General features: G+C 42.5%; 42 protein-coding genes across 72 annotated transcripts; 19 read left to right on the top strand and 23 right to left on the bottom strand.

Moving 5' to 3' along the window:
• Window positions 1-5,969: 5,969 nt before the first annotated feature.
• On the top strand, window positions 5,970-9,666 carry LOC142932600 (uncharacterized). Its single transcript, XM_076076530.1, has 7 exons — window positions 5,970-6,244; window positions 8,129-8,200; window positions 8,286-8,389; window positions 8,602-8,662; window positions 8,939-9,078; window positions 9,185-9,287; window positions 9,378-9,666. Exons 1-7 carry the CDS (start codon window positions 6,155-6,157, stop codon window positions 9,432-9,434), a joined length of 627 nt encoding a protein of 208 aa, XP_075932645.1. The 5' UTR covers window positions 5,970-6,154; the 3' UTR covers window positions 9,435-9,666.
• Window positions 9,667-10,452: 786 nt separating this feature from the next.
• tbxtb (T-box transcription factor Tb) lies at window positions 10,453-13,315 on the top strand. 3 transcript variants are annotated; one of them, XM_076077151.1, is made up of 8 exons: window positions 10,453-10,717; window positions 10,800-11,064; window positions 11,244-11,378; window positions 11,568-11,629; window positions 11,736-11,797; window positions 11,899-12,072; window positions 12,428-12,560; window positions 13,042-13,315. In XM_076077151.1, the coding sequence occupies exons 1-8, from the start codon at window positions 10,512-10,514 to the stop codon at window positions 13,313-13,315; spliced, it is 1,311 nt and encodes a 436-aa protein (XP_075933266.1). In that variant the 5' UTR covers window positions 10,453-10,511. The 3 variants fall into 3 exon arrangements, with proteins under 3 accessions (XP_075933266.1, XP_075933265.1, XP_075933267.1); XM_076077150.1 differs by having other exon boundaries at window positions 11,896-12,072; XM_076077152.1 differs by lacking the exon at window positions 11,899-12,072.
• A 5,194-nt stretch (window positions 13,316-18,509) lies between these two features.
• pde10a (phosphodiesterase 10A) lies at window positions 18,510-69,121 on the top strand. 2 transcript variants are annotated; one of them, XM_076077167.1, is made up of 23 exons: window positions 18,510-19,125; window positions 19,228-19,401; window positions 45,959-46,090; window positions 53,847-53,875; window positions 55,056-55,179; window positions 55,814-55,863; window positions 55,990-56,130; window positions 56,416-56,571; window positions 57,670-57,720; window positions 58,231-58,289; window positions 58,580-58,631; window positions 59,282-59,424; window positions 59,986-60,078; window positions 60,362-60,548; window positions 61,516-61,658; window positions 62,282-62,365; window positions 62,459-62,609; window positions 62,735-62,890; window positions 63,673-63,845; window positions 63,961-64,072; window positions 64,257-64,337; window positions 64,950-65,038; window positions 66,540-69,121. In XM_076077167.1, exons 2-23 carry the CDS (start codon window positions 19,329-19,331, stop codon window positions 66,637-66,639), a joined length of 2,379 nt encoding a protein of 792 aa, XP_075933282.1. In that variant the 5' UTR covers window positions 18,510-19,125; window positions 19,228-19,328; the 3' UTR covers window positions 66,640-69,121. The 2 variants fall into 2 exon arrangements, with proteins under 2 accessions (XP_075933282.1, XP_075933283.1); XM_076077168.1 differs by lacking the exons at window positions 18,510-19,125; window positions 19,228-19,401 and adding an exon at window positions 36,649-36,954 and having other exon boundaries at window positions 55,059-55,179.
• A 769-nt stretch (window positions 69,122-69,890) lies between these two features.
• LOC142933176 (uncharacterized) lies at window positions 69,891-74,861 on the top strand. Its single transcript, XM_076077309.1, has 11 exons — window positions 69,891-69,897; window positions 71,162-71,169; window positions 71,401-72,006; window positions 72,185-72,307; window positions 72,904-72,963; window positions 73,556-73,680; window positions 73,772-73,854; window positions 74,091-74,275; window positions 74,508-74,561; window positions 74,658-74,719; window positions 74,813-74,861. Exons 1-11 carry the CDS (start codon window positions 69,891-69,893, stop codon window positions 74,859-74,861), a joined length of 1,362 nt encoding a protein of 453 aa, XP_075933424.1.
• A 3,774-nt stretch (window positions 74,862-78,635) lies between these two features.
• Window positions 78,636-80,164, top strand: pla2g12b (phospholipase A2, group XIIB). The gene is made up of 3 exons (XM_076077086.1): window positions 78,636-78,665; window positions 79,399-79,564; window positions 79,700-80,164. The coding sequence occupies exons 1-3, from the start codon at window positions 78,636-78,638 to the stop codon at window positions 79,816-79,818; spliced, it is 315 nt and encodes a 104-aa protein (XP_075933201.1). The 3' UTR covers window positions 79,819-80,164.
• A 404-nt stretch (window positions 80,165-80,568) lies between these two features.
• oit3 (oncoprotein induced transcript 3) lies at window positions 80,569-88,213 on the bottom strand. Of its 3 annotated transcripts, none has more exons than XM_076076868.1 (9): window positions 87,704-88,213; window positions 84,347-84,721; window positions 84,139-84,249; window positions 83,374-83,496; window positions 83,150-83,272; window positions 82,398-82,558; window positions 81,821-82,233; window positions 81,401-81,500; window positions 80,569-81,233 (listed from the first exon to the last, which is right to left on the bottom strand). In XM_076076868.1, the coding sequence occupies exons 1-9, from the start codon at window positions 87,723-87,725 to the stop codon at window positions 81,069-81,071; spliced, it is 1,593 nt and encodes a 530-aa protein (XP_075932983.1). In that variant the 5' UTR covers window positions 87,726-88,213; the 3' UTR covers window positions 80,569-81,068. The 3 variants fall into 3 exon arrangements, with proteins under 3 accessions (XP_075932983.1, XP_075932984.1, XP_075932982.1); XM_076076869.1 differs by lacking the exon at window positions 87,704-88,213 and adding an exon at window positions 87,509-87,603; XM_076076867.1 differs by lacking the exon at window positions 87,704-88,213 and having other exon boundaries at window positions 84,347-84,900.
• Window positions 88,214-89,105: 892 nt separating this feature from the next.
• Window positions 89,106-142,323, bottom strand: mcu (mitochondrial calcium uniporter). Of its 8 annotated transcripts, none has more exons than XM_076076871.1 (10): window positions 141,608-142,323; window positions 117,970-118,080; window positions 100,120-100,206; window positions 97,579-97,642; window positions 95,484-95,654; window positions 94,977-95,081; window positions 94,644-94,804; window positions 93,965-94,168; window positions 93,176-93,292; window positions 89,106-92,975 (listed from the first exon to the last, which is right to left on the bottom strand). In XM_076076871.1, the coding sequence occupies exons 1-10, from the start codon at window positions 141,722-141,724 to the stop codon at window positions 92,895-92,897; spliced, it is 1,218 nt and encodes a 405-aa protein (XP_075932986.1). In that variant the 5' UTR covers window positions 141,725-142,323; the 3' UTR covers window positions 89,106-92,894. The 8 variants fall into 8 exon arrangements, with proteins under 8 accessions (XP_075932986.1, XP_075932985.1, XP_075932987.1 ...); XM_076076870.1 differs by having other exon boundaries at window positions 117,970-118,083; window positions 141,608-142,317; XM_076076872.1 differs by lacking the exon at window positions 141,608-142,323 and adding an exon at window positions 141,419-141,543 and having other exon boundaries at window positions 117,970-118,083.
• A 4,618-nt stretch (window positions 142,324-146,941) lies between these two features.
• Window positions 146,942-175,707, top strand: micu1 (mitochondrial calcium uptake 1). The gene is made up of 12 exons (XM_076076529.1): window positions 146,942-147,078; window positions 150,503-150,667; window positions 151,540-151,732; window positions 153,579-153,741; window positions 156,103-156,146; window positions 166,217-166,331; window positions 167,989-168,071; window positions 168,639-168,839; window positions 170,250-170,387; window positions 171,756-171,864; window positions 174,634-174,723; window positions 174,899-175,707. The coding sequence occupies exons 2-12, from the start codon at window positions 150,504-150,506 to the stop codon at window positions 175,060-175,062; spliced, it is 1,464 nt and encodes a 487-aa protein (XP_075932644.1). The 5' UTR covers window positions 146,942-147,078; window position 150,503; the 3' UTR covers window positions 175,063-175,707.
• Window positions 175,708-178,031: 2,324 nt separating this feature from the next.
• Window positions 178,032-185,906, bottom strand: nolc1 (nucleolar and coiled-body phosphoprotein 1). 2 transcript variants are annotated; one of them, XM_076076903.1, is made up of 14 exons: window positions 185,757-185,906; window positions 185,390-185,445; window positions 184,548-184,696; window positions 184,318-184,433; window positions 184,123-184,225; window positions 183,889-184,010; window positions 183,591-183,693; window positions 182,840-182,956; window positions 182,680-182,763; window positions 182,238-182,588; window positions 179,948-181,795; window positions 179,587-179,714; window positions 179,415-179,498; window positions 178,032-179,299 (listed from the first exon to the last, which is right to left on the bottom strand). In XM_076076903.1, the coding sequence occupies exons 1-14, from the start codon at window positions 185,865-185,867 to the stop codon at window positions 179,141-179,143; spliced, it is 3,531 nt and encodes a 1,176-aa protein (XP_075933018.1). In that variant the 5' UTR covers window positions 185,868-185,906; the 3' UTR covers window positions 178,032-179,140. The 2 variants fall into 2 exon arrangements, with proteins under 2 accessions (XP_075933018.1, XP_075933019.1); XM_076076904.1 differs by having other exon boundaries at window positions 184,318-184,430.
• A 387-nt stretch (window positions 185,907-186,293) lies between these two features.
• On the top strand, window positions 186,294-188,779 carry mrps6 (mitochondrial ribosomal protein S6). The gene is made up of 2 exons (XM_076076905.1): window positions 186,294-186,759; window positions 188,664-188,779. The coding sequence occupies exon 1, from the start codon at window positions 186,421-186,423 to the stop codon at window positions 186,751-186,753; it is 333 nt and encodes a 110-aa protein (XP_075933020.1). The 5' UTR covers window positions 186,294-186,420; the 3' UTR covers window positions 186,754-186,759; window positions 188,664-188,779.
• A 1,043-nt stretch (window positions 188,780-189,822) lies between these two features.
• Window positions 189,823-197,764, top strand: psap (prosaposin). Its single transcript, XM_076076500.1, has 14 exons — window positions 189,823-189,961; window positions 192,464-192,597; window positions 192,745-192,819; window positions 192,945-193,070; window positions 193,829-194,044; window positions 194,129-194,272; window positions 194,358-194,414; window positions 195,268-195,435; window positions 195,545-195,637; window positions 195,745-195,928; window positions 196,281-196,444; window positions 196,532-196,612; window positions 196,793-196,900; window positions 197,012-197,764. Exons 1-14 carry the CDS (start codon window positions 189,928-189,930, stop codon window positions 197,045-197,047), a joined length of 1,620 nt encoding a protein of 539 aa, XP_075932615.1. The 5' UTR covers window positions 189,823-189,927; the 3' UTR covers window positions 197,048-197,764.
• A 492-nt stretch (window positions 197,765-198,256) lies between these two features.
• Window positions 198,257-203,483, bottom strand: slc29a3 (solute carrier family 29 member 3). 2 transcript variants are annotated; one of them, XM_076076501.1, is made up of 7 exons: window positions 203,368-203,483; window positions 202,480-202,597; window positions 201,977-202,387; window positions 201,480-201,562; window positions 200,907-201,133; window positions 200,575-200,737; window positions 198,257-199,344 (listed from the first exon to the last, which is right to left on the bottom strand). In XM_076076501.1, the coding sequence occupies exons 3-7, from the start codon at window positions 202,298-202,300 to the stop codon at window positions 198,717-198,719; spliced, it is 1,425 nt and encodes a 474-aa protein (XP_075932616.1). In that variant the 5' UTR covers window positions 202,301-202,387; window positions 202,480-202,597; window positions 203,368-203,483; the 3' UTR covers window positions 198,257-198,716. The 2 variants fall into 2 exon arrangements, with proteins under 2 accessions (XP_075932616.1, XP_075932617.1); XM_076076502.1 differs by lacking the exon at window positions 201,480-201,562 and having other exon boundaries at window positions 198,753-199,344.
• A 6,925-nt stretch (window positions 203,484-210,408) lies between these two features.
• unc5b (unc-5 netrin receptor B) lies at window positions 210,409-224,558 on the bottom strand. Its single transcript, XM_076077308.1, has 17 exons — window positions 224,528-224,558; window positions 223,778-224,008; window positions 223,294-223,437; window positions 222,764-222,867; window positions 221,590-221,770; window positions 221,042-221,209; window positions 220,344-220,508; window positions 218,299-218,331; window positions 215,299-215,493; window positions 214,494-214,862; window positions 214,310-214,397; window positions 213,690-213,864; window positions 213,364-213,603; window positions 212,398-212,547; window positions 211,727-211,891; window positions 211,427-211,605; window positions 210,409-210,903 (listed from the first exon to the last, which is right to left on the bottom strand). Exons 1-17 carry the CDS (start codon window positions 224,556-224,558, stop codon window positions 210,738-210,740), a joined length of 2,784 nt encoding a protein of 927 aa, XP_075933423.1. The 3' UTR covers window positions 210,409-210,737.
• A 108,484-nt stretch (window positions 224,559-333,042) lies between these two features.
• ly6pge (lymphocyte antigen 6 family member pge) lies at window positions 333,043-335,576 on the bottom strand. Its single transcript, XM_076076970.1, has 3 exons — window positions 335,516-335,576; window positions 333,791-333,907; window positions 333,043-333,236 (listed from the first exon to the last, which is right to left on the bottom strand). Exons 1-3 carry the CDS (start codon window positions 335,574-335,576, stop codon window positions 333,043-333,045), a joined length of 372 nt encoding a protein of 123 aa, XP_075933085.1.
• Window positions 335,577-336,778: 1,202 nt separating this feature from the next.
• tacc2 (transforming, acidic coiled-coil containing protein 2) lies at window positions 336,779-372,092 on the bottom strand. Of its 3 annotated transcripts, none has more exons than XM_076076821.1 (18): window positions 368,295-372,092; window positions 366,422-367,465; window positions 362,138-362,440; window positions 351,191-351,297; window positions 349,335-350,745; window positions 347,502-347,559; window positions 347,173-347,338; window positions 346,697-346,746; window positions 346,471-346,580; window positions 346,030-346,183; window positions 345,489-345,635; window positions 341,231-341,371; window positions 341,056-341,132; window positions 339,851-339,894; window positions 338,392-338,552; window positions 338,161-338,267; window positions 337,841-337,961; window positions 336,779-337,730 (listed from the first exon to the last, which is right to left on the bottom strand). In XM_076076821.1, the coding sequence occupies exons 1-18, from the start codon at window positions 371,657-371,659 to the stop codon at window positions 337,665-337,667; spliced, it is 7,632 nt and encodes a 2,543-aa protein (XP_075932936.1). In that variant the 5' UTR covers window positions 371,660-372,092; the 3' UTR covers window positions 336,779-337,664. The 3 variants fall into 3 exon arrangements, with proteins under 3 accessions (XP_075932936.1, XP_075932937.1, XP_075932938.1); XM_076076822.1 differs by having other exon boundaries at window positions 349,335-350,742; XM_076076823.1 differs by lacking the exon at window positions 345,489-345,635.
• A 14,347-nt stretch (window positions 372,093-386,439) lies between these two features.
• Window positions 386,440-390,623, bottom strand: nsmce4a (NSE4A component of SMC5/6 complex). Of its 2 annotated transcripts, none has more exons than XM_076077147.1 (11): window positions 390,488-390,623; window positions 389,428-389,672; window positions 389,252-389,332; window positions 388,881-389,011; window positions 388,058-388,209; window positions 387,822-387,921; window positions 387,378-387,468; window positions 387,186-387,280; window positions 387,045-387,093; window positions 386,854-386,939; window positions 386,440-386,742 (listed from the first exon to the last, which is right to left on the bottom strand). In XM_076077147.1, the coding sequence occupies exons 2-11, from the start codon at window positions 389,642-389,644 to the stop codon at window positions 386,683-386,685; spliced, it is 1,062 nt and encodes a 353-aa protein (XP_075933262.1). In that variant the 5' UTR covers window positions 389,645-389,672; window positions 390,488-390,623; the 3' UTR covers window positions 386,440-386,682. The 2 variants fall into 2 exon arrangements, with proteins under 2 accessions (XP_075933262.1, XP_075933263.1); XM_076077148.1 differs by lacking the exon at window positions 390,488-390,623 and adding an exon at window positions 390,198-390,422.
• A 1,100-nt stretch (window positions 390,624-391,723) lies between these two features.
• On the top strand, window positions 391,724-393,582 carry LOC142932677 (coiled-coil domain-containing protein 177). Its single transcript, XM_076076674.1, has one exon. The coding sequence runs from the start codon at window positions 391,882-391,884 to the stop codon at window positions 393,580-393,582; it is 1,701 nt and encodes a 566-aa protein (XP_075932789.1). The 5' UTR covers window positions 391,724-391,881.
• Window positions 393,583-395,210: 1,628 nt separating this feature from the next.
• LOC142932679 (zinc transporter ZIP9) lies at window positions 395,211-397,947 on the bottom strand. Its single transcript, XM_076076675.1, has 7 exons — window positions 397,360-397,947; window positions 397,081-397,186; window positions 396,621-396,797; window positions 396,469-396,537; window positions 396,056-396,141; window positions 395,803-395,937; window positions 395,211-395,710 (listed from the first exon to the last, which is right to left on the bottom strand). The coding sequence occupies exons 1-7, from the start codon at window positions 397,453-397,455 to the stop codon at window positions 395,459-395,461; spliced, it is 921 nt and encodes a 306-aa protein (XP_075932790.1). The 5' UTR covers window positions 397,456-397,947; the 3' UTR covers window positions 395,211-395,458.
• Window positions 397,948-398,781: 834 nt separating this feature from the next.
• Window positions 398,782-417,895, bottom strand: LOC142932676 (mechanosensitive cation channel TMEM63B-like). 3 transcript variants are annotated; one of them, XM_076076671.1, is made up of 24 exons: window positions 417,440-417,894; window positions 412,139-412,360; window positions 411,886-411,965; window positions 410,322-410,363; window positions 408,947-409,037; window positions 408,804-408,841; window positions 408,540-408,682; window positions 407,969-408,020; window positions 407,774-407,882; window positions 407,600-407,670; window positions 406,991-407,071; window positions 406,741-406,864; window positions 404,850-404,983; window positions 404,598-404,735; window positions 404,157-404,310; window positions 403,923-404,029; window positions 403,736-403,822; window positions 403,552-403,617; window positions 403,228-403,390; window positions 402,823-402,928; window positions 402,480-402,647; window positions 402,231-402,346; window positions 402,046-402,117; window positions 398,782-401,828 (listed from the first exon to the last, which is right to left on the bottom strand). In XM_076076671.1, the coding sequence occupies exons 2-24, from the start codon at window positions 412,334-412,336 to the stop codon at window positions 401,652-401,654; spliced, it is 2,517 nt and encodes an 838-aa protein (XP_075932786.1). In that variant the 5' UTR covers window positions 412,337-412,360; window positions 417,440-417,894; the 3' UTR covers window positions 398,782-401,651. The 3 variants fall into 3 exon arrangements, with proteins under 3 accessions (XP_075932786.1, XP_075932787.1, XP_075932788.1); XM_076076672.1 differs by having other exon boundaries at window positions 417,655-417,894; XM_076076673.1 differs by lacking the exon at window positions 410,322-410,363 and having other exon boundaries at window positions 417,440-417,895.
• A 38-nt stretch (window positions 417,896-417,933) lies between these two features.
• mrpl14 (mitochondrial ribosomal protein L14) lies at window positions 417,934-419,864 on the top strand. 4 transcript variants are annotated; one of them, XM_076076677.1, is made up of 3 exons: window positions 417,934-417,989; window positions 418,413-418,515; window positions 419,394-419,864. In XM_076076677.1, exons 2-3 carry the CDS (start codon window positions 418,436-418,438, stop codon window positions 419,758-419,760), a joined length of 447 nt encoding a protein of 148 aa, XP_075932792.1. In that variant the 5' UTR covers window positions 417,934-417,989; window positions 418,413-418,435; the 3' UTR covers window positions 419,761-419,864. The 4 variants fall into 4 exon arrangements, with proteins under 4 accessions (XP_075932792.1, XP_075932794.1, XP_075932793.1 ...); XM_076076679.1 differs by lacking the exon at window positions 417,934-417,989 and adding an exon at window positions 418,034-418,052; XM_076076678.1 differs by lacking the exon at window positions 417,934-417,989 and adding an exon at window positions 418,056-418,078.
• A 245-nt stretch (window positions 419,865-420,109) lies between these two features.
• LOC142932762 (calpain-1 catalytic subunit-like) lies at window positions 420,110-426,182 on the bottom strand. The gene is made up of 21 exons (XM_076076808.1): window positions 425,937-426,182; window positions 425,336-425,405; window positions 425,131-425,249; window positions 424,908-425,041; window positions 424,640-424,808; window positions 424,416-424,499; window positions 424,235-424,320; window positions 424,029-424,103; window positions 423,607-423,767; window positions 423,333-423,502; window positions 423,208-423,219; window positions 422,754-422,965; window positions 422,630-422,669; window positions 422,447-422,512; window positions 422,165-422,222; window positions 421,631-421,695; window positions 421,425-421,493; window positions 421,262-421,340; window positions 421,045-421,158; window positions 420,892-420,950; window positions 420,110-420,806 (listed from the first exon to the last, which is right to left on the bottom strand). Exons 1-21 carry the CDS (start codon window positions 426,180-426,182, stop codon window positions 420,780-420,782), a joined length of 2,115 nt encoding a protein of 704 aa, XP_075932923.1. The 3' UTR covers window positions 420,110-420,779.
• A 4,606-nt stretch (window positions 426,183-430,788) lies between these two features.
• LOC142932994 (calpain-2 catalytic subunit-like) lies at window positions 430,789-437,006 on the top strand. Its single transcript, XM_076077127.1, has 21 exons — window positions 430,789-431,025; window positions 431,355-431,424; window positions 431,687-431,805; window positions 432,769-432,902; window positions 433,011-433,179; window positions 433,276-433,359; window positions 433,446-433,531; window positions 433,620-433,694; window positions 433,868-434,028; window positions 434,113-434,282; window positions 434,380-434,391; window positions 434,544-434,755; window positions 434,850-434,886; window positions 435,147-435,212; window positions 435,305-435,362; window positions 435,451-435,515; window positions 435,644-435,712; window positions 435,810-435,888; window positions 436,634-436,750; window positions 436,838-436,896; window positions 436,983-437,006. The coding sequence occupies exons 1-21, from the start codon at window positions 430,789-430,791 to the stop codon at window positions 437,004-437,006; spliced, it is 2,103 nt and encodes a 700-aa protein (XP_075933242.1).
• A 736-nt stretch (window positions 437,007-437,742) lies between these two features.
• On the top strand, window positions 437,743-445,260 carry LOC142932993 (calpain-2 catalytic subunit-like). Its single transcript, XM_076077126.1, has 21 exons — window positions 437,743-437,979; window positions 438,308-438,377; window positions 439,327-439,445; window positions 439,565-439,698; window positions 439,792-439,960; window positions 440,046-440,129; window positions 440,316-440,401; window positions 441,562-441,636; window positions 441,801-441,961; window positions 442,605-442,774; window positions 442,885-442,896; window positions 443,086-443,297; window positions 443,396-443,432; window positions 443,520-443,585; window positions 443,673-443,730; window positions 443,829-443,893; window positions 444,389-444,457; window positions 444,549-444,627; window positions 444,888-445,004; window positions 445,095-445,153; window positions 445,237-445,260. Exons 1-21 carry the CDS (start codon window positions 437,743-437,745, stop codon window positions 445,258-445,260), a joined length of 2,103 nt encoding a protein of 700 aa, XP_075933241.1.
• Window positions 445,261-450,232: 4,972 nt separating this feature from the next.
• Window positions 450,233-451,197, top strand: cfl1l (cofilin 1 (non-muscle), like). The gene is made up of 3 exons (XM_076077133.1): window positions 450,233-450,520; window positions 450,650-450,726; window positions 450,850-451,197. The coding sequence occupies exons 1-3, from the start codon at window positions 450,273-450,275 to the stop codon at window positions 450,969-450,971; spliced, it is 447 nt and encodes a 148-aa protein (XP_075933248.1). The 5' UTR covers window positions 450,233-450,272; the 3' UTR covers window positions 450,972-451,197.
• A 1,982-nt stretch (window positions 451,198-453,179) lies between these two features.
• Window positions 453,180-466,832, bottom strand: rrbp1a (ribosome binding protein 1a). Of its 3 annotated transcripts, none has more exons than XM_076077206.1 (27): window positions 466,428-466,830; window positions 463,472-464,609; window positions 462,484-462,638; window positions 462,215-462,337; window positions 461,497-461,649; window positions 461,142-461,260; window positions 460,787-460,940; window positions 459,406-459,544; window positions 459,073-459,254; window positions 458,957-458,991; window positions 458,794-458,869; window positions 458,634-458,671; window positions 458,458-458,539; window positions 458,330-458,367; window positions 458,154-458,232; window positions 457,973-458,062; window positions 457,759-457,854; window positions 457,589-457,678; window positions 457,410-457,502; window positions 457,240-457,290; window positions 457,064-457,144; window positions 456,537-456,620; window positions 456,238-456,315; window positions 455,538-455,621; window positions 454,474-454,572; window positions 453,805-453,948; window positions 453,180-453,697 (listed from the first exon to the last, which is right to left on the bottom strand). In XM_076077206.1, exons 2-27 carry the CDS (start codon window positions 464,589-464,591, stop codon window positions 453,659-453,661), a joined length of 3,522 nt encoding a protein of 1,173 aa, XP_075933321.1. In that variant the 5' UTR covers window positions 464,592-464,609; window positions 466,428-466,830; the 3' UTR covers window positions 453,180-453,658. The 3 variants fall into 3 exon arrangements, with proteins under 3 accessions (XP_075933321.1, XP_075933320.1, XP_075933322.1); XM_076077205.1 differs by having other exon boundaries at window positions 458,330-458,370; window positions 466,428-466,829; XM_076077207.1 differs by lacking the exon at window positions 456,238-456,315 and having other exon boundaries at window positions 458,330-458,370; window positions 466,428-466,832.
• Window positions 466,833-470,485: 3,653 nt separating this feature from the next.
• Window positions 470,486-476,805, bottom strand: snx5 (sorting nexin 5). Its single transcript, XM_076077357.1, has 13 exons — window positions 476,645-476,805; window positions 475,493-475,597; window positions 475,256-475,366; window positions 475,056-475,177; window positions 474,821-474,944; window positions 474,341-474,436; window positions 474,132-474,237; window positions 473,944-474,019; window positions 473,814-473,853; window positions 473,639-473,725; window positions 473,006-473,165; window positions 472,827-472,912; window positions 470,486-471,884 (listed from the first exon to the last, which is right to left on the bottom strand). The coding sequence occupies exons 1-13, from the start codon at window positions 476,678-476,680 to the stop codon at window positions 471,834-471,836; spliced, it is 1,200 nt and encodes a 399-aa protein (XP_075933472.1). The 5' UTR covers window positions 476,681-476,805; the 3' UTR covers window positions 470,486-471,833.
• Window positions 476,806-477,137: 332 nt separating this feature from the next.
• Window positions 477,138-480,352, top strand: mgme1 (mitochondrial genome maintenance exonuclease 1). Its single transcript, XM_076077358.1, has 5 exons — window positions 477,138-477,865; window positions 477,987-478,224; window positions 478,302-478,434; window positions 478,626-478,756; window positions 479,385-480,352. The coding sequence occupies exons 1-5, from the start codon at window positions 477,352-477,354 to the stop codon at window positions 479,422-479,424; spliced, it is 1,056 nt and encodes a 351-aa protein (XP_075933473.1). The 5' UTR covers window positions 477,138-477,351; the 3' UTR covers window positions 479,425-480,352.
• Window positions 478,451-481,915, bottom strand: LOC142933174 (glycine N-acyltransferase-like protein 3; the record flags this gene model as incomplete). Its single annotated transcript, XM_076077307.1, is given in 6 exon segments — window positions 478,451-480,013; window positions 480,108-480,164; window positions 480,166-480,229; window positions 481,309-481,417; window positions 481,506-481,616; window positions 481,790-481,915. Coding segments are annotated over 6 exon segments (867 nt in total), but the record flags the coding sequence as incomplete, so codon positions are not given.
• Window positions 481,523-485,243, bottom strand: LOC142933224 (glycine N-acyltransferase-like protein 3). 3 transcript variants are annotated; one of them, XM_076077361.1, is made up of 6 exons: window positions 484,268-485,243; window positions 484,075-484,182; window positions 483,868-483,988; window positions 483,529-483,661; window positions 482,964-483,407; window positions 481,523-481,616 (listed from the first exon to the last, which is right to left on the bottom strand). In XM_076077361.1, exons 1-5 carry the CDS (start codon window positions 484,340-484,342, stop codon window positions 483,008-483,010), a joined length of 837 nt encoding a protein of 278 aa, XP_075933476.1. In that variant the 5' UTR covers window positions 484,343-485,243; the 3' UTR covers window positions 481,523-481,616; window positions 482,964-483,007. The 3 variants fall into 3 exon arrangements, with proteins under 3 accessions (XP_075933476.1, XP_075933475.1, XP_075933474.1); XM_076077360.1 differs by lacking the exon at window positions 481,523-481,616 and adding an exon at window positions 481,913-482,054; XM_076077359.1 differs by lacking the exon at window positions 481,523-481,616 and having other exon boundaries at window positions 482,214-483,407.
• Window positions 485,244-485,391: 148 nt separating this feature from the next.
• Window positions 485,392-487,343, bottom strand: LOC142933228 (cystatin-like). Its single transcript, XM_076077366.1, has 3 exons — window positions 487,062-487,343; window positions 486,312-486,422; window positions 485,392-485,857 (listed from the first exon to the last, which is right to left on the bottom strand). Exons 1-3 carry the CDS (start codon window positions 487,263-487,265, stop codon window positions 485,783-485,785), a joined length of 390 nt encoding a protein of 129 aa, XP_075933481.1. The 5' UTR covers window positions 487,266-487,343; the 3' UTR covers window positions 485,392-485,782.
• Window positions 487,344-487,412: 69 nt separating this feature from the next.
• On the top strand, window positions 487,413-490,193 carry LOC142933227 (epoxide hydrolase 1-like). Its single transcript, XM_076077365.1, has 3 exons — window positions 487,413-487,619; window positions 487,720-487,900; window positions 488,028-490,193. The coding sequence occupies exons 1-3, from the start codon at window positions 487,488-487,490 to the stop codon at window positions 488,123-488,125; spliced, it is 411 nt and encodes a 136-aa protein (XP_075933480.1). The 5' UTR covers window positions 487,413-487,487; the 3' UTR covers window positions 488,126-490,193.
• On the bottom strand, window positions 488,569-490,902 carry LOC142933225 (glycine N-acyltransferase-like protein 3). The gene is made up of 5 exons (XM_076077363.1): window positions 490,574-490,902; window positions 490,381-490,488; window positions 490,174-490,294; window positions 489,487-489,619; window positions 488,569-489,365 (listed from the first exon to the last, which is right to left on the bottom strand). Exons 1-5 carry the CDS (start codon window positions 490,646-490,648, stop codon window positions 488,966-488,968), a joined length of 837 nt encoding a protein of 278 aa, XP_075933478.1. The 5' UTR covers window positions 490,649-490,902; the 3' UTR covers window positions 488,569-488,965.
• An 814-nt stretch (window positions 490,903-491,716) lies between these two features.
• On the bottom strand, window positions 491,717-494,789 carry LOC142933226 (glycine N-acyltransferase-like protein 3). The gene is made up of 5 exons (XM_076077364.1): window positions 493,447-494,789; window positions 493,254-493,361; window positions 493,047-493,167; window positions 492,708-492,840; window positions 491,717-492,586 (listed from the first exon to the last, which is right to left on the bottom strand). Exons 1-5 carry the CDS (start codon window positions 493,519-493,521, stop codon window positions 492,187-492,189), a joined length of 837 nt encoding a protein of 278 aa, XP_075933479.1. The 5' UTR covers window positions 493,522-494,789; the 3' UTR covers window positions 491,717-492,186.
• Window positions 494,790-496,884: 2,095 nt separating this feature from the next.
• On the bottom strand, window positions 496,885-500,708 carry cst3 (cystatin C (amyloid angiopathy and cerebral hemorrhage)). The gene is made up of 3 exons (XM_076076932.1): window positions 500,434-500,708; window positions 497,749-497,859; window positions 496,885-497,310 (listed from the first exon to the last, which is right to left on the bottom strand). The coding sequence occupies exons 1-3, from the start codon at window positions 500,635-500,637 to the stop codon at window positions 497,236-497,238; spliced, it is 390 nt and encodes a 129-aa protein (XP_075933047.1). The 5' UTR covers window positions 500,638-500,708; the 3' UTR covers window positions 496,885-497,235.
• Window positions 500,438-503,775, top strand: ephx5 (epoxide hydrolase 5). Its single transcript, XM_076076930.1, has 10 exons — window positions 500,438-500,917; window positions 501,011-501,084; window positions 501,194-501,407; window positions 501,508-501,688; window positions 501,816-502,025; window positions 502,102-502,231; window positions 502,542-502,753; window positions 502,884-502,992; window positions 503,121-503,246; window positions 503,353-503,775. Exons 2-10 carry the CDS (start codon window positions 501,062-501,064, stop codon window positions 503,552-503,554), a joined length of 1,407 nt encoding a protein of 468 aa, XP_075933045.1. The 5' UTR covers window positions 500,438-500,917; window positions 501,011-501,061; the 3' UTR covers window positions 503,555-503,775.
• mad2l1bp (MAD2L1 binding protein) lies at window positions 503,745-506,596 on the bottom strand. Its single transcript, XM_076076931.1, has 3 exons — window positions 505,929-506,596; window positions 504,840-505,114; window positions 503,745-504,730 (listed from the first exon to the last, which is right to left on the bottom strand). The coding sequence occupies exons 1-3, from the start codon at window positions 506,413-506,415 to the stop codon at window positions 504,203-504,205; spliced, it is 1,290 nt and encodes a 429-aa protein (XP_075933046.1). The 5' UTR covers window positions 506,416-506,596; the 3' UTR covers window positions 503,745-504,202.
• A 441-nt stretch (window positions 506,597-507,037) lies between these two features.
• Window positions 507,038-528,648, top strand: kif16bb (kinesin family member 16Bb). The gene is given in 19 exon segments (XM_076077306.1): window positions 507,038-507,284; window positions 507,357-507,420; window positions 507,487-507,621; window positions 507,742-507,858; window positions 508,561-508,658; window positions 510,158-510,270; window positions 510,356-510,498; window positions 510,797-510,965; window positions 511,314-511,442; window positions 511,652-511,827; window positions 511,928-511,993; window positions 512,081-512,140; window positions 517,725-517,844; window positions 517,989-518,040; window positions 518,139-518,276; window positions 519,567-519,649; window positions 521,452-521,540; window positions 524,138-524,311; window positions 525,967-528,648. Coding segments are annotated over 19 exon segments (4,191 nt in total). The 5' UTR covers window positions 507,038-507,237; the 3' UTR covers window positions 528,185-528,648.
• An 18,620-nt stretch (window positions 528,649-547,268) lies between these two features.
• On the bottom strand, window positions 547,269-924,429 carry macrod2 (mono-ADP ribosylhydrolase 2). 3 transcript variants are annotated; one of them, XM_076077082.1, is made up of 18 exons: window positions 924,215-924,429; window positions 919,775-919,876; window positions 915,480-915,602; window positions 813,712-813,741; window positions 767,877-767,993; window positions 664,818-664,939; window positions 640,680-640,710; window positions 629,460-629,533; window positions 578,482-578,560; window positions 572,862-572,900; window positions 571,108-571,167; window positions 566,406-566,444; window positions 565,982-566,026; window positions 564,082-564,228; window positions 563,351-563,419; window positions 550,698-550,736; window positions 550,120-550,191; window positions 547,269-548,513 (listed from the first exon to the last, which is right to left on the bottom strand). In XM_076077082.1, exons 1-18 carry the CDS (start codon window positions 924,249-924,251, stop codon window positions 548,491-548,493), a joined length of 1,248 nt encoding a protein of 415 aa, XP_075933197.1. In that variant the 5' UTR covers window positions 924,252-924,429; the 3' UTR covers window positions 547,269-548,490. The 3 variants fall into 3 exon arrangements, with proteins under 3 accessions (XP_075933197.1, XP_075933198.1, XP_075933199.1); XM_076077083.1 differs by having other exon boundaries at window positions 563,351-563,416; XM_076077084.1 differs by having other exon boundaries at window positions 571,117-571,167.
• Window positions 854,317-856,388, top strand: flrt3 (fibronectin leucine rich transmembrane 3). The gene has a single exon (XM_076077081.1). The coding sequence runs from the start codon at window positions 854,356-854,358 to the stop codon at window positions 856,303-856,305; it is 1,950 nt and encodes a 649-aa protein (XP_075933196.1). The 5' UTR covers window positions 854,317-854,355; the 3' UTR covers window positions 856,306-856,388.
• A 6,850-nt stretch (window positions 924,430-931,279) lies between the features above and the next one.
• On the top strand, window positions 931,280-952,076 carry tasp1 (taspase, threonine aspartase, 1). Of its 2 annotated transcripts, XM_076076815.1 has the most exons (14): window positions 931,282-931,467; window positions 932,186-932,395; window positions 932,623-932,690; window positions 933,988-934,056; window positions 934,198-934,318; window positions 934,999-935,083; window positions 935,159-935,238; window positions 935,395-935,501; window positions 937,558-937,677; window positions 939,247-939,325; window positions 942,896-943,006; window positions 944,680-944,787; window positions 945,923-945,996; window positions 950,764-952,076. In XM_076076815.1, exons 2-14 carry the CDS (start codon window positions 932,227-932,229, stop codon window positions 950,854-950,856), a joined length of 1,284 nt encoding a protein of 427 aa, XP_075932930.1. In that variant the 5' UTR covers window positions 931,282-931,467; window positions 932,186-932,226; the 3' UTR covers window positions 950,857-952,076. The 2 variants fall into 2 exon arrangements, with proteins under 2 accessions (XP_075932931.1, XP_075932930.1); XM_076076816.1 differs by lacking the exon at window positions 944,680-944,787 and having other exon boundaries at window positions 931,280-931,467.
• Window positions 952,077-956,884: 4,808 nt separating this feature from the next.
• On the bottom strand, window positions 956,885-966,244 carry ism1 (isthmin 1). Of its 2 annotated transcripts, XM_076077227.1 has the most exons (7): window positions 966,107-966,244; window positions 966,073-966,075; window positions 960,790-961,002; window positions 959,632-959,902; window positions 957,912-958,055; window positions 957,727-957,816; window positions 956,885-957,402 (listed from the first exon to the last, which is right to left on the bottom strand). In XM_076077227.1, the coding sequence occupies exons 1-7, from the start codon at window positions 966,242-966,244 to the stop codon at window positions 956,885-956,887; spliced, it is 1,377 nt and encodes a 458-aa protein (XP_075933342.1). The 2 variants fall into 2 exon arrangements, with proteins under 2 accessions (XP_075933342.1, XP_075933343.1); XM_076077228.1 differs by lacking the exon at window positions 966,073-966,075.
• A 5,047-nt stretch (window positions 966,245-971,291) lies between these two features.
• Window positions 971,292-993,707, bottom strand: sptlc3 (serine palmitoyltransferase, long chain base subunit 3). The gene is made up of 12 exons (XM_076077174.1): window positions 993,609-993,707; window positions 991,888-992,079; window positions 990,575-990,729; window positions 989,450-989,598; window positions 982,684-982,808; window positions 981,192-981,285; window positions 979,036-979,141; window positions 977,488-977,707; window positions 975,123-975,249; window positions 972,861-972,996; window positions 971,515-971,644; window positions 971,292-971,405 (listed from the first exon to the last, which is right to left on the bottom strand). The coding sequence occupies exons 1-12, from the start codon at window positions 993,705-993,707 to the stop codon at window positions 971,292-971,294; spliced, it is 1,647 nt and encodes a 548-aa protein (XP_075933289.1).
• Between the last annotated feature and the right edge of the window lie 20,998 nt (window positions 993,708-1,014,705).

The raw sequence follows: 1,014,705 nt of genomic DNA, 5'->3' as shown, positions 1-1,014,705 counted from the left end.
TTACGGGTTATAAAAGGGAGCATGTAGCCCCATGTTTTTCCTATAGTTAATCTGCTCTGACATGCATGCTGTTACTCCCATTAGCCTTGCATTCTTTGGTAACATGCTTTGCATTTTGCATTCTTTTCCATCTTATATTTTCTCTTTATACTCTGGGGCAAGACAACATTTGCTTCAAGATGTAGTAGTTGAAATCTGCCTCTAAAACCTCCCTCTGCAACATCTGTTGGGTATCAGTCTTTATCAGGATGAAATAAGGACACTGTAGCCCAATGATATACTTAGGGCAGATCACAGCCTTACAAAATTGGTTCCTGCATACATGCAGGAAATGAGGTGAGGGCTTTGTGGGAGAGGAGGTGGGCATATTCCTCCTGCGTATTTTATTTTATTTTTTTGTCTTGCAAGAACACAATGTGAAGCTGTTGTGTGGGAGGTTGCTTTTGGCAGATGAGAGGGATTACCAGAAATGCATTCTTTTTTTAATCTTCAGGCAAGCTGACTCACTCCCACAGCATCTAAATTGGGTTTTTACTGTTGATAGGCAGGGGGTGAAGTCAAAGCTGAGCCTCGGAGGAGGAAGGCAATGCATGACAGCTGTCCAGACCTGGACCAAGAGGCCAAGGCCCGGCGTCAGGCTCAGCTCGATCAGGTTGATAAATACTGAACATTGATTTTTAAAAAAGACACATTCATTGTCACAAAGGCACAATGATGCAATGAGAGATCATTGTATTAATAAATACATTTCATTCATCAGTACCTGTATACTCAGGTAGTGCTTAGTTTTCGGTCATTTCCTCACAGTAAGTGTCCTTCCGTTACTTTGATGGTCCTCCAGCGCCATCTAGAGGCCTACAGGAGCATCCACCGTCTCCGAGACGCTCTCCGTCGCCGCTAAGCCGCCCTGCTCACGGACAAGGTTCACTCACAGAGTGTTTCTGCAGCAGAGAGACGAGACAGCCAGAGCAAAGCCAGAGCATGAAACTAAGCAGGTGAATCATTGAATCGTAACGTTGTCAACACTGAGGGCTTTATCTGAGTCATGTGCGTGAATTGCAGAGGTCAAAATCTGTCTGACGTTCACTTTAAATGGTTTTCAATTATTGCAGATTATATTCTTTGATATATTAAACTCATAATATGCAATACATTAATCATGCTGTGTCATGTTGAACTTTTTTTCCATTTCAGTGTTTCTATTACCAGCAGAGTGTCGACACACCATTACTGCATGCTACAACTTGTGGGGGCAAACATATATTAAATTAATTAGTTTTCCAGTCTCGACTATATTCTTTCTCTTTAACATACACTACAACCGGAGTTAAGCGATTACCTTCATCCATGGGCCAGTTTGTTTCAGGGTTTTTTTCATTGTGGGATCTAAGGGCACAGTGGATTATTTTGTTTGTTTATTTTTTAATTCCTTTAAGAATAAAATAGTTTTATAAAAATGTTTGTTTTGGGACTTTATCTCAGGGCATGCTGTGTTCACATGGGCAGTTGGTTTGCATGCCCTATACACAGGGGGCATTGCGGGCAGTATTAGATCTAACAATGTCATATTTATTGGGATTTATATGAAACTTGTATTTACATTTGTAACCACAGGAGGATCAGTTTTGAAGTAAACTATGCAGCTTTAGTCTGCAGGCCAAGTATTTTGCTGGTGGGCCTGATTTGGCCTTCAGGCAACTATTTGCCTACCACTGTGCTACACATTGTCCGGGCTCAAATACACAACCCTGCAAATCAAAGCCTCTCTGTTTTCACTACAACACCGCCACTTTCTCTTTTACTCCTTAAGTGACATGCATATCATTGGAAACAATTGCAGCTGCTGTTTACAACTTAATCCTGTGAGTCTTTAAGTCCTGCACACTATAGCCTGCCAACACTGTTGATGAATGGGACGAACCCGCATTAATTAAATGTTAAATAATTTGCAAGTGATGTTTGAGCAGTTAATCCATTCTATGGAAGCAAAGACTGTCGTAACATTTTGAATGTGGAATTTAATCACTAATGAATTATTCATGTCAACATTTTGACACCAATGAGTTTATAGCGTTGAAATGTAAATATTTTATTTTGAAAAATATCTTATCTGAAATTTAGGTTTGACATTCTCAATCAGTATTGAGTGACCTCTTTCATATTGTCACATTCTGCTCACGTCATTTGAGACATTCTCATTCTAAAAATATAAATTACAGTCACTTTAATTTTCTGTCTGAATTGGTGAACCCTTGAGAACACTTCAAATCAGGTTTTGAAAATGCACCACTTGAGAGATTTGGGGAATTCAAACCACAAATTCAGATAGATGATTTTCAAAGTAAAATATGTCAATGCTGTGAATTCAGTTGTATTTAAATCAACAATAAGGTTTTAGTAAGGGTGACATTTCACACTTAGGTATTAAGTTGTTTATAAGACTCAAATGATTATGGCCTTTATTCACTCCCATACATCCTGTCACTTCTTTTTTTCTTTTGTTTGTTTGTTTTTAGCAAATGTAGTTACCTGTTCTTGCGTATAATTCTCCTTCTGCCGTTTCAGCTGCTGTGGTTGGCTTTGATTTTGACTGTCTCGTCTTTATGCTGACGGGGTGTGAATAGAGCAATAAGCTTTAGAGAGCGGCTGCATAGAGGGGGTCTAACATGAGAGACATCCTGTCTTATCTGCCCCTCCTGTAAAAGCAGAGCTTCGTCAGGAGGATGTAAATGTCCTCTCTAATGACTTGCACTTGGTGGGGGGACAATAAAGGACTATAGAGGCCTTCCAGTAAGAATCCTTTGCTTCAAATTGCTGAGCAGATGAAACTACCCGTTGTTCCCTCAGCTCAGATCGAGAGGCTCTGTCACAGACACAGAGGTGAGGCAGGACCAAAGCAGGCAAAGGCAAGGACACCTGCTGGGGCCTAATTGGTCCTTGCTGCTGTTAATGGCTTCCTGTGGCTGCGTGTTTACTTCTCATTTGTTCTGTGCACTCTGTTTCCCAGCCCCTTAAACAAGGGTGGGTTGCTTCAAATCTCTATTCCCACAACTCTCTGTCTCTCCGTGTGTCTGCGTCCTTCTCTTTTATTCTTCAGAAACAAAAGAAGTTGGCCTCCTCCAAGCTGCAGCACAATGACTCACACCTGAAGTCCCTTCCCAAGTCCAGCTACTACCTGGTAGTTTTTGTCCCAGCACTGACACACAATGATACCTGACTTTAATCTGTCATTGATGTTTCATGTCTCCCTGTGGAGTTCATTAAAATGTTAATTTTTTTCCTGAGATCTTTGACCTCCAGAAACAATTAGCTGAGCGTGGACATCTGAAGACCCACCACGACTTGGAGGACTTTTATAGGTGCATCAGATATAACAGTCAGCCATCTCAACTACACAAGAGTCTGGAGGATGTCAGGAAAAAGAGTTGAGTAACAGTTTGATATAGAAAAAAAACCCTCTTCCTAGATCTATGATGGAAAAACAGTAGATGTGACTTTGCATGTGTTGATGTAACCTGAACAGTGCTGGAAAGCAGGCCTGCAGATGATTTGATGACTCAACACAAGATCTCAGAGACACATCCCTGCACTGCTGAAGATAAAGGAGATGAGGACCACTCCAGGTGCAGACAAAATACACTGTAATAAGTCTGCATTTGTTTTAGAGTATTGACCCCTGACCAATATTTATTTTCAAATAATCATCATCTCAGCTGCCTTCATTTTCAAGCCTGCAGCATCCCGTACTTTTAAAGCAATAGTTTGACATTTCCCCCCCAAATTTTGCACTTCTGCTTTAAAGTGACACATAGAAGTCTTGAGATTTCTTTGAACATAATATTCTGCAGCAGCAAAAATAGTTTGTTCCAAATATTTTTCAAATAAATGTGGAAAATTACACTGAAGACAGTATATTCTGTATATTTGAGAATCTACATGTCTGAGGTTTTATGTGTTGAAGATGCCGCTGGTGTTGGTGGAGGGCTGGCAGGGACATGGTACTCGGCTGTAGAGGCCTCTGGTCTACTGGATCTCTGTTTGCACTGCCTTTAAATCAAACACAGACTCCACTGCAGGCTTGTTCAGCACTGACCCTCCTGGGGGAGAGAGCTGATTACTCACGTAGAAGTGAGATGACCAAACACAAGCTGACCCCTCTTGTTGTGGAGACTCCCCTCCTCGGACGGTTGCTTTGACTCTGACAAACATCATCCGGGGGGAAAATGTCGTAATTATGTCCGCTACAAAAGAGACATAGCAATTGGGCCAGTGGTGTCACTTCATGCCAGCACTGCGAGCAGATGTTGAACTGTTTGGAGAGTTCCTTCTCATTCAAAGCTTTATGGGATTCTAGGCAAACAGCGCTCCATTTACCAAAAAGTGGAAGAGATAATCTGAGAGCCAACTTTATTGAAGAGTTTGCTTACTGTTCAGCTGACACTTTAACTGACACCGTCTTTTAGTTTATACACTTCAACTGCCGCTAATTTCTTTCAGGACTTTCGCTTCAGCTGACTTGTCCAGCTTGATTTGTCACCTAAAATCAACTGAAATTAAAATTTCTTCCAGTTTTAGCATTTTCACTTAAATTGACACTTGACTCTGCACTTACAGCTGATTTGACTATTCAACTTCGTTCAGTGCTTTCATTTAAACTGTAACTTACGCTTCTTTCAGCACATCCATTTTAACTGCTATTTTCAGTAGGCCCAAGTCCAACTGCCACTTCAACTGTTTCAGTGTTTTAAAACTACTTCTAGTGTGTCAAGTTATAGATTTCAAGTACAGGCAAAGTTACTTCAGAAAATGTTTCCTTTTTCTGTTTGAAGTAATTGTAAATGATGATCAGAAAAAAATATTACCTTGAAAGCCCTTTGAAGTATTTTACACATAAGAAAACTCTCAAAAGCTTGACTTTTACCCTGGCTGTTGGGGCTTTCTGCAATTGTCTCTTTATATCATAACACTGGCGATTAACATAAGTGCTGTTAGTATCAAATACAAATTACACAATTCATACTGTACTGCTGTTAATCTACAGAAAATGATCTCCAAGGCCTGTAGTTCAGATCCACTTTACACTTTTGCACCTGCTCATATCACCCTCAGTGTCCTTTGTGTTTACATGTTGTGAATGTATAACAGAACAGTGTCGGCCACTGCCACCCTTTTTGTTAATTAGGGCCGAACTCTGTTTAGTAGGAGCATGTATGATGTTAGCACACGGCTGCCACCGTGAAACAGCACATTGGCTTGGGGACATTAGGAGCTAAGTAAGAAGGCATGTGACCTCCATCAGTGTGAAATCTCACCGCTCCACAGACAAACATGGCGAGTATAAGCGGCCCCCCCCAACCCCAGCACTGTGCCACAAGCACATTCCCCACATCCGTAAGAAAAACCCAAAATAAAGGCAATTAGAGCAGAAGCCAAAAATATGGAGTCGGCAAAGTCCTTGTTTATGCTTTTTAGTAATGAGCCAATTCATCCAATCTGTTCTGCTTTGTGGCTATTTATATGCTTATTATTAGCTGCTGTGATTTATTGGACAGTTGAGGCAGTAATTTGCCATCGTTGTGGCCATCTGGTCATGGTCTCTTCAACATGTTGAATTTCACGAGTATGCATTACAGGTCTGCAAAATTAGATTCAGCAGACCATATTACTATTACTATAAATTGACTTCAATGAGTGGAACTTGCACATAAGACAGGGCTGGTCTAGTTGCCTCTTATTTTGTAGGATCTCGCTAGGCAACAATTTAATGAGTTACCAGAGTTTTTCACAATCAAGCTTCTGCGGTGTCATCTATCATCTGAGCACTAGCACTGTACATATATGGCTGCACAGGTACACATCCTCATTCCTCCACCTGCCTCCAGTGCAGCTACTGGTGTCTGTATGGATCTGTTACCTGCTGCACTGTCTTGTGAGTAAACGCTGCCTTGCTCAGGGGTCCTCCATGGAGCCAGTTTGCACCCAGCAGACAAAGTGTGTTGTCACCTGAGTGCGCAATGTTATTGGGTGTGAGCTGCACCACACTATGGCTACTCTTGAGAAGTAGCACACCATCAGGAATATATTAACAACCCGACATTTTGTGTGCAGGTCAGACATCACAGCAGTGTGTGTGTGTGCGTGTGCGTGCGTACGTATGTGTAGGTTATTAAAGCAAGGGTCTGGTCCAGAGGAGATCTTCGGTGGCAGCCAGGAGAAGGATGAAATTGAGCAAATGTTTCCCAAGGTTAGTGTAATGTCACTCAACAAAGGCAGTGAGAGGCAAATACACCTGGAGCAGTGATCCCCCACTGCCTCCTCAAACCAACACACATTACTGAGGACCTGATCATATATTTTCCTTCTCTTTGCTTCCATCTTACCTATTGTCTTTTCAGTTCCTTTATTTTCTCCCGCCACGTGTACGTTTCATAGTACACTTAAAGGTGCAGTGTGTAAGATCTGGTCAGCGTTCTAGTTTAAAAGGTTTAAAAGGTTTAAAAAAATGAACCAACATGATTACCAGAATGTGAAAAGGTTACAGTGTTGTTACTGTATGTCAAAGATGTCTGTGTTGCAGAAATGTCTACTTAAATGAGCATGCTAACCAGCTAGCCCAGGCCTGTCCAGTCTCGTGATACCACTTGTACCTCGACAGGCGATTGTGAGTCACTGTGGCATCCACTTTGCCTTCAGACAAACGTGAGAGAGAATTAGAGGCAATAGGCATAGAGAGCATTATTTCAAATCCTTACAGTGATATCAGAGAAGAGGAGAGAGACTGGTAACACTGGAGGGGAGGTTATGCTCAGGTGCTGAGATGAGCATATACGGACAAGCACGAAGGACTCATTTCTCTCTCACCCCTGTGTCAAAACGGGTCTGAGCAAACAGAGTATGAGCCTGGCTGGAGGGAGAGCAGGGGAAGGCAAACAGCGGTCAGACAAGACCGGTGAAAGCCAGGAGCATTACTCACCACAGCTCCGTGCTGACATCTCAGGCCTGTCTCACCTATTGACATCCTTAAGGTGTCAGTCCAGGGTTCAGGCTTTGAGTGTTTGTGAGGCACCTATACAGTACGCATGTGTGGGAACAAGCACCACTTTACTTTACCTCAGAATAATATAAGATATTCATAATATATGAACTTTATAATACAGCGTCAGGGAGCCGGTGATCAACCCTGCGGTAATTTTGAGGTCATATTTTGTTTTGTTTGAATGATATTACATTATACTGTCATGTTCTCTAAATACTTAATCCACTATATTTATGTGATGAATTAATGAGAACGTATTAACAATACCAGCGTTTCACCATCTTTTAACCTATTTACTATGATATAGTTTATATGACTGCCAACTGTTTTTCAAAGTGCTTTGGATATTTTAATGTGTTTTTCACAACACAAAGTTTTCCATGTGCACTTCCTTTCATTTTATTATGATAATCAGCAGCGAAACTTATAAAATACAATTTTACATTTTTTCAATGAATCTACACAGATAAACTGCATTACCACGCAGCAATGCCAAACTAAGTAAAATCAAAGCAGATGTTGACAGTAACATCATAACTTTAGCAAGTTTGTGTGTCTTAAAGTTGATTTTCATAACTGGGTGAAATGGAAATCAGTGGTGGCCTGGAAGGAGAATGCCAGCATTTTAAAATCCACTACACAACATGTTATAAAAATAACAATAACATTAGCAGTAACATTAAGTGATTTGAAGTAAATGGGTTAAAAGATGGAAAAACACTCGTATGGTCCTTTTAAGCTTTCCCAAAGCAAAGCAAATGTATTTGAGTTGCACCTGCTTTTTATCCTTTGAGGAATGAATAGGCTGGGGGACCTATATAGCACCATATAGATCAATAACTTTAATTCACAATGCTGCAGGCCCACATCAGGAAGTGGCCTAGTGTGACAGTTAGCGCTGGGACGGGTGTTGGCGGGGGAGAGAGAGAGGCGCCAAAAGGGACACTAGGACTGTGGGAAATGACACTGGCTATGACACCTATGACTTTTGCACCATGGTTACCTCGTATACAAGGAGACTTCTCTTTTTAAACTACAAAATGAGTAATGGACAAGGATATGATAGATAAATGTAATATGTGCCACCCACAGATGAAAGCCCCCACATTTGCAACCCTACAGCCTCACTTTATGAAGAGCTTCCAGAGCAAGATGCCTGATTTGGTACGTCAGCCGTCTTCTATTTACCCTGTGTGGTAGCCCAGCACAGAGGGAAACGCTCATGTTTACTACTTTGTCTCAATCACAGATTATCCCTGAGATTCCTCAGAAGAGCAGGAAAGCGGAGATTTACTTGAGACGGTTGAGACGAATGCATGATCTTTGTTTGGCAAACATGGCTTGCTCTAAAAGGTTGGTAACTCAGCAAACGGGCAGAAACATAAAGGAAATGAGGCACTGACATAGATAATTGAACCTTTTTTTTTTCCTATAAGTTTAGTTTTTAGTAACATTCAGATCCAATGGGGCGACAGGAGATCAGAAGCGCATTGAGGGAGTCTTTCAACTGCTCTTTAAACTGAGTGAGGTTTGTTTTTCTCTGCTTGCTGTGAACTCTGGTCCAGACTGCTGGACAGGGAGACAGACTCGCTGAGCTGGCAGGAGGAACGAGGCGACCAAGATTTGGTTAGTAACACAAACCAGCCACAACGCAACACAACACAACACCACAGAGGTCTATGGAAGCTAACACGTAGCTGCCACACACTATCTCCCTTTAACGTTTGTTTGTCTTTCCTTTGGAAGCCACCATGGCAACAGGTCACACCGAATAAAATTACCAGAATACAGTAGTTATTTGCGGGCATGACACTGTGGTACTACACGTCTGGATATAAATTATGTGTTTCACGAATTGAGTTATCAGCGAGATACTTTTTTTCCATCCTTGCTCTTCCACAGATGCTTCCCGGCATTGACTCCACACAACGGAAGACGAGCCAAACCAACCTGCCGCCTCTCTGCTCTCCGAAACAGCCAAGAAGTGTCTGGAATGACGGGCCTTCATGTCCCCAGCAGCCGAGCAGAATGACCTCGACCAGGTGCATGGAGACATACAGTACATGAATCATATTTATTTGTTTTTTGGAGACAAAAGTCTGATTGTCACTTTGGCATTGTGCATGTTTGTGGGTGTTTTCTTGGCAGCCACCAATTTGTTGAGACTCTGGTTTGGGACACAGCAGTGTGCTGCCCTACAACACCTGATCCTTTATCCATTGAAGATGTGTGTCGACAAAAGCATGTTACGGTATAAATATTTCTCAAAATGATTTCATTTTTTTGTAAAGATTGCATTGTTTGTTTTAAGATGTCATTTTTTTGTTTGTTCCATATTTAGATAATTGACCGCGGGTTCAAGCTATGGAGAAACTATACAGAAAACACATCTGAGTGAAGACATCCCCACCATAGCATCTCTTAGTGTCTGCAATATAATGTTTGTCTCACATATGAGAAATATACATTTGACATATTTTTTTTAACATTACAAACGTGTTTATTCCATGTCACACTGGTTAATGACTATTTTACTTTTATAGTGTCAGACAACAATATTTTTATACTTTATCAAATTAGTTTGATATGTCCGTCAACTGTTCATTTGAGTCATATACCTGTAAACGGTAGTCCTTATACATGTGTAGGTTTTCTGAAATAAAAGTTTTATTATAATAACATTTAACTGTTTGAGCTGTGATCAGAATTGGTGATGATGCAGATATAAAGCCAGCATTTTGTTCTATTAAGTGACACTTCAAATCTGTGATACAATTGTTAAGGATGTGGTTGTTGAGTGTAATTTTCATCTATTTGCTGTCTATTTATAGAGTAATTCATGTATTAATTCATTCATTTTAGAGAGCTTCTTCTTTCACCTAATTGACTAAATGTTAACCCACAAAGACAGAACTGAAAACCTCCCATGTTTCTTGAAAGTGACCTAAACTAGCCAGTAACAACAATGTGTCAACATATAAAGCAATTTTGAGTTTTTATCATAAAAGTAAGCAATATTCCTCATAAAAAGTTTAAGAAACCATACTGGATCTAAATCCGAGACTTCAGGGACGAAAGACCAACCATGCTCAGCCGCCCACAGGGGTTTGGTTTCTGCAGGTGTGGCTTTGATCTAAGTGTCAATGTTGACAGGCTGATGTAATAAAGTGGGTTAAACTGCGTTATTCAAAAAGCTGTCGTCCTGTGGACCTCAATGATTATGGCTGCTCTGAGCCAATCGGTGGCAAGCCCGTAAAGATCAAAGAGGAGATGAGCCAACCATCTCTGCTCCAAACACCCATCCCGAGACGGAGCTTCTTTTCCTCCTATATATTTGGGGGCTGTTCGTGACGTCCAGCGTCCTGAGAGAACTGCTTGTCTTTGTGGAGACACAAGAAGAGGAAAGAGGTCTAGTTTGTTTTGTTTTTTTCAATACGTACTGTGATTACATTCAGCCCTGGAGCTGCTGGACAGGATGGCCACAGGCGCTTCTGAATGTCCCGGGAAGGCCAGTCAGAGCCGGGTGGACCACCTCCTCAGTGCCGTGGAGAGTGAGCTGCAGGCCGGCAGCGAGAAGGGTGACCCCACGGAGAAGGAATTGAAATTATCCCTGGATGAGAACGAGCTTTGGCAGAAATTTAAGGATCTTACAAATGAAATGATAGTTACAAAGAATGGCAGGTGAGCTTAAGTACAAACACACAGTATACAATACCAGATCAAATGAAATATAAAGGGTAAATATTCTTCTTTTTTTATCAAGGCGCATGTTTCCGGTGCTGAAAGTGAACGTGTCTGGATTGGACCCGAACGCCATGTATTCTTTTTTGCTGGACTTCGTATCTGGGGACAATCACAGGTGGAAATACGTGAACGGGGAGTGGGTCCCTGGTGGCAAACCTGAACCTCAAACCCCCAGCTGCGTGTACATCCACCCGGACTCTCCGAACTTTGGGGCGCATTGGATGAAAGCTCCGGTCTCCTTTAGTAAAGTCAAGCTCACAAATAAACTCAACGGAGGAGGTCAGGTAAGTAGAAGAGAGAATGCGCGATATTGTACTTTCCTTGTTTTTCTTCGGGAAAAAAAAGTTCAGTCTTTTCCATTTTCTTTCTAAAATACCCTAATTTCAAAACAAAATACACGTGAATATTCTAAATCTAGCATATTAAATAACCATCTTCGTGTTGAACTGTTTGTTTTCTTCAGATAATGTTAAATTCCTTGCACAAGTACGAGCCACGCATTCATATAGTCCGGGTTGGAGGCCCGAGGAGGATGATCACCAGCCACTCTTTCCCAGAGACACAGTTCATAGCAGTAACAGCATACCAAAACGAAGAGGTTGGCAATACTCTATATATATAATATTACTTAAACCAAAGCATCAATAATGTTTCTTTTATGTGCGCACAATGTGTGCGTAATTTACGCACAACATTTACGCACAGCATTTTGTATATCTTTTATGATTTTTATTGGCGGAAAAACACAATCCTAATTCTTTTTTTGTCATTTATGTTTGGATTTTAGATAACTGCTCTTAAAATAAAGCATAACCCTTTTGCCAAGGCCTTCTTAGATGCAAAAGAGAGGTAAGAATCCACATTGTTTTCACAACATATTATTTGTCTTTAAGATGTGTAAAAGTTTAGTTTAACATTATTTAAAGTATGTCATCAATCTTTTACATTTTTTCAGAAGCGATCACAAAGACATAAGAGAAGATGCCATTGAAAATCAGCAGTCGACTTATTCTCAATGTGGGTATTGTGTTATTTTTTCTGATTTCATGTCACGTTTTGGAGGCTATGTGGTGCTCATATGGTTTCATCATGTCTCTTCTCCTCTGTGGAACCAGTAGGTGGTTGGTTTATTCCAGGCACAGGCTCTCTCTGCCCTCCTGCCAGTCCTCACAGCCAGTTTGGGAGTCCCATCTCCCTCTCGCCGTCCCACGGCTGTGAGCGCTACTCCAACCTAAGAAACCACCGCTCTTCCCCCTACACCAGTCCGTACGCCCATCGGACCAACTCGCCCAGTGAGTGTTCCCTTCCAGCCTTTACCGTCACACATCCAGGAATTACACCACTTCCTCCCCGGCTATTAACAAGAAACGCAAACAAATGTTGCTGAGCACAGAATGTCTTGCATTCCTCTGGCTTTTGTGTGAGTGGAGCCACAAAGCTGTAAATGGTTGGGCTTCAGACGGGGAATGTATGGAGAGAATATTCACACCTTCAACTGTCATACTGATATCAGGGGCACAGGAAGTCTTGAAGTGTACTGGGAAAGCAACAGGTTTAGTGCTAATATGATTTCTGACAAATATATATTTGAAATCACACGTGACTTGTGAACATGCTAAGCCCCAGTGCTTCTGTCTTGTGTTACAGTCAGCTACTCCGATAACTCGCCAGCCTGTCTGTCGATGCTCTCAAGCCACGATAACTGGTCCAGTCTACAGATGCCAACACACTCCAGCATGATGCCCATGACCCACAATTCCACCTCTGATAGCAACTCCAGGTTTGTGTTGTGTTTCTTTTTATTGCACCAAATGAAATCATAACCATACATCTAACAACCACAAAGAAGATGACATAGACAGAAAAAAAAAATTGGGATATTCAAGTAAGATAGACACAGATAACACGATTAAAATATAAACAGTAAAGTTTATAGTTATGGTGATAAAAGAAAAGACAAAATATTAAATAAAGCTTGCCTATCGTATATAAGACATTGGTGGAGAAAAAGAACTACATGAGTACAGTCATTTTATGCATTTCTTGTTTTTAGGCAGAGTTGGGTAAGAAATCAATTTGAGGGATATTCTGTGCATGTAGCCTCTTCACATTCTGTTTAAAATGTTTAATTTTTTGAATGTTTTAACCGAAATTCTTCCCAGATTTTACACATTGCACCTTTAACCTTTTGCATGAGTTGCACTTCTAAAACACCCTAAGAAGAGCTGAGTAAGACGTCTTCTGTCCATGTCTCTGTACAGTCAGTACACCAGCCTGTGGTCTGTGAGTAACTCGCCCCTGACTCCCGTGTCCCAGAATGGGGGGATTAACAACAGCCTGAGCTCCCAGTTCCTTCGAGGGTCCAGCAGCCACTACCCGAGCCTGTCTCACTCAGTCACAGTGCCCTCTTCTGGCTCTCCCATGTACGACAGCGGCACAGCAACAGAAGTGCATGACACAGCTCAGTATGACACTACCACACCACACGGGCGACTGCCTTTAGCCTGGAGTCCTGTGACACCTCCGTCCCTCTGATGGAAGCGCCTCTGCAAGTTTGGAGAGAATGCCATGAAATAATGTCTGCAGGCTGTTTGATATGCTGTGATTTAAAGGAAGAATCAATCCCAAATTAAGTAGGTTATATTATATTTCCAAATCAAAGTTCACAGGCAAAAGACTGTTTTCGGTTTTTGGGCGCTTGAATTAATCCTGAGTTATTTAACAAAGAATTCTTCATCTCTTAATTGATAATAAGAAGTTACAGAGGCTTTGACCTCAATAAATCGTGTGTGTTATATGTGTTTCAAGAAACAAAATGAACATGTTTGCCCTAATTGTTGGTAGATTTTCTCTTAAATTCAGCTAATGTTTTTGTTCAGCATAGCAGGATAAACTGGTATTTTAATGTTTGTAAACCAAAATCCATTCAACCTGCTTATATTAAGCATAGCTTCATGAAAACACTGCAGTAGGCAAAACACATGTACAGTTGAAAAATGTAAAAACATTGCTTATAGTGTAAATGAGAAAGTAATTGAGGTTTACCATGTAAATAGACAATCGCTTTGTACCACAATGATGCCGCTGGAGATATTGTGTTTCAGATTGTTTTAAAAATGAAATGAAAAGGGGGATCTAATGTCAATATTCTGCCATGCAGACGATACACAACTTTACATATCATTATAAAACACGTCAAGGTCTCTCAAGTGGCTGTTTTTGAGGCCAGCTACATGACAATAAAAACTTGAATGTGCTTTGCTACACTGCGTTTTACGTTGTTGTTTACATTGTCCAAATTCATCCAACTTGGTCACTGTGTCCTTTTCGTTTTTTTGTGTGCCATTGTGATGCCACACCACACCATGAGATTTCTGGCCCATTTATTTCATCCTTTTATACAGTATCTGGCTAACTATCCTCCAGTGAGCATCTTTCAAATTATAATCTACATGGGTGGTTCACAAAGTCAGGTCCAGGGACCTCCAGGGTTGCTTTAGATTAATGGAGGTCCCCAGCAACGTAAGGGACAGTTTGATTTGAGTGTTCTTCGGTTCCTTGGGAGATAAAATTAGGTCAGTGATCTAATTCAAATCTCATTAGCAGTTCTTGATAAGATTTTCATCATTTCTACAGAAATCACAGGAGCACCGGTTTAATCGAATAATGACCCTACCTCCCTAAATATATTAAGCCCCACTCCAAAACACCAGATCTTCCAAAACACATCACACAAACCCAATCCCTTAAACTTCCAATAGCCTTCCTATGCGTGTTTGTTAGTTTTGTCTCTGTTCGTGATTAACATTCAGGCAGCTGTTTATGATCAAATGAGCTGTACTGGTGCAGCAGCTGTTGAAAAAGAACAAAACAATAGTAAATGCAACATAAACTAAAATGAACTTGATTTTCCCAAAACAACATACTGCTGTCATCCTGAATGATCATAATATTATGCATACTTGAATATGACAAGGAAACATTTTATTGGGGTTCTTTGGTGTTTTTATTTGTCATTTCAGCATTGGTTATTACAATTTCTTTATAGTGTTAAATCTTGTGATGTTAGCTTGAAAACTCAAACCCTCCTGCTCCCTTATTGTGAGGAGAGAAGGAGTATTTTTCACACATGGGTGAGGAATTACATCCATGTATATCTGAAGGAGGGGGTTTGACGGCTGCATGGATGGTCCATGGATGCTTGAGAAACCCCAGAGATCAACACTCAGCTTTAGCCCTCTCGTTTCCATTAATATCTCCCTGACATGAGGGCAGAAATCTCCGAAAAGATATTGGTGACACATCATCATCTCCTGGATCTGGTCACGGTTGTGAAAGTGTATTTTTCTCAGAAAGGGACCAACTTATGTCATACTCTGTTTAACCACTTGGTTAAACACAAGTTCTTTATACTTCAAACTGCAAAGTTGGATAATGCATGGTTTGTCACATTTAATTAAGTAGGCACAGATCCATCATCCCCTCATAGTGCGAGCCCAGACATGCATTTTGTTAATTAGGTGAGAAAATGTATAACGTCTTGTCAGAACTGGCATATCATGAAAATGATCTTGCCACATACTACAGTGTGTGTTTTTTTTATGTTTGACCCACATTATTGAACTGAAACCTTCTAAATGAAAATAGTTTCACATGAATATCTAACATAATTTGACTAAAAACTGTAGTAACTTCTAACAATTGTTGACCAATAGCATATTCTAACTCAAAATGGAATGACATCTTCTTCATCCTGCGACCATATCTTTAACTGTGAGGGTGGACTGCACATTATGTAAAACCGCTGTCAGCAAGATAACAGTTCTCACTTAACTGGATTACTAAAAACTAACAAGATACACCTGAAGAAAACTAACCTTTTTCCTTTAGGATCACCCGCAACCACCACTTTGGATCTGGGCCTCCACATCTGCAAAATTGAATGAGAAGCTTCAGAAGTAAAGAAAAGAATCGGACCACCTTCACTACAATTGACGACACTAAACACAACCGTAGCCCTCATGCTAAGCTTAACCACCTATAAACTACATCCATACTCATCATTCTTCTGTTTCACAAGTATTCTCCTTATAGAGATTTCTATGGTAAACTGGATGAAATTCACAAAATAATAACTTATACATTGTGGGCAATTCCTAATTTGCTGTATTGTCTCCACAGACAACTCATATTGCCAAAGGAAGGGCATCATGCATACCGGAGATATTCATGTGTCATAGTGTTGCTGACAGTGGATCTTCAAGGGGTGATGATCAAGTGCAGTAAGTTTGTAGAGAAGTGACTCCATGATCTCAGTTACTTACAAGTAATCCGGCTCCAGATTGTTGGCAGCACACAAGGTAGTCTCCTTTCTGTTTGTAGACGCAATTGTATTAACAATGAAGCCCACCAGAATGCTGTCATACTGATAATAAACAGCTTGATTGGCAGGTAGGAGGGGCAGAGCATGGGGTTGGGTTTGTTTTCACAACTATAGGGGAACAAGACACCAGAGCTTCTTCTGCATGACAGGAAGCAGGATCTACAGAGCAGCTGTTGATTGCATCATACTTCAGTTGATGTAAGATGTAAGAATGAAACTTAAATGAAATACATTTAAATTACTGTATGTATTTCATCAGACCTTGCTGATGTTTCGCTACTAAACATGTGTTGGCTGTGGATGAACCCCATATGCAAAATAGCATTCATGCTATTAAAGTGTTGCTCTCAAGGTAAGCGTGACAATTTGAGTATTGTTTGAAGTCTGAGTTATGAAGTACAGAACAATATTTGTCCTTTAAAATGTCCTTAAAAAATCTTTCAGTGTATATGCAAGATTTCATTCACCTCTATATGTGCAACAGGATATTTTATTGTGGCATCATGACCTTTGGTGTCATCTTTTTTTTGTCCTTTTTTTTGTTTGCATTTGCACTTAATTAAGCTGCATATAGGTGAATCGTACAGCAGCGCACAGTTACTTAGAGAGAACACTCAACGACATTAATATGTTCAGAGTATAGTGTAAGGTGTTTGACTATTAAGACCCAGAGTGGCTTTGAGAAAGCTTAAAGACAGGCATTATGGCTGAAGTGAGACAAGGCCAGTCAACAGGCACAAGAGCCCATTCAGCCCAGAAGATCAAGGTCAGCGTATACGGACATCATGACATCCTTCCCCCACGTACAAGTAGCAACCACAGACTGACAGGAAGGAACAGACATCTAATCCGCTAAATCGAATACACAACTGCATCTCACTGGTGGATGAAATGGTCTGTCTGTATAGTTAACATGTCACCATGTGCTTATACTATTGTGTGTGTCCTATGGCCGTCTGTCTGTGTACAGAGATATTTAAACTGAGTCGTCATACATATTAAATCAATCAGCAGACGAGATAATAGCAAGCAATAAAGGGGACTCATTTCTTCATTTTTGTGCACTATTTTATAAATAAATGCACTGCGGTTATTTAAAGGTTTTTATAAATTGCTGTTATAAACTATTGCAAAATCAATAGAATAACTGAAGTAAAAAGCATATTGTAGAATAATAACAATCATTTAATTCTTGTGATTTGCTTTAAGAGCCAATTATGTCCTTATACGGAATAATGTTTAAAGCGAGAGAAGATAATGGGACATCTATCAAAAAATCTAAAAAGCCATGAAGGCAGGGTATTTCTCTAAGCCTAATAATCCCATTATGATCCCAATGAAAAAAAAAAGCTCTCTGTCAAAGCAGGGAGCATTGACGCAAGCATGTCTTGACGTCAGTAGCTGCAGTGAATGAGGGATGGGAGGGGGGAGAGCCAGAGAGAGAGAGAGGGAGAGAGAGAGAGAGGCGTAGTTGCCTTCAGAAAATACCACGAAATACCAGCGTCATTGGCATGAATGCAACTGTAGCTCTTTGCAAGAAACCCGCCGCGAATGTGCGCATATGGTGGTGCGTATATACACCACCAACATCGCAACAACAAACAACACCCAGCTTTTTATTTTCAAAACTATTTGCCCTGACATCCAAGTGACACATTTTGGAGAAACAGTATAGTCGCTGCTCTGGAAATCTAAACCAGATGTAGTGAATGGAATATGATCCCCTGACCCGCGAGTGTTCATAAATAAATCAGCATATGAGAAAATTAAGAGAGGAGGAAGAGTGTTACTGAACTGGTGTCTGGCACCCATCTGTGAGTCTCCTGAAAGGGAAAAATAATGTGTGAAAAGTAGAAGTCAGTGATAATCTGACAAGGTCTGTGCAGTTTTATCCAAGTGGATATTTGAGTGCACGCACAGTCCATTGTTGCGTTGGTAAAGGAGGAGCGCTGATTCTTTTTCTTTTTCTCTAGTCTACCGGAGGGGAAAACTACCATCAAGCAATTTGTAAAAGCCAGACCGGTTGCGTCACTGCCTCCTCCATATTATAGTCTATACGCGCAACACCACGACTCTCCAGCTGCATTAATCACAGCGTTATTCTTGCTCTGTGGCTCACTGACGTGAAAGCAAACCTGTTCGTCCAACACTTACACAATGCGTGTTAGTTCGATTTATGTTACTCTGGCACGTGGATTAGGAGGTTTTGCGAAAGAATCGTCACAGACAAATAGAGTGTGTTCTTCTCTCCGCCGGACTGATGGTGTTGTAAAAAAGAAAGGTAGGCTGCTGTACTGCGCGCTCCCCCCCCCCCCCCCCCCCCCCCCCCCCCCCCCACATCACCACTTCTGTTGTACAGTGTCTCCATTTTCTTCACAGGGGAGGAATCCTCTCCTCCGTCACAGATGTTGCCCGGAGAGCCTTTTCTACCAGCAACTTAGTGCGCAACTCAAATGCTGTCAAAGGGACACGCGCTTTGGCGTGCTTCAGCGGGCAGAACATGCACTTCCAGATAATCTCCGTTTACATTCGCCTATACTCTGCAAGATACCCAAGAGTTCCCGTTGTGCCGGCTGTGCGTCATCTATGCCTGATTAGACTTGCAGTCTGACGTCGCCGAGCACCATTTAAGATAAACACCTCACACAACGTTGAAAATCTAAATTGATATTCAAAAAGACAGGAAACGAAATGACGGAAACCACAACCTCGCAACCCACCTTAAGACGCGGATCAACAAGTTGCCTCCAGTGCGTAACTAACATCTGAGCGGGGTTCGAGCATAATCCGCGACGCACATGATCGACAAATCACCTTTATCTGCAAATAGTTCTCATTTGTCAAGAGAAACAAGCCCCGGGCTGTCCCCGGAGTCGCATCTTGTCCGATAGCGGCGGGATTCAGGAGCTGACCCGGCTCCATGCCTCGCTGCGTCTCCAGGTGCTTGGCTGGCCACCACATGGTAACTTTGCGCACACAGCACACTGAAAAGAGGACATACAGAGAAGGGATCTGAATGAATGGGACTGAGATTTATTCACGTTTCTCTTTTCGCCTCCCCCAGACTGTTTGTGTTGTATATCCTGCCGGTTGAAGGTGTCTCACATTATCAGCAGCTATCGATTCAGCGGTGGATAGAGCCATCACTCGAATCGGGAGCAGCAAATGTCGAAGAAACGGAAAAGTCCTGACGACCAGGACTGTGAGGAATCTCCGCCAGCTGGATGCAGCGACCAAGGTAGGAGTCATGGTCAGAGATGAGTGAACGTTGAGCCTGTTGCAAGAGTGCAGGCATGTGATATCTTCAGGGACTGTTTGATGAAACTACAGAGCATTTCTTATAGGAAATATAGGTTTACTGCAAAGTCAGAGGCACCAGCAGTTGGTCAAACCCTCATGATGCACAGCCACTACAGCTGCTGAACTCCATACAGTATTAAACCTGGCTGTACAGAGACATGATGCAATGCCTCTCCACTAAAATAAGTATTTTATCCCTAGAAAACAATCTTGTGTGTTGCTGCAGATTACTTTCTGTAATCTCTCATCAATCCTCAGTGGAGTCACATTGTGTTTAGTCAGGTTTGGTTGCAGAACAGACTTTCATCGTCAGCCACAGCAGAAAGTGTAGGCAACTGTGGCATCCGAGTTGTTGCCACTATCACTCAGGCAAAGAAGGACCTGTTGATTCAGAAACGGCATTGTATGGATGGTTCACCTATATCACTATTTCCAGTTCCGTTGTAAACGTGGGGTTGATTTATCGTGTTGCAGCATGTGAGTTCTGAGGGATAATCACAGCCAGATCTACCATCATGGCGTCCCTGTTGTGTGCACCCAGAGGCCCGGCATGCTAGCACACCCTTTTATGTGCACAGAGAAAATAGAAATAAACAGTTGTGGATGCAAATAATAACCAGCAGCACAGTAATAAATAAACTGTACATGATCAATAGTAACATTGTTTAGTCAGTGTGATAAATAAATGCCAGATTAACAATTTTGAATATTCTAATATCAATAAATAGTAAAAATGTAAAAGACACCCAGACTGAAAGTGATGCAAAACTGTTTGTGTCTCATTTAGGTCATTGTGTGTCTCTTTGTAATCGTATGACTGACTTTTCACCAAGAAATGAAAAATAGCACTTCATACAATGGCTGTAGTCCAGGGGCATTGGGCATCGGTAGGCCTGGTCAGTAATCCATGGTAACAAGTCACAACTGGTAGGGGGTTAACCAGAGGGGGCATGCACTATCCCTCTGGCTCCGCCACTGATAAGCTCTCATTGATTGATGTGGATCCTGCATTGAGAAGACGGTTATTTTCCACTGCTGCTTACTTACTTACTGCTCTCTGCATTTACCAACAGACACAAAACAAGGTCTCTACACACACTGTAACAAACTGTGTTGTTACATGTCAGGCCCCTCTGAAATTGAATCCCTGTTTGTGAAAGTCTTAATCTAGTCATTGGGATGATCACATTGCCTGAGTGTAAAATATCAATCAGGTGGTAAACAAAGGCCAGAATAAACAGAATCCCGTCCTGTTCCTATGCTTTACTTATAGTGCCTGTGATCTGTGCCCTGTGTAGTTGAAAACATTGGTTCAGCACATCATTTACTTTCAAATTCAAACATTCCTCATTTACAAGAGGCAGCTCTTGAAATGCTTTGATGGGCAGTGTGGCTGCTATTATGCTGGCAAACACATGACACGAGTTGTAAGTTGAAGGCCAAGAACAGCATCACCTTCAAGCAGAGAGTCGTGCCTGCCTGCATGAATAGTGCTGTAGCAATGGAAACGGCTTGTGCGTGTGTTGGACGTGTTTGCTGTTTCCTTTGCATCACATTGTTGAAGTTTAATGCTACGTTTGTCATGTTTAGATTTGGGAAATATGTATCCCTAATTAAACATGTATACATCCTTTCATCTCAGCTTGTCTTTTACTTTTTATTTATTTTTAAAGACTAGATCAGTCATATTACCTCTGAAACCTCTGGGAATTTACTCTTGTTTTGTGTCACGTAACATCATAAAGTTTGACACTTTAAAGGATCTGTTCACCCTCTTTACAAAGAAATGTGCCTGTAGTAATGCCGAGGCTAGAGATGTTATCAGCAGCATGTATTTCCAGAAACAGTTTTCATAAGAACTAGTTCTTTGGTAGAAAGTATAGGTTCAATACAAACTGTAGCAGTGAGGTCTGTGGATTCTCTTTCGAAACATTTATTCTAGAAAGAGATATTGCAGTTTTTTTTCATCGCTGTGAGCACCACAAACAGAATTTCGTTTACCTCCATTGTATTAGCGTGGAGGCAGAACTCTCGAAACCTGGACAAATTAAAGCACATTCATCTGCATGGTTGGATAGACGTTTTTGGTAAGTTGAGTAAATTGACCCTTTAAGACTTCAATATAAACTCAAAGATGCAGTGCAAGAATTACAGTCAATATTATGGCTTCCTCTGGCCTACAGACTTGTTTGTTTGCACTGAAGACGTGACCTGTTTGCATCACAGTCTTTGGCTCTGTATCTTTTTGGGTCCATGCCCAAATGAGAGTTTCCCTTGGCTAACATGGAAGGAGAGCCGTGCGCTTCCTTCCCCGACTGCGCCTGGCATCTGTGACTACTTAGGGGGTACACACCCACTGAACCCCTCCTGCTCAAGATTCTGCATGCTTTGATGCAGGTTGGCAGCACTACATTGTACACAGAACACTGTCGTAGCAAATGTAGATTTTGAACAGAACACTTGGCTTTTCATTTATGAAGAATGGAGAACTTCTTAATTAAAAAACATCAGGCAGTCGCGCATAATCATTGCTTTAAACAAAACCTCTTAAAATGAAATAAAATGTGTTGAACAGTTTTGTGATACAACTGTTTGTCCAAACGAAATGGCTGCTGGTACAAAAAGCAGACAAATATAATAAAGATATGGTATATTTGTGCATCGTGAACTGAAGCTGAAAACTAGCACCGGTCATTTGTGCTGCTTCTGTCGCTGCTCCATTCACAGCCTCTGAGGGCTCACGCTCATATTTTCTCATGGAGATCGTTTTTGTTCGCTCAGATATCCCCGGTGAGGCCAGGAGGGGAGGCGTAGAAGCGGGGGCATTGAGATTCATATCAGGACCACCACAATGCTTTTTTGTCTTGCCTCTCGGTGTGCAGCCTGGACCTGTCCATTACAGGCCCCTGGCCACCAACCACCACCACAGCTGGTCAGCAGGCCTTCAGCTGTGCAAATGACCAGCTATCTTCCTTCATAGTAAGATACCAGTGCAAAGCTCGGCATGAACCTTGATGTCTGAAAACATTGCTAATTGAAATCGTTTTGTTTTTTTCGTCGTTCCTGGTGAATGGCAAAGTGAGATAATAGAGCTGTAACGAGCATTCATTCATAATGATTGTACATAGAATATGGACTGGACGCTCTGCCTCTATGCACAGCAATACACCAATAATATTAAGATTTTTTTTTTTAAAGCCATCCTGCAAATAATAAAATAAGAGGTAACTTGTGTATTTGTTCTTAGCTAAACGGCTTTACTAATTAAATGTAGAGAATAGATTTAAAAAAGTGTGGGTCTGTACAGAAATAAGAATGTCTCATACTCATAAAGGCATCTGTGTTTTGGGCCATTGGTGATAACAGTTTACTGCAAAAGGCCATCTGCAGGTTCACATCCGGAGTACATATCACAGAGAGTCCACCTCTGCCAAGACCAACTTATCTCGTTATAACGTGAAACATTGTACGTTATAACAATAATTTATCAATTTATTGTGCATGATACAAGTTTCAACAAAACAAACAAAAACTCCATGAAACAGCTTAAGTATTGCCTCAAAATCTTGAAACTTTATACATCGCTTTTTTGATCTAGGTCAATAAAATATGGGGAATTTTAAAAAAAAGGGAGTTTATGGGTAGACGGATAACAATTTGACTGTCATCTTTGTTTTCCTGTAACGGACCCATTGGAGCAAATAGCTGCCATACATCTTCTCCATTGTAACAATGATGGTGCTCACACATTATTGACAGTAGGTCAAGAACAACATTACAAAATGGCCTCCGCTTACAGGAACAAAAAAAGGCCCTGTTCCTATGAGACAGAAGGCCAGTGCGGTTGTGGCCAGTTAGAATGTCTCTTTCTCTTTGAATTCGAGTGTTGAGAGAATAGTTCCAGATCCTGTGGATTGGTTTGTCCTCATAGATTAAACTGTGGAACAGCTCGGCGTCATACACTGTCCAAGCTTTCCAGCGGTGTACCATGTGTGTCTCTTTAGCTTGGCTTTGTGCCCCCGATGTTGAAAGTGCAAGCAGGGCTGTTCGCCACCATCATGACGCCACAGAGCACTTAGTGTACAAAACCACACGCAAACTCGCATACATCCAAACGCTCACACATCTTCGTGAATATTCTTATCCATGTCCGTCTCTGAATTGAGCAGCCGCTCACAGCTTCAGTCTATGAGGGCCGTAGCTGCAGACGGTTAGGAACAAGCTCAACTTGTGCAAGAATACCACTTGGTGGTCGTAATGTGTATTGCAGGTCACAAAGATTATCATAAGGATAGAATCAAAACGTCTTTAATTTCATCCAATTTGTTACATTTGTACATTTATACTAAATGTTGACCTTTACCCTCGCAGTTGGTAGATGTCTACATCAGTGTCCTCAGACAGTTGGACACTAGGTGGGGCTAAAGTATTGAGGTGAAATGGAGGGAGCGGTGCCGGAGATATTCAGCATGGAGCACACAACCAGTAACTCTGGATTAACATATTTCTTTTCTTTCAAATTATTTTTACTTTTTACAGACTTGGTAATCACTGCTAAAAGGTTCCACAAAATAGATTCATATGGTCCTTTCATGTCAAAAGAGGTTTCACTGGCACCGTTTTTATGTCAACAAGCATAAAGAACTAAATACAGCTTATTGTTTATCAATCATTGTACACTGAGGTGATTGGTTTTTAATTACAGTTTAATTTTGACAGCAGTGCTGAACAAGGTTAAGTCTTTTTATTACAAGTTTGTATTCTAAAATACAATAAATCAGAAAAACAATGCTGTAGTTTCAAAATCGAGTATAAGGGCTAGATAAGGCTAGAGTGTGTGCGTGCGGTTTAGTTCATGAATGGATTGTATCCATGTGTTATCAGTAAAAAGGCAGACCTGGCGTCTGGTTGCTTGGCCGTCTTGGCCTGTTCTGATGTCCGCTGTGCAGAGAGATTGACAGGCCTGTACGTCAGCACCCATACCTATGATCACACTGACTTTGTTTGGCTTCTGATGAGGGCTGCAGGCAGCTGGCTAGGGCTCGTCCCTCCAGCCACTCCCCAGATTATTTTTTCGCTCAATACCGACCTCTCTTTCGTTCTCTCTTTTTGAAGCATTTCTTTTCGAAGGCACACAATTAGTTTGTCCACTCATTCAAATTAACAATAGTCAAATTAACTTTCATACTTGCGTCAGTCACTGTGCTTTTCTTCCCACCTAGCTTCTGTTAACATTGAATAAAACTGAACACAAAAATACAATTTAAGCATTTGATCATTATTATTACATGATCATCACAATGTTTTTACATTTTGTACAACAATGCAGTATAGGGTGATAATTCTTCTTCTTTGTCCTGGTGACATAAAGGCTCATCAGGCAGGTTGTGGGTAAATTAAACAGGGTGAGTACAAAATTATAAAATGTAAAGTATATATTTATATATTTTCATTTCATTTGTAAATGTTGTGAGCTGTGTTGTTGTGTTTACAGATAATTTCCTCTTGGTGTGTGTTAATGTGTAATGCTTGTACAAGAAGCAGAATCAAAGTCAGTCAGCAGCTCCTCACTGTATACACACCGTACAGCGTCACACACTCTGACAGGCTGTGTGACATCACTCAGCTGTAAGTAATGATCCGATCTGTGTGTTTGGTGGTTAAAAGGCTTACACTTGACCAGGACATTGTTGGCTTCTCAGCTCAGAGATCAACACACGTGTGGCAGCATCGTATAGCACCAAGGGAGGGTGTTTGCCATTTGTAAAGCCAGTATTAACTCATCTCTGTGTGAGTGTGTGTGGGGGGGGGGGGCGTGAGGGAGGGAGCAGAGAGCCGGTTTGATGCAGTGGTGAGAAGTATTCAGATCCTTTACTTAAGTAAAAGTAGTAATACCACAGTATAAAAAGCTTCCTTCCTTTTAAATATACTTTGTTATAAGTAAAAGTCTAGCATTTAAAATCTTATTAGATAAAATGCACAAGTATTAGTACTCATCATGCAGAATGGCTCATTATATATAATATACAGATTATTATTAGTGATGCATGTGTAACTAATGTTGCAGCTGGTAAAGGTGGGGCAATTTCAACTTTAATACTGCTGGGGAGCTAAACAAGATATTAATAGATTATATTTAGTTTTAACAATCTAAATCGGCAAAGTAACTAGTAACTAAAGTTTTCAAATAAATGTAGTGGAGTGAAAATACAATATTTTCCACCAAACTGTTGTTGAGCAGAAGTGTAATGTAGCATAAAATGGAAAACCCCCAGTGAAGGACCTCAAAATTGTACACAAGTACTTGAAGAAGTGTCTTTAGCTCCACTGGTTTGATGGGGAGCTGATGAGGTCATGGCTCATGTCTCCTGCTTGTGTCATCACCTATAGGATGTAACTCCCGCCAGCAGAGCTGCAGCTGCTGCTCTCACTGTTCCAACAGTGTCAGAGGCACAAAAAAAAACACCTAAATCTGAATAATGTTTTACCTTTTATGTTGATAAAAATCCTCACGCCAGTCAGCAGACCTGCGGTGGAAAGCAACATTTGAATGAAGAAAATGGACCATAAGCTGAAACAATAGCATTTCAATTTTGACTTTCTCATTTTATTATAGGACAACATTTGCAGCTGTCTGTCTGTTTTTATATACATGAGTGAGCTCAACACGTCATCGCACGTGCCCGCTCTCATGTGCACATCCGAGGAGACACATTTGACCCTGTTTTGCATGTTTTACAAGATTGCACAGTGAAGCGTTTCACACGGCTGAGTGACGTCAGCAAAGCGAACGAGCACTGTTTGTTTTGCTGTTGTTTTTTTTCTGTTCCCAGCACAGACCTATGACCACATGCTCATTATCATAACCATTCGCTAGAATTACAGATGTGATAATCTAGGTCAAATGTGGTGCCAGCAGAATAACCAGGATATGCATGTGAGAGATGCATGCGAGGTTGTGTGTGTGAATGTTGTGTGTATCAGAGAGAAAACAATTATTTGTTTTTATGAATCTATTTCTGAATTTGTGAAAGAAATAAGGTTGTTTATTTTCTCAAAACTGCACCTTTTTAGGATTTTTTTTACCCCCCCCCCCCCCACACACACAAAAAAAAGAGAAAAATCCCTAATTAATCAGTAAATGTTTAAGCACACTGCAGAGCCAATCCTGAGAAATACTATTTAATGCTATACAACAATATAGCATAAATAGAACGTATAATTTAATTCTGGACTGGTTGCTTGATTAGCGTTGCATCCTTTGATACTGATGTAAGAAAGCCATTTGGTTACTCTGGTCTCAGTTGCGTCAGCTATCTTGCCATATGTTGCATTTACTTTACATAAACATTAGCTTGATGGTGAACAGCTTGATGTTAGAATAATGTATGTTACTCTGTCGCATTATGAGAAAAATGTAAAAAGCGTCCTTCAATGTCAGCGCTGTATTTTTTTTGAAGGGAATAAAATACACGACTGCTGGTCCGCTAATTTAAATGTCCTAGAATTATTAATAGAATATACCGTATGTGTTAAATGCACATGAAGTGTGTGTGTGTGTGTGTGTGTGTGTGTGTGTGTGTGTGTGTGTGTGTGTGTGTGTGTGTGTGTGACGTAGAGGACATGAGGCCCAGGTGGATGCTGTGAGTGGCACTAACAGCATCTCCTGCTCGAGCCTGCCCCATCTCTGACTTCATTGGCTGCAGCTCTGACGCAGATACACGCACCACCATCCTCCCTCCTCTCCCTGCACATTTCTTTTATCACGTTTTTTTTTTGGTTTTTTTTACACCCATTTAAACGTTTTTTTCTTTTTCTTTTTTGATTCATGTGCTTTCTGCAGTTCCCTCTACTGCAGCGCTCCACACAGCTCCACATTACAAATCTGCACCACCTGTCCGTTGTGCATCTCTCTGAACGTGCTTTTTCTTCGTATTCTCTCATGCATTGATGGAAACCTTATCAACATGTCTTTGATTTCTAATCCTCTTTCCTTTTGAATTTAATTGTGCAGTGCGAGCTCTAAATCACGGTGAGCCACTGAGAGCTGTAGAGGTGTTATATGGTCACATTAGATTTGTCAGCATGTGGCACGCGAGCAAACGACGGCAGCCACTTTTTCAGTCAACTGCTGCATTAAAACTGTTAAAATGTGCAATGAAATATGTCCATCATGGTTTCAGTCATTATATTTTGTCCACCAACTGCACAGTGTAGTTTCAAAGCGTATTTTTGTCAAACGCAATCATGTAGTGAACAAGCTTTAAATAAACAGACTATTGGAGAAAGATAATTTATATTTTCTTTGGGACTGCCTCTTTTCATTTGGCCAGGGAAAACAAACACATCAAATCTATCCCTCTTGGTCTCATTTACAGTAATTATGTTGGCAAATTTACAAATAAAAGAAAATTCGATAAATTAAAGGCATATAATCTAATCTCAAAGGGAATTTGGGAAGGAAAACTGAAAAACACATTTTACATTTTGAATCAGTCTCTCCCTAATAATAATAATAAGAAACCCCTTAGCTGTAAATGAAAAGGTCATAGCAAGTTTAGGTCTAAATATTTGTACTTTAATACTGTACAAGCCATTTAGCATGATACCATTTAGCCACAGTGGTCCACGATGTCTGCCAACAGCGTGTCTGATGCTGTGGGAGTGCTCTGATGCTACAAACGCTTCATTTTGTGGTCAGGGTCAGTTTTGCTGCACATCGAGTGTTACCTTACGAACCTATACATTGCTAATGTTTGGATGTTTGTTTTTTTACGGACTAAAGTGACCTTGTTCAGGCTGCAGTGATATATGCATCAGCCTCCAGGGGTGCTACAGTTTGCACTGACCTTTGACCTTCATTTAAAGGCCTGCTGTCAAGGACATGCTTGAAGAGCCCTGAAGCTCCGCCGGTAGACCAAACCGGTAAGAGTTGCTAGAGCAGTGATGATTCACCATCATTGACCAGATTCATTTACTAGAGATTATATTGAGTGTCGACTCTACCGGACTTGTGCTTAAATACTTGATGCAGCATTGTGGTCCTTTTAAACCGAGTTAAGTGGGATGTAGGCATGTGGTCATTTTGCAAATGAGATATTGCTGCTGTCGTTTTTTGCTTGGTCTTGACCGAATTATTATCAGTTTTTGGCGTTTGACTATGAATTGACCAGATAATTGTCACACTTGACTTCAAACTGAATATCTCAATACAGTATAGCCTTTCAGAAAGATTGGTTTAACAATCTTTCTCTAGAAGGGAGTCTAATGAAGTGTCTAGCCTGAATTAGACTCTGGTATTTACTCTACATGGCCTGCACCAAATTGGGTTGGATTATCCAGTCACGCAGTTTCATCATTCCTTGTGCTTAAACTCTGGAGCACCATTGGCAGGTAGAGATGGAGAGTATCCAGTTCTGTCATTCTGGTGACCCTGAAAGCCAGTCTTCAGGCTTCCAAGTAGCCTGTGCTGTTAGAGCAACACAGGCATCTAAGATATCTGCAGAGGAAACGGAGCAGACAGCATAATCCTATATCACAAAACGCATCATAATGGAGGGAACACGACTGTGTTTTAATTATGATCAGTCATTTGAATCAGCTCCACTCCAAATGAAAGTTAGGCCCGTCATCCTCCTCAGGTTCCCTGAACATGCTGTTACTGTCAGGGGAGTCCATAAAAGGCAACTTTTACCAGATCAGCCTGTTTCCTGTTGACAAGCCAGTGCTACACCTCTTCTGGACATGCAGGCAACTGAAGAGCAAAGGTTTTTTTAGTGGACACTTACCCTTGGTCACTTGGGGACACAAAATGCTGTATAATCTACACAGTGCTTTCACCGATGAGACAATGCTGACAAAATAATCATCCTGTTTTTAACGGTTCTATTGCACTGGACTCCTAATTTCCCGTCACCATGTGGAAGGAAGTCCTCCAAGATACAGCTGAGTCAGTACAAGTAACAGGCCACAAACTGTGTGCTCAGGCCTACATGTCCACTGAGAAGATGCCCATGTACCAAGCTCAGATGGACTCCTGCCACCTACCAAACTCAAAGCAGCCACTACAGAATGGGTTATTTTGGCCAATTTCTGCAGCACTGTAAAGAGGTTGAGCATCACTTGTAAATGCCTGAGTGTTTAACGTGTACATTTGGATCTCATTGAGAGCTTGGATCCAGATTTGAATAAATTGCAACAAGGAGGAAAGGAGGAAACAAAGATTTTGTTGGGCAAGAGCAACATTCCAAGTATCATCTGGTTTAACATAAAATCAATCTGGTTCAACCCAACAATTGTACCACTTTAAAAGGCCATAAGAAACACAGGTAATGTCAACTGAGACCAACCTTTAGTTGCTCTACTTACCGTCCTCTCTCCTCTTGTACATTCACAGTGGACCCACTATATCCCATTGACCAGGCATTGTCACCAATTTCAACTGAAGTGGGTGGCTGTATTTGAAAGCCAAGACTTTGTTGCATTGTGGGGACACCACATCAATTCATATAATGCACCCCAGGCCGGCTGAGTGAAGAATAAGCTTGTGTAATGCAGATAAAAGCTTCTCCTCTATTGCATTCGTGCCTTCTTGTATTCTCCCTTTTGGTCTTGGTTGCCATTTTGTTGCAAACAGCAGCGACAAGCTAATGACAGAATTACTTAAGAGCACTGGCAATATAAAAATAGTGAGCACTAGATAGATTTGACAAGTGCGAATAAGTGAAGTAAGACGAGATGCACTTTTTCTGTTTACCATATTTCACGCACATATACAATTCAGCATGAGTTATGTCTGGTGTTTATGTTTGTTGGTTATTATTGTTTGATATGATGTATTTTATGTCAGTGATGTGATGACCATGCGGATCATTTTTTATATAATTCAATTGGTTAGTTGCTGCAACCATTATAGGGCCAATTGTATTTTATTAATCAGAGTGGTGATGCAGTGAGAACATTTTAGAATTTTTGGATTATCTCATGTGCAAAATGTATTTACTTTGGAATAAAAAATAAAAATGAAATAAAAGATGCAGATTTACAGTATAAAACCTGTAACTAAGTATGTTCAATGGATGACCTCAGTGTGTTTTGCAACATTAACTAATTTGTGCACTTTTATTTATGACTTTATTCAAAATGTAACAATATAAAATGGATATCCGTCCCATGTTAAACACACACCTAAAGATACATGCACCTTTAATGTAGTGACCCTCTTCTGAATCACTAACATTGCCTTAAATAATCTATACGGCTTTCTATCTATGCAGACCAAGATTAAATTAGACATAAGCATTTTTATTTTAACATGTCGAAGACCACAGTAACACATACTGTATGTAGTTACAGACAAAAATACATAAACTATGTGATATAATGTGACGGAGTCAATCTCGGAAAAGGTGCGAGAAGGAGAACAATGAGATTAATGGCTCTGAAGTCCTAATGATGTCTTAGAAGAAGAACAAAAAAACAGAAAGATGTTCAGAACATTGAGCGGTAAACAAGATGTCATCTTCTCTCCTGGGACTGTGAGGACATTTGAGGGAGCAACAAACCTTCCCTCTGGGAACGTCTAATATACGACAATCTGACAGCAGTTATTCAAAATGGCAATTATTAAGACGACAGAGGGCAGGCAATGATGTGCGGTGATTTGTGTTTCCATTAACCTAAATTATGCACCTATCTCACATTTGTCCTAATGGATCACAGTGCAATGACGTCCATTGACGTCACATTTCAGATGAGCCGCATTGCAGTCGCATGCAAATGTGTGCATGCCAGGCTTTGTGTAAATGTGGAACTCCTTTTTTTTTTTTAATGATTTTCATTTTTCAACAAATAAGATATATGCTCATTTGTTGTTGAGCTAGTTGCGGGCCAAGCTGTGAAGATGTGCATAACTCCCTCAGCCCCCCAGGGACCCTGTATTTTCATGGGCCTGCCTCTGACGTCAATGCTCCGGCTGTCCTGTGGATTGTCAGAACAGACTATTCAGCTGGGGGAGGGGACTGGAAGTCTCTGTGGTGTGTGCCTGCCGCATGTGATGTGTGATGTGTGTGATGTGTGTGTGTTCGTGCCTACGTGAATGTAACTATGCTCCTGTCTGTGTTCATGTTGGTGTGTGCTTGCATGTGATCTGTAAATGTTTCACTTACATCTGGGGCGTGTGTGTGTGCGTGTGCGTGTGCGTGTGCGTGCGTGCGTGCGTGCGTGTGCAGAGTGCAAAAAGCGTGTACAGTGCTTTGAATCAGAAATGTGCTTAAGTGGATGAGGTCTGTAATGTGGGGGTAGGGGGGTAAGGCTGTATGTGAACAAGCACACACACGTCTGAAGATGTGCAGCTCTTATGTAGGGAGACTGAGGCCGTATAGTCATCAGGAGGATGTTAGCTAAAAACAGCCGAGAGGGGGGAACAGTTTAAGCACGGCTGCCGACCACTTCTCTCTTCAGTCAGCTGTTGATCCCCCAGCGGACGACAGTAAAGCTGCGTTTTCACCAACAGCTATAGGAACCTTCTGCACGTGACACACACATTAAGACACATGAGATTTCACCTTCTTTCATCGTCGCCTTTTTTATTTCCATAAATTTCACTTTAACTCGTATGATTCACAGAAAAATATGGGATTTGATGGCAGGATAATGTTGTCGGAGATAAGAGTGCGCACTGCCTTTCCAAATTGATACAGATCAACCCGGAGAGAGCCCTGGCGGACATTTTGAGGTTTTTTTGGGTCTGTGGTTGCTTAGTTTAGCCGCAAAATCCATATGTCTGCCTATGATCGATGCTCTTCTGTAAATATATGATTTTTTACATTATCCTTAATGAAGCACATCCAACAAGGACCATTAGTGGACTGTTACAAAGTACATTTAATCAAGTACAATGCATAAATACAAATGTATGGTAATCTACTTCTGCTCAAGTACATGTCAGAGGGAAATATTGTATAACTTTGTGATGAGCTTATAAAATGTGATGACTGGTATATATGAAATTACCCAACAGTAAATTAGACCTGAAATGGTTCCAGCTTCTCAAATTTGAGGATTACACTGCTTTTCCTCGTCTAAAACTGAATAGTTTTGGCGATTGGACTGTTGGTTGGAGAAAACGATATGCTCTCATCGAGAAAATGAGGAAGAAAATGATCTAGGTATAATATGCAGGAACTTTCTAAAAAACCACAACAATATATCATGTAAAGGACGTATTGTTCCATCCTGTGTGTTTGTATGTGCATGTGTTCTCTGCTGTGTGCAGAGTGCTGATATCTGTTTGTCCGTTGACAGAAAGCAGCACTGAGCCCTTTTATAAATCTCAAAAATTAGCTCAACTTTAAGCAACTAAAACAGTAAATAGTTACTTTAATGCATGAATAATAATAATAAAGCTTTTGATATTTTACATACTTTTGGATAATAACACAAACTTTTACTTGGGTAACAATGCAGGACTTTTAACTTTTAATGCAGGAGTAACATACTAAATTGTGTTACTGTCAATGGAGAGACTATACAACTGAATGTGCTACTGTGACTGCATTATTACCACAATTTTTAAATTTTTAAAATGAACAGTAATTGGATATACAGTATATGAATCAAAATCTTAAAATGTCAGGGTCACTTCCCCGCCAGAGATGCCAGGCAGCTCCCTAGCAACCAACAATGTGTCCCTTACAAAATGCTGTTTGCTTTGTACTCGTACTTAAAATAGTACAGGAAACAAATGACCGCTCAAACTTTGCTGGGGTCATTCTGTTGCATCTGTATCATTTTCCAACATGAGACTTATGTGTCTTAAAACAGAATCTACCATTTTATGCCACTATTTGCAAGGGCAAAAATACAGCTGTCTGTGTAGATAAAACCATTACTTTAGTGCAATTTATATTTCATGCCAATTGGGCTAAATTGTAATTTTGGTTTGGCAGGTCACGCTGGTCAGTTCACTTCCTGTTATGTAATAATCTTTCAAACTTTACAGCGGTTGCTCTGCCTCTTCGTGGAGCCGTGGATCAGAAGGGTTCACTGGTGGGTCACAAACAGAGTTGTGGCATCCCTTGTGATCTACCGCATTTCCCTATAAGTTCTTCAGTCATAACTGTCCCACATAAGCTCATAAACTTCCAGTGCTGGGAATGTTTTGAAGCAATTTTCTTCGATCTAAATTCCCGTGCATAAGCTACTTGAAGTGCAGGGAGGACGCACTGAGGTGAGCCCCGAGGGAGCTAACAGAGCTCTCTGAGCTTCTTCGACTCAGAGCTTCTCTTTTTGTGTGTGTGTTACATTTGACATTTGTAACAATCTAACAATCTCCTTTATTTATTGTCATTAGTTTCATAATCCAGAGAAAAATACTATTAATGTTAATAGAATAAAAGTCATGAATATGTATGTGAATTTTCAGATCAAAATCTAAAGTATCTATCCTCAAATAAAAGGCGAACAATATGCTGCATGCTAATGGTTCTATTTCACCTGAATGGCTGAATTTATTTGGCTTTCCCTTCAGCTCAACCTCCCGAATTCCTGGGCGTTAGAAAATGTTATTAGATTCGTATTTCAAACGAACAGATGCATGCTTTATTGCATTACTATTACAGTTCAAATAATCAAAGGGCAGCATCGTACTGGTGAAATAAACTGATGTGTCACCGTAAGATGCATCCCTCATTTTAAGAGCTTTTCTCATCAGGCTGAAATTGGAGAGAATCCATTATGTTATACCTCTGAATGGACCAGCTGCTTGAAAGCGTAGGAATGCCAGTGATTGATAGCACGCATGCTGACGCAACCCGCCACAGCTCTCTCTCTCTCTCTCTCTCTCTCTCTCTCTCTCTCTCTCTCTCTCTCTCTCTCTCTCTCTCTCCCCCCCGATATGATCAGTATATGCTGCGGCCGTGAGGGAGTCTGGCACGCTGTATGCTGTATCATGTTGCCGACTCAGAGCTGTTGATGTGCAGTGTGAGCACTGATAACACGAGCACACATCTACAAAGGTTGCAGGGATAGGGAGCTCATTTCATTAGGAACTTGATGTGGGATCCTCACGTCAACTATACAGATTTTATATTTTGTTACAGATTAAAACAGGAATCATACCCCGTGTTGATGTGAAGTGATGTATTGATCTAAGATCTTCATGTATGCTGTAAATGATGTGTAGTTTTAGCTGTTCACGGCACAAAATTAGTTCTGCAGCAGGATTGTTCTGCTCTGTAAATGAATTATGTTTCTCTTTTCTACATGGATATTAATAGCGGAAATATAAAGATCGGTGGTGATGCATTGCTTGGTTAGCTTCAAGGCAATAACTGTACAGTTAACAGGAACTAAGTGTGGTCTTAAAGACATCAGAGACAGCTAAAGTGGTACAGGAAATCCTCTGACTCAGACTTGAATCTGACAATGACAAAAAGAAAACTTGCATTGGGGTAATTCTATCACAGTCTTGCCACAGTCTAATCCTAACTTTGTATAATCCAAACCATTGTTCAGCATTCTTATTTATCTGTGTATATAGCTTCTATTGTTTTTTTTCCTCCAGATTGTCTTCAGTCAGTGCAGATCATCTACTTGACCTCAATTTGAGGTTAATTAGGTTTTTCTTTGATCATTATCTTTATTATGGGATTGGATATTATTAGTATAGGATTATAACTGTAGTCCAAATATTTAGTTGCACTGCAGATGTGATGTTTTTGCATTCAAGCTTTCTGCACTGCTTTTGCTAAAGGAATGGACTACATTGATTTATTTCATTGGGCAAATTCAAGGCAATATTTACAATTGTAATTTATGTAAATGTACGCCTAGTGAAAGAAATCAATTGAATGCATTCCTTTGGTAAATGTAAGTCTCTGCAGAAACTTCAAGTCAGGAACTAAAATATCAACAGTGACCCAGAAAAAGGCAGAAAGACAAATCTTGAGACAAAAGAACGTTATGGGAAATCTGAAATGGATAGATACACAAATTAGACCTCGGTGTGATCAGTGTTTAGAGTCTAAACTTTAGACTGCCCCTGCTTGCTCGCTCACTCTCACACACATTGTTTGTACATGCTTTCCTAATGCTGCACCATAGTGAATGTGTTTTCAAACGTTTATTAAATATATTAATATATTGTTTTACAGAAAAATCACTTTTTGACTGCTGTATAAGAGGGACTGTTCTGAATGCTCATTGAACACAAGCCATTCATAACATTTGGCTTGGAAGTACCCAATAATATAACTCTGCAGATTGATCCCTGTTTTTACCTCTCTCTATCTGCGGAGGAGGTCAGGGGTCAGGGTCGGCACCTGGAAGGAATTCAGTGCCTTGGTAAATAGCGACAGCAAAATGCTTAAACACTGGGCTGGACCTTTTTCAATCCTCGTATGCAAAAGTTGACGCTCCATTAAATGTGTCCTGCCATGCTGTAAATGTGGAGCTTGGCGTCTCCTCCTTGACCACTGAGCTGTGGATCAGGAAACAGCAGCGTGTCTCTGGAGAGCACTGGGGTTATATGGCTCGGCCCCTTTACGCAGCCACATTCAGAAAACGGGAACAGCAGTTCGGCAGCGTCAATTGTGCGCTTCTCAGACGCGTCAAATATACTAAAATACCGGAAACGACGACGAGTCACCCTTCAAAATAACCGTTAGATGTGTAGAAAAAAAAAAGCTTAATGAATGAATCTTTGAACATCGGTGTTTTTTAGGCAATGACTCACATTTTTAAGCGCTCTGTCATGGCATTTGTGAATGTTTCCAGTAAGCCAAATATCTTAAATCAATGTATTTTAAAGGCTAATTTAGCCATAGGCAATACAACTGCACGTTTAAAAGAAATTCCTGAAAATGATTGGCTGACCTACTTAAATTCTTGACAAAATGTCATTACGTTCATTGCAGTATTCCTGACAGGACACCCTACACACAATCATCATGCAGTGCTTTGGCTTTTACTTTGAAAACTAAAGCGGAAGTTGTGCTAGATATTTGTAGCTGACTTGACACTGGCGCGCACCCGTCTTTCCCTCTCTGTGCATGCGTGTGCGTGCGTGTGTGTGTGTGTGCGCGCGTGCGTGTCTTATTTACTCCCGTCCCTCTGTGTCTATGCGTCGTCGTCTCCGCTCCCCCAGTCTGCTGCTGCACATCCACAGCGGAGCCACCACGCCGAGGAGGCGGGCCGACTGTAGCTACACCTCGGCCAGCGGTGCTGGGTCATAGCGCTGGTGGAGGGGGGGCAGCACACTGCTCTTCTTGCCCTTCCAAAAATCGTGCACAGCCTGAAGCATTGAGGACACCATCAGACTAACGCGTACTGGAATAGTTTTGGTTTTTGCTGAGACGCGCCAAGTTGCAGCTGCAGAGGCGCACTTTCCTCCGTGGCTCCTCTCTCCTCCTGCGCTCACAATCCGACATGGAAGATGGTCCGTCTTCAACAAGCTGTTTCAGAAGGTTAACGGACTGTTTCCCGGGTGCAAGTAGGTCTTCTTTTTTTACAAACACTGTAAAAGAGTGAAACAAAAAACAAACTGAAATTTACGCGAAATACAAAAAGCTTTGCTTGTCGGTAACCGTGCCAAAACATTTTGGTCGTGCAGGCGTTCGTTATTTGCCCATGCGTCTACCCAACTTTATGAATGACAGCTTGAGAGCTGATTGAGATGGGTGGGGAGTTCATTCGAGGGGGACCAGACAGGACTGCAATACGGAAAATGTAGCGTGTGTCTCTTCAGTCCTTTCTGATAAAAATAAAGAGCGGGTTTATGAATCCCATCTCGAATATGAGCTGGTCCGGTCTACCAAGGAGGGGACAGTCAGCGGTGCTGCAATAAGACATGGCATCAAGAAGTCTTCAGCTCGCGCAGGAGTGAGGATAGACTGTAAATGCTGTTCAGCTCACTCCCTAACGAGAATTACATTTAAAAATATTCCTGTAGAAATAAGAGTTCAAGGCAATGGTTCCGGATTCATATTCCTACAGACATTACTTTGTTATAACAACTATATTAACACATGTTTGTATTATTTATTGCAATACTACGAGTTGTATATGTATACACCATTAGATATATAGGTTTCTCGTTCCATAGCTGGGATAAATGTGTCCTAATAAAACTCAGTTTGGCTTTTACGTCAGCTGTTTTGCTTAATTGCTTTTCTTTTTTTAAAGCTTTTTTCTTATTGTCAGGCTGCTACACTCCGCAATTTAGCATTGTTTTAATTATAAAATAGTAGAATATATTGAGAAATTGGTGCCATAATAAGAAATAATACGCAAAAAGTTTAGTGAATGTATTTGTAATTTACAGTAAATATTCACTTATAATGTGCTTTCCCACTCAGTGGTGAATTTACAGGCCTTATTGCATATTTTTGCAATTTTCTCTGGTTTTGTATCTTTGTAATGTTGCTGTGGGAACTTGTACTTTGGGAGTTATTTTAATTTATTTCTGTGATTGTAAATTACACTGTCTGTGTGCCACATGAATAACACTGTCCATGGTTCCATTTGTATAAGTGGCACCTCGAGTGACCTTTAGTGGCAACGCTGTAATAACCAGTTAGCAGTTTGGGTCCTGGGATACTGAGTGATGCCAAAATACACACATAGCAGTAAACTGCAGTCATGGAATGTATTATTGAGGTACGGTTCGTAGGTATCCCGCCTTCATACTGACCAAAAAAGGACAAGAATTTGAGATTACACAATGCTTCCACACTTTTTTGAATTAACTAAACAACTGTAGCTGCAGCTGACTAAATATTCAAATTGCAAATGTGTGTTTCCGTGGGACTAAAAAAGGATTATTTTATCTTGTGCTCAACTGTCTCGTACTATTTTCTAACACTATAAAGAAGTCGTTCACAATACACATTGACCAGAGTAAAAGTTAATCATTGACTGCCGGCTTCCACTTTTGTTGTAATTGTCATAGCTCACATTTATGCTGTAATGTTATATCGTACGGCTGTCAATTAATCTAGATTAAATGTAGGATTTGACACACTGTTTGCATTCTCATTGCATGTTTCCCTGTGATTGGTTTAGGATCGGGGAATAATTTGATTATAACTTATCCAAGGCCTTCTCACTGTCACAGAACACACATGTGTGTTTTTATAGCACTGTTTACAAAGGCTTTTTGTGTTTTATTTTACTGCTGTCATGTTTAACCATCGTTGTCTGTCCTTTCTGAAATGGGACATGGTTAAAGACGACGTGTTGGCTCATTCACTTTCTGGATGCTCATGTGATTCTAAGCAGCGGGTTAGTCCTGGGATATTATAAATAGCTGTTTGTAGCCTCACATTGCGGGAAAATATACAAGGGTGTGCATGTTTTTGTGCATCGTTTGTGGATAGTTGTGTAGTCAGATTCGGAGGTCAGTCTGGGTCAGCCCTAATGTAATCTCTCAGGCATTTTCAAACCCAATTGGTTGTCGAAGAATTGCTTAACTCCGTGAAGAAGGCTGTATTATCAGACAGGAAGTGCTCACGCTGGACATTTCCTGCCTCACCGCGTGCCTTCTCTCACAGTGAGGAGTCCTCTCAGCATAGAATATATAAATAGTGATTGATATGATTAAATGTGAAAATGAATGCACCATTGAAATTTGAATGGCTAAACAACTCCAGACCAGGCTGAACACATGCCAAATAGTCTCTTTGTGATTTGTCTTCAGTGTTTAGCTGTCAGGAAGTTCAAGCCAAAGAAAATTAGCTTGTTCTGCAGTTTGAACCCTTTTTTTTTTTTTTCATCTCAAGATCCATGCAGGACCGGATCAGTGCCAGGGCACAGTGCACGATCTGAGCGGTGAGACGGGTGACATTCTCCTCAAGGCGTCCGTTGACCCCTCGTCAGCTTGCCGTGGTTTGGTATCTGAGGGGACGGGAAAAGGCCACATGCGTGTAGATTTCTTTACAACTTGTCCTCGTGTCAAGGCTCATAAAAGAACAGGGCGCTGGAGAAGACGCACAGATCTGTGGTTCTCATTACCGGGTCCCCATTGGCCCCTTCTGCAGAGCGGCTGCAGAGTTCAGCATCAGTCCAGATGTTCAGCGGGGAACATGACCCCTTGTCACTGATGTGGCTCTGGGTGGGGGGTAGGGGGGGGAGGCACAGAGGCAGCGCTACATCAAACCACCAGTTTGGGTGAGATGTGACCTCCGAGGCAGCAACCGCAGCTTTAGTTTGAAGGCTCGCTGTCGTAGGCTGTGTGATCTACCGCCTCTGGCTGTCTTTCTGGGAATGCACACGAAACGTTTGAGTTAATAACGTAAGTTGAAGGTGAAGGTTGACCTGCTATGTGTCTATAGCTGCAGCTGGAGTGTTGCTGCTTGCCTGTGACCACACTATTAGGCTGTGGATCAAGGGACATGCCTTATCTACATCTCAGCTTGCCATTTATAGCCTTTACCCTTTACATCTAATGACCTGGACCATGGAAGTGGAAATAATGCAAATTACATTTCCATGGAAATGTCCACCTCTCTGTCTGTCTTGAGTGTTAGGTGTGCATGTTTGTGCAGCGGTGTTTGTTTTCACCATGCGGGGGCGTGTCTCTGGAAGTGATCGGACTGCAGTTAAAAGTCCAGGGGGAAACAACGTTTTCTTAATTTGACACCTTTTCAGTGGCTGACTATTGATTGAGCCGCACCAGTCGCCTCACCCTTGGCTGCCGTGGAATGTGGTGTGTGTGTGTGTGTGTGTGTTCACCTGCATTTGCACACACACATACCCAGGTTCACCGGCACAGGCTCAATGAATAAATTAGTTGAGCGGTGGGAGAGGAGTCAAAGCGTTTTCATCTTCAGTCTTTTTGTCCTCTTTGCCGCTCACTGAATGTGCGTGTTGGACGCTGTGCTCCAGCCCTCCCAGAGATAAGATAAGAACCACATGCTCTTCCCACCTCCTGGCAAGGGAGTCCCAGGCGGACCTGCTGACGCACGCACTCCCCCTCCCCTCCCTCCCCTTTCCTGCCTCAGCCTCATGTCAGGAAAGTGAAAAGTAGTACCTTGGCAGCTTGCCCGTGACTCTCTGCCAGGAGGAGTGCGCTTCGAGAGAAGTGGTCTTTTCCCTTTTTCTCTCATGTGCCTTTTTCATCTATGTGTTGCAGCAGAGGAGTTACATCTTGCTCACTAAACAGCAGCACCGCCGGGGTCGGCCTCCTCTGTTGACATTGCCGCCCGACATCGTTTGACAGGAGCGCTGAAGACACGTTCCCTTCTATTCAGGCACTGTCACACAGATGGCCAACTGCTTCATGGCAAATAGAGATGAGTGATGGCGATCGGGTGGAGCTGGCCGTTGTTTAAAAACAAGTTATTTGTTTAAATGAAACAAGCAGTACCTCCAGGAATTTGCTACTTTACATTGCACGTTTCTCTAAATCTTGCAATATTTCAGCAAAAAAAAAAAAAAATCCATTTATGTCCCTTTTCTACATAAAATACTGGTAACCCAAATAACTCAGGTCAAATTAAGTTACACCTCACTCACAACTACAGTAACCACTTTCCTTTCAACTGCCTTGTTGTTAAACAGCCCTTTCCCCCAACGTGCATATTGCACGCAACAACCTTCACCTTCCAGTTCTGACCTCAAACGAACCATTTTATTTATGGTACTTGTTATTTCCGCCAGAGAATCATGCTATCGGTTGCGCGTACGTACATTGTGTGCATGCGTACGTACATATGTGTGTGTGACCATGAGTGAGTGTGCACCTCTGTGTCTGTCCACTGCCAATTTGGCATTCTGCTGCAGTAAACTGCGTAGTATTTTTGGTGGCCAGTTATGGCTGCATGCTCAAGGACCTCTTGTGGTTGCGGTGACTCTCAAAACACCTTTTAGTGCCTGGTATATACTGCCATATAGACTGCCTGTTGACTCCCCTCTCCCTACTCTTACTTGGTAGAGGCCGCTAGTGATAACACAGCCGAGTGCATCGCCGACCACCTATCTGGTACTCTGCACTCAGAGGGAGGCAATAACAGTTTGCAGTGCGTTTGGCTAACAGCCAACAAAACTACCAGTACCATTCACTGCTGTACCTCTCTGCAACTCGGCCGCTGCTAAGCGGGCAGACGGGTTGGTTAGTTTAATTTTGTTTTTGGCAAGACCGTATGACGTGTCTCATATTAAGACTTCGAGGCGATTCCCTGCATACATTTTGAGTTTGAATGAAGTGTGTTTTACGATTTGGGCCTTACAGCTTATTGGTGTCTAGACCTGCAGTGAGCCAATTGTGGGTTGTATTCATTCAATCACGCAATACAGCAATGGTCGTTGCAGACACACCTGGCGGAGATATGCACTCTAAAAAATGTTTGATCATCCATCATCATAACTTCAAAGACAAACTCGTGAAGTGATGAACCTAAATTACAGTGCAATCCTGATGGGATTTACAAAGCATACCTTGTGATATGTGGATGAGTTTTTTCTCATCACAGACTCTTGTATTCAGAAATTCAGATTTTAAAGTAGAAACAAAGAAAGCGAGAACGAGGTAGTTGATCAGCAGCTGAAGGCGTCCAGTGCAAACCCCTCGTCTCTGTTCGTCAGCTCTCAGATGAAGACTGAAGTGTTGTGGAGGCTTAAATCAAACATGATGTAAATTGTAGAATAAGGACAGACTTGTGGATACAGAGAGAGCAACGAGGCCTCGCTTCACTGGGGTTTCTTTTCTTTCAGGAGCTTCCTATAAAGAGATAGAAATGAAGCATCCGGAATACTCGGGGACTTTCCATTTTTATTATGACTTTTTGTGACTCATATGAAATCTCACCATTACTGACTCAGTATCAGGTTTCAAAAGCTGATGTTCATCTCAATACTTTAAAGTTGCCACGTATACTAATAATGCATGAAAGAATATTTATTGAAAGCACATTTCAGACCATGCTCGATGCTTGACATTCCATATTAATACCACAACCTGGTGCCACAACACAATGAAGGTGCCCAGTCCAGGCTGTCTTGTAAACGCATTCCCCGTCAAACAGGAGCGTGTTCATACTGAAACTTGGATGCGAGAGCGCAGAGACCCAGACTGGTTTGGCCTTCCCTTCCCAGTCCCAGGGTGTGGTGTGGTGCGCTGCAGTCAAGATAAGTGTTATGCAACAATACCTCACTGAACATGAACTCGGGCTTCACTTTTTGCACAGGAAGTCCAAGTCTGAGTCAGGCACCAAAATCTCTGCTAACTGGGCTTCAGCTGCTCACAAGCATGCTGCAGAACAAGCAGCTTCCCAGCGCCTTCATTTAGACTCAAACTCATTTAAGCACCGAGGTGGGAAGTATACTTGCATTTAAGTACAATTTAAAAAAACTTCTACTTTGCATAAATATTTCTATTTTATGCTATACTTCTACTCCACTACATTTTAGAGGGAAATATTATATACTACATGTATCTGACAGCAAATAAAGACTGTCTATAAAAAAACAAGAACATGATAAATGTTTAAAATACAACACTTTGTGAAAGACTAAACCAGTGGTTCCCATCCCTTTTGGCTTATGACGGATGGTTTCATTTACATAACAGTTCAAGGCCCAATATTTCACAAAAAAATGATTTAAGAAAAGTCCAAATTATGTTGTGGCAAAACTTTGTTCCTATCAATAATCCTGCAACCACAGAGATTTATCTTGTGACCATTGGAGGAGGCCTGCACATCCTACAGACATCTATATGTTGTAATCATGGGAAGACTTGGGATGATGAGGATTTGGACACATTTGTTAATGTTTGCCGTGTCATACATTGTGTTATTCTTTCTTGATGGCACCATTGTCTTCAGCAGCGTTGGTGCCAGTGGGAAGGAAATTTCCCCTGAGGTAAAAGAAAAAGAAGAACTCTGGCCAAACCAGTCGCCAAGCGTTTGCTTCTACCGCAGCAGTCTCTCTCCCTCCTGATTGAGAGAGCACATGTGGGTCCCAGTGGGGTTAACCATTGTGGACCACAGCATGTGGGACAGATCTGGCTGCACCTTTGCTTAGTTGTAGTCAGAGGCCCAGGACACTGACGCATATCCCACAGCTCTGAGTGTCACTGCGGTCACATTAGGTTGAGCTGTGGCTCGAGAGGCTTAGGAAGGAATCAGAAGGAAAGTCCGTCAGGTCGACAGAAAGCATCAAGAATGTTCAGGAAAAAAAACGTCATTATCTCGTCAGTGCTCTTACATTTTGCTGGTATTACATTGAATCATCGTAACATAGTTTAATAGGATATGTCTGGAGATGGTCTATAATATTTTTCTTAATGTCAAGTACAGTGAAAAGAGCAAAACCAACCAATGGTTTTGCCTTCTGAAATAATCATAGGAGCACCAATAATGTATTAATCCGTTGCTGAAAATAGTCAGCAACACTATTTACTCCTGTTTGAATTATGTTTGATTAATACTACAATGCCCACCTGTTTTAATGAATCTTTAGATTTATGTCTTCAGTGGGGACAAATGGGCTTGGAGGTGACGGCCACAGACGTGTTGTGGAAGTCGGAAAGTACTGTGAGGTGAACTAACACGTTGTTGGTTTTGGTCATTTTACAGAATGTTGACGATAACAAAAATAATAAATATGGCCAACCTTAACCTTTACGCAATAATGAGCCTTGTTGTGATTATTTTTTTACCTACTCCTGATATTAGTAAAAACACAAATTTGGTTGCACTTTCAATCCACATTCTTGTACTTTTCAAACGTTCAAGGGTTGAGTTAGGGGTCAGAAATAAATAGTGTCTGTTCTCGAGGGCCATGGTGTGCTCTTTCTTTGGTGCAGGCTGGTCATTGTAAGCACAGGGATGTACCCAGAACTCCATTTATAAGCCCACTGTAGAATTCTAAGCACTGCCGTTTGTTTTTGCCCCATGGAAATAGGACATTTGACTATTTCTGTTCATGTGCACACATATGATAGCTAAATCACTTTCCACACAAAACCTGTATTCATAAAGATACAGCCTCCTTGTGTTTTATTTTTGGTAGTGTCACTAATCACAGTGCCGTCTTTGTTTCAAATAGGACAAAGTTGTGAGGGTATTTTGCAGCGCTTCCATTTTACTCCTTTCCGTGTGTCTTTCTGTCCCTTGCAGCTCCACCCACCCCCCCTTAACTCTCTCTGATTTATTAAGCCATATTCTGCCGATGTGCGTCAGAGCTGGCCACGAGTCTCGTGAGGCGTTCCGTTCCTGAAGATCTGTGTCTCGTGTCTGGACAGCGTCAGACTGCAGCGTCCACCCCTCAAACTTACCCCCACCTCTGTTTGCCTTATTTGCCTGCAACCACAAGCCTGCTCGACCTACACACACACACACACTCACACACTGAGCAGGTGATCAATCGTAGCTGAAGATCAAATTATTTGTTCACTTTGATTCTGAAATTCTATTCAAATAATTGCTATTCCTCAAGTGCAATTTCAAACACTTTGTAAAGACACATAAGAGTTACCTGCAGCTGAAGTGGATGCTTCTAACTCCTGCATCTGGTTTTATTTGTGTCATCTGACACAACAGTCAGGTCTGTGCCACACAGTCTGCAGCCATTAATTACCCTGATGTCATACAGGACTTTAGACAAACACACACCACTTAGTAATATTTACATGCTGTGTGTATGTGTGTTTGTGTGTCTGACGGCTGATAACCAGATATTCTGTGAGAAAACGAAACAAAAAATGATCTGTGCTGTCTGAATACAATGGCCTGCTTTCTACCCTTATCTGCTAACAGATATAACTACTGTGTGCCATACCATAAAATGGAAATATAGCCTGGTCGTAGGATTTTGTTTTTCTGTTCCAGGAATTATTATATTCGGTTGCATTTCATGTCAGCATCGAGTTCACGGTTTCCATGACGTGGTGACGTCTCACGGCTGAATTTATACAGAAGTCTTTGTTTTAGAAGCACACTGCATTTGCGCGAGTGACCTCAACATGATGGCTTCCTAGTGCATCACAACGGCCTCTCAGACGCCAGCGGGTGTATTAAAAACAACTTTCCCTCAAGGATGGTCTGGCAAATGGCTTTTTTGACAACAAAGACAGTAAACAGCAGCACTTAGCGAGCTTTCGAGGACCTAATTGCCTATTAAGCACATTCGAGTCCTCCTTTATCCTGCTGCCTCTGTTGGGGGCTCCTATCTCTGGAGACACAGCTTTACAGTAAACATAAGCGAGCCAGCCCGGCTATCTGACGGCTTTAGCTGGAACATAGGCGCTGTGCTGCCGCTCTCACCTCACAGTAAAGAGAAAGAGATGACCTTCGGCTGTTTCTAGTCTGTGCCTTTGTTTGGGGGAATGTCTGGAACACTGTGGGCCTTTGGCATATGACGTTTCCACCCTCTTATATCTCATGTTTCTCTCCTCCACACTCTTCTATTTTTGTATTTTTTACGCTTTGCTTAGTCATAAATAAAGCTGTGTTGTGCCTGAGCTAAAATATGTTTTTATTTCTTGTGCTTTTCAGGCTTGACAGATGAGAAAGTGAAGGCCTACCTCTCGCTTCACCCGCAGATGCTGGATGACTTTGTGTTGGAGAGTGTGAGCGCAGAGACGTTGGACAGATGGCTGAAGAGGAAGACCAGCAGCAGGCCTGCAGGTATACCCACTCCCACACACACACACACGCAGCAGGGACAAACATGGAAACACACACACGCTGCAGCTCTCTGGATCACTGTGACATAATAATTGGATCAGTGAATTCCAGGATATTGACGCAGAGTTGTAATTTCTGCGATATTTTGCTTCGGTTAAATGTTTATACTTTTTAGCTACATAATCTCACATGAGTTCCCGACTAGTCAACCACAAATACAGGCTGCAGCCACGTCGGTCGTTTGCTTTTATTGCACTGAAAAGCTAAAACCTTTTTTCTTAAAGACCCAGAGTAACCAGAGTGTGCCTCTGCGGGTTGTATTTATTATCCCGGCCATTTGCAGTACAAATCACTCACCTTCACATTTGTCTCCTTCAATCATCAGCGTGTGTGATAGACAGAAGAAAGGCAGAGGGAACGGGCCTGTCGGGTGTTTACGGGTCATTAGATGTGTTTGAGCGGGCCGAGTTAAGTCTGTTCCGTGCGCTCCACGCACACAGTGGACTGTTTCTCAGACCGTCCGCATCCATCAAGGGCCCACAGGGCTGGCACTCTGCCCAGTCGAGCTGCTGACGTCAGAGGCGACCTCCAGAGACATGCAGCCGGCTGAAGGGGGCCCAGGGGAGGGGTAGGGATGATGATGATGGTGGTGGTGGTGGGGGCAGGGGGGGGGGGTTGCGCTGGCTCAGGGTGTGGATGTGTTGAAGTGGAGCGGGAAACTGGCGGAGGACGGATTTGTTTCATTTTGAAGCTGTTTTTTTTTTTACACATGATGTCTACAGACGGTTGCGTTCATTGCTGCCATGCAGAGACGTTGATTTCTCAAGGCTGAGCTTGAAACAGTTTCCTGTATATAGTGTGTGTGTGTGTGTGTGCGCGTGTGTGTGTGTGTAGGTTGACAGGTTGGAGGCCGTCATGTTAATCATTCTTGCCGGCGCCAACTAGGAACTCATTTCCCTCATGTAGATCAGGTCAGAGCAGGTGCAGCTCATGCAAAGCAAAACGCAGATTCACAAAACCTCACCGCAGCGCAGACATGCAAAATACTTTGGCTTATGTCGCTGTGTTTTTCAGCCGTTTTCAGTTGTGATATGAGTCAGAAAACTAAAATTCCCTCAATGCAAAGGTCAAGTTCAGCTCTTAATTGCCCTTAAATCAACAATTTAAAGAACCATATGAACCGTTTTGTTTGCTATAAATTACATATACTTAAAATGACAGCTGCCTTTTATTCAAAGCATGTTTTAGCGTTTCAGTGTGGCAGGAAAATCAGCTTACTGGGACTTGGAACTCGCTTGAATAAAGTCACAGTTAACAGTGTGCAGAATTAATGTCACGCTTTCCTTGATTTTTACGTTATCTTTTCGGAACAACTGTCCATTGTGAGTCCGACAATGTTAAAGGAGTGCCATGCTAAATTGGTGGAGTAAACAATGTTTGTATCCGTGAGGTGTTCAGGGGCTGCTGAGTTGGTCTTAACCAAGTTGTTAGATTACGTAACAAAATGCAGTGACGATATTTAGCCACTAGCTCCGTGCAGTTGGGCTCTTGAGCCGTACGAGAAGCGGCCAGACTCGGAGTGAAAACATCAGCAATCAGCCTGACAGCTCTCTCGTTATGTTGCACGTGTTTCTCTTGGTTGATCTTAACATCACATCGGTAATATCACTCCACAAGTCCACCTCTGTTAGCGGACACTCTGGAGCCTCTCAGTGGCTGTATCCACTCACATGGCAACAAGCCTTGTTTCATTTCTGGTTCATCGCACTGGCTGAATGGTCACTGTGTTGATGTTATAGATTGTAGATTTATTTGACACATTTCTCTGCTTGTTTTAAAGAAACCTCTCCTCTATATGTATTTTTTGCTGATAAAAGTAGCTCATTTATTCTAAAAGTGACACTTTTTAGAGATCAGATTGATCTTATATTCTTTATGTGTGCAGCAGCAGCAGCAGCAGGACCTGTCCTCATGTGATCGTCACTGAGATAACCACTGCTTCCTGGAAGCAGTCCCTGCAGCCTGTCCCGTTCTCACTTATCATGTGATGGGCTACATTGGATGACATAAATCTGTTTGTTTGTACACATGGACGCAAGTGTGTGTTTGTGCAAAGACTGTGTTACAGACTGAATCCAGAAAAAAAGAAGCCTTCACATTTGCACACTTGAGCTAATATTACAAATGTGCCGTGTCATAACATTTAAATCCCAATTTTCTTGTGACATTCTCTTGTCTTTTTGTCTTATTGTTTATTACTTTATTGCTTCATACAGTTGAACCTATGAATCACGATTAGGCTTTTAAGGTTGGTGTGTCATTATGTGTTACAGAGCAGATTGCTCTTATAGCAGTCTGTTACTAAACACAATTTCCCACAATCCCCACTGATGTCATTTGACCATCACACCTCTCTTGACCAATGTCCCACTGGCAATGTTTACTTCACACCACATGCTGTCATGGGGTAATTAATAAATCCCAAACCGTCTGCTGATCCCATCGAGAGGCCCCTCGCTACTGACTTGTGCCTTATGCAATGCACGCACACACACACACACACGGTGTACATCTTCTGTGTCTTTTTGTCAGACTGTGAAAGGCTTAATCAACTATTAAACATTTCAGTTCAGCACCGATCTGATCAAACTCTGTATATCGTACGCTGAATATCCCTGACATGGCGGACCCCCTTGTCTTATTGATAATGGAGGTCAATGTTGGAAGGTGTGTGTGTGTGTGTGTGTGTGTGTGTGTGAGAGAGTGAGAGAGAGTCTCCGGCCTTTCAGGCCCGAGGGCAAGAGCTACGCCGAGCTGTTAAGCAGCTGATGCTGTTTCTCAGATGTGTTTGGACGGCAGTCGCAAGCAGACAAAGATGTGCTTGTGTAGCAGAACCTCACACCCCGCCACTGTGATAAGAGCTGTCTCACCTGCAGGGCTTTACATCAGGAGGGAGGAAGGGGCCTTCTGCACAGCCCTCACTGGAAGCTGTTTAAAATCACGGGGGGGGAAAACATTAACCAAAGTGTTTTGCCAAAGATATCTTTCTGAAAGTTGATAATTGTCACAATTTTACAACAACTACCTGTTTTTAAACAGAAAGTCTCATTATCATATCTGTTTAAAGAGAGACCTTTGTACAGCTTAACATAAAAAGTAAAAAACAATTGGAGGACTATAGGTTGACAGCTGCTTTTGGCAGCTGCACGTCCGCCATGGGGCAGGTTGATGCAGACGGCTGCTAGGTCGACACATGTTGGCAGCTGATTCTCTGCCGGCTGACTGCCCTGTGGGCGGCTGTGTATCTGCGGCAGATCAATAAAGCACCCATCAAGTATTGTGCACATTAGACCCAAGCTGACTGAGGGATTGTTTTTAAAGGCCAGGCTGCTGATATGTTCTGGGTGCTTCTCCAAATCATTTCTCACCATGTCTCATCAAACAGTGTATCAGAGACCTTTGTGCTTATGTGAACTGAGGGATAAACCTTCAGAGTTAAATGTGCTTCTTTTTGTGTGCTTTGTTGACCCAGGCGGGCCGTGCTTTTAGTGCACGTTAGTGCATGTGAGTGTACCCCACTGGCTAGCTCATGGCCGCCGCTCTGCTGTTGGGAGGCAATAGAAATGCTCCCAATCTCGTATTTAGCACTTTTAAGTCAGACAGCTCTCTTCTTTCACTGTGGTTTCCAAAAATCCTCAGAAAAAGTTTTATAAGACTGCATGATTATGCCACAAATTATAATTAATCAGATTAATCATTTAACCAAATTCCAGTATTTATTTGGTACCGTAAATAATTTGCACAGTTTTTAGGAAATTGATTCATGAAATGACTTATTAAATTTATTAAATGATCAAGTATTTATCAAGGTGACAGTAGTAGTTTTTTTGTCTTACAACCATACCACGCACCACTGTGTTGTAGCAGATAATACTCCACAGCAGTAAATACCCAAAATCAACTGTGAGCATCAAGTGGATGTTTTCATATAATCTTTCATTAAATTATCAGCAGACCATAACACAAGTTTAATTTGAATAAACATTATAGACCTACAGTCTGTGCATGCTGTGCTTTGTTTAGATTAGGAGATTTTATTTGGTTGTACAAAAGGATTTACAGTGGAAACAATGTGTCCGACTGATTTTGCTTTGATTGAAAGCAATTTGCTAAGAGATGACGGAGTATAAATACTTACGAAAGAAAATTCTTTATGACAGTAAGAATCTAAGATGTTTTGTCCTGGATGTATAAACCATGTCTGCTTGACTCCTTGTTGCAGACTCTGATGATTTTATTGGTTGAACCGTCACAGAAATCTGCAACAACTGACGGAGTTGCTGTGTTTGTTCGTTTTGTTGTCTGCAGCACAAATATCACACATAATATCACACACCATAAAATCAATATGTGCAATATTTGAGAACAACCAAAGTATTACAAATGAATATAACTTCATATAACAAACTTGATATTAACACAAAAACCCAAATAGTATGCAATAAAACATTAAATTATGAATTGTGATTAACTACAGTAACCAGCCCCTCTCACTCTGCTAACAAAATATGTTAAAGTTGTTATTCCTAAAGTTGTATGTATGATTGTAGGCAATAAACAGAATCAGGACGTACGGTACAGTATGTGTTGCCCTTAAAGGAGCCTTACCCGCTAAGCGTTGGTTTACAAGGCAGACTAGCACATATCTACAACTGATACATGCTTAAAGCTGCACATTCCACCTGACAAACATTTAGACCTTTCCGGATCAGGAACAGTTTCAATGGAGCGATAAAGTTACAAGTAGAGGTCTGTTCAGCCTCTGCTGCTTTCAGGACAGTGGTGTTTAGTTTTCACTGCTTACTGAGCTGGCAGTATATTTTCTAAGAACCTGTCGGCCCTGTCCTCCTGTGTTTACTAAAAGCAACAGTAGGTTCCTGAAAATATGGGATGGCATTGGAACAGGCTGCTGGTCTGTGTCCCTGTGCTGATGGCTGACCACTTGGTATGGTGATAAAACACACAGACATGCACACACACACACACCTGTACAGATACTTTGCCTCTTGGCCCCAGGGGCAGCTGTATCATTAGGGTGAATCCCCACGACGCGCATCTGATGAAACTAAGATGTTATTGTTGCAAAACTGGACAGACAAGTTGTCCGTTTTTTATATTTGGAGTTTATTTTATGTTATATGTGCTGGCCGTACAGAACGGTACAGTCCACACGCATTTTCTCAACCACTTTTCTTCAGCAAGAAACAAGAGTACAGCCCGAATGCAGTGTATTCAAGCTATTTCTGGTTTCTAGGAAAACCAGGAGAGCCATGCTGGACCTGAAGCTGCTAAATGTGTGTACGGCCCTCCTGCATGCTTACTTTAAAGAAGCTGCTGGAACTGGTCCATCCAGGCAACTGGTTCAGCACAACAGTTTTAAAGTGCACTTGCTTTTGTATTTCTGTGATTCCCGGGCACAGGAAGAGTCTGCATCTTACCTGACAGGGTGAACAGTCTGCAAGTGCAAACGCTTCCTGTTACGTTTTGGCTCCTTGAACCTTTTTTTAATGTGTGTACACAGTGCTCAGTGCTCACCCTACGGTTCCACTGGGACTGCTACACATGAGATGCCTTACAGAGGTGGTTTGCCAGACTGTAACTGTACCTGCAACACCTCAAATCAGTCCTCCGGGCGGGACCTTCAAATATGGGGGCAACCCACACACCCTGAAATACCTACGGGAATGGAAAGGCTCTTATGTAGGACTGGGTGGTATGATTGAAATATTGCTAATAATATATGTCTGATATATGGGTTTTTGGAATTGAATGCAAACTCACTTATTAAACGAATAAAAAAACAATGTTTAGTGCAATGGATTATGTTCCTCGCTTATGCATTCATTTCTTTTGCACAACAGAATTCTATTTTTAAGATGTCATCATATGATCATATCATCAGCATACTAATTGACTGATATGATGTACCGTATCAGTGTTGCTGAAGTCATTGGCACTGCAACACCTTACAGCAATGTTAAGTGGCAATGGTGTGTTGGTGAGAAGAAGCAACAACCTTATCATGGCAGCCTACATCAACAGGCTTTTCAACATACAAGAGTCAACGTCATGTAATTATCAGTTTTTCATATTCACTGTACAGGGCTCCTGTTACATTCACTTCATGTGTTGAGTTATGGGAGAGTACGATTAGGTTGTTTTCTCTCATTTGTTAGCAACGTTCTCAGTGAATGCCTTCTGCTCTCTGGTATATAGAACATGTAGACTTCTACATCTAACAGGTCTCTAACAGACCTACTGCATTTGTAAAAATGTGTCCTTCAAAGGGGTTCATGTCGAAATATTCTTGGCCTCATCAAGTCATTAAAAAAAGAAAGGTCCCGTCTGTTCTTCTCTTTTTTTAAAGGGGTTTGAAGTCTTTTCAAGTGTAGCTCTCTGTCCTCTGATTGACGTCACGGCCGGCCGGGGGTTCACTCTAAAATAGCTCTCATGGCTAAGTTAGGAAGCTCATAGCATAGTGGAGGAATGTTTAAAACAACAAACAATGTAGCTGGCTGTAATTTCTTCCTTCACATCTTTGCTGGTTTGTTTCAACAAGAGGGCCAGCTCAAGTCAGCACTTCAGTAGATGTTTCTAAAAGATTTTTTGCATGGTTTGATCACATGGAGCGTTACCAAAGAGATCAGAGCAGTTACTGTTCTCGTGTGCTGTTGACCCCGTGTGTAATGAAGAACCGCTTGTAGCTGTGTGAATGGTTTTATTTTCATCCCAAGTAGCACTCCCAGACTATAAATCCAGAGACTGTTGGGATTGGCTGAGGCTTTCATTATTATCACATACTTCAGTGTCCAAAGACAATAGTCATATGTCTACTGTCTCTCCAACAGCCTGAAATCACACCAGGAATTTGTACTCGAGGCCACAAAATGTTACACTTGTCAAGTTAGATTGATAACTCTCTTAATTCTGTTTTAAAAGGAACATCATTTAAGCAAACGTCTCCCTGCATCAAAGGCACAGAAAGCATTCATCCATAATGTATATTTGTGCTTTATATACGGCTACCTTCTATGTATTTGCTCCTTTACCATTCACCTGACTACTGTTGTGAGGACAACCGATGGTTTTGCTTATTTGCTGCTCTTGCTGGTGTGCCTTCATGCAGAGCGCCCAGCCAACTTTTAAACAGCCGGGTCAGATTTCTGTCTTGCTTTTCAGCTTTTTAATTCAGACAGTGTTGCTTGTGCATGCATGCCCTTTTTCAATGACTGCCTTTACATTTGCATAGTTACACAGACTTGGCGTCTCCCGTTTTCACAGACAGTCGCAGCAACTCACTTCCTTTTCTAATTTCTCCACCAGCTTATTAACACAAACGGCACTTAAATCAAATCCCATCCACTAACCAATATTAGTTAAAGCAAAACTACGGCATGTGTTTTGCCAAACAGCCACAGTAATAATTCATTGTAAATGAACATAGAAACATAGTGTAACAAAAGGTAGAAGAGTCCTAAGGTCTACAAACAGACTCAGTTAGGCTGCGATTACTATCTAAAGTATGCTCACATCGGCCAACATAAGCTACTGATCATAGACCAAGTAAGCTAGTGGCGTATGTAGTGAGTATATTAAAAACGTGCAAGGATGCATTTTATTGATTTTCAATTCATGCTTTGATTTACAGAATGTTGTTTCAAGCTGTATTTTAACGTTGTGATTTTTCTCTTTACAGATGACACATCAGCTAAAGAAGCCAGCAGGGTAGGTTTCAGTTTCATTTCATGTGTACACATTTATGTGACAAGGCACATGAAGCTTCTCCTCATAGCTTCATACACTGTAGATATTATATTACTTTATTTGCTCCTTCATTCCTAAAGCTAACCAAAGTGACTTAATGAGTTCGTATTCAAGAATAGAAACTATGGCTGAACAGACTGCTCCCCTTCACTTACACCAAAAATATCCTGGTGTACTCATTCAAGATGCAGATTACTTATGGTCTTTGACAACAGTTTTGTTTGTCCATGTGCTTACTTTCTATAGAACAGTGACGCTGTCTCGTATAAAAATAATGCCATAGTTTACAAATTGGGTCGGATGGAGCACAGTAGTGATGCTTGTGATGTTAACATTAGAGTTAAAGGCCAGGCTCTGTGAGCTTTCAGGTCGGCATCAAATAGATGATTCACAAGAATAATAGGAAACAACATTAATCTGTGCTGCATTACACACGCGTCATGTGTGAGACAGTGACAGGAAGTGTATGTTCACACCTGTGTCATCTTTACACCATCAACCCCTAAGATGCCTGGTGTCAGTGCCCACAGCAGGCCCTGGAGCTGGGTAGAAGCAACTTTGCACACGGGGGGGGGGGGGAGAAAAAAACGAGGGCCACTCGACCCCTCAGTGCGTCATCCATACGTCTGTGCAAACAGGATGTGGGAGGATAGAAGGCATCCCGTGGGGGAGGCTTTCTAGTACGCCACTCTCCCTGCCGTCCTGCCCTCACCCTCTCTGCAGGCGCAGAAATAGACGGCTCTCTGGCCCCGTACAAGGCAGGAGGTCTGCCTCTTACGTAACCACACTTTTAAGCTGAGGCTGAGCAGCAGAGCTTGCCAGGGCTTTCATCAGAGCTGTGGGGCACCGGTGGCCTCCTCCTCTCGGGGACCGCGGGGGGATCCCTGGGCTAGAATGCAGCAGTGAAGGGGAGTGTAAGGGTGGGATGGTGGGTAATGTTGTGATGAATGGCTCCGTCTTTGTGAATGGCAAGAAGATCTTTCATTCAAAAAAGAGTCCGTAACATTAGACTGGGTGCAGTACAGATTGCAGGCTGTTGTCACGTGTTTCGGTGTCGTACGTCTTGCTGAATTTTCAAATTTAATCTCAGTGTTTTTGCAAAGCTGTGTGGAGTTGCAATTTCTGTGTGTCTTGTGTCCAGCAGTACCAGGACACAAATGTGCAGGGTGTGGTGTATGAACTCAACAGCTACATGGAGCAGCGCCTGGACACTGGAGGAGACAACAAACTCCTGCTCTATGAGTTGTGCAGCATCATCAAAACAGGTAGAAGTAGACATGATCCAGTTCATTGATCCTCACAGCTTCAGTCCGCGTCACAATGGGGAACCTCACCTCTATTCTGCTCCAATAAAAAGGATAAATATATATAATGAGCAGCAAATATTATTCTTAATTCAGCTTCGTAAACCAAAATCAAAATAGGGAAATTTACATGTCTTTTTAAATGATCAAAAGTTCAAAGTCACAAACTCTAATATGTTGCATTTTCTAAATACGTTAGAGTGTAAAGCATTCATTTCACCCAAACCACCCGACTCATTAACTTCTTGATCGTCGGCGTGTTCACTGATGCTCCTCCAGTCTCCCTGTTGTCACGTTGTTTGATAACATGACCTATATGTCAGTGTGAAATGGGACTGGAGAGGAGGACTGGGAATGAGATGAACTGGATGGCAGTCAAAGCCCTCGGTCAGAGTGCCCTTGTCGTTATGTGGGACATCGCTAATAGATTGTTATTAGATTGTACCTGGGCTATGTCCCTTTTACGCTTTTACTCTCAGGTATACCTTCCATTTATTGTTGGACACATCTATATGAGGGAACTTAACACACTAACGGCTAATGTCAGTTGTTAATGGACTGTCTAACCTGACATGTGTGTCTCTTTTTGCAACAGCAACAAAAGCTGATGGATTTGCACTTTACTTCTTGGGAGAATGCAACAATGTAAGTGCAGAGGACATTTGGTGAATACATTTCATACACTAATGCAGTTGTGGTCATGTGATTTACATTCTTTCTTTTTCCGCCATTTCTGTCTCCCTCTCTGTTCTCGTCCATGCTTCTCATTAGAGTTTATGTTTGTTCAATCCAACGGGGGCCAAGGATGGCCCTCCAAGCCTCATCCCCTCTGGCCCCATCGCATTTGGGACAACCGTTGCCGCTCATGTTGCCAAGACTCACACAACACTGCTAGTAGAGGACATCATGGGGGTGAGGCTGTTTTCCTACAACCAGCACAGATTTACTCATCATAGGAATCTAACATTTCACTGCATAGCTGTGATGTTATGTTATATGTTCCCTTTAATGATCCTTTCTCATCACCACCTGGTTCGATGCACTCAGCACCTTCGAGCTAAAAAAAACAAAAAAACACTGTAAATATACTTTGAATCTTCAGCTACGTCAGCTGATGTACCAGCTACACTGACCCCTCTCTGCTAAACTTCTTTGCACTTCAGGTGATAATGACCTTGCCTGGTCTGTGTGTTGCAGGACGAGCGCTTCCCCGACGGCACAGGGCAGGACTCAGGGATCCATGTTCACTCTGTCCTGTGCCTCCCCATCATCACTGCCATCGGGGACCTCATTGCCATCCTGGAGCTGCATCGGCAGTGGGGCACGGAGCCCTTCAACCTCAGCCACCAGGAGGTCAGTCTGACCCAGACAAAACACACCAAGAGTGGGAGGCTGGAGCAAGGCTCACAGAACTACAGTTAGCCTGGTATTCACCTTAATCTGGATCTGTTTAAGATCTCTATTCGATTTCTGGGGTTCAGTTGATTGTGTAAAACACTGAATAATTCTGTTTTTCTGTCTCCAAGCACTTTCTATTAGTTGCTAATGAAATACATTCAGTAGAATGGCAACGGAAATAAGTGCAATGAGCAAGAAAATCACTAAAAAAAACAGGTTGCTCAAGCAAGTATAGTCACAGTGAATACGCTTTGAAAATTCACACTTAACATTCAGAACTTTACATTAAAAAAAACATCTACCAATGTATTTGTAAATGTATCACATACTAGGGACGTGAGAATTATTTGTGACATTTTATTTCATTTTATTCAAATGTGCGTCAGTAGATTTTTTGGCACAATAAAAACACTGATACATCATCCTCTTTTAAGGTGATATGGGTCACGTGTTGCTTACACATCCAGCAGACACAGAGCAACATAAGTATTCATTTAAAGTAGTGTCCGATAGTTCAATATTCACTCTGCTTCTAGCTCTGATTTGGTCTACACTAACGAATGAGAGGAATGTCTGGTTCTTTAGATAATAAATGTTCCACTGTGTTCACCAGCTAGGTTTTTTAACTTTCAGTGTACAGTGTGTTTATGAGCTGTTTAAACAGCTGCTGGAAAAGAGGTTGATAAAAGCAAAAAGGTGTTAAAACCAAAACAATGAACTGAAAGACTTTAAAGTTCTGTAGAGTTGAGGGGAACGTAATAACTTTCTGTGCAACCCTGTTGCATTACACATAGTCACTTGACCCCTTTTTCATATAAAAACATCTATTAGTGCAGCTTAAATTTTAATCTGCAAATGAATCTAGAAATGGAAATGTAGCAGTGATACAGGTGTCTGTGTCCCCAGAGTGGCTCTGGATCTGTAGACTAACTGGCTCTTCTATGAGTATGAGACTGCCTGATGTGCAGAACAGATAATTGTGTTGTTTTTAAATTATGTTTGATTTTTTGTTTTCTGCATTTCTTTGGAGCTAATCTTCACTTTCTTTTCCAGGTTGCGACAGCTAATTTAGCGTGGGCGTCAATTGCCATTCATCAAGTACAGGTGAGCAAACTGTACTGTAACATTTCACCAAGGACTTGTCTGAGAGCAAGGAGAAACCTACTCTTCCCATTTATTATGATCTCGGATGACTGTTTGTTCTGGTTCTGCACTGGTGTTTTTAATGGGGAAATCCACTATGTACAGGAACCGGGTTGTCACTCAGCCCAGTCCAATCAACTAAGTCATAGATTCAACAAACAACTCCCCGAGGACGTCAATACGCCTTAGTGCTGTCTTTATACGAACATATAGCTTAACACCTCAGAGAAGCAGCGGCCACAGTGGACCTCTGAGCCTCAGTGAGCGGTGCAGCACGCTGCGCTTCTGGGTTAGCCGCTCGCTGCAAAACACGCTTTGTTGTTGCTGAAACTCTTGGCGGAGGCCAACAGCCAACTGTGTAGACATCAAGTTGGTTTGTTGACAGTATACGCAGGGTGCTGTTTCTGCTCTGTAAGAAATGTGTTATACGTCTGGGTGCCAGGTCACGACTCATTTCTCTTTTGTTTCTAGGTGTGCAGGGGCCTCGCCAAACAGACTGAGCTCAATGACTTCCTACTAGATGTGTCAAAGTAAGAGCTGCTGTTAATACTAAATGAATACTGATGAAAACATATCTAAAGTGTTTTTTACACAATGTTCTTATTTCAGTCTTAAGTTTGACAAAAATAATATGGGCTCCAAAGTGAGTTAGTGTCTTTACAGTTAGAATCAGGTCAAACATTAAATAAAAAGTTTTGCTCACCCAATAGAAAGAAATTACTGCATTTTAGGCAACTTAGCTTTCATGTCTTGAATGTGAACGTCATCAGAGCTTCCCATTTGTCAACATCTCAATGCGCCATTTCTTCTTTTCGCACAGAACATACTTTGATAACATTGTGGCAATAGATTCTCTACTTGAACATATTATGGTGAGTGTGATTTCTGCAAGTATGTGTTCATTCACATTGTCTTCAAGGCTACACATCCTGGGAGTGTGTGTTACTTTATGTGTGTTAAAAAGAGTAGTAATGCTGCCGTGATACAGATACACACAGGCTGTCTTGATACCTGAGGGGCACTGCTAATATTTCCTATTGTTGGCATTAAAGATATATGATAATAATAATAATAATACTTCTCATAATGATAATCATTTGTTACCAATATAATATACATACTAAGTACATGTTTAGACTTGGCTCAAGTTTTTCAGCTTGCAATATTTTAAAACACATTTGATCTGGTTGAGTGTAAAACATGATTTTCCTGTTTTTCTACTAAAAGCCACCTCTCTGTTTGTATGTATTTGTTACCTTGTGACTGTGGTGTCATCTCAGGTCATTCAAGTCATCTGGTTCAAACACTGAAATGAATTGGAATGACCTGTAGTTAGTTATACTCTGCGTCTCTACATTTAACTGTTCCATCCAAAAGAGAAAAGATTTAAACTGCAGTGATCTGGTTTACGATGATTTCAGTTAAATGTGCGAGATGTAATCTTCCATGTTTTTTTTTTTTTTCAGTTCTTTCAAACCCTCAGTGTTGCTAATAACGTTTTGTCCCTGGTGTTGTTTTGCAGATATATGCAAAAAACCTGGTGAATGCGGACAGGTGCGCACTCTTCCAGGTAGATCACAACAACAAAGAACTGTACTCTGACCTGTTCGATATCGGGGAAGAGAAAGAAGGCAAACCTGTCTTTAGGAAAACCAAAGAAATTAGGTGTGTAAGATTTACCCTTTTCTCCTTCAGTGTGTTAAACAGTATCCTCATTTGATTTTGAAAGTGTCCTGGTTCTATTTTTATCTATATGTATTTATACATCATTATATATTTGTTTTATACAGAATTCCATTGAAAAGTTTATTTTGAATTAGCAGAACAGTGATGTGAACACTAATGTTCAAATGTGTTTTTGTCTCCACACATCCAAAAGTGTGTTTCCCGCCCCTAGAAGACATTGTCAACCATAGTGTACAGTAAACAAGGTTCATCTTGTGACAAAGAAAGCTCCGACAGAAATGATTCCACCAATAGAAAAGCAGGGGGAAAATCTTTAACTAGATATTGTACCATTACAATGGAACATCATCAATTGTACCCTCTAAAAAAATAGTTAATCTACACACTATCTGTGCTCTAAATTGCATTTTTAAAATCGGGTTTTCACATGGATTATCATATTGTTGATTTTCACCCATGCACTCAGAACCGACAGACTGAGAAAGCCTTGACGGGCATCCACAAAGCTAACTCTTCCTCTTCTCTCCTCTTTCTCCGCAGGTTTTCTATTGACAAGGGAATAGCTGGCCAAGTGGCTCAGACAGGGGAAGTCTTAAATATCCCAGATGCCTATGCAGACCCCCGGTTCAACCGGTAAAAGCCATCTTTTCCATTAACTATGATGAGTTGTTTATCTAATTAGCTGAAGTTGAAGTTGTGCTATGATTTGTCCCAGACAATTCTTTCTTCAGTTGACTTTGCTTATTCTCCTGTATTTAGAATAAAACACTGTAGTCATACTTCTACTCATCACAGAGGCCAGAGTTAAGACCTGAACATGCTGCCCTTCTACTCTACATTTCACATTATAAACTCACTGAAAGAAAATCTATGATGAATTGACAGTAACATATTTTTTGTATGTCTTCCTTAACAGAGAGGTGGACCTCAAAACCGGCTACACCACGCGGAACATCCTGTGCATGCCCATCGTGAGCAGGGGGACCGTTATAGGTGTGGTGCAGATGGTGAACAAGCTAAGCGGAAGTGCCTTCACCAAAACGGATGAGAACAACTTTAAGATGTTTGCTGTCTTTTGTGCTCTGGCCTTACACTGTGCTAATGTGAGTAAAGTCAATACGTCTTAAAATGCTCAAACGACTAGCTGATTTACTCCAACAGCAAAAACATAATCTAGTAATTTCATATCTGTCTGCACAAGCCTGCTCTTTAGTGCATTGTAGATTATATAATACTTCTTCACCATGAATACTTGATTGTTATTTTGAGAAAGCTGCACCTTTGACGTAGTGGCCTCATCACTGCCCTAAATTCGTTCTGTAGCTGAAAGGCGTGTTTCAGCTGTTACTAGGCTGTGGGTTTCCCTATTTGTCAGAGAAGAAATTTCATTTATTTTCCAAGTTTTGACAAAGATAGTGCCAAAAGCTTCTATTTAAAGTGTGCATTGCCCCAAAATGTGAATAAAAGCGTATTTTCTCCGGGCAATGATTATTCCTTACAAGGAACACACAGACGTTTCACAAATCAAATCTCAAAGACTGCGTTGTGCGGTCTGTCTGTCGAAGCCTTCTCCTCTCTGTGGGGCCTGACTCACCATCTCGTGCGACAAACTTACGCAGGAACAGCGTCACCAAGTTGGTTTTAAAATTGATGAGGCCTGTTAATATTTTAAGACAAGCAGTCTGCATCCGTCCGCTGACAGGATTTATGTTTTGGTGTAATTTATGCCCCCACGTCTCCGGGAAACTTGCTCGGGCTGGCTCCTCATCTTCGCTGATTTATGGTGAAAGGTGTGAGGCTTGGCGCCTGTAGCTGTCTTATTCCTGTCTGTCTGGATAGGGGACAGGGATACAAACCAGATGCGGAGACTCTTTTTGAGACAGATAAAATATGATACAGGACTGTTGCAAATAACTTAACTTGGTCCGACCCTTTTGGAAATTCCAATAGTGATACTTAAAGAATTCAACAAAGATATGAGATATCTTCTCTGGGTGTTTGTAGCGCTGGAGTATTCAGTTTCTCTCTCGACATTTTAAAGACTTATTCCTGGTCCGTGTGTCTCTGCAGATGTACCACAGGATCCGGCACTCTGAATGCATTTACAGAGTGACGATGGAAAAGCTGTCTTATCACAGCATCTGCACATCAGAAGAATGGAAGACCCTTACCCAGCTCAACCTCCCTACACCCATTTATAAAGAGATCGAAATGTGAGTGCCCTTTCAGGTTTTGGTCATTATCTCTGCTGTGTCCCTGCTGTGAGTGTGGTTGAGCCACGTGTCTGTAAAGTGACGATGACAGAGTCCAGAAGCTCTGCATAAACAGTACAGGAAGGCAAGGCAAGTTTATTTATACAGCACATGTCCGCAGCAAGGCAATTGAAAGGGCTTTACATAAAACATCAAAAGACAAAGTGCCAAAGAAACACATTAAAGACATTTAATTACAATTAAAAAATAATAAGAGCCAAGAAATTAAAAAAATAATAGGACAGGTAGAAAATAATACATTAAAAATGACAGTGCAGTGTAAGAGATACATTAATAAAATTCAGCGGCAAACAAGAAAGTATTCAGCCTTGATTTAAAAGAAGTGAGAGTCGCAGCTGACCTGAAGTCTTCTGGGAGTTTGTTCCAGATATATGGTGCATAAAAACTCAACGCTGCATGGCCACGTTTTTCCAAATCCTGCTGAGACATAAGTCGGGAAGGGGAAGGTCTTCTGGAGGACAACTTGACAGTTTAACACACCTCAGAAGTCCCCTTATATGTCCTACTGTGTGCTGTACATGCTAATTTAGGTCTCTCCTTTCACTTCGTCGTCCCTCCTCCAGGTTCCACTTTGACATTAGTCCCTTTGAGGAGATCTGGCCTGCTGTGTTTATCTACATGGTTCATAACTCCTGTGGAAAGACCAGGTAAGGTTTCACTGACCGCCACAATGTCAGTGTCAGCTTTTCGTCTAAGTGCCGGTTGATCAGTTGCTAATCAGCCGTTCTTTCCATGTGTAGCTTTGAGCTGGAGAAGCTGTGTCGGTTCACCATGTCCGTACGAAAGAACTACCGGCGTGTTCCCTACCACAACTGGAAGCACGCAGTGACAGTGGCACACTGTATGTTCGCCATCCTACAGAAAACCTCTGGGATGTTCACAGAGCTCGAGGTTTGCTCCTCATTGGGTCTGGGTTTTACTGCTCCAAGATAGAAATACATAAAAGCAAGATCAGAAACTGGGGTCCTTTGTGATTTCAAGGTTTGTCTTTCTTGTCTTTCCACTCTGGTCTACAGAAGAAGGGTCTGCTGATCGCCTGCCTGTGCCATGATCTGGACCATCGGGGGTACAGCAACTCATACCTGCAGAAGTTTGACCACCCGCTGGCTGCTTTGTACTCCAGCTCCACCATGGAACAACACCACTTCTCTCAGACTGTCTCCATCCTACAGGTAGAGCTCTATTATGAAGAACTTACTTTAAGTAATCAGCATTTTTTCATTGATTTATCATCTTTTAAATTCTCTTGTTTATTATGAAATGATGTGCTTTGCATAACGTTTTTCACCTTTTCATTATAAGCACATCGGCATGTCTAAAGACTTGCAGATGGTGGGGAAAGACATGGGAATACCACATGCGAAAGAATTGCAGATATAACAAAACAAATTACAACGTACAGTAGCAAGGGGAGGGTGTCAAAAGTGATGCCATATGTGGTCGAATGTCATTACCAAAGCAGAAAGCAGGTCATCATTTGAAGCCCACTAATAAAGAAAGATTGAAACAGTAAAACTTTGCAAAAACACATAACTTCAAAAACTCATATTTACATTAGAACTGACTTTTAGAGAGTAAAACCACATGATCAAAATCAACGTGAATTTCATTTATTTTTTGTATTTAATTTATTCAATTGCAGTTCGTTTGATCAGATCAGACAGAACATTTTCACATTGTTCTTACACTTAAATTAACATATCATTTCTCAAAAACGAATGCTGACACACACACATTGTGAACTACAGACACAAAGAAAGGATCATATATATATATATATATATATATATATATATATATATTTAGTTCTGACTGCCCTCTTTACATCCAGGATCTACGTCAACCCAAGATGGCCTGAGATGGACGTGAGATTACAATCTGTTGTGGTCTAGCTGAGCTGAACGCCTCATAAGTGGAGCTTTTGCTTTTTTATTGATCTCTTTGTTTCTCATAGCTGGAAGGGCACAATATTTTCTCCAACCTGAATTCCAGCGAGTACGAGCAGGTGCTAGAGATCATCCGGAAGGCCATCATCGCCACGGACCTCGCCCTGTACTTCAACAACCACCAGCAGCTGTCGGAGCTGCTCACCTCGAGTGCGCTGGACTTGAGCAACCACACACACAGGTGAGGTCACGTCAAGATCACACCAGGTCTCGTAGCTTCAAACGCAGACCTGGTGCACATCAACGGCTCATTGAGTTTCTCCTCATGGCTATAACAAGGCTTTGCTCGCCTCCAGGGACCGTGTGATTGGTCTGATGATGACGGCATGTGACCTGTGTTCTGTTACCAAGCAATGGCAAATCACACGACTCACAGCCAACGACATCTATGCCGAGTTCTGGTCTGAGGTACAGTGGGATGCTGCTGGAGTTTAAACCGTTTTAGTGTCATTTAGTCAGTCAGACCTGTATGGTTACTTGAAAATGCTGTCCTACAATTTGTAAAGCGCAAAATAGTGTTGTCTATTGGTCAGAAGATTTGCGACGTTGTACAAAAATAAAAGGCAATTTCTCTCTTTATGTTCCTCCACAGGGAGATGAGATGAAGAAGATCGGGTTGCAGCCGATCCCTATGATGGACAGAGATAAGAAGGACGAGGTTCCCCAAGGCCAAGTAAGACCAGAACCTTTACTCATGTGTCTCTAATGAGGCTCACTCTCTACTTTACACTCACGCTCAGAAAGTTTCACACAAGTAGGAGTACTAGTAGTTGACTTAAATAGAGAAAATATGAAAAATATTACAATAACTAGTATCAGTTATATACAGATAACAAAATAACAACTTTAAGCATTGATTTATTTGTTGCCGCTCTTAAAGAAACAGGATGTAGTGTAAGAAGCCCCGACAGAATGCTATGAGTATATGTAGTATAATAAACTTAGCATATTGATAAATGATAAGGGTTAAACTATTATACAATAATAGCCTGATAATATAGAAAGGTCATAAGGTCATAATTGTTAAGAGTATAACAATGTCATAATTATTTTTGTATTAAGCATAATGACCTTAAAAATATGTTTCAGATGGTAATACAGGTAAGACAGCAAAGAAATGTAAAAGATACTTAATGTCATGCCCCTACACACCCATAGTCCACCCACACAACAATTAATATACACTCGAACTACATACACAGGCCTCAAATAATACTAACTGGTAAGTATTAAACTGCCATTTTACTTGCTTGTTTGTGTTTTTTTTATTTGTCCTTTTCTTAAGGTGGGATTCTATAATGCTGTTGCAATTCCATGTTACACGACACTGTCGAAGCTTTTCCCTCCATCCAATCCTCTTCTAAATGCCTGCAAGTAAGTATTCAAAGCTACAGTTTGAAAGTATGAGGGAAAGTCTTGTTCTTCGCCGTGTGCTTTGACAGAAAGCCATGCCAGAATGTGAGGTGACAGAGAATGTGTCTAGCGTATGTATTAAGCAATAAAAGATGATTTAACTATCTAATTGTAGGTGTTTTCATTTCTATTTTTTGTGAAATAGGTCAAAAACGTAAAACAGTCAAAACTATACAATACTTCACACAATATTGTCGTGGTGATTTCACATCTGATATGGCCAATAAATGCGCTGACAACAGCCTGAAGAGCAAAAAGTGGCGTGTGTGCTGGCCTCGTCTGACTAGCAGCAGTTAGCCAGACAAATAGAGGTGATAAGACGTACGTGTATAGGCGCACATTCCAAGAGTTCCACGGAAAATACAAACAAAACACACAAGTACTGCACTGATATTGGATTAAACAAACCTGTGCTCGAAACTTTCTGAAAAACATATTCAGATACATACATCTCAATATAGAAAGCAGTGAACTAACAGTGTTTATGTGTCGGTTTCACAATCAATACAGAGTGTAAGAATTATATTTGTACTGTACAGGATCATATGGCACATGTGCCTGCCCTCCTGTGGTAACCCGCTGGTCTTTTAAAACGTTGTGACCTTGATCCGCGGGGAATGCAAACAAAGTGAGCAGTGTAATATTTAAGCCCCGGCTGTACGTCAGCAGCGGGCCTTGGGTGGGCAGCGAGCCTAGACCCCGCGGAGCCCGGCTGCTTGTTGTGGGATCTGCCACAGACGTGTAAACTGCATCAGCCTGGCTGAGTGAACGCAGCAAAGGGCAGCACTTTCTGCACTTGTGTGTGTCAGGCTTAATTATAGCACAAAGGGGAGAGGTTACCTTCATGACAATAAGGCCCGATAGTGCCGCTACTGCAGATGACGAATGAATTACACTCGCTGCGGTGACATGTGTTCGACCATTGTTAATTACGTTTAGTTGTTTAATACAGTTTGGTGTGGTTTAATGCAGCTTTTGTATTGTTGTTGCAATGTGTTGACATTTAATTTGGATCTCTTCAAGACCATAATTGACATGGTGATTATGTTGATATTCTGAAATTTCTGTTCTAATATCATTGCGAAAGTTGCATAACCTCACCTCTGTTGTCCATGCCATTTTTAACATCAGATGCACACCCTTGTGGCAGCAAAGTGCTATACTTTTGTGAGCTAACTAGCTAGTTACCCATCAGTAGCTACAGGAATACATTTCATTTTCACCACTTGAGATTGTCAGCTGTGAATAAGTAACAAATATAGTTAGTATATACATGTAGTAATAATAGCTTTTTCAAAACAAAATGTCATCATGAGGTAATTTGAAAGAAAAATAACATTTCATTCACAGTGTGTTTTGTTTGAAATTGTCCTTTTATTGATGAAGTTTGCATGTCTTTGATTGACGCTGACATGGTTGTAAACCGACAACATCCTGAGTCTGAGGCGTTTTGTGTTTGCAGGGAGAACCTGGGCCAGTGGGAGAAGATATCGCGGGGAGAGGTGCAGGACGTAGTGCCCAACCGGCCTTGTGATTCGGGCCCTGTCAAGGTTGACAACTGACTACCAAAGGGGTTGCTGGCCCACCAAAGGAATACAACTAGAATCCTGCCACGGACCTGGTACTTTGTAGGGGGAAGAACCCACATCCTGTGTTAGCAGGAGACGGATCAGCTAAAGGCGACTTGACTTTGAAAACACACAGTTACCTCATTAGGTGATGAAGGTGTCGACACTGACGGTTTCACCGATCCCAGAGACTGACAGACAGCCGGTGGGGAGGGACTTCAACCCATCGCTCTACATCCACTCAGCTTGGGAATTAATTTGTTAGAATGGACATGTGCCGTTTTGGTTGTTTTAATTTTTGGCAGTTTTAGGTTATGTTATGATTCTTTTTTTATATGAGCTGATTCTTTAACGGTCTTGTATTTGCAGGGGCCTTACTCTGAACCTTTCACAGGCTAGAAATATGTGAAATCTTGTTGTTGGTTCAGGCTTTTTTGAAATGGTACTGTTTGCCTTCTGTGGTAGGTTTATCGTACGCACACTACTTCACCAAGGTATTTCCAGAGACAGAAGGAATGTGTAGAGCAAATGTATGGTTTAAAGCCACCTTACTGAGGAGGTGGATGCCGGAATGTTTTTTTTATTACTTTTTGAGCAAAAATCCTTTTGCAGTACTTGAATAAAAACATACAGCCTATTCTACGTGGAGAAATCCCCCACAGCATATTCTTCAAAACCTGAATGAACTGTGGCGAGAGGATTTAGATAATGTCGACTCTTGTGAACACAGTCACAAGAGAGTCACAATGTTTCTCCCTGAAGTGGACCCCACAGCACTGCCCACGGCCCCTCCTGGCATTTAGGAACCTGCTGCATAGTGGATCCACTTTCTTCTGATTGACAGAACCTGAGCCCAGGTCAGCAGAAATATTGCGCGCAGGAAGGAAGGAAGGAAGGAAGAAGATGATGCATGAATAGCATCAGTTATAGCATAGTTGTGTGCAGGCTTATAGCAGCATAGTAAGCCCATTGAATTTTCATTGTCACATTTTTCACACCACTATCACATCATTAATTATTTCACACAACAATCTGGTTTCTCCTCATTAATCAGTAATCATTTCTACAACCATGAATAAAACACAATACTGCACAAGTCGGTTAAGAGTCCCAGCAGATTCTAAAGATTTCTTTGTTTGCTGTGACACAACAAACTTTTTACGTGTTGACTACTTTATGTAATGACTAGATAGCACCCTGATTCATTACACAAGGTTAGGTGTTTGAGTTATTGAGGTGTAAATTTAAAAAAGGGTGAGGGGGTGGGATAAATCGTAGACTATACAGTGACAGTGAGTTTGACATTAGGTGTCCTTGCAGGTTCAAAGCCGTAGTGTGAAACATTTATGATACTTTTTTGCTGATGATGCCGGGCACAGCAGCTCACCAGAAGTCTCAACAGGGGTCAGCTTCATATTTTCGCATAATCTCAAACCCCTTAAGCTAAAGTGCATCATATGTCTATCTCTGGGATTGCAACTCAAGAATGTTTGGTTGACTTTCTGCAAGTGTGTAACAGAAGTCCCCCTCATTTCCATAGCCTGTCGAAGGAAATAAATCCTCCTCCTTTACGCTTACTCTCCAACGCCATGCAAGGGGGTACATTTGGACTCTTTCAAATGAGTTTCCGAGATCTTCCAAAAGACTATTTTTTTCTTCTGAAACTGTCATTCCAGTGGACATTGTCCCTCCAAGACTGAAATTACCGCTCAAATGATTTGTTTTACAACTGGTACTGTGGCTCCCAAATGGTGTGAATGAGCATTTTGATGAATGTTTTGTTGATCCTCGGTGGTGGCATGTGGGTCAGTGCGCCATCAGTTTTCCTGATGTGCTCTGTCTTACTTTTCAGAATTACTTCCAGTAAGCATCAACCAAGAGCAACAATTAGCATGCACCTCAACTAAACTTTATATATCATTTTTCAGGATACGGTAATAGCTGTATATTGTGTGCAATCTAGGAATTAGTTTGTACAGACTGAGATGTATGCTCTGATGGCGCTAAACTGAATGGCAGTTGTGCACTTTCAGACTGCGTGTGTACACTGTGTGTGTGTGTGTGTGTGTGTGAGGGAGAGAGAGAGCTTCTGACTGTCTCTTTCCCTGCTCCAACCCCACCTGAGAACATGGATAAGTCCATAACACTGCACTGTCCCTTCTACTTTTCAGCACCAGTTATATTTCATTGTCTGCACTATGTTTAGCTTATGGTCTTTATCATTATTATTATTGATAATTATTATTATTGCTGTTATTACTATTGTTATTTTCTTAATTAGAGTTAAATTTAAATTAACTTATATTTTTTTATACAGAGAAAAATAATGTTGGCCTTTTTGTTTTGTACAAATTAAACATTAAGATAAACAAAACGGTCCAGACATGTTACTGTTACCCAGAATAATTGCGGAATGTCTCAACTGTAAACGTAAGAGCAGTAGCCCAAATGACTTTTATTAAATACCTGGAAAATACATGTCAGCGGCTGATCATTCTTCATTTCCTGTTTGAATTACCTACCGGTTTGCATTTATTTTACTGTTAATGCAGAATATTTTATTAACGTATTGCACTTAATCAAGTCCATTTATTTAATTATCCGAGAGATAAGTCGGGGTTAAATATTTGTACATTTTTGTTAAAAGTTAAAGTATAAATAAGAATTGGGGATCTTCAAAATAACTGGCAATGGTGAGAATACCCTCCCTTAATTTCTTGTTGGCCTAGCAGAGATACTAACATCTGTGCTGAACGTTGTGCAGTTGATGAAAGTCAGCACCACCCCATTTTAAAACAAAATTTGTTTAAAAACATGACCTGGTCCCCATTTTTAGCCTGCTAATATATGGTCATACATTTCACCCTTCTAACCTCTCAAATCAGAGTTTCTGGTAGGTCCACCAGCCCTAGAGCAGCAATAGCTACTGTATGTCCATCCGTCCCATTCATGTGAACTTTGGCACAAACGCCCACTTGGACTGAAGGATGAAGGGATTAGAATTTTGTTGTCAAAGTTCATAGGTCACTGTGGTCTGTGGACGTAAACTGCAACATGTTTGGTGGAGGCATGCAACCACGAGGCAGTAATTTGAGGTTTTGTTTTTTATTCATTACTGCAGGTAATACAGCAACGTTGTCGACGTGTTTTATGATCAACAGAAAAACAGAACTCCCTGCCACACTGTAGCCAACTGTATGTCTGAATTTCATATTTTTATTTGATGGCATGCTTCGATCTGGATCATGGAAGGTGTGTTCATGAAACATACCTTAGAATTGTTTAGCAGTGGTGGATATTATTGTCTTATATATCATCAATGAAAAGCAGCACAGTGTCAGCAACAGTTATTGTAAGTTGATCTCCCTCAGTTGTTATCTCTTAGACCAACAATGAGGGTTTCATTTTCTCAAGATGGCTGCCCACCACTACATATCCACCACTGTGTAACACGGCTGCAAACAGACACTGAGGTTGTGGAAGGCATCCGTTGGCTTTCTCCAAATCTAAACTTGTCTTGAGAAAAGTAAAAAGCCTAACACTCCTCTTCAAGGTATTTTATAGGGTAGCAAAATAAAGTGGAATGGGGTTACGGAAAGAATGGGCTCACAAGAGTTTGGGTTTGAGATACAGGGAAGCCCTTGCCTGCCCTTTTTCATGGCCTGCAAATATTCAAATCCGCCCTTGCTTTGCTATGATTCTTTACACATGGTCAGCTGTCTGAACTCCATACCTGCTATCGCACACACATATGTTCTTTGCTCTGATGGATAAATGTATTTTTCTTTTTAATGTTTGTTCCTTTGTTTTCTGTTTGTTGAGAGTTTGCAACAAAAAAAAACAGAGAAAGGAAAACATGGAAACTAGAGGAATAACATATCAGTTTGTTAAACTCTCCGACTTGAAAACTCTGGATTTTGAAATTGACTTCTCTGATTGGTTGAATTCTCTCAAATAACTAAAAGACAAAATGTTATTTTCACAATAATTTCAGAGGCCACAACTGTTATATATGACTTAGCAAGCTAATTCTTGTATTTTTAATTCTTATCAACCTAATGCTTGCTTTCTGCACACATGAACTTAAACCTACAGTGCACAATGTATCAGGTGTAAAAGTTTGATTATGGTCTGCACCGTAAACTACACTTCCACTTCATTTTTTTTGCCTCGCGGTGTTCCAAAGCACCTAAAAGTTCACAAGTACGATTATTATCAAGACATTGAATGCAACGCAGACATTACGCGCTTCGGTGTCCTTGGCGACTGAGCAAAGAACAGACTGTTGTGTTCTTGAAGCACGTTTGTTGTGACTCTGCACAGAACTACAGTCAGCTGACAGGTGAGGTTATTGTTTTAGGGTTTCTGAATGTCTGCAAACATTTTGGTTATGATAGGGGAACTCAGGATTGTGGAAAACCAATTTGATTTAGAATTTACAAAAGTATTAACGCTGGTTAGATAGCTTAATTGATTAGCTCTACCTCCATTTGTTTTCACAATTTTGTGTTTTTAGGAGTGAGAGTACTTTTTTTAGACACACAACATTGCTGAGTTCATTGTTAGTCACCTATTTCAAGCAATTTAGGCCTAATTGTGAATTGCCTTGGATAAAAGCGCAAACTAAGTAAATGCATTTGTGTTAAATATATTTGGCGGAATCATTGTACTTCTGCTGCTTAATATTGGGACGTTTACTGTCACCTTGTGTGCCTTTCAACAAACTTTACAATACTGTGTTTTGTCCCTTCATAGCCAAAGCCTGTGTGCTTTAGGAGCGACATCCACAGACGGCTGCTGGCTGCTGATGCTGGTCAGAAGGCTGATACCCTGACCTACTCCTCGGGTCATCTTGGGCCCCGCAGCATGAACCAGAGTCAGCCTCACAGGGAGACAAAGCAGTCTTTCTGGAGGATGTCTCGGGGCCTAGAAGAAACCCCAAACCCTCTGACACGCCAGCCGACACGGACAAAGGCGCTGACCTATATAAAGAAGAAAGAGATGAAAAAGTTCCCCTTTGAGTTCTCCACTGACACTGCTTTAGTAGAGTCTGATGTCTCGGGGTCAAGACAAGGCCAGGCTTCTGATTGCTCATCACATGCAGACAAAACGGAAGATACATGTCTACCTAAGATGGCTTCCTGTTCCTCAAACTCTCTGCCGCTCCAGCCGAGAGCCCTGTCCCGGAAAAAGTCGAACTCTTCATCTGATCTGGTGGGGAAACAGCGTTCTGACCTCACGGGCCCGAGTAATAAAGGCCAGTTAAAGACAAAACAACTTGTTGGCAGGCAAGTCATAGCCAAGCAGGACCTCTGGGCTGGAATAAATGTTGCTGAAATGCACGAGAGGAAACTACAAAAGGTGAGAATGGTCACACAGACCAAGACATCCCGCAACTAATTTTGTAATTGCACCGTTGTGCAATTTCCAGGCCAATTTTACATGAGATGGCAGTTTGAAATGTCCTCTCAAACTCTTGCACAAGGTGCACTCACGTCTTAACTTGGTAACGTTTTGCGTGTGTTCCTGTCATTCCCAGGAGCTGAGGAGGTTGTCAGCGCAAAGCTGGCCCGACAGAGACCGCCTTGCGGTGTTCAGTGACGTCTTTGATGATGTATGTGAGGGCTCGCCAGTATTTGGACGCATCCTGAGGGAAATTAAGGTTTTTCCATTTCCTCTGTACCCACTAGCACATTTTTAGCATGTGCCGTCAGATGCATTTCAGTTCTATCAGAGCCAAGGGAGATTGAGTCCCTGGTGTAGCAAGCGGAAGTGGAGCAACCACTGGTCATGGTGCGTCTGGAAGCAGGTCATCAGTGGGCAACGGTTGCATTACTGCTCATTCATAAAAAAAAATAAAAATAACTCAGGGTCATGCAAGTGTCTTTTTTTGCACACAATGGCTTTGCTCACACTGTCAGTAGAACTGCTTTGCATGCTTATAATTTAGCATTGCGCTAATGTGTGCATTTTGCTCATGAACTAAATTTAAATTGAACTGGTCATTGCTTGACAGTCATTTGTTGTAATGAGTAGATAGTGAGGTTGCCTTGCAGCTAAAACCTATATTAACAGAGAATTTAACAGTAGCTAAAATGTTACAGTAACTCGGAAAATGTGTAATATTTTATTAACACACATGATCTGTACCTGGCAGTTTGTATTATGATAGATGTCTACATTTTTCAGTAAAGTTTTGATTTCTTCTACAAAGACGCATCATTTAAAAAATAAATAATGTTTTCTCTTTTCTTCCAGACAGATTATGATTTGTATGTCAACCACTTGATGGCTTCCCAATCATTGCTACACGACATGGTAAAGCACACTGCTCTTAATCGATTCAAATAAATACAGAAGACATACGAGAAGAAGAAGAAGGCCTGAGAAATGTATGTCACTTTCTGGCCTAATTTCCTGTCAGAAACCTTGACTCCCTTCTGTGGGTGTCAGCTGATTGACAACAAGCATATCATACAGTAATGGCTTTATGTTTACAGTAATGTATTATAAATTGCCTTTCATACTGTGTTAGAATCCTCTAAAAGAGGAAACATTAGTGCAAAGTTGAAGTATTTTCAATGTAACAAAACCGCACCTATAGTTCAGCAACAGTTCATGTCAAAGGTCACTCTTCACGGGGCCTGTCACCATTTTCATGGTAATATGTCCATTAGAAACTGATCTCAGGGCTGCTGGCACTGTGATATTTTTTCAGTGGAGCGAGTATAAGCTCATGTCATTTTTGAAACAGCAAAATATGTTTATGAGGTCATGACAGATTTTGCAATGTCTTGGAGCCTTGAATCTTTTTGCAAAAAGCCACAGAACAAGAATTTCTCTCAAGCATGTTTTGAGTTTTTTTTTGGAATGCAAGTGTTCATATGTTTTTTTTGTTGCTCTGTTACAGTCGCTGGAGACTTCACTCAAAGATCTTGGCAATGACAAAGTAAGGCAAATGGAGTTGGAGGATGCTGAAAAAGAGGTTTTAAGGCTGGAGCAGGAGGCCAAGAGAGCTCTAGAGGAGAATAAACGGTACTGCACGGATCTGTCTACCAAAATCAAAGTAGATATGATTATATACTGTCTCATCATTTTAAGCATGTTTGTTCCTGTTTGATCTCAGAGTCCGAAATGAATCACGGAATGTTCCAGCTATCATGGGCCCAGAGGACAGTGACATGACGAGTAAGTCTCAAGACTACGCTGGTAGATAATCATTGGTGAACCACTTCTAAGCATTTGCTGTATATTACCCTGCAGGCCACGACACATGCTAACTTTTAAATGGCGTGTGTCTCTGATTTGGACAGACTGAACAAATAATTACTTTGTCAGCAGGCATAAAGAAAGTGTTTTAGTTTAAGTGAGCCAGCTGTGACTTTATAATGCCTGCAGGGGGTGTGTGTGTACAGATACAGATTCATTCTTCTGTGCTTGGACAGATACACCTCTGTCAGGGCTGCATGACAGAGGAACTGCCATTGGCCACACCAGCAGTGTCCAATCCAAGAGGCTTCAGGTGTCGAACACGTGGCGGGAGAACCAACAGCTGGAGGAGGAGCTTAAGGAGAAGCCAGTGTCCTCTGTTATAACCGCGGCCACGGGACGATGCATCAAAGACCTAAAGGTGCTGGGAGAAAAAATAAAATGTCTGTTAATACTAATATACTGTATTCTGCCCTGTTTCTCACAAGTTCATGAACAGCACGAACTTGACTGTTGCATCCCATTGAGCATCAATTTTGCCTTTGCACTCTTTCAGAAATAAACTTAAAGCAGGACTTGTACAGTAATTGGTGTGCACTAAAAATGCATATGGCTGCATGTTTTATTTAGCTTCTTATTCTGTTTGCTCCCAGACAGAGATAATGAGACTGATCGCCTCAAATGACCGTCTGAAGACCACCAACAAGGCAAGGGAGTTTCACCTTTGACAATCTTTTTTTTACTTAAAAAAAAGATTTTAAATGCATGTCCTGTGATGTAACACTTTGTATTTCCCCCTAAAGGATTTGGAAAACAACACCAACATGGTGCTGAACAGAGAGAAAGCAAGCAAGGCCATGAGACGGTACATGTTATATTGCACATACTGGGACACTTGACTCAGAGACGTTTGACTCTTTTTTTTATCTGCTGGTGTTTTCTTGTGTTTTACCACTAGGACGTTGTGGGACGAAATATATTGTGATCTACAAACAGAGAGTGGATAGCGTCACCAGCAAGTGAACCAGATGATCATTTATTGAGATTGACGTTCCAAAGTGCAATAAAATGAAGGATGACATATTCCATAGAGTCACATCTGTCACCAGCAAGCAACTTAATTCGATTACAATATCTTGTCGCAGCCCTTCAGTTTAGTAAAAATAGTTTTTGTCCAGAAATAACACCCCAGATCATAGCACACAACTACCACCAGTATCAAGCAAGAAATGACACAATGTACAAATACACAATGTACAACTACTACAAAAACAGTAAAATGTACATAGGATTCAAAAGTACTCATTTTGCAGAATGGCCCCTTTAAAAGTTGTAATCTATAATATATTTTTACTATGTTATTGTTACTTATGCAACATTATAGGAATATTTTGATGTCGTAGGTGAAGCTAATATTAGCTACTTTATATACTGTTAGTTTAATATATAATAATACATCATATTTTAAAAGATGTGTTTTGTATGTAAAAACATAATTGACATTAACTAGTATTATGCTAATATTATTCTACTAGTACTATATATATCAAATTACTTTCGTGGAGTAAAACGTACAATGTTTGCCTCTGAAATATGGTAAAGTTGAAGTATATATAAAGTATACACTTTTCAATACAGCTTTGAGTAATTGAATGTAGAGGAAAGTCATGTTTCATAGTTTCCAGCAATCCATCCTCGAAAGTGAATTTGACACTTCACATGGGTTGTTTTTGTGGCCCAGAGCAGTGCAATTAGTATTTTGTTAATATGAACAACTTCCACCTTAATGTAGAAATCAAATAATATATGTACAGCCTGGAGCAACTTGAATGTTAATGAGTTGAAAGGAGAACTGTTTCAAAGCAGAAACAAAACCTGGATATTGTCACATCCATCTTTTTCTGATGTATCCTGTATGGAGCTGCTTATGAACCGTAGGTATGAACACGGTACCACAGACGATTAGACAGATATTAAGTCATTCCCTCATTGCTGGCAACAGGAGACGATGGTAAGTATTCATTTGTACAGGCTGAATGAGGCGTTGGAAGGAAAATCCTGACACTCCATGAGATCATTCACAACTGGTATCCTTAAAACAGACATCTGATGTGGGACAGGTTCACTAAAAAGTTCAAAATGATCCGGAGCATTGGGAGCATATTATTCTTCAAACACCAGAGGGCAGCAGAGACATGCTAAATGAATACAATTATTTGTGATGTTGAATATCATCTTTTCCTAAACTTAACTAAGTCGATTTGTTTGTTTTTGTTTTTGTACAAAAAAACAAATATATTTGTAGCAGTTTTAAGGTAAAACTGGAGTTTCTTTTCCCACAGTTTACCCAATATGAAAAACAACCCTTCTTGGTTGAAAGTGGCAGAAATATCACGATATTACTGTCAAAATAACTATAATTGTCAGTTAAATAACCCAACAGAAATATAAAAAAAATATTGTACTTTATTAAAGTAACCACCATTAAAGTTTTGATTTATGACCCAATATGAAGATCATAACAGTGTTTGGCTGTGATTAAAAGGAAGGCGAGTCCCCGCAATGTGGCTGTGTCAACAGATTTATGTCCCAACAACATGAGCAATACATGGACTCACACACCTCTTCTAACCTCGAGGGCCCGAGTAGTGGGGCATTGCCCGGCTCTGGAGGAGTGTCTGGACTTGGAGGAAGAGCAGTCCTGGCTCTGGCACTCTTCCTAAGCTTTTTCTTCCTTTCTTGCCATTTCTTTCTCTGTGCTCTCTTCTCTCTTTCACTGAGGTCTGACACTTTCTTCTTTCTTCCTTTTACTCTGTCCTTTCTCCACCTATCCTTCTCTTTTTTGAGGTATCGTTGCCTTCTTTCAGTGTCTGCATCCCGACGTGCCCTGCAGCAGACAGGGGCGCCATTCCCTGACAAATACAAGCATGCCATTTTTAACAAATGTTTTAAAAGTATATAACAAATACATTCATAATAAATTAATAATGAATACCAACACATGCTGGAAACACTATTCCAACACTTAACGTCCCCCCTGTTACTGTGTAACAGGGGGGACATTTTATGCTAAAGTTAGCCATTACTACTCATGAGATGAAAAACAAGCCAGCGCTTTGTGACTACAGAGGAATATCTTTAGTACATTTATTAACCTTGTTTCAAAATGACCAAAAATGATTGGTTTCCACTATGAATAAGCTTAACAATGTGGATATGTTATGGTTTACAACATCATTCAAGCATTCTTAAACATTGGAAAAAAGGTTAATTAAAGAGTGATTCTTACTCTGCTTCTTGTAGAGTATTTTTCCCGCCACAAATATATGCTACTTCCTGAGTCACATGACTTGTCAGGGGGAGTGAGCAGGGGGATTTGCTTCATTTTAAGCATTAAAAGCGCATTAATAACAAAAAATAACAAAAAATAACATTTGGTGAGGAATATTATAAACAACGCTATACAACAATAATGAAAAATATAGAATTTCTTTGATTTATATTACTTATATTTGTATGTTGATTTGACCAAACATGATTGGGGACATGGCAGTTTAGCCTACTAGTGCTAAAATTGGAATAATTATTTTTAATTGAATTAATCCTGTGTACATATCATTGTGTTCTATGGTAGAGGGGGTTTAACCTCGTCTTTGTCTCCAAACACCTTCACCTGGAATCAGTGTTGGTTGCTGTTTCCATGTGTCTTTTGAATTGCTTTCAATAACCATGGCAATCAGAAGCAATCACCTTCCAATAACTTCCTGGCTAAAATAAATGGCAAAAGTGATTGTAACCTATAGGGCAGATATCAGGGCACTATTAGTGCAAACTTGAACTAAATCGAGGTGAAAAATGACATAAGATTAGGGCTGAAGGCTCATGTTCCATGTGACTTCTGAGTAATAAAACAACAATTAAAGCTTTGTGGATAAAACAGTGATGAAATTACTCATTTAATGTGTTCAAGAATCACAGAGAATTAGAGGAATTATAGAAGCTTTCATTGGATTGATATGAGGGGACCTTTGCCCCGAACATGAGAACATGCTTTGCTGTCTGCTAGAACCTAATCATAGGTCAAAGTCTGCTCACTGGCTTGCACAGGGCCAGTAGGAGCAGTGTGTTTTTGTCACTGTCTAAGCTCTTCTCCCCCTGTTAACAACACCTTGCCTTGTGGGCTCCTGCTTGGATTGTCATCATGCTGCTTCGGACTGTAGTTCTGCTCTTCGTCTGTGTGTCCACGGGCATGTGTGCCACTTTAGGCCACTACCAGACTAAGCCAGAGGAGGACGAGGCACCTCTTGTGGACTCAGCTGCTGTTACTGATCGTGTTGTAGCAGCTGAAGAAGCTGCAGCTCCAGCAGATACCAAACTAAGCGATTCACCGGCAGTTGAGGAACCTGCAGCCCCTTCCATTTTTGGGGACAATCTGTTGGCTGAAACACTGGCAGAGGATAACCCTTCAGATGACAAACCAAAAGTGGATGTCCCAGTAGCAGATAGTGCAACAGCCGAAGAGCCAGAGCCAGACAGTGAAAGGCCCGCTGGAGATCTCCCTGCCATGGAAGCTCTTACTGGTGAAGCTGTGACCCAGGAGCAACCTTCATCTACTGAGGCGGAGGAGGACAATGACATCAGACCAGTCCAGACAGACCAGTTCCTAAACGAACCCTTGGCACAGGAAGAAGATAGCAGCTGGAGCTTCAACTCAATTAGAAATAGTTTCCAGAGTATGCACGGATACTTTGGGTCCTTGGTGGAGCTGGCAGGGGGACAGGATGGTGTGTGTCAGTACCGCTGCAGATATGGTAAGAACGAATCTCTTGAATTAATATACTGTTATTTTACTGAGAATCACAAGTCTTTTAGTGTCCTGGAAGTGGGACTCAGAAATAGCAAGATTAGTTGGGTTCTTGTTAATCACAAGACCCCAAAAGATATTGATTATTATGTTGTCCACATCCCATATTCCTTCTGTTATTATGTATCCGTTTTCTTTTTACGTGTCAAATCAATCCCTCTGCTGTCAGTTTATCAGCTTCTTATTTACATCACGGTAGGTTGCTGATAACGAAACCTGAATACATTCTGGTTATCAGTCTGAGAGGTAGATGTACATGCAGTTACACAACCAACACAGATGTACTCAAACTGAAGTTACATGTTATCTGTGAAACGACACACACCCAAGAACAGAGATATGATGTCGATCCTTGACTAGGAGTACATGATGACGTTAGTTTGTTGATGGGCTTTCACTTCAGTTTTAAAATCAAATGGAGCTGCTACTTCTCTGTTTTCTTAGGAGAACTTCCTCAACCTCGTCCCGGCTACCAGCTCCCAGAACCCAACGGCTGCAGCTCCTCTCTGGTGGGATTCCAGGTGAATGCAGTTGTAGGTGGCTTGTCCATAACACCAACAGTCCAGAACCACATCATTAAGCCCATATAATGGAGCTGAACATAACCATAATGTCTGGAAATGCTATAGGTTCTGTATTAGTAAACTGCACTGACACAATACAGGTCTTTCTGTTAACAGCTTGACCTGGGGATCCCTGCTATGACAACGTGCTGTAACCAGCTCGACGTGTGCTATGACACTTGTGGCACAAGCAAGAACGACTGTGACTCAGAGTTCCGCTTGTGTCTGCGTGGCATCTGCTCCGACATTAAGAAGAGTCTGGGCTTTGTGTCGAAGGTGCAAGGTGAGATATTTGCAGATATCTATCGATATATATAGGGTGGAACCAGGAGCATCTCACATACATTGTGAGTTATCAAAAAATAATAACAAACTCTGCCTCATTCCTCTCTCTTATTTCTCCGTCTTTTCTTCTTAGCCTGTGAGTCAATGGCAGACGCTCTCCACAGCACAGTGGGGACTCTTGGCTGCAGGCCTTACATGAACAGCCAGAGGGCAGCGTGTGTCTGCGAGGGAGAGGAGAGGGATGAACTGTGACACAGAACACTCTGGACAAATTCCCTGGAAGTTTTCGCAGACAAATAACTGAGTCTCGTGCATTTCTACAGATTATGGTGTATATTTATAGGCTTTCGTCAAAGAGGATGTACTTAACGAGAGCCCACTCAAGATTCCCAGACTGGGAGTAAAAAAAAAAAAAAAAAGATATAAATGGAGAATGCAAATGAACAGTTTCTCAGGTTTTATTCAGAGGCAGTACTGATATATATTAAGTATCTGAATATGACTTTCAAAATGTTAATTAACTGCTAATGCATGTTGTACTCTTCATACTCCATTTCATTTTAGGCAATTTTTAGGCCTCTATAACTCCATTACCACAAATTACTTTGATGACTCCAAATGCAGTGCCTGATGGGAAGGATATTGTCGTTGGATTAATTTCCTCTAGATAGAATGACATAATTTAATTACTGTGGTACACATGGTTTGTTGTGTGCAGCTATTTATCAAGATAGTATGCTCAAAGTCAGTGTCATGTAAATGTGATGCCTATTACAGCTACAACGTCAATGTTTGAAGTCAGTTATTTGGCAGTAATTTGATATTTGTTTTATGAATAAATACATGACTAATTGCAGTTTAACTGACATGATTAATTCTAGATTAATTGTCAATGATGAATCGTTGGCATCATTTCCAGGCACGCCCCACCGCTATCTCTTTTCCACCATATTGGGATGTGTGACGTGATCCCCCCCCCCCCCCCCCCCCCCAGCCATCGATTAAACTGAGTAAATTAGTCGGAATACGTCTATGGGTGTTCCACATGTATTTTTCCAAGCCAGTGATGGTGTGAAATATAAACCACTTCTATAAATCCACTAAGTCTTTAAGCTGTAATCAAGCCTGAGAAATGCCTGAAAGTGTGACCGAGAAAAAAACATCCTTCACGCCGAAGTTGTTACAAATGAACTGTGGCCCTCCGAATGATTTCTAATAGAAATGTCACTTGCTTTAATGTCAGCAAATTTGGCTGCCAGGCAAAGACACACACACACATTGATGTATTAAGCAGAATTCAACTTACATCACTGTGACTGACACTGGAACTTACATAGGAGTAAAGAAGAGTGTATATACTGTACATCTGCATGTATATGTGTATATGAAGGACGTTCAAATACCAAATAAACTGAAATGGTCGGTTCATCTCCTTTAATCTAAATTATACTCTGCAATTGTAATTTAGCTGCTGCTGTTGCCCTGCTCTCGTGATGCTTAAGTTAACGTTCCGGCTCAGGCAAGATGAAGATGGGGCCTCCGCTCAGTGTGTGCTGCTCCCGAGGTTCACCGGTCCGAAGCTCTCGGCGGACACGTCCTTGGCAACGCTTAGCACAGTGGGAGTCTCCTGCCCCGCACACTAACACCTGGCAGTGGAGGAACACTTGCTGTAAACGGAGGAGACAAGCTTGTTTTGAGTAGATAGAGAAGAACACAATGCAAGGACACTGCTACTTCAGACAGTGTAGGCATACAGTCCTTACAGTATAGTGCTACACAGACACGAGCCCACACACTCTTGCCAGCTGTCTCCCAGCATGCTTTTTTGACTCACTCGGTTGTCCTTGCCAATGAACTTGAAGACAGGGACCTGGTAGTGCTTAGAGAGCTGGTCCTTTGATGAGTACTGTGTCACTGTTTCATCAGAGATACACCTGGAAAATAAGTCCAAGAGGAAAATGGAGTCACACATGCGGTTGATATCTTAACACAATCTTAAGTGATCCATGTTTCTCTAACAAGCCACTTCATCAAGGTTAGCAGCCCTAAGGCCCTGAAACACTGTTGTATTTTTAAAAGGATTCATGAAAGTAGATTAGAGCCCTGCTCTGTTGATTCGGATTCTGTCGTTTTAATGTAATGTAGTGATGTAGAATTTTTTCCAGCAGCGCTGTCTTCTGGTTTAAGGCATTTGCAATAGGTCTGCTATGTCACGCAGCACAAGATGTGGCATTTAAACTTCCACACTATTCACCCGTCTTTGATGAGATAATACTTGAGGGCCTCGTCAGCTTTGGGCCCTGGTGTGGCGAAGCAGTTCTCTACCAGTGCAGAGAGGCCCTCCACCCTCTCCTTTGGCTCCACCCCGAAGAACAGGGAGTCGTGCAGGCGGAGCTGGGGCGGGGTGCGGTAGGGCTCCGAGAACTCGGCGCTCTTGAAGAGCTCCAGGGAGAAGGGGAAGACTCCCACACTGTGGCCTGCCAGCTCGAGGGCTGAGCTGCGCTGACTTGCCTGGTATCCGTCCGACACTTGGTATTCCCTGGGGAACTCACAGGTGACCGGCAGCACTAACTTGCTGGTGCGGACTATCAAGTCGCTGCTGCTGCCTGGGCTGCTCCGAGGGAGGCCTGTCACCAGGTTGGTCCCCACAATCTTGTCATCTGTCACCTGGGGGACAACATTCAGTTTACGGCAACCTCACACAATCCACGATTAAGGCACAGGTCTTTAATAAAGATATAAGATAATCAAAAAATGTCTTCTAGCCCAAACTGTAGAGACTAAACCCTAAGCATATTCAGTCTAAAAAGTTTCCACTCAATGCTTCTGACCTCCACCACTGTGCCGCAGGTCTTGAGGCTGAAGCTGAGGTTGATGTGTGTGCCATTGGAGACACCCCGACAAGATGAGTTGGACAGAGAGAGCTCCAGTCCTCCTACAAGGTCCTTAGGAACTGACACAATAATAGAGCTGGAATCACACTGGACGGGCACTGCAGGAAACAGAGACAAAGATATGACATATTATTACGGTCCCATAAAATGGCACAAATCGTAACACAGTGCATGGATACAACGACGGAGATGAAAACATAGCACACTCTTTGTTGGCTAAGTACGTAGTGAAAGCTGGATCATTGAGGTAGTAAAAAACATGAATTAATAATGATAATAATCAATGGTTGCAGCCCTAAACTTGAATAATCTCAGAGTTTTTGATTTGACTGGATGTAACATGTGATTTGACGATGTCACCTTGGACTCACACTGTTGGAAATGGTCTGCAAGCAACATATCTGTTTGCCCCCATTGTCTCATTTCTCAAACAAAAGGTCGTTAGATTATTATCCACTGCTGAAATAGTTAGGATCCTCCCCGACATATAAATAATCCCGCACTGAAAGGTTGGGAATTCCGTCATGGCCAGATAAAATCTTTCAACGTCTTTCAAATGAATGCAATCATGCATTTCTGTGTCGGCTTGCCTTGCAGTCTCATTGATTATCTGACTTTCTCAATCACACACACACACACACACACACACACACACACACACACACACACACACACACACTGATACACACCCTGGCATGTGCATTTATCCTGTCCCAGCTCCAGCCCTCTGGGACAGTGGCACTGATAGGAGTCCAGCAGCGAGGAGCAGCCATGGCTACAGCCTCCATTGTTAATATGACAGCCTGCTATCTCTGCATGAGGTCACACAGAGAAAATAAAAAGATGAAGAGGGTTACCTATCTCTGTACAACGTTGACTGGTGTGTCATATGAACATCACAGCATGGATGTACCTCTGCAGTTGCGTCCATCGTCGTCCAGCACACGACCCAACCCACACTCACAGCGCCTGGAGCCTTTGGTGTTCACACACACCTCTGCACAGCCACCGTTGCCCTTTCCACATTCGTTCACATCTGAACACAGGACGCACACCACAGCTGGGTCAGATATTATTATCAGATGAGCCCTGGTTTAATCGACTGAGTACCAGATGGGTGGAGTTCATCACCTTGAGGCTAATCACTTAAATGTTCTTGGGAGGAAGATGATGAATGGACTTTAAAGGACTTTAAAACTGCGTTGATAACACTGAGAGGAGTGGTAAAGAAATAAAAGGAGGGACTAAAGTGAGAGTGCAAGGGAGTGAGGAAAGAGAGTGAGCGATGATTGAGAAATGAAGAAGTAATTTCTGAGACAGTGGAGTGCAGATTTGGTTGATGGGTGAATAATGAGATAATGGGAGTTTTCAGGCTAGGTTCCCACTGCAAGCTTGTCACCCATCATTAGGTGTAGCATCCAGTGTACCGCGCACACACACACACACGGGAATGCCTCATATCGTGAATATCATGTGCATGTAAATAGGAATAGCCAAGAAACAGCCTATCCATATTTATGAATGTGTTTGTCAAAACAATGGGTGAAGATACTGTAAAGCCAGACGGATTGATTTCTCTTGTTATTGTCTTTCAGAAACCATTTCCAGCCTATCTGTCTTCCACTTCTGTAACACAACTTATCTGTCCTCTCTCTTCCTCCCTCTCTGTCCGTCTCACCCAGGCATGTTTGTCTGTCTGGTCCCAGGACAGTTCCAGGTGCACAGCGACAGTCAGACTCGGGACATCTGGGACCTGCGCAGTCCACCTCATCACAGATGTCGTAGAAATCTACGTAACACACACACAAAAACATAATAACACAACAATAGACAAGAAAAGGAAAGTAAAAAAATTGACTTTTTACATATCACACACGAACACTCACGGCCACAGTACACGTGGAAGCAGACTGAGGGTCTGGGCAGGCGATAGACAAAATATCCACCAGTACAGGCCTTCACATCGATACTGGCGTTCCACTGGCAGCAGTTGTCATTGAAGCTGGCACACACAGGCAGTGTGACGATGCCTTCGTGGGGTTGAGGGTGGCTGCCGTTGAGCCAGATGGGAGCATGCGTGCCACAGTGGTCCTCAGAGACGCAGAAGGTGGGCATGGCATCCCCGGCCATGCCCGTGAAGCGGTACCATTCTCCAGACACGTGGCTGTCACAATGGGGCACGCCGGATGACTGGTTGACGTGGTAGTCTGTGTTCCTCCAAGGTTCATTCAGGCTGATGTATGCAGAGCATGGGTCCAGGGCTGAGGAGGCAAAGACGAACAAGATTTGGTTACACATGCTTTGGAAAAAAGTAGGAACATGATATGTGTTTAAGATAAGCAGGGTGAGCTAGAGAGGTTGGTTGGACAATGTATGGAGTCTGAAAGGTGGGAAGTAACTACTCAAGTGAGTACTAAGTACTAAAGTAAGTACAGTACTTGAGTTTTTTAATTTTGAGCTACTTTGTACTTAGTATTTATAGTCCACTAGATTTCTTATCAAAGTTTTTACTTTGCTACATAAATCTTTAAGCTCAGTTTAAGACTATACATAAAAAGCAAAGCTAGGTTTACAAAGTATGACACTTTGATATGGGTTGGATTAAATTACCCAACAGTATGGAGTTGTTAAAAACAGTGCTAACATATTAGCTATATCTGGTAATATACCTATGTGTACACTGTGTTAAATATATACTACTGTTTTGACTTTTGATACTGTATCTATATTACTATTCTATAAGAATATTGTATACTGTGGTATTGCTACTTTTGCTGATTGCTTTAAATACATCTTCCATCACTGCTAAAAGAACCAGTTCCCCTAAATTATGAAAAGAAAACATATTAGCTCCCTTTCTTCTAGATTTCTGAACTACACATCAATTTCATGGAGTTAAAATAAATTTTGTTTCTGGTGCTTACAAGAGTAAAAAAAAATAAAAAAATAGACATTCAAAACAGGGGCACCCCTTTAAACATGGGTTTAAGTTGCTAACAACACCTTTGACGCAAGTCCTCCCCCATATCTCTCTCCCCTCATTTCCTCAAGGGTCAACTCTTTACGAAAGGCACACAATGCTGCCAACAGCTTTCAGTAGGAAGTAATTCCAATTAAAAACAGAAATCTCAGAAACCCAAACTACCTGCATGGCTAGATGTGAGATTATCTTCTTTTTCTAGTTTTGGTAAAGTGATCCTTTAAAAGAGTTAGATGTTCTGCTCAGTCCAGAGAAAACCAGTACAACCCATGTCTAAACTGTTCACTTGAGCAAAGTTGTTGCAATGAAGCAAACCTTTGGACCTTCGTGATAAACTTTAACACAGAGTCTATTCTAATTGAACTAAAAGCTAATAAACCACGTACAAAGAACTCTTTATCCAGTCCTCTCAGTGGTGACTATTTTCACTACTGCAAGCATTGCAGAATCAGGAGAACAACTGAATGAGCAGAGTAAACAAAGTGCAGCAAAAACAATCAACAGTCTCTCCCTCTCTTCGTGCCCCCTCAACAGTGTAATTAGGAGGCAGACATAAAACAAAAGGAAAAGAAGTAGAAGTGAGCGTTGATGGGAGCCGGCAAAGTGGGCAAGGGTGAGAGTAAGTGTTATTCACTGAGAAGCAGCGGGGATGAGGAAACAGCGGGAGGCTGATAAGCCCGGCAGTAAAGCATCTTCAGGGATAGGCCAGGAAACGTGACAGCTGACGAACCATTCATAACTCTGTACTGGAGCAGTGACCTCCACTAAAGCCAAACTCCAGGCTTTCCATTAAGTTGGATTGCGCAACATAAAAAAAAATCTGTTTACACTTTCCCGTACCTTGTGCGAAAAGGGCTTTTGACATCTAATGGAGGCCAAGGTTGACCAGAAGTTCACAGCAACTGTTCCTTTCCTCATATCCGCTTTCACAAGTAAACACCAAAACACCCAAATACATATCCCAAACCATGTTGAGAAAAAATAAACTGACTGGCATCTTAGTTCCTGAAAACTGTCAAGAAATATTCGAGTGAGATGGAACTAATTTTGTGACCATAAATGACATCACACACACCTCATTTTCCCCCTTCATCCTCTAATGGACAGTCCATCTTGTCACTAGCTGCTGCTCCAATAAAAGCAGAAGGATAAATTCACGGCCTGGGCCCACTGACAGCATAAACGACCAGTTTTGGAGACGTACGACTGACCAACATTATTCAAGCTCTAGCAGCACAGAAGGGGCAGAGGACAAAGCTGACTCATGCGGGTGAATGCTAATGTAGACATTAAATCTTCCAGATGGGTCTTGAATAACTTACTACGGCTATTAAAGGATTGTGGAGCCAAGCCTGACCCGAGTCAGACTCCAGCCTCTTATTTGCACAGATGAAGATGAAGACTTAGAGTATACATACGTCCAACCTAATTGTTCTTCATAATGAATGTGTTTTTGTTAAAGGTTAAAGCTGGTTGAAAAAAAATGTGTGATCAAAACCAACCATGAATTGATTGAACACCTGTACACCCTCAGCGCCGTAGACACGGAGTATCGTCCAAAAGCCATTAAAACACATTAATGAGCCACACAGGTGCATTGGACAACATCTGTGTTCATTCAAAATTCCATGTTCACCAACCTGCTGCTGACAGATACTCGCTTCAGCACCAAATGCGTGTGAATCCGCTGCTGAAAATAGTCCATGCGGAATGCGTTATTTATCTAAATTTAGAAACATTTGCTGAAAGCTTTAATGTTCAGCTGCTGTCGGAACTTATTAAGCTTAAATAGATGAAATGTATTTGTGACCTTTTTAAAGACCAACATCTTCAGCGGCGGAAATAAATAGGCTTGGGGCTGTTGAGGGAAGTCCAAAAGTACTGGATTCACTGTTTGTTCTGGTCTTTTCAAAGGGTTTTGTGGACAATATCAAATATAGAGAACAATGTCAACGTTTCTTTAATCTAAAGGAAAGACCACTGCAACTGCTGTTATTGCTGTAGAATATCTTAATAAAGGAAATACCTGCTTTTTTGAAAGTGAAAACATAACAAATGTTGTACTCACCAACACCTGAAACTGCAACACCCTCCAGCAGCAGATTTGTAACCACCCAAAAAAACATGATACGTTTTCTCTGTGTTGGCTAAATGACAGTCCGAGCTCAGGCCTGAGCTGTGCATGTGTCTCTTCTTGTTCAGCCTGTCTTTAATAGGCGCCTCTTATCGGCATGTGTCATTTTGTCGTGTCTGTCTGTCTCACCTTGACCCCTTGCTCCCCACATCCAGTGACAGGATCATCCTCCCATTGTTTCAGACGGTGCGGTCTGCACACTCTCCTCCCTCAATCCTCGCACACATGACCTTAAACTACAACAAACATAATATATTTCTTTTTCTTGCCGTCATTGCTGTGAAAAAGTGTGATTGTGGCCTTTTTTACATGTCTTAATGTATGTTCTGCTCATTCCTTCTTGATTTAAAGGGCGTGGAACACTGAGCGATGATCTAATCTGCAGCAGCATTAAACCAATCTGATTAATCGGTTTAGTGTCGTGCTGACGCAACTTTCACTTCAAGGCAACGCTGAGGCAGAGTGTCTGACAGCAGAGCGATCTAGCTAATAACTTGGCCCCTGTTATTTGCCAGAGAACATCTAAAGCTTGGCCCTTTTCATTAAGAAAGCACCCAAACTAACCTGATGTTTGCAGTTTTTGTTTCTCGTAATGTAATTAAATCAAGAGAGACATTAATGCACCAGGCTGGTGGAAGAAATGAGGTGGAACATGGCATTCTTCTTCTGCGATTACTCCTGGAAATAAGACACCGTTAGCCAGTAAACCTTCCAATTATATTGACAGTGTTTAGGTTTGTTTTAGTGCTTTCACTGCACTGAAGTGTGTTGCAGCACTGGGTTAAAAGTTGTTGGTTTTTTTTTTTCAGCCACGCTAGAGGCGAGGCATATGGATGGCAAATCAATGTGATGGTCGAAGACAGATTGGACTGTACCGAAATATCTTAAACACTGGATGGATTTTGTCCACATTTTGCATAAGTTTCATGGTCCCAAAGGGTTTAAGCCTAGTAACTTTGGTGTTCCCTGTACTTTTCCTCTTGCACCACCTGGGGTTTGACCGTTTGGGCTTTCATTGAAAGGTGAAAAGTTTATCATCAAATTAGGTAGACATTCATACAGCCCGTAGGATGAATTTGACCACCTTGGTGATCCCCTGACTTTTCATCAGGTTAAAATCTGTCTTATATTTTGGTTTATAACAAATACCTGCAAAACAAATGACCTTCCCATCAGCCCCAGCTGTACGTTGTGTTTAGTGCTGCTAGCGTAGGACACTCGTACATATGGGAGAAAAAGGATTTCTCCCTGTTCAATGATTACACTTTTCAAAATGTAAATGTTTCTTTTGCCATTTCGTTTTTAAATAAACTTTTAGATTTCCTAACCATGCTTCATGTACCTATTGTATACAAACAGTTCCCCTCAGGTCTATCTCATAGGATGTCCTGTACAGGAAGAGCTGGAGGCCAAGGAGAGCAGGAGGAGGTGGTCCGACCTTGAAATGTTGCTTCTTGTAAATTTCTGTAGTATGTCCATTAATCTCTTCACTTCCAGTGAGAACAACAGGAGCTTCAACTGGACCACTGGCTCCAAAACCTGGATACGGATTTTATTGATAATTGAATTACATTTCTCTTTTATACATATTTCATAAATGATACAGGATTTTACATTTTTCTTTTTCGCCAACATTACAGCATCATGTCAACAGAAGAAAAACGGACAAGAAAAACAAAATTAAAAAAAAAAGAGGTCAGATTGGAGTACAAGATCATTTTCAATCCTATATTCTGCTTCACTCTTTAGGCATTTTAAACATCTTATTGTAAGTGCTCACAAACAAGATATTCAAAACATAACACACATTCAAAAAATAGAATAATAATGTCGCTTTGGAGAAAAAAGGCTGAGAGTGGATGAAAATGCCAGGAGAGAGGGGCGAGAATTGGAGGTGTTCCCCGATAAGCTGACAGAGTGCGCCTGACACTTTTCCTTTGGACTCAGATCCAGGACGTTAGTAACTGAGGTCAAGAGAACTACTCCCTTATAAGTGCACCGAGGATGGAGGTTTTTTTTCCATTATTGGGGAGTAAAAATGCAGCGCCGATGGAGGGGTTTATGGGAGTAAGAAGGTGAAGATGGGAGTGGGGTTTGATGGGGGGGGGGGGGGGGGGGGGGGGGGGGTTGAGCAGTTGGTTGGCTGGGATTTAAGTCAGATTTGGCAGGGCAAATTCTAAAGACGCAGCCCTGTCCACTGCCCTTTATAACTAGGAATCTCTACAAACAACGTTCTTAAATTATCTTTGCAGTTTTTTTTTTTTTTTGATAAATCATCTTTTGTTATTTTCACATAATTTCCCATGTAGACATACATTCATGCAACACCCTCTTTATAATAAAGTTTCCCTATATTTGATATATTTCATTTTTAAAAAGTAAACAAGAAAAAAAAAAGGACAAAAACAAAGGCAATAAACGGTGGATGGCGTGATAAAAAGGAGGAGGTGATGATGGAGAGAAGTGTTGTGTAGAAACAGCAGAGGGGAGGATCTCTCACCTGCCACAGTACATCTCCAAGGAAACACCATCGCCACATTGTGTGTGTGTGTGTGTGTGTGTGTGTGTTCGGGAAAAAACGCATGACTGTTATGAAGTGGGGTGAGGGCGGAATTGATTTCTACCACTATTGACAGTCAGTAAATGAGGGAAAAGGATTCATGAATATAGCGATCTGAACTTTGTCCCCAGTGTACTCACTTGCCAACACGTGGATTCGACAATCACACACGTCCACAGACACGCAGCAAGATTTATTCTCACTTCCAAACATTCAATTTGAACCCTTCTCAATACGAAGGGTGTCATTCCAAATAGGAGATTAACTTTCTCAATGATCTCATCATTGCCGTTTACCAATTTGCTACAGTATTGATACTTTTTAAATCATTAATCAATCAAAAGGCACAATTTCCCTTGGAGACAACACACACACACACACACACACACACACACACCCACTGACACACAGTAAAAGATTCGACCAAATCCTGCCTTGAGATCTGCATGGCTAACCTTTGATTTGACCTAAAATCATGCACTGTAATGGAAAATCTGCAGTTAAACACATCGATCTCTTCAGTGGGATTCCGTCAACTTTCCACACACAAGCAGGATGTTGAACTAGAGTCTGTGTTCAGCGGCGTCATGTGATTGTGCAGAGGTGATCTACAGCAGTAGCAGTTCAAAGTGAAAACAACTTACTTTCAGAGCTTTTTTTTTTTTTTTTTTTTTAAGACATAAATGGGGCCGGAGAGAGGGGCTCCAGTCCTGAACCTGAACAGAGAACGAAGTAAAGCTGACAAATGTTCTTTCAGTGACCATCCCAAAAAAAAACCATAAACATATGGCTTCTACATTTAACGTATCAAGGAGATAAGATGTCATAGATGTGGCAAAGAAAAGTGTCCAGTTAAGTACAAAATTGCAATAATGCTCCTACACATTCACAGATTTCTACTAAGGGCATACCACAGCATGCAGTCTACCCTGCCTGGCCATCGAGGGAGCAGGGGGGCATTACAGCAACAGTGGGAGGAGAAAACTCAACAAAAAAAAGATGGAGTCTTCTGTGATTTTGTCTGTAAGCTTCGTGAGGGAGAATCGTAAAAGAAATTGTTGAAATGCACATTGCATGCTGTTAAGATCATGGCCAGGTCACTGAAAACATGAACTTTACATCTCCAAGAACAATACTTTTCATTGGACAAAGAGGAAATATATGATGTTTGAAAAAAAAAATAAAAAAAGGGACATTGCAGGCAATTTGCTCAAATGCTGCTCCTGTTGTATTGACTCTTCTTTAAAGCCACTCAGTATATCGATATAGTAAGCGATAACACGGCTGTGGGTTTGTCTCAGACCATGGTCACTGCACATTTCAAACCCTTCATATTCATATTCATGTATTCATGAGGTGATCATAGAGGTCGAAGATGACATTATGCTGCACTGTTCAAAATGAATTCCAATCAAAGCCATCTTCACCCTGAATTGGCTTCAACATTGTTTCCCCCCCTTTAGTGACCATGCACAGGAGCCTCACGTCCTACCTGGACGTGGTTACTGTGAAATACATTGTGTGTTTGACAAGATATGTAATAGTTAGTTCAAGGTATGAATGCATTCGCTGTAATGCTCTTTGCGTGTGCGCACATTGGACTGTTAGCGGGGGTCCTCCATGGCAGAGATCTTCAGAGGATGTTAATTGATGAAAGGATGCTTGAAAGAGAGCTCCTCCCCCCACTGAAAAAAACTAGCCTCTGGTCATCTGTTTATTTGATTGTATACATATATATATATTTATATTCTTCTCATAACAAATATACTATGGCTTTCAAAATAAAAAGTGCCAAAATATTTTTTTTTTGGAATAAAAGAACACACAGTGATGTTGTTGTCGGTAGTACTCTCATACTTGCGCAGACCGGGCCGCTACAGGACGTCAACAGGAAGAGGAAGCGAGGCGTCGTCATGCCTCTATCCTGCGAGTCGAGACAGGCTCCTGACAAAGGTCACACTGGGAGGGACATGTGTCCGTCACCTGGTGAAGGCGTGGCCCAGGGAGGGAGAGGCAGCAGGGTTCAGCCACAGGTAGACGAAAGTCCCCCTGATGGTGCGACTGCAGTCAGGACTTTCTTGTAAACTTTGGGATAGAGACTCTTTCTGGAGCCTGTCCCAACCAAAAGTAGGTGTGTGTGTTGACAGTTTTACTGCTAGAGGAAGCAGGACTACACTGCTGTGTCGACCTGCAGGCCAGAGTGGCCAGGGCCGGTGTCCCAGTATACCCTGAAAGTCCCATACACACACACACACACACACACACACACACACACTCAACAGTGACTGTCCCTCTGCATGTCCTCTGCTCTGGAGTGTCTAGAGGTGTGATGATTCCTGTTTTCCCCCTGAAGTTCCCTGCAGGCTGTCCCTCCGGAGACTTGAGGCATATCCATAGTAGCCCAGCTTAATTCCTCATCATCATTGTCCTTTTCATCATACTCACCATCCTTCGGCTGTGAGAGTTTTTCAGTTCCCGGTACTCTCGCCATCCTTCTTCGTCTTTTAGCGGTTTTCAATTGCAATTCCAACTGGAGTTTTCAGTCAGGAAAGTAAAAAGAAAAAAGAAAAAAAAAAGAAAAAAGGAGAAAAAACTAACTCCCACAGTCGAGAAAGGGATGGGATTATTGGGTGTGGGAGGAATGGGGGAGGGAAGAGTCTTAGGAAAGAGTTGGGGGTAAAAGGGGAGGGGAAAAGGTGTTGGATGGAAGCGGGAAAGGGGGGTTGCAGGAGTTGAGAGAGGAGGGAGTCACTCTTCCCATCAATTTTTACTGGTTGTGAGCTGCTGAACCGGGAGCTGGAGCTGGAGCGGGTCCCGAAGACGCTTCAGATCCAACTCCACCTGGAGAGGGTTCACGAGGAGAGGGAGGCAGGGTAGAGTTTCAAATACGAGAAGAAAGCATGCAGGGATCGGTATGAAAGTCGGTCTTTGTACGGCCGTTACAAATCAAAGTATTGAACTGTAAAATGTGACAATCCCCAGTGTGATTGCAGTGCTTATTTTACATCACAAAACATCCAGTTTTCACCAAGCGACTGTACCTCAGTGATATCATCCTTCAGCTTGTTGTACTTCTCAATGTCGAAGCGTGTCCTTTTCACCCCCTTGTGGAAGAACAGCAGATACTGTCTGTCTCTAGCGTCGGGGTAAACATACTCCTGCAGGTTATAGAGAGACACAGACATGTTTATCAGATATCGTCCGCATTCTGCTTTCTATTCATTGGGTCAAATCACACCAGCGAGAAATTCAACATCAAATGCACTCACGTCCTTGGAGCTAAACGCTGGTGGTAATTTATGAATGCTGAACCCTGTGACTAGACTCAACTTGTAAATAGCTAAAAATATTAGAATTGAATGCAGAGTGTCGCAAAGACAGGAGCGCTATTGGATTTCATTACTGTAATGCTTTGTTCCCCGAGTTTAATGTTATTGAAGAGGACAATTTCCCTCAAAGAATCAATGGTGTTTCACATTTTTTGGCACAAAAAAATCAATTAATAAGATAACTTTTACTATCAATCAGCTAATCCTTTGGTATACATAATGTCCAACAATGCAAAAAAGATAATCAATTTAAAATAATACAAAAAGCAAATCCTCGTATTTGAGAAGCTTGAGCCACAGAAAGTTTGCGCTCGCTTTAATAAATGACTTAAATGATTGATTGACTATCTAAATTGTTGTTTTCAGATTTTTGTCGATCAACTAATCATTTCAGCACAAACCCAAACGGCAGCAGAAGATGCTTATTACACTCAAACTTGACTTCAAACATTAATTCATGCATGTGTATTTGCATGCTTGTTGTGTTTCGTTGCGTCTTACCTGGCGCGTGAGAACAAAGTAGGCGTACATGCCCATGGCCGTGCCATAAGTGATAAAGTATGTGACGGGCTCCATGATATCCCAGGAGTACTCCCACCAGGTGAGCCTGGCCAGGATGCCAAACTGGGTGGCCATGTACGCCATGCCGCCCCACAGCACCCAGGTGGTACGCCGCTCTGCCTTCTTATTCAGTTCCTCCTTCACCTACCCATCCGGAAGTCAAGAAGAAGAAGCAGCCAGTTTAAATAGAACAAAATAAGCAGATGTGTATTGAGAATGTATCGAGGATGAAGGTCATTATTGATTTTCAGCGCAAAAAAAAAAAAAAAAAAAAAGAATATAGGCCGAGAGCTGCTACGTGTTTCAGACCCTTGAATGCCCCAAACCCATAATAAGACGGCTTAACTGATCAGACCATCTTTAATCAGTAATCCTTGATGGCTGAGAGGAAACAAGGCCTGATGATACAATTTTAAAAAATATCTGCAGATAAGAGGATTAAAAACATCAAAATTCTGAGCAGCTACAGCTCCCCTTGGCTTCCATTTTATTGTTCAATTATCTGTCAAACACTTTATTGGCTGGTTAAAAACCTTGCAATGATTTGTGGGTCTAGCTAAGAGCAGCAACGAACTATAACCAACCACCAAAATATCAGTAGAGGCAAAGGAAGTTAGACCTTCTCTAAGGGGCGGAGTTCAGAGTTGAGGTCCTCCAGCCGTCCAATCAGCTCACGTTCCTTGCCGAGTTGGTGCTCCTCTATGCGCAGGGTGGTGTAGAGCTGCTGCACCAGAAACTTGACGTCATTCAGCCTTTCTGCCTCCTCGTGGGGCAGCAGCTCTGAAGCACGCACAAATGCAAACACACAAAAAAAAAAAAAAAGACAGGCTTTAACACCCTCCACTTGCTGTCGATAAAACCATTTCTTCACCTTATTGGTAGTGACCCCAACTGTGAGGAAGTGACTCAGAGCAAACAGTATAGGCTCAGCCTTTTCTTTGCCAGCCCTCACCTCTCCTTGGTGGCCGCACGAGGTGCGTGGTGTCATTGATGACGAGCTTGAAATCATCCAGCAGCAGGATGTCTATGCCTGTGGAGGAGGCGACCCTCGCTCCATCTGGAGAGAGAGAGAGAGAGAGAGAGAGGCAAATGTGAAGTGAGTGAGATGGAGCACTGATGGGCAGCCACCTCAAATATCCTTGAAGTCTCTTGCTAATCAGGCTTGTTGATGTCTGATTACCATGAGAGCTAAAGCTGCACTAGCACACCAAGAGTAAGATTTCAAGTACCAGTTGTTCCTGTATAATCAACCCTCTGTGCAGAGCAGCAGGTTTAAAATTGAATCATTTCATGATGCATGCAGTGATATTAAATTCTGATATAAAGCCACCGCTGCGGGAAGACATAACAGCATCGCGACACAAGAACACTTGAAAGCATGTATATGTATGACCTGCTTGTGTAAATGGATACAGTTGGAGTGTGTGTGCACACAGTACTCTTGCGCTTGTTAACATACCCGTGGAGTAGATGGCTACCCGGTCGATGCCTCTGTCCTCCGCCTGGAGCTGTTGCAGGAAAACTCCCACACAGTCACTGAGCGGCTTGAGGGTGAACTGGCAGCGCTCTCGCCGGGACGGCAAACTGACTGAGATCACCGGCAGCCCGTTCTGATACACCACCGTCACCTCTGTGAGGGGGTTGCAGGCAAGAAAACGACAAATGTCACACAAGCAGAAAATGTAAAATGACACCCCAAGGTCTTAACTGAACCATGGAAGTGAGCTTTCATGTGGATGCTACTTCTGATTGAAGAACATTGAAGAAAGAGGCATAGGCAACAGTATATATATTGCTTATTTTGTTCAGCACTAGTTGGTCTAGGCATTGTCTGTACACACATGTGAATTACTCACTAGCGCTAAAACAATAATTATGTCTTTAATTCCTGTAACTTCACCATATAATCTACCACAAACTAACTGAAACACTGCAGAGTCGAATACTCTGATGGTGCTATGTTTGCGCTACTTATGTAGATTGATGACACATAGGAGTGTGGTTTGAGACCCAGCAGGGGGCAGTACAATGAAAGAGCTCCACCTACCAGAGGAGTTCAACATCAAAGCTGCCAAACGACAGGCGAAATAGGATTCTGGAATCACTGTGTTGAGCTTTATGACGATTTAAAGTTAGTGTACTCTTCTGTGACTGAAAACATTTAATAGGATCTCGCTGCTGTAAACACTGCAGACAGTATCTGCAAAAAGGAACAAACTCAAGAGCCATTTGTAAATCCTTCAGGAATTCTGATTCAACAGATGACTAAACCTTATTCATCAGTGTGTTCACACACACACACACACACACACACACACACACACACACACGCAAGTACAGGCTTATACACGTAGACACGGAAATACACCGACGGCGGTTGACTGCAAAAATAAGCCCACTCCTGACTGTAAGACCAATACAGTACAATAGTGCTCAACTTCTCCTCACAGAATTGTTATGTCAATTTGTTGATGGCAACTATTGATATTTCTTATTCCCATAGAAAGGCTAAAAGGATGGTTGCGTGGTGGGGCTTGAGCTATACATTGCGAGTTCATGGTGTTTCAGTGTTTAGTGCTTGTTTCCGTCTGTACTTGCTGGTTTTAGGCACTACCATAAGAACTGTAGTTTGTGTCCCAAACAGCTGAGCCACTGCTCTGCTTGGTGGCGCTTTATTATTATTTTTGCATACTAGTAATAGTCTGTAATCCAGCTCTATTGGTCTGAAATCAGACTCTGGTTATAATGAGCCTGCACAGCTTACACCATTAGCATGCCGAGTGGCCCCTAATGACAGAGCCATGGATCAACGCAGAGGGCTGAGCGCCGGCGGCGGTCCAAGGTGATTTAAGCTGCCTTGTTGCTGCTGCTGCTGCACCAAACAACCTGTGCCTCCCGCTCGGGACCACTGCAGTGAATCAGCAGATCTCGGCTTGGGCTCGCACCCAGAAATGAAGGATCGTCGGCTGGCACAGGCAGTACCGGCTGGGCTCCGTCTCTAGTGTCTCTTGACCACGTTCGAAAATGCAGAGGTGCAGACATTTTATTTCACACCCACATCTTCATTATGGCGACAACTTGAAACCTTGCCCCGAGCATCATGGCTGTTTCTGCACCTGTTCCCCTTGTCCTCCACCATCCTGTCATCACAGGCACACTGGTGAATGTGTGAGGACGCTGTGCTCATCTCCGCTCGTATCCTACAGCTATCAAGGGCCACTTTCAAATCCCATCAGTATGTTCTGCAACGCTGCTGCCTTCTCCTCTCAGCCCCCTTCACCGCTCTCTTCCTCCCTCTGTTCAGTTCACACTCTCCATCTCTCCCGCCTCTCACACAGACGAGCAGATGCTTCCCCGAGACAGATTCCATATTAATGACTACCGACTGTTAATTTCAAATGAGCCTCCGCTGTCTGATCAATGCAGCATTCCCTTAAGCGCAGAACTCGTTTTTGTCTCAGACAAGGAGCAGAGGCTGGATTTGAGGGAACCCTTGATGCGCTGGCATATGGACAGAAATAAACTGAATGACGTGAGAGGTGGCAGGGACTTACCCTCTGGAGCAGTGGCGGAACACAACAGTCTCTGGCCATGCCATGAGGGGGCGCCCCTCCAAACCTGCAGACAGGAGGACAAAAGTGCAACAACCTGGTTATTACATTTGAACACAGCTTTTTTATGACTAATGTTTCCGTTATTTTAAGTGGGCTGTGAGCCAATGTGTGTCACTCATTGTTCATTTCCAAGACTGACTACAGGGTTATGTTACAAAATGGCTTCCTCTGTTCCAGTTTCTAGAAATGTTCCAATACCCAGGCTGGAGCCACACCCATGAAGCACAGTTTCAACTGCAGCTTCCTGGTCACGGAGAGATTTTACAATAGGATGACGCATAAAAAAAACAACTCACACACACACACACACACACACACACACACACACACACACACACACACACACACACACACACACACACACACACACACACACACACACACACACACACACACACACACACACACACACACACACACACACACACACACACACACCAGTACTGAGAGATAGAAACCACTACTTGGAAGAAACCACCACAGAGGGAGACACAGAAAGAAGGCAGCCAAATGCAGCCAGTATAACAACAGAATAGTTCAGTATGAATTCTCCACTTGTGTAACAGCCTGGAGTGAGGGAGGGAGTGAGTGAGTGAGTGAGTGAGTGAGGAGGGGAGGAGGGGAGGAAGACGAGCAGAGGAGCAGAGCTTGGGAAAACCCTCCTTTTTTTCCCCCTATTGCTATTGTAACCCAGCAGCAGGAATGTCTGCACGTGTTTCGAATTACAGAGCTCGTCGTGTTTTCTGCCGAGTGGCGATGGAGCCTTTTAAGGCATGAGACGGGCCGTCAGAACTCCTCACACTTACACGTAATGATATGGAGCGAGGATGAGAGAGTACCAGGGGGCGAAAACAGAACTTTGTTGAATTCCTTTTCACTTATGAGCGCATTGCTTAAACAAAATCTGCTTCTACCGCACGTCGAAAAAACGTTTCTCTGCCGACTGGTCCTGGTTTGTGACATTGTGGTGCTGTACATATACACATATACAGCACATTCTCCCATGAGTGTAAAGCATCACCACTGATTCACACATTCATTCGTCCTTCGATTTCCCGAGGCACAGGGCATCTTTTACACCGTTGATGCTTTCAACCAGGCCTGTACCACTGTGGTAATATCAGATTTACGATATGCACACAATCAGATAGCGAGCAAATAGTCGACGTCAAGAGAGTCAAGATCGAGGCTTTGTACAGGCAGCCAGTGTCTTACTCCATCGACCTGACAAGCACAGTCGCCAATCAAGCGCTCTCGATAAAAGTCAAGGCTGTCAATCAGGGAACGCGGCTGCCAATCACACCTCCACAGACCGTAGTGGCGATGCGGAAGGGATAAAAGTTTAGACTAACTCAAACAATGACAGATACCGACCACTGTCACTCACTTGGCCCCATGGAAGCTGTTGTAAAATGTCAATAGTTGTCAGCTCTCCATTGCAATGCTACACTGACTATCCTCCATGCAGAGGCTCAATGGGGGTCCACAGATGGAGGCCTTGCTGAGTCTTTACTATTTTGGTGTTGCCTTCTTGTTAGACCCCCCCCCCCCCCCCCCAAGATAAAATAAGAAACTTCTTCAAATGCGGGGAATGGTGAAAAACAAGTTGAAGAAGTCTAAAAGCGTTTATGAAAAGTATCTGCTGCCACTGCAGCAGTGATGCAGTTCCACCGTAAACCGAGCACCACCACAGGGATCCAAGGGGTGTATGCTCTTGTTTCTGACACCACCAGGCAAAAGATGACAGACGAGTGTGTGTGTGTGTGTGTGTGTCCTAAATGAGAATGCCGATTGCCGTCCCTCGGCACCAACTGGAGCCCAAACAGTGATCAGGCTGCTGATCAGATGACATGCTGAGGAAGGCGTTTTGGCCGGTCTGGAATAACTGCACAGTCTGCAGACAGCAATCCAGCACTGCTTTGCTCATTCATTAACTTTTCAGCTGCTTGAAACTCGGGAGGAAAGATTTCACCGAGAACACGACTCACAACGTCCGCGACGCCGACCCAAGCTCCCCGAATCAGGGCAGTGTAACGCACATAAGGCGTACATGTACATCCATCTGTGGAGTGACATGTATGTGTGAATGTACCTCTGTGTGTTTGCAGGTGGTGTGTGTGAGTGTGTGTGTGTCCACCCGTCTGTTTGTCAGCGGTAGTTGCAGAGCGACTGAGCAAAGCCCCCCCTCCTCTCCCTCGGCACACAGCCACTGAAATGCTGCCTGAAATATTTAACAGCGTAGCAGCAGTCAATAGCACAGCAACCTTGGAATCAATGTCATACGGGTACGAGAGGGAGTGGAAGAAAGAAACGGGGCATCGACGACGGCTGGGAAGATGGACAGATGAGCCGGAGGAGAGAAAGAGGTGGGGAGGAGGAGAGAGAATGCGAGGATAAATGGAGCAGCAGCAGGGGAGCGATAGAGATAAATGAAGGCTGGAGTAAAGCGGTGTGAGTCACGAGTGCGCTTGCATTTCTTACCATGCGCTGCATATACTGTACCCTGCAGCAGACAATCCCTCCCCACTGAAACGTGACTGTACTGTGCGTTTGAAGCGGGCATGGTGGCTAGAGAGAGAGAGAGAGAGAGAGAGAAAGAGAGAGAGATGGAGGGGATGAAGGGAAACAGAGGAAGGAGAAAGAGTGAGTGGGAGATAAAAAAAGAGAAAGCCGCGAGTGTGGGGAGAAGTGGCGGGAGGGAGGAGAGGAGCAGTAGACTTGCTGGGAGGGGAGGAGGGTGGGATGGAGGGAGAGGAGGAGAGGAGCAGTAGACTTGCTGGGAGGGGAGGAGGGTGGGATGGAGGGAGAGGAGGGGGGGGGGGGGGGGGGACTGCTGATCACTGCAGTAAAGGAATCCCTCATCTAGAAAGGGGGGTTGCCCCTTCGCCTTCCCTCCCTCCATATCTGTCCTACTCACACTGAATCCTGATGTGCTAGTTTTGATCTTCTATCAATTCTCATCTGCATTGCGCTTTAACATCCGCTGCATTTCTTTATATCCCACGTGTGCGTTTTCCTTCAATTAAAAATACAAATCTACAATTTAAAACCCCGCTTTCAGCGTGGTAAACGCACATCAAGCAGGGACACAATAGATCACACAGTATATACTGTGGGATGTGAAAATACATTTGATACACGGCTTCTTAGCAGCAGCGCCGGGCTGTGTGCCACATAACGGGTCCCTCCCTGCCCTCAGCGTAACGCAGTAACACATACAAGAGGTACGATATCGATCCACAGTTAAGATGAATCATCCTCATACAGTACGGCCGTAACGATCTCACAAAGACGTGCACACATTCACAGTGTATAAAGCTCTTCCTACTATCAGTATCTCCCCTATGTGCAAACGTTTCCCTTCGCTGTGGTGGAGTTCAGCAACATAATGAAATTCTTGCCTTCATTTCAGTCAAGATTATGCACGCGGAGAAATTTGCAAATTTGCAAGCCCCTCCTCCTGTTAGCAGAGCCGCTTTGAGTGTGGAATGAAACTAGTGCCAGAAAAATAAAAACTAGATAATCTTAGCAGCTCAGTGACACAATGAATGAAGTCATTATACAATTTTCTATTTGGCAACACGAACACCCACTGTTCATACAGTATCCCCACCCTTTTTACTCAGACATCGGCCCTGTTAGATTAACTCTTGTACCCATTCACTCACACCGCCTGTCATGTTACCAATGTGTCCATTTGAACTGATCCTAACCTGGATGTTACATATAAAAGTGGATATCTTGGATAAGCTTATAACGTTTTCATACATATGAACTGCCAATGTTTGGGCTGTCTGGTCCAAATTTGCACTTGTACTCCTGCAACTTGGAGTGGCTGAAGCACGAAGCTTCAACCACTATTCTATCCATTTGCTAATTATTCACTCATTTATTACTTTTAAGTAACTATTTGAATTGTTAATTAAGTACTTTAAGCTTTCACTCACTCACACAGCACCACAGAACTTGCTGACTCAATATATGGATATATATACGTTGTTTCAGTCAAATCATAATTTAAATTTTTTTCAAATTAGTTGAGTCTCAATTCAATTCAATTCAATTTTCAATAAAATGTTGAAATTTGTGTAGCTCAATATCACAAATCACAAATTTGCCTCAAAGGGCTCTACAAAATACGACATGCTCCGTCCTCGCATCTGATAAGGAACCCCCCCCCCCCCCCCCCCCCCCCCCCACCCCACCCCACACACACACACGTTTTTAACAATCTTTTTACGCATCACCTGGCAATGGCAGAATTGCCCCCTCGGGTATAAGTAGCCTCTATGGTTGTCTTTTAGCTTTGTTGTTACGGCTGGATCTGAACACAAAATGACACAAAGATCTCTTCTTCCTCAGAACACATCCGTTTATCTCCAAACACACCACACGGCAAATCCAGATGCCGAGCATGGCATAAAATGTGTCCGAGTGGGTGAGTGTGCGACGGACACCAGCGCTGAGGAATATTGTCGTTGACATAATTCCCATTTCATGGTGCCCTTCTGGGGGAGAGAAAACCTCCGCCATTTATCTACACAATGGCTGCTTCAATCTATGTGGTAATGTGCTGTCCTGAGCCGCGCCTACGGGCCCGATAACGCGGGTAGTCATACAAAGTCATTCGGGAAATCCTTCATGGATACTCATATACACCTCACCTCATGTAAATAGAGCGCATGCTGTACACCCATTCTAGGCATCACTGCCCACATTGATCTATATCATCTTTTAATGTCCACAATCTTCTCTTTTATTCAATTCCTTTCACTGGTAGAAGTCGTAACGTCGGCACAGATTTACAATCAAAGGAGCTGGGATCAATTTCCCAGTGGCCCAGTCGTTTGATAAAGGCAAGGGTCAAGCAGAGATGTGGTGCTCCATCGTGCTACCGTGACAGCTGGGAAAGGATTGCACGTTCAAGGTGGGGTCAGTGAGGGCTCACTGTATGTAGAATATGAATATGAATCCAGTGTAGAGGACAGGCCAGACAGGGGCAGTGACGTACGTCACCAATAATAAGCTGTGAAAACATTCTCAACTCTAAGGACTATTTCATGTTGATTGTCAGAGTACGCAAAAGTGGTTTATGAACTATTAAATTGGAAGTACACCGCGTCTGCTGTCTCAGCTGTCGGGAGGAATGTGTGTGGAAAACGCTCTCATTTATTAAGCGAGGGAGATGTTTCTTTTGTGTTTCGATCTTCATTACTCTTTTATAGCACAAGAGGCTGCTGACTGTGACCATTAAAACAATTATTTCGCAGTATAACTTTATTTTCCAGAAATAATTAAATACCACTTAAATTATATCAAAGTACCATTTGTTGGTTAGTATTTAACTTAAGGAAGCGGCTCAAAAATGACACATTCAGAATTTTTTCAAATATCCGTCTATCTTAACAATTGAACAGGGTCTTGAGTCGACGAATCTGAATAATTAGATAATTATTAAAGTTATCTATTTTCTGTCGACTTACAAACTGATTAATAGACTACTGGCCTGAATTCCTGAAAAAAAAAAAAAAAAAGGCATGAAACATGTGGAAAAACCCGCTGGCTCACGTCTTCTAAGGTCTATATTATATGTAAAGGTCATATTGTGGCAGTGCAGGCTGATGTGTTCAGTTTTCTATCTCGCTGCTTTGCCGCATGCCACCTCCTCCCCCTGCCCTGCTCCGGAGGCGAGGTCCTGCCCACTCAGCTCCTTGCAGTCCACACTTCCCCACTGTGGGGTTATTAACAAGTTGAAAATCACAGCTGCGCCCGTTCAAAGGCGCTCACAATACCTTGCACGCACACACACACACACCCACACTCTCCGTACCCTCAGAAATACAGACAAAAGCACATATACACCTACATGAGGCAGGCACTCAGCAATTGCTACAGAAGAAAGTGGATTTGAGTAGTGTGACAGTAATCTCTCAGTCATTTCTTCCGCCTCAGCACCGTCAAGCTTATGTAACAAATAAAACATTAAAAAACTCTGCCTTTTCTGTCGGCTGTGTTCCTCGTCTGGTAAAAGCCATCAACAGATATGAAATCTGCAGTCACCTCCTCGAACGGCACGGCATTAAGTAATCTCCGCTCACACACAGAGAGGTGACAAAGCGCAGCGCGCCTGTACCAATACGACCTCCCCACTGCAATGCAGAGTTGAAAGTGAAAACAACCTTCCCCTAATCTGGCCATTTCAAACATCAAAACCCCCCCACACCAGCTCCAGCGAGACATACATAATTCCAACTTAATCTTTCCTTCCATTTCAATAAATTGCCGTTCGGACCCCCAGACATGCTTTGATTAATTGATACCAGCTCATGGCTCGCTTAATCCGTGGGATAACATCTCAGCTGTGGAGACATTCCGTCATTTGACACGTGGGCTACTTCAGCCAGTTGGACCCTCATAGTCACACCACCACTAAACCCCTCCCTGGGACCAACAACACTGGAACCTGATGCATTATTAAACAGCAGTGCAGGCTTTCACGCCCAGAGCGTAGAAGACTGCCGGCGCTCTCGGCCATTGTGCTTCACAGCTCTGCTACTCGAAGGACTCAATCCGGCCGAGGGCCTCGGTCTGGAATTTTCTGACTTCCTCGGGTCGCTTTTGAGATGAAAGATGGTGCACAATTTCAAAACGGTGTTTGCGTGCATAATGCGTATACATATAGTATGTGTGCCGTGTGTGTGGTCAGTCTGCAGACCCTCTTTGATTGCTCATACACCAGATGGCACAAGCTGCTTGTGTCGGCTCAGCCCCTCAAGATGAAGGAACTTCTCCTTGCTCTCCTTTTTTTCAAACTCCCGTTATCAGATCTTCCCTTTGAACATAACCGGGACCCTTACTGACACTCATGAACATGCAAATCCAGCCTTTTGCACGATGCCTATCTCACTCACTCTACACTGGCTGGTGATCCTAACAACCCTGATTAAGCCTCAAGAGTGTTAAAAGGTTGCTGCAGCTCCATTGCATCACACACCAATCACTGCTGCTGAGTGCTGAATAAGCACTGTTCACCTCTCATCATCCTCACTTTCATTCGTTCTCCTCCCACCACCACTAGTGTCCTCGCTATCAACCTATACTTCCCACCATTACAGCTATCCTCTTTGCAATCGCACCTCTGAGACCTGAGCTCCATTTCGCACCATCCCCCATTGTTTTTTGCTTGCTTTAAATCGCAGTGGATGCTGCAACGCTTGTTTTGGATTGCGGAATATATAATACCGCCCATTTGTGCTCTCTAATGCAGCACAGTGGTCCTCTGTGACCACTGTGCTGCTAGTTCCTGCTGAAGCTGCTTTAGGCCACGGAGAATCGGCGATAATCTACAGAGCTTTATAGAAATGTTTGGCCTCAGGATAGTCTGTCAAATCGCCATGATATCTAGGTGTGAGGCCTAACCGGTCTATTAAAGACGAACAAAGCAACAACTTTTCAAAGGATTCCTGTGGCAAAAACATTCGCCTTCAGGATTCAAAGCTCAAGAGTTCAGAGCAGACGCATTAGTACTAGGTCATCACCGATTTATCTCTCATCTGGGACGCTGAAGGGTGAAAGATGCTCCACTTTTCCCTCTGCTGCTTCATCTCTTGCCATGCTTTCATAATCCGACTCCCAAGTTATGTTTTGGCAAAAGAGCCACACACACAAACCTTCTACCTTCATCTGATCTTTGTAAATCAATATAATTATTCTGTCTCTAAACAAGTTTTTAACATCTTGCTGTTGAGGTCACAAGTCAGCTACGTAAAACTGTATATTCCAGGTTATTAAGCATTTTTCGGTATTCTGCACTCAATAATTTTGAGTTGTTTGATTGATTGATTGATTGATTGATTAGTCAATCGAGAGAAAATCTATTGACAAGTAGTTTGATAATTGCCTAATTGTCTTAAATAATTTATTATGGGTTTTGGGACGTTGGTCAAAGAAAACCAGCACTTTAAAGATGTCTCCATTACTTTGAGATTACTTTGATACGCAAGAAAACTAAAAACATGGGAATTCACAAGTTATGAAGTTATGAAAAGTGTCTTTTTTCTTTAAATTCTAAGCAGATTTATGAATGTGCACTGTGACAGATATAACTTTATACATAACACATTGAATCTGACTGAGATATGACTCAAAAATAGATAACATTTTTGATCCACATTACAGCAATTGGGCCCTAGAGGCTTTTAAGTACCTTAATAACCTTCATGAGCCGGGTATGACAACCACTGCTGCAACTCAATCTGTTGACTGCAGTGATAGACGGGTAAAACTAAATCCATAATAAAAATAGCAATAATAATACAGTTTTCTGTACTACATCCTTTCCATACTGCTTTATATAAAGTTTTTAAGAGTTCTAAGAATGTCAATCAATGTGTTCACCTTTCAGTTAATCTTAAATCTTGAGTATTTGAAAAGAGACAAGCTTTTCAGTTGAGGGACTGGCTAATTAAATGTCAGCTGAGATAAAACATGCGGCTCAACAGTGAAAATGTCAAATTAAAATTTCAAGGCAGCCAGGTGGCTATTAATCTCCACAGAGGGTACTTTTTTTTGGTCATTATTCTAAGTTTTGTAGTGAGCGATGAGGTGAAGTCAATTTTTTTGTATTGTTTGACTAATAGGCCGAATCAGTGGTGACTGCTTTAGCCGGTATAGGCACTGAAACGACTCACACCTACAGGATGGATGGAGGCAAAGGGCAAAATGTATTTGGGAAATTGCCAAATCAGGCGATCTTCTTGTGTCTGCGTTAACAATTAAAGCAATGGCACAGTTGTTTGTAAAAACCTCCGTTCATATAAAGACTCATTCATTCCCTCCCTGCACGCTGAGAACCACGAGAGGATCTGGGGTAGTTGTGATCATTTGACAGTAGCTACCATAAATGGTCACAAAGCAGCTAGTAGAGTGCTTGTTTTACCAATATTCCCATGATGCAGAGCTGACCTTGGATGTTTGTGAGAGCATGTGAGGTGACATTTAGGGCAGCGTACATTGTCTCACAGACCACTGTGATTTCCTCCTGTAGCTGTTATTTATGGAGCGGGGCCTGGGAATGCCCCCTGTGAGGAACTTTGACAGTGCTCTCCCTACGTCTGCGTCAGTGTCCAACTATCTGCAGCATTAGCCGCGTGGTCTCATCAGTGAATCCATGGAGAGGACAAGAGCGCCTTGAACACTGAACCCACAGAATTAAAACTCGCCGCCCCCTTGACCGTGTCAGCGAGTCTGTCCGAGTTTTACTGTGCTGTGGTCCACATGGACATATGGCATGTGGACATGCCAGATCTAAAACTAGGTTAGTGAATGCCACTTAGACCCAGACTGGACCAGGAACTGCTGAAGGGGCTGAGGGGAGGCTGCAGCACATCTACTGACTCATAGAGAGCAAAGTAACACACAGCTCTCCGCATGTGGACATTTGCTGGAACAAGAGCTACAATGATTTATACCTTTTCAAACTTAAATGTTGATTTCCAAGGTTAGAGCTACAAAGTAAACGCGACAGACAAAAATATTTCCCTGCTCAACCCTCTGCTAAGCCTGTAGACCACCATTGCCTCCTTCATGCAGTCTGCAGCTGCTCCTTTGACCTGAACTGAGCACTGTTTCTGTAGTGGTCAGTCTGTATTTTACATCTGTGCCTCCTCTGTAACCCAACAAAAACGGTGCCTTCACAGAGAGAATATAATAAGTACAATTGAACCAGTGGCTGCTAGTTTGAAAATGGAGTGGAAAGCGTAGGAGTGTTTCACATTTAGAGCCAAGTGTGCAGCAGTAAATCAATATTTACAGATCAGTGTCACACAGAAGTAGTAAAATGTATTCATAGTACCTGGCTTACAGAGTACAGTAACTCATCTTGACTTCAACTGCAAATACTGACAAATGGATATAAGATAAGAAGATAAGAAACAGATAAAAGATACACTTACTAGAGATATACTACATGTACTGAAACTTTTACTTGATAGAGGAGGGTCGCACTCAGGTGTTACTTTATTTCCAAAAATTAAACATTATTATTTTACATCCGTGCCACAAGTTATAAGACAGAAGTCGGAGATTAAAATATGTCTCTTGAATAATCTGCGTCTACTTTTTGTCCCATTAGCAACCAAGCTAGCTCAAAGAGCAATTGTGAGTGACTAGCGTTAGCGTGATTAGGCTAGCTGGTTGGCAGCTAACTTGCCAGCTACAGGGGTTCACCAGCTAGCCCTAGCAAGCGTCAACCAGCTTCCAGCACCACCTATTTCACCTGGTCGCACTGATGGGCTTTGCTGTACCACTTTTTGAAAAGACTGAGACTTTACTCCTCAGCCCTACTTGACATAAAATCATGTTGGTCATGACATGACTGTAAATAATGCTGATTAATGGTGGAAGACTGTTCAGAGTACAATCTTCAGAGTATTCTTAGAAAGACAGCAAGTGTAGCATATGTTTCTGTTGGGTCCAGCCCGGTCTCACACAGACTGTGAACAGTTTGCAGAAAGTGGGGCAAGGTCTGTAAACCGTCTCTCAGTCGGCCCACCTGGAGGGCCGGGGAATGGAAGTCACAGCAGTCAAATAGGCAGACAGCCTGTCTTTCAAATCTCAAAGGGTCCTGGGTCAGCATCTCCCCCGCTGCTGCCTGCCTGTGATGTGACTTCCCTTCCTCCACGAGCTCTGGGAGCCGCAGTGGACACAGCACCCTGACTCACAGACCACACAAGGGGCGGGAGAAAAAAGAACCAAAAGAATGTAGCAGTGTCTAATTAAGTCAGCCGATATTAATGCCGGATCAGACCGCATGGCTGACGACGATGTTAGAGATCGTCCCCATCCGCTCTCCTCTCGCCTCTAGCTCTTCCTCTCATCTCTGCCCTGTCATCTCCCCTAAATGACATCGTGACCTTAAATTGAAGTGTGCTAGCAGTGGTGTATAAAGTACCCAAAAGCCATACTTGAGTAAAAGTAAAGATACCTTACTGGAAAATTACTCCAGTAAAAGTAAAAGTCACCTATTAGAATACTACTTGAGTAAAAGTCTTAAAGTATCTGATATTTATTGTACTTAAGTATCAAAAGTAATTTTCTGATATTAAATGTACTTAAGTATTGAAAGTAAAAGTACAAGTAAATGCTGTTAATAAAAAAGCAAAGGGTCAGAATTATGAATTATGAAGTTTATTCTTTTAAGTGCTGTGGCACCATGACCAAGGACATGGAGCTGTGTTGAAAATAATTGGGTTGGCTGTGATCCATCCAGGAGCAACAATGTTCAACATAATATATTGTACATAAGTATACTTTTGCATCTACTATGAACTTATCATCATAATTCTCCGAAAAGCAATATGACACTATGAAGGAGTTGTAACAGTGCATTTATAAGTATGCTCATTCCGACTAGAGGATGTAGAGGGCAAATGCATCATATTGTGTTCAGCAAAAAATATCCACTTGATGCATCAGGTCAGTGTTTTGAGAAAGGACACCTGCCTTGTAAACTCCTATGGGCCTGATTTGAACACAATAGGCAAAGGTTTTGCTGAAGCTGAATCTGCAATTGGGCGACTGCTACCATCATAACTCCATCTGATCATCCACAAAATGACTCTAATATCAAAACATGATCAATACTAAAGCAGCACCGAAAGTAACAACCCAGGCATTACTGGAAACTGAAAAATGTCCTGTTCATCTTCAAAAGACAATTCTAATACAATGTAGCTTCTTTACATTCTATGTACAGAAGCTACATTATATTAGAATGTAAAGAAGCTACAGTGTATAGAATGATTCTATTGAAGTTATTCCTTTTTTAAATGTTTTAGACGATCACTAATCACTTTAAAAGAGTGATTATAGCTGATTTAACTTACAGACATGAGATTGATCTTCTCATGTCACTCTCTTTATACAATGATATAAATTCATCCCCGTTTTATTGATATCTTACGAAAAGTTACTCCTCACTTTTCGTGCGTTTTTCCTGCAAAAGTCCAGCAACATGAGTCTGTTTTCGCTTGTTACACGCATACTGTCCTTTCAAAATAAACTTCCATCTTCACAGGAAACAACTAAGGTTTAGGCGATGAAACTACTTAGTTAGGTTTAGGAAAAGATCGTGGTTTGCGTTAAAATATCTACGGAAGTGGCGTTGCTTAAGTACGGAAGTCACGTCACAAATAAATCAACATTGGCTTCTCGTTTCACGCACGGCACAAACTGCGGCCTCCTGGAGGAAACACCAGTGTTTGTTTGACCCATCCACCTCTCCTCATCCCACCCGTCCTGTGTGGAATTCTACTCGTGTTGTCGCTCGCTAGCTATAGCATGTAGCATCCTGGGAATCAAAACACCGCGGCTTTGAGGGCACTTGTTTGCAATTGCGCATTAACGTGATTAACCAATGATTTAACTTGCAAGCTAGGACCACTGATTCACCAAACCTGCTTGCTTGCAGTCTCTGTTCCACCACAGTCCCCGACGTTGGTCTCATGATTCATTTTGTTTCTAAAGATAGATTTGATTTTGTAGCGAGTAACGAAGGTTTCAGGGGAAATGTATCGGAGTAAAAGTATCAGTTTTCTTTGCAAAATGTAGTGAAGTAAAAGTAAAAGTCAACAGAAATATAAATAGTAAAGTAAAGTACAGATATCCAAAAAAACGACTTAAGTACAGTAACGAAGTATTTCTACTTCGTTACTATACACCACTGTGTGCTAGTCAGCCTCCCTAATGCTCAGACAAAAACACTGTCACCATATCTCTCCGTCCTTGCGCTCACATTCACAATATCTTAATCCTCATAACCAGAATGATCTCCGCTGCGCCGCCTTTCCTCCTCAAACCTCGAATGAGATTTAATTTATCCATCTTTCTCAAGGGCCTGACCCCCACCACTGCTCCTGCCCGTTTCCCTCCCCCTCACTGCAGGAGTCAGTCTAGCTGGATTGCTGGTTGAATGAGCTCAGGCAAGGGCACCAAAGCATCCCCATCACGGCGCCTTCCACAACGAACTAACTCGCTTCCCATGGCTCCGAGATAATTCAAGTGATTCAGGTACCTTGAAGCGAAACATCTTCCTTTTCTGTACCAGATGTTAATATGCATGCTAAGTTACCCTCCAATGGCTACTATTACGACAAATTAGAGGTTGAACGGCTTCAGTGTGATCACTGCGTTTCTTAGAGCGGTGCCTTACGGCGTCACCCCTGGCAAGCTGCCAGACGCAGCATAGCTCCCCCATTGATCACTGGTGTTAACTGGAACGTAGAAAGTCCTTTGATGTCAGCCCAATACACCTTTAAACCCATTGACGCTCAAAAAACATATTATTTTTTCACCATTTGGTGATACGGATTATATTTGGGGTGTTATTTTGTTGTTCGTTTCATCTTGAATTGCAGGCGACATGATGTCACCCTTTGGCAAATATCTTTTGCCGTCGAAAATATCAGGTGCAAATGTCATCTTGTCTCGTCAGCTTCTCAAATTCAAAAGGCCAAGGCTTTTCTGTTGACTCATCATCTTGCAGCTATTCAGCAGTGTCTTTACTTACACACACACACACACACACAAATAGTCTGGTCATAGTGTGATTAAAGCATTAATGCGGGTAAAAGAAGACCCCCATAAATACCATATTCTGACGATGGGATTATACTTATGAGACTACTTACAATTTACTTTATTGTACTATATAGTGTCGTGGATACAACCTGTATCTCCATCTCTGCTGAGACATCACAGATATCCAAGGAAGACAAAGTCAGCCCAGTTTTTCAGGAATTCCTGTTCTTTTAAGACCAACATAAACTTTTACACAGTGATGACGACTCGCCGAGCACAATCAATGAAACTTTAAGGTGTGAACACTAATGGGTTTGCTCAAACAGATAACGGAAGAAGATGTCTGAAAGGACATCTGCTTTCTTCTTTAAATTCTTAATATTGATTTTGTGATCAAGTCCAGATCAGACAATTGTTATAAACTCTTTAAACCGCCGTTTTTCATAAAAGATTGTAGTGATCGAAATTAAAAGTTCTAATCAAGATTCTCCTTTCATAACGTCTTCATGTCTGTGTTCTGAAACGTCACGAGTGGTGATTATTTCATTTGGGATCCACAAAACACTTGAAATCCTCATCACACCGCCATCTTTTATATCACAACTCCACTGGCTCCCTTTGCTGTGATTTTAATTGTGCAATATCTGTGAAAGGCACCAACACACAGACACACACACACAAATAGATCAATAATGTTATTAGACGCAGTGGTGGTATCTCGGCCCTGCAGGTAGTTTTTATCCTCACAAAGCCTATCGAGTGTGCCTATCTGTGTGTCGTGGTGGTATAATCTATTTGATTTGAAAGCAACAAACTAAATGACAAGTATTTCTTATTGTGCATATTTCACACGGCATCACCACACTGACAAAGAGCAGCTTGGATACATCGAGACCGGGTCGAGCTTTTTGTTTCATCTCTTATCAAATCGGCACTTCATCCAAATCTGATAAAAGTCTGCGGTGACTCATCTCACTTTGCATCGCCACTCAAAACAGATAAGTATATATTAATGTTCTTAGCAACATCCTAATTAACTGCTGAGTTAATTCAAGCCGAACAACTCTGCAAGTGCCTTTCAGATGTTCAGGTGGAATGGAGGGTTATACATATTTGTAGTGGGCGAACTTTAGAAAATCCATCCGTTAAAAGCCGTGGTGCAATTTTGTAAACCAGGAGATGCAGATAAAGACACTGCCTTTTATCTTCCCCTGCCAACCATGAAAGATAAAGAAAATAAAAGCTCCCTCCTGCCTCTCTGGGAGAGTCAGGGCTGTACAGAACAATCAGAGGAGGAAGCAGCAAAGTCCAATCAATCTTTTGTTCGTTTAACAGCTTCCATTGTAAGCCCCTGCTTGAGCCTTTGGGATAAGTTGTACACACCTTTACACACCTTTACATATGGGCTCTCTACTATATATTCATTGGACACAACACTGCCGGTGAGGACCAGAGGGCTGTGGGTAAGTCTTATGAGGGATTGGTAGAGTTCTCTTCTTTCAAATTGTAATTGTAAATTGAATGAACAAAATGTAAGTATGACTAGTCTCTGAAGAAAACATTTCTGGGATTAGGAAGGCAAAGAAAGTGTTTTGCAACTCAGATGTGGTGACTTTATGAGAGCGCGTTTGTGTGTGATAAGGCATGATTATAATAACAGCCATTTAGGTCTACTCTACAGTCTCCTTCAAAAGGTGCAGCTAAGCCTGGGGAAACTAGAACAGCCAGTTTACATCAGGGGATTTCAAAGTCTGAATTACAAAATTCAAACATCGGTGCCCCCTGTACGGTGTATGAATGGATGGATGAGGAGGGTTTTGATATTCCAGGAATATAAGAAGAAAGTAGATTAGACATTGCAATTTACCCATTGATACAAAGACAGCTATCAATGGGCTACTAAAATAAAAACGTGTTTTTTTTCCTACGATTTCAAAGCGTATTTATTTGTGCCAGAAGGAAATAATGATATTCTTTCAAAGTGTGAGTCACACTGTATCTAAAAAATGTGTATCATGTCTATGTGTTGATATGTGACAGAGCCATGACTCAGAGAAGGAATACGTTTTTGACTTAAATTGCACACAGTATCTTCCACCCATGTGTCTCACTCCAATCCACTCACAGCAGAGTGAAATGAAACCTCTGGTTCATTTAGTCTAAATGAATGAAAACTGGGAAATGGCATGGCGTTGTAGGACCCTATAAAAGAAGAATGATTGTTTAGAGTGGATATATCAACCACTGCATGGAACAACTGGAGCAAAGCCTTTATTACTTTTCTACATTGTTTTCCTCCCAATCGCCTTGCTGGCAAAAATACAACCAGAAATAACTCAGGTAGGTATTAAAATGAGCGTTGACGGAAAATACTTTGTGACAACGTTCAAATTGGACTGGCTGGGTGACGAGCAAGTTTGGACGAGCAACTCCACACAGTTTATAGTCAGAGTAAATGGACGGTATGGCACAAACTCCTGCTGACTTGATGCCATAAAAGGAGGAGGCGATGGAGATGTGCACGCACACACACACACACACACACACACACACACACACGCACAGAAAGAGAGATGCACTCTAAAAAGAGTTGAAGGGGACTTTAAGGAAACAGAAAGGAGTGTCAGCTACTTCTGCTCGGGCAGTTCAATGCGTCATTTTAATAGAGCAACATGGCTCTCTTCATCGCACACCTACCCCCTGGGGAAAACAGCAGCCCTTGTTTTCAGTAAAGTGTCCATTTCCCCAACTGCTTATCACACCGATGCAAGTCTGCATAATGAGCTCGCTGTGTGGAACAGCTCACTCTGCCTTTGAACTACACCCACCTGACAGAGATTGGAAGAGTCCCCAAGTTGGTTTAGATAACTTTAAATAAAAGAATCTCCCTACAAAGAGACAGGAAAGAGCAATAAACACTTACTGACAGAACATTGTTATTTCTTTTGACTGATCAATGTCTTTGCTGCCTTCAGGAGGAACATTACAAGACAGGGCTGATGCTTTCTCAGGAAAAAAAGAAGACATGAGGCAGGGAACAGGTTCAAAGTGCCTGTCAAGTGTGACTTGCTCAAGAGCTCTGCAGACTGCAGTCGCACCACCGCCTCCTCCCCCACGCCCTACGCTTATGCCGTGTTAATAGTCACACTACGAGCCACGCGGCGGCAGGCTATTTTCAATGGAAGCCCGTCACATGAAGCAACGGACTGACTCACAAAACTTGTCGCTGTGCGGCGGATGCGACGCCCAACAATTCAAAGTTGCTGGTCGTGTGAACACAACACCATGCTACTCCTTTTCCGTCTATCTTACCTTCAGTCCATCCACCAATGCACCCTGCGACGTTGTCTTGCGTTCTATTACACATTGAGTAACATAAACTGTATAAACTGGCAAGTTTCCAGAAAGGAACCAACAACCCGTTTCCTCCTTGTTTGAGATTTCTCCATTCGTGCGTCAGTGTGACATTTGTCAACTTCTCCAAATTGCCGCGGCTCCCATCTGTAGGAGCGGAGTCGCAGATGGGTCGAGAGGTCCATGCATGAATAGTGCTGCCGAGAACGGCTGTGTGTGTGTGTGTATGTGTGTGTGTGTGTGTATAGCTGTGACCCATCAGGCCTCATGGGAAGCTGTAGCTAAACTGATGGATGCCAAGGAGCAATAGGGAGGAGGGGGGGAGGGAGGGGGGGATTGCTTAGCCAAGTAAGAGACAAGCGTCTGTACTGCAGCAATGCAGGAGCAAGAAAGAGGGATGTCAATGAAATGGAAAAAGGGGAAAAATGTGGAGAAAATAAAAAGTGTTGGCTGAAAACAATGCAGTACACAAATGGCAGACGGCACAGCATTCATGGTTAGAGACAATGTTTGCAAGACAAACAAGTTTATGCATCCGGATTTTCATTCCACGTGCTGATGTAACCTCCTTCTACCGCAGTTCTGAGTGGTATCATCCTCAGCCCTACCTAGCGGAGGCAACAAGCCCTGGCAAGGCAAACACTCCCTGCTGAGCCTCCCGTGTCTCCTCCCTCCCGGCTCCTCTGAACAAACAGCTCTCCCCTCTGGAGGCCAGGAGGCAGGGAGAGGGGCACTCGGAACACTCGGGACTATCGACTAGCTCCCTCTCAGCTAGCTCTGTTGTTTCACCCCGCTGTGAACAAGGCCTTGCTAGGATAACCCACAGCTGATGTTTTGACTTCCCGGCAGCGTAAGTAATGTATACATTTCCTCTGTTCTCATTCGCCGACCTTCCCCCCCAATGACTCGCCAGCGGCCTGCTGCAGTAAAACGTAAACACAGTCCGAGGAAAACTCATTTTTCATTGTACAACCACCCCCACCCTGTGCAAACCCGTGCCTGCCTTCTCCATTTCATGCAGCCCAATGACACATAAAAGCACATACACCAACACAGACAAAGCACACTGAACATACACTCGCCTCCCAGGAACGTAACCACACATACATACACATCAGTGCGAGCACAGAAAGAAAAAGGAGATGAGCTAATGCACTGCGATCCATAGCCGAAGGACTGCAAGCACTCAAGGAACAAAGATCCTGTTCCCATCATAAAAGTTTCATCCCGTGCGAGCTTGTTGGTGGGCCGAGAGCATTAAATGGCGAAAACATATACACGCTTAACCTTGAGCTGATCTTTTTAACATAATGCGTCTGCTTTATTGGATTCTAGCCGGACTCACAGGAATACCAAGCACAAAGAGTTGTGCTCTGAACAAGCAGAGACAGAGAAGCACCGAGACGTCCTTCTGCCAGATCTTATGACTGGTCGTCATGTTCTATTGGAAGGTCGCTGATATGACACCTTGTGCTGAGAACAGTCGTTGTACTAATCCTCAAGTAATACCATGTAGGAGCCACGTTAATTCACAAGTAACCATAACCAGAAACTCTGACGTGCACGCTCACTTTAAAAACAAGCTTCACTTAGTGGCTGTTGTGAGGCTCTCAATCCTATCACATGATCATCTTCAGCAGGTTTCACAGTCATGAAATCGTAGATGTTTGAATTTCCATCTTTTTCTGAGCATTTCATGTTCGTGTTGGCTTAAAACTCGAGTTTCAACGATCATTCTTGTTTAAAAACTGACCTTCAACGTACATTTAAAAAGATCCTTGAAACTCAACGGCAGCATGGATGACAGATCCTTCAAGTGCTCGGAAAAAAGTGAAAATTGGATCCGCAAATAAGTGAATATGAATATTTTTATCTACCACTTTGTGCCACACAAGCCTTCAAACTACATTGACACGAGCTACAGTATGTTGAAAACAGCACATTAGAGTACTCGGTCAACAATTTGTTGCAAATCCGTTTCTGCAACACAACACTGCAGAGAGGCAAATCAAACGCTTTCTGCATCGCACCGTCATGTGATCCAAAAACAGATGGCAAGAGTCAAACAAATTTATAACTGAGGAAGAAATAAATTTAGCATTGCTGTCACGCTACTGGGCTCAGAAAGAGACCAGCGCACAATAACACAAACTCATCCATTATTTTGTCAGACAACAAATTTCTATTTGAAAGCGTCACGTGTACCAGGCAGAGGCAGATGTATTAAACATCTGCACATACTTCTGTGAATCTAATTTGACTGAGCTGATTTAAGAAAAACTCCCTCATGCTGCACTAATCATTAGTAATATGTTTTTGCATGCACCCACAAATATTAAGTTTCTGCCTCACACACACACACACACACACACACAGCAGCGCTGTGGTTAAATGACCTGGTGGTTTGCTTTCGCACCGAAGCCACACGTCACCGAAACAGCTCGTTCTCAAGTGGTACATGCCACGTTTCATTTGCAAAACTTGCTGGTGTTTATAATCCAAATACGTATTTGCCAGAGTGTTGATTTGCAGGCCGTATTAAGGTGTGATGGGAAGCCAGCTTTATATGGCGGCACACGCTGCTTCGTGTCAACACTGAATCAGGGTAACGACACCCCAGTGGAGAGGCTGCTTTGAACAGTGGGATTTTTGAATACATTTGAATAGATTTCTTCTGGTAACGGCTTTATTAAAAGGCTGCCAATCCCGCGACCTCACCAACCTTCAAAGGATTCTCTCCGAAATAGGCCTCGCGTGCTAATCACTGGTAAACGGAAATAGAAACAACAACAGATTAGTTCTAGTCAAAACAGGGACACGTGGTGGAGGATTAATCAGATATAGATGACGGGTTTTTTTAGTCGTTGATATCGATCCAATAACCCGTCTAAACTGAGGCTGCCGACAGAATATATTTGTGCTGAATGTGGGGTTTAGCACACAGTTTCGGTCTTTCAGCACTTAAAAAGGTCACAGGGGAATAAACCTATCCGTTGCTACTGAAACGTGCTGCGTAGCTGGCAGCTTCTTAATTAAGCCGGAATGACGCAGGTTACACCAACTGCCAATACCCAATAGGCCGATATTGTTCAGATATCTAAAACAATCGGAAATGATGACACAGCAATATTCTGACTTTACAAGTGACTTTAAAAACTGCAATACAGTGATGACGGCGTCCGATAGTGCTGACGATGAAGGGCCTCGCTGGCTGTCAATATATTAAAAAGCCTCGGATTGATGTGTTGTCCACCTCACTGAGCCACACACATACATCCAAACTAGCTCTAATCAATATGGATTTGCTCTCGAGGATGTATGGTACAATAATGTCCAAAAACTAAAATGACAATTCAATTCCTTTACAATACACTTATACATGCATGCAGACACACTAACCTGTGGAGACAGGGCAGCGGGAGGCTGGGTGAAGAGTGTGGAGTGGGCTGCAGGCCGGAGGCTATGTGCTCTCCTGACAGTCTGACGGGTGAAAGGAGCAGACAGTACCTCCTGCTGAAGAAAAGACACAACCAGTTAATATATAACAATTTGGGGAGCATCATGGTTAGCGCCAAGTGGAAACAAGGTGTTTGGGAGAGTCACAATAAAGTAGAACACGGCAAACCTCGTGCTATTTCTATAACAGCCACCATCAGGACCTACAGTACGTCACAATGAGCTAAAAAGAGGCTTAAAATAATGAGGCGTGAAAGTGGTAGTGTTATTTTCTATTCCCGACACAGGCCAGGGCAATTTCCTTTTTTCGCAGCAATTCCAACACACCGTGTGGTCGGAGCTGTGCGTGCGAAACAGTCGAGCTATCATGTGAAGCTTTTCGTGTACGCTGGGAGAGGCGGCCTCTGCCGCTGTGACCGTCAATCAGAGATGAAAGAGCCGACCAGCCTGCAGCTGCTCCTCAGCCCACATCTAAAGCAGGATACGCAGGGAGGTATTTATTCACCATCCATCAGGTAGGCTGATTGCAAGGTGACCGGTGTCATATGAGAGGAAAAGCACAAAATACAGTTGCTTCGATGTGTCTGGATGTGAGCATGTGTGAGGTTGTTTTGGTAGAAAGTGAGATTTCAAACTGTGTGTGTGTGTGTGTGTGTGTGTGTGTGTGTGTGTGTGTGTAACAGAGGGTCACGGTAGACTAGAATGACTGAAATACTTTCACCTTCAAGTTAGTGAATACACTATGTTCCCATAGCCTCCCAGCTCTCACTGAGGAAAGATAAGACAGAGATAAAGTGAGATACTCTCCCGTTATAAAACACGGAGAGCACCTTGACTGCGCCCGCTGAACAACAACTAGTGCAACCCATAAACCACTCATATTAGACGCATGTATTTGGGTTTGTTTAGCCTCTGGGGGGGGTCTGACCACAGACGCTTTTAGAAATACAAGCCGCTCAGTACCTTAACACTCCACAGACCTGCTCCCGGCTTTCTACGGTGAGCAATAGCAACCAGAAAGGTCAGACATGATTACATTTTCAAAATCATCCACCGTCACCAGTGCAGTTAAGAGGCAACGCTGTCAGAGATGAAACAGTTAGTTACCGGATTTACTCAGATCCGTGAAAATACGTGGAAGACAGCAGGCGCCACCAGAAAACATGCAAATATTGATTTATTCTCACCTACATTAAAATAACATGTTTACAAGTTTTTCTGATCACATTTTTCTCAAAAGGTTGACATTTTCTCAATCGTGTTTTGCGTAAAATTGTGATTAAATGTATAATAGAAAGGATCAGTTTCACATCTCTCATTTGCTTTCTTGCTGAGAGTTAAATGCCAGGATAGATCACTCTTATGTCTGTGCGCTGTAACATGAAGCGACAGCCAGCAGCCAGTTAGCTTAGCTTAGCACAAAGGCTGAGAACATAGGGAAACAGCTAGCCTGTCTGTCCACAAGCCAAAAGAAGCTCACCAATAAACATGATAGTGTCATTCATCGTCTCACCTTAATCTTCGCAAGAAAGCGAATAAGGCTTATTTCCTAAAATGTCAAATTATTCCTTTAAATTAGGTGAATACACTTAATAGATTGCTTCATAAATTGTTTATAATACAAGCTATCCTTCCATCAGTCCATTCCCTTTCTCAGGGCTGCAGGAGGCTGAAGTCTTTCCCATCATGCATTGGCTTAAAGAGGCGTTGTACATCCAGGACAGGCTGCTGGACTAACACACTGGATTCCAGCTGTGAAGTGCACAGCTAACCATTAAGCCAGCGTGCTGACGGTAAATGTAAGCTATATGTTAATTAATCAATAGTAATCACTGGTGGCACGAGGAGCCTTGGTTTAGCAGTAATTGTCTAATTACATATTTGCGGTGTGTCCTTTCCGCAAGCAGAGCTCCAATCTAGATAAATGGATGTGTGCTTAATACCTCCTCGTTGTACACGTTATAACACACACAATTACCTTTCTTTTGACGACTTTCAGCCTTGGTTAATTATGATTGAAACGACAGGACAACAATATAATGCCCATTTAATTTTTTTGCCAGTAGTAACAGTTATGAATGTATCTTTACACAAGGAACACTTGGCCAACTAGCTCTGTAGTTTCTCTCACATTAATAGGCTTTTCTCAGCATACAGGCCTGTGAAGGATCAGCACCGGTCAACCTCGGACATGAGCTTCCCTGCAGAGGTGCTGTGATAACTAGCATTGACGACGGGGGGTTTTTTTTCCTCCAGCTCCGCACACAAGCAGAAGCAACTCTTGAACTGTTGAGGACAGTTAATGAGACGCACTTCCCACTGTTCGTGAGTGTGTTTGACATGGCCTTTTCAACACAAACTGGAGCTTTTACACATAGAGTGTAGAGCGTCTTCAGCATTAGATAAGCAGTGGACCTTGTGTCTAAGATAGCACGATGCAGCAGGATTACTGCCTCCTCCTTATCTTTGCCAAGTCAGACATACAGCATCCACTCCTAGGAGTGGCCTGTATTCAAGGGACTCGAGGGACTATAAAAAGTGTCCATGAACTGCCAAGAGATTCTCCTCCGGTCTGCTACTGTGGAGGAGGAACTAGCATTGTTGACTCTGTGATGTGGGATATTTACTGATGCTAGGTCTCTGCCAAACAACCAAACTGACTCATTTTCATTCTGGCAGCAAATTCAAGCTGCGGCAGTACGGTTACAAAATAATATGGCTGTATGTGTCAATAAGCTCCCATTCAAAAAACACTGCAGGTTTTACTTATTGTGCAGTAACTGTGGGTGAGCAAAATAAACACCAAATACAATAGAATTATGTCGTACATCAAATCCTGTTTTTTTGCAGGATCACATATATATAAAATCCATATTCAAATAGAATTCAGTAATACGTTTAAGATTTCTTTTTTGAAATTTCACAATAGTTCAATATTATTAATGCGAGAACACAAAAATAACGACATCTCCACAGACTGTGGTATAAACACAGAACAAACATGTGCTACCGGTTCTGGGCAATTAGGTCCCTTTTGTGAGTGGGAGAGGCGAGCAGATCCTACTCTCATCCATTCTCTCAATGCTTCAGACGCACATATGCACTAATGTGCAACTGGACTGAAATGTGTGTAACAATATAAAACGTTACAAAACACAACAAAGGTTTCAAAGTCAAAGCTCGGGGTTAAACAGTAGGCTTTACAAGCAATGATAGAAGCTTTAATGTTACTCAAGATGTGACAAACATACCACCGTGTGTGTGCTCCAGCTTACATACAGGAGTTGTTTCTCCTCTGCACCACCAGCAAGGGAAGCCCCCGTCTATTTCTGTTGATTAGATTGCCACAGAGGAATACAACTGCTCTCTCTAGATACCAACCACAACACACAGTGTAGAATCCTACAGAATGTATGCAACACTCAAGACACCCCACCCAATTATCCTGATACAAGAGGCACCAGCTGACAACACCTTCTCTTTGTGGATAGACACAACAGGCAACAAACAGGTGAGCAGACAGGCCGATATGTTCTGCTTGCAAAAGTGGCAACTCAAATGTAACAAGCAGGAAAACATCCCACATGGTGGACAGGGTGAGATATGTTCAGTTCTTTATAGGTCACAGAAGGGCTGGGCAATAAAACTGGTAAATAGATCAAATAGACAATAACAAATAATGGATTTTAAGCTTGATTTTTAGAGCGTTAACGGCATGAAGAGCTATGTTTTGTTAATCAGTGTTAACGGCTACACACGACAGAGGACTGTAAAGCCGTAGTGTAGGATGAAGGCCTCTCATCAGTCCCTGCAGGTCAATACCCTGATGATCACAGCGAACAGCCATCGTCAGTTTCACTTCATTCAAATCAGTGAAAAACATCTCCGCAAAGATTCACAGACCTGGAACCAGGTTAGCATGTCAACAAAGACACGTCTTGAGAAGAAATGTCTTGAAATAAAATATTAATTTTGTTATTGAAAGATGACAATTTTTCAATGGGAAATTCTGTCTTTATCAATTACAAAAAGTAAGAAATGAACAGATATATTGTTACTCGATGATTTGGCAACATCTTATTTATGATTATGGATTAAAGTCAAACTGTCTGACCAGTCTGACTCTGACAACAATTGAATTCTTTTTTGGAGTAGCACTACTCCTAAATTATTATTATTATTATCATGAGGACATTCTCAGTCGTATTTTCCAACAGTAGCGCAAGAGAAGAGCTTGTTGAAGACACTGCTAAGGAAAATGTATGTTTCAGAAACAAGTCACCGAGTGGCATTTTGTTTTTACTTTGAGATGAAATGGTATGCATCAATCAGCCACATCGCGTGTGTGACAGTCTGAGAACGGGCTTCCTACTCCTCGTCACGGTGAGGAAATTAGCGACCACTGCCCCCATATTGATGTACTGATTGACTTATGGCACAGTGTGTTATGAGCTCGCTGCTGCTCGGAGACCGATCTCCACGGATCACAGACTCGTCAAACCTAAACCTAAGGTCTTCTCAGGTAACTCCGATCACACCAACTCTTTTCATCCGTCACGCTTCACATGTTGAGAGTCTGATGGGTTTGACACCCGAGTGCCGCCTGATCTACAGCAACACATACTGGAGTGTTGACATGAGCTCGGAGTCAGGGCCAGACTCCAGTATTTTGTCACCTCTGCACATTCCCCTCCCCTGCACTGACATGATCCCCCCCCCCCCAGCAGCTATAATCACTGGAAAGGACTAATCAGCAAGCAGCCAGAACACTTGGATGTCTCCTGATGCAACAGCTCAGATTGGCTAATGGTTCATCTTAGACGTCACAGATGCTATGTTAAGTGGGCCTCCGTGCAGTCGAATAGGCCTGTGGGTGAGCTCTGTAAAAGGATGCGTCAGTCCAGAGAGCAAATTAGCATGAACAACTTCATTTGGAATATAATCTTTAAAAAATGTATTAAAATGAATTAATTAATTCCAACACTTTAATCCAGATGGGGAAATTTGTATAAAAACAATTATCCACTATTTTGAACTTTCCTCGTCACCTTACACCTAAACCTGACACTTGAGCTGAACGGCCCAAAAAACTGCTTCTGAGGCGAAATAATAAAACACTGGATCCTCGGCAGGGCTTCAACAAACCTCTCAGTTATAGAAATATTATGACAAAAGGGTCAAGCAGGTGTCCCAATGTGGTGTGAAACATGGTTCACACCATATTGGCTGACCTCAATATTGCCCGTTGTGTTTACACGCATGTTTGTTCAAATAAGACTGTCACCAACATTTCAGCCAACATGACACCAGAATAAACATCAGGGTTTTCTTCACCGTTATAAGACTTGGGCATTGCGCAAGACACTGCTTGCTGGCTTGTGTGGCTTCATTTCATTTATGTTTTCTTTTTATTTAGAATTTAGACAATTCCATGCGTCTGTTTATTCTTAAGAAAAAGGCTCTACATGCATTATTATGCTATTATATTATCAATATATCAGGGGCATTAAATGGTCTTGAAATCGTTTATCGCAATTATCTAACAAAACATGGGAATGCTATTTATTCTATGTTAAGTGGGTTAACAAGAACAGCAGAAGGTGAATAGAATAGAAAAGCGATGCATGACGGCTATTTTTACCGACACCATATCCTCTTGCCCTCAAATATACAGAGCTATTTAATATTGCATGTATAGTACATGTACAGTATGATATGTATCTTATGTTTTCTCTGTGAAGTGCTGTAGTCAGCAGGCTCTGCAAAGCTGCAACTTTTCAATGACTCTGCACCAAAGTAGCCAAAATGTATTGTACAATTTAAGTGATTCACATTCTGATCTGGCTATCTCTGCCCATTCCCTTATCTTTCTTTCTCAGTTTCTCTTCCTGCCTTGCTCATTGGCCCTCTCTGCATCTCCCTCACTGGAAGGAGAAAGGCAGTCAACCCCCAGGGAGATGGGGGAGAGAGAAGGAGGGGGTAAGGGATGGAGAAAGTGGGGAGGCTGCGAGCAATCACTGGCCACCGAGAGCAGAGATGGAGAGAGTGAGATAGGAGAGGGGAAGAGGAGAGTTAAATGAAATTTCCAACACATTAAGCACACCCTGTTACCCAGTGCATGCACACGCAGGTTGAAGAGGGGTGGGGGGGGGGGGGGGGGGTGGGGGGCTGCCGAGTGACCGCTATCCAATGAAAGTGTTTTACAGCTAAGGAGAACTGATCCATTTACAGGGATTCCCCAGATGTTCCCTGATGACAGGCAGACATATAAAGACAGGAGCTCAAGGATAGATAGCAATAACCTGTCCAGGTAAGCCAAGGGGATGGGAAGGACTCAAACTAACGACATCCTAAACACATGCAGACTCCCAGTGAACCCGACAGTTAACCTCTTTCCTCAAGGACATTGGCAGGCATTTGTGTGTATGCCTGCGGATGTACAAGTGAGTTGTGTGAGCTTTGCTGCCAGGCTGGACAAAGAAATTTCCGGAGCCACGCTGCAGGGTTCCTGCAAAGCGATATAAACCAGACAGAAGGGGGAGAGGGCGGCACAGTCAGTGACCGCCTTCGCCATTTATCACTGGAGAGACGTGACGCAACCACGTCCTACCCACGCCCTACCATGTATTCACGGATACACACACACACACACACATGTACGCAAACAGGGTCATTGAGGCAGGCGGGGTGTGCGGAGAGTGAGGTTGACAGCTCGGCGGCTCCTGCTGCAGCAGAGATGAATGGGCGGGCTGAAAACTGCCTTCATTCATAATGGAATACGGAAACAAAGCAGCTTCATCCCAAGGTGTCTCAGGGACTCTGAGAGGAGGAGAACAGACAAAGAAAGGAAAGCAGGGGGAGCCTAGGACACAACAAGAGAGCTGTGCAGCCAGCACACAGGCGGACACATGCTAGAAAGAAGTCATACACCAACCATAAACAATATTCCTCTGATTCATTGCCCCAGGTGTTACCTATATAAAGCTGAGAAGGGCGGAGAGAGCCACACTATTACATTGCAGGTATTGCTGGGCCAGAATGGCTTGGAAATGTCAGAACAAACGTCGCTGATTTGATCCCACTTTTAAAGACCCTGTTCCCGAGAGCATTTAAAGGGAGGCGCTAAGGTCCAGCAAACAAGAAAGAACGGAATATGAAGACAAAAAGGATTTAAAGTAAGCACAGTACGCTTTAATGTAAATACAGATGGACAGGGCGGGGAAACAAAACAGGTTGTACGGAATGGGCTCTTTTGCTTTATGTCATATAAAAGACACGTCCTGGCAAGCTGTGGAGATAAAGCTGATGATCAGCGGTACTGAGAGTAGAAGCGTAGGCGTGAGGGGGAGGAAGCACAGGCACATGAGAGAGAGACGGAGTGAGCGAGCATCAGAGAGAGGACAGGAGGGACTGTGCATGAAAAAATACCGGCTGAGAGTGTGTGTGTGTAAGAGGGTGTGTGTATGTCTGCAGGTCTCTCTCTGTGTGTGTGTGTGTGTGTGTGTGTGTGTGTGTGTGTGTGTGTGTGTGTGAAGTCATTACAAAGCAAGCACTCCTTCTTAGCATCAGTGAAAGCCACAAATAGCAAGAACCACCTACTTACCCAATGCTATATAAATAAATAGCTGTGATAAATTGTCATATTGGAACAGAAAATGGTACATTTTATCTTCAGTCAATACCAACATTCTGTGTTTAAAGAAGTACCGGTATGTACAAAGACTCCGACACAGCCAACTGTTGTATATATTAGGCAAAACATGGCTTACACTCAGTATTGCCCGGTTCCCAAACTAAGTGGCCTTAATTCTACATTGCCAGCAGAAAAGCAATGAGTCCTGTATTCACACATTGTGGGTCTCACAATAGGAAGCTTTTTGCTTACAAGAGTCAGCCGCTGCATGAGCACAAAGGACAACCGCACCTTGTCTGCACACCGTGTCTCTGCAGTTAAGTCCAACTCAGGCTGTGCAACCATCAGCACATCTCCAGTAACTTCTTTTGGCCTCCCGATGAATGAGTCTGGAGATTGGCTTCCTAAAACTGCAGCTCAGTACTGTAACTGTAGTCCAGTGGTTCTCAACCATTGTCTCTAGCTCGATCGCCAGCTGATGTTGTAGTTCTTTCTTTACACTGTGATCTGTAGGCTTTAGCTTCTAACTTTATCTTCTTCTTCTGAACCCGTTTTCACTGTTGAGGCAGTTTGACATTCTGGATATATCCTTCAAACGCATATTGTAGACCCTCATGTCTGCTTCTCTATGAAATCGTATTATCGTTTCTTAAACATATTAGATCATATTTCTTCAGGGAGTGCAGTTAGTGACAGTGTGTGCTCCATGGTAGCTCTGACAGCTCGACGGAGTAGCAGCGAAGAGTCAATTCCATTCCCCCGGCAGGGAAGTGAAAAGGTCAGTCAACAAGATAGAGTGAGAGACAGAGAGTGAGAGACAGAGACAGAGAGACAGACAGACAGAGAGAGAGATGCAAATCGGCATAAATAAAGCAGTTTCTTATTTGCCTCCACCTGCTGTGTTTGAGTGATTATTGTGAATACTGTGATAAATAAATGTAAATAAATAATGCATAGATTGTTGATGCGTTCCGTGACTTTTTCTCTACCACCGACCCGATGGAAATCCCCCGTCAGAAACCCATGTGCACACTTTCACTCTCACAAATACATACTATAAAATCTATTCTGAGGCGAATATCATCACTGGTGCAGGGAATGTAATGCAAAAACCAATCCCCAGTCTAAAATATTTATTATTTTCTAAACAACACATCTGGTGAGCCCCAGAAATGATCACGCGAACACCCTGAGAGGTGAGAACCACTGCTGTAGTCCACCACACCAATAAAATGTGTATGGGCCTGTCATTTGTCTCTGGTTGGAACTGAGGATAGGGTTAGCCGTTTCCCATAAGGACAGGTTTATATGTTCGTAAGAGGACGTATGTAAGATGTGTATATAGGAGGCAGCAGGTAGTCAGTAGTCTGAAAGCAGGCAGTGATTTTGCCCATCTATATCAACAGCAACACATCATGTGAGAGTGTTTTTGACGACCCCGGCCCTTTTCTGCCAATCTGTCCGCCATGTTTTTTCAGGGGGTCGTTAAGCCCCGACTGCTACTGCTGTCTCCTAATTGATGGGGCCTAAGAGCTGGGTCATAACAACACACAGACAGATCAATTTTAATACAACTGTAGAATGTTTATCAGCCGGTTAAGAATCGCATTTACATTTCAAAGATTCAGCGTGATTGTAGGAGTCGAGGGCTACAGGATAACCCACCACTTCTTCCACCCACAACACTTGACTGAAGGGCTTGTCCTTTCACCTGCAGTGTGTCCTTCTTAAACCGGCTCATAATACTGCACACTTGATTTGTGGGCATTGTGAGGTTGTATATCATTTCCACTGCACATATCAGGAAGTAACTGGGCTGACCTGCAGTGTCATGGCCCTGCTTCTGAGCTGCTGTATGTTCGATATTATTAATGCAAATGGAACGCACTGTGCTGCTCCTTCACATCAAACATTTCCCATCAGCAAGGCACCTATAGTGAAGCATCACTGAGGGCTTCGACCAATCGCTATAGCCTTTGATGACTTTTTTTTTTTTACTGCAGTTTCATCGAAGTAAACCTTCCTGTCAAACGCTTAAATGCGATGCTTACATCACAGGTGCTGATCACGGTTCATCATAATGGTACCAAGGTTTTGACACATGACCCTCCCATCTTGCTCTGTTTTTCATTACAGCAGTGGTCTCGTATAGCTTTTGCTCCACCAGAATCTAAGAGAGCACAGTAGCCATTAATCCGATCAATGAATTCCAGTCTGTTTGCATGAGGCTATGTGAAAGAACAGACTGCTCCTACTCTGACACTCCCTCAGACATCCTAACTGGATTTTGGCGTGGAGGAAGATGTCAGTTGAACGCAGGGTTCGGAGAGTTATGGGGGTAAAGGACAATAGAGCGACAGACAGACTGCAGAAACGAGACCGTATGCATTTTTCCCCTCTGGGTTTTTGTGACAATTGCAAAATAAGCGAACTCTCTTCAATTCATATTTGACAAAATAACGATTTATATTCAATTTTGCATGAGAGGAAGTATAACTTTGAAGGAAAGCCTCAAAGACAATTCAATAATTCAAGACTTGAATGAACGGTGCCTGTGCACCGCAGCGTTACATTTATTCCAAAGAGGCGACTGGACGGGGGGGAGGTGAAGAGTGCAGGACGGTAACCCTATAGCCGAGTTGTGAGGAAGGCTTTCTACTGAGTGCAGGTCTGCACAGGGAACTGTACCGTATCCTGCCAGAAGAGATGATGTCAAGAAAGACATTTTTGCATAAGAAGCAGAGAACAGGAGACAATGAGATGAACAACCTTCAATTCTCTGTTGGAAAAAAAAAGAAGGAGATTTTCAGTGTGCAAAGTGTTACCCAGGCAACAGCAGCACCAGGACTTTTGAAAGGCTCCAGAAACCAGTACGTTTACTTATCTTCTCACCTTAACATCAAACTCCACCTGCACTTTGTTGCCTTGGTTTCTGGCAAGGAGAATTTCTCACGTCTCCCTAATGTCGGTGTAAAATATCTGGATTTACAAGACAGCTTAATACATTGTAACCTTAGAAACGTTGCCTCAGGCAGCAAACAAAAGAAAGCCTCGTCATTGTGTTGCTATTACCTGTCGAAAAAAGGAGATACTCTTAACCTACTCTACAACTCCCCCCTCTCACCTCTCACCTCCCTGCTTTTTTCTCCCCCCCACATCGCCTTCCTTCCCATCCAGTTCATGTCCAGGTTAGGCTTTCCCCAGGGTTCCCCTCAGGACCTGGGTTGATAAAGGCTCTGGCAGTGCGAGTTGAAAGCTCAGCTGGAGGTACTTCACTGATCTGCTCTGCTGCTGAGCTCAGCCCCTTCTGCCTCCTCGCTGCTCAACTATTTTCCCTGGGAAAACAACAACCAGGCTGATACCTGCTAACTGAATGACAAGCATTTGCTTTCCATGCGGCGGGTGTATGGAGGAATAAGTCGGACAGTAACCTTTCTCTGACAAGCAGATAATTGTCTTCTGTCTGCGAATAACAGAGAAGTTATTGGGCTCTGGTGCAGATGAGCAAGACACCACAGAAGATACACAAATAACTGGGTCAGAGAGAAGTGCATCAGCTCTTCATTTGCACAGTTTCATCCAAAGCCACTGGAACGGCAAAACCAGCCCCGCCCAGATCAATACCCCGGAGACCACATTCGCAGAACAGGGTAACAACTGAAGTGAAAACATTCAAATAATTAAATATAGCTGCCACATGCTGGCCATGTGGCCACTTTCACATACTTTAAGAGCAACCTAATGGAGCACATTTATAGTGAGGCACGTGACTCATACAGGCTGCCAGTCGGTCATGAGATTCCAGTGCAATACAAAAGCCTCAGATGCTCCTACTCTCAGAGAATCAATCTGCGTTTGTGAGTCTGGCTGTCTGTGCATGTGGGTGGTATTAAGCGAGACCGAATGATGTAAACTTCACAAACAATGGTTTGCAGCAGCCTATTTCATGTCGTTTCCCAAGCAAACCGGGGAAGCTGCTGCTGCTGCTGCTGCTGCTGCTGCTGCAATAGTATTTGGAGTCGACTCAGACATCTGCAACCAGAAGAGAGGAACAAAGTTGTTGTAATTTGGCTTCCCCATACTGCTGTGGCAACACTGTCCCGACAATACGGAATGTAAATACATACTTTTTGCCAAACTCGCCCAGAATCCTCTGCTCCTCAGCGGCTCGGCTCTCTGATCACACAGCCCGCAGCCCACAGACGACCGTCTCCATGGAAATGCATTTTCCAACAAAGTCTCCTCTCCACCATCTCCTCCGTTCCTATTTATAGAACGTTGGGGCACTAGCTGGCTGGCAAAGGATGAGTAACCGTGTAGTGAGAATGTAAATGTCTAGTATCTCCACACTGCTCGTCTTTCTGCTCACAGCTTCGTTTCAAATCAAAGGCTTTGAACAGGCGTTCACACAAACAGCTGACAAACAATCCCCAGTCGCACATGAGAAAGCAGCTTTTATGTGTGTGAAGTAGTGAGGAGCTTGCGTGAGTTTCAAGCTGATGCAAGGCCCGCAGGTTATGCACACATATCCGATGCCAGACAGCAGCGTGAAGACAGCGGGGTCTCTGTGGCCCATTGCTTTTTGACCTCCCCGTGTGGAATGAGGACAAGAGAACCACGGGCGTTTGAGGTCAACGGCTTCTTCCTCCGTCTCAAGCAGGAAAAGGGTGTAAGGCAAGTGTGTGTACGGTACATGCAAAAGCACATGAAGGGAAATGAATAAATAAAGATCTGAGCTGGACTAGTACAGCTATAGCACACATGCAGTCTCAGCCTGTTAAGAGAGCAACAAAGAGGCCTCCATCTCAGTGCCTTTAAAGAAACAGTCACAGTCTGAAAACACTCAATAACGCAGATAGCGCTAATTAGCATGAGCCTATACGAGTGTCAGGCTTATTACTACCACACTGCAGTCGCACCGTAAAAGGAGGAGCTCCGGCAAACAGCATGGCGTTAACTCAATGACCGAGAAGAACAGTTATGGCTGTCGGCTTTCATTAACAAAAACAGTCACTCTCAATGACTGCTAACGAGACCACGGGTCACCATCACCATCATTTTAATCAAACGTTACCATATCTGTAGTGCTGCCGCTGCTGTTATTGTTACTGGATATCTCCCTTTGATGGATGCTGTGAGTCAAGAGTTAAATGCTCTTTTAATCCAAAAGAAGCATTTCGAAAATCTTCCATGTCAGGCTGTCACATCAACGAAAGATTACAGGAGCAGAGCTATTTACATAAGCAATTTACTTACTGCCCTGCTTCCCAGAGGTGAAATGAGCAGAGACAAGACGTTATCTCACACACACACATCTTCCCCTCGAAGTGCTTTCTGACTTTCAAATACAAGAAGGCAGAACACCGCTCTATAAGGCGAGGCACAGTGTTTTAGAATAGCACGTGATGGACTGGTCATTGTGAAGTTGGGTGAAATGACAATATATTTGTGAGACAATATATTTAGGAAGTTAAAAAGATTTTTTTGTACATTTTATAATGGAGGTAGCAATTCCTTTACTGCAGTATCTCTGATTGCATTCGGTCAATGTGGTTCAACTCGACATGATCAGCAGTGAGTAAACTCATTGTACAGACACGTCACAGCATTTAGAGTAGAACTAGAAACCGAATGCCGCTATGAATCATTTCTCTCATGACGTACAGCTGTTGTGTGACAAAAAAGCAACTGAGATTAAATCACTCAGTGTGGGTGAATGGACAGTTGAGAATATACAGCAGCACATTCAGTCAACTGCAATACTACATCAATATATCGGACATATAACGCAGGCCTGGCAAAAAAAATAAAGTATAGGATCTAATAGGATTATCTGGTCAATACCTCCAGTCCACAAAGAAATATAGAATACCATTAAAATGACAGAGGATCCAGAGTGCTGAGGCAGCAAAAGGCAGCCTTATCCACCATCACCCCCACTATACCGCATATCTGACCCCTCCCCACCTCTCCCAGACAACCTCAGCTGAGCTCTCTGAAACAGGCATGCTTATTCCACGTGTGTCTCCGGGCCACTGATCCACTACTGATATAGTAGTTAATTAAAAGAGACAAGGCTCAAAGCTCAGACCCCTGATTCATTTAAAACTAGCAGTTAAGTAGTCAGAGGAGACCGGCCACCTATCAAGAGGAAAGCTATTAGTATCTTCGCCTTGCAGGAGCAGCAAAAAGCTGTACATGCACACCAAAAAGCACTCAGCTCGGGTCGCGATCGAGCTTGTTGTAGAGTGTTTGGCTCGTCTCCCTGGTCCAGCGAATCATTACAAATAACACAATGGGACTTGAGGGCTTAGAGTCCATTGTTTGGTGGAGATGTGCATATTTGTTTGTTTTCTCCATGGTGAATCCCCCGTGTGCTTGTGTCTATGTTGGCACTGCTACAACTTGGGTAATTACAGCGCAAACAAACTTGGCGCCAGGCCGAACAGAGAGTCTTGCTTTCTGCGGCTCTTTGACTCCCAAGCATGTGCTCGGAGTCTGATCAATCTCACGTCCCTTCTGGTTGCGTAATGAGGTAATGTCACAAGCATCATTCAGAAAACACAGACGGCTCATTTCAGGCAGAGAGCATGGCTGGAAAGGCAATTTGGAAAATTGAAGAGGGACAATACAGGAACAGTTTTGTGAGTCAGCAAAAAAGGGGACTCGAAGTGACATCAGAGCCGGTTTCTCTCCAGCAAACTATGTTGGCTGTGAGCGGCTGTTTCCTGCCACGACCTTTCAGACCACGTGTCGTCTTTGAGCAGCTGCCAAGCAACCACTTATTTCTGTGTGCCTACTGCAATACACAGTTATTTCACATTTCAAAGACCCCTCCACCTGTTCTTTTGTTATGAGCGTGCTGAATTCTCATGATCGAGGGCATGTCAACCCATAGTCAAAGCACCACCTACAGCCATTTTAATGCCTGGATATTGGTCAGTCTCAATTCATAGAACTGTGGTTATATACACAACTTTAGTTTTATCGTCTAGCCATAACAGCTTGACCGTCATTCACACGACCGCCCAGCCAACAATTGATGGAGGGGGTGAGCGTTGCCTCGTAGGTGCATGATGAACCAGGGAACATCATCAATAGTTCAGAATTACTGGATTTGTTTTTGTAATGAACACTAGCCTGGGATCAGGATCATTTGATAGTGTTCAAGCCTTATGCCTTGAATGTGTTCCCTTCCTCATAAAACAATTGAAAAGTAGCTAGCAGGCTACTTTTCCCGAGCTTCACTGGTGCAATACTACATTACTTGGCATGTTTTTGCCACCAGCGTGAAAATAGCATAAAACTATAGCAAAGAAGTTTAGCATGTGCGTCCTCAAGTGTGTGCACAAATTAATCCTACCCAATTAATCATTGGGGGTTAAATGATCCAGAGTGACTTTAAACCATATTTCTAGAAATTGTGGAGAAGGTAGTACAAGATTATGCCACTATAACTTTTTTTAGTCATTGTACATCTTTTGAATTTGCTTTGATCGAGAGAATGTGTGATTTCCACTAAAATACCCTTTTACCCTTTAAGGAGACATGAGACAAAGCTGCCTGCTTCATTGATTTGCTCTTGGCACAAAGCGGGGAGTATATATTTTTACACAAACCCTAATATGACGGCTGTAACGAATGCCTGCCAACCACCAAAGATAGCAAAGTGAGCCGATGCTAAAAAGAAACAACAAACGGCAGCCGGCTTGGCAACAGGCCTCACTAAGCCGCCGTGGAGAGAGATTTCCTCTCAAGTCAACACACACACACACGTCTCCTGCTAGCCACAGTGACCTCAACACAAGGATGATGTCACAGCCCTCCACACATCCTGTTTAACCATGACCAGCAGAGCCCTCATCTCCCTTGTAAACTTACACCAGTATGTCTCACAAAGTAGATGAAGTCTGAAACGCATGCAGATTTCCCCCCAGCAGAGCAGCCTCATCCGTCCACAGAGATCCACTAGCTTTATCAGAGGAGACACCGGCCCGTACTCTCTAATCAGCGGGCCTAAAAAGGTGTCACGCCCTCCTTCCATTAACCCAATACGTCGATCCAGCAGGAACAAAAGGACTACTTACGAGCTTGTTTATGTTTGTATGTGTGTGTGTGTGTGTGTGTCTGAAAGCGACCTGTTTAGTGGTTTGTGCACTATATTTGGCTTTCAAGGTTCCTCTGTTATTTTGGTTAAACGTTAACCTAATGGTAAAGAAATATATTACTTATTCCTCCAGCTGGGTGACTTATATGCGTGCGCAAATAATTTACAGAGTAATTATACTCAAATGTGTTGTCAGAGATCCTAAATGCTCCTTCTTCACCATCATATACGATAGATCTCATTAGATGTATTCTTCTAAAAACCGGTGGCCATTATACTCAGAAATTGGCAGTTCTTGATCAAGCATTTTTCACCTACGCATCTACGAATGTAAAACAGGGTAAATGTCTTTCAGAGTAAAACTCCAAATTTCCAAGTGAATTGTGCTCTATAGTTAGACATATACAATACTCCTTTCGGTTGTGCCGGCGGTGAGATGTGGTAGAGCTGTAATGAGAAGCAGCCCAGTGAAAGGTGAGACTGAGGCCGAGGGAATCCTCATATCACACAATCCCAACATTCCTCTCCACAACAACACAGCCATTATTACTCCAGCAGCAGTCATTCATACGTAATGTTACCAATTACAATTAAGAGCTGTCTCGCTGTTGACAGCTGAGCCAGTTTCTCTTCTCTTGCCGCCATGATTCTCCTCTTGCTGCACTTCCCTGATATGATCGTTTCCTACTTTAAACTAGGGATGCACCCATACTGATATCGGCCGATACTGACTCAAATCGAGCATTTGTGTCAAAGGAGCCAATCTATTTAATTAAATTCTACGTATGTATACTAGTATATACAATATATGAACGGGGTTTTAAATCCTGTTTAAGTTTTGACCATTTTGTTGCTGCTTGAAAAAGGTTTACACTTGAATTGTATTCCTGTTCATTTTGAATATGTTTTACCAAGTTGCTGGTGTACAATTTATTATCTTAATAATAAATAACAATTCAAAAAATGGATATCTATGTATTTATTCGTTCCATTTTGTTAGGAGAGCAATATTCACACATCAACGAATGATCCGAGTCACTTCCACACAGTGAGGCGTATAGCTTATTAATTAAACACTGGTAACTGCATCAGCTGATCCAGGTGTCACTATCGGTATCGGGACAGAAAAAGTCAGATTGGTGCATTCCTAATCTAAACAGCACAATTGTAATTTACGGGTCCGTCAGATATACTGTGCCATACCGTTTTCAATTCAATAAAGCAGCGCAATGTAGAGAAGTGGGAGCCGATTATGGGTTCATAGAATAAAGCTCTATAGTGGGGCTGATATGAGAAGCTCACCACACAATCATCAGATTACGTTTTTTACTTTCATTAGTACATAAAGTCTATCTAATCTTGACTCAACGTATCGGCTTTCTCCGAGACTGTATATCTGCAGCTTAGAGAAGTTTCAATGGCTTAATTGTCACAACCCACTGTGTCAATGTCCCTGCACTCAGCCAGCATCCGCCCTACTCTGCCGCTTGTATTAATTCACCATGAACTTGAATAAACAAGGGTATAAACAATCAATACTTCCTGGAGGAGAGGTCGACCCCCTCTCTTGCTAATTAGCTGCGTATTGGAGTCTTGATATTTTGCAGGGCGAAGTTCTGTCAAACTGAACTCTGCAAAGAAAGCAAGGGAGGCAAATGCTTCTCGTCCCTTTTCTCGCTGAAATGAACGAGGAGAGACTTTTTGGTGTGTCGGTAGGAGTATACCTGTAGAAATGTAGAAAAACCACACAATTACTCTCATGTAAGATATTACCATACTCGCTTAATGGTTGTTTTGAATTCAAGATCATCGTTCTTTTAAGGTTCTCTGGCCTGCAGATATAACTGACTCCCTGCACCTCATGTTCTTTTTTGACCAAGGTTTTATGCAAACTACATGTTACAATACAATAAATGAATAAAACATGCTCTACAAGTCCATAGAAGCCCACAACACAAGTAGTACATACAGTATATAAACTGCAAAATGAATACCGTATGGCATACAGCACTACACAAAACTGTTCTGTCAGCAGAAATGCAATACTTATAGTACGGCATTACTTAATAGATGCGGTGCTTGTCACAGTGTGGCGGAGACTAACTGCTCTGGACCCACTGGACCCACAAAAAAGGGCCGCAGAACCACCTCAATCAGGAAATGCTTTCACATACGTAGCTGTCACACATTCTTTGACAGATCATCTGGGACAAGCTGACCTTCATGCAAGCCAAATCTGCCCCGGCATTGCCACAGACTAGTTTCGTTGTCACAATAATGAACCACGATCTCGCATCTAAATGGCGTGAAAGGCTGTGCTGCTGGTGGCCTTCGGGTACTACTCACCTGCCCTCCCTGGCGGAGGACGCCACCAGCGAAACATCCCAGAGATGAGAGGTGGGTAACCAAGCGTTGCCTCCATCCATCATCACATTACACACGTTGGCCTAGTTTAATGTCCTTTTCAGACTGGAGACACGCTGGGCCACACAGAAAACACGGGAAGCAGCTAATTAGTATACGCCAACGGCAGAAGTTCGCCAGTCATTTGCCACTTCAAGGGTGAAATCCCTTCCAGAGCACTAACGAGGACTTTGTCCATCACAATAGTCTTGTCCATTTACAGTGCTACAGCATCTCTATAATGAACAGCAGATTACAAACAGCTGGTGAGCGTGAGACAGGTTACCGTGTCGAGCAGGTGCTGCAATGTGATGGACTCGGAGAGCACGGGGAAATCAGAAGAAGAAAGCGCAGGGGAAACCGGACACGCTCTTGCATATGTCTGGAGATCGAGCAGAGCCTACAAAAAGCAAGCAGCACAGAGAGTTTTTCTCCCTATGGCCATGAATCAGCTGAAAAGATGCAGTCAAAGAGCAACAAAATCCACAGCTGTCCGTGGGGCATGTGTGAAAATACCTGCAGCAGAAGCTGTTTCGCCATGAGATGTAATGTGATTATCGTCACTATACAATAACAACAAAGTTGTCTTAAATTTGAACTACTTATTTCCCCAAGAACCACTCTATGTCAACACTGAACGCTCAACCATCTCTCAGACCTGGCAACCTAATTGCATTGGAAACAGTGAGAAAGATGATGAAAACTGTAGCAAAATGTAAAAAAATTAATACATTTAAAAAAAGGCTGCAGCAGAACAAACGCACCCGTCTCGGTTTCCTGCCAGGTCAGCCGTACAACACCCAGACACTGGAAATGACTCGAGCTGACAGGTTCTCTGTCAGAAACACAGAAACTAAAGCCGTCAGCATTTCACCACTGTAAGATGACAAAACACACTCGTCATTCTGTACGATGGTCAAACTATTGGTGGCATTTTCACGACACTGCCATGAGATGTCATGACTTACCCTGTTTCATTAAGGCCAAGTAGCCAGTTACACAGGACGGACTAGTTCCAGACAACTTCCAAACGTGTTGCAAATTAATTGTCAGAATATAAAATGTCGACAGCGTCGTGTTACCGCCCTGCTTTGAGGTCGCGTGCTTAACGCACCAGCCAAGTTGTTCCAGGACCGTTATCTAAAAGAGCAGAGTTTTGCTTCAACTATAGCTAATGTTCATTTTGAAACGTTTTCTGTATCATTGTTCCTCACAATAATACTTCTTTTAATTAGGAACGACAAGAATGGTGGGTTACACAGCAGGCTTGTGATGATGATCAAATGATTAATTTCTGCATGTAGTCCATATAAGTCCACCTTTCACCTTACCTTCTTTCCTCATCCCGCCGCCCACGCACAAACAAATGAGAGCAAACAGCAGTACTGTAAAGGACACGCAGCTTTACTAACAAAATGAAGGATCTGAGGCTGTAGCAACACGGCCTCATTTCATGGGAAAGCGTTGCCCATACAAAAAAAAAAAAAAACACAAAACGTATAGGGGTCACAGCTTGTGACGAATTCCAGATTTTACTGGCCACCGAAGTCCTCCAGAAGGGCAAAAGCATCAAGGGAAATGCACTCGTTCTGTATCTGGACATTGGTCCAATATGCCTGGCTGGCGTTACAAGATTGGTTGTTTCTCCTCTATTTCCTGTTCATTGCTCTGCAGCCCACTATCTAAAACTAATTCAAACACTGAGGAGGAGGGCAGTCACTTGTGGACTGAACCACTGAGTTGTTGGTGGGGATAGATATGAAACTGGCTAAAAGCAGAGTTACACTGTGATGTTTCTGAATGAATATCTGCACGACCAGACTCAGCTTAACCAATGTGCAAAATAGTGATGTCTCATTCAACCTTTTCAACAACAATAATCTATACTATTTCTGTTGTATAGTATTATATTCCTGATCTTATTTAGTCATGCTGATAGCGCTCTCTTTTATATATGATCCTTACCTAAATTTCATATTCTTTTCCTTGTCCATAAGTCTAAAGATGACCACACTGGTTTGGTTCTTCACGTCTTTTACTGTAAAGTGAAAAAGCACTTCCTAAAGCAGTTAATTCAGACTGTACAGTCATAGGTAGAGGTGTCACTTTACCCAAGCCAGTTCATACTGTATGCTAATGTGGAACATGTTAGCATGTAAAGACCAGTAGGAGGAACATGGCATATGGCCAGAATGTATAATCCAGTAACGAATCAATCGTTTTCGTAATCATACCTTTGACGGACTGAAATTCTATCGTCTCACTTCGCCTAAGCAGGAGTGCATGAAACCCCGCAGGAAAACGATCAATTTTCTCACCCACAACAGAAAACCCTCTAAGTTGCACTTCATGTCCATTAAAAATTCCTCCGAGTACAGATAGTAATCCAACATCAATGAAAAGATGGAACAGTGAGCTTCTCAAGGTTCCTTTCCATTAAGGTACCAGACATGAAATGATAAGATACGCGATCATCATAAACCTTGATTATTATAAATGTATATATTGGGAGCCTATCTCAGGTTGACCACGGGTGGCAGTGGGTATTAGTGTGGCAGGTAATTGATATATGGGGCACAGACAGGTAATGATGCATGGGTGACAGGGAGATCACACGGTTTTTACCCAGACACAGAGGGAGACCAGGAAGATAAGTTCTATCATATTGTATTATCATCTGCAAACTCTAATTAAACGGGAACCTCACCCAAAAGTGAAAGAGCCTGGAATCTCTTTGTTGAAGTGAGTAAGGAACAGGATCTTCTCCCGCACCCAGCCGAGTGGCTAGTTGCTGGAATCAGTCACTATACATCCTTTCATGTCAAAACCTTCAGTCCTCCATTCAATATGCATTACACATTCATGAAAGTGCCTGTACGGACAGGTTTATCAATCATTCAGCCATATTATCACAGTTCCAACAGACAACAGCCACATGCCGACAGTCAGTCTCTTATCGCACTAAGCCGGATCATTTCAGTACTGAGCCTGTGAAGGCAGCGGGGATAAATTAGTTTACTCCTACACTGATTGGATTAAAAGCCAGGAGCGGGCCTCGACCCCCTGGCCTCTAACACAACAGCCACCAACTGCTCAGCTTCAATGAACAAGTCGCCTTAAAAAGAAAGAAATAACTTGATGAATTGATTGCACTTTTACTTTTAGCTCAACCTATATTTTAGACACAACATATTGAAATATTAACTCAGCGGGCTTATCCCATAGAAAACCCAACTTCAACCTTTGATTTATAGCCTTTTTACAAGCACTGTTGATTCGCAATGACTCAACTCGCCTGCCGCACTTCAAGACAGCAGCATTTTATACGACAGCTGACTCAATAGTAATCTGGTGCAGGTTAAATGTGAGCCTTGAAGCCCACGGACTGCGTTGCAACCCTGGAGAGTTGACCCATCTCTGCCGCAGCACGTTATTGAAGCGGCAGTCGGAGCCGTTAAGTCTGCTCGCTGCCCGAAATGAAGCTCTAGACATCATATTTGTGTCTTACATGTCCCGCTAACAGACACTACACGCTTAATGGAAACTCATAAGGACGTGTCCCACTGCAGCTTTATAGACACAAGTCTAGAAAACAGAGCGTTCCCACTCTGCGGTGAAGGACAGTGAATACAGAAGCTTGGCTGTCACACGGTGACAGGCCCACGTTAGGAGCTGCAGCAGCAACGCTTCGATGGACAAAGACACAATATGACAGGCAAACGAAACTACAACCTGTGCAGGCTGAAATAAAATGAAAATGTATTTGGGCCAAGTCTGCTGAGACACAGTGAGCCGCAACTCACCCTGTTCAATCATTTAAGGTTTAAATAGGCCCACGTATTGTAGAAGAGGGGAGAATATTACCTCTCCACGGGGGGTAAATGTGTTCGATTGTAATAGTTCACAGTGGCCGACAGCACCATGGGGACAGTGTGGAGACGTGGACCAAGTGAGTCTATTCTGACAGCTACTTAACCTCCAGGCTGGCCTGGATCACAGGATGGGGAGCCTCATTTAATTTCACATGGCCTGTGAAGTGTGTGGAGGGGAAGAGAGGAAAAACACGACAACGAGTGAAAGGATATCTCAAGACAAATAGAGAGTAAGAAAAAGGAGGGAGAAAAAATAGAGGTAAAAGAAAACTCACAAAACATCACAGCAGTATTTGACAGCGTAGGAGACGTCCTGCCATGTACCGCAACGACTTCCTCATTCTTGTGTATTCAAGTCCATCCAGTACCTCACACCTCCCTCCTCAGGCAGCTGCCGTAAAGGCTCAGCCTTTGAGGCAGTGGGTCACAGGGGCAGGAACAAGATGTGCAACCACATTTTTTGCAAACGCATTCATGCTCTGGTTATTGTGAGCTTTTTTGTTTCAAGGTTTCGTGCTCTGCTACAGTGGCCTGGAGGACCCTGCGTGGGTCTGCAGGAAAACCCAGGATCTCCCAGCAAAATGGGGAAACACCCACAGGGAGGGGAGAAACAGCAGGCTGGCTGGAGAGTCTGACATCATCCAAGTGTGGGCTTTCAATGTTTCTGCAAAGTCTCATGTGTGTTTGAGTGCATGAACAAACAGTGAGTATCTCTATCACCCCCCCTCGCTCGGCACAACTGTAGTTTTCCTCTGTAGCTATGGACAGACCTTCATTATCTTGAGTTTCTGCTGCTGCTGCACCACACACACACACACACACACACACACACACACAAAACGCTGCAGCTCACACACCATGTAGAAGCAGAGAGATGAGGGGGAAGCATCGGTCATGGGCTGTCATCCAACCAGACCTTCCCGAAGCTGCAGCCTTCTGCTGCTTCACGTCAAACACGCTTATAGCAACAAGCGCACACAAAAAATAAGACACCCATCCCCTTTCCGTCGTTAATCAGGCCGATCCCAACATCTACTGCAGAAACAATCCCACATCTTCAATGGGATCGCATTCAAATCCACACACAACAACCAGAACAGCACTGGCTGGAGAGAGACAAATATATATATATATATATATATGCCTGCAAAGTTGAAGGACACGAGAGATATGAGGCATTGTGTGAACGCGGGGCAGAGTGTCTGAAGGCTAGTTACAGTAAACGGCGGGGCAGCGCCAGTGGGGTGTTGATGGGCTTCAAAAAAAAAAAAAAAAACCTGCATTGCCTCTGTCAAAGCTCTGTAGGTCCCACCGTGGATTAAAACAACCACACCACACCGGGTCATGATACATATCATGACTCATCTAGTGCCTCACCTCTTCGTGAAGCGCAACCGGAAGAAAAGACATGAACGGAAAATCTTGAGGCTAGTTAGCTTTACTTCCTTAGCCAGACCAGCCGCCACCACCGCCGCTTTCTCTCTCCGGTCCAGCCCGCCTGCCCCGGTCCTACACCTCTCTCTCTCTCTCTCTCCCCCCCGTGCTCACAGACGTCCTGGGACTTACCGGTCTTATGTGCTGATGGTGTCGCTGTGAAGAGACAACAAGTGCAGGGAGGCTGCCGGCCCCCGCTCCGCTGCTCCGGGACAACAGGAGCACCGATCTGCACACTTTTGCAGCCATCTCTGTAGTGAAAATCTCGCCGGGAAGGAGACTGCTGCGGGCGGACCGAGACGCACCGAAGGGAAGAGGGAGGGTGGTGGGCGGGTTTGCGGGGCTGGACTACGGCTTCGTACACATGCCCAGTGTTGCACCAGTATGCAAAGACACACCACTTTCGTGCCGACTAAATCCAAACAAGCATGCACAGACTGCATGTCATTTTGTCGCACCGACAAAAAAAAAAAAAAACACCCATAACTCAGCCTCTGTATTGCAGGTCACGAAAGTGTGATTGTCATCCAAGATTGTACATTAATCACAAGTGTGCACACATGTGGCAGTGAGCATAAGGACAGTGACCTAAAGTGGTGTATTTGAAAGTACAATGAGTAAACGTGTATTTTCACCGCATTTCAGGTCACTAAATATGATATGTGGAAGAAATGAAATCAGGGCTTCCTGTTTCAACACCGTATCTACAATCTCTATGTCAGTGGGAGAATTGGAAGATACATGAGGTGAACCCAACAGTTATGTGATATTATGTGGTATTGTTATATGAAACAGCTGGAGAAAAAAAAGCAGGCCTTTCCTCAGTATTAGTTACCACAGTACCACAGGCACAGCTGTCACTCCCAGTAGTAAAATAAATACAGATCAAAACACACCGCTGCAAACTCAGTATTGAGTTACTTTTTCAGTTTACTTTTTTTAAAACCCTACTAAATTATTACAGGGATTGCTACAAAAAAAACGTACAAACTTAAACTCCCGAGCAATATCTGTCTATTTAAAAAAAGTTATCAGGTGCATACCCACATGCTCAACCGCATCCACAACACAACTTGGCACTTACAGAGCTGACTTCCACTTAAAAGGTTTACAACTATCTTGAAAGACACCGGCAATATAACTTCTAAATATGTTAGGCGACATCTTGTCAGACATTGTTGTCACTGTCCCCACCACCTATTCCTCTATGACCATGTCTAATATTAGCTCGTCCTTCAGTCACTCTTGTGTATATGTCCCAAAAGAGCAGCATACAGGATCACATCTAATTGCAATGATCTTCAGTGACTTTTAAACAGCACGGGCGACTGCCTGATGTACAAGCATTTTTCGGTGCGTCCGTCCCAAAATGGCAGATCATGAGGGTGAGCAGTCAAGTATGATGCATTTTGTTTTCTCCAGAATCAGTCAACCACTGCAAATGTAGGTAATAGGAGTGTTAATGGGTCCGTTGGGTCAATGAATGTCAAGGAGGCCCCTAAGTGGAATGTTCTCCTTAATCTTTGACCCAGCCTGTCGTATCATACCGCCTGCCACACCTGTATTGGTCAAGGGAGAAACCAGATATTATATCCAACAGTAACTCTTGAATTGTTGATATACAAGAGCAAACACATTTTGTAACTTTTACTGTATGATTCATACGATAACATGCCTTCATATCATGGCTCAAGCTTTAGAGACTAAGAAATGCACAAATAAGAAATAAGATTAAATCAATTTGGTTGTTTTGTTGTTGTTTGTGCTTGTCTTCTGTTTGTTTGTGAAACGCAGTAGTAATATGTCACTGCTCCAGAACTCATCCCAGTTCCTTCTGTACTTCTTCAGGTGCAGTGCATCGAGCTGTGTGGGCGATGCAATTTAAATGCAAATTCACAGCCATGGACACAGCCTCGAGGTGGCATCGATTCTCAAAGCGAATCTTTGTGTGGTGCCAAATACTACCAGGCACTGGTTTACATAAACTTTTACTGTATACTGCTGTAACTGTACTATGACAGTGTGCCTGTGCATGTGGTATGCCAGCACTGCAAACAAGAGAAGCTGCAGTAAGGTGAAAAGATTCCATCAAGTCATTTAAGATATGTGAGGTTTTGCATGATTTACAACGTTAAATCAGTGTAATCAGCTCACAAAAAGAAGCTATGCAAAGGGCAATTACTTATATCAGACCTCAATATCAGATGATTACAGCAGTTGGATTCTGTTCAATTCTCCTCTTACTACTTTTCATGGGCAAAAAAGTCATGAAAAACACAAACAATCCGTCTAAATACAGTCCTAACTGCATGACTATTGTTATATAAAATATAAAAATAAAATCAGCAATTTCCCAGCATAAGGATAGACAGTAACAGTGCAGATACACAACAATAAGATTAAACACTGGTGGCGCCAATATTCAACTACTATAGTAAAATAACGAGAGCAATTCCCAATTATATTCCAGTTAATTGTAGACAGACACTGATTTTAAATTCAAATTGTGTCTCATGAATTATAGTTCAAATGTATTAATGTTCTAAATTATGCAATCATGCCAATATGAGCATGGCAAATTTACATGAATCTACATTTATGTCATTCAAATGTAACCTTTGCTGACACTAATCCTTTTTCACACTTGTCTACAGACTGTGAAAACAGAACTGCACCCGCTTCTCAGAAATCGATGAATTGAGCACGAAAAGTGGTGTGCACATGTGTGTGTGTGCGTGCATGTCTGTGCATGCATGCCTGAAATGTCTCCTAGCAGCATAAAATAGCCCCTCCCATGGGTCTATGAAAAAGGCAATGCCCAAAGCAAGCATGCGTGGGTGTGTAACTATTTCATCACACCACCAATCATATACTACGTCTTGTAAACACAGGCCTAATCAGGCAGTGTATGCTGCCTTTCTTTTTTCTTGCTTACTCTTACACATATGACGGCTCACAGACACCACACAGCAATACGACGACTGAAACTTGAGCCTGCTTTTGTCTGCACGTCTCAACTTGAGCCATCTTTCACCATTATATAGTGGTACAGCTTGTGGATCAAGTTTCACTGTAGTTTTCATTCTACAAAGCAGCTCAGCTGTGGAAAGATATTGGGTGCACAGAAACACAGAAGCTAGCACTCCCATATGGATTAACAAGTGTGTTCTTAATGTAGCACTCAAGAGTGAGACACCCTCTTCGAGTAAACACAAGTCACTGTAGCAACACTGTCATTATGTACTAAAACGGTTGAGGAGAAGAGGCTCTTCCGCATGCCTGTCTTATCACCTGTGCCACCTTTGCACCGCCACAATAGCAGGATGGATGTAATCGGAATGTAATGCTATTGTTAGGATTACCGTTGCAATGCAACACGAAGACTGCAGGGTAAGCAGTTACCTTATATGCATAACCTTCAACCCCAAATAAAGTCAGACAAATGGGAAGCACCGAGTGGAAACTTCATTATGAGAAATGGTCTCATTTAAGGTTTACACGACTCAGTTAGTTGATGCCTAACTTCTAATAAGCCAGGACACTGAACCCGACACCATGAAATGACACCCTGGCCTTGGTGACAGATTTCAAAACACTGGTCATGAATACTTTAGCAGCTATTATTTTCCAACTTGTTCAGACTGATTATCAGAGTATGTATTTTGCATTTGTGCCAGAGTGATGGCCGTTGAGGTGCTGATTAGTTCCAATTTCCAAACCGCTATGTCTTCAGGACAATTTAAAGAACTGATCTGCATTGTGTTATGCATATTTATGAGAAAAATAAAAGACTGACATAGCGATTATGAACGAGATGAATGGCTTTGAACTAGATATGCACTGCCATTACCCTAGACCGTGCTGAGGTTATTTACTGATGTTAAGCTATTCAAATTCAATATGAAATTTCAATAGTTGACAATAACATATTGTGTGGCCCTTTTGATAAATTGCTTGCATTAATGAACCCTGCACTGGAGGGCTCCAGGCACAGTTAAGTATTCTCCCTTATTAAAAAAGGAGGACGAGAGAGAAAGAGAGAGAGAGAGAGAGAGACAGAGAGAGAGAAAGAGAGAGAGAGCGATATTCAAATTTCTTTAATAGAAGATGGTGGAAAAAGACAAAGAGATTAGTAAAGACAATAATTTGTAACAAGGTAAGCAGAGATATTCGTTGTGATTTATGTATTTTATATATTTGTGCTGTTCTATCAAGATCAATAATTGCCTAAACTTCACTGACACTTTACTGAAAACAGTAACATACGAAGCAGCTATAAAAATAGCAAACAACCTCACAGAAAACTGCAGATGCATCCTGACCTTTTTGACCACAGGTCCATTTGTTATTGTGACAGCCAGGTGTATAGATTGAGCAATATATAGACAGAATCCTTAGATTCTGGTCCCATTCATCAGCACATGTTATGCCTAAATGTAAAAAAAAAAATCATATTCTCTTTGAATTTCATGTTTATAAACATTCTGTAGTTTAAGAGAAGTTAATCTACCAAAGTGGGATGACGTTAACAGAATTCTGTTGTTATAAACAGCATGCTAAATGAGGAGTCAGACACACTGAGCAAAGAAGGTGCATGGCTGTTTCTAATGTGCCTCCTGCTTTTAAAACTCAAGAAATGTGCAGTCACTGCTGAAAAGCATTGTATTATATCTTTACTTTATTCATAACCTCATTAACATTAATATGGTTACATTAAGTAAATGAAATTTGACCTGCACTTACACTGGATGTGACAAGTCACTGCAACTTGCAGTCTTCTATGACACATCCCCAGTCGACTCAGCAGCTCCCCAGCTTTTCCTTTCACATTATGCATTCAGACCAGCAAATATGTATTCAAGGCAGTAATTAGTGGCACACAGCGAAGAGGCAAGTCATTTCATTTTGATGCATTTGTATACTGGAGCTCTTTCAAGGCATGCATGACTGACAGCAAAGACCCCTTTTCTCCCAGTTCAATTTAGTTATGTTATTGAAATGAATATTTTTTTAAATCAGAAATAGAACTGCCAAAGCTGTATAAATCCAAAACTTACTGTCTATTCATTCAAAACAAATGCTAAATATTCTATAATAGCTTCATTATAGTTATCCTATTTCATTTATTTAAAAAATCCCATACCATGCTATACAATGGCATGGCAATTAGTCAATAATAACAGATTGGATTTATATAGTTCAATGTGCTTTTAGAGAACACTTTTATTCATATCGGTAGCTGTTTTGCCTTTTGTTGATGACCAACATTTGAGACATATTAAGTATTCAGCTGTGGGGAGAGACTGTGCTGAATAGGAGCATGTAATTGCAGCTAATTCATACAATGCGTTTTCGACATTTGATTTTGGGCTAGTCACACAGTAATCGTATGCACCCCAAGCAGTGGTGGGACGGAGCCCGTCTCAGCTGCATGGGGCGGGGTGTGTGTGTGTTGCCCCACCCATCTGTCTGCACGGTTGTTGGTTAACACGGAACTGCTGTTTACGCTGCGCTCCATCTCTGCAGACTCAAGAAGGTGAAGACGAAACGCAAGAAGAAATCGTATAATTTGGAACTGACTGGCGTTTTGCGTTATCACTAACGTGAGTAACCGTGCCGCGTCTACGCCAAGTTGTGTGTAACGGAGGAAATAGCATCTCCCTGAGCTAACAGTAGACATTATGCTAATGGGAAATGTTAGCTTGCTAGCTAGCGTTAGCTGCCCTACGGAACAATTATCCGGACTAGCTGGACTCTATAGCTAAGCACTGTCACATTATCATTAACATGTGATACACAATTACGACTGGCGTTGAAAGCATGTAACGTTATTGCTGGTCAGCAGACAGCTAAACGCCAACGTTATATTACTGCAAGCTGATGGCTACGTGGTCAACTTACGGCTAAAAACAAAACATTGGGGTCTCCTTGTCAATCATGGGGACAACTTTTGGGGGTTCGGGTTTCCGCTCTGACATGTTGACACCATAGACATCATGTTTTTGACCCTCATGCATTTGCCACGTTAATGATATATCTATCTGGTTAGCGGTTAGCCGTTGACAACTGTGTGTTGTGGTAAATGTTGGTGTCAACAGGAGCAATTGACCAAACTGAGTTGCCAGGTCTGTTCAGGCCATTGCACAATGCTTGTCAATTTGTGACACCTTTGCTAAGTTGTTTGCAACCTCTTTGACCAATTCACCTGCAGTGCACACAGTCTTAACACTTGGTATCACAGTTGGGCAGTGAGAAGTGGCGAACTTATCTTGTGAGACACCCTCCTGTCAAAATGAGTGTTATTACCTGTTTTCTGTATGTCAAGTGTACTTGGTACATCTCCGGTAATAATTCCAAAACGAATAAATGAGGGTTGCTCACATTTTTAAAAGGTACTTTCGTCAACTTCTAATCTAAGCAATTTAAAAGTGTCCAAATAAGAAAGGTAGAAGGTAGACATGCTTCTCTTTGTCTGTGCGTCTTGTACTCCTGACAGTAATCTCCTCTTTCTCTTTTTATTTACCACTCTGAGGCTGAAAACATCCCCAAGCAACAGAGGAACTGCAAAGTTTAGCATCTTGGAGAGGATTGGATCACTAGTTTCAAATGAGGGCATAGGACATCCTTTTTAGAGCCGCAGGCTGTTGAGGAGACACTGCCCACTTCCTTTCTCTGTCCCTTTTTGTTTTTATAGCATGCAATCGACCCGAGTACAGAGAAGTGTTCACACAACATTAACACTTATGTTTCTCTTGTGGACCTCTCGGCACATAACTGTCAGGAGGTGGACAATGTTGATGACCAACAGCGATATTGGTTTACCAGGTCCCCGGTGAAATAGTATACAAGAATAAATACTTTGCTGGGGGTTGATGTTGAAGGTAATATTTAAAGTGTTCAGTGATCAATTTTGGACAATAATTTATCTTGATGACAATGACTAAAGCAATCTATCTCTCAAGAGACCCTGACAACTACAAGTCATTATATAAACGGTTGGATTATGTTATAAATATGGCAAACTCTTATACTTCTAACGTTGTACCTTGCTTTATGGATGTGGAACAAAGGCAAGAAATGGCGGATGCCAGTGACTTGATGATATTTGGATGCTGTTCTTGAGGCCACTAGCTCAGCTTGCGCTTGATTGAGTTTGGTTGTAACGTTGATTATATCCAGCAGCAAAGGTGAATGTGTCAGTGAGCTGTGGCCTGTCAACACAGCGTGAGAAAGCTTTTACCAAACATACCAAAAGTAACAAAATCATGTCCATCAGTTTTTTCTGTCCAGCTGTTACAAAATGCGTAATGTGCAATAATATACTGTTCCTGTATTTGCAAGTTTTGTAAGTTTTTGAATGTACGGTCTTCAAAAGAGATTTATCCACCAAAGGTAGTAGGTCGTTGCCATATTGTATTACCACAGTCCCCTTCAGTGCTCTGTGAGATACGGGAGTTGTAGCTGTAGTACGGCTCACATTCCCAGTGTCCCCTTCTTCAAAAAGTTCTGCCAGGCTAATGAGAAAAAAGAGAGCATTGGTGTGTCTCAGCTGTAAAAATCTATTTTCTTTACAAGCGCCAAGCCCCCAGCTGGGCATTTCACAAATCATGGGTAACTTTCACTTTGAAAATTATGAATTTATGCTCCGCTGACATATTTCAAAGACCCAGGAAGACATCAATTATAGGAGCCTAAATGGGCGGTCCTCAGCTGGCAGCTCGGAGTCAAAACGGACCAAGAAAAATAACTGTTGTTTTGTCCCTTTGCCTCTTGTGTATTCAGGCTTGTCTGATGTGTGTGTACATATCCGTGGCGGAGATGAAAAACTGTTCCAGTTGAACATAAAACCTCTAAATGGATTTGGAGCAGATCTAATATGGGCATCAATGAATTCTCCCAAGTCGACATTTGAGAAATGATTCAGAAATAATTGTCTCGATTCATCATTTCACTTTGTTATTGACAGATATGGCTAATTGTTCATGGTTTTTGGCACTTCATTACATTATAAGACACGCTCATTTGGTGGAGGCTTTTGTCCAAAGAGACTTTACAATGAGTGCATTCAAACCACATGGGAGCCAGAGCTCGAGATCATCCAGAATTGAAAGTGTATCCCCAACAAATATGCATGTTCAGAACCACAACACAAGTGCTTACAGATTTTTCCGCTTTCATGAAAGTGGTTCTGTTTCACTGAATAGGTTTTTCGTCTCACTGATGTCAATAATATGTTTGGCACTAGTCGTTAAGCGTCTCTCTCCAGCCTCATGGATCCTCATGGATTCACCTCAGTCCCAATAGAAATGGGCATTAGCATATGCCATGCCTTCTTCGGTCTTTCTACTGAGTCCGTTTGACAATCGATGTCTCAGTAGTTGATAGGATATCGACGCGTGGCAGCTGCAGGCCTCAGTGGAATGAAGTCGTCTGTCCCAGCCTTGGTACACACAGGGGAGCTACAGATACACACCAGTGGCCCCTCTGCTTAATTGTTAATCATCTTTCCATGACATAGCTGAATGAAGAACGGTCCAAGTTGAAAATGGAGTTCTGGAGCTTAGCTGCGTGTGAGGATTCCAGCACATTTATGCATTGACTTTTGAAGGTACAGTTGAGCCTGCAGCTCTGTGTGAAGACGGATCCCATGGGTGCCCTGCTATTGTTCTAAGCTTCGCCTCTTGAGATGAGTTTTAATTAGTTTTTTTTTGTCAAATTCTCCAAATCCTTGCCTAAGACTTCAGTGGCTTATGACTGCAGAAGGACGGAAAGGTGGTGTCAGCGCTTCTATGTGATATTCAGCTGTGTAGTTTGAAACGGCTTCATCCACCTATTTGTCGATGTTTGCAATAACAGATGCAGATCTTTGCCATCTATCATTACTTTTTTTTTTCTGTCATGACATGCAAGAGAAAATATCCTAAAACAAAATTGTAGAATGTCTTAATTGTTGAGCAGTACAGTCCTGTGGAGGCCCCGTTATGAGTGTCAGCTGTTTCACCGCGCCCGTTGTTCTTTTCTCTGCAGAATGTTCCGCTTGCGGGCGTTGTCCGCCGTTTCTCTGGGGCTAGCACAGTTGTCCCGGCGCTACCACAGCGGGGCAGTGCGAGGCTCTGGCCAGAGGAGGCTGATGCTGGCAGCCCTGGCTGGGGTAACCGGCGTGTCTGCTGGTGCTGGGCTGCTCTGGAAAAGGTAAGTCTGAGAAAATGATCATGGCCTTCTGATACTTCGATTCAATTCCGTTTAAAAATACTTCATTTGTCCCTCAAGGGGCAATTCGGGGCAGTTTGTCTTTTATCTTCTACTATCATACAAACTTGTTCACCAACGCCAAAGACGGTGTTGCTTGCAACAATGTCGTATAACTGGGATTTGTTTGCGGTGCAGTACTAATTTGTCGGCAGTTTGACTTTTGAGCACATGCCAAATTGGATTCCCCAGCATTACACTACTGTGAGGGAAACCAACCCATAAAGCTGCTTACCTGCATTCTTGTTGTGTCACAATTAAAAAATTTTTATGGCTATCCATTACAAAGGAGACTGGTGTTTAGTTAAAGCAAAGCAGTGGAAAGGGTGTTGACGCGAGAGCTCTACGGTGACAGAATGACTGTGCTGCAGGAGGCAGAGTGATGGATGGCGCCTCGGGGCGTTTGTGTCTGATGGGATGAGACTGTTCCAGGCCTTCACCCCGGGCTTCATTCTCCTTGTGTCTCGTTAAACTGAATTATTCAGCCTACCCCCGACAGACTCGGTTATTCATTATTATCGTTATTATTTCCAATATTCAATTTAGTCGGAAAAATGGTCAAGTGGGAGTTTGCCTCGGTAGACTCCTCTGCAAGCAGAACACAGCGCAGAACGCTTACTCATCGTTCCCGCTCTCTGTTTTAACTGTTAAGCATCATAGATATAGTACATAGTCACTACACATGTCCTGGATTCTACTTGGTACCAGAGCAAAACACAACTTAACCGTCTTTGTAAATGACATAGAAATGTCTCTCACGTGTTTCTAATCTTTTTTTTATTTTTTTTTTATTTTTTTAAATTTTTTTTAACTAGAGCATATGCGGAGGCCGGGTCCTCCGTCCGACACTCTGAGCAACCAGGCGGAGAGGGGGCTGATTTTGTGAGGGATGCCGCCTCTGAGACAGAGTCGGAGAAATCGGTGGAGGCCAGCAGCGGAGACGAAGAAGGAAGTGAAGGCGGCGAGGGGAAAAAAAAGAAGCCGCGCTCCGGATTCCGTGACCGCAAGGTAATCAATAAACAATAAACATTCAGTTAGTCCGGTATTTAATTCACCTCTAGAATGGTGCTTTGAAAGCCCTCCCCAATCAATGGCCAATATGCAAACGCCAGTATATATTTTTGACAGAATATTTTACGGAGACATACAAAGGTAATCAGCATGCAGTGCTGCTGTCGTAAACAACAGGAATGCACCACCCGTAACATTTTATTGCTGTTAATTAGGCACCAGATGACAAATGACAGAATAAAGGCTCTCTGATACGACGCCGAATAAACACAGACTGCAGCTCTGTCGTTGGAGGAGTAGGGAGAAGGAAAGAGGAAGACCATCGAACGTTCAGTGCAATCTTTTCAAAGGAAATGTGATGCAATAGTACATCCGACTTAAGGATGTATGTACAAATTGCCTCAGTCTGCCGAAAGCACACAGGCTTCTAGGGAGCAAACCGTTTTAGTAAATCACAGCATCGCAGGACTCACTAGTGTGTTGGTAAAGATAGGTTATTTGTGCCAGCTCACTCACTCTGTCAAATAAAGAGTCTAGGTCTGATAAAGTCAATTCTGTGTGTAAATGTCCGAGCACGTGCATCAGGGCTTCAAATGTCGATGGTCGAATGTTGCTGGAGTTGTACAGTATGCGTGGTGGGAAGTGCTTCCTCGTGTCTTTAAAACATTTTTGAGATTTTAGTCCTTCCATATGTTTTGTCTTTTATTTATTCTGTCTGAATAATGCTCAAATAACTCAAATGCAAAATAATGCAGCAAGAGGTAATTATCATTCTAATGTGCGTTTTAAAATTCAGTGCTTTTACCCTCTTGCTTTTAAAGTGGTTCGCCGCGCTTGTCTCAGATGTTGCGCAACACTCTGTGAAAACCCGAGGAGACAAAAAATAAATGACTGCTGTGACTGAATTTTACTCGCCTGGTTGTAAATGTGCAATTTGTGTAATGGAAAGTGAGGGCATAAATGTCTGAAAGCTAAAAAAAAAAAGAAGGCGCATTGGGTCTCCATCAGTGAGGGTGATGCCGAGATCAGTAGCCTGTAAATCTCATTTACCTCTCATCCACACACTGATGGCTGTCTCCTCTGGGGGGGGCATGCATGCTCTCTGTGATTTCCCTATAGACCAATAAGGTCTGCTAAAGAGCGAGAACCAACACGAAAGCACGCAATCATCGCTACAGAGAATTTAGCTTGATCAAAGTCTGTGCATCTCTCTCACTCTTTCTGTTATCAAACTGAAGCTGTAAAATGTATTTTACTTTGTGTACACAAGCATTCAATGTCACATGAAATAACAGTCTGTGTGGATTTACATGGCTGAGCTCGGCTCCCAAACAGACAGTCAGTGTCACAGTTATGCCGCATCTGTTTTGAAACTTTCTTCTGAAAAGCAAATGGCAGCGTCGAGGCAAACATTGACGCGGCTCGTAGCAGAGCTGAACACATTTGTTTTTTGTATTTTCCGAAATGTCGGACTTTGGTATGTCGGTGATGCCATGCGGTTGGCCTCACCTGCTGGGCACCGCTTTGTGTTTGCTGTGCTATATCTGCAGTCAGTCCGACTGATGCTGATAGAACTATTTCCTGTTTTGATTGTGTGATCGTTGAGTCAGGAGGTTAATACACTTCCCCATCAGGACTGTCCTCTTGTTTTCCTGCCGCCACCTGCTTCTTTGTTCTGGTCTCTCCTTCACCCTCTCCACACTCTGTTAGCTTTACTTCAGACCATTTAGCTTACTCCACACAGGATTGGAATACTGTTGGGTCTTTGATTTGGTTGAGGCTTAGGTGCTCGTGCCTAATGTGTGAAATGCAGTGTCATTAATTGCTCCTGTCTGGTTGGCAGGTGATGGAGTATGAGAACCGGATTAGAGCCTACTCCACCCCAGACAAGATCTTTCGCTATTTTGCGACGCTGAAGGTCATCGGCGAGCATGGAGACGCTGAGGTTTACATGACGCCCCAGGACTTCATACGCTCCATCACGCCGAACGAGAAGCAGCCTGAGAGTGAGTCTCCTCTCCTTCTTTCAGAACCTTTGCGTCGTCTTCATCAGTGACTGCTTTGCTCCCACCGGCACGCTGCGTTTCTATTTATTCCTTCAGTCTGGTTCTGTAAGGTAAGTAAATGTTCAGTCTGGTTCTGCCGCTCATCCAGGTTCTTGACCCCAAATATACCCTGGCAACCTTGCTGAGATCCTACAACCCCCCCCCCCCCCCCCCCATGCTCCATCCAGCTACAGGGACACTTGGCACATGCTTGGCAGTTCCAGACTAATGACAAGTTCATGCTATAACTACCCCGCTGACTGTGTTCACAAATATGAAAGGAGGGGGGAGTGACGGGGCTGTCCGATCACGCTGAGTTGAGGGACTCGCGACACAGCAGTTGGTGTTTCAATTAACAGGTTGAGACCAGAGCAGATCTCAGGCGTCACACACGGAGCCAGAGAGAGATATGTGATCCAAAGCCAGGGGAGGGTTGGCAAGGCGGGGAGCTTCATTTTTCATAGATATGTTTCGGCACTTGTCTTTAACTGTCCATATCTGGTTATTCAACACTGAAATTAATTTAGATGTACATGACATGGGAGTATATTAGCCTCTCATCTCAGACCTGTGGTTGAAAGTAGAGCTTGTTAATTAAATCCTGCACATTCATCCACAGTAACGGAGGCAAGCCTGCAGTTAGAGCTTAATAAGGACTTAGCCGAGCCTGTTACGTCCGCGCTGCCATTCCTGCTCACCTCAACACTTCGCATGTTAACCAATCAGACTCGGCCTAGCTCGGACCCCATTTGCCTTCCGTTCTTAGACCCAGTAACTTGCCTCCTCACCTTGTGATTCCCCAGCTCTTCCTTTATTTATCCTGCTTCCAAGCTGGAATTTAAGTAATGATGAGCCGAGCTCTGTTGGGTAAGAGAAGGTTCAGCAAAGCCGATGAAAAAATCCATTAGAAGCTGTAGTTTTACTTCAAAGGCAGCCACTTCAAGTGAAGTTAACCAACAGACTCCCCGCTCAATTAAAAAGAAAATAATGATTAAGTCTCAGATGCTGATTAGTCTGCTTTTGTTGTTTTTAATGTTCTGCAGATTTCCCGGGCCCTTAGATGATGAATAAACCATGAACCTGATTTAAAAACAAAAACTACTTATAATAGAACCGTCTGTGTGGACAGAGCCTGTAAATATATTGCATATGTATAAGGCCACGGTACACATAAGGGGTCCTTAACAAGTTGCAATTTTAATTTCATGACTAGGTTGTTCCCTCTGCCCTTAGCAGAATAGATCGTGGAATAGTGAGGAATGCTGGGAAGACCAGTCGTGTCCTATTGAATTTGAGCAGAACAAGGCGGCCTCTTTAAGTGCATTTAACGGCCCTTGTTTGCCTGTCATGTGGTCTGGAAATGTGTCCCTAAGCTTAGTGATCCTGCCCCTCATTTGATAAATGTATTGATCGTGTTCACTGACCTGAAGTTAAAGGAGTATTGACTCGGCATGGGGAAGGTGATAGGCTATTTTCAGAGGTCTTAAGGTGATGAGGTTTTCTGTAATGCTGATGAATGCGAAGTTCCGTTGAATGAGATTATACTCTCACCGTTGCCCTCGCAAGTAAATCTGATTTGAAGAGACTTGTTTCAGCAGGTCACTGTGCTACTAGTCCATCGGCCCGCGTGACTCCTTGAATATTTGATAGAATGTTTTAATACTTTATGCTTCATTTAACAGATTAGAAGTGCTGCCTCACACGGGAGCTTAGACATTTATCACCTCAACTGTTTTTAGTTTGAATTACCTTCATTTGGAGGTAGGGTTTCCTGTTTCACGCTCAACTAATGTTTGAGGTGTATTTGGTTAAGAATCACATTCCAAGTCATTCTTGCAGGGAGAGGAATTCTATTCAGCCACAGAATGAAATAAGACTCATTTATGAACTGATCCGTGTGTGTGTGTGTGTTTCGTTGAAGTCATTATTCATTGAGTTAGCAGTGAACCCAGACACCTTTGAAATACTCATTTGAAGCATTGACGTATATACATATACATGAAAACACTGTTGTTCTCGGTGTGCTGGAAGAGAACTTTGTTCTAACTGATGATCAGAAGAGTCGGAAGCTGGATGCTGATGATTGTTTGTTTGAAAGAATTAGCAAAATGGAAATGGGTTGATAATGACTGTTATTAATCTCGAGCACGTGTCAGTGATTACGAAATGTTCGGTAATGACGGCGTGTAAATACATTTGCTCTGCTTCATGCGAGGCATAAATCCTGATGCTCCGGCTGTGTAACTGCTCCGCCTCACATCGTGTCGTCTATTTGTCTAATCTGAACATCTGTTTGTATTCTCTCTTGTCTTCTTTTATTAGATCTAGGCCTGGATCAGTTCCATGTGAAGCGATATGATGGAAAGGTAAGAAGTGGGGAGAGGGTCAATCATCAGCAGCAGGGAGTTACGTCTCAGAAACATTGCAGCCCTAGTTCATGAATTCAGTTTAAAGTAACTTGTTGGATTTGATAAATATAGTGTAAACTCAATGAGTATTGCATTTCCTAGCTGTGCTAATAACATATTATTACAGCTTGTTTCTTTTCCCGGTCTGCCAGAAGGGTTTATTTCCCACAATGGCCGATGGCAATAATTGCTTAGGAAATCCATTCATGCAAAATACAGAAAAACAGATTTTCTTTTCTCACTTACCCCAGCTACCCATGGTGGCATCCGGCGTTAAGATAATTTCAGTTTTATGTGCTGAAGTTTTGAGATATTTTTCTCTGCCACCAACCCGATACAACCGAGGTAATTAGACATTTGTTTTGCGCCTTAAAGCTCTGAAACTGCACTGAACTTTGCAGAAACAATATTCCAGTTATTAATTACTCTTCCACAGTTTACATTCAGACTTTTGTAGTTCCAAGTAAAAGCTCAACATTCAACAATAATGTTAAAGTCAATATATCCTTTTTTTAAATTAAGTTATCTTTTCAGAGTTTTCTCAGAAATTTGTCCCTCAACTCTTAAAAGTTCATCCTAACTTCCAGCGATGTCTGCTCTTAATAATTAGGCCTCATAATCCCCAGAATACACTGAGGGCTTTATCAGTTCATGGCTTGGATTTTAAATATGCATAAACAGAGAAGGAATTATAAGTGAGGCCTTAATTCAGTGCAGTAGTGAGGGAACTTTCTGAAGTTAAGTTAAAATAAAAGTCCACGTTAACTGATTCATAAGTGGGCCTGACTTTCTGTGTATACCTCTAAAGTTGTTGATCAAATATTATGCAGCATCTGCTTCAGTTTAATTTGAATGTTTGCTGAACTGAATAATATCTGTAGAATAAATCTCTGAAATGTAATATAAGTCAAACAACTGCCACATTCATTCATGCTTTAGGCTGGAATGACATTGACGAACACTGTGTGTGTATTGTGGCGTTTACTCAATGTCATAGAAATAAACTACTGCTCATGAGGGCCAGGGGGATTACATCATCGTAAAAAATGACATATGCAAAGAGATAGTGGAGCAAAGAGTGCATAAATTCATAAATAATATTCAAATGATACCATAAGAAACACAGCTGTGAAAGCCGGCATTTCTGGGTCCACTTTGTTGTTTGTTGGATGCATTTCTGTTTATCTTTGTGCACAAGCTGAGATACGTCTATTGTTTTACAGGAGATAAACATCCACGGTGTATGTTTTGAAAATGTGGTTTCCCTTCCCTCTAAATTGAAGTTAAAGGATGTTGTTTGTCACAGACCATACCCTTCATACTCCGTTTGTCTTTTTTCACGTCTTTGCTTTCGCTCCTGCTTTGCTGTCTCCTTCTCAACCGTCGCCTCGTGCTGTTTTCCAGTCACATTAATTGTGACGAGAGCAGATTAGCAGAATATCTTGCCTTCCAAATGTTGCTTGAGCTCTTTAAAGTTCAGAAAGGGAATTAAATTAAAGGGAAGGGTAATGATGAAGTATATTGTTTTCAGTCCACACCTGGATCTTATCTGCCTTCAGTTGGTTAAGCCTGGCTCAGAGAACGGATCAGCTCCACACTTAGACATTACGAGGGATATGTACAAAGTGGGTCTGTCCAGTGCATAATGACCCATTTAAAGACAATAACAGCCCCCCCCCCCCCACCCCACCATGGCCTATGGCCACAGACTGGCTTTGAAAAGATCTCTTCCCTGTTCTCTAAATGCTAGCGTCTCTCTGTTCAGTCAGGAGAACGGAGGCCATCAATATAAATCTGCAGACATCGTTTCTTTCATGACTGCTTTCCTTGATATTGATTTGTGACCATTACTGCCCTCTCACTGATCCCGAGGTGCATCCCTCACACCCAGAAGCCAGCCATCCTCATTCATTTTTAGCATTAGCTAATCTGCAGTGTGATGATTGTAGTTTCTAAACCTCATTAGACAATCCATCAGCCCCCAGGCTGGTATGATGATGAGTCTGTGCCTCATCTCCATATTGTAGTCGGATGAACCGCAGCGAGTCAGTAAGGCTAAAGACGGAACTCTTTGTCACAACTTCCTCCTTTCGCTTCCTTCTGTAACTCGGTAGGGATTCTACTGCGCCTCGTGTTTAGAGAAAGTCCCCAAAACTTAACTTTGTCTCACCCATATTTTAAAAGCAGATTAACCTAAGAGCTTGAACTATTCATTATTCAAAAGTAAAAGTGAAAGCGTCCTAAAATCAAAATGGCCCCTTTCTGCTTATGTAAATGTCGTCCCTATCTCCGGGCCTCCTCTATTTGCCTGGCAAATCTCTGGACACATGCTTTTCTCTGATACTGTATTTAGCTTGTATTGTCCCCTGAGATTTTCCTGCCAAGGCAACAGCGACCCAAGAGCTCCACTCCCTCCCCGGCTCTGCCCAACCCTGTTTTGCCCAAAGACACGTGCCTCCTCCTCATTGGCTTAAAGGGCCCCCCCTAGCTAGTTGGCGAATGAATAAACTATTACGGTTTCCTGCCATGAAACTTAAACCTGCATATAATTAAATCGAGATGAAATGGCCACGGCAAGTATGTGTAGTGTGTAACTCATGGAGCTGAAGGAAGGTGTGGTGAAGTACAAGGGGAAGATTTCATCTGGGGGTTGGGTGGTAAACAGCAATGAAGGCTATAGGTCAATAGCAGAGAGGTGTGCAGTATTGTAACATGAGAGCTCTTTTAAAGGACCTCTGTGTCTAACTCCCCATAGTTTTATTTAGAAATAGCCGAGCCAACTGAGAGATGTGTCACGTACATACAGTTTGGCTGCAGCTGAGTGGAAGAGCGTTTAACGGTGTACGTGTTATAAACCTCTCACTTCCAGGTTCAGTCTGTATGTAAACACAACATGTCCGATAGAGTTGTTCAAAACCTGTTGTTCATATTGACCCACCATGTTTGTTTTATTTTTTTATGTTCCTGTCCATGAAAACACAGTTATTAGAGAAGTCGTGAAATGTCATTGTTGTCTGAACCGGTTGTTTTATGACACCTTCCTCCCTCTCTGCGTTGTCTTCTGCTACCCTAATCATGCGGTCATGCTTTCTGCTGCCGCAACCGTACGTTGATGTGACCTGACGTTGTGAACTGTTGATTATTCTCTCGTGCTCTTATCAGCCATCCTCTCTCATTCACGTAACGAGTAATCCCTCCATTTTTTCTCTCTTCCCTGCCTCGCGAATAACCATCATCCTCAAACTCCCCTTCTCCCAAAATCCCCTACTTTTTCGCTGTCCCCCCCCTCCCCCCCAATCATTCCATCTACTGATTCCCCATTCTCCACCCACAACTCCCCCCCCCCCCCCCACATCCCTCCTCTGCTCTTCTGTCCCCCTCCCTCTCTCCTTCCCGTTCTGCCCCTCCCTCTCTGCAGGACTTCTGGCAGGTATGGGGATGTGTGCCGAGCAGCATGTGTGCACCTGAATGAAAAACTGCACTTTGTATTCTCTACCTACTCCCTCTTCTTCTGTCTCTGAACAGTTTTCTATCTTCGTATTATTCACTCTATCACTCCTCTGTAGTAATACGGAGGGCGTGGCTTCGTGGTTAGTCCAGGGGAACAGCTCAATTGGCTGGTTAGCAGTAGTAGTTTTTCTGTGGTTCCCACATCTCAGCTTCAGCAAGTGTGAAACCGGAGTCACAGCCTCGGTTAACTTTGTGACCACGACGGCAGCCAAGCTGTGCGTTTTTCCGTGAATCATTTCTGACAAGAAATCAGTAGACTGCTAATAAAATGTTGAATTTACATCTAGCTTTCCTCTCACAGGGTATACGTGCTGTAGGGGTTGAACACAGCTCGATGGTGGGAAGGACAGAAGTAGAATTTAGCACCACCACTGTATCTTCTCTTATGATAAGGCTGATTATATCATGGCAGTGGAAAGAAGTGTTTCTGATTAGCTGTCCAACAGTTTGACTAAAATACCATTAAACCCCAGATAACCTCACATTGCTTCTGTTGATAACAGGAGTTGGGTCTGTTTCAGTGTCCACCGTTTTTAAAACAACATTTAAAGACGGTTGATGAATGAGTACAGCTCGTCTTATTGCCTGTGGGAAGTGGCCATAAGTGCAATAATACACTCCGATGTCCTTATATGGAAAATAACAGATTAGGATGAGGAAACACCACTCTGCCTTATCTGTTAAATTCATATACCAGAACTCTTAAACCGCTTATATCTCTCACATAAATGTGTATGAGCTAGTTCATTTGAGCATTTACTTGCTACTAGTTTCCAGAAATGCTTCAAAATGTTTCACCAAAGTGCGCTGGAGAAACCTTTTTGTGATTCAAATGCTTCTGATCTACACATTTACATTAAATAAATGAGCCTTGACCTATGAGCTTTATCTGCTAAATGATTTGGCCTTTGAGCAGGTCTGGATGCGTCTGTCAGTCAGGATGCCGCGAAGATAAGCCAAGCGCAGCAAAAGGGCAGGTTACAACCTGAGCTCCGTGTAGTGACGGGGAGTGTCATGAGCAGAACTAGGCACACCCCATTGTGTGTGCACTTCTATGCAAACTCCCACCCTGTATTGTTATTAGATGGTGCCCTTTGTACAGCTTGTTGGAGGCAGCTGCGTGCTATATCTTCTTGAATTATTGAAAGTGAAGACTTTATACATTGCCTCTATAGGGATTATTAAACACTGCAGCGCTGCTGCATAATTTACACTCAAGCCAGTGCCCCAAACTAAAATTCACATACATTTATAGTCAAATTCAAAGAGGAACATCAAGTCTTGCAAAGCTGAGATGTGAAGAGCAGCTAAAATGAGTCATTCATTAGGAACCTGTATTGGTCAATGCCCAATCATAGCAGTGCTGTTCCCCTGCACTCCCTCTGTCTTGCTTTATGAACACACCTTTTCTCCTTCATCCCTTCTGAGAAATATCAGCTCTAGCTTTTCACACGCTTTGGCACTCTAGCCGTTTTCCCAGCATGCACTGCTCTATTGCCTGTGCCTCACAGAGAAAGTAGCTGGTGGTGGCGCCCCGTCTCTCTGCGCATGGTGGCCTCACGGGGTTGTTATTGGGAAACCCAGGAAATGGCTCGTGTTAGCTAAACGTGGAGGCTGTATTGATGTGCTTGATGGCCCTCACAAATCCATCCTCTGGATGTCAGTGCTGCATGATTTCTGTAGAGCATGGTTTAGAGTCACTGAAGGCAGGCGATCTGAAATGTGTCCAAAGTTGTTCCTACATGCTGTGGCCTCTAAAGCCACGCCCGTCTGCCGTGTGACCAGCTGCGACCGAGAGGGGACACCTGTCACTCAGAGGGAGTGTGTGGGGGGGGGGGGGCTGCTCCAACGGAAACGAGCCTCTTGTCACACCAACTGTTATGTCATGTTCACTCTTTCTGATTTCACAGGAAGCTCCCAGGGGCCGCTGTTTGGACCGTCGCCGCTCTATTTCTGCAACTTTTCACACTGTCTTCTATTCTCACATGCTTCCTTTGCCCTCTCTGTCAATGTTCGTCTTTATAAAGGCTAACACACACACACACACCTAGTCTTTCTCTCTCTCTTCCTGCTCTCCTAATCTACAGTAATAGAGGTTGGGTTGTCTGTACACATGGTCAGCTAATGCGGTTCCCCCTCTCCCCCCCCCCCCGTGAGACAGCTGCCACTCCTCAGTGACTGTTTATTGAGCGTTCCACATCAGAGTACATTATTCTGATGGTGTTCCCAGAATAATTACGAGTTATTAACAGTACACCTGCTCTGCAGTGGCCCCTGGGACTAGAGGTGGAAAGCTAATTCATCAGTGTTCTCTCCACCCACACAGCCGCCCGCCCACCTACAGACTGCGGTGTTTTGGTCCTGAGGTACATCATCACGAACAAGGAGAGAATATTAACTCTGGACCACTCTGATGGTCAAGGATACATTTTTGGTTATGGGTGTTTTGTTGTTCAAGGCAGAGTAGGACGTAGTATAGAATAATGTAGTGTGTGTGTGTGTGTGTGTGTGTGTGTGTGTGGGGTTTTTCTTTTTTTGGGAGTTGGATGGAGACGGTGCCCTAGTTGTAGGCGGTGTAGCACAGAACAAGTGCACTTACACACGGGGAGAGCTTACAGCCACCGCTCACAAATGTCAGGCGCAGGCTCGGGCTGACTTTTCCCTCGAGCAGGTCACTCCGATTTCCCTTTTCCCTTGAAACACTTGTTTCATTGAACCTGTCAAAGTGACAGTAACCCCGGAGCTACCCCATCACACAAAGGTACTGATCCATTTTTAATGCATTTGTCTCGCAGGTCTTGGCAGGACTCAGCCTAGACCCATAAATTCATCTCTTTGTTGCGGTGCTCAGTGGAGACCACGCAGACAACGGAGTCTTCTGACACTATCTGAGAAACGTCATTGCGTCTGTTGTGCGATCATTAATATGGCAACACAAACTGTGTCCATATCCAGTTCTTTCATCATCTACTCTGCTGTTATCGGGGTGTCTGCAGCTGCGGTGTCCGACGGGGTCACAGATGTAATCAATAGTGAAGCACAGTGGCCAAGTCTAGAGCTGCCATCAGCTCCTAAAGCCAAGCGCACGGCCACACAAATTGATGGCGGAGCAGCATAAATAACAAGAGTGAAGCGAGCAGAGAATGGATGGGTGGCATGTGATGTAAATCTAGTAAGTGTCCACGCTAGAAGTCTGCAGTATAGTGTGTTGAATGATGTCAATCACAGTCACTTCACCAACTGCCTGTTTTCCTTTATTACGAGAGGAGGATGCTGGATGTCAGAGGTGCGCGCCTCCTCGTCAGCACAGCTGTGATGTAACTGAGCCCATCAGTGTCATGTGGTTGATTTGATCATGTAAAGTTGTTTATATTTGTAATATATAGTCGGTAGAAACTAAGGCTATATAACAATGTAGAATCATATAATTCTTCAGTTTTGGATTTAACAATGAAATGTTCGAATCCTAGAAGATCTTTTTAATGCAGTCCAAGTTTTCAAGTGTGTCACTTCTTAATGGTGTGCTTAGAAAGTGTCTCTTAGGCACTCGTGTGAAATGAGCAGAAAGAGATGAAGCCCCTTTGCATGCACGCCTCTGGCTGTGCTCCACTTGTATGGGCCTCATTTGTTGTACTCTTTAAGTTCGGGTTAGTTTAATTGTGGCCAGGGCTGCTCTGTCGCCTGGTGCACTGGAGAGATTAGCTCCGGCCAAAGCCGTAACCCGGGTGTATGTGAGAGCAGTTCATTTGACCGCCCAGCCAGCAGCTCTGTCAGAACAGTGTTTCTGCCTCAGCTCACAGGCTAGTTGGGTTGTTCAGTCCATCATCTGCACACAGCCCGGGAAACTTGGCCATAACAGAGCTGACACATGCAGACACGTATGAACACATGAGGCGGGCTCAAGGCAGAGATTTCAAAAGAAATCACGCTCACCTACGTCGCAGACAGCTGTGAAGTTGACGCTGATCAACAGACGCGGCGGTGGCTGTTAATTAACTTGAGTGCTGCAGCAATTAGATTTACAGTCATTTGAAGATCAGTGCTTTGGGGGGAAATCTAAGATGGGTGTTAAATACAGACTCCGATGAAGTTGAGATCCTTTTAGTGATTGCAGCCGCATATTTGAAAGGCATTATGTCCTCTGGGTAGATGAATCAAAACTGATGAAAGACTCGACTGATAAGACGCAGAGTCTGGGGAATCAAGTAACCTAATGGGGATCTCTTGTAGGTAAAACGTGTTTTACCAGTTATCTGAATTATAAATGCATTTTTATAACAACTTCAGTGGGAATTGGAGGTGAAGGAAAGATGGAGGATGAAGAGAAGGATAGGACGTGGTTTTTGAAAGCCACAGCGCAGCTTGATATACACACTGCCATCGCTCTCTGTCTGCCGGAGAGAGTGCAGTGTTACGTCATACAATTGTTGGAGAGATTTACAGTATGATAGAACATTGTGTATGTGAGCGAGAGCAAGAGAGTGAAAGCTATACTGTGCGCTCAGCACAGTGAAGTCTGTGGCTGTAGAGTGGGATCCTAAAAAGAGAGACTCGTGTTCTCCTCTGACAGGAACACCGGCTGCATCAGAAGACTACGGGCTCCATGTTTGTGTGTTTATTGGTTAGTATTTCCACACACACGCTGAGATCTCCTCTTTTATCAGCTGAATATGCTATTTGGCTCCTCTTTGGCCAATTATATTCGGATGCTTTTTCGCTGAACGTCATTTTGGCTCTTCTGCGGGGGTGTTCTCGTCCTTGACTCGGGACGCTGAAAAAACCGAGTTATTATGCCTAATGTGCTCTGTGCCTCCGTTCTGATCATTATAACAAGGCCCAGTGTGTTCATGTGCGTAGTTGTGTAGCCGTCTGTGCCGTTAAAATACACACTTTTCTGTTTTTTGGACTGGTGCTAGGACTCTGGCTCACCTCAGGCCTAGAAGGCTGTCTCTGTGTGTCGAGTAGCCAACACCAACCTCTATTACTCTCACTTTCCCTCTTTACTCTTTAATTACGTGTTACATACCTGTCCCTCTCTAAGCATTCTCTTACACTTGCACTCACCTGAATGTTTATGGCACAAAGAATGAAACGTTTGCCTTTTGTTATTTCTCTGTGTCTGCCTCTCAACCAGTAGCACTGCTCCAAAAATAACTTTTCTCTCTCTCACCTCCCCCTCTCTCTCCCACTCCCTTCTCCCTTTGTACTGTAAAATGTACAGTAGATAGCATCAATAATAAATGATGCAATAGAAACCACTATTTTCTATATTTGCGTCATCGACTTGTAAGAGTCAAGACACCAATTGGGGACAGTGATGTATTTGATAGATAGAAGCTCATACCAGTTGTCTTTAGCAGCGATTTCTGTTCATCACGAGGAGGGAGTCGGTTCATGGGGAACGAATTTGAAAGAATTTGATGTTATGCTGTTAAGGGGGTGCCACCACATTTTAGTATTCAGTGTATGCTTTTCCCAATTAATTTAAGAGAGAACATGGGACTAGCTTTCATTTGCAATTTCCACTCAGCGTACAGCTCCATTGACAATGCAGATAATGAGTTTAATTGACTGTTCACAGCTGCAGAGACAGCGAGACATCAAATTCAATTTGAGTGGTGTCCCCCAATTATCTCGTTTTGAGCAAGATGCTATCTCTGTATGTATGTGTGTGTGTGTGCGCGTGCGTGCGCACTATAAATGCACATGCGTGTCTTTGTCTTTCAAGGCCCTGCTAAAGACAGCAGAGGCCACGCTGCTCTCTAACAGTTGTTTCTCCTCCTTCCTCCTCTGAATTGGACCTCTTACAGACGGAGGTAACTCCACATGGGCTCAGCGTGGCCCAGCCCCCCCACCCCCTCCCCCAGGCATGCTCTGTCCGTCTGTCCACTCTGTTTGGTGGACGCTGTCTTTTCAAGTCTCTTATCACCGAGTGTGTAGTGTGCATGTGGTTAAGTCACTCTTTCATGCAATGCTGTGAATATACACATGCTGACAGAAAAACGTGTGTGAAAGAGAGGGCTAAAGTCACTTTGTTTTTAATGATTAATACATTGGGGTTGTGTCTTCTATATGGTTAATCAATAGTGTGTGTTTGTGTCACAGTCGCTCGTGATGTTTTTCCTCTCTTTATGTCAGTGTCACACTGTGAGTACAGCCTCTGGTGGATAAAGTGTTTGGAACTGACCACAAACTAATTGCTTGTCACTACAACCCTCACTTGCCTGTACGGCTTCATGTGTATGCAGCATTTGCATGACTGTTATTGTGAAAAACTGTCTATCCATCACCCTCCTTGTGTACCAGGAATATTGTTTGTGTGTGTGGAAGTATAGTAGGTGTGTACAATCCTGTGTTTTGAACAGTCTCTGATTGACTCTCAGACACACACACTTGCTTGCGCACACACACACAAAGCCACACCTGGGACAACTGTAACAGCTGTAAGGCTTGTGCTGAATTAAAAAATCCTATGTTTTTAATCGACCTTTTCCTTTGGTTGTGACCTAAATGAGCAGAAGATCGCCCAGGAGAGGGAGAAGTTTGCAGACGAGGACAGCATATTTTACACATTGGGAGAATGTGGCCTTATCTCCTTCTCTGACTACATCTTCCTCACCACTGTGCTGTCCAGTAAGTACATTGTTGACTGCACAGAGATCTAATGGTGCTGATATGACCCATCCCATTCAATCCCACATCCTTCAAATCCTACACACTGATCACAAATCAAACCCAAAGAAGATCTTTTCATTTCCTTCTCTGCTCTGGGCTTTTTCTTTTTCTTTTTTTACTGCATCAGTCTAAGACAGAGATTGAAACACAGCGATATTTTCCAATATGATATTATTAGCCGGGTTACGGAGCTGTCTGTCTGATCTCCAGCTCTCTCAAGGTAAATAATGTGTTTCACATAATCCGTTAGCTTGAGCTGCATTGGTGGTGAATACAGAGAGTAACTTTCACGTGAAAAAAAACCTCCTTTTCTAAATGTGTCACAGTTCATAATAATGAAAATAAGGCTCTGACTCCTTACTCTCCAATGCCTGGTAAAGTCATATCCCCGGCTTAGCTTGACCGTTTAATATAATCCGTTCATATGGAGGAAGTCTCTGGGGACGTTTTCAAGGACAAGTCATGTTTAAGCAGACGCGACAGCGTGCCTTATGGTTGCTTTCAATCCATTTAACACGGCAGCAAAAATAGTGCAACGGAGGATTTCGCCTATTGGTTCAGGCCTCATAGTCGTACACATTTACTGCTTTTATACGGAATCATTCGTAAGATATGACTCTATTCATCTTTCATATATCCCTTGAAGGCGTTGGTTTGCCAGGGCAGGAATTGTTTATAGTTGTATACAGTAGTAAAAAGTGAAGCAATAAAAACAATTTATCAAATAGATGTTGTATAATAGAATGAGTGTAAATATTATTGCGTTAAATCAGATGAACAGTGTTGTTATGATGGGAAAATGTACCAAAGAAAGCTTCAAAATAATAGCCTAAATGGTTACATGATTTCTATTGAAGTGAAATGCTTACATACATTATGTAACAGCTGTAAACTTTAAAACAACTTTTTTTTTTTTTTTTTTTTTAAATACTTAAATACTTTTTTTTTTTAAATAGTTATAGCATCAAATCATAACAGAAGTTCTCTCAAGACACTTCATATAGAGCAGGTGTATATCTTACAGAGAGCCAACATTCCTTCATGATCAAGCACAGTGGCGAGAATAAACCTCCCTGTAACGGTAGAGACCTTGGGCTGAACTGGGCTCTGGGTGGGCGGCCATCTGCCTCGACTGGTTGGGTTGGAAGAGAGAGAAAGAGAAAGGAGCTAAAAGAGTCTCTGTAAACAACTCTAAATGGAAGCGCTGTTTGTTTAACCATTCCCTTTTTTGTTTGTTCTGTCATTACCAGACTGTGGGTGCTAACATTGTGAACTCAGCCTTGTTATGCTGCTGGCCTGAAAACTCATTTCACTGTCTCTGGCCGCGTGGTCGTTAATGTGACGTGGGTGTTTAGCAGCAGAAGTACAGCAAATGCCATTTGCAGAAAGTGTACACAGATTGAAAACCAGTGCAGCGAATTGAAATGTCATTAATGCAAATTTTATATTCCAGATTAGCTCTGTGAAGCAGTCATTGTGCAGTCTGACGGCCCCTCTAAAGTGCCCCATGTTGCACCACTGGGGGGGGTTTATGATGAAAGCTCGGTGGATCCACTGTGACGTGCCATTTTCATATTGTGTTGTATTGATTTCAGAATTGTGTTTTTGTGTCCAGCTCCTCAAAGGAACTTTGAGATTGCTTTCAAGATGTTTGACCTGAACGGCGATGGAGAGGTGGATCTTGAGGAGTTTGAACAGGTGCGTAGCCACACACACACACACACAAAACACACACACAAAACACGCACACACTCAGTATATTGAAAGGAGACATTCGGTTCAAACAGCGAGCCCACCCGTTAGGACCGTGCTGTACCCACAGCAGCGACTGATTGCATTACAGTAACCAGTAACTCACGCTGACAGGCACTAAAGGAAGGTTGATGTGCAACACTGACATTTTCTCAGAGGGAAAAGATAAGTGCTGTGCTGCGCACTTAGTCCAGATATCATGATCTCTACCACTGGATGTGATGGAGAGTTCATGATATACAGTATTGTTTGTATAGAGATTTTTTGAGCTAAACCTCATTATGTCAGAGAATGAATGAAAGATGCTTTCAACTGCTTTTTAATATGATGCAACCAAGTGGTTTTTAAATCAAGCTAATCTTATACAAACCTCACAAGCATCCTCACAACATCATTTTTTTATGAGAATATTAGTGGATTAATATAAGTAAATAGTCACAAGTACCTCTGAAACCTAGTCTACACCATCGTCCTGGTTGACATGGGACCCCCCCCCCCCCTCTCAATCCCTAGGTCCAGAGCATCATTCGTTCCCAGACCAGCATGGGCATGCGGCATCGCGACCGCTCTACCACAGGAAACACCCTGAAGACGGCCGGCTGCAGCTCGGCTCTCACCACCTACTTCTTTGGAGAAGACCTGAAGGGGAAACTCACCATCGGCAGCTTTCTGGAGTTTCAGAGGGAACTGCAGCATGACGTGCTCAAACTAGAGGTAATGAACGAGTGGAGGAATATAGCATGATGCTACTCTACTATTGCTTACAATTCTAATCAATATCTTGTAATCTTAAATCTTAGTCTCTGCTGCACCTATTCAGGGACTAGCCTATGCTAATTGACAGTGGACAGCAGTAAATATTGCTGTTCCTGTTATGACGTTGTATATAAAACACATGAGAAGCAGGCCAGAGGATGACAGAAGCACTGTGTGGATGGTCTGTCAGCACTATGCCAGTGTCACTCTCTCAAAGCTGTGTCGTTTGGTTATAGAAGCCATCTTCTGTTTCCTCAGCGTGACACCAGACCCCTCCTCGTGCCTCTACAGTTACAGCAACCGATCAGTGTTGCTGAGCATATGGTTATTCTAATCCATTTAATTAGCGTGGGGAGTGCCTCGCTGATCACTGAACCGTAATGGGTGCCGTCATCTGAAGCTCCAAGAATAGGACTGGAGTCGGCGCATCTGCCAGAAAGAAAGCGCTATCTGTCAGTTCTTAATGGTACCACGATGCTGTGAGAGGGAAATCATAACGCCACAGATGAGAATGACACCAGCATGAATAATACAATCCAATTCCTCCAATTCACTCGTCTCTTTCTTTATGTGCTGACCCTGCAGCTCACCCGAGGCCATTGTTCACCAGCTGTAGCAGTTGTTTCTTATTCTTGTCTCTATAACGTTCATGAATCCTCTTGTTCTTTAATTCCCAATGAAGCTGGAATTACAAAAAGGTTTCAGAGCATCATGTATACATTTTAAAATACCGCAGGAATTCATTGTCGCTGTCTCCATCAAGCCTGTATGTCGATGCACAACAACCGAAATGTCAGAATAACCAGAGCTGCTGTCGTTAAGCGCGTCCTGCCATCATCTTTACTGTTGTGGTTCACTCTCACCGCTCTAATAGTGTCGTTTTCAGCAGACAAAGCTAAAACATACAAAAACTCATTTCATTTTGACCTCCCCTCATAACGGGTAGATCCTCTGCGGGTCAGGTCACCCCTGAAATCTTTACTGCAGGCTTATTTCAGCTCAGTCATGAGCTGCCTCTCTCAAGTGCGACAAATTAACATTTTGAGAGGTCGGCGTGCTCAAGAGAGAAAGAAGGGAGGGAGCCGCATAGACTCAGACATAAATCCACTGGATTGACCTGACACAGCGACGTCCCACAGCTGTTAAGCCATACCCCAGTGGGACATTGTAAAAAAATAATAATAAAGAAATAAAAGCCTGCACATTCAGATTTAGTGTCGCCAATGCCGGCTCCAAGCATGATTCAACCGGAAGCCTGACACCAGTATTTACTGTTCCCCATCTCACCATGCCCTCCTCCTTCCTATTCATTTGTTTTGTCCCTCTGCACAGCACTCAGTCTTCATCTGTGTCTCTCTCACGCTACAGTTCGAGAGGAACGATCCTGTGGACGGCAGAATCAGCGAGAGACAGTTTGGGGGTATGCTGCTGACCTACAGCGGCGTCCAGTCCCGTAAACTCAAGCAGATGCAGAAGGGCTTGAAGAAGATGTTCAAGGACGCACAGGTGATGTTATTGTGGAACTCCTGAGATAAGTGATTGGTACTTTGCGGTTTTATGTGGTGCTACGTTTGGTGGCGTGGACTGTTTCGATAAAGCGGCCTACATGTGAGGATGCGTGACAGACGGTGGGTGCCTGAGGGAAAAGGAGATTGTGCCGGGACATTGCGAGTGTGTGAGACAGACTGGGACGTAACGTGATACATCACCCGGAGAGGACAGCGCACTCGGAGCCTGACGTTATCCACTTGACTGACACTTACTCTTCTACCTTCCGCTATCTCCGTTTGTGGTGACCAAACACAGAGAAGCCAGTGCTCAGCAGCAGGGCACAATTACTCCATCTCTGTTAGAGCTTCCTAATAAAGCCTTCAGGCTTTGTCCTCCTTGGTTGCTCTTCTATAGGTAAACAACTTAAGGAGTCAGTCTACTTATTATACTCGGGATGCTTATTTTGTTTAGTTCAGATGCACGCTTTCTTGCAAACAAGAGTTTTGACTTTCCTTCCCCTACACGTACTTTCACAAAACACCACCGCCTTGCTCTAAGCAAGTCAGATGACTCCGCTGGGACACACCAAACAAGAGAGATGTAAAAATATTCCAGATGCAGAGGGCTCAGAGTTTATACACCTATCCCTCTCCCATTTCCAGTGCTTTGCATCAACTTTGGCTTCATGCCTCAGCGTAATGAGCCCCATCAGTCAATTGACTGAAGATACACCCATGCATATCGTATCCCCAGAAGTGTTGCAGCAAAGATCCATCCCTGTTATTTCTTTTACCCAAAGATAGTAAGCATCACATGAGCCATGATACGGCACATTTGATGGTTAAATGCAGTGTTTAGCAGAGAAAAGAAAGCAGGGAAGCTGCCGTGTCCAAGGCACGAGAAAGAGATGAGGCTGGTGCTGCCAGAGTTGTGTCTCTCTAAGGAATTAAACTGCAGTAAGCCCCCCCCCCCCCCCATTCCCCTCTTTTTCCATGCCGGTGTGTCTCTCAGCATTGGCATAACCTGTAATGTAAATGAGAAAAATAGTTATTTACAGCCTGAGACCAGCTGCTCAATTTTCTTTTGCAAATGAGCTCATCAGCAGCGTGGCAGCTGTGTGACTGTGCGTCCGTGTTTCTATGTGCACGTCTGTTCCCCTGTCCTCTTCCACGCCACACACACTGTTCATCCACGTGTGTCCACTGCCTCTGCCCACTTCCTCTTGTCGTTTGTGTCACACTGCTGAGCCGCTCCCGGAATGTTACTGTGCGGTCCCAGCTCGTGTAATGACGATGTTTTTGTAACGATCTGGGAGCTCTAATGCCCCCGGTAAGACGGCAGTTTTCTCACCAGACTCATTTTTGTTTATTTCATCTCATGCAGGGCATCACATTTGAGGAGGTGGAGAACTTCTTTACCTTCCTAAAGAACGTGAACGACGTGGACACAGCCCTGAGTTTCTACCACATGGCTGGAGCCTCCATAGACAAAGGTACTCCCACATGTGCCCGTTCTCTCTTTTCTCCAGAATTACTCCCCTTCAGCCCCAACTGTTGTCACTTTCACCCTCGGTCTCTCCGAGCTGTTAGCACTCCAGATTGGCTTCCCCCACCTTCTTCTGCCTGGCTTTGCTCTCAATCCTTGCTCAGCCATTTGTCATCGGTTTGTCCATCCATCCTTTTTATCTACCTTCCTCCAGGCTGGCAGGAGAGCGCATGCATTGAATCCAAGAGCCACGAACGTGCACACATGACGGTTCTCTTTGCAGGCTACCGATGCCCACTGACACATGCCAGCGTCGTCATCACCGGGGGAGGAGGGAGAGTAGGGTTGGGACTGGGCGGACCCGTCATTACATGGTTGCTCCAGGATGGTGTATGTCACCTGTAAGCTGCTGACTGGAGCGTAACAAAAGCTCTAACAACACTTCTAAAGTACCGTCAAGCAAGACGCTAACATTGTACTTCTAAAGATTTCAGTCCTCGTTTGTTTTGGCAACACCTGTGGTTACGTGGCGCTCCAGCTAGCAGTTTTCAATACAGCAGCAGGACGCTGTAAAATGTGGGTTACCTCGTTGAGGAGCTGGAGGGGTGCAAGCGGGTCACCTGCAACTCTTCATCTACCTAAGATCTTCCTCATTGCTTCCTCAAAAGAAAAAAGGTTTAATGAATTCTTAAGGAAACAAGTGAAAAGTACGGTTTACATTTCTTACTACTTAGTCATTTGCAAGTGTCTGTATCATTTCAAGTGTTGATTGTAAGAAGACTTGTTATTTAGCTCACTCTGGTTGCTTCTGCTTCCATGACTCCCGTGCAACATTTAAAACTGATCTGCTGTCAGAAACAAAAATCTTGTTTAGTAGAAACATTTTTGATAACCGCTCGTATAACCCGCTCATTGCGTTTCCTCTGGTACTTCACATAAAGACGTTACCTCTGGTTTGGCCGGTTGAGAATGCTCTTAATGTGAAGCAGCTGCTGTTGGATGTTTAGTTTGCATCGGCAGTAACTTCATCCAGCTCAACAAAATATGAAGAGAGTGAAGAGTAAACCGTTAAAAGGCTGTTTCCTTGTGTGTGTGAAGGACATTTGAACCGGTGTGGAAATACGTAAAATATGATAAAAAATACATTTATAAAGAGGTGATAACTGATCGTAAATGCATTGTATTGTAGAAAGATGCTGAGCATTAATAGCATCACATATGGGGTTTGATTCCATGAAGAAGGATCATGATGTTGACCGTGTTGACTGTTGTTGACTCGGCATTCTTACTCCTGAAGAATGTGTCCACAATGATTATTCAAAAACACAATTGCTAAGTGTCAAATTGCTCATTAAATGAGTCTTATTTCCTTTATCTTCCACAACATGAACCTCTACTGAAGTCATTCGTCTGTCAGATCCCAACAATGAAAGTGGATTAAATGCGAGAGCAGCACGGGCCTGTAGCTTTGACAGTATGGCAAGTTGTTCGATGACTCAATGTTTTCTTAGTTTATTACAGTGATTCAGTCCTCCAATGGGCCTCCATATGTCTTCTGTCAGCACAGCCATTAGTTCTGATTCACTGATGAAACAGCTTCTGCTGTAAGAGAGTGCAGGGTCTACCCCGAGGTGCTCGTCTGCAGCGTATGGTTCCAGCAGCAGCAACAGTAACAAGCTGTGTGTGTGTGTGTGTGTGTGTGTGTGTGTGTTGTAGAGGGGTATTGAAAACATCAGGCTTCTGTAGGTTTGCTGAGAGCTGCCAGGCATGCGTCTGCATATTATCTCCGTGCTCCCGTTGTCCGTGCAGTTAAACCGTCTCCATACTCGTCGAGCCTTAAAGGAATACTTCGCCCACAACGTGATCATTTCTACATCAATTACTCACCTCTTGTTGCCTTGAATCCTCAAAGGAAACGTTGCTTCCATGCCTCCACGGTGGATCAAAAAACTCACAACTCGTGCAGTATAATCCAAGTCTCATTCATCCAGTCACAGGCGTGAGACTGTTCACGTGGATGTGTTTTAAATCGTACGCTGTGTTTTCTTCATGAATTGAAGGCAACACGAGGTGAGTAATTGTCATGAAATGGTCATTTTGTGGGTGAAGTATTCTTTAAGGAGCTCTTCTATTGCTCTCTTCTCTTTTACATCTTGTGTTTCTCTCTTTTTCTCTCTTTCATCTCACTCTCTGATGATTTCACACCCTTTTAGAACAGTTTCTCATATGTGGGTGTTATCTGGAACTGCTCATTATTAAAGGTAGAAAAGAAGGCCACTAATGAGATTCTCTGTGGAGTGATTCAGCTGTTTTTTTGTCTTGCCATTTGCAGGGAGATTTTGTCAGATATTCTTTTCATCCCCAACCTCTCCTCTTCCTCATGCTCCTCTATTTCTCTTAAACCTTGTGAGCCTTTTCAAGTCTGAGGCTATGTAGGTTTTCATCATTTTATTATCTATTTGTTTTTCTGAAATGACCCCAGAGGCTTTTTTTTTTTTCATTCCCCTTTTTCATTTTCAGCTAGATGTCCTGATGCTGCCTGTCCCTCCTCCTCCTCCTCCTCCTCTCAGCCCCTTTCGTTCTCTCTCTCTATCAGATAAAGTCTACCGGTGAATGGGAGTCCTGCCTGCTATCGATCCCAAGCAGTTTGTCTGGCACACAATGTCCTCCACATGAGTCATTTATGAGCTGGCTTGTGTGACACGCACCTCTATTATTCTCCTCCACAAGATGGTGACTCTCTCTCTCTCTGTGGTTTCCTCCCTCCTTCTCTCAGTCACCATGAAGCAGGTGGCCCGCACCGTGGCCAAAGTGGAGCTGTCGGACCACGTGTGTGACGTGGTGTTCGCTCTGTTCGACTGCGATGGTAAGTACCTGGCTGACTACATTCATGGAAAGCAAATAAAGCCTCAACTGACGGGTGGAAATCATCAATAAATGGACGTCGTCTCCTCCCCTCGCTCTTCTTCATTTCATCATCTCTCCCCTGTCCATCACCCTTTCTCTCCCTCCTCCTGTCTCTCCCTGTCTGTCTTCCTCAGGTAATGGAGAGCTTAGCAATCGGGAGTTCATAGCAATTATGAAGCAGCGGCTCATGCGTGGGCTGGAGAAACCCAAGGACATGGGCTTCACTCGGCTGGTGCGGGCCATGTGTAAGTGTGCCCAGGACACGGCCTGGGACTTCGCCGTACCAAAGACGCAGTAGAGACTGCGTGTGAGTCAAGCAGCATCAAACACCGTTTACCTGCAACAGGTCTCAACCATTCAGACAGACCGTTAATGCAATGGACTCATTCGGACCGCAGCTGTGAGAGACATCTTCAACCATCAACGCATGTTGCTGTAGTTCAAACTATCAATATAGTGAGTGGAGCATGCTGACGCAGCGCATTCTGTCCCTGAAAGGCTTCTCTAGCATGCCTCTCCAAGGCATCGTGGGTATTTGTATATAATAAAATGATTATTATTATTTCTGCCGTATTCTATTCTTTTATATCTGCGTTTAACACGTTTTACCGCAAAAGGCCGGAAGAGGAATCCATGTTATTTGAGCTTCGGCTGTATACATGCTGCAGTAAGTCTGTTCTCTACGGACAACAGACCCTTTATTTTGCTATTTCTTTGGTGGGACAGAGAGCAGACGTCTGTAATCTTGTTGGCGCCTCTTCATCCAGTCTTCTCGCTCCAACAGCGTCTTCATTTTGTCCCATAAAAGATCAATGATGCTCGTCTTGCTTTACAATGTACTGTTCAAAGTGTGTATTCTTCTAATTATTGCCCACTGAAACACTTTATATAAGACGGATGTCAAAAGAAATGCTCTATTAAAGATGTTTTTAATAACGTAAAACCGATTACGCTTTATTCATGAGCGACTGTGTTCTGCTCGACTCGTAAGTTTGATTGTTGTCCTGCCATGTGCTCGTTTTCACTCTTTGACTCTGAGGGGAAAGAACAGTGGGGGATTAGTGAGACTAATCTACGGCGCACCGAGGAAGCCATTTGTTATGTGAAAATGAAATTGGGTGGAACATTTCGGAGCAAAACTGCTCAGCTGATTGTATGACGTGCCTTTGAATGTGTGCCAGGGGAAGATGCTAATGTGTGTGTGTGTGTGTGCAAGAGTGGTCAGCAGTTTTGTCTAATTGAAATGGGCAGTCCTCGGCCTCTGCTGCCCATTAAAGATTGTCCTGCAGCCCCTTTGGTACACACTGTGCTGCATCGGCCTGAAACGAGCTGGCTTGCTCTCTTGCACACACTGCGACTGACAGACGGACGTGGTACTCTGCAGCGATTGCTGGGCTGGAGATTAGGTTGAAGGGCCTCTCATCGGTACTCCTCACCCGTGTTCTTGACAGAGCTTAAGTCTGGCGTTGCAATCAAACGGATCGTAAAATTATTTTTTCTGACAAATTTAAACTCTCCAAAATAGGAGATACATGGTGTTCTTTGGACACCGACAGCGACTCAATACTCAATTCATTTATCTGCTGTACAGCCTTCCTTGCCCACCAGCACTTCCTTCACCATAACCAGTGCTGCTGATAACAGTGATGTTCATGGGAGATTAATCTACATATACTTTGTTTGTTTTATGAACCACTTTAGTCTGTTTGGAAATTGTGAAAAATGCAGTCAACTTGTTGTATTCAACCAACAGTCAAAAAAAACAACCAAAATCTATTTATCATGATATGAAACAGAAAATCATCTAAAACCAGTGGTAGTGCTTGATAAATGACTTTAACAACTAATTGACTCTAAAAAGAAATGTTAAATTAGTTTTCTCTCAGTTAATTAATTAACTCATTTATTTCAGCACTAACGGCAGCAAAGCAACACTCTGCTTTAAAATCCTAAAGGTCCAGCAACTGGTAGTGTGCTCGTGGATTCCAACATGCTGCCAGCAAAAAATCGCCCAACGGCATCGAGTCTCTCAACATCAGTTCCATCTGGACTGCGAAATTGCCCAGTAACGGCTCCACAGTGGCTGTAAGGCAGCCCCCCCCCCCCCTCTCCTCACCAGCTCAGCTGTGTAAACCCCCGAGCAAGCCTGCTCTGTCAGCTTCCCCTGCTTGGTGAGCACTGAAGCAACGCCCAGTGGTTGTCAGACTTTGGTAAGGGGGGGGCTGTTGTATTTGGAGTGACTGCAGACCTCCCTCCAAAGTCAACAGCCCTTTGTGTGTGTAGGCACAGAAATGTACACACCGTCTCCTCAGAGCGCGGATTCATAAACAGTATGGACAATGCACATGCTGTTTGTCAAGTGTGCTAAGGAATTAAGCTTTTTCTTCTCACTGAATGCAGCGAGTGTATACGCTCCATTAGGCCATATGTCATGTATTAGAAGTTAATGCAAAAATAATAAATGATATATTAGTATTATTGCAGAAATGTGAGCGAGATTAGATAGTCACACCAGGGCTTAGTTAATTAAAAGTGATTGACAGTATCGAAGCTGTGAAAAGAAGTTGGTTACTGAAGTTTTATCTCTAAAGTCAGATTATTATACTGCTGCTGGTTTTTACATGAAGATAATTTGGCCAAAAAACTCAAAAGATAAGCCTGAACATTGGAGGAATTAATGTTAGTTATTTTTCCAGTGAATGTTGGAAGAAAAGTAGCCTTTGCCACGCTGCTGAAAAGGAGCTTTTCATATTTCATAAAATACAACTGTATGAAAGACCTAAATGAGTTACTTGAAAGGGACAGCATTGAAAGGAATACAAGGTCATCAATTCTTTAGATCTGGTTTACAAAGCGGTGACAGGCGGAGCTATTTTATGTCTGATGCTCTAATTGCTTGGTAAAACAATAACAGACATCTTGCATTTCTCCACACTGAACACTGGGCAGATAAACTGAACGGACAATTCAGACCCGAGAGCATGTCGGGGCTATTGGCCTTTGTTTGGGTTAAACGGGTAAGTCAAAGGGGCACTACCCTGGTGATGTCATCAGGGTTACCTCTCCTTGGGCTTGGTTAATGGGAAGTGTGAGGTCCAGCCTCTGGGGAGCATGACCCATATTAGCAGCCACTCTCAAAACTGTCCCAAGGCAAGTAATGAGAAGTGACACCGCAGTGCAAAGAGCTACATGACTGCCATCTAGTGGCTTTGATGAAAGTGTAAGGAGCATCCCCTCCAGAGAAAGAACCGGCTACTACAGACGGACTGATTCCCTAATACTCTTTAATGAAGAAGAAAAACAGATACATGATGGATTTGATATCTTTTGTAGACTATCATTCCATAACAGAGTTTATGATTGTATGCATGTTTGTAACTATAGGACATTTGGAGATGCATACTGAAAACATTGAAGTCTTCCCCATTTCGATGTTTGTAAAACGGCAAAAAAAGTCTCCCAACCACACCATTTAATCTTTTCCGTTTTAATTACAGCTACAAGAATTATTAAAATATAACAGTTCATACAGGAAATTCAAATAAATGAAACACAAGGCTCTCGATTATGTTGGTGAAGAATAAATTTGATACCACTGATGAACAGATTAGGGAGGGCTTGAAAGAGGTATCTTAACATCAAAAGAAACGATAGTTTCAAAGCAAAATGGCTTGAGGAAAAGACCACCCGAGGTCCTAAACACTGAAATGGAATAAAACGTAATAAATACACAGTATAAAACTCAGTTCTACTCCTTTAAATGTTGGTGTAATGTAAAGAGGAAACAAAACGGAGCACAGAACCCTCTCCACTCACATCTGGCCAAATAAAAAATTGACAAACCAAACAAACCTGAAGAACATCTTATCCATTTAAAATCAATATCAGCCTTTTGTTACCGCATAATAAAGAACCAGGTGGGATGCATGGCTGTCATTCATACGTAGATAAATGGGAAAGAAACGAGAAGACATTCAGCATTTGAGAATAAAGTACAGGTTAACAAAGTCAAAAGAGGCAAAAGAAAAAAAAGAAAAAGGGGCCCAACACACATTGGCATTCTTGCCATTAACAGGTGGCCTGCAGCCACCTAGTGGCTATAAGTAGTAATGTCACACGGACGTCAACCTTTACCAGTACAGTCTGAAATCACAGATCGCTCTCTTGCTTCAGATCATAGACAAAACCAATGCCCTCCACGATGACCAGAGGGCAGCTAACTAAACGTAAGTGCCAGCTCAGCTCTACGGGTCACATTCCTGTCAGCGTGCTGCTGGATAGTGATGATAGACGACTGTTTACGGGGGGGAGGAAGCAGACAACGGATAGTCCTGATCACAGGTACAGTAGAGTTCAGGTCCAGACTGAGACGGTCCTTAGTCACTGTCAAACTTAATGGAGTTGATTGTGGTGGAGATGGCTCCGCCGCGGTAGCTCCCCCTCTTCTTCTTCGTCTTTTCATGGCGGAATGACTTGCCTTTTGTGAACCTGAGCGCATCGTTGGCTTTCTGGCCCCAGTCCCCATTGGCTCCGTACTGGAATAGCAAGAGACAAATGAACATGTTGTTTGAGAGTCAATTATCAGATGACATCAGCAATCCTGGTGTGTAGTGCGGTTGTAAGAATGCTCACAGCGGTTACTGAGCTCACCTTTGCATCAAAAGAGTTGTCCTGCAGACGGGGATCCACCGCTACTTCTTCTTCTCTTATTCTACGGAATGGTACGTTGGAGGTCTGAAAGACAAGTCAATTCTGTCAAATTATGGCTCCTCCCCTTCAGGAAACTCAGGCTAAGACTAAGTTCAAGCGTAGCAGGCTTTACCTTCTTATTGGCTTTAGGAAACGTTTGTGGGGTAGTTGTTATTTTCTTGTTTTTCGGCGTCTTAACTTCCGTCTCTTCCTCTTCCCCTTCTGAGGATTCTTCATCTCTTTTTCTCTTTCCATTGGTACCTGCATACATCAGAGGAAAAAGGTTACTTGTGCTGCTCATTGAGTGGAGAACAATCGTGAATCAGTCAACAATAGAAGTGTTCTATAAAGCTAAGCTGCATGAAATTGTGCAACATTCAAAAGACCAGGAAAACATTTCTTGTAATGGCTATTTGAGGGATCCAGTGTGCCGGTAACCTTTTGATTTCCCTGTTAAGTGGCCACATCATGTTCTGTATTTGTTTGGGACTCACATTTTGCTGCCGGGGTGTTGGGTGCTGTGGCTGCTTTTTTTGGTGCTTCCTCCTCTGATGAACTGTCAGAGGAGCTGCTGCTCTCCTGAGGTTTAGAAGCTGGGGTTGTCTTGGGTGTGGCGGCAGGTGTAGCGGGTTTTACGGTACTTTTGCCGGCCTCTTCTTCCTCGTCAGAGCTGCCGTCACTGGCTGACGACTCTGCTGGCTTTTTTGGGGTCTTTGGTGTTGTTGCCTTGGGTGTTGCCGTCTTTCCGTTGGCGACCGCAGGCTTAGCAGGGGTGGACTTGGTCTCCGTCTCCGAGTCAGAGCTGTCCGAGCTGCTATCCTCAGCCTTCTTGGGTGGAGCTGCAGCTGCCTTTGTGGCTTTGGGCGTGCCAGCAGGGGCCACTGCTGCTGCTGGTTTCTTGACTGCAGGTTTGGCTGCCTCATTCTCAGATTCTGAGCTGTCAGAGTCAGAGCTGCCCTCTGCTGCTGCCCCAGGCTTTGCAGCAGGCTTTGCAGCAGGCTTTGTGACTGGGGTAGCAGATTTAGCTGCTGGCTTGGCTTTCACTGGTTCTTCCTCGTCCTCAGAGGAGTCAGAGTCTGAGCTGCTTTCTGCTGCAGCAGGCTTTGCCGCAGGAGTAGCAGGCTTTGATGCAGGCTTTGATGCAGGGGTAGCTGGTTTAGCTGCTGCAGGCTTAGCTGCAGGCTTAGCTTTGACTGCTGCTTCATCTTCAGAAGAGGAGTCTGAGCTGCTCTCTGCTGCAGCAGCAGGCTTTGCTGCAGGAGTGGCAGGCTTTGATGCAGGCGTAGCTGGTTTAGCTGCTGAAGGCTTAGCTACAGGCTTAGCTTTGACTGCCGTTTCATCTTCAGAAGAGGAGTCAGAGTCTGAGCTGCTTTCTGCAGCAGCAGACTTTGCTGCAGGAGTAGCAGGCTTTGATGCAGGCTTTGATGCAGGGGTAGCTGGTTTAGCTGCAGGCTTAGCTTTGACTGCTGCTTCATCTTCAGAAGAGGAGTCTGAGCTGCTCTCTGCTGCAGCAGCAGGCTTTGCTGCAGGAGTAGCAGGCTTTGCCGCAGGAGTAGCAGGCTTTGCTGTAGGCTTAGCTACAGCAGGTTTAGCCTTGACTGCTGGTTCTTCCTCGTCCTCAGAAGAGTCAGAGTCCGAGCTGCTTTCTGCTGCTGCAGCAGCAGCAGCCTTTGCTGTAGGAGTGGCAGGCTTTGCAGCCTTTGATGTCGGTGTAGCTGGTTTAGCTACAGCAGGTTTAGCCTTGACTGCTGCTTCATCTTCAGAAGAGGAGTCAGAGTCCGAGCTGCTTTCTGCTGCAGCAGGCTTTGCTGCAGGAGTAGCAGGCTTTGCGGCCTTTGATGTCGGTGTAGCTGGTTTAGCTACTGCAGGTTTAGCCTTGACTGCTGGTTCTTCCTCGTCCTCAGAAGAGTCAGAGTCCGAGCTGCTTTCTGCTGCTGCAGCAGCAGCAGCCTTTGCCGCAGGAGTAGCAGGCTTTGCTGTAGGAGTAGCAGGCTTTGCTGTAGGAGTAGTAGGCTTTGATGTAGGCTTAGCTACAGCAGATTTAGCCTTGACTGCTGGTTCTTCCTCGTCCTCAGAAGAGTCAGAGTCCGAGCTGCTTTCTGCTGCTGCAGCAGCCTTTGCTGTAGGAGTGGCAGGCTTTGCAGCCTTTGATGTCGGTGTAGCTGGTTTAGCTACTGCAGGTTTAGCCTTGACTGCTGGTTCTTCGTCTTCAGAAGAGGAGTCAGAGTCTGAGCTGCTCTCTGCTGCAGGAGTAGCAGGCTTTGATGCCGGGGTAGATGGTTTAGATGCTGGCTTAGCTACGGGCTTGGCTTTCACAGGAGCCTCATCTTCAGAACTGCCATCTGAATAGACAATATACATTTTTTTATTTTGTAAATAGACAGTAATGTACACTAAGTTGCCAGTTTATTGGGTACACCCAGCTAAATCTAATACTGTGTTAAACAGCCCTGCAACAAATCCTACCACCATGTTCAGCCAAACAGTTACAACAAAACATTTGATCCTTCATGATGGTAGAATTTATTACTGGACTGTTGTAGTTAGTTTTAGCTAGCTAAGCTACTAAACTGGCAACTGAGTGTGTGTAACAGCGCAGGGGAAAGAATGGAAATCATTTCATAACCGACAGTTCTCATGATGAACTTTCATGTTGAATACTAGCCTTGATCCCTCCACAAAATGGTTAAACAAAGCGAAGAGTTTCACATAAATTTAAGGTATTACAAGTAATATAATCACTTTTACAGAAATGCCGAGCTCACATGCTCAAAAGTCTGTTACCTGAGCTCGAGGACTCGTCTTTTTTAGCTGGGGTAGTCTTGGCCGGGGCAGGCTTAGCTGCAGGTTCAGCTGCAAGCTTTTTTGCCGTCGTCTCCTCCTCTGAACTGGAATCGTCCTCCGAGGAGGATTCTTTAGCCGGTGTGACTTTAGCTGCAACAGGTTTAGCTGGAGCAGCTTTAGCAGGAGTCACCTTCGCAGCAGGCTTCTTCACCTCCTCTTCGTCCTCTGAACTTGAGGAGTCTTCCTCTTCAGCAGGTGCAGCCTTGGCTGCGGCAGGTTTCGCTGGGACAGCTTTAGCTGGGGTGACTTTGGCTGGAGGCTTCTTTGCCACCTCTTCATCGGAGCTTGAATCTGGAAAGACACGAGCATGAGGAATGATATTTGTCACGTTTGCCATCGAACAACAAAAATGTGCAGATGATTTGATGGTACCGATTATTACCTGAGCTCTCAGACTCCTGCTTCTTTGCAGCGGGTTTGGGCACCACCGCTTTGGCAGCCGGGGTTTTTGCCGGTGCAGGTTTTGCTGAAGATTACAATGCTGTCAGACATGCCATTAAAAACACAGATACTTCAAGTTGGAAAAGGTGGGCCCCTCTTACCCGCTACTTTTTTCTCTTCTTCCTCGTCACTGCTGTCTGACGAGTCGCTGTCCTTGGCCTTCCTGGCTGCTGGTGCCTTCTGGACTGAAGCAGGAGGTGGGACTGCACTGTATACTCCTATCAAGACAAAGGAAACATGGACCTCAGGGCCTCTGTACAGTATTTTAGGCACTTAGGATTAGCTTTTGACATCGTCTGGTCTTCATATAGGACAAACATGGTGGGCGGTCTTGGCCATGGATGTGAAGGAGGCAATGGGCATAGGGAGGAATGAGCAGTGTTGGGGAGGAGGGACTATGGTGTGTCAGCATCATAATTATGGACTCCAAAAAAGGTGCTGGCAAGTTTAAATGTTTCAACTTTTTTGAAAAGGAAACGCTAAGACTACTTCCCATCAGGGGGAAAGATAACAGCACAGACTCCTACTCTATATCCTGTATGAAATGTTTCCATGTAGCGCTGTTTAACAGGAGCATGTCAGTAACGTGTTAACTAATGAAAGCTGTGCTCTCATTGCAAGTGCAATCAAACCTACTCTAATGTTCAAAAAGCAGACGGATGAATAGAACAGCAACGTGTGTGTGTGTGTGTGAGTTAAACTCCGCTACAACAGAAATAAAGGATATGCCGCGGCAACAATCTAACAGTATACTTTATCTCAACAACAAATTGAACTTGTCCTCTTTGGCTCCTACACATTGTGTGTGGAAGCCATCGAGGATATAAGGGTATTTAAAAAAAAAAAACATACCTGCTTTGGTTTTTTTGCTGGGCGGAGCCTCGTCTTCAGATGAAGAGTCTTCACTGCTTGATTTAGCAGCAGCAGTCTTTACTGGGGCAGGTTTGGCTGGAGCCTGTCAGGGCAGGTGGAGTAAGTATAGTGTCATTTATATATATATATATATATATATATATATATATATATATATATATATATATATATATATTTATTTACCTCGTACAATCACTGTTTAATGAGGTTGCTCCACATTTAACTATTAAAATCCATGCAGTGACATTTAGATATGGCCAGACTCTTCTTTGCATACCTTGGCTGGTTCTTCATCTTCAGAATCTGAGGAACTATCTTCGCTGCTCGCCGGCTTTTTCTGAGCTGCAACTTTAGCAGGAACGGCTGGTTTGGGTGTTGTGACGGCACCAGCCTTGGGTTCTAATAATCAGAGGGAAATTAGATGAAACACATTTCATTATCAGCTCAATTTTAGTTCACAATTCAAAGCGGTTGATTACACAATATTAATGACGTCTGGCTCTAAACTCACTCGGTGTAGAGGGTTTGGCGGGCTGCTCAACCTCAGAATCGGATTCTTCACTGCTAGAGCTGCTGTCTTTCTTCCTTACTGCAGCAGGCGACTTCACAGGAGCCTTTGTGCAGAAACAAAATTCTTTAGCATAAATGCACAAGCATAGCCTTGCACCAATGACTAGGTCACTATAATTTGGATGTTTCCTCCTACTTTTGCAGGTGTCTTTGCAGGAGCCTTCTCTTCAGAGTCACTGGAGTCTTCACTGCTGCTGGATGCAGCTTTACTAGCTTTACTAGCTGCTGCTTTAGCAGGCACGGCCTTGGCTGCTAAAACAAACAGAAATGTAATCTGATAATGCGGTACAAAATTCCAGAATGGCACATTACTGACACAATTCGACCAGATTTATCAGTTCTCCATGTCAAACAGATCGACATTACCTGGAGGGGCTGCCTTGGTTGGTTTCGCAACAGCTTCTTCATCCTCGCTGCTGGAGCTCTCTGCCCTGGTTTTTGCTTTCTTGGCTGACGGACCGCTTGCAGCTTTACCCTTGTTAGGAGGCGCCTTTCGTTTCCTGGCTTCTGGCGACCTAGGAAGACCCATTGTTACATTAAAGCTCACATTGTGTTTTTGCCCGGTTTCCCCTCAACAACAGAAGAGAAGAGCGACAGAGTGTATCGATGGCAACTAGAGACAGATCCTGGAGCTGCTGCTAAGGGAGCAAATAAAGACTAGGATAGTGGGACAGCAGCAGTGGGGATTCTATATATTAATTAATAAATACAGCAAAAATGGGTAATGACTGGCATCATCATAAATGTACTCGTGTTAACCAAATGACAAACTGTTGTCCATACGTCAGATGTTAAATTAGCCATTAACGTGTTTTTAAATTATATACACAAGGCTATTCTCTACTTAATTGTAAGCTTGATGAGCGAACAGAGTTGATCACAAATTCAAGGGTTTGCAGATCATTTAAGTTTCACCTCGTAATGTGACCAGTTTAAGCACCAATCTGTGAGGGAAACCTGTGCTTATGTTTGCACATGTTCACTTTAAAACACAAAACAGTGTTCAGTATGCTTTGAGGTAGATTTGTGCTCTGGAGGGATTCTGAGAGTAGACAACAAATCTGGTCAGCCCTGAGAGCATTTTGATAGGGGGGAGGGGAGATACGCACAACGCTGGTAGGCCATATTTTCAAAGTATATTGATATTAGTAAAAACGTAATAAGCTTTGGCATTGGCTGAGGGACGAAAATGACAATAAGCAACTCACTTCACCCAGAAGTCGTAGATGTTGAGGAGGCTCTCGTCATTTTGATCTTGATGAGTCTGTAGAGAAAACACGTGAAGCACCAACGTAGCCCATCAGTTTCAAGGTTTACATAATGTAACAATCAGTTGCAATTTCCCACAATGCAAACCCCCCACTGTATGATTCGCATTTACAATGTAACAGATGCGAACGTTAATATTTGCGTTAATAAGTGGTAGATGAAACACAACTTGTGCACGTGCCCCTACACGTGTTCATTTAACCAGTGGCTGCACGGTCACTGTACGTTACATAGCTATTGTTGTAGTTTTACTCCTCGTGCAGCAACTTCACGTCAAAGCTATACACAACACGACAGGCCACTCACCACTTTAGTCTGTTTCAGAAACTGCTGAGCCGCCTTTGTGAACTTGTTCTCCAGCAGGAATGAATATACACATTTGTAAAGATCACTCGGCTTCGCGTTTTGTTCCGCCATCTTCAACACGCTCCTGGAAGGAAAGGAAGTGAACGGAACACGTGAGCATGTGCGTAGGCGCCTATTGATGACGTTACCATGGTCTTCAAAAGCGTACACGACTTTGGTTTTTGAATAAGAGTTTGAGGCATTTTAATGTTTTGAAGCATTTGTCCATGGTTTGGACACAATTCATTCATGTTGTGCATTTATAAAAGTTACAGCTCTGTTTAAAAAAAAATATCTCGGTCTGGTAGCACCAGGAAGTCTCGTGACACCTCATTGGGAATCTCAATTTCCTCCCAGGATTTGTTATTCATTTTTAATTTTTAAATAAAAATATATTCGTTTAGTGGGAGTTTATTAGTAGCACCACATTGATACTCTCCTATTTTCCAGATTTGATTTGTCATTTTGTTATCAACATAGACGCAGACTTTATACGTCATCACCAAAGACCTTCCCCGTCCCTCGTGTCATAACATGGTCGCCTTTAGCTGGGTAATCTGGCAATGACACAGACCCACAGCCATCTGAATTAAACGTGCGAATCGAGGATTTCTTCGCCGAAGCCATGCCTCGCTACGAACTAGCCCTGATCCTGAAGGCGATGCAGCGGCCGGGGACGTCGGCTGCTCTCCGGCGGACAGTGGAGACTTTGATGGAGCGGGGCGCGGTGGTGAGGCACCTGGAGCACCTGGGGGAAAGACTGTTGCCCTACACGATAACCAAACACAATGAGAGGCACAGCCGAGGGGGATACTTTCTGGTCGATTTCTACGCAGCCCCCAGCATCCTCACGGGCTTACTGGATCATCTGCACCGCGATGTGGACGTGGTGAGGCCCACTGTGCTGAAGAAGGACGACCAGGTTCCCAGCAGTAACTGCTGTGGCCCCCAACAGTGATCGAATGTAAGGAGTGGTTGATGTGTGGCCAAGTGCACCGGTGCTAACCATGTGTCTGTTTAAAAAGTAAACCCACAGCTGGTGCAAGAATGTCGTTTTCACTCACACTAGTTTGCACAAGTTGCTAAAAGGTTGGGACTCTTGTGTCATAACTGTTCCATGCATGGATGTAGTGCTGCAATTAAATCATATTTCCATCATTTATTAACCTTCTTAATCAGTGATTAAATAATTTCTTCAGTAAAATGTCAAACACAATGATACATGCCTATCACAGGTTAAGATGGAGCTCAATGTGATAAAGTAAAAAGCTGCAGTTTTCATTCTGTATTATAAAACCAAGAAGGTCAAACGAGTCATTGCAGTTATGAAGCTGTGCCATCCAATGTTTTGCTGTTTGCACGAGGGGTTTAAGAAAATATCGATACGCTTGAGTGTCGCAATATTTTTTGTGATATGGTATTGATTCTCAAAATGGTGTCGTTTCCATGCAAAAAACCACAGCAGACAGTGGCTCCGAGTGCACTCAAAGGAGTGCTGTGGCATTGAATGTTACAGGCACTGTGATCAATATAAATGCAGATCTCACTGTTCTGAGAGCATAGAAAGCTCAACTTTTTTAAACTCAGATTTTGCATTATGAATGTGTGTTCTATAATCGATGACAGTTTTCTTAAAATTGGACCGTGAGGATTTCTGGGAATCCCTGATGAGGTCTTCAAACTAGCTTTTGTCAGGTCGGTCCCATCTTCAAACAGTTCACACATCGCGCTTGAACGTGGATTTGCGAGTGCCGAGCCAAAGCAGACTTGCCTTTGATCGATGAGCTCCAAAAAACAGTGTGTGAAGAGAAAGTCAGAGCTTATATTTGTGTAGTGTGGTCAAAGTATTACAGTATCACTATATTGAATATTAACCCATGTATCGTGATACTTATCGTATCGCGAGATTATTGCCAATAAACAGCCCTAGTCTGCATATATTAGTTGACAAACACAAGGTCATGGATTTTCTGTCAATGGACTAGCCAATTAATTTACTCATCATTTCAGTACAACCTGGTTAACAAGGAACAATGGATAGAAAGGGCCCAAAACCATGCATACACACATTTATTTTCTCGGCAGCTATAAGGCAGCAGGTCCGTCCCTAAAATAGATGGATATATATGGATAGCCATGCTGTTTTTATCAACTAATAGTTTAGTGGAATTAATCTAAAAATCTGTAAAAAAAAAAAAAGTTTAAGTATTGACATCAAGCTGTTGGTTAAAAATGCTATCAGCAATAAGAGTGATGTCCAAAGTGACCACTTAGGCAACTATCAGATACGTGTGTTGCTATTATTGATTTGAGGACTCTGTGCCCTGCCTCATATGTGTTCTGTCTTCTTGTATGTGAAAGTACGCTTAGACTTAGGACATGAAAGACACATGCTTGTCTCTGCTCAAGGGTACCTTCGGGAATAAGTCACATGCTTATGTAAATAGAACATGCACTACAGTGAAAGACGTAATGCAGTTGGCCTCCTTGTAGCTAACAATCGTGAATGAAGAAGAACTCCCCAGATAAAGTAGATCAGTGTAGGCCAATTAACAAGAAGTTGCCGTACAGAAATGCTAAAAATATGTGAATTACGAAATGTTGTCGCCTTTGCATAGTTTGTCAAATGTACATTTTCATTCAACTGTGAAATGTCATGCTCCACATATCTTTGTTACAATTCTTCATGAATCAACTGTAGTGGATTTGTATCAAAATGTTATTGGGATGTTTCAGAGCAATCTTACAATGACTTCATTGAATGTGTTCATGCAGTCAATGTCCTTTACCTTCTGTTTATGGAGCTCATGCTGTGCTGACCGTGCTGTAACTTAACCCGATGTAATATTTGTTCCCTTTGTTTTACAGGTTTCCACCGCTCATATCCAGACCGTGTACCGTGTGATGCTTCCCTATTTGATCTTTTCCATTGGTGTTGACCAACATTTTGAAGTTATGTCATAATAAACTACTTGTCTTTCTCATTTGCAAGTTTTCGTGACTATTTGTTAAAACATGTTCGGCATGTGCACCACATAGTGTTAAATAATGTGATAGCAGTTTCAGTTCTTTTTTTTCATTTGCCTAGACAGTGCAGTTCTGAATTCTTGTGGTTGAGTAGCATTTCGGACTTGGAGAACACACTGTACGTAATAAACAACTGCCACTGAGCATCCAAGCCTGGGTATTTTCTCCTCATTGGATCAAATTAAACAAACCCCCATTTATTTCAAGAGACCAAGGCTACCAGTGTTCTCCCGGGACTTTCCGGGGCGCGTTTATCTTAGTTAGCTGGAATGGCAATTGTGTAAATCCACCTTTGCTTGGCCGTGTCTAACCCCACTACAGTCATCGCACACCATGCATTTATGGAGTGGGGACAATTTACATTAACGATTTTAATTCAGTAGGTAGAAATTAGCATTGACTTGTGTTGTCTTATAAATGCCTTTCTATGTAGATACCGCAGGAAAACATTTTTTTAATCAACTATACAGCCACCACTGGAAAAACTGCCAGTAAAAACCCTAATGTTTAGTGTAGTAACACAAGCTATCTGATAATAACCCCTGTGTTTCTATTAAACATCTATCAAACATGCACTATTAAACATCTCACTTGTTTTACGCACCTGGCTGCAGGAGGCAATACTTTTCAAACTGTTTTAAGAAATCTTATGTATAAATGTATTTGCCGGCTTAATGACTGAAAATGTCTTGGTTTTATCCAACATAAGGTTCAGTAGCACACAGCTGTGGAGACATTGGTACAGCTGTCTCTTTGTAAGGCACTGCTAGGCCTGTGCACTTTTATTGTTAATATTTGTCTTATATGGGCCCTGAGTCTGAAATAAAGTTTGATTGATTGATATATATATATAAGTATATATATGTATATTTAAACACATTTATATTCAAATTAATTCAAATGTCTTTAAATACGTTTTGATCTTTAGAAGCTTGTGTGATCACATCAGGCAAAGGCCGAGGCAGTCACATGTCTGGTTGAGTAGTCAGCTGACGGTGAGACGTCATAAAAGCAGATCCACGGGCCTCCGTCTGCATTGCAGTGTTCACAGCTCACCGGAGAGCTTCATCCGCAACACACAGACGAGCCAGAAAACAGCGGAGTCATGCTGCTCCTAACTCTACTTTTCGTGTCCTCAGGTAACGTTAACACGCAGGGAAATGTTGTCTCGTACAAAGTCGGTGATACTGCTCAGACAGCGGTCAATGCACTAATACAGTGTGTGTGTGGTTGTGTAACTACGTAGCTCACGCGAAGTGCGTTACAACACGAGAACGCGGAAGCCTTTCAAGCAGCTCTTGTAAACACTAACAAATCTGACAACGTTAACTTCAACAGAAAGCGCTGCTTTGTACCGAAGATATGTTGTTTTAGATGCAGACGGCGGGTGTTTGTCCTCATTAAATGAATATGCAACATTAAATCTATAACCGAGGTCTGTGCTGTGACGCTCGGCGGTTTCCTTTTGAGGCGTAATTGTTGGCCCGCTCGCTAACGTTAGCCACATATCGCTAGTTATTAACACTTATTCCACGCTAGTCTATAGTTAGAACTTGTCTTAAATACTTGTTGTTTATAGGAACATCCCCATAAATCTAGCTACATCAGCAGCTACCGTTAGCTACATTCGGGTGCGTGTGTGTGTTAATATTTTAATCAATAAAACGTATCTTTGTTAGGGCTGCTGCGTCCCAACTTGCCTGCTTTGACCAGACAATGAATGTACCTTTTTATTTGTTGACCCTATGTCTGGTTGAACGAGGAAGTTCAGATAGGATCCTCTAAACCAGCCACTTTCATTTGCATAACACGGCTTCATGGCTTTTAATAAGCTTAAATGATGACTTGACCCTGCGTTATTTGAAGTATGGATCTGAAATGATTCACCAATGACCTGTTTCTTCTTATCAAAACACAAGCTGTGGTTCTTGCAGTATTGATTCCATCAAGTCTGTGCTTTGTGTATTTTGTGCTTATCTTCAATCTGACTTCTGGTTAAAGAATAGTTTTCATTTAATGTCGTTGCTCTTACACATTCTTTCATGTGACTGTAATAGGATTAGGGTTCACTTATGATGCTGAACCAGTGTTATGTTGACTTCCTTTAGCTGATGTCTCTGCTACACAGAAACTCTTTCTCAGGCCACCAGCTGTTGAACAAAGCAGTCTGAATCTTGCTCTGTGCTTCAATGTGACATGTGATGCTGATTCACTGTCGTTTTGATGAGATCTGTTTCAGAATCATGGTCACAGGAAGTGAGTCAAACATAGGCCTGGACATGTGTACTAGTACCTTTTCTCTAACGAATGACTTGTTTTTCTGCAGAGTATCGTAACACGAAGCCAAGAAGTATACAAGATGCACTTCTCTCGCCGTGTATTGCCTTGTTAACAGTTTATTGGTGTGCAGAGATGTCCTCCTTGTAGCCCGTCTGCTTGGGGACAGTTTGTTATTTAGTCAGACTGCTCATGTGACTCTAGGGGAGGGGGGGGGCCCTGCCTGTCTGTCTCCTAGTGGTGTAACTGGGTTATATGAAGGTGTGTTGACCTCCGTTGCCAAATCATGGTTGTTATCACCAAAGGCTATTCTCTGGACTCGGCAACTTTTGCATTTTAACGGTATTCTAGTTATAATTTCAATTTCTGTTTTTCTGATTTATGAGACGTGGAGATTATCTGATTCTAGCTCTCTTTGTCAAGCAGGTTGTGAAACCAGGAAATGATGCTGCAAGCTATTGGGTTCTTTCCCATATCACTATTCCACTTCAGTAAAATGGAGAACTGAGAAGATTACCTCCCTATTATATATATTTTTTTTGCGTTGGCCCACTAATGCCCCTTTCAGCACACGTGGTGTTTATGTAAATAATTGGGTGCTCTTGTGGTATTTCTTCTTGGTCTGTTGCTTTCTTACTGGCTGGCTGTTGCTGGGAGATAGTGTCAGATTGAGATGTATATGCTAATGCCACTTAACGGTCATAGCTAATAGGATTTACTGTGTTTTTCCGTGATTGCAGTTATAAAACCTTTTCAAGAGTATTTACCCACAATCCTCAGTGTTGGAACTACTTCAATCTTCACAGAGCAAACGCCACTGATATGTGACCTGAGTGATGCCGAGTCGGTTTCAATGCATTTGAGCTCCTAAATGCAGTAGTTCATGCTCAGGTGCTCAAGTCCTCAGAGCTTAAAGTGAACTATAATATAAGTTCCCCTTTTAAATACAACACTGCTTGTTCTCGTCTGCAACATATTGTAAAACTCAGCGGACCAGGGTTTGGTTGACATTTTTGTCTTCCCTTTCTACAGGTTTGTTCTTCAAATCAAACCTGCCGTTACAAAGTTGAAAGTGAATTCTTAATAAGTTCCTCTTTTGTTTTAATGTTATGAGGAATTATGCCACCCTTGAATTACCCCATGTGGGTCCCACTGGCATCCCCAGGAAGATCAATTTAATAACCTCAAACCAATGCAGGCAGTGGTTTCTAAAGAAAGAAACCGAATTTGAAGTCTGCAGCATAAATTACTATTTTGGCTTGTGCCTCGTTTACCTCCTTTAAGCAGTAATATGATATCAGGAATAAGGTTTTGTCTGCTTCTTCTGAAAGGTATGAAATTTGACTCTTTTGTCTATCTTGCAGTTGTAGCGACCCCTCTGCTGGGCACTGAGCAGTGTGCTCGTGGCCCCCCCTACTGGTGTCAGAATGTAAAGACGGCGTCTCTGTGCGGCGCGGTGACTCACTGCCAGCAGAATGTCTGGAACAAGCCTCAGATGGTGAGTGACGATGCCGTTCATATTCTTTTGTTTACTCTAAATTGATATTTCACCAACAGAAGGCACATGCTAGTCTTAAACCTCCACACATTCATTATTTGTGTTTGATATTATTTACACTTGACAAACCCACTCGTCTGCTTTCAGAAAACCGTGCCATGTGACTTGTGTAAAGAGGTGTTGATGGTGGTGGAGCAGATACTGAAGGACAATGGCACTGAGGTAAGATTAAAAACCCAATCACATGTGTGTTGAGAAAACATTTGATAAGAAAATGAGTGTTTAGCTAATTTTACCAAGACTTTCGCTCCTTTGGAAGACTGATGTGGGAATTGATGTCATTGCAGGCTGAGGTTCTTGGGTACCTGGAGAAGGCCTGCCAGCTCATCCCTGATAAAGGTTTCTCTGCCGAGTGCAAGGAGATGGTGGACGACTACTACCCCATCATTATCGGGATCATTAAAGGAGAACTGGTGAGCACAGTCGACCCGTTTGTCCGAGTCTTGGCCTGTTTTCAGTTTGAATAGACGGGGAAAGCCTGCGGGTGAAGGTCCAGGGTTGTAACAATTAACCAAAATGACTGTTTAGGCACATCACAAGGTGCGTGTTGATAAGGTTTGAATTTACAACTGTATTGGATGCTTTAGATAAGACTTGTTGATGCTTATTGGAGATCAGATCAGACCTCTTTTATGACTCTGAGTAAATGGTCCATCTGCCCCTCGGTGTCGAAACGGAAAAGAGAAGTGGCTGTTAGCAAAGCGCAGTGAGCTGAATAAGGGCTATTGATGGGGAAGCGAGTCAAAGTCTAAATGGGAACAGAGTAGTCATTGTGTAATACTCAACCTCATGACTGGGAGCATTTGGTGTTGCTTTCTTTGTGTCAACTCTCACCTGCTGCAACTGTGGGAATCAAAGAGATGGTTCTTTACAGATCGCATTAAAAGCGTAATTTTGGTATATTGCTAAGTTTTTGTAATGTACAGTTTTGTTTTTTTACACATCGTCTTTGTTTCGTTTGCCAAGTTGGGAAATTAAGAGTGTTGATCAATCTCAACAGAACATGCCATTTCTAGAGATCTTCAAGTGTCATCCATAGTTTAGGCTCAGGTTAGATTATTTACTTCTGCTAACATGTATACAAGACTTTTGAAATGAATCGCTTGATGACGTGACCATAAAAATATTCCAGTTGTTGAAGTAACTTAAAGTTGTGTGTGTGTGTTTTCAGGAGGACCCCAGCGTGGTGTGTGGCGCCATGGGGCTGTGTCAGTCCCAGCAGGCAGCCCTGGCTAAGGCTCACGCCCAGGAGCAGCTCGTGTCCAATGAAATCCCTCAGTTGGGCCTCGCCATGCAAGTGTCCCCCTTCCTCCTCAATGTGCCCGGGCTCCTCTATCCTCAGGAGAGCCTAAAGCAAAAGGCCCCCAAACAAGAGAGTCCAAAGCAGGTACACAGTTTACCTGTTCTCAACTATCGCCACCTGTTGATGAGTATTGTCTTAATTTGGCCCTGAATCTTGCCTTCCCTGCAGGGAAGTGATGACGTGTGCCAGGACTGCGTCAAGTTCCTGACTGATGCTCAAGCCGAAGCCAAGGCCAACACCTCATTTGTCAACTCGCTCATTGAGAATATTGAGAACCAGTGTGACCTGCTCGGACCAGGCATGTCTGCCCTGGTGAGAGCCCTTTATGAGTGAAGGAGGTTTGATTCAATGCGCGCTTTTCTTTAAAATCCCATAACTTGTTTTTTCCTCATTGCAGTGCAAGCAGTATGTCAGCCAGTATGGCGTCCTCGTTATTCAGCAGCTCATGTCCATGGTGAGTGTCCTCCTAATGCAACGAGCTGATTTCAAAAGAAAGGAAAACCTTTTTGTGTTTATGTTTAATCCACAGTTTAACATGACTGGTCAATATATTTAATGACACGCTTAATCATCAATACTAACGAGTCTGATAACTTGTCGGTTTGCTAGTGCGAAGTCCATATTCAGTCTTGCAGCACCACCTGGCCTGCTGACCTCAATTGATCCACATCTTTAAAATCTCTTTCTGATTTCTGTTTTTTTTTTTTTTTTGTTGTTTTTTGCCCCGTGTTCCTCCTCCTACCTTTCTCCTCTCCATTAATGTTGTCCTGCTCTGTTTTTCTCCTGCTCTGGCTTTTGTGTGCTGCTCCCCAGGAACAGGTATGTCTTTCCGTGTTTTCCGCCTGTGGCCTCTTAACCCTTTTAGCTTGTGCTGTCCACTCCTAGCGCTACTCCCCTGACCCTGTAGCGATGCATGTAAATGATGACCCTCATTAGAAGGGAGACCACTTTATTTAACCCGAACACTGTGCTTGTGTGGCTAATGTCTTGACCCTTGCATCAAATGAGCATACGGCGCTGTTGTATGTGAAAACCAAGTCATGACTTCCAAGCAGAGTGATTCACTAGTCTTCACTAACATTGAAGTAGCTAGCCCCATTTTGCCAGTATGGGTGTGTGGCTTTGTTTGGTGCTGGCTAAAGTAAGCGGAGTTAGATTTATTTTTTGTGAAATAGAAACCTGTGGATATTGCATGTGGTGGCAATGTTGTGGAATGGTATGCAGAGTACAGACGCATGGCGTGCAGTATGGCACTTTATCTAGACCTTTCTCTGTATTCATAAGTAACCATCTCTTTGTGATCTTAGGAACCCAAGGACATCTGTGCCCACGCTGGCTTCTGTACCTCTGTGAAGAAGTCTATTCCCATGCTGATGCTGCACGCCGCCAAGACTGTACCTGCCGCCAAGCCTGTACTTGCTGCCAAGCTTTTCCCCGCCACCAAGATCGAGTCTGCCACTGACGAGTCTGCTAAGGTAAGTCATGGTGGGCGCCCGGCTGCTGACTCCTGCCAGTGCTTCATAATGATACAAGATGGACCAGTATTGTACATGCACATGAGACGGTGCCTTCTCTGTGTTCCAGCCCATGGTGCGAGTCCGTGAGTCCCCCAAGTGTGCCATCTGTGAGTTTGTGATGAAGGAGTTGGAGTCTCAATTGGAGGATCAGAAAACAGAGGTGGGGATTTGCGCTACTAGATGTATCCAATATGGCATTAAAACGACTGTAAACATACTGTTGGACTCTGCTCCAGTGTCGAGCTGATCCATTTGTCTCTGTCTCAGGAGGAGTTGGTTCATGCTGTGGAGAAGGTGTGCACATACCTGCCCGCCTCTCTGAGTGCCCAGTGTAAGGACCTGATTGAGACCTACGGCCAGGCCATCATTGAGCTTCTGGTGCAGCAGGCTGACCCAAAGGCCATCTGCGCAGTGTTGGCACTCTGCAATGACGCTAGCCGTGCATTTGTCCGTAAGTTTGCAGTAGATGTTTGGTTCAAACTGCGCAGAAAGCTCAGGATGCGTTTGTTGAATTTTCTATAAAGAATATAAACAATCATCCTAATTTGAGGCAGTTTCATCCTAGAATCTGGCAACATAATGTGCTCTATTTAAAACTGTAACCAGACCGGTGTTTTGCTGATGTTGTATAAAATGTCAAAGTTAAGCTGGCCCCATGTGAGGCTGTGTCTGTGTGATCTGTAAAATCAAACTGCTCCGTTAGGTGCGACATCTTATTGGAATGTTTTTATTTACATCGGAGGGCCAAAGATGTACTTCCCCGTACGGATATTAACAGTGATTTCTGTTCTAATTCTCTCCAGCTGCACTCGACCAGAAGGTCTTTAAGACTGGTGGCTACTGCGACGTATGCAAGATGGCCGTTAGATACATCGATGGCATTCTGGAGAAGAACGCAACAGAGACACAGATTGAGGAGGCTGTGAGGAAAGTTTGCAGCTTCCTGCCCAAATCTTTCCAGACCGAGGTGATTAGTCGTAGTAGTTTGATCTCCTTACCTTGTGTACCTTTTTACCTTTCCTCCTTGTAAACCCTCGTGTGTCTTTGTCAACAGTGTGACCAGATGATTCAACAGTATGAACCAATGATGATCCAACTGCTTCTCCAGATGCTCGACCCAGACTTTGTGTGCATGGTAAACTACATTCACTCATAACTAAATAACCGTAATAAGAACACTTTATCGTTAAGAAGTTTCTTGGTTGTGCCAAGGAAACATGAGTACTCGCGTCTGTCATAAGTTGTTGGTATATTTAGCGTGCATGTAGCCAAGTCTATTATCTGAGCAGTTTGTGTGTGTGTGTGTACGTAACAGAAAATGGGAGCCTGTCCTGAAGCTGTGCGCAGGCTGCTGGGAACAGAGCAGTGCAGCTGGGGACCTGCATTCTGGTGCAAGAACATGGAGACAGCATCTCGATGCAATGTGAGTAGTTCAGTTGTCTTTTGACACCTAAAGAGAGGCATTCTTGAGCCTGTTGTAACTATCGCCTACCAATACTGACCACTTGTCTAACCACTTGCTTCTGTCTTCTAGGCTGTGGATCACTGCAGTCGGCACGTGTGGGTATAGAGGAAGCACAAACTGACCTGTAGGGAATTAAAAGAGAAATTACTGTCGTGCTGCGTCCCACTTTTAATTTTTGTCCCACTTGTTGTTTTTAATGACTGCAGTTTGTTTAAATTAACTTTGATATTTTGAACGATGTCATGGTGGAAAGGGACTGGGCTTCTGTTTTCCTGGGGGGTGTGGCGAGGGAGGAGTGATGTCCTCAGCTCAGCCTTTTACTGCTTCGCTAAGCAAAAGTCCCAAAGCTTCACTGTCGGGATTTGCATCATTTAGGTTGTACTTAACAATGTTGCTTGCAGAGTGGTGTATGTAAGGACACAGGTTGTATCATTTTAAATCGGCTGCAGAGTGCTGCTTTCCTGATTGGTCTTTAGTGCTTACCCCCCCCCCCACCCTTTTTTTTTTTTTGATTCCTTCTCACTGGAGTAACTGAACGTAAATGGGAGGAACTGCTCTGTGTTAAGAATATCCAGCAGTACATACTAGCAGTATGTCTGATCCCTAAACAAATTATTTTGTAGCGCAAAAATGTGTTTCTGTATTAAGAGGATCTGGAGATAATCGATCCGAGAGTACCTCCCATTGTTTGCACTGTTCCTACTGTTTGTAAATCACTGTTTCTAACGTACAGAGCACCTCTAATTCAATTGTCTGCCTCAAACCGCGAGCCAGCTGTCAGTCGATCTGTACATTTTTAACAATTAAAGTGATCCCAATCCACTTGGTTTCATTTCTTTTGTTGTAACCTGACCATAACTCTGCATTCTTATCAAGCTTGTTATTTTACTCTTTCCAAAAGTACACGTTACTCTTTATATACAACAATGTTCTTGGCCTATAATCTGCAACTTGCCTATATACAGCTGACCATTTTGTAAATGACAGTCCCGCTCTAGATTCATTTGTCAGAGACATCTGCGTTAATCCATTTAGGGGAATACAGAAGGATGTCTTGAGAATTAAAACCATGTCAAAGATATGTAATATACTACATTAGTGCTAGCCATTCAAGGAATATATATTCCTAAGTATAAAAATGTGTATTTTGATCTCAAGTTACAGATGAAATGAACTACAAGGCCATTGAAAAAGCTAAATATTTAATGTAGCCGAAGGTTGTGTTTAAGATGGAACATCGAATATTTAAAAAGGCGGCTACTTTCCTTCACTTCTACTGGACTGCAGTCTTTAAGAAATTATGACAAAACCAACTTGTTACTGGAAATGTTCAGTTTATAAAGTCTGCTCAAGTTACAAGGTTTACAAACGACACACATCATGTTCAACAACAACCGGCTTGTATCGCGTAGCAGAATGTCTCATGTAGCGGCTGTATCCCTCACTCGGCTGTGATGCTTCTTTGCCATCTGCATATTTTATTACAGTGGACCTGAAACGGCACCTTCTGCATAACAACTGATGTCCCACAAATTGAACCCCTTTGAACCAAATATTTTTTGGTTCAGTTTTGCAATATGAAAATGTGGTTGCTTAATATCAGTGTAACCAATGCATATTAATGAGAGGCTTATCGGTCCTTTCCCTTCATGGCAGACAATTGGCTTTACTGGTGCATTTAGCATCAGTGCTTTGACGCCGCTGTCCAGCGACTGTCTGCCGTATAGCTCAACTACACCACAGGAAATGACTAGGTTATTGCTCAACAGCCTGGTCAGATGTAGTGCACAATAAGCACGGAGAAAGCCGATCCCACAGCCAGTCCCAGAGTGAGAAAGAAGGACATGACCACTCCTGTGGCCTCTGCCAGCTCCCGGGGTACGACCTTAGGGCCGTAGATCATTGGCAGAGTGCCGAGGTAGCCATTGGTGAGGCCCAGCAGGCAGTTAAAGACCACGGGGTACACGTCGTTGGCGAAAAGCACAGTGTGGAGGTGGTCCCTTGGCTGGTAGTTGCAGAACATCAGAAGTGGCACCATGACGGAGCGACACAGCACCAGCACAGGCAGGACTCGACTGGTGGGACCAGGGACCTGCAGCCAGGCTGTGGCCTGCCTGCCACAGAAGTCCGCTACATTGTACAGGAGGAAGCTGGTGAGGGGCACAAAATAAGTGGTCGCCCAGGGGCTGCTGCTGTCTTTGTTGACGGACTGGATTCCCGAAGACACTGCGGGGAACACCATGATGGAGACGCAGAAGACGTAGAAGACGCTCATGCAGAGCACCCACGTCTTCCTGAGGATGGGCTGCAGTGGTGGGACGGAGACTCTGCTGCCTGTGCCTGCTGCTTCCCCCTCGCTCATCACCCCTGAACTGGTGCGCGCTGCTGCCTGCATGTAGTATCTAGAGAAAAGGAGCGGAATGCAGCAAGTGACTCGTACAACTAAAATCTTTCACTATTAAAACTAAAATGATTGAACCTGTCCCCTAATCACTAGTTGTATCATTGGATTGTAATAATGCTGTCCTAAAGGGTATTTTTCAACCCTATTTTCCCTATTTTTTTGTTTGACTATTTCTGAGGCGAGAGCGCGGCATATGGCAGATGCCACACGGGCTGCGTGGCATATGGCAGATGCCACACGCCACACGGGCTGCAGTGTAATAATTTTGGGGTAATTTGGCACCATCAGTGTACGTCCACTGGCGGGCTCTGATTCTGGAAGGAGTCTCACTCACAGCGATGTCTTGACCTGAAATCTCGTGAGGTGACGTGTTGCCGGAAGAAACCAGTGGAAAGGCGAGTTGACAGCCAGGCAGAGTTTGTTGGGGTACAGAGATCGTAGCTCAGTGTTTTTAAGATATTCAATGTCAGAGCTGCGTATTTAGATGATTTTGACAATGTTTGAATTTGCTGTGATGCTATGCCCACAGAGGGAAAATAAGTGCTATAAAGAGTGGGACCTTTTGCTGCCTCAAAGATAAAGAAAAACCTTTTATTTCTCTGCAGCGTCCTTTCCATAATATAAACGTATAATAACAGAGCCTGTCGGTGGCAAAACGAGCACTTTCAGTGAATGAAACATTACATTGACGCTGCACATTTAACCTTGCAGCTTGTTTTCACGGCTGACGATTACAGCGTTAGCCCTCAATACTGGACCCACTTAAAGAAAATGAATCACTTAGACACAAAAACATGAGAAATAACTTATTTACCTTTTAATCTTTAAAACGGCTTTTTAATGTCAGTCCAACTGTTAAATGCATCATTAAATAAAGACAAAAAAAAAAGTGTTTATTGCTAGTGACCTTCATCAAACAGTATCTGCAAAATCAAAATGCACAAACCAATAACTGGAATAGGTAAGATTATTTATTACAATGAATATTAAATAATTCGACCCCACTTTGTGTAGGATCTGAACACTTCTAATGTTGGCACCATCTGGTGGTGGTGGGAGGAATGACACTGTGGCAGATAGAACGCACACTGCTTAACTGTGATCTATAGTAGTGTAAATTTTACATGACAAGGGAAAGGTGTAATCATAACCTATATTTGTAATATTAGAATGCAGGGTGATGTATGTATCTGTATTGGAACCATAACCATCTTTGGCTGCTACCGACCTTGAATATGCCAGCTTTGGCAGCAGCAGATATGCGATGATGCAGAGCAGGATGAAGACGTCGGCTGTCAGGAAATAGGCCAGAGCGCTGTCTGTCACATCCTTCGCCACTGCCAGGTCCACTATCGATGCCACTGCACTCAGCGTGCCTCCCATGCCCTGGCCTGAGACAAGAAAGGACCTCCGCTAATGTATTGTGCAGTCAGTTCAAAAGAGACATACATCACATTATTTCATCAGTAAACCCTTAATGAAGCTGCTAAATAGTGCTTATTTAGGATATTTGTACAATGGTAATGTATAAAGACAATATGACCTGAATGAGAGCCGTACCTGATATGAGAGCCTGAGAAATCCTCATGGGGAAATACCCACTGATCCCGAACATGCTGCCAGAGAAGAGGTTGGATGCTCCGCTGACCACGGCCACACTGGCCAGCGTGCCGATAAAGAAATCCGTCCTGCAGTCCGACACGTCCACCTTCACCAGCACCGTGGTCACCACAAACACCAGCAGGATGACGAAGAGAGAGGACAGGATCCGCACGTTTGAAGATAACCTACCAGGCGCCACATACAGGGACAAGGCAGGAGTTCATCAAAGATCGGTCGATCGACTTAAACACAAACAGAAGCACATGTTTGGTGCTGTGGGACAAATGTGAGACAGTAAGCCATTAATTATCCACACGTGTTCTGCTGCAGGGGTGCTGTTCAAAATGACAATCTACAAGGGCCTTGACAGGACAAATGTGACACTGTTAACAACCAAACACCCCGAGACAAAGAACCATGTGTGTGTGTGTGTGTGTGTGTGTGTGTGTGTGTGTGTGTGTGTGTGTGTGTGTGTGTGTGTGTGTGTGTGTGTATATGTATATGTGTGTGTGTGTGTGTGTGATAATTAACCTGTTAACTAGGACATAGTTGAGTATCAGACACAGCACAGAGGGAACCGTGGAGGCAATGGCCAGATAGCTTTCAAAGTATTCCTGTAAATAGTTAGTGAAAAGACAAAACATTTAAATTCGCTTGAATAGAAGACCACGCACTCTCACACAACATGTAACAATCCTTATCTCTGCCCTGGTCCCTGTCAAATAAAATCAAGCATTAATCTCCCAATAGCAGAAATCTATAGAATTCCTCCATTCTTGAAACAAAGGAAGCAGATCTCCCCCCCCCCCCCGACTGTACCCCTCTAGGCCTTCATCTTAGTTACCCTCAACGAGCGTCTTGGCATTTCTAATTGTGTGGCGATGGATTCCTTTCAGACATGTGATAGGACACTCAGTCCTCACGTCTGTCACAGGACCGTGACGGTTCTATAAAAAGCATGCAGAATTGTGCAAATGCGCACACTTCCTGTGTGCGCACATGCACATAATAGTCGTAGTCGTACTCACGCCGAGGTTTGAAGGTTGCTCCTCATTGCCACCTTGTTGAGTGTTGTTGCTCAGTTTGTAGAGCCAGTAGTGTTTGGCTGTTATGAAGAAGTTCCAGGGCAGCAGGGAGCCGATGCCCATCAGAAAGAAGATGATATACACCAAGCAGTACGAGTCATCTGGACTGTAGCGCATGGCCAGGGGCACTGAGGAATGTTTGGGCGGGAGTGATACAGAGGAACTCTGGTCCTCGCTCTCCTCATCCTCAGACACATGGTGGTTGCCCAGAGCAGTCGGAACATAGGAGGAGTTCAGATTGGGCTGCAAGGGCTCTGTGTCGTCCATTGTCACGGATACTCTCAAAGTAAAGACGAGAGAGAGAATAGGGAAGATTGTGGTTGAACACGAAGACAGGACGTGTTAAAAATGAAGCTGTGAAGAAGAGGAAGAAAGAAAAAACAAGTTTAAAAAAAAAATCACAAATAATAACGGTATTGTAATAAGTGGGCTTGTATGACGCTTACGTTTACTTGTGCTTGTCCAGAAAGGAAAAGACACACTACTTGTTGCGGAGCCATATGCTGGAGAGATCTCTGTGTTGCAGCTGGAAGAGACCATTCCAATTGTCCAGATCCTGACATGCTGCAATGCAAATAGTCACGTTTCATTGGAATCAGTTGGCAGCAGTGTGTGAATGTGAACCCACTGCTCTCCTGCAGCAGGAATCTGTCCTGGGCTTGCATGACTGGAGTCAGGGCTTGGCAATTCCCACGAACGGAGGCATTCTTCAAAGTTAAATGCTTCATCGCATACATCAACTAATTCAGCATTTACCACGAATAATTTCTTACATGTGATTGTGAGAACTACAGTTTCATCTCACCCCTGCACGTGTCCCGTTTCTGCCACAGACACAGAAACAGAAATAACAGACTTCCACCAGCACCACTTGCTTCCACAATGGGATGTTGTTAGTCAAACTATTTAAGGAGGTTAAAGGAAGGCTGACATGACAAAAACAAAGCTGACCTTGCATCCTAAAAGCATCACGTGTGCCACTAATAAGGAACCAATAATCACATGACGAAAACCAATTTCACGGACGTCAGGCTACACTGGGCTGTTCATTCAGAAGCATGCCTCGGGCCACTGCGGCCAAAATGTTATCATTATTTATTGCGAAATTATTCTGCCCATTTTGCCGCGGTCTTCGTTGTTGAGGTCTTCAGGCGAATAGACAGCAGATCAAGTTTTATTTGTTACGTGCGGACACGGCTGTAAACAAACAAACTGTATTTTAGCTAAATCTGAATCCCAGCCATGTACAAGTTATCTACAAACGGAGCAGTTGGCTAACCAACTGCTCCGACCCGTGCGTGATGTTGGGCTCATTAAATAAAAGATAAACATACCTCACAGTTGCACCTCCCTGACTGCTGCTCCTGTGTTTTCTACACAAAGTGTTAGACTGACACAAACATCCATATCATAGCAAACTTCATTTCTGGTCAGCTGACAGCAGCAACCACAACACCCTCTCCGGCACGAATCCTTCAGACTAAAAGCTGGACCAGTTTGATTTAAAAACGTATATTCTACCCAATAACAACACAACTTGCATTTACGCGATACTGATTATAGCCCAGGCCTGAGCTTTGTTTTTAAAAAGTATTTTAAAATAAACACAAATCTTAAAAATAATTCACGCTATTATTCGGAAAGCCAACCCACATACCGGAAGTTTGGTTCTTTTCCGGTTGTAAAATAAAAGCACCTATTTACAAATGTACCTTATTTCTATGTTCTTATGTTAGACCCGAGGTATACTTTTTGACAAAAAGTATACCTCTGTGGTCAACTCTGGGGTCAGCATGCAAAGTTATTTTGGATATGACAAAAAGTTTTTGTCATATCCAAAATAACTTTGCATGCTTTATTCTATCATCCAATTTTTTCATTACTTTGTCAGTCAATTTGTCCTTAGTTACTTTATAACATTGATGCTGCCTATGCAGTTTTAATAAATGGAACTATTTATTGAGCTCGAGTTCGCCATGGGTCCCAATTTTAAGTATCAGCTTTTTACCCGGTTTTTACCACCCAAACTTGGTTAAAGCCAAATGAATACTGCCAGCTGGTTGAACTATGCCCTCCTGAATATGCTAGTTTTGATTTGCCAAGGCCATGTGGCCAAGGTGTCTTGCAATTTTTAACATCATTTTAAATGCAGTCCAGTATCTATTGACTATTTCTTCAGCTTTGAGGTACAAAGTGGTCAACATTTGTGATACAGATCCAGTCGTCTTTGCTGTTATTTAATAACCTCCCAAAACCAATCCATGCTTTAATTTGTGAATTTTCTGAATTTACAGCCTCCATTGTACTGACCTTTGATAGGATTGTCATTACTGCCGATTTAAATATTCTTTCTAATTACATGACAGTTGAATTCAAAGCCATGCTTGAAAACATAGAGTCATAGAGTATGCCATGAAAGTCTTGAGAGTAGTATATCACAATAAAAGTCATAGTATAGTATGACTATAAAAGTCTTTAAAAAGTAATTTTTTAGCATGTCGAAATAGGTCATACTACAGTATTTCAATAAAGTCATAAAAAGTCATAGTGTAGCATGTCGAAAAAAGTTATTAAAAACTTTTTAATTAGCCTACTTTTTTCGACATGCTGTACTATGACTTTTTATTAAAGTCATAGTATGTCGAAAAACTTCATAAAACACAATCATTTATGTACTTTGTGTTTAAACTCACCTGAAAATCCTGTTAGTTTTAGTCAGAACCTGAGGTAGAGGTGCTTCAGCCTCTTGTGGCCAAAAGTAGTATTACAACAACAAACATGTGCACAAAAATGACCTGCCACAAATTCAAGTTAAAATGTTATTTTTCCAACTGGGGATCAAAGTACCACTACTACTACTACTTTTACTACTATTCCTTTGACAGTAAAATCGATTTAGCTTCCAGCTTTTCCTGCATTGTAATTCAGCTTTTAACTTATTTAGATAATACAGTCTAGCTTCCAAGTCTGCCAGTTACACATTTCAACTAGAAGAGTTTTCAGCAGTGCAGTTTAATGCTTTTGGCCTTCAACATTTTTCAGACAGGTAGTCTCCCATTTCTATATTTTCCGCAATTGTTTTGTGATTCATTTCAGCTTTCAGCATTCCAACGTATTTTCTGCAGGAAATGTATTTTCTAGTTTACTATATCATCAAATATTCATTGTGTAGTATACCAAATATAATTCATTTAAAAAGTCATAGTATACTATGTAAAAAAAGTCAAAGTAAATTATGCCATCAAAAAATCATGGTAAGGTCACAGTATAGTATATAGTGTAGTATATCATAAACATCATAGACATTTTTGTCACAAGAAAAGTTATAGTATTGTATGCCATCCAAAAGTTATAGTACAATATGGCATAAATAAGTCTTAGCGTAGAATGTAATAAAAAGTCATACAAAATGTAAATGTATTGTAACTCATAAAAAGTCATGCCATTAAAATGAATAGCAACAACTTCTTGAAACTAAACAAAGATAAAACTGAAATACTCGTATTTGGTCCCTATTGTCACTACCTACCTCAAAAGTATGTGACTAAAGAGTCTAAATGTAGATAATGCAAACTACTTAATTGAGTATCTTAAGTAAAGAATAAAACGGGGTATGTCTGTCATTAAGTCAGTCTGTAGACAAATGTCTGTGTTAATGTGAGTGATGAGGAGGGTGTGTATGAGTATCAAACGATGCACAAAACAAACGACATTCTCGGTAGGCAGGCCAGGGGAAGAGATCGGGAAGATCTTGCAGGTTTACTTTATAGACTCATAAATCCAGCCTGCTCAGGTGTGCTGCATGGGGCGATGAGGTCTCAGCTCCACCCACCAATCGCCTGAAGCAAAGAGGAAAACACAGCCAACAACAAGGACAAGATAGGGCAAATCCTAAAGGCCGTCACCCTAAGCTGAAGAATAAGAAGAAGGCCCACGAAATTAAATCAGAAGAAACATTCTGGGGCTTTGTTCTTAGTTGAGAGTTAAATTTGCCCAAACACATCAAGAACATGACCAAAACTGCTTTTTTCACTCACAAAAACATTGCCTTCCTATCATATAAAGATGCTGAAAAGAAACATTTATGCTTTTATTTTAAAATTGAATTATTCCAATGTTCTTTTTACTGGCCTTCAAAAACAGTGAATTTAAATAATTAAACTCATTCAGAACTGCGCTGCTAGACATTAAAGTTTCAGGTTAATTTATTTATTAATGGTTTGGGAGCAGCCTCGTTGCAGAGTCTCTTTTGTTTTATAATCCTTCACAAGCATGTTTTTGGAGATAAATTGATATTTCCGAGTAATTTCCAGTGATTAAATCAATCAATGATGATAAAACTAGTGCAGTGTAGTGTAAGAAATATCATCTCTAATTGCAATAAATTATTATTTGTAGCATGTCCTTAATCAATCTTTAAATACAATACTATCATACAATTTGAAGTGCTTAATACAGCGAAACTAACCTTCAGATATCACATGAAAATCATTACACCATCAATCACCATCATACTGTGTGGCTTCGAAGTATTAATACTCTATGTTGTTGTGGACACATTATTACATGATTATTAGCCATTACTACAATAGTACTACTGTTAACGTAATATAATTGTTTGTTAATAGGTAATGAATCCATTCATTTCAAATACATTTTTATTATTCTGGGCAGTGTAAAACCAACAGGATGGCATGGTCAGGAGCATTGACATTACAATCACCCGTGCCCTTTACGATCCTTAACCCACCCTTCCTTGAGTGACAGTACATAGTAATATTTCTATGTCATAGAATAAGAGAAAGAACTTGAATACTAAAATAAACATCAATAAAAAAAGACAATATAATAACAATAAGAACAATAATTATATTCAAATGAATATGTGTGTACTAGCTTTTGTTGAGAAGTGTGGGTTACCCATCATATCTACCAGGTGAGGGCACCATAGGACAGCATATAGCGTGTTACTGCACCTCTCTGGAATGTGAAAACAATTACAATACCAAGAAGAAAAAAGACGTTAGGTTCTCTCCAGTCAAACATGATACCAGGTGGTTTTGTGTCATTGACTGGAGTAAAAACCTGCAGACTCTTGGCTGTCAGTGACACATGAGTGGACACCACTATACTAAACTAATCATCATCAAATGAATCACTGCCTGAATGTAAAGGGTTCTCCAACTCACAGCTGTTGAACTGCCGTTTTCCCCTGGCAACAACAGATCTAATTGTGCAGACTCAAAAAATACTATTATCATTTCATAATGCAGAATAATATCTGTTGTAAATGCTGTACGTCACGCAGGTGTGTGCATTTACTGGCATCACATGTTCTCAAAATAGTTTTTACACACCTTCAAAATAATAATATTCTTACTGACGATATATTCCCTCAAAAGTAACAAAAAGGTCCTGTTTAGATGTGAAGGGGTGGGTTGAAGCTGCAGTCCGGTTTTTACTGTCCTATCATTGTATGCATTGCAAAAGGTTCAATTAGGTCACGCACTGAAGGGTGGCATGTCAGTCCTTAATTAGCAGTGCATCTAATGAAACAGGTGCAAAGTGTTGCCTGCCATTAAGACAATACTGCAGTGCACTCTCACTAGAGATGACTCATTTGGATATTTGCTCGCAGTATAAGAGTCTAATCTGACAAATCCCTACACATCCTGCAGTCATAAAGAAAATAAATAAAAAAACACAAGGTTAGAATGCTCGGTCCAAGCGCCCAGAGTCAATCCTTAAAGGACATGATTAGCCTCTAAAACCTTGTTCATTTGAAGGCTGGACAGCCTGCTTGTTAAAAGCTTTCAAAGCTAAATGGACCTAAAGGGAATTTTCCAATGAGGTGTGAGGAAAAGAGGGACAGGCTGAGTAGCTCTCTATGTGCTGTGAAAATGGGGTGTAATTAATAAAAACACATGACATTCTTTTTCCTGCCAAGAAATTCCAAAGAAGCCTGCAGTTTGCTCGATGGATTTTATGAAAGTCGCTCGTATTAACTTTGATTTTGCATGTTTTAATTCAATAACAACAACACACAGACTATTGTTAAACTAAGAAATATAATTTATTGCATAAAAATTATATTTAGTTACAGGTAAGAAGGCTAGACGTATATTTACAATTGATACTTTACAGAGTTAAAATAAAGTCACTGAATCCATTTAGGTTTTTTTCATAAAAATGTCTGACTTCGTGAACAAAGGCTAAATATTTCTCTTTTATTGGAGCAAGGAAGAATCCAGTCCGGCTCCAGCATAAATGATCCAGAGCTATAGCCAAAGATCCAACAGATACTCGAGAAATCTGGACGAATAAACACTGTAGTCTACAGCTAGCCAGTCTCTGTAACAAGATTTGAGGAACGAAAAAAAAATAGTCCTGCAATGTTCAGGGATCCAAAGTTCTGAACCGGTTGCATTCAGTTATTTCCTCACAGACAAAGACCTGCAGGGCACGAGTTCATGGTATTAGTCACAACTTGTTTTGTAGCCATTGTACCGCACTTTGTTGTCTTCTACTATATGGGCTTTTTCAATAGTAACTCTCTTGGTCAGTGATCCAATCCTTCCGATCCAGTTGAAGAATTCCCACACATACCACTGGAACCAAAAATGTTAAACCACTCAAGAATACAAAATCAAAACCCTGTCAATGCCCTGATCTGAAAAAATAGAATTACTCTTCCAGGAAACAAAAGAAGTCAAAATGCTTCACTTTTCTTTTGTACTTGCATAGCACTTACAAAGAGAAATGACAGCTCTTAAGCGTGTGCACACACTGTACGTGCACACCCACCTGCCCACACGTACCCACACACTCACTCACTCACACTCACACACACACACACACGTGTGTTTTCAGTTCATTCACACAAAACAGTGACATGACTCACTGCTGTAGAGGGGGATACTGCCTGTGTTTTGGTTTTTGTGGTTTCAATGATACGAACACTTGTTTTGCTTTGAGGGAGAAAAAGACTCAAAAACACACAGAACTTAAGTATTAACAAAGTTAAACGATGAAGGTATTTCAATTTCCGTCTAACAATAACTGACAGAACAATATCGACAATGCAAAAAGCTTGAGGACCCTGACCACAAAGCAGGCGGCTTAGTAAAAAGGTTAACAATATGTTATAAAAATGAGACAAGGGAGACATAATGAGTTACAGGGCGGTGGATAGACAGATGGACACATAGATAAGTGGTGGACAGAGAATAGATTGAAACATAATGTATGAGTGTTGAGGTCAATTTTATGGTCCCTTGGTGCCTAGTTGATTCAAGGAAAGGCTAATCTACTCTGTAATATTCATCTCTGAACAATGGAAAACTGCCCTCAGTTACAGCAAAGCACAATGCCTAAGAAATACAGCATACAATATTTTCACCTGGACATTTGACCGCCTCTAATCGTGTTTTACAGAATACATTTTACATTTTGAAATAGATGCACCGTATTAAAAATAACAAACACACATGGTTTTGTTATTCACGACCGAGACATCCACTAAGCACATAGCTCTCCCATTTGGCCTGCTCTATTAGAGTTTAAAAAAACACAGCAGCTCAGCAGCCTAAATAAGCACCGATGATAGAACAGGTTCTGTATGATCGTAACAGCAATGACAATGAAATTAAAAAAAAATCCACAAATATGGATAATAACTTAAAGAGCGTTCCCCAAAGGAAACTTTTAAGGGATGACCAGAAAGCTCTTCTGCAGTTTATTCTCAACAGATCGGAGGAGTGTGGCAGAGCGATAGAAGAAAGAGGAACCCCCCCCCCCCCCTGTGAGGTGGAATGGTATGCCAAGGCTTTGAGGCATTTGTTGGTACAATATAAAGAGTCCGTCGGTCAAGGTATCCGTAAATTCTTAAATGAACGTCACAATTCACCCTCCTACCACAACTAAGAGGCAGCTCTTTTTCAAGCGCAAAGCGACACGCTCAAGCCCTCAGACCTTGAGGGTTCGGACCTCATGGGATTTGTTGACGGTCCAAGTGGTTGGACAAGAAATCCGAGTCTGATTCAGAGCCTGTTAATGACCAGTTTGTCTGTGTGTGTTGGAGTGTGTCTATAGCCTGAGGAGGTTTTAGACAGGTTGGCGCTGCCTGTCATTCACTGCACACACAGAATGACAATGCAGAAAACAAAAGCCCCTGCCATGAGGTGAGATGGTGTTAAATCATGCACTTTCATGCTGCAACTGAAACATGGCTAATCCCGTGTTAGCATTTGTCTGTTTGTGTTATTGTGCGTGCTTTAGTATTGAATACATGAATTTTGTTTGTTTGTCCCAAAGCTTTTGTTATTTATATACAAAAATAGCGTAATTTTCAATCTTTGAAGACGACAGTCAACACAACATATGACATTACTTTGCACCCATTTTACGCTTTCGTACCCTCAAATTGGTTTCACATCTTGCAGATGCAACATTGCTTTGGAGGATTCAGGCAGCATCAGAATAGCAGTTATCATAGGAATGGGTTACGGTGGGTATGTCGCTACAGTGGCTGATCGGGGGTCAGTGAAAAGGAAGATGAGGCAGAGGTAATACATTGCATGTGACGGAACCAAAATGCTCTGTGGGCTTATGGTTTGTGCATATTCATCGGCAGGTATTCTTATTTTCATCACGGTGGAGAGAAAAAAAAAAAAAAGTCTGGCTTGCTCTCTTGTTCCTTGACCAATCAACAATCCCCATCTGTTGTCATGACAACTAGCACCTCGCTTTTGCCCATTTCTTCCAGCGCAGTTGCCAGAGAGACCAGGTCTGCGTCAGCTTGGTGACAAGCTTCCCATAAGTCCAGTAGAACACCTGTGGGGCTGGGCTTTGTTGCAAAGTAGTTCAAGTACCTGAGGGAAAGAAAGACAAGTCTTAAGAAGAGTAAAGGAAGCTCTCCGTTATTGATTATAGACATTTTTAAGTCATTAAAACTGTATGTGGCAAATACTGCTGGTACTACTTCTTTTTGACAGTCCAAAATAAAGGCCCCAGTGACCATATTATATACCATATTTTACAAATCAGGATTAGCTAATTAGCAATGTGAAATATCTTCTCAATGTATTTGTATTAAGCAATGTATAACATGCACGGCTAAATCATATCCCTGAAGTTAATATTCAAGTCTTGTTTTCCAGATTTTTATCAGTATGACAAGGATATGACCCAATGTTTTTCACAGTTGCCTGTCTACATACATTTTTTTTTAAACATAACCCCATACATCTAACCTCAGACAGAGAATGGCTTCAAGCCTTCTTATACACAAATCTGAGTTATCACTTGACAGTAGGAACTAGGACCCCGAGTATCAACACTGGACTCGTGCATGACCAAGCTGCCTTTCACACATACATGTGAGGCAGATCTGACCTGTCAAAGCCCAGACTGCGTGCCAGGAGTCTCCAGTCACATCCTCGAGCACTGGGTGCATCCAAACTGGCACAGATCTTCTGGCGGATTGAGTCAGGCAAGCGAAAGGCATAGGGTCCCACTTGAGAGGAAGGCAGGCAGGTGCCTCCTGAGGGGAGCGGTGAGTGCGGGGGTAGAGTCTGGATCGACAGAGAAGGTGGGAAGCATTGAGACCAACCTCTGTATTTTGTTTTTGGCAAAACGGTGTGGCTTTCATTGCAATTGTATCTGCGTTTGCATTATCTAAGCTGTGACCATTACCTCCTGAATATCCGTATGAAGCTGGAATATCTGTCCCTCCCCTTCCACCTGTCGGACACAGATCTTACAGGTGAGCTGCGACACAGCCAGGCTTCCTCTCTCTAGGCTGAAGGTGCAGTGCAGGGGTCTCTGACTGCCGCTCCAGATGTGATAGAATGGGATCTCCTGTTAACACAGACAAATGTCAAGAAGGAAAGCTGAAAAAACATGGTCTCTCCAATGTGATACAAGTTATTTTGTCCTAAACAGCACAATCAGGAAAGATCAAGAAGACAGTTTCAATTCGAGGAAATCGCAATATGCTTTATATCGATATCGGGTGTTTCCACCAACTAGGTCTGGTTGCCAGAAGACAATTTATTACCTCAGCGAACTGTCCATAAATTAGGACCAGTATCAGATTTCTCCATTTCTTTTTTTCAGAGGAGGTTCAGACTGCAATCCCGTTGCAGCTGTGAATGCAGCGTAGCGCTTGTTTACAACAGAAGTGACTAGTCGACTAGCTGTGCTTCTTAAGAAGCACATTCACTAGTGAATCTTAGGCGTGAAGTGATACTGACAATTCATTAATAGTTTTAAGGATCGACATCATTCAAGCTGCTGCTGACTTGTGCTCTGTAGGCATGAACATAATCTATAGACACTATGCATATCAACAGGCTGTTATCTACCTGATACTTTGCCAGAAGTTTGCTTCTCCAGTGAGTGTGAGGGATGTCGTGGATGGACAGGCGCAGGTTGTGATAGCTGTCTTTGAACAGCAGAGGCTTGGGATCCTCCAGCAAAACTCCTCCCAGACTCCTCTCCAAATCCAGCACCTCCTGCAGAGAGGCAGAGAGAAGAAGGGCTTCGGAACACATTTATGTCATCATGGGTTCATCAGTCTAACACATTTCAAAACAGGTTTTCAAAAATACTTAATTAAAATGCATTGTGCATTCTCTTAGTTGAGGTCTCCAAATGGAAATGTGTGAGAGCTAACAGTCTGAAAGCTGTTTGAACTTTATCAGCCAGAAATCATGTAGTGTGATGCCAGTAAAATGCACACAGCATGCTCATGTTTACTACCCCGGCTGGTGTGTGAACACTTTATACATAAGGGACTGAGAGAGGGAAAAAAATCTAGCGTTAGCGAGTCCAAATTTCTCTGGATGGAGTGCGCACTTGCTGTTTACTTGGGGGTTTGTATTGTGCTGTACTATTTAGAGTTGTTGTTTCTAGTGGGTAAGGAAGATTCAATGTAATACCAGAATTTGATTTGGGCAAATAGGATGGGTAATTTTGTTTTGATTTTTATTTTGTGAATATTTGGAAAAGTGTGTTAAATGTTCTTTACGACCAAACAAAGCTCTATTTTAGCTGTACGCTACAACTAAAGCTGACTTGATAGATGTATTTACATTTTTTAAAACATCTAGTCTATTGTAGCTTGAAATAAATGACCAGTAAAGCACTTAATAATACTCACACCAAAAGTACAGTAATGCCAAATTGACTCGCACGTCAAAGAAATTAACAATCAGAAATGCAATGTGACAAAAGGAAAAAAGCAAGAAGAAGAAAAGTGGACAATAAAGGAGAGAGGTGACCAGACAAATGCAGACATTTTAACAGAATGACAAACACACAAGCAGCACCTTGAATGCATGTGGGGTGTCATGGATGCAGTAGATACGAAGGCTGAAGTCCAGGGAGAGGCAGGGTGCTCGAGGGGCGAACAGTGCCAACTGCAGGCGTTTGCAGGCGGGCTGCGGAGGGCAGGACTGGCCCACAAGACCGTATGTTCCCAGCTGCTCCATGAGAACATGACAACACTCCTCCTCCAGCTGCAAGTAGCACGGAGACGACAAAGTCTCCTCTCCTACTGTCAGCACCTCCTGAAAACAGATGCAAGTAGGGTTCAATGATGTAACATCGTCCAACGAGCTGCCCGTTATATTGTTCCAGTCGGAGGATGTCTCACCTCCCATGCCCCCTGGTGAGTCTGTGTCTTGAGTGTGAGGGACCAGTCAGGTGTAGGTGTGTCTAGCTGGGCACAGTGCGGCAAAGTAAGAACCACAGGACGATTCAGCAGCATACCGGATGGGCCACAGCTCACCACGGGACTTAGTACAGTCTGACTTCCCTCAGAGGGTAGCCTGTAAATGTAAATGTCACACGCACACACACACACACACACACACACACACACACACACACACACACACATACACATACACAGAGGGAGAACATCAGGTGTTTGCAACAGTTGCCAAAACATCACACTACATCTATAAAAGAACATCACGGCCACGACACGGTTTGGAACATGCTGGTATTGACGTACATGAGAAAAACTGAATGTGGAACTTCCAGAAAATTGGCAAAAAAATGAATATACTCCACTTTCAGTGTAGAAGTTGATACATTTTTTATCCTCAGAAAAAAAATGATAGAACTTTCAAACAAACTTCAAGTGATTCGCAGTAGGTGAGCCGTGCATGGGAAACACAAATTCTGATTGAGGTGAGCATGAGGTCTGTTCTGCCTTGTGGTTGTGAAGGAGATGAATGAAATAGAGGATTGGAGATGAAGGGCACTCACGTCGTTTTGTCCCACTTGTTGATAATAAGGTACATCTCATAGAACTTCCCCTGGGGTATTGTGCCAGGGGGGATCAGCAGACTCACACCTAAGGGAGAAGATGTCATGACTTATCTTATCCTATGGGTCATACACACTGGGTGTGAACCAGTGACATGTGATAGCTACAGGCAATATATATTACCTGTGTTGGGGATGGTAAGGCGTCCTCCCAGATTACCCAGGGTGGCGCTGGTGCTCAGCCCAGGCTCTCTGGAGAGGGTGTGGCTGTGGTAATCTCGCTCTCTACCCATAGTGCCCACTGACTTCAGGCTGAGGATCTCCCCATCACCTAAACACATGTCCGTGGGGAGCTTCAGCGAGGAAAGGGTGGAGCCATTATACACCTTGATTTTGAGACTTGGCAATGGGTCCAGCAAGGGAGAGGTGGTCATGGGGATTTTGTGGGGGCTGTCATTGACCCCCTGCTGCAGGGAGAAGAGCGGCCCACGGAAAGCCCCCGCTGTGGCTGTCAGATCCGGTGGAGCTGAGGGATGCAGAGGGTGAGGGTTATCTGCGGACGCGGGAGAGGAGAGCAGCTGTTCTCTTATCAACAGAAATGACACAGGCTGGGTGGAAAGTGCTAAAAGTGAGTGAAATGGATTAATGTTTCTAATTAATATTTAATGGCAAGAACAAGGGAAGGGATACCGTGACAAGTGCTTGAAATGTAAAAAAAAAAAAAATGTAATGCAGTAAAAGAATAGAGAATTGACTAAGCGAGAGGAGATAATGGTATAAAGAGAATTCATTTATGGGATGATATAAATAGCGGTGTGTTAATGAACTGAATTGTGAACAAGTGCTTCAATGAAGATGAGTAAAAACAAGAAAAGTTGGGGAAACAAACATAATGATAGGAAGGAAATTGTTTGTGAACGTGTACTGGATGGCGTATGTGCGAGAGAGTGTGTGTGTGTGTGTGTGTGTGTGTGTGTGTTTGAACCCACCCTGTCTGGGAGGCTTGTAGTTGCCAGGGTGGAAGGCGGCAGTGAGAGCAGACGACGAATCGGTGATGTCTCCATGGAGATGGCGGCATCTGCGGCGATATGCGAGCACTCCCACGCATAACACCAGAATCACACACAGCAGCAGGGCCCCCACCAGACCAGCATAGACTGCGACACCCATACCTGGGGGCAGCGCTGAAGGAGGGATAGAGAGGCAGACGGTCAAGACACCATACAGGGACACGTGGAAACAAACGGATACAAATGAAAGGGAAACACAAGAGGGAAGAAAACACAATTTACACAGAATATATCATCTGATTTACTACATATCAGTTGGAGCAGAAAGAAGTGTAAGTAAGTTATCGTAGTCTAAGTAAGTGCTGAAACGACTGGAATTTTGAGTTGGTCTTTGGGAAACTGTGACACCACTTCTGAATACACCAATACTGACTTTTTTTTTTTTTTTTACATGATTACTTGAAATATAACAATTAGATTGTTCGCTGATTACAATCAATGGTTGCAGCCCATTTATTTTACATGGGCAGTCTTAGTAGAAATTTTATTTTTAAGAGTCAACAATACTGACATTCTCACATATGTACATTGAAGTAGTTATTGGTCACTGGGCTTAAAGAGATCCTCCTTAGTATGATTCCAGTATAAGTGAAGGGGGGACAAAATCCACTGTCCTCGTTCTGTATGAAATAAGAATTAGATGACGCTAATGTGACGCTTCAGCAGTCCGACGTCAAATCAATGTATATCTTAAGTTACACTATTTTTAGTGCTTAATTCCTTTTCTGTGTTGCTTTCAAACTATCACGGCTCAGCAAGGAAACACTGTCCGGGAAATAAAAAGGAGATAATTAAGCCCTAAAACTGTAACTGTAGAAAATAATAGGAATCCTTTTTAGGTATATCAGGTATCATTAGGGCCATGATGTGACCGATCCACATTAAATACAGTTACTTTGTCAATGTCATTATAAAATTCACTGTTTCTACAAGTCATTGACTGATTTAGGCTTGCATCGCGTTACCTTATGCAAATGAAGCCAATGAGTTCCATGCAGTCGGGTATATGAATTTAAAAGTTGGGAGAAAGAGACCATTGGTATCAGGAGAGAAAAAGTTGGATTGGTACATCCTTGGAAAATATTCACTGACTAAGTCAGATTGTTGAAGCCTCATTTTAGCTTCAGTTGAACTTTAAAATGCATTTTTACACAGACACAGGACTTTGAATTTTGTCCGTCATCTGTTTCATAGGGAGGGGATAACTTCACAGCCAGTATGGACAGGAGAAATAATCACAGTGACTGATAACTCTTTCAGTATACTTGTGTGTGTGTGTGTGTGTGTTGCTTTAAGATAGACTTGAAAAAAACAACTATTCTATAAGTCTGGCAGTATGCCTGCTAGGATATACCCGGTGCTCAATTTGATTCTAGCTAAAGCTACTTTTTTTTTTGCTAAAGGAATCACTGAGGAAAGCAACAATAATAAACAGCTCCTCCTAGCCTGCAGGGGGGTGCATCTGACAACTAAAGTCTGCATGGATCGAACTGGTGGGGGATGGGTGGTTGGCCACAACTTCACCTGCTCCCTGTTGGGCTCCCTATCTTTTCTCCTGCTGAGTGATTGGCTGTGACTGGTCAGCAGGCCCACCACAGCCCAACACTAGCAGAGTCATACCCAACTCAGACACATGAGCCATTCACACCCCAGCAGAAAAGAGGAGCAGACAATGACCAAGGTTGGCGGGAGACAAAAAAAAAGAAGAGTGAACAAGAAGAGGAGGCAGAATAAACAGAGGAGGAGAGAGCTAGAGGAAAGGCAATTTGCCAAAAAAGATAGGAAGGAGTAAGATAAGGTTGTGATTTGTTGAGGGGACAGACGGATTATAAGTGTGGTGATGAGGAGAGGGGAGATAAGGATGGCGGTGCTTTAGGAAAAGGCCCATGTTAAAAGAGCAGGAGAGAGGGAGGAAGAAGTTGGAGGAAACAGACACTACAGAGCAGCAGTGAGAGTAGAAGAGAGGGTGGAGGAGAGGAAAGCCGGAGGCAGACGGGCTGGCAGAAGAGAGCTCCCGTGCTCACGTGGCGCGATGGAACCGAATCCGACAGCCATCTCCCCTAAGCCCACATCACATTGAGCTAGAGGAATTACCATCAGTTCGAAATGTAAACTATATCACAGATTAACTGAAAGTCAGACATAAATCAACTGTTTTTCTCCAGCAAGTGCTATGCTCCTACCTCATAGCCTACAGATTAATGGCGTTCAGTTTAGAGGCATGTCAGTTTGCTCCCTTCAGAACAGAGCTTGTAGATTTTTTTTTAACATGTTGGGTTAGAGACAGATTAACTGTTTTGGGGGCAATTTGTTGAATTACACCAACAACTATTAATCTTTGCTGTAATTGTATCTTTGTTTCCCGTTCAGTTTCAGTGAACTGCTATCAGAATCAAAATCAGGATCAGAAGCAGCTTTAGAAACTGTTTATTGCCAAGTACGTTACACATACAAGGAATTTGGCTAGGTGAATAGTGCATAGCAGTAAACACAGTGCAAGAGTATAAGACATCATTTAAAAATAGAAAATATGCAGTAAAATATAGTAAACAAACAAACAAGAGTAAGTTAAAACAAAAATGTAAAAAAAAAAGAAAAAGTTATGTAACCATGATAACATGGAGTCAGCTAAGAAACCTATGTTACACTTAGTCAACATAAAAGACAAGACGGGGTTACAACACTCATAAGAAGGCTTGACAAGAAGGTAAGGTGTGTCTTCACTGAACTCAATCTGAGATGACAAGGTGTGGATAGACAAAACGCTGCACACACTCCGCTTCACGTGCTAACACAGATGTTAGGACTCCTCATCTGTATTAGCACACGGACAGACAGACACACACACACACATGGTACAAACACAAACAATATGGTATGAAACAGTGAAAGAATGAAGTCATGGGAAGGTGAACTTACGATGGCTTGCATGTTCAATAGAAATCTTTTTATCTGTTTGAACAGGAGAAATAAAAACAAGTGAAGAAGAAAAGAAAAAAAACACAAGAACATAAAAATGGATGGACTAGTTGCTATGCAAATGAAAGATACAATAACATAATACAAAGCAGGAACGTGAAAGTAAACAATAGCTCATCAATATGAAAATAGAAATGTAAACATAAAAGGCGTACTGCAAGAAAGAAAACATATTTTGTATCTAAAAAACAATAACCTTTTCCTGAAATGCATGACAATATGCGGCATTGTGGAATGAAGTTCAATATAATTGTTTATATAATATAGAAAAAGAGAATAAAAGCCAATTCGAAATGACTGTGAAAGAGATTAGGATCATTTGGATGAGTGACAAAGTTAAAGACAGGCTTCAAAATGAACAAGGACGCTGGTGTTGTATGGTACATGAGGGAGGAAATGCAGATTAAAACAGTCTCTTTATACACCCCACAGGGTATGTTATCACCTTCATCATATGAAAAAAAAAAATCAACTATCCTGACAGGAACAATCTTTTCTGAAATAACCACCAATTTGAATCATCCCTGAGTGGTTTGATGAATGTCAAAACCGTCTTTCGCCACTTACTAGATCTCAAACCAAATAACTTTCTCTCCCAAGGATCATCAAAACACCAAATGGTTCCCTCCGACTTTTACATTCATTCAGCAGCAATTAAAACCTACCAGGAAGCAGCAGAGACGATGGTTTGTGGCGTCTCTGAGCATTTTACATTTATGACTGGGGTACTTCGCTGGTCCTCAAAGGGATCGACTACGAGTGAGTCATTAGAAGCAGCCATTGTTTGATTGACTAAAGCAAGGTCAGAGCGCAAAGAGTCATGATGTCATGAGGACAATTCGTGACCGCAAAATAATGATATTAATGTGCTGGGAAAGTAAATAAGTCAGTAACCTGCAGTGAGCCAAGTGACGCATTTACAGATTTCCAACAGCTTCCCAATTCCCCCCCTCTTCCAGAGCCACTTGAGTGCATGTTTTCCTGACAGCCTCCTGAGAATGCTCAGCTCTGACAAATCAGACAGTGTATTTGTCTAATCTGGCTGCTCCATAGAAGCCTGTTTATGTCAAGGCTTGCATGCATGTCTGATAGAGTTGAAGCACTGTGTGCAAATGATCCCCCCCCCCCCCCCCCCTCCTCTCATTACACATGCTTTTAAAAGGGTTGTCTGCATGCTTTTTTTTTTTTTTTGCATGTATATGTTTTTAAGCGTGTACTTGAATGTATTTCACTGCCTCTGTCGATGTGCGTCTCAGAGACTCTAATGCGCTGTCAGCTGGATTCCTCTCAGCTCCTCACGGGCTGCACATTGGGTGTCAGTGTGAGTCTAACTCACTCTCATATGCTCTTCCCTGTGCTAATTCTTCGACTTGGTCGTGTCATGCTCGCATCCCACTCCATGTGCTCCGTTAGCCTCCGCTTGCTTCTTCTCTCTTTCTCTCTCTCTCTCTCCATCTGTGCTCTTTAGATGTGGATCACTTGACTTCTCTCTTTGTGAACCAAAATTTATGAAACTCATAAACATCTGTCTGGATTTAGCTGTTTTGTTTTTTCATTTCTCTCTCTCTCTCTCTCTCTCTCTCTCTCGACATCATTGGCGCTTTCACCATGCTGCAGTGCCAAATCACCTAGAGAATGCAGTTCTACACAAAATAGTTTTGAAATGCAATACACCTTATGAAACTGTGAGCTATGACAAAAAATATCACCGCCTGCAACACTCACGATTATCAATAAAACAACCACCTGAAGCAACAAATTTGCCATTAGGGAGTTGAGCCTTATAGATACCGGTTTCTTTTAGATATTAGACAGTTGAACTATGTGCACTAATTAACTAAGTTCCTAGTTAATCAGTGGCAGATTTGCATAAACTGAAGAATTAGGATATATCACAAATGAATATATGTATATATGTCAAATATTTACTAACTTTTGACATTTAACAACCACCCCAGTTCAAACATATTGCTCAGGTGACTTACTGCGTGCACACAACCCCTCAGTGCAGTTTTTGCTTTCCATCATGCTGCCACTGCAGTGCTTTCCTCCGTTTCTAGGTGGGGGGGCTTGGCACTCGCGACTGCGCCAGTGGGTGCACTCTGTCCCACAGGCGGACCACTTTGCCCACTCTGTCCATCCTCCATCCACTGGAATGAGACAGCAGAGATGCGAGTCATTTTACAGCTAACCAACGGCTAAATACTTCCATCACTGCAGGTAGAGGGGAATCGGGCATGACTGTATAATGTGGCGCGATGCATATGTAGTGGTTGGAAGTGCATCATTTTGTAATTTGCAAAATGTATTCGATGGTATGTTTTTAAATCACTTTGGGGTCATGGTGGTCTGACGCACGGGTTGCAGCAATAAGTGGCAGAATGGTGTGTGACAGTAAATTGGATAACAGAAATCAGATGTTCCTGATTTCTTTCACGATGAAATCAAAGCAGCTACATGACCAAATGTTATTCTGTCCTTGTTGGAAAAAATAGTTTTTACGTTGAAAAAATGTGGGGGTCAACAGCCTGGTTTTTCCAGCATCTTATGTTCTAAAAGTTTGAAAATTCATCCCGGCACTTACTCGCAAAATACCCCATTTTGGAAATTCCCTGATATTTCAGTGCTTGACTACTTTGCCTGAAGATGTTATCAATAATACTGATGAGTATGTCATCGTCACCTGGGCAAAGTGTGGTGCAGGTCACTCTCTGGAAGGGCGGGCCTTCACAGAAGGCTCCTCCATTCAGAGGGGCCGGATTGGTGCAGCTGCGTGTTCGTCGCTGCCAGCCCCGCCCACACCGAGCGTTACACTCTGACCATTCGGTCCAGGAAGACCAGCCTCCGCTTACTGACAGAGACAGACAGGCAAGTGTGGCCGTTAATACCTTGGTCATCTTTAACATAATAATCAGGATATAAACCCATCAATCCATTATCCAACTACCAACCACTTTTATAGGCTTTGTATATACAGAAAATAGTTCCTGTTGATAGAGTATGGTGGTTTTCAAATTATATTTCATTTTTTTCATGTAAAAGTGCAAGATCCATAAAGTTAATTCAGTTATTTAATGTTTACATTTTGAGCTACTAAAGTATCTCATTTTGCAAGTCACTTATTTTCACTTAACACAGTGCATCGTGGATGATTTTGATTACTATGTTGAGCCATGATTCATAAACCAATCCCCCCAAAATGGAAGAGAAGGAAAAACGTGCGTGCGTTACCATAAACAATAAGAGTAGCCGTGCTGCTGCGTCTTTTGGCCACCACGTTACGAGCCACACAGGTGTAGTTGGCTGTGTCTGAGAGTCTGGCCTGTTTGATGATCAGATCATGATCGATGGTGATCAGGAAGTTGGAGTCCTGCGATGGATCAATGACATCCTCGTTCTTCAACCAGTCCACCTGTAGAGAGGCAGGCACGCACACAAATACTCAGGCTATTGAGACAAAGTGATCAAATTAATGAAAATAGAAAAAGTAACCACAGCAGCCCACATTTTAGTTGAAAAACTTAAAAAATCAATAATGTCTGCACTCTCGAACCTCCGTGTTAAAGCAATTTTGAATGATGGATTCTTTTAATTCTTTTGGCAGATAACTCTCCATATAAATGATTGTACAAATCAACACGGTGTGTATGCATAAACATGAGTCAGCACACCACACACAGAAGCATTCAGACAACTCTATACAGTATTTAGCCTTCACAACACGCTTCAATGCTGCAAAACACTGTCAATATATGATCATTTTTGGTTTGTTGATGAAAAATATAATTTGAGGCTTCTTTTGTCCAAACTCACATATATTTCTGAGACATCCTCTTTACTAATGGACATAATATCCTAGCGAACAAACACACGCAATAACTTTGTCATAAAACACATGGTAAAATTATTTTTACGTCACACAATAACAAGTTATTTAGCTACTGTAATGAACAATTCAGCCTGGCAGAACATAAATGTTTACTCGAATAATAAAAATCTAAATTTATAACTTGTTTTCTCTTTTTAATATATTGTTGCACTACTGTTTTATGAGAGAAATAAAACGTTTTGATATAGCGGCAGTTAAAGCAGCTTAATGTTAAAACATGACACAATGTGAATTTAAGCACAGCCTTTTTACCATCATATTATTACTGATCCACGTCGCTGGATAGACTTAAATCTCCCAAACTCAAATGCCCTTTACTATACTGCCTTTTGTATCATGTTTATGTTGCTCTCTAACTTATTATTTAGAGCTCAGCTTTCTTGCCTCCCTGGAGATACAGAGCTATTCAAAATACAAATGATCTCGCACTATTACCCTTCAGTATCATAAACACAAATGTAACCTCTGAAGTGATAGAAAAGCAATGGGAGTGGGGGGGAGGAGGTAGAGTTATACCTCGGCGGTGGGCATGCCTTCCGGGGGGCGACACTGAAGCAACACCTCCTGTTCGAGTCGCACCTCCCTCCCCAGTGGCTCCTGCTCAAAGTTCTTCCTCAGGTCTACAGGGGGCGACACAGATGTAGTCAGCAGTTAGTGAAGGCTGCCCTGTGACAGCAGTGAAACCCTGTGACATAGGCTGTCACACAAAAACACACACACACACACACACACGCACACACACACACACACACACCAGGCAAATCCCTCAAAAAGCCTCTGTCACTGTGTCTTGTTTTTTTCCCTTCATACCCTCATAAACATGCACACTGTCAATCACGCTATGCCACCCATTTCCACGAGGGACTAAGATGGGTAGCTACAGCAAATTTATTTGCATATATACTTAAGCTGACACATTTGACAAGCAAAAAGTCGGAAACACTTGGCCTTCTACTAGCTCCCTTCTTCACACACACACACACACACACACACACACACACACACACACACACACACACACACACACACACACACACGGTACTGACATGCAATGCGAACGTAGGCACGGTTGCTCTTGGTGGTTCCGGCGGAGCTCCAGGCCACACACTGGCACCAGTAGTCATCCAACCCAAACAGCTCCTCCACCTGAGTCCTCGACACCGAGATGTCCACCTCCCGCACCACCAGACCTGAGCAGGCAGAGACAGAGAGACAGAGAGAGAGAGAGAGAGAGAGAGAGAGACAGAGAGAGACAGAGAGAGAGAGAGATATTAGTGGGGCATATTTTTCACGGCGCATATAAATAATGCATTGGCTGCAGGCCAAATGCAATTAACGTGCACATAAAGTCCTATGGGAACTAATAGATTATGTAGTTGAAAATGAAGTTTGTATTGAGTATGATGTTTATGTCTGTGAAATACAAGGGGACATTACTATGTGTGTTTGTGTAGTTGTGTTTACAGTACACTTATCTGTATGGGTGTGTGTGTGTGTGTGTGTGTGTGTGTGTGTGTGTGTGTGAATTACCCGTGATCTGGTCCAGGCTCTCTCTGGTGACGTGATCGTTTTGATTGACCCATTCTCCGTTACATTTGAAGTAGATCTGGGTGGCCGGTGATGCCCGGCACCGTAGCTGGACTGGCCGGTTCTTTACGATGAAAGCGTCCTCCGGTTCCAGCAGGAATTCTGGGAGAGGTTCTGCTGGTGCCGACGGGAAAGAGTCGGGGAGAACCTCGGCCTCGCTGTAGTCGCTGCTCTCTGAAAACACAGAACACAGAAATGATTTAGATGCATTGCAATGGTAAGGCCTGACTTATAGTGTCCGCCTGCTGGAGGCGTACTCGAGCAGTGCAGCCTCATGAGTATTTTGATGGCTGCTCTGTGGCTGACCCTGTGCTTTGACCTAACTGTTGAGGGGGGTAAGAAATAAACAAAATGACAAATGTATCCCTCAGGGATCAATAACACCAAACACCTGAAGAGAATATATTATATGTGTGTATGACACCTTGTCTCAATCCAGCTTTCAACAACAAATCTGTCACCAGTGTTTCATGGCATACATTAAGGCAACGATTTTAGTGTATTTCAAGGTGTTGACAGTTTGCACTGTAAATGGACAGTTTGCACTGTAAATGGACAGTTTGCACTGTAAATGGAATGGCACGGTGACATTTTCGCCTCCTTGTATTTCCAGTAATCAGGTCAATGCAGGCCTCCTGCTCCGGTCTCTCTGGGAGAGTCCATGCCTCTCAGCTGGGGATGAGAGCTGCTGACCTTCCGCAGACCGGTCCTGTTGATCGCACATTATCCCCCGACATCCTCAATGTGACAAATTCCTCCTAGCACATGCTGCCAAGAGCTTCTCCTGGCAGGAAGGACACAATATTGCCGACCTCTTCGCTCTGACATGTTTCTTGAATAATCATGGGTAGAGATCCCAGGCAGTATATCAATGCTGGAATGTCATCGGCTACGATACTAGTTTGCACAACAGTAGATGGATTTAAGTATGTGTACTGATAACGTTGCTATGTACTACCTTGTTTTTGGCATGAATTGTCAAACAAATCACATCTCCAGCTGTTAACCCTTATATAGGGCTGCAGGATGGCAGACGATATGACGCAAGCTTACTCCGTGCCATAACTCCATTTGTCCATCCACTGAATTCTATCCTTGTGTGTTTGAGCAAAACACTGAAGCACTGGCAGACTGGCGAAGATCGTGTCACGTGACAGGATTACAGTATAGCCTCTGGCATGAACAATAATAACCTGACCACTGTATAGCTATAATGGTCTGCCTGGAACCTGATATGTATAGCACACAAACTATACTATACACTTCATTAAAGTATGTTTCAAAAACAGATGCCAGAAAAGTTCCATTATTTTAATGTCTAAACATCATCTACTATCAAAATCTCATCATCACTTTCTGACTTTGCCTTTCGGGGAATACAAGTTCTTACTAATTGTTAATGGATCCCACCTTCCAATACAAAACTTTGCTCCGCTTACGAAAATGAGCTGAATTCAATAAGCATTGAATGGAAGACAGAAGCAGAGTGCAGAAGATTGACAGGCTCGGCTCCAGTCAGTAGATGCCCTAAAGGTATGGGGATGTACAGCCCAGTGCACTTTCCTCCCCTGACTTACACACACACACTCGAGGGCATGACTTGTGGTGCTACAGTTTTTAAATCGTATTCTCTACATTCAGACAATCCAGACAGAAGTGGGAGGGCAAATGCGGCTACTTTTCCACAATGAGACTTAAAGCAGATACATTTGCAGTGTTCAGTTTTCAAAATGTATCAAGCCCAACTTGATCAGTTATTCCACAACCATGGAACAAGAGAAACTACTTAGAAAGATACCATCTCCTATTTTAAGAAAGGGAGCGCGTCCCCACCCCCATCCCACTGTTTCCCCTTGACAGACTGTCTGAAACATTAAGGGAAAGCAAAGAGGAACACTGAGCATGAAGGAAGTGGGAGAGAAAGTTGTGGCGTGATTCAAACCAAAGCCAACAGGGAGTTGTGGGATTCAAGAGGCTGTACCATCTTCAGACAAACGGACGGGACCATCTTTTGACCCAAATATTCTCCACCGCAAAAGGGCCGGTCTGAACAAAAAAAGCCGAAGCAGCACAGCTCATTGCCGGGTAGTGCTCTGGCCACAGGACAGGCAGAAAGGGCAACAGCTGCTCCAGGCCCAACAGCCATCCAGGATGGACCAGTCATCCTTAATCTGTCTCTCTCCATCCCGTCTCTACCGCAAACACATCCTTGTTCTTCTCCAGTGACTTCTTCTGGAAGGACCTGGCTTGCACCAACTACATTTGTTCCTGAACCGCTGACCCCAAACTGAACCCTCCCCACTCCAAGGTTTTACCCCACCTAGACCCCAGTGCTGTATCGTAAAAGAGGGAATACTTCTGGGGATGGGTGGGTAAGTGTGATCAGAAATATAAAAAAACATGATTACTGGTACATATATTAATAAGTAATGATATAATATAACCAATCAAAATGACAGATGATGTTTGCACTATTTTCATCTACCTAATCTGCTTATTTTTACTCGCAAATGTACTTCTCCATAGTTATAACTTGCATCGCTTAAACCTGCATATTTGCAGACGAGGCCAACCAGACTAATTTAAAACCTAATTATAAATGTTATCATATCGAAGGTATTTTCATGTCTGGCTTGCTGTAGTGTTATCCTGATCTCACCACTTAACCCTCTTCCCACAAAAACAATACCAGGGCTGGGAACCTGGCCATGGTAGACGCATCGGCAGACAGAGGAGTAGGAGGACATCTGCGAAGGGAGGGGGGGGGGGGGGGGGGGGGGACGACGAAATAATGTGCATTATCCTCTGTTGCTCTCCCACAGGTCTCTTCCTCTTTTCTCCCTGTTAAGGGAGTTTTTGGGGGAGTTTTTCCTGTTCCGATGCGAGGGTTCCGGGACAGAGGAAGTCACATGTGCACAGATTGTAAAGCCCTCTGAGGCAAATTTGTAATTTGTGATTTTGGGCAATACAAAAATTAATTGAATTGAATATATACTCCGTTAAACTATTCCTTGTTGTTAGACCTCCGAACCATCTGTGGGGAAAGAGCTCTATCCATTCAGCTGAATTATTATTCGTGTCTGTTCAATAAATATGTTTTTTTATATTTAAGAGTTTTCTCATCTCGTTTATTTCAAAAGATTATTTTCCACCACACAAGTCACGGTAGTACTGGATACACACAACAATTTTGTCGACTGATCGTTTTAATCTGTAAATGAGTTACTACACAAAGAATCATGCAAAAGAAGTTTCATGGAAATAATTCATTCAGCATGAAAAAGCTTTCAAAAATTACTAATTGACAAAAAAAAATATCTTAGTCAACCAAGATAGAGTCCACTAATCAAATAAAAGGGGACAGCCCTAATTCAAATGTACTTACTTAATATCTCTCTCACACACACACACACACACACACACACACACACACACACACACACACACACACACACACACACACACACACACACACACACACACACACACACACACACACACACACACACACACACACACACACACACACACACACACACACACACACACACACACACACACACACGTTGCTGCTCCTACAGGTTACACCCTGGGAGGTGTCCACACATACAAATAAGCATGTACAATACTATAACTTAACATGCAGGTAAAGACAAACAAATGTGGATAGAGAAAACTAACACATCTCAAAGTGATACTTATCCCTGAACATAAATCACATACATCACTGTGCGTCTCTCACAGTCCTCTCCTCTCTGTTTTCTCTCCCCACATCTCCTTGCTCTCCTCTTACTAAGCTGTCGCCTCCAGTATTTCAGACTTTGAATTCACAGTCAATAACCAATTGTGTTGCCCCTCCCCGCCCCTCACCCCCGCTCTTTCCCTTTGTCCGGCATTGATCGTTCGGTGTTCAAACATCGGCTGAAAAACACAGCCTGTCACTCTTCAGGCACGATGAGAGGGGGGACGGAGAGAGAGAGAGAGAGAGAGAGAGAGAGAGAGAGAGAGAGAGAGAGAGAGAGAGAGAGAGAGGAAGGCAGAGGAATAACGGCAGCAGAGACAGACAAACATAGAGAGACAGTGGTTCAGATGGAGACAGAATGGGAGGAGAGCCCTGCACACTATGCAGTGTGTGTGTGTGTGTCCTAGGGCCTGCAGTGAGGCACAGTTTAATTAAAACACTTTTGTATGACAGAGATAGGAGACAGACAGACAGCTTCTTTCTGTCCCCCTGTCTCTCTCTTGGATAATGGAGCTGGGGGTTTAAAGTGGAACCTGTGTTTTTGGGCCAGCATACAAACATCCATCAGAGCTCAGCAGCCGGCAATTTGTGCAGAATGGAGGAAGACAAGAACTCCTCGCCGTGCATCACAGCAAGTCTTTTATTACTCTAATGACAGACAGCAGACGGCTAGAAAGCAAACACAGGCTTCTGGGTCTTATTTTCCAGAGCACAAGATCGCAGGAACACACGCACGTAGACCCAGACACCAGATGACAACCTATGCTTATACAGTACATTCTCACCCACTCTTATTCATGTATGCTAAACTCATATATAGTATAGCTGAAGGAGTCCCCTCCTTCGGTGACTGTGTGTCGGAGTGCAGAGCTGCAGTTCAATGTAAATGAGAGTCGGAGTGACAGTGGAGGTGCGAGGCCACACGAGAAGGCAGGAGAGCGTAGGAGAGAGGTAGAGGGAATCTGGATAGAGGTGACAAGATGGGAAAACAGGAAGGCTGGCCAAAGACGGGTCAAGAGACACTAAGAGACAAGTGGAGACGATGGAGACAACAGAGCACACAATACTGGACTGCCATAATAAGTGGCAAGAAAAATGAATCACAGCAATGTCTGTCTTTGTCTCAACCTGACGTGGAAACTTGTTCTTTCTGCCCTCTGTCTTTCTCCACCCTCTCTTTTTTCTCACACACACACACACACACACACACACACACACACACACACACACACACACACACACACACACACACACACACACACACACACACACACACACACACACACACACACACACACACACACACACACACACACACACACACACACACACACACACACACACACATAATTTTCTTGGCCCCAGCGCCTCTAGCCAAAGTGGAATCTAGAGTGTCAGTACTTTATCATTACCTTTACAGAGTTAGTCATTACTGTCCTCTCCAGTGCCTTCGCTATCCCAACACTGCACTCAGTGGGGGAAAAGAGAGAATAAAGCATCGGAAGAAGAATACTTCGAAGCAGCCTAACAACAGAACAACACTATAAGAGACATTGGGTCAGGTTGTGTTTGGAAAGATCAGGAATCTTTCTTTTCTTAGGTGTCCTATAAGGTCAAAAACAAAACAAACAACAGCACAATGTCACACCACCTCCCTTCTGCTTTTCAGTTTGGTGTCTGACATTGGAGTGCTTTTATTCTGGCCCTCCCCTGACTCCAGTCCTCCTTCCCTCCTCCCTGCTGGATTCAAAGCACTTTGTGCAGCTCCACTAAACTTCGAATGACATCCTACAGCCTTAAACACAAACACACACACATAGAGAAAGACTATAGCCCACAGTGATGAGGCTCAACCAGTTCGCTGAGCCCATTAAGGACAAACAGCTGTGAGGACAGATAGTCAAATATGATAACACTGCTGGTGATGGAGGAAACAAGGCCAATAAATAGAGTGATCAGCAGACATTATGTAGCATTGATGGGCTGAGCATATCCATCATCCTCACCCTATCAACCTCATTATCATCATTCTTGCAAGGAAGCCCTAAGGTGGAGTCACACATGGCACGCAGAGGCAGGTCGAAAGAGACAGGGATGGATGGGGGGAGACAGTCTCTCCTTGCCTTCCTTAAAGGACAATTACATTGAGTGATTGATATTCAGACTGACCTCATCCTCATCAGCCTGAAAACTACTCGCTCCAGGAGGATAGAGAAAAGAAAAAAACATCGGGGAGGGAAATGATGAAGTGAGGCGACGTGGAGACTGGAAAAAAGCAAGTGTCTGGATTTGGAGGATGGGTTGGATGGAAAAATCACTGAATGTGTGAGTGGGCCAGTCTCGGTGTGTGTGTGTGTGCGCATGTGTTGGCATCAGGCATTGCATGAGGCAACATGAGTGCAGGTTGGAGCGACACAGCATCACTTCTCACATCAACAAAGGCGGACGAGGTGTGAGAACTCATGCAGTTAACCCATCTGACTGAACACACACACACACACACACTCGTACAAACACTTACTGTATAACCAGCCCTTTTGAGCAAGACGGGGGGGGGATTGGTCATCTTTTAATAGGAAATGTTGTTGATTCACTATCGACTAAAAGACGCCATCATTTTCATTTCATCACGGTTGCTGTGAGGCAACAGGAGGCAGGAAGCAGAAGTTGACGTCCCGCTAAGAGTGACACAGATCCAACTCCGTGTGCTCGCTCATAAAGCCCTCCACACGTTGGCTTTGAAAGTTCTTGTTTGGATATTTTAATACTACCACCAAGTTGTGCACCTGCGGCGGCTCCACGCTGCTCTGCAGCCTGTTTCTTTGTAGACTCACCATGGTGACTCCAACTAACAGACTTCATGTCTCACACATTCAGGCACACACATTCCTCTTCATGTCCTCCTTGATGCTTACCTTATTTTTCTGCCAGTAGCTCTTTGTGTTATTTAACCCCTCTAACAAGTAAAATCACAAGGTATTATTTTTTATTTCTTTTAGAAGATCAAAAGCAAGGGCTGATATTAGAGGAATACACTGACTTGCCATTTTGCCAAGAGTCAGATCAAAAAAAACAATGCTATTTTTGTCTTGTGTGTCTTGCATAGCAAAAGGTCCAAGATGTGTTAGCATAGCCTAGCTTAAAACAAACACTGGAAACAAGAGAAAGCAGCTTGGCTACCTCCATCATAAGACTTTCTCAGAACTTACACATTATATATTGTGTAATTTACAGCTAGTTACACATTTGAATCTTTTTCTTGAAGAACCACTGCTGCATTTCAAAAATCCCACATTTATTTTGTTATTTAAAAGAGTGATTAGCTAGCAAGCACCCCTGGTGGTGCTGTGCAAATGAATACTTTGTCAATACACAACCCAATATAAATAGATCCTTATAAGGCATGAAGTCATATTCTAAAAATATTTGCTATATACAACATGAAAAATAAATCAGCTTTTTGGGGTCTTGTTTTGACTTCACTATGTTTCTTAAGTGTGTGCTATGAGAGGCTTGTTTTGTTGGACAATCAGGGGAAATTGTTGACTTGTTAACTCAACACTAACTTTGGACACAACAGAACAAAATTTGTTTAATATATATATATTAACCACATTCTGTCAACTTAGAATCACATAACATTCGTAAATAATCATGATTGTTACAGGAGCTTGTGAGCAGCAATTTGTTGGAAGTTCATCATAGATGAGGAAATGTCACGACTTTGATTGGTTACAACATGCGATTGAAGGTGTCTGCAGGGTGGTTATTTCTGTGTAGTGTAAAACCTCCCCTTTTCCTCAGGATACAAGGGTGAGCATGTCATTTAAAGATCAAGGCGCAAGTGCAAGCAAATGCAAGTAAGAAAGATGGAAGATCTGTGTGAGCCAGAGAAAGAAAGAGGGATAGAAAAGGTGTATATTTATGTGTGTGTGTAAGTGTGAGACAGAGACAGAGACAGAGAGAGAGACAGAGAGAGAGAGAGAGAGAGAGGGGTGACAGGAGGCTGGAAAGCAGATTGGCAGAGGGAGAAGACCGAGCAGGTGATGGAGATGCAGAGTGACAGAAATGCTTCGCTTGTCCATCCAGCATGTCCGGGTGGCAGGAGTAGAGCAAGCATGAGGACATGATAATGCACGTATATGCGCACATCTGCTCACACAGCAAATGCACTGGTTTGCAAGACCTCATTTACAGATGTGCTTGTATCACACACTCTTAGCTGCAAGGTGTGTTGACCTACAACCCACTAATTGTAAATGAAGTGTGACCTCCCCTTTCTTAAAGGGACTCACCTTCTGTCATAAGCCCTTGGTGGTTGGTTATATAATGACACTTAATCAGCCCTGTTGGAGGGTACCCCAGGGGGGAAACCGACAGACCGACTCACATACTCACACACAAACACACGCGCACACACACGCAAACACGTTATCTAACTATGTGGTAAATAAGGCAGTAAATGACGCCCAATGACAGTCAGCAGTGTTTTTTTTACTGATAACTGGCTGTTTCACATGGACCCACACTACATTCAAAGTGTGTGTTTGTGTGTGTGAGAGGAAGAGCGGGCGTGTTTGTAACATTGTAATAGACTATGGATTAAATATATCCCACTGTGTCAGCCTCCTCTAAGTGAGATTCTGTGACTGTATTTTTGAATGTGTGGGAGAGTGTGACTGCGAGAGTGGGAACGCTAAGAGGATTTGCGCTTGTGTTGTAGCTGTGATCCCACTGCTGCTACTGGTGCTTTTGAATAGACGGGGGGGGGGGGGTCTATGTCGTGGCTGAAAGTGTGCTCTATCACAGCTAGGGGCGCCACCCCCCATAGAGCTCATTAATCATAGTCCATCAAAAAGTGGCCCTGTGCTGTTTGTGTGTGCCCTGACGACCACCTACTGCATGGGAACACAGACGTACACAAGCGGCACTATCAATCACTATCAGGGGGGGGGGGGGGGGGGGGGGGGGGGAAGAGAGGGGTGAGGAGACAGGGAGACAGAGGAAGGGTGGGAGGGAGAGGAGACAGAGTGGGTGAGACAACGTTGTTTTCCTATTATCCTCTCGAAATTACAGACCAATGTCACAACTATTACTTGGAGGTCAAACGCATATGGTAGAATGAGACTCTGTGTGCGTGTGTGTAGACATAAGTGTATGTGTTGAGTGCAAGGCGCCACTGCTTGTCTGTTCCACCACTGCTCAGCTGCTTGATGAGAGTTGCGCAGATCTACCCAGAGTGGCTGGTTGCCATGGTGGGTATTCACATGGAGCCGGCTCCTCTAGAGGCCCGTATTCTGCACAGCCATTAACTATGGTGCACACACTGCAGCTACACACACACACACACACACACACCTATTGTCTGTAGTCTGCTTCTCCATCGCTCTTTATTTTGACACCTCAATTCCTCCATTTGGAAGTCTTGTTGAAAATGTGTCCTCTGTCACCGATTGTCTCACACACACAGTCAGTGTGTGTGGGAGTCTGTGCGTGTGCGCAAGTACATATAGTGAATAGGTGAGCAGTACAGTGGGATGAGTGTTTGGAAGCTGGGGCTGTTTAAATGGCAGTAATTACATGAGAAGATGAGCTGCATTCCTTCCTGAGGGCAGGCTGATTACAGGCCTCTCCTCTCTGGGCCCCTGTAATTACCCACTCTACCCCCCACCCCCCCCCCCCCCCCCCCCCACCCCACACCCCACTGTACTTGCATCGGCTCTGCCTCGGCGGGGCTACAGGCGAGTTCACCGCACCCCCCTCTGTCCTCTGATCCACCTCTCTCCAAACTTCCGCAACACTCCTCCTCCCTGTCCCCTCAACAGGTCACTCTTCTGTCCTCTCTCATTGCTCCTCGAACTGATTGCTAGTCACACAAGCATACACAGACTGTTAGACACTTAGAGACCACTCAGAGGACAAATAGCAGACGTGGCATCATGCACATAGTGCCTTCATTTTTGCCTTATTAAGAGACATTGAATTCTATCATGAATCTTTTCTTTGAATTTCCAAAAAAGAGACAGGATTCTGCATTATGCATATAGAGCATATCTATCTCTATATATGTATAGATATATATGTATGTGTAAACGGCGGGGGGCGGGGTTGTCAAATGCCATTCAATCTGGATTGATGGCCACTCCTTGAGACAAGACTTGACAGTTTCTGCCTTACAGGTGAATTCCTGGTCACTCTCACCCTATTTTTTGTCTCCCACAGAAAGACACAAACAAAGTAAGGGTGGGGTTGCGCACATGACCTCAAACATACACAAACCTCAACAAAACCAGTCGGTCCACACAAGTCAGTTAGGGATTCGGGTAAAACTGGAGACACTCAGACAGTCAAATTACACATCCTTCACCCAAACACAAAACAATTGTTGCACCAACCAACATTCTGAGTGCCGCCTACCCTTTCATTTGTGCTAAAGCACATATTCAGCAGGGAACTTAGTTACAGTTTGTCAGTCAAGCTCACAGAATTTCAAGATGCTCCGTTGCTTGAATAAATTTAGTTTATATATTAATATATAATATATATAATATAATATGCATTGTGGTACCGTCACATGTCAATATGTTAAGTCTGGCATGAACTGTGATGTGAGAAGAATCAGCAAAAGGTGTCACAACATTTTATTACTTCATATGACAACTCGGTCCTTGGTGACAGGAAGATGGCCAGATCCAACTTCCTGAACAAATCACATCAGACACCCTGAGTGGGTGATAATGAAGATGGAGGAGAGTGCTGGGGGTGGGTTTAAAGAGCAGGAGAACAAAAGAACAAAAACATCACGGTGGAGATGGATGGATAAGGAATGAGAAGCGTTGATCTCTTCGAGCATTATAAAGACATAGAGCAGGAGGCAGGGAGACAGAAACAGCGATAGTCTGGGAGAGAACTTCAGGGAAAGGTCAAGAAAATGGGAGAGAAGGAGAGCCAAGTACAGGTGACCTCGCTAATGTAAGGTGATGATGGAGGGAGAGGGGGAGGAGGAGGGAGGAAAAGAGGGAGATTAATGACAAGGCTGTAAGTGGGTAGCCAAGCTAGATGGGAAGGAAGGAAGGAAGGAGGGAGAATATGTGGATGGAAGGAGCAGGGGAGAAAGAGATGGAGAGAGACACAGAAACACCCCCTGGGTGCAGATCAAGTGCAACCCTCGATTGGTCCAAGTGTGTGTGAGTGTGTGTGTGTGTGTGTGCGTACTGTGGGCATTGGCTATGGTTGCCACGACTGCCAGTGCTATTAGAGATGCCTGCTGCTGTAATGTGTTGTGACAGGGGCTGATTCTTGTGACTAACTGCTTTGGCAGGAGAGCTCCTCTGTCATGCTAATGACCAGATGAGGAGATGAGCCGGATTGACAGCGGATCGACGGGCCACGCACAGGACTTCTCATACAACTCACACATAGAAACAGAGGGTTGGATGGTATATATACCAAGACATGAGCAGACCTCCCTGTCATCAAAGTGTACAGCGCACGACACGCTGATGCAGACATCCCTGCTCACAAGTAACTAGTTACCAAGTCAGTGTGACAGAGGTGACAACACACGGACAAACAAAGTGAGAAAAAAATAAATACGATCACACCCCACACAAACACAGCTGGGTTGGCGTCACTCTGTTCCTACATTGCGTCCCCTTGCATCAGAGAAATCCCTAGATATGCAGTACACAACAAGCAACATGCTGAAGACTAGCCTCTGTGTGTGGGTGTGTGTGTGTGAGGGAGAGAGAGAGAGAGAGAGAGAGATATGGTTTGTGAGCTTTATAAATTTGACCAAAACAAATTGCGAAATGTGCCGTTCAGTACGTTTGAAATGATGCAAGCGCTTTACTATTTAAAGAAAATGCTACGAGCAAAAAGATTAGCAAAACTTACCTCAGGATTGCCAATGATTAAATATTGCCAATAATATCAAATTGTGGGTTAAATTAATAAACAAGTTTCGGATAACATTGTAAACAGGGACTCTTTAAAAACAGATGATTTTAACAGGATATTATTAAATAAAAATGAGAATAATAGACATAGAAAGAGACGGATAGCGAGGAGAGACAGCGGTAGACAAGGAACAGAAAAGATTAGGGCACTAATAGGCTGAAAATCCATGTTGGAGCAGATGGATGACGAGAGGTGATGTGGCGATAGCAGAGGAGGACAAATGGAGAGGTAGAAGATAGAGGTGAGATTCAATCTCCTCACCATGCAGAATGTCGGGGTCTTGTAAGCAAAAGTAGTCCTGTGCAGAAGCTAATGGTTGTTTTATCGCTTTGATCTTTTCCCCTCACTCCCTTTATACCTCGCTTCATCATTCTCTCAAAATAAATTTCCCTCCCTGCCTCAACTCGGACATACTTGCTCAAATCCGGCCAAAGGAGGAAAGGCAAAAGAAGCGATATCCATCCAAACCTCTTGTTTCAGTGAACCAAATTTGGATCTACCCAGCATGTCACTATTCCATACATTTTCAAAAAATGGGGTTCCTTTTGCAATTTTCTAATAGTTATTGTGGTACTTTTTTTCCCAATGCAACATCAAGCAAGAGAAAAAAAAAGTCTAAACCCAGAGGAAGTAAAACATCAGAAGGAAATGTGCAGCTCGAGATAGGAAGGTGAAAACACAACGCACTGACTAACAGGTAATCTCAGCGTAGTGCACCATCAAAACATAAAAGTATTAACTAAAGCACACGCATCTCGCAGACTTTAGGCCAGGACAACTTTTCCATATCTGCCGCTGCTAACAGATTGTGAAACTGTGAGAACTGATAACTCTGCATTGCACAAAGGGACTGGCAACATTATCGGCAACCTGGAAGTCCCATGTGCATCTCTGCGCGATTCTACGGATGTAAATCTTATTATGCTTTAGGTCAAAATGTTGGTTTATTCCTCCTGTGTGATGAGTCAGCACTCGCGCATCAATCATTCATGAGGCTTTGGTTGCTGTCTGATGTCAAAGTTTTTCCACTGCTCTTTACCGCAGCTTTGGGAATCGTGTCCTTGACCCGGGGACAGGATGGTGACTGAGCTGGAATGGAAAAGAGGACATCCCAAAGCCTCGGGCCTGGACCAGTAGGTCTGGACTGGCAGGAATGACGGTCATAGAGTGCAGTGATGAAGAGAGCATGACAAAAATCCCCTCGGCACCGACAAACAAAATAGGCGGCAGTGAATGAGAGAGAAAACGTGCTTGTATATTTGTGCGTAAGCTGCAACAGGGAGAGATGGATGGAAGGAAGGAGAGTCAGAGTGTCACCCGCCAGACGCCTAGGGCCAACACAGACTGATGGCGACACTGAGTGGTCAGAGTGTGTGACACTGTGACAATAACGATGAGAGACTCTTTCCCCAATCTCTCTGGCTTCTTCTCCTCCTCCTCTCCCACTCTCCTCCTTGTGTCACCCCCTGCAGCGTGCTGGTGCGTTGATCCACACCCTGACCATGTGTCCTCCTCTGGCCCGGGTCAAATCGCATCGGCAAGCAAAGAAATCCTCGGATGTCAGAAAAACTCCCAAAAGTTTTTTCCATGTTTAGTGCCGACATATTCAAGAAGTTTTCAAAAGAAAATGTGAGATATTGTAGGTTAGTACAATATAAAGATAAAGCTTTTTGGGCTTGCGGTGTAGCGAAATGACCGAGATAGATCCATGTTGTGCGCAGATATCTAGTAGGCTCCAGCACATTATCATTTATTTAACAAGACTAAAAGAGTCTACAGCCTTGCTAGCGACTCTGTGAAGCTATACTTAGCAGTGCTTTGAGCTAAATGCCAACATCAGCTTGTAAACATGCTCACAATGACAATGCTAACATGCTGATGTTAAGCAGGTAACATGTTTACCAGGTTCCCCTTCTTTGTTTAGCATGCTAGTATTGTAGCGCCAACGAACGAACAAACTGACAGTAATCCCTTGAAAAGGATCGGGACAATGATGGCCTGAAGGTTTTATAAGTTGGCTTTAGTACCTGGACTAGACAAGAGGCGAAATCTGGGTGGGAAATGTGAAAGAGCAGGCCTACTCATGTTTCATTACCCAACTGGTTCAATGGAGCTACTCCGTGCACAGCAAATCAGATTGTGGGTTTATTGGGCAGCTTCCAGGTATGAATGTTTGTAGATGTGATTAAATACAATAAACCTACAAAAGGTTTAGTAAAAAGACGCCTTTTTTTGTTTCTTGTGTTGCCATTTTTTCCCCCTCCATGTAAAATTAAAATGCCTTGAAATCAAATGATCAAAAGTGTAATTATCATATTTCTGGTCCTTACTCTGGATCTATGCCAGTGGAGAGAGGGGGCACATGGCCGTGGCTCCTGTGGACAGCAGGGCATTAACTCTCTGTCCCAGATCCCGATGGCCCTGGTCCACTGAACCTCTCACAAACCCGAGCCAGCCCAGAGTCACGACTCCTAATTTTGCCAAAAGCATTGTTTTGTGCACACTATACATTTCTTCCTGACCTGTGCACTTGTGTACGTTTTCAGTACAGTCCTTTGTGTGTGTGTGTGTGGCCAGGCTCGTCACTCAGCTCTCTCTGCCTCTCTCTTCGGCTTCACCCAGCTGAAGCCATGGCAGCAGTGATGTTTAAGAGGTTTGTGTATCCCATTAGGATGATGAAGAGGCCTTTCATCAGTACACTCCCTCCGGCCAAGCGCTGACAGGAGCTTTACCTCGACAAGCCTCTCAAACACACCGCTCGACGTGAGACAGCACCCAGCGAAGAGGTCCGCAGGCGGTACATATACTCACTGACAACACTCACTGCTTCTCACACACACACACACACACACACACACACACACACACACACACACACACACACACACACACACACACACACACACACACACACACACACACACACACACACACACACACACACACACACACACACACACACACACACACACACACACACACACACACACACACACACACACACACACACACACAAAAAGGGAAGACTGGGCCATTTTTGTTGCTAACTTTTCACCGTCAATCTTACATCCATTTCTAACATGAGCCAACAGGGTTCAGTGTATGAATAGGGGAGACAAGAGGAGGCTGGAGAGGAAGAAAAGTCTTGACTAATTCTGACTCGGTCCTCCGCTCTATTTTTAATCAGTGCCACACGAAGACTAATAGTGTAACAGCCGTGCAGGGCTCTGTCCAGATGGGCAAAGTCATTTTTCAAGAGGAGGAGAGCGGGAGGAAGAGGACAGAACGTGAGGACAGAAGAGGAAAAAAAGAGACAGGAATAGAGGGGGAGAAGACAAAGACAGAGAGAGAGTACAAGGCAGAGAGGAAAAGAGGGAGTGAGAGAGACAGAGATTGATAAAGACAGAGAGGGAGAGAGACAGGGAGACAGAGAAGCCACAGGAGCCAAGATGACCTGGATTCATATAGGACCAGTATTGATTATTGACGATGACAAACCAAAGAAAGAGCTTTGCTTAGAGACTAGATAAATGAACTCACACGCAAAGACCTGGAAAGACAGAACTGGGTGAAAGGGATAAACAAAACGTACACACCCAGAATCTGACTAGCCGCTTTGCCTTAAATCTGACAAGATGGAAGCAAGTCGCTGCTTAAAATCCATCACTATGATAGATAATACATGCTGACAGACAAAAGAAAGGTAGGGAATGGAGCAGTGTGTAGGCTGAATCCACACACACAAACAGCATATGGGACGCTACATAATCTGATTAGAATTTATTTTGTGTGGGATTTACAGGGCAATCTATGGAATTGTGTATAGATGACGTATTAGGTTTTGAAACCACACACACATGCATACAGACAACACATTGGCCCATCGCTCCATTTTGCAGTCTGGATTATTCTGCTTCACGTAGATTAATTTTGTATAATCGTTTTGAGAATTCTGAGCTTAAAGCACTGACGCCATCCCAAGACTCATAGTACATTCAAGTGAATCACAGGTAGGCCTAGCGCATAAACTGCTGCCAAACAGTACGCTCTCCTCAGCTCCACATTCATGTAGTATTTAGGATGTGAGGTGGACACTTTCATCCAAAGAGTCTTACAGTTCCAGCGCTTATGCTTCTATCCACCTTCAAAAACAGCTACCTGTGCGCTTAAATGATGAGCAGCGACTCATTCGGAAGCTGGATTCACTAAAATACTGTCCATTGTCTGGGTTGAGAAGAGAAGCTAGTGGATAGCAATGATAGTTCTTTGGTGATAACTTTGAAGAAAATTTAGATGGTTGACAATCAACATTAGCCGCAATACTGCGCTTAACATTATTAATTTCTTTTAGATAGCAGTTTGAAAGATAGCCGACTGAAAAGAACGTTAAAATGCATTCACACGGCACTTAATAATAATTAATATAATAGCTTAGCTTACCGTTTATTTAGCTGTGGCCTGTTCATTTTTGTCCCAGCTGTTTCGTTGCTGCTTCTGTTTAATTCTCAGAGGCTGATGATGACCAGTATTAGCGACCTCTTACACATGGTCATCTGGTCCATTGTCGACACAAAAATGTGGCATCAACAGGTTTGAATAGTAAGAGATTCACAATCGTATAGAGTTCAAAGTATGGAGGTGTTGTAACAGTAAGAAACCTTAACCTTCTCATATCTTCCCTGAGATATTTCTTGGCTCAGCCATCCTAATACTGATGTCCCATGGAGCAACAGCAGTGCAGGCCTTGGATGGCCACACTGTGCTGGAAACCGTAAGAATAGAACTGCTTGACCCTCATATGGCTGCGGTCACTTGGGTCATTTGTGAAGCACAATGGCAGCCTGAAAACATAAAGGTGTTTATAATCTTCCCGACAATTTACAATCTATTCAGCATGAATGACTTCACAACTTCCATTTTCCACAACAACAAAGCACCAGCTTTTAGTGTGTGCGAGTGTAGAGGACGTGCAGGAGAGCATATAGGTGAGTGGTGTTTGGGTGGAGATGTGAGATATACAACGCTACTCGGTTAACTACATCATATGCACAACAATGATGCTGGTGCTTTTTGAATAGTTAACATGCCACCACCAGACCAAAACGCAAACAGCAAATGATTGATGTGAATGAAATGAAACTCTGTGTGTCCAGCTTCTCTGCAAATACTATTCATTTATTCCAGACGCCACTGCTTTATCAACCCTACAGCATACCGAAGCTAGTTAATAACATTAAGTATTCATGTTGAGGTTTCTGCAATGATAGCTCACACTAGTGCCCTCATAACATCAACATCTAACATTTAAATTTATACAGTGCTAATCGGTAGCTCAGAGGTCAAAGCCCTCTGTTAGCTCCATATCCCAGGCTTCACTGCTCGACATTGTAACACCTTCGTGGTTCTGCTGCACTAATACCTCGTGCTACACTATTGAAACATGCTTATGAAAGGTCTCTCAGCCATTGGCGTGGCCTCACCTTACTGTGATCTCTCACCTCCACCTGTGATAAGCTCCTCACTGGTCCAACTTTGATCCAGAGAGAGCACAGCTATTCTGCACATGCTTCTCGAAAAACAACAATCTCAATTTAATTACCCGACACAGAGGCGCGCTACTGTGTTTTCTTTCCTCCCCATGAAATATTATAGCATGCACAGCAAAACTACTCTAAAAGTACAGGCACATTAATATACATTACGCAGTCTCCAATCATTTTAATGGCTGTGGAGACACTGAAAGCGGTCAGAGGAGAAAATAAAAAAGGAGAGAGGAACAGAACAACACGGGGAAGCAAAGTGGATGGGATGAGGTGAAGGTACGACTTAAGGAGTGCGACGACGAAAAAGATAGAAAGTCAGCTGAGCAGAAGAGGCAATTTTGGACAGTGTGAGATTCATCATGCCATCTTGTCTTAGACACATCATGTTCTAAGATGGTCCATATAACAAGGTGTGGAGATCAATACCATCCATTTACTGAGGTGCAGCTCATCTAATCATCTGGCGCTCTGCTGCCCAATGAAGGAGCTGTGACACACATCTGGGCCTCTGGAGGAGAACAGAGTAATGAAAAGTACACTGCCGCCTGGCCTGTTCTCAAGTCCCCAACAGCTAGCACAAACACAGCCCCCGCACCTCCCCTGTCTCCCTTCCTTTATCTCCTTCCACCTCCACATATGAGCAATAAACCCAAGCTCCACTTCCTCGTCTCTCCGTCTTACGCACATGCCCAGGCTCTCATACGTTCTGCTAAAGTTGCATATCGTGTGGTCCATTAGGAATCTGAGGGGTGTGAGGCATGGAGACCAAAATATCCACAGCACTCTGTTTCTCTCTCCAACTCATTGGCTGTGTGCCTCGGGGTAACATCACAATAAGCCCTCCTTGGCAAAGGTCCCCAATGCAATTCTATAATTTATCTTAATTGAGAAAAACAAGCAAGCAAAAGGGAGCCCTGGAAGGACGTAAAGTGCAGGTTGTGTACAGTATTTCCGGCACCGAGGGACCTGGTGTATGTTTTGTGTAAGTGAACAGGTGAATGCAGGTGCTTACCGTGGCAAAGAAATGTATTCAAAACTTCTTCTTTTTTTTTTTTTTGGTGCAAATTTACCTATAAAGACATTTGTCGTGTAATGAGGTTGAAAACAAATGATGTAAGAAAGAACGACATACAAAGGAGAAGACATTATGTGATGATTCACTGTCATTTGGCTCAATTGCCACAAAGGTGAAATAAATTGAGACATTTGAGATATGTTATTGAAAGATGTAGCAATATTTTACTCTTGCATCATTTTCATAAAGTGATATTTAGGGAAGAGGGAGAGGAAAGCACTGAAAATGACACCCTCCGTGCTCCAAACATAATGAATGGCAGGGAATGCATTTTTCTTTTCTGCACTCACTGTAATTTTAACAGATATACTACAATTTATTCAAGGGTAATCTCGTTCAGATTCCCAGGCTTAGAGACTGGGCTAAAAGGCAGATGGTGTTCAAACACAATCTTGAAAATGCAGACGAAACATGACATCTGAATATCAAATTGTTGAGCAACTTTCAGGACAATATGGCAGCTCAAACACAGATGGAGCCCCCAGCTCTGCACGTACACAGACGTCTGCTGCAGGTAATTAGCTGTGTTTTTTTGGTCTCTTTCTGAGTGTTGGAATTCAAAAGCAATCTCTAACTGGTTGGCCAAGGCAAATCTTAAGTTTCAGTGTACTGTTTAACATTTATCATTTAGAATACCGTTGCTGTTCTAATGTAGGATCAATGCAGGATAAAATGCATGAAAGGGGGATTTTCACATTGGCTGCCACCGTGCTGAGCCTGTACTCCCACAGTTCTATTAGAAAATACATGTTTTTAAAATATGCAGCACTGTATCATTTGTGTTTGCTTTTATGTTTTCATCCATTTTCATATCCTGCGCTATCTAGGGCAGTCGTCAGCAGTTTTAATCAATTTTCCAAAGACAGGAGCTCTACAACAGTCGGGAAGTCCCAGCAGGATAGTAGGGAATGGACGTAGCAATAATAATAACACAAAATATAATCTGAATTATGCTCTAAAGAGATTAGGTCAGAATAATCCCCAGAATAAACACAAATGGGGAGGAGGGGAGGTCGCTTGTGATCAAATGCAGGGAGCTGCAGCGGCTGTGTGGATGCTTTTATTCCTGATGGTGGGATTTGTGTAAAGTTGTGTTTGATTTTGGGTGTAAGAGTGATGATGATGTTTATTTTGGGAAATGAGAGTATGTCTGAGGCTCAGAGAGTTGAGTTATTAAAGTAGAATAAAATGCTTTCTATTACCTGCTCAAACAAAGAGAAATTCCCTCAGTGTCATGGATTCCTGAACATTTCATTCACAAAGCCAAATTGCATTAATTTCCAAATGGGATGCAGATTTATTCAAACATATCACCACCCAGTTAGATAAAGACCCATTAAAACCATTGCCTTCCACCAGTCTCTCTGAAAAAGGGGCACAGCAGGGCAGTGTCAATATTCTCATTGCACGGCCAAATGCTAAATAAGTACCTCAACATCACTGATTTCAGTATGGCTCGAAGTACAGGGCAAGGTTTTAGCTCATATAGCAGTGTCACACTCATTCTCTGCCCCTAAAAGAGTGTGCAGAACTTTGTGAAGTAAAAATCAAAGAAATAGTTTGACAATTTGTCATCATCTCACAGTGATGACAGAATTAAAAGGAAGGCAAAATAAACAGCCAGGAAATTACAGTTCTAGCACTTAAACCCCTAACTTTTTGTGATTGGATTTCTGTTTGTGTACGGATTAAACAAGCGAGATATGACGTGTTAGATAGTAAAATGTTGTTGTTGGTATAGGTGGATCTTCTAAACTTTGAACACTGCAGGCTCTTGCTTCAAATTCAGCATACAGATATGGGAGTGATCTTCTCATCTGATTCTCGACAAGAAAGCGAATTCATGCATCTCCCAGAATGTTTCACTGCTCATTTTATTCAGTCACCAGCAGCTTAACGAACTGAGATTTTTGGTTGATTTGCTTGAGTTACTGCAGGATCTCTGCTGTGGCTTTCCCGGTGCCGACTCTGTGTGGCGCGGGTTGAGGGATCAGAGTGGACAGGGCCGGAGCAGACCTCGAGGTCACCGGCTGCCTTTCTGCTGAGCAGGCTATTGTCCAGCAGCTGCGTGGCCGCACCACTCCGGGTCTATTCAGAGTCTATTCAGCAGCTTCAGCTAAGTGCAATAGAAGACCCCAGTCTATTGTCTGACGCCAAGTCCGTTTGAGCTGCACCAGAACGCTCACTTCATCTCCCAGTGAGTTCAGAGAAACAGTTAAGTCCCTTTGAATGGGGGCGGATTTACACAAGTAAAAAGACACGTTAAACACATTCAGGCCGACTCCTTCTCTCAAACAGAGAGCTGCTTGACCTCAGTGACCTTTGCAGAATGTCAAACCACACTGTATGACCTTTGCTTGCTTACTTCAACACAACAGTCAAACATACATTTAGATACAGAGAAGAGGTGCTAACGGATGAGAGGAAAAAAATCTTATTTGTCCACTAGATTCATGACAAATGACGTCTTAGCCGCAACACCTATTTTGTATTTCTGCAAGCATGTCATATTAGCAAGCGTTATTTGCATTTATCTTCTGTTGCGAGTAAAAAATGTAAAAGCAATACAAATATTATAATGTGAAAATGGTTAACAAGAGACCAGCGGCATTGCTAGTAAGTTAGCTATTCCCAAAGTATTGGGTAAGTGTATGATCATGCACACAAAATGGCCATATCACACTCACACAGTAAAAAAAGCCATCTGGAGGCATCAGCACTTCTATGAGGAGAATTAAGTCAGAGTGCAATGACTTTCTCGTTTAAAGTGCCTCCAAAGAGCCCCATTATTACCTTCCCAGAATGCAAATGTGCTTTGGGCCAATTAGAGGTTGAGCCAATACCAATGTAAGCCCATAAAAATCCGCCCTTCCATAATCATTCAGCAATATGACTCATGGGTAAGATTGGAACACCGGCCTGTAAATGTGTCATGATTATGACTCTGTGCTTAAAATGAATGGAGGAGCTGTGTATTTCATTCCCACGGGGCTGGAGCTGAGCCACGCATATGTTAGTGTCAGTGCTTCTAATGAAATAAATAGACTTGTGATAGTACTTATTAGGTCTCCATAAGTGGCAGGTAAAGACAAGGGCCCTGCGGTGGATCAAAGGTAGTTAAATGTCTCTTTTTAGATCCCCCCCTATCAAGAGGTATTTAGGGGGAGAGGGGGTTGCTTCTTTTTGTTTTGTTTGTGGAGACAGACACCCTCATCCAGGATCCCTCTGTATAATTACACGCCACAGAAGACCTTCATTCCTCTCGTCTTCACAGAGAGAGAGATGAAAGACAAGAGAGACATTGGCATGTAATCGCTCCTCCGGCTGAAAGAGGTGGGGAGGGAGGTGAGGGACACAGAATAGAAGGACAAAAGGATGGTGAGTGGTGGAGGGGTTTTAATAAACCTCCTCTGTCGCTTGTTTACAGAGTCTCTCTCACACACACACACACACACACACACACACACACACACACACACACACACATTATTCTCAGAGTTGCCCGTTCTTCGCCTCAGGACAGATGTGTAAATTGTTGCGCTAATGTAAGGCCCACTGCTGAGCGCTTTAGAGGGAAGGAAATTTACACACTCCACACCACTGTATAACTGTCACTCAAACTCACGAGAACATAAAGAGGGGCGACGCCGTGAGCGACAGCATCTCAGCACACACACTCACCAGACCATGCCCGCAAATGCATGCATGTACACACACCCTGGTACTGACAGAGGCGTGGGTGGACGTTGACACGCACACGTAAATGTTCCATTTCGTTCTGCCATTCATCGTCTCCTAGCCTTAAGAAAAAACACTTCCTCACCTCATCACAAAGGGCTTGAGAGCAGCAGAGAAGTTACAATCTCTCGCTGTTCCAAAGTAAAACATTTTTTTTGCCCATTACAGGCATTAAAGGGCACAGGGGGCAAACCACCAGAAAGGTAAGGTAAATTATCTCCCCGTGCCTCTGTGGCTAAGTTTAGATGTTAATCTAAGGGTTCTTTGTGATGTTTTTAATAGTTAGGCAACAGCTGGTGTTTGACAACAGCAAGGTGCTTATCATACAATTGAGAGTAATGTGAGGAAAAGGGATGATATGTGACAAAAGTCAAGAAATTAAACCAAGGACATCACAATAACACAAAATGCATCTTTGCTATTGAGTCGTACTATACCATACCAGGGGTTTTACTGGATTATGAATTAGTTGATCAACAGAAAAGTAAGGAACAGCAATTATGCTCATTTCCTCTAATGTTAAACTTTTGCTTTAATATTTGAATGCATCGCACATTGAATATCTTTGGCTTTGGACTGTTGGTTGGACAAAACAATCAATTTAATAACAACACCTTAGGCTCTGTGAAATTGTAATGAGCCTTTTCCACTATCTTCCTGACATTTAACAATAATCAAGATATGAATTAATAATGAAAACAATCATTAGTTACTGTATTCATACTGTTTCGAACATATTTCTTCTGGTCACATCCCTACCAGGGTTGCATGACACTCTGTGACTCACCACTCGTCTGTCTGTCTGTCTGTCTGTCTGTCTAACTGTCTGTCTGTGCCGAGGTCTCTGAGGGTTTCAAACAACCCATCTGCCTAGGAATCTGCCAGTCCGTCCGTCTGTCTGTGTGTCTGGCTCTCCACAGGTACGTCTTTCTGTCACTGCGTGATACATGTTTCTTTTATTAAGTTGTGGAAGAGGGGGGCAGGAGCTGGCTGCAGCGTGAAGGTTGAAGCTATAGACAGGGAGAGACACCGCTCAGTGTTTAATGACCCTCTATAACTATACCTATTCATCTCCCCCGGTAGAACAGCGAAATGCCATGGAAATGGTCCTCTGCTGAAGACAATGCATCATGCTAAATCATAACTCCTCAGACGGCACTAGTATGATTACATGAAACATGTTTCTGATGCTGCTTTTCGTGTATATAGACCTTCCTTTGACACAAATTGATTTAACACGGGGAGTAGTTTACCATGATGACGTCAGACGACGCAAAAACAATAAAGTGGCATCCGCTGCATCGCTTCCACGTAAACTAATCAAGCAGAAACTTCAAGCTCACATGCAGTAGATCGATTAACATTTGTATGGCGTTCCTTTAAACGTGTGAGCGTCTTTCTCTACCTGCTGCACCAACACACACACACGCACATCAACACACACACCACCCCTTGTTGCCGAATGCATTGGAGGCAAGTGAAGCTGAGCAAGAGCAGAGTCAGAGCAGAGACACCCAGAGTTAATGAAGCTTCACCAGTCAGCATGGCTGTCCATCTGCTTTCATAATCCCCATAAACAGCAGGCCACGGGCGCTGCCCAACCAGCTACACACACACACACAAACAGCGTATCGTCATCCTAAATATCTTACGTGAAGAATGAGGGCTGCATATGTGATGTATTTGTGTGCGTGTGTGCAGGATATGGTGCTGCGGTGCTGATGTGGCCATTATAATGCCTCTGTGCCTTAGCTCAGCACACCAGCTAATCTAAGCGGAGTGGCGGGAAGAGGTGAGCGTGAGGTCAGCTGTTGAGCCCATCTGGTCAGCAGCAGGTAAGAGGCTTGAGACACACACACCCGCTGACGCACTTGATGCGTGTGTGATCTCATACACTTAAATCTAACCTTAATTACTTGCAGGTACATCTGCCACATTAGACCAGGCCTCGCTCGCTACTTCACACATGGCGCCCATTTAAAACGATTCCCAACTCTACAGCGACCCACGCCTGGTGGCATTTTGTAGCGTATTTCGCGTACACCTGGCTCAGCGAACCAGGAGGATAAACCAGGTTTCCTCCTGTGCAATCAGAGCGCCTGCCAGAGCGCGAGAGAGAGATGGGTGTGTGCGCAAGCTGTGTGCTGATTGAGATTGGGAGTGTGACCCCACTGTGACCCATGCAGAAAAGGGAGTAATACCTAAGTAATACGGCTGGCTTCCCATCAGCGTGCGCCCATCGCACACACACACACACACACACACACACACACTCACGGCAAACCCGAGCCAAGAGGCGCCTGTCAGCCCTTGATTAAGACCTGCATCCAAGGCGAGAACAGAATCTTTACTGTGTGTTTGGAGGCTCCCAGTCAAAGCCTCTGGAGGAAAAGTAAGAATTAAGTCCGGGAGCTGAAGACGGGTGGAGGAATTAAAGAGTGGATGAGGGCAGATCTCATTCTTTCGCTCTTCTCTTTGCTACGGTTGTGATCCAAGAGTGTCTGAGCAGAAACAGGGATTATTGCCCCTACCGTGCGTGCTTGTATGTGTCATATGTTTCGGGGATGAAGCCAGATACTGCAAAGCAGACCTTTTCCATAAGCCCAATATTTAAAGCTCAAGCCGAAGAGAGGAGGAGCAGAAAAACAAGGAAAGGAGACAAGGAAAGGAAAACAGGGAAAGAGCAGTAAAGGAGAAACCAGGAAAGGGAAGGTCTGGATGTGCCCTTGTTGACCTCTGATGAAGTGGCCAATCACCGCTCCATTACTGACGGGGGCAATGAGCTTGAGAGATAAACATGGTGCTTTACGACAGTCACTACATTAAATAACACAGCGGCACACTGCTGACATGCAGCCAATCACACAAGCCCACGCTCCACCCCACCCCACCCTTCACACACTCACAAATAACAAATACACTCATTAAACATCATTCGCCTTGATTTAAAGCCCGAGGGAGAAGAAAAAAAAAAAATCTGTAAGTTGTTTGAAAGTCCTGCTGTTGCCTAGCTGCCTGCCATACAGACAGAAGGAGGCAGGATCATTTCCGTTCCCTCTCTCAGCCGGAGATATGCACACGTACGCTCAATACGCCGTCTCTCTGGGGAGGTCTGTGTGTCATTCCCCTACTTTAGACACACCAGCTGCTCGCTGTGTGCTCTGCAGTGTTAGGGAGCCCCCTCCTGCCTCGCACAAGCCCCCATTGGCACCCGCATCCACTGACAACACAGGCATGACAAAGCTCCCTTCGTTCCCCCCCGACCCCCCTCTTCCCCCTTTACCTACCCACTACAATCCAAACACCCCCCACATTCATAAGTACCCTGCGGGCAGATGGGACCCTAATAAGTGTTACACTCAGAGAAATGGGATTCTTCACAGTGCCTTCTAAAGAGTTCCCAAACTCCGCCAGAGAGCTGGCTGGGGGAAAAATGATGGAGTGAGAGAGATATGGATGACAGAGGTTGGTATATTCGAGACGATAAAGCTATAAATACACCTGATGAGACTATCAACTTGACTGAAGGAAGGGGAAGGGGAAATGGGGACAAGGCAATTTATTAATCTGGATGTGGAGCGATGTAGCTTTGTATGCCACATTCATAAAAGGAAGTCAGAATAATACTAACTGCTATCGCCTTCCCTAATGCAACACATTTTAACACACTTTTAGCTAAAAGTCAACCTCCGGTTAGCTGAGCCCACATGACACACTCTGGTACAAACAGACACAAACACAAGCATTAACAGATTGTCTGCGGTCTAAGCCCTGAGTGGACTTGGCTCAACTGCCTGTCAAAGACAAAAAAAAAAAAATCCTCTGCTAAGAAGATGAGGGGAATCTACATGATCTGAAAAAAACTCCCTTTTTTAGACCAGGACACACACAGAGCACTGGACCACAGCACAGCCAATCAAGTGCTGCCACTGCTTCTGGTCTATGGACCTCAGAGCAGCCACTTTTGCCAAGTGTGTGTATGTGTGTGTGTGTGTGTGTGTGTATGTGTTTGTGTATGCGTCGATCTTAGGGTAAGGAGGTTGCTCAGGATCTGGCAAGACCCCCCGTGGTGAATCCTGATCCTATTGGTCACGATGCCCAGAGTGCTGCTGAGATCTTAAATAAAAATTCCTGCACTCACTCTCTCACTCCTCCCAAGTGACCCAGCGGGTTTTCCACCATCATACAAATAAATGCTACCTCTTCATCAGAGGATGTGGCTCCGTTTTGCATATGTGGGAGTATGTGTGTGTGGGTGGGTGTGGGTGGTGTCCTTTTGATGTCAGATGTCACTGAGCATGTCTTAGCATATCAATCGTAATGAGATTCAGAGATTTTTAGGCTTCAACAGGCAGGTGTGATCTTAACCTATGCATGAGTGGCCATGCAAAAGTAACACACATCTGAAGAATCATGAGCACACACACCCATGCAAGTGTAGCTCCTGTTGAAGTTGAAGTGAACGAGCTTTGAATGTGTGTGTGTGTGTGTGTGTGCGTGTGTTCTGCTGCTGCCCCCCTTTACCACACACAAAGAGGCAGAAAAAGCTCTGTGGAGTCTCCTATTCATCTAAAGCACAATGGAACCCCACAGAGGTTTTCTTCCTGTTTCCCTGTCTGCCCCACCCATCCCCCCCCCCCCACATCCCCCCCCACAGGGCAGGATGGAGGGGCAGGGGGTACCCTGTTCTACCGGCCCAGCAGCAACTCAGCTCCCATCTGCCACCGAAACTCGCCTTCCTCCACCCCCGGCACATCCATCCATCTATCCATCCAACCCCCTCTCTCACTCCAGCCTTAACTTTTTTTACTGCACTCTCTGGGTATTTGAAGGTCTGAGCCAAAATCTTTGTGTTTTATTTGGAAAATATCGCCTTCAAAAGTCATCGACAGAGTAAAATACATTTTGTGATTACCATTTTGAAAAACTAGATTGACCTTGGTTTATTAAACAGCTCTGTCAAAAAGAGTTTTACACTTCAAACATCATTGGCTTTACATTTTTGGATTAAATTGAAACATTAAAGCATTTTATTAATGTGCTATGTAAGAATACACAGCTAGAGACCATCTGCTGTGAGTTCAACAAGACATTTTTTAACCAGAATCCAAGGATATTTCAGAATCCATGAAATATTTAAACAGCTTTACTTGATGATCATTTTGTACACCTTTTAAATAAACATACAATTTGAATTAGTTGGCAGGCTCAGCGATATTGATTAGCTCATTATTACGCCAGATTCTAAATACTTTGAGAACATATTGTCTTTGAAAAAGAAAATAACAGCCTGTGCCTAAAATCACATTCATCTCAAGTCTGCCAATCTCTGCTCCAAAACTTTCTTCTGCTGCCAATTCCTCTTTCCATTCTTTATAGTCAGCTGCTTCTTCCATTTACCTCACTATTTTGCCTCCTACAGAGCCCTTGCTGTTTGCTGCAGATTTATGGTCCGGTCTAACATGCACAGTATTGGCAAAGCATTAAACATGTCCACTCTTAATACTGTGAGCTCTCTCCATCGATAAGAGCCTTAATAAAAACATCCCCCAAGTGGATTTGTGTGTCTCTTTTTCACTTTCCTCCCTCCTCGACAATATCCGTCTCTCTTCGTCTGCTATGCCAGCTTTAAACTGGTCCTGCTGCACATCCCTTGCCTTTCTCTCCTTCTTTTCCACCTATATCTTCCCACCCACACTCCACCTCATTCTCTGGCCCGTGCCAGAGGTTTAATGACGCTTGAATGCCACTGCTACGGAGGTTTCTTCTTCACTCTTTTCTCATAAAGGATATTTAAAAGCCGTGCCCTGAAATCAATCCATCTCAATGTGTCTGTCGCAGATTCATTTCTCTTCCATCTCCTCTTTCTGTTTTTCCTCTTAACTATCAAATGATAACATCACCCTGCGTAACCCCTCTCCTTGTTTGGTTCCCACACACATCCTCTGCAACAGCCCTCGGCTGCAATTGGCACACTTGCTCAAACTGCAAGTCTTTTATATCATCTATAAATGCCTATTGGTACCCTAAAAGCCTTCCCTACCCCCTGCAGCCATCCGGGTCAGTTATGCCAATGAGAGCTGAGCAGCTGTTCCCCTCCCACTTCTTTCTCATTTGCTGTCTCTGATGTCAAGAATTTGAGCATCATAAGCACATTTTAAATATTAACAAAGACCACTTTGCACGTATGAATAATACAGCAGAGAGGGCAGCGGCTGGCCAGCGATCCCATCCCCTGCTGCCTGACGACCATAAAACTAATGCACTGCTCCGGGACAGAATGTGGCCTGGTCTGGTCTGCCAGCAGGACTTGCCTGAGGAACTGGTCTGGCCTGTGGCCTGGCCCAAAGAGAGCTGTCGGTCTGTTTATTTATCACGGTGCCTTACCACCTGTCCAAATCTCTGTAGATGCAACTGGCAGCACTTTTGTTATGACTACATGTTTCAGAGACACTTTAATCTAATCTGACATTTCAATCTGTTGAGCATCTTTGAAGCCAAATCTACTTTGGTGTCTGTTCGAGGTTAGCTTTGTTGTCACATTCCTTTCTTTTGATGCATCTAAAATTCATACTTTAGCCGTCAGAAAATTGCAGAATTCGTCAGACCAAACTGTAGAGCAGTTAGCTCACATGTAATATTAAAGAGTCTTCTTTCAGCCGATGCACTGTTATCAAGAGCAAGAGGACTCCCACACCTAACGCGAATGAGACAGCACGTCCTAGATGAGTGTCACCATTCGTCCAGCCTCTATGGGAGTGTCTGACATGCTACGCTGCCTAACTCTGAACATTCGACTGCCTCTTCACTACTCTCAGCCTCGCTCTCCTCCTGTCTTGACCTCCCAGTCTGAACACTGGTCTCCCCCGGGGATTACTGGGAACCTTGTCGTCTTCATTTAATCCTGACGTCAAAAAGCAGGGTGTAAACACACTTCCCGTATGTCGGTTTTCCAATTCTGATGAAGTCATTTATAATGACACACACACAGAGAGACGCAGCGGACAGCAGGGAAGTTACTCCAGACAAGTGTTCCTGGCAGTCTGGGTAATTAATGTGTATGTCAACACAGAAAGAGGAGCACCATAGCAGAAATGTGAGCTCAGCAGATCCACAATGCAGGCAGAGACCGAGACAGGAGAGATCTGAGGGGAGGCGGCAGAGGAAAGGTATACACACAGTGGGGGAAAAGATAAATGCAATCTGTCCGTCCCATCATGCATTCCCTAAATATATCTCTGTCTTCCTCTCTCCCAGACAGAAACTTTCCTGGGGCACACTGAGCTATTGTCCCCCTCCTCCCAGGCTCTGCTCCCCTAAGAGGACCTCACCGCAATCCTCAACCTCCAACTGTTTATATGAACGTTTCTCATTTCTCATGCAAGGATTTCAGAACGGTCCACAATTTTAATAAACGTAAGCTGCTTTTCTGCTCCGCCTGTTCAGGGAATAATACACACACGAGGACCTTGGGAGGTATACGGCGGGGGGGGTGGGGGGGGTCTTATTGGCATTCAAAGAAATGGCCACAGTCCTGGACAGACAGTCCAAAAGATTACTGCTGTCATTCAGTAAAAAATGGACTTCCTGAGTCAGGTTTATTTTTGGAGAGGTCTTTTAGCAAAGCTTGTTTGGATTCTGTAGTCATTGTCGGCCGCATTGTTCTTTTATTTTCCTACTGTAAACCGAGCTTAATCCACAATCCAATGAACCCTCAGATTTCTGCCTTATATTTCAATCCTTTCTGGGAAAGGGAGGGGATGAAAAGTCCAGGCTCGCCTACCACAAGGCCACACTGAGTGAAATCATTCATCTAACACTGGAGACAGGCAGTTTCACCTTGGTGTCCAGGTCCTGCCACTTCAGCTCACCAACAGTGACCGGCCCCGTGTACCAAATGATTTCATCTCCATGAGAGCTGCTGCACTCTTTGAGGGCATTACCTCGGAGCAATCTACTGATTGAAGTCTGCTCTTCCCTGATCAAAGCCTGCTCGGCTCAGACTGAAATACTATGTCTAATAATAAATGATTAAAAAAGTGCCAATGGTTTATGATCAATGGGAGCATTCAGTATTTCAGACACAGCATGTACTCCCAAGCTTAAAAACAAGTTAGAGTACATTTTTAGATCTTGCAATGGGAAAATGTTTTTGTTTTTTAAAATCTCTTTCCCTGAAGCATTTTAAGTGCTCCGTCTTACTTTTCACAAGGCTTTTCTTTTTGGAGAGGCCAAGAAGGCATGGAGCAAAACCTTAATTACTCCCTGCGCACCGGAGGAGTTCTATTTTTCCGCTCCAAGTAGAAAAGAGAGCTCTGAGCTCGGGTGTACTGTAAGGCTGAAGACTTTGCTGTGGGGTAAAGGAAGTGCTGGTCAGCAGTCGACCCCAGACCCCTGCACTCTTATTGTTGTAGCTATACTCTGGAGTCCGATGCATGTTTTTTGATTGTATTCTCTTTTTTTAAATTCAGGGCATGAAGGTAATTGTGGGATTGGACACAAATCGGAAATCTGAAGTTGTGTGTGTGCGTGTGTGTGTGTGTGTGCGTGCGCACAGATGTGAGCGTGTTTTGTCAATGTTGCGCAATGTCACATGTGTAGCCTACAGTATTTCACAATGATTACACACAGATCTTTGAATAACAACTCCGTATTTCGCAATGATTAAACTCACCAGTGCCAGACGCGAGATATCCCCCGACCAAGAGGAGAAGAACCAGAAGACCGAGACCTTGGTCACGCTTCATCCCAACAGAGAGCATCTTTTCCGGATACGCCGTTGCGAAACGTCCCGGGGTTTCCCACACAGCGTTACCTGCGGTGTTTCTGACAAAAGTGGCTCTTGTCCAACAAAGTCTCTGCTCCTGAAAAAGATTCCACAGGAAAGAGCGAAACACCAAAGAGTCCAGTAATTGATGTATGTGGTTGTTTTGGTAAATAGTTCACTCTTGACTGTTGCAAACAGACTACAACGCTCAAAACATTTCCGCCTGTAATCAAACTTTGAAAAGGTCCGTAGATATCACACCCCGTAAATATTAAGAAACAAATTCCTGGTAGATTTCATTTCCAAGCTGCACTTACTCTGCTTGCCTGGGAGCGATAAGCGCAGTGGTGCCACAAAAGTCACCAAAAAGTTTGACGCATTGCTGCTCTGACTGGAGAGGTTAAATCATGCGATAGAGAGTCCGATTCCCAGCAGAAGACAAACTTATTTTGCGACCATACAAAATAAGTACCACGGGGAGATGCTGTCAGAATGCCGCGTCCACAGCTGACTGGACTCCTGAGTCTGTTCTGGGGGGACCCTGGGTGTCTTAGTCTTGCCTCGTCCCCGTCCGCAAGGTGTAAACAAGAACACGGGGATCAACGTGGAGCACAATGCCAGCCTCCGGACTACCAGTCCCCGCCTGGCCAATCACATACCATCCTCCTCCTCCTCTCAGAGTGAAGGCTGAACAAGTGAAGGTAAACTAGTGGCATGCGAGGAGGAAATAGATGGGAGGGGAGAAAAAGAAAACCCGGACCCTAGAGCGCACGGCACCGCTCCGGATTCAGCGGCTATGGTCACACTGCAGACTATGAGGTTGACTATGAGGTCCTTTATTTGCTGCCCTACCTAATGTGAATAGTCAGTGGGCAGCTTTCTTGAGTCTATTAAAGAAGTCCAGCAGGATTTTATGAGAGCATATTACTTGCTGTCAATCCATCTCTCCCGCATCCCGGGGTCATATTTTACTCCCGGTGGCCGCAAGAGAGCACCCTTTCATACATGAGCCAATGAGAATGACTCCTCAGCAGCAGCCCTCTTGATTATCTAACTCGTTTCCTGTATAACTAGATGGTGCCGATAGTGTTTAATTGGTGAGAGGATACCACGGGGGGCATGCTGAAGAGGTGAGCATTGCTCTAGCTTTGAATCAGCTTTTATAGTTCATGTTATAAAGCAGCAACAATTCAATTCAGATTCCAATCACAATGTGCAGAGCGGGTGTCTTATTTTGAATGTTGAGAGAATCTTTGGCTGCTGTTATTTAGTTTTTTCCTGAGATCACCTGTCATTTTTAACAGTGGCATCCTCTTTGAGTTTTTGAAGTTTAAGATTCTTTCTCATCTTTGTCTGTGGAGCCGCAGTAACATTGACTGCTCAACAGCTAATTTACTCTTTAATTTATTGTAAAGAATTCACCGTTGTTGATGCTTCTGGTAGCTGTAAACCTGTCACTTCCTGTGCGCTTGAGAAACCTTCACAACACTGATTGTTTGGAACAGCAACTTGCCTTCATTAACTCTGCATTTGATGTTCAAATGAAAAGAAAATATAAATAAAATAAATAAAAGAGATAAATAAATGAAAGGGAGCATAACAAGTGTAAATGCATCCATACCGTGGAAGGGTTTAATGAAGATGGAAATGATGGGAATTATATGTTACAGTGGCCAGTGTCAAACCAGTTGAACGCCTGAGAGATTTTTTTTTTCCACCACAATCATCAAATGAGGGAATATCTTTTGTAAGAATGGTGTTCACATAGAGATCAGAGACTTTGAGAATTATATGACAAGGAGCACTGACGCCGCTCTGGAAACTTGATGTTTTTTTCTTTAGTTTGTCACCCACCTGCTATATGTTTTACTGAATTAATGATAAAAAAGGACAAAAAGTCATTTATTTCAATAAAATGTCACAGACTATTACTTACAGCATAACATTACATGAGTGGCATCACTCTCTGGCTCATACCGAGTCTAACATTCATACCTTCTGTTGCTGAGTCACATTGATGATCAATGAGGGGACAGTTTATCCTTGCATGACTTGTATATTGGATTAACACTTTATTGTAATACGCTAAAGATAAAATAAGATATATACATAATAGTAAAATCTAACAAAGCCCAGAGTTTAAGGCATGGGGTGAAGAGCAAGTATGTATGCATGCATGCTGCTAAGCCTAAAGCGAGGCCATTTTCTAAAATGTGACAGTATCTGGCAACAGAACAGCATCGCTGTACTTTTCCTTAAATCCAACTTCAAAGGTTATAATTTGCCTGGACAAGTGATGACTCCCAATGCCTCCCTCTCCCTCCTCCTCCTCCGACGACGACGACGACAATTATGCTGTTTCCTGGAGCACAGAATATACACTCTGGTATATTTATTTATTCTCGAAGTCTTTATTGTGACTGGTGAGAGACGGAGAGTGAGAGAGGTATGAGGAGAGTGAAGGAGATGGGGACCGAGAGAGAGACACTGACAGAGACGGTGAGAGTGAGAGGGGTTATGCGTGAAATGGGGTTCGCAGGTTGTGTTTGAGACAGATTTGCTTCGTGGAGCTACAAATGCATTTTCTGTTTGCATGTCTGTGCATACCGTAGTTTTTGATGGTGTTTCTGTGCCACTTTCACTGCTCTGTTCCTTCATTCACTAGCTCTGTGCTCTGCATTAATGAGTATATTGAGTATATACTTATGTGACATTATCCACCATCTTTTTCTAATCGCCTCACTTAGCAGTGATTATTTTGGTATATGGAGCACTTTGGGGTGAAGAGCTCATTCAACAGTTTTTATGCGACTGGCTATCTTGACACATCGCCTACCTCGATGAGGTCATGCAGGATGGTAACAGTTTACAAGCTCTGGACAATTTGCCCTCTCTTCCTTCCCTCCAACACATATCCACAATTATTACCGGGATGATGACACTAGTCCTGGTCGAGATGAAATGCGGAAAGTGGATGAGATCAGGCGGCAGCAGCAGGGAGCGATGACAAAAAGCTGTGGTCAAGCCCTCCAGCCCTCAGAGAATATACAGGAAGTTGCATATACATATACAACATGTGACTAATAGTTTACAATCTTCAAAGGAAATTAGGCTTATTTTCTACAAAACGTGGTGTTTGTTGTCGAAACTAGGAGCCAATCAGCTCATTGATCAAGCTACAGCCAGGCATTTCCGACCATGCCTTGGGTCTTGCAGTCTGTGGAGAGCAACTGCGGCGCCTGGCTCTAAAATATATGGCCTCCTCGATCGCGTGAGGATATCGTTGCCTTCGCACATCATGCCAGGGGAAGTCGGGATCAAGTTGGACACAAATCTAATTGGCATGCATTGGGAGGCAATCATTGGTGATTGATTCTGCGCCGGCCTAGCTCATCTCGAATGAGCCTAACTTTGAACTTGCCATAATGAAAACGTTACGTTATTGTGCCCGTCGCTAAGACTAATTGCAGATCTACCTCAAGGGCATGCAAAGGAAAGCTGTAGAGGAAAGCTGTGGGGAAAGGAGAGCCATAATCGAGTAGGATAGAACTCATATGCGGTGCACCACACAGAGGAAGAGACAATGAGAAAGCTAGAGCTATTATTAAGGCATAATAGTTTGTCCGCCGAGGTCTGTTTAGCACTGCTGACTCTCCGTTGCTTTGTGTGCAGGCTTGACATAAAAAGGATCAAACTTCCTATCTCTGTAAAACAGAGGGGGTCTAAAAATAGGAGACATGCTCTAGAAGTTGCTGTGGAGATAATTGAATATTATTTTCAGGAATGATTAAGTTGACCTATCCAGTAGACTAATTATTTCTCGCAGACCAGAGGAGAACATGCTTAGTAGAGTTGGTAGCAGTGAATAAAGCAAAATTAAGCATCCAATCTGCAGGCTTTCCGCTGACCAAGAAGACAACATCTGTGGAAAAATGAATAATATCCATCATTAGAGTTTGGCTTGGGGGTTGTTCAGTATTTCAGAGTGGTGTCCTCTGATATTTTCTTTGGATCTATTTAAAGTTTCAGGTCATCGAAATCACATCATAAAAACTATCCAGAAAGTTTCGGTTATAACTGACACAGGCCCCGTCCTCTACTGGTCTAATACTTTCCGGCAAACGGGTGCCCCAGTCACAAGCACGCATTGGCCCACTGAAAATGTGCATAACGGGCGGACTGCATACCGCGCTGACAGAACGCAGGATTCCAGTAAGTCGGACTCTGTTTTTATCAATAATGCTTAGTGCTCCAACGTAGTTAAAGTTGACAGACCAAAGAACTCACCATTGTTTTTGTGATGCAAATTAAAAATATGCATTACAAGAATAGTATTCGCACTACAGGAATAGTATTTTTAGGGCCTACTGATTTAAATGAAAAACTACTGATAGGGCCAGATGATTAAACGGGCCAAACCATCAGAATAAAAAAAAAAAAAAAATGTAGACAGATGAAGCTACCGCCTCTCTAAAAGACTGTTCTACAGACCGGCATATGTTCAGCAATACCCAAGAGAATGACATCAATATTGAATAATATACATCAACTGTGACATTGCATATTAGCAAATGTGTTGATGATGTGGTGATCACACACTATAAAATCAATTCCCAAACCAGAAAGTCTGGATGAATGGAGAGGAGCGGGCACTATCCAGAACCCCAAAAAAATGCCTTTCGTTCAGGTGACAAGGAAGCATACTGTACATGGCACTCACCTCCATTCTGATGAAGTGCTTTGAGAAACTGGTTCTCCCTATCAAAAACAACATCCCAGCCAGCCTGGACCCTCACCAGTTTGCATGGAGAGCCAACAGATCCACAGAGGATGCCGTCTCCACTGCCCTCCACTCAGCCCTCAGACATCTTGAAAACAACAACACCTACATAAGAATGTTCTTTGTTTAATTCAGCTCAGCCTGCAACACAATCTCCCCCATGAATTGAACTGATTGGTAGACTCAGCACTGTGGGCTTGAGTACCTAACTCTGCAACTGGTTATTAGACTTCCTCAAACAGACCCCAGGCAGTTCAGATTGGCAGCCACACCTCCTCCACTCTGGTGTTGAACACCAGGAGCCCTTCAGGGCTGTGTGCTCAGCCAACTCCTGTTCACACTCTACACCCACTGCTTCAACCCCAGACATAAAGACAACTCTGTTATGAATTTTGCAGATGACACTATCATTATCGGCCGGATTACAAACAATGAGACTTCATATACAGAGAAAATTAAAAACTCTTGCAGAGTGGTGCTCAGAGAGCAACCTACTGGTCAACATTAGTAAAACTAAGGAGCCGATTGTTGATTTTAGAAAAACATCCACATCCTAGGTAAGTTCCTAGGAATAAGCATCACAAACAACCTGACATGGTCATCACACATCTCCATCCTGGTGAAAAAAAGTCATAAACGGCTGCATGAAGGAAACGTAAGAAGGCAAAATTCCTGTGCCATGTTTTTGTTAACTTTTACAGAGGAGCAATAGAAAGCATCCCGACAGGAACCATTACAAACTGGCATGGGATGTGCACGTTCCAGGACAGTAGGGATCTACAGCGGGTGATTAAAGCCGCCCTGAACATCATTGGTACCCATCTACTGAGCATCAGTGATATTGGTGACAAAAGGTGCCTCCGAAGATCTCAAAGTATATTAAAAGACAATACCAACCTAACCACAGCCTGTTCACCCTACTGGCATCTGGCAAGCCTTACTAAGTATCTTAAGTATCAGCTGCTGCACCACCAGATTTCAGAGCAGCTTCTTTCCTCTGGCTGTGAGACTCCTAACATCATCCTCCACATAAAAATATATAGAACATTTTTTTTCGTATGTTTTCCTATGTAGTAAAATGGAACTAGTCCATGGCTAGTCTCGCATACTGCTGCACCAAACTGCATAATATTTTAGGCGCTCATTTATGCCTGCATGCTCAACAACCTCTCTTGGTTGCAATGCCATCGTCTCAAAACAGCTTTTATTGCCTGTTTGATACTGCCATTGATTGACTTCTTCCTGCTCACTCACTACTCTTAGCCGGCCCCCTGTCAGTAGGGGGCCGGCTAAGTGATCACACAGCTTGTGAGTGCATTGCGTTGCTCGGCCGCTGCTCCGGAGCCAGAGATACAGTGGGGGAAAAACTGTGTGTTCGCTTTTATTGGTTTGGACGGTGTGTTTGGCTGTCGGCTAACATCTAAAGAAACTACCAGTCCATACACAGCTGAGTCCATCAGCTGAAAGCTAACAGAACTACACACACAGCTGACTACATCGCCACTGCTCAGCCGCTGCTCTGCGGCCAGAGACAGTTATTTTCTTTATATTGGCCATCAACCTCACATTAACACGAGTATTATCGTAAAAATAGACTTGAAGACTACAGAAGCGATTTAAGTTATGCCCATGAGCTAACTGAGACGCGCGCCAGTCTAGTCTGCAAGTGCAGACCTCTGCATGGATAGGAGCGCATATCTGTAGTGTGAGATGTTCAAGTAAAAACATGTCTGATACACTTGCAGTCTAGACGGGGGGCTAGCCAATTGTGGGTTGTATTCATTCAGTCAAAAATACAGTGGACACGCCCGGCGGAGAACTGCACTCTGCAGAGTGCACCTTTCTTGTTAAATCTGTATACTCTTTATTAAAAACTGACCTGTCCAATACTTAGTGGTGCATGATGACACATGACCAGACAGAATGGATGTATGTTTGTGTGTCCCTGTCAGTGTGCGTTGACTTCACCTGTCCTCCACCATTGTAATCCCTCGGTACACCTGGGCCTTTGGGCTTCTAGCAGATTGCATGTGTCAGACTTAGGACAATTACATTGATTGTTGCCCTAGAAACTCTGCTCTCCCTCTGCTTCAGGGGACGAAAAATGTAATACAATTAATCTGACAGAACAATGTAGAAAATGAAAGAGTCTATTCGCAAGCTGCTTTTAATATGCATCAAAACTCTAACACGCTATACAGAAACATCACTTTGACAAACAAAACTAAATAAACAAAATTGTTTATTTATATATATATAAAAAAAGATCAGTTTTATCAGTGCCAATTGAAATCAAAACTTTTTACCCAAGTATATTTAAACTACAAAGAGCTTAATTAAATGTAGACCTGTTCTCTCTTCTTCATATGGGACCATAAAAGCTTATTTCTAAGTAAAGAATTCATCAGCTGCACACATCTTACTGCAGTCAATTGCAGATAATTGCCCTGTTGGATTTACCTTCATATCCAAATTGTATTTGTTGATATTCAGGAAAGATAGGAAGCTTAATGCTAAGTTTATTCTCTGTTGACCACGATCAGATTGAGCTCTCCTCTCAGCCGTACACAGGAGTAACACGATGGTCGTTTGCACTGAATACTCGTGCAAGAGTTTATAGACCAGTTCCTGAGGAGATTACAAATGTTTCATATCTCCAGTCTTTTTAGATCAGGGCTGTAGCTGTAATATGCAAAGCTGAGGGATCCTTCAGTGGAGAATGAGGGATGCAAGTTGAGAAACATGGATCATTGGAACATCATTTGTAACTCATCCAGTGGTGGAAGAAGTACTCAGATCCTTCGCTTTAATAAAAGTATCAATACCACATTGCAAAAATACTCCATGACAGGTAAAAGTCCCTTCATATAACATCTCACGTTCATTACGATACGTTTACCTTCATCTTTGGGGGAGTGGCTTTGGAGGTAGGCCTGAAGGGACGAACTGCAGCATTTTACTGTTGTAGCCGGTTGAGATGAGTTAAATTGAACTGCTACTTACTGGGGGTCGTGAGATGATTAATGGGGTAAGAAAGGAAAGAAGAAACACAAATATGGGAAATGTCTCTTTGATGGGACTGCCAACAACTTATCTGAAAGGCATCTGAAATGTGGCTGACATAGGGCTGACAAGAAGCCCCAACTTTTTAACAATACATTGTAAGTTTGTAGGCTTATCATGTGTTTTTATGAAGACGTTCTGTAAAATAACTAGTAACTATGGCTGTTACATAAATGAAGTAGAGTATAAAGTACAATATCTACCTCTAAAATGTACAGTAGTGGAGTAGAAGTGTAAAGTAGCATAAAATGGAAAATACTTAATTAATGTCCAAGAACCTCAAAAAGTACTAAGTACTTCTGTGCTTAGAGACTTACCACCACTGATCTCACCAGGCACATGTGATCCACTGTGTGTGCGCTATTTTGCACATTCTTATTGTCTTACTGAGACACACTAACTAACTAAAACAGTGATGGTGTTTATACAGTACGAGTTGTTGGAAGCAGAGAGAGGGAAAGATGTGTGTAAATGGAAGTGTTGTGTGTTGATAAGACTGAGCTGAAGTGAAGAGTGGGCGCAAACACTAATTAAACATAAAAATCTGTTGGAAGTAGAAGCACTGGCAGCTATGAAGCTGACAATCAAATCATCAGCTATTAGAAACCACAATGTTACCGTCATTTTCTATCAAACGGAATACATTTAGTTGATTGATCGGAGGGGAAAAACACATCCCGTGCTCTGAATCTTGCCTCCAGTAAGCTTCACATGTGGGAGTTTCATACCCACTATGGGGCTTTGTCAGGTAATGTCTCAGTTTATTAGCCCTGATATGAACTATAAACCGAAATTTTGTTTATGACGAGGGGCGTCAGGGCATTGTTGAGTTATGATATTTCACAAGGGAAGCATTATGTACACTTCATAATATTGGCTGCTCAGCACAGTCCCTATTCTAGTCCAGTCCAGACTTGTTTTTTATGGTAGCATAGGGCTTTAGGACACTATAAGTCAGTGTTTTATCTGTGAGAGCAACATTATAGCTTAATTTCTGTATGTACTTGCGTGTATGAGCATGCACACAAGTGTGTTTATGTGTCTAGATTAATGACCACTGGCATAAGAAATGCCACTGACTAGCGTTTTACACAAACAACTAGTTTTGCGATGGTATAGGGAAACGCCCCGGGTTGGAAACATGACTTTTGCTGTCCTCTGTTACTCCCTCCATCCCTCCCTCTCTTCATCATCCATCGCTCCCGTTCACCTGTACCACCTCGCTAATGATTGCTCAGCGGCTGTGAGTCTACCATGCATCATTTACCAGGAGCTCCAGAGAGGCAGCAAGAGAGAGAGAGAGAGAAGTAAAGAGAGAAAAGGGAGCAAAAGAAAGAAATTCTCTGTTCATGTAGATGGGAAGGCGGAAAGGGAGACACAGCGATATCGAAAAGGAGAGAATGAGAATAAGGAAACTGTCTAAAGGTGCAGACACTACGAGACAAGCATGTGCTGCAAAGGCAATGTAAAGGGAGAAGGTGAGGATAGGCTGGAGGGAACCAGGAGGCCCATTTTATTAATCCCAGCCTTGATCTGGTGGGAAACGCTGACAGCTAAATTATACTCAAGAGTTGCCACGACTACACTTCTGCCTGCCTCCGAGAATGGGTGGAGACAAAATAAGCATGTCGGCTTGGTGTGTTATTTGTGATTAACATAATTGCGCAAACAGATTATTGTTATTGAGACGACGCAGAATACAGTTACCATGTTACATCAAAAATGCTTGATATTTAGAGGTGTGATATTCACAAAGAAATGATGGTTTGATTTGTTAAGTTACACTCGTGTCACAACTTGATACATTTTCAATATAGCTGGAGTAAGGGCTGCCTGACAGTACATTTCTGGTTTCAATAACATTCAGATTCATCTTGGTGAATTTGAAATGAAACAATTGAGTTTCGCCGAACACATTTGAGTGGTTTCTCAGCAGCTATAAAAAACAAACAAAAGCAGTTCTTCACACAGTGCAAAAAAAGACAAGACATTGTGACAAAAAACTGAAATATCGCCTCAGCTCAAATATCACAGCAATGAAATGTTAATTGTTTTCTAACAAATGCACGATGCATTGTTTGATTCACCGCATGTGTGTCTAGCCTGCACAAGGCTCAGTCACGTCCCATGATGCAATACGCCACAGCAGGATGTCATCATGCCTTAGAGCACAATATCAGCCAGTCAAAATGATTTAATATTCCAATTTAAACTTTCCAGGCATAAAGACAGCGAAGAGCCAATAGAGCAGAGTTTTTTTTCCCCATTCCTCACGCAAACTAAATGGACAGTATTATTAGGTGTCTGACAAGACGGCCAATCAAGTTGATAATAATAGGTTGGATTTCTGCAGTCAAGGGACGGATAACACAGGAGCTGACCCCACAGTACAGCCAGCCAGCGGTCATCCTATTAGCCTATAAAAAGCTCAGGTGTGGGCGCGCTTTGTTTGCCTGGACTTGGTCTCCAATCATACCAATATCCCCTTGTTTCTGGAGGTGGGAGGCAGCCAACACTGTCTAGAAGGAAAATGGTTAGAAGGGAAATACTAGCACTTTTCCCGCACTAAATGACTGTGTGTAACATCTCTGATGAATATGTTTACACTCGAACATGATAATAAATGTCATGTTTTCTATTAAATTAAATTTAGATTCCATAGCTTTTACAGTGATAAGAATATAAGAAGATTGTACACTGAGGGCAGTGGCTTTTCCACAAACTGCTTTGGACTTTAGTAAATGGGGATAATCAATATATTGGCAGGTTATCAGAGTAACCAGAGGCTAATAGAACAATCATGAGTTTATCTTGTTTCCATGTATATGTTCTTTATCGCTGACCTTTGTGCTCCGGCAGTTGAGGTGCTTTTTTTCTTTTTAAGGAATGCAAATCCATCTGCGGATACCAGTCAAATCCATGCAAAGCAGTCTGTTGAGGTTGAATCCACAGAAGCCTCAGATCAGGCAGCGGAGCTTACGCTGCATGGAATAAGGTCATATTGTTGTGATGAGTCAAAGAAAAAAAGGTTTTAGCCACTAAAACATATTTAACCAGTGATTTGACTGAAACATTACTCTGTTTACAGATTTTCTGTTACAGTAGCTGATGACAAAGTATGTTTTAACAAAAGTGCACGGTGCAGGTAGCACAGAATTGTATTGACAAATAAATATCAAAATAAAAGCATGAAATATGAGCCACTTCTCATGCTGCATGGTGAGAATCACAAGGAGAAGATGCTGTAGCAAGAGATATAACATATTATCTCACCAAAATGACAGAAAATGTATCCTTAAATCCTAGTTTTTGAAGAAAAAAAATAAAAAATAAACTGTAAAGAAATGACGGAGGAGACAGACAAAAGAACAAATGAGGCACCACTACATGTAAGGGAGGTCATAGCCCGAGATGAAATTAATGAGCAAGTATATCACACCTGCTGATAGGGAACAGACAGGGGTTGAAAAGGTGGACACATGAGGCCGGAGACACACCTGCTCCTCTCATCCTCTACATGAGGCCGTGGTAGTTAGTTGGACAAAACCTCCATCTCTCTGAATTCTGACCTCGTTTGTAGTGTAATCTTATAGAGTTCAAAGATGCCCAGAGAAAGTAGTCCCACAATGTGTAAAGCAGCAGGGATGTAAACTTGAAACAGACCGGCAGTCCTTTTCCTGTCACATTTCCTGTGATCGGGCTGTAAAGCAGCTCCTTCTGCGACGAAAAGAGACAAAGGAACAATCAAACACTGTGAGTAAGCGTGCTCCCGGGCTCCCACGTTCCCTTTGGAGGGCACACCGCAGCCTTTCATCTCTGCTCCCCTCTCTGTATCTATCCTCTCATCTCTCTGCTTTATGTTCTGCTTTCTGAGCAGAGTTCAAGCATCGGGGACCAGTTTAGATGCTGGAGGTTCCCACTGCAGTGCTCCACTGAACTAGAGCATATGGTGAAACATTAAAAGCTTTGCTCATTTACCCACCTTTTTTTATTTTAAGGTTAGCCCCACATTTATATGAATAGCCTCGCCTTCTTTTAATTAAAGCACAGTAAGGGAAGTGTTGTTACCCTGAATGTTAAGCTTTGACACTGGGAGAGTACTGCATGGATGTAGAAGGACAGCAAATGGTGAAAGCTAGAACATGATATTCCAGCACTATGTGATGCAGCTTTCCAAATACACCGATGTGTGAATCAATACATGGAAAAAAAAGCAAAATAAATGAAAGGAAGGAGGATGCACCTGGGTCGATAGACTTGCAGGTGATTGAGAGGAAATAGGAGCCATGTATGTGTGTGTGCACGTTTTTTGGTTAAGCTTAAGATCTATATTGTATGGTTTTACTGCACATGTGTATTGAGAATGAGTCGGTCTTTCTTGTGGCGTGTCTCGTGGCTACTGATCTCGTGTTCGGTATCGACTCCGTTTGAGTCTTCTGCAGGAAGTATTTTTCAGGAGAACGGGGAGAGCTCTTTGCTGCAAACAGGCCTTTAAGTCCATCAATAAAGAGAAAGAGAGCCCAGTAGAGAACCAGCCCAGTGGAATCCACAAACACCTAAAACAACAAAGAACAGTGTTGGAGACAAAAGCAAAACTCCACCTTTCACATCCCAAAAGAATTACAAAGTGAAACACATGCTTAATCAATCATTTTCATTATGAATTGGATGCTAGCATATTAATCTTGTGCCTCTACAAATACAATTATATGGATTAGGTAAAGACATAATCTGCTGTTCAATCCTCATTATTATGGTGATTAATCCACACAGATAACCTCATTTTAATTAACATAATGAGACGCTCAATATACCCATTCTACCAACAGTGAGAGTGATCTTTGGTTATGTTTTTGTGTGGCCTGAAAGCTTTATTGTTCTGTGTCTACATGCATGTGTGTGTGTGTGTGTGTGTGGCTGTGTAGCGTGTGTTCTACCTGGCTGACAGGGACGGTCCGCCGGTTGAAATTAGATTACACAATCTCAAACGTCCCAATCAGGACTCATGCATATTTCATCCCCCCGCCTGGCTTTCATAATTACTTAATTAATTCCCAGCTCTAAAGAGATAGGCCAGCACTAATCCTCCAGCCTCCCCTGGAGCTCCCCGGGACCGCTATAGATGTCCTGTCCCAGGATGCACTGCAGCAAAAAAGAGGGAGACATCCTGAACATTTGTGCGGACTGTAACCATGGAGCTAAATCTGCCCCCCTCAAAGGAGTCCTCTCTTCATTCTTTTCGGTGATGTCGGGTTGGGACTGAGGATTTTTATTTCTCAGTAAAGCTCTCAGCTGGGGTTGTAAACAAGCGAGGTGTTTCCATCACACTGTGAGAAACATCCAGCACCTGCATCCCTTGTGTTTCCTCCCACAGCAGAGAGAATGGATTCTGACTGATCTGACACATGGAAAAATAGGGAGACGTGCTTACTTGCATACTTTTACAAGCAACATGTGCTCAGCCTGTTTTCGCTGCTTCTTTGTCTCTTGTTCTTTCAGTGGAGTAACACGACATCTCATGCACTCAGTTCGAACTGGATAAGATAAGGAAACAAAAGCGAAGCTTTTCTTATGCACTCCCACATAGTGACACATTTGAATACAGCTTGAATATCCAGCAAAACCAAATTTAAACCTCTATTTATCTCTTTTTCTAGGCTGCTTTGATTTTAACTATGTCAGCTCATGTTGTAGGAATTAATTACTTTGAATTCTAATGGAGGAGAAAATGCTGTCAGCCTGATCAGCTATAGAATGAGTAAGCTGAATGCAACAAGTTCCCTTGGATCAGTGGGAAAGACAAAGCAATTTTACAGAGAAACAGCAGTCACATTAACAGTCATAAGCTGCACAGCATAAATTCCTTTTGGCTTTCAATGTAAAGTCTAATGAACCAGGCACGAGATTCCTACCGGACCAGCAGCTACTTAATCGCTGATGAATGGATATAAGTAAACAGAGCAACACTTATTTAATCACACCTCCACAGTAACAAATAACATCTATTACTGGAGTTATGTTGACCCAATATGAGTGAGGCCACGACCTTTCTTCCCTTGCTCCTGTTTGAAAAATGTTCTGTCACTTTGTAGGCTGTAATTAGTAATTATCTGTAGATTCAATGATTTCTTTTTGAGCACTTAACAAATGACTTATGTGTCCGCTGAGAGACAAAATCACCACATTTGAGGCTGTGTGTCCACATTGTGCAGTAGGACCGGTCACCGGCTGCTACTGAGCTGCCTCTGTGCTGCGTGAGTCCCTGCAGCGGGAATCCAGCGAAGGATAGTTTCCACAGAGAGAGAGAGAGAGAGAGATGGGAAGGAGAGCCAGCGAGAGACCAAAGACAGATGTAAAACACTCCAATCAATCAGTGATTTGACTCTGGGCTAAATCCATGTTGATAATTAGCCAATCAGAGCAGGTTGGGAGGTGGGAGCTTGCCAGGCAGGTGCCTAGAGGCCCTCGGGGGACCCAAACTGTCTCTTTTCTTCATTAACTCCTCTTGTCCTCTCCCCTTGTCCGCCTGATCCTGCGAGCGGCCGGGGCTGCTGGGTAATTCAGTCTCCAGTCTCTGAGGTGACCCCACGCCGCAAGGCTGAGGGAGCCGAGGATACAACACTTCTTTTTAACCTCTTTCTGACTCCCTTTTTCTCTGCTTCCAGAACCACCACTGCTGCCTGCTGTTATCTCTTTGTTACTGGGGTTGAGCTCAAACGGTCTAAATACCATGAACTTTGTATTTTTTTCCTGACCTTCAAAAAAAAAAGAAAGATGTAGCTCCTCTTTTGTAATTCCTTCTGCCATCTTCTCTCTGTCTGCCTGTCCGTCTGTCCGTGTAGAAATGCAATTCCCCCCCATTCTCACTGTTTGCAGCTCTTTATGGGCACTTTATTGCCGTTCTTAGCTGATTGCTCATATTTATTTACAATGAAGGTACGGATGTGAATGCAGTGGGCATACAAATGCAACACTCATCTCGTGTTAGCTCATTAGAATGTATTGAATAGCTTTCATCAGAACACTTTTTTTTCCCCTTTTGTCTTCATGACTGCAATTTTGAACCTCCCAGGATTCTCTCTTAGATCAAGAGTCAGAAAACAGTTGCTTTGTTCCAGTAAAAGAGCAAAGAACACGGAGGGCCTTTAAACATGAGAAATACTCTATGTGTAAAAAAACAGAGTTGTCATAATATCCAACTTTAATAAGGGATGTGCAGAGATCCTTGTCTCACAGAAATACACCCACTCACCCACGCATGCACGCACATATGCACACACAGTAATCAGTATGATTTCACATTATGGTTTTGCGCATCGCCATTAAAGCGGAGTTACAATGTGATTATCGCCTGTGACAAATGAAGAGGTTATATTCAAACTATTAAACAGCTCATAGCTTTTGATAGGAGACATATATGATCAGTTAAGATGCTTCAGGCGGAGAAATGCTGTCTGTCTGTCCCTGTTTATTTTCCCTTCCTTTTCTCCTCCCTAACACAGAAGACAGATACTGTATATTTATATATTTTTGAATTATGTTAATCTGTAGTTTTTGAAGTTTGGACAAAAGAACACTGCGAACAATATCACCAATTGTTCTCTCCCCCATATAAATGGGAATACACATGTCTCTGTGTGTGCATGAGCACAAACACACACTTATAACAGCATGTTAATCTGTAGGTTTTGAAGTGCCGCAAAACCATCAATTGAAATGAACATGCTAGAAGTCGCACATACGCATAATGATTGCTTTTGTTATAGTAATGCCGGAAATGACACACCCGATGGAGGATTGTCGTTCCGGAAGCTGGAAAGGAACAACACAAGTACCTCTTTTGACAAAGTACAAAGTACGTGTACGCCGTGACACACATTCCCTGACAGGTGCAGTATGCTTCACTGAGCAACTTTGGTTACTGACAGATTGTGGCAGGTGAGCAGGTCTAAGCAAATCAACGACTGTCACCTTTAATCTCCCAAATACACACACACACACACACACACACACACACACACACACACACACACACACACACACACACACACACACACACACACACACACACACACACACACACACACACACACACACACACACACACACACACACACAACAATGTTTTTTTTTGCTCCACGCCCTGCATTGTCTGATTGCTATCCTGTCTGCTGGGGACCGGGACTACCCCAGGGGGAACCATAGTAGAGCCAGAGACTAAACCGATCTGCCTCTCCCTATAGACCCTTTTGCTCTCCCCTAAGTAGATGCACACCCAATGTTCTGCTGCCGTCCCATCTCATCCAGCCCAGGCCCAGGCAGGCTCCTGCAGGGCATGCTTTAATGACTTCCTCTCGCCTTCCCCTCTCTGCATTTAGGTGTGGCTGCCATCTAAAGAAAGTGTGTAAGTGTGTGTGTGTGGGGGGGGGGGATTAGCATATCAGAGGTACAGATTAGTGCTGCTGTGGTGTGTACATGTACTAACAGAGGGTGGTAATGAGAAAAAAGGACCTCCATCCCCCAGCCTGAATTTCATCCCCTGGTTTAACAGAGGGAGTTCAAATGGAACCAAAGATAGAGACGCAAAGCCTCTTTATCTGCTCTTTACAGGTAGAGGGAGTGACCATATCTCTTCAATTTTAGGTACAATGGTCCGATGCGCACTTAGGGATTAATGAGATCAAACTGCCAGGCAACCAAAATAGGAATAGAAAATAACAGGCTCAAACTTTCTTTGTGGCTTTAGTTGTATTTTGCCCGTCATTGATCATTTCATTCCAACAAATAGACAAGCACTCACTTCATGCTTTTTCTATCTCGTTCTCAGTAAGCTTGCCGCTGGTTTGGTTGGTTTTGGCTGTTGTCCAGCTGATCCAGCACTGCACTGCCACCCAGTGAGAGGCCCCGGCTCGGTGTCAGCTCCGATAGCCTGACCGCCGGTGCCCTGTCTCTGCCACAAGGCCGAAGAGCTCCTTACCCCCATGGATTTTTCATTTGTGGATGTTGCAGAATCAATGTTCTGTTTTTGCCTTCCCAGACAGGGACCATGGATCAGCATTTTTTTTCACCACTCCTTATCTCTTTCTGCTTCTGTGTGTGTGTACCCGTGTGTGTTTATGTCTGTCCCTACTCCCTACTCTATAGTCTGTCCTTAGGAAACAACAACCACTTTTTATATTGCTATATCCTTCTCTTTCCTTCCCCTTCATTCGAGTTTTGCCATGCCTGTACAAATGGTACTGGTAGCTCAAGTATGAGACTGCCATTGAATTTCTTTTTTTTTTTAACCTTATCAGCCATCCAACAGGGTATTTAAACACAGGGGTCTTTATATGAACAAATTACAGTCTCTGGAGCCGGTATCACCTCAGCAGGGGTCTGGTGGCAGCTAGAATAGCTGCATATTCGCAGAAAGCTGGGGAAAGTAAGGCAGGAGTCCCTTTTTGAAAAACTAAATTGTTTGAACTGTTCTTTAAAGCCCAGCATGGGACAGTTATAGAGCATTGCTTCTGCACCTGCTCTCAGTTGGATAGAGGAAGTATAGCAGATCTTTCTTTCTACCCTTGGCTCTTTGTTTTCTAAGAGACTCTTAGGGGGATAGAAGTCCTTGTTACCAATGTTAGGATAGGATGAGCTTGCACCTCACGATGACAATGGCTGTGTAACAGGGAGTCTAGCTGAGCCTTGCTACCTTAAGAGCTTCACTGCATACAATGTTAATGATTCCTCTCAGGTGCTCCCTGAGTTCTGATGTCCGGTGGACCATTGGAAAAACATAATGAGCCACATTTTACGCCTCCTCCGAGGCAGAGTGGAGAAGTGAAAAAAAACTGCCTTCATACCACTTAGACCTACTACAAGATGCCGCTGCTGCTGCTGGTCACTACACAGATGACGTCCAAACTCAAGATGGAAAACCTAATTGCATTCTCACTACACTCTCAGACAAACACTCCCTGCAGACATTTGGGTCAGTTAATTGGATATTTCAGTTAGTGCCAACGAACCATCAAGTAAGGCACTGGGTTTATGCTGGCCACTGTTCATATTGTGCTGCATTAGGAATTGAAACCCTCCCACACTGCTCTAATTACCAGTCTCTAGACAGTTTGGGAGGCCTAGTGTTGGCTAGCAAAGAAAAGAACTGTTGAGATGAGTTTAAAAAAAAGGTGTCTATTTTAATAAACATGATTGATATTATTTGGGAGTTATTGGCCGTAGAGATTTCTGCAAGGAACTGCTCAAGGTCTGAGGATTATATTGAGTAACCTGGTCGTGATTTCTGGAAAGAGAAAACGCTGTTTAGTTTTTCAAATGTATTATTTTTTGGCACTTTGAGCACCACAAGCCAAGTGCGATGTCGTCCCATTATGTTTGAGAGAAGGTACATCTCTTAATCGATATCTCCAAAACTAAGCAACTCAAACCAAAACAATCTAGATTGATCAATAGCACTATGGGTAAAAGGAACAACATGTATATTTGATTTTGGGGTAAACTGTCTCTTTAAATGTATCACGTCTTGAAGGTGCACTATGATCAGTGCATTTTGTGTCATGTTTTTTTTTTATGTTCCTTATGTTTCATTCCTGTGGAGTTACAGCAGTACCAACAGCACACAGTGACCTTTCAAATGCTGCAATAGAAGAATATTTAACCGCAAAGAAAGCTGGAGCATGTGCACTGTCCCATCTCTGCACAGGACGGAGTTTATTGCTGGTTACATCACTGAGGAGAAGGTACACAAAGAATGATGAGTTTGTACCACTGGAAGACTTTATTCAGGCTTAAGCAACGTCTGGACTGCACTGGCAAGGTGTAAAAGTACATTAACATTTACTCTGGGGTGATATTTTGAGTGTGCTACTACCTCCTTGTTCATGTTGGTTCTGCACCTGGTTGGGATGTGCATATATTCGTCTTTCCCTATGGTGTGGCCTCTCCCACGAATCGGACCTCCCATCACACTCTCTGCCGTCCGCCAAAAAACACTCCTGATTATTTGCACTCCTCTGGTGAGCATTTCGTCATGCAGTCCTGTCATGTCCCAGCCGTTATATGCTACAGCCGGATAGTATCAGTGTCCAGCATTATTTCAGAGACTCCCTTTTCCGTAGCCAGGGGAAGCGTTAAGGGCAGGCAGAAAGCCATGCAGGGCTAGTTTCACCTCCTCATTCTGCCTCCTCCACCATATATTAAATCCCACCCACTCCTTCGGAAAGCCAAGGGGCCATAAAAAGCACCGCAAGAGAGAGGAAAGGAGGAATCATTACGTGCAATTTATAAACCATTAAGAGCCGTATTAAAAAGCCTGCAATCTAATTCACCCAGCGGTGGGCTCTGGCAACGACGGTGGCTGAGGGGGAGAGGACGGGTTCATTTAGGGAGTGTGTTTTGGCCACTCCGAGCATGTGTGATGTTAATAGGGTCCAGGGGGTCACCTCTAGCCAAGGGAGGCTTTGCCTTTGCACTGATGCCCCAAGTCAGCAGTAGGAGGACAGAGGGAGAACGTGAAGGAGGACAGAGAGAGAGAGAGAGAGAGAGAGAGAGAGAGAGAGAGAGAGAGAGAGAGAGAGAGAGAGAGAGAGAGAGAGAGAGAGAGAGAGAGAGAGAGAGAGAGAGAGAGAGATATGATATTGCTCACCCATCCCACCTAGTCCAGCTGGTCATCTCTTACAAGGGATTTTTATGTGGTTTCACAGCTGCACAGTTTAAACAGGAAGAAGAAGACAGCAGACATTGTGCCTCTTCAACCCCATAGACCTCATGGTGGGTCCATTATTTCAGCCTTATGTTGTGTGGACACGCACTATTCAAACCCACAGAACTTTATAAAAATATAAAAATGTCACGATGAATTACAGGGGAATGTATCTGTAATAATGTATCAGACATCTGCAATTTTCTATTTCAAATAACAGTCATTAAAATGTCGGCTTTGGTCTGAATATTTCACTCAATATGCACAATAGTGTAATACAGCTTCAATATATTGACGACGATTATCTTAAATTAGCATAAAGACTGGACAACAGGCTGGCTTTTTCCAAAACGTCCTAAAAGCTCATGTACCAGCACCTTTAAACTAATTTCATAAAAATGTAACTTGTTAATTTTTGCCACATTTCCAAAGCAACTCCACTCACTCTTTTTTGGTTTTCCATTAGCAAAAGTTGTGGACAGTATTCGGTAGTTTTTTGTGGTACCACCTCAGTCGAGGTTCCAAGCAAGCTGAGCAGATACAAGAAGTTGGAGTTAAAATACTGCAGACCACCGATTTGTCAGAGAGAACCATCACTAGCGTGACACAGGACATCCTCCACAAACCTACCATTTTTTTAAATCTACCTACAGTCAACAGCAACCCAGATAAAAAAACATGATGCAGATGAAAGGATTCAGCAAGTGTTGCGTTGAAGACAATGTCATGACAGTTTCACGCAGCATCACTGTAGCAATCAGCTGAGAATCCCACCTACACTGAGGGTGTACTATCCAAAGTGAAAGACGACATAGAAAAAAGGACTAAAAGTGAGCAAAGTCAAGTAGAGCAACGCATTTGTGAGCTTGAAGCAAGGCTTAGCTGTTTGCCCCTCCTTCCCGCCACGGACTGTTACAACCTGCAAGGTGAGGGTCACATGACCGACGGACACAGCCAAAGACGCCAGTTTTCTGTATTCTTGCGAGTATCTGTGAATCTGAATAACGACCACTTTCTTCTTGAGTTGCTCCTGATTAACTCTGAATATACTGAGCAGCACAGACTAGTAACCACTCATTTATTACTAATTACTTAATCATTAGTTTCCCTTTTCGTGCAACCCCAAGTGATGCATCACACTACTAAATGCTCCCTCATTACATGATTGTCTTAGCATCACCTAACCTTTTTGTGCTAAAGTGGTACATTAAACTGAGTATAATAAGTAGTATCAGTACCTCATTACATCATGATTATAACAAGTAGGAAGTAGTATTAGTTTTTACTGGAAATTCACAATGAAATCCTAAATAACAAACCAGAGGCTGCAGGGTTCTCAAAAATATTGTAATCATCATTTTCATATCACATATGCATTCATATTCACATCCATCATATTCTGTAGCATTAGTAATGCTGACGCCATTTAAGTAAATACATAAAAAATAGTATCGTCTCTGTGTAACCCACCCGTCACGTGACCCTTGCAGGTTAAAGCAGTCAATGGAAAGTCTCCCCCTTCCAGGCTTCATGCTAAACTAAGCTAAAATAATCTGGTTAAATAACAGTCAAGAAAGCAAAATGAAACAAACATGAATCAACTTTATAAAACATCAACTGAGATTGAGCTTTGTCTGCAATGTTAGTCACTGTGTAAAAAGATCTACTAGTGATAATTGAGTGATAATTTGAAAGTGATAGCAGGTTCTAACCTGTCAAGTTTTTAATTTTTGGGTTGTGTAATGACCCTTTGGTTTATATTTGGATTGTGTACTTGTGACGCCAACAAGCACGTTAACTACATAAAGTAGAGCATGCAGTCAAAACACTGGGGCCATGACTCAGATAAAACAGGCTGTAGAATATGTAAATGATAACAAAGAAGAAACCGACCAAGTATTCAGCGAAAAAGGTGCTTACTTGACAGTTTTTGATTCTTGGTACTAGAGGAAAATAATTAATATTCAAAAAGTATTGAGGTTCGATACACAGCTCTACTCGGAACACTATTTGTGTGGCTTTGGGTAGAAACATTTCAAGTATTCTTGGTTCTAATAAGTGTAGACCAACTGATTCTGTGTATATCACTACAGTGTTGATACAATAGGGACCACTATAGACATGCCCGTATCGTCTTTGTAGGGAGAAGGTCAAGAGGGTCAATAACTGTGGCGTTGAGAGCGTCTGCCCGGAGCCCGAGGCCCTCCATCGCCATATCACAACACCACCACAGTCAATACACTCCAAACTGAGCGCTCATGCAGAACACTGCACAAATCAATATTCTTAAAAAGGTTACACGTCAAATGATTAAAATACTTTATTGATCCATATGCGATATGTAGTGCATCTATAGATGTTATCACTGTCCAATGGCAAAGAAGTATTCTCATTAGCACAGTCTCATTATTTTGATTTCTTACAGTATCACATGGCAAAGAAGGTGTGGGAGAGAAGCGAATCATTCTCATTCAGTTGGCCACATGCCCTGATAACTGCTGCTCTCTCTATTGAGAGCACCCTGTCAAACTCAATGCCAAAATCTGACAGTTTAACGTTTCCGGCACGCAGCTTGACATGATGTTCTCTCCCGTACACAAACCGAAAGAGGGAAGGGGACATTTAAAGGGGTTACGTATAACTCAGCCCTTACATAAGCTGCGTTAAGAATATCTCAGCAAATAGGCTGAACAACCCATTTCAAACGTATTTGTCTTCTTTCTTACAGCTGTCAACGTTTGGAGAGAAAAATCCTCCAGCTGAGAGATGCGGACAGTCAAAGAGCATCTCTCTCAACAAAGCCAACTATCTCAAAACCAAACACCAACTTTCTTCACATGAGAGCCACATATCATTCAACTAAACGGAGCAGCTGCACCAAAATCACTGAATGTACAATAAACCTGTCACAATCTGTACTCGTATGGGAAATGGAGAAATTAAAAGACAAAAGCAGGTGTTGTTGAGGATGGATATTTTAGTTTGCCAGGTGTAAATCTAGCAAGTGGGAGAGAAAGAGGAATGAGTGACCAAGATAGATGGAAGGAGTGATACTGAGTATCAAGGTGAATGTAACAGCATGCAGAACACTGAGGAAAATGCAAGTTAAGAATCAGGTTTTAGAAAAAGTCAGCTGGTGGTCACAGATGTACCAGAAGAAAGTGTTATTACTTGGTATGAAGTACTGCTTCATGATAATGGGTGAGAACAAAAATAATAGTTTTATCTACAGAACCACGAATGGCGAACAAGACAACCATGAGTTGCACTATAGCAGAAGTTAGGACAAAATCACAGGAGAGAGCAGGAATAGAAAATAGATTGGGTGAGGAGAAAAGTACAGGGATACGGAGTAGAAATAAGTGACCAGAGGCAGTTGTGAATGCGCAGTCAATAGAGAGACAGAGAATAGGCAAGAGAGGAAAAATCGAAAAGGGCACACGAGAGCAAGAGAAAGTGAGTGGAAAAGAGAGAAAAGGGGGCTGACAGTGAAGAATGGAGGCAGTTAAAGATATCTGCCGAGCGATCTGTTATTACAGAAGGAGGGAGACAAACATCTTCTTTCTTTTTTTTTACAGTGAAATAAAGACACTCATCAATTTAAATCGGCAGGGTTCCTGTGTCTCACCTTTTCCCTGTCAGACGCTGGGTGGTGAAGGCGTGTTCCTCCTTCCACTTGTCCACTCATCACAGAGAGGAAGAGGACACCCCTCCAGGGGCATCCTGGGTAATCTTGCGTGGCCGGAAACGTTGCGATGGTGAGCGGATGGCGGCAGGACCCTTTGTTATTTACTGCTCACTTAGCCCCTCTGCACCCCGACACACACACAATTTATGAGGACAATCGTCGGGCCTGCCGCGCTCCATTGGAGCACCCCCTGATGGATGTACATGGAGCCTGGAGAGGGGAGAGAGAGGGAGGGAGGCAGGGAGAGTCACAAAGACAAAGATTGAGGTCGGGGTGTCTTACAGTTTTCATTGCTGTAAATTAAACTACTCATTGAGCTTCATAAGAGAAGAAAAGTCATATCAAAACAATGAAGATCACTTTGTCGGTATCACTTTGTCGGTATGCGCAAAGTACAAAGGTTATCTTAAATATGCTTATGAGCACTTCTGTGCGGCAGCTTGAAAGTCTCAGAGGGTGTGCATTCTCATCTCATGCTAGGAGTGATGTGAACTGGGCTACCTGCTCGTATGTCTTGCGAAATGCCACTGACGCACCAAATGTCACTAGAATGTCAGCAATTCCACTGTCTATGTTTTGAGCTTCTATTTCGGTGCATTCATTTTAGCAGATACCTCCGTACCTCGCCTCAGCCTCTCTCATCCTGTCTGCACGTCCCCAAAACCTCACCTCTGCTGTCCCTGCGCTCTGTGTTTTTGCCAAGGCAGCCGGCGTGCTGCACAGTAAGTGTTCGATCATAACAATCCATTAGAATAATCACCGATAACAAGTCCATTTTCATGAAAGAGACAAGAGAGGGATTAATGAGCTTAACGCTACTTATGTTCCATCCATTTTGTGCTGTAAATCAATAATCCAGTAATAATGTTCTTCAGCAGGGCAACAGAGCCCCACTAGCAGCATCCTCTCTCTCTCTCTCTCTCTCTCTCTCTCTCTCTCTCTCTCTCTCTCTCTCTCTCTCTTCATGAGTTATTTGATCTGCCCTGCTATCTCCTTTGTTCTCTATAAAGTTGCCTTTTGGGACAGCCAGGACCAAACATATATTTTTAGTCTGTTCTACACAGTCTGGTGTGAAACAACACAAGGGATTGGTGAGACTCCAAGAAGCAGAGAGCGCACAGAAGGGGGGGGGGGGGGGGGGGGGAGCTGGGAAGGCAGGGGAGAACATGAAGTGCATGGGGGGAGGCGAGAGGATGGAGGAGACACATGGAGGTGGTGGGGTGGAACATTTAAAAATGACTCCGTGTCACCAGCCTATATCCTCCCTCACTATCTAGCTGTGCTCTAAGATACAATACTTCTATCTTTGTAACGCTCATAAACACGATTACCATTTTGTAGTTATCTGCTATTTCATTCAAGAATGTTATTAGTCTTTAAAATCTGCTTTTTTCACTTGTTTTCAGAAACAGAGCCAAAAACAGCCGAGAGTGCTGGCTCTGTACATTTAAATTAAAGCATCTGAATCAAGGACAATTATCTTTGTCTTTCTACAATCGCTAGCCTGTATGTGTATGTACTTTGTATTGTGTTTTCCTGAGGTGCTCTTATAGCTTGACACGAAGAAAATACATTAGCACTTGAGAAAAACTTGTCTTCAACCATTGTACTGTTATTTATCAAGCAGTTTCCACTTGTGTCCCTCGCCAAGGATGCCTCCTGATGGTGCGCTGTGGTTTGATGCAAACAAACAAAAGTTATGTTTGCTTTCAGTGTTAAAAACTCATATCCTTGAAGTCCAACAAAAACTTTGCAATGCATTTTCTTTTGTCATGAAACATTTTTAAAGCTCCATTGGTGACATCATTGTTTACTAGCTAGCAGTTTTCTTATTCACTGCAGAGTTTCTTGAGGCATTACTGCCACCTGTGGATCAGTGCAAAAATTCCACACGCTGCAACTCGGCATGGCAACTTTGATATGGTGCATACTGGGTAAAGATTGTGGTTGTGGCAAATGCTGCTTAAGGTTTAGTTAAATCTGCAATAATGGATATTTTGGGCACTTATACAAAGTTCATTTAGGGAATGCCTATTTTCATTTCAGGCAGAAATGGAAATTGCAATATTGTCACTAATTCAAGTCATGAGGGTCTTTAGCTTCTAAATACAACACTATGTACACCACCTCGTCGCTAACTTTGTCTGTCTTCTGTTTGGTGCTGGGCAACTAGCGTACAGTGGGTTTATTATAACTTTTTCTCTTCTGAAAACAGCTGCCCACTGCATCTGGAAACAACACTGATTAGAGCGGTGAGAGTGAAACAAAACGGTTAAGTTGCAGGCCAGAAAACAACAACAATGAGCTCAAAAATGCTATAATTCCCACGAAAAGCTGAGGGGAGACAGCAGAATTGTGTCATAATTCTCTGTGGGTTCATTACTGCGAGTGACTCATTTCACATACAAGTCATCTGATCAATTCGTAACACAGAAATATGGATTAGTCACTTTAAGGTTAGGGTATGGTTAAGGTTGGGGAAATATGGTTATGGTTAGAAACAAAAGCTCTTAGTTGCTGCTGCGTGATGGGACTCAAACTTTGGTCTCCTGCAAGAAAGTAAGATACACTCATCCGCTACACACCATGGCCCTCCAAACCCTTCCACTTTTTAAAATAAAAGACACACCACATCCTGCACTGGTACTGAACAGTGGCATTGTTTGTAAATTCTGAGGTGCAGAATCGTTCCATATAAATGTAATTTTTAGGGATACTGGACTGGTCTTGTGTCTTGATCCGTCTTAAATGACATTTAAAGGGCTAGCACCAAAACAAGAAAGTAGCATTAGCTAATATGGAGGTGCTCACTAGACATCAAATTGGCGTCTCACACATCCCGATACAAATTTCTTGATGCCACATCAGCTTGTTTCACCACTGACTCAACAAGAGTTGTGATAAATGTATCAAATACATTTGACCAGGATGTGCTGGCAGAGGTCAGGAGGATAGGACAACAAATAATAAGGTGAGAGCTGACCTGAACAGGGGTGACGAAGCTCCGTGAGGACCGCTAAGACCCTAAACACTCTGGAAAAGCTAAATAATGCTCTCAGGCTTTATTACATCTTATCTTGCTGTAATCATTCAACCTTAGTGAGAAATCTTCACACAGACTGTAAGGAACTGGTCCGTCTACTCTATCTTCATGTCATAATCCAATGAAAATATCTACTCTTTTGGGGTATTGATATAACCAGAAAAACACACTACACTACAGTGTGTATTTACTATTTGTTCAAAAAAATGTCCAGGTCCAGAGTAAAGATGAATGGTAGTGCGTGTGGCCGTGCCTTATTCTGGTTGGAAGGGATGAGGGCAGAGCTGGGTGCAGCACGGTGTTAATTTGAAACATGTTGGAAGCATCAGGGTCCAGAGAGCCTCCCGTAGCCCCAGATGGCGGCTTCCCCTCTCCTCCACCCCTGCTCTGGCAGCTCGCATTCCCCACAATGCACTGGGAGAGCGGTGAGAGCGAAAGAGTTGGCAAACTTTGCTGCCCTTGTGCCAACGCCAAGCCCCAACACTGCACTGCCTGCCTCAGCAACAATCTCTGCAACAGCATTTAGAACAGGAGGTAATAGCCCACAACATACCCTAACGCGGCAATTACGCACATAATGTAGACAAATTTGAATGAAACGGCAACAGATCGGCATTTCTGTCTGTTTTTTTCCAGATTGCGAAATAGCCTAAGTCTTTCGGTGGCTAAGCGGCACAGCATCGCCTTCAGGTCCATGTGTGTTTTAGCTGACACAGCCTCCGCAGTCCTCAGGTACCATGTTTACAATCAAGCAGAGAAGAGGAAGAGATATTACACAAGGAGGAAGCCTTCTCAGGTGGAATGAAATGTGACAAAAAAATAATTTTGTATTCCTCCTTCTCAAAACGATTATCTTCACAAGTTATGCACATCAAGCAGATTAGCAGTCATGTTTTACTCCTATTATATAACAAGATAATGGACAAGAGCTGTGGAGGAATCTCAGCCGTGCTGTATAATTGGAAGCACGGCTTTATTATGTTTGTAGGGATTTACAGTATATTACATGAAGCGAGTGCAGCAACTTAAGAGTGCATCATAAGTTCAGCATTCCCAGATGAGATGAGGATGAGAGACTAGTAGTAAGAATAAAGAAACACCGGAGGACATCTGCATGTGTTATTAAACTGCCCATCGACTTGCACTAAATCCCAACAGTGGGAAAGAATCCAGCAATCAGAGCACATATGGCAGGCGACTGGTGCCTGAATTATCCTTCAAATGTAGGTTAATGAATTCATGAGCAGGCTGTGCTCATCAGCATCATATATTTAATAACCTGACAGACACACCTGCCAATCTGTGGCTGGGCTCCCGGCAGGAGGAGGAGGAGGAGGAGGAGGAGGTGGTTTAAGGAGGGGAGGGATCGATTGCACCTCCGGAGCTGACCCGTTAGGGTGACAGCACCACTAGAGACGCCGGGACACCCAGGGCCAAGTCCAGTCATCAGAGACCATCAGGAGCTAATGAAACACACTGAGAGAGTGATTAAGACACAGACACCTACTACAGCAGGGCCCCGTGCCTCATGCATTAATCACAGCTCTGTCTACGGGTATCTTTACCCTCTCTGTTGCTGTGTGTGTGTGTGTGTGTGTGTGTGTGTGTGTGTGTGTGTGTGTGTGTGTGTGTGCAGGCATGCCTGTTGTGCATGCCGGTAAGTGCGTTTGTGCATACAGACACTTACAGACCGTTCTTTACGTCTGGATACGTGTGTGTATTTGTTGGGGAAATGGCTGCAGCGTGCATGTAGAAGGTGCTACAGTCCTTTCTGTGTTTGCCCTTGGATATGGTCCACCACCTTTGCATCTCTGCCAGGAAAGACACTGTGGTCGGACTTGGCATGAATACTAAAAGTTGCCCTCGTACAGGTCGTTAACTTTTGGTGTTAATTGATTAATCAAACCTGGCGGATAATGAGCAAACACCTACAAGCAAAACTGTGTTCCAGCAAATGAACAATGCAATGCAGATGGTAAGTGTTATATATTTATTTTGGTAAGATGCTTCTCTGTAGCTGATTACTCATTGTGTCTGGTTATACAAACGTTTGTCACAGGAACTCGGCTGTAGAGAGCTGCAGCATCTTTTTTCGGAAGTCCAAGACAGCGCCGCCGCATTAAAACTACCCTACAAATTTGTTAGATGACTTCCAAACACCATCTGTGGTGTCACCGTCAGAGAGAGAGGCTGCATATTGTTTATGACAGAACCAAGATGAAGTTTTAATACCCGGTTTTATTGCTTAACAAATGAAGACAGGCTGAAGGTGATTATTTATATCTATTAATTAAGTTAATTAAGATGGGAGGATTTGCTTCCCTCGCCCCTGTTGTTAATTACATCTGTGACTACCGTGCAAGGATGATGCCGTAAATACAGATGTCATCCATGCACAGCCAATGCTATAGAGCTTAGGATGTGCGCTCACACAGGTTTGAACAGTGTTCGGTATAAGATGCAAAATTCCATTTACTTAGCATGGTATATAATGCAAAATGTCTCTCTCCAGCTGGGACAGACAGGTACTGAGTTGTACAGCACAAATGAAATACGACTAATCCCTAGAAATGTAAAAGACATCGTTCTCATTGTGTTTCATGTGTCTTTGTCCAAAGCAGCCCAGTAGTTCGACCTGCTGACAGAGCAAACCCACTCTCTGCCCACTACATCTCTGTCCCGTCTTCAGACTCGCTTCTGTTGCTGCAAATGGGACAGCGACCAAGGGGTCTGCACTACAAGCAGCAGATTAAAGGATTACCATTAATTAGATGTCAGGGACAGAGAGGGGCTTTGCCTGTCTTGGCCATGATACAATATCTGTTAATCTGCTGCGCTCCTGGATAAAAAGAAATCAGTCCATTGACAGGAAAAAATAGGAAAAGAGGGATAGGGCCAGGGAAGAATTGAAAACAAGAACAAAGAGGCAAAGGAGTGAGGGGTGGGTATAGAGATTGGAGGAGGGATGAAAGAGGTGGAATGAAGTAAATATGCTTGTGTTCCACTTGAATGTACATTGAGCTTTTTCTTATAGAAAGAAAAGCAGCTGGAGATAATATGAGGCATGAGGGTGTAAGAGACCAAAAGGAAGTAACAATGAGTTAATAACAGGGTGATCTGTGGAGTAACATCGTGCTGAAGAGAGGTGTGAAGTGGCTCGGGCCCAAATAGAGAACACTGACTCCTAAGACATATTAAAAGGTGCTAAAAGAGAACGCTTTTAACTCTTTAGGGTTATTGTTATTTTTTAGAATTAATCATTACATTTTTTTCTCAGACAATGTTGGCATGACAGACATGTGTCCATCTGTCAGCTTTGTTCTGCACCACTGCATCTGTATGATTGTCAAAAAAAAGTGAAAAATAGTCAGCTGCACTTCACAGATATAGAGTTCCTTTGTACACACTTGTCATTCTTAATTGAAGACTCAGTCAGAAGGATAGCAGGTAAACCAGGTGATTGACAGGCTTGAGTCTGATAAGGCACTAGTCCATAATAGAAGTCCTGGCCCTCGCTTTTAGTGCCATTAACCTCAGTCAGACTGCCTGTGTTGACTTCATCTTTCTTTGACAGGGAGTTTGATACTGTGCCTCAGGCCAGGTGAGGCAAGGCTATCGGGGTGCTGTTAAACACCCGCCTACTGCCCAGCAGATAACATTCACCCTGTGGGTATATCCTGGTTGTTGCTACTGTCTTCCCAGTCTGGACGAATCACCTGCACTGAGTTTACAGCTGAGGGTTATCACCTGCATGTGCACACGGTAATAGTGCTTATGAATATAAACTCCCTGCAAAGTGAGGTTGATGGTTGATACTAAAATACACAACGATGCATTTTGTTGAGCTGGTTGAAAGCCTCAGAGCCTGAAGGCAAGTGCATGGCCGCACATTTGTGCTGCAGCGAGCACAGTGTAGCACCTAATATAAATTTGAGGTGTGAGGGGGTAATTGATGGAGAAGGGCTGGGACATCATTTTCCTATGGCCAGGCATAGGGCATTCCCTCTATTTGAGTAGAGGGACTCTGGGCATCCCTATGAGCCCCAATCGCCTGAGACTCTAATTACTTTGGGGACCTGGAGAATTCAAAGGATTTAGATACAGGGGAAAAAGAATTTCCAATTTACTGCACCACTTGATGTTTGTCTTCGTTTGCGGTATGACTTCTGCTTCGGAAAGCAAACAGACACAAAGTGCACATTTGTGCTTCCTGATAAAGGTGAAACATTATTAGAACGCCGTCATGGCTGTGTTTATCCCCAGGAAGCGCGTGTGTGTGTGGATGATAATCTCGTGGACAAACAGACTTTACCGGGGTTATCTTCATCTAACAAAGCTCAATCACTGCCTGTCTGGACACTGACATTTTTGCTCATGCTGTGGATCCAACGCCCCGGAACCCTTTACACTGGGAATAAATTACCTCGGAAAGAATAAAGACGGAGCCATCCGTTTCATTCCTTGATTGAGTCGTATCTCATTCACTTTTATCACACCGTTGTTTAGACATTTACACAGACTTGTGAAAAATTCAATAACCAGTTCACAGTTGGGGAAGTGTTCAGCATAAGAATCTGGATATGACATCTTTCAGTCCTGGAGTGGTCTGGTTAAATGCAAATCATCTTTTCATTCCCTTAGCTTTTAATAATTAGAATTCTGTAATCAGATTCAAATAGGAAAAAAGCATTAAAAAAAACATTTTTCATTAGTTTGTAGCTTAGATTACATTTTCGCCTGATTGAGAACAGTCCCCTGTGGACTGTGGAAGGTGCTGTCTAAACAATTTAAAACACGGCTTCCTTGACAACAGACGCTCTGAAGCATGATAATCAGAAACACATTTTGGTTAGGAGGTCAACCGACAATAATTGCCTGGCAGGTTGGTCAATCAACGCTTTTCCCCCACACGTGTTTGGATCTGCATGCACATGTTTACGTTGTACCTTTATATAGTGGTTCAGAAAGGTGTTAATTCTTTTTCTTTGCTTGATTAAGTCGACGCACATTAGATAAATGCAAATCAGAAAATGGGAGCGGTGTGTGTGTTTCATACTTATTCAGCAGTACGTGCTTTGGAATTATGAGGCCACAAAGGCAGTAAAATCTTAATTTGAGAGGTTATGCTGCTGCAGAGGGAAAGCTATAACGGAGCTCAATGGTCATATGAGGATTTAATAAAAAAATAATATTCCCAGTGATTCACTTGTCGTCAGTTGAGAGCAGCCCTACGCATATGCACAGACGCATGACCAATGAAATGAGAGTGAGAGAAGACGGGTGGTAAACTTTCCATCTTCATTCTTTCCTATTTAACGGGGGGGGGATATTTTGCGCTCGCTCTGAGTGGCAGAGACCAGTAAAGCCTCAGTGTTTTACGGCCCCCCCAGCTCAGTGTTGACAAAGATTGGGCACCAGCGAGGCCTGCCAGAAAGTCACAAAGTCATGCAGGACAGAGAGTGGGAGTCCGCAGAGTGATTATTCGCTGACAGAATCTAGTGTTTGAGGCATTAACGAGAATCCCACTTTAATTGAGCACCTGGTGAGCAAAATGTCAAACAGCAGAGCCCTCCAGGGTGGCATATGCTGTCCAAGTTATGTGTTCGCATGTGTGCTTGACTGTGTGTGCCTATGTATGTGTAGGTTTGTTTGTGTTTATGTGTGTGTAGGTTTGTTTGTGTTTATGTGTGTGTGTGTGTGTGTGTGTTTGCACCTCACTTGTGTGGGAGTGTGACAGACAGAATGAGACCTCTCAGCAGAAGGTGCTGGGGAGACAATCAATACTGCTCACCAAGGTGTACGTCCAAAGCCTTCTCTCGTTATGTGAGGCGAGGGAGGCTGCTGCCGCGTCTGACTGAGGAAGAGCCAGCGGAGTATGGACACACACACTTGCAGAGGCCCCCTGATGCCGGCCTTTGCTGTCTTTTTTTATGATACGTGACGAGATAATGAGTCTATAGCACCCCTGAAAACATCCCCCATGGGTGTATTATCCCTTTGTATCTCCTTGGAGGAATGATACTGTGTTCCTTTCACCATGAACAATGTGACCACATGTCCATTCAAAGGCACCTCTATTCTAGATGTGATGATGTCCGAAACCAAGAGAGACTTTTTGTGAAAATGCTGCACCGACTAACACACAGGGAGAAAAAAAAGAATGAACAGAAAAACCTAAAGCATAACGTGACATCGGAAAAATACCTCTCTGCAAACAATGTAGCCCTCCATTATCTACAAATAACCAGAATCCCAAAGGTGCTTTTGGATTAAATATAACTGAGAAAATAATGGGCATATTATAAAATTTGATAATGCAACCCAATCCTTCTGGGCACCATTTTCTTGGACCAAGACTGTGGGATAGTTCTGTCGAGCTGCACCCCGTCCCCATCCATTTTTATGCATGCTGCCAGTATGCTGTGCCAAAGTGCTGATATCCCTCATTAGAAAAGCAGGATCCAGGAAAGAGTCCAACTAATGCCTGCTCACACAGACACATAACAGTGCAGGGTCTCCGCAGGAGATTTGAAGGTCAACAAGAAAAAACAGGTTGTAATAGATAGCAAATTGCGGGCTGTGAAACCTCATTTGAATAGAATATACAGTGCTGTTGTAGAAGGACCTTAAGGGGAGAGGAGATGTGTTCCCTCATGCTTGTTAACGCTCACGGAATTTGACTGAAGGAGGAAATAGACATGCTGATTGAGGGGACTGTGTATGCATGTGTATCCAAGTGACGCATGTGTGATTTCCATGCCAGCAGTAACTTCATCAACACAGTGTGGGGCCCTGCCCCACGCGCACAAAAAGTCATGAATATTTGACATAGATTAGGGAAAAACTGCATTCGTTATCTGGTGATATCCAAAATAATTCTGTCCACTGAGCACACAAAAGCAAACATTTATCCAGCCTTTAGGGCAGAGCCGGGGGAGGCTTGGCTCCAATCTGGCTGGAATATGGAGTTAACACAGGTCACATCCCATCTCCAATATCCTTCGGCAAAATATGTATCCTCATTTCTAGCGATTCCACATATTTCCAGTGCCTCCTTTTTCTGTTGAGACTACATTTATCGCCATATTTTATTCTCTTCCTCTTGTTGGCTCACTCAAAAACATGTGCGCACAAAGTGGATTCACACTCCCGTCTTACTTGAAAGCCTTCTCCCTCCTGCGGTTCTTTGCAAAAGCTCTGAGGTGCTGCAGGTGTGGTAAGGGCCTTTCTGTACCAGATAGGGCACGAGGATTACACCCGCACTAGATTAAACCACCATCATTGCCTGCTGGGAATTCTAACAATTATCAGCCTTGTACTCCAGGGATGTGGGACTGATGGGGGTCCTGAGGCAGAAGAGGGGGGCAGCCAGGCGTTGGTTGTCACGGGGTAATGTCTCCATCTTGAACACCGGTCTGCCACATTGAGATAAACAGTGCCTGCCAGGCAAAACATCAGATGTCTCAAATGCACTAAGAAGCACAGTTTGAGACATGGCGTGGACTATTTTTGTTTCATCCGACTGGTTTAAGACTTCCCTGCTGCTTATCTCCTTTTGTTTCATTCTGCATCCTTGGCCACAACGCTGGTTACTGATGCTGCTGTTGAAAGTTTTAAATGCTCCCTTCTGCCGCCCACACAAAAGCAGGCCCCTTTGTCATTTTGGAGCCTGTTGTAAATGGAAGGACCCTTCTGAGGGCATTGGGGAGAGAAAAGAAGGTCTGTAATGAGAACATTAAAACGACATATGCTGCTCCTTTGCACCTCCGCACTTCAGACTGGCTTTTATTTCACCCTTTTTTCCTCTACTGCACACTCCTCTCCCCCCTCTATTAAATTCCCATTTGGCTCTTTTTGGAAAGTCATTGAGAGTCTTTGACAAAGACCGGCTGAAGTGAATGTTAAAGCCTGCCCCTGGCCTTTTCGCCTCGTAGTGGAGCGGGCCATCTGACCACCAGCAGTAGGTTGTGCCAAGTGGGGCCATTAGACCAAACCTGGGAGACCCGTGCAGCGACCACTGCCAAGCTGCTCCACTCTCCTTCAAGCTTCAGACTACTCTGCCCACCTCAGCCACCACCAACCCCTCCTCTTCTCTTCCCCCTGCAGGTGCCAACTCTTCTGCTCAGCCAGATCCCACTGGAAAAATCCATCCAGTCAACCCCATTCTCCTGTGTAGGAGTGGAGCAGAGATGTGAAAGAGCACTGGTGGCAAAATGGGACTCGTAAGTGGAGGTGTCAGAGGAGGTGCAGACCCAGGAGGGCTAATTTCATATTGTTGTCCAGATGACCTTGAGCCGGGTACCATGGAAACATTTCTACCTTGACTTTGCGAGGTGTCTTGGTGGCTCTGTGTTCGTGTGGCGACAAAAACCCTCTCAACCTCAGAACAGAGAGAAATCGGCAAAGGCAAAAGGTTGGAAATAATAGCAAAGCGCCTTCTGTACCTGGGGAAGGAGAGTATTAGCAGGAAATCTTTTGAGGTGCCGCTGTTCATGCTCCATAGCTCCTCTTCAGACAGGCAGCTATATTTAAAAGCTATCGATGGCCTTGTTCAATCAATGGAACAACAAAGTCCTGAACCAAAGTGACTCAGAGAAAAGTGAGGGTAAGTGTGTGCGCATGTGTCTTGGAGAGAGAGCTTGTGATTACAAGTGTTAATGCATGTTTAAATGGGCGTGCGTTTTAGAGGTGTTCACAGAGTGTGTGTGTGTGTGTGTGTGTATGTGTATGTGTGTGTGTGTGTGTGTAGAGGAAGTGAGAAAGGCAGGCGAACAATGAAACAGAGAATACCTATGAGATTAGATCGTTTGATATTAGCTAGGAAACATCACAAAAGCTCCATGTTTGTATCTAAGCAACATGTGCACTCCATGTAAATGTCTGTCGGCTAACATCATATTCAGCTGCATTTGTCTGCTGTGTTTTCATATCCAAATGAAGTTAAGCTGGAATCCAGTACACCACATGCATTCATTTCAGGAATTAAGTAACATTAGACTTTGATTACCAGAAGCTGTGCCCAGGCAGGACAAGACAACATTTGCATGAAAATGCCGAAAAACAAAACAGCACTGGTGGAAAATGCTGAACAGGGACATAGTAATCATTGTTTTCACTCAACCTAAAGACAAATGCAAAAAGCTTGAACTGAGCAAGCAAATATTTGTCATTAGTATTTGCAGAATCATTTGATTTGGATGTATTTGAATTACACATTAACTGAACTTGCACATGTACCTTTACTTAGTTTCCTCCATCATGTCATGGCTCATTGTCATGGACTGCAGTCTGTAGGAAGAGGGATAGGAAGTACGTGCATCTTTATTTGTGCCACACCCCCACCCACTGTCCTGCTGTCACAAGCACAGCCCATCTGCCACCTCAACACACTCCTACAGTAGAAAACACAGGGATATTACCACTGATGGGTGCACCTTTAGTGCTCATTCACCAGACACATTTATGACTTTCTCAGTCAAATCCAGAGCAGGTTTTCAAAGTGTTGTCATGCACAATTGGCAACAATCATTAGGCTTACAAAGGCAAATGAGCTTATGCAAACAACCTCTGATGGACGACGTTTGCTTCAATCTCCTCTCGAAACATTAAGAAAGTTAGCATTTGTTGTTTCCACCAATTAGGAAGTAATTATCTACTGTCTTGTAAACAGTGTTCTAAATACAGAGCAAAGGGCCGTGCATCATTGTTTATACTGAGCAAGCATTTGTACAGAAGCTGGCATCTCTTTTCTTGCGAAGTGCCCTTGGAACCAAGTCTTTTATATCTCAATTAAAGTGCTTTCCCTGTGCTCCCCTGCTCCGAGCATGGCCATTATCACCATGGCTCCCAACAGTCTAATTATGCCCACTCCCAACATCACCCCCCTCCCCCTCCAGACCCTACACTGCGCCCACGCTGCTCTATCTTGGACCTTGGCAAGCTCACCTAAGCCTCCTAGCAGCCAATCCGAGAGCAGTGTGTGCCATCATTACATTATGGTACTGGCTGTGAGGCGCTGGGTGTCTCTATGGGAGGCATTGATGAAATACCCCAGGGGAAGACATGGCACACAGCAAGGCTGCTGCTAAACCCTGAACTGCCGGTCAGCAGTACTTTGTCTGAACATGATAAGTTCCTGTTAAGAGGCAGTGCTGCCATGGTAGGGCCCACGCCCCCTGCAACACGGCAGCAGAGACCTCCAAAAACATAGCCCCATATTTCAGAGCAGCCTCGGGTGTCTGGATGGCAGTGTTGTGATAGCGTTCTCGAGTCATATGTGATATTAAAACAACATTTAAAATTCACTGTGCTAGGAGTTAACCCCTGGGTGTTCAGGACAGGCATGCAACCCCATGTAATATCTTTGACATTCATTTAAAAAAATAACACAATACTCCATTTGTATTTATTTTTTTTAATTCCTGGGCAAGACCAAAACCAACAATATATTGATCATATTAACAAGCTTTGTCTGAACAGCCACAGCTTAATACAGCTTATTTATCCGTGCCATAGAGTTCCAATGTTGTTAAAACTATTAAAAACACAAATGAGTCACACTGTTCCACTTGGCAACATGTTCCTTTTTTACTATTAACATGGGCACTTTGACTCAATCCCACGCACACCAACCTGCTGCTGTAAATACTCACTAAAGTCTCAAATGTGTTTTAATCTGCGGCTGGCAATGGTCCTCAAAAAACTGCACAATTTGCTCCAGTTTGAGTGACATTTTCTAAAAACTAGAGTACCCAGCTGTTTCAAGAAATGAGATGAAACAATATATGAGTGACGCAATATTTAAATATTAAGGTCTTCAGTAGAAACAAATGGACTTCGGGCTGAGTGCCACAGACAGGGTGGGGAAGTTGGAAAATATATTGACTAACACATTGTTCTTTGGCTGTTTTCATGGGTTTTGCTGACAATAACAAAAATACTGAATAACGCCAGCCTTTAAAAATAGAAATTTAGGAAATAACTAGCATAGAAATGTAGGTGTATACCATAAAGCTGTAAAATTTAAACTGAGACAAATAATGGCACCTCTTATTCCTGCTATGGCTCCATCCACCAAGACATCTGGCTGGAAGTGATTGATAGCAGCAGTCAGACCGTGTGCTTCAGACTCCTCATTAGTTGGCTGTTTTTTGACAAGTAATTCACTTTCAAATGGAAACAGCAGGAGAACTGCGCTACTGCTATTACTGAGACATGCATTTAGCTTTCAGATGTGCTCAATTCTTTTTTTTATCACTTACAAACATTTGTCCATAAAGATACAGGTTCGAGTGAGTAATGTAAGAATAAAAAGAAGTTTGGAGTAGCACTCACAGGCTAAAGATGAACCAGAGAGTTCTTGCACATGATAAGCCCGAGCCTACTTCCAGAGAGAGACAGATGTATGAATCGGCTCGATGACTTGCAGCTTTCCATAGGCAGACTGGCAGCGCAATGGAAAATAAGGGAAACTATAGCCAAAAGACAAGTCCAGGGAAGTATGGCGCTGCAAACAAAGCGCACCTGTTCTGCATAGAGAGCACAAATGAGACTTCACCATCATAAATCATGCACCTATAGTAGACAGGTACCTACTCATATTTAGACTCTGGGGGCAGATGCAGACTGTGGGAGTATAGGAAGACTGTTTGTAGAATAAGCTGCCATCACTCAATAACAGACTTAAACATGCAACATGCCTCTGACATATCGAAGGTTAAAAAAGGAATAAATGAAACACCAGACTGAAAGTAGAGTACCTTTTAAGGAGGGCAGCTAGCCTAAGAAAGGTAGAGCATCTTATGAACATCCTTGAAGTTGTGTCATACGGCGACCTATACTTTGCATGATGCAATATTAAACCATTCTTCAACAACAACAGGGTTTCCGTATTTGAGGGAGGAAGGGAGTGAAAATACTTCACAAACTGCTCCTTTAAAGGAAAATCATACAGGTCTAATTATGTTTTGATGGTTTCAATTAAAATATGTGTGACTTCTTCCTGGTGTTCATTAAACCACTTTTTAATTTATTTAGCAGCATGCATTGTGGCATTATCATCTATATGGGAACATCACCAGGGTGCACTTGGTTCTGTAAAATAGCTTCATATTCTTTTGACTGTTATGCAATCATGCAGAGCAATCATCAGACCTAATGGCCCCCAGTAGATGGCTGCCGCTACTATTACAGCTCTGCTGCCATGTTTAACAGTCGGCAACAGACATTGTGGGTTGAAAGCAGTTCGCGTTTAACTTTCCTCAGAACCTAAAGAGGGTGAAAGACGACTCATTGGATAATATTGCTCAGGGTCCAGAATTACCGCAGGTCATCATTGGATACAGTGTGCTTTCCAACAGCAGCCTTGGAAAAAAATACCAGCTTTGCGAATTCACAACGTACAGTTATTGTAGACAGTGTCACAGGTGTGTTTACTTAATACTGTGGTCATAAGTGTTTGTCTACCGTTGTTAGTGAGTGTCAAGCCATGTGCGCATTTTCCTCTTTTCTGACCAGCATCATGTTGGCATGTTTTCCCTTGACACATACAATTATTGTGGAGGTTTGAATCTCTTTTTTTTAATTAACAATTTAGTCCGCTGTGTCAGGCTACTAGTTATTCAATCATGTTTACTGTAAAGTAGCATGTACTGCTAATTTACTGCTACTAGCTGTTACTGCTAACCGACTGTAGTATGACTCATCTTAGTCTTTGAACTTATCATTTAGTTATTCATGTAGTATTTATATTATTCTATCCATTCTATGTATCCATGTATATAATCTATTAATCATCTCTGTGTTACGTCCTCCTGACATGTAAATCTTTATGCTGTAATCTTGTAAAGAACGTACCCAAACGGCTCTATTCAAGTAAAGACATGGTGTGATCATTGGACATTGATACGTGTATGTGTGACAGTGAAGTGACAAGAGGCATTTATGTTCATCATTTATTCATGTATTCTGTTATTTAGTATGCATTTGCAATTAAATGTATAGCACATCCTTTAGGAAGAGTACTCGTGGTCCTTTTGGTCACAACTCATGGTTATCTTACGGTTCTTGTTTAGTTCCTTGCGGAGCTGCCGTTAAGACGTTTATCTGCTGGCACTGCTGTTTCAGAGCTATGGGACCAATGGTGTGACTGGGAGAGAGTGTTTAGATGTGGAGTCTATCAACAGAGAAGTAAAGGTATAGAGGAACGATGCCATCCAAAAATTATTAATAGCCATCTACAGACTGTGTGGGCATTGTATTTAGGATCAATTGTCCAATCTAGAAAATGGTAGACATGTTCAAGATGTTTAGCAAATAAAAAAAGAAATGCCATCAAAGAAACATGTCTAATTTTGAGTGTCTCCATTTTTTTTATTCTTAATATTGTGAACCTTTGCACATCCCCTAAAATATATTTTTTGCAATCATTTTAAACTGAAACTGTGAAAACCTAATTGGAAAAAAAACAGATTCAGATTGAGATTTTTCTCCATAGGCCTAGGAGTCTGCCACCTCATTGCCCACACTGTTACGTATGTAGCTCGTTATAGGTGCTTTGTATAACAGTTGCCGCTTGACCAGAAACTACGGTCAGGAAACGTTACAACAGTTCAGTCGGGTCAGTACAGACTCAGTTTGAATCCACCGGTTGGCCACTGTAGTCGTCATGTTGATGACAGCGGCACAGGTGCAGATTTGTCAGACGGCCAGATGACTGAATGTGCAGGGAGCACAGACCGTTCTACGATGCGTGCCTTCTTTCATGTGTAAACAAAGAAAGTTTACTTTCTTTAATTAGAGAAATAAGTGAAAGAAAGCGTGTCAAAGGAATGTGACAAAGTGAGAAGTATGTTAGTGCAATAAACGTGATGATTGATACAACTCGTTTTCAGGAAGAAAAAAAAAGAGAAAAGATCAACTACAAACAAAGTAACGCAGGATCTCTACTTTACGCCCTGGTAGGCTGACAGCTGTCAGTGAGCACTGACATGTGCTGCGGCCAAGGCCAGTCCAGTTAGCCTCAGTAAGGTCGCCTGCAGACACTGTCAAGCTGCACATCACTCAGACTGCAGACACACAGCATTGTTAAAAGCCCATCCATCTGCACAGACTGTCTCTTCCCCCACAGGTCACAGTGGAGGGAGAGAGAGGCAGTCACAGACAGACAGACACATACTACACTATTGTTTTCCCTGTGAGAGCTCAAACTAGAGCTCCATGGGTTCGGCTTTTATAGCTCGAATGAATATTGTTCATTGTTGTATTTCATAATTTTACATAGACTGTGATGTTGTAAAAGAAACCATTTAGTGTTGAAGTTTCTGTATGATCCCGTGTCGCTTATTTTTCATTTGCGTGTTTTAACTATTCTGATGACAATGAGTGATTTATTTTTGCATTAAATTTAAATTATTATGTTGAATGTCGGCAGAATGTTGCCATCACACTTATTTGTCTACAAATGCATACAAACACACGGAAATGTTTTCTGTGCTTGCAAACAGACTTTAAGAGTCAAGGCCTACAGCAGTTTCATTTAGCGACTCTTATTTTCCCACTTTCCTTTAACAGATAAACGAAGCTGTTACCACATTAAGGGAGTTGTAAGAATTAACATCTATATTAGTCGGCTGAATTGATGGTAGATGAATAGTTTTGATTAACATTTCATATAATCAGGGGGCAAAGAGAAGAGAGTGTGCAAGTACAAAAGCGTGGGATTGAAAAAGAGAGAGTAAGAGATAGAGAACAAAGGCAAGATTAGACAGCCAATTATTTAATCTCTATTGTTGTTTGTGGCTAATGATGATTAGGAACAGCGCACAATAATTACAAATTCATAGACATGGAAGCAAACAAACAGTATTAACACAGCAGTAAATATTTTGTAATCAACAATTAGCAGCAAAGCAAACCAGTGTTTTTGCTTATCACACAATTCACATTGCTACCCAATGCACTGGTAAACTGTGCGGGCTGATGAAAAGAACATGCGCTTCATAGCCTTATGCATGATGACTAAATGAAAAAGTTGTAAATGTGTTTAAGTAATTATTAAAGCTTGTTAATTCTTTACTCTAATATCTAATATTCCCTCAGTGTACAGCTCAAAGATGTATTTCCTCTACAGAGTGCTCCATCTTTTGAGGCCTTTGTTTTTGGGTAATATAGCATACAGCCACGGGAGGCAGGGATGGATGATATGTGTGGGAACATTAATCATATGCATGCGTTTGCAAAATGTTCTCCTTTTTGTTTGTACCACCGGGCTGCTATGCCTGCTTTACTTTTGCCTCTTAGTCACAGGCAAGAAGAGGCGACACAAACAAGGGCAGCATCGAACAAAGTCAGCAAGTACTGCAGCTAGCCAAACGAACGCTCCGATGTTCACACTCGCATTCATCCGTTCATTTTCCAGCATGGAACGAACAAAACTATCACCACAATGAAGTAGAAATGCCTCAAAGAGAGACGCATGCATGGATGGATGGATGGAGCGGCTGACCTCTTAACTTTGACGTCTTGACGCTATCTAAAACCCATGAGACCATCATTGTGGCATCTGATCCCTCTTACATATAGCAGCACTGTCTCCTCTCAGCAAGGAGGACCAATAGCTTGATGATATCTTGCTGCTTTCTGTGCTCAGATTTCATCTCACGATCCAAAATCATGCAGGTGTGTTGGAGACTCTACATTGTCGGTATGAATAAAACCGTCTGTGAGCCTGTCTGTCTGGTTGTTTTAGCCTTTGTGATTGACTGGCCGGTAAGGGTTTTAGGTGAACAGAAATTGGAATTCTCCTGACTTTTGTGTAAGGAAAAACTGAGATGATAGTACAGCTATCAGCTGCATATTTTTCAACCGTTAGCTCACAGGCTCGTCCCACCCCCGTTCCTCCAACGCTGGTATGTCACTTACTCTTTCTTCTGCTGTGAAATATGACTCATGAGTCAGTCTCAGAGGAGTTATGGGTAAAGATCACTCCTCATGAACACTACCTAATTTCCCCTCAGGTTATCTCTCGGGGGGGGGGGGGGGGGAGATGAAGTTGCCGGATACAGATGGCTGTTCTTCTTCCAGCGGGAAAAAGGTAGAACGCCAACTTCATCCAACAAGTGTCTCCTCTGAAGACATGTTTCAAAGTGACGGAGAGCCCCATCGACTACTCAACAACTCCGATTCGATTCTCCAATCCTTTAATTTAAAGAAGAAAAGGGGCAAGTAAGCAAACATACAGGGGAGGCCGTGATTACTGCCGAGCATAAAGTGGAAGAGGAAGGTGACAAGTATGACGAAGGTGTCGGGGTGAGAACACAGTGTGAGATGATTATCGGGGAAAAGAAAATTAACATGATGGCCTCGTAGGACTCTTTAAATTTCCATCCTCACCTCTCCGTCTCACAAACATCTCTCCTGCCTTTCACATGCTCGCCTCTCATCATTAGCTTCAATTACTTTTTGTCTCGCTTGTCTCCCTGCAGGACTGCAGCTACAGAGTGATTACCACCTTATTTTACTTAATTAGTAGCATAATTCTGATGCCCCTCACTACATTGTAGACCATTACATCTATTATATGATACGATAACTTTACCAAAGGAGGTAATTACAAATAATTCAAAAGTTTCTCCCACACTGGGGCAGTTATGACGAGTTATCAAAACAAATATATCCCAAATAAATTGTTGTGATTGTCTAAACTGTCTATTGTCCTCATTGGTGGAATCATCAAGCTGGCAGAGGCAGAGGTTATAAAATGCTATTTTGAGCCAGTTCTGCAATGAGGTGAGCCGGTGAAAAGTGCGAATGGTGTTGCAGAACAGAACAGGCCCGTTGCTCTCAGGCTCCTTCTGTCCCCCACGCTGCCTGCCTGCTCCCAAGGGCCCATGGAGGAATAATCAGTCATTAACTGGTGCAGACCCGGCTTCAGCTCCAGAGAGCCGTGTCCCTGGGTGGATCAATAGGCCAGGGTAATTAAAGAGCTGGGAGGGAGGGGGGCATGTTGCCAGTAAATCCACCGCAGCAACAGGATGCCTGTAGCCAGAGTGACTACAACACTGACACTGAGAATGTCACTAAGGGACGTACACTCGCCACACACACACACACACACACACACAAGAAACTCATGCACACCAGAAAATCATACACCTTAACATATCACAGACACTAGTAGGCCCTGCAGAGCGGCTCATACCAAAGCCTGTGCACTTCTAAAAATGACGCCGACACTGAAAACTTGTGTGCATGATGGGCGTGTTGTGTAATTACTTGACTTTATTTATTTATTTTTTTAGATTTCTTTTGTCATCTGAAAATTGGCATGGATGATAGTAATTACTGTGATTTAGAGTTCTGTGCTGTGCCCAAACAGCAGAGGATTAATCGCGTCTTCTTGTGTATCCAAGTGGAGACGCAAATCTATTGAGCTGTCAGGACACATGGTGATTTAATTTCTCTAAGCTGCTTTTTTCAGCGTGAGTAATGTTTTAATGTGGAAAAAGGTAGCGGCAAGGTAAGCTGCATGAGCAATATTGCTTTTTCACATCCAAAACACCATAGATGGATTCCCCTTCCACTCTACGAATGAAGTTGTTCAGATGTGCAAGCCCAATAAAGAGATGAAAGAATTGCTACGGAAAATCCAGTGGGAAAGGCTGATGTCAATGATGTTTTCGCTGTTTGTTTGCAGAGGTATAATGTGTTTTTGCAGAGTAAAGTTCAGTATGTGCCTTAAATCCCTGAGCATTTGCACGCTCCACTGGTTTCTTTAATCTGATGCATTAGCGGTCCTTACTTCCTTCTAATAAGGACATAGGGGTCTTGTGTTGTTGTCAACCCTCTCGGATTTATAAGACTTTTTAAATCCAGCCCTCAACACTGCAGCACCTCTATTAATTTAATGTAATCTGCAATACACAGTGCAAAACAAGGAAGGGGTGCTGCAAATAACTAACTCGTACATCTGATGCCTCACTTCCAGTGTTGAGATAATTAACATGATGATGATTCTATTGTCAAAAATGAGAAAGCAAGTAAAGGTGTCAATGATCATGGACCTCTTTGGTTCTTTTCAGATAACTGGTGTGTGTTCGCTTGTTGGTGTTTCATTCTGCTCGGGGAGACATATACCTAAGATAGCTAAGCCAATGGTACATGTTTAGAGAAAAATGTTAAAATGTTATCTTAGCTAGGCTATACCGCTTATGACAACAATTATAAGAAATGAACATGTTCTTACAACAAGGAAGTTTTCACTCATTCATAACATTTATATTCACTCTTTGGAATACATATATTTGCAGATTATTTTACACATGAACACATCTTATTCACATTTGTAAATTTGTGTGCACATTTAAAGAGTTGTCCACACATCCATAAATTATTATGGATGTGTGCTGGGTCACAAAAATTTGCACCAATGATGGAAAAGGGGTATTTTCTTGTTGTTGCTTTGGTCTGTCCATCCATCCAACATAGCAGCCTACAATATCTCAACAACACATGACCTGATTTCTGGGAATATACTGTGAATATTCAGAAATACAAGAAAATGTGTTTATTTGTGAACCTTTTCTCCGTCATCATAACTATCAGGTGAAAGCTTCCACCTATACCAAAAAATATTTACAACTAATATCGACTTTAATGGGTAAATGGCCACAAAAATTACTGAGAATATCCTTGATCCCCAGAGTAAAGAAAAACTATTTGAATCTGATGATTACAGAAACTGTTTTGTAGAAATTCAAAACACTCTTTTTATCCGAGTTCGCCCCAGTTTCCAGATGCATTTTGATAGTCTTAGCCGCAGTGCTCAAGTATACTTTAAGTTTGCTGGCAGTTTCCCTGTAAGACAATACTTTCTTTCCTCGGAGTAAAAATAGCTTGCCTTTTCTCTGTTGAGCTGTCACTGGCCCCCTGTGAGGACTACCGAGTGTTTCACCAAAGACCTGAATGTGTGGACATATTGATTTGGAGGCTTTTAGTTCCTAATGGGGCTCTTTATTAGTGCTTTATTAAAGATAGTTGCACTGGAAAGGTCACCTGGTTAGTCCTTTCCGTTATAAACACACACGGAGACAGTGGTCACATCAATTATTGTTTTGCACAGGTGGTGCCTGATGCAATTTCCAAATAGAAATCCAATAAAAAAAAGATTCTTCACGCTGCTATATAATTAATTTATCTTGATTCTGGATGTTTTCTAATTATAACATTGGATTTTCAACTACAGAGGTTAAGATTTCACAAGAAAGGTGTTGTTTTTAATTAGCAGTGTATATACTTAACACCAGGAACCCTACACTGCTACCTCTACAACACATACATGTAGTCCAGCTCGTGCACTAGTTAACATAGTCGATGACTGAAAACTACAGAAAAGACACTTTGCAACAAGTTACATATCAAACACCCATTTAACATAATCAACTCTGTGAACCTCTGCAGGCATGCAGGCATTCGACAAAATGAGATTAAGAGCAGCACAAATGGCTTTCAGTGTTTTTTTCAGTGAAGAAATCCAGCTTCTGTTGTGAGGGTTACTGTGCGGCTGCAGATCTCTTGCTGCCGGGCCACAAGGAAGAGGAGAGGTCACGCCACCTCTGCACATTTAAGTTTGGTATCACTTTCGTACAGGCCGTTATGTTTCTCCCAGCCTCAGCCTCTCTGGTCCCGTCCTAAACAGATAACTGCACGTGTGTGTGTGTGTGTGTGTGTGTGTGTGTGTGTGTGTGTGTGTGTGTGTGTGTGTGTGTGTGTGTTTGTTTGTTTGTGGGGTTGCTTTGTTACAACATAACACAAGCTAGTGGATTATCCTTCAAAAATATAATTAGAATCCTGGAAAGATGATTTGTCAGATATAATGAAACTTGGCAGTGCAACTAAGTGCTGTTGTTTCAACAAAAAATGATAGCGTCAGTCTTTGGAGTATGAATAAATGTTTTGCGTGTGTCCATGTTCTTTTCTTTTCTTTGTCAAGCTATTTAGACAAGACAACTCCAGATGTATTTATTTTTTGCTTTGTTAAAGAAGAATACCCTCTTTTTTTCTGTTTGTCAATAATGATCTTGTTATCTCTAACGACCTGCCAACCTGAGGACTCTCCAGACACAGAACCCGACCCTTGAGTCCCATGTTCCTCCCTGGTACTCTATCCTGCCTGCTCCCCAGAGCCCATTGATTATTTGATTAATTGATCCAAACAATGTTCTTTCCATTAAGACGTACAAGACAACTTTGTACAGAGCTGTAAGGAAGTAGTAAACAGAGAAGGAGTGGGAGCAGGAGAAAACTATTGATTTTGTGGACAGTGACTCAGATCACTTTGAACAGCCTGGGATCGACAGGCCGTCCCCAGGGGGAGCAAAGCCTTGATCTGGCGAAGAGAAGAACAGCCGATGGGTGTGTCCATCAGCAATAAACATTCCACAACTCGACAAAAACGAGAGAGGGTATTAACTGTGATGCCCATTGATCGGTCAGCGCAGCACACAGTCAGAGAGACAAGCTGGCCCATTCGATTTGTCTGGAGACAGACCCGGTGTAATTGTAAGGAACGGCAAACAGCAAAAAGTCAACAGGGGTCAACAGTACATCTTTTGTGGAAACACATTTTTGTGGTGTATTGCACATAGACAAGGACTCAGGTGAGCGGGGGCACAAAAAAAAGAAGAGAAGACGAAGAGCAACATCGAACGAGAGAGTGAAGGAGAAAAATACAGCGCTCCATAGGCGATTTATGTAAGCAGTGTCATTAACAGTCAAGGCAGATATTTCCTCCTGGCTTTACTGCCCACTGTGCACAGAGGGTCATTCTCTCCAGACAGATCTGTGAGCAGGAGGGACATATCTTAAGAGCTTAGAGGCAGCTTTATTCTGTCGTGTTTGGCAGAATCTCACAGGTGGGGGGTCAGCACAAACAACACAAGCTTGAAGCTGCTAGACTGTCATTTTCTTCCTGAGGCTTGACACCCACCTGAGTGGATGCACAATGGCCCAAAAGTGTCAAGCTAAGTGGTAGAAGAGTCCTCGGTTGCTGCGGATTCTTTGTTTAATGCATAATGCAACATGCTGTACACAATGAGAGTTGACCACAGATTTAGGACACTAAAAGACAACACTGCGTTGTCATGGAAATTAAGATGACAGCTTTTTAAATCCTGCTCTCTACTAAATCTCTAACATCTTAATGAAGGAGAAACTCATATTTCAAGTTGTAATTCCCTTCTTTCTTTTAGAAAAGATAAAACTAGGACTATTTTCAAACCTAGATTGCAGCATTTAGCTATGGAAGTTTGCACTGCAGGTTTATGTAGGAATAAAAACGACCAGGGTGATGAAGCTAGCACAGTAAGGGCAAAGCATCGAGTCAAGCAAAAGTAACTTTACCTTGATAAAAACACAGCATGTCTTGAGGGTCGTGTTTTTAGCATCCAATACTATCAAGTGAAGATACTATCATCCATTTCTTTATACAACAGATTTATCCTTTTATGATTCTTATACACTGGTACATAATTATGGGTCTATCAAAAATATGTTTTATTGTTTTAGATAATCTAATTATTTTCTGTTTATGTAACTGTGTTGTAGCTGCTGGAAATATATATGATGTCACGTCATTAGACAAACAATTGACTGTATGGAATATGGAAAAATAAACTAAAAAGATGAGCTAAACACTTTTCCTAACAGCTACTGTACAAAATTCATTTTCAAACTTTTAAGCCATGCTCTGGTAGCACCTTTAGCCCCACCAAGGGGTTAAACATTTGGGCTTTTAGTAAAATATTCCGACAATCATTGGATGGATTGTCATGAACTTTGGTGCAGACATGTAGGGTTCCCAGAAAATGAATGCTAATAACTCCTAATGCTAATTTAATAAAGACCCCCGGACTTCCTTCAATATCTGGTCAGTTTTAATTTGTCCAACACTTTGGTTATAACTGCATAACTATTGACATTTCCATCGGCCATCGGAAGTAAACAAGGAGGCAACTAAAGTCTGTGATTATGCTTTCAATCATAAGTTGATGTGCAGTGGAAGCCAGCTAATTTGTGAGCAGATGTTCGCGAGCACAAGGAGAAAGAGAGCAAAGTTTTAATCATGGCTTTTTGCTACTTATACCGAGGTGTGAGACGATGAAGAGTCAGAGCCTGGACTGGTGGGATTGTGATGTGAATGGATTCACAGCGCATAATTGTGACGACTGTCAATCTAGAGAGAAGTAGAATTCAATAAATTCTATTTCCATTGCAAAAGAAATCTGATTTAGGATCACATATGAGATACGTGGCTAATGTGCGTGTCTCCACATTTTGTATCTGTGCTCCTGTTCTATTTTACCTCGTATTAAATGATTGATTAATCGAGTCCACATGAATGATGTCAACACACACGTTTTCTGAAATGTTTGGGCGAGCCTAATGACAGTTTGACACAGAGCCAATCTAGAGAGCGGACAAGAAAGGTGATTGAAATTCATTGCCTTTGAATGGCTGTAATTTTCTGTCCAGGTCAGAATATGCCACTTGCCACACGCACTGGGCATTTCCCAAACCTGCAATTAAACAGGGAGCACATAAATAATTGGGGGAAGACGAACGATAGACAGGGACTTTCTAATAGCAGGCATTGAGCTGCAGAATAATCGTTATTTATTAAAATTAAACAGGATTAGTTAGGAGACGTAGGATTTTTCTTAACTTTAAAATGTGTCTTTTAACACATCATATTTGACAAACCTGATTTCCTCCCCATAATGAAATGAACAAGTGCGAATCAGCCAATTATCCATCTGTCACAAATAGACCAGTATTCAAGAAGTGATATTTTCACAAATTGGCTTTATTAGCCCAAGGGTTGCTTTTGTGGTTTTTTTGTTGTGTATTTTAAACCCATCTTTGCCAAATCAGCATTGTGTGCATCTCATACATATGTCTGTGAGCACGAACACACACACACACACACACACACACACACACACACACACACACACACACACACACACACACACACACACACACACACACACACACACACACACACACACACACACACACACACACACACACACACACACACACACACACACACACACACACACACACACACACACACACACACACTATGCCTGGTGTAATTTAAGACAGCTCTTTGTAACATGGTAATTATGGCAGATGGGAAGATTTTCACATTACGGTAATCTAGAATTGCTGACGGGTCACAGGATTTCTACGGTGCGAGGGAAGAGGTCTGTGAACAGATTAACAGAACAATCTTACATGTTTTATCTCCGAGACGCATGCAGAGAATTCAGGTGGTCAGGTTGCCTTTAAATCACAGAGTCAATTACCTCGTCCATATGGGACAGCAGTGATTTAGATATTAATGACGGGTGGAGTTGAGAGTGAAGGGGCTGTATCAAAGGGGTCTCCCCAAGCTTACTGATGTCCCTTAAGGCTATAGTTATGAACACCTGACTGACTCCGCTTCAAAGCTATGCTGGTTGCAATAGCTTTGGCAGCGGTTTGGCAGGTTGAGATGAGATGGAAGATGTCGCACCTGGTTTAAAAACAACTGCTAACATCTCCAGGGATTCCCATAATTAGCTTCAGATTCATATCATAGCACCCGTGTGTCTGGCACCTCTAGTTAATGTCAAAGAAACACTAGACTAAGTAAGATACAATATAATACTAATTACTGAAAGAGGTTAAAATATTGAGCTAAGTGTTAATAGAGAGTCCAGCACTAAATGGACAAGAGAACCATTAGCAGCTAGCTGGTGATGCAACTGATTTGTTTTAGGACATTAGAAAGGCATATCAAGAGTTTTGTTGCAAAATGTGATAACGTGATAGTAAAAGTTTAAATGACCAACAGCCCATGTGTCAGGTCATCAGGAAGCTGAAGATCTTGGTTGTTGAATAATCACTGAATGGATAATGAACTCGTGAACAAATCTTAATTTTTTTTCCCCCAATTAGATCTATTTGTTGAAAAGATACTTGACCATCCCAATACACTAAAAGCTATTACAAGTTTAAAAAAGAAATTTCCTCTCCATAGAGCTCAGATTACTATATTTTTCTGAACATGAAAAAAGAAAAATGTACGCGTTAAACCCGGCAACTGGAGCCGTCTGACAGGATTGACATATTTTCTTCTGATATAAGGAGACTAGGCAGATTTCAAATTCAATAGATTCAGTTACTTGAAAGTTGAGTGGTTGACATAAACGTCACTGAGAGTGACCTTTTCTTAAACAGAATAGTCTATTATATTCTCTGCGACTCTGATCCATTCAGCTCATCTCATATAGTGTGATCAGACTGGATCATCTGTTCGCCCAACACAACTTCAACTGACTCATGACAACAAAGACAAGAAAAACCTCTGTACTCCTGAGAACTGTCCGTTCACCCGGAAATTGGCAAATGCTTTACATGTTGCTGACGTGACTGGTGTTGTATGTCTTTGTGATTATTTAGGTTTAAAATGATGAGTTTTACATAGTCTAAGAAACATACATATCCTCCCTAATATAGGCTACAAATTATGCTTTTAGACGAAAGTCTGTGTCCTTTTCATGTGTAATTTCCTCTTTCTTAGCACCTTGTCACAGGCTGGCTGGTCAAATGATCCAGTGAGGTCCCAGACTGCAGTGGATAATCCAAGTGATCAAAGGGTCTTAATGCAATATGAGGGTTTCTTAAAGGTCAACTGCAGATCTGCCATTTCTTATAAGTCCTGTGTTCTCCTCTGGCCTGCCAGCCATTAAAGGTCATATCACACTACTCTCCTGCAGACAAAAAACATATGGCAAAGGGCTCTGTGTGGAGGGGGACCATTCTTCATCTAACAAGAGCCACAAGAGCAGACACTTCTATTATACTACATGCTGTCATACCAAATTCACAGCAAGCTTTCTCAACACCGAGTTCTGCAGATATCAAGGTTTGTCCGACGGCCACTGAAATGATTAAAGTCACCGCAGAGGTAGAGTAGCTCTGAATTTCTGCGTAGTTAATGATCTCAATCTGCAGCCTCTAAATGTTACCAGAAGTTTTTTAGAGAAAGTAAAGCTCTAATGAAAATAAAGGATGCTGTTCTTGTATTTGAATTTAAAATAATTTCATTTTAGATTCTCAAACCGTGATGTGCATGATGCATTTGTGCTGGTGTATTGGTGCCTCAGTGCCACTCAGTGGTAGTTATTTGAGTTAATTGGCAGCCGGAGCTGTGAAGACGACCCGCTCCGTATGTAGATATAAACGGCTCATTCTAAGACACAACTATTCTTAATTTCAGCCGATTATACATTAAGGAAAACATACTGATCAATATTATATTCCAGTTCTGCCAATAGATCCCCTAAATCCACTGTTTCTTTAAGGGGCATGCAATTGTGTTTTGTTGTTTAGTTACCATATTTGTATATATATATATATATATATATATATATATATATATATATATATATAAAGTTGAGATTATAATTATGTTAATGCAATTATGTTTTTCCAAAACATTTTATTGAACGCTACAGAAAAGCATGCGATTAATCTAAACCCTTGATTTTTTTGACATTTACACTTTACTGTGTCAGCACAGGGAGAACAATTGAGCTAATTAAGAAATTTAATTAATTAAATTCATCTTTTGTGGCTTGTGGGAACCCAGCAGCGTTGCGAAGGCTCAGTTAACCAATTATAGCCTACATATGTGGTAAAGTATTCATATGTTTTAACACTGAAAACACTGTCATTTCACCTCTGGTGTTCTTATGTCTTAGTGATGATTTTCTTTCTTATGTTATGGAAGAAAAGTATACAGCGCTGTCATTTTCTCTTTGCACCATGAAGAGGCAAATAGTGGGAGTCTGTGTAAGTTTAAGGAAAGCCATACAGGGTAAGTATGTCCGAGATACTATCCTCGGTATCCATTTCTGAAATTTAGTACAATCCAGGAGATATTTTATTATATATACTTAATATACTATTATATATTAAATGTTGTAATTTATAATTTGCTTCCCCTCAAGCTATTGGTGGACAAAATATATTCAGTGTTCTCCTGACATTGGAGTTTGAACCTGATGCATTTGGTACTCATACTGTAGGTATACTGTTTGCCTCTTGCACAATAGACCTTTTTCCTTGTATAATTATATCAATTTGTGCAAAATTGCAGCTGCTTTCATTCTCAGGCACAGTTATCTACATCCTGCTCACACTGTTCTAATGTTGTGGTCAAATACAGACTTCTGGAAAAATCGTAATGTGCCGTTACATCGTCTGCTGCTCAGTTGCTATGAGTACTAACTTGCCGTTTCAATCAACAGTGTTGATGTGGATTTTTTTTCCATTCAATTAATGATTCCACTGCACAATACAATACCATCAAGGAAGTGACCAAAAACACACAGATGCAGCTCGAGATGAGGAAAGCAGAAAATACCTGAAAAGGGAAAAGGCGAGAAACCGTGGGAGAGGCAATTTAACGGCTATGTGATTATCTGTAACGAGAAGTGTAAGCAATTGCAATTTGAGATTTGGTGAAAACATTGCAATTACTTACTAATCCCAGTAATGCGCTCTTGCTTCAACAATTTGGAGATCTGCTTGCTAAGTGTTTTATCGTTTGATGGCATCTCGTTCTCACTCCCAATGCATCAAATACCGCAGCTCGGTCAGTGCTCCTCCACGTCTGAGCTGTGGTATTTGATGCATTGGGGGAGAAAAACTATTGATTGAATGATGACGGACAGACTGGTCTGCGACTTGTTAGCTAGGGACTAGTATTGTGAATCAGGAATCACCAAGGTTTTGTTTAGAGTTGGAGGGCGTTTTTGCAACTGGCAAGACTAGTAAACCAACCATTAATTACAGATAAGCTAATAATATCAGAAGGAAGATTTCATTTAATTAATAATTGAATTATTCCATCCTTGACTGTATCTATTTAGCTAAGTGTAGAGCCAGTGGCATGGCAGGAGGAACAAATAGCAAACTGTTAGCATTAGCTAGGGGGATTTTGTTTTAGATAATGAAAAAAACATTATAGCAAACACACTAACACACATTTGCTGCAAGATTTAACCTATTGCATGATTAAATTGGCTACACTGAAATAAATCCTAATGAGCTGGTTTTCACTACAGAGACATCTGTCATGGCTTTATAAATCGAGTAGGCAAACATATTTTTTATTTAGTTAACTTTGCTAGGACTTGTTATAATGATGGTAAGGTTGCTATAGTCTGCGATTTGCATAGGTGTTTTATTTCAGGAAAAAAAATAAAAAATCAAGAGACGGACAGCAGATATATCATTCAATAAGAGCAGCAAGAAGAAGCCAGCTGAGGCCGGGAGAGTGACAGACAGGGTGAGATGGAAAACGAACAGGCAGACTCAGAGAGCAAGAAAGAAGAGCACTGGCTCAAGTGGACTTCCAGGTGTACCACCTCTCTCACACATACTCTGCCGCTGCAGTGTTAGCTTCTCTGACGTCCACTAGTGTGTTCTATGAATATCAGACAGGGTGCCTTCTGACCATTTTCTAATTCACAATGAAATTAAATTAGTATGTGCTTTTAATGTAAATAAGGTGCCAGAGTGCATAAAAAGCATCAAAATAGACGAATAGAGCATGTTTATCCCAAAAACGTGCCAAGGGAGGAAAAGCTGGATGTCCTGAAATGCATGTTACAGCTATTAAATGCAGTAAAATATTGGATTTATCCATCATATACAGTGTAGGCCTAGTGTCAATCAATGTGCCAAGTTAAAAACGAGTTATGGGCCTTTAATGTTTAATAATTCCATCGATAAATATTTGAAATATAAATATTTAAAAAAATATATATTTATCAACTGGCCCATGGCCTCCTGTCATTTTGCAAGTTGAGTATACCTGATTTATATGATGAACAGATCATTTAGAACAAATGCATAATAGCACCTTTTGGAAATCAGCACCTTAAAGCGACGAGTGAATACACTTTAAGCCTTGTGGTACATTATACACTCATGGCTCGAGTAGTCACCGAGCCAGGACTCTGTGTACTGCTACGCATGCAGGCACTTTGGCCTCCTCAACACAGACTCGGTGTTTACTTCAGCCTTGGGATATTAGAACTGGAAAAAAAGGCAACGTTCAGAGATGGAGGGTTTGCTGTACAGGCAAAGGGAGAGGCTCACACCAATGAAATGGCTTAGAAGGAATTTGAGAGAGGAGGACAAGGTAATGCATCTTTAATGAGCACCTTAACTAGGGGACACAGTAAGCAGATACAGGGAAATCGTACCAACACAAAAAGTGTAGCTGAAGTCTGACTTTTAACTGCAACCCAAAAATATATCACAAGAGGCTCATAGGAAGACAAGAGATGGAGACAACAGGGGAAACTTTGGCTGTATTGGATGCGATTGGCAACCATGACCCATTTGTTAAAAAGAAGAAGCTCGCAATGCAAAATACACAAGCCACCAGATGCAGAATGAAATTGTGGAGGCTTGAAAATGGAATGCTCCGCAATCATAAATGAGATCAAGAAAGTGAGGTCATTGTTCTTATGGAAGATGAAACTAAAGACACAAATAAGAAGGAACAGATCTCCTCACTGCTTAGGTATTAATACAGAGTAGCTGCAAAAGAAAGCTTCTGGCACTTTGAAGCTGCAGAAAAACCTCAATGTTGCAGAACTGACAGAAAAAATGATCCAGGTTCTTGAGAGATATGGCACTGCATTAACCTGGCTGGGAAAGCTTCCGATGGCGCTCCTGTCATGAGTGGCAAGCACTCTGGCATTCAACTTCGTAGTAAGGTCGCGACATAGCAGCCCTTTTACGGCCATTGTAATGCCCATAGCCTTAATCATCTTCTTGTTGACACAGTCGAAGCAGTTCCACAAGCTGAATGCTTCTTTAAGTTTTTGCAGAGACTATATGTACTTACTGTATATCGGGCTCTTATGTTCACACCAAGTGGCATGACAGAGGACCCAGAGAGCTTCAAAAACATAGTGTAACAAGTTGGGCTTGCCGGCATATGGCTCACCATACTGTACTTAATAGACTGCTATTATCCGTGTCCTTGAGGAAATAGCTGCAGAAAACAGCGGAGATAGAACGGTTGATGCACGGGGCCTGCTCGCTCACATTGACTTGCAGCTCATCGGACTTTTGATGACATGCACGAAGGTTTTTAGTGATGTAAAATGTCTCTCTGACAGTCATCTCTTGATTTAGGTTCAGCTGTGGATGCAGTTGAAGCCCTTGTGCAATGTTTGAGATTACAGGGATGAATCCTACTTCGAATGACTCTGGAAAGATGTCTTAAAGATTGCCGAACACAGAACACAGAACCTATTCCAAAAAGAATGACACAACAGAGAAGAAGGCTCGATGGACATAGTGTAATGTCCCCATAAGGTTAGCACCCTGAACACACCAAGGAAACTGTTTGAGCCAGAATATTCTACCCTGTCCTAGATTACTTGCTGAACTTTGATTATTGTCTGATTCGCTTTGCTACAGACCACAATAATTGCAGAATACATCTGTTGTAAGATGAATGTGCGACCGTTATGGCTGCAGACGGATTCAAAAAAGAATATTATTAGTTTGAGACAAGTGGATCCAAATACAAATACATTATTGATTTTGTAATAAGTATAATGTTGGCATTATAGAGTTTTGACAATGAATAAGTGAAATGTTATTTTTCAGTGCTAGCCCAGCGGGCCAGGTCAGAGGGTTTTCCTCTTCCTCCTCCTCCTCCTCCTCAAATGTAAAAGTTGAGACGTAAATAGAAAAGATTTCAACTCATATGTACACAATAGAGGCCATTCACAGAATGCCCGTTTATCCTCCATGTTCCAAGAAATTTTTTAAAAAGAGATTACCTACTCTGCAATTTCCTTTGAAAGTGGTTACCAATGGTTACAGGCAGCCATGCTGGAAGAAAGATTGTGTGGAAGGCCCGTCTCTGCAGCTTTTTGAGATTTAACATTTATTCAGAACCAACAATTATTGGTTTTATGTGTTGATTATATGTATTGGTTTTAATGCCATCAGACGGATTCAAAAACTCCTTTTAATTATGTATCTGTGTATCCCTGATGATACAGTGATATAGTTTATAGTTCTGCTGAGCATCATACCGTAAGCTAACCTCCAAGAATTAGAAAAAAAAAGTTGGATACACTGAATATCATTTGATCTATACCACGACTGCCGGAGTTCCAAATAATGTAGTTAAGTGTTGTACGTGCCTAAAAAAAATCAACATATTTTCTAGTTAGATGCATCTTTATGTTCATTTATTAGTGATTTTTGCGCCTCATCACTGGTACCATCCTGGCCACCCTATTGAACATTTTCTGGCACTGCCACTACATTTAAAGTATTGTCACTGGGGCTGTTTTCTATTTCCACACATAATAAATGCAGAATATTTTATGTGAGAGTGTTAAACTTGTTCAATAGAAGCTTTGACAAAGCAGGAAAAGTAATATAATGAGTTACAAGTAATTACCTTTTCAATGATTAATTTGAAATGGGAAACTCATTACAACTTGCCAAACAGTAATTATAAAATCATCTAAAGACCATCTTGCTACGGGATCACACCGGCCGTGGTGCCAAATTGAACCAGTTCCCCACTTCCTACCCACGCATTTACGGCGCTATACACCCATCTTGCAACACCGAGCAAAGTGCTCAAAACCACTTCTATGGTAGTTCCCACTACAGTAGGTTTCTCCAGGACTGTTTTTGCTTCCATGATAATTCTTGTATTTTATCAGGCTCTATTTCTTTACCATGATAGCGAGCTATACAGCTTCTTAAAGTCCCTCATGTGAGGATATTCACAATTATCCTGATAATGGAAATTCATTACAATTTATTGTAAATGTTTCTTTTATAACAATCCACGATAAAATCCAATATTGTCCCATCCCTGACGAACACACCGACTCAAAAGGTAAAAACACTGTCAAGGCTGGTAAAAAGGCTCCAGTTTGTGAATGTGTATTAAGTGCCATCTCCTTCCCCTTTTCATTACTGCAAATGTGTCTGTTTGTGCATGTCTGTGTGCATTTGCATCACTATACCTGCCATAACAGAACCATGGAAACCTCATGCTCACTTTCCTAGCGAATGATTTAAGCACGGCGTCGTCAGTGAGTCGTTGACAGTTGTCATTAGTGGAAAGGCGATTTTTAATCTAACCATGAAGATGAATTTTTAGCCTGTCAGTTTCTAAACTTTGGAATCTTTCTCTGCAAACATCTTAATCTGTAGAGTTAAAACATGTCTGCTAAGCAAACAGCAACATCCCTCATGTTGCCTCTGTGCAGTTGCTTCAGTATCCTCTGTTTGTGCAATACAACTATGCCTAATTTACACATATGGCAGTTTGACTAGCCTGGTCTGGCCCGACATAGACAAAGGTCCTACTGACTGTGGCATCACACAGCTAAGAGTGTTTTCCTATTGACACAGATCAGCAGTGACACTCAGGATTAAATCTGTCCATGGACTATATACACATGGTCTGGTATAGACTCCTCTCGAAACATCCGCCTGTATTTGAGGTCTGGGAAGTCACATTTCTGCATCTCTGAGAAAAACCGAGAGTGGATGTTTGTGGAAGTCTATTTTTTTTCTGGGTTAGAGATTTGTTTGCGTTACTGATGAAAAGCGTGTCTGTGCACCGCACTGAGCTGTGGTTGTTATTGTTCAGGTGTTAATTAAGTATGGTGCTCATCTGATTTAAAGTAAAAGAAGTGGAAATTCCAGTGGATACATACACAGCGGTAAAGTGACACAAATTGCGTGAGGAAAGGATATTTTTCCACTGGCCGGTTCAGAGAAACGTGACCGGAGAGTCGGAATAAAACGGGTTGTCAAATGAGAGGAGAGGAGGAGAAGGGTAAAGAGAGAAAGACCTCCAAGGTCATACCCAGGCCATTCATCACAAGTGTTTGTCACTACAACATGCTATGGTCATCTTTTCTCCCTGTACCTCTGGGATGACATCCTCTGTTACCATGACATGCCACAGTGAATGTCTGTTGATTACCCACCACATGCTCTCACCGACCATCCATAGACGACATTATTCAGGTACAAAGCAGGAGCCGAAGGAGGATAATGTTTCCTGAAAAACCACTCGTGTGTTGATAACTGACACCTTAAGTCATGCATATTGATTAAGTCCTGGAGGCATTAGCAAAATCAGTTGAATCTGCAGAACGGAGAGGTGGAATGAACGCTGCAGCAGTGAGTGAAAGACATTTGAATACAACGGGCTGTGAAGTAGTGATATGAGATGTAAATAAACCAGCTATCAGGATGCATTAGCTCCAGCCTAGCGACGATAGACCACTGTGATTGACTGTGTTCATTTAAATGAGAAACAGAGCAACCAGGTGGATGACTCATTTTGAAGTCATGCCCTCACCAGACGGCCTCATTGTCCTCTGCGAAAACATTTTCTAGACTTATTTATGGGAAAGTTTCTATCCACCTCATTGGCTCCCTGCATTTTTGCAAATTACCCTGAAAAAAGGCTTGCCCTCCACTTAGACATCAGTGTCTCTTCAATGATGGTTATTATGATGAGGAGTGCGCTTCCACCTATTGTATGTACCATATCTTTAATCGTGGTGATAAAAGCCAAGTCATGCTTTTACTAAAGAGTAGCAGCACTCCTGGTGTTCTGGAACAGGACCAATGTTTGTGCAGAAGTCACAGGGACAGACGGTGTTTGCTGCAACACATTTTTCCAGGAAAACTGTCTCTAGCTTCCTGGCATCTACCTCAGCAGTGAGAAGAGAGGCACCTCTTCAGATTTCCTCTTGAAATCCAATGTGGCATCTTCAGTTTCCAGAGAGGCGCGTTATGGCTTTTCAGTCGTGATTATGAAGTAACCACCGCCACGGAAAGGAGGTGGAGACCACATGAAACGTAACACTGCAGTGAATGTACACGGAAAGGGGACAGCACATGGACACTCTCCTGGGAGGAATGCACACACACACACAATGGCGAGAAAACATGCTGCTCACGCTAATGTGTGCATGTACTAAAATGCCTCACAGACACATACCAATCAAAAGATACGTGGAGCTCAGAAGCATTTATTATTAATAGAGGAAATCATAGGAGGCTTTTAATTGGAGATGCGCTCGTCGGTGTCTCAGAGGTAAGCGGGGTGCTGTCACTGTCGATCTGCAAACTTCCTCAGCTTGGAGAAAAACGGCAGGATGTCGCACTTTCATGTGTACCTCCTGTTGACTCTGAAGGATGTAATTTGAAGCCATCCTTCTCTCACCACAGCTTCTGATTAGCAGCCCTGACTCCCAGGCTGGAGCATACTAATTCAGGAATGGCAGTCTGGGAATCACCACCATTAGTGGCAGGAATAGAGAGTAAACGGCATAATATGCAAATGAGGGGAAGGTAACACCTTGGCTGTCAATCACAAAACGGAAGAAAAACAAATCTGAGCAGCCGCTAATAATACCTCATCAGAGGGAGGGAGTGGAGGAATGCAGATGAAAAGAGAAAGGTAAGAAAAGAGAGGATAAATGAAAGCAGTGTGGAATCAAAGCCGGTTGTTCTGCGCACATGTGAGGCTGTGATCATGGCAGGCGAGTGTGTGAGCAGTCTGTGTGAAATGAGCTCAGACACTGCCGTCAGTTAGGGTGCTTTCATATCAGGGGCCTGGGCCCAAAGTCCTGTTCGTTTGATTAGTGTGAATACTGTGTACCGAACTCGGGCATGGTTGGTCAATCCGTGCCCGAGTCCTCTTGAAAAAGTGGTCTCGAGCACGGATCATGTGTTCTAGGGTAAGGTTTGCATCAGGTGGGAAAACCAACTGTAACTAAGGAAAAAAGGAAATGTATGTTATTTAGAAGTTGTTTTCGCTACTGTCGCGTTCGGACATGGCCTCTTTGTAAATGCTTGGTTGAAATTTGAGCAGACAAAAACATCCAAGCACAACTGGACAATACATAGAAAAATGATAGAACGACATCGTGAGAGAGAGTAGGGGATGCGGTAAGTAATCATCATATATCATCTGCACCACCCGATCAAGAGAACAAAGATGTGGCAGGTGAGGTCACTGGAGAAAGCAGAGTGTGTGGCAGTCACCGCAAGGTCTCTAGAATGTCTCTTTGTACGCCTGACGGCACAGTTGCACTCACTGCAGCAATTTCACACACAAAAACTAGATGAAAACTTATATTGTACTTGGGGATATATGCACAGTATTAGAAGATATTATTGAAAACTACCGACGCTCTGTGCTGCAATTATTTAATGCCATTTGATGTTATCCGGATTTATATAACTGATGATGCTGATGATCAGCTGCGGTGCTCTCAACAGTTAATCACGAGTGTCAGTACAGTCCAGCCCTCCCATCCATGAGATGCTCTCCAGGGGAATGTGGTGGTGAGACAGTGCTAATGAAATGATGAGCAGAATTTGATTTGAGATTTGAGTTGGATTTTACTTTTCAAAATGATAAAAGGTGCTTATGGAATAGCTTTCTACACCGAAGTTGTGTCTAGAAGGGAACCGTAGCAATATAAACAAAATTGCCGTAGATGATGCCGCAAGCGTAGTCGGGTTCAAACTACAAGAATTGGTTCAAGTACACACAGTGGAGTTACTAAAAATAATGTGTAATGTTTCTTTTGATGCATTAATGTGTACATTCCTTGCAGCTGGTGAAGGTGGAGCTCATTTTAACTATACACTGCATGGTAGTTTAATTTACAATAATACATCATAATTTATTCGTTGATTATGTTAAAAAAGTACAATATTTGCCTCTCAAATGTACTGGAGTTGAAGTATACAGTAGAAGAAAATAGAATACTCACGCAAAGGACAAGTACCTTAAATTGTACTGTACAGTACAAAAAGTACAATACTTGAGTAACTGCACTTCCACCGGACTTCCGTGGACAATGCTGTGACTTCCCGTGTGCTTCCATAATGACATCGTTACACAAGCACCGTTGACGCAGGAACTCGGATAAAGAAAGTGCTGCTTTCTTTTGTTTCAGGTCCCCCAAACAGTGTGCAGCACAACGGAGGCATTCGGAAGGAATGCTCATATCAGACAGTCTATATGAAGAGCGGACAATATTTGTTTGCAGCCTAAAACTACCAGATGATCAGTGGGCATTTGGGTGTCTGAACCCAGCCCCGGTGTGCCACAGACCCATTGGTCAATCACACTGTGCAGGCTGGCACGAGGATCTGAAAGTCCCTCTTGTTTGTCACATATTGACCCACTTTGCCTGACAGCTTACAAATCAGAGCCTGTGTGTGTGTGTGTGTGTGTGTGTGTGTGTGTGCGCGTGTGTCTTTACACACCCTCCAGCGCCACCTCCCCTCATGGAGCTCCCCAAGAGGCTTCCAGGGCCATACCTCATTTGCACTCATCACAGCAACTTGGGACTGAGTTGACAGGCTCATTTTCCCCACTCTGCATGGAGCAGCACAGCAGCAATGCCGAGGAACAAGCAGGCACCCAGAGTGGTTTTATAATTAGCTACTTGCTCTCTGCCACTAATGTACATGGAGCAGGAGCCTCCCATCGAGTGTGTATTGTTGGTTGGTTGGTCGGCAGGCACTCATGTGCGAGCCAGCGCTGATGATAATATGTAGGTGTATGGCGGTACATGTTGACTGAGGTCACAGTGACAGGCTGGAGCGAGGTGTGGAAAGCGTTCGCCGCCTCCCCGCTCAGCGGGTGAGAATTGTGCCTGGGGCCGGTGGCTGATTGCTTTGACGCGAATTGATTGCGTTTCACTTGGCTCTGAGGTGCACGGACCACAGGTATGGCCCTGGTCTTGTCGTCACATGGTCAGCCCAGCTTGAGTTAGCCAGTGCTGCACCCCACCATCTCCCCAAGGGTCTAGAGAGCCGGGAGCAGGTGTAGCTGTTGGTACATATGGGGAGTGAGAACTCCGCTGCAGGCTGCAAGTCTAGGTAATGCCTCGAGATAAAAGAGCATGGTCCTGGCAAGGAGGTGAAAATGAAAAAAGGGAGAAAATGTCTCGGAAGGGGTTAGCAAGGGCACTTCCTCAGTCCCTGAAAGAAATGTCCCTTCAATGTCAGTGAATAGAACTAAAGTAAGATTGCATTACACATGAATTAGATCAACTTAAGTGTAGGGTAAGTGAAAACCATAATCTGCCGTTTTCATCGTTTTATCCTTAGTTTTTAACATTGAAGCCTTTTGTTGCTAGCTATTCAACATCAGTTATATTATTGCATAATAAACAAGATCATACTTGCGGGCCCTGGATGTTATGAAGCCACACAGGACTACAATGTACACAGTGTCTCATCTCATCTCATTCTGCTTCCCTACTACCTCGATGTTTGTTTTTTTCTCCTGCCTCCGTACGACAGACAGCATCTGTTGTTCAGCCGCGCTCATACAGCGGATAGAGTTGTGTAGAGTCTAGAGGTGGAAATGGAGCGATCAATTAAAATCTAACAAATTACTTTCTGTGTGTTAGCCAGCAGCTGTTAAATCGGTCAACCTTAGCACACTCCCCTCTCTAAAGGGAACGGAGAGGACTTGTCTGCGCTGCTTGCTGTATCATGGCAAACTGTAGAGAAAGTCAGCTGTGGCCTCGGGCGGGAGTGTGCTACTTGTAGCGTGGCTGCGGACGGAGATGGAGGGACAAAGAGTGGAGGATGGAGGTGGGTCAGTTGGACCCCAGGGGCCCCTGGTGGAGATGATGCGGGGAGTGAGGGCCAGGAGATGGGCATGCTACATATGGAGGTCCATAGCTACCTCAGGCAAAGGCCGACCAGGCCATTTGTTCACTTCCTCTGCTCTTAAATATATCAATTTAAAATATCCCACTGTATCTATTACACACTCATAGGCATAGATACACAGCACATGCAGAAACAAGTGTGCATGCAGAGGCTCAAACTCACTTCACAAAGGGACAGACCTACTTTTAGTCCTACGAGCAACGCCAGTCTTTCAGGGCACAGGCACAACTCAGCGATTCAGCTCTCTAAATGGTGTAGTTTTATGGTGGAGTGCTACTAATGGCTCAGCAGAACATCTTAAAAGGCCACTTAAAAGCGAGCAGGCCCATAAACTGTGTGACACACAGCAGTGAGACCTGACCACACAATACTCATTTTAGTGACTGAATGCATGGTGGTGATGATGGTGTGTGTGTGTGTGTGTGTGTGTGTGTGTGTGTGTGTGTGTGTGTGTGTGTGTGTGTGTGTGATATGAAGAGAGATAGAGCGAGAACAGACACACGGGCGGTGTATGAGGTGTGAGTGGCAACACCATTTCACTTGCTTTGTATCGTCACCTCTGGCTTCGCTCAGGGCATAGTTTCCAATAGCTGGCAGATTGGAAATAGGCGACAACGTTTGGATGTGTGATGATGATGATAGAAGAAGTTATTCTCACCTGGGATACATAGATCGATCCATAACAGATCAGATTTCTGACATGCATGTCCTCTATATTCTGTATTTTCTGGAAGGAAAACACACAGCACTTAGAAAACAGCACTTTTTTCCTGTTGCAATTCAGAGCTGTAGACAATAGTTAAATCAGTAGAACAGACCTACATCTTTCCAACTGCACAGGCCCTGTAATCACCAAGCACATTAGAGCAGAAAGCCTCTACTTATGGCAAGTACAGTAAAATGGCAGAGAGGTTGGCGGCGTCGACCATTAAGTCTTGATAAGATGGATGGTTGCCATGTGAACCCTCACGGAGTTGGATAAAATAAATAAGTCTCTTAATCCTGACAGTGTTTCATGGAGAAAATAAGGTTATTGTAGGTCTGATCAAGTGATGTTATACGTGGATATTGTTTTGCAGAAGATGTCTGGAGAGTCACAAGGACCCGATCAGAGACGCGTCACTAGAAATGTGTCGCCCACAAAACCATTGTTTTTCCTGTGGTGCATGCAGTTTCTTTTTTTTTTTGACGCCCATAAAAGTTAAAATATTTGCAACTTTTTAGTGCCAGGCCGCTCGTCAATGTCACACTTGGCCCAGGCAGCCAATCAGCAGGCTCTACTACTTAACCACTGCTTTCCTGTGTTGATGCCAGTAGATGTGGTAGGAACAGACAACGGCAGATGCAGACGAAAGGTTTTTAATTACGATGAACTATATATATTTTCTCCTCATCCCACAGCAGAGCAACAGCAAGAGCTCGATGTCTGCTTGAATCCATTTTTCCCCGTTAAGCCCAGGCTCACCAGCTGTGATGAGTGAGTGTCTCAATAGGTAGCAACCGTTATGTAACAATTCAAATATAACTTCACTATATTTGTGGTAAAGTGGTATAACTGTAGTTGGATGAATATCAGCCAGATGTTTCCTACATTTCTGTGTCTTATTTTTACCAGTTGAACAAATGAGAAAATGTTTTTAGATTTTTTGCATTTTTCATTAAATGTGCATGACTGACAGATGAATTTTTCATCCAGGCATTTCCAAACACCCAAATTAATAGCAAGCTTAAAACGGATTGGATTCTGCCTTTCTGCCCACAGAGTAGGAGCAGCGGCAAAGAGAGGACATCCGCACAACAAACACTGCAGCTCTGACTCATCCTGATAAAGCAAAGATTTTATTTCGCTTATGATGAGTTAGTCTCCAAATTAATTTCCACAGCAATTAATCTTGATGCCTCACCTATGAGATGCATTGTGCTCTTTGGGAGAGGTGATCAAATGCAAAATAATTGATTATTTAATATATTTTTGTAATGACTAAGCTGTAATAGTTCTTTCTTTTTAATGGAGTTTTTCCATCGTGAATGGCCTATATTGTCTGTGATGTTCAATAGCCTGTGGGCTCTCAGATATGTAATAAATATCCCTTTATTGTGCTTTACGCCATAGGTGAAGTATTGCCTCTTGTGCCTTTCATATCCCCCTCCCATTCAATCACCTACCCCAAGCCCCATAACCCCATTGAGGAGCATTTCTTAATTAAATCTTTATTTATCTACTTGATTGGTATATAAGAGGGGACAGGGTTAAGTCCACCATTCTCTATCTCATATTGGGACTTGACTGGTTTCAGTCCCGAGGGAATAGGTCTTTATAATTTCAACATCAGGGCCACGGAGTGCTATACTTTGCATTGTGAGATAGGGGCTTAATGAGAAGGAGGTGAGACGGACAGTCGTCCTGTGAAGGGATGGAAACTAATGAGATGGGATTTGTGAAACAGAGGAAGGAGTAAAAGATGCAACTGAGGAAAATGATAAACAAAGACCTGATAAAGATTCTCATATTTTTTACCGTCTGGATGAAGTCATGCAAAGATGTATTGGTCTGGGGCTGAATCATGGTGCCTTCACGTTAGCATACTATGGAAGAAAAGCCAGCGGTATTGCTTTAAACATTATATTTCAGTGGGGCTGCGAGGCAGAAAGCAATTACATCAAAAGGAGGAAAGAACACATTTTTTGAAGGTGAACAAAACTAAATCTCAAATTGAAATATTTGCTCTACACTTCATTTAGAACTCTTTGCACTTATATGAAATATGCATCAAAAGTCATCACTTATTGTCTCGGTAGTCAGCATTTTGTTGTTGGGGTCGGTTATAAAACTGTACTACACATTCCTGCTCCCCAGTTTGCCAAATTTCACCCCAATTTATTTTAGCTTGACCATCAGTGACGGGCCAAAGCTAGTCTACAGGAGATAGTAAACAAATAATTTACAGAAGCTTGCCGATCAAATGCATAAACACAAAAAAAACAGCAGCAAGGAGATTTCTGAAGGGGGAATTCAGCAAATTAGCTCGTCAGTGGTGGAAGACGATCTACAGTTTTGTGCTTCAGTATCAGTTCTATTATTGAACAATATTCCTTAAAAGTCCTGCATTCAAATAATTTTGGATTTGATTGAAGTGGAGTTGTATGAGGTAGCTATAGTTAGTGTATTGCCAGCAGTAGATCAGCACGCAGCCAGTTAGGTAAAACATACAGGCGTACCAACATATTGTATTGTATTTTCGAATGGGCAACTGAACTGAAAGTAAAACTTATCTATTGTTTTGTTTAGTTGGCCTAATAGTAACTTGTGTTTTATCAGTCCCTCACACAATCAAACAGGACTAAACCTAAATAATCACTGGTGATTACGAGTGTCTCCAGATTGCCAGCAGCTGTCAACGTCTCTGAAACTGCTCATTCCGCAGACAAAAGGTCCAAATTTGGAATCAGTGCATCATACAAAAAGCACCCACTTTAAAAAGGCATGAATCAATCATTTGCTCGAAGCTAAAGCTCCATGTCAGCAATGCAGTGACATTTCATTCAAAGCTTAGTACCCGAGTGTCAAATTTGACACATTAATTAAGATTTAATTTTGAAGAAAAAAAAAAAGTTCAAAAATGTAAATGAACACATAATTCAATGATATGTTATGGCCACATTTGAGGCTATGTGACTATGTTCAATTTAAAAAAATGTCTGAATAGTCCTATTTTAAAATAGAACAGTATGATTTGACTGATTTCTAATGCCACCTTTCGTATTTCTATTCAACGCACACAGGGAGCATGCAGTGGGCTGAACTGCTGAGGCAGCTGATAATTCTGTAGGTTCCTCACTACCAGCGGCTCCTTTTGCATTTCCTATATTCATGTGAGCCACTGGTGGTATACAAATATTGATTGAGCAGCTATAAAATGTACTCAAAATTCTAAATTTGAATTACTCATTGTGAAGTATATTGTTGAATTAGAAAATGTGTTTTTTGGATACGTTTTGTGCTGCTCCAACCATGTGCCATGCGCCACTTTGGACTTATTGTATTTTACTGCAACATCAGTGTCACATGGAGAGAAAAAAATAACTAACTAGTGGGAGAGAAAAATGTTCTTGGTGAGTAATTTAAAAGTTAAACCATCATTAAATCCCACGGAGCACAAAGCTGCGGCTGCACTGCTCTCTGTAGATTGCTAACGTGCTGTTCTTCTAGCCACATCTCTCAGTAGGTGTGTTGCAATTACAGCTGACCTGCTGTCACATCACTGATTGAAGTGTGAACAGAGGTGCAACTTTTTTTATTCCACATTACAACCTGTGGTATAATTATATGTTCCTATGTGGTTGGTGAAACGGGGCCTTCTCTTCTTTAAATACGGTCAACGTTGGAAATAAAATCTAAATCAGCATTTTTATTTATTTACTTAATTTTTGCATGTACAGTATATTCAATTGATTCCGTTCAAACCCACTATTTATGCAAAGTTGCAGATAAAGATCAGGTTACACTAATGTTACTAGAATTATACTATTTGTAGAATTCGATTCCAGTATTGTTTGCATAGCAATGAACCGCTGGTCTGGTATTTCGACTGAGCTTACTAAAAAAAATGTGACAGGTTCGGGCGGGCATGTGACAAAGTAACGTTCCAGGTGATTTGATAATTCACATGTATTAAATCAATTAGTCTTAATAAAGATGTTATGTTGTGATAAATTGAATTCCTGTAGCTAAAATATTGGAGAGAGAATGACAGTATATTATTATTATTATTGTAATATTATTGTTTTGTGATCATAAATGGGATACGACATGAAAGTTTGATTGTGTTTAAATGTTTCAACTCTCCGATGCAAACAAGTGTCATAAATAGATTCACTGTGTAATATCAGCCGAAACCACAAAGGTGAATACTGACATGATAATGTATTAAAGGCTGAGTCATTTTGTGAACCAAATACTTTAAGTTATAATAATTTCAGCTAATAGTTTGTGGCATAAAAGATAAGCATCTTGGTCAACACTTTTTACTACTGTGTTTACACAATTTACTCAAACAGAATAAGAAAACTCAATCTAAAGCAATATGTTTGATATTAACACTCACTTAAATCTTTGTGTCCGTCTGAGTTCACAATGTTTTAAACTCGTCTTTATTTAAGTGTTTATTCATGACTGAAAATGAGAACAAAATTCATCTGAAATGTTTGAAGGGCAGTTTTTTTATGAAACAAGGTTTCAAATGTTTCATATGGTGAAGACAAACTGTGAAGATTTCAGTACAACTTGTTCTTAAATGTTCATCCCAACAATGTGCACATGAGATGTAATTATTTTCCTCAAATGAATTAAATCATTCCCACCTTTCTTTTTTAAGATAAGTGTATAGAGAGCCAGCGTGGCGCTCCCCGCTGCAGTCTCCAACTGGAATGATGTTGCACACTGTCAACAAGCCACAATTACGCACAGCAGATCTGCTGGTTGCATTCCGTGCAACCAGATGATGACTTGTACATTATTAAAACATTAATTATGTACTCTCTGGTGGATCATTTGATTTATTGAGAGTATTCCCAGAACAAACCCATTTCCAAACAGGTTCCGTATACATATTGTCTGTAACTGCTCAGCCCCTGGGGGCCGAGATGAGAAACTGCATTACACCTTAAAATAAACGCCAAGTAACCTCTCATTAAACATTCCTTTATCCCTCCTCAACCACCCACCCCAACAACCCTCCTCAACCCCCCACAGAGAACAGCTTAGGTCATTACAGTCTGCTGTCAAAACCTGTGACCGCTCCGCGTTGGAGCCGCCAGGATTAAGGGCTGTGAAAACAAGAACAAGGAGGGAAAGGAGGTGAAAGCTGACAGAGGGAGCAAGGCCTTAAATATTTTCTCTTTCTTCCCTTCTTTTTCCCCCTGCCACAGTTGACCGCGTGCTGATTCTTGCAGCTACTTTGCGGCGGACTGCACTAATGTGAAGGGATATGAAGTCACATGGAAAACACGGAGAATGAGGCTGGTGCGCCGAAAGTGAGGAGCAAACATCTCCTGACTGCCGAGTCGAGCTATCGCTGCTCCTTACAATATCCTACGCTAACTATGAGCTTTACCTTTGGAAATACAACCAAATGATAATGTATTAAGCGGTTAGCAGTAGCCCGAGATGAGATAAAACACATTTTGCACTATCTGGTTAATTGTTTCTGACTTTCGACTTATCTGTATGAACTGTCCGAATGCAGCAGACCTCATAAATCTGGTGATCCATGCGGGTTAAGACAAACACTTTTGACAACTGATATCTGGAAGACGATGGAGCAGGAGGTTTAAGTTACCATCTTGAAGACCTTTGCTTCGTTCTCTTTGGCGGCACCAAAGGTGGGTTTCTTTTCATAGCCACCTGGGCATTTTCTTATGCTATTGTATATCTCTTCTCTTTTGTTCTGTTTTATTAAATGCACAAAATAAAGACCCAAAGAACCACCAACGACGATCAGCGTTAATTGCAGGTGTGTTTTTGTATCTCACTTCCCAATTCCTTGACCGTTTACCTCCTTCCAAAAGTTGAATTTGTTTCTGTTTCTTCGGGTGTTGTCGTCATTGCTTTTTTGTTTGTTTGTTCGACCATAGTAACCCATTTACTCCCATTGCTAGCAGGGACCAAAAATAAATAAATCAGTACGTCTCTTCACACACAAGCCAGTTGAAGAGCGAGTCTGTTGCGTTAGCCCCGCCCACCATCTCTGGCGGACCATCCACTGATGGGTGATTGAAAATGTGTCAATAATTGAGCACCAATTGAGATTTGTCCTGGGAATAACGCCCAGTTCATAATGCTGCAAATGCAATGGCTTCCATCAGTAAGCCATGAACTCAATCACCATTGTGTTAACTCAGTCAGCGATAGTGAATACTCGGACACTTATTTCAATGAAAATCTTTGACATCACGCTTTAAGGAGGTATGTGTGGGGGCGCATACAGTTATGCGTGTTTGTGTTGTCAAGGTTGACAACAGCAGCAAATTGCATTCTGAATCAGACACGTAGGGGTTGATGGGTTGAGGCAGCACTCCTGCATCAGACCTGTGTGCGTGTGTTTCTCTTGCTGTAAATATGTGATGTTATCTGAAAAGAGAGATCAAGCCATGCAGGTGTCAGCAGGCGCGGGGAGAATATTTGACTTTATCTCAACCGTTTACTTCCATGTTGACACTATGAGGGATTTTCAATTTCAGCCCAACAAAAGATCATCCTCTGCTTTTCCCTTCTCACTGGATGAAGCACAATATTCCCTGCACCGTCTTAACTGCATGGATTCACTTCTGCTCTCCATATTAAAATCGGCTCTGGCAAACTGACTTCCATTACACACCAACATTAATTTGAAATGACTGTACAATCATGTTTCTGTTTGGACCTGCTGTCCTGTGGAGCGGGCCTGTTTGGTGTTCTATTTACCGTCACCTTCGTGCCCAGAACTCTGTTAATCCTCCGTTTGTGTTCAAACACCTTAGCTGGATGCCCTGCGTCAGTCTGTCTCCGCGCTGGCTGCTGTGAGCCGTCTGTGCAACTGGCTGCCAGTGGAGCCGATCTGGCAGGCAGCCCGCTGTTGGGGACGATGCCCGTTTATGGAGATGAGTGACAGGGAATAGTTGATCGGTATCGTCCGTCTGCATTTCTGTCTGTCTGAATATCTGTCTGTGTTACTGTGCACGTCTTCTTTACTGTGTCTGCATCTGTCTGCCTGCCTGTCGGTCTCCAAGTTAACAAGGATGTCTTAAACATCTTCATCAAAAGCATTATTCATTCTTAGTCTTTGTTTGATTTATTCATGATGTGAAAATATATTTAAATCAATACAAATATCATCTCCTGAAAGGCTTTGAAGACCGTTTCTTAGAAGACTGACGGCTATCAGAAGGTTATTCAAGTGTGTCATATGATAAAGATCACAGAAACTGTGAAAGCTTCAACACAACTTTCACTTTCCTCTAAATGTTCAACTCCGCTTTCAGCCTGTCGCCACCTGTAGGCCGGCACATTAGAGCCGACCCTGTTCCTCGGGCCCGTCGGGGTCATCAGCAGGCCCCGTGCTCTGGCTCGGGTCCCTCGCCTCACCCCGCTCCTGAATGGTAGCCCTGATTATCTCATAGCTTTGCTGGATATTCCCTCATCTCCCCTTTAAAAAGGACCGCATTACTTCCAGCTCCCCAAACTTGTCAAAACCAATTTGCTTTCCTATTATTCCCTCAACTGATTCCACCATGACCCCTCCTCACAGCCCTCCCTCCGCAAATCCTCGACTCTCTGTTTCCCTCGATCGAAGCTCCCAACACGACCTGTGCAACCCCTAAACTCCCTCCACCCCCATCCTGTGGACTCCTGTATTTGTTTTGTTTTTTAGCCTCCTAATCTCGTCTGTACCACTCTTATCTGTCTAAACGCTATGGCAAGTTTTCTTTCAAGTCCTAGCAAAGCTTTAGAGGGAACACAGCGTACGGCTGCGGATGAGCCCGTCACTCTCACACGCACACACACAGAAACAGGCCTTTGTGCTATTAAAAGCATACAGTAAGTCACTGACTCCTTAATAAGACCGGTAAAATAGAGATCAACGAACCTGAAAAACTTTTTTATTTCCCAGCGCAGGCAGCACTTCCACCATCATATCCTGCACAGCCCTTCACCCGCTCCCTGCACCCACCCCATCCCTCTCCCATCAATTAGCGCCTCGCCAGTGACAACACAGAAGATCTTCATTAGCGGAGAATGCTCAATTATATCAGTTGATATTCCTTTCCAAAACTAATTATCCCAGTTGCATGGTACGGTTGACTGAGCCTGCCCTCACCCCGGGGCGCAGTTGTTACTGATGTGATTTGGTTTTGGCTCCAAGGTCTGCTTTCCTCTCCTCTCTTGTGTTATCCTCCTTTCCCTCTACACTCATTCAACGCAGTAAAGCCTCCAAACTCAGCACAGCCCCTTCCCTCTCCGCAGTGCTCCGTGATATTTGTCGACCCTCTGTGTTTTTGTCATGACGACTTGTAATGCTCGCGTTTCTCCCAATTAAAAACTAAGAGCCTGTGCATATGGAAGCATGACTTGTTCCTCCTTTTAGATGCACCGAATTAGCAGAACTGTGGTAATTCTACAAAAAGCTCATCACAAGAGCCCTCTCTCTAGATAATCCTGCTCCTTTGTTCGTCCTGTGGGGGATAGCAAAAATAGACAGCCTGTATCACAGCTATAGTTGACACAGAAATGGTGCAAACACAGTCTTCTCAAGAGAGGAGACTGGGGAGGAGGTGAAAACTGCAGAACATATGGTGGAGATGCTCGATGCTGCATATTGGCTTAGTAAACATATGCATGTTTACTTGTAATTCATCAACTAATGAATAGCTATGACATCTGAAATATGTTGAGGAAAATTGCTCATATAGCTCATGAAATCTGTTTGCAGGGTGGTGTTTAAAAAGATAATATTTATAGGTTCAACGATAGTCATCTTGTATACACTTAACCTCTATGTTAGACATTAGAAAAGCCTATGGTTCAACTTGGAACTGAGGAAATGACTGCAGAAATTGAAGGCAAAGAACAAAGAAACTTTTTCACTGACAGAAACGCACGTCGTAGGGATTAAATTGAATCGACAGGATACATTTTCTTTCATCTCAAGCACATCACTTCCATGCTAATCACTGTGTTTTACATTTCCTGACCAGGTTTATTAGAGGAAATATTATCCGAATGTCTAAACATGCTGAACACCTTTCCGAGTCCATGCACTGTGTTTCCTGTCAGCTTCAGGTTCTCTCGGTGGCTCAAACCAGGGACTGGCCTCACAGAAGGGGAGTCATTTAGTCACATTTCAAAGTAGCCAAGGCGGGGGAACACACTCATTACACATAATTCTTCTTCTCCTTTTCCCCCCCGCCTCCCTCTTTTAGTCCCTCCCCCCCCACTCTAGCTCTCTGTATCTCTCCTCCTCCCTGTTTCAAAGACCGAAAGCCCTTATGGTCCTCCGTCCGGAGGTAGATCACTTTAATTCTGCTTCACGGATCTTTTTCAAAAAGACCCGAGACCCGGAGACCTCAGAACCGGTGACCGTTGGGTGAACCTGTGCCGACCAGCCAGGACCCGAGAGCTTGTAAACAGAGCCAACGTATCACACGCTCTCATTCCCCCCCCCCCGCCCCCCCGAGCGCTTATGTTCCCTCCTCATAATAGCGCAAGCATTTGATGTTGAGCAGAGTGTTATTTTCACTGCGGGTGCGTTCATTTGCATTTGCAACCACTGGTCATCATGTCCATCCGAGTCAGTTATAATGGCTGTCACTTGGTTGAGCACAGATGATCAAGTTTGCTTATGTGGGCCGGACCTGGATTCCACGAAAAGTAAATTTCCCTGTTTAAGAGTCTCCAACCAATGCCATCCGCCTGATGTCAGTGTCCCAATTTACTCAGACAGGATTTGAGCACAAACAAAAAGTGATCATTACTGAAAAACCCAACCGCCTTCCTAAAAAACAAGTGTATGATTTTTTTTTTTTACCTCTTGTATTGACCAGTCTAATCAGTTCTGCTGCAGCCGGCTGTCATTACAAACAGGTCACGCAATCAATACACCAGGCAAACAAATATAATAAGGAAAATGCAATGAAGGCCTTAACAGACAATCACAAAGCAGAACGATGGAAGCATGGCGGTTTGTGACAGAAGGCGAGTTTCTCAGAAGCACGTCAATCTTTCAGGAGCACACACAACAACAATTCATAAAGGCTCTCTGATAACAGCAAAACAAACACGAATAAACCAAGAATAACCCCAGATATGTCAGCGTGCGGGGCATTCAGTGGCATTCACATGGAGTGAAACCTGTCTGGTTCACTTAAGTTTACTTTACTCCCTTAAAGGGCAGCCAGCTCATCCCTTTGATGACCGACGGTGGGATTTGCGGTGATAATGTCTTCGGGTGCCAGAGGATTGGGATTAAACCTACTCCAATTTTAACAGCAATGTTGCCATGGCGATGACCTTCAGTTTTAGCTGAGATGACGTACACATGGGGGGAATACAGCGACTGCTGTTTCCAATTTTGAAAACCTCCATCAAATTATAAACTTTCTATGTGTACTGGTGAGAGGTGCGGGCAGCATTTCAAACGAGACAACAGTCAAGCAGCAGGGAAAATGCATAGTGCACAAACAGTCCCACTTAAATGAGTCATGACTAACACTGTTGAACAGTCTGAATTGAACTGTGAGCCCCAAAAGACAAACTTCCGACATCCCCCCTACACGTCAGCAGCACCTTGACCCGTCGACCCTCCGTCAGCCCTTCAGGTTTATGAAAACTTTCCCCTTCCACCCTAATTAATGTGAAAGGAGCCTTTCAAATAAAGCTGACGGGGGCCGACATGGGGCCATTCTCTTTTTGCTGTCTGAGGAAGTGAGCACCCAGAACAGGCTCCGGCTGAACGGGCCTGGAGACTCACAGTTTGGGGTCAGTGCCTATCCCCCTCCAGGGCAGTCCGTTCACACTCTCACACCTGCCTCTCAAACGGAGAGAGCAGCAGGACGAAGAGGGAACCGAAAGAGAGAGTCAGTCAAAGCAAGAAGGAGAGAGTTTCCACATTTTTAAATAAAGTACAAACCCCGGCAGACAGCAATAAAACAGTGCAATTATTATCACTGTTGACTCAAGCCAATCTCAGCGGTACCCATGAGGCGTGGTTGGTCAGTATGAATTGCAACAGTCTTATAGATTTGACAGCATCTGCTGAGGTCAAAAGTGTGGCTAGACTGCCTCGCGGTGGAGGCTGTGTGAACTACAAGAGCATAAATGCTGGGAAGACGCTGCTACTGGTAGGTAGCAGCGTAGGTCAACACACTCGCACAGAGAGCGTGATTTTATGCACGGAATTGTGAATTCTTATCCATTATTTGAGACTTTTATAAGCTCTCATGTTACCAACACCCCACTCTGTTAAAATCCGTGCTAATGTCGTTTAGCTTAACGTACAGACATCATATTCCATATGTTATTTAATGTTGTGAGTCTCTCTATTCACATTTATTACATTGGCTGTTTATGCATCTTCAAACCCAGTTCACAAAGGTGTCTAGCTTCTCTGTGAGCAGTGAATATCATCAGTGCAACAGATGTCACTCCAAGTATGATCATAATACGTTAACCTGGTTCAGCCTGAGAGCAGCTGTTGTTTCCCAGCTGTTAGATTTAGGTTTGCACATTTAAAAAGGTGGGTGCGTGTGTGTGTCTATACAATGCCTATTGATTGTAACCCTGAATAAAGGCTTATCCAGCTTTACAGGAACTGTGTTGTTCATTAGTACATTGTGATCTGTAAGGCTTTAGCTTCTATCTTTATCTTTTTAATCAGTTTTTTGGATAGATCTTTCAAACGCATATTGTAGACCCTTGTGTCTGCTTCTCTCTGAAAAGTCTTTTTGCAAAAATTTGATAATATTTCTTCAGGGAGTGCAGTTAGTGACAGTTTAGGCTCCATGAAAGCTCTGACAGCTTGACGGAGTAGCAGCGAGGGGCAGGGCTCAGCGAAGGGTCAATTGAATGCATACTACATGCAACAGTACGTACTTCGTAAAGGCAGCTGCAGTATGAACTAAAAGTGAAAAGAAAAGTAAGCAGTGCAAGTTTCATCGCAATCCATCCAATAGTTTTTTGGGGTTTTTTTACGCAAAATCACAAAATCACAAGTAGAAGTACCTTTCCTTTAAAATACTTTGCTCAAGTAAAAGTAAAAGTACTTGTGTAGAAATGTACTCGGATAAACGTTTAAAAAAAAAAGAAAGGTCACTTAATTAAATTACAGGCTACTGTGAGTAAATTGCTGCGTTTCATTTTTTATAAAGGGGTGAGGGAGGGCCAATATATGACATATACATATTAAATTAAAGAAGACATTAACATTTTACCATACAAGCTTTATACACATCACACCATGGAGCCATTATGTCCAAACCAATAATGTATTCCTTGACTAGAGATGTCACATTTGCAGCCGTTCTGATTATCAATTATACAACGACCCTCCTTAGCTAAGGCTTGGCCTTATTATAATTAATCAGACAACTTAAAACAGTTAAAAAACAGACCAACGATTAATACAAAAAGTGTATGAACACAACAGACAGGTGCACTAATTATTAAGCAACATAGTCAATAACCTGCCACTTCTTTGAATTGACAGCAGAAATAAATCATCGCCAAAGCAGACTACACAGATAAACAATAAACTTCAGCAGCCAAAAAACGCACCCAATGAAAGCAAAGGAGAGACTGCAGAGATGTCCCACACCGGGTAGCTGCACACACGCGCACACAGCGTTACGTTACTCACCTGTCTGAACTCATTTTGCACGCTTCACCTTCTCTGCTGGTTCGTTCACTCTCGGCCTCGCTGTCCCCGTGCAACCAGCTCGAGCCGCTCCGTCTCACTGCGCTCCTCGTAGTTTTCAAACATGTTGTGCTGCAGAAAGCTCCGCACCGCACCGTTAGCATTTCACCATTTAGCGCGATACCGATACCCCGCGCTCACCTGTTGGGTGCGTTTGATTTGGATCACTTAGCGTGCTGGCCGGTTGGTGCCAGGATTAATGAATGTACATAAAACCCTTTTTTTATTACTTATACCGAAATGCAATGGGCCTAATGATATAAATATCATATATGAATGTCATTATTATCTGTAACGAGTGTTACTTCAAATGTAGAGAAGACAGAAAATGTTCCTTTAAGTATTTAAAAAATACTTTAAAATGTAAAAAGGACTTTGTTAAAGCAAATGTCAAATGTGTAATTTGTTGCTTCCACCCCTGCAGTTAGGCAGTTCATCCAATAGCTGTAAGAATATGGTGAGAAGTGGTGGACCAGCAAATATCGTCATGCTGCTGGCAAAAGATGAGGTGAAATAATCTCACACAATCAGATTTCAGCTTGTTTTATGGACATTGTCATGTTGGGACAGAAACTATTACACAGAGGCAGTAACAGAGAGACGTTTACATGTGTTTGCATTTGCATTGAATTCTGAATGTCAACATTTGTTATCAATTGGTCTGTAGATCCAGTATTAGCTGTTGTGCCATTCAGTGGTAGAATATTTCTGGACAATATGCTACATGGGCATCCATAGTTCCTTTAAATTAGATTAAATTGGAATGTTATTTTCATACGTAATGAGAAACGTATAGAAATAAAAGAATCCACAAAAGATTTTAATGTGCAGATTGCTAGAACTTGTTATACTGTATCTCCTCACTTAAGCATTATTATAATAAATGTTAAACCGAAAAAAAACATTTCTTAACATGAGTTCCAAGAAAATGACACAATAAACAGAATATGTCACCAAAGAGACATTATTCATTTTTTAAATTTAATTTTCTATACAATATATACAGTAGCCTCAGGCCATCTTCCAAACTCTGTTCATAAAGTAATTCTTTCAGTGACTTCAAACGCAGTGGATTAACCTCCTCTGTGTAACACCTTAACCAGTGCATGTTAAAGGCTTACGTGGAGTGTGAGAAGTGTTTTCTCACTGCCTTCCAAAATATCCCGCACAGCTTGTCAGATATGTGATTGACAGGTTCGAAGACTAATGATGTAACGGCACACCATTAGATTGAACTCCTTGTGCCGTATTTAGCCACAGCATCATCTTCTGCAACACGAGTAATGCTGAGATACTTGGACTTGTAGGTTTAGGTGAAAAAGAAGACGGATGCAGTAAAGCGTAACTTGAAAGGTGATTAGTAAGACACAGAGAGACAGTTTTGTTCGTTTCACCCTGTAGTGAACAGAGTGGGGAAACTGATGAACAGCATCTGTTCCTCTTTAAATATGGGAGGCAAAAAATTAATTATCTCTGCCTGATATTCCAGCACTTCCCTTAGAATCCTCTAGTTATTAGCTAAGTGAAATTTATTAAAAGACGCTTGAGTACTGCGTAATGGAGTTAATCCAACAACGTGTGTATAATCCACGCAGTAACATTTAGCACCTCAAGCTCTTCCATGTACAGTAACTCCTTAATGTAAAGGCTTCTGTTTGGATTAATATGGTAAATCAAAGCAGATTGGAATTGTAGTACAGCGTGTATAGTGTAAAATCAGGCAGGGTTATTTGGCATTTTTTGGAGTAAATGAGAACAACACTAGTTGTCATTTGTTTTGCAGATGGATTCTTGTTGGCATCGTGACTTTGAGCCGTATGTCTACTTAAAAAAACAGTGGAACAACAGAGGCAGAAACAGCAGCAGGTAGTTGAGTCTTGGCAGCCGGGAGGCAAAGCTGGTCACATTGCAGTCATCACCGTAGCAGCAGTGAACTCTGACACCCGGTGCTCTGTAGCCCTGGCTGTTGGCCTGACTGCAGAAAGACTTGTAGGAGCACGACTTCATCACCCCACCTGACAAAAGAAACAGACAGAAATAGAAGTCACTGGTGTAGCAGCTGCTTTACACTGACCAACCAATATACAATTTATGATTTGATTTTGATTTTCTCCCTTTGTTTATGGGTGTCAAGTACACACTACCACGTGTCTGACACCAGAATTTAATCTGGGAAAACTGTAGCATCTACAATGTGTCATTTACAGACAGGATGATGGTCTCTCTTCTCATTTTGTAATGATTAATAAGGTACATTTTATGTGAAAATCGAATGCAGGATTAAATTACAGAGTTAAGTTAAATTTGTGAAGAGGAATGGTCTCGGTGACATGAACACATGGTGTCCTAATTAAGGATAGTGATCGAGTAGAGGCAGCAAGGCTCTTCATTTCAAAGCCCCGGACCCCCTGCTGGCTGGGATGTGTCTCCAGACAGCAGCCTGTCCTCCATCAAACACGCACGCACATATCCTCACACACAGATACAAATAGAGCTTTGTGTATCTTTATTGTCGGTAGAAAGAAAACTAGTAATAGAAAGGCTACTACACTGTCACTGTTGGACTCACTGTCATGGCCCAGTACCACAGCGCAGGCATCAGAGTAGCTGGGACAAGATTTGGAGCCTTGCCGGTTGCAGTCGTCGTTATTGGAGCCCATACAGGTATAACATTGCAGAGCCCCACCTGGAGGACACACAAAGGAAATATTGCTACAGTGCATGCTTATTACTAAAGCAGTACAATAAAACATCATGGCATGTTGAGGGAAAATACTGATGCCTAATCTGATTTTTCACCAAATATCTCAAAGAAAACAATTTTTTTTAAAAGCCCTGTGTCGGATGTTTTGACTTTCTTCAAGGCATGAATAGTCTGCCAATGTCACTGCTGCAATTTTTGTCCTTTCAGAAAAACATTTTGAAGACAGCCAGCTGCAGCTTCTCTGGCATTGCATTACGGCATTATCCAGATAACTCGTTCACATTTATCATAGATTCCGGTCCATTGTTAGTTAAGATCATGCAGTGTCACACAGGCGACTCTGATCTATGACGTTGTCCCACGGGCACAATGAGAGTAAAGTGAAAAGAGAGCACTAATTAATCACTTCCTTCACACAAGTTGTCCCTAAATCAAGCAAAGAATTGAACAAGTGCTCTCAGATTTAAAAACACATTTTTCTAAACTTCAGCTAAAGCTTCAGGGGCCCACTTCAGCACATAAAGCACGCAAATGTCTTTCTAAAGCTCTCCAGAGGAGGGATCGCTTATTTGAGAACGAGCTGACCTTTGAAATAGCAGTTGAACGCTTCCTTTTGAAAACCCCCATCCTTCTCCTAAATTGTAAAAGGGCCCTTCAGAAACAGACTTTAATGCTGCTTCCTAAGAGGATCAAACCAAGCTGGGCTTATAGGAATCATCATGACTTCAAACATTCTCTGTAGCAGCACATCTCTTGTCTTGGCCATCAAAATAACCTCCTTCAACACCAGACTTGTCTGTTATCATCCGGTTATCCGAAGGACAGAAAAGTTGATCAGACGCTCAAAGTGTTGTGTCAGTTCAGGTAAAGACCAGTGAGGTGAAATTGTCTACACAAGCCAGCAAATCAACTTAATCAGAAACAGTAATAAGTAATATATTGCTAAAATATCAGAGTTTTAGCCCTTTTACAGATAAAAGCGCAACTTTAAGAGTAAAGCAATAAAAACAACAGCAAACCAAAATGTATTTTGAGCGGTTGATCTTTTTTCTTTGCTTCCTGTGTGCCCCTCTGTATGTTGACATGACATATAAATGCCCCCTTGCTGTTCGCACTTGACCCCAATCTATCTCCACAGCGCAGACGCTCCACACACATGCTATAAGTATTAGCCTCCAGGCCTATTAAGAGATTAGTTGTGGGGCTTGCATGCTAGTTACAGAGGAAGATGACACACCGAAAGCAAAACTCAGGAAAATTACCAGAAAAACAGCAACTAGCAAAGCTGACATAATGTTGTTTTTTCAAAACATGCAAGGACATTTCGAAAAAATAAAGATAATTGCAGTGTTGTTGTATCCAACATAACCTGTCCTGATGTCTGAGAGCAAAGCTACTTTGGACAGATATTCACTCAATGGGTCCCTGCCTCTCAGGAGATTACAGAAATACATATAAAAAAAGCAAATGCACACTAGTACCTGAAGGTAGACACCAAGCAATGAAAGGTGGACAGAAGGTAGAGGGGACATCTAAAGGGGAGGAAGGATGAGGTGAAGATAGAAAACAATAAAAAACTATAGTCCTTACTGTTGGTCGCTAGCAGGACTAAAGAAAGCAGGAGCAGCGGACAGTACTGGACAGCTCTCATGGTGCTGGTGGTCCTCGGTCGTCTTGATCACACACTAAAAAGCAGTTTGTTTGCTCCTAAAGCACCCTGAGCTTAATCTGCTATGAGATGAGCTGATACCCCTCCTGTACTGACTAGGGGATTAGCAGCCCCTCCACTAGGGCCCACAGCTCTGTGTTGAGTGTCAATAGTTGCTTCTTCTGCCTGGATGGGCAGAAGGATTCGTCACTGCACCATTCACCACTGTGCTGTGGCCACACCCATCCCGAGTCTGGCTCCTCCCTCTATTGTCCCTGTCTCCACATGTCCAGTTTGATCTTTGAACTTTTACTGGCATTGTGTCCCTACAGATGTCCATTTGGTTCCTTCAGTGCCAGGCTAATTTGCCACAGGAAGCTAGTTGTCCTGTGACGTACAAGTGCCAGCATGCGATCAGTATTCGGACACATTTTGCTGATGTAGATGCCTTAATGTACTTTGTATGAAATGTTCCATCTACTTCAGTTGGACATTTGGAAAGATTAACTTCGTATTAAAAGTTACAAATCACATATTCTACCATTTCAGTTCCAAGAATTGCAGTAAATAATTTTAGGTTGTCTGTCTTCTGTCTCATTGAACTTATTGAACACTGCACAGCTCTGTCAGGTAAAGTCAAGTACTGTTCAAGTTCAGTGACTCCACTCGTCATGTTCTAAATATGTTCTTTCAAACTGGATGTTATTCAACACTATTTGTTATTTACAAGTGGTATAGTATTATTTTCATATGAGACAGTGTGATCCTTGAACGGTTGATGTTTAGGCATGGTCTGGAGGTTTGCATTTATACTACTGACACTTTAAGTGGAAGAAATTGGATTTTAACAAATCTATCTTTTACTTTCAGTGATCTATTTCAAACTCCCGTGCAGCTGGGATTTTGTAGCTGGTAGTTTATTGGTTATTATGGCAATAAATGTGTTTACGATCAGCCTCACAGCAATTTCTAATGCTATTCTAAGTGTATTTCCCCCCTAAATACAAATGTATGTATATAAATAATAGGATTTTAATATATATTACCACAATTTCAGTTTTTTCCACATACCATCTTACCCCTGATTGAGAATCACAGATCTAAAGTAAGAGAAAAGAAACCCTAAAACAATATCAGAAAACCATGATCACAACATAATCCTGATGTATTGGTCATGCCAGATCAACTAAACTGATACAGTGTGCTATATTGCCATCTTTTATTGCACGTTGTAAGCAGATGCTGTACAGCAGCTGTGCAGAAAAGTTATTCCTCAGTGTGACACAACGACCACAGCAGAACTAGGACATATCCATCCAAAATTAAATTACTCCTGTCATGACTGAATAAGGTCACAATTAGTTCGCTTTATATCAAAATAAAATCCCAAAAAATAGTCGCACAATTTTCATCGAGAAAGCTATGACAAGTATGACAAATATCTACAAGGTCACATGAGGGAAGCGTGCCGAGGATGACAGAGTAACTATCAAAAATGCAGAGGAATCTTTTTCATACTTGGAATTTCCTACAGTATATACAAACACATAACATTACAAGTTCTCCTTTCTCTCCATCATGCAGTAAGCTATATTGTGATAGTTTGTGTTCTCTTAGTGGTGTATGCACAATTTTATAAATTAATCTAAATCTCTTGTTACTCTTTTTCAAAGTCTTATATTTTCTCTTGTATCAAGAGGAGACAACAACAGGAACGGGTCAACAGTCTTCTCCCTCAGTGGCTTTCATGGCAACATCATTATAGATAATTTAACCGACAAACAATGCTCTCGCTTTCCCACTATCACACACGCACAGACACACTCATTAGTGATATGATACATTTTCTTAAACTTTAAATCAGACCCCTGATACAGTACGATACACGGACACATCAAAAATGTACAGAGTGATTAGGGGGAAGTCGTTCCTGTGGATCCTGTATACACAAAGTCAGTTTGAAATTTAACCCCCGAGACCATTTTGGCCTTAAATGTCCATCAGTCCTTTGAAGAGTGTAACACATTTGTTTGTGTCTTCCCGCAACCACTCCTCTTCTCTGTGAGATTTGGCCTGGGTGTGGTGTGATCGCTAACTCCTGCCCATCTTGGCGATCAGCTCATCACAGATCTTTGTCAACTCCTCGATCTCTTTGTTCTGTAAAACAATTGCAAAACATTTTAAATAATTGATATACTTGTCCGCATGGATATTTTTGAATGATTTCACATCCCTTTACACCGCGGGACTGAGGAATTCAGACTGACCTTTTGCTCCAAAGTGCGCTCCAGAGATTCCACCTTCATCTGCTCCTTCCTCAGACTGGCCTGGTGGGCGGCCTGCTCCTGCTTGGACTTGGCCCGCACATGAGCTATGTCTCCATTGGCCCTGGAAACACACAAGTGATACAATGAGAATCAAGTCACCTCAAGCCAATACAGTATGAATCTCTAGAAATCAATAGGAACAGCATTTGCCTATATCTCAACATATTTTAGCTCTGCATTATTATTGTGTAGTTGGTGTATTTCCCATTGGGGGAAATAACACTGTCATGGTGGAATAAACTCCCAATAATGAGACCCACCTGTCTAGTTTCTCCTCTGCGTGAATCTTCAGGGCTTGATAGCGCTGTTCCTCCTTGCGGACCCTGGACAGATACTCCTGAGCGCATTTCTTCAGAACCTCTTCATTCTGAAGGGAGTGGGAAGTATTTGAATTACTTGCCATAAGGATTTGTCAAGCAAATTTTCAGATGACTTACAAGGCCGGTTATGCTGAAAAGATTCATTAGTTGTGAATAATGTGTGTCAGTCACCTTGCGGAAGCCCTCCAGTACATCTTTCATCTTCTCGTAACGGCGGAAGAGGTCGGCCAGAGACTTTTCCACGGAGTTGAGGTCGGCCAAGGCCTGGTCCTTCTCCATGATGAGCTGCTGGATGGTGTGGTGGGAGAGAGACTTCTCTTTCTGGTCATCCTCTGATGGACACACACAAATATACTGCAGATCAGATCACCAGTCGGTATGTACTGAAGAGTCTGCTGTACCGGGCACGTATACAGACACACATACGTACAAACAAACACTTGATTTTCTGACAATATATTATTAAAATGAATTTGTGGGTTTGTGTGATTTAGCAGCCTTTTATACTACACTATACGAGTAAGCATGCAAACAAAAACACTTAACAATGGGAGAATCAAAGACGCCTGTAAACCATAAAAACAGAACTGGCATTTTGGCTTCCAGGTCCTTCATCTTACGAAGTATTTCAGCCCCGTCCCAGCTTTCCCTTTCCTTTCCTGTCACTAGCTTAGACATGACCAACCTGCTTAACGCACTAATTCTGCAGGAATGACTTCTGCTACAGTGCAGGTGTGCATGTAAAGGTTCTCAGTATTCATATGTACATGTGTATGCTGTATTTAATATCAGCAACTGAAGGATTACATGAAGTAAATGTCGAATGACTCTTGTTACCCATTCAAAAAAAGAATAGAATCTCAACATACAGGATGAAATGCAACAAAATGGACAAACAAATGTCACTGGATGAGGTGAAGAAAGTGAGCACATCTGCTCCCTTCTCTGACGGACAGGGGTAAACAGATGTGAGCTGACACAAACAAGTGAAGGAGAATTCCGCGTTACTCACCTGGCATGCCTGTCAGGGTTATCAAATAGTAAGGGGAGCAAAGATGGGAGCAGAACAGAAAAGAATGGACTGTGTTAAGTCAAGCTGGGAGGGCAAGGCAAGTGAGAGAGCCGAGTGTTAGACACGGGCAGAGACAGATTGTTCCTTTTTGTGACAGTGCTTTGAATGAGAGTAAGAAATTAGACACCAGAGGACGTCAAATCATCAGGTGGCGAAGAAGGTGAGAGCAGGACTAATGCAGAGAGGGAACCTGCAGCGTGATTTAATGAGTTCAGAGAAACTGGACACACGTGGGCTAAAGGTGAGCATTTCCCCTCCAAAGACGTCAGGATTCAGTTCATATTACTCAAACATGAAAGCAAGCACATGGCAAAGCTAGCTTGAGTGAGAGAATAAAAAGTGTACTTAATTATCTGAAATCTGTGGCAATAGAGTAAGGCACACAAATACAGTATATACTGCTCAGTTTGCAAATAAACAAGCGTAGCAAAAAGTAGTGTCAGAGGTTGGGGAACAAAAGTAATTGGTTTGAAATAAATTGCACGTGTACTGAAAAGACAGAGGGTCCAGTAAGGTTTTTGTTAGCAACTGAGCACCTGTATTTAACACTGAACTCACCTATCATCTGTGCAATCGTCTTCTCATACTCTGCAACAATCCTCCTATGGATGAAAAATTGTGGATTATCAGTATATGGAAAGGGTTGTATTAGCATGACAAACTATTTCAAAGTATGCAAATCTCTAAAACAATATAATTGTGTCCAACCCGTACATTTGAACCCGGACACCAACGAAAATGTCTGTTTGTTGGCAGGATGTTTAAATAAAACACATATTGACCTGGTTGGATATTTGAAAGACAGATGTGGATCTGGTACTTCTGATTTGTGCTTTCTGTCATAATTTTGATATTGCATTCATATGCTGGTAACATCTGATATTAAAAAGTGCAACTTAAGTGTAAAATGTGCAATAAGATATTTTCTTAGAATTCAGGTAAACGACACCGTTATCCAGCCTGCAACTTTAGATAATAGGATTATTGAGTGACTGAAGAGTTTTAAGCGCCCTAAACTATCCTTAGCTTTATATCTTTTATCTATTTGCACTATGTCCAGTTTCCATCTGAGTCTTAAAGCTAGACGTTCCCCCACACTCCAAGCCAAAGAGCAGCAGGGCCCAATAGGAAGCCTTGTTTTAGCAAAAGCAGGTTGCCAGAGGTAAGAGGATTGATTAGCCATGCCTCCCCCTTAGCCTCTTAGCCCCTCCTTATCCTGAGCCCAATCAGTCAAATGAAGTAAGCTCTGTCTTATCCACACTAACTGAGCTGGGGCCAGCTGGACCCACACACCCACCACCTGCTGACAGAGAAAAAGGCCTCACATCGCCATCTCCTTGAACCTATATTTGTCGGATATATATTGCTCATCTGTAGACGTAAATATGAGTGTAGTTAATCACAGTTTCAAGATATTGGTGGTGTATAATCCAAATGACACCTAAAGCCCCGAGAAAATGTCCTCATGTATCATTTACATATATCATAATCATCTATAACACTCATGCTGATAGTAGGACTCAGATGGACTTCTTTAACTGGATCTCCATTCTGCATTAGCTGTGACTTTGTTTTACACTTAAAGCAAGATAAACCAATTGATAGGTTAAACGGTGATAGGCGGAGTCTGACAACAAGACACTAAGCATCCTGACACAGTACCACCGATCAGAAACACAGGGAGGTGTTAAGTCCTTCCTGTAGTGTATGGGTGGGACCTCACAGTGATGTAAGTGATGGCAACCCAAGGTGCTACTTCCTACCTCATCTCCACCACTTCCTGTCGGCTGTCTTCATACTTCCTCTGCCACTCCAGCACTTCTTTCTCCTTTGTCACGATCTGAGGAGGGTGACAAAACAGTTAGGTGTGTGATGTTGAATTAATGCATTGACAGCATTTCTGACTTGTAGGATGAAAAGAAAGAGTCTTGGGCGCACCTCCTCTCGTGCGATTCCCAGCGAGTGGTCCAGTCCTCTGGGCAGGTGGGGACTCTCCCCTTCGATGTAGCTGTCGGTGGTCCTGGCGTACAGTGAGTTCTTGGACACGCCGCTCTCTCCTGGAGAAGACACGTCTCTGTGCTGCTCACAGGAGCCAAAGGAGAGGCGGGAGAGGAAAGGAAACATAACCAGTTACAAACCAGACTGAGCCAAAGATGGGAAACCCTCACTGTCGGGGCCACACGCATTCCTGAATCAAACCGCAAGGCAGCTTTAAACTACATCAAAATGTAAAACACTACAAAAATCAATATATAGATGAGATTGGCTGGTGATGCTCCTGAAGACTTGGTCAGCTGCCACATGATTGGATGAAACAGTCTTCATTGCCACAGTATTAGCCAAGTGATTTGGCTGATGCTGCCCCCAGCTGAGCGGTCAGCAGCTTGAATGTGATTGGGTCCAGGCAAGGTACACAGGAAGGAGGGCAGCAGTTGATACAGCAAGGGCTGCATCATATACAGGAGAGGGAGGATAAGGTAGCGGACTGGGCAGCATGGGAAATAGATGTTAGTCTCATGTTAAGGCATATTTCAACATACTGGTCTCGCCTGTTGTGGCTAGAATCATAGTGTGAACTGTTACAGCAATGCCCCAATTACTTTACAAATACTTAAATTTGAGGTGAACCAGGAAATTCCCAGGATGTATCGCTAGAAAGACTTTAAATTTGGATACAGTGTTGAGGTGTACTGAGAGACACTACAAAACAAAGTATGTATGCATGTGTTTATGAGACCATTGCAACCTATGACTCTACCAACACCAACTCCTCACAAAATTCATCATATCAAAATGTAAAAACAATCCTTGTTCTAGCACCATTTTTGTTCCCTTAAAACTCTGCCCTGAAATGGATTTAGTCATCCTTGGGAGAGACGGATTACGGGAGGATTTGATGAAGTGGTCGGGGCTCACGGGGGGACAAGAAGCCTGAGATCCGCTAATATGCTGAAAAGAGAGTGTTTGGTCTGGCTAGAGCAGTAATTCCATTGTTCCACTGAAGGTAAAGACCGGTCAAGTTCAGGTTACCATGGACCTCTTTTGCTTTTAGTCAGGTGCTGATTGGGATTACCCTTTCACTTCAGTGAGGTTTAAACAGAAATTTAAAGAAAATCTGCCAAAACCAGGTGCTGGCATGACTCACAGTAACTTCTATTTAAAGGTCTGTTTTAAAGAGACAATCCTAATAAAACCAATAAAAATGCCAGTAACATAAATTGCAATGAAGTATAATAAAGCAACATCCGTTACGCTGAATAAATGTACTTTAGGGGGTTGAGGCTCCTATTGACCACAACCTAAACTGAAATGCCCCAATCCATCAAAATAACCACAATTTCTACACTAGAATACTATCTTCCCCAGGTTTGCTGTATGTCTGTACATGTGTATTACTAATTTGATGAAACGCAAGGCCCACAAGACTGGGTAAAAATGCAAAAGCCACTTTTGGGCACAATTACTAATTGTCCCTCAGTAGTGCATATTGCCCATAGAATGTAGTGGATGTAGCTACCGTCACGTCACCCATTGGTTTGTGGACTGCTGTTTTGAAGCCATCTTGGTCTTTTACAACCTGAAGTGACACGAGAGGGAGGAGCTAAATACAACCGACCGCTGAACAAGACATTTTATGGCGACCAAAACAGTTACAATAAACTTGTATAAACTGAAAACACAGTATGAAAGAGTTTAAGGTCTAAGACAAAAACGCAGACAACTCCCAGACCAGACAACACTGTGATGGCTCCCTGTCAATCACAAGGTAGCCACGCCCTAAAGCATGCCCTACTTTTTGTCTATTTTACTCTAAATGGGACTATAATTTCCTCAATAAATATCACGCAGTGAGGTGATAAATCAAGTAAGAAAAATGGTCATTTTCTCATAGACTTCCATAAAATCTGACTTTCTTTCAAACCGATGAGTCGCCCCCTAGTGGCAATTAGAAAGAATGCAAGTGTAAGGCACTTCCACATTAGCTTCACTTTTCAGACCAGGAGGTTGTAGCCTGATGTTACTGCAAACATTTGTAATGAATGAAATTACCACAAAGTAACACACACACAAACAACCATCCCCGGGACAGTTGCCCGCTTTGCCCTGCTGCTAATTTAGTCTTGTACAAAACTCCTTTACCAGATCATCCTGGATCACATGTCAAGTCAACTGCAAACATTTTAAAACACTTAATGTAGACCTAAGGGAAAACTACTTAATGTGAACAAAAAAGGGACAACTGAAGACACAAGACAAAAGCTACGTCATACAGAAAAAGAAGCCATTAGTAGACTACTACAAGAGAGATACTAGATATGACTGCAGAAAACACAACTCAGACAAATTGGCTTACAGGGACAACGTACAGCTATGGTAGGCTAAAATGTAGTGAGACCTGGAAAAAGATCTCAGACTTCTGGATTTCTGGGGTCTACGGGAGTTAGAGTTTACAGTGCAGTCTGTAGCCATATGGACAATTGTTTTGCTTCTGTACTCCAGCACTAAGTGAGTATAGGGCTGAGCGTTAATTAAAAGGCATTTACATTCAAATTGGGTTAACAGCACTGAAGGAGCCCTATTATTTTCTGCACTGTACAAAATTGGAGGTACTATTTATTAAAGGGCTGTGATTCCTACACTCTTAACCAATGCGGATATGAACACCTTCATTCACCATCAGCCCTTAACTCTCATAGTTACTTTAAATCTAGTGTGCTGGTGCTCTAAGCCAAAAACAAAGAAAAATGTGTTTATGGCCAAATACTTGGACTGCACTGTAGTTGGATCAAGGCCAAGACAGACCACAGGGGTATATGTTACTCTTACTTTGAGTAAGGGTGAACCGTTGATATTCCACCGCCGAGTGCTGGGTTTCTTGAGTCGAGACTGTAAAATGTGTGGGACAACAGCATGAGACATGGAGGGATAGAAGCGCCTGTCCTGCTCCAACTCTTACCAGAGTTTTTCCACTGACCGTAAAATGTAGATTCACCACTGATCAAGCAAAAGATCGCACTCTTCTTCTACTGTATGAAGGCATGTGCTGTTTCAGCACAAGCCCTTCAACCAGCAAAATCACAAAGTTCTACCTAAGATTCCAGCTAAACTTGATACTGTCACCTACCTGATGTATCTGTTTGTTAGTGCTGTTAGTCTGGGAAAAGGACCGAATCACAACACAAGAATGTGACTGGGATTTTGGGGTGATGACAGCAAAGCATCAACAAATACATCTGGGAGAGTTATATTCTCATAACTCCTCAGCGGCTGATATAATCTAGTGTGAGACATTCCCAGTCACATTCATGCTCATGTAAGCTTCTCATGAACACGCAACATGCATGTTGCCCAACATGCATAATAAAGGCAAAGGGACGAAGAAGGCACAGCACTCTGTGTCGCTGAGGAGACAACCTGGAAGAGCTCGCTGCTAGTCGGGGTGGGAGCTTTACACGTTAAGCCATGTTAAAGATTTCATATGTGGGGGATTGTTGAAGAGGACTGCGAATGTAGCGGTGCAGCCACCATGTTGATAAGGCCATGAGCTCACAGTCACACTCAGAATGGTGTGATTAGGGGGAGGGGGAGGCAGGCTGAGACACACTCATGCACGCACACTACAGCCACGCACACGTGCATTTCACACACACCTGCTCTTCTATAATCACTCATTCAAGAGATGCATCTTTCCTCCTACACACACACACACACACACACACACTTGCATACAGCAGGTGCAGGTCTCAGCGCAGTACCTGGGGGGTTACAGTGGAGAGGGAGGGGCACTGAGAGATGGTTTTGGCTACCTGCAGAGCCTCTATCCTCAGGGCAGCAAGCACCAGCTCCTCCTGGGCCGCACACATGGGGGGGTGGGGGATTGATGGATTTCAGGGGTAAGGAAGGGGGTTTGCGGCCCAAGGATGAGAGAGCAAAGGGAAAACATATAAAAACTTGAGTTGAGCGCACACACTTGCTGCTGCTACATTTCACACACCATCGATCTATTTTCCACAGTAAGCTAAAAACTGCAACTGAGGCATAGGACGTGAGAAATGGGGAAATGAAAAGACAGGATGTAGTTAGGTGGCAAAGTGAGAATAACGTGAAAAAGACACACAAACACATATAAGGGTCACAAATGGGCCACCAGATGTAAGGTTCATCAAGAGGGGTCACGTCTAGTCTGTCAACACACCTGTAGTTTTTGGGCGAATGCGGTGGGGTTGGTCTCAGCCAGGTCAGGCTCCAGGTACTGCAGGAGGTCGTCACACTCAGACAGCCTGTCTAACAGAGGCATGGCCGGGACTGGAGCAGGGGCCTCCACAGGGCCCTGGTAAGGGGACTACAGGGGCACCGGGAGGAGTAGGTAGGAGGGCAGGGGTCAGCATGGCAAAGCAAAGCGCTGAGTGTTTTGAGTGGCGGCATCGGGAGCTGTGTCACTAAGTTCAAGCTGGGAAGCTAGTGTGGCAGACTGGCTATGTGTCATCAGTGACAAGGCTTTAATGAGAATCACCATGACTGATGGCGCTCATGTTGGAAGGCCAAGTCACGGCCTTCTAATAAAGCAAGTGCAGTGTGGCACTCTCCCCCCTCGTGACGAAACAATGACATGGTGTAAGTTCTACAAAATCAAAGCTCACAAATTCTCCTCACGTGATGGTGACAAGACCCAGCAATGACAACGTATGCGATAACTGCTAAATGAGTTTGACTATTTACACAAGCGCTCGGCTCACCTGCTCATCCCTCTCCGTGCTCTGTGTTCGGCTGAGTGCATCGCTCTCTCTCTTCCTGCCCTTGTCCCCAGCGGAGCCCTCGGGACCAGGCCGGGAGCTCAGCACCGGTGCCTTCAAACCCGCTGTTATCTGGGCCTCCATCTCCTCGAAACTCCTGCTCAGTGTGGGAGACAGAGAGGAGAAAGGGAGGGAGAGAGAGGGACAAGGCATGTCATTTACTGTATATGATGGATGAGTGGAGCAGCTGAACTGTATGCGTTATGCAATCCAAATCATTCTGGTTCACAATTAGCAATGTAGATAGTATACTGTAGCAGTAAAGCACTGACAATTGCATTGTAAGACTTACTACATTACACAGTGAACATACAATGTAATCAAATACTACACAATAAATACACGGAAATAAACATGCAGTAGAGCAGTAGAAGTGTGTTGTACCCTGTGTAGGGGGAGCTGGGCTCAGATCCATGTGCACACGTATTCTTGGTTAAGCTGTCAGATACTGAGTCCAACTTCAAGTACAAAGACGGCTTCTTCACAGACAGTGGCTACAAGACACACAAGAGAATAAAACATAAGCTTTCTGAATTCTAATTTTAAATCACGTATATAAAACAAACCAGTGTTAATAAAGAAAGCAGCAAACATTCGATCAAATACTCACGGGCGAAGCGGAGCCAAGCTTCTCCATGTACTCAATTTCATAGTCTTGCACTAACACAGAAAGACAAAACAAAGTTTTAGAGGCAGAAGAAGAAATGGAGGGACATTTCAGCCAGTGTTGAGCTCTGTACTGATGAGGTTAGAGGCTGAAGCAGGACTGTCTGTTGATTATTTCATCTCTGACCCAGATGGGTTGAGCCACACAGCCCCTGGGAAAAGGAGGCTCTTCTGTAGGTCAGAGTGCAGTAGAGAACAGGCTTATTTCACTGCCACAACAAAAATCAATAACATTGCTGGATGAATGAAGAGTAAAGGGGATGGTTGCTGTGCATGACGGTTTATCCAAACATAAGCTTTGAATGTCCTTTGAGCGCCGCATGTCTGCGGTATGCTTTGATCTCTGTCAGCACTTATTTGGACACATGTGGCCCTGGGGCACAAAGAGGAATCCAGGAGAGTCAGACAGCTGAGCCTCACCTGGAGTCTGGGGAGGAAGACTGTTCTCATTAACAAAGGAAGTGAGGTCGCATGGCTGAGGGAAGTCTTGCTGGTCAGAGTTCAAATCCGCATCCATGTCGTGCAGGGCGGCCCACTTGTGACTGGTGGAGGAGGCCAGCTTCTCCTCGTCTGTGGCGTGGTCGTCCTGTGGGCGGAGGGAAGGAGTTTCATCTGTGGGCGTAAGATCCTACAGCACGAAGAAGGTGCCAATGACAGAATCGGAGGGAAGAGGGAGAAATACAGGCAGACAACAGCGAGAGACTCAAGTGTACAGAGAGATGTACAGGTATGAAGCATTAGGTACGCACCTGGGATGGGTCAGACAATGGGGATTTCTTTGGCGACCTTTTCACTCTGAAAGTAAGACTGAGAAAAAAGAAAAACCATCAATCGTCAAGATCAAGAGTCACTCAGCGCCTTCAGTACACAACTTTATTAGATCTGTCTGTCACTGTCTAACACCAAGTATTGTGTACTAGCGTCATATCTCAGATGTGTGTATAGCCGCAAATACTGAAATGTAAACCTGGTTGGGTACATCTGCTTTTTTCCTAAAATGAAAACATAATTTGCATTGCGTTACAGTACCACTTACTGTAGTCTTTGTGAGGGTGTAATGAACAGAACAGTGAAATGTTCCTGACGAGGGTCAGTAATGGTAGTACTTGAATGTTATGTTATGAATAGTTTACTTTCCACACAAATAGATAATAACACAGATCCTAGAGAGGAATGTGTTTGGTAATATAACAGGTTAGTTAGGACATTGATGCATAATCTATTAACTGTAGATTAACTGTTAGTGCCTTTTACTTTTGTGACTTTAGTTTTCAATTTATAGATCCCCAAAACATAGATTATCAAATTTTAAAGGAGTGGAAGTCCTTGTATAGCAATTTACAACAGAATGCATGATCCTAATTAAAACTATAATCTAACTATAATCTAATACATCTGAGCAGAGAAGGTCTGTTTTTGGCCCAGTATTTTATGGTTAAAATTCTTAACAGAATTAATTAGTAATTAATATAAATGGGACAATAATCCCCCCCCCCCGAAAATATGTATATCTAGAAAAATGATTATATAGTTTTAGCTTTTTCAACAATAGCCAAAAATGAACACAAGAGGGAGCACAAGCACCTTCTTTGGTACAGACTAGCAGACTGGACACGTGACAGTTAACACATTTCTATGACAAAAAAAGATATTTTGTCAGCTACAGGAGAAAAAACGTAATGGGACATTTTACCATGAAACAGAATTTGTTCCAATATTAACTTTTGGTTTGGAGAAAGAGCTGATAGTAAATTATAGAATCTGTTCGAAATGTTGTAAAGCCTGGCAGCAACACAACAAACTCAATAACCCATCGCAATGTGTAAAGTTTGTCATTCGACAGCACCTCATCGAACACTGTTGCGCTGACCTCTATTGGAAGGATTCAAGCCTTTTACGCTGCTGACCACACCCATCCGTAATGTAACACTGCACTTTTGTGCACTCTGCTGTATAGTACTAGGCTGAATGAGTATATTGTTGTGTGAGTAGTAACTCATTAATGATGTTTGAATGCTCTTTGAACATGTAAACTCATATATAAGCAATTAGATAATAGACCAAGTATGGCTATTCTAATTGTACTATGACGTTTTTCAATTGCCATTTCATAGGCATGATTGTACTGTACATAATATAAAGTTACAAGAAAAATATGAAAACAAGTATGTCCTGTTAAAATAAACAGGATTGAAAAGATTTACATGGAATAGTGGGCACAAGGGATTGTGATGTTTCTGTTAATAGGAAGAGGGACAACAGGGCAACATGCTGCTATAAAAGGAGCCACGTGGAATTAAGAGTCAGAGGGATGGATGGTTGCGTTGTCCCTGTACTTACAACGGACAACATAGAGAAGACACACCCCTGGACTTCCTGTGACATATGAGAATACACAGACACAGGTGACAGAGAGACAGACAGAGGACACTGGCATAATAGACAAGAGGATCACATACAAACACAGACTAACCTCACAAACAGAGACGCTTACATTCCTTCACATGAATACAATGTTCTGTAAGTGAGTATGGACTCTCCCGTAAATGTGCGGGCCCGGTGGTAATAGACTGTGAACTTACGATTTGATAGGAGTTTTCTTCTTCTTGCCAGGTTTGTTCTGATTTTGGTCCTCCAGTTCCCCAATGTTGTCGTTGTCATTTTCATTGTCATAGTCATTGGATGACAGTTCGAAGAAGGCAGAGGCCTTAGGAGGGGAGTTGGCCATCTTATTAGAGGATTTGAAAGGGTCCTCAGAGTCATCAACGTTATTGGTGTCGAAGGAATAAGACGGCCGGGACAGTTTGGGGGAGATGGCGATGCCTTTCTTAGAAGTAAATGGATTGAAGTTGGGTTCATCCCACTTGTCAGGTTCCAACTTGTAAGAGTCTGTAGTAGCAGGGATTTTCTCCTCGTTGCCATTGTGGGTTGCTGGGGGATGGTTGTCCAGCTGCTCCGTCTGCACTTGAGGGGCCTTCTTCAGCCCCAGCTTTGGTTTCCTCAGAGGCATCTTCGCACCGGGCTTCTTGCCCACTCTCTTGGGTGGGGGGGAGGCCTGGTGTGACGCCTCACTGCCCTCCTCAGAGTAGTCAAACTCCAGCCTTACTGACTGACGCTTGGGGATGATGGGTTGCTCTTCAGGGTTGCTGATTGGCTCTTGAAGAGGAGCTGGGGGACACGGCTCTACAGAAGAGACAGAGGGACTCTCTGGAGGGGTAGCAATGGGGGCACACACGGGGCCTTTACGACCCAGAATAGGGGAATTGGCAATTTTACTCCCTCCAGTGCTGAAAGGATCGATGCTCTCAAAATTATCTGGATCCCAATTGTAGGAGGTACTAGGGGGGATGGGGGATTCGTCTCCGCCTGTTGGACTACTCGCAAGAGGGGTATCCTCCTGGCACAAGGGTAAGGCAGGGATGACAAGGCTCTCCTCTTGGCTGGTGTGGTTGGTCTCCTCCGGCAGGGGAGGAGGAGTCTCCACTCGGCTCTTCCTGGTTCTGCGGAGGGTTCCTCCAGGGCTGGGGGTTGAAGATCCCCACTCTGCTTCCTCCTGAGGCTGGAGAGGGCTGGCAGTTCGAGGCTTTGCGCGCTTCTTGCTCTCAGGGGTGCTGATGGATGAGGCTGGCTTCGGACTCTCTGGGTTGGAGTTCTGTCTGAGAACAGGCTTCTTCTTCACAGACCCAGGATGGACTTTCTTGGGCCTGTGGAGTGTCCCTGGAGCACTCTCGGTGCCTACGCTGAAGGATTCAGAATGTGGACGGAAGCCTTCCACTGAGGAACCGTCCAACAGACTAGCACTGTCTAGTTCTCCTCCCTGGAGGCTGAGTGAGCGGGTCAGATTGTGACTTGTTGAATCTCCAGTAATCTCGATGTTGTATTGGCCACTAGCTGCAATGGGCTTGTCCTCATCAAAAATAATGGACGGGGAACGACGTGTGGCATCAGCGGAAGACAATTCCGAGGCAGGATGACTCACTGATGTGTCTGCTACTGCAAAAGATGGAGAGATGTAACGTAAAGAGGTTTTAGCTGCTAAAAAAGGCATAAAATCAAACTGAAATAAAATTGAACTGGTTCATGGTTGAGATGCAGGTGTGAACGTGACAGCCTGCATGGAGATAAAAGCTGCTGCTGGCTTCTGACACATCCAGTTATAGAGATGAATGTGCAATAAATAATTTAATAAGAGTCTCTCAGTTGGATAGAAATTAACAACAATTAACCACATGAGAGAGAGAGAAAGACTGAGCCGATTGGTCAGCCTTTCCTAGATATCCCAAAGCCCAAGATGCTTGTCTCAGCAAACAGATTGGTCCACTGCTTTATTCCACTAGATGGCGCAGCAAGACTTTCTTACACCTGTTTTTTTTTTTTTTTTTGATGACGGTGTAACACAGCATCATACGCACATCAGGGCATGATTTTCTTACCCTACCTTTGTCATCGGACGTTAGTTGCTGGGTTGGGGGATCTATGGGAGAAAGAGCCTTCACTGGGGTTGTGGCTTCAGGGGTCTCAAACGCTCCATCAGAGTCTGAACTCCTATAACAAAAGATGAGCATACATCAGACTGACATCACTTGAACTCTAGTGACTGTATCTGGATTATTGACGCCATGTGACGGTGAGCTAAACTTCTCTCCTTCAGACAGCGGACATCACGAATGATACATCTTTCTCCCAAGAAAGCAGTTCCGATACTGTTCTTTAGTGCTTCAGGTCGTGAGGGCAGCAGGTGCAATTTCCAGCAGTGTGTATGTGTTAAAACAAAAAAGGCCTTCAGGCTAGTGTGTGTTTCGGTTTTCATTTCTTGTGGACTTTTATGGCTACAAATGAAAACGCTGAATCTGCAGTGAGGCGACAGATAATAACACATCTGGGACACAGGATCACCTTAACACACACATGCAACACCCATACTCACACAAGACCACCTCAAGATCTACATCACAGATATGAAATAGATAGGGAGAGACTGAGGGGAACACTGAGCCGCACACTCAGTCCAAAACTGGAGAAATTACCAATTTCTACATGACAATAGGCTGTAAATGAAAATTACAATGTTATCATCCTGCGCAAAAGACATATTGATTGGTTTTCCTCAGCAACAAACAAATATATACACACACACACACACACACACACACACACAAAGCGAAGCTCACCAGATAAAACTGACTACTAAGGTCCTCCTGTCTCACCTCTGTCTGAACGGTTCCGTGGCAGAACTGATCATGCTGTCATGACGTGAGCCCCAGGACAGACTCCGGAAGAGCCCCAAAGCCGGATCCGAGCCCGGGCTGTCCCCGTCTCCTGCTCCTCCCAGCAGTGTGTCCCAGCCCCAGCGAGCCCACTGCAGTGGCGACAGAGCCTGCCACGTACTGACTGCCATGGCTGTCGGTGGGCTACACCTCTTCGCACCACGATGCTACTGCCGGACACACAGGTAGACACCCACAGCCTCTTCCCGAGATGACGACTGAGACCACCGGATCCAACCTTCCCTCCGTCTCTTTTACTCTACGGTCTAATATCTCTTTGTTTTCAATCTACAATCACAGTCCTTTCACGTTCCTCTTTGTCATCTGTAGCCACATCAGTCTGTCTCCACTCCTCCCCAGTAGATAAAGATGCCTCCCAGTCTAAAGGAGACTGGCTGCAGAAGCCCACCGCCTGCAAACTGTATATTCTGTCTCTCTCTCTCCCCCCTTTTCTCTCTCTCTCTCTCTCTCTCTCTCTCTCTCTCTCTCTCTCTCTCTCAGCCTCCCTCCCTCTACCCCTCTCTGTCTCTTGCTCCAGAACCATGTTGTTGTATCCACACGGAAGAAAAGGATGTTGCCCACCAGTCAAACCTGCTCTAATGAAGCTTGCTCATTACATATACCACCAGTGCATTTGATACTCATATCCTTTGTGTGTCCTTTTTCTGCCTAAATTTAAATTCAAAATTAATTAAGCAAATGTAAGTTTTTACATTTGCTTAATTCATTTTGGTCATTGCAAACACACACTCAGATTGTGCTGGACAAACCCAGGTCACTTTCACAGACGCACAGAAACTGAAGAAACGTATATTTTGCAAACACTGTGTTGCTATGGTAACAGGAGGTTGCTCCCGCAATAAGTTCCACGTTGGAAGTAAAGATGGCGGCACACAGTCCAACACACACAACTGGGGATTGCCTAACTAGTGAGGTCCAGTGAAGTGTTGCATGATATAGAAAACTAACTAAGGCATGCTGCAGATTTTTGAGGCAAGAAGCTGCTTACACACACACACACACACACACACACACACACACACACACACACACACACACACACACACACAGATTGTGCTCGACACATTTTCACAGACACAGAAACTGAAGAAACATATCTTTTGATAGCTACTGATATCTGAAACAATTAAATGAGTATTTTGGAATAAACAATATGAAAAAGGCAATGGTTAGAGGAAGCTGCCATCATTGTGGACCCCTATACCTCTTTAACAGTAACGCACAAATACAAGAGCATAGACAGGACAAGAGACAAGTTAAATGACACCTCCATGTCCCTACGCTATATTGATCCAGCTAATCCATAGGGATTCAGCTCAGGGCTTTGCTAGAGCAATTGAGCATTATATGGGGGTCCTTTGTCACACACACGCAGACATGGATCAAATAAAAACCTGTAGTATGAAAGACATGGGGGGCCTGACACACCATCTAGTCATCAATATGCCCGATGCAACCAAAATACAGAGCTGGGACAACACTGTTTATAGAGGAGGCTGGTAATAAAATTATTTTGCTGTCATTTGCAATACGTTCACTATCCCTGGGGTCACACCACAGCAGAGATGGAGGTTCCTGTAAGCCAACAATATGGCAAGAGTAACATATTCTGCTTGCGCTGCAATTTGCTCCACTGACAAATCCAAACAATACATCAGGCTACACAAGCTCCAACATGGTATAAAATTATATTTACTGCCTGTTTATTACAATGTCATATATTAGATCCCCCGCTCGAAATCCTTTAAAAAAACATCCAATTCTTTGGAGGGTGGAATGATGCAAAAACAAGACAGCACATGGCAAAGTAAGGAGCCAGAGCTGTAATCTCTGTGAGGGCCCAGTGTGTCCCAGCAGGGTGAGACTGGTCTGCCTGGAGATCCATCTGGATCATAATGTCAGATGTCAGATAATGCCTTTGTTTTGTTTTAGTAGATAAAAGCTGCTCCTTTGAGGACAGATGGAAATAAAACTGAAGACAGTAGGATAATAAGGTGATTAGGGCTCATTTCATTGATCCGTTCATGTCCTTGCAGAGGACATTTTTCATTTGACTGCAAACACTGTGTTGCTATGGTAACAGGAGGTTGCTCCCGCCATATGCTCCACGTTGGAAGTAAAGATGGCGGCAGGCACACAGTCCAACACACACACACACAACTGAGGATTACCTAACCAGTGAGGTCCAGCGCATGATATAGAAAATAAATTAAGGCATGCTGCAGATTCATGAGGCAAGCAGCTGCTGCATCAGCATTATTCTGTTCACAGACCATAAACTGATTTTTATTCTACTCAGCTGTTCCTTGCAGAATGGTTCATATTGATTATCTGTATTCAAATTTTAACAATTGGCATCTAATAGACTATATATATTCTCTATATAATTATACATTGAAATGAGAGCTGTAATTAAAGAAATGAGTAGCGTAAATACAAATCAATCTAGGAATGTCTTCTGTGTTAATACAGTCATATTTTTAGCAGCTCTTATGTGACTCGGTTGCAGATAAAACATAGTAAGGGGATAAGCAGCGTGCGGGCGAGTAGTCACGGTATGGGGGCCAATAGAAACAAAGGGAGCAGCAGTTAATAGCAGCCTCTCACAGGCTGAGATGACTGCCTGGAGACAGAAGCTCTGCAGCGTGAGGCAGGGAGACGCTCCATATCAGGCAGCCACACTCTCTCTCACAGAGTCTCTGCTTCCAGCAAAATCCCACTCGACCTGCCGAAACAGCTTTCACAGCGCTGGAGGGAGAGCCATCGCCCGCCCCAGGGGAGAGGAGGAACCTCGGTTACACCGACATGTAAACCCAACACCACCTGTCTGTCCTATATATGCACATCGCCTACAAAAGGTTTGAAGATGTTGGCACTTATTTGCTCTTTGCAAAATATGCTAAATCTGATGTCAGAATTTCAGAGTGATAAAGACTCAACTGTGATTTGATGAAAGCTGATGTAAAAGTAAAGGGATAGATGAATGGAGGCAGGCTGCTGGTCTCCAAGCAGCTGTGTGATTAGCCTCAATGGATTAGCTGCCGCACACCCCCTCCATCGTCTCTCGACTATCTAACTCCTCTAAACCCTGGACTCAACTATCATCTATTTCTTTCCATTCAATCCTTTACCTGTAATTCCCTTGCTTTCCCTCACCTTCCGCTACATCACTACAATTAATCATCCCTTTGTTTTCTTCTCCTCATTTAGCGATCCGTCTCTGCTGTTTAGGTGCTTTCAATATCAAGTTGATTTTTGATCTGCTGCTGGCCTTTTGGGCATTAAAGAATCAGTAGTGCCTGTCTGTGAGGCATGAAAATGGGCGACGTGGAAGTTTAATGTATATATGAAGATGTCACACGCGTTGCTTTGCCAAATGTCAGTGACAAAGCAATGATTAATTAATAAAATGTACAAGTTAAATTAGATTTGATCATAAAATGTACATTTTCACATGCCATTAGGAAGTAAATATTTCACAGCATGTACTTTGATTGTATGTTAATAACCGTAAATGTCTTGTTTTGCTATGTTTTGTCAGAGGGTAAAAATAATAAAATATGGAGTTGTACTATGAGTCTCTCCTATATCGTATACACAGTATACAGTCACTCCTATGAGGTAGAAATAAAGAGACCAACAGAGGGAGCTCCTGTGCTTTTATCCTTCTGATGAATGAGTGTCTGGATATAATGTATTACATCATAGGCACTAAACACCCTGTGAAACATCACAACAAACTATTTGCGTTTTATAAGAGCCTCTTCGGACATAGATGTGATGTGGCGAGCAGGGAGAAACCTGTAGATGCTTTGTAACGGGGAAAAAGAGCAGAAATCTGCTTTTGTTTTCCGCAAATGATTCATATGGAGAATCACTCTGTACCTTTCGACAGGTCATAAAAACAGTGCAGATGTCTCTCATCCAGACTGACGTCAACTCTCATCTCTTGTATCCCTTCATCAAAGAAATCCACTCAGTCTCAAAACAAAGAAGCCACTGAGGAGAAAAAAAGAGTGTCAGACTAAGATAATCTCTCCGTGTAATACCTCATCCAGCCTAATCTGAGACTTTGACAAGCAGCAGATGGCACATGAAAATACAACAGGCCAGGTCTGTGAGTCAGAGCACCGGTGAGGAGGGGGTTCAAATATCTCTCCATTTTGAAGATGAGATCAGATGCCATAGGTTCATTTAGTCGTATACCAACCCACCATCAGTGCAGACACAAACAAACTGGACCCTCATTTTAGATTCCCATGAACTCAGTAAAAGCCTAAAAGCCTAAAAGCCTGTGGACACAGTGCTTTAATTCAGCCTGAACTTTGCTGCTGATATTCTTGGAAAAACATTCAGTCCGCTGAGGTCTGAATTTAGCAGAGCTTTGAAATTAAAAAAATGACTTATGTATTATGCTATAAATCATTAATTTCTACGTTACAGACAACCCACACACACATGCAGTCACTCTATTTCCCTTATCCCTCCCCTGTTTCCCCTGATTCTTCCTCCCCTGTGCAGTAGTGTGTCTGAGATATAAATAAAACACAGCAAAGTGGAGCACTCTTGCTACATCTCTCTCCCTCTAACTCTCTCTCTCTCTTGCTCTCATCCACTGAGTTATCTCCCTCCACCCCCACACAGCGTGCTCTATTTCAACACCCGTCTCCAGCTCATGCTCCCAGCGTGGCAGTCTCGTCCTCCCTCACACAGAACAAAACATCACCCCACCAGCCTCCCGGCGGCACCTACTGCACTCATTGCCTAGTTCTGGTTCCCACAGGCTCACCAGGAGAACTTTCATGTTTCATCCGCATACAGTCGAGGCACGCTGGAGCACATGTGCCTGCACACGTGCTCCGATTCTTCCATCCCTCTTTACATCACAAAAGCAAACAACAACAATGACGACATGCTCAGTTGGTCACATTGTATTTTACAGTCTGAGAAGGTTTTATGACGGTGCGCATGGAAGAAGGATAGAGTGAAGGAAAGCAAAACCCTGTGTGAAGTAACGGAACACAATGTCTCACTGAGATGTTTGTCTTGTCAGGCTTCATCCTGCAACAGTAAATAACGCCAAACACGGGCAACCATGCCCATAATATTATTCAAAGGTGATTGCTTTCTGCATAATAAATCACCGTGCATCCACAATGAACATGTATGCTGCATGGAGGAACTGTTTAAAGCCATGAATAAATAAAAGAAGCAGTTGGAGCTGCTCTCTAGACCCTCAGCTTTTTAAATACGGCGATTTTCTTGATTTTGATCACACCACTGAACATTTCCAGACACTGAGTAGGAATGCAAGTTAAGTCAAACTTACATGTGTTCTTGAGAGGGACAGGGGGTCTCTCCTTGCTCCATGGACTCGTTGGCTCCCATCCTCGGCTAGCTCTGCCCCCCCACCCCACCCCCCTGCCTGGCTCCTGTTCTCCAGCCACCCTCCACATCCACCTGCTCCCGCCACCTCCTTTTCCAAAACTCCCTCTTCTTTTAGTCTGATCCTTACAGAGGAGGCAGGCAGTCTGTGTCGGAGGAGGTGAGCACCGGCTGAGCTTACTGTGCTGCAGTGCAGAGGATGAGCGAGTCCCGCTCGCATCAGGAGCAAAGCAGCGGATGAGTAAGGGCTCCTCACTTTATGTACCGCATCCCTGAGCCTCTGCTGCTCACAGAATATTCCACTTTCTCATCTGGCGGTATAAACACCAGGGGGAATAAAATCTCCAAGAGTAGAAATTGCACGAAGAGAATAATCCAACACAAATAGGATGAAATAACAATCCTGTTGTCTTGCGGTCTTGCATGAGTGTCTGAGGTGCCTCTTCTCTTTTTGGCTGCTGATATCGCTGAGCTGTGTTGTTGCTCTCCCTGCCACCTCCCCCTTCTCTCCTCCACTCTCTCCCCTGACTCCAGCCTCCTGCGCCTTTAAAAATACAAGCAGCTTTTTCTCGTCTGCTACCGCGACTATGCAGGGGAGCCGAACAATAGCAGACCCCCCAGAACAACCCCGCTGATTAACAGGCGCTTTCCCTTTCTCTCTGTCGACCCCCTTCTTCCTCTCTCCCACAGCAACCGTACCTCACGCCTTTCTCAGTGCACAGTGAAAATGTCATTTTTGTGCCTCCTTTTCACACAATGGATGCTTCCAACACTCAGCGTGGCCAACCAGAGTGATGCCTGAGGTAAACAATAGACCATGAGAAAATAGTATGTGTGTGTACTATTCAAGTCTGACCCTATTATATTCCCTTTCATTCAAGCCACTCCACCAGCAACTGTGTACCAGCACACATTGACAAAACAGGCATTATGAGACCAAAAAAAGAGACCAAAATCGAACTCCCCATCAAACAAACATTATCACACTCAAAATGTTGAAGATATAGATTTGAATTATAGAAGCTTAATCCAGATGTGTCATTATTTGCTGAAGAGGAAGGGACATACATTTCTAAGTGAATACAGTCTATGACTTTAAATCCCTGGACAGCAGGCTGGGTTGGTGATCTAATTTACTGGCACTCTCATCAAACATTGAATCGCATCAAAGACTGGAAGAGCAATAATTGTATTTTGTCTAGCCGTTCCCTTTTCTTTTAGACGTGTGTGACAGACACAGGGAATGTGTCTTGTGGGATGGAAATGAGAGTAGGAACAGTTTCTGCAAATCTCCCATTGCTTTTCAAGGAGCAATGGGAAAGAGAGGCGTTGGAAATATGAGAAGAATAAATCTATTGTACACCCATGGGAAAGTGAGGAAATGAGAGCTCGCTACAATAGCGACTCCAGCCTGAAGCACTTGGAGTCACACAAACTTGCTGTCATCAGGTTTCAGGTGTCGTACCTCAGCCTACAAAGACTAAAAAGAAAGAATCTCCATTTCAACGTATCACACAAAACCCAGTGTTCATGTCCAACCTAACACCACATTTGAAAAGTTGAGCGTTTGCATGTAAACATGAAGTCCATTAACTGATGTTCACAAAGAATATTGACGGGATTCTAGTCTCGGATGAGCCTGTTGGTCGATGTTTTACAGCCTGAGGGGACAAGTAAATGTGATGCCCACTCACAGCTCCCAATAAAGACCCCTGCTAAAGCAAAAATATTGATTGCTCTTGCCATCCCTACCCCCATACCAGTTCAAAGATGCATCTGGGGCAGACAATCATGTGAGAAGTACAAGTTCCTATTCTATAGAATGACTGACATTAAAGTCCTCTTAAGAGCCTGGCCCTGCACTGCTGTTTCAACTGTAGACCAAAGAAAATGAAGAAATAAAAAATTCAACAAACTCAGGCACTGGAAGATATGGCTGTGGCAGTTTTTGCTGAAAGATTCATAACAACGCTCAAGAGGAATCAGGGTCACCACAATCCTGCAAGGGGTTTTGAATGGAAATAGTGTATGCTTCTAAGCAGACTGCGATGGTGCAGAACAATTCGTGGTTTCATGGCCGTTCGTTGAATCTTAGTGTGAAGACTTGGCAAAACCTTATTCAGTTTAAGCATGTTAGTAGAACAAAATGTAACCCCTGAAATGGGTTTTGTTTGTGTTTAAACAAAACCAAGTCAGAATTAGATATGATAAGCGTGACTTATGAAGGAGGTCATTGTTAAGATGTACCTTAAATACAGGTATAGTCTCAAAGATTGCCAAAGGCTTAAATTAAACAAGGAAAACACACAATTTACCCCTTAATTTGGCACTGCTAAGCTCAAGGACCCAGAAAAACTATTCAAACAACCCTAAGCAAGAAAATATACAACAAACCTCAGGAAGGACCACCCTTCCACAGCAAATTATAGGTTTGGACTCAGTGGGTCATAACAAAATATCAAACTAAAAATACACTGTGACAGTGACATGGAGTTCAAATACGTGTTTTGGAGGATCCTGGTTTTAGATATCTGTGACAGGACGCTGGTTGCTGATCTGATCCCTCCGATCCTCCTGCTGAGCAAAGCGTTGTTTCTCACATGCCAAGAAAAGGCTGCATTGCTCCCATAAACAATCACCCGAGGGATCAATTCCCTGAGGCTGTGTCTACAAAACATCCACGCTCAGACTTCATCCATCTGCATTTACAGTAGATCTTCTTAAAACTGATTTTTGAGATTCTGTGGCAATTCCTTCACTTTCTGTCATCAAAGTAAACGGTAAAAGGTAAAAAGAAAGGCCATTATCTCCCAGACTAACTAATACCACTAATATACCAGATTAAATGTATAGTTTATACCTGCACACATGTTGGCATAGTCGCACCTCTGTGTGTCTTCAGCACGCCTCTCTCCTCTCTACTGTTACCCAACAGAACTCTCAGATATCGTAAATAATATAACAACACTATTCTATCCTCGCCCCCTCAAAATTCTGGTCCTCTATGAGCAAGGGAGTCTTTTAAAAAGACAAAAAGTATCAAGTCACAAGTAAATAGGTATAATTCTACACAGAAAACAATACAGAGTGTTGAGCTGGTGTGTCTCCCTGTGTTGCTGTCATATACCTGCAGCATTCAGACAGCAGAGTGCAGAAACAGGCAGGCAGTGGACCATGAACACTGGGCTCTGTGAGGAGAAAACACCCTCTGCTGGTTGTAAGTAACAGTGCACTATTAAAGTGGCTGAGTGATGTCATTACCTCTTATAATATACAGTAAGTTTATGAAATCATTTGCAAAACCAGGAATAATTGCAGATAAATGTGAAGTATCAGCTGTGCTGATAGCAAAATAATGAGGAGCATTTAAATGTAATCAGTATGAATGAAAATCATTGTCTTTTGTAGCTTCGTGCCATTAATAGGGTGCAGCTTAAATGGCAAGAAATCAGCCATGATATGTCAAGTGGTTATTATAAGCCTTAATGTGAAAAAGCATGGTGTGTAAGTGCTCTACTTTATCCTGTAATGTTTAAAAGATCAACATATAAATATTTCACCCTGATGCCTTTGCTATATCCACCATTAACAAGCCACAATTATACAGTATACATTTTAGTTTCCATGACCACTAAGTTCATACATTTGCAAATCCTGTTTCCTATGAGTTCATGTGGTCGACGTGCATGGCAATGCTAATGTGTAATTTTATGAGGTGGTAAAACTGGTTGCCGAAATAGAAGACGAGAGAGTTGCTCTGGAGTTCACTTAGAAAATGGTAATAACGCTGTATGTGACATATCAGTATATAGTCAGCGCTCTCACAATTCTATTTCACGATTCCTTACAGGAATAGTTAAGCATTCAAGGAATTGTTCGCCTTCTTGCCGACAGTTAGAGGAGGAGATTGATACCACTCTCACGTCGGTATGGTAAATATGAAGCATGAGACAGCAGCTGATTAGCTTAGCTTAGCACAATGACTGTAAACAGGAGGAAACAGCTAGCCTGGTTCTGTCCAAATATCCATCTACCTGGCCCTCTAAAACTCAATATTTAACACATGATATCTTGTTTGTTTCATCTGAACATTTTCAATTTAAATTAACAGTTTTTGGGGGTTTATGTGGCGTACTATTTCTTGGCAGGGTACCGTCATCAGGCAACCCGGCAGAGACTCCAAGTGTTACTGCAACCAGCCAGGAAATAGTCCAGCACATAGAGGTGTGGCTGGACAGATTGTGTTACCTTTGGACAGAGCCCGACTAGCTGTTTCCCCCTGTCTTTATGCTAAGCTAAGATAACTACATGCCTGCTCCAGCTACACATTTACCATGTCAATCTTTTCACTGTACTCTCTGCAAAAAAAAGATTTTAAAATAGAATAACCATATTTCCGAAAATGTTGAACCATCCCTTTAAGTTAGAAAAAGGAAACGGCTTGGACGAGTACATTTCCAGCAGTTTCTCTCTCAGTTCAGGAGCTCTGAAAATCAACATCTACGAGGTAGTTCAGTGTGCCAGATCTCGATTTAATGCTGTAATTTGACCTGAAACTGGGGTTAAAAGGATAAGACATGGCTACTTTTCATCAAGCAGGCTAAAGGGACTAGTGTCAGCACTGGACAAATCTACTGTGATTATGAACTTCACAGTGGCATGAGAAATGACCCAATGAGGTGGTTCAGAAACAGTGATGTTCATGTGCATACCTTAAAGGAGGGTGGCAGGGTGCAGAAGCAGGGAAGTGGTCCTCACACTGGGAAGCAGGGGGTACTGGAGGGGAGGTGGGGGCAGGAAGAGGAGGAGGAGGAGGAGGAAAGCAGGGAGATGCAGGTGGGGTTGGTAGAGCTTCAGGAGTGTGCCTCTCCGGGGGTGTAGAAGGAGGAGTGGGAAATTCTGTGGTGTCTTGGAGGTGAGCAGGGATGGCAGGCACGAGGTGGTATTCGGAGGTAGGAGGTGGGGGAGAGGCAGGGACACGGTCGCCTCTCACTGCCTGCTCAGCGAGGGAGGACCTGCGGGGGAGGGAGCACAAAACATCAACATACAGACCAGACACAAGAAGGCCAAGAGCTGCGATTCGGAAAGCACTCCGAGGACATACTTCACTTGCCTCCAGAAAAATGAACCATGACGGAAACTTACCTCAAAGTGGAGAAAGATGGAGCACTCGTCTGGACCTAAAATGCTCACCACAACCATCCTAATTTTAAATTAGAACAAACTGTAACTCCTCTCATTAGTCCCCTTACATGATAATCCATGTTTCCCTTGCTTGCTCTACTTGCTCTACTTGAGGACGTCTGGCCTTGTCATCAATGGCCACCTGGTGGAGTGGATTTGGCCCCGATCCAGGCCCATCTTATCAGGAGTGGTAGGCTCCCTAATCTGACGCCCATGCAGCTGTTCCCCACTTGGGGCATGCCTCCTGTTTGGCTCTAAAAATACCCCAGTAGCCTCTTCTGCAAAGGAGAGCTTCACCATACCTCCATCAACCAAAGCACATTTACAGAACTCAAGCATCAAGTCAGCTGTCTGCTGAGCAGCACTATCCGAACGTCCTTTTCCAGCTCATGTCGGACTGAAACTGAGCTCTGTTATTCAACATCTCCCTCTCTCCAGTAAAGTCAGAACTTAATAACATTTAATGAGGGCGTGTGCTTTTCTTAAGGGCGTAGCAAGTCACAGTTTGCGTCTAACACAAATCTGGTTGCCATTATAGGACAGAACTTTGTAATTGATACAGGATGTCTACAAGAAGACGAAATGTCCTGCAAATCCATATATGAATTTTTATTTGGTCCCATTCCTCTCGTAACAAATCCTCAGTCAGTGACTTACACCAGCGGGCCAAAGCTATACATATGTCAGCATCTGTGGCCAACTTGGCACATGCAGCCTGGAAATAGAAACAACCAAAGCACAACATAGTCCGAGCAAACTGTCATAAGGCTCACTGCTGCTGGACACAAGTGTGAAGTATTTACTGGTTCGATGGCTTTTATGTGGAGATAATGGCAGCTGACCCACTCAGGTTAACAGCCGGAGCTTTCCAACGTCTTCTTATTCCAGATATGATGGAGATGATTTATTATCATTACAATGTGAATGCAAGAAGTTAGACAGAGCACATATGCTATTCTTTAGCAACACACTTCTTCACGCCCATGTAGTTTTACTGTTGGCATTAACACCTGGAGGCTGTCCAATAGTTTTTTTATTGTTAATAATTCAGCAGTGTGCTCAAAGTCACCTCATAAGCAGTTCTTGATTCCAGAATTTACAAGGCCAGTCCAGCGATATATATAGTAGTCATTTTCTATCACAGTCCAGATTAAAAAAAACTGGTTCTCCAACCTCCACACACACATTCAGCGTAATCTACGGGAAACAGCTGGACACGAAAGTCCGGGCAGGGTGCTTAACGATAAACAGAGAGTTGTAAATAAAACCAGCTGAAAGTACTTGGAAACATGTTCTTTTTTACGTGGTAACAATGGGAGGACCATTCCTGTCGTACAGCCAGCAGCTACCTCATACTGTCCAGGCACACACACACACACTCGTAGGCCTACTGTACACTCAACAACACATACTTCATGAATAAATAATCAACCAATTCCCTTCTGGGACTACAGAGATCGAATTATTACTTACTTACTTGATTGAATGACGGACGTGGTGTGATTTTCTACCTTATTAATGCAAAAAGGCACTTCAACCTTCAATCGCCATGGCAACTAGTCTATTTACAGCACAGTGTGGGCTACAGCACATCCTCCTTCCTTTTTACTCCGGTCATTCTCAGCATTTCATGAGTAAAAATGGCTTTACAAAAGATTGTACTACATTATATTAAACCTAGTTGCACAATATAAAAAAAAAAAAATGACTACAGCACTTGAATGCCTGACGTCATACAGCAGATCAGTCAGTGGCCCTTTCCTGCTAGAGGCCCCAAATAATGTATTAGCTGCTTATTTCAAAAGTCTACCATGCCAGCAAGATGTTTGGAAAACTCACAGACCATATCTAAACACTAGTTATACTACTACTGTGAGGTCTCTCCAACCTCAAATCATGCAGCCTCAGGGGAGCACGACATGCTCTAACATGTAACTTTTCTTTTTCCAAGTACACCGTTCATTTCGCAACTTTGTTCCTTATTTTCCGCCTTCTGCCCCTTCAGTTTCTATTTGTCCCTCCCCTCCTCCCATCCGGTGAGGTCAGCAGAGACAGAGTGTCATTAGCACGAGTTACCTACAGACCATCTGTTGCATCAACCTGGAGGGACTTAAACCCAAACACTTACAGTAGACACAGACAGAATAAATAGGGAACCTACTTCTTGTCAAGTCACCCAGATCTCGGCCAGGGAGGAATCCATCAAACATTCAGAGCAAACTACAAGTAAGTGATGGAAATGACTTCTGCCGAGCGACTGCTGAACTCCAAAACACCAGAGCCAAAGCATGTACGTCCCAGTCCTTCTTTCCTCTGTCTGTGGGTCTGACCGACTCTGTCCCACACACTCACGCCGCAGCACATGCTCAAGTGTTTCTCTGAACTATGGCTTTTGTTCCACTCTGTCTGGTCTGTGCAAATGACTTCAGTGGGGTTGAGTGCCTGCCTAAATTCCTCCCACTACAGGCTTCAGTTCACAAAGCCGCACAGACTGAGCGGGACTGACAGCTAGGACAGCCTCTCGGGGCGGGGGGAAAAAACATATGTACACACACACACACACACACACACACACACACACAAAGACATCATTGACCATGCAGTCACATTTCTGTCTCTGGCACACGTACGCAAGTGTAACTTTATCTATGGATGAAACCTATAGTGGAAATAGCTCTGTCACTCCTCCTCCCTCCTACTCTGAACAAACCTTTATGTCTCCAACAGCAGTGATGAGGCAAGTGTTGTGACTGACAAGCAGCAAGTGCTACTCTGGCATGTGGGATGGCTCCTGGGCATGCAGCACACGGCAGGAGAGAGTGACAACTAAGAGAGATAACTGAAGAAGCTGAGAAAATAAATGCAGCAATAGAGCAGCTATCATTTTACTGAATTGCAATATATCAAAAAGCCACTCCTCACATAGTAAATAAACTGGAAAAACAAACCCGTAGATGCACAATGAACATTCTGGTGACATATGAAGTCTTTCAGTAAAACAATGACATACATGGAAAGTCAGTCAAGCCGGAGTTGTTAAAATGCTAAAATAAATACTGAATGCACACGGCCGACACAAGACACATTGGTTTACTATGTCTATTTAACTAAGTCAAGAGTTTTAACAACATAAACGGTTTATTGCCGTGTCACCAACACATACAAATCTGTAAGACTCTGTCTTCTTGTTCAATCCACTGTAAAACCGCTGCAGACAGCAACAACCTACCAGACGTCCTCGCGGTGTCTAAAATCAAACAAACCCATCAAGGGGAATCTCCAAGCGCATGGAAATCCATTTTAAATGTGTGACAGGCAGCACTGCTGAGCTGTAAAGCATGTGTCACCTTGCCATTCTCCCTTTTCACAAATAAATTAGCTGCAATACAATGTCTCTTATATACCACTGCAATGGAAATGTTATGATAAGGTTTAGAAGAAACTATCATTAAAAGGTCATATACAAATCCTTCTGATGTGTGGTTTGCTGTTGGAAGCCCATGTCAACCACAAAATTACCATTCTCCCCTTAAACCTGTTGGTCTTCATGGTAAAAGGCTATAATCCTGAGATTTTAGTCGATTGAGGATTACTAGGACATGTATTTTTAATCCAGACTCTGACTGAGCTCTAAAAGAGCAACAGCCTCATGGGGAAACATTACTCCATATTACTCACAATTGGCGAAGGAGGCTTTCACTGTAAACTCTACAGTGGGACAATGAGTGGAGTTTTAAAAGAAAGATTTTCAGGAAACACTCCTGTGATTGATTATGTATCAATCTTGTGATTTTACAAAGGCAGTCACTCACCCGCTGTCCTGCAGCTCCTCAGCAGTGTCCTGGACTGTTTCTGTCTCTGCAGTTTCCTCAGCTGGCACTTTAAATGGCTCCTCAGGTAGGACCTCTACAGGTCTTTCCCCTAGCTCCTCCGGCAGCTCACGGCTCAGCCTCTTCTCTGGTTCTGGGAGCTCTGTTGATGTCTTTGTTGGTTCTGGGATCTCTACTTCAATTTGTGTTGGTTCTGGGAGCTCTTCTGGGTTTTCTGTTGGTTCTAGGAGCTCTTCTTCTTTCTTGGTTGTTTCTGGGAGCTCTACGTTTGTGGTCTGTGTTGGTTCTGGGGGCTCTACTGTCTGCTGTGTTGGTTTTTGGAGCTCTACATTCTCCGCTTCTTCTGGGAGCTCTACTGTCTGCTGAGTTGGTTTTTGGAGCTCTACTTTCTCTGCTTCTTCTGGGGGCTCTACTGTCTGCTCTGTTGGTTTTTGGAGCTCTACTTTCTCCGCTTCTTCTGGGAGCTCTACTGTCTGCTGAGTTGGTTTTTGGAGCTCTACTTTCTCTGCTTCTTCTGGGAGCTCTACTGTCTGCTCTGTTGGTTTTTGGAGCTCTACTTTCTCCGCTTCTTCTGGGAGCTCTACTGTCTGCTCTGTTGGTTTTTGGAGCTCTACTTTCTCTGCTTCTTCTGGGAGCTCTACTGTCTGCTCTGTTGGTTTTTGGAGCTCTACTTTCTTCGCTTCTTCTGGGAGCTCTACTGTCTGCTGACTTGGTTTTTGGAGCTCTACTTTCTCCGCTTCTTCTGGGAGCTCTACTGTCTGCTCTGTTGGTTCTGGTAGCTCTACTTTATCCGCTTTTTCTGGGAACTCTACTTTCGTGCTCCGTGTTGGTTCTAGGAGCTCTGCTGTCTTCTTTAAAGGTTCAGGAAAATCCACAGGCTTCTTCACAAGATTCAGAGGTGGTATCTCTGTTGTCTTCTCTGCTGCTCGGTCTGGTGGTCGGATCTCCTCTTGTCTCAGAGGGGCAGCTATTTCTTCAGTTGGAGTAAAAAACTCTAGTTGAGGAGACTCCAGAGATGGGAGGGGTCTGGAAAAACAATGCAAGAGAAGGGGGTTGGGGAATTTGTTGTTTAGTTTACAGCACATGAACGAGGATTGACTGACAAATGACAAATGTGTGGTTACAGGGGCTTGTGTTGCCACAAGTGTGTATGTGTGTGCAGAAGTACATGTTTGTGTGTTTGTGTATTGTTGCATTGTGTTCAGCACTGTGAGAAAAGGCTCATTCTTGCCCTGGAGAGCAGGGCCGATGTCACAGCTGATGTCATCCTTTGAATATAAAGGGCTGCATTACTTCCATTAGACTTCAAAAGGCACAGTCATCTGACCCGAGCTCAAGTCAAAACAAAGTGCAGCTCTGTGTTTACCTTCTTCATTTATATTCATTATCACACAGCTATCTGTAATATCACTCCAAACAAGTCCTGGACGTGGTGTTACTGGAATGCTAAATTGGAAATAAACTACAGCAATATATGCGTACAAAATACCTGGTAGATAGGCTGAACATCACAGATATACAACCCATGGAAAAATCCAAATAAATGTACATTTTCTAGCTAATTCTTTAGCTGTCAACAAACCTAAATCGGACTACACATGTGTCTTTCTCTCCGTGATGTAATTGAACAGATGATATGTGACAGAATGCTAACATGCTACTTTGTGTGACACATTAAGGTCAGGCCCATGATGACCTCCACTGACCTTTCAGACGCGTGTGGTTGCACAGCATTTTTTTGCCATCAACATAGTTTTATCAGCGTGAAGTCTCATGTATACTCCTCTAATCTCAAATTATTTTTCATTTTTCTTATATGATCATTTCAAACACAGACGCATGCTCTTGTGTTTACCTTGAGGTCTCTTGTTTACTCTGAGAAAGGTGTGCAGCTTCTTTTAGAGCTTGTATCCAGTTTGTTTCTGGTTTTCCGGCTGTTAGTCCAGGAGCAGGACTCTCTGACACATCGGCAGCCTCTGTGTTCACAGACCCTTGTTCAACAGGAGCTTTTCCAACTGATCTTCCTTCACAGGGGGAATTGTCATTTTCTGATGCCTTAGAAAGACCAAAGGAGCCACTGTCTTTAGCACTCCCAGTTTGACTCATGACCTCTTGCTTTGTCATTGCTTCATTGTTCCTCGCTATTATCTCAATTTGTCCCTTCCCCTGGCTGCCTGCTTTCTCTTTGTCCAAAGCTGCTTTATCTTCCTTTGTGATCTCCTCTACATCAGGGCCTTTTATGGGTGTTTGTACTCCTGGGCTGCTTTGTGTGGCTGTCGTTTTATTGGAGCTTTGGAGCTCGTGAGGCTCGCACACTGCATCCTGAATTTCACACTCCTCAGTTTCACCACTGTTGCTTTTCACAGCCGGGGCAGCACTGAAATCCTTTTCCAGAGATCCTGCTTGCCCAACCAGAGTACTGAATAGGTTTGTCTGAATTTCTCCAGCCTGGTTTTCACCTGTAATAACTGCTGTATGAATGCCTTGACTGTCTGTGCTGAACTTTGATGAAACAGACGTTTGGATAGGTGATGTCTCAGGTTCCTGTGATGCTGACTCAACAGATACAGCAGTGTTCTTTGAGGTCTCTGGTTTTTCATGTTGGTCTTGACAGGCAGCTGATAGATTGCCTTTTTGCTGACCTTTACAAACCAGATCACTCGCACACACAGTGTCTGAATCTGACCCAACTACCCCTGACGCGGCGCGTTCATTCTCATCCACCCGCTGTCTTATCTCACCTACATGAGAGCAAGCTGTTACTCTCCCCATGTCAGCCGAGGCATTTCTCTCAGCCGTCCTTCCACTCTCATTAAAATCACTGGCAGGGTGAGACGGCACATAAACCCTGTCAACCGCTGCTGCAGATTGAGCTCCCTCTCCCTTGGCTTTCTCTGAGCCCGTTGCTCGTTCATTGCCACTGCTGTCATCACATGTCAACTCATCCTTGTTTCCTGACTGACACAAACTCAAAACAGAGCTGTCTCCTCCCTCTACCACCCCTTTCACCCCTAAAGCTAGTGCTTGGATCTGCCCGACCTGACTGTTAGTCTTTTCTCCCCGCTCTAGGCAGCCACCTGATAATTCCTCTGTGGGATGTCTGGATCCCAGACGCCACCGCTGTTGCTCCTGTTGCTGAGCAAAACAGTTTGGCTCTGGTGTGGACTGTGATTGGCCAAGAGCTGCACTCAAATCTAGTCCTGTTTCCCTGTCGGAGCTGCATTCCAGTGTTGCTGTCGGGGTTTGGCGCAAACTCAGGTCGTAAACAGTGTGAGGTTCAACACCAGACTCTACATCAGCACTTAGTCCATCCCCAGGTGACCCTGCAGGTTTTGCGGGAGGTAAGCAAGAAGTCTCTGTCTGGCTTTTAGATGCAATGCCACTCTTTCTTTCTCCTTCATCCTTAATGTCCATTGCTGTTGATTCAGTCATTTGAACTTTATGTTCATGTGGTGGCTGCAGGTCTTTAATTTCCTCTACAGCCTCTTTATCTGGCTCATTACACCATTGTGGTACTTTGCCTGTCTTTCCTGTCTGCAGCTTGCTGCTGTCTGCTGTTTCCTTTTGATTATCTATTGTCGCCTCCTCAATTCTTTTCTTTTCCTCTGCAAACAGCACAGAGGTCTGATCTCCCAGTTTCTCGTTCATATCGTTTTCTTTAATGTCATCATAAGCCTCTTTGGTAGGCAGGTCAGAGCTGCGTCGGCAGCTGATATTAATGAGATCATCTGTAATGGAGGCATCGAAAATATCAGGTTTAATGCCAATAGAGCCTGGCTTAGTGTGAGATAGAGGAATTACATTATCGGACCCACCCTTTGCCAGTACATCCTCTGCACCAGGTGGCTGAGGAGGAGACAGATTTCCGTCTTGAGGAAATGGCATATTTACATTGTTAGCTGCAGAATTCTCAAGTTCAGCGACAGATTCCATAATATAATTTTCGTCCTCCAGTTTCGAACAAGTCTCATCTGCTTTAACGCTGACATCACCGTGCTCCAGATCCTGTGCTAAAGACATTTGTGTCATTTCCCTGCTCTTGTTGCCATCAACCTCTCCCTCGACTTTGGTGCTGTCACCATCAGCGCCGCAGTTATCTGTGTGCTCAGGAAGAGAGATATCACAGTCGGTAATGAACTCCAAGTGACTCAACATCGGGCCAGGACGTCGCAGCACTAAAGAAGAGTCACTGGAACATTGCTCGATAACAGGAATTGACTGGTCAGAGACTGTCACTTCTGAAGTCGCTGATTCATCCTTTGTCAGATCAGCAGAGTGAACTGTGGGCGTCATGGTATCTGTGGTAACTAGTTCATGAGGAGGTGTTTGATCCAATTGGGTGGGAGGCTGATAACTGGGGTCACTAGGCTTTGTTTGAAGAGAGGCTGTGCAGGTCATGGTCACAGTTTCAGTTTTTGAACAGGACTCAAGGTTTGTAGAGAGCTGCCCACCAGCTAACTCAGCAGAGACATCACTTAAAGGCTTGCAGGTGACATCATTAGCTGGACGCACAGAACATGAGGAGAGAGGATGTTGGTTACCTTCATCACTAATTAAAGGTGACTCCTGAGGCTCAGCATGTATCTTATCTATCTCTTTCTCAGTCGACAAACACAGATTTACAGCACCCTTTTCTGTTTCCGCCTCTGATTGCTTTGTCCCCTTCGCTGACACCTGTTCAACTGTTGAATGATCAGCCTCAGAGGTGGCTCTTTCTGCTGTTTGTGAAAGGTCACCGGTCTGATTCTTCTCAGTAGCACATGGGGGCTGTTTTGAGCGGGCCTCGCCCACTGACTGTAAATCCACAGTGTTTGTCTTCAAGTTGTCGTGACCTGACGGATCGATGTTAATCTTCTCCTTGGTAACTTTAGTCCCTGTACCTCCTTCATCCAAATGGACATCTTTCTGTGGCTTTGGAAAGTCGGCTGAGCTCTGTTTTGCTGGTTCATCTGTGGCACGAGCTGCATTTGTAGGGATTTCTGGCTTTTTCAAGCCAAGAAAGTCTGGGAAGGTGTAGCTGGCCTCAACCACAGGATGGTGCAAGCTCTCATATACAGTCAGCGGAGGCAAAGAGGCGCAGCCCATAGCCGACACCGACATGTCCCTGAGATCCACAGAGGAACTGCCTTCTTGTTTCACAGTGTCCGCGAAGTGAACTCTGTTGTTGCCTCTACTGTTGCCTCTACTGCTGTCACATACGTACACACCCACAACAGACATAGCACCTCTTTTGCTCTGGTTCTGGGTTTGGAACTCAGCTGCACTTTCGGCTGTCCTGGTTTCTGTTGTGCTACTCTCAGGCTGGACCTGTTGATTGCTGCTCGCTCGTCGCTCGGCTGGGATTTGTTGTGAAGTAGTCAGATGCTGAGGTGTGATTAAAGGCAAGAAGACTTGGCTGCAGATTCTCTCTGTCTCTGTGATGGATGACTCCTCACAAGCGTGTAACAAAGACAGGGCTTGCTCTGCAATCAAATTCTGTTTGAGATCAGCCCTTACCCCTCCGTTTGTATTGCTGGAGCTCCGTTCAGGGTGAGTGAGGAGAGGTAAAATTGCTGCTCCATGCTGCTCCTGGCAGGGCTGAGAGAGACGGTCCTGTTCAGTGCAGATACTCCCAGAGATGGCAGCAATCGGCTCACTCCAGCTCTGCGACCTCAGCTGTGACTCGGCAACATCGGTGGGCGGATGCGTCTCAGTCCCAGCTGATGACACCCCGCTAGCATAGCCTTCTGGCTGGCTGAATGAACTGTGCTCTCTGGCCAGCCCTCCTTTCTCTCCCACCTCCTCTCCTCCTCCTCCTCCTCCTCCTCCTCCTCCTCCCTCCAATCCCGCAGCGCCGTGATCCTGACAATCAGGACCAGTGAGTAGCCCAAAGGGAGTAGTATTGATATAGGCTTCTAAACGGAGAGCCTCTCTTTCTTTGTCTCCCTCATCAGCTGGTATCTCTGTGTCTGCACTGCGGACGGTTGTCTCTCTCGGTCCCTTCATTTCAGTCTCAGCCGAGTTGTGTGGCATTTTGCTGCTGCTGTTTTCCTCAGATGCAGCCTCTCCCTCTTTGGCTGTGAATGCAAGTGAGCATTTGCCCTGTGAACAGATTAATGCGAGCTGAGGAAGGCTGTCCAGGAGTCCTTTTTCTATTCCTCCCAGTTCTTTCTCTCCTACTGCTTTCTCACTCTCTGCGATTGCTACAGTAGCTACTCTCACCAGTGAATCACGCCTCTCGCTTTCTCCCTCTCCCTTGCTTTCTATCACTTCTGGCATCGTGGGTGTTGCCAGTGGCAACGCAGCAACCACCACTAAAGACTCTTCAAGGGCTCTCTCCACGCCGCTCGCTCCCACACAAGTTCGGGTGTTGGAGAGTGGGCTGTGATTCTCATGTGTGAGTAGCGCTGCTTCTGAGGTAACTTTAGCCTCCTGTGTTTGTGCATCTGATCTCTCATCAGGACAAACAGCTGGATTGATAACTGCAGTTTGGACATATGTCATGGGTGTATTTTGGTTGTCGATGACACCTCCGGTTACATGTTGCTTCCGCTGTGGGCTTTCATCTGAGCTGTGATTAATGCCACATGGGGCGTCCGTATGGTTGTGGTTATCTGAATGATGAGGCCTCTGGTTGGACGCAGGTGAACAGACCGAGTCAGTAAGATGATCTTGCCTGCTATGAGAGGATGATAGTGGGGGGCTGGGGCTGTGCTTTCCCCCGGGACTCAGCTGTTGCTTGCAGTCAAACCCATTATCAGGCTGCTCCCCACAAATCACAGTCGGAGCGTCTGCCTGCGTCACTGATTCGACATTTGCTGTTGAATCTGTGTGATTTCCTGCATTCTTGAGAAACACCGCCTGTAAATCATTTTCAGGTTGTACTACTGTCTTTGCTTTCTGTTTCTGTTCTGCGTACTTCTCTTCTATCTTTTTCTTTTTCCTTTGTTTCTTTTTTTCTTTCTTCTTTGCCTTTTTCTCCTGCCCGGCCTGTTTGTCACATACGTTCATCCATTTGTCTGTGTTTGACTCCTGATCTCCCTCTCTGTAATTGTTTGCTCCTGCAGTCGTCTCTGATAATGCATCTTTACTGCACTCTGGTGTTTTATTGACTGAATCATCTGTCTCTCCTGTTTCAACTATACAAACGTTAATACTGGACTCATCAGCACAATTCTCTTTCTTTATATCTATAATCTCTGTTATTACCTCTGTACCTTTCTCCCTAATCACTGTATTACAATCTAGAGTGCCATGTTCCTCAATGGCTGCATTAGAATTGACATGTTCCTTTCTAAAATTGTCTCTCTGCTCAGAGAACACAAGATCTTTAAATAAATCTGTAGTTGTTTCTAATTGTGTACGTGCGGATGTTTCCTTTTCCTGCTCCTCTATCTTAATTTCTTTTTTTGTCTTCATCTCTGGACATTTATCCAGGCTCTGTTTTTCTTTTATTTCACTCTCTGTCTTTGCTGCCGTGGCACTATTCCCAGTGCCCAATATGTAATTCCTGAAACTAAACACAACTGTATCCGTCTGACTGTTTGCTGCCTCACTGTCTCCGTGTGTACTCTTGTTTCCATGGACACCGTTGCTATGTCCTGGCTGGACTGCGATTGGAGGCAGTGACGATGACTCATTGGATTTATTAACCATCCCTTCTCCAGTTTTCTTCCCTACATCGTTAACTGTCTCAGACGTGGTGCTGGGGGTTCCTCTGGCATTAAGTATGCCCAGTGAGGCCATTTGTTCTTCACATTCCTGGAAGGCCTCTTGGAGTTCCTGGTCTAGGAGCACCGATAGGGGAGGGGCCACGGGTCGGACAACCGGGTAAGGTGCGGCAGCTGGCCGAAGTGAAGGCTGAGCATCTGTGAGAACTGGGTCGCTGTCATGAGGCCTGAGGCAAGGGTAGGGTGACACAGTTAAGAGTCTTGCTGGCAGACAGCTGGTCATTCCACGATGCCACAAAGCGCTGCTATTGGCAGAGCCCATGCTCAGACACAGCACTCCACGATATGCACACACAACACACAGGAAGCCTATTCTGTGATGTACATTCCCCTAAAATAAATAATATCAACTGTCTCTGAGCATATGCTTGTTATTGAACATGCAGGTCTGTTCATACACACCAAAGCGTGGTTAATTTAGGTGTTACACTACCTATGCAATTGTCCTGTGCATAGCGATTTTCAACAATCCTTTAATTATAATTTCCTTATTTTGATGTGACTGCCTGATTTTCTAATTGTACCAAAAGCTTAACAAGGATGTATATGCCTATATTTTTCATGCTTACCTTTAAAGTATGAACCTAGTACTACTAGTAGCAACTACTAAGAACCAAGGTGCATCCATATACTGTACATTAGTAACCAGGAAGGAATGTCTTTGTTCTAGTCACAGCCGTTGTGTACAGTGATTATGTATACTGAGCAATACTGCCTGCCTATGACATCATTCTGATCGCTGTAATGGACACTCAACTCTATGCTGTAACTGTAAATGCTACATGCTACATTACAGCCTAATTATCATTACCGTAAGAAAGGGATGGTCACAAATCCTGTCACCATACAAACAACCTTACACATGCTCGCGCTTATTCACCAAAACAAATACTGCCTCATAATATACTGTCTGTCAAAAGACATCAAAGCAGTGACATTGCCCTGCTGAACACTCCCTGAAGTGCAGAGCAAGCGTCATCATGTTGGAGTGCTTGGAATATAATGGCTTTAACAATTATAACCCTTTTTGCCAGTCAGTTGTAACTGCTGAGTCACTGCTACGCCATTAGCTGGCAGCACAGGAACAATGCTGTGGGACCATCTTAATCCTTGAGCCTCACTGAGTGTATAGATCCACCATCATTATTTAATGTTAAGTTTGGCTACTCCTACTCATGTCATCAGCATGTATCTTGAAATCTTCCCACCCCCCCACAAAACCAAGTCCTTATCTATTTCTTTAATGAACGCAGCCACCACTATAGTCATTATTCATGTTGAGATGTGAATAAATAAAGTGAGAAATAATGCCACTAAGCGTCACTGCATGTAAGTGGTTAATACGGTCTCAGCATAAAGGCTTGTAGACACAAAAGCCCTGACAACATGTTACTCACCTCACCAACCAGCTGCTCAAGCCTGCATCTTGTTCACCTGGCACTTCTTACCGAAAGGGAGGAGCAGCATATTCGACTAAACTGTTTGCAGCTGGAAGGTTTTGCTGTGCAACAAGCTGTTGCCTGCCGTATCTACCTGAAGTGGACTGGACCAGGTGCGTCTGGCAGTATTACATTTTTACACCGTGTATGTCCTGTAACTCTACATTGTTTGGCTTCTCTATTTGTACTTTCTGCAGTTTGAGAATTTTAATCTATCCAGTGAATGTTTTGCACAGTACTTATTTACTTAAGACTTTGTAAAGACTTGTAAAGACTACTTATAACTTCTATTATGAGTTACTCTTTTTGCGCGCCCCCAAGTCAAGTGGTACATCATAGTAGTTACTAAATAGTCCCTCATTACTTCATGATCATCTGTCGGCATTTACTTCGTTACTGTGTTACCCTTATATTAAACTCATAGTCATACACATTCAAATCAAGCAATAATGAATTAGTTATACTAGCGCCAGAAGTTGGGTTGTCAGAACACATTAAAGCCTCAGACAATTAGTGCAATTAACCTCAGCGCTCAGACAAAAGCAGAATACCAGGCAACACTTGAAACAGAACATTAAGTCAGTCTGCAGATAGTTCACCCAAGCATGAAAACAAATGACTACACCTCAAGCCAAGCCTGCTTAGACAGGCAACACCCAAACAGGCGATGTCCATCACAGGTTCGTTTCACTCCATGCTCCCTGGTTTTACTCTTTATCCTCCCTGCTGATCACACTCCCACAGCACATGCCCGGTTCTCCCCAATCATGCTGACTCGACGTGGTACCTTGTATCTAGAACCACCAGTGGTCGACTGACTTCAATGTGGTGCTGCAGGCCCGCCAGCAGGGGGTTCACCTGCTCACATTTCCTCTCACCTGAGCTAGTCTGAGCTCTGCTAACACAAACCCACACCACACATGTACAAAGACATTTGATTAGCTTTCACCTTGCTTGAATAACTGGTACAAAGCTGTTCCCTTAAGGCAATAAAGCAAGTAAGATAAGTATCCAATACATTATTCTGCAGTAATACAATAGTAATAGTTTAGTTTAGTGAAGGCTGGTGTATTTAATCACTATATTGTATTTTTTTTACCTTCTGTAAAAACCTTGCTAATATCAACACTACGTATGATAAACTACTTCCTGTGTGTAGGCAAGTTTGATCAAAAGTAAAGTTGAGACTTTTCAATGCCTGTAGAATCTAAAGCTAATCACATTGTCTGCATGTGTTAGCCCTGCAATTTACTGGCACCCTATCCAGGGTCATTGGTTGCCTCTCACCCAGATTCATATTTCCTCCGAACTGTAACAGCCACCAAAAGCCAAGCGAGAACTTGTCTTTCTCCTTTTTGTGATAACACGTCACGGTTTCGTCTTGACATTATGAGAGAGACTGTGAAAGCAATTACCTGCATAATTGTACGTGTGTGTATGTGTGTGTGTGTGTGTGTGTGTGTGTGTGTGTGTGTGTGTAACCACTCAACTTACCCCAACGAGGACTCCCAGATGTTGAACTCACTGCTGAAGTCTAGACTGGGCAGCAGGTCATGTGGAAACTCAAGCTCGTCCTGGTCTCCAGATGCACCTCTGCTCTCCTCCACTCCGGTGATGACTGTGAGGTCTGGTCCAGACAGCAGACTCAGCTGGCTGGTCGAGGCTTCTGTCAGAAGCGCCCTGTCGTCCCTCCGGGTCAAACTCTCAGCGTGAGCTTCGGCCTGCGGGACAGCAGAACATGAATGTAGTGGGCTACACGCTTGAGTCTCTGCTGCGCTATACATGACAGAGTGTGTATTAAAGTGTGAGCATGTTGCGTGCAAACATGGGAACACCAACAGATTCAATGCTCAAAGCCAACACACATCAACCAACAAATAACTCCACCCATGTGTTGAACAATTAAGTAGTGTTGCTTGTGTAGTAATGCAAACGTCATATTGACTGGAGCCTCTATTGTTGTTTCTCAACTTGCTTTTCTGATACTATTACTGTGATTAAAGCATTATTTCCAGCATTATAGCCTAGAATTTAACCAGGCTCTCTGCAGCTTTGTTTACAGTGCACTCTTGAGCCTCACATAACTATTCTTACAGAAAAAAAGGAACTACTTATTTCATTACAGTCTGGTGCTTTGCACTTACAAGGAAGTATGATACAATAAAACATTTTACCCAGCAAGTAACACTATTAAAGACAAACCAGTCCTGCTGGTACAACAAGTACAATCATGTGGTTTAATCATTGTCTAGAGCATTTTTTAAAGATACAATAAGTGTCTTTCATTCTTACCTTTATCAGTAAATAATTAAGATGTAGAGGAAAAGCCTGCCTTTAATACGTGACTTAAAATCTGGCTTGAAATCTTGCGTGTAGCCAATACATGGAGCACTTGGCCTTTTCTGTCTGTCCCACTGCTTGACAGACAGAATCACACAGCCTCACCACAGCCTCACACCACAACACTTGGCTGTGGCATCGCATTGCAGCAACACTGACCTCACAACACACAACACTCAACTGTGGAATTTTTCCCACACAGGCCGCCTCAGTGTACAGCAGGGAAAGTTTCCATTATTTCCCCCAGTCAGATATAAACTGAGGTGTGCAGGTGCAAACAAACACTCAGTACGTCTGGAACATGTGAGCGGTTTCTTACAGAGAGGTCCTGTTTTTAAGCAAATTACAATGCGAGTTGATTTAACGTGCGAGTACAGAAGGATGAAACACTACTGAGGTAATGCTCTCCGCTGAGTATCAGCTGAGATTCAGAATTGAATCCGTTCGTTCATTATTTATGAACCAGTAGTAGACAGCGTGGCTGCACGCAGAAGAAGGTGATTAACTCTTTTTGGAGACAAGTATATGTACATTTAGTATATACCTGTTGTACACTTGCATTCTCACTCATTTACATTATTATTCCATTAATGTAGTAATGTAGCCAAATTTGCATTACATTGATTGAATAAAAAAATTATAATCACAAGTTAAACTCCTCCTTCAGGATAGAATACAAAATGCCACCTCTCCCCTTAGTGGATGTGGATACTGGAGACGGGTTAACAAGTGACGCTGTGTGTACTGGGGAGGCTCTCACCTGTTCAACCACTACAAAGAGTATCCTTTGTGTGACACGTACAGCACAGATGGAGGATCACAAACATGAATTTTGCTTACACAAACACAATAATAAAAAAAAGTTAAAACTTTGACTCCTCCAGGCCTTTAAAACTAATTTTAAAGAATGTTGGCCAATTATGTAGCTGCTCTCTTCACTGTGTGTGCCCAGCTCAAGCAATATTAGGTTATTTTTAAGCGTACTTTATTTAGACTACTCCTGCTAAAAAGTTGCAAAACAACATGAAACATTAAAGAACAAGAGAGTGAAAGACACTGAACCCGCTCTGAATGCCTGTGATCTCCATGCTGCTGTCACTTTCTGTATTACTGTTACATAATAGGGTAATAAAAAAACCAATTATTCCACACCTTAACAGCCGTGCTTACAGACAACAGCATGTAGATTTAATCAGTAGATGTCTGCATGTTGACATGTCTTGGGTTTCCTGCCTGAACTTTCTCACCTTGCCATCAAGAAAAGATAAAGTCAAAACGGAAACAGATCACTGATATCAACTCAGAACAGCGAAAACAGAATAACAAGGGACAGCACCAGGGGGCATAGCATGTCCAAGTTTACAGCTACTCACAACACTCATTCGCAATATGACTGGCCCCTGAATAAAGAAGGGGAAGCCCAGTGAGATGGAAAAGCAGAGCCCTTGTGTTAGTTAGCCTGACCCCCACACAGAAAGCCCTGTCTGTTATTAATTAACCCGCAGGAACAAAACAGAAAGCAAGCTGATGTTGCCTGGAAACTGCTACTTGTCCAACAGCCATTAAGTTCTACTTACAGTTAATTCAATCCGTAAGTGCCCATGTGCTGACTCAACTTTAATGCTTAACACATGACTATTGTAAACATGGAGGGGGCGGTGCTAAAGCACAAACCACGCCCTCGCTTGCGCGTCTCGGGCGCAAACAGACACATTTACCTTTAGTAATAGATTTCAACACTCTCTCTCTCTCTCTCTCTCTCTCTCTCTCTCTCTCTCTCTCTCTCTCTCTCTCTCTCTCTCTCTCTCTCTCTCTCTCTCTCTCTCTCTCTCTCAAGTTCTATCCCTGTGTTGCACTTACCCGGCAGTGTGCTCCGCTGTGCTTGAAGGTGACTCTACAGTGCGGTGCGGTGCGGTGCAGCTCCTCCGCTACCCTTCTACCTTGCTCACTGTGTACAGGCAGCCTCTGCAGAGCTCTGTGCGTTGTAGGGGCGACACAAACATGCTGCAACACATGCTGCTGACGCTCACTCTGCTCTCCTGTACTGACTCAGCTGACTTCCTCCTCCTCCTTTCCACACTCCTGTGCTCTCCTCTGCTGCCGCTCCCCTGTTAAATCTCGCAGCGCGTGTGGAGTCAAGAGACGCTACGCAGACAAACACAGCTTGCTGGTACTAACTTGACTGGGCTGGTCACGGGGAGAGTGCCGAGCATTCTCCTCCCCTTCTACTGTAAACTCTCTCTTCCCTCCTCCTCGGTCTCCCCCTTCCCTCTTTTCTTTCTTCCGTCCTTCCCTATCCACCTCTGCTCCGGCTTCCTCCTCCTCCTCCCTTCTATTGCTGCTGTGTCTTCTGGCTCGTTGCATTGACTGACTGACCGTGCCTCTGCAGGTGAATGCCAGGAATCAGGCCAAGGGTCGGGCCTGCAGTGACCCCCTGAGAGCGGATCAGGTTACACTCCAAGCAGCTTTGGTTACATACATACACACACACACACACACACACACACAGAGGCACACAACATCCTACTGCATTACAAAAGCTGCCACTTCATCCAACTTTGACCTCTGGGTGTTGGTAAGGAATGACATCATCAGTACACATGGACATGACAGCACTTTCACCTTGACACTTAATTAGCACCCCCTCCCCTGCCATTTAAACACCATGTGTTCCTCTTGGGTAACGAACACAAATGCACAAACATCTGTCAGCACACTGAATGTTTTCAGCTGTAAGTGTCTCATGTGGCTATTCACTTGATATTAAGCCAACAACAATATTATCTTCTGTGTATTTTTGGAGGCCTTTCTTTAAAAACAAATCTACAAAACAAACAACCAGGTCACAGAGATTTGCAATCTCAAGGAGCCACAAGCCTCCGGAGGATGGAAAAGTCAAGCACATTTGAATACAAATAGACCTCAACTAATGACCTTATTGCAGCACACCCTGTATGGACAAACAAATGTGTCGCCTGAAGGGATACTGACATACATGTGAAAGGTATAAAGAGTTTGAAATCTGTTTACGTTTCCCAAAATGCCACTTTAACAGTAAGCACTCTAGTATGATTGCTTTGCTTTTCGTGATGCAAGTTGTAATAAACAGGCACAGTTGTGTCTGTGCCCTTTAGAAGATAAGATAAAGGACACACTTTCTGATTTTGAGTATAAAAAAATATCCACAGCACACAGGGAGGAAAAGTGGGGCACTATTGAGAGCCATAACAAAATCATAATTTCTAAGATTTTAATGTTTATTGTGAAAAGATGCATGAAGATATCTCACCCACTAAAATGTTATAAAGCTCTCTCTCTCTCTCTCTCTCTCTCTCTCTCTCTCTCTCACACACACACACACACACACACATTTTATACCTGTAGAGAGTCATTTTGATTTCCCTGTGGTGGAAACAGAAGAACATTGTCTGGAGCGCCCTCTTCTGGCTATAATAGGGAGTGAAAAAGTTCAAACCTACATTACAGTATACAGCAGTAATCACTGAAAACAGATCACTATTGTTTTTAAGGCAAAAGTAGCAATGCTAAGCCTCACTCTGCATTCACATCTAATGAGGTCCAGCACATGGTCTGTAGAGTCTGTAGCTCATGAGACATATGATTTAAATAATCCGATTAAGATAATCCCGAATTCCACCGCTGAAGTCCTGTCACATGTGGAAATTACTGTTTCTCTATTGCTGTCTTTTTTTTAAACTACCAAGTACATAAATACACAAAAAAATTGATTCTTAAAACAAGCTAATCCAGCAATAGCACTGCATGCACACTAGGGATCATGGATTTCATTATCAGCAAGAAAGCAAGTTTAGAAGTATCCAGGTGTGTAGCAGTAGACACAGACGGCATAAACATCTAATATTTATGTTTACCTCTGCTTTACAACAGTTAACTGGAGCAAAGCGTGTTATCTAAATGCTTATTAGACAAGCCTCAATTAAGCATGGGAACGTACACAGCTCCCAGGACGTCCCATGTGTTTTACTGAAGCCAACCGTTAGTAATCATGTGAGCCAGTATTAGTATTGTTAGTATTGTTATTGTTAGAGCCCGAGGCATGTACAGCAGCACGGGGGCAGCAAGGAGCAATCCCAGCCATCCAAATCCGGCGAGCTCGCCCTTACCAACGCTTTAGTTGTGCTGCTCTCGTTCCCCATGGCTCAGCCAGCTGCAGGGCCACAACTGGCCCGACCGACAGCCTCTCACATCAGCTGGCTGAAAGACACCGGCACAGAAGGACCATCATAGTACGACTATTCCCAGAGAGACGCAGACTGAACAGGGGATCTGTGGTCCCTCAGTAGTCACAGACTCCTGCTGCACAGGATTAGAGGTCTCTGGTACGAGGTTGAACCAGCAGGGAGGGAGAATGGTTGAGTGTGTTGTTTTAGAGATTAGGGACCTGGGATGCAAGACCTCCCTCCCAGACCAAAGTGCAGGCTTTACCTCTGCTGATGTGGGTTTATAATCAGAAACAGCTTCCTCACAGCATCTTGTAATTATAAAAATGATTTCTAGAGATTACTTTAATGGTACATCTACTATGACCAGCAGGCCCCCTCTGGTCTGGATTACCTCAAACAAATGGCATTGCCTCCCAGAGTAAAAACACCTTGACATGCAGTGTGCTGCGACTGAGTGACTGTAGCATACTGACACAGTGACTGAGGCTCAGTAAGTTAATCCTCGTGTGGTAAATAACAGACTGTGGCTTCCAGCAGGGTTCAGCCTGTTGACGAAGTCAAGGCTATTGAAATCATTCCGGAGCATCTCTAATCTGTAATCACGACATAAACAGTATGTTTTAGAAAGGCTTTGCAAAGATATTTGAATTATTGGAAGAAGAGGACAAAAGTTTTTAGCCGTGGACATATTTTATATCAAATACAGGTAGAATCACTTTCATAGCTCCTGTCAAATATTCTCTGACAATCATCTTTCTTGCTTATTTCTTTGTTGTATGAACTGCAGCTGAGCAGTAAACACTCGTGCCGACAGAAATGTTGTTTGTGCATTCCTCATATATGACTGCGGGGACTGTACGGTGTATAGTCAGGAAGCACTGACCTGAATATGCAAGACTTTATAAATAGATGTCTGCCCTGTCCACTGTTGCTAGACTTTATTCCAGTCTTGTGCACACTTCATTTCCCCAAAAATCCCATGGGGAAATTAAATATCTGGATTTCCCCTTACATCTTAATTCTCACCTATTCTGTGGTGTGGCAACTCTTCTCCCTGCTTTCTATTTGTGTGAATGGGGTGTAATTTCAGTCTTCAAGCTGTGGACGTGTGTGCCCTTTAGCTGGCGGCCGTGTTTCAGGGCTTTCTGGCAGCATAGGGGGCACCGGGGCAAATCATGTGATTCGACTGCTGCCTGGTCTCTTCTCACCTCATCTTGGCCTGTCAGTCACTCAACATGAGCCAACGTTTAAGCTCTTGGGTTTGGATGAGCACCGTATGTCTTTGCTTAGACACCTACAGTATGAGGTTACCGTTTCCTGCCCTGTAACTGATCCCTCCACATGGCACAAGAAAACCAGCAGGAAAACAACCTGTTCAAAAGTTGGTCAAACGTTGTTCAGAATCCATTATAGTATTTCTCAGATAGCACGCATAATATAATTCAGCAAGGTAAGAGACCGAGGAAAGCAGGTAAACATAGAGTACAGTAGATAAAGTTGTGGTTTAAACCAAGTTCTTCAACCCTGACCAGGGCCACATACATTGAAATCAGCGTACATCATCAAACCAGATGATAACAACAGCGAAACCAAGACACACATTTCAATAAAAGCCTTCGCACTCCCCACTCTTTACCTCGTGCTGCTCTATTTTCATATATTGTTGACAACTACAAACCAAACAAATAATTCAAAAATGTGTACCATTGCTGCAACTCATCAACTACTCACCACTGCAAACAAGAGACTCTTCCACACACCGTGTGAAGCTTTTGACAAACCCAAATCCACTCTGTGTTTACTGTCCAACTCAAGGCCAATGTTTGTTTCTGTCCTCTCCACTGAGGAGACCCGGTCTGTTGCTATTTTTGTATTGCACGCTGAGTGGGAGGAGAGGACGGAGGGTGGACACAGGACAGGGACAGAAGAGGGGACAGGACTGAGGGGAGGAGACCGAACTGGAGCTGGGGAAGCCATGTCTGCTTAGGGTGGTAGTGTGTGTGTGTGTGGGGGGGGGGGGGGGGGGGGGGAGATCACCTGCTCTGACAAGCTCAGGAGGCCTGGCAGTCAGCTGGAGGGGACGCTAGTTCTAAAGGCAACACTGTGACCAAACAGGCCTGCTATGGACAGAAGGATGGGGTGATGCTGTTTCAGTGCCTCTCATCTGTCCATTTGGCAGAGACTGCCATGTATGACTGACAAGAGTTAAAACACTACTGCAAACCTGCTCCAACAAGACGACCAATGGCAAGAATAGCAAAGCAACCATGCAAACAGGAGCCAAATTGACATATCTGAACACCAGAGGGTTTGGAATATATTTAGGATCCTGTCTTATCTGCCTTCATCACAGGCCATCTTCAGCTGAGTGCCCAGTCTGGGACACAGCAGGCACAATATCATCCCTATAAATAGCACCGGTTTGATCAGCTCTGTTGCTAACGAGCTTACTTCAAACACACTTGCTCCGTTTCAGATTTCTCCTATCTCAACTGTCATCCAGTCTTTTGCCTGAATAAATCCAACACATGCACGCTATCCATTCGCTTGTCAACCTGCCTCCCATCTTCCTCCACTACCATCAGCATCACCCTCTCACTGTTTATACTCAGCTCCTCCCTTCCTTGCCGTCTCCGCAGCTCCTTTTCCTTGCTGACGTCGCCCCTCCTCCACCACTTGAGTCTCTCTCTCTGCCTGAGTAAAGACTCAGCTGTTGACCAGAAAAAGGGCATTGACTCTTCACTGCAGAGCGCCTCTGCTCAGCATCCTCCCTCTCCTCCCGTTTTACCTGTCTTCGTGAGATTCCGATGCAGCTCCCCATCTTGTATTCCATGTCCTCCTCTGGTGAAGTGACTCTGGCACTACATGGCTTGCAGAGCACTTTCCTGCAGAACTGCATCGTTATCAGTCAAGACTGAGCATCGCCAGGAAAGGCAGATCTCTGCTGGAGCTGCTGAGTGAGCGTGTGCACGCTCCTGTGTCTGTACGAGTGTGTGCCTCAGTGACTAATAAGTGCTCGGCACTGCATAGACCGTGGTGCGCCTGTGACATATATTTTCAAGCCATTGTTATATAAAATCTACATTACATAAGGAACTCAGTAAAACGAGCGTGAAAAAAAGGGAGCTTCTCTTTCCAGCCTCATATGCTGCTTAGCCTCACATCACTGCACGGGTGTGACTGAAGCACCGCTTTGGAGGGAAAGAAATGCTCAGAGAGGCAGAGAGGAAGAGATGAGGAGGCAGCATAAAGGGCGTCTGTCCCTTTAATAGAGCCAGGAGATGGTGGTATATCATCATGATGAGAAGGCACGATGATATCAGTGTGTTCATCCAACTAAATCAAGTTAACTCTAACAAAACAGAGCAGCGGGGATTCTTTTCTTTTGCTTATCCACACTACCTACCTTTACATATTTGTACAATCAACAGAAACATGGATCCTGACAATGCCTGATCCCAAGATAGCAACCATCTACGGTGGTGTCTTTCTTGGAAACGAAAAATTACACAATTAAGGGAGGAACAGGATTAAAGGTCTTCATTTTTGGGGACTTTCAAATTGTTTAAAAAATGATGAAAATGCTGGCAAATGATCTGCACATCAGCACTGCACTATACACAAATAGAAAGCCTACACCTGGACAGAATAAGTTGATTGAAAAGCAGCATATACGGTAGCTAGGAAACATCGTCCCAACCGGGCCAGAGCTAGTTTATGTTCATTCATTCTCAAATCAAATCAAAGTCAGGCAGTGGTTCCCTGACCTTTAGGCTTGTGGACTCTTAAAGTGAAGCAATCTCTCCATGTGACCCATTGTAACCAGTTGCATATCTAGCTCATGGACTTTATGGGAATGAAGTCATTTTCCCTTATGTGCGTTATAATCTGAGTTTCTCTGTGCTTTGTTTACAAAGCCAGTCCGCCTGGGCGTTGCGTTTTAGTGCATGTGAGCGTGCCCCACTGGTTAGCTCATGGCTGACGCGCTGCACTGCGCTGGTGAGGCATTAACAGCTGACAACACCTTCCCATCCGAAGGCGTCGATGCGGAAGTGTAGCACCCACCCTCCGATTCCCCTCCAGCTAAATACTGTTGGCTCTGTCAGCACTGTTAGCTGCGAGCCGCCGGCTCAGTCGTATGTTGAGCCGTGTGTCGGCAATAGATGTGCTCTGAATTTCATATTGAGCACCTTTAATGCATGAGGTTGACCAGTTAGCCCAGCTTTTACCAACCCAAATATCATTCAAACAGAATATAGCATTCATTCACATTCCATAAATAAATGAAAACAACACCAATACCAAAATTCTCTTATTTCTGTTTTTATTATTCAAACTTCTAAAAACAGTAAAAAGTAGAAATTAAAACAAAATGTGCAACATATCATAGTGCAACTATGATATGTGTTTATAAGAGTGACCTTTACTGAAAATTGGCCTTTGAAAATTTTGAACAATTTGTCTGAATTATTTAGACATTTAAAAAAAGCATTAACACACCTAAAAACAACGTTCGGTTTCAGCTAACGAAAAGTGGCGGGGTCCATCACTCAGTCTGTGTTTGGAAGAGGAATCATTGTGTCCGTGATGTCAAAGGCGTCTATAAGCTCCTGGGGGGGGGGGGGGGGGGGGGGACAGTTGGAACATTAAAATCATGATCAAAGATTTTTTTATAAATGTGGGTCTTGTATCGTTGCTCGATTAAGTCTTAACTTGCTAACCTTCCACATTTTGGGACTGATAGAGACGATGCATTGTTTACGGCTGAATGATCCTCCAGCTTCCACCTCTCCCTCCTCCACAGGTGCTGAGACACAAAAACACACAACAGCGGTAAAGTAATTGGCCTAAAAACATTTTCTCTGTTTATTCCCTGGTCCGAATTATACAACAAAATGTTACATCTTCTCACCTATACAAGGCAATTTAGCGTTATCCATGTACATCCGTGCCAACCCATCCTGAAACACACACACAACGTTGCCACACCTGTTAACAGTCACTAGAGGGCAGAAAAGCTCAATTTAAACAAACATAAGTAAAGGCAGCTCACCCTGACGAGAAAGGACGTGTGAAAAATGTTCTCCACTGTCCGGGAAAATGATTTGGGGTCGATCACAAATTCGTAGTAAGATATTGGCGACGTAGCTGCGATAGAAACAGAGATACATGAGCAAATAATAATAATAATAATAACACAACAATGATGAAATGTTAATGTCCGTGAGCTCGGCTTTCAACTCACGATCATCTTGGAAATAACTTTTGAGGTATCCCAGGATCCTCTCCACCTCTTTCTCGGTTGCTTCTTGGTGAGAGCCTTCCATTCTCTTCAGCTGACAGACAACAGTAACACAATGCAGTAAGCATCGGGAACATGAAAACCCTCTCAGACAAGATGCCTTTTGAAAGATTATTGGCCGAATTTGTCACTTTCGTTGGTTGATGAAAGGCTGCTACATTTACATTCAAGGGTATCTTAGATTTCTTATTATGAAACAGAGCTGAGTTTGAACCTGTGGTAAAAACCTCTACGAACACACGAACCGCCGACCGGATTACCGGACGACCCTCTCTACCCAGTGAGCCACGGTCGCCCGTAGATAAAGAACTACATTTAGTGCAATAAATGATTGCATTTTTTTTGTTTTGTTTTCAAGTGCAGCAACGTTGGTGTACGTGCAGCTACCTGAGTAGGCATTATCCTCTTGGCTTCCTTGCTGGGGGCCTTCCTTTGCCGTTCTATCCTTTGCTTCGGAGGAGGCGGCTCTGCATGGAACGAACCCATCCTGATGAAACGAGTCCCACGGGAATGAAAATGTCAGAGACAGAAAATAGTGCAGAAGGACCGTAATTAACCAGGTAAAATGCAATAATAGCCTATAAATAAAAACAACTATAATAAACCTGTTTAAAGGCACTTACATGTAGTGGAAGGCGGGTGCTGCCCGGACACAGCACTCTGCTCTCCTGGCCAGTCTGTGCCAAGCGTCCTGGGGCAGGTAGCCGTCAGCTGCCCCTCCGTTCTGCTGCTCGTCCTCCCCGTCTTCTAGTCGGTTGAGACCCATGAAGGACAGCTGTCCGAGAAGAAGAGAGATCTCCACATGACCACTGCTACTTGGTGCTCACATTGAAAAACGATTCCGATTTTCTACATCGCTTATAGTTACAAGTTAATCGTGTTGCTTAATAAGTCGTATTTTCTTCAACGTTTTTTCTCCTTTCTTTTGCCAAGTCTCCCTCTGTGTTGTACAATAACGCACTGTGTTAAAGTTAAAGCCTGTCAGAGTCCCGTCTTTGTCCAGAACAGGAACAGAAAATGCACATTTTTAAGTGAGACTTTTCTATAGCAAGTGGTACAGAACACTGACTTCAGACCATCTGTACATGTAGTTATAACAATAAAGCTAGAATGATATCTTTCTGTGGTCTTAAAAGTGCATTCAATAGAGGTCACACTGTTCTATATATTTATTTGACTGCTCCTCATTGACGTATCGGACTAATTCAGGGGAAAAATCTGTCTCCCCAAATTTAAACGAAACAATGACGGCAAGCATGTTCAGTTTTTCAACCAAAGGACGAGACTTATTGAAACTGAAGTATGAAATACTGTACAGAATGAACGCTGGCCAGGTCGATTTATCGATCTAGCTCTACTTACTGGTATACCTTAGTGGTGCAAGGAACCAACCAACATCTTGTGTATGTATGTGCTTATAATAGCATAAACAATAAAGTCACTCACAAGATGCTCGGAAAAAGCAGTGGGATCAAAAGCAGTGCCCTCGGCGAACAGTTGGCTGGCTTTCTCCTTTCCCAGATCTGTGGCCACAACAAGGAGCTGGGCATCCAGAGCTGCTTCTCTCGCCTGCCGGACTGCCAGGGAACACAGGGAGAGCACACTGAGCACAATGTAGGGCTGCGTGTTGACGATGACTCCTGAGTCAGGTATGAATTGTTACTCTGGACTTTGAATTCCTCATTTACATATACTGTAGTGTTACATTTGCAAACAGGCAACTTAAGAGTTCGCCAATTAACCAAACCTGAATGTGTTTGGACTGTGGGATGAGACATTGAGAAATTCAACATTTCTGTGGTTTCAATCACACCTACCATCTTTAAATAGTTTGTTAGCCTCTTCTAGGACTTCTGTGAGCTTGTTGTTGGAGGGTCTCAGCATATCTTCCCTGTTCTCTGGAGGGAAACACACAGGAAAGAAATGCATCAAAGACGTCTCAACAAATAAAGTTAAACAACATGAATGTCCTCTGCCGGTCAGTCTTACTTACGTTGCACTGAGTTGATGAGGTCTCTGTACTTGCTCCGTATCTCTCTCCTGAGTCCCGGGTCATTGTCCTCGTCTGGCATGTCAGCTGTGCCTAAATCACAGTCACCATCGTCCCTGTCACTTTGCTGTTGTTGTTGTTGTTGTTCTCCTTTCCTTCGGCCAGCAGAGCCATTCTGCCGCGTAGCTTCTTCATCACCACCTGCTTTGGCCCTCTTCATCTTTGACGTTAGTCGGTTAGTGGACGAGCTGTGTGTTGTGAGAGGAAAACACGCTAACGTAAAACACAACAGGACCAGTATCACTCTAAACAAAGTATGTCTGTGTTTGTAATAGTTTAGTTAACTTCCTTCTGGCCAAACATTTAGAAGAATAGAGTATGAAGACAATCGGATTCAAGTTATTTTGCGACAGCCAACATAATCGGTTTCCGTAAAGTTTAGCCAAAGACGCCAGGAAAGCCAAGATAACAATCCGCTACTCTATCCCGTCAACGAGGAGGCTAGGCCAAGTTGTATAGCTTATTTTATACAGTCTTTGTGTTACATTAAATACAAGTCGTCGATGTGGTTGATATCATGCACCGATGTCGTACTGCATACCGTTAAGTGCTAAATGGAAACTATAATCATAGTAACGTTAGCTGTTAACTAACTAACGTTACTTACAAACAGCGTTTCATTGTATCTCAAAAAGTCACACCATTGGTGTAACTGCAAATAGGTAAATGCATGGTTACCAAACGAAAGCGAAAATATATTTAAAAACACAAACCATGTTCGGCTATCAGCAAAACCAGAAGCGACAAACGTAAACACGGAAGTACTAGACAGACTGTCATCTCGTTTTAGTTATTTCAGTGCACCTTTGGTTTTAGCAAACGTTAGCTAATGTTAGCTAGCACAATCAGTTGTGTTAACAACGTAGCTGCACGTTAACGTGAATATATTTATCGCTTCTGCCCTAGCAAAGGTCACACTAAAAGTAAACGCATTGCATGCTTTAGTTATTGTTAAACTAGTTGGATATATCCATTTTTCTGACGATAACTTGAACATATGTACCTGTGTGGCAACAGAAGGCGTTCCTGGAGCGTTTCAGCAGTCTAGACGATGACGAAGTTAGTTTCGTATTGGTACTTCCGTATCTGAGAACGGAAACTGAAATTAAAACTTGTAATCAAATGAAAAATTATATTTTAATAATAATAATAATAGTAGTAATAATGCTAAATAATTTTAAAAAATAAGCTACTTCCTCCCAACAAAAACATGGAACAAAGGAAATGCATACATCAATTGGAATTCATAAAATGTATTCAAACCTTCAATTTCAAATCAAATTAAAAGGAATAAATAATATGACCGTTGGTGAACATTCTCATTATATTGCCACGTTTCAAGATTAGCATTTAAAGCAATTATCAAGCACCAGGCCTACTTTTAGAAATTAATTTGTAATATTGCCTTTTTTTATTTTTACAAACAAGATCCACAATTGACACGTTTTTATTTATTTTTTAATAAACCAACCTTGTTGAGGTTTCAAATAAAATGCTCTCCCTCTAAATTTCAGATTAGCGAACGCTTGACGAATATGGACCTAACTTCAGTAATCGTAAACAACACCCGCCTCTGCTCGGTGGTAAAACAACGAGATGCTCATCCGGGTCACTCACCGGCAGGTGGCGCGCTAATAATTCAAGCGTCTTCGGCTGTTAGCGGATTTATCTTTATGGTTTCAAGTTTACAGTGCTTAGTGTTTTTGTTTTTACATTTCAATTTGTTATATATTTAAAACAAATACGTTGAAACATGTTTACTTAAATTAGGCCTACAACGTTTCACATATATGTATTTGATCATTTTAGCTTGAAGTAATAATTGCATATAAATTACGGTGTAGTTAAGGCTTAAAACATTAGCCTAATAAAAGTTGCAAAACTTCTCTTTTAATGGGGTCTTTTATGATTGAACGTCACTGGCTTTTGTTTTAGGCTTCCCGTTATTTGCCATTGTATTGCCCTGTTCGCCTATATCATACTATTATTTTACTAACGTTAATTTTAATAGTACGCTACATGCTGGTGTTTTAAGTGGTAAAGTATAATGTATTAATCCTACTTAAATGTTAAATCATTGCAAGTCAAAGGCTTTTTGGCTGCCCGCAAAAACAAGGACAACCATTTCCCTGATCTCCAATATGCTATGATTTAATAAAGCCGTCTTTAAATAGTAAATAGTGAGAGTAAAACTGTCAACCCTCGATCTCTCCCTCTGTTACAGCTGAGGTTGGAGACAGTGAGATGCAAATAAGCTCAGCTCGTCTGCAGCTAATCCCTCCATGACCTCTCCGTGCTGGAAAGCAGAACGAATGCACTTTGTGGATGAGCACGCGGGACCAGAAGCAATGTTTTAACACTCGAAAACTGGCATCGAGGTAATTTCGTTGCTTTGTAATGGGGGAGCTGAGGTCCACGTCTCCCGTGCCTCGTTTAGACCTGAACAACTTTGACTCGGCCGCAGCGGAGAGGAGTCGGCACATCTTAACGAGTCCCCGCTCGCTGGAGTCCTGCACGCGACTCGGTATCAAACCCGTGGAACTCCTGATCAAGTCGCTGAATGACTTCATTGCTGAGCAGCATGGCGTGCCCTTTCAGGCGATGAAAGTCATGCACGAATCGTACGAAAGGGAGAGACTGAAGCTTTTACAAATGTGCCGAGAGGAGAGGCGGAGGATTATCCGGGCGGCGGGCGACAGGTGGCCATCAGGCAGTGACAGAGTGTCAGACTCGGAAGTGGCGCCTGGCACCAAACTGAAGGGCCACAAAGGGGACAGAGAGACAGCGGGGTCCATCCCGTATGCGGAGCTGTGCTTTAAGGGGAAACCTGCCAGCAGGTCCTCCTGTTCTAACAGAGACAGGAGCACGGTCTGCAGCTTCAGTCTGGGAGACCTCAGACACACCCCAGCCACCGAGATGAAACTGGACAGGCTCACCCGGGACATTCAAAAGAAGATGTGCGTCACAGTATCAGAGAGAGACCGCAAGATAGCGGCTCTCATGCTGGTGAAGTACCAGGAGGAACAGACCTGCCTGCAGCTCTGTCAGCAGGAGGAACAGGAGCGACAGGCGGCCCGCAGGCACGAGGAGGCCCTGCGGGCCGAGGCGGACAAACAGAGGAGGAGGAAACTGAGGCAGAGTATGCGACGCTGGCACGAGGAGCTGGAGGCCCGCAGGGGGCTGAGGGAGCGTCGGGAGGAAGAGAAAGCGGGACAGCTGGAGCAGGAGGTGCTGCTGCAAGAAGACCGCTGGAGGAGGCTGAGAGAGGAGGTGGAGGGCCAATGCAGAGAAAAGATCGAGGCTGCACGGAGAGAGGCGGGCGGCCGGAAACGCTACCAGGAGAAGCTACTGAGGGAAAGGGAGGAGGTGGAGAAAAGGGAGCGAGAGAGGGAGCGACAGGTGGCGGCGGAGAAGGAGCAGAGGGCCAGGAGGAGCAAAGTGTCGCGGGAAAGGGAGGAGAGGAGGAGGCTGCAGGAGTTAAATCGTAGGGAGCTGCTACGTCACGTCCTGCTGAAACAGCAGGTAGAGCAACAGGCGGTGGAAGAGGAGGCACAGGTGAGGAGCGCGCTCGAGGAGAAGCTGCGACACTCGCGCGAGAAACGCGCCCAGGCCCTGGAGGCGCGGCTGAGGGAGCTGCAGGAGCGGGCGGCCCGGGAGGAGGAGCAGGTTCGGAGAGCGCAGCAGAGGGCCGAGCTGCAGAGCCACCAGCAGCTCACACACAATCGGATCCTGGTCCAGCTGAGCCAGCGCCGCACGGAGAGAGCCGCCCTGCACGCATCGGCCCAGCAGAGGAGCAGAGGTCAGGAGGCGCGCCGGCACAACACGCGCAGGCAGCTGTGCCACCAGAGGCTGAGGGAGAAGATGCAGAGGGAGGAGGAGGCCGCGAGGAGGGCCCGGGAGAGCTGCATCTTCACGAGGGACTGGAGGAGGGAGAGACTGCGGAGACAGCGGGAGCAGATACAGGAGGAGGCGCACCGGCTGGCTCGGGCCTCCTTTCACATGAGGGACAGAGTGAGACAGCAGACGCACAGGCGAACCTTTGACCAGATGGCTCTGGAGGCTCAGCTGACTGCCCCCATGAGCCGCATGAAGCTATGAAAGGAATGATCAACTCCCATCCTGACGTCTGCAGCAGGCAGTGCCATACAGTGTTATAACAGTGTGCTGCTGAATGATGAACGTTGCTGCACGGGGGGCCCGGAACATGCAATTATTGTGTCAGAGCTGTGGTTTTAGTGGTGTAATGACTCACAAAGCCACAGTTTCACTTTCTTATGCTGCAGAGTGAGAGATTGTGTCATATATTTTCAATTTCATAAGTTGATGACATTTATATGTCAACAAGTTGAGAATGAAACAGTGGAGTTCTGTCTGACTTTGTGGTGACCTCCCATCAGGATACTGAACACTGAAGCAGTGCTTTGTAGCAGTTATTTTAATTTTATTGCGAACGCATGAAATTAAGCGATGTCTTGTTGTCAGGCTGCATTATGTAAATGAGCTGTGAACAATTCAACCAGACTGCTTTAAACTTTTTGATATAACAAAATATTCTATTAAAAACTCAAACGTCTGATAGAATAAACTTCATTTCGCTTTGTAGAAATGTTTTTTTCTCTCTCCTTTGTATCCTGTGAATCATCTTGTATCCCTTGCGAGTTATCTTTGGATCTCCTGCCATATTTATTTTTCCAGGATGGAGCAGAAATTACCACAGAATTAAGGGTTAACTTGTAGCCTGCTTGAAGGCTGACATCTGTGTTTTGAATGTGATATGAGCAGCCATTAGCAGCCAGCGGAGTGCAGATAACAGTTGGGGAAAACTTTAGGGAGGTTGAATAGGAGATAAGCTACAGCGCACTGAATGAGGCCAGACTCTGCTTAGTGTTAAGCACCAGTGTTATTTCTGCTCCTCTGACTTTATGCAGTGTCTTACCATAACCTCATGTCTCGCTAGAAGCACTTTCAAAAACACTTTCTTTGTTCAAAGTAGGGCAGATTAAGCAAAGCGTTGAATTACAAGATTCAAGCACAAACAGTAGTTCATGGACTCAAGTTGAATGACGTTTGTCAGTGTAGAATAGAAACAGCTGCGACTGCTCCGGCACCCGATTTCAAATGTGTCACTTCTGCTCTGGACCATGAGAAATGGAGTATTTATAACTTTGTTATAAATGTTTTATTTCATCTTAATGAATAAATCATACTTTTAAAGTGTAAAAGGCCTTTTGTTTTCATATCCGTATTTAACCCTGGTTAACAGTTTCCCACTGCAACAAAAAAAACAAAAAGAGCGAGACATTAAGCAGTCGAATAAGCCAACATAACATGAGCAGACATGTTTTTAAGGAGAGATGACCCGGATTCTTAAAATGAAATGGACATAAATTCAGTTGGAAGTACCTACTTGATGTACAACACCTGTCAGCCACCGGTTTCTCTGAGGCATGGATTATTTAACAGATTTAAAGAGCCGCTGGGCTTCCTACGTATTGTTGCAGCCCACATCCCAGAGGCTTTGGCAGTTGTACTGATAATACTATTGCACAGTTGCTTGGTCACTTGTACCACTGCACATTGATAGACTTAAAACCGGGCTCTATTCAACAAAGTAGATCTCTTCCAGATTATTTGGTTGTTCCAAATGTATCAAGTCACTGGGATTTCAGCACTGAACGCGCCGTGTCCTTAGATTGACACGATGAAAGGGCCACGAGAAGGCTTACTGAATTCAAACTTGGCAACAAATGATACCCTTTTATTGACATTCAGGGAACTCATTCTACCATGGACAATGCATTAGCTATCAGATTCCTTACACCCACTTTGATACTCAAACAATAGCTGGACTTCAAGACAAGTTTCACTGAAACAGAAACACAGCTTAAAAAGGTAAACTCGAGGAGTTTTCCTTTCAGGTGTAGCGGCACTGTGCCCTTTGCGCTTCACTTAATAGCCCATAGACGTTTTCTTCTCAGTCGTCATGCAGCCCGAGAGCCAGCACCATCGGGAGCCCGACCCCGAGGACCAGGGTGAGGCTCTCCAGGAGCCCCAGGTGCTGCTGATGGAGGCCCTCGGCTCCGGTGTGCCGCTGGAGGTCAGTGGGGGGTTGTCCCGTCTTGACCTCGGGGAGAACATGCACCGTGGCCACGTAGAGGAAAGTCCCTGCCGAGAAGAGCATTCCCACACCTGTCGCACTGAGCTGGTTCTGAGATGAACTGCCAGACTGTGGACACAAACCCATCCAATCAAACAATGCAGAAGCACCAACTGAAAGTCTGTACTAAGAGACAACACGGCTGATGTGTTCTTTCTTACTGCATGTAATATGAAGTATGTCGTGATGGCAAGTATCGGTGCTGCTGCCGAAAAGGCCAGTAAATGTCCTTGAATGTACTTCTTTTCGAGGCCTGTGTGCATCAGAAAGGAGACCAAACCAAAAGCTGCAGGCGCCTACAGGAGATAAGACATATCAGGTCTTATTGTCATTTCTGTTACATGTTGTCTGGTGATACTTTATATACTGCATACAGTATATACGTCACTGCAAAGTTCTGTCAGGGAGGCTCACCTTGTGTAGGATCACAGCTAAAAACACTATAACCTGCACTGTCACTTGACCCGTGGCCACAGCTGCACCCACAGCAAATCCGTCGGCTACACACAAACAAAACAAAACAAAAAAATCGTATTAATGGGCTCAACAATCTGGACAAACATTACATCAAACCGATGGATGAGTCTGGTTTGATGTATCCTTCTTTGCGCCCAATCTGAGCTGAGCTGAAGCCTCCAGGCTGTGCTACAGAAAACGTAGTTCATTTATAACATTGAAGAGTCAAACAGTGAAGAAATCACATGCTGAGTCACATGAGGAAACGAACAACTCCAGCGCTTTGTGGCCTAGAAATTCCTGGAAAGATCTTGTGTACTTTGGACAAACACACGTCAATAGAAATAGTAGAGTAAACACTCTATAAGTACCTGCAGCATGAATAACCAGCCCCAAAGTGGCTGTGATGCCGACAGTGTTGGGCAAACGAGTCGTTCGGTCTGAAACGAGACATTGCACATGTTGTGGAGATAAATACAGAGATATGTTGTTGACACTCAGCAAAATGAAAATGCCAACTTGCCACGAATGGAGAGGTAACTTGCGATCTGATCCACTACAAACATGAAGGTGAACCCGAAAGTTAGAGCCACCCCAATGAGGAACCGAGGTGGAGGGCCTTTCTCTGTGGAGGTTACAATTTTATTTTTCTCACTGCCATTCAGACCGGACTGCACATCAGAGGAGGAGGAGGATGATGCTGCAGAGAGAAGATGAAAGACGGGAAAAAGCTTTTGATTAAATCAACATAAAAGACAACAAGGCCGAGCAGCATGTGGACCGCTAAAAGCCCGCTTTCATCCCTGTGTGCTTCATCGCTCATCTCAATGGGTTGGAAACAAGAGGCGGCGGGTGAGGACGAGGAGGCTTATGTGTGATCAGTTGGCAAGACAACCAAGGGGAAAAAAAGGGGGTTGGAAGGGGTGCGTCCAAATAAATCCAGGACGGTAAGGTTGTGTTTCATGTTTGTCCGCCCAGCTCACCTCTCCATGACTCCTCCAGTAAGCCCACTCCCTCAGGGATGGTGATGGCTAGTGCTGTCCCGCACAAGAGTCCTGCCCCGAGGATGGAGACAAACTGCAGGCTTTTCTGTGGATTGACACATGATTTCAGCTGATCTGTGGGACTGACACAGCAAGCTGGAGCGATTTTTTTCAGACGTCAAAAAGCAATGTTGCTCATTCATGAGAACATAAAACAACATTATCAATTAAAAAAAAAGAAAAGTAAAACAAAATAAAGATAATAAAAGAAACACTTACCTCAGAAAGTCTGAACAACAGTGGGATGAATCCGAGTGCAAAACAGCCCACAAACATCGCAACCGATATTAAAGTGATCGTTAACCCTCCGTCCATGACGGCGGATTCTTCTTCTCACAAGTGGTGACTTAGTTTAAAAATCAGTGCTACATTTTGGCATCAGACTGTGCTGGAAGCTGGTTGTCTGCTCTCATGGTGTCGCCGGGATTCCGCTTGTTGAAACACAACAGACGTGAAGTGCCATTCTGCCTTTCCACGTCGCACCTCGGTCTCCCTCTGCAGCACAGCAGCTCGTCCCTCTGAAGCAGCACCCAGTGTCGGACACGGAGAACTGCACCTCCCGCCCACATCAACCTCTGGTCCTCCAATCATCTACCTCCATTCTTTTAACACAAACAAAATGTGGCCTTTAATTAAGCACAGAAAGGTGTCTGTTTTTGGATTAGATGTATCGCGCATGCAAATGCAAAGTGTTTCCCGACCGCGGGATCGGGGACCCCCAAAAGAGGTCGCAAGGTAAATCTGAGGGGTCGCGACATGATTAACATGACAAGAACTAGAAAAACTGATTTTTGCCTTTACTTTTCTAGTGAATTATTAGATATTTACCTCTTCGGGCCTCTAAAGCTAAAATTGAGAAAACGTATAATTGAAGGTATATCAACCAAACAATAATTCATATCACATGTCATTTAGTACGTTTTGGGTGTCAAGTGTGTTCACACTGGAAAGTGGCCAATAAGACCAGACAGCATGCATAATAAATATGGTGGATTTTGAGTGTGCTGTTTATAAAACACTTTTGACCAACAAAGCAAAAAACAAATATATGGAAGGCCAGTTCTGCAACTGTGAGGAAAAAATAAAGATCCTGTAAGTCATTATAATGAGATGCTATCTGAAAATTTCAACTTCACAGAAATTTTGAGATAGTAAGTCCAAATTTTGAGATAGTATCTCATTATGACTTACAGGATCTGTATTTTTTCCTCACAGTGGGGGAAGGGCTTCCATACAAACAAAATGGAAGAGTTGCTCACAGCTGGAAGAAACTGCATAGTGGTGACCAGACTGTACGGTGGTGACAATTCAGGCTTTTGTAAGGTTCACTTGGCAGTGACACGTGGAAGTCAAAGTATGGTGTCGATCAAATGTTGACATTGGATAATTTTCTGTTAAATACGTGGTTTGTTTTGCACAACACTAACAGTATATGCTGCATTAGTATAGAGATTTGAACACAGCTAATGCTTTTCGTAGTCACAAGCAACGAGCCAAGTAAGTCTGTAGCAGCAAAACACTGAGTGTGTTGAATTAAATGTTCTATTGTTTAATAATTTTACTTTTTGTGTGAGAGGAAAATGTATTATTTCATTGCTTTAAGTGATTATAGTTAAAAACAAAACGCTCATCGTCAATAAACAGGATTAAATACAGATTTATTGTTCAAAGACCTGGGGTGGGGTTGGGGGAGGGGGTACAATACATCTGTTACTGACGGCCCTTTGGAAAGAATAAGAAAATGAGACGGTCAAATGCTGAGATCGGCTATAGTTACTCTTCCTATCTAGAAAAATGTAAAACTATAAAAAAAAGTCAAAGCACACAAACAAACACATTCTAATGGCGCACAGAGTTGAGACACAGATACACATGTTACTACCCGGTCTGAGCACACTGTAGAGACAAGCTGAGAACTTCTATTAGAAAGTGCTTGGCTGTTTACAAAAACAATCCATACATGTTCAATGAGTCCCACTATCTGTAAAGATCTTATGAAGATACGCTAAAATAAAAAGGATTCATCATGAGCAGTTAGAAAAAGACTACTGGAAATCATTGCAACTATCAGACTGACAAATGTAGATCACGTTCTCAAATGGTATGCCATGCCATGGCTCTGGACACCAGGAAGATCTATATATAAATTATAAGTACAAAACATATCATTTCTGGTTAGCTAGTGAACCGTCCTATTGAGGCTGTGTAAATACAGCCATCACGCTATTTGCTATAGCCACTTTCAACTTACCAAAAGTTGCGCAATTAACCTACATTCTGCGTTTAAACACTGGAGCTGTTAGACAACATGAGACATTTAAGTATCTCCCTCAGGGATGGACCGTGGATGTTATTTTGACAGGACACATTCAGAGATTTAAAGACATCACAGAGGTATAAAAATAAAATAAAACCACCCCGTCATGACTAGAAGAGCACCAGACTCAATGGTGTCAAACAATTATCTTGTTAGTACCATAATGATAAACCCATTTGTGGTGCCAACATACCCATGGACAAATTATGGAAACAGTTTAGTTGTCGTCATTACAACCACAAGGGGTGTGCCCTTCTCCGTCAATCATATCAGTGAAAGTAAGATTAGTGCACATTTCACACAGTAGTTCTGTGAGCAGCTGGATAATACATGTTCATTATTACGGCCCAACAACAATAACTGGTCCACAGTGACAGACTGTAGTGGTCATTTGTCTGCATCACTTGTCCGTGTTCACCAACGATCTTCTTTATGTTTAACGGGGCAGCTCATAGTGGCGTCTTGACTCTGGGAGAAATGAAATGACGGTAACAAGACGCTTGATAAATCCTGAGCACGGTCATAGCTGTGTGGGCACTTTGTTTCACATTATTATTCGTTACTTGCCGTTAGTGTTGTTTAAGTATGCGTTTCTGTCCGAGTACTCCTGAAAAGGAGCCGCTTCATATGGCTGAGGCAGACCAAGATCGAGTGTGGAGTTGTGGTACAATACTATTGCTCTGTCACAGGCCTGACAACTGGATCTGCAACTGGAATGTACAACTGTGGGGGGGAAACGATGATTTCATAAAGTCAAGAACATACATAATTAATAAATATTCCATTTTGATTTCAATGGCAGGGGCATAGTAGTGTTCAATAACATAATACTTAAAGTTTTAAGTAGATGTGGACCTCTCTCAAGTGGCCTTGCCGGTCTGATATGTTATCAACAGAATTGCACAATTTGAGTTAAACAATCTACGACTACGTATTGAGTAATTGCGAATGGGAAACCGTTACAGTGCTCGGTGACCACTGGAGCAGCTGGATGAAAATGGAGAGGACCTGGAGCCACCTACACTGATTTCAAAATAGCTACATAATGACGTAAACATATGGACAAAAAGTTACAAACGAAAAACAACAGATAAAGAGAACCAGTCACAATGAGTATCATGTGAAGCTGACCCAGAACCAGACCCCCCCCCCCCCCCCCCCCCCAAAATGGCCTTTCTCTCCATCCTCTGAGCAACACAGAAGGATCGGCAGGCTCCTGGCCTCCAGTCCTCCTGCAGCAGTCGTGCAAGGACTTCCCCCTACCAGGTGTAGCATCAGTAAGTAGCAGCAGCAGCAGCAGCAGCAGCAGCAGCATGCCCCCCCCCCCCAAATGTTCAGAGACTGAACGCCAAAAAGATCATATTCAATGTAGTGTAGACCCAAATTCCACAGTTCAGGGATGTATCAATCTTGATAGCATTTAAAATTAAATGCCTTCAAATAAATACCATGTCAAAAAAGAGGCTATTTTACAGATCCAGAGTTTTGTAGCTGTACAGTGTCAAAAGCATCCATGAGTGTTAGTAGCAATGATTTAAAAACAAAAAAAAAGTCTTTGAGACCACCACATCTGCACAGACCAAGTTGTCTGGTGGTGTGGAAAACTCCTCTCGCATCAGCTGCTTATTCAGGGGAAGCATTTAGTGCAGACAATTAGAGACACTGGCAAAGGACTATAGAAAAATCCCTCCACCATTTGAACTTGAAGGCATGCTGTACTACAGTACCCTAGTGAAACTCGAGCTCTTGGGACAGGTCCTCTCTTTCAAGTGCAATCATGTTCAAAGAAAATACAGAGAGAACATCACTTCCTTTACAAAACAAGGCAAACTATTCTTCATTTGTGCATTAGTGTCTTTCTTTCATGGGTCCATGTGCAGTTTTTTGGGGGGGGATTTGCCTCAGCTATAACGGGGCAGAAGGACGTCGCTGGCCTTGCATTGTCAGAGTAGATTCCCTCTGCAGGTATACAGACAGAAGATGTGGTTTGGTGAGATCCAGTGAAGAAAATGCAGGAGTCCTTGAGCAACAATCCATCCAATCCTTAGCAGACGGTGTGCTTATGTTAGTGTCAAGTCCCTCCATGGAGGTTGAGATGCTTTGCAGAACGGTTGGTTCCTAGTTTAATTCACATATTCAGTGCACTCCTCAAGGAAAACTCAGGAGATTTTTTTTTTTGTTGCTCCAGGCAGTATCAGTGTCGAACCTCATTATCGATGAGGCTGTCCTCACCGGACTGGAAGTCCTCATTCAGGCCATTTTCGACATTGATTATTTCCTCGTCCTGCGAGGAACCCTGGCCGTCCGAGCCAGTGCCTGAACCAGCCTCCTCTGAGTTTGGGTCTTGAAGAACCTGAGCAATGTACATTTGCTGTAGGCGAGACAATGAAATGAGAGCGAATGTTAAAGTTTGAGACCCATTTGATGTTTCATGATAAGTTCTCCTTACAAAAAGCAGCCATTTAAGTTAGGTAAACAACAACAACAAGGTCAACAAGCATTGCTGAAGTTGAGAAAGCTACAAGCTCTTTCCATTGTTTGATCTTGAGGCTCATATTGTTATAAAACAAACATGACTGAATACTCACTGCTGCCTTGTTGGTGGCAGAAGTGCACACTGGACGGCCATTCTCCAACCCGTCCACTGCCAGGGTGTCAATCTAGGACAGAAAACATGCATTTAACACAAGCAGCTGAATATAATACTGGTCACAAATACCAGTGAATTTAGAAGACATGAATAACATGAAGGCATGGACGTCTATCTTGTTACCTTGTAGTTGTGAGCGCTTAGATATTTAAAGTGTCCGAAGCAGACGTGAGATAGGCAGATGATGATTGTGATGATCAAAACTATGAACGTGAACATGGATGTGGCAGCTGAAAACCCTGGGGGAGAGAAAGTGGAGGTTTATCAGGAGCTTGTACTTTACAATGCTTCCGACCAAAGTGGCAGACGCTGCAAATGAATATGGGGACGTGTTAGGACATTAGTGGCCTGTAGATGGAGTCCTCGTCTCACCCGAGCGGACGGTGGAGAAGAACAGGAGCCAAAAGAGACAGAGAATAGGAGCAGCAACCACTTGGTTGACCGCTCCAGAATGGATCTTCTTGCTCAGCTTGGATGGCAGATAGGCGTAGTACATGTTGTACCTGTCTGCGAGGTGTTTGAGCAGCATGTACATCAGCCCTGCGCAGAGAAGGGAGACAAAACAATTAGTGGGACTAATCCAATTAGGTCTGCTGATAAGCTTCTGTACAACAGAACAGAGCACCTGAATGCTGCCTGGCCTCTGTGTTTCTCCTGCAGTAATTCAATAAGCGCACTATCTTGTGCAGTAACCCCAGTAGGGCACTGAACTCACCAAAAGGGACGATGATTGGGCAGGTGATGCTGTAGGTCATTACCACAGTGAAGACACACATCATCCAGGCATAAGCTGCCCCGAACTGGAACTCATAAGCTTGGTGCTATGAAGGCACAATGACAGGATATTAAAGAAAATCCAAAATCTTAACATCCTAATTTCAACATCCATCATGTGAAGCTGATTTAAGATAAAAAACAAAGTCTTGGTTTTCTGATCTGTATTTAGCTTCATAATTGGCTTATTCATGTGCACCACAATGAAAGAATGAATTGGCTTCTGTCAGGGGAAATGTTTTTGTTAGAGATCAGTTACACCCAGCTGTTAAATCTTAAACCTAACGACTTAATGGGACATGGACCCAGAGACTACGTCAACTCGGTAAGCAGGGGACACACTAACCCTCTTCACGTTCCTCCTCTCTGCTGCAGAGCGAGCCAGGCAGAGGCGGATCATGTACATAAGTAGACCGGGGATCCTCAGCAGGTCCATGGCATTACCAATGAATGCAGACGCAATGACATAGTTCACGAAGAAGGCTCCATTGTCAGGAAGGAACACGCACCTAAAGAGCAAAGAAATAGTATCACTCAAAGACTGAAGTCAGACTCGCATTGAGGTTTGAAAAAGGATTATCGCAGAAGCCAATTTTATTCAAAATTAATTGAAACTGTTCTGCTTTGTTCCGAGTTGTATTGAAACGTCCGTAAAAATCACGATACTCACTCAAATCTCACTTTAGCATCGGCCAAGAATTTTTTGTCAAAAAGCCAGCGGAAGAAAACATCCAAACTGCAAAGATACAAGGAAAGGAAGGAATCAGCTCAAATATCTAGGCTGCCAAAAATGAATTCATGTAAAGCTTTACATTTCACTGAGTTGCAGGGCAGAAATCAACAACATCCTTTACCTGCTGAGTCCTAGGGAAGGCAGCAACAGGACCATAAAGATCAAGAAGGTGTAGCATTTATGCATCGTGGCCCTGTTCTCTCCTGACCTGTAAGGCCAAAGGAAATATTTACACACTCAACCTGAACCTCGAATGGGAATAGAAACAACATGACTGATGTGTTGACTGCAGACAGTGTGAACCTTACCGGGTCCAATGGGCTTCAAAGAAGGCAGAATAGTAGACAATGGTAGGAAGTAAGGCGGAGAAGGACCACAGAAGGAGGGTGGGGAAGAACTGGGTGACGATTGGATTCTGAAGGACGGATCAGATAGACATGGACACGTGTCAAGAGTTGAGAGGTGAATCCTTATGCCTCCGCAACAGCTCGCAGACTTGTGATGACTTGCATTGGGATGCTCAGCATCAATAAAACACTCACATTTAGGTACTCGACTGGTTTGGTAACATTGAACTTGTCCATTGTGGAGATGATGATGGCCGGGGTGGTGAGGAAGAAGAGGAGGAGGAAGAGGACAATGTTGATGATTAGGCAGCGCATCCACCAGAAGAATCCTCCCACTGACAGATGCTCCCTGTGGGATGAAGGTTATGTAGCGGTTAGATCGACACTCGCTGATGACCCGCAGTTATGGACACAGCTGGCCAGCAAACCGATACTGCTGCTCAAAAGACTGTTTATCATCTGGAGTCTCTTCAAAGTGGAATGAAGTCTAATTATTCCTCAGCGGGATATTAAGAGCATTAAGTGTGCATTTGTAGAATTCCCTTTGGGCATCAAGTACTTTTATCTTGCCAAAATGTATTCACCCTATTTGGGCCTTTTTTGCGGACAGAATACGTGACGTGAATGCGTTCTTACCAATAGACATTTTGCGGATCAGGGGCGTAGCTGACAGTCCAGTTGTGTGTGTGGAGCGTGGCGTTGAATCGAGAGCTTTTGGGCTCCCGACGACACTGACAGCCCTGACACTTGCAAGCATTAAAGTCTTTCAAGATTCTGATGAGAAACATCCATCCAGGCAAGGAACAGACATTACAACGTTACCAAATAATCTTCAAAAAATGTCACAGATACACATTCACAAATTTGACCAGCCGTAAAAGTACTTACGTGGCAGTTATGGATTCATTCTGGAAGGTGACAAAGGCCATTCCTAAGGGCTTCCTGTTAACCTTGTCTCTCTCCTTCCTGTAGTCTTCTTTTAGTTGGGCCTCCAGCTTAGTGTAGTAGCTCACTGCCTCTTCCTGTGAAGGACAAGGAAATCTAAATCAGAGTCTGTGACTTTTGATCATCTCACATTGCAGTTAGTAAATAGCACTTAATACACAAGGTCGAGTACATGATTATCTTATAATTGTATAAATATCAACTCAAACTAGAAAATTCCTAAAGAAATTTTGACAGTGTGGCTTCTACTGCCCGAAGAAATTGTGGGGGGGGGGGGGGAAGAGAGAGAGAGAGAGAGAGAGAGAGAGAGAGAGGGGGAGAGAGAGAGAGAGAGATAGAGAGAGAGAGACTCTGATCTCTCTGGCAATCTTTCTCATTTGGAGATTGTCCTATGTTTTATCTTTTACAGCTTACATAACTATTGTCCTGCTCTGCCATGTCTTTCCTCGTCTCTCCCTCTTGTGTCGCGGTGTGTGTAAATGTCACTCGAATCAGGAAACTTATCAGAATACCCATATTTGATTGGCTGAGCTGCATCACGTGCGGCTTTTATTTTAAAATGGGGGGGGGGGGGGGGGGGGAGTCCTCTAAAAGTCTCCAAGACCTGAATGGCTGTATGTATGTATGTATGTATGTATGTATGTATGTATGTATGTATGTATGTATGTATATATATGAGCTCATATAAACACCTGTGTGCTTGGTGCATGTTGGTGATTGGAGCACCTGTGTGTTAGAGGCTAATTAAGAGAGAGAGTAACCAGTGATTTCCAACAAAACTACCTGTCAAACATATGCCCTCTATACCAAAACCATGAGACTAATCAATAAAATATGGATACCGTGAAAGAGATAAGACTCTGGCAAACGCGGAGATGTGTTTTTTTCCTGAAACTTAATCTGTGACTTCATGAAAACTGTGCTAGCTATCAAAATGTCCCTTTGGCTCAATAAAGTGCAGCGTTTTGTCTACGTTTTAAACTTTGAATCATGTTTCTACGTTAATGTACGGCTCGTCAATATGGGCCCAAAGTTAAGTGTTTTTTTTAGCTCTCTTCACGCCGCAACCCCATTCAAGTGAATGGAGAAATTTTGCTCAGTTTTTGGGGATTTTCGGGAAAACCGCTAGGCGAATCTCTCCGAAAAATAGAATGCACACTATTCCCGATCAGGCCGCACGTTTTGATGTATTTTTCACGTTGCTGTTGGCAATGCTGTGTGAGGAGAAGCGCGCCAAACTTTTGGATAAACCTGATTATTATTATTATTATTAGTATGATTAAGCCCGATGGATAATATACAGTGTGCTTTGGCACAGGCAGTTTTACTGCCTTTGTGCTACAAAGCCACACTGAACTATTGCTTGCTTTTGTAGATGTAAGAATCCTTCACTCACTGAATGAGGAAACAATTATTATATTGGGTACATTTGATCCATTTAGGTGTTTGTAGTGATTTTATTTGAGTTTTAAATATGTTCAGTGTCATTTTAAATGCTTTTTCTTTTTTAAGTTGTTTTTTTTAGTTATTTGTAATGCATGTCAGTAATGTAAAATTGAAGTTAGCTCAAGGAGCTTTGTGACTAAAACACCAACAGGCTACATTATGATAGATGTGGTTTACTAAGGACGTGATAATATAGCAGGAGATGGATAATATATCTCCAGGAGCAGGTACCTGTGTGTTACATTGCTTATATGTTTTCCAGCATATCTCCAATTCTTCAAATGAATCTATAAGAGGACTGTAAAATCAGATAGATGCCTTCTTTATCTTGTAAATACATTTCAGGAGTGTGGTGCTTTAAGATCTAGCGACGGTATATCATTCTGACCTGCTCACAGCCTTTGATGATGCAACAGCAAAGGTGTCCGAAGGGTTTCGGATTGATCATGGTTGTAATATGCTCCTTGGCCAGCAAGTCAATGAAGAATTTCTTGCTGCGCTCGGTCTTCTTCCTGCATGCAAAACATCAGCTGTGTCAGACTAGAAGAGGGGCTACTTCACTGAAACAAGACCGGGTCCTGGAGCCAATGAGACACTTCACAAGTACATCCCAAAATGTAATTATGCAGAAAACATACCTTTCAGAGTTGAGATACATCAGCCTGGCCACATTGTAACAGATACGTGCTTCCAGTACAGCACAGTTTTCATACGCCTGCCTATGAAAGAAGAGCGGGGAGGGAGCAAGTCAAAGACTGGATACACATATTGACAACAGCAAAGTGTATTTACAGGAGATGACATATCTCTGTCCAACAGTTAACGGCTTCGTCATTTATTTGTTTTAGTGGAAGTTTCTTCTTTTATTTTTGGTACTCAAGTTTGGAGGCGTTTTTGTGGTGCAGGAGCAAAGATACGATTTTGATTAACATTTGGCTAAGTAGGAGTTGAGCCAAACACCCCGTCCTCAGTCTTCGACCATCTTGACACATGACTTGCATGACCCTGCTCATCTGGCTTCTATTATAAACAATTACACGAATAGGCCCGTCATTGTCTGACCCCAGCCATATGGGGCCAGCACAAGACAGCTGCTTTTAACAGGAAAAGGCACGGCTCTCATACACCTTAATACAGTTACTGCACAGCTTACTGTCATTTCGACCATTTTTGGAAGCAGACAGATTGAAGCATTGTGAGATTTGAACAGTGGAACCAGGATACCACTGATCCTGACGGCTGCTTACTCAAAGTGTTGCTTTATCTCAGATTCCTCTGCGTATTTGGAGATTCCATTGACAAATAAAGTGCGTTTCACCTGCATGGAAATGAAGACAGGGAAGTAATTAGCAACACAATTCAGACGCGTGTGTGTACAAGCAGTGAATAAAAGAGCCATTTTGTGAAGCCATGTCACCCACCAAGTCGTCCTCCTTGTAGTGCATCTTGGAGGTGTGCCGTCGCATGCTGTACACCGTTAGTAACAGGTAGAGAAATGCAAAGATGGTGTGCAGCCAGAGTAGTGCATTACTGAGGACATAAAGGGTACAAATTAGAAAGTGACAACTCAACATCAGGCTTCAAAGTACAGTATAAAATATAATAAAGTGACTCACTCTGCATTCAAATTTGCTATAGTAGTTCGCCCAAAACTATAGGCATCGTTTTCTGTGGGAAAAATAAAAGAAGCAAGACAATCACTCGTCAGTCACCAGAAGTTCTGCTGCCTACTTGCAGCTCACGGTGCTCCACAGTCCAAAGAGAAACAATGAAGAAGAATCATGAATGAGGGTCAGGGTAGCCAATGAATGTCCCTGACACTAAGTGTCCATGAATTAATGAATAATAGTTGCCATAAGTCTGAAGCACCTAAAAACATTTAGTCACAGGAGAAAAAAGGAAATTGTCAGATTTCTCAAAATCAAAGTATGATTCATTCAACACATTTACTTGGTGTGTTCTCATTCATTTTTTGCATTTTTTAAACGTTAGCAATTGTTTGGACCGACATGCTAAAGAAGTCTGCAAAGCTTTGTATACTTTTATCCATGAGAAGGAATTTTTAGTCAAAATCACAAAGACGGGAGAACAAGGAGCCTCACCGTGTTAAACACCGACAGCAAAACTAATACAAAAAATACAAGTAATCTCTAAAGATCCCCTGGAAGTAAATTCAAATGGACTCACCAAGTAGGTTTCCCGAGAAGTTAACGGGCAAGATGATGCCCACTGACAGCACGCCCACCACTACCAGCAGGCCGATGATGTGGCGCTGAAAGGACAAGTAATGTACTGCATCCTCACCACACTTCTCCCTTATCTCCTCATCCCTATACAGAAAACACATCAACAAAGTCAACTGCAGTTCAAAACAGAACGTTCCATACTCTGTTTAATCAGTGTTCCACCCATTGTTCTAGTTTCCTATATGCGGCGAGTAGGTTGACTCACTTGATGCGGAAAATGGCAGTTAGCCAGGAGCAGAAGCCCTAAAAAAAAGAGAGAGCAGAGAAATGAAAGGTGTAATAGGTATAACATATATCCCAGATGACAGGACACTATACTTAATCCTGTAAGAACAACGGCATACTCACTGTGTCTCTCTGATCAATGTCCACAGAGCTGGAGACAGAAGTGAGGCGCTCGTAGCGTTCAGCTGCCTCTGATGTCATGGCAGAGGCCACGCTGTATGCAGAAAAACACAACACATTGCATTTGCATGATGTTACACATCTACCTAACATCACCACCTACCATGAGGCGATGCTAGTACTTTGTGTTCCCAGGACAGCAGGGTTACCATCAGGGTGGAAAAGCTGACAACACAAAACACACACACACACACACACACACACACACACACACACACACACACACACACACACACACACACACACACACACACACACACACACACACACACACACACACACACACACACACACACACACACACACACACACACACACACACACACACACACACACACAAGCCCTGAAATGGACTGAAGAGATTCACCGCTGTTTGTTCTGATTTGAGTTGGTTAACCAGTCAACCACAGGAAGAATCTCTGCAGACACATTTCATGCAGCATTAGGAGTCTACTTTACACAGGTCGAGTACACCATCATTGCCAGAGGAAAGGTTGTGATAAAAAGGGTTAGAAGGCGAGGCTCTACAGAAAAGAATCTTCACAGAGGAAACAACAGAAACCCAGGGATTATAAAGATTTATGGAGTTTGTCCAGCAGAGCCACAGGTTCTCCTGGATATAACGCAGCATCAAGACTTTAGTAGATACTGTATACATGTGTGATTGCACTCCCCGGGGAGGTCATGTCAATGTATGCATAACTGGAAAATATGAAGAGAACCCAGGCTCTGCTGGAATTCCAACATTGGTTCAGTGTTCAATACTACATGAAAGGATGACGTCACGCGGGGCTCTAAGAGATCTCTAATGGAATGAGGAGAGAGCCTGCGGCTGTAATCCACCATCAGGCCTCCTCTCGCACATTCCTGTGAGAAGTGAGAATGGCTCTTCTTAGCTCTAGCAGACAGGATGTACTGTAACTGCTCCGTATTAAGGCCTGTACATGAACAACAACAGGGAAGCATTACCTCTCCCTGTAAGCATCCTGTCTGTGCAGCTCATGAGGTGCGCTCACACCTAAGAAGTCCGCGCTTCATAAAGAGGTCAATGCACAGATTAACACACACAGATCTGATTAGGACAGTGAGAGAGGATAGGCGCACACAAGAACAACACAGAGAGGGAGAATAATTAGGAGCATGGCTCTGGGAAACGCCTGGAAGAGGAGGAAGAAAAATCTAAACCATCAAGAGTGAAAAACAGGCTGAAACCCACAGCGGCCTGGGCAGAGTGGACAAGAGTTATGAGTTAACTACAGAGTCAGGAAAGGAGAGAAGGAAAAATGCAGTGAGCCAATGATATGTAGAGAAAACATACTATTCCCGATCATCCAGGCGACTGTACCGTTGATCCACTCTTCTGGTGAACAGAGAAGCAAAACAAAGCCATTCAGCTTGAGAGGAAATGGCCCTGTTGGCCAGTAAGGCTGCTGGTTCAGAGAAAAACTGGGAAGGCATTTTACACCACAGGCATACCAATGAAGGTTTCTGTTTATCCTGGTGTACATTATACAACCATTTAAATGCATTTATGGCCTATGGTAAAATAACCCTTTCATGAGAGTCACGGCTTACGTAGCCGGAGCAAAAGAAACATTAGATTTATACCCCATTTTTGATGATTAATAATAAAGCTTCCTAGTTAGCGTTTCAGATGTTATGAGCATTTAAAAGACGGACGTTGATCTCAAGTCAGCACAGTGTCATGAGATAACAAACTGCATTTCATTACAAAGGTCTCCCACGCGGCAACCCCCCTCCCATCCTCCCACCACGCTGCAGCCCCACTCTCTGCTCACATGCAGCTGCAAAAATAGTGAAGCTGCAACATCACACAAACACAGCAGGGGGATGTAGGTGATGGAGCACTGTGTCTCGCATGTTCAAGGGTTCACAGTTGAAGAGGTCTGCAGCGACGTCTGAGCCCCCTCTCTCCCTAACTCACTCATGTTTTTTCACCTCAAAGCTTAAAAAGGAGCCGTCCTCGTTGACAGGCGCCTCTTTGGCTGCTTCCACAACGATTCTCGTTATTTGATCAGTGTCCAGACATCAGTCTCAAATGATCCCAATATATCTGGAAGCATATCATCATACAATAACTACAGTCCACAGCTTAGATGCAGACAGTGGCTTTAAAGTGTTCTTGGAAATAGATCTAATATTTAAATTATTACCAAAGTTACTAATCATTTGTTCCTTTTTCACTCCATTTCAGGTTTATTCCAACAGTCTGGCATTTCTATGTCAAAGTGAACAAACCGTGTAACAAGCGACAAAGCATGACAATGTCAGCGTGCATTATTGCGATTACAAGCGGGAAACTGCTGACACGGACTTCCCGTCTGGGGAACCATCCTTGTGATGCCTGCTTCCGTCAGAAATCAAACTCCACCCCCCAGAAGTCTCAACTAGCATCCACAATGAACCGCCACACCAAGTGCCAATTAAACTTAAATGCCGACAAGGCTTTTTTCATATTGTGTGTTACTAGCCTGACATCACATGACGATCAACTATCAAGATGTTGAGCAGATCATTTAATTTGCGCTTCTCGACAGATTGCAAACTACTGTGCAGAGGGAGTACATTTTAAGTTGTCACAAAGCTCTAAAAACTAAGTGACATATTTATGAAAAAGGTACAATTCATTATTTTTGCTGAAATGAAAATATTTTGGAAGGTTATTTAGGTTAGCACCCTTTACCAAGTAGTACCTTTGAACAATGGCAGGTACCAAATATTAACCATTAACCACTACTGTGTATTCAGCACCTGTAACATGCATAAAGAAACTGTGATGTAAACATATATCATTTCAACCGGTTGAACCAAGCCTTGGTAATGGGACCCCCCCCAGTCTGGATTACTTGTTTTCCAATTACCTGTCAGCGTCAGTCACCAGCGCGAGGCGTCCGTAGTCCCATGCTACTTTTCTCAAGAAGGAGAACACAACCAGCAGCACCTAGAAGTACACAACAAACAGTGGCTGTCAACCCCTCCAGTCCCTGTATTTATATTACAGAGGATACAAAAGTTAAATAACTTCTTGAAGGTGCTTCTCAGTTAAAAACACATTCCTTGAAGAGTTTTACCTCAATTCTGACAGCTGTGAAGAAACATGACAGAAGGACTCACCAAGAAGCACATGAAGTCGAGGGCGAGGACGGTAGGAACCCCACCAAAAGGCAAGCCCTGGAGCACTGTGCTGCGGATCCGAGCCTTGTAACAGAAGTCCTTGGAGGTGTCATTGGTCTGCAGTGGAGGGCAGCTCTCTGAATTGGGGCATCCTTGTGCCCCCCAGAGGGCCATTATTAATATCAGCACTCGGTGCATTACTCACTGCAACATGTTGACAACCTGGAAAGAAGAGAAAAAAGACTTAGAACACTAAGTACGCTCCTTAGTACTACTGCGTTCTAGTATAACTGATTGCACTGTATGTGGCTATCATGGACACACTGTGAGGAGTAACCTCCCCCAGCACTTAGACAGAAATGGATAGAAGAAGAAGAACTTCTGTCTATTAAGGCTCACATTTCTGCCCCGTCACTAGTCACATGCTCTTGCTTTTCACCACATGCATGACAACTGAAACCTGCATGGTTTGAACGATTGTAAACTTTCTGTTCCTCGTTCGTGGCCACTCCATGTGCAAATGACACACAGTTCAACTTTGTTCTGACTTCAGGGGAAAATATCTGTAGTGAGTAAAAATGTACACTCTGAACACCTTGGTGTTTAGGTACAAAACAGATGTTTAGTGCCAAACAGAAATTTTCCTTCCGGTCTCTGATGAACTTCAGAAAGAAACAAGCAGTGGACCTAACAAGCAACCTAAAGTATAATGGTGACAAACATTGACAAAGCATGAGTAGTGTATGAGAAGTAAGACGTCCTATTAGAAATGTATCTTAATCGTACATCCTGATCCCAACACTTGATCTCAACAGTTTGCTCCCTTCCTTTAGGATTCAGACTGGTTGCAAAAGAATCCCAGAATCCCAGTAAATCCTGAACGTCCTCTCTCCTGCTCCAACACAAATGAAGTGTGATACAGGGATGCAAAAATACCATTTTAACTCCCTTGCAAGTATAGAGGGCAGGGATTGCTTTGATTAAACACTAGTCATTCAATCATTACCTGTCACAACATACACTTTGGAAATCCTATAAAGTATAAAACTATACAGCGGCCCCTTGAGTTGCAAGACATAAGAAATTGAGACAAATAACCTGAACACCGAAGTACCTTCTCCATCCTATAAACACGTACCTATCCTGATCTACAGGCTATCACACTTAAAAAGGATTCAATGGACGAAGGGCTTTGGAGAAGGCGCGTGTAGGTGTCCTGGTGAGTGGGTTTGCACAGTCGCACTGCTATACTTGTGCCCTTCGACCCACTATTGCCAGCAGCATTCACGATGCTGCTCATCTGCCCTAACACTAACTCATTTATCCGCTCCCTGGAATGCTGTGTGACATCACTGGAGAGGGACGCAGCCAGAGCTGAACAATAAGCCGATAGAGACCGCAGGGTTCAAATGGACCGGTCTCAACCCAAGGAGGACACAACATACCCCCCTGTGCCTTCGACATTACTGCTGCACATCCTGGACCCATTGCCACAGTTCACACTGTTTAACATGCAACACCAACGTCGAGAAAAGCACCTGACCCACCTCACGGCTGAAATGTCCGCGTCATGGAAAGTATTGTTTCGTTTCTTGAGTGATGAGTCACTCTTTACGGTATCCATCTATAACTGTCAGGATACACGAATCAAGAAATATAATATTCAAGCAAAAACATCTGGTTGGACAAACTGTATTCCACCATGAGGCACATATATTGCAATTGAGCGTAGTGACAATGACTCGTTCTATATATTGAGTTAATTTTCTTTGTTGAATATTAACCCAAAATTAAAATAGTCTGTGAGAGCCGCTGGCATCCAAGAGTTGAGGCAGCTTTTCGCACTGCCTTTATGTTGTTGGAAAATTAAACATTAAAGGCAATAGAAAGGACAGACTGTGGCAAAAAATGTAAATGTTGAAAACTTACAGAGGTTATATTTCATCTAATCATTCTCTACGCTTTAATTACATTCCTAGCAGATCCTAGTGTGGGCGCCATTTGTTTTTACAAGTGTTTTAGATTTGACTGTTAAGGTTCCCTTTGACCATTTAGAAGAACACTCATGGTGAACAAGAGCAACCAAAATACATTTCTCCTTGTTTTGTCTTAGTATGCCATAATTATCAGGGATTGGACACTACAGTACAAACACATAACACAGTGCAATAGCACTACAATAAAAGCCTAACCTTTTTTTAGGCTTAGAATTGTGGCAGAGTAGAGCTGAGTCAACGTTACTTTCACTCAAAGGTTGAGCCCTATCAGTTTTTCTTTAATGGGGTTTATTACGAGATTGCATTATTGTCAGCTGGGTCTTGATATTTTGTTCACAACGCGTGTTTTAACCTTAGCCTTTAACTTGTTTTCCTGGCCATTTGTCTCTGCTTAAAGATGTCCTTTAAGGCAAAGGTTATGTGTACATTCAGTGTTTCTCACCGAATGTACACATTGTGTATCATTGAGGTCTGACAACTCTGCTTAGATTTGTAATCTGCTTCTGTTCTGGCTAAAAATGCAATATTACCTTAATTCTGAATGGTAAACCATGTTAAAAGGCTGTAGCTACAACCTAAATATTAAGTTTTGGCAGCATGAAATATTAATCACATATTTGTCAGTGATATGATTAAGCCCCGATAGAAATTGGGATGTGGTTTTTGCAAATCATATCTACTATCTATTCTAATGTTGATTAAATAGATTGTTATTCGGCTTAAATGTAACAGCCAATATTGCAAACTATAGTTTTTAAGTTTGATTTTATTATAATGTCCATGTCTAGAATCCTTATTAACACACTGTGGGAGCATGACTCAGCAGCAGAGAAACACTGAGACATGTTTCCACCTGATGCTAGTTGCTATGGTACCATCAGTCTGGCACACATTCTCAAAATACACATAAACATAAAAGGGATGAAGGCAGGAGGCTAGAATATCCATTCTGGTCGATTTGAAACTCCATCTAGGAGGGAGTCTGCTGTTTGTTCGACAGCTAAAGCAGGAGAAACAATGAGGTTTGTCTAATTGTCAGGGACAGTGTATGTTTCTTTATCTAGTTGGAAAAACAATATCAGAGCCAAACGTCCAACAAGACAAATGAAAGGAAAATACAACACAATGGCTCATTCAAGTCCATGCAGGCAGCTGCGTGTTCATTATATGCTAATACAGATGCAAACCTTTTAACTGCACAACACTAATGCTTTCCATCTACAATGGACCCTTCGCCAAGTCCCGCCCCTTGAATGCAGACCGGCCAGTCATAGCGTAGCATCGCCCAGCTCCGACCAGTGTCCTGTAACTCTCCGGCTCTGCTCACTGCAGTTAGTGACAGTGTGGGCTCCATGGCAGCTCTGACAGCTTGATGGAGAAGCTACAATTCCAAATAATGACCAGAAACCTTCAATGGAGTATGTTATTTATGATTATGTGAAAGGTTAAGTCAAGCCAAACACTCCCTTGAAGCAGAACTGCTTCCCGCAGGAAGTAGATAAAAGACACATTTAAAAGTTACACTTCCAATAACAAGTGTTCAATTGTATGTCCGGCAAAAGCAACTCAAAGAACAGATATAGTGTTTGTTCAATATAGAATTAACCTTGTGAAACCTTTGACAGAGATATCATACATTCTTTTCACAACACAGACTAAATACTTAATCTTCATAACCCCGGGATCCATAAATGTGTCCCGCTCAAGTCGCCATATTTGCTGATAAACGTATTAGCAAATGTGAAAATTACAAAGAATAGGTGGACACCCTATAAGAAATGTGCCAACGATATATGGCCTAGTAATTACATACATTTGTTTAAATGTAATTGGTACTTGCTTGTCAAAATATGAATAAACACTGTTTTGAATCCTGTTCAAACCTGCTTTATTTTAGCTGCTTTATAAAAATTGCTTCAGGACAATATCATACTTGGCATAAATTCTCCAACAATGCGGATGGCTGATAATGCAGATTTGCACACATTAGCCTTGATGGTATTAGCCTGTAAATCATTGACAACTGCTCAGTGCCTGAGCCTGGATTATCACTGATCATGACGATATCAGAGTAGTTTCACAATCGTGTCACAACATGAATGGAAAGACAACACACACACACACTGAAAAAATAAATGAGGAAAAAGGTTAAATGTTGGAGTCTCTTTCCCTGCTGATATAAATGTATGAGTACATTATTAGTATTTGTTTTACAGTATTATAAATTCAACAATAGAGAAAAGATCATACCAATATTAACATTAAATGGACGAAAAAAAATCACAGCTGACGATACAGACTATTACCATAATATAACACAAGTGCAACTAAATTATCATCTAAAAATCAGCAACATTGGTTCACTGCTGTATAAATCTAATGAATTACATTACTCTATCTCTGTAAAAGTAATCTTACTACAGAAATTACCATCTATCTATCTATATATATATATATATATAAAATATATATATAAGCAGAAGTGTGTCACACTGATACTGCGTCTTGTGAGGCTTTCCATCAGTAATATCACTGAACCACAGCATGGCTCATGGACATAATATTAACACTGATTAATATTAATATAATCCCTTTACAGGCTGTGCACAAGGAAACACTCGGAGCATTAACTTTCACAGCCAAGTAGTCTTCAGGCCACGATGAAGCCCATGTCTGTGGAACACCGTTAAACCTGTTACTTCACTTGTACTGGTTATCTATGAAGGTGTGTCGAAAACACTGGCATGACTCCTACAGCTAGATTAAAACCATGGCTGCATTGTCTAACATCTCTTCAAGTTTCTTTACATCAAAACACAATTAGTCTCTCTACAGCAGAGAGTTGTGGAGATCCAAGCAGTTTTCAAGATGATTTGACAAAATATTCTTACGTTTCACTAATGATGTACTTAAACATTAATGGTAGAATATGAACAAGACACCAAACATCCAAGCAGGCGAACTTAGTCCAGCGCTTGTGCCTCGAGAGTCGCAACCGATAAAATAATAATGAATGTCACAGTCAGCGTTACCTATTTAAAAACAACTAGAACCCTCACTACTAACCCAATGTTCCTCGTTTAATAACGTTATAACTCACCGTGGCTAGAGCTCGTTCACAGCTGACCTGTTAGCCTCATGCTAATGTTAACGTGTTTACTCGTGCATTGTTCTGACAGCAAGTATTAAGTTTGCCAGCGCAGCAGCTAACGGGTTAGCTGCTACAAATGTAGAGGACAACCACACGCATTTGTCTTGAAACCCCAATGAATACAGTTTAACGTTAAATAAGAACATAACTTACCTTGCTATGATACGCAGCAGGGCAGAAAGTAACACAGTTAGCTTCTACGAGCTAACAGTCAGCCGTAACGTTGAGGTTAGCTAACCCCTCGATGTAGCAAATAACAGGTGGAGGCTATCTAACGCATGAATGTATAAAGAACTAACGACCGTCGGCAAATGTCCGCATCAGAGTAGATTTACGTCGACCTTCCGGGCCACAACACTAGAGCTTACCAAGTGTAACTAGTCAATCATACGGTGTAGGTCCTTGGTAGTGATAGACAAGAGCTCAGCTGCTCCGGTTGTGTACACTGTCTGTCAGCCAGTGGAACAACTATCGCTAACCCAACCAGTCCAACGGGAGTCACTCAGGTTTAGAGCGTGACGTATATAGAAGTAGATCACATAGAGAGACGACACATCTTTAGCGTTATACGCCATTGCCGTGTCGTCTTCATTGTGTAGCTTCTATACTTGTCCATTTCTAGATTGTCCCCAGCGCGTTTATATGACGTATGATAAAGTAACAAACAACAAGCTAACTGGGGGGCGGTAGCCGCTTTTTTGCGGTATGTCAGATACTCTTTTACAAATACAAACGGTTGACATTTAACAACATTCATCAAACCAAAGTACAGCTTATCATTTGCAGAGAGAAGTATTTATTTCTCATAAGTGAATGCATGTTGTGTTTATCAGCTAGCTCGGCTAAAGTCGGTTGGTCGCGTATTGCTGACGCGTCGCTTATGACATTGGCATGGACCGTGAAATAAGGATTTAACAAGATAGATATTTCATTCTTAATCCTTGATGCTTTTAACACAATTATTTCGGTATTAGTGTATTCGGGGAAAATACTATAAACAAAATGATTCTGCTTCGTTACTCGGACTGATTTGATGCCACGTGATTGTTAGCTAATGCTAGCGATATCTTTAGCAAACCCTGTAGTAGCTTATTAGCTGATAACCATACATAACTTCTCTTTCTAGTTGGCACATCATTCGCTGTAATTATGGCTCTCCACCTGCTGTCAAGATCCCTTACCGGGCTCCTTGCAGAGTCATCGTCAATGATTCAGCCAAGGACTTTTAGGTAAGTTATTGTAAATGTTAGAGCCCGTTAAGACCTGACAGCTGTGTGGTCTGATTGTTTTTAACACATTTTATTTAAGTTGTTAAACCGACTCAGATCGATTAACAATATAGTGCCGCAGCCATAACTATAGCAGTGACATTCCTCAGCATAATGTTGTTTGTTTATTGTAACTTAAAATGGATGTTTGACCTTCATTCGGCAAAATCATACATGCGCAGAGTTGAACACTAGAAGACTGTTTTTATGTTCACCTGCTGTAGGAGAAACGTTTCTCTGTGGTCACTTCAAATCTAACGTTAGTGTAAGACGTGGTTCTTCGCTTTAATACAGCCATGTCCTGCATCAGCCTTATAACTGCATCTCTATTAGTCTGAGGAAACCTGAAGCCTCTAATACACATTGCATACACACAAACACACACTGAGAATTAACTTTTTCAGTGTAGTAGGAGACATCTTGCGTCCAATATATAAACATTTTTGATAAAACGTAGAGTCTGGTTTATTCCATGGAGTTGTGCTTATAATAGTTGATACCTAGTTGATTTATTATTATCATTGTGTTTGAGCCCTGTCGCACACAAATATTAAATATCTAAGCATTTCTTCTGGTTAGATATTACAGCTGTGGGCCGGAGCCAAATTATTTACAGTAGTGGGTGACCATGATACATCATTTTGATTAAACTTTATAACACACTTTATTCACTGTTTATGGAGCAGTCTCCAATGTTCATCCTAAGAAGCAACTTATTCTATCAAAGGGTGAATTTTTGCTTTACCTCATAGAAAAGTAAGTTTCTTGCATGACTGCTGGGTCTCTGGAGGAGAGCTGTAGTCATCAAGCAATTCACTTTTTTTTTTTTGTCTATTCAGTGTATCTGCTGTTGCAGCAGCCATTCAGAAAATGACAAGAGTGCGCGTTGTGGACAACAGCTCCCTTGGAAATACACCATGGCACCGCCCCCCGAGAGTGATCCATGTCTACACCAAGAACGGCGTAGGGAAAGTTGGTGACAGAGTGTTGCTTGCCATCAAAGGACAGAAGAAGAAAGCACTAATCGTTGGACACAAAATGCCTGGAGAACGCATGAGTCCACGCTTTGATTCAAACAATGTTGTTCTGATTGAGGACAATGGAAATCCTACAGGAACAAGGATTAAGGTCCCTTTACCCACACATCTACGTAAAGTGGACGGAGATTACTCGAAAGTCCTGGCAATTGCTAATTCATTTGTGTAATAACACGATGCTGTGATTTGATATATACTGTATATTTCACATCTGCTTGGGGTTTATGAACATTTTATGATTGTATGTTTTCAATAAAGGGAGCATACACCCAGCCACAATTGTCTCTACAGTATTCTGTTGTCACTTAATGTATGTAACGAGCTCGAGCCTTTGTCGACATGCTTGGCATTTCATGGAGGCCTCTCTGTGCTTACAATAAATATAACCTTTAGCTTAAAAGGCATAGCATATCAGCTTCTGGGGAAGTTTGAGCAGCCAAATGTGGGTCAAACTCATGTTATCATGAATACAATGAACAAACTGGGAAAGTATGAACCGTTAGGGTAATATTTTATTGAAGGCACAACATACTACACAAACATGACTAGCATACTTTTAATCGCCGTTTATAAAATCATGGTGTGATTTACAGGCTAAACTTTACATTAGATCTGTACTGCCATCTACAGGTAAAATCATGGAACTACCAACTCAACACAGGTGTTCATTTCTTATTAATCGTTCTGCTCTAAAATTAGGACAAAGTGGAAACATGAGTGCAAAGAAACTATAAGACGTCACATTGTAAAGCATCATTACAGTAACGGGCTTCTTCAGATTTCTTCTATGTGTTCCTTGGCAGAACAGCTTTTAGTGAGAGTTTGAAATGATGAGTGATGAGAACAGTGAAATTGTTAGTGAATCAACTTGCAACAAGGCACATTAAAGCTAGTGATTTTTGTCATGCACAGAGTCAGAGACATGCTGTTTTTACAGAGATGACAGATCAATGTGGCACACTGACTATTTCCTACTACAGGTTTGCATAGTTTTCTAAAAGTTGTCCGGGAGACACTTGGCTTGATTGGACTTTGCTTAATATTATACAGCTATATTTGTATTTTACGTACGCTGAGGTGTGATGTGTTAAAGGTCGCTAAGGTTGATGGATCATCAGTTCCCCGGGTTCGCAATTTGCAGGCACTGTGCCTTTACTCTATATCTCCCTCCAGCGAAGAAGGCCCTCTTCAACCACACATTGTCAGGTAAAGCCACTGGCAATACAATAAATACAATTAGATAGACAGAACAGAAAGACTGACAGAATGTATTGAGATTTAGTTTTTAAACAGAACTCACCTCTGTGACATTCATTTCAGCCTCTCCTGATCCCTCCTTGTCAAACTGCTGGAAAGACCCTGTTAAAGTGTCACAATTAATACTTTTACTAGTATTCTAGTCTGCAAACACACAGTATACATTTAGAATAGCATCTATTACATTAATACTCACTAAACATGGCTTCAAGCTTGACCAAGCAGCAGATGAAGTTGTCAAAGTCAACCATCTCGTTCTCTGCATACCGGGCTACCAGAATCTGGTTCAGTCTGTTATTCAGTTTAAAACCTACACAGGATGACAATGAAAATTAAAGGAAATGTTACACTTTATCATCTGTGAGTGTGTTTACAGCAAATCATTGTGGAAATGATGCTTAAGAGCATTATACCTGCTGCCTCCACAGCAAGACGCATCTCATATGAGCTCATGGCACCTGACTTGTCGAGGTCAAAATCTCTAAAAATGACCTGGAAGACAGAGAATAAAATGTTAATCGAAATTTAGAGAATCTAAGTGTGAATACTGTTCCTTTGAGTTTGTTATTTATTTACCAGCCACTTTCGGATTTTGTTCCAGAGGATCTGGAACTCCACCAGCCCTAAACGAGCACTACCATCTTTCTGGTAAACGCGATGTCAAGGGGTGAAACCACATACAAACAATCACAAGCATGCTAAATGCATGTCTTATTTGTTTCTGATCAAATCAATGTAACAACATTTTTGATCCATTCCTGCCTGTTAACTCAAGAGGATACATCCATCAGGTTGACCATGGTCCTGCATGACTCCATACTGAAGCCATCAGTCTTCAGATCTTTGTCTGAAACAGCAGAAACACTCGTCTGAAACAGTCTGGTCTACAAAGACACAGTGGCACAGAGGCCTTGTAATAGAGGCAGTCCAGGAAATAAATGGTCAACACCAGGGGTGTCAAACATACAGCCGAGGGCCAGAATCGGCCCGCCAAAGGGTAAATCCTGCCCACTGGATGACTTTGTAAAGTGTAAAATTAGCTGAAAAGTCATTGATTCAAATTTTCAACGGAAATCTCAGGCTGTTCATCATCTGTTTTCTAAATGGATTGTTCATTAATTGTGAACGTTGTCAGAATGTACTTGTACTGTTTTACACTAAAAGAAAGAGAAACATGTGCCCGTGACCTAAAATGAGTTTAACATCATGGTGAACACTCCACAGCAGAATGTAATACCGTAGTGGAAGATCTATTACTAGTATGTACATTTTCCAGTAGCTATGAATTGTAAACTGAAAATAAACAGAAAACTCACGCCTGGTGATGACTCTGTTCAGAATGGTCCGAAGCTCGTGAATAGAAATCTCCATGTCCTGAAAAAGCACAGAGGACAAGAAAAGAGAAAGAATGACTTGATTTACTTTATTTCCTCACCATAAACAAGGCGGATGCCATTTTGGATCTTTAGATGTTATCTAAAATACCACAATAATACTACCATTACCAACATTATAATACAGAAATCATTTGAGCAGTCTTAGCAAGTACAAATGCAAATAGAGATGCAAAACAAGACTGATCTGTTTTTCAGACTTACCTCTCCTGCTAGCTGGGCGAACATGGACTTAAAAGAGTCATCGATGTCGTCTTCAGTTATTTCATCCTGTAGGAAACCACAAATACAAAAGGCTTTGGTTTACGATCAGGGTTCTAGTTATTTTCTAATATTCATAGAGAATAGTATGTAACATATTAGTTTTAGTGTCTCACTGATACGTACATCATCTCCTAAATCGGCAGAGATTTCATCATCCAGTTCTCTGCAATGGACAAAAACAAACATGAGATTACGTTATAAATACTTAAATCAACATTAAAATCACATGCAAAAAAACCCCACATACTCTGTTTCTGATTGCTTCTCAGTGAAGACTCTGAGGACGAAGTCAGCCTCCTTACTGGCCTCATAGGTGGAGGGGACGATGAGGTACTCTCCAGGGGGCAGACGGAGCCGCGTGCTCACCTCTCGCAGGTTGATGAAGGTCTCAGAGCGAGCGCACGATGAATGTTTCAAAAAGAAATCTTTCTTCAAATGGACATTCTGGCAGCCTCTGTACTATCGGCAGTAGGAAACAATACATAAGAGATGCAGGTGCATGATTTTAGGTCAATTTAATTGAAATCATATATACTTTACACCATTTCACAAAGCATAACACAGTGTTTATTTTTAATTTCTAACTAATTTAAAACGTGTTGAAATAGAATGAATATCTCAATCACGATGCAAGTGTGTGATTTTCATAAAAAGAATGAATGTGATGAACACAATGTTTTAGTAATCGATGCTCTGCCTACCTCTTCTGGAATCTGCACAAAAGAAGGGAAAAATTAATGAGCTGAGGAAAAACTTAAAGTAATAATGTAATGTACTGTAACTATGAGAAAGGCAAAGGGACAGTACTGATTTTCTCTATTCTCACCTCATAAAGAGCAAAGCCAATCGTGTGCATGTCCTGACCATGGCGCCGATATCTGCGGCGGTCCTTCTGCATGAGAGCTACTAGAAAACTGCACACCGCCTCATCATCCTCTGGGTCATCATCCTCCTCCAGCAACGTGATCTTGTACTGAGGGTTGATCCAAAACGTGTCTGCACAGATGGTGCACTTGTGTTAGCCCGTTTCATAGTCTATGTCAGCGTGTATACTTGAAAGGCTTTCTTTTTTTGTCTGTGACCGTACGGTTGGGACTCACTGGGATTGTTCCTGCAGCCTCCGGCGGTGCTGCCTTTCCGCCACGCGCCGTAGAACTTGATGTTGTTCCAGTAGCCGAGACCTTCCTCACTCAAGGCATCAGGAGTCAAGTTACAGATCTCTAGCCGAGAAAACTGCGTCTTGAATTCACTGAAGGACATCCTGGAAGATCAAAATATGAGTTTAGGGTCAGAAAGCTGAATGCAACCTTTTTAGAAGAATAGTTTGACATTTTGGGATATATATATATACGCTCATTCACTTTCTTGGCGAGAGTTAGGTGATTGAGTGGTATCAATCTTCTCATGTAACTCTCTGCAAGGAAGTGAATGGGCGTTTTTCCCAAAATGTCAAACTAGTCCTTTAAAATACCAACAGTACATAATATTGCTCTACGGTACAACAGCACCTGGGACATCTTACCAAAACTCCCCGTCTTCCATCTTCAGGTGCAGGTCCTCTTGTTCAGACGAGTCAATCTCGTCCCATTCAGGAGAACTACACACAACAAGACAAATAGACCGGAATAAACGTTTAGAAAGAGATTTAACAGTCACAAAAGAAGACATTAACCAAACAAAAACAGGGATGGAAAAATACTCCGTACACAAAGACATTTATTAACTCACTTGTCACTCCAGGCCCCAGTCCACTCCACCTGACCCCAAGGGTTACGTATTCGGATTAGGCGTTCCATGTTGCCGCGGAAATCAACCTACATAACGCACAGAGTTTATGGGCAACTTAAGACCATTAGTATTATTCATAAGGGTAACCGATTAAAGACAACAGAGTCATACACAGACAGACCTCCTTCAGTCCAGTGACAGAGTAGGCGTGGCCCTTCACAAGCTTCTTGAATGTAACAGCCTCCATGTCGAAGGCACTGGTGATCTGCAATAATATGAAAACATGATTACCGCATTGACTGGCACAGAAATAAATAGAAATGCTTTTAATGTTATTGGCTTTCTCAGGATGGCACAACATTGATCCGCGTGCCTTGGTGGCGTGCCAGCGTGCTCAGCACTCACATCGATGGAGCAGCCCAGCAGAGAGCCTCTCTCCAGGGCTTTGCCAATTATCCTGTGCAGATCTCTGGGAGCACTGCGGAGCTCGTACATCTCAGACACACCACCTGTGAAGTCCTCGAACCCTTCAGTGGTGCTTCCTCCGGACAGAGCCTCATAGGAGCCATTTAGCCTGAAGCCACAGTGAAAACACGCTTGTAATTTACAACTTCCTACTGCATACACTCGCGCTGAATAATTTAATATCTGGGTCGGCTCTTTTAATACCTACTTGGCGTAAGCCTTCTCCAGGAGTGCACTCCAGAATTCATTGCCCTCAGCGGAATGGACAAACATGAGCTCGCCGTCTTTGACAGGCAGTCTGTCATCTATCACAACATCCACCCACTCGCCGAACTGCCAGAACTGCAACACAGAGCAATAATCAACAACTCCATCAACCTAAACTGCTTGCCTTACACTTGCTGTGCAGTGCATGGAAGATCTTGAAGTACCTGAAAGTGGAAGATTCCGGCATAATCATCTTGGAAGGACTGGCCATGAGGGACAACCCGATGAAGAAGCTTCTCATTCAGGGTGAGAGAGCCGATGGCTGCTAAGAGCCAGCAGTCGCCTGCAAGTGAGAAGAATCTAATTATCTAATTCTGTCTCGTTTTTTTTTCCAGGGCAGATTCAACATTAACAACAACAAGGGCTCACCCAGCGCTCCCTGACAGATGTCAGTTCTGGTAGCACCACCCACGATGAACTGAGGATCGTCGGTCAGTTCCTATGGAGAAATGAAATGTCTGGGTGACAATCAAATACCTCAAAGTCTCAGAATTCAGACTAGTCAACCGTTTCACAATCTGCTTTAAAAGGCAACCATCGCTATTCTTGCATCTACACGTCAACTTTCCTGTGTCTTAATGAAGCACTGTAAACAAATGTCGGGAGCGAGGGAGTGGTCAGGGAATGCCATGCGATGCCAACAGCTGCAGCGGCCCGAGAGGTTACTGTCCCTACTTGTCCTGTTCTGTCTGAGTTTGCAGACATGAACAAACACAATGTCATAGGATATGTCTGTTTATATGATATGTTTATCTGAGAGTCAGAACCACATGCTTGTTGTGGAGAACTGTTACATGGGCAGCTATCCAAAGAAGGATGAGTGAGCTATTTCCACTTTATATCCAGCTTTAGGTCTGGAATCTGTGTCTTAAAAACATACTTTCATCTGTATGTGGGTGTAGCAAAAGTACATCTGTTATCTTGTGTCCTACTATCAATATCGTTTCATGCATTAGTAGTCACCACTCACCGGGGGCCTCATCCACTCCACATCCTTAGTTTTGGAGGAATAGGGGGCGAGCTCCTTGAAACCTAGGGATGGAGGCTCAGCGGGGAAATAGGAGTCTTCAAACAAGCAGCCGGACTCCAAACATTCCTGCTTTAGTGCCTCGTAGTCCTGGTTGGAGAAGTGTACAGCCTGCTCCTTGGAGCCCATGCCTTCAGCTCGTAGCCTGTTGGCCTGTATGGTTGCAGATATCCCTCCGGTTGGATACATACTAGTGTGAGATAAAAATATGGGGCTGTGTGAGTATGTACAGTGCCGTCTATAAATAGCAGAGAGCTAATCGGCGACACACTTGTCTAAGGGTTACAGCACAGCAATCAAGTGTGGGAGCGTGTGTGAAAAAAATGAATGTTCATACTGGTGATAAAGATTCTTTTATGCATTTGAACAGCTGAGGTCAGGTCCCTGGTACTGCATTTGTTCAGTTATTGAATGTGTAGGTTTAGCAACCTGAGGGGATTTTACATTCTACAATTAAAAACAACATGATGGGTATTTTAACTGCCCTGAGAGTGGTGGCCCTGCATTGGTGGGACTTGTGACTCAGTCTGACAGACTTGTGTCCTGGCTACCGCCCTGCAACAGGCAAATCCTGCAACTAATAATTGTCATGTATAATAAAAGTAAATGCTCTGCAATGTAAATTTCAGTTAGAAGCCGACATCATTTTAAGCCCAGCTGAGAAATAATAGACGTACAGAAAATATGAACAGACGAAAAGCTATTTCTGAGGGACGTGAGACAAGATAACACCTTAAACACAGCAAACCCAGGAATAACAAAAGCACTTTGAAATATGATACCTTGTCTGTATGGGCAGGCTGAGAGGGAGAATGAGACAAAAAAAAAGAGGGAGAGAGTGAGAGAAGGGTCATTCACCAAAGCTTTGGCTCAGATAAATATAAAGTGCTTTCTTCTTCAAATAATTTGGATCTGCACTGCAGAAGCTTGTGCAGCCCTAATGGACGTTAGTGTTCACCAATGTGGGGGTGTCTTTCTCCTCCCTGAATGCACTTGCTTTTCTATGCCGGACAGTTTCACAACTTCCAGTCACGTCTCAAGTGAGGACATAATAGCTTTGTGGGGAAACCAGGGGATAAAAAGAACCAAATATGCTGGCTGTTAGATTTTAAGTTTTTACTTGGCTATCCCCGTCTGAATCTGTGAAGAAGTAAAAACGGGGACATTGGATGACCTTTTATATTACTCTGCTCAACTGGACAAGAATCCTAATGAGCTCAGTTCAGTTAACAGTCAAGTAAGAGGGTAACACTTGGATGAGTGGTGAGAGACCAGGAGAATCCATGAGCAAACAAATGACTGAGTTTAGTTTAAATAAATAAAAAAAGGATGTGTTGCTGTGCAAAACTGGCTATGCATTTGATAGGAACAATTCTGCAGGCAAGGACATTGTTTATAGAACTACCCCCCTTGCACCCTGAGGCCTCTCATGGGTTTAGAGACTGCAGGAATGTCCCTCTGCTCTGTCTAACAGCGAGACAGAGACTACTGCTGGCCAATGACCAAAAGGATACATCTATTCTTCACGTTAGGGAAAAGCTGAGCCATGCATTCCTGTGTTGATGATGTCATCTAAAGGACTTCAACCTCAACAAAGCCCTAAAACAACCGTGTCTGTCTGTCAAACACTGGCGTCCCCACCACCCTCAAACAGACAGAAGTATGCTGCATGTTGGCTGCTTTGTGTATTCATAGGCCTGTTACTTGCAAAAGCCACAGCATGTCACGCAGGCTTAGATTGTTTACAGCACCTGTTCAGTAGTACACGCAGGCCTGTCTTTTTATGAGATCATGCCCGCAGCCTGCCACAATACATATGTTTACAACACAATCACACTCATTTTACACTGGATGTCAGAGCTGAATTAAATCTGTGTGCCTGAATATGACAGCTGTCACTGTGTCGACTCTTATTAGAGCTACAGCGTGCAGTTTACTAAATCACACAAACCGCACGGTGGCCTACACTACAATAAAACCAAGAGGCACCGTTAATCTCAATATGGCTAAATTAACACGTTCAGAGAAAGAAAGAAAAAACTCACCGCCGATTTAAAGGCAATTTACGGCTCCTTCAAATTAGGTCCGATAGTGATAATCGTATAAATCTGTGAAAGGGGGCAGTGGTTTAGTAGCCAGGAGCGCAGGTCCAGGTCCAGGTCCAGCCCTCTCCGCTGCACACAGTACAGGATAGACCAGCCCCTACAGGAGGAGGGGCCACCGCTCTCACCCAGCCAACACCCCCACACTCTGCGGCTAGAGGCGCTGAAGACAGTCGGGATCAAATCAAATACATGCTGTTCAGAGGTAGATAGTGTTAAGAGGTAGATAAAGATTAAAGTAAAGTAAGACTGAAATTGCAAACATCCTTTTAGAATATTGTAGCGTATAGCTTTCAATTCAGTTAAAAATAATAATACATGCACAGTAATACAATAATAAACACTGTTATTCACACAGCTCAAACAATCAGAAGGCTATATGCCTAACGACTATATTGTTCCGTTGGCAATAAATATATTAATGACTATTATATAAAATGACTAATATTGTATGCAAGACGTTATTATAGCTCTATGTGTTATGTTATGTCATGGCACTCTTTAAACGATATACATGGAGCTATATACTGTATGTATAAATGCATATGGGACACCAAATATATTTTGGTGGAAGGAATACATTTTCAATCAGAAAAAGTCCACTTCAATCCAAAGAAGTGACAGAATTCTTCCTGTTAATATGTTATAATAATACATAATACATAATACATAATACATTCAAGATAATACAGAGTGACTACCAAGTTTCATACATGTAGCTGAAACGTAGCGCTGGGGCTGCTGTTTTGAAATATTGTAGGGGGCGCTATAGAGGCAATTTAAAACGGCCAAGCCAAAAAATCATATACTCCATGTCCTCCTATGACCTATGACACATGTACAAAGTTCCATGAGTTTTTGAGCATCCCAACCCACTAAACCATCAGCTTCCTTTTTCATGGCGAAAGATGCATCGCCACGGCAACAGCGTTCAACGAAAGCGCACAATATTCATGATCATGCATCATCAATGTCTTAAGGCTATCCTTACCAAATTTGAGACTCATCAGGTCACCTGGCTAGGAGGTATGAATAAAAGTATAAAATATGACATTTCCTTTAGCCAGTAGGCGGCGCTATGAGTTATTGAATTTTTTTTCAATTGAAGTATGTTCAAGCTTGAAGTAGCATCATGCATAAGAAGTTTTGTGCGGATTGGATAATGTACCTTGGAGTTATAACAACTTATAACAACTTGTTTTTTCATAAACAATGAGGGAAAATGGCCACTACGCCACGTCAAGGTTCTTCGATGAAAGTGCACGATTTTGATAACTTCCTTTCCTATGCAAATGTTACTTGGGTGAAATTACTTTTTTATGTCAATCCTCTTGCAACCTGAAACAATTGGGTGTCATATAATGTGGACTAACAATAAGGTCAAAGGTCACCCGAGGAGAGACAAATATTGCTACGGATGACAGTATCCTTTGTTTGGTTATAATGCAGCCAGGAGTTTGTGTTGTTCCATATGAACTATATTCAGAAATGAAAGCGAATTTGAATTTGAAATGTGATATTTGTTGAAAGGTTAAGTAGAACATGACTCAGCATGATGTCAATATCAGCTTGGAAATCGAGAAAAGTCCAGTTAGTCTGCAGAAAGTATTCTGTTGTTGTGTATATATAAGATTGTGTAAGTCAGAGACAATTTTATTTCTGCTGTTGATCTGTCTTCTTTGCTTGAGCAGTAACACACACTGCATGCGCAGCTCATCGCGTTTACCTCCGCGCTGGATCAGAAGCAGCCACTCTGCACCTCCAGCACTGCTGATGGTCTTTTCTGTTTTCCATTCTGAGGTAATCTAAACAAGGGTGGATTCACTACCATTGTACCTACCGTTGTACTACCTTGTATTCATATCCTTGATATGGGGTGCTTCTAAGGCTTACAGAACAAACAAAACAAATAGTGTTGATTTCAGCAGCTGAAACAGCAGTGTAGCTCCGGAATAAACCAGTTGATCAGCCACCGATAAACTGTTTGACTGAGGATCAGCTTTGTCTGTACTCAGCATAGAGGATGTAAGTACAGCATAAGGATATGAGGATGATATGAGAGCACAGTGCATGTGTTTCAATGCAGACTGGACCTGGCAGAAGCCCCCCAGGCTCAGTGTTGCAATGTCATTTACAGCCCATTCTTATTCTTGCTCAACTTGACACTTGCTTGATTCCATGTGCTTAAGCTTCCCTTTCACAACTCTCAACAGTAAGCACTACCTTTAATCCCTTCCAATAACACCTGAACCTTTTTCTTTTATTTTTTTGATCACTTCGATGCTATAAATCAAGCTATGTGTTTATGTCCTCTACTTTTGGTATGTACCCATCAGTAAGTCAGAGACAATAAATACATTGCCCACCCCACACACACACACACACACACACACACGCACACACACACACACACACACATTCAAAATGAGGCAATGACAGTGGAGCTTCAATTTGCCTTTAGGCGTGTCCTTGTTTGTATTTCTTCTGTGGCCACAGCAGATTTGCTTAGGGTTGCTGCTGTCTGTTTGTGATTCCAGCCAAACCTCCCCTGACCTGTGGGAGCTATAAAGGAGGCTGGGACAAAGGCCCGTCTGGATTGTGCTCAGCTGGGGGAAGGTCAGCTCACAAGACAACACAACTCACAAAGAGGGAAATCATCATCCAGGGAGTCTACATACACTTGAGAGGCGAGGATGACATCCACGGCAGATCGACTGGCCCATCAGAAGAAGAGAGAAGAAGGCATTGGCACGAACCAGAAAGCGGTGAAGTACTCCAAGCAGGATTATGACACTCTGCGCCAGCAGTGTCTGGAGCGTGGATGCCTGTTTGAGGACAACTGCTTTCCAGCTGAGCACAAATCGCTGGGCTACAATGAGCTGGGACCACACTCATCCAAAACCAGGGGCGTTGTTTGGAAAAGGCCAATGGTAAGAATCCACTGAGAATAAGCAGACAGCAATGAAATACTACTACTATTTACACTAAAATATTTGTCAGTGATGTGTCAGAGACTATTGTAATTATTTCTTTTACTGAATTGCATAAATTTCTTCTTTTTAAATCAAGGATTGCGGAGGGAAAAGTAGAAAACACTATATTAAAAAAAGGAGCCGTAACTTGTTGGATCAGAGCAAGACTCACTAAATGTTTTTTTCTTCTACCAGAAAAAATGTGACCATTTTCTACCATCCAGTGTGATACAGGACAATCCAAGGTTCATGTTTAACTTTTTGTGATTGTCTGGTGCTCTTTATAGGAGCTGTGCTCAAAGCCAAAGTTCATTGATGGTGGGGCAACGAGGACAGACATTTGCCAAGGAGCTCTAGGTTAGTGAGGGGAAAGAGGATGGATGAATGACTTAATGAACAGATGGACAGATGGATGAATGATGGGGTGCTTTGGTTTTAGAAGGGAACTACAAACATCCCTGGACCGAACCCTCCACCCATTCTGCCCACTAAGCCCGTAAGAGGGAATTATGACAGACGTGGTTTGATGGCACATGCTGTTTACATCACTGTTGCTGTAAGCAACATGAATGCCACATATTGCTCAATCTAAGACCATGTCTCTGTTCTTAATGTACAGGTGACTGCTGGCTTCTGGCTGCTATAGCCTCTCTGACTCTTGACCAGCGGATCCTGGCTCGCGTGGTGCCCCATGGACAGAGTTTCACCGACGGTTATGCAGGGATATTTCGCTTCCAGGTCAGACCAAGGCCTTTCTCATATGACCAATAACTCTGACCTTCCAGGTTTTTTGCTTTCTTTTCCTTTTTCTTCTTTCATTCATTGTTTTTTTTTCTTGCCATGTCCGACCATAGAACGATGACTTTCTCTAATGGAAACTTGTACACTGGTGTAGGGCAATCCAAAATACTAAAGTACAGTGAAATACAAAGATCCATCTGATCCATCGAATCTCAATCGCTCAGTTCCTCATATCAAGACAAGTGCATATGTTCTGGTCAATTTCAGTACGTTCATTCAACAATAAATGAGTCAATGCTACAAACATGTTCTACTTGTTCACCTGCAAAGCTGATCAACACTTCACCATATGTAAAAGGCTGTATCTTGTAACAGTCCTTCCAGCACCACCAACAGTTAAAAGTTGAGTAGAGCTGCATAAATAAAGATCCAGCAGATTTGAACTAATACAACAAACAGCGCCCCAGTGCTTCACGACAAACGCTTTGTGTCAATATCTACATTTGTGTTTGATGCCAATTTTAAAGCCGTTATTGCATGCAGTGTGACACGCAGAGCACAAAACAACATTATCCAAGAATCACACATTTGTCTTGCATAAACCAAGCCAGAAATCTAAGTGTAGTTATGGATTCAGACCTCAACCTGAACAGCCAGATCAAGACAATTACACAATTAACAATCTTACACTGCTTTTTAGTGTTTTAATGACTGTTTTTAATGTTTCAATGAATGTTCTTAATTGTTTTTAAATCTCCTTTTCTTTTGCCGTATGTTTTGATGCTTTTAATGGTTTTATGTGAAGCACTTTGAATTGCCTTGATGTTGAAATGTGCTATACAAATAAACTTGCCTTGCCTCGCCTCGCCTCGCCTCGCCTCGCCTCGCCTCGCCTTGCCTTGCATGAGTCGTAAATGTATTTGAAATGGAGTTTTCTGATGTGAATATTTTTCTTCTCAGTTCTGGCAGTTTGGTGACTGGGTGGATGTGGTGGTCGATGACCGTTTACCCACCAGAGATGGAAAGCTTCTGTTTGTTCATTCAGCGGAGGGCTCAGAGTTTTGGAGCGCACTGATGGAGAAGGCCTATGCCAAGTACGGATTGTTCCCCTTGTATCTTTTGCTTCATTGAAATGTTAATGCAGTCAAAATTTATAAATATATAGTTGGTCAAATCTGTCCACATCCCTCTGCGTCTGACAGGGTGAATGGCTGCTATGAGGCCCTGTCAGGAGGAAACACTATTGAGGGTTTTGAGGACTTCACAGGAGGGATTGCAGAACAATACACCTTAGATAAAGCTCCAACGCAGCTTTTCCACATCATGCAAAGGGCCCTGAGCCTGGGTTCACTGCTGGGTTGCTCTATAGATGTAAGTCTTATTTTCATACTGATTTGCATGCTGACCTGCAAGCAAACACGCCAACAGTACTGACATGATCTAAGTGTTTGTTCTTGGTGTTTTCAGATCACCAGTGCCAATGATTCAGAGGCAGTTACAGCTCTGAAACTTGTCAAGGGACATGCATACTCAGTCACTGGTGCAGAGGAGGTATACAATTTATCGAAACTGTCATCAATAAGCTATTTTTACTGCATGCAAATTATGTTTCCCACTGTTGTTGCTCTCTCTCCCAGGTTCGTTTTCGAGGCAGGCCGATTCAGCTGGTCCGCATCAGGAACCCATGGGGTCAGGTGGAGTGGACTGGGCCTTGGAGTGATGGGTAAATAATTACATTCTAGATCCATTAACCATTAGCTACCATTGTTTACTTCTAGGATTTTCCTAAAAGCATGTTAAATCCCAATTAGATCCAGTGAATGGAGTCACGTCAGTGAAGATGAGAAATCAAAGTTGTACCATGTGGCTGACAATGGAGAATTCTGGTAAATCCATTGTCTTTAACCTTTCCTTTACATGTCAATAAACATAGTATTGTAGATATTTTGTTGATGCTGGAATATGGATTGATAATGTCCTACAACACCGAAGGAACTATAAAGGCTCAGACTCAGGAGAACACAACGTTCTTTGTTGAGAAAAGTGTTCCTCTGCTCAGGATGTCCTATTCAGACTTCATCAAGCAGTTCTCCAATCTGGAGATCTGTAACCTGAGCCCAGACACGCTCATGAGTGATGATGTGGGCCACTGGAACAACTACCAGTACGAAGAGATGTGGAGGGTCGGATCCACTGCTGGCGGCTGCCGCAATAACCCAGGTATAAAAGAAACCATGTGTATGTTTGAGCTACAACTTCCGTTACACTCCGTCATGTAAAGGATTATACTTTTGTGTGTTCCAGCCACATTCTCATCCAACCCTCAGTTTGTGGTGCGTCTGGAGCATGTGGATGATGATCCTCTGGATGGTAAGGATGGGTGCACCTTACTGGTTGGGCTGATGCAAAAGGATGGACGACGGCAGAAGAGGCTCGAGCGCAACCTTGAACCCATTGGCTTTGCCATTTATGAGGTGTCTATGAATAATGTAATATATATTATATGAAATTAGTGCTCTGTATTTTACCAGATTTTCTAAAATACTTCTTCTGTCTGTTTCCTTTTTACAGGTCCCAGACCAGGTCTGTATTTGTACTGTCACGTGCCAGCATCGATCCCTTGCGTGCAAAATAAACACAAGTGTGTCACAAGGGTTTCTCGATTGCATTGTGCATTTCTGGGTAGCTGTGTGACATTCCAGTAATAAACAACATTTTCTCCCGTTAATCTCCAGTACAAAGGCTGCAGCAATGTTCACCTAGGTCCGGACGTCCTGCTGCAACAGAGAGCTGTGGCTATGAGCAGCAGATTCATCAACGTGCGGGAAGTGTGCGACCGCTTCAAACTTCCTCCAGGAGAATATGTGATAGTTCCCTCGACCTTCAGTCCTCACAAGAAGGGCAGCTTTGTTCTCAGGGTGTTCTCAGAGAAACAGGCCGCAACCAGGTATCTGTATTACAGTAACTTAAAGATCGACTGACATCTATAGGGTATTGTGGAGAGAGTGTGCTCAAGCGTTGCATTTTTTTTATCTTTTCAGTCCAATGCAGGTGGACATCAAAGCTCAAATAGAGGAGGTAAGGCAGCCCACAGAATAATAATAAGCTGCTCTTGCATGCATTGATAAATGGTTAGTCCCTTTTTTAAGACATTCTTTTATTTCCAATTTAGAACTGAGATTGAAGGAAATATGTCACAATTATTTTTTAAATGCTTATTGCTTCATGTTTAACATACAGTGTGTTACATTTATCATTCACCGATATCTACAAAAAGGCCTAAAATTTGCTTCTATTTGGCATTAGTGACTAGACTTATCTGTGTCTCCCTCTCCCAGGAGGAAGTGTCTGAGAGCGATGTGGATCCTCAATTCAAGAAGCTCTTCAGGCAGATTGCTGGCAATGTAGGTGGAGCAACATGAGAACTGATTGTAAATAAAATCAAAAATTGGATTACAAAGTTAAAAACAAGTTATAATGTGCATTTTTCAAACAGGACATGGAGGTTTCGGTCTTTGAACTGGTGACAATTCTGAACCACGTTGTCTCTCATCGTGAGTACATTGAACTCTGACATATATTGACGTTTGGCCTCTTTTACTTTCAAGTTGCAACTAGCTATGTTTTGTCACTTTTTTGCAGGGTCTGATATCAAGACAGATGGCTTCAGACTTGAGACAGGTCGCCTTATTGTCAGTCTGCTGGATGTATCCTATTTAAGCATTGCATTGTCCTCCCTTTTGGGATCTGGGTGCATTATAACTATGGAATATGTGAACAATAAGTTAAATTAATAATTCAGGATGAGCTTTTTATAAACCTTAGCATTCCTCAGAAAGATGAAAGTGCCATGTTGGGATTGATGGAGTTCCACTTGCTGTGGAACAAAATCCAGAAATACCTGGTAAGCTTTGATTTATGCGGTTTGAAATGAGCGTTGGCCGTGTTGGAATTAAGGTCTGTATCTGGTAACACAACACATGTTTGCCTGGGTCATATAGGAGATCTTCAAACGTTTTGACAAAGACAACTCTGGCACCATGAGCTCCCACGAGATGAGAGGCGCAGCCACTGCAGCAGGTAACAAACATCATCATGTGAGGAATCTCATACAATAAAAACCATCAAATATCTGCATTAAACTAACACTGACACATGGTTTTAAATTATGACAGCCATGTCGTGTACAAATCAAAAGCCAAATGATTTCCATTTTATTATTGCCTCACCTCTTCTGAAATGCCTCGATGCAAAACTAACATCTACTGCAAGTATCGTTTTATGGCTTGAAATTCAGTAATAATATTTGCTTTCCTGATACATATCGAAATGAGCTATTTAGATATATTGCCTGCAGATTTTAGTTATCTTTGAACAGAGTGGGCCACTGTAGTTGACATACATGTTTACCAAGTTATGAGACACGTATTAAAAATATGACATGTTTGTTAAAAATATATGGCTTTGTAAAACACATTACTGACCACTGAGCCCTGCAGGAACAAATAGCAGCATGTTGTCCCAGCTGGTGTGTGTGTGTGTGTGTGTGTGTGTGTGTGTGTGTGTGCGTGTGCTTGTGTATGTCTGGCAGACTTGAAAAGCCAGTTAGAGGACTCCCTCCCTGCACATAGATTTTGTTCATGTAGACTTCGCTGCAGAAACAAAAGAAGTGGGCGAGGCTGTGTAACTTAACTCTTCTATTATCACCCTGCTAATATCCTTATAAACTATCCTTCACCAGGATCAGAAATAATACACCTCTATGAAACTGATCTGACATGCTAACAGGAGACGATGATAAGTGACGGCTATTTTTCTTCCCCAGGCTTCCAAATCAACGTTTCTGTGTTGCAGTCCATTGTCAATCGCTATGCCGATGCTCAGTATGCCATAGACTTTGACAATTTTGTAGGCTGTCTCATTAAACTGGAAATGCTCTTCAGTAAGTGTCAGCAAACACAAGTATTTCTCATATTTATCTGTAGGCATGTTCACATTACCTGAATTTATATTTCTGTCTCTCAACCAGAAATGTTTAAGGCTCTGGAGAAAGCTGGCACAGGGAAGATGGAGCTGGATATTCAGCAGGTGTGTGAGAGACTAACAAAAAGCTGCTGGTTTGTCGGCACTTCTGGATTACACAACTCCTTATATAATTATGTTTCCTCTTACAGTGGCTGTGCCTGGCGATCTACTGACACTGGAGACAAGGCAAGGAAGGACCCTCTCTTGATAACTGCAGGAAGATTAACTATACATTTATTTCATTCACACAATTTTTATTCTTTATTGTCACAAATTAAGTAAATCCAATGTAAAAGACATTTCATATTCACATGTTCCAAATGCTCAAAAAGGTCTAAAATGTATTTATACATTTAAATGATATTTGCTGGACATATACATGGCGATATGTTGCATCACTCACATGTGTGATTCCATTTATTTCAAATAGCTCCTTTCTTAGATTTTTGGTGCAGTGATTTTAATGCCAAAACTTCTGTCAAATGATCAAAAATAAAGAAACTATGAAACTATGGCCTCTGGACTTTTATAAAATCTTGCACATATCCGACAAATTCAAATGGTTAAAGTAGTCTTACTCCGAGCTATATCAGATGAAGTTTATTTTCACTGTGGTGTTCTAAAAAATATCATCGATATACAATTCCACTGATCAAAGTTTTTTGGCGAGCAGCATAAGTTTCACTCATCCATCCATATGGGCCACATGTGGGCCGATCATCCATCAACCAAAGCCAGCTGTAGAGTAGGCTGGATGAAACAGGTGAGGCAGAGCAAGAGTAGGCTGTCTGGTATGAACAATAAAGGGTGTGGAGACAGTTGACCTGCACATACAATACAGAGCCTGTCTAACCGCACAGACACACTCTGGGAGACAGTCGTACACATAAAGACTTAAAATCTTTGAAAATGTCCGGCATTGCAGTTAAACTTCAGCACAATCGAGAAAAATCGCACGGGATAGGATCCAACTCTCATGCGGTGAAATACCTCAACCAGGACTTTGAATCGCTGAGGAGAAGCTGTCTGGAGAGAGGACAGCTGTTTCAGGATGACAGCTTTGAGGCTCTGCCCTCATCCTTAGGATATAAAGAACTTGGACCAAATTCCCACAAAGTACGAGGCATCACCTGGAAAAGACCCAAGGTGGGTACAATAAGTAGATGGAAACATATGCCAAAAGATTCAATTATTACAATCATCCCTATGAGCATCGTTGAGAAGGGATATTTTTTGTCATGTCCTCTTTTCCATATGAGAAGTCACCCACTCTTGACAAATAATAGATACTACTTACTGTTTGGTAACGTAAACTTGTTCCCTTTATACAGTATTTATGAGTAATTCTCATATCCAGCAAAACATATTCAACCAGATGAGGATGGGTATATTATTAGAGCACAAGAAAAAAAAAAGTGTTGATGTGAGGAAGCATTACAATTTGACAAAATGTTTACTCTTGTTTTTCCTTCAGGAATTGTGTTCCAATCCACAATTCATAGTTGCGAATGCAACCAGGACGGACATTTGTCAAGGAGCACTTGGTGAGACACACACAAACACACGCACATTCATACATTCCTCCAACAATGTCTGCATTTTTTACCTTTAAAACTTACCTACTCTAATAACATTACCTTACTTTCCGATCGAATTACATTCAAATACATGTTGATGGCAAAATTAGATATTTACTGTATTTTACAAAGAACACATTGAGCACCTTCAACTATTTGAATGAATGATTTTGCATGCTTATCTTAGACTGTAGTTAGCAGATGTGAATAAAGTAAACCGCCTACAGTATGTCTCTTACTGCTTATTTGCTTGCTTAGTTTTAATCTCTGGAAACTGTATTTCGCCGGTACTTTTGTAACCACACGACACTGAAATAAAATCCAAACCTTATAACTCCAAGTGAATTCCTGTGCACTGACATCAGCTGTCAGTCATTCAACTTCTTCAGTTCTGTCCACACCCAGTCTGGCAAGAAGCATTCATGTGTGGGTGAGACTGGGTTGTTTACAGCTAATAAATAAAGAGAGACCAGACAATTTTCACAACAGAGGTGTGTGTGTGCAAACAAACTGCATACCTAGTATGTTTTGGAGATGTGTCAGGTTGCAACGGTAAAATATCTGTAATTATATCGCACTTTTCTAGTCCTAGCGACCACTCAAAGTGCTTTTACAACACAAGTCAGCATTCACTCACTGGTGGAAGAGGCTTCCATACCAGGGGCCACCTGCTCATCAGGAGCGATAAACATTCACAGGCATATCTGGGGTTCAGTATCCTGTCCAAGGACACTTCAACATGTAGACTGTAGGGGCCAGGGATCGAACTAGCTTTGGACTCGTGGACAAACGCTCTAACTCCTGAGCGATAGCCGCCCCGATATGAAACCAACATGTGACAATTTTAAATCCTCTGGAGGTTACATGAGATTTTACACAAGAGTTCCCTTCATTAACATCGTTAACTTGTGTTCAGGTGACTGCTGGCTCCTGGCAGCCATCGCCTCCTTGACTCTCAGCAAACAGGTTCTGTCTCGCGTTGTCCCCCATGACCAAAGCTTTGAGGACAACTATGCTGGCATCTTTCACTTTGAGGTGCTTGACACACACACACACACACACACACACACACACACACACACACCACAGTTTCTTTCTTTTAGAGCTTGATTGAGGTTTGATTTGACTGATCGTGTCCCCTCTGCGGCTCTCAGTTCTGGCAGTTCGGTGACTGGGTGGATGTGGTGGTTGACGACCGCTTGCCCACCAAAGATGGAGAGCTGCTGTTTGTTCACTCAGCGGAGGGTTCAGAGTTTTGGAGCGCGCTGTTGGAGAAGGCCTATGCCAAGTATGGAGGAATGGAGCATCTGGATACCTTTCTGTCTATTTCAGTACCTTTTTTTTTCTGGTATAGTAATCCACAAACTCCATTTCTCTTTAGAATAAATGGATGCTACGAGGCTCTTTCCGGAGGCAGCACCACTGAGGGATTCGAGGACTTCACAGGAGGCATTGCTGAGAGGCATGAACTGAGGGACGCAAATCCCCACCTCTTCAAAATCATTAAGAAGGCCCTGGACAGAGGCTCCCTTCTGGGATGCTCCATTGATGTTTGTTTGAGCTTATTGTTGCACACTCAGGTTGTTGGCAATATCTGGTTGTTTGTACCTCACAAGCTTTTCCTCTCTATCCCAGATTACCAGCGCGTCTGACTCAGAAGCCGTCACGTATCGCAAGTTGGTGAAGGGCCATGCCTATTCGGTGACAGGAGCGGAGCAGGTGAGGAAATGTTTGTGTCTGTGTCCAGGAACAAGTGAAGCTGCAGTGGCTGTATGCTGTAATATATTTTACAATTTGATATATTTGATAGTTTTACCCCTTTTATTACATTTATATTTTTTTTAAGGTGTCCCTTTTGTGTGTTTCTTCTGGTTGAGAGTAATTGACAACTTATTCTGTTGTCAGGTGGAGTACAGAGGAGACAGGGAGCAGCTGATCAGGATTAGAAACCCATGGGGTCAGGTGGAGTGGAATGGAGCCTGGAGTGACAAGTGAGTATGAATATGCTCACATTATCTCAAGTAGTTATCATTTGCAGCCTCACCAGAGTACTTCTCTAGTTTTTAGCCCTTGTTAGCAACACGTGGCTATAGGGGTGCTGACATAGGTTGGTCGATGAGCCCTCTATATGTCCACACATTATCAGAAAATTCCCTGACATTTAGTCCAGATAACCACGGTTCACAGAAGAGGAAGCCTTATGACTGTGGTGATCCCTTTAAATCTAGCACCATTAGCAGTTCTAGCAAGTCTTTCACCTAACCAGTGGAATATCTCAACATAGCCTTTGTCCAATGTCAGCTGGGCTCGGCTCCATGATGAAATAAATAACATTAAACAGGGTGGAAGCCAGGGAGAGAGAAACACTGCCTGACTGAAACCAGTTTGTATAGTCTTGCAGCCAGACCAGATGAATGAACCAACTACACCCACAAGGCTCCTAGAAGAGGAGGCATTCACATTTAGTCACTTTGTTCTTAGTCCCTTTAAAAACAAAGTTGACACCCATAAACTAAGTGCACCTCCAACCAATCCCTGACAAAAATCCCACCAATATCCCAACCTCTTTCCTTCAGGTTGTCCACCCTCAGACATCTGTGACCTTGGTACCAGAGGGATAATCTTGAAGACTATAGGGGGATTTAGGCACCACCTACATACATTTAATCCTAGTCCTCAGTCTATCACATAAGTGACACTGTTATCTGATCAACCAACATTTTTAAATCAAATTTTGAACTGAACTGCATCCAACCACTTCTCATAAATGGGCTATCCCAAATACGCCTTTTGTGTTGTTCATAAGAGGACCCAGCCTAATTCAAACGTCTACATCCTTTGTTTGGAAGAGAATAACAAGTGTGTGTGTGTGTGTGTGTGTGTGTGTGTGTGTGTGTGTGTGTGTGTGTGTGTGTGTGTGTGTGTGTGTGTGTGTTGCTGACAAGCATGTAACACAAAGAAAGACATACACACCCAGTGGAATGGCTGGTATATCCTGAGGTTAAAAAAAAGCTGTTACACTCTGGGCTGTGTTTGAGGTGTAGAGTGTGTGACGTTCAGTTAGGTGCAGGCCTGTAGTTCATGTCTTCCATGTTTTAACTTTATCACACAAACTACTTCCAACTAAGAATGTATTGGCACTTTTTTCTAGGTCTTCTGAGTGGAGATATGTGAGTGACGCTGTCCGGGCGAGGCTGACCAACCGTTGTGAGGATGGGGAGTTCTGGTAAACCTCTCTGAAACTATGTTTCTTCCTCTTCTGGGTTCCTAGTGCTGAAATACTCTCATATGTTTTATACTCCAGTGAAAGGAAAGAGCAATTTAGGCAAATGATGCGGTAGTTTCTATTTGTTTTGTTTTTTGATTTTCTTCATACTGTTTTGTCCACAGGATGTCGTTTTCCGAATTCCGGCGCCAATATTCTCAACTTGAGATCTGCAACCTCACCCCTGATGCACTCACAGGCGATAAGTTCAAGAAATGGGCAGAGTCAGAGTTTGAGGAAACTTGGAGAAGGGGCGTTTCAGCTGGTGGCTGCAGAAACTTTCCAAGTATAACCAGTTTTCACAATCTTCCCTCAAGCACTGGTGTATATGTGTCATAAAATAATAGTAGTAGTAGTCATTTATTTCAGTCCTTATTAACAACAACATTCCTTTTCAACTGCATTCTCCAAACCTTTACACTTTATATCATGTATATACAGTATAAAGAGTATAGGGCCTAGCACTGAAACTTGTGGAACCCCACAGTAACCTTAAACAAATCAGATTCAACATTATTTATTTGTATATATTGATGTACAAGTCTTTAACACAACACAGTATATTATTTGTTGTCCATTGCAGTAAATATCTCTTCTATCAGTTCCATCACTGCCATTGAGGTGGACCTATTTGCTCTGAAGCCACACTGTTAAATTGTGTTTTCTATGAAATGATCAAGTCTTTCTACTATTTTTGTATTATTATATTTTCTTTCTCAAGTTTTTGAGGACTGGGAAAGCAGAGAAATCGGTCTGTTGTATAATCGGAGAATTGACGTCTCTCTCTCTCTATTTTTATGAACAGGCATGACTTTTGCTGTTTTCATTTTGCCGTGAAATATACCTGTTTTGGGGGGATTGATTGAAGAAACATTCACTATACTTTTACTGGCAACATATCCATTTTTAAACCTTGCTTGCCTTCCTAGATTCCTTCTGGATGAATCCTCAGTTTGTCATAAAGCTGGAAGAGGTGGATGATGACCCTGATGATGGTGAGGATGGCTGCACCTTCATCGTGGGCTTGATGCAGAAGAACAAGCGGAAAATGAGGAAAATGGGGCAGGACACGGAGACCATCGGCTTTGCCATATACGAGGTAAGGAGCTGCCTTTAAGATGTAAGTGATGATACTTGTGAAAGTACGTGATTGTATTTAATATTTGTATCTATTCTGACATTTGATCTTTTTTGTGTGTCTTTTTCCAGCTGCCCGAGGAGGTATGTTTACAAAGATGAAGACACAGCACTAGTTTTTCACTAAGAATGAGTATTCAAAGAAATTGTTTCATTAATGTTCAATTGTCAGTCCTGAAAATTCTCTAATTACACAACATAGAAAAGTAGTAAGTCAGAGAGAAGGAATAGGGCGCCCTTGTGTGACTGAACTGCATGCGTGTCATTTTCCAGTACTCTGGCCAAAGGCAAGTGCACCTGAAGAAAAACTTCTTCATGCGCAACAGTTCAGCAGCCCGCTCCGAGACCTTCATCAACCTGAGAGAAGTGTCCAACCACTTCTGTCTTCCCCCAGGAGAATACCTCATCATCCCCTCCACCTTCGAGCCCAACAAGAACGGAGACTTTTATGTGCGGGTGTTCTCTGAGAAACAGGCAGCTTTCCAGTATGTTCCTTTCACAAATAAGTGCAATTTCATAATGACAAATGATACTGATAATCATTCAGAATGATCTGATAACTATGACTTCTCGCTGCTTCTAGAGAGATTGATGATCCGGTAGACTGCCATGTTGAGCAGGTAAAATCATATCCCTTTGATATACATGCTTTTGAAGAATGTTTTTTTAACATAGCAGGGAAAAAAAGATTCCTTTGTCATCTCTAGATTGTAATTGATGAAGATGACATCAGTGACAGATTCAAGAGACTGTTTGGACAGCTTGCTGGACATGTAAGTATATAATAAAGATTAGATACATTATCTTGTGGTCTCAAATCATTGCTTGTAATTTAGTGTCCTTGTCATTATGCTTCTTAGGATGTGGAGATTTCTGCATTCGAGCTGCAGAAAATCCTCAACCGAGTGGTGGTGAACAGTAAGAAATGATTTCTTTCTCTTCTTTCAGTCAAGTATTTGCATTTATGTGCACCTGACCCGCGCAGCGATTTACCCTGTGTGTTTTTTCATTTTCAGGACAGGACATCAAAACCAGTGGGTTTAGCCTGACGACCTGCCGCAACATGGTCAATCTGCTGGACGTATCCTTCCTTCCTATCTTAAGTTATCTCAAGAAAAATCCACAAAACTATTAACCTCTTAACATCCTGTTTTCCAATCTAGCTCTCAGTAAGAAAGTTGAAAAGCATATTTCCTAAAATGTCAAACTATCCCTTCAAGGCTGTAAAAATAATGTTGCATGCCACCTTCTGACAGCATTTTCTGTAAAGCATGTTCTAAATGTTTTATTGATGCTACATGATGTGATGTATATGATGACTGAAATATTCAATCCAAAGTCTCCATTGCCTTTAATCAAATGGAGATATGTCAAATGTCTTGTGTGTGTTTATGCATATTTTCCCCAAATTGAGCCTGGCACATTTGGGAACTTCTTTGGATCTCTGGATCTCTACTAGAATTTAGAATTTAAAGTTTACTTAATGACCCACACACAAGGTCATGTCTGATAGAGGTCGACAACCTGCCACACATTTCTCCTTCTATTACTACTTTCCTTGACGTACTCTGCAAAGAAAGATGGAAGCGGAAAGCTGGGGCTGGTAGAATTTAAGATTCTGTGGACAAAGATCGAGAAGTTCCTGGTGTGTTCCTTTTTTCTTCACATCGACATTAACCTATCATGTGTATACTTTATCGGTATAATGGTGATTAACGTGTTGGGCTCTCCATTAGGATGTGTACAAAGAGAAAGACACAGACCAGAGTGGCTTCATGAGTGCATCTGAGATGCGGATGGCTGTTGAGGAGATTGGTGAGAAAAATAATATGTATTTCTCTGCAGTCCGTTTCCTCTACCCTAAGGAGTTAGAGGGTAGAGGATACGCCATTGATTTGAATAAACTCTGACATTTACATGGAATAATCACAACCGCATAAGCATATCTAATGTTTAGAACATTTACAGGAGAGCTGTTTACATAATGTTGTATACATTGTGAAGGGTGTGAATTTCTTTGTCTTCATGTTTTTCATTATGTGCAGTTAGAAGCTCATATTTTTGCATTCTGGCAGGTTTCTCTCTCAACAGCCCTCTGCATCAGATAATTGTGGCCCGCTACAGTGACGAAAACCTCACCATTGACTTTGACAACTTTGTGTGCTGCGTGATCCGCTTGGAGTCACTCTTCAGTGAGTTTTTGTCATTGTGACCATTTTATTACCCTACAGCCATGCAGACATTATAATACGAGTTACGATGTTTTCTTTTATCTAAAACAGACGTCTTCAAGACCCTGGACAAGAATGGGTCTGGTGAGATAGAAATTGGTTTCATGGAGGTAAGAGCCTAACTGTGATAATGACACAATCATATAAAGAAATGGTTTGTGGACCACACAGTGACTTGTGCTTTCATCCACAGTGGCTGAATCTGGCCATGTTGTAGAAAGGAGTCTTCAAGGAGTTGAAGAATCCAGCGTGGGGTTGAAGAATCATCATATCTGAATATTATACAGTTTGTTTCTTGTGTGCAACTTAATCAACGGATATTGATCTTGAGGGACACTATTTTCTATGGGTGTGACTATCCAAAAACATAATAAAGACACGATGTCCCACAAATAAGAATCTGTTCATTCAGTGTTATCAATAAATAAGATATCCATTTTATGCAGTATGTATGTCCACTGAGAATGTTTAAGTAGCTTACTAATAGTTCAGCATTTTTGGCAATAAACTTTTTCTTGCAGTGAGGTACACAAGAGCAATATGCTACAACTCTCATGACTGTACGGTAAATATGAAGCTATCACCAGCTGCTGCTAGTTAGTTTAGCTTAGCTAAAGACTTAAAACAGGTGCCAAAATCCAGCAACACTAAAGCTCACTAATTATCCCATTATATCTCATTTGTTTCAAGCTAAGAAGAACTTTGCCTTTGGATGGATTTTGGCAGTCCCTGTGGATAAAAACGTTTCTGAGCACCAGAGTGTCTTTAAACGAAAACTCTCATTTTGCTGCAGCACGGTCTGACATCCTTCCCCGCTCAGTCCTGGTTCTGGTTCTCCCGTGGCTCCCTGTGCTCCAGCAGGCCCAGAAATACAGGCTGGGTCTCCGGCAGCGTCGGTGTTGGCTCCTAACGGGCCTGCCCCGCTGAAGAGTGAAGATTAACTATATAGAAATAGATGGATGATGGTCTGGTTTACTTATGTAGGTCATATAGTTGCATCAGTATTAAAATAACCAGTTAAAAGTTCCTCACAGTAATGTACAAAAACCAAAGTGTAAAAATAATACATTCACAAAATCACAATAACCTCCATAAAAAAACAACTTATAATTTTTACACTTTGGGTTTTGAATGGATTAAACAAATGACATACAATGTGTTAATTAGTGAGCTTTAGATGGAGCTGATAGGCAGATTTATTCCCCCTGTTCCCAGTCTTTATGCTCAGCAAAGCTCACCTGCTGCCTGTGGTAGCTTCATATTTAGTCTACCAAACAAACATAGAGAGTGGTATCAATTTCATATAATTCTTGGTGTAACAGCCACAAGAGTATATATTAGTTAATTGGAATTTCGGGAATATTAATCATTTCATTTCTGAATTATGCTCATTGTGTAGGAACTAAGATATGTAAAATATATCAAAAGGCATGGTTTTTGTTTAATTAAAGTCAAATTAGGATTTAAAAGTGCACTAATTTAGGAAATAGAATATTTTTTGTCAATATTCATATTAGCATTTAACAGGCGTGTGGATATTTGTTGACATCTCATATAAATGTTGTTCGTGAAAAGTTGGGTAGATACGGTAATATAGGATACTACTTTTAGGAGTGTTCGAAGAATATTGCTGAGTAAAGGAGGACGGGGAGAAAAGGTGAGTGTTTGATAGTCACGTTAAATACCTTGAAGGTTGAATATCTTACAGGTAGACATTAAACATTGAAGTCTTTTAACCTAAGACGAAGAATCCGTAAGGAGACTGGAAAGAAAAAGATTAGACTTTGAATTTGTAAGGATAAATCTGTCTCGGTAACGGCTTAACTTTGATTGTGCCCTAAACAAATCCAAAGACACGCGGGGACGACTGTGTTTAAAGTATAAGTGTACACTGACTGTGCCTCAAAATGGGTGCACAGGGAAGTAACCAGGTTCCTCCACCTGAAGGGCCTAATCTCATTTTCATGAAAAAGTTTGGTGAAATGAGTTGTCAACATCTGAATGAATGGGTTAATGAAGGTGGGTTTCCTCAAGGAGGATCATTTAGCATAGATCAGATTAAAAAAGTTACGGAAATGATAGAAAGTGACAATAGAAGTTTGAAAATGTCTCTTCATACATACTGGCGGATGGTGTCACTCCCCACAGTGCAACAGATTTAGACTTCATATCTAACACAACACAAACACAATTCAGTATCCACAATCCACCAGTAGATGGCAGAGCTCTCACAGACTTGGCTTTGCTACTTTGACATTACTGGTTTACAACGAGCTTGCAGCAGCATGAAGTCTTCAACTAACACAGAGTTATGCAGCAGCCATTTCCTGCTCTGTGTGGTTTAGGGTTGTGTTTGCCTTTTTACTGCTTTGAAAAGTTGCTGCTGGCTGCCATTTGCTCTGGTAGGCCTACCACAGTCACGATGATATACATATCACATATAGCAACCCCTCAGGCCACTAAAATAGAGGTTAGCTATCACACTTTTGCAAAACAGAGCAACTATAATAACAAGTAATAAGTACAAATTATATTTCAGTTTTTCTTTTCAAGTCACAGATTCCAGTTCTTGCAGTGCTAGTGTTAGAAGGCACGCTATGACATGTGCTGGCATTTAGGCATTCTGCCTTTTGGAACAGAAGCTAGTCCTGATGTGGGGCGGGACTCTGACTCTCTGCAAACCACTGATCCCCACAGAGGAAGCAAAGCCACTGTGATGCTGAAGCAAGAGTATCTGTATTTATAAATAGTAACTGTGGAGGGAGGGTTTATGACGCATTAAATGCTCTTTCAAAAGAAGAGTTAAACTGTGTATCATCTAAAAAAAGATGAAGAATATTACTTGCCAATAAGTTCCTCGTTGATTTATAGCATTTTATGTGAGACTGCATTAAAGAGCTCCTCTGCGCTTGAGCTTCAATGTTTGGGGAAAATGTAGCTTGTGTGGACGCTACGGCGCTACTTGATTGATAAAAAAAAAAAAAAAAAAAAAAAAAAGCAAGCTAAGCTCCTGAAAAGCAATTTGATTCAATAAAAGGCGACACTACCACCATGCCACTGAGAAATGTAGTTAAAAAAAGTAACTGCCCAACACTGGTAGCTATTTTCCTCCACTGTCACAGGCCTGTGTGGGACCAGAGGAAAGTGGCCACGGTTGCCCTCCTGCGAACTGGGCCTCTTATTCCTAGCTACACCTCTGGACTAAAAGAAGTTCCAGATCTTATTACTCTAAATATTGACACAGAATTATATATTTTCAAGAGGCCCTGTTTAAATGGGTTTTCTTCCTTCTTTCTTGTTTTGTTTCTTGGATCTGGGATCGGACCCGTGTCTTTTTACTCTTTGAATTAATTAAACAGCTGATATGTCATGTACGTATAATCACACACCTTTTTGTATGTGAATTTGGGCCTCTGAAACAGAGTGAAAAAACGATATATATACAGTTGACAAATGTCAATTTACACTTAATTAAAGTTCATACTGCAGATTACTCCTTTTAAATGGTAATATGTGTCATGTTAGTTGTGTTTAGAAGGAGTGGATTGAACCCAATGCTTATTTGGCAACTCTAAATATTGACTATGACTGTTGGAAACTGTCGGGAGGCGTAACATCTTACTTTTCATAGGTGGATGGGTTCTTGTGACATAACCTGTGCTCTCATCCCATCTTTTACCTTATAAGGCCAGTGCAGTGGATCTCAACAGCAGATGAGTTCAATATTTGGACAGATTTGTTCTCCATATAAGGGTGTTAAGTGCCACTCCCACTGGTGACTGGCTCAAGCTCACCTGGGGTATTACCCAAAATGGTAGATCTCTACCTCTACCAAACTTGATGATGGAAAGGTTGACAAATGTTTGTATTGTGCCAGACAACAAAGCACATGAATCCATTGTGATTTAGGCTTCAAAGGTATTGTGATTAGATGCAAATACTGAGGCTGCAGCTGAAACTGTGTCACACCTGGGAAGAGGGGGGCGTGCCTACTTTTGGAGGTGTGCTCATTTGCCCCGCCTCCTCCTCTATAAGTCAACCTGCTCTCCTTCCTGAATATGACCCTTCAGCATTTTGACTGCTGTCATAGTTTCTCTGCTGCCTGTTTCCTTCACACATCAGAAGCAAAATGGTGAGTAGCTTTCACAAACAATTTGACTGGACTGACTTGTGTTGTGTCAGTGAACAACTTCTTCTTTGTGGTTTGTGTGCCCCACAGGACATAGAGTTGATAAAACTTTGAAGTGCCATATCATTATTTTAACAACATATGTAAAAGCTGTGTAAACTCGGTGAAGCCTGGTTGTCATTATATCTAGAGTGTGTAAGATTTTCGTTTGGTGCTTCTTAGAGGAAATGGTCTGCTGAGTGAAATGCAAGTTTAGTGTTTTAAAGGGCTTGTACAAGGTGTGGTTTTTGCCTCAAATGGCGGGAGCTTTGCTGTGCTTCAAAGTGGTTCTGAGGGAACACCTTGGGGCAGTCTTTCTTGTGCTAACTTGTTTCACAATGACTGGAATGTGACAGAGCCAAGGCCTTGAAAATCCATAGGGAAGCTACACGCCATGTTATTGCTGAAAAGATGCTAGATTCTCATTGAATTGCTTTAATAACTCCTCTCTCCAAAGGCTAGTTTTAAAGAACTTGCCATTTCCTAATCTTAAGGTTCTGCTTTCTGTCTCAAAACCAAGTGAACAAGTCCGCTCAAAATATGAACCAAGGCTCACGTCACACTAAAGTGCTCTTACTGGAATAGTCTTTCATTATTTTCTAATTTTACAACCGTTTGTACACTTAAACTGGCACATTAGACTTGGTGCTGAACTTTTTTCATGAATAAAATAAGGGAGTTGAAAATAGCTGCTTTGTCACTTTATTTGACGAAAATGAATGAAATTGCAGCTAGATTAAGCTGTTCTTATCGTCATACAAAATACAAAAGCAAGTTACAAAAACAATTGTAACTGCTTTTTTTTATTTTTGTCTTTGCGTGTGTCTGATAAACTATCTTCAGGCATTGTGTAACTTAAAATGTGTTGAACATAAGTGTGTGACTGTGTGTGTGTGACTGTGTGTGACTGTGTGTGTGTGTGACTCTGTGTGACACTGTGTGTGTGTGACACTGTGTGTGACACTGTGTGACTGTGACTGACGGGTAATGTTTCTTTGTTTTCTCAAAAACAGTCGTCTGGAGTAAAAGTCTGTGACGAAGTGAAAACCATCTTCAACAAAATGAAAGTGGTGAAAAACGACGATGCCGAGGAGGATCGTATAAGATTGATGACCTGCGTCATCGACGAAGAAAACGGTGAAATTAAAGTGGAGAAATGTCTGCAGCAGAAATGTGAAGAATGCAAGGACGATGTATTCAAGAGCCTCCAGAATCTAATGCCAAACGATCATTGCCGCTACATCCTGTACGACTGCCACTTTGAAACGGTGGAATGTTGTAAAAAAGAGGAACTGGTCTTCATGCTGTGGTAGGTCATCATTTTAATTGGCGCATAATTAGTTAAATTGATTTTTCCTTCTGCGTCCTCAACTGCCTGCAGACTGCGTGTGTAAATTGATGTGTGGGACACTTGGATAATGATTTCTCTTCCCATTAGGACTCCTGAGAGTGCAACCATCAAAGAAAAAATGCAGTATGCTTCCTCTAAAGGGGCTATTGACAAGGTCATGGAGGGTAAGGGTTGCTTTGTTAAATTTTTTTTCATCCAATTAATTGGACTTTTCTAGACATTGATAACATTAAAGTTCAAGTTGAGTGGTGCTCACACTGTTAATGTAACTCTTATTTCTTCAACAGGTGTCAAGCATAGAATGCAGATGCATGATAAGGCAGATATCGACAGGGAGGAGTTTGCAAAATGCCTTACGGACAAAGTAAAGAACCTTGAGGGCCACGGTCTGCGTGGTCATGCACACTAGTAAACAAACCGTCTTCGCCCTGTTTTATAATAGGGTACGTTTAAAGAGATTTGAGGGGATAATGGCAAGATTTCCATGTCGACTTTGTTTTTGTATTGGTTCATCAAGGCTTAAAGGGATGGTTTAGATTCCTGTAACACAAACCCCTGTCTGTTCCCCTTCCAAACTGTCCAGTCTAACTTTGTTCATTATTTGACATATCCATACGTTAGCCTATTGAAACTATTGTCACTTTACTCTTGGTACGTCTATATTTCTCAAATCAATAATTTGCTGTTTTTATTTACATGCATACTGTTTGAATCCCAGCATAGGCCAGTACACACTATTTTCCTTCCTTGTGTACATGTCCACTCAAACCATATCCTGTAAAATATCCCAATGGACGCACGACTAGAGTTCACTATAGGTCAAAATGACTGGGTCTGTAAGTATAGGATAAATCAGTTTTTCTAGACTGTTACACCTATAAAGAATAGTACAACTTGTACAAAGAGTTTCACAGAAAATGTAACTGTTGTATTGAGAGTATTATAAAATAAATGCAATGAATTGGGCAAGTGTTAACTGTTTTTTGTTTTTTTTTCCACTAAAAGCAAGTATGGATGAAAGCTGTAATTAACGAGCTGGGGGTTGGTCTGAGCACCTGGATGCATACCACAAGGATTGTCCAGCTTCTCCGATAACATGTGGCCTGTTAATATCAGATGTGGGAGGCCAGGTGACTTTGGGTTTAGCAGGCTTTAAGGTGTAGCTTGAGTCAAACCAAGCACTGCAATTGGTGCTGTCCGTATATTGCAGAAACATTTTTTTAACAAACTGGTAGCTTGAATTTTAAGTTAGAGTTGTGTAAAATCTGAAATCATTTAGTTAAGTTTACTCTTCATTCATATTTCCTCACTGCAGTCATATTTATGGACTCAATGATGTATCAATATACCATCAATAAAACTGCACTCATTTTTTTTACTTGTGCAGTATTTCACACAACACACAAGTATACAGCAGCAAACAGCTATCTGAAGATTTAGTGGGGTTATATCTGAGTAGAGACTGAAGTTGCGCTCCCTCAGTGTTATGTTTCTCCTTGCTTTGTTGACGCAGCCGAACCAGCTGAGCATGTTTTTAATGCACTAGTGTCCAACTGGTGAGCTCACGGCCGCAGCGTTGCACTGCTTTCAGTTACAACTGATTACGCTTTCCTGACCGCCAGATGAATAGTTTGACTTTTTGGGAAAAGACTGGCTGGCCTATTCAGTCTTGGAAAGAGTCTGATGAGGTGGATCCCACTCATGTTTGCTAAATATGTACCTGGAGCCTGCAGTTTAGCGTAAAGACTGAAAAAAGGCTATCTTAACTGTCCAAAGGAGTTAGGATAGCCAGGCAAACCAGTGGAGACTCCATGAAGTTACTGGCCCAGTCCATAACCCCCTCATGAAATCACTGAGATAAATGTTTAAAGAAATCTTTCAATCTAAATCTGAAAAAAAGAAAAATGATAGTCTGCCTACTTTGCAACTCATGTTTTGGGGCGCTCGTAACAATTTCCTTCAAAAGTAAACCAATGTTAATCCATGGCTGCCACATTCACACTAGTGAATTTTGTTTTTCAGCTTTTTCCATTTTACTAGTAAGTTTATATCTATACTTTAGTTTTTCACCAACTGTTGAATCTAGTCCTATTGCATGAATGTCAAACATTTTCTTACTGGCATTTTTGGTACATATTGGTTAATGTACTGCAGGTTGGTCTGTCATCACAAAAATGCAGAAGCCATTATCACAATTGTCTGGACACAAGTCAGTTAACCATTGATGCAACCTGAACCTTGATGTGTAACGCTTTAAGCAACACCACATTTCAAAAAGCACTAGTGTTTTTAAAAGAACTGTAGTTTATATCACAGTAACTACATAATTTATAACCCCTAATTCTGCTGTAAAATGTTAGACTATACTGCCAAGAAAACCGAGACTGTTCTCTAAACAGCGGAGTTACAGCTTTTAACCCTGGCAGGATGGTTTAAGTTTTAACATGCAATCATCCTGAGACGATTGTGTTAAGCTTCAAGTGTCATAAAGCAGATGTCGGTGCACATACATCACCGGCTCTGAAACCATGTCAAAGTATAACACTCAATAGCCAACTTTGCTTCCTGCCTGTACTCATTGCACCTTAACAGCAACTGGGACACTGAACAGCAATGATGTAGCGCTACGCTGTAGTTTATTCATTCATACAAATTCAATGTGTGTAATTGGCAGCCAGCTACAGAGGAAAGAAGGCCCCAAAGGTAATGAAACATTGAACCATAAAATGTTCCCATCATTCAACCACATAGAAAAAGACATACAAAGTAATTGCACAGGTTGATGTACGTTTGACGTACAATCTGTTTCCCTTTTTAACACTGAACTATGGATAAATGTCTGGAATATAAGGCAGGGGGATAAATAACCTCTGACATAGCCAGAATTGTTGATGGAATGTGGGTTTCGATAAAGATTGTAGCAGAATTACCTCCTAATCTTGCCTTAAAAATGCTCATATCAAACATTTGATTCCTACAGTTGCAACAAATGCAATCAACTACAGTACAAGAAAGAAATCGTTTTGGAATGCATAACTATGGTAATCATAAGGCATATTTGGCAGTTTCTTTGTAGTGTCTGCAGTGAACTTCCTCTCAGACGGACGTTCCTTCCTTCAGCTCCACGTATTCTCCCTTGAAAAAAAAAAAAAGAAGAAATATGGTGTCAAAAATGTACACGCATACCAAAACAATGAGTTTAGACGTGTGCATGTGTAGTCTCACCACGTCAGTGGTCTCACCTTTCCTTCCAGGTGCTCCTGTAGTGTTCTCACGGTCTCTCTCTCTTTGGTCAGCTGCTCCTGAGTGGCTTTGAGTAGCTGCTGGAGCTTGGTGGCCGCCTGGCCCAGATCTTTGGACAGCTTCTTCTCCTTCTCCAGGCACTCCTGTTCCAACAGCAGTAGCAAACATTACATCAATACAAACTACGCCTGGTCACCTTTTACCTGTGAAATAATTCAGTCCCGCTTCTTTTTCACAATAATAGTTTACTGCAGGTCATTTTTGCCAATATAAATCCCACACCGTATATACAGTGTGGATTAAATCAATCAACCTGCAATATAAAACAATAAGGAAAATAATGAGTAAAAAATTGAAATTGAGTAATTTCCCAAATTCACGAGTATATTTCTGTTCATAATTATTTTTTTCTTTTCATGTCTTATTTAATATTGAACACTCGGGCCTCCAAAAAGTAAAGACGAGTGCTTTATAGACGTCAGAGACCTACTGTTATAGAAAATAGAAGCTTCAATGACAGTCGGAGATGAGTTGTACTGAAGGCGATCACTAAACTTCAAATACATTTTTGAGTCACAGTGTTGAATTACGAAGCTGATGTGTGTGTTTCGTTCCTTTTAGGAGCAGGACCACATGTCGCTCTGATACTCAGTCATTTGTAAACACACCTTGAGCTGTGGAACATCTTCTGTGTCAGCTTGTGGTGACCCCGCAGAAACGTTTAGAAGATCCAACTGAGCCTGAAGTTCTGTTATAGTCTTCTGGGCCTAGAGGTTGACAAAACACACACTGATGTTAGCTACTATAGAGTTCTTTAGGCCGAGTGCACACGTACACAGGAAAACTGGGTTTTAAAAGATATCCCGTCCACACAAGCACCAATTCAAAAAAAATGAAAATGCAAAAATATGACTGAAGAGCTTTCAAGGCCAGTAGGCAGGTTGAGACACGCACTTGCATACATACACAAAACCGTCAATGTAACTGTACATTTATGTGTAAACACGTGAAAAGGTTAAAACCAGCACTATTTCAGACATGTCCGCCATTTCATGAAATGTTGCCTCATAAGGACGCGACGGTGCGCACTCTGACGTTACAAACCCAAATCTTTCCCGTCTACATGTTAAACAGAGTTTCTAAAAATCTTAACACTGGATTTAGATTGACAAAACTTACAGGGACGCAAAATGCTGTTTGGGTGTGGACGAAAGGCCAAAATGCATAGAAAAACAATATACGTGTGGACTAGGCCTTTGTCACCTTCTGAGGCCTGTTTCACAAAGCAGGATTTGGGGTTATCGAGGCAACTTCAGGGTCAAGTCTGGGTTTTCAGTCCCACGAGATTCACTTCTTACCGGGATAGTTCACCATGACTACTTACGCTGAACACATACCCTGCTCCAGGGATCAACTCGACTAACTAAATAAACAGATTTATAATATCACCGTGTCATCTAGAGCACAATGGAGCTGACTTATGTGTGTATTATATTAAGTTAATGTGTTGCAGATGTCAGCTTCTTGAGTCGCGTTTTGCAGTCACATATTCGGTTGCTTTAAGGGGATTATAAATTATGGAAGGAAATCTTCTTACTGCTTTGAATTATGTTTTTATATTTCTTTAGTCAGTTAAGCCAGATAACCTAAAGACACCCTGGGTGTGTTGAACTCGCTTAGTGAAACAGGCCTCTGCTGTGACAGTACCAGAAAACCAAAGGACGGCTGCTACCTGCTCAAACTCTTCTGAAAGCTGCCGTCTCTGAGCCCCCTCCCCGTGCAGCTTCTCAGTTGTCTGACTCAACTCGTTCTGGAACTAATGGAAGACAAAAATGGTGCACACACACACACAATAAATACACACAGAGACAACAGGCTAACGCATACATGTCTATGCAAACATTCTTGTGCAAAAGCAGTGGCACTACAAACCCACACATACAAGCTGCTCGACCTATGAGCCTCTCTCTCTCTATTTCAGGGGAGAGGCTCAAGTCAAACACAAACGTTCCGCTGATGTTAAGAATCGTACAAACAAAGGAGCCGTGAGCATGCTTAAAAAGGTGAGAAAAAGCAGTGGTTAGAGTTATGTCGACTCAGTCAATGCAAACAGTGGTTAGCATAAACAGCCGCTGTGTCGGAGGAATACTGGACAGACTTGAAGACTTGCAAGGGTCATGTGTGTATCCGTGTACTGTAGCCACATCCTTGACTTACGACATGGGTTTGACCAAATGTGTCGAACCAGACTACAAAGAACACGTCTTAATAAATACAGCGCAATAAATCAATACGTTTGGGGATTTTATACTAAATTAAATAAGGCTTAGTTAAGAAGTAGAACAAATGATATCCTAGAAGAAGTGTCCTAGTCACTGTCCAGTACTCTCTGACAGGAAGTGAAGGGTGCCCTGCGATCTTTGCACCCTGACCTGACTGGGTTGAGCCTCAGCTGGGCCATTCTGTTCTCGCTGAGCCTGCATCGTGATCTCGCCCAGCTGCTCTCTGACCTGAAACAGGAAGCCGTCACTGGTTACATAACCTCCCATCCATGAATCCTCTTTGTGTTACACGTCACCGACACCGTATCTTGTTGGTTGTGTCGGTTAAAAAGGAATCTCCACAAATTCCTCGATGTCTCATATATACCATGTCTTCCTCACACCTCGGCTACTCTGGTACTCTGTGTAAATAACGTCGTCCCGGGAAAGCAGGTCGTCAGTAAAGTCACCTGTGAAAGCTCCTCCTTGTGTGCCTGGGTCTCCTTCTGGGCCAAATCCAGCTGGCTCTGACGCTCCAAAAGCTGCAGCTTCAGCTGAACACAGAGCACGTAGACACAGTTATCACAGGTTTTGTTTTAAAAAGGTCGATACCTTTAAATATGAGGAATGTCTCTCTAGGATTTCATAAAAAAACCCCACAGAGTATATTAAGCATGGATTGCTAATTCTTTACATTAACGACCATTTCTAAATCTCATTAACTAGACAAACCTTATCAAATAATACAATTTAATCCAAAATATAATTGCCCCGAAATGTTTTACAACAAGAAAAAACATGGGACTCATAGATTGTGATGTTGAAATATTATAACAATTAATACAAATATTGAAAATGCTTATATGCTAATGTAAAAAAAAAGTCCACCTCCTTAGTAATAGGGGAACTTGCACATAAAAATACTACAACATTTTTTAGGAGCAGTGCTCGATCTAGTGAGGTTGCTGTGGTCTGTAGATTGAACCTGCTCATGTACCTGCTCCATCTCCTCTGAGGTCTCCTGGTTGTCCGACTGCTTCTCCAGCTGGGCTTCCAGAAGCAACATCTGCTCCTTCATCTGCAACAACAGAACAAAATAAAGCAGTTTACACATTTATTACCTGCTGGCTTACATCAAGGGGCAATTTGTGCGAGTGTGAGAGAAATCTTCACCTGTTCTACACTTTGGTTTTCTGCCTCCAGCTTGCTGGCCTTCTCCAAAGCCTGGTAATGTGTGAGAGGGACGAGTGTGAGGTTTTAAAAACATGGAAAGGGGACCCGCACGTGGTGAAAAAAAAAAAAGTACAAAGTCATAGTGATTTCAAGGACGTCTTATAACATACCACACTCAGCTGTTCCGCTGAGTTAGCCATCTTGGACTTCCATACCAGCTCTTCTTCCTCCACACTCTTCTGCAGATGCTTTAGCATTCCTTCCTGAAGCAAACGGGACGAAATGAGCCGATTAAATTGACCCCCTATTTTACACTGAAGTTTGAACTGAAGTTTCCCCAATCACTTACGGTTTCAGCCAGGACTATCCTGTACTGTTCACATTCAGCCTGCAGTGAGCCATGGCCCTCCTCAGCCTCCTTCAATTTGCCGAGCAACTCCTGAGACAAAGAAAACGCATTCAGAACCTGTTCTGCTGGGCTAATTATTCGGTAAGCAAGTCTATAAAATTGTGGCTTACAGGCAACGCTGTGCTTGACTGAGACTCCTGGCTCTGCTGGCTCTGCTGGCTGAGAGTCTCCTGAGCCTTCTGTGTAAATACTTGTAACCAGTTGGACTAAGTGAGGGGAATAAAACAGAAATAAATAATTAATGCGCACATTATTCTACTGAACAATGACCAACATCAGGAAATAAATGATTCAGCAACTCCTCCTGAAAAGCTCTGTTCCCACCTGCTCCGTCTCTACGGGTATCTGTGGGAAGAGTGTCTGGAGAGTTTCTTTGGTTTCACTTTGAAAAGCTGTCAGCTCTGCCGTAACGCTCTGATGAAACAACGGATGATATAATCAGGAAGGTGATTAAGCGGAAAGCTGTCTCAATTTATAAGCCACTGGTGTGTAAAGAGAGCCTTACCGCATCAATGGCCGTCTTTTCTCTCACTTCTCTCAGCTCCTCTTGTACTGATGTGACAAGGGCATCCTTCTCAGTCAGGCTAGCCAAATAAACAAAATAGTCAAAACTGAGATCCAAAAACAGACCCAACAATATGCCGGACTGATGTTTTTTTTCATATGCCAAGACCCATTTACCTTCTCTGTAGCAGTCCCAGCTCTTCGGAGGTATCTGACTGCTGAAAAAAAAGTGGACATGCAAATGAGTCACTGAGAAATACATTTTGTTCCTGCCTGGCTCTTTACACATCAAGAGGTACACTTACTGGTGTGTTGTTAAGTTGCACCATCTCTTCTTTGAGGTTTTTAAGTTCATCCTGAAGTGATGCAATAAGAGCGACATCCTCACTATAAAGGGACATAAATTGGATAAACTATAAATAAGCAGAGTAATAATCCATGAGATTTGAGTCAAATACATAGACAGTAAAAAGAACCATACCTCTTATTTCTTTCCTCGAGCTCAACAATAGTGTTCACCTGTAAAAACAGCAGATTATTTTTGATTAGTAGTAAAACATACATATATATTTTTTTCCTGAATAATCAAGAAGTGATTTTATTTGTTCATACATCCAACGACAGGTGTTTGCAACACTTACAGCAGCTTCCTGTTTCAGTTGCAGTTGCTTCAGTTCCTCGTGAAGAGTGTTCAACTGGTTGGTTCTCTCCTGAAGGCTGCAGAAGGCACAACATTTCAATCAATACGTGGAACAGCTCTGGAGCTGATGTCGACTCTGAAGAGAGGTGGCTCGAAACACTTACCTGAGGTTTAGCTGTTCCACTTCTGCAGCATTCACCTGCTCAATCAGACACAGAAAACATGCTTAGGGGTGTTCAAGGCCATTTCAGAAAAGTCAAACTAGCTAAGTATGTCCTACCTGGTCGTTATCCTCCTCCTTTTTGGTCTGATTGGCCTCTAGCAGTGAGTTGATGGAGGCCACCTGCTGTACAAGTTGGCTTTTCTCTGTCTGCGTCTCCTCCAGCTGGGCAGTGAGGGCATCCACCTGGGCAGAGCGCTCACCGACATCAGCCTCCAAGCTCCCAATACGCACTTGATACTCTGCAGGGACAAATCACAGCACTCACAACCTATTCTATATTTGATATCCTGTGATATAGCTGACTCCCATATACATTTTTACTATTAACATGTCAACTCCTAAGCCTTAACATCTGGTTACCATTCGGACTCTGTCCCCCCATTAACTGACCTGAGAGTGCGCTGCTGTCCTGCTGGGCATTGTCCAAAGTGGCCTGCAGACTGCTGTTTCTGCTCTGTGTAGCCCTGAGCTCCTCGCACACCTCCTCCAGCTTCCTCTGCAACGCCTGCTCGCTGACCCCATGGCTGGCCTAACAACGACGACAATCATCAAGATGTGACAAACAGCAGGGGTCAGCAAAGAGTCACAAAAGGAGCCTACTTGGCAGCATTGATTCACAAGACAGAATCCTGTGCATTTCTGTTAAAATATCATACGGCGACACATTCGGGGAAAGAGACGAAATAGAAGAATTCTTAACAGTCAAGCAATTTGTTTAGAATTTTTTTAGGGAAGTGTCTTGTGGAAAGTGCTTTGAACTAGAGAGGATCTTGAGATGATTAGCCTGCCTATGCTTCTATGACAGACTCTGTCAAAGAAGCTCATTGTTTATGACAGTCCAGCAACTCATTTCACAAAGGAAGCGAAACTCAACTCAAAGAAATTAGAAGCATCTTGCATCATTTGAGCATGTCCATTGACTGACGGCCGGAGCCATTGCATAACATGTTTGAAGACCATAAACTGTTGGGACGCATGTTAGTAAATGATTAACTAAAAGGAACACTTGAGTGACAGGAAGTGCTGACTCACTTGCTCCACACAACCCGTAATAGTTGAGACTAACAACACTCCTTCAGTGAGCGACCGCATAGGCTGTGAATATATATATATATATATATATATATATATATATATATATATATATACTATATACATATACATATATATATATATATACACTATATACATATATATATATATACATATATATATATATATATATATATATACACTATATACATATATATATATATATATATATATATACATATATATATATATATATATATATATATATATATATATATATATATATATATATATATACATATATATATATATATATATATATATATATATATATATATATATATATATATATATATATACTATATACTATATATATATATATATACTATATACTATATATATATATATATACTATATACTATATATATATACATATATATATATATATATATATATATATATATATATATATATATATATATATATATATATATATATATATATATATATATATATATATATATATATATATATATATATATATATATATATATATATATATATATATATATATATATATATATATATATATATATATATATATATATATATATATATATATATATATATATATATATATATATATATATATATATAACATTACATTATCTGTTCATTTGCAGTTGTCGAATGTAATTTATAAGAGATATGATGTGGTGTTCCCACAGGCCAGGCCAACCTGCAGCAGGGAGAGCTGCTTCTCTGTAGCGGAGAGCTTGGCTTCTAGCCCTTTCCTGACGTGATCATCAGCAAGCAGACCATCTGTCTTCTCTCCAAGCTCCTTGGTTAACTTCGTGCATTCCTGACGCAGCTTTGCCAGCTCCGCGTTTTGCCTGAGGACAGAACGAAAGACAAGAGACAGAGAAGGAGAGACGCAGGGAGAACAAGTCAGGGCAAATCTTCAGGCTTGGTGCTCCAAACACACCTTTGAATTTGTACACAATGATCACTTTAATCAGTATCAGTATGAAGAGGTAAAATGAATCTCAGCATGTATCGCCGCTTCTCATTTGCTGTTGCAGGGAAACACTCACTTGCTCTCAGCCTGACTAGTGGCTTGGTTGAGGGCGTCGCGAAGAATGGAGTTCTCCTGCTGTAGACGGGCCAGCTGGGCATTGGGGCCTTTTTCCAACTGGTCCTGCAGGCTGACATTCTGTAAAATAGTTTTACAGCTTTTTTTTAAGTCAACAAGCCATGTTGGACTCTTGCCCCATGGACAGCTGCTTCAAATCCTTGTCAAGACAACTTAATAAAAAGAAAAACTGCATTTTCACTTTGAATTAGCAGCTAAATGACCAGGAGTGAAATAGAAGGACAAAATGCAAACTGAAATGCACTCATCTGATTTAGACATTAAGAAATTGTAGTATTTTTTGTATCAGAACCGACCTTAGCATTGAGCTCCTGGGTCTGCACCACATGGTCCTGGTAACTAGCCTGCATGCGTGCTTGCAGAGCAATCATTTCTTGCTCCCTCTTACTCAGCTGGGAACTCAGCCTCGTCTCCACACTGGCCACCTTCGACTTCTCAGCAGACAGATCCTAAAAAAAAAAAAAAAAACAGAAAGCACGGTGAGAGCAGATTCAAATTCTGAGGCCAAAGAGCAAAGAGCCGTTTTCCTCTAATGATGACACATCAAGAAAAAAGTGAAATGTGTAAAGCAATACATGTAAGACATATTTCTGTGAAATTTGCTGCGACCCTAACGGTGGATCATTTCTTGTTCCGTCACTCGTAGGCTTCCATAGATATTACAAGAGGTGCTTTACATTGAAGTTGAGGGAGTCCTCAATGCTTTTTAATGGACGTGGCCTGTGTCTTGCCGTTACATTCCTCTAGTGCCACCTTCAGGACAAAAGATGAAGAGGTCTGCAAATGTCTGTGCACGTTGGCGTTCAGAAAATGAACCCCTTTAATTTAGGTAATTACATTGGTTTGTTCCTCCACTGCCACCTGCAGGCCAAACTACACTTTTTGCCTAACTAGTGAAAAGGATCTAATAAAAGCCAAGATTTTCATCTATGCAACGACTTTGTTTTCTGATGCAATGAGTATTAGGAGTCTCATGGGGCTGCCACCAGAGCTATAGACAGGTGTGCGTCTAACCTTGGTGAGTTCTCTCAGGCGATTCTTTGCCGCAGAAGTATCCTCTTGTTCTGCCATCAGCTGCTTCTCCTTCTCCTCCAGTTGTTTCTTCAGCATGGCCACTGGGTCTCCTTTCTGAGAGGCCTGAAAGTGCAGACGTACACAGAAAGACAGCAAAAACAAAGTGGGTCTCCCTCCAAGTGCAATACAGTCTGCATTCAGTGAGCGAGTGCCTGTACACTCCAGCTAGTTTAGCAAGGGTCCTCATCACTGACCGCAGCGTCCATTACCTTGTGCCAGGTGTCCTGAATGATGCCAACTTTCTCAGACAGGATCTCGATGAGCCTATGAGCCTCGACCTCACTGAACACCATGCTACCGATGGTGGACACCAGAGCCTTGTAGGGCAGGTACAGAGGAGCGTCAGCAGAATCCACCACTGCCACTAAAGAGGCAAACACAAGAAATGACAAGGAAACCCAGATTGAAAGTGGCACAATATAAGGTTATTTCATGTTTAACAGTAAAAAGCCGGACCATTTTGAAGCTCATTAGGCTGTCGCAGTGAAGTCTGAATACCTACACTGCCACAGTGGGCAGCTTCGGATGGCAAAATGATGGGGCCCTGTGGCACCAGGCGGAGACGAGCCTTGGGCAAGAGAGAACCCCACTCCCCTCCCTACCCATTGTAAGCACTGAGAGCCTTTGTCAGCTAACAAAACAGGGCAGTGGTGTTTGGACAAGCTGGCGTGCTCTATGCCCTCCAGAGCCGAGTGCCAGACATTACCCACAACGGCCATTGGCACTACTTTCCACGCTTCCTGCTAGAAGTTCATCAGTACCGACAGCGCATTACTGCCTTAGATTGTGAGTGTATCGACATGCAACTGTACAGACATGCCCGAACAGTGCATTGAACAAAAGATGACTGGTTTAACGGGAAAGGAAGTGTGGCAGCGGGCTTAGCCAAGACCAAAAAACAAGCATCTAACACCCAAAGATAGTGTATAGTTGTGCAGTGATTTTGTCATAGCGGCCACAGTCGCTCTGCAGGTTGTGTGACATCCTTCAAGCTTCTACAGACATTCTAAAAACTGATGAGCTATCTTTATTATTCTTTTCCCATGCTGAAAACATTTTGGAGAGACAGGGTAATCTTTAATCACTTCAGAAATATAACTATAACATGAGATATATCATTTTATCATTTAAAAAAACGAAATGTTCAGTTACAACTGCAAAATCATAAATGAATATCTCTAAAACATATCTGCTTACCAGGCTCAGTCTTTTTCTTAGAGGCCTTCTTCTTGGGCTCCTGTACTTTTTCTGCCACAGCAGGGGTCTGCTGAGATCCAACTGGGGGCACTGCCATCACTGGGACATCTTTAGTGACAGCTTCCAGCACTGGGGCAGTCTTGGCTGGGGCTACAGGGGCAGACTTGGCGGTTGCAGGGGCAGACTTGGCGGTTGCAGGGGCAGACTTGGCGGTTGCAGGGGCAGACTTGGCGGTTGCAGGGGCAGACTTGGCGGTTGCAGGGGCAGACTTGGCGGTTGCAGGGGCAGACTTGACGGTTGCAGGGGCAGACTTGACGGTTGCAGGGGCAGACTTGACGGTTGCAGGGGCAGACTTGGCTGGGGCAGGGGCAGACTTGGCAGGGGCAGACTTGGCTGGGGCAGGGGCAGACTTGGCTGGGGCAGGGGCAGACTTGGCTGGGGCAGGGGCAGACTTGGCTGGGGCAGGGGCAGACTTGGCTGGGGCAGACTTGGCTGGGGCAGGGGCAGAGGATGGAGCGGTTGCTTTAGTCGGGACAGACATGGGGGCCTGGGTTGTGGCAGGTACTGAGGAGGACTTGACGTTTGCAGAGGCAACCACGAGTGGGGCTGTTTTGGAAGAGGCTGGCTCAACCTTAGCCACCTTCTTCTTCTTTTTCTCTTTTGGTGAGGGTGCAGGTGAGGGCTCACTCAGGGCAGGGCTTGGTTCAGCAGCAATCTTTAGCTCGCCGTCTGCTGGTGCTGGGGCTGCAGTTGGCTCAACTTCAATATCAGGGACAGGTTCAGGTTCAGGGGCAGCAGCTACAACTGGGGCGGCAGCAGGCTCAATGACTGAGTCATCTTCAACTTCCTCTTCAACTTTTTCAGGCTCTGGGATTTTTCCATTGGGCTTTTCCTCTTTCTTCTTGCCACGGCCCTTCTTCTCAGATACTTTGTCCTTCTTCTTTTTGTCAGAGCGAGTGGACTGTATCTTACCCAGCTGACTGCGTTGTTTAGCCAGGGCTTCCTCATAAGAGGTCTCCTTCATGGAGAAGGTGGAGACAAGAGCGATCCCGAGGGCAGAGATCACCATGAATCCACCAAACACCATTATCCCAAGGGTCTGGGGGTCATAGATATCCATCGTTCAATTCCAGTTGACCTAAAAAGAAAGTGGCAGACTTGTCAATACAGTAAACAACTAGTAAATAATATTTGGGATTTCTAACAAGTGGAGAAAAAAAGAACAAAGTAATTCATAGGTAAGTCAAAACTGTAATACCACCAACAGTATTTCTATGTGCCTCGTCAAAATTAAACTGAACTGACAGCAGCTGTAATAGAAGAGTAGTGATGTGAAAGGGGCTTTCTTGAGAACAACCACAGCCTTTCCCGTCAAAGGCCTCAAGGTGTCACTATTATCCCCATAAACTTTTGCCTTGAGGCCAACTACATAATGCAGACCAGCCAATCTCATAAGCACACTATGACAAACAGCTGCTCAAAACCCACTTGTCATACAGCCTTCCACCTTGGGTAAAACATGCGTGTTCAGTTTTAAACATCATCATACCTGCCATTTCTGTAAATGTTCCTCCTAAAAATCCTTGATCCTGTGTAACAACTATTACAAAAAAATACTCAAAATCTGCTCAATTTATCAGAGCTATTATGGACTTCAGTGCAAATGTGGGCTTAAGACAAATCAGCTATTTATAATTTAAACCAACCTAAATATAAATTTAAGGCAGGAAACTAAATCCAGACCACAGAGGCATAAAGAGATTCAGACAACAATTCCCAGCAGTTGGCTGGCGGTTAGTGTTAATTTCCTGCCCTGTAAAAAGAAAAGTATCTTCCAGCTATCCCTTTAAGGCCCCTGTCACAAACCACAATGTTTAACCTGCAGGGGGTGTTTTTTGGCTGACAGCAGCTTAGCTTCATTACAACCCCTTCTTTGATTCAGTCCGGCAGCATTAGTCACAACCGTGTTTATATTATGGATAGAGATGTTATCCCATCGGAAAATATATAAAAGCAAAAAAAAAAAAAAAAAAAGTAAATGTGGAGCTTTACTGTAAAAAGAAAAAGAAAACCTAACATTGTGACACAGTAGAGTAAAAGTGCTGAGCTGCCAGAGTCTAGAGTCCAGAGTCTGTACTGCCTCCTTATCTGTGATGTCACACGTCACTGCTTCTCCACTCGCACTCAACGGAGAATTACGACTTCAAGAAAAACGACTCAGAGACTTTCTGAGGATGAAGATGCCTCTCCAGAGATAGGACTATACGATCAAACGTACTAGTGTGTAACCGTTACATACTGAAATACCTTCAGGTGCACTAGTACATGGAAAAGTCTTAACTTTATTTTAGCAATGAAGGTAAAATATGTAAACGCACATATTTTCAAGACGGTACTTTTAATGTACTGTAAGCATGAGAAATATACGTGCAAACTGAACATAAACGTTTACACTTTAATATGTTACTTTATTGCAAGACGCATCGACTTCCACGAACTTCACAGCTAGTTTATTAAAAATCAATAAACTAATGCTAAGATTACAATACTGAGACAACTACTATAAAAGCCTCCAAGATGTATGACACTTCAAGACACTACGTAGTTATCCATTCAAACAAGAAGGAGTGTGAGCAATCCGGTAATTATTTTTAAGTGAAACGCTTTGAATCACTACTCATAAGCTAGCATTGTAGCTAACACTATGAATCAATGAACTTGGCTATGGTCCTGCACATTAGTGTCGGTTTACGTTACACAATTGTGCCCCAGTGGATATAATAAAATTGTCAATTAAATAGCTAGTGAGGGGGGAAACTCTAAGATTATTTAAGACAACTTTAATCGGTTGTCTCTCAGTATTAGTTGTTAGCTCAGGAGTTAGCAGTAGATAGCTTCCCAAGCTAGCTGATGCTGGCTCAAATAAATAGAAACATTCCAAGACTCCCTCACTTACCTCGCTGCTGGTGTAGCTGCGTCTGCTTGCTTCAAAGGAAGGGAGAGGGGGCGAATGCTTTGACTTGTAACCGTCAGCTGAAATGACTTCTGTGTAAAGGCTACCTGTTTATCTAGCTAACTAGCTTTTTTTTTCCCAATGCTCTTCCCCTCACTCCGCTGGAGAATCCGTGGTCTGCTGTGAAGTCGTGGCACTTCGAGCTGGCTAGACGTGCTGGCCCCGTTCCCCAGATAGCTGCCATGAATCCAGAGCGCTTCTGATTGGCTGGACTGCACTCAAGCCGGAAATGAGCATGCTGGGATTTATAGTCTTCTCTGTGTATGCAAAGACTCATATAGTGGGACCGTTTCCAGTCAAACAAAAGGCTCGTTTAAAGTGTATTCTAGCGTCCGTCTACTCAAGAAAAGTGCTCAAGTAGGGTCCCGGCCTTCATCTTTGCTATTTTTGAGAGAGGTTAGACTTGGTGCCTTTTAAAGAGAACACTGCGTAGCATTAATCGTTTTGTTTGCATAAACCTCGAGTTTCCTAAAATCATTTCGTTCCAAATCTAGTCTGTCAAATCTAATCTAGTCTGTCGGTATCATTTATGCATAATGTATCAGCTTCTTCTGTTCTAGCTCTTCTATGAAGCTATATGATGTTTATACTGAAACAAAAGCCTAAGATGTTTTGTTGCCATATGGAAATTTGGTTCAAGATGTCTTTTAAAAATCCAGCCCCACACTTTGGGAAGTTTGGTATATTGAATTTATAATAGAGTCCTGTGGGTTTGAACAAAACTATCCTTTATCTCTGATGCATAAATAGCTTGTACTGTACTGCTACAACTATAGAAACCCACTATCTATATTTTCCACTTCTCGATAGACCAGAGCATCATTTCACGTCCAGAAGTAAACCTCAAACAAGGAAACAGGCTTCCCAGAAAGGATTATCATTAACCACGCCTGAGTAACATTGTTAGCACAAGTGACTGACAGTCCTTCTTGGATAGTTTGTTTCCCACACCCTTTATTATTTGAACGCCCAACGCTTTAAAACAATTTGAAGGCGCTGTGTGCCTTTGTAAATCGTAATTAAGATGACAATGAAATGCGGACCTACCCTGGTCACTCATTTAAAGTATTTTCATAGGCATACTACATCCTCCTCAAGCTGCTTAGTAAAACAGTTTGCTAAGGGGACGCGCTTGTTGCTCCAGCCTAGTCACACTCACAGATTGTCCTCGTCAACAAATTGTATTGTAAAAAACAACTCACAATACTTAATAAAGAGAAAAGAGCATAATACAGTACATAACAATATACCCAACAGTGTGAATAACATAGTTCTACTCAACCATGTTCCTTGACACCTTTGGATTGCTGCTTGTTTTCTATCCTACAACATAATAAGGATATTCAGCTGGTGTCCTGGGTCAGATCAGTTCTTGTTTGTTAAACCCACTTGTACCAACGGTCTTATTAGTTACAACCCAATACAACTCGATACCTGGCCACTGGTTTCTAAAAAAAGTACAGCTATTGTTTTCATCTGATGCACGTCAGTGATACTGCCTTCACTTTGCATTGTTGCTGTAACTGATGTGTGGTATTTTCACTCCCTTTTCTCACACCGACTCTGCATTGTGCCAGCTATCAAAATCTCAGCAAATTTGCTCGTTAGGCTCCATCTCGCTGCAGTATTTGTATATTGTGATAATCAAGACGATAACTAGCCCTATACTTACTAAACAGCATTGCAAGAAGAGTTGTGAAATATGAATGATTAATCCCGCTCAAAGTGTTTCTGTTGTGTGTGAGACGTGATTTAGTACTTGTTGTTGGTCCATGCGTGTCAATTATTTAGAATTTGAGATTGTTTGTATTGTGTGCATGAAAGCAAAAGACTGCCTAAGCAGGGCAGGGCACACTAACCTAGAAAAGTTTTGGCCTCTGGGCCTTTGAGCTGTTCGAGCAGCATTGTGTTAATGACAGAATTGCATTATTGAAGGAAGAAAATACTTGTCCTGCAGATGGTCTACACAAAAGTATTGAGATATTCTCCGAGAAGCAGAAAGAATGATGTCCTTTTCTTCAGTATTATGTAAATTGTCAACACATAAGTTCCAAAATGGAACACACAAACACGAGAAAGCTGTGGGTCTCAAGGCTGGAGGGGTGACATCAGAGAGCTATAGAGTATGAGCCCACAGCCTGAGAGTTGGAGGTCTGCCTTTACTCTTACTGTATATTATGCAATTTAGGAGGTAGGCAGGTAGGGGGAAAAGTATTGAAGAAATCCGTAGCCGTGTCTACACTTTATCTGATGGGCTCCAGGAAGAGGTATCATGTTCTCTTTCATTAAGGAAACGCAGACAGTTCAGTTATGTCAGAAAGCCCTGCAGGTGCACTTTTTTTTAAAAGTGTGTCCCGTCAGAGGACACGGTTTCTATTTGAGGAGGCCTTCATGCTTCATGAATCCTCCTTCTGTCTGCATTCATTATGATTTTTCAGTTGAGCACTGTAGAGCTGTGGGACATGAGGCAGGTGCTTTCACAGGCTCAGTCAGCGTAAGTAAGATGTTGGTTCTTTACAGTTCACCTATCCATGACCTCAGCCAAAGTGGTAAAAGCCTCAAAAACACCTGTATTTCCTGACATGACAACATGAAATCGTACATCTGAACTCACGACTTTTCCCCCTATTATTTGCTTTGTCCTTTTGGTTAACGCTTTCCATTATGCGTTCTCAAATTCCTAGGCCTGATAGTCTAATTGTGTGTGTGACTGAGGATTCTAAAAGATTTGGGATCATCAAGATGGAGCTGAATTAATTATTAACGGCCAATCACTGATTATGTCTCCAAAAGCTCTGAAAATGTGCAAAATCGTACCCTTTATCATACGTTTAGAGCCGGCAAAATATCTCCCCCAAGGGGAGATAAAGAAATTCATAGTCAGCAAAATAAATCTTTGAAGCAGGCAGATTAGTTCCTTTACTCCAGGGCAGACACATATTACACTATTGCTTCAGAAGTTTTTTTTCTGCTATTAGAACAAGAACGGAGGGAATTCTTTATCATAATAAGACAGCAGCTACGCAAACGGAACATGAAACAGATTAAATTTAGCTCCGATACTTCTGTTTCACGCTGATATACTCAGACCAGTAACTGCACATTCTCAGACAGTGAAATGAAATAAGCTCTCTACAAGTAACTACCCGACCGTGGCCCCTTAAAACAGACGCATCATCTTAATGTCTGGGCCTTAAAGAGGCTTTAGTTCCATCATAGCAATATTTCTATAATGTCAGGCCTTCACATACTGTTTGCTCTGATCCCAGTCGGCACACGTTATCAGTTGGCACTGATAATGTGTTATAATCTCATTGGCCCTCGTCTGTGGTTTCATCCAATCAGTGAATCGACCAAACAAGTTCACTGTGACTGCACTATTAGTGATGTCAATATTGACTAATCCATCACGGGCAGGTACCGTATATTCTGTCCATGCACGGGATCATTCCCTAGTCCACGTCTCATTCAGGTGTAACCTTTCACCTCGTGTGAGTAATGTAACACAAATAATTGCTTAAAAACAGTTCTGTAAGTATGCCAGTTTGTTGCAAGTGCTACCCGTCTTTATATAAAGATCATAAAGATCTTTAGAGCTGTAGTGTTACTGCAGATTACTTGTTTCGGTCATGTAGCTTAGTGCGACTGAAGTAGTACTTGAAATGTGCACTCTGGTAGTGGTGGTGATTCCCATGAGCACTCTGGCATTTCCTCATAGCGTACCTAATACACCAGACAGTCCCTTCACAGGATCCACTGTGGTCAATGGATTTAACACAAACTTTTGTGCTTACAGCTGTGTTGGAATTCAAAGTCCCACACACGAAAACCTAATGGAAAGAGGATGCCGTGGATGGATAGATAGATATCGCCACCTAGTGGTATGATAGGGCACTCTTTAAAGTACAGACTTAAATTTTCATACCACAGAAAACGTGTTGTATTGTTGCTTCAAAATAAGCCATAAACCCTCAAAAGAAATACAGAATGGCACAAATCAATCTTGGGAAAGTAGGATTTATTCAATGCCAGTTACAAATGTATAAAAAAGGCTAATGTTCTGTAAGAAAACAATGTAAAGGAATTCACAGTTGGAATCCATTAGAAATACATTCAATTTCTTAAAAAACTATAATGCATTTTAACACTCCACTGAGCCTGGTCATGATTGCAGAGTGTTTTCTTTTTATTTTCTTAGTGCATCTTTCTATAAATTCTTTAAATAAACAAAATGTGTCGAGGATCTGGTAAATATATCAGGCCTGATTCATGAGACCCCATTAATAACAAAAGGGGAATTTAGAGAAAAATAAAGAAAAACAACAATAATTACGCACAGAAAATGAATGGGCAGAGTTGGTTGGGAGCAGCTGAGGACATGCTACATGAAGTGGAGGGGTATTACGCATGAATTGGGTAAATAAAAGCTAAATGCAGATTCAGAGTCATTACTAAGGTTGATTTTGCGTCGATAAAAATGCTAGATGCTCGGCTAGCCTACCGTTTGACTTGTTTTTCTCACCAATATCAAGCTGAAATCTTCTGATTCATCAATATTTGCAAAACGAATGTGCATCTTTGATAACTGTGGCAGCTGAGGCCACGTCTTATAAACAAGAATGTTGGGACTGATCCAACTGTCCATTCCTGAGGTGAAGTGCAGCTATTTTAGAACACTTGATGTTGGCGGATTGGTCTCGTCTCATAAGTCAGTCATGAGTTTTTCTTAGGGTTGGTTTGGTACTACTCTAATCTCAGAGCCCAAGAATGCAGATCATCAAGATGTTTATTTTCCCCCCCAAGCACTAGTTTTGCTTCTGTAAAACTGTTCCATTACCAAACAAAAAAGCCCCAAAAGCATATGAAGCATAAAACTTAGGTTATAGCTATGCAAACAATATGCTCCAACCCTTAAAAAAAAAGTATTTAAAAGTGTACACGAGAGAAGAGCTTTGAGTTTAAATTTATGGAGGCAGAATATGAGGAAAAAGGCATATGTGCAGAGTGTTAGAAACAATTAGAAAACAAGAAATTAGGAAAAAATTATTCACCTCTATTAGTGCTGCAAAGGAATGGAAGACCTTAATGTTGGCAGCCTCATTCTCCAAGACTTCCATAAATAATGGAAAAGGATGGACCACGGACCAGAGGACAGGGACTGTAAACATGAAGACATTCTGCTTACAAGACACTCGGTCTCGTGCAGGGTTTTAAAGTGGCATCAGACCCGTGGGTTGGAGCAAAGATGGGGCTTGGATACGTGTCCATGCAAGGCCCCGGGGACGACAGGTTTCCATTTGCTATGACTGGTCACTTGGTGATGGCAGGACAGAAACACTCAAATACTTGTCAGATGCTCTTGAGCAGGTCAATGCATCCCTGCAATAGAGTCACGTTGTTCTGTAGACAGAGGAGAAAACAGTATTGATACTCCTGAAGAAGTCATCTAACATCTCACCAAATAAAGCATATAAATGCACGCTTCTATCCCAGTAACAATCTGCATTTGCAAGTGAAAACCAGAGGTGTGTTAAAGGTGCTAAATTTGAAATGAGTAAGTCAGTAAATAGTTATTTAATAGTATGCATATTTATAATATTCTTTCATTGTTCAACACATGGTATTGCAATAGAGGCATTAAATATAAGACCGTAGAATAGAAAGAAAGTTAGTTTTGCGCATTACTTTGTAGGCGGATGTTACTGGTGTACTTGGATAATACAGTTGTTCCCTTCAGGCCAAAATAACAGAGGCGTAGCTCTGCTGCTACCTGCTGATTTTGCAATGGAACAACCACTTAGCTTTTACTTCTCATCATTGCACGTTTTTTGCTGTAAGCACCGTTAGCTGATATAGCCACCGGCTCAGTTGTTGCAATGTGTAGAGCCGTTTGAAGGCAATCCCTCAACACAGATATGCTCTGAATTTGGAATTTGACACCTTTAAACTTAATGTCTAAATGATCCAATGTTTACAACTTCCAGTGACACACTGGTAGAATGTGGTGAGGTTCCTAACCACACCTTGCCATTTGTGTTAGTTTCAGTATTCCCCAAATGACTAACTATTGAATTCAAGCTAAACCAGTGCTAACCAGGTACACAACTGATTTTGTATTCTCTGTTTAATCATTCATTTTATATTATTTATAATATTATTTTTACATGTATTATCTTTCTAACATTTGATGATGAGTGAGATATCACTGATGATGTTTGCAGGTACAAGTGAGATTAATTAATCACACTATGGCTGTGTAATAGTAATTGATTATCAAATCTACATATTAAAGACACGATGCGTATGTGTGTAAAAGTCGGTCGGCTGTATTGTGCTGCTCACCTTGGCATGCTTTATCTCCAGCTCGGCCATCTCTATGAGGTTCTTCCTGAAGGCCACAACGCGTCTGCCCTTGAAACTGGTGAGTTCTGTGAGGATAACAGTGTCCGGTTAAAAAAAGGGCTCGCACAGCGCGTACCATTTTACACACAAGGCAGCAAGTACAGCACGGATGCACAAACCTTTCTTCCCAGACTCCGAGAGCTTGTCAAATTTCTGCAGGCACTGCTTCTGGTGCTCCTCTGCCTGGGGAATGTCCTTGCTCTTCAGTCGAGCCTTATCCAAAGCCTTGTTAGAGTTCTCGTAGTCAACCAACGCCCGAGCTCGCCTGTACAGAAGGTCCTGACATGTTCCAGATTGTTTAAAACATGAGAAATAAAAGAACACACACACAGAGACAGAGAGAGCTAGCCTTCATTTGGAAAATATATAGCAATACATTGCGCTCAATGTCCAATAATTCGAAAAAGGTAATTTCATTTTTGCAAGATTTTAACAGAAGATGTACTGGACAGAAAATAATAATGATCAAGAATACACACACTTTTCTGTATAACATGGTTTCGTGCTGCTCCTCAAATGCAAATATTTAAATTTGAATAAATCTGTAATTAGTCCTTGTGCTGAATACAACAAATATAAACATCTCTGATCCCATGCTGACTGGAAAACGGCTGCCTTGCTGCTGAGATATGTAGATTATCAAAGCCATGTTTGTTTGTTTGTTTGTTGCAGTGAGCGTTTGATAGTTCAATAAGTATTGTTCTGCCTGGGTGGAACGGGTCACATTGTGGCAGAAGATAAACATTTCTCACCTTGGCAGCTTGGATGTCTCTCATGTAATATCTGAGCAGCTCTGTGAGTTTCAGCTCCTGGTCAGATGCTACTCTTCCCTCTACTTTCTGCAGGAACACAAATTAAGACATGTATGCATGTACTCATCAGAACTAATATCTACAAAGCTGTGTTGGTAATTGAAGTTTTACTTACTCTGAGCTTCTCAAACAGGTCTGCCATCTTCTCCAGGTGTCTGAGGAAAGAAAAGTAAAGCCATAACATGGAAAACTCTGCACAAAGTATGTCCTGGCATGAAAAACATTAAATGATATATTAATCTCACTTTTTATTTGCTGTGCTGTCATCAGCAGAGAGACTGTTCAGAGTGGCAGAGATGTGGATGTAGTCATCCGCAATATCTGTAAGAACAGAAATTAGCAATCAAAACTAAACAAATTCCAAATATAAATGGATTTATTCTACTAAACTCTAAATCAGCAACAAAGAAGTCGTGTAAAAACCCTGTAGTACTTTTGTGCGAGCGTGTCATTTTCTCTGCTTTGGCAGTGGAATCTTTTATCTTGCTGTAGTAGTCAAGCAAGAATGTCTTCTCCTGCTCAAAAAAATCATCCACTTCCTGTGTAGGACACAAACAGACAAAGGTAACTGGGGGGGAAGTGGCTACAACATTGTGACTGTAAAGACGAGTATAATGTAAGTAGATCACGCACGAGCCTCACCTTTATTCCTGAGATAAGGACCTCATCAGCTGACTTCACCATGTTTTTAAAGAATCCACCAAACATTTCCTTGGCATTCTTTCTTCTCACAGTGAGCTAAAATGACAGAATTTAGACAGGATACATGTAAAACCTATGAGTGGAATGTGATATATTTGTTAAAACGCATTATATGTTGTTGTGGAAACTAAGTAGGGAAGTAATGTTTGTGATTTTACCAATACTTCCTTGTTTTTGTATTGTATCACAATATAGTCCATAAAAACATGTGGCCAATGTTCTTTTATCACACTACATCTTCCTTAAATAAAGACTTTAAATCTTATGTTAAACAACACAGCCACTGACTGACAAAGAATGCATAGATAACTGCTGATCACAGCAGGATGTAAGCCATGTGTCACAGGTCTCCAGTAAACTCGACTTCCTCTTTTCCAACTGACAACTCGGGAAAGGAAGTCAGCATAACGGGGAACTCACATCCTGGTCATACTCTAAGAAAATCTGGAAGTTTCTGTCTTTGCATAAAATGGGGTGAGAGGACAATCTCTGCAGGAAGACTTCGTGCACTTGGACAGTTTTCTTGAACACGGCCAGGTACTCACTGAAAACAAAATAAAACAGATAGAGCAAGATGTTTTTTTCAAAGCTCTAACTCGACACCGTCTATAGAATACAATGCACATATGTTGTTTTGGTTGAGTGTCACACTCACGCCTCCAACTCCTGCTTCATTTTAGTGTACTCCTCCTTCGTCATAGTGGCTTCACCTTCCCCCAGTTTGTGCATCTTCTCTCTTGGGCTCTCAAAGTCAGGCTTTGGGGGCACTGGAGGAATCTATGAATGATAAAGCAGGAAATAAAAAATGACTTAAGATTCATGACAGGTTAAATGATCTTTATAAGTCCAACTTACAATTAGGCCGGCATAGTCCTCTGTCTCAACCAGAGTGTCGTGTAGCCAGATGAAGTCTTCATGCTGCCTGGGAACGGAGAAGTCTGGCTTCTGAAAAGAGCTAAGTGTGGTCTGGGAACAAACATAATTCAATAGTATTTTCGTTAAGAAAACAACATATCAGCAACTACCCTTATAGAATGCTTTTACGGGTAGTGGTAGAGTCATGTGTTGGAATACAAACATTTCTTTCTTTACCTTTGTATGGACAGTAAACTTGACTTTGTCCCTTTCACAGAGTGCATCAGGAATGTCAATGAGAAGAGAGGCATCATGGTTTAGATCTACAGACACAGAGCGCATCTAAGGAGAAAGAATACACCAAAGTTACCAAAAACTGGCTGATCAAAAAACTTCATTTGTCATGTACAAATGCATTTTTAATGTGCTTGTGTTCACTTTGTTTCAAATCTGGCTTTCGAAAAATATCCAACAGGTCTCTCATCTGATCATCATTTTGAACAATATCATAAAAGCCATTCGTTTCTGTTGGCTACTGAGGATTTAAGCTTTGAAAAGTGGGACTGCCTGTAGCAAGGACATCAATAAACAGCTCATAACTGTTGCAACATTGCATAACGGCCCTTAGAAATCACTCTTCCATGAGTTTAGAGATAGAAGTGTCTGAGGGGTGTTTGGTAAAAGGTCTGGAAGCAGTTAGTTTTGGATCTAATAGTATGTACAGACTCCAGTCTTGCTTTGGCTTAAGGACTAGTTTGTCAGCCTTGTTCATCCGTTACATTATGGCATAAAGAATGAACAGTCTTCACTATTTACTCTCTTACTAACAAATGCATATACACACAAACCTTATACTCAGTTGTCAATTTATTAGGGACACCCATTGCAGAGGATACAATGTTCTGTGTTTTTGTAACTGTTTTAGAGAGGTGTTTATTCAACTTAATAGACATTTTAGAGGGTGTAGCTGTGTAGTCTCACCCCATTAATAAAGTTATTTTGATAGTAAGAATGCTAAATAATTTTAACGTATAATAAACGTAGAAGAAAATAAAACTTAATGCCACACAGAGTAACGTATTTTACTTTTCTCTGTGTTGTAAGGAAACCATTGCCTTCACTGTTGTACATTTACCATAACAAAGGACACTTTTTGACTGCATAAATGCAGTTTGACACCACTGGTGTAACGCAACCCAATTCTCGTTAGATTAATCGATAACACGTTTGCTAGCTTTAGCCAGCGGCTAGCGTTATGTACACAGAAAACAACACAAGTTAGCGGCAATAACTTAGCCAGAGAGCAACCGCTAATGTCAGCTAATAGTTGCCTTAATGCTACCAGGGCTGACTTGTACTGCAATGTACATGCAGACACATTTAACTCACCTTTTCCTTATTGCTTTCGTCTATGGTGGACGTCATGATGGGACTGAAATCGACGGAACGGAAAGAACAGGCCAGCAACCCAAATAACAAAACTATCTGCAAGAAGCTCTGCCCCTGCTGCTCGATGCCTGACGAACTGTCAAACCCTCCCGATGATGACAGTTAAAGCCCGCCTTAAAGCCAATTTGATTGGACAACATCGACTTTTCAAACACTACGATTTGCTTTCAACCGAATCACTCATATACCACCCTTCAAGTTTCTGTTCATGTGGTTTTATATCAATGCTTTATGATAACTTGTTTTTTTTTTTTAAATGAATATCGCATTTCGTTATCATTAGGTAACGGATAGATGAGGCGTGGTACGCTTAAAAGTAAATGAAAGTAAATAACATGAGTACCACCCATTGACAGCACCACGGGCTCAATGACACACTACGCATTATGGGTAATGTAGTTACTATCCTTTCCCCGGAACTTCATGTCCTTTCTACGGAAGTGTGTGCGGCCGGAGAGGCGCGTCGTATGGAAACAGTGGTGTTTGTTTGGATGAGTTGCTCTGGAACATGTTGGGGCAAGTACCGTCACCAAAATGAAGGGAATATTCTTTAACGTACCGTGAAAACACTGAAACCACTGCACGTAGGCGTTATGTAGTTAGTTAACTACTAAGTTGTAGTGTTCTGGTTCTGTGAAGTGGTCACAATGTTCATTTTTAAACGCGTGGTGTGCGTTGGAGGTACCATTGTCCCCCAATGCACCGCCCTCTCTGTGAGCAATTTCTCAGCATACCGTTGCGTAAGATCCCCAAAGAGAAACAGTCCGTACAGCTCAGTGGACAGTGAGCGCTACTCTTCTCTTGTGAAGTCTGTCATGTCATCCAGGGTCAGTTCCCAAACACCCGAGACCCTCCAAGCGGAAGACGAACACGTTTATGGACCTGTTGTCAAAGCTCCAACGCCCTCCTCAAGACCAGAGATGAGGGTACCCAAAACCCTGCACCCCTTCTTACACTTCCAAGAGACTCTACAAGCGGAGGAGCCAGAGTCAGGACCTCCAGTCCGGATTTTGTTAAACCGGGCGGGCAGGTCTTCCGTTCCGAGTGTGACCCGCATCCTTCAGCAGACGCTCTCCCCGGAGCAGATCTTCTACCTGGAGAGGTGGAAGAGGAGGATGATCGCAGAGCTCGGAGAGGAAGGCTTCAAAGAATACAGTCAGAGTAAGTTTTGTAACCTCAATGGAAGCTGCTACTGAAGTATGTGTGGTGTGGTAGCTTAGATGTGGGGTCTGTAGAGGCAGGACAAACTGAAAAGTGACCAAAGGATGCTGTTTTCAACCAGAATTATTTAGGCAAGGGAGGCTCTTCCATTCAGCTGTGGAGGACATCCTGGTGTCAGGTGCAACTTGGAAGAACAGAAATCCTCCGGAGACTTCAGAGTATCCACCTGAGGTGCAGGGATACATGGAGAGCATCTCTCACGTGCTGGAGGATGTCGGAGCAGTGAGAGCCACTGAAAGCACTGTGCATCACGACACGCTGAACTATCTGGGAATTGTGGATTGTGTTTCTCGCTACAGGTAAATATTGTGGTTTGCAGACAGCGGTGGGCTCTACTGTTTCTATACCTGACTTGACGGCACATTTATGTCTGCAGGGGCGTACTATGTGTTATTGACTGGAAGACTTCAGAGAAGCCTAAACCATTCCTGAGCAACACATATGACAACCCTGTTCAGGTGGCAGCCTATGCCGGAGCATTGAACAATGACGGCAACTACAAATACCAGGTGATCTACCGAGATAAACGATGTGGTCATCTTTTATTTCTCAGCTTTTCACCCAGATTGTTCACCCATCTCTCAGATTCTGTACTTAAAACATAAATGACATAATAGCAAACACATTTAATCTTTCTAATTATTGTGTGTCTGCTAAAGTGTGTCACACAAAACGTCATACCCCACTTGTTTCTTCTCAGGTTGAAAATGGACTCATTGTAGTAGCCTACAAGGATGGCTCACCGGCCCATGTTCATCAGCTGAGCTCAGAGCTGATGTTGAAGTACTGGACAACTTGGTTGATTCGTCTCGAAGAGTTCACAGAACAAAGGTAAACCACTGAGCAGGTTTTTCAATCCCTTGAAAAAACGTTTTCAATTCCACTTTGTTTTTAATGAATCATGGATTTAATTCAGAAATAATTGCATTAATTCGATTTGATTATGTTGTTATTAAAAAATAATCAATAAGGAGTATTGGCATTACCTGTAGCTCTGTCACAACTTTTAATTTGAGTTACTCCTAGCACCAGAGCAGTCTGCATAATAAAATGTCACGCTCCTGATCTTTTATTGTTATAACATGTATAACAATAAAAACTATATACTATTAACAGTTACAGAGAGGCAGTCGTTGACAATGAACGTCTTAGACCTCATGCTCCCTCCAACTGTGCTCTTACAGATAATAATAGACAAAGATAGCTATAGAGACAAATCACGCCAAAAACCAACAAATCTAAGTAGAATCTAAGAAATGAAGTGGTGCAGCAGCTAAGATAGATGAATGAAATAGCCTGGTTAGTAATAGTAGAATGTATCAACTGTAAAGTAAACAGGTTATGTAGTGATGCAGTATTTACATGAGAACATAATTGTCCATTAATATGTTTTTTTTAATCATAAAGTAATAAATATGCACACAATTGACATTAAGATTTTTTTAAATTTTCATTTCAGATCCAGTCATGCATCAAGTGCTTTTGAGCAAAAGAGATGAGATGTTTGAAGGGAGGTCTGCAAGGGCATGTCCATGAAGCGCAGGTCACTTCAGTTTAAGGCAACTGAACCTGAAGTGAAAATATAACACGCTCCCATGCAGTAGGAGGATACAACCCTAAACCCTAATTTCTTTCCCCTTTTCTACACCGGGAGCAACTTATCATTTTAGAGGCCTTGTTTGAGGTATTTAAAGATCATTGAATTCAAACCAGGCTTCCCTGTATGAGGGGTCCTCAACAAAGCCCAGGCTTTTAAAGAGCCTGTGGGAGACCTCGTTCTCCTCCTCTACGAAGCCGTACACTGGGTACCCCTCAGTGTGGAGTCTCTTGGCCATGACGCTGATCAGGACTTTGGTGTAGCCTTTCCCTCTGTGCTCTGGCAGAGTGTACAATATGCCCATCGCACACGACGCGTAGGTCAGGATCCAGGATGCGGGCTTTCCTTCTGCGTCCAGCACGCAGCAGGAGGGGAAGTTTGCGAGCATGTTCCAGATCATTCTGACGGCGTCCTCGTTCTTTCCAAACTTCCATGTCTGATTCACCAAGCCAACGTGTGATTCATCCAGAGAGCTTAGTGAGATCCCTGAGCTGATGCAGAACAGAGCGGAGTCCTGTTTTATTAATGAACTATTAAACCTAAGATCATGATTTAGTCACACACTAGACACTAGCTCGGCCCTACCTGTCTAGAGAGGGCAGGTTGGATACGTCCTCCAGTATCATCAGGTGACACACTGACACTGCTGGACACGCCTTTTTCTGATGCCACTGCTTTGACTATCTCCATGTGGCGAAGATTGATTCCTTGGACAGAAGTTATGAAGGAAATGCTTTTAATAAATGTGTGAAACTTGATTTGGTATTTGTATTTCTTTTGAGTTCTGAGAATTTTTTAAATACAGAATTAAAGATTTCAGTCTACCAGAAGTGATTTCATTCTTTGTCTTGAAACCACAAATGTGCAAATATTGATGTATTAGGAAGACAAAAAGAGGTCACAGCAGGTCCATTTCCATTTTTCCATTTTCCTCCGCTTATCCGGGGTCGGGTCGCGGTGGCAGCAGGCCAAGCAGGCTGACCCAGACCTCCCTCTCACCGGCAACATGTTCCAGCTCATTCTGGGGGATCCCGAGGCGTTCCCAGGCCAGCTGGGAGTCACAGCAGGTCCCTCTGCTATTGTAAAGAAGCAGTTAATGAGTATGTTTTTACATAGTCGTCTTAGAATAGAGGGCATCAATTCCCTTATAAGAATCCCCTGTTATCACATCTCACATCTTAGTTTAGTTCAGTTTTGATATGGACATCACAGTAGTATTACAACTGTAATATATATTTATGCTTTTTTACAACACTTGTCCACAGAAGGCTTTATAAAAAATAAATAGAGATATATCAACAAACACATACACACAAAAAACATACAAAGGATACGAAATACAGGTGTGTCTGCAGGAGCATTAAGTTTGAGAACAATGTTGGTTCTCTTAACCATGATTTAATACCTCTCCCTATCTTCTTCTTTCTTCTTCACCCGTTTTATTTTTACTAGCTCTTTGGCCGTATAATCATTCAGATAATGTAATGGCACTAAGGCACAGATCTTTGCACTTCTTGTGATGAAGGAATATGGCATAAAATGGTTGCATGATATGCTATAACGAATCGATGGGAGGACTTTGAACACAATAAAAGATGAGATGTTCAAACTCTAAGCTAGTTTTATACCCTAAAGACACCAGTGCATAAGTGCAATGATAGTTTTTCAACATTCATAGGGCTACACCATGAAATCAATGTGCTAAGAAAAGAAGAGAATAAAAGATGAATGCTGTGATTATTATTCAAGAGACGATGAAAAGAGCAAAATAGCTTATTGCTGTCACCAAGGCAAAGGTACCGGGTCCAGTCAATAACGGAGGACTTCCTCATGGTTTCCTCTAGAATAGATTCATCCTTTGTAAAAACCATTATGTCCTTCAAGAGATCACCCTTCTGCAAGAAAAGAGAGATGTGAAGATGCTGTATATGCAGAAATACGGATACATATATATACATATCTTACACATAGATAAGTAGTTACCTGCCCATATTGTGATTTGCAGACAAGGACATTGAACTCTGGCCATCTGTCCGCAAAGACCCTCACAGGGTCTGATCTGACTCTGTTTATGAGGACCAGACAACCATGAACCTTAAAAATGAAATAGTTACATTGTAATCCAAAGAATGGCAGCATCACTTATTGAGACAGTGAATATGTTTAAAGGTGTTATCAAGCAAACAATATATTATAGGCTAATATTAGTCATCGACTTGCAAAAGGCTATATAGATTGTATTATTTATTATACTAGCTCGGACACACCTGTTGTGACCGAGGTAAATATCTTTCCAGATGGGTCGCAGTCATTTTCAGCTGCTCTCCGGTCAGTTCCATGGTCACTTCTTTCCAGTCCGGAGGATCAATGAAGCCGTACAGAGTGTACACTATTCAACTGATTGGGAACGCAGTGAGTGAATGCTGGGCGAGCGTTTTTTTAGGGCGTTTTTTAGTGGGCTTCTGACTCGCACTTTCGACACTTAAACTGTCGGTGGACTTTGCCCAGCAGTTGTGAAAGAGGTATTCAGATCTTTAAGAAAAATGGAGAGAATTGCCACGTTGTAAAAACTACTCGCAAAAGTTTTGCATTCAAAATCGTACTCAAATAAAAGTAAAAAGCAGACTGGTCCAAAATAATGTACTGTACTTAAACTGGTCAAATCTGGATCAAAACACTGAGACCCTCAAGGCTGTTTTAAAGCTTCAGAATTGTGAAGCCTTTGTTTATTACAGAAACAAATAAAAGACATAACGTCCAGTCAAACGTGTGTCTCCAATAGGAAACCACTGTCTTGAGATACGTGGAATTGAAGCCATACTGGAAGCAGCTGTCTTCTAAAGGATCGGTGTAGCGGGTTCTGTCAAATTTCATGCATTTTTCATGTTTCAAAGAGAGTATGTTTTTCTAGACCCTCAAGGCTGTTTTAAAGCTTCAGAATTGTGAAGCCTTTGTTTCTATAGTTACAGAAACAAATAAAAGACATAAAAAGTTCTGTCCTTGACCCTGAACTAAATTGTCACTGAGAACACTGGAGCTTAGACAGCAATGTGAAAAGAAAAACATACTCTCTTTGAAACATGAAAAATGCATGAAATTTGGGGATTTTTATTTTGGGGAACCTTATTAATTGCACTGGCGTGCATACAATGAGATAGCCTCTATAGAGGATGTACGAACATCATCTGATGATTGTTCAGTGCTGACAGAGTGCAAAGAATGAATCAAGGGCTTGGTTTACTTTGGAGCTCTCCTCCAAACTCCTGAACCTATTATGAAAAGCTGACATTGTTATTGTTTATTTGTGTCAGTTAATGCCTCTTTCACATACACCACCATTATAACAGTCCAGGTTTTGATTCAATGCTTTTTGGAGAGCCGATATAATGTGTAAACATAACATTTTAATCACATTTTCATTCACTAAAACGTTACGTTTACCTGATAACGTGTCAGCTGTACATTCAGTCATGAAAGCTTCAAAATCAAAAGTTGAACTCAGACCATGCCGCCCTGTATGAGGGGTCCTCAATGAAGCCAAGGTTTTTAAAGAGCTTGTAGGAGACCATGTTGTCCTCCTCTATGAAGCAGTACACTGGGTAGCCCTCGGTGTGGAGTCTCCTGGCCATGGTGCTGACCAGGACTTTGGCGTAACCTCTCCCTCTGTGCTCTGGCAGAGTGTACAATAAGCCCAACGAACAGTAATCATACACCAGAATCCAGGACACGGGCTGACCCTGGCCGTCAGTGATGCAGCATGATGGGAAGTTGCTGATGAGGTTTTTAATGTTCATGTAACTCAGCTTGTTCCCTCCGAACTTCCAGGTTTTATTCACCAAGTCAACGTGGGAGAGGTTAAGAGATGAAATCCTTGATTCAAGCTCACTGTGTAGAGAATCAGATAATGACAAACCAATGAAACAGTAATATTTTACTATTCACTGATGTTGATATAAGCTAAATATGCAGATATATCCTTAAAAGTACATTTTAATGATCTGACTACCTGTCAGCTGCTGGTGTGGGCAGATGACTGCTGTCTGGCAAATATAGAAGATGCACCAAAGTATGGACTTTGTTGTTGACTTCTCTGTCAGAAGACACTTCTTTGAGCATGGTCGCATGGGAAACGTCAGATCCTGGAGGACAAAAATGATTTACATGCTTATTGCCATTCTGTTATTCTTCTAAGAGTTTACAACAGTCGTGAAGGAAATATTCACCTCCTTTACTCATTATAAATAGAAATACCACAATGTAAAAATACTCCATTGCAATTTAAAGTCCTGCATTATCTAAATGTAGTACTCAATGATAAACACTGTCTGCAGTGACCTTAACTCACCAGTAATTAAAAAATACGTGCTCCAGTCAATTACATTCTCTTCTGTCAGCATTTTCCTTAAAATCTGGTCATCCATGCTGAAGTAGGTCACCTTTTTCAAGAACTCCAGGGTGCGCTTGTTCTGTGAAATAAACGACAGGTTCAGCAATCAAGTGGCCTCCAGAAACACGACGTATGTACAATGTTTCCAATGGTATGTGACCTCACCTTGGGGTCAGGTCGACAAATGATGACCTTAAAATCAGGCCACGTATCAACGATGACCTCCAGTGTGCTTGGTTTCTTCCTGTTAATCCCAAATATGAAGCCGTACACCTGCACGCACGAAAAGTTTAGAGCGACAAATGTCAAGACACTGTGATTACATGACATAATGAGGAACGTGTTTGCAGCCGTCTACCTTAAAGCTCTTGGGGAAGTGTTTTAGCAGAACTCCTTCAGCGATCTGTAGTTCGTCTTTGTTTAAGAGCTTCATGTTTGGGGAGTGGAGCTTCTTCACTGATGCAGTTTAATCTGCCCGTCTGTTTCAACTGCTCTGTTCAAATATAAATGTTCCCAGCCTTTATAAATTATTGACAGTCTTCTTTTTCTTGTTTCTCTTCTTTTTCTTCTTCTCTCAGTTTATTGGCGGACTACAAACCAACGTGTAAGGTGCATGCCGCCACCTACTGTACCGGAGTGTGTAACATCTTGACTTTATGACAGTCATCATTTAAACACAATAATAATGTTATTTATCAATAAAATAAAAAACAAACAAACAAAACTTTATATGGAAGTTATATTCTGGAAAATAAACCCGTTCCATTCAATAAATTAAATAAAGCCCTTTTAATTTATCTTTCAATATACCTAAGGGTGAACTCTTCTGTTCTTTTTCGTTGTGTTTTTACGCATTTCGGACAGCAATAGTAAACTATTATTTGAAACTGAGGTTTTTAAATGCAGACTTTATTCCACATTCACCCGGTCAAAGTCAATCAAATAAAGTATGTACTATAACACCTTTTGATTCATTCACAGTTTGATTTGAAGTGCTCTTACTGAGAAGTGTGTGTGTGTGTGTGTGTGTGTGTGTGTGTGTAGAATACATTAGCTGCTGAGTAATGTGTCCCCTTTTTATTTCAGTTTAGTCTATATGTTGTTCATAAATGTATGGACATATCTGCTGAAATTCCTCAGACCAGGTGTTAAATGTATAAATCCTCACTGTTCCCTCAAAACAGCCCGAAATATCAGCTGGCAACATTGTTTGATACTAAAGTGTATGTAAAGAAACTTAATAGGTGGATGCATTATGCGCCAATAGTGATATTTGACCTCCCAAGCATTTGTATCCCCTCCTTCCTCAGACCAGGTCAGTGATGGACGTATGAAAGCCCAACAGACCAATATATGTGCTGTAAAACCATTTGACTCCAAGGTCAAGGGATGAATGCAATATTAAGCCTCAGGAGCTTTTACCTCAAAGGAATATGTATAACGTCATCAAACTGTTTAACACAATAATAGTAATTCCATAGATAGCAGTGCATAGTGTATTTGGGATAAGAAAACTGTTAAACAAGTAAATGAGCAGAAAGACCCAACAGGACTGAAGAACTTGGCATGAGCATGAACCAGAACAACAAAACACACATGTAGCCTTAACATAACTAAACATTTTTTAGACGAAGTAAACAAGATAAAGAAATAAATAAAAACACATTGGAAATAAATAACTGTAGTAATAACTTCAGGTAACACCTTAAAACTGCCCGCCCCATCATATAGGACTTTGGCTAGTGCACAGAGGGCAAAGCGAAACTTATAGAATACCAGACATTTAAATGATTTCTATTTGACAGGAAAATACATATTGCTCTATTTGAAGGTTATTCTGCAAACAATGAAGATTTCCCACGTAGTTCTCTTTCTAGCAAGTCTCGTTCAACAATGTGATGTCATTCAGCCATGGGCGGCTCCACACGGTGAATGTGCACAGGTAAGGCTGAGGAAGAAAGGTTTACACACATTATATATACACACACACACACACACACACACACCATGAATAAAACACATAGCGTTTAGTCTTTGAGATTATCATAGTCAAAGATCAACATTTAGTTTTTCAGGAGCAGATTCATTTAATTTATCAAATATTTTCGTCTTTCGATGGTGTAGTAGGCTAATGTTCAAATTATATGTTAAACTTAGTCATAAGGTTAAATATGACGCTACTAATTCCGACTTCTCTCTGTGGTAACAGCAACAAACATAGCTGGATGGTTCAAAGAGGGGAAGTATAGAATCGTTTCACAATCGGATAGTGTGGTCTACTGTTGAAGGGAGAAGTATACTGTATGACATTTAAAAATTGTGTCTAATAACTCCCAAAAGCAAAAACGGGGGGGATGATTTTCATCCAGAAGCTGAGGTTGTAGCCTCTTAAAAGTCATTACCTGAGCCTGTGCTGGGTCTTCGTGGATGGCACACACATCATTTGCACCGTCCTTCCTGCAGGGGGTCTTCGCCATTCTCACAGTTATTACGTACTTCATACCAGCCACCACCTGTAAGGTGAAGTGGGTGGGTGGTGGAAATACAGATCCCGGTAAACCGTAATGCTAAAGCAGTTTAGAATACAGCAGATTTCAGGTCTACCAGCCATTACATTTCAGACAAGTTTAAATGAACACATGCTCCAAACAACTTTTCATTATCAGCTTATCATCATGTCTGTCAAACATTTAGTGTTATCATACCTGATGTATTTTATACAGCGATTCTTATTCTCAGACAGGAAGCGAAATAACGAGAAAGACCTGTTTGTTCTTGTGTTTGTTCTTGTGTTTGTTCTTGTGTGTGCGTCCGAGACAGACGTCACACTTTTGGTTTGTAGTCTTTCTAATTATGTATCTTCACACTCTTAAACTTCAACAGTTTTATGACAAAATTAAACTTGCCAAATTATCTTTTAAATTGACAAATGTGTAATTCACCACAATTTGAACGGGATTAAAAAAAAAAGATTAGTCTCTCTTGTTGATACCGTATACAGTAGATATATATAATTTATTTTATATTTAAAATGAGCACAGGCTTAAGCAGCCAGGCCAAACACCGCGGCCTACACTGGATTGTGTTGCCATCACAAAGTATGTGAAATAAAGTTTGTAGAGATTCCCAGATCCAGATGAAACGTTACTAACCTGACTCTGAGCCTTGACCACTTCTGCCACTTGGCTGAGGTACATACAGTTACTGCGTTTGTTGTGTTCGGCGACGGAATAGTTGAGAGCATTACGCAGACCTTCGTTATTCGGATCTATATCTATACAACCCCCTACCATCTTGGCTCCTGACCCGACGGTGAAAACCGCTGCCAGGACAGGGAGGACAATCTTCCACAACATGTTTGTGTCACTACGCTCTCAACACTAATAATAAAACAACAACAGCTCGACGTCGTCTCCTTTTTTTTTTTTTTTACAAGGAACGACGTCACGGCTGTTTGAGTGGCACATCTCGCGGCCAATCAAACCATTGTGTTATCGCTTCACCACAGACACTTCAGGACTTCGTTTTCAGCAGCCAGTTGACGGTGTATTTGTTTGGTGTACCGCTGAATCCCGCACATGGTGCACAAAAGAAGACAAGTCAAAAGTATTCCTCTTGGTGAAGGCTGGTGGGGAGCAGGAAAGAAGCCACTGTCAGAGGATGATAAAATCTATCCCTTCAAAGTGCAAACCTCAGATGAAGATAATGCGGTACTTTTGAGCTGTTCATTTAAATTCTTTCATCACCAGTTGTCAAATAAAAAATAACAATAATGAGACATTAACATGTTTGTGTGGTCTTATTCAACAGGACCTTCATGAGCGCATTGACAGAACCCGCTACACCGATCCTTTAGAAGACAGCTGCTTCCAGTATGGCTTCAATTCCACGTATCTCAAGACAGTGGTTTCCTATTGGAGACACACGTTTGACTGGAAAAAGCAGGTGGAAGTGCTTAACCAGTATCCACACTTCAAAACTAAAATAGAAGGTACACAGCCCGAGCTGAAGCTACAGGGTTTGCTTTGCTTTAGAGTAATAATTTGGATATTTGGCCAAAAATCTGTCCACACGCTACTTTCTTTTCTCTTCACACCAATGCTTTTGCATCACTGCAGGATTGGATGTGCACTATGTCCACGTGCGACCACCACCCTGTGAGAATCAGAAGGTTGTGCCTCTGATGCTGGTTCACGGCTGGCCTGGCTCCTACTAACCCTCACCAACAAAACATATCTAATTTTGTCTCATTCTAGAGTGCCATATAACATCTGTTAAGGATAATGTACCAATTAATATTGTGTAAATGCCTACTTTTGAGTGCTATATGTACAACAACTATATTCTATATGTTATACACAAAAACGTATTGACAGAGGACCATGTCATAGTACACCACAAAAGCTCTTCAGTAAGAAGAACTATACGTATACAAATAATGTACTTTACTTAAACTGGTCAAATCTGGATCAAAACACTGAGACCCTCAAGGCTGTTTTAAAGCTTCAGAATTGTGAAGCCTTTGTTTCTATAGTTACATAAACAAATAAAAGACATAAAAAGTTCTGTCCTTGACCCTGAACTAAATTGTCACTGAGAACACTGGAGCTTAGACAGCAATGTGAAAAGAAAAACATACTCTCTTTGAAACATGAAAAATGCATGAAATTTGGGGATTTTTATTTTGGGGAACCATATTAATTGCACTGGCGTGCATACAATGAGATAGCCTCTATAGAGGATGTACGAACATCATCTGATGATTGTTCAGTGCTGACAGAGAGAAAAGAATGAATTAAGGGTTTGGTTTACTTTGGAGCTCTCCTCCAAACTCCTGAACCTATTATGAAAAGCTGACATTATTATTGTTTATTTGTGTCAGTTAATGCCTCTTTCACATACACCACCATTATAACAGTCCAGGTTTTGATTCAATGCTTTTTGGAGAGCCGATATAATGTGTAAACATAACATTTTAATCACATTTTCATTCACTAAAACGTTACGTTTACCTGATAACGTGTCAGCTGTACATTCAATCACAATAGCTTCAAAATCAAAAGTTGAACTCAAACCATGCCGCCCTGTATGAGGGGTCCTCAATGAAGCCAAGGTTTTTAAAGAGCTTGTAGGAGACCATGTTGTCCTCCTTTATGAAGCAGTACACTGGGTAGCCCTCGGTGTGGAGTCTCCTGGCCATGGTGCTGACCAGGACTTTGGCGTAACCTCTCCCTCTGTGCTCTGGCAGAGTGTACAATATGCCCAACGCACAGTAATCATACACCAGAATCCAGGACACGGGCTGACCCTGGCCGTCAGTGATGCAGCATGATGGGAAGTTGCTGATGAGGTTTTTAATGTTTATGTATCTCAGGTTGTTCCCTCCGAACTTCCAGGTTTTATCCACCAAGTCAACGTGGGAGAGGTTAAGAGATGAAATCCTTGATTCAAGCTCACTGTGTAGAGAATCAGATAATGACAAACCAATGAAACAGTAATATTTTACTATTCACGTATGTTGATATAAGCTAAATATGCAGATATATCCATAAAAGTACATTTTAATGATCTGACTACCTGTCAGCTGCTGGTGTGGGCAGATGACTGCTGTCTGGCAAATACAGAAGATGCACCGAAGTATAGACTTTGTTGTTGACTTCTCTGTCAGAAGACACTTCTTTGAGCATGGTCGCATGGGAAACGTCAGATCCTGGAGGACAAAAATGATTTACATGCTTATTGCCATTCTGTTATTCTTCTAAGAGTTTACAACAGTCGTGAAGGAAATATTCACCTCCTTTACTCATTATAAATAGAAATACCACAATGTAAAAATACTCCATTGCAATTTAAAGTCCTGCATTGGCTAAATGTAGTACTCAATGCAGAAATGTTACATGGATACTCAACAGTGATGCATTAATGTGTCATAGTAATAATGCATATTTTATAAGCTTGCCAAACTGTTTTCGGCGTAAAATTGTATTTGTGAAGTAACCAGGCCTACAGCTGTCAGAAAATATACATGTAAGTAAAGAAAAGGTACTATCTACTCCTGAATTGTAATGGAATTGAAGTATAAAGTGGCATGAAATGTCAGTACTCAAGCAAAGTACCATTATCTAAACTGAAATCAAGTACAGTTCTTGAGTAAATGTACTTAATTAACGGTAACTTAGTTACACTACACCACTGAGTTACACTGCCACAAGTAACCTGTGGCCCGTCCAACGATAAACACTGTCTGCAGTGACCTTAACTCACCACCAATTAAAAAATACGTGCTCCAGTCAATTACATTCTCTTCTGTCAGCATTTTCCTTAAAATCTGGTCATCCATGCTGAAGTAGGTCACCTTTTTCAAGAACTCCAGGGTGCGCTTGTTCTGTGAAATAAACGACAGGTTCAGCAATCAAGTGGCCTCCAGAAACACAACGTATGTACAATGTTTCCAATGGTATGTGACCTCACCTTGGGGTCAGGTCGACAAATGATGACCTTAAAATCAGGCCACGTATCAACGATGACCTCCAGTGTGCTTGGTTTCTTCCTGTTAATCCCAAATATGAAGCCGTACACCTGCACGCACGAAAAGTTTAGAGCGACAAATGTCAAGACACTGTGATTACATGACATAATGAGGAACGTGTTTGCAGCCGTCTACCTTAAAGCTCTTGGGGAAGTGTTTTAGCAGAACTCCTTCAGCGATCTGTAGTTCGTCTTTGTTTAAGAGCTTCATGTTTGGGGAGTGGAGCTTCTTCACTGATGCAGTTTAATCTGCCCGTCTGTTTCAACTGCTCTGTTCAAATATAAATGTTCCCAGCCTTTATAAATTATTGACAGTCTTCTTTTTCTTGTTTCTATTCTTTTTCTTCTTCTCTCAGTTTATTGGCGGACTACAAACCAACGTGTAAGGTGCATGCCGCCACCTACTGTACCGGAGTGTGTAACATCTTGACTTTATGACAGTCATCATTTAATTTAAACACAATAATAATGTTATTTATAAATAAAATAAAAAACAAACAAACAAAACTTTATATGGAAGTTATATTCTGGAAAATAAACCCGTTCCATTCAATAAATAAAATAAAGCCCTTTTAATTTATCTTTCAATATACCTAAGGGTGAAGTCTTCCGTTCTTTTGTTTTGTAAAAACACAGTTGTCAAATAAAAAATACCAATAATGAGATATTAACATGTTTGTGTGGAGTAATCAACAGCGGTCTTATTCAACAGGACCTTCATGAGCGCATACCCGCACAACCTTCTGATTCTCACAGGGTGGTGGTCGCACGTGGACATAGTGCACATCCAATCCTGCAGTGATGCAAAAGCATTGGTGTGAAGAGAAAAGAAAGTAGCGTGTGGACAGATTTTTGGCCAAATATCCAAATTATTACTCTAAAGCAAAGCAAACCCTGTAGCTTCAGCTTGGGCTGTGTACCTTCTATTTTAGTTTTGAAGTGTGGATACTGGTTAAGCACTTCCACCTGCTTTTTCCAGTCAAACGTGTGTCTCCAATAGGAAACCACTGTCTTGAGATACGTGGAATTGAAGCCATACTGGAAGCAGCTATCTTCTAAAGGATCGGTGTAGCGGGTTCTGTCAAATTTCATGCATTTTTCATGTTTCAAAGAGAGTATGTTTTTCTACGTGCGACCAGTACTTAAACTGGTCAAATCTGGATCAAAACACTGAGACCCTCAAGGCTGTTTTAAAGCTTCAGAATTGTGAAGCCTTTGTTTCTATAGTTACAGAAACAAATAAAAGACATAAAAAGTTCTGTCCTTGACCCTAAACTAAATTGTCACTGAGAACACTGGAGCTTAGACAGCAATGTGAAAAGAAAAACATACTCTCTTTGAAACATGAAAAATGCATGAAATTTGGGGATTTTTATTTTGGGGAACCTTATTAATTGCACTGGCGTGCATACAATGAGATAGCCTCTATAGAGGATGTACGAACATCATCTGATGATTGTTCAGTGCTGACAGAGTGCAAAGAATGAATCAAGGGCTTGGTTTACTTTGGAGCTCTCCTCCAAACTCCTGAACCTATTATGAAAAGCTGACATTATTATTGTTTATTTGTGTCAGTTAATGCCTCTTTCACATACACCACCATTATAACAGTCCAGGTTTTGATTCAATGCTTTTTGGAGAGCCGATATAATGTGTAAACATAACATTTTAATCACATTTTCATTCACTAAAACGTTACGTTTACCTGATAACGTGTCAGCTGTACATTCAATCACAATAGCTTCAAAATCAAAAGTTGAACTCAAACCATGCCGCCCTGTATGAGGGGTCCTCAATGAAGCCAAGGTTTTTAAAGATCTTGTAGGAGACCATGTTGTCCTCCTTTATGAAGCAGTACACTGGGTAGCCCTCGGTGTGGAGTCTCCTGGCCATGGTGCTGACCAGGACTTTGGCGTAACCTCTCCCTCTGTGCTCTGGCAGAGTGTACAATATGCCCAACGCACAGTAATCATACACCAGAATCCAGGACACGGGCTGACCCTGGCCGTCAGTGATGCAGCATGAAGGGAAGTTGCTGATGAGGTTTTTAATGTTTATGTATCCCAGCTTGTTCCCTCCGAACTTCGAGGTTTTATTCACCAAGTCAACGTGGGAGAGGTTAAGAGATGAAATCCTTGATTCAAGCTCACTGTGTAGAGAATCAGATAATGACAAACCAATGAAACAGTAATATTTTACTATTCACGTATGTTGATATAAGCTAAATATGCAGATATATCCTTAAAAGTACATTTTAATGATCTGACTACCTGTCAGCTGCTGGTGTGGGCAGATGACTGCTGTCTGGCAAATACAGAAGATGCACCAAAGCAAAGACTTTGTTGTTGACTTCTCTGTCAGAAGACACTTCTTTGAGCATGGTCGCATGGGAAACGTCAAATCCTGGAGGACAAAAATGATTTACATGCTTATTGCCATTCTGTTATTCTTCTAAGAGTTTACAACAGTCGTGAAGGAAATATTCACCTCCTTTACTCATTATAAATAGAAATACCACAATGTAAAAATACTCCATTGCAATTTAAAGTCCTGCATTATCTAAATGTAGTACTCAATGATAAACACTGTCTGCAGTGACCTTAACTCACCAGTAATTAAAAAATACGTGCTCCAGTCAATTACATTCTCTTCTGTCAGCATTTTCCTTAAAATCTGGTCATCCATGCTGAAGTAGGTCACCTTTTTCAAGAACTCCAGGGTGCGCTTGTTCTGTGAAATAAACGACAGGTTCAGCAATCAAGTGGCCTCCAGAAACACGACGTATGTACAATGTTTCCAATGGTATGTGACCTCACCTTGGGGTCAGGTCGACAAATGATGACCTTAAAATCAGGCCACGTATCAACGATGACCTCCAGTGTGCTTGGTTTCTTCCTGTTAATCCCAAATATGAAGCCGTACACCTGCACGCACGAAAAGTTTAGAGCGACAAATGTCAAGACACTGTGATTACATGACATAATGAGGAACGTGTTTGCAGCCGTCTACCTTAAAGCTCTTGGGGAAGTGTTTTAGCAGAACTCCTTCAGCGATCTGTAGTTCGTCTTTGTTTAAGAGCTTCATGTTTGGGGAGTGGAGCTTCTTCACTGATGCAGTTTAATCTGCCCGTCTGTTTAAACTGCTCTGTTCAAATATAAATGTTCCCAGCCTTTATAAATTATTGACAGTCTTCTTTTTCTTGTTTCTCTTCTTTTTCTTCTTCTTTTTCTTCTTCTCTCAGTTTATTGGCGGACTGCAAACCAACTTGTAAGGTGCATGTCGCCACCTACTGTACCGGAGTGTGTAACATCTTGACTTTATGACAGTCATCATTTAAACACAATAATAATGTTATTTATCAATAAAATTAAAAACAAACAAAACAAAACTTTATATAGAAGTTATATTCTGGAAAATAAACCCGTTCCATTCAATAAATTAAATAAAGCCCTTTTAACCTGAACTTGTTCGTTCCCTGTCTCTAACAGTTGATGCTCCACTCCCTTCCTAAAGCTATCACCTGCCCTTCATTCTCTCTCTTTCCACACTGAACTTCCTCCACTCTATCAGCACATGTTCAACAGTTTCTTTACAGTTGCATATCTCACATTTATCCGACTCTGTCTTTTTCATGATGTCTCATTGAGTCCTGTATGTCCTAACCTTAATCTACAGAAAGTAACATCTTCTTTTCTACTTTTACTTCCATCACTTAATGTACTGACGTCTGAATTTTGTCATAATTTCTACCCTTATTGTCATTATTCCAAATTTCCTGCCAAGATGTCATTATTCCGTGCTGTATTACTGATTTTGCTTCTGACCTCCCAAAACACATTTCTAAAATATCGTTTTTGTTTAATGCTCTTTTGGCAAGTTTATCTGCAACCTCATTTCCCTCTATTCCAACATGAGCCAGTACCCAACAGAAATGTACATCTATTCCTAAATGTTGTAAGTTCAGTAATGACATTTAAACGTCCGTTAAAATATCCTCTCGTACTGTTTGACCAGATTGTATACTTTGTATTGCAGCTACAGAATCTGAACACATAACTACTTTCATTGGTTTGACCTCCTCCACCCACTGAAGACTGATGATTATTGCTGTCAGTTCGGCTGTGCACACTGACAACCTGTTTGAAATTATTTTAACAATTCCTTTGTTGAATTCTGGAATGTATATGCCCACTCCTACATGATTATTATCTGAGTGCTTTTGATCCATCTGTAAAAATATTTAGATAATTACAATAGCTTTTATTCAGGCAATCTTGAACCAAGTATCCGATGTAACCATTTCTCTCAGTCTATTCTCTTCTCTTTTTTAATATCTCAAGAACAAAACATCTAATGTTGGCTCATTCTAGAGTGCCATATAACATCTGTTAAGGATAATGTATATTGTTTAAATTATTGTGTGCTATATGTACAACAACTATGTTCTATATGTTATAAACAAAAACGTATTGATATAGGACCATGTCATAGTACGCTACAAAGCTCTTCAGTAAGAAGAATAAAGTCACACAGGTAATAGTAACTAATCCATTTCTCTATATCCCATCATTCCAGGCCAGAATAAAAACGTTTGGATATTGCATCCCTAGTTCTTTTCTGGCCGCTGTGATCTGTTGGGCTTGCATGCAAGTCAGTAAACATGGCGCTGGCTTCCTCGACACCACAAACAACTCTAGTTTTGAAATCCCCGCCAGGTCCCTTGACGTAAACAGTGCTCGTCCTATACATTATAAAATAAGTTAACTTGTGACATGCCACAGCTTGAACTTATTGGTCAAAGGAATACATAGACTTCTTTAGGCATCTTTAGTCATGAATCACTGCTAATTAATACGTCAATTAAATGCATATTTGAAGTGGAATAAAATATACCCTGATTTATTATGTTTATTTATTATGCAGTATTTACCCCTTATACTCTCAGTCTCTATGAGTAGCTTAATATTAATAATCATACGTTATATTTATACGGCATCTTTCATCCATAAAATGCAGCTCAAAGTGTGAGTGAGAGAGGAACAGAGGCGCTTTGACCTTTAGTCAGCTCTCTTTGGTTGATGGCGGTTTTGCACACTTGCAAATGTAAATATCTTAAATAAAAACTTGAAAGACAATTACTCTCTTGTGAGTTATTGTTGCAGAATTCCCACCATCATTTTCAAATGAAACAGTCATGTTATAAGAATCACAATAGTTTACAAGCTAATTTTGCTCCTTCATACCAGAACTTTGACTCTTCAGAGGCTATCAACATATCAACATGCAGTCCCAAACTAAATTGTACTATACAGTTCTAGAATACAGCTTTTGAAGGATGAGTTAGTGTTAATATATTCATTATTTTGCTTTTACTTCATTATATCACTACAATTTTATTTGTGTTTGAGTAAGCAGGATAAGAAACCACAAAGGCATCCATTGATAACATAAAAAGCGCCAACTGTTTATGCTCGATGTCTATAACAGCATATCTGGCTTGCTTCCAGAAATATAGCTAGCAAGTTTACAAGGCAAGATGGCAAGGGATATCAAAACTCATTGCTTGAATCGCTTAGGCCTAAATGATACTAACTTTCAATATTGTACTTGGATGCTTTTCATCGAATTTCCATCTTTTGTTTGTTCATATTTATATTTGTCGTGAACTTTGTACTGCAAAATGTCTTCATGTGCTTGAGGGTCCATGTTCCCAGTTAATTAGAAAAGCTGCCAACGCATTCACCGTGACTGTAATCACATTCAAGTCACACCTATCAGGCCGAGAAGGATGTTGCACTTAAATTACTCTGGAGAGCGTGATGTATTATAAGCGCGGTAAGATACCAACTATGATGAAGATGACTTTCATATGCCCGATGTCATTGGTCGGACTAGGAATAAATTTGATTACTCCACCTCAGCTAACAGGCCCAATAAAGCAATTTTATACAGCTTCTTCTTCATGTGCTTTATCATTGCATGGGTACAAAGTCACTTTTCACCAAATAATGCATCCACCTGTAGTTATTTTACATCCACTTTAGGATCAAACAACGTTACCAGCTGATATTTCGGGCTGTTTTGAGGGAACAAGGAGGATTTCATACATTTAACACTCACCTGGTCTGAGGAAGCAGCTGTGTTTTCGATCATTGAATGTAGCCTATTTTATTTTGTGTCAGATGCAAGCTCATATGTGCTCCGTTTACATGTGCTTTGCGTACACTTTACTGATCCCCTTTACAGGAGGGGGACATTCACATGGAGTCAAACTGTAGATAAGAAGAGATGTTTTTTCATGTTTATTATTATTACTTCTGGAAATTAGTCTTTCCTTCCTAAATTACTCCTTCCACAGCATTCATTGCCTTATTGGCCAATGTCAGATGATGGATCGGATACTGAAAAACAAACTTTTCCAGAAAATATTGAAATATTAAACGGAGATGTGGATATCAAAAGCTTTATTCCTGCATGCATTTACCACATGAACACATTCATTTAAGTTCACATGCTACTTTAATTCATTTCATTTTAAAACAGCCTGTGGTTTTTAATAGCCTTATCAACAATTCAGTACACAATTGTGTTCTCTGCTTGGTTTAGTGAGTATGCATTACACATTTGCTCCTCTAAAGGTTAATGCATCTCTACAATGCTATACTGGATAGAAATTCTAAAACACTGACTTTCAAAAGGTTATTTTGTGCTTCATCTACAGGGAAATACATATTGCTCTATATGAAGGTTATTCTGCAAACAATGTCAACAATGACGATTTCCCACGTAGTTCTATTTCTAGCAAGTCTGTTTCAACAATGTGATGTCACTCAGCCATGGGCGGCTCCACACGGTGAATGTGCACAGGTAAGGCTGAGGAAGAAAAGTTTACACACATTATATATACACACATATACATACATACATATATACACACAATGAATAAAATGTATAGTGTTTAGTCTTTGAGATTATCGTAGTCAAAAATCAACAATTTGTTGTTTTTCAGGAGTATTTTCGTCTTTCGATGGTGTAGGCTAATGTTCAAATTATATGTTAAACTTAGTCATAAGGTTAAATATGACGCTACTAATTCCGACTTCTCTCTGTGGTAACAGCAACAAACATAGCTGGATGGTTCAAAGAGGGGAAGTATAGAATCGTTTCACAATCGGATAGTGTGGTCTACTGTTGAAGGGAGAAGTATACTGTATGACATTTAAAAATTGTGTCTAATAACTCCCAAAAGCAAAAACGGGGGGGATGATTTTCATCCAGAAGCTGAGGTTGTAGCCTCTTAAAAGTCATTACCTGAGCCTGTGCTGGGTCTTCGTGGATGGCACACACATCATTTGCACCGTCCTTCCTGCAGGGGGTCTTCGCCATTCTCACAGTTATTACGTACTTCATACCAGCCACCACCTGTAAGGTGAAGTGGGTGGGTGGTGGAAATACAGATCCCGGTAAACCGTAATGCTAAAGCAGTTTAGAATACAGCAGATTTCAGGTCTACCAGCCATTACATTTCAGACAAGTTTAAATTAACTCATGCCCCAAAACACATTTCAATATTAGCTTATCATCATGTCAAATACCAATGAAGTTCACGCAAATGATATGGTGTAGCCACATGTATTCCCCTCTTTGGAGTTTCAAGAAATTTACTACTGTAAATTATTTTGAATTACCTGCAGTGTTTAAAAAAAAAATAAGTGTACAAATCCACTGGTTTCCAGATATTTTATGTATTTTATAAAGCCTGTGCGGACCTGAAGCTGCCTCAAATTGTTGTAGGTCGCTACAACAAACTTCCCAATTGACAGGGCAGGATAGGACTTATTTGGATTATGGTGTTTGTAGGCTATTCAGTGGGACAGACATGTTAGGCTCGTTCGAGATGAGCTGTGCCTCTCCTGGAAAGTGGAGAGCAGGCGGCAGCAGCAGGGGGCTTTGACAAAAAACTGCTGTCAAATCGGACAGTTTTCAGCTGCCTTCAAAGAATAAACAGGAAGTGACAGAAACAGTTACTTCCTGTTAGATCCGACCTGAAGGCTTGTAAATTACAGACCTTGTTCGGATTTATTCACGTGTTTGTAAATATATATTTATGTGGAAAGTGGCGTGTATCTGCATTGTATTCTATCCTTTGTTCTTTTTATGTCTGCCTGTGAAACCGTTTGCTTTTCGTTTTAATATGCCTTGTATAAATGAACTTTATTATTATCCACCACACAACATATGTTCTTAGATTAAACCATTGCACAGCATGAGCCTAATAGCCACCAATTGAGCATTCAATATTACAATTACACAAAAAAATAGGATTTTCTACAAAACGTGGTGTTTGTTGTCAAATCTAAGAGCCATCATCTCTTTGATCAGCCAACAGCCAGGCGTTTACCATCATGCCCTGGGTCATGCAGTCGGTGGAGTGCAAGGCCCAATCCCAATCTCCACACTCACGGAATTACAGATTTTGAGGCGCGCTCCCGCAAAATCTGTGAGGGTTTAGGACTGTCCCACTGTCTAAATCGTTGAGTGTTTGAGGGCTCTCTCACAGACATTTTAAGCCCTTTATGAACACTTTCCATAAGGCACCATTAGATGGAGACTTTGCACAAGGGAATTACCCACAATTCATTGCAATGTGACGTTAAACACGGGGTAACCAGTTGAAGCATGGAGATGTAAAAAAAGGTAAACAAAGAGGACGGCACATGTGTGTTCAGCCTGTCATATTAAATGTACACAAACATTACGGATTAAAGATGGAACATAAAAAACCCCACATGAAATAAGGATATTTATTTATTCATCAAATATTTCATTTTGTCATTGAAGCTGTTTTGACAAAAACAAGTAAATAGATTATTTTAAATGACCTCCTATCTTGTGAGGAAAGAGCCTGGAAGACGTTCAAATCAGGGAGTAAATAGTATAAAAATAAATACCCACAATTGTACAACATGTTGCAGCAAAGTCCTGTCCCGTTCATATTTAAGGCCTCACATGAGCGTCGAAAATCTTTGTTTACCTTTTTCTTTACGTCTCCATGCGTCCACTGGTTACCCCCTGTTTAGCGTCACATTGCAATGATTTCTGGGTAATTCCCTTGGGCAAAGTCAGCATCTAATGCTGATTTACGGAAAGGGTTCATAAAGGGCTCAAAATGTCTGCCAGAGAGCGCTCAAGCGCTCGATGATTTGACAGTGGGACAGCCCTAAACCCTCACGGACTTTGCGGGAGCGCGCCTCAAAATCCGTGAGTCCGTAAAGGTGGAGGTTGAGATTGGGCCGAATAGTATTGGGGGGCGAAGTCCCTCCCCTTCCGGTGCCCCCATGAGATTTTGGAAAACATATGTACGATAGTCAACGGCATGAGACAAATATGATTTTTTTTTTTATTCCATTTGAATTATGCCATGAATTGCACATATGATGTTTGTCAATCTAAAAGATAATTTTGCACATCAACAAAGACTCAGTTTGTCGGAGTAACATTTAGTTTTGTGTGAAACTGCTCAGTGAACTACTCTCGTCTTGCACAGCTACAGTATATAGGTGACTTTATGTTCCACGCAAACACTTAACGTTATCATACCTGATGTATTTCATACAGTGATTCTTTTAATAACGAAGTTAAATAACGAGCGAGACCCGTTTGTTATTGCGTGTGTATTAGAGACAGCTGACGTCACACTTTGAGTTTGTAGTCTTTCTAATTATGTATTTTCACACTCTTATACGTCAACAGTAATTCAACTTGCAAAATTATCTTTTAAATTGACAAACGTCATATGTGTAATTCATGCCCAATTTAAACGGGATTAAAACATTCGTCTCTCTCGTTGATTACCGTATATATAGTATTTTAAATGGACACTTTTTGGTATCACACTGCGGCCTACACGTAGACTAAACTGGATTGTGTTGCCATCACAAAGTATATGAAATAAAGTTTGTAGAGATTCCCAGATCCAAATGAAACGTTACTAACCTGACTCTGAGCCTTGACCACTTCTGCCACTTGGCTGAGGTACATATCGTTGCTGCCTCTGTTGTGTTGGACGACGGCAAAGTTGAGGGCATTACGCGCGCCTTCCTCATTCGGATCTATATCTCGAAAACCCCCGACCATCGAGGCTCCTGACTCGACGGCAAAAACCGCTGCCAGAACAGGGAGGACAATCTTCCACAACATGTTTGTGTCACTACGCTCTCAACACTAATAATAAAACAACAACGGCTCGACGTCGCCTCCCTGTTATATAAAGAACGACGTCACAGCTGTTTGAGTGGCACATCTCGCGGCCAATCAAACCATTGTGTTCGCGCTCCTCCACAGACACTTCAGGACTTCGGGTTCAGCAGCCAGTTGGCGGTGTATTTGTTTTGCATACCGCTGAATCACGTCGTAGCCGCTCTGATTTGTAGACTTTCCAATATTTTCGCAAGGTACACCTGAAAAGGAGACAAACAAGGTATGTTGAAACGCATGTGGTGGAATTTGAACGTGCTTGTAACTTTAGAAGCGCGGTGCAGATAATGAATTTTTTTTTTAACCTCTGTCCTAGTGTAGGTCTAAAAAACCCCACCTATGCGCGCTCACCTTTTGGAATTGCACAATGCAGAGACTGCATCTTTTGAAGTAAGTAGGTTTTACGACTCAGATTTGATCGAAATATAGATATTTTAAACTATCTCAAGGCCGTAGGGATCTCCAATGAATATTTCTCATATTTTCACCAAATTTTCAGGGGAGCTTTCTGTGGCTTGGATGCCTTCCAACAGCAGCTCCTGATTGGCTCAGCTGTGGCAGCAGGGGGTATACTTTTGCACATGGTGCTAAAGAGAAGACAAGTCAAAAGTATTCCTCTTGGTGAAGGCTGGTGGGGAGCAGGAAAGAAGCCACTGTCAGAGGATGATACAATCTATCCCTTCAAAGTGCAAACCTCAGATGAAGAGATTGTGGTACTTTTGAGCTGTTCATTTAAAGTGTTTCAACACCAGTTGTCAAATTAGAAATACCAATAATGAGACATTAACATGTTTGTGTGGTCTTATTCAACAGGACCTTCATGAGCGCATTGACAGAACCCGCTACACCGATCCTTTAGAAGACAGCTGCTTCCAGTATGGCTTCAATTCCACGTATCTCAAGACAGTGGTTTCCTATTGGAGACACACGTTTGACTGGAAAAAGCAGGTGGAAGTGCTTAACCAGTATCCACACTTCAAAACTAAAATAGAAGGTACACAGCCCGAGCTGAAGCTACAGGGTTTGCTTTGCTTTAGAGTAATAATTTAAATATTTGGCCAAAAATCTGTCCACACGCTACTTTCTTTTCTCTTCACACCAATGCTTTTGCATCACTGCAGGATTGGATGTGCACTATGTCCACGTGCGACCACCACACTGTGAGAATCAGAAGGTTGTGCCTCTGATGCTGGTTCACGGCTGGCCTGGCTCCTTCTATGAGTTCTACAAGATGCTGCCACTTCTCACAGAGAACCAGGATGGTCTAGCGTTTGAGGTCATATGCCCGTCCATCCCTGGCTACGGTTTCTCAGAAGCCCCTCATAAACAAGGTAGATGAGTCTGAATGAATGAAGGTACGTATCTCAGCTTGAGCAACAATGTTTACAGCTTTCTGTGTCTGTTCAGGATTCGACAGTCTCGCGGCTGCCCGGATTTTCCTGACACTGATGGAACGTTTGGGATTCTCCCAGTTCTATCTGCAGGGAGGAGACTGGGGCTCTCTCATCACCACCAACATGGCACAGATGAAGCCTCTGTAAGACAGCAAAACAAGCCCCTACATGCTACAAGTTACCTCGACAGTGCACTTTCCACCACCCACATGTTTATATAAAGGAGACATTGTGACATTGTTATCTAAATTGTGAAACAGTGCTTGCAGTGTGCAAAGTGCACTCATGACCAGAACTACTTGCACTACAAATTCCTGGAGGCTGGAGCAAGGTCATTGTGCCAAAACCAAAACAAAATCGATTAAACCTGCATTTATATCTAGAAATGGGCACTGAACAGGATTAAAATGTCATAAGACCTATAATCTAACATTTTTTGATAATCTTTTCCAGGTGTGTTAAAGGTCTCCACTTGAACATGTTTATGTCGACAAGGGGGATCAAAGTGATGTTGTACCTCATGATTGGTCCTTATCTGCCATTCCTGGTGGGCTTCAGTCGGGAAGATGTTCGCCGATTGTTCCCTTTCTTTGAGAAGAATGTCTGGGACATCCTGAGGGAAACGGGCTACCTTCACATCCAGGCCACTAAACCAGACACTGTAGGTAGGGACAACTAAGAAACTGATTCTGATGATTATATCGACACTGTTAACAGGTCAAAGACAACCCACATGAGACACGCAAACTGTTACTATTATTTCAGCTCTAAATTAATCCTAAATTGTGGGTACAGGCTGTGGGGTGAATGACTCTCCCGTAGGCTTGGCGGCCTACCTTCTGGAGAAGTTCTCCTCCTGGACTGATCTGAGGAACAGAGATCTGGTGGATGGTGGGCTGGAGAGGTACAAGTGGGAATTCAGTTTAGCCTTTTTGTTGTTATTTTCAGCATATAAATTAAATGTTGGCTCAACAAGGTTTAAGTGATGCTGTTGCTGGCTGTAATTAATTATACATGTCTGCGTCTGTACAGGAAATTCAGCCTGGATGAAGTCTTGACAATTGTCATGATCTACTGGACCACAGGCTCCATTGTCTCCTCCATGCGCTTCTACAAAGAGAACATTAAGAGCAACCCTGACAATAGAGTGGATGCAAAGTATGTTGCCAAATGCTCTTACTGTCAAAACCATGACGTTAGTTTTATAAATTTGACAACCCTATTATCCAATCGTGTTCTGATTATGTGTCTTCTTTTGTTTTAGGACAGGGATATTTGTGCCCACTGGACTTGCCGCCTTCCCTGGGGAGCTGCTCCACTGCCCGAAGTCATTGGCACAAATTAGGTATCGAAACATCTTCTCCTACACTTTCATGCCTCGAGGTGGTCACTTTGCAGCCTTTGAGGAGCCCCAGCTGCTAGCCAACGACCTTGTCCAGTTTGTCAAAAAAGTAGAGAAGTTCTGAACCCATTGATGTACTCTCAGACCAATGTAATTATGGTTATCCGTTCTTTATCATTGCTGTCAAGTTTGATTTTGACTGGTCCTTCCAAATGGGATACGAATGCACGTCCCTCTTACGCAGGTCGTTGTCACACTACAATGCATCTCATCGCTTGATTGCCTCAGAAATTGCACCACTGTCAAAATCTTTTTCATGTTTTAATAAATGTAAACGTATACACAGATGGGACTTGCACTCTAATGTATCCAAAGATTGGATTAAAGAAAGCAATATAATGTATTCAATCTGTCAAGTTATGGTCAAAATATATTACACCCATATTATGTGTGTTGCTCTGTGTTCAACATCTTTAAAATTTGAGTATTTTATGCAAAACATTCTTCACAAATATAAATGCCAACAAAGCCTCTTGTGAACAAATTCTCTCAGCTTATCAGAAGACTATAAAAAAGGATAATACACCATACTGCCTGTCCTAATGTTGTAAGTGGCATGCTTTCAATCACAAGTAGAAAAAAAATGTAATTCATTAAAATATGGACAGCTCAATTCAAAATTCACTTGGACCACCATTAAAATGTAATTATAGTATACAGGCTCAAGAAAGAGCGCTCCAATCTAAGACTATGTACTCCCAAACCTTGTCAGTCACTTGCCAAAGCCCTTGATAGTCATGGGCGCCTGAAACCACACATACTCCAGCCAGTCTGACCCCTGTGCCCTTGGTTCCTTACAGATGCTGGGATCAGTAGACAGAGCTATTATGTGGTGTTTTACACGGGTTGGCATTTTAAATTGTAGTTTAGGGCGGAACCAACCTACACCGCAATCCCTGTGAGCCAGTGCCAGGACTGTGGTGGGCATTAAACGAACGGGCCTGCTGTCGGACAAAAGGTCAGCCACAAACAGAGTGCGGAAGATCTGCCTCAAGCATGAAGACACGCGTAGACATTGACCTCCACCAGCCGATAGCAGAGCCTCCATGTTGATTTCATACAGCTCTTTGGGGAGGATGAGGGAGCCACCCATTAGCAGCAGCACGCGGGGCACCCTGCTAAGGGAGAAAAGCACTTCCAGCTGCTGCAGCACCTCCTCTAGCTCCTGAAGGGTCTGTTGACACTTGCGCCAGTCCATGTCTGCAGCTTTCACCGGCCTCCGACTTACTATGTCTTTATCCTGGAACACAAAACATTCAGCAAACACTATTAGTTCATCTCAAATCCACAGCATGTCTTCATTTATGAACAGTTGAATTGCACTACGTGTTCACACGTTTCCTATTCACCTGCGTTGAGGCTTGCTGTTTCTTCTGGGAGTACACCAGCTGGTCATACGTCATGGGTAGTTGCTGTCTCTGATAGAGAATGCACTTGAGGATCTCGCTGACGAAGCGACAGCAGCCGTCCTGGGTTACAGTGCCAGGGAAAACCACGTTCACACGGCCTTCGTCCTGGGCTTTTCTCATCACCTCAGAATCAATGTCCTCTGTGTTACAATGTTGTTTACTGGAATCTTGCAAACTTATCTGACAGGAAGTGTCATTGTCTTCTTGGGCGTTATCTGCAGGGACCAGAATAATGTCATTAGGATGAGCAATGGACCTGTCCTGCTCAATTTTAGCTAGTTAAATGATAATGAAATCTAGCTTGGCCAGTGTTCTAATAGTCATTGCCCCCATTTCCCTCCTGAAAGTAACATACACAACTTCTGTCTGTCCGTGGTGGAGGAATTACTCAGATCCTCTACTTAAGCACAAGCAGCAGATACTCTTATCAGCAAAAGTCCTGCAATTAAAATTGTGCAATTGCCTTTTATAACGTGCCATCAAGGAACAAAGATGTATTTTCATAAAGAAGTGGGCACAAACTACTGCTGGATAGTTAAGGCTAATCATATATTCTTTGTTGATACTGTTTTGTCTGCACAAATAACCAACATCTGTGTCTGTAAAGTAACTGGGAAACTGTATGAACATAATACTAAAGAAGCTACACATCACAATTACGACACTGGAGCTGAACCATGATTGGATCCTTTGCTTCATAGACTACTTCAAACCGTTCATCAAACTTTAATATAATGGAATTACTGTACCTCAAAATTATAATATCTGTAGACCTACTGACGTAAATGTGTTTATCAACTATTACTGTTATCTCCGAATATTATGTCCGTCTTAATTAGGCAGTATTTTGATAAATATAGTGTCGACAAGTTAACTGTATAACGTTATTACGAGAACAGGTGGCTGCTTCCCTCGATCGAAATTAAAATGCAACAACTGATCTCAGAAACGTGCCTGATATGAGTAACGTTGCTTTCATGCTCCCCATTGAAAACCATGAGTGACGTTACGTTACCCTCCTCACGTTACCTGGAGGGCCGGTTGTGGAGGGCAAAGCGGTGTTTTCCTTGTCCTCAGCGTTGTACACAGTTCGCCGTTTTGGATTTAGTCGATGTTCGGGGGAGGCATCTTTCAAGTCCATCACATTTTCCGTCGGTACGTGTGTGTTTACGACCTGTGGCGAGAGTTGTTCGGCCACTTCCGCAGACGGTCGGCATGAATCGGAGTCGTCGGGAACACTTTGTGACGTTACGTTTTTAGATGTCAAATTCGGTTCCACATCTTTTTCGGACGAAAGCGTCAGGCGCCTCGTTATCGCATTGTTTCCACTGTTAATAATTGACGTATTTTCCGAGCCAACTGGGTTTGGTGTTGATTTCAATTTATTCGAGTCGTCTGCCATGTTTTTGAATGTCCCCGCTGGGTCCTTTTCGAACTGCATCATGGGAAACATGAATCGACAGCAATGCCGTGTTAACGTTACACGGAAAGATGAAAATAAATAATAGATTCCCATTTAACATGGTTTTTAACATTCTTTTTTTAGGCGGTACTTAATTGTAAGAGCTTGCTGAAATTTAAACGTCACTGACTTAAAATGTTATTTCGATGGAGACTTTGAATTAAACGCTTTAATCGTGTAATAGTGTAACAACTCAACATAACTTACACTAAAGCTGTGTTTCGCAAATGTTACAATGCATACACAAGCTTACACAACTTATAATAATTGAAGTCATCTTTTGATTACACAAAATCGATCTGAACATGGCACCGATAAGACCAATACACGGAATTCTTTGTTTGCTGTGTTGAAGTCCGGCTGTCGGTTTTTCCCGTGAGCATCAAATGCAGCCTGTTGACTCAAGCGCTCCTTCGCATTATACAGTGGACACATTCGATTTATTTGGATTTCGTTGTCATATAGTGTGTGTATTGATTAGAAACTCAAAACACAATTTAAAGTGAAGTTTGACTGAGTCTCTTTCCATTTGTATTCGTGGATATCGTGCTTATCCATGTTATTGACAAAAGCCTGGGACATCTTCCTGTAATTTATCCAAAGTATCTTGAGTGCAAAGGGTTAACACTGCAATCATATCAACCCAGAGCTACACGACAAAAGGGAATGAGTGAAGTTTATTGAGTCGTAATGTAATACACCCTAGTGGCTAGTTTGCGAAGTGCATCGAGAAAGAGCGCAGGCCCCAGGTGTGATAATTAGGTGTGAAATACGTTGCATTGATGTTCACGCGGAAGGCAGACCTCTTTTCACAGAAGGAGAACACGGGCTAGGATAACGTTTCGTTTGATGTGTTCTGTCGGATCTTGATTAATAATGGCTTCAATGCGAGTAGCGGTCCGTGTCCGCCCTTTGAACGAAAGGTAGGAAGAATGACTGCTTTTTATTTTCTCTCTGAATGAACTCTTATGCCACTCACGTTCACTTTTCCACAGAGAAAAGCAGTTTTCATCGAAGGTGATAATTCACATGAGTGGGAACTCAACATCTATTCACAAGGTATTTTATCACAAGATAAAATCAACTACACTGCAGTAAAGTTTTTTATTTTTTATTTATTAAGAGTGGCCTGTGCATTTGAAATTGTAGCCTTCACATGTTCGAGGGGACCAGCAGAAGGACAGAGGCAAGACCTTTTCGTATGACTTCTCCTATGATTCATCTGACAGAGGAAGACCCACGTTTATATCACAGGAGAGGGTATCTGTATTCTTCTGTGTTTACGGCTTTATCTGTTCCATCATTTTGCACAACCTATTTTTTTTTTTTTTGTAGTGTAGAACAATGACTTTAACAATGAACTTTTCTCTGCTGCTTCAGATTTTTCATGACTTGGGGTCTGATGTCCTGAAAGCTGCATTTGAGGGTTTCAATGTCTGTGTGTTTGCCTATGGCCAAACAGGCTCAGGAAAATCATACACCATGATGGGCCACACAGTAAGGCCTTCTCTCAGCTTTCTCATTCTTACTAAGGTTGAAGTGATTTTTTATTTATCTTGAGAGATATTCAGGGTGTTTCCAACTTGCATCTCTAACAGGCCCTGTAAAGTAGCCCCTAAATCTTCAGGGACATGTGACAATATTCCCAACACTATAGAGCTTACATAGCAGAATACCAGCGCTAACCCAGTGTGCACATAGCATCGACTCCTCACCACATTAGGAACCGACTGATGCGAAGCTTCATCAGACGTCTTTCCATTTATCTCCATGTTTCTCCCCACTAATCAGAAAACGTGATGAGGGCAGCAACCCACAGCGTTTCTCTCCTCACCTTGCACAGCAATGGAAATTTCACATTACCAGTGAGCTTTCTGCCTGTCAAGAGACTTGTGCAAGGTCATCAGCAAAAGCGGCTGTCAACATCCCAGATAATTATATATGGCTCTTAATGCTTACTATCTGTTACTTTGTAATTAAAACAAGAGGGCATGCCGCTCCGAGTGGAATTGCTTTTATGCTTCAGTAACTCCATATCAGATGAGCTGCTGTGTTTTTCAGCAGTCTGTGCATGTGCTGAGTTGTGGTCATGGCATCGTATAAATTAAGAGATCACAATAAGGGGTACATTTGTTTAAAAGTAACTGTCATTTTATAAAAACTCCTAAATGCAAAATGTTCCCGTCTTTAATGTGCCAGGATGATAAAGGTTTAATTCCACGGATCTGTGAAGGCTTGTTCTGCGAGATGTCTCGTAGAGGGAAGAGCGAAGCCGTGTCATTCCGCACAGAGGTCAGGTAAGGGACCACCATAGGCTTCTTCTGATGATCTCATGCACATCGTCCATTGCAATTTCAAACATTCAAAAACTGATTTTAGGACATGAAACTAGCAGCAGAGGGTTGATGGGTTCATGTTTTGTACTCAGTAGAGTTGGCAAGGAAAATTGGTTCATAGCTAAGTCTTCTGGTAGGAGTACTGAATGCAAAGCTATTGTTGCTTAAGTTGGGGTGACGCTCTCTGATCTAATACGAAATGGTGATCTTAAAATATTAAACCACAGATCTTTAAATATAAGAGTATGACTGCAAGCCATTTTTTAAGTATCACTACAACCATTTTACTCATAATGTAGTCTGTTTAAAAACAGAAAAAGAAAGCATGTACTTCATGTAAAATAGTATGTCAGGTAGGTTGTTACTGCCCCCAAAGAATCCACGTGGGATCAATACTTAAAAATATGTTGATTTTTTCCCATTAGAGGGCAACCAAGTCATGTGCACGTGCCATTATAGAGATGTTGCATCATCAGCATTGTCACTTCAATACGGCAGTAAGGCCATTGTTTATTTCACTTAGCTAGGACAGTTATGTAACTTCCGTATGACCCAACTGTAATGCAGTCCTTTTTAAAACCAGAGAAAGACAACATTAAGGCTTTATTTCTCTAATTATATCCCAGATGATAGCTAATCTCATCACAATATCTGCTTCATGACTACATGTCCCAGCTCTACTCCTGAATGACTGCTGGAAGATGAAATGGAGGATTTTAAGCCCATGAAGCTACTGTGAAACCTTTTATTTAGATATTCGTTATCATGCGTGCTGTTGGCCCATTATTTGGGTTTAATTCAACCCTAGAATTGGGTTTTTATCTGACTCTCTGCCAGACTTTACTTTAGAAATGAATAGCTTGTTGTGTTGGTAGCTGCACATGCATCCCTACATTGTAAAACACATATTTTGTATTCTTAAGGAGGTGATGGTGGCTGGAATCACACTGTATGTTACTGGCTCAATAATCCTGCCTGTGTCGTTGTTATAATGGCAGCTATGCGTCTAGTCATTTAGAAACCATCTAATATTGTAATCCATTTGAGTTCTCGACGCTGTGCCAGAAAACAACCTGAATGGCTCCATCCACAGGACGTGGTCTCTGCCATTCCATCACTGTCACGCTCTCGTACAGCCTAATTGCTCCATGCCTTGCATTGTTTTTGAATCAGCTACTCAGACTAGTCCTTTTGCTTATTGCACACACTTGATTGAAGTGCTCTGCCGAAACCTACTTTGCATACGTTTGTTTATTCATTGCCAATGCAAGCAGAGCAATGCATGCACAATATGCACTTGGCTTCTGTTTTCATAGTAGACGGCGAATAGCAACTTGTTTTGTTCTCATTTTGTGCCGTGCCATTCACAGATCAACACTGAAAGCCTTCACTAATTTGTGGCCTTGTGAGCAGGCAGTGTTGGATCCAATTTTGCATTTGCATTTGTGTCTTGGCATCAGCTATTTGGAGATCCATAATGAACGTGTGCAGGACCTTCTCAAGAAGAGAACTACACCCTCAGATGGAGGCTTGAGAGTGAGAGAGCACCCTCGGGATGGAACCTATGTAGAGAGTAAGACAGGGTTGTATTTTCCATCCCATGTCCGTCTCGGCTCGCATACAATGCATAAAATCTAATACAGACAACTTGTGTGTAGATCTGTCCAAGCTCTTGGTACACAACCACAGTGACATGGAGGACCTGATCAATCTCGGCAATGCCAACCGCACCACGGCCAGCACCGGCATGAATGAGCTCAGCAGCCGCTCCCACGCCATCTTCACCATCAGCTTCACCCAGGTGAGCTGCAGTGCTTAAATGTGTCCTGCCTGACGGAATTGAGTAAAGCATTTTTAAAAGTTTCCCTGCAAAGTCTTTGGGTGTTGGTAGAGGCCATCCCTCAAGAGCTCTAATTAGCCTTGTTTATCCGTTTCTGTGTAATCATTTCTAAAATGTTGTTTTTATCTTCAAAGGCCTTTTCATTTTTTTCCGTTTTAAGTAGCACTTTTGTTGTAATACCGCCTGTAAGTATTCCTCTGTGATGTTGCCTCTTTTGAACTAGACGGAGATTGCTCAGTAATGTTCTTGCATGCCACAGGCATGGTTTGATGCAGAGTTGCCGCGCGAGACGCTGAGTAAGATCCACCTGGTGGACCTGGCAGGCAGCGAGAGAGCGGATGCCACTTGCAGCACAGGCGCCAGGCTGAAGGAAGGTGCCAACATCAACAAATCCCTGGTCACCCTGGGCAATGTGATCTCAGCTCTGGGTAAATGGCAGTTAAAGCTCGACTGACACACCACGTCTTTATCTGCTATTGAGTTGGTCAGCTCAATAATAGGACGGTCATTTTATTAACTCCTTCAAAATAAAATGCAGCTTAGTTAGTTACGTTTCTCGCATTGTAATTATAGAAGTTGACGTCTGGTTCAAATTTGAATTGTGTTTTTATCATTTGAAGGAACTATTGACTTAATAAAATTATAGCTGGAATTAAACGTTCTGTCTTTTTGAGTGCAAAAATGGAGTTATGAAGCTTTAGGATAAAACATTTCATATGTTGCTGGACCTCTCCCGTTTCTCTGAGTCAGTGTTTTCTCCCTGTGTGACCTCCCAGCTGATCTTAGTGTGGGAGGACAGTCAACAAAAAAGAAGAAGCAGATCTTCATTCCTTACAGAGACTCTGTGCTGACATGGCTACTGAAGGACAGCCTGGGTGGAAACTCTGTGACTACTATGATAGCAAGTATGTACTGTGACTCAGAACTCTGCTGACTCCAAGACATTTCAGGCTTTTTCCAGAACGTGTGTGTCGCCCCTTTTTGATCTTGCCTATTCTTGAAAAATGATAAAGATAATGGTAACATCATAATCCTTTTTTTTAGTTTTTCATGTTGTATCTCACCACTGCTTATCAACTTGTGTGCTTTCCTCCCTGGTGACATCTCATGGCAGCCGTCTCTCCTGCTGATGTGAACTACGGGGAGACCTTGAGCACGCTGCGCTATGCCAGCCGAGCTAAAAACATTGTGAACTCTCCCACGGTGAACGAAGACGGCAACGTGAAGGTGATCAGAGAGCTGCAGGCCGAGGTGACCAGGCTCGGAAGGCTACTAGAAGAAGCCAATCAGGTCCTGCATATGTTCAAGCTCACACAAAAGGACATCAATGATCCAAAATGTCTGTCATTCAAAGGTTACATTGTAGGCTGTCTTTTTACTATTACTCCAGGCTTCCCGTGGGGAGCCATCTTCCTCTGTGAAGGTAGAGGAGCAGCTGCATCAGAATCAGACAAGGGTGAGTCATCTTCTGCCAAGTGGAAAGTGTGGGAGAGTTTTGATGTTTTCCTCTGTAAACAATACACCTGCTATTCCTCCCGCCCAGGTCCGAGCACTGACCAAGGAGTGGACCAGCAAATGGAGCGAGACTCAGAGTATTTTGCAGGTACAGCAATTATTACTTCATGTGTTTAAATACTTTAAATGTAGTAAAATCCGACATTCTCTTCCATAAAAGATGCACCGTTTGCACAGAGGTTGTCGATATATATTTGTGATCATTCCTTTCTTTTTTTACATTCAGAGATCAACCACAATCTAAAAATTCATGTTTTTTTTTAAATGATTCATATAATTTCTTGCTTTTTTTTCTTTGTCCCTTACATGTATGATTAATCCCACCAGATCGTTTAGCCACCTCCACAAGCAATAAGGGTTTGATCCACCAATTTGTTGAAATAATCTATTCTTAAACGCATTGATAAAGAGGCCAAGTGAGCTTTTGCACAAATATCCTGGGGCCAACTTTACATCGGTTAGTTTTACTCACAAACGCTCAGTAGTGTGTGTTTTGCTTCTTGGACACGAGCTAGAGGAGTACAAGACAGTAACTGAAGAGAATTGCTTGAGGAATTGCTTTATTCCCGTGATTTAGTTTGGTTTAGCTCTTTCATTTGTTCAGATGGTGCAAGTACAAAGCTAAAACATTTCAGAATCAGCTGTGAGATGCCCCTTTTTACAGTTACATTCTTTGGAGCCTAGTTGTTTCTAGCCAGTAAAAAAAAAATAAAAAATACCATTTTTGATGGCTTGATGCAGAACAATATATGCAAGTAAGGTAGAAGGCCGCTGAGTACATAGTGTGAAGGTTTGCTCCATTCATTTTAAGACTAACAATCCTCAAAGTGGCAAGCTCCCAGCAGCAGTTATGAGAAGACGTTGCTGCTTGCAGTAAAGACATCCAACCAGCTGGTGTCACTGTAAGTCTTGTAAACGGCCACAGACACTTCATGGAGTGGAACGGCTAATGAGACTCGAGTCGACCTGACATTTAAATATAATTTTCCATCTATTTAGGTTTAAATCGCATCCAAAAGCTGAGTTCTTGTAATTATCGTGGTGTGTGTGTGTGTGTGAGTGAGTAACAGTGTTTGGGAGTCTGACAAATAGAAACTGAACAGACGTGCCTCCTCTTTCAACCCAATATGGTTTCTCTGAGGCTGGAACAGGGTGGCAGCATCCTTTACAAGACCCCAAGCTGTAACAAAAAAATCTCACTGTGTGCCAACCCATAGTTTACACTGAGCACTTTTCCTCTGTTGAATTTGTGCCCAACCTCCCAAATAACACCAAATGTCATCTGTTTGGGACTCATCTTACTCAGCCAAGAAGCCTGTTGCATTATGCATTGAACCGTGAAGCGTGCCAGTCATGAGAACTATGCAGTGACCTCTTATCTCAGTTGTACATGTTTAGCGGTATTTTCTCTCCAGCAGATTTTGCACGTGTGTTTAAACGGTTGTGTTGATCTGGTCTTTGAGAGATTTGTGTTTTTCGGACTTGTAGCAATGATCCGTCTTCAGAATACCAGAGGAGAGCTACACATGTAAGAAGACATTGTGTAAGGATTTTGAATACCCTTCTCATGAATGTTGGCTATATACGTGTGTTGGATAATTAACATTCTCATTCTGTGGGTGGTTAGCAGGTGACATTTAGTGGCTCGACAGCCCCTTTACTCATGATAGTGTGTTGGAACTCATTAGCAGCTGTCACCTCTCCCAATTACGAGGTCTTGATTATTGACATATGGCGCTTTCGTCTTTGACTATCCGGCATATTAATTATAGACAGTGTTGTAAATCTGTTTCCATCGTCAAGCAGTGATGGTTTTAAACTATGAGGCAACATCTTCCATCTCTACTGGCAGATCTGAAGAATATGCCTTATTTAGAGCTGTGTCCATTCATGTAGAAGCACCTGTTATGATGCAACGTGACGCCCAAGTGTTTGATGAATGACTTTATGGATTTGACATTTGTCTTCCTATGTTTTGCATTCTGCACAGACGTTGGAGGTGGTGTCTCAGTTCAGCCACCAGTTTAAAGTTGGCCATTTCAAAATTCAGCACACATACGGTACATTACAAACACCAGCTTAATCACATTTGTGGATTTATTTAAATTAGGTTTTTCTTCTTTTTGTAACAAATGGCCTTGTTTGAAATAGAATGGTTCTGATCTAATCCAACCTCCATGTGCAAGTATGCATGGTGTTATAAATGCAGAAGTGATGCGCTTTATCTCTAGCACGTTTATTTATTTTTTAAAGAAAAGTCTTCAAGTTTCATATTTTGTGTTTAATTCAGTTGATGCCGTTGCTAAGAGCTAGATGAAAATTTGTGCTCGGGGCCTTAAGGAGACGAGTTGACCAAGAGCGGTGTAAACAGAATTTTGAATTCTGTATTCAAAGCAGATTTAGAATGCAAAGTTATTCATCGTCAGCTTCCCAGATTGGTTACAGGGCATGTGGGAAAGAGAAAGTAATTAATATGAGATGGATTCCAGTGCAGCCTCTTACCAGACGGAGACGGCAACAGATTGAGAGAACAAAAAAGGCAGGAAGAGGGTAAAGTGAAATGTTGTTCTACTTCAGGGGTATATAGCCTTTACACACACACACACACACACACACACACACACACACACACACACACACACACACACACACACACACACAGATGTGTGAGTAGCTCTACCTCACGAGTGGAGTTCTGCTCCCCAGCCGCCCTTTCAGGTCCGCTTCTAACACGGTTGTGGGAGGAACCTCAATTTCAGTAAGATAAAATGAACAGCAGTGTTTCTTTGATCCTCGTGGTCTTTTTATTTCCCAAACATGCTGCAATCAGCACAAAGACGCAACTTAAGCCTTGAATGCTCTGAGCCTGGCTCTGTTTAATGTCAATTTACCTCATACTGTCAGCAGTTATGCATCATAGTTGGCTATTATTGCATTGCATGACCTTTACATATTCTTATGAGCAGCACGCCTTTGATTATTCACATGCCAGTAAAGCTGGGCTCCAAACTAGATTGACTTTCATTTTCCAAATTGAATTCATGGAAATCATTTATTATCTGGCCTTTGTTTGAAATGCAAACGTGGCAAGCACATGTGTTTCTAGGTGCCGTTTATACCTACAAGGACTGAAATCTCCCACTGGGTGTGGTACTAATAACAGTCCAGTTGTCATGAGGTGCGATGGGACACAATGGGACATGTAGCAGGAGAACTTGATGACTGATTGGGAACCCGGAAATGCTTTTAATTATTATGCATAATACAACTAGAACACAAACTCTCAGGTTGAGATTCTGCTTTTACATGGAGCGCACACACAAATAACATGAAGGGACGAGTAAAAAACAGAATGGACTGTTAATGGGATGCCAATTCTTCTTCTGTTAGTTACCATTGTGGACTTTAGCCAATCATTGCAAACAAAAGGCTTCATGGCATTTTGAAAACTGGCCATGTAATTGCCTTTCCCTTCATGCTTTAGTCATTTGAATTTTCATAAAGTGCAGTAATCTGTGGTATAAATACAGGTCTTTCAAGGGTTTTGAAGGCAGAAGTTTCACTCTTGGCCTGCATTCAGTACCTGCTTATCTTTTCTGTTAAGTTGCTCCACTTGACAGGGCTGATGGGCAGTCAGGAAAGGAGGATTGGTTGGCCTATGGAAGTGTTTTGAAATGCATATCAACCAAGTCGGGAACCTGAACTGTCAAAAGTGTTGAGAAAAATCCATTTCTGCCCAGCCACAGATGATGGCTTTTAATGGGAGCCTAAATGCTGCCCGAGCCTGGCTGCTGGTCTGGGCCACGATTAATTACAGTTTGTCCACCAGCTGCATCAATCTGAAAGCAGACTTTTTTTTTTTTTCTCTCTCACAGCACACGTACACAGACAACTTTCTCTGTATGTGTGCGAATTTTAGGAGAAAATAAGAGGATCATCTGTTGTGGGAAGAAAGTGACACAGTGCATTAATCTGCCAGGCTGCTCCTCACCACCTAATGAAGTCTGTGAAGAATCCCTTTTAATTACGTACAGGGGCTGAGGTCGATGCCTCTCCTTCTTCATTAGAAAAAAAGGATTCCTCCCATCTCACAACTGCCAATGACTGAGGTGGTGCTGGTGGGGGACACGTCTCTCACTTCACGGTCCAATCTATACGAAAGAGAGTAGGAGGTTGAAAGAGAGGGGAGCTAGTTTATGCAGAGTGTTGCCTCTGAATCCTCCATATGTGAGATTTTCTGCTCTGCCTCTTGGGGAGGTACTTGTGATAATCCATGGCAATGTGAGGCATTAGTCCATCAGCTTAACGGAGGAATACTTCTGATAGGGCCACTCACGCTTGCGTAGACTCTGGGTTATTGAACCACAGCCATTGGCCTGGGAGGAAAAGGTTACCGGCCGTGTACACTTTTCCTAGAGTTTCTCTTTGTGGCTTCATTCAGTGTGTCTTTTGAACCCAGCAGGTCATCCAAGGCTATTTCATTTCTTGTTGAATAATAGCAAATTAACTGCTCAACAAAGTCATTCATTCTGCAGTCTGGTCTTTTCTAAAGCTGAAGTTAGAATTGAAATAACACCGAATTACATTTTCTACAAAGTTAAATGAATATCACCCCTTGACAGACACTTCTGCTGTAAGTAGGTGTGACTCGTGCTTTTACATTTCCTCAGCAACAATTGTTGGAGGCAGTGAAGCGATGTGTGGAGCAGATCAGAGGTTTTAAGTGTAGCTGTCCTGTGCTTTAGAAATGGCTTTCAAGGATTAAATCAATTTCTCTACTTGCTATCGCATTTCTGTAGAGTGGGGCTGTAACTCCATTTAATACATATTTATCAGGTATTTATGGACAAGCGGAAGGGATTTTTTTTTTTTCTCCATGCGCACATTCATTTCTGTAATGTTGCTTTGTGTCACTTTAATGATGTATTACTCGGTAGTCTGTGTGAAATATGAACATTGAAGTGTTTTTCATAATTTGTGTGAGATTTGGACCTAATGCAAACGAATGCTATGTTTTATGTGGGGGTAAATCGAAATGTCCCCCATGAAATGGTCTTAAAATGCCTCATTTTACTACAGTTTATTACTTTCCTCAACAAATAATGCTCTATTTATGGAAAATAAATGCTTCAAGCCATGACATGCTTTCACTTTAGTTTGACCTTCCATGCAATACTCCTATGAGACGCATTGTAAAAGACACACCTGAAGTTTGTTGCTGTTATCTACACTTGATGTATACTTTACAAGCTCAGGAGTATTTTAACCGTAACATACAGTGTTGATAGCTGTGCATCAATAAAGACAATGATGCATTGGTATACAACCCGTCTTTTGTGTGTGTGTGCGTGGCGGCAATGCGTCTGTTTCGCTCGCTGAACACAATGTACAGTTTGACTCTCGCCACGTTAATCTGAATGATTTATGGCGTCTCTCCTGCCGTTAGCCACTCTACTGCTTCATGGCGACACATGGTTGGAACGCCGCTGTTCTGCTTGGCCTTCAGGCAAGGAAGAGCAGTCGTAAAGAATTCAGTTTTCTGCTGGTTGCCATTAAATGTCTGTCAGCAGTTTTATTTTATATTGTGTGCCATTCCAGCTACAGGCTAGTGGATGTGTTTTTTTTGTTTTTTTTCCCCCCCTCATGGTATATTTTCTCTATATTCTCTATAGGAGGAGACTGTGGCTCTGAGGAAGGAGGGTAGTGGAGTGGTCCTGGGCTGCCAGTTACCGCATCTGATCGGCATCGATGAAGACCTGCTCAGCACTGGAATAGTCCTGTATTATTTGAAAGTGAATAGATAATTTGAACTTCATATAATTCACACATTACTCTTTATTTGTCTAAAATCATTACCAGCCAAGGTCCAATGCTTTTGTTAATTAGCAAACAACAGCTTGCATATTGTATCGTGACCTTTTTAATCTTCCCTGTAGGAGGGCAGAACCCTGATTGGGAGTGATGAAGCATCGTGCAGTCAGGATATTGGTGAGTCAAGGTTACTGCACTAAATTCCCAGCTGCTGTTTTATGCATTACACAGGAAATGTATGCAGTATTTATTTTCATGCTTTAATTGTATTGTAGTACTTCATGGGCCTGGGCTCCTCGGTGAACATTGTGTGCTTGAGAACCGTGCTGGGACCGTGACTCTGATCCCTCAGGATGGTGCAGTGTGTTCAGTCAATGGCTCCGTGGTAACTGATCCCTGCCAGCTGACTCAGGGTAAGCATTTCTGCAACGCTTAATATACTTTTGATATTCTTTAATGAACATTTGGGGGGAGGGGGAGCAAGGCATGTCTGTAATAATGAAGATTTCTCTCTCAGACTCCCAATTATTTAGCCAGTGGGAGGCAATAACACACTCATCCATTTTGAATGCAGTTATATGAGATCACTGCATCACATCTGCAAATGAAATCCACTTTATGTCCCTGGCACCCCCACGGCAGCGTGCTCAGGGCATGAGTGGATTGTGAACACGGCTCTCCACAGGGCAGATGCCATTTCTCTTACTAAACATTTGAAGGGCGAGGGACCTCAGACAAAGCTCCAGACAAAGCCCCAGGCCCTCCATTTAATTGGCAGATGGAGTTGATAGGGCCGACAGGTTTGAAGTGGGCCAGAGCATTAACCTTTCAAAGGACAGAGCCAAGCGGATCTAAAACTCCTGCCCCCCTGAGCAGACCCTGCTTGCTGGGGCTGGGAGCTTTCACCGCTTACGACCTCCTCATCCTCACTGGTTTGCTTTCCAGAGATAATAACTGCACACAGAACCAGGCTGCGCAGGACCTGGCTACGCCCGTCTCTTTTATAACCATTTCAATTTATCCAATATCCCCTTCAGAAACGGCTGCATCTGAAGCTATTTTCTTGAACAAATGATAGTAATTTTCAGTCCAACAGCAGTTGGAATCCATCACGGGCTGCTCTCTCAGGTGCTTTGTCACTCGTCAGAAGTCATTAGGAGTAGCAAGATTAGTATTTGCTGTGCTGAGAGAGGAGAAGGGGAATGAAGAGGAAACCTTGAGAAAATCTGTGAATGTGGCCATATGAGCGTGAGTCTGCTATATAAACCCGGATATCGGTTCAATCCGATAGATTTACAAGACTTCTCCAGTTTTCTTGGACCATTTCTCCAGTAATTCATCCCCCTGGTCTAGGTCATTGCCAATCACATTGGGGATTGTGTTCTTCATGGCAATTCATTAATTTTACCTCAGCAGAGGAAAATGTTGGAGAACTTTTTGTGCCATTTATCAACTTTCTCCAAGTTCAGTGCAGAGACAGTTCACTGGAATCCCACAATGACGGGTAGATTCCCCTGGCCAAAGTCTTTATGCATTATAGATACTGTGCCAGACCACATATGGCCTCTGTCAGTCTTCTCACACTGTATTGCATAATTCAATGCTTGCTACAGCATTTATACCAAACTGTTAAGTTTAGGCAGGTAAGTGAGTTGGTGATATGCCACTTTTTTTTCATGCTGTACCTCTTCGGTTCCCTCTAGGTGCCATCACACAGCTAGGAAGAGGAACCATACTCCGGTTTAACCACCCGACTGAGGCTGCCCAGCTCAGACACAAACACCAGGTACAGACGTGACCCAAAACCACCACAGACGAGCCTTATTGTGTTCTCATACTAACATGCTGTTTTTGTAAAGCTGAGTGAGCCTCTTTCAGTAAGGATGCTGCCACAACTGCATTTTCCGCTGGTAATCTTATAAAAGCAAGTCAGCATCATGCACTTTGTTTCCATAACTACCAGCTGTATTATCTGCTTCCTTCAGCAAACATTGCTCGTGTTGAACTCAAATTCACACTTGATGCCACATCAGAAACTTCAACAGCCGCACAAGTGTGTGATCCGTGCAGATTCTTTCTGATCAGAATAAGAACATGCTCGATTTTCTGCTGCTGCTTGTTTTTGCCTGTTTAGCATGAAACTGTACTTCTTCGTTCTCAATAATTGGCTCACAAAAAAAGCACCAGACCTGCACATCATGAACACAATCTCCACAATACTGACTTGTTTTCAACTTTGAGAAGCTTTCTGCTGTTCCTGAAAGAAGGCCAGGTGCAGCAGCTTTCAACACTGGCTGCTTTTCATCCAGCTCCTTCAAGCGTTGTGTGAACGTACCCTTTCTCCCGATGAAACCCCAATCAGTGTTTCTCTTCAAAACATTGTTACTGTTTAAGTATTCTTAAGAAGTTTGGGTTGCGTAAGTGGGTGCAAGAATAAAAAAGTGTTTGTGTGCTGGGCAGAATTATGTAAATCCCTTTAAAATTTAGTAAACAATGGTTGAAAATGTTAATCATGTTAGTCAATGTCGTGTCAAACCTACTTCATGACGAAGGGGACAAACAAACAAACCCAATAAGGGGAATGACAAGAAAAGTGCAGTTAGTTCAGTCAGTCGGTCAGACCTCCTGACCATCTGTGTGAGAAGAGCACGACTGAAGCAGGTTACCGAGAGGCCTGTAGACACTCTGAACTACCGGCTTCCATTCCTGCTTTGGTAGACGCGTGCATACAAATACTGTTGCCTGTGTGCTTCACGACTCACAGCTTTATGGCTGAGTGAAAGTCACTGTTGAAGAAACTCGACATGTGGCTTAGTGTTGTGTCAGAAGGCAATAGTTATTATAGTTTTTTTAAAACAATGGTTGTGAATATTATAGCATTATTTTCAAATTCTGTAATTATCAATGCTCACTGTAATTTAAAATTAAGTTCTGATCTAGTATCCATTTGCCTGCAACCGTTTAGTCCCCTTTTAAGCATTTCCTCCTCAGCTTTATAACATTTGATGTTGTAAAATGGATTCACACACCATTTTATAGGCACAGCTGTACTTCTGGTTTTTGACAGCTTTCTGCTCTCTGCATTATTGAAAATTGCACGCCATTACAGCCAAGCAAAGCACCGACATCCAGGCCCCGCTGCGGTGCCAAGATGAGTCTTTGCCATTCATTTTTAACATCGATTCTAAATGAGATGGTCTCGGGAGTTGCACATTCACTCAGTCTTGCAATATACTACCACTCCGAGAATACAGTGTGCAACTGTGGTTTTAGAAAGCAGTATATTTCAATAGTGCTATAGATAAAAAAAAAAAATGCACAGCCATTTCATTTTAGGAATATGTGATGGTGTCATTTGGAGGGGCTTTCAATTACCAGATATAAGATTTAGAAATGTTTCCAAATGTTGTGAAAGCTCTTCAGTCTACGCTCTTGTGTTTTGTGAAAAACAGTGTCATGAATACAGATGACATACAGCACCCTCTAAAATTAAATCCTTGCATAATTGCAAATCTACCGCAGGCAGCTGTCACTCATATCTCACACAGATTTAGATTTCACAGTGTTGTCTCATTCTGTTGTCTGCAGAGAGGGCCGCTGTCTGACTTCAGCCTGCCCTTGACTGACGTGTCCAAGTCTACTGAGAATCTGTCCACGGTGATGCTGCAAAACCCAGGGTGAGACTTATGCAGACATATGTAATAGCTCTCTACACTCTGTGACCCAAGCATAACTGAGCCCAGTCTACCTCAGTCTCCACAAGGTGCCTGCTTATTGAACGGCATTCATCGCGGCATGTAGTTCAAATCAATGCCATAAATCATAGCAGCGCTTCTGTGAGGAGAGGTGGGAACATGCTAAAAAGCCATTCTGAAGTGCTTCATGCTGAGTCATTGGAAATCACAAAAGGGCCCAAAAGGGCCTCGAGTTCTGTAGGTAGTGAACTGCCCCGTGTCCCATTTTCAAAATCACTGCAGTGCAGTTGAAGTTTAGCTCCCCCAAATTCTCAAAATACACTGTTAAAAAAACTACTGTTCAGAAGTTGCATCATTCAACGTTGCTACACTTCCAGCAAATCTTTCCCACATAACTCTCTCAACCTGGGTTCTTGTCTGTATTTGTGAAACAGTCATCAGCCACGGTCCAAGAAGCATCTCAGTTAAAAGTGCTCTACAAGTACAAAGTACTGTCTTAGAGTAGAAAAGCGTCCTAGCGTGTATTATGCATTGGGGATGATTAAAGCCACTATTCACATTTTTTTGTATGCATTATAAAATGCATAATAGTGAGGATAAAAGATGAATCTGTTGTCTGCATGTCACGGTCATTGTTGACGAAGGCTCTGAGAAAGCTTGTTAAGTGGACCTTTTTTTTAATTTGAGATTATTTAGTCACACAACAGGTGTACACAGCTACACTCAAGTGTCAAAACAAAGTTCAAGCTCCCAAATACCAGAATTTTGTGCACTCTATATTGAGAAAAGCCTGCTCTCACTAAAGGTAGACGTGGCTGTAACTAATACAATAAGAGGAAAGTTGGTATAAAATTGATAAAAAGTTGATTTGGGAATGTTAAAACTACTGTGACACTGTTGTTAATCACATAAAAATCTTGTGCATGGTGGCTTTAACAAACAGTGAGGAACTAGCACTAACAAAAGGATTACTATCACTATCATTTGTATTGACACTTAACAGCAGTTGTGCACTTTTCTTTTTTTTACACTACAGTTGACCAAACTCTGACATTATGTTAGTATGACTGTCAGTGTCTCAGGGTTCATTGAATTAGTGCCCAAAATCCAATTCACTCTATTGAGCACTCTATTGAGCAATTTGAGACACCCACCCGGTCTCTCATGACCTGATAACCTTGATGTTTTACAACATGTGGAGCTGTCTGGCATGTAATTTCCCTCACAGTGCAGTATCCACAAAAAACAGCACCTCCGCTCAGGTGATTCATTCTGCTTTCAGTGGAACACCTGCAACCGCGCTCCCGATCCGCTGGTCTGACGCTGCTTGGATGTGAAAGCGTTAATGCTTGTGTATATCAACGATTACTCCAAGGCTGCTATTAGTCCAACACACAGCTACTGTGGTCACCACTGTGCTTCAGAAACGCTTGGTTTGTGGGCTAAAACCATGGAGAAGAATGGATGTCAGTAGGAGTCTGGGGTGGAGGGAAACTGAGACAGCCTAATTGAAGTCTGTAGGTGTTAATGGCAGATCAGCAGTAAGACTGACAACAGTGTAGAAATATATACAGAGGAAAATATGGCAGGATAGCATTGCAAAATGCACTTTTTATTTTTTATTCCTCTAGACACGCATCATAAAATATCTTAACCTTCTCTCACCTGGCCCACTGAACTGTCACCTGATCAAGCACTGTAGATGGGGGAGATGAGGGAAGGTCTTGTTCTTCTCTCATTGCTTGGATATGTATTCCATGCTTGTTCTGCTTGCTGTTTGTGTAGCATAAACTCCTTCACAGCAAGGACAGAATTGATCTGAGTTTGCCCAACCATCTTCGAAATAACCCTGAGTGATGAATGAGAACAAATCATTTGAATTCAAACTGTGGCTGTTTGGGTCTGGGAGTGACACAAGATATCAATAAACTAAGACCCGCTTCTTACCTTCTAGAAAAAGTTGTCCCACTGTGTTTGAATCATTCTTTATCAAATGAACTGTGCAACAGTCTGAGACTGTATGTTGGGGTGTGGACTCCGAGAGCCCCCAGTGATGGAGCGGGCCAGCTGGCGTTTGACCCATGCAGCTTTTAATGGCCACCTCAGCTCTGAAAGTCCTTCATCTGACAAACCTCAGTATTTTCCACCTCTGGTGGCAAAGTGGCAACTTTACAATTTTTGCCTCTTCTGGCATTCGACAGGCTGTTATTAGGAGTTTGAATCTCCTAAAATGGTGTTTTTACACTGGTTAACGTCCATCACTCTTGGAACTCCTGTGCCACTTGTCACTCCTTGCTATCGGCTTCAGTGCAGCGAGAACAATCTTGCCTACAAACCCATCTAGCTCTGAAGGCTGCGATTTTATTCATTTAATTTGTTCTGTCACTTTACTTTAAGCTGTTCTCTTTTAACATCGCACGTGCCTCTTTCAAATATCTGGGTTGGAGTTCCATAGAACTGCAACAAAAGGAAATGGAAATGCTTGAAAATGTGGTATGAGATGTGTTAAAGGGTGCGTATGAAAGAATGTAGGACTTCTCATAAAATCTGTGGGCGTGCATGTACGATGTGATAACTAGGAGGATGGGAGAGAAGCTCAATCAGCAGGAGGTGGAATGGCAGCAAGTTCAAGAAAGCATGAACAAACGCAATCGGGACATCAAAAGACTTTCAAAGGAAAACAGTGGGGCTCCCCATCAACAGAGAGCAGGAGAGAAGACAACGGGGGCAGAGATGGAAGAGACTGGCGATGGGTAAGTTAGGGGAAGGCGAACTGTGCTCTCTGTGGCGACGTTAATGAATCCGTTGTTTGTGTACCAGTTTTGTTGGCAGTCATTCCACAGCAACACCACTGTAAACCTCGGCATGCGAGCAAAGTGTGTGACAGAATAAAATCCCCAAAATGTGGTCAGCCTCTGAGGCTGAGAATCCCAGATCAGTGTTCCTCTGTTCATTCATGTGAGCAGACAAACATTGCCGAGTACAGGACATCCTCTGCACTGATCCTCAGGATCTGCAAAAATCCTTTAATCGTCACGAGGACCTGCACTGTGATCCCTCTTGTTGATGTTGTCAACGCTTTAGCGCTCCTGCTTTTCCCCCTCACCAACCTGCTGCAGCACACAAAGCTCAGCCAAAGCCTCTGTTTACTGTCAGAAATCATTCTGAGCTGTATATTTGGTTTCTGCTCCCCCCTCCAGAGTGCTGAGTGTTGTATGTAAATCCTCAAATCAACATGCACAGATTCTATTTAATTTCACAGCTAGTAGAGTGGCTCTAATCTCATCCAGCCATTTGGGCTGTTTGCTTTTCAAATCTAATGGATGTTTTTTGTGAAGTGGGGGTTTGGGGGTTATTGCAGTCTTGTCTTTTGCCTGCAAACTGTTTGAAGTCTTCAGTGTCACACCACAGCAAATAATAAAATTTGCTTTTGCAAACAAAGAGCCTGGCAGCATGTATACGCATATAAACACAGCCGATTGTGCACACGCCGCCTTGTATCAAGACGCAGTTTTTGTTTTGCAGATAAAATATGAAATGTATTTCATTATTGTCGTCATCGTGTCATTTCTCAGGCAGATGAATATGCTGGCTGCAGAGACGGATGAAGTACCAAGCAGCTGTCTTACCTTTGAGGCAATGGAGACGCACAGGACTACAGTATGTATTCACACTTAATTTGTTCTACTGTTAGAAAAAAAAACTCACACTCTTGATTAAGAGAGTGAATTTTTAGAAATAAGGTTGTATTCAAATAAGCCATGGGTAGTTTCTGCATGGAATTAACTGACTTTTAATTGTTTTGAAAAATTCTAAAATGAAGCTTAAACACATCCTGCAAAAAGTGAGACTTTGTTCTGCAGTTTGTTTATCGAGCCACTATGGTGCCGCGGTGCCACTGTTCATCCCTCTTGTTCCTGCAAAACACAGTAAATGTCAATACCTGCCCCCCTCTCCAGCCAAGCCTAATGCTGTTTTTTTTATGAGGCATGAAATACTTTTTCCCATGGCTTATCGTGTTTGTTTAATATGCACATATTTTCTTTCAAACCCCTACAGGAAAGTGTAATAGAGTTTAAATGACACTCATTTTGTGAGAGCATATTGCAATGAGAGCACTTTTGAAGTATTTCTGTTTGTACATGTACCTTGTTATTCATCACTCTATTTTCCTGTGCATGTATTTATGCATTCAAATATAATTGAATACATAAATAAAGGGGTCTGGGAGAAATAGTTATTTTAGTTCCTTCTCAGCAATGGCAGGACTAATTTAATAGTAAATTGCATAAAACAAACTGGATTTTTGAATGACTAAAATCTTTCAAAGTTTTATGACCTCTCATAGTTTCTCCTTTTCTCATGTAAAATAGGCCATGCCTGGACAATATCCCGTCTCTCACACTAGATTTGAGTTGGATGGAGACGCACTACAGGGTGGGATAAGCACCAGGGATGGCCCGGAGCAGGAGAGGGACTTGTGTCATAAATCAGGGCTCATGTCTGAGTGGCCGTGGAGGAAAGCTCAGAGTGGGGCTGAAGTTGCAAGTTATAACGAAAAGGAGGTTCGGTCAGGGGATGCAAGCCTCCAGCAGACAAGCGTCCTGGGCCCGGGTGATGGATGTGGCCCGAAGCCAGAGGGGAATGCTAACAAGATCAAAGGCGTCATGTCTGACTGCTACAAGGAGAGACCTGGCTCTGGTGGGAGCTCATTAGGCAACATGTCCCACCTGCAGAGCGGCGGAGGAACTGGCTCCACGTTTGTCCTCCCACAGACCAGCACTCCTTCTCAGCTCGACATAGAACCTCTCAGCAGTCAGGCAGCATGCTTTCCCCCCGAGGAAACTACCTTCAAGGGCCAGTTTGGTTGTGGAGAGATGGATGAATCTGGAGGTTTGGAGGAGATCCCGGGAGTGTGTGTGACAGAGACTGCAGCAGCCACAGTTCAACACTCAGGGCTGGGTGCTTTGGTCAGCAGAGTTTCTTTGATTTTCCAAGATGTAGGTCGTTTTCTGTGGAGCTCACCCACAGTATTGCAGCAAGTCAAGAAAATGGGACTACAGCCTGTTGGGGCCCGCTGGTCCAGCCATGTTGTCTCTGTGGTCAGGGAAAGTAATGTTCTGTCTGTAGTGAAGGACAGTCAGGTCTTCTCCATGGTTAAAGCGAGCTTTGTCTTCTCTCTCTTCAAGGATAGTCACATTTTTTCAATGGTGAAAGATCTAGCTTTCATACAGCACATCCAGATGGAGATAACTCAAAGCATTCAGGCTATAGAGGCACCTCGGATGATTCAGGGCCGCATGAATCCTGACAAAACACAAGTCCCAGTCCTGACACCAACGCAAATCTTTAGCAAGGCAGAAGAATTACCAGATGACGTGCCACTAATGCCAGAAGATATCTGGACAAGGAATAAGAGAATCGGGGATCTGTGGTTACCACAAGAGCAAGACATGGCTGATATTCATGTGACTCAAGGACACAAACTAGTTGCAGAGCTGTCGCCAGAAAAACACAGTGAGCCAGAGGTCACCCATGCACCTGAAGACAAAAATCAAGTATCGGAGAATTTGAGGACTGTGCCAAACGGAAACGACGTCCAAATCTTTTGTCAAACGTTGATAGAATTTCCTGATTCCCTTTTGAACCTGCAAAGTATGCCATTTCTTGACATGATGGATACTTTACAGTCTATCATCTCCACCTCCGTGCTCACCTCCCAGAAGATTGTAGCTCTCTATTGGGTGAATGTGGCTAAATGCAGCCATCCTGAGCCCCGTCCTGCCCTCCTGATCCTGGCGGAGACTGCTCTCTACGCCCTGAACGCTGACTTTGGGCTCCTGGTTTTGTTCCATCGCCTCCCCTTGCTCCAGCTGAAAGAGCTGCAGATAGGCTTAGGAGGCCACAGCCTGCGTTTGATGGGCGCTGCAGAGGAGAGCATCCTAGGTGTCTACACCCACAGCCAGCAGCTTACCAAAGAGCTGTGCCGGGCCATACTTGATGTCATCTGCCCCGGGGACAATGGGGTGTCTCAGCACCCACTGCTCCATGGAGACTTGATGAAGTTGTCTTTCGACTGGTCTGTGCCGGACCTGCTGCTGGATGCTGGTTTAAGGATTTGCTGCCAGTTTCAGAAAAGTCTTGCTGATCTGGTTTATCTTCTTCATTGTAACATGGATCAAGAAACCGTAGCTCTGGGAGAGGTGCAGATACTACTGTACACAGGTGTAGGGGTGTGCATCAGCCCCAGTACCCACACTGAGCCTCTGGCCCAGCTTTTACTCACTGATACCCACCTTGGCCTGGTGCAGGACGATGCTGTCTTTCACCCGACTCTACGCTCTGTCACCATCGCGCCCTATCGTCCCCAATTCCATGACTTAACTCTCCGTCAGCGCTCGGATGTGCGCTGCGTGCTGGTGCATGATGAAGACAAGCGTGGGGCTGTCGGTGTGGATGTAATCCTAGCAAATGTGAGGGGCAGGGGTCACCCTGACAGCGTGACTAAGGCAGCTACCCCGTCTGCACAAGCTTCAAATTCATCTCAGCATGCAGAAGTGTGGAAATTAACTTTCAGTTGCTCCTCTGAGGCCGCCTCCCTGATTAATCACTTGTCAAATGTCTGATCAAGGACTGAACATCCAGTAATGAACAGCCCAGCTGGAAAACTCTCACTCACAGGGAGCAAAAGTGCATCCCAACCAGACAACGCAAAGGACGGCGTCACTGGTAGACGACAGTGAAAATCCTGACCTATTATGAAGTTTCCATATTGATTTATTTTTCTAGATATTTTTTTTTATTGTCATTTTAATAATGCATGGCTTTAGCACTTTTATCTTCAAAACCCTCGACTTTCTTTGTTCTTGAATTGTTTTGTTCTTTAACCGCACGCCCTGCATTATTTTTGTCAAAGAAGTTGTCAGTTTAATGTGGGATGTTTGTAAAATATTTAGTTGAAGGCCTGACATTGAGTATTAAAAACGTGTTTGTACCAGTTTAATTTGTAAAGGATTTTGAATTACCAATCTGACCAAGTTATCTCCCTGTCATAGTTACTTAAATTGTGCATGTATATTTGTACTGTATGTGAAGTTGTTGCCATTTTACAATATTTTATATAATAGATGAATATGTTTGTTATAATAAAAGGAAGGTAAATCCACTGCTGCTCTGGAGTTGTGTTTACCACCTAGAATGCAGATGAGCTCTGATAGTGGAGCTTTTAACTCGGGGAAAACAAAGAATTCAGAGTCTGATGCATTTCACTGCTTTGTCTAATATTTTGTCTTCCTATAATCTCCTTCAGGCTTTTTCTCTCTCCCCTCCCGCCTGTCTGTTGTTTTTTTTACTTTCAGCCTCTTCCTCACTGTCTAGGACTTATTATCAGACTTGCCAATGGAAAAGATACACTTCTGAGGTCATTGGAATTATCCCCACCAGTCAACATTGTCTCACTTCAGGGCAAGACATGTTCATTGTATGAATGTGCTTTTAAATTCTTCAAATTCGAACGGGTTGATCATGCCGCATCTCTGAGAAAGAACTTGTCTGACTGTTTGCGCCGTGTCTTGACTGAGTGACCCCATCCAGCATGGAAAATTACAGGGGCATTTTAGTGCAATCAGTCCTCTTGTCTGCTCCAGCATGAGGGATGGAGATTTGGCCGTGAATGAAGAAACGCATCGCACATCGTGGCAGTGAGGTTTGAGCCAGGATGAAGGCTCAGGGATGTGAAAGAGTTGTTTTTCTCTCTTTTGCTCGAGAAGGTTAATTAGCATTCAAACCATCTCCTGTGTGTCATGCCTTCCTGTGAATAAAACACAAAAGGCAGACAAATCATCATCTGATAAATTGAAATGAGGCTAGTTTAATATAAACTGTAAAATGAGTCCATCTGTCGTCCTGCAGATGAGGTTAAAGATTATTTCTCTTTTTGCTCAAAAGGGGGAAACCACTGCAGATCAGCTATCCCATTAGTTCAGACTGTTTGTGTGTGAATGGACAGGAGCTCTTACTGGGTTAAAAGGAAGTGCTCACTCTCAGACAGCAGATACACATGCCCACTGGCAGGCTCTGAATCTCTAATCATTACTCTGTGATTTCCCACTGGGTTCTCGGGCCCTAATATGCACCGTCATTGACAGCACATAACAGGATCATTTGTTTACCTCCTCCTCTGGAAGCCTGTGGACGTGACCCAGTCAGATTTCTCATTGCGAAGCTGTTGATGGGCTAAACATTTTTTGTTTGACATCCACCCTGATCATTCTGCCGTAGCATTCACCAACATTCAATAATGCACTGTATTCTTCAGAGGTAATGCATAACCTACTGCTTAGGTGTAAATTAGTCCTGATGTCTATATAGACTGTCAACTTAAAACCACCCGTCTTCTGTAGTTTTTTTTCTGCTTGTATTCTCTTTCCTAGTTACAAATTAGGCTCCACTCAAAAATCAAACGTCTTTCAGAGAAGCAAGCTTCCGTGTTTAACATGGTGATGGGCTTCGGTAGAGAGGCCAGAGATTAACTTTCATAATGCTGGTGGTGAATTTGCTCTATTGCAAAGACGAACCCCTGTGTGCCTTAAACCTCGGGCAAAATAGTGAAGTGCAAAAGCTGTAAATAACAATTTAAAACTTCAGTAAATTAAACAAACCACCTCACTCAATACAGATGCACAACGTTTTGTAGTCCTCTGTAGATTTGTTAATGTAGCACATTATTCACCATGTACTGCTGTATATTTACTCTCCTTTGTTCTACCCCAGAGATTCTTGGTTTTGCTACTCGTCCCGCCAAAGCTAATGGGGTCAAATCACCTTTAGGCCACAAATGCACTTTGTAAGCATATATTATGGGATGCGTGACATTAGCTGTATTTGTTTTATCTCCGTTGAGATGCCGGGGGACTACTGCCTCACTTCAACAAGCCAAGTCCTTGCCGCTTTTGCCAACATGTTTATTCTTGGCTCTGTGGTGCCGGTGTGCTTAAGTTGTCAGATAGCATGAGGTGCTTGTAGCCAGATATTTCAATGTTCCTCACTGTGTTGACGAGCTTCTCTTGTACTTTAGCGCCTTCTGGTATAAATTACAAAAGTTTTCTTAGTAGGATAACTTTTGTCTCATTGACAGTTGGCGTTAACTAACGTTACCGTGTGCTTCTGTGCATGTTTATGGTGATTTAAGACTATAGACTGTGAAAAGTAAATAGCATTAGCCCTTATCCTACCAACTAGGGTCCTCGGAGGTGTATTGATTCACGACTTTGTCAATAAATTAGTTCCTACTGGCTCAATCTAATTTCTTTCCCTTTCTGTAATTTGTTATAAATGTAATGTTTTAGGGTCCTGGGGGACCCGAGTCAAAAGCACCCATTTGTAGCCTTTGTAGTTTTAATACAGTAGAATAAGTGCGGCAGACATATTTCCTCATGTGCCCAGTCTATTTTTGTTTTAAACAATATGCAAATTAACTTTAAATCATATTCATATTTTTTCAGATGACAGCTATTTCATAACTAGTAATGTTTTGCTATGGTGGTTGTTTCTTCCAGTAGCTTATTCTTGGGTACCCAGGGACCCCAGCAGTCCTATGTTAAATATATCAGTAGGATGAGGGTTAATGATGGTGCAGTTCAATTAGTAGAGCCAGGTAACAAGGAAGCGTGTCTGATTTGGGACATTTAAATTAAAGAAAGTCGTTAGTAATGATATTAATCAGACCTGTGGTTTCTTGCTCTGACTGTTCAAATTGTTTGCCATGAAATTGTTTGAAATATAGTCGGCCCTATCCTCTTCAAGTTCTTCTGGTTGCCACTATTGCCACTTAGGAAGAGCTTCTGCCATAAACTTCTGTGCAGTCAGGTATTGATTTTGCCAGTGTTGCTATCAGTTTTATCGCTGCCCTGCTTATTTATTCATAAAAATGTATTTAAATCACGATGTTGGGCTCAGCGGTCGATGACTCATCTGTCAGCTCAACCCTAATCAGCTCCGTACATATTCACACAGTCATGTTTGGTAAACATTACAGAAATTAATGAACCTTTCTGCAAAGATAGGAAACTTTTGAAGTAGTGAGTGAAACATTGGTACTGATTTATTAAAGATTGCAATGTGTGATGTAAAGCAGTAGGATATGTTCATCACATAAAAACCAAAGTCCCATCAGTACTCTATTTTGAAGGCTTTGTGTCGAGGACACTTTTTCAAGTCCAGTTCCAGCTGAGTGGAGGTCTTTTGAATGTCCCATATCTGCATCCCCACTGTTTTCTATTCATTTCACTCAAAAGCAGCAGAACATAACTTCATTGCTATACTCCCATCTAATGAAGGCGAGTGTTTGCCAGCAATGGCTGGTTTTGTCCCGGCCCCTGATGGAACGTGATGGGGGGATGGGGGGGGGGTCTCAAAGGAGACGGACACAATGGCGACCTGAATGTCACTGGCATCTTTGAGCGGCGCTCATTTGTGAATGTCTGTCCACGGGCCATAGAAAACTCTCTGGCCTCTAGAAGGATGAGTTTGTCACACAATGCCATTTCTAAATTGGACTCCATCTCTCCCTGCCCACCCCTGCTCCGTTTTGGACCTCACATGAGCTTCATTAGCATTTGCAGGAACTATGAGACATTTACCACCATGGATTGTGACAGATTTCACAAGCTCAATTTTACTGTTACCCTGGGGGGGAGGCAGTTCTCACCATCTGTTGATTGTGACCGACTGTACCCGGCACTTCCATGAGAGGCTGCCTTATGACAATTCTGGTATCTACACAAGAAATTAATTCTTAAATTAAGATTTGCCCGAGAATTTGAGTTTTTTTATCGAAGTATTTCTTGGCAATATAATGTACATTACAAAGTCATTTGATTTCAAAGTTAGCTTTAACGTTCTTTGGTTTTTTAACAATATGTCAATATCGACCTTTAATCTTCAGATGAGCTCAATGGCCTCACTGGATTGTCCGAGCTTTGCTGTGAAAGCCTCCATTTCAAGTTGCACTTCAGAACTTCTAATTCGCAGGCGAGCGAAGACATTTGATTTAATTTAGATTTTTGTGAAATCAGCTGTGGAGGTTGTTTATCAGTGTGTATGAGGGCAATAGTGTTGGAGTTATGCTGTAGACTGATTATAGGAAAAAAAACACCTCAGTCTGCCGGCCACATGAATGCCCGAGCTCGGCCATCACTGCACTGATTGCGTCTGGAGTCTTGATGTAGGCGGTGGTGATTGGGTGTTTGCCTCAGTGGGGGTTAGCTTGTGATGCTTTTACACAAGAGCTGTTGATTGGTTTTATTAAAAAAAACACTAATAAATAATTGCCCCCTGTGGGTAATAGGGATGAAAGTTTTTAACTTATTGGATTTGATGATGTCTTGTGAATTCAGATGGGATTATAGGGGGAGATGGAAAAATATGTAAATAGATGGGAGCTTAAGAGGAAGTTATGAAACTAATGAACGAGTTAAGAAATACTTAAGAAGGAACCGTTAACAAAATTCTGACCAAGTTTAGGTCATATATTCAACCATATCACTGTTTTACGTTGTTTGTGGGTACAGGTCTGTTATTCACCTCATTTGGTTTTAAAGAGTTTGTTTCAATGACACTCACTGCTAATTAGCTTTCAACATGCCTATGTGGCTGCTTTTGTGTAATTATTTTATTCACCTTGAAGAAGCAGCCCAGTTCATATTTGTCCGTTTGGCAGGGCACTGCAGTCCTTTGAGACCTGAGAAGTATTTCTAGATTTTGCTTTGATGAAAGGAGATGGAGGTGCTGTTCAGCATGTTGCACAGAAGCGTAGCTGCTCTGAGTGGGGCTTGCTTTTACATGCTTTTCATAAGACGCCCATAAAAGTTGTACAAAGAGATAGAACTTCAAATATTCACGAGTAGTGCTTAACCGAAATAGCTTTCCACATATTCCACAAAAGAATCTTGTACAGGAGTTGAAGATAGCATATTCCATGAAGAAGAACCACACAATGTTTTGGTTTACAATGATCATAAAATGCTTTTTTTTGTAGGATGTGCCTTTTTGTGGTTGGTACCAGCTGAAATGTGTTAGCATTGTGTCTGCCCTTCAGTAAAGCTCAGTCCCCTGACTGTTTTTCCGGGTGTCCAGTCAAAAAGTCAGCCTGTGGTAAATAGGATGAAGGACTAGTGGATAAGTATGGTTGATAGTCACATAGTGTTGCTACTTGTATATGCACCTCATGTCAGCATGGTTCATTTTCTATTTTGGTAGCAGCTGGGTTTCAACTTCTCACTTCATTATAAGCAAATGATTGTGCCGTCGCTATGCTAATGCTGATTCAATCGAGGCTAAAGTCATCGGAGCACCGTTAAATTCGATTAGTGAATTGTCCATAATAATAGTCTGAGGCGTCCTCTGTTCACCCACTTCTTCAATTCTCACAGGTTCCATTGTTGCTCTACATCTCGAGGTGGAAGCATGACGTTAACACAGAACTTGAGCAGGCTCATTTTGTGTGGTGCTTTTCCCCCTTATGTTTAGCTGGTCCACGTCATAATTAATTAACACTGGAAAGAGAGCGAGCGTGGATGCCGCACATCATTCATAAGTGAGTCACTCATCATTTACGAAACTGTCCAGATGTGATTATTCAATGAAAGTCACAAAAAAATGAACTACCTGATTTGTATATGATGGAGAGGGAGCGTCCATGTGTTGTTGTATAGTCTGATATTGTTCGATAGTGTTGTTTAAATCAGATTTTATGTGCACTTGAGCTGCAAGTTCCAACAGCAGAGAATAAAAGTATTGTTCATCATCAAGGGGCATCAAGCAATCAACCTCCAACCAACACATTGCAACAACACTGATAAATCAAATGTCTGCTATGGCTTATAGAGGCCAGAAGTTGAAACACATAATTAATCCATATATTCACAATAGAGATGAGTAAGCTACTTAATTAGATATCCGACAGAAATAGAGGTAATGTATTACAAAAGCAATTTACTGTGATAATAGTAGTTTGTCATTTAGCTTGAGAAATTGCCTTATGATGCAGATTGTTTGCTTGTAGTGTTGCATTGTCCTCCACTGCCGAGCAGGTGAATCAGTTGGACATTTTGTACCAAAACACAATAACAATACAGAATTACTAAGTGACTTATGAAAGGCTGATATTCCACAGCCCAAGTAATCATTCATAATTGCTATTGATCAACAACCCTTTCAAAGCATTGCTGATACAGCATAATCATTTGACCAGTAGGACTGAAAGAAAATCTAATTCACTGAAGCTTATTACCTTACAGTGCAACACAGTAGAGCTCTCTGGAACAATCCTTACTACATTTGGCTGGCACCAGCAGATGAAGTGCTGTGGTGGTGATGAGTGCTATTACCAAAGCTTTCTCCTCTGGGGCTTGACAAACGCGACATTTACGACAAGCCCTCTGACAAACAGGACACGGCTGTTTTCCAAACCTGCTGCATTTTACTTTTATGGGAAGCGGGTGAGAGCGGTGACAGAAGGAGTGGGTCCAGACTGCTGATGCTGGCGATGTTGAGCTCCTTCTGCACACCTCCTATTTCTAGGCTTCCAGCGTAGTGCGATTAATCAAGCTCCAGAAGTTAAGTGTTACTGGAGGCATTGCTGTGTTATAAATTGCATTGGAAATGCATAATTAGTTAGCAACAAATCTATTTTACAGTCGCACCATATTCAGTTGGGGATGCATTTTGTTCCAATTGCTTTTCTGCAGTGATAATAATCACTGCTTTGGACCAGAAGTATAGTGCTGGCTCACCTGATGCAAGTGGGAGTCACTGAAAAGTATAATGACACACATCTGATCGCAGAGCTTGTCGTTGCCCTCTCCTTCATGTGTGTAAATGGCTGCATGATGTATAACATGACGGGTTTTTACACTCGGTGAATCCCACTCTGCAGGATTCGTCATGATGCTGGCTTTCTGTGTCACAAAGCCAGACTCAACTGACTCGTAGCCAACAAAAGCAATTTCACTAGGTCACGCACATACATGCAAAGTGTAAGTTTCTAGATAACCTTCTGATTCCCTTCATAACTTGACAGTCGGTGTCTGCCTTTGCAAAGTTTTTTTGTACATTCCTGCTGGTTCACATAGTTCTGTGTTCCATATTTCATCTGCGTGCTCCGAGATGCCTGTTCTGCTTTAAGCTAAAAGAAGGAAACAAGAAGTATTCGCTCATTATCCCCCACCTCTTTAGTCCATCTTCGGGACCTTAACCCAGACGGGGACTATTTCCATGTAATTGGTGCTGGTGTTGCTCCTGTTGCCATTTAGTATTTTTGATATGGACCCGCTTTCTGAACGGAAGGAACAACGTGCAAAGTGTCCCTCACTGCAGGCGGCAAATTACTCCTCAGAACGCCTCTAACACCCCTGTGCAGCGCAGAGCTGCTGTAAAGGCAAAACAATTTGTCCAACATGAATAGGCTCCCTGGAGACTGTCTTAAGTGTGAAATGACCTGGGTGAACCCAATACTAATCCGCAGCTGGAGAGTTATTCAGGCTTGGATGGCTAACACTTATACCCTCTGCGCAGCCATTTGAAGGCTGTTTATGCAAATTCAAGGTGATCTTTTTTTTTTTTATGGCTTAGTTTACTGTCTTTCTCGGCCCCCTGGAGACTCCCGCAGTCACTCCAATCGCTCCAACTCCCTAGCCCCTACCTATACAGACATGCCAGTGTGAGTGGGCATGAATATAATGTAGGTGTAACAGATTACATTTTTCAGGGGATTTATTGACATTTAAGAAATCCCAATGAAAATGCCAAACTAACGGAACAAACATGACACCATAAAGTGCGGAAGTCCGAGGACTACTGTTTCACATTCAAAGAATATGCATTGTATTAGGGACACACAAGCACACCTACACACACACACACATAAACACACATAAACACAAAAGGTGTCGACACATATTGACACACATAAAATCAAACTCGACACCTCGACAAAGAATATATTAACAAAAGAACACTTTTTGTCCAACTTTATCTTTGGGGATAAATCTGTGTAGGGCATTGTGTGTAGAGTACTACTGTCCATACAGTAGGGGGCAGCAGTGAGCCGTGAGTTGTCGGTCAGGTTTGACTTCCTACCTTTCTCTTCTCCCTCTCCGTTCTCATAAACAGGATTGTGGTCTGCCCTCCAGACATCTGCTAGGTTGTAAAGGGAATGAATAAATAAAAACAAAGGCCTATGAATAACGCTCCAAGAATTTATGTTCCATGCAAACATATATTGTGTTTCAATATTCTAATCCTTATTGGTACATTTATTGTTTGTGTCAGCGTTTACGTTTAAGTGCATCCGTGTTGTTTTGTTAGGTCTTTGTAAAATGAAAAGGGAATGTAGAAGAAAAGGGGGAGGCCTCAGGAGAGTTTGGCGAGTAAGGATGGAGGGAAGTTGGGGAAAAAAAGTATAGCGTGACAGCAAGTCACTGTACAATACAGAGATCATTAATTAATGCTGCCGAGAGTGTGAAGTGAATTGATTCGCCCTCTGAGCACGACACGCACTAACACCCCCATCTAAGAGGCACGATGGGGGGGACTGAGGTGGTGGTGGAGGGGGAATCCACACACTCCTTGTCAGTTCACCTCCATTTTAATCACTTCTAATTGTTTCCAATGGCATGCAGTAAATATCCGGCGGGAATAATTCAATACACCCATACCCCCTGGTTCTTCTCATCAGGCCCTTTTCTGTCTGTCATGCGGTGTGTGTTTTTTTTGGCTGATTTCATTCCCTCCCTCAGTGAGTGCCGGATGCCTTGATTAAAGTAGTTGTTTCATAAGTGGCTTTTTTGTTACGCTTGTGTTTTTGTGTGTTCACTGAGCCCGTGTTATCAGTACACACGGAGGTGTGTGTGTGTGTGTGTGTGTGTGTGTGTGTGTGTGTGTGTGTGTGTGTGTGTGTGTGTGTGTGTGTGTGTGTGTGTGTGTGTGTGTGTGTGTGTGTGTGTGTGTGTGTGTGTGTGTGTGTGTGTGTGTGTGTGTGTGTTCCTGTTCCTGTTCCTGTCAGGGGATGACAGCTGGCTCTCTCTGCCCCCTGTCACAGAGAGACTGTGACTGCTGGAGTGTGACCAGCCTCTCGCCTAACAGCCCCCTCCTGCACCCCTACAGCCCGGCCTGCCCTGCTACTTTGCTTATGGCCCTCTCTCTCTTTAGATCCGCACTGCATATGGGTCTGGTCAGCCATGGAAACCTGCACGGCCCAATTAGAAGCAGCCGCCAGCTGGGCTTCCCATCCCTCCTCTCTGGCCCAGCCATGTCCCTCTCTGTTCCTCTCCAGTGGCTTCACGCTCCAGCATCCCACAATCAGAGACTCTCTCACGGCCATAATCATGCCAAGCTGATAGGCACACTGTCCCTGGCGCGTGGATGGAAGCAGCGATTTGTGACACGTCTCCTCTCTGCAGACACCATGCATGCACATCAATGCTATTGCATCTACACATGGCAAGACAGACAGATGCACACACACAGGCTGTGACGTAGGGACCAAAGTCTCCCCTGCCAGATGTTGTGTTTTATATCTGGCCTCACCAGCTGGTTTGGACCAAATGGCTGGAGAATATAAAGGAGTGTGTTATTGAGTTTATATCTCAGTGGCTGCACTATAGTGATGATGGCTCCACTTAACTGTCCCTCAAAGCACATTCTGGCTTTATAAAAGGTAAAAGGTGTCTGGAGGAGTTTGGTATCGCTCAAAATGCCTGGAGCAATCCGGGCTTGCTATAACTGTGGAATAAGGATATTTATTTATTTTTTATATGGATTTCTTGTATTATTGAAATAGTTCTGCATTCTGGCTTCATACTCACTTACTTAGCATTCATAGGAATATGATGTGGAAAATAGTGACAGGCCCAAATCATTTCATGAGAGATTCTTATCAGCATGGTTTTAAAGTTATTTTCTCTCTCTAATGGCTTTTAGTTCAGTTCAACAGCCTCACCTGCAGTTCAGGGAGTTGTAACCACATAACATACTGTATACATAAGGTTTCACACAACACAAAACCGAGAATCGCTTATGAGAATTTCCATATCATAAAGCACTTACTTACTGAAAAATGTCAAACCATTCTCGAGAATTTTGTGAGACGATATTGAATTATGGCCGTCAGAAAGAGAAATGGACTAGAGTTGTGACGGATAATCTTCCTCAAGGTAAATGTATCGAAGTTTAAATGATTAGATTAGATTAGATAGAACGATATATGTCTGTTTGTCTGTTTGGTCATGGCAGAAAGAAAGGTCATCCACACACAACCATATTCATTTCTCTATAGCTCCTGTAAGATTTTGTTGTTTAAATCACTTGTTTCAATCACAAAGTTTTGATTCTCCAATCTTACTATTAGGGATTCTAAATTGCATCGGCTTTGGAAAGGTTACTACTCAAAATGGTTTCACTTTTCTGCCATAGGTACTTCTCGGCTGTCTTCCCTCATATTCCATCAATCACTGATGTAGGCCCGATTGCACATGAAGTGGCTGGTTCCCATTTTGAGGTGTGACAGGGGCCTGTTTTGTGATGGTGGCAGTGATGGCTCCGTGTCAAAGCTCGTGACAGGATGCTCTCCGCCCCGTCTCCTGGGCTTTGAGAGTTTGAGGGGCCACCGGCCCCTTTTGTCCTCCTTTTGTGGATGGTCTCCGACATGGCTTGTTTTAGGCAGAGGCAAAAGCAGTAATTGATTTTTCTCTCCTCTCTGATTCCGCCTGTGGCTCTCAGGCTCTGGCTGCATCTCTCCTCCGAGAAACAGATGAATAAAAAGACAGAGCGTGACGTTTATAGCCAACAGTCACAGCCCTGACAGATGGTCAAACCTCACGTTATCAGCGCCCGATAGAAGTCCGGAATGTGGTGGTTAGCTTCTGAATTGCCTTCTGAAAGGATCGGTCATATATATTAGAGCAGAGAGTATTGAGCCGTGAAGAGCTGGGGAGATGGGAGATATTGTGGCGCGCAGACGCTGAAGGTGAGAAGGACCTAGGCTCATATCTGACAGGCTACATTAATAGATTGGTGAACTGATAGATGCACAGTGGAATGGTGCGATGAATAAATGGATTCAGTCCCAGAAATTGAGTTTTCATTCCTTTTTGCTACAGCCAGTGGGAAAAGTTGCTGCAATGTTCAGTGATGAGTTTGAAATTCATCCAAGTGAATCTCACAGAAAGTAATATCTGAACATACTGTGTATTAACGCTTGCTGATTGACCAACCTAATCATTATAAGCTCAACAAAGAGAAAATGAGTCTTTTTTTTCTCCTTTATTTCACAATATCTAAAAGAATCAACAGAGCATTCATCATAATTGTGACCTTGTGTCTTCCTGTCAGCAAGACTGACTTAATCAATTGCAGAACTTGTCAGCTGTGACAAGAGGCGTTTAGCCTGGAGACAAGAGGGACGGGTGGCATTGACTGTCTACAGACGCTTTAGCTTCTCTTCATTAATGTCGGTGTCTGTTCCAATCCAGACAGCACGCACGCCTCAGACATGCTCCAAAACTTTGTTAGGGAAGTTTGCTTAATCTCTGCTGTTTTTCTTTTCCACTGCTCGCAGGAATAAATGAGCCAATTAACAGAGAATGAGAAAATCTCCCTGTATATTGCAGTATGAGGTGTTTTGTGAGTTGCATCTTGCGGAGAAGCTGTGGCGTTCTGTGACAGGAAAGCCTAAAAAGTGGTGTTTGGTGTCATTTTAATCATCTCTTTCAGCTCGTTTGTTAGCGCCTCTCTGCCAGGCTCAGGCAATTTCACAATGATGCTAAATTATTCATATTTATCAATGGAGTTCATACAGGTATTATATTTATTAATGAAGTCTATAGTATCATAAAAAGAAATCATCCGATATCAAGCATTCTGAACTGTTTTCCCAGTAAACAATAACTGATCTTCTGTTTTAATGAGTTATAATGATATTGTAAGTTATTCCCCTTAGACTGAAGGGTATAAAGAGGACAAAGTGTCGGGACCGATGATGGTCAAACAACGACGGGAACTTTGAAAATATACCTACATATTGTCCTTTACCCTGCACCTGCCCTGCGGTAGCTTGCAAAGATTACTAGCGTGTCTTCGTGACTGAATGATTGGTTGCAAAATGGCACATGTAAATTGCATGCTGTGTTGAAGTGATGCCTATTTTGTTATGCAAATTCACGAAACATTAACATAACCAGCAGGAGTTCAGAACAGAAAATAATGAATCCTTGTGGGAAGGAGCAGCCCTCTCCACAGTTATCTGTGAATGAATAAATACACATACAGTCACACAATGTACACTCAAACAAATGCTTACCACACGTGATGCCCATTCCTCCGTGTTAGCTGAAGGCTTTCCTTAGTGAGGAATGATTGTAATGGAAGCCATGTAATAAATAAAAGGTGGTTTTCATGCAGAGGATTCTGAAAGGAGCAAGTCACCTTAAACACCATGGTCTGATATCCATATTCTGTCTTTCTCAATGGGCAAATCAGCATAGAAGATATGATGGTAATGAGGTATATTTGAGATATATTTGAATGGCATACAATATGACAATTTTAATGACTTTTTTATGTTTTTTCAAGACACTGAATTGCCTTTTTAAACTAAACTCTCACTTTAATCGCCATGCTATACCTTGACTTTTTTTATGACTTTTTCGGACATGTTATGCTATGACTGTTTTTATGACTTTTTCTATGACTATTTTTAACATACTAAACTCTGACTTAAATCGCCATGCTATATTATTACTTTTTTATCACTTTTTTCAATATGCTATACTTTGACCTTTTGTGAATTTTTTCGACATACTATACTATGATTTTAATTGCCACGCTATAATATGACTTTTTTATGACTTTTTTGGATATACCATACTGTGAATTCTTTTATGAATTTTAATTCATGAATTGAAGTTTATTATGACTTTTTCGACATGCTATACAATTACCTTTTATTACTTTTTTTCAACAAATTATGTTATGATTTTTTTGACATAATCAGGGCCTATGTATTTTTTATGTATTTTTTTGTCAAACTATACTACGACTTTTTTATGTTGTCTTTTGAAATCTTTTCAAGACTTTTTCGACATGCTATACTGTGAGTTTTTATGTTATACTAAGACTTTTATTATAACTTTTATTGGACATACTATATGGTGTTTTTCAGCAAGTTATAATATAACTTTGTATTAACATGCTATATTATAAAGGACATTTTTTGTCTATAAATTACTGGAGTGCTTATTGCATACGACAGATACACTCATCAACATTAGAGTAGGAAGCGTGGAGGTGTGATTTTTTTTTTTTTTGTGTGGAGGGGACCTTGAGACGATTACTCACGGCTGACCACTCAACCAGCCCTGGCAGACCAAAAGCTACTGAAAAGGGAGTCGAGAGGGAGGAGAGTCAGTATCAAAGCTAAACTAGGACCTGGGGCCATTCCACCACCTAATCTGCTCCTGGCTGATTGTGGCAACCCAGGAATGAGCGTAGAACTCCGACAACTATATTATAATTTTTACGGCATATTATTCTACAACATTATTGTAACATTGCTGCCCTCGCTTATACGGTTACATATTTTATCATTAAAGCAACCTCACCTTTTCACAGGCTACGTTCTCTTGGCAAATGGGCCGAGCTGAATTGGACACACTTTCGTCTGTTCGACGGCTAAACTTCATCGATTCTGAACGCACAGGGCCTCACTTTCTACAGCCTGTTGCCAGGCAACACTTCTCCATCAGCCCTGACAGGCAAGATGCCTAAATGCGAAACCAATCAAGTTCGTCTGTTTTCTCGAGAAGATGTGATCTTGTTTGGGAAAGAAGTCAAGTAGCCTTAATGTAATTCTTCAGAGCATTGTTAACAATCAACAACCACAACAACAACTAAATAACAGCAAACCTACCAGTAGATTTATTTATGCAGGAATGTGTGTTGAATTCTAGCACATTTGGCACTGTAAGTTTATGGCAACTTTCTTTGGCCAGGAATTATTTGAATATCTCTTAAAACAAGGATTCATTTCGTTGATTATTGCGGTGAGTCGGCCTGTCTGCAACAAAACACACAAGAATAATACAGTGAACACATGCACAGTCAAACTGGAGTTGCTAATTTCACTCTTTTAGACAAACTAATTCAACAGAGCTAACCTGCTAAAGGTTGTGCACCACAGGATTTAACAGGAATCGTTAGAACAGATAGAAGTATAAAAGATGTGCTGGTGATTTTGCAAAAACTAATAAATATGAATGAGAAAATAGTCCTTAGTTATTTTAAAACTTGTGACAGTCGAGACAACACAGAAAAAAGTTCCCATGATGCCTGTGGTACTTCTGGTATTGGCTCGCTCTTTAGATGTTAAGAGCAAAAACACCAATTGATTGGCCAAAGACATTAGAAACTTTAATTTGTTTCTTCGTCCAGTCACGGAAATACAAATGCTGATAAGACATGCAAACAGTAGTCGGTGTCAGTCGGTGTCTGTGTCCCATTGGAGACATTTGGTGAGGACTAAGCGGCGTTGCTGCTAACCTTTGCTTGCATCATATGGTGAGCCAGCGATTGGTATTGTTGACACTGAACAGTTTTCAGCAAGAGTAGAAATAGGTATGAAGCTTCAAAAGGAGGCATTTACAGAAGGGTATTGCTCTTCAGTGAGTAATTAATAAACTTGTTAATTAACCTTTTCTCCAGTGACTTACCCAGACTGTAAATGTCTTTCAACAATATATCATCACTGTGAGAAAAGCCAGATCCACTGCAGTCTCTTGGTGGGAAAGTAAATGGCTCAGGCTCAGGCTTAAACTGCAGAAATGTCACACAAAATGAAGCATAATTTGACAGCTTTGATAAGCTAGTCCTTTTTATGTGTTAAGAAAGGTTTGGTATTTGTAGTGTTACCCAAAATACAATGCTGAAACCAATGATTTTACAAAAACATATTCCATTTTGTATCTCTAATTTGCATATACAAAAGAAACCTGTCATTTATTAAAAATAGTCTGCTGATTTTATAAAATCTAAAAACATTGTTACATTTGACCCCAGCATGCCTGCTGCTCTATCCAGTTCACTTAAGTGCATTCACGTCAGACGGCTGCATTGAAAAGCAACAGGGCTCCAGGAAAAACCCTGCACTCTCCTCAGCTTGACTTTAAGTTCTTGATCTTTAAATGTATTTATCTTTCATAAGTTAGAGAACATCAGCATAACCAAACTGCCAACAAAGTTACAGCTGAACCAGTCGAATGTATTTATTAATGTCCAATTTAATTACTGAGCATTTTAAACGCTGTTGCGTTTCATTTTCTTTCATGAAGATTTCTGGGTGTTGTGTTTTTTTCTGTTGGAGAAACAGCATCTGAAGTAAATTTGTTAACAAGGGAAGCAACATGTTGAGTTCATTCCTTTCACAACTGCACTCAGTTTATTAGTTGTATTAGAAAAAAGAGCATATTGCACACAGACACATTGCATTAATTAAGATGTAATCCAAATGGAGGCTTTTCACTAACATAGCTTTGACCTATTGAATAATGAGGACAAATCAGAGCTAATGATGCCAATTTAAGTGAGGTTTATCACCAGCAATTGTTATTGGGGCTCTAATCAAATTGAACACAGGCCCTTATTGTGGTCTTGGGTGCTCTTTATCAGTCTTTGTGGTAAACAGATCAACTCATAAAGCAGTCAAATATGTTAATTGCTGCATAGCCACTGCACACACATTAGCTTCATAGCCCGTTGAAACGTCTTATTTTACACTGAACCAAGCTGTGTTTTGTTTTGAAAAAAAAAGCAGTGAAATGAATTCAAGTGTGGATGTGGCTCATGTGAAGAATACCTAAGTTGTTATTCTGAGCAATATGATTGGAAAAAGAGAGAGAACTGCTCTCCTCAACCCTGATTTACTACTCAATGATTCAAAAAAGCAAACTTTGACTTGACTTTATACTGTTAGAGACAGTGGTCTTATCTGTACTATAGCTACAATAATGGTGAGAATTCGCTGCATCACCTGAGGAAGCACATTATCAAGTTGATAATTAGAGCAACGACAGAGAGCGAGAGAGATGGAATTAGTTTATTAATCCTCTTTCTCGTCTGTTCTCTTGTCATGAGGGGCCATCAGCATGAGACAAGTGTGCTTTTTTACTCAGACAACAAATGTAATCTGCATAACCGTCTTGTGCTGGTGGAGTTTAATCGACGTATTCTCACTAGTTCAAAGCAAACTAGCAACGCTGCAAGTCAATTTCCTTTCAACATTTCAGTGGCTCTCGCTGCCTTTGAAGACAGACATCCATAATGAATAGCGTCAATTTTCATCCCAATTAGAGTGTTTATCTGGGCTTAGTTCACCTATAGTGTTGCCTTTGCCTCTTGTGGGGGCGATGAATTTTCATGAAGGACAAACACTGTACTTCAGATAAAAACAGCTTATCTAGCACTGGGATTTAAAGCTTTAGAGCTGGAATAATGTTTCTCCAATTTGTTTGTGCTGTGTTAACAGCCAGTGTGGCGCCGGGTCGAGGTAGTGTGGCGGGAGGGTGGTAGACAGTGGGAGGAGTTAGCAGCAGGGAGAGTAGAGGGAAAGAGAACGGTAGAGAGAACATGGGAATGAATGTTTATATAGGAAGAGGTCCTTTCATCTGGAAAATAGAATAAACGGAGTACATCACATCATATCAGCCCACAGCCGCCTAATAAGACCTGTCAGATAAAAACTGACAAACACATGGCAACTACATAGGTCGCTCAACGCATGTATTAGTACTCTCTCATGTGTTCATGGCTCAATGTGTAGATACAGATACAGTGCCTATGAGAGGTTTTTGCAGTGTGAGTGAACAATTACTGCTTCACAACTCTGATATAAGCCTGAAAATCCAATACTGTTAGGTGTAAACTAGCATGGCAGGCTGTTATGTGGAATAGGGGGTTTGTTATTTCGGCACTGGAGTGTTTTGTATGCTAGGGAGCCGGTGCGTGGCAGCAAGCCTGTGCGATTAGGCTGTTTCCCTTGACACTACCTACTGCTCAAAGTCAGGGAACCACCCGGTTCTGACATGCAACATTTAAATGAAGTCATTAAAATTTAAACCGTCTCCGTTTCAGGGACAATCACTCCTGACATCCGCTCGGCATGTGACAAGTTAATGGAACGTAAACATGGTAGCTGCTAGATTGATGTGAAACTTGTTTTTTCATTGGCTTTTCCCACCAAACAGATGACAAACCTGTTGTTGATGCTTTCTTGCCATTATGTTATCAAAAAATTATAACAATGGCTGAATATTGTTCTTTTTAGGATAATCTTTGGAACACTATGTTCCCCTATTTGACTGTAGGCCCTATCCTGGAGAAAAAGCAGGATCGGGCCCACTTTTTGCTATCTAAAAAAAGACTACAAGTTGTTGACTTGAGTTTACCAGACCTCTGTAGCACTCTGTTCATCTCTGCTCAAGGCTGCATTAGCCACTACCAGCTTGACACACCTGAATCTCTGCCCTTAGCTGTCGGTGCTTGAGTTGCATGGTGGATACTGGGGAATATAGGCACCAGCGTTTGACAAAGAAGGAGCATGCTTGGAATAAAAAACACGATGGTTCTGCTGCATCGATTTTTTAAATATATTTTTTAACTGTCCATTGTGATTCTGACAAGGTTAAAGGAGTGCAATGCTAAATTGGTGGTGTGCCCTTTTAATTGTAAATGGTTAACTGTGCAAATTTTACTCCTTGACTTGCCCTAGAGCACGTTCAGAAGTGAATGTGGAGACACGCATTACTTAATTGTTGAACCCATAATAAATATGATGTGGGAGTGAAGACTGATTGGACCAAGTCTGTTCCAATTCAGTTCATTTGTATATCTTTACATAGAAATAGTTGTTTGCTGCTATATGTTGCTTGTGCAGAGCTGCAGCTCACCTAAAGTTGACCTCCCCCTGATGAAGTTATCTCACCTTTAGCTCTCTATGGGGTTCACAGTATTGTCCGGTCTTAATTTGTCTCGTCCTCGGGTTTGTTTCCAGCTCTATTCTGATTATTCAGATGGTGTTTGTTGAATGATGAGACAAACCTAGTGGGAACTAGAGCAGAAGGTGCCACTTTTCAAGTTCTATACATTGGCTTTAACCTCTTAATAACTGTTAAATTATGTAGAGTAGTTTTGTGACATGTGGCAGTTTAAATCATGAAGTGTGATTTTAGGTATTAAACACTTAAGTAAACATTTACCAAAGATGAAACTAACATGATCTGTCCAGATAAGACAGGTGCTTGATGAAGATGTTCTGCTCTGGAGAGCTGATAAGTCTTTGATAACAAACTCCCTGTGAGGTCTCTGGCCATTAGTGAGCTTCCCAGACAGGGGGGGGGGGGGGGGGGGGGGGGGGGGGGGGGGTCTGCCTCCTCTCATTTGATACAGGACGGAGCCTGAGGGCCAGAGAGGCAGCGTGCTAGAGATCAAAGGACAGACTAATTGTTTCTGTCCACCAGAGACACACGACTGATCGCTCTGTTGCAGTTGATCAATTTCACACGTAACTGAGAGGAAATCAACTATACCAACTGTGAGTAGAAATAAATGAAATAATAGCTACTATAATGACAGAGGTAAAAACAAGACACATGACAAGATACATTAAAAGCTGAGACATGGCTTCCACCTTTACATTTTATTAGTTGTTTCTGTTATAGCTTAGCAAAGCAAACATCAATGTATGAAGGCATCATTTCATAGAACTGTTATTAATCTGATTTTTAGTATGGCACCAATGAAAATAATAGATAATTCACAACATTGAACAGAAACCAAAGAAACCCAAACCATGTTTTAAAATCAAATGAGGAGAAACCAAGAAACCATTAACAACAGGCATTTGCCATTACATGTTGTACTCAGAATTACAAATCATCTGCAAGCAATCAAAACCAAGAATTCATACTTGGACCACCTCCTTGTGATTGGGATTTTATAGTTTGATATGAAATAAGGCAGATTCCTTCAATATAGTTATAGACAATCTGGTAAGGAGACAAGCGAAAGCGAAGAGGACTGTAATTCCTGTTTATGTTGATGAAGTTCAAAGCAATTATCTGGCATGCATTTAAAACAGCAAAGAAAAAGAGGGACAAGAACTAATCGATTTGTTAAAAGACACTCATATATATCCTCTTTAGCGTACGTGGGCCTTGATGAACAGCTTCTTGGTAAAGCGAGTTAAGCTGCGGTTACAGCGGTGGCAGAGATCAGATGTGATCGGTGATGGTCATAGATAAAAGGCCGGCCGGGGAGAGACACACCGCCTTACAGACTGTGGTCGGAATCAAGAGTATATTCACTGATTTGACTAAACAATGGAGCTGGAGGTGCAGTAGTGTGTGAGGAGACATGGCAGGTGTCAGTGTGTTGTCAGGTAATTCCACTGTTAAATGTCATCATGACTGTGGCTTTGTTGGTTGATTGACTGACAGCTCTACCGTGCTCTCACAGTGGGCATAGATCAAATTAAGAGACTTGAACCTGGTTTATCTCATCGCACTCTGCTGGCACAATATATGGCTGTAACACACAGTGAGGTGTGGCTCATCTCATTCTGGTTGATATGTTCAAGTCATATAGTACATTTTTGCACATACATACGAACATATACATACAGTACACACTTTAGGGATGAGTCGTTTCTTAACAAAGAGGGAATAGGCTAAATAAAGGTGGGGATGTGAGCATCTTGTGAGTAGCTGGTTGTCCTGGGCCAGCGTCAGAGCCCATACTGACATGGGCCAGTCTGACACCAGTGTGGTTGGCCTTCGCACAGTTTTGCTGGCTGTGAGATGAGGTTGATTGTCCTTCCCTCAGCTGGTCATTCTTTCTTCTCAACAGTGTCTGGATGGAGAATAAGTAGAGTACATAGTCTGAATTCAGATTTTGCATGGCTCTTCTGGCTCTTACATTTAGTACACAATACTGTGTCTTCTTTAATATTACTGCTTATTGATGGATGTTCTCTGATGTCTCTGCGTTCTCTTCAGTTTTTTTTTTTAAAGGAAACGTTGACTCAGCGGTTAGTAAAAAGCAGTGGAGTAGGTTACCACAGGAAATGGTGATAACTTTGAGCTAATCAATAGTGTTATGAATAATATGAGCACTAGGACTAGCTGAGTCAACATTAGCTGTGCTAATTTCAGAATTAACTGGAAGGGTTAGTTCAGACTTTTCGATGCGGGCTTGTATGTATTTGTAGGTGTTCTGCAAGGTAACATTAATGTTTTAGTCAATGGAGTCCGGTGGGTTATAACTCCAACGGAAGGGTCTTCTGACGGCGAGGTAAAGTGGCGATCAAGTGTATGCTACATTTAGGATTGTTTCACTGCTTTACTTTGCCATCAGACAGCATTTGCATCTTAGTAAATAAGAAACAGTAACCAGAACATGCACATTGCATCTATCTACAAAAGCCAATGCACCGGTGACATACATTATTATTTTGTGTGACAGACAGATGGGTAATCACACATTTGGACACTGAGGCTGATCCATGTTCTCTGTTCTGAATGTGAATCTTTAGTAGAAATAAAACAACCTGCTATCTTTGTTGGGAAAACAGGGCAGTCTGTTGTGATTGCCCAGTGTCATGTGTTTTGATAATGTACTACGGCTAATTTTAGCTGGAAACTATTCTGTACCCAGCTCCATCACCATCCCACCTGATCCACACGCTTGTTCAACAACAGGCCTTTTCTTCTCTGGCGCTTTGTCTGTCATTGTTTAAGCTCTCTCTCCTTTATACACAAACCCGTTTGCCTATGCCAAGTTATTTCATATGCTGCTAGCCTGTCCTATTTATTCAACCCTGACAATCTGTTCACAACAGTTGCTTAATGATCTTTTTCTCTACCTGGAAACTAAGATGCCCAAATCGGAATCCCATTCTTTGACTCAACAACTCTAAAGAGCCCCACACGGAACAAAGGCAGACATAGAAAATCATAGCACTCTCTACATATGTCCACAGTCAAATTTCATGCAGTCTTATTAACCTAAATCTCAACGGAGACCTGAGAATATCAACAGTGTGGTATCCTTATCAAACATGATTTATTGGCATGATTATTGCTCCTACAGTCTGTGTTGGCTGAATGTTGAAATAATATGCATTGCACACTTGATTTATTAAATGTCCGATAGTTGAGTTTGCCGGCAATTCATCACACTCAATCTCCAAAGATGTGCTGACACGTTTATACCAAAATATCCTACAATACAGCCCCTAAAGAGAGAAAAAGATGGAGACAGACGGAGGGGAAAATGGAGACATGGAGGGTGAAACTGGGTAACACTCAGCTGCACAGCGCTGAGGATCCTCCAGATGAAGTGAATTATAATTCAGCAGCTGTGGCCACTAATAAGAATCCGCTTATAACTAGAGATTGTGTGCGAGATAAGAGCGAGCCAGTGAGCGAGAGTGCGAGTGCTTCTCCCACGCCCTTACCTTTGGACTGAATGCTGTCAGTTAGAATGGAATCAGGTTCTTCTGAGCTCTCCACAGGATCTTTCATCTCCTCTAGATAAGAGTAGGGGAAAGAAATGAGAAGAATAGAGAGGGGAAGAGGGAACATGTGAGAAGTGGCTATGATAATCAGGCAATCTGTGCTGCCCCTCTTCCTGTGCAGAAAAGCAATCAATTTACCTTAAAAAATCTCTCTGCCCTGCCAAGCTTGTTAATCAAGCCGAGTGGGTTTACAGTGACGACGTAGCTAACAAGAACCTTTTGAATAGAAACTAATAGTCATGTTTTTTTAAACCTAAACAGCTCTTCTGATGATGGCTGGAGTTTCTACCACTAACATGTAAGTGCATCCAACATATAACTAGAACCCTAATATGATATTTCATGAATGTAGGCAGGTATGGTGACAGAATGTTGAGTAGAAGAGGCATGAAAGCAAGCAATGGAGAAAGGGATGTGGAGAGCAGACAGCAGGGAGGTGTCTGTTAAGTGGCAGTGATGCGTCACAGCGCCCAGACCGGATAGTTCATGGGGGGGAAAAAAACATGATCTCTACTCACCTCCATTGCTGGTGCCAGTGTTGCTTATCTCAGGGACATCTGCAATGTGGAGCACATATAGATACAGACGTGTTACTCATCTTGCATGTCAATTCATGCATGCAGATGTAGTTGATTAAATGTGCGGATGAAAAAGGTAAAAGTAATCATTTGTGCAAGAGCATTCTGCTCTTTTTTAAACTAAATGACTTTCTGCTAAAAAAAAAATCATCCCAAATCCAGTCCAGGAATTCAAGAGCAACTTCATACTCGTGGCCTCACGTATACATTTGTCGTGATGCTTAACAGTCTCTCATGCCTGGAAATTCAGCGCCTTCCTAAAGTTATTCTTCAAAAAAGAACAAAACAAATGCGAGAAGGGAGAGCGACACATGCAAAATTAATTAGACTCTGCCAACCCTTTAAGGCAGCCTGAGACGCCCCCCCCCCCCCCCCCCCCCCCCCCACATCCTTCTCCCCCTCTGTCCTCCTTCTGTAGTCACACAACTCTTTCTTCGTCACTCCCTGAGCAAAGCTGGCCACTTCCCCTTTTGCAAAAACAACCATCCAAACAAAGCACACCATAAAAATAACTGCTCTCCCCAGGCAGTCCAGCAATGATGTAAACAAATACAAGTGCTTAGGCGCACGATAGAAGAACGAGCAGAAAAGCCTTCTGTATCTTTACACTAACAAGTCTGCGGTCAGGGTAATTGAATTCCTTACAGCAACGCAGGTTCCTTGGTTGTAATTGTAATTTGGATACAAGTGTAAGTAAGTATGCAAAGGTTCTTAAAGCATGAAGAAAGCTCAAGCATGCTCCCTTTGCTTCGCTGGCAATTTGGTGTTAAAGGCTGCTATCTATGGAGAAACTACATTTCACTGCTTCTTCAGCATATACAACTGACTTAATCTTTTGCAACATTTTGGAATGAAACTTCTTCTCCCTGAGACTCCATGGGGATTTAGGGACTGTTGAAAAGCAGGAAGGATGAAGCAACAACAATCTCTTTTTGATCTGAGGCATGGAACTCTCCAAGGGGCAAAATACATTCTGTTTTTTACGCAAAACTATTAAAAAGATAATTCTAGTTATTCACAATTTGGATCTATAAGAGAATTCGCTCTGATCAGTAATAATGATACTATACTTAACAAGCTAATTGCTTAGATCTGGGAACAGAGCAGCATCATGGCTACAAAGAAGTCCAATGGGGCAAGAAACGCCTGAACATTTGCGTGTCTTGTCCTGCTGTTGTACTGATCTCATGTGCTCCTGGGTATGAGCAGTACAACCATGAGACCAAGAGATCAACCACCAGATTCAAATTATAACTGTAATGGAACAAATTGAAGGGAAACAAGTAGACGACGTGCCACATGTTTGAGAGTCAGGCGTATGACGTAAATAAATTATGCATACACATGAAATGATATGCCACGCATTACCACTTTGCCACACGATCACGTTACGGGCATTAAAGCTGATGGCGGAACATGTGGAATGTGCCTGATGTTGCGACTTGTGTCTGAAAAGAGCCTGCATCATGTCTGCCTTTTTATACGTGCAAGCATAGCACGCCGGTGTGCAGCAGCAGCAGCTCACTGAAACATGGCCGTATTCCAGACGCTCATTCCTTCCCCTCTCTCAAGTAATAACAACACAGTCTGGGTGCTAGGGTAGCATCCTCTTCCTCTAATATCCAGCTCTGATCAACACAAAGCAAAAAGCTCAGAATTTCAATTGATTGCGGCTTCAGCCTCCCCTGCATGCCGGGGGCTCGGAGGGAACCGCAACGCGGGTATGTCTTGCTCTCTAATTTGACTCCAGCGTGCTGACAGCATAGGGGCTATCATTTAAGGGGAGGATGTCAGTGTGCAGTGGTAAACACATAAACAAGATGGGGGAGAGAGAGAAAAACGGGCCTCTGTCAAGGTTCTGGTGAAGGAGAGGCACAGTCCACAGAGAGCTGATAAGGAAAAGAGAAAAACAGTAGACCGAACTGACTCGCTCAGCAGGAAACCAGACAGCTTACACCAGTGGTTGTTAAAGCGGGGACCCTGGGGGGTCCTTGACAGTGTCTCCCATCCTTCATTCTGTAGATTATCAGTATGTAACGTAACGCAATTTGTAGACTGCAAGGGTTATTGCGGTTGTTCATAGAAAGAGGGCATCTCATTCATAACAGATTCTATATCTCCTGAACTACACTAAAACGTGCAAGAAGAAAGGGTGACAGTGTTTAAAAGGGTATCTGATCTTCATTTTTGTTTTCACATATTATAACCATAATCTTTTTGTTATGTTATGAAGACACACGGGAGATCAAAAACATTTAAAACGTTTGCCAAACTTGTCATTCTTTACAACTTTTAACAAATTCTTTAACTTAATTGCTTTTCTTTTCATGTCACTTCACTCTTTTTTTAGTTCAGTAAAAATATCCCGGAGAGAAAACCCCTCAGTAGCTCAAGAGGAAGGATGAGAATGTGTGTGTGTGTGTGTGCTCACATCTGCACACATAAGAGAGGGGAGAGGAAGGAAGAGAGTTGGGCATAAGTCACCCGTGTATGCAGACAAGCAGAACATTACACCCCCCCCCCCCCCACCTTCCATTAATTTATTAGACAAGAGGAAGTTAGCGTTTTGTTGGTCAGCATTAGTGTACTGCACCACAGTATTGAACCGCTATAGAAAATGTATTTGAACTGAACAACGATGGCAAGTTAAGATTTTAAAGCATCATATTAATAAATTTAATTGATATTTGATTCGCTGTAGCCTTTGTATGACAAGTTTTCTCATTATTTTTGCATCATCCTCAAAGAGCAGTTCTGCCTCTACCGCTTTTTTAATGGTCATGTCATTCTAGCTCAGTCAGCCCACAGGGGAGGCAGTTCCTGTGGGTCACCCGAACGGCATCATGGGAAACCGCCTCTGCTTAATGTTCCAGACAGGAGCCTTGGGCGGAACAGGAGGTTCCTTTTGTCCGTCAGCCACAGGGACACCTCACTGTCTTTAATTCAAATCCTCTTTTCTTGAGCAGTGAAAGAGTAAAAATCGATGGAGGTGAAGAAGTGTCTGTGCCCTAAAGGGTCAGTTCCCCAGGAGAATTTCTTCTGTTCATTTGATCCCCGAACCGTGGCGTGGTGGGCTGGTCTGCTGTGTCTGAACAGGTCCTGGAGCTTTGATCCCAGCCAGTTCACACAGGTGTCCAGCTGCTGCTACTCAAACAATGGATATATGACCCATCACGATGTCATTCTGGGAGCTGCTGAAAACCATTAAACCGTTCTTTCACTTCCCAGTAGCTGCTCAGTATCTTTTCCTAAACACCCACTTAAGAATGGCCAAATTAAATGCACCACGACTGAAAACATTTACTGACTGAATGTCCCGCTGAATGTCTCCCTGATTGCATCAAGTATTTCTATTTTGTCTGAGTTGATCAAGCGTCTGGTAGAAGTCTGTGGTTTCTGTGGCGTTTATGAAGCAGGCGGAGGGCTGCTGCTCTCTCAATAGCATTTCCTCTTCAGAGAGTGAGATAGGAAAATGTCAAGGTCAATGCTAGTATCTGAAGCTCCATTCCTTTCAGGAGATGAGAGCAGAATTCATTTCAGCATGTAAACTGGGTGGTCTATGAGGGACTTGAGCCTGGTCTGCATCGGGCCATGTATATTAAACAAGTATCAAGGAGCCCCTCGTTGAACTTTGCACGGACTAATAGCTTTGGGGCTGATATGCCGACTGCAATAATAATTAAAGACATCTCCCTGCTCAAGCAAAACAAGAGCGGGTGGAACTCAACAAGTGCCCAACCAAAAGAACTAATGAGCTAGTAAATGTGGGAAGCAGCCCATTTTCATATGTTAATGTTAAGTTTGTTGTGCAGGCTTGTGGAAATAGCTTAACTGCATGAGCTGCCACTCTTGAAACGGAGGAAAAGAAAGGATTTTGTGAGGAGCGTTTGATAGTTGGAGTTTTCTTTGCTATGAGATGGAACACTGTCTGACAATCGGAGCCAATTAAAGAGCACCGAGCCGTGACCTGTAGGCTAGGGAGACGAAAACAAGCCTGCTCAATAAACACTGTGACCGCCCCTCTATACTGCTGTCCTCCTGAAGAGCCAAGAGTCTTTCTTAATATTCCGCCTTTCTTCTCCCTAAGAAAAGGTCGAGGGGTTGTGGACACCAAGTAGCATTGTGCTCCCCTGCGGGTTTGGGTAACCTTGCAGTGGTGGGCTGTGTTGGGGCGGCTCCGAGTTGGGTCAGGGTCCGCTAAACAGGCTGAAAAGGCCCAAGCTCATTACACAGGCCTGGGCCATGCTTAACAAGATGAAAAACACAAAGTACTCTGAATGACTGAAAAGAGTACAAGACACCATCTGCTTTGGGGTTAAGCTACAACTCAGAGAAAGTTATGATGATGAGAGGGCAGAGAGGGATGGCATGAGAAAAGACGGGGGGACATTTGACAACATATGTTGCAAGAAACAAAGGGAAATTGACCGCTGGCAACCCACTGATAAGACACAACAAGAGTGGAAAGAAACAGAATAGCCAGTAACAATGTTGTCTTCTCCTGGCAATGTCTCTCACTCTTGATCTCTCTCTCTCTCTTTTTAGTCTTTTTCTGTTCCCCACTTTGTGTAGTGTGACACAGTCACAGTGGTCTGTCAGATGACAAAAAAAGGAGATTAAAAAAGAGCGAGAACACTGAGATATACCCTGAGATGAAAGGAGTAAGTGAATAACTGATTAAGTGAAGAAGTGAGACAAAACAAAAATAGACATGGAAGGGAGAAAATGCAAAAGAGGCCTCCCCCTGTGTGACCTACATACCTGCTAGACCTGCTGTCAGTGGTGGCCAGCTCCTCTCACATCACTCGCTGAATCACTTTACATAAACTTTAGATTTTCCCAGCAATAATAGCGGCCTGCTGCCGGGAGCTGCCCACCCCTGTCTTCACTACCGCACAGACAGTCTTGCAGGTGACTGACACAAGGTGATGGGCGATACAACCAAATGGCACACGCCACAGCTGAGGAAGGTGAAGAAGCAGCAGGTCAAGATGCCTGTGTGCCACAGAGGACACGGCTCGGGCCGGCTGATGCCGTTAGGAAGTGATGCCTCCTCTGGGCAGCGTAAAGTTTTCCGCAGGAGATCATGGAACGGACTGGTCAATATAATCAAAGTGCTCATCTAGACTGTAGTGAGAAGCAGGACCCCTGGCAGAGCAGCTGTCTATCACTGAAAGGTCAGCAGGAGAGCGGCTTGATTGACAAACCTCAGTAGAGGTCAGCAGTGCAGTGAGAGACTGATAGAGATGTAATTATAGCCAATGAAGACGTTGCATCAGATATTACTTTTACTTTTACTATTGACAATTTTTGTTCCCCGATTTTACTTCCCTTCTGGTTGCTGTTTTTTTGCCCAATGTTGTCTAATTAAGTGTTTTCTGTGATGACTTATTCTCATGTATCGCTTCCTAAATATAGCATTATCATAACATGACATAATATACTGAACTGTATGACATAATTAGGGCTGCACCCAACAATTATTTCTGTTAAGTAATTTATTTTTTTCAATTAATTGTTACAATCAACAGTCCAAAATCCCAAAATAGCCTTTTGCAATATTGTCAAGGAAGCACATTCTCATGTTTCAGAAGGTAGAACATATTTGATGTTTTTGCCTCAAAAGCTTGAATACTGTAGTTTATCAAAATAGTATACATTGTTATCAATCAAATTATAGACTAAATGTTGAATCGTGTCATTATATATGAGAGATGAGAGAAAGGGGTTCAAAACTTAAAATCCCTACAACTCATGTTTGAGTCTCAAAGACCAAATACCATCAAATCTTCCTCATTGTCTCCAGGATACAGGCAACCCATACAGAGATCACTCATCGCTCAGTGTCTCTGTGTGTGTTTTTAAAGGATGAGTGGATGTGTGTGTGTGTGACGGAGATACAAATGTGTTGCGGACTTTTAAACACACATTTGTTGCATCTCTGCTGGCTGACAAATTCTCTCTCTGCTCAGAGATGATTCATTCGCCATCTCTGTGAACCAAGCAGAGGGGTGAGGACAGGACAAGAAGACTGATCAAAAGAGGAGCTTCAAAGGAGGACAAAACAAGTGTGTCCGTTAGCCTGAGACCTGCTCTTTGAGGCAGGGTTCTGGGCCACAGATGACCAACACAATGGACATTGTGCACATTGTTGGTCTATTCCCCATCTCTAGCTAAATGTCCAGAGTCCTGTATTTCTCATCCATAAGAAGACATCACAACATGATGGAGAGTACCGTCGCGCTGATGAATGACGGCAAATAATCAAATTCACTCAGACTCCAAGGGATTTTAAAAAGTGAAACTTTTTCATATTGATATCGTCAGGAAACAGGCTCAATGTGATAATCCAGTGACCTAAAATTAACAAAGCTCGTCAAAACAAGGCGTCAAATGGAGTTTAAGGCGGAGGCGCAAAGCCAAATGGAATTCAGTGATAAAAGCTGCATTAATACGGATAAAGATAAGACTGTGGTTAGTCTCCTCACGGCACTCACACACAACGCCTCAGCAGGGCGGTGATTGGTGTAAGTGCTGTTCCTGGACTTTCACAGTCAGTGTAAAAAGCTATAGAACACAAGCATAGCCTAATGTCTTCAGCCAGTGGCAGCTTTCTCCCTGAGGAGCCACTCAGTGTTACAGTATACAATGCTATGCCAAAAGTTAATTGTGTGCCGACAACTCTTTGCCACAGGAAAGACGGTATTGCTCTCCAGAATTAGATTTACATCCCCAGTATCCCATTGTTCACAAAAGGCAAAGACAAAAGGGCACAAAACAACCAATTAAGCAAAGCTTCAAATCCTTTTTGCTAAGACGAAGGAACATAAATGCAAAGCACACTTCAGCACCAACTAATTCTGAATGGAATAAAACAATGCATTTTGGGATGAATTATTCAAGCTGCTAAAAAGAAAGAAAGAAAGAAAGAAAAAACCTCTCTTTTGATTTGCAGTGGATTACTAAGAAATTCCACACTTTGTACTTGATGTTTTAACATGAAAGAGCGACCACACAGGGTCACGTTGCTGTGAGTTTCGCGTGTACCTCCACACTGATAATGGCAGTCTGCTGGATTTTAGAAGAGCCATTTGTGCCGGCTTGCTGTTCTGTTACAGTCAAGCTGAACCATCGAGGGAGTGAAATACATAGAAATCAATAACGTCTCCCAAATAACATTCACAAACAAGAGAATAAAAACAAGTCTCATAACAGTTGTTAAGGGGATTTGTTGCACCTCCAATTTGATGCAGTTTCTTTTTTATTCTTTGTGGATCTTACAAGAGAGAGAGGTGGGGGTACATGATGTGCATGTGGTTTTTGGGCACCATATGGCGCTTGTGGATGCAGCTGGGCTTTCTGCTCAGAGCCTCCAATACAGTGAGCTGCGAGCGGTTGTGGCAGAGTCAGCGCTAAATAAAGCACTCGCAGCCATCTATACTTAAAACTTCCTGTCCGCCACGGGAAAAACAAGAACACTTGGAGATAGAAAGTCATGAAATCAAGACAATAAAGTAACCATAAACAAGTGAAAACTTGGATAATGAGTGTGAATGGAGTTTACTTGTGCTGCGGTGATGATTTTTTTAACAACACAACAGGTCGAAGGAGAGAAAAGGAAGCAAAGAAAAAAGAAAATCGAGGGAGAGATGAGCAGTGGGAATCCCCCACAGCTCCAACAGCCTCTGGGCTGATGTAATGGTGCCTTGTCTCTCTGCTGCGTTGAGACTAGATTGTTGTGATTGCCTGCTGGGTCTGTCTGTCTCTCCATCCTCTTTCTTGCCCTGCAGGGTACCTCCAGCCTGACTTTAGTGTGCCATTACAGTTTGTCCACATATTAGCCCGTCTGCACCCAGCCATGCTTGGGTAGAGACCACCCCTCTAAAATATTCACTGTAGCGTCCTTCCAAAGTCAAGGAGCCGCTTTCATCCCACAGTCGGCCTCTTTATCAAAGGCGGAAAAATACGAGGACCATTCAGACTCTGAGTATAAGGTTGTCTGTGCTTCATTGCTTCATATTCAGGCATATGATGAAGAGCAGAATTATAGGGACAGCACTGTTTTTTGGTCACATTATTTGAGTTTGTGTTGGTGCATTGCATGACATGCAAATGCTTTGCACACAAAACTTGCTCAAACTCAAAGTTTGATAGAGAAAGAAGGATGAGCTGCAGTTCACTGGTGGCATTGAATCTGCACAGCCATTACATCTTACCGTTGGAGCTAAGAAGAGAGCCATCGACTCCTGCATGAGAATCACACATGCATGAAGGAAAAAACAATTTCTGTTCACAACGCAGATTTATTTATTCCTAGCTTTAGGCAAAGACAGTCTTATTTTAATTTATGGATGTTTCATGAGCTTCCTGAAGCGGGAGCCCACTCTCACAAGTCACCAGAACAAGGCTTGCTGGATAGATATTTCAAACACAATAACAATATAGCCACCATTTCCATTTTGAAGTGTGTTATGAATATTCATAAATAAAGGCTGCTTGTATTGTGATTCAATTTGGGGAGGCTTTACAGAATCCCAGGTATCAGACTGAGAATCTTATTGCCTGTGCAGTGAGATATCTAACACATAGCCTATGATTCATAGTGTGGAGCCTGATTAAAAATACAAAATCTCTGCTCCGCCTGCCTCCTTATATCTCCACTTCGCACAGATATTCAACTCAAACCCCCAGAATGAAATATTTGTTACATACTGTTTGGATCTTATGGTTCTTAGTTGCTTATAATATCACATTAAACTGAGTAATTTGTAGAGACAAAGAACTAAATGCTTAAACACGACTGCATATTCATACAAAAAGACTTTCAATGTAAACAACAGATGGCATAGTTTGGTAATATGAACTGTTAAGACATTAGCAAATTACCTGTGCAGTATCCTACATCTTTATCTAATACAAGGGAATGTGTGTGGACTGAGTAGATATTTTCATTAACAAGGTTTAATGACGACGAGAGTGAAAATGAATAGAACACAAAGCTTTGTACTATTTAGCGCGACTGAGCTGGGACTGAGATGCATAGCTGTGATAAACACTTCCATATGTGCAATATTGAGCTACGTGAGAACAGCAGGTTGTCAACAGACACTGCCGACAACTTGGAGCACGCGGATATAAACGTGTGGATGCAAAGGATGGTATTTGAGAACGCTGTAGCGACATGTCTGCCCGTCTATCAACACATCCTTCATCGTGGGATCACTAACATGTAGACTGTGAACATTGTCATACAGGAGGCTTCACTGATGAAAAGGTCAAACGACCAGAAAGTATCAAGCTGGTAATTTTGAAATCAAATGCATCCACCGTCACAGGTGCAGTATAGCTGGTTGGATGTCAGCTACAGCATTGTAGATATTATGAATCAATGCACTCAGCTCAACAAATAACCTAACAGCACATTACAAAGCATGTGCTGTTCTATAGGATCAAAGAGGCATATGTCTTTTAGCAAGTTGGCAAGGGAAATGGAAAAAATAATTCATCCAGTGTATCCTCATATCCTACATTTTTAACAAAACAAGACAGTTGTATTCTCGTGGGGAAATTAAGTGCAGCAAATGTACATAAGGCTGCTGCAATATTTGTCCATTTGATTGGCGAGATTTGGCTCAACGGTATGAACTTGTTTCAGAAACGTACACAGCTTAAACAAATACTTCACCCACAAAATGATCATTTGCACGTCAGTAACTCACCCAGTGTTACCTTGAGTTATTAACGTGCCTCCACAGGGAGCAGATAATCAACAAACAGAAATCAAAGTCTCATTTATCCAGTCGTATGCTCACTGCTTCCCAAACACATGCATCTACGCTAAAACCTTTCTATTCAAAACACTTGTGAGTCTGAAGTGTTTTACATAGTTATTCAATAGCAAGACTTTTCTCTGTTTTTTGACTCACCCTTGAGGCATGGGAGAAAAACAACATTTTCTTCAAGAATTCAAGGCAACACAGGGTGAGTAATTGAATTGGTCTTTTGTGGGTGAAGCATTCCTTTAACAATGTTCTACCTTGCCTGCTATCAAGTTAAGCTCCTCTTTTGTCTAAACACAACATCAGACAGCCGACAGGGAATGTGAGAAGAAAACACATTATATCACCATCTCTGAGATATTTGTGCTTGCAATACTACTTGGTTATTGTGAATATAAGACAACGTCAAAAGCACATTAGATAATATAGTTAAGGATGAAATAGGTAGGACTTAATGTAAAAGACAGACACACACTCATGACTCATGGTTAGGTGTATGCATATGTGTGTGAAGCAACCTGATTTTCAGTTGTCCTCAAATTGTTTGATTCATTAGGCATTCCTCCCACCATTATGAGGCACTTTATTACTCCTTTCAGTGAAGCAGATTTAACCTCTATGGCCATGAGCAGGCAGCCTGATTACAGTTATTATTTTTAATAAAGGGTATTGGCTCGGGAATCATTTGGTCTCGTCCTGTGAATAGCCGGTTACGCGTGGCTAAGCCGGGCTTCGAGACAGTTTGAGTCTGCACTCTGCTCCTCTATACAGAATGCAATCTGCCTGCAATCAAGAATGACACCACTGTTTACTGGTTGACAGTGCCACCACACAGTACACGGCCCATGGCAACCCTAGACAGTGACAGACACTGGCGGGCTCAGGCAAGACACAATCAACAGGCTGAAGTGAAGCTTTCCAGTGATGGAAAGCCTGTAGTGTTTGCGGGACGTATTCCAATGGCTTTTCAGAGAGGATGGAGAAGGCTATCTCAGATGGATCTATCTGGAATGTTTACTCTCAACCTAAATTAATTGAATGTCAGTCAAAGAGAAAGTGAAATGGAGGTGAGGGAGTGACTGAGACCTTTGTGTTAGTGCAGTGGTGGGAGAGGGGTGGCTGGGGCTCAACAATCTAACCCTCAACAATACCCTCAATCAGTGACAATGTGAGCCAGAGAAAGCTGAGGATGAATAAAGATAGATTACCCCATGTGGTCAACTAATGAACATAAATGAGAAGAAAGAGTTGTTTGATCCAAACAAAATGACTGGCCTTATCATGGAGCTCAACTGGATTGACTAAACCATTTTCATTCCCAATGCGTCATGGCGTGGCCAATGTTCCTCAGCGTCCCGACACCGACGCACGGAGGCACTCTTTGGCGAGTGTAGTGATGCAACGGGCTTGCAACTAACTTCAATGTAAACACAGTCGCGTCTTTATTGCTCAGAGCAACTGCTGTGATATAAAAAGCAAGTTAGTTCACACGGGGTGGGCGAGTCAAACAAACACAGGACTTTCACCCAGGAGACAGCTGTTCTTGTCTCGTGCAAAAGAAAATTTAACTTTGACATGCGTCATGTCGGTCGCTAGTGTCGTGAGTCGCTAATCATACGAGTCATTAGTCAGTCAAGTTAACGTCAACCACGCTCTTTTCTAAGTGGTTTAACTAAGTGGTTTTGTTGCCTAAACCTAAATCCCTGTGAAGGTGCAAGTTTATTTTGAAACGACACTGCACATAATAAGCGTAACTTGTTGCGCCGTGCCTGCCATGTCCCAAAACTCTAGGGGTACGTAGAGCGTCATAGTTTAAAGCTTAGGGCCACCAAGCTGCTGTATTTGACTCATTGGGGTGAGAATGTGTTGGAGTGGCTGAATAAAGCAACTTGGCTAAAACAGAGAGAGATGCATAGAGCTGTACAGTACAATATCATTTAATGTTGATTATATTTTTCTTATTGTCAACAAGCTCAAAACCAACAAAGTAAGACTTTCTCTCAATACTTTCTGACTTCTCTACCCTGTCTTTTTTTTTTTTTTTTTAAGGCAAAGTAAATTCCTGAAACAGCTGAGCACTTTTAAACAAATGTCACTCAAACAGGAGTAAATAGTGGATTTGTTGGGGACTATTTTCAGCTGTTGATTAACTATAGCATTATTACTACAGCATGGTGGTGTATGTGGAATTGACTCTGAACAAACTACAGTGCTAATGTTCATGAAGGCCCAGGTCACCCAGTGCAATGGTTTGGCTCATTGATGGGTTTTTGTTATTGAACAATGGAAGTCTATAGCACAGAGGAATACGCTGTTTTAGGCGTTGGATACACACAATACACTTTCCTAATGATTTGTTAACGATAGAAAAACATTGAACATTGCCAGCCTCCTTCTGCCAATGAGAGAGCAATGCTAAATCCTTACAGCTATGATAGTCAGTCTTATTTATATATATTTTCAAAAATAAATTTTTTATATCTGATGTGATTGACGGATCTCAGCACCTCCATTGAGGCTTCCAGAGACGTGTTATACCTCCTGAGGCCCCCTGCAATGCCTACACCTCCTGTACAAAGTGATGTTGTATGGGTGAAGTAGATCTTAGACCGGCTGAGATTGATTCCAGGAGAAAACTAGTTTGACAAACAGCACAAAACAAAAACAACGCTGGCCATGCTAATTCAATACACAAGTATACAGATACAAACAGACTGGAGTGTAACATCACATTGATAAAAAGTCAGTCAGTCAGACTGTCCATCAGGTCAAATCAAATCATAGGAAATCAAATCCAGACAAATCCGATCTTACCTTCCATCTCCACAGTGGACTTTGCTGTGTCGTCATCTTCTGCCTTCTCGGCAGGCTGCTCTGCCTCTGCTGGAAAAAGGAAGCGAAGCTCTCATGTTTGTTACGCTACACATTCACACGACGTCAGTGTTTTGGCAGGAGATCGCACCCACGTGTCTGCAAAAAGAAGCTTGACGTGCCATGTCCTCAGTGAGATCACCTTTGCTTGTGTGTGTATTTGTTACTGTGGTTAGTGTGAGTACTACAGTATGAGGCTCCAGTGATAGAATATTGTAAGTCCAATGTGCAATACTGCACGCAATTTGAGCCATTTCCTCCCCACTTGGTTCTGCTTATTCTGTGCTGAGAGATGAATTCGCAGATTCAAACACTGACAGCAAGAAATAAAAAATAAAAAACACCCTTATTGTGCATTTGTAGTGTCCCATCTCCCAATGGTGTCATTTTAGATTGCTAGTAAACCAAAAAACGTAAACATCTATGTTTCCATTTGGCTATGTCATTATTCAGGCCATCACGGTTTCATGCATTGAACTGACTTATTCATGTCTGCCTCAGTGCCCCCTGGACATTTTGCTGCATGCAGTGATAAAAACAGTTGCTATCAGGGAATCACATCATCACCTGAACCTTTTTCAAATTGGTATGAATATTTGTGACTGACAACTCATGTACCACAAAGTCTTTGATGTAAAAAATAGAAACAAACACATGCACCCTTAACTATATACCTTTGTCTTCATCTTTCTCGCTGTCGATGCTTTTGGCTTCATCTTTCTCTTCCTTGTTGTCAGTTCCTAGCTCTTCATCTTTGTCTTGGTATTCATTTTCATCTTTATCCTTTTCTTGACTTGGCTCCTCGTTTTCTAAATTTTCATCTGCAGGCGCACAAACATTGAAATGTAAAAAGAAGTACATTTTGAAGGATTAATTCAGGCAAAGGGAATCAAAGCCTTCACAATAAATCCTGTAACACATGGCAGAAAACAAGCCCATACGTCATGACTGCTGTTGGAAATCTCTCAGAAACATTTTCACACCCAGAGGTTGCTCTATTCCAGTTTGAAGAGCACAGGGTTGAAAGGAAAGAAGTAAAAAACAAACATTTTCTCAAGAGAAAGAGCTTGCTTTGGGCTGTATAAACTTGCTTAAATGCAGATTGCTAAGACAGCCAACTAACAGTAATCCAAGATATAAAGAATGTGATGGTTAGTGTTATAAGGGTTGCACTAGGTGCTTGTTTGCTAGGGTGTGGTTTCTAATGTTTGAAGGAAAAGTTAAAATATGTGATTTTAAACTACGTGTAAGAACTCTGGAAAGAACTTCTGTCAGGGTCCGCTCTCAATCTTTATAATAGTTTTAAACTACCTATTTGGCACACATACCACTCATAGCTCATATACCTAACTTATGATTTGTGTTGTATTTCTGTCTCAGTATAAATGTCCACTATGTGTTGTACTGCTGCTGTGTCTTTACCAGGTCTCTCTTGAGAATGAGACCCTGTGTCGCAATGAGATTACCTGCATAATTAAAGGTATGATAAATAAAACATGCATATTACTAATAGATAAAGAACAACATTTGCATGTAAAGGACTAATACAAAACAAAATGTGAAGGAGCAGAGCACTTAAGGTAAATAAATGTGCTAATAAACGTCTGTGTGCAAAGGATATATTTTACAAAGTAACCAAGACCACATTATTGAATAACATATTGATCTGTGGTCTCTGGTATTCACCTGCAATACACACACACACACACACACACACACACACACACACACACACACACACACACACACACACACACACACACACACACACACACACACACACAGAGACAAGAATGATGCCACTGCTGTATTTTTGGCTGAATTAGTCTGCAGGTGTTGTTTAAAACTGTATATCTTTGCTCCTCCTGGCTCCTTTCTCTCTGTTTGTGTCTCACGAGAAAGTAATTACATATCGCAGATTTTGAATAGCATCCCAGGGCTGGATTTGCTGTAACTCTCTCATAGAATATCTACAAAATTCATGTTCAGAGAGGCTCTATCTGTCAAATCGTTGTCAATGGGATGGGATTTGAATAAAACAAAAACAGAAGAGAGGCGAGGCACTGCACACTGCCAATATGCAAATGCAGAATCTTAATTATATACCAGCAGCACAGAAGATATTCGGAGAAAGAGAAATGGTTCTAGCTCAACGTTAATGGTGGCCTCTGTGTAACACATGTTTGCTCACAAACACACACACAAACACAAACCCACCCAATTCACTTAAGGCTCTCGCTGTCAGCACAACAAAACACATCAGAGTCTCGGGGTGTGTTCATCCAGCCTGTAGAGATGCATTTAGAGCTTTGAATAGTAGTTATGCCTCTGCTGCTAACAAGACTGATCAGGTTAGATCTTTAATCAAACCCTTAGCTGAAGTGAAAACCACGAGCTGCACGTCGGTCAGCTCGTACAATTCCCATCTCCTCCCAAAGATAAGAGTTGGATTAATGTGCGCTCCTTCCCCTTCAGAGAGTGATGTGTATGGTATAGTGTCAATCTGCACACCGACAGAAACACATAATCACACCCCAGTCTGTGCTGGAGCCTTGGCTTGTGACTGTACTATACCTGGGTTTTGACTCGCCATGTCCACGTCTTCATTTCCCACAGCAGCTGGAACAGAAAACATTTAAGTTCAGTGCTAGTGCCTGGAGTTGAATTGACTTGGCTTTCAATGTCACCTCAAACTGCCTTTTTATTCCATCTCTTTGTGTAGTTTTGTCTTTGTTCTGCAGTATGAGAGCAACAGATCCACAAAGACATGCATAAATTAAGTGCAAAAAAGAATGTCACTTCTAAAACCATGCATAATTGAGGGGTTTCTTTGTTCCAAGCTTCTGTGATAAGAGAAGTTGGAGTGGTGGCACACGGAACGGAAGGACTGAACTGGAGCGAATAGAAAATTCAATTTTTGATGACAAATGACATCAAGAAGCACTGGTAGAGCCGAGGGGCTCAGAGCATGTGTTAATGGTCCGTAGAGCTACATTACCATCATCACCCTTGTCTTCATCACCTATTTCCTCTTTACCTGAAAAGAGAGGGAAAGGAATCATCAGCCAAGCACAAGCATGCATTGGAATAATGCCAGTCGTTCAAATTTAGACAACAGAGCTACCAGTCATACTAATGATCATAAACTGTTCATCTTAAGGCAAAGGATTCATCTTGTGGGAACTGGCATCACCTTTTAAAACAGTTACCTCCTGTTTCTCTAGCCTCACTTTCACAATGTGTTTTAAAATAGAGGAGTTTCATTTGTTCATTAGTTTTCTGTCCGTGCTCTCGGTTATTGGTGAGAGAACCTACTGCTGAACCTCCTAATAACAAGTCATTATTCAAAGTTAATTTGTTAGCTTTGCTAGTCTTTGACATATCCAGCTTTAAACTTCAGTTGTTGTTTAGCAGTTTTTTTTAAAGTATTGGACAAATTGAAATCCAAGGCACCATGGCTAAAATATAGTATCACTATAATACTAAAGAATAGTGAATAGTATCACGATGACACGATGAAACATGATACTAAAACGTATCATGTTTCATCGTTTTAGCGAAGTCCATGAGGTTTCTGTTTTCTACAGTTCACTGGAGAATGACACAGTGATACAGCTATACCACTGTGTGGCTGATGCATACAGACATCATACCTCAAGTTGTCTATCTACTGCACAACACCGTGGCAAAATGTGTCCAATGTATGCACAAAAGGCAGTTGTCAGTAGTGACATAAAAAAAACGAATCCCTGCATTATATCTCTTACCCCACACCATCCTCACCCCTTTTCTTGCTCTCAAACATTCTTACACACACACACACACACACACACACACACACACACACACACACACACACACACACACACACACACACACACACACACACACACACACACACACACACACACACACACACACACACACACCAATGACATTTGGGACAAATTGAGTAAATGAAAGCCATGACACCAATAAGGGAACATGCTCTACAATGGCTATTGTGCAGCTTCTATAATTGCTTTTTTAACAAGCTGTAGAGAGAAACCATTTTTTCATATCTATGCAATTTTGCCCAGCGCTCAGAACAATAAAAATGCCAGCCTCTATTAAATGGGGAAAAGGCCAGTTCTACCAGTGCTGCATGTTTTACTCAAGTGCCTCTGTCCATCACACAGAATGCTGGTGACACACAGTAGATGGCAATTCTTTCTATTAATCGTGACTGGCATTTTGAGATGGAGCCACAGACAGGGGTCTGGAAAGAATACTTCACTGGGAAAAGCAGGTTAAGATGAATGCCTCTCTGGCCATGAGGTCATCCTAAACCTTTCTCCTGCGTTTAAAAATCATGCATGGCTGTTGTATCCGTCTAAAGTGCTCCCAAGCAACAATAGATCAGATACGACAAAAGGCTGAATGTAATTTCCTCCCTGTTATTTGATCATTTGTGTTTGGTGTATTGAATGGAACAGTATTTAATTTGTGATAAAGGAAGCTAAGAGACAGATTGTGGATAAACACACAACATACACACACACAATCGAGACAACAAAAAGAGTCTATGTAGGGCAGATGTGATGTATAATGGCTCCCAGATAAGTTTGATTAGAACATTGTCTCTCTCACAAAGTAAAAACCCAACCAGCACCTCCACCAGGTCGCTCACTCATGTGCTCCTGACAGCAGGTGGCAGCATTGTCACAGCTTTCCTCCCCAATACTCACTGAGTGGCTTTACTGTGAGTCAGGGCCGAACATACTTCACACAGAAGGGCTCCAGCCAAAGTCCACACCTCAAAATGTCAGTGTCAATACTCCCATGATTTCCACTTTCAAAAATATGGCGACTAAAAGGCAATTTCAGGCACTCGCCTGCACTTGTTGCTGAATGACCGACAACGCTGTAGTGCTTTCTTGAATAGAATGTTAGTGTCACACACACTTAAATGATTTATTTATGTCAACATCAGATTCAGGAGTACAGTATCAGAAGAGCATAAACTATTTAGATGCTGATATGCAACCTTCCCTGTGTGTCCTACTTGCATGACCGTTAATATACAGATGACACTTCCAAGGAAGTAAACGCAGTACTCCCTTATCAGTATCTCCCTTTCAGAAATTTCAGAAAAAACTTGAAAAATTCATGAGATATGTGTAAAGGAAAAGGGGCTCTGAGATGACCAACAGCTCTTATTCAAAGACCTCTTGTATGTAAAATGTGTGCGTGTGGGTGTGTGTGATCAAAGTGCAAGTGTATTTATGAGCGATGCTCCACAGGGTGCCACGGTGTAAGAGATGGCATCCCATGGAGAGGCTCACTGTCTGTCCACACACAGTGTTATTAATTAATCTGCATGTCCATCCACGCTCTGTGCCATCTCTCACCATCTCCCCCTCTCTTCCTCGGGTATTTCCCAGAAGGCTCACTCATGCCAGGCAAACAGACCCAGCCAGGCATTGATTCCTGGCTCAATGTTCACATTTTACCGTGCCCTGTGACATCCACTAATCTCACTAATACCAATCTGATATCAAATAATAGACACTGTGGGGCTGCTTGCCAACTCAGGTATGCTCTAAAGAGGCAATACCCTGCCCTGGACCTCTATTCCAGCGTTCCCCCTCTGTGTCTCACCCACCCTTCCCCACGCTGTCTTTTCTTCTTTCTATAGCTCGCAGCATCTGCATGCTGTGCCTATGTTTCATGTGGATTACATCACAACATAGCTCTTCATACACACACAGTTTTCTGTGATCCTCTTTTGCAAATACACCTCAGGGGTTATTTGTAGATGACGAGGGATCGCGTGTTTGCTGCTTTTGAAAAAGAGTTGTGATACCGTTTCTTAAATCTGAACAACTCCCCTGTTGTGTTGGTCCTAAAGTAAATATAATTAGAACTTAATTTATAGAGCACTTTACATTTGAAATGTCTCATGAAAGTAGGACATTCATTAGAGATTTATGAGACATAAGTGCTTAGAAAAGATCACAAAAAACAACGTGATAAAAGCAATGAATAGTAAACCAATGCTTAGAGAATAGAATAACAACAAATAAATCTAAAAAAACACATAATACACAGTAATGTAAAAAATAATGTGAGACGTGTTTTGATTTTGTCTGATGTTCATAATAAGATCTTACAGTTGGTTGTTCCTGCTAATTGTGTGCTTTTCACTGTTTTCTTCCTTCAGTCCACTGAGACTGAAGAAGCATTTTGCTCGTGCAAAGTTGCAGTTGTAGCAGTGTGTGTGTGACAGTGCAGCCCTATAATTACCTTCAGTCCACTAACCAGTGTATTCATCATGGAACAACAGAAAGCCTTAATGCTTTCTCTTAATCAGTGCCGTGGCTGAAAACCCCTCATGTCTGACCCGTGGACTGACGAGAGTGAATCCCCTGAGGAGCGTGATGGATGTGATGGATCGCACTGAACCATATTGACAGACACACTCCACTAACTGTGTGCTGCAGTGTAATTTATTCCAAAAAGTGCTCCACATATTGACTATACCAAACAGGTGACCTGCTTTGCTGGCTCTATAGACAAGATGGTGAAATACAGTGCATCTTTCTTAAAACACGGGAGAACAGACTCTCAAGCATCTTATAATGTCTGTTTCACAGAGCTGACTCGCTCGCATTTCCTCTGCTCTGCGCTATCTTGACATCTGAGTGTTTTCTATGATTAATCCTTGCTATGTGCTACATCGAACCAGACCTAACCTTTGCAGTGCAGGCAGTACAAAATCCTTTCATTCCTTTCCTGTGAGAGAGGTTGTGTCAAGGACTGAGTGTTCCCATGCTGGAAAGCTGTGCCAAGGCCTTTTGTGAATGGATTAGTTACTATTAAGCTGCCGGGCCTGATAAATTAGGATTTATAAAGATTATTACAAAATACTTATGCCCTCCTAATGCTGTTGATTGAATTTGTGAATCATATTGAATTACTGCTGTGGATTAGGGAAAGGTATGCTGAATAGGCGGGGAGAAATGACTTATTGTGAATTGTTTAACAACACAGAATGTATTGACGTCCTTGAAGTGTCTGCGCTATCTAGTCCAGCCCCTCACAATCAGCCGAGAACCCGTTTCCCCAAAGAAAACAACCATGACTGCTATCTTCAAAAATTCCCTGCAACCTTAAGGCTTGAAGACAAATGGATGGTGTACGATTTTAATTGCCTACTAACACCCTCCAGTGTAAGAATCTAATTATCTTTGGTCCATCGTATCGGAGAAGCCTATAACTGTTTCAATATTACACATCCAAAGGGGCTGAAACGGCTGAAACGGCAGAATAGCCAGATAATGGCTTCTTAAATAAGTTTGCCTCAAAGAAAACATTCTTTAAAAAAAGACCACGCTTCATCTTGTATTCATTTCCCCAAAGAGGAACTTGGCACCAGAGAGCAAGAGTTAACCGACGAGGAACACACTCCATTACTTCATACACACAAAACAAATAATTATCATATCAATGTTTCCTTTACTAGTCATGACACTTGGCATGTCCAAAACATAGTTATGATTATTCAAATTAGAATACAAAAGAAACAGGCACGCACGCAAACACACACACACACACACACACACACACACACACACACACACACACACACACACACACACACACACACACACACACACACACACACACACACACACACACACACACACACACATGCTTACGTCTGTTACCGTCTTCACTTTCTTCCTTGGTCGTGGATTTCGTAGATGGAGGTGTGTCATCTATAAATATACAAGAATAAATGGTGATTTACAGACGGGGGAGTGACATGTCGTTATCCCCCAACACCATCAGGATGCGAAGGGCGTGACATCTTGTCAATTGGAACTGTTAGATGAGAGATGGTGTGAGTTAAAGACTTTTGGAAAGCCAAACTCATCGGAGCACTGATTATTCTAACTTGGCTATCCTGCTTCGGCTGACCACGCTACAACACCCTGTGGGAGAACTCACAGCCTTTTACACTGTTTTGTTTTATACCTGCCAGACAAAAAAAAAAAAAATACTCCTGTGGGACCGAAGGGAAGAAGGAATGTGAGGCTTTGTGACAGACTCCAGATCGCAGTGCGAGACAAAAGCGCCATTCCCTGTGAGAATGGCAGTCATTCGATCCTTTGAATAGGCTCCAACCTGCACCGATTCAAGCTCTGGCTGATGGAGCACAATAAAAGGCCAGTCCTTGGCACTGGCTCAGAGGCCCATCAAACAAGTCCAAACTGGACCGGGGCAGAGCTGGCATGATGATACAACAGAGCTAGGATTATCAGGGGTTATTTCAGCTGGCTTGATATGGTCTGGTGCTATGTTGTTATAGAGTATGCGGTGTAAAAAGGAACCCGACAGAAAACAACGCAGTCGCTCAGGCACCAACAAATACGACAAACTCAAAGGCACTTCCTCTCAGCCAAGTCTTTACGATTCAGCCATTGCGTGCACATTGTTTTACTCTGGAATATCACATTTTACAGTGCACTTATAAAACAGCCCTTTTATGTTCACCCAAAATGGAATCTCATTGAAAACACAGATGCGTGTAATTGGCAAATCATGGGGGGAACTTTAGGAGAAAAAACATTTTGATAGCACCCTGGGTTCTACATCTACAGTAATCTGAACACTTTATTTGACAGACAGTAAAACTAACATTGCTCTTTGCTTAGTTGGTTGCACGTGCACTATGACGTCTTCGAGGGACAGCGCCATTAGATCTGGCAGGACCCTGCTCTGAATCCCCTCGTACTCATAAAGAAAACTTGCCATCAGCTGCTTTCTCAGACCTACTGTACCTTGGAGAAAACTGCTAGAGGCAGTAGATTTCATAAAAATGAAATTATTTTGCCTACAAATGAGAAAAAAAAGTAACTGCTTCACAGGTCAATTGGATCTATTGTTCCTGCTATTCACTTCCACGCGGCTTTCCGTTCAAGCCATCTCTTATTCAGGACATCATTGCACAGACAAATGTCAATAGTTTATCCCGATAAGCAGTATCTGGGAGTTTCAGGCCGTGTGCCAAGATGGCGCGGTGATAAAAGCATTATGTGCTGACAGTTGTGTTTGTGCCATCGCCAGGCGCATGCTGCGGAGGGATGTTGCTCTGCTGTTTTTTTGTCACTCGCTTAAGGTGGTCTGAAGGCATTGTGCCCGTAAGCCGGATGAACAGAATGGTGTTGGGAATTAGCTGTGGATATAAGCTCTAGTAATGTAATGCACCTGACATGAAGTATTTTTAACTGCGATGTGTCAGGCCTGGGATTCAACTCGTCACCAAATGAATAAACATTCAATTTCATCTGCTGCATAAAACCTAGCAAATCGCTGTCACCAGTTGCAGCTACGCCGCTCACTCATCCTCTGTGTGCTTTAATGGAGGTGTTCAGGTGAAAAGGCAACCATGAAATATTCTGTCACTCACCTCCCTTCAGCTGCTCCTCTGTAACCTCCATGTCATTGTCTGGCAGAGGGGGAAGAAGACAGCATGTCAAAGCATGCTATTTTATAATGTAAGATACAGCGAGTCATCACAACTTGTCTCCCTGATTATAATATTAGAGCACAGTATTTTGCTGTGTACTCTGTCTACTTAAACCAAGCAACCAATTAAACAAAAAGCGTAAGTAGATTGCGATTGATTTATGATTCTTCTTTTGGCATGGAAAGAAAAACCCATTCTATTCACATTTCTGCAGATACGTTTTCACCTCCTACTTCCACACCAGCTGCCATGCTCCCAAATCTTACCAAAAACCCTTTACAGCTTCCCTCAAATTAGCCACCAGACGGCCTTGGATCTAGTGAGTTATTACACCAAATGAATGAATGTGTGGGTGTGTGTTTGGGGGAAGGGGGTCACATTTATCAGACATTCTTTTTCAATTAAAGCTATACTGGTAGGCTCAGCATAAATAATACACAAAAACTCCTATTTTCCTTAAATTACAAGTGACTGCAGGCTGGGGAGGACAACTGCGCCTTTAAAAAACAAAACAAAAAAACTTTGAATTTCTCTTCTTTTCTATATACATCTATTATGTGAAACAGACTAAGTGAACTAAAGGTGTTTCGGGGGGGATGAGTTGAGTTGCACAATGAGAGATGAGAAGGATGCAGAGCTGCAGAGTGAGAGAGGGGTAGAGAGTGAGTGAGGAGCTGTGGATTCCTGCTCACAGATCCCGGCTCCAATCCTACAACCACACTCAACACACTCAGATCTCAGCATGCCTCAACATTCTTTAAGTCAAGCCACCATATATATAGCATGCGTGTGCTTGCATTTTAATATGCACAGTTCATATGAATGGAGCATATGTGAGGGCACATTTATGACTGTGTGTGTATGTGTGTGTGTGTGTGTGTGTGTGTGTGTGTGTGTATATATGGCGGTGAATGAGTCTGAGCAATGATTGCGTTGTGGTTTACAAGCAAAAGCAAGCATTAGCTGTGATGAAAGGCTGTTGTCATCTGTTCTGTGGAAGTGTAACCATCAGAGCTCCCAGTGGATCCAGCGACAGACTTTTCTTTTGTATAACACTGAATAGAAGGGTACAGTGCATTAATCTAACCCTGCTTGGGGAAACAAAGGACGGCCCGCTGATACAGTATAACAATAGTGCAAGGATGGAAAACGGAGTGTCGCAGCTACTGCCACATGCTATGACATTATTACCACTGCTCAACGCTGCTGTCAACACAAGAAATGCATGCAACTTAGTCTAGAAAAACAATATATGACACGGTTATTGTTATCTAGGGGTAAAGACAACACAATTGCACGGTTAGCATCACACAAGGGATTCTTGCAAGATGGCCTGCTTGATCTTTGGATCAACAAAAACTATTTTGTTGACATATGCTCATATGCTTTCTTTCTGAGGGTTAGGCGAGAGGATGAATGTCACTTTCATTTTATGTGTGCCAAATATGAAACTAGAGCATTAGTGGCTCAAAAGCTCCCTAATTAACATGTTACATGTCTCCTCTGGTTGCCTGGCAACTTCAGGGTGATGACATCATTTCAGGAAGTCACTGCACCCGACCAAGAAATAGTCCGGCACATCAAACCCAACTTGTTTTTACACTTCATTTTATGTACAGATTAAACAAACAAGATACATCATGTTTATTGGTGTCATTTAGAGGTGCTAGCTGTTTCCTCCAGCTACACGTCTTTATGCTAAGCTGAGCTAACCGTCTAGTTGTGGTGTCGATCCTCAAAGAGGAAGAGCTGTTGCTGTAAGTTACATTTTTCACTCAAATGTTGGTATAGCATGCCATTATGTATTTAAAGTTGTAACTGTACTACAGCCAAGCAAGTTCTAAACCTCTATAACATCAAAAAGACCGCGTTGATAAGAAACTTGCAGGATATGTATTTGTTCTTTTTTGTATTTTCTACATCTCTATGATTCATGCACAGACGTGAACATTTTCAATTATGATGAGTAAAAGTGAATCCTCATATCTGCCAAAGCTGACTGGGAGACTCTGAGCCCCTGTGCTTTTTGACAATCACATCGCTAACGCACCAGGTTTTTTTCCCTGCCCAGCGGGATGGCCTCGTGAAAGCAATACAGACTTAATTTTCACCCCTCACAGGGTTCCTGGAGCCCTTCATCTCTTCTCTCCACACGTTACATGTGTGTGATAGAAGCATGTGCATACCCAGCTTTACTTCTTCCAAAGCAGTGGGGGGTTGAGGGGATGCTATTATTATGGACATTTGGGGGGGTTTGTGTCTGGCTGTGGGGTTGGGAGTTTGGAGTGTATTAAGAGCCATGTAAACAAATGTCAATTGGAGAGTCAGTGAAACATTTGGGGAGAATGTAACAGCCCCTCCTGATCTGTGAGCTGTGTTAATATTGTCAGCACTGTGTCTGATTGAGGAGAAGAAGAGATGGAGCCCAGCTTGTGGGCAGCCACCCGGATCATATTAGTGAGGGATTGTACCCAGAATCAATTTCAACATGCTTTTACTCTCTGCAACCACAGCTGCCTGACTGCTTCCATGCTCGCAAATAATACGTGCCAAGGCAAGCATGTGGTAAATCACAATCTATGAACCAATCTGAATACTTAATAGAATCATGTCGTATGATTAATTGCATTGATTAAGCTCCGTCGATTAATGGTTATAACTTTTTTTCTAACAATACAACCATGGTAATTCAAGGTGCATGTATTAATTCAAATGATGCGAACACTGATGGTCCTCTTTACCAGATAGCGAGACTGTCATAGCACCTTTGAGATGTGTAAACTTTTATGGCCTTTTTAAAGTAATGAATAGGTCATTATATCACTGGTTATGAGCTCAGTAGGCGAGTTGGGTAATGGATGGCGAATGGCACTACAGAGGCAAAAGCTTTTCATATAGTTGCTGTGTGTATTAGCTTGCTTGTGTTATTTGCATATTTCAGTATTTGTGTTTGAGAGGCTTCGACATATAACTCTAAACAACTGAAGTACTCCTTGAACTGGCATTCATTAAAAAGACCTTTGTCTCTCTGTGAGAACTCCATCATTGCTCATCAAACAGCAGCTCCTCTGTGAGTCTGTTTGAACACGGGGCACAAACCACTGCAAAAAGTTCATTTGTTTTAATGTTTCACTGTGATGTCAGTGTTGAAATATCCAACACTTGAATAGGTGCAACTCCTATTTTATATGTATGTGTTTGTGTGTCGTGGCTGATGTTCTTGTATGCAGGTGTGGATGAGTATTCTTGGCCATTTTTCAGTTTCCTCCTTCTGCAGAGATGTAACCATATTTTGGCTCTCTCATAGTGACAGCTTGTGGAAATGCACAATGTAATAAAGCAATTTCCTGTATGCAAATGTCCTGTTTACACGTTCCTGCTCCATTCATTGTCACTTGACAGATTGCTTGAATATGAGGAAAGCAGCCATACAATGAAAAATGAGAGTAGTAAGGCTTCAATAAAAAAATCTATTGCGCCAACCTTCAGCTCTAGACATGCTTGAAACTGATGTCACAGGGAAGATCCTGAGTTTCACACGACCACACAGGCAAATTACAGAAGCATCAAGGCCACTATTCACAACAGCCTCAACAACAAGTTGGTGATAGAGGCGGCCGTGGAGAAACTCCTCCTTGATATAATGAGGAAAAATGATAGAAAGTGGATGAGGTAATGGGCTAGTGGCATGGGAACCAGGAGAGGTGTAAGTGAGAATGAGTGAGGGAGAGAGAATATGAAGGGGCTCGACGTGACAGAGGGTTATTAAAAACGAGAGCATGGTGCGGGAGACAGAATGTTCTCAGGCCTCTGTGTGACGCATTCAGCGTTGCTGTAAGATCTACCTGACTGTCTGTCTCTAGCAGTGAGGATGATAGGATGTTCAGAAAGCATACAAGCACACCTGCGGAGCTAATTCACAGCATCTTATTCACTACTGCCACTCTGCGCAGGCTAAATGAAAGTCTTTTCACACTACCTGGTTATGCTTTCCCTACATGGTGCAATCAGCACTTCTTTCTTTAAAGCACACCTATCAACATCGGTTGAACTCATCGACGTGATGCAGCCTGGCTGGATAAAGAATTCACTCCCGTACGCGAGTGTCTAGTCTACAATCACAGACGTAACTGTGTTATCTTAGCACATTCCTAATGGAACATCTTAAAAGAGCAGTTGTTTTCATAGCGAGAGGACTTGGTATATAATAGAACTAATATCCTCTCTAGCCCACACATACAGCAGTGATAAAGGTGGCTTTGACTCCAGAGGTCAAAGGGCACGTGACAGGCGAGACGCTTTGATGAGGAAAAGTGGTGCCTGTGGTAAAACCCTACATATAATTGAAAGACTGACCTCTGCCTCCCTCATTAGCAACTCATTGCATGGTGGTTAACAATATTTATTAAAGAGTCTTCTAATAACTTCGCTCTCAGAACTTTTCTGATTCCCCTTTGTGGCAGAGCCTGTAGTTTTGTGTCTCCTCTGTTCCCAGTCGTGGAGAAATACAGGGCATTTATCCACTGACAGCACTTGTAAGTGGCGAGAGTGATAACTAGAGAACAACAGCCCCAGATTCTCATCTCAGAGCACTAATATGATGAGACGGCTGCTGGGTGCACGGGGGCAGGCATAATAATTAAGGTCTCTCCCCATAATGTAATCTTTCAGGGTACAGAGCCGAGGCCGGGAGCGGGACAGATGACGGGGGAGAACAAAACACTCTCCATCTGGGAGCAGCGAGATGAAGGCCTGAGAGCAGGTATTCCGTTGGGGAGGTGGGGAGGGAAAAGTGAGGTAAATGGGAGGTAATGCAAGGCTGGTGAAGCCAGCCAGCCTCTTTCAGCTCCCCAGCTATTAAACTCAATCCTCCGTGGAGCCCCCATCAGAGCTGGTGACTGCTCCTGGCCCCCGAAAAAAAAAAAGATGATGCCGTAAAAGGGGGGAGGGAATTGAGAGAGAGACAGAAACGAGAGTGGGAGTTGAAGATAATGGATGTTTGTTTATTTCACACGAAGAATTGAGGAGCAGTAACCAAGGACGATCAGCGGTTGCTATGCATCCCTGAATTTTTAGCTTTTGCAGGAGACATTCACTGCCGAGGACTGTTATTACAGTCAATCAAATCTGACATTAAAGTCTCATCAGAGTATCAATAATTATGTAAAGTATCAGCTTGCTGGTTCGCTGACAAGAAATCTAACTATTCTAATCCTATTAAGGCAATCCATAGAGAACCTGACGCTTGTTTTACCAACTGTCTGCATAAATCATTACTGTTAATCTCCCAAATGGCCGTGCGGCTGCGTTGACTTTGTCTGCATTTGAAGGTGTCAACCAAGCTTGACAGGTTCTTATGCCACTGCTCCCAGGAACAACATATCTCTTGCTGCAGATGTTTTCTACGATAAACAAGGTAGCAAAGCTGCCTGGGTCTATACAGACGGCCATTTAGGTACATGGTGACATCACATACTACACAAATACCATCAAAACTAAATGATAAGGGAGGAAAAGGAATGATGTGGTAGTACAGACAATTGGAAGTTTAGACACATACCTGGAAACATTTCAGACATTTTCTTCTTGTAGATGGCAAAGTCGTTCTCCAGGAAGACACAGAAAATGACCCGTGTGATCTGCACGGGAAGAAAAAGAGACAGAAGAGCAATAAGTGTTATTGCAAAAAGTCTCTCTGGTGAATTACATGACAGAAAAACTAACTGGACAAGTTTAGATTTGATGATAGTCTGCACCAGCAGGCCACAATCATAGCCATTCAGAAATCTAATTAGTTACCCTCCATTTCAAGACCAACCATACACCCTCTGAGACAACCTTTAGAGAATATAACAGCACATCGCATCAGTGGAAGCATTATTGAATGGGTGCATTGTTTGAGCAGAGCAATACGCCTCAGTATCAAATACAGTGCAACCACATGAAATTGCGACATTAAAGATAAACAACGAGGAATACTTTCACCCAAATTGAAAATTACACGAAGAAATGGTAAATAAAGTATTTTACGCTACTATTTAGGATCATAAAGACATAATTAAATGTTGAAAACAATAATGACATGGTATAAGTACATTTGATATTGAAACCTCAAACAAATGTCTTGAAAAAACTATTTGTGAAATTGAAACACTTTAGGGGAAAACAAGATGACTTATTTTCAGTTTCAACATCATAAAAAACAATACAGACAGAAACATTAACATATGTTTGTTTTTTAAAGTCAGATAACTGATATTACCATCAGCCAATCATTTCATTTTCTTGCCCTAGATCTTTGTTTTCTAGCTGTGCAGTTGTAGCACCGTAAGTTGATTCAACGACAACTTTGGAACAGTTACGTGGTCAACACTAACAACAACAGCAAATGTGATATGCTTTGTATGTGCGGAGGTTACAGGTGCTTAACAATGTTGAAAATAAATCTATGTACTGTATACTATTCATGCAACGGCTGCAAAGACGAAACCTGCTGCTGCAGAATGTTTGTGAGAAAAGCATTCAGTAAAGGTTCAGTAAAGGTGAAATCAGGCTCCAACAAATGTGAATAGCTCAGTGGGTGTTGATGATCAATGCCAGTCACTCCTCCTTTTCCTTACTGACATTTCAAAACTGTCTAAGGCTTTCTGTATTCGCTACTGATGCTAACCAGACCCCCCAAAACTACTAACTGTGTGAGTCATTTGTGCATTATTTAAAAGCTGTAGCATCACACTCTGGCATCATATTTTTGGCACTGACAACCAACCTTTGATTAGAAAGGAAAGAGGTTCCTTTCTGTTTGATTAACAGAACAAACAGTAAAATAAAACTCTGAACAAGCTCATTGGCTCTTTGACTAAAAGTTTGTAATGACAAATTATTACATGTCAATTAACTTCCAGCATATTTGAGTTATTTTACTTCTATTGTTGGCTCAGTAGAAATCTGGAAATCATTTTGTTTTCCACCTTTACGGCCAAAATCATTCAAGTATTCGGTATGAGTATGATTTATTTCCCCCAAATGCACAACAACGATAAAGTTGGAGAGCATCATGGTTCCTGGTGCTTTCACTAGCCCAGACATTCGCCAAATAATTAGATGTAAAAATAATATATAAACAACTCTGTGTGTTATACTTTATACTGTAGACTACTGTTAGTTTATAAACATATATAAAGCTATCCAATGGCCATGTACACTTTCCAGACTGTGATAATGTGTCTAAAATAAGTCCAATCTTTTGAAAGATTGCAAAGAAAGAGGTCACCTCTTTCACTTTTACCCGTTTTTCCAGTGGAGTCTTTGATGTGCAAACATCAGTCACAGTCACAGAGATGCATTACACACCACGGCAGCAGATAATCGCTTGACTGAATATGGCAATTTTACAAAACAGCCATAATGGTGGCTATCCGGCCCTCATCCTCCTCCATGCAAGATAGTATTGTTATGGGGGAATAAAGAGAGCTCACCAGCTTCAGCCCCATTCCTGACCCTGCCCAACACGAAGGATCTGATTCAAAGAGGCACCCTTCTGGCGCTCATACAGACATCTATCTATTAATACTTTATGATCCGAGCTTTGGAGTAAATGTTAGGAGCTGCATCCAGGATTGTAACATTCATTCATTTTGCTAGATGTCCGGGGGGGGGGGGGGGGGTCTTTGTTCATAAAATGTAGACTCACTCTCTCAACAACGACAAAAAGTGAAAGACAGCTTTAAGTCCTCTTTGAAGTCGTGGGCTCACTGACAAACAGATTGTGAAAAATGTGATAATATGCCAAGATAGTGCATTCCACTGGGTGCTGGAAGGCCACAGGACAGCAGCTCCCCAGGAATGTCCATTACTCTTTTATGGAGCTCCATTCTAAAACTGACTGCCCACTGTGAAACAGAATGAATCATAAATTCATGCCTTGCATTGATACACACCGAAATGCCACACACACACACACACACACACACACACACACACACACACACACACACACACACACACACACACACACACACACACACACACACACACACACACACACACACACACACACACACACACACACACACACACACCTTTGATGTTGATTACATTCCTCTTATGTTGTGTTTGATGTGATAAAGGAAAGGAGAAATATTACTCTGAGTTAACAACTTGTGCTAAAACAAAACCAAATGTTTGTATCCACGTCGTGTAGACTCTTGATTCTGGCTCCCTCTCCCTCTCCCTCATTCTCTTTGTGTAGTTTCTGTTACAGCATGTCCACATTCTGCAGAAGGCTTGGCAAGTTCTTTTATTCCACAGATCAGAAGAACATCATGGTCTTTGACAGATACCAGCCGGACCAGGATGCTAAATAAAAACCAGAAATGCCAGAATAGAGCACTGACATTCTGTCTGTATCCAAACAAAAACTGCTGGCCAAGACTTCTTAACAGTGTGAAAGGAATCAAATACAACAGAGAAGGTGATCTGTGACTCTTTCTTTGTGAGAGTAAAGTCTACCAGTCTCAAAAAACACCTTGTACTCTCAAAGTCAGCTTATCTCCTGCATGCAAACCTAAAGTACGGTGCAGTCATAGACGAACAATCTTGGAGAGCATTTTAACTGATTGGAACCAAATTTACAATCACATACACTGAAAATACAATGTTCATTCTCATGTAGATTAGCGATAACACACCAACGCACTACATGTACATGCCTGCTTTATATTGATGATTACACATACAACAAAGGAGAAAACATGATTCACAGAATGGCATATAGTGTTATCATGTTTAAAGGTTCTCTATTCGACTTTCAGAGCATTAATATAGCAGCAAACAACTATTTGCTATGTAACGATATAGTGGAGTAATGTCTACTTGAGCAGAGAATGAAGTCGCTCTCCTTCTCTGTGTGTTGGAATCAAGCCCCCACGCTAAGCGCTGGTCTCAGGTCAGCACTTTTAACTCTGCCAGCTCTGTTGCCACTGTTTGCACTGTTAGCACCGTTAGCTGTGAGCTGCCGACTCAACCATCGCCATGTTGAGAGCAGTGTGGAGGCAATAGATATGCTCTGAATTTCGTATTGACATTATTCTTTGTCTGAACTAGGGCGCTTCCACATTGCCTGAAACTACAAAGTAATTAAAAATGTCTTCATATATGATTTCAGGCCATTTTCATATGCTGTTCTCCCAGTCACTTACGGCTGATGGATGTGTGGTACTGTAAAAACTTCTGATCCCCGCAGTGTAGCAGCTGAATGATACGTAATACCTTTCATTGTTTACAACCCTACAAGCACTAAACCGAAAGAACCAACTAATAAACAATTGTGTTCGAAATGCAAATTGAAAAAATGGGAAAGGTTTGATTTAATTTGATTTAAATTAGCACTGCAGAGTAGAAAATGTTACTAAATACTCTTGGACAAGAGGCCCAATATTTGGGTCTGAGGCTGCTAGGTGCGGGTATATCTGTGTCTGTTGAGCGTGCACCCCGCAGCTGCCAAGGTTGAAAAAGTTAATGGAAGACTAATTAGAAAGCTGGGATCACCGCATGCAAGCCTGCGTAGTCATTACTCATCCCTGATTGGAGGCCCTTTGCCAAAGGGTGAGTGCAATATGACTGGGTCCCCTTGTTGCATTTGGGAGGGATGGTCGGCTCGACAGAAATGTGTTCTGCACAATAAGGTGCGAGACTGTAGTTGGCTTGACCTGTCGCACTTTGAGACTCAGCCAAATTGGGGGGAAAAGCTAAGAGTTCAATGGACCCTATGGTTTTGACAGAAAAGGTGTTTCTTCAAAAAAAGTTCATCAAAATGTATAAACAGCATTTTTTCAGATATTCCTTTAAATAAATCAAACAAATCATAGTAATGTTTTGAACGGACAATTTTGACATATTTGTCAACACTAATGCTGTACTGTAGTAATATTTAATGATGCGCTTTAAGATTTAATTTGAACCCTCGTCAGAACACGTTTTTCTTCTTAACTTGATAACCAATTCAAAACCAATGTCTCTTGGTTGTAATTTGGTTCTGAATATAAGATGAGACTAATTAAAATCAAAATGCCAGCGGTGCAACCTTCGCCTTTGGATCTAATTTGCATGGCGCATTAAATGCAGAGAAACAACATGGCCGATGCATGTGCCACAGTGTTAATGAGTAGCATGAAAGAATATCAAAGTGTCATTTACTTACATTTGTTATTTTCATGAAATACTGTATGTGATTTTTAATTTGTGTGTATCTGTGGCTCATCATTCTGGCACAGAGCTCACCAGGTGCCCCAGACTCCTATTGGCTGGCTGACAGATGAGCTGTCATAGCTGGCCACCCATGCCCATAATTACATTGGGGGTACTGCCAGCAGAATGTGACGTGCAGGCACAACGCACGCACTTTCACCACTTGCATTTCCTTCTTGATTCTGTCACAAACAATAATAGGGACAGGTTGCCCTAGCATGTCTGCTCCAGCTGGAGCCCTAACCCAAGGGAGATCTGTGTCTATGTGTCCTGTGCTGCCTCGTTACCGAGGCACCGGCTTATTCAGAAACCTGAACGGTTGCATCCAGATGGACAACAGAGGCAGGAGACTGATATACAAAATGAACACTGGCCGAAATAATTTATTAATTCACTTTATTTGTTCATGAGCAAGGTCGCAATGAGTAAACACCAGCATGCACTGGGTGCAAGGGAACCTGGGCAGCTCACCAATCCATCACAGTGGCTGGTCATAATGAACTGTATACACTCACACATACACACAGTAAATACATATAGTGTGTCTTTTGTTTGGGATTTATTTCGTATGACATATATGACATACGAGTGTTGTGCGTTTGATCATACACTGATAGTGTATGTCATTGTTTGAGATGGATTGAATAATTCCAGCGAATTATTCCTGAGCCAGAAATATCCCCCCCCTAAAACACAGCCTTACAGCTGCATCATCAAAGCCACAATCAGAGAGCGATAGTCTGCTTTGTTGTCGGCAGCGCTGGATTGGATAGAGGGTTCACTTTGAGGCAGGTGGACCATTTCCAGGCCCTATTATGGATGTAATTACACACACCTGCGTCCCCCTGACCCACTGGTACACACAGACTGCATCTATGAAAAACTCTGCTTGGGTCTGACATGCATCTATTGTGTGCAAACACTCCAAACACATGAAGATTCCTAGATCATTCGTGACCATTACAGCATAACTACCCAGTCCACGTTCTGCTGCTTCAAATCTGCTCCTCACAGTGACATCCCTCATGTCCGCTGCCTTCACCAGCGGTAGGGATTATGTAGGTGGCAGAGCTGACAGCCGCAGCCAGGCACTGGCACCGACTACTCGGGTGAAGCTGTGAGCAGCTCTTCCATTTGACTTTGATTGACCCCGTCTGCCGGGAGAGCTGCAGCTCCACCTGCAGCAAGCTGCTGAATTATCATTTCAAAGAAGTGCCCAGAAAAGGTTATCCCTTTGAACAAAACGCCTCCATCCATACATCAAAGCAGGAGCCTGACATTGGGCTATCAGAAGGCATGGTTACCACAAAAGCTTGGAAGAAAGTGCTGAGCTCAAATTCTTACTTTCCAAAGCCAGTCGACGTTAGATGCTCACTATTTCACGATAAGGGCAATAGGATAGTCAATGGAGTCGGCCTAATATTGCTAAACAGACGACAGGTTTTGGTAAATGCTTATGTATACAATTATGCATGAGTGCTCAGCACAGTGTGACTAAGTAGAAGTGATAACATTCTGGTAAGCTGCCTGGTTATTTCATCAGTGTAAAACATCGCCATGCTGCTTCTAAGACCGTACATGCCGAGCGGAATATAAAACATGTTGACAGGAAAATGCTTCCTTGCTAGATTTGGAAAAATCGGTGAGATAATATATCAGCAATTTGTATGTTAATTTAATAAATGCTGCGTGCGCCTCACGTTTTTTAAACATTAAAGCTGAACAAATAGTTTTGACTACTGTATTATTCAGGCTTCAGAGCTACATGGTACTGTAGACAGCATGCTTGAGGCATCTAGCATTTTAGCTCACATTTTCCAAAATTGTTCTCTCAAAGTGAAAGAGACAGCATTTGACTTTCACAGGCTTTGAGCTGTTCCTGCCAGCTCCCGCTGCCAACAGCAGAAGCACTTTGCTATCAGATTTTTTTTTTTTAAATATCCAGCAGGAAAACTCCATTCCTTGTATTTCATTTCACACTATTTTCATATTTAATCTGTTTGAAAGAGGAGGGCAGGCTTTATGGATTTTAAATTCTCCAGTAAATTTTGCCAATAAGAAGAGCTCGTTTGTGAGTACATGGACTCCAGGTACGAACATGTGACCAGACTAAAAACCTCGGAGTAACGGTTGCCCGTTTTCAACATTTCCTGAATCCGGGGCTTTCTTTAACAAACTCAGAAAACCTCATGCATGCCTTTGTTACGAGCCGGCTTGATTACTGCAATTCTCTGCTAATGGGTCCTCCAAACAAAACAATCCATAGATCACAACTCAGCTGCACAAGTTCTGACCAGGACAAAACGAGAAACCGTCATTGCTTTCAGAATACAATTATAAATGCTCATTCTGGTTAACAAAGCAATGGCTAGTCTGGCTTCACAGTACATCTCAGACATGCTGTCACTTTATAACCCCAGCAGATCTTTGCAGTCACAAGGTGAAAATCTCCTCCATGTGCCCAGAACACTTTCTAAGTCTGATCAGATGGCTTTCAGTATGTATATACCTGAAGAATGGAACAGTTTGCTTGTTGACCTCAGACTTGGTCTTACACTGTGTTCTTTTAAATCTAAACTAAACACCTTCCTTTAAATTTGAGTATTTTCCTAAATGAACACACACGTATGCTTGTTGTATGTGTGTATGTATATGTATTATATGTGTATTTATGGATGTCTCTGTTTACTGACCTGCTTTTGTATGATGGTGCTATGCAAATACATTCATATTGAATTGAATAACACCAAACACCGTGGCTGGATTTATTCTAAAGTGGCTGTTTTACTTCCCTGAGCTTGTTCCAGCAGAGTAAAGTAAAATGTCAATAACCTCCCACAGGAACAGTGACTGACTTTGCCTGACTGCAACTAAATGTTTAGTAGTACATAACCAATGACAGTAATGAAAATCCTTCCCCATCAACATGAGGACCTGTAAGTACATTGGAGGAGCTCTAAGGGAAATGTCAGTACCACGAGTGCCTCCAGAGATCTGAGACCCACCATAATAAAGCATCTTTTTGGCATGCGGCCAATAGACTCCACTGACAAATTTGTCAATTGAGATGGGTGGTTAAATAACTATAATGATGGAATACTTGTGTTGAGTATATAGGGGCCGGTGTGAGTGTGAAGGAGAAGTATTGGGCCATTTTCTAATCATAAAGATGAGAGGTAGTGCAGCTGCGGACGAGGTCAGAGGGGAATGATGAAGGAAGGCCTATTATGAGGGCTGTATCTTTGATCCATGAGTGCATTGGTAATGATCCGACCTCTGGACAGCCACTGGCCTATAACAACCTCTGCTGATGAGGCATAATATGTGTGTCTATGTGACGATGGAGGGTTTCTGTAATAACTTGTTCAAATGTACAAGACATTGATAAAGTCCAAGCGTAGTGTTGGGCTTAAAAATAGAAACATTATTTTCCCTCTTGCTCAGAGTAGATAAATCTAATAGTGTTTCCTTGCCTTTAAGACAACTTGCTACATGATCAAATTGATTGACCTGTACCTGAGCTATGCCATTGTCAGGTTGTACGTATCTTCAAACCCCAAGCAAAGACATGAAAAAGTCATCACTGAGTTTGTTTGCCCCTAGTTAGAGGTATTGTGGAGTTGTCAACTAACACAATTTTGCTACAATTCCCACTAAAATGCACTGCTTGTCTCCCTAGGGAGATAAACATGTTGAATGCATTTACAGCCTCATAAAACCTTGGTTTGAGTGTTCAGCTTCTGCTCTTTTATTGGTTCACTGCTAGCTTTTACGGCCCACCAACTGTTAATAAACATTATGTCCCTTTGCATTTGGCAGGAACGTTAGCATGTCTCCCTGTGCTCATGGTGTGCATGCATGCGTGTCCTCATGCACTTGTTGGTAAAATTAGAGACACAGGCAATATGGGGACCCCCTCATTAAAATATTGCTCCAGAGTGCCACTGGTGGTCAAAAACTTCAAAGGCACATACACCGTACATGCGAAACAATGTACAACTTTTAAGGAACTATACAAAGTCCTGAAACTTATATCTATTGTGTATAGAAATTTGAATTACAGCAGAAGTGCTATTTTCCAATTGCTCTGCAATGTTTTCTGCTTGCAATCTTCCTCGACATGAGTTCATCCATCCTGCTGAGCTCTTTTTAAAGCAATGACTGGCCTCTGACACCTTCGCTGTGCTTCCAATTCCCATATTGACCACCAATAGGCAGTATTACATGTCAAGTTGAAGGATTGGTGCTTCGTGCGGATGTGTCAGGCTCCGTGTCTGCTCATCTGCTCTCCAGGATCACGCAGGGGTTATCCTGCTTGGTTGTCAGATCCACTCATATTTTCATTTTTCCTGTTTCTATTTAGTCAATACCTCCTCAGTCTCTGGGAGGCCAATAAGAGCCAACTCAGCCCTCTCTCAGTGAGGCTTGTGTGCAGCCAGGTATAGACATCCTCTCAGCTGAACCTGTTAGACCCAGCTCAGGTTGATGAAGTCATTACACAATGTGAGTTTCTTGTCAAATGGAAGCAGTTTTCACACAACAAGGGCAAAACCTCTTGCGTCCAGCAGACTTTATAGGGAGAACACAGTCTCACACAAACTAAATCCACCACTGTGCACTAAGGAAACTAAAACAATACAAATGTCTCTTTTCTTTTTCTCAGATAAATCATTTTTTGATGTTTTCCTCGAGTGTATGCAGAAGTTGGAGCATTCAATGAGTGCCTCTGTCTGCTTGTTTGGCATGTCCTGTGTCTCCTTTTCAGCTGTATGTTTGCCCCGTCTGGGCCTGACTGGTTCTGAGGGGGTTTCCTGGGAGGAAATATGTGGTGTGATCCAGCCAGGTCCTCTCTGGTTTGAATGTTACACAAAAGCTGCCAGACGAATGGGAATCCAATCACAGTTCCCCATGGCAAAATTGCCTGAACTGCTTACAAGCCTGGATCTGGAGAGGCACCAGTGACCTGTAATCTATCTAACAAACATGTCGGATGTGCTACAGACAAGCTGTGTCTTCGTCCTGTGCATTCTAATTAATAACACTCTCTAGCCTTGTAACCCTGTATGTACTTGACCATGATAATGCACGAGGGAAAGAGTGCGTGGGCAGTTCTATGCCTCGCTACACGGATATGCGAATAATTTGTTAGTTATCTGAGGTTTATCTGAGGTTTTTTTCTTTCCTGTGGAAGTTAATGCTAAAAGGTCAGATTTCTAACACTCATTAGAAAGTACTCTGCTCCGCATACACTTTCCTCCAGTTAAAGCTTTTACCCCTTTGTTACTTTTATAAGACAACAACATAATGTTCAGGCAGAACTATAAATATTTTTTCCTTTTCCTCCTGCTTATCCCCCGTCTGCATCCGAGCTGGCACCAAACCCTTGAAAAAAGGTTAATTAAAGCACTTTTAGCTTTAAAAATCCAAACAGCAACACAATCGGCTGAGCAGCACTCAGTAGTTCACCGTGAGTTTTTTTCTGTCTACCATTTGCCACACAAAAAGAGACACACTCATTTTAAATCTCATTATGTCACCAAAAAACATGCTGTGATAACATGAATAGTTCCTGGAGGTTTTAAATGTCTTACAAGGCAATAAAAAGGGATAAAGAAATACAGCAAAAGTTAAAGTAAGTATAAGTGTGTTACAACAAAAAGGGATTCTTTTCACATTAAAATGCCACAATAGCCCCCGCGAGGTTATGAGATTTACACACTGCTGAATAAAACACAGGATGAGTGTAATGGCAGGAAATAAAAAACAGAAAAACTGATCCTGAGAGCGATACCATATGGCTGTGTGGGCGACATCAAACAGGGAAGCAAGCCTCAAAGCAGAGGTGCTGTTTGACATAACTTACAAAGTGGAAGGAAGATCTGATCTGGACTTTGTCAGATGCGTCAAGCAAATTTACAACCTCTGGTTCAATGTGAATTGTAGAGAGTGTCAGGGCTATTTATTAACAGTGACAGACTGGCAGAAGGTAAAATACTTTCTGAGAGGCCAGTGGATTAGGATTACCATGAAAGTGGAGGAAACAGTTGAACATTACGGGACACATAAATCCTTAATAAATAGAGACAACGTAGCTGAAAATGAATGCATGTTACACTATCAGTTATGATGTTAAGAAAGAAAAACAATAAATACAAAACAATGCCAAAAGCCAAGTACGCAGGCACATATCTTGATGTTGTAAGTGGCTTGTAAATAAAATACAGTTCTCACAGAGAGTGCCCAAATCAGAGTCTTTGAAAGCAGTGATTAAGATAAAATTGTCTGGTTTTGGTTTCCTCTGTGTTGCTGTAACTGGCAGCAGCCTGATAGGAGGTGCCTGAAGGTGTTTGCTCTGGAGATGGGAGGCTGATTAGATATTGTGCATGTAAGTGGCTCACATGGTTTTTAGCAGGTTCATCAACGAAAAGAGAGTCAAACCATGGAGATTTGTGTAAATGAGTGTCACCAACTGAGGTCTTCACTTTTTGTTGATGTGAAACAGCTGTGTAAAAGTAGATCTAGTCACTCAAAGGCCCAGTTACGGGCTGTTATACTATCATGACACAATGGTACCTTTGCAGCTGGTCTGAACATGCACATCTCACATCTGGAAATCTGGAGTATTTATAGTGAATCTGGAATAAAGACTCTACTCCAGCATAAACACCACAACCTGATATTCCCTTACTAAAACATACATTGCTCAGGGCAAATTTCCTCTGATAATATGTAGTCCTTGTCCTTTTTTTCCTCTTTCCTATCTGCGTGTATTCCCTATGAGTTTTCTATGACAACATGACCGTCCACACTACCTGTTTGATTTACATGTGAAAGCATACTTGTGTGTACTGTACATATGTGCTATGCATGTACGGTTTTGCTGCATTTTTGCTCTATTCAAAAATCTGATTACCCTTTTTGGTGTCGATGCTACATGCAACAAGGATCAAAAACCAAGTATGGGGAAGATAATCTAGATCAGGATTAGGGCTTGTAGTGGGAGAAAGAAGACTTCTAATTAGTCCAGCCCTGCTACGCGAGCAGATTGGTTACATGCTGAGAGAAGACCAGAGAGCTGTGAAGCTGAATTCCCAACTAGTTATAATAAAAGACCATTGAACTCAAAGAGCTGATGGTGTGATGGAACAAATGGGAACAAAACACAACTCACGGATCTACCTGAACTCAAATTCGGAGGAGTTTAATATTCACTTTAATGTTAAGAAAGTCTCACTAATCTATGATAATAAATGAAGGCATCATTTTGTCATCACTTATTGTGTAGCACAGTCATATCTGTGCAGCGGGGGAAGGGAGGGAAAGGTAATTCTCCACAGTCTCCATGATTTGCATGATTTCTCTTAGAGAGACTGTGATATATCTATATTAGTGTCAGTGTCTTTATTGTATGTATGGTTGCTGTACTGCACCTCAGGGTAGAACCACATGCTACTAACTCAAAGGCCTCTTAGAAATAAGGTGGGATCCCCTTAAGGGCCTTCCAGGCCATTGACACAAGAGATACAATCCAGACTGACTGATCAGAGAGTGGAGCATTACTAAAATAGGCAGCACTGTGCTTATAAAACACCAATCTACAACAACATAAAAAAACATTCAAAAGACCCCCTCCCCCCCTCGCTAAAGTGGGTCTAATTAGCATGGTTAGTGGAAGAAAGCTCTGTGCTCAGCTCTTGAATATGAATCAAACCGTTTTGCGTGCTGGCAGATCAAATAAAAACATCAAATATATATTTAAAAAATAATTAAATATCCAATGACTTGTTGACTTTAGTGGAATAACTGTTGGCTAATATGAAACCAGGGGATGTTAGCCGTTGCAGATGTTTGCTGAAGGAGAGAGAGAGAGAAAGAGAGAGAGAGAGAGACAACAATATTAGTTAGACTCTGCATGCTTCTTGTCATGTTGGGAGTTTCAGTAGGTCATGCTTAAGAGACAAGCTGGCCTTTCGGAAAATAACTACAGTATGGCAAGGTATTTTTATTGGAAGGAGAAGAGCTGTAGAGCAGGGGATGGTTTATTTCTATGCAGCGACCACATTAGCTCAGGATGCTGAGGTAGTCTGTAGTCAGCATGATGGACGGTCATACCACACAGCTCCACACACTAACGTTTCCCAGCCTCTGAGTTCTCCTCCAGCTTTCTACAGCTATGCCAGTCTCCAATCAATACAGTATCTGTTTCGGTCTAGCTGTCGCTTAGAAAAATCAATGAGCTCCCGATTGCCAGCACTGTTTTCCACACTGTCCCTTGTAAGCTTCCTTAAACCTGACTGGAACCAAGGCAAGAGCCAGCTATCTCCCAGCGTCAGTACTGTACCTCAGTGACTAAGAGGTGGGTGACACTCTGTTAATGTGGCAACGGTGTAACATGGGACACAGAGTGCTGCTGTAATTAATAATGCTAATCCAACATCACTTTATATGTGCACTTAGAAAAAGACAAACAAGGATAAGTAGGAGCAGAAAAAACCCAGCAGAAAGTGTATGATGAATGAGCAGGCTCACAAAGTGACTAATACCAGAGTATTTCCCCCCTGTTGGTAATACTTTAATAAACAAGGACATCCACTTTTTTCAAAGTAATACATCCAGTCTAGGTACTAATTAATGTTCCTGATGAATACGGGCCGTTAAAGATGCGTCAAGGGACTAATTAGATCAGCGGAAAAAGAGTCACTAAGCATGGAGTCACATGGGACTGAGAAGTAAAGAGGAGGAGCACCCACTCTGTCATGTGGCGGAGAACCAGCCGGTTCAATCCTCCATGCTCCCTCAAGAGGAAACCACAGGTTCATACACTACCTTGGGATCCATAAGCAACAACCAATGAAAAACCAGTGGCAAAATAATGAAATGTAATGAGTCTCTATGTGTCAAACGGCCACTTAAAACAGCATCTGAGCTGCAAAGAGGAGCAGGGACAGGGCCTTTGAGGGAAGTGAAGGAGAGCATCAGGGTGGCGTTTTGGGACAGACCAGCCCCCAGTAAGCCTGTCTCAACCACACCTCTAACCAGGTCCAGGTGGACACTCTCACTTCCCTCTTCACTCACAGAAGTGGGTCAACCCAACACCAGAGAGGAAAATTAGACGAAATGCAACTAGACGAAGATGCGGTTATGCTTGTGACCATGTAACGCAGCAATGGTAAATGGTGCAAAGGTGGATCTTTAAATTCTTAGCATACTCCATGAAACCATCTCCCCAAGATGAGAGAAACATTGAGGAATAAAGCCCACGTTGACCCTGTGACCTCTGAAAGCACACTCCAATATTACCATTCTGCATGCCTGTGCCTTGACCTTTTCAAATCCCTCTTTAAAGGTTGCGTGTTCCTGTGTCTGTGGGCTGCGCAGGAGCAGCCGGCTGAGTGAACATCTCCACCGAGTGACCTACAAAGCTATTGTATTAAAAGAAGCGTATTTATTACCGCTCTCCAACCCACTCTGCTCTACGTGCTGCACGGAGAACATAACCCTTCCTCAAACTCAAGTGCTCCTCCACTCAGCACTGTGAAAAGCATTTTAGGCACAATTGGTTAGAGGGATCTCTGTAAAGGAAACCTATCGCTTGGCTGCTTTGAGAGGTGAACATGGTATTCAGGAACCACTGAAAGTTGAATCAGTCTGTGACGTGCCTGTCCGCTAGAAACACTAGGCTGAGCTAGTATACAGGACATAACTGGTCACCGATTACAATCGGGCTGTGTTCATTCTGTCTGCTCACGTAACTATTTATCTCTAAAACGTATGAATATAAATGTGGAATCTCTATAACTGATATCTATTTGTCTATATTTGTAATCTGGAATAGATTTCGCCTCCCTAGCGCAGAGGTACAGACATTAAAACCTGCATTTGAGTGGTAACAACAAGGTTGTTACTCAAGCCAAAAGGACAGCCTGAGGATGACGGGTTAACCCGAGGGTCAACACAAGGAGCTTTTTCATCTTTTCAGATCACGGCTGAAGCCGTCAAAATTGCGGATGATGAGGTCCTTTGGAATAACATGTGCTACGAAAAAGGCTGTAAAGCAGTGGTAACAAGACATTGTAAATCATATAAACTAAAATGAATCTGTTCTTACATGTAATCATCACAGGTAGCACCTCTACTGTCAGGTCCCAGTCTATTATCCGATGCAACAGCGCCTCAGTGTCCACGATCTACATCAACTTCCTTCAAAATTAGTAGCACTTTCATATATAAGCAAACAAAACTGTTAAAATAAAAAAAAATAAAAAAAACATTTTCAAGCTACAGATAACCATAGAAGAGTTCAAATCATGTCTGGCAGCTGCGATTTAGTAACAAAACAAAACAATAAGCTGGAAACACTGTAACCAAAAAAAGCCCACGGAAAAAGAGACACAAGTTCCCCATAATTCCTCAAATAATCAAATTAAGATACTTACTGGCACTATGGCAAGCTAACGAGAGGGCTATGACACATTTGTACACTCTGGCGCTTTATCTTTGTGTGCTGGGAAAATGAAATTATTTCCACAAATGCATCTCAAGTCTGATATCCTTTCTCTCCTGGAATGGTTTTGTTTCGCCAGCCCTATCTCATCTGCTCATCTCCGCTCCAATCTTATTGTTAATCCTTCCAAAACGGGGACACAATGCAATTCCAATTTAATGATTAAAAATAGAGGTTTCTAGAAGATGTAAGTAGTTTCAATAAACAGTGGATCTCCGACGGCAGCACTGTTTTTTATCAGATATTTATAGCTCTGAGTAACTGTGGTGTGCTGTGAGTATCTCTCTCCACAGGGATGTGGCCGTGGCTCTGTTTTGACAGTGTCCTACTGTCTTTGCGACCTAAACATACAGAGGCACATGTTGACAATAGGGCACACACAGCGCTAACATGCTGTCCTGTGTGTATCCTTACCTGCGACTGAATCTTTAATTCATGTGCCGTGTCCTCGCCTTGTTTTGGCTGATGGCTGCCTGTCTAATCGGGGCTTGTAGGGGAAGAGGGGTGGGGAGGTAGGGTGTTGATATGGAAGTGTGAGGTGGTTGGGTGGGGTTAGGTACATTTAAAAATCGAGGCACATGGCAGGATGTGAGAATTTCAAATAGAGGCTTCAATTCCTGCTTTGCGGTGCCCGTAGGTCAACAGGGTCAACAGCCAGCCTTGCCGTCACAGCCCCTGCTGTGCACACAGGAAGAGAGTGGGTCACTCTTTTATCACCAAGACATATTGAAAAAGCAGCTGAGGAAAGATCACAGCAGCACAAGGGGAGTGCAGACCCCAAGAGCTGTCTTGCCTTCACTCCGATACGGCCCTGAGCCTGAGAGCCCTTTCATTTTTGCCACTTGCTTATTTCACTTGATTGACGGCATTTGTGGATAACATCCCTTTGTTTTTCACTGGATTTTTTTCTAATTAAGATTTGGTATGACACGTTGACGTCCACTTGTTTTTGTAGCACTCAATTGCAAAATGAAACTGAGCTTTGTGAACAGGAGGGTAACCATCGGGAAGGAATTTAGTTTCTCATTGATCGTTAAAACTACAAACACTTCTTCCTCTGCGCTGCTCAGCAGAGATTGAAAACTCCTTGTTTTCTTTGCAATATTCACTTTGAAGAAGTAAAACACCTATGAAACACACAAAGTTGACAAAGAACTGGGTGGCATTTGTAAAACCCAAAGGAACAGGATTAAAGCAACCTCTGCCATGTTCCATGTGTGTATTCTGAGCATCGAGGGTTAAAGAAAATTGACATTTCACTGACATGAAAATGCATGAGAGCTGAAGAAGCATATATTGTCACTAGCTAGTATGATAAGACAAATTTAAATTAGTTGCTTATTGAAATTCATCTTTCGTGTGCTAAAATTGGCACATTTTACGAGTCCGTGGCAACTGTATGAATATGAATGAACGAAGCTACCATCGTATTATACACTATATTTCAAATCAGCAGGCATATCTATCTTTCAGACCGCCCCAATTAAATTTGACATTCTGTATGAGGCAGCTTTGAGCAGTCGTCGGTGTGGGTTTATGAATATGTATTCCTTTTACGGTGTCAATTAAGCATTGGATAAATGTCCATGATATGCTTTTCTTGAGCTTAAGTGTAGTCAAACTAATTCTAATTAGCTAGTTTATATGAGAGGCTCAGATTAAGAGTAAAGAGCTGTGGATGTCCCATCGGCACAAGGCTACGAGCCCATATGTGGAGAGACTGTGTGTTTTGTAGGAATAATAAATCGTCTCACACGTTTTACACTTCAGAGTAGTTCAGCCTTGGCGCTTAGTGGATTTGCTTGCCAAAATTCCCAAGAAAAAAAAACAAAAAAAACATTCACACATCTGTGAGACATTTCCAAAGTCGATGGTTGATGTGCTTTGGACAGTGTCATTTAAACATCCCAGGTTATGGCCTGTTATAAAAAATGCCCAACTATCAAGGTGTCAGGAGACATTTACTGGACTCCCAAAGGCTTTGTGAGGGAAAAGAGGCTTTGGAAGTTTCATGCATAGACATGAAAACGTGCATGAAAACCTCTTCACCTAAAACTGCAGGAAAGCTTCCAGAATGAGGATTACGGTTCAACTTCCATCTGTGTGACAGACAGACGAGTACTTAGCAGACAATTATAATCCGTTAAAAGCTAATAAAAGCACCATCATGCTGTTTCAGCGTGAGGTAAGCCAGGCTGGGGTTGATGCCGGCTCTAACCCTCTGATTGGCTGTCTGCTGATGAGAGGTAGACATCTTATCTCCAGCCACAGTCTGCACAACAGCCTCAGGCTTAGGGGCCCAGAGGTCGGACCTGGGATCACATCAATCACACGTCTATTGTGAGCACTATATGGGTTAATTTGGTAACTAATTTATCTGAGATGGGCTCCTGCCTCATCTCAGTTTATATGCCTCCTGGATCTAACGCAGGTCTTTATTGCTCTGTTGAGGAGAGAGCAACTCCCATGTGCCTGGCTGCTTCACAGACTCGCTGCAGTAGGCATGAGATCAAAATGGGACTGCTTTTTGATGTTTCTCTACAATCTGAGGAAAAAAAACGCTAATAAGCTGAGCATCCCTCAGCTTGTTATATAAATAAAACCCAAACTGTCGGTGCCAGTCTGCATTTGGGTATCTGCTGCTGCAGGACAACCCGAGGTGTCTCCACCTTCATCTGCTTGGACACGAGAACATCACGGACCTCATAGGATGCAAATCTTTTAAACCAAAAACTCTGCATCCCTGTTATCCTGTCTGGGAAACATCTGCAGGACACCCATGCCTCCAGCACCACCCACATCCCACCCAGCAACCCAGCTTACTAACCAATTCACATCTAATCCATGTCTGATGTAATACATTGATTTATTGGCTTAAGTGGTGTGTTTGGTAACTTCCTGCTCTCAGTATTATTTAAGTTAGCAGCTATAAATCAAAAGGTAATAGCCAAAACACAGTATTTACCAGGAAATGATTATTTTTTTAGATCTAGGCAGGCAACTTTAAAGCCTTGGGCACAGACATATTGAGGTTTCATTGGGAACAAAACTACAAAACACCTCTATATCATGAATAATGCTGAAAGGTGAACGAAAATGAGACATCTTATCGCTATTTCCCAGTGCTGCAATGAGTCAAAGGTTCAAGATGCTCTAAGAACATGCCAAATTGTTTTATTATCAGTTTTCCTCTGCAGCTATATAAACTTATCACAAATGTTGCGCCTTTATCTCCACTGTTTGGGTATACATGTGAGCCCAGAGGACGGAAATATTTATGCTCTAGCTAGCAATGGATAACAGGTTGTACCCTTGAGCCAATGGGCTTTCAGGGGGAGTACAAAGACACATTGGAGATGAATCAATACTGATGATAACGTGAGCTGGATGCAGTGAATCATCCTGAGTCTGGGCTTTGTGACCTGTCACATTCAGACATAAAGCAGTGACTCTAAAGATTAAGGGGAGATTTCTGGCTCTGCCTCTGTTCTCGGCCCGTAACTGAAATGTTTTAGTTGTCCTTTAGATCCCTCCCGTATGCCACGAATCACAAACCAGTTCATTGAGAGATGGCCGCAAGCACAGTCCTTAGAAGTGGATTGTGGGGGAAACCTGATGTAAATATGTGCAGCTGGCAGCTCATGTGGTTTTGTTCATGCAGCTTGACTCGCGTGTCTTGTACTGAGAGGTACAGTATAGATTTCTATGAAAATAACCTTGCCGTGGAGTTTTTTTAAAAACTCAGTTTGAAAGTTAACCTCTTGAAAAGTGCATTTTCCATCTGAAAAACATTTAAAGTGCTCTCTGTATGAACTCTCATAAGTGCAGTGCTCTTCGACAAAATGAAGTGACTGAAATGGTGCAGGGTGTCACCGCATAAGACTTGAATAATTACGACCTATGTTTGGTTTCTGAATGTCGCAGGTAATCCTGTGTGACGGGCCGCAACATATTTGGGAATACAGACTACTTGAATACTGATCGACTTCGCTGACATCACACTGAAGTACAAAATAGGGCCGCTTCAACACAAAATAACAAACGCCTTTCTTCATGGAAGCCAAGTCTGTGGTCTCTCTAGGTTGAAGCAACTGTGCCAATTTTAAAATAACAAATACAGACACAGAGCCTACTGGGACCCAAAGCTTTTACTGCAAACTGTAACAGCGCTAGCAGGGTTATCACACACTCGATAGATACTTCCAAATAAGATATGAGACACGTGTTCTCTTGTGTGTTACCTCATAACCTTTCAATTATATATCCTGATAACATCTAGACGTTTATTGTCAGATATGATGTTGATAAATGTCACGTAAAACTGCAAAGAACTTAATGGCTGCAGTCGCTCAGGCTTTGCTGTAACAGCAGACAAGATGAGATGGTGCCAGAGCACACCGTAACTGAAGTACAACTACATGCATTTTTACAAACCACAGTTTAAATCCATATATTTTTAATGATAACATCACTGTTTCTCTGAGTATAAATTATGCATAGGGAAAATGCTATCTAGTTCACACTAGTTTGACTCCTTCAATTCCTGTTTTCCATCAGATTCCAGTCTGGGATAGAGTCGGTGTGGTGATGAATTCTAATGGTTAAGACACACTCACATCCAAGCTATTTCATCCACTTTATGCTTTCGAAATGACATTAACCTTTTTAGACACAATTTTTTCGAAGGATTTTTGAAAGTGGCTAAGTATTGCATCACTAATTGACTGCTTAGTATAGGAAATGTGGTGGAAAATGACAAGATTATTAGATATAGGGCGGGAATGTAATGAAGTGCCAAAGAGAGGCCGCGCTGTTAACGCCTTCAAAAAGGCCAACAAAAAATCAAGAACACTGCACTGGATAACCTTCTGGTTCCGGGGGGGGGGGGGAGAGAAACTAACTTGGCTAACATGCTCACACTCATTCAGACAAAGGCAAAGTCATAAACGCACACCCACACAAGGTAAGTCATCATTTGCATGAAAATGTGAGCAAAGATGACTCAGGAAAACCCACACTCACACAAGCCGTCAATGTTGCCCCTTCTATAAACATGTTAAATTCAATAAAAGCTTGATACTATTTTAATAAGAGGAAAGGCTTGCGGCTTAAATAACTTTGTTTTTCTTCCACAGAGCCCTCCGTATCACATTTCTCAATTTCAGGCTGTTTCTAATATCCCAGCATCCCCTGCAGGAACACTTGTATGTTTCAGCCAGCGTTCAGTCGGCTGCATGGGTTCACTCCTCTTAACTCTTACCACATGTGCACTGACTGGAAAACACAGCCACGCTTATCTTCCCCCATTCAATTCTCCCAATTATTACTAAATAAAAGATCAATCCAAAAAATATTACTGACATGCTTTATGACAGGCTTGACATAACACACTCGCACGACTTTAAAGCAAAATCCAAATCAATTTAGATGAAGTATTGATAAGAAGGATGGGGGGAATAAAAAAGAGCTGACAGATATACAGAGGGCATAAGAAAGTATCGCAGTGCATGATGAAGGAGAGATGTTTTTAATCTTCCGAGACAAAGGAATCTATGAAGGTCTACTGTGCCACATGACTGCCAGATTGAAAGCCGCTTATGAAATATGCATATGAATTTTTTATAAAGTTGTTTTTGACTATCTGGGTGTGCTAGATTTCCACACTTTTATTTCTATAGTTTACTATTATTATTCACTATAAATCACAATCCGAGTGAAGTTTTGTGGTCATGTTCTTACTTTAAAAAACAACTATTTTTCTAATTTATACTTTATCCTCATTAAATTCAGCCACACTTCCTCTCACAGAATATTACTGAGTCAACCCAAATGTTACACAATAAAATGACGAGGAATGAGTGTAATTACAACTGCTCACAGCTCCAGCCTTATTGTTTTACATGCTACACCGCACAAAAACAGAGGGGCAAAGTTTATTACGCAGTACAAACACCGTGCAGATTGGCTTGAACATATAAAGATTCTGCAGTAATTCTGAAATGGGCCATGAAATACACAGGACCGTAGATTATTGCCGGTCACAGAGAGGAGCTAATCAGCTCGCCAAATGAATGATGAGGAGAGAGCCGAAGAGGACTCCCCCCTCCGGCTCTGCCCATTATCCAGCGACATGCAGAGAGGCTACCTGGTGTGAACACACAGACTTCATGCCTGTGCAGTGGGCAGCGGCTCATGCTGGGCGTCCTGCACGCATCAGATAATTGGTAGAGCACCGCCATGTGAAGCAGTGTGCCAAGGGGACGGCGTGCAGAGAAAAACACACAACTTCAGCAGATGGTTTGTCTGATGAACAAACAGCATGAGGACAGAGAGGTAGCAAGAATCTGGAGCGTCCTCAATATATAGGAAAGACAGAGGGAGAGCAAATGTGTGTTTAAGTGTGTGCGTCTGTATGTTTGCGCGAAGCCTGACTGACATACAATATGACAAAAGTGGAAAGATCTAATGCTGACTGACAGGCGATTGGTTCATTATCACACAACACTGGTTTCTATCAGTCTTTCCTAACAATCCCAGGTGTCAGAAAATCAAAAGGCAGTTGAGCAGCCATGCAGGGAGGAAAAAATCAAATATGTCACAGTAACAGCAAAACACCATATATTGGGCTTTTGATGACACAATAAACAAGCGCACCGAGCAAAAGAGAATGTATACGCTGCAACAATAGTAGAAAGGATATCCTTACAGCCGTTCAGCCGCTTTATTCTACAGTATGGGTCAGAAAAAAGAAAGCGAACAGTGAATCAATGTGACAGGGTTAATGACTGTTTCTCTCATCTAAACTCCGGCTGTGGAGCCGCTGGGCCTCAGAGACCCCTAAGGTGACAGTTAGTCTTTCTGTCATATCCGCCCAGTCACACTTCATTTTTTCACCTCACTTCACCATCATATGATGCCGTGGCGCGTCCTCCCCAGACACCAGCACTCAGCCACAGGAGCTCCTCACCTGGAGGCCTCACAGGACCTCCGTGTGCTTAAATCAAAGCGGGTTGATTATTTACACATACGGCACTTTGTTGATCGATGGGGAGACGGTGAGGCGCGGGTAATAAGGCACTCACAGTTTGTTTAATCCCAAGTAAGTGCCAGATGGGCGAGGCTAGATACACAACACGGCAATATAGAGAGCTTTTGGAAACTTTTGAACCGTAGTTCACATTTGTATTCAAAAGAAAACTTAGTATGCTTCTTTGCGACTCACATATTATCTGTAATTATCTGTGCACCAGTACGCAAAACCTGTGGTAAAGCTGCACTCATTATAATAAATGAAACAAAATATGTATTATTTGTCTCTAGTTAAGCACGTCACCACAATATGGAGCACAAATACGTATAAATCCTACAAATGCTGACCTTTTTCCTAAAACGAAAATACGCATTTGAACATTTTAATTATAAATTATATTTCTCTTATTCTATATATTGTTATTGCACATTAGTCTTCTGGCATATCTAAGTGAGTATGCCACCTCTGCATTTCACTGCACATACTGAACATATGAGTAAGTGACAACAAAATTGCTGAATCTTGAGTCTTTTACGTCATCATAGAACTTGAATAGTCTTACTGATATAGTGCATAATGTGCAATCAAATGCAAAACTATGTTTGGGGTGTTCTGACTTTAATTTAATTTCAATCCCTAGGAATTTAATAGACACCTAGCCAACATATCACAAGAATAACCTGTGGCCATACATGTATAATTCTGAAAACAAATAAAAACTTCCAACTAAATGCAAATGTGATTTGTAAGGTCAATCTTAATCCACAATTCGTAACTTTTCTCTCAGCATTTTTTAAAAATGGAAGTTCTTACTAGTGACTTTGATTGTGAAGATAAAAGGGTGGTGAGATTCAGATAGCCGCTGTAATGCTGTGCTGTGTGTGTGCTGTTAAGTGTTAAGATGTACTTGATGTGCGTGTATGGTTGTAGGTGACGTTGGGGGAACAAAGTGTAAATGGGTTAGTGTGTGAATCAACTCCATGTTTGACCACACTTTGGAGAAGTTGCTGATTTAGTGTAAAAGGCCATCTGTGCCTTTTATCCTGACCTTCATGGGGCTGTGACTGTGACAGCAAGCAATTCCCTCTCTGTAGGATGGCTGTCTTTATATATATATATATATACATACAGTATGTATGTGTGTGTGTGTGTGTGTGTGTGTGTGTGAAAGACAAAGGATCAAAACACCTTTATGTGAAGCTCTGAGTGTACACACTTCACAATGATATGAAAGATGAATGATATTTCATTGTAGATGATCTTTACTTCACTTTGAACAAGGGCCAAACACAACAGCCACCATAAATAAATAGACTATATCACGAAAATTATTGTTGAATTGAACATGCCCAAAAAAGGCTCCACAGTGTGCGTTCCTCCCCGTGAGGCAATAGTGTCCCCTCGCAGTGAGGGTGACCTCCTGATTTACTCCTTTTTGCCCCGGTCACAGTACAGCGTCCACCATTTAGGAACACATCAACACCCAAGGACAGTCCACACAGGCCTGGCTGGTCAGCTTGAATAAAATCCAAACAAATTACCTTCCCTGCTGCCGCAGATTTACAACCTTCTGACAGAACTGCCCGCTAAAGGACGACGACAACACGGCACAAGAGGGGTGAATCATCCCTACCTTTTCCTCCTCCTCACCAATCGTGAAGTGGCGATGAGAGCATTGTAATTTCACAGAGCTGGAGCTAGAAGAAATCAGCCTCATGTCTCTGAATTGTCTTCACAAATTGGTATTGAATAGCTGCCGTTTTATTCATTCGGTCTGAGTTATTGTCCCGATACTCAGCACTGCAGGAGAGGATGAACGTGAGACATTAGTAGGCAGAGTGACTCTTGCAGATGTGACCAAGTTGCCCCACTTTTCTACCACATGCTCCAGAGCTTATCCTGCCTGAGGAGCCTCTTTCTCTTCTCTCCTGCTCTTCTGAGGGCGAGGGCAGTGCCAGCCACTACCATGGGTTGTCTAGGGGGATGTCGGGCAGACCGGTTCCCAGCTGGGCTGCCGCTGCTGAAGGGGCTGTCATCACTGCCATGTCGCCCTGGGCACCGGAGCAGGACAGGGTTGCTGGTCCCTTGATCGCTGTGGTAAAAGCTCATCTGTAACTTTGCTAGTGCCAAAGAGACGACCCACGACTAACCGCTAGCATGAAAGCAGGCCAGAGAAAAACTCTGACATTAGCCAGTAGAAAGAAAAATAATATTTAAACATCTGTGGCAGACACCCTGACTGTATAACCTAGCTTTTCACAGTATGTTACTTACTATACAACAGCATGGCTTGTTGTCAGCTTACAGTGTCTACTGGTGTATAATGCTCTATCACATTAGTTGAACGAAACTAAAATCTAAAATCTTTCTATTAGGACTTAAAGAACAGCAAACTGACAACACGCACACATCTATGCTCTCTGCTCATGAAAGTATTTTATGAACTGGAGACATTGTTTGCTTGTAGATGCCTTGTAGCTGTGGAGGTTTGGAAAACGACTGCTCTGGGTCAGCTCTGAAATACTGTTACATAACAGTTCTCGGTTAAATGCTTATTCTCTTCATTGTTTCAAATATTCTTATGCTTTATGTAGCAAAAACAAACTCTAAACAAAGGTTATATGTGATGTTTTTAGTCGGTTAAACTGGGTCTGCTTCATACAGTATCTGTAGAGATTACAGAAAACAATTACAATGGCCTGAAACATTTACATTTCAGATTTACTGTCTCTGGAGATTTCCTACTTTGTTCTCCATTAGTGCAACTCACGTAACAACGCTTTCTGGGAAAGGCACTTTCACAATTTAATTTCTCAGATGTCTCAACCAATGATATTTTTTGGCCAAGGTTAATTCAGCAAACCCCTAAATTTGACCATGACCATTTGATCCAGAAAAAGCATCTTAAAGGACCAGTGTTTATCATTTAGGAGAATCTATTGGCATAAACACCAAGACACACCAGTGTATTTTCTATAGTGTTTGATCACCTGAAAATAAGAACGGTTGTGTTTTCTCTTCTAGGAGTCGGCCGCCATGTTTGTAGCCCAGATCGGACAAACCGAACAGTGGCTCTAGATATTCGGCCATTCATCTATTTTTGGTCAGGTAACTTAGTTCTCCTTCACCTTTGGCCCACGGGAGAAGTTTCAGTTGGTTGCAATCTGCAACCTCACCGCTAGATGTCGCCAAATCCTACACACTGCAACTGTAATGCATTGGCTTTGCCTTGGTTGCCCTTAAAAATAGTGTTTTCTAAACTGTCATCAAGAACCAAAGTGTTTTAGGTTGTTTAGTTTTTTTTTGTCCAGTATGACTTTACGTCTATCAAGAAGGAAAGGGAAAAACAACCGTATCCGGTCAACTACAGCAGAGGAGACTCACGTATTGTACATCAGGCTTTAGCTAGAAAAAGGGGGCAGTGAAAGATGTCCACTCTATCTCTGATATTGCTCTGATTAAGCAGTGTTGTGGCTCTGATACAGTTATCAGCTGTAATGCTGGAAGCTGGCTGAACAGACCGTCCAGCTCAGGGAGGAATGTATTGTCTGATGGAGTGGTTCTGCTCCCAGGGCGGTAGAACTGACATTACATTAACACCGTGCCACGACACAGAGAGTGGCAGAGAGGAAAACAGCAGCAGTGCAAAATATATGGCTTTGGTCAAGTCCCTCTGATTGAAAGGCAAACTTTGGGAATAAAATGACATTTAAGGGTGAAAAGCATTTAGTGTGATGAAGGCAGAAGATGATATTTAAAATCACATTCGTCACTCTTGACATTTAACTCAATGACTGACTTTTATATGCATTCCATTTTCAACAATTTGCCCATTAAACTAAGTGATGGTGGAATGAAAATCCAGCTTTCTAACTATTGGTAAAAAAATGACATAATTGCAAAGACAACATGTCTCCAGGCATGTTCTGGCATGACCTTATTCATAGACATTAAATATGCCAAGACTAGGTCTTATAGCATGTTTTGGTTAAAAGTAAGTCTTGGGTTGCAAAGGGAAGGTACATTTTAAGAACTTTCCAAGAGAAGTTAAGTTTTAATCCTTTTTAATAATTTTTTCAACCCTACCAAATTGTTGATGTTTTCATTTCTATCAGAAGTGTTTACAACGACTGTATATTTATTTATGAGAGGGTAAAAGGTTTGTTTCTATCTGCACATGCCATGTTAAATACAGTCAGAGCAAATGACCCCTATATTTCCACCTTGAATATTCCCAGATTTCTGAAACCCTATTTCTAACAAATATATGCATAACAATAACTGTACAGCGACAAACACTTTTGTACATTTAAGAACTTTGATTAGTTTAGTAGATTTGAAAAAGTAAACATTGCCAGCATTACTCAGTAGCTTTTGTTGTAGACTTACAGTGTTCTGTGAACTTGCATTCCAGCTACTGAATCTAATTGTGTTTTCTTTTTCATTAACTCTTAACTGTACCGTATACTGTCTTAATTTAGATGAAGACAATAATTTAGCTTGTAAAGCTGTTTTGGATTCAGCACAAAGGTCAGATGAGGTGAGGAGGATTCATTGGAGTGCAAGAAGTGGGGAGAGCCTGTGACCAATGGTTGGTTTAGTGAGAGATGTGTGTAGTCTGTATAGTTTCAGCTCGCTGTCCCAGGTGTATTCTACACACTGCGTACACTAACAGCGTTCATGTAGCATTATTCTGTGCTCTGGGCAGGAGACAGTAGTAGGAACAGTAAAGGACAAGACAAGAGCAGGCCTGCAGGTCCTGCTGTCATGGTAGCCATCCTCTCTTTATCTCAGTCTCACCTGTGTCCTGGACAATTTAATCCATTCAGCTCCTTGTGGCTTGCCAGAGTGACATTCGATTAGTGGCCCAATTAGAAACAGGATTGCTTCAAGGACTCTTTTTCCCCCCCTTGTGTCAGGATGAGACACCAAGATGTAGTCTGAGGTTAGTTCAAGGCTAGTGTAAAGGAAACAAGTAAACGTGATGCTAATGCCAGGTTGATGAAGTAAGTTAATTCTACATATACATGCACTTAAACATACTCTAAATTATATACTCTTAGTCAGCTTTTCAGCTATTTAATCACACATTTTTCCGAGACATGAAAATATCCAAATCATGCGTTATTAGTAACCCTTTGAAATAAATTGTATTTATTTATTATTTTTGGAAATTCTTAATTAATAGTAAGTGAAAAGGTGTGTTTTATGTTTGGACATTTTAAGACTGAATTAACAAGTTTCTCCTTGGCAGCTTGTAAACAGCTCCGGTCATGTGACCCTTTACGCTAAGTTTGACAATGCACGTATTCAATTTAGATGTTATTTCAATATTTGCTTGAAATTCATAATAAATCACAGCATTTTTAGAGCCTTATAACTGAAAACATATTTTACGGTCACTATTGTGACCGACGGGATTCAATTTAATGTTCCGTCTACTTACACCAGAAGAGACCTCATGGGACCTTTCACACCAAACACTAGTTCAGAAGAATCTGTGGTAAATGAGTCATTAGCAGCTGTTGATGAAGTCCTCGGAGAATCTACACACGGATGTGTCTGCTAAAACATAGAGAAAAAAGCTGATGCCACACTATTGATGAAAGGCATGTTTGCCTTAACCTATTTCCTCTGATAGTTGCATAGATTTTCTTCAAAGAGGGGTTAATGCTTATGTTGGCTGCCTTTTAACAATGCAATTAGGGAGGCAAAGGTAACAACAAATCACTTTCATTTGCGTTAATTGATTTCTAGTTGTTGTAATTATGACTATCAATTGTGAGTCACATCAAGGAGGGCACTCCGCCCCGGCTCCAGTTTTAATTTAGTCACACTAAGTGGGTAAGCATCATGGTGGAAAAGGGACCAACAAAAGACACACACACACACACACACACACACACACACACACACACACACACACACACACACACACACACACACACACACACACACACACACACACACACACACACACACACACACACACACACACACACACACACACACACACAAAAACCCTGATCGGTTCAGTTTCTCACCAAATTTGCAGGGATGTGATTTGGCATATGTTCCTGCTATGGCCAGGCGTGTGAACAGGTGGAGCAGAAGGTGGTGTGAACAGCTAGATACACAGCAAGGTAGAGGCAGCACCTTCTGTCAAAATGTTGAGACTAACTCGAGTCTGATCAGCCCCATGGCCCACTGCTGAGTTTTGGGTGATACTGATGAGAAGCTGGGATTGGTTAATCACACAGCTGTCATGCTAATGCAACGATTCAATTGGAAAAGACAGACCGGTTGATGCCAACGCAGTGCCTTCCCCTCGACTTTTTTTCTTTATGAAGAAAGATTTAATTGTGAGAAACAATTGCCCTTTACGGTTATAGTAGGTTCAATTCTAATACTAAATAGACCCTAAATGAGCAGGTGGAAATCACTTCTTAAAATGAAGGAAAACAGAAATGAAAACATTACTGAGGGCATCCATGATGAGAACATCCATCCAGCCTTTCAGTGACACAGTGAGAAGTAGGGGAATTGATCTTCTCCTTAATTGTCTACCGGAGCGTAGAGCCTTGGTGGAGGCTCTGCATGGGGAGCCCCTTGTGCACTGTGGGAGAGCACCTAAGGCCCTCGTGGAGTGACAGGAGCTAACACACACTTATGCAGCATGCTCTGAATAATGCAAATCACGTCAGCCCTCACACAACTCGACCTAACAAGACTCTTTCACATAGAATCATATATAACAGTGACAAATCCCAGCATGAAACAAATTAAAACAGTGTATGTGATTATTTTCACTATAGTGTACTGAGTTGTGTTAGAATAAATATTGCTTATTAAAAACATCCCACGAATCATATCGTAATTAAATCATATATCTATATATCTAACGACTCTTGTGACAAAATGTCAATGTTTACTTTTAGCTTTGCACAGCAGTCTCCTCGGCGATCGTCCTGTGGTAGTTTGCCCTATCGACAACCCCTTCCGCCCAGCCTGTGTGGACTACCCCGCTCGTTATACTATGTCAGTCGCTCTGAGCGTGTGATAATAACCTGGGTGGGTTTACATTGGAGTAAGTTGAAAGTGCGGTACACAGCAGGGAACTGACCAAGCGTTGGCATCTGACGAGTTGGGAGTGAGACCGGGTTGGGATAGAAGACTTTGGTCGTATCGCCCTGCCCTATCTAATAGCAAATATTACCATTCCATAACACATCACACGAGTCACATCCATAATTTGAATTTACAAACACAGACACACACTCTACCTCTTTTACTCATTCACACACACACACACACACACACACGTTTTTAGTCAGGCAGCAGGTCCAGAGCAATGTCTCCGGTCTTGGTCACTACTGAGGTCTGGGCCCTCAGGTCTCATTCATCACAGCTGCTTCTGTCTGGTGCTCTGGATCATAGCAGGGCTTTGTTTCTGCAGACTCTGCATTTTAAGTTGCCCCAAGAGGAGGGCAGGCGATGATGGACGCACCAGTCACGGCATCTGCGGCAAACACACTGCGAGCCATGCAGTCAGGGTAAGTCTCTCTGACAGCGTCGCTCTGAGACACAAACTCTGATGAACACATAGTGCCCATCTGGCAGTAGTCAGCGGCAGAGAGAGCAGTGCCAGAGGGGCCAGTCACACTGCCATCACAAGACTGATATATGTGTACCACTGGTATTGTTCCTGCTACAGAAAAGATTGGCTCGGCCAAATAAATATCGAGGTGTAATTCCAACTCGTACAGCTACCTTTAAAAGAACTCCTCGCCATAAATTCTTTGCAGTGGCAGATATGTCCAAGAATATCCCATTATACTCCTGAATGTGAGCCTGGCTTGTTCCAAAACCATATGGACTGGTTGTGGGTGATAGGTAAACATAACAAGATGATGTATTGTGGTGGACAGTTATTCTAGTTCCTCTCCATCTCCCCTGGGGCAAATGGAAAGTCTCCGCCTCACTGCTGTGACTCACCAAAGAACCATTTTACACCTCGACACCTTGGTCTGATGAGACAAACCATGCATGATAATTACGTGTGACTCAACAAGCTGCAGGAACACTGTGAAGTAAGCACGCCGCTTCCGAGGTCTGTGTCTGTCCTTACTCAATTTCCATTTAGCTGGCCACTGACATCTTTGACCCCTGAAATAGGCATAGCAATAACAAACTGGATGGCACCAGTATTAATAAAGTATGAAAAAGGCAGCATTTGAATCTAATTATTAATCTAATGCATTAGATGTGATCACACTCTTCAGTGATGAGGAAATCATCTCCTGTAAGACTCCACGCTGATAATTACAATAACATTAACCTTTGCTATGTTAATTCGGGGTCTCAGAGCAATTCATCTCAGGTCGGCGGCCTCTTAAAACATTCCTTCACACTATCTTTGCAGGGCGGTGGAAATATGATGCGGTGTGGACAGAAATCAAGCTGGAACAAGCACACACGGTTTCTTTAAAATGAATAAAGGGGGAGAGCTGTATCTGCTGCCTGCTGGAGCACATTTTCTTACGCCCTTGTCAACTGAACGCATGTGCATGCACTGTTACCAGTACTGTTACAAAAATGAGAGACAAATGGCAACCGATTTAACTCATTTACTGTAGTAAAGAAAACAAATCTAAAAGGTACATTTGGATGTGACGCGTGTTAGTCGCTGTCGCCAGTTGTGTAAATGTGTTACTAGTACAACTAAAAGACGAAAGCCAAGAAAAAGAAAAAGAGGTTGCAGGTGTTGGCAGGGAAGAGAGAGAGAGAGTTCGCTGGAAGCAAGGACTTAATTATCCTATGGTGCTTTAGATCTGGCTGGACAATCAGGGATCCTCCGGCACCTTGAAGACGACAGTGGTAAATAGAGTAACAGATGCCACGCTCTCACACACACACACACACACACACACACACACACACACACACACACACACACACACACACACACACACACACACACACACACACACACACACACACACACACACACACACACACACACACACACACACACACACACACACTAGGAAAGGGGCCGTCACATATGTGAAACGAGTTTTAAGTAAGGACAGGTTTCAAGCGACACTATAATAAAAGTACCACAATGTCAAGAAAAAATGACTCATTAATCCATTCATGTCTCGCACGTAATGACTGTCTTTTCTGCACACATGTTGTGCTACTCGGATGTTTATAATGATGTGTGTGTTGTGAGCAGATGGAACTTGATATGAGAGGGACCCACACACACACACACACACACACACACACACACACACCGCCTCCTGCACCTTCTCTCCTGCCACACACTCAAGCTCAACTGAGCTGCAATAACAGCTACAAAATATTAATAAGGATAAAGCACACAGTAAACACTTGATAAGGCAAGACACAAATATAAAATATAAAAGATGCACACACACACAATCACACATGCACACATTTACCAAAGACGATACAGATCACACAATACACTCTCATATTCAGGTAACACAGCGACTATATTGGACTGTGAACACTGGAGAGGTTGTTCAAAGGTTCCAGGTTTCTGTTCCCCAGACTCTTTTATTAGATCATGAGCAGGAAAATCAATTACTTTTCTCTTCATTACAAGATTAGCTTTCCGATAAAAAATATGAAAGTATCAAATTAGAGTTTTAAAATATCATAAGTGGCCTCCTAACATTTCTATGATGCGAGTGCTGTCACAACAGTCTCTCATTAACATGTTGGTCAGCGGCGTACACTGTTGTTCACTGATGTGACAGCTGAGAGCGGTGCTGTCGCTTCACGCGGTGGAACGTAACTGAAAAGGCGTACAGCATGTTTTTATGTGAGAAAATACACGGAAATGGAGCCGGTGTTTCAAAGCTGGAACATGCAGCATGGCAAGAGTGTTGTTATCCATTAGGCAGGCAGAAAGTTCTCGGTGTGCAACAGTGGGAAAAAGATGCACTTGTCAACATAATCAATCACACATGGGATTGACACAACCGCATGATTTGTCACATGTGGTTATTACTTGCCAATCACACTTGGCTGCTTGGTGGGTTTCGTTCATTCTTCAGTGCACTGCACACTCTTGCGTCTCTAAACACATGATGTGTGCTCTAGTGCCAGCAAGAAGACATTTTGTGTCATATTGTTTTGTTATATATCGGTATTTAAAAGACGGCGATAGTTGATACTGCAGCTCCCTTTGCATGTTATACACAGACTAAAAGTCCTCCTACTATACAGAAAATATACTTGCAGTAAACTAAAAAGAAATGGCAACTTTGGAGCCGTTCAGGGGTATTCAATTAAAATTCCAAAAGGTCCAGATTGAGAAAATCTCCTCGGGCAAAGGTCCGGAACATTACAATAATATCTAACTTGCGCTATTTAGTGCCATATATATATATATTCAAGAAGTCTAGAAGTAGTAACGTCTCTGTGAGGTCAACAACTGTCAAATCAAATAAAGAAAGTACACATCAATTATATTTTAACAATTATTATTCTCAGTTTTCAGATTTAACTGGATGGATTATAAATAATACATAGAAATACATAAATACATGTTCTCTAATTTCAAGTAAAATAAGAGCTGCATTAAAGAATAACTGACATAACAGAAAGCTTTTCAAAAATGTGCATCTTAAAATAAAGTAATTCATTTTAGAAACATTAATTTCACTGAATTGCCCTGCAGCTTTAAATTCAGTTAATTCAGGTGTGAAGTGATGTCAATCAAAAAAGCCACGATATTATATTTTTCTCATCTTCTAAAAAGAGAAATCAGTGAGCATGGACTTTATCTGTGGTTATTAAACCACTTGTTTCAGCTCTATTCTCTCTGTTAACATCATTGTTTGTCAGTGAATTCATGCGTTAGGATTCTGATCATATTGGACTCTCAGGTTTATTTTCTGTGTCTTCATTTAGATGTGAGTTGCTACGTTTGCTCAAAAGAGTTGTGCTTTGTCTCGTAGTGTCGCTTCATTTACCGCTTTTAATAATCGTCACGGTCTCTGAACATATGAGACACACTGGTATTAAACTTTCCATGTGAAGAATTAACCTATAAGAGTCTGTTCATTCTTGGTTAAAGACTCAGGTCTCTCTGACCACTTTTCTCTTTTTGGAGAACGTTATGTGAACTTCTCTGACTCACGTATTATTCTCCTGCTCTTCCTTCTCTTCCCTCGTCTCTCCCCCGAGTGTGTACATCTCACTCCAGTCAGGAAAAGTGTCAGAATACCCATATTTGTATTCCGTCAGTATTGTTCGGGTCGGAGCTTGTGCAAATGAACTTGTTAAACCTCATTCATTATCATTACCAGACGCATGAGAGACACCAAATCATACTTAACAATGATAATATTAACCATTATGGAGCTGTGGGTTGATAGAAGAGAGAAACCCTAGAGACACCAAGAAAACGACTGATGGAATGTTTAAATGAACACTACTTAACATGGAAATGGGCAAGAAAAATAGAACATTAACATTTGCAATTAACATTAAGTCTTAATTAGCTCTATGATTGTTTGATCTCTTGACAGTAACATAATGGACATTGAGAGCATGTGTGTGTATGCAGGCGTGTGCACGTTATACTGCTTTGTGATTGCAATTTTCTTTTACAAAAGATGCATCCTTTGATAGTAAGACTTGATATGCATATAGCACAATATGCCCTCTGACGTTCCCCGATTTGCATCTAGATAGCTTTAATTATGAATAAAAGTCAAGTCACCCGATTGGATGGGATAGTGGAGAATCGATTGGGAAGCGTGAATAATGACAGAAGGCACAGCACCAATTCTTATCACAGCTCGAAGACCATATCAATCTCAATATGTGGCACAGCAAATAAGCACTTCGCTGCATTGCATGCTGGGAACATTTGTTGCAATTTAATGGCCTTGTCAAATGCAGATGATCAAAGATCATTTTTGAATATACAAATACATTTTCCTACGTATATAATGTTGTCTCAAGTAATTTAGCTGATAACGAATAGAGGTATTCATGTTGAACAATAGTTAGTTGGCACCACACCTCAAAACGTCAATACAATGGTAAAGGTGAAATAAAGGGTTAAACAAAAAGTAAACAGGAAGCAAATTGCATTTTGTCTCGACAGCCTTGACCAGAATCTCTTAATTAAGAGTAGTCAGTGAGGAGTCAGCAGGCAGTCAATGGCAATATAAGAGCATGCAGCCATAACTGGCCACCCAAAATATTATGCAGTTTGCTGCAGCAGAATGCAAGATTAGCTGTGGATGGACACAGAGGTGGAAATTCACTCACTCACTGCACACACACGCGATCACATGATTCTCCTAGCAGATAATAATGAAATAATTAATGATAAAGGCATCTTTAGTGGAGGAGCTTCAATAAATGAATATCTTGTTATTAAAAATAGCTGCTGAACGTTCATGAGGTGAGACCAACTTTTTTGAGTCATCAAACGGACTGCTTTATCTTTCCCTGTGTGACCTGAATAAAACACAGCCTTTATTTTCATAAAGCACCTCCTTAATTATTGAGCCCTAAAACCAGAAAGGAGCGGATGTGAGTCTTAGCTCGTGCTGGCAAGACAGTGTGCATCATCTAAAGCCTTTTGACGTTTGCCATAGTTATCTATTGAAATCAAAGGAGGGCATCAAACAAGTTGAATGCACATTCAAAACCACAAAGAAAAGTCACAAACAGAACATCTGCCGAGACAAGAGCTGCATGAATGAAATAAAGAAGGAATTTAGTTTGTTACTGCAGGCGGTGAGGCTGAAGTGTGCTACACAGAGCTCCACATCAGAACAGCAGATGAGACCGTGCACAGAGGTGGGGATGCTGAAAATGAGTAGTGCAAACTGATAGAGGGTGAGAGTGTTTGATGTCATCATTAAACACAACTCTGAATTTCAGCACTTTGTAATCCCATAAACAAATTGCCGACATCAGCAACATTTACAGTAGAGGACTCCTTGCTTCTGTTCATAAAGGATTATAAATACGTTCCTGTGACTGTCCACTAGTAACAGCAGCCACTCATATCACATATGTGTTGATATTGTTATATATTTAAGGGCAGTGCTACTATTTAGAGTTAGCTGGAGTCTTTGTTTGTGCTTCCGAGGTTCTGACTGACAGTCGTGTCTTTTTGTTATTCAGACCAAACACCAATGCTTCTCCAGTAACAACTTTGTAATGATGCAAATAGCTTGACAACTTTGAAACTCAGCAGACTTTCTTAACACATTATTTATGTTCTGCTTTTTGACCTCCCAAAAGCCACATTGGGGATTTCTAAGAGCAATTTTTCTCTGTCTCTATCTGGGCTGCAGCATCATCACCGGGGCCTGATTGTACTTTGATTGTTTCCAGCCCACTTCATGAGCATATGGTTTGCCTTCCAGTCCTGGTGGACTGAATCCGGACATAATGGGTTCATTAAAAATCGCCAAGACTGCTGGCATTGGGAGGTATGATTAGTGAGATAAGCAGGGGATATGAGCTTAATGGAACAAGAGGTGGCTCACCAAGATTAAAAGCCTTTTCCACACCACTGCCATTTCCCCTCCAATTCAGCAAATCACTTAATTGAAAGTCTTTTAATTTTCTTTTTAATTTTCTCCTCAAACCCCTCCTGGAATTGCAACTGCAGGATGAATGGTTGACTGAAGCATGACTGTGAGATGAATTGTATTATTCTTAAGTGATTTAGTGTGTCATTTTAGAGCCCTTTTGTGAGACCATTATTGCTGGACTATGAAACTGTTTAAATAAAGCAAATGTTTTAACTGAAATATTAGATTTTGCTACCCATATCAGCCAATGAATAAAACATAAAATACACAATGTTACTGTTCTCTTTTTGCTATAGAAACAACATAAATAGCATATTTTCAAAGTCAAAATAGAGAGAAATATCCACTGCTGTTGATCTAAAGAGTCATTAGTAAATTCAAAGACTCATACAAATCCCTACATCAAACATATCAAGAACCTGCAAAGGGCCAGATTGTATGGCGGCAGAAACATGGAAATTGGAGGTTGGCTGCTGCCAGTCAAAAATGAGTGTGAGGGCTTTGTCGTGTGATACCATGTCAAGAGCTGCAATCTCTGTGGTTTGTAGCACGGGCCTTCAGAGAAGCAGCACAGAGGATGAGAGACATAAATAAGTATGCTCTGTCAGAAGAAACCACAAAGCTGTCAGATGATGCAGCCCTCTCGGGCCTCCAATCCAAGGCCTAGCATGCACTCAGAAAAAACAACAACTATGTGTTTGTATGACTCAAATTGACGCGAAGCTATCTTAAACCAACTTAGAATCGACTCCTATTGCAAATAGAGATCGATGAATGTCATCTAATGCTGCATCCTGCTGTACTGCACGTTAACAATGGGCGCACAGACATGCACACACGCAGCCGGACACTGCACATGCAAGCACATGCCATCCTTAAACCTAATGAAAGATGTCTTTGTTAGCTCCATTAAGAAATCATCTCCTTGCTAAAGCCAGACCACGAGCTGCCACTGAGCACTCTGTCAGCAGCACGTAGACAATGGCACATCTGAAGTCTCGGTGATGATGTGACAGGCAGAATTTGGTTATGGCTCAACCCCTGGCTGGCTGATGAAAGGAGAGAGGATGAATGGGGTCTCATCGGGTTGTACTGAGAGGACTCAAACGGCAAAAAGCTCAAAGCCTTCCAGAGATCTCTCTCAATCTGTCAGGCGAGGACGAAAAGTGCCTAAGCTGAAGCTACCCAGTGCTCATACTTTAATGTCATTCAGTTTGTCTCGACAGCGGCAGACGCAAGATGGGTAATTATTTTGCATTGTAGTTTGTGTAAATTGTTCCTCTGCCGTCTGGAGCCAGTGTTACATAAACAGCTATGAAAACATCTGACGATGCTAGACGCAAAGAGGATGTGTCAGAGACGGAGAGGAGAACTCTTCTAAACACAGTGTTTGGAGAGTGAAGCGAGCTCAAGAGTAGTCTGTGTGTTGTGAAGGTCACGGCTCAGACAGCCTGTCTATCTTCATTACATCCCGTCTTGTTTTATGATATACGGGACAACATCTCAGACCAAGAGCTTGGCTGTGAGTGTGCGAGCCAGGCTGACAGCATATTTAATAGCTGTTATGCATTGAAATACAGCACAGGCTGCATTCAGCCTCCCTGCCAGAAGCCAACCTAAGCAAAACCTCGTACAGTATTTCATAAGTTTGCATTAAGAAGCCATTAGACCGGGCTGCTCACAAACAGCAACACAGGTGTCAAGAAGGGATCTTCAATAACAATATTAAACATGGGCATATGGCTGATTCCACTTCGCCGCATTTATATCAGTCACGTTATAATGCAGCATTGATAACTGCTGGTATTACTGCATTAGCATACCAGCGTGACATTTTCCAACCGCTGATTGCGGATACTACAGGCATTTCCAGTGAACGAATAATTTCAGTTCTCAGCATCAGTATGATTATCAGCATATCCAAGATAACTCATTATCTCATTTGGCACAGTGGAGTCCATCTTTTTCAAACGCCTTTGTTCGTCATGATGAACATGCTTTATCTAAAGCTTGTTATTCAATCCTCGCAGTGCTGCACAATCATATCAATCCTGAACAAGCCAACAATTTACAGCACAACAATGATCACAGAATGCCTCATTTTGAACCTTCAGATTTTCAAAACCCTCTTTTAAAAAGTAATATTAACAGTTACGATCAAAATTACAAATAAAATCACAATGCACAATTTGTACAAAGGGTCTTTAGAAATTCAGATGGGACATTTGTGAATGTGCATTCAAGCATCATTAAAAGCTTCCCCAATGCAATTAATGGAATATATTTCCTTCAAAGACTCCCATTTTCACAAAGATTGGGCTTTTTCATATTGAAAGGGCCTTTTTATTCCCTTTAACGCAGCTGATGGGAATTCATCTCATTTACTTTTTATTTTTATGACATTTCTAAACTTTATGAGACGGCTGGAGATAAATACGGCCATATTTCATTAATTGCTCCAAGCTACGAAAAAGCGATCAACATTCAATTTACAAGATGAACTTTCAGGGTTTTATGAGCAAGGACAAATATCAGACAGAAAACTCTGGCACGAAAGTGCTGAAAAATCCCAAGGCCAGACAGACATGTGAAATAATCAATAGTTCCCATTGGAGAGCAAATGTCTGCAGTATAAACTCGTTGTTTGAGCAAAATCGTGTCTGCTCAGTTCGAGGTTTGCCCTCTTCAGATGAGAAAGCTGAATTACGGCGCATCAAAGGCAGAAAATCGTACCAGATTTGCCAGAATACTTTGGCTCTGTATCCTTCAGATTAGATTTGATGTCCATCAAAGCTTTTATGAAAAACTCTATCTGTGGTGTTCACATTACAGAGTGGGAGTGCTTTTCATCCCATAACTGTGAACAAATCTAATCCGATGACTTCATGAAAGGGGTGCATTTTCATTTCAGCACTCAGGAGAGACTGTTAACAGTGATTAAAAAAATAGCCACAGATCTCATTGATTTGTTTCAGTTGAAGAAACAAGCTGGCACTGGACATCAGATTTAGAGATTGTCTAAGTTTAGAAAAGGGAATTATTGAGGATGTATCAAAAATAGATAAAGTTTGTCTTTATTGTGCAGGCCCCAGCGTCTGATACAAGTTTCAAAACCTTTACTCTTAGTCCACCTTTTCTCTCAGCCAAGAGGAAATCATGAAAGCATACGCAGGACAGGGAAGAGTTCATAGGAACACTGCTTTAGCCATGCTGGTTGAGCAGGGACAGACTCTGGTGCACTGTCAAAGTTCAGCACGTAAATGGTAATTCAGTGGTCCGGGCGAGGAGAACACAGGAGCGTACTAGAGACCACTCCACAGGACAACAGCTTCTCAACGGCCTCCAGTGAATAAAAAACAGGAAACACAGAGAATACAAAGTCACAGGACATGCTGGGCGCATGAGCGGCTCCCTTTAATATGTCTCGGATAAGGAGGAAGAAACTTTTGTCAGTCTATTAAATGAGAAAGAGGAAGTTACAGATCGAAGAGCCTTGAGCCCTGCACTGCAGTCTGCCTGTAACAAGAAAGCAGGTGAGTGTGATGTATGCAGGCCTGTTTATCGATTTGAAATTGAAATAAAGTTTATTGCCCCATTCAAATATTTCACACTGAAATATGGGCTTAACAATAAATACACAACATATGTACGGCTCACAGCCATTTATAAAAAACAAAATGAGGGGAGCAGCTCCACACTCTTCAGACCATTACTAGCATGGTAATGCTTGAATTTGGCTCGGTTCACACTGGGTCCAGAGAGGGAAAACCCAGCGATATGGAATTCAGCAGTGCAAACAAGTGAAATAAACAGCATTATGGGGGAGCAGAGAGGCAATATCAGAGATTGCCCTGAGAGAGTGTAATGGAAAAGGACTTGTTCTGTCACAGCCTCTCATGGTGATAGAATGCCACATGCTCCCTTCTGACATTGCGATATTGGCTTGGCAAGAGCTTGATGAATGTATCAGCCATAAGTCAGACAAACCCCTGCCCTTCCTGGAACAGTACCTTCTAAGATGTTTATGCCAGGGTATAAAGACAGACATTGTGTAATAGGAATGGGACCATTGTCTGAAATAAGCTTATGGAAAGCGGGCCGGTCCAATTCCAGCTATTATTTCAAATGGAATTGTATTACTCTTTGAGGTTAGATGCATTGCTGCTTGGAAAATAAGACGGGCATTTGGCTGGGGGTGACTTTGCAGCACCCCTTGAGAGAACGGGCCGTAACTTCCTGGTGCTTGGTTGTGGCAGAAGGTGAAGGCAAAGAAAGGAGAGGGAGGATGAGAGAATGAGAGGATGAGAGAATGAGGGGCGACCTTTCCCCCGGGCAGGTGATGACCTGCGCCAGACCACCTGGCTTCCTGCCAGGGTCAAGCAATTAATGCTGCCCTCTTTTGATTACTTTAGACAGCCTGGGGATACAGCAGGCCGGAAGATAGTGTCTGGTCCCGGAACGTTGCACAAGGCAGAGGAGACAGCTCTGACGAAGGTTCAAACTTGGGTCACATTGTTAACATACACAGCCGTTATAAACATCAGAAAAAGTAAGCTGCTTTGCTCAATGAGTTTTACATTTGCATAGTAATGCGGCGTAAACACACTTGGTTGTCTCTAGACCTTGTCACTCCTGTCTACAGCTTCACCGACCTGTACAGTTAATATTACCACTCACAGAGAGGGTTTGAAGATGGGTTTAAGAACTTTTCATACAGAGGGTGATATGAAGAGGCGGGCTGTGAGGATGTGTTTTTCTTTACTTCTTTTTTTCAATTAAGTTTTTCTTGTCAGACTAACAGAACAGAGTTGGTATACACCTAAGCAAGGGCCGGCAACCTTTTTCATAAGAAGCACCATTTTAAATTGTTCTTTTTTATCAGTGTGCCATTTCAACATTGCGGTTAATATTAAGTTTGAGTTTGAAACCACAATCAGCAACAGATAATCTAATTCAATCCATATTATTCTGTGCTTTTGATTAGGCATCAACCTCGCGTTAACGTGCTTGTTGTCGAAAACTGGACTTAGTCTAAATAATTGCTCCAAGACGCGTTAATCCAGTGAGACGGAGCTGAGACGCGCGCCTGCACCGATATCCTGAGAGGACAACATCCACATTTGAGATAAAATCATTAAACCTACTAACCTACTACCAATCTTATTCATCAGCAATAAACTTAACAAATACTGCGAAGAAGGCAACGGAGTACCAGCCAATCAGGAGGGTGGGTTTTAGCAGAATGCGGGTGGAGAGAACAATCAATCAAACTTACGTAAATAACAGGCCTGCAACTGCCGATGGCTGTGAAAGGGGTAATTTGGCATCGGATGAGATGGCACTTCAACATTTAAAAAAACTGTCTTGCGCACTTGTGCCTGATGTTGCCTAACCCTGCACTAAAGCATTTACTAGTGGAACTCCAGCCCCACAGCCTTAGCACAGCAAATGCCTCCTTTTCTATCCATCACCCTCCTCCACCATGCAGCTGACCTCAGTGCACAGCCGTATTTCTGGAGCCTCGTTGAGTTACAACATGTTTCACTCCGACTGTGTTAACCTCGCTGGCTGCGTCCCGCTGAGCGAGACGCCCTTGTCAATCAGCACTGTGAAGATCGTTCGTCAGCAAAGGCGATAGTCAAACAATGACATAATTTAAAGGCCTGCTGGATGCAGTTGTGTTAAGGCAAAGGCTGCGAGACACATCTGGCCATAATCACACCTGGTATTGACGTACACTGGCTCAAAGCTTTACAATTCTCTCTTCCTGCAGCTCAATAGAAAGCTCTCTTACAAAAAGGCAAACTGCATGGGGGGGTTAGCTCTTCAGAACTCAGCGTGACTTGAACTGAACCACGGCTCCAACCTTTAGCACAACTTTGAAGAGCATTCGCACCCATTTATGGTTCACTGAATCAATTGGGCATCACTAGAAATATGAGCATCTTCATCTCCACTTGAATTTCTTTCACTATACTGCTGGTTTGTACATGTGATATTTTAAGAGCTTATTAAAAGGTTGAATGTAGGGAGTATCAAGGGACTGTGGAGTGACTATTTGTATGGGCAAAATGTTTGTGTTTCTTTAATTCTGGTGATTCTTTTAAAATTCATGCAGATATAAAGAAAAACAAACCACTTGATTGTTACATGTTTGACATGACATGCAAACACTAGAGCCCTCTAACTGTTGCAATTACTGTTGCAAGGGACAACCCTTACATCTGAATACAACCTTGGGGAAAAAAAGGGCCCTGATCAAGTAATTTATGCTTAGAAATAAAACATTGACTTTCAAATGCACCACCGCCTGAAGCCAGGCTTTGAGGCTGATTTGATCCCCCTTTGAGATGGTGAGAGATACGGCCCATTCCCCCTAATCACATGCCAGAGACTGTGCAATCACACAGCAACAGCTAAAGTAATCACCGCGGTGGTCTCCACCACTCCTCCCTGAACAGAGACTCAACCCTTCAACGTCCATAGCACCGGGAAGTCCTGCATATGTGCTCCCCATACAGAAACAGACACACTGTGGCCTGCGGCACTGTAGCCCAATATTCACACTGTAAGCAAGTTTGTTGATGAGGTGGCCGATAATAACCAACTGTGAATGGTGACAGAGGCTGCCGCTGCATGAGTAGTGACCTCATGCAGAAACAAATGTTAGATTGTTAGTTTGTTGCTGCTTAGGTATTGCCTTTCATTACATTGCATACAATGCCACATGTTGCCCAAATGGTGGAGGTCAACAATCTTCACCTTTAATTTGGAAATATTTCTTCATATAACTTTTTGAAACTTCTCTAAACCTCTCCTTCATTTTGCTGGTGCTAGGCAGAGCTTTTGTTTGTGACGATTATACACTGGTTGTTCGTATACCTACGAAAAATAATATATATTTTTTGGTATATTATCCAGGTAACCTTGAAAGAGGAAGTATAAAGACTGCTAAATCACACACCGAGTGGGAGGGAGGGGAAGTGAACGGGGTCAACGAACAGCAATCTTTCAGCCAGGAGACAGCTGTTCATTCCTCATGTGAAACAAGAAGTCAACGTTGATGTCTTCACTTTCGTACATCAGTAATGGCACATCCGCGGTTATTTTGACCCAAGCGGCGAGCTATTTCTAAAGCTAACAAAGTAGTTTTGTTGCCTAACTGAGTTTCCTATGAAGGCAGGATGCATGTAACGAGCGGAAATTGACACGTTGCTGGTTTTCGTATGAAAATGCATAAAAAATGAGGAGTAACTTTTCGTAGGATATCATACGAAGCGCTTTATGAGGATACGTTGAATTGTATATATATTGACTTCACAATTCACTTCTTTTGCTTTACGTGTTAATAAGCACTTCTTTACACTTGCAGTGCTAACCAAGGTTATTTGTGTGTCCCAGACTTTATGGCTTAATATCAGCACAAGTGAGTGAGAGGACAGTGGAGTGTTTCTCATCCACTATCTGTTTCTGCAGGCCATAGATATACGACATAATTAATGGCTCTGATGAGCACCAGACATTTTTTTTTTTGTGTTGACTGAACTTGCGGCAGTCTTAAGACGAGCTTACTGGGTCATCTACTGTACTTACAAGAGCAAACACTAAACAGCCTGAATGAACACACACACACACAAAACACCTCTCTAGTTAAAGTCTCCATACTTCAGTGTGTGTGGGGTACTGCAGTGTAAAATTGGGTTCTAGAGTGAACGAGCTAGTTGGACTTTGATGAGTCTCCTGTCCTCTTCTGTACCAATAGCTCGACCCACTCTTGCTTTATCACGGTGTGCCAGCCAACCGCTATCTGCGCTACACTAAATCAATTAGCATGTCATTAAGATAGCTTGTTCCAGCACAGCAAGCATGGAGGTGGGACTACAGTATCTGCATGAACGGAGAGACCTGAACTCAGAGGGCATCGTATCTCTGCGTCCAGCTGTTAATAGTGCAGTGGGCTGTGTTTATTGGTAAGCTAGGTGCATGTGTACAAGAGCACCCGGACGAGGAGGAGATATCAGGGGATATAGCGACAGAGCATTGCCAGAACATTTGATATTCATCCCCCTCAAAACAGAAAACTCAAAGTCACCCTACATTAGACAAGAATGCGATCATTCTGCAATTACCTGGAGCAAAGCCACACCTTGGTCTTTGGACAAGATAGAGAGATGATAGGCTTAATCCCCATTCAAAGATTTCTCTCTGAATGCAAGAGTGCAATCGAACCTTTCCGATAAACATTTAAAATAAAGTATATCACGAGCTTTTGCTGCTTTTCTTTATCTTTGACAGCAGGAGCGCTGAATCAAAACTGCTTTCCCCTCTGCAGATAACATAAAGTGCTAAAAGTTAAGCATTTAAGAAATAACTTTGTGGCAATTCAGAAATTGGACCCATATCATCTCAAATCTATTTAAACACTGAAACTAGTAGTATTTAACTACACCAACCTGAGGTCAGGGGAATCAAAGAGCACACATCATATTATCCAGAGTGAGCCAGATAATAAAATCCTCAGATCATAAAAGCCATAATATCCCTATTCTGCTGCCTTGGGCCAAATGGCTGCCACTAATGTATTAGACTACATGGCATGCATTAGCACTGGTGCCAGAAAAGTAATTATCTGACAGAGAAAACTAATAAGGCATTCACACACTCTCTCTCCAAAGCATTTATATGGCCAAATCTGCAGGTGTTTGACGGTGAGGCTGAAGAGAGAATACAGTGATATCAGTTTGAACTGTGCATCTCCATCCACGAGTACAGTATGCGGATGCTCAAGTGTTTAGCCATGCTCTCAGCTCCTGATCTGGCCGTATCTCCCTGATGCTCTCAGTCACAGCAAACGATTCAAAGGGGCGAGACACTGACTTCAAAAGACAAGTACTGCCTTTGAACACCATGCCAGTTGCACAAACCATCAGCGGCACATCGGCATCCTCCAGGCATGCGCTGAGCGAATTTGTGCCTCTCTCGGCTGCAGATGCGACACTTGGCAAAGTCTTTTCACTGGATAGTAGACAATAAAAACACCACGAAGAGGAAATGCAGCAACAGAGAGCTAAAGTACAGCCCCACTTAGTGTTAGTGTCTGTTCCGGTAGCTTTCTCTTCTCAGAGTGTTTTTCATCACTTCAAACTGAATTCACTGGGGCTTTCAGTCCGTACACTAATCTAAACATGTATCTGCCACCGTCACATTTTAACCAAGAGAAAGCAATGTTGTTTTTGTTAGCTTTTTTGTATTACTATTTCTAGTCAAGGTTTTGTGACATCACAGGGAAAGGAAAGAAGGAAACATATGTAAATGCATATAAACAACTAAATTAAACACCAATAAATTAAAGGGAAAAAGCTTCTTTCATCAATAGATTGAATAACAGTCGTATGACCAGTTTGTATATACAGTATTTACTTTAAGTCCCTTGAGGTGAAACAATTAGTTAGTCAATCGACAAATACTATGATAATAGATGAATTCCTCAAAGTCATGTTTAAGCAAACATGTCCAAATTTCACTCTGTCCTGCTTCCCAAATGTGAATTTTCCTGAGGTTTTCTTTTTGTTCTATTAACGGACTACATTCCTCAGCCTGAAAATAAGTCTCAATGCCCATGCAGTCCAATTACTGGTCCCAAATTTTGTAAAAATAATAAAGGTTTGTCTTTCAGAACTGAAGAACAAGCCTCAACTGGAATAGTATTTGTTACAGTTTTCAGCCATTGATTAAAGGGAAGTTTGTATCTGTAGTCCATAGACTCAATACACTGTACATTGTCGGTGGCAGAGCAACAGAATATGCAGTAAATGTGCCCCTCAAAAAGTCTGTGGCGACTCATCATTGATGCCGAGGACTTACTCACTAAAAGGAGCATTTAAAGATTTTGTCTGACTGTGTAAAAACCTCAGTCTAGAGTAACCAGAAACATGAGTGGGCTGTCCATATTCATCTTTCCAGACTGTTATATCCACTGTGGTGCCCAACTTCCTTGTTGCTATCAAACCCCATGAGAGATGCTGCTGAATACTTAAAAAATAGTCCCTTCTATTTTGGTAATAATGGAGGAGCACAGACTGTACTGCCGGGTAGCATTATTATGCTTCAGCCTTTTAGAAAGACTGATGAAAGAAAGCTTGTATTGAAAACCCACTGTCTGGACGAGGCTAATGGAAGAGAGCTGAAAATGGTGGACTTTGAATCCGTATTCTCTTTGTGTTTGAGGCAACTCATCAACATTATAAGCCCCATGTATAGACGGGGATAAACAAGCACGAGGAGCACATACGCATGTGCTTTACTGTCTGCTTACAATGCCTGTTTGATGAAGCTGGTCACAATACTCAAAAATGTAATTCACATTTTCTAAAGGTGAGCCGCACAATATTGCCCTGATAACGGAAACCATCCATCTCATTCAGCTGAATGACAATGAATGCCTCATGTTATAGCTCCATCTGCCAAAACCCAGACAGCCTCCTGAACTGATATCCATTCACATAGAAAAAAAACAATCATACAAAACATACACCATACTGTATTTATTCCTAATAGTCACTTGACATTTGTCACAAATCTCCGTTAAGTCTCCAGCCCCGGCTTGAGGTGGGATTTATTATCAGATGTCCTGAATGACAAATGCCACTATGGTAAACAGATCATTCACAGAACAGGAAAAGGGATGTAAACACCTGTTTTGGGAGAGTCATCGGCACAGTGGAGTGCTTCATACCAAACCCCAAACCAGAGTGATGTTGAAAGGTGAACTCTCGACACATCAATTTTGTCCTGAGCAGCACAGTGCAGCAGAGCTTATTACAGACTCCCAATCTGTCTCAAGTGTTCAGACTGTGTCAGTAATGCTGGGCTGCTGGGACCTCCAAAAGCTTCATTAAAAAGCTTGGCCATCCATAGCACATCCGTGGCAGCCAAATAAAGTGTCAGACCGCGTTTTTCATCTGCAGATTAGACCTGTGTAAGCCTGAATTAAACCAAATTAGATCTGAAAATGAGAAATAAACCAAAGCCAGACGAGTGGAGGGCCGTGTGTGCTTTGACCTGGAGGAAACTTCTTCTGCAATCTTGAAGAAATTAGAGCCTTCTGGTCTGCTGTTTACACATACCCGCCCGCATATTCTATTTCATGTATCTGTGCAGGGAGGACACAGGGAGGCAGAGGCCGGACTCTCTTATTCTTTCATCTACTGTGATGTGAAGGATCTGCACTCAGGTCTCTTTAGATTAAAGGAACTGTCCTCCTTGACCACATCGAGGCTGTTTATTCTTCCACAATGGAAGTCTATGCTTTTAAGAATGAATTCCACGCTGGCATTGGGGCCCTTTGTGTGCTGGTGAGTGCATCGGTGCTACAGAGTGCTGGCCTGAGAGATAAAGTCATTGCTAATCAATCTTGCAGTGTCCTCTTTTTCTCCCTCTCTCCCTGTCTTGCGCACACACACACACTGTATGCACACAAAGTCCTCTGCCCTTTGATGTAACAGTGCCCTGAGACCTCAGACCCATGCACTTGTGTGCACATTTCAATCAGTGGACAATTACACCCCAATTGCTTAGCGTGTGACTACAACCTGACAAACTCACATATACAGTATCTCAACTGGATAACCACCAATGGAAGAAGTACTCGTATTTTTTACCTAAAAGGAGCAGTGTGTAGGTGTTTCTACAGTAGCTGAGAACGGACAAACCCTGTGTCTTGATAAGGCCTTTCAGGTTATTTTTTACGTTACCTGAAGTCCACCGGAGCTCTCCGACACTTAAAGAGAGAGGGATGAGCGAAGGGATATTCAGATGGTTGCAATCTGCAACATCCTCGCTAGCTCAGAGGTGGAGAGGGTCCTGATGGGCCTATGCCATCAGTGTAGGAACGAGTGTGAATGGGTGACATGTGTACAGCGCTTTGAGTGGTCGAAAAACTAGAAATACAAAAGCAAGTCCATAAACCATAAATCTTACAAACTAGTCCTTTAAGTAGAAGTAGCAATACCAGAGTGTAGAAGTAACGGTTCAGGTAACTGCGTGATCGATGATGTTTAAAATGAACGTCTTGTACTCGTACAGGTAACTGCATTAAGCTCGTGAATAATGATTATGCTCGTCTGGTGGGAGGGGCTTAGGACAAAGAGGGGAGAGCTGCAGGTTGAGAGCTGTAGTTTTTCAAATTCTGCCGTTTTGAGTTGTTGTTTTTCCTTTTCCAGAAAACTGCCTACCCTGCTTTAAGTACAGTATAATACATGTCTGTAGTTATTGTTCACTACTATGGATAACATGCGCACACATTCAGTGCTGGACATGCACAAACAATGCGATCAAGTAAGAGTGGTTTACGGTGGGGGGCTGTGGCCTGCACTCTGCCACTCCAGTGTGTTAGATCCTCCGCCAGCCCATTGTACTGAAATTCAGTCACAATAGCACAGTATCTTCCCCAAAGCAGAGCCCTTATCATGGCCCTGAAATGACTCGTCTCAGTGGACGCCCACAACACACTCTCCTCTGGGTCGAGTGCACATAGAGCGGTGCAATCTACTCCTATTGTTCCATGCATGATAAACTGGGCTTCAAACCACTCATTCTCGCTCTATCTTTGGAAAGCTAGTTGCAATGTGTGATATGAGTTACTGTAGCAATGCAGAACTTTTGCAAGCATGTTGATGGTATAGCGTGCAATATCTCATCTTTTTCTCAGCCTTTGAAGAGAGAAAATGAATAAAACAACAATGTGTACAACATTGCCCACACAACATTGTGCAGAACAATCAAAGCTTTTATTCCCAATCTATTTACTGACTGTAAGGTCTGTATAACACATGCAGTCGGCTTATAACTTCCTTTATGAGTTGACACAAAGCCTCAAACAGAATCATGTCGGTTATCAATCAGGTTGACAGTGGGTGTGTCTATTGAGTAAATGCTGCAGCGATAAATTGCTTTTATAAACATCTCAGACAAAGCATCTAGTGTGTAATGTACTGCTAAAGCAGCTAACAGGAAAGGCATCGTTCCTTAAGGCGCGATTAGATATTTATTTGAATTCTACTTAAATTCTCTTATTTCTGTCTGGTAAAAACTAACTGGCAATTACTTAAAAAAAAGATGTTTTCACAACTCCCTTTTAGAAAGCTGTTTCGGGATGCACCAAGAGTAACTAACCACCAAGCAATGGTGAATGAATTGAAAATTGAAGGGGAAGACCTCCTGCTTCAGTGCATGTTGTTCAGTGGTTTGATTGGAAGACTTTCAAATGTAATACTGCTGTGCTTCTGTGTAAAAATGTATCACTTAATTCTCTCTGATCTCGTTGAAAGCTTACTCACTCCTGGTGTAGTTACAGTTGAAGATCCACTGCTTGTGCTTGCGGAAATTTGCCAAACAGTGTTCAGGGAAGCCTCCGTAGACGTCTTCCCCTCTCCATGAATTGCAATATTTCCCACTTGATCTACCGACACCAAAGATAGCTATCAGCCAATGCATCAGAAAATTGTCCATTATGTGCGGCAGAGCAGTCTCCATACGGCAAGTAGCAATCCTTGGATGTGGAACAACACAACCACAAAAGTCAGCTTTGCACATTAGCTCGTTATTTACAGTCAGCAATAAGCTATAGAAAACCTTCTTTACGCCAGAGCATTGATGGATTCCCCAAGTACATGTTACAGCAATCATCAGGAAGTGAACAATTGTCGCAAACATAGCACATCAACTGCAAAGCAATCCAGCAGCTCGGAACCATTTGGCTGCCTGTTCCCAACATCTGTAACACCAGCTGAGGGATGTTGTAGCACATGAAGCTGTGAGCTTTATAGAACACCTCACTCCACAGTGACAGGTATAAACAGTGCCACAGTTAACAGAGATGACCCTCGAAGGTTACCATTACTCACTGTCTCACAAACTGATGCATGTCCTGTACAAACAGCCTCCTGACAACTGGACAAAAATCATCACAGACAATGAAAATATATGAGGCTGATAAACCCTTTTAATACATGTCACATATAATAATGCTGCAGAAAAAGCATTGTGTACGTAACTTACTCAGAATTGCTTGTGTTTAAATTAGTCCTTGCTTTAATTTGGTTGTTTCACGTGGAGTTTGACCTGGTTAATTATTGCTGATACATTACAAGACAGTCACAAGCGCAAAATATGACATCACTTGATTTACAGATCAAAGCCACATATTAAACGGACTTTAGAAACTAGCACACACAGTGTTTGTTTTTCTCACTGTGTGGATAGTTAGACAGCAGTGTTGGCTTCTCTTTGGTTGAGATCCTTGGAGCAGCCCGCAGCTCAATCATCAGCAAAAGCTGCTTTAGAATAAAGATGTCCACATCCATTTCAGCATCTTTGTGATGGTCATTTCAAATGAAGACCAGTTTCCTACTCACCTAAACACTCACAAATTGAAGATAATCATCTCTTTTTCAGATGATACCATTCCTCTTGCTTTTCGCTTTAGAATGACCAAATGAATTGTAGTGGTACAGTCCAATTGATACGATCATGTCACTTTACCTTTATATACTTTTACTTACCGTTTAACTTACCTGTTTAAGTCTCTCTATATATAATTTATACTATATATACTTTCTGTCTTAGATACCCTTTTCTACTTGCATGTTTCTATTTTTCTACTTATTGATAGGAGCATTGCTGGAGGGAGCCTGAGCTCTTCTCAGTAATTGTTGTGCATATGACATACAAGAACGGAAGATTGAATTTGTATTTCCAGACTCAAGCTATCAGTCCTTGAAAGGCATCATTATAATTCATCTAATACAAAACCAATTTCAGATTATTTCATCTGATGTGTTTATGTTTTTCTGGGTTTAATCGCTTTCCCCAGCATAGACTAATTAAACATTTAACAGACCATTTACGCCCTGATTAGTCTCAGACTGGCTTTTAATTTGATATGCATTCAGACCACAAACTAAATGGCTGATCAAGCAAGGCAGGTGGATGAGATGTCTGTCTGATACGGAGATGCATGATAATTAGTGTTCTGTGTTTCAGCTGTGGTCCAATCAACTCCTGAAGCAGCAGAATCATAAAATACACCGTGCCTGCACTGAAGTATGGATTGACAGCTATTTGTTTTGAACATGCATTACCCTGCCATGTCCTACCTTATCCGGGTTCTCTTCAATCCAGCTCTTTACTGTGTTCAGAGCAATGTCAGCTGCAGGCTCATTCGGAAAGCCTAGAAGAGAGGAACAAAAAAAAAAAAACAGTGTCAATACAAGTTGTATCCAACATGCATATGTGAGAGGGAGACAAAAACAGACAGGCGAACAGACAGACAAACCGATATCTCCACAGGTAACAGCGTTTCTCTTAAATCAATGGAAAGCAGCACAAGCTGTTCGTCTCTGGTAGAGGAGACCAGCTGTCTGATAAACTGCTGTAGATGTGTGTTGCCAGATGCAGAGTGTTGGGAAAACACAAACAGACATATTCAGGGGGCACAAAGTGTGGATACAAGCTGCATATTTATACATCACACCCTCAGGTAGAACTGATTAATGTTTTGTCTTTAGGGGTGAACATTGCACATGGAAGTGTGATCACTCACACTACCCTATTTCACCCAGAACTAACATGCAGGAAGTTAGTGCGGCTAAGAAGCAACGTGGCTAACTAGTGTATTAATCACAACCGTTGTGCCTGCTAAGGAGTCCTTACACAGTGTTAACACAATGTATCGATCCAAACACACAGATTGCAGTTTGATCAATTTTTAATAAGGCCAGCTGAGGGAGGACTCCGCTGGATGCTGATCTCAAGATCATTTGCTGCCACTGCAGAGAACTTCCCAAGACCCAACACTTAGAGTGAGCTATTGACTGTAAAAGCCCTTGAGCCAGCCTTGCTCCAGCTGGAGAGTATATAAGCCATTACTAAAAGCGCTGACAATCTTCTACTCTGTCACAGAGAAGTGTTTCAGTTGTCTTCATTTCAAAGTAATTGTAGTTGAGTTTGGGCTTCTGTGCCCTTCACAAAACTTGACAGAAGCATTTTATTCTAAAGCCTCGGTGCAAATCTGCAGAGCTAGTATGAAGTTGCCGTGCAGGTACGCCTTAACATTGTAAAGTTAGGCCCAGAAGCCGACAAACAAACATGGCCCATTTTGTCAGTCCCGAGTGACCCATGCTCACGTTTTAAAACTTACAGCTCTCTCATATTATAACCTCTGACCTCCATAAGGGACCACAGGTTGCGGCGGCCACCTTCTTCCTATAACGACAGAGGTCTAGACCTCAATTTCATCCCACATCAACTGATACAAGGGCCACACCACAGTTGCAGCTGCATGGGTCGTGTTCTCAAATATTTTTCTTTTCCCGGGGTCATTGCCACCACTAAACATACTTTGACCTATGAAACAGGCTTACAAGTACTGCAACGACCCCTACCCTTTAAGGTGGATGTAAAGAGAAATGAAAGCCACGAAGCCTAACATTTCCTGAATTCTTTCATCTCTCACCTGCTGTCAAAGCCTCTCAATAACTATTCAGTAAATGCTTTAAATCAACTGCCTTGACAACTCTCGCCTATCTGACTGCCGTTGACTTCTCTCCCTTTCTGTTTTTCTTCTCCTACCCCTTCCCAGCCTGACAGGAGTGGTTGATTTACTCTGAGGAGAGGAGAAGGGCTGAAGTGCTGCCGAGCCTGGCTGAGCCCCTGTTCAAGCCCTGGGTGGAGCGAGATGTGAGCTGCATACCAGCCAGCAGTGACAGCCAGTCTGCTCCTATGGCTCTGTTAGGCAGTGTCTGCAGACAGTGCATGGCCCGTTCACGGCTCCTGCCCTTCAAAAGCTGCCCCCAGAGCTCTGTGCTCAGAACCTAATCCAGCATGCCAAATCAGTTTGCAGGTCACCTGACTCCTCTTGTCTCCCAAACACACTTAACCTTTTCGGTGATATCACTTTGTCTGGTGATGTTTCCTTTTTAAAATCCGTTTCCACACGTACGCAGGTGTACCAACACTCCAACTCACACGTCAAGTAACGTAGGCCAACAGATGTGCGGAAAAACAAAAAAACTGAGAAAGAAAAGATCCACAGAGATAGGACCAGCTGTTTAGGAAGAGCACACGCAGCGGGAGAGGTGTCAGAGAAGTAAGCACAAAAACAAACTAAATAAATGAGCAAATTATAATAAAAAGTCAGGACCCGTCTTTGTGCTCTTACAATGCTACCTTACAAAAACTAACAGGACATAGTCATATATTAGGTAATTTTGGTCACCAGTAGTGTGTGGACGGCATCGAGTCTATTTAATCTATTCAGTGTGGAGTTTCTACAAATGCTTTATTGATTTGAGAGCTATACCTATTAATCATAGCAGGGCTGAATGGAGAGAGAGAGAGAGAGAGAGAGGTGAAAAGGAGTGAACTGTAAAACCAGTGAATAAGATAACAGGAAAGTAGAATGATAGATGTAAACAAACATTGGAAAAGAGATGATATAAAGAGAGGTAGATGGAAAGCTGCTAAAAGGGGTTCAGTGCAGCTCGGGGCAGGCTGCCAGAAGAACTCTGCTCGACAGGAACATCAACGGCCCAAGGTCAACAGCAGTGGTTCGAGTGCATCGGCTGCTCTCTCTCTCTCTCTCATCATTTGTCTCCTTCACAGCATTCACTACCTCTACCTCTACTCTCTTTGTCCCTGTCAGCTTGGCAAAGTATGTTTATATGCTTAAAAACAGCAACGATAAAATACCCTGAATCATCACTTCCGTCAACTCTCTTGGCCACATGAGCCACGGCCCTGTTAGTGCAAAATCCACTTACAGGAGTTCAAAACACTGATGTTCAGAAAAGGATTGAGTGGGCTGACTCTTTTATGTGGTCAAGTACACACAAAATAAAATGTCCAGTGTTTTACTTCTACATCTTCTCCCTTCAACACCTCATTCTCTGTTGCTCCATTTGCTGTGTGGAGGGTTCGGTGAAAGCTAATCTGTCAGGAGGTGGAGCGCTGGCGTCAGGCGCAGTGATGGTGGGCCCTCCAGGGTCCCTGCTCTGCTTGGCTCGGCTCTCTCCTATACTGGGAATATGGCCGGCTCAGGGAGATTTGTCTTAGTGAGGCGCACTGATGGGATATGTGCAGCGCAGCGCCGCTGATGAGGACTCAGGTGGTGCAGTGTTATTTCTGCTGAAGGCTCCTCTACTTTATCACCAGGCAGAGCGCAGCATCCAGACAGAGAGGGGGAAAGGGACTGTGGCACGTGCCATGTGGAGACAAAGGGTTCCGGTTTGCATAACATTTGCATATATACATCTAGCGATGTTGACAGTAGTTATGGGTTCAGTGACCTCAACAAATTTGCCTTGGTGACCAGGGAGAGTTAAGTTAGTGAAACCTGAGAAGACTGCAGGTCTTTTCAGTTTGTGTTCTTCCAATCTGTTCATCCCTTTGATTAATTTCGTGCCACAAAATAAAAAGCGTTAAAATCATATGAGAAAGACGACTTTGTTTCATCTGTTTCATCTACGAAAGGTACATTTTCATTCATGTCTCCGTGTCAGCCTGGTGAGTTAAGCCAAAGGGAAGATTCATCTTGAAACAGAATTCAAATATTTGATTTCTATGATCTTGGGCATGTAGGACCTTTGTTAATATGAAGAGAAAAGAGACCCGACTCTAATCTCTGATGCAACCAAGAGACAGAGTCCCTGGCGCCTCTCTTAGGCATACGTAAAACACCTTCATGAACACTTTTGCTGGGCCGTGGCTGATTTTCAAGGAATATGGTTTTATGAATAGAAACCTGAGGAAAGTAAAGTAAGAATGCATGTGGCTGCCTAATTCATCATGAAACAGTTCCCATTTTACATCACAGACAACTCTGTCTCGACTCTGTGGAAGTTGGCAAGCAAAGTTCATGTTTAGAAATATCCACTGAACTGGAATGTAGGAAAAACAAAATAAATATGCACTCTGTCCATTGCGCTCTCTTTTGCCAGCATGGCAACTATTTCATATCCTTAGAGTTAACTTCCACAGCAAACCTGTGTAGCTAAGGTGTTTTGTTCTGGCGAGAGAGAGTGAGAAGTAGCTGCATTCCCTGATAAAGCGAGAAGAGGTAAGTCAACAATATGAATACAAGTCTGTGCTACGATACATTTCCATTCGGTGTTTGCAAATATATGGGTAGGTTGTAGGCACATAGTGCAGACGACACCAGTTTTGTTTTTCCTGAGAAAGCTTTTATTGTGAAGAGGATACCACAACCTGCTGTTATTTTGGAGCCTTATTATCTATAGTGTTGTTGTGTTTTGTTTTTTCTTCCTTTGAGCACTATTTTGCAAGAGTATGCGGCCTGGGTTTGATAGACATATGCTGACAGAATTGTAGAAAAATATAAAGTACAGCTTTTATTCCCCTTGAGGAAAGAATTGTATCATTGGTCCCACTTTGCTTCCCTCAGTTGCGGTTGGTCAAGTTCACATATCAACACTCGTCATTCATTTTGATGAGCTGTCTAGCTTGAAGCAGCATATAGCCCGAGGCGGAGGTATCTGGCACTCGTAAATTCACCACAGGTGTTGGAAACATAAAGTCAGGAAATCTGCTATGGAAAATAAAAAAACGGCAACAACAGAAACATAAAATGCCAATGTTTTTCTGTTTTTGAAAGGTGTTTAAGAAAGATTTAGCATCTAATTTCTTTTTACAAGTATTGCCTGGAAACATCTTTAAAATATGTTTATAAAGAAATCTTCCTTTCAATAAAACATTGATAGGGTGCAGAGAGAGTCTGCTTGCTCTAAAGACCCTTATTATAACAGACAAGCATGATGGAATCATTTAAGAACAATATAACACAAAGTAGATTAGATGATTGCGGTTTTGGCAGCAGGAGGAAATCATTAGGTGCAGCACAGTTGAGGGCTGCTCTAGTTGAGGGCAGCAGCCCTGTGTGTTCATCTGAAAAGGGAGGGGGAAAGAGGGTTGTCACCCCATCAGGGCCTAGAGGAGAGGTGAGGTGACCCGGGGTGGAGGACAGAGTAGTGCCCCAGGACTCTAGGCGCCAAAGTGTGGGTGTCAAATGGCCCGGAGCTCCTCTCTACACCAACACTGGGACACGGCAGGGCTGTGACCATGACCGACTTTGCAGCCCGCAGAAGGAGACAGAGACAAAGAGCGATGGGAGGGTGCTGCGTAAGGAAGACAGGCAGAACAAGAGGTAGGAAGAAAGAGAGCAGCCTCCGTGGCACAACAGACGATGACCTTCCTTGGAAACATTCCATTTAGGTGATGCCATGCTTTGTCCTACATGCTATAATTAGCACCTGACATTTCACTTTTTCAAAAAAACATCCTGAAGAGTGTTTCATATGCAAAAAGTTTAATGCTCAACCAAGTTTCTCAGAGGCCTAAATCTATTGTCCTGTGGGCTGGAAGTATTTTTACATTTGGCTTATCATCCATGAAAATGGTAGAGGAAGGCTATTGTTGAGTACAATGCACAGTGTGTGACTCAGTTAAATGGGCTACGAAGCTCCTGCTCCCTCCGAGCACACACTCTGCTACCCACTGATACAGCACATTGCTCCTATGTACCTTGAAATTCCCAACCCAGCTGGACTAAGCTCCCTGTAGTAAACCCTAGGTCTTAAGAGAAGGGGGGGGGACTTGCCCAGGCCATCTCTGGCAAGCTAGCAGCGAGCCATCGCTGTCGAGAGATAAGGTGCCATGAATGTCTCCAGCCTTCCTAATCCTTGACAGGGAGCCGGAGTATGATGCAGGCTGGAGGGAAATTTTTTTTAGCTGCTTGACACCTTTGATCTGGACAGTACAGTAGAATGGCAGCGTGGACATACCAGTAGAGCTTGGGTGGATTACATCCGCATATCTCCCACAGCCACCAGTCAGTGCAAAAACTCCTCCGTCAACAATCCTCAGATCTGTCACAGGGACAGATGAGCCAAAGGTGGAGGGTGAGCAGTGAGCAGGGAGATATTTGTCCTCAACAGTGGCATTGCCGTGTTGTGGGCCCCTGATTGTTTTGATAGGGATATAAATGCATGTGCGCTACGGCATCTGTCAGGTAAGTACTAGACTTAATGTTCATGTCCTTGCTTTTGCCTTGTGCCAGTGAGCTATCTGCTCGGTGCTTAGATGGATCTCAGCAGACCCCTCCTAGTGGATGGGATCTCCACAAGGCTAATTTGTCCACAATGCATCTTGAAATGGGATTTTTATGTACGTTGCTTTGCTTGAACAAGTATTTCAGCCTGTGTGAGAGCATGTGTGTGTGTGAGAATGACGTGTGAGGGAGAAAAAGAACACCACAAGGGACGAGAGAATGTACGGGAGGTACAACGAGAGAGGAAGGGATACAAAAAGAGAACATGACCTCTCTAAGTCTCGGTAGTTGGACGCTTGGCACTGATCTTGTGAGACATTGAGAGGTGTCTCCTCTTCGGAAGGAATAATCCATTTAAACTGGGGTCGCATGGCTGTGATTGATGTGCAAGCAGGAGCAACACTTAATAACCTCTACCATGCTGGGTGACCCTGTGGCCCACTGTGGGCACCAGTTTGTTTATGGGTGGTACCTCCGACACACTATCCCTGCAGAAATTCTGTTGTGGCTAATGGGCCGGACTGAGGGATTGGACTGTCAGCGCAGTGTGAGCCCTCATTTTTCTTTCCAGGCGTCTAAGGTACCCCCTGCTCACCCCTGCTATACCCAACCTCCCTGTTCTGCCATCATCTGTCAATGGTGACTGAGTCTCCTGGAATATGGAGGCGTGAGAGAGAGTGTCAATTAGCATTAGCTTTTCTGACAAATCAATTTTTCTCACCACAAGGGCTTTGGATAACTCGTTCCTGATTCCTCTCCGTCACAATGTTGGAGGCACAATATTTGTTTTTCTACAACAATTCAAGTGTGAAAATGGGTCAAGTACATGTTCGTAAGTATAGTGGGTGCATGGCCATGTGCACATATTAAACTATGGCAACTTGTATGCGTATTCTTCAGGGACAGAGAGAAAGAGAGAAATCGGGATGACGTGCCTCTTACACTAAAAAGTTTTTGTTTACATTGCTGAAATGGAAGTTGACCTTAAAGGTTATCTGAAATGTACAGAAAACGTCAAAACGCCTGACAAGAGAGCAGGGCCCCTTTCAGAACATGGCAGTACTCAAGGGGCACAGGGAATAGCCATATGAATAACACCACAGCACGGTACTATACTGTAGTTCCTTTGAAAGTCCCTCCTCTATTTGACCTCTGCTGTGTGAAGATCTTCAGTCTTAATCGGCAGTATTGTTCTGTGCAGATGCAGTTATGGGAAGCGCTAAGCGCTAAGCCATTTATTGAACAGGCTGTTTAATCCTCCTCTGCTGCATGCTTGGCTCTGCACAGCCTACCCCTTTGATGCGAGGGGCGTCTGGTGGAGCGCTATGACGGGCTCCTACTGGCAATGCAGCACAGGGCACCGGAGTGAACCGCAATAAGCAGTGCCCTCGTCAACAACGTGGAGTACAAACAGTGTCCCTCTCCCCCCTGCATGCATTTGGCCTGCCTTTGTGTCGCTACAATAGCGCGGTTTCACTCAAAAATGCCACATATCCATTTTGTAAATAGACCTGTATGTATCCATCACCCGACATTCTTCATTTTATTTCTTTAATATGACCTGTAAAAGTGGTATCACTGTCAACAAATTTAAATTTAAATTTAGTAGGACACTAACGAGTCAATCACAAATGAGTCAGACACTAACGAGTTAGACATTAACGAGTCAGACACTAACGAGTCAATCCTAACAATTCAGACACTAACGAGTCAGACACTAACACATCAATCACTGACATTTCCAACATAAACGAGTCAGACACTAACAAGTTGGACACTAACAAGTCGGACACTAACGAGTCAGAAACTAACGAGTCAGACACTAACAAGTCAGAAACTAACAAGTCAGACATTAACGAGTCAGACACTAACAAGTCAGAAACTAACAAGTCAGACATTAACGAGTAGGACACTAACGAGTCAGACACTAACGAGTCAGAAACTAACGAGTCAGAAACTAACAAGTCAGAAACTAACAAGTCAGACATTAACGAGTCAGACACTAATGAGTCAGAAACTAACAAGTCAGAAACTAACAAGTCAGACACTAACGAATCAGACACTAACGAGTCAGACACTAACGAGTCAGACAGTAACAAGTCAGACACTAAGGAGTAAAACATGTGCTGTAGGAATGTATTTTGCAAGATAAGAAAATATGAGAAGAAATGACTTATCATCACTGACTAAAAGTTGCAATGAAATAAGGAAGGAAGGAAGGAAGGGAGAATGAGAGAAAGGGAGTGAGAAAGAATTTAAAACTTCTGCTTTTCTTATCATTAACACTTCAGTAATAGCCATTTTGAGATGTGTGCATTGATAGGTGGCAGAAAACGGACAATATTGCAGAGAGAGATGGTGAGAGGAAATGATTGGGAGTTGCATATACGCAGTAATATATGTGATGGGTGGAAAATGTTCAGTATCCCAAGAGGGAAAAGTTCTTCTATGCAGCCCAGAGTATAATTATAAACATCTAGTGATTTATAAGCCTGAGGGCTCTCTTCAGTACACACACTGGGCTGAGCTAACAAGTGTATGCCATGCTGTATATCACGATGCGTGGCCACTTGGACTATCTCAAACCCATTCACATGCATCGAAGTTTAAATGTGCCGACTGGGTATTTACGTATTGAGCTGCAGCTGTATGGTGGTTCAATCTCTGCTGAATAGAACTGAAGTGCACCATAATTAGCTATTTATTTTTTTTCGCTTCCTAGATGTTAATAATGTGGTACATGCTCTTTGCCCAGAAACTGGGGAGAAAATAAAATAAAAATAGTTTAAGGGAAGTTACTGTATCACTGTGTGTTTATCGCTGGTTTAATAAGCATTTTGTTGAGATCTGTAATCAGTGATTTGTTAATCAGTAAGTGTATGTTGAGAAAGGAGTAGGAGTGATGAATAGAGAGTGCATAACTTTGTTCCGACATTTCAGAGAAAAACAGATGTAAGGTAGTCAGTAATTCACATGTGTGCAAAGAGGCTTTTAAAATAGAGTGAGGTACTTTTTTACAAATGAGTAGATGCTAACATAACTGAAGTTTAGAGGCTTCCATGATCCTAACGCATGCTCTGGGATGCTGTTATTAGTATTTGCCGCTTTTAAGGTTGAAATCCTTGTTTAACTTCCTGCTTGTGGAAAGAGGAGTGCATGATTGCATTTCCAAAATGTGTTTCTTCAAACAATATATTACGTTTGGAAGTCAAACTCAAGACGAGGCGCATCCTTCAGCACTATGCAGTCATCTGTGGCTGAAATGAACAGCAAGCCAGATGGCAAGTGTTCAACTGTCAAGGATTTTTCACACACATCTATATATTTTTGTATTTTTATTTTTTTAATAGATTGCAGTTTTGATTTCACGTTGGGATGTGATTGGCTATTTGCATCATATAAATTAGACGTGGTACGACGATGCGACTCACAGAGGCAAAGCTGTGCCATGCGTGATATTTGTGAAAAATCAAACAAAAATCTGTTATGACTGATGCTTCGCTTGCATCTCGCAACTCAGCTGCGTGTACAGTTGAACAGCCCAGCATCAGGTCTTCATTAGCGGCCGTTCATTAAAATAACTCAACTGTGCTTATTTACACCATCAGTGCTAGAAAGTACACAACTAAATTGAAAACAGTAAAGTAACACCAAAGTATTATGTTTTTTTTAAAAGGATGGCAACTTTGTTGTGAACAAAACCCCAACACGATTACACAAGTGTGAGATATCACAATAATATTATGTCTGATGTAAACCTTATGTGGAGTAAGCACAGCGCAGAAAATATAGCTCAGAAACATACGCAGGGTGGGAAAAAAAAGCAACACATAACATGATATGAATTGTCAAGCATCTGAGCAGAATTAGGGCCACAGAGCAGCGTCAGTCCGTCTTGTTTTTTCAGTGTTTGAGACGTAGATTACATTATTCTCTCTGAAGCTCTATCCAGCTCTTTCAGTGACGGATAAGTAAACCCATAAAGGATTTAGCTTTGGTGACTGGAGAGTTCACTTTGGTGTTTAACAACACATCGGGCCCAGTTGCATTATCATCCTTGTATATGAACTGTGCATTGCAACATGTTGTGGGAACAGTGGTTGCACCATAGGGGGCACCTGGTCTTGTAAAACGGTCTGACTTACCGTGGCTGTAATATGCTCATTGAGAGTGATCAGAGCACATAAAGACTCTCACGAGATGACTGGCCAAACAATTACAGATCCCTGGTCAGGTTTAACAGTTACAAGCTCACATTGGCCTTTTTTTTTTAAACAATGGCAAAAGAACCGTGGTTCACTAAATATTCATCTTGGTCATTTGAGAGTATATTCAAAGCAAATATGTCTTGTACAAATAGCAGAGTTGAGACTGCTTTTATAGAAGCATATTGCTGCTGACTTGTTATTGACAGCGAATGAAAATTAGCATGTTTATTAATCCTTACATATTTGGCACCCACTGTGATTATTAGAGCTTGTGTGCAAATTCAATGAATGGCGTCTACTGTAGTCAGAAGAGTGAGAAAATAATGATGTCTTTCAAGCAGAGGCAGTTTACTATATTATATAAACTCCAGTTGTTTCTCTGCATCCAGCATCATTTGCCGTCACAACTTCAAAGCCTGTTTATATCGCCAAGTTTGGCATGTTTTCAATGTGACTTTGTTTAAGTCTAATTAGCACAATAGCTCTTTGCCAGCGATGCCTTGCTGCGTATCAGGCCTGGTCCCATGAGGGAGCACAAGCATTGTTCGGGGTCTACATTTTCTTCACCTCATACTAGCTTGTGTCTTTGTGCAACACGGAGTAAGGTGAACTTGTTGGTATGTTACAAACAAACTGTGTTCTTCTTCAAAGACAAAGCCTGTACCCCCCTCTGCTTGATGTAGAATGTTGAGTATAATTATTTGTCCCCTTGGGGAAATTCATTTTTTCACTTTTCTTGATTTACACACACACACACGCAACAAATGTGGAGATATGTCAGAATGATGGGCCACAGCGCAGCACTTCAAGCAGTTAGGGGTTGGTTCAGTGCATTGCTCACATGCCCAGGAGGTGAACTAGCAACTCTCCAGCTGCCAGTCCACACTCAGTGTTTGGTCTGTTCAGGGACTTCAACTGGCTACCCTCAGGTTCCTAAGCCAAGTCCCTACGACTAAGCTCGTGTGTGCAGACTGTTATGATAACATATGTATGGAAAGCAAAAAGTGAAAAAGTGAAGTAAACAAAATAAGAAGGATTAAGCTTACCATAGATGCCTGTGGATATACATGGGAAGGCCTGTGCGGAAAAAGACAGAGAGAGAAAAAGTTAAAAACATATTCACATAGATGGAAAAAAATGACAAAACAGCAGAAACTTTTATCCATCTCATTGAGCACTCGCACTACATCTACATTAAACTGTAGCCATTGAAGCACACCTACTGTTTACCATTGTATTGTTTGTTGTTTACCTCTACTGCTTCACTTGCTCATTCCCAACAGGAGCAATTTACAGTCCCATCGGCACAAATCCCTGCAATGCTAACGCAGAACTGCACACACACACACACACACACACACACACACACACACACACACACACACACACACACACACACACACAGAATGTACTTTTCTCTTAACTTCCATCAACAGGCACATTAAATTCATCCTGGACACGAACACATTCACAGATACACACATTAGACTGATTATCACGATCACACCGCAGCACTAAAGAGGCTGTTGGACTGTTGGAAATCTTATCGTGCTCGGTTGCACCAATGATCATGATGGCCCATTAGTACTTATTGCCCATACTCGATGTCCATAACAGTGATATTTGCATATGTTGCTTGAGGGAACGGTGGATCAGACTCATGTGAATTCAAAAGGTAGGCGTAGAGTTTGCTGCCTAATAATCTCCAGCACTTCAATATCACAATGAGGACGATTGATCCTGTCTGTCGCCTGCAGCCCAAACGCACACACAGGCCTTCTCTTCCACCGATGCCTCAGCCAAGGACTGAGGCTGCTTCTCACACAAAATGTAGTTTCAGCCTTTTGATGTATGTCTTTAATTTAAATGACGTTAGATAGACAGCTTTCATTCTGTGTAAAGTCAACGCAAACTCAGCTGGGTCTCAATGACAACAAGGACATCACAGCCGGAGGCTTTTCAGCTAATTTCATTCAAATGATGAGAAAACTAAAGACAAAATCACAAAGCCGTTGTTGCCCCATTTGGATCAATAGCAGAAATCAATGATATCCCACCAAGCACCAACAGCAGCTAAGGACATATTCACAAAACAATACAGACATGCAGAGAATCAGGATGTGTTATGAATATTTTCATAAGCTTAAGAGCAAAAACCTACAAGTATTTATGGCTGTCTTTTCCAAAAAGATTATAAAAAGTAACCACCTTGTAATAGTTCTTGCTTTGTAGCACTTTGCAGCAGACATATTATTCAAGCATGGCTTCATAGCTGAAAATAGTTTCATTATTCTTCACTTCTGTGGGCAAATATATTATGATGCATAGGCCTCGCTGTAAGCTTCCCTATTTCACATTCATCTTTTTAAGTATATTAATAAACAGTAAAGAGAAAGGATTTTTTCCAAAGGTCCTATTTGTCCTCAAAAGACGCTGAATACGTGCTTTAGTTCCTGCATTCATCAAAAGGCGTGTCCACAACAGTAATATAATAAGATGACAAACGGGGGGAAAAAAGGGGGCAAATTTCTGCTAGCAGCTCACAACTGGATGAATAGAACACAACAAAACACTACAGAGATTCATCAAAGAATAACACACATATGTCAAATTCTCTCCATGCCAAAACTCAGCCCAACAGTTTGCTTTGCCACACTGACCCTGTCAAGTTGTATTTAGGAACATGCTGTTGCTCGTAGAAGTGCCAAGATCACTTCATTTAAGAAGTGAAAACACAATTAATAGATCTGAAAGATAACAAATACACGTCTGTTCGTAAGATGATTGTACAAACAAGTCAGAGCTCTATTCTGGGGAGTCTTTTCAAATGAAAGAAGAAATGAATGCACTTGACATATTTTGAAAGTAAATAATTGATTAAAAAACTGATAAAATATGTAGACCCTGTTCTCTAAAGCAGCACAACCTTTGACACCCTCTTTGAAAAGCAATGGTCTGTTTGTCCTCGCTTCATGCGGAGAGGAATGAGTCTCTGTTTGTGCTCTTATTTACCAGTTTTCAGGTTCCGCCTGTCAAGGTGAATCTTTCTTCTGTCGGATGATTTAAATCTTTGACCGAAGCTTTGACCTTTCCAGATGACTGTCTGGGTCTGACACAAACCACAGATGATGAAGCGAGGAGAAGCATGGACATGTTTAGTCCAGTGCCAAGTGCTGTCCATGGCACATATTGAGACTTGAGGACACAAAATGGTGAAATAAACCGATGGTATCAGAAAGAAATCATAACCGAGTGCGAATCGGATGTTTGATTTTAAGAAATTTGTATTTGAAAATCTCAAATGATGTCGAAATTAATAACTGTACAATCAAATCAGTGCTTCGTAGACTCATTGGCAGTGAAAATCTCAATAGACAAATTATGCCAATTCTACATTTGGCAACAGTCAATACAAACAGGAATCAAGTTTTACTCCAGCAGGGGGGATCTATTGAAGCCGTGTAATAATAAGGAGGAAGTCGACTGATTTTAATCTTCAGACAAGAAGAGCATTATTTCCTGTCGATGCCGCCAACCAGTCTCAGCTGCCAAACTGATCCCGAGCCAGTAGCCTCATTATCTTCTCTCAGCTGGAAGGCCGCGATGTCGCTCTCCTCAACTTGAAATTCTGCTCGGATGGCAACTACACCTTAACACATCTGTAGCAACGACATACCATCAGCATAATCAATGAAAATCTTATTAGTTCCCTGGCTGATCCAAGGAAGGGTTATTGATCTTTCGGGTGTGAAAATGCATTGTGTAATCACTTAACAGGATGCTGTAAAGACTTGACACCTTTGTGGCACACGCACATGTCACTTACTTGTTTAAAGGACGGTTATTGCAAAAAGGGAAGACACGTATATATCCAATAAAACTGTAAAGCCTGGAGAGCATGTCGGCAGACACACTTCTAAAATATGCACAAATTATTAATTACCAATAAATAAATATCAACATGCCAATATTACTTATGAGCTTCTATAAGTTTTGTTAAAATCACTAAAAGCCTCAGCTGTTGATTAACTAAAACTTCCCTAAAGTCAAGGTGAGTGGAGGGAGAATGTTTACTGCGCATTTATTCCCATGCAGAGTCGATGAGTGTTGGCGGTCAGTCCTCAATGGAACTGTTAAATCAAATAGAGCTTTAGCTCTTTTAGAGACAGGAAACGAATGAGTCTTTTAATTTGTTAAAGCCGCATAAAAGCCAAGAATACTACAAGTGAATGCAACAACGAGCTACAGCAGATTTCAGAAGCAGCCACAGCGTGCGACACTGTAAGACGAGCTAAGCCTCGTTCTGTTTCTTCTTCCACGTCAAGTCTGGGCCACCGTAGAAGCTATTGTGATAGTTGTTAGCGTACATACCTGTAAACCTGCTTACATTGTATAAGGTCCAGTGTTAATTAGGACAGTCAGCGGTATATGTGACCTATGAGTCGCGGTTTAGGTTGTTATTTCTATCTCTGGCTGCTCATTAGCAGTGGCATGTGGCTGTGCCTGACATGTTGGCTTGTTGCTGATTTTCTTTGCTTAGGGAGTGTTCAGAAATTGGTCACCAGGGAAATTATTCTGTTGCTCGGGCTCCTCCCTAATCTATCACATCACTTTAAAGTGGAGCACCTTTCCTCTCTGCGCACGTATTCAGCTCACAGTACATTAAGTGGCTACAGTGATCTCTGTTGGAAAAACTAAACTTCTGTTACATTCATGCATCCGTTTAATGAAGCGTTGATTATAATTCACATGCATTTACTGTAATATTTAAGTATTTAAATGTTTCTAATTGACACAACCACCCCTGCTTATTAAAACAATGATTTATTCACTTCAAAGTGTGACTAGAGTTTTGCAAAGACAGTGCTCATAAAACTAAGTCACTTTTATTCCACTGAGGGCATGATAGCCTGCAGCTTTCAGTCATTTGTTAAGCAGCAGGAAATGACACCGTAAAGATGGCTCAACCTGTGGCAAATAGCGGCTGCCCTGCTGTAGCTGTCACCTTCCCATGAGCGGACAGGTAGAGGTAAGAAACCCATGCATGGGCACAGGGACCGCAGGACTGCCGGGGGAGCACCTCGTCTCGGCTGGCTGAGTAAATAGCACTGGACACGGGGTGCTGCCCCCCTAGCTTGAAGCCTCCAAGCCTGTTTGCAGACGGAAGCTCTGCTTATAAATCACGGCAGCGAGGGGAGACCTTGTGCAAATGCGACCACAAGTATGTTATTATTCACCACTGTTGCCAGTACAGTGTGGGCTTACATCAGTATCAGTATCACAACATGAAGCCCAGAGAATCCTCTTTGTTGTCTGCTGTTATTCTTTAAGCATGTAGGTCATGCCTGGTGTCTGTCTGACTCCGCTACCTGCTGCTGCTGCTACTGGGAAGAGCACGTCACGGTTACAGGTCAGGATATTCAAATATGACACATTAATACCCTTTTATTCTGCATAATACCGCACTCCATGTTCTAATGTGAGAGCTGATTGTTTGAGTGTCATTGTGCTAAATGGAGGATGGAGAAATGCAGAGGGTGAGAAACCTGGAGCCTAATGACCCGAGTCCCACCACCCGCTTTTATATCTGGCGTGATCAAGTATAACTATTATCACAATAATATCTGAGTGTCCATTAAGGACTCAGCACCACTGGCTGTGTTTACATGCAGGGTCTCACTTACTGGGCCATAAGACTCTGGAAAAACAGCTTATTAAGGATAAGATGTTTGCATGCAACTCGGCTGATGGAGTCTGTGTCGTTATGAATAAACCAAAACAGAACATTCTCGTCCTCCTCTACGGTCCTGTCTGCAATGAAGTATGAAAATGTGTCCTTAAGCAACAGTAGGTAACGTCTCATACAGAGGAAAGAAATGTCAACCCAGAGAATAGAAATTGTAAATAATCCTTAACACAATGTTTTTGTTGACTTCAAAATGTATCTGTCGTGGTGTGTGAGTCTGCAGCAGCAATGAAAACAGTGAAAGGGGTAAGATGTTCCCACCGCACATCTAGCAATTTATTATTGAAATATGCCAGCCATCTAAACCTGGTCTTGTGTAATCCCAGTGTGAGGTTTAGTGGGTTATTCTAATCCAAAATTAAATTGAATATGAATCATTTCACAGAAAGATTACTTAAATAAGGATTATCAGAGTGTGTTGTGCATGTAAACAAGCGATATGTTGGTAATGTGCACGATTTGATGAATAATAAGAGATGATTGTAATAATAAAAAAAAGCCTGATGGATGCGTTAAGATACATTAGTGTGTATTGGGGGACTTCCGGTTTACAGTTGTTGAACATAATGAACTCTGTTTGGCCTTATTAAAGCTCAGTGTTCTATGATTGTGTTTATCACACACCTGCACATGCAACCGGGGGAGAAAGACTGCAGCATGTCCGTCAGCCAAACATATGAGATGAGATGAATGGGCAGAAAAAAAGGCGTAAATGCTGAAGCCTGTGGATAGGGCAGAGCAGTGGAGCAAATACAAGCAGCCACTGAACTGATGGCTGCTTGATTCATTGGTCCATGACCAGCTGTATGGTTGATGAAGCACAGTTCGCCCTGAAGCCCAAAGCTACAGAGCACAGGTACACTAAGAGGCAATATGGTCATTACATTGGCAACTAGAAGAAACTTTGAACATAAAACTGTAAAGTCCTTGCAAAGATTGAACATACATATACTGCATATATTGCAAACCAGTATACATTTATTATTCATATCACTGTGAGTTCCCACAGAGGTCTGCTGGTGACACTGATTCCCTCAGTGTTAAAGACGGAGCATTTAAAAACGGCATAAAGATGATACTACTCTGAACTGAGGGCACATGCAACCAGGCGCCTGCTGATATTTATGTATGAGTACTCCTGCTCAGTACCAGTTGAAATGATATCACTGACCACTGAGCAACAGTGAGGAAAAGACTAAAGAAAGGAATTCACATCGGTGGGACAAACTGACTGACCTCTGCGTGACCCGCACATGATTGACAGAACTGAAATGAGTAGGCAGCGAACATGTCGGGTAAACTCAATAACAAAAATGTATTCCTACTATTCCACTGTACTGCTACTCTGTACAGCTGCAGGCATGCTTCCCAGTCAGATGCTTTCTGTTTTCTTAAGTAGAACTTATTGATTAGATTAGCATACTAGTGGTGGCTGAAATCAAGACTTCTCTGCGGGCTGATCTGTAATGTTGTGGAGTAGAGAGAGAGACAGCCTCAGACTGACAGCTGTGGTAATAGAGCCGTGCCTTTGTTGTCTGATCAGGAATCCTTGTGCCTGTATTTACCTCAGCTGAAGGGGAAACCAGGACTGTATTTGAGACAGGTTGTTATTATCATATTTTTTGTGAGAAGCCTCACAGGTCTTGCTTGCTGTAGTAATTTACTGTTAATGGAAACTCACAATTTTACCTATCAATCAAGAACAACACTTCTGCAGAGAAAGAGGGGAGCATGACTGTCTCACTGCATGGTGGAAATAACAATGACAAATACTCATTATCCCAAATTTACCCATGAGCCATTATAGTACTGGCCATTTTTTATTAGTTTGAGACCACCGTCTATTTAAATATCAGCATTATTTCCCAATTCATGGTATCTCACATCTGCTTCCTTTAAAGCCTTGAACTTTACTTTGATTAACATCGTTTTTTTCAACATGATTAAAATGGTCTTATTCATTTTTTTCACTGTATTTATTACAAGAGCGGTGACATTATAAAGTGTAGGAGGCGTTTTGATTGGATTCTGAGATGTAGGCAAAGAAAGCAGTAAATGAAGGGAAAGAAATGCATCTGTGGTAATTCTGAGCAAAATGCTTGATTTGAATATTTGAACCTCAACACTCAGCAGTGTAGGAGACACATCCTTCAATGTGCCTCAGGGCCACCAAAGCCTGTGATTATTCCAATGAGTGTTTAAGAAATGTAGAGCATCGTGTGTAGCATTAGACGTCATTTGCATTTTGGAAGCCTAAATTACAGGTGGGCATAAAGAAATGATCAAAAGCAGGAATAGGAGGGTTCTGTCTCAATCTATCAGACGGCTGTTTCATGAGGTTTCAAAGAGTGAGAGAGCCTCTGAAATGCTGAAGATAAAATGGAGCGAGAGAGACAAGCCAAGCCACGTATCCCTCTATGGAGGGTACAACCAAGGCATGTGTGGATTCTCAAATATCCATACCCCTTGTCAAACTGTCTCAGTAGAGATTAGCAGCATATGGAGCTGGGAGGTTAGAATTATCAGTAATCCTAAAATATCGCTCACGATTTGTACCGCAAGAGCAGATGAGTCCCAAGTGGTTGATCTAAATGAATGGTAAAATAATAACTAGGGAGCATTTTACTTGATACATTACTTACATTTCCGTTCGTAAATCAACTTCAACAGCACATTTAATCAAAGAAAGGGGAGAAAAAGGGTTTTCTTGTCTTGCAATGTGAAAGCCAGCCTATGGTACCCTTCCAATGTAAGGCTACTAATTAGACTTGTTTTTTTTTTCATTTCAAGGCGTCCTTCAATATTTTTCAAAAGCACCATATCAAAAGGGGCTTCAAAGCCAAAACCTCACTGAGTTTTGAGGTGATAGAACGACATACATGAAGACCGGCTGCATGGCCCCTGTCTGCTGCATATCGCATACCGATGACTGCCTCCAGTAAACCTAGGAAATACAAGCGTGGCTATACACAGCCTGCATTCAGGGACAAAAGCCTCGCTAGCTTCCCCAATACTGACCAATGTTGTTTGAACAGAGCTACTAAGCAACCGGCGCTGACATCTAAAGGGAACATGGGTGATGGATGATTTAAACCGACCTTCATTCTGTTGCCCTGCATTATTGATAGTATTAAAGGTTTGATGAGCTGCTGTGTGGTTAGAGGTGTGCTGGTTATTTTGGCACTACATGTAGTGGACTAAGCACTACTGTGCAGAGGTTATAGAGGAGTCAGTGTAACGAAATAGAAGAGAGAAAGGTCATGTGGTCAGCAGGGTTGCTCACATTAATGTGGTTGATGTGAAAGTAGAGATCATTCTGAGCTGCAGCTCAATGGTCCCCAAGAACACAGGAGAGGCTGCCATTGAAGGAAATGACTGTTCACTGACATCAGGAGTTTGGATATGAATGCACAAACCCCAACAGATATTAACTACCTACAGCCTCCGAGCCATTCCCGCTGTCTCATCTGTTCACAGCCTCTGAAGGTTGACTGCACAGTGACAAAGTCACATTTTGTCAGCACAACATCCGTATACAAGATGGCTACATAGCTATCCTGCAGATAATATTAGTGTGTTTATATAAAAATGATCTTCAGGAATTTAACACTACAGCTAATTAAGAGACCCCATAACTCTTTGTTGCTGGACTTTGTTATTTATCGCATACTTGTATGGAATGAAAAAGTTGGGTAATATATTACCCTGATGAATGTAGATGGGAGATCTGCACACAATCATAACAGATGATAAAATAGACCATAACCACATTTCCCAAAGCACTACATACAAAATAAAATCTAACATTCGTTTAGAGACCCAACCTCATTAACTGCAAATCGAATTCCGCTCTCTGTAGTGGCGTAGCAGTGACCTCTTGGAGGCATGGTTAGTACATAATTATTATTGAACCATAGCAACACATTTTCCAATTATACGTATACCAAAACATACAGTCTATTTCTTCTGATTTCTTCACTGGCCTTGTGCTTTAGGAATAATTACTCCGAAATGTAAAGCCTGGGATGTTTTTGTCAACTGGGAATTTAATGGACGTAATGAACTCTTTGTTAACGGGAGCTCAGCGTGATCTGTGTTTGCCTTCATCGCACTCAGTTCTCCAACACTGATGATAGCTGATCCCAATTGCACAACTCCAGTGGTAGATACACTGTGTGCCTGTGTGAACTCCTGCGATGCAATGTTGTGGGGCTGCAGCATGTTTATGAGCCACGGAAGACTGGGGTGAGATGAATGAGCACGGGGGGGAAAACATAGCGCACTGTAGCAGAGAACCCTGGATAACTTGAAGGCTTTTGTTAAACGTCTGTTGGAGGCTCGCTATTTCATTCGCTGCCAGTGTCTGTGCTAGGGATAGGCTCAACACGTGACTGATCTATGTAGTGAATGCGCAGGGATGAAATTGATATTGATCTTCTTACTGTGCGTAATGCTCGGTAAATTGGTAAATAATCCCAAAATGTCCAAGTATCCCTTTAGAGTCTGAGTGCATTTTATAGATTACACTGTGTGGAGCCTTGGATTGCAAAGTACCGGGCAAAAAAGTTAGACATAAGTAATATTACCGCGTTGTCTATTAAATCCATGTCAAAATATGCATTGGCCTATTGCAGACCTACTTGCTGAACTGTTGGTACATTTCAGTATCACACAGTAACCACATATGCAGTTAAGGAATCTCCATGTATACAAGAGCTTTGGTTCAGAGTATGGAAGCCTGTTTATCCGTGTAGTCCGGGGGCAGACGAGGCTTCAGCAGCGCACTTTCGCTTTAAAGCTCCCCACAACATAGAGCCATAAATCTGAGCTTGCCCAGAGGTAAGAGCCACCAACACTAATTAATGGTAGCCGGATAAGAGGTCAAGGCTGGTGTCGTATTATCGTGAGAAAACACTATTTTTCAATTTACAGTATATACTGGTCTGGTGCACTTTAAGTAATACAGCTTGCGGTACTGTGGGCAGGAATACAAATACATTTACGGTAAACACAATAATGCATGCTTTCAACCTCTGTTTGTTCCAGCTGTAGCTTTCAAATTAAATGACTAAATTGTCTTTATTCATCTGACACTTTAGATATGATGATTGCCTCAGGTAATGTCCACAAAGCAAGACTGCTGATGCAAAGTAAAGCTGAATTTAGGCATACTGCTCCGAATTGGTTTTCGATGAATATGTGTAGCCCTTAAAAGGACTTTGGTCCAAGGACATAGTAAGCTCTGAGTGGGTCAGCTCTCCCTCTGTGCAGACCTGTGGGCCATTCTCTCACACTTTGATCCGAGCTCTGATGATGGTGTGGCAGGCACTCTCAGGGGTAGAAGGATTAGGGACAGGGGGGACACGGGGACTGACAGATTCCTTTATATTCGTTTCATCACAGCAAGGCATAGCAGCAGACAACATGCAAACCAATGGCTTCTCTAAAGTGATTCTTTTTTTTTTTTTGTGGGTGCAAAGTCTTCAACTCTTGAAAGAGAGATCAAAGGCGAAGCAGGCTCATTGATAACTATATAATGGCTCACTTAAAGAGAACAGGCATTTCGCTGAGATGGGCGCATGGTTCAAACTGGAGGCTATTAGTCATGCTGTCGGCTCATTTCCATATGTGTTTTATTGTCTCATGGGCAAAGGCTACTGCTCCTCCTCGCATTTATTGCACTCACAGTAGGTCTAATGATATTCACACCTACGGCAAAAACAAAAGGCCTTGTATCTCTTTGTCTCCATATGAAAAGGCTCTTGAAAGGTGACAATGTGAAAGCACATTTCAGGTGTGTGCGCCTTTCTTTCATGAGCTTTAAGCCTCGATTGTCTGGAACAATGTGAGGCTGCATCTCAGTGATCACAATTAATACAGACTGAATATGAATTCAGTAATGCAGACATGTGATATGTAAGGTAAGGAATATCACAAAAACAAAAACAAATACTTTTTGTCTTACTGGCTTACTTCTCCTGAGCAACTTTGAAGTTATGAACATGAGAAACGTGGTTATTCCTACACATGTACCCCTGTACATGATCATGACACATGAACACTATCCTAAGCTAACTCAGCAGAAGAGATAGAACACCTGTCTGATATATAGAGAATGAAAAAAACATGTTGGCAAGATATAAAGCTAATAATATTTTTATATTACCAAGACACTCAACAAAGTCCAAAGTGGGTTTTTTAGGCTGCAGTAAAAATGAATTCCTCATTATTGTAGGGTTGAATTATGTATCAAAAGACATTGAATTCCACTGGTTGTGGTGTGCACATTCACAACATCACCATGGTGGCAGTGATGCCCTGCTCCTACTCCACGCCGTTTGAGAATCAGGAGGACACAGACTCCCGGTGGACACCGGATGTAAACACTGCATGAAGGTGATGAGGATGAGATGAACTGCTGCGAGGATGCCTGATCTCTTCCCTTGTCCCCAACATTTTCCCTCATCTGAAAATGTACACACACCAAGCCCAGCAGCTGCCATCTAAACCTCATGGTCTCTTCTTGGCAACGTCAAGGGGAGAGCACGTAATACACCTGCCTTGTCACGTAGGAAACTTCGTGGCAGGTGCAGGGATATGGGGGATCAACAGATGTGAAAGAGTTGGTAGGAGTGCTCCCCAAGGCTTGTTGCCATCTTCAAGTAGTCCTGTCACTTTTACACTACAGTGCAGGATATGAAGTATGAGGCTGTAAAGCAGTGTTTTGAAACACTGGGGCGTTAGTGGATTTATTGAGTCTAAAAGCCTTCTGAAGGATTGCCTGTTCAAAGTATCCACCTTTAAATCCCACAGGAGATTTATTTCACCAAGCATCCAGGCCTAATCAAAATCTCCCCTCAGACACTAGCTGGGTACAAGTTAGACTCCTCTATACGAGGATGATAGTACAGAGGAAACATATACTCATACATACACTCCCATGCATTTAAGATATACACAGGGGTATGAAGGAGTAAGGGTCTATTGTTTGAGTGCATGAGGCTGTGGTCATCATTAAGGTGCTTCATAGACCATGTCGCCTGTAGGACCTGACAGGCAAGCTGGTCAGAGAGGAGGATCCAGAGAGAGAGAGGGTCACCTTCATGTAGAGACAGCTCTGTCACACTGGGGCCATGAAGGAAGCCACTCTGCCACCCGAGCCTGGCCCAGACAATACATGTCTATGGCCAACCAAGCAGAACAACAAATCCCCCACCTCCTCTAGACTTTAACAAAAGATTAAAAAAAATAAACAGACTCTGAGAGACTTTAGGCACTAGATAAAAGTAGTATCCTCCGTGAGGTAACTGTATAATTGCTTGTCTAGCTGCAAAATAATTCTTATTAGGAATATGAAGGCTTATCCCTACTTGAACACTGTTTTACAAGTTTTAATTCAACATGTAAAGCCATCTACTGCAGAAACAACTGTGGATATTTTCAAAACACGTAGGTGCCGTGTTTTTAATCTTTACTTATACTCATATCAAGAGGCAACTAGAACAACCACATGAAACATTGAAGAAGCGTCACAAACATATGCAACGGAAGGCAGAAGTAACAAAAATAGCATTCAGAGGCAGTCTGCTACTTTCTGTGTATACGAGATCTTTGTTAAATGCAGTCAAATCCCAGAGGCGCATTGCAATGTGGTGCTATCTTGGTCTGAGCACAGGTGCATCTCTAAATGAGGAGGAATGAGGAGGGACCCAAAACCCACCAACATCCCAAACGAAAGAGAGGGGACACGCCACTCAAGGTCGCGGTGAATTGCAGGAGCATGGGCACTGCAGATTGATTGGGAGCACAGGGAGCAGCTGGCTGAGAGGAAACAGGAAGGTGACTGAGGGAATCACCAGGTGGCTCCTGTGAATTATGAAACTACCCATCCAGCTCGTTCTATCCCCCATGCAGATTAAAGTCCTGGTTTCGAGTGGGCCTGTCGTGTGCTGCTTGCCTCTGGAATGCGTTCTGACTTCCATGCAGGGTAATATCTAACTGTAGAGTGCAGCGTTTGGTCAGAAACTAGAGTTGTTGCTGTGCTTTGATTTGAACTACATGGAATGCTCCCCCCCCCCCCACACACATGGCCAGAGGATAATACAGCTAATTACAGCTTTCTAAATGTGGAGTTCATCATGAATATTGATAAAGCATTAATTAGTTACTAAAACTGGAAAACCATTTTCTCTGCACCCAATACATCACATGTTTTTGGAGCAAAAATGTACTGCATCACTGTATAGGGATGAGGATTCATATTCTTTTGCATTAAATAAAGTAATCAAATAACTACAAATAAGTATTTTCTTTGGAAAACAGCAAACAGAAAATACTGACTGAGCCTACAATGTTTTTTTTTCTTCTTTCTATCAATACTAAGAAGCCCGATTAGTATTTAGAGTGGATCATAATCATGCTTGGCTGAGAGACCATCATGTAGGTCATCATCGTTATGCCTGACGGAGCTCAATGCCAAACACATACACATTCCTCATGACTCAGCCTTCTTCCGGGAAAAGCCAAGGACTCTGCGGGACTGGGCTCATCAGCTGGGGAGCCAATAATACTGCACGTTAGGAATCTGGAGCCATGATTAAGCAAAAGCAATCTTACGTGTACTTATCTCAAATCACTTCCGTCAAGTTTCATAATGGAGCCTCTTCACTGCAACGCTGAATGGGAACCACTGGAGGACGGTTGTTCTTTTAATTGCTCAATGCCTCGTTGCGTGAGTTCGGATAAAATGAAAATCCAAAAGTCATTCCAAAGATTGCCAGGAGCAAATCTTTTATAATATTTGCGTTCAGTACTCTACTCGATGCTTCTAAAAGGCATCTCATACACACTTGCTTAGTTCCATGGGCTCCATCTCACGCTCTTTGCTCTCCTGTGAGGGGGGCTAAGACCTTAACAACGAGGAGCCCCACATTTGATTCCATGCATATTGTCATCACCAGGGGGTTTATGGATGTGACATTAGATATTAAGCCGAGTGAGATTTGGAGGTTATCTGGCATTCCAAGCAGTGCGCAAAAAGTCAAATCATGAAACAAGATTCACCCCCGCGTTCGCTCCGGCAGGCACTTCATTCAGCATATGACATGGTGAATAAACCTTTGGGCTTTCTAGATTCATGTGTATGTGAAACGAAAAAGGGTGGATATAGGTACAGCAATAGCTGATTTAAATTCAAATCCGCTCTGTGGTCCCGACAGTTGTGGCATCATTCATAAAAAGGCGAGTGTGACATTTACGATACCAAGGTCACTGGTTGACAATGAAAGAAATGTTTAATCTGCTAAATTACCCCATGAAATGATTACCTCAGTAGGCCTACTTCATAATGATTTAATGCTAACATCTCGTAACATTTTTAATTAACTTGGAACAGGAGAGAATGTGGAAGGTGGGGGCTTGACTAAAGGACTACACGTTCAAAATCAGGTGTCAGGTAAAACAGTTGCTGGGGCAGAAATAAGTATCGTACACCCCTGTGGCAATTGACAGCATCAAAGCCAGACAATCCTGCACTGTTAGAGCTAATATATCTCCCCCATAAACCTGTGCAAGGTGCTGCATTGCCTCTTGAATTGCTGAGTAGGCCTAGATTGAGCCCGTTTCAAATTGTGAGTCAATCAGCACAGGCCAGGCACAGTGCGTCAGCCCTCGTTAGCTGTGACCTTGGGAGATAATAATGGCACTAAATTGGGTGTATGTGTGGGGTAATAGCTCTGTGATTAAAGAATTATGTAGGAGAGCATAAACATTGCCAATGCACACAGTCATTCATTCACCTGAGCCCGCAGGAACACTGCTGTGGTTTCGATAACAGAATGTTGAGAGGGCAGGACTTGTAACCTGTGTTACGTTTGTGGATACAACTTGAGCATTTGGATTGTGTCGAGTCTGGATTTAGTCTCGATGTTCTCATTAATATGCATAAATATGGGCTGGCCAATTGGTCGACACAATATGCACCGTTCCCAGTTTGCCGTCATCAAACCAAACAACGCTGATCATAAATATGTCCCAAGTCGATGGGGATTATTACAAATATTCATTTCTGACTTTATACGTACCCTGAATGTAGACGTGCAATTGTGCACTTCTGAACCACACAAAGAACTAGAAACATTCCCAAGGCTCCCAATACCTGTCAGCCTTCTGCATTATGCATTCTCTTTGATAAAACACACCGAAAGCAATGCATTAACGAGACACAGGAAAGAGTAGTGCTCAGTTTGTTTTAAGGTTAGGAAAAGGCTTGATATGAATGATCTGAAGAAAATCTGCTGTGAATAACTGTAAGACTGGAAGTGTGGCATTAGGATTCAGGTCCCAGTTTGTCCTCAACAAGGAATAAGTTACATAAAAAACAGGAGATAATAAAACAAACTGAGCCAAAATAAGTTTGCAATAACAAAATGACAAGATAAAGTTTAAGAAGATTCAAACTTGAACAAAATGTTACCTTCTATTTTTTACAAAGAGGAACAAAGCACTTTCTTTGTCACATTTTTATGAAATCATTCTCTCTTCACTCAACACTAACAAAATATCATAAATGAACCAAATATTGTTTTTTTCATAAAAACAACTCACTTGCATTAATTAGCATTGATAATCAGTGCAGTGGGGAGTCTCATAAAGAACTGATCTTACAGTTTGTATTCCCTTGTAAATCATTGTGCATAAACAAAACATTTCAGTAAGAGAAACCTATAGCAGCATGACAGACTTCTAAATTCTATGTCTGAAGTGTCGATGTAATATTCTCTGCTGTACCTTCATTTTTGATGCCATGCTCAAAATTGCTACTTAGTGTAAAAGCTACAAATAATTCAACGGGTGACATTTATCTTTATCTGATTTCTACCCTTGAAAACATTTCATGTTTACAACCAGAGCGAGAGAAAATGTCCCTCGTGTGTCAAACCCCGATAGAGAGACCTTGTACTTGGAAGCAAACACATCTGTATGACCGGCGACTGTGATTGAAGGATAATTGGGTGCAAGCTTGTTGAAATGGAACCCTGCGATACACCAGGAAATTCCAGTTTCATGGAGACGGCCCTGGCAAGGTCGACGCTGGGTTCAACACCTGGCTTCATAAAAGCGAGAGCTTTGGAGAACTAGATTCAACACGGGAGTAAAAGTAGGTCTCGCATCTGTCGTAAGGCTACTAACCTAGTGTTAATACGGTGCATGTTCATAATGACTGCTTGCTTCTCCATGTTGTTTCTTTTTTTAAGGCATAATTGTCCGATGAGCTTATTTTAAGTGCTTTAAGAGGAACGCACAGATTCAGCGTTCTCATTACTATTCACTCAATAATAATTAAAACATCCATCTCTAGTGTTAAATTGAAAACGATGCCATGCGTATCACGAAAGCAGCATAATGTATCAACGGGGTATGCGGGCCGGTCCGAGGTAGAAGATGACTGGATGATTTGTACGTGACTAGATACAAAAGGGTTCCCCGGTTATTAATCTACCCGCGCTGGTTGGATAGTCCCGCCCACTGGCAAAGAACCAAAGGATGACCAAACACACCGGACCAGCTCGAGGCGTTACCTTGGGGATAGTGCTGCATTAGTAATGAGATGACAGAGTGAGGCAGCTCTGTCCGGCTTCACTGACACACAAACACACAGCACAGGCGCTGTTGGCTGGACTGACTCTGCATGGTAATTAACCATAATGATGTAAACAAGGACTCATTCTACCGAGGTCTGCTGCAGATGAACAGCAATCTGTTACAGCATCCGAGAGATTGCTGGGATTGACTCAGTTGAGGAGCAACTGTCAGGCTTTGAGAGAGGCCTGCTTTGCATGTAATGTATTTAACATGCTCCTTTCCTGCCCAGCTCCTGTAAATGAAAGGAGAAGCATTTTTCAGGTGCTGGAGAAAATGTTTGATGACATTCAGACTCGAGCACAACTCGAAACAGATGGGGGCCCAATTTAGGAAAAGCAGGCTTTCAGGTGAACAGCAAGGACTAGGTTATTTTTGTTGAGATTGTGGATAGTTGAGGAGGCTTCAAAGCAAACGCTGTTCATGAATTGTCTCTACTCCAGTTTTTCTCTTGTCGGAAACATTGCAATCCAAAAGCAGCCTTCCACAGGCAAATGACTTGAGACTTACTTTGAAAATCAGCGTTGTTACAAATGACTCTGTATGAGATGTTGCTAATTGTCACTCAACTATTCTTTCCTTGGGTAGATCCTGTTTGTATTCTCTGTACGTCAAACCAGAGGTTTGTTGTGAAGCAAGGACAAAGACAGACAGAAATGCCTTTTGTTTCTCCTGTATTGCCCACATTCCTCAGGTATGTTTGATTAATGCATGCTTACTGTGGTGTACTCGTCTCATGACGCATGGCAGGAAAGACATCTGTCTAATCAACAACTTCCTCCGACAGTCACTCAGTTGGTTGCGAGCTGACGCTTCTATTCTCAGATAGTACCGCAGAGGGATGTGAGCCTCATAGATATTCAGGAGCCCGTCTCCAGGAGCTCCTCACAGCAAGGTACAGCAGCAGAGAAAAACATGAAGTGAAACCAGCCTGAGTGCTGAGCCTGAGTCTTATGCAACTTGACTGTGCTTTAGTACTTAAATTATTTGAAGAGCCTTTATTATTGTCAGAGCGCATTAATCTAGAACAGAACTCGTGCCATTTCCCTCACAGAACATCTAGGTAGAGTAGCCTTTGTAGGGGACAGGGTTTAGTCTCTCTGGTGATTGCTGTGGACTTCCTGAGCTTGTAATCAAGACGCATGCTCACATCAGCCCACTCCACATAGACACTCAGGAGATATACCTCTTCAATCCCCATCAACTGTGATTACACCTCTCAAGGTGTGGGGAAATGTCACATTTTACATATCCTAATATTTCACCTCACATAGTTTTTCCCTGACAGGATTGTAAAGGGAAGGTGATGTGGCAGGTCTGTCCCCTATACCAAGACCTCCTGCGGTGGTTGCCTCCTCTTGAATCAGGGCACTGGAGTAATTAGTGTTCCAATGGCCATTAACTTAGAGTAGGTGGCAGACTACCACAACCACTATCAGTGTAATTGGATCTAATTGGCACAGTATTGCCAATGATTCGGATCAGACAAATAGCAGTTGCTGATTTAAATGTCGACGTGACCTTTTGAAAGCTTCAGTCTAATTAACCTTTGCGTCGCATGCAGGTACTGTATGTGGAAGTGGGCTACGAGCAACGACTGGCTGGAGGCCAGTCAGCCAGTCGCTGCATATTGCAGCTCGTCGCTGATTGGGGGATTAGGATAACATAAAGTCCTCTGCAGCACATACTGTACTAGCTAGGTGTCTTTTTCTACTCTAGCCCTTCAACCGGATGAACACGGGGATAAACAATGGTAGAACGCTTGTATTTTGGAGTAAAGCACAATATCAAGGTAGAACAGAAAAAAACAAAATGGCAAATTAATTATTTGTAATTTCTAAAAACAAATAAACTGTATCTGCTGGTTTGGAGAAGAGCATGAACAAAAGTTATTACCAATGTGCTTACATTTAAATGTGAGACAAAAACATAGGTATGAGAAAAACATAGTCACCTGACTTAAGAAGCAAAACGTTTTATTATTGCCTCTTTGTATCATAGCATTAAGTGAAGTTCTCCAAATATTGTCATAAAGAAAATGAGAGTGAACAGAGTCCCACGTATGAGCTAGATGGAATTCTGGGCGATAGAGACACAAAGACCAACTGCGTTGTGTAAGCAGATCAGCAGTAAACCTCTCATTCTTCTATCCCAATTAATGGCACAGTTTACTTTGCTGTGATTGGAAGCCAAGTATGTGCACAACCAGGCCTCCATGCTTCTCTCAGGCATTATATAATGAAATCTGGAGTCGCTTGCACTCGCGGACAATAATTTACGAGGAAGGGTAGAGAAGCGGTTAGAGGAAAAGTTTGTGCACGATCTGTTCAGTGCATAAATGAAAATGAATTAATCACTTGGGGAGTCGGCAAACCAAAATGGAATAGGGTGGAGTACAAAGTCGTTAAGTTTGATATGGTAGTATTTGGAAACATAAATAATGACAAAAACCCTCCAGTGCACTTAAATGCTGCAGTAAAAAAAACACATTTTCAAATATCGCCGGTGACCTACATTAATAAAGGTGAAACAGTAAAAGTTACCTACAGCGTGTTTCATAAAAATCCTGAGAACTGAGGAGAGCTTTTTAAAACCGCTCGGCCAAAAAGTCAACCTGCCCTCACAAACCCCAGTGTGGTGTCTATCTCGAAGACACCTCGGGGGCACGGACACTTATCCCGGTGATGCAGTGTTTGTTCTTCACTTGCTGTCCCTGTCATGTCAAACAGATTGTCTAGTCGGGGCTATCGGCTGTCATCTTCAAGCAGCGCGTGCATGCTGTGTCACTATAAGATATTGTTGGAATGCATTTGGGGAACACAGTCGGGCAAAATAGATGGGAGCGAATGCTTCCAGCAGCCTTGGAATGAGCCCACGGAGAAGGGTGGCTAATCCTATCATTCTACACCATTCATCCCCAATCCACTTGGCTTTTAGAATTTTTCTCAACGGGCAATTTGTGGCTTCCCTGCTGGATCTCCTCGAAGCCAGCATGTTATGACTGCAAAACACTACCAGGGCCGCCTGGGAGTCAGAGAGGAGGCCACTAAATGCAGTCTGCAACCCTGTCGCTGTCTGCGCTGTCAGCTGCCAGCCCACTGCAAAAAAAGCTTAATGACAGATAGTCTCGAAAAGCATCAAATTGTAGCCTGTCTTAGTCAAATGATAAACAAAAAGGAGGCTCAGTTGGCAGCAAGATCATTAGTCAACAACAAAAATGCTTGCTGTATCTTTATGCCACCAAACCCTCGGGACTAAAATCCTTGTTATTTTGTCTTAACAGAACACTCCCCAAAGCCTCAAAAGGAAGGCTAAATTAAATGAAACAATAATGATGTTTTGGGTAAACATGGTTATTCTTTCATTCTAAAGGTCACAGTCTAAGGGGTGTTTAATACATTCTCTAAAACAAAACAGAGTTCAAGGCTGAATGGCTTCCAGATGGTGGTGTCCCCCTCCACACAGTCTGTCTGTTTCTGCCTGACAGATGCTACGCTTGCTTCCAGGGAAGAATCTGAGCAGCCTTCCATGACTAACCAAGACAGGGGACCTGCATTAACCGTCTCCTCAATTCCATGTATGGCTGTATGGCTTTCCAGCTCTTTGGGGAAGGAGGCCCCTCCAGAGTGTGACTGTACACGGATACAGTAGACACACACACCCATGAGTGTATCGTTAAAATGCACATACGCAGACGTGAATACTTTGTCTTTCACTTTGTAATAAAAGTCTTGACTGGAAGAAATTATTCTTTCAGTTTCAGTAGAATGTGATTTGCAGTCAGTGTCTGTCAGAGGTTAAACATCTGCATATCATTGCATCTTCACACAAAAATAGATTACAAATAATCTTCCGTAGAATAGTTTGGTACTGCTGAGTGGCGAGTTTCCCCAACAATATCAGCTGTTTCCAAATGGAGCAAAAATATTGTCATGCTCTGTATATCAGAGAAACCATGAGGAGACCTATTTAATGTGTCCTGGCTCCAGCAAATATTGATAGCCTGCTAGAGCATCTTCACTGCTTCTACCAGCGTGGGTGTTATTATCACAATTCATGTCTAGAATGAATCCACCAAAAATGCATATTTCTTTCTTTGGTTCCTGTTTGGCTCCTCACCTGAGCCTCCTTTGGAAGCGAACAACATTCTGTAGTGTAACAGGCATTGGGCAGAGGAGGGGGCTGTTTGACAACGTGCTGCTCATCAGCCCAGAGCTGCAACTCTGCTCACAGGCTGCAGCGCTCCCACGGCTCCCCTGTGTGATGTTGCAGAGCCCGACCGACCACGCTTGCATCCTGGCTGTGGTCAGTCAGAGCCCAGGGAGCTGTGACAGCCTGCTGCTCTTTCAGCCGCAGCAAAAAAAAGCAAAAAAATAAAAAAAGCACTGAAGCATAAGAGTCCTCTAGGCAGGGAAGAAATGAAAGAACATTGCCACTGCACAGGCACATTTAGATGCCCCTGGAAGATGCACGTAAAAGCCTTAGTGGGTGCATGCACATGGGCACAAACACACGCTATCACTTTCCAGCATGCACTGCAGCCAAATCACTTGGAAAACAGAACTCAATAGGCCATCCAGCCATCGGATATCTATTCAGAGAGAAAGACAGAGTGTGGGTTTGAGAGCCTGGACTGTTCCAGATAGCTCTCAACGTCAGTGTGAGGGTTAAACGGCAGGTTTCTTGGCTCATTTTTCATCTGAAGGCCATCCCTCCGTAGGGCTTAGAGCCGCATCCTGTACTTACGGCGTGCCCTGTGGGCAAAGGGTAGACACAAACAAAATGTGCACATCTGCCTTTACAGCTCAGCCAATATCGGCTTGGCAAAGTATCAATGAGTAAGAGTTTTAAGCCTTTATTTACATATAAAAAAAGCTAATACAATTTAAATTTGAGATTTTTAATGCAACTCTTGATGCTGAATGTCTTCAGTGTTATACAAAAAAAAAAATTCTTGGCACTAACATAACTTAGAAATCTTGCCAATTATCTCAAAAGTAAAACAATGAAACAGGGGTCTAATTTCAATGCCCTCACGATCCACTGTCTGAGCTGTCCCACAGGGAAGACTTTATGGACTATTTATTAATGCTATTACTTTCAAATTACCGTATTTTCCGCACTATAAGGCGCACTTAAAAGCCTTTAATTTTCTCAAAAAACGACAGTGCGCCTTGTAATCCGGAGCGCCTTATATATGGATCAATTGGTTAATTGGTTGATCCATACTGGTTGTACACGGCGCTCTGTCAAAATGTTTCAGTACGACTGGTAAACTACAAAGCCGCACCGCGGTAAACACCGGTACTGTGCTTACTCCTAGTCCAACACCACTTGTGTGTATAAAGACCCCAAAATGGCACCTTTCAAGAGACACGCTTACGACGCTATTCTATTCTATGCGCCTTATAATCCGGTGCGCCCTATATATAAAAACAGTTCTAACATAGGCCATTCATTGAAGGTGCGCCTTATAATCCGGTGCGCTTTATAGTGCGGAAAATACGGTAGTTCTATTTTATGCAATGGCAAGAATACAACACAAAAACTCAGACACAACCCCGATACTCGGCCAGGAATTGCCCTAGGTTGTCTTAAAGTCACATTTTCCATCTTCCCCAGTTCCGTCCCAGTAGAGCCTTAAATCAGTGCCACACTGATCACATAGGGACAGGGAAAGCTCTTCTATCTCATTTCTGACTTCTGGGGATACGAGTACATTTTCAGTCATACACACTGAGCTGCCCTAAGGTAAAGGAAATGCATTTCCAGCCCTGGAATTCTCTGGTATTCCCAGTGATGTCTCTGTCTTGACATACTACAGTCACAAGAAGAGTTTGATGAGACGGCTGGCTGTGATAGCCGTACTGTTTCGTAGCCTAAAGGGTGGCTTTGAGCCCTAAGAAACAGGGATTAACTACCAAGCTCTGCTTCTTTTTAATCTTTCATGCTCAAGTTTATTTTGTGTTAGGCTTTGTTTTGACTCCTATTCCTTTTGTAATGCCCTGGAATCCCCATTAGGGAGCTGGCCGTCTAGGATTCCCAAATGTAGCCCCCCTCTTTTGCCCACTTTGTAGACCCACTTGGCAGGGTGCCCGTCTTCGGTGGGATCTCTTATTTCTCTCACACAGCAAAACTCACAGTGAGACCCTTTCAGATGAGTCAAAATGGGCTTAGTGCTGATCAGCTAACCAAAAACTTGGACTCATTGTGGTCTGCGCCAAGAGACCGCAAGACTGTCTGTTAACAACAATTTGGAGTAAAGAACCCTTACAGCCTCTGTTCAAATAAGTCTTGCATATCAAGAAAAGGCTCGATCAAGGCCTCATCCAGCCATTTCTGCTTTTGGTGAAAAGACTTTCTGTTGTCCTTGCAGCAAGGAGAGACGAAATGGACTGTGGCTGAGATAATGTAAGGACGAGGCTCATCCTCCAAGGCCAGTCACTCACACAACACCACTGTTTTCTTTGAAGGCCTGCTCAACGGGGAGCAGCTGTATAAATACATTAGACAGGATCCAAGCTGCTCCCAGTAAAACAGAAACTCTGTTTCCTATAAATATATGGATAATTGGATAAATAAATCAAGAGATCGGCCTCAACTAAATAAGTCTTTTGGAATGTGCCAGACACAGAGTGAGGAGTGGAACATTGGTGAATTGAAGGCAGACAAGCTGGTGTTGTGTTGCTGCACTGAGGCCTGAAGGGCCCGGAGCTGCAGAACAGGCCTCGCCTCTGCCCTTGAAGCCTCCAAGCTCACTAGACTAAATGATTCTATTGTTTAAATGACATTGTAATGTAATGTCATGCTTGTGGCTCATCATATCTTGGTGGATGTGGCTGTTCAGCAGGCATGCTGCTGATTTTGATAAAACTTCAAAAGCACTTACCACAACAACTTCAGTCACAATCCATTTAATTGCTACCTAGAAGAGTCTGTGACACTCATACTCTAAGGTCATCAACAGAGCAGGAATTTTGTCACAATCATGGGTAATGAAACTGGCACATCTTCCTCTCTCTGTTGGTGAGTACTTCTATTGATTGGCCTCTGATGAGGCTGTGGGGCTGTATGCTGGTGCAGAAAATGGTGTGATACTGATTTGTTTACCCTATTTGGGCAGGGCAAATCCATATATCACATGGACCAGACTGGAACATACGGTCCAGAGCAGCCAGGACACCTGGGTAGTGTGTGAATGATCACTCCGCTGTGGATTGTGTGGGCATTATCCCGGTGTTTTAAAGCAGAAAATGCATCTTTCAGAGGCGGCACAGACATACACGAGAGTCAAAACCTCTGAAATAACTCTCGGGTGCAAAACATTTCATTTGTTGGAAATAAAAGATCGCAAATCAAAAAATCTGCGTCAAGACCATTAGAGAATTTAAGAAAGGTCACAGTTTTCTAGCTTCTCAAACGATGAAGGAAAAACTGTGTCGTTTTGTGCAGTGGCAATGTGGAGTGATGGAAGCAAAGGCCTGCCTTTCATTTAATCACAAGCCAAAGTAGTCGGCATGAAAGCCTTCATTTGACAAACATGAAACACTACCATTCTGTTGTGTTCTCTGTTGCTTTTGTTTAAATAAAGAAGATTAAGGCTTTTCAGAACTGTATCTGAAATGAAAGATGCTAAATCCTTTTGTTCTTGTACCTTTTCCAAATTTCCAAAACTTTTCAAACAGCTTTTCCCACTGAAGGCTTATTGTCTGTCAAACAAAAACACAGAGGCACATAATTTACTTGTTTCAAGCTGCACAGAACAGACACATATTTCTCCTCAGTGTACTGTACTCACCACAGTGCTCAAGTCATGCTCCTTCATCAGCCTGAGGGAGTTCTGGTAGCAGGAGGTGAGGTCATTGGTCTCGGTAGGGCCCACATGACCTCTGGCCACCGGGCCCACGGTGTGGATCACATCTGTCAGAAGGGGACGACACAAAAAGCCAAATTCAGCACAGCCTGCATGTAGCAAGGTTGTATGGTTGGTGGCATTTCTAGCAGTACTGTGTAGTGTGAGGATAACTGCAATGCTGCCATGCAGCCGAGCCAAAGTTTTTAGAATCTGCAAAATCTTCATCGACATCATCGCAAAATACGATTAAGTTTGTCTTCAATGAGACAACGGGGACGGCACGAACAACCCACAGCCTGAGCTGAATGCATTTATTCAGTAAATTAAATGGCAGCTTAGATAGAAAATCAATTACAAGATTCTTTTATGCCATCTCCTCAAATATTCATATCTCTCCCTGTACTCTCTTTCCCTTCACACAGTAATGTCTTTACCTGTAAATCACGGCCCTCCTTGTCTGGCCTGGCCAGACGGAGGAATGCAGACTCTTAATTGAATCACAGGAGTGATGACAGGAAAATAGGAGAATCTAAGCAGTGACTTGACAGAAACATAATCTTCAGCATTCTGCCTGACTACCCTTGGCCTTCTGAGAGTTGGGCAGGACAGGTCAACAGCAATAAACAGAGAAGTAACTCTGCATCACCCACAGAGCAGAACGCAATTTCACAAAACCCAACTGTATAAAAAGTGCTACAAAACCTGAGAACTTCTCAAAAAGGTCATCAAGGTGCGGATGCAACACCATGCCGTTGAAAACCATAATTCACAAGGCCATGATTCATGGATGTGTTCAAAAGCAGTTTTAGAGTGTACAGTATCAGTCTTTTACTTTATTCAGCAGTATTGGCTCAATTCATGGCCCATTAAATATAGATCAACTATGACTCAGACATCTGAAATTTAACGCATCAAGTCTTCATTTCAGTCCACTAAAATATTAAACCCTGTTCAAAGTCTGAATACTGAGTAATCAGACATGGTTCAGGTGAGGGCATGAGAGGGAAACACAGCGGCCCCTTGTGTTTTCTTACACTAAACCTCACCGTTTACTCATAATATTAAACACTTAGCCTCACTTTCCCTCTGAATAAATGTAAGCGATATTACTACTTGATCATAAATCATGTATAGATTAAATTTAGTTCTCAGTTGTATGTCTGGTTGCTTAATAGGTCAGGATGATAGAATGCATGGGGAACCACTATAATCAAGTGGCTTTCACTGGTGTTGCTTAAGAGGTGAGCCTTTGTGTTGTAGAGAGGTAGGAAACAAGGCTAAGCTGAGGTTGGGCTGTAATGAGAATGGAGCTGTCTGAGGGATTGTCTCTTTCCAGAGTAGCAGGCCGAAAATTGCACAGCGTGGTTATAATGGGACACGTGGTAAGATGTATTCCGTGCATAATTCATGGAGTTCTTCACTACAAGAATGGCAACGTGCCAATTAGAGTGTGGGCAAGCGCCAAAAACCAGACTGCTGGTGAACTCATGAAAATGTAAACAGGTCTTATCTCACCAGTACCGACGTCTCCACTCGTGCCCTCAACACTTCCGCATCAAATAAATATTTATACAGCTGTGTTTCTGTCAGGTGAAAGATACATTTCACTGTGTAGTAAGGAGGGATATTACAGGTAGGACAGTTAGTTACTGTAGAGCTCCAAAACACTCTGACAGATGCTTCAGTATCTCTGTAAACTTAAACACAAATGACCTCTCCAGTCTTGGTCTCGGAGGAACTGGATTTTTTTTTATTTTTAAGAAAAAGGCACAGCCTTTCTCTAAATCAAACAAAGTCCACTGATGATTTGCAATACGGTTCTACTGGGCTTTAATCTGCTGTAAATTGGAGGGACTTTCCTGAATCATAATTGACTTGTACGGTAAATAGTCCAGTCTTCTGCATGGACACTTGAATACAATTCATTCGATCATTTAAGTAATATTAATAAATAGGGGCATGTCAGTGTAGTGCGTTAGCTGTTGGCAATTTAACCTTTAAGACACTCTTGCCTGTAAAAACACTTTCATTTTCCAATGTGTTTGAAGACTCAGCCGCGATGTTATTCAATACATAAATCATACAGAGATGCTCTTTGCAATGAGAGTTGGAAATGCTTTGACAGATAATCCATCCAACATGGGTCTTTATCATCTTTGCTCCTTTTCTCCTGGTAGGACCCTCAGCTTTTATCATGATTTGCATCCATTAGCTGACAGACACATTTGGCTGTGTCAGAGTTTCTGCGTTGCTCAGAAGCACATACCGACACATGTATACCATTATCTCTGTGAGACCTCCGTACACGAGGCACATAAATCTCTATCTTAGCAGGGTTGAAGAGATTACGAGCAGCCCTCCTGCACTTCAGGGAGTTAGCCTTGAATGTGGGGATGATAATGGGTGCAGAAGAACATCAATAGACATGTCCTGGTGAAACACATTAAAGGGATGCTTCAGTTTAGTATGTTGAAGGCAAATGAATCAGTCATTTAAAACATGTTCAGACCTTCACATCAAACGTCATACTCTGCAACCCTGACCCTGTTAAAAGAAAAAGATGGATTCACTTGTTAAGAATAAATCAATAAATATGCCCGTGACAGGGGAATAAAAAGCCAATCATCTCAAAATTAACATGTTAAAAAACAGACCAGAACAACAGGATTATAATACCGAGCACAGTTCGCTCTGAGCATATAAACTCAGTCATTAAGGAATTCAACGGAACACTTCTTTATCACACAAACAAATCCCCGCTTTACACACCTTCAAGACCCTCGGCCTGCCAGTTCCACCAGTAGTTAATGAGCTTCCATTCCCAGCAATGGTTTTTTTCACCCAATATCTCCACTGGATTGGTTCATTGTGGTCTCTTGCCTGGGGCTACAAGGTCAGTAACACAATTGAACCAGCAAAGACTGATGATTGCCATTCAAACCGTGCTTTCTTTCCCCATGAGCCCATAGGCTCTGCACAGAAAAACAACACAAAAAGAACAACAAGACAAAAACAACCCTGTAAGGTTGTTTTTCTGCTTATAGGAGTTAAAAGATAATTATGTGTTTCGGTGTAAGGACCAAGTTGAATACCATAACGACACTCATATTGACTGATATTGTCTATTGTGCTGTGATGATACACTTTGTATTGTGTTCTGCATTCTACAACACACGCCACGAGTGAAACAGGAAGCATTTACTTTGCTCTGCATATGTCTGAATGTGCATCCTGTTTCCATCAGCATGGGCGGGTTCGCTACTGACTACAAACTGTCCTAACAAGGATGCAGCGGAGTCTGTGACACTGTTGCTCAGTCGTTCTCATTCTAAATGGAGCAAATGTGCCACAGTGCATGCATTATGCCTGCCAGTTCTAGACTTCTAATGTGCCATGATTAGCACACATTCCTCCCATCAATTCTTGAACGTCAATAAAAAAAGCACTGAAATGGGGAAACATGTAGGAAGCTGCAGCCAATTGTTGTTTTTATCTTTTTTGTTTAGTGCCATCGTGTCTATCGTGTTGTTAAGAAATCACAGCAAATATGCAGTATAGGATACAATTATAGGGAGGAGACTTTAGAATGCCTTTGTCTGAATACTCTCAGCACCCTCAGTGTGTGACTGATCTTGTCCTTTGGTTTGTTGGGGAGAGTGTCGTGTTTCTGTAACGGCAGGGTTTCCTGGAGATTAATGGAGCAAGTACGAGGGGGAAGTTGCTCTTAAATGTTTACCTATCAGGTGCAGAGTGCAATAATAACTACAGTTAGTAGTGCAAATGCAAGACCAAATGTTCTCTTCAAATCAGACGGAACATTATCTTTATTAAAACCAAAAATAATCTAAATGCAGGAGGTAACAGTGTGTAGAGACGCTAGACACCAGCGCTATTAAACAGTGACATTTCACATCACTGCACAATTTTAACAAATACATGCCTGTATTTATCAATTTGACGATGACTGATAAAACATTTCACTGACTTGTATGAAGCCCGATACATTTTGAGTGATCAGTGACATGTAACTATTTTCTGTGCTGGAGATGTAAAATACCTGTTCAAACCAGCTCCAGACTGACACCGATTTAGAAAATACTGAAGGACACTATAGGAAAAACAACTGTGACGCCGAATGTATATTTATTTTATGCAGACCTATTCAGATGACTGACATGTCCTGACATATTCCTCTAAATTGCATATGCTTTACTGGTTACCGTGCAGCTGCATTATGTAGGAAAATATACATATCAGATGGGGACTCCATACATTCTTGATAGTAAAAGGCTTATATAAGGAGCAAATGAATAAAAAATAAATAAATGGTAAGGCTAGCCTGCTCGGGACGGACAGGACACGAAATGACCCTTCACCACACCAACTTTGAAGCATGTGTGTGAACATCTTAGACAAGCCTACTAAAATATTCTTCTGCTGAATAACTACCAAAGGGACATGCTCACTTCAAAGACGCCACTTTCTTAGCAACTATAAAATCTTTTGAAATACCCAGACTTCATTTAGAAGAGAAGTGCGGTGCTATTTCAGGGAGGGACCAGCACTTCAGAGCCTAATCAATCTTTCATTTTTACTTGCCTGCACTGACTTTGAGGCTGCTTTACCATTCCTCATAATAACAACTACGGAAGGCTTGAACACGTTTACTGTAGTGTGACTGCTCCTGAATGGTCCCACTCTTGCCAACAACTGTTAGTACCAAAGAGATATGTGGATATGGGGGCCTCATTTATACCGATCATGATTCACAAGAGCCAGCAGACAATAATCAGACCACTTTCGTGCTGCCCGTGGCAATTATCCTCAACACTTAGGAATCAACAAAGCACATAATGACTTTTGAGTCCATTAAGAAATTCAGCCAAAATTGAATTTAACGGCAGACACTATTTTGTATGGAGAGTGGACCGTTGGCCTTGCAAGTAGAATTAAGTGTGTCTGTACATTTCTATGACTGATGCTGAAAATCAGTCAGATCATCTAAAAGTCAAGAGGAACAGCAGCTCAGAGAGCCTCTACCGCTCACTGTTGCGGGCGGATCAGCACAATGGAAATGCTGAAGTAATATGAATGTAGTCATATGGAGTTTTTTAATTGAGCACCATCTCAAAGAATGCAGGCTCTATTATCAAAATTCTTCCTGATGAAAGTGAATCGCAGCTGGGGTTTCTTAAATCCAGGAGAAGACGCTCGCTGATGCGCAACAACTGCCAACTGTCTCGTGTCGTGAGACTTGATTTCGACAGACTTTACAGTGTAATGCATCAGAGCAAATTGAAGAGAGAAGATCGATAAAGTAACACAGCACTCGCTGGAATCACTCGTCTGTGTGCCATTAATATATTGGATTCCTTTTGTTGTTGTCTCCCCCTCCAGATAACGTAAACAAAACAAAAAGGGAAACAAGACACAGCAGTGCAGAAGAGGGAGTGTCATTGAAAGGGCAATTCAACGATGAAGCACACAGGGAAGAAATCTATAGCTGTACAGCTCTCTATGGGTTAAAATGACAGGAGGCCAGCATAGACACCCACAGGTGTGTGGCCAGCTGTTGTGAAGCTCAAAGTGTCTCTACAGCTGTCATGAACAGGGATATCTGCTGGATCAGAAGCATTTTTTGTACCAGGCCGTAAACATGTTAAAATGATATAGGGGTCTATGGGGAATGATTCGCTTTTGAAGACAGCCTCAAGTGGCCATGTGATGAACGTAGCCCGGACCTCGGTCTCATGGCACTTGTTTTGATAAGCAAGCTCTATTAGTCGATTTTGATGTCTTTTTTTCATGGCACCTTACATTCAAAGTACAAATAAAAATTTCCTTTGAGAATCAATTCATTTTCATTGGGAATTATAAATTGCTCGGCGTTAATATCTGTACTGCAGAATTCATTGTAGAAGTGGTACTTGGTACAGTGCATTTCTGTCAACTGTTGTCTGCATGAAGATGAGAGTTAAAGACATATTTACTAATATATTATTATTCTCATCATGATTATTGTGATAATCCCATATACTACAGTTTACTCTGTAATTTCATTCTCTTGATAAACATTGTTTAGCAGATCCAACCAGTCAAAATAAAGCATCATTCCTTAAACTTTTCTATACATGCCGGTTTTCATTAGTGACTGCTTCCACACATCTACACATGACAGCAAATAAGTGCCAGTCATTGTGAAGTGAGAGGACACGTCTATCTTCTGTCAGTCACGAAGCTATCTCTTCAAAGCTCTTCAACGGCCCATGGAAAAAAATAAAGAGAGATTGCATCTTGCTTAAACGGGCTCTACAGCGTTTCCCATGCCTTCATCTGTACATGTAACTCACTGTCAGTGTGGCAGAGCGGTACACTGTGTCTTAAGACATGTGGCAGGTGAGGATCCTCCTGCGTAAACACAATGGTATAGATTTAAAGAGCAATTCTGCACCGGGTTGTCCGGGTTTCTCTTCACATACTCAGCAACTTAAAAATACAATTTAGTATTGTTAGTCAGAGAGAGAAAAGGTAGGACGTGGTTGGTAACATTTTCTTCTACTAAATGACGTAATTAGCTTTTAACCAGGGAAGCGATTGAGTAAGGTTTAACAAGATTAACATTTGTGCTCAAATGTTAAAAGATAAAAACTAAGAGAACTGCTTAAGATTGGGGGAGAAGGCTGCAGGTTCTCAGCCTTAAAGAGTGTGTATGTGTACAGTGTGTGTGTGTGAGAGAGAGTGTGAGTCAGGGGGTTGTGTGGGTGACAGAGTTGATGTCTTGGCACTTAAGACAGGTTAACACAACTCCCTGATGGTTCTTAGGTGGCTTAGTGGCAATAGATTAATTAATGGGGTGAGTGTATTTGTATTCCTCATCACAGCATACCTCAGTGAACATACAGCTCACTGTAAAAGGCAAACCACGACCGGCGCCACTGTGCCAGTTCAGGTCAAACTTTCCAATAAAAATGCACGTTCTGTTTACAGTAGACGCCACTCGAATTCTAATTCCATAATACCAACCAGAGTGACCACATTTTAGTAATTAAGTGTCTTTTGGCGTGATTGCTAGCCCGGACCCTCTCAGCACGCACACAGCTGTTCCCATGTCGGTCGCTAAGGATTACTAAATGAAGTGCGTACACCCACTCGGACACAGAACTGGCGTTGTCATGGTGACAGAGAGTGCAGAGTGATCCCCTAACGCTCGCTGAAGCTCCGGTCTGAGAGGGGGGGGGGGGGGGGGTATTTGCAGACCTGACATCTTCTACCGCATGTCGAGCAGATACAGTTGTAAGTGCATTAATATTCACTTCTTTAAAAAATGGATTAGGGGTGTCTCAGTGATTATTCATACTCTTGGCTTTCAAAGAGGTCGTCCATTGTGAGTGTCACTGAGATGCTGTCACACCTAAACAGAGGGGCAGTTAGAGATGACAAAAGAGCATCGTGCACACGTGCAATATCACAGGGCTGTTGCTGCTGATTAGGACTCATAATTATTTAATAACAGTTCAAACAAAAAATAGCTAGAATCACGCTGATGTGTTTTGTGCATGGACCTTACTGTAGGTTATGTAAATGAGTCACTTTTGATGTGCAGGATGCTGAGGCCTCTTCCGTGCCATTCTTTTCCATTTGAAGAGTAGGTCACCCTTTGAGCGACTCGAGAAGCATGGTATTTTCATGAAGCACTGTTCAGCACTTCTCCACACTGTCAATCACTACGCCTGTGGGATTTTTTCAATCTCCCAGAGTTACACTACAGACATGCACATACAGCACACGCACACACATAAAGTGCGGTACAATACAATCCAGTCCGCCTTCAAATGTCAAGAAGCTCTCCGAGTGAATGCAAAGACCACTTAATTGGAAAATCATCCCTCAGCCTGCTTGCGCACATTTTCTTTGCTGCTTTACTGTACCGAACAGAAGATGCGATTGGTGTATGTGTGTGCGTGAAACAGGACAAGAACATTGGGATGATTGTTTTGCTGTACACAAGCTGTAAAAGTGTCCCCGGTAGTGTCTACAGGGACGACAGGCCCAGAGTAAAGACAGAGGGAGCAAGTCACTGAGCTGCACCGCCAGCTGTTTCCACTGCGCTGGGCTTTCTATAACATTCCTCTACGCTCGAATGAGCTGCCAGGTGACACTGCTCTCAACAGTGTTCGCTAGCTCTGCTGCTTGCTCTTTTCCCAGGTTTTCTAAACATCCCGTGAATGTTTTGAATAAAATGTGAATATGAAGGTAGTTTTGCCATGCAAGGTGGCAATTTGTAGGCGTCAAGAGCACACCAACACAATACCGTTTGAAGTGTACAATGGTATCAAGTGAAAATGCATGTGTAAGATCGGGATGCATCCACGTGGAACACTTGCACACACAACACCTAAGGCACACAATCTATACACTAGAGAATGAAAGGATAATAACTGACATACAATCATACCTTTGTTGAGCAAATTGTGAGCGTGCAAAGGGAGATGTTGTCAGTTTTAGCTATACTGTCACAGCAACTACAACCATGGTGTCTCACTCACTCTGCATCTACAGGTATCAGTTTGTTTGTAGTGTCTCTGCAGGTGTGGTGATGCGGCTCAGAACCACCATGCGGTGACACTGTTGTGTGTTACAGGAAGCAGACCCTGCTGGGTCAACCACATTCATGTTGTGAGGAAGGTTTTGGAACATGGACCCCCTTAGAAACACCTTTGAGAGATGCTGTTTAGGAGTCAGATGGGGCTGGAATACTGCAGGTAAGTCAGCTAAATTTGAATTCAATGGGCGGACATAATCTATACAATCAAGTACGGTGGGGATCTACAACATGTATTGTTCACTTGCCGGTTCCCCAGCAGCAAGGAGCCCTGTTAAGGCGGAGCTTTAAAAGCAACCTGCTCCGTTTGCTTTGTATTAACTGTACAAAACAAAGCACAATACAGCGCGAGAATAGCCCTTCATCTCTGCCACTGAACATTCGGCTGTGATGTTGTTACCTGCCTTCAACTGCATCTCTTCATTTCTCTGATTCGGGAACCAAACAGCCGGGGAAGTACATCCTAATTCTACAGGGGTCTGTGCAAGCAGCGAGGTCCTTGAGCTGGTGAGTTGGGCTTCATGAATCTTTCAAATGTCAGCAAGGTTTAACACACACACACACACACACACACACACACACACACACACACACACACACACACACACACACACACACACACACACACACACACACACACACACACACACACACACACACACACACACACACACACACACACACACACACACAGTTGTGGAGGCACAGCTGCAGGGAGACTGAGAGTGATGTGGTCTTCACAGATGCTATTACCCATCATTTCAATTAAGACATATGCACCCGAAGTGGATTTGATGGAGAAAGACACTGCGGGTGGAGAGATTAAGCACGTTCTCATTCCAGCAACATGTGCCACACGCTCCCCAAATTATCCTAATGACATTAATTACAAAGGCGCATTCAAGTCTGTGTTTGGGTAAGTAAGGGTAAGGAAATGGGAATAAGTAGTATGGTGTGGCACTATAGTATTCACCCTCACCAGCTGACATGGGACCAGCGCACAATCAAACTAAATTCTTCTCCTGCGAAGCCATGAAGTCACACAAAACATAATTCAAAAATGTATACATATGCTTCTCAATATTGTGCTCATTAATGCACTCATCATTTTCAACAGATTTGCTTTTCAAAACCAAGTGTTTGCACTAAAACTACTATCGAAGCATCAGTGTATCTAGACAGTTTAATAACAACTGAACACAGTGCATTTTTAAATGACAACTTTGTTTGTTTACTAATTTAAAACGGAGCTAAAAATTACCAAAATGATCCACTAGCTTCATCTTTGTGCTTTCAACTTTGTCAGCTTCTATGATCCCGTTTGCTTCTTTAAGTCTTGAAAAAGTGGGTCGCTTTTTATTATAGCCCGAAGCAAATAAATATTTTTGTTAATCAGATAATAACTTTTGAACCTTCTGCTCTTTCAAATAAATGAAGAACTCCACAATATTGGCATGTGTAGACCTAAGTGTGGCCCTGAAGCACTGAGAAGGAGGACGCTTCGTTTTCTTTGCTCTCTCTTATTTTGGGAGTTCAAAGTAATATGATAATGCCACAAGGCCTTTGAGAATCTTGTTACGACATATCAAAAAAATTGTCAGACAGTTGCTAACATGCTGACATTCACGAGGCTGCAATAAGAAAAAACTGCAGGGGGCTGCATCATCTCATGCTGAAAGAGCCGCTCTCTCCCCGAGGCTGGACTGAGCCCTGTCTTATGTGAATGTGAAATGGGTATTTAATCTGGCCCTGCTCTGGAAAGTACTTGTGCGTGATCTCTGTATAAATAACAATGCTTTTTATTCTTATTAGTTTTGTGTGAACGAGCAGAGAAAGGAGAGGGAAACATTGCAAATTTGTTTGCTCAATTATGTTATTAATTTATTGGTCGATTCATTTATTCACAGGTTTTGGAACCATAATAATCTGTACATCAGTTCAATGCCCTACAATGTGGAATGTTTTTTTCTTTTTACAATAAAAAAAAGTGTGGAGAAAATGAAAGTAGTGGGACTTTTTCCATCCTTTACCTATTCTCTGCATTTTGCTGAGCATGGGTGACCTTTAAGCCAAAGTTATACTTCCCTGATCCGTGAGTAAGCAAAGGTCTGTGAATGTCCGCATGCCATACATTTTGCCATCAAAGGGTGTACGTGAAGGCTCTGTGTGGACATCTGCATACCGCCAATATGTTGTGACCTTGCAGACAGTCTGAATGGCTACTGTGCTTCACTACGCGGCAGCGTAGCGACCTACCGCACATGTGTGGAATGTGTCCTTAAAGCGGACAGTACGGACAGAACTACTACACGTCTGTGAAGTCCGCGGCTATCCGTGTACACCTCCGTTTGGGGCTTTAGCTTCCTGTTAGCCCAAAGCTCCACCAAATAGACAGCCCACTTATCAACTCCCTCCACATCCAGGGTGCCACTCATTACTCATGTATTCATAGCCTGTGCAGTTTAATTACAAGACTAATCACAACAAACTATCTCCTTCACTACTGAACCAGCTGCCTGGGTAATGTGGGCCTGAGGGATGCAATGCAGCTAATCTGTTCGACGTTAGCTGTTCTCTTCCAGATTACCACCGCAGCTACATAGTACTTTGTACATATTATCTCATTTTGACAAACAATTCCATAACGCATTAGGAGAGGCAAAAACCATTCAAGCATTTTCAGAGGGATGATATGTTGTCTATCCCTCACTGGTTTGTTTTCACTGAACTGGTGCAGTTACAGGGAAACCAGTGCAAACATAGGTATGACAACAATGCAAATGGGGCTGGGAATATATTTTGGGCTCTTCTTGCGGGAAAGCGACGTAGCAAAACCATCAAGCCACCATGCCAGCCCACCACAATAGCAGCATTCAGAAAAATGTTCTATCTTTTTCTGCATCACCCGCGGGCACTTTGCTAGTGCAGAGTCTGACCTCCCTGAAATGACAGCAGAATGACTACGGCAGTCCTATTTTTCCGAGGCTTCAGCCAGTGGAACTGGGGTATGGCCCCATTACTGCTCCATGTGAGAGGGCCACCGGAGCAGGCTCTTATCTGTGCCTGTTTCAGGTACCTCCACGGAAAAAGCTGTGACAGGGACCCATCCAGCCAGAGCAGTCTCACAGGACCAGAGTCATATGAGATACTCTACTACAGCTATACAACTTGCCCATCAGTGTGAGGCAGCACTGACAACTTCTGTGAGGTGGCCCCATTGAAATAAATAGAGGTCATTCTCACACTCCTCTTTCTCTCAGCCCTCCTCAATACTCTCTGCAAACACCCACGGAGACAGTTTCAGGGTCCCATGTGGATGAAGACGAACTGTGACCAACCTCCTCCAGGGAGGGCGACTCGACAAAAAGAATGCACCTACCTAGCAGTGGTACACACCTGCCTCATAATACTTCAAAGGACAGGGAACACACACACACACACACAGTGTGCAGCTTCTGCAACACGACCAAAAGCTACAAGAAACATACTCCTATGGGAATACATTACTCAAAGTATAACACATGGCCACATGGCGCAGCACACATCAAACATGTTGGAACACAGTTGAAGTTGCCACACGGTGAAAACACGTGCACTGGGTGCTGATGCTTTTGAATTGATGGTGTAGTAAAATCTCATTATATGATGTGTTGGAGCCCCCAGTGCTGTCTTGTTTTCAATTCTCCCTCCTTTTTGTCTGTGCCTCTGTCAATCTCTGCTACTCTCTTTCCGTCCAATTCTTGCTGCATCTCCCCGTCTATCTGTCTCACAGCGGTGTCGCAAATGAAATCTGTTGAACGGCTGAATTTAGCAAAGGTTTATGTCTAGAAAATAGGCAAGTCGTGCGAAGCATCGGTCGGCTCCCCACCTGTTTCAGTGCAATTCGTGTGTATTTATCATAGATGCAGCCATTTCTGCACTGAGGGCTGTGCCACGCTGTGCATACGCTCACTTTGTTATGCCTCACCAGGGAGAAGCCTTTAGTAGAGCACATATAAACTCTTGCCTTTTAGTGGCATGGGAAATGCTGGAATGCATACATTTACGGGGGTCTGTTTCTGAGCGCTACACTAAACTCAAGAGTTTGACCTTGTCACTGCTTTACACAGGCTCTTGAAAATGCTGAGGTAACCGTTTTAAACAATGGATAATTAATGTTCTTTTTCCTCCTTCCTAGGAGTGGTTTAGATATCTGGTCATGTCATCAGACAGGGTACATTAACTGCAAATATATATATATATATATATATATATACTTTTACATAATGTAAAAAGGGAGTTTGGGTGGGCAGTTTATATGTAGAAAGGAAACATTTGCTGAACTGGTGTCCTCTTTGGTGAAGAGAAGGGGAGCAGCAACCTTCCAGCTCCACCGGTGAGAGCCATCAGATACTGAAAGCAAACAGGAGATAACAGAGTGACGCTACATCTCTCAGCAGGCCTGCATTAATGATACTAATGGCACAGTGCACTTTAGGGTGAGCTTTCGATGACACAGGCTGATGTTTTCATATGTTTAACAAACACGGGAGGCCCCATTTAGCTGGGTCAAACACAAGTGCTGTGAGCAGTGTCGGCCCCGAGTGCAGCAGCATGATGGACGGGAGGCTATCCCTGCTCCCTCCCCACAGCCCCCATAATTCATAGCAGTCCGGCCTTTTGCACAACAGTCTCTTGTTCCTCAGAGTATTTTGGCAATCAGAGCCACATGCTGCATGAACATTTATCTTACTTTCACAAAAATGTGGGCTTAATGAGATAATTTGGGGTACTATGCTAGATTGACGTGGCAGAAGAGCTTCAATGTGTGGTCTCTACACAAGCAGAGTGCAGGTCAGGGGTATGAGAACTTGTTAGTTGTGTGCGATAAATGGCGCAGGCTGGCTCTTTCAGCTGACGTGCACACTGGAGAGCAAGAGAAATTACCGTGGGACCTTTGTGCTGGATGGAAGACACAGTAGGACTAAGGGTAAATGTTTGTTTTTTCTACTTCCAAGTTGCAGAAGGTGAGCTGAGCAATCAGCCATCAGCTTCACCCCGGTTAAAAGAAATCCTTTGGCCTGGAGCCTTGAAGCCCACAAGCAGGTCTCCCTCTCTGCCAGATCCTGCAGATGCCTACTACCACCACGGTGACTTTTAAAATATGCCTCACCATCTGATTTCAGTTTTCAGCCTGACATAAGGAGCCACCGATCGAGAGAAGTCCAGAAAAAATGAAAAGAGAAAAAACACTCACAAAAGTAGACAGTTATACGTAGCAGTCGCTGCTTCTCTCATCCAGGGAAAATCAATCGAGATTGATGTTATCAAAAACTTCTGCCTCCAAACAGGACCATAGAAGTTCATAAAAACCTTTACTTTTCATGTATCAGAGAACAGTCGAACACACACTGTTTTCCATTCAGGTACGTCTGGGCAGTCAGACCGTGCGGAACAGAAGGCTTGTAAAAGTCGAGAGGATTCTCTTCTAGCACAGAGGCAAAAAATAAAAACAACCTCTTAAATCCCCCGCCCCCCCCCCCCAAAGCAGCCAAAAACACACAGGCACATCAGCCAGATAGCACTTCTTCAAAGTAAACCCGCTCTGGATACGAAATGGACTGATGAAGAGCAGGTGAAAAACATTGCACACATCAGTGCTGCCGCTCAGACGGGGCTGAAAATAGTTCTCCACACCTGACTGGAGAGACAGAGAAAGTCTAAAGGATGGACAGCAATTGGAGGCAGCTGTCGGTCTGCATGTACACTTCAGGATAAACAACAGAAACAGATGAGTATTACACTCCAAAGCCCCAGAGCAGACAATTATATAACTCAGTAAAAGATGATGCAACATGTTTATAACTTCATTAAACTCTAAGAGTCACTGCCAGTGTAGATTGTCTGTGGGATATTTGACGCATATCCCACAGCTCGGGCTTTCAACGCATCTGTACCTGCAAGTACCTTCTATAGTGTTTAATCACTATTTTTGCTTCTTCATGTTTTATTACGGAACAGCATGTTGTAATGAGTGATGAGGACCCACTGCGACTAGGATTTTAAAAGGGACATTTCACACCGAAATTAAAAATACATATTTTTCCTCTTACCTCTAGTGGTATTTATCAATCTAGATAGTTTTGGAGCTATCGGCCATAGAGATGTCTGCCTTCTCTCCAATATATATATAATAATGGCACTTGGCTTGTGGTGTTTAAAACGCCAAAAACAACACATTTGAAACACTCAACAGCAATGTCTCTTTCCAGAAATCATGACCAGGTTGCTGATAATAATCGACAGACCTTGTTGTGAGCAGTTTCATAGACAATACTTTCTTTCTACCGAGCTAACCCTACCATCAGTATCACCACCAGAAGGAAGCATGCATCTACTCAGCAAAGAGACGTGACAGCAGGGGATTTCAATATTAGCGATGCACCAATCCATCTGTTTTTTGAATGGGGTTCCAGCGATTCGCAAGCTATTGAGTGAAAATGAGTATTGAGCGAAGGAAAAATTATTAACGTCATCATAATGGGTTCAAATGTAATCCTGTAAAATTACATATTTAGCGAAAATAAATACAGTTGTTTGAAGGAGATTTTTTCACAGAAATATGAAGATATTAGAGAGGGATTTATGCCCCGAACACTAATGGTAGCTCTAAGCAGCTTATAACACATAATCAACAATACTAAAGCCAAGGTTTTTTTTTTTCGTTCATAACAAGTATTTAAATAAATATACAATCATGTATTTCCTAATCATATGAATTGTGTGTTTTATGCAAATAACCACCATTAATGGCGTCCTCCTCAGCTGAGCTGTAACCTTCGGTAGCTCAAAGGTGAGCTAGCATTATTGAGTACAGATGCAGGTGTCTTTCTGCACAGTGATGCGGTTGTAGTCTAGTAGAGAGAAAATAGTTCCTACATGAAACTGCTCACAACCTCATGATTTCTAGACATAGAAAATACTGATGAATTTTTTTTGTTGCCGCTTTGAGCACCACATGCAAAGGGCCAGTACAGTTGAGAGAAGGCAGACATTTCTACGGCCGACATCTCCGACAGTCGGCAACTCACACTCAAACAATCAAGATTTATAAATAGGAAAGGTAAGAGGAAAAATATGCGTTTTTGTATTTGGTGTGAACTATCCTTTTAAGGGGTAGCTCAATGTTTGACAGTAAAAATGAAGACTAAAAGCAGAACAAATCAAAACATGAAATAAAACAAGATAAAATAACTTAAACAAGTTCAAACAATACCATCTTTTAGAAAAAAGGCATACGATTAAAGTGAGATTTTAAAGAGGACACTGGGTTTGCCTGCCAGAGTTTGTTGGCGTGGAGATCCACGGCTGAAGGGCCCTGACAGCAAAGGCCCCGTCACCCTCAGAGACAAGTCAAGATTGTGGAGCCGTTGGTGGGGGCCTGCCAGAGGATCCTAGGCAGCAATCAGGCTCATCGGGAGTTAGCAGATCTCAGATGTAGGCAGCAGGCAGACCATGCAACGAGCTGTAAAATCTTAAAATCAATTTGAAAACGTAAACGTTACCAGTGACGGATTGGTGTGACGTGGTTCCTTCCTTTACAACAAGTTAAAAGCCTGGCAGCAGCATTTTGTATAAGTTGAGGCCTTTGGATGTGTTGCCTGCTTAAACCAGAATAAAGTGTGTTGCAATAGTGAAGTCTGCAGGAGATGAATGCTAGGAGGACCTTTGGCAGATCTGCAAATACAGCAGACCTCCAAAGAGACATGCAGATAGTGTTAAGACGAGCCTATAGCACATGCTTTAAATGCTGTGGAAGTTAGCCAAAGGCCCTTTGATAGCAGCACAGAGTATGTGTGGCATTGTGTTGCCTTTAAAAAACATAAACAATAAAGATAAATCCGTGGGCTTCATTGTTCAGCAGCTGCGGAGGCAGTGGCTGCTTCCCTGTTTCAACCACCTTAACGACCACAGTTCATACTGCAGATACGTACATCAAGGAGCATGTCAATGTATACCTGCTTAGCATTAAACTGCTAGATCCACCGTGCGCTGATTACCATGTTGTCATAGTAACAGTAGCCACAGAAATCCCAGCCTGCCAACAGAGAGCTAATAATGGATTCATACCTCATGTGGATTGCAGCACAATACAGCGTAATCATTAACTTAGAATTGCACGGTGCTGCAAAGATGCAACTGTACACATGTTATCACGTATATTGGGCATTATTAGGAATTGTTTGTTCAGCACTTGCAGGTTGAGCAAGTATGAAGATAATTCCCATTATTATGCAGCGTGTGATAAAGTATACGATAACAAATGAGGAATTACGGCTCTATGAGGATCTAATCTTATTGGTTTACTACAAAGCACTGTTCCTCTGAGACACTTGATCAAAGACTACTTCTTCTGCTCTGGCAGTGACATCATGTGCAAACAGTGAGTGCTGCAGAGAGTGTGTGTGTGTGTGTGTGTGTGTGTGTGTGTGCGTGAGTGAGTCTCTGTAAAAGAGAAGACTGGAGCCAGGGGCCTTCTCCCATGTTGAGACTTGGATGAAGATTTTGTGCGAATACAGCAAAAGGCCTGTGACAGCGTGCTTAATTATTTTTGGCTGAAGCAGGCCCTGCCACTGCCTGGTGGTGCCCAGCGGTGCCTGCCTCTCAGGGGGGCAGACACATGCCGCCATCTGGGGGTGTGTCTACCCAGGCCTTGTTAGCATAAACCTAACTACAGATTCATGAAATTACCTCCGAGACGTCTTCAAAACACACACAGATCTGTGGCTATGGTAAATGCATTGCCCTCACTGCAGTTCTCATAAATAAACAGATAACATACCATTTTCACCTTGCAGTATCTGCAGTGGAGAAGAAAATGGAAAGGTAACCTCAGTGGACATGGAAATGAAATATGGGAGTGTGAAATGGGGGTAAATGCGCTTGCTGGTGTTTTCTTTAAGCATCTGCTAAGGTGGGGTGTGACATTGCTGAGGTAGGCTACTGGAAGGGCACAATGTCTCCCAGATGACTTAAGGAGGAGGTTTCTCTCACTCGCACATTGGTCTCCACACACTCGGAAAGAGAGCAGTGGGAAAGGATATATTACCTAGACGCCGCTCAAAATGTATCTCAAGGCAAAAGTTGCTTGTTTTCCCGTCGCAGCCCCAAATGAGAAACGGGGGAAAGCAAAGGTTATTGCTTTAGGTTTTCTCGTCATACAGTAAGTAACCCCTTTCCTTCCTCTCTTCTCTGCAGGCCTCCCGCTGTGCCAAGGGAAGAAGCAGGTTGCCTGATGATGGCAGGCGCCCACCACTGACCTGGGAAATAAATCCTTTAACAGGTGGCCAGCATGGAGGGGAAGGGCTAAATCAGCAGCACACCTTCCTGCTGCCGGTGAGGCTGGCTGTTTTATGTGCTTTAATTACACAGTCCTCCAAAACCTTCACCCCCATCCTCTCTTCTCCTGCTGCAGCTGCCCTTGATACACCCTCTGACTCCAAGGAGCAACACACATACACACAGACTATCAAGCACATGCTCGTTTTCCACCATTTTAATGTTATTGTTTCAATTTGAATGTCAGGTGTTGGGTTAGCACACTGTCACGTGGAGTTGGTGGCGTATCAACTACAGAGAATATGCAACGTAACGGCTGTAATGTCCACACTGAAACTCCACAGATAGCTAGGGATAGCTATGTATCGATCCAGTTTCTGAATGATGGTCTTTGGCCCTTGACTCCATGGGGAGACGAGCCATGTGTAGTTTTGTCAGTCTCTGTAGCTAAGCAACTGAGCATTACAGTGAAAGGGACCAGCGCTCGCGGCGGTTGCTAGGGAACTGCTAGAGAGTGTTACCACTTGTGAACGGCGCTTCGATAGATCAGCCTCTAATGGTTCAGGTCTGATGGAGTTTCACCTAGAAGGAGATGAGGGATCGGCAAGCAGGCAGCATGCTCCATCTCACCGGCTATACCGTATGTCACAGCCGACAAGTCTCCGGAGTCCCACGCATCAGCACACATAACAACCAGATGAAAGTGATGGCAGGTTTTTCCTCAATAGGAAACCATTTGCATAGAAGTGGAGACTGAATAATTGAGAGGTGTGGGAGAGAGCAGGGTGGCTGAATTGGGATGAAGGGATGTATGCCTGCCAGCCAAATCCATTAGCCAGGCCTTGCTTGGCTGAGGCAGGGAGCTGATGGGAAGGCTCTGTTATCGGACACTAAAGGACACTAGGGCTGGCCATCACCACGCCTGCCCTCTCCACTCTGTGCCGCAGGGGGAGAGAGAGGGAAGGACAGAGGCAAAATAACAGAGACAAAAAGAGAAAGTGAGGGAGAGACCAGAGAGGTTTAATAACAGAAAGGCTGAGGAGGTGTTGCCCTGTTACAGCTTTATAATTGGCCTGCAAGGGCGGTCAAATGAGAGGCTTATTATCGCACAGAGCAGTTCCACAAGACTACTTGTCCATCTCTATAGCCGCAACCCATTTAAAAGAGCATTAGGACAAATGAAGCGTTGAGAAAGAGGACACCATCTCTCTATTTAAACCAGGGTAAAAAGAAGAAGCGTTAGACAATTGTTTCCCATTGCTCTCTATCCCGCCGGATGTGGAAGTAGGCAGTTTTTGCTGACGTGTTGTTGATGATAACAACTTAATAAATCCATTGTATAATACAAGCTCGGTTGCCAAGTTTTTGTTTTGGATTCTGTTACTAGCTTGCTTAACACAGTATTAAAAATGACTAGCTAGAGGCTTGTAAAATGTGTTCAACTGTGGCACAGTGCTCACAGTTCTGACCTTTGAGGTCTTTAAGCTGATTTCCTGAGTAAATCTTGTGTTGTCTCGTCTCACACCATGGAAAAAGCTAAGAAAAAAAAGTTTAGATCCAATAATTGCCTACAGTGAATGGAGCAACTTTTTCACAGAACCCCTACTCATTCTAACATCTCCTTCCTCACATTTGCCATTTCAATGTGTCTCTGTTAGCAGTGTACACTTAGTATCTCTGCGTGAAAGAAAAACACATTGCCGCAGTGATGCATTGCCAATCAGATTTATGCTGCACAGTCTGGTGATCCTGGAGAGGGAGACATCCAAACAAAGAAAGAGCTCTATCCTAAGACCCGCTTGTACAGAATCCAGTACAGCATGACAAAGTCCTGGCTTTGAATAAACACAGACAGACACAACTCACATTAATGAACATAGAACAATAACCACGGACTGGGCATTTCAATACGAGACATTGATTTGTGGATCCTGGTCTGTTCTTTGCTCCCTCAGCGCAATCAATTCAAGAGGAAATACAATATATTTAAGAAAAACAGAAACTGATCATATTCAGAAACGGCGTCAGTGATGATTAACAGAGATGTCCTCCTTCAACCAGACACAGTAGAATAAACAGGGAACAGAGAGGGAAAGAGACCCAGAAAGAGAGAGAAGGGAAACAGCGGTACATAACTAATAACTGCCGGGTGAGCCCTGAGTCTCATTGCCCCCCATCATGACAGAAGTACATGATAGCTTACACACGGAGAAGAAGAGGGGGCAGCCACAGGGCCTGCTCTAAGGGGATACAGCTGTATATGTGTTTACAAAGCCCGCGCCTCCTACAGCTCTCTCTCTCTCCCACTACCTCTCTCCTTCTCTCAAGCACACATTGAGAATCAAGCATGAGCAGATATGCACAATTAAATTAGCTCCAAGCCCTGTTGAACCGCATCTGCCAAATAAAAGACCTTACTAAACACAACTCGTACAATTTAAAATTTACATCTTCTTGTCCCCGTGAGATCAGGGAATAGAAAATTAGGTTCGAGGACATGCCGTCCTTTCGTGTTCAGACCATAGACTGTATATAAGAAGTAGACGTAGTCATCGTACATCACCCATTAGTCCGTGGACTACGGTTTTGAAGCCTCAAGGTCGCCATCTTGGCGGTCGACGTCTTGGTTTTGTTGGTGTTTATTTGCAACCAGAGGTGACAAGAGATGGTAGAGCTAAGTACAACCGAAGGCTGAATCATTTTTAGACAACTGATATGGTTACAATTAACTTCCATGAACAGAAAACACTCTGTGAAAGGTTTAAAGTGGTAAGACAAAAACTCCTCGACCGGAAAAGGCCATGGTGCAACCTCTCAATCACAAAGTAGCCCTGAAGCATAGCCTGCTTTATGGTCTGTTTCACTCCAAACGGGAGCACAGTTAACTAAATGAGCATCATGCTGTATTGAAGAAAACTTGACACTAGCGATTGAGAGCAAAAACTCTTAATAATGATAATAAATCAAGTGAGAAGTAGGCTCATCTTCTCATAGACTTCTACTGATAGAAGAGATATCGGCACACATAGATCTATGCAGAGTACACGTTATTTGAGCTTTCGGTCTGTAGTGTTGTTGCTGGTAGCAGATTTAATACATAATAATGAATTAATGTCAAGATATGCAACAATTGCTAATAATTCAGTTGTGTGATTTATAAACCCATAAATTAGTATTAAAGAATAATGGTACTCAGCTTTGGCCATAAGCCACCATTAGTTTAACTAATAGAATTCGCCACCCAATTTTGGAAAACTTCAAAATTTGATATCAATCAATTAAACCTTAATCTCAGCGTTGCTACAGAGTTCTTCTCAAGGTGTACAGGACCTATTATTTCATAAACACACAAATCGACTATTGAATTGTTATTTTGTTATTCTGTGGCAAAGCCTTCACTGTGAATACTAACATAATCTGATATGCAGTTTGATGGATGGCCTCACCTAATTTGTTTTATTACACTGTAAGAGCATAAAAACATAACATGCATGGACAATGCAGGAGTCCAACTGCTAACCTATAGTGTTTCTTTGTACTCTCAAATAATGACAGCATTGTTAACCTTCTTATGCTTTAACGTCATTTTGACACGCAGGTCTCGAGGTCTCAGTGCATATTAAAATAGGCATTTTGCAAGAATAAATAGCACAGCGATCACATACACATGGCACTGCATTTCAATGAGCTTGTTATTGCAATGCTACAGGAAGTGCATCCCAACAAAGCATTAACATCTCATTTGCATGTTTTCATATGTAATTCTGGACAGCAGAGACGGGTCTTGATGTGGCCTAATGTGACGCCTGACATCGCCTAAGCCCTGTAATTATTTCCCTGACCTGCCCAACAATCATCTTTCCTCCAGTTAATTGCCAACTTAAACAAATCCTCAGGTGGTCCACGTTCACACACAGTGTTTTGCATGCATAACGGCAGCCTCCATAGCCAAGACTGCACAACGGCAAATTCTCCCAAGTCTCTGCACAACCCGTTCCCATTGCTGCTTCATGAAGTAGTAAATTACAAATGAGTTTCTCTGAAGCAGCATGTTGAAAAGACTGATTGATAATGATAATTGTTTGCGATATGATGGTAAATGTATCCTTCCCAAGTTGAAGCTTAAAAAGTATCTTGAAAGAAAAAAAAAATGAACCAATAAGCTCAGAATGAATATTTAATATAATTCCGACTTGTTTTATCAGGCTTACTGAGCTATGGAAGCCATTGCTACTGACCGTTCAATATTTCAACAGGCATGGGAATGAGGTGTCCTTTTCTTATGGCTCCATGTTCTGTTCAGATATCTGCACACACAGTGACTCTGTTATTGTGGTTCTTTTGTGTCTTGTCTGTGTGTGCTTAATGTTTGGTGTGTTGTCGCTGCGAGTGAATATTTAATGAAGCCATGGCAAGCTCTCCACTGCTGTTCATCTGGGCATCGAGTCAGCGGAAAAACTCTCTCTCTGGTTCTGCCATCTGTTGGAATCAATAAGGGGGGCTAGAAACCCCCAGCCGCCGTTCAGGGCTCCATGCAGCATGTTGACGATTAAAGCTAACCCCTCTCTCTGTTCCTGCAAGTCCTGCTCACCACCAGCAAGGTTAAATGGCAGGTGCTGAAAGAAGTATATTATACCCTGCACAGCAATGCTAATCCCTCAATTAAATTATAGCCCCTAAGCAGACAGGCCTGTCCTGGCGCTGCAGCTCTGAAAGCACAGCCCTGCGACATGTTTGCTCACTACAGTCCGCACTTCATGCTGGGGCTTTGGATGGATTTATGGAGAGAATGATAGTCTGCAGAAAGACAACAGTACACAACGTGTTTGTGCAGTGTAACTAGACATTAAAAGGTTTGGGATGTGTTTGTTTAGCATGGCAGAAGCATTACGGAGCCTTCAAACAACAGGGACAATCAAAAATCCTCTTTGTCCTGTTTGTCTCCGTCTGATGTTTACAGTATGCGCCTGTCACGAGTGCACGGTAACAATGTGTCTGCAGCAGATGGGCAAAAGACTGAAGCAATGTCCTTCTTCTTCAGCCCTGAGGGGTGCTCTTCCTCTAATGGGGAAAAATAAGGTTGTTTAATTGTAGTTTATTTCAGAGGCTGATTGCTTTATTGAGCTCCATTATTCTTGTTAATGAGCCTGTAATGTGAATGCTGATAATAAGAGAAACAAGTCTTCTCCTCGCAATGTGAGATCCTGGCGTTCTCTGGCCACTAAATTCATAGCTACTTCTCTGGACCAAGCATCTGTTTGCTGCCCCCTGCATCGCCGTCACTGACCTAGCGATCAGTGAGGAGTAAAACTTTATGGCCCATGGTTACCATTTCTTATTCGGAAACCGCCCCCAGGTGGGATGACAAGCAGTGAAGCCAATACTCTGACTCACACCAAGGAATGCGTAAAGATAAACTATACCGGACAAAAGATGCGTCATAGAAATTCACGTGAAGATGGTGTTTAGTGAAGGATGTTTACTTCTTTTGGAGAGTTTACTTAGGAATGTTTACGGATATTTATTCAAAGGTTTGTCTCTCCCAGATACACAGGAAATGATTCACATGCATGCAGTAGTGTTATGAACAGCAGTCTCCTGTGTGAGAGAGAAACAACATTTGGACTGCCATTTAGTGCTGGGAGACTGGTATAAAATTTGGTTATTATGCCGTGACAAGTGTGCTAAAATGTCATTGGCATTTGGAACAAGGAGAAGGCATTAGCATTACACAGAGAGTGCATTATGAGTGAATAATGCACCGTGATACCAGTTTGGACATACAGCAAAGTGAATGTCAAAGCTCATTCAAAGACACATTCTTCAGCCCATGCAGCCGCATATCATGCTCGAACAAGGAAACAGGGAATCATATCTTCTGCTCATTCCTTCATTACGATAACCACAGAAGCAGCACCAAGACGAGGGAGACACCGATATCAGAAATGCAGTTTTAGATGACAGCAGGTGGTCAGCACGGCAGCGCCTCGAGCCCATCGCGGGTCACAGGAGGACCGGAGCCGTCTACAATATGAATTAGGTGAAAAGCAGGAAAACACCATGTCCATCACATGGCAAACACGCAGACAAAGACACATGGGGTGTACACTCAACTCTGGATACGTTCAATTCACCTTACCCAGATGTAAAATGAGAGAAAACTCCGTGGTCGTTAATATACAAACACACCCTGAAACTGTATGATGTCGCTCCTTCCTGTCTGCAGATCTAGTTGCTGCAAAGGGCAAAGTGTCTCGATGCTAACTAACGAGACCAAATTAATCAATGCCATTATTAACTGCTGCCGATTTGATCCTTGCAACACTTGTCTGACAAGAATGCAACACTCCTCCGAGCAGTTTAGTGATGTAATGTTTGCCGCACTAAGCCCAGCGTTTGCTGGGATACAACGTAACCCAGCGCAACGTAGTGGGTCATATCATTGGACAGTTGCTTAGGAAACCTGCCAACTGATAATGGCTCCGTAATGTAATTACAGTCCTATCAGGGCAGTTATTTCAGACTTATGAGAAAACATTTTGCTTCAAAAAGATTCCTGTTCCATTCTCTGAATAAGCTATTAAACAGGCTTAGAGCCGTCAGACCCATCAAGCCTAAATCCTCAAAATTATAATGATTAACTTGTCCTTGCAAACTACCAGAGAACGCACAACACTAATATCACACAGATTCATTCAGAGTGAAGGAGGATAAATGAAAGACTTGAAAAAACTAAAAGAATTACTAAACTACATATAAATCCACATATAAATCAAATCTTTTTTATAAAGCTTTCATCATCTGCTGTTGCTTCTGCTGTGAAGACCAAAAACTGCACAATACAGACACACTCAGCCTGCAAAACGGAGACTCTTTTCTTTGTGCAGAGGCCTCTATGACTTCTGAGAAAATGTAATAGCTGATATTATCTCACATTGCCTCTGTCGCGAGAAATAATGGGGTCCTTTCTATTAAAGACCACATCCACATGCTACAGCATTTCTTGCTATATGTTCTAGAAACACATGAGAGGGGGAAAGTAATCAGCGCCACCGCGTGAAAACGCTCTAAAGCCAGCTTTTCCTTCTCTGATCTTGCCCCTGCCACATTATCTGTTTTTCCTGTGAACTAGACTGTATTCCTTTTCACAGAGGGTTTATCAACGATGACATACTTGTGTTGACAGAACAGTGGGTTGTTGCTGTGCAGGAGGCCAACAGGGTACGGCCATGCCCAAGCTGGCTGCTTCTGAGCCCAGGAGAGAGAGAGAGAGAGAGAGAAAAAAACTTTTCTCTTCCCTTTTTCTTACCCCTTTCTTCACTCCCCGTCTCTCAACTGTACATGTTTAATGAGCTGGCATCTTTTCTTTCAGTTTTTATACTATCCCCCCCACGCTCCTCCACTCCATCTTTCCTTCCATGCCTGCACTGGCTTTTTCTTCTTCATCCAATGTTCTTCATGTTGGCATTCACAATGCTCCAGAAGGGGCTGAGGAAAAGTACCGTCCTTTGCTATGAAGTACTTCACATTCTTAGTGCTGACATTCACTGTCCCATATTCCATGCCAAGCGTATGAGGTGTGAAAGACAAAAAAAAATGACATTCTAGTGTGTAACAATGGGGTGAATTAATGCTTAAGGACTTTGCCGCAGTTGGGGTTCACAGACCTGTGCACATGTTAAAATGATAATCACATAAAATGGCGAATCTTGCATTTCAATTCAAGTACAAGAATAGTTTTAATCAGTACACATCTTTTTCTGCCGTTGAGACGCTCAAAGGAATTCTTTGTGTTAGAGAATTGTGAGGCAGATGGAGAGAAAGGCATTAATAAAAAAGCCTATCTTTCCTGGACGATTGGGTTTTTCCATTTTGGTACTTCTTGTCCAAAGCATCACTCCATAAAACAGGACAAATGAGATCCATGAATAGATGAATGGTTTCTTCATACATGTTCAATCTAAATCAATCATTAATGAGTTAATTTGTCGAGGGGATCGGATAAAGCTTCATCACGCAGACCACAACGACTCCGTTTCTTTGACAGGGGGAGCAGACTGGCTGACTGCCTCTTCGTGAGTGCGACAGGGTTCGGCAGCTTCAGCTTCGTCTGAGAACCGCATGTGTAGCACTTCAGGAGATACGCTGACACCACTGTGAACCTCGTGCAGTAATTGACTGCATCCTGCTTTCCTTGCACAGGCCAAAGCGGAGTCACTTCATATTCTCCTTTCTGACCTCATTGACATTTTAAGTAGGAGACTTGAATTAAAAAAATGCTAATCTGGCCGAAGATATTAGGATAACTGGGAGGTGAAGGAAAGGAAGGGAAGTTGTTGGAGAGAAGGGTGTGATTTATCTGCAGTGGTTCATATGTGAATAGTGGAGGAGGCCAGAATGTTCCAACAGGCTCGGGCTGTCTGAGTTATGGGTCAGTGGTGGATGTGTTAATGGACTGGGCCTATGGAGCATATCCATCCCAGGTATGGAGCCCCATACCTAGGATGGATATGCTCCACCGCAGCCTCTCAGAGCAGCACAACACATCATCACAGTGACTGACAGCGTTTTGGATGTCTATAAACACCGCGCCCATGTGTCGGCTTCTGTTAAAGGATGAATAGGCCACTGGTGTCATGAACAGACACATTTATACAGCACAGCAGGAGAACAGGGATCAAGACAGGTGAGAAAGGTTCAGAACAGCAGGATGATGCGTGTATTTTTACCCTTTTGTTCCAAAAACAGGCACAGCAACTCTGTGTCCAGGCTTGATAAACATCAATATAATTTAGATTCTTGTGTGTTGACTAGCACCTAACCGGCCCCGGCTAGAATTGGGAGGAATTAAAGTCCTGAAAAAGCTAAGAGCATCAGAAGTAAACAGTATGACCTACTAGACAGTCTGTGGACATACAAATGCTTGGCTGTAGGTGTCATTTAGGTAAATAAGACACCGACAAGGATGGTATGAGTAGACACAGCGGAAGTAACATCAAACAAAGCCTGAAGGCACCATGAAGACACCTGACCTTGAAGCAGAATAAAACTACTGAAGGACTTCAGAGACTACATTTTGCTTGTCTGAGGGCAGTTTTATAAAAATATGTTGTTTGTGCTGTAAATTGCAGAGCTCTTTACCATTTTCCATGTTGTTGTTTTTTTCATATGGATGCAAATTGAGGATGTTTGTCTACATCATCTGTTAATGTGCTCCATTGCTAGTAAGCATGAGGAAATGCAAGGGCAATAAGCAATTAGCTTGGCCCCTAATTATATCAATGAAGTTGTGCATTTCCCCAAAATGTTTGACACGCAAAGTTCAGATTTGTTTTGAATTAACGTAACGCTAAGCATGTTAGACAAAACAAACAAACACACAAAAGCATAATTGCTAATAATCAGCCCTTTACACATACAACACACATTACACAGAGTGGTATTCCAAGGGGAGACTGAATCCTTTTTTGCCGTCAGTTTAATGAGAAAATAGCACGCCTCCATGGAACTCAAATGAGAAGAGGAACATATTTAAATTCATCACACTCCCACCTTACCAACACAGCTTCCTCACTGCTGCGTCTTGGCTGCAAAGTCTCTCAAACTGCGCAATATGTGAATAATTGGCATGTTTTATCAAGGCATAAAACGGGCTTGAAGAAAGTTGAGTGCCAGTCTGCGATAGGCTCAGAAGCACCGGTCATGTGTCTGTGACAGAAAGCTTGCGCTAATCCAAACCTTGTAAACACCATTAAAACATCAGGGCCTATAAAAGAGTTTTATGAAGTAAAGAGGCATCTTTACAGGTTTCGTACAACGGCTCCTAAAATGTATGCTGTTCCTGATGCTGCTGCATGCATGACAACAACTGGAAATAAAAACAAGCCTGGGACAACCTTTAGTCACAGTTTAAATATAGTGAAGAGATCACAGGACTAAAGGATCACATCTCTATAATGGAATAGATACCGGTACATAGATCTGTGTGATGATGCGAGATGTTCGTGGCTGTAGACTTAAGTCCTTGCAACAAAAAGAACCTCACTGCATTCAGTTTAACACGGTGTCTCCTCACTCCACATTCTCCGTGTAATAACTCTGGAGGAGTTTGCCGGATGGTGCAGAGGGTCACTGTGTACACTTCACCAGGTGCTGTTAGCAGCACTCAGATGGAAGCCAATATCCATTTGTAAAAGACCTCTCACACGAGGCGAGTGTCCTTCGCTGCAGCGCTCTCTCCTCCTCTCCTTTCCCCATACGGTAGCCTCCTAATCAGATTGGTCAAAAAATGGCCCCAATTGCAGCGAATATATAAATAAATAAAGTGGAGGAAATCACTTGTACTGTATTTTGGAGCCAACATTCATCATTGTCAGCAGGCATATACAGTTCATATGCCCCTAACACGTCCCATTTCCCAACCAGTAGCCGTCCCGCCGTTTGATAGGACATACTCGCTCATTTATAGTGGAGCCTGTCAGTTTTGTGCTATTTACTAATGTAAATGTCCCCCGAATGAAGTCATCGTCAGGCATACCCTTGCTATGAAAGGAAAACCGGCGGGCAGAGCCATTTAGAGTCGTATTTGTGTCCACGCTGCATAGATTTGAATACTCTGCAAAAGAAATTGAAGGTTGTGATGACCTCCAGACAATATATATATTTTACAATATATATATTTTTCTTACCTCATAAGAAAAAGTCCATCACAAAGTTCAGGAGGAGCAGCGCAAAGATAGGCAGAATGGTAAGTTGACACAAGTCCAGCAGCACTGACGTCTCTTTACAGACTATGAAAACAGTCAATGTAAAGTCTAACCTTTCAGTCATGCCTAATCTAATAAGGCGAGTTAGGGGAAATATTTGCGCGCTGCCTTACAAGTCCCAGACACCACAAACTGAAAATTGTACTGTAAACACAAGCTATAAAAACATGAGCTCAGCAACAACAGTCTAATGGTTAACATTCATAAACAAAGTGTGTAACCAGTAGCACAAAGCATGCAGGAGAAGAACTGACTGTTGATCCGAGCAGCTGAGTTTACCGCCCAGATCTCCACAGAGAGGACTTTCCTTTTGTTTACAATGAAACTCTCTAAAAGCCATCAGATCGGCTGTGTTCCTATAGAGTTACAGGACAAATGAATTACTGGCCATTTAGTGTGGCAAACAGCAGCGTCTCTTAAAGCCGGGGGGATCTCGGGACTCGGGAGAGAAACGCCACTGCTGAGATCCATTTCCAGCTACGTAGGAGGGGAACTAAACAGTCCTCTTCCCCTCTCTGCTGCTCTTTCAATTTATCCTCAGTTTGAATGTTTGCTGTGGTCTGCCCACTTGTTTCTGAAGCTGATAATCGGCTCAGGGAAATTAGCTTATCTACATTTAGCATTCAGGACGACAGAGGAGTCTCGTAAACACAAATAAATAAAATGGTGCACTGTACAATACTCTTTGTGTGTGTTTGTGTGAGTCTGTGCATCCTAGAGAGACAGAGACAGCAAGCTCTTGTGTGCTTACATTACAGTAAACAGGAAGGGGGGGGGCTCCAAAGGCATTTTTTGATGCCGGTGGGTTTTTAAATTGCATGGCTGACATTCATTCCTCTGTATGTGGAAACAGCCATGTCCCGAGGGCAGGAAAGTGCTGTATGGTTTCAAGTGTTCCGTTAGCTGCGCCTGTTTATTCCGGCTCTGCCTCCACATCAGTACATCTCCCTGTCCGTCAAAGTTCTGATGCCATGACAGAAGGAGCCAGCTCTCTGCTGGGCTTCTGCTGGTGAATTACAGGGAAGGCCGGGGCGCTACCCGACCCTAAACCCACTCATGAAAGCCTGTTATTAGTGACCCGCGCCGTTGAAGCACCAAGCACTATTTAGGAACATGTTTGCTTCAGGTTGATTGGCAGGGTGCGAGAAGATGCCACAGGCATGTACAATGAACTCTATTTCAGTGTTACAGCCTTCAACAGCATCCGAGTTCTCGCTGTGGCTGAAAAACTGTTTGAGCCACACTTGCACCATTCTGAAAAAATGCGCGGGAGGCAGGTGTCAAGCCTTTTGGGGGTTTATGGAGCTCATCCATTACTTTTTCCCACCCTGAGAGCAGGGAGCTCACAAACATGCCTTCGTATTAGGTTCCTGACTAGAAAGCAAGTGTCACATCACATTCAGGATGGACGAACATGTAATAAAGAGGCCGCTGGTGCAACAATGATGAAAGGGCATGGGCAGTCAGCAGACACTGTACCCTCCACGGGCCAAATAACCATCACATACACAGACAGACCCCAGCTGTCACAACTAATAAGATCCTTTTGTGACAACAAACAGTTTCCGCCAATCCCTGCCTGCAAAGAGGCAACAAGAGTGCTTAGACACAAAGAAAACAAGAGAGATAAGGGAGCATGGACGAGTGAGGGATTTCCATGTTAACTCTTATCTGAACTCCTGCAGGCAGCGCTCCTTTAACCCTTTGGTTAAAATTATGTTGACATTACCTATACATACTACATAAATCCCTCATGATGGCTAATGCACAAAATCCATTTTGGCAATTTCCACCCCGGGCCGATGATTTCCACTGACATAACAGCCAATAATCCCCGATGAGCTCTTAAACAAACAGTTTTATGTTGCCAGGCAAATTGCCACCTCTGCAAAGGGCTTAGTGACGTCACTGAGCTAAGTCAACGCTCTGTGTGACTTAAATTAATTCAGCCTTGATGGGTACAGTAGCAGTCAGACATTAATGCACTTCACTTTTACCCTGCACCACATACCTGCAGTGTCCAACTAAAAAGGAGAACCACAGGGAGGTCAAGACACTACAAGAAAATGTCTCCAATGAAAAAAACTTCATAGGTGTTTTATGAATCTTGTCCAGGACTGCTGCTAAAGCCACAGACTTGACAGCAGGGAGGTTTAAGAAGGGCGCCTTGAGGAGCTATTACCTCACCTGTGGGTGATATCTCAATAAGAAGCATGTCCTATACACAATAGAGACGGGTACATCAGTGTCTTGACCTCCTGACATGGATTAAGACCTGTGCAGTGAATCAAAACAGCCACTACGGATGCTTTTCATCCTAAAAGAGCTCAAGGAAAGGACATCCTGAACCTGATCCCAAATGTCCCAGCTGGGGATGGGCTGACCACAACGCATGAGCCATGTTAGGGGTACAAAGGCTTCTTATTTGGGAATACCTTCAATTCTAATGATATGGTGGCAGCAAGGTAAGTAAATTAGGTGTAACAGGGTCCTAACAAGTTTCGTAACCACCTGTTTAAGCACCTGCAACACCTTCAGCCACAGCGGAGGCTGTCAGCGCTGAAGTATGGTAAAGGTAAATATTGCTATCTCCAGTAGGCGAGAAGTCCTGACGGAGCGGCAGATGGAAAGCACCTTGTCTCAGTTTACAGAGCGTAATGACATTATACACTTTGAGCCATCTAATACCGACACATTACACAATCACACTCTCTGGACACAACTGTATCTCCAGCTGATACTAAGTCCCTTTACGGATTATGGATGCTGGTGAGAATCCTGTTGTACAAGATTTCCCTTCAGAATTTGATTTTAAAATACGTTTTATATTTTTACCAAGAAAATGAATGACTGAGTTTGCAACAGTAAAGTCACAGCTTAACAAAACTCAATCTTCAATAAAAATGCAATTTATTTTTCATTTAAACGTTTTATACGTGCAGTATGATACTTGAGCAATAGCCACAGTCATCATACAAGCCTCATGAATTGCAATGCATTCAAAACACAGACAATGAGGGATTGTATTAAATGTTATTCCACCCGTGACTGAGAATCAATAGACATGTAACGGTTACATCATACTGGCTCAGAATTCTATAATACACTAATCCTTTGAATTCATAGAAATGTGTTTCCACTAAATGGATTTGAAGGGAGATGTAGGTGTACTAGACACTATGATGGAAGGGGGAGATGTACCGACAGGGGTAAGGCGAGGTTGGTCTCTGTGCATACAGACACCCAGACAGACATGAGGTGCACAAGCTCCACATTTGGCATCTCTGGTCGAAGCTTTACACCCCAGTCTGGCCACATAGATGCTGACTTAGTTCACTGTTTCAGCAGGTGGGTGGGGTGGGGGGCGGTTGGGCACACTCGAGGACAAAAGTGTGCCAAAACGCCTGCATAACCGGACTTGGATTCAAGAATGACGACGATGAGAGAATCCCCGCACATTCAGCAGATGGCAAATTCATTCGTACGAGCCAGAACGACCATTGCAATCGAGTCCAAAAAGGTACGGTAAACAACGGACGCTTGTGTAACCACAGATCAATGAAAGCACTGGCATAACAGTGTGGACCACTTGAGTAGGGCAAGAGTCGAGTGTTTATGTTTACTGAGTCACTAACACATTATTACTGGAGCAGCTTGAGGATGGACACGTCATAAAAGTAAGTCCGGCCTTGTTTGGAATTAAACATTTAAATTGTCGAAAAGCAATTATTATTCAAATGAAATCATATACGTCAAGTTAAATAAAGAGGCAGCGTAAGAGCAATTCATGCAATAGTTGCCGTTTCGTTTGCACAACCCAATTATAGCAAGATGTGTGTTACGGTGGCAGAGTGAAAACTCCTTACTTGAATCAGAATAAATTGCAGTTGAAAATAGACCTACTTAAACCTAGTGTTGTGTTGATTTCCTCGTTTCAAAGAACACTTTGGAAGTTAGCATGTGGCAGTTACCTCTGCAGTTACCAAGCAGCCAATAAAAACAACCACTGAGGTGCTGGGTTGGTGGTGAAGTGTTTATACTGGTGCCGATGGGCCGGAGTTTCTTTATACATTGCATTTCATCGCCTTTTCCGCATATTAGGAGATCTGGAAACTGATGTCAAACCTTATTACCAGTGATAGTGATGGTTCAAAAAAACATGCTGGAGAGAACACATGACATAGAAATTGCATAATATATGGAGAGAGAAGACAGCTGACGCACATTTTGGCCAGAAAAAAAACACACACATCAAAGTCCTCCTCCAGTGTGCATGCCATACAAGAATAACAGTGGGAACCAGATGAGTCCCAAAAGGGAAAGCAATCCTGTCCCTTGTTGAATTCTTAACATCTCAGAAACCGTCTCTAATTAGTGACAAGGCCGCTCCTAGGGAGCTGATGGGAAATATTTGCGTTTGATTATTCTGGCATGAAAAATAAATGTATTGCTTTTCGAATGAATCCTGATTTTCCGAGCCGCACTAGTAGAACACCTACGAGTGAAGGGAATAAACAGATGCTAGTCCTGACGAAGCAATTCTTCACACCCTTGCCTTAAAAATCCAAAAGTTATGGGGTTATATTCTCTTCATCCCTTTAAAACCATTCTACGGCGCTGTTGGATTGAATATCATTAAACCTTTTTATTTCTTTTCATTTCTCTTTTCTTCTGTCGACAGCTAGTTGTCATAAACCGCCACCAAACCCCCACGAGGCCCCCTAGTGCAGTCAGACGGAGTACAAAGCAATCATATCTGCTGATTAAAGCTCTAATGCATTCTGCTGCGTGGGGCTGGGCCCTGCATCATTAATGAAGAGCAGATATTATATCCTGTTTACAGGGAGAAAGGAGGCAGCTCATATTAAGCATTAGCGCTCCCGTTGCACTACTTCCACCCACACGCTGAGAGGGCAGCATGCCCCTGGCTCAACCTGCAGACTTTGGCTAACAGTAGGCTGCGTTAGGTGGAGCAACAATGACGCATACTAAGACGGCTGTATCGCAGAGGCTGCCTCGTGACATCAGCGAGCAAATGCTGCTGGGCAAAGTCTGGCGCTTGTTTGGTTGAATGTGTCCGTGTCAGCGTTCCTCTCCATATTGCTGCAGGTGAGGAAATTAAAAGAGGATACCCACGTGTCGTATCTGAGGTGCCCTCTCATCTTATTTCCCCGTTATCTGCCCTTTTCTCTCCTGGCATCGGACCAGCGGATGTAGGGCCAAGTGGTCAGTCTCTGAGGAGGGACACCCGCTCGGCATGGTGCTCGGGACAAACACTGCAGCAGCGTTTCCTCTGCTCTACCCATCTGTTGGTTTTGGCCCACTCCTCTGGACCACAGCACAGATCTGGCCAAGCTTTTGCAAACACGCTTGTACAGCAGCCAGACTACTTTACGCAGGACTTTTCTGTAAGTACTGTCGGCAGCGATTAAATGTGGGAATGGAGCTGGATGCAGTGGGATGGTTAAAACATTAAGAAAAGATCATTCCCACGATATTTACATCCCATAAATTCTATTTATGACCTTTCCCTTAGGAACTGTGTTCTTCTGATTCTCTTCTAAAATAATATGACATGAGCATGGATGAACAAGTAAGGGCATTTAGTAAAAAAATAAAAAAGAAGTTGACTCCTACTTCTAACATAAGAGTTTGTGGTCTTGCACAATGCTTCATATCAAATGATATGTGTGAGTCCCACTGGCAATCACTTTAAGATTTGGAATGCCATCATTGTGTCAGCTACTGATTAATATACAGAGAGCTAATCATTATTGGATACTCTAATTGGATTATCTTCCAAGAACACAAGAAAGAGCTAATTATTCATCAGTGATCTCGTGTTTATTTATTTTTTTCTGATTTGCACTTCCCCTCAGCCTTTCTTACCTCCTGAGCCACAACCCTGCCACATCAACATAGTCGAAGTCAAGTAAACAGTGACAATGGAGTCAGGAGACAAATCATTAGAGTCATCTGAATATAAAGCAGCAGCGAGCCCAAGAGCAGTATGTGTTATGACAATCTAATTACAAAACTTCAGTGAAGCAGAAAAGAGGAGAGGAGAGAAGATGACTCTTTCAGATTCCGAGCAGCTCTTTTCTCCTGCAATTGCATTACTTTAAAAAGCCTGGCCTTTAATTCATCTGTATCTTCTAGCACAGGTAATTTCTGAGTGCAGAGCAGGGAATCATACAGACACTCAATCGATAAAAAGGAGCCACAAGGAGGCAACAGAAGTGATTGCTTCAACCTACGAAAGACAGCTGGAGGATATGTGCGTTCCTCACATCATTTTCATGTGAAATCAAAATCACAGACAGAAACACTGGAGCTAGCTAGTGTAGGACTTACCTGCATGGTGTTTCCAGACACAGTTGATTGGGGCCAAACGGGTGACGGCATGGGGGGAAAAAAAGGAGAAGGACAGACATTAGTGACACTCAAGAAGAATGCGGAAGAGAATGTTTTTCCAATTCGTTGTCTCAAATGTGTTCAAAGCAAGGAAAGCTAAGCAGTGAGTGGTTATCAGGAGAACGTTAGAGCAATGTTTTTAACAGGCTCAGGAGGAAAATACTTCACTTTTTCCTGTCCAGGTTGTTTTTTTAGGACACGACAGGCCAGATAAGTGCACTGAATGATGATCCACATTCCAGCCACAATTTGGTCCAAACCCTTCTGAAAATTGGCACCAGATGCCCGAGGGAGGAAAAGCAAATCCCAAAATGAGCCTGCGTGATTGAGTAGAGCATCTACCCCACAATGTCTGGCCTGCACAGACACTGAGATCAACGTCCACTGTGATAAGCGCTAAATTCAACACAGATGGAGGACTAATCAGACGTTCTTGCCCTTCATTTCCAATCGTTTCCTGTCACCTGAAACCGGCCTTGGTTTTAAACAGGGACTGAGATTCCTGTGTTACACTGGCAGGAACATCCAATAGCACACGTCAATATGTTGAAGTCTGATCAATGGTATTATGATTATCATATCTATTTACTTATATTACACTATATTATATTATATTAAATAAATCTTAGGCATATATATATAAATGATATGCATAAGCTTTAATTGTAGCAGCAGATTAATGTGAAAGGCTCAGTGTGTGGCAGATGACATATTTAGCTTATAAAAGCCTTGTAAAAATAATCAACATGTGTTGCTGTGGTTCTCACAAGGAGATGAATCTCGTGTTGAAAGCATTCTGCAGGCAGACAGGGAGACTCGAGGAGGAATTGCGTGTCTTTTTTGTTTATTTAGTTCTTCTCTCTGGAAACATGCAAGAACAGAGCCCATACCGAGAAGACAGGTGTGAGCTACCCCTCAGCCTTGGCCAAGGGCATGTTTTGTTTTCCTAGGATGTAGTGGTTACGCTTTGGAATGGATTAGGACAACGTGATCCAAGACTACAGTAAAGCTCGGAGGTATCTTTTCTCAAGAGTGTGGTCTCACAGCCTGAGGAGAGGTAGATACTGTTGCCTGTGATAAAGTACGGTCGGTGCACACGTTGTAACTGGATTAGGCCTTCGGGCCACACGGTATTCTCTGGAGGTCAGCATGCAGGGAATTTATTGCCACAGAAATATGAGTCAAAGCTGTGCAACTGCCAGGGATGTTTTACACCTACAAAGAAAAACTTCTGAAGTCGTGCACTTATTATTGAGTCATTATTAAGGCAGATGCTCCTGTTGTTGGCACAACAGATGAGGCTAAGAAACAGATGGAAATGCCTCTCCCACCAATTAACGCAGGAACTCCATTGTAAAAGTCTCGACTTAGCTTTCAACAGCTACTCGTAGTTTACATCCAGTTGACAACCCATTAAAAAAGACGAAGCATACCTGTGCCCAAAGCACCGTCATAGGAACTTACTACAGGAATGTATTTTCTGCTGATCTAAGGCGCCAACCTCCACGTCTGAAGAGTGAAGCCAATGCGGAAGTGACTTTAACTTGCTTTCTTCCTAATAGACATGAGCGTTGACTTGCAAAAAGAAGTGCGATTGTATAGAAGTCTTTGGGGAAATGACCCTACCTCTCACTTGGTTTAATAGCTCAGTACACATTGTAAACATGACTTCAATGTCTCAGTTGGAGTAGCTTCAAAACGGCGGTTCACATACCAATGGGTGACGTCACAGTGACTAAGTCCACTTCTTCATTTCTAGTTCATTCGATATGGACAAATACATACACATAGAGAATTGCACAACAATCATCCAATGCAGTGTATCCCAGCATTTTAGCTACTGCTAATTTCCAATGCCCAATATACATTATATATAATATAATATTATATAGTCTCTAGCTGAACTATATAAGCAGTTGTCTTTCGCCTTTGGGGATAGCAGCATTGTTTTTACGAGTCATGGAGGAAATGTTTATTGGCGAATAGTTCCATTTGATGGACAGTAGGGCGGAGAAGTAGCATTAGAGCCTCCAGCATAGAAGCAGAACTGCATAGCAGGTCTTAACTTAACAGCAATAGAAAAGTCTGCCGTGGCTGATTCCATGTATTGTACAGTTGAAAGGCTGAATTCTCGACACTATTCATCTGGTAAGTCCCATGCAATTACTATCTTAATTGGATATCAAGCGTCAGAAAGATCATCCATTTAATAAATGTGGGGGACGTTGATAAGACACGGACTAATTCTCATGCCTTGCACTAAAATTGTGAACTTTGGAATAATGACAACATGTGGAGAGTTTCTCTGTCAGAAGGACTTCACATATCTCACCAGTATATTACTAACAGGATTTAGTTTTTTTAAATATGAAATATCAAAGAAAAGTCAAATAAAAAAATTAAACGATAACCACGACAGATTTCTTTCCCCCCACTTTCCAACAGGTCACCATTGGACTGACACTTGCCTTAATCCTGACAGCCAGCTGGAAAAACAGCACATGCTACCAGTTGGTTAGGCTAAATCTATTCGTTCTAACGACCATGCAGGCAGCAGCTCAAGAGATGCAAGCCCCGTCCATTCCTGGGAGAGATAGTGAAATGCCAGAGGTAATTAACAGCAGCGGAGGTGCTGAAGGGCTGCATGACATCCAGCACCAGATAGTGTGTTCTTCTCCTCTGTCTTTTGTTAATTAGCAGCATTAAACTAATCCTAGCCTCATCCTTTCTTTTCCACCATCAAAGTCCACCAGGGTAATGCAACGGCACCGTGAAGCAGCGCAGACTAAAATGAGGAACTGTAACAATACCAATTTGCCACAGCTCTGAACACTGCAGCATTTCCTAAATATATATACTGTATGCTCGCGCTCGTCTCGTTTTTTCTTCTTCTATGGCTGATGCTTTGATAGTGTCCTCTGTGTAAGCCTGAGTGCTGCAGGGTAGAGGTTTGGAGTGATATGAAAGAGATCACAGGGAGCTGAAGCTACCTATAGGTGTGTCTGCATCAACACTGGTGTTGTTATACCCCCCCCCCCCCCCCCCCCCCCGCCTGTGGCACAATGCTGTAGACTGCTTTGTGATTTATTAACCTGCACAGATAGTAGCAAGAGAGCATGGGAATAACAGATGCCACTAATGTAGACCATAGTGCTCTAATAATAGCCTTCAAAAGGCATTCTGGAACACTTCAGCAGTGTGTTTATTAAATCTGTACCTTTAAAGTAATTACTTGGATAATGGAGACATCAGTACTATTGCATTATTAGGATGCAGCATACAACATGTTGCACATCATTTAGCTTGTAAGAGCTTTTCTCTTATAATGGCGCTTCTGTATTATATCAGTCAGGCCAACATGATGGATCAATTCAGTCATGAATTGGATGAAGAGATTCTGTTGGGACTTTGAGAAAAGTAAAAAACAAAACAAATTGATGTGTGGGTTTATGCTGGTGAGAAATAATTATCTCAGACAACTATAGAAGTATGCAGCCTGTCCTCAGCCAAACAGTGATTCCAGAATCTTCCAATGTAGGCAGGAGCCCTGAGCCTCTACTCCCTGACACGTTTAATTATTTACAGGTGTTCCTCCTGACAAACCTCTTACTGTCCTCACCTCCTGACACCGAGGCACTCAGCTGCATATAAACCACCACCATGCCAGACGAGCGCTACATGTTCACAGAGAACTCGAGCTGGACAATGTGTAGCACTCACATCTATACAGTGGTGTATAGTACTTAAGTCGTTTTTTTGAATATCTGTACTTTACTTTACTATTTATATTTCTGTTGACTTTTACTTTTACTTCACTACATTTTGCAAAGAAAAATGATACTTTGACTCCGATACATTTCCCCTGAAACCTTCGTTACTCGCTACAAAATCAAATCTATCTTTAGAAACAAAATGAATCATGAGACCAGCGTCGGGGACTGTGGTGGAACAGAGACTGCAAGCAAGCAGGTTTGGTGAATCAGTGGTCCTAGCTTACAAGTTAAATCATTGGTTAATCACGTTAATGCGCAAAACAAGTGCTCTCAAACCCGCGGTGTTTTGATTCCCAGGATGCTACATGCTATAGCTAGCGAGCGACAACACACACAGGACGGGTGGGATGAGGAGAGGTGGATGGGTCAAACAAACACTGGTGTTTCCTCCAGGAGGCCGCAGTTTGTGCCGTGTGTGAAACGAGAAGCCAATGTTGATTTATTTGTGACGTGACTTCCGTACTTAAGTAACGCCACTTCCGTAGATATTTTAACGCAAACCACGATCTTTTCCTAAACCTAACTAAGTAGTTTCATCGCCTAAACCTTAGTTGTTTCCTGTGAAGATGGAAGTTTATTTTGAAAAGACAGTATTCATGTAACAAGCGAAAACAGACTCATGTTGCTGGACTTTTGCAGGAAAAACGCACGAAAAGTGAGGAGTAACTTTTCGTAAGATATCAATAAAACGGGGATGAATTTATATCATTGTATAAAGAGAGTGACATGAGAAGATCAATCTCATGTCTGTAAGTTAAATCAGCTATAATCACTCTTTTAAAGTGATTAGTGATCGTCTAAAACATTTAAAAAAGGAATATCTTCAATAGAATCATTCTATACACTGTAGCTTCTTTACATTCTAATAGAATGTACAGAAGCTACAATGTAGCTTCTTTACATTCTAATAGAATGTAGCTTCTTTACATAGAATGTAAAGAAGCTACATTGTATTAGAATTGTCTTTTGAAGATGAACAGGACATTTTTCAGTTTCCAGTAATGACTGGGTTGTTACTTTCGGTGCTGCTTTAGTATTGATCATGTTTTGATATTTGAGTCATTTTGTGGATGATCAGATGGAGTTATGATGGTAGCAGTCGCCCAATTGCAGATTCAGCTTCAGCAAAACCGTTGCCTATTGTGTTCAAATCAGGCCCATAGGAGTTTACAAGGCAGGTGTCCTTTCTCAAAACACTGACCTGATGCATCAAGTGGATATTTTTTGCTGAACACAATATGATGCATTTGCCCTCTACGTCCTCTAGTCGGAATGAGCATACTTATAAACGCACTGTTACAACTCCTTCATAGTGTCATATTGCTTTTCGGAGAATTATGATGATAAGTTCATAGTAGATGCAAAAGTATACTTATGTACAATATATTATGTTGAACATTGTTGCTCCTGGATGGATCACAGCCAACCCAATTATTTTCAACACAGCTCCATGTCCTTGGTCATGGTGCCACAGCACTTAAAAGAATCAACTTCATAATTCATAATTCTGACCCTTTGCTTTTTTATTAACAGCATTTACTTGCACTTTTACTTTCAATACTTAAGTACATTTAATATCAGAAAATTACTTTTGATACTTAAGTACAATAAATATCAGATACTTTAAGACTTTTACTCAAGTAGTATTCTAATAGGTGACTTTTACTTTTACTGGAGTAATTTTCCAGTAAGGTATCTTTACTTTTACTCAAGTATGGCTTTTGGGTACTTTATACACCACTGCATCTATAACACTTGTTCCACAAAAGGTAAGTTATGTGGATCTCTGTTGAAATAAGCACAACTTTATTAACTGCGACCAAATCCTGAACCAAAACGCGCACCACGCCGCAGGTACGAATCCATATTTGCTTACACTGGCGGATGAGAGATGCGAGACTGGCTTTGTGATGAAAAGTGAACTTGAGCTGACCACAAAGACACTAAACCTGCACTCGCTCAAACAGAAAAAGGATGGCTGGAGAAAAAAAAGGGGAATCACTCCCTTATTTTCTCCCAACCTCTGTGTTTTATCCTTTGAATCCGACTTCAAAGCCATGTGGGGGTGAAAGTCACCCTGTTGTGTGGGTGGGAAGCTTTTACTTTCTCTGTTGGCAACACTGCAGCACACTGCACACCTTGGAACAAGACAAAAAATGCAAATCAGTGAGAGCATTTTGGTTCTCGGTGTGTAATTTAACAAACTGACAGGGGCACGAACATCTGTAAACACAGTTAAACACTGTAGGCATGAATGGTATGGATGATAGGACATGCCCTGCATATTGACAGCAGCATGTATGTACAGCATTACAGTACGAATGTGTCATTGGCGTCTTGTCATGCAATGTACTTGCAGTGTTGTAGTGTTTTTAAAGCAGTGTAGTTTTTTGACATATAATCAATCCCAATTCGACATAAAAGCCATTGATGATCTGTGACTGATCCAGCCACTGTGATCGGCTACACAAAACCTGTTCTTCCAAAAAGCAAATAAAAACAGCTACTTTATCAACCGAAGCTCTTCTGACAACTGGCATGTTTACGGACGTGCATGAGTTTGGGTGTTTCATGTCACTGTCAAACCAGAATGTTTTCTTTATTGATTTTTCCGGTCTGATCTCATCACAGCTGGAGAGGACGGGAGGCTGGGCGGACAGAAAAAAAAGAAAACATCAGAAAAATAAATGTAATACTGGAAGTGTTAAGGCTCAACCGAGGCAAATGTGTTAGACTCTAGAGCACGATGATCGCTTCATAAAGCTCTCTTATCCTTGTCAAGTCTGTCAGTATATTAATGAAGGTGCTGCAGCAGTAGGAGGCAGCGTTGGCTGGCAAGAAGCCTCCCTTGGGGACTCACATCCCTCTACCAGGACATGTGGTGGAGGGATTGGGGGGGGGGGGGGGCTGTTTGTGAGCTCCAGTGGGTGCCAGAAAGATCACAGTGACCTGCTCCAGGAGCCTGCTTTCCTCTGACAGGGCTCCTGAAGACAGAATAGACTCTTCAATCAGTGTCTGCAGCGGGCTGCAGGCGATGTCATTACTATCACCAGTCTTGTATTTTTCTCAAAAGAAAACCACATCAAAAGAGAATCTTGTATGTGCCTCGCAGGAAGTACAGGAGTCTTCTGATGAAAAACACCTCAACAGCATCAGGCAGACTCTGACTGTGGACTGCTACAGATACTGACCTCCAGAAAATGGAAAGGTTTCCCACGTGATCTTTCACTGAAAGAAAAAAACGGGGTGATTGGCAGCCAAAGACATCTGGAGAGGGAAATGGAAGTTAGATTTGAAATCCAAAAAGTGTTGTGCTTTTCTGATTATGTTGCATGTGTTTACCTCATGATAAAAAGCTCTTAATTATTGTGCAAAGTTCTGCAGACATTTCTTTTGATAAGATAAGAGAATATGCTTCAGTGGGGTGAGTTCATTTCCCTAGTTCTCGGTTTTGCAGTTTTTTTCTTCTTTTAAACAATTGAGAGCCAATATATTGAAGGAAGAAAGGATAAGGCACGTTGCTGCACTCGCATGAAAAAAAAATTACATTCTAATTCTGGGGAATTCTCAAAAGAGCTTGATTTCCATCCAAGACAGATACAATTATTATTTCTCCCTAATAGCAGAGATTTATCTTGGTTGAAGAAAATATATTCTTTTGAAAGCCCAAAGTAGTCCAACTGTAAATGACTAGTTATGAAAAACATTTTTGAAACATTTTTTTTAAGCTGTGGTGCCAGAAAACGTCCTCAATGACTGCATCCCCTGGTATTCAGCGTGGCACAAATGTTGCCATTTAGTCTGTCTGAGGGAGAGCTTTTTCAGCTTGCTTTGAAAAGTAGTGCATTTGTATTCTTAGAGTCTTTTCAAAGCACAACTTTAATATGACTGAACAATATAGGGAGCCTCAGGACAGTCTAGTGATTTGAATATTAAAATGGACTTTATATCTGGACTGCAGGGCTCAATTAGTTCACACAGGTTTTTGAGAAGACTTACAATAATTGAAAGGTTTTGGATCCCAGAGCTTAAACTGCAAAGGACAGGACAGAAGAACTAATGAATGACAGTATGTATGCAACGTTGCAAGCAAGATTTTGCTTCATAGAGGAATACATTCTAAATATAGTACTGTAGAAAGACAAAGTAAAAGAGAAAAAACTGCAAAAAGAAAAAAAAGTTTCTCTCCTCGTATTATTCCTGGCACAGTAGTTCCTTTGTCATGTGGATGTGAGCTTCTTTTCCACCTTCCTGCAACTCTATCAAGAAATGTGATTAATGTGTTGGGCCAGAAACCAGGTCCATGGCACAGGCAGATAATTGAGTTCTAATCTCCACTCTGTGGTGATATCATTAACTAACTCACCCGTAGAGCTCCACAGAGATGCAGAAACCAATTGACAGTTTTCTTCGGCATAGGTGCAAAAGCCACATTAAAATGAGACCTGGGAAAAGTAGGTTTTCATACGGCTATCGCCTGAATCGATAAAGGCTATTAGGTCCAAGTCCCCAAGGCACATCTGACAGAACTCAGGCCCAGGGAACACTAAAGAGGCCGAAAAACTGGCCAGGTAATTCATTCAGAGTAGACAATGGATAAATAATAGTAGACAAATATGAATTATCTTGGTATTGTCTTGGTGCTACCAATACCATAGCTACAGTTTCTCTTTGTTCTTTTTTTTTTTTCTAGCATCTAGCTTATGCAGGAGCCAAACATGTAAATATGTGCATGTTGTCATCAATTTTTTATACTAATTTTGCAATAAATTGGAGCGAAGAGAGAGAGAATTGTTACGCTATATTCCCCCATTCCCGCAAATGTTTATATTAAGGCCTTAAAAGCTTCTTCCCTTTACTAACCCTCTTCTCCATCATTTCATTTCAGACACACGGTGGTGTGCTCTACTGCACCGCTACCCATCTACTACACCATTTATAAATACTGTCACATAATGTATTCTGATCACAGGTGCTCCTATAATCAGCCGTCTCATCTGCGCCTCACTCCTCCGCTATCTCACCGTCACAAGGTGATTTGTTTCACAGTGGTTTGAGATTGACAACTTCCCAATGCTGACAGCTAATGCCAACAGCATTGGCAGGCTGTGAGACGAGGCAGTCGGCAGTGAAATATATTCAATGATAATCCCTAAACCCATCTACTTCATGTTGTTTTTTTATTTATCCATTTTTCAATCACAAAGCAGAGAAAAGACATTAAGATAGTCAGGACAAACACAATATGTGTGTAGACACACATGGCGCAATGGTACTAAACAGTGAATACAGCACCCAGATGTATTTTACACAACTTGCAAGTCCATGGAACACGTTTAAACATCTTGTGTTTCAAAGACGGATCAACGCCTAATCTGTAATCTCAGTCAGTCTTCAAGTAACTCATTGTGCCTTTAAGGATACCTAAAAATATTTGGGATGAAACAACAAATTGAGGCACATCGTGAACACACATGTAGATACAAAACGCTGAAGTCAACATCAAAAAATATATTGTGAAATTACAAAACTCGTTTTATATTCAGCTAAAAGGCTTGGTTCAAGCAGATTAAGTTGACAAATGGTGCTCATAAACATTCATCCGTTATGTCTGCTCGAAATGGGGCCAGGTGTTCACTGGTGCAACTTGTCAAACTACCTTTTAAACAGAACAGGAACTTCAATTAAGTGTCCGACACCACTTAATGAAGCGCTGATCGTGAGAACAGAACAGTGTCCAGAAACATAATGAAGTCATTAATGCTAATTTATACAAAGTCTAACATTTGAGCTCTTTGTTTATTTGTGAGGAGCCAGAAAACATCCTATGGGTTCATTATGATCTGGAGAGCTTCCGCTAGTTGTGTGTTGGACACGGGGGTCAGGACAGGCATGCAATCAGCCAAGTGCCTCATCTAGCTTATGCAAAGCCATTCCTGTTCTATGCTAATGCCATCTCGATGGGCAGAAATGAGAATGTAGTGATGCAAGATAATTACCAGGGCACACCAGAGACAGGTGGTGCCCTAACTGGGGTGATTTAGCATTTCGAATTCCTCGCTCTCGTTAGGTCTGTACTATTCCTCAGTCAGGAAGTAAACTTTGTGGCACGAGGCACTAAATCTTCACACGGAGCCTCTGAGGGATGGCAGGTCCCAAATGCCTGCAGAACATGTTAATGGTCGTGGCTATTACAGAGAGTCACAAACAAACCTGCTGTTTACCTGCAGTCAAGGTCAGCTTGCAGGTTATCAGTGGTTCTGGATGGCAGACTCATTTCTCAGGGTTATCCCCGTGCACAGTTTCAAAAGGTCAGTCATTAACCATGCCATGAGAACAGAACCCCCGCCTAAGTGCCCCTTCTTCACTGTTGGGTAAAGACCCATTTCTGTCACTTCCAGTGGTGACGCTCTGTGAGAGAGCTAAAGCACACAATGGAAGTGCTGCTATTAAACTGGCTTCTTAAGGGGTTAATTTTGTACTGCCCAGGTTGACATGATGCAACTTCATGATTCATGACCCCTGCCGATGCTTGGTCGAACCACTAATTGTCTGCTTATCACTAGAACAATGGGTGGCCGTTGCGCTTTGGGTTTGAGTTGAAGTTTCTTTAATGACTCACTATTAGCCGCCTCACTTATACTGTTGAGTTATACCTGTTTAGCCTAATAGGAACTGTCTGGAGCTGCAGACAAAATGGTCTGTCACAGGGCAGAGAGCGCTTTGGTTCCTGCCTGGAAACGAATGGGTTTCACACTCCACCTGCAGGGATGCTGGGGAAAGGTGTGAATGGGCACTGAAGAACAGCCACGGGACAGGATCCGACAAACTATGGAGCGAGCCAATTAGACGTAGAGCTGCAGGGAAGCTCTCTCCTCTGCACCCAGAAAAGCAATATTGAAACCACACGACATTCCATTTTGTAGGCTATATTCAAAATACTATTCCTGTACCATCAATGATGACAATTACACACCTGCAGAGCCAGGATGGAAAAAGAGCGACGCTCTGAGCTTTTAATGATGGACAGGAAAGGGTCAGCGGCTGAACTAAGCTGAGGTGAAAAGAGGGAGCAGCAGAATATTCTCTCACCATTACACGCCAACAGCGGTGGCCATTTGTTTCTGGTGCCAAGCGAGTCCTTTTGTGCAAACACAATACGAAACAGCCCGAGCCTATATTAAGGCTGTAGTGCACAGAAAGGCAGGACAGCTTCTGTAAAGACTTTAATCTTAATTATGGTCCACGCCTTCCATCCTCTAAATCCAGCCTTGTCCCTTTTAGGTGACAGTAGAAATTTGAATTCTTTCCAGTTTGCAGTTGGAATTAGATGAAATGACACTATAAACTGGAAGTGACTCAACGTTGTGTGACATGCCTCATTTAGCCCATCAAATGCCATTAAAGATAATTGATTGTGGAATACAGAAAAGCATAGCAATGTACGAGAAGAAAAGGAAAGGAAAGGAGAGTGAGGAGTGAAGGGGTAGGCAGAAGGAAATGCCTGTTGTCACATGGCATTGCAATGGATGAATTTAAGCTGTCAAGAAATGGAGGAATTGTCAGCTAAATTGGTTAAAAGCCAGGGACTCTTGAAATCCTGACACTAAGATGCTGTCAAGCTGCCCGGAGAAATAAGAGTGACAGCGATGTGAAACAAAGAATCCGTGCCTGTTCTGGGCTGTTAACTTGTACAACCCCACTGCAGAGGACATCACAACTACTTGGAATTCATTATTTACTCAACATGGATGATGTCATTTTTTTTATTTTTTAATATAAGAGCTCTGTCAAAAAAAAAAAAAGAAGAGACATAGCCTCCACATCCAGCCCACATACGCTACATGGGAAATATCTAAACCCTGAGAGGGTTGGTGAAATGCCCAATACCATTATATACCGTATGAATAGACTCCGCCTCATTGCAACACAAGATTAACATACACATTACTCATGTTGCTGTGTGTTTTATTATTACAGTATTCCATAAGAAACCATCTCCAATCTAAGCTTTACTATCACCTGACTAAATAAATCAGACATGACAGTTTTCTTTCTGTTTACTGCGACGCTAAATCTAAGGCAAGCAGAGCCAAAAGCATTGAAATCACACTCCTCGTTCTGCTGAACAAACAAAGAGATATGTTCTGCTGTCTTTGGTTATTTTCTAGGATTTGGTTCAGACATATTGGTGGGAATATACCCTCCATATCCTGCTTGGAACCAAACAGAGATCGCTGTTGTGTGATTAACCTTATTTTGAGTTATTGTATTATAAAATGTGTAATGAAGGTTTTAAGAAATATACATAATTATATAGTATACTATATAGTATAAGATCCATTAGATCTTTAGTAGATAATTCAAACTGGGCAACAAATAAAGACAATTCTTAGTACGTGTGTTATTTGACAGATAATTGGATATTGTTCATTAATGTGTTTGCTAGGCTGATGCTGTTGAACGAAGAACTATTAATCCATTAGTTGTCAACTATTAAATTAATCGGCAACTATTTTAAGAGTCATTTTTCAAAAAAAGAAAAGTCAACCGATTGTAGATTTTTAAATATGAATATCTTCTGTTTGCTTTACTCCTCTAGCACAGTAAACTGAATATCTTTGAGTCGTAGACAAAACAAGACATTCGAGGACGTCATCTTGGCTTTTGGGAAACTGACTGACATTTTATAGATCTAGAAAATAATTGACAGATTCTTTGACAATGAAAATAATTGTTAGTTGCAGGCCTAGTTTAATAATTTATGAAAACAATGCATGACAGCAAATGCCAACACATAGGTTTTACATTTTAAATGTTGGACTTTTGGATGCAGCTCCCGTCTTTTATTCTAATCAGATTCAGTTTAGCTTGATGAAAAGCGTGCATCATGAGTGAGACTGCCGCCGCCATGTTGACCTGTATACCGTATCTGTGGCTCTGTAGACAGACTTCAGAGACAACTAGGTTGACACTCCAGGGCCGTCGCACTGTCACCGTGCTGCTCCACAGAGGTGTGTGTTAGTGTATGTCCTCTCATCATTAGGCCTCGCTGCCTGCTTCCCCTCCAGGACCCGGGTTCCTGACTGGACTCCTTTGTGGCAAAATCAAATCTAAGGGACAGCCTGGGTATCGCTTCAGGCTACAGAAAACAGGCTCACCGGATGAGACAAACGACAACATGGTTGTATACCTGACACACAGCTCTGAGCAGTAAAAACAAAAGTGTGATCTGCACTAAATGAAGCAGATCTCAGTCAACATGCTGTACAGAATATACAGCCTATCACGTCATACGGCAATGATTCATCCAGAAGGAGAGTCCTCTTTCAGGGCACATTGAGTCGGCTTGTTGTGCTGAACTAGGAAATTAAGAAATAGCTATGCGGTTCTGTGCAGATGTAAAGAGCCCTGTGTTGTTTCTTTCTTCTGGTAATTGCACAGCTTGAGTCCTCTTCCCTCCCCCTCTCCACGATTATTTCTGAATACACATTCAATCCCTACTCTGCCCATGTATCTTGTTGCAAAGTGTTACGTCCAATTGCAGATGGAATTACCCGAGTCTTTCATTGTGTGCGCAGCTTTTCGTTCCTCCACATGCCCAAGCCATATGTTGGACCAACAGCGAGCTGTAGAAAGTATACCCCTTGGCCCAATGAAGTCCTTGGCCCAGGGGGCACTTAAGTATATTTACCTTTAATCAGGCCTCTGTGGAGAGAGGGCCCACATGTGAGTTGCTGATTATCAGGTTTCTCTATTAAATAAGTAGTAGACTCCACAAGTAAATTAGGGACATCAAAGAAACTGTGTTTAGCTGCGTCAATATAGAAAACAACAGCATGTTCACCGGGTCACAGCTACTTTTATTACGTTCGTCTCTGTTTTCTTACAGACTCCCTTTAGGAACGATAGCAGAGATACTGCAGTGCCACTCAATCATACTCAGGTTCCTCATATTTCACATTTGGGCTCCCTGACGTAAACGTAACATGAGGGCGACGTTCAGCCACAGGAAGAAGGGTTACACCAGAAATCCATGAGGAAATTTGCAGGGAGGACACATTCAAATTATTTCTGTGCAAAACCAACATTACACGGCCGATGCATGACATCGCTGTTGATGTGATTTAGCGCAGCCATGTCCAAATATGGAAAGGACTCTGGAAGGACCTCTGGCAATATATTCAAGGTCTAACCGTGTTTTCATTAACATGTGACTGAGACCTCAGTGTGTGATTTTCCTTATGGAATCCAATGGTCAATAAAACAAAATGAATGACTTTGAGCCAGCACCCCTCTACTTTCTACATAGGCCGCCAAGATGGATTTGACATTTCCAATACACTGAGTGATTCCAGAAAAATACCTCATTGATTGAGGCCAGGACACTGCACGGAGACAAAACATTCATTTTTCTAATAGCGCCGTGCTTTTGCAAGAGCAGATGAAAGCCGATTCAAATGAAAAGCCCACATTTATAAATGAACTAAACATGTGTTTCAGCTTATTATTATGAAGAATTGTACGCGTCCTCTTTGTTTGCTAGTATAAAGATCATATGGTTGATAAAAAGCAAACATTGAAAATGAACACCTTATTATTTGTCACTGGACACAGGTCTAATAATACATTTCATCAGACGTCAGCCACTACAAATTATTTACAAAACGACAGCTCTCTAGCTGCAGTCCACAAGCCCCACTAGCTCCGCTGGCACTCTGAAAGTCAATATCTACTCATGATGAACAAGATTCGTGAGAGTCCTCATAAATCTTAAACAGCCACCTGCAAAATGCAAGATGGTTCCCATTCAAAGGTGAGACTCCACACTGCCGTTTCTCACAGTCCCTCCCTTTGCTCGGCAACACATAAAAATGTCATTGTGTAATCACAGTTAAAAACACCTATCTGTGCGGTTACCCTGACTGTGAGATAAAAAAATAAAAGAAATATCAAGCTTTTCCATTAAAGCCAGATCCATAAATTGACCGAGCATTAGATCATGCTGCCAGTCTATCCCCCTTTCTCTGACAGCATTCAAACACCCCCCTCACCCATTCATCCTTTTCACTTAAGAGCATTTTCAGCTTGCCCCCGTGGGCCCATGCAACTGTCACACGACTCCAATGTAGCTTCAAAGGTGCTCTCTGTTGTCGATGTTTCTTTTGAGCAAAGGCAGTTGGTCTCCATCCGTCACACATATGTTGTTTGTAATGATGTCTTTGTAATGCTGGTTAGAGCCGAGTGCTGTGGTCAGCAGTGTCCCACAGGGTGAGCTATGGGAGGTCGATCATTTCCTGTTCCTGCTAAACTGAGCCAGAGGTTAGCGGGATGTACAAATTAGCGCATGAATAGGAAACACAACCACAGCAGAGCTGATCAGACAATGGCTTGTCCTACATCGTCATTGTTTGGAAGAGTTACAAGTGAAACCAATATTAACTGAGAACTTAACTTCCACCTGCTGTTCTCTTTCCTCCATTTTGTTATTCTGGCATGCGTCCTATTCAGCAAGAAGCCCCATAGATTTAAACTCACCATGTGGAGTTGAAGTATTGGATTGATGGAGACCACATACAGTATGATGTAGTACAGTTGGAGACACCATGGGAGGTATAGCTAATTCTATGTAGCATGACCAAATGGCCTGACTCTGAGGCGATTGATTCAAGGAAGGAGAGAACGATAAGCCCCTGGGAGAGAGCAGCTGAGGAAGACGTCCTCTGTCATCAGTTACACTAGATTAGGAAGTGCCACACCAATGTCGCAACAAAGAGCAATCTGTGGATCTCCACCCTCACCGCTCCACTTCCGTACTGAAGGCCCATCTGTTCCAGCAGCCCCACTCGTCCCACACATCACCCCCTCCGCGGCCCATCACACCAGGGTCCAGCACCAGGGTTAAGTGAGGAGCAATTTGCATTTTGAGCACATTTAAAATATGTCCCCTCTCAGAAATAAGGGATTGTAGCCATTAAATGCATATTTATATCCAAGCGTGTACAATATCTCCTTCCACATCTTGGGCATAACATTTTCCCGTGGCTCTGGATGTATTGGTACACCTGTGCAGAGACAACTACAACATACTAAAGTATTAACGTACCTAGATGTATCTACAGTATGAATAGAGGACCATTTCTCCTATGCATAGTAATGCACGGGATTAATCTAATGGCTAATATGATGGCTAATATGATGCTGCAAGTCACAGCAAAATTATGTATTGTAAAAGAAAATGCAAACAATTTACAGTTGCATAAGAAAGACAGCCATCTGCTTTCTAAAAATGTTCCATAAGACCTCATAAGTTATCATTTTCATGGCATTTTGCCTTGGCTCGCTGAAAGTGGCGAGGGACAGGAGATACGGAGAAAGAGAGAGTGGGACGACATATGCCAAAGGTTGATGGCCTGATTCAAGCTCTCAACCTCACAGTGACATGGAATGCACCTCAGACCGCGAGTCAAGCAGTATGTCCCAGATTCATACCATTTGACAGATGGAGGAAAGCATCCTCTCTGAAGGATAGACATATTGCAACTGGCTTGGCTCCATAATGACGGTATTTCCAACCAGTGTGGAATTATATCCACCAAAGTCAAATAACACCGCAAATCAGCGCCATAAAACTGTTATTTTTCACAGAAAACTCCCTATCAAATCCCAGCGTGAAACATTTTAGTACTTGTTAGGTTTTCTTTTTACCTACAGTGACTCAGCAATAATAAAACAGACATACAGCACTGTACCTCTGAAATGATCTACCCTGAGCTGCCATAAAAACGATATAAAACCACAGCATATTAGTGTAATAATTGTCGTGATCTGTCTTGAATGCAACAATTAAGCAGATTCACAATGTATTTCTAGAAACTTTACTGCTCACTTTCACTTACAATCACAATTAAGACCATAGATTTGGAAACAATGTAACCAGCTTGCTGCGTATTGAACACACTTAGGATTTAAAATGAGGTTTGTATTGCTGCAAACGTGTGTTTCGAAGCAAGCTACACTCAGAATGCTATATCTGCCGTTAGGTCTGTCAATGGCACAAGTGCAACATCTGAAAGAGAGGCTTATTCCACCTGCTGGTCATAGCCAGGGGGACCAAAACATTTCATCAGGGTGTACAGTATAGTGTTTGTTCAGAGTACAGAGAAGCCTGTGGGAGGTTAAAGGAGAATAATCTTGAGGCTGATGCAATGAGTCTGTAATGGCGTTTGCTTTGGTGACATTCCTCCTGGCAATGTATGCATAATACAGGTGAGTCAGTGTGAATAGGGTACAGTACACACGCCTAGGTTTTATCATTTTAAAAGAAGGTTATATTCTCAAACCAACAACCCTGCACTTAGTTCTGTATGGCAGAGTTGGCAAAGTATTGATCGGTTCACCTTGGTAACGTTTGAAATGTAATTCTGAAAAAAAAAACAATGCAGGATGTTGGTATTTTTCGGTTCAAAGCCCCATGGGTGTGTGCTATGGTAAAAGGAGACAACCCTGTTAAGCCTGCCAAGACTGTGAATTAGCTGTCCACTACATTTCTGTTGATAGCAGCAGAAGCTGAATATTGTTTAGGAGCTTATAACAAGCCAGTCACAACAAAGAAGAGACGTCAGTTCCAAAGGCTTATCCCATTTATAATGAGTGAGCATGGCGATACATTATTCATTGATACCAACACTTTTAAAATTGTAAGTGCAAGATTAGTACTACAGTGCTTTTGAATGAGAAACTTTTAATTGCAAATTCTGAGTGCAATTTTAGCTTTTACCTGAATAATCATTTATATTTCATGAGCTACTAATTGACTCCTTCATATTATCCGTGTCTTCCGGCATGCTCATCCTTGGGAGAGATCAGCACAGAGGCATAGGGGTGAGCATGCATGAATCACCATGGCCTCCTATTGATCCCTGCCTCTCATTGAAAAACAACTTAATGAACATCGCCAAGGCGTCGCACAATGCATCAGCGTGATCCAGGAGAGAAGTGTTCACGTGGATTGACAAGGGGGGGAAATAGGAGGCTGGTGGGCACCAGAGTCCAGTCCAGGCTGGATCCATAGATTTATTGATCCCATCTCTAGATAGGAGTTGCGTGAATAATGATGCTCTGAACGCTTGAGCTGGGATAGCCCAAATCCTGGGAGATTGGGCAGTGAAAGCATTGCAAGAAGGGGCTGGGCTAGACATTGAAAAGTCAATTTGTGGACTCCTCTCCTGATGCCAGTACGTCATTGGTATTGATCACTGTTGACATCCAGCGAGACCCTGTGGGGACTCTCGGGGCGCGTCTTGACCAGAGATATGCAAAGTTACAGCTCTCTTCACGGTGCAATCCTTCATAAACAACAGAAAGGAAAACTGAAATTGATGACCTTTGCAACCACACAAAGGTAATTTCCCCAAGGAATAACTAAAAATAAAAAAGAATGAAAAAATAAGCATCTTTACCTAACTACTTCAGAGCACTTGGCTCTCCCCAGCTCCAGCCCTAAAGGCCAGGAGAGTTATCCTCTGTTCCCTCTAAAGTACACTTTGTCCCAGTTTCCTCACCAGATGGGCACACTTTTCAACTACTGAGGCTTCTTTGCAATGATTACCATGGGCACAGCACAAAAATAAAAGAGAAGGAAGTTTGCTACATCCTCTCTCTCTCTCTCTCTCTCTCTCTCTCTCTCTCTCTCCTTATCGGTTAAACTCAAAAGACAGGACAATAAAGTAGACCCAGACCACTAATTGAAGACAGGGTCAGGAAGAGACGGTGGCTGCATTATATCAAACATCATTTACTTGTTGGTAAGTTCAAAGAGGCCTTGACATGGCTGTATTGAGAGCTTTTTCAGACCCCACATATCTGGCTGTCGGCACAAGGCTATATTTAATCACGATCGAGCTAACTGACTTGTCAAACTGCCGGAATTGATCCCCTCATTCTGTAATCCTTGTGAAGGTCACATATACCGGTGGACAGTGATCTTCCCACAAAAATGGACACCAGAACTATAACAACATGATCTACAACAATAATCCATGCAACGCTGTGCACATTTGCAAAGAATCTATATCTCATTTGCTGCGGCGTTGGCTTTAGTCTTTGTGTGTGCGTGAGTCGTCACAAAGGACACATGGTGCACAGCGGAGGGAAATCATCAATGGGGATCAATACAATATAATCTCCGTGAGTTACTGGGTGAACCATTCATTTGCTCTTTAGTTTCATAATTTGTCAATTACTGCACATCTTGCAAAATAAAACAACAAATGCATTTCTTTTTCGGGAAACGATTATAGAAAACAATGTCTAAATAGATATTAATTAGCATCCCTGTGTGGAGTGAGGACTTGTGCGTGTATGTGTCTGCTTTCAAAGTTCACTGACCGCCATCCTTGCAGAGCGCCCTGGTAAGGGCTCATCACTTTTCAATTACCAAGGGGTATTACTTTGCATTGAATCATTTCATTCCTGTGATGTGCATGCCTGTGTTTAAAGCCTCCTCTTTAAAGAGAACAAGCTAGTCGGCAGACTTTGGAGGCGTGCTTAAAAAGGGCTAACCACAGTGCAGCAGCACACAGAGCCGTTCCATGTGGAGTACTCTTAAGGGGGGGGGGGGGGGGGGGGGGGCGCGCATATCTAAGCTCAACAGTAAACACCGGCATCTCCCCGCTAAACCGTCAACATCTTCTCCGGTAGGGCAGATCAAAGACGCGTGCCCTCACAAACTCTTATCGACACACAAAAGCACTAGTGCTGCACGGTGGAGAACTAGGCTGTAAAGGGGATTGCTGCTTTTCAGAAGCAAGTGTTTGGAGAGAAAAAAAAAAAAACATTTCCGAATCATTTTCAATACAAACATGTGGCTGTTAGAGATATCAGAGGACGAGAAAAGGCTTGCATTAGGTTTGGCGTCCCTCTCCTCTGAAATCCACAAGGGTGAAAGGATACTTTGCTTCCTCCGGAGCACTTTAAAGCGCATGTTTGACACTTGGTGTTAGCATATAAACAACCTGCCGCAGACACGGCTCTGTCTCTGTCTAGAACACTGCAACAACAAAATACTCCTGAAAACAACTATTTTCAAACAGCTTTGATTTGTGTATGACCTAATGTTACAGTATGCAATCAATGGCAGCCCTGTGGTGTCTATCTAAACCTACACTTCAGCCTGAGCACAGAGCAATAATAGAACACTGAGTGAGACTAATCAGGGTTTGCCATAAGAGAATAATCCCATGAAACAGTCCTCGAGTGGACAATTAGAGCATGCTTAGGCATTAATGAAACACAACATTATAAGAACAAATATTTGAACCTCACATATCCCAGCAGCTGAGGAATAAAGCTCTGTTCTTTTAACAGCTTCATCGAGAGTCCAAGTATCCGTTTTGCTGTTTACTCTGGAGACTGCTGCTCCTGGCACACAAAGCCTTCATCTGGATAGTGTCGCTCCAAGGATCCCATTCCTATTTTAATTGACTGTCACTCATAGCACACCGGTCAACAGTAATGCTAGGATTTTGCGGATTCCTTTTTAACATTCTTGACAACAAATCAATAAACAAGAGCTCGAGCAGTAGGAGAGATTTCCTGTCATCAACTGCAGCTGCCAATCTGGTCGTGATTCCTCCTGCTGGCGGGGGCAACGAAACACATTATGTTGTGGAATGTTCAGTCTTTTAACTTGCTGCGTAAGCTTGTCAACATGCAAAAGATAGCGATGAGGTGTAGGACTACGTAAGGTAATTAAAAACGACTTTGCTATCAGTTTCACACATATCTTATTCTGCTGAACAGACAGATGGTTTTAACCATCTCAAGCCCAAATCAGATATCGTGTACGTATGATGTGGTTGTCACAGCAGGACCTCTTTGACTAATCAAAGCCGCATTGCAGTGCTGATGTCTTGCATTAGTATTGATAAAAATAAAAAAACAACCTGTTCTCATAACTAGAACTTAAGAAAATATCCATTGATCACGTTATGTACTACTGTAATGTGTTTTTATTAGTGTACATGACCTAAAATCAGTTGTAAAATAACATTTGCCTTCCGCATAGCATTGCATCAGGTTGGATGCCAGATTCAGCACATTGTCTTTATCAGTTTTACTCCACAATATGACGGACAGGAACCCCTCAGATGGTCAAATAAATACCTCCAGGCTGTTTTCCTCTAATGACAAGCTGTTACTAATGTTAACTATGGCTGCTTCCTCTCTGTGCGAGGCTGCTGTGTGCAAAGCAGTAGCAGCATAAAGAACATGTCCACAGGCACCCTATGTCAGCCGGCTGACCTACTTTATACTCTGTAAGTTCTCGCAGCTCCCTCAAGAACCCCTCCACAACAAAGACACCATTTTGTCTTTATTAGATCCAGAAAATGTCATTGCGTGCAGTTTGCCTCCAAATGATATTATCTTTGTTTACAATGTGTTTACCACCTTAATTCCAAATCAGCTACACAAATGAGGAGTGATGAAAGGAGCTTCGGCTCATGACTATTGCCGTCCCTGAAACAGAAGTCATGCTATGTGCAGGACTGCCTGCCCGTGTAATTGGGAGAGTCCGCTGGTATCAGAGAGGGTGAGCCCTACGAGATGTTTTCACCGACACTTTGTATCGCTGTGTTGGTCCCCATCGCCATTAACATGCATGCCATGCAGCTGCAGCTGTTAATCATTAATACATTTCAAATTAAACACAATTACAAACCATGATCAATGATGGAGTTTTAATTACTGCTAATAACTGACCATCTGCCTGGCGGCCGAGGGGTAAGAGAGAGGCACAAAGCAGCACCCTGAACAGTGCACCCTAAATGTTGCACCGGGCCGTGAAATGTCTGTGTTAATTAAAAAGTCTCATTAAACCGGCCCACCCACGCCAAGGGGCTAGAGCAGTGTTAGAATGGTAATTGTGACCCATGGACAGAATAATATCTTAGTCGGGCCCCGAGTGAGATGTTGGGGATCTGTTGCATGTGCCTCCTCGTTCCCTGGTGAAAAAGTGAGTTACATTATCACCGCTGTAAAATGTTAATGACTTTCTTTGTAGACATTATCCAGCCTGGTATCACCAAATGGCTTATCATTTAACACAACAACTTCCCAAGTCATTTTGCGTGTTATCACGACGCATTTTCTGCTTTCCCGCTTGTCATGTCACGCCACGGCAAAATTAGACGCTCAGAGCAAATGCTCCGCAAGTCAGGTGATGTAGTATAAAGAGCGAGAAAGTCCGCGTAGAGAGGACGACGGTGGGTCAAACTGATTCTCGCCCAGGAGTCTCGCTCACACTGTTCTGTGTGAAAACCAAGTGAACCAATAATATATTGATGTTGACTGCTTAACTTACGTACGTAACTTAATTTACATAGCAAGCATACTTACTTCGACCCAAACCTTGATCTTTTCCTAAACCGAACCAAGTTGCTGCTTTGAATTCAGAACGATTGTGACGAGAAAAGCTTTAAATGCGTAGATATGAAACGCAAAACATCCTTAACAGACGGCACGCTATTGATATGACTTCCTAAGAGATCACGTTGCAATATAGTATATGGATAAAGAGTATATAAATCCTAAATCATTCAACAAAAATGATCAACATCCTGTCCTCCTCTCTACGCGGACTTTTCAGCTATATTCATTTAATTATTTATTTTAATTTATTTGTGGCTGAAGAGTCTGTGGAGTAAGTCTGGACAAAGACAATATGAGGATTGTCATTTGTGTGTAAAGTTGCAGTTTTCTCCGGCCCCACTTCTGTCTGGATCATTTTAAAGTGTCTCTCTATGTCTGAAGGTTATGTAGACACACCTTTTGCTATTTGTTTGTGAGTCAATGTATACGTGTCTGCAGACTTGTGCTGATGATAAATAACAGATAAAGATATACTGTCAAAACTGGAGCATCAGAAGACGAAGAAGAAGAAATCAACGTGTCTCGGTGCACAGCCATCACCGCCATCGCTGATGATGGTTGCACGCTGAAATGTGCTAATTTGTACCATCATGCTGCTCAGGCATTAAACACGATTGTAAACTACAGCGTCGGCGAACGCGGGCGTCTCCTACTTCTGCTCTCATCAAGACGTCACCCTCGGCGGGAGACTGCTTGACTAAGTTTGAAGCTGTGCGGCATAATTACCTTGTCTAAACACTACAGCGGCAACCATAATAAGCATGTGCAAAAACGCTTTGGACCAGTTCACAAGGCCAGAGCCAAGGGAGTCATAATGATGTTGTTTACTTCAACTCTCTCGCCGACTGTTGCTCATTTTATGTTTCTTCTCCACTCCTTCTTGCATACACAGTCAATCCCTTTGCATTTTCCTCACTTATTTTCAGACATCCAAGTGGAGGAGAGCGGCTCCATCGGGATGGCAGGGGGGCTGAAGCAGCAGGGGACATGCCAGAGGGTGCGTTGCTGAAACATGTCTTGACGACTAAGGCCAGATTGGGCTCAGGGGGGTAAAGGAGATGGTTGCTCTTTGAAAGCCTCCACAGTGTCTGGAGATGTGGTCCTCACGGACGTAAAGCTTGTTATCCATGGGAAAAACACAACTCATGCCTCTTTTTAAGCCCACGCACACTTCTGCTTGAATTGCCTCCCCTCATCCTCCCATACCACTGGAAACATGGGAGAAAATTCATATTGAAAATACGGTTGCCATTCATTAGATTATATTTCATTTAATTTTCATTCAGCCTTTAAGGACCAAGGTTTTATTTCAGAAAATATAAATAACTAGAATGATCATTTTGTGTGATTTTGTTTTTGTTGATAGCTATTTATTTGAACTGCGGCTTTAATTCAGGAGGGGTTTGGATTACAGTGTTTCTGTCTTAATGAATTACAGATGACACGCATTTTGGTCGACTTGTGCGACTTTACCCTGCCAAGTTGTTCGCACTTGCGACACTGGTGCATTCAAATATGCCAGGAAAATGGTTTTGTGATGATGATGCTGATGATGAGGGTAATACATTCTTAAGTGAATAGACAAGCCCCAGACAGTTGGCTGTGGTGCGTACTCTTTTCTTTCCCCCAAATTATCTTGTGCTAACATATTTAGGATGCTATTTTCCAGCTTCACGGTGAATGGCGGTGACGATCACTTCAATGCTGACCCAGCACAAAGGATTCCGTCTATCTGAATCAGGGATTTTGACAATTCTTTCAGGAATAATTGTTTTTCCGTCCATCAAACAAATGACTGCAGTAGCGTGGGGAATCTAGGGCACCTCCTGAGGAAACCTACAGCACCAATCCTCTTGCACACAGCACACAGACATTTATCCCTTTGCTACCTTCACATTGAAATATGGCTTCAGAGACAAATGTACATACCTGGAGGTCCCATTGATATGACACGGGAAATCACACATCGATGAGGTGATATTTTTAGACCCGTGCTCCTCCGCTGGGCCAAAACACACAGGGATTTCTGAGTGATTGCCCATCTAAATAATGCAAAGTGTGTTCTGCTTCATACCCGAGAGGCCCCAGATGCACAGTGCCTTGGATGACGGGGAACAGCTGATGCGATGTCTTTCCGTGTTTCCTTTTCCACATTGTGCCGCCGTGGTCTCTGAGTGAGGTGTCGGGGAGGTCTGGGCTCTCCATAGAAACACAGGAGCAGAGAGCTGCTCGCTGAACGTAAAACAAAGCATTTTATAAAATGAAACAAAACCGTATAATGTGCAGCTATTAGTCAGCTCGCTTTGCTTTTTCATCAGAGAATAAAGAGCTCAAACCGTTGGATCTCGCATTCATTTCAAGTACATTTTAATGAATTGCCTGATACAAAAAAAAAAAGCTGATTCTGATTTACAACACAACTGTAAGAAATAAAAAGTGTCATTCATTTCCCATGAGAGGGACCAAATGCAGAAGAAAGGAGAAGTTATGGCTTTGGAAAAGAGGATCAAAAAGCCTCCACAGAAGGTAAACAGGCTGGAGATCGGTAACACTGACGGTAAAATAAAACAGCTCTCTGGATCCAAATCCTCATTTGTCTGAATAATGAGAGGATCCTGACTGTAGCTGGTTGCATGAATCAACAAGAGAGTACACATCTGTGATTAAAAAACAGGGGATTATGCATGCTTTGAATTTCTAAATAACTTTTGAAGGACATGAGGTTATAGAAACGCAAAGACAGGTGTTTCGTTTCTGAGCGCAACTCCTCAAAAACTCAAAAAAGATCCTTTAATCAAAATGAACAGGCTGCTCTAGTGTAGCTACCCAGGAGATTTAAACTATCACATGGACGAAGCACAGACTAATTATTGATTTAAGTATTTACATGGTACAGAGAATTGCACATGTGCTGTATGTACGGTGTAAATGGACTTCATGTACAGAATACCTTTTGCTTGATGAGTGTGTTATCACATTGCCGAGTGCAGAGGATGTGGTTCTCTGCATGATACTGCTGTACAGTATATATTTCAATCCATGAGGCTGACGAACAAAGGAGAATATGAATTCATTTTAGGATGAAGCTGCATTGAGAGACATCAGAGTGCCACTCTAAAATAAGCTGCAAGTTGACAGTAGTTAATGAATCTTTAATGTTTCTGCTTAAGTTGTCAGGGAAAGAAAAAATGGCTTCACTTATACTCCTGATGCTAAAGCAGTAATACAGAGTGCTCCACTCCGCCAAGACTGCCAAAAAATGAGGACCAGGGTATCCGTCTTGTTCTCTTCACCTCGAGCCCAGGTACCGAGCAGAGACCTGCCCACGACCAATACGCCCGCTGGCTGAACTGGTCTCTTCTGCTGCTGAAGTCCATATTAATCATGATCCAATGACAGACAATCAAAGTGTGCGGGATAGAATTCCAGTTTAAATAGCACCGAGCTTAATAAAACAAGAAAATAAATGACTTCCTTGGGCAAACCCCGATTAGCATTCGCATAATTTCACAGGTCACATGCCAAATAAACAAGCGGGTGGAAACGAGTATGGTAACACAATCAGGACCAAAGTGTGACTCCATGGAAAACCTGAGCGTTTTCCCATGGGAGGCAGGAGGAACCCTTCACCGGGGAGTTCAGAAAGGGTTGAGTTTGGTCGTGAGCTGCCACAAACGATGTACTGTGATATGACAGAGCTGATACGATGCTCGCCTAACCTGAGTGCCCTTTATGTCCCAAAGGGTTATCAGGAAATGTAGTATCGAAAAACAAACCATCACAACACGACTGACTGACACACATGTTAGATTTCTAAACTACGCACATGATTAGATTAATAAACGCACATATGGTGTAGGGACATAAAAAGAAAACATTCTTTTATTTTAAACTAAATATCACCATTTCCACTACTAATTACTGAATGCTCACTATTCATTACACAGAGCATGCAGTAAAGCGGAGCATTGTTCTCTCTCGTATTCTAAAGTGAAAATATATAATTTATCTTACCTTTTGCAACTCTTATTTTGAAACAGATTCTGGCAATGATGACGATGTGATGCGAGACAAACGGCAGACTAAATTTGAACCAACTGGAGGTTAGAATTAATTAAAGCTGGGATTGCTCTAAAGGGCTGCGCGGCTGATGTGTTGGTACAATTATGTTTGTTTTCCTCTCATTAGTAAAGTATAAAGATTGAACACATCGGTACACATGCAGCCGACGGAAATTATGAATTGGCTTGTTGTGATTACAGTTTGTTGCAATTATTGAAAACACAGAACTGCCTTCAACAAACTATAAACCGCGTATCAACCGATAAGTGAAAGCAAAACCTTCAACTAAAGCCTCCTTTGTATATCTTGCCAATGTTTAGTTACAGTCATTGTGTTTCTATGGCTATAATGTATATAAAGTAGTTTGTAAAAGAACATTAGCAAATATTTTAAGCTTTGGAAACAAACTGAAATGTTCAATGGAAATAAGTAAGGGTGCTTAAATAATGCACTCAAAGACGCGATACTGTACAACACAAGAACCTCCTTCTGCTTCACATTGGGTTGCCTCTCTGCATTGTGCATTCAAAGAATTGTGGATTATCCCTTCCTTAAATCAGTAAAGCATGTCCAAAGTTCTAAGTCATACGCTGAAAAAACAATACATACAAATAGATGTAAAAATCAGATGTACATTTCTGTTGCTACAAACAGTGTCGATACTACATGCATACCAGCCGGAGAGACAGGAATGTCACAGAGCAAGCTGTGCATGTTATGTCTACAGTCCACCATGCCTTGTTCTGTTAGCCAGGTGAACACAACATGCTAATGCCCCGAGGAACACACTTAGAGGGGGACGCATGTGTCAAGTGAAAAAGTCAATATCTCAGAGTCGCAGTGTAAAACAGCACAACTGCACGTGGCCATGGGCACGCTAACAATGAAGGATGAATGACAGATGAAGCACAAAGTAATTAAAATTCTGTGGAAATATAAATGTCAAAAGCGGAGCTGTCAGAACAGGCTCTGATGGCTGCTTGCAGAGGAGTGGGGGAAAAAAAAGTAGGGCCATGTTGGCAATAGTTGACAACCCGAGCAGAGCTTCACATTTGGACGTGTGGAATAGGAGTGTGTGTGTGTGTGTGTGTGTGTGTGTGTGTGTGTGTGTTGTCATGTGGAGAGGGGTGCTTTGTGCTGTCAAAACTTTAGAAGCTCGGGATGAAAAATATATATATAACCACTGGTGGCAGATAATGTCAATCAGTCTTTGCTCAAATACAGTATATGAATATGGTGCATAAAAGCTCTGCGGTGTAGAGTGACGGAATAATGTCCACGAGCTGTCCATTATGTGTCCTGTCCATAATAAGAAGGGAAACTAAAACCAGTCACTGCTTAGCACTGACAAGACACCGTCCATTAGAAGCCTTTAGATGTGTTTTCAGAAGCAGACAAAGCTTTTGATTCTCTGATCATCCCTTTGATCTAAATAAAAAATCGAGATGAAGGACAGTGGACAATACTGCAAAATCCATGATGATCATTCCCAAATTACACAGAGATGAGGCCTATTACAGTGAAGACAGCGTCGGGAGAGGTAATGGACAGGACCGAGTATCATCTCACTGAGCAAATTCCACTGAGGATCTACAATCTCAGATGCAATTTGACAACAAGACCTGGGTCCATCCATGTTTCCAAGCTTTGATTCAGCCTCTGTGCTATTTAACACAGAGGCTGAATCATACCAAACTATGTGCCAACGTTTAAAGGACAACAATACAATGAATTCATAGTAGTTTTTATATTAGTTTACTTCCTGGGAACCAAACCACAACCATCTGAAACAATGAATGAATGGCATTACAATTAGACATAGTTAGTGCATTAGCACAGCGGTCCCCAACCACCGGGCCGCGGACCGGTACCGGTCCGTGGGTCATTTGTTACCGGGCCACACAGAAAGAATAAATGTTATATTATTTCCGTTTTATTGATTATCAGAGTCTGAAAGACCAGATTCTCTCCTAATTTCATCCACCTGTGCCTCTTGACACATGTCAAGACGCTTGTCTCGGTCACGTGGTACGTTACCTCAAAAATTAAGCCCGCAAACTAGCGAAAATGAGTAAAACACTTTTGGAGAGCTTCTTTGCAAAGGGAGAAAGGCCCACTGAGGAGACAGAAGAAGAGCCGACAACTTCCAAGAAAATGAAAGCTTCATTTAACAGACAATATCAGCATCAGGAGTCTGATTAAATATCAGGAGTATTTCTCACGCGCCAAACCCGCTCTGCATAATATGTGGCGACAGAGGAAGATCAGCTGCCGGAGATTGTAAATGACGGTGGCCTTAAAAGTATGTTTGAGACAACAGCTCTGCTGGTGTTTGGATTAAAATCAAGGCTGAATATCCTGAGATCGCCACTAAAGCACTGAAAACCCTGCTTCCATTTCACACATCCTATCTTTGTGAAGCGGGATGTTCTGCAGTGACAGCAATCAAAACAAAATCACGGAGTAGACTGGACATCAGGAACAGACTTCGGGTGTCATTGTCTCCCGTTACCCCCAGATGGGACCGTCTCGTTGCAGAGAAACAAGCTCAGGGCTCCCACTGATTCAGCGTTATTGTGAGTTGTATTTATTTATGCATTTTATATTTGTTTTCATGCCAATCGTATCATTTCATTTCGTCGTGTTTTTCTGCCACACCTTGAATGCCGGTCCGTGAAAATATTGTTTTACATGAAACCGGTCCGTGGCGCAAAAAAGGTTGGGGACCTCTGACTTAGCACACCATCAATTAATATGATGCAGACAACACAAGACACAGCAAGATGATGTCCAGAAGGTTTTAGACAAACAAACAAGAAGTAGAAAGTCTCGTCAATACAGACAATACAGAAAATAAACTTTCAGAAGAGCAGCTTGTGGAAGATTCCGGTGACAAGCAATGAGTGCACAGGCAGAATAACTAGAGGCAGGTATAGCTCGGTAATCATTACATTCAGGACGAATACAATGATTGGACAGTCTTATTATAGTCCTGACCGCCACAGATACCAGACTTTTTTTCTTTTATTTTTGTCAGAGCATTTGAAATATTGTCAGGACGGGATGTAACGAGAATTTCAACAAATATAACAAAACATATTTTTGAAGAAGATTACCGACCCTAGCTTTAATGTGTTTAATTAGCTCTAAAAACAATTTACTGAGTCTGTGACATAACATTTAAATAAGAAATTCACTTCACATCTGAAGAAGTGTGATGCTCTATAAATACACGTTACATAATTCAAACAGCATAACTCAATGACATGCAGCTGGCATGCTATACACTACTTTGAAGCACTAAAAAGACTTGATGTTACTCGTTTTATGTTGATATATTTTTAGAAAAAATTATCTTTAGTGGAGTGATTCTGTCTCTTCTCTATGAACCACATGAAACAGAGACATGACAGCATATATGCATGAGGCACCCTGCCGTGCATGGTGTGCATGTGCCTTGCATTTAGATGTTCTGTATGTGGGCACACACCACAGTATCATGTGACACACTAGGGCGCCACGTGATAAAAAGCAATAGCACAGGTGCTACCATAAATGCAGTTTTCCATGTATTTAACCACAAGAGTGGCTCACGGAGAGGATTCCCATCACCTAAATAAAACAGAAAACGAGTGTTGAGAACGTAATTGAGCTGCCATGTACGCTTACCATCACTGTCAAAACACGACCAGGTGCCCAGAGAACCTAAGAGATGGCCATTTCTTACCTGCTTTATGAAAATTAATCGTTTCACAGCCACAGCAAATGATATGTCACATTTGTTTATGGGCTTGGAGTGAATTGATAGTGAAGAAAACAGGTATTGGGAGAGGGGAGTGTAGCCACTGACCCATGCTAGTCTCGCACTGCATTTGCATTCATTAGCTCAATCAGGGAGCCTTCCTAACTCTCTCCATCATAAATGATAGATGACTGAGAAGGCTGAATAGCCACCGAGATCGCTGAGACACACAGAATAGATGTATTTTACTGGCATAAATTATTCATGTGACTTTCATTCTGACGAACAACATCTGATTGGTTCTTAAGGGGTAGCTGGGATAAAGATTATGCAAATGTTGATCACCCATAATTGAGTGTAATTGCATTGCATATGTTTGTGAAGCTCTTAACCGCCATTACTTCCCCCCTCAAAATTTATTCCAGCACAGAAGAGGCGTGAGTCACTCACAGGCACCTGTTCGAGGGACGAGAGAGAGAGGAGCAGCAGACATGTAGTGGATGACGTCTTTGGCCAAGTGTCTCCTGGAAGCAGCAGCCAGGTTAAACTAATGCAGTGGAGAGGATATGAAACAAGTTTCTTGGAGTTTTTTTGGCTTTCCCAGAAAATATTTGGGCATCATAAAAGGTTTCAAAAGAGCCTAATTAGTGCGTTTTGGTGTGCCGCTGTGGTTACTCTGTCCTTTCTGTCAGCTGTCCCCCCCGCCACCCCCCCTCTCTGACAGAGGCGGGCTCCAGGCAGGCCGTGAAGTTCAGCACAGACACAACAGTGTGACAGCAACTAAATTACTATGATACCAGCCATAATCAATGGGACTGCAGGGACTATCGGCATCTGTTCAGCACAGGCGGACAAGGCATCGCTGTCAATGCACAATATTTTATACAGGTTACAGCAATTACACCAAATGTTTGACTTATTTGGCTCATTCAATTTAAGAGGGGGGGAAAAACCCTGAGGACAGCTGTGTGACATTGCTGTATACTTGTACACAATATTGCCACACACATGTCACACTTGTAGAACGCTGGAGTACCACGGAGGGTTGTCCTTTGCTCACCCACCAGACTTGTATACCAACTACCCCTGGACAAAATAAAAAAAACAATAATACCATCGGGCCTCACTGCCTCACTTACAGTGTAATCAATAGTCTTAATATAGAACTAAATAATGATACTAAGCCTGGGCTAGACGTGGCCCAAGCTGCAAAAACTCACAAGCACCAATCAATCTCTGCGCTTCCAAATCAGACACGGCCGATTATCCCTCCTGCATTAATGCTTGTGCATGAGCAAAAGAAAGAGATAAAGAGTGAACAAGGTCATACAATAATCATTCAAGTAAGTCACGTACCGCGAGTCTCTGCCAGATTCACAAACAACTGAAAACGCAACACTCCATACAGTTCATCCGAGCATACAATAAAGAGAAACAATCAAATCATCAAATTTCCCACAAAATGAGACATTTCTCCCATTGAAAATGCTAATAAGCCATTCTTTGAACTGTCCTTATTTGCATTACAAACATTGCTCCCAAACTCTCAGAAAGAAAGAAAAATAAATAGAGTGAGGAAGCAAGAGAGAAACACAACCTCCTGTTCCACATCCATCAGATATGCTCAGCAGTCGACACGGTGCTTGCAAAGAACTGCGATAGAAGATACCTGCTGCAAAAACGCTGCATTACAGTCAGTCAGACTTCACCTTTCCATTCAGAGTCACGTTCAGATGTTGGTTCTGATCATGAAAAGATAGATCCCCTGAGGAACACATATGTGGTTCTACAAAAGATAAGAGTAATCCCATCAGAACAACCATAAATATTCACGATGTCCTTGTTCTGTTGGCTTTGTCGAGCGTTGTAGTATACCCAGAAGATCTCTCAACCTCACAGAACCACCAGGAATTCACAAAATAATCACTGTTATACAATATGTTTCACTCACTGTGAACAAGGAAGTGTTCAGAATAATAAAGACACGGCAAGGTGGCTTAAAGAGGGATGTGTCCCAAGACGGGATGGATTCAAACTGCTTCCTACTGAACTAGGCTGTGAACAAGCCTGAGGAGATGTATGATTTCGTCATCTGGGTTTGCCGAATACATTTGATATACTTAGCCTGTATGCTGTGATTTTGACGTAGCAGTGCTTTTTGCAGTGAGAGATAAAAATGCAGGCTTCATGCGACGGCGGATCGCTGCGGTGAAGAGCTACTTGTTGAACCCAAATACATGTTTGTTCTTTTCTCCTCAGAATGGACGAGAAACTTGACGATCAAAAGAAGTCGAGCGCTCTTTGCAAACAAACTGACAAGACTCGAAGATGCACTCATGCTTTACTGACTTTCAACCATGAATTACAATATATACTATAACACCGTCTCAGATAGATAGCACGCGTGTGAGAAAACAGAAGAAGAATGGCGTAGAGTTCATGCAATAAGATTGAAAAAACGCTTGAAAAAGAAAAGCCTGCTGCAGCATGGCCTTCACAGACCAGGGTCTACTCAAACAGATGATGGACATGGACAATTAGAGAAACTCTGTGATTTTTTGTAACCTTGTGTGAGTTTTTGCAACAGTGGGTACTAATGATAAGGGGGAGCAGCACATGCAAAATACAATGTCTCCTCCGTGCCAAAATATTCTTGCCACAATGGATACGAGAGGTTTGAACGCAAGCCTGCATTTTGATCATTCTCCCTTTCAACATCAATCCTTTGTACCACAGACAGCCTGGTAACTACATTCACAATGGTCCAGCTGCTTTTGTTGAATGGATGGAGTTGCCATGTCCATATGAAAGAGTATAACTCACTTTCCGGAGTGTCAAGCCATGAAGCTGAAAAATGATCTATATGGAGGAGGCTCACATTCCCTTTCAATCAGAGATGAAGACATAACATTTAGGTCGTGCAGAAAGGTCAACTCTGACCACCTGTTGCAGCCAAGCCAGCAGCTAATGAAAGTTCAAGCTGATCCACCTCATCTGTCTGCAAAAGCATTCACATCATAATCAAAGAGAGTGAGTTAAACAACTCAACGATTGTTGGAAATTGAGATGCGATGAAAAAAAAAAAAAACCAGGTCAACATTTAAAGATTACCAAAGGACGAATACAATACAGAAGCACTCCCAAGAAATGACAATGGAATAATATGTGTGTGTGCTGTAGGCCTCACACTGACAGCAGCTGTCAGATCACTGTGACACAGAAGCACCCTTAAAGCTCACAGAAGTACACTCGTATTCTTGGAGACACATTCAGTTGGAGTTGCACTTGCTTGGATGTTGAATGGTTTTTTATTTTAGAGGCTTTCTCTAAAGTGCTGGTACTGAGGACTTTCTCATGCATTGATAATCCAATGTCCCTTCAATGATTCAGCAAGCAGTGTGGGGGAGAGGCATCCAAGAGCTCCAGCTCTCTGGGCCGTTTTAAAATTTCAGTAAACTCAAGCAGGATTTGGAGCAGCGTGGCCTTTGCAGAGACAATCGCTATCTTCACCTCTCCAACCTGATCTCCTGAAACACGTTGCTGGATCCAAAGTCATTTAAATTGCTGATAAGGGAGCCAGACATGAAAGTCTGGGCGGAATAGAAGAGTTTACCAACTGCTGAGTATGCGCATGAGTTCATGGCCAGGCACGCAGGCACTGCAAGGAAAAGTCGGGATTTTTTTGGGCAAAAAGGATGGTTGCATAACATTTTTCATTCGACAAAAATCAAAAGATAATTTAATAAATGATGATCCACAGAGTTTTTTGACAGCCAAAGACATCCGATGTGCTTCACCGTTTGATCACTCTGTCAACGGTTTCAAAGTTGCTGTGCTTGACTGATGTACTAAATAATTGCGGTAGACATTTCAGGGTTCAAATATGTCTTCGTTCCTTAATTTAGCAACAACTGCTGGCTTTGGGGAAAAAAACAACAAAGTCTGGCACTGATTAAAGGACTCCTGATAAATGAACTACAATCAATGGGGTGTTTTTTTTTTCTAAATGGGTTAAGTTTCATACAGTTTGAAATGCCAAGGCTATTCTTGTAATGTAATTGAGTGGCAAAAGTGTGCGTGTATCTTCCATTCTACCGTACCGGGACATGCCATTCTTCAAAGACAGGCCACCCTCACTTCCAGAGGAGTACAGCAGATACAGTATATAACAAATAATGGAAACTGATCACAACGTTCCATTGCAGGACATTTTGTATTCCACTGCGAAAAATAATGGAAGCAGAGGGCCAATTAATCAGACACTTGTTTACCATTCTCAAGGCTCTCCGTGTTCATTAGTCTGCCGAAGCTGCGCTCTATGGGGCTGGAGACAACCACAGGAGAGGAGATCCATCTACCCGCCGCGGGTGACATCCATAGATTTACGAGCCAGCGCGTGCCACGCGCCACATTTCCCATCCCCATAAGACAATAAACGCTTAATTATCATTTTAAATTGCTCCTTTTGTTTCTGCTAACGAACAGCAGCAGCAGCAGCACACTGAAAAGTAAACTGAGGTTCCACAATGCCCTCAACACCGCTGTCCAATCACCGGCTGTGGAATCTGGCTCTAAATATGACGGAGAGGATGTGTAGTCATGTGGAATTTCTCACAAAGCGCTGGAGGGAGAAACTGCAGCAGAGCAACAGAATGCATGATTTATATGTCAGATTAACTAAACAACTAGTATGTTTACCATGATTCTTAAACGCATTAACGAATTGCTCATTTCTTTGAAGCCGAGAGAGTGAATGAAAAGAACATGCATAAGTGACCAAAAACATCAAATCTTTAGAAACCTAAACAATTGTAGAGACAGGCAAGTCACCAATAAAGAGCGCAATGAATCAAGCAGGGGTTGAATGGATGTTCCTTTTCTCGAAAGCAGAAGAGAAAATGCTCCTTTCTTGTCAGCGGGCCAGCTGCATTGATGATCATTTTCCACAGCCCATTTCCCCACTTAGTCATCTGAACAGCACAATGGAGCAGCAGAAGGTGTAAATTACCAAAGAGAAGGAAAGAAGGGCAGCGAGACGGGGACGACCAAACCGCAACCTCACACATAAAGGTGCATTGAGAAACATCTGGCCAGACTTTAACTAACGTTATTAACAAGGTGTGAATAAGTAAGATGTTGGCGTTATGTCAAACACGTGATGAAAGGAGCATGCTGACCAGCTAGCCCCGGCCCGTCATGTCTCGTAACAACACTTCCTCAAGAGTCACTGAAGCATCTTTTAGGGTTTCTATGGAATTCACCGGGGTTTCCACTAACTCCAATGTAAACCCTATTATTATTAGATTACTGATGTAGTTAAATGAGACAGATAAACACATTGCTTCTTCTGTACTTTACTAATGTGAGTTACGTGACAAATGTATTTATGTTAACCCCAACCACAATCCGTTCCTAAACCTTACCAAGTAATTGTGTTGCCTTAAACATAACTTGATAGTTTTGTTCCTAAAAACTAAGTAAACCTAAATTGGAAGTTTATTCCGAAAACAAGCTTTGTGCATGTAACAAGCAGAACCTGTGCTTTTCATGTAAACATGGAGGTTTGTGTAGAAAAGACACTGCATGTACGAGAGAGGGAACTAGACGGGGACCCACAGTAGAGCGCCATAGTGTGAAGCGCAGGGCCACTGACCAAGCGTAAAACAGCAGTGTTATTTTGAGCAGCTCTCAGAGTTTCAGCGGTTTAGTCACATTTTGTGTATTCTTGCCCTACGTTTGTGGTCCTTTTTGTTTTTAAACTGATGACAAAATAAATTCAGACAACGTAGAGGAGCAGTTTAAAATGCTACCCCCCGTTTGTTGGGAGTATGCGGCACGGCATTACACATTGCACCCTTAAGTAAGCCTTCCTGTTTGTCTTGCAGAACAGGACATTTCCCTCTGACTAAACAGAGTTCAGTGTGGACTAAAGTCTGTGTGTGAATAATGAATAATTCAGGCTGGAGGTGAGTGGGATCAGTTCCTATATGCAGAGGGAGATTAGCCACTGGTGGCCCCTGACAGATGGAGACCTCACAGCCGATGCAACGTAGACCCAAGAGAATATCAGGTTTCACCTCATTACACACTTCATAGACTTTTTCAAAGTCCAATGTTCCTCTGATTGGGATGACTGGGACGACTCCAAAACAACCTAAACACATTGCTTTTGTACAATGCCAATTTCATCAGAAAGCTGTTGATTTGAATGTCCTGCCGATGCATTAGCAGTTGGTTGGATACAACTTTCTTTATTTTCTGTTTTTGTGATTTAGTTTTTTCAGTAGGACAACCCAAATATAAAGTATGGAGTTTTATTTATTTCTCTTTTGTGATATCACAGTGTTGCAGTGAATGCAGAATCGGGTTTGAAGGGGTCAGGCTTGATCTGCCTTTAAACAATAAAAACACTTGGTGTTTAAAAAGGGAGTAATTTACTCAAAATGAAATGTGAAGGAGATTTTATTTTGAGAGAAAACAGATTCTCAACTGACATCTCACAGACAACTGGAGCCTCTGAAAAGGGTAAGCTTAATATTTCCTTCAACGCTACACAGCAGGGCGATCCTTCAAACTGCATCAAAACCTTTCTTTATATGGATTTTTTCTGGTTATATTTAAAATATCTAAACTGATGAGTTTGCAAACGCTCCCTCTCCCTTTCTCTCTCTCCCTCCCTCACCCTCTCTCCCTCCTCCTTGCAGAGCTTCAGGCTAGTTTAACTGTGGCCTGGTAACCCAGAAAAGACTCATTTAAATGTAAAAAGATTGATAGGTTTTCACAGTGTACTTGTCACTAGTGACTTTAACACTACAGAGGGTTATCTTCCAATTCTTATGATGAAACATAAGAATCTCGCTCTGGTTTTCCTTGATTTTGCCATCATCATAGTTAATGCATTCAGAGTCGTCACTGACTCACTGTAGAGCTGACTGCTGGGATGGACTCAGCTACAATGCTAAGAAGCGTGACAGTTAACTGGCTACACTATTAGCATCACTACAAAATCTAGGACAACAAAGCCCAGACTGAAAACGCCAAGATTTATTCTTCAATAACGACAAAATTGTTGGCCTGTTTTTTCCCCCCCTTGTGACAGCTACTCCTACTTACGTTTTGTTATTGCTTAATTCTAAATATCTATCTGTGGCATTCTTGAACAAAACATTTGCACACGATTTGCTTGGATGTCTACTTGACTGAGTTCTCAGAAAAAGACAAACGTAGCCGTCATTGGCTGTTTCACTTTTATGTCTGGTTTTGAGAATAATCAAAGACAGCACCAGTCGGTCTTGGTTCTTGCCTGGTAATTGACACTGACTGCCATAAATTGGTAACAGACCAATTAAGTGTCACTTTAACATCCACATTAATTGTTTCAGTGGGATAAGAAATCCTGAGTGATCAACAGCCAATGTGACGGGCTGCCTGCAGTAAAGGGACGAGGCTGGATGCGCTGCAAGTGAGAATTACCTCGCCTCTGCAGAATAACATCTCCCAGGGAGACACCCTGGGGGCTCCAGCAAGAGGGAAAAGGACTTCATGCTATCGTCTTATCTCCAGACACAGGACACAACTCAAGTGTGAATAAGATGTTTGAAGAGTCTATAGAGTCTGATCCTTGTAATTGTAGTTTAGTATATTATCACCTAAACCTCCAGTGGTCATTACAGGGGCCAAGTTGAACTTAATTGATGGCGCACACACATACATGTGCATGATGATTTCTGGTTTTTTCTCACATCTTAGTGGCCACACTGCACTGAAAGATTTCCATTGGATGTAATGTCACTGGAGCAAACCTCTCTTCTGTTTTCTGTTACAACTTTTGAGATCAGCAACATGATTAATTCACATTCCGTTTCAGGTCTCCATCACATGCTGGCAGGTCTACAGTCTGGCCGTGGCTCAGGTAAAGTCAGGTAACGTGTGCAGCCTCATCTGTCCACATGAACAGCTGCAACACATATCAAGTAAAACTAATGCTCTCTGAAGCCATTGGTGGGGGGAAATACGTGATCACATTCTAAATGTAACATAAACGTAACTTAAGGGGCTGAAAGACACTGCCAGCAATCATAATGGGATTACAATGAAGTAGTATGGTCTGGTGTAGTTTAAAAAACATGCAAACTCCACACAGAGAGGACCAGGACTGAGACTCATAGCAGATCCTCTTTAAAATAACAATGAACTATGCCTCCCATGTTAATGAGCTACTGTATCACAGTTCCTCTTTGCATCAGCCTGTGAGGAAAAATACACAAATGATCTACTTAGTTGTTACAACACGGAGATAGCTGCTGGTCTTTTCCAAATCCAATGGAAATCAGACACTTCAACAAGCTTATCGGGTTTACCGGCAGCCTCTGTTTGCTCTAGTGCCGTTTCATCCAGGCCTCGCTTTGTGTTTTGCTTTTTCTGACTTTCCTGATGGAAACTGAAACAACCTGAATCAATCCACCAGGTAGCATGGTTTCAAGTTAGCGGACAACACAAAACAAATCCAGAGGGTTTGATGCGTTTCTGGGCGTGTTAGGGTTAGAGAGAAACATAAAAAATAAAAAAGCTTGGTCCTAATAGGACTGATGGTAGGACTGAGCTCAGTTTAAATAATTAAGTGCACAACAAGGGCGGAAGACCTCAGATGCACTATGAAATTAATTAAGCCGTGTGCTATCTAAACATGGCATTAATCAGAGCCATATTATAAAACTAATAGAAATCCTTTTAAGAGTCTTATCTTTAAAAACGTAATGAAAGATACGCATGAGAAAAGAGAGGGAAAAGCTGCATCCATCACCAGGGATCTGCAATTCTCTCTCTGAACCTGCCGGTAAACTGTAAATGACCTCACGAAGATGACAGCGTGTAAGCCGAGAACAATATGGCTGCCGTGTTTACCTGCCTGTCTCTTCCTGCCGTGGTCTGCCACTGGAGGCCTGACTGACAAAGGCCCTGCAGGGTGGAGGAGGGGAGGTGTTGGGGGTGTGATAGGCTGAGCGATGGATGCCCTATCCATCATGGCGGCCCTTGCTGGTGGGCTAAGGAGCCGACATGTGGTGGTGAGGGAGAGGTGGTCTGCGAGGAGTCAGCACTCTTTGACTTCTCCAGATCCATCATCTAGACAAGAGCGGCACAAAATCCGTCTTTGAGGTGACAGCCAGCAGAATGGCTTCTTCCACTTTGGGCAAAGTGCAATGTGCTGACCAGGAGGAAAAGGTTGTAAGGGGGCCGGTCAGGAGGATATCGTTTAGAGGATTTGGGGAGTAGACACGATCAAAGAGAGGGTTTTGGAGCAGGACCCTGTGTTGGCAGACAGAAAGAAGAAGACGGCTTAGGAGATGGGAGTCATGGGTTTATTTCTTATCTGGGGAGTGAACTATACTAACATGGAACTATAACGGAGATTATCAGGTTGTGGATCAGAAACGATGATATTAGAGGTTTAAGAGGGCCCAGTGTTGGATCACTTTAAGGAATTGGACCTCTTCATATGTATACAGACAAAAAGCTGATGACTCAGATCTTGATTCATCTGACCACATATGCAACACATCTATATAGACGAATGTAATGGAGCAAGAGAAAGATGGTGCCACATACAGGTTAAGGGTAAACGTTACATCTAGAGAGATGGACAGAGAAAAGAAAGAGGGGAGAGGGAGGCAGAGGACACATACATGAGAGAGTTCACAGTGGGTACCAACCTCCTGTAGATCTGAAGAATTAGAGTCATAGGGAAAAACTCTCTTGCCAGTTCAGGTGGAGTGTGACAACTCAAGTCATATTGTTGTTGTGCTAGAGATCAGGAAAGAAACTACGCAGACAAAGCTGGCTTTTCACAAAGCCACTGCGCATGTGAACTCAAAACCTGTGATGACACATAAAAACAGTTGTCTTTCAGTCTTCATATCATTACTTGTCGGGGAGCAATGTCATCAGCTATTTACAGAGGGACGTGCAAGCGTCTAATCTCTGCACACTGATGTAGTCGGTGACCGTGCAGCGCTCCGACAGAGCACTCCGTCTTTTTAACCGCCACCGCCTTTTTGGCTGTGGAGGTGGACTTGTCCCACCAACATGCAGGGAATGCTAAACACACCAAAAAACACTGAGGTCAAGGCGCAGAGAAGACCCATCAGGACATGAGCTAGTTAAACTCTGACACTCTGCCCCGTAGCCCTGACCTCCGCTGGCAGGATGCTTCTGATAAGGCTAGTTTAGGAGCCACTCCCACACACATTGTTAAGGCAGGGAGCAGGAAGGAAGGGCAGGAAAACAAGAGCTATATTGAGACTTTAGAAGATTTGCGTTCTGTAGGAGCAGCTGCATAAAGCAAAAGGTATTTGTGGTCTTGTTGTTATCTGTTATCCAATCAACCCAAACCAAACATTCACACACTGTTTAACTCTATATTTTCAAATGAAAGAATCTGCTACTGAGATGTCTGCTTTGCTAAAAACCTATCTCCGGCCAACGCTGGTGTCAGCTCATTAGACGGAGCGAGCGGCTTGCACAGACAGGTATTTTATAGACAATCCTCTCCTGCAAAAGAGCCGAGACCGCAGAGAATACAACCCTAATTGCATCACTCTAACATGACAAGAGGCAGATATAGAAGCCTGCAGTCATACAATTCATCAGAGGAGAAAGATAGAGGAAAAATTGAGAATGAAATCATTTTTTTCTATACACATGATGCAAGGGGATCCAGCATTCACAAACAGGGATTGCCTTATGCTCCGTCACTGTGCAGTGATAGAGGGAGAGATGTGCGTTCATTTTTCAGTGCTGGGATGAGACGAGCACTGGGATGGAGCTTGTGTTCTGCACACACAGATACAGGTCGCAGACTGCACCGTTTGACAAAATGAATCACCGAAAACTCCTCCAAAAGCACCTGTATCCAATGCAGAGAAACATGGCTGGATGCCAGATTCACAAATCCAGTGTAAATAATGAATGTTGTTTCACACACACACACACACACACACACACACACACACAACAATGCAAAGCGTTCTGAAAAAAAGGAAGTTCCTAGAAAAGCTAATCAATGATACACGGTGAGAGTCTGTCATATTGCACGTTTCATTTCCACACGGTGGAGCTGGGTGTATGCGCGTGTGTAATCTGACCCATAGTATTTTTCTAATCTAAATCAACAGATCCAATCACCCTGCAGGTATCATTTTAGTAAGGAGGGAATTGTGCCTTTGCGATGTGCAATCTTCTGCTGATTGGCGCGCTATGAAAAGCGGGCGCAGAGTTGCTCGCATGAGCTTCAAACCCACTCCCGACGCCGCCTAAACTGAAAAAAAGGCACATATACACGGAGACTTGTGAACAAAAGATTGAAAGATGAGTCACATCAAGCTGTGACGATTATTAACTGAGTGACAATTAAGGAGAGACAGCCTCCATCAGTCATTTTTCACAGTACAATTGAGAGTCTTGTTTTTTTACTCCATGATAGCGCGCCCTGCACTGCACAGAGACTGGCAGCTGTGTTGTATTCGTATGCATGCCGGTTTAATGCAAGATACTAATATTAACAATGTATTCAGGCACCAGAACAATAAGCAGATGCCAAAGTGCAAACAATACTACATAAATTGCAGGATGCATGATGGAAGTGTCCATGGACACAAAAGGGAAGAAAAGTTAAAAGAAATAGCGCCAATTTCATTTTGGCGGCTAACTTTGCTGGTAGCACTAAATGACTTAGTTTAATCCACCAATTGTTCCAGGACAAATAAATATGTTGTGGTCACCTTCCAATAAAATCCTCTTGATACAAATAGATAAGTTATAGGTTCATTTATTGTATATTAACTGCCAGAATGGAAATCAGCACAGCGTCTCATTTTAACTTTATAGTCTTAGTTTATAACATGGAGTTGGGACACACTCATTGTCTTCTCAAGCTAGAGTTGAACCCTTTTGTTCTCTTCTTTTAGACTTAGACAAAGAAGAGAACCTCAGGCTAAACCTGAAAATAAATGAGTTGGCTCCCACTAATTGAGCAGTAATCGCGATGTGCCATTTGTTTCCGTTGAAGAAACATCATTTGCTGATAAACATTTTTTCTAATCACAGCTGCTGCAGGCACTGCTTCCCCGTTTAGTGCCAAGGTGACCCGAACAAAACACAAAATAATGTGACATGAAATAGGGAGGCTGCCAGGAGCAAAATGGCCTGTCACGCTTCCTCAATATGAGGAAATGATGAGCGCTATTTTGCAAATAAATCTGGCGCCACTACTATTAAAAAGGTGGAAAACAATCAATGGCTTTCCCACAATGCAGTTGTGTCACTGCTAATTAGCAACTGGTCTCTGAAAAGAAGAGCGAGCAGATGCAAACTGTTTCCCGTTGTGGTGATTATGAGGTGAGCACATCTCATAAAACTTGTCTTGACAACCTAAGTGATCACAGCAGGAGGCATAATAAAGGCTTTACACAAACTGAGACGTATATCAAGGGACCTTTCCATTATAGTTTAATTTAATAATAAAGCATAATCAAATTACTATACGTCTGAAAGGGTCATTTGTCTTATTACAATCTCTTCTCTCCTACTTTTGGTCACGCACCGTGGCTGCGGTGTCCCCGGGGGTCAAAATAACTTGATTCATCAGAAAAGCAACAACATGTAAAGACAGCTCTGTCTGCTCATACTGTTGCTACTTCACGATACTCTTCATGCAATCTGCACACAGTCTCCACCCATCCACCTGCTGTGTGTACACCTTTGACAAATGGTTTAATTGAATGTGAGTGATGGGGGGATTATTGGCCAGATTTCTGTCTATATAAGCGAGAGGATAAGCCAGTCAGAACTCAAGTCATGAGGCACCTCATTTACGGGAAGTGATCTGCGCCTCCAGATCCCCGGGCTCTGAGCGGCCGTGTCTTTGGTAGAAACCAAATCAGAAATGTCATTAAGTGGGTCTCATCATTAAGGGATGCCATTCTCTCTCTCTCTCTTACCCTCTTACACAAGCGTGGCACACACACACTCACAGGCACCCATAGACTTTACTGCCCCTAACAGGATGCACTTCGACACACAGTAATGAAAGTGTCTCATTCGCGATTCCAATCAAAAGCTCATCAATCACAACTTGCATCTAAAAAGGCATCACGCACTCCCCGCTCTTAGTGGGAAAAGGGTGAAAGGAGGGAGCCTTGGTGCGAACCTGAGCTAAATGTAATCATGTGCTATCAAAAACAAACAGGCTGCCAGGATAAAGACAGAGCTCCACAGAAAAACTACAGTCTACTAAAGCTCATCACTGCAGTCATTGGAATGAGGCTGTTTAGAGAGCAGATCAAGGCAGAGACTATTGAGGAGAACGTAAAGGAAATCAGCATATGAATCGCACATTTCTGATACACTTTCAGCTCTTTATTTGCAGTGATCAAGCGCTGAAGCAAAGAGATAAAAAGTGCACACACTAATGAAATGCAGTTATAAAGAACAATACTGTAGGTGAGAAGAATAGCACAAGCTAAGACACAACTGCAGAATTACATTCAGAGAACTGAACATAGCAACAGATTGGAAGAAAATACAAAATTAAACCAAAATGTTAAAACCCATAAGATATGTTAAAATAGCCCAATTAAAGGTAGGAAATGAAATGAGGGGAGATACATTGTGTATGCGTGCACGTCTGTGTGTTGCTAGTCACACTCTCAACTGAAGCACATATGCCGCTACATATAACTTTGACAGCAGCTTTGTTTTGTTTATTTCTTCATACTTCACACCAGTGGGGGTGCATCTCGAAGGAGGCAACCGTAACCAACTAGAAATGGCGTCGACTAAAGCAAACAACAACACTGGCTATAATGAATCAGAAACAGAAATAGCTGACGGCAATTCAGGATTTAGAAGCCACTTCACAGATTCAAGAAAAGGCAATGCACCAGATTATAATAGGAGAAGCTTCTGTGTAAGACAACACAACCAGGTACAGTGTGTGACAGTTGTAACGAGTAGACGATGCTCACACATTGGAGGGCCATTGTGCAAAAAAACGTGCTTAACCGTTTAAAATGCATGCATTTAAATGTTTTTAGAGTGATGATGTCAGTTTTGTTATGTGTTAAAAGTCTGTGCATAAAATCAACAAGTGGATGAAGTACAAGCCTGTGCAACAAGTTAGTGACGCTGACTAAGACACCGAGTCTATTTCAAATAGCTGCTGAGCAGCAGTTGGCGACTATAGTATTTAATGTAGTGTTTTTTGGTTAAAACCCTGTTCTACACGTATCCGACAAGTCACCACAAACTGAACATCGTGAGCTTTGTAAAGATGGATGTTATCAATGGTGAATTCAGTCAAAGGATCATTTTACAAAAGGATTCCTGATGATTTTCTGCATGTATGATTCATGTAAAAGAAGGCTGAATATTTAGCTGATGAGAAAGTAGTTCAGTACTACTGTTGCTCAAAGTGGCTATTAGAACAAGTACCATCTGTGAAGCTCCAATCTGAAGGAGATTGCCCAGGCAAAGGTCTGCAATAGTGGTTTAGACAAGAGCACTGCACGACTGGTGTTCTGCCCCTCTTAGGCCGAGTCCACACGTACGCAGCTATTTATGTTCTGGAAAAAAAACATCACATCTACACAAACACGGCTACAAAATAACCTCCATCCAGAGGAAAACACAAAAACACAATTGAAGCGCTGTCAAAGCCAGGTGCCACACACACACACACACACACACACACACACACACACACACACACACACACACACACACACACACACAGAGAGGTCTGTGTCATGAAAGAGTTGTATTGGATAATGTAGCAGTGACCTCAGTAGCGGTGTGGAGGCCTTACTCCCAACATGTGAAAACACATATTGTCGGCAGCACTTTCTCTATCGGAGCTTCTGTACTTTTACAAAAAAAATTGTGGACAGTAAAAAAAAAAAAAGGAATTGAAAAGTCCACTCACACACTCACAGAGAAAGAATAATGCATTTTGCTTTGAAAACCTCAGGAGTTGGAGACAAATATCATCCATAAGTAACACCATCATTGCACACTGTGGCTCAGAACTCTTAAGCCAAGTAAATGCTGCACTGACAAATCTCTTTGTGAAGAACTCTGGCAAAAGAACAACCTGTGCTGGTAAGAGACACAATCCGTCTCATACACCAGAGGCCAGACCTTATTGACAACCCTAAGATTGAAACAGGAGTTATGGCTTATCTGTTTTAGTGTAAAACAGTAGTTTAAGACTGCTTGTTTAATGACAGTGCAATCACAGAAACGCAGTGATCCAGGACAACAGTGTGCTGATAACAAAGATGCTGTGCAAAGCAATAGGAAAGGTATCGGCATTTATATGTATCCTATTGTTATTACTTTAAATCTTTTTACAGTTCCACATTCCTTTAGAAAATAGAGAAAATTCATTCAGAGTCAATGGGTAATAAATGTTTAACAAAAGTCACGTACAGTATACAATAAATACATAAGCTACAGCATACAGCTGGGCATTGAATGTCAGTACGTTTTTAGAAATGAATGAATTGGGACCATTGATTAGATTATTAAAAAGTGGCATGTGTCGCTTTTTGCACCAAATGCTTTTTAGTCTTTTTTACTTATGCTTTGATCATTCCTGTTTTACCTCATTTTCTCATTTTTATTTAGTAAAATGCTAATCAGCACTTATCCTGTATTAAACTAGACACTGTTCTACGTGCAATACATACTCATGCGTAGGACTGTTAAATGTGAATGTTTTTCACCACCTTGCCTTTCCTTTCGGGGCTTCTATAATGCAGGCTTATGCTGGCCTATTAAAGATGAAAGGTTAAAGGCATGACAGTCTTACTGTAAAAAACCTTTTAATGTACACTTTCTCAGCACAGGAATAAAGAAATTGCATTACTGAAGAAAGAGGGGGAGGATCAGGGGAGGAGGGAAATGACAGCTGGTACTGCACTTGTGAGGGTTAAGGTCAGAGGCAGAAATACCCACACTGAGTCTATAGGCAACCGCAGAAACATTCAAATCCCCAAATCTCAAATAAACACCTCTCTAGGGGAGTGGGGGATTTTTTTTTTCCATCTCATTGAATGCAATGAGATGGAACCTCCACCCATGGTTATTATTCACCGCTCATTATCACTGCTCTGATTAATAAGAGCAATTTCAGGGTCCCCTGGTATTAGAGTGGAAAAAAGGAGTGGTGTGTTTTCTGTTATAAACACAGTGAGTGTGCTACTTAGAATAGAAAGAAGGAGGGAAAGCAGCAGGTGATATTTGCCTAAGCCCCTTATCTGAGTGCCTGCAGCTTAAAGGGGGGGGGGGGGGGGGGGGCAAGGTTTTCACAATCATTTCTCAATAAATAAGAAAACATATCTCTGTGGTGAAGAACTGGTCAAGACCAACCTGTACTTACATTGTAAACCCAACCAGGTGATCGTTCACTCGTGTCTTCACACGACCCCCGAGTGGAACAATTTATTCACGACGTGAGACTATTTTGGGAGATGGCGCGTAGGCGTACCAGTGCGACTCTCAAATACGTTCCTGTTTTGATGTGTCCCTTTACTTTCTCAATTATTAATTAGCAGAGGGGAAGGAGCCAGCTTGCCTGTTTGGTGAGACTGCGGAGCTACAGTATCACAACATAACAGCACCTACTGTGCAGGCAGCCTTCCACCTGTTACCACTGATGGTCAGCGCTCTCCCACACTCTCTCCCTCACATAGTCCTGTGGTGACAATAAAACCAACTGCCGGCTCTATCTCAAAAAAAAAACAACAACTCTCCTGTGGCGAAGCTCTCCCAAGAATCTGACGAGCGGGCCACATTCAGGTGAGCCGACAGCAGCAGACGATACCTCGGAAAAGGCAAAGACCAAACGTTATTCTTCCCAACAGGACTAGCGCACCAGTGTATGTGGCTGCAGGCTTTAGCTGCTCGGAATGTGGTCAATGTGGGGAAAGTGGTTTTCTGATTTGACCGAACTTTGTACACTCAAAGCACGCTGTAACATTATACTCAATATGCAATATAAATGATATACACACATATTGGAAGTGAGCCTGGTTTTCAGCAACGACTCCAACAGCAATGTGTTGCTCTGATTGTTTAGTTACATGGAGTCACATGTATTTCCTGCACCTTGCAGTCGGGTGAAGATTGGTTACGATGGCACGAATCGAAGGTGTTGAAGTACACAGGATACTGGGAGACAAAGATCAAGCTTAATAATGATGAAAGCATCACAGAGACGCAGAACTCCTCTACGTGCCCCTCGCAGACCTCTGTGTTTCAAAGACATTGACGCAATTCCTTTCCTCCACAACCTCATACTCATAGCTTGATGTAGCGACGAAGCAGCAAGGCTCATGATGCCCTTGTTTAAGGGAGCATTTTGATTTTCTTATAGGCATTTGTGAGGTGTAAAAGAAAACTTGCTGTGAAGTCACCTTCAAAAGAAATGCCCCGGTGCAAAGGAATTACAAAGCTAAAATAGTTTCTCTGGGAGGAGGCAGCGATTCTATTATTCTTGAAAATGCAGCGTGATGGCTTTTATGGGAGTGTGGAAAAGCCATCTGAGAAGCAGGTCAGGGGAGTGAGCGGCTTGGCCCTGAGCACATTGTGTCTTATCCCTCTCCATTTCCACCACCTTGTCCCTGAATAATGGGCAGACCTCGTCGCTGCCCCCGGAGGCTAATGGCTTCTCATGGAGGAGAAATCAACAGAGAAATACCTCCACGGGTAATCCGCCTCTTTAACCAGAAACATGCCACGTGTCCAATCCCACTGTGTTCAAAATAGCATCTGAAAAATAAGCGATTCCACCCCTTTGGGACACTTTGGGACCTTAATGTGCTCCATGAGAGCTAGCTGAATGCCTCTTCCTATTGGCGGTGATTGATACGCTGTGCCTCACAAAGATGAACAATTATGCAACTTCAAATGTGAGGCAGAGTTGGCGGATTTTGATAATTGACCGGGACCAGACATGAGCCGAAAAATATGAAGAAGGTGGAAACTAACATTTAGAGCCTGAAAGTCAGAGAAGCAGCTAACTTACAACTCACTAGTGACAAAATGGATTGCTTTCATTCGTGTTCACACAGCGATGGAAGGCAATAAAAGCAATTCAAGCAATATTGTAAAAAAGCTTGTTAACTCTGAGTAGCCACCAAATTGAACTGAGTGACAAATGTGCAATACGGAACTGAGAGTGCCCCCACATCTGAAATAAATGAATACGTACATTACATGCAACTAAATGGAAAAACAGTATTTTTAAAACCACACAGGCCCTACATCTGTACACACACACACACACACACACACACACACACACGCGCGCGCACGCAAATACACAAATAACTATGAAGTGAACATGAATACCCTCTAAATGAGAATATAACTCGGCTTCAGGCACATTACACACATGAATTATTGAACCACTCACTAGAACTTTTGGGGGAACTCTGCCTCATGAAACAGAGTTGTGTTTTATATTCTAGAACAGCAACTTTAAAACGATTTCAAAATGACAGTGACTTTTAATTTCAGGGATTAATGAAAGGTCAACACCATCTCATTAAGAGTTGATAAATATCACATGCAATCAACACAGAAGAAACAGAGACGCTCTCCTGTGACTGAACACACTGACTTAACTGCACACATCTCACATTAATTCACACATGCCAGCAGTGTTTTCACAAAGTCACACTTACATCTGAATAGCTACTAGTATCATGTAAAAGAGAAACAGACTGTATGTAGATAGCAGTACACGTCAACAACAACGATTAGCAACAACGGTGGTATATTAGACTGCAGTGCATTGATCCTTCTGGCCAGCTCAAAGGCCTCCAAACTCAAGACCTTTTGCGTTGAGAGGAGACGTCGCAGATGAGACAGTATTCCTTTAGCTCCACTTAGAAAGTGCTTCAAACGTGTGATCAAGCCATCCACCATCTGTCCATCCAGATTGCCGATACATGAAAGAAATCCATTTGATGTCAGTTTTGTCTGCGACAGACGCCGTTCTTACCTTGAGCCGGTGCAACAACACGGTGAGAAAACAAAGGCAAACGGGGCAGGGCCAACAAGCATCTGTTTCTCTTGCATGTGTGGCGAGGAACCAACAGCGTTTACTTTGCACGAGGGCATTTCTGCCTCTGGTTTTCTTTATAAATAAGCATATGCCGTGGGAGTGAAATGGCAAATGAATTATTACACACTTCAAAGTCTCCACTGCTGCTCTTTTTGATGCAACGTTAGCAGCTTACGGTTGTCTCACTCGCAGACGTTGCCTGACATGTGGGTGGCCGCTCCATCTCTCTGGGGGCAAATAATCCACGCTGAGCTCCCATATAGCAAAGGTCAATTTCACACTCTAAAGTCCACTAACGCATACAAATCTATACGAACGCACGTGTGTGCACGGAGAAAAGCACACACCCAAACCACACACACGCCGACTTGAGGCGAAACAGGTGGGTTTAATGCCAGAATCTCATCTTTCACAAAGACCGCACAAGGAGTCGGAGAGAGATATTGCTTTCATATAATTCCATCGATAACACAATAAAACTGAGCGGAAATTAAATAAAAGTTCTTGAGAAGTGCTTCGATGTTGATCTCCATCCGCCCGGTTCACTAAAGGGGGGAAATGCTGTCACTGCTAACTATGTGACGAGCTGAGAGCCACCAGGGGAACGGTTCATCGTCGGTGGCTGCCGGGCACTTCAATGGCACAGAAACATCCACTTGGATGATATCACAGGTCTTTTGTAAAAATCCATACTACTACTCTATTTTATCATCTTTCTTTCAAATACGCCGTCTAGATATGGAGCTCTCGTTGAAAACATGAATGAAGCCACCCTAGCTGGATGAAAAAGTGTTGACGTATTGTCAACAGGCTGGGAAAACCATACACCAAAATCACTGGTATGCGTCATGCGCTACATCATGATATTTTTAGTCTTAACCATCTCTAACCTGCAAAGAACGCTATTTATTTCACTTCTGCAGTGTGCACAGCTGTGAGTTACTTCCTCTCTCAGTCAGAAAGCAGCTACGATCCATCTGAATGAGGTAGATTCACTGCACCGACATCGCGCGTCAGAGACCAGACATCATCAAACATCAAAGTGTCTGGTTGCTAAGGGACCATCTGTTTCATAATGTACTCCACTGAATTGCAATCCTGTTGCATATGCAACAGGATTATAAAGCCGCCCGAATCTGGGCGCTCGGCTTTAAATATTTCAAGTGTTAATCAAAAATAATGCACGGGGGTTTTGTCAAATGCAAAAATGAAACAAAATAAGCAAATAGATTGTGGATGCGATGAGTGTGCTTCCAAGGAGGACGGTTATTTTGTCATCCGAACACATGTACCACCGTTGCCTCTTTCTTGTCTGGTGCTTTCCTACAGCAGACGGCTCACATGCAGTGGTTCACAGAGAGAAGCTCGTGCAGCACCTCAAATAGAACAGAACAAGCGTGGCTGCTGTTGTTCGTCCATCTGATGCACATTTTATTCCACTGTATTTCACACGTGTTCAACGAGTATAAAGAAGTGCATTGTGCAACACCGTTTAGACCAACTTCTGCATTTTCATGAGACCTCTTTGGTAGAGTGCAAACAAATGTCCTGTTCAAGTGAGGACATGACTGGGGCGAGTGAAGTGTCTTTATAGACTGTCATTTCCATGTGTGCGCATGGCAGAACGGGGAACACAAACAAATAAACAGACAGAGCCCTGTTCTTATTAAAGTTCTCCTCTCGATCAACAAAAACACAGAAACATTGCCCGTCATGAACTTCCTTCACTGTCTTGCAATCAGCCCAAGCAGCCATGCACAATGAAACAGCTCCGTTCACTTTGAACAAAAAAAAATAAAGAAAATCTCCAGGAGTTCCTTCAAGCACACACGTCTGACAATACCCTCAGATCTCCTCATTTAATCTCCCCCTCATCCCACACATCCCAGTCAGAATGCAGAGTGCTCGTCCCACCAGCCCCTCCAGCGTAGATTTAGTCATTTCATATTCAAGAGTATTGACACACAGTATCTTGACTGTACCTGTATTTCCATTACCTGCTTTGACTTTCAGATTGGCCCTGATGGGTCACTTAGAGGTGATGAAAATGGACTGCATTTAAATAGAGACTTTATACCTTCCCAGACAAATCACTTCACAATGTGCCCCTCCTTCACTCATTCACACACGTACACACACACGAGCTGCCATGCTGCCGCCCCTCGGGAGCAACTTATGGTCCAGTGTCTTGCTCAAGGACACTTGAGACATGCAGACAGGAGGAGCCGTGGATGTTGTTAAAACAGCTGTATCTGTATTCACTGAACTAGACACAGCAGAACATGGGGATGGATTTGAAGCGTAAAATGATACTTCTTTGCGGTTTGTTTTACAGTTATGATGTGAATGGTTATTTTATTAAAGCTAATTACATCCTAGGTAACAATACATCATATTTGAGGTCCGTTGTCATTTTGTCTTACGGATAATGCTCAGTAACTATGTTCATATGAAACTTTACCCAAACTGTTCACTATTTATGTCGACAATATTAAATCTCTTTATCCAATCTCTTCCAATCCCCATGTTCACTTTGTTGTTGTTTGTAATGACTGTTTCCATCTTCTTTCATGCTGTTTTGTAGACTTAATAATTACTCTGCATCATTTTGTGGAACCTCAGTTTTATGGTTTTGGTCCCAGGTTGTACTCGTAGCTCTGCTGAAAATGCTAATGGAGTCATTACTTGCAGTCTGACAGAAACAATGTTCCAGGGATGATGAATTAAACAATGTCCTCTCTTGTAGCGGGACTTGAGATAACCTGTGAGCATTAAAAACACAGCCGGGGGTCAAATGTTCATCCGAGTTCAGATTTACCGTTTTATTTCACCGAGCAGGGCGAGAGAAAAGTTGAAGAAGTCCTGTGTTTCAATCTGAATGAGACGGGGGATGGCTAGTTTAGCTTTGTAAAAGGCTTTGTGCTGGCTTTTAATTGCAGCTTTTGAAAGGCAACCTGCTCATTATGCTTGAAGTGATTTCATATAGAATTGTCACAGCTTTGTTTTCAAGGGCTCATCTGTATTCAGTTGATCTCTGAATATCATTCATTTCAATTTGATCTCATTTCAGGACGGCATTGAATCATCGTTCCTCTCATTTACATGTGTGGGTTCACTGTTTAGAGGTCAAAGCTTCTGGACATTTGGATGATTCTGAGACCGTCGCTCTTGCATATTCTGTTTGTCAAATTCTAGAATACATAAATAAATAACTGGGGATGTCATTAAAAGATTGGCAGAAGTGTTAACTAGAGATGAAAAGGGGGCATCAAATCCTCAGCATGACAGCCTGCTACTATCAGTGTGGTATCCAATCAAAATGAATATTATAATACTAGAGTATTTTACCATGTTTTAACTATTTTATCTGCCTCAATTCCGACTCTCCATCACTGCCGACATGTGTGCTTTTTTTTTTTTTGCTTTTCTTTATTTTCATGGTGAGCTATGGGGGCTCAGAAAGAGTATCCGATGACAGATAGGAGGACTTGTGACCCTGCTGCAGCTGTTCCTGCAACAACCGTCACCATCAGGTAATGAATACAAGTTGAATTCAACATGTTCAAGCATTAGGTGCGTAAAAAGATACGTGTAGTGTGTTCGTTTTTTCAATTGCCAAAAGTGAGAAGTAAAGATTACAAGACGGGGAGATAGGGGCACTATGGTGGCAGTGTCACGGGTCTTTGGAGCTCAGCTTGGGGAACCATTACCCATTCCTCGCCCGTCCTCCGAGGCACACCTGGGCGACAGAATCAGGAGCAAAATGAGAAAAATAATTGGAAGGTCAGATTTGATAATGGCCACTCCAGTGAAAAACAAGCTTTTAATTGCTATAAGGGCCGATTGGTGAGTTTTCAAGGTAAAATGTGAAAGCAGTCGTTATCCTTTCCGTCTTGCAGAAGCTGCCGCTGCCTCGCGGGCCACGTCAGCTTCTGCCTTCGTTCATAGTGTCGAGCCATGACACAAGGCTCCCCGGCTTTTTGTTGGACCCGAGCTGCACTCTAATGAGCCACTGAAAAAGCATTAGAGCACGTTGGAAGAAGTGAAGTCGTGTTTGACAATAGCAGGCGTCAACGTAATTGCATCCATTTATTCCACGTTCTCTCTTCTTTTTCCGCTTTTCAAGTAACAACTTGAAATGTCACCTTCTTGAGTTGACTTTTCACTTCTTCTCCGTATCTCATCAGGTTGCAGCGTGGGTACACACGGCCGTACGGCGGGAATGAGAACACGAGGCTCTCTTTCTCTCTGTCTGTGAATCCCACTAAAGCCCGGGTATCACCTGTGAGAGCTGGGAACTTGGCTTCGGGAGGCGTAAAGAGTGTTGCGTGGCAGAATGAGTGTCACCCTGCAGGACGAGTCCTTTCATCAAGCTCCCCACTCTCACTCTGACCCTGCCATCTGGGAAAGCAGATGATACTAATGAGGGATGGCTCCTTGTCTCCTGGCACCAAACGCACACACACTGCTCCCATTATGCTACACTGTCCCTGCTGTCCCCCGGGAGTCACAGACACTGCTCATTGCGCAAACATACACACAGCGATGGACAAAGACAGGTACGCCACGACACGGGGCGGTTTAATAGCCCGGCCAGAGTTTTGGATGCTTTATCGTGAAAGAAGAGGCTTCGGAAAATATGCAACTTTGAGGAGGTTGGAATGCAGCAGACAGTGGTTGGGTGGACTTTTACGTTGCTGCACCTTAAGAAAAAAAGGATCGACAGCGACGGTGAGAGCGTGTTGGGTCGGCAGTGGGGGGTTACCTGGCTTTGGATTGCTTCTGCAGGAACTAGAAAGGAGAGACTTCTTTGAGATGTGAGGGTCAGACAGGGCTAATTAGACTGCAGCGGCCCCTCAAATTTCTGCCCTGGGATATTAATGAAGTGATCCATAGGAAAGCAGCTGCTCACCACTCAAACCCCCACCACCGCCGCCGCACTACCCTTCCCACCTCAACAACCCACTGCAACCTCCATTCCCCCTGGCCCCCCTGCCGCTCTGCGACTCTACCTAGGAAGGGCAGCGCTGTGCCAGGAGAGAGGCCCACACAACTCCCCCCGAGAGCATGACAGCTCCCGATCAATGGCCCCGGAGCAGGAGGCGGATGAGCAGAGGGGTGGGGCGTGCAGCTGTGCGTGTGTCGCCATGCCAGGAGAGGGTGACAACAGCCTGGCTTTGTGTCCTACGTCAACCCAAAAAATAATGTTTCCACAGGAGTGAGCGCAATGGTTTGAGGAATGGTTGTCTTGTCTCCATATTTTAACTATTCCTGCCTTCCTGTGGCGTGTCTCAGCCTTGCTGTCATGAGTAACAACTGAGGTAAAGCTTATTAGAGTCTTCACTGGTAGATGTACTCACAAGCCTCCGTCACAGGCAGAATGTTTTCCTGCCATTTCTTCCATGTACACACAGTCCATGCAGTAAATGTCACACTGACAAAAGTATGTGTCCTTCACATATCTATGAAACAACCTGGCTAGAGATGTTCTGAGTATCACAGAGACATTTTCAGACATGAGGAAAGATTTTTTTTAAAAGCCTCCTTCCATACAATATGCGCCTCAAATTCAAGCGGCACAAACCTTTTGAGACAGAGAATAAACAGACTGACAGTTTAATTTGGAAAAAAGATCCACACCTAGCAGCTCATAAGGCTGCTAGGTGTGTCTGTGGGTACAAATCAAAATGCAAAGCTCTGATCCTAGCATCACACAGATATCAAGGATGTCAACGTCAAAAGAGGAGAAAAGGATGTTCAGAGTCAAAGATGTTGAACTTGTGAGTGAAATGTGGATAATTGCTACAACACAGTCATTTTTTAAGCTTTTTGAGTCTAACTAGTTTAGATGAACACACATCTAAGATGGTCGCAAGGTATTTGGCCAACTGTCAAATGTTACCTGCCAAACCCATCATGACACTGTTGCAGTCTGGGTCCTCTCACTTATCAAGCTCAAGCGTTTTTTGGACAGTACACCACACACACAAATGTCGCCCTGAGTTGAGCCTCGCAGGCAGTACTTCCCATCAGAAGCTGTGCTGCCTTAACAAGCTAACAGCTTAGCAGAGCGGCAGGAGAGGTTTATTTCAGGGTAACAAGGTCCCCGACATGCCCGGGCCACTAGATGGGCAGCGAAAGAACTGATGAGATACAAGTAATTAACGCATTGCATTGATGCAATTCATCAGCCTTATTGATGATATGCTTGGTGTGAACTACGATCTGTTGCATCTTTCGTAACATTTTAATATAAGCTGAAATACGTTCACCTGCATTCCTCATCTCCATTATCACCGATACTGACGTCAGCACACTTAAAGATGGAATTTTTCACTTGAACAAATGTCCTTGAATAAGGTGCATGGGGTTAATATTCCCAGTGTGGCGTCTTCCCCTGAAGACAGAGGCATCAATTGCAGGCTAAGGTCTTCAGAGATGCATTTAGCAGAGTGATACCTCTGCTCTGACAGCTTATTCTGCGCACATCCAGTGCGACTGCACGGGGACCGGAGACAGAGCTGAAGGCCAGTAGGCCAGTGCGAATGAGAGCACCTCTGCAATTGAAGGTGAGTTGTTGTGCGAGGTCACTGTATGAATACTGAATGAGTCGCATGGGTCCACAAGCACTGAATCAATGAGTCCTTCACGACCACACTGATGGAAATGAAAAATGGATATGCAAAGAAACCGCCAATTCATCTGGGGAAATACAATATAACTTTTAAATATTCTCAACGTTTTAAAAGCAATGCAGATGGTGTCGGTGCACTTGAGCGCCCAAGCGGACTGCATACACATGTATTCTTCCCACGTCTCGTGACAAAATGTTGTCAGAACAGAAGACAGTGGTGGATAACTGCTACTGTAAACAATAGGAGCTTTTTAATAATGCTGCTGCGCTCCAATCTGTGGGTAAACAATTGGCAGTAGCATCTAGTAATGACACGCGTTACAGATGTCACGTGCAGCCTTCCAACAGGCACCCCCATTAAAGCGGGGTGACAAAATGTGACCCCTTTCTCCCTTCCATCTTCACACCTCTTAATTGAACGGTCACACTCGCTGAACTTTTTTTACTCTTGATTGACTTTTACCGATCCTCGGCTGCTGATGGAATCAGTTGTTTGGGCAGTGAAGTCAAATCCCTGATGAGAATTAACCCTCGGTTGGCTTTGATTTCCTGGTATGCCGGGCTGCGTCGGGGTTCATGGTAACGCTATTGATTCAAAGGTCTGGGGGTGACAATAATGAGGTCACATATCAGGCGACAGCAAACGCAGGCTGCAATGACACACACACACACACACACACACACACACACACACACACAAAGAAATCCTTCTCACCTATACGCTCCATGATAGCATCGCTATCCACTGTCTTCGGCAGCACTTGCTTTTACTCTCCTTATCTGCCTTGCTGTCAATACAGACAACCCTCTGCTCCACTGGGGGCATGAGGCGGTATTGACATTCAGCTCAAACCCACAGCTCTGAGTGGAGTCCAGGGTGTTGCACATGAATTATGCATGTCTTGACGCCAGGGTGCTGAGCAACACCAGTGCCATCATAATTGAAACAATTGAAAAGACAATACCAGATGGGTCAATAATTAGACAGCAGGAGGGGGAAACTTGATCCGGACGCTCCCCCGCTCGCCCTGCCAACCTAACCACCGCGCACATGGAGGGGACCTTTACCGACGCGTCCTGGTCCCCTACAGTGCACTGCCACGTGCTGCATAACATGCTGAATTCTGTGGGTGTATGTGTGCACAATTAGGGGAACATGCAAACATTCATAGAGTAATCAAATATTAGGCAATATTGGAATGTTTCCAATTAAACATTCTATGGTTAAGACTAGTAAAAGTTCCTAGAAGTGCTGGATAAGTAAACTTTGTGGATCAGTAACAACAGTCCCTGTGTACAGTTTGTCGAAAAACCTTGTCGCCTTGGATTAGCTGTCTGGCGTTATTCATTGGTGTCTCTTGGTCTGCGGGAAAAAACAGAGGCAGGTGACTGATCCTCCCCTCCAGCCCATGCACTTTTATAAATCCATAGTGAGGGCTCTCAGCAGATCCATTACACTGACTGGTCTCCTGGCCAGAGCAACGACTCAAGGTGATCACAATAAAACCACTCGCCACAGAGACGTTTCTCACCTTGCAATGCCTTTAAAACAACCTGGGAACCAGAGGCAGCATGAGGGCAAGAACACGAGCACCCGGGGCCAACAGATGCCATAAAAACGTATGAGCAAACATGTCCTGGCTTACTGCGGCCAACAGTCAGTTTAAAGTCATTGCTGAATAAATATATGATGTATGTGGTGACATAAAGAAACAATTACAGGTTTAATTGCTGAAGCAATTTTCAAACTATTTTCTCCATTTTCCCCTGATTGCTGTTGAGTGTGATTAAACAAACTACATGATGCCTTTCTGATGATATTGCTGGATATCAAATCAAGTTTATTTTAAATAGTAACAATGAAGTACGGTATTACACATTTACTTTATAGAGTCCGACAGTAAAAGCTCCTCATCATGTTGTGCTTTGTTGTGAAGGTGCAGCACTAAAATATCACCGAGGGGAATTAGTTAATTACTCTAAAAACCAAACTGCTTCAAGACATAAAGCTACACAGATGTCAAATATGGCTTTATTTAGTGTGGAGTGAACAACAACAGGAATGAATTAAAGGTAAGAAATTCAAACAGCCACGGGCCATAAAATCTACACAAGTATACAAACTTTAATTTCCTGGAAACATATTGATCGAGACAGCACTTAAAACCAAGGTGCACGCAAAACCCAACGTTATCAAAAAGAAGTTTATTCGCCTCTTTATGGAGACTCATTTCCGTATTTCTCAAAAGCGGTGCCCCTGAAAGCACAAATAGGCTCCTGTGTATTGGTCCCATTCCCCATTAGGGTTTATAGAGAGCCATATGCACTTTTATGGGAAGGTTAATGGTTAAGGGCCGCAGTGCAAGTCTAAATCCACAGCATTAAACCCATGAATGGCAACCTGGGATACACGCACAGGTCACATGACTATATTTAAGAATGAAGTAGAATCTACTTCACTAACTAGCCACCGATGTGTCCGTCCCCTCTGCAGAGGGATTCTGGGATGAGAGGAGAGGAAAAAGAAGACAAAACCTGTCGACGCTTACAATCTTAAAAGCCTAATGAGCGGAAGTAACCATAGCAATTTAGTGGAAAGAACCTCAAAGACTAGGGAGCAACTATTTAGGCAGGCAGTATTCATGCATAATTAGCTGTGAAAATGGCACTACAGGAGTCTGTTACTCCCCGTTCTTAATTAGTTTTTATCCTTGTCCTGGATGAGAGGTAAACAAAGCCATCAGATTAAAACTTTGCTTTTCTTCCTAACACAACAACGCTGTCAACATTGGAGACACGCTGGCGTTACACAATAAGCGGCGCACTATTGTCCCTGGTGAGTGGCAGTGTTCTGTGTTGGTCTTAGTCACAGTATCAGGAAGCCTGCAGCCCTGATTAACACCATTACGCTGTTGTTGTGGCACGACAGTCAATCTCTAAAATAGAGCATATAATTAAATTTGATTAAAGACAGCTAGATGTTAAGAGGGATCGGTGTAAGTGTTCCACTAACAAAAAAGCTCCTCACCTAACAAGAAAAATAATTCAGCCACTAATTTGTTTTTTAGGCACTGTGCATCACTGAACATATTGTGCAATCACATTGGTTTGAATGTCGACTTCTTGCTTCCTTACTTAGCAGCCGTTTGTGAAAGTCCTCACTACTGATCGATATATAAGATGGAATTGCTCCTGTGAGGCTATAAATAGCGGGAAAAATGTCAAATAAAATTGAAATATCTCTTTGAGGTCAAAGTGCACAAACTAGTCTAATTTGACATAAAAGGGAATTCATTATTCAGCGAGTTTTGCTACCTGTAGGAAAGTTATACCACACTTTTATCTGGTTGTCATATATTCAACTGCATTGCACTTGTCAACACTCTGCATTTTCTCTATTCAGAACCCTTGAAATCCTCAAAATCCTTCACCTGATGATGTAATCATGGCGAGCAGGAAGAAAGACTCATTCTAGTCGATGTCGAAAAATAAAACTGTGAGACTTTGAAATGCAGGAGACTTAAGTCATTTAGGAAATTATCTCAGAAAAAGATCCTCCTGAGTTTCTCCAGCAAAGTATAAAAAAGACTCGTTGTTGTTTCTGGTGTGTTTCTACTGCATGTTCTCTCTAGATTACAAAGATTTGTTCCCCCTGCTTCTTATTGGACTATGACTGCACCACTATCAGTTGCGGGATCTGGGGAAATTGTTGTGGCCATTTAATCTGCTGCGGCACCATTACACATACATACATAAAGGTAAAATAGCTGGATTTATTTGAAAGATGTTGTGACCCCCACACTTGGTGTAGTTAGAATGCCTCCTGTTACTGTATCATGAAGCAAAATACTACATTCAACATTAAATAGAAATTAAAAATATAAAAACACTTCAGTAGCGACGGTTCTGTGTGTGTGTGTGTGTGTGTGTGTGTGTGTGTGTGTGTGTGTGTGTGTGTGTGTAAATGTGCCACCACTGGGTGATGAACCCTTTATAACGACAGCCTTCATTAGACCAGGCGTACTCGTGGACAGATGGGAAGGCAGGACTGCATTCGAGCTGCTGCCACATTCCACTTCAAACCTGACCTTCCAGTGGTCCCACTTCATCTGCCTCCCAACGTGCCCCCCTCCTGATGCATCACGGTCATTCTGGGGCTCCGGCGTGCCTTTGCTGACGCCCTATCTCAGCTAAACAACCAACCCGCCACTCTTCACCCCATTACTCCAAAGGCCTCTCACCTCCTATTTTCAGACGTTTTTTGGGGTGAGACCACCACCCTTTCTTCCTGCTAGTGTTTATCCGATCAGTCAAGATGCCCCCCCCCCCCCCCACACTTCTAGTTTCCTGGTGATGAATGACCATTGGCCGTCTCACTGACAGCTGGGCAGCTGATGCCACATAATTACAGTATCACCATTTAGGCAAAATTACCAAATTACTCCAATCCTCAAGAGGCCTGGAAGACTGACAGGCCAGCCAACAAAGGAAACACAAATATCTGAAAAGAGAGGTGCGTGGGGGACAACTTGGGCCTTTACAGACAAGCAGTGAAAATAGGTTTGTTCTTTTCCTTGAGAGTGCTCTCATTACAACCAATGAGGAGCCAGAGAGCCTGGAGAAGCAGAGGCACTTCTTCTCTCATAGATCAGGCAAAAAAACTAAAAAACACATCTGGCCTCTCCTTGATATCCGATCTTCCTTTTCATACTCAATTTATTTTATCATTAATTCATCTCGACATTTCGGAGATTATAATCGAAAACAGCTTAAAAATTCATCCTAACAGCAAGGTCTGACCATTATCTTTCACGCATCAGAGGTTTAAAAGAGTTCATTTTGCTCCTCTCTCCTTGATTTAATTTTGATTTGATTCGACTTGCAATTTTAATATTAAAGATGCATGATTATCTTTAAACATGGTGCGTCTACTTTTCCAACAAAGTACAACTTTTACATTTAAAACTATCACTACTTAATACCCTAATAACTGACAGACAGACTGAGTGAATGAGGTACCAGACAAAACAACCTGAACCGTCTGAGAAAGTCAGAGTTAGAGCCTGTCCACGGGAAATGGAGTGTGTGCATGAAGTGATGAAGTGACATTTATGATGTGAGTGCTAACAGTGAGCAGTGGAGAAGATGTTGACTTAGCACCGTGTCTGGTTGGAGCTGTGATGGCCACCAGGGTTGAGTTAAGCCCCACTAAATTATCTGCTGCAACAAAGGATGCCTTTCACTCTAGCCTTGAATCCAAAATGAGCAAAAGAAAACCACCTTGAAACAGTCACACTGCGTCTATTTCATCCATTATGTGGAGATAAAGTACAGTCTGTTCAGCCGCCTGCCGTGCTATCCATTTCATACGAGAAAGACAAGGCTGACATTGTTTACAATGCACTGTTATTGCATATGAATTTCATCAAATGTGTTATTTTTATATTTCAGGACCCTTTAAAAACTCAGTAAAATAAAAGAAATAAAACAAGGTGTTCTGATAGTTCCTAAAATAGTGAAGAAAGTATGAGAATAAAGAGGCTCAAATGACCTCCAGCTGAATGACTTTTAACTCTTTAATTACATTTCTATTGCTGCAGGACACATTCAATGCATTAACACTATGGAGTCCAAACGTGAAGCAGTACATTGAAGCATCTTGGTCAACGCTGCTTCTCAATAACACTAAATCTCATCTTGGAAAAAACCCCAAATGAACAAATGAGGTGTTGTCAGAAGGCCCTGTGAAAGTGTCCCTGTATGTGATGGGACAGACACTGCTTTGATAAACATGCTCCGCAGGATGATAATGGTCTCGGGGGTAATTTAATCAGAACGGGTTGTATGTCACTTGCTAATAGTGGGAACTTTGCTGTGATTTATCTGTGTTTGCTGAGTGGAGGGAGACGCAGCAGACGGCCTGGTCTCCCAGATTAAATAGGCCATGCGTGGGAAAGATTCCTCACGCTATCAGGGAGAGAAATGTATCACGGGATGATGATTAGTATTATTAGCACAGGTGCAGTTACAGTAAACACCATTGTGTCCTGAAAGAGAGCAGCAGATAAAGAAGGAGGTGAACTGAACTGGGGTGCGTCTCCCTAAGGTGTTTTGTCTAACTAAGGTCCTGTAAGATCCACTGAAGCTGGCTAGCAAGAATACAGTTTTTGGAAATCTAATGCTGAAACAAACATTTGAAGCCACTACCACAAGGAGTCTCAGGTTGTGTGGTGCATGTGTACAGCTGTCATGCTTATAAAATGAGTCCTACTCTGTCATCAAGATATTCAACTTTGTGGTCCGGTCGATTATCTACTTATCTTTTATTGTGGTAATAATTCATAGAGAGGAAACTCAGGGAGAGGAATAGAAAAAAGAAAAGAGACTTGTCCCACAGTTGTTCATTTAGTTGAAGAGTTATAGGTTAAAGAGTTATGATGTGATGATGATGTCTCAAGAATCACATCCTTGGAAATGTTAAACAGCCTGCTGCTTAATAAAATTATGACAAACCAGAAAAGTGTAATGACATAAAGCCTCAAGAGTCCTTAATACATCACTTGCCTCTGAGTGGATTTGCATGACCTTGATTGATTACACTGGTAACATTAATTTTAGCTTAGCAAGACCTGCAAATGTTGTAGTCAGAAGCGGAGGACTGCTTCAGCAACATCTCAAGAAAAGCAAGGCTTTAGTCTAAAACAAAGGCACAAATACATAATATATGTTGTAGTTTAGAAGGAGATAAGAATACAATCTAAATCTGTTTCTCATTTATAAGGGACAATAACAGAAGGAACAACTCAATATCAATCAATCTATAAATCAAGTCCCTCTGTCTATCTGGGTTTAGGGACCTCTCATTGGAACTGCATTGCTGCAAAACACAATGTTACAGATTCACAGTGTGTGCAAGGTTAAGCAGAGAGTCCTGATGTTATTAAAGGAAACACAGCCAATAGTAGTGACAGCGTATGGATTCACTGGATACAGGAGGCCAGCGGGCCTGTGTGGCAGCAGCAAGCAAAAAAAAAAAAAAACAGAACAAAAAATGGCAGAGCTGTGTGTTGTTCTACTGGAGCTGGAGTGCACATTGGAGAAGTGCGCAGAAGTGCCCGGTCATTGTAGAGACAGAGAGCCGGCTGAGTGTGCTCAGAACAGCCAGCATCCAGTTTTAGATTAGAGAGTAATCAAAGGTCTGCCGGCGTCTCGATGCTGCATGGATAAGGTTGTGTCTCCACACTATCACAGTGGGCTGGGCGGAGGCAATACTCCAGAGGCTGAAATATATAACCGTACAACTGATAAGTCAGAGAGAAAAAAACTTCCATATGAATCGCAATGAGCAGCATTTCTCTGGAGGGAGTTAGCAAAACAGCAGACCAAACTATTCCTCTGCTCAATGAGATTAGACAAAAAACGAACACAGTATTCATCGAGCACATGCTGTAGACTTTGTTGCATGCATGTCAAAGTAAAGCGGATTCTTCTGCATAAGTGTACGGTTGAAGCTCAAGAAACAATTTTCCCCGCATAATTAACAAAGACTAAAATAGAAAGAGGCAACTGTTGTGACAGCAAGATGATAAAAGAAAATGTTGGCCCTTCTTTCTTTTATCCAAACATGATTTATTATTTAAAGCATATACTTAGAGCTCAGAGAATAATGGGGAGGGGGAGAGAAGCAAAACAATAAACAGTAAAACGTTTTGAACTGTCAATCTAAAGTAGCCCGAGGGAGGAAGACAAAACTGGGTAAAAGATTTCAGATGAAACTGGAGAGCGAAAAACAGCCGTAGTCTATCGAAAAGTTCCTTTGGGACATTAACTTTCTCAAGCAGACCTCTAGTTTGAACTCCAAATATCGTCTCGGTCCACTGCGACAGGTAGGGCTGCAATGTGCAAGTGCAGATTAACCTGCGAGGTCTTTGCTAAACGTTATTAGTGCGGACCTGTGGACCAGCATTATAAGCAAAAGATGCAGTCACTGCAGATCACCATCAGGTTACAATAACACTTTGATCATGCTGACTGTTCACACTGTAGTAAAACGCCTCATTCTCTGTATGTGACACGGAGATCATTGCTGTTCAGTCACTTGTATTTTATTTATAGTCGAGAATTAATAAGATATTTTCATGAATTTCTGACACCAGTGCTTAAACCAGCATTTCGAGCAGCAGATTTAATCTGCATTTAATCTCTTCGTAAATGATTTGGTATTTAACGTTGCTTTTTGATTAGAAGATACAATAAGGACAAATTCAGTGTGTAAGATCAGAGCTGTGTTTAGTATCATCAACACTAAAGTTTCAAATCCACCAAATCTATGTTGATATTCAGGATGATTATGGAAAATACTTAAGATTCTACTTTCTACTTTTCACCATCCTTAGTGCCCACTTTCCCCGTCTGTGCACGTATTCACAGGTGACTTAATGATGTCTGTATCTGCAGAGGACAAGGATACAGGCACACGGAATAATGAGCAACATTACAAAGATGTCAGCTGCTGAAGTGGCCTCAAAACAACTGCAGGTGGAAAAGAGACAACAAGCAGCAACTGTTGCCATTCTGAATACCAAGAGGAGAACAATCCACAAAGTTTCTATTAATTTCAACCTTTCAAATGATCATATTTTGACAGCTGAAGTGGACCAAGCCTTCCTCTTTGCAGCCCAGTCCATAGTCCTTTACTATTTGATGTGATTTACACTCACAAACCAATAACTTTAGGCATAGCGCATACTTAAAATGAAATACTAACAATGAAACAATTATGCTGTGGTAGCATAGTCATAAATATGAGACTTAACTTGTTACACTTGACATCATATTTTAATTTGATCATTAATCTATGAACAGATGAGTAACTTGTCTAACATTAGGGCAAATAGACAATTTCCCTGTCATATTGATGCAACAGACCGCTGTTTTTTGGAGTCTTTCCGCTATGGTAGGTTGGTAATTACTGTCATTGATTAATAATCCTGGGCCAGCCCCGTAATAATCAGTCCCACATGTGCTTGGCCCTCTTAAAGGAGAGGCTCATTTGCCACTGGGGTTCACAGTCTAAACTGCTTAGTGGGATGTAATGGAGAGCAATTTTCTTGTCTTGCGAAGAAAGAAAAAAAAAAAAAGCGAGATGAGGTGGGGAAGCCCGGTCATTTTCCATTGCCTCAGCAAATCAAATCTCCAAACAAGGACAACTCTGATTTCAGATCAACTGCTCTTCTCCCTGCGGGCAATAAGTAGTTTCCCATAACACAAGGAAGCATTTTATTGCTTTAGAAGTTATTTGAGTATTATGTTTAAACTGCAATTTCTCAATTTCTTTCAAAAAATAACTAAATTGACCAGCGTAATCCTTTGTTGATTGAAATATAATACACCGTGGGTGATATCTTCAAATAGCGCTTAAGACTCCATAATTACTGTGCGATCAACATAAATTGCTTAATTCATGGTGCAATGGATCACTTATTCCCATGCATTGTTGGCGAAGCCATGATATGACTGCTGGGGGTTCAGCACGAAGCCAAGCCCAAATCCCTAAAAATGTAATTAAAAGCAAAGTGATTTACAGTTTGTTCTGCATTATTCAGGGTTTAGATTTCCTTATTTCCAATTATATGCAGTGGGCTGGATTTCAGAGAAGCAGCCCCCAAAGAAGAATGCAATCCTCTCGTGAGATGTGTGTGTTTATAGAAAGTTGTGAAAAGCAGCCTAATTTTCAGGCAAAACTGGGAAGAGAACGCCCAAATTGGAAATACCGGGCATTGCCAAGATGTACACGGTAAACGGTCCATCTGTCTGTGCTCTTCACACTCTTGGAGGAGTAGACGTGCCACCGTCTGCAGAAATGCGTCAGCAGAAGCAATTTTGCTTGCGATGAGAGTGTGAGTCCACATGTGTACACGAAGGCCTGCAGAGATAACATTTCTTGGACAAGACTTAATTGGTCCACATGTGCTATTTCTGACTTTGGTGTCACTTCAACAATTTAAAAGTCTCAGCATTAGACATCTGACAGCCTACAAAAATCAAGCTATGAAAGCGCTGACAGGCCAAACACCCACTATGACCATAACAACATTCATCTATTTTGACAGACAAGACAATGAGGAGTGAAAACCAATCGGGCTGATTTGTCTATTTTCTGTTTATGAGTAGACTGTAGCTTTTTAATAGCTTACAAATGACACTGTGTTTGTGTCGTTTCAATAGCCACCTCTGTCAATCATCCTGATGATCCATCTACTCTCAGTACTCTCAAGGGGCTGAAATGAGTCATTTGATGATACAAATATTACAATAATTGAATGTAGATTTGAATCATTTTATGCATTTAGCTTTAGCCATAGCAGCGGGTGATTAACATGGAATTAACTTTCAATTAAACTACTACACATTGTCATTTCAATGCAGTATTTATCCTTTCTTGCTACGCCTACATGTAAGAATCCATGAATTTAGGGAAATTCGTAAATGTGAAAACACGTCGACACGTTTGTTTTGTGGTGAGGGGGTGGACAGACTATTATTTGAGATTTCATAAACCGAATAGGTTGTTTGCAGTCACGGCAGTGTGATAATGGGTGTGTAGGTGGAACAAATAAGTCAGAAACGGAAATGAATGGAAGAAGAACAAAACCCAAACTGTGGACAGACATTGGGAACGAGTGAGATCTCTCGTCAGAGCTGAGTGCTCACAAAGAAAAGTCAAGCCGTTGTCAGTTTCCAAAAGCAGACAAAGAGAGAGACAACGCTGATGATGACAGTGATCAGAGTTGGAAGATAAGAAGACGATACAGGCTGGGAGTAAAGATAGCTCTAATATGAAATAACATCACGTTCAGAAGACAACTGATTGTTCCCGGTAAAGAACTACACAATCTATAACGATTTGTCAGCACAGAGAAGGCATTTGGCCCGGAGATAATTACACTAACAGTACCCAGTGGCAGTGTGATTGCTCCCAGGTGACATTGCAGGTTATTAAATTGTCATGGTGCACCCTGTTTTGGCGCTGCAGACGCTTGAACTGAATGCCCACAAGACTGACTCACAGTTTATCTGCTCCATTTGTTTGACATCTTTACGACATACCGTATTAACACAGCCTAATTTCATCTGGGCCTCAATGTCTTCTCTTGGCTGTCTCATGGAAATCCTTCGGGGTTAGGTTAGGACTGCTGGGACGTTTGTCTCGACCGAATTACACCCAGCGACACTTCTTCCATCCTATCGTGTTTTCCATTTCAAGTTGGCCAGGTTAGGAGCTCATGACGAACTTTTAAAGTCGTGACGCACGTCATACTGACAATTATCAAAAGAAATGAGCTCAGAAGTGTTTATTATGAAAGTAGTTCAATTCTGAGAGGTGCATATATAGACTCGATTACAACGTTACATAAATGATAGAGAAATAAACTAAATCAGTTATGGCGTGACAGTAAGAGTTATGTGATCCGTTAACAGAATAAATCAGGGATGAAAAATCAATCAAATTAAGAAACTAATAGGTCTCTTAATGTCTCTGTTTGTGTGCAGATGACACTCCCATCCAGCCATACAGCAAGCACCAATCATATTAACTATCCTCCAAATAACAAGCCCCCCTATTTAATACAAATTAGTTTTCAAAACTAATAAATTATGATTTAAATGTTTGTATTTTGGACACTAACAGCATCCCAATCCCCCATTTTGGAGTGGACGCTAATGACCCCGGTCATTATGTGCAGGTATGCAAGTGTGCATGTGTGTGTGTGTGTGTGTGTGTTTGTGCAGTTACATTTGCAATACTCAATTCAAAATATGATGCATGTGCACACATGAATCGCAAAATCCTCTGTAAAATCAAATGCTAGTGCAGTCCACCAGCTGGTTCAGGAGCCTTGGGTTTGAATAAATGAGGCAGTTTTATAAAAAAAAAAAACAATATAGATTAATGCTGGGTTGTACAATGTTTCAGTGCTCTAATGTCTACCACTAAATCTTAATGCTCACTAACTGCCAGGCGATGCAGCCCTCAATGGCAGCAGCTTTGATTAGAGAACACTCCTGCAAGGCACCGGCGCACACAACAAACAAAGAAAAAAATACAACATATTAATTAACTGATACTCACATTTTGCAGGGACATCATAGCCGCAGGTGATCTTGGCCTTGCCGGTTTCACAGCCATTCAGTGAGTGGCACTCATCATACAGACAAGACCCCGCAGCTTTGTGTATGCAGCCATCCACTGAAACACAAACAGACATACAAAGAGAGGTTAGGCCTGTGAGGAGAAACAAAAGCAGGCGCACAACAGGTCTCAAGCTAACTGGGCTAATTTGCAGTTTGTGTGCTTAATCATGTCAAAACACACGAGCGTTTACAGGAACAGCAACATGGTGAAAATGATGTTCATGAATCCTGAATCTCTGCGTTAGCTCTGTATCTTCTCTCTGTAGGGACGCTGGGTCTGCTATAGTGAGCTGCCCCTGTTGCTGGTAAATATTGACGAGCTCGGGAATGAAATTAGCTGGGCTCGGATCTAATAACGCCTCCACACGCACGGTGAAAATGAGACTGTTCTTCCTGTAATCCTTCTCCACTGTCAACAGTGATATACAGTCAGATCATTAACCGTGTTCTTCTGCCCTGGGATAGGAATCTTATATCTGTCCTGTTCTCCGTGGCGAGCGTGTTCTGATGTCGCTCTGTGTTCTGATTCTGTCGCGCTCCCCGTTGATGTGTGTGTCCTGGTTCCAAGGAGACCCTGGGTCCCCCGCCCCCCTGCGGTTTTAATTTTACCGGGTTAAGGCCGCGATAACACTTGATTGATGGCACGTCTTACACAAGGAGGCAGATAGATAGAAATCCACATTATCCGTCTCTGAAAGCCTGACATCCCTCCAAGAGCATGTTATCAATCACACTGAAACATCATAAAATCCTCCTCAAGTTGTCCTGTAGAAATCCTCACAATCCATTAGAGGGTAACAGAGGCAGGAGGAGGAACAGTAGCAGTTGGAAAAACAGATGTGTCTTTTCTTAAATTTCTCTTTGAACAGCGTTGGCCGATGGAGGGAACACGTCTCTGGCTTTATCCATCAAAGCATAAACGGTTGAGGGTTAAGATCGCCTGCGGGGATAACCACTGTTTACATATTCTGAGCTGATGAAGAAAAAAGAACCGAGGGACAGATAACAGAAAAAAAAAAGAAATCTGAATTCATATTCCCGATGAAAGAAAAATGTGACGCTAATCACCATCTTCATCTCTAATGTAATAATTATTCACGTACAGCGCCAGGAAGAAGGAAAAGGATCAACATTAGTTTTACACTATCTTCAAAAATGTACTTTGCTTCACATCGTCAACACAGACAAAAGGTCTTCTGATGAGGGATGGTCCTTTTCTGAGCTCCTTTCAATTTCTCAGGGATGAGTCAACGACAGCAGCTGGGCGGAAGACTTTCCAGCTCTATCAATCATCTTTAATGGACTGAGGGACAGGCAGCTGACAGAGACGAATCCTGATGGCTTTTCCGAAAAAAGTAACACGAGTGTGACAATGATGTGGATATGAGGAGGTATCGCTCTGGTGACAACGAAAGCTGCTTAACACAGCGCAGAGCAGATGTAGCGCTGGCTGTGGGCTTGGCATTTTTAGAATATTCACTGTGCAAAACAAGATTGTCCACGATCATCAGCCACACTTATTTGCATCATAATTGCTTCTTAACATCTCGCCAGCATGAATTGCTAAATGGCTGAGCTGAAAGCTCCGGGACTGTACGCGTGCTTCTCAATTATAGACGCATACATGCTCCTGCCATATCAGAGAACGTTGCCTTGTTGGCCTTGTGTTTGGTTCTCTAAATGAGTTCACCTGATGCTGCATCTGCATCACCAGTCAGTATTTGATAATGTCTCCATTGCTCCTGACAGGCTTCATATTAAGTGTTGAATTGATCAAGGCCTCAGTGTTATTCAAGTTTTATCATCCTTCACATGGAGTTCTAATATGGTTGAAATGTTTTAATTAAAATCTTTAATACTTCATTAATACTTCCTTTTCTTGCTGTCGTCTTTTAGTCTTTGCATATATATATATCCTCTAAATACAGTTGTGCAATGCAATATGGAACATAAAACAAGAGTCCCAAGGCACTAACAGAAAGTTCACATGAGGGCTATTGTGAAGGCGATCGTGTTCTGTGAGTTGTAGTTTTTAGCGTTGCACAACTTGCATTTCTTCTATGATATTTTGGCCATGAAACGGATACAAACATGGATGGAAATTAATAAAAAAAAGGGACATTGAAGGTTGCACATCATGTGAGGAAAACTTTCACTATGAAGAGCTAATTGCTCAGAGATCCTCAGTTATCTTATTGGCTGATCTTGACGACTCGTTTGGATATCCATGTCCGCACGACAAAGTACTGCTAATTAAACGTGATGTCTTTAGGTTTTGGTTGTTTAGAGGTAGGCACAGAGCCAAACTGATATATTTTATGGCCAATTCATACTTTCCTTCTTCTTCATACTTCTTCAACAGTTTGTACAAAGGTTAGCCGGCTACAACGGTTGCAAGAGCTAGGGTACACAAAAGAATGGCGTCCACTCCGACCATCCTGCTGCACGTTGATTTCAATGTCTGTTCTACTCTCATTCTATTTCTATAAAACATGAGCTCGCACATTCTTCTCAGGCAATCATTCAGGTGCCCTAAAGCAAGAATATATATCAAAAATAAATGTTCTGCACTATATTGGTCAAGACATAAAAAGCGAGAAATACAAGAAATATTTGTTTGTATGTATTTATTATAATGAAAAGTAATGGCTGTTCTTTTGGAAAACACATTGGTAGAACCTGAAATCAGTCAAGAGACAGTTCGAGAGCTGGAAGATATGATTTTGTTCATGGTCAAGAAGTTCAGCCAAGATAGGAAAATGTAATAATGCCCTCCTCCAGTTTGCAGTGTTCCCTCAGGAGTCCATTCTCCCCAGACACTTCCTCTCATCACTACCAGGCATGGCTGATCTCTTGCCTATGAGCACCTCGGGAACCCAGCCAGCAACAGCATACGGGGGCTTCTGTGTTTCATCTCAGTAGCTGAAGAGTAAGATTGTAGATAATACTTTCAGCTTCCATTCCGCGGCTCCTCCTGCTCATGGTTGCACAAGCTACAGTGAGCATGAAACTCTTTTACTGATGCCGCTGAGTGCGTCACTGTGCATCTAGTGTCAGCGAGTCCCTACATGCCTGGAAATCTGCTCACAGTGCCGGTAAATAGAGAACAAGATGCTGACCTGATCTGGGTCATTGCCAGAGTCTTGGATGCTGCTATAGATCTGATTTACCTGCTTCACGGAATGGGTGGAGTGCCACAGATGCATAGCGGGTAATATGCGTGTTTGAGAAAGATATATTTAGAGGGGTCATAGAGGCAGAGAGAGGTTTCAAAATGTACTTTATAATTTCAAATTCAATTGCACAGTGGGGTTGAGAGGCAATCAAAACCTGATTGTGAATACAGCTTTCCATGTCCATTATTGAGGCAACCAAACCTGAGATAAGTGGAGATATGACCCACATGCAATTTGGCCATCAATTTATGTTCTCATTTCAGTGGAATTTCAGCATTATTCCCTGAAGATTTCCACATTATGGATGCTTGCAACATTACAAAGGCAGCCTCAGATTCTCATTAAGTAAGACTGGCTTTTACATTCACCTCTGAAAGGAGGACGAGTCAGCTCACTCTCCTGTCTCCTCACAAAGAAACACCAAGGATCGGACGGACACTAAACAATTCTGTATTTTGCACATTGTCTGCAAATTCTGGTTATCTGCTGGTTTCATTTGCAGGTAAAACCTTTTTCAACTGAAATTTTACTGCAACACCTGACAGTAAGTAACTTCAACGTATCGTGTTATCATTCATGTGTCACGTTCATATTCAATAGTCCTCAACCACTCAATACAACGCCATTGTGTCTGCGTCTCTATTCCATTACACTTAGACGCAATAACCGCATTCAACTGCTCAAAGAGGTAAGTGCTCCCATCCTGATGATGCACCTGCATCACAGCATTGAAAGGTGATCAAAGCGACCTCTCTCTCATCTCGCAGCTTTTCAGTCTGAGTCACATGGATGTGATGCACAACCAGCGGTGCCCAGTGCTATACTCAAACTCCTGTAAAGACTTCTTTAAGGAGGACATTTCATTTAACAGGCTTAATACTCAGACGGCAGCATCTGCTTCTGTCCACCCCACTCCTGGGCTTCCTCGGCCCCCGTTGAAAAATACAACAGTTAATACCTCATCTATCTCTCTCCTCGCAGCCTGCCACGGCTTCAGGCTGGGCCTATGTGGGACAAAACATGTATTCATCTTCTCTGAGTGCCTTGCTCAGAGAAAGCTTCCCCGAGCAGCCACTCCACCAAGTCCGCACGGCTAATGAAGATAACTTTTCGCGGCGGCTGGACGGCATCCCTCTGAACTCGTAATGGGAACAAGGAGAGCAAGAGACGAAGGGAGGGCCATATTGAGAGAGACAAAAGGAGACGAGTGTGTGTGCATGTCAGAGTGTGTGTCAGTGTAGAGCGGTTTGAATTAGTTACTCAGCTGTAACCTTCGCTCCCGCCATTGTTGGAGACACCTCTGCCTCGTCCTCTCCAGGCTCCGTTCCCACATGCATTAAGGGACTCAGCAAAGCTCTGCTTACTCTCCCGGGGCTTCTCCCAGGCAGCCCGAAAAACCAAAGGCTTTCAATCGCTCCCTCAGACACAATGAATACCTGCTCTGCTCTCATTACAATACCCTGCTTTTCAGAAATAGTGTCAGCTGCAATTTTCTCTCCTAATTATTTTCCGCTCCTCTGAGGGCTGGGTTCAGGACTGGAGCCAGTGGAGGCGGCACTGGCTGAGCTGGAGGGAGTGTGTGTGTGTGTGGGGGGCTGGATTCTACCTGGCAAGACATGGAGAAGTGTGAATATCTGTCCACAATCTAACAGAGGGGAATGTACGTCCATTACCTGCTGATCCACTGAGATCTCCCACACGCCAACACTAAAACTGTGATCAATGCTCTCTCACACCGGCAGATGCAGTTTCCGCACAAAACCAAACACACACCTGAAACTATAACTCCCTCTCACCAATTCTTTTTTTTTTTTTGTAGTATCCATGGTAACAACACATTTCCTCTGCAGGAGCCGTACACTGATCAGAGCCCTTCCACACGTCCACCTCTGTGATTTACGACACCATTTTCTACTCAACTAATTTTACAGGAGGAGATAATGACATGGATTAGTTGCTAATCAAGTGCCAATCAGAGATCTGGCTGAACTAAATGTCAGGAAGAAAATGCTCAAGCCGTTGTGGTAACTCCCTTGTGATACTGGCTTATGTGTCCTAATCGCAGCAATTTTGGATGCAACAGGCTCCATAGCCCGCTCTCTACTGTAACCAAGTTCCCAGGGAAGGGATGCTAATCTCCATTTTACCTATAATACCCAGGTAAACAGGGGATTTGGGCTAATAGAATGCCAGGCAGACAATCAACAGATGTTACTCTCCAAAGTGACATAAAATACCCGAGGCTTGCATGGCTCACAAGTCCCCTGGCACCGCGGTGTAAGCAGGAACGAGCATAAATGACATAACAATCACAGGTTTCACCACAACGCAGTGGAAACCCTGTTGTTATTATTGCTACAGTTCAGCCCGAGTTGACGAATACGTCAGTAAAGATTTGAGGCGCTTTCTCTAAAATGGCATTAAGGTAGAGGGCTGCACATTGAGCCTCGGCTTTGAGAGCATGCTGCGGGGTCGCATCAGTCACAGAAAGGTCTGAGGCTTATTAAGATATCTGGATGTGCAGCTGAAGGTTTGATAGTTTGAATACACAGAGCAGCTCCAAGCAATCTTAGAGGAATGAAGGAGAAACCTTTGCTGAGGTGTCCTCAAGCAAGTCACTTCATCTTTAGTTGCTCTAGCAGCTAAAACAACACTTTGTTCACTGAACTGTTGAGAAACAGTTCGCTTTGTTAGATAATGCGTGGACATAACATAACAATTCATGGCTTTGATTCCATGACATACCCTTGCTCTTTCTCCACTGTTCCTTTTATTATCTTTTATACTATGGCAGACATAGATTAGCCGGGATACGCTGTAATTATTGCTTTGTGGGGTAGTCAGAATTTAATGCAGTGTAACACAAGAGATATGCTGTTAGTTTTTAATAATTACACATTTAAATTGTGCTAAACGTTCCATCCAGTTAACCTTTCTACTTTGCATTTTATGCTATGTGTAGATCTGTTGATCATGCCGACATTAAGCCAGCTAGCTTTAAGCCGACTGTAGTCAGATTTAGTGAAGGCAAGTTATTTTACCATTCAGGACAATGGACAGTGAAGTGAAATACTAACTGGTAACTGGTATACGGCTGGTAACCAACCAGTAAAACTAACCCTCAGCATAATTATATTGTCTTATTTTGCACTTGCTCCTCCAACTATGTATGGGCTCAGTGCTGCTTGATATACAGCTCTCGTGTTCCTGATTTGTGCATGTCATAAAATGGTTTCTGATTTTAATCTGGACAGCACTTGAAAAGTGCTTTATGAATTCAACTATCATCAGTACTACACGGATTTGCTACTTATCTCCACGAAAGAATAAGCATTAAAACAACAACCAAACGTTACAAGATCTCTCTATGGTCTAATGTGTCACTGTCAGTAAACTACACCACATGCAGCCGTCCTTTGCACACCACCGTAGTACGACGGGGGGTCCAGCCTAGACAGCTGACAGCGAGGCCCGAGGCATACAAGGCTGCTCCAAGCCCCCAGGAAGTCAAATGTGCGCTTTGAGGTAAATCTGACATAGTGGCAGAATAGTGGAATTACAACTTCCGCGTCCGTCACGAGATGCCACTGGGCCCAAAAAGACTTTTCCCCCATAGACGTACATAAGGTAAGTCAACTTCCTAGTAATAACACATGGATAGCCCTTATTTAAATCATTAGGTCCTAAAAGTTTTTAAATGCACTAATAGCCGAACCCAGACTTATTTTCCTTCCTTTCCTTGCCTTGCCTGTCCTGCGGGTGTCGCTATTAAAGCAATTTAATCAGAGTGATCTTTCTCTTTTCTCTAAAAATAAGAGGAAAAGCAGTTACTCCTCTGCCTCTATGGACCAGCCTCCCCTGGTATGCATACTACTTAAAACTGCAGTTAAAAACTAGAGTTGGATTTGTGGCACGGGGGCTGACGTTAGACATGCTAGGTGCAAACACTCTTTATGCGGTTGTTCCCAGGGCCGTAAAGGAATGCCAGGTTAGGTTACCCCAGCTCATGTGACACTGTCGTTGGAAACCTGCAGTCTGACAGCTGTGGACAACTCGGTGCCAAACCCCAACCGTGTTGAACTCCCTTGGACAATAGTGCCGGCCCCGGCCCTCACATTTAGTGTTGTTTTAACTGCTCCGTCTTGTTGTTGCAGCATTCCCCGTCTGAACAACCTGAAGTACACAGTCTGCATTCTTTACATCACGTGGGTACTGATTTTTCTGCTCTGGAGTCTCCTATACTGCAGATATCTAATAAAATGCTTAATTTATTTCCTAGTGTAACTAATAAACTCGACCCTGTTTTCAATCCTAAACCCACCCCTAAAATGAGCCCACACATTGACTATTTACTGGCACGAGTTTCACTTTAAACTCCACAGATGTCCTATCAAATTGTGCTAAGTTGATAGGACATGGAGTGTCAACAAAGACTTATCCAAATGAGGTGTGACAAGCTGCCCTGCGTGGTTTCCAGGTCTCTTTATTACTTTGCATGCCGTAGCTATAATGGTTCGTATTTCCTCACAGCACGAGGAATGGACGTGCATGTGGTCTGTGTTAAGCTGTATTGTTCTTGTGGTGTATTGACTGGATCAGTACCTGTGGACTTAAGGGCGCCGGCATATCATCAAGGTACCACAGTAAGCAACGTCTTTCAAGATAACATTGCTGTCATATGGAAACACAGTCGAGATAGTCCCCACATCGATCACAGCCGTTCATTGAATGGTATCCCACCCGATCCACATCCAACATCTGCGTCTTCTAATAATCCATCTAGGTCTAAAAAAACGTCTTTCATTTCTGTCTCTGTGTGTGTGTGTGTGTGTGTGTGTGTGTGTGTGTGTGTGTGTGTGTGTGTGTGTGTGTGTGTGGTGCCCTAATAATCACAGATAAACACAAACCTTCTCTTACTTCTCCCCCTGCTTCAATATCGCACTCATTTTTCACCTTTGACTCCTCATCCAGTCTCTTATTACGAACAAGCACTCCGTCAATGTTGCTATTATCGCCTCGTCACCCAGGTTAGGTTACCTTTGGCACCCCGGCTTTACCATTACCGCCACAGGAAAGAGAGGGAGTGAAGGAAAGTGTCAGTAGACGGCAAGGCACGAGAGACTCTCAGATCTCTCTCTTCCAGCAAAACCAATCCAAAAAGCAATGTGTGTGTGTGTGTGTGTGTGTGTGTGTGTGGGCACATTTTATATTTACTTGCAGAGTTTAACTTATTAACGCTCCTGTAAATGCGACTTCACTCCACAATGTATATAAAAAAATAAACATTTCTCACAATTACGACATGTCTTTCATGTCGTAATTGTCTATGAGTTAAATTGTTTGTGAAATTGAACACATTTCCATCGGTTCTTTGGGTTCCTGGAAGGAATCAAAGCCTTTCTGTACAACTTGAAACATTATTACCAAAACAAACATGGCATGTGGTTAATTCCTCCCTGTAAGGGGGTCTGACATCAAAGAGCTCTCATAGCGGGGGCTTAAAAGAGCCATACATCTCTTGTAAAAGAGGTAGTCAACATGTAACCCACAACCACCAGGAAGCATCTCCTATCAACTAGTGTGCCACCTATCTCAGTGGGCGGGGAGCAAACCGGCTGCCAGAGAAGATAACAAATGAAATATGCTGTTTCCTAATTATAAAAGTATGATCCCGCTGCTGACCAGTGAGGGCTCCCCGGTTGGACTACATCAAGAGTCAGAACCAGGTGTGAATTATTGATTTGATACATCATGCTTTGACTTAACATTACTGGAGACCTACCACTGCCATCACTCCTGCCTCGTGGAGACGTTGATGTTTGGAGTGTGAATTAGCAGGATATGTTAATGAAGCTGTATTAGTCTGACACATTTCTTTGTTACTGAACATAACGGCCGGCTCTATTTGGAATCAATAGATAACACACACACACACACACACACTTTCATCCGGACATAATTAAATGTCGACTCCTGAAGAAATTGCCCTCTTTGAGAAGTTAGGGCTAATAAGGGACACACTAATGTTGAGAAAACATGGCGAGAAAACACAACCCCCAGAGCGAACCTGGCCAATTTCATCATAAATTACTTCCCCTGCACAAAGTTCATCTTTGAGTCGCCCAAGAGGGCCTGCTGCATGATGGTAAAAGATGACGTTTCTAAGAACAAACCGGCTCGAGGTAAAAATCTGGAACAGAAGCACTTTGTTCCGTGCATACACGGCCCTAAGAAGCAACACCAGCAGACAGGACTAGACAAATGTATGTAATTATTGAGCAATCTGAATAGCACGCTTTAAGGCTAGCGAGGAGAGAAAGCATGCATGGCTGCTGCTGCTGCTGCTGCTTCAGACCCTCGGATCTTCAGGCCAAACTCTCTGGCAAGTCTGTAATTGCAGAAATGAAGAAAGATGGAGCCGTTCAATGAAAGGCCACTGCTTTGGATTAAAATGCATGGACAGCCGTTGCTATTATACATGGTTCTTTGGGTTTGCTGGTGCAAGGCGCTTCTTCAGCAAAGCCTACAGCCTTGTACAATACATTAACATTTGCAGAGAAGCACACGGAGCATGTGAAACCCACAGAGAGCTATGGAATTAAAAGGTCATTCAAGGTTGTTGTTTTTTATTTCTTGATCCTTATTTCATCTGTGAAAATAGAGGCTGTGGATGTTTGAATTCCTGCAGAAAATAAAAGGACTATGACAGTGTGATAGGCTACAGGACTGGGAGCATCAAGGTTGATATCAGGAACTGAGGTCCAAGACATTCTTTGTGATATTTCCATTACTGTTAAACTAGGAGCGAGAAACATTTGGGCAACCGTAAAACCAAGCAGCATTTTCTTGCTATCTGCTCTTGAGTTGTTGGCACTACAGTACAGAGTAGCCTACAGCGGTAATATCCAAGCTTATACTCTCTTCACTGCTGTCTACCAACAGCTTGCTCCCTTATCATAAACCTGTGTGTAATACTGTATGCAATGTCTAGCATATGGAAATCTGACACAACGTTGGGTAGAACAATCCAAAACTAGCATCCATGATACAGTACAAACCGATAGCACAGCAGCACATGCTGAACATATGGTGAGCAGTGGAGCATTTGTGTTATACACTAGTTATCCTTATTTGCTTTATTTGTGTTTGCATCCAGTTTTCCTTCAATGTATCCTTCTACTTCTTGCTGCTGCTTCAGCCCCAATTTTCCAAAAAAATAATCTACTGCCGCTGCGCCTCTGAACAATAGGTCAGTTGGCTGCCGTTATTGGATTTCTAAATTGATGAGACTATATTGTAACAAGACACAGCAAAGTCTGGCCGATGCACCCGTCTGTGATAAGAGCTAATGCCACAGCTATCGTACTTGGAGAGGAGTGCCATTTGGTATCTCGTTTCTGCAAAGCTATATAACTCAGCAATATCAATGTTATACTTAAGATAGAAGAAAGACAGCTTCATTATGATAGAATGTATATTAAAAGAAACAGAATTGCTTTTTGTCCCATTATGCAGCAGACAATTTATCTTTTCATTTATAACAAATGTTGAAAAATACTAAATAAGACATGCAGTGTGTTCATCAATGGCAGTTAAACCAGAATATGCAAGATACACTTAAAACTACGGGGTTCTCTGCGCGTTTAATGTCGCTCCACTAAATACGTTTTATCTGTGCAGCCAGTGGGGAAAGGAGCTGGATTAGAACAGACACAAAAGTTAAGTTAAATGAATGTTTTTCCATCATAAGCATCACTGTGATGTCTGCCTGAAAAAGGAAGAATCCAGAAAGAATTAAGGTTTAGCCTCAAAATCAATACAATGATAGGCAAGTGTTTTTCTTTTCTTTCAAAAGAGATTACCAGAGAGTTCTCCGAGATCATTATCCCTGTTCCGTCACGGTGAAACTGTAAACAAGATGATTAAGAATTGAATAAAATCAGTGAGAACTGCTGGTGGGCACAACATGATTATTTGTCTTTTATAAAATATATTTTAGGGTCAGTGGAGTTTATGATCTCTACAGATCAATATGTCGACTTCAGGAGTATAAAAGTCGACTGTGTTAAAGTTATAAATCAAAGTTCTCAAGTGTTACCCAACAATTATACTGACTGCTTTTGTACAAAAAACAAATATATAATTATGGAGTTTCCCTTAACTGCAACCTATAATTCAGGGTGATCAAAACACTTGTCGAAAAAGCCACAGTGTGCCGCGCTGCTAAAGAAACCATTACCCTTCTGTAACTCAACGAAAGCAAACAAAAAGAAACAGGCCACAGGGGCCAAAGCTGGCTGTAGCCTGCGTGGAATCCTCTCCAGTGATTTATCTGACGGGGCCCTGACCACTTTCTTGCAGAATCCCAAAGTGTGCTATCTACTAATTGAGCCTGTGTCAGCGCGGGGGAGATTAAGCGTCCGCAGCTGCCCTCCGAAACGTCTTCCCCAGGCCCAGCTGTGAGACACAAATCAAAGGCCCCGGCACAGAGACCGACCGGCACAAAACAGAGCCCACCTCCGTTCAAACCCAAAGCTCAGCACTAATGTCCTGCCATGATTGATTGTTTGGCAAATATCTCCGGTATAATGTCCGATCGTGACGGTGAACCAAATCGGATACATTGTTGACACTGAACTGATGATTCAGATCAATTCTAATGAGTTAAGTGATGTAAGAGATATATTTGCAACAACCACGGCTGCAGTAGTGCGGCTCTGCTCCCCTATGGGTCGAACAGTGCATCAACACCTGGCACACTATTCATAGACTTGACTTAATAACATGCCCATGATTTGCCTCTTGACTCAAGTGATCTTGCTGGGCTTTTCTCCCCAGGCTCCGTTGCAGTAAAAAAAAGCCTGTAGTAGACCTCTGGGCTCTCTGAGCTCCCCACGTCCTCAGTGAAAGGCCCGTCGTCCTCCCACTGCCTCCACTTGTAAAAGCCCTGTGTGGTCTCAGTGCTTAGTGGCCGTGGCCCGGCTCCACCGTGTGAGGCTCCTTGCTGCAGAGCCAAGGATTAACAGAAATGGGTCTTTTATAATTATGCCGCCATGATTCCAGGCCTTTCCTGCTGGTCCTTTTAATTAAGTAGATAACTTTTCTCAGGGGAAGACCGGCTTTAACATACTTACCGGCGATTTCAAAAGCGGCAAAGATCTTGTTAATCAAAATTATTATTTTGTTATGAATTAAAACTTAAAAATCACATTGGTGGGCACGCCAGCGCCGCATGTGAGAGGAACAAACATTCATTGGTGGGGGTATGATAATGTAACCGTTGAAGCGTTTTCTCTGTCTCCACCCCCCCACCCCACCCACCTCAGTGATGACTGGAAGAGCTGCCCCATCTCTTATGGATGGAGGAGAGTCTTGGAGGGTAATAGGGTCTTCTGTCACTCACACCTTTTGTGACAGGTCTAATAACAAGAGAGATGCCTGATCACTGAAGGGACCGATCCCTGCCATCCGGTGGGCAGTCACGCTCCCATGCAGCACCCACCTTTCTCTGGGGAGGTGTTGACAATTCAAATGGAACGCTATAATGGCCTCCACAGTGACAGCATTCAGATAGCTGCTTGTTCACAGCTTGCTTTACTGCCCATTCATTTTAACCCCCCCTCCCCCCACACACACTAATGCAACCTAATGTTTTTATGGCGTACAGAAGAAAGAACAGAAACAGCAGTGGAGAGACAAAAGATATTCTCCTCACCAAACATTTTGTAAAAGATATATAGCATGAGTTGACAGATCTTGCACCCAGCTTGAGTACAAATACCATCAATCTAGAGAAAGGCTAAAATAATAAAATACATGTGTCAAAATGTTACGCTTTTGGGATTACACATGAGTTATTGCTGCGTTTAAACATCCCCCACTTTACTGAAAAAGTACCAACATATAGTTCCCCACTTTGTGTGTCACAAACCGGCAGAGGCAGATATCAGTTATTGAGGCTATGATGGAAGCCATTGACCTTCCAGAGATGATATGTGGACTTACAATGCAGTGCACTGTCACCTGTGAGAATATTAGTTATCATTCTGACGTTGAATCTCTCAGGTCAGCATATATGTCAGCTAAGCGCTGGAGCAGCAGTGATGGATTTTAGAAGAATAGCGGGCTACATTCTTTGTTTTGGAGCTTATCTGATGATTTCCTTACTGCCTCTTGAGCAGGTTATGATCCATTTTTCATGTCTTACACCAAGACAGGATATATTAAATCCATTTATGGTATAATTGCTAATTCCATTAAAGAAGAGATTAAGATATTATTAAAATCAGATTAATTCTCATATCAAGGCTGACTGTACTTCAGAAATAAGACACACAGGAGATGGAAGAAAGGGAAAGAGAGAATGCAGATGAGCGGCTATACCTCCGTGAGTATTGAAGCGTTCTTACACAGCATGTCTTTTCTTCTACAGTAAACTACATCATTATAAAATCCATATGTAAGTTTTGGTTAGTGTGACTGCCTATGTATTTACTTAATGTATGTCTGATGGGTAAAAGATGGGTTTTTTAATCTACATTTGGCATTGAAATTAATTCCTTATTCAATGCTCACAACCATCGCTACGCATTACCATCGGATATGTTGCCTTTGCTGCTGTGGCAATGTGACCTGATGCCAAAAGTGGGCTTCGTCATGCTTAACTAAAACTCAGGCAAGTAGGTGGTGAAGAGGAACTTACTTGATTTGAAAACAAGAGAAAAAAATGAGTTCCATGTTCCACTGTAGGGAACATGGAACTCACAATAACACAATAAGAGCCTGTGGGAGAAAATGGTGCAGGATTCCATCTGTAGACAGTAGCTGAGTGGATGGCAAACTTTATAATGAGTCATGGTATCTGTTGCATGAGATTTTCTGCAAAAAGACAAACACACCGCACAAGGCTGGATTTACACCTGGCAGAGATCCTAGAATGAAGCAAACCAGACAACCTCTGGAAGCGACCTGGTAGACTCAATCATTTTCAGATCGCACCGACTCTACACCTTGCATTAACACTAACCTCTCCTTTCACATATATAATATGTAGGCACGCGTTATGTTTTATTACCAATCTCAAGACAGTGCTTTATCATACAGCAGGACTGCTGCAGTGTGTCAACACATTCTTAACAGTTTCAGTGCAGTGAAATCCATGCATGTGCTTCTTAATGCAAAGGCAAGGAACCGTTCCAGTGTACGGTCTCTGCATTTCGCATTACAACTGTGGATTGAGTCAATGACAAAGGGGCAAACAAACAAAAAGCTGGCTGGCAGAGAGACCTGGCACAGCCTTAGTAAACACACCGATCAGACAGGAAGTGCCAGTTCAGCTCACAGACAGAGACCAGAGGTTTGGGTCTTCTCTCTCTCTCTGGGGATGCTAGCTTGAGCATGAGTTATCCCGTGAAATAGTGTAGTAATCAAGGAGACTGAAAGGTCAGGTATCCTCCACATTATGGGTCCTATCCACACAATGTTCCAGATGAAGGAAAGTACTGTGATATAGTTTCTCTTCTATATTCATTTGAACACTTTTTTGGACCAAATGATCGTGCACTATGAGATTCTGCCACCACCTGCATTTGCACTTGGATGCACAAACATTTAGCTGTTTGAGTCAAACACAATGAGCTGTTGGTCAACTTCACACTAACGTTACTAATCATATGGCAACACATCTTTGAGAAATCTCACGATATGAAGGCCCAGAGGTGGGACCAAGTCAATGTTCTTAACAAGTCATAATGAACTCTTGACCAATTGTGATGCCACTTGCGTCTCCGTCCGTAATTGCATACCGCAATTCTTTTTTTTTTAAATTATTATATATAGATTTTTTTCATCTTTGTGCTTGGGCAAAGGTATCAAGTATTTTTAAATCAAAAGACTCAAATGACGGCATGAGTCACTGGGGTTAAAGTTCAAGTCAAGTCTGACTCTAGTCCAAGTCATTCGAGTCCACACCTCTGAATTACAGCATGAACAAAACCCAGAGCAGAAAAACAATACCTCCTTAACACATACTTCCTAGATGGGCACCAATTTAGATCAACTTTGAAGGCCTGCAAGGACATTAAAGGTGGAGCTGCTTGCACTTTTCCCACACATCACTGTCTGTCTGTCTCACTCAATGGTACTGTCTCGAAAGATGTCAGCTGTAAAGTTAATTAGTCAGTGTGAACGAGAGCCCAACAATAGCACTTTGCGGGAGCACCAGAATGCTGATATTGAGCTTCTCTGCTAATAGTGTAGCACTTTAACACTCCCAGTCATTCACCCATTCATACACCGATGGCAGGGGCTACCATGCAAGGTGCCACCTGCCCATCAGGACTATAACTAACCATTGATACCCATTCATTTTGGGGTTAAGTGTCTTGCCCAAGGACACATCGACATGGATTAGCAGAGCCAGGGATTGGACCACCGATCCTCTGATTGACCACTGAACCACAGTCGCCGTATTATTAGGACTAGTAATCACAACCCATTCAAGCCAATGTGCACACCAAAGCAAGACACTTTGGCAGCTTTAGCCCGTTTAGACAGAAAATAAACCTCGATTCTACAGTAAGGCTCAAAATTGGTGCGGTTTTCATTTCTGGGAGCAATATCCTATGTGATGACATTAAGGAGTAGAAATCGTATCTTAAGAAAAAGCAAGAGAAACTACAGCGATCACTAATCAGTAAAAGACTAAGGGATCTCAGGAAGCGAAACTGGCCTCGAAGCTGGCGGCGCTCTATTAATAATAATATTGGAATTTAAATATGCCCAAACAGAGCTTCAATATATCTGAAGCCACTGCAGCAGTTGGATTTATCAATACCTGCTGTTTTCTAGCCTATGCGATCTGTATACACATTAGGTTGCGAATCACTGCCTGATATACAGTACGGGCACATTTATGCTGCAGAAAATATGACTAGTATAATAAAATCTCGCCTCACAAAACGACACCCACCGGGGGTCATTACAAGCAACTGTTTTCCATACTGCTCTTTTTATGAGCACTTTACCACAGGTAAACGCAGCCAGGCCTGAACATCAGTTAGGTACATGGGAGGGATTTATTGTCTTTTGACAATAAATCCGATGTCAAAGTCAGCACAGTATAGTATACATACTGTATGCTCAATAATATGGATACTATACTGCATACCCAACAGCTGCTGAAGACCAGCACTCCCACATTTGCATACATATATATGAGATACAAGCATTTAACCCCCCACACATCTCACCGGGACTGTGCAGAAAGGAGATCATCCCTCATCCTGCCTACTCCACTCCCTATATGAAAAGAGTAGACCCAGACCTACTCACAATATGAAAAAGATTTTAATGATTTGATAGATAACCTGCTTTGTTTTCCTTGTTTTAAGAAATGCTACAGTACAACCCAAAAATAACATGGTTCACTAAAGTGTCACCATTTTCTTTTTTCTCGAACACTTCTTTTGTATTTCAGCCATTTTCTTTATTTTTTTTCACTCACAAAACACAATGAGGCCCCGACAGTACTTATTATACATACTAATAAAAATAATAAAAACTAGGGCAGATGTTTCCCGTTATCCAGAATTTACCTCCTGTAGAGAACAAACCAGGGCAGCATTTTCAGAGCAAGTCTGCAAATCAAAAGTGTCATATAAATTGTGTAATTACATGCATTTGAATTAAGTGTATAGTGGCAAACAGTAACATGAGAATGCTCATTCCTTAGTTTGCCGCTCCCCAGCACTTCCATATCAGAACACAGGAGATGCAATGTGTTTGGAACGGCTATGTTAATAACTGTAATATACTGTATAACGTGTCAGTAAACCAAATGACCACACCACACCTGACCTCTACACTCATCACTGTGACCCCTCTCAGTGCAATGAGTGCATGAACCTTCTGCTCTATCCCTCAGTCACTCCACACAAAACAAAACCTAAAATACATCTGTTCATAACAACCTATAAACAATATGTTCCTCTCCTAAACTCTGCAACTCAGTGTGTTGATAAAAAGTCACTTCAACAGATTCCACTGGCTGGTCAGCGGTCCATTTACCAGTGAGATGCTTCTACTGATGTACTTCCTTTGAGGCAGCCTCGAATGTTTGTCTGGTGGTCAGGTGTTCTGGCACTCCCATATTAATGAAGGGATGTCAGCAACATACTGGGCCTCTAGCCAGCGATTATGCTGGGTTCAAGACAGCTAGCCAGGTCCTCTCCAAGCCGATGCAATCTGCAATGCAAATCAATCAACAGTGTGTGGCCAGCGCAGCAGCACCGCAGAACAGCCTGACTGAGAGCAGGGAGTCAGTGTTGAAATGAGAAGCCCTCCCTCTCTGTCAGGTGCCATTGGCTTCTCATCGCCATCGCTCTAATTAGCCGGGGATCCCCTGAGCAGGCAGCGCGATGGAAGACAAGAACACCGACACATACCAGTTCTTCTCAATCACAGAAAATGTCAACGTGAAGTTTGAAGTTGTTTTGTTGAACGTGGGGTAGACTGTGCAGCCAATATCCCTGCTGGTGTCATTACCATAGTTTTAATGACAACTGCCTTCCTACAGAGGGGTAAAAACATGCATATGTCTAATACATTCAGGGACGTCTACAATTGAGCCAGGTAACATGATCATTTTGCAACAAACATGAGAACTTTCTTTTTGTGAAGTATAAATTATGGAATGACCCACATTTTGAGCAATGCTATATGAACCCAGTTAACGTGCTCTTTATTTGAAGCTGATGCTAGCTCCGTAACTCAATTATTTCACTATTGCCAACATGCAGTAAACAGATTAGGCTATTCAGCATATTTGGTGAAGTCAGTAACTAACGTGTTAGCCATATAGCTCAACTAGAGCATATTCCCTACAAGTGATTATATATACAAAAAGATCAAATGTAGCCAAACGTTCCTGTACTGCTGCAGTCATTGTAAGAGACGTATTCTCCCCGAGATGGCATCACTGATTATAACATTAGTATTATAACGTGGGTCATTATAATACAACGTTTACATGCTATATTTAGCTGTACAGTGCTACAGAGCAGACCAGAGGAGTGGGGCGTCTTACCAACAAACACTTGAGTCTGGCTTTTGGCTCTTCAAGACCAAACAATGTTGGTATTTCAACTCTTCAGAAAAAATACTTAACCACACATGCTCATTTCATTTTAAGCTCTATGTTCTATGTTAAATCTAGCCCGTCATGAACATCGCAATCAGGTTAAGTGCGTCTGCCACTGGAGTAATATGCATAGCATCCAAAGAAAGTTAAGTAACCTGCAACTCAGAGACCCGCTGTAGTGTTTCTATCCTGAGAAATAACGTGCATATCCTTCCTCCATCTCAGAGCCAAAGACGAGCCGGGCGTCAGACAGACGTTCCTATTTCCATTCACATTGCATTTGCTAAAACCAGGTACGAAGCAAGCGATTCATTTCTCTTTTCCTCCGATCTGTCTGGAAGATCATCTCTGCTGAAGCTTGGCAGAGGGGAAATGGAGGAACGGAGCAAAGCAGATGATCAAATCCGAGGATGATTCTTGTGTCGTTCCACTAAACAGTAGATTTATCCTGGTGCTGTTGCTATGGTTGCAGTGGGGGGGGGGGGGGGGGAGAATTTGAGGCAAAGTGTAAATCCCTTCATTGATCACTTGGTTATACTTTCATCATATCTGGTGGTTAAAGTGAAACGTGTTATTGGATTGGTGGCCTCACAACAAGCTAGATTAAAAGGTTCAATATAAACGATGAGAGTCTCCTCCATGTGCTTGTAAGGGCTGAAATGTGTTACCCAGCGCAATACAGCAAACAAGAGCAGACAACACAACAGGAAAAAAAGAGGGAAGAAAGCATTTAGTAACCTATTTATTAATAAATGTAATATTGGAGTATATTTGTGACAGGACTGGAGGGCAGGCGTAATGAATGGGTTCTCTGAAGTCATTTAGAACAGATAAAAACTAGTTTAGTTTAATTAGATTTTCAAACGGGTGGGGGTGTTGTCCCAGTTCTGAAACAGAGCAGTCTTTGTGAAGTCGCATTTAAAAGCTTCGGTGCATAGGCTACTCTAAGATACATGATAATTGTGCATTTCAATAAGCTTGAGAAATGTGAGGCTCAACAAGCCGAATCCCATCTGCATGAACAACGAGCTAGAGCAGTCACATCCTCTGTAACGTCCTGCTGTAACCACCGAACACAAGTTAGTCAACCAAATACTTTTATTGTTGGCATGTAAAAGCTTTGCCGCTCAGATTTTTGGGGAGATTATAGTCATTTTAGTTCACCTACTCGGTACACTATTCTTCATGACTTGGCGGTTCGCGATGTAAAAGCTTTTAACATTTAAACCAAGGTTCCAAATTCATACAAATCCATAACTCAGACAGTATTTCTAAGTTGTTGTTGTCCATAAATGATTGAGCTAACTGCTGACAAAAGTACACACTTCCTTTTTGTTTTTGTGCTGTAGTGAAGGGTAAAAATAACAGGTTGTGTCTCCCCAATGGTCTGTAAATCGAGTGGATGATTGGAAATCACACCAAAGTGATGCCAGACAACCCCTCACCTGCATGGAAGAAAGTATCACAGCCAGGAGAGGGGATCTAATAGTAGGCTAAAAGCACACAGAAAAGATGAGTGCGTCCTCAAATCCTGCAGGCGGTGACGCCCACCTGATTTCCAGCACTTTTTTTTTCAAGTGCCAAAGTTGCAAGCTTTCCACATCAGAGCCGCCAACGGAATGTCTGCTGGTGGAGATGAGAAAACAACCTTGTCATTGTGTGGCGCTCAGTGGACACTTAGTTAGCCAATCAATGAGCACAATTAATGTTCCGATGAACACCGCACACTGATTCAGCAGCCGATGCTTTAATTGGATAGAACCAAAGTGGGAGAGAGCAAAGTGGGAGAGAGGGTGACCCCTTCCCTGACCCGTATCAATGGAGCCGTGCCTGGAGCACAACCTTTATGAATGACCCCGGTGTCAGAGGTGGACCAGGACAACCCTGCTTAACCCCCGGACACATCAGCCCATGAGGTCATTTAGCATCATTTGAAATCATGTGTCAAACGGCTGTTAGCATCTGGTAAGCATTTCTTTTTTTCAATGAGATTAAAATTAGAGAAGAATTAGCGGTGACAAGTAGTTTGGTGGTTCCCTCGCGCACGCACACACACACACACACACACACACACACACACACACACACACACACACACACACACACACACACACACACACACACACACACACACACACACACACACACACACACACACACACACACACACACACACACACACACAAGGGTATTCTGTAAAACCCAAAGCCTGGTAGCCTAAGACTTGTTAATCGGGAGCGGTAGAGTGGAAACTGAAACGTTCTGGCGCACGCAAACAGGAAGCTTCATTCATATCAATGGAGCAGTCTAACTGATTAATAATTCATGTAAATCTTGCAAAAGCATTTTCATTGGTTTTAGTAATTAAAAAATGCTTTTTTGCGTATTATGTAATGAGGGCAGTAGGGCCGGGCAATATGGCCAAAACATTCTCTCTCGATATCAGAAATCCAGTAAGATCCATATCCTGATAACGATACACATCACAATGTGAATTTAGTTTTCTGGTAATTCAATAAATAATAGTCTGTATAAAATGACCACATGGTAAATACTTGACTACTGACTATTTTCAGATTTTATGAAGAACTTTATTGCAAAATGAACAGAGAAAAATACGATGTATTTCCAGCTAATCGTTTCAATGCAAGCAGAATAATCAGATTAAGACGATAGTTTGATTCAACTACACTGGGGTATTCCCATCAGCAGAATTCTTATCAACTCTGAGACATTTTATAAGTTAGTGTGTGCTCAGTCAATGTATCAATTTAAGCAACGTAATTGTGTATCCCAGTATCTCAATATATGATGTCATCACGATATGACTCCATTGAAAGACGGTAAATGATCATATTGAATTATCTTACCTCACAAACTGGGTTTTCATCAAATACTAACTTATCATTTCATGTTGTTTAATAGTTAAAGCATGACAATAAAACCCTAACCCTTTTCAAATTCAGATCGGGCGTATCCTACGCAGTATAAATGTCTACTATCACAGTATTGCGAGGTGCCAAAAAGACATATTTTATGTTTCAATTGATGGAGAGGCTGATCTGACAGGTGCAAATCCCTAAGGGCTGCAGAGTGAAAGATGTTTCACTACAGTATTGCAAAGGAGCTGTGTAAGTTACGCAACTACAACATAACAGTGAACAAGTCGACACAACATCTTGGGCATCCTGTTCAACACCTCACAGCGCAAAAGCAGCAGATCCTCTACCATTAAGAGTTAGATGAAATCAAACGGTGAGTTACATTTTGAGATAGGTAGTGACCAGGAAAACTCAAATCGGAAGTAGCAGACTAACTCATTGTTTCATTTGAATGACATTGCTAATGGCTGTAGTCAGTAATCTGCTATGACCTGGCCAACTGCCTTTACAGGGAATAAGAGCTCTTTAGGTTTAAACAGCAAGAGAGAGAGTAATTATAGGCACAAAGTCAGACTGGCCTCAAAAAGTTTCGGCTTGACTTAGCAGGTGCTAATGGGATGTTTGAGAGCTTAGGCTTTTTGGAGTGGAAACAACCATCGCAGGCAGTGAGCTGACTGGAGCGAGAAAAGACAGCCAGCCACTCAGTGACGCAGCCACTCAGCTACAGACCGGTCACTCAGCCCGCAGAACAAAACGCTCCTCTACAAGAAAAATGGAAAACACATGCGACTGGCCAGAAAGACGGCAGCCCTTTTTTTAAAACGACAGCGAGACAAGGCTCGTCTAGCATGTGTCATCCCCCTCTGACAAAGACGGAAGAAAGCTGCAGTTCTTTTTGTGCGACAGTTGTAATTTCAGAGTTGTTTAATTACTATCCAGAGAACGGAAATCGATGCCGGCATGCTCGTACTATCTGATGATTTCTTTCAATTACAGGATATGTTGAAGGCACAAGTAATTCCATTGTATGATTTTGACGGGATAGGATGGAGGGGAAGAAAAGCGTTGCAGCTCACACTGTGCACATCCATATCAAAGGAAACGAATCGTTTCTGAGGTCCAGAACATCCACCTGTTTGCTAATGGGCCTGTGTTGATATGTCCAGATATGGCATTCTTTGTAGCGTTTTGATTATTCAACCAGCCACGAGCTGCTGTGACTCATCATGTCTCTCTGTGAACCTGACAACACATTATTTAGTCATCCTGCGGTCAATCCACATCAATACTGTTAGTACAAAGCTAGTCCGGATGCAGAAGAAAAATGTTATTTCCAGACTGTAGAGTGACGACGGCTGCAATATCCACTTGCCACACACCATTTATAAGAAAACAAGGGAGAAGGGGATTCTGCAGCTTCTCTAACAAGCTGTTGCTGGGGCCATTATGCACCGAGTCCGCCATGTGTTCCTCTAACAGAAGAAACCTGAGTGCTTAGATGAGGGAACAAATTGCCTGTATCAATAAGCATCAAGCACAGCGAAAGGGAGAATATTGCCCCGTTGCTTTCACTGACAGGTCAGACTTCAAATGCTGAGACACTTATTAACGTATGCTGCTGAAAACACCATTAGTGCCTCATCCCTGCTGCTCAATTAAAAACTCAGTACAACAACATGCATACCGGTACTTACAAAATAAAAATTCCTAAATCGCCAAAAGTAAGGCATCTTCTTTTTTTTTGTCACATAAAAGGTACCTTAGCTAAACAGGTACTGCTAAATTCCAGTAAAACCTGTTCGCTGGCATAAAAGCTAGTATTCGTAAGGGCTTCAAAGCTCATTTCGTTGCATGGCAGGCAGCAGTCTCAAGGTTAGAGGAGCAGCATTGTGTCTGCGAGGTCACCGATTCACACTCCCCGACTGACTGAGAAAATATGGCGACATTAATGGCTGGCCCTCTGTCAACGATTACAATCGGGTTACCTCTGAGCAAGGCGTTTACCTCACATGGATTTGTAGGGCTGTTCAGAGGCCAGCAGCAGAGGTTGGTTGGTTTCACAGCGGATGCTTCATTACGTTTCTGGGAGTTTCAAGTGGAAACTTGGGAAACACTTTCTGTAAAAGCCCACCTCTATTATGCATTATACTGACACGTTATAATCTGCTTATGTCACTGCATAAGTATAGTTATACACATTCATAATGCTTTATAACAATAATCTGAATTTTTTTATGATTTATAACGTCTCATACTTCATAATTGCTGGTCGCGCATTGAATGACTTGATTGTAACATAATTCTCAGTTGTAACACATATTTTTATAATGGATTAAAATGTGATTATAAGTTACTCTAAGTGGGCATTGTTTGCTGAAAGCGAATGTTGTTGCATCGATTTAATGATTTTTCTATTTCACGTATAGCCATCAATGACCAAATAACTTACAATCACATTATTGCATTGTAACAGTGATTTTGCTTTATTAAAGATAAAGCGTAATGCAACTATGGAAATTATAATATGCTATGATCCTTGCGAAAAGGAAATGTTACTGAGTGACGAGCAATTATGAAGAATAATAATACTGACCTTGTAAATCATTGTAAAATGATTTATGTGTTTTGATTATAGTTATAAAGCATTATGAATATTTACGAGTGCTTATAACTATGATTGTACAGTGCTGTAAACAGAGTGTAACGCATTACAGGTATGTTTATAATTCATTATAGACATGGGCGTCGTAGCAAGTGTTACCAAAAAGGTATTATTCACTAGCTTATTCACACATGAGGAGCAACATGATCGGTCATTTGGAGTCGTGTCTCTGCCCACCTGATGAGTGGAAAACTCTTTTTCAACTCCGTTTTTGGTCTCCACCAACTCCTGAGGGAAGTGTGCCACTATGTTCAAAAGCTAGTCGCTGTGTCCGCCTGCTGCAGCTGGAAACAACACTATGAGAGCGATGGCAGTGAATCAAAATGGCAAAGTTGCGGGCCCAACAGCAAAACAATAATCTGGAAGTGAGGCCAAGTGGAGCTGCAGATTCAGGTGATAATTCTCTGTAGGTTCACCACTACCAGCGACCTCTTTCACATTGTCACATTGTTATTACATTGTCCTGTGATTCATCGTTATTGTTGAGACTTTTGTAAAGGATTTAGAAAGACATGGTGTAATGACTTTTTGTATTGCTTCCTGCAAATTGCCATGTGCTCAAGTTGAATTGCATAGTTTCTGTTTATTTATTTTGTGTGTGTGTGTGTGTGTGTGTGTGTTCGCGCGCTGAATCGTGTTCCGATAAATGGCTTCCTCCATCCTGCAGGAGTGGAAAAAAAATCATTTATTTTATAGATTTCCTGCTTTACCATCACGGATTACCCTCTTAACCTTAGCCTCTTGCTTCCTTATTGGCTTAGCTATTGATTGCCCTCCATCCTCTCTTCTACCTTCAAGGTGACCCATAACTAATAAACACTGCTGGAAAAATGTGCCATGCAGCAACCTAAACACATGCCTCCATTTGCTGCTGTCCAGGTCTACGGCTGTTTATGTTCCTGCTTATGTTATTGAACATTCATCGAGCTGTGGAGACAACTTTCATCAACTGTGCCAAACAAAGGTTGATTGATTTACGACATGAGCATCAGGCAGCGTTATACCATTGTAGGGTCCTGGTCCTTCAGAAGATATAAACAAAAATATCAGATTAAAGTTCCCTCATGTAAACAGCTCATTTTAGTTAAGTTCAGGACAGCCAAGCTGGTTAAAGTGAACTTGTGCTCCGTTTCCCCTCTCTTTGCTTCCTAAGAGGGTCACACTAAGGAGTGAGATGAAGAGGAAGCATCTGTCGCTAAAGTGTTCCTCCATTATCCACCCATTGTAAAGGATCTGCACCTGAGCAAACAAAGAGCTTCCATTATGCCATATTCACCTAAATCTCACCAGCACCTTTACACGCCGAGTGTGTGAGACTCACAGAAGGGAAGAAAGGGAAATATTGTATGGGAGCTTTAGATGTTTCAGTCTAGTGGGCTTCTGAAACAAAAACCAACAACGACCTTCATTGACGAGAAACCTTTGGTCACTATCATTCCAACGGAAATGTCTTCGTCCTAAATGGCTCTTAAAGCAGAGAGTAAGGAAGACATGGCTGTTTGTGTTGTTTTGTACAACTCCACACAAGCCCCCTTTTAAAACGAGCACTTGACCTGCTTCCACACATTGAAGTGTCCTTTCCAGAATAATGGTATTTTTCAAAATGCCATTACTAAGCTGAGAGCATGAAATCGCTCGGCTTTATTCCAGTTTTAAAAAGGCAGAAAGAAATGTGTGGGAGTGTGTGTGTTTGTGTGTATAGGAGCTCGTGTGGGGGATGGGTGTGGGGGGGTGCCATGTAAGATGGCCTAGCGAAAACAGATTCTCCAATTTCATCTTCTCTGACAAAGATTAGTTAATGAGAAGGGGGGGGGGGGGTGATGCCACAGTGTTATCCAGCCTAAGCACGGTAAAACAATCTTTATATTACTGGTGAAAAGATCCACTTTCTAGCTAACAGTTGGTAGCTGGGAGGACCTAAACATATCAAGCAGGGTAGTTGGCCTTATCAGGCTCTGGTTAAAGACTAAACCCTAGCTGTCAGTGAAAAGAGTGATTCCAGAGTGTCCTATCTTTCCCTAAACACACCACAGGGAGCCTGGGAGAAGACCCTGACCTCACCCCCCTTCTGTCCCTCTGTGTCCTGAACAGAGATCTTTCAGGCCAGCTGCAACATTGATCTTCCGGGCTAAAATTTCAAGGGCTGAAAAACAATCTCCCTGTTGGCAAATGGATGGCATAGCAGCCGAACTCTGGGGTCGTCGGTTCAGCGGCAGCCCGGAGGAAGTGTGGACGGCTGGTGAAGGGCAGGAATGCTGGACAGGCAGACGAGATAGAGACGTGTCCAGCGGGCCTTCCCCGGAGACATCCGATGGCTCCGTATCTGACCAGGTGAAGAGGTCATCGTCACTCTCACGACCTCTCACACTCACTCACTTTGTGCACTCCATATACAGTAACATAGGGCCGGTGGGATTGTTACATCAGTATGATGCGCCAATATGCAGCATAGCATACCGACATGTTCTGACAATTACATAAGACGAAGGGCCCTAAACCTTTTTGGTGCCAGAGATTTACAATCTTGTCCAAAACACTCTGAAGAGAAAGTGAGGAAGAGGCCACACTGCACTGCTACGCTCACAGCTATAATGTTACCGCTGGATACTCGCTAACATTATGCTGCGCTTCACCGTGGGAAACTCTGACAGAGTATGACAGGCAGACACACAGCTAATAACTTCGCAGCTAGATTGTTGTTTATCGGTTAATGATTGGTTAAAATTGACATCCCTAAATCCCATTTTAACATTTTAACACCGAACTGAAAAGAATTCCTTCGAGATGCATCCTATATTTAGAAATGTAAGCAACTTTAAAAAACTGCATCTAAAAACACTGCATCTAAAAACCACAGGCCTTTATGTGGCAACTACAGGTCTAAGATTTAGGGAGAAATTCAAATGGTGGCTTCCGTTTCCTCATCATCTCTCACAATGCTGTCCGTCTGTCCGTAGGTCCTGTCACAATGATTACCCCGTCATTAACTGAGTAGTCTGAATTTGTTACATAACATCTCTGCAGCCTGTAGGCAGCTATTCAGCAACCGGAACAAAGTTATGATTTTTAAAACCACTGTCCTTGCCCATTCATTTTTTCTCCTAGTTCCATGCTATACAAGTGCTTTCCATCATTTGAATAGCCTTGCAGTATGAATAGTCCTGCTCTAATATTCAAAGGATCAGATAAAAAACATGTTACACAGAAAGAGTAACCTCGGCACTAAATTCACTTATTGAACGGAAGTAAGTTCAATAACGGCTACACCTAAGTTTTTCATGTGCCTCTGTACATGTTGGTGTTGTAATATCACAATAAAGATGTTTTAAAATATAGCAGATATGTGTCCAATATATAAAGAAATTCTGTTTTACTGTAAATATTATTTGTAATCATATAATCTCCAGCCACATTTACAATCAGAATAATGCGCTGACGCCTTGTTACAGTCAAATTGTGGAGGGCAATGTGACAGTGATTTACTGTGTCAATGGATGACAACGTGTTTTCTTGCTGTGAAAACAGCAAACAGCCTATTGCATCATCACAACATCTTCAGTTAGAATATGTTGACTGTACATTATATGAATGGTTAAAGGACAGTTCGAAGTACAGATTTTCAAATATAAATCTAAGCACAGTGTACACTTTATATACTGTTTGTACCGTCATACCCACCTACCCGTTACATTCACCGTGCCGTATTCAATCCAGCACACTTTGCACCAATGTACTACCGTTACCAAACTTCCTTGTGTTGGGATTTTTGTATCCAGAAATATGTTTCTGAAATATGTATTTATATCCGGACATAGTAGTCAAATCTTTGTTTACCTTGTTGAGCTGTGTTGTCCTCGTCTTTAGCTGTATGTCCGTTTCTGTGTTTGTACATTGAAAGCAACAAATTAATTCCATGTATGTTTTCACATACTTGAAACTATAAAGACCTGATTCAGATCCAGATCTTTTTTGGGCTACTGACCATTAATCACAACATTGATTGATGAAACAGACAGTCCTGTGTTAAATAATCCCCAAAGAACTTCTGAACCATAAATGAGCACGTTTTGAGCTACAAAATGTTTTCACCATCCACGAGAGGATAGAAAGTCACGGTTTTGTTTCCAATGCTTTATTTTCCTCTCACTACCAAGCTTATAAGGCAGCATGTGGTAATACACTGGTATGCTCAAGAACAACTAAGTTTCAAGAAACACTAACGTTTGAGAGAGGACTCAGGACTCAGGGGTTCAAACTTTGTGTTTGTTGCCTCTGGCTTGGCTCGTGGTCCGTCAAACACAGTTGGTAGCATTTGTGGGTGGAAAGCCAGCAAGGGATCATGTCCTTGGCACTGCTCATTCACACACTGGTCTCCTATTGGTTGGTGAGAGAACGGTGGAATCTTGAGGGGATATCGTGGACCTCTGTACCCACTACGCCCTCCTGGTGAAGCTGAAGCAGCTGGCAGCTCCGTGTGTACCAGAGGAAACACGTGGTGGTCTACACGTACTGCACAGGTCAACGTTGGGAATTACAACAGCAACAAGGGCTGCAGTCCTCCATTTCTAAACTTGGAAGGTAAAAACCACAACCAAACTCAAATGAATGTGTATCTGTGTGTTGCGGTTCACGTGCCTGGTTTTTGTCTCTTGTCCAGTGTGCTGCTGCACATTTCTGTCTTAAAAGATCATCAACTACAGAAGCTTGAGCTCATGTTCATGCATTAATATATCGAGTCTATCTGGTCAGTCATCCATCACCTTACATCAAAAACCCACACAATTCATTTAGCCTAAGTATGAACTCCTCAGCCTCACCAGGAAAGAAATGTCGGTATTGTACGTTTCTGCAAACCACGAACACGTTGAATATCAACGTCTTTACATTCGGTCAGTGGCCGCAGAGCAAGTGACGTAGTATATCGAACGACCATATTGAAAGTTACGTGATATAATAAGGAGCATAACTAGTAAGGACAGTCCTCTATGGGCTGAAGGGAGGGGTGGTGGTGCATCAAACGTTGACCCACTATTATAAATAAGCTTATGGCATATTTACAAAAGGATTTGGAAAAACTTGTCCATGCATTTATCTTCAGTAGACTCGGCTTCCTAACGGTGTGTTTACAGGCCTCTGTAAAAAGTCAATCAGAAAGCTGCAGCTCGAGTCCTCACTAAGACCAGGAAAGTGGATCACATCACTCCAGTCCTGAGGTCTTTACACTGCTTCCTGTCCAACAAAGAATTGACTTTAAAATCCTGCTGTTGGTTTATAAAGCACTGACTGGTTTAGGGCCAAAATACATCTCTGATCTGCTGCTAGCTTATGAACCATCCCGACCTCTTAGGTCGTCTGGGACCGGTCTACTTTCTGTTCCCAGAGTCAGAACTAAACATGGAGAAGCAGCGTTCAGTTGTTCTGCTCCACACATCTGGAACAAAGTCCCAGAAAGCTGCAGGTCTGCTGAGACCCTCAGCTCCTTTAAATCAAGATTGAAGACTTTTCTTTTTGCTGCTGCCTGTAAGTGAACCAGATTCAAGGATATTAATCAATTTCCTGCATTTCTGTATTTTACTACTGTATTTTATTTCTTACACAGCTTTTTAGTGTTTTAATGGCTGTTTTTAATGTTTCAATGAATGTTCTTAATTGTTTTTAAATCTCCTTTTCTTCTGCCTTATGTTTTGATGCTGTTAATGGTTTTATGTGAAGCACTTTGAATTGCCTTGTTATTGAAATAACAATTGTCCTGTACAAATAAACTTGCCTTGCCAAAATAGTTTTGTTTCTGAAAGCATATTGAAAGGCTGATATGAAACATGCTCATGAAACGCCTTATTGGTTCAGAAAAGTCGACGTATTCAACGTATCCTGTGGTTTGCAGAAATGTACGAACATTAATTTAGTTTTTCTGCCGACTGGGTTTGTGCCATATGCAAGGACTATGGGCAATACGTTAAGAACATATTTTGGATTTCAAATAAGAATGTAGCACAGCATGCAGATGATGGGAAAAACTGTGACCTTTTCCATTGTTTGATTCAAATAATATAAGAGGAGGCTGGACTAGTACTTTAGAGACTGAAGAGCACTAAAATCTCATCAAGTGCACAGGACTGAAGCCCTGCCAGCTGCAGTGGTGCTGAGCCGTGGGTGAACTTCGGGTTAACGCATATGTTTAGGGAGGAAGTACTATGCAAAATAAAAATCTGTTATAAAACACTGAAAAGAGTTATCTTACAAAGTGTTGGGATTTTGGGAGCAAGTCATTGACCACGGGCTGAGTGCGGAGAGAGGAAAACAGATCAGCAGGTCACAATTCCAATCACAGAGCGGAGAATCAACAATACAAAGAAATTGGTCAAGAAGATTCATTATTTCGGGCTGCTGAGAGTATTTGAGGTGCTCTTATTTCAGATATTTCTTTCACATTTCCAATAGCTAACCTTCTCTCTCTACTGCTTTCTCTTCACTCTATTTCTCATTGCGCTCGCTGAAAGACAAATCTGTGGAGCGAGAGCGAGAGCGGCTGTCTTATCGCCCGTCTCAACCCTGCAGAGAGGAATTCCTCGCCATTCGTTGAATACAAGTGCGATGGTGTGCGTTAGCGGCTCATCTGCGGCTGCACTTCCTCACCTGGCACTCGTGTGATTAGATTTCATATCCCAGGCTGCAGCAGATAAACTCTATCTCCATCGGCCAGGCCCCTCAACATCAATCTGCCTCACCAATGCGGCCTGTGTTGGGGCGGCGATCGCATAAAACATTCCTACCACCCTGCTTACGCACAACAATAAAAACGTCAGTGTTCTATAGAAGCAACATGCCATTTTACATACAAACATTTGTCTTCTATTATAATGTTACGTGTATCTGTTTCACAGGGAGACAATCAAGCCCCCTTAAAGGGTGAGCGCCCTGCTGTGTTATCCAAAATGAGGGTCCAGTGCCTTCCTCGGGCCGTGAGCCGGCCATGACGAGACGCTCGACTCTCTGCGTGGAGCACATCCACCGTGTGGCTGGACGGAGGTGTGGTGGAGAAGGAGGTGGGAGGAAGGAGTAGAGCAGGACAGAGCGGCTCTGTTTATTTATTGTTCTCCTCTGCTTTAACGGCTCGTGACCGGCTGGCTTTATTAAACTGGGCTTTGAGCACACACATAGCAGCACTAAAACTTCCTGATGGCTGAGAGGGGATCAATTCGATCTGCTGCCTGCAGGAATTACTGCAAAGTAATGGTACCATCACACAGGTAGGCCTCGCCTGCGTTAGGGGTTAAATGGACCATTTAAATTCTTTAATCAACTTCAGTATTAGCTGCATGAGGGGAGTGCAGCTCCTAACAGATATATGCAGGTGCAGGCTTTTCCATGAATATCAAATAAGGAATTAGCACAAATCCCTCACCAGAATGGTGAGTACGAAAAAGACAAAACAGACACGTTGTAGATTATCTGCTGGCGCCACAGTTGTTAAACCTGGAACATGATGATTTTGTATCTTTAATTAGTGCTTCACACGTAATAGTTGCATTTAAATGAAACATGTTTATCAAGCGCATATCTTTTAATCTAATTAACATTACAGAACATGTGCACAGTTTTCAGAAGCATTACTTTCTCGTGATTAAAGTGACACGATTTGGTCCATCTCGTTCTGATTCTGTATGCATTATTTATGACACAAATTACATTCACAATGCATATGTGAACATTATTTTTACAAAAAAAGACGTGCAATAAATACAGCATTTGTGAAAGATATGGTGCAACGGGGCTGTGTGGAAGTGCATTTGACGGCTAAGCTTGGTCCACCCTCATTTGCATATGTGGAGGGAGAAAATATTAGAAATGTCTTACAATACAATGTAATGAAATACAGTGCCAACACAAGATATTAGATAATGAGATACTAGCAACATCTTCGTGACGGTTTAAAACAACTGGACAAAGTAAATAAGATCAGATTAGCAAATTGTGATTCGGTACATGTTTGCCTGCTACGCTCTATCCTCTGGTACAATTCTATTTTAGTCTCCATATCAGCAAATTTCTGATAATTGTTGAAAACAGGACACTATATATATATACATGTGTCAGCAAAGTAACTTTCCAACACCACAGCGTGCTCCCTATCATGAATTTATGGCCAAATAAGCAAGTTTCTGCAGCAATAATCTTTTCATGGTATATCCAATTTGTCATTGACGTTGACATTTTACTTTTTAAATGAGGTTACCATTGAAAGCAGGGAATCATCAGATTGCGATAGTGCATGTAAATGCGCCGACTGTGTGTCGTGTACACAGCGAGACCCTTCCCCCGCACGTTTGTTGACACCGCGGTCCCTTCGACCCCCCCCCCCCCGCCACCTCTGTAAATTGTGTTTCACGGCTTGAAGGTTACAGAGAAAGGCTTGTGTTTGCCGAGGAGGCCAGATTAGTGCTCATCAGTCGTGGTGTTTGAGATCCGAGCACCGACCCTAGGGGCAAAAAGCCAAGCTGCTTTCACACTGCAGTACACGGGGACCCGATGGAGCCTACAGCAGCCTATTGTCACCACTCACCCAAAAGAAAAGACAGCAAATTGCCATGTCAGGAACTTTGGCCCCCATGCCAATATAATACACAGCCTTTGTCCCTCATCTGGCCTGTTAATATGAAAGGAGCAGCAAAGGGTATATGTTGCAGCTCAGCACTCGCTACAAAATAACAACAAAACGATTTGAGGTTGGAGTTTGTGTGGGTGTCTGCCTCGGAACATTTCATTTGCAGCAGTTTGAACTGCAATAAAGATTTACATTTGATGCAAATGTATGCATATTCACACTGGCACTGGTTAAAGGAGGGAGGCACGCATATATCTGCCTTCAGAAGAGAAGAATGTAAACAGATGGTTATAAACTGTGGATACAAACAGGCCGCGCAAAAGCCCCCCCCCCCCCAAAAAAAAGTGAATAGATGTCCGAGTTCTGCTTTGCCGTCAACTTCAGGAACAGATGAAAACAAGTCATGGATATATGCTGAGATAAGCAGCTATGTTGGAGAAACCCATTGGAAGTTTGATCCTATAACATCTTCAAACCCACTGGCTCAGTTTGCTGATAGTACACGAATTTTAACACCTTCTGTGGCAACATTTTTTCCATTATCTCCTATAAATGTCCTAGTCATACTCTCCAGCTCTCCACTTCCATGCCTAAAGACCCGAACCATAATCGACGTGAGGACATTTGATCATTTGATCATTTGTTTCTTACTGAGGCAGCCGGCAGAGGTCAGTGATTTAAATGTTTACCAGATATATCATTAAGGTGGATTTCCTACTCTGCTCAGTGGCCAGTCATGCAAAGGTAATTAGGCATTTGTGTCTCCATGATGCTGACTGACACTAAGATTAACAAGCTTTAGGAGCACAGTTGACTGGAGGTGAGAAATCTGCCATTGTTGCCCAGATGATGAACTGGGTTCTGTCGGGTTCGATGGAAAAGGAACTGGGGCACTCCTCAGAGGGGACCACACTACACTGCTCACTACTTAATTTAGCGTACACCTTAAACACATTTCTACCCATGCTGAAGGAAAAAAATGAACTCGTACTAAAGTACTTGGAGCACCTCCGGTGATCAATACAACTTCACAGGCTAATCCTGTCTAACACCTACGCCTCTGCGTGCTCTGAGAGTAACAGAAAGCTTGCAAAAGGGGAAAGACCGTCGAGTTAGAATTATGCAATGTTAGTATGTACATCGTTTGTACAGAACGTCTGTTGGCATACTCACAAAAAGCCTCTGCATGTTTCTAATCAGCATGGTAGCCGTTCCTAAATGGCAGCAATAAAAGCACAGAGATCTTGCAGGAATGTAAAAGCGGCAGTAAAATAAAACGCATGATTTAATGACCATCTGTTGGGTGCCAGCGCAGACCTTGATGCGACATGCTTTGTGAATGATCAAAGGCAGCATCCGCATCGAGAGTGATTCACCTCAGGAGGCACGATGGAGAATTAACAAGCCAACCAGCACAGATTCATTTTCCATGCAGTTTGGCCCTTTTGATTCCTTAACTGGTCTGCCTCATTCTCACATGGTGAAAGTGAGGGAGTAAAACAATGCAACACACACACACACACACACACACACACACAGCAGTCCAGCCCTACAAAATGTGAAGCTCCTAGCTAAACAGCAACGCACTTAAAAGTTTGGAAATCCATTTGTAGAATAGCCCAGCGGAACGATTCTAGAGAGTTGGGATTATTAGGATTTTTTTTTCTCCTTTCAGACTAGCCCTGCCATCGGCTGCTGATGCTTATGACCTTCCTGCGTTTCTCTAACAGTCCATTTAGGTGTTAGGGGACGGATGCCAAATGACCAATCAGCACTTAAAAGAAGCATACACATACACACACACAGACAGAGAGAGAGAGACAGAGAGAGACAGAGACAGAGAGAGACAGAGAGAGAGAGAGAGAGAGAGAGAGAGAGACAGAGAGAGACAGAGAGAGAGACAGAGACAGAGAGAGACAGAGACAGAGAGAGAGAGATGCTGATGTCCTCAGACAGATATTCCAAAAACACTCGGCTCTTATCTCATCAAGGCTCAGTAAATAAAACATTGAACAGCTGCGCCAGACTCAGGATTGCAGAGGCAGTGTGGGCATCCAGCCTGGTCCTGGAACAACACGGAGAGCACAAAGAAACACAGACATCCAAAGATAAGCTGGACACTCATGAGTTAAAATGAAGTTAAAAACAGACCTAAATAGATTCTCGGCGGGGGACGATGAAACAGAACAACCATTCCACTGGCAGAGCTCACGCTTCAAAAGTTTACCATAAGGCACGACAAATCTCAGGTGGGCTCCAGACAAATAGCATACCCACACAAACGCTTTCAAAGCACTACACAGCTTACCTTACACATCCTTGGGCTGGCATCGTCATAACCGCCTTGTTTTGCTCATCAGATTGTCTGTCTGTCTGACTTCTCTTTTATCTCTCCTTAGTATATACCGTCTGCCTGTCTGTAAGACTGTGTACAGTATTTAACATGCTGAGGGGACACACGTCCACCCCAAAACGCCACGGAACAAATGCGCTACTTTGTTTGCGTTCACAGCTCATTTGGCCCAATCCATGTTTTGGCATTCTGTTTGTCACGCTTGGTGAGGTTTTCTGCTCTGCCCACCGAGGGGGAGAGACACGTTCCAGGGTCTGTCAGCTGAGGCTCACATGCACACTGTATCCTGCAGCATTTCCTTCAGGCTCTCTTTTTCATGTAGCGCGCAGGACACTGTGTCGAAATAGCATGTGGGCCTAATCTTTGGGGCATTGCCAGAGGAATTTGAAGAAGCGAATACAACATTTCAAATAATCGACAATCTCCCATGTCTTGACCCTTTTGGGGGGGGGGGGGGTCAAACACACACACTTTAGATACAATCAGACAGCTGTGTGTGCCTCGTCCTACCTCTACCACCAACATAGTCACACTGCCACATGTAAGCTATCTATTTTATTTGAGCGGCCCCCGGTACTCTGATGCCTGACGAGGCTTGGGAATGTGTCAGTGTGGTGTTGATCGGCCGTGGAGGTGGAGGGGAAGCGACAGGGTCTTGTTTGCAATTACACAGGTGGCGCTGGTCGGTGGTGGGAATGTCCCAGCTGGTCTCAAAGGTCTTATCTCCCCCAGTGAGCAGCAGTCCATCCACCCACCGACTGTAAACACAATGGCTCCCTATGGTACTGAGCTGATTGCTGTTTCATCAGGGCCAGGACTAGAGTCAGTGGAGAGGAGCTCCGTCCCACACTGTTTGATGAACTTGTTTATTTTTCCTGCACATGGGAGGCCCAGAACAAACTGATTGGCAAGCGGCGCGTTTATCTGAGGCTTAGGAAAGCGTTTCCCGATGACTCTGGACAGTCAGCGCTGCGCCGAAGCCACAGCGAAAAGCTTAATTAGAGCTTTCTGAAAATAACGTCTTGATACCACCCCCTATAATGCCCATTATTACTGCTAAGTATGCTCCTCCATCAAGGATGGCATGTGCTAATGTGAGTCTCACAGTAGAGAGCCAACATGTTTCAGTGGGCTCAAATAGCTTTGCTGCACTCTCCCACTCAGAAATTAATCTTCTGCGCACCTCTGCACATGCCCGACACAGAAAGAAACGCATATACCGATATTAATTGGTTTGTGCATACCGAAAGCTCAATTTCTTTTTGAAACCTCTCAAATACACAGAATTCTACACAAAGATGGCATGTTTAGGAGTAATGTTTTGACACTATTTACCACCCTACGCGACAAGCTCATTATTTAACTAATCTAGTCAAATATACATTTTTACACGTAAAGTGTGGTGTGTGATGGAGAGACGAGCGGTTCCCTCCTGAATGCTTCGCCGTTTTGCCTGCTAATTGCTTCTGTGGTGAAAACACACGATTATGCAAAGCAAAATGAGAACTGTTTTCCTCTCACTACCGCCCACTACGTCTGACATCTGTTCTCCACCTCCACAGCACTTTTCACTCTGCGTATCCCTCGTTCTTCATACCACTTCCCTCATTTTTCCTCACCTTCCCCCCCCCCCCTCTTCCTCAATACTCCTTCCTTCCTTGCTGCCTGCCTGTCTCTCTCTCTCTCTCTTTCTCTCTCTCTCTCCACCTTTACACGAGCTTCTGTGGCTACCCTCAGAGATCTGTCTGCACACACATACTGTGTCAGCAGTGTGAGGGTGATAATGAAGTGTCGGAGAAAAGAGGATTAGGTGGAGTGGTGGGCATCATCCCTGCGGTATAAATGCTCCTCTCTCCCTAAGGAAGGACACATGGAGCGGCTTTCACTTCAGTCCAGCTGGCTCTCTCAGTGTCACTCTCAGCTCGCATACTGGGATGGCTGCTGTGGCCCTCAGGAGGCAACAGTGAGGGGGTTAACGCGACGACGAGCCCGGCACCTAGGGGACACTCGGCGTTTCATCCTCTGACACCCGCCTGTTTATTCTGCACAGCCAGGCTGAGAGCAGCATAACACTGGCAGTGGGAAAGTGAAGCTCTTCACCAGGGGAACAGGCTGACACGGAGAGAAAGATAAATAGTGGGTGAGAGAGAGAGAGAGAGAGAGAGAGAGAGAGAGAGAGAGAGAGAGAGAGAGAGAGAGAGAGAGAGAGAGAGAGAGAGACAAACTCCTCCTCTTCCCTGTGGTCTGACAAAAAGATGACAGCTTTCCTCTGGAGCTCGCTCTGCCTTCCCTGGGCAGAAACCTCACTTGTAGGAGAGTGGCCTGTCAGACAGAACTAACTAGGCTGCCCCGTGAGAGATGCACAACGCTTGACAGTTTGTTACTAGTTGGCAAAAGGCCACCGTAGCAGGTCAGTCTCTGCAAAGAAAGTAAGAAAAAAGTGCCACTAGTCAGCTACCAACCAGCTCTTTAGAGATGCTCACGTGAATGTTACGCTTCCAAGCCTCAGATCTAAACACCACCCCGACGCTACTGCGAACATGAGGTACTTGAGAGCAATCAGCGCTCTGTGTTGCTTTTGTGATGCGCAGTGGTTAGTGGAATTATGGCATTTACTGCTCAAGCCCTCAGCGTGTCCCTCTGCTGTATGAGGCAGGCACTAAGTAAAGGTCCATTAGCCAGCTATAGTTAACATATCTGAATGGCACATCGTACATGTAACACTCAAAATGGAGTCATTTAGTAACCGCCGAGATGAAACAAATCATGTGCCAACACACCTATTTGGTGTCAGTAGTCAGTGTAGCGACCTCACATTGTTTTCTGGTCTCGTACATTAAAAACTGCAGCTGGACACTAACAGGTCCACTAATCAACTCCAGCACACTTGTGTCTATATGTCGTGCATACAGTGTGCACATTAAATGAACAGTCAAACTATTAGTTTGGCCAAACTAAAGGGCTGTTAAGACGTGGTTATTCTGCCTGGGCTGAGGGCTGTTTATCGTTTTAATGGCTCTACTAATTTCCTTAATTGATCTCCACTGGTTCCTCAATTACCTTCACCACTGCTGAATGCAGAGAGTAGATGGCATGGAAGGAACCCATATGTTAAGGAATTAATTTCTACAAAACAAATATTAGTTTCGATATTGAACTACAAGCATAAACTCTGTGATACTAAGCTCTTTCATATTTCACGGTGCCCCTGTACTCAGTTCAGGCTGTACATGAAAAAAAAAAACGATTGTTAAATGTTGAAATGTGTATTCCTCAATTGCGGTCCACCTTTTGTCCCACCTGTCTGTTATTGGAAGAGTCCTGTCTTCCTAATATATACTTTGCAAGAATTTCTCCAGCGAGCAATCGGAGCTACCGTTTTGGAAAATAACAGGGTTTCATATGACTGGTATATTGTCATGTCAGCCGTCTCTGAATCATCCGTGAGCATGTGGCTAAGCTCTCTGAGCCTCTTGTGATGTCCTTGTAGTAGCCTTGCCGTGATTGGTGAGACTTTGGGATGGGGTAGTGCCCTGCGAAGAACTGTCCCCTTCTGTCAGATCCCATCCATCCATCCTGCATCGCTGGGGGCCACCGGACCAAAACTGACCACTGAGTCAACTGACAAGACAGCTCAGCATCCAGTTGTCCCAGAATAAGAATCACACTCAAGCACAAGCACACACGCACATGCTAACACGCAAGCAAATGTGTGCACAGTCACGTTCACACACACACACACACACACACACACACACACACACACACACACACACACACACACACACACACACACACACACACACACACACACACACACACACACACACACACACACACACACACACACACACACACACACACACACACGCAAACATCCAGTCAGGCAGACACATAAATGCAATACACACAGACACACGCATGCAAAAGAACATTGGCAGGCTGAGAGCAGGATCTAACCCCAAAACAGCCACAACAAAGCGCGAGCAGGACACAAATGCGCTCTGACATTGAGGTTGGTAATGCTTTGAGTTGTCTAAAATCTCAACAACTGACCCAGAAATGCTGGTGCACAGAGAGGAGGGTTTGGTGTGCGGGGGGGGGGGGGGGGGGGGGGGGGGGGGGTCATGTGTGATGCAGTGTGGAAGAGAACTAAATTGACACATTTCTTGCCCCCTTCTTGAACCCTGTGGTGGTATTCTCACTTTATGCACAATGAGTGAACACAGAATAAGGTGGCTCCTTAAACTAGGGGTGCATAGTCTTTGATGTACAAAAGCATGTGAATTACGTGGAAATATACATACAATAAGTGGTACAATATGGTGTGGGACTGAAGTCAAAGGCCAGCTTCGTTTCCTCTGAGAGCGAGAGAGGCTGCCGAGGTCAAACACAAAGGAAATCCAGCAACTGCAATATGTTTACAGCAGCAACCCTGAGGGGAGCGGAGGGCCTAACAACAATATTGCATGGATTAATTTTTAACGAAGGAAAATGCATGCAAAAACTTACATAACATGTTTTTCAAAACAATGTGAATTGCTTATACAAAAGTGTAATGGCCATTTCAATGTTCTTCATTTCAAAACGAGACTCCCTAGCCTCTGCTGCCTCGAGGCTTGGCTACTGCCTCGAGGTTTAGAGCTGCAGCTGGCAGAACTAGCATTTCAAACTGATAACGCCCCAAACTTTCTCAGTCCTTTGGTTCAATGAACGATAGGAGAGATTCTGGAGGAGTGAAGTCAACCTCAAATGACCCCTCAGTGGCAGAAGGCAGAGGGACTCTGCCAGTGTGAAAATCATATTGAAAATAGGAAGGCAGGGTACTGAGAATCTCTGGTGCAATTCTCAATTACAAAGATAAAACCCGACATTCCCCTCAGACTCTCAATTTGTTTTAAATGGACTATAAGCTAAGCGGGCCAAACAGTGCATTGTTTAATACTCTTTAAGGCGCAAGAATAGAAAATGTACATTCTTCCTGTAAACAAAGACCTTGTAATCAATTTTCAAAAATCAAACACACTGGGACTATCCATCATCACAAATGCATTCAAATTATAATCTGTTTTGCACATGAGGAACAACAAGCTAAAATACAATAATAAACATATACACTCTCAAGTGGTTTGCAGGAAACTGTCAATTTGCCATTTTTCGACGCTGGTAACATGGAGGGAGGCCGAACATCGTTCACTTGCACGTACCACCCACATTGCAACGATACCAAGCCGGATTGAGATCACCGCAGTTTACTTTAACAGCGAACAGAGAAGTGTCAGAGGAGAGACGTCTCTTTGAGCGGTGCCGTGCCGTGCTGAATGGTCCTGGTTGGATCGACAAAGCCTGCCACGGCACAGCTAGACACAGAAAGCTCCGTACAGTTTGATATGCTGATGGGTGCCGTTTAAAGTTAGGCTCTTTTCCTCACCCGCACCGCAGTGCCAGAGATCAAGTGATGCCGTCAACGAGGTAATGACATGGTCGCCGCGGGCGACGGCCGGCAGCTTGATTCATACATGGAGACAGAGATGAATGATTCATAGGCTGAGAGAGGGACACGTGGCAGCTATATGCCACTCTCGCCTCTTATTCGCCGACACACACCTCTCCATAAATGCCTAGGAACACTTTATGTCTCGTAAGCTTAACATTACACAGCTGGCCGATCCGGTTACCATCGCTCGTAATGGTTCCGTGACTTTTTACACTCTTCATCACGCTGTCCCTCTTTCCCTCTAGTTTTCCTTGACTCCCTGACCATTTCCTCTTCCCCTCCCATTATAACGCAATGCTAATCCTAAATATGGAAGCCGCTGTTGTAGGCTCAAATGAATGGCCCAATCATTCTGCATCAATTAGTCCATCCATCATTGCTGATTGGACGAGGGGGAGGGGGAGGAGGGGGGGGGGGGGGGTTCGGGGGGGGGGGGGGGTTCGTGATCTGTTCCCTGCGGCGGCGGGAGGGAGACCGAGATGGCATTAGAGAGAGCCATCGTGCTGAAATGCAATTTTCATTACTATGTGGGTACAGCAGACTGCAGCCCACACGGTGACCTTGTCCTGGTAGTGTTAGTGGAATGCCCTCTAAATGACGTCATAGCTGTAATAATTGGGCGAAATGATCTGACAGCATGGGGGCACGGTACATCTCCTACATCATGATCATTTTTCAATACAATGACGGATGTTTCCACTGAGATGTCAGTGCACTTGACATAACTGTATATATAGTAATATTTAGCTCACCAACTGCTACATAGATATAATAAAACATAGAATAAACTTACAAACAATAAATAGATAGTAAATAGATAATAGTTTTTCTGGCATTTTATACAGTCGGTATACTGGGTTACAATTTAATAAAAGGCATTATTATTATTATTATTTAAATGTCAGTGGCTCAAGCCGATGCATGAGGGCACTCCCATATTTGGATGGCACTGGAAAAAAAAGAAAAGCATGAAGAGGACAAATGCAAAACCCTGTGCTACAGAAATGAGAGCTAGATGAACTACATACTTAAGAGAAAGAGAATACAAACGTCTTCCTGCTGTGAGTTTACCTCATGAACAGTTCCTAACAGCAGGACCAATCCCGCAGAGGAGGAAGGACGCACATTTATATCAGGGCCGTCTCTAACGCACTTTAAAAAGCACATGGAGCATTACAGCACGAATACAAGGTGGACCTAGATCAGGGTGGAACTAACTGCCCGCTAAATACGAGGAGATAAGTGAATCCCACGGGGACCACGCTGACTGAGGAATCTCTGCATTCGATTTATCATTTTACATTATTTAGGCTACTTCACGGGGAAATACCGTATCTCTGTCATAAGTTATGCTAATGGCTGGTACTACCATCTGTGAACTAAGGACCATCAGTCAGGCATAGTGTGCAATCTCTGAGTTATGAGAATAATATGTCATCTTTAAATGATTAATCATAGAGGGGCGGTCCGGGGCTTCCAGTGAGCTGATATGGTTGTGACGGGGACATAAGGCCATCACACAACACCATCCTATATCTCGACCTGTGCCCCTCCCCCTGCACAGAACACCATGGCCCTGTCCCTTCCAATCTGCTCAATAAACAAGCCTGGGGCAGGACCCAGACAGAGGATAATGGTTCACCTGGAGGTGACAGGAAAAGAAAACAGAGCTCTTTGCATAACGAATGCAGATAAGAGATAAGCACGCTGAAGCACTTAGGAATCTTGATAAAGGATTATCCAACATGTCCCAAACTGGATACATTTTCTTTTTTTCTTTAAAGCATGCTGGAGCACGTTTTTGGAGGAGCCAGTACTGCGGTTATTGTCCTGCTGAATTTGCAATGCTGATTGTAGGAAGCCATACTATTGATGTTGTGCTTCTGTGGTCAGAGAAATGGACTGAAAGCAGGCGTTCTCACATTTCACCCAGAGACATTATACTCCTTCTGTTAATGCCGTTAGTAATTCACAGGCCTTTGTACACACATCACTTTCTCAGCAGAGCCACTTAGCATCGCCTCGTCGTGTCGTTTGCGAGTCTGCGTCCGATGCCGTCTTTAGTTGCAGAGGAGGATGAAAGACCCGTATGAGCACCGCCGTGGCCAGACACAATCACAGCGAGCATAATTAATCTCATACATTTGAATGTGTCGGGTACTTGCTATGACTCACGCCACAGTTTAGGACACTTACGAGGGAGGGGAGCTGGGGGGCACACGGCACTTCAGCCGCCCTTGTTATGCAAGCAATGACAAAGGCTGGTGAGTTCAGCAAAGCGTTAGCAGCCTGTGGCCAAATTAGCCCGAGTCAGGACATACTGAACAACCGTGCACGTGTCCCGCTGCTTTGACTGGAGCACAACGAGAAGGCCCAACCTGAGAAGGAGGATTTGTTTGGGTGGTCTAGTTAAAGCCTACTGCTAAATGGGCAATGGTTCTGGTTGGAATGCTAATCAGCCCATTCCCCCTGCTGGATGGAGACATCAGAGGCAAATGGAGCTGCCTCTCTCTGGCTACACGGGGCTTCACGGTATCATTACATGGCTCAGTGTGCGTGTGTCAATGGCGGTGTGAGAAGGTGACAAATGGAGAGGGGGGGGGGGGGGGGGGTTGAGATAGACAACATGATGTTTACATTAGGTCTACTCTCTTGGGACTGTGCCAGCATCCAGCCATGCTGTGACACACATCACACGGGCAACGTGCTACCATTCATAATTAGCCTCTATTCACAGAGGCCTCATTTAGCATGCTATTATCAGAGATCATTGTTATTTCCCTCTATGTGCGTATGGAATCCCAGAGAGACCAACATGTCTACCGTAGATAACAGTGCTATTTTGGTTAACCCCATTGTGTACATAATACTGGAGACATACAACCCAGAGAGAATTCCCATCAGTGATTTCTAAGGATTTAATGGAGCATCGGGGCGCCAGAATATTCTCTAGACTTTTTCTGTCTCCTTTACTAATGCGAGGAATATAATTATCTGTTTTTGGGTAGCGGACAAGTCTTTTCACTTATTTCCACCCTTTTCACACTGCAAGCCAACAACACTATTATCACAAAAAAAAAAAAAAGAGTGTGGTTGGCGGTAAACTAACTTTTCTTCCATAAAGTAAAGACTTTGTCCAGTTTTCACATACTGGCGAGAGAGCCCACCTCCAGCACTAAACATGGCTCAGGTGTGTGAGGCCGACATGATGGATGATCCTGTTGTGAAGCTGCCCCTCTGCAGAGACCTGAGAAGACAGCTGGTAGATAAGGCGGGCCCTATATGAGAGCACATCTCCTCTTCACATCTATCCTCACCGCCACCAAGGCAGGAGGTCTTCACATGCCAAACCACAGATAGGGGAAGAGGGAGGGCCAGAGAGGGCGGGAACAGAGAGAACACTTTTTGCAGGTTTAGCCACCACCGTCTAGTGATAAAGACACTGGAAGATAAAGACCCACTTTGCAGATAAAAGACAAAAAGCGTAGAGCTTTGTTTGGGAGGAAAAGTAACATTTTCAGCTCGATAGATGGATAATGGTAATCTGTCCCTGGTTATAATCGCCTCCTCTCTTTCTTTGGGGTGGCTGAAATAAAAACCACAAGCTGCAAGAGAATGCACAAATAATGAAGTAACAAAGACTTGTCGTGGTAATTATTAAATAGTGAGCCTTAGCATTTTGCAGTGAATTGACCTTGTATCTTGTGCCAGTAACTTGGCAGGAATAGCATCGCTGGAAGTCAATTAAGAATGAAAGGAGGCTTTGCTCTCAAAAAAAAAAATGGCACTAGCTACAATTAGAATTCCTCTGGAGTTAATAAGCACAGCTGCAGGTCACAATCAACCGAAATGTTTTCTCGCAAAGTATGACATTAAGCGACACGTAAGATCTCACGTTCCAATGTTGACGGCGCCAAAATCGACTTCATTTTGCTGCTGCTGTGTTGAAGCGGGCCAATCTGTAACGCCCTGACACCCATTACTAGTTGAAGAATGACCTGGATCAATCAACCAGGCTGCGTGCTCTAAGATTCCCAGAACTGTGAAAAGGTGATTTGCCAGCAAATAACAATAATGAAAACATAATAGCAGAGAAAATTGCCTCTTGTGTTTCTCTGTGCGTGGCAAATGAATACTGAAAGTCGACTGCCGCAGACACAGACACCAATCAGGAGGACAGTATACCTGCTTTACAGGGATTGGCTTAGTTATGGAGACGCGAAGCTGGTGACCTCTGATCTCAATCACAGAATCTTTTTTCCGATGGCTGTGCGCTGAGGGCCTCTCCATGTCGCTGATACAGATTGGGAGCCCGCAATGCTACGCAACGACGGCTGGAAAGTGTGCAATCTTAAGACGAGAAGAGGGCCACTCCAGGCTGCACGAGTAGAGGGGAAGACGATTTCAACAGGCTCCGTGTACACTCTGATGGATGCCATGCGCACTGACCAGTTACCTATGCTCCGTAATTGGTCGCTTCTGATGACTCATATTTCCTGCCAGGTGTTCAGAGCACAAAAACCTGAAAGAAGTGCATAATTTTGTCCTATGAGCTGTTTTTTATTGAACCAATTTCTGTAGTAGGCCTATGTTATTTGGAGGAACATGTAAGACATGTGAATGTCAACCATATCTTAATATGTTTTTGAGTTCCATGATTACAAAAATCTGAAAATACAGGAGGAATGCACAGGCACTGTAGAAAAACATGGAACATCTGGCCCAAGAGTACAAAAATGAGTGAAAGTCTTATTTATTTTATCAGTTGCATAAAAGAAAGCCAAGATAAACTCCTAAAATAGTCATTCTGACCTCCGACACATTAGATAGATTACATGAAACGTAATGATAATGTCTAACGTCCTGGTTGTGCAGCTGGTCAGGGCACGGTGACAGATTCAAAGTGACGCCCAACACAAATGGATAAACAGACAGAGCGGAAGCAGTGACCTTATTTCATTGTCACACTATTCCAGCATATCATCAAAAATTAACATTCCACGTGTAGCTGGGTGCATTTTAGCCCAACCTCCTCTGTGGTGAAGAATGATTATTTCAATCATGTCACTGTAAAAGTCAAATTTGAGGAAAGAAGAACAGTTGGATTGGGCGTCGTATCCCACTGGAGTTTCCCACCCCATTATTCCCACACCACGGTCGGCTGCCTCATACTTCCTCCGTTGCTTTGATGATAACGCTCTTCGGCAGGCCGCCGAAGTAATGACCGTCTCTCAGCGTGGTACAGAGCGAGGCTGCACTGCGCTCTAATGTTTCGGCCTCACATCGGCCACATTTAACATGGACACTTGAAGCCAAATAGACACTTAAGTAGGCGACGAACCCGCAGAAGAATACAGATGTGCCATATGCAATCTGATGAGTGCAACTTTAATTGCTTTAATGCCTTGGGAACCAGCAATGAGATGATGAAAAGAAAAAGAAAAAAGGTGTTCACTCACCTCCCCCTCCTCCCAGAAGACTGGAGTTTGCTGAAAAGAGAGAAAAGAAATGGCTCAGTACACATCAGAGAGTAAGCAAATATGGATCATTCTATCGAGTCAGCAACATTTAGACATGACATTTTGGATTGTTTAACTGCACCTGTGTGCTTTTTCAAATACACAACTTTGTGATCTGAAACTCTTGTTTAATTACCGAATGTGTCATCATGCACTTATCTAATGAACAGAGGTACGACTGACAGCTTTCCTGAGATTGACAACGCAACAGAATGATTCATGAAACCGTCAGTAGATTTTCACAGCACTGGTAAGGTGTCAAGAGGAGCCTGAAGGAGCCTTGAATGATTATGATACATATATTATTTTTTTGGAGCACTTTCTCACTTAAACCTGTAATCACACGTTTGAATAGCTGTACCTGGCAACACAAGATTTATCATTTTTACAGTTGCTTCCAACAACAGACACCCAAAGGTAACACGAATCTCATCCAATAATGTGTTTACCCCATCTCCAACAGAGAGAAGTGATCACTGCGTGTGTGCCACTGTTTTTTCTTTGAATACTGAGTTTGGCAACAAACGTGTGACTCAGTCCGCAGCTGATTCCAATATACTCTACTTGGCAGATTTCTTGGTTGGAAACATGACAGAGGCGATGCTCAATAAAACGACGTGGTTCATTAAAAGCAATTAACAGCGGCCTGAAGTTTGAGACAGTTTTTCCAGATTTCACCGTGGCTTTGTCGGGCTTTTTTCTTTATAGGAACTTCACGCAAATCGTTGGACATAAGCTGAGAGCAGCTCTTCAGTGAAAGACTTGTGGTCCTAGAGAGTGAAGCTTCGCTCACTGGTATTCTGTTGTCAGCTTTAAGACAGTTTAATTTACGAACACTCATAGCATTGCTTAGCCCTGGGTTGTCAAAGCGAATCTACAACATTGAGTTGGTTCAAGAGAAGGTAACGTCAGCTATATTCCTGGAGATTGCATCATTAAAATCTGTCAGTTTGAGACATCCGTTGCACATGAGAGGAGAAAGATTAGAGGGGACTTACAGTACATCTGTTAATTTGGGTGTTACTGAAAGTAGGTAGCCTGTGCGTTTGAAGTGTAGTTCATCCAGCGGGCATTGGAAGAATCGTGCGCTGCAACATGCCTTTAATGATCTTCAGATCCAGCTATAGCATTGGCTATCATCAGCAGTGAACACTACCCCATTAAAAGCTTATTATTTCTGGATAACACTTTGGCGCACAAGCAACAGATGATGAACAAGTGGTATAAGGGAGCGCTCTCAAGTGACAGCCGCACAATCTTTTGGCTGTTTGTTTTTTGTTAAACGTGTATGAAGGGGACTTCTGGAGTTCACTCATTTTCCACACCTTTCTGTGGCACCATTATGGCTTGGCATTGTTCTCATTTGAGCACCACACATATACGAGTGGGCACAGGGACAAAGAAAGCTCTCCCGCTGCAGAATTTGTTCCATCAAAGGGCTTTTGTTATATGTGTGTGTGTGTGTGCATACAGTATGAGCATAACATACACACACAAGAAACAGCAACTCAAACAGGGATGTACTAACAATCCACTGTCATGTTTACAATAGCACCTCTCCAGGTTTTTCGGTGATGAAAAAGACACTCGTGCTCCGCCAGCTTTTGTTTCGCTCTGGAATCTATCAGCTATCAACAACAACAACAGACACGCAACTCAAACATGCATCTCCATGAACAGAGCCGCTTCTGTTCATATTTCAAAAACATTGATAAGTGCAGTCAAAAACAAAAGGGGAAAGGCTTTATCACCGGAGATACCTTTCATTTGAAGGTAAATGCTTAGAAACTTGCAGTATCACGTATATGTGTAGCTTCTCTTATGATGTTAATGTTTTAAGCGGGTTGTTGTTTATTTTATTATCAGCACAAAAGAATAGTTCCAGTGGCAGTTCAAGGCAAGCTAATAGTCTGCTAGTCTTCAGAAAAGTCTATCATCATTGTCTAGTCTCCTGGGGAGCCTTCCTATTCCTGGACTATTAAAACACTGGGGTTTAATTACCTGGCATTATGGAAATGCATACCTGAGGGGGGCGCTTCATTTACTCCACACCTAATCAGAGATGAGGTTGCTAATCAGTCTGACATAACTCCTGTGTGTGTGTGTGGTGTGGTGGGGTCGTGGTAGCAGTGAACGGGGTAGTCTGAGGCTCGAGATGTTTGATGCTTTCTAACCAAATGTGACTTGGTGTGATCACGGCAACAGCCCACTGGGAGACGAGGAGCGTTCGACAGCCATCTCATCTCTGCAGTGGGTTTGATAAATGTGGAAGTAGGGAGGGGTAAAAAAATAAATAAAAAATGCTGCTTTATGCCGTTTCATTTCCCCTCTCCCTGCATCCTCTCCTTTAACGATCAGAATGTCATGAAACGTGTTTTGGCAGTTTATCTTAAAGCACACTGTGCTGCTTAAGCACACAGAATATCTGTAACCTACAGAGGCAGTGAGCTCAGCCCACAGCGATGCATATCAAGGGAGACATTAAAATCTCAAAATGGTTGGGGACTTGCTTTGACAATCCGTCTTCAAGCATGAGACAAATAAGAAACAGCTGGCAGAGGAGCTAACCTGCAGCAGCACACGGAGCGGCCCTACACTCTCGGCAGCAAAGGCTATTAGCTAGTGCCTCATTCAGTGCGACTTGCCAGGGAAGTGCTTCAATTATCCTGAGTGAAAATCAAAACAGAAATCCATATTCGGCCACATCCACCCCATAATGCATATTTTATAAAGTGTGTATTAATTATAAACTAGCTCTGCTTGCTGCTTGAGCCTGCCCTGGGCTCAGTCTGACTATCTTGTGGTGGATCAACACATTTCTGCCTTTAGGGAAGCAGTAAGAGAGCCAACAATTAGTATTATCAGAAGACCATTATCGGTTCCTTCTTCAGTGCGTACACGTGGAGTTGTCTCTTTGAATGTATGTTTAATGGGTTTTTGACTTTGCCGTCCTCTCTTCGATGTCCGCCGGTGCGTGGCCCCTTGAGAATTCCATGAATCAATTAATCAATTCATCCTTCAAGGACAGAACAGACCACATCTCCTGCGTTGCCTCACGCCTGTGTCTTGGCAATAAGGATGCACTTGAACACACCGCAAAGACTTTTGCCAACGGCCAGTTAGCACGTAAGTTTTGCGCCTGCGTGAGAGGAAATAAGTCTCCACAGCAGCAGGTGGGGGTGGTCTGTGCAACCAAATGTAAAATGCCACTCCAAAAGGGAAACCGAAAGAAGGACGTAAGCTGTTATAATACATGCCTGTCACAAAGCAGCGTGTGCATCAGGGCCTTCAAACTACTTTAAGGATCCTATCAAGTTGGACAAAATACTGCAGTAATCTTTGAGCTTTAATATTTCAGAGGACCTGAATATTTACTGTAGAAATTAAGAAAAGCCTTGAAGATTTGTATCGGCTGAGTTAATGAGAAGAGAGAGTGAAACCAAAGTGGTAGGCTGGGACTTTCCATTTGTCAGGAGTGCTGCTGTGAGCCGTCCCGGTAGCAACCACAACATGGGCCATAAATCTCAGTGGAAGGGCTCCCCAGACTGCCTGGAGATGTCAGGTCATTAGGAACTGCTGGTCCACGGCATTAGGCTTGCCCATCAAACATATGCCTGAACTGTCACTGTGGGAGGACCTACTTCCTGTCTGCCCTTTGAACTCCTAACCCCCGCAGCAGCCTCATTTATCCCCCGGCCAATGACGACGCAGCGGAGCCGCTGCTCTGTATTTTGACGGCGAGAACTTATTGATAAGAGAACTCTAGCCGGAGGGCGCAGGCACAGTTTATGGTTTGTGGCACTGCGTCAGGAAGCCGGCACAGACACAAACACAGCGAGAAGGGGACGGTGAAGCCACCCTCTCGTCTCAGCGCGTCCATATATTTGCAGAGCGTTCATAAAAGCGGCTCATGTGAGTCCTGTGTATGCAGAGGGTAGTGGGGCATGGATCTGGGCTGTGCGTTCGGTGTCGTCAGCAGAGCCCTAGCTCATGCGGTGAGATGGGAAGTGCTAGTGCACAGCCACAGAAGCTCAAGGCAGTAAACAGATTCACCGTCTACCTTCTGGTCTCTGCCACCCTAACTGAACCCTTTAAATACGCGCCATCATACACACTTCCCCTTATCCTCTCGCACACTTCTCAATAAGCTCAGAGGTTAATAGCGTACTCTGCCGTGACTCTGGGATAAAAAGGTGGGGTACAGAAACTAATAAAAAAGATTTTATGGTTCAGGTTGCCTGCTCTGTTGTGGATAGATGAGTCCAAAGAAATCTTGGAACAATTTTTCAAAGCAACCAGGGCGGCCAATGCAATATAATGCTCCCAGCCCATCTGTGTCTGCACAGTAACTATATCGGAGTCACATTAACCGTCTTCGGGACGATCTTTGCTATGTTCTATAGCAACAGCATGCTGCGTCATATCAGCAGATTTCAGTATCACTCCCTGTCTTTTGAAGCGTGTCTTACCTGTCCACAAAGAAGCATTTCTCATTTTAGCAAATCCAAAACACACAAACTGCCACAAACTAGGTCCATAGAGCTGCTCTTATGAACGGGGAGTCACATCTTTTTGTTCTCCATTCTCCTGCTTTAATTAGAAATCATATTCACAGCTAATTTGACGGGCACAAATTAGCATCCACAACACAATGAACTGCAAATGGGAGGCCTGAAATAATGAAGAAAATAGTTCAGAGACACAAAAAGACTATCATTTGTAGACTTGGTTGACACTTAGATGGTTATTAGACGTTCTTCTTCATAGTGTTCTGATGCTTAACATGTCAGCTGTGAATGGCGATGTTCAAAGAGTCAGTGGAGTGAATTCTTTTTGAGTGGAACAATGTGCTGCTGCACACTTCTCCACTCCGCCAGCTTTCCTAACAAGCAGTGCTACTGAGCCTGTACACACACACACACACACAAGCTCACACATGTGCGTGCACTTACGTGCCACAACCAACCAACTCAAATATTCAGGCTAGGATGTAATATCTAGAGCAGCCCCTATCATGTCTGTGGAGCTCGGTGTTACACTGACACAATTCTAACCTTTAATGATGGGGCCTTTTTTCTCTTTTAGTAGCTGCCGAAGTTCGCACAAATAGAAATAAAAACTTAAACGAGCCACCAGTTGTGGGATGAGAGAGATGCAACAGTGGCATTTCCTATTTGTGGCACATCAAAAATGCATGCTTCACCACACACGCTGCCTCATCTGATGATACTGGGTGGCGTTTTTGTTCTTTATAGCTTCTAGTGGTCCCTGAGGAGCCTGACTGAGCCAGACAAACATGTGGTAGAGGTGGCATGATCCCAACACACACACACACACACACACACACACACACACACACACACACACACACACACACACACACACACACACACACACACACACACACACACACACACACACACACACACACACACACACACACACACACACACACACACACACACAAAAAGCCTGGCATACTTCCGTCAGAAGTAACTGCGGCTGCAACAAGTAGAGTACACAAAGGTTCTACTCCACACAAGAGTGTGCAATGTGTCAGAGAATTACACAGTACAAGTACATACAAGTATTTACTGAAATGCTAACCGCACGCCATTGAGGTTTCAGGTTTCATTGGTGGGGGCAATGCTACAAACAATAAAGACACACAAGTGAAACATTGATTCGACGCTTGCAGACATCAATTTAGACAAAGTGTGGAAGTACATTTAGCTGCCAAGGTAAAAGGGTATGTTTGAAGCCAAAACCTGCCACTGTTCAACTCTGACGCTTGCGTATTTTTGGTTTAATTGCATAGAATTGTGCTAGTTTTAACATTGTATTTTGAAAAGATTGTGCCCGTGTCTGCTGTGAAGCACAACAGCAAATTAAATTGAATTTAGAGTGTACTGCTAGCTTTATATCTCCTGTCTTCCACACCAGCCTACAGTGAGTTGCAGGGTTATTCTGCATTGTAAAAGTTTAGGAGGAGCTTGTTGCAGAGTTGCAGACCTTGTTTGCATTCATTGGGCCGTTATGTTAAGTTGATTAGGTGCCGGTCACATCATCAAGCAGGTCTCATTTCTCATATGTATTGATACCCAGAGCTCAGCACAAACAAAATGCCCATTAAGTCGGATGATGGGTTGAACTTTTGGCTTCTCTGTAGTATTTTCAGTTCAAGCTATTAAAAGCTCATCCGGCTCAAACGTGCAGCCTTTTGCTGTGGGATTCCTCGGGTACCTTGTGACACCGTACCAAATCAGCCATGTTTGTTGTGGTGTGAAGCAGCGTTTGACTCGTGACGGCGTCGCTAGCTTTGGAAGAGACTCAAACGCACATAAAAGGCTTTAGTGTTCAAATTCACTGCAACAACAATGATGTGAATTTAATTTTAGGCTGGATTTATTTTTGAAATAGTCAGGCGACCGTGGCTTGCTCCTTAAACCTATTCATATTCTTAACAGCACGTGTCAGATACTGTTGATGGCTGAAATGATGTTGTTTTTGCAGCATCTTTTTAGAACCATAGCGGTAGTGTTATGATGTCTGAATGCATCAATGTGACAACAGGGTGGTGTCACAGTGATTAATCCCTTTCCTCCGCAGTCTTGTCACCTTCATAACAAAGCAACAATACCAGATGCCAAAGCCAGCCCACACGTCTATTGTTATAATTACCTGACCTTCAAATCCACATTAATGAGCCCAGGATGATCCCATTCTCTTTCATCATTTGGCTTCCGAGCCCTCCTTTTATCTAACAAGGTCACCTTTCACAACACCGCTTCTCCCTGAAATACACATCCCCCTCATAAATATACATCTACCTGCATCTGCTCAACCCCCAATCCTAAGAAGGGAGCTTGGAGAAATTACAAGAAAATAAAGCTGTAGGTGGGCTCTGCAAAGCGCAAGTTTGTATTTCTTGTGAAGTTGACACCAAGGGAAAGTCAATGCCACCAAAGTCAGACACAGAAAACAACTTTCTAACGAAGTGTTGCTGAATAATTGTTTTCAACAGCAAAGACACAGCCTATTAACATGAACTAAAAAGACTCACTGCGAGGGGGGCAGCGCAGGGAGCGGGGGTTGATTGGATGAAGTCGTTTCGATCCGTTCCCACTATTTTAATCACAAATGCGATGCGGTGGGCAAAACATCGGCTGCGGTTTGTGAGAAACCACAAGTACAATCGCAGGAAAACAACACATTCAATTATGCATTTCTATTCTATTTTGGACACATTTTACAGCGCGTGTGTGTGTTGAGAGCACTCGTATGTGTTCAGATTAAACCAGTTAATGACGCATGTAATCTTTATAGTGGAATATTCTTACATATATTAATTCATGTCTTGGCATCGCAGAGCACCTCATTGCTCACAGGACTGAGGCGATCCTGCAGAACACTATTAACACATGAGACACTTACAGTGTATGCAAGTGCATGCATTAGTGTACTAATGCACACTGGACACGATGTCGTTTTAATATGCATGCAGCACAGCAAGATATTTCGACTGATATTCAACAACCCTGTGCACGTGTGCCAACTTTGAAGAGGCCCCATCATTTTCTGGTTGAGATGAAACAGTTTATCTGCAGACTTCACAGGGCCCGGTGCCACAGCGGAGCTCTGGCAGGATTTGGGCCAGCAGCTGCATATTATGGATTTATCCAGTCCCATTTCTGGATTTATCAGCCTCGCGTTAATGCAGCCTCTTCCTTACTGGCAATCAGGCCTGTTGGTATGGTAAAGACCCGCATGGCTCCTCAGGGCCTTCACAGTCCACTACCCCCAGCTAGGTACCCGCCAGGCAGCCAGACAGGTCCTCTCACTATATCCAAAATAACATGGCTGAGATTCCCCCACACGGAGGAGCCAGGACGGCATTAAATTGGAGATTCTCAGCTACTGAAGTGTGGTTTCTGAATCAACTTACTTACATATCACTGCTTTCTCTTTGCAGAAAATAGAAAATGAGGGCCTTGCCCTCGACAGCCAGGCCACGGTACATAGACTCAGAATTAGACTCCCTTAAGTGCAGAACATTGCATTAAGGAAGAGTGCATTGTCTATTTTTTTTAATACTAAATGTATTTTAACTTCTCTTACTTCCTTAGCAAAATGCACTTAACCGGCACTTAAGAGAATCCATTCCTGCCAGCGTCTATTTGATCACAGCGGTGGAAGTGTTGAGGTGATGTGTGAAGTGAGCCTCGGCTCCAGTAGTACTCCGTTTATGTCACAGAGACTCATCTCCCTCGAGCGCCAACTGCAATCAGGCTGGAGCAACTCAATCATAAGTCCAGAGGAGATATATCATTCATGTTACCATGGTGAAAAAAGAAAAAACAAAGGCATGTCGCTCTCTGCTCGGTGAGCATGGAGGCTGCTCAGCTGAACGGTTGGACTTCGACAGCTTGTGTGTACATTTATTTTTGTAGAACATTAATGGGAGACTCTGTAACCTACTAATACACATGACAATTCTGAAGTCTGTAACAGAGAGGTGACTATATACTAAATTATATCAGGATATAGCGGTGGATATGGTCCGGTTTTACTGCAACACTATCAGACAGACATTCCTTTTGCCTAAACACACAGCACTGAATCAAGTGTAACACAGTCTAAATGAAGACACGTCAGCTCAGTCCACTGAAGTAGGTGATGAAAGCGCCTACAAAGATAAGCCAATCCTCCTTGGATGAGAGATGAGCTCATAAATAATCATATCGTATTTAACAGTATATTGTTTGCATCTTGCAATAAATATTAATATGTTCTTGATCACTTTGTGTTGTGTCTATTTGCCTGTTCTGTTGCCTGTTCTGTTTTGAGGCACTGCTGGCCCTTCAATGTCATTTATAAATGCTTTGTAAGGCATAGATAGTCCTCACTTTAGATGAGGTCACACAAAACACTTTACTAACGAGTAGTAACTACCTTAATAAATCATGAATTAATCATGAATTGCAGTATTAATATGCGTTTATAAAGCATATATTAACATAGTCCCTAACCATTAGTGCATATCTAAATCATTATATATATAAATGCATGAATAATGTACATCTAAATAAGTTATTCATCATTTACTAACACTTTATAAATTATCTTATTAATCATCTACAACTCCTTAATAATTGGTTTGTAAAATATATAATACTTCATTTACAAATGGGGAATACATAATTTATAAAGTATGAAAACACAATAATGAAACACATAATAGACCGGCTTATTAATCAAGAATAAAACATTTATAACTGTTATGAACTGCATACTAATGAATTATTAATGTAGGAACAATGCTTTATAAATGATGAATTAAGTGTTTACTCATACTTAACTAATGCTTCATAGTGTGTAGTTATCATAAAGTGCTACCGCAAGTTGTAACAGTTTGATCATAATGGGAGGTTTTTACTTTGAGGAAGGTTATTTATTTCTCATACTTTGTACGAATTTAAGAGTAGAAAACTGCAACAGAAACAGCAGTTCTACAAACTGGTTTTTGAATGCAAGTTAGGGCGATTATTTCCATGCCCTATAATCATAGCGCAAAAAACAACATGCAACAACGTGCATTGATATCCCACTCGGTTATCTCCCTGCTAGATAGTGTAAATACTATCGCGCTAACAGCAAACGAGGGTTCTCACATACAGAAATACCTCACAGCTCCTGCCTTTTGAAAAACGTTGGAATTAGCTATAGGCACAGAAAAGTCACGGCCTGCGACAATAATAGTCGTATATTGCTTTGAGCTTCTTTCTTTTGGAGCGCCTATGGATCACACGACGTTCCCTTCGGTGCATCTTCAAACAAGCATCTGGGGTTTTTTTCCCCTCACAAACTCATTCACACCGAATCACAGCAGATAGTTTCCTGCTCACTGGTATCTGCAGCCTTTTGTTGAAACAAAAAGAAAAAGACCACATGTTTCAATTGCTTATTCAAGGAGCTTTTAAAAAGCGAAAACAGAGCGCCGACACTATGACGATTATACAATCAGATAAGCAGTGTTTTCCTCTTGGCAGTGGCAACTAAATCTGAGCTTGAATAAAACAACAGAGAAGAGTTAAGTGTACCATCTTTTTTTTGTTTGTTTTCCATTTGGTTGCCCAGTATTGAGAGCTGTGGTTCTTTAGTGTTCTGCAGTAATGCTCATTTCTTTATGTCAACTGTATTGATACGACCCATCACTGGATCGTAGGAAAAACGAGGTAAGTCTACTATAAACATATTGCTTTCAGCTAAAGAACATATATGGCTTGCATCCGTTTCTGTATCAGAAAGTGTTGCTCCTACATGCACAGCAGAACGGGACACACAATCAACCAAATCAAACTAAATAATTGACAGCCACGTTGCCGGCTGAGAGACTGAAATGGTTATCTTGGGGATACTTATCCAGGAGAATAGATTGACAATGGTTATATCTCTCTAAATGATATTGCCGTCCTCCTGCTGAACTTTGCAGTGCTGCTTAATTGCAGCTGTTAATTGGCACGCCTCCAAGCTCTTTATTTTATTGCTGAACCCCAACACACACACACACACACACACACACACACACACACACACACACATGCACTGTAGCCATCGTGATGTTGGGTTATGTGCTAAAGCCAAGATTTACACAAGATTTTCTCCCACCGACGTACTGATGAAAAGGACGTAACCATTGTGTGGAATATAAATGGGCGAGCATTAGAGGGACTTTAGGGTTTATAAAAACCTCTGTGACAGCCACCGGCTTTCCCACCAGGAGGGTTTACGTGAGGGTGCCAGCTCCGGCAGATGACGGGAGGTGTTCTTTCTCAGGAAGGTGCCGTGCAGGACTCCAAAGTCCTTCTCAAATAGCACCAACAGTTCCCATCTCATATTGGAGGTGAGCAGCCCGAGAATGTGGCTAATAACGAGATGAAAACCCTGCGGTCCTTCTAGCCCAACCAGGCCAGTTTTACACAACACTGTCGGCTTTAGTGTTCCTGTGTTAGAGCCTCTACAATAGGAGGCGGGGCGGTGAACAGATAGCTGCTTCACTCTGGCAGCTCCGAAACACCAATCAAACACTAAGTCACGCCAGCACACTAGTTACATTGTGAGGGGCCCGTCACTTCTGGAGAGCCAATTTATGTGGCTTTTACACATGCTGAAGTAAATGAAGGTTTTTTTTTTGAGGTACACAACCCAAGACTGTGAGGCTGACTGAAGAGCGGAATGTGAAAAAGGAGAAGAAAACACAGGGAGCAGGCATCCCTTGAAGATTTATTTAACTCACTACTCTTTGTAATTCCTATTCCTTACTCACGGATGACCCCACATTAACACTCAATTTTAATGGCCTTGATTTCCTGAAGACTCAGATCCCATTGTAGACTAATATAAACCCACCCTCGCACGAGGCTAACAAAACTCTCCAGCAGGTAGGAGCCTGGGAATGAAGAAAAAACAGAATCTCGCCCAAAAAAAAAAACAGCAGATACAAAGAAGGATGAAATGAAAAGCTCCAGACAGCCTGCAAAGGAATTCTGCATACAATCAAACAAGAAGGGATAAAATAAACGCCGAGAGAGGTGAACAGGATTTGTTTGTAATTCAGATTGGGAAGCCAAACATGGAGGCAGAGAAACTGGATTAATTCATGTGTGTTGCTGAGAAGAACTCCATGAGGACAAAAGGCTTTCTCTCTCTTGCAATTTACAAGTTACAAACCCACCATTTTTGGTCAGATACTATATAGGTATTTCCTGCCATTTCCAAATATCCAATGTGGCTGAAGAAGCAGTTTGATCCTCAGTGGGTTTTTTTTTAAACACCAAGTCATCCAGCAGTCCCTAAAACTATGGCCCTGAACGCTGTTGCAGTGGAGGCTTAATAAGTTGAGTTCCTACAAAGAAATTAGCTTTTTAAAATTCATCTAAACAATAATGTCAGAGGGCAGGCGGACCTTTTGTGTAACCACACGCTCTGCACAAGTCGACGAGACCTTTCCGTTGTCAATACTACCTATAGTGAGGCTGTTTCTGGCTCGATGAGACGGACTCAGCAGTAACCCTGCATCCCAAGGACACATCATTTGAAATGCATTGGTTGCCACGGCGATGTGATATATCCTTTTCCCAGAATTAACCTCCTCCAGTGTCTCCTGTCACCGGCCAATCAGGGACTATGAGTAGGGACAGGTCCCGAGTCCTCGACAAACAAACAGAGCACTTCTCGTGTGTTTACCAGCTCAGGGGGCTCGCGGTAAAACATGACAAATTGCTTGAAAGATCTCACCGGTCAGTGAGCCACATGTTTGGTAAATACAATCTAATTTAGTTAAAAAAAAAAAAAAGAAAAATCTTTTTGTGAAGGGTAAAGAATGGAAATGTCTGTGACCTCTATTAGAGGCAGAGATCTATCTGTATTCCAACGTTACATCAAGCGTGAGGCCGAACAGTCGGCTCCTGCCTCTGTGTCTCCAAATAGTAAATGTGAGTGCATTGTTGAGGAGAGAGAGAGAGAAGGGAAGGGAAGCCACAGATGGCTAAAAGCATACGTGATTAAAATGCAATTCAGTTAGGGAGGTGAGATGGATGAATGACCTAAGTGGAATCGGCAGCTGCACAGGTAGACTGACTCGGACTAAACTGGTGTACATCAGTGGGTTTCGATTCGTCTCACAGCCTCGTTGCCACTAGTTAAACATCTGGAAAAGAGTTAAGATGACGATTCGATCACGGATGCAATTACTGCGCATGGATTTCACATTGTACATGAAGAATTCGGTTACAAACGGAAACCACGAAATATGGACAAACTCCCGATAAGATTACTGAAAGCAGAGCCGAGTGCTTTCAATCTTTTTAATTAAATGCCAAGGCATCTCTACACAGCGTAATAACCGGCACACTGCTAAATTCAGATTTGGCATCTTTGAGCCTTCTCCCCGAATACACTGAAAGAATATGACACTGTCTGTATTAAAGCACCACATCAAAGAAGAGCGACTTTGTGATCATTAATGGAAGTTCTAATTACTGAGGAACCACCAGTAGAGGAGTGTTCGTCACTTATGAAGCTGGACTACCCTCCAAAGCATTTAATTGGCTTATCGCTCCTTCTGCTTCACAGAAACACAAAAGAAACAACTTCAGACGCATTCAGAGGAACATTGTGTGACGAACCCGCACAAGGTTGTCACCCAGCAAAGTCACACGCTTTCATTAGTCAGCAAGACGGGAAATTTGACACTAAATGCGGTTTTTGATTGAAAAAAAGACGGCAGAGAATCTTAATTAGGCCCAGATCATTTAGAGACGTGTTGCAAAATGTACGAGGAAGAGCTTTCAAATGCATTCTTTATGTAACCTTAAATCCCACTACAAATCATTCCATGCTTCTCTGCAAAATCTCCTATGTTCCAAGCACCAGTAAAGTCCTAGTAATGGTGTATCCGTCAGCTTGTCTGATGAAATAAACCCTTCATTGGTGTGGCAAACAAGCTCTATGTTTGCCACTGCTTGTTCAATCTTATTCATGAGTAATACGAGGGAAGCTGATGCCTCCTGCCCAGTGCCGCAGTGGAAGAGAGAGGATGTGGTTTAATCTTCACTTCCATCTTTAATGAGATTTGATGCAGGATGAGGAAGCATTGCTAAAACACAATGCAGGCCCACCGAGCTGCACATAGCAGCGCAATCGATGCTGGGTGATAAAGTGATATACATCAACCATTAGGACTGTAACAAATTATTTCTTGTGGTTAGCTGTGTCAGTCCCTCAGACAAAGCTGAGAAAGAGAGAGAGCACTAACTCATGTAGAACCCGAACAAAGACAGGAGAGGTGGAAACTCAAGAGCAATGCAAGTAGTGCAGGATTAACCTCTCCAGTCACTCTGGGCTTAAATGAAAAGGATCGGGTCAAATTCACTGCCCTCTGGTCAGCGTTCCCTGTTGGGTTAGCATGTCTGGTAGGTGGGAGCAAGCATGTGTGTGGACTGCAGCCATGTGAAAGAGGACTGGGAGAAGACACGCACTTGATTGATAGGATTGGATATGCGGACATGTTATTTATTTATTTTTCTAATCTAAAAGAGAGAAGAAACATTTGGGCCACAGTCTGCTATGTTCTAGCTACAAAGTCTGAGCGTGTCCCTGAAGACTGTGAGGAATGAAAACATACTGGTGTGGCCGGCTCCGGGAGCACCGATACCCTGTCGATACCCCTCCCTGCCTTTCCTCCCCCCTCCCTGCTCAAAGAGAGGGAGCATTCATTCTTCAATTTGGCCCTAATCAAGTTTAAATCGAGTTAACAGCTGTACGTCAATCTTTTGGAGAACTCCGGTTGCAGATATGTAATCTCCAGCGATGTCTCCTGGGCATATTTAACTCGTACATAAATACAGGGATTGTCTCCTGCAAATATATAATGTGTCACTGCTGGCCAGACAGCAGGTATTGGTTACAGCCCGACAGTCTAGACAGGCGGCGTACTACCTTTGAGAAAAATGATACGTATTTATGTATTTTCACTTTAAGTTGAGATTTGTGCAACAGAAAGACGGAGGAAATTGATTGATTGAGAGGAATTGATTCCAATAAGGTTTTAAAACAAACACACATCCTCCTCTTTGTGACATGCAGACACATAAGGAGCTAATAGACAGACCCTCTCGTACAGATGTCTCTCACACGCTAATAGTTGGACTGCTCTGTGACGGCCAGTGCTCCGTTTGGGAGGCTTATTAAGCAGGAGGCTACATTCAAGCTAGCAGAAAAAAAACGAGAGGGGCCCGCAGTGTCTCTTGGTCGACTAATGTAATCTATGATCTCTCCCATCCCAATTAAAAGACGAAATGGCCTCAGAACAGCTGTAAAGGGAGGCCTCGCAGGAGTGCACTAACCGCTGTTAATGTCAGAAGTCTCATTTAAAGAGCAGCATCTGTTTAGGCTCCACGCGAGGCCTCATGCCTCGGAGATACAACCCTGCCCCATCTGGAGCGTCGTAGCGCTCCGTCCTCCACTCACGCAGCAGACAGACACTCGTATTGTTTCGCTCAAGTCGGGAGACAACTTTGACTTTAAATGTTTATTCAGCTTTGTTTTGAGGTGAACGAGACTATTTCTTAGGTTACACTTTATTGATTTGCCCGTTAACAGGTCCTCATTGGAATGTATGCGAGACACTAAGTATCAAACTGAAATTGTGAGAGCTCAACTCTAAAACCGCAGGAGGGGCAAAAGGATCAGTAAACATCAATAGCTGCTCAACATCGAAACATTCAATCAAAGTGCAGCTATTCAGCAGCAATAATAAACATATCTGGATTGAAACAGTGCATTGTCTGAATCACAGTGAAGGCTGGTTGAATTAGAATATGACGGTGTTTTTGAGAGCTTTGGTTGGTGATGTTTAATATAAATTGATTATCACATATATAAATAATAGGTGCTGACGTTGTAAAAATGCTGAAACCACCTAGCGTAGACACACTTTGTGCAGGAATGACCAAAGAGAAAGTTAATGCTGTGTGTGTGTGTGCGTGTGTGTGTGTGTGTGTTTCCCAAAGCCATTAAAATGAACTCAGCTACGGATGGACTTTATTGTTTCACTTCTCAGAACCGGTAGCCTGTAGCTTCCTTCACATCTCTCTTCTGTCCACTGTTTGCTGTGATTCAAGGAACAGGAAACAGCGGTGCATGCAGCCAGGAAATGGACTGCCAAGTTAGAGAACAGAAGGTCCAGTAAGAAACAAAATGACAGTTATTTGTTTGGGAAGACAGCGGAAGGATGTTCACTTCAGCAAATCTGATCAGATAATTCCATAGTTCAGTGGCCTGCAACAGGAAGTACGCCCATGCATGTCCATCACTCCAGTCTAAACACTGATTATGTCATGGCTCCACGAGGTCATTTTCTTTTTCTCTGGTGTTATATTAGAAATCTGCTAATATAGAAGACTTTAAGTAAGAGTTATATTAATATGTATGTGGGCAATACAATATTATTGTCAGCACTTAATATCTGATATTATATTGACTGGCTTTATAGAGTTTATGATCAATACCAATGACAATGCATGCTTTGCCAGCTACAGATACTATTGGCTTTTTACAACTCACTTTCCAAGCCTTGCTCTGATTTGGCACAAACACGGCCAACAAATTGTATTTTCAAATCACTTCGATTCCCCATCTACTTCCCATAAACACTTCCAACCACTATTTGATGGTGTGTGTGTGTGTGTGTGTGTGTGTGTGTGTGTGTGTGTGTGTGTTCAACTTTGTGTAATTTCCGCTTGAAATGTTTACAGTAAACTCCTACCCAACCTATGTAGTCTATGTACCGTAAGTTAAAATAGTAACAGTAGACTATTTTTGACTTTTTTTAGGTGGCAGGAATGAAGATTTCTCATCCTCAACCTTTATTGTTACGGTTTCAGAATGATGAAGACAATTGAAGAACATTTAGATACAAAATAGGTTTTTCTTTTTTCAAATGATGTACAGACTTTCTATTATCAAATATAGTGCTTATAGCTGCCGAGCCCCAAATGTTTACAATGTCTGGCCCCGCCCCTGCATCCCAAAGCACACAATCTCAAACGCAGTATGTTCAAGCCAAAAAAAACAAATGACACAGCAATATTATTATTGCAGACTATGGATTGTGATACATTACATGTTCACTCGAGTAGGAATTGTTCTCTAATTAGCTTTTCTGTGCCAATTGAAGCCAACTTTAAAACTAATGTACATTGAAATCCAAACTAGTGTATTCTCATGGGTAAGATGGCAGATTCTAATGGGGAAAGAAGTTCTGTTATGGGCTATAATTGCCACAATAGGCACAGACATCTACTAAGAACCTGCAATTCATTAACAATGTATTGTGTGTATTGTTTAGTGTGACCTGAAAATAAATCCATCCTCCATCAGCTCCTTAAATGCGTCTCTTTTGTTCACACTGTGCAGTTTGAGTTTGCTATACATGCTAAACCTAACGACAAATGGTTTTCTTCACAGGTGCCTGTATTTCACGTAAGTGGGTAAAGATGATTATCAGATGTATGGGCCTGATTTATCTTGGCTGCACACATGCACCGACTCATCAAAAAACAATAGCAGAAAGCAGCTGGTCAGCATGCACACTCAGCAGCTCTCAGGTAGCCCAGATTAGGGAAGAAATATTGGTAATCAAGTTTAACACGTACACAGACCTGCAATTTCCATATGCTTGGGCCTGATTCATGGCCTATATGTAAAATAACAAAGTACACCAAAATGTAGCATTTAAAGTCAAAGAGTAAAAGAGTTTATTGCAACAAGGAAGACCCGTCAATGGTGTTGCAACTTGTCCTGGTCACTTATATACAGTTATGTAACGTCTGTAATGCAGTGTTACTAATACGTGCCATTGTGTCGTGTGCACCTTATAAGAATCAATACTCACGACACCTCATAGCTTTGAGTATGTGGGCAATGTATTGCATGCTGTATTTATGAGATGCCCTCTGCTCATAATGCCTCGTCTCATTAAAAACTGTGTACAAGCCACCAGCCTCCATGTTTACCTCACTCTGTGGAACATTATCTCCGTGTGTCATCATTCAAGTCCTACTTGAGTATCTTTGGCAGAATAAGCTCAATTATTTCCTCAGAGATTAATTGCCTCCGATTTTTGACAAAGTGGGGCAGCGTTGGAGGTATTTTCCCTCCGCTTCTTGCTCCCGTTGTCTGGCTGCATCAGGGTGAATATTTGAAATACTTGCTCAGGGCTCTATGTTTGTGCTTACATCACATACATCGTTTTCCATCACAAGCGCAAAAGTAAGACGGGCCATAGAGGTGCCTGCCTTGAAACTTAATCATATTATCGGTCCTTTATGGGACTCTGTTCTATACGTTTTGGAAATTGGGCCTCAACGGATCCTCAATGGTTTATTTCATGTCATGTCTTTATTAAAGAAAGGCAGAAGGGTGGTTTATTCTGGCAGTAAGAAACCTCGACACGATTTTGAAGCAACAGTCCGCGGCAGCTCTCTGTATGCAGAAGGACATATTTGTAGAACTTTGTTGTACCACTAATAGTGTTGTTGTTAGCAGTATTCCTATATGCAGATGGTTCCATTTAGATGGAAGTGATACCATGGAGCCAGCGATAAACATATCAGCTCTTGGGTAAACAGTTGGAGTCGCATTGCGTTTCTTATTGCTTCCAGATGAATGGCTTGGATGGATATAGGATGTGAAGTGGCACAACAATACAATACAAAAACAGTGCACATGTGTTAGTTATACTTGTGCAAAAAATGCATGTGAAATGAAAGGCTTAGATGTCATATAGTAGTGTACGTAAGCTATTTCACAACCCTTATTTGTTACAATAAGACATCAGACTACATTACTAGCTCACTATCTTCCTCTCGTGATTAACAGGAACGCAATATAAAAATCTCATTCTTCAATCAACACTAGGCTGCATGCTGCATAATTTCCTTCCACGCACACTTTTTTAAAAATGAAATAACTTCTGCTGAATTCTTTTGATTATTTGGGCGGCTAACAGCTCTGCAGTCACCCACTCGCATAATTCGTGTCCTTGTTTCTCAAATGATTACATTACATAAATAATGCTTTAGGCCAGATTGTGAATTAGTACAGCAGGACGTTTGTTCCACCTCCAATATGAGCGGGCTATTTACGGCTCAGCTCCCAGTAAGCGCACCACCTTCACTGCTTATAAGTCCTTAAAAGATGTGAGAACTTCTGGCGCTCCTAACCACAGTACTGAAATCAAAGCGACTGGCACCAGCAAAGACTGTTACAGTAAATGCATAAAACTAGCCTCTACACAGAAAACAAAGACATAACGGTAACCATTAACAAATAAGTAGCTACTTTGTCACATCAAGCTAAAACATGTCTCCTCACCACTCTCAACATAACTCTGAACTATTCAGCGTATCACTTTGCAAAGTGCCTAAATCTGATAACTGAATTCAAGAGAAGTAGCTCTAAACTCTGAGGAGCTATTGTGTCTTCCGTGCGGCACTTTCCATTTCCACTCTCATTCTGATAGCAACATGCTCCCCAGTGACCCCCCCACACCCTTAGTAAAGGAAGAAAAGGTATTCCAAAAACACTCTGGTGGAGGAAGTGAATGTGAATGTGCAGGTTCTGGGTGGCTTCATCTCACACTAAACAGGCAAGTGTGAAAGGACAGCATGCCTGGCTGCAGCTCTAATCGTCCTGAAAGAACATCTATGTGTTGCTGTTAAATCCAATTTCTATTTAGCATTAATGCCCTCTGAGAGCTCCTGCTGTAGAGAACATCACAGCCATACAGACAAATGCAGACAGAACAGACCACGACCGTGTGAAAGAGTGTTTGTTTTTCTATCCAAACATTGCATTCAAATTTCCCATCAGTCTAAATGGTAATCATCATCTTCATGCAACCGGATACAACGCCAGTGATTGTATTTCCCCCAAAAGACCTTTTAAAACAAATCCCCTGCGTGAATAGAGACTCGTGTGATAACAGTTCCTCAAAGTGTGACCGCTGCTCAAGACTGAAGCTCTCTTTCTGCATGCATGTTGTCATAATGCTCAAAGCTACAAATAGCATTTAACAAAAAGAAAAGAAATGCAATTTCCTACTGCCTTTTATTTAACAAAAGCAACTTAACGTTAGTGTTCATGTTTCCTGCCTCATGTATTAACTCTGAATAGACCTGACTATGTTCTTTAACAGTATGCAACATAAAGAAACAGCTTGGCCAGAAGACACGCATATAAAGGTTTTCATTCCTTAATAATGGTGCTGCTACTGTAGATGTAGGCAATTGTGTGGGACGCATGCATGGGCTGTCTCATCACCATGTTTTATGGGTCTTTGCTCAAGAGGATTAAAAACTCCTTAAGATGCTGGTATTAGAGTTTTACAGTCCAACAGCCAAGGACTTAATGCTATTGGAAATGGTGACCGTTCCTAAAAAGAGCAACAGGGACTTCATAAGGGGCTAAAGACGGGGCAGGACTGAGCCTCAGCTAATGATGCTAAGCAAGCGCAAGTGTCCCCTGGAATAAAGAGAAGGCCTGATGGCTGACTGAGCGAGAGGGAGACTGGGGAAAGGGGGATTAGGCCGTTGATTCAGGGAAATTCAACTTTGTGGGCTGAAGTGAAAGGAGTTAGAATAGTCAGCCATGCTTTGTTTTTACAGACAATAGGCTTAGCTACTCTGGGCAACAGCTCTCTGCTTCTGATCACACCCCATCACTAATGCACCACCATTGCATACAAGACCGCAATTTACTGATTGCCGTCAATTTCAGTTGCTAAGACGGCGCCTTGAGTTGTCCGTTTTGCAGAGATTTGTTCTGATGCGATCGGTGTGGGGGGGGCAGAGTGAGAACAAAAGAAACGCATACAGTAAGATAAAGTGAGGAGGGAAATAAATGAAGGTGGCCAAGGACACTTCGTGTGGGGAATGAAGAGATATTGCACCACATTCCAACCGCTCCGGCTGCTGATTTAAATGAAACGGTCGGCTTAAGCGCTCTTTCTGGAATGGAACCTCATGCAAATCTTCAAGCTGACCTCTGACCTGAAGACAATTCTGGGGCAGTACTTAGAGAGCGCTCCCAGAAATCCTCCCCTGGACTCCAATTAAGGGAGCTTCACATCACTATACACAACCGGCTAAATGCGGGCCAACGCATCTTAAGCTGCTCTGCATGTGCTGCATAGCCTGCGGGTGCCACGGCGAACACACCGAAAGAGTTGATGAAGTATTGCAAAATGAACCTTCTGAAAGTGGTGTTATATGAAACACTTCGCTATTACCACGACCAGGGAAAGCACAGAAAAAAGGAATAGTAACGGTCATAGAAGAAAGGCAGAACATTGGTTATTAAACATGCGGTTGCTGCAGCGCACGCACTACAGCGCATTTCACTTTTGTTAATTTAAGCCGGGGCGTCATTGTTGGCGGGCGAGGGTTTCCAGAGAGAGAGTTGTCTTAACTGACCACTTTTCCACACGAGGTGTAACATTTGGCGGGTGCTCTGCATTCTAATAAAAAAATAATGGAGGCAGCAGTTACAATAGAACGCAGCCTGTTCTTCACATAATTCCGAAGGCAGAGTGTGAAACATGCTTTATAGTGCATGCACAAGCAGTAAAGCTGTACTACTACAATGATAAAGTACTGCACGAGCCCCTTATTCTACTCAATACAAGCCAGGGCACCTACAAATTAAGGTTGTTGCTTTCTGAGGAATAATGTGTGAACTGAGGGTAGAAAAACAGCTTAGTAGTTGCTACTGTACATAAGGACAAGTCACAGAAAGCTATTATAAGCTGAACACTATTAACAGCACATTGCCCCTTATATTCAACTTCGGCCCCGACACAGTGACTTTGACTCCAACTGCACTTTACCTTTTTTTCCATTCAATCTGACGACAACTGCACGCTACACGCCTGATGGAATTACTATCTTTGCCCGAGAAGTATACATTGAAATTAGCATATTAGGCCAGCAGGGTCGATGGAGTACCAGGGGTAGTGGAGTCGCTTACTGCATTTCTCTGTACACCACCTTGTGAAGTAGTCACTTAAATGAACAGAACACCTCATTTGAAAGGTCACGGGTGCTTTATCACAGTGTGTAAGAGCTGCTTCCTCTGGAGCTGAGAAAACATGGTGTGAGGCCCTGCAAACGAGAGGGACCATGTGACAGCAAGAAACGCATAAAGATTTCACTTAAAGCCCGCCAAAGCACTTATCACCTGTCACTTTGACCGAGCATCTGCTTGCCAATCCTTTTGAGTGCTCAGGTAGGTTGTCTTTTTCTCCCCTCCCCCATCTCATCAGGGATGCATTGAAATCCAATCGCTTGCATGGAATCAATGGGTTTGAGGAGAATTACCTGAGCAGATTAGAGCTGGAGGCAGCTGGAGAGAGCTGCCGTCTGATCATTCCAGCTTTTCCAGCTCTGTTTGTTTTCCCCGCACTTTAGCTAAATTAGTAATTACAGTCACACAGCCAATCTCACCATGGCCACCGCAAAGCCAAAGACACACCTGCAGAACCGCCACAAACAAACAGTTTAGTGGTGCACAAACTCCCGACAAGCTAATGAGAAAAGATTTCCATGTGAAACCCGGTGGAATTAAAGCAGACAACCAACACAATTAAATGTGGAAAGATTGTTGAACACTAAACGGTCCATCAGCATAGTTAGGCTGCATGTCTCAGAACACATCACTCTAAATCAGTTTCCTAGAGCAAAACTCATCAAACTGTCAACTGAGTTAGTGCATTTGAAAGCAAGAGAGGACGTATTCGGCTTGGGGTTTGTGTTTCAACATCATTAAATAAAGTTATAAATAACTCTTCAACTGAGATCTTTAATGTGCTTTTTGTTGGCTGAGAAGTAGATCTGCACCAATACGGATATATCGGTCTGATATTGACCCAAATAGCAGTACCGGTATCTTGATAATGGGCCAATCTGGTGTTGGATATTTTAATAAATAACAATTTAGTACATCTATGTATTTATTTTGTTACATTTTGTTTTACAAAGTTGAGAAAGCATGGTTTAAGTCAAGCCTTACATATAAAAGAAATGAGAAGGAAGAAGCTTATTTATAACTCAACCTGAACAGTGTAGGATGAATGATGACTAACAGGCTAACTTTAACCCACTTAGCAATTTCTAGACAAGGAATTTGCAACATAGCTGGTGTTATAGTGCTGCAGTGCTTACAGTATGTCTGGCATCTACCACACGAGAGGGAGCGGTTTTTGCCGTGCACCACAACGGGAAACAAAATCCTGAATCAAAAACACATTTTAAGCATTCCCCTTCTCCTCCACAATTTAAAAGTGGCTCATTTACAGTATTTCATGGTTTATTTTACTGATTTTATTTCTAAATGATAACTTTATCACAGAGCTGTGGCAAAAAGGCTAAATGTCCCTTTTAATATCACTCTTGCTGTGCGCATTTAACTGTGTGAAATGCTGCAGCCTTTTCATTAATGTGACTGCATTCAGTTCTGGCTTGAACTGTGTTGAAGTAGAGGAACCTTGCCAGTAGCGCTGCTGGCATGACTTTTACATAAAAAGGACTTCAGATCTTTTTCAAACACGAAGCAGGCATGTACTGTAAAATGACCCGCCCATTTTGTCTTTTGCCTAGGTCTGCAAGGATCTGAGGACAAAAAAAAAAAAGTATGATCACACAAACATGTCCACCGATGCAGAATCCCAAAGTGGTACAAACAGAACCGAGTGTGCGTCTGCTGTCCGTGTTCATGCCCGTTTTGGGGGGGGGGTATCAGGGCCTTAACAGCAACCCTGTGTTCCCCCCGACAGGTCCCGTGTCTCAGCTCACACTTCTTTTAGCAGTGGGAGCTCCCACTCAGGAGAAACCCAGAGTGCTGTGTGTTTCTATATGACTGAAAGAGCCCACTGGCAAACGGGTAAATAGATGAGCCGGTGGGGAGCTAAATTCATACTGTGACATGTTTCATATTCCATAAGGTGCCATTCAAATGACCAAAGGAATCCTGACTTTGAAGAAAGTAGCCTCATTTCTAAGCAAACAGCTTGAGAATTGCTCACTGGGTGAAACATAAAGACGACCGACTTTCGCTATTCTTTCTCTCGCAACAGAGCGGACCGTCGTATTGGTCTCCAGGCAGCAATCAAAGGCACAAGATGATATCAAAGAGCGCTCGGTACCGTTGGACTGTTTCATCCTCAGCACCTTAGTGCCGCGTCTCAAGACTATTGTCAAACCGGGGACTAGAACGGGCCTTCCGAGGCCTCGTGTCCACGCTCTCTGGGGTGACTCAGCGCGGTCGCCATGGAAACATGACTGAACGACCAAAGGCGGAGAGTTTGTTAAACATGGCGGGGGCAAGGTCAGCTGGCCATGTGATGTGGGTGGTAGTGGCAGCAGTCAGAGGTGGAGGGCCGTCAGACTGGTCGCATGAAAATAATCAAAGAACTTCTTTTGACTTGATGACCCTGCGTTGCTTCCGCCGGGGAGCTTTTGCAGGAAAACTTTTTCATTTGTTGTAGTTAACCGGCATCGTGAGCGAACCTTTTTTCGGGCGTAAACTGAAGCTCGACACTTGCATCCCCACAGTCAGACGCACGCCTCACACTGACAAAAACAGACACAAAGCGTGGCTCAGGTAAAAACAGACGACTGGATATGTGAGAAGCCTCAAATGCCTGTCAGACTATGTGAAAGAAATCACACACTGAGTCTCTGTGGAGGATTCCATGTCACTGCGTTCAGAAGAACCAGGCAGGAGTTCAGCAGCCTTAGCCCCAATTATAACCCAGCAGACGACTGCACATCATGAGGAGCCTTGTTACACCAAAGTAAAAGGGGAAAAATTACTACTCTATCACTTCTGACACATTCAGCTTCAGATCTGACGAATGATGCCACTGATCCACGCCAACCCCGCTGAGAGATCTGGTGACAGAAAAGAACAGCTTCTCTGTGCACATGCGCTTCTGCAGGAGTAAGAATCTCCTGCTCGCACAGCAGTGAAAAGCCTTTTGACTACACAACCGTAACTCGCTTATGCCAGGCATTAATTACTAACTCAGTACAGTCTGAGATTACACCGGCGTTTTAACAATAGAGCAAAGAAGAAAACATGCAGCCATATTCACACGGAATCCATTTCAACAATAGATCAGGAGATCAGTCATGGGCTGCTGAGTCGGTACAGCTAACGGGGAAGTGAGTATGCTCTTGTGGATAAACAGAGAGCAGCAAAAAAAAAAAAAGAGTCTTTCTCCAGGGAATGCTAAATGATTCCCAATTGAGCCCCATCGGCCGCCACCCAGACACACATACACACCGACACAAACGCGGAAGAGACAAGACAGAGAATATTCATTTAGAAGATACTGAACTCTAATTAAGCAAGGTGGAGAAGAACGCATGCAGGTGTGGGTTGCACCTGGTTTTGGAAACCGTCGCTTCTCCACATTGGGATGACAACACTCTGCCTCTCTGCGGCTGTGACGTCACACACCCGTACCGATACCGGCCCACCGACACCCTGCGGTCCTCCGCAAGCGTGAAATTTGGCGAGCCGGGAAGCCGTCCGCACAAGAGAGCAGACGGCAATCCACACCAGGAGAAGACACACTCTTCCTGCTCGACTGGCAGATGCATTCCTGTTGGCTGGCTCCAACTCTTCAGCTCAGACAGGAAGAAATGTACACGGTAGAGTAACGTGGCCATTTGTAAAAACACAGCTGTTTTCTTTCCTCCTAGAGAATGAAAGATAACCAGTCCTCTGATATTTAACTCCAGTATTTTCCAGAATCAACCTCACAAGCAGAAACGTATAGCAACTGTATTCTGACAGGAGGAGACACTGCTGGAGAGAGATATCATTCCACATCACGCACAGCTGTTGATGCACTCAAACGTAAAAGTCATTTTTACAAGAACTGCCCTGGAAATACACAATACAGCTTCTATAGCTATACGACTCCATTTTAAGGGCATCACCTGTTGCTATGAAGTCAAATCGAAGTCTGTCCATGTGTCACTATGTGTGTGTGTGTGTGTGCGTGTGTGTGTGCTTGACTGTGAGTTAGTGAGAGCATGTGTTTTATCAGTTGCTAGCGCTTGTTTGAACGGAGCCGTGATAAAAGCCTAGACAAACACGAGGGAATGTCAACCAAGGACTAGAGTCAACAGACAGAGCCTTGACTCTGCCGGGGACCGCTGTGAGAGAAGCACGCCCACCAACATCGCACCGGACTGTCTCTCCACACCGCTCCTCTTCGACAAGATAGAAATATACTCAACATAGACACAAATGTGTTAAAGACATGCGAGGAGAATGTGAATTATGAGACAGAGGGAGGAGACAAAAAAAAGAATAAGCTTATGAAGAAACGCCACCAAAAAGCACAATTAGAAAACTTCCTTCAGTTTTGAAAAGGACTAACTGATGCACACACAATATTCAAGGGAAGCTCAAAGTACTTGCTTTGAATATATTGTTGGGATTACGGTCTGCTAATGTACTGTGAAGGCAGCGGAGGGCCAAATGGTAAAGTAGGCAAACATCTAGCCCTATTAAACTCAGAGCTAAAGCTTCACTTTTATTTTCTTTCTTTGTCCATTTTTGTGTGGGAAGCCAGTAGAGTGGGACTGAATCCCTATTGACTCAATGTGCTGAGACGTTTTCCCTTTTACCCGTGCTAAAGTAGGCATGAGCACTAATCCTGAGGGGTTAAATGGAGTCTCCTCTGGGGCTTCCCTATCCTGAGAGAGCTGGGGGCGGTTGCTGCTGCAGTGCACGCACAACTTTAATGTGTTTGGCTCAACTTTTACAAACTATGCAAAAGGAATTCCTGTTTAAAACCTGGTAATGTAACACAGAAACAGTGGTAAAGCAATCCATGTGGAGTAAATGTCTCCACATGGCAGATACTCAGGTGATAGGCATGCATAAGTGCAGCAGAGACAAAGTTATAGATTTTTTTAAATGTACAGAGAATTAAATGCAAAACAATACACACGTACAATAAAAGAACATATTTGGCGCACTGCAGTGGATACCTCTGTGTTGCAGGTTAGAAGCTGCGACAGTCAAAGGACAGAGCAAATACTCCAGTTTGCTGTTGTACAGTACATCACAGAATATAAAAGATTGTGTGCAGAACCCTAGTCTGTACAAAAATGCATTATAAGCTGTACACATGATCATAAAAGAATATGTGGAGATGTGGATTGTAAACTGCTTAAATGGGTATGGAACGAATAGCTTTTGCAAATGATACAGTCACAGTGATGAATGTTCCCAAATAGGGAATGCTGGCATTTTCCACATAACAAGTGACCTTTACAAAGAGAAGAAGGCTTTTTTTTAGGGCCTATTGCAATGTTATGCAGAAATTTGATGCGAGCGGCTACGGTTCAATCAACAGAAGGACTGTTCACCAACAACACCAGCTGCAGAAAGGGACCATTTCCATTTCAAATCGCCATTTTCACATCAACACCGAGACATCAGCAGCTGGCAAAGTCTGGCAGCTCCTGTCCCCGGTTTTTCACCTATCGCCGCGTATAAATTCACATCTCCGTTACTGCCCGTGTGATTGATGTTGGTTATAACGGCACTACTCCTATTTACCCAACACATCTAGCCATCTCCTCCATCAGCGGTTTGCTGGGTGACTTCCTCTACCTTTGGTTGCCTTTGATGAGTCAACCCAAAGGAGTTCTTACTTGCCCGTGAAATGTCACAGCTTTGTCTCTATTGTACATTTTGTGAAATTAGAGAATGGAACAGTATATTTTAAAGCTCTGAAAGAAAAGCATTGCTCCTGGGCACAGAACCCTTACGTTCAAATACACCAGAAATCTTTTTCTCTGGGTTAGCACAGACACTTCAAAGGCTGAAGAATTTCAACGTGACTAAAGTATACAGGTAGGAAGATACATACTATAGGCATATCTATACAAGCACACTTATATTAATCTGTTTTTCGTCATGCTGTGCAACAGGCTCCTGTCAGCCCTTGTGTGAACCTTTCCTACGGTTTCCCTTCATTTGTCCTGTCAAAAGTGGTTTTGGGGAACTTTTGCTCAACTAGTATGTTGTATTTGTCACATTGTACTTTAAGATGTTTACGCAAACTGTTTTGAACAAAACTGAAATAATAGATAACTCATCATAAGATTCATCATACTTTGAAGGAAGCCGTTTGCATGGCAGTAATTTGAATAAGTTGTGCAAAGTTTCTTGCTTTGTACTAAAGACAAATCTGTACGTCCACAGTTGCACTGATTTAATGCCCATTTAGATAAAGACCATGTCAATGTCCAAGACACTGAAACTGGAAATCCTCCCACGCCTCATCACCATTACTGCCAATGTAATGCACACCGCCACACACATACACCTCTTCCATGCAGGAGGTTAACCTCAGAAACACCCCAGCAACAGAGTGGGATAAAGAGGGTCTACTCCAGTTACTCCCAGTTTACCCAAAAACATTTCATTGACAGTTCCACCGCAAGCACCATACACTCCTGCGCTAATTGATGGGCGGTTAGTCTACGAACGCTTCTTTCAGGAGGGTCATAAATGTCCCCTTGACTCAACCGGTGCTTTTATTCCCCCGTCATCACTTTCTATAGGGGTCCTTTGAATGTGGCCCCTGGCTGCGGAGCAATAAGACATCCGATATCCAAGTCGCTCAGGATGAGTGCCGAAGAACTGGTGTCAGACGCTGAGGCGCAGACACCTCCCTGTTGTTGGGGTGGTTGGAGGTGTTACCTGGTAACACCTTCTGGTGGAGTTTAATGCCAATTAAGTGGCTCCGTTTCCAGAAGAAACGTTCTCTCCACCGCGATGACAAAAACATCAACATACCTCGACCCAGCTCTGACAGATAACAATCTAATGATGCAAGCTGAATTAAATCGGTCTCGACAACCATATGCAAGTGTGGAACTGGATAATGAGAATGTATTTTAAGGGAGTGATTGAAGCGTCGGCTCAGAGTGGAGAGCACTGACGATGCGGAGTTTGCTCTGAAGCGCATGAACATGTAAAGATCTCCTATTGCGTTTGTATTTTCCTAGCAGTTAGTCACTGTGTTCAGCAGTAAAAACAAAGAATTGAAAAAAGGGTCATTTTTAGATATGACTCATGAGAGTAAACAAAATCACTAAGATCACAGAGAAAACAAAGACAGAGTACGTGTTTGGCACAGATAAGTGAACACTTTGATCATAATCATGGCAGCTCTGCGTGACATCCCACTTCTCTTCACCCAAAATGCTGTTGCCTAAGAGGAAGAGTACTTCCTGTATGTGTTCCGATCAACAGGGCCCTTACAGTCCTTGAGGTCTGGTACAATCTATCTTATCTTGTCTAGAGCAACAAAAACTTGGTTTGTTTCACGAGATAACGTTAGTCCTGACTTCCTCTCCTTAGAGCTGTAAACCCTCACTGACCCTTTCATAAGACACTCACACTCCTAATCTCAAAAGGACTACAGCTCTGAATTCACCAAAATACTGAAGGAATGCGCAGCTCAGTTTGAGGAATCAGAAAGCTGCAGGTTTGTCTTTAAGGCCCTGTCGGCGCTTACACGAGCATATAGAGTCCATTGTGTGGATAAATGCTACCATTTCACTAAGGCTGGAGGAAAGATGCTAAGTTGGTTAATTACAGAGTTTGTGCAGGAGTAGTAAACCAGTTACAAAGCAAGAGAGAAGGGCTTCAATTAGCTACATTGGAGCTGTATGCTGCGCTGTGAAAACACTGTATGGTAATTCTATCTTTTACCTCCTTTATTGTGCTGATTAGTGCAGTGGGGAGAGGACGGCTGCTCTATCTAATCTGATCACAGAGCATTGTGCTCGGGGTCATTAACCTATGGGAGGCTCTGAGGTTGACAAGTCGGCTCCTACCCCCCTCTACCTTTTTTGATGGAACTCGCTCATCCCTCAGTTCCTCTGTCTCTACAAACAACACAACAGCAACCACAAAAAACAACCAAGGAAAACAAAAGAGGAGGGGGAAAAAACAGCCGACGGGGCTATTCGCAAGGCTCGTCATTCTTCCACAAACACAAGGCCCAAATGGCTGCTGGCCGAGGCCCCTGGACTTGCCTAAGCAGCAGGATGTCGGCCCCTTTAGTCTCAGTTGTTGTTGGCCCTTGTCTTTTTCTGCATCCTCGTCCCAAGAGATGAAGGGGTCGACCCGGCCCTCAACATCTGGGATCTGCATTAGAAAAGACTGCATGGCAACCATTCCCTGCTTCATGTCACCGACATCTGCATTCATATGCAGAAAAATCCAACGAGCTCCACCAGTCAAAGCTGTCACTGTCAACCGTTTTGGGCAATTCCACGATGCCTACATTTACATCTCCACAAAAGCACACTAATGAAATCCAACATCCGTCATTATTTACTGAATTATCCTTTTTTCTCTCCTCCATAAGCCCTCTTTCTCCCCCTGTCACACACATTACACCCTTTGCAAATCAAAAATGTGAATTTTCTAGCATAACCAACAGCACCTCTCATCCACAAATCCTAGTTAAACTGTTGTGATAGTGAAAAGCTGCCTGTCAGGATGGCAGAGCGGAGATGAAAGGCCCACAGCAAAGATCTCTGCTGATTGCCTGCAGAGGATGAATATGCAAATAAAGCAGAAGGTAAATGAAAAACAAAGCGGCGGTTTTGGCTGCAGCTTTTTACATGCTCCCCTTTATTTGGCACTGGTTAAGAACACGGAAACTCTATCAATAATGAACTCCAGTCAGAGCAAGGAAGGAGACATGAGGGGAAAATCAGCCTCCACTTTTCCCCTGTGAGCCCCGAGCAGTTTTGGGGCCTATTGTATTTCACACAAGCTTTTCAGTGAACACGCGCTAAGCTAAAATGACAGATAAACGGAAGATTGAGAGAGATATAATAATATCCATAACACCTAGCGTACATTGCACCACACAGACTTGGGTCTGCGTCCAAAAAAGTAGGGCACCACAGCCTGCCCCCCCCCCCCCAATCTATTGAACAAAGCAAGAGCAAAGAAGAAAATCAATTATCCGGCCGAATGTCTGTCATGAGAGACAACAACTGGGATGAGGACAGGCTGATATAGAACAAGAGCATGTGCACACTCAACAGTTGTTCTGTTGCCACCAGAGCCAAAAGGCACTTTAGCCAGCACTTAGCAAAATCAAGTGGCTTAATATATTTAGCCATCTTCGCAAACACACACACACACACACACACACACACACACACACACACACACAACAGAGTAGGAAACAACCTGCCTGTTGTCTAAACACAGTGAAATTGGCCAGACAGAGGGCATCCTTGGGAAAGGAGAGCACCCATCCCATTGAACCAAAGATGAACAGGGCAACAGATTTTCTCCCTGGTCTTGAGATAACAGAAACCCAACACCGCCGTTCTCCAGTGGGACTCTTTGTACGTCTGAGAGAGGGTCAATCAGCAGCCGCTAACAGATGTGTCTGCAGTCGATTTAGGAGGGGAAGGCCCGGTGAGGTCAGGCATAGGTTTCTCTGCTCTGCCCCCCCCGGAGGGAAGACAAGACTCAAGTCAGGATGTCCGAGGCTGACCTCTTCTCACCTCGCTGCCTTTGGCTGTACAACACCTGGACTAATATGATACAATTACGCTCATTAACAAGCCAGCAAAACATTACGCTGCAGTGCAGACTCTGTGGCAGAACAGCGATGTAGATAGATCAATAGAAACAGATTTGCCTCCAAATGAACGGCACGCAGGCAGACAATTCACATTTTTCCAGAAATTCTATTGTGTTTCCAACAAAAGTGAGAGCCACTCCAGCTGGAAAGCAAACAAATCCGAAAAAAAAAACCCTCCACTGGAGGTCTAAGTAGTTTTGGCAGATGCTCCAAGCTTAAGTGTCTGTACAATTAGGCACTCCAGTTAAGATGGCAATCATGGTTTAACCGTGTGCCGATGTGTTGATGCTGGAGTCGGAACGCGCTCGCACCCGGCAACTAACCGGGCACGAGATGTCAGCGGTGGTCAGACACTCAGACAGTCACTCTTGTGTAGTGTGCACCATCCTAATGAGGCGATAACTATTGCTGGGAGTGGAGGTCCACGTCAACTCATGAGCACACAATGAGAGAACAGACCGTCTAAACGGGGACATTAGTTGTGTTGTTTGTTTGTGAGGAAGTTACATTGATGAACGTCATTCTGTTCAATTACTACTTTGCGTGAACTGGGATCATGACAGAATACTTCCAAGTCTGGCTTTTCCATTCACATGTTGTCAGTAAAATATTATTGGGTCTCTAATGGTAGTTCACTGACAACATTTGTTCTTTAGCTTCTCTAACTGTCATTAATTAGAACAAGGCAGCTGCTCTCTCTTGACAAACAGAGAGCCACAGCTCGATATTTCAGCATCCCCAGAATGAGTAAACAGAAATATACTTGTTTACTGAAAATGAATGCAGACCCTCCAGGAATTCACAGCCCAATAGCATAATAGGTTTGAGTTTATTAACAAAAAGTAGTATCTGGTGAATGACATGTAAGAGAGGAGTCTCCACATTACTGTGGAGCTGCACAGAGATCTGATCATTGACCCGCTGGCACCATCAGGACGTTGGTATATTCAACAACAGAAACAGAGCTGCTCCGCTGCAGCTCAATGCACTGGGCCGTGGTGTCTGCCTTGCCAGGCAGCCGGAGGGGGGGGGACACTGGAGATGACACTGGGAAGGAGAGAGTGTTGGCTGGGTCAGCTCTGCTGTACAACCCTTTGACTAACGGGGTGACTCACTGCTGCTGTGGGCCTTGAAGGGAGCAGACCTACTGATTTAAACATGAAACTAAAGAGGGTCAAACAGTCAGACGGGTTCAGGTATGTCGGGACGACTCGCATGTCCATCCTGTAACACTGACACACATGCCGTATGTACACATAGGAACATATATTAGGAATTAGCACCATTCTATATTGTTGTTAGAAATTATTCTGGTTCACTGTGACATCATCAAATATTAATTACCTGTCGACGTTTTCACACATAGAGAGGCAAAGTTTCTAATTAGTGTTGTAGATTAGAATTTTTACACTTGCTTGGACAAAATAATTTGAATTTACAATTGTGAAACATTTCTTTATTGTGTTTAAGAAGATGTGTACGCCGTCTAGATAAAAAAAAAATTAAAAATGAACACCTGCAACAGAGATAGACAAATCATAACATCGGTAATGAAGCCCCTGGTGCCAAAAAAACCTAATCATGAATTATCCTGCCACATCTCAAACAAATATGCAAATTATAATTCAACTACAGCTCACAAAACCACATGCAGCTACAAACAAACCACTACAAGTAAACGGCTGTGTGTGTGTGTGTGTGTGTGTGTGTCCCTCATTCTCACCAACGTGGACACACATACTGTACATTTCCTCTGACAGTGAGCATTGCTTTCAAACCAGTGACTATTCACTCTTAAGTGCACACGTCTAGGATGCAAGTGCCTTTCTGCTTTCCTCCACTCCCCCTAGTGTATCCATCCAACACTGCATTTCTCCTTTGCACAGAGAGAGAGAGAGAGAGAGAGAGAGAGAGAGAGAGAGAGCGAGAGAGACCCCTCCTCCAGATGACATCAGTGCTCTATTGAAGCAAGAGGCAAACACAACTCTACATTTGTATTGAGATCTACCCGATGCACCTCCGTCCCTGCACAGCCTACAGATTGTGTATGTGTGTGAGGGGCACCAGTAAACATAGCAGTGCTGCTACAGGTAAACTCTAAATAGCTCTAGCCTCGTGAGCCAGAGGGTTTTTTTGGGATCTGAATTTAAATCCTCATAGCCTGGATTGGATTATTTTTTCCCCCGTTGTGAGCCCCAATTTAAGAGGATACCTGTTACTTTCCCTTTTTTGTTTGATTATAGAGGTAAGTGCGTTTTTTGCTGGTACAGTCCTGTTGGGAATGCATCCTTTTCATCTTTTTGGATCTTCTCTCTGGCAGGAGGAATTTAAAGTCATCAGGAGTTGCTTGTATCTTAATTAGTTGCCCTCTCCCCCCCTACCCCATTCTTTATTTTTTAATTCTCGACTCAAAATGGTTCCTCTGATGTGGTTGTGTAGCAAAGCCTTAATATATAGTAAGAAAAGAAATCGCGAGTGCACGTTTCTCCCAAACAACCAAATGGAGCTCCGTTAGTTTACGCACTGCAAGTGGTTCTGCTCAGCTTGGCAGATTTTAAAACATTATTCATGTATCTCGTCATCTCAGCACCCTGTCCGTCTTTATTCTCACAGAGACCACTAACACCTCGTCTCTGGGGGGTTTCTCCCGTTTTTCCAACCTTCCACTGTAGAGACGCATTTCTGATTGCGACACGCTAAATTTGCTTTTCGGTCACATTCGCACTCCGCCTCAGTAGAACACATTGGTTACAACATGTAAAAAAAAAAAAAAAAAGCACTTCAGAGCAACAGGGGAGTGTAAAATCTTTCCGTTCCTTGTTTCAGCTTTTGATTTCCCTCAACCAGTGGGGAAATAAACGGTGGCGAATACGCAAACTTGATCGGATTATGGGGACTGTGTGATTTTAGTCTCGGCGTCGCAGCCGCTCCGGAGACTCCCCGGTGTGCCGCTGAAATTGCAGTGCGGATCCCGCGGAGTTACATGAAGGGGCAGCTGGAGAAACTCCGCTAAATGCGTCTCCATCGTCACCGTCTGGGCCGGCTCTATTCATGCCCCACTCCATTGAAATGTACCGTGGGCAAATGCAAGTTCGTCTGCAGATAATACAGATAATGTCCCCCCCCTAAAAAAAAAAAAAGACCCATCATACGTTGTGAGCGCTGTAGAGCCTGCTGGATGTAGAGGCGCAGTCATAAAGGTCCCCTGGAAACGCACAAAATAAAAGCTATCTAAGTTGCATACGCACCAGTTCGCACACATGCAGCGGCTCATTTAACGAACATACTGTAACGTTACATTAGCAATGCCGCACAACAACATAAGCATCCAGAAATAAACGCGGTTTGCAGTCAGATACCACCTCCTGCTCATATGGCCGAGTGACAATCTAACGTCAATCTAATGAATCCAATGCGCTCTCTATTCAAACCTGCTATTTATCCCATTGGATCAATGCAATAAAGCTGCCTTCAGTTCTATGGCACTGTATTTAAGCTGGATGTATTATTGGCAACACCAGGGCAGGGACAGTTGTTAATCCAATTTAACATTATCTTCATGCAATGATAAGGTCATCCAGGCTTTAAATAATGATTTATACATAATGCTGCAGCCGGATTCCAGTTAATCAATAGCAGACGCAAACTTGACTTCAATTGTCAAGCAATGTAATGGTGGCTCTTTGTTGTTCGGTGTGTTTGAGGGACAAAGAAATAAATAGCCTGTTAAACATAGCAGACATGAGGACAGACCCAATTGTCTTCACTGATGACTGCCTCAGGCAAACGTCCCCAGTCGATTGCTCTCAGAGGGAATTCACACTGCAGATTAACAACTAACCAGGTCACTACAGACACAATCTCACATTGCCAGAAGAGTTAAAGCATAAAATATGAATGACCGTGCGAGGGGGGAAAGTAATAACAGGACTTTTATAACTACCAAGACATATTTCAGATTCAACACTGTGCTCCGAGGAGGCCTAATTCAGTTATTTTCATAATGTATTCAGCCACTAAGCAGTAACCTTTTAACATCCATCCCCAGCTTTAAAAGTCAAATCATTTCATATTGGTTACTTAAAGTAAATGAGTAAGGCACAAATACTGCAGGAAAAACCCTCTGTGAGCGCTGTGACTCTGTAAACTGCACAGGGGCCAGTAGGGAGGTTAACAAATCTCAGTATTGTAGGAAGGTGTCGGGCCTGTGCCGAGATGGGCTCCCTTAACATGAGTATTCAATGTTTTGGTGTTTGCTTGTCACATGCAGACACACACACACACACACACACATTTCATCTTGCAGTGCCTACCACCCCCATGTGGGGAAAAACCACTGCAGCTGCTATAGATCTCTCCTTTCAGGCCGTTACAAAAGAGAGACCCCCGTCCATCCAAGGCCTCAAAACTATCATCTGGCCAGCCCGTCTAAAGGCAGCGGCAGGAGGCCACGTCCCAAATCTGTGAAACTATCGAGAGATTCTGGCCCATTTGCTCTTCGGCTGAAACGTGTCCTGTGTCCCTGTGAATTCAGATGTGACCATGAATGTTCCATTGTATGTCGGCACCACAGCAGGCCGCTGCCCGGTGTTGTGACACGCAACTCACTAATATGGGACTCAATGGCAGACCTAAGGCTTCACTTGGCACATTTCAAAAACACACCTCGTTTAAGAGCAGAAAATCATGAATGAAAAAGAAATACAACAAAATACAAATGAACACTATATTTTGCTTTCGCATCAGGTTCGCTTCAACTGCCCTTAACCATAATCAGTACATTTATTTGCATGATCACACGACCATGAAGAATTCATATTTTCTAGTTTTAACTTGCAAAACTACGCTGCAAATCAAAAACATTTTCATGACCAAAATCTAAAAAAAACTAAAAATATAACCCACAATAACAATATTGTGTGCCATCAATCATAACTCAAAACTATATTATGAATTAGAATAAATAATCAGCAGCGGATACAAACATTGATTTCCCAATGGAGAGCTCTACTGTGGTTCAAAATTAATTTCAGGGCTCATGAATAATTTAACAGGCAGCCATTGCTTCTTCTACAGCTCTTCCCCCCCTAAATGAAGCCTATGTCATATGTTTCTGTATTTCACTAAAAGTCATTATAACCCCGCAACACTTTTGACAGGCAAGAAATTGTTTCTATTCGAGGTTTTGCAAAGCCTTTCTTGTGCAGTGCATGACTAGGGGGCACAAAGTCCTGGGCTCTGTTATTGCAGACTAAAGTGCATTTATGCGTGTTGAGCTCACAATGGCTATCAGTGTCCAGCTTTGTGCAAGCCTCCCACGCTCTCCACTGAAAGGTAACTAGCTGTACACACACACACACACACACACACACACACGCAGACACAATTTTACCAGGATGCTCAATTGAACTTTGCCAGTTCGGATTAAATGAAGCAGAAGTCACTTTGACTGCTACAGAAATCCCCTGTCGGCCGGCGGCGCTTATTAGAGCGATGGAGAAAGACATCCATCACTAAGAATGTTTAACTTGGCCTCCGGTGCCCTAAAAATGATTGTGTTTGCATGTACGTAGCGTGTGTGCGTGTGCGAGTGAGTACACTTGCGTGTGTTTACATTCATAGTAAATGCAAAAGAAAAGGCTTCCAAAATGGACAGTATGAAGTAGAGAGGCATTTTTTAATTGCCTGAATAAAATGTTTTAATAGCTGAACCCCCTCTGTTGAGGCTACACGGTCCACATGCTTGCCTGGTGGTGAACAATGGAGAGGGGCCACTCTCCTGAAATCCGATGAGCGTGGAAAAAGAAAAGGGAGCGAAAAAAAAAAAAAAAAAAACACACAGCCGAGCACCTAGGCCTGACTAGGCTCCTCGTAAGAGTAAGCATGATTACTTCAAAGCAGACGTCTGATAAATCACCCACAACACAACATCACACCGAGGCCGAGGATACATTGTGTTTTTGCGCCGACTATATTTACACCAGTGGTCATAAAAGAATGACCACGCACTTGCCCCTTGTACTGGACACTGAGCCCCGTTCTCTTATCTCAGCAGGGAACAGAGTTGTAATCGCCATAGAAAGTTGGACTGACTGGAAAGGTTGCACCGTCTCATATATGTGGCTTTTTATGCAGAGAATCCTCCCGTCTCACAAGCCTAAAAGCCTCTCCTTCCAAGTGAAGAGGAGTCTTGCTGGGTTCTTAATGAGACAGAAATGCTGTAATTTGAAATGCTACGATTTTAGGATTCAAATCAGGACTACATACTTAACGTTATTCAGAGGAGGGAGAACTTTACAAAATGAGGTGAAAAGGGCCATTTAAAATTGAAATAGCTTGACTAAGAGCTGCAATAAAAGTTCATTCCAACAGACAGACAGCACATATCTATCATCTCTCCATTTTGGAAAACTCGATTACTGAATTTCATCTAGGTTTTTTTTACCACTCGTCAGACTCTTTTATTCCAGAAGTTAGTGGAGGTCACATCTGGTGCTTTTCCCCCAGACTCTAATCTACAAGTAATGTAATAGTGGACAAGGGGGCCGTGTTTAGATTGAACAGAAGGAAGGGGTGGCGTTATTATTAGCCGGCATCTCAGGAGTTGTAATCGAGTTTCAAGCCTCTCAGTTCCCTAATCTTCTCCTTGTCAAGGGCTACAACTGTTAAATGGCCAGGCCCCTTGTTCCTAATTTACCTTTACATGTTTTACAGCAAACACGGGTGGCCAGCGGGCCACATGAATGGTCACATATAAAGGACACAAAGCTATTGTGTTGTAAGAGGAAACATAACATTTTGTTTGCCAGAGCGAATTCTATTTTTACAAACAGAAGCAGCATTCATAGAGGATGGGGTGGGGGTGAGGGGTCACAGAGAGAGAGCTGGGAGTGACAAGGATGGATGCAGCGGCCATCCTGTTCTCCATACAAAACACAAATCGGCCTCGTTTGTCATGGCTGCTTTTTATCAATGCAAGCAATTCATTAAGAATTGACTGGATCCATTTTTCCTCTCGTTTCTGAACTTACACAGGAGTTCTCTTGTAAAACACCAGACGCTCAGCCAAGCAGTGAACTGGACTGAGAAAGGCACAGGGACTCAACCCTCAGCCATTGTGTTGGGGTCTAGATCACTGTTGTCTTTCGTATGCATAGACATTCTTTCTTGTATCACCATAGAAAAGAAACGTGGTGTGTTAGAGTAACGGGCTGTAAAAGGTCAACAGGCTAAATGATAGGCGGGAAGAAAGGGTATTTCTAAATAACAATTCACAATGTGAGGGAGGTTAGAGTTCAGTATCAAACGCATTCCTAAACTTAATTAGATTTCCTCAGTATCAACATACGGTTTCATACTAAAATCCTGAAATGAGGACCTTAAATGTAAAGGGGCGTAGAGAGTGATGTATTTTAGAATTTCTACAAGATTAAAAGGGGAAATAATGAAGAAAAACCAAGGTATAAATAACACAAACATGCTCAATGAATGTATTTTTATTCACTCTCTTTCTGCCTGATAATCAAGACATTGTTTTGTACTGACTGAATGTGGGCACTAACTATGTTTGTCTCTTGTTATTTTTCAGAGCACCATCACAGGTGTGAGGAGGGCACGTACGAGTCAAGCTGCAGAAGCGTGAGGGAGTCCGGGCCCAGAAGGATACGCACCGTGCCCTGTTTTGCTCCATAAAGGAAAGGAGAACATTGGTTATCTGCTTCAGGGAAAGGGACCAAAGCCCTGGATTAATGTGTATACAGGCTCGACAAGGGAGCAGAGGATTCTGGGTTACCTGAAGACCTGGAGTACACGAGTGAACAGGCCCGTATTGAGCCTGTGGCACAGGGGATTGGCATGGCTCAGACCAGCTTTGTGTCGACTCATCATGCCTGTCAGGCTTGATTGCAGAAAGGAGCCTTCGTCCAACACGCGGAACACTATACAACACCCAACAAATCTCATTTGCAGTTATGGCTGTTGAGCTCAACCGCCGTTAGGATTTTTAATATTACCTGCGAGCGCATGTTTTGTCAGTGAGAGGGGATGCTTTTTTCGACAGGCTTATCTGCCATGGTGAAGGCATTGAAGGCATGAGCCTCTGACTACACAGAGGAGGTCATCGTCCAAACAAGCATCAGCTCAGCAAACACTGACCAGGTCAGGATATCACCAGAAACCCCTCGGACAAACTTTTCCCTTTCAGAAAGGATAAGAACAGATTCAAGAGGAAATCTTGATTGGATTTTCGGTGGCTGGAACAGATTTACCACGTCGTATAAATCAGGTATGACGAATACGGATTGCTTTGCTTTTTTCCACTTCACTGACCAGACCACAATTTCTAATGAGACATGCAGGAAGAGAGGTCATGGCAGGAATGCATAATTAAAGCAATAAATCAGTATTAGCCTAATTAAAAGGGGAACTACACATCAATAGTGGAAAAAAAATAGACAGACGAGCAGTTGGCACATTCTGCTGTGTGTCAAGGTTTTGTTAATATCAAGTTTATGTACTGTAAAATTGAATCTTTTTTTTATTAGATATATTTGAAACACCACATTTTCTGTGGAAGGATAGATGAAGCTCACAAATGTAATCTTGTAACCTCAGATAAACCTGACCCTCTTGGATCTAAACGTGCTAAAGACTTATCAAACCTCTTTTCTGTGAGGAGAGATATTCCTTCCCTCCCTTGTAAGAGCCCAGTTAAACCACAGAATTTGAACAGCGGAAAGGCATGGGCAACGATCTAACAGGATTTAAAGAGTATGTCAGTTCCACAACATCTCATCAACAAAGCCCGACTTTGTTCACTCTCGTGGTCTGTAGCGATGAAAGGCAGCCTTGAGATTCAGAAAATGTGTAAAACAACGAAGGGATGCTATTACATTTCACAAGTCAGGGCCAAAGAGCTGAGTCACAGAGATTCAATTCACAAAGCTCAGAAGTTAAACATTGTTTCTAATGCAGGTTGCTTTTTAAACGTTTAATCCAAGAAATGTACAGATGACGTAAAGCAAGCTCTGAAGCAAACAGTTTACTGTCGGGAAAAAAAAAATGTCTCACTCTTATTTTTACTGTCTGGCACTCCTAATGATCAATTCATATACATTTAATAGGAGGATTTCGAACTGATTTTTTTCATCAGTTATTTAATCTCGAAAAGTGCTGCAGGCAGCATTTCAAACACCCAGCAATTATGAGAACAGGAATTTGGCTCTCCTTTAAAGGCCTTGTGCATTAAATGTACCCTTGTGTCTTCTCCCCAGGGGCTGTTGAGTGATTAGACGGCAAGGCAACACAGCTTCAAGATGGTGCGTCAATGCCAGGCCTTTATCCTCTTCCTCATCAGGGTAGGACTGCTGCTGGGTCTAGCTAACCCCCTGGTGACCTCTGCCTCGTGTCCCTCCGCCTGCCGCTGCGATGGGACCTTCATCTACTGTAATGACCGTGGCCTGACTTCCATTCCTACTGGTCTGCCCCTGGATTCTACGGTGCTCTTTCTGCAAAACAATCGCATCAGGAGCTCAGGCATTCCTGCAGAGCTCCGCAGGCTGTCAAATGTGGAGAAGATCTACCTTTACTGCAACAATCTGGATGAGTTCCCCACCAACCTTCCTCTTGGGCTGAAAGAGCTCCACCTTCAGGAGAACAACGTTCGGATGATTACCCACGACTCTTTAGCTCAAATCCCCTACATTGAGGAACTTCACCTGGATGATAACTCGGTATCTGCAGTCAGCATCGAGGAGGGGGCCTTTAGAGACAGCAATCACCTCAGACTGCTGTTTCTCTCCAGAAACCACCTAAGTACGATCCCTTCAGGCCTACCCATGAGCATTGAGGAGCTGCGCTTTGATGACAACCGCATCTCCACCATTACAGAGCAGTCGCTGCAAGATCTCATCAACCTGAAGCGACTGATCCTGGATGGTAACCTGCTCAACAACCGTGGGATTGGAGAGATGGCTCTCATAAACCTGATCAACCTGACTGAGCTCTCGCTAATGAGGAACTCCTTGACATCGCCGCCAGCCAACTTGCCGGGCAACAGTTTGGAGAAGCTGCAGCTACAAGATAATCACATTAATCGGGTCCCACCTGGGGCTTTCGCCTTCCTTAGGCAGCTGTATCGCCTGGACCTGTCTGGCAACAACCTGAGCAGCCTCCCACAGGGTGTGTTTGAAGATCTGGACAACCTCACACAGCTCCTGCTACGCAACAACCCCTGGCAATGCACGTGCAGGATGAAATGGGTGCGGGACTGGCTGCGATCGTTGCCGTCTAAGGTGAATGTGCGTGGCTTCATGTGCCAGGGTCCTGATAAGGTCAAAGGCATGGCAATTAAAGACCTAACTACAGACATGTTTGACTGCACAGATGGAGAACTCCCTACGTATGAGACGAGCACAGTCTCCAACACCATGCGCCCCACACAGCCCCAGTGGCCCTTGTTTGTGACTAAAAGGCCTGTGGTAAAAGGGCCCGACTTTGGTAGGAAGTACCACAGCACGACCACCTCTTCGGGCAGAAAGATCATCACCATCAGTGTGAAGTCAAGTAGTGCAAATGCAATACACATATCATGGAGGGTGTCGCAGCCCATGACTGCCCTGCGGCTCAGCTGGCTGAAGCTGGGTCACAGCCCAGCCTTCGGCTCCATCACTGAGACCATCGTGCAGGGGGAGAGGAAGGAGTACCTGCTCACGGAACTGGAGCAAGAGTCTTCCTATAGGATATGCATGGTTCCCATGGAGACCAGCAACATTTACCTGTCAGATGAGACCCCTGTTTGCATCGAGACAGAGACTGGTTCCCACAAATCATACAACCCGACTACAACGTTAAACAGAGAGCAGGAGAAAGAGCCTTACAAAAATTCCAGTCTGCCTTTGGCTGCCATCATTGGAGGGGCTGTGGCTCTTTTGGCAATAATCATGTTGGCACTGGTGTGTTGGTACGTCCACAGGAACGGGTCACTTTTTTCCAGAAACTGCACCTACAACAAAGGCCGTCGGAGAAAGGACGACTATGCTGAGGCTGGCACAAAGAAGGACACCTCCATCCTCGAAATACGAGAGACTTCTTTTCAAATGATACCCATAAATCACCTGCCCGTGTCCAAGGAGGAATTTGTGATACACACGATTTTCCCACCGAATGGCCTGACTTTATACAAAAGCCCACATAACGAGAACAGTATCAGCAACAGGAGCTACAGAGACAGTGGAATACCAGATTCAGACCATTCCCATTCATGATATTGCGCATGGCCATTCGTGATGAGTGCGTGACATAAACAGAGTGGCAAGACTTTTACAAAACACTGGATCTATAAGACTAAGGAAGCAATGTTCTGTACATTTGCCATATAATTTATATTTAAGGACATTTTATGAGGACGAAGGACGTTCCAGTTGCAGGACATCACTGAACCATCAGTGGGTATTGTAACTAACTGCAATTCTATATTTTAGGAATTTGTAGTAATTTGTACTGTATTTCCTTTGCTTAAGGTTATCGACCAACTAAAAGAAACTCTGTGTTCTACTGAGATATGATGACTTGTCAACTGTGAAAGTGGGTTTTCATTGCTGTGTTGAACAATCAGACCTTAGAAAACCTTGTAGTATAAGCACAGGTCATTATTTTAACTTTGTGGCTGTCTGAAAAACAAAAAGGCAAAAAAATGACATGAAGTAAACCAAGGCACAGCTGATCGACTAAATCGCAAAGCAGGCATGTTGCCCTCGAAAAAGAACGAGCAGTCAGTAGCTGTCTCCACACAATGCGGACCAAGAGTCTGACTGTAGTATTCACCTGGTTGGAGTACGAGTAACTAAAGATGAGGTGCCATGCTTTATTTCTCTGCTTTGTTTGATGTGTGATTTTTCTTTCCGTTTTGCAAGAAGAGGAAACACAGCAAAGCCACCCGAGCAGGGTTCCAGTGTTTCCGATAGGATTGTAGACCACAGCACAGGGCAGATAAAGCACACCGACCTTAAGGAGCCCTCTGCTCCTCAAAAACAAGTAGACTGGACAGGCTGACACAGAGGACCCCCCCACTAGCTCTATTTGTACAAGCCAACAATGGCCAAACGACAATGGCGGCATTCTTTAGTACCATGTACCATACGTCATTCTAGTCACCAGGCCGAAAAGACAAAACACGATAGCTTCCATTAGAATTACCACAGTGTCGGCAACTCCTTGTTATGAGTATTATTTTGTATTATTTTCCAAATGAACACACTGTTATGTTTCCACAATTTGAAGTTAACTGTTCTTAACAATTGAAAACCAAAGTGCATTGTATGCCCTTTGGCCAGTCTTGTATGTGCCTTGATCCAATGCTTATTGTATTTAGCTTTTTAAGAAACCAGTGACTTTTTTTCATACACACTTGAATATGAAAAATATTGGTCATATTACAGAATAAAAGTGGACAAAAATAACTTTGTTCTTCCTTACCTTGAGTACAACAAACCTCACTCAAAACACTTTTAATTGTTCTGTTAAATCACTATTATCCCATCATGCTTTGCTGTGATTGCTCAATTTATTTTTCTCTACTCATGCAAATTATATCTTTGTAGAAATGTGAACTGCCCTGGAGTAAAAAAGGCAGCTACAGGGGACATGTTTTATTCATTCATGTCTCAAAATACTGTCTAGGTGCTGGAAAACAGAAGAAAAACATAACCTACTGCATTTTTATCCTTCTCAATGATCTGAACTCTCAGGTCTTAAGTTCATAGCCTTAAACCCACATCTCTCCTTTCAAGACATTGTGAACCCTTTTACAATACTGTTCTTGAAACCCAGTTTTCCACTCCATGGGCAGTCTGCAGAGCAACATCTGCTCGAGGCTGCTGTTGTTCTTTCATGCGGTGAAGCCATGTGTGACTTATCCGATTGGCCAGAGAGAGAAATGTCACAGTAGAGTAGAAGTAGGCTGTGGAGAGATTGGACTCTAGGGTTTGATGAACCTCCCAGGCACCAGGGCAACAGAAAACTAATGACGAGGCACCATATGGAGGGTGGTACGGGCAGACGCTGATGGGGACAAAGTATATATACACACTGCTCCGGGCTTCAGGAAGCACATTTAATGACATGGCTGCAGCTCACCCCAGCAAGGGCCCATGAAAAGGTACACATGCAAAAGCAGTAAAATAGCCTGTTAGCCCATTTTACAAATGCATCCAACAGAACATCTTTTGACAGCTAGCACAAAGTTAATGCATTTCAGATTATACACACTAGACTCTAGCACTGACCGTACTCCCACACAAAAGCATAAGTATTCAGTGTGTATCACAAAAAATATGGCAGACCCACATTCACACACCCACAAGCTCTTAACACAGGGGAAAGCTTTAATTACAGTAAGGGCAGCCGCTAAAAGCTGCACACGCTATCCAAACCTTAAGTATACACTATGCCTGCCCTGTACACTAAATATATATCACATTCACTTGAAATCAAAGTAAACAGACGGTCTACTTTTAGAATACTGAATGGTAACAGTTTCCATATGAACTCTGTCAATAGTTTCTTGTTCTTTGACTGTTCAGGCTTAGTCCTATTTTATCTGAGTAAAGTAAAGAGAAAACTAAATGATAAAACCTTGGAATGTTGGTAATTTTTCTTTTATTACTCCGAAGTGAACGAAGCCTCTTCGTCAGAGGTAACAGCTATCACACTTTTTATGGTGGCATTCTACAGACACATAAAATAAACAGAATGTGCTATGATGTGTTTTCAGGTAAATTACTGAACAAAAACACGCACCGTTTTCTCACTGCTATTAACGGCCTTCACAGCATCACATCCTCGCTGAATGAGAGAACCTCTTAAAGTGGTTCAAGTGTTCGTTTTGAGCCAGAGAAGGCGAAACTAATTGTACCGATGAGATCACTGCAAATTCTTCAGCTCGAACATTATTTGTTTTGTTATTGATGAGGTTTTGGGATTTAGTTAATTACTCACACGGGTTTGTAGTGACTGAAGTATGCAGACAATGAGCAAACTGCTCTCACATTTTCACTCACCTGTGTGATAAATTACAGTTTAGCCAAATGGTGAGAGGAGTGAGCTATTGTTGCGACTTTCACTAGAAATAACACATTAACCAGAGCAGCTTTGTGCAGTTCGGCTGACCAAAGTATGAGACAAAATTGATGAACCAGACTGCCGGAGACCCCGTGCGACCTCACTTATCACTCATGACCCTTGACCCATCTGTCCCTTTAAACAGTTATTTAATCACTCTCATGTTCTCACCGAGGTCAGACAGGTCTTCAAACAACACAAGATGTCACATGCATTTGTCTCCTGTGTGACACACTCAGAACCTAATTATGTCCGTTTTGTAACCCAGAGATTAGAACTAATGGCGGCAGCTGCACTGTCTGCCCCGGGCCTATTGTAATGTACTGGTCAACCCGTCGGTCACATTTGCATTCCTATAGATGCTCATATCACAGCACCCCTGGATGACCCCACCGCTGCCAATAGCTGAGCATGGGTCTTCTCAGTCAACACCATTAGCATGATAAAAAAAGAAAAAGAAAAGCACAGGCCTTGTGACCCTAAAACTGATTAGAGGTCAGTGAGTTACGGTCACACTCAGTTCAAGGACCACAGGATATGAAAAATGGATGCATATCAATGCCCCCAAAACACAGCCAGTCATCAGGGTCTCTGATAGGCAACCTGTCCACCAAATGGATGCTTAGCTCAGGAGGAACCCCCCGGCTTTCATTACAGGCCATTCTAAGCAGGGACGCCAGAAATGATGGGCAAAAACGCTAGGAAGAAAAGGTCAGCTGTTTAGCTAATGGCTTAATTGTCCTCAAAAGCATACAAAGGCTCACAGCGTAAGGTTAAGCCAATGAGTTGATACAAAGAGGACCCATTTGAGTTATTTTGATTTGGTGCATCAACATGATTAGGCATGCTCAGTGAAGGCGCCTTAGAATAACCGTACTAAATCAGAGAGCCTGCTCGGATTTGACACAAAGGAAAAAATGAAACACCAGCAATGTGTTGAGGAATTATTAAAGTTGAATATTATCGTCTCATATGACTAAATGGTCATAATGTGGAGAAAAAGTAGACGTCTCCTTTTGTTCTAAAAAAGTGTTTACCACAGAATAAGAACACCTTGTTTTTAAACTCTTGTATAAAAAAAAATAAAATAAAATAAAAAAAAACCTGCTTCATCAACACAGACTAAAATGCCCAAAACAACCGCTCACTCAAAACAAAAATAAAAGGGACGCTTGCTGTTCCCTCTCCCTCACATCCTGTTGCACACAGCTTGCACATCAAACAGAGCCACGATTTAATGGCCTCTAAATGCTGAGCAGAGTCGTGCTGAGGTCAGAAGCCAAACCGAGGCTCGGGGCCTCCCACAAAGTCTGCACCATTGCCAATGAGTTAAATTTGCATATACTGTGTGTGCGTTTGTGTGTAGAAGGGATACAAAAATGTGACTGTTCTGAATGCTCTGATGTAAAGCATTTGCTCTCTACATTTATCCTCTGCCACAGTGCTTATAGTTTGTTCACATAGTTGTGAATCAAATCCCATTTCTCATTCAAATGTGCCGTTATGAATGCAGACATGCTCGCGAGTGACTAGGTGGGGTCCCCGAGGTACATGCTAATGAGAGTCTGTGATTGGAGAGGGAGCCTCAAAGACCTCTCAAAGAGACTTCTGACTGATCGTGTACATTTTGCAACGAACAAAAGGGAGGTGGGAGCCGACAGCCTGAGGGGACAGGATGATATTGAAGCCATCTTCATCACTCATTCGTCATCACATTTGACAACAAGAGGCTCGTGCTAACCCGTGAAAACGTCTACATGTAATTATGAAGGTTATAGAGGCTATGACTACTTGCCCTGTCATGTGAACGCGTACACGTTGGTCACACATCTAACTAACACAAATGCAATTATGCACGCAAGCAGAATAACAAGAATACCCCCCCCCCCCTCCTCACAGTGGTCCCGAGACTGCCTTATGACTTTGTTGCTCTCAGTCACAAGCGCAGTCTGCTCTGGCTGTAAAAGAGAGGAGCAGCCTAAAACATTGAGTCCGGTGAGAGACGTATCAGTGTGAGTGATGTGCTCCAGTGTGGGGGTGTTGTCCCCATCACTCTGTCTCTGACTGGCTCCCCCCCCCCCTCCCATCCCATCCTCCAGGCCAAGACCCTCTCCATCTCCTCACATTACTCAGTGACCTGAAACCACGGGGCCAAAAAACCTAACCGGCTCCTCCGTCTTCTTAATGAATCCAATTTTTTGCCTGAGAGCACAAGGCGTGGCCATACATCCATCGCAACTCTAAATTATGTGACATTAATATAAATTAACAGGAGCCACCGCCATCAAGACTGTGCCGCCCCACCACAGGCGGACGGTGACAACACATCTATATCGCTGCATGAAGACAGCCACTTGTTCTGTACCCCGAAATACAGAGTCAATAATCTCATTTAAAACTAAAACAAAAGCAGAGAGGCTGATCGGTGTCCGTGCCATTACACTATGAATTATACACAATATGTTATGAAAATATCCATATAATTGACTCTGCTCTATGGCAGCCATTAATTCCTGTCCTCCATTAAGTGGTTTAAATGATCTTGTAAGAGGCCATACATCTCCTGATGCCCTTTATGAGATCAACACCACGTCCCCCTTAGAACTTAATCGACCCTCAGTCCCATTTGTCCATGAAGTCTGATGCAGGGGAATAATTATTTCATTCCTAAAGGTTCTGAGGGATCCAACTTGTCCATTACCCCCAGCAGATCTGCAGCAGGGAGGCCAGGGCTCCTCTTTGATCCATTATCTTCTCTCCTTTATGTTCAGCCAGCTTTAAAACGTCAGTACAATATTTGCATGCCAATGTGCATCCGTCTGCAGCTCATTATTTTCAGATGTTGAAAGCCTAATCGCGTGCATGCTTAGTCCACTTTGCTAACACAACGCTTGCTACAACCAAGTCGTACTGAACAGCAAGCCGAGGTTTGTCTCTGCAGTGTTTGTCTGCAGTGGTCTTGTTCACTTTCCGAGGGGGGGAAACACAGAAAACGCAGCACCCTCGCATAGTCAGCTAATCAGTAATGACAGGAAACGATCCACCGTCTTAACCAAGTCTACTGAATAACGTCGATGTAAGAAGAAGGTCAATGTGAACGATATCAATTACATTCGGAGGCTTCAATTCTCCCGCTCATACGCCTGACTTTGTCCTCCCAAGATGTTTTGAAGAAGAAGGCCGAGCACAACTCCACCTCAGCGGGTCTGATATCACCCTGTTCACAGTTTGACCTTCAGGCCAGAGCTCGGCCCATCTCTCCGGAGAAGTTTGTGAGTCTCCTCGTTCACTCACACAGCAGCTCCTCCACGCCTCCGCCGCGAACACGCAGACATTTGCTCAAGGGTAGCAATGTTTTGGTAATTCTCCAAGAGGTGCGGAATTCGGCAGCGTCAGCATCTTTTAGGATCGTAAATACAACCTGTCACCATTCATCACGGCACCGGGAGGAAAGCGCGAACACTACAAGGCATCATTATTTCACTGTCCTCAAGCACCTTGACATGAGGTCACCGCGGTGCAGCAAAGGGGTAACATCCCCGACCCGCAAGCCAACCACCACGAAGGGTCAACAACATTTCATGTGGACTTGGTGTACTCGCACAGCTTCAGTCGGCTCCAGAACTCTTTGAGACAGAGTTGGTGGAGCTGACATGGCAGCGTTTGAACACGTGCACGCAGTTAGTCTCCCGCTTTCAGAAGTGTGGAAAAGTGACAGCGCCGTCGTCCTGTAACTATACAAGTTATGCACACAACGCTGCAGCGGGCTGAGAGACTGCAGTTAGAGAAACCCCCCACCACCGCAACATCCAAACACACACACAGTGAAACACACAGGGGGGAAAAAAGTTAAGAGGAAAAAGTTGGGGGGAGAAGCCACCAATAGGGCAGGGCAGGGTGGTGGGATGTGGGATTAATTAAAAGCTGCTGTCACTGTGGTGTGCTGGTGACACACAGCCACACGATTACTGAGATCTCTGTGTGAGAGGAATCTGCTCCCACAACTCATTTCCTCCCCATAGAGGGGGGAGCAAAATGGGACCGTCTGTTGTACACAATACAAAGAAAGAGACACTCATTTTTCATTTAAAGGAATTTGAGAAGCCAAAAAGGAAGGAAAGGGCAGTGGGGAAGGGGAGGAGAAGGATGAGGAGAAATGATTTTGTTTTTGAATAAAAGCCTGCTCAATCTATTTCAATCGAGTGGTACACTGGGCTGGTGGGAGGGAGAGGTCAGAGGATCTAAGCCACTGTAATCCCGAGCTTGCCACTGCTTAAAACCTGCTCAAGTTAACATGCTGATGTGCGTGTCTACAGACACTGTGACACTCAGGCGGCTTAAACTAACAGCTGGCAATGCGACCATATCTAACTTTCCACTTATTTCTTGGGATGCTTAGTAATCCCTTTGTTGCGACCAATATACCGAACACAACTAATCTAGCCCTGGAATGGTAAGTCAACATTTTTGAGAATGGAATAATAATTGAAGTCATTTATTAAATCAAGAAGGTCAAATATTCCCTGGTTCCAGCATCTGAAATGTCACGCTTTGCCGCTGTCACTCTTTTCTGTCGTATCGCGGTCAAACAAAACGAGCTATTTGAGGATGCTGCCTGGGTCGCTGGCAGGTTTTTAATCATCGCTCAATAGTCGCTGCCTTATATTTATCCACAGCATAAACTATACGTTAAATAAGTCTACAATGAAGCCACGCAAACATGGAAATCAAATATTTAATGATAATGTTGAGTCAAGAAGTAAAAAAAAAAAAAAAAAAAAGCCCATGAAAGAATATAGAAATGAAGATCTAATTTAGGATTTATCCTTCTTTCTCAAGTTATTTCAACGTGTTTTCAACTGCTGACAAACAAGCTGTCAAAATGGTTCATGGAGCTGTAGCTTTAGGATGTTGAGCATTATAAGGACAATCATACATTGCTGAAATATTCACGTTATTGTGCAGGAAACGTTGCAGCAGCACATGATGCTTTGGTAACCAGAGCTTGGTTGTCTTGGTCTTGTATGCGTTAGATTCGAGCGCTAATGTTGGCACCTTTTGAAGGTTTTACTTGTGGATTCAGTGAATGCATGTATAGCCAGGTTGAGAAGTAAAATAAAAATGTCTTGAGAAATTCTGAAAGACATCCCAGACATTCTTAGTGTTGTGAGAGTGAGACATACAGCAAGCAGGTCGGGGTGCTAAAGGTTACACCCCCAGCCACAGATGTCATTAACAGCAATTCTTATTAAAAGTGAGAGCTATGGTGAGAGCAGGATACTGTAGACGAGGACGACAGCAATGGGGCTTATTAATTCACACTTCACTATTACTGTCGGCAGAGAGATGTGAATACACTGTGGAAGTTCGGGAAATAGTTCTGTGCATACCTGATCTCAGTTTGGCATCCGTTTCATCAGGGGAAATAATCACATTCAATAAATGATATCCACTTTTTTCCCCCCACTTGTGAGACTGTTCCCCTTAAACCAGAGATTGTACTCACCTCACAAATTAAAGCTCTTCAGGAGTCGGAAGAAAACTTAATACAAGCAGGAGCTTTAAGGCTACTAACTACTCATCTCTTTTAATATGCAGACATTTCACTTAAACAAAAACTTGGGCCGGGGAGGAAAGTTTCCATTTTCAGAAAACACTGCTGGGAATGCTGGCAGGCCCATTCTTCATTATCTAATTATGCTGGATTATTATTACCTGGAGACACAACTGACGGAGAAGACATACATTGATGGAAGTAGTGCACTAATGAAATCAGGAGATGCCAGGAAAGGCATGCTGAGCCGATGATGGTAATGTAGAGGGATTCTACTGTGTGGTGCAGAGGCCAACCAGAAGCCTAGCGCATCGATGGAAAATACAAGAAAAACTAAAATAAATAGTTTTTTTGGTTGTTTTTTTTACAAGGGACAATGCTGAGCTTGAGGCAGACATACTCTGTATACATACATCTGTCTGTCTACCACGTACGTATTCCTCGGTGTTTCGGGCCAGCAGCATACGGCCAAGTGTTCCCAGATTGTTGCTAATGTGACAAGGGTGATGGCTTTTGTGTGGAGTCACCAGAAGTTGTCAATGGCACAACGAGCTTGGTCATCAATCACCCGGTCGCCTGGTTGTGTGTGTGCCTGACACGAGGGCAGGGTCGCAATGGGAGGGGGCGGAGCCCTGTAACATGGACTGTCGCCCCAGGAGCCCCGATGGACTTGAATGAAGAGGTCCCGCACATTCATAGTTACCAGGTCACTAATCAAATCATGTCGATAGCCGGGGATAGCACACGGGACAACAGAATTCATTTAGCATCCCCTCACCTCTATTGTCTGTTTGCCAGGGCATCACTGGGGTCTGGGATAAATAAGTAACCCCCTTTTCTTCTCAAATGATTTGAATCCCTTCAAATGAATAGCGTGCCTTGTGAGAGGCATGAATTAAACCACAATGAGAGTCGGTAATTTGGACCTTCTGACGAGATAGTTGTCACTGCAAGAAAAAACTATGCAAATGCAAATCATCAGCGTGAGCCAGATGGCCATGGTTTTGGGCAAATTCACTTAGTCAGGCATAAGTAATGTCCCACATCACAAATATGGCCAGAGAATTATTGTACAACACATTGGAAAAAAAGAAAAGGGGGGCTGCTGAGGTGAGAAACTGTCCATCCATCACTAGAGGTGATCATTTGGTTATAGGTCCCCTGAGGTGACTAAACACAACAACCTGGCACTATGTCAGACAGGACCGTGTGGGCGCGTGTGTGTCATTCATGCATACACCACAGCCCCAAGGGGATCCAGTGCCTTTGCAGTGTAGCATTTTAATTAATCCTGTGATGACAGAGCAGATCTGGCAGGTTATGTATGTCTTAGGGCAGGGGTGAGAGGGGAGTGAGGAACACGACAGCGGGGTTAATGCCAAACCCACCAAAAGGCAGAACACAGCGAGCAGCAGGTCCACTCTTGGACAGGTGCTCTTTCTGGGGTCACCCGCCAACTCCCTAACCACACAAAGCCACCGTCTGTCGCCAGAAACGGAAAAACACATGGCCTCAGTTGACTCTGGGAAATGTTGTGAATTTTTTATGAGTATAACCAAATCAAACATTTACTTATTGCTGGGTAAAAATGTACCGGTTGGCGGTTTGCTTAGATTGCTTGCTCATGTTCCCTGACTCCTGGTCTGCAGTTATTTTGAGCAGCTTTAATGTGTATTTGACAGAGTGGAGAAGACGTATTATCACCATGGGTTTCTTTGCTTTGTGAAATGTGTCATCAATGACCATTTGAGCCCACATTTCACACCAAGTGTGATTTGAATATAAAGTCGGCCATGCATTTACATGAACTAAAGAAATCCTTGAGAAATGTAAATCTTTGAGGGTGATTAATGGAAACCTTTAATCTGACGGCCATTGTTTCGTGCCCTGTGTGTGGACCGTGGTGGGTGACTGCACACGCTGGCGGTGAAACTCGCCCATGCTTAATCATGTCCAGCCAGAATACTAAACACTGTGAAGGTGAACCGTGCGACCATGTCCCGATGTAGGAAATGTATTTCAGAGTCAAAATGAGAATTGTTTTAATCGATAAGTGCAATAAATGCAGAAGAATTTGTCTTGCTGACAAATATCTCGGAGAAATCGCAGAGTTTCACAGTGGTCGGAGACACTCGCAGTGTAAGGTCAACCGGCAGCACAAGACGTACATAAGGAACTATGGACAATAATATGAGTTATTTTCTCTGCCCATTATGAAAGCACGAATGCCATTGCTATTTCTCCCTTCAGTACATGGGGTACTGACATGAAGAGCATCTGCCCCTCCAGCCCCCAAGGCTGCAGTCCGTCTGTCTTTCTGCCGTAGATTGAAATATACACGGGTCATGTGCAATAAGGCCAGTCATTACAACAGAAAAATACATCAATATTATAGGGCACGAGGCAACACTGCTAGAGACTGCCAATCAGCAGAACAAACGGCTCAAGTATTGACTGGATACTCAACCAAGACAATGGGCCTCATTGGATGCCTGTCATTTTAAGAGACAGCAATTAGCCGCTTTTATAGCAGATCGCAAGAGGCTGTTGAAAAGAAGCAAAGGTTTCTCACTTAGCCGTTGTGAAATGAGAGAGACACGGAGGAATGTCTGTGGAGAAGGCCTCTTTTGTTGAGGCTCAAGTGTGCGAGTGAGTTTACTATACAGTCGGAGTGCTTCTTTCATACTACCACACCATCACGGCGGTACTTTACGCTATGGAGACGGAGCAAAAGATCGACAGAGAGAAGATTAGAAGAGAAAAGAAATAATTGTCAGAAGACAAACGGAGTGACAGACCATCAACCACACTAAAAGATGTAAAGTGAGGAAAACCAATTGTGATTTGTCCAATACCAGTATTGTGATTGAAAATGTAATTGTGATTATTTCTCACAAATTAAACTCCAGGCCTGTATCGGTGGTTCACATAGAATTCATTTAGATCAGTTTGTCTCATTGGCATAGAGCATAGCAACAGTCACATCATACCAGCGACTCAAAAAAGAACCTTAACGATGTGCAACTCAGTCAGCCAATAAGCAGTAAGGAAATGTAAATTGTAGCAGGCTTTTGAAAGAGATTTCGAAAAGGTTACCAATTGTGTTATTAGGACACTGCATTACTGGTTAACTTGATATTTGTAACAGCTACACATTTGTCCACTAATGGTTATAATGACAGAATGCTGCAGCTACCAGACAAGCTGGTCTTTGTTAGTCATGTTGATCATTAAGACACTCTCCCTCTGTCTATCTTTTCAAATCAAAATGATACAGAGTAGTGTTTCTAAAGGAAGCCATCTTTAGCGGATTGTAAATGGTGCAGAGACTGTAAACAGCATAGTAAGAAAGAAAGGAAAACAGTCCAACAATTGAGAAGAAAATGTGAGCCCTCAGCTACGGCGAGAGGACGACAAAAGATGTTAATGGAGGAGTGGAAGCCGCCACACACACGGTGAAGAACATTATGGATTCTATTCCAAACACGGGCCCCAGTGAGGGGAAAAAAACTGCAATACAGCACCAACGTAAACCTGTGAAAAACTCACGTGGCGGAGTGCCCGAGAAGCAAAGTGTGATACATTAAAATCAGGGGATAATGGAAACAAGACCACATGTCCCTTGTGATGGTCATTCTGGCTTCACCCTCCAGCCATGCATACTTCAAAATGTTAAGCTGACAATTCATTAAACCCCAGGGGTTTATCTCAGCACTAGGAGTTCTCCTAAATGGCAAGTTCCTCGCTAAGACTCTCCTCTTTTATCCCTCCATTATTCCTCTACGTTGTGACCTATTCAAGGAGCTGCTGAGATCAACTTGTACTAGAAAATGAAGAGAACTCAGAGAAATGGTTGACCTTGTTCCTGTGGATGGCATTGTGCTTACTCATTATACCCTCAGTGACTGATTCATAATTCACCATAATAATCAAAGTATAATGAAACATAGAATGAATGCTGCTGTAGGCACCGTTAAGGTGAAATTGTGTTTTTTGAACATACGTGTCAACGATTAAACCAGATCTTGATGAGGTTGATGAGGAGCCGTCCTCAGTGTTAAATGTTGGAGGTGTCTTGCTGTATGAGCAGACTCTCCCTAAAGTGTCCTGGTATTTATTGTGAACGTACAATAGTGCAGTATCTTATGTGTGACTGTGTTTTTTTTCTTCCTTTAATTGTTGTGGGTTGATATTAGTGTAGTATTACTAAATTAAACTTTAAAAACGGGTACTGCACTTTGGTTAGATGCAAATGCATCCTGTAGATTCATCACATTAATTGGTGCCAAGGCGTAATTTCAAAGTTATTCAATACGAACAGATTGGATTCTGTAAATTACTTTTCTGTTACTTTACAGTATGTTCACTGTTGGCAGTAATTCTATAAATAGGTTCATGGGGACTATGTTCCCTGTAGGTCTATTATTCTACATGTACATTATGCTTCCTACAATAATAATAATTATGGCTTCGTGAACTTTTGCATAAATAGAGTACAGTTTTTAAGTTGTGATTTTGAAGAGCTACGGTTATTGGAATACTGGATCAGCCCAAATCTTTAATTTCTACACTTTTTAAAATAGCACGAAGAATGTAAATGAAGTCCTTATTCAGACTCCATCTCAGAAACTGTAGCAGTCGGCATCATTGATGTAGCATTTGAGAGTGTGATCAGAATAACACTGATAACGTACTATTGATACTAAGGATCATTAAAAGGACTACTTTGGGGTTTTGCAGCACCCAAACACGAGTATCAGGGAATGTGACATTAGTAATCGGACCTTTGGACACTAACCAAACAGAGAGATAATGGAAAAGTAACGGTGAGGAAATCCATGTAAGATTCTACACGAGGCAATCAGCACTCAGCCCACATTACCTTTTCTGGTGATGTTTTATGCAAATTTCATTAGCCGTTATTTATATTCTCAATATTAATTACGTGTCCTGTGATTTTGATGGCATTCTAAAAGTGAAAGTGAGACTGTGTCCAAATGAAGGTGCTAATGCTCCGATTGTGTTAAGATAATGTACCTGATGAGGCCATTTCACAGTCTGGCTTCATTTTAGCCGACAAGCTTCATTAGTCTCAGCCTCCAGAAAGGCACTCAAAACTGCATGGCCAAACGGTTATCAACTGCTAAGAGCCATGCCGGGACCTGTACCACACACCATAAACCCTGGATATTAATTAACATCAATTGTTCGCAGATTTTATTGGGTGATGCCTTTTTAATTGACACTCATACGACCGGTGAATTCAGAAGGTACACTTCGTTGTAGGAGGGCAAAAAAGACAAATTAAAGTCAATTAGTTTGAGGCGGAGTGGAGGAGGAGATGGCCGTGCAGATGAAAGAGGAGCTCCGGCTCAGACGGGCATCCAGACTATGGGGAGACCCGCTGTCTGCCAATGTGAGATAAGGCCAGCACGGAGACTGTGGCGCACTGCCCTGTACTGTTGCTTTAGAAAATGGAGCGGAGAGAAACGGCCGGGGTCAGGCTTGCAGCCGGATCGGTTTTAAGAAAGCTCTATTACCGAAGAGGCCCTCAGATATGTGTAGAACAAGCAACTTTTGTTCTGCATTTACAATCTTGCTGGATTGGCTGGGATGAATTATCGAGTCTATTTTAGTTTGCAGAGGGGTGGATGAGGAGGTGAGCCAAGATGCAAGTGAAACCTTAGAAGCCTTGAGCCCCAGAAGCCATAGTTTGAGAGCGTGTTCTCCCGAAAGAGGCAAGAAGTCCCTGCCAACATGGAAAAGCCGGGTGAGTGTGCCTGGCCTCAGCCAGAGCATCAAGGCCAGCTGAAGAGGGGAAGAAAAAGGGATCCAGAGCAAGGATTTACAGGTGTTCCCACCAACACTGTGGCTTTTTCATGTATTACATTCGAGTATGTGGGAATAGCACGCATGCATTCTCACCTGTTCTAAAAAATACAAAAGAGAGACTGTGTCAATCTCCCAAGATGAAACCTTGTCCTTAAAAGGGCTCTTTGATGGACTCACACCCCCTGAATCATCTCTTCAACTAAGCAGAGTATTACTCGTCTGAAAGTATTATCATCACATCGGTGTGTGATACAATATCTACAGCAACAAAGGCAAAGTCCACAGTCAGCACATCAAACTCTCCCCGGCAAAGAAACTATGCTCGAGGCTATAAGTTGCCAAAATGAAGATTTTGAAAAAAAAAAGCTTTAAATGGATCAAATCCAAAAGAGGCTTTGGCAGTAAGATGTGGAACAAGACAAAAATGTGTAAAATACCAATAAAGGACTATTCTATCACCAGGGGATTATGGGAATGGGCAAGAATGTCTTGTACTGACATCTGTTAAATTGAAATATTTGGGCCTGCTGGCAAATGCACATAAAAACATAGCGGCCCGGCTTCTATCAGGTGTATATTACAGACACTTCCCATTTTATGTCATAAGTTAATATCTCAAATGTCAAGGACTTTTTTTAATGCTTCTGATTCTTTTTTTATTATATTCCTTTTTTTCTAAATCAGATCCTATAACCATTTCTCACAGACTAAGAGTTAAGAGGAAATGGTTCTCTCCAGGCCCTGATGCCTACATTTATCAGTTAAATCATAAAAGATGGGAAATGTTCAATGTGTTATACTTTAGCAAATGTATTGTCATTCTAATACTGCATGAATTAACTCAGTTATAATGTACATATTACAACATTGAGGGATGAGTTCATTTTTTTTATGTGCCGTCACTATACTTTAATAATATATTATTTCATAATCATAAACCATTGTGTGTGAAGTTAAACGATTTTGTAATATGCAAAACTCTTTGACAAGTTGAACTAAACTCCTCGGTTATGCCTGTGGCACCCGGCCTTAATCAATCACCACCCTAATAAAAACTACCCCAGTGGCTCTATATTGTTTGAAATGAGGGATGACAATTCAATACTTTGTCAGTGTGGTGGAGTCAGTGAGCATTCATTAAAAACAGAGACTTTAACAACTTAATAAGCAATGCAGAACCAATTAAGAAGGGGAATAGGTTGGTGGATAAATAATGATAGAATATTTTACCCGTCTTGCCATCAGGAAAACATTTAAGAATCCTATCTCTAAAATGGTCTTGTTTCCCGTTCTTAGTCACTAAATGTGTGTCTCCGGGTGACAGCAAAGGCACATTATTCTCAAGGCCAGCATTCATATGCAGCTCCAAATCCAAACATCACCTGGGTCTTAACAGTTGTAATGATTTGGTTTTGTTTTCCTCCAACAGCCTTGTACACTTTACAATCTCATATTAGCAGCCCAGGTATTAGGAGACAACAAGCAGAGAGCAGCGGTGTTGCTGCAGTTATCCTCGTGTAGCGTTTCATTGTGACAGGCGCTGCGTTTTCATATCTACAAGGACCATTAGGCAATTAATTTATGGTGCTGGTATTAATCACAAGATTTGGTAATAACAAACCCTTTCATAGTCCTGGAAATCCAGTTTTATCTGATAACATTTGGTTATATGCTTTAATGTACATAATGAACTCATGGGAATGAGAGAATGTCCTTGCACCATGCAGTGAATGTGAGAATGTGGAGAAAGACTGATGTAGAGATGTGTGCAGGAGCATTTGAAAAGCAGGCGACAGCCGTTTGAGTTTATACAGTACCAGACAGTGAGAGGCAAAGTTTCTGTCACATTTCATTTACTAAACAGGACTGTTCTAGCGGCTCTGTGAGGCCGGAACTATTACCAATGTCAACATGCAAACTTATTCACAGTGATGCTGATGTTTAGAAGGTATAATGTTTACCATGTGCACCATCTTACTTAGCGTGTTAATAATTGCTAATTAGCGATTAACACAACGTAGAGTAATGTACAAATAGTAATGGACCAACTACATTTTTGACGCAGACAAAAAAGTAAAAAAGGACACAAGAGCATGAATGTGCCAATGAACGGCAATCCATCCAACCAGTCGACACATCCAACTAAAATACAACGATGTGAACCTGCCGGTGGCAATAGATGAAAAGTCAGGCGATCACCAAGTATGACGGTCAACAAAACGTATCCTTTGACAATGAAGCCATACTATCAATATTAAGATGACATTAACTGGACACAGCGGCATGTTTTGAAACTATGGCGTTGTAATGCAGAACGAAGATCCAACGAGGATCGGGACCCAGAGCCACTCGTGGTCTGCAGCATACAGTCATTAACCTTCCTCCAGCAGGGAAGGCTGCATGGCTTCTTCTTTCATTCCGTTCACACACTTCATTAACAAGCTCCCTTTCATAGACTAATTGCAGTTTCAAATTTGCTCTTTGTTAATCAGATGCAGGTTTGACCCCACAAAGAGCTTCCATTGTGTTTACTTTTTTGATAATATTGCTCCGTGTAAATTAATTAGCACAAAACCACACTGTCCAAGGCAGGCCCTTACAAAAACGTGTCAGCAAGTAATTGAGTGCGGATGCAGACGCATTTGTGCTTTTTCAGTGGAACATAAAAGCGGGTGTCTTGCCTTGGATTTCTCTTCTGTTGGTGTTCCTAATTAACTCCTGTTTTCAGGAGGGATTTAAAATAGGCCAATGAAGAGACACGCTACAGGGAGAGTTAGAACGGCCTCCTCATCCAGTAAATTAACCTTGGCTGCCATTTGCACCCAAAATGTAACAGGTTTCTAATCAATTTCTGGCTACAATGCCATTCACGAGCTTAGGAAAGGCGCTCATGAACAAGAATTACGCCTGAATAACAAAGTGAACACTTATCACCAAAGACACTTTTCTCTGAAGCTGCCAGGATACACATCCCCTGGTTCTGGTTGATGGTCAGACCACAGAATCCACAAAGACAACAGCTACGATGTGCAGTGTGTCCCCTCGGTGCCCGAGGTGAGTGAACCTCAGTCAGTGAAAGCCCATCTATCTGCAGGCGTTCATATCAATGGGGGGTCTCTTCCAACAGCTGCACCCCCCCTCATCTCTCTCTGCAGTGTCTATTTGCAGCATCAGCACACGAAATGAGCACTGCAGTCATGCAAACAAACACAAACTCGCATGCTGCTTGTCCCACTTGCGTGTTCCTCAGAGCTGCTGACTGCAGCCTTGTCCGTCCATTAAGTGCAAATTTAGGAGGACGGCGTCCGTGACAACGCCGGCTGTGACATTGAGGGTGCATACGTTATACAGATTCAGCAACAGGGATTTTACTCCCTCCCTCCTCTCATCACCAAGGTGCAACTAAACAAGACAATTAATCTCCAATCCGGAGGATCTCCCATCTTGTAATAATCAAGGATCAAAGAAGCATGTAACAGCCATAGCTCGTCTATCTCTACTGCAGTATGTTCAATGTTGTTACTCTGCATAGGGTTTTGGTATAGATGTACATACATGAATAGTAGAGTATGTGTCTTGAAGATGAAGAAAAAGCATGTCATAGCCTCACCCCCCCACACATAAAAACCATAGAGTGAGATCACATCAAAACACCGGGGATATCTGGTTTACCACGTCAAACACAGTGACAGAAATGACCAAATTAAACACGATCCTTCTATCCGACAGTCTAAAGGAGTCGGTCTCATTTTGATGAGAGGGGAAGGGAATATGAGCCATTTATACCACTGCTTAATTGGCAGTGTTTGACTAACCTGCTGACACCAGTGAAGAACAGTCAATGCTGAGACACATGAGTAGGACTGTCAAAGAGACGGGCGAGTCGGTCGTGGACACGAGTAACTCATCTCACAAATGCTAATAACATTTTAAAAATGTGCAACGACAAAATGTCAGACCTGGCTTCTTTTAAGTGGGACTGCACAACCAATTGTAAAGCAGTTCAGGTATATTATGGCTATATTGAATTTGTATAATCACGACAAGCATACAGCGTTAAAAGTAACGGATTATCCAGTGTGTATATGTATGTATGCATGCTTGTGTGTATATTTGTGTCTGTATAAAGTTATTATTTTGATATTTTTTTTCTTCACAGTTAGAGTTAATATAAACAAATATAAAGAAACATTTCTCATCTGCCCTTATCGCTCTACCAGTCTTGCATCCCAAAAAAAACACTAACAGCAATTAAAAAGAGTCCGTATTAAAATGAAACAAATACAATAAATGGTATTTTTCTATACTGCAGCATATGAGTAAGGACCAAAGCTGTGGCCAGCTTCACAAAAGAAAATGATCTAAAGTGCTTTTTGTTTCTAAGTCCAATCTACAGAAAAGGGTTGAATAAAATTAACTATGAATTGAAAAATATGTAGTATTACATGAGCAATCAGTGCAATAAGAGACAAAAAAATTCAACATGAAGAAATACACTCAATCAACATCACAGCTTACTGCAGCTCCAATTCCTCTACAATTAAAGCTGAAACGATAAGTAATTCAATCAATAACTCAAATGTCAGAAAATGTATCGTTATTATTTTAATACTAAATGAATTGTTTCAAGCAAAAATACCAAACATGTGAAGCTTCTCCAATGTGAAGACTTGCTGCTCTCCCTCGTCTTACGTTATGGAGAAGAAATAAATCAGTTGAAGAAAGCTCCAAATATGAATATTGCTTAGAGCAGAGGTCTTCAACAGGGGGTCCGCGACCCCTAGGAGATCCGCGGAGGTACTGCAGGGGGTCCGCGAAATTTTTGGTTGATTAGACAATAAAAACATTTTTAAAAATCCTAACATGAATCTGTCCATTATTTTAATAGTTCAGTATTGCATGAAAGATAACAAGTATGTTTATGCATGGCAGTGGCACTAATAGGCCAGATTTATGTTTAAAATAAAAACGTCAATTTGAATAGCTTGTATGCATGATTATCATGCAATTGACAGACAATGTTGATATTGGCATTGGTATCAGCTGACAAGGTGTGTTTATAAATGGCAGTGGCACAGCCACCCTACTCACTGTACCTTGCACATGTTAAAATAAAATATAATAAAAACATGAATATATGAACCTGTGTATTATTTGAATAGCTTAGTATTGAATGCACAATAAAGAGGTATACACGGTACTAGGCCCAGTTTAATATAAAACACAATGTTATACAATATATATAGTCGGAGGTCCCTGCTCCATCTCTCTATCAGTTTGGGGGTCCTTGGCCTGAAAAACGTTGAAGACCCCTGGCTTAGAGGCATCAGTAATATTCTCAGCCGTAAAAAACAAAACAAAACAAAAATCCATTGATCCCCCACTCGATATCAATATCTATGGCCGAAAATATCAGCAGCACACATGAAAACAAACATGACTGATGTTATAAAGCCCTTATTTAAGAAGCTTGAAAGACCAAGCAGAGTTTGTAAAAGAGGTTTCTATTTTAAGAGAAGCAAAATCCATCTGGCCACTGAGTATGAAAACTAAACAACAACAACAACACTTTAAAATGAATGAAGCATTCGTTTTACATTGTAATGGTTTTAGAGTGGCATCTTTACTTCCAACATGAAAGATAATGTTATTAGAGGAAATGAATGTCTGTGCATATGTGTATGTGTGTGTGTGTGTGCGCGTGTGTGTGTAAAAGTAACAGTGAATGTGAGCGAGGTTGAAGGGAGATAGGTTTGAAGACTGTACAGTAAGTTGAGAATCTTGCAGCTCGACAAACATTTCCCAATTACCTTCCATGCAGGGTTTTCATTAAGTACTTCCACATAAGAGTCTGACTGGCTGCTCTTTGTCTCCACAGCCGTCTGGAGCTAATCAAATTCACAGGCCGTCTCAGAAGCCATCTCAGCCTCCCATTATCATTAATCTGGATGGCCATCTCATCGGCACCGTGGTTAACGAACAATGTTAGGGCTAGAAATTCAATTTTCTACAGTTAGCAATTGAATTGGTGATCAATTGCAGCATCTCAGAGATGAAGGATTGTCAAAGCGGGGTCCTCCATTGTTCCATTATCGGAACGCTCAGATGAGCTCCTGAATCCCATTAATAAAGCGGCAGAGCAGCAGCTGTGCATCACGGACCAGCCAACACTGAAGCTGAACCTGTGTGTTGTTCCCACTGTGGGAGAGAGGATGGGAATGACAAACCAAGACTGCTTTCACTAGAGGAAATGTAGCATCTTATAATAGCATACTACCTACAGTATGTAGTCACCACCGGAGGACGACTGCACCACTAAGATTAATTTAATTAGATATATTATATGGGGCGTAAGTGGTACAAAAATAGGAAATCGCATACTGTTTAAGTGAAGAAGGGATACGATTTATGTTTATTGTGGTAATGAGTGTTATTATCTGTGTAGGAAGGTAACATGACACAAAGCAGAACGTGTAATTGCATTACTTCTCTGGAGTGGAATAATGACAGGCATTACTGTTAGAATTCCAGTTTCACATTACAGTTACAGACCAACCAACATCAAGGCCCCATTACTTGTCCTATAGATTTGAATTTTAATCATTACTCATGTTATTTGTGTTGTAGCCCTGCTTTCCTTTCACCTCATGCCTGTTCACACATGCACAAACAAGACATGAGAGACAAGGAGATGAAAAGGACAAGAAATGGCAGAGATGGGAGTGATAACGATTGAAACGTGCAGGTATACGGGATATTATTTTGAATTTGCCACAAGCTGGAACAGCAGCATTTTATGAGTTCTCGGGTTTAACAAAAAGTAGAAAAACAAGCACTTCTCCCAAGGAGACATTGTTAATGCAATCCAATTCATTACAGTTAAAGAGAAGCAATACATTATACATGTAATGTTTTACTTTCATGACCTTGGCAGTGTTGTTTATCATGAAATTATACGAAAGTATGAAAAAGTAGTGCTTTTAAGAAAGGCAACGCTCCGAGTCTGACGACATCCAGTAAGTGGGTCTGGTCGTGTGAGCAGAGGGAATAGAATAGATGTTTTGTGTTTCCTCAATGCTGCATAAGCTACACTGTCTGACTGCACTGGGGTCTATTGAGACAAAGTGGCTGCCAGAAGAGCAGAAGACTAATAGCACGCTGCCATTTCTGCTTATATTGTTACACCTGCCCCAAAGGATAGCTGCACCGCTATGAAATTAAACCACAAGATGGGCCGTTGCGACATTTTGGCACAGTAGGCAGCCCAAACTGACATTAGCAACAAGTAGCGCTCCGTCGTGCTGCACTGTGTGCCTGAAGCCACGGAGAGAAAGAGTTTAAAATTCCTCCACGCATCAGTCTTCCCTGAGATTGTTTCATTTTTCCATTAACAAAAACCTGCCATCAGAATAATTCACACACATATTGTGAGTGTTGTCACCATCACAAGGAAACAACACAATTGAGTAGGAAGATATTAATTCCCAGAGTTTTGAAAAATGACAATTAACACTGAATATATGTACAGCGGATAAAATGGATTTCACAGACGAGTTGATTTCATCACGACAGACGTGCAACCAAAGAGAGAAGACGAACACGGACAACACAATGTCCCTAACACTGGTTTCCTTATACTACCCAATGACCCTGCTGTCCATTGAACCCTTCAACTGTCCCAGAGAGGAGGGGGAGGGCAGATAGGAAAGCACTTATTTGTTGGGCCTTTGTGCAGCGAACTTCTCTGTCTGTGCTCGTGCTGCAGTTACACACCAGCTCGCCCGCATACTTGCGGTTGTTAGCACCCGTCTCTTAGTTACAGCACAAGGAAAGCAACACTTGCGGAGGGTCTTACTGTAGATGTTAGTGAGGATGTCGGATTCAAAGAACTGAGCCCGCTGCCTACCTCAGAGAGAACAAGAGCGTTAGTCAAATGTAACAGAGAGCCGGGAAAATGTGAGCTTTTTAGCCACGTTTTATGCGTAGGGCGTGTTAATGGTTCAGGTTGGAACAAAACACAATGGTGCTATACAAAAAGGTGTACTTTCCTGCTTTATTTCTAGATGCGTGTGCTACATGAAGGGAGAATGGTTGCACCACCTGGGTATCCGTTTGTGTCAGCGTTCCCTTTATTGTACACGCTCAGCGACCATCTGGTTCAGTTCCACCCATTTCCCGGACTTTTGTTTTGGGTAGTGTTCGTCACGGAAGATATAATGAGGTATGGATAAATATGAAAAGCAGATGTGGCTGCCAACAAAATGGCATCCTCTACTCCTGCAACTTCTTTTGTTTTTTAAAGTCCAGACAACCAAGTGACACAAAAGTTCCAGAGAAAAAGAACACATGTAAATAGAATCAGAGGAGGGGACAGGACGTCCAGGTCTAAACTTCCAACGCTTCATTGTTCTCAATACACAACATAGATATCGCATTACTTTTCCAAATAAAAAAAGGGAACAAATCCTCTAGTTATTTAAGGAAAAATATATTTCAATTCAGGTGGCATATGGATATGAAAATGATCCATGTTTAATATATCTTCCCATATCATTTTATCTGATTCAATGGAAGACAGGACTAATATTAACTGTCACACCAAACCCAATTTTAATTTCATGCAGAATGTGAATATGCGTCATAGCTGAGGAGATGGACACAGTGAAGAAGAGAAGCAGATGTCATGAGGGTGTGAGGGGGATGTGGGCAGAGGCAGCGGCGTCCCTTCTCCTACTCTGTGGGACAGAGACTAAGACCCCCTTCGAGGACACTGTGAACTGATCCTGATTATCCCAGTGGGCCTAATCCTCTGAGACCGGCACTCCCTGGACGTGTCCCCCCCAAAAAAGACTCACTTCAGTGGACAGAGAATCCCAGACATTGTGCCCCTAAACTGTGAAAACTCTCCTCACAATGGGGACCGAGGAGGCAAAGAGACCCCAAAACCACCCTCCTTCCCTCATCTCCCCCACTACACTCCCCATCGTCACACTTGGGAGAGCAAAGGAGCGCAGCCTCATCCGAGGAATCCTGCTCAATATCCTGGGATTAGCTGCGGCCCCTCTCAGTGCCCCTTCTCTCCCTCCTGCTAAGGCTAATTCAGACTGAACTCGTCTGGCCGGGCCCTTTGTAAAAGCCCCACCACACAAGAGAAACAATCAAATATACTAAACTTTAATCTCTTATGAGCTCATATCTCGGTCTCCCCTGCCTGCACTCAAATCCCATTGAGGGAGAAAGCCTGGGAGTTTGTTAAATACAACGGGCCACATCCAGGTATGCACCCACAGTCAGACATCAGGAAGCGCACACAGCCTGATGCAGCAGAATTATTCAGGGGGATCAATGAGCGAGTCCCAGCTCAAACGTGTCCTTCCGAGATGCATTGCCAAGCAATTTGAAATGTAACCTAATAAAAAAGCCTCTAGCCAGTTGCTATATCAATATAGCATTTGTTTCGCATATGAGACTCACGCACACTTCAATCCAAAGTCAATAGACTTTTTGTATGGTCACAATCCATATTTAGCAATTAACAGTGAAACTAACACACATTCAGCTTTGGCAGTATGTGTGTGTTTGTAGGTTGGCTTGGGCAAAAGAAAAAAAAAAGTCCCTTTAGTGAAACACGCAATTGCGTCCTCAATGGAGGCTTTGAAGAGGGCTTTGAAGCATCTGTGGAAGCCATGGGATGTGGGTCCAGCTGTAAAAATACAAGTGCGCCTGGGACTGCCACCCATGCAGCCATCATTGTGTGTTTGTGTGTCTGAGAGTTAGTCAAAGACTGATCCCGGTGCTACCATCTCCATATCCTGTCACTACCCCCTTTTCTCTACTGCATTCACTCTGTGAGGTCTAACACCGAGGGCCACAAACATCACTCATGTGCTCATCTGGATACTCCGTGCTTCCCACGCACACTCTGCTCCGTCACAAATACAATGTAAGCACTTTATATTTGGAGATCTCTGCTTCACCCATTGACAGGGAGCTCAGCGCTACCGGGAATCTAAAGAGATGGGGGAAAAAATTGATAGCTCCTTAGCGGAAATCACATTACCCTTTATGCTCTATCAAATTTTATTTTGCCTCAAAGGATGCCTGCTTGCCTCTTGGAAAGGCATCCTTCTGAAATCACATTAGACGCATGCAGCAGAGGTGAGAGGATCAAAACAACAATCAAGTGCAAATGACTTTACAAGGCATTAGCAGCAGAAAAGCCGTCAGTCCAATGTTGGTCATCACATGCCTGTTAAATTCATATCAAAAACAGACTTTACTGTAATGATTCATCGCAATTAAGTTGAGTTGTTGGTTTGGCTGTCAGATCGGCTTCACAGTGTGTGACTTAAAGAGAATCAGTGTAAGTGTATTCGGGTGCTGTTGGTAGTGACCCGGCCTTCTTTTGTTCCATAAAAGGCCTGTTGACTTCAGCCACTTTGAGGCATACACAAAGCAGCTGTTAATTGGTGCTTTCCCAGGCAAGTGGCCAGCAGGCATTCTCAGTTTAATGCGGCACCTGCAAAAACTGTTTACTCATATTGGCTTACATCCTGTTTTGCCGTTTGCTTGCCAGTCTCCTTCCTGTTATGGCGGGCATTGCGACGCAGTCCTGGATTGGCTTCAGATAGAAAAATGTAGAAATGCAAGTTCACGCACAATCTGCTACCCATAAGATAAATCTGTAGGCGAAATTAAGAAGGAAAGGCGAGGGACAGCTAAGTGGAATGAACGGAGCAGAGGTACAGGCCTCTCTCTCTCTTTGAAACTCAGAGAGCTGGATTTTGTACAGTGGCACGTATGCAAATGTGGCCACTGGGAATACGCTCCGGCTCTCCTGCGCCCTATTCTGATGATGCAGTTCGAGGCAGTGGAGGAGTAAATTGAGTTTAGTCAGATAGAGAAACCGAGTTAGCATGTGGCCTGAAGGAAAACTGGAGGGAGTCACCTGGGTCCCGTGGGAAGAGAGGCAAAGTCCTCAAGAACCCCGGCTAAGGCCCATGGCCCCTGAGAGACAGGGGTGTGGAGCTCGGTGGATTGCACCATGATGACATTCAAACGTATAGTCCACTGGGTTGGAGGTGGTAGGAGAAATGGGGGATTTTAAAGCTTGAAGTATTGAAACTCTGGGGGTCAAACTATTTAAAATTAACAATTCTATTTTTTCCTGATCGCCAACGCCGCCTTTCTAATGATAGCCCAAAACGGACTTTTCCAACTTTTACCTTCCCTGATGGATGGCTATCCTTGGAGGCCTTTATCTGCTGAACCTTGCTTTAATAGCTGCTAAAGGCAGACTCTGACCGGAGTCTATGGACTGTGCGAGAGCAAGCGACCTGAGAGGAAGAGTGGATGAAACAGCACAGAGGCTGAAAACTTCACTTCGCCGTCTCAAATCTCCCCTTGGGCATGGAGTTTTAACTGAGGACCGGAACATAGTAATGTGCAGTATTCAGCTCTACACCCTAATCACTTCCTCTGCTTGATACATTACCAAGTCACCTTGACATATAGAGACGGTAAGAGCGTCTGAAACGTCTCTTAGATTTGAAAACAAGGCCTGTGAATTTGAGCGAGGGGCTCAGTAATGATGAGAGGAATACGACAGGTCTATGTGACAGGTACAGAACAACCTGCCAGCCTCTCCTCCTCTAAATAAGTTCAGAAGTTGCCATGGACAGTGGCTGCCAGCGAAAAGCCTTCAAGCGGATTGCCTCACCCACTTTACTCTGTTCCTTTTCATGTCTGCAATTGTCACAGAATTAAATTGGGCTGTGTTTGAAGAACAGTAGCACCTTGCACTGAGTAATCGATTAAACATTATATTATTTCCATTAGGGGTAGTTAAGAAATTAAATCGTCACTGGATTAAAATATATCAGTCCAACCCTGATAACTCCCAAAAAAAACAATAGGTGACAGCTTGTGGAGCTGACTAGTAATGAGAAGGCTGCCTTTGTTCTCATTGGAGTACGCCCCTTCTGCTTCGGTTAATATCACTCACTTGTGTTGCTCTCCCTCTGATGATTGAGTGGATACAACTGTCACTGTCTGAATGGAAATTATTTGCAAACCAATTGGCCCTTCGCTACGCCCCGCTGCTACTCCGTCAAACTGTATTAAATTCATATATATTGTGCGTTTAATTCACACGTGGATTTTTACACCTTGCCTTACAATGAGTGGAAGAGTAGGAACTGTGTACATGACATGCTGAGAGACCAAACATGAGGCGAGATCTTTGTATTTGGCATCCAATGCTGGACACATAGAAGGTAAAGGAAGGTCTTAACATAATCTTTATCCTCAGTGTTGTATCTGAACATAAGCAAATGGTCGATACATAAATACACACCTTTTCTTTAGGTGGAGTGTCAGGGATATTATCAGTGGTTTTCTATGACGTTTCCTGTTTGTGTGAAGAGAGAGAGTATTTCCTGTAGAGAGAGGAATGCACATCCAAAACTGTTGTGGCAGTTGGAACGTTTGGACTGAGGATAAATAATGATCACTAAACACAGCTGGGAGGTGGAGTAAAAGCCCTGCTTGCAAAGATCTTAGGACAGTTTGATTAAGAGTGGTAGAGGCAATGAAATATGTTGAATTTCTTACATCAGGGTACCTTTGTGTGTTACTCGGTCACTTATCGTTCTACTAAAGGCCGTAGATAAATAAATCTCTTGAATCTTGATAAGTCATAGGTTCAGCTAAAACTGAACCTATGACTTCTGGGCTATCCAACAGCTTTTTTTCTATTTAAACCCACACGTCATTCATGGGCAAGGCACAACTTGCCACAGACTGCCATGCCACACAACAGCGGAAACAAACCACTGTCCTATTTTGCAGTGTCAGCGTATCAGAAAATCACGATTCAAAACCCTTGTGACACCCTACCATACCTTTACTTCTCTTGTCAGGCGATAGTGTCTTGTTCTGTGGTCTTGTAGTTGTCACGAGCAGTATTACGGTGGGTATTTGTGCTACATGATGCACCGCTGCACGACATAGTTTGGAGTCAAATTCAAAAGGCAGGAGAGTCTGACTGGAAACAGGCTGAGGCATGTGGATGGTTTTTTCAGGAGCCTATCAGAACATTTTGTGATTATGAAATGCTGGTTGATGTCTTCCAACACCACAGCCACAAAGATTAAGAGCGGAGCCGCTGGTCTTTCGTCATGTTACGTAAAGTCATAGGTGCTGGCTGCCTGCAGGCACTCACACCAAGATTGTGGTTCCCCTTTACGGTTTGTGAGAGAGCAGAGAACCAACTCTGGCCCTTCTTGCACTGAAAAAGGCCAGCAAACATGAAAAGCAAAAGATCTCCTTGCCAGAGAGCGTGTGATTTATTCATGGCCTTTAGATTCACCCTTTCAGATGCTGGATCATGTGAAGCAGAGCATTAGCATCACATGTGCAGGTGCTTTTATGGGCCCTCATCCATTACTCCTGATTTACATTCCTCAGCTAACGCAGCGCTGGAACCAAAGCTGTGCAGTCGCCTCTTCACAAGCAGCCAATGGCATGTGTGGGAAAGGGTTAATCAACATATAGCGGACGAGACCGATACACGTTTGTGCCGGGCCATTTCCCGCCGTCATCAAACTTCTATACACGCTTGTCCTGAGCGTGTAAAAATCCGCTTATAATACAACATAAGTAAATTAGCAGTTGGGCACCAAAATGGATGGAGTGGAACCATAACTAAATAAAATATGATTAACAGAGGAGAAAAAAAAGATAATTCATATTTCAGCACGCAGTCTGGGCTGAGTACTTACATGACTTCCACTTAAAACTCGTCTGCGCTTCCCTGAGTTTCTACTGCTGATATTTCAAGCTTGTGTGAGGTCCATTTATGCATGTTTACTTATGAGAAACACTGGGGAGTAGGTGTTTTTGTGAGCAGAGTGTGGGTGGGGAAGCATCAAAAAGGCCAAATGAAGCACTTCCATTACCACTGAGAGATTAGATGGCAGACTCTAGCTTCAAGATATCGCTATTGATTTCCTTTTCTTTCTCCCATTTCTCACTGTGGAAAAATAACTTCATTACTGTTCTAACTGACTCATCGCTGCACAGAAAGCCAGAAGCCATATATTTCCAAGACAGCCCATCTGAGAAATGCATTTTCACGTGACATACAGCACATTGTGTCTTAAGAGGCCTATGCATGTGCACACATGGCCCAAAGAAAGCACTATTTTAACAACCTATGTGCAACAACCTTTGTATAACAATCTAGTTCATTACAGCTATTATTGTCACCGTTGGAAATATCTAATAGAAAAAGAAGAAAAATGCCCTTTCACACTACTTAAATTTGCCTTTGGCTTAGCGGAGAAATTGAGTTTTTATTTTTACTCCGTGCATTCTTCACGCTAACCTTGGACTTAAACTTCTTATCAGGCCAAGTCAAATTTAATTAGAGCTCCCTCTTTCAAACCTGGAATTCATGGCTGATTACTTGGCCTCCCTCTTGGTCCATTTGTCTTGAACCATCGCGGACGTCTCTGCTTAGTAAGCACCAGATAACAAAAGGAGAGGGCCCAGGGAAAGCCGGGTAGTTCTGCTCTCTACACTCACAACTACATTCACATTTAATATTTCATAGAGGGGGATTCATGATTAATGGAGGGATTTGGAAGAGTCATGAGGAGGGACATTTAAATTGTTCCCTATCCCCAAGCAGAGCCACCTACTCAGACAGGCCTCCTCCTTCCCTCTATTATATAAGCTTTACATAACGTGAGCGACAGAGTTTCTTGAGATTTTTTTTTTTTCTTTTCTTTTGAGTATTCTGACAAATCAAATGTGGCAGCTTGTGGAGAAAATGAGGAAAACTGTCATCTAACTCACAGTTATGCAGTCCTGCAACTGAGGAACTTTTCTAACTTTCCTATCCAACCACTCTGAAAGAGGCGGAGACGTGGAAAACAGGATCATCAACAGTGCCATACATAGTTACAAACAGAACTAAATTATAATCTTTAGGAGCAAAAAATCTCTTTATCTATCCATCCACCTTGATTATTAGTTACCTGTTTTATATTAAGCCATACCTTATATCATAGGTTGGATGCTCCAAATTCTAATCAGAAAGACTGTAACTCAAGTATACTTTAAGTTATTTGTCATCTGTTGATATCTCGTTTTTTTACTTAAGCTTGGCATTTGTATATAAAAATGGTTTTGTTTCTGCCTTTATTGATACATATGATTAGTGAATATTAGCCATTAGAAAGAAAAGTAGAGGGTCAGGGAAATACATATATTATTATCGGAGAATTCTGAATTTAAATATGCACAAGAACAAAACAAATGATGCCAGACGGTGTAAACCTTCTATTTACGGTTGTATTTTAGCAGCAGGCTATTGTCATTGCTCTGCACAGCATATCAAACCTTTCAGACAAAAGAACAGCAGAGTGAAGGGAGTCTGTGGTGGTGTTCTAGCTGCTGATTGCAGCTGATGTTAGCATGGCGTCAGGTAATAGGATCACACTGCCCAGGCGTCAGAGAGTGCCTGGAATTTTCCTCCAGGGACCGTCAACAAAAGGCCTCCTACAGTTACGGTGCTGAGAGGCACAAGAGACAAGACACACTTCTGTCTCATTAACACCTGCTGTCTCTCCTTTATTACCAGATGAGCTTTAAAACACCGTCTCCTGTCGTACCGGATCTTCCAGAGAAAAACTCACCGACTGCAGTTTCCAATCTATTCGTAGTGTGCTGAAGGTTGTAACCCATAACAGTGCGAGTGTTGCTGTAATCAATGTGAAAAGAGTACTTTCATACGTCTATAATCTTCCTAGCGTTGCAGATTTTAAACATTTAGTTGAAGTAGGCCATTGTCTTAAGGTTCTATTTTAGATGTGAAAACAAGTTCTACAAATTGGTGCATATGTTGAAATGGTCTTTGTCATCGATACATGCAGCTCGACACAAATAATTTAAACCAAAAATGTGACTGCACAGGTCATTTGAAAATGTTACATTATTGTGGCGCTTGAGACACTTCATTTTTACATAAATTTCAATTTAATTGGGAGTTTAAACAAGGAGCACATGCACAACACAAGTTCAAATTGATGAACCCACAGATGGGTCTGGTCGAGGTTAATAAGGGCACTGTGTGAAAGGTGTAATGCTGCAGGATGATGTGAATATTCAGAGATAACGCCATATTTCAAGGAAACATTGAAAATATTACCTCAGATATAGAAGAATATAGATACTGTATTCCAGCTTGTTTGGACACTCATATCAGATACCAGTCATTTTAAGTAAAAAGGTGTAACATGTAAGATCTGGACAGCGTTTTAGACATTCAAAATTGACAAACAGAATGTGAAGAGGTTACACTGTTGTAAATGTGTATTGTGTTGCAGAGAGTACACACTGAAATGAGCATGCTAATCAGCTAGCTCTTTGATTTTTGCATAGTCTTAGTAGTTTTATTTTTAAACTGATGACTTCAAATTTAGATTGTATGGACAGAGGTGACGTGCTGTGGAGCATGTGGCTACATCTTACACATTGCACCTTTAAAGTAAATGAGGGTATTTGTATTAAGCTGCTCCTATGAGCAGACCTCCTCCCATCAGTAGTGTATGTAACTGTGGTTGCTTCACTGCTAAACTATCCCACATTATTGTCAGCCTTGGAGTAATGCACTCAACGGGGAAAGTAATGCCAGAAATAAATAAAAGTGAAATCCCACATATCAACGTCACTAGCACTAGAAGACATTATTGCACTGTGCATTTGGTTGTAATCCCCCCCTCCACTCTCTCTCTCACACACACACACACACACACACTCACTCACTCATGTACGTACTCCACGGTTATCCTCTTTCACATCTGTGGGGTTCTATACCATGAGCCCCAGAAGTCATTTTTCTTTCATATTTGGCATCTCCTTGAACTGAACAAACAGTCTACCGCTCTGCAAAACAACATATTTAAGCAGCAACAAAAACATTTGAGTGTAAATATACTCATTACGTTCATCTGAACATTTTTTAATTTACCAATAAACACTAGAAATGATGCATAAAGAAAAATTACACAAGAGAAAAATGTAATAAAACAAAATTCAATGTTGAACAGCCAGATTTGTTGTGAACATAATCGATTACTCTGCAGTTATATTTCCTTGCTGGATGACTTCATTTTAAAAAGGGAATCAAACACGGACTTTTCTCAGAAGTCACACTGGCAACACACATCACAAACTACAGCGCATGAGTGCTGTTGTCCAAGGTCGTTGGCTTTCCACCGAGTAATTCAAAACAAGATGAACAGACAGGAAATAATAGTAAATTAGTTTGCTCACTAATTGGCCGTTTTGGTAAGAACTGGGCATTGAAGTCAGCCGGCCCAGACAGTTAGTTCTCCGTGTGTTGCACAGTGTAACAGTTGAATCCTTCTAGAATCAGCATGTTAGTGAAGGTTTCTTGGGACACCAGAGATGCCTTTAACTAAATCATGTTGTAATGCATCACATCATATTTCATCACATCCCTCTGAGCAGCAGCTGAATTGAAACTTATTGAGTCCTTTCCAGGTATTCATTTGAGAATTGAGACACAAGCGTAGTCAATCCAATAATGTGTAATGTACAGCAGCATTTATGTGGTCGAAAGTCCAACAAAAAGTGGTTCCTGTGCTACTACAGCGTCAACGCTTGCAGACTGGCGTTGGAACATATTCAGTCTGAGGTCATCAGCAGACACAGGATTTACAGGTTCTGTCAACACTCGGCTATTGAATTAACCCGTGGTTCAACAAAGCAATGTTATTTCCCCTCAAATAGTTATTACGAGAATGTCTCTTAGATAGAGATAGAGTCCCAGCTAATATAAAAGACCTTTTAGGAAGCTGGAAGGTTTGTAATCAGTCAGGCAGGTCAATAAGGCCTGTCTCAAGCCATTACCCAATAAGAGTAAGCTGTGTCAGGGTTCAATGTGGCCGACTCACACTTATCCTCTGTCCCTTGGATAGACATGGACATTAGATCCCGTATGAAAGCCAACCTAGGCTCATATAAAGCAATTTTAGTTTCAACTTTATTTCACTATAAAAGCTGAATTAATGTTCTATTTTATCTTATGAAGGAACTTAGCAAAGGGCAGAAGGTCAATTCAAGGATGCCATGCATATGAATGTTTCTGACGCATTAAGACTACGACCGGGGACATGAAAGAGCCGCCCCTCTGACACCATACTCCAGGAAGTACTCCATCACGTTAACCGCTCTGCCCCCTTTGCATTAAATTAGTTTCGTGCCACGATTACATTTTGCTGTATCACTAGTGTCATTTAAGAAACTCAGGCACACATTTGAGCGCTACTGTTTCTCATGATTAGAGTATATTCTGAAAAGAACATTTCTCTGACTTTCCATCTAATGTGTGTTAGTAGTAGGGGTGCAATGTGAAAAATGTCATCGATACTTGTAAATGCTTTGTCCAGGTGTAGCAGCATATTGTCTTCTACCATCCAATTTCATATTGCGTGGGCATCAAACCCATCGCAAACATTTACAATCCAACAGAATCTAGCAATTCATATAGTCCTGCTGATGCAGGAACAGAGGAAAATGAATTATATTATCAAGATTAAACAAAATAAATAACCACTGCCAAAGAGAACCACAAAGCAGTCAGAGTAACTACAGAGTAAGTGTTTCTGGAACTTCATACTGTACAGGAGTAGCGAGGATAGCCTCCAATGCCAGATACCAGAGCTAATATGGGGATGTTTACCATTTAACTGCATCTGCCCTCAGCCTCAAGAAAGTATTCATTCTTCAGTTAACAGTGTATGAAGTCACTGTGGACGTGCAGCAAATAAAAAATAAAAAAAAGTTCCTTCAACTCAAATTGAGTCACAGTATCTACACGTTTACATGTGTAGTCCAGAAAGCAAGAGACAGACTAAAGACCAGAATTATCTGTGCATGTAAATATAGCCATTACTGATTAAAACTGTTTATGGGGAGACTCATGTAAGCAGAAAATGAGCACTCTCATCTGCACCTGCTGCAGATCTTATAATCAGAGAGCAATCAGCATAAACTCTGTGTCGACCCCCCCGCTGCCACCACGGACCCATCCATCCAACTACCAGGGAACACTAAAAGATGCCTGGAGCTCTGGCAGCATCAACACTATCTACTGCCTTTACATATACGATCATGTTTATTTCTTCTTCGAATGTATTTACTTAGTGTTAGCTATTTGTGTTGATTCAGGTTTTGACTGTCCAATTCAATCCAAAGTGAAAGGTGTCTTACTCAGGACACTAAAGCAAACACATCCTGCCCAAGTTAATTAAGTATTTTTACAAGAATTATGAATTATCGAATTAGCTTCCAACTTCAAGAAAGTCAATTAATGGCTAAACTAAAACCCAAAAACAAAGCCTCAGAATTAGGGGAAACAGCAGTCTAAAGACTTTTAATTCTTCAAACTAAACTGGGTCACAGAGCTTGAATTCCTCAGTAAAAGTGAGACGGAAAGCTCCTCAGAAGCAACAAAAACAAGGCAGGATAAGCAAGATGGAGGAGGCTATGGGTGTGAGCACAAAGCGTAAAGTTCACTAGCATCCGTTTCTTTGTCACTTGAGTCACCAGTATGTACGGCACCTGGCTGTAAGCCTGAGCATTCGCTCTTTAACTGAAGCATCATTGTTTCATATTACAGATCCAAGAAGATAACACGCATTTGCAATTATCAACCGAATCCAATTTCAGTGAATTTCCGTTAAGAGCTAAATCTGATATTACAAAATGTTATAAATGAAGCAATTAAAAAGACTGAGACAGAATAGGACACAACGAAATGAATTAGTACTAGAACGGTGCACCTCTTCCATGACCAAACCAGGGTTTTAGCTTGATTGAAAGAGAAAACTACATTTTCAAAAATCGCCAACTAAAAAGAGAGATTTCATTTTCTAAACACATTAAAAGATCTGAGATTAAGGGAAGAAAATGACATGCTAGAAAGACAATTTAATTCTAAGATAAAAGCACGGTGGAGAAAGAAGCACAAGAGACACAGACACTGTAAATGCACTTCTCAGAGAAGCAGGAAAATTAACGCGTCGCAAAATGAATGCAAATATATGCAGATTCCTTCTTTCAGCCTGTACTCAAGAGTTGTTTTTTGTTTTTTCCTAAACCTTTGGTCTTTTAAAACTGCAGGCGGACAAACAGCAAGCTGTTTAAAATTCATGAAACATTTATTTAATTCACCGGGCTGGGACCTTTCCTGACAACATTTTACTTCTCCCACTCATGCTCTGCTAGTCTGACATTTGTCAGGACCACATTGGACATGATGTATGCTCCATGACAGATTACTCCGCTGCATCATTCACGTCGCTCTCCCGGGTCTTCTTTGATCAGGGGGATAAGCATTAGCGTCACCCAAATCGCACACACTTCCCACCCAACACAACTGGCATAATCGATGGACAACCTGTGACAGAGGAGCACCACGAACACCAACAAGCCCACAAACACAAATCACAGGAACATATACCGATGACTCTGTGAACTAAGTTTGCAGCTACAAACAGCATACGTGTGCATACTGTGCGAGATGGAGCAGGGTGTTGCTTAAAAGAGAGTCGATGCTCAGAGAACCGACCTGGGTTCAAAAAAAGGGAATCATTTAATTAGGTCAAGCAAGGATTTTTGAATGTGCACTGTCCTTGTGATGCCACTCATGACAGACAGGGAGTTTGAGCAGGTCACGGCCCTGTCATTTCACACGGTTGAGGGTCCAGCCAGTAATCATGGATATCGACAAACTAAAGGTTAATTGGCTTTAATGTCCACTCTGACAAATCCTCAGATTCTTCTACTCATCCTCCCTTTCTTCGCAGCGCTGCACCATGACTCGGATTCAGCCCGTCGCTTTTTCATAGCCCATCTCATTCCCAGCTACTGGTGGAGCCGCAGCCCAGCTGTCCGTGGAGTTGCTCTGCTGTGTGAATGACAAGGAGCTGCAGTGAGAGGCACTGAACCGCTCAATGTGGAGGAGCCTCTTTGAAATCCTACAGGTTCTTTTCTTCACGCCCAGGCTGTGTAAAGGTCCATCTATGCCCTCTGTGACTTCCCTCCTCCCTTGTGGTCTAACCCCTTTAACTAGTTCCCATTCGGGCTCTCTGAGCTGCTCACCCTTCCATGGCTCCACTCTGTAAAGAAGAGATGATTTCCCACAACTCCCTGAAGATGTAGTCAGTGCTTTTGACTCTCAAGACTGTGGGTGGTATTTATTCAGGGTAAAAGGAATCCTCACACTGATTTTAATGGATTTAGTTCAGATGCCTTTCCCTGACCATATGACTCGGGGGAAGGTAAACTCAGAGATTAACTTGAAGCAGCAAAGTAAAGTAAACGTCCAACTCATCTACAGTTTGACCCTAGTGTCACTAGCTTTCTGTAAAACACAAATACCACTTAGGGTACCTGAGGAAATAAAGAGGGTATTTAACCCCAAGAGTTGAGCAGATTTCAGCCATCTGTTTTGAAGAGCTTAACCTCAGACAGTCCTCCACTGTCTGGATGTGTTTGGTGACTGGAAGAAAACCAAACAAGAGCGTTCACCCAGGGAACAATGAGGCATGTCCAGCTCTAGCTTAAATCTTTGCTTAGTGCATTTACTAGAGGTTAGCCATATGTCTCAAAATTCCTGTTTCACTTTGTACTGAAGAGGGGTGGATCGGCCATCTGGAGTAGAGGGAGTTTCTCTGGTAAGCTACTCAACCTGAGGGGTGGCCAGTGAGTCAAGACAATTAGAAAATATGTTTTTTAACATTCTACTACTTGAATGCAGGATTACACTCACTAAAATAGCTCGCTCCATGTGTAAGGCAGGATTAATAATTTGTCTCATCTCATGCTTCAGTTTTGCTTTGGTACATTCTGCCTTTCAAACTGTACAACGAACTGAGAATGGCTGATTAAGTAGTGTGTTAGTCGCCCCTGTAAACAGCCTTCTGTGACCCCCAAGAAAAACTCTACATATGTACATACATATGTGTCAACTATTAGATAAAATCCCAACTTTACCATTCTTTTAATAGGACTGTGTGCTGGTTGTAATGAGCCAATCTGCGTCATACATACAGGGCTGTTTTTTATTATCCTTGTCTGTATGCATTACCGACAATAGGAAGATGACTAGAGGAACGTCTTACCCTCACACCGTCCATTAATATTGTACCTCTCCTGAAACTGAAAGGCTTTGTTGGCATGAAATATATCAAAATGGTATTAGTCATCGCCGCTGCCTGTTTTTCAGCCATCCTATACCTCAACAGGAAAACCCCATCCATCTGTAAAGCGCCATTCTGTACAATGTTTTGTGGACTAGTGACAGGTGCCAAAGGGATTGTGTGCCATGAATGGCAAATGCCATGGTGAAGTGAAGGATTACACTGTATTACTTTCTGAATATTCTTGTCAGAGCCAATAGCAGTCTAGTGAAGGAATGGTAATCTGCGGTGGCCAGACCCCATCTGGACTGACAGCGGCTTAGTTCCACGGAGTTCAGTCCCCTGGAAAAACTTGGCCTACCATGTCACAGTCCATCAGAGACTTGAAATTTGGCTATTCACCCCCGCTAATGAAACTGGCTCCCCATCCACGCCACACCACCTCTGGCCCGTGACCAAGGCAGACAGCAGTGTTCATTATGAGGGAGTGGAAGCAGCCCAATGTCAGGACCTGCCATGCAAAAAGACAGCTGAGGCTAGCTGGAAGAGACGGGGAGCCTTCTTTTTCCCCCTCAATTTCAAAACTGTCTGCAGCCAAGGGACAAATAACAGCCGTGTGTTTGATGTCCTGTGCTTTTCTCTCCACCAGTACAGATAATAAAAAAAACAACATCACTTTTCTGTCTTGCTTTTATGTATTCCTCCCTGTGCTGTTACATGAATATTGCAACGCCGATACATTTGTTAGATCTATAGTTTGTGGGCTGTGACTTTGACCATTGCTCTCTCCATACCACTGCACTGCACACACTGTTGGCAATTTGAGCTTTTGCCGTTTCCTCATTTTATGTCATTCTAGATAAGTGTGACAGCTAAATGCCAAAAAATGTAAATGCTCATTCTGCTGCTAACCCACAATGCATTACACTGCTCCTCTGGGGTAAATGCTAGCCAAATAGGAGGGTCCGTAAATTTTTACACACTGTCCATTTTCCAGGCAGAGCCCAAATTGGTCACATAATGAATGACAAGCAACTGTTTAGCAGACAGCTAGATTAAAGCAAAGGGATCATGTTATTAGACTGGAGGGTATGAAAGGGTGTTCTATTGACTCAAGTGTCAGAACAGACTGATCGAGGGAAACCTAAATTGGCAGCTTTGGAAGGTGGGATATTGACTCTGGTCAAATCGCTCATTGATTATTTGATTACAGCACTCTGTTGTGATTAGTTGATGAGCAGAGTGGATATTGGGAATACAATCTGGGAGCTTGGCTGATTGAATAGAAGACAGCGGCTTCATCAGATTAATTGGGTGGTTGTGAACAGACATTTTAAAAAAATAACCCCTTTTGGAGGTTTCGATAAGCCGTTAGTTGACGATCCCAGGAATCATCAAATCATTTTAATATATCGTACCAGAAAATATATGAATCTTTTACTGAAACGGAGAATGACTAAAACTAAATACCTGAGAGGAGGTCTCAGTGGTCTGTATTGAGGTTGCCTGGGTCTTAGACATTGCTTTTAATGATGACAGCCACAATACAAGTTGTAATAGCTAAGCATTCAGGGATCAAATTGATTCACCCCTCATGAAAACTTTATGAATACGCTCTGAGGGACGATGTATAAATATGCATATTGTGTCGATGTAATGCACAGTGGAGGCGGACAGATGCCTCAGAGTACAAATATTGTTCGATAATATTCGCCTCAGTTTTGCATATTATCACGATTACATCATATGCATTACCGAAGAAGCAAACTGTAATTTCATTGCTAGTAGATGATAGTGCATTGCTTTGCTGTTAACACAAATACAGAGATGCGTGCCTGTCCGTAGCAGGTAACCCGCACATCGTATTTTTGTTCAACTAAATGGCAAATGGCATTTAGCGTCGCTACACATGCAGAACAAAGTGAGATTACCACAAAGGACAAAGGATTGTCTCCACTTTTCAGTCCATCATCATCACAAGATTTTCTATATCCACACATCTATTCTTCATGCACAACAACAATCCTACTGTAATGATTTTGTCTGAGTGGCAGCACACGGGTGAAATTCTTGTAAATCAGCAATTAGTTGAAGTCTTGGTGGATACATTTACATGCACTGCAGAGTTCCTATAACATTTAGGATGCTCACGTATACACCCACCATCGTGTCTTGATTATAATAACCCAGTTAAGACCATTGAATAGAAAAGCTGGGTTATTATCTAGTATACTGAGGCGTGTAAACACTTCAGCCCAATTACTGTTGGGTTTTGTGATCAGCACAATATGATTTCCATGGTAATATTTCATGCTAACATTAAGACAATTTTGTTGTACAGAAACACTGCACATTACAGTACCTATACCAAATACAGTGAGAAAAATAGCCACCAATTAAGGATATGTCTTTTTTTTTTGTAAAATACACAGGACTTCACCTAATTCTCTTTGGGAAACTCCATATGAAACATGCATATCTCTTTTTTGCTTTAAAAAGGGAGTGGGAGAGCCAAGCATTTGACTTAACATGCAAAACAGTTTCAATGAGAAACATAATGGATTGAGCAGGAGGGCAGCTTATAATGTCTCTATGTTGTTAAATTACTGGGGGGAGAAAAGAGGAAAATGAGTTAAGGAGCATTAACCTCTTCATTCCCTTTTCTCTCTCTCTCTGCCTGCCTGTCTCCGTCTTGTATTACACATCGCTTAATGGCACCAAACTGACCAACGCTCCCTGGAGGCGCCCTCCGTCAGCCAAGTGCCTGATAGTACTTTTTCACACTAGCCCTCTCAATCCTCAGGGAGGGGTAGGGAAGCACCTTGATGATATCACTGATATTAAGTTTCAGAGAAAGCATCGCTCACCGTGTGAGGGGCGGGGGATGGAGGCGGGTGAGGAGAGGGCGACTGGGCCGATAACAATCTCTTTGTCTCGGAGTGATGACCTGCACTGCCGGGTCAACATCCTGGGGAGCCAACTGGTGCGAGGCATTTTTCAACCTTGGAAAGGTGTTGAGACATTAAGGGGTGGTGTGAAGAGAGCTATTGAGTTACTGTGATGGGGAGGGCCAGGCTGCATGTTTGCTTGATGGCCTGAGGCATTTGCGAGAGCTCTCGTCTTTCTCCGACCGGTGCCTGGTCTGTAACGCAGGCGTGTGACACCTGCCCTCTTACGCACGACTCTGACACTCTAACAGTTAACGACTGATCCAAATCTCAGTCTTCACACGCAACACTGCCATTAGAATACGCTGAACTGTACTGCCTACAAGGTTGGTCATTTATAACAACAGTGAAACTTACGGTAGATCGTAAATGGACTGTACTTGTACAGCACTTTTCTAGACTTCCGACCACTTAGGGCGCTTTTAACACGACATGTCATCGTTCACACACATACATACAATGATGGCCAGGGCTACCATGCAAGGTGCCACCTGCCCATCAGGACTCTATCTGACCATTAAAACCCATTCAAATACCGCAGCGAGAGCAATTTGGGGTTAAGTGTCTTGCCCAAGGACACATCGACATGGACTAGCGGAGCCGGGGATCGATCCGCCGAGCCTCTGACTGGAGGACGACCCTGCTCTACCCCTGAGCCACAGTCACCCACACCATTATTATGACATTAGCAATTAGAAGACTACACCTGTATAAAGGTTTGCTGATGAAATAAAACCATCAAACAAATTACTTGTGCTTTTATTGCACTAGAATTCCTATAATACAGGAATTATAAAGATTCCACCTTATTGGTCATCCATTGCAAGTCACTGTAATAAAACCTCTTTGCCAAAGTCGTTTCGGCCGCTGTCTCCTAGCAGCCAACTAATTGAGAAAACTGATGAGCCCAGTTTGCTTCCAAGTAAGCCCTTTTGTTCTACCTGCTCGCTAATTCCTTGCAATTCTCCATCTTTGTCCACTCAAAGCTAACTCAGCACTTCTCAGGCATATGAGCTCCTGATGACCTCCCAGTGGTAAGGAGAAAAACGGAGTGAAACCTTGTGATTTGGCTAGAAACTTGTGACCACGTCTCCTGTTACCTCTGGGTGCTTCCTGCAGTGTTTCTAAGACAGAAAGGCTCAGAGAATGTGTGACGGTAAAGGTTTATTATGAAAAGATGCATTTAGAGTTATTGTTCATTTTTTTTATTACATCTTCAAAACCTTAAGACCTCATTTCAGTAGTACGTCATGCGTTTGTAACACATTTCTTCGTTAAACACTCCGTCTTAAGAAGCAGCTAACTATAATAAATTAATTTGGATTGACAGAGCCTTTCAGGGATTAGTCCCAAGATTTCAAGCAGTCTGACAAGTAAACAGCTCAGGGAAAACATCTGCATATTTGACATGCAAATAGTCAAATTAAAAGATTTCAATTTACTGACAAAAAACAAAACTCTGGCCATCTTTGAAGTTAGTCTAAAAACCCTTATATTTGCATATCACTCTTTAAAAAGCAACGCTACTCACAACTTCCTGCTGATAAATGCAAAGTAAAGTCAAGTGAAGAGTGACAGGGTTGCTAAACACAATATAAATGGAAGGGCACCAAGGCTCCCCATCACGAACACGTAAACAGCACATGAAACAAGCATAACATTAGAAGTCCTGAGGGGAATAGATCAGTTAGTAGACACCAGTATGCATTTACCACATCTTTCTACCATAGTGCTCTCGCTTTAATTGCTGCCTGAAAAATAAAGCACCGGAACATTCCCCGTGCCCTCTGATCAATCTGACATATTGGCTAATGAAATAAAAGCTTTAACGTTCTCTCAAGCTTTCCTGCCATCTCCTTTTGGGCTGTAAAAGAAAGTTGGTGAAATGTGCCATGATAAACACCCATAAAAGCCCGGTCTGATTTTACTGAGAGGCCATTATGGTACCATCCTGAGAGGTGCTTTCATTCTCCGACAGTTAGTCAGATTCTTCTCATCTATAAAACATGCAGGTTAGGTTGTGGGGTAGCTGTAAACTGCCAGTTTGCTCATTTAGTAATGTCTGGGGAGTGCAGCTATCAGGTATTCATCTTCTGCCCCCTGGCCTCTCGCTGTGGCCCTGACTGAGACACTGCCTCAGTCATGAATGTACAAATGAATGGGTAAAATCTCCTGTCACTCCACCACTGCTCCTACAAATGGTTTTTATTAGCACTGCCACTGCTGAAAATGCTGTATATTGAATGCTTTTTGCAATCCATGCTCCGGAAGATTAAATAATTATGTCACATTTTTCAAAAACTGTCAGCTTTACCCCCACGCGGCAGTCTCTTGAAGGACAGCCTGTATATTAAATTATTCAGGCCTGAAGTTGTATAGCGAGTTGGTGAATTTGATACTAAAAAAACTGGTAGAAACCACAAAAAAAACAAAAAACGCCATTTGTACTATCCAATCTTCATTTGTAACATCCAATGTGCTCTTAGTTAGGCTAATTGTTAATTAATTCAAACCTAACTTTGCACTATTCAGGTTGTCCGCTCCATGTAGCGTGCCCGTGGGACACATAGCAAAGTTTTCTGGGTCTGTGGCTAATTGAAAAAGTACCCAGCGTCAAATATACAGCCATCTATCGTGCCTTTGTGCAATAACAATGCAATCAAAGGGTAAGTGCATGGAAGAATATGTTTACCGCTAATTGCAATGGAGTGCATTTCCCTAATGAAGCCCAGTCCTGACCCGAATGTTTGCCCACGTGCAAAACGTGTGGGCATGTGTGCTTCTTGGCCTCCTTCACTGTTGGTGTGACATGTCAATATATTCCTTTGTTTGTAAAAAAAACAAAAACTTTTGTGGCTTAAAAGTTATGCAAAAAAATCCAAATGCTTTGGCAGGGGAGGGGAAAGGAATTGAAGAAAACACACAGCAAAAGAATGCAGGCAGGACTGGTGCATTCTCCCATGCACCATTTGGCAGCATGAAGCACAGGGCTGTCTTTTATGATGATTAATCTCTAAGCACGAAGGTTTTTAAGACCTCTCCATCAATTCTCTGGTTGCAGGAACCAGGGAATGAGCCTGGAAAACAATGTGTGCACATGTAACACCACCCTCCTCACACCTAACACCCTACTATGAAACAAGAACACGTCTCGGACAAGGACCAGACCATTCGGTATATTCTTCACAGAGGAAAGGGGCAAACTGATTTGGAAGAAGGGGTCAAAGTGAAAAGAAAATTCCAACAAACTACTTATATATGAAACACTGCCTTACCGCTTAAAACATCCCTGTTTGGTGAAAAAGAGAAAGCACAAACCAGTAGCTAATTGAAAAAGTTTGACTAAGTCTTTATGAGAAGCATTTTAATTGGAAATAATAAACTATCTCTAAAGGAAGCAAAAATGGGTTTGGGAAAGAAATTGATTAATTTAAGAATCGAGATTCTTATCTTCTAAGTTTCTGACTCGATCGCTTCCAAAAATCTATTGTTTATGAAGAACTCGGCCGCAGAGAGAGACAACGTGTCCTCACAGCAAGCTCTTAGCTACGTCGTGTAAGCAACGAGACCAGACTGGAGGCGTAAACACTTAAAAGAAGGTTGAGTAGTACTCGCTATCTTCCAGTGTTCTTTGAAGATACTCTTTAAACAGAAAAACACATGTTTAATACTGTAATATTTATGGAAATTACATACAATTTCAACTTCACAAAATAAAACAAGTCTTATTTTGTGTACGAATCTTTTTTTATGATTGCAATCAGCAGAATCTCAGCAACACCAGATGTGTATTTCCTGATGAACAGGCTGATGGCGGACAGCAGCAGAGCAGAGGTCTGTCTGACCTTAACTGACAGGTACACCATGAATAAATGAGGACACAACTCAAATTGGATTGTGCTTTCGATGACATGCAAGGTAATTGCCTTCACAATGCAGAAGTAATTGAGCAGATTCAGGTATTAACAACATCAGTAATATTGTCAGCATTGTCAACAACATATTTTATATTGGAAATTCAATAAGAACTCATTAGCCAAACTTGTAGAGAAACAAACAATCACTCATCCTTATGTGTGCTGCGTTGACATTGACTTCTCCTAACAGATTGTCGGAAAGCTAAATAATCTAATGACACAGCACTATACAAAACTATAATCTCTCAAGATGCTGATCAGAAATAGCTGTAAAGCCGATTGGATTTCATACCCTCTACCAGGCATTTCTTGTCTTAGCCACAAAACAGGAAAGAAAGTGTCATAAAAAAAAGAAAGTGTTAACGTCTAAATATGTTGACATACCACAGCAGACGGTTATGATTGAGAAGCCAGCTGGTGTTTAGAGTGAAAGCCTAAACCTAGTTTACCATAATGAAGCTCTCAGGGGGAGGCGGTGCACTCCTCGTGCCATGCTGCTTTACTTGGCTTCTTAACACTTACAAACCTGAAACATACACACTTGGGTTTTTGGGACAAACACAAGATCTCCCTGGTCGCTACAACAAAGTGGCACCGGGTGTGTTTGCACAGCTTGAGAGAGCTCCTCTAAACAAATGATTGACGATTTGATGCCAACTTGCATAAGTCTAACGACACGAACAACGAAAAACAATCTTCATTTTGGGATGCCAAATTGTTTGAGGGTGGGTAAACATCATTGTGCCCTCTCTCTGTTGGACACAGTTTGATTGTTTGTTTATAGCTTACTTCTTCGGGAGAAATAGTCTGCTCCAAGACAATTAGAATAAAAAACTTGAATTAAAATGGGCGTATTGTGGCTAACAGCAAGCGGCGCCGTATCTGTTCAACAATGGCACCCTGCTCATCTCCGCCCTGAACGACAGCGTCCCACAACCCTATCTGTGTCTCACAGCTCCAATCTAGGCTTTACTGACTTTTCTCAAAGAGACGGTGGATTTTGCTCATTGCTTTGAATCACATCAATCTTCTGCCAGCTGACGGCCTCAACTCGCCTCCTAACTCGGACTGTTCAGGCCACTTCAGGTCTATTACATCATAAACATAGATTACGGCCTCTCATTTGGGGAACAGCCCCCCCAGTGAGTCAAACCCAGCTTCCTACAGTGAGATTTTTGTGATTAATCATTTACAAAATCAGTAAAATGTCTTAAAGTTGTTGTGTCCCAGAACATAAAATCCACTTCTTGTGTTTTTCATTCTTCCAAATCCCAAAACATAGTCTCTCAGTGTGTGTTCTCGGTCCTTAAGTTAGCAGCAGCCTCAGGCAAACTTTGGAATCCTGCTACTTCACAGCCACAGTATGAGGATCAAGATCGGTCACAATTGGTGTTTGTTCATAAGTTATGTAGTATTCCCTTTCCTGCTGCTGTCAGTCAGCTCTATTTGGAAGTTAAGTATTGTCTGCAATTTGGCTTGCAACAGGTCACATGTGTGCCTTTAAGAGTCACTGTGGATTTCTACTTTACGTTGCCCATCTGTTCTGAACGCAGCCCAAACGTGAGGCGCTGGCTGTGGGTTAGGGCCTATTTAGAGACAGGATTAATCAAACACTAAGCTAAAATAACCTTTTAGAATGAGAGACATGTTGACCTCACTTAATCTTTCACGGGTCATAATTAGCTTTTTTTATATTCCCCTTTCAAAACATACAAATGATAAATGGATGAAGCATCACGCAGGACAAACTCATCAATGAAAATAGCGCCTGACCTTCTGCTTCGCCTTCCATCCTGCGCTGACATGTCTCTTCATTAATTTCAGCTGCACCAGCAGCATTAATTGGCCCACAGTTAATTGAGTTGTCTTCTAAATGGAAATCAGTGTGTAGCTGTTTTCAGGACTTTACTCTAATGTCAAACACACTCTCAGAAACAATTATCACACATTTCTATGCACACGTCATCCTGCCAAGTCTGCAGGGGAAATCAAATATTGAGTGATTTTATTATAGACAATGTATCTCAAAAGGCCACAAAACTAAGAAATGCTGTGCTATATACAGTAGGTCATTGCAGTAGTGTAATACATCTAAACCACGCAATAAAAGGACAATATAACAGCCGCGCAATAAAACATTTGTGAAACGTTTAATGGTCAGTTGTTGTTCCATGCAGGATCAACTCTATGCTCCAGCCATATAGTTAGTTGTACTGTTGTATTGCATTGCATTATAATGGGAAGTGTTTGTAGTTTTCACGCATTAGTGGACATGATATTGAATATAATTCTATCAAATACAACAACAATAGCTGTGCTATTCTGTTGGATATATCAGGCTTGTAAAATGAAAACTTAGTGCTTCCGCATTGTGCTACACAATCGCCTACAGCAAGAAGCAAAAAAGTGCTCCTGAAATGTGATGACTCCATTACTTTAGTAACCCATAAGATGATTCTGGCACTTTGATGTTCTCACTAACACACACACACACACACACACACACACACACACACACACACACACACACACACACACACACACACACACACACACACACACACACACACACACACACACACACACACACACACACACACACACACACACACACACACACACACACACACACACACACACACACACACACACACACACACACACACACACACACAGCCGTCTGTGTTGGAGAAACTCTCAGTAGTTCTCTTTGTGTAAGAAAGGAAACACCTCAGGAAAGATAAAGGGGGAAAGATTTCAGAGTTAGTATATTTCAATATTGAAGCACAGAGAGCAGTCAAGTTTGATATACCCTCCTAAATATGTTTACCTGCTCTGTGACTATGTGTAATGCCTTGCATCAGATGGCGAGTTATCTTACTAAACACAGGGTAGGCATGATGCTTTGCCTGTGTTACCCCAGCTGCTATATTTCAATTTGCAATTCATGAGTCATTTAGAAAGTACATTGAGATGACAATTAGTGAGATTAACGGAGGCTACAGTCAGTATTAAAATGTAATATTTAAAAAGTGAGGTGAAGTAATTGCTTTTTGCCATAAATACATAAAATTGTGGTCTACGGGTTATTTTATATTCTTCCAGGCATAAACTGTGATAAGTTGTTTTCGTAGTCTCAGAGGAATGATATTTTGGTGTGGAGTGGATTGTGGGTGCAGTGATGACTAATTAAATGCCTATGCCCTAACCTACAGCTATGATTGTGGAAAGAGGGACAGCGATAACTGTATTTCATTCTACCTATCTAAAATTAGAATTAGGTCCTCAAGTTACCGTTACTGTCCTCAAACTGAAGTCCGGCATGCAAAAAAATGACGCTGTTAAAAAACTGTTTCTACAAAGAGTTAGACACTGAATGCAACGTTGGATAATTAAGTCCATCCTCTCATCCAGGAGCCCATTTGTCATCCTCTCAACCCCGCAACTCCCCTGAGCTACAGTTGTCTATAACAGACCTAAACAATGAAGTCAAACTCAAAACAGCAGAGACAAACAAGGAAGCTCATTAGAGCGGATATCCAACCTGTTTACTGAAGAGGCAATAGCCTACATCATGACGTTTAATGCTTAAATAATGTCATCTTGTTTTAGGGTTGACAACAATGCTTTTTAGCCATGACTGAATGGTTTTCTAATAACAGGCATCACTCATAATTCTGCCCTCCACTGTTGTGCTACAAAAGAAAACTGTAAAAAAGTGGAGTAGGACAAATGAGGAGATTTGGAGCGTTGTAAAATGCCAACAGTGAATTTTTGTGGTGGGCTTTATAGCGAGTTGTGAAGGTATTGGAATCTGATGGAATGATCACTGAGTCACTTCTGTCTTATTAACCTGCAGATATACTTATGTGTATCCTGATTATATCAACATAATCGATGTTTTTGAGCAATGTATTTTCCTTAAATTAGCAAGACATCTGTGCTTCTGCCTCGGGTTCATTTGGATTCATATTCTGAACAGATATCCTGATTAAAGGGGGACTTTGGTCAAGAGTTTTCCACGCCTTTGGTCGTACAGTACGGAGCTACCTTGTTCCGCCGTTTCCACCGCTTGTCAAGACACCCACTACGACTTGATGAACGCACCTATAGCGACTGTAATGTGATGCGTTTCATCAACAACGCAGCACAGCCCCTGGGGGACTGTGGCGGCTGGAGGATGGCCATGCGGTGCCTGATTATCCAGGGAACTTGGCAAATTAAATCTGTTGAGGGTACACAACATCCTCCTCAGAGTCTGCTGCCTGTCACAACTTCCTCCAATCTCTCTTCCTTCCTGTTCTTTCCCCTCACCTGGCAGCTTTTTAAAGTAGAACTATAAATATACAGTGTCTCTGCACCTTGTCTTCACATTTGTCTAAGTGGCACAATCCATGACAAACACAATGTCTCCTTTACGCTACCTTTTCCTCTTCCATATTCATCCACGGCAAAGTGTGTTCTTACAAATTAATCAACACCTACAAATGGCAGGAGGATGAAGGATGGCTTCCTTAGAGCTCGTATCAAAGAGAGGACTGTGTGGAAGCTGCTGAGGAGGTGACTATCAACAGCCCGAGTTTCAGCCACTTGAGATATAATTAGCTTCACTTTCACACTGAACACAATAATGCTGTAACCTAGATATGGCTTTTAGTACGTGGAGATTTTACTGCTCTGCCAACAAGGTAATTATGTCTTATTTTATGTCTTACTTTATTTTATGTATTTCGTGCCGTTCAGTCTATCTTTCACCCCGTCTCTCTTTTGTTGTATACCTGAAATCTACCATTCCATACCAATAAGTTGGATATACTTAAGTTATATTTAATACATGATGTGCTATTGATGTCGTGGTGGGGTCTCCCTTATAAAAGAAATCCAAGATATTAACCCTGGTTAAATAAATTGAATAAAGCAAGGTAAGTACAATTGAACAGAAATAATGTTGTGGTTCTATGTTGAGGGAGTTTCTCGCCACACAACAGACAAAAAACCCCAATGCCACCCACAGTATTGGGAATTCTGTTCCAACACGAAGACTGTGAAGTCTTTGCCTCACAGAGAACCTTTAATCTGCTTTGTTTGTGCATGGGGGGGGGGGGGGGGGGGGGAGCTAAGATTCTATTAAAGAGATTAAATTGTCTCCATAGCCAACCGAAACATCAAAGGCCAACCAAATTGCAGCCCCTTACTGGAGCGGGTTTCACTAAAGTCACTTATTTGTCCATTTCATCATGCTAATTGCAGAAGCAATTCAATCATCCCATTATAGCTCCACAGCTGAGCGAGGTTAAACAAATGTAGTTTGTTTGAGGTCACACTACCTCCAAGTCAGGTCCCGCTGCTCTCTCCCGGTACGTGACAACAAATCATCAGGTTGTCTATAACTGCTCTATATAAGCAGCCCTCTGAACCCTGCTGCAAAACACCTCCTCACTCACTGCCACTCCAGCTTCGTCTCCTCTGGTTCTCCTCTCATCAAAAATTCCTTCCCATGCTGAACTCCTTTATGGAAAGAAAATCTAATCTAACTTCTCGGGTCAACCTCAAAATCGCTTTGTTCTTCTGGGGAGTTTCTTACACAGAATGAAATGTCAAGCATCTGACTGCATATTCTCAGTATGCAAAGCCTTGTTACCCTAATAACTGTCTAAAGTGATCAACTGAAGGAATACAATCTTTCAGTATACAGTACCTTCGAACAAAGTCTGCAATAAACACTCTTCATTTTGTCATAAATGAGCCCAAAATGATTGTGTTTTTGGAAATCTGATGGAGTTCATTAGTGCTCATTGTGTGCAGAGTAGTTACATCAAACACCGACTTGTAAGCTTTAAGACCTTTCAAAAATAATAAGTCCATCATGCCTAATAGACTCATATCTTCCAGACGTTTCGCATAACGCTCCCCGTTCATCATAGCCAACAGAACCCAGTCTCGTTTCTATTACCATTCGGCTGAACGAAGGTCTTTGTCTATAATGAGTCCACATTCCCTAAGCCCTACAGTAACCACACAATCACTTGTGTCAACGAAAGGGAAATCCATTTCATCAGGATGTCCAGTCAGGGCTTCATCACCATTCAGGAGGGCAACAACTGTGCAATCACGTAGCCCCTGAGAGCTGCTGCTGATTGCTGGAGTTCAGTGTATTTTCATTATTACTGTACAATAGATAGAGCATGTTCAATTAAAAACATCGTCGCAGTGACACACCGCATCATACCAGTTCTCCTACACCATAACACGTAGCTGCGTGTTTCAGAGCTGGTGAAGACAATTAAAATTGCTGTGACACAGAGAAAGCACGATTATTTTTCTCATCTTAACATCTGAACTTTATAAAGACATGATGAGATCAAGAATCCTTTAGTTCCCATATACATACACATACATATATATGTACATCAGCATGTTTTCCTTGTGACAGTCTAATTTCTATCAGAGAGCATTCAGCAGTGTTCTTTAAGGTCAGGGTCTTTATAAGAGCGTTATGTCATTGTCAACTAGCTGATTATTTTCCCCCAAAAAACTATTTTTCCTGTCACATTTATTGCATTTTTGCAAGTTCTCAAACGTTATGTTTGGATTTATAGCTTATTTGTTTTCATCTAGGAAAAGCTGCTGCTGACAGGAACCAGGTTCATTATAGAAGATGGAAAAGGTCTCTCTGATGGTACCGTAAGGTGATTTTTTCATTTAGGTTAATGTGTGTTTTCTGGTTCTGCACTGCTAGTGCTGCTATCAAACATAATTTGGGTAGTAAAAATGTAGTCTATAGACCTCTCCGGCACAATGGGCTTCACATTTTAACAGATCGCTGATGCATTTTCAGTGATTGCGCCAAACACTAATATGTATCTATCTGAGGCAGTCTGATCAAAGGACGTGCAGTCTATGTCAATGGCTACAACTCATCTATGATAACATCTCTTACGTGCTTATGACAAATTGATAGAAAATTATAACACAGTTATCAGCCAGCAGTGACTAATATTTACATTTGAAGTATAATGGAACTTTCATCATTCAGAGTTTAACCAACCTGTATGTGCTACCATGTGACGCGAGTACCAAGAGCTGCCTATTCAAAATGCTATCGTCCATAAACTACCATTTGAACATTAATATGATTCTGAGCATAACTCAGCCCTTTCAGATGGAAATTGGTTTTAGTTTTGGGGAACTCTGATAAATCGACTAGTGGCTCATTGCAAAATAGGAGAATGTTGAAACACAAGATTGTCCACATTTGACCGTTTCTCGCATTTTCCGTGTGTTTTCCAGGACGCGTGGGGACACTGATTAAGGATCGTTTATAAATGCGGCCACTATGAGATGTGAGGATAAAGGTAAAACAAAAAATACAAATATGACTCCTATAATAACTAGATCTTTTGTCCAACTTAATGTTATTTAATTGTTATTATTTATACACAGTTAGCTCACAAGAAAATGTCAATAGGCATTTGGATATATATTTTATAAAGGATGTGACATGGATTAGCCTGTAAGAATAGGACGATACTTAAAATACCGACTGCAAAAAATGACTATAATAAAAGCTTTCCAGTGGTGACAGTTCTAGTTCTAGTAATAGTGGTTAAAGGGTTCAATTGACCCTTTTCCCAGTTCTGTAAATGAACATTTAGTGTATACATGCAGCCCATCAACGGAAGGTTTCTGAGCATCATGATTGTTGATACATCCACTGCTGAAATGTTCAGTACATGCTTGAGGCTAACCCTCTTAAGATTTGTTGGAAGAGTGAAATATTTTGTCGTTTAGGGGTAAAATGGCATCTTCGCTTAGTGTTTACTCCCTTCAGTAATTGCAGTTAGAGGCAAACCTTCACCTTAGAAGGACTTATAAATAAACGTCTGCTGGTTTTCTCCTAGTTTTAAAAGTTAAAAAGGAATCTGGCACTGGAACATTTCCAGTTACTTTAAAATGCATTCAAAATAGCCAGTTGAGAGCTACTTTTATGGCGCCTGGTTCCTCAGCTTTGAGAGGAACTTGGACATGCTCACAAATATTGAATGAACTGCCCTGGGTTATAGGAATTGCATTCTCATTTAAAGCTACTCAGCAAACATCACAGAATTTCATTTGAGTTCCTTAGACGCTTTCTTATACCAAAGGTTTTTTTCTGTTTAGCCAACAGGGAAATATTGGGGAGGACACAATTTCATATCTCCATTAAACGCTGATGTTCTAGGTAGAATTTTGACAGAGACTTAGTCACAGTAACGCTGCATTGGAATATTTTATTTCTGCCAAAACACGACTACATATCACGGATAGCATGAATATATTTTAACCACTGCATCCCCTCCACTGCAGAAATGAGGACCGTTTAGCTAAAGCATAAAATTATAAAATGGAGTTTTTAGGCCTACAATCCTCAAAGGAAATACCCTCGTCAAAATGTGTGTTTTATATTCCTTTACTTACTTGTGACATTGTGTTGCTCATTACCATCACCTAGCCATTATACATATGAAGCCGTTACTGAAAACCTTGCCACTGCAGGCCTGTAACCAAGTAGCTCATCAGTATTTCTGCTAAGGTGCACACATTCCTGGGCTCTCAGTGTACATGGCGTACATTTGTTTGTTTCCACAAAGGTCTACAGCATTCACAGGAGTAGAGATTAACTCAAACCAAAATGAGGGAACTGAGGAACACATGGGGAGAACAGAAACAGGGAGAATGAACTGGTGTTCCAAGAGGGGTATTGTGAGGACCAGTGAATCGCCTGCTGACGACCGTGCAGAGCACACTGCCTGGGGAGTGTGCAGAGAAACAGTCAGCAGTTGATTTTTGCAACCCTCTCCTTTCACTCTGCCAGTAATGAGCTAGTAAAGGATAAAAGAACTCATTCCATCTTCTGCGCATGCAACAACACAACTGTGCACGTTGTATCTCCACATCTCAACCACGGCATTAAAAGAAGTGCACAGCCACACTCTCACTTCTTTTACGCTAATGTGCAACATCTGAAACCTTGACTGAGCTCCAAGATCAGCATCTGTTCCATTTTGTCCCATAAATGTCTTTCAATTTCCAAAAACAGCACAATATTGGACATTTTTTCCAGGCTAGTGGAGAAGCAGATTATTAAAATCTGTAAGATGTCTTGGAATTTCCAGTTGTCACCTCAAACATTTCTAGAGAAACATCTGTGAAGAGGAGGCAGAAAAGGGGGATTTATCCATCTGAAATGCAGCACCAGCCCAGTGATCTCGCTTCTCAAAACTTACTCTGCCATCAGAAATGTCAGCAATACTTAGGTGGAGCCACAGTGCCCCCTATAGGTCACCAGAAACACAAGCGTAAATGAAAGCTCTACCTGCTTCATACTACTACAAAACATTCTATGCATCTGCTTTTTCATTTTGTAACCATCATTTTTAATAAGTATCCATTCAGAAAGCATTGTGTCGTTTTGTTTTTTCAAAAATCCTCAACTTGTGCAAGTTAAAGGAGGAGAGAAACAGAACTATCCCCGTATCTGAATACCCTCACAATTACTCACAGGCCTGATGGATGAGACCTGGCGTGTTTTGAGAAGAAGGGGCTAGGAAGAAAAGCAGGGATGCAAACAGAGACTTTCCGACCTTGACAACTATTACTTAAGTTCTCTGTCCACCAGGGGAGACAAGGGAGGACCTGACCTGAATGACGGTCCCCCTCATGAGCACTGGCAACCGTCTCCAAAAGACACAAAGTCAGTTTCATGGCCTAAACACCACTGTGAGTGTTTGTGTACGAGTGTTTGTGTAAGAGAGGGAGATGGTGGTGTGGGTTGGGTCACAAAATGTGGGACTGGGAAGGACGGGGAGGCTCATTTTCCCAAACACTCAATACGGTCATACACCATTAGCAGTTCAAGCAAAGGGATTCATTTCTCTAAGTGCCAGCCGGATCCACACTGACAGCACAGATTCCCATGATTACTTTCCATTAGGCACACCTCGTGAAAAATTATTTCTACCTGGCCATGTTGGCACCTCGTAAACCACAGGGATTAGGTAAACAACAGTGACGTCGACCAAACACTGAGGCCGGCTGCAAGGCTGTTGACAAGCGGGACCCTGGGAGGGGAGAAATCGAGCCGAGATCGGAAGCAGAGGAAGCTCGTCAGCTGGTTTGTCACCTCAGTTCACATCTACACCCTGATGGAAGGGAAAACCCTGGCCTTCTGCTGTATCTCTCTCTCAGAGCTGATACGATTAACTGGACCTTTTAGTGCAGGACCCAACGCAACCCACTCACCGGAGTCATTTCACTGTTCAACAGAGCAGCAAGCTCCCTCAGCCAGGGGCATCGATTTTCATTCTTGGTGTGACAGTGCAACAATCACAAGTTTGCTCAAGAAGTTAGCCGTCCTCTGCAACAATGTACTGTGTGTGTGTGTGTGTGTGTGTGTGCGCGTGTGTGTGTACACACACTTCTATGTGCAACTGGCACCACAGTGAAACGGAGAACAGAGAGAGTGAGAGACCCTGAATTGCAGTCAAATTGCTGGGAGCTTGGCTGCATCACTCAGGGAGGTTATGGCACAGGGTGGGAATCTGCAGAGAGACGGATAGAGCCGTCGAGCCAGACTCTCCAGGGGATGAGTGTGTTGTGCCGCACATCCATGGCCTGACAGAAATGAAGAGTCTATGGTGACAAGATCCCCAAATAGTAAGACGCAAAACAATAAGCCATAGGCTTTATCAATCACTGAAGGAAGAGGAACGGTAAAAAGTGAATTGTAAAGTTGACATCATTCTTTGGCACCAGTCTGGTGTTAGTCTTAATGGGTGTAGTGTTGAGACAACATACTCTGCAACTGCTAAAAAATGTCCCCATTCCATAACAGTAATGAAGTGGCCCAACAACAATCTAGACAGAAAAAAAGGATTAGGACAGCAAATCAATTTCACATAAGAGTACTGCCTTTCACAAAACAGAAAAGGGGAATATGTTGTCATATTTTACAAACAGACCTTTGAAAAGAACCCTAAAGTTAGGAAGAGCGACAGTGAAAAAGTCAGTCTTTTTAGAGTCCGTCTATGGACCAAGAGCAGCGAGAGAATAAAAATGCCACATCTACTTTTCATTCTGGAAAGCCTTGTGCTTTGCAGGCTAAAATATTACCAGAGCACTCAGAGAGTCATTCCCTAATAAATAAAGCAGTGCTCTCCATTAAGGCTCGTGTCTCAGAGAAGCATATAATATTCTCTGGACATTACACCATTATCCTGCTCTGTTGCCACCACTACTGAGGTTTCCAATAAGTGGGGAAGGATGAACCACAAACTCACCCTTAAAAGAAAAGTAACCCCTTAGAGATGCAAAGAGTTCAATAACTTTGCGGATAATGTGCAGCTCAGTATTACGTTTTGTTTTTGATTGCATGTAGCTGCTATTTTTACACATTAATAATATTGGATAAATCTAATTTAGCACTTTTTTATTTTATTATTTCTCATTTGCTAATCATATTCAAATTGTACCTCAAATAACCCAATAACTGAGTCCATGTCTCGTTGTGGTTTCATTTACAGCGATAATTCCACACTGTGAAAAGACATTTGTGCAATTTGAATAAATATCAAATAAGTTATAGAAGCCAATTTTGTTTTCTTTAACTCTCATCTGGAACAACACACAGGAAAGCTTCATGTTATGGTGACTGACATTAAACACACAACATGAACACCTCTATGTTCCCTTTCTCTGAATCACAGAATAACATTGTATTCTGTTCACTACACCAGGCCGGCCAGCGCACCTGGTAGCCTTCTGTACATTATGCATCATTGAAAAGTAAACAACATTGCCTGTGTGCCAAGCAGCCCCACAGGCAAACAATGTTTGAATGGACTGCATATCAAAAAAGCGTATATAAAAGTCAATCTCCACTGGATTATGGTAGTCTGTCCTCCGGGGGTCACTGCTCTCATCAAACCTGCGATGACTGCAGTATGAGCAGCTCCATACACAACTGAATACCAATTGCCTTTCTCACTCTCATCTCAACCCCTTCAGGTTCTTTACAGCGTTCATAACCAGATTCCCTATGCACACTAAATTGGCTCCTTTAAAAAATGATCTAATACAGAAAGATGGGAAAGGTTTATGGCGGGTAATGGATTAGGAGTCAACCCCTGTGCATAATTACCACAGTCATCATGATAAGAAAAGTCCTTTCCACATCGCACCGTTATCTTTTCGCCCTCATTGTGATCCGAGAGGGATGGTGACACTCGCATGAACTCCATATGCACAAAGACAATGAGAAAAATGGAAGACACGATCTTGTGTTTGCCATGTAAAAGCAACAGTAATGACATGCATTCAATTTAAAACGCACCCCTTCAACTTTAACTGAACCCTATGATTTTCTATGAAACATGCCTTGATTAAGTGTGATGGTCTCCTCTTTCCATTGATCATTGTCCGATACCAATCCAAAAATATATATCCAAGGCCATGGGCTACTAGAGGATGAGGGGAATTGTTGGGTATTTGCCAAAATTACTGAACAACGCAGTATCGTCACTTGCATGCTGAACATATTGGAGCTATTATACAAAGAGGAAATGGCATCCTGTACAAGAATCTGGACAATGTGTGGCGTAAACAATTATATCCACAGAGATGTGTCATACACATGCCTCCCCGTCACTTTCATGCTTTAGAAACAGTAGGCAGAGGGTTACAGGGAGCATGGGTTTGAGTGGTGGCAGACCAAAGCAGGCTCTTTCTAAAGAGCAGGCTGAGCCGGTCCATCTGGATGCTGCAGCCACCGCGTCATGACGTGGCCATCCTGCCCTCCACCCCCGCAGTTCACCGATTGTCACCACAGCCCCTCCTTGTCCTGCACTCTCCAGGCTCTCACCCAGGTGACAGTTTCAGCACCTTCTGTTCAACCTCCAGCCAAACAGAATTAAGGAAGAATTAAAAACTCAATGAGCCTAATAATTAAACTTTAATGGAGGACATAAAGCAACTTGACACCCCCTAAAAGCTATAGGCAGCCAGCATAACAGTAGCACCAAGTGGCCTGTGTCCCTTAAAATTACAGACATTGCTCCTTTGCAGCCAACATATTGCTGCCGTCATGACAAAACCTTGTTGCACAAATGTTGTGCCTTTGGCTTATAGAATAAATTCAAAATGTTATGTGATAAAACAAAAGAACAGGTCAGCTGAAAACAAGCAAGAACCACTGCAGCTTTACTTACTTCCTGAACAGTTAACATTTGGGAGTAATTGTTCGCTCCTGTGAGCTACAGTCAATGCATTTAGAAAACCATGCTAATGCAGTCTTAAAAAATAAGAAATCATAATATGTAATGACCAAAATGTTACTATTTCATCTCACATATCAGTAGGATATCCTGATGCTAAATTGCTTTGTTCGACTGCAAGAACAATACAGTCTTAACACTGCAAGCAGGTGGGCCAGCACAGGATTATAGCGGCTGTACATCAGTTCATCTCCACTGAACACATGTAGTCTAAATATGTGAATAGTGGAACATGTATTGCTTCCTTCATGTTTCCATACATTTTACACAGCAACCTTCACATTTACCGACAATTTGCATAATTAGCATCACTGCACTTGTTTGAGAAAAGACATTCCGAGAGACGGTTCATTAAGCTTTGGGCTAATATTTTTTCTCATAAGTCTCACACTTCATAGACAGCAGTCTACTGGCAGCATGAGAAAAAGGAAGTACTGCCGGCTACAGATTGGAAACAGTGAACAGATGAAAGGCAAGAAGTTGAACCAACTTTCCAAAGATCTTATCAAACTCCTTGCTCAACATCCGCAATGTTTGTTCACATGCAGCTCAGAACTTTGTTACGCACTGCAATTTGGACAAGAGCCACAACAGCCTGAGCCTATTCAACTAATACATAGTTTGTAACCACCATTTATCATATCATACTATAAAATCTAAGTCTTTTGTTACCAATGACAAAAATAACCATGGTTTGGAGCACTCTATTCACATTAAAACAGACCTTCACAACATACTACTATTGTTGAGCAGAACAGTCATAGATAGTGGATGGAAACTGGGCAGTAAAGTCCACTGTACTGGGTGCTCTTATCAGTCCAACCACCTGTACAAAGACAACTGGTGCTGCAGTCTCAATAGAGCAGCAGTGGGCCAACTGCTGAGACCTTCTGGAAATTATAAAAGGCTTCAGCAATTCCTTCAACCTTTCAGCCCCTCTGACAGCCTGCTAAACAGAATGAATTACCTCCTGGCCACCGCGCTCAATCAGAGCCTGGACGTCTGGCAGCATTAACTGCTGAAATAAACTGCCCGCCTTTACAAAAGTATTCAACAGTTTAAAACAAAAAAGGTGCAATGCTCCCTCCTGCACCTCATTTCCATTCTCATATGCCCTATTTTCCACTTAATAAAAACCCTGCTCGCCTTATTCACCGTCTTAACCTTAGTTTGTTTAAAGATACTAACTGTAAAGAACATAGACTGGTGACAAAATGGGGTAAAAGTGCATCAGTCTATACTATCAGTGACTCTTACCATAAATAAAATACAAATCTAGACTTGATATCTATCTTCACAGAGCTTAGATATGTCTAAATAGCATACAGGCATGTAGCAGTTATCAAAAAAAAAAAAAAAAAAAAAAAAAAAAACTTGAAGAGTAGAATATCAGCTACAGATGCTACATTTGTAAAAAGGTCAAAATGTTGATAAAGCAAGAAAATTGCCATGACATTTAGGTGTGTGTGTCAGGTGTTTGTATACTAAACCCCATATTTGTCTTTTACATGATGCTGACGAGAATGTCATGTCACCCTATCCTCATCACATCAGGATGGGTATTTACATAATATATTACATTCATTAGCCTTATCCCACAGATCAGTCTGTTTATCACATCTGTTAATCTTATAAATAATAAGATTAACAGATGCATGAATTACAGAGTAGTAATTTCACAGGAGATGCACACTGCTTGGTAGAGTGTAATGTGTGCGTGTTTGCAAATACCGCATGAGGAAGGTTAAAAGTTATGAAACACAACTGCAGAAAGCCAAAGTAGACCATGTTTAACATACTGCTGTTATACAGCTACAGGCTGGGACTATCAAGTCTATAGCTGCAAAAGAGCTGAGAGCATCAGCTGCAGAAGCAACAGGTAAAGCAATCTTTCAGCAACTCTGATGTGTGTAGGTTGTGAGCAGACTGCAGAAAATGACATAACAGTAGCACAAATCTCTGAAAAAGAAAGATCTGCTGACTCTCTTTGATTCGACATCCTCTCCTTGAGTCACCATAACAAATCTTTACTTAACTGAAGCAATGGCTATGCGGCCGCTACTCCTTACAGCACGCACATGCTACATTCGTGACGAATGAGATAATTGTAACTTCCAACCAAATCAGAATGAATTCAGTCATCAACCTCGTGTTTCATTACATTACAGTCATTTAGCAGACACTTTTATCCAAAGCGACTTACAATGAGTGTATTCAACATCGGTTTTCGAGAGAACAACTAGTCACCAGACAGTTTCACTGGCACGAGGTAGGAGAAAGAGCTGGAACTGCAACTACACATTAGAAAGAAAAGGTCAGAACGGTATCTAGTCCCTGTATTGCAGCTTACGGGAGGTCAGATCCAGGAGAGCAGACACACTCATCACATGTGCAATGCCTCCACAACCAGCATTTTCTGAGTCTGAACAGTAGAGGGCAGCCAAGGACAACTTAAGAGCCGAGGTGCCTTCCAGCAGCAAACACCATCCAACAGCTCCCAAAAGGTCAAAGGGCAGATTCTTACCTGCATTGACAATGGCATCCACCTCCAAGACCGTAATATCTCCTTTGTAGAGAGATACTTTATCACTCAGCCCGTCCGTCCCCGCCCCGCCCGTCTGCTCATTCCCTTCTTCTTTTTCATTGGCTGAAATAATAAAATAAAGACAACTTCAACTCCTTGCACTCATTCAAAACAGAAGATCAAAACATTGAGATGTCCCTCAATAAATACACACATTTTTTGTTCCTTTATACAGACACAAAGCAGATTCATGAATGGTTCTTAAATGTACTTTAAAAGACAAAATCTTCAGTTAAATGTAATGATGTTGATGGAGAATAGACTCAATTTTTGTTTTTTCCAGTTTTCTATAAAGCAATACTTCATAGAATTTCATTTAAAACAGTAAAAAAGTGGAAAATACTGTAATATCACGACTCTAGATAGTGTTTGACATGGACACTGAATATGAATTCACAATTAGCATTCTCTCATTTGTATTCCTTCTTTATCATAAACACTTCAAATTGTGTGATGCAATGTGTGGTCAAATGTTAATAACCAAGGAGCTGTGAATCAGCAGTCTGTTTCATACCGGTTCTTCAGAAGAATACATCAGCTAAGAGCCACAACAAAGTTATTATACCTTGTTTAATTTAATGCAGAGACAGCATACCACAGCAGCTGTGTGCAAATCACCAAGCACAGGTTTGTCTTTTTAAGTTGCCGTCTTGTCACTGTCACACGTCTCTTAAGATGGTTTCATGTAAAGCTACAGACTGTAGCACTGTGCCCAAGACAAGTTTACGCTATCTATTTCTATCACTCCTAAACAAGTTAACATTCTACCTCACTGCACCAAGCATCACTTGTAGTCTGCTGTGCGAGCTTCTCGCTTGCATTCTTCATCCAACCTCATTTTTTCTATACATGACCTCCCTGCAGCATTAAGCTCACATCAGAGCACTTATATTCCATGTCAAGCCAACTACCCTGACAACTTTATGTAACAGTCTTATTTGTAACTTTAATGTCACCTTTATTTATGCTATACTAAATTGCTTTATTTTTATTGAAACATGTTATTTACATAAAAGACATACTATTAATAAGAGTAACTTTGTAGCATCATTAGTTGTGACTTAGAATGTGAATGCTATAATAATATAAGTACTTTTGAAACTTAGCACTAAACTAACACAGTGGTTGTCAAACTTTTTTCTCAATAATATACCCCCTTTGAAATATTTTGCAGCCAAGTACCCCTTAACGCAAAACATTTTTGGTAGGAAAAAGAGAGGTAATGTTAGAACTACAATACGGTGCACCATCAGTGTCTGGTTTACTAAGCAACAACCCTGTAACTGAAAAACCCTAAATGCTACATTTCAAGTGTTCAGTGCTCTGTTCTCACTTTCTTTCTCTATGTTTTCAGGTGCAAGCCACAAATACGTTTCCCTGATTTTTGTCCGTTATTCATTATGGAAACTGGCTTCCCGGGTCACATTGAACAAACAGAATTATGAACTTGATTGCATTTGTTGCAGCAGTTGACAGTTTACGGCAGTTAACGATTACATTGAAAATGTCAATCTTACATTTTTTTTATTGAAGTTATTATAGCATCATTTTAGCAATTAGTGTGCATGAGTGATATTTTTTAACATTTGAAAGACATTTCAAGTACCCCCTGCAGTACTCCAAAGTACCCCTAGGGGTACTCGTACCCCATTTGAGAAACACTGCTCTAACCTACTTAACATTGGTTTGTGACCGTTATAAAGCTCTGTTACGGTTGGCTGACAGGTAACATTAACATATTTTCAATTAAGAAGTGTTCTTTATTGATTTTTGTCACTGTTTTTTATGTATACATGCCCCCATAATAACACTTGCCTTTAATCTAACTTTAGATGCAAAACGGTTTCGGCTCCATGCTGTATGTTCTCCAAGAAATTAGAAGCAATAGAAGCTTGGTGAACAAAAATACATTTTCATATTATTTTACTAACAATGGCGAATCCCCTTCTCCTCATCAAACAAATCACTTTTTAAGTTAGCAAACCGCCTGTGCTGTCTGGTTGGGGACTAGCTCTTTTTAAAACCTGAAATACTGTCACTTCTTGAGAAACCATGTTAACGGTTTTTCATCTTGCATATCAAGCTGTGGTGTAGAGTAAGTAGAAATACTTCGTTACTGTACTTAAGTCGTTTTTTTGGATATCTGTACTTTACTTTACTATTTATATTTCTGTTGACTTTTACTTTACTACATTTTGCAAAGAAAACTGATACTTTGACTCCGATACATTTCCCCTGAAACCTTCGTTACTCGCTACAAAATCAAATCTATCTTTAGAAACAAAATGAATCATGAGACCAGCGTCGGGGACTGTGGTGGAACAGAGACTGCAAGCAAGCAGGTTTGGTGAATCAGTGGTCCTAGCTTGCAAGTTAAATCATTGGTTAATCACGTTAATGCGCAAAACAAGTGCTCTCAAAGCCGCGGTGTTTTGATTCCCAGTGATGCCCAGGATGCTACATGCTATAGCTAGCGAGCGACAACACGAGTAGAATTCCACACAGGACGGGTGGGATGAGGAGAGGTGGATGGGTCAAACAAACACTGGTGTTTCCTCCAGGAGGCCGCAGTTTGTGCCGTGCGTGAAACGAGAAGCCAATGTTGATTTATTTGTGACGTGACTTCCGTACTTAAGCAACGCCACTTCCGTAGATATTTTAACGCAAACCACGATCTTTTCCTAAACCTAACTAAGTAGTTTCATCGCCTAAACCTTAGTTGTTTCCTGTGAAGATGGAAGTTTATTTTGAAAAGACAGTATGCGTGTAACAAGCGAAAACAGACTCATGTTGCTGGACTTTTGCAGGAAAAACGCACGAAAAATGAGGAGTAACTTTTCGTAAGATATCAATAAAACGGGGATGAATTTATATCATTGTATAAAGAGAGTGACATGAGAAGATCAATCTCATGTCTGTAAGTTAAATCAGCTATAATCACTCTTTTAAAGTGATTAGTGACTCGTCTAAAACATTTTAAAAAGGAATAACTTCAATAGAATCATTCTATACAATGTAGCTTCTTTACATTATATTAGAATGTAAAGAAGTTACATTGTAATACAATGTAGCTTCTTTACATTCTAATAGAATGTAGCTTCTTTACATAGAATGTAAAGAAGCTACATTGTATTAGAATTGTCTTTTGAAGATGAACAGGACATTTTTCAGTTTCCAGTAATGACTGGGTTGTTACTTTCGGTGCTGCTTTAGTATTGATCATGTTTTGATATTAGAGTCATTTTGTGGATGATCAGATGGAGTTATGATGGTAGCAGTCGCCCAATTGCAGATTCAGCTTCAGCAAAACCTTTGCCTATTGTGTTCAAATCAGGCCCATATGAGTTTACAAGGCAGGTGTCCTTTCTCAAAACACTGACCTGATGCATCAAGTGGATATTTTTTGCTGAACACAATATGATGCATTTGCCCTCTACATCCTCTAGTCAGAATGAGCATACTTATAAACGCACTGTTACAACTCCTTCATAGTGTCATATTGCTTTTCGGAGAATTATGATGATAAGTTCATAGTAGATGCAAAAGTATACTTATGTACAATATATTATGTTGAACATTGTTGCTCCTGGATGGATCACAGCCAACCCAATTATTTTCAACACAGCTCCATGTCCTTGGTCATGGTGCCACAGCACTTAAAAGAATAAGAATACTTAAGTACATTTAATATCAGAAAATTACTTTTGATACTTAAGTACAATAAATATCAGATACTTTTACTCAAGTAGTATTCTAATAGATGACTTTTACTGGAGTAATTTTCCAGTAAGGCATCTTTACTTTTACTCAAGTATGGCTTTTGGGTACTTTATACACCACTGATATCAAGCAATGTTCACATCATAATTTTGGTTTAAACGTTAACTAAAAAGAAATGAGAAATAATAATAATTTGATATTTCACACTTAAACATAGAATAACCCAATTGCAAATTTAGAAAAATATTACCAATATCATGCAAGCACCAGCATACGGAAAAATACATGCACAGCTCATTTATGTGCAGAATTTTGTTTCTCTATATTTTCATACAAAGATAAGTATGGCTAAATGCATAACATTGGGTAAAATACTTAGGATGAAACCTAAAAACTGTAATGTAGCCACCAGAATCATTGCATAATAACTTTGGGCTGTGTAAACAGTGTCATTATGTGTCAGCTTATTGTTGCTGAATGTCTTGAGTTGGGTGTCGCTGATAAGACTCTCTTACGTCTATTTTCCTCTCCCCAGATTGAGATCTTGTCCAAAGATACAAAATCTTGACGGCGATACTCCTTGCGTCTCTCCTCCCGATCCAGACGGAGCAGTCTCTCTGTGGAGGAAAGACACCATACATTAAACATGAGTAAAGCCGGTCCCATGGAAGAATAAAAGCGATAAAGAGGGAAGTAGACTTGGTACTGGCATAGACAGCTAATAAATAAAATATTAATTTCCAGCGAGACACATAAACTCACTTAAATCTTTGCACTTATTAATTCATCAATAACCTCACAAACTGTCTTACGGTTTCTACCCATAGCTGTAGTAGACAGATATTAGACAGTTGCTCAGACTCATCCTCCACCGCTCACCTGGTACTGCCATTATCATCATCATCATCATCATCATAATCAGTCATGTCCCACTCCTCACTGCTCCAGCTCCACACCTCTTTAAACTGACACTATGACAAATGGGGATCTTAAATAAAGTGATAATTAATAATGTGATCCTGCTTCATGCATTAAAATCCCGTTTTGGATTGCATGGTCAAAGTGCAGGATCTGCAATGAAAGAGCACCCCAGGAGCTGGTAGGGTCTTACTCAAACACACTTTAGTAGTGTAGCAAGTAACACAAGTACACAGTCTACCCCAGTCAATACATCAGAGGCTCTCAGCCATGTGTCAAAACAACCCAAAACAATGCAGGCTCGCCCTCCAATCAGACACCTCACCACCATTTGATTTCCCTCACTCGTCCCTCTTCTGTGGTTGTGGGGGTGATAATTAGTGAAACTGGCTGTTGTGTGGATTGGCTGGACTGAAAATGTGCATACTCTTGTGTCTCCATGGCTGTCAGATGAGAACCACAGCACTACGCAACCCTGTTGCCGAAGCTGCATTGCACTCTGAAATGTTTGTCCTGCTTTGCACAAGCTGTGTGCTGCTCTGCCCCTGAAGTAATTCTTATGGGACTTTATCATCTACAGGCCCTTTTCACAGCAGCCATTCTGACATTAACATTGCAGGGTAAACACAGCTGTTTTTAACAACATTAATTATGGAACTGCTCCATTTGTGGGCCAGGGCCCTGGTATTGTGTATGCTGGCTCACAGACTGTAGATAAGAAGTGGACGGAGTCATCGTGATGTCACACATTGGTTTGAGGGCTGCCGTCTTGAAGCCTTCGAGTTCAGCAATTTGGCCGTCTCCATCTTGGCTTTTCAGCAACCAATGAACAGAAGTATTTTTTACCATAATTTGGAACACGGAGTGATGTAGAGACGCCGTGTCCAGCTCTGTTAGTGGCAGCAACATGTCATTTACAGCATACTCCGCTTTGTGTTCTATTTGACTCTAAATGGACCATAATTTGCTAAATGAACATCATGCTGTATTGAAGAAGACTTGAAACTAGAGATTGAGACCATAAACTCATGTTCACAATGTTTACTGAGGAATCAAGAGAGAAGTAGAGTCATTTTCTCATAGAATCAGACTTATTTTTGCAACCGGAGGAGTCGCCCCCTGCCAGTAGAGAGAATGCAAGTTTTAAGACACTTCCGCATTGGCTTCACTCGGCAGAAACGGAGGTTGCCACACACTATATAGAATGGGACAATAATTAATTTTACTAATTACAACTGTGTTTATCCTGCTATGACATGTCAAAATAGCTGCTATGTAAAAAAATGGCCAATAGTTTGCAATAGAACTTAAATGAGAAAAAGTTTGTCTGTGATGCCTCTACTGTAGATGGAGAAACTTACTCTGTCATGACTAACTTCATTTAGTGGTAGTGAGTAGTGATGCATATTGTAATGATACCTGCTGTTCTGGTACAAGTGCTGATTCTGAGATAAAGTGTTTTGGTTGCATTAGTGCATGTTGTGAGATTAACCATTGTTCTGAGCTGCATGGTGGTAAAGAGAACTGTGTAGTCAGTATAGAGAAATGCGTTACCCTTTTAAGCTTCTCCTAGTTACCTAAGCTGCTGTGTGCATGAAGTGAGAGTACTTCTTGTTATTTGTTTGTGGGCTTTGGAGCAAATTCCTACACGACCGGCCGACATTAGAAACATCACACAGCTGCTGCTGCTGCTTAACCTTTGTACTGCTGCATCACTCTTGGGTCCTCACAGCTTGTTTCCTAATGTTCATCTCTATGACCGTAAAAAGAGCCTCAACTTGCTACTGAATCTTCAGAAAACACCGGGCTGTTCTGCAAAACAAGCGTCATCCTCCTTACGTGCTTCACTGTGAAATCCCACGCCAAATAAATACCCCAGTGCACAGAGCGTGGACTTTGGTCAATTAAAACATCCCCTCTATGAAACAGTTTAAGATGAAACTGGATGTGATACAACGCTACACAAAAGCATCCTAAGAGTTTACCATAATTTGCTCTTAACAACTAAATGTTGAGGTCTAAGCTTTGATGCTTTGTCTATAATAACACAAGGATCCTTAAGTCATCCTTTGGCAACATCCTGCAGTAAGTCAGGCTACAATTAAAAGGTATTTCCGCAGTGGGGGATATCCAGTCTATCCCCTGTGTTGCTGTGATGCGTTTTCTCTCCCTCTTGCCCACTCCTGTCATTCCCAAGGCTGCTTTTATTCTACATGGATGACTAAAAAGCCACTTCAGAGGTTGAACACAGCAAAGCTCTCTGGACCACACTAAAGAGCTTTGTCACTCTGCTGAACTTATAGTCATTGAAGAATCCCACAGCTTAGTTTAGATGCCACGAGAACAGGATGGGCTCACAATTAGCTTAATAAATATTAATAATATTAATAATATGAATAATGCGAGTAACAAGATTGTGTTACCGGAGATGATGCTAAGTGCCTTGTGATTTTTCTAACAAAATTCTAGTGATAACAAAACACATTACGTCTCATTTTCTGAGGTATTCTAATACCATCAATATTCCCGTTTCATGTCTGGCACGTTTTAATAAGGTTGATTGTACAAACACAACATGTATATTGATCTATCTTTGTTGGTACTACATTTGACACATCCTACAGTCTAGCCCTGGGTCAAAACACCAGTTAAAAATATAATCACAATAAATTCCTTAAGTTTTAGAATTTCTTTCACATTTTGACTTGCCTTGATCTCCTCTTAACACAATTTCAGCTCGAGGGTGTATGCTCAGAATATAAAATCTGATTTGCTTTGATGTTCACTCCATGCTACTACCTGCTCAAACTGGAAACATCTGGCTAAGATTATTTATTACCTTTGCTCCCAGAATTTAAATGACCATTTTAAAGATTTTCCCCATAATACACAAACAATGAGGCGCGAGTCAACAGGCTTGATGGCGGACACTGAGCGAGCTGCAGTACTTTATAAGAAGACCCAAAAATTCCAATCATTAACTCCCCAACAATATCATTATTAAAAACTATTTTTCTTTCAGTTATTATTTGAGGTCACGTCCATTCTGAACAGAGGCTAGGGCTGGAAATACAAGGAACAGGAATACAGTTTCATCACATGCAGCAGTGCTGCACATACCTTGACGTTACACAGCACGAAGACCACAGGTGGAATGAACATCATTAATGAGGGCTCCATTCCATTCGGTGTTTACTAGCTGCAGGGACCTCGTTCTGCGCATGCTTACTCAGTAACATAGATGGACAACGTGGCATAAACGGAATGGAGCCGCGACTAATTAATGTGATTGATTACACCTGTGCTGCACCTGCTGTGACGACGTCGTCTAGCGTGGAAGAGCTTTACTGTGTCATGAAATGAATAACTTATGAACATAGCTAGGAGTTAGCATGCATTTCTCGGCCCCTTTGAGCAACAGCAGGTCTAGCCTGCAGCCCACCGTGTCTCCGAAACTGAAAGGACTTTGAGTCAAATAGGCGAGTTTGATAACTAGCATCATTCGCAACTTTCACGGTTTGAAACAAAGAAACTCTCTGAGAAATTGTGAATAACCACGTTTTTAAAGTATTAGACACTCCGTTCCTTTGTTTTACCACGCTGGGTCTGCTGTTTTCGGCTGAAGGGCTATTTAGCAGCAGAGAATGAATTGTTTGCAACTCACTGTTGGTGTATCACACAGGTGGAAGGCAGGATGTGTTAGTTGGGGGGGGGTACTCGAACAGGTACATTAGGGCTCGGCGCAAATCTGCGAGAGGCTTAAACGTAAGCTAATGAGCATGCAAGACGCACTATGAGAATAGTGTTGCTGCGAATGCCAAACATGCATTACGGAAGCTAAACAGAGGCGCAACATCATCATAACATCTGTACAGCCACCGTATGGGACTAGCGAGTAGTCCAGATAGTAAAGTGCCTATTGTCACAGCATCACGGGGAGGACAGGAAGAGTGCATGTCAATCTTCTGGCATGGTTGAATTCATGCTGTCTGCCATTGAGATGATGATAGCCCCATTCTCCCCAAAACAAGCCTTACCTTTTTCAGTCTTCCAGTCCTTTTTCTTTTTGCTCATGCTGCCGGAATGGTTTGACTTCGAATGGTTGTTTTTTGACTGTGGCAAACCCAGGCTCACAGTGAATAGTGCTCCGGGGGAAAAAACTGAAATGTAAAGTGAAACAGCCTCTGGACGGTTGTCTCACCTGTGAAGCTGTCAAATGTCTATGGACCTCAGTGGGCTCAACCTACCGTGAGCGCGCCGTAAATTATGTGTACGAATACTGGCTGAATGATTGGGAGTCGAAAACCAGGAAGTGTGCACGCGATTGGTCCGGTGACTGAGTCAATCATATAAGGTCCACGCGCTGCGGAGGCATGGTAGGTTGTTTCCGGTGGTTCGTCCGACTGCCGTGTGAAGTGTTTGGCTAGTAACGCCGGGCCACTCGGATGCAAACTGCAATAAGTGGGGGCTGCTATGACTCACTGCAAGTAAACTTAGCGAGGAAACAGTCGTGTAAATGATAAATAAATACATACTTTTAATAGGTTTATGTTATACGACAGTGTATTTTGCAGTAGAGTTGGTTAACATTTGATCCCAATGCAGAGAAAACTGTGCATGTGCATACAGTTATATGATAGGCTATGTTATAGTATTAGACTATATTTGTTTTATAGGCCAATATTATAATAACGTTTAAATAATAATCATACTTCTGAATATTCCTATCATTCAAACTTGTTTTATAGTTTAGAAATTATTTTTTATAGAAACTGGAAAATGAACGATGGGTTTAGTTGTTATGATGTGTCCATATTTTCATGATAGGGTGATTGTTCCTGATATGCGTGAGATTTGCCTTGTAACGCTGGACTATAATTGCTGTGTAATTGTTTGGATCACAGCAACAGTTTTTATGATAATTTTGGCCAATAGTATCTGAGGTAACTATTATTATGTTTTATAGTAATAATACTTTAACAGCTGTCTCTAAACACACAAAAGGACACAGATGCACGGTAACCTGCTCTTGTTTGTGGCAGAGGACAGCATCTCACAGGATGAACCAGATCGGACCAGTAAGTCCGGCTGTCGTATGAGAGAGGCTGGTTCCAGAGACCACCGTCTGTCATCTGTTGTGTGTTAGCTCTGCTCTGGTCCAGACCCATCTGCTCCTGAGACCGCTGACATTATCTGAGAGTGGAAAATATCTTTCGTCCAAGCTGTACTCTGATCTTGATTTTTTTTTAAGGGAAGGGTTATTTTAGTGAAATGCATGCAGTTTCCATGTCAGCAGTTTTTGTTTTCACAATTACATTTATAACATTAACAGTAACTTGACCGTATAGGTGGAAGCCATGTTCCTGCTCCATTTGGGTTAATTATTTCTGAAACTAATATTACAAAGTGCAAAGGATTTACATTTCCCAATTCTCTCACCAGACGTTTCATATTCCAGTCAAATTAAAGATCTTTATCTCATTGAGCTGCTGCCGTTTTTAGGAAATTAAGACAACGTAATCAGCTCTCACATTTGGCACATAGATTCATAATTTGTCCTTGTAATATTTTAATTAGTTTCCACTCTATCTAATATGGATTTACAAAACATAAAATACTGTATCAGTGTCTGTTCTCTATAAAACCACATTGGGACATTTACAGAACATCGCCACAGCCCTTGGAATAGCAGATGAAAATGTCTCCATTTACCCTATATTCAAATATAAAAAGGAGATTTGAATGAAGTGGCCATTGCTGTTTTCTGTCTGTACTAATCAAACCAAACCACTAGATGTCGATCTTGCAACATTATAAGCAGCAGTACACACAAAGTGATGCTGTTAAGAAACTGAGACTAGCAATAAGTAAGTCAGAGTTGGCCTTACATACAATATATTAAAACAGGTTTCTGATTTTAAACTAACCTTATAAAGACTGGCAGATATTTCACTGAGGGGTGTGGGGATTGCTGTCATTAGGCAATCTTGCTCTAAATAATCTCATATGCTCTCTCTGATATCTGGGGGAGTCATATTTAGAAGGAGACTGGCTCAAAACACCTTCGTCAGCAAGCCTCGCACCCTGCTGTCTTTGTGAAAGACGCTAAATGCAAAGTGTGTGGCCCTGACCTCTGACCTTTTCTTTTGACCTTTCAATAAAGCCTCATAAATTTCTATTAGACTTGAGCGGAAGTGAAATCCTCAAGTATTTCTGTTTACGCTAAACTTCTTGTTAAACTGTTATGTTATACTAATATACACCCAACTACACTATAGTTTCAGTTATGAGACTGAAGCCTCTTGACATCCATAGTCCACTCACACATGTGTTTTCACTTATGTTGTCAGATTAAACCTTTGTGTTGGCACATCACATCTCCCTCACTCTCCTGTTTTCTGTAATGTTGCACCGGTTAGGGCGAGACAACTTATCTCGTTATCATTCTTATTGGTCCATAGAGTTTTGTGACATCCCGTTATTTCAAGGTCGATCCACCTGACTAAAGGTCCAATCAGCCAGAGTAATGGAAAGCACCTGTGAGGGTGTGGAGGGCCTTAAAGTGTTATTGAATGTTGTGTTATGGAGTCCTGGGTTCATTCACGATCACGATAAATGGGCTTTTTTGTCTCTTTTTAATTTCGTCACCTAACACGAATCAGCAAACGATGAAACTGTAGACTCATCGGGTTTTCTCATTGTTTTAGGGTGATTTAAAATAACGACATTCAATGTGTCTCGTATTTGCTATAAGTGTGTAATGCAGACAACACCATGTCTGATGAGCAGCAAAAAGATACAACTTGGCTGGCTGTTCCCAGTGACTATAGTTGCTTGTACAGGGCCCAATCTGTATACTCCACATATACTCCAAAAAGGATCTATTTGTGTAAGACTGCGTAGGCAATTGTTATCGCCATGGTTACAGCACAAGGAGATTAAGCCGGTGACTGTACCTACAAGTCACTGGCCAAGAACAGTGCATCGTCTAATCTCTTGTTGGCTTGATACCTATGTTTTTTCATATCCCACTTATTATAATCGCAGCAACGTAATTACAGCAAGCAACACAATTATCTACAGAGAAATGCTCAAAATTTACCCATGACTTAAAGTGAGCCCAGAGGCTAAAGGAATCATAATTATGGCAATTGTTGTTTATACATGTTCTTATGTCAATATCCGTAAGTCCTTTGATGTTTTTTTTTGTGACTGTCTGGTTTGGGTTGTATCATCATGTCTGTTCTCAGTCAGTGTCTAATGATAAAACATGATTTGTTTAATACAGTCATAGCTCAAGCCTATTGCTGCAGACTAAATACCTCTACTCTGTGGGGGGGCTCCATGTCTTCAATTAGCCCTTAAGACTTATCAAGCGGAGGCCTTCAATTATTTACTGTTTTTCATATCTTGCCAATGACAATGAAAGGGAATGAACTGAAAGCCTCAGAAAAGGTTTGACAGTGTCAATCCACAGAGAGCATGTTAAAGCCCGTAGGGTCTGTAAAGGTGATTTCTCGGAAAGGAAACAATTCCTCAGCCAATTTCACACACACAATAAACAATACAAATAGTTCTAATGTTCAGTCATTAGCGATGGAAATAGTTTTGCAGCGCTCCCGAACTGCAAGAGAACCTTTCCTGTGAGTGCTGTCTTTGACGCAATGCCAACCCTGAACATGAAAACACTAGAGTTTGGTGGTTTGTGTGGGTCCTTTTCAACCTTCTCAATCAAACGGTTGTCTGCCCCCATCGTCCATTGTGTCCTGTCTTATATCATGCTCATCTGGTCCACAGATGTAAGAAGCTATTCTGACGAAAGGAGCCAAAAACCTCTGAGAAGTACCTCGGTAGAGACTAGCCCATTCGTGCACAGTCTACCATGAGTCTGAAGCACACCTCGTCACATTCATTATGCTTGTTTATGTGTTCAGTATCTACTCTGTAGTACACAAGAAAAACACTCGACTTGAATAATTCTTTCAGTTCTAGCAGTCATTTGTTGCACCATCTGGTTATATAGGCCAATCATTATTTTCACATTATATTCTTTCCATTTTCCTGTCCCATAAATATGACTTTTTTCTTTAAATTGACAAAGTTTTCATCCTTACTCATAGCTGCTCCTTTTATGTGTGAAAAACGTTCAGACCAGATATGAACCTTTCTTTCTAAAACTCCTCCTGTGTTCAGCTTCAGGCTGTATAGGCTACTGCCCTGTATCTCAGAATTAGAGATTATAGTATTATATCTCCAATCTCCTACAGTATTTATTATTCATGGCTTTGGCACCTGTTTCATTCATGATTACAACCATTTTTCTTCTTGTAGATCACAATCGCCTCTCGTCTGTAATCCAGCTGCAAGAGCAATTTGTCCTGAGATGCGTTGTGATGCACTAATGTGAATATAGTGGTTTACTGAGTGGTACTTGGTTTAGTCTACGTCCTTAGAATGGGTTTGGGGTTGGATATAAAAAACATCACACTGTGTGTATTCTTTTCCTGCAGGATTCCTGTGGGTTGTAGCTTTGGCAGAATGTGTTGCTACGGCTCCCTCTGTTTATTTAACTGTATTTCATAAAGCCCCCATCCAGCATGTCTCTTCACACCAGAGCGTGCCTGCTTTCTGCCCGCTCAAAGCAGCAGGAATTCCTTCCTGATCGCTGGCTGAACCCAAGTTGAATAGATTTAGTGTGGATTGATGTTCAACATGTTCAAAGCACATATGCACTACAGTGATCCAAACTGTTATGGCTTCTATGTATCAACAGTTTTATTTGCAGGATAGTTCTTCTCACACAGTGTTGGTGTGTTCTTTTTGATCCCAGCTCAATAAATATATGAAGCTATGGGGTTTTTAACTTTGCTTTTTCCCTTTTTTAAAATTAAACAATAAACTAAAGCACAAACAGAAAGGAAGAAATCTCTTTGATATTATATTGCAGACAAATCAAGATATCACGTGTTCCCTCTGACTGTGCACATATTCACAGTGCAGCATCTCTGCCATGACAACACAAAAACACAATGCTTCAACTGCCCATCGTAGCGGAAATCATTTGTCATGTTTTCTGGTTCTAACTCTCAAGTATAATAGGAAGGCCTGAAGAAGGTCCTTTCTTTTACCGTCTTCAAATATGAGGTTATATAGCACTGTAAAAGTAAAATGTTGATGCATTTGATTTCAAAGGTTATGATTCAGGTCATAGCTACTAGCAAAAAAGCCTGCGCGAGTGTGAATCTGTCTCAAGATGTAGAAGCTAAAAAGGCCTCAAATGAATCATGTCTGTGTCGTCATGACACATCTAGAGACACGTGTCATGACACATCTAAAGAGTGAGAGAAAGAGAGACAGAGAGAGAGATAAAGCGAGCGAGAAAGAAAGAGAGAGAGAAAGATGCCATGCAATAAAGCTCCATGGTCAGACTCTAACCAGCGACGTCACATAATTCTCAGACTTTGGAGCCACCAAGACGTACTGATGGGAGACAAGTTTTCAATTCAAAGCATCGACCAAGTTTTTAATTTTTTGGACCACCACATCAGAATCCAAGACAAAGCGCTTGTTTCTATTCTCATCATTTTTTTGCTGACAGTTGAATTCATACAGGAGAAAATCGATTGTAGAGCATAAAAGGGCGTAGCAGTTTCCTTACTGTCAATAGCCAATAGTTTGCAGACATTTTTACACGCCATAGTGGAAAAACCCAAGTGTCATTTTCAACATTAATGATACCTGCATTCCATTTAGGTGAGTCAGTCTCAGAGTCTTGCATTATGAATATTGGCACACTGGAATGGCTCCCGGGACACCTAAATGGAGCTGAGCTGTTAAGGAAATTAGCTGGACCTGTTCGTTTCCTGCCAGAAGAAATATCAGCTGTGGAAAAGGTCTATGGTATGTTTTAAGTAAACTTGAGGGGCTGGCATCGCTTTTGTTCAGTTACACCTTAACTGGCAAATGTGCAATTCAATTTATAGACAATTAAATTAATTCAACTCCTGATTTTGACAAACCAGGCTAATGCAGCATAATCGCTGACAACCAGAGTAATAAGGTAAATTGTAATAAATACATTTTGTCTTGATCGTGAGCATAATAAACAGCTCTTTGAAAAAAAGAAATTATTTAAACACAGGCTTCTCCAGTAAATTAGGGAGTGTACAGACTTGCAGCAAGTCAGCTAGGGTTACTGAAATATTTTGCACATAAATAATCATATTGACCACGATGGTATTGTTTTATGTGTTGTCAAATGTTTCAACAATGATGAAGTTAAAGGGATTTACAAATATCCCCTCTTCCAATCAAACTTTAATATAAACCTTGCAGAACCCACTCTAGCACCCACTCTAGCTAATCATGCTGGAATAGTCCCCACTTTGGAACTACATGCTTATTGCTCCTGGCTATTTATCAGGTGATGTCAGTGCATAAGCAATAAAAAGATGAAACTAGCTGGTGTAAAAATAAAAATGTAATGAGCACCACTAACACATACTGATATCTACATAGAAATCTCGAAACCTGGGTATACTGTATAAAGCCAAAGATACCTATAGACTTTATTCCAGGTGGGATAGGTTGTTAACATTAAAGCATATCAAAACATGTCCTGGACAATGCTTTTCATTACTAGGCCTCATTTAAGTGTGAGAATCACATGAGAACCCCATGATAATTCAGTGGAGACCACAGAAGATGCCCTGAAAATGATAGCGCTATCTCACCAATTAGATAATAAACAATTAACAAGCAAACACACTTTTTTTTTTTTTTTTTGTATGCCCTATTATTAAGGATATGCATTGCTAATGATTGTCAGTTTTTGTTCAGTTGCAAGTTGTATCCTAATATCAATGATTGATTAATATGATTAACAAATGTTGATTTCTGCTTCATGTTTTATATTCAAGATCATGTTTTTTTCACACAACGTATTCACATTTTGTGTATGCATGTCAGCAGGGGGGGGGACAGCATTTGCAACATTTTATTTCTCCTACAGAAGAGCGAAATCCTATTTTAAATGTGTGCCGCTTCATCCACGTGTGTCAATGTTTGCACTCAACGCACTTCCTTAGCAACGTGTATCTGAACCAGGAAGTACTTTTGTATGCTCTAGCTAACTAGCTGCGGTTAGCACAGAGGAGTGAAAGAGAGTGGCAGCAAAGATGATCCCACTGAGAGTTATGAGTCTGTCTACCGACCGTGTGTTTTAAACACATGTCAGGCAAAGGCGTGGTTCGCAGGCAGTGTTGTCGCTGGTAGGAGAGGAGCGGAAGCCGTGAGTTGATATCGTTTTGTTGATGTGTTAGCGAGCTGTTAGCTAAGAAGCTAACGAAAACGCAGGACTGTCAGCTTGACTTGAGTTGAAATAACTTAGTTTTTTTTAAATGTAGTGCCATTTTGTACTGATTAAACAGACACGTGGCATGAACTCAATAATGCTTGTTTAATAACGCAGACTTTAAAGTGAAATGCGTAACGATACACGAGCAGCAGGAACTGTTTGGAAAGTTGATAACATCCATTTAGGTTAACGAGATGGGTGATAGATGTGCAAGCTTTGATTTGTAGTCTGGTGGAGCTGCACTATGAACAGCACGTGTTTAGGTAACGTAGATGTTAGTCACACGATGTTTGTAAGTTAAGATTTGAGTCAATGTTATTTGCTTTCCATCACTTTTAGACCATTGGAGTTGATTAGCTAGTGATTGATGCATGTGTGGAAATATTAAGAATGTGCAGATTCATTTCTTCAACCACACAATTCATTGTCAGTGAAATCAGCTTAATTAAACTGAAGTCTTGGTCCAAGTGAAACCCTGTCTAGTGCCCCCAGTGTGCCAGTGGCTCCGTAGTCTCAGTGGTACATAGCTGAGAACCCCCATGCTGCTTTGCACCAGGCACTTCACATCTGTAACAACATCCAAAAACGTATCATCACCGTGTCCTGTATGATCCCTGAATGGTAATGTTTGCGTTTATTTTCCCTGTCACAGGTGCATGAGAAATGATTTTTCTTACCGCTGTCTGAGAGGCCATGATAGGCTTGTCAGGTTATGCAGGGGTTATGGAAAGTCTAATGAATCCTGATCCTGCTGAAGAGCAGCAACCCTCCTCTCCCCTGGCCAACTCCTGGTCCTTAAAACAGGAATCAAGCAAGAATCCAAAGCCCAAATGTGTTGGTGGATTTGTCTTAGTGCATGCAGGTAAGTGCGTAGATCATGATTAACAAGTAGAATTCAGAGCTTATTGGAAAGAAATACTGTCTGACGCAACACCTCATAATACGTAAAGATGATGATTGTGGGCATCGGTTGACCCGTCATGCACCGAAACATTACGTCTCCCAAAGTAGTTTCTCTTAGAGGAGGTCAACCAGCAACACTTTATGAATGGTCAAATGCTTTTTTTTCTTCCTATTATCTGCTTTCAGGAGCAGGATACCACTCTGAATCTAAGGCCAAGGAATACAAGCATGTGTGCAAAAGAGCCTGCCAGCGAGTAAGTTCATTTTATAGCTATTACTATAGTCAACTAAACTGTGTGTTTGTGTGCAAACCAGCAACATAACCTTGTGCTGTTTGCACACACAATCTATGTTCTTCTTCATGGAATGTTTGCAAATTAATTACTTCAGTCTAGAGAACATGTAACAATACACAGTATTGAATCTGTTAAATACTTATGAATGCAGAGCAATAGATCAAAGCAGCATTTCAGGGCTTTCCTTAAAGAATGAAAGAATGGTGCTTCAATGTAATATTTGCTTGTAATTCTAGTTGTAAATATGACAAATATGTATGTTATACTTGTTAGTACAAAATATTTCTGCTGAAGCCCATGCATTAACCAGAAATATTAGTTTTCTTTATGTGATATGAATATAGAATAAGTGTGCTTTCATCCATACAATGAAGTCAACCTATTTAGTCAGTCTAACCGTTACCTATTCACTTGCTCTAAATCTATCAAATTTGGTAACTAAAAGTTGCTGAATACTGTGAGCTTCCCTCTTCTACGTTTTTGCACACATTTGTTCTGTTCTGTTCTACTATCAGTGGATCTAATATCTTCAGAAAGTATCTAGATTCAGTAACTTTGTTTGATCGGCAAGATATTGTGATATAAAGGTCTGCATCTGTGAACAGCTGTCATTCCATATTTATTCAGTGGGACTCCAATCTGTGTTTTGGCAGTAGCACTCAAGCACTTTGATGCTCTTGTTTGAAGTCATTCCAGTTTTCATTTGGCTGTATTAACATCATTTTGCTGTTGGAGTGGAAGTCTTTGTTTTTTGGCACTCTAAAGCAGGTTCTTCTCAGGAATGTTTTTATATTTAGTTTCAGTCATTGTTCTTTCCATCTGTACGACTGAAATACTAACCATGCCGTGTTGCCTTCACCCTTGATTTACAATTAAAATGGTGTTAGACGGGTGGGGGGGGGGGTGAGCTGTGCCCAGTTTCCTACTGGATGTAGTACACACACACACACACACACACACACACACAAATTCAATCCAATCCAGGATCCTTATTGCATGTTTCACGCTTGTCTTTGCCCTCGTTTTATCTCGCAGTTTGAGCTTTTGATGAAGCTTAAAAGGAGTTTTGTTTTCAATAACGATTTTTTCCCGTTTGTTAGTCAGCAGGATATGGAGGTTTTCCAGTAAATGCACTGTAGTGTGATTATCTAGGAGCTAGAAAACAAAATCACTTTACAAAGGCTTAAATGAGAAATGTGTTTTTTAACTGGAAAGCTGTTGCACTTCCAACAAGGCGTCTCTTTGTCTTCTCCAGGCTGTGGACCGACTCAAAGCCGGGGCACTTGCAGTGGAAGCAGTGGCCGCAGCACTGGTTGAACTTGAGGTTGGTTGATTTTCACAACCCCCCCCCCCCCCCCCCCCCCTATACATAATGTGAAAAATATTTATATTTGAGCCCAGATTGGATGGTTCATTAGAAATAAAATGTTCTTCTAGACTCAACATGTTTTTAAATTGTTCTCAGGACTCTCCTTTTACAAACGCGGGCATGGGCTCCAACCTTAATTTGTCGGGGGAAATTGAATGTGATGCGAGTATCATGGATGGGAAGTCGCTGCATTATGGGGCCGTAGGGGCTATTAGTGGTGAGTTATTACACATGCATTGATATTTATGTAATATTGCTGTGTTGTTGTGGCACTGAAGTTCAGTCTCCTGGAAGTATTGGCAATGAGTCAAGCCTCTATCTGTCATAGTTTTGCTGATTTACTTTCTACCATCTCAGAGTTCTTTAGAGGTTCATAAACAGAGGGGACCACACACTTTTTAATAACCAAGAAATTATATTAATACGTACACATCCGCATATTCAAGAGAGAGCTCATTGAAGGGTTTCAATAAAAGCTTAAAACTTATGATTTATTCCAAACAACAGCCCAGGGGTGAAAGCTGGCACTTAACATTCAGTTCAAAAGACAACAAATTGCTTTTATTGCCACGTGTGCATCATGTAACAATTAGCCATATGATATATTTATGATGAATAAAACTTTCTTGGCTTCGATATAAAAATCCATACCTACCAACCCATGTTTTTCACAAGGTTTAAATAGGCTAAACAAACACCTTCATAGGTGTGCTTGTGTAACAATGGCTTTATTAAGGAAACTGTGCAATACTAAACAGTAAACTCAATTAATATATCTCATGTGAAAATGAACAAGACAAATATTAACAATGCACAGAAAGTCAACACAGATGTGAGTATTTCTGTAATGAATAGAATGACCTGCTAGCCCTGTGATGATTCTGACTTCTCCTTCAGGTATTAAGAACCCAGTCTTAGTTGCAAACCGTCTACTGATTGAAGCACAGAAAGGGAAGCTATCAGCTGGCAGAATACCACCCTGGTGATTATAACGGTTTTTAATTACTGTGGTATTAACCAGACTATATCCACCTGTTAATTTGTATTCTTTTGTCAGCTTTTTAGTCGGGCGAGGAGCACACGATTGGGCAGTCGGCCATGGAATACCACCATGCCTTTCGCAGAAAATGGCCACCAGTGAGTTTTGCTGCACAGATTTCTAAATATGCTCCACCTAAGAAATTCATTTTGTGTTGAACTGAACCAAAACACAGTGCTCAAAGCAACCTTTGGCAGAGGTGCATTCATTTATATGGAGGCATTAGATTGAGATTCATATTTTTTCACACACAGAGTTCAGTTTATCTGCGTACAAGAGGAACAAGCGAAAGATGGAGCTGGCAGAAAAAATGGACACGGGACATAATCCGGCCAAGAAAAGACGACAATCAAGTGAAAATGTGAGTATTATGTTCTGAAATGTATTCTTTCTCAGCGGCATCACTTGAGGCAGAATGGGCCCGCCCCTTCCTGCTAATTTTACAGTAGTATTCTGCACAGCAAAGGCACTGTTTATTCTTCTACCACAGGTGCTGCAAGGGGCTGAGATCGAACCATCTGACCAGAGGCATCATTTGCACTAAACAAAATGTTCTGTACTAGAGTTCGGCAAAAAGCAGCCTTTTGGGCCAAGTCGGGCCTTCCTCCACATATTTTGGCCTGTCAACTGAAATCTGAAACTCTCCCTAATTAGGCTACATTAAGACGTTAGACAAGGCTCAGAAATCTTTTGTGGATGGAACAAAAAACAAAAATCCATGTAAATTTCAATGGAGTAAACATGACCAAGTAAAAATCAAAAACCCCAAGTGGAGAGCAAAGTGATGCTGTGCCTTTATGTGTAGGCAGGAAACATCAAGTAGAATATTGTATTTTGTACAAGAAAGGACTTTAAATGACTCTCCACAACTAAGTCATCAAGGGACATTCTGCCAGTGATGATCTCACATTCTCACTGGGTCATTAAAGGAAATGGCCTTACCGGGTTGCACAGACGTTTTCCGGGAAACGATAAAAGGTGTTGACAAGAGTTGGTGCAAGGTTTCAGTGCCCCGAGCAGCACGACTGGAGAGCGACTTGATGATGAGCGGAGTAGAAAGCAGTTGGACGTAGACTCATTCTGCTCTGAAGTCACCAGCAGGGGCAGCAGCACAGAGGAGGATGGCCTTATGAGAGCTTATGGAGTTTATATTGGTTCCGGGTGTAAATTGTGTTAAATGGAGTAAAACGTATAAACGGCCAAAGCTCGATACGCTTCATTCGACCAACAGTAATATTAATGACGTATCCACAAAAATACAGAATAACAACTAAGATGGAAAGTTGTTGACTTTGGCAACTGATGTTTGAGGAAATGAAGGATATTTGTGTCAAATGGCCGGTTAGCCTGATGAGAGCTTAAAGGTTGAGTGGCCCCACTCTTCTCATTTGTCTCCTACATGTATACACACAACTGATTAACCCTACTGAAGATTCATATGTGGCCATTTGGTGCAGTTAAGCTTCCACTTATTTCAGTATACCTGATACTCTAGACTGGGACATGTGTTCACATGCATGCTTTTAGGTTATTTTACAGGAATTTGGCATCAACCCTGTCTTTAGTTATTTTAACAGTTATTTTAAGCTCTTTTTTTGTATCAAGAATGGCCATTAGAGACTTCAACAAAAAAGCATTATCGTAGCAAGCCTGGTTTTAATTTCCATACACAGTCTTCTTTTTATGCCTCTGTCTTTTTGCCAAGCAATAAACTCTTTCCATTCTTTTTTTTTTTTCTGGGTGAAACAGCCACCTGTCTCATGACGGTATATAGTTGCAGTTTTGTTTAGGAAAGTCTAAAGCATTTCAATATAAGTCCAAAGATGCCCTTAAGTTTTACAGTCATTTACTGTGGATTGCTTTTTTAATTTAGGGACACTGATAAGGAATGACAGGAGGGTCTTTGTAGCATTTCTAAATAGTTGGCTCTGGTTCTTTTCATCTTCAAAAGCGCGGAGACGGGGCTGATTTACGAGAGCATGCCGAGGCCTTTTGTTTTTTTAGTCCAGGGTTCAATGAAGATCTTCAGTTTCTGGTGAGAGTGGAGCTTGGGTCATGTATCATAATGTCATTTTGCACTTAAGATGTAGGACTCTATTCATCATGCAGTCTGATGCATGATGGTTCACAAACTAGTCACTTCCAAAGCAAACTGCAATCACAGAAGGGAAAACAGCTGATTGAAATCACAACAGCACATTTTTAATGAAACATGAAGGATCAAGGAAGAGTGATTCATAAATACATACATTCAATTTTTAATTTTTTCTAAATGTCCTTCGTCAAAGATGTTGTATCTGCTCCAGAATGTGAATGTTTGGATTTCTCCTCCTTTTTGTTGCCTGAAATGAGAACAATTGTCATTTTGAAAATGTCCAATTTCTGCTCATGTGAGTCCTCTTCTTACTGTGATGTAGGACAATGGTTCAGGGTGCCTGGACACAGTGGGGGCCATTGTGGTAGATCTGGAAGGGAATGTAGCTGCAGCGGTGTCCAGTGGAGGTCTGGCCATGAAACATCCCGGCAGGGTTGGCCAGGTAGGGAGAACATCTGTCTATGTCTTTACCCACAAAACAACTTTTACTTGTACAATTAATATATAAAATATCATTTACAAGATTGAGTCAGGCCTTTATTTGAGATGGCTTTTATAAGAGGCGTATCGTTACTTCAATGTGGTTTTTTTTTTGTGTAAAAAAATGTATATTTATGTGGAAGCAGCTACATGTAGTTTGTGTCAAATTATGGTATGCTGCTGAAAACCAAAACGGCATTAATCAATGTTTTCTTTTTGATAACGCTGAAGGAAATGACTAACAAACCCACAAGGAATTATTACCCGACTCTGCGGCTCCACAGGGGTTTTAACCACTTTCAGCTCATTGTTTTGTTTTTACAGCTAGCATGTTCTCGGTATGATGCCGTCATTTTCACCAAAAACAACTTCGATGACGTTCAGACGTCCAGTCAGCTCTGACCCTGACCTCCATTCACGTGTCTCCGTCCTCAGAACCAGCTGTGTGTCTGTCAGCAGCAGCTTTCTGAGGAGCTCAGAGGACAGCAGCCGGCCAAACTGTCTGCACCAAGGCTGACTGACAGCAGAAATTTACCAGACAGAAATAGCTTTTAAGTGGGCTCCTTCGGCGGAATCAGCATTTTCTTTAAACGTATCAATCCATTTAATCAAATGCATCAATCTGTTCTGTGAGACGGGCGAGTGACGGACTTCAGAAATGCTTCCTCTGCGGATCGCCCTTTAGACTCCTCAAGTGGCCACAAACTCAATGCCAATGGAAAGGTGGTGTCGGCTGGATGTGTAAACGGGCAATATCATGCCAACGCATTAACCACAAGCTACTAATAATGAGTCAATCAGCCAGGGCTGTGGTTTGTTTTTTGTTTTTATGCCCCCGTGTGGCCAAAAATGAACTCAAATCAATCCAGCTTTTGAAAGTTTGAAAGCATCAGATAAGAGTATTTAGCAAGCAGCTGTTAACAATGAAGGCCCCCCCCCCCTTTGTTTCTACCCTTGCTGTGTTAATCCGGCCTCGCTGCCGTTTGATGTAATTAGAGCCTCTTAATGCAGATAGTCTAAATAAATGAGGCGACCTACTGCAGAAGAATCCGCTCCGATCATCCCCGTGTCTTGTGCCCTATTTTTAATGTTCATGCAAACTCAACAAATTCTAGTTCAACTTTTGTGTGCTGGAGGTCTTTTACTTTGAGACGGCTACCGGAAGTTGTGAGTCTGCATGAACAGCAGCTGAACAGGACAAAAACAAACAACTTAACAATGGGAACAGAGCAGAATGAATCGGTGGGATTTACTGCTTTGCTCTATTAACACTGTCACTGCTCAAAAACCTGAAGCTCAGTGCAGCAGAGTCGTGAGTATGTTGTTCCACTGTAGTTAATGATGCGGAAACCTGAATTAGGCTGAAATGACCTCCCCTGCCCTGGAGTATACGTTTTTAAATATTGTATTTGGCTATGAGCATGCTTCTCAAAGTTATTATTTGAGAATTAATTATATATTTTGGTAATTCCAAGACAGAAATGTATAAACAACGGCAACTAAAAGGTCCTCCTTTGCTCTCTTTTCTCAGGCCGCTCATTATGGATGTGGCTGCTGGGCAGAAAACGCTTGTAATATGAACCCTTACTCTACAGCAGTGAGTACCTCAGGTAAACCACAGCTCACTCTCTACAGCCTACTTGGCAGTTGTGTACATATGTGTGTGTTTGCGTGCATGTGTGTGTAACGTTTCCTCGCACCGTTAACGTTTACCACCAGCCTGCTGTTTGCTTTAGAAATGATACGAATTGGAAACAGATCTTTATTTAATGTGAGCCTCTTATTCAGGCTCGCTGAGTCAAGCTTCAATAGTCCTGATAATACTTTCCGCTGACCTGCAGCCATTCCTGCTGAGTGACTCTCATCAGTCACTTCCTCAGCTTGATTGAGTCATCATTCTCCACTCTCCGTTACTCAGCTGCATGCCGGGTGCATTGCAAAGCTCTGTGGAGTTGCAAGGACATTTGACATGGGACACCTGCTGTAGACATGATGGAGAGAACCGCAGGGAGCGCAGCAGAAAGATGATCCATTTGCAAACTTCAAGTGCAGTTATCAGGATTGGGATCTTAACTTTTCCCGTCTAAATGAGTGGTAATATACCTGGCAGTTCAATTTGTGAGAAGTGGCTAATGGGAAGTATAGCAGTATGTTTTCATCTCTTAAATACATGCTGTCTTTAATGCTACCAATAGCAGGAGCCCTACCAATTATATTAAAATCTAAATCTAAATCTAAATCATCAAGGTTAAAGGTCTAACAATCTGTTAAACATTGTCAATAGTTTGCCAGTAATTTAAATGAATTATAGCGCTGAACAATTGGAACTGAAACACAACGCAGAGCAACATCAGAAGGGTGTCAGGTGATTGGATTGAAATCTAAGAGCAAACCATACATGAAATTCCATTCACCACCATTATATTGGGATGTAAGTAGAGGACTTATCAGAAGATATCTCAAAACCTCTGAAAAAGACTCGATCTATAAAAGAGCGATCTATAAAAGGTAAAGAAGAGCGATAACTAGAGAGCACCAAGGGGTTAGTGAGTAAAATGTTTCCTTGTGGTTTCACTAGACAACCTGTCAAATGAAAAGGAACTTTTCTTGCCGCCGTTGGCAGTAAGAGCCTTGTGAATTTTGTGATATACAATGCTTCAGCCGTTACAAGTCTGCATTTATAGAAACGACGGCAGCCACCTCCCTGCTGCTGCCACACAGGAGTAGGGAGGTCACCCCCTGAAGCACCGGCCCTTTAAGGATTAAACTGATCCAGAGAGTCAAATGGACAAAGACACCCTTTACCTTGCAGGACCAATATGCCATTTCAAAAACAAGTTGCATTCTTCTTGAACATGTGAACGCAGCGTACACAACCATGCTTTAGCGTTTCCCTAACCTGAGAGTGCATGCCTCTTTCAGCTGAAAGCAACATTGCTTTCGTTGTGAGCGGTATGGTTTCGAATGTGAGGTAGAGAGGATGTATGTGCCCACTTCTTTAAGATGTGTGGAGACGCCCGCGACATAGCTTCTGGGGAGCATTAAAACCTTTTTCATGTGGATCTGTAGCCTAATGCATCTCAGTGCGGACGAGCTGATTTGATCAGACAGGCTGAAGCTTGAGTCATATGTGCTCGGAGCACAGAGATAGCCAGCATTTTGCACCGCTAAAGCTTGTCTGAATATATTATAACCAGCAATCAGTGAGAAATCTAGTGTAGTGTAACAGCCAAAAACAGTTTATACTGAGCCAAGGCCCTCTGTCTGGTGATTCTCTGGCAAACAAAGAAACAAAGATATGTTTGCATCCCCAAGGTTGCTATTCCTCTATCTACCATGTGCTGTACATTTGTATCTATGATCACACGAGATGACAGTTTGGTATTAAAGTTGTGTCACTTACTTGTAACGCAGCTCAAAGGTGATACATAGTCTGTCTCTACTGTATTATCACAGTCAACTAGCAGTATGAGACGCTGTCTTGGTTATAGTCTGCTGAAGTGTAGCTGTTTGCTCTCTGTGTGTATTTCCACCTCCTGTCTTCCTATATTGTGGCTTTGCCTTTGATGTGACTTAAAAAAAAAAAAAAAAAAGAAGCTTTCCTTATGGGTATGGAGAACATAATGTGTGTTCCAGTAGAACACCTGTTTTTAATTTCCTGACATGAAAGGCATTCCCATCAAAAGACACACAAAAACAATCATTTTCATCCTGACTCGTGGAGCATGGTCCTCACCCTATATGTCACTCTTTCTCCCCTTCACCTCACCCCCCCCCCCCCCCTCCACTCTAACATGTTTTGTAACATGCGCCATATGTGGGTCTTTGTTTTATATGCGTTGACTGCTTCGCCTGGCGTTCACTTTGCTGTGGCCCGCGAGAGAACAGCTCACGCACTTCACTGTTTGCTCTCGCTGCTGCTGGCTGTCACTCTCGCTGGCCTATTTTTTGTTGTTGTTACATTTCTCCTCTGTTGAGTTGCTGCTTCAGTCTGGGCATCTCACTGCGGTTCCAGTTCAGTCGTGTTCACGCTGCCATGATATGCAGCTCCCCTGAGACAGAGCCCTTTACGGGAAACAAAAGGCACAGTACCTGGCCAATCTGACGTTCTGCTCTCGTTAAAAATGTAACTTCAAATTGCTGCAGGCACCTGGTCTCCACAGTTAACGACCTGCGTTCGGTTTTGTTGTAGTTACCTGATATTTTACGAGGTTTTCGTTTGTGTTTACAGAAACAACGAGGCTGTATTCTTCCCTCTTTTATGGGGTTTCACAGGAGCTTTTGCCAGATGTGTTTTGGTTCCACTTTTGGATTTCTTGTCTTTTTCCCTGACTTCACATTTTGAGTAGAATCATAATATGACTTATTGTGCCACACATGCATCGTGCATTCAATATCTGTCTTTCCATAGCAACACGAGGTACTGGTTTCAAAGTTAGGCCTTATAAGCAGTAAGTAGTATTATCTAAGATATAAAAAAGCTCACCTGTCATGTTTTGCCTTGGACGTGGTGAAAGGTAAGGTGAGTCATTCATGGTGTTTTATGGTTCCTGGTTTACTGAAGTGCTTCACAAAGTGCTTTGTTTCTCTCTCTGGATGTTTCTACAGCATATCGTCCATCACATGCCACATAACTGAAGAGCATCAGATAGATTCAGGTGTAGCCAACTCGAGCACTTGAGCCTCCTGGCATTTGTCTGATTCATTAGACTTTTTATACTGTAGTTTTGTTTTGAAAAGTGTGTCGCAGCCATCGCAGTTCACATTTTCAGTTTAGGAAAGTGAATCCTTAAAGTCTGCAACATCTTCCATTATGTAACATTGTAACCAGATATATCGGGTAAACATGATCTTCTGAGCATGTCTCAATATCAAAGCATAATCGACTCAAAGCACAATTGGTAGTCAGGAAATGCTTGTACATACTGATCTCAAAATTCACTTCAACCTCAAGATGTGAAATATCAAGACGTGATTAATACCATACACAGCTGATGTTTGAAAGTCAGAATTTTAATAATGTGGTGTGTACTGCGTGCGCTTCACGTCTCTCCAAACTGATCTCGCTGGAGACCTTGTGCAACTCTGATTAAAAAAGGCCTGCATGCTGACAACAAGGAAACGAGTGAATGCAAGTAACTGATCCGGGTTCAGCTGTGTGTCTGTGTGTCTTCCGCCAGGCTGTGGAGAGCATCTGATTCGCACCATGCTGGCACGGGAATGCTCTGCTGCCGTGCAGTCTGAGGATGCCCACCAAGCGCTGCTGGAGGCTATGCAAAACAAGTTCATCAGTGAGTCACCCATATGCAGCCTGACTGCCACTCCATTCCAAACGCACAGATGTGTTAGCCCGGGAATGTGTTTGCGAGAAACACAATCATGCACAGAGGGAGTTGAGCTCACAAACAGATGTGGCATAACATAAGGAACGGGCTAACAACTGGGAACATTGGGAATAATAGACTCAGAAGAGACGGCGTTTGATATGTGGGCCTTCATATTTTCCACGCATCATAGATGACAGCCACAGATAATTTTGGAAGACATAATTGTTTTGTTGAATTTTTATTTTATTTTTTGCTGCCATATTCTCAGAAGTGGTCAATTTGAGAAAGTCTTGTTAACTGTGTTTGCTGCGTCTGTGAATGACCACTGGGATAGCTCGGAGCAGAGGAAGAAAGGACATGTGGAAACATGTGGTGGTTTCTGCCTTGTTTTGGCCTCCTTTTAAAAACGTCCGTCTCAGTTTGGCTTTGTCATGGACATCTGTGACTCCAACACATTCGGATGGGCTGCATGAAGCCAGTTTGAAGTTAATTCTTCTGCCGTTTTCTTTCAAGATGCACGTTAAGTCAAACAAAGCTCCATAAATCCTGCCTTAGCAAGGCCAATGATGACAGTGTCTGTGATGTGGAGGCCTCTTTACTCAACTTCCATGATGCATTAGTCAGGTTCCCTAAATAGAATATCTTTAAACACCATCAGTATTTTTAGATCCGTTTTATGTAATACAGTACCTCTCATTGTATTCACACACAGACACAAAAATAGTCAAATTACATTAATTAAATTTTCTTTTGTTATGGTTTAAAAAGCGGTGATCGTTGAGGCAATAATTGAACTGCTCTCATGTTAACAACATGCAAAGATGTCAGAGTTATTATGGAATGTGTAACAGAATTAATTTAAGAGCCTTTTTAGAAATGTACAGCGAATAGCGGGGTTTTGTGTGAATGCCGTCCAAGTGTTTTATAGAGTGAAGGGAACATTACGACATGGAACCAAAATCGGTGTGAAATGCAAGAAAGAAACAACGGCGTGCAGACACAGAAATGTTTTTTTTCTTGTTGCTGTGTTGAGACATTTCAAGACATGCTGTAGCTGCTTTTAGTTTTGTTCTTTACCAAACTTGTATTGCCCCTCACTTATTAGCCAATCCAAGTTGTGTTATGTATACACAGCACCTCATTCAAGTTTGCCAGTAAGCAAGAGAGTTTCTCATTCCACACAAGGGATTGTTTTTGTTTTTTTAAAGTAAGCTCAAAGGTCTTTGAGAGTTATGTAGCTGTGTGTTTTTCTTTAAATTTATAAAGAATTTATTTTTATTTAAACTTAAAATGTATTGTGGTACAGAAGTGTACAGTGTGGGGAAAATGACACGACCTGTCATTAACCTATTATGTGCTAAAACCTGCCCCACACAAATAGAGTGAAATAGTTTTGTTTAACAGTCTGCTAAACACAATAAATGCACCCAAATAAAGGCTTTCAGCTGTTTGACTTGGCCAGAAAGGCAAACAACGTGAATGGAAGGAATTTTTAATTTTTTGTTCTGATAGATCACCTTAATTTGATTAAAAGGGCTGTGCTTTGTCCAGCTTATGTCACGTGTTCTCCTTGGTTGGACGTGTTGGGGAGGAAAACTTTGTCTGTCTCATTCTTGGTGTTTTCTTTGTGTGCACAGGCTCACCCTTTCTGGCCAGCGAGGACCGTGTTTTGGGTGGAGTAATTGTCTTGCGCTGCTGCAGATGTGTGGAAGCTCCGCCATCTCAAAATATTCAGGGTATACTGGGTAAGACATGAATCCTTTCAAATACGATCACACTCAAACCTCCGCAGCCGCAGCTTATGGCAGGCAGAGATTTGGCTGTTAATATTTAAAAATCCATCAAGCGATGGATGGGAGAAGATGGGAGGAGGGGGAGGAGGCACTGTGGCTTTCCTGGCGGGTGGTCTGTGTTTTTACCCGCACAATCAGGCTCTGGTTTCACACCCTTCATCTCCGATTCAAACAGAGACCTCCCACTATGGAATCAACAGCTAATCTTCTTCAAGTGGAGGCCTTCTGAATGCTGCCCAGTTTGACTGATTGAATTGGCGGATCTGGTTTCTCTACCTGGAGCTTCTGAGAAGGATCGTTCTTTCGCAAAGCTACCATCATTTAATTTGACTTAATGAGATGTCTGTCCAAAGTTAAGGCAGTATGATTTACTACTGGGTTTTAATGTTACCGTTTGCCCTTTTTTTTATTATTTCTAAATGATTGATATCGGACCATCAGCTCCAAAGAAACCAATGGACGGGTTCCAGTTCACAGACAAAGTAGAGCAAATGTTTCTCCAACGTAGCAGGGGATGACATCTTGATGTCAAATCAAACATGATGGCAAATGATTAGTGACACGCTATTTATACCATACAGAATGTCAGCGTGAATAATAAAAAGCTCCTAAGTGCCACTTACTCAGTGGTGTGCAGGCCCTGTTTGATGCTGTTCATGGACCGTAGCCCTTGTGCAGAGTGTGGACTACCTCAGATTACTGTGGACTGCAAAGGGCTCTGTGTTGATTTACAAGAATAAACAGTACGTCGACCGCATCCTTTGGGTGCTGTGATTTCTTCTCCGGCTCACAAGTCCTACCTTCCTCTACAGTTATGTCACAACTGCAAGTCATAAAGTTTCACGATAATGGGCATGCTCAGAGTGTACCGCAGTTTGGCAGGCTGAGTCGCCTCCAAACTTTTTTTCCTCTGGCAGATGGAAAGGTTTCATTTGTGAAATTCAACATTTAGCATATTAACAGTCTGTTTTCTCCCCACACCCTCGCTCTGTCCCCATGCTCTTTTTATCTACATTATTACAGTTACATACATGTATAGTTATGTTCAGTCTATAATGAACCTTTTTTGTCTTTGTGTTCCTCACAGTGGAGTTCCTATGGAGTCACACCACAGAGAGCATGTGTGTTGGCTACATGTCAACCCAAGATAGCAAAGCAAAGGTGAGCTTCCCGATTAGCTTGACAATTAAAATGTATTGCAGTGAGTTTCACAGGCAGGATTATTTGCCCCTGCACCACCTGTGTCTTGTTTGGTATGTAGTCTGCTGGTGACTTTGTGGAAAATACATGACAACATCGTGAATGTTTGAGGTTGGCTCTGTGATCCTCCTCCCAGACCATAGCCTTCTTAAAAAAACAAAAAACAAAAAAAACATTAACAAAACTCTTAAGTAAAGCACATAAATTGTGTGACTTGAATCAGTCGGTGTGGCTTTTTAAGCAACACGGGCTTAATGCTCTGGAGTCTCAGCTCAGACGGATTTGTTTGGCTGATGCATCTCTGTCACTCTGTATAAAGAGAGGGCACTGTTGTTCAAGCCTGGTTCAGATTTCAAAGTGTTTGCCCTCCGTGCCGCCTCCCTCCCCCCCCCAGTCCTTCTCTCTGGCTCTTGGTCTATCTCTCTCGTCTCTCCCCCTCTCTGGCCCTACCTGGTCCTAAAGTACCATAAACTTTACTGAAAGTCATGCACCACCGGGGATATCAGTATCAATCTGCATATTTGTCAGATGTCCTCTGTGTATCGGGCTTTGTGGTGGAATGTGAGCATGCGAGCTCCCCTTTCACGCCTGTGCCAACGTCAGGAGGTGAGCGGAACACAGTGAACTGTGTACTGTTCAGGGGCGCCTTCCATCACCGAACGTGTCTTTTTGTTTGTTTGTTTTTGTTTTGTGTACAGTGTTACATAATGTATGTATAGCTGGATGAGCAGGCGTTAGCTGAGGGTGATATTATTGGTGGCATATAGTAGGCGCAAACTAACACCGTCAATTCCTCCACAATGTCTCTGGTTCATGAGTGACAGGTAAAGCAGTGCAGTGGTATCTACTGTATGTGGTAATCAGAATAGATTGCAGGTGCAAGGGAGTGAATTTAACATCCTGGGACTGGTGAAGCAGAAGTAATGTGCTGATATCAACTAGATAATAGAGGAGGAGAGTGCAGCCAAGAACACAGCTGCTCCACCGAACCTCACACTGCTCCATGAAGCTCCCATGTGCCTCCGCGGCTCTCATCGGCTGCATACCAGAGAAAACTGGATGTTCCGTCTCTCTTCGCGCCTCCACTCTGGGCGCAAAACAAGATTTTACCCGTTGCTCCCCAGCTGGGCCCAGAGCTGGCCCCCAGCTCGCTGCCAAAATATCCTCCATTGAGAGAGGATTCAATAGGAGAGCATCTCTTTTCTCTCCAATCTGGTGAAGTTCAAAAAGCCAGAGATGGGAACCTTAATGCGACCCGGCTCCAGTCATGATGCCTGTTGTCTGCGAACTCGGTCTAGAAAGTTGTCTGTATGACATGCAGGCCCAGGAGGTGGCACTTTTATGTCTGCGGACGTCAAAACTGAGTGTCCGAAGCACGTTGTGTGGATAAACACAAGGCTTAACTTCAGCCCTCCTGAAATTGTCATCTTGCATTGTAGCATTGGGAGCAGTAGAGATTAGGGTCAATTCTGTTTACCAAGCTGCAGCAAGACATGCAGTACATACATAACAGTTCTTCCAATGAAGATCGTGTTGTCATGAATGCTTGCTGAAGAAAACGTAATAAGTATTAGTGTTCCCATTGCACTTTTAATAGATTGCCTGAATAATTCATCCTGTTTTTAAGCACTTGCAAAACATATCGGTGCACTGAGTTGCAGAGATTGCATATAGAGCCAGACCCATCCACAGTCTCAGCTGCTGTTACAGACATTCCTCCCATTCCTATTCGCATCCCTCTGGGTGTTTCTAACCAGCTAGAGTCCGTCTTCCTCTGCTTTTCTGTGATAAGAACATGAAAGGGCGGATGCACAGTAGCAGAGGAGAGTATTTAGGACAGAGGTCAGACTGGATTTAGATTGTAAGTCTACTTCTCTTTCACGTTTTGATGCAGAGATTTGTATTGATGTGTTCTTTCTGACAAACAAACAGTTTCACAAACCCAGAAGAACAGTGAATCATTCTGCTGTTTAGACCAAAATGTCTTGGATGTCGGACCAATGTTTCAGAGACGGCGCTGGCAGTTCCCCTGAGGTTTTTCATACCTTTCACTCACATGTTGTTTTGGGGACAGTTAAGTTGAGTCTGTATCCTAATCCTTTTGACATTATGCTGTAAAATATCTACAAGGCCGAAGCGCTGCAGAGGGAGAGCATCTGGTTTTGTTCAATCACTCACCTGTGTTGGCGCTGGATAGCACATCAGAACATCAAGCCATGTTTTACAGAGCTACACAAAGCTACATGGACAGGCCAGTGGCGGCACTTCTAAAACTATTGTTTTATTGTTTGTCATGATTGCAGAGATGAAAGAGACGTGTAGGATCCACAGCAGCACCGCTGTGGCTCAGTTCCCTCCTCCTGGACATCATTACCACTATAAAGCTTTTGCTACTCATATTGCGCCGGAGGAAATCAAATGGCCTCCTGGTTATTGTCTGCTTTGTATATTACAGGACAAATGTCTTTTATTATGGTACATTTTGTTTTTGCTATCCATCTCGCATGGAGAATAAATAGCATATGATTGTTTTTTAATTCCTTTGGTGTATTTCAAAAGAAAAGAATGTGAAAAACCACAACACAGAACCAGCGGCAGACTCACAGAGCTAAATTGATCATCAGGCCGATGCTGTGGTGTTGATGTGTGGCTTCTTGAGCTCCACGTTCATATTTCCAAAGAATGTTGTTTTTCTGCGACGGATACAAAGGAGCTGTGTTTGTCGCCGTATATTTTGTCCCAGCCGTAGTCCTGTCATGTGGTCATTTCGGTCACTGGGTATCGTGATGACAACAGGCTCACTGTAGGTTTGCGTGTCCTCGTAGCCCAGCTGTCATTTCTTTGCTCCTCTTTCAACCCCGCTGACTTTATAATTGGTTTACGCTTTTTCTTTAAACATGGATTCCTCCACAAAAAATGATAGGTTATTGATTTTGCACATTGTGAAGGAGAGACAAACATCACGTCCACCAACAGACAATCCTGAAATCAGTTCAAATCGGTGTTCTCTCACTGAGATCACGTTTGTGATCACGTTTGTGATTGAAGTGGTAATATAACTCTTTGGACCAGCACAACACGGTTTCAATCTAAGTACTTTACTGTGTTGTTTATCCTTCATGTGAATGTGCTGCATGCTAATAATCCATATATAGAATGAGAGTGATAGTAAAGGTTAGCTACAGCATTATATATGTCTGATGGTGACCCGACCTGATGTTGCGTGAAGCACTCCTATCCTCTCGACTGGTTCCCTGTAACCTAGACTTCTGAATTAGCGCGGCAGCTTGTGAAAGGCACGCAATGCTCTTAGCCCTGTGGTGGCGTAATGACTCCCTGGTTTTGTTTAGTAAGCCTTTTACCCCTTCCTGCTTATACAGTCAAATTGTCCATTCTGTCAGATTGAAAAATGAAGGTCTTAACACATGCTGCAGGGTTGTGTGTTGGGGTGAGGGTTAGGGCACATCGGTGTCATTGTCAGACACAGTTTTCTTGCAAAATATATGAAGTCATGCAGCTGGGCTCTAATGGTGCCCGGTAGTGTATTTTCAGCTGTGTAGTCAATGTGGTTGGAATTTAAAAGAACATTGCAAAAGCTCCTTCCCTCTGACATGCAAACATCAAAAGCAGAACCCGGCACCGTTAGTTGATTAAGTCTCAGCTATGGACCTTCAGTCAAAACAGTTTAAACGGGGCCTTTCTTTAACCTCATCTTTAGAAGATGAAGGGCAGAGGACGGACCCAGAAAGGGCTACTGGAGGCATAATAGGCCCTGAGAGTGTTGCCATGTGTGCATGGCCCTGTCTGGCTGTTGTCCCATTGTAGTGACAGTTGCCCTCGGGGTGCCGTAGTCCAAGCCTACACAAAAGGAAGTGCTGTAGAGATGAAGGCTCCTGCGACTGGCAGAGTGATGTCAGGCCAATTCAGTGGCCTGGTCAATAAGTGGATGGACTCTTCCCCCAAGGCTGGAGCCAGTGTTGCCCTCTGTGGAGAGAGAGAGAGAGAGAGAGAGAGAGAGAGAGAGAGAGAGAGAGAGAGAGAGGAAGGAGGACGACAGCCATTATTGGCACAGGGAGAGTCAGTCACCTTTGATCCCCCAGTTGAAGTATCACTCCTGTCTTCACAGCTGTGTTTGCCCCTCTCCTCCTCCTCTAACTCCTCTCTGTCTCGGCTCAAACACAAAACACTAGCAGTCTGTTCCCTTTATCCACTCACTCTGTCTCTCTCTAGATACACACTCGGCATCTTCACACTTCAGGGGCACATGCTCCTGATGCAACAGCAGTATTCCATTGCGAACACACTATTTTTCACTCTCATCTTTAATAGTATTTAAGTTATACTTGTGTCATTATTGTCGTCATGAATAACTTTTCAGAGTTCTAAAGTCCTTGTGTTATAAATGTGCAATGCGTCTGATAATCCATCATATGTCTGATGGATGTTTGTCTCAAACTGGACTTCCTGGTCCCGCATTTCATCTTCTCTTTGGTACCTGTGGGAACACATCTACTGTACACTGCTGCTGCTCCTTTCTACATATTGCTATTTTCAGTGTTAATGCCCGCAAGCAAAGTTAACCATCATCCAGAACTCATCATCAGACATTTTACACGCCCTGTTAGCCTTTCCTTTCCCCCATGTAGCGCTGCCTCTGTGTGTATATCTCTCCTAGATGATGGTGTCATTGTGTGTGTATGTGTGTGTGTCTCCCTTTGTTACCTGCAGACACACATATCCAGATTACCACCTGGGACGATTCCTGGACAGTGCTTGGCCATCGAAGGAGGTGTGTGTCGACTGACGAGCGTAGTGGAGTGAGCCGCGTCCGCCCTCCTTCTGGGCTTCTTCCGCGATACTCCCTTTGCAAACCCTTTTCACTCGACCACAAACGCACGCCCCCCACGTCCCCGACACCTTTGTGAAGCCAGAAGTAATCAACTTTAGCTGTTTTAGCAGCTGCCCAGGAAGGAGGGAGGCGTGTTAGGCTCTACTTAGTGCACTTACAGGACTTCCCTTTGCCACTGTCTGCCTCCAGCATGTACTCTATATCACCCCCCCCCCCCCCCAAGCTCTCCAGTGTCACCTGGATTAGACTTGATGCACCAGTTTTTCTTTATTACGCTTTTCCTTTCCCTACTCTTTTTCCTTTTGTATATAAGCTATGATTTAGGAAAACAGGGTGGCTGTCCATGTTCTTTTGTATCGCTGAACAGATGTGACTATTTTCAAGCATTATTTTGTTCTTAAAGTACTTTTCAAGTTTAAAAAAAAGATGTCCGATTGCACCTTGTGGAATGCCTACTACTCAACATAATTGTTAACGAGTGAAGCATTTATAGCTGTGAGAGCTGACCAGTCATGATAAACATCAATTTACAATGTTCACACGTACAGATCAACTTCCATGTGCTCGTACACACGTATCGTTATTAATCCTCCAGCATACTGTATCATGTAGCATAATGTGCATCGTAGATCACGATGCAGTTTATAACCATTCAGCCATAGAATGCTTTGCTTTGATTGTTTTAAAATGTGAATACATAGCTATTGCATGTGCAAAATCTACAGTAAGCCACTTTGTGTTCTCTGGACTGGCGTAGAGTTGATCAAGAAGCAGGAAGCTATGCTGATGCATACGGGCTCAGGTAGCAGCATTTGACCCCACCGCCAAACGTGACTGTTAAGTCATCATTTCAAAATCACAATTTATATTTGTATAGTCACAATGACAGAGACATGTATTTTCTTGCTGAAAAAAAAAAACAGCCAACGACTAAGTTATGTATCAAGCCAATGAATTGGCGCTGTTGAGAATTGTACTTGAAAGGAGTAAGGGTCTAACTTTCTGTTGGGATGATCAGTTCCTCTGGTTTTGCTGTTTCACTCAGTTACTGCTAAGAATTCCTGTCTCAACAAAAGCTTTTTATTCTTTACTTGAAATGCAACTTATGTTAAATGGTATAAGCTATGGAAATGATAATATGTGCACAGCTCAATACAGTGCTCAAAAAGTCAATAAAATCTATGTTGCTACACCTCTGTGTCTATCATTCGTCTTTTAAACTCTGTGACATGACACACACACACTCGTCCAACGGTACCTGTTTCAGAGGAGGAGAAGAGTTTGTGTGAACCCAAACAGATAGCATGCAGCTCATGATCATGCACTGTGGACTGCCAAACATGTATAGTCTGGGAATAAATGACATGCTGGAGTAACTGGAGCATAAAAATAATTCTCCAGAATGAATGTGAGGTTGCCGAAACATTCGAGATGAAATATAGTACGTCTGTGTTCTGTGAGGAACCTCAATGACTATTACAATTGTGTGTGTGCATCCCTCACATGCACACACACACAAACCCAATAAATGTTTAATTCATGACACTTTTTTAGTCTGGATATACTGTACATAACCCAGTTTGTCAATGCTTTTGAATCATCATACCGCCTTTTATTAGAGGGGCAGTTATTCATATTAATTGTGTCGGTCTCTAGGGCAAAAGTTTGTCCAGCTGTTGGCTCTGGATCGTGGCCACGTTAGTGTCCGCGAGGAATGTGCAATAGAGATGTTCAGGAAGATAAATACGTGCACCGTTTGAAGAGAGAGATGCCTCCCTGTCAGTGCACCATGCCTGGTTGTGGGATAGGACGACATTTTGATGGTATCCAGCCGGTTTGCCTCTCCGGTGTAAGATGTCACAGTCCGTTGACATCACTGACGTGCAAAATGTATTTGACGGGTCAGGAGGAGCAGCAGAAGGTTGGTTGGGTGGGTGGGTGGGGGGGGTGCTGTGCATGTTTGTTTTTGTTCCACAGCCTCCTGACCCCGGGGTTGATCTTGAGGGTCCATCTAAAAACAGCAGATCTATGTTACCTTGCCCCTCACCCACACTCACACCATTCTCCATTAGCTTGGTCGCGTGTTTTTACAGAGCACTCTCTTTTCATCAGGGCTAATCTGTGTTGCCGGGAGACCCTCTGGCCTATTCGGCACAGAACCTTCCCCTTCAAACATCATCCCTCTCTGTCCTGGATCCCCTTAGCTTTGAAAAAGGATCCCGGGTCTTTAAAAAGTGGACGGGGTCCTGAGCCATTCAAGGTGTATCCAATGCCTCGCACTCAGCAAGGCTCTTAAATGCAAAACAGACGGTGGAGCAAATAAAGATCAAAGGCAGCAGCCTTGCCCGCCTGGCCTGCTGTCCTCACATGCCAGGCGGTGCTGTCACAGTGAATCACGGCCACGCAGCTTCCATGCTCATGCTGACCCACCAACCCCCTCGACACATTACAGCCCCACTGTGTCGGTGTCTAGCAACAACACTCACACACGGGGTTAAATCCACACGGTGTACGGGGGCTGCCTTCATCAGACCAAGCCAGAAGAGACTGAGGAGTCTGATATCTCTCACCTTTATGCACATCAGGATCATGCCTTCAAGGGAAACTGATCGACGCTGACTCCTATTGGCACGTGAGCGTATATATAACATGTGGTGCTGCATTAGTCATACTTTTGGCTCAATAAAAAGCGTGACTGAATATAATAACTCTATATTGCTTAGCAGATTTATTTTTTCCTCCATTTGTCCGACAGCTTTGTGTGTGTTTATGAGCGGTCTCGTGTTATTTTAGCTTTTGTTTCAACTGGCATAGAGGACATGAGCCAGAGGCAGGTTCCCATCCAGCCACTACGCCCATTTGACAAGATGATGTTCTTTGCTTGTTAATAATACAGTATATGTCCAAGTGGATTAGGGTCCCGTGCTTTGTCATCGTTGAGGCCATAGATTGTGTGAGTGCAGATCCCTGCAGCATCTCAGCGATGTCCTGGCAGCAGGGGTTAAGTAACACGCCCTGCCCTCTCAGATGCTCCACAGCTAGTTGACCTGTTTGTTCAGCTGCGCACCGAGGACCGTGTTTGCCCCCCCCCCCCCCCCCCAACACCACCCACTCCTCCCCTGACTTGCTGTGCCAAAGATGTGAGCCTATGGCAGGCAGAGTGCCAGCAGCCCCACCCCTGTTTTGCCAGTACGACATTGAGGGTGAAGGTTGAGAGGGAGGAATAGAGCCGCTAGATAAGCAACCTCCCAGTCCAGGTCAGCTATTCCAGATTAGAAGACCAAAGAAAAAAACCTTTTAATTAGGTTTGCCGTGCAGTTAGGGCCCTGCGGTATTGTGGCCTAGACACTTCCTGCATTGTGCTACACCACCCAAACAAAGTAGCAGTGCAAGGGAGTGAGTGGAAGAAAGTGAAGGAGGGAGGCTAAAAATGTCTCTGCCACATCTGCATCACACCACAAAACAAAAGAGATGCCTGATTGCCACCATGCACCGCGGTTATGTACCTACAGAAGCCCTACAGAGAGCTCCGGCATGGACAACAAACCACCTGGACTTGTTTTAATGTGAAATATTTCGACAGAAACAGCTGAGCTTTCCTCTTCATTTATTACAACATTAACCCGTCCAAGTTTCCACCGCTTTCTACTTGCTAATCCTCTTGCTTTCTTATTCCCACAGTTAGCGCTTGTGTGGAGAGCTACTTAGAAATCCCAGAGCCAGCCCTGTCAAACTCGGTCTAAAACAGCCCAAATACGTTGGACATCATTTTCTTCTCATAACAAAAATAGAGGCAAAATACCAACAATCATATCTTGGAGATTCTTAATGAGCCCTTTGGGATCCTTGACAATATACCACTAATATGGTGCTTTGCATCCTTTGAAACATGCCAGAGTGGAGTCCTGGAAATAGTAACACAGAAGCGAGGCATCGCCGACGCCCCGCAGCCGATGCAAGTTCTCTCTGCATTCGCTCGTCTGCAGTATGTCTGCCCTCTCGTACATTTTCACACCAATTACACTCTAAACCTGTAGGCCTACCTACGACTTGGCACAGGAATCGCAAAATCCTGCACTGTTTGCAGGGAAAGGGGAGAAGAAATGAGAGATGAAAAGTGAGGAGGGTATGCGAGTAATTGCCTGCTCTCAAGACACGTGGAGCCTGTCTGGGTAAGAGATACTAGGGGGTGGTGGTGGAGGTATGTCTTCAATTTGAGCTGGGCCCTAATGTTTCAAAAATACAGACGGACACCTCACTTTGATCTTCATGGCCTGTTCAGCAGACGGGCCCCACAAGATAACCGTTCATGCCGGTTACTGTAATCTTAGCCTGGACCCCTGCTTTTACCGCAGAGAGGGACAGAAGACTTAAAAAGAGAGCTTTACACCCCATAGGTCTGACAGTACAGAGGGAGCGGTATATCTAAATTTTAAAAGAATGTATCCCGTGTGATATACAGCGGACTTGAGGGTGGGTTGTTTATAAAAGGCTGTGTTTGGGAGAAATGGGTCAAAGGACGCGCGAGTAGGAATTTTGTGTGAATAGTGAAGCAACCTCGGCGGTTGCGAGTAGCGCCTCAGGGGTGTGGAACGTGCTGGGGCCTGCTGCGTTATACAGACGAGCCCCGCACCCGGCCAGCTGTGCCGCACACAAGACTGCAGGAATGAGGGCACCATGAATGGCTTTCTCTGTGCGACAATGACTGCAGCACTCTGCGGAGAGGGAATGGTCAGAGGTCCTTGCTGCGGACAGGCAGCATCAAGTGTGTCTGTGTGAGAGAGTGCATGTGTACACTGAGAAATTACTCAGGAATGTGAGGATGCATGCCAAAGACAAAGAATTTGAGTCGCATTGAAGGGAACCTTATACCCTCTCCCTCTCGCCCTCTGAATAAGCCACACTGGATGGAACTACTGGAAGTCTTGTGCACTGGCTTAAGCCTGTTGGAGGAGACCTTTTTCCCGCAGATGAAATTCCCTCGACAGCAGGAGAGAAATCTAATAGCAGCTGATGGAAGATTGTTTTTTTTTTCTAGCAACACAGTCATAGCCTTTTTGAAAATTTATTTATAGATTTATATCTCAAAAATCTTTCCATACAGTTGAATTCTCACATTCTTTGCACTCGATGACGGTTTAATCCTAACTTGAGACACGAATATGCACATGGATGCCAAAGTTTGAGCTAGAGAGGAATCTCAAGTTAGCATTCAGCCTCATTTGAATCAGAAACCACAGTCATAGCCACCCGACTCAGACACAGCTACAACTTAATAAATACTTTACAAAAATAATGCAGGCATTTTACAATAAAGATCTGCCACAGAGACACAAGGGACACGGCTGTAAATTAATGGTACAAGTAAAAAATGTGCATGCTAAATAAACTCACGAGCTTACAGGAGAACCTGGATATTGTGAATGACAAAACGGGAGAAAATGAGATAACCCTGTTGTCTGTCCCAACACATTCCCGAAGGATCTCATTATTCTATTACCACAGGCCTCTCAGATTCACCGAAACATAAACATCTACGGAGACGAACGAGGACACAATCTAAACGAACATTCCTAGAATCAGAATTCTCCCTTTTTAAGAATACTAACTCAGTTCTCCCTGTAGTGACCAGATCTGAACAAGTAATTATTGGTGACGCATTTACTGGCAACATGTTCAATAATTTTTTTTAGAGGCACATTTTGTTTAAAAAAAGTTTTTTCTTTAATTTTTTTAAACAGAGCAACGTTGTTTGCCTTGTTTTGGTGAAGTCAAGAAAAGTTCCTTGTGAGCAAGTAAGTGTCTTGACTCTTGGATTTCTATTCCTCTTGCTTCAAAGAGCAGTAAGTCTTGTTCCTCAGAGCCTAAAAGTTCTTGTGTTACTAGATCTAAAATAGAATTTAAAAATGGTTTCAGCACCATTTTTGGGGGTTTAGCTGAATACTTAAGCAGTATGTGTGTTTGTTGTTGTTGTTTTTTTCCTTTTCACGCTACAGCCGTCTAGAATTCTCTTGCTTCTTCAAACTGTTTGTAGTAGTCCTCGTCCTGAGGGTTGTCGGGACACTTCTGCCCGTTGTTTGGCGGCCTGGCCTGGTTGTAGCGGCTCCAGTCTCCTTTGCAGATGATCCAGGGCAGGATGTCCACCTTGTAGTGCAGGTCGGCTGAGAACTCGGTGCTGATGAGGTTGGGCGTGCCGGCCCCTTTGCCGCGAGTGATGAGCTTCATGTTGTCGTTGTAGCAGCAGTGCTGCGCCGCCAGCGTGGTGGACTCCAGCGTCAGCATGGAGCGGATGCAGTAGCGGGCCGTCGGCTTGTAGATCTCCAGCTTCTCTTTCGGCCCGCTGGCGTCCTTCCAGCGGAAATCTCGGCGCGTGAGAGCGTCGTGCACGTCTGCCGTGCTGTACGCCACCTCGGTTGGGTAAGAGCAAGGGCAGCTGGGGAGGTCGTTGGCCACCTTGGTCATGTACTTCTTCAAGAAGTCGCTCTTGCAGTTCATCCATCGCTCGCAGCTGTCCGTGTCTGGAAGAAATGAAGACACCATCAAATGCTGCATTACCTCCCGAACGTTAGCAGATGAAAGTGGGAGAAGGTGTTGATAAAAGTGTGTTTTTTACTGAGTTGACTACGAACAGACAGACAAAGAGAGACTGGGCAGCTGCACACTGTGTTCTTCCTGCCCTGCTGCACATCTTCATCTCTGCGCAGAAATGGAGCGCAGCCCAAGCATGAGGAATGCTAAGTGTGTGCAGGGACACTGCTGCCAGATGGGTGAACTGTTTTTGATAGTGCATGAGTATCTGAATGAGGGATAGTCTGAGGGATAGGACAAGAGTAGAATCTTACCAACACCAAAGAGCTCCGTGGCATTGAACTCATCTGTTCCAGCTAACAGGCTCACTTCAGTAGCTGCCGTCTTGAAGGCATCTTCAATACCTTTAGAGAGATGAATGCACAGTGATAAGTGGATCAAAGATAAAAGACTACTGGTGGAATTGTTTTCTCTCTGTTATCCAAAATCAAGACTTTACCTGGGCAGTTGGGCATATCACAAGTTCTGGACTCGGTGGCTGTACAGGCGTAACCGCACGACCTGGTTCTCTTCTGGTTGCCGTTTCCACAGGTGACACTGCACGCTGTCCAGTTACTCCAGTCCCCCTCTCCGTCCATATAGTCTGGATCAGAGAGAGAGAGAGACCGTCAGCTCTGATGCAGGCCACATGCTGAACTTACTCAGGCCTGTTAGCATGCCTCACTAATAATAAGTGTGGGGGGGGGGGGGAGGGACGACATGAAAGGGGAAGTGGTGGAGCTCAAAGTTGTCTTTGACTTCGGCCCTCAAAGCAGATACCACGCAAGCCTGTCTACACACACACACACACACACACACACACGCACACACGCTATATTGCACATGGCATAGGGCACAGTACGTGTTCAGTAAGTGGAATAAGGGAAGCGTTTTTACTAATTCCAACAAAGCTACAGGGAATCCGGCAGGGAATTTGCAAATAGATATTCTCCGAGCTGCCCGAGTATCCCTGGCACTGGACACCATGCAGCTGCTCTATCTGTGATTCATTGGTTTGGAAATAGGAAGTGAAACGGCAAGAAATCCTCTTTAACTCCAATTATCATAGAGCAGATCACTGTAATGGGTATACATGGAAACAGTTACACTCGGCTCTACCACCACCATTGCTACCTCACGCAAACACACCACACACACACACACACACACACATCTTGGAAGCAGCACTCCATCAATGAGGAGAATTAATGTGGGCATGTTGGGATGGAAGTATTTCTGGCCGGGGTCCAAACCTTCCTATACCCCCCCCCCCCCCCCCCCCCGCCATCTGCCCCTCATTATGAGCATTTTGTATGAATACAGGCCGGATAGCGCTGCTCCCCCCCTTTCCATAGCTTACTACGGCCGAAGAGCCGGTGGCGGCTCAAAAAAACCTCAGAATTTATAAACTTGATGATAACCCGCCCTTAGCCCACAGATGAGACGGCTGAATGTACTACCACTGGCCTGTGAAGGATGGCCCTCACTGTCTGACCACAGTTATGATTATTACGTTTAAAACCAGGACAGAAATGATGAGGAAAATATTTTCTTGTCCACTGTGTGGTGTGAAATAGCGTATAAATGAGAGCTGACCGCAGTGATAAGCCAGACAGATTAAACATGGGCTATGGTTTGACTGAGAAACATTTGAAAATCACCTCCCTAACCGCTGTCGTGCAAGTGCAAATGGATGAAATGACATTTTCCCCATCATACGCATTCCTGTTCGACCATGTTGGTTTGGGCATGCCACAACTCGGGCCGGACGCATACTGTACGACAGTGAGTGTAAATTCTACCACGGCAGATTTATCAGTGGGGTTGCTTTTGGGGAGTGTTGTGGAGATGGTGTGGCTCCATCCCTGCAGCTGAACTTTGATGGAGCGAGGCGTTAAAACTTTGTCACATAACTAGCTCCGCACCACAGAGGAATCCATCTTATTAAAAAAAAAGTGTTAACGGTTTCAATCAGGGGCTCCCAAAGGCTCGCCTGGGATGACTGCACTTATTATGGTGGCAGCTTAAATCAGTAAATCTGTAAATTACAGATTCCACATCAGACTCTGGCCATCTGTGGAAACCCTGGAGACCAGCGCTCAAATAAACCCAGCTAAATATTCTGCCACGTGCATTGTGCACTCGTTTCCTTGCAAACACACCCTCCCTGTCTTCCTCACCATATTCAGCTTGAGCTTTGCTTCCTCCCCCGGCGCCTCCTCTCCTGTCCCAGTCTGCCGGCGGCCTGAGGAAGTTGCTGTCCTCGCTGTTGCTCCCGTAGGTGCGATCGTGCTCCTCCGTCTGATGAGTGGTGGAGGTGGAGGAGGAAGGTGAAGAAGAGCGAGGCCACCAGTTTCTCCAGTTAGGGGAGGCCCAGTTGGGTTTGCTCTCCTTACGGAGGCCTTTCTCTGGCTCGTGGCTCTCTAGTCCATCCACCACTTCAATGGTCACCTGAATTCAAGAACAGAAGTCCATTTAAGGTGCATTTTCAAGACACTTGTATGTAGCATTTTGGGACACAACGGGTCAATCGGGGGGCCTCGGGGGTGACACTTTCTGATCCCCCCCCCCCCACACACACACAATATTACCCCCTCCCCCTTTCTGTCCTAACACATGTGCCTCCCAGATGAGGGGGGACCACCACCCTGCCCCACAGTCACCCTCCCACCTCTTGGGCCCTCTGCACCTAAACACAAAGTTCAAAGGGCTACTCAGCCTCCTCCAGACCATGAAAGCCAGATGAATCCCAGGATCAAAGACACCCCCCTCCCCCCCCCCGTCCCCCCCCACCTCCTCCTCCCACAGCCTCACGCCCTTGCTCAATTGGTTGCTCGGCTCTCTTCCCACATCTTGAGATGTTAATACACTTTGTCCGTGCTCGGATTTAGCGGCGATGCTCTCAGATATGAAAAGACCCCCTCGCTGGATTAGACAGGAGAATGATTTAAACATGGCAGCGGTTGCTCGGCCATCTGCACCGCCGAGGTACTTACGGGCAAGGGCTTGCCACACATTTACATAAGCTGCCGTCTGTTGCCCTGCATATGGGTCAGCAGTAAGGCATTGCTGGTTAGCATCTGCCTTTCAGCTGCCATTATGATGGACGTGAGGCCTCAGTGTCCATCGTAAGCTTCACTACGAGCCAGGGAGTGTGAAAAGGGGACAGGGGGAGAGGGAAGGAGGGAGCGGGAGGAAAAAAGGGGGTAGTGATGTGCACCAAACTATTCTCCTTCGTCCTGTTTGCTCTTCCTGTCCTATGTGGTTGGGTAGCCATGTCTTACAAGAGAGTTAAAGCATCAAAGCGCACTAGCAGGTTCGCAGACACACATGGTCACCTGTATATTGGGATTCTGTCCATTGATGTCAGCTTTGGAGAGGTCGGGGAAGTTGTGCAGATCCAGGAGGAAAGCTCCAGGGCCGTCCCTGTGTACATTGCTGCCTTGTGCCCAGGGGAGGGTGGCAGGCCGGTGGGCCAACCGCTGCTCTGGACCTGACCTCCGGTCTTCAGGAGCCGGTTGGGCAGAGCTGCTTTTTGCATTTATATTGTTCTGCAGAGGAGAGAAAGGAACATAATATATTATTATTGTTTGTGCATTTACACCATCAAATATTAGAATGCTTGCAGAAAATATTTGATTCCCTTTCGTGTGAACGTTGAGACTAAGGGCCCTGTCACTTGGCATCCACAGAGTCTGCACACTCAGCAACATTAGATTGATGTTGACAGAGGTTCATGAGGCCGCGACCTCTGTCATAAATCCTGTGGACAGTGGACTCTCGACTTCTCGGAGCCCAGAAAGACGGAGCCACTGAAGCAGTGGGACAAACATAACACTGAGTTCTGTGCGTCTGTCTGCATCCACCAAAATATGATCCGTCTCAGAGCATGCACTCAGAGCCAGTGTCACAGCAGGACTGTATATTTTTTCCCTTTTTAAGCACGCTGCTGCTTTACCGTAGTTATATGATGTGGACATTTTTAGCATTGTCCGGGTGCTGGCTGGGAGAAAAGAGCGTGTAAGACTGATGGGTTTCCTGCGGTGGGGCTATACTGAGAAACCTAAGCAAACGTTGCAAAATAATTACATCTGCCTTCTTGACGACAGAAAAACATTTGGTCGTCTGACAGGGGGGGGGAGGTTGTAAATTCATCCCAAAAGGACAGTTGAGGACATATGTCCCCTGTCAGGTATGCACACAAGGAACAATTATATCTCAATTGGACAGACAGCCGTAAGTAGTCGGCAATCAAGCATTCTGGGGTGGTAGAAAATAAGATCAAAGAAAGCAATCAATCATGGGGCTCGTTTTCTTTTTTTCATGTCCCATTTCGTCCTCCCTGGTGTTTTTGTGGCCGGGCTGAGGCCTGAGAATACGGCAGCAGTGCTGCATGGTTGCGGTGGCCAGTCACAGACAACCTGTCAGCTCAGCCACATTGTGGCGGCCGTAAAAAGCCCCCAGTGGAGCTGTTTGTGTCCGGCCAAGGTGCACTCTAGACGCTGTAAATGCTGCTGCACAGCAAGGGGGGAAGATTTATAAATGTATGTTCATGTAACTTAAATTCAACCGCAGAGGTGGACATAAAGCATTGTTTTTCTTAATTCACGAGATGGAGAGATTTCGAGATTCACACATTGAGTCAATGTGATGCATTTCAAAGAATTAAAACAACTTTCACAACACATATCTACATGTGAGTTACTGCTGTAATTACAATGATTATACTGTTGCCCATCATTTTCGGGAGGGAGTGAAGATGGCTGTGCCTTCTTATCTGTAGCCACCAAATAAAAAGAGAATTTATGTTCAAAATCATACAATTTGAGGAAAAACTATTCTGGAAAAGCGGATTCCAATTAAAACCACGAAAGTCGTTTCCATGACCGAACAATTATAGCTGAGATCTAAATACAGAAAAAGGTCATTTCAACAGCATAGTTTGTGCATCGACCCTTATGTGACCATCGCAGGGCCCTCTTTGGTTCCATCACAAGCACTTGGGCTTTGAGATGCCCACGTGATAACCCAGTCTTTCAAGTTCCCAGCCTTCAGAAGTCACTCTGGCTGTAATTGAGCTCCACCGAGGGAGCGGGCCCAACACAACGCTCACAGGTTCAATCACAATGTAAATACACACACACACACGTGTAAATAACGTGTAAACAGCCGTGCTTAATCTCCCTCGTAGATTATATTTTTATGGTTATTAGTATTCAACTGCAGACCACACAAGTTGCTCTGTTTCCTGATACTGATACTACAAACAGTCATTTAAATCTGCTGCCAGAAGATTCCCAACTACCGCACATTTCACAGCCACTGAAGACAGACACCTTTGTTTCCCCATCGTACGACTGTGAGGTGTTTTCATTCCCAACACCTGCCGTTTAAGGAAATTCATCCCAAAATGTCTCTGGCTGCTGATGAAGACACAGATAATAACTGTCAGTGAGTTATGACTTACTGCTTTCTCCATGAATTGGTCTGTTGAAAGAAAGCAGATGCTGACCACAAATGTTCCAGAATACACAAACTGTTGGCTGGTATACAGTCACAGTGTTTGCAGTCAGATTAATCCTTCGTTATCCGGGCTAATCCTATCTGAATCTTCTGTTGTGTCACATTACGATGTATGACACATGGCAGGCAGATTATCTAATCCTGACACAAGTTTGGATTATTTAACGTCAAATTTAAAAGCATTGTGATTAATCCCAGGGCAACACTTGTGATGATGTTTCACTCAGTTGGGGAGAGTAAATCGGTTTATGGGCAAATATTGGTAGTTTAGCTCTAATGCGGTTATTATTTTTGGAGGGATTATATGGCGGATAGTTTGGCAAGAATGCTCCATATGGGAGAATTGCTGCTAAGTGTTTTTAAGCAAAAATATGTAGTGATTATTGAAGAAGTGCTGCATGTTTAAATAATACTAGTGGCAATCATTTGCAACCAAACCACTACTACTGTAACCACCTGTAATAACCGGTTTCATGTTTAAATTATTTGCAATCAGCTGTCATTTTGAATTTCCCAGATTGCTTTTCCACCTTTTATCTATCCAGGAGCGACTTCACTTCATTATTGGAGCTGCTCAGTATTGAACTTTAGACCATAGATGCCGCTGGAATGTGTACAAAGCATTGGCAGCCTTAAATGTAACGCCGTCGATGATAGCCTTGAGCTGAATTGTGAGATTTGTATTGCTGAAAACAGTCCATCAGTGGGACAGAAACAGGGAACTCTAAGCTGCTTTTCCCCATCAGCACTGAGATTTCACAATCAATATCAATGACTGGGAGCTCAGCAGTGTGAAGTAGAGTTGAAAATAATGCACAACATGAGAACAAGTCATCTGAAAGGAATTTAACTGTGTATCAGTTGTGTAAATTCCTGATAATGTCGACATAAACACCTCTCTGTCTTTTCCAAGTGGCTCTCAGTGGAGCTTTTTAACACATCATAATAAGAAAAACATGCTGTTTTCCCATTTTTCTCTAATACGTCCCAGGCTGTAGCAGTGCACAGGAGTAACCCATTTAAATGTAAAAAAAAAAAATCAGCAGTGTTCCCCTTTGATGGTGGGCTGCTTTACAGTCCCTATCACTCATCTGAGATCTTCCTCAACAAGGAGATCAGAAGTGACACACCATTCCTCGGTACATCTGGGGCCTCCCAGGATGTCACCCCCCCACTCTCAAAAGCCATGAATGAACACTTTTGCACACACAAGCCACCCCCTCTCCCTCCTCACAGTATCTCCTCGTCTTTTTCCCGCTTCCCCCCCTTTTCACTTTGTGAGGGCTGCTTAAAGGGGCATGACTCCATTTTCAATTGGTAGCAACTCAGGGGTCCTCCCCCCAGGGAGGCTGGCAGGAAATGAAGGCAGTGCACATTGTGCCAGATGCTTTTCAGCACCACACTTTTGTAGGTGGAAGAGAACACTATCCTTCCCCTGTCACACACGCCTCACACTGGGCTTACGTGTGTGTTTATTTACAGGATCAAACTGAGCAGGTACATGAAGGAGCTCAGAAGTGATTCGTTTAGACAAGACTTCTTGAAAATAAAAGACAAAGAAAAAAAGCTCAAGGGTAGAAGACCATGTTCTTAACTGACAAATACAGTTTTTTAACATAATATCACACTAATGTACACCCCCACAGTGGATGAGTCTGCCTTCATGGGTCAGTGGTGATAATGTGCCTTGGACCAAAGCATCTTCTCTCTCCACTACAGGTGCATGGATCCGCATCCTGTCATTTGTGTTTCTGTGAATGGCATTTTAAATATGACACTTTGGACTGACAATACACCCCCTGGGCCGTGACAAGCCCGGCCGAAAGATGACATCACCGTCTTCAGTGGCGGACCGGTGAAGCATTTCCGGAACATTCATGAGCAAAAAAGAAAAAACATTCTCAGCCCTTTTCTCGACGTGGGGCATGAGTGGCATGTCGGGCTCTTTCATCACAAGCCAGCATCTCGATGCAAATTTGGACGAGTGACAAAAGGCATGTTTGGGTTGGAATAGGTGGCATGTGTTTAGGATTTTTGTGCGGCAATTCCTCGGGAGAAACTCTCTCCTGGTCCTCATCCTGTTCGTCCAATCCAACATTTGGCTGTGTGACAAATATTCGATAAATTACTGTAATATTTCTTCAGCTTTGCAAATGACCCTCACCATCCTCTGTTGAAGTAAAAATTCTTTCCATTCGTTTCCCCCCCAGCCCTAAAAAAGACTTTATGAAGGGACGCCATTCCAGTGGGCATAAATACCCGTTTATCACTGGGACACGACTAAAGTATTTCAGTAGCATGCTAAATATACAACACAAAGCAGCTGAAGGATGCTTAACACTCTCTAAAACAGCCTGTTGATCCCAGACCTGTCTTAACCCTCTAGTCAAGATGTGAGGCTCTCCTGGAGTCTGCGTGCTTTATGCTGATGTTAAAATGGGCAGTGCAGTTAAACAGTCGAGCCGGTCTTAAATGGTGTCAAGTTGACAAACGTCTCCCCTCGTGAAATTTTGCTGAGGCACATTCTAAACAGGAGCACAACACAGAAAGGTGTCTTTTAAAAACTGTATTTTGACCAGACTACATCAATGTCAAACGATTTCAAAACTGCATATTAGTATTCTTCCATTTCTATGAGTATAGTGCTCGATCAAACAAAACAGGTTGTGCCCGAGGCTTGATCTGGAGCAGGGCGCTGAGGGCCGAGGTCAGTTGGATGCCGGACTCTTCTCCACCTTCAGGGGTTCAGCTCTGACCCTCAGCCTCATCAACTGAAAGCTTGGGTGACAGTGAGGATGAGCCCATGATGACAGAGAAGTGCCTGCAGCTAGAACTGAACCCCCAACAATAGAGAAGTGCGTTTGGTGCAGGGGGGTGGGTGGGGGGTGATCTCTGACCCTGCCTCATCTTCCATTTCTCTACTGGCTCCCTGTTATTCCCGGGGGACACCCTGGAGACCACATCCGTGCGTGTGTGTCAACAAGCCCAAAAGACTCCCGGGGTAGCCTACTGAGGGTTTATTTTACCTGGGCCATAGCATTTTGTCAAACCCATCTGAACCCCCCCCCCCCCCCCCCCCAAAAAAACGAATGTACAACCTGCTCCTGCTTCCTGACAGATTTCCTAACTCACCTCTGTAAGGGCTGTGTCCTGATCCAGGCTCAGAGTTTCATTGCCCTGGGGCAGCGGACTGCTCCGCAGTACCGTGATGTGCAAGGTGAGGAGAAGGAGTCCGAGGAGCAGCAGCAGTTCCGCCGCCAGTCGCACCATCCTTTTGACGCGGCCGCCCTTGGGAGCCTGCGGTGTGGCCGGAGCTCCGACTCCACCTCCTCCCGGTGCAGAGACTCCGATCTCCGGATCCGCCGGGGACGAGGAGCCGCAACACCACTTCGGAGCCACTTCGGGAATCAGCGTTGCAAAAATGAAGGGAAAAGGATCGGAGGTGGGATGGTGGAATAATTTGGAGGAGAAAAAAAAAGTGCTGGATATTGAGTTGGATCCAGTGAGGGGAGTTCTTTATAAACTGTGTCCTAAATTAAGATTGATCCTCTTGCTGATTTTTCATATACTTTGATTTTGAGCCAAATATGATATGAGTTGATGTGCTGATCTGCCAATGCACACAGAGCACCGACTACTGCAGGGCTGATCCAGCGCGCAGCATTAACGCTTCCCCCCTCTTGTTGCGCCCTCGTCAAATCTCCAAGCTCAGGAAACTTTCAGCCCAGTTGCCCCGCGGTGTCCCCGCCACATTCTCAGCCTCACGCTTCTCTTTTCCTCACTTCCAATTCAGCCGCTTAACGCACTTCTTGTTGTGTCCACATTCTGGGGTCTCCGAAAGTTCTTCGACGAGACTACCTCTGGAGAAATGAGTACAGGTAGTTCAAAGTTATATCTTCCCAGTTAAGACTTCGCGATGGAGTTCTGTCCCACCTCAAAAACAGTCTTCGTCCATTATGCTGCGGGTCGTAAGCCCACCGGAATGAAGACCCGGGCTGGCGTGAGTCTCTAACGAGTCCTTTCGGAGGAAAGAAGTCAAACCGTATCACACTAGGGCTTTCCAAAACACGCGCTGTTCTTGATGTGCGCTCTTGAGGTGGTTTTATACCATACGCCCCTGACCAGGCTCCCCCCCCCCCTGGTTAACTCTTTCGTCCCCCTTCAACCAGTCCTCCTCACGCTGGTGTGTTGTGGAGCTTCAGGTGTGAAACACCCCCAAAAAGTGTATTATGCTACTTTTACCACTGCAGTTGAGACGCATTTGAGTCCTTTATATAGTCACACGACCAACATGACACGATTTGGCTTATCTTTAAAAGCCCAATATCTCAATGCAGATTTCATAAAGTCTCCCCCATGTCACTTCATTATACAGAGAAAAGTAATTTCACAGGCACAATAAGGACTCCCTGAAACGACTCCAAGTATCCATGGTGGTCCCCGGAGGCGCGCTGGGCGCACAGGCGCGTCGTCGCGCAGAGAGGAAGACACCCCGGGGGCGCTTTACAGGAGGTCTGCCTCTCCCGTCGACATGTGTGCGGCGGCAGCCTTGTTGTTGTTTGATTAAAACGCTCCAACGGAAGGTGCTGCAACACTTCACTTGCGCGAGACAAATGGCGCGTAATGTGATTAGCCCTCGTGAGACTTTTTTATTGTCCACTTCAAAAGGACAGGTCGCTGTGTCAAATTATGCACCAAGCGGGGATGCTGCCGCTCCAGCATGGGTGACAGTTCACTGAGCCCCGAGGCGTGGAGACGACCGGGCATCCAATGTCGTTTCTCACCTTTTGAAGTCGATACATTCAGTTTGGGCTCAAGTGGAACAATAATGTTGCTGACGATTGCTAACACGATCTCATTAGTGTCGTGAATTCATTGTCAGTGTCATAACAGCTCGCGTAAAACTGTATTAAACACATATTGGTCATTTGGCTGTGCATGTATAATCCTTGTTGCCAAATGGCGCCTTACGCCAGCAGGACCATGGCAGTGGAACAGCAGCAGATCCAAAGCATCGCCCACGTTAGACTGCAACATAAATACACTTAAAATGTTTTTTTTTTACTGCATCACATGGTTTCTATATTAAAATTGTTCCGTGTTTTAAATGTGTTGAAATCAAACCAGAGAAAACCAACAACAGGTCACCCTTAATTTATTACAAAGCTCTGGGTGTCACCAGTCCTCGGAGTAATGAGAGGGGTGGTAAACTCAGGTCCTGAACTTACTTCAGCTGAGATATAACTCCAATGTGCCCATCTGATGCCCATGTGTGCCAGAAAGCACAGTGAGGAAGTCTGGCTGAGTGGCAGCGTACTTATTATTGCCAATAGAGTAACTGGCAGCAGACAGTGATCAGGATGAAGTAACTCACCACCTCTGATGAATGATACAACCAAGATCATATTTCATTTAAATCCCTATGTTCTCAATAATTATCTCACAAATATCCGATGAGATCAAATGACTGAATTAGTCGTAAATACACATGAAGTTGCTCCTAGTCTGTTCTAATGAAATACACCAGACTGGCCTACTTCATTATGCTCTGTTAACGAGTGGTTCCCAGTATACAGCCCTTCTTACTCCAGGCACAGCATAGCTGTCTAAACCATGTAAATCTGTTCTTTGTCTGCTTCACTTCAAAAATCCCTCTCCAGAATAGAAAAATCTCTTGTCTAAATGGGAAACAGAGAGCAGAGAGAATGGCTCGCCTGCTTTGGACACAGTGGTGGACATCAAAGGCGTAGCGGAGGATCCCCCTTCAGAATAGCAGCTACATGCCATTTCAATAAGTGCAGTGTATGTGGATCTGAAGTTCAAAAGAGCCAGGCAGGTCTCTGGGGCCTTGCCACCAGTAGCACACTAGCTGCACAGATGTTTTGAATGCCAGCGCAGACCATTTGCCACTTCTGCTGAAACTCTGAGCAGTTGGAAGTGACTGGAGGGAAGTTTGGTCAACAGGTGACACGTGCTTCCCTCCTTCCCTCCTTCCCTCCTTCCCTGGCGGTGAATGTGAGTTATCTTACCTCTGGAGGAGGAAGTCAGTTAAAAGTTGATGATGAAATGAGTTGTCTGCCAGCACGATTGTTATATAATGAAGCGCCTGTACAGAGGAAGATATATTTGATCAAATTTCGTTTCTGAAACAGTAGTTTCACACACACACACACACACACACACACACACACACACACACACACACACACACACACACACACACACACACACACACACACACACACACACACACACACACACACACACAGTTATATAAGGCCTCCATCAGTTGAATCATACTAATTTGTCCTCCAGAAGTCGGTTACATATTAAGTTTAAATACTGACTAAAGCAAAAAGCAGTTTTAAAATAAAAAGCCACCAATATATCATCTTCTTCGAACATAATTTCATTATTCCTGCTGTGCCTTGCTGGCAAATCTCAGCAAGTTAGAGTTTGCCATTCTGCATAATCACAGTGGAGCTTAGTATTTGAGCGCTCCACGTCTGTAACGCACCGAGTTGTGTCCGAGAGTGAATTCAAGCTTTTGAGTTTCCCTTTACACACATCTGTCTTCTGCTGTAAACCCACAATGCATTTCAGAATGTTCACGTGAAGACTAAAGGTGAAAGTAAACACAAATTAATAACAGACATCCCGAGCACGTCAATGCAGCATATGAGGCCACCTTTTCACATCTCCTCAAGATCTTTATGGAGCAGTGCATTGGTGCAGTATGACATCACAGATATGAGGAACAAAACAGTTTTCTATTGTTGCTGGCTACAGGAGCCAGATGTGGATATTTACTTACAGAACTAAATGGTCTACCATAGACTTGAATGGTTTTCTCCTTTAGGGGAAAAGGACTTTTTTTTTAAAATTCACTTTTCAAACTTGTTTTTCCTACTACCTCTTTGTTTGCAGTTCATCTTGCATTTATTTTTTTCTACCATGGATTGCATATTGCAAGCCAACTTGCAAAAATCTCATCACTATGTTGTTTATGAGGAGGAAAAAAACACAAACACGGTAACGCCCCGAGGGCAAACAAGTGTCGACTAGACCCAGTCTGACACATTGTGAAAACACATTTATCATTCATCTATAATCCTTCCTCAGTTAATCAAATGATTACCCCATACCACGAGAATTTAGAGTTTGGCGCTTAATTGCTAGTTTAGGTTTCTGTTGGCTCAGGTGCTGCATACTCTGCATGCTTACCTTCACAACTGTTACGCAGTCTGTGTGTGAAAGGGAACAGCACGTCTTTAAAACATCATCAATTAAGCTGTTAAAGCTTGGTGAATATGAGCAGTGTCGCCACAAAACAAGCCAAAACACCTTTTTAAGTCTGTGTGGGGGTTGTTGGGATTTAACTCAGTCGTTGAGTAATTGCTGCGTGATCTTGTATTTACAGGGAGGTGATCATTTACCGTTGAGATGAAAGTGGTCTTACACCGAGGAAAGTTTTATAAAAACAGTTCACTGTGCAACACAGGGATCTTCATCATCCTTGGCTTAATCAGTCCAGCCTTGAGATGTGTAAATAATCATGTGTCAGGAAAAGACCGATCCAAAGGGAAGGTTCAGGACTTTTAGAAACCTGTCGTCTGGATCGTTAATCTACCTTTCTATTTCAAAACACATTCAGGACATTTTCATTTGCAGTATTGTTGTTTTACTAATAAAAAAAGAAAATTAAAATCAACAGATTCAACATTCAGCAATGCAGCACGACACCATGGGGTGAAATGACGACAAATACCCTTTTCATTCCTTATAACTACCACTCCATATCCGGCAAATGGGACTCCTTCCATCAACTTCATAGAGACTGTGCACCATTCTCTAATCATAACCACCACCAGCATTTTTAATAAATGGAGGCTGACATTATGAGAAGCAGAAAATGCTTCCTTAAAAAGTTTTGAACGTCTAAATATAGACACAAGTCAATAGAATAACTGCGTAAAAAAAGCCTCTAAAACTGAACTAACAAAGAGATTTATCGTACTGGAGTTTGAGACCAATCCAGCAATGGTTGTGCAATCATTTTAGGCATGTATTCACATTCAAATGTATTCAGAATAAAATGCATTTAAATAGCTCATAGAGACTCTCAAAAGCACACATAATTGTTCCGTTAAATCGCAATGTTTTACAAACATATAAAAAGCAGCTGCTAAACATTTGGCCCCTCTTCTGCTGTGAGACACGGGTGTTACTCTGCGTTGTGCGTTTATGGGGCTGCTGTGGCATGGACACTTAGGCTTCGTTTTGACACGAAGGTGAAATGAAGGTGTCAAAGGTCATATCAGCTGCCCAGCTCAAAGTCTGTCTCATCACAGAGGTCAGGACAAGAGGAATATTTCAGTCGGGAGAACTTCAGACAGAGGTTGTCTCCCACCTCGTTCATATGGTGCAGCACCTGAGGACAAGAGGAACAGTCTCAGATTGTGTGTTATGTTTGATTCAGGGGAAGAATTGAGGTTTTAAAGGCTTAGAGAGCAACGTCATGCTGGTGAATGTGTGCGTACCTGGTTCAGCATGGCTCTGGTGTGCGTTGCAGACAGACAGAAGCGAGCTCGGGCCTCTGTAATCGGCGTCGCTGGAAAGCCGACGACCACTACGGCAATTTTCCTCTCCAGCATTTCTCGAGCAAAAGCCCTGGTCAAAAATACAAAAGAGAAAATATCACTTTATTTATATTGTCATTAACAAATGGCTGTAAGGACTAAAAGTAAATCACATCCAAAGTGAACGTTTTGATCGTTTACAAGGTTTTGAGTGAGACTATCTCTGCATCAAGGAAATCTCTATTAATTGGACATCAATTGTTGCCTTGCTAATACAACACGTATCCTACATTTCTGCCATTTTAAGGTTAGAAGTCTGAAGACCCCACACGCCACCTCAGAATGAGGAAGTCTCATCACATTGAAAGTCATAAGGAATGCTTCTTCAAGCCCCTCCAAATCCTCAATTATGTAGTTGGGATGTGTGGCATCGTTAAATTAAAAAGAACACATAACTAACAATTTTAGCATATCTCTGATGACTTCTACTTTAATGCGTCCGATCAGTGAATACCTCTTAATTTTGTGGCAAAGTGGACAGTTTGGAGAATTCAAACCATACAATGTGCTTGAAAACGGTTAAGTGAATCCGACGCCGCCAACGTTGACAGTCTTGTATATTTTAGATGATGTGGGTGTGCAGCGCTATGTACAGATGGTCGTGCAGAACCTCAATCTAACACCAGCACATTTAAGATCAATTATATTTAATAAGGACAGTGGTAAATGGCCAGAAGTAGATTTGATACACAGTAGTAGCTACAGATACATTACTTTCATACAGTGGTTATGAAATACCTAAGGAATGCACTTCAGACAGTTGGAAAACTGTCTGAAGTGCATTCAAAAAATAATACTGGTTAAATTGTACTTTTCTTTCCATCATCATTAATGCCCATGGAAATTGTGCACTGCAAAACCAGAAGCTGCTGATTATGGCAAATGACTGGGTGGGATTGGTCTTTTCATGGATATTAGTGGTGACTGGCATTGAAAGACACTTCATACCCAATTGATTATACCTGAGAGGCTCAAAGAATCCTGGGTTGTACCTAACCAATACCTGATGTTTCCTCTAAAGTGGTTACAGTGAGCCAGTCTACACAGACACGGTCTACACCACGGATTCATCTGGAGTGTGCATCACGGCAGCCATCCAAACCACTCAGAGAAATTGATTGTGACGACGAGGGATAGTAAAGGTGATACTTATTGTTCCATAATTAGTCTATGCTCAATGAACACCCCGATAGTCTTGCTCTTTGAAAGAGGCAGGTGTTTTTTGGTGAGCGTTTAAGTGTACTTACACCACTTTGCCGGGCATGTAGAGCAGGATTGGAACCACAGGTGAGTCATCATTGCCGTAGATGATGAAGCCCATCTCCTTCAGCTTGGCCCTGAAGTATCTGGTGTTCTCCGCCAGTTGGCGGATCCGCCTAATGCCTACAATTAAAACGAGCACACCACCAGATAAGCATGAGTAAAACACCAACTCGCTGCTTTTCTTCAATGCATATTTCCCCTGTCCTCTGCAGGGAGGGACACCACTTGTCAGTAGCAGCTAATGTAGTGTGAGATCTCTGCAGTGCCATCTCATCCTGAGTCCTGCACCTCCATCTTGGCCATTCCAGCCTACCCTACGAACTTGCTCATGATCACAACTCAGCTGCGGCAGCAGATGGTTCAGTTTTGTCCGCCTGACGGCATGGTGTACGCACTTGCACGCTGCCAAAATAAGGGCTTGCAAATTGGACACGATGGATTTCGCACAAAATGAGCGACTGTGGACTGCCGCTGGAGTGCAGCCATGACTGAAACGCAATACATATAATACTAAACTATCACCTATATTTCAGATAAATGTATTAGAGAACAAATGAAAGACAGCAGAGGCGGCCCGCCCTGCTAACCCCCTGTGTTTCCAAATGATGTGAATCACTGGGGAGCCTGGTGCTCCGTGGCTGAAGCAGAGTCTTGGCTCGGCTCAGCCTTGGAACACAGCTTTGTTTCCCTCCGATTACCTGGTAAAAGATTGGCAGTTCTTTCATGGGAATGTAAGAGAGCACTTTACATCCCCTTATCTCAGCGGAGAAAGAGAGGGAGGGAACACAACATTCAGGCACCCGCCGAAAAAGCACTGGCCCCATTTTATAAATTGGTCCTCTCTGCTAAGATGGAGGGCAAGAAGGTCAAAAACCTGCTGCCAGACTCTGAAATCATTTGAGTAGGTGAGAATGTGCGGAAGTAGCGGTGTGTGTCAGGGCTTTTCCCCGTTTCAGAGCTCCAGTTGGCTTTAAAGTGCGAAATTCAACATCAACGAGAAAGATGGGGGGCGGGGGGGGAGGTATAAAGAGGTATAAAAACGTATAGGGCATATAAAGAGTATGAGACGTTTCTTGTCACAGTGGGCTTTTATAGTGTTGTGATGGATGTTGGAGCCGACGTTTTATAAGACTGCACTGTCTGCTGTGTTCCCTGCCCTCTCAAAGACAGGTCAAGACTCATTTTTCCACAACAGGTATTTCGCTGGGCTGCGTCAGATGCAAAGCATGTCTGGTTCAGAGCCAGATGAGAAAGTTACTCATCTCCGCATGAAACTGCGATACACCTCAGCCGTGAGACGCCAGGCTCTAATCTTTGGAGCGATCAACCCATTTCAGCACCCTACGGCGGACATGTTGTGTATTTTTTGTCTTACGGAGCACACTTTAAGGCGAATCAGGCGTTGCGGCGATTATCTCAGGGTTGGGCGGCAGTTTGGCTCATTCAAATTAAGCGACTGCACAACGATTAGCGTCTTTTTTCACTCGTGGCAGGGCTGTACAGCTCTGGATTGTTGGTTATGTGATTTGCCACCGCGGCATGATGTTGATTTACGTGTCTCCAAAAGTTGATTCTGTTTAAACTGTTTGCCCCTTATAGTCCCTATCGCTGTAGGTTAAACGCACTACGACTGGAGTTCTTTTTACTGCAACACCTGTCCTAAGTTCTGTAGATCTGTACTTACCACTACTATCTCAACCATTACATACACTAACTCTATTCCCACTACTTCTCCTTCTATTACAACTACGACCAGAACTACAACTACAATAACTCATTGCTCTGGTAGTATTGCAACTGGTCTGATAATGACTACTCCCCTGCCCTAATGTCTGATGCCATTTAAGCAGAAACTTTTCAGAGGTACAGTGTTCCTCACAACACACACATGAAAATGATTTCCTCCACGTTAGGGTCACGTGTGCTCAGGGACTGATGCATGCCCCCCCCCTCTTTCTACCACTACAGACCCCCGTAATTGCTACCACGTTCTCTGGCCAAGCAGCTGTTTGTCTTTCCCTGCAGGTCTGGACTTACTCCTAATGCTAACATTGGTACCGTCCTCTGGATTTGGTTTGCTATTGTTTCCATTAAAATGATATTAAAAAGGTGTAAAACATTTTATATGCCAGACATAATATTTATCCTTGTAAAGAACATCATGTTTGACGAGCATGTGGATCATAAGACTGAAATTCAGGGGGACGTTTCACTGGGGGAGAGTGGCAATGAGCTCACACGCTAACCTTCTGTGCTCCCGTCTTTTCCCATGATGCACTTCATGGCGCGTATGATCTGCTCAGCGACAGGAGGGGACATGGCCGAGGCGTATACGGCACTGTGAGAATGACTGCGCAGGTAGTCCACCAGGTCCTGCAACATGGGACACAGTGACACACAGAAAATCAGCAGAGATACTAGATGTTCACAATACATTTAGAAAACAATGTGTTTATGTGTTCACTGACATAAACGGTTCATTTCAGATCTTCAATGTGACAGAAGTTTGGCCCTGCATTTTTATTGTAGCACCACTAGAGCGAGCTCATGTCTAGTCACCACCCGAGAATCGATTAAAATACCTCAAGTCATTTCTCTGTCATTGTGACCATCTTGGCATTGACTGTAGAGTAGCTCTGGACCCTTTCCTGCTCTCTCTCTGAGGTAGCCAGCTCACTAATTTGAGAAGCAACCATTGCTAAAAAATGAGCCAGAATGAGGACTGCCATGCTCGTTATTCCTAAATGTCAGCAAGAGATTCATTCTGCAAGTGGTTTGTCAAGAGAAGAGCAGAGTTTCAGGAAACCGATTCGGTCATGGGTCCCAGGAGCACGAGAGTGTAAGTGGTCTGAGGTTGGAAGCGGCGCCCGGAGCTGTGACGGGGTGCTGCTCAGTGGCTGCGCGGTGGCCAGTGGGTGCGGGGTGATGACACGTAGCCGGAGATGCTGTCTGGCCACCATTTCCACTCACAGCCATCTGTCCCCACTGGGCTGAGGCTGCGGCTTCCTCACACACACAAATGAGGGGAGGGGATTTTAGGGGAAATGCTCAAACGTAGGATAAGAACCCTGAAACAACCTGACATCTGTTTTCGTTTAAGGCAGGGGATTTTGACCGCTTTAGGGCCCTCGCAGGATTTCACTGTGACCAAGATAAACCAGTTAAGGGAACACGTCCGAAATCCATCTCATGTCTGCGGCGTGGACTGACAGCTCAGAGTGTTTCCTCAGCCACAAGGTGGCCGCAATACTTATGTGGTGATACATGTCCACAGTGCCACGGACTAGGAGTGGTGCCAGAACAGGGTACACACTTCAACGGATGTATTTAATCTCACTGCAATCCAAGTTTTGAGTAAAGGGTTGATGAATAAAAGCTTCCTATGTGCAAGGTTGAAGTGAATTAGAAGGAGCTTGGAGTGTATTTATTGGGATATTTATTTTAGGTCCTCTCATAAAATAGCTATAACATGACTGTTTTCCTGAACACATCTGCAGAGTCTTTTGTCGGTCAACCCGTATCCACTTATTGTAGGATTTGGGGGATTTCACCGCAACAACAAATACGTCAAATCTAAAGGCTTTCTCTCTCTTTTCCTGCCGGTTTCTTTTTTTCAGGACTTTACTACAGCCAGCTGTCAAACCAGGCAGAGTGTTCTTACTTCAAACATTATCATGCTTGTTAAAAGGCATCCTGTTAAATCTGGAGCGCAGTTCCGGCGCCCGCCACAAGAAGGGGCTGGCCCTCTGCCAGCTTTACCTTCTTATTATGGCAGAGCAGGGCTGAGCCAACATACGGCGACAGAATACCTAATTCAAGCAGCATGGCCGTTTCCTCTGTTGCTTTCTAATCAACTGCCATGTTGATTAGTATGTACTGAAGTGCACTTTTTAATGGAGTAAAAAGGAATTATAAAGGCCCGGAGCCACAGCCTGGGGAACATTTGTTGGACACGTGCGAGCTCCGATGGAGGCAGGGTGTGATGGAGCGTGTATGGTTGAAATCAGACCTGGGTAAAAACATATTTGAAAATACTTTGTGTGGTGTGTTTCCACCTGCCATGGAGCCATATGGGGTAATGCAGTCACTGTGTTCAGTTAGTTGCCAGGTTGTTTAAACAATGTCAGGAAAGTATCAGAAATTCATCTCAGTTATTTGATTTTATAAGAATGGCATTTTACTTAAGGCTGTCGAAATTGTTTCGGTGCGATTTATCCCACCTACACGCTGTATATTTTGAAATGTATCTTGACCATGTTCGGGTCCAGGAGGATTATTTTTGCTTAGCAACCAGACTAGTTTCTATCTTAACTTATTTTTGTCTTCTATTTTTTTGTATAGGTCTTTTTATATTGCTTTATGTTTTCCTTCACTCTACACTGCCAGATATCTAATGAAACCTGAAAGCGTTAGTAGGCCTACCGCTATAATAAATGTGTGGAAGAAATTAGTATAGAGTGAAATTCTATGAACATCATGTATAAAACGATTAAAAAAGAAAGAAAATTGCATTCATAATAAATAAACAGTGATATAAATATACTGTGGACTACACACAATAAAATGAAAGCTGAAAAAGCTAAAACAGAAAAGCTAAAACTTCACAGTTACCTTTTTCCCTGCGATGTAGCCTCCAGCAGCCCCAAAGCTCTTGGTGAAGGTGCCCATCATCACGTCCACATCAGCTGGGTTCACATTGAACAGCTCGGTCACCCCCCTCCCTGATGGTCCCACTGCTCCGATACTGTGGGCCTCGTCCAGGTACAGATATGCTTTATACTTCTTCTTCAGAGCGATGATCTCAGGAAGTCGCACCACTGAGCCCTCCATGCTAATCACAGGACAATCACACAAGCAAAGCACATGGTTACAAAAGGAACAACATGTGCACATTTCATCAATTATAAACCACACTCCTAAAGGGATTGGGCTTAAAAAAGGAAACGAATCTGACCCCGGCCTCACTTTATCCACTGCAGAGCATCTGTACATCTGTAAATGCATATTACATAATTTGAGATTCTTCCAAGCATCTTCCTGCTGGACTCTTTCACTTCACTCCCACCTCTCTCCCATCTCTTCCTCCCCTCTGCTGCAAGCCTTTTAAGGCTGCAAACAGACAGCATCGGTGAGTGTATGGCTGGAGAAAATAGAGCAATCCCAGACCTGCTATCCTTGCTATGGCTGAGAAATGACACAAGACGGTGTTACACCAGGGCCGATGTGGACATCAAAGGCAGGGCCAGGTTATAGCTGGCTTACTCTCTATCTGAGCCTTTTGATGTTACAGGGAGGCGATAGATGGAGCATTAGTTCTTGCAGTGCCGTACCGAAAGGTTTCTTCAATGTCTGAGCCTGACATTAGGCATTACTGCCTGATAAAGAGGCTCTGACTACATGCAATTAAGTTGTCTCTCAAATTAGCAGGGTTGTTGTAAAACTAATAGTTATGTTGATACCAACTGATGGCCATGTTCCAGATTTTGCTCTTCATTTGATAAAAAGGGCTGTCGTAAAACAATTAAATAAACGTCACAGCTGACTGACTGTGTAAATGTGTTGAGGACATAGTGACATGCTGACTAAAAGCACGATGAATATCTTTTGTTTTAGTTCAAAAGGGCTGAAATGAGGCTATAAAGAGGGAAGAAAGGAAAAAGAGCATGGCAGTTGGAGCTGGGGGTGTAGCCAAGTCAATCTCTGTGGCTCCATTTGGCCTTGATTTGGAGCTAATGAGCAGATGGAGAGGGTCACTAAGACTCAGGATAGCTCACTGCCGGGAGAGACACACGATACCTTTCTCTTCTCTCTAGTCATGAAACGGTACCCAACCATACAGACACACACACACACACACACACACACTCACACTCACTCACACAGAGTCTATTATTCAACGGTAGGGAAGCAGTTGAAAAAGAGACTATTACAGGCACTGCTAAACACAGGTTGAAAGTTAAAGCTCTCCTCAGGTTACAATTTAAGATTTCCACCCGAGTCTGGCTGTGCAAAATTCTGCTAAAGACCACCTGAAAGCCTACACTTACAAAGATTGATACAACAGCTCCACTTACCAATGATATGAGTCTGTGAGAGAGCAACGACTCTAATGTGCGTGTGTGCGTGTGTGTGTGTGTTTGTTCTTTAATGACGGCTGACCTATAGATGCCTTCCACCATGATGAGGATCTTCTTCCAGGGCCTGTGGGTCCGTGGCTGCCCTGAGCACACTGCCTCTCTTAGCATCTTCTCCAGACTGTGCATGTCTGACACACACACACACACACACACACACACACACACACACACACACACACACACACACACACACACACACACACACACACACACACACACACACACACACACACACACACACACACACACACACACACACACACAATAAAAATTTGATTAAACACAATCATGTTTGCAAGTGTAGTGTCGGCTTGTCATATGACATCACATGCAACTAAACACTTGATATGTAAAAACAAATCCAGTGTATAAAGTGTAGAGTGTAGCACAAATGTAGTACACATGGCACTAGTTTATCTGCAAGTAACACCTTCCACAATATGCACAGCAAATACCTCCGCATTCTGATGCAAATGAACACCTGCGATGTCTGTGTCAGGCAGGTTTACTAACTGAGCTAAATAGGGGTTTGGCCAAAGGTCTCTTCAGTGCAGTCTGCATGGTTGCTTAAAATTAGGATTGAAATTTTGGCTTCAGCAAAATAACTTCCCCTTGGGGTTTAGAGTTTATAGCAGGCGGCACTATTACTGCTCCTCTGCCGCAAACCAGCAGATGGCAGTGTTGAATAGCTGTGGTTCATATAGCAGCACAGTATGACCACCAACCAACCATTTTGAGCAGCGAGTGAACCTGTCACAGCTAATTATCTGTCATAGATGATCGATAACGCTCCCTCAGCACAAAAACAGGTTTACTGAAGAGGCAGCAGATGCTCTCCTGATAAAAACCACGACGGAGCACAACCAGTGTTTCCAACATCAACGTTCAGGAAACCTGACAGTGACATCCACAGGGGTTTGTTGAGTGCACAGACAAGAATGAGAAAAAGATGATTTCACGGTTAAGCACTGATTTGAGATAAGCTCCAAGACTGTGCTGAGGGGGACGGTGAGTCTTTGCTTCGACACAAGAAACGTGCATACAGTTGTGGGTATCTACAAAATGTTATTATGTTATCTGTGCACTGACCCTCTGGGTGCACTACTGCTACTAGCATTATAGACAAAGCCTAACCTCCCATCTATGGGATTAGTTGAAAGAATAAGAATGACAACCTTCAAAATGAGCATCCTTTATCTATGACTATGTGAAGAATTTCCAACACGTGAGCCTCACAGTACTAGACTGGACAAAGCGGTTCATGTGCTCTCTGATATGAAATTCCAACCACACATTTCAAATGCTATAAATAAAGGATCTCTGATATTTAAGACAGAGGTTGCACCAATAAATGCATACATTGTTTAACTTATCTGTTGATGTGGCTGAGTTGATTGCTCTAGCCCTCTTAGTAAACATTGGCATTGTACTAATAAAAGAGGGAATGAATGTCTGGTGCTGGCGGTATTAAGGAAGGAAGGGGTCAGCTACTCAGGTGCCTGAGGGCTCTTTGCCTGTACACAGGCCTCTGGGATCTGCTTGGAGGACCCATGGCTGACTCTGCTTGTACCTGTCAGGACGCATTTGTTACCACAGGACTGGCTCGTTTGTCTGTCCCCTGAAAGAGCGGTGGATGTTTCCAATGTAAGCACGATGAATGTTGATGAAACAATTCTCCCTTATCTTATCTATTGACAATATATAACTGGATCATAAAATGGAGAGCATTTCGTTTAAGTAAGGTGACATTTTCATATAAAACAAACTTTGATTTCTGCTGCTCTTCTGCTCATGTCGTGACTGTGAACTGAACCCAAAGCTTTTACATTTGCTGCTCTAAACACAGAATGTTAAGTAGGTCTTTCCTAAGGCAAATCCTGTACCGCACAGAAAGTAATGTGCTTCCCACAGCAGCAACAGTTTGGAGTGAATAGAAGCAAAACTAAATAATGTGAGCAGTGGTGGTGGCACAAACGAGAAATTCAAACGTCAACACATAATCTATGGCAAGGTCCATCCTAATGCCATATCACCAATGTTTGTTTGGCAGGAGCAATGAATGTTAAGCACCATGTTGGCAAACTGAAACAACACATTATGGCTTGAATAAAGCACACGTGTTGTTGTAAGGCAGAAGCACCGTGACTTATGTTAGAACGAAAGAGTTACTGGACTTACTGTTGTGTTTGAACACCCGGATCGTTGCTCCTGACAGTCTGGCCCCTAAGATGAGAGATGTGTGATTGAGCTCATCGCTCAGTATCAAACCACCCTGGAAATCAGCACAGAGAAAAGATTGCGTTCGAATTCCCCCAAGAAAGCGATTCAATTCCAGTGTAATAGCTGAATCACATGCTCCTGCATTCTTAAAATGAAACCGCACAGTATTCCTGTATATACATTACACTGAGCATTTGGTAATAATCTTTGATTACCGATACGATGATGGCATTTGCATAGACAGTGTAAGATGTTTCGAATTTAGTGGTCTATAAATTAGCTATCATCAGCATAACCGCATACGGATGAAAATCATACAAGTGTGTGCTACCAACCTACAAAATCGGTTTTCTGCAAGACTGCATAATTTTCTATGTATTTTCCATGTTTTGTTGCTTTGTACTGTGTCCTTGTGCAATTTGCTGTACAATAGTTGTTGCTCTAAAAGGATCCTCGTGGCCAATTACATGTCAGCCCACTCCTCTCGCCCCGCTTCCCATCCATGCCTCCATCATAATGCTTCATCTCTAGGTCCTTTGTGTACGATAATAGTTGTATCTACTGCACATGTTGCCTGATGAAGTTTCGACCGACAGACACATCACAGTTTTTTCCTAATGAAGAGTATAGTGCTTCATATTCCATAAAAATCAGCATGCAAATTAATTCAGCTGTTCCACGAAATTCTCTCCAGAACATTAGCATATTCAACACTGAAGCTCTAAGCATTTGACTGCATTAGTTTGAATGAACTCTTGTAGAGGGTATGTTGACACCGTCTCAGCGATGGATACCCTCGGTTTGGCCTGGGGTCCAGCTGGCCTGGTTCCTGGTCTACAAGCAGCTGTCACTCTAATGTAGCTCTGCCTGCACAGCCTGTCCCTGTAGGATAGAGTTGGCAGTGTGGGTTGACCCCCCCCAGCCCCTGCAGGGTGACTACGGGGGCTGCAGCCTGAGGGGCTGCCGCACCTCTTGAGCTGCATAAACGACCCCGTTCTCATCACTTAAAACCGCCGACCTCCCCTTCTTCCTGTCCGTTCCAATCACCGATATCCGCGCTGTGTGTTGCCCCTGGTAGCCCGTGGCTGTCTGTGTGAGCCAGGCTGGTGTGCCGACAGGCCATAGTATGGTTAATCAAACCCTGGAGTAGTGCTCTTGACAAAGCCTGCCCCTTCCTCGTCTATGTCACTGAAAGCAGCTATGTATGCCCAGAGCCTTATTCTCCTGGCTACTGGAATGTTTAATTATGATTTTAATTAATGGTGGGTGGGTCAGGAGTTGTTCGCAGCTGAGTTTAGTTGACTGTTATTCATTAATTTAGGCCATATGCAAGGAAGGAACAAAAGCTAGGCTAATTAGATTAATTTCTGCTGTGCTGTAAAAATGACACCCATATACAGTAGGACTTCCTATATTCTGTATGTGGCATTTAATGTGTTAAGTCACAAACCTTGCCGATGATTGCTGGAATGTTCATTGAGTTGGTGGCGAAACCCATCCCCAAAATCATGGAGGACTCTACTCTGAGGAAATTGGCCACAAGTTTCTCCAGCTCTTCGTGGATGCTCAGGGTACCTACAAGACACAAATCACAGGGGGGTAACTCACCATGAAAAGATCACTGTACCTGCTGGTTTATCCGGTAGTCCTTTAGACTTTGTCTTTCTGTCATCTAGTCACAAGCCTTGACAGAGATGAAAGGCTCGTGATAAAAAGCAAGAGGCCCACATGAAACAGCCTGGACCACACAGCATCAGCCAGCAGCTCTCTGGGCATTTGAAAAGATTTATAAAAGACTCAAGATGTGGTAAATTTGTAATTTAGTTCAACTACCCTTTTTTTTCATCCCAGGTAATATCGAAGCGAGTCAGGTCTAAAACGGTTCTGCGGCACAATTTGGGACTGAGGCAGCTGGTTATAACCCAATGTGGCAGGTGGGGACCAGAATTCATTTAGAGAATTTATCACATTGTTATCTGTCACCCGACATGGTGTTTTTCTATTTTGAGCAATAAAAATGGGATTTTTGGGTGCTTTCGGTACTGCCCCTGTGACCAGCTGATAAAAAAGAATTACTGGTATAATTGTGAGTTACAGGGAGAGAGGTAGGCAGTGAAAGAGGTTTAATGATAGAGTACATCACTACTTTGAAGGTAAAATTGCCAACATCACAGCAGAACACGATAAAAAACGGTCAGTAAAAAGATCTCTATTAAACATTTATATATAGCGCTACAAGAAAACACTACAAGATGAAATGACTTACCGTCAAAGTAAATAAAAACGAAGCTGGGTTTTGAGATGTTGTGATGTCATTAGGGCAATCCTCATAAGGATATACTAGTGCATACATTTTTATATACATGGGATACTAATCATTCAATGATTATTAAAAAGTTCACAGACTGAATGTCTCAGGAAGGAGTGGAAAATGTGTATTAAGATATGTGTATAAAACAATAACACAGTGAAGCAGCTCTGTCTTTATACCAGACAAATCGATTCATACATTTCCTCAACCACTCAGGCTCACATTCCCTGCTGGCATGTGCGGCATTTTTGATCGGACCGCATCGGCATTTGCTCTCGACATAGAACATTGTACACGAGGTCTGGAAGCTCTGCAGGTGAGAGAGAGTCCTTATTAGATCTCACACACTCGCTGACTTGAGTCAGCTCTTGTGTCATATGCATCTCAATAAGCTTGGTCCCCTCTCCCTGAATTACCAAGGTCACCTCTCTGCCGTCACAATCATCAAGCTGTACAACAATCTGCAAGGTTGGAGAGCATTGCTGTGGAGGGACAATAAAGATTGTGCTTGCAAAACACCAAGCTAAATCCGTCTCTTGATTGTAAACCTGTGATTAAAGTTACTCTTCAAAAGGCTTTTACAACAAGAGAAGAAAAAACAAACCAAGCCTGGATGAGTTAATCATTTCTATCACCAATGTCGACTGGACCCTCAGCAGACAAGTACAGCGTTTATGGCTTGTTTTTAACTCCTGTACATACCAAACAGCGCTATTATATTAATTTATTAATCTACACATAATGGTGAAATACTTACTACAATGTGCTTGGTAGCTGCACACTTAGTGTGTTTTGGTAATTTGTCATTCATTTGAATGCATGACTTCATTAGAGAATATGCTGTATGTTAATGATTGCAGGAGAAGCTGGACCAGTGAGCTATCCATTAATACAAATCTTTGAATGTTTGACATGTTAGTGTATTTACACTAACATATATATATATATAGCCTTGTGGCAGAATTATTTAACTGAATTTGACATTGTGTACAAATAATCGCTAGGAGTCTAAAATTGAACTATAGTTTCTAAAATGATTTCATATCAGATAATGTAAAAGGAGAGATGAGATGAAACATTCGAAAAAGAACCTTGAATCCAAAATGTGAGAGGCACAGAAAAGAGTGACATATTCTTTACGGGGAGTCACCACAGGTGAATAGGGTCGACACTTTTACGAATAGATATCGACATGCAACATACGCAAATGAGGCATTATCTCATTAATTAAATATGTGATAATTAGCATACTTTGAGAACAGAAATCTAAACATTTGATAAAACTAGGTTCATCATTCTTGCTTCATTTTATTGACATATTAGAGTCAAACATTTTAACTGAGGGAATTCTGGAAATATCTTTGTATCACTTCATAAATTAGAAAACAGCCATAAACAAAAAAAAAAATCATAATTTTCGCCATGTTTTAGGAATAAAATGTCATGTAAATCAGACCAAGAATGATGAACCAACCCCGCTATAAAATCCTACAGAATATAGATAACTATGAAACTTCCCCAGTTGATAACTTACATTAAGACAATTATTTCATGTATTACAGTTTTCTGGAAATGTTATGTTTCAATATGCAAACAATGTATTATCTGATACAAATGCATGCAGTTAGGAGAAATCTACAAATACAAATGGACAAAGTAGTAAAATAAACACCTCAATGTGTATTTTGTATTTTTCCATTCCACTAGTCTGAAAGAAGACATGTTATGGAATAAAGCTAGCCCAAAAGTGCTTGAAAAAAACCCATATTTTTTGCCTGTAGTTTCTCGCCTTAAATCGTCATCATTTTTGTTCTGAATAAATTGAGTGCTTTTAAATGAAATAAAAACACAGCCTGTGTATCACCGATACAAATGGCTGCATGTAAACTAAAACACTGGAGATGGTGTCACTGCTACTACAGAGATAGTCGGGTCAGAGATATCCAACTCCATCTGTCATTCAAACCCAGCGAGGCCTTCACATTAACTAGGCTCCTGGACTGTGTCAATGCCATCAGAGACTGGACGGCAGAAAACTGCTTACAACTCAACGACAATAAGACGGAGGTTCTAGTTATTTTCGCCAGATGAGTTTGTCCCTATGATCAGGCAGAGTATTGGTCCACTCTCCTCTGCTGCCCACTGCCACCTGCGCAATCTAGGGATTGTCTTTGATCGATCCATGTTGTTTGACCCCCATGTTAAGCAGCTGTCCAGATCATGTTTCTTCCACCTAAGAAATATCAGTAAACTGAGATCTGTAGTATCAACACCTGAACTAGAGATGATCATACACACATTTATCTCTTCACGCATTGACTATTGTCACACACTTTTCTCATCACTCAGTGTATCTGCTCTTAACCGCTTGCAGGTCATCCAAAACGCTGCCGTCAGATTACTCACCAGGACAAGTCGACGGTCTCACATCACCCCCGTACTCGGATCTCTCCACTGGCTCCCTGTAGCTTTTAGGATACACTTTAAAATGCTCACTCTCATTTACAGAGCACTACACGGTCAGACTCCTATGTAGCTGATCTACTTCGCCCCTATTCACCCCTATTCTGTCTGTCCCACGCACTCGCCTTAAGACCAGTGGTGACCGAGCTTTTGAGGCTGTAGCACCGAGGCTGTGGGATGCTCTGCCTGCACCTCTACGCCTCGCAGATTCTGTGAACACTTTCAGAAACCAGCTCAAAACGCGCCTCTTTAGACTGGCGTTTGGGTAAAACCCATGTCCTAGACCTGCTTTTAAACCATGTTTTAATTTTGAATTTTCTGTGTGTATGTAAATTATTGGCCCTGTGGTCACATTGTGATTTTTATGCTTGTAATTTCTGCCCTGTTAAGCACTTTGTGACTTTTGTCTGTGAAAAGCGCTTTATAAATACATTTTACTTACTTACTTACTTTAATAATTGATGCTTAATAAGGTCTCAAGGGAGAAATGCGTGTTGTTCCTTAACCCTCACAGTGAGCCAGCTGAAACACGGATTACAAACCCAGGGAAAAACAGTCCCACTTTAAAAGAGAAATAAAAATATCAATAAATCATGAATAATGGATGGTGCGGAGGAGTCTGTGTGTGTGTGTATGGGGGGGGGGGGGGTACTTGCACTCTGACAAACAAACGTATAACTAACCATCACATGCCCTTTAATTCCTCTGGTCTTCTCTGTTCTTGTCAAACTGCTGATATCATGAAACACGAGGCAGCCACTCAACCCGCTCTGAGCTTTTTATGTCAGCTCGCTGCAAGCCTGCTCTCAGTAGATATACAGCACGGTGGTGTCATAAACTCAACATCATCGACAGTAAGAAAAGGAACTACCTTTTCCCAAGTCAACTTTTTGGCCTGTTCTGTGAGCTCCATTGTGTTTACCCAATGGCATCTTTTCACCAATAAACAGCTGACTCAGCCGATCATCAGATTTCACTGCCACATCATTGCTGTGCCGTAACATGAGATCCTGGCGCACGCAGGCACTTGAACACCATCGGAAGCGGGAGGATAAAACACCATTCAAAATTCATCTGAAGCCATACAGTGCCCTCCAGAATTATTGGCACCCTTTGATAAAAATGAGCAAAACAGGCTGTGAAAAAAATTCTTTGCTGTTTATCCTCTTGGTCTTTCACTCAAAAATATTCACAAAAATGTTACCTTTTCATTGAAGCAAAATTATTGAAAAAAATAAAATAAAATGTTGACATTAAACAAATATTTTTCTCCAAAACATGTGTGCCACAATTATTGGCACCCCTAGAACATCTCATGATTAAACTCTAACTGAAGTATAATTCCAGTCATATTTTACATTTTTAAGTTCACCTGTTTGATTAGGAACTCTTAAGTGGTCAACCATGACTTCCTGTTTCACTGGGGTATAAATGTGAGGTGACACAGGCCAAATGCCCTTAGTCATTCATCACCATGGGAAAGACCCGAGAACACAGTGACGATGTGCGACGAAAAGTTGTTGAGCTGCACAAATCAGGAAAAGGATATAAGAAAATCTCTAAACAGTTGAAAATACCCATTTCCACTACCAGGGCAATAATTAAGAAGTTTAAAGCGACGGGAGATGTTATGAATCAGCCTGGAAGAGGACCTGTGTGTACATTGACCCCACGCATCGTGAGGAGGATGGTTCGACTGGCAAAAGAATCTCCAAGGATCACAGCTGGAGAATTGCAGAGGTTAGTTGAGTCTTGGGGTCAGAAAGTCTCCAAAACTACCACCAGACGCCACCTACATCACCACAAGTTGTTTGGGAGGGTTGCCAGAAAAAAGCCTCTGCTGTCAATCAACAACAAACTAAAGCGCCTACAGTTTGCCAAACGTTACTGGGACTTTCAATGGGACTGGGTTATATGGTCAGATGAGACCAAAATAGAGCTTTTTGGCAACAAACATCAAAGGTGGGTTTGGCGTAGACAGAAAGATAGCCACACAGAGAAGCACCTCATACCCACTGTGAAGTATGGTGGCGGATCTTTGATGTTGTGGGGCTGTTTTTCTTCCAAAGGCCCCAGACATCTTGTTAGGATACATGGTATCATGGACTGCATCAAATACCAGCAGATATTAAATGAAAACCTCACAGCCTCTGCCAGGAAGCTTAAAATGGGCCGTGGTTGGACCGTCCAGCAGGACAATGATCCGAAGCACACCTCAAAATCTACACAAAAATGGTTCACCGACCACAGAATAAAGGTTTTGCCATGGCCACCACAGTCCCCCGACCTAAACCCCATAGAACATCTGTGGGATGAGCTGAAGGCGAGAGTCCACAAGCGTCGACCTCGGAATCTGAAGGATCTGGAGAGATTCTGCATGGAGGAATGGTCTCAGATCCAGTGCCATGTGTTCACCAACCTCATCACGCATTATAGGAGAAGACTCAGAGCTGTTATCTTGGCAAAGGGAGGCTGCACAAAATATTAAATGAAGGGGTGCCAATAATTGTGGCACATATATTTTTGAGAAAACTAGTTGTTTCAGGATAAGAATTTAATGTTTCTTTCAATTATGTTACTTCAGTTAAAGGTTAGATTTTTGTGAATATTTTGAATAAAAGATCATGAGGATAAACAATAAAGACATTTTTTCACAGCCTGTTTTGCTCATTTTTATCAAAGGGTGCCAATAATTCTGGAGGGCACTGTAGATCCCACTTCCATCTGATCCTTTTCTGTTCTATCACTTCCGCCAATCCATCATCTTTAACCGCTTATCCTGTTCAGGGTCGCGGGGGGGGGCGGGGAGCCGATCCCAGCTGACATTGGGCGAAGGCAGGGTACACCCTGGACAGACTATCGCAGGGCTGACATATACAGACAACCATTCACACCTACAGGTCATTTCTCTCACTTCAATCACATAATATTCCTTCTGCATCGTTCCTAATGGCCAGGGTGTTTCAAGGCATTACATCCCACTGTGGTTTTAATTTCCTCCACTCCTCAGTATGGACCCGTATGTAGTGATCCCAGCTTGTGTCCAAACGGTACATAATTCAACAAAGGTTGAATAATTTACATTCCACTGCAGCCACTGAAAGATAATCAAACACGCGGGCAGTAAAACTGACGAGAAAGATAATAAATGATGGCATATGTAATGAGGGCGATGGAGTTTCATTACCAGTTTAATACTCAACCCAGTCAGTGTCATCAGGGTCTGCTAGAGACTTTTTAAAATAGATGCACATGTAAGAAATGTGAAGCACTGCACGATGAAGTGAAAGAGACACCGCCGTATGCTCTTTTAACTTGAATTATGAGGTGGATCTTACTTTGCTCAAGATAAAGTGAATGCCCTTGTTGAAACTAGCTTAACAGAACAAGTGCCACAAGTTTTGTTTTTATCTGTACAACTGCACGTTGACCACAAACTCACCTATTTCCTGCCTTGTGCTGCAAACCCCGACCCCATAGTGCAGCGTTTTGTCCGCCACTGTTTTCAGGAAGTCAGTGTTGTTCTCAGCAAAACCGAGGTAGTTGTAGGAGCCCATGTTGATGGCATTGTGTATTGTCCGCCCGGTTAACCTGCAAGCATGTTAACACCAGGCATCGTTCAGCCTGTCTCCTTTTATTTCCACACACAGGCAGAGAATTAAATCACATAGTATGAAAAGTAATCAACATTCAATTAAACATAATTGCTAATCATAAACTTGTTTCCTTGTCAGTGGAGTTCAGTTCATTAAGGGGGCAATTATAATGCTGTTTATATAAGCATCAGTGACTGCGTGTGTAAGCAGCATTTGTTAATCATTTTTCCTTGGACAGCTTTGAGTATATAATCACACATTCAAGTCATTATGCTGCACACGTGTACCTCAGCAGGGAATAAACTAGGAAAAGGGGGAAGTTGTGCGAGTGTCATAATCCTTTTGCAATAAGGCAAGTTAAGGAAAGTGCACATGGTCAGTCAAGAGTGCAGCCTTACTGTATGTACATCAGCATCAGAGTTTAAAAGAAATTGTAGGAAAACTGCTCCATTTCATCAACTGACTCCCATGTAAACCTGCACATAACTAAGTCCTACATCCTCACGTCTCTTTGCCCAACCACCACAAGCCGAGTAGCTGACTGCACCATTTCTACTCTTTCCAGTCACGTTAAACCTCTTAATACGTGTAATCCACGCCTACCCCTTTTTCCCTGATTCATAATGTCATATCCCCTCCCCGTGGCTCTGTTCATATTCCTCTTCATAATATATTCCCTGACCCTGCTGTGCAACACAGAGGCATCTTAACTGTATCCAAAAAATTCAGGGCTGACATATCCTTGCTGATGACGTACACCCATGTGCTTTAGTTATTATCTCTCTCGGCAGCCCAATTAACTCCTGGTTATATAGTGTTTAGCCACAGAGGAGGGATGTTTATGTTCATACTTGCTGGCCTGTGTTAAACTGGAAAAATATTCGTATGCAGCAAATGTAAATATGATTATGAGCCTACAGTACGTCTAATCTGCAGTATGTTTTTCATTATAAATGACTGGATCAAAGCACCTGAATGTCCAGTTGTAGTCATCAGACACCCTCTCCATCAAGTCGAAGACAGGTCCTGGCAGGCTGCATATGGGACGGTTCCAGCTGTCTCGTACCCTCATGTACAGGTTTCGAGTGTAAAAGTTCTCAAAATCTTGATAAAGAGGTACGAAATCCTGAGAGCAGAGAACACACATTTTCAGCAGCTTCCTAGCAAGCAAGTAGCAGGATGTCACGGAGTGGCTCAACAATAAGAGTTAGGTTTTTTCTAAGAAACAAAACAGAAGATTCTGCCCATTCTTTATAGTATATAGAGGTGGCTTTTTTCACTCAGTGGCTTTAGCATTAACAAGAAAAAAACTAAACTTTGCCACGTTGAACCTGAAGCTATAGAAATTGAGATTTAAAAGCAGACAATCATTATTTTCTTCAGTTTTGTGTCCGTATACATTTCCTGGCACATCCTCTGAACGTATGCTGTGAGGTAAGTGAAGGTTCTTCTATATAGTAAATGATTTGTGCTTGATGCTCGAACTCTTTAAGACCACACAGGTGTTCACATTATTAGGTCTAGCTTTGTACTAAAGCTGACATTTGTAATTACCTTAGAAACATTCAAACCATCTTTTCAGGTTTTACCTTGGTAGGAGCGTTACATCTACACTACTGTGGCCTTCACATGAACTGTATGTTTTCATACACAGTAATCTCTGCTAGTGTTTACCAGGATAATTTGAGCCTTTGCTTTCATTAGCCCCCTTTGTATTCCACAATTATGACAGAGCCCACATACAGTAAAGCTCTTCTTCCATTTATTGCACAGTGTAAATGATTGCCCTGGTTATTCCTTGTAGACACAGATGTCTCTGCCTATGGACATACTCAGCTTTTGTCTTAAGTGTTTTTTAATACGAGTGACACAAAATAAACCATTAACTACTACCGGCTTAACTTAACTGTGATTTTTGGATTTAGAATCTATGGTAACACAATGGCTCCTATGTGGCAGTGCTCAGGCCTTATTTTGAAACTAAAGCACAGTTACGAAAAAAGAAGCAGAATCCTCTGAGATTTAATTAGGTATTCAACAGATATTCTCTGTGGTGTCCTATCTCACCCATGGCAACATTATAGTGCAGCGGAACATGAAGGAAGGAGGCAGAGAGAGGGCTTAAGAGCAAAAATTGAAATAATTAGGGGAACACAAAATGTGTTGACACCCAAGGCATGCCTGCTCTTCTATTCCAACTGTCTGGGTGCATGTGTGCCTCTACAGTATGTGTGTGTATGCCTGCAATATGCCTATGTTTGTGCTGATAGCACGTTTTACCTACCTTCTGTTCCTCTCTTTCCTGGGCAAGGTTGCACTTCTCTAAGCCCACAGCTCTCAGGAAATCTCTGAAGTAGCCAAACAGCGTGACAATGCCGAAGCCCAGGTATGTCATGACAGCCACGTACATCGGGGCCTGTTCAACGGACTCCTGCTTGTGCTGCCTGGAGGCGACACCAGTCCCTGGGCCATTTTTCTATACAACAAGAGACCAACATAAGCTGCCTTACATTGCAGAGAGAACTATACTATTTGAATTTAAGTGGCTGTAGTTAACACACTAATTAACCTAAATTAAGAGGAGACAGAGACTGGTGCACAGAAGTCACAACACATATTATTCAACACTAAAGCAAGCAAACTGGAGTAATGTTATCGATACATTTCCACAAAGGGATACATTTGTAGACACGCTAATTGCGTGTATATAAACCCACATAAGGGTGCCCACATATGTGCTCGATGGAGCCAATTTGGGCTCAAAACATTGTGATTTCTCTGCAAGTAAATCGATAAAGTCAAAAATGTTTATATGGTCTATGGTGTTTGGGAAGCAGGTACCACCATATTAACTAACATAAGCAAGATGACAAATATGAACGCCGTTTTATGAATGACAATAGAAGTCTTTAGTCTTTATTCAACATTGTTTGGCACCACCAAGGAAATGCGTCACTTCCGGCTACCATCTGTGTCTGGTTTAACAGTCACGCCTCTGATATCGAATTAAAATTGTGTTCTTTGTGCAATGCACGGAATATTATTGTTATTTTTAAAAAGTTTGTGCAGAACACTCTTAGAGGATTGTGTTAACGTGATACCTTTAAGTAGAGGTAAGTGTTGGTGAATGCTAGCTTTTACTAAAACTGATGCTATCTGTCATATCAAGCTCGATGTTGCATAACAAGTTGCATAAATCCTTCAATTGGGTGTCAGGCGTTAAAAGTATTAAAATAAACGTACAAACTTAAGTTGTTGAAGTAAATGAAGCAATTACAGGTGGTGTATACATTCTTAATCAAAGCTAGTGGACATTGCATGATACAAAATAACATTAACACCTTGTAACAAATATAAAGGCTACTATAATTAAACATATAACGTTACATAAATTCAGGAGAACAGACGCAAACAAACCAGGTGAATTATTTGTAACATCAGTAACACACCCACATTATGCAAAGGCTGCAATGTCATTTCCGGTCCCAGAAATATAAAGGAAAACATCGGGAACCCTACTTATCCAGCCGAGCAGCAGGAAAACCTGTTTTAGTGAATGGGAAGCATTCCAGGGCGCGGTCGTTCGTTCATTTATCGCTGTCTACTTTGTCCTGCTTAGTAACTAACAAGTCCTTTGTAAAAAATAGCAACAGCATGCGAGTCATATTACAGTTAACGCTAGTTTAAAATACGGAAACATGCAACTGTGTGTATACATAACTTCAGATACAACGTTATGTCACGACTCTATTAACCTGAAGTTATTGATACCGTAAGACGTTTCTACTGCCAAAGACAGCCCAACTAGTAATGACGAGGATTGAGTTGTTGGTTTCAGGTAAAAAGCAGCGATTAACTCAATAGTTGCTCAGATTCGAGACTATATCTCTCCCACAAAATGGTAAAGTACCTGACTCCATGCGGGAACCTTATTAAAGCAGGTGCACGAAATAAATGGCTCACAAATGCATGTGTGTAAGTAAACCCAGCCGCTGAGGGACGTACTTCTCTCCTGTGGTGAAAGCCGTTTCTCTTGATATCGTCGCATTTCAGTCCATTCAGGCTCAGATGCGGCACGTTGCTGTTAGACGCAGTTATTGCCATGTTCCTGAGCGCGCGGCGGCGGCGGCGGTCTCCTCAGTCGCACTGTCAGGTGCGCTTCACTCAACTCACAAAGGTGACTTCCTCATTCTGTTGCCCCGGTTCAGCCTCTCATGCATTGTAGCTGTGTTTGAACCTCGCTTCCCCAAAAAAAGTCGAACTTCAACTTCAACTATTGTTTTGATATCCTGTAAATGGGCCAACACTCTCTCTTCTCCTTTTATCCAAAAATTAAACTTGCTAAACTTATTATGTAGATTGAGTTTTTCAATATATATATATTTTTAAATATATAAGTGTATATGTATGTGTGTATATATATATATATATATATATATATATATATATATATATATATATATATATATATAGGAAGTGTTTTCTGTAATGCAACTTTATAATTCTACTATACATACTGCATACTATACTATGCTACCGTACTTTCAAAACATCAGCATCTTATAAAATATATGTTCTAGTCCAACTACTAAACAGTATATAATATAGTTAAAAGTATCTCCTACAGTTAATTCATCAGTATTACTAATACTGTTCTATACTATAATATCATAGAACCCGCACAGGGCCCATTTTACTTTAAGTGATACTTTGATACTTTAAGTAGGCTGAACACCTTAATATGTAATTGAGTATGTTTACGCTGAGATATATGTACTTTTACTTCCATGAAAGTTTGTTTTGTCATTGTTTCACCATATTTTAGGTCAGCCAACTAAATAATACATGGGTGGAGAGTGTCGAAAAACATACTGCACTCGGGATTTTTTTGCAGATGTCATTTATTTTAGCCTTATCTTGCCTTGAGAATGGCCAGTCCAGTGTTGATACAGTAGCAGTACACACCAAAATACATCATCAGTGTGCATGGTGTAATGCACACTCTGACTACGAAATAATACTAATCCTCACAGTCACATTATAGATTGTTTAAACGTATGCACTGGCATTCAGATTACATAGTTCAGACAGAAATTAATTCAAGGCGTTATACACCTAATTTGATATCGATTTGCTGAGAATTGAGCAATGTAGTAATATACAGTAACATAATGTGGCACTTGTCTTGTTCTTGATACTTGCCTTTATGCATTCACAGGTCAGGTTCAGCTACATCTGGAGCCGAGAGAGTGTCTCGGTCTGGCTCATGGACGACCAGGGAAGGCAGATGACTACTACCATGGGGGCTTGAAGTCATGCTGACGGTGCTGGACTGCTGTCCTCAATGTACGGTAAGTAATAGGAGCATTTGATGTAACGTTTTATCGATTTTGTTTGAGGCTACAGCTCTGAGCAGTAATGTGTAACAATCCAGCTCAGCGTAATGATTCAGCTACTGTGGCATTGTTTCCACAGAGCACAGAGTCATAAAGAGCAGGAAGGTGTGCTCCAATTTGCAGTCACTGCAGTTAGTCTTTCTGGTTGATGATTTACTGAAGTGTCATAAATCAGACACACTGCTATTGGCATGGGTCAAATGAAAATAGGCCGGTAAACTTACTTCTGCATGCAGGCTGTTGACAATTTACTGTCCGCCTGTGTTGTTGAGATTTTCCCTTCTGGGCAAACACAAAGAGATTGTTTGTTCGGTAAAGTTCAACGCCTACTCAGTGGTCTTGTGGTGCACTTGGTTTGTGGGTACACAGTGAATCAAAATATGCAGAGGATTGTGGCAGGAAGTGCAACGAGGGTTTTTTCTTTACATATCGACAGTGACCCGTTACTGTTTTGGAGAGCTAGTCTCTTGGTGGGCGTCCACAAGCAGAATAATCAGGTAGTCCAAGTGATAATGTTAAGGTGAGGTTGGAGTTTGGAATGCAAGTGCATATCTGAACATCATGCGGCGAGATTAGGACGCGTTTGTGATGACAGTATCTGCTCTCTACTTACTTCATGCTGGGCTATTCTGCTGGTATGTCTTTGGACACGGAGCACATTGGATAGAAGAACTGCCGCATGGGACATTTTACAGCCTGTCCAATACCCTCCACCTCCAAGTCATTTTAAGACAAATAATGTATCACTTAGGTACAGAACGAGACTCTATCCTACACAACCAGTCACCATTTGACAAACATCACTTCCTCCTTTCCCAACCAACCACAATCAGAAAATGTGCCGTCTCCGACGCGTGTCTAGAGTTCTTAAGTCTTCATTTGAATTGCAAAGCTAGAATCAGGCCTTCTTTGAATGCATTGTGTCATGTTTTGGCTGAAAACACTCGGGGCCCTGTGGGATGACCCGTGTCATCTGCACTTCAGAGCTGCCCTCACGTCACACTAACTGATGAGGGTTGGTGTTGTCTAATAACTCGGGACTCTTGTCAAGGAGCGAAGGGGGTAAAGCAGGCTGACACTTGCATGAGGGTAAACTTGATAGGCTGACAGAAGAGTGCTGGGAGATCGTGGGTATTGCAGTGTGAGCTAAGCAGAGAGAAAAACGGCATATTGTGAATCCGGAGTAGTCGGCTTGCATCCAACTGTCACAGCGAGAATGATTGCTCGGAGGCTAGCATACCGCAGTCTTAGTAAATTAAAGGTTCTCACCTCCTCTTACATCAGCTTAGATTATTGAATGGAGCTGTCACATCGGCTGGTGCCTCCCTGCCTTCACCACAGGATTGCTTTCTAACAGAGGGACCAGATGTAACCTACATCTGTCAGGCTTTATCAGCCATGTCAATCTGGATGGTACTGTTCCTTTTGGGCTTCACAAATGTTTTTCATTGTTAATTCTTCTGTTCATTTTTCTTTTCACATTTCGGCAATTATGATTTGGAATTTGAAGTTTCCAGCATTGAACTTTTAGTCTTGCGGTTGAACGTACTGTCATTGTGAGTTTTCCTAAAGTTGATCAATCTTTAAAGGAGGATCGCAAGATTAGGCTCATCTCCACAGGGAAATTCTCCATTTTCCACTTCAGCAAGCGTCTTTCATGTTTCTCAATGGGACTGAAGATTGGACTTCATTTCTTTGCTTCCTGTTGGATATTGATTGATGTTTTCATTTCCTAACAGGGCTGATCCTTTTATGTCTCACCCTGACTTCTCTTCTCTGCATTTAGGATTATTAGATGCCGTTTCCCTTTTTAAGATGTGATGGGGAAAATTATGTTGAAGCCTCTATGAAAGAGAATTCCAATCTTGAATACAGATGAATGAGGACATGGTGTATATAGGGAATAAGCTGCCCACGGCGCCCAGTGGGACGTCTCCATCTACATTGCTTTCATGTGAATGTCAAGTAACATGTGTTTCTTTAAATACATACTCAATACTAATCCATATTTGATCCGCTTGCATGTTTTTAATTGAGTTGTATTCACAATTTTGCCAGCTTGACTAAGTATTTGTTTGTCCTGAAGTCATGGGCGTCATGCATTTATTTCTGTGTTTGGATCTTTATTGAATAAAAAAATATGGTTATGTATATTCATAAAACACCCTGTAGGGTCCAGAAAGCTCACACAATAAAGATTTTGATGAGTAGCCCACGAGAGACATGGGTTATTCCCTCCACCTAGTGGCAGTGCAGGGGACAGCACTTCAGCCGACAATCACACAGACACCTCCACTTCCTACACCCCACCATGTTTTGAAATATTTGATTATAAGCGAATACGTTTGCTGAAGCAGATGGACAGGTCTTCAGTGACACTGAAGCGTTGGCTCACTGTCGTACCTCTGTAACACTGTCCAGGACTTAAGTGTTTATGGATGAACTCATGTCATGCTGTGCAGTTCGAGGCCAGTTGTAATGCAGGGCTATATTTAAACTTCCCCTGGGGTGCCATTAAATCGTGTAATTTCTTCGTTAGGCCTGGCTGACCTCATTTTAATATCCACATCAGACAGCATTAAGAAAAAACACATAAAAAAAAAAAGGAATATTGAATTTTGCATCCACGGTGCTGTGTCTTACGTTCACCTTTTATGTGTAAGCGCTCTGCAGACAGACTTATCATGTGAGACTTACAAGTAGAATAAGCTAAAATCCCTTACATTTGGATGTTTGAGGGGCGTGTTGTTATGTGCTGCGATACGGCTGTGTGTTTGTTTGTGTCGGCTGCCAAGAGGGAGAGTTGAAAGCGCGTCTATGTATAGTTCTGCAAAGTGCACGATCCACTTGGACCACTAAGAGAAATTAGAGAATTCTAACAGGTTGATGCATAAAATGGCTGCATTGTTGTTGTTTTTTGCTTTTTCGAGGATAATAATACAGAATGTGTTGTTTCACTCGGCTAAATAGGGTATACAACTTCAATTGTGTTTGGCTGTATTATTTCTGAGGAATAAAGGACACACTGAAACATCGTATTGTATTAGAATCTTATAGACTGTAACATTCAATTTGGCTTTTGTTTTAGTAGCAGATAAGTGATTTGTTTTTGACAGCATGCTTTATTGTTGATGTGGACTGTACAAATGTCTTCATTTAGTCCTGCGTGACAGTTGAAACCCAGGTCTGTTAGCTCCTGCAGCTGCAGTACTCCTAACCTTGAGTGGGTGTTCACATCCACAGGGGATGGAAGATTCCCCTGTTCTGTTCAAAAACAAGCGGGGTACGGGGGGGGGGGGGAAGACAGACTCGGAGACAGATATTTATAGAGAGAGTGGGAGAAAGTGAGATTGTGGCTTGAAAGGTTACCGTGAGAGGGAGCAGCAGAACGAGAGAGAAGGAGACTGACAGCGTTGTCGGGTGAAACGGGAACATGGTGGAAAATAAAGATGAAGCAAGAAGACTTGGAAATGGATGATGCTGCAGACATAACCAGAGGCCATGTGGTCCCTGCTGTACATTTCTGTGTCTCTGTAGGTCATGTTGGCACTTATATGTCTTTGTTTACCCAAATTAAGTCCTGCAGATATGGTGAATGAGTCACTGAGGGGCTAGATGGATTATCTTCTTGGGTATTTGTCCTGCATTTTATATCCATTGTTTCCCCCTGTGTCATCCACTCCTAGGTCTATATACATTACTACTAAGTAAAATGGGTGTTGCTGAAGTGTTATTAATGTTGTATAGCTTATACATAAGTCAGAATGTGGACTCAAAGTCTTAATATTCCCATCTAGGTAGAGTGGTGTCACCAAGCAGACAGCTTAAATCGCCACCTCTGAAGTCAAATTTGTCAGAATCTGTGGTTCTAGTTCTGCTCTGACAACTGAGACAACCTATATGTCCCAGGCACCCAGGAATCTATCGGCCGATCACATTGAATCTCTGCAAGGCTCCAGACTCCCAGCGAGCCCCCCACCCAGCTGTAATTACAGTTTCCCATATAAGGGGATTGTCCCAACCAGGCCCTCTGAGACCTTGCACTAAATCTCCTTCATGTCGTCAGTCAGCCATCCAGATAGGAAGCTGGACAGCCAGGAAAAAGGCAGGGCCTCCTGGAAGCGAGCTCCTCTCCAGGGCGGTTGATGTATGGACAGTCATGGGATGATTTTAACGGATGGTCTCTCTTTCCACAACGGGCCGTTCTGAAGTCATTGGCAAACGTGTCCGGGAGGATAAATGGGAGTTTGCCGTGTTCAGGATAGGGTGGAGAAAATGTTGTCTATGCGGACACACGGCTGATATGAGATGCCACAGACAGACATTTTCCTGCTGTAAAAGGAGTGTTGTAGGAGCTGGGCTGTCAAGAAAATAAATAAATAAGGATATATGGAGGGAGGTGTACAATTCAGCATTGTTCTTGTGAGTGCAGGTACTGTACAGTCTTTAGCAATTATAGAATAATTCATACACAATCTTGGAAAAAAGTAAGAAATAGGAACAATGGAGAGTAGAGAGCTTAGAACATTAACAATATCCATTATCGATGGATATTATTGGTAATTTCCATAAGCAAGTAAGCAAGTTAGTCTGAGTCCTCCTGATGCAGCACAGGTGCAGCAACAGTCTCCTCTTTTTTTGTCAACAGAAATAAAGGTTGTGATACAGTTTTTATTTTTTAAACCACATTTGAGTCTTGTCATTTTTGTCAACATTATTGCATGGCGATATAGTCACAGTTAGTGTTTAATGCCGATGGTACCATTTTCGTCATCACCCAGTCCAGTCATAGAAAGAGAGGTCATTGAAGAACAAATCATAGTGTTTGAAATGAACACTGATGGGTATGTGAATGTTTCACATTCCATTTGTTTCCCATTATTTGAATGAAAGTGTTCAATCTGGTATTGATGTAGAAGGCCGATTGAATTTTAGTGGCATACGTTTCAATTTATTGTTAAAAGGATGTTTGGGGCATTGTGCTTCCTTTATGTTGAAAGGCTCTATTTAAGTGACATGAATTTGAGTGAAATGTAAAATGTTTCATTGAGCTTTGTTGCAGGCTGAGAGGGGCTGATGATAAAAGGTGCTGATTGTCTCAGTACCTTTTTTTTCTTTGAAATATTGATTTGTTTTGATGTTGTTGTCCAAAAGTAGATTAAACACATTTCAAATCGATGCATGTCTTCTGAAAGTAAACTAGGATGAAATAATCACACTTTCACAGCGGAACAGGTTGGAAGATAGCTTTTCATTTCCACTATTTTGTGTTCAGCAAATGTTGATTAAAACGTGAAAATAAAGTAACACTTTAAACAACATGCAAAAATCTGAAGCAATGATAAAGCATGCACAGTAAATCGTATTATGTGTATTTATTCACTACCATGGATGATTTCAGCTGGTCTGCCATACAATCAAATTTGCATTAGAACGAAAAATGAAAGAAATAGAAAGAGCAAGACGGATAGCTGAAGGGGCTTTTATTTTTTTTAAAGCCTGCTTAGTCGAGCACAGTTATTATGAGAGTATCAATCCACATTACGACACACTGCTGTTCCACTCATTTACAACATGCTGCCAGTCCTCAGATGGGAATATTACCGTTACTGTATTTAAAAGTCACATTCAATATTGGTTATTCTTCCAGCTTGAGTTGGAGAGGAATGTTAATAAGCCTTATAAGCAGAGCTTAGCCTCCTTGTTACTGCACTGTGGGTTTGATTCCTGGCGTGTGTGAGGCCTGTGCCTCTTAATTTCCTAAAATTGGGGGAAAATGCAATGGCTAGTGCAATCTGGGGGTGAACGCTTGCAAACAAGTAATCATGGCAGTTTTAAAAATGTGTAGAGGACGTTGTAGATGGATGAATGTCTTATCAGTAGGATGGGACTCAATAAAGGCCAATGACATCGTCACCATCCTCTCATTTCCTTTAAAAGCAGCATAGTCTTATAGGAGTATATTCAGGTTTTTGGGGGAGATTTAACACAGGCATGAAACTAAAGGCCTCTGTGTTCCTTGAGGCTGCTGCTAATCTATGGACTTTCCAATGTCTACAGTTCACTTCACTCTCAGTAGTACTCAGAGTCCAGAGAAGTACGGGTCAATACAGGAAACTCCAAGAGCAAAGAAGGAAATGAATGGTTCACTTTAAAACCCTGTGAAAAAAAAGATCAATAACACAAATGGATGCATTTAACACAGTATTTCTCAAATGTCTGGCGTACTCTTCAAAGAAACACAGCAGAGATTGGACTGGTTACTAATGTATGAATTAAGTCTACCAGTTTGAAATAGGTAGAGAAGTTTTCTGCACAGCTTTGAATTTCAACTACGCCATAAATAATAAAAAACACAACATTCAACTCCCTCTGATCACATCACTCAGGGCTCAACATTAACACTTCCCCCATTGCCTCCTTGTCCGGGGCGAGTAAACTCTGTGTTCGGGCAAGTGGAATACCTCATGCAGTTCCCCATACAGATACAATCAAGCAAGTACAAATAAATTTGGTCTTTATTAGGGGCCGAAAATCAGTAAAAAATATATACGATTGGGAGATCGCCATTAATGCTCTCTAGTCCTGATAATGCTACATTGTAAACAACTGATCAACAGATCAGCAAGAGGATAGTTAACGCAAGCTGTTAGCAGCCGGTTGGCAGAACCGTCCTGCTTGGCTAATTATTGGCGCTAACAGCATAGCAACATGTGTAACAACTAACTTAATTAGACAGGTAGGCCTATTCTATTGTAATTCACTCCCACGCACGCTGCTCAGAGTAATAGCAATGACCACGTCTTCTGTTGACAGCACGAGTTCTCTTCCAAGCACAGTCCTGCTTGTTATGAGTTCGGGCAAGTAGCTGAGAAAGCTTCATGTCAAGCCCCGCACCACTCCTCAGGGGTTTACGATGGTTCACGTCACAGCTACAGTAGAACAGGCTCACACCATTAAGTGAACTTTTGCACAATCTTGCGTTGATTTGCTGCTAAAAGCCGAGGTGCTAAAACCTCACAATTTTATTGAGTAATGCCCTGCTTGTGCTCAGACCTGAGAAATTGCATTTCGTCTGTGTGTCTGGTCATGTTATCATCACCGTGGGTATCCACCACATACCGCCACACACATACTTTATGGTTGAGGCTATAAAATATTGTGCACTTATACTTCTTGCGCTTTTCATGCCACTAACATGAGATTTTCTCAGTCCGTCCTTGTTTTTGGGAGAGCAGGAAACCATAGAAATGACCTATTCAATGATAAGAGAAGAGTGAATCACATCAGCAAAAACATTTGCAAACAACATGATGAATAAAGATATTTTCCAGTGTTGAAAGGAAGTGGTTGGACTTGCTGTGCCGAGTCTCAGTCTGCAGTTGAAGAGGAGAAAAGGGACACTGAGAATGATGGAGGCTGGCTGTGACACTGGTGGCAACAGGCCCGTGAGTCTGGAGGCAAGCGGAGGGAGGGGAGGAGGAGAGGTGGGTGACTGATGGGCGTGTGTCAACCCTCTTCCTTTAGCAAATGTTGAGAGGGAACAAGGATGGCTCGCTAATTGGGGCGAGATGCAAAAGTCCCTGTCACTCATCATCATCATCCTCACTAATATGTTTGGAGGCAAAAGCCAGCTGAAGCACAGGGCTGAACGATTAGTCACTGGAGTCGGGGGCAGCCGAATGAAGGATGCATTCCCACTCAGAACATCTTTTTTTGGACGTAGCTCTTGTACTGATACGATTGGTACTAGACTGTGCCGCTGAACACAAAGCTTCTACTTTAATTATTGAACATCTGTACATTTATTTTGCAAGGCAATTTCAGAGAGCAGGTCATGAGAGACCAAGCCTTGTACTGATTTTATTTTTTTTTCTTCTTTTGTACAACCACTCCAGTAATAATAACAAATCTCATGTATTGTCATGATGGTCATAATAGAGTCCAGGTCTTGGCCCTTCTAGCATCTATAATTTCTCTCTGACCTTGATTTGTCCCTTTCTCTCAGAACCCCTCATACGATGTCCGGAGGGAAGTATCGGCAAAGAGAAGCGGAGTGGGATGCAGCCTCTGGAATTGGCTGTGAAATGACAGAAGGACACGTTATCCTAGCACCCTGCTTAACCAGTGTGAAAAACAGATAGTGACGGCGATAACGAAAGGTAATGAAACAGAGTGCTCTTCCTACTGTTGGATGTGTTTTCTTTCTTTCTTTCTTTACTGCTGTGTAGCCTTCCCTGAGTACAACAATGTAGCTGTTTCAGTTGGTAATTGCAGTCACATTAAAAGGGTAAATTTGATAACAAGACGATTTCATTTTACACAGTAAACAATTTCTGATGTTTTTTCCCTCACACAAATGAAACATTGCTTTTGAGATACTGTAGCTGCAAAACTAAGCATCAACAGTTATAATTAAGCTCAATTTATCATATAATTGGATAAATATGTCTCCTTTTAAAGTGCTCTTTAGTACTAGTAGTTGGCAATGTCTCTTTTCAGTAATTCCTGCACTTGAATCTAACGATCCGAACAAAGCCAACCAGGTACATGATCTCATTTGCGGGGCTTTTAAATCCCGCTAAGATCTCATTTCCATAACCCTCTAACTGGGGAAACAACAGCAAGGGAGTGGTATTAGCATGAAGTGACACCCCTGCACTGCAGTCATGGAGCAGGTGGGGTAATTGGCCCTGAGCTGTACACTGGGCACCCTACGGGACTGTCCTTGTCTCGTGGTGGGGACACCGGCTGCTCGACAGGTTGGACTTATCAGCTTGCTGCCCTCTGAGCCAGATGCAGCATTTCATAATTAACCAAGTGAGACGAGCGGGGTCAGAGAGGGGCACTGCATTTCTGTACTGGAACGATCTCTGCTCACGCCAGCAATCATGCATGCACAGTTAAGTCTGGAGTCTGTTTGCTCTTGCTCTCATCTCATCAGATGTACAGTATGTCGATTATTTGCATGCAGACAGTGCGTTAGGGAGAGAGACAGAGAGTTTTATTGCTGAGAATGAAACCAGACTCCAGAGGCCTCCCTGGTGTTAATTGAGGTGTAATGCGATTTGTTTTGCTGGCCCTTCAAGCAGCCCTTCTCAGACCATTAAATCAGATCCTCTGTGATTACTCACTAATGGCCCGAGTTACATCCGTGTGCTTTAAAACACCCCACAACTACCGAAAATAAAATGATTAGGTTAATGCTGCAATGACACTGTGCAAAGTGAATAACCATTTCAACTTGAGACTGTCTTTACAGCACCACTGCAGCGTCTTTCAGAGAACTGCCCTTAAACAGACTGTTTTCAAGCAGATGCAAGGCCAAAGGGCTGATGCTGGCACAATACCATTTGTATCTGGTGCACATTTGTGCTTGCATAATTACTCAACCCACTGAGCCTTGCAGGTGAGGCTGTGTGAGCAAAGGAACAACCAACAAAGAACTATAGTTGGGAGAAGTGCACACAGAGACCCCTCTATGTAGGCCATGCACAGTAAAAGCCCTGTCAGTTCATTAAATGCCTGTAACCATCATTCACCATCATCCGCTGAACATAATTACGCACTTCAGCAATGTGACTTGGAGGAGTCTGGAATAATCAGTAGAACTTCCTCCCGATGTGATATGCCCTTTTTGGCGCTCAAAGCACTACATAATTAAATTAGAAAAAGTCGTCATGCATGTCTATGTTCAAATACGATGACATGGTTACTCATAGTAACCCACAGACCTCATTGTGATCTTTTTATTGAGAACTACTTTTTTACCAAATCATGTCTGCAAGCTGCTAAGCTCTGAGTAGAAAGAAGAAACTATTCTCCACAAGGCTTTGCTACTTATTTCTACTGATTGTGTCATTGCATTTGGAAAGACTGAACAATATTGAAATTTACAAATGCATATTTTTGGACTTTTGATTGCCACAAACCACAGATTTTGGCCGCTGATAGCATCATGAAGTGTGCATCACTTGCAACAGCTATCTGCCCAATGTCAAGGTCCCATTCACAAAAGATGTCTTATTTGTGCAGGTTTAGCGGCCGCTAAAAAATGGGCTGATAGATAAAACTCTGCCTAAAAGAAAAAATAAGTCCTGTTGTGGGTGAACTGCCCTTTCTATATGGTGCAATCAATGACCTCATTCAAAAAAACACAGGTGTAGGATGGGAGTTTGTGGCTTATATTTGGCAGTGCCGCATCATTTGCTTCAATCCCAATGTGCACATTGGGATTTTCTTTTTCTATTATGAAGCGACCGGCTACCAGGTGCAGGTCTGTGGGGAATGTATTTATTTATTATAGACAGGCGCGTTGATGCGCGGGGCTATACCCGACTAACCCGATCATTCTTGAGTGACCTTTCTGCATTGGTGCCACTGCACTGCAGTTCATGAATGTTTAATGGGAAGGTTGGCTGTTTTGGGCCTGCCAAGGACGTATTGCTGCCTGACAGAAACATACCTGCTCAAAGGCAAAATGGAGGTTATAAACAGTGAGAGCTACAAACGGAGGACACCCGACACAACCTCTGACAATTAAACACCCACAGAGAGCAGGCGAGGACTTACAGGCACTGTGACACATATTATGTTTAATTAATGCTATCGGTTATCACTCGAGAACACTAGATAGATGGCTAGAATGACAAACACCAAGCACAGAGTGAAAAAGAGTGCGTGAGGACTACATAGAGAATGACGGAGGGATTTAGTGAAGAGAACAGGAACAACAAGACGTTGCAACAATGTCTTCTTTACAGTCTGGCCCACAGCGCGAATCCCCGACAACTTTTCTGTCTCCTTGTTATTCTTACCTACCTTCATATACTCTCTAGTCACGAGACACCTTGAAATGAGTACAAAAGAAGACAATAGCAAGAAGCAGTTTGCAGACAAAAAGGATAATAATAAAAGAAGATGTGAAAGATAATTAGGTTTGAAAGTGAAGTGAGATTTTACATGAAATAGTGAGAAAATGTGTGGAGGAGAGGTGCTGGTCTGGTAGGCAGACAGTAATGCAGATTATTATAAAAATAATTTATAAAATAAAATCTACATCATATCCCTGAAACAAAACCTCCGCCAGTTTGATGCCATGTTTGACTATAAAGGCACAAACAACATCAAATCAAAACAAAGTATTGTGCTCTCTGTTTGCAAGATAAACACAATCAGCTTTTCATATCTGTCTGACAGCATCCCACTCTTCCAGCTTTATGGAGGAGACAGCACAAAGGGAATACTAGTCAACTGTGTCATGAAGTGTGAGCGTGTGTGTGTGTGTGTGTGTGAGAGACTAAGGCTACCTTCACACCATCAAAGTGTAGGGAAACTTTTGCTCCAGTGAAGTCTAACGTTTTACTTCCAGGGTGGCATGACGAGATAAAACCTTCAGCTCTGAGCTGAAATCTGAGGGAGAGAACAAGCAGACGAGTCAGCTGCACTAACAGAGTGGACGGCACATGAATATGATATCAATAAAAACTCTCGACTTTAGAACTCCTACATATTCAGTGAGTCCAACTATGGTCACAATAGTTTGGCAACAAGTCTGAAGAAAGGGCGACAATAAAAAGAGGATGAGATTTGAAAAAGGTCAGTGCGGCTTCAATCAGTTGTACTTGATGATAAACATTATGCATGCGATTAAGCAGCAGAAATTGTTTTTAATTACTATTTGCACCTTTTCAATATAACTTTGCAAAACATACAAAGCCCTAAACCACTTCAGTGACACCTCACTGCGCCTTGAGGCATCACTTTAAATTTCCATTGGTTGTTAGTTGGAGAGACGCGCTGAAGAGGGAAATGAATGATAGAGCCCTCTCTGTCTGGGCTGGGGCTGTGATGCCGAGAGCAGGTCTCATTGATAATGCATCAGGAGAAGAAATCCATCAGGGCCGCATCCCTTTAATGCATGAAGCAGACATTTATGCATGAAAATGCACGTGGCCTCCTGCTCCGAACCTGTGGCCGGCTAAGTGGGCGGTGTCCTCTTCCGGTTGTCAGCGAGAACAGTAGCTCAGGTGTCGGGGACACAGCGGCTCTCCTTCACATCTCTACTGCCCAGTCCCAGACAAAAGCATGAACATTTCATGAGGCAGATGGCAGATTCAACATTGTTTGGTTGTGGTGGGCTCCACACCTCTTCTTCCTCCCTCCGCTCCACCCCCCCCCCCCCCCCCGCCACACACATCATCATATCTGTTGAAGCTTTCTGGTGAAAACATAAAGCCAGTGTGGAGTGATTGGCGAAATGTGCTCCTGCGGAGGAAGGACTGGCATTTATCTCTCTCTGTTGTGCCTCTGACCTTTTGAAAATATCACAGATTAAATCTTTAATTATTTATGAAGGCTAGTTGTGGTGATGTGGGAAGGAAAGGGGGGTGTTGCCACATGTGATGAGGCATCGAACTGTAAGAGAGAAAAAAGGATTGACGTTGATGTTGCTCTAATCCGACCCGTACACATTCTATTTGACATTATCAGATGTTTTGCAAAATGTATGCTTTCTGTGTGTATTCTGATGCAGATTTTAAATTCTTACTCAAACATTGGAAGAAGGGACCTCTTTCCAACATGTGTATCACACTGTTCAGGGAACATCTTCAAAACAGAAACCCTCACATCCTCCTAACTCCTCACGTCACCTACATTCATGCTGCAAACATTCCTTAGACATTCATTTCAAATAATCAAATAATCATGATCCGAGAAATAATAAACAAACAACAGAGAAAATATCTATGCTATTTGGAAAAAAGAATTTCCCGGGAGAATGGGTTAACCAGTGTTTGATATGCAAATTCTCTTTTTCATCGAAGACCCCTAGTAAATGTCAGAGGGGGGACACTTGGGAGGGGCTGAACATCTCAATTATAGATTGCTCACATGCATCATTCCAAACAACCCGTGAAATGAAAGGCATCATTTAGATTGATCTACAGCATCAGTGAGAATAAATCGGAGCAGCAGCCTAATAATGCAACACTCCAGGGTGCATCTGAAAATCACAGATAGTAATTCAGAACAGTGTCTGCATAATGATGTTCCAGCTGATGAAGGTGGCGATCAGAATTTGGGAAACGGCCACTGTCGCTGTGAATTTAAACGCTTAAATGTCTCTTATGGCTGAATCGTGCTTAAAGTTTGTTTTTTTTGGGGACCAAACTGTGGTTAAAGGCAAGACAATGATTTGTCTGCACTCCCAATTAACCTTCTTCGGTGTTCATGCCAGTTAAGCACTTTCAGAGAGTTTGGACATTTGCTCCTTGGCATACTGGGCCTGTTCTTTATAGTGAGAACACACTTAATGTGGCTAATGGCTAATTCTAGTATTTCAGTAATTAGTTCCCCAAGCACAGGAAGCGCCTCATCGGTCTATTGTCTCAGAATAACCAAAACAGGTTGTGCTTAAAGTGATCTCCGACAGTAATGACCTAAGTTCTGATTAGGTTTGGACTTGTGACAAACTGCACCACAGATTGACCTCTTTCTTGAAACATCAGATAATTACTTGATGCAAAGGATTACCAAATAAAATCTGAACTTGCAGCACTTTTTTTTTATCAGAAACGTTTTGTGTGTTTCAAAGTTAACACATAATCTTTCTTCAACCACCACCAGCAACACTGAAATGAATGTATTTTGACATGGTCCTCTCACACAATTTGATGGGTGAGAGCATTTGCTATCAGTGCAAGTTTTATAAATGGTTTCTGTTGTGATCAAGTACAGTCCAGAATAGTGGTGTCTTGCTACCCTAAAGGACAGATCCTTGTACTCATTACTCTTATGTCTAAAAATCGCTTTGCTTGCAAGTCGGGAGACTTTCTTTTAAAATGACTCAAGTGAACCAAAAAGTACTGACTTTCATTAATCAGAATGTGAATTAATTTGGCAAGTTTGAGAAATGTACTTGGATTTATCAAAGTGGAATCAGTGCAGGAACACGGCAATAGCTCACGAAGTCAAATGAAAAATGTGTTTTTATGGTGTACAACAACAGCACCATGCATTTATCCCAAAAGGACAATGATAGTCATACAGCAGAGACCATACAATACATTCATTTATCCAGTTTGCTCAGAAGGGCAGCATGCCACAGGGAGGAAGTCAGTACAATGTAAAGCATTTCATGAATGCTGGAGAATATGTCTCACATCTGGATTTGCAGGTTCAGAATGAATGCAGATTTTTCTTAAATATTAAGCCTGCACTACATGACAGTATCAAGCGTTATATTAACAACCCCCTGCTGAGAATGACCTAATTAGCTGACCATGGTGGGGGTGAGATTTTAAAGGCCACAAGGGGAATTACCAAAGATGTCACCTGATTGACTGTTTGACCATGTGGAAAGATTGGTTTGAGGTGTTTAGAGGTCCTAGAAGAATCATCCAAATAGCATAAAGTAACATATCAAACCATCTGCAATTACCTGCTTTTGCCTCTTTGTACTATATTTTAGGATTATTTGGTGTAGATTTATGCCTTTCAATACATGCTCTTTATTTACCACTGGTAGTACTGTACATGCTGGTCACGTTTTGATCTGATTTTTGCAAGGTCAGAATGTTCAGGCACACGTGTACGATGCTGTCGGGGGCATGGCCACCAGTTCTGCTCAGACTGTAATCTGGGACAGTTTTTGCTTGTAACACTGCTAAACATATTCTTCAGTATCTAATGCAAATAGGAATGCAAATACAAGATGATGAAGATTAAAAGAATTACTTGGAATTTGAAAAAAAGATTGCATTTAGGGCTTTAGATGACCCAGTTTCCAGGCATCCAGTGGCTTAGTTGCTCTGGAGGCTTCTGAATGTAGTATTTGTGGATTCAGTGTGTGTATTTCTGTTTGTGTGTGTGTGTGTGCGCGCGTGTGTGTTGTCTGCGCAGGCACACATACATGCAAATGCCTTTTTTAAGTGTTTGTGTTCTTGCTTATATGCAGCTTTCCCCCCTGCTTGTGTCGGTTGGTACACTTCCTAAGATCTCATAAAAAAAACAGTGACCTAGATATAATTAACCCCCTCAAACCAGCAGAAAATTGTGTGTTTAAAAGTAGCACACAAGCCATCAATCTGCTCTGCTTGTCAGCACGGAGCTGCTCCCCATGTTAAAGTCGGGTTCCTAATAGAGGGGAGATATCGTGGACTCCCTGCAGCATGTCAAGCTGGCAGCGCACAAGGCAAGCGCTCAGAGAAATGTAGTAGACAGGTGATGGCATGAATAAGATTGTCTCAAGGCAGTCTCCTGGCTGACAGGTACTTCACATGAAACACATACATTCTAGAAAAAAGGGATCTTCTGTTTGAAATGAGTATCTCGTATTGAATAGCAGAGAAACAATTAATGCCCTGAACCATGGCTGTTGCTTCTGTGGCTGAGATGCTTGAAATTTAATTTATTCTCGCTCCGATAGCCACTTGTAAGACATTATGAGGTGTCATTTTCCATTGGCTAAACAGCCCCCCCCCCCATCTCCTTTTGAGGTGAATGAGCACACACATCACACGCCGCCTTTAAGAATCTCCACTAACGCGTGAAATCCTGATTACACTTTTCCTTTAATCTAATAATCTGATTTAATCTGACTGTTCATTTGTTCATATCAATGTGGGAATACAGGGAATACATGTTCAACACATTTTCTTCAAAATCGCTTATTGATGGTGTAGTTATTAAGATTAAAAAGACAACATTAACCCATGCGTATTCTATCTGATCAGATCAGTTGTTCTCTGTGTTCACTTTTTTCACATTCTCACGAGATTGATTTCCTCCGAGGACCTCTTAGAAGATCCACATCCTCTTAGTAGCTCGCGCATGTATCTGGTTGCATAAATTGCGAGTTACATCGACTGTTGCTCGCAGTATGTCATGAAGTAACCGCTTAGTCAGAAAAGGGGGAAATTAATTCAAGGATATGAAATGAAATGATATGATTACAGGATAAGAATGAATGCTACTTTTGAAGAGCAAATGATCAACTCCACCAATTAGCAATCACACTTACAAAAGTTAAATTCACTGGATTTCAAGCAGCACTCTCAAACATCTCAAATTCTCACTTAGTGTTACAAAACAAGGTTGAAATGAACGTGGCCTGGAGGGACGATTGACTCAACGTCAAAGTTGTGATATTTATTTTTGGTATGGGCATCAATGCTTTACCTTCATCCTAGCGCTGATATTTCTTAAGACCAAGTTCAACGAAGGCATGTAGTAACATTTTTTGTCTCCGATTCTGCACACAATACAACCTCTTAACAGCCTTATGTCTAACGAAACAGCAATGTTCTGCAAAGAGCCTTTTTCCGTCTACCTTTTTCCTGCACAATGTGGCAGTGCTGATGCGTGGTTTCCTCAGCCTCCCTCTGGGAGGTGTGAACTAAGGGAAGGGTCGAGTCAGGAGAAAGAGGAGGCGGAGAACACAGAACCAGTAAACTTCAATAAGCCCAATATCCTCATCTTCTTGTTCTGGAGACCAGAGTTTGCAGTTTTTGAGGAAATTAAGAATTGGTAATCCAGTACCCCCGATATTTTGTATAGTATATGATGAGTTAATCAGATAATGGGGTTGTCATGCAGAGCTGCATACTGTGGTTAGACCGGGATCTTCACGCACACTCTGCTGATTTAGTTCGATGAATCAAAGCAAACCCGATCATTGGTTGAGATACAAGCAGACAAACTGCGCCTCCAGGGGCATTTATGATATAGCTAAAAGTAAACATCAGAACTCTGATTCTCTTGGACTTTGGGGAGAGTAAGAAGAAGACATCCTAGAATTAAACAAGTGAACATGTTTATCATTAAATATCTTTTCTCAGTCTTCGTCAGAATGGCAGCGCTGCTGAGAATCCTTCTGGCACGCAGCCCTACCCTGGGGCTTGGGGATTACATGTGCTTCGTACACGTTAAAGCCTCTAAACCCTCGCCTCCGCAGAGCTGATCTGACTGCACAATCATCCCCCTCACTCTCAGCTCCACTCTATCGGCCATGAGGCCTACGATCTCCCAAGATGCCGGCTGCGTACTTCCAGATCAGCAGAGCTCTGTCGTTGCCTGCGAAGGTCGGACCGCGAGCAAATTTGTCAGCTTGCCTTTTTGTTCACTGGATCACCTGGGGGGTTGACCTGTCTAACCATGAGTTCATGGAGCTGGACATTCTGACCGGAGTGAGGATTTTTCAAAATAAATCTATTTGTAGTTTTCGTGTGTATCAGTTAATTTGTTTAGATAAAAAGCAGGTCAAAAGAAGAGTTGGAGTCATTGATTTGCTCATTGCACTTGAACTCACTTTGACTGGGACACGTGCAAACACACACTTCTAGGTAGTGCAATCGTACGAAGGCTGCACAAAACCACTCACTCACACCAACACCCACACACACTCTCACACCCACCCACACAAACACACACCACATCTGCAATTTCAAGGGGGGAATTGAGGACCTAGAGCCAAAGAATACCGTGCAGGGCAGAGCATATTCAACTAGCCTCTGGCAGTTCTTCGCCCTTATCTATCTTTATTGCATCACAGTTCGATATTGCACAGAGGTGTGCCGCCAACGCTCGGCTGACACATCAAAGGGCTGCGGCAAATCCAGACTCCTCCTCGGAGCCTCACAGCCATGTCACAGCTGTTCTGGGGTCGGCGAGACAGGCACAGGGAGAGACCAGGCATGACTAAAGACTTTAGCAGACATATTAAAAAATGGATTCCGTATTTCCCACTTCGATGAGTTAAAGGTATCAGGCCAGCCTCTGGGTAGAGTTTGATAGTTTCCCGGTCCAGCAGAGTTAGGGTTAAGTCTGACGGTTAAGGAGGGAGATGAACTGGATCATGAAATGTGTACGACAGGGTAGATGCGATGAATGTATTTTAAGTGTAGCACTTTACCTGACTACTGACTACTTCTTTTTTTTTGCCTCAGGTTTTCTGATGAAGTTAACTAAAACGGAAACTTCTGTATTTTTCAACCTGGACCGTATTTGGAGAGATAGGCCTCATTCACATTGACAAAAATCATCTAAATATTAAGCCGTGACATTTAGAATATTTTAGATAAAACTAAGCCACGCTTGCTGTTCTCCAACACCATAAACTCTTTCCGGCACTCCTCTCTCCGACTCTCACTCAAGTTTCCTCCGTTGCAGCAACAAGTCAGCTCTCAAGATTTCAGAACGAGACTTCTCCTTGAGTGAAAACAAACTGACCGGATCAAGTAAAATGTGTTTTATGTCTCTGTAGGGTCCCTTCCATAATGTTGTCTGACATAAAACAATCTGAATCTGACGGAAGCAAAAACAAGCACTTTTAGTGGACGTACACGTACGTGGTAAAATAGGGTCCAGGTTGAAAAAGACAGAATTTTTCCCATAAACCATGTCTATGAAGTTGGGCCTGGTGCACCGCAATTAGTCCATCCAGTCACAACAATAAGTAATAAATAATGACATCCCCTCAGTCTGTCTTCCATCCCTCTCCGGGCTAGTGTAGATGGAGGCGATGCAGGCGGCAGTGGTTCACTGAGATCTTCATCGGGATATTGTAGATACAGATATATTTGTAGAAGCAGCATTAACACAGCGAGCAAAAGATAAAACAGTGTGCTCATTTGTCGCTGCTGGGTTTGCCTCCTTCCCCTCTATTTATTCCTTTACTGTTGGCCAAACGAGTTAGGTCTCTAAATTGAATTCCATCTTCATGTATTTCTTCCAGAGGGCTCGCTAATTAAGAATTTAATTATGGCTGAGAGCAGAACACAGGCAACAAAAACCCCCTCATGTTTAAAACATGATCACCATCTCTCTCTCTCCCCCTTCTCTGCCTTTCTCTCTCTGCTTCCTTATGCAAGCGTGTTTTCTGAAAGTTTTGAGGTGAACTGAAGGTAAGACATACACTAAGATGGTAATCAGAAAGTACTACACCAGAAATGCTCAAGAGTGAGCATGTGATGCATGCATGATCAAAGAGAGTCAGGGGGTTGGACCGTGAAAAGATATTCAACGGTAGTTGATGTTATTAAAATTATAGGCCTGTTTGCTTTGGGTAAAAACTTTCAATGCCTGAATCTCCCAAAATAAAACTGATATTTGATGATTATAGCAATTGAAGAAAAAAAACAAAAAACTTTAATTGCGTCCTGTGTTTTACTTTTTACTCTCTGCGAGCATTGCTCAGTGGGATATTCTACCATTATGACAACGTCTCCTCTCTTGTGGCGCTTTGCACAAGGGCTGCCTGGAGGACTGTTCCTGTGCCCCGGGGGCTCTCCACTCTCTAGGCCTGTCCTGTTCCCCAACTGTACCTTCTCTCTCTCTCTCTCTCTCTCTCTCTCTCTCTCTCTCTCTCTCTCTCTCTCTCCCCGTTATGCAGACCCTCTCATCTTGTCTCCATAGGGCCAACCCTCCAGCAGCTATTTGTCACAAGCAGATGTTTCAGAGAACCGTGACCTCCAAGTGTGGTTGCTGGGGAATGGTAGCTTGGCGCCAGTTCTGCAGCGCAGAGAGGGCATGGTCAAGGTGAGTAATACATGCTCCCCCCTGGTCCTAAGGTCAGCTAATCTCCCATGGCAATCAGAAATGCAATAGAATGAGTGAGAGGTCCCTGAGTGGGGCGGTCTAGGCCCTGACATCGCGGTGATGGGGCCAGACTGTGACCGACTTTCAGGGACGTTAATATCTCCTCT

This window comes from Anarhichas minor, unplaced genomic scaffold, assembly GCF_050575085.1.
Source record: "Anarhichas minor isolate MPS153535 unplaced genomic scaffold, ASM5057508v1 ptg000058l, whole genome shotgun sequence".
NCBI classification, from domain to species: Eukaryota; Metazoa; Chordata; class Actinopteri; order Perciformes; family Anarhichadidae; genus Anarhichas; species Anarhichas minor.
The sequence above is the reverse complement of the archived record's forward strand: the minus strand, read 5'-3'. Positions and strand labels throughout refer to the sequence as shown.

What these genes read in the sequence shown, in the direction of transcription:
- sptlc3 (XM_076077174.1), bottom strand. Translation starts at nt 993,707, where the DNA reads ATGGCAATAACTGCGTCTAACAGCAACGTGCCGCATCTGAGCCTGAAT. An exon ending in CAGCACAAGGCAGGAAATAG is followed by an intron (nt 982,809 to 989,449) that starts GTGAGTTTGTGG and finishes TGTGTCTTGTAG; the next exon opens with GTACCCTGAGCATCCACGAA. An exon ending in ATGGTGGAAGGCATCTATAG is followed by an intron (nt 977,708 to 979,035) that starts GTCAGCCGTCAT and finishes TCCTGTGATTAG; the next exon opens with CATGGAGGGCTCAGTGGTGC.
- cst3 (XM_076076932.1), bottom strand. Translation starts at nt 500,637, where the DNA reads ATGTTGTGGAAGATTGTCCTCCCTGTTCTGGCAGCGGTTTTTGCCGTC. An exon ending in TGGTCAAGGCTCAGAGTCAG is followed by an intron (nt 497,860 to 500,433) that starts GTTAGTAACGTT and finishes TTCACCTTACAG; the next exon opens with GTGGTGGCTGGTATGAAGTA. An exon ending in AAGACCCAGCACAGGCTCAG is followed by an intron (nt 497,311 to 497,748) that starts GTAATGACTTTT and finishes TTTCTTCCTCAG; the next exon opens with CCTTACCTGTGCACATTCAC.
- tbxtb (XM_076077150.1), top strand. Translation starts at nt 10,512, where the DNA reads ATGGCCACAGGCGCTTCTGAATGTCCCGGGAAGGCCAGTCAGAGCCGG. An exon ending in AACTCAACGGAGGAGGTCAG is followed by an intron (nt 11,065 to 11,243) that starts GTAAGTAGAAGA and finishes TGTTTTCTTCAG; the next exon opens with ATAATGTTAAATTCCTTGCA. An exon ending in TTCTTAGATGCAAAAGAGAG is followed by an intron (nt 11,630 to 11,735) that starts GTAAGAATCCAC and finishes ACATTTTTTCAG; the next exon opens with AAGCGATCACAAAGACATAA.
- unc5b (XM_076077308.1), bottom strand. Translation starts at nt 224,558, where the DNA reads ATGTGCGATCAACAGGACCGGTCTGCGGAAG. An exon ending in TATTGAACATGCAAGCCATC is followed by an intron (nt 215,494 to 218,298) that starts GTAAGTTCACCT and finishes TCCCTCCTTCAG; the next exon opens with CGCTGCCCCCAGGTATGGGT. An exon ending in CTCACCAGGGGGCATGGGAG is followed by an intron (nt 213,604 to 213,689) that starts GTGAGACATCCT and finishes ATCTGTTTTCAG; the next exon opens with GAGGTGCTGACAGTAGGAGA.
- macrod2 (XM_076077082.1), bottom strand. Translation starts at nt 924,251, where the DNA reads ATGAGCAAAAAGAAAAAGGACTGGAAGACTGAAAAAG. An exon ending in GGACTGGAAGACTGAAAAAG is followed by an intron (nt 919,877 to 924,214) that starts GTAAGGCTTGTT and finishes TTTCCTCCACAG; the next exon opens with AGAGACTGCTCCGTCTGGAT. An exon ending in TGAAGACAAGGGTGATGATG is followed by an intron (nt 566,027 to 566,405) that starts GTAATGTAGCTC and finishes TTTCTGTTCCAG; the next exon opens with CTGCTGTGGGAAATGAAGAC.
- LOC142932600 (XM_076076530.1), top strand. Translation starts at nt 6,155, where the DNA reads ATGTGTAGGTTATTAAAGCAAGGGTCTGGTCCAGAGGAGATCTTCGGT. An exon ending in TTGAGCAAATGTTTCCCAAG is followed by an intron (nt 6,245 to 8,128) that starts GTTAGTGTAATG and finishes TGCCACCCACAG; the next exon opens with ATGAAAGCCCCCACATTTGC. An exon ending in GTCGACAAAAGCATGTTACG is followed by an intron (nt 9,288 to 9,377) that starts GTATAAATATTT and finishes TTCCATATTTAG; the next exon opens with ATAATTGACCGCGGGTTCAA.
- tacc2 (XM_076076821.1), bottom strand. Translation starts at nt 371,659, where the DNA reads ATGTCTGTTGTGGGTGTGTACGTATGTGACAGCAGTAGAGGCAACAGT. An exon ending in CATTGTCTGACCCATCCCAG is followed by an intron (nt 347,339 to 347,501) that starts GTGCGTACCTAA and finishes CTCCGCCCACAG; the next exon opens with GACGACCACGCCACAGACGA. An exon ending in AGCGCACTTTGGAGCAAAAG is followed by an intron (nt 337,731 to 337,840) that starts GTCAGTCTGAAT and finishes ATTGTTTTACAG; the next exon opens with AACAAAGAGATCGAGGAGTT.
- rrbp1a (XM_076077205.1), bottom strand. Translation starts at nt 464,591, where the DNA reads ATGGATATCTATGACCCCCAGACCCTTGGGATAATGGTGTTTGGTGGA. An exon ending in TAAGAAAAAGACTGAGCCTG is followed by an intron (nt 462,639 to 463,471) that starts GTAAGCAGATAT and finishes TTGCCTCTTTAG; the next exon opens with TGGCAGTGGTGGATTCTGCT. An exon ending in TGCAACTTAACAACACACCA is followed by an intron (nt 458,371 to 458,457) that starts GTAAGTGTACCT and finishes CTTTTTTTTCAG; the next exon opens with CAGTCAGATACCTCCGAAGA.
- snx5 (XM_076077357.1), bottom strand. Translation starts at nt 476,680, where the DNA reads ATGACGTCCACCATAGACGAAAGCAATAAGGAAAAG. An exon ending in ACGAAAGCAATAAGGAAAAG is followed by an intron (nt 475,598 to 476,644) that starts GTGAGTTAAATG and finishes CTTTCTCCTTAG; the next exon opens with ATGCGCTCTGTGTCTGTAGA. An exon ending in TGGAGATAAAGCATGCCAAG is followed by an intron (nt 471,885 to 472,826) that starts GTGAGCAGCACA and finishes CTCTGTCTACAG; the next exon opens with AACAACGTGACTCTATTGCA.
- mcu (XM_076076870.1), bottom strand. Translation starts at nt 141,724, where the DNA reads ATGGCTGCAAAAGTGTGCAGATCGGTGCTCCTGTTGTCCCGGAGCAGC. An exon ending in ACCATCAGCACATAAGACCG is followed by an intron (nt 118,084 to 141,607) that starts GTAAGTCCCAGG and finishes TCTTTTCTTCAG; the next exon opens with CAGGAGGTACTGTCTGCTCC. An exon ending in CCGCTGCCCTGTCTCCACAG is followed by an intron (nt 100,207 to 117,969) that starts GTTAGTGTGTCT and finishes CTCTCTCTCTAG; the next exon opens with CCACCATGCCCGCTTCAAAC.
- micu1 (XM_076076529.1), top strand. Translation starts at nt 150,504, where the DNA reads ATGTTCCGCTTGCGGGCGTTGTCCGCCGTTTCTCTGGGGCTAGCACAG. An exon ending in ATGACGTGCTCAAACTAGAG is followed by an intron (nt 168,840 to 170,249) that starts GTAATGAACGAG and finishes CTCACGCTACAG; the next exon opens with TTCGAGAGGAACGATCCTGT. An exon ending in CGCTCTGTTCGACTGCGATG is followed by an intron (nt 174,724 to 174,898) that starts GTAAGTACCTGG and finishes TGTCTTCCTCAG; the next exon opens with GTAATGGAGAGCTTAGCAAT.
- ly6pge (XM_076076970.1), bottom strand. Translation starts at nt 335,576, where the DNA reads ATGAGAGCTGTCCAGTACTGTCCGCTGCTCCTGCTTTCTTTAGTCCTG. An exon ending in AGTCCTGCTAGCGACCAACA is followed by an intron (nt 333,908 to 335,515) that starts GTAAGGACTATA and finishes TGTGTCCTCCAG; the next exon opens with GTGGGGCTCTGCAATGTTAT. An exon ending in TGTGGTACTGGGCCATGACA is followed by an intron (nt 333,237 to 333,790) that starts GTGAGTCCAACA and finishes TTCTTTTGTCAG; the next exon opens with GTGGGGTGATGAAGTCGTGC.
- mrps6 (XM_076076905.1), top strand. Translation starts at nt 186,421, where the DNA reads ATGCCTCGCTACGAACTAGCCCTGATCCTGAAGGCGATGCAGCGGCCG.
- mad2l1bp (XM_076076931.1), bottom strand. Translation starts at nt 506,415, where the DNA reads ATGGGAATCTATTATTTATTTTCATCTTTCCGTGTAACGTTAACACGG. An exon ending in CTCCACAACCGGCCCTCCAG is followed by an intron (nt 505,115 to 505,928) that starts GTAACGTGAGGA and finishes TGGTCCCTGCAG; the next exon opens with ATAACGCCCAAGAAGACAAT. An exon ending in AACAGCAAGCCTCAACGCAG is followed by an intron (nt 504,731 to 504,839) that starts GTGAATAGGAAA and finishes TTTGTGTTCCAG; the next exon opens with GATAAAGACATAGTAAGTCG.
- LOC142933226 (XM_076077364.1), bottom strand. Translation starts at nt 493,521, where the DNA reads ATGAAGCTCTTAAACAAAGACGAACTACAGATCGCTGAAGGAGTTCTG. An exon ending in TTTGTCGACCTGACCCCAAG is followed by an intron (nt 493,168 to 493,253) that starts GTGAGGTCACAT and finishes TTTATTTCACAG; the next exon opens with AACAAGCGCACCCTGGAGTT. An exon ending in CCCACACCAGCAGCTGACAG is followed by an intron (nt 492,587 to 492,707) that starts GTAGTCAGATCA and finishes TTCTCTACACAG; the next exon opens with TGAGCTTGAATCAAGGATTT.
- LOC142932762 (XM_076076808.1), bottom strand. Translation starts at nt 426,182, where the DNA reads ATGTATCCAACCGGAGGGATATCTGCAACCATACAGGCCAACAGGCTA. An exon ending in ACTGGGGCCTGGAGTGACAA is followed by an intron (nt 424,104 to 424,234) that starts GTGAGTTAATAA and finishes TGTTGTGTGTAG; the next exon opens with TTCTCCTGAATGGGACGAGA. An exon ending in GAGAAGCAATCAGAAACAGA is followed by an intron (nt 422,670 to 422,753) that starts GTATGTGGGGTT and finishes TGTCCATTGCAG; the next exon opens with AGAACTGGATGATGAAATCT.
- flrt3 (XM_076077081.1), top strand. Translation starts at nt 854,356, where the DNA reads ATGGTGCGTCAATGCCAGGCCTTTATCCTCTTCCTCATCAGGGTAGGA.
- LOC142933225 (XM_076077363.1), bottom strand. Translation starts at nt 490,648, where the DNA reads ATGAAGCTCTTAAACAAAGACGAACTACAGATCGCTGAAGGAGTTCTG. An exon ending in CACGTATTTTTTAATTGGTG is followed by an intron (nt 489,620 to 490,173) that starts GTGAGTTAAGGT and finishes TTTGTCCTCCAG; the next exon opens with GATCTGACGTTTCCCATGCG. An exon ending in CCCACACCAGCAGCTGACAG is followed by an intron (nt 489,366 to 489,486) that starts GTAGTCAGATCA and finishes TTCTCTACACAG; the next exon opens with TGAGCTTGAATCAAGGATTT.
- oit3 (XM_076076869.1), bottom strand. Translation starts at nt 87,566, where the DNA reads ATGTTTTTTTGGGTGGTTACAAATCTGCTGCTGGAGGGTGTTGCAGTT. An exon ending in CTTCCACGTGTACTGTGGCC is followed by an intron (nt 84,250 to 84,346) that starts GTGAGTGTTCGT and finishes TGTGTTACGTAG; the next exon opens with ATTTCTACGACATCTGTGAT. An exon ending in TCATTGGCAAGGACAACCGA is followed by an intron (nt 81,234 to 81,400) that starts GTGAGTCAAAAA and finishes CTCCGTTTACAG; the next exon opens with CAAGTGTTCCTCCACTGCCA.
- LOC142932676 (XM_076076671.1), bottom strand. Translation starts at nt 412,336, where the DNA reads ATGCACCGAGTGCTGATATTAATAATGGCCCTCTGGGGGGCACAAGGA. An exon ending in CTGGTGACTGACGCTGACAG is followed by an intron (nt 410,364 to 411,885) that starts GTAATTGGAAAA and finishes TCTGTTCACCAG; the next exon opens with AAGAGTGGATCAACGGTACA. An exon ending in ACATTGATCAGAGAGACACA is followed by an intron (nt 408,842 to 408,946) that starts GTGAGTATGCCG and finishes TCTTTTTTTTAG; the next exon opens with GGCTTCTGCTCCTGGCTAAC.
- LOC142932994 (XM_076077127.1), top strand. Translation starts at nt 430,789, where the DNA reads ATGACATCCACGGCAGATCGACTGGCCCATCAGAAGAAGAGAGAAGAA. An exon ending in ACTGGGCCTTGGAGTGATGG is followed by an intron (nt 433,532 to 433,619) that starts GTAAATAATTAC and finishes AATCCCAATTAG; the next exon opens with ATCCAGTGAATGGAGTCACG. An exon ending in TCAAAGCTCAAATAGAGGAG is followed by an intron (nt 434,887 to 435,146) that starts GTAAGGCAGCCC and finishes TCCCTCTCCCAG; the next exon opens with GAGGAAGTGTCTGAGAGCGA.
- LOC142933176 (XM_076077309.1), top strand. An exon ending in ACGAGAGGAAACTACAAAAG is followed by an intron (nt 72,007 to 72,184) that starts GTGAGAATGGTC and finishes TGTCATTCCCAG; the next exon opens with GAGCTGAGGAGGTTGTCAGC. An exon ending in TAAGTCTCAAGACTACGCTG is followed by an intron (nt 73,855 to 74,090) that starts GTAGATAATCAT and finishes GTGCTTGGACAG; the next exon opens with ATACACCTCTGTCAGGGCTG.
- slc29a3 (XM_076076501.1), bottom strand. Translation starts at nt 202,300, where the DNA reads ATGGACGACACAGAGCCCTTGCAGCCCAATCTGAACTCCTCCTATGTT. An exon ending in AGCAACCTTCAAACCTCGGC is followed by an intron (nt 201,563 to 201,976) that starts GTGAGTACGACT and finishes AACTATTTACAG; the next exon opens with GAATACTTTGAAAGCTATCT. An exon ending in TTCTCAGGCTCTCATATCAG is followed by an intron (nt 200,738 to 200,906) that starts GTACGGCTCTCA and finishes TTCTTGTCTCAG; the next exon opens with GCCAGGGCATGGGAGGCACG.
- LOC142933224 (XM_076077361.1), bottom strand. Translation starts at nt 484,342, where the DNA reads ATGAAGCTCTTAAACAAAGACGAACTACAGATCGCTGAAGGAGTTCTG. An exon ending in TTTGTCGACCTGACCCCAAG is followed by an intron (nt 483,989 to 484,074) that starts GTGAGGTCACAT and finishes TTTATTTCACAG; the next exon opens with AACAAGCGCACCCTGGAGTT. An exon ending in CACGTATTTTTTAATTACTG is followed by an intron (nt 483,662 to 483,867) that starts GTGAGTTAAGGT and finishes TTTGTCCTCCAG; the next exon opens with GATCTGACGTTTCCCATGCG.
- LOC142933228 (XM_076077366.1), bottom strand. Translation starts at nt 487,265, where the DNA reads ATGTTGTGGAAGATTGTCCTCCCTGTCCTGGCAGCGGTTTTCACCGTC. An exon ending in TGGTCAAGGCTCAGAGTCAG is followed by an intron (nt 486,423 to 487,061) that starts GTTAGTAACGTT and finishes TTCACCTTACAG; the next exon opens with GTGGTGGCTGGTATGAAGTA. An exon ending in AAGACCCAGCACAGGCTCAG is followed by an intron (nt 485,858 to 486,311) that starts GTAATGACTTTT and finishes TTTCTTCCTCAG; the next exon opens with CCTTACCTGTGCACATTCAC.
- nsmce4a (XM_076077147.1), bottom strand. Translation starts at nt 389,644, where the DNA reads ATGAAGAGGGCCAAAGCAGGTGGTGATGAAGAAGCTACGCGGCAGAAT. An exon ending in TAACAAACTATTTAAAGATG is followed by an intron (nt 389,012 to 389,251) that starts GTAGGTGTGATT and finishes GTTCCCTGGCAG; the next exon opens with TCCGGCAGGCGAGAGAAGCA. An exon ending in CTGCTTTTTCCGAGCATCTT is followed by an intron (nt 388,210 to 388,880) that starts GTGAGTGACTTT and finishes CTTCTCGGACAG; the next exon opens with CTGTCCTTCATGGGTCTCAA.
- tasp1 (XM_076076815.1), top strand. Translation starts at nt 932,227, where the DNA reads ATGATAGGCTTGTCAGGTTATGCAGGGGTTATGGAAAGTCTAATGAAT. An exon ending in GACGACAATCAAGTGAAAAT is followed by an intron (nt 935,502 to 937,557) that starts GTGAGTATTATG and finishes ACTGTGATGTAG; the next exon opens with GACAATGGTTCAGGGTGCCT. An exon ending in ATCCCGGCAGGGTTGGCCAG is followed by an intron (nt 937,678 to 939,246) that starts GTAGGGAGAACA and finishes CTCTTTTCTCAG; the next exon opens with GCCGCTCATTATGGATGTGG.
- nolc1 (XM_076076903.1), bottom strand. Translation starts at nt 185,867, where the DNA reads ATGGCGGAACAAAACGCGAAGCCGAGTGATCTTTACAAATGTGTATAT. An exon ending in AACCAAGGCAGCCCCTCCAG is followed by an intron (nt 184,434 to 184,547) that starts GTAATGTCGATC and finishes TGTTTGTTTTAG; the next exon opens with CAGCCAAGGCCGTGCCTGCT. An exon ending in CAGCAAAAAAACCAAAGCAG is followed by an intron (nt 182,957 to 183,590) that starts GTATGTTTTTTT and finishes TTGTCTTGATAG; the next exon opens with GAGTATACAGTGCAGTCCCA.
- pla2g12b (XM_076077086.1), top strand. Translation starts at nt 78,636, where the DNA reads ATGGTGTGTGTCAGTACCGCTGCAGATATG. An exon ending in TCAGTACCGCTGCAGATATG is followed by an intron (nt 78,666 to 79,398) that starts GTAAGAACGAAT and finishes TTCTGTTAACAG; the next exon opens with CTTGACCTGGGGATCCCTGC. An exon ending in CTTTGTGTCGAAGGTGCAAG is followed by an intron (nt 79,565 to 79,699) that starts GTGAGATATTTG and finishes TTTTCTTCTTAG; the next exon opens with CCTGTGAGTCAATGGCAGAC.
- LOC142932677 (XM_076076674.1), top strand. Translation starts at nt 391,882, where the DNA reads ATGGGGGAGCTGAGGTCCACGTCTCCCGTGCCTCGTTTAGACCTGAAC.
- pde10a (XM_076077167.1), top strand. Translation starts at nt 19,329, where the DNA reads ATGTCGAAGAAACGGAAAAGTCCTGACGACCAGGACTGTGAGGAATCT. An exon ending in AGCTGGATGCAGCGACCAAG is followed by an intron (nt 19,402 to 45,958) that starts GTAGGAGTCATG and finishes TGTGCTTTTCAG; the next exon opens with GCTTGACAGATGAGAAAGTG. An exon ending in TCAACCTCAGCCACCAGGAG is followed by an intron (nt 56,572 to 57,669) that starts GTCAGTCTGACC and finishes TTTCTTTTCCAG; the next exon opens with GTTGCGACAGCTAATTTAGC.
- ism1 (XM_076077227.1), bottom strand. Translation starts at nt 966,244, where the DNA reads ATGGTGCGACTGGCGGCGGAACTGCTGCTGCTCCTCGGACTCCTTCTC. An exon ending in GACAGAATCCCAATATACAG is followed by an intron (nt 959,903 to 960,789) that starts GTGACCATGTGT and finishes TCTTGAATTCAG; the next exon opens with GTGACCATTGAAGTGGTGGA. An exon ending in CAAAGCTCAAGCTGAATATG is followed by an intron (nt 958,056 to 959,631) that starts GTGAGGAAGACA and finishes TCTCTGATCCAG; the next exon opens with ACTATATGGACGGAGAGGGG.
- LOC142932679 (XM_076076675.1), bottom strand. Translation starts at nt 397,455, where the DNA reads ATGGACGGAGGGTTAACGATCACTTTAATATCGGTTGCGATGTTTGTG. An exon ending in TGTTGTTCAGACTTTCTGAG is followed by an intron (nt 397,187 to 397,359) that starts GTAAGTGTTTCT and finishes GTCAATCCACAG; the next exon opens with AAAAGCCTGCAGTTTGTCTC. An exon ending in CATACTTCATATTACATGCA is followed by an intron (nt 395,711 to 395,802) that starts GTAAGAAAGAAC and finishes TTGTGTCCACAG; the next exon opens with TCTGGCAGTTCATCTCAGAA.
- mrpl14 (XM_076076677.1), top strand. Translation starts at nt 418,436, where the DNA reads ATGGCTCTCCACCTGCTGTCAAGATCCCTTACCGGGCTCCTTGCAGAG. An exon ending in ATTCAGCCAAGGACTTTTAG is followed by an intron (nt 418,516 to 419,393) that starts GTAAGTTATTGT and finishes TTGTCTATTCAG; the next exon opens with TGTATCTGCTGTTGCAGCAG.
- psap (XM_076076500.1), top strand. Translation starts at nt 189,928, where the DNA reads ATGCTGCTCCTAACTCTACTTTTCGTGTCCTCAG. An exon ending in AACAAGAGAGTCCAAAGCAG is followed by an intron (nt 194,045 to 194,128) that starts GTACACAGTTTA and finishes CCTTCCCTGCAG; the next exon opens with GGAAGTGATGACGTGTGCCA. An exon ending in CCAAATCTTTCCAGACCGAG is followed by an intron (nt 196,445 to 196,531) that starts GTGATTAGTCGT and finishes CTTTGTCAACAG; the next exon opens with TGTGACCAGATGATTCAACA.
- LOC142933227 (XM_076077365.1), top strand. Translation starts at nt 487,488, where the DNA reads ATGGTGCACAAAAGAAGACAAGTCAAAAGTATTCCTCTTGGTGAAGGC. An exon ending in CCTCAGATGAAGATAATGCG is followed by an intron (nt 487,620 to 487,719) that starts GTACTTTTGAGC and finishes CTTATTCAACAG; the next exon opens with GACCTTCATGAGCGCATTGA. An exon ending in CTTCAAAACTAAAATAGAAG is followed by an intron (nt 487,901 to 488,027) that starts GTACACAGCCCG and finishes GCATCACTGCAG; the next exon opens with GATTGGATGTGCACTATGTC.
- mgme1 (XM_076077358.1), top strand. Translation starts at nt 477,352, where the DNA reads ATGTTCATTTTTAAACGCGTGGTGTGCGTTGGAGGTACCATTGTCCCC. An exon ending in CTTCAAAGAATACAGTCAGA is followed by an intron (nt 477,866 to 477,986) that starts GTAAGTTTTGTA and finishes GTTTTCAACCAG; the next exon opens with AATTATTTAGGCAAGGGAGG. An exon ending in GATTGTGTTTCTCGCTACAG is followed by an intron (nt 478,225 to 478,301) that starts GTAAATATTGTG and finishes TTATGTCTGCAG; the next exon opens with GGGCGTACTATGTGTTATTG.
- ephx5 (XM_076076930.1), top strand. Translation starts at nt 501,062, where the DNA reads ATGCAGAGACTGCATCTTTTGAA. An exon ending in ATGGCACAGATGAAGCCTCT is followed by an intron (nt 502,232 to 502,541) that starts GTAAGACAGCAA and finishes AATCTTTTCCAG; the next exon opens with GTGTGTTAAAGGTCTCCACT. An exon ending in GACAATAGAGTGGATGCAAA is followed by an intron (nt 503,247 to 503,352) that starts GTATGTTGCCAA and finishes CTTTTGTTTTAG; the next exon opens with GACAGGGATATTTGTGCCCA.
- LOC142932993 (XM_076077126.1), top strand. Translation starts at nt 437,743, where the DNA reads ATGTCCGGCATTGCAGTTAAACTTCAGCACAATCGAGAAAAATCGCAC. An exon ending in AATGGAGCCTGGAGTGACAA is followed by an intron (nt 440,402 to 441,561) that starts GTGAGTATGAAT and finishes ACTTTTTTCTAG; the next exon opens with GTCTTCTGAGTGGAGATATG. An exon ending in TGGCTGCAGAAACTTTCCAA is followed by an intron (nt 441,962 to 442,604) that starts GTATAACCAGTT and finishes TTGCCTTCCTAG; the next exon opens with ATTCCTTCTGGATGAATCCT.
- cfl1l (XM_076077133.1), top strand. Translation starts at nt 450,273, where the DNA reads ATGAAAGTGGTGAAAAACGACGATGCCGAGGAGGATCGTATAAGATTG. An exon ending in GAACTGGTCTTCATGCTGTG is followed by an intron (nt 450,521 to 450,649) that starts GTAGGTCATCAT and finishes TCTTCCCATTAG; the next exon opens with GACTCCTGAGAGTGCAACCA. An exon ending in TATTGACAAGGTCATGGAGG is followed by an intron (nt 450,727 to 450,849) that starts GTAAGGGTTGCT and finishes TTTCTTCAACAG; the next exon opens with GTGTCAAGCATAGAATGCAG.